Source organism: Stenella coeruleoalba, assembly GCF_951394435.1.
Source record: "Stenella coeruleoalba genome assembly, chromosome: 12".
NCBI classification, from domain to species: Eukaryota; Metazoa; Chordata; class Mammalia; order Artiodactyla; family Delphinidae; genus Stenella; species Stenella coeruleoalba.
In genome coordinates, this window is record NC_137158.1 from 23,702,643 (window position 1) to 24,610,142 (window position 907,500).

Sequence of the window (907,500 nt, forward strand, 5' to 3'; positions counted from 1 at the left end):
TGTAATCCCAAGAAACTAAGCGGCACAATCTGAGAAGTACAACGATGCTTTACCCACTAAGTCTTCAACTGCCTGACTTAAATCAAAATGCTTTGGTGGAACACAGACATCAGAATGAAAGGCTCAGCCTAGTCTAGCTTCCCTCTCTCGCTGCTGGTGACACAATAGTGTATTTGTGCCCAGGGAGAGGCTGTGTTGAGTGAGGGCGAGGTCCTATCTACCCCCGGCTGGAAAACAGATTCCAATAGGACGGGCGATCTAACCCCTAGCCCTCCCGGGAGCTGTCCCACTGTGTGTCACTGCCACCACGAGTCACCTCCCTCCCCTCCCGCCCACAGCTTTACCTTGGCTTGGACGTTTCCAGCTGCCCTGTCCATCTCCTCTTCTTGGGCTTTCTGGTCTCCACAAGAACCATCAGGCAAAACAAGAACAAAATGAGTCTTGCAAAATAAGGCATCCTGTGAACGTCTGTGATGCTGCAAGCTGCTTTCCAGTAACCTGCAGCGGAGCAGATCCCCCCAGGCTTAACCATTGACTCGGTCTTCTGCCTCGAGCCAGGGCAGCAAGGAGGGCATGGCTGGCCAGGCTGAGTTTCCCGATTTAATATTGATACTGATGCTTGTGCCACCCTACTTCCCACCCCCTCAGGCCATGACACAAACACCAAGGCTTTGCCTTCCCTGCTACTTAGTGATTGGCTATTAGTAAGTTGGTTCTCCTGTGAAGGTCAGCTTCCGCTGAGTCCTAGAACAGCTTTGGCTAAAACTGTTATATAAAAAAAAAAAAAAAAAAAAAAAAAATTAAATCTCTTGGACATGCCAGCTTTTTGCTGAGATCATTAATCCATCTCTCTGGCGACATAAAACCAGTCTGTCACATCCGCCAGGGAGCAGGTTGGATTCTGAGTGGATTTGCAGGGAAGACTTGTGCACACGGAGATGAGCACCTGAATGTGCCCCGGAAATGCTGAGTAAACACTCAAATGACCTGTTTCCACAGGGTTGCTTTATTTCTTGAGCTAAGAGCCTGTGCTTCACCTATGGCCAAGGGTGCTTGCTTTTCCCCAAATACACATCTTTTTTTTTTTCAGTGAAAACACATCTTATCAAAACATAAAACATATTTTGATTTTGAAGGAAAGCAAAAACCAAAGGAGAATTTGTGATTATGTAAGCTCTTCTTCCTAGCATGAGCACTAGATTAATGTTGGTCTTTCATCCTAAAATGTATAAGGTCATCGCTGATTCACTTTGTTATAAAGCAGAAACTAACACACCGCTGTAAAGCAATTATACTCCAATAAAGATGTTAAAAAATGTATAATGTCATCATAAATGAGGCTTGATTCCTATTCTGGGATATGGAATTATGAACATTAGAAGTGAAAAGATACATGTGGTTATGTTTCATATACTCTGCAGAAGAAAATGTTTAAAAACTACCTATTGCTTGCTTGCTGTGTCCTGGGAATGGAGATGATGAGTGTGGTAGAGACATAGGGAGATGAGGATGGAGGTCAGAAGGAGCAATAGCTAAAACTGAAACAGAATTAGGGTTTTCTTATGTAAGAAAGAATCAAGAGAAGCTCTTTTGATCCCTTTAAGCAAAGTAGAATGATATGATCCACTTTATTTTTTCAGGAATTCCTAAGTGGGATCAGTTGGGTCAGAGAAGACCCAACTGATTGATCTCTTTTGACTATGTTAAAAGAGGATGGGGCTTCCCCATCCACCAAAGAGGATGGTGGCGCAGTGGTTGAGAGTCCGCCTGCCGATGCAGGGGACACGGGTTCGTGACCCGGTCCGGGAAGATCCCACATGCCGCGGAGCGGCTGGGCCCGTGAGCCATGGCCGCTGAGCCTGCACTCCGCAACGGGAGGGACCACAACAGTGAGAGGCCCGCGTACGGCAAAAAAAAAAAAAGAGGATGAGGTCCTGCCCTAAGGGATGGGAAGAGGGAAGGAGAAGAGGGAAGACAGAAGAATGTAACAGTCAAGTTATCACCAAAGGAGAATATACATGGTGATTGAATAGAGTAGGAGGTGAGAGAACACAATGAAAGCTAGGACCCTGGTTTGGAGGCACGTCTGGTGGGTTGGTGCCACCATTATCTGATGTCCCTGAGAGGTGGACAAATTTGGTGGGGTACGGGGGGGGGAGGATGAGATAAATTTTGACTTACGGAGTTTGAGGTATCATGGGACTTCTGGATGCCCAGTAGGCAGCTGGAGTATGAGCCTGGAACGCAGGAGAAAGGTCTGGATTGAAGAAATAGATGCAGAACCATCAGTGTAATGGTGGTAGTTTAATTACAGGAAAAGATGAGATCTTCCCCGGAACAGAAGTCGGAGCCCAAGTGCAGAATCCTAGAGACTGTACTCTTAAAGGCTGGGTGGGCAGCCAGAACACAGGCATAGAAAAACTAGCAGAGATGTTGACTACGAAAACCAAAGGAGCTTCAGGAGGGGGACAGTTAACAGTCAGTGCTGGGCAGACGTAAGTGAACAAAATATGTTCCTGGACCTGAGAACCAGAACATTGCTCCTAACTTCAATAAACTGTAGTTTCAGTTGTGTGATGTGGAAGAAGCCAAATTGCAATGAATTAAATAGGAATCTGGGAAATGGAGTAATTTAGTACGGGGACCGACTCAGTGGTTCCCAAATCTGGCCACTCCTCAGAATTATCCAGGTAATTTGTTTAAAAGTCTCATTCCTGCCAAAGATTTAGTGAGGAAGACATGAGACTTATGAAAGTTCTTCTCCATAAATTTTGTTCAAAAGATCTCTTTTGCTCTCTTCCATTTGGACCAGGCCTATCAAGGGCTGACTGACTGGAACCCTAGAATTTTGCACAGATGTTGTTGGTTTTAAAGAAATATTTGTTTTGTTGCACTCCAGATGTAACTTTAGATCCTACCAATTTTTTCTTTAAATCTTATCTACTTATTTATTTTGCGGTACGCGGGCCTCTCACTGTTGTGGCCTCTCCAGTTGCGGAGCACAGGCTCCGGACGCGCAGGCTCAGTGGCCATGGCTCATGTGCCCAGCCGCTCTGCGGCATATGGGATCCTCCCGGACCAGGGCACGAACCCATGTCCCCTACATCTGCAGGCGGACTCTCAACCACTGCGCCACCAGGGAAGCCCGATTCACGTATTTCTTTGTACAAATGTCTATTCAAATCCTTTGCCCCTTCTTAACCAGGTCATTTATCTTTTTTATTGTTGAGATATGAGTTCTTTAGTCTCGATACAAGTCTCTTATCAGATATGTGATCTGCAAATGTTTTCTCCCATTCTGTGTTTTCACTTTATTAACGATGTTCCTTGAAACACAAAAGGTTTTTCATTTTGATGAAATATAATTTATGTACTTTTTCTTTGGTTGCTTGTGCTTTTGATCTCGTATCTAAGAAACCACTGCTGAACCCATGGCCACAAAAATTGACAATGTTTTCTTCTAAGAGTTTTTGCCCTGACATTAAGGTTTCAGATCCATTTTGGGTTAATTTTGCATGTGGTATGAGGCAGTGGGTGTATAACTTTAACATTTGTTTATTTCTCAGGACAGAGGATCAAGTGAAGAGCTGTGGAAAGGCCCCAGTAAGCATCTGCAGCCAGATTAGGCCAGAGCTAGGTGGGACTCTGGTCACACACAGCCTTGTGTCCTACATCAAGGGTTCAGGCCTATTTTAAGAGCAATGGGAGAGACGGGATCAGATCTGTACCACGCACTGGAGAAGACTCCAGCTGCAGTGTGCAGAGTGGGGCAGGAATGGAGACTTGTTAGAGATAATTGCACTAGTTGAGAGATGATGGCTAATTAGGGCAGTGGCAGTGAGCATGAAGAGAAGTGGAAAAATGCAAGAGAATATTCAAGGAGGTACGATGAACAGGAGATAAGACCAAATGACATAAAGAACTCAAAAGCAGGTATGAATAAAGTCACTGGTTTTATTGAGCAGCTCAAACTAGTTCTGAAGGCAACTTTTAAAGAGGCACTGCAAATAGCTTTGGAGCAATTACAGCCTCCCACAATGCCTGTTAAGAGTACACTTTTTTTTTTGGCTGCACCGCACAGCTTGCAGGATCTTAGTTCCCTGACCAGGGATTGAACCCAGGCCCTGGGCAGTGAAAGCGCAGAGTCCTAACCACTGAACCTCCAGGGAATTCCCAGAGTACACATGTTAACGTACACATTTTTCTTTGTTAAAACTCAGGTTCACTAAATGCATTCACCTTTCATATACTTCTTTGCAAGTAATAAAACAATATAAGTTTTTCAGTACTTCAGCCTAGGTTTCTGAACAACGACGTCCAATTGTGTGAGGTCTGCCTGTTTACTGATTCTGCTCTATAAGAATGGGAGGTCTCGAAGGACCAGAAAGTTTATTCACAGCCCAAAAGAACAAAACGATTTCTTACTCTCCTGAAATAGGAAATTTTATGTTTTCATAGTCAAAATAATAAACAATTTTTGAAGGTTTTTTAAAAAAAGTAGTTGAGAATTTTGATGAAATTTATTTATTTCAGTAGAATAAAACTATAAGCAGCATGAAAATATAAAGTGCTACATAAAAGCCCCACGATACATAAAATCTGAAAGGTTTCATTGGTTTAAACAGTTGCAGGTGAAACAGACATTATTTATCTTTTCAAGCATATGCTATTTTAACCACCTTGATATGTGCTATGTCGGTCAAAGGAAAAGCCATGAGTTACCTAAATCTGAGGGTTGAAGGAGTCCTAAGCCTTTACCTACCAGATCACACGTCCGGTTTTGGCCTTATGCTGTCAATAAGGGGTTAAACTGGGGCTTTAAAAATAATAGTTTTCTGAAGAGGCCCTTTATCGGGATGTAAGAATGGCTCCAAAGGCCAGTTTTGTTCATTAACCCCACAATGGGGGCCAGATCAACAACTTAAGGAGTTTCAGGTAGCAATATGAGCTGAAAGGGAAGAAGCAAAAGATATGCCACTTTCAGATACGTGTATCAGGTACTTAAAAAAAAACAAACAAAAAAAAACAGCACAAAGAAGGAGATGGCCTGGCTGTTGATGGGTGAAAGAAGAGAGGCAACTCAGATAGAGGAAGATCTGTAGAACGTGAAATCTTCTTGGCTTAATCAGTTTTAAAGTATAGACACACCACGGAAACATGCAACGAGATCACATAGATCGAGGCTGGCTCAGTGTGATGGAGAGGAAGATTGTTCCTAGCACACGATTAACCTCAGGATAGGCTGAGAGAATGCGGATTTCCTTCTTCTCAGGTGATAACATTACCTGGTCTTCCCCCGTGAGTCAGTGACCTCTTGCTAGGAGACCACTTACCACTGAACCAATATTTCTAATATTTTACATTCCAAACCAAGACTTCAGAATGTACCTTCTCATGGCAATAAAGGTATAAAATGGTAACCTATAATTTTCCTGACATACGAGGTCTTCATAAAGTCCTTGGGCCTTTTAGACTTTACCAACTTCAGCTGTAGATATAAGAGAAACAATCTGTAAACACTTTAAAAATGCCAATCTATTAAAATTTAAGAAAACTGTGTATTATATAGTAGTATACAATACGTTCTTATTTTAGATGCAGACATAACTGGCTATAAGATGAAAACAAATTGTGTCTGATAGTTCATAGAACCAAAATCGTATCAGAGCAGGAGTAAAAATTAAATTTGCCTTTAAAATCATTTTACAAATTGTTTCTATCTTGTCCATAATTTCAGTTAGTTAAAGCTACATAAGGACTTTATAAATACCATTCCCCTAAGTATTCAAGATACATTATGGACTAATGGATTTTGTCTAATGTGGCCTTGTCTAGAACCTAAACATGATTTACAACACTGAGTCGTAAAAAAACAAACAAAAAAAAACAACTTACAAATGCACTTTTAGAGCATAACCTATTTGAAAGCTGGGGACTGCCTGTATTTAAAAATTAAATCTTCATTAACAATACCCTCAAGAGTGCCCTCAACGCTGCTCTTGAACATGCTGAAGGTAACATTTTTCTGTGATTATATGTTCTCACCAGGCATTATTTATGATGATAAAATTATCTACTAGAGTCTGTGGAGCTAGCTAGCACTAAGTTATATACTGATTTATTGATCAATATATCAATAAATATATGGATATATATTGATATATTGATTTTGCACTGAAAATTATCTCTTGGGCTTTGATTAGGTGGGCAGTTCTAATTTCTATCACTGTTAACATGGGCCCTGAGCTTTTATATTAAAATGGTACATGAAATATTTCAATATTATGATATTCCTGGAATAATTAAATTTATAGTGATTATAAAGCTAGGCATATAATACAACTCAAAAGATATACAATTCAAAGTACAGCAAACATTCCAATCTTAAGATCCTCCCCTTTAACTTGTGGAAGAAAATCAAGCAGTTTCCTGGCTTGGATCCTTCCTTCCTTAAATCAAAGCTCTACGGAGGGTTGTTTTCCTTCTTTCTTTTAAAATCTTGTGTGTGAACTGGAGAGAAGGGGATAACAGCATATCAAAGTGGTTACAAAGCATTATTCCCTCTTCAAGTAACATCCAATAATAATGATGTAATCTCATTTCCTCAGAAATGTTTGACCAAAATAGTTTACTTTCACCGAAGAATGTTTAGGACACAACGTCAGTCACAGAATGGGCAATTCCAGTATGTCTCATGTGAATACATTTTAAGCAAGCTATTTGAGGAGTTTTATTTTCCCTTTTTTTTCAACTCTTATCCCTATATCATTCTACATTAAGTAGAAACAGAGTACTCAATAAATGGTATTGAGTAACTAGTAATACTCATTGGAACTTAAAATACCATTTTTTATCCAAAAAGTTTAAAGGGCTATACAGAAAAGTATCACAAATTTACATAAAGAGAAGCTGAGGCATGAGAAACAACAATAAGTTATTTCCCTATAAAGCAGGTCATACAGAGAGACAAGGGACTTTGACTTCCAGTCCCTTATACTAAGCAGGACACAGTCTGAATGTCTAGCTCTATTTATACTGAATTATAAGGATCAAAAAAGGAATGAAGGGTAAATACAAAATAATCTTTTTGTAAACAATTCTTAGATTATACCCAATGCAGAATGTTTAATGAAGTAGATGAGTCACAGCTCTTAAGACACGAAATAATATTATAACTCAAAGTCAAATATGTACTCATTGGCCAGATATATCCGTCGGAATATAAGAGCTGCCAATGCCAAAGTCAAGATGACGATCAGTACAGCAGATCCGCCATGATCAGTGTGGTGGTCTCTTGGCGGCCGGCCCTGGGTCACAGCTGGTGAAGCAGACGACCTTCTCTGACCCTGCTGCCGGGCCCGGCGCTGTCGAGGGCTCATGGAGGTATCCTCAGCTACAGGTTGGGCAGGTTGTTGAAGGGACGCTGCTAAGGTGTTCTGGACTCCACACTATGAAATTTTAACACATTTTGTTTGAAACTGGCAAAGAACACTTGTATACGTACATACAGGCTCTTCAACAGCACGAGGAATCTCCGAGCGCTAAATATGACTAAGGGCAAAACTACCAAGAATTCTCTGAATGCTGAGATTGGTACTTCACCCCCCGGAATAAGCCAGCAACACAATTTATTCTGAGTGCTCACCAGGTAGAGGAGGGATTTACCAGCAACAAATAAGACAAGGACAGAGTTTGCCCATATTCTCCATAGATCGCTTTGTACTCTCCTCCAGCAGCAATTCAAACAGTATCTGCTAGGCATCTGGGTACCTCCCTTCTTTCAGGAGAGTCAAGGAGGGAAGCAATTTGATTCCCACTTCTACATAAAAATTTGCTATATTCTAAAGGGCAACTCGCAACAGTGTTCTTCCCCCAGTGTTATCTTATTACATCAACAATCACAGAACATAGGAAATAATTTCAAACCATATGTTCTTCATAATAATATTGTTATAAAAAATAGATGTGGTTTTCAAACCAGGCTTATCATTTCTCACAATCCCTGTCAACTGAATTGAACACAAGTCTAGAAGAACTGTTTACTGTGTGTTTGAACTGTGTTATTCTATGAACGTAAGGCATGAACTCTTGTCAAGAGTGCCCTGGGTATGTGCTGAGAAACACGTGGAGGTGGTTAGGGGAGACTCAGTGTATCCCCCTGAAAAGCACTGGATGTCAACTGCTTTCCATCGTTTCAATGAACGCTTGGTCAAAGCATAAACACAATGTGGTACCCAGTGATTCAAAATCGTCAATGTGTTCTATAGACAAGAAAGCTCTACAAAATATGAATTCCACTTTATTTATATAGATACCTTAACTCTACCTCTAATAACCCAACAGTCTTTCTTATATTGAAAACAACTTTATGCTGATTATAATAGTGTCAAGACACATTCTTTCAAATAAAAAATAAGAATGTATGTTTTATTCAGAATAACTTTTTAAATTGAGTAATTACAAAAAAAGTATTGAACGAAAATACTTTTCATGATAGAAATTTTCAATATTTAGGAAAAAAAGGAATCTAATAATGTAATTCAAATACCTTTTTTTTTTAAAGGTAAGAGAATGAGCTTTGTCCTGGCAACAACTGTAAACATAGGGAAAAACTGCTGATCTAAGTTACCTGCAGAAGAAATTACATTTTAATTCTGACAGCACCCCAACATTAAAAGATTTAAATAATCTGAGTTTCTAAAAACTATCCTTTGGAAGCACTCACATGTAGTGACCCATAACCCAGAGGCAGAAAGGAACTACCCACTCTGAGTTAAAACTAAAAGTGCCGATGCTGAGTTAGAGGGGCATGAACTTGGACGTCCATACTCCAGGGCTCAGGAGCAAGGTGCTCACTGAAGAGCAGATACACAAAGCTGTTACATTTTATGATGTCTAATGTTGCCGCACTGTGTCATGTAATGACTTATTACAACATTCCGCGGGAAATCTCCCATTCTTCCAGCCATTCAGCCAAGCAGACAAAAGTGCCTGATAGAGCAAAAGTACTCAGGGCTTACAGGGAAATGGGTTCTTAAGGAAAATAAAAGAACAAGCTGGTAGTATCAATTCAGAAACTAGCATAAGAGACTGACTCATCCTAAAGCTTTGATTTTATACATGTTGTTTTTTCCATTAGTTTGAGGGGAGAACACTATCCTGCCCATATACCTGACTAAAACAGGGAGTCTTATCATTACTAGGCTGGCTTCGCCACTTCATAGATGTGTGACCCTAAGCAAGTCATTTAACCTAAGACTCAGCTCCCTCTCCTGTACAAGGATACGATCCAGTTCAGTAGGTGAGAAGATTAAACAGGATAATGATATAAAGTGCTTAGGATACACAATTGCTTATTAAATGTTAGTCATTATTAATATTACTATCGATATATCCCTTTGAAGGCTCCAGATTTAGGTAACAAAAAAAGTCACGACTTTATTTAGGACTGCTTTTCAGAACTTTATTTAGGGCTGCTTTTCAGAACTTTATTAGTATGATTATTTGGAGTTGAAGGACTAATTGGACTAAATTTTGGTGGTTCACATTGAACTGCAGATGGAGAATCAAGTGGGCCTTAGCATTTTCAAAATGCCAGAGGTTTGGTGGTAGGACTTTTAAATCTCTGCTGTTTGCCTAAACTTGTTCAAACACACATATCACAGAATGAAGACTTAAGTCATAACAGTTTCCATTTCCTTCATTAAGATGAAGTGATATTTCTGGGAACGTAAAAGTATGTGATGTTTATATTTAATTAAATTACATTTAAATATATATAAAAAAATCACAGTCACAGATAAGTCCCTTGTTATATATAAAAGCTTTTCTATAGTAACCTAGAATAGCATCTGGGAGGGAGTTTTGTGTTTGCTTTTTAACAAAAAATGAAATGGCTTATTCAGAACCTCAATCCCTGGGAAGAAGAAAAATGTCTGATAGACTGGAAAAACATAAATCGACCATCAGTATTGTTCCCATTTCTACATAGCTAAAAAATCTGCATCAAATAAACAGATGGCCTGATGTTATCTGCTGTATTTAGACTTTGGGCAATCTCTCGCCCCCTCAAGGCTAAAAAAACATACCTTATCTGGGATTTGATGTATAACATCTCAGTGAATTTATATTACACTTGCATGTAAAGCAGCTATCCCCAGCCAAAATGAGGTTTCAGTTACTTCCACAGTGATCAAATTATATAATCACACTCTGAGATAATCTGTATGTAAATGTAGTTAGGAGCTAGATTTGCAACTGTATGCAATTTTATTGTTTTAACCAGAATTGGTATCAATTACCTATACCTACGAAAAAGAGTTCTGCTTTATGTACTTTAAAATCTAAATGGGTGGTGATCATTTTGTAATGTATAGAAATATCAAATCACCATGCTGTGCACCAAACTAACGTAGTGTTGTAGGTGAGTTAAACTTCCAAAACAAACAAACTCATAGAAAAAGAGATCCGACTTGGGGTTACCAGAGACATGGGCCTGGGGGTAGGGGAAATGGATGAAGGTACAAATTGCCAGTTATAAGATAAATAAGTACTAGGGATGTCATGTACAATACCATTAATAGAATGAGCGCTGCTCTTTGTTATGCATGAAAGTTGTTAAGAGAGGAAATCCTAAGAGTTCTCATCACAAGGAAGAAATATTTTTTTCTTTTTTCATTTATTTTGTATCTCTGAGATATTGGATGTTCACTAAACTTATTGTGGTAATCATTTCATGGTGTATGTAAGTCAGATCACTATGCTGCACCCCTTTAAACTTATACAGTACTGTATGTCAATTATATTGCAATAAAACTGGAAGAAAAAATGAGAAAAAAAATCAAAATGGAAAAGACTACTGCAATAACAAAACTACTGTTTGTGCAATCTAATTTACTAAACTTCTTGACTTCTTTATCTGTATTCCTAGTATTTTTTTAGTATTTTTTTAAAGTGCCAATCCTAAGATTCATTTATTCAACCAACAAATACCGATTGACCATCTACTATATACAAGGCACTTTGCCAAGCACTAGGGATATCGTGCAGTAGAAAGACAGCCCTGATCCTCAAGGAGCCTACATTCTGGGAAGGGAGATAGACAATAAATAACTAATTATAAAATAAATTACAACTGGAATATGTATAATTGGAATATGCAACAGGAGACTTGACATAGATTTAAAATAGACTAAAGACAGATTTAAATACATCACAAGTATTAGGAGACTGTCCTTATAGGTGAAAAATGATTACTACCCTCCTCCTCTCTGGAATAGGATGGTTCTATTTTAAAAAAAAACTATTTATGATATAAAAAAAAATTAGAGGGCTTCCCTGGTGGCGCAGTGGTTAAGAATCCGCCTGCCAATGTAGAGGACACGGGTTTGAGCCCTGGTCCAGGAAGATCCCACATGCCGCAAAGCAACTAAGCCTGTGTGCCACAACTACTAAGCCTGCGCTCTAGAGCCTGCGAGCCACAACTACTAAGCCTACGTGCCACAACTACTGAAGCCTGCATGCCTAGAGCCTGTGCTCCACAGCAAGAGAAGCCACTGCAATGAGAAGCCCTCACACCGAAACGACGAGTAGCCCCCGCTTGCCGCAACAAAGAGTAGCCCCCGCTCGCTGCAACTAGAGAAAGCCCGCGCACAGCAACGGAAGACCCAACGCAGCCAATAAATAAATAACGATTAGAATTCTAAAGGTGAAAAGTAATCTGAATTTTTTTTTTTTTTTTTTTTTTTTTTTTGCGGTACGCGGGCCTCTCACTGTCGTGGCCTCTCCCGTTGCGGAGCACAGGCTCCGGACGCGCAGGCTCAGCGGCCATGGCTCACGGGCCCAGCCGCTCCGGGGCATGTGGGATCCTCCCAGACCAGGGCACGAACCCGCACCCCCTGCATCGGCAGGCAGACTCTCAACCACTGCGCCACCAGGGAAGCCCTGAATTTTTTTTAAATACTGCAGCCTAAAACATTTACTGACTAAAATTAATTCACTATATTTCTCTGTAATTCATGAAATTACATAGGCAACACATAAAAATGATTTAACTCTTAGCATGCACTTTTTTCTTATACTTCCATCTCCAGTCCTCCAAAAACTTCCTTTAGAGTACCCTCTCCCCTGCTTTCTCCAATCCACTTCTTTCTGCCCATCTCACTCTCTGAATGGGAGAAGATCACTCAGTCCCACTTTATAATAAGTATTCCTGAGTAAAAGGAAAATCTGTATTTGCCCAGCTTCTATTTCAATTTTCCTGACCCTTTAAAATCCTCTATAAACTGGACAGGGGGGAAAGATGTGGCTACTCAACCAAACAATCTGTTACGAAAAAGACAGTTCCTCTCTTATATATAGGAAGGAGGGACTTCCCTGGTGGTGCAGTGGTTAAGAATCCGCCTGCCAACACAGGGGACACGGGTTCGAGCCCTGCTCCAGGAAGATCCCACATGCTGCAGAGCAACTAAGCCCATGTGCCACAACTACTGAGCCCGCGCTCTAGAGCCCGTGAGCCACAACTACTGAGCCCGTGTGCCACAACTACTGAAGCCCACATGCCTAGAGCCCATGCTCCACAACAAGAGAAACCCGTACACCGCAAGGAAGAGTAGTGCCTGCTCACCACAACTAGAGAAAGCCCATGCACAGCAATGAAGACCCAATGCAGCCAAAAATAAATAAATAAATTTATTAAAAAATTTAAAAAAAGAAAGGAAAGTCAGTGTTTTCCGCCATAATCTTAATTATTTAGCAACAGTCCAGTCACAGTTTCTTAATCAGTCTCTCCAATGACCAAAGCCCACTAATGTTTAGACAATAGGTCAGGGCACAACTAATAAGACCCACAGCATCCGTGTAATCTTTCATTCAATAATTATTTATTAGACACTTACTATGTACAAGGGAGCACCGTCCAACAGAACTTTCTGAGATGATAATGTTCCGTATCTATGCTGTCTAATACAGTAGCCACTAGCCACATGTGGCTCTTGAATACTTGAAATGTAGCCAGTGTGACTAAGGAACTGAATTTTTAATTTAGTTTCATTCTGAATAAGGTAAATACAAATTTAGATAGTCACATGTGGCTAGTGGCTACCGTACTGGACAGAGATGGTCTAAGGCAAATCTTTGACTCCAGGCCTTTAAGTCACTGCCTTAATGCCTTTAAGTCAGTGCCTTAATGCAGCTTAACAAACCTTCCAGAGATAGAGTGCCTATTTAGAAAGCAGCTAATGTATGTATATTTTGTTTCATTCAGAGTCTAGCACTATATTGAAACTAACTTTTCAGAAAAGTCATAGAATTCTGGAAGGACAATAGGACCTAAAATTTGTTTAGTCCAGCCCCATTTAACAAAAAAGAAGGCTCAGAAGATATGAATAACTTGCTTAAGATACTATAATTTGGGCTTTCCTGGTGGCGCAGTGGTTGAGAGTCCGCCTGCCGATGCAGGGAACACGGGTTCGTGCCCCGGTTCGGGAAGATCCCACATGCCGCGGAGCGGCTGGGCCTGTGAGCCATGGCCGCTGAGCCTGCGTGTCCGGAGCCTGTTGCTCCGCAACGGGAGAGGCCACAACAGTGAGAGGCCCGCGTACCGCAAACAACAACAACAACAACAAAAAAAACCAAGATACTATAATTCACTAGAGGGAGAGCTAGGCTAGAACCCAACTGTTAGGAGGACCAAAATATTCAGATATTTCATCTAGATATCGCCTCTTCTACTGCAAATAATGACAGTGGTATAGATATAGATATAGATATAGATATAGATATAGATATAGATATAGATATAAAAGACAAGAGCCATACCGATGTACTTGCTGTAGCACCCTGGAATGTTGTAGGTATATCATCCTGTAAATCGTTTAGTGAAAAAGAGTGGTTTAAGTCCGACTCAGTGATAGTCTTTCCAGATGAATTGACTTCTGCCTACAAAAAAAAGATACACCCAAGAGCAGTGTCACAAGAGGAGATGTACAGAATAACCCACAACCTACTAAGTCCTCTCCTGGATTTATTTTAATTAGTACTTTAATATCAACTAGTCAGTTAAGCTCTGAGCATTCATTCGTGTCCAATACTGTGCTAGATATTTTAGGAAGAGTAGACAATACCCATTCTCAAGGAGCCGTTACTTGGTGAGGAACAAAACTAACACTTCTGGTTCACGATCCACTCCAAAAAGCTCTAAAAACTAAAGATTTTTGTAGTTTTCAGGCAAAGTCTGACATGTGAGGCTATGAACAGTCTTGATCGCACATTACTGTAAATATTCCCAGGTTTGCTGATGAGATATTAATAGATTTGATTATGGGGTGCTGCCCTAGATCCCACTATGGATGTTAGTATAGGTTTAATATTCCTAAAATCTGAAATTCTGATGTACAAAAGACATCTGGCCCTAAGATTTTCAGAGAAGTAATGTTAAGCACAATAGGAATCCTCAGAAGGAAGAAAATAACCAACATTTATTAACCACCTCCTCTTCCAGGCACTGCAGTAAAACAGAAGGGAAAATTTCTCCCAAGAACTGGACATGGGAGGATATACAAGATGTAGAGAGGGGAGAAAAGGGAAGAGGCAGCATGTTGCTTAAGGCAGGTTGACTTTTTTTGATGGAGCTAAAAATTAAATTCCGGAAGGAATTATATGCAGAGCAAAAGGATGAGAGACATGTCAAAATATTAATAACAGCTATTTCTTGGCGATGGGATTATGCATGATTGTTATTTTCTTCTTATTGTTTATCTATATTTTCTATAATAATAGTTCAAAATTTATTAAGCACCAGAGACAGTTCTAAATGCAATACATTTAAATGAGCATCAACTCAATTCTCATAAGAATCCTACAAGTACCATTATTATTCACAGATGAGAAAAAGGTACAATGTAAGTAATATGCCTGATGTCCTACTAACAATAAGCAGCAAAGCTGAGATTTGAACCCTGGCACAGTATACCAGAGTCTAGGTTTTAACCATTACTATGCTATAATAATAATGCTGCTTCTGTGAATATATATTATTAGTTTTATAATGAGAAAAAATTATTTGTAAAAATCTCAGTGAGACAGAACTACATTGCTTTACTTTCTGTCCAAAAGTTGGCAATAAACAAAAGGGCTACAGAATTAGAATTTATTTACAAATTTAGAGTACCTTGAAACTGATTTGTCTAGCCAGTTCCTTGGCTTCTTGGTCAGCCTGACTTGAATCGCTTCCAGATTTTAAAGGCAACAGGACATCCTTCATGGCAAAGCCACATCCCTCACAACAGAAATCTTGTGATCTGGTAAGAAGTAATTTTTTGATGGGTATAAATCAAATACTTGAAAGTTAATCCAAGACAGTCAAATACTGAATGATTAAATTTAAAAGATCACTCAACAATTCCGTATCACACTCATCTACATGCAAATTAGACAATTTTGGCAATAATTATAGTTCTGAGACAAATACACAAGTTAAACTGTTTTTTAAAAAAACCCATGTCAATTATACCTCAATTTTAACAATCTGAAATTTAAAAACAACACAAACTAGGGCTTAGATTTCATTTTTTTTCCTAACATACTGCCTAAATAAAGTAAGCTTTAGATCTGTAAGACAAAACATATAAATTGTTTAACTACACTGTCCTCAAGATCACACATAACAAGCCTATGTTAAGTCTATGTAAAAAGTTCATTTTAAAGCTCAAATCGGGAATTCCCTGGCAGTCCAGTGGTTAAGACTTGGCACTTTCACTGCTGTGGGCCCGGGTTTGATCCCTGGTAGGGGAACTAAGATCCCACAAGCCGTGCGGTGCAACCAAATAAAAACAAATTTTTTTTAATAAAATAAAATAGAATTTACAGACATTTCCAAGGAAAAACTCACAAACCCTACTCATCAAAATAGTAGTACAACTTGAAAGATCAGAGAACTTGTGGAAAATCCAGACACTGAAATTCATCATTCATTATAATAAGTAGAGGCTCAAAATAAGCCTGCTAACTAGACTATTTCCTAATATTAATTTGTTTCTGTATGTTTTTATTTTCTTATTTGTATGACTGGAAGTAAATGTGTATAATATGCAGAAATATATATTGTTACATTGCTGAACTTTTAAAAAAACTACTTTGTCCTACTTCTAGTTCAACAAAATAAGAGTCTTAGATCTTGAAGAATATACTATTTATAACTTCATGTAGACAAAATATATGTAAAAGTTGTGTTAATTTAGTGGTTTTTTGGGGGTTTTTTGCGGTACGCAGGCCTCTCACTGTTGTGGCCTCTCCCGTTGCGGAGCACAGGCTCCGGACGCGCAGGCTCAGCAGCCATGGCTCACGGGCCCAGCCGCTGCGCGGCATGTGGGATCTTCCTGGACCGGGGCACGAACCCGTGTCCCCTGCATCGGCAGGCAGACTCTCAACCACTGTGCCACCAGGGAAGCCCTAATTTAGTGTTTATTGATGAATGTTTTTTGTTTCAATAGAAGTAGCATTGCTGTCCATATCCTTTGAGAATCAGTTGTATCCAAATTATTTACCTTAAAATGTGTTCACTTTTAACTGAGAAGTCAGATGAAGTTTAAAGGAGAAAGTTTATTTTTAATATATTACTATTAGTTTATCCACAAGGACAGTATGCTACCATGGTTGAATGCAAAATCATGTTTTAGAAAGCCTGTATCACAGACTAAGAACCTAGAATATATAGAGTGAGACGTCTAAACAAAAAGTTTTTTGGTTTTTTTTTTTACCTTGTACATGAAATGAACTGGATGGAAGTATCAAGATAGAAAGTCGACATAGGAAATCAAAACAAATGCTATGTACTCCAAGTACATATTATAGTTTGTGAATAGTAGCTGCAAGGTATATACCAAACTTGGGAATAAGGTTTAAAAAGAAAAGTTGCTGATAAAACAGGGAGTCTATCAAATCTTCCCGAGGCTAAAGTCTATCTGATTTAACAAACATCTATGGAGGGCCAATTCTGGGCTGTGCTAGGGTAAGATATACTATAATTTAATTAACATAGTAGGTCTGAAAGGTGGTAGGCAGCAAAGTCCAGAACAGGACAATGATCAAAATCAAGAATTAGGGCTTCCCTGGTGGCGCGGTGGTTGGGAGTCCGCCTGCCAATGCAGGGGACGTGGGTTCATGCCCCGGTCCGGGAAGATCCCACATGACGCGGAGGATCCCACATGCCGCGGAGCGGCTGGGCCCGTGCGCCATGGCCACTGAGCCTGCGCTACCGGAGCCTGTGCTCCACAACGGGAGAGGCCACAACAGTGAGAGGCCTGCGTACCGCAAAAAAAAAAAAAAAAAATCAAGAATTAGTTTTAGCACTACTCAAAGGAGAGGCTACTCTGAATCTAATGACTAATCTGGGTTATACAGACAGAATGTACTTGAAAAAAACCAAGAAGGCAATACCACTGGGAAACTACAACTTGATAAAGAAAATCTTTGCTTTATTCCAGATCATTTAATGAGCACTTGCTACGTGGCAGATGCTACAGATACAAAGATGATAAAATGGATTCCCTCCCTGCCTTCAAGGAGTTTTTAAACTTTTTTGGAAAGCTACATACATATCATTACTCTGGCTCTTTTCCATCTGTAAAACTGCCCAAGTGGAGATAAATGACCAGTACTATCTTCTAGAAGGTATCGCTCATTGTAGGTTGATATTATCAACTACTTTTTAAAACTAGATAGCATGAAACAAATTCTTTAGAGTCTGGTCGCCCCTGGGGAAATTGATACAACTGAATTTCTGAAATAGCAAAACTAAGACTAGATCCTGTAGAACCAAGGTGAGTCACAAAGAGACAGAGCCTATCTCCTAGTAGCCATTATCCAGAACAGTATTCAGATCGTAACAAATAAGGAAAGGCAAAACTTACTTTTTCGCAAGGGTTCTTCTTTCCTCAGGTGTGTAATCTAGAGAACCTATGGCTCCCTCTCCTTTTGTTGGCATAAACCCAATGATGGCTAATAATGCTGTTCTTACTGAAATAAAAAGTAAACATCAATCTAAGTTGCTCTGTAAAAGGAACTGGGTTTACTCTGGAAAGAGAAAAAGAAAAGACTCATAGGGTTTCACTGAAGAGGTACAAGTAGGGGATTGTATTAAAATGATGCAAAAATCTAGACAAGGAAAATAATTTTATTATTTATTCAATAATATCAAATCAGTTATCCAAAACAGCTTCAACCTCAGGAGAGTATTATACATTATTATTATGAATTGACTAAAGTTATATAAGATTTATATTCGCTTTAAATACTCACTACTCCATGAAGGCTGCCAGGTTTCAGGATGATGTCCCGAGATGCTCAAACAGATTTTCTTGCCTACTTCAAATCGTCCATTAGCCTTAGGAATAAATAAGGTATTTTAAAAGTTATACATGTGTGTGTTTAATGTTTTATACTTTAAAGTATAAATATATTTTATACATAAAGAACTTTTAAAGATAATTTTTTAGAGAATTTTAAAAGGATGGAACCTCCAAGGGGATACAGATTTTTGTCCTCTTACAGATACTCCACAAATATTTGCTGGATTCTGAATGAATAATAAAAGCTGTTTTTAGAAGTTGTAGCAGCTTTGTGAAACTGAGTTGCACAAGTGACACCTAAATAACTGACATATAAAGATGTCCTGATATCCTCCTCTGTGTCTAGTATGGTGCTAGACTCTGGGAAGGATCTAAAAGAGAAGAAACTAGATACTGGGGAGGAAGGCTCTGAGATGGGAGTGATTCTCAGAAGGATGATGCAATTTCATACAGGAACACAGAAGTGAAAGACGAGAGAGAATGATTTCAGTTTTGTCTTGGCAGAAGAGCTACTGATGATGTCCGGCAGGCAGGCAGAAATACAGACATGCTGGCATCAGAAGAAGATAATACATTTCTGGTACCTGACTTTCACAGAGGTGATCGTTGAAACCATTTCATAGAAATAAGAGAAAACAGCTGTAGTCTGAACTCGTAGACTATCCATACTGAGGGGAAGGATAGGAAAAAGAGGCATGAAGTTAGAATATAAGTTCCACGTGGGCAGAGAATTTGACTTATTCTCTGCCACACCCACAGGGTGCATGACACGTGTTTAATAAATATTTGTTGAATGAAGGCTGGAGAAGACTTTTCAAAGAGAGGAAGTGAATCAGAAAGAGTAAGTACTGAAAACCAGTACACATGACGATATCATCGGTGAACAGCTGCTGCCCCACTGGCCCCCACCAGTTTCCCCACGCACCAGCCCTCCCTTCAGACCACCTGGCTCTCCCCACGACCTAGCAACTAAAAGAAGGGAAGGGCCCCTCCAGGGCCTCCTGCTCCAGCCCTACTGCCAGCATTAACAATTCTCAACAACACCTAGTGTTTAGGAAGCAGCTTCTATATGCCAGGAACTTTACAGTGTGATTATATTTACCATACACATCCCTTTTGACAAATGAGAAAACTGAATTTCAAAGAGCTTATGTAACCTGCCCGTGGTGTAATGGAAACCGCACTGGCCAGAATCCAGGGCTATTGGTTCTAAAACTAATGCTCTTTCCACTACACCAAACACTATAGGTAAAAGCAACATTAATTTGGTGATAATGAATATCTTTTCTTTTAGCATTTGCTAACCCCATGTGTATCAGATGTTTAACTTAAACTTAGATGGAATAGGATGAAGACTGAGAAGAGGTGGTGAGATTTCTCAAACTGGTCTCTGAGACTGGTGTCTTAAGCCTGTTTAAACAGGGTGCTATGTGTGGGAACCAGAACACAACAGGTTAAACTAGAGTTAGCATGCCTTGAAGGTTATCAGAAGAGAAAAATAAGACTGCAGCTTAAAGTGGTAGCAGAGATATGGGAAGGTTTTTGTGTTTTATTTTTGCTTCTTTCAAGGTTAGGGGATAATTAAACACACATAAATGAAAGGAAATGAAGGAAGAAAAGCTTAACACTTAAGAGAGGAATTTACTGATGGAATACTGTCCCAGGAAACCAAAGAGAAAACTGGATCAACAGCTTTCCTTTACATGGAGATAAAATATGTGAAGATGGAGAGAAATTCTAAGATATAAATAAATAGTAATAACATAGCTAACATTTATTGAGGACTGTGTCAGTTCTTATTCTAAGAGCTGCACGTAAAGATGAGGAAACTCAAGAACAAAGCATAAGAAACGTGAGAAACTGAAGGAGATAACGTGATTAAGAGGTACAATAACAGTAACTACCCTTTATTCAGTACTTACCATGTGCCAGCCTAGCACTTTGCATACAATTCACTGAATCCTAACAACCACACTATGGCAATTAGTATCATGAGTACTTCTCAGATGCTTCAACTTCCTAGGAATTTTTTTCCAGAAAAAAATACAGCCCAAGGTCTGGTCTCCAAAAGCAAAGTTATAATAATAATGGTCCACTTTATTTCTTAATGAAAATGAGTATGCATACACACTTTACAGCCACCAGGAAGAGTTACACCAGAAGCATTCCAAAAAGTCAAGAATTCTTACCGTTAGGAGAATAATGCTTGGTGGTTTCATGGGATACTCTGGTGGCAGTACTATTCGTCCATGATAAACTCCTCCATCAAAATCTGAATCTGGGGGCCCTCTAACTGTGAAGTGCCACTCAAAAAGGTTATCCTGAACAAAAACAACAACCAACAAGGAATCAAGAACATTAAAAAGTTGGATTTTTTTTATCAGTGAGTATTAGAAACATGGGTGCGAAAAATTAACGTTTTATAATACTGCTAGAACAGTTTCTAATGCACACAATGTCTCAAGTATAAAAGTTATAAATAAAAGCTATTAAATCTAGTTTTCATGTCCCATAAAAGCTAAAATGTTTTTAAACAAATGCATTTTAAAACATCTGAGCATTGTTATATATTCATAAATAAGATTATAGATTTACATATTTCCTATTACTTTAGCTCCTTTTCTCTGAAAATCTCTTCTGGAGCCCTGAAGTTTTAACCTGGACTAATTGCTTTCTTGACACATTCCAAAATTCGTCACTTGAGTGTCTTCTAGGTTTACTGGAATCTCAATCTTCCTCTGTATTTACTTGTTGTTGTTTGTTTTTTTGGTTTTTGCATTATTTTGATGTGGTTTACTGTCAACTATGTGCCTCTGAAAGGAACACAAGGAAGAAAGTTTGTGTTCTGGTATGTCTGAAAAGATATTTATTCTGAGTTCATGCCTGATTGTTTTCTGGACAGAGATTTAATTAATTAATTAGTTAAAAAATCATTTGATCTAAAAAAAGATTATAGACTTAATTAAACTGTAAATTAATCCTTATATCCTAATTAGTGATAATTATTATTTATATAATCAAATAATTTACTATAAATTTAGATTGTTTTACCAAACCTTTAAAAATTATCCCTCATAGATGCCTAAAAGCTCTTTAGTAAGGGGTCAGTAATATTAACACATAGGCTGTTAACATCATCTTACAGTTAACCACGTACTTCATAGTTTGCAAAATGCTTGCACATATTATCACATCTTATTCTCACTATTACCATGAAAACCAGATTGGGCACATTTAAATACCCTCCTTTCACGGATGGGAAGACTGAAGAGAGGTAGAGATGTTCATACAAAAAGCCCAAACTAGCTGTAGAGACCCTTCAAGGGGCTAAGTCTTCCACCTGTAGAGTCTGGAGTTCTTTCCACTTTCCCTCCTGAGGGAAGACCTAAAATTAATTTAGTATCTGAGGCCCACTTTATAGAGACCAGAAATCTGCTTCTTCTAAAATGTCTGATTCTGAATGGCTAATAGAAATACTCAGTGTACACCTGAAACTAACACATTATAAATTAACTATACTTCAATTTTTTTTAATGGTTAAAAAAAAGTAAAAAAAAAACCCAAAAAACTCAGGAACTATAGGGAATAAAATATATCAATAAAGCATATCAAACACATCTGTAATGACTCAAAGCAATGAAAAAATAATTTTAAGAAACTTATTTAAAATATTAAAGTATTAAAATACATATGTAGAAGACAGAGATAGAAACTAACCTCTAAAGGCTGTGCATGATAATGATCTGTTGGATCTTTCAATTCTGCTGCTTCTTTCATTAAACGTTTAACGGCTAAAATAAAATTCACAAGATAGAGACATTTAAAATTTACTTTTCTAAGTGATTAGCACAGATTTACAAACCTAATGAAAAAGTTCCTACTTCAACAAAAAATGTGTAGAGGACTTGTTCAACAGAGCATATCATTTAATTATGGGATAACAGTAATAATGGTGGGGAGGAAATGGTAGCTAGGCACTAGAAGAGTTACACGTTAAATTATATATAGGGAAGTCTCATAAAGTCACTATTTTTATTTAGTAAGTACTTATATATACTTCCTATATGGTAGCACTCAAATATTAATTCATGTAATCCTCAAAACAACTCTATGAGATAGGTGCGATTTTTAACCCCATTTTCCAGATGAAGAAACTGAGACATGGAGAAATTATATAACACGTCCAAGGTCACACAGCTGATAAATGACAGAGCTAGGATTCCAACACAGGCAGTCCAACTCTACCTTGTTAAAATATTTAACAAAAACGTGGCCTCTGGAACTCATGCTCATGAACAGTAAACCCCTATATCCTCAACCTCGTGGGACTTTCTACCCACTATCTTGCATTAACTTAATGGCACTGTCCCCAGAGGTCAATGAATCTCTATAGCCCTAGCTGAATTCCTTTTTGAGATGATTCTTCGGCTTAATTAAAACCTCCAATCCACTGACGCCATAACATTCTTCACCCCACCTATACCTATATTCACTTCCCTCTTCATCCACACTTTTGGCTCTTAGGAGTTCCTCTTTCATGTTCCCCTGACAAAATTTAATTCTAACTGAGCCAACTCAACCATCTTCTTTTTCTTTTTAATATTTATTTTATTTATGGCTTGTTTTTTTTTTGTCTGTGTCGGGTCTTAGTGGCCACACACAGGCTCTTCGTTGTGGCGCACGGGCTCCAGGGCATGTGGGCTCTGTAGTTTGCCACGTGCGGACTCTCGTTGAGACGGAGCTCAGTAGTTGTGGCCCACGGGCTTAGCTGCCCCGCCGGCTGTGGCATCTTAGTTGCCCGACCAGGGATCAAACCCGTGTCCCCTGAATTGGAAGGGGGATTCTTTACCACTGCGCTACCAGGGAAGTCCCCCAACCATCTTTTTATCTGGAGTCTATACCCAAACAGCTGAGTATTACTGAAGGGGGTTTAAAAAGTCAGAGACGGGCACATTGATGCCATTATAGAGTTATTAACAACAATCTCCACTGGGACACAATGCCACCCTGTGTTCCTACATTTCTCCAGGAAGCCTCCACCCAACCCCCTCCAACTTGGACTATCTCACACCTATTTACTCTCAATTCTCTTCCGCCTCTTTCAGTTCATGGCACAGGCTTTTAGCCCCGTGATCAATGACTATTAATAGCTTATGACAGTTTACAATCCTATGTGTATCTGTACCCTCTTTCCTCCCCTATTGGTTCACAAAGGTCAATCCTTTGATTCCAGCCCCCTCGCCCTCAAGCTTTAGGTGCTAAAAAAATGTCAGGATACTGGTGTAGGATGCAGGAGAGCAAAGCCACGGAAACACCAGATGGCCCAAGGCTCTACAAAACTCTGCTTGAGAACCAACGGACACAGTTCAATACATGCTATGAGAGAGGTGTGCACCAGGTGGGCACCTAACCTGAGAGCAGACAGAAGAGAAAAGGGGTCAGGTACTGACATCCAAAAGAAAGACAGTAGGAATTACCCAGCTCGGTATGAATAAGCAGAGGAAACAATAAAAGTAAATTTGTGGTGGCACAGGTTGGAACGTTACGGGTAGAGGTTAACTGAGAAGCAACTCTCACACACTACAACCAAACAGTTCGGTATGTGTCAGGACTTTTTGCATAAAATTTCATTTTAATCAAGGGTTCCTAAGCTGGAAAAAAACTCTAAAGTCACTACCCTATTCCATAACTATTAATATTCTTTTCCATCTCTGACGCAGAGAATTTGTTCATCTGATCAGCAAATATTCATTAAGTTCATACTAGATGCTATAGCTACAACCAAAATAAAATATAGCGTCTGTTATCAAGGAGCTTATAGGCTGGGGGGAGGAGTCAATACAAATCAGCATGATAAATGAATGCTATATTAGAAACACGCATATATATACTGAGACACGATCTCCCGCCAAGTTCCAGACACTAACTAGGCTTTGTTCAATTCTTCGCACACAGTTCACCTTCTCTCTACTTCAGACCTTCCTTCCTACATAGCAATTCCTCAGCTTGCACTGCTGTTCCTCCTCCCTTCCCCCACTTCATCATTGAGTCTGGCTCCCACCAGACCTTTATGAAATTTACTCAGGAAGGTCTCCCTGACACCTTCCTTTGTCCACTCTCAGAGGAGCGACTAGAGATTTCCATTTGGACAAATAAAAATCCTTGAGGAGTCCTGGCAGGAGAGTGGAGCGCAGGAATGCTCTCTAAGTTATTTCGTTTGGAAACCACTGCCCTGGATACTGGCTTGAGTCCCCTTGCTCTAAGTCCTCTTAACACCCTGTAATTTTTCTTTCATAAAGTTCATCTCACTTGCGATTAACACCTGTCCTTCCTGCTCAACAACATTTACTTCACTGCAGTCTCCTCAAGGCTTAGCACACAGTAAGCACTCAAATATTAGCTGAAATGAATTTTACTATCTTCCCCCCAACAAAACTCTTTCCAAGGATCTGATTAAAATGCAGTGGTTTTGGGGACTTTCCTGGAGATCCAGTGGTTAGGACTCCGTGCTTCCACTGCAGGGCGCACGGCTTCAGGGAGCTAAGATCCTGCAAGCCGCACAGCGTGGTCAAAAAAAAAAAAGCAGGGGGCTTCCCTGGTAGCGCAGTGGTTGAGAGTCCGCCTGCCGATGCAGGGGACACGCGTTCGTGCCCCAGTCCGGGAGGATCCCACATGCCGCGGAGCAGCTGGGCCCGTGAGCAATGGCCGCTGAGCCTGCACGTCCGGAGCCTGTGCTCCGCAACGGGAGAGGCCACAACAGCGAGAGGCCCGCGTACCGCAAAAAAAAAAAAAAAAAAAGCAGTGGTTCTCAAATTTATTTGATAATGAGATAAAATCCTTTGTTCAAAGAAAAGTTTAAGGAGAACCTCAATAGGTAAAACATAACAGCAGAGACAGCATGGAAGGGCCTTCAGACTATTTATCCCCATCTGCGCATTCTACCTAAGGGGCCCACGGAAAAAGAACTGAAAGCCCCTGTTTTAGAGCCGTGTAAAAATATCACTAGGAATATAATTAGATATAAATAAAATCATGGAAGTTGTTATGAAGTTAATTAGTTTAACTTGATTACTGCTGTCAGCAATCAAAGATGCCAGGAAGACTGTTTTTCCTTTATCCCTCATCAGCAGGCTGCAAAATGATTAAGCAGAAGAGGTCAGATTTTATGCCATTCCATAACATTACCACATTTTCTCTGCCTCTTCGTCACTCAGCTCAGTTCAACAGAGGAAAATAAACACCCAACGGATATTAAGAGAGATGTATGAAAGGGTCGGAATTGCTACAGGAAAGAATTTAAAGGAACAATCATTGGCTCAACCACTACACAAGTTGATTTTATTAGTCCACGGGCCACACAGGCACATACCATGTGAGAAACAAAGTACAAAGCCAAACAGAACGTAAGATTTTTCTAGTGTTTTTATAATCTATTTTTTCTGAAACAACATATACTATGAACACCTTCGTGAAAAAGAACGTGGACTCTGGAATTAGACCTGCATTAAAATTCTGGCTCTGGGGACTTCCCTGGTGGCACAGTGGTTAAGAATCCACCTGCCAATGCAGGGGACACAGGTTCAACCCCTGGTCTGGGAAGATCCCACATGCCGCAGTGCAACTAAGCCCGTGCGCCACAACTACTGAGCCTGTGCTCTAGAGCCCGCAAGCCACAACTACTGAGCCCGCGCTCTAGAGCCTGCAAGCCACAACTACTGAGCCCACGTGCCACAACTACCAAAGCCTGTGCACCTAGAGCCCGTGCTCCACAACAAGAGAAGCCACGACAATGAGAAGCCTGCGTGCTGCAACTAGAGAAAGCCCACACGCAGCAATGAAGACCCAATGCAGCCAAAAATAAATAAATAAATTTTTAAAAATATGGCTGTGATATTTTGTAGCTCTAAATCCTTGAACAAGTCACTTATAATCTTATTCTGCCTCAATGTTCATATCTGTCAAATGAAAGTCAATAATTTTGTCACATAATTCTTTCCTTTTCACCCCTTCCTCTTTCCCAGGTCAGAAATGGACTGAGATTTAAGGCCCTCTCAATGATTCTCCCTGGTTCAAATCCAGGCCATAAGCATATGTAGTTGGCCACATGGCATGGCTCCCTAGCTCCCCAAAAGAAATATCACTGCTATGGAATAGTCAAGATTCAAAGTACCACCTGGAAACTAGGGCTAGAGCATAGTCTGCCTCTCCTGATACTCCATCTCTTGCTACCACATGGATAGTGAGGAAACTTCTTCCACTCCAGCTCCTCTCTTATCTCTTTGCAAGGTTATCAGTGGAACTCTCCAACCATGGTAAGACAAGATGTGCCAGGAAAGAGAAGGAGGGTGGGGAGCGCCTGCATGCCTGCCCTCATTCTTCCTTTTCATGGAGGCCACATGATCACTCTGGATCCAAACTCTAGGCTCTAAGGGCCTCCCATTAGCGCTCTTCACATGCCCAGGTAGCTCACTGGGCTTTGAGACAAAGCTCCAGCTAAAGGGGTCTTTTACAGGTCACTGTCTCTCATGCATCTGTCTCTTTTGGAAAGTATCAATGAATATCTTGATATCATCCATCTCCAGGTTATCGAGGATGTGAATCCAACGTCATGCTCCCCAACCACATCTTCCTGCTCCCATAGTGAAGGCACTTACGCAAATACTTAAGGACTCATGTTTCTGCCCACAAAGACCCTGCAAAGGTATCCATTCAATTTAAAGAATATCTGAGCCATGGAGATAGAAGAATGACTAAGACCTGCTTCTTGTCTTCAAAAAGCTTGTAGTGAGAGAAGACATGAAAACAATTACAACACAAATATTGACCAAGTATGCACAAATATAGGGACTACCTTAGTCTGCCTATGGGAGCTGGACAAGGCAGAACCTTAAAGAAGCTTGAAGAATTAATAAGAAGTTCAAATGGATAAAAGGGAAGGCATTCCAAGCAGAGGTTCCAACAGGGACCAAGGCATATAGGTGAGAAGAGCTGCTCCATCTGGAGAATCACTCAGGCAAAATGGGTAGATGGTAAAAATGCAAAGGAGCACAGGAGTGATAGGAGACGAGGCTGGTGAGGAGGGTAAGCTAAACAGTTTACTTTGAACTTAATCCACAGCTATCAGGAAGCTACTGAAATGTTTTCAATTTGAGGAGTGACCTAATCAGTTTTTGTTTTGTTTTAATTGATCTGGTGACAACAGCGAAGGATTAGATATATGTGACTGTGTGTATTGGCACCTGCGTGAAAATGCATGCATTTGTGTGTGTTTCAGGGTAGAGCGTGGAGTAAAGGAGTAGACCAAGAGATCAAAGACGACGCCAGTGGATTCCTGGGTGGCTGTCAAACCCTGGGTTAGGAATATTAGGGTGAGGGGCAAGTTTGGGGGAGGAGAGAAAACTGATTAGTTTGGTTTTGGGTTTTTATACCTAGGAGAGATTTTTTTGTCTGTGGGAAATTCGGGTAAAGATGTTAAATCACCAGTAAGTTCTATGTATCTACAGCCTAGGAGAAGGGTTTAAATTGGACATTAAAGCTTGAGAATGATTAGTGTGAAGGGGCAGTAGACAGCTGGGCATGGATAGAATAACTGCTAGGTTTCTGATGGAGGTAGTAGGTGCCTTTACACCAATCTCTTACATGCCTGCCAATCACCTGCTGAACGCAACCCATAGGGCTCTTCCAAAGAAATCTGCCACAGGAGGTTCATTACACATACGTCTCCCTACTTCGTACTCTGATATCCTGCGACTTTGGCCAGAACGGACCCAAAAAGAGATCAGGGAGTCTGATGCAGAGGCAAGTACTGATACGCTAGCCAGAGGCTTATGAAGTGGTTTCACACAGAGCTCTGCACACAGCCAGATGTCCATTCCAGAAAGACTGTAAAAAAATATGTTTTCCATTGTAAAGCAATTATACTCCAATAAAGATGTTAAAACAAAAATGTTTTCCCATCTATAAAATGAACAAATTTACTATCCATATGCTAACACACTGGCCTTTAACCAGTTATTTGTACTGTCTTAACTTAATTGTCCCATCCATACCGCTAAGACAACTCCACATCAGATAGAGAGAAAAAGTGTTATATCTCTTACATTGTGCAGTGTTTTTAAACACGTCCTTTCACACATGCATTACCCTACGAAATATTACAAGACAATAAAACAAAGGAAGGAAACATTTTCACTATGCCTCCTGCACTTATTCAATAAGTCCCATATCTCATCTAATTTACCTTTTCCATGAACTCTAAATAATCTGTACAATGACCAAAAAAGGTTTTAAAATTTTTTTTCATTTTTAGAACAGCAGCACTACCTTTGAGGAAATGAAACCAAAAAGAGGAAGCAATTTATTACACAGTAGAAACATGTCTACCCAAGTTCGGCCAGATGACAAGTAGGTCATATAGTATAGAAACATACAACATTCTGGAGAATTTTAAATGCTTACCACAATCTCAGGTATGATAACCTAACAAAACTGAGCAAGGTCCTCTGACAACAATCTCTTGGGACCCACCAATCCTCCATTCCAAATTGCACTATTGTACAATTGTACATTTTCATTATTCTCTGGACATCCCACTAAGTACCTCAGCTGTCTCAAGGAACTTGATACCATGTGACCAAGGAGTCACCCTACATTTTACCCACAGAGTTTATTAAAATCTAGCACAATCTTAACAATCTAGTCATTCTACCATCTAATCTTAAAACTAAGCTTTTCTTTCCCTCTTTCTCTTTGATCTTTTTTTTTTTTTTCCTGGTGTTCTTAGGAGATGGGCTGGGGGCAGGGATTGTGAATCCACTGAAATTGAATCCTATAAATGTATTTCTTGGAGAGCCCATGGCCTTTGCCAGATTTTTTTAAAAGTCTTTGCCTCCCCAAATGTTATGACCAATTCTGTAAACTTAGTTACCTAAGAACGTGTCTTAGCCTGACAGCACCCTGGTTAACAAAGCTCTGTTCAATCAGTATCCTCAGGCTTTTCTGGATTCTTTGTACGTTTTTAAGTTATTTTAAAAAATCAAGGATCCACAATTAGCTCTTTCCACGAGCATGCTAATCTTGCTGATTTTTACTGAGAAATTGCTTCTTTGGAAGGAAAAAAAGAACTAGCAAGCGTTGGTCAAACTATCACTAACATCCTAGGATTATCATTTAGAGCTGAAGTGTGGAGCTTCTCCCTCCTAACAAATTTATCAAGGTACAGATCGAATACCATTTATAGAACACAAAGATTCGTTTCAAGCCTGTCTTAATCTGAGAGAGCCGCTTACTTTTCGTGCATCTTTATGATACATCAGAAAAGAATCTGAGGCTAGGATCGTTTGGCTGCTTCTGTGAATGAAGCACGGGCATTAAATACAGAAAGAGAAGTTTCTATGACTGAACACAGACATACATCATACTAGTCAGTATGGCAAAAATCATGGTTAGCTCTAAAGTACACGGCTCAACTAGTTTTCGTAGCTTTTTGGTTAACTGGTATGGTCCAGAACATTTCCTTTATGTCTGTAATTCTATTCGCCCCAAATGCTGCAAACAGAACGTTTAAACTAAATCCTCAAATGCGAGTGGGTCAAGCAGCTAATAAAAGTCCGGTGGCGGTGACGGAGAAGGGCTAACGACGGTGTTCAAGGCGCAGGTAGGGCGAGGGGCTGATGATCACTATTACCCAGAGCCATCACCTTTACACCTGTGCTCGGGGATGAGTTGATAACCCAGCTCTACGCGACGAAAATGAGGGCAGGGCAGTCGCGGTGCTGAGGGGAGTCCCCAGGTTTGGTGCCCGCTCGGCAGCCCTGCTGCGCGGCCTGCACCAGCCCGGCAGGCGGCGGGCTCGCGTAGAGCGCGAAACCGGGAGCGGGGCCGCGAGCGGCGGCCGACGCGAGGGGACGACGGCGCGGGGCCCTGGAGTACGGGGTCACTCCTCCCTCCCGCCCACAGTGCGGCACCGCGCCCATCCTGCAGCCCCGCTCACCCGGACTCTTCAGGTTGTAGCGGGTCTCCATGGCGGGTCGCTGTCCCGGCTCCGGCCTCCCGGCTCGCCGCCGCCGATGCCGCCACCTCTCCGCACCGCTGCCGCCCGGGTCTCAGCGTGGCTCGGACCGACCGGACCTGGCCCAGGAACCTCCGGGGACGCCGCCCAGCCCTGGCCAGGACTGCAGGCGGGGCGGGAGGGCACGGGCGAGGCGCGGGCTCCGCAGTGGCGCGGGCTCCGCGGTAGCGCCGCCTCCTCCGCTGCTCCCCCGCCTCCCTGAGGGCTGGGCAGGCGCCGGCGCCAGCCCGGGTGTCGCTGAAGCGGGGGCCCGTGCTGGAGGTCAGCGTCCTCGTCTGGCCGCGGGTCCAACGCTGCCGCGGTCGCCCTGCCTGCGTCACCCGCCCTCTCCCCGGTTTTGTGAAGTTGTCCTGACGTGGCAGTCGCTTCGTGGCGGGAGGGCGGCGCGGCCGTGGGCCACTTCGCCGGCCCCGGGAAGCCCGCTGCGAGATCTGAAAGAGCGAGCAGCGCCCAGGTCGTCTTCCTCTCACCCAGGGTCGCCCGGAGGCCGACCTTCCGCCGGGCCCATCCGACGTCCCCAGGCGCTCGCGGAGCTCCCCGCGGAGCGGCGCGGCAGGAAACGCCCCGGCCCTGCTCGCGGCGGGCTGGGTCCGGGCCCGGGCCCTCGACACCGGGTTCAGAGCCGCCCCGGCCCGGCGCCCGCGTGCACCGGCGCCTGCCAAGTGCTTTGTTTTTAGATCAGTAGTTGTTTTGGGGTGGAAACAGTTAAATCGGGAAGATAAAATCCAGTGATAAGGGATTGAGTAGGGCTTTATAAGGATTCTTTTTCAAACAAATGTGTTTAGGTGCAAGGCACTTAAGCATTTGGGGAGATTAAAAAAAAGGAATTGAATCGGGGAAAGCATACAAATATGAAAGGTATATCCTTAAAGAACACACTTTAGGCTTCATTGCGGAAAGAGTGGGATTGAGAAAAAGAGGACAGGACTGGGGCTTTTGAAGACTTATAACAGGAGCAAAGACTTAGGAAGAGGGGAGATTGGGATGGTGAGGAGGATGAAGAGGGAAGGAAAGACGTCTAGGTGGGATGAAGAGGGTTAATCAGGTTGGGCAAGTTTCATTTTGGTATGTAAAAGTAGAAAACTTTCTTTTTGAAAGGCAGCAGAATATGCCACCTCAAAATATGCCTCTTTGGCATAAGGATTATTTTGAGCTGATTATTTTTGAGAAAGAGCAGGCTCAAGAGAATCTCTGAAAACAGAGTAGAAATTACCATTTTCTAGGCGAAATTTACGTTTGTTAGCGTCTCCCTCTCTCTAAAGAGAAGGAAGGTTGACTCTAAATCACAAGAGAGTCTCAATGGAGAAGGCAGTGACAAATCTGCAAAATAATCTTTACCCTTGTTTAAGTGCTTTTCCTATGACCTCCCATAACTGGCCTCCCTCCAATCCCCCTACAGCTTTCTTTTGTCTTTAGTTGAAGATAGTATTTAAGGTGGTGACTTGGGCCAAATCAGGGAGTTACTTGGCTTGTTTTTCCTTTGTTCATCTGTGTATTACAAGGAGTTTCAGCCAAGAACTCATAAGGGTAGAAGGAAATTATTTTCCTCCCTTATTTTCTATTGTTAAAATTAAGAATCTAAAGTGAATTGAGGGCTTCCCTGGTGGTACAGTGGTTAAGAATCCACCTGTCAATGCAGGGGACATGGATTCAAGCCCTGGTCCAGGAAAATCCCACATGCCACAGAGCAATGAAGCCCATGAGCCACAACTACTGAGCCTGCGCTCTAGAGCCTGCGAGCCATAACTACTGAGCCCGCGTGCCTAGAGCCCGTGCTCCGCAATAAGAGAAGCCACGGCAATGAGAAGCCCATGCACCGCCACAAGAGAAGCCACCACAATGAGCAGCCCATGCACCGCAACAAAGAGTAGCCCCCACTCGCCGCAACTAGAGAAAGCCTGCGCACAGCAATGAAGACCCAACGCAGCCAAATAAATAAATTTATTTATTTTAAAAAAGTAAAGTGAATTGAGTTCTTGATATCTGATTGTATCAGCAACCCTTTGTAAAGAGTGAAATTTGGAGGAGGTGTGGGTAGGAGGTGGAGGATATCAAAAATAAAACTAGATAGTATCTTTTAAAACAGTCCGTGACGTTTTCTGAAAAGTAAACTGGTAAACTGACTGGCACATATATGCATCCAAAATGGAACCCCAGTGTGCTGCTTCATCCACTCATTCTTTGTGTTGAATCTTCAAATTGTCTAATGCTTGACACGCTCTCTGTACCGCAGCTCTGCAAAAGCCAGCATTCGTGCAATAGGCCTCACAATGGAGAGGCTTATGAAGCTGGTACTATGGTTACTGATCACAAGTTCGTGTGCTGGATGCACAGTGAGGCCAAACAAGCCAAAACATTGGAGTTTGGAGCAGAGAAATGTTTATGGCAGGGCCAAGCAAGGAGAATGGGCGGCTTGTGCTCAAAAGACCCAAACTCCCTTATGGTTTTCAGGGAGGAGTTTTTAAAGGCAACATTTGGGGTGAGGGCTGTAGGGTATGTGACTTTCTTCTGGTTGGTTGGTGGGGAGGTAACAGGGTGGTGCTCCAGGGACCTTGTGCTCAGCCTGAAGTTACCATCCTCCACCTGCATGGGGGCCTTAGTTCCTATAGAAGGACTCTACGTATATCCCTTGAGGAGGAACTAGGACTCTGCTTTCTCGCTGTACTATTGTTTCTTGAGTGCTTTCCCTTTGTTTCTGCATTCCATCACTTCCCTGATCAGTAACTGTTTGAATCTGCCCTTTGGAATTCGCAGAAAGTCTAGGGGGCTGAAGCCTCTTTCCTCCAAACAAGAAACTGGGGACACAGGAAGACTTTTGTGCCTGGGAGGGCCCCGCAGGGTCCTGCTTTAACATATTTATTCTTCCAAATTTAAAAGTGTTTTTATTTTTTTTAATGATTTTTTTCTTGAGCATATAAGTAATACATGATTGTTGTTTAATATTTAGAATATGAAGAAAATACAAATCTTCTATAGTTCTACTGCTCAGAAATGGCCATGATTAACATTTTAGTGTATTTACCTTTAGCCTTTGTTTAGAAAGCATAGGTATGTTATTAGGGTTGAAATTCTATTGTTTATACTTTTTTTATACTAAAAATATCTGCCGTAAGCTAACTGGATTACTTGTTTTGCAAGACACAGAGCTATTAATGACTTGTTTTTTGTTTGTTTGTTTGTTTGTTTTGCCACACCACAAGACATGTGGGATCTTAGTTCCCTGACCAGGGATCAAACCCATGCCGCCTGCAGTAGAAGCACAGAATCTTAACCACTGGACCACCGGGGAAGTCCCTGACTTATGTTGTTAAAAAGGAAATGACAGGCCCAAAATGGAGTCACTTGTGTTAAGCCCCATGTCAGCAAATCAAGACTCAATACCCAATCTAACTGTAGTTACGACCTCTTCCAGGAATGCATTCTGCACTGGTCAGTCGAATTTTCTGGTCAGCACCAGTGAGGTAATCTTCCACATAGCCCCCTGCCATCCCAGTAGGTAGGTTATCTAAAACTGAAATAACCCACTCTTTTCCCCTTTCTGCCTATAAAAGCCTTCCATCTTGTACAACTCCTTGGAACTCCTTTTTATTTGTTAGATAGGATGCTGCCTGGTTCATGAATCCTTCAATAAAGTCAATTAGATCTTTAACTCAGTTGAATTCTGTTTGTTTAACAGTTTGAATTGATAAATTTTATATCAGTGTCTTCCTAGAGTACAATTCAAAATAAAAAACGCCTCGGAAAGCCATGTATTGACTTTATTGTAAACATTTTATTAATTACTTAGAATATTTCATGAGGTTTTGATTTTTCATTAAAAAAAAAACAAAAATAATGCTGCCATAGTTTTTCCTACTGTTTTTTTTCCCCCCAAGATTTCCCCTTTGTAATGGTTAATAAGAAAAATGGTACTAATTTGCTGGCTGGTATTAATGTTAGGAAATGTTGGTTATTATCAGGGGCACAAGTTTAAACTCTCGTTACCTAAACAAAAATGTCTGCCAGGAAGGAGTTCTTTGTTTTTTTCACGCCTCGCCTTACTGCATTGCAGGTCTAATAGCTTTGCTTTTGTCTACCATCTGGTGGCCAGCTGAGAGATCCAGGAGAGAAACGCCTCTTCATTTTTTCTTTCTCAATTTCTGCTACAGTCGAGATAATGTCTTCCCTGCTCATTCTATCTGAACAATTTCTAATACTATATCCCAGAAGAAAATATTATGGAGAGACATCAAGTGAGTATACTTGAAACCAGTGGAGTGCTTACAATACTAGTGCAGTAGATTTCTTCCACCAGATGACCCCGTACCTCATTTTAAAAGATTTTCCCCATTAATAAGCAGAGAAGCATTTTCTAAACACAGTACTTAATAGTTGTTTGCAACATTATTAAAATGATTTTTATTGTGGCTTTCTTAAAAATGATGTCTTTTCTTGGAAACCTAATTTGCTACCATAGCTTTGAATTATCTGACATCTCCCAAATTACAGCTCTTGGTAGTAGGGATGAGGAAAAGGAAACCTGCTTAGTATTGTGCTTTTGCTTTATTTGCGTGGATTGCATTTCTTTGTGTTTTTTTTTCAAAATAAAGGTGCTTTTAAAATTAGCAACAAAAATGACAATACTCATATTATATTCCTTAGTTCTGATGAACCAATGAGTTTGACACGAGATCTTTCATTTGCTAAACTTAGCTCTAAAGGAAACACCTGCAACTAAGATAAAACTGGTGTTCATGAGTGAAAGAAAGGTACTTCATGATGCACCAGCAGAGAGTCCTACACAGCTGCGTCTTCTCTCTCGCACCGAGTCCTCTCCTAATAGCTCTTCAGGCACTGTCCCTCTGCCACTCTGTCTGTGCCTTTTTTTCTTGTGTCCCCATATCCTGACACCCCAATTTGTCACTCTCTGGACCCCTTTTAGCCACTTGCTGATGGATGATACTCGGTCAGCTACAAACCAGCCAGAATAGCTTAGAACTCTGCTCCCTACCTTCACAGAAGTTTTGGTTTCCATTTACTGGGAAATTGCAAAACGACAAAAAATACTATGAGTTCAATACTTTTAAACAAACTTGTATTTTATTTACCACTATAGCATCCACAAACTTTCAAAAAATAATAGTTCATAGATGTGCAAAACACACACGATGCTCAGGGTGCACAGGAATTATGGGACTCAGAGTAATTCTGCAGCCACAGAGCATTTAGACAATATTATTAACGTCTTTAGAGCAAACAACCCTACCTGCTTCCCATTAAAATTCACGTTACAATTATAGGCAAATTTTGAAAAATAACCAAATCATCCACTTCTAAAAAGTGGTCCTGGACTTCCCCACAATGTATTCTTTTAGCACAAAATAACCAAAAAATTGCAGGTATGCCATACTCCGTCTGCCTTATAGCATCTTGTGAAAAAAGAGCTGGGCCAGTCTGACTTCCCCAGAAGTTGAACTGGGCTTTAGGTGCAGATGTTCTTGAATGGAAGTATACACCATACATGCCAGGATAGAAAGCAAATCTTTCCCCAAAATATTGTTCTTCAGAAGAGAGAGTTGCCTTATATTTTTTTCTTTACTGTGTCCTTTTTGAGCAAAGTACTCTTCAGGAAGACACCATCTCTTGAAAGGACCTCAAGGGATGGCAGTTTTCTATCTTATGAAGGTCAGCTAGCAAAATCAGGGGGAAACGGTGAAAACATATGTATTAATTATTCCTGAGGTTATGACCACGGAGAACAAGCATTGGAGATCATAATTAGTAAGCTTCTTACAAAGGTATTAGAAAAAGGAATACAAGACCTATTCGCGGAGATGGTGAATATGCAAGGGAAAAAAAACACTTGTCCCAATGTTTAACAAATGGTTCCTGAGATGCAGTAAAATCTCCACTGTCAGCATCCTACTCAATTCAAAACCTGTTCTAGGGCTTCCCTGGTGGCGCAGTGGTTGAGAGTCCGCCTGCCGATGCAGGGGACACGGGTTCGTGCCCCGGTCCGGGAAGATCCCACATGCCGCGGAGCGGCTGGGCCCGTGAGCCATGGCCGCTGAGCCTGCGCGTCCGGAGCCTGTGCTCCACAACGGGAGAGGCCACAACAGTGAGAGGCCCGCGTACCGCAAAAAAAAACACAAAAAAACAAAAAAACAAAAAACCTGTTCTATCTGAAATAACTAGAAGGGAACTGTTAGATGACTCAAAATGTTGTTCCAGTGATGAGAGAGACCCTGCTGTAGCAGATCCCTGTGAAGAATTTGACTAAAATTATTTGAGTGAAGAAAAAGTAACTTTTCTAAATTAATACCATTTTGTATAATTTTTGATATTAAATGCAAGTATTTAAATATCTAAATGAATAGACGGTTTAAATAAACTTTTAAATTGTTTCATTTACATCCATAAAAGTTCTACATTCAAGCTGCAGATTAACTAATGTAGACTTTGAAATAAATCAAGTTGGAAAAGGACACCAATGCTTGAGAGATATGTGTGTGTGTACATATGTGTCCGTGTGTGTGTACGTTTATGGAGGAGTGACAAAAGCTCTTCTAGGTGATTCCAATCCTAGTGCTTCACCATTTCTCTTCCTATCCCTTTTTTTTTTTTGACTTAAAATTTTTTTTAAATTTTGGAACTATTATAAATGCACAGGAAACAACAAAAGAATATACAGGGAGGTCCCAAACATCCTTCGTGAAGCCTCCCCCGTGTTAAGATCTTACATATATATAATACAATGTCAAAATCAGGAAACTGACATTGGTACAATGCATAGAACTTACTCAGACTTCACCAGTTATACAAGTACTGATTTGTGTTTGTGTGTTTGTAGTTCTATACAATTATAGCACATGTGTAGCTCCACATAACTATAACCACAATAAAGATTCATTGCCAACAACTACAGACCAATGTCTCCCAAATTGTAAGAATTGCCTAGGTGCTTGTTTTAAAATACAGATTCCCAGACAGACCTCTGCCCAGAGATTCCCATTCCAGAACGCTGGGGTAGAGATGGGAATTTGCATCTTTAAGCACCCTAGATGATGCTTAAGATCAAGTAACTTTGAGAAACACTGGCCTGGAGCATTAAACGAAACAGTATAACGTGAATTGGTGGCAGTATTTCTTGCACATTATAAACCTGATTTCCTTCCTCTTCCACCAATATGGAAAGACATCCAGGCCTGGTCTCTCCCTGTCAGCGCCTTTACTGTTTGCTTCCCACGTAGGGGCAGTGAAAACCTGTTACCAAGACCACCTTATAGGGGTCTGGGAGAGTCTGGAGTTAGTTCCCGGTTACTATCTAGCTGGTGAAGGTGGAACACTGCAGGGGTGAGCTATCCACCGGCCAGAGGCAGAGAATTGGCAGCAGACAAAGGGACTTAGGCAATCATGGAAACCGGAAGCAAACAGAAATAGCTTATAGGAATGGAATTCTCTGCAGAGATGGAGAGGGTTAGCGTGGGAGAGCCTAGGTCTTAACTGCTCTACTGTACTTGGCCATTCAGGGAAAGGGCCTTAGTATTCTGACTCTCAGTTCTGGGGGACTAGAAAGATCCCCCTTGCCCCAGCAGCTTATTAGTACAGATTAAGAAAGCAGGGAGGTCAAGGCCTTAGGCAGCTGGACACTAGTTAATGTCCCCCTTCCCCCCACCCCCATCCTGAGTGGAGGGAGCTAGATCAGCCCCCTTTCATGGGAAAGGGCCTTGTCCACCTGGTTCTTGGGAGTGTCCAAAGAGCACAAAATGGCAAAACTCATGGATTCTTGATGCTGGATAAGACCGATGTCATCTGAATCAAAAAAGGACCCCTTAGAAGTTAAATATGAACTCATGAATCACTAAACTCCAAGTTAGTTATTTATTATAGTCAAGGATAGAGTCTATAGTAAAAGATGATTCTCTAGAGACTGCAGCCCCCGGACGACAACCCAACATACAAAAACATCCAAGAGATGGCAGTGAAAAGTGAAACTGCTCTGGTCAACACAGCAGAAAGCCCCGATCAAATGAAAGAAAAATTCAAGAACTTTCTCAGAATTTCCGTTTGGTAAGATCTTAAAATTAACACAGAGAGAAGGAAAATCTTCCAGGTTAGAAAGAAAATCCTCAGATATCTCTGATCTGGCCAGTGGGTTCCCTCTAGCAGTGCTTACAAATTGCAGGTCATGACCCATTAGTGGATTGTGAGATCTTTTTTTATAAAGGAAATGAAAGAGAAAAATACTAGAATGCATTGCATGTAGAAAGAATAGTACTTCATGAGATTTTTTTTTTAAGTAATATTTGTAAGCATGAGGGTATAATAGTTTGCATTGTGAAGTGTGTTTATTGTGGCTCACAACAAAAAGTTAAAAATGGACTTCATAAAGGGTTGACTCCTGCAGTTCTGTCCCAGGGCAGTTTTAAGCATCCATTCAAACATTGCTTTGGGTATGAGTTCACATGGTCATTCTGTTTTGTTTTGTTTTTTAAATTTTTATTGGAGTATAGTTCCTTTAGAATGTTGTATTAGTTTCTGCTGTACAGCAAAGTGAATCAGCAATACGTATACATTAGCCCCTCTTTTTAGGATTTCCTTCCCATTTAGGTCACCACAGAGTATTGAGTAGAGTTCCCTGTGCTATACAGTAGGTTCTCATTAGTTATCTATTTTATACATAGTATCAGTAGTGTATATATGTCAATCCCCATATGTACACTAATATGTATAAAATAGATAACTAATAACCTGCTGTATAGCACAGGGAACTCTACTTCGCTATACAGTAGAAACTAACACAACATTGTAAAACAACTATACCCGAATTTAAAACAAGACAAAACAAAACACTGACCATAAAAAGTGAATATTCTTGTCTATCTCTTTTTCCATAAGTGTTATCTAAAAATAAATTGAAATTTTTGAGAGAAAAAAAAAAAAGTGTATGTATGTCAATCCCAATCTCCCAAATTCATCCCACCGCCCCCCATTCTGCTTTTTAAGATTGTTTGCCTTTTCAATATTGAATACCGAGGACCAGACTCCATCTCAGCTTTAAGTGTAAATCATTTATTGAAGCTAAAAAATGTAACATTCTATAAAGAAAGACTATTGACTGGTATTTACTGGATTAAAGATCTTGTTTCAGATTTTCTTTTTACTTGTTTTATTTGTTCACTTAATTTTAATCATTTTACTTATTTTATATATAATATAATTTAAATTTATTTATTTTGGCCACCCCACATGGTTTGTGGGATCTTAGTTCCCAGACCAGGGATCAAACCTGGGCCCTCTGCAGTGAGAACTCGGAGTCCCAGCCACTGGACCGCCAGGGAATTCCCTAAATTTATTTGTTTTCATGAAATTGAATTGTTCCTTGGAATAACATGATACAATCTGAAGTATTTTTTAAAGGATAACAGGGACCATTAAAGCCTATATTTTCACTTTACCCTGACAATTATAAAAAACTGCCAAGATACTGACGGTACAACTGAAATATAATCCCTGCCTGAACTGAACTTGAATTTTTGATAAAAGTAGATCTTCTGGAGGACCTGCCAAGCCAAATTTGACACCTTTAAAAATATCATCCGGGGCTTCCCTGGTGGCGCAGTTGTTGAGAATCCGCCCGCCAATGCAGGGGACATGGGTTCGAGCTCTGGTCTGGGAAGATCCCATATGCCGCGGAGCAACTAAGCCCACGCGCCACAACTACTGAGCCTATGCTTTAGAGCTCGAAAGCCACAACTACTGAGCCTGCATGCCACAACTACTGAAGCCCGCGTGCCTAGAGCCTGCGCACCACAAGAGAAGCCACTGCAACGAGAAGCCCGCGCACCACAACGAAGAGTAGCCCCCGCTCGCTGCAACTAGAGGAAGCCCGCATGCAGCAATGAAGACCAAATGCAGCCATAAGTAAATAAATAAATTAAATATATATATATATATATATATATATATATATATATACATATATATATCTCATCTGGATAGTCCTCGCGGAGAGTCGCCGCGGTTTCTTGCTTCAACAGTGCTTGGACGGAACCCGGTGCTCTTCCCCAGCTCCGGCCTGCCGCTCAGAGCCAGCCCTCGCCACCACCTCACAGCGCCCTCCGACCGCCCCAAGGTCCCCGCCGCCGTTACAGCCGCGCAGCCACCGCCACCGTTTCACCTCAGCCGCCCGCCACGACGACCGCGTCCCCCTCGCAGGTGCGCCAGAACTACCACCAGGGCTCGGAGGCCGCCATCAGCCGCCAGATCAACCTGGAGCTCTATGCCTCCTACGTCTACCTGTCCATGTCGTACTATTTTGACCGCGATGATGTGGCTTTGAAGAACTTTGCCAAATACTTTCTTCACCAATCTTGTGAGGAGAGGGAACATGCTGAGAAACTGATGAAGCTGCAGAACCAACGGGGTGGCCGAATCTTCCTTCAGGATATCAAGAAACCAGACCGTGATGACTGGGAGAATGGGCTGAATGCGATGGGATGTGCGCTACACTTGGAAAAGTGTGAATCAGTCACTACTGGAACTGCACCAACTGGCCACGGAGAAAAATGACCCCCATTTGTGTGACTTCATTGAGACTCATTATCTGAATGAGCAGGTGAAATCCATTGAAGAATTGGGTGACCACGTAACCAACTTGCGCACGATGGGGGCCCCCGAATGTGGCATGGCACAGTATCTCTTTGACAAGCACACCCTGGGAAATAGTGATAATGAGAGCTAAGCCTTAGGCTGGCTTCCCATAGCCACAGGGGTGACTTCCCTGGTCACCAAGGCAGTGCATGCATGTCTGGGTTACCTTTACCTTTTCTGTAAGTTGTACCAAAACATCTACAAGTCCTTTCCTTAGTACCATTCCTTCAAATAAAGTAATTTGGTACCCCCCCCAAAAAATATATATATATATCATCCGGACTTCCCTGGTGGTCCAGTGGTTAGGACTCCACACTTTCACTGCAGGGGGCACAGGTTAAATCCCTGGTCAGGGAAGTTCCACATGCCACGTGTTGAAGCCAGAAAAAAAACAAAAAAAAAAACACCTCACTAAAAAAAATCATCCAACCTTTCAAAATTCTAAATGATTTCTTAAAAAGCTCTGCATTAGCCCTATTTCTTACCATCAGATTCTCTTCACATCTTCTTCATATCAATTTAGTAAGAGAATATAAACATCTACCTTGGACAGCACTCAGAGTTCCTGGTACAAACAGATGGAAAAGAGGAGTAACAGTAAAATAAACTTTTTAAAAAAGGTTCTGAAGAACGTAGGGGCAGGACAGGAATAAAGACGCAGACGTAGAGAATGGACTTGAGGACACGGGGAGGGGGAAGGGTAAGCTGGGACAACGTGAGAGAGTGGCATGGACATATATACACTACCAAATGTAAAATAGATAGCTAGCGGGAAGCAGCCGCATAGCACAGGGAGATGAACTCGGTGCTTTGTGACCACCTAGAGGGGTGGGATAGGGAGGGTGGGAGGGAGATGCAAGAGGGAAGAGATATGGGGATATATGTATATATATAGCTGATTCACTTTATTATAAAGCAGAAACTAACACACCATTGTAGAGCAATTATACTCCAATAAAGATGTTAAAAAATTTTAATAAACTTTTTATTAAATCTAATTTTGGAAATGATATTGACTTCATATATGGATTAAGTTAGGAAAGTCTGAACATTAAAGTAACACTTAAAACACAGTTTTAAGATAATTCACCTCTTCTCTTAATTACAGGGAAAGGCACTACTTCAATAAACATTTCTACTTTCACAGCCTACCTCTTGTATTTAGTCACAGTAAATTAATAATACATTAAATATAGCTATTGATCTGCTCTTGGTAGAACAACTCAACTTTTCAGATGCTTGTTATGACTCTCCATGGTCTTTGCTGGAGAGTGGTAAGATCCTATACAGCTGTGGTTACAAAAACTAACATCTACAGGACCTATCTAAAACTAGTTTATTTTCTATTATTTTTAGATATTAAAATCTTCAGTGTCTGTCTTTGTGCTATTTTACTAGCACAAGGTCTGGCATATAATAGATACCCTATCAATAACTGTTGAATGAAAGAAAAGTATAATTTAACTCAGAAAATGGCTGATAAAGAAAGGACTGTGCTACTGGTCCAGCGCTGTTGAGGGAGAATGAACCAAGGCTGGAGAAGGGGGTCGGGACTGAGCAGGCAGGGTCTTGCAAACTTTTTTGAGGAGTATGACTGATACCTGTAGTGGAAACCTACGAAGGTGTCAAGCAAGCAAGTGATGTGGTCAGAAGTGAGGTTTAGATGGTCACTCTGGGTCTTGTGTGCAGAATGGAACGGATGGATGGCCGAGGCAGAGGGATACTAGTTAAGAGGCCACTGAGATTCAGATTCGAGGAGAAGGTGGCTTAGACCAGGAGAGTGGAGGGGAGGTGGGGAGAAGAGATTCAGTAGACCTTTGTAAAGCTGAGCTGAAGGAACTGGATGATTGCTTGGAGAAGGTGTGCAGGAAGGGAGAGTCAAGAATGAGATCCAGGGCTTCCCTGGTGGCACAGTGGTTAAGAATCATCCTGCCAGTGCAGGGGACACGGGTTCGATCCTGGTCCAGGAGGATCCCACGTGCCGCAGAGCGGCTGGGCCCGTGTGTCACAACTACTGAAGCCCGCGCGCCGTGCTCCGCAATAGGAGAAGTCACTACAATGAGAAGCCCGCGCACCGCAACGAAGACCCAACGCAGCCAAAAATAAAAATAAATAAAATAAATTAAAAAAAAAAAATGAGATCGAGGCAGTGCGCTCCGCTGTCCCACAGATCTGTCTCTTGCTTTGACAGTGTTTGGACGGAACAAACCCAGGGACGCCCCTTGCTCCAGCCTCCCACCAGCCTCCAACCTTTATTTTCCAGTCGCAGCCTTTGGAATCAGCCACTCAGCTATTATTGGCCTCCGGGACGAGCCAACACCATTTTCTGAGCTTAGCTTATTACCAATTAACCATGAGCTCCCAGATTCGTCAGAATTGTTCTACCGACGTGCTGTAGAGCACAGGGAACTCCACTTCATTGTACAGTAGAAACTAACACAACATTGTAAAACAACTATACCCTAAAAAAAAAAAAAAAAAAAAAAAGAACTGTTCTACTAAGGTGGAGGCCGTCAGCAACTGCCCGGTCAACATGCATCTGTGGGACTGCCGCACCTACCTCTCCTGGGCTTCTATTTCCATGGCGACGATGTGGCTCTGGAGGGCGTGGGCCACTGTTTCCACGAACTGGCCGAGGAGAAGCGCGAGGGTGCACAGTATCTCTTAAAAATGAAAAACCAGTGCGATGGTCGCGCCCTCTTCCAGGTCTTGTAGAATACTCACCAAGATGAGGGGGCTAAAACCCAGGACACTATGGAAGCCACCATTCTCATGGAAAAGAGCCAGACCCAGGCACTTTTGGATCTGCATGCCCTGGGTTCTGCCCATGCAGACCCCCACCTCTGTGACTTCCTGGAGAGCCACTTCCTGGATGAGCAGGTGAAACTCATCGAGAAGATGGGTGACCACCTGCCCGATCTCCGCAGGCTGGCTGGTCCCCAGGCTGGGCTCTTCGAAAGGCTCACCCTCCAGCATGACTAGGAGCCTCCAGAGCCCAGCAGCCTTTGAGGAACCCCTCTGGTGTCGGGGCTTCTGCCTGAAGTCCCTCTTTGCATCCACTAGGCAGCTTTTTTGGGGTTTTTTAATTTATTTAATTTATTTTTGGCTGCATTGGGTCTTCATCGCTGCTCGTGGGCTTTTTCTAGTTGCGGCGAGCAGGGGCTACTCTTTGTTGCGGTGCGTGGGCTTCTCATTGCAGTGGCTTCTCCTGTTGCGGAGCACGGGCTCTAGGCTCGCAGGCTCAGTAGTTGTGGCTCGCAGGGTCTAGAGCGCAGGCTCAGTTGTTGCGGTGCGTGGGCTTAGCTACTCTGAGGCATGTGGGATCTTCCCAGACCAGGGCTCGAACCTGTGTCCTCTGCATTGGCAGGCGGATTCTTAACCACTGCGCCACCAGGGAAGCCCTAGGCAGCTTTTTAATCACCCTGGAGCCCTCTCTCAAGCCTTGGACCAAAATGGAAACAATAGCTTTCTGCAGAAAAGAAAAAAAAAGAGACCCAAGTTTCTGGCAGGGACCCTAGGGAGGGTGGTCACGCCATCACAGGGAGAGAAGATTTAGCAAGAAAGAAGCCAGTTCCATGTGGGACATGTTAGATCTGAGGCCCCTCTTATAGGAGAGTCCAACAAAGGTATGCTAGCGGCAATTTTAAATTTAGGTTTGAAGGATTAGGATTGAAATGTATCTTTTAGAATTTTAATCCAGATCAGTGTTTTAAGTTATTGTTACATATACTAAAAAATCAAGGTAAAGGTTGAATCTAACTAAGATCAAAGGCCTATTCTCTCTTGATTTTCTTACAGTTAGATATACTATTGCTTCTCAGAAAATCAGATGGCTTGGGGAATTCCCTGGCGGTCCAGTGGTTAGGACTCGGTGCTTTCACTGCCAGGGCCCAGGTTCAATCCCTGGTTGGGGATCCCGCAAACTGCGCAGTGGAGCCAAAGAAGAAAAAAAAAAAAGAAAATCAAATGTCTATAAAAGGTATTTAAATTTTCTGATATTTAAATGCTGCTAATATTATTTTGGGCACTAGAGTTATTTAATGGATTAGGAAGAAAAACAGCATAATCTTTGTTGAGTTTCTCCTCCAAGTGAAGCACATTAGCAGACTGCTCCTACTGATTCTTATGTAAGAAAAGGTATCTTAAACACCTCAGCATGTCAGCCTTCACAAGCTCATGCGGCAGAAACTCTGAACTTCAAGTCTCCCTCTTCCTAGTCACGAAAGGAGGGAATTTTAAGGGACATTTGGTGAGGCTACTTAGAGCAGTAATTGACAGGGTGGACCCTTAGGTCCAACTCCGGGCCTCGTATCTTGCTAGTAATATGATCTCAAGTTACTTTCATTTTATCTTTTATAGCTGCCTCCTCTGTAAAATAGGAGTGATAACAGTACCTTCCTCGGGCTTCCCTGGTGGCGCAGTGGTTGAGAGTCCGCCTGCCGATGCAGGGGACACGGGTTCGTGCCCTGATCCGCGAAGATCCCACATGCCGCGGAGCGGCTGGGCCCGTAAACCATGGCCGCTGAGCCTGCGCGTCCGGAGCCTGTGCTCCGCAACGGGAGAGGCCACAACAGTGAGAGGTCCGCGTACCGCAAAAAAAAAAAAAAAAAAAAAAAAAAAAAAAATAGTACCTACCTCTTGGGTTTTTGAGGATTAATTATGTAAAGCATTTAAGAGCAGTGCATGGCATATCGTGTGCACTCAATATCTGTTAGTATTAAATAATGCTTTTAATGACATTTTCTTTCTCCTAAACTCAACATCACCACTGATTAAAAATCTTGGGGAATTCCCTGGCGGTCCAGTGGTTAGGACTCTGAACTCCCACTGCAGAAGGCATGGGTTCAATCTCTGGTCCAGGAACTAAGATCCCACATGCCATACAATGCAGCCAAAAAAAAAAAACAAACTTGGAAATAATTTTTGTTTTTTGGTTGCACTGGACCTTCATTGCTGCGTGTGGGCTTTATCTAGTTGCAGAGACCAGGGGGCTACTTTTCCTTGCAGTGCTCAGGTTTCTCACTGCAGTGGCTCCTCTTGTTGCGGAGCACGGGCTCTAGGCGTGCAGGCTTCAGTAGCTATGGCACGCGGACTCAGTAGTTGTGGCTCGCGGGTTCTAGAGCACAGGCTCAGCAATTGTTAGTTGCTCCGTGGCATGTGGGATCTTCCCGGACCAGGGATTGAACCCGTGTCCCCTGAATTGGCAGGCGGGTTTTAACCACTGCACCACCAGGGAGGTCTGGAAATGATTATTTCAGTTCAGATTTTCCCATGAGAAACAGGATTTCATATATAACATTTAATGCTAGCCCTCTCTGAGAACTCTGAGGGGATCTATAAAAGTCATTATACGGTGGAATCTTACTAAGCAAGTAAAAATCAAAATGTGGACTGTTAGGAAAAGAATTTTCAGATGGCTAGGGATTAGGGCCAGAGCAGCAAGAACATCTGAAGTTTACTGAAATAAGTTCTACAGCCAAAACAGGCCCATCAAAAATATGGAGAGATACGAGTGTTTAAAAAAATAAATAAAAATGTAAATCCAACTTAAATAGATCAATTTATCCTCATTTTCATAAAGCGATAGCTGGTTAATTAGGACAAACACATTTATCTAAAGGAACCCAGCAGTGATATGCATGTATACAGTAAACAACCTCACAAACATGAAAGACCATGCTTTCTTTTCACCGAAGAGACCATTCCGCTCCCAGAAAGATTAGTTACGAATATGCCTGAAATAAAATGAGAGTGTTACCAAATCATGAGCGTATGACACACGCTTTTAAATGGGCAGCTAACGTTCTTGAAAGGAATGCTTTAACGATGGTTATAAATGATGTACTGCTTAAAGTAAAACATAATACTAAATACTATACTTGATTACAAATTACATCCAGTCCACATAAGTTGAATGCATACCATACTTTAATAATCAAGACAATCCCGCTGTTTTTCTCGAGTGTGTTTCATAGAACCCGTATATAACAATATTGCTGTGTTTTTAGGCATTTTTACATTTAAGGGCCCAAAATATATCATGTTCACAAAGCATTACCGTCTGTGAATGTCAACCAGTTTTTGATATATATTCCTTCAGAAGCACGCTACCCTGGTCATACACACTAATCTACATCACTGAAAATAACCAAAGAGGGTATTTCACAAGCAGAGTCTCATCCCTACATAGAAGTTCTAATTGCCCTGGAAACCTGTAGGTCAAGTTCTCAACCTTTGAAAACGAGCAAAAATGTCCCAGCGCAGTCACTGTAGCCATGTATTTGGGCTTTGTATTTATACATTATTTTGTATATTTATACATATTTATAGCATTACATTTGAGACCTAAAGGTGGCCACACACAAGTAAGCTAAGTCCCGTATCAAAAATAAAATGAAAAAGGAATTGAAGAGATTTTGTAATTCCAATAGCACAGACTTCAGAAACTGAATGCTTAGATATAACTCCTACATTTCTCTTTAACTAAGAGGTCATTGCCATGCTTACGGCTTTGAGGCAGTAGTCTATGTATCAGTGTGTCATTAATCAAAGAGTGCACTTACTACCATGAACTTGAGTCTGATGTCATAGCATTAACTTTGCCTTTCCCCCAAAGAATCATTTGCTCTTGAAGTAATAGGCTTTTAAGGCACATTTTAACAAAAACCCATCATATACCCAGCTTAAAAATGGAAGCTCCACCTGGTTATAATAACATATATACCTAAGTAATGTGTGATTTACCAGATAGGTAAATGTCTCTATCTTGAGGATAAAGTCACTTTAGAAAAGTGATTCTTTATTTGCTTATCCAAAAAGAAACGCTGTGTAAAAATATTAAAGAATAGATTTATAAGAATAACTTCCATGTACCATGTTGGCAAAGGTCTAACAGGTTATAGGTCTGAAAATTAGGAAAAAGACTTCCCTGGAACCCTGGCTTCCTACCCACCTGTGTTTCTGAGTAGGAATCATGAGGAAGGGAGTTAGGGCACCTTCATGATTTTTAGAAATTTCCTTCCAAAATGCACAGACCCTTGGGAGGGCTCAAACCTTAAACCCCAATCAGCTACCATCTTAAATTACAGTTACCAGCCTCAAAGGAATAGGACTTGGGAAAAGGATGGAAGGGGAGAGGATGGAAAGAAGCTGCAGATAGTAGTGGGATAGCTTCAAGAACAAGTTGCTTTAGGAACCTGATCCATTTTTGCTAGGATCAGCATTGCTATCCCTATGAGGCTCTGCTAAAAACATTTTCTAATACCTGCCAACATGCTTTACTTAGGGCACTGACCCTTGGGATGGATCTAGAATAATCTACTTGGAATGGTTTGGGATGGGGGTAGATTTAGAATCTATTAACTTGCTGTTGGCCTCAAGTAAACATAAGTGGAAGAATTTCATAGAAACAGACACAAAGCTAACTGTAATGCCTCCCCTGGCCATCCTTTTCCACTGACCTTTAGAGGTTTTCAGGATGGCTATTTAGCCATGCAGAACACGCTGCCGGAGAGCCGAGCTCTAGTTCAATCATAAGGTGGGAACAGGCAGAGTCCACAAGGCACACTGTCACAGGTGAGAGGGAGACTCAGAGGGGACAAATGTGCCCATCAGGATTCAGCTCTGTGGCAGAGAACTGAGATATTACCTGTGGTCGTGGAGCAATGCAAAAAAAACAACAAAAAAAAAACTGGTCCTAAATAAACATTTGCAATGTTGCACAGTAAGAGGCTCATTCCACAGGGGCCAAACATTGTATAGGACATATTTTAAAATCTGCAGTGGCCAATCACCTACATTTGGGAAACCATGTGGCCTCTGATGTTATTACTTTAGCCTGAGTGGCAGGTACAGAAAAGCCTCCAGAAACCCTGCAATTTAGTGACATTCTGATTTCTCTCCATTGATCGGCACCATTTTGGAAATCTGGTCCCAAAGGTTCTAAAGAACAGTAATGCAGCAAAAGGAAATAACCTCTCTGTATAAAATGATTATAGAGATGTGTGTTGAGGTAAAGAGTTTTGTAAAAAGGGTCAACTAGGGAAGCACTGTCACGGCTATAGAAATTTTTAGATAAGTTTGGTGCTAATATTATTCTATAAAACTTCTATTTATGTCAGTTATAAACAGGGGACAGTTCTTATTGCTCCTGAAGCTTGCTGCCCCAATCTGTTCCTCCACTGAAAAATGTTTTTTCTCAACAATTGGTAGCAAAGATTCCCAAATTTATAAAAAGTCATTGCCAACGCATCACTTTTTGATTACTTTCTGACTGCCCTATAGATATGGACTCGGTATGCATGTCCTAGACACCAAGGACAGAAAAGAGCCTAGAAAAGTTGTTTTATCAAAGTTTAGTTCAATGAGGGAAAAAAAATAAACATGAAAAAGTGCAAAATATATACAGTTCCTGGCAGTTCTCACGCAGGATTTTTTCTGACTACAGACCATAAAAGTTTACATTTGTGTAATGAAGTTACAGTAGATTTCACTTCATTGTTAATATACGTTTTTGCTTCAAAGTGCTTACTTTATTTAAAAAAAAGAGAAGATCAAGTGGGTGGCAGGAATTTTTTTTTTACAGCAAATATATGTCGTGTGTCCCCATCTCCTTCTTCCTCTTCCTTTAGTGCAACACAGAGCAGCAGCCTCATTGAAAGGTCTGATTTTCAAAAGATGTTCCTGAAACCTCACCTACAGCAGCACCCTAGGCGTCCCGTTAGGGGTGGCTCCTTTTTTCTTCTGCAGCCTATTCTGAACCTTTCGTGATTTCACCACTTTCATTCTCACCTCAAAAACTTCATGGATGGCCTTCCGGAAGCAATGAAAATTATAGTCAATCAGCCCTGGAGAAGAAAACAAAAATATTTATAGAGGTGCCGCCTAGAAATAATCTCTTTTCATGGCAGCTATGGCGAAGACAAGCCAGTAGGGGGCGGTAGAGGAGCAGGCTTAACATAAGATCTCCAGATTTCTCTAGGAGGTGTGCAGCTGGGCTTCAGGAATTGCAGGCAAAGTCTTGTGAATATATATATTTTTACTAACGAAAGGTTCCAGAGTATATACCACATTTTCAAAGGTGTCTATGACCCAAAAAGTTTGAAGAACCAATTGAACTGCCTTTTTAAAAAATCTTTCAGAATTAAGGATTGTAAGAACAATTAAGATATATCTTCAGTGAAATACTTATTAGTATTTTTTCCCCAAAAGGTATTATTAAACTGACTCTGAGTGGAGGCAGACCCTGACTTGGAATATAGCTGAGATCTCAAGGTCACAGAGCCGTTGTCATAAGCCCTGGGGAAAACAAAGTTCCTGATTTTATTTTATTTTATTTTATTTATTTATTTATTTTGCGGTACGCGGGCCTCTCACCGTTGTGGCCTCTCCCGTTGCGGAGCACAGGCTCCGGACGCGCAAGCTCAGCGGCCATGGCTCACAGGCCCAGCCGCTCCGCGGCATGTGGGATCTTCCCGGACCGGGGCACGAACCCGTGTCCCCTGTATCGGCAGGCGGACTCTCAACCACTGCGCCACCAGGGAAGCCCAGTGCCTAATTTTAGAGTGGTTATCATCACCTCAGGTGAACTCTGAGCTCAGGAATTCAACAACCAATGACACTCTCAGTTTTTCAATATTAAGTAAATTTTAAATGGAGAATAATAGTGGAGAATCTTCTTGTATTTTCAGAAATTAATAGAATTTTGTAGAATTGATACAAAATAGAATAAAATATAATCTAAGTCTTGAGCACATTTCTCATCACCACCACTAACTTGTAAAGTGTTGAGAGCAGCATTACGTTTATACCAATTAGGATAAGGCAGTGGGTTCCATTTACTATCTTTAAATTTATTAAAATAACTAGACCCAAAATTATTTGCATCCACTCAGGTGATGCTTCCAGAGTACCCCCCCACCCCCCACCCCCAAAAAAAGAATTGTTTTCCAGACAAGAAGAGAAATGCTTCAAAGCAGTCATGTAACCAACCACAAGTATGCTGGAAGAAACACCATCTCAGCTTCCAGGAGCAGGAAACTCTCTGAGTGGCGCCCTCTGCTGCTTCTGCAGTGATAGTGACCACAGTGCAATAAAACTAGGAGACAATTTCCTCAAGAAAAGACCAGTGAGGCAAGAGGGAGAAAGTAATAAGAAATAAGCAAGCCCAGGTATGGGCATCTCTTCTCTGCCTGAAGCTTTCTTTCGTACACAGACAGGTACCAGGGCTATGGAAATAAACGTTTCTGAGGGTATCCCTCACACAAAGAGACATGGGAGTTGGTGGACAAATGTGGAAGTCTTGCATGCCCAATGGGGGTGATTCCAAATTTCTTGCACACAGTTTCTCCGAGATTCCCCCAGCATGAGTGAGCATACAGCTCCCACTGTGGATGGCTTTTCTACCTCCCTTGTCTATTTCCCCACTTCCTCACTTTTATTTCTTGGAACCATCTTCCAAACAAAGCATGAACTTCAAAAAAAGAAAGAAACATGGAGCACAGAAATGATTTTATTTAGTGGGAGTTTGGATAAGAGATGTGAGAACCACCTCAAAATTCTCTGCTTATGTGTGCAACCAACTGCCTTAGGCAGAAAGCTTAGCTAGAGGACTTTGGCTCAATTAGAATTCAACCTGGGAAATTTCAGATCCAGCCTACTGATGATTCCTGACAAATCTCAATTTATTCATGGTGCACATTTAAAATGTAACAGTAGGGGCTTCCCTGGTGGCGCAGTGGTTGGGAATCCACCTGCCAATGCAGGGGACACGGGTTCGAGCCCTGGTCCGGGAGGATCCCACATGCCGCGGAGCAGCTAAGCCCGTGCACCACAACTACCGAGCCTGCGCTCTAGAGCCCGCGAGCCACAACTACTGAAGCCCGTGCACCTAGAGCCCGCGCTCCACAACAAGAGAAGCCACTGCAATGAGAAGCCCACGCACTGCAACAAAGACCCAACACAGCCAAAAATAAATTAAATAAATAAATTTATAAAAAAATAAAAATAAATAAAATAAAATGTAACAGTAATCTTGCTGCATTTGGAGCTTTAAAAGTGAAAATTCACGACTGAGGTTTTTAAAGGAAGTGCCTACAAAGAGTTTGCTGTTTATTTCAACTCTTTCATAAAATACAGTTGAAAGTACAGGAACAGGGCTTCCCTGGAAGCACAGCGGTTAAGAATCCGTCTGCCAATGCAGGAGACCCAGGTTCAAGCCCTGGTCCGGAAAGAACCCACATGCCGTGGAGCAACTAAGCCTGTGAGCCACAACTACTGAGCCCACGTGCCACAACAACTGAAGCCCGTGTGCCTAGAGCCCATGCTCTGCAACAAGAGAAGCCACCACAATGAGAAGCCCACGCACCGCAAAGAAGAGTAGCCCCCGCTCGCCCCAACTAGAGAAAAGCCCGTATGCGGCAACGAAGACCCAACACAGCCCAAAATAAATAAATAAATTTATTAAAAAAAAGAAAATACAGGAACAGAGACATGAACAGAACAAGCACTATCTTCAGCACCATACGCAGTTATGGGATGGTCCTACATCCTTCTCTTGGTTCAGTGATTCTCAATCATAGCTGCATATTAAAAGCATCCAGAGAACTTTTTAAAAATTAACAAACCCCAGGTTCCTCTCCCAGGAATTCTGTTCTAATTGTTCTGTGGCAGGCCTCAATGGCCATATTTTTTAACCACCTCCCTTCCCAAGGTGCCTACGATGCGCAGCTAAGACCAAGAATCCCACTTCCGCTTTCTATCCTCCTCTTTCTGCCAAAGCAGTCAGAAATCATCCACGAAAACAGAGAGAGACCAACATCAGGACAAGTCAACCAACAAGGGTTGATTATCAGCACCAGCAGGACTCAACACTTGAGATTAAAGCAGCAAAAACAAATGGAACCACTCCATGCATATGTAAAGCGTCAAGCTCTTTCTAAAGCTAAGGTGATCAACTTAATGCATTTGCCTGGGACTTTCCCAGTTGCAGCCCTGAAGGTCCCCTGTTTCAGGAACCCTCACCTCTGTCCCAGGCAAATGGAGATTGGTTAGTCACCCTAAAAAGCAAACAAGTTTAACTTCATGGGGTTAAACCTTGTCTGCCTATTTATCTCTCTTATCACATTAAAACAAATACTCAGGTTTCTAATGAGTTTAATAAATTTTACAAAATCCGCCTATCTTCAGAGATGATCCTCCCTAGGTGGTTTAACAATAAGTTGCCCAAGATCCACATGAGAAATTCCTGCTTAAATTAACTCACACGACCATAGATGGACATTAAAATTAGTGGGCAAAGTGTGAGGAGAAAGAGGATTTGCATAGTTTGAAAGTATTTATTCACTACAAAGTGAAAAGTAGGAACTCTCCAGGGGAAAGACCTGGTAGACCCTATCTTAACTAAATCAAGGTCAGCATCGCCAGTAATAAGCCAAACTAACGTCATAAACATATGATACACTAAGGACACAATATCATTTCTGTGTGGTATTCTGGCCAAATTGCATAATCTCATTCCAATTGTGCGAAAATATCAGACAAACCCAATTTGAGGAACGTTGTACAAAATAATTGATGAGTACTCTTCAAAAGTGTCAGGGTCATGAAAGACCATCACAGATTGGAGGAGACTAGGAGAAGTAATAACTAAATCAATTTGGGATCCTGGAACAGAAAAAAAAAGGTATTTTTGGAAAAACTCGTGAAATTTGAATAAGGTCTGTAAGTTTTATTAATATTGATAGTATTATACTGATGTTAATTCCCTAGCTTTGATTACTGTACTACAGTACGTAACATGTTAACATTTCGGGAAGCTGGATGAGTATATATAAACTACGTATTATTTTTGCAACTTTTCTATTAAGTCTAAAATCAGTTCAAAATAAACAAGCTCTCAAGGTTGATGTTATTGTAACCTAAATTTTAGGACCTGTCATCACCCTAGATGGTTTGGGGTCTATAGTTGTACTATTTGCATTACTTTTACTTTCCTTAGTTTCCAAAATCAACACAAAATATTAATCACCAAATATAAATTCTAGAAATATCTTTAACCAAGGGAATATACGTATAATGGTTTAAAACACAATACACAGAACTGATTCCATACAGGGAGAAGCCTAGAAATCTTTAGCCCAGACTGCTATACACTGGTGGTATGACCATAGGAGAAAGTCACTTCTATTTCCTGGGTCTGGGTAAAATCATCAGTAACTGAGAGAGTGAAACACAGGATGGTCCTGTCTATCTTCAAAATTCCATGAATCCATTATATAATCTGTTCTTAGTTTCAGCGAGATGAAAATGAAAAGTAAAAGATTACCACCATTTAATTAAAAGTTTTGAGGGCCAAGGACATAACAGGCAATTTGGCTGGTAATAGTAAATACATGAAAAAAATACACGACTTCACTAAGAAGCAGAAAAAATGTAAATTTGTTTTCAATTATCAGTGTTTAATGCTAATACCCAATATTAATGAGAATAAAGCAAAATGGACACACTCATATTCTCTTAGTAGCATAAACCTGTAAAAACTTTCTGAAGGACATTTTGGTAATATGCATTAGAAGCTACCAAAATGTATTGATCTAAGTAATTCCATTTGTTGAAGTATTTCCTGAGGAAATAACCAAAGATGTACACAAATATTTAGTGGAAAGAAGGTCATTATGGATTATTTATAACATCAAAATCTAGAAACAACACACATTTCTAACAATAGAAGAAACTAATCGTTAAAATGATGTGGTTAAAAAAAGATTTAATGAATTGGAAAGATGTCTGTAATAATTTAAGTGAAGGTTATAAAGTAGTATTTATTATATAATACCATATATAGAGATATCTATGAAAAAACTGGAAAGTTATACAGAAAATATCAAGAGTGATTATGTGAGTGAGAAGCTTATCAATAATTATTTTTTTTGCTTATTTATTATATCTAAATTTTCTAAATGAATCTATTACTCTGTAACAAAAAGAAGTAATAAAAATCTAAATCATGGGCTTCCCTGGTGGCGCAGTGGTTGAGAGTCCGCCTGCCGATGCAGGGGACACGGGTTCGTGCCCTGGTCCGGGAGGATCCAGCGTGCCGCGGAGCGGCTGGGCCCGTGAGCCATGGCCGCTGAACCTGCGCATCCGGAGCCTGTGCTCCGCAACGGGAGAGGCCACAACGGTGAGAGGCCCGCGTACCGCAAATAAATAAATAAATAAATAAATAAATAAATAAATAAATAAATCATGTTTTCAGGCTCAATGAATTAAGAAGATTTTAATGATATCAGTAAGTGAAAACAACAGGATAGAAAATTATATAGGCAATATGGCATCACTTTTGTTGGAGGAAAGGAAGGAAAGAAGGGATGAAGGGAGGGAGGGAGGGAGAAAAGGAAGGAGAAAAAAAATCCCAGAAATTTAACACGGAGTTTAGCTCTAGATGGTGAAACTGACTTTTTTATACTTTCCTAAGTTTTCAAAGTATTTTTATAATGAACATGTATTGCATATAAGAAGAAAGGCTATTTCAGAAAATGTTACTATTGCCACTTTGTTGGGAATTTAGGGTAAATCATCCCCTAATCACTAGCAAGAATCCCTAGCTACATCAGTAAACTGATATTTCCCAGTTTACATAGTGGTGCCCGGCAGGGCGGGGGAATATGAGTATCTTTATGAGGGTTAATTGCTTTTGTTTCCAAATAAAACTAAATTTGGTCCTAAAAAGATATTTGGTGACGTTATTAAATATATTCATATCTCCCTGTTTTGAAATCACGATGCTGTCCCTGTGTTTTAGGACTAAAGAATGGACAAGGGCTGAACAGAAGTTAAATAACATCTAGCTTTAATGCTGTATGAGTTTCATCCTTTACACGGGGAGGACAAGTGGTCACAAGGTCCCTAATACCTTCTAGGGGTGTGGACCAAGAGGGAGGCCTTGGCACCCCCTGTAGGCTAGGGGACCTCCCCGGGGTAAGAGATCTACAGCCTGGCAACAACGCCCCAGCTGGCTCTGCTCCCAGAAAAGCTCAAGCCCCTCCCTGGGAGGATGGTGCGGTTCCACTACCACCTCACGGGCAGCTGCATCACTAGAGGGCAGGCTGGTTCACGGATCCCAAAACCCCAGGATGTCGGGAGGAGCCAAAGGGCCCTGTGACTAAAGTCTGGAAGCTTCCCAAGGCACACTGCTGTCCACCTGCATTCAACGTCTGAATGGAAATGCTTCATTTAAATCACACAAAAAATTACCTTTTCTTTCAAAGCTTTCCTCTCTGACAAAGCAAACGAGAGCCAGGAACTTGGTCACCTCTTTTAAATAAAGAACTGTTGTGTTATTCAGCTTTATAATGGCTGTTGATTCCTTGTCATAAGGGGTTCCTGCTCCATCTTCTTTGAGCCTAAATGGGGACAGAAACCAAAACATATTTGACCATTGAGAAAGAACTTCAGTTTGTAACCCAGCGACGGAGACCAGCTTTCAAAAAGAGAACGATAATCATAATGACAGGGAGTTTACACTTACAGTGCCTTTCGGCTAAAGATCTCAGAAACCCCCGTTCACAAGAACGTACACAGCGTATGACAGTCACTTTCCTACTGACACACTGAGTGTGGTGTGTCAGCTGGGCAACTCTCCAGGCACCTGAGGAACACAGGTGAGGGATGGAGGTCAGTTCTTCTCCCCTCCGTGGCCCACAAGGGCTTCCAGTTTTCTCTCGTGACAGAATAACCAGGCTGCCCAAAGCACAGCCTGATGAAAGACCAAGAAGGGGTGAAGAACTGATCCAAAATAAAGCAGCCTGAAGAGAAACGGCAGCAAAATGCTAGGCTAGATCCTGGATCCAGCAAAAAACTGCTATGAAAGATAGAATTGGGACCTTTGGTAAAATTTGAAAATGGACTCTATATTAGATAAGAGTAATGCAGATATGTTAAATAAGATTAATTTGAAAGTTAAAACTGTGATCCTACAAGAAAACATCCTTGTTATAGGACATGATTCCTATAGAATCATGTTACAAATTCCTCCCAATTAGTTCAGCAAAAACAAACACGTTCAGTCATCCCTCACTATGGTGGCGGGGGGGGGGGGGGGGGGGCTTGGTTCCAGGATTTCCCCCAGCAGATACCAAAATCTGCAGATGCTCAAGTCTCTTATATAAAATGACATAGTATGGGCTTCCCTGGTGGCGCAGTGGTTGAGAGTCCGCCTGCCGATGCAGGGGACACAGGTTTGTGCCCCGGTCCGGGAAGATCCCACATGCCGCGGAGCTGCTAGGCCCGTGAGCCATGGCCGGAGCCTGTGCTCCGCAACGGGAGAGGCCACAACAGTAAGAGGCCCGCGTCCAGCAAAAAAAAAAAAAAAAAAAAAGACACAGTATTCACATATAACCTACACACATCCTTCCATATACTTTTTTTTTTAACATCTTTATTGGAGTATAATTGCTCTACAATGGTGTGTTAGTTTCTGCTTTATAACAAAGTGAATCAGCTACACATATACACCCATAACTCCTCCCTCTTGCATCTCCCTCCCACCCTCCCTATCCCACCCCTCTAGGTGGTCACAAAGCACAGAGCTGATCTCCCTGTGCTATGTGGCTGCTTCCCACTAGCAATCTATTTTACATTTGGTAGTGTATATATGTCCATGTCACTCTCTCACTTCGTCCCAGCTTACCCTTCCCCCTCCCCGTGTCCTCAAGTCCATTCTCTACGTCTGCGTCTTTATTTCTGTCTTGCCCCTAGGTTCTTCAGAACCTTTTTTTTAGATTCCATATATATGTGTTAGCATACGGTATTTATTTTTCTCTTTCTGACTTACTTCACTCTGTATGACAGTCTCTAGGTCCATCCACCTCACTACAAACAACTCAATTTCGTTTCTTTTTATAGCTGGCTAATATTCCATTGTATATATGTGCCACATCTTCTTTATCCATTCATCTGTCAATGCACATTTAGGTTGCTTCCATGTCCTGGCTATTCTAAGTAGAGCTGCAATGAACATTGTGGTACATGACTCTTTTTAAATTATGGTTTTCTCATGGTATATGCCCAGTAGTGGCATTGCTGGGTTGTATGATAGTTCTATCTTTAGTTTTTTAAGGAACCTCCATACTGTTCTCCGTAGTGGCTGTATCAATTTACATTCCCACCAACAGTGCTAGAGGATTCCCTTTTCTCCACACTCTCTCCAGCATTTATTGTTCATAGATTTTTTTTTTTTTTTTTTTTTTTTTTTGCAGTACGCGGGCCTCTCACTGTTGTGGCCTCTCCAGTTGTGGAGCACAGGCTCTGGACGTGCAGGCTCAGCAGCCATGGCTCACGGGCCCAGCCGCTCCGCAGCATGTGGGATCTTCCCGGACCAGGGCACGAACCCATGTCCCCTGCATCAGCAGGGGGACTCTCAACCACTGCGCCACGAGGGAAGCCCTGTTCGTAGATTTTTGGATGATGGCCATTCTGACTGGTGTTAGGTGATACCTCATTGTAATTTTGAGTTGCATTTCTCTAGTGATGAGTGATGTTGAGCATCCTTTCATGTGTTTGTTGGCAATCTGTATATCTTCTTTGGAGAAATGTCTATTTAGGTCTTCTGTCCATTTTTGGATTGGGTTGTTTCTTTTTTTGATATTGAGCTGCATGAGCTGCTTGTAAATTCTGGAGATTAAGCCTTTGTCAGTTGCTTCATTTGCAAATATTTTCTCCCATTCTGAGGGTTGTCTTTTTGTCTTGTTTATGGTTTCCTTTGCTGTGCAAAAGCTTTTAAGTTTCATTAGGTTCCATTTGTTTATTCTTGTTTTTATTTCCATTTCTCTAGGAGGTGGGTCAAAAAGGATCCTGCTGTGATTTATGTCATAGAGTGTTCTGCCTATGTTTTCCCCTAAGAGTTTAATAGTGTCTGGTCTTACATTTAGGTCTTTAATCCATTTTGAGTTTATTTTTATGTATGGTGTTAGGGAGTGATCTAATTTCATTCTTTTACATGTAGCTGTCCAGTTTCCCCAGCACCACTTATTGAAGAGGCTGTCTTTTCTCCATTGTATATTCTTGCATCCTTTATCAAAAATAAAATGACCATATGTGTGTGGGTTTATCTCTGAGCTTTCTATCCTGTCCCATTGATCTATATTTCTGTTTTTGTGCCAGTACCATACTGTCTTGGTTACTGTAGCTTTGTAGTATAGTCTGAAGTCTGGAAGCCTGATTCCTCCAGCTCCGTTTTTCTTTCTCAAGATTGCTTTGGCTATTCGGGGTCTTTTGTGTTTCCATACAAATTGTGAAATTTCTTGTTCTAGTTCTGTGAAAAATGCCATTGATAGTTTGATAGGGATTGCATGGAATCTGTAGATTGCTTTGGGTAGTAGAGTCATTTTCACAATGTTGATTCTTCCAATCCAAAAACATGGTATATCTCTCCATCTGTTTGTATCATCTTTAATTTCTTTCATCAGTGTCTTATAGTTTTCTGCATACAGGTCTTTCGTCTCCTTAGGTAGGTTTATTCCTAGATATTTTATTCTTTTTGTTGCAATGGTAAATGGGAGCGTTTCCTTAATTTCTCTTTCAGATTTTTCACCATTAGTGTATAGGAATGCCAGAGATTTCTGTGCATTAATTTTGTATTCTGAAACGTTACCAAATTCATTGATTAGCTCTAGTAGTTTTCTGGTAGCATCTTTAGGATTCTCTATGTATAGTATCATGTCATCTGCAAACAGTGACAGCTTTACTTCTTCTTTTCCAATTTGGATTCCTTTTATTTTTTTTTTTTCTTCTCTGATTACTGCGGCTAAAACTTCCAAAACTATGTTGAATAATAGTGAGAGTGGGCAACCTTGTCTTGTGTCTGATCTTAGAGGAAATGGTTTCAGTTTTTCACCATTGAGAACGATGTTGGCTGTGGGTTTGTCATATATGGCCTTTATTATGTTGAGTAAGTTCCCTCTATGCCTACTTTCTGGAGGGTTTTTATAATAAATCGGTGTTGAATTTTGTTGAAAGCTTTTTCTGCATCTATTGAGATGCTCATATGGTTTTTCTCCTTCAGTTTATTAATATGGTTTATCACATTGATTGATTTGCATATATTGAAGAATCCTTGCTTTCCTGGGATAAACCCCACTTGATCATGATGTATGATCCTTTTAATGTGCTGTTGGATTCTGTTTGCTAGTATTTTGTTGAGTGTTTTTGCATCTATATTCATCAGTGATATTGGCCTGTAGTTTTCTTGCTTTGTGACATATTTCTCTGGTTTTGGTATCAGGGTGATGGTGGCCTCATAGAATGAGTTTGGGAGTGTTCCTCCCTCTGCTATATTTTGGAAGAGTTTGAGAAGGATAGGTGTTAGCTCTTCTCTAAATGTTTGATAGAGTTCGCCTGTGAATCCATCTGGTCCTGGGCTTTTGTTTGTTGGAAGATTTTTAATCACAGTCTCAATTTCAGTGCTTGTGATTGGTCTGTTTATATTTTCTATTTCTTCTTGGTTCAGTCTCAGAAGATTGCGCTTTTCTAAGAATTTGTCCATTTCTTCCAGGTTGTCCATTTTATTGGCATAGAGTTGCTTGTAGTAATCTCTCATGATCCTTTGTATTTCTGCAGTGTCAGTTGTTATTTCTCCTTTTTCATTTCTAATTCTATTGATTTGAGTCTTCTCCCTTTTTTTCTTGATGAGTCTGGCTAATGGTTTATCAATTTTGTTTATCTTCTCAAAGAACCAGCTTTTAGTTTTATTGATCTTTGCTATCATTTCCTTCATTTCTTTTTCATTTATTTCTTATCTGATCTTTGATTTCTTTCCTTCTGCTAACATTGGGGGCTTTTTTTCTCATTTTCTAATTGCTTTAGGTGTAAGGTTAGGTTGTTTATTTGAGATGTTCCGTGTTTCTTGAGGTAGGATTGTATTGCTATAAACTTCCCTCTTACAACTCCTTTTGCTGCATCCCATAGGTTTTGGGTTGTCGTGTTTTCATTGTCATTTGTTTCTAGGTATTTTTTGATTTCCTCTTTGATTTCTTCAGTGATCTCTTGGTTATTAAGTAGTGTATTGTTTAACCCCCATGTGTTTATATTTTTTACAGATTTTTTCCTGTAATTGATATCTGTTCTCACAGCATTGTGGTTGCAAGAGATATGTGATACAATTTCAATTTTCTTAAATTTACCAAGGCTTGATTTGTGACCCAAGAAATGATCTATCCTGGAGAATGTCCCATAAGCACTTGACAAGAAAGTGTATTCTGTTGTTCTTGGATGGAATGTTCTACAAATATCAATTAATTCCCTCCCATACACTTTTAAGTATCCTTAGATTACTTATAATGCCTAATGCAATGTAAATGCTATGTAAATAGTTGCCAGCATGCAGCCCATTCAAGTTTTGCTTTTTGGCATTTTCTGGTATTTTTTTTTCTGAATATTTTCAATCCGCTGGTTGGTTGAATCTGCGGATATGGAACCCACATGGAGGGTCAACTGTATTAGAAAAAGAAAGAAAGAGCAAATATGGCAAACTGATAAAAATTGGTGAATCCCAGTGAAGGGTACATAGGAGTTCACTGTACTATTCTTGCACATTTTCTATAGATTGGAAATTTTTTCAAAATAAAAAGTTAAATAAATAAATTGGTCTATTTACGAAAAGGTGTGGCCTGCAAACACAAATGACTTGGGTTTGAATCCCAGCTCTCTTATTTATCGTATAAGTTTGGGCAAATTGAGTAACTTCTTTGAGCCTCAATTTCCTCAACTGTACATGAACAATAATTACCTCAAAGTTTCCTAATGCAATGAAATAATACATATATAGTGCTAAGCATAGTGCTGAGAGCATATAAAATGCACAATAAATGCTAACTGCTATGATCATTATTAATATGGCCTTAATGATCAAAACTGAGCCCTCTGAAGCCACTGATGTAATCAGTTATGTATCCTTTCTTTATAGGCAAAGGAGCACGTCTTGTACCTTTTCCCTTATCTGAAACTGTGTATACGTTTTCAGAATCCCAGCTGAGATTCCTGAGCAGACCAGGTCACCTGCTTCTAAGGTCTCCAATTACAGGGCTGCCTGCTTCCCGGGCTGTGGCATGCATCCCCGGCCACCCCCTGCAGGCCACATGGGCTGGCTCATGGCTGCTCCAGCAAACAGTCTCAAGAAACCCCAGAACTCACGCCCCATTTGTGACCCATACCCAGACCGGTTCTTACTGAACCGGGCGGGCTCCCAGGAACACTGCACTCGGCAACAGAAAAGCAATCTACCAGCAAGGCCCTGCTCCCTCCTCTGCCCAACCCCTCCCTCCCCGTGTTTGTTTTAGCTGGATAAAAGTAACTCTGATTAACATCATTTATATGAACAACTTACCACTTATGTCTAATTACCATATAGCAAAATAATGATTATGCATATCATTAAACATGTGCCAGATTAATTGTGTTGTTCATTGTATTTGATTACGACAGCCATCTAGACTGTAATCAGGGTAGTTTCAGCTTCCATGGCTATTTCAAGGTCATCCACTTAGAGTTTAAAAACAAGAGAATACTGCAGGGCAGCGATCGTGGAAAATAAGGTCTATTTCTAAAGCCGGTGGCAGTGTTTAGTAAGAATAACAATAATTAATAATAATTATAATGGCAGCTACATTTATCCAGGGTCCACCAGGGGAAGCCTAATGATACTGCATCCTCACTACAGTCCTGTGAGGTAAGAATCACTTTCCCTGTTTCATAAGGGAAGGGACTGTGGGTGTTCATGTGTGTATAACAGTTAACAGAAAGAGTCTAAACTGAATGGAAGAGAGAAATGGTAAGACTGAGGCTCGCCCAGAAGCTGGCAGAGGAGGCTGTGTAAAGCGAGTCACAGCCAGTGAGGAAAGAGGAAGATGAAGGAAAGCTTTATCTCATCAATGGGTGCGTGAGGATGTGAGATTCAATATGAAAACAAGGCAGCAACAACGTGATGCCTTAATAAGATAGACATACAAGGTCACACCCACTCACTCTAAAACACCCTGAATTCAGCAAATTCACAATTATGTGGAATTATTTCTATGTCTGGTAACAGAATCAATTTTCCCCACGCCTGTTTATTTTATATTATTTTAAATGTACAAGAAGTTCTGTTTTATAAGAATATAAGATAATAATAATAAGCAGGTAATGTTGTTTGCTTACTTTAATAATTCTCTGCTATCCACCATAGAAGACAATCAAAACTATATTGGAAAAACAAACAACTCAGCAGTTATTTCATGTAATGAAGAAAATAATAAAACTGTGGTAAACATGAGATATGTATGTAGAATCCAAGGATCCTAGTGGTCTCCCTCAAGTAAATACATTATGATATGACAACAGATTTTTCAGTAGAGGAAGAACGTATCAGACTTGAGCTCAAATACAATACTAATTCTGTCCCTTATTGACAGTGTGAGCAGGGGTTAGAAACTTAACCACTCTGGACCTCAGTGCCCCATCTATAAGATGGTGATAGTAATTCCTGCCTCGAGGAACAGAGGAGAATTCAATGATAATAATGTGGGCAATGAAATTATTAGCATAATGCCAGGCATTTACTCAATAATGTTTTGTTATTATTATTACATACGAAATGGTGTATTTATAGATCTCAGTCATTTCAAACAAAAGTATTAAGATCAAATAAGTAAATGCAAAATTCTCAAAGGTTATGAAAGAAAAGTATGGCTCAATTGTAGCCTTTCAGAATGTTCTACTTACCCATAAATACAAGAAATGTCGATAACCACATCGATCATGTCACAGCAGAGCTCATAGGTTTGCATATCCACGGGGGTACTATCAGTTGCAATGTAAATCTTACTGACCACATCAAAGAGAAACGCCTTTTCAATTCCAGAATTCTGAAACAGAAAAGGAGATGCGGCCTTAAAGGGACAGCTGATTGCAGAGCATGTCATGGTTACATAAAATGATATGCCATCCTCAGTCTCAGATATGAACCAGCAAAAAGCTAGGTTGTTCCATTTTATTACAATTTAAACCTCATTGTCATAAACTTCTTTATAATGGATTTGCACAAGAAATGAAAACTGGAATTATCACGAATTATTTACTTTCGGTAAACAAATTAAGTAGTGTTTCCTGACTCTTAGAAATGTACCTGCAGTTAGGAAAAAGGCCAAGTAAAAAAAAAAGCATTTTAAAAACTTTAAATTTAAAAATAGATTTAAAAAATCTAGACAAACAAACTCAAAATTGTGCACTGAGAATCAATGCGAATGCAACCAAAGGTCTGCCTTAATTCTATTTTGTGACGTTTGACTTGACGTGGTGGTGTTTAGGACTCAGCCGGACAGCACATCATTCACAGTGTTAAACATATTTTAAAAAATTCAACAGTATATATCTTATAGCCAAAACCAACTTTTATGCTCCCAAACTCTGGTAGGATTCCATTAACATTGAATGATCGCCTACAACTTGAATAAACATTCCGATTACACAAGTGAAGTACAGGAATCGTTTTGGCAGTTACATTTTAAAGGCCCTAAAACAGGACATAGGCGCAATCTTCAAAAATAATATTTCAGTGAACTTGAAGTGCTGTAAGAGCAAGTGGAAATAAGATCATTTCCACTCTTGCAATGTTATTCTTAAATTCCGCAAATGACTCTAACAGGACAGTATTATTTACTTACTGAGATAAAGATGTTTAGCAAATTCTCCAGGGTGGGGAGTTGTGGAATCAGCTTCTGAACCACTTTGCTAAAAGCTTCAAATATTGAATGATCATATATGCTTGTCAGATAAAAGCTGAAAGATGAAACAATATTTCATCACTTTTTACCTCTGACTGAGGAATCGACTGTTCAGGCTATGTCATAACACCAGAATCATGCCTTCTGTTTTTACTACACACACATTCTAGCCCCCTTCAGAATTCAAAACAACCTCAGTCAAAAAATGAACATGTCTTAACAAGACGTTCCTGCCCAACTCCCCAAAGCAAGAACTGTGCCCATTCTGATCTGCTGACTGGCTGGACTATAGGAGGCTTAAAAATGCAGCCCACGTGCTTGCTTCGGCAGCACATATACTAAAAATGCAGCCGTATATGCCTGTATCAGCATCCTTACCTTCTGCAAGAGAATCCACACCAGATCATCTTTATACACACCTCTCATGTTAATAACAGTTATGTTATTGATACTGAAGCACCTAATCTTTCCATTTTTCCAATTTGCAAAATGAATGGTGCATATATATACTACCCCACAAAAATTAGAGCCATGGCTTTCCTCTGAATATTTCTATTGGAATTATTTTCAGAGGACTCCTTTACTTATGATTACAGATACTATCTATAACAGTAAACTTCAGCATCGATTGACTTCCTGGATGCAGTTCATGGGTTTTCTCCTATGTGTTTTTCATAGGGGGGAAAGAACCTTAGCTTTGACCTTTGGTCCAAAAAATTTTTTTAAAACCCCACCGCTTTTCCCAAAGATGAGAGTTGGCACATGCAAAGCTTGCTTTTCCCAAATACTACCCCAATGTCTACAGCACAAAACAGGGTACACAGGGCTCTGTGACTCTAAATGGCAGTCCGGGCCAAACCACTCCTGATGGCTCTGGACCCCAATGATCCCTGATGGGTTTCTGTTCTCACCTGAGGTGAATTTTTTCTAATCCAGCATCTGCAAGGTCATCATTTGCCCTCTGGTGAATATCTCTCTGGGTTTCAATTTTGTGATCATCTGACAGACCATCCACTTTGTGAATAAACACCTCGAAGTTGATGTCGGTGTTCACTTTGTAGGCCCTGGTCACCGTGAGGTGGAGCCTGGCCAGGGCCTCCATGTAATCGTCCTGGGAACAAAGCACACTCCTGTCAGGGAGGCTGTTTTGCTTCCCTTCCACATACAGTCTTCCCTCCCAGCTTTACTGAGGTATGACTGACAAACATTGCATGTATTAAGGTGACGACGTAATGTTTTAGTACCATTGTGTACCCATCTGTACCCATCGTGAAAGGATCCCCCCAGTCAAGCTAATGAACCAATCCATCACCTTACAGGTACCATTTTTTCTCTTCCACGTACATTGTTAATCTTACAACCCCCTCCCAAAATATTTTGCAAATGCCCACATAAAAGCTGTTTCATAGAATTCAAGACTGAAAACTTAAGTTTTGTTAACAAAGAAATGAAAAAGAAAGGCCAGAAAAATACAGTTATGATTTAGCTTGATGACAGTCACAAAGGTCAGAGTTGCAGTTTTATGTATTGAAAATGACCACACACCATCCAGGACCTTCCCTGGAATACTGTCCCTCCAGGATTCTGAGTCACTTGGTGAAATGTAATGAACAAGCAGGGATGAAAATATGGTAGGGATCACTGGGAAGATGGGGAAGGAGCCAGGAGGAAAAAATTTTAAGAACCACTGATCTAGAGCAGAGGTCAGCAAACCATGGCCCTCGGGCCAAACTGGGCCCACCTATTGTTTGTAAGTAAAGTTTTATTGGACCACAGTCACACTCATTTGTTTACAGACTGTCTATGGCTGCTTTGAGGGTACAGTGGCAGAACTGAATGGTTTTCCTCTGTGGAAACTCCTCAGAGACAGCACAGCCTGCGAAGCCTAAAATAATTACCATCTGGCCCTTTTCAGAAAGAGTCTGCTGACCCCTGGTCTAGAGTAATTGCCCCAAATAACACACTATTTTTTTCTCCTTCCTACAGATGATACCTATGTAATAATGTAATGAATGCCTGTGTATGTATCTCTCTGTTTAAGAAATCAAACATTAGACACTGAAGCCTTGTATGTTTCTCCCCATCCTCCCAGCCTATCCCATCACTGTACCCACACCCTCCAGAGGTAACCACTATCCTGACTTCTGCCTGTATCATCACTTATGTCTTTATACATTACTGCATACATATGGATCACTGAACAACATACAGAATTCATTTACATTGCTTAAAACTTTACAGAAATATCAACTTGCATGTGGATTACAGTTTGCCTTCTCCATTCACATTACGTCAGTGAGAGTCACCTTTGTTGAAGCACATACTCTAGTGCATGATTCCTGTTAACAACTCTGTAAAATTCCATCGTATGGATGGTCTAAAATTTATCGCTCACTTGCCAGCTGATGAACATTCAGAATGTTTCCAGTTATGTGCTAGTTCAGATGATGATGATAATGTGTATAATCTCACGCACACATCTCTGTGCCTGTCTGCAAGTTTCTTAGGGCTTACCCTGAAAGGAGGCTTGTTGGGTCATAGGAATGAGCACCTTGAACTTGACTAGATAATGTGTAAGAGCCCCTGATGCTCCAGACTCTCCACAACACCCAGGGTTGTCAGGTCTCTTCATTATTGCCAACTTGAAGGGTGTGAATAGGTCTTGTTTTTCCAGCAAAAAAAGGAAAGGGGGGAATCGCCTGGCGGTCCAGTGGTTAGGACCCTGGGGGCGCTTTCACTGCCATGGGCCCGGGTTCAATCCCTGGGGGGAACTAAGATCCTGAAGAAAGGGATCTTCAGGACAGAATTTAAAGGACTTTTCACCGCCCCCTGCCAATTCTGACTCCAAACCTGGACAAATACAGAAAAGCCAATAAAACAGGGGATGTTTTTAGGCATTCTTGTATTCCCCAAATTAAATTAATAAAAATATATCCCTAGTTTTTAGATAAATCAAAATATTAAAGATACTAATATGAAACTATGAAGAGAGACAAAGATAAGCGGAGTCCTCATCCTTTGTACTCTAAAGAGTTGTTTAAAATGAAAAACAAATATTGGACACTGGGATAGCAGATTAAGCATCTTGGAAAAATTCTAGATTAATAATTTGCAGCACTTTTTTAATACCTTGCAATATCTCAGATAAAAACTAAAGTCCACATACTGTACAATTCCACATACAGAAATTCTAGAAAAGGCGAACTAGTCTATAGAGAAAGGAAGCACATCTCATCAGCAGTTGCCTGGGGCCAGGGTCTTGGGGACCGTCTGAGAAAGGACACAAAGAAGATTTCAGGGTGGGGGAAACATTCTGTATCTTGATTGTGAGGTGGTTAGAGGTGTATTTGTCAAACTTGTTGAACTGTGTATTTAAAATGAGTGCAATGTATTGCATGTAAATTACACTTCAAAAAAATGTTATTCCTTATGTCTTTAACAGAAGAGAGGAGTTCAGGGCTCATGTCTGTGAGAACACTAGCCAAAGTCAAGAGTGTTATCACAGTCTCAAGATTAGAAATCACTCCTCTAACCTCCGTGCCAAGCATGTAAAATGGTCTGATTACCAACAAACTGATGAAGTGGTACAGATCTATAAGGGCTAAAAAGGACATGAAAAGAAACAAAAGACTTGATTTATTAGAGCAGAGGGATTGTGAATGATTTTTTTTCTACTGTGTTTGTTATTATCTTCTACAACAAATTCAAACAAGGAAAAATACGCTGCCTGGTTTCTATTCCAAAATTAGATCTAGGAATTAGAGGCAGGTCACAATCACCAACGTGGGTCAAGCCGACACTCTAGTTTGGATCCCAGGCACATGTGAAATGGCTCCCGGGGGCCGAGGGTGGCCCTGGAGATGAGGTCCTTTCTGTGGGCCGTGCCAGGGGGCTGGCAGTGTCACACGGGGAGCTCACGGGAAATTACCCTTGATGCTTTCATTCTCTTTTATTTTACAACATTCTGTGAGGACACACTTTCTCCTTGGTGATATATTTATCTGGCAATTCCGTGGTTGTGAGGAATTCGCAAGCAAAAAATAAAAAAGTGTGAGGTGTCAGACGAACATAGCACTGCTTAGAAATGAAGGCAGTGACATTCAAGAGTTGCCGAGACACTTCCCTCAAGTTTGGTTTTGTTTAGTGCTTGCAGTCGCATCAAGTAAATGTGATTGTTATCAGCTGCTTCCAGTAGAAAAGCCTATTAGGCAAATTCTGGAAACTGCTTATTTAACGATTCCTTATTTTTAGTAAATGACAACTCTCAACAATGTTTTTTTCTACCTTTTAAAAAGTGTCATTTAAAAAGATGTAGTTCTCATTCTTATACCTGTGTCCGCCCTACGGCCAAAACAAGACCCAACAAACCGAGAAACAAACTAAAACAAAGAACACATTTACCAACCACAATCGAAGGTCCACTTTTCATGCTCAGGTAAAATTAAAACCAAATTACAGTTCCAATTTAAAAATAGGCTAAATAAATAAATAAAAAATAAAAATAGGCAAGTGGGAGGGGGAGGGATAAATTAGGAGTTTGGGATTAACATATACACACTACTATGTATAAAATAGATGACCAACGAGGACCTACTGTATAGCACAAGGAACTACACTCAATATTTGTTAATAACCTATAAGGGAAAGGAATCCGAAAAAGAATATAAATATATATATATGTAATATATATATATATATATATAACTGAATCACTGTGCTGTACACCTGAAACTAACATGATACTGTAAATCAACTATACTTCAATAAAACAAACCAACCATAAAAAGGGGATCACTCTGAAGCAATAAAGATACCCCAAACAATAAAAAACAAACAGGCAAGTATGCCTGTTTTAGCCATATTACAAACACCTGAGATAGAGGTGCACCGGAAGTTCAAATTCCATAAATGTAAATTGCTATGCATGAACAATATTGTATTGAAGGAAGTATTCCTAAGCCATTGTCTTGAAGTGATGAGTCAGGGTTGGAATCTACTTACCCATGGGTAGGGCTACTACAGCTCCACAAGTTCACCATGCAGTCCCTTGAAACTAAAAGGCTGAGTTGAAAATTTCATTTTTATATTAAACAGGCACCTCATTCCATGAATGAATTTATGATACTCTCAGGCATGAGTAGTCTTGTCTGAGAATGGTTTTCTAAGAGTGGGCTCAGAACCATTATTACTAAGGGTCTTCACAGCCCTTCCTCCCTAACACCACTGGGCTCCTGAAGGGCTGGGAGTGCTTGGCCCTACCTGTCTGACTGTAGGTCCACAGTTGCAGGGAAACACTGAGACCTGAGCTTAGAGTTGGCTTAGGGCATTCCTGCAGGACTTGTTGCCTTTTATTCCCCCACAGCTACAAAAGAGAGCCCTCAGGAGGGCCTTCGGGCTGGGCCACCCATTGGGGACACTTTCTAAGGGTCCCTGCACATGGAGAGTTTGAAGAACGTAAATGTCAATGTCCCAGTCCTGCTACCTGTGCTCTTTGCTAAGACTGACCTGCCGGAGATGCATCTGTGGTCCTGCTGCTCCTTCCCTTAAACCACCAGCTCTGCCCATACTTCACAGGAGAAAGGCCCAGGGTCTTAAAAACCCAGAGTGCCAAAGAGACCATTCAGAAGGCTGGTCTGAATACCAATAAAGTGAGCAATGCCTGGGTGATAATACGGTTCTTCACCAGTCAAGGGGCTCCCAATTCTTTGCTTTCAGCAAAGTTAAAGGAGGACACAATCAGGATGTCTACTGATAAACTATGAAAAAATAATTTTTTTGTGATAGAAAATTGGGTAATTTAGGGGATATAACTTAGAAGGAGTTAAACAATTGAGTGAATGCTAGAACAAAACTCACCCCATATCCACCTTATGTGAACAAGTTTTCTCAGTACTTAACAGCTATACAAACAAAAAAGGATTGATGCCAAATCCTGTCTTAGTCAAGCATAATACATGAATTAAGTGGAAAAAAAAATATGTATCTCAAATTTTACATTTTGTATTTAGTTACCTATAAAATACATACTAGTCATGCTGCTGTAATTGTGTACTAGTAGTAATTACAATAATGATTCAGAAGAAAAATGTTCACCCTTAGAACTTTATCTTCAAAGGAAATAGTAAACATTTTGAAATGTAGATATATATGTATTTTTGTTATAGAGAACTTGTGATCTTTTATAGATGTCTGCCAAGAGTACCAGAGGGGGGGACATATCGTTGGTGTCACTGACCTGCACGGTGGTCCCTCCTGCCCCCCATCTGTGAGGTTTCCTCTAGGGTTTGCTGAGAGCACACAGTTCCCGAACATCGCATGTTGGTCAGGGCTGCGTGAAGGGAGCCTTTTCCCCTTTGCAAAGCCTGAGAGTCCCAACTGAGAAATGCTAGTCAGGTAAAAAGTCCTATTCCTGACTCTAAAAACCAAACCAAAGTGATTGCAAAGGAACTTGTTTGCAAGAAGGGGCTGCCTGGGGCAGGGGGCTACAGTCCCACCGTACCCCGAGACTGAGCCTTACCTGGGAGTCTATGACAAATATCAGTGCTCCTGTCCCCCGGAAGATCATCTCATAGTCAAAGGTAGGGTCAAAAAAGTCAATCTGCCCTGGGAAGTCCCAAATCTGAAAATTAACAAAGGAGCTGTTGGAAACGTCTTCCCGGCAGATCTTGTTCGTACTTTCCAAGAACAGGGTTTCGTTGGGAGACATTTTATGAAAGACAACTTTCTGGATGGATGACTTGCCACTCCTTCTCAGGCCCATGAGCAGGATCCTCGGCTTCACCTCCGTGCTGAAGGGGTCGCTAAAGTCCAGAACTGGAGAAACCACAAAACAAGAATGAGGGTGAGATGCTGTCACAGCGGTTAATGAGATGAGTTTCACTTCCGCCTCAGATGAGATTTATGATCCACAGACAATGCTACATTTCCAGATACAGAGAGCGCTAACTCCATCACCCTGCTCATGGAGGGGCCAGCTCTTAGAAAGTGCAAAACCCTGAAAAATGCTGCATCACCACCTCTCACACAATTTCAGAGGGCCACAAAACCTGGGATATTCCCCATCACGAGCAGGGACTCTGGAGTGTGAAGCACAGAGGTTTCCTGGAGCAGACTATGGGGGGAGAGAATCCAGTCTTAGCATTCCAGAGCAAGGTCCTTCTTTGCCCAGATCATCAGTCTCTGCACTAAAGAGATGCTTGTTTGAGTTACACCTCAAAGAAACAATTTTGGACATCATCAAAATTTAAAACTTTTGTGCTTCAAAGGACACTTATCAAAAAAGTGAAGACAACCAAAAGAATGGGAGAGAACATTTGCAAATAATATATGTGATAAGGGTCTAGTATCCAGAATATATAAAGAACTCTTACAATTCAACAATAAAAAGATAAGCCAATAAAAAATGTGTAAAGGATTTAAATAGACATTTCTCCAAAGATACACAAATGGCCAATAACCACATGAAAAGATGCTCGACATCATTAATCCATAAGGAAATGCATATGAAAACCACAGTGAGATGCCACTTCATACTCACTAGGATGGCTAAAATAAAAAAGACAGACAATAACAAGTGTCGGTGAGGATGTAGAGAAATGGGAACACTCTTAAACTGTTGGTGATAATGTAAAATGGTGTGCTTTGAAAAACAGTTTGGCAGGTCCTCAAAAGGTTAAACATTTGAGTCACCACATGACCCAGCAATTCTATTCCTAGGAATAAAGAAATAACATATGTCCAAGCAAAAACCTGTACATGAATGTTCACAGCAGCACAATTCATAATAGCCAAAACGTAGATAGAGTCCAATGGCCATCAACTGATAAATGGATTAACAAAATGCTGTATATTCATATAATGGAATATTATTCAGCCATTGAAAAGGAATGAAGTACTGATTCATGCCACAACATGGATGAACATCAAAAATATTATGCTAAATGAAAGAAGACAGACACAAAAGGTCACATATTGTTTGATTCCATTTACATGAAATGTTCACAATAGACAAGTCCATAAAGACAGAAAGTACTTAGTGGCTGCCAGGGGCTAGAGGGAGGGGGAAATTGGAAGTGACTCTTAATGGGTATGTGTTTTCTTTGGGGTGATAAAAATGTTCTGGAATTAAGGCTTCATGACTGACCCAAAAAAATAAGAAAAATAAAAGACCCAGTATGAAACTTGGAAAAAGATCAAGAAAAGAAACCAACATTTTAAGAAAAAAGGCAGAATATAGGAAAATAAATATACATATATTTTTCTACATTTCTTTTTTGTTTCCTTCTGAGCTACACCTCGTTATGTCTTTCTCAGACCCTGGTCCTAATCTAAGCATAATCCAGTACAGACTGGATTTATTTCCCTATTGCAACTAAGAATTTTTCCTGAAGTTCTACAACTATCTAAAACACAGGTTACTACCTGATAGACTCTTAGGAAATTTCATTTACTATATATAATATTTTGATGTTTCACTTTGCAATAGGTGCAGGGAAATACATAAATTTCAGGTAAAACAGTAAATGAATAAAGAAAAAGTAAGTAGCTGTACACAGACACTATTCCACTATAAGCAACATTTTACTCCCATCCTACCCACACACACTTTTCCCATTCAACTTAACCCAATTCAACAAATCGCAGATGATATGCCCTAGACAGAGTGATGTGAAATTAAACCACCCAAAAGATCACCAGCTTTCTTCTTCTTCATCAGGGATTATACGCTATACTTGCAGTACTGTCATTACAAGTCAATCTTAGCAAAAGCAGGACATGAACTGAAAAAGAAAACAGGACTTCAGTTGCAAAAATATCAGACTAAGAACATGTCAGTCTCCCCTTCCCATACTGAATCCCTAAGCACAATAGAAAAGGTATGAACAATAAATAAATAGATGAACAAATAAACACGGATAGCTGAGCTTGAGACCAAAGAGAGAACTCAAAATTGACAAATTACTGAGAAATCCCTAAGAAACACAAAGATCAGATGGAAGGGGGAACCTGCAGCCCTTGATTATGAATGGTAGGGTTCTGCTGGAAAAGGTAGAACTGGAAGCTCAAACAGCAAAGGACATGAAAACAACCAACAGGGTTGTTATCTGGAGAATCATAGTGAGAAGAGCCAAGCAGATAAACTCTGCACCTACATACACACTAGACTACACACTAGACTATCCTCCAAGTGGAAGCACTGAATGTAGGAGTGTAGGTATGAGAGGGAGGGCAGTGCCCTAGAGGCACTGATGCCCAGAAGGAACAGGAAGCACCCACAGTACCCCCTCCAAGTACTCTGACCTTCCTCACTGCAATGTGTGTGGAGTTCAAGAGGTGGAAGCAGCACCACCATCCTCCCTCTAGACATTTCCTCAAATGCCAAATATTTGAGGAAAGACAAGATTATAGAAGAGAATACAGACTCAACAAATGGAAGAATGTATACCTGAAGAAGCAGAGTTATACAGGAGTCAGAGTAAACTTTCAGGTATAATTAAAATACTCAGAGATCAGAGAAAACATGGCATTCATGAAACAAGAATAGACAGTTTCAGAATAAGAGCAGTTATGAAAAAGGGCCTTATGGATCTTAGAAATAAAAACACAACTGTAGGGCGGGGAGGATATATGGATTGAAAAGCAGAATAAACACAGATGATAAAATAAATTTTATCATCAATATGAAAATAAATAAATAAATAAATTTATTTTTTAAAAAAAGGATGCACTCCTGGAAGAAAATACACTCAAATATAGTGGAATGCAACAAGCAATAGAAGACAAATTTTACTGAAACCTATTGAATTGAAATAAGTATTGATTTTAATTTTTTTTTTTTTTTGGCTGCATTGGGTCTTCGTTGCTGCACGCAGGCTTTCTCTAGTTGCAGCGAGCAGGGGCTACTCTTCGTTGTGGTGTGTGGACTTCTCATTGCAGTGGCTTCTCTTGTTGTTAAGCACAGGCTCTAGGCATGTGGGCTTCAGCAGTTGTGGCACACGGGCTCAGTAGCTGTGGCTCGCGGGCTCTAGAGCACAGGCTCAGTAGTTGTGGTGCACGGGCTTAGCTGCTCCACAGCATGCGGAATCTTCCCAGACCAGGGATCGAACCCATGTCCCCTGTATTGGCAGGTGGATTCTTAACCACTGAGCCACCCAGCAAGTCCCTGATTTTAAATTTTTGAATAAAAATCAGAAACTAAAATTCCAGACAATGTAGACATGGGAGATTGGTGAGGGAGAGGTAGGCAAAAGGTAAGTAAGAGAATACTATGGTTCTTGTTACAAAAGCCCAGTTATGTATCAATTTTTTTAAATATAAGGATAAGCATCTCAAACTAGTAGAAAATATAAAATAGGGGTACCACATTTAATTATGTACAACTACAAAAATATTTAAGTACATAAAAATGTCTTTATTTCTTCCCAATTTATACAGTTGGATGTGGATGCAGACTGTAACTTCTCTTCAGCAGGGTCTGCAAGTCTCTGTGTGGCATGATCATTGACACTGGTGCCCTGGAGGTTGGATCTCCTCCTCCTGGGAGAGTGGGGAGGTGATGGAGACCACTGTGGAAAGGGGAGGGAGTGTGTACGTGTGTTTACATACATAGAGTGGCTGGGACGTGAAATACACATACAGCTATAATATATACACACAGCTGGAGGCATGAGCCACCAAATGTAAACAGCTGGGAAATAGTGAGTCAGATCAGCAAGAGGACCATCAACTCTGTAGAGCTCCCTTACACCCATGCAGATGTATTTTGTCATATTTAACTAGCATGTACAGAAATATACTGTGCGCCAGGGACCTCGCTAGACATAGACATCTCTACAAACTTTACCCACGCAATGAGGAGGTACAAGTCTGCTTTACACCTGAGGAACTTGGGAGAAGGAACCTGCCCAAGGATGCAGGACAGGTATGTGCTAGAGCCCTTACCCAGGGCCTTAGCCACCAATCGGCCGGCACTGTACTAAAACTGCAACAAAGACAAAAGAAGAGACCAGAAAATATCAGAGTGCCTTCTGCATAAGAAGAGTAAATACTGCTAGTGAAACTCTTTTACATTAACTTATATGTAGGTGGGTGCTGGTTCCCAATATAAACGTATTTTTTATTGTGGACTCACAGCCAAAAATGTTTGTAGGCCACTGCTGTTGAATAGGGGAGGTTTCTTACATCAGAAAAGCCTACTGGTAAAAATCTTCCTTCTAATTCTCTCTCACTCTCTCAAGTATCTCTACTTCTGAAACCCTGTGGGGTTTCTTAGAGGATCTCCTTCCACCGGAGGAGTGGTAGCAAGGAGCTTCCATCAGAAAAGGAAACACCCCAGCCTCCAAACCTCCTGCAGAGGGCTGCCTCATCCCACCCCGCCATGACATTTCCCTGAGTATCACGCGCTTGCTCAAGCTTGATAAGAACCACCTGAGAAAAATGAAAGCGTTAAAGAGGATGAAGGATGAGAGGGGCTTTGAAACGGGCAATAAAAGGGCTAGTACTTTTTTTAAAGGCAAATCAGAAAGGAACTACAGGAGAATCTGGGACTAGACATGGGACCCCAAAGAGGGCTCTTTAAAAGTGTCCGCAGGGGTTTGGAGGAAGTTGCCAGAGAGAGGTGAAATTTACAAGAGGGCAGTTTGTTCCTGTTTCATAAAGGTTCCCTGAACTTCTGCCAAGTGTTCGTTCTGTTCGACAGGGCTGCGCCAGAGGCTGCAGACACAAAGAAAAGCTTCATTCCTTAGCGATTAGGGGGGAAAACAGACAAGAGGAACTGACAACTACAATGCACTGCTATCTAGGTGTTATGGGTTCAGCGAGAAGGTTCCCTGGAGAAATAGCATCTGCGTCTTAAAGGAGAGGAGGCATAAAAGAGATGAATGAGGGAAAGGTCGTGCCAGGAAGAGATGTGGCCTTCCTGGAGTTTAGGGAACATACTTTAAAGACAAGAAAAGCCTGCACACTCTCCAGCGGCTTCCCACAGCATTTTGAATAAAATCCAAATAACTTCTTAGCCCAAAAGGCCCTAAGTGGGCTACCCTCTCATCCCATGCCTGGTTCATCCTCCCCACCACTTCCCTACCCTGCAGCCACACGGGCCTTCTGCTTCCTCACCTTAGGGCCTCAACTCGCTCCTCCCTCCTCCCTCTGACTCGCTCCTCCCTCTGTCCAGCAAGCTTTCCCCAGGCCTCCCCCGGCTCCTCCTCCCACTCAGCCCAGGGGCAATTTTACCTCCTCTCACCTCAATGGGGTCCCGTCACTTTCTAATGTCCCTGTGTCTTCTTCATAGTACTTCACTATACAAAATTATCTTTTTACTTTATATTGTTTATCTTGTTTGTTTACTTGTTTATTGTCTCTCACATATACACAGGCAAAATACATTGTAGCGGGCTTCCCTGGGGCGCAGTGGTTGAGAGTCCACCTGTTGATGCAGGGGACACGGATTCGTGCCCTGGACCGGGAAGACCCCACATGCCGCGGAGCGGCTGGGCCCGTGAGCCATGGGCGCTGAGCCTGCGCGACCGGAGCCTGTGCTCTGCAACGGGAGACGCCACAACAGTGAGAGGCCCGCGTACCGCAAAAAAAACAAAAACAAAATACATTGTAGCATGTGGTGTGAACCCAATAAATATCATTGAATAAATTAATTTATAGAGAGATAACAGGCCAGCTCATGAATGAGATGCAAGTTTGGATTTTACTCTGCAAGCCATGAGGAAATCACTAAGGATTTTAAGGGGAGACTAACATGATCAGGAAGCTCACTCCAGAAACAGACTTCCTTTGAGGGGGTCAGTGTACAGACACCAATAAGCCACTATGGAATAAAAAGTTTTTTGAGCTAAAGGCACTGGAGTTCCTGAAGTCCCTTATTTGCCTAGAACAGACCCTCCCAAAAGAACTCAGTTGTCAAAAATGTCCTCCCCAGGAGCAACTCTCATCTTCTCTTCCTGGAGACAGAGAAGTCAGCCCTACACCCAAACAGACACCGTCACCAAACTATCGTTATCTCCCACCTTTTCTCCTATGGGCCCATTTATCTTTCCAGTGATTTGTTTTTCCATAAGTGCCCCTTCCCGCATTCCCTTTGAAGTCATTTTTTTCTCCCAGAAGTGCCCCTCTACCCCTCCTCATCCTCTTAAAATGGTATATAAGCCCCAAATTCTAACCGCCTCCTTAAGTCGAATTTTTTGTGAACTCTCATGCATTAGTACTTAATTAAACCTACTTTTCCCTTGTTCATGTCATTTGTCAGTTTAATTTGCAGGACTTCAACCCTGAACCTAAGAGTTTTTCCTCCCTGACAATAATTAGGTTGTTCTAGAAACACAAATGAGAAGCATGTGGAAATGGGCAGATGGAATGGATTCATGAGAAGCTCAAATCCACTCAGTAGTACTTGGTGATCCTCTGAACATAGGGGACAAAGGAGAAAGAAACCCCAAGTTCCTGACCTGGAAGATCAAGTGAATAAGGACCTGTTCGTGAAGTTCATAAAGGTAAAAAGGCTGAACACCGATTTGAAGCTGTTGAGTCTGGGGTGCCTGTCGGCCTTGGCTCAGGTGAGGAAAAGATCTGGGGCCTCAGAAGGTAATATGAATACAAAGCGGCAATGCAGTTTGCTGAGGCAGTCCGTGCCCCATTGGTCCTTTTTTCCCCTGATCTTGTTGGCTGAGGGTGAGGGCACACTGGAGAGGTTTTGGCCTCGGCCACCAAGAAATGGCTCAAACCAACCCACTCCAACCGCTTATCACCAGCCGTTACCATCTACTAAGCACCTGCATAGCACACAGTGTCATCTCTAATCCCCAAATTGATAACATTTATCCTTCACAGATGTGAAAACTGAGGCCTCGGTGTTTACCACGATAAACACTCAATAGATGTTCGCTGGTTGGGATGATTAAATGAAAGTGATTGAGCAGAATGTGAAGCTACATTAGCTGAAGTTTTAAAAAAGAAAATCCACACCTGACTTTGGCCCAGCCCAGCATTTAGGTATCAAGAGGATAAGCTTTATGCCCAGGTGAAGCTTATCCACTGTGGTCAGGGCACTGAACACACCTTACCTATATCTTCCACTGGATCCTGTTCGTACCCAAATTTCCCAGATAGCTCAGTTTTGTAACTAGACCGCCAGGAAGCCCAGGGAAACTCAGTCACCCAAGGAGCAGGATCACGGGGAGGGGTTACTTAACTGAGCCACTGTCAGCCTTTAACACCTGCAGGCTAATGACTTAACCCAGAAACGGCAGAGCCCTGTCAAAAACGACAGAAGGAAGGGAGAGAGATGGATCCGTGACTTGGGGACAGGGCTCCCTGGGGGCCACACCTGACTGATCTGTGGGCTGGGAATGTTCACAACAAAGAAGGAAACAGAAATCAGGAAAAGGAATTGCAGTTCTGACAGGCTTGGCCCTGGCTTCCTGGGGAGAACAAGGTATTGTATGAAATGCATTTCATCAATTCTGATGTATCAGACAATTGAGAGCTATTATAATTTAGGAAAGTTCTCCAAGAGATGAGACGCCTTTGAACAGATCCCAAACTGGAAAATAGAACAAAGATTTAACAAAAGAATTAGGATAGGGCTTCCCTGGTGGCGCAGTGGTTGGGAGTCCGCCTGCCGATGCAGGGGACACAGGTTCGTGTCCCGGTCCGGGAGGATTCCACGTGCCGCGGGGTGGCTGGGCCCGTGAGCCATGGCCGCTGAGCCTGCGCGTCCGGAGCCTGTGCTCCACAATGGGGGGGGCCACAACAGTGAGAGGCCCGCGTAACGCAAAAAAAAAAAAAAAAAAAAAAAAAAGAATTAGGATAATGTGGTAGCAAATGGAATGGTTGAAAAAGTACTGTGATAGTGCCAGACTGGGGTTCAAGTCCCAGCTTGGCCACTTACCAGCTGTGTAAATGCCCACACATGTCCCAGAGCCCATGAGCCTTTATTTCCTCATCTATCAGGCTGTCAGCGTGTACACACACACACACACACACACACACACACACACACACACACCCGGCTTCTTTTTTTCTTTTTTTCCCCAGCCCAAGCCTAGGTAACGAGAAGGTCTTTTTTGGAATGTGACCACAGCGAGAGGCTCACTCAGCCTTAAGGGAAAGTTAGAATGTCTTTGCTATTAGTATTCTGTGGGGTCCACAAAGGCTTAAGGTTCTACATACTAACGGTTTTAGGAAGAGGCCCCTGGTTTGGTTCTATTTGCATCATTATCTGTAGCCCTTTACATCTCTGATCAATGGAACTACTTACACATTCAAGAGCCAGGAGTCCAGTAAGAAATTCCAACCCAAGTGGCAATTAAATATATGAATACTAATACTGTTAATAAGAGAATATGCAAAAATCATGAAGATTCACTGTCCGTTTGATTAACGAACTACTTAGAAAGGAAAATTTAATGCAATCAGAACGTGTATTTTCAAAGGCACAAAGGTTTTTGTGTGTGTGTGTGTGTGTGTGGTACGCGGGCCTCTCACTGTTGTGGCCTCTCCCGTTGCGGAGCACAGGCTCCGGACGTGCAGGCTCAGCGGCCATGGCTCATGGGCCCAGCTGCTCCACGGCATGTGGGATCTTCCCAGACCGGGGCACGAACCCACGTCGCCTGCATCGGCAGGCAGACTCTCAACCACTGCGCCACCAGGGAAGCCCGGCACAAAGGTTTTTGAAGATGATTTTTATTTATATGTGAAGACCTAATCTTTTTCTATGAAATCCTCTCACATCACACTGGCAGGTAACTAAAAAACATGATTCTATATGTGAATATTTCCTTTACATAAGCATCCAATAACACTTCTGGGAATTCCCCGGCAGTCCAGCGGTTAGGACCCAGCACTGTCACTGCTGCGGCCCAGGTTCAATCCCTGGTCTGGGAACTAAGATCCCATAAGACGTGTGGCACAGCCAAAAAAAACAAAAAACAAAAAAACACATTTCTAATGTGTTCTGATTTGTTTCTGCAAGAAGGGAAAAGTGTTCTTGTGAGCTTTTTTTTTTTTCCTCCAAACGATCACTCTGAGTGTGATCAAGGTTGGTTCTATGTCGCCCTCGATTTTACACACTGAGAAACAGAGCTGGAGTCTTCCCCAGAGATCCTCAAGAGGAGAAAGTTCACCAGCTCTCCGGGCGCGTTAGGCCAGGAGTGAAAAACCCATCTGTCTTGCACGTTACAGCAGAACCAGGGAAAGCCACTGTCGCAGGACAGCTTTAAAGCCCTCTTTAAAAGAGAATTGAAAAGTTGCCTTTAAAAAAAGGTAAGGAGGGCTTCCCTGGTGGCGCAGTGATTGAGAGTCCGCCTGCCAATGCAGGGGACGTGGGTTCGTGCCCCGGTCCGGGAAGATCCCGCATGCCGCGGAGCGGCTGGGCCCGTGGGCTATGGACGCTGGGCCTGCGCGTCCGGAGCCTGTGCTCCGCGACGGGAGAGGCCACAGCGGTGAGAGGCCAGCGTACCGCAAAAAAAAAAAAAAAAAAAAAAAAAAAAAAGGTAAGGAATACAAGAATAAAGGAAGTAGAGAAGTGAGAAAAATGAGCAGGACAGAAGTGATTGTGATAGGAAGTAAAATCATACCACCAACAGTGATGCGAGCTGGGGGGACTGAACAAAGCAGGTGAACTCTCAGGCACAGCACCTTATCCAGAACTCCAGAACTTGCTGATTCTGCCTCTTTGTTCCATTAGACTACCCCAGGTCTGTTCTAATATTAAAATGGGAGATATTTCTTATAAAAGTAGAGAATCAAGATTCTATGATACCAGGAATCACTGAAACATGTTCACACACATCTGATATAAAAATATGCTCTCTAACCATATGTATCTGAATAAGCTTTGGGCCTCAGGCGTGACCTTGGTCACATCATTTTTAACTATTCTGTGTTTCCATCTATTCCAACACATATATCTCTGTATTTTCAGGACCAGAAGGAAACCCAAGAGATTGGCTATAGCCAGGGTTGCAGTCAACCCAACTCTTTTTGGACAAGGCACAGTTACAAGGGAAGGGGCTTACATTTCCATGTACCCGACCCTCTCCTAAACCTTGCTCAGTTCTAGCCCATGCTGTGGCTGCAGGAAAGTCCCCTGGCATCTCTGAGCCACAGATTCGATATCAGAAGAACAATTCTCTCTACTTACCCTCAAGAATCAATGAGAAGGTAACTTCACTAATAATTTAAAAAATTATTTTAAGAAAAAAAAGCTGACACTAATGATGAGAAGTGAATCACCAGATTCACTGCCTTTACAGCCACCAGGGAAGGATCACCTGCTGACCCTGGATTTCCTGTGCCTCCAGGGACCACCTGTCACTTCCTCAGACCCTGAGAGAGTGCACAGGCTGCTACGAAAACAAGACCGCACTTAGCTGGACCGTGGCAGAGCAGCTGTCTTAGCCAAATTTCCCTTAAAAACTGGCAGGGAGTCGGGGCAGGGGGGGCTTCCCTGGTGGCGCAGTGCTTAAGCATCTGCCTGCCAATGCAGGGGACACGGGTTTGAGCCCTGGTCCGGGAAGATCCCACATGCCGCGGAGCAACTAAGCCCGTGCACCACAACTACAGAGTCTGCTCTCTGGAGCCCACGTGCCACAACTACTGAAGCCCGCGCGCCTAGAGCTCGTGCTCCGCAACAGGAGAAGCCACCACAATGAGAAGCCCGTGCACCACAAGGAAGAGTAGCCCCCGCTCGCGGCAACTAGAGAAAGTCCGCGTGCAGCAACAAAGACCCAATGCAGCCCAAAATTAATTAATTAATTAATTTAAAAAAAAACTTTTAAAAAATTGGGAGGGACTTCAGGAAAAAATAATTTCACTTTCTGACTAAATAGGATCTTTTAATTGGTTTCCTTGTTATTAGTTTTTAAAGAACTGTAATTTAATAAAGACTTAAAAGTCCATGTGTCTAAAAATAATCAATATTTTCGGTGCAATTGTTTTTAATGGTTTAATTATTGTCTCCTCTCTCTGGAGTTTTATCTGGAGCATGGGGGTTGAAGATGAGATTCATCTTATCTCTGATTAACGACCCTGAAAGGGGGGGTTGAGAAGTGCCCAAACCTGTCCTTAACAGAACTAAAGTGCTCAAGAACACGCCTGCTATTCATGAATAAAATTTGGAACGTAAGCCAGAAAAGTGCAGTTTAAGGCTCACCTTAGCTGCACTACATTTTCAACCTTAACACAATGTGGTAAAAGGTACAAGGCACTCGGTTTAAAAATAAGATCAGAGGTTCCTTGTAAGACTACGGGAAGTAAAAATCACACTACCCACCTTCAATCGCATTCTTTTGCACAGCAATGCTGGTCAGGCCTGCATCCCACCCACCAGGGTAGATTTCTGAACCTCATGGAAAAAGCCCCAGGTCTCCGAGAAGCTCAGGCACTAAACCAAGTCCATTAGGATGGTTCGGAATTCATTAGAGAAATGCTTTGCTCATGGTTCAAAGTGCACCATATACATCTCTTCTCAGAGGAAATAAGTCCTCCCCACCCGCTACTTTCCACATCTTGAGTTTGAGAGTAAGTAAATGTAAAATTTACCCCAAATAACACAGGGTTATAAGGCAACACGTGCCCGGGGCCCATGAGAAATCGGGATGACCATTTGGCGGCACCTTGCTGTCTCAGGAACACAAGAAGTCACAACTCCCAGCCTCCACCCCCATCCTGACTCCCCAGGACCATATCAGCTGGCATGACAGGTGTCAGGGACAGTCCTTGCTAGAACTGCTGACTGAGGGGCCTATCTGCTACTCTAGAAAGCGAATGTTCTGATAGAGATTCTACATTCAGGCCTAAACCCCAAAATCAAAGCCAGCAACACATGGAAAGAAAAGCAGCCCAAGATAATGGAGGAAATCTTCAGAGAATAGACGGTATCCACAGCAGGCCCAGGAGGAGAAAGGCCAGGCTTCAGTAATGTTTGCTCTTCTTACCACACAAATATACTCAGGGCTTTTATAGCAAGATTTCAGTTTGATACCAAGAACTCACGAGGGAGGATTTTATTACTAAAGTAATCATAAGCATCAGTTACAGGCGGGTTTGCCCTGGGTTAGGAGCACTGGGGAGCATCCTACACCCAGATCTGGGGAAGCCCTTTGTTCAGGAAATCCCCGCCCCTCAGCCAAAGCGTTAATTTCACTTCAAGGCCCCAAATCAAAATTTTAAAGTGCCCCCTTAAAGAACTGCAGAATAAACAAACAGGTCCCGTGCTTTTCCTGGAACCCAGTCTCTGGCCCCCAGGACAATATCAAATTACAGGGTTTTTCTCCCCATATACGGTCTCTTATTTCTTTTCCTTTTTTTCAAAGAGGATCACAACTGCACCCTGTTGTGTGTCTTCGGTTTCAAATACCTTGCAAATACATCCCCATTCTGAATCTCTCCGGAGCCTCCGAAGAATCTGGGAGGGGCTAACAAACGCAATTTGAATAATAATGAAGCGACTGAACAATTTAACCACCAAAGGTAGCCCTAGAGACTCCAACAAAAGGGTTGAAAGCCTTCATCTACAAAAATGTGGCCACCTGCTCGACTGTGGGACCAGTTATGGGGAGTGCGGAAAAGAGAGGCGCACAGGTGCACACACGAGTTTAAGCAAATAGGGAATTAGTACAAATGCTCCCTGGGGACCAGACACTATGAAAAAGGGCGACTTGGAAAGCTCCTTTCTCATCTATCAGGCTCAAGGTTTAGTTAACAACCTTCCCCTTCTGATTAATTGAAAGTAGCACTCACCATACGTAAAATAATGAAAACTCACCCCCTCCCCGAGAAAGGCTTTGTTTGTATGGAGAATTTAAAACAAGTACAGTGAATTTTCAATAAAAGTTCTTCAAAATCAACAGCCACGAAAGTACTTTTTATCCCTCATGCAATTTCTGCCAAGTGAACATTTTAAAAGTTAGTTCCTTCTTCAGGATGCTGACAGTTCCACCTAGATGTTATGTTTACCAGCGTCACTCTACTTGACCTTTCCAAAAGACCTTACGATAAAGGACTTTTTCCTCGATTTGGAGGGAAACAAAAAAGATGAACCTTTCTGGAATCCTAAAAAGCTCTCAACTCCCTTAGTCCTTAAGAATTAAACGCAGCAAGCCCCCGCTGGCTGAACAATTGCTAAATCCTGCTTCTTGAACAGGAAACAGAGTTTGCTTCTGAGTGGCTCCGTATTCCCCCGCCCCGCGCTCACTCCAGGGCAGACGCTGCCATGCCCAGGTGGTGACGCTGAGCAGAGATAAGGTGTCCTAACAACCTTATTTGCCTGGATCTCTGGATACCCGCGGCCACACGGCGACTCCTTTATCACCTGGGTGCATCCCTCCGCCGACCTGGGCGGCCCCGGGACCCCTCCGGCGGCGACACGGGGCAAGACTGACACCCGCAGCTGCCGACGACCCTGCCAGTCACGCTGCCGCCGGCTGCCTTTTTTAGCCACGACATCTGACCCCGGCTCCGACAGCAGCAAGCAGGGAGAGATCCCAGGGCGCGCCGGGCGGTCCCCTCCCCTCCCAAACCCCCGGACCCTGCGGAGAGCTCGGGGTGAAGCGTGGGGGAGGTACTGGCCCTGGAACTGGCAGAGAGCGCGCGTTCCTCCTGCCCAGACGCTTCCTCTCCGTCCTCTCCACCGATCCCGGCCCCCGCTCCGCTGCCTGCACCCGGGCTCCCCCATTTTGCATCTCGCCGCGGCTCCTCTGGCGCCCCTCCCCACTCCCACCCCCCAACTCCGCTTGCCTGGATCCCCTCCAAGTCAGCTGCCCGCGCGCCGGGCCCGGCGGGGGTGCGGGCCGAGGACGCTCGGGGCGCGGGGCCGAGCGGGGGAGCCGGTGCTCACCTCCCTCCTCCGTCCCGCTGTCCGGCTCGGCGTCCGAGGAGTCGGGCCCGTCCCCGTAGCCCGCTAGCCCCACCAGCTCATCCTCCTCGTCGTCGTCCTCCTCCTCCGGCTGAGGCTTCCCCAGCACCTGGCTCATCGCGCCCACGGCCGGCCGTCCCCGGGGCGACGGGGGTCTCTGGTGGGGGGCGCCAAACCTCCCGGCCTGCCGCTCGCAACCTATTTCTGAATTGGGGTTTTGTCCCGAGGTTCGCGGGCTGAGGCGGGGGCCGCGCGTCCCTCGCAGCGGTCGGCGTCCAGGTCTGGGTCCCGCCGTTCGCAGCGCGCCCGGAGCCCCCCCTGCCCCGCCCGCCCGCCGGCGGAGGAGTCAGCCAGAGCGCGGCAGTTCCTCCCCAGAGGAGGGAGAGAGAGACTGCGTGACCCAAGTCACCTGACACACACTGTCATACACTCTCTCTCTCACACACACACACACACACACACCGCACGGGCGCGCGCGCGCTTTCCCGGGAGCACCGCTCGCTGGGGCGCTGGGGCGCTGGGCCGTGGCCGCGCACACACACTCAACCGGGAGCAGGCCGGCGCGGGCCCCTCCACCCACCCAGAAGCGCACACAGACACTCGCCCGGTACCCGGGGACCCGGGACGCGGCGCAGTCACCCACCGCGGCTGCTCGCCCTGGGCCCCCAAGCACCTCTCCTGCACGTGGTCCCCGCACAGGCGGGCGAGCTGGGGTACCGCGCACCCGGAGAACCTCTCCCCGCCCTCCCACGACACACACACACTACCTAGGGCGGCCTTCTCCAGCTTTCGGTCCCGGCCGAGGGTTCCAGTCCCAAGTGGGCTGCCCCCGCCCCGGACACTGCTGCGCCCAGGCCCCCTCTCCGAGCGGCGTGCCTAGAACACCCCGTGGCTGCTGAAGCGCCCCGAGAAGAAAACTCTAGAGATATGCGCCGCAGAGGCGGCGCAGTCTCCATAGCAATTGCCTTTTAGTGCGCCTCTGCGGTTCAAAGTGCTTCCCACCAAGAAAACAGACGCATTCGCTAATCAGGCCTACCCAGCTGTAAATGTTCCTGAAAAAATAACATGCCTCGTGGCTGCCTAGCCTGAATAATAATTCCTCTGCGGCGTTTGGGCAAAGGTCTCAGGTGTGTAACACACCAAGGGGCTATTCATAGCCACCTCCGCCTGTCTCACTGTTGAACAGACTGTAATCCCAAATCCCACATCTCAAAATAAAACGTTTCAAGGCTCTTGGGGGGGGAGAGAGGGGCGGTGGACGGGGAGACAGGACTAGCGGCAGGGTGAGGGTGAGATTAAAACCGGCATTCCTCCACAAGCTTTTCACCACAGGACATACCGTACCCGCCCTTTCTGGATACTGCAAAAAATCACGTGGATGAACTTCCTTCTGTCAAGCACAATGAGAAATAAACCAGCTGGCCAGCAGGATAATCCAGATTCTACAGGTGCCAGCAGCTCCGCAGGTGGTATGGGGGAGGAGAAGGGGAGGAAAGCAGCTCAGGCTGGAGGCTCTTGGGGCCCCAGGGTGCTGCCTAGGTAGGGAATTTGGATGGAGAACCTACCCTATGCCAGGGGGCTGGGCTACGGGGTGAGGGTGCGGGCCTCCACGTAGGCTCAGAACAGTGTTCATGCCCTGGAAGAAATCCCAGTCTAGCAAATCATGACTCCGGTCCTGGATTTTGTAGTAGCTGTAGGTGTTGAAGGTGGATGCGGACACCTCCTAGGAGGTTTTGGGATTTTCCAGGTGGAGGCAGTACAACATGTATGGCTGTATCAGTCAAGGTCCTTCCCAGGAGAAAAATAGATGGCACATGCAAAGATTTTAATTCAAAAGCCTTTATAAAGTAAAAGGGACAATTTACTAGGATGTGGGCAGAGTTTAGGGATCGACACAGGGATTAACAACAGTGGGAAGAGGTTATCTCCCCTAAACTAGTTGGTGTAAAGGAAGGGAAATAGAGTCCTGGACAGGGAGCTCAAAACAGGAGCTATAGCTGGTGACAGCCACTGCCAGGGCCACCTCCTGTCCAGGAGACAGCAGTGGGAAGGAACACACTGACCTCTCTTGCCTCCCACCCTCCATTCTTCTCTTTTTGGCCGTGCTTCCTGGCTTCCAGGATCTTAGTTCCCCCACCAGGGATTGAACCCAGGCCCCCTGCAGTGGAAGCACAGAGTCCTAACCACTAGACCGCCAGGGAAGTCCCTTCATTCTCCTGAAAGAGGTTCTCATTGGCCAAATCCAACTGGACGCCAAAGGGCTAGAGAGACTGCAACCTAGTCCAGGACTCAGATATTGGGTAGGGAGGGCAGTGGGTTCCAGGGGCAGGGGTAGGGGCAAATAGTATATCCAGCACAAGCAAGCTCTACTGGCTCTTATCAGAGGAAATTATTCTAGGAGTAAGTTTCCTAGTCCATCTTCATCCATTCTGTTTAAGGAAAGAAGTACCTGGGAGGTAGGCTCTTTTAGAGTGGTTTTCAGACTTTCAGTTATCCCAGAACAAACCACCAGCCTGGGGAAGTGTTGAGCTGGCCTGATTCAAAGTGCAGAGGGCCCTAGAAGCCAGTCCCAAGGTCAGCCCAGACCATCAGGACATCCTTTGGGCTGTCTGCTGACTGTGTAAGCCTTGGGGATCCAGGGGTTCAGGCAGTACAGTCGCTAAGCCAAAGGCCCCTCTGTGCCTGAGATCAAGAAAAAACGGAGATACCTGATGGTTCTCTGCCTCCCCCCCGCAAAAGAGAGATCCTGAGGCGGGGAACACCAGCAGGAGATTGGAGCATACCCTAGGATATTTGAGAATTTGACCATTCTTGAGAAAAAAAGGAACAAATCCACACACACACAAAATCAATAAAAGCCAAATCCTTAATTATGCTCCACCCCAAGGTAGATAAGAGTCATGTACAGGTTTAAGAGATTCAAATTCATTGTCATTTCAGAAATGTACAGTATTGATAAAGTTTGATTGAACAGAACAGGAAAAATCTTTATTGCTTCTCTTTTTTTCTGTTATCATTTCAATACTGTCAGCTTTCAAATAAAGAATATGTTGAAAAATATCTTAGAAATTTTTAAATTTTAAAAGTCGTGGGCTTCCCTGGTGGCGCAGTGGTTGAGAGTCCACCTGCCGATGCAGGTGACACGGGTTCATGCCCCGGTCTGGGAAGATCCCACATGCCGCGGAGCGGCTGGGCCCGTGATCCATGGCCGCTGAGCCTGCGCATCCGGAGCCTGTGCTCCACAACGGAGGGACCACAACAGTGAGAGGCCTGCGTACGGCAAAAAAAAAAAAAAAAAAAAAATTGAAAGTCGTGTGTGTGGATCCTTTCAGAAATTAAATAAAATTAGAAAGACACTAAACACTGAAAGCCTTTGAGACACTCGGTATAGGATCTACTCAGTGAATTAGCTACCGCCTTGATCACTCTGGCCTGGAGCTCAGGCTCTGTGACTTCTCCCCAGGAGGGCGTTCTCAAGAATGTGAGGATTTGTCTCTGGGCTACTCTTGGTTTTTGCTGTTGTATGTAACCATGGCAGGTTGCCACATACATGATAGGTGCTGAAGTTTATGAAATGAATGAAAGAAAAGAAGGGAGGAAGTTATACAGTACATGGCCAGGCATATTTTTGAGAGAAACTTCAGGAAAAAACAGAAGCCAGGGGCTTCCCTGGTGGCGCAGTGGTTGGGAGTCCGCCTGCCGATCCAGGGGACGTGGGTTCGTGCCCCGGTCTGGGAGAATCCCGCGTGCCGCGGAGCGGCTGGGCCCGTGAGCCATGGCTGCTGGGCCTGCGCGTCCAGAGCCTGTGCTCCGCAACGGGAGAGGTCACAGCAGTGAGAGGCCCGCATACCGCAAAAAAAAAAAACAACAAAAAAAACGGAAGCCAAATTTTCTACTTACTCTAAACCCTGGGAAATGCCACAGTGACATAAATATGAACTATGATGTACAAGAGTGCAACCAGAATGAGTTGACGTGCAAGAGATGATGACTCTCAGGCCTTCCTCCCTTCAGGACTGCCTGAAGACTGGAAGGAATTACAGTATAATGACTATGGAATGCTTATTCTATTTTTGCTAACCCTTCCTTTCTAAAAAGACTCTTAACGTTCAGAGATATTTTGTAGCATCATGAAATATGAGATTTGTCTTTTGCCAAAATTTTCCAACTAATATTGGGAAAAAAAGACATGAATAAGGAAGGAGCTCTTCCCAAATAATATGACCTTCAAAATATTCCCATTAAGTAATATTATTGTCCTTAATTTACAGATAAGAAATATTCACCCAAGGTACCACATGGAAGGTACCAGATGGTGAAACTACTTTGGAACTCAGCTGGACACTAGACCTATTCCTATTTAATGGCATTAAAGCTAAAGTCAATTACATTATGGCCTGAAACTGAAAAGGGAAAAGGGGAAGGGAAAAGCTGGCTCCCAATCTCCTAGGTAAAGAACCAAAACATACATAGACACTAAAAAATGGGTCTGTTGTCTCAGGCCACTAATTTACAGGATCCACTGAAAGGAGGGAAAAGAAGAAAAATTGAAAAGCTTCCTAACGAACAGAAGTTAGAAAACTACTTGTCATAATAAAATTGTTGACCACCATCACCCCTTTTATTAGGAACACAAATAGCAAGTGAGGGACTTCCCTGACGGCACAGTGGTTAAGAATCCACCTGCCAATGCAGGGGACACGGGTTCGAGCCCTGGTCCAGGAAGATCCCACATGGCACGGAGCAACTAAGCCCATGCACCACAGCTACTGAGCCCACACACCGCAACTACTGAGCCCACGTGCTGTAACTACTGAAGCCAGCGTGCCTAGAGACCGTGCTCTGCAACAAGAGAAGCCCCCGCAATGAGAAGCCCGCACTCCGCAACGGAGAGTAGCCCCCGCTCGCCACAACTAGAGAAAGCCCACGCAGCAACGAAGACCCAACGCAGCCAAAAAAATTTTTTAAAAAGTAAACCTGATCATTAAAAAAAGCATGTGACTTAGTTCCCTTTCTGACTAATATGGCTCTATTGTACTACATGCTTAGCTAAACTATAACATCTAAGTGTATTTTTGTTTAAAATTTGAATTTTAAAGGCCGAAAGTTTGTGCCCTTATTTTAGTGAATTATTTTGCTGTTACCAATTAGATGCTTTGTGACAAGGAACATGAGAGCTGTTTAAAAGAGACCTGTAGGGCTTCCCTGGTGGTGCAGTGGTTGACAGTCTGCCTGCCAGTGCAGGGGACACAGGTTCGTTCCCCGGTCTGGGAAGATCCCACATGCTGTGGAGCAGCTGGGCCCGTGAGCCATGGCCACTGAGCCTGCGCGTCCGGAGCCTGTGCTCCGCAACAGGAGAGGCCACAACAGTGAGAGGCCCGTGTTCCGCAAAAAAAAAAAAAAAAAAGAGAGAGAGACCTGTACCGGCAGAATAATTGCAGTCCTGAATAGGGCAGGCAATTAAATACAGACTGCAGCCCTGCATCTTGGGGTATTTTGAGGCATCTGATGGCATTGCACCTGGTTCCTGGGATTCGCATGTTGAAAGCCTTTAAGGCTTTCTTTTTAAATATGTATTTAAAGCCATTAATTCTCTCTTGATGAAGCAAACAAAAGAAAGAGCCTTCTACAGAATCTTGCCGCACTCCTGCTAATCCAGGAAAGCCAACTTTTTCAAGAGGGCAGCTCAGAGTCTCCGGTTCTCCTAAGACAGTTGATGCCCTGATGAAATCATTAAATCATTTCCACTGAGACAAACCATCATTAAATATATTTTATTAAAATAATGTTTTGATATTTTAAGAACATGCATGTGGTAAATAGTCAAACAGCATAAAAGAATATCCAGTGAAATGTTAGTGTCTTCCCCCAACCTGCCCCCCTCACCGGCCCTACAGTCTCCTGGTTTCCCTCCACAGAGGGAAATATTCTGCTTTAAATGTGCAAACATATTTGTAGCCTTTATATATATATATATATATATATATATATATATATATATATATATATATATATATATGTAGCCTTTATAGATATATAGATATATTTGATAACTTTATCTCTTTAATAGTCTACAAATTTTTTTTTTAATGAACGTGAAGACAATTAGATTTTTAGGGCTGTACTTTGAAGGAAATAAATAGAGAGAGATGAGAGAGAAACCGGGGATGAGAGAAGGAGCCTGATTTAGATGGGGTCGCCAGAGAAGACCTTTCAAAGAAGGTGACATTTGAGTTGACCGTGAGACAGAGACAGACAGCAAAGTGAGTCAGGGTGGAGAGTGTTCCCCTGGAAGGTATCTCCACAGTTAGAAAAATCAAGGAGAAGTGAAAGGACTTGGTGTTGGAGGAACAATATATCAGTGTGATGGGAGAGGGGGACAGTGGTAGTCATGAGAAACAGGTAGTCTTCTCCACCAGTATAAAGAGTTTGGATTTTATTCCAAGTGCCACTGAGGCACTGAAGAGTTTTAAAAAGGGAGGTGAAATGCGTGGTTTACATTTCTAAAAGCTTACGCTGCTAGATTGTTTCCAAAGATGGCTTCAACAATCATGCCATCCCACGTGCCCTTCTGCAAATGTGACTTTGCCACTCCCTCCTCCTATTTTTCCTCCTCTTAAATGTGGGCAGGCTCTGTGACTTGCTTTAACTAACAAAATGCAGCAGAAGTGACAGTGACACTGTGCAAAGTCTGAGATAGGGTCATAAAAGACCTTGCTACTTCCTTTTTCACTTTCTTGGTGTCTTTAGCCACCATGAAAAGAAGTCTGGGCTAGCTTACTGGAGAGGCCCCATGGCTACAGAGGCCCTGAGATGTTCCAGAGCACAGGAATACAGAGGCCCCAGAATTCCAGCCATCCATCTGAGGGGCCAGGCATGAGAGGGACAACAACTTGGATTCTCCAGCCCAAATTGCAACCACATGAGCAAGTCCAGCCCACTCTGCATGAAACACAGACTTGCTGTTACAGCTGAGCCCTGCCAGCCAACCCACAGAATCATGAACAAATAAAATAGCTGTTTTTTTTAAACCATTAAGATATGGGGTGGTTTGTTACATAGCAGCTGGTAGCTGATGAACATATTCTGGCTGATGTGGGGAAAATGGATTGTAGATTTCAGGTTGGAAGAACAGGAAATCACTTTAGTAGTCCATAAGTGAAATGAATGGAGGCAGTGGAAACTGAGAGAAGTGGATAGATGTGATATAAATTTTGGAGGTAGACTAGATCAGATTTATTGATAGCTAAATTAACATGGATGGTCAGGGAAAGGACTCGTACCAGACATTTGATTTGAGCAACTAGACGTATGGTAATGCCATTTATTAAAGTAAGTTAAGACCCAGATAGGAACAGGATTGGGGGATGGGAGGTGAATCAAGGTCCTTGATTTCTAACATTCTAGTTACTGTATATGGCCACAAGGCAAACTACTTTAATCCTGTGATTTTGGCTGTTTCTTAGATATCTATCATGTTGTCTTTGGTATAAATAATGAATTTTTCCAACTACAAGTCATGAATGAACTGAAGATGACACTTGTAAAAGTTCCAAACTAGTGAGATGGAATTGTTACATATGGACTTCCATAAAAAGTTAACTTTTTATTCATATGGATTTTTAAAGACAAGCTTCTGACATAAATGGTGCCGTAACATGAGAGCAGAAATGTCTTGACTGTAGAGTCGGCCAAACAGAGGTACTAACAGCTCCACATCTGTAGATCAGTTTGGACTTGGCAACCCCTGCCTTGGCTGGGAGGGTTACACTAACTTCAGTGATACAAAAAAGCAGATTCTCCAAGACAAATGACCTTATTAAAAATCCACAAGGGCTTCCCTGGTGGCGCAGTGGTTGAGAGTCCGCCTGCCGATGCAGGGGACACGGGTTCGTGCTCCGGTCTGGGAAGATCCCACATGCCGGGAAGCAGCTAGGCCCGTGAGCCATGGCCGCTGAGCCTGCGCGTCCGGATACTGTGCTCCGCAACGGGAGAGGCCACAGCAGTAAGAGGCCCGCGTACCGCAAAAAAAAAAAAAAAAAAAAAAATCCACAAGAATGAGAGAGTTCTCAAGATGGTAGAGTAGGAAGGCCCTGAGCTCACCTGCTCTCACGGGCACACCAAAATTACAACTATTCACAGAGATACTGTTGCTGAGAAAGACCAGAACCTACCAGAAAAGACCTTCTATAACTAAAGATATAAAGAAGGAACCACACAAGACAGGTAGGAGGAGAGGAGTTGCGGCACAGTCAGGACCCATATCCCTGGGTGGGCAACCCGCAAACGGAAGAATCATTACAATTGCAGAGGTTCTCCTCGAGGAGTGAGGGGTATGAACCCCACATCAGGCTCCCCAGCCCAAGAGTCCTGCACGGGGAAGTTGAGCCCCCAGAAAGTCTGGCTTTGAAGGCCAGGGGTGCTTACTTTAAAAAAAATTTCTTTTTGGGTGCACCACATGCTATGTGGGATCTTAGTTCCCCGACCAGGGATTGAACCCGTGCCCCCTGCATTGGAAGTGCAGAGTCTTAACCACTGAACTGCCAGGGAAGTCCCCAGTGGTGCTTACTTTCGGGAAACCCAGAGGGCTGTGGGAAATAGAGACTCCACTCTCAAAGGGCGCACATAAAATCTCACCTGCTCTGGGACCCAGGGCAGAAGCAGTAATCTGAAAGGAGCTTGGGTCAGACCCACCTGCTGATCTTGGAGAGTCTCCCAGAGAGGCAGGAGGCAATTGGAGCTCACCCTGGAAACACAGACACTGGCGGCAGCCATTTTTAGGAGCTCCTTCTACCACATGGATGCCGGTGCTAGCAAAAAATTTTGGAATCCTCCCTCTAGTTTATTAGCCTTGGGACCCAGCCCTACCCCCATCCACTAGACTGTAGGCACCAGTATTGGGATGCCTTAGGCCCAGCAACTACCTGGGTAGGGAGACAGCCCCACCTACCAGCAGGCAGGCTTCCTTAAGAGCCCCTGAGCCCACAGCTGCCCTTAGACATGGCCGTGTCCAACAGAGGACCCAGGACTTGGCCCTACCCACCAGGGCACAGGCACTAGGCCTGGGACTCTCAGGGCCCTGCAGCCAGAGATTCCGAGACCCAGCTTCCCCCACTGGTGGACAGACACAAGCCCCAGGACCACCAGAGCCCTGTAACTTGCCATGGCAGGACGCAGCCAACCCACCAGCAGGACAACACCAGCCCTAGGACCTGTTAGGCCCCAGCTCAGCCTACCAGCAGTCCGACACCAGCTCTGGGACCCCTGAACCCTGCAGGTAGAGACCCCAGGACCTGGCTCTGCCCACCAGTGGGCTGGCACTAGTCCCAGGACCCAGCTTCACCCACCAGTAGGTGAGAACCAGCCCTGGGATCTCCTGGACCCCAAAACCATCCACCAATGTGTGGACATCAGCCCCAGTCCCACAGTCCCACAGCCTGCCTTGTCAGGACTCAACCAACACGCCAGCAGGCCAGCACCAGCTCCAGGATACCAAGGTTCAAGCCTTGCACACCACCAGGCCAACTCCAACGCTCGCTCACCTTGGGGCCCTCAGCCAGTGGCCCTGGGACCTAGCACCACCCACCAGTGGGCTGACACCAGCTTTGGGACCCCCAGGGCCCTGCAGCCAGAATACCTGGGAACTGGTTCTGCCCAACAGTGAGCTTGCACTAGCCCTGGGGCTCCCAGGGCCCTGGGCTCACCCACCATCAGGCCAATACCAGCTCTGAGATACCTTGGACTCCTTAGCCAGCCACTCCAGGATCCAGGCCCACTTACTGGTGGGCCAGTACCAACTTTGGGAAAGCCCAGCACCTGCAGCCAGCCGTGTCAGGAACTGGCCCTACCCACCAGAAGGCCAACACTAAATCCAGAAATTTCAGCCCCACAGGCACCCACCCCAGAACCCACCAATGAGCCAGCACTAGACCCAAGACCCACTAGGGTTGCGCCGCCAGCCACCTCATGACCCAGCCCCACCAACCAGTGGCCGGCAGCCTCTGCACAAGGCAGGGCCTGGCAACCAAGCAGACTGAGGCCCAGCCACGCCTACCAGACGGCCCATAGTAATCAGCTCGCCACAACAGAAGGACGCATGTTGCCCACATGGGGGCATCCCTAGAGCATATAGCTCTGGTGGCCAGAGGGGAGTGCACTGCCAGGGCGCATAGGACATCTCCTCAAAAGGCCAATTCTCCAAGGTCAGGAAACAAAATCAACCTAGCAGATACATAGAAATAAAAAGAGCAAACTAGGAAAAATGAGATAACAGAGGAACGTGTTCCAAATGAAGGAATAGGCTAAAACCCCAGGAGGAGAACTAAGTGAAGTGGAAATGGGCAATCTACCTGAGAAAGAGTTCAAGGTAATGATGATAAAGATGATCAAAGAACTTGGGAGGAGAATGGATGAACGGAGTGAGAAGTTAGAAATTTCTTAACAAAGAGTTAGAAAATATAAAGAAGAACCAAACAGAGACAAAATATACAATAACTGAAATGAAAAATACATTAGAAGGAATCAACAGTAGTTTAGATGATACAGAGGAACAGATCAGTGAGCTGGAAGATAGAGTAATGGAAATCATTGAAGCCGAACAGAAAAAAGAAAAAAGAATAAAAAGAAATGAAGACAACTTAAGAGACTTCTGGGACAATATCAAGTGTACTAACATTCGCATTACAGGGGTCCCAGAAGGAGGAGAGAGAGGGAAAGGAGGGAGAACATATTTGAATACAAAGAACTAAAAACTTCCCTAACCTGGGAAGGGAGATAGACATCCAAGTCCAGGAATAACAGAGAGTTCCAAACAGGATCAACCCAGAGACAAACACTATATATCACTTATATGTGGAATCTGAAAAAACAAAACAAGCAAACAAATGAAACAAGCAAACAAATAAAACAAATGAATATAACAAAACAGAAAAAGACTCACAGATATAGAGAACAAACTAGTGGTTACCGGTGGGGAAAGGAAAGGGGGGAGGGGCAAGTAGAGGTAGGGGATTAAGAGGTACAAACTACTATGTATAAAATAAATAAGCTACAAGGATATACTGTATGGCACAGGGAACACAGCCAATATTTTATAATAACTTTAAATGGAGTATGATCTATAAAAATTTTGAATCACTATGTTGTATGCCTGAAACTAATATAATATTATAAATCAGCTATACCTCAATAAAGAATACTTAAAACCATAAGAAAAATCTACAAGAATGAAATCTGGGAACTGTCACTTATACATACCACTTAATGTTACCTAAAAACATGGCAGATGCTCTCAGTCAGCTACTTACCATCCATCCCCAAACCTCTTCTCTTCTCCTGTTTCCCAAACTAGCAATGGGGAAAGTACTCAAACTCTGAGACTCCTTCACGTCTTGTCAGTAAGAAGATAGGGGGAATCCTGCTGGGGAACTTCTAGGAAAGGGTTTGCTTCCTAATAAAAGATGTCAGGGTATCAGAAGAGCCCCCTGACCCCCCTTCCTCACCCTTTCCTGCTCTGAACACAGTTGTGTGAGAACATGGTACTTGGAGTTAGGAAAGCCATCTTGCAGCCTTGAGGTAACAGGCCTTAAGATTAAAGCCTGTCCTGGAAATGGCAGAATAGAAAGAAGGAAGACGCTGGATGACCTTGCTGAACTACTGTGCTCAAACCTGTAAAAGCCTACCCCCAAACTTCTTATTTCCTGAGAAAATTAAAAGTCCATTTCTCAAGTCAGTGCTGCCCTACCTTGACCAGTCATGGCACACATATTTATACGGCACACTGACCTAAACGGACAGGCTGCTTGCAGCCAGAGGTGACTGGCCCAGAGACTTTGGCCGCCTCAGGCCCTGCCCAGCTGTCCCAGAGGCTGAGGGGATCAATAACTTGGCCATATCAGTAACCCATTTATGGCACACAAGTAGTGGTGGCAAACCAGTTGGGAAGTTCTACTTAAACCACTGAAGGTGGGGTTTTCTGAACTTTGCAGTAAAACGTATCCTAGCTGATACAACATATAACCTTTATAAGTGGACGGAGGGAAGGAGGGATGGATGGATGAAACGGGATCATATACCTATCGGTGAATTCAGAAGTTATGTCATATTCAGAGGATCCTAGGAAAGGTGTCTCAGGATATATCAGGAGATAATCACAGCTTCATTAGAAAGGGAACTTGGTTTTGCTTCTCTCTGTACTTCTCACTTCCTTCTTCTCTCTCTGCATGAAAACTGGCTTTCTGTGCTTCCCCCACCAGATGGCAGGAGATGGCTGCTCCACCTTTCCAGGCCCAGTGATAGTGGGCTCAGTTTCCGGAACTAGGCTACCTGGGTAGCCTAACTAGCTGTGTGACCTAGACCAAGAAACTTAACCTCTCTGTGCCTTGATTTCCTCATCTCTCAACTGTTTATAATGTTATATACCTCAATAGGGTTGTAGAAAGAATTAAATCCATTAAACTATGTAAAATCATTTTTCAAGGTGAGCACAATATAAGTTTTAGCTATTATTATTTTTGATTCCTAGGCAAGAAAATCTGATTAGTTGAGTTTAGGCCAGTAATCCATTCCTAATGCCCCAATCATATTTTACATAAGACCATATACTGCTACTCCTTTAGCACATGTACCTCAGCTATTATTTAATATTTGATTGAGGACTGTATTCACCACTAGACTCTAGGACCATTGCTTGCGCTCATTGTTTTGTTCTCAGTGCCTAACACGGTGGTCAGAGCCTCTCTGAAGCACAATTCTAGGGCGCACCATTTACGTTGTATTTTATGAGCAATATGGCAGCTTGACGGTGGTCCAGTGCCAATAAGTATGCTGAATTAATGGCCCAGTCCACTATGGCTGGGGGTGCAGCTTGTGGCTGCAAAGGTCTATCCTCATGAGTGGGGAGACAGCTCTGAACAAAAGGGGGAAAAGCTGAATAGAAACTTCCAAATATATCTACCATGTGCCTCATGTGGCCAGGCACAGGGAATACAAAGTCAAACAAAGTCAGGCAGAGATTGCTGGTGTCATAATCCCCCCACCACTTTGTCCTTAGTTTGATATCCTTAACTGTTCTTGAGTATCAACATACTCGAGGAAGGAAGCCCAGGCTCAGTGGGGTTGAATCATGATTGGTTTACACTGGGTATGATAACCAGCCCCTCACCTTTGTGACCCAGTTGTGATCAATGACATGAAAGGAAAAATAGATTTAAGGGGCAGCTGTGAAGAATTTGTTCTCAAATTAAAATAAACACAGTGAGAAGGCCTGCCCCTTTCTCCTGCCTAGATGTCAAGCCAAAGACAAAAGCCAGTACTGAGGTGGTACGGTAGAATAATAGAGCCTAGACCCAGATATTTTTATTATATAGTTTTTTATGTGTTTAAACCACTCTAGTCAAGCACACTCTTTCCAGCAGCCAAACACATTTGAACTGATAAACATGGCCCCTTTATCTTTATAACTGAAAGTGAGTGAGGGAGACAGATCAGATAATCAGTAGCTCAAGATCAGGAACTGAGAAGGTGGCCCACTACCATCACTCCTATTCCACAGTGTACTGTAAGTCTTTGATTGCATAATAAGATAGGAAAAAAGACAGGGTTTCCCTGGTGGTGCAGTGGTTGAGAGTCTGCCTGCTGATGCAGGGGACACGGGTTCGTGCCCCGGTCCGGGAAGATCTCACATGCCGCGGAGCGGCTGGGCCCGTGAGCCATGGCCGCTGAGCCTGCGCATCCGGAGCCTGTGCTCCGCAACGGGAGAGGCCACAACAGTGAGAGGCCCGCGTACCGCAAAAAAAAAAAAAGATGAACAATCATACCTATAATTGGAGAAATACAGGGCTTCCCTGGTGGCGCAGTGGTTGAGAGTCCGCCTGCCAATGCAGGGGATCGTGCCCCGGTTCAGGAAGATCCCACATGCCGCGGAGCGGCTGGGCCCGTGAGCCATGGCCACTGAGCCTGTGCGTCAGAAGCCTGTGCTCCGCAATGGGAGAGGCCACAACAGTGAGAGGCCCGCATACCGCAAAAAAAAAAAAAGACAGAGGAACTGAATAGTCGAATCTCAGAAACAGAATGCTAAGTGAAAAAAGCAAGTTGCATAGGAATCATGCAGAATGTTTCCACTTACAGAAAAGTTCAAAACCAGGCAAAACTGAACAATACAGTATTTAGGGCTACATATGTTTGTGATGAGAATTATTATTTTTTTAATTATTTTATTTTATTTATTTATTTTATTTTTGGCTGCGTTGGGTCTTCATTGCTGCGTGCGGGCTTTTTCTCTGGTTGTGGCGAGCAGGGGCTACTCTTCCTTATGGTGCACGGGCTTCTCATTGTGGTGGCTTCTCTTGTTGCGGAGCACGGCCTCTAGGCATGCGGACTTCAGTAGTTGTGGCTCGTGGGCTCTAGAGTGCAGGCTCAGTAGTTGTGGTGCACGGGCTTAGTTGCTCCACAGCATGTGGGATCTTCTCGGACCAGGGCTCGAACCCGTGTCTCCTGCACTGGCAGGCGGATTCTTCACCACTGCACCACCAGGGAAGCCCTCGATAGGAGAATTATTAACATAAAATTACGGACTGTGGTTTCCTCTGGAGGACAAGGAGGGTATGATCACGGAGGAGCACATGTAAGGTTTCGTGAGTGGAAGACTTAGCAAGGGATGGAAGTCAGAATGGTGGGCTGAAGGACCAACTGCAGCTAATGTCGCAAAAGACAGCTAGTGCAGTCAACTCGTTAAAGAAATGTTGCTGGAAATAGGAGCAGATTATATTCTCATAGAACAGTGAAAGCTGTCATTGGTAGAGTAGAACTTTTTTCTCATGAGGCAGAAGGAGAAAGTAGTGGGGTGGATGTATGAGGCTGGCTGTGATGGAGCTGGACAGAGAGGCAGAACAGAACTGCAGGCTGGGAGCCTCCCTCATATACAGGGAGCTTTAGGATTCTCCTTTCATTAGGTGTCCAAACACTGTGTGCCCACTTGGAGACAAGCAAGCGTGATCTCCAAGCAGCTCACCCACTGACTGCTTTGGCTCTCATGAGGCCCCTCTGCCAGGAATTGCCATTAACTAATGTCCGGGAACAACTGCAGACCCGTCAGTTCCCAGGAGCATTCACATGTCATACAGGCTGGCTTCTGTTCCTTTCAGCAGGATTAATGTGCAATTGCTCTGACTGCCCATGAATGTAACTTCAAACTCCATCTCATCTCGACCTTGTGGTGATGTCATAAAAGCTTCCCGGAGGAATGCAGCACTCTAGCTTTAGTTGTTTATTCAAGGGACTATAGCTAGGAAAAGTCTTTAATCTGGAAAAGTATAAGAAGGAAATGATCAGGTTGAAAGGTAATGGGTGCTTACCTTGACCTTGGGGGTTCACCTAGAACTCAGCAGTGACCTGCCTGGAGAGAAATCCAGAGCTGATGAGCACGGAAAGAAAATGTGTTCTAACAGCTTTAGATGGGGAGCGACAGGGATGGGGGCAAATCTGAAGAAAGCCAAAGGATACTCAGAAGAGAGGTTTCACACTCTGCCACGTAAAACCCTAGCTATGCCTTTGGGGTTGGGGGAAGTTCAGAAGTAGTGGATGAAAATCAAGCACTTACCCTTTCCTGGTATGCATAGGGCTGTTTGGATTTCTCCTGCTTAATGTTCCCTGAAGGAGAGAGGGAGACAAATATCTTAAGAAAAAGTAGGAGATCATCATGTTTCTTTTTCCCTGGAAACCAGGCCTATTTCAGAGGGGATAAGAAAAATCCGGTTCAAAATAAGCTCAGGGAAGACCGAAACTCCATTCTAGGTTTCCCCACCTCCCTCTCCAGCTCTCTGTGTTCAGAGAGCAGATACCTGTCGCGCTTCTTCAAAAGGTTGAATGAGGTCCTACTCATACATTCATTCAACAATAACTTACTGAGTGTTCGCTATGTTCAGGGAACTCTTCTAGATACTGAAGTAGTGACTGTGAAAAACAGACAAAACCAGACCGAGTTAATGGTATGTAAAGTGTGATTTGAATATAGGAGGCAGGAACGTTCAATGCTTTTGCCCGTTTCGTATGGGATGCTTCCGACAAGCTATTAGCAGACAAGCTTTTTGGAATAAAGGCTTCCTTTCTTTTCTCCAGCTTTCTAATGAGCCTGGATCATTCATCATTGTTGTTCAGCTTCTGAGACATCCCGGTTAAGTGAACTACGAACATATTGAAATACACACTTGGCCACAGGTTGAGGGATGGTTTCTCCACCCGAATCCCCTCTCCCTCCTACAAACCTCCTGGCAACCCCTGCCAGGAAAACCTCACCCAACTGCATCCGCCGCTCCTCTCCCTCTTTATAAGGATGGCTCTCAGGAGGGCGCGGAAGCGGCAGCGGCCCAGCAGGGAGCTGGCTGCAGGCCAAGGCCAGCCCGAGGGCCCTGGAGGCCCCATCTCCCCTCGGGCCGCTGCCGTGCCCTGACCGGCCGCTGCGGGGCGCTGCGGCCCCAGCCTAGGAGCGCGGGCGCGGCGGGGCGGGGCGGGGCGCGGCGGGGCGGGGCGGGGCGCGGCGGGGCGGGGCGCGGCGCCGAGCGGGCGGCGGGCGCGGCGGCTCGGCCACAGGTAACCTGCGGGAGCGGGGAGCGCAGACCGGCGAGCGGCGGCAGGAGGCGGCGGCGCTGGGCGGCGCCGAGGCCCAGGGCCCGCCGGAGCCAGCGGGAGCCCGTGCCCATCGTCTCCCCTCGCCCCCCACGCTGTCGCCGGCGTCGGTCCCAGCGGCGCGGAGAGAAAGGTACCGTGTGCTCTCGCCGGGTCCCTTCGAGACCCCTCTTCATCCCAGGATAGGCGTCCCCTACTCTCGGGGGGTTTCTCATCCCGGGAGGACCGTGTCGCGGGTGGGAGCGCCCCCAGGTCGCTGTCTGTTTGGGGAGGAGTCCCAGACAGAGCGCGTTGCCCCTTTTTCTGCGGCCTCTGGGGAAGCCGGCGTGGGAGGGGGGGTCCTTCCTGGGGCACCTCCCTTGTCTCTTTCCTTCAGTTGCTTCCCTAGAATATAGAACTTTGGTGGGAGGAGGCAGAGAACTTTCTCGTCTTTGCTCGTCCCCCTCCTCTTTCTCCAGTGAGCTCTAAGAGTTTGTAGAAAGTGGGGGGCGGGGCGGGGGTCCCAGACCGGGTGCGGAGGCCGGCCGTCTTCGGGCGTAAGGGAGGGTCCCGTCTGGTGGCCAGCGTCCCCCGCCGTCCCTGGGCCTGCGGGCCGGCCTCCGAGTGACCGGGCTCGGCTCGGACGCGACAGCAGCCTGACCCCTTCCCTCACCCCTTCGAGGACCACAGAGGGCTGCAGGCGCCGGACCGTGGGGCTGCCCTACCCCGGGGAGGTCCGCTCTGGCTGGACTTAAGCTCTGTAAAGAGTTAGAAAGTGGCATCTCCCCGGGCTCAAGGGAGCGAGCACATTGTTTGGTTTGAGTTCAGACATCAGCTCCCGGACACTTGTCTTGGAAATTTCGGTGTGGTGCTTCCGGTAGATTTGAGGGGCGGGAGGGGAAGTGGAGTCTTATTTGTGACCCTAGAGGAGCGTCCGTTTCCTAGAGCGGGTCAAGAATGTTTTCCCGGGGCTTACCTGGTGGCGCAGTAGTTAAGAATCCACCTGCCAATGCAGGGGACACGGGTTCGAGCCCTGCTCCAGGAAGATCCCAGATGTCGCAGAGCAACTAAGCCCGTGTGCCACAACTACTGAGCCTGCGCTCTAGAGCCCGTGAGCCACAACTACCGAAGCCTGCGTGCTCCGCAACAAGAGAAGCCACCGCGGTGAGAAGTCTGCACGCTGGAAAGAAGAGCAGCCCCTGCTCGCTGCAACTAGAGAAAGCCTGCGTGCAGCAACGAAGACACAACATAGACCAAAAAGAAAAAAAAAAAAAAAGAATGTTTTCCCTAAAGCATGGTGAGATGGTTTAAGTGGTGGTTGAGAGATCCCCTTTGGGGTCATGAGATTGAGTCTTGATGCCACTTGTTAGGTGTGTGACATCGGAAGACCCACTTCTTTAAACCTCAGTTTTTAGAATTGTAAACTAGGTGTATGACACATAGCCTGGGGGTACGGTTGTAGAAATTAAGTGAAATGATGCAAGTGAAAAGCTCGGCAGAGCGCTCTTGAAGGTTGGGCATCCTTTTTGTGAGTCTGTTGGATGGTGATATTCATTCACATTGAGCTAATGTCTGTTAGGCCAATGGAAGTGGGAAGCACTTGGGCAGTGACACAAACACCCCTGGGTCCACGGTGGTCCCACAGTGTACTGATGGTCTCTGACGTAGTTTCCCATCCTTAAAACGGCAATAGCAGCCTGTTGTTCTGCTGTAGTAGGTGCTGGACTATACATATTTAGCTTTCCTCATCCCTAGCAGGTGCTTAGTATCTGGTAAATGAAGAATTTTTTTTTGACTAGGGATATAAATTAAAATTGGAAGAGTTTTCTGCTCTCTAGGTCCTAAATGAGATGGGGAGAGTGGAAGAAGGGTGTAAAGGAGTAAGAGCCCAGAAAACAACTGGTTGCATGTTGTTGGGAGGTATAAACCAAGGGTGATAACAAAATGCTAATTTGTTGACTCCTTGTTCGGTGGTGGCACCAAAAATTAACCTTAGCTTCCCACTCAAACTCATCAGCCTCTCCAGAGCCCCTCCAGGTAAGCATATAATCCAAGTAAAAGCAGACGGCTTGTGATCCAACTCTGCTTAGAGACGAAGTACTCTTTCAACTCCCAAGGCCCTCGCATATTGAAATTCTGGTGCTGCCACTGTGGCCTATATCATACATTCAGAAAGTATCAAACGGAGAGGTGCAAATTAAAGAAGAAGAACACAAGGCACACCCGGGTACCCATCACCCAGCTGAAGAACCAGGGCATCCTCAGAACCTTGCAGGCCCGAGCACTCCTCCCTGTGGCATTCCACTTACTTCTCTCTCTCTCCCCAAGGAACTGATAGTCTGGATTTTGTGTTTATTTTCCCCTTGCTTTTCACCTTAATATCTTACATGAAAAACTCTGTGGAAGGGAAGTTTCCAAACAAGCCTTTCCACAATAACCTGGAGCATTCCTGTAGAACGTAAAAGCAGGATATTGAGAGTAAGATGCAAACCACAGAAAGCTGAAAGTATCAAAGTGCTGGGACGGGCAGGCTGGCTGTCAGGGTCTGCCCCCAGTTTCCTTTGGCACAGGTTCTGTGGGTGTGTTCTGTCTGTGTCGGGGAGGGCCAGTCTCTTTCAACATAGCTTGGAGGCTATAATTTTGAAAGCTTTGCTTGAGTCTCTAAGAAGTGGAAAAACAGTAATTAGTGTGCATGTGTTTTAGAAGTGTTTAAAAAAAATACCAGTTTTCCAGGGGACATTGTATGGGATTTGAAGGATTAAGCCTGCTGAGAGTGACCTTTAAAAACGGTTTTAACCTAAATTCTTCTTTTTCTGGTTATGATATTTGTGTTAGGGACCTTAAGTTATTCCTTTGGGCTGAATCACAGGTCTCCTCTGTGAATCTTACACATTCTGACATTTCTTGGTTAAGGCAAAGATTCCTAAACTTGGTTCATGGCCCCCTTAGTATCTAAGTAATTTTTTCAGTGTCCCTAGATTTAGGTAGTTAGTAGTAGTTAGGTTGAAATAACGTAATAAGTATTTATATCCTAACAACATACAAAAGCTGTTTGAAAAAAAAAGAATGCACATAAACTGAGAGAAAAAAATTTATATCATTCTTAAATAACCACAGCTACAAAGAGGATGTGTGTGTGTGTGTGCTGCACACACGAACTTTGGGATCAGATTGGATCCCAATCTCATTTCCTGTCCCACGTTAATTTTTCTGCAGCACTTGCTTTTTATCACAGCAACCACTGAAAACCCAAGCTTTGCAGAGATAAATGATGTCATTGATAGGAATGTAATGGGATCTGATGTTGAAGCTGTGGACTCCTCCAGTCTGTAAGTTCAGTGTCCAGCACATTGAGTACACTGTGTTTCCCTTGAAATTTTCAAAAATCCTACGTTTCCCCTGTGCATTTTCTACAGCTCCTGAGCGCCTTGGCGCACAGTTGGGGAATTGTTGGTCTAAGGTAAAACCCCCTTCCCAAGGGAGATCAGTTACTAAGGAAGGTGTCTGCCTGAAGTAGCCCCAGGTTAAGCTTCTGGGTACAGTGGGCTACATCTGGGTTTTCTCCTCTGCGTAAAATGGAGTGGCTAGAGCCTTCCTCATAAGGGTCATTCAGAGGATTAAACTAGATAACGTATGTAAAACCATCTACCAAAGCCCTGGAATATAATGGAGTCTCAAGAAATGGTAGCTGTTTTAATGATTGTTAAATAGTACTAAATGAATGTCCAGTAATAGGTGTATGTCATTGCCCCTATTTAAGAATAGCCAGTGCTTGAAATCTCAACCTTAGCAAATAAACTATGAGGTAATTAGTTCACATTATAGGATGATTTATCATTTTCAAACAGAAAACTCTGGTGTACCATTGTGACACTTTGATTTTTCAGACCATCCTTGGAATACTCATTTTCATTTGCCACCATGTGCCCTGGTTTGGGGAGGAGGTCATAACTGATTGGATTGAGCCTGAACTTTGTCATAAGACAAAGTCTTGGGAAGTTTGGATGTAGGTTACAGGCCAAGAAATGTTTCAAGTAGGATTTAATATATACTTTTGGCACAGAGAGCAGATAATCTTTTCAGATTAAACAGTTTTTATTAAATTGTAGAGCATCCCATGATAATTCCTATCAATAAGTGGTACTTGTTAATCCTCCAAGGAAAGGTTGACTTGGATAGCGATGTCACAGATGGCTGTCACGGTGCCTTTTAGGTAACATAGACCTTTCCTCCCTTGTCCTATTCCTTGCCCAGATCCCAAGCGTAAGCTAGGACCAGGTGATATTTTAACAATTTGTGAGAATACACTCAATAGTGATGTTTCCCTAGCCTAGTTGTAGATTCTTATTGTTGCTTTCTTCAGTCAGTTATCATTGGGAAGCCTATACAGAACCATAGGCGATGCTTCCAGATTGACATAAAATTTTTTCTGTTTGTTTTGGTTTATAATGTTGAGGGTTTTCTTCTCCCTCTATAAAATTTGGATATATGTTTGTGTGTGAGAAAGTATTTGATTCTTCTGAACTGATAATTCCATTTTTTCCATTTCACGCCCATCTATAAATTATCAGCATTATTTTTACTTAACATATTGCTCCTTTCTTAAAAAATAAGAATTTCATATCTTGCCTTGGGTTAAGCTGATTATATTTAACACTCAACATCTTCTTTTTCTAAAGTACAGCTGACTTAACAATATTATATTAGTTTCAGGTATACAACATGGTAATTCAGTATTTTTATAGATAATACTCAACGCCTTATGGTTTTAGGGTATAAAGTAGAAAACTGCATTGTAGATAATAAAATGTGGATTAGAATGAATTGCTTTCTACTTTTTGTCTGCAACTCTTAATTAAAAGAAAATTGAGAGTCAAAGTTTGAGCATCCGTTTAACTATTAGAATCTGATATTAGGCACAAAGTGCTTTGCAAAATGCTTGACTCTTTTTCTTAAAGGCTGTAATCCATTTTTAGTTATTATAAAATATTGGCTATATTCTCTATGTTGTACAATATGTTCTTGTAGCTTATTTTATACCTAATAGTTTGTATCTCTTAGTCCCCTACTGCTATACTGCCCCTCCTCCCTCCCTCTTCCCACTGGTAACCATTAGTTTGTTCTCTGTATCTGTGAGTCTTCTTCTTTTTTTTGTTGTATTCACTAGTTTGTTGTATTTTTTAGATTCCACATATTAGTGATGCCATACAGTATTTGTCTTTCTCTGTCTGACTTATTTCACTTAGCATAATGCCCTCCAAGTCCATCCATGTTGCTGTAAATGGCAAAATTCATTCTTTTTTATGGCTGAATAATATTCCCATGTGTTTATGTATATATATACCACATCTTCTTTATCCATTCATCTGTTTTTATTAATACATTTATTTATTTATTTTGGACTGTGTTGGGTCTTTGTTGCTGCGTGCAGGCTTTCTCTAGTTGTGGCGAGCGGGGGCTACTCTTCATTGCAGTGCGCGGGCTTCTCATTGCGGTGGCTTCTCTTGTTGCAGAGCACGGGCTCTAGGCATGCTGGCTCAGTAGTTGTGGCACGCGGGCTCTAGAGCACAGGCTTAGTAGTTGTGGCACACGGGCTTAGTTGCTCTGTGGCATGTGGGATCTTCCTGGACAGGGCTCGAACCCGTGTCCCCTGCATTGGCAGGCGGGTTCTCAACCACTGCGCCACCAGGGAAATCCTGTCCATTCATCTGTTGATGGACACTTAGGTTGCTTCCATATCTCGGCAATTGTAAATAATGCTGCTGTGAACACAGGGGTGCATGTATCTTTTCGAGTTAGTGTTTTTGTTTTTTTCAGATATTTACCCAGGAGTGGAATTGCTGGGTCACGTGGTAGTTCTATATTTAGCTTTTTGAGAAACCTCCATATTGTCTTCCATAGTGGCTGCACCAGTTTTCATTCCCACCAACAATGCAAGAGGGTTCCTTTTTCTCCACACCCTCTCCAGCATTTGTTATTTGTGTTCTTTTTGATGATAGTCATGCTGACAGGTGTGAGGTGATGTCTCATTGTGGTTTTGATTTGCATCTCCCTGATGATTAGCAATATTGGCATCTTTTCATGTGTCTGTTGACCATCTGGGAACTGCTTGACTCTTAATATCTTCATGTAAAACTAGGAAAGGGTATGTAAGGAGGAAAAGATTTAATTTAAATTTGGGAGTTTATTGGTAGCTGAATGGACTTAATTTCATCTACATCACTGATTTGTCTTCAGTTCCAGAATGGAGATTATGGGAAATATTTCTGTCCATGATAGTAAAAAGCATTCTTTAAAAAAAGGTGGATTTGGGACTTCCCTGGTGGCGCAGTGGTTAAGAATCCACCTGGCAATGCAGGAAACATGGGTTCGAGCCCTGGGTTGGGAAGATTCCACATGCCGCGGAGCAGCTAAGCCTGTGCGCCACAACTACTGAATCCTGCGCGCCTAGAGCCCGTGCTCCGCAACAAGAGGAGCCACTGCAATGAGAAGGCCTCACACCACAACGAAGAGTAGCCCCCGCTCGCCGCAACTAGAGAAAGCCTGCATGCAGCAACAAAGACCCAACGCAGCCAAAAATTAAATAAATAAATGAATTTATAAAAAAATAAAAAAAGGTGAATTTAATGGAGATAGATATCAGCAGATAGTAACTAAGAATGGAGAGGTAGTTCGAAGTAAACTAGTATTAATAGCTAAACAGGAATCAGCAAGGCTTTTTTTTTTTTTTTTGGTTTATTTTTGTTTTTGTAAAGGACATATGCTTTGAGAAATGTTTGTAAAAGGAATAAATACAAAAGAATAAGGTCAGTTTTCCTTACAGATATTAAGTAGATAAGAGGTGAAAACAGAACTTAGTTCTTTCAAGGTTGTGACCTTTTCCACATTAGCTCTAGGAACCCTGTTCTCCATCGTCTTGTTGGGTTGGATGGAGGGGCACGTCCGGGGTCCTTGAGGGGGATGGAAGGACATTGGATGGACATTAGGAAACGTAGTGTAGTCCTGGCCACCAGCTTGCGGTGGAGCTCTAGAAAATATCTCAGAGCCTCAGTTTTCTCTTCACTAAGAGGACTAGACCAAAATATTATTTTTTAAAAGGTATGGTTTTGTGAAATCATTCATATTCACAGTGTAAAAGCAACACTCTTTTTTTCCCTCACTTCTAAAGATCGGTGCCCTTGAATCAACCTGATGGTCTGTGGGCCAAAGAGAGCTAATGAGATTGTTAACCTCATGTAACCTGATGACTTCCTTTTATTATGAACATCAATAGCTTACTGTGTAGAGTCCTTTCAGACTATGTATGCATGTATTCACATTTTAGAATATAAACCCAAAGTACCATCTTATTCTAAAACCTGATTCCAAGGTCAGAAAATTTATATTCTTTTTTCAGTAAATTAGAGTTTTCAGTTTTTAAAAATGTCAGCATTTTATTCTAACTCTAGGAAAGTCCCAGGGGAATCTGATATACTAGGAGATTGCCTCTAGGTGGTGAGTTTTAGGAGCATGGGTGTTTTTGCCTCTCTGCATCTTTATGGAAATTTTAAGTCTTCTTACAATGAACATATATTTAGTTTATAATCAGAAAAATAAATTAGTTAAAAAGTTTAAAAAATTACACAAGAAAATTCATTATTAATCAAATGTACTAAAAAAATACTTTGTTCCCGTAATAGAACTATTTAGATCTTCGAGTAACTAAAATATTTGCTTAATGAGAGGTGAAAATGTAATGACATGAGATTGGACCTATTTTTTAAAAAAATTTATTTATTTTTTATTTATTTATATTTGGCTGTGTTGGGTCTTTGTTGCTGCGCACGGGCTTCCTCTAGTTGCGGCGAGCGGGGACTACTCTTCGTTGCAGTGTGTGAGCTTCTCATTGCGGTGGCTTCTCTTGTCACGGAGCATGGGCTCTAGGCACGCAGGCTTCAGTAGTTGTAGCACGCGGGCTCAGTAGTTATGGCTCGCAGGCTCTAGAGTGCAGGCTCAGTAGTTGTGGCGCGTGGGCTTAGTTGCTCCGTGGCATGTGGGATCTTCCCGGACCAGGGCTTGAACATGTGTCCCCTGCACTGGCAGGCAGATTCTTAACCACTGCGCTGCCAGGGAAGCCTGAGATGAACCTATTTTATTATAGTTAGATGGTAGTGATTTGAATTTATTATTGAGGATGAAAATAAATCATGAACAATTTGACTTGGAAATTTTCAGTTCAGATTTTTCACAAAAATAAAAGTTATTTCTCTTTCTTTGGAAGGGATAACATGTCTTATGCCAGTTTTTTGTTTTTAAATTAATTAAGTTATTTTTGGCTGCGTTGGGTCTTCGTTGTGGTGTGCGGGCTTCTCATTGCAGTGGCTTCTCTTGTTGCGGAGCATGGGGTCTAGGCGCGTGGGCTTCAGTAGTTGTGGCATGCGGGCTCAGTAGTTGTGGCTTGCAGGCTCTAGAGCGCAGGCTCAGTAGTTGTGGCACACTGGCTTAGTTGTTCCACAGAATGTGGGATCTTCCCAGACCAGGGCTCGAACCCATGTCCCCTGCATTGGCAGGTGGATTCTTTACCACTGCACCACCAGGGAAGTCCCTAGTGTTAGTTTTTAAACTTACTTTCTATCTAGAAAATACCAAGTGAACTGTAAGTCTCAGCTGAAATTCTGAATTTGACCCAATTTAGGTAGAATGTCGAGATGCACTATATAATGTTTTATATTATGCCATATGTAGTATAAAATATTCAAGTACCAAAGAGCAGACTTGTTTTTTTTTTTTTTGCGGTACACGGGCCTCTCACTGTTGTGGAGCGCAGGCTCCGGACGTGCAGGTTCAGCGGCCATGGCTCACTGGCCTAGACGCTCCGCGGCATGTAGGATCTTCCCAGACTGGGGCACGAACCCGTGTCCCCTGCATCGGCAGGCGGATTCTCAACCACTGCACCACCGGGGAAGACCTGGTTGTAACATTTTTGACGGTTTACTTAACCTCATTATGCCTCAGTTTCCTAGTCTGTAAAATGGGGATTTGAAACAGTTTTGTACTCTGACTATGGTGGTAGTTACATGAATCCATGAATGTGATAAAATTCATAGAACTACACACACACATACACGCACACACACGCGCGCGCACACACACGCACACACACACACAAACACTGTGAGCCCATGGAAAAAGTGAAATCCAAATAAGTTCTGTAAGTTTACTTAATAGTATTATACCAGTGCCAGTTTCCTTGTTTTGATAATTGTACTATGGTTATGTAAGATATTATCATTGAGAGATAGGGTACACAGGAACTCTCTGTATTATTTTTTTATTGTGATAAAATATACACAACATAAAATTTACCATTTCAGTAATTTTTTAAGTATGCAGTTCAGTGGCATTAATCACATTCACATTGTTTTGTAACCATCACCACTGTCAGTCTCCAGAGCTTTTTCATCATCCTAAACTGAAACTCTGTACACGTTAAACGATAACTCCCCAATCCCATCTCCCCCAGGCCCCTGGTAACCACTCTTCTACTTTCTTTCTCTGTCAGTTTGATTCTAGATGCCTCCTGTAAGTGGAATCATACAATATTTGTTCTTTTGTGACTGGCTTATTTTACTTACTCTTAATACCTTTGAGGTTCATGGACTATTTTTTGCAACTTCTATGTGAGACTAATGTTGTTTCAAAATAAAGTTTAAAAAAGTAATTAAAAAAAAAATCCCATTGATGGGGCCCCACTGCTGGACTGTACCAAGGCCTAGAGGTTAAGAGCAGTGCAGATGGCCAGAAAGGCCAAGGAGTGACATTACCTCTCTTTCCTCTTCCTCCTTATCCCCAGTCATAGGAGAAGAGATGCGAGAAAGAGCTGTGTTCTCTCTTGTATAGGGAAGAGCCTGCATTATTTATTAGTAGGTTCCTATATCAACCTGAGGAGCAGCTATGAAATCTCCTACTAAAATAGGGATTCTTTTTGTTGTTGTTGTTGTTTTGATGTTTCTGAAAACATGCTTGATTTTTAAAAAAAAATTTTATTAGAGTATAGTTGATTTACAATGTTGTGTTAGTTTCAGGTGTACAGCAAGGTGAATCAGTTATACATATACACATATCCACTCTTTTTTAGATTCTATTCCCATATAGGCCATTACAGAGTACTGAGTAGAGTTGCCTGTGCTATATAGTAGGTCCTTATTAGTTATCTATTTTATATATAGTAGTGTGTATATGTCAATTCCAATTTTCCAATCTATCCCTCCCCCCCTTACCCCCGGTAACATAAGTTTTTTTTCTTTTTTTTTAAAAGGCATTATATTATTTATTTATTTACTATTTATTTATTTATTTGACTGTGCTGGGTCTTAGTTGCGGCACACGAACTCTTAGTTGTGGCATGTGGGATATAGTTCCCTGACCAGGGATCGAACCCAGGCCCCCCTGCACTGGGAGCACGGAGTCTCAGCCACTGGACCACCAGGAAAGTCCCCATAAGTTTGCTTTCTACATCTGTAACTCTATTTCTGTTTTGTAGGTAAGTTCATTTGTACTCCTTTTTTAGATTCCACATATAATCATATAAATATGGTATTTGTCTTTCTCTGTCTGACTTACTTTGAAATAGGGATTCTTAACCTGAGGTTCATTGATGGGCTACAGATGCTTTAAGAGCTCCCAGAATTTAGGTGTAAGTATTTAAGTGAATGTTCATTTGTATATATGAGAGGGAAGACATTCCATAGCTTTTGTTATATTCTCACATGGTTCCCTAACCCAAAAATGGTTAGTAAGCAATGCAAGAAAATGTTGTTTACAGAGCTCTACCCACTGCATAACAGGCTCTTTCACTTGGGTGTCTTAGCCCCTTTCAGTTTTCTGGTATATCTTTCCCCTTACCAGCCTCCAGAGGCTTTCTTTCTGTTTAAACCTGAGAGAAGCCTGAACAATTCATTTCCCTCAGAGCCTCCCGCCATTCTCTCCTATATCCTACAAACTCCAGGATCCATTCCTCAAGGGCCAGAGGAGCCCCACAGCAAACTATCTTGGAGTCCCTAGTGGGCAGATGTGGAACTAGAGTGTGTGCAGGACTCAGCCTCACAACTGCCATTTCTGTCCCTAACCTCTTTAGGCTCCAGAAAAATAGGAAGAAAATAATACTTGAGATACAGCTCTGGAAAACTCATGAAGTGGTCCTGAATGACTGAAGTTCAGTAGATTCTGCCTTGGGGAATGCAAATTTAATTTTCAGATTGTCTTCTGGCTTACACTTTATGTTTTAAATGTATTATAAATATATCATACAACACATTCTACCTTGTGGAGTATCCAGTGATTTAGGTGAGCTATTGCAATGATGTATTGTTATAAAAGATGTTAGTATCAGAATTTATTTATAAATAGAACTCTCTAGTCATTCAGACTGGTTTTTAACTCATATGAATGGATTGCATAAATGGGAAAAACTGTAACTTTCAAGTTTTTCTTATACATGTGATTCTTCAATACTTGCATTCATCTTAGAAACCCTTCAGTAAATTATGACTTGACTCATTTATCCACCTCAAATCTCAGTAGCTTAATCCAGTAAAAGTTTATTTCCAGCTCACCTGAAGTCCAAATAGGTTATTCCTGGTTGAGCAGCTCTCCTGGTTAGCTCTTCTGCAAGTGACTCTGAGATAAAGGCTCCTTCCATCCCGTTATACCATCATTTTCAACATGTGGTTTCTCATGTCCCTACAAGGGGAAGAGAGTATGAAAAACACAACCAGATTAACTACCCTCACCAGCAAGTGAAAACATCACTTCTGCTCACATTCCATTGGCCAGAAGCAGTTCAGAGCCCCACCTCAATTTATGGGGACTGGGAAATATAGCGCCTGGCCAGACAGCTGCTTCTGAGCAATAATCATTTACTTTATTTATTTAATTTTTTATTTTTTGGCTGCACATGCAGATTCCGGGATCTTAGTTAGATCACGGATGGAACCCAGGGCCACTGAGTCCTGGTCACTGGACCACCAGGGAATTCCCAATAATCATTTACTTTAGAAGGGGAACAGAACTCTTTGGTGGATAAGTAGCCATCTTTTATATTAATATGCTAGTCTTTTAACCGGTCAGTTCAGTGTAACTGCCTTCATATTATTTATTTCTCACTTTCCAAACAGCAAGTGTTATGTCTTTGTAGTGTAAAGTGTGGATGAGACCTTCATATGGGAAACAATTTTGTCATAATTGTTGAGTAAATAAAAATGGGATTAAGCCATCTAGTTTTATACATTTATTAGGGAATGAAGTATATTTTATTTATTCAGTCACCCAACCCCCTAGAGAATTGTACATTTGAGAAAGATGGAACATTAGCAAAGAGGAAGATTAGTAAAGAACAAGAATATGCATATCTTATTGGGTTCATTCTCGTAGTAATTTAAAACTACTTCCAGGGCTTCCCTGGTGGCGCAGTGGTTGAGAGTCCGCCTGCCGATGCAGGGGACACAGGTTCGTGCCCCGGTCCGGGAAGATCCCACATGCTGCGGAGCTGCTGGGCCCGTGAGCCATGGCCGCTGAGCCTGTGCGTCCGGAGCCTGTGCTCCGCAATGGGAGAGGCCACAACAGTGAGAGGCCCGCGTACCACAAAAAAACCCAAAAAAACAAAAAAAAGAAACCCAAAAATAAACTAGTTCCAGCTGCTGGCAATAGGCAAGTATGAAAATTTTCTTCTTCTTCTTCAAAAAAAAACAAAAGCAGTCTTCACCATGGGATGTATTACACAATCATAAATGTATGTGTCACTTTTATTTGCTCTTTAAAGATCTTAATTTTTTAAAAAAAATTATTTATTTTTGGCTGCGTTGGGTCTTAGTTGCTGCGTGCGGGCTTTCTCTAGTTGTGGTGAGCGAAGTCTACTCTTCGTTGTGGTGCCGGCTTCTCGTTGCGGTGGCTTCTCTTGTCGCAGAGCACAGGCTCTAGGTGCGCGGGCTCAGTAGCTGTGGCTCGTGGGCCCTAGGGCACAGGCTCAGTAGTTGTGGCACACAGGCTTAGTTGTTCCATGGCATGTGGGATCCTCCTGGACCAGGGCTCGAACCCGTGTCCCCTGCACTGGCAGGTGGATTCTTAACCATGGCACCGCCAGGGAAGCCCTACTTATTTGCTCCTAAGGGAAATTAATGTTGTAAGATTTGGATCTGTTTATCTCATTTGCTTGAAGCCATTTTGTGCCTAGGAGGGTGCCATTTGGCTATATTCAGCATCCGACAGCTAGAAATGGAGAATATCGAGTGTGAAGGATCCCAGTACTTGGCTGGAGTCATGGAGAAAGTGGTCCACAACTTTAGTAGTTACACTAACTATACAGGCATATCTTGTTTTATTGCTCTTCGCTTTACTGTGCTTTGCTTTATTTTGCTTCATAGATACTGTGTTTTTCACAAATTGAAGGTTTGTGGCCACCCTGTATTGAGCAAGTCCATCGACACCATTTTTCCAATGGCATTTGCTCACTTTGTGTCTCTGTGTCACGTTTTGGTAATTCTTGCAATATTTCAACCTTTTTCATTATTAGTATATTTGTTATGATGATCTGTGTTCAGTGATCTTTGATGTTACTATTGCAAAAAGATTATGACTCACTGAAGGCTCGGACAATGGTAAGCATATTTTGGCAATAAAATATTTTAAAATTAAGGTATGTACATTTTTAAGACATAATGCTATTACACACTAAATAGACTACATTGTAGTGTAAATATAACTTTTATATGCACTGGGAAACCAAGACACTCGTATGACTTGCTTATTGCAGTATTCACTTTATTGCAGTGGTCTGGAACCAAATCCACAATGTCTTCGAGGTCAGCCTGTAGTAGTGTTTCATTCACCCATTACTAGTTGAGACTGGGCTGTTCCACCTAAGGAAGAGGTCCCAATAATGAATATTTACCATCTTTCAAGTCCTAATTTATTTCTTTTAAAGTTACATTTTATGGTGCCCATGTTGGAATTAAAGATGCACTAGACCAAAGGTCAGCAAATTATAGCCATGGGCCAAGTCTAGCCCACTGCCTGTTTTGTAAAGTTTTGTTAGAACACAGCCATACTCATTGATTTACATACCGCCTATGGTTGCTTTCACACTATACTGGCAGAGTTGGGTAACTGTCACAGAGACCATATGGCCCACAACACCTCATGTATTTATTTAGTATCCCTTTATGGAAAGTTTGCTAACCCTTTCACTAGACCCTTAAACCCTTAAAATTAGTATAACTTGGTTTGCGGTAACTCTGCTCCTACTTAGGATTTACTTAATCTCTGGCCCACAGTTCGCCATCATAGTGAGGCTAGTAAAACCTACCTATCGAGGTAGTTAAAGTAGACTTTAAGTGATCTTGGGCAAGTTACTCAGTTGATCTTCTAGTTAGCTATCTGCCAGTCTGTCTTCCAGTAGGCTTCCTTAGACCAATCCATTTCCAATTTGCCATGTATAAGAATCATCTGGGGACTCTATTAAAATTCAAAGATGCCCACCCTCATTCCCTAGGTCCTGATTCATCAGGTCTGGGAAGATGCACGTGTAACAGGCACCCCAGATTCTGATGCAGGTGGCCTGGACTTCAAGTAACTCAGACCCTTGTGGCAACTTGTCTTTGGGTCCCTAGAAATAGTTTCTCTGACAGCTCCAGATATGCTTCTTGACTCAGCCAGGATTGAAGCCTTGCCTACTATATAGGAGAGCTTGGAACCAAAAGGGGACTGCCCAGCGGCGTTAGTCATCAGCATTCTGAACATGTGCAGAGAGACCCGGCAGTGGGCTTATCGTATAAATCAAATCATTGACTGCCTGACTGCACCTATACAGCCATCTGCTGCTTTGCTTTCAAATAGAAATAATGATAGGGAAGTTGGCACTGGGGCTTCAGAGAAAGTGATTGGTTTACGTTGCAGCTCTGTATGCCTCTTGATGCTAAGAGGGAACAAATTAAAGCTAAAATGAGCAGTATAGCCCTGGGGTAGCTGTCTCTTTTTAAAAATCAAGGTAAAAGTTAATAGCAGAAGAAGTTACCATGAGAGGAAGAACCTAAGTCCAGGTGCTTTGTAGGTGCTTTAAGAACGGATGCTGATTTAATGGTTTGTAATTTCCTTAATCTCCAGAATGTATTACCCTAGGTTATGTGATACTTAATGAACGGTTTGCTCACTGAAGCCTTTGTTTTCCTCCATTTGCTATTCAAAAACTGAGTAAAGAGCTGCAAAGCCAGTAATGAATAATGGCAAAATCCCCTGGCACCTGTTGGGTTTTAATACAATATGGAAAAAAGTGAGGACCCCCCCCCACCGCAAAAAAAAAAGTCCAAAAACAAAACCCAGAAAAATAAAAACTTGAAGGAAGAATCAAAGAACCTCACTCTTTCAGTACTTACTACGAGTGGAGCTGTGTTGCTGTTCAAAAGCAGTGTTAAAATTGAGGTTCAGGGGCCTTTAAACATTTCCGTCTTTGCTGCCCTGCTGAAATAAACCTGGGTGTTTGATTGGATGTAAGCCAGGGTATTTTGTACTCTGAAATGTAAGTAAAGTAAACACTTTATCATCCAATGAAGGACTTAACAGCTAATTAGATACCTTCCTGTTGGGAGATGTCTTGGGAAACTGATTTCAAAAGCATATGCTAATAAGGATTTAAAGAATCCTATGTAAGATTATCAAAGGATTCCTTTCAATAATGAGTTCCCTTAGACCCAGGATATTTAATATATGATTAGAATTACTAATCATTCATTTAAGGGAGCCCAGCATTGCTGGGAAGTTAGGAATACCATCAGGGAACATGTTCTCAAGAGGTTGCTAAATAAACAGCCATCTTCTATTTTTATTAAAATGATAGCTTTAGATCATTCCTTTTCTTCCCTGCAAAATATGCAACAGATCTAATTTATCTCTAGACACCAGAATTTTTTTCCTTCCTATTACTAAACCCTTGAGAAAAGGCCATTTTGAAAAAAATAAGGCTTCTGTCTTTAAAAACGGATTATTTTGATATACCAAAAACTAATTGTCTTGATGCTCAGTGCATTTCTGTCCTTTTAAATCCTAAATTCACAAATTTATATTCTTCCCTTGGTATTTAAAGACTCAAGAACACTAACACTGTGCTTATAATTGACTGTGTTAAAAGTGACCATGTTTTTGTGTCTAAAAGTAGAACCTGAAATATTGTACCAGATTTTGCCCCAGGACTTCCGTGCTGTTTCTTATTATGTCCTTCTCTCCCCAGCCTTCGGAATTCCCTTAATGTCAGAGACATTAACTTTGAGGGTAAGAGAGTAAATCTTAAGAGACGTAGTATTTGCTTTGAATTTACCAGCCAACTAAATAGGGTGGATGTTAATGTCTCAGGTGTACAAGGCGTGCTTCTTGTTAGTGTTAATGAAAGCTGTGTATATAGTGGAGAGAAAACATATTCCCCAAATCAGTAAACAGACAGAAGCTATGATGGACTTTTTTCTTTTTTCTTTTTGGCCGTGTCACACAGCATGCAGGATCTTTAGTTCCCCAACCAGGGAAAGAACCCGTGGTCCCTGCAATGGAATCGCGGAGTCTTAACAGCTCGACCGCCAGGGAGGTCCTGGATTTTGTATGAAAAAAGCAATGTCAGAGGCTATTAGGGTATTTAAGTGAAGGGAAAAATTCTGTGTTATAGTACTAAATCTAAAATGAAAAATCAAAAAGATTGGATACCTCTATGGGTATAACTGAATCACTTTGCTGTAACTATAACTGTAAAATCATCATTAACATCATTGTTAATCAACTATACTCCAATATAAAATAATTTTTTTTAATTTTTAAAAATTAAAAATAATAAAAAAATAAAAGGAAAGACAAGTATTGATTGTAACCTAACCAGATACCATAAGTCCACAGCAGCGCTGTCTCAGCCCCACAGAATAAATGGCATTCATTACGTTTGAGTATATTGTTGCCCTAGGATCAGGGAGGCCAAATTGTTTTACTCTTCTCTGCAAAGCCTAATCTCTCTACCTGAAAAATAATTTAGGAAAAAAAAATTGTAAGGTCAGTGACTCTCTCTTGGCCTCCCTACATATTTGTCTTTTTCTTTCTTATTAGCATTAGGTAATGTATCTTAAAACCCCAGGCCTCTACATTCAAACCTGGCTGAATGACCTCTCTTGCACAATACAGATGCCCTTCAGGAGAAGTCTGTTTCGTGGGAGACTGGCAGGCTTTAAAGAGAAGAGTGTGACTTGGCTGCCAGGAGGCTTGGGTTCCAATTTCATGTCTGACAGCAGCCTTTGTGCCCTCTGCCGAGTCACCTTCTTACTTCTGTGGCTTTCCTTTTCTTTTCTCTTAGAAAGGTGACCACTGGACTCATGTTTCAGGCGGGTCCTCACTGACTAGTCCCCTGCCCCCATGGATTTGAGGCCCAGAAAAATTGTTTAGCTTAACAAATTATTATAAGCCAAATACCTTTATAACAGCCACGCCAGTCAGGAAATCGAACTTTGCCAGTCACCCCAGAAGCCCCTCCTTGGGTTGCATCTCAATCATAACTCCCTCTCTCCCTCCAAATTAACTACAGGCAGTCCTTGCCTTACATGGCACTGTGGTACTATAAAGAAATGTTGAAATCCTGATAGGCTATCTTAATAATCAGTGGGAGAAATTGCGATTGTTCTGAGACCTTTAAATGTTTGGCCAGAGCATTAAAAACTCTTTTACTGTCTGTTGTAATTGTAGAGGGAAATGAAAAAATACTAAAATTTAGTATGCAATAATTTAAAACATTAGCAACATTGAGAATTAGACTTTTATTTATTTGTAAAATCTTATCAAGAGTAGTTTGGTTTGCCTTTTCCCATACTATAATTTATGATACAGAACAAGCATCTTTTCTCTTCAAAATTTATTCTGTTGAAGTATACTTGATTTACAATGTCATGTGAATTTCTGCTGTACAGCAAAGTGATCCAGTTATACATATATATACATTCTTTTTCATATTCTTTTCCATTCTGGTTTATCACAGGATATTGAATATAGTTCCCTGTGCTATACAATAGGATCTTGTTGTTTATCCTTCCTATATATACTAGTCTGCATCTTCAACAAGCATCTTTTCTATGCCTTGATGAACTTTCATACTCCTGTAGAAGTTTGGATCAGTTTCCAACATTTTATCCTTTGCGTTTTCAGTGTTGTGAAGTATCTGCAGGAGTTCCTTTAATGTGGACTTTTTGCAGCGTCATTTCTTCATTCTTTTCATCTCCACACTTTCATCATTTATGGCGATCAGTTCCCTTCATTGAATTCCTCTGGCTGCACATCTAGAGGCTTCGGGTGGTAGCGCATCATCTTTCCCACAGTCAAACATTTCTTCTGTGACTCCATCCTGTTCCATTCAAATTTCACTTCCAGTGTTACCACTTTTGATTTCTTTGCTGCACTTTCTTCTTTATTGGCTAATTACCTATTTTAATTGTTTATTTTGGTAAGCTATTATGTGGGTTTTTCACTGGGAGACAAGAAGACAACACAGATACATGGTTTGCTGTCTGTGTGAACTGAGTAACAAATGAGTGACCAATCACTGACAGATTTGGGAAGATGTGACATGATTGGTCACTGATCATGATACTCATCTATTAATTACATAGTGATTTGTAGACTGGAGTGCTGTTAGTGAAGTTTGTACCTCATGCAGTTTCTGAAAGTTAATTAACCATGGTAAGTGAGATTTGAGCCATGTTGTTGGAGGACTGGTGTAATTTAAACTGTGGGACCTGAAACTGCACATTATAACCATGTAAAGTGAAGGCTGCCTGTATTATTTGCTGTAGTAATCACTTTCTTGTAGGTCTGGACACTATGGTTTAGTGTTGTTCCATAAAATGTTTTTGTTATGTCTTCTAAGTCTTTTTTTTTTTTTTTTAATCTATGGGTTTCCCCTCTGTATTAGTTTTCCAGGGCTGCTGTAACAAAGTACCACAGACTGGGTGGCTTAAACAACAGAAATTTATTTTCTCACAGTTCTGGAGGCTGGAAAGTCTCAGATCAAGGTGTTAGCAGATTTGATAAACAACAAAGTCCTACTTTATAGCACAGAGAACTATATTCAATACCCTATGATAAACCATAATGGAAAAGAATATATATATATTCTAATATATATATATATATATAAAAGAATGTGTACATATGTGTAACTGAGTCACTTTGCTGTACAGCAGAAATTAACACAACATTGTAAATCAACTATACTTCAAAAAAATTTTTTTTAACTTAAAAAAAAAAAAGATGTTAGCTGATTTGGTTTCTCCTAAGGCCTCTTTCTTTGGCTTGCAGATGGCCACCTCCTTGTTGTGTCTTCACATGGTCTTTTCTCTGTGAATGTGAACTCCTGGTTTCTCTTTCCCTTCTTATAAGACACTAGTACTGTTGGATTAGGGCCTACCTTAATGGCCTTATTTTAACTTGATTATCTCTTCAAAGGCCACGTCTCCAAATATAGTCATGAATTTTGGAGGGACACAATTCAGCCCATCACATATTCTATTCCTTTCTTTTCTTTACTACTTACATATCAAAATAGCTGGGCTTCTTGACCACTGGTTATATAAAACATAAGCCATAATCACATAAACTTTTCATTAAAGAGTTAGGATCATTCATGAAGGACAACATTGAAAATTAGGCCTGGATTATGTTGGGTAAAATTATGTTCCAGTTACTAAGGGTATATAACAAATCACCCCAAAACTTGGCAACTTAAAACAGCAATAATTATTTATTATCTCTCAAAATCTGTCGGTCAGGAATTAGAGAGTAACTCAGCTGAGAATTTCTGACTCTGGTCTTTCAATAAGATTGCAGACAGATTTAACTGGGGCTACAGTCATCGGCAAGTTTGACTGGGGCAGGAGTCATCTCCTTTAAGATGGCTTGCTCACTTGGCTGGCACATTGGGGATGGCTGCTGGTGGGAGGCCTCAGTTCCTTTCTACATGGCTGCTTGACTGTCCTTATGGCATGGCAGCTGACCTGAGTGAGTAATCCAAGAGGTCAAGACAGAAGCTGCAATGCATTGTCATTTTCACCATGTTCTGTTGGTCACAGAGATCCAGTCTTGATTCACTGTAGAAGGGGACTCCACAAAGGCATGAATATAGGAGGTACGGATTATTGGGCGCCATCTTGGGGACTGGCTGCTACAAACTGGATGGGTAAAAAGTGTCGTACTTTTGGGAAACCTGTTTGTAAGTCTCTACCTTCAAGTGCTGCTTATCTTACAGGCATGTTGTCAAAGTTAAATATTATTAAATGCAAACTTTCTACCTCACACTTAATGAGTTAATATTTTTAAGAGTTTTCAAGGTAATTTTTTATGATCAGTCTCTATGTCTGACTAAAACCATTATATTAATCCAAATACATACACTTACCTATTAGTAGATTTTTCTTTGGCTTGGTCATTCATCTGAGATACTGGTCTTTTGTTTTGTTTTAATTGGAGTATAGTTGCTTTACAATTTTATGTTAGTTTCTACAGTGTACAGCAAAGTGAATCAGTTATACGTAAACATATATCCCCTCTTTTTTTAGATTTCCTTCCCATTTAGGTAACCACAGAGCACTGAGTAGAGTTCCCTGTGCTATTCAGTAGGTTCTCAATAGTTATCTGTTTAATACATAGTAGTGTATGTATGTCAATCCCAATCTCCCAATTCATCCGCCCCACCCGAGATACTGGTCTTAAATGGTGGGATCAACAGCTTCAGATATCACATATGCCTTTATGTGAAGTAGGAGACATTGCTGGAAATGACAGAAGAGCATGTGCTATGGAGCAGGAAGGATATATGAAGGAGGGGAAGCAAGTTGAACAGGGGTGAACACGAGTGGTATGGAGGGTATATTAGTTGATGGGACAGAACAGAATTGGTGTGAGATGAAATTTCTTATGACAGGTTGTAAACTTGTGCAACAATATTTATTCTGTGCTGTCCATAGGAAGATATATAGTTACCTAAGTGATTTAGCAGTATAAAGTATGAGATTCATGGCTTTATGTTAAATCAACTTATGTCCGATATAAAGCTGATGCTAATAATTTAGGATTAACATTTTTTATTGAAGTATAGGTAATTTACAATGTTGTATTAGTTTCAAGTGTACAGCAAAATGATTCAGTTATACACACACACACACACACACACACTCACACGCACACATATTCTTTTTCAGATTCTTTTCCGTTATAGGTTATTACAAGATAAGGTATTGAGTACAGTTACCTGTGCTATGCAGTAAGTCCTTGTTGTTTACCTATTTTATATATAGTAGTGTGTATGTTAATCCCAAGATCCTAATTTATCTCCACCCCCCGCCCGACCCCTGCTATCCCCTTTGGTAACCATAAGTTTGTTTTCTATGTCTGTGAGTCTATTTCTGTTTTGTAAATAAGTTCATTTGTGTCATTTTTTTAGATTCCATATATAAGTCACATCGTATGATATTTGTCTTTCTTTGTCTGACTTAGTTCACCTAATATGATAATCTGTAGGTCCATCCATGTTGCTACAAATGGTATTATTTCATTCTTTTTTATTGCTGAGTCATATTCCATTGTATAAATACCACATAGGATTTAAATTCTTTTAGTTGCCCATGTTCACTCATAACTCAGTATCGTTGGTTAAATAAAGATGTTTTGGGTTCATTCATAAAGGAAAATTAGGAACATTAGTAAAATATGATGAGTTTAAGCCCCTTAATGTGTTATAGTTTGATAGGACTTCACACAGCTGCAGAAATGAGTGTAGTATCCAATCCGAACTCTTGTGAATAGAGTATTAGAAATGATGTTATTGAATCTTTACACTCCTGGAAGTTTGTCTAATAAATTGAGTAGTTGTCACACTGAGTTTCCTACAATTCATATCATAAAAAAATAACTAAAAACTAATATATTTGTATTCTCCCTCACTCCACAGGCTCATTAGAAGTGACTGGTTGCTAGTTTCAAAAATGTAGTGAAAGAAGTTTGCAGAGTTTGTGTTCATTTGGGATCAGGCTGTTTTGCAGAGTCAAGGTTATTGAAATTTATTTGTGGCAGAGATGGGTGAATAATGAACAGTTCTTTCTAGACACATAATACAAGCTCCCTGTTGGCTTCTATCTGTCTGCCTTAGGAACAAAGATGTCTCTGTGCTACGGGGTAAAGACCTGGAGTGAGGTGAGTACCTGGTAAAGGCTAAGAGAACATGTAGGGCGTGGAACCACGAAGACTCATCATGATGACTAGATTGCTTATGAAAAACCAATACTTGCAAGTCCTGATTGGAGTGGGCTTCACAAGTCTGTGTTCTGTCTTTCATATGTAGCATTTTGTTTTAGAGACAAAATAAGGTCTGTTGGATAAGGCAGTAAAAGATTGTCTTTGGGCAATTCCTATAACAGACTTTGTTTCAACTGATCTCTTGTTATTTGAGCCTTTTATTTATTTTTAGAGACATTTTAAAACACAGAAAAGTACATAGGCACTCTGTTCATTGACCACCAAGATCAGTTTTTAGTTTTCAGTATCTTCCTGGTGGGAATTTAATTTCCGGCTTCACAAAATATTATGCTCAGCATAAGGTCTTTCAGCTTGTGGGAAACAGGACTAGTAGAGCGAAGAACAATGATCCCTTCCAAGACTAGCTTTTATTTATAGCTGTAGCTTCTAATTTTATTTTAGTGCTTTGTAAACTCACCAAATCCCACTGCTTAACATTAGCAATAAATTATGCCTTGTTTACTTCTAAGATGGTCTGGAGCTTTTAGTGTAATTGATTGGCTGCCTGGTTTTGCACCTCTGCAAATGGTTATGTTATACATTGTCAAACCCATTCCAGAGTGGTGAGGAAGAAGAGAAAAAGAAAAGGATTCTTATCCTCTTCTTAAAATGATCTTTTCTTCTCCATGTAGGGAATTTGGATAATTCTGAAACGTCAACCACTTGATGTGGTTGGTATTTTTCATTCGTTGTCCCATTCAGTATAGAGATTCATGCCCTTCACTTCTGGGAAATTTTATTCTATCATTTCTTTGAGAATTCTCCTGTCCTCTTACTCTGTTTTCTCTTTTAAAACTTCTGATATGCAGAAGACCTGTTGATTTGAGCCTCTCTTTCTGCCTAACTTTTCTGTCTCTATTTCTGCCTCTGTCTTTTGGTTCTATTTCCTGGGAGTTTTTTTTTTTTTTGCGGTACACGGGCCTCTCGCTGTCGTGGCCCCGCCTGTTGCGGAGCACAGGCTCTGGACGCGCAGGCTCAGCGGCCATGGCTCACGGGCCCAGCCGCTCCGCGGCATGTGGGGTCTTCCCGGACCGGGGCACGAACCTGTGTCCCCTGCATCGGCAGGCGGACTCTCAACCACTGCGCCACCAGGGAAGCCCTGTGGGAGATTTTTAAAACTTACTTTCGTTCCTTCTATTGAATAAAAAAAAAATTTGTCAATAACATTTTTATTTCCAAGAAATCTCTTTGGTTCTCTGATCATTTTTTTCATTTTAACTTGTTCTATAATACTTTCATTAATCTCTGAGGATACTAATGCAAGTTTTTTTGTTTTTTTTAAGTTCTTATCTTTTTTTTTGGCCACATAGCACAGCATGTGGAATCTTAGTTCCCCTACCAGGCATTGAACCCACCCCCATCTGCAGTGGAATACTGGAGTCTTAACTGCTAGACCGCCAGGGAAGTCCCTTAAGTTCTTGTCAGTTACCAGAATTATCTTAGTTTACTCCAGGGTTATTTCTTCTTGTTTACTGTGGTCCCTCCTTTTCATTTTGGAAGCTTTCCTTGAATGTCTGGTGGTCCTTGGTTTTGTGTTCATGTTTAAGACTAAAAGGCAATTGGAGGGTCTGTGTGCAAAATTGTAGAGTATATGAAGGTCTTGTCTTAGAAGCTGTTCAAATTCTCTAGAGAGGAAACATAATATTGGGGGGAGACCACCAACGAATTAATACAATATGATATCAGTTTTACAAATTGAAAAATAAAACTAAATGACATATGGCTTGTGGTTATATACATATGTGGCAAAACCATAATAAAGGCAAAAGAAAGTAAACACAAAATTCAAATGGTGCTTACACTTTGGGGATATGATTGGAGTGGAGCATAAAGAATATCACTGTTATTGGTTATGTTCTATTTTTTAAATTGAGAAGTGAGTTTTATTATGATCTTTATTCCTATGTGTATGTAATATAATATTAATACAGTCTTTTATATGTGTCAAGTATTTCATAATAAAAATGAGAAAATTTGAAGGAAACTCTTTGTATCCCATCTTGTGAGAGCAGATGCTTGACTGACAGTGTTCTGTGCTTGGAGTTGGGGGGCTGACTGTTCATAATCATGACCCACCCTTTCAGCTCAGTATGCAATTTGAGAAATGACAGGGCTAAATGAATCAGCACAAACCGGGTGGTATGCATAATTCCTTTGGGGTTGTTCTTGGCACCATGCTCCCTGACGTCCTGATGTGTATACTGGTCACGGATTCTTCCAGACACCATCCAGTCTTCCCAGTGATGTGTAAGAGATGCCTCCACCAGCCCCTGAGTACCTGCTGGTCTTAAATTTCATCCTTTGCCTTCTGCAACGTGCCTCAGGCACTTTTGTAGCACCTTTACTGCTGTCACTTACACATCTCTGTAAGCCATTTGGGGTCAAAACTGTTCAGCTGCACATGAAATAAAGGCAGAAAGAAACCTCGGTGGAGTAAAGGAGCAGCTGGGAGACAAAGCACAGTACTTTGGTCAGTGCTCATTGGTGAAAGCTCGTGGGCGGGGCATGGCTGGGAGGTGTGCATCTTCCCTCCGCTCCCTCCTCAGCACCGGAATGATTCACCTGTGTGCGCATGGGGGTGTGCATAGTTTTTAATATTGAAATGTTTGAGACAGAGAGGGTCATAATGAGTCAGTGCGTGTGGGGCACCACTAACCAAGTACAACTGTAGACCTTCAGTTTCTCCCCAGTTTGTGTTTCTGTCCACCCCGGTGCCAAGTGGTTCTAAGTCCCAAACCTCAGCAGGGTTTTGCAGGGCAAAATTGTCCCTTTCTCAAGTGTCCCGTACTCTGTAAACACCAAGCTGAGGCTTCTTTCCCCTCATACAGAAGTTACCTCTGCTCCACTGTCTTTCCATCTTCCATAACTGTTGAAATCTCTCCTTTGCTCTTGGCCACTCCGTGTTCTATTCCTTAATGTGGCTTATTTTTATTCTTTTTCTCGCACGTTAGTGGGGTCTTTGTTGGGAGAGGATATAGGGGAGGTGTTTAATAAGCTTTCTATTTTTCTGCCAAGAAATGAAAAAAAAATTATTAAAAATTTGTTTTTATTTTCTTTTTTAATTGAAGTATAGTTGATTTACAATGTTATATTAGTTTTAGGTGTACAATATCGTGCTTCAATAAGCTTTCTTTTTTTAAAAAAATTTATTAATTTGGCTGCACATGTGTGAGATCTTCATTACGGCATGCAGGATCTTTTTAGTTGGAGCACGCGGGATCTTAGTTGCAGCATATGGGCTCTTAGATGTGGCACGTGGGATCTAGTTCCCTGACCAGGGATTGAACCCAGGCCCCCTGCATTGGGAGTGTGGAGTCTCAACCACTGGACCACCAAGGAAGTCCCCAATAAGCTTTCTTTAATCAGAAAACAATATTAACATTATGAGGAATTTTGTCTCCCCCTACCCCGTGGTTTTTTTTTTTCCTTTAGCTTCATTGAGGTATAATTGACAAATAAAATTTTAAGATTTTCTTTTTTTGGTAAGATATTTAAAGTGTGCAACATGGTGGTTTGATATACGTAAACATTGTGAAAGGATTAACATATCCTTCACCTCACATGTATCTTTTTTTGTGTGTGTGAGAACATTTAAGTTCTAGTACTCTCAGCAAATTTCAACTACATGTGTTATCAACTGTGGTCACTATGTTGTACATTATTAGATCCTCAGACCTTATTCATCTTATAACTGAAAGGTTGTACCCTTTTACTGACCTCTCCTTGTTGCTCTCACTCTCCAGCACCTGGCAGCCGACTCTCTTTCTATGAGTTCAGCCATTTAAATATCTATTTATTTATAATTAAAAAAAAATTTAAGACTCCATATATAAGTGACATTATGCAGTATTTGTGACTCATTTCACTTAGCATAATACCCTCCAGGTTCATTAATGTTGTTGCAAATGACAGGATTCCCTTCTTTTTTAAGGCTGAAATTTATTCCACTGTGTATGGAATAAAATATGATATATATATATATATATATATATATATATCATGTTTTCTTTAGCCATTCATCCATTAATGGACACTTAGGTTGCCTGCGTACCTTGGCTATCATGAATAATGCTGCCATGAATGTGGGAGTACAAATATCTCTTGGAGATAACTGATTTCGTTTCTTTCGGATATATGCCCAGAAGTGGGATTGCTGGATCATATGGTAGTTCTATTTTTAACTTTTTGAGGAACCTCCATACTGTTCTCCATAGTGACTGTCCCAATTTACATTCCCACCAACAGTGTTACAGGGGTCCCCTTTTCTCTGCATCCTTGCCAACACTTGTTATCTCTTATCTTTTTGATGATAGCCATTCTAACTGGTGTGACATGATATCTCATTGCAGTTTTCCCTTATGATCAGTGATGTTGAGCACCTTTTCATATATCTGTTGGCAATTTGTATGTTTTCTTATGAGAAATGTCTATTCAGGTACTTTGCCTATTTTTGAATTGTGTTATTTGTTGCTATTGAGCTGTTTGAGTATTTTATATATTTTGGATAACTTGCAAATATTTTCTCCCATTCCATAGATTGTCTCTATACTTTGTTATTTGCTGTATAGAATCTTTTTAGTTTGATTCAATACAATTTATTTCTGCTTTTGTTTTCTGCACTTTTGGGGTCATATTAGAAAAATCATTGCCCTGACCAATGTCAAAAAGATTTTCCCCTGTTCTCTTCCCCTATGTTTTATAGTTTCAGTTTTTACATTTAAGTCTTTAATTTATTTTTGAGTTGATTTTTGCATATGGAGTGAGATAAGGGTCCAATTTTATTCTTTTGATGAAAACAGAGTCTTCTCAACTCTGTTTATTGAAGAGACTGTTCTTTGTGTGTTCTTGGCACCTTTATTGAAAATCAATTGTGGATTTATTTCTGGGCTCTCTATTCTTTTCCACTGGTTTATATGTCTGTTTTTATGCCAGTGCCATGCTCTTTTAATTATTATAGCTTTTTAGTACATTTTGAAATCACATGGTATGATGCTTTTAGCTTTGTTCTTTTTGCCCAGGATTGCTTTGATTATTTGAGGTCTCTGGGGGTTTCATGTGAATTTTAAGATTGTTTTTGGATAAATATAATTGAAGGAGCTTATATTAACTAGACTCATTCCTTGGTGAGGCAATCTTTTGTTAGTTTCACTTTTGCAAAACAAAGATTTGATGATGTATATTTACATACTGGAGATATGGCTCAATCTAATTTATCAGTTAGGTGCAAAACCACAGTCCACCAGTAATAGTGGCTCATCTTTAATAAGCTCTGGGATAACAGAATAAAATATTACTTTCTGAAATGTAACTGAGGAGAACTATTATTGGTCCCTGAAGTTAAAAACTGTCATTGTTCTTTAATAAGATAATTTCATCACTAGTGGTGATATTTTATCTAGTAGTCTAAATTCCTACTTCCACCAGCAGGAACTTCACTTCTTTTTAACATGATCAAGTGTCCAATTTTAGAACAGCAGATGGCTGGAGCTTGCTTTATACTGATTAGTAATATTTTTTCTTCTAATGTACAGAAAACATTTCTTTAGTCCCTAGCAACTTGATCATCTGTGCACCCTTACAGAAATCTCAGTGTGCCCTATATGGCTCAGAGTATTATCTACAAGCACTTACATCTATCAGGCTTTTGTTTGGAGGCCAGAGCAGGAATGTCACATGATACGCAGGAAAAGGTCCTGTAATCTTGCTTATTCATACGTGGCACACCATAGTTTGTCAAGAGTCTTTTGTACTTTAACAACACCTTTCCAAGAACTTACGTTGCTTCCATCTAAACTAACTTGAAACTTCCTTAGGGGAAAAATAGTATACATTTCTGTTTGTGAGGGAAACAGAAAATACTTTATTTTATACTGGATTGTGAGTTAATATGTCTGGGTAGACCATTACTGGCCAGAGCTGGAACCGAACTCAGGTGTGGCTGCTCATTGCTCTGGAGTCAATGTTCCAGAGACAAGGGTTGGTGAAAAAAAAAGATGCTTTATTCAGGAAGCCGGCAACCTGGGGAGATGGTAGACTAGCATACCCTAAACCACCTCCCAGTTGTTGGTTAGGGGGCAGAAGGTCTTAAAGGGGAGTTTCAGGGGTGCACAGGCGGTGGGGGGCGCTCCATGCAGAACAGCACAGTCAACTCCAACAACCGTCTTGAAACTGGTCATGTGGTGGTCTAATCAGCATCATCGTGATTGTTTTAAGCATAGTTACTCTTCAATTCCAGGGTTGATTTGTTCCCATTTCCTTGAGGCCAGTTCTTGGAATTGTGCAAGACACAGACTCAGTACTGCTCAAGACAGAGCAGCTTATGTCATGGCTACAGTCTGGTCATCCTGCAGTTAGCTTTTTCCCTCTGGTGGCAGTTTTAGTATCTGCAAAACAACTCAGGAATGTGCATCAGACACTGTTACCTATGTTCTTCAGGGAGGGACTAAAGATTCTGTGACGCTGTTGTCCTAATCATTAACTGCTTGAGCCTGCTCTTTTGTGACTCAGGGGAGGCCTGGGAGACTATGGCTTTTCTACAAACAAGAGACAGGGGACATGGAAGGGCTTTTGCATCTGGAGGGGCCCCCTCCAAGGTCTGGCTCTGTCTCAAGACCTCTGGGAGTTATTTGTGGGGGACCCACCTTGGCTTTTAGGAGCAGGAAAGAAGTATTCAGGGAATTGTCATGGCCTGGGAAGGGAGCAGGAAAGTGTACTAATTGGAGTTTGAGTTTTCGAGAATGCTGTGTGTTTGTGTGTGTGTGTGTTGAAGGGAGGGAGAATAGTGATAGAGGAATAAATAGATGACTTTTCAGATAATCTGAGTGAAAACCTAAAATGAAAAGGGACAGCCTGGTGAGATGGGAGAAAACATCCAGCTTCACCACCTGTCTCCCAGTATGCTCTGAAAATTCTGGCCTGCAAAGATCCTCTTTCTTTAAGAATTTGTAGTGCATGTAATTATAGATTATCTGGCATTTTACTTTAAATTATTTTAAAAATGTGAGTCACTGCAAAGTGGTTTAGAGATCAGGCTCTGGAGCTAGGTCAATTTAGGACAAATCCTGGCTTTATGATGTATTAGCTGTGTGACCTGGGACAAGCTACTTAACCTCTCTGTGCCTCAGTTTCCTCATATTTAAAATGAGGATAATAATAATATCTACCTTGTTGTTTTGTTATGGGTAAATTACTTAGCCAGCAAAATTAGTACATATTCATTGTAGAAAAGTAGATAGTGGGAATTCCCTAGCGGTCCAGTGGCTAGGACTCTGTGCTTTCACTGCTGAGGGCCCAGGTTCGATCCCTGGTCGGGGAACTAAGATCCCGCAAGCCAATGAAAATAAAAGGAAAGAAAAGAAGATAGTATAAAAATTAGCAGAAAAGGAGATAAGCATCTTCAATCCTTCCACCTATAGGTAACCACGATTACTATATTGGTACATACCCTTAAATGTATTTTGTGTGCAACCTTGAGATCATACTTTTCATGTTATCTTGTAACTTTTTCCCTTAATAATATATCATGAGCATTTGCCCATACTTTTCAACATCATATATCTAAAATAGAACTACATTGATTGGATAGGTAGTTTTTAGTTTATTAAAGTGTTCCCATATTGTTGAAGCTTTAAGTGGCTTCCAGATTTTCACTTTTACATGAAATGCTTCAGTATACATTTTTGTATGTTAATCTCATTCTTGAAGTTATTTTCCTTGAAGAGAAATGGAATTGCTGAGTCAAAGGGTATTCGTTTTTATTTTTAAGGCTTTTGACACATATTGCTAAATTGCCTTCCAGAAATGTTCACTAGCGATGTGTGAGAGTTTGTTTTCTTGCCCTCTTGTCAGTAGGGATTATTCTAATTTTTTTACATTCAATTTTATAGGTAAAAATTGTGTCTTCGTTGTTTGATTATGAAGAAGACTGAACATTTGTATATGTTTTTAGCTCTTGGATTTCTTTTTCTTCTCTGGTGTGTGAAGTACCTGTGTATTCCTTATTCACCTTTTTTTTCCTTTGAAGTATTCACTTTCTTGTAAACTTTCAATTTGTAAGAGAGCTTTATGTTGAAAAGCTATTGTTTGGCTTCATTAAGATATTTTTCCCCCAAGAAGTAAAATTTCAACAACTTTGTTAATGAATCTGATACTCTGAGGTTGGTCAATTAAGCTTCATCCATGAGGTCTCTAAGAGAAAAACTACAAATCAGTTGATATTATGATTTTATAGTACACAGGTATATTATTTATAGACACAATTGGGAAGTCTTTTTTTTTTTTCCTTCTGAAAATAGCAAATACTTGCTGGTGAGTTGATTTACTGTTTGGAGTTTGCTTTGTAGGTGGAATATACTTCATTCTGATTAGGTATTGTGAATCCTGTTTTGTGCTATACCTATGATATCATTTTTTTTTTTTTATCGAAGTATAGTTGATTTACAATGTTGTGTTAGTTTCAGGTGTACAGCAAAGTGATTCAGTTATATATACATATATATACATATTCTTTTTCATATTCTTTTCCATTATGGTTTATTATAGGATATTGAATATAGCTTCCATTTGCTATACAGTAGGACCTTATTGTTTATCTGTTTTATATATAGTAGTTTGTATCTGTTAATCCCCCCAAAATATGGAATGCCTCACGATTTTGCATGTCATCCTTGCGCAGGGGCCATGCTAATCTTCTCTGTATCATTCCAGTTTTAGTATATGTGCTGCCGAAGCGAGCACTATACCTGTGATACCTTGATGGAGTCCTCAACTAGTTACTGGACACTGTCTTGGTATTTTGTTTATTTATTTATTTATTTATTATATGTAAAATATATAGAGATGAGATTTCTTTTTTTTACATCTTTATTTTACATCTTTACTATCTTGGTATTTTGTTTATTTATTTATTTTTTATATGTAAAATATATAGAGATGAGATTTCTTTTTTTTACATCTTTATTGGAGTATAATTGCTTTACAATGGTGTGTTAGTTTCTGCTTTATAACAAAGTGAATCAGTTATACATATACATATGTTCCCATATCTCCTCCCTCTTGCGTCTCCCTCCCTCCCACCCTCTCTATCCCACCCCTCTAGGTGGTCACAAAGCACCAAGCTGATCTCCCTGGGCTATGCGGCTGCTTCCCACTAGCTATCTGTTTTACGTTTGGTAGTGTATATATGTCCATGCCACTCTCTCACTTTGTCACAGCTTACCCTTCCCCCTCCCCATATCCTCAAGTCCATTCTCTAGTAGGTCTGTCTTTATTCCTGTCTTACCCCTAGGTTATTCTTGACATTTTTTTTTCTTAAATTCCATATATATGTGTTAGCATACAGTATTTGTCTTTCTCTTTCTGACTTACTTCACTCTGTGTCTTGGTATTTTAAACTCTTAGAGTCAGCCACAGTGTTTATGTCCTGTATTTATCAAAGACTTGCTGTGTACATAGCTCAAAAGTCGAGATGGAAGGCACAGAGTTTTGTGATTCTAGAGCTGAGGTCATAATGCTTAGCGTACAAATGACTTGAAAGGTGGGATTTTTAGAAAGATTGGAACCATTGCCAACGGTGAATGGTTCACTGATTCTCTTTGAAGAGTATTGCAAGAGCTCACCCTCTGTAGGGCAGAGCACTGTTGCTCAGGCCTCCTGCAGGTATAACTTCTGAAAGCATGTTGGAGGACTCATTTATCTGTGCAGCATCTTGAGGCTTAAGTGCGAAGCATATATTTTTGTGAACTGAAGGAAATTTCTTTAGAGTGCAGTTGAAACTTTACTCACACCTTCAAACTCATTTTGGAATTTAAAACAGCTGTAAAAATTCCTCTTGTACTGACGGAGTTCCCAGGGGTGTGTCTCTCCTTCCACTTTCTTTACTTCCCAAGCTCTCCCCAGCACAAGGCCCCCCAGCCGTCTAAGGAGATATCTCTGGTGGCATAAAAGCCTTCTGAAAACCATTAGGTGACTCATACCACGCGTGTATGGCTTTAGGCTTGACAGGTGTTTTTTTTACAATAGTTCACCCTCCCACTCTAAGGAGATTTCTGAAGTTCTGATCAGGGAGTCTAAAAATTCACATTTTGCCTAATAGGTGATGAGGAGGGTGCTTATCTTACCTGTCTGGATTTTTTTTTTTTTACTCAAAGTTTAATGAAATATTCTGTATTACCCATAATCCTTTTTTGAAAGCGAGAGCAGACTATGAGGAAATATGTAGAATGAGTATAACTCAGCAGAGGAAAAGTCAAGTTCTTACTCCTATTATTTATAAATAGAGATGTTATTTATTTAGGCATGATAAATAGATTCTTTTTTGATGGTTGAATGTGAGGGTCGCTTAGAATTAAATTATTTATTTTAGTTTTTCTGAGTGGCTGGGACTTTTTCTAGCTAAGTGGTTTTATAGCGTTTCTCTGGCCGCTTAATCTGTATTTAGAATTTTTAGCAGTATTTTCAGAAAATTTCCAAGGTGCATCATTTTGTAAAAATTTGTGTTACAAACTTGTTTCTTTTTGATTCCCCCTCCCTTGGTCTCTCCCTTCCCCACCTCCATCTCGTCAGTTCCTCCACTTCCCCAGTTCTGGGTCTGTTTAGTTTTCACCTCATGAGTAATGATTATTATGAATTCAGCTCGTTCTAATGAGGCACTAAGGCTGTCTCTCAGGTTTTGGATTTCCTTTAGGAGAACTGTTAATTATTACTGCCTCACCTTCTTATACCTGGCACAAAAGTAAGTTGCAGAAGGAGAAGAGGAAACACCTGTTTATAAAATGTGGCGTTTGAGTAAAATTGTAATGCAGAATGATTAACAGCAGACAGAGCCTCATAGAATCAGCTCAGCCCCGTCTTGATTCGGTTTCCCGTGGTTGTGGATGTCGCATGTTTCGTACTATGTGTAGACCTCTTCCATGCTTTTCATGTCACTCTCTACTTCTGTTGCCACCTTTTTAATTCACAACTTTAGTTCATTTCTCTGTCACGTTAGCTTTTTCACTGGGCTTTCCCTGCCTCCAGGGTCAAGTTCCCCCAATCTGTAAATCCAACAAGCTGCCGCTAAATTTGTATTTGAATGGGGTCCCTGCACTGCACAGCCCTCCTAGAATTCCTCCTGTGTTATGGTCCAAGTCCTCAGCCTCTTCAAGCCTTTTTACTGTGAGCTCCAGATTAATTTTCTAGTCTCGTCACCTGCTGCTCCTTGACCTCCAAATTCTGCCCTGTTGATCTGACAAGCCTGCCAGTCAGAACAGCTACTGCTTTTCCTACCACCCATCTCTGTGCAGAGAAATCCGACCCACCTTGGAAGGGGCACCATCTCCTCCAGCATTCCTTTGCAGATCCCTCCCGTTGGCAGTGTTGCTCTGCATTCTGCAGCTCCGGTGTCACTCATCGGGAATTTTTTTTTTTTTTTTTTTTTTTTTGCGGTACGCGGGCCTCTCGCTGTTGCGGCCTCTCCCGTTGCGGAGCACACGCTCCGGACGCGCAGGCTCAGCGGCCATGGCTCACGGGCCCAGCCGCTCCGCGGCACGTGGGACCCTCCCGGACCGGGGCACGAACCCATGTCTGCTGTATCGGCAGGCAGACTCTCAACCTCTGCGCCATCAGGGAAGCCCGGGAATTGTTTTTACATTTGTAGGCTCTTATCTGTGTCGCCTGAGGGTAGGAACCAACTCATCTATTCCTGGTTCCCCTGGACACACTCAACCTGCTTTGCCTGCGGTGCTCACTCTTTCATCCCCTTCTGGTTCTTTCCCCTATTAACATTCTCATTTCTCCTGTTGTAAAACAGCAACTACTGCAAACTCTCTCTTTACCCAAATTCCCTCTGTTACAGCTGTATCTCTCTCTGCTTGCCTCTATGAATTTATTTTTTGTAATTGAAGTATAGTTGATTTACAACGTTGTATTAATGTCTGCTATACAGCAAAGTGATTCAGCTATACAATATGTAAATTCTTTTTTTAATATTCTTTTCCATATGTTTTATCATAGGATATTGAATACAATTTCCTGTGCTATATAGTAGGACCTGGTTTATCCATTATATATAATAGCTTACATCTGCTAACCCCAGCCTCCCACTCCAACCCTCCCCCAACCCCCTCCCCCTTGGTAACCACAAGTCTTGAACTTTTTTTTTAATGGAAGAGAATTGCTTTATTGATTTTCCTGATAAACAAGCTCATTGGAGAAAAATACAAATAATACAGAATTTGAAGAGGGTAAAAATCATCTAAAATGCTATCACCCAGAGGTAAATTGCGTTTCATTAAACATCATGTCCCATTTCACATGTACACACACGTACATACGCACTCTTGTGCATGATATCACAATTTTATATTAATGAAATCACATTGTACATACTGTTCTGTAACTTGCTTAAAAAAAATTCAGCAGTATATTGGGGACATCTTTCCAAGTCAGTTCATGTTAATCCTTATCATTTCTGTAAGCAATTATCAAGCACTCGATTGAATCAATAATTATTTAATCTAGCACCGTTTGATGAGGCTACCCATTCTTTCCTGGTTTTTCATTTGTATGACTAACCCTGTAATTGCATTAGTTAGGGTTCTCCAGAGAAACAGAACCAGGGGACATGCACACAGAGAAATATAAAGAATTGGCTCATGTGATTATAGAGTCTGAGAAGTCCCAAGATCTCCAGTTGAAAGCCTGGAGATCTCCAGTTGAAAGCCCCCCATTAACTCTTAAGGATAAATTCCTGCATGTGAAATTGGTGGGTCAAATGTGTGTGTATGCTAGGTGATATTATTGCCCATCAGAAAGGTAAAGCTGTACCCAGGTAAAGTTGTCAGTGGCTTTTCCACTGCCCTCACCAACATGAATATTGTCAAATCATCCTAATCTTTGCCAATTTTATGGTTTAAAAATATCTTTCTTTCTTTTGCATTTCTTTCAAGACTAAGGTTGAATATTATTTTGTAAGTTAATGTGTGTGTGTGTGTGTGTGTGTGTTTTCCTTCAGTTAGACTGACTACTGTTTTCTGCACTTTTCTAGGGTCCTAATTCCAAATAATTACAATCCTATAATGGAACTTATTTAGTGTGTGTGTGGAATTGCTTAATCAGATCCTTTGCCCATTTCACTATTTGAGTGTTTTGTCTTTATTCATTTGTAAGAACTTTTCAAAAAGTATGCATGTTGGGGCTTCCCTGGTGGCGCAGTGGTTGAGAGTCCACCTGCCGATGCAGGGGACACGGGTTCGTGCCCCAGCCTGGGAAGTTACCACATGCCGCGGAGCGGCTGGGCCCGTGAGCCATAGCCGGCTGAGCCTGTGCGTTCGGAGCCTGTGCTCCGCAACGGGAGAGGCCACAACAGTGAGAGGCCCGTGTACCGCAAAAAAAAAAAAAAAAAAGTATGCATGTTATCACATGTTATCATATATTATCACAGTTTTCTTTAAAAATTTTTGGTTTTTATGATTAAGATGAAAAGGGCTTGTGTACTTCTAAAATTGTAAAAATATTAATCTGTAGTTTCTTCTGCTATTTTTATGGTTTTATTTTATTTTTTAAAATTTAATTTAATTTTTAATTTTTTTACTGGGGTATAGGTTTTTTTTTTTTTAATTAATTAATTTATTTTTGGCTGTGTTGGGTCTTCATTTCTGTGCGAGGGCTTTCTCTAGTTGTGGCAAGCCGGGGCCAGTCTTCGTCACGGTGCGCAGGCCTCTCACTGTCGCAGCCTCTCTTGTTGTGGAGCACAGGCTCCAGACGCACAGGCTCAGTAGTTGTGGCTCACGGGCCTAGTTGCTCTGTGGCATGTGGGATCTTCCCAGACCAGGGCTCGAACCCGTGTTCCCTGCATTAGCAGGCAGATCCTCAACCACTGCGCCACCAGGGAAGCCCTATAGTTGTTTTATATGGCTTTATTTTTAAAATTATCTTTTATTTTTATATTTGTATATGTCATAGATACTAAAACATCTATATATTTTACCTTTATTTCCATAATTTCTAATAGGTAGCAACCTCTTTGTTTTCAGTATGGCTCTTTAATCCATTGGGTACTGCTAAATATATATATGGGTTGCATTATTTCTTCTTTATTAGCTGAAATATAAAGAGAAACTTTATCTTATTTACTATTTGGTTTACTATTTTGGTTACTCACTATTTGGAACAGTTTGTAATAGCACAGGCAGGATAAATCTTAATTCTTTCCTTTATCAGTTAGTTTTTACAGGAACTTCCTTGCAGTAAAACTAGTGTAATTCAAGAGAGTGTGTTGCACAGAGCACAGTGCCTGTTGGAATAGCTTCTTGGAATACCTTTCTTTCAAGTAAAGGTATAGAGGTTTGCATGAGATCCTATAGATAGATAATGGTTTGGCTAAGAGGTCATGTAGTTCCACCTCCTATTTTTTCTTTCTTTTTAATTTCTTGAGGTGGTTATTTATTAAGCTTCCAAGCAAATATAGTATAGCATAAGACACTCCAAATCTATTCAGAAGGAAAGTATAAAGTACTACCAAGCATTATTGCTAGTTTCTTCAGCACCTCCTGTTTTTTCTAAAAGAGGAATAACCATCTCCCCCCTGCAGCCTTCCTTCCTCCCTTCCATCTCCACACACATAGATATCAATGCCTATATGTATATGTACATGTTTATCACTTCAGGTTCCAGGACAGCCCCATATGGTCAAACTCTAAGTAACTGTGATTCGGCCCAGAGTTAGTGAATCCATTGTAGGTGCCTGATGGGTAAAGGAGCCCCTCGGAGGAGCAGGGACAGCTGGTTATTGGAGGTCACTGTGCTTCTCGGGTCTTCCCTTGTCTTTGGCAATAGTCCTGCTTCACGGTGGACCTGCCAAAAACTCGCTGGGTCCTTTCCTTTTGGTCCCTCTCAGGATAGCCTGTGCCAGAATTGTGAATGCATCCCCTGAGGATCCTGGCAGAAAACCTCAGGGTGACGGGTGCCACCACCACCTCAGTGTCTCACTGGGTCTCCCCATCTCTTGGCATCTCTCTGGCTGTGAGTGGCTTCCTCTGCAAGGCAAGGTGAATCATGTTGTTTCATGCTGTCTGCACCACCCCCCGCTCTGGTCTGCCTCTGAAAAGCAAAGAAAATCGTTCACTCCCCTGCTCCCACATCTGCTGATTGCTCAGGCCAATGTGCTGTGTCCGTGCCTCAGCCCTATGAGAAGGTTCGGGCCGTGAGGTACCTGGGCTCACACTTGGCCAGGAAAAGCCCCAGAGGAAGAGAGGCCACTGCCTGCTTCCTGAGCTCTCATCTGTCTCCATGGTCACTGGCCTTGCTCTGTGTTGTCATCTTGCGTTGCTTATACTTTCTTTGTGTTTAATAGAGATTCTTTAAATCAGACATTTTTAGATTTTTTCCTGACCTGGCATCCCAAGTTTCGAATTCAGGCATACTGTAAGTTTTTGCTCCCTTGCCTTTGCTTTTCACCTTTATGTAATCACTGCTGTAGGTCTAGAGGGTTTATTAAAAAGCATATTTGTTACATCTTCCAAAATTTTTTTCTTTAAAAGTGTCACTTCTTGGTTTTTCTTTCCTTTTAAAATCTCATCTTTATTCTTATCCTTCTAGGGTTGTGTAATTTTAAGTCTCTCCAGTGAATTTCTATGTACCTGATGTATAGTGTTTATTAATCAAGTGTAGTTGTGTTATTTTGTAAAGTAACATCTCACATTACCAGTGTGAATGGTTTTTAAAAATTTTTTATTTTCTAAGCAACTGTCAATCCAGTTAATGGTGGGACTTCAGGTTTAAAAATTGACAGCTTGTAATGCTGTAGATGAAGGGGGTGCAGGCGGTAATGCTTATCTGTCAGACTTCTCCAAGTAGCCCCCATGCAGTACTACACAACTCACCCAGCTTCCTTTTTTTTTGCAGTACACGGGGCTCTCACTGTTGTGGCCTCTCCGTTACGGAGCACAGGCTCCGGACGCACAGGCTCAGCGGCCATGGCTCACGGGCCCAGCCGCTCCGCGGCATGTGGGATCTTCCCAGACTGGGGCACGAACCCGTGTCCCCTGCATTGGCAGGTGGACTCTCAACCACTGCGCCACCAGGGAAGCCCCACCCAGCTTCCTTTTATCTTTTCCTTCACATATCTAAAGCTGTCTTAGCTTGAGGTAGAGAAAAAATGTTCAGAATGTGCAGTGGTCTGCAAATTAGATATCATCAGTATTCATAAACATATGTTTATCTGAGGAACTCTAATATCAATAACTTGTGAAGTTTTTGTCTATTTTTTTTTGGCTGCACTGCGGCATTTGGGATCTTAGTTTCCCGACCAGGGATCAAACCTGTGCCCCCTGTAGTGGAAGTGTGGAGTCCTAACCACTGGACCGCCAGGGAAGTCCCTCTCTTTTTTAATCTGAAAAATTGCCCACTACATTGTTACATTGAATATAGTCTAGAAACAAACCTAATTCATTAATGTCATTTTAGCTCGAAGTTATTTGTGCTTTACTCCACTTCCTTTACAGTCTTCACTGAGGAGATCTAATTTAACCTGCATTCTTGACCTGATCAGAATTTTTGTACTTTGAGTCAACCATTGAGGGAGTCAATGTAAAATGAGAAATTTGTCTTATTTATAAATTGTCAGAAGGCAACAATCCCAAGACTCTCTATGTAAACATGAATAGATAGATGGAAACACAATTTATTTAGGAGACAAACCCTAGGAGCCCAAACCTAAGGTCTGGACATTTCCTATTTAAGCAAAAATAGGAAAAAATGAGAGCATATATGGCTCCCATTCTATGACTATTTTCAAATAAGAGTTGCTATACTCTAAATTCTGTTTGTGAAGCTGGGAGCTAAAAAGAAAACAATCTAAAACATGCTTATTTCACCTGAATCTGTATCCCAGCGTCTGTACTGGCATGCGTATGATTGGAACATGTAGAGTTGAATCAGCACCCTTGTTTCTGGTTAGTTGCCAGAAATAAAGACATCAAAGGAAATAGTAAACTGGGCAGTGAATCAAAGCTGCGTGGCCTTTCCATTTAGTAGCTATTGTAGGTCTCTCCACTGCTTTCTAACTGAAACTCTCCTTCCCACAGTCCCCTGTGAGAAAGGGCCACCCTAGGTTGACCAGTTGTTCGTTCTTGTTACCTTTACTTTGTACATGTGTAGAATTGTTTCTGTGGGACAGAGTCCCAGATGTGGAAATATTCAGTCAAAGAGAGTGAACGTTAATAGATTTAACAAGTACTACCAAGTTGTCGTTTAGAAAGGGTGTGTCCATGTGCACTTCCACCAACAGTGAAGGTGAAACCAGCCACTGAGTTGTGATGAATACTGTGGGTTGTTTGTTGGGAGCCAGACAAGCCTGAAGTTTTGCCAGCCATCTTCTAGACAAGAAGTTGATTCTTGGAATGGTTAAAAGCTGTTTTAGGCAGTGTAAAACGAGTTACAGATATTCTTAGAAAAGAACATTTTCTAAGAATACTTAGAATACATTTTCATAAATAAAATGAAAATATAATATTAAAGAATATTTAAAAATAATACATAATCCTACTCTCAATAGATATTCATTTTTGCAAATTACTGCCTGCATATGGTTATATTTTACTGGTTATAATTTGTGTGTTTTTTTATATTTTACTTTTTTTTTCAGAGAACTGTCTCATAAGCTGTTTCCTATGTCTGTATGTCTCATAATGGTCATTTAAAAACTGCATTTTGTCATTGTACCATAATTTGTTAACTCAGCTCTTAATATTGAATATTTAATATACAACCAAATACTTAAACTACATGTTCTTAATTAGATTTATTGGCTTGTTCTGGTTATGAGAGTAATGTAGTTCACTATTAAAAAATTTGGAAAACACACAAAACTTAGGAAGACGTACACAAAATTCTTTCTATAACTTCTGTTAACGAACTCTGTGAGTATTATATTTTTTCTTCCTGTCTTTCCCTAATACACTATTTGTGTAAAACATTCGTTTTCACATGTTTCTAAACCCCATTTTTTTGGCTGCTCCACGTGGCATGTGAAATCTTAGTTCTGTGACTAGGGATCGAACCTGTGCCCCTGCAGTGAAAATGTGGATTCTTAACCACTGGTCCACCAGGGAAGTCCCTAAACCCTTTAAAAATATCATTTCTTCCTTTTTAACAAAAGGGAAGTTTTTTTCTGACTATAATAGTAATTTGAAATTATTACAGAAAATTGGGAAACAATCCCAAACATCCATACTATCACCCTGAGGCATAAACCATTAATATTTTGGTTTATTACCTTCACATTTTATTTTCTTTAAAAAGAATCTGAGATCTGGTATCATCAATGGTTCTTAACTTGGGGATGGTCATGGACTCTAAAATAGAATCCAAGTTAAGAACTCTTGCTGTATATGTAAATATACCTCCTTTTTTTCTATTAAACATTATAAAACAGGTGTTTTTAAATTATTGGGAACTCTCATAAATCTGCAAGTTTGCTGATTGTTATGGGTTGAATTGTGTCACCCGAAAATGCACGTGTGAAAGTCCTAACTCCCTTTACCTCAGACAGTGACCTTATTTGTAGACAAGTTCTCTATAGAGGCAGTCAAGTTAAAATGAAGTCATTGGTGTGGGGCCTGGTCTGGTATGACTGGTATCTTTATGAAAAGAGGAAATTTGGAGACAGACACACACAGAGAAGATGGCCATCCACAGGTCAAGGAAAGAGGCCTGGAGTGGATTCTTCCCTCATAGCTCTCAGAAGGAACCAACCCTGCTGACACCTTTATTCCAGACTTGTGACCTCCAGAATTGTGAGACAATAAATTGTGACTATTGTTTAGGTCACCCAGCTTGTGGTATTTGGTTATGGCAGCCCTAACAAACGAATACACTGATTATGTAGTCTTATATAATATAGACATCTAGGTGCATATTTAGTTTGTGCTAGGCACTGTGCTGGGTTGGGAGTACTAAATCAACAAAGTCAAGTTCCCCGACCTTAAGGTGCTTAATTGGCACACAGGAATAGAACCCTGGGGTCATGCTATGATGGGTGGTGCTCAGGGCATCACGGGAGCCCAGAGCTGGGCCGGGGTGAGGGCAGACTTCCCAGGAGAAGTACCACTTGAGCTAAGTTTGGAAGAAATCATAGGAGCTTACTTAACATTTCTATTGTGGGATATTAGGGTGTTTTCACTTTCCTGTGTTTTTCAATTATTTCTTTAGGATAGATTCCCAGTAATGCATTACTGAGACAAGAATGTGAAGCTTGAAACATCATTTTTAGGGCACTGTAATTTTCTAGCAGGTGGAGGTTTCCTGGTTTATTGAATCATCCTCTTTTATTGGATGACAGTCTTCCTGATGCTATTTCCAGTTTTGCTACTATAAATAACACTGTCATGTACATCTTTTTGTAGGTCCGTTTCTTCTCTTGGGTTTCCCACTTAGAGAAGTTCCTTTAGCATTTGTTGTAGAGCTGGTTTGGTGGTGCTGAATTCTCTTAGCTTTTGCTTGTCTATAAAGGTTTTAATTTCTCTGTCGAATCTGAATGTGATCCTTGCTGGGTAGAGTAATCTTGATCGTAGATTCCTCCCTTTCATCACTTTAAATATATCATGCCACTCCCTTCTGGCTTGTAGAGTTTCTGCTGAGAAATCAGCTGTTAACCTTATGGGAGTTCCCTTGTATGTTATTTGTCATTTTTCCCTTGTTGCTTTTAACAATTTTTCATCTTTAATTTTTGTCAGTTTGATTACTATGTGTCTCAGCATGTTTCTCCTTGGGTTTATCCTGTATGGGACTCTCTGCGCTTCCTGGACTTGGGTGGCTATTTCCTTTCCCATGTGAGAGAAGTTTTGGACTACAATCTCTTCAAATATTTTCTCGGGTCCTTTCTCTGTCTCTTCTCCTTCTGGGACCCCTATAATGCGAATGTTGTTGTGTTTAATGTTGTCCCAGAGGTGTCTTAGGCTGTCTTAATTTCTTTTCATTCTCTTTTCTTTATTCTCTTCTGTGGCAGTGAATTCCACCATCCTGTCTTCCAGGTCACTTATCTGTTCTTCTGCCTCAGTTATTCTGCTATTGATTCCTTCTAGTGTATTTTTCATTTCAGTTATTGTATTGTTCATCTCTGTTTGTTTGTTCTTTAATTCTTCGAGGTGTTTGTCCTTTAATTCTTCCAGGTCTTGTTAAACATTTCTTGCATCTATTCGATCTTTGCCTCCATTCTTTTTCCGAGGTCCTGGATCATCTTCACTATTATTATTCTGAATTCTTTTTCTGGAAGGTTGCCTATCTCCATTTCATTTAGTTGTTTTTCTGGGGTTTTATCTTGTTCCTTCATCTGGTACAAAGTCCTCTGCCTTTTCATCTTGTCTGTCTTTCTGTGAATGTGGTTTTTGTTCCACAGGCTGCAGGATTGTAGTTCTTCTTGCTTCTGCTGTTTGCCGTCTGGTGGATGAGGAGGCTATCTAAGAGGCTTGTGCAAGTTTCCTGATGGGAAGGACTGGTGGTGAGTAGAGCTGAGTGTTGCTCTGGTGGGCAGAGCTCCGTAAAACTTTAATCCGCTTGTCTGCTGGTGGGTGGGGCTGGGTTCCCTCCCTGTTGGTTGTTTGGCCTGAGGCGACCCAGCACTGGCACCTACCCGGGCTCTTTGGTGGGGCTAATGGCGGGCTCTGGGAGGGCTCACGCCAAGGAGTACGTCCCAGAGCTTCTGCTGCCAGTCTCCTTGTCCTCACGGTGAGACACAGCCACCCCCCGCCTCTGCAGGACACCCTCCAACACTAGCAGGTAGGTCTGGTTCAGTCTCCTATGGGGTCACTCTCCTTCCCCCTGGGTCCTGACGTGCACACTGCTTTGTGTGTGCCCTCCAAGAGTGGAGTCTCTGTTTCCCCCAGTCTTGTCAAAGTACTGCAATCAAATCCCAGTAGCCTTCAAAGTCTGATTCTCTAGGAATTCCTCTTCCCGTTGCTGGACCCCCAGGTTGGGAAGCCTGACGTGGGGCTCAGAACCTTCACTCCAGTGGGTGGACTTCTGTGGTATAAGTGTTTTGTCTGTGAGTCACCCACCCAGCAGTTATGGGATTTGAGTTTTTTGTGATTGCGCCCCTCCTACCGTCTCATTGTGGCTTCTCGTTTGCCTTTGGATGTGGGGTATCTGTTTTGGTGAGTTCCAGTGTCTTCCTGTCAATGATTGTTCAGCAGTTAGTTGTGATTCTGGTGCTCTCGCAAGAGAGAGTGAGCGCACGTCCTTTTACTCTGCCATCTTGAACCAATCTCTGTCGTGTACATCTTTCTGCATAAAGGTTTTTTCATAATTAAAATTATTTCCTGGGACTTCCCTGGCAGTCCAGTGGTTAAGACTCCACACTCCCAACGCATGGGGGACAGGTTCAATCCCTGGTTGGGGACGATCCTGCATGTGGCATGGCGTGGCCAAAAAAAAAAAGAAGAATTATTTCCTTAGTGATAGAGTCCTAGAAATAGAATTAGAGTATCAAAACAGTCAAATTATTTTTCGGAATTACTGATTTACATTCCCATTAATAATCAAGTGAAATTTATTAACAAATCAGTTTGATTTATTATAGTCTTTTATATCCTTTGGGGTGTGTTGAAACAGTTCAGTACTTCCCTCTTTTGAAGACTGAACCTTTCCAGGGAAGTAAAGTGAGGTTTGTATCACTTGGGATGCAAGACCCCCCCTCCTCCTTAGATTCTTCTTTTCCTCTGAGAAAAACCTGCTTAAAGGGCATTGTACCATCACAGACTTGCCCACACAGCTTCTGTGCTGGTTTCTCACCAGCAGATGTGTGCATTGGTCTCTGTTTATACTCTTAGGTCATTGTCTGTCTGAAATCTAACTATCCCAAAAGATCAGCCTTCCAAATTGGCTATTTCTGTTCTATTCTGAGATTCTCTCAAAAAGACTCATGTCCTCTGCATTCTGCTAGACTCTCAATGTTGGCAGCATATCTAATGTAACAGTAACAAAAACCCCACAATCATGGTGACATGCTGGGCATATGGGTGCATGAAGGAGCTGGATCAGGAGTGATGGGTCCTGCCTCAGTGAGAGAAGAGTTCGTTAACAAGCTTTGTATTGTTTCCTTCATTTTAAAAGTGAGTGTGTGGGAGGGAGACGCAAGAGGGAAGAGATATGGGAACATATGTATATGTATAACTGATTCACTTTGTTATAAAGCAGAAACTAACACACCATTGTAAAGCAATTATACCCCAATAAAGATGTTAAAAAAAAAAAAGTGAGTGTGAGTACATGTTATTCACTCGACCAGATAGTGAGGTCAAGGAACAAGGACTCACCTTAATTAGTTTTGTATTGTCTACCCCAAAGGGTGCCTTGCATAATTAATTGATGCTGAATAACCATTGATATAATTTTTTTGAAAATGCCCCACTCACTAGTTACTTAAAAAACTTTACTTTTGACATCGGGGGGGAAAAAAAGCAAAGTTATGCATAGTTTAAACACTACAGAAGCACATATGTGGAAAGTGTGAGTCTCCTATGTTCCTGTCCCACAAAGATGAGCAATCATGGTCTGCAATTTAGGACATGTTTCTCCAAATTTTCTCCCTAGTGTTTAAAAAATATAATGATGCGTCACCTCACTAACAATAAGTGAAATACAGAGTAAACCAAAATGAGATTTTTTCCCCTATCAAGTTCTTAAAGGTAGGGCGAAACATAATAGACAGACCTGATTATGTTCATGTTGGTGGACATGTAGGGAAATGGCACTCCTGTAGATGTGGGTGGGAGTTGAAATCTATCTAGAGGGTAATTTGTCAGTAATTACCAAAATTTTGTCTACACATATCTTATGCATTTTCTCCGCTGACTTTAGAGAAGTAAGAATGTTGAGAGCTGTTTTATAATAATGTCGTTAGGTGATGCGCTGGTGCTGGTGGTGGTGTCTCTACTATATGAGGAGGCTTGGTGAAGTCTCATCTGAGTCTGCTTTGTACCCAGAACAGTGCCAGGGGGCAATGTGGGTCAAAGCAATTCTCATGATTCTTTCACAATGTAGGCAGAGATAAGCTTCCCTGGGGAGGAAAGATTTTTTACCATTGCTCTTCTCAAGGTGGAAACAATCGGAGGTCCGCTCAGTCCCTGCAGACACTTTCTGAAGGCATTCCCTAGAACTCCCTCCTTTCCTCTGCTTCTAAGTTCTAAGGTAGCAGAGAGATTCTGCCCTATGATATATTCATAAGATTCAATTGACCGTAAAGCACTTTGTAAATGTAAGTGCTATAAGTGACCCAAATTATATCAGCAGCTTTTTGAGAAATGGAGAGAGGAAGGAAAAGGAATGTAAGGGAATGGGATCCAGGGAGCCAACCTTGCCATTTTCAAACTATAACAAATGGGTCATGGATCTACATTTTGTAATTTCAGAAATGACTAATGCTTGGACTGTTTTTGAGCATCTTAAGAGTGGCTTCATTCCAAGAGAAATCAATCTCTATACATTACACAGATTATGCCACTTTTTAAATCCATATTTGAATTTCATCATCATCCTGTTTTCCAGCTCGAAAGCTCCAGAGAACCCGTACTCAGGGTGGTCTTCTCACATCAGATGCTAAGGAAGTGTCCCTGTAGGCAGCTGGCCACCAGCCGAGCCTCAGAAGGAGCCTCTGCCCAGCACCTCTCGTACAGGGGGCGGGGCTCCAAGGGCCCTTTGGGAAAGCAGCCTTGGCGCTGACTCTCGACAGCCAGAGCTTTTCATTGTTAGAAAATTCATCAGCCCTTTCTGCTGCCGTCTGGAGCCCCCAGAATAAATCTACTGTGTGTGCCCTTCCTGTACTGAGGATGGCCATTCCCCACCCCGACCCTGCCCAAATCATTTCTTCCTCGTAGGAGAAGATTCTTCTTTGTAGAATAGTATGTGGACCATCTAATCCTCCCCATCCGCCCTTGTCCTTAGTGCTGTTTTTTTATAACGAATCCTAAAATTGTTACGTTTGTTCACTTGTTTCTGACACCCACGTCTCTCCATTGTCTCCTATTGACTTGGTCTCTCCATTGTCTCCTATTGACTTGTAAGCAAACTAAAACCCCAGAGCAGTTGCTTTTGAGCCTAAGTGAATGATGGAACCTCTGTTTCTCTGAACTGTCTTTTTCCTTTCAGCTCATTTTTTTTTCAAGCCAGACAGACCTCTTTTGGAATTCTGATTCTGCGGGTCTTATCTAAAGCATTCATCTCTCCCAGCGTGAAGTCCTCAGATAATTTGAAAAGCCTGTGATGTATTTACCCGGGCTCAGGGCTCCCAAGAGGGTGACAAATCCGTCATAATGAGTTTGCCAAATGCCTGCTGGCAGCCAGTGGCTTCAAGGCTCCGTGGAGAGAGAAGGACAAAACCCAGCGCCTGGCTACAAGGAGGGGCCCAGGTCGCGGGAGCTTTGGTTTGACTATTGACATGTAAATGGTCAGAGGGGCCTGAGGCGGATCCCCGCAGACCCTCCCGCCATCCCTCCAACCACACAAAGCCCAGCCTTGAACGGCTGCAGGCTTTACCCTGTGAGGCGCTGGGTGTCCTGACTGCAGAGGTAAGTCCTGAATCAGCTGTGCTGTAAAACTGTTCTGTTTGGGATGGTGATTGTGGACTGGAAACTTCTCCAAGCCACATGCAGTGGGAGCGGTCCCTTTGGATGTTGACAGAGACCCTGTGAAGGTTTTTGAAATGAAAAAGAATACTATTAAGTGATGATTAATTTGATTTGGTGTAAGAAAATAAACAATCACATTTGCCCACCTGTATGTGCGTAGACAAGATTTGATGCTAGATGAGTTTCAAAATACTTTTTGAATTTTACCTGAAATTTCTGTAGCATTATTTTCGGCTTTGTGTTTCTGTAGTCCCTCAGGCACCCCCCTACCCCCTTTCCCTCTCTCAGTCTCTACCTCCCTTCCCTTCCGTCCTCCCTCCTTGTTCTTTTTTTTTTTTTTAAATAAATTTATTTATTTATTTTTGGCTGCATTGGGTCTTCGTTGCTGCACGCGGGCTTTCTCTAGTTATGGTGAGCGGGGGCTACTCTTTGTTGCGGTGCGTGGGCTTCTCATTGCAGTGGCTTCTCTTGTTGCGGAGCGTGGGCTCTAGGCGCATGGGCTTCAGTAGTTGTGGCACGCGGGCTCAATAGTTGTGGCTCGCGGGCTCAATAGTTGTGGCTCACGGGCTCTAGAGCACAGGCTCTGTAGTTGTGGCGCACGGGCTTAGTTGCTCCACGGCATGTGGGATCTTCCCGGACTAGGGCTTGCACCCGTGTCCCCTGCATCGGCAGGCAGATTCTTAACCACTTCTGCCACCAGGGAAGTTCCCTCCTTGTTCTTGTAGGGATGGTAAATTGTGTGACTCATAAAAGGAGTATCACAATGTGTTTTACAAATTAGAGAAGTGAAGGAAAAATTATACACCATTAGAATTACATGAATAAACCACCACTAAAGACTGGAGGAGCTGAGTCTGTTTTTTTCTCTCTCTCTCTGAAATTTCAGGGGAAAAGTTTATGTAGCTATAGTGTCCTAAATTTAGCATGTGAATTATGTGTGCTGGATTGCATGTACACCCTTTGCCAAATCATATATGCATTGACCTCCCCCACCCTTCAGAGCCGTTCCTTAGAGATATCTGAGATGCTCTCTCCCGGGCTTTTGTCCTCAGCAAGTCCCCCAGTACAACGGGATTCACAGCTCTCACACTGCATTTTTTTCAGTTGACAGTGTCATGCTTTGGACTGATTTTGTTACAAGTCCTTTAAGAACTAGCGAGAAGTTACTGAAAATATAAACTTAGGTTTCACATTCATAATGAGTGCTAGGTTGAATCTGAGAATCTTGATTTTAAAAAATCTCAGCTGAAAGGTTTTATTTGGTAAAAGTTATCCCACGTAGGACTCACTTCCCTGACTGCTTGCAGAGATGGTGCTTTGAAGGAAAACATTGTTTTAATAAAATGTAAATGTTTCCAGATCTCTTTCTCTCTCTGGTACAGATATTCTTTGAAATATGAGTTCTGTACACAATGCATCCTGAGCACTTGAATATTGATAGGTGGTTGTTAGTTCAGACACTGTTTTTGCCCTCTTAGAGTAATTATAGTAATAGAATTATGCTTCTATACCAGAATACCCATAACGAGATTGAAAAAACAGTTCACGCAATCAGGCTTAGATCCAGAAACCATAAATCCTATCGTAAGTGTGAAGTCTATTCTTAATATTTAAGTGTCTCATGCTCTAATGAGCCTAATTAGGGGAGTTTGGTACAATGAAAAGAACACAAAACTAAGTGTTACGAGACATGGGATTTGGCTCTAGCTACTTAGGTGGCCTTGGGCAAAATGACCTACTTCTCTGCCCTCAGTGGTTCTCGACCACTGGGGGCACCAATGGTTGAGGACCCTGGAAACTAAAACCCTGCAGTGCCACCCGGTCCAGGGAAGAATTGGCCCACTCCAAATGCCAGTGGCTCCCACACTGAGAAACACCGAACCCGATGGTCCCTGAGGTTCTTTCTGCTCTGTTTCTCTCAAGTTCACAAGCGGAGCATTGAAAGCATCCAGAACGATGTTGAACTGTTAAACTTAGTGTCTGTATCTCCCATCTGGCGTTAAATGCTGTGCTGCTGGGAGTGAAGTCAGACCCAGTCGTGCTGGGCCAGGACACTCGTGCCATGGCAGCTCCAATTCAGAGCTTCACTGCTGTGGGAGTTCCCTGCTGTAAGCACAGAAGAATACCGAGACTGTTCAGATGCAGGTCGGGAGCTGGGCCCGGGTGTTTTGGTTGGCTTTGGATTGTCCTTCATGTCCTCCTGTCCTTAAAGGGAAGAAGAGGGTTTATTGTGGCTACAGGCCTGGCCTCCAGGGCCTGGACAGCTGTCTCAGTGCACTGCCCCGCTGCTGGGCACTGTCACCTCTGTTGGGAAGGGGTCAGCGTGGCGGCAGGTGCCGTCTGCGTATCCTCCCGCTGCAGGTTGTCACAGGCCAAGCCAGAGGCCTTGATGAGGCAGAAAGGGATTTGGGCTGGAATAAAGATTCCTGGGGAGTCTGAGTTCTTAGATAGTTTGGTGTGATTAAAATTTTTATTTGACAGTCAAGTGCTGTTAAATCAAAGTCCCACAAGAAAGCTTCTCTGCGTGTAGAAAGCAATAGAAAGGTGAGTGACTAATCCTCACCAGCAATTGTCTGTGATGCTGTACACATATCCAATCTTAATAACTCACGTGTAAGATTACCTGGAACATATTTGTCAATTGATGTGTTGTTTTCAATTAAAAAAATAATTTTATTTAATTAAAGAAAATTCGAATACATAAAACTACCAGTAATTACTGCATTTTGATATATATCCTGCTGGTCTTTAAAATTTTACAAAAATGGGGTTACAGTATATGATGTTTTGTAACCTGCTTTGTTCACTTCACACTGTCTCACGAACATGTGTCTTATCACATAGATATTACATCATTTTACATGCCTCCTGGTGATCCATTGAGAGGACAGTGCCAAAGAGCAGAGACCCTAGAGTCGGACTCTGGGTCCATACGTCAGCCTTGCCTCTCATTAGCTGGGCAAGTTATTTAACTGCTGTGTGTCTCCATCTGCTCTTCTGTAAAATGGGGAGAATAGTAATACCCACTGCACTGGTCTGCTTTGAGAATTAAATGAGGAGATAGATGTTGAGTGCTTAGAATAGAGCCTTGCAAAAGGTAAACACTCACTATCTGTGAGACAGCATCATCTAATCAGCATCAGCATCATTGACTGTACCATCTCTGCTAACCCCTCCCCTGGTATTCTTGCAACTGTATCCTTTGTGACCTGTAGAGTTACTACTTTTCATATCAGTTCCTAGAAGTGGAATTTCTGGGTCAGAGAGCAAACAACGGTTAGAGGCTTTGGATACATATTGCTGAATTTCCTCCTTTCTCAGCACTCACTCCTACCAGCTTTTCTCAACTGAATTAAAAAATTCAGCTTGGCTTCCTTCTAATATCCTGTGTGCTCTGGGACCTCCCCCTTCCAATAATTGGGAATATAAACTCCTATAATATTGCTCTGGGGCAAGTATAATTAAGGAAATGAATTAGCCACAAAACGACTTCAATAAAGCATGCCACAGTCAAATAAAGAAAAAAGGTGGTTCACCTGCCACTTGGTATTTTCAGTGCTCCAACTTCTCTCCATTGATCAAGAATTGTTTAGGTATGGGATGACGCGACATGGAACCCATAAGTGTAGTCCTCAAGCTCTCTTCCCCTCCAACCAAATTTAACTTCTTGACATGCTGGAAGAAAAAAAAATTATCTTCAGCAACAGGATAGGAAATGTACGTGAGATTAGCCATATAACTTGTAAAACATTAGGTTAGTCTCTTTATTCTGTGATATGTGAAAATCACTCGCTTCATTGCATTTACTTTTACATTTACAGTGAAGAAATTGTTGCAAAGATGGGATTCATAGTGTTTGCTCCTGGACCTGGGAGTGAGAGCTGTGATCCACGTTCCTTGTTCAGCAGTCCTGTCCTACGAGTTGCTCGGTGATAACTCAGTTCTCCCACCCTCAGGTGACCGAGAACCCTCTGCACAGCATGCTGTGACCTGGCCTGGCCTTTACATGTATCAGTGCAGCATTGCTAGATGAAGGCTGCTTCTCTGTTGATCTCAGCAATCCAGCCACCTGCATTTGATGATAAACACGAATGCAAATGTGAACATTTAAACCATATGACCCAACACAGTTATGAGGGAGACATCCAGATGATTCCGAAGATGTTCAGTATAGATTCGCATTAGCGTTACCAAACACAGGTTCGTGTGCCCGATGCACAGTGAGGCCAAACAAACCAAATGTCGGAGTTTACAGCAGAGAAAGGTTTTTGTTTTTGTTTTTTTTTAGATTTATTTTTAACATCTTTATTGGAGTATAATTGCTTTAAAATGGTCTGTTAGTTTCTGCTTCATAACAAAGTGAATCAGCTATACGTATACCTATATCCCCGTAGAGAGAAAGGATTATTGCAGGCCCGAGCAAGGACAGCTGGGTGTGGTGGGTGGGCCAGGGGAGGGCTCAGGCTGAAAATACCCTGAGCTCCCCAAAGGGTTTCAGCAAAGCTGTTTTAAAAGCCAGGTGAGGGAGCGGGGGTTGCAGGGTATGTATGTGATGAGCTTGTGCAGAATTCTCTGATTGGTTGATGTTGAGGTAACTGGGTGATTAACAGTACCCTTAGGCGCCCTGTACGTAGGTCTTGGAGCTCATGATCATCAAGTAGTTAATTTCTTCCGTTTGGTGGTGGTTTTATCATCTGTAAAACAACTCCGGAAGTGTGCATCAGATACTATTATCTAGGTACTTCAGAGAGGAGCTACAGCAAAGGATATGGCGGAGGGGTCTGTCCTGGGGAGGCCCCAGAGGGTCCTGCTTGGTTATATTAGGAGCACAAAATGTGAAAATTCTCATCAAGAATTCTCAGGCCTCTGAAAATACGTCTTAAAACCCCAGAACTGTGCTCAGGAAAGGCTGACTGTTTGCAGACACTGTCCAAGGTACTTTTGATGATTATTGGCATTCCAAAAAGGAAGGTAAATTATATTTTTATTATTTCTTTGGATTGACTACTTGATTCACTTTTGCTCAAGAATAGTGCCTTTCAGACTTTTGACTGTGACCCATTAAAAGAAATATATTTTACATAGTCCCTGGCTATGTACCTACACATATAAACACATACAAGTGAAACAGTTGTTTCCCAAAATACACGCAGCACACTCTATTTCCAGTTCTGTTTCATTCTTTAAAATGCTGCTTATGACCCACTAACTTATTTTCATGACCCACAAATAGGCCTGCACGACCTGCAGTTCGGAAGCTCTGCTCCAGAGGTGGCGTGGTGGATAACTTTAGTGGGGCCTTTATCACGGTGGAAGCCCGTGGCCTTCCTCTGGATGCCGAGCCCCGGGCGTCACGTCTGGCGGGTCTCGGGGCCACGGGCCTGGGCAGGCAGTGAAGGTGGAGCCCACGTGCTGGCTGCCTGGGAACGTGAACAGCTTCGCTTTTGAGAGCGTCCATCCTTCCCTGGACTCTCTGCTTTAGCTGACAGCTCCGTCTGAGAGGGAAGGTTTAAACAAAGACAATAATTCAATTTGAGTGCCCGTGAATCATGTCTTTGTCTCTGCTCTTGATAGAACAGAAGGAAGTTGTTCATTATTAAGGATGCCAGCTGCCCGTGGAATGATAGGTCTGTAGTCAGGGCTGGCTCACTGTCAAGCAGGTAGAGAAGCTGGCTCCCCAGTTGGTGTGTTTTGAAGGGGTGCAGAAAGGATTTTCCTAAAGATGTCTCCTCATTCCCTTCTGCCTAAAATTTTATTTTTAGAAGTTCATCCTTTTCAATCTTATAAGCTTTTTGGTTTCCCAGCTCAAAATAAAAAATATCCTTGAGGAAAGAGAATACCTTAAGATTACGTCAGATAACATGTAGTGGGGATTTGGACAGCCACTGAGAGCAAGGCGAGGGCTGCAGCAGGGGGTGGGGTGCCTGGAGGGCCGTGAGCAGGAACAGGGGGGCTGCAGGCTGGTGGAAGTTTCTAAATCTAATGGCATTTTGAAAGCTGTTTGAGAGTGTGGTGCTCTTTAAATTTTTTTTTTTTTTTTTTTTTGCGGTACGCGGGCCTCTCACTGTTGTGGCCTCTCCCGTTGCGGAGCGCAGGCTCCGGACGCGCAGGCTCAGCTGCCATGGCTCACGGGCCCAGCCGCTCCGCGGCATGTGGGACCTTCCCGGACCGGGGCACGAACCAGTGTCCCCTGCATCGGCAGGCCGACTCTCAACCACTGCGCCACCAGGGAAGCCCATCTTTAAATATTTTTATGAGAATTTTATGAAGACCTGGTGTCTTGGGGTGGACTTGAGTAGGGCTTAGAGGTGAGAGAGCTGATCCAAATGATGAAGGATGAGGGATGAGGGGACGCACCAAAAGTGACCAGAGCTCTTAGGATCACTTGCCACTCGGGGTTTACGTGGCCTGTATAACAGCAGAACCCGGTGCACACGATGGGTTCGTGTTCTCATTTAACAAATGTACTGTCTGCAGACATGACTGAAGCATGCCACCCAAGGTTCACATTTTATTTTGTCCAGTGCCTTCCAAGCACCTTGCACGTATTTAGACATTTTTCCTTATTTGTAGCTTTCTGCTTGGTCAGATCACCACAATTCGATTGCACGCCAGTTTGTTTTTCCAGTTGTTGGTTATGATAGAATTTAGAGATAGAAAAGGATCTTAGTGATCACCTGGGTCAATGTTTTTCAAGCTGTGGTTATCAGCCCATTCCTGGGTCATTAAATCAGCCACACGGGAGTTACTGACAGAGACTGTGGGTTGAATGGGTGAGAACCCTGTAAATATTTATCTTCCCCACCAGCATTGTGTAGCGCACAGGTACCTCGTGATGAGTAGCAACATACACAATACATTTCATGGGATACAGATATATTCATTCTTTTGTTTGACAAATATCAATTGTCAATTAAGCACCTGTTGTTTATAGGTACTGTGGGGAGGGGCAGGGGGTACAAAGGTGAGGAAGACATGGACCCCGCCCTCGAGATGCTCGGGTAGGGGAGACGGGCACAAAAGGTTATCGTGACACAGTGCGGTGGCTGCAGTGATGAGGACACGTAATTCCCTCCTCACCTCACCCGGGAGAACGCTCTCCCTGGGACGCCCCGCTTTGGAAAAGCACGGGCTGGCTGGTTTCAGTGAACACAGCCGAGGAGAAGCTCCAGGTACACCTGTGAGAGGACAGAAAATCCACCCTCAGGTTCAGAGAACTAGATGAGGGAAGGCTTCTGATGAGCGGTGATAGCTCGGCTTGGCCTGCACAGTGGATTGAATGCTGGCCCCCAAAATCTACGTCCATTCCCTAAATCCCTGGAGCCTGTGAACGTTCCCTAATTTGGAAAAAGGGTTGAGGAACACCGCAGCTGGACGAGGCGTGGAAGGGATCCTGCCCAGAGAGCTTCCAGAGGGAGCGCAGGCCTCCAGACCCTTGGGAGAATGAATTGCAGCTGTTTTAAGTCACCAACTTTGTGGCAGTCTGTTATGGCAGCCCTAGCAAACTAAGCCTGGGTTTCCATAGGCAGGGACTACAGGAGGGAGGGTGTTTCTGGAGAGAGTACAGGGGCGGGAGGCAAAGCCCTGCATAGGGAGAGAGTGGGCCATGTGGCCGCAGCAGGGATTTTGTAAAAGGGAGTAACAGGAGAGAGGGCTGCAAAGCTGGTATCTGACTCCTGGCCTTTGTGGTGGTTTGAGTGATGCCCTGTTTATAAAGGATTATTTGATGGTTCATTGTACTGCCTCTCAGGTAATGGCTCCTAACGCCGGGTGACCAGGCGAAAAATACAGGGTGAGGTTTGTTTGTTCCTTGGCTGGCTCCACTCTTGTGTGGACATGTGGAAAGCGCAGACACTCTCCGCTGTCTGGCCACTGCCCGCTGGAGAGGGCAGCCCCTCCACTAGAGGGCCGCTTTAGTCACTCGCCTCGTCTTATTCTTTTTTTTTGGTTTTGCTTTTTTGGGTTTTTTTTTGCGGTACGCGGGCCTCTCACTGCTGTGGCCTCTCCCGTTGCGGAGCACAGCCTCCGGACGCGCAGGCTCAGTGGCCATGGCTCACAGGCCTAGCCCGCTCCGCGGCATGTGGGATCCTCCGGGACTGGGGCACGAACCCGTGTCCCCTGCATCGGCAGGCGGACTCCCAACCACTGCGCCACCAGGGAAGCCCCCACCTTGTCTTATTCTTGAACTTGTATTTCTCACTGCGTTTTCCTAAAAAGATATATTTTTATGGCGTTTTATCTCCTTGAAATTATCAATTAACGTTAACTCACTCCTGTGATGTGTAGTGAGCATCTTTAAACCAGATGAAGAAAATCATGTTCCTCAATGTGAAACTAGTCCATGCTCCTTTCAGGGATGCAGGAGTTCAGGTTCTAGAACAGACCCTCCCCACATCATGCTCCTTCTTCTAGAACTAGACCATTTGATACCTGTTTGTTTTCTTTAGTGAGATAGAATTTAGGTGTGAGTACATTTTGGGGTCAAACTAAATTTTATTTCTTCGGCATGAGACGTAGCAGCTAAAGGTCTTGTGTCTCTTCAGCTGTCTGTCTGACGGGCACGATATCTCCTTCTATGTTCACTTTCCCCGTCCCCCAAATTTTACGTACTCTCATGTTTTATGGCTTTAATGATCAGTTTTTATTACAAAAATAATTCAGGCTTGTTATAAAAATGTCAAATGGTAGGTTTGAATATATTGCTCCTTAGTACTTTAGCTGGCTGCAAAACCCACTCCCCACTTTGCTATGGTTTGTGTCCCCCCCCCCCAAATTCATATGAGGAAATCGAATGTCCAATGTGATGGTCTTTGGAGGTGGGGGCTTTGGGAGGTGATTAGGGCATGAGGATGGAGCCCTCATGAATGTAATTAGTGCCCTTATGAAAGAGGCCCCAGAGAGTGCCCTTGTCCCTCCCACCATGTGAGGACACAGTGAAAAGGCACCATCTATGAAACAGAAAGCAAGCCCTCACCAGACACTGAATCGGCTGGCACCTTGATCCTGGACTTCCCAGCCTCCAGAATTGTGAGCCATTTCTGTTCTTTATAAGCTACCTAGTCTGCAGTATTTTGTTATAGCAGCCCAGATGGACTAAGACACACTTCTGTACCCTTATAAGTTTCCTGAGGCTGCTGTAACAAATTACTACAAACCGGGTGGCATAAAACAACAGAAATTTACTCTCTCACAACCCTGGAAGCCAGGAGTCCAGCATCCAGGTGGGGGCTGGGCAGGCTCCCTCCAGAGGCTCTAGGGCAGATTCTGTTCTTGACTCTTGCAGCTACCGGGGGTGAAGATATTTCTTGGCTTGAGGCCCCATCACTCCAGTCTTTGCTTCTGTCTTCACATCACTGGTTCCTCTTTGTGTCTCTGTATGTCTGTGTCCCAAAACGCCCTCTGCCTCTCTCTTATAAGGATACATGTGATTGCATTCAGGGCCCCCAAGAGTAATATCCACTCTTTTGCCAGGTAAGGTCATACCCACAGGTTCCCAGTCTTAGGGCATGGACGTAACTTTTGGGGGGCCACCGTTCAACCCACTAACCATTGTTAAAGGAAGGATTATTAAATTGACACATGTTAAAATGGTAAGAAAGACTTTATTCAGGAATATCGTGACAGGTGTCGACTACTGCTGTAGGGGAGAGAGATTGGGCTCAGCCCCGAATATGACAAGTACAGGTGGGGATTTATAGCCAAGGAGCAGGTTGGAGGGGTGGAGGGAAAATTACTAAGAGGAGACCTCAAGGGTAGGAAGAATTCTTGCTAAACGAACAGGATTCTTGCTGAAGGCCAGATGGTGGGGGATGAGGAATTTGATCAGATATTGAGGGTGATCAGGTATTAAGAGTGGGAGGTATTAAGGGTACTAAACTGACATAGTGGGATTCTAGCTAAAACTGGGCTCTGCAGGCCTGGCACGGATGGGGGCCAATGTGAGTTTGGTTAGGAGAGGGTCTTTGTCACAATTCTCTTAAGCAGTATTTCCCAGACTCAGAAAGACCATAAAAGCCAACCCAAACTATATCAACAACCGAGCTTATGCCGATGGGGGAACTTCTGGAGAGCTCCATGCTGCAGCTGCCTAATTGGCAAAGTGGCTCCTTGCAGGGTTCTCTCTCGTCTCCTGCAGTCAATCTCTCTTGCCTCTCCAGACGCCCTAGCAGCGTGGGCATGCCTTCTTCTTTAGCAGAACCAGTTTACAGGTCACTCTGCTCCCCAACTCTCCCCCCACCCCTGCCCCACGCCTTAGAACGCAGCACCTGCCCCTCCCTGAATGTTATTGTTTGTATTCAACCCAGGAGGGCTGATGTTAGGAAACTCACTGTGACATCAGAGAGAAGTTTAGATAAATCACCACGTGGGAAGAGGAGATGATTGCCGGTTTGGGGCCCACCCTGGAAACATCTGGCAGCTGAAAAGAAGCCCGGTGGTCATTCTAAGGATCTGAAGGACCTGATTTGGCAGGAACCCTGTGGCCTGGGGGTGGGGACTGGGTGGGTCTAACTTCAAGACTGGTGTCGGTGGGAGGAGGGTGTGGGAGGGTCTTTTCCATAGCAGGGAGGAGGGATCTGCCTTCAAAATGACCTGATCCCTCTAGGGAGGACCAGGGCAGAACCAGGTCCAGATCTGTTAATGGACTCACATCTGAGCAGGTAGTTGCCAGCCTGTCTCCTGCCGTGGAGACAGGTAATAAATAAATAAAGGGATTTACAGGCAGGAAATAAATGGAATCGGCTCGACGACTCTGTAAGTAGCTCCTGCTGGTGCTTCAGGGAATGGGAGGCCCTGCTTTCACGGTATTTTCCAGTTCCCTTCTTCAGCCTTATCTCTCTACTACAGGATGAGACAATAGTGCTTTTTTGCTTGTCAAACTGAACCTCTCTCCTAGAGCTTTGCAGGAATCCAGTATGCTAATTATATCGAATTTGGCTTACGTTTATTTCACCCCAGCCCTGCGCTGTGGGCTCTCTAGGACACTTTTTCTTTATCTTGTTTAACCTTTTACTGCCTTCAAGTCATAGGTATTATCTCCATTTTTTGGAGTGAAGAAACTGAGGCTCAGAAAGTTTTTGACTTGTCCAGGTTCTCACGTCTAGTGATGGTGGAGTCAGGATTGGAACCCGGGGCTACCACTCCAGACCAGCGTGTGTGCGCGCTCGGGTGCAACCCCAAGGACCCCCATTAAAGGTGGGACAGACTCCCGGAGCTAACTGGGGACTGCCTTAGGTCTTCAGGACATCGTACTGAGCCTGTTGAAAATGAAAACTCTGGAGTTATCCTTCTCCAGGTCTCAGGAACACTGAAGAGAAGGATTATTAGCAAGTGGGTTTTTGTGATTGTTGTTGTTTTAATATTTATTTATTTATTTGGCTGCACCGTAGGGGAGCTGCGGCACGTGGAATCTTCCATTGCAACATGCGGGATCTAGTTCCCTGACCTGGGATCGAACCGGGTCCCCTGCATTGGGAGCTCGGAGTATTAACCACTGGACCACCGGGGAAGTCCCTTGTTTTGTTTTTTTGTAAGTCCTTAGGAGTCTCATTTGGGAAGACAATGGTTGAATGAATAACAGCAGAATTCTGTGTAGAAAGGGGTGTGTGGGGGGTTATCTAGAGTTCTTAGAAGGTAAGGTTCTGTTGGCATGATTAAGGGTTGTCAGAGGGCAGAGTGAATCACCAGCCAGGATCCTGTTTGTAACAATCTTGCAGGACGCTAACTGAAGTCAGTGTGTGAACTGGAGATGTGGGCAGGAGATGATGTGAAGCCTGGTGCCCGTCTGCACTCAGGCCCAGGAAATCTGTCTCTTCCCCACCCTTTGCCCTTTAGAGGAATGTGCCCTGGGGAAATTTAAACTTTAAATCCCAATGTTTCTTTTATCAAGTGACAACAAACTTACTAAGTTTCAGAATTTGAGAATTTATGAGGTCTGGAAGTAAGAAGTTTGTCCCAACATCTAAGTGTAAATTCTAGCAGTTATTGTTTGATAGACAATACTGATGAAAAATTAAAGTTGTTTTTACTTCTCACTTTGCAGCAGACAGAGCTTCTACCGCAAGCACAGTGCCCCTGCTGTGGATGATTTCGCAGCTTCCTTTATTCTGTTTTGGTGTAAATTCTAACTTGTCAGAGATGCTTTCTTTTACAAAAGAAAATGAAGTTTCAGATTAATTTTCCTTACTAGGTGGGTTTAATCTGAGGTGATTTTGAATGGATTCGATTCTCCCGAATGACAAAAAAAGAAACAAATTGTTGCTGGTACCAGCTGGTAATTTAGGATATTTAAAATTGAATTACAACCTTTAAACCACGTTTAGTTTTTGCTTGTTTTTTATTTGGCATACTTTTGTTTTTTTGTCTCCTGCTTTATGGCTTTTGTAAACAGAGGGTTCTAATGGCCTCCTCCTTGTCTAGTAAGTTCCTGCTCTGGAGAAACACTGGACTCACTGCCCAGACCTTGTTTGCTTTTTTCCTTTTTCTATTTCTCATTTTCAGATTTGTAGGAAGGCTACGAGAAATGGTATGTAGGACTAGACGCTGCTTTTCTATGACATTAGTGAAATCCTTGAAAAGTGTTGTCAAAATTCTTTTTTTTTTTTTTTTTAATCACTCCTGCAAACCTTATCTTCCTAAGTGTAGTACTAACAAATAACAGTGGATGCATTTCTCTCTCTCCCTGTCTTTGGAGCTATTTTTAAAATAGCTTTATTGAGGTATAACTCACATACCATAACACATCCATATATATTTTAGTAAATTTCTACAGTTGTACAGCCGTCACCACAGTGCAGTTTTAGGACATTTTCATCACTCATCATCGTTAGCTTGTGCCCATTTGCAATCAGTTCTAACCCCTGCCTTTAGCTCCAGGCAACCATCGGTCTTCTTTCTGCCTCTATACATTTGCGTTTTCTAAACATTCCATATAAACAGAATCATATAGTATTTGTTTTTTTTGTGTTTGGCTACTTTCATTCAGCTTCTTCTTTTTAGGTTCATCTGTGAAGTATGTATCAGTATTTGTTCCAGAGCTATTTAAAAACCCCAACTTTCTATTGTGGCAATTAAAAAACTAGAGAGACTAGTACAAGTCACCCACATGTACCTCACTCCCAGAGTCAATAATTAGGGACTTACAGTCAATCTTGTTTCATCTGCTGGCCCCCTCTGCTTTTCTCTCCCACCCTCTTGGATTATTTTGAAGCCAATCCCAGATGTTCTATCACTTACTTTTTGTAAATAGTTTAGTATATGCATGTATGTTTATCTCCTGCTTTTCTAGAGCTAAGGAGTTAAATATCTTTAGAAAACGTGGGTTCTTGGGTAGTGGAGACGATAAAAGAGCTAAATTGGTAATTTAGCTAAGATATAACACTCCTGCTGTGTTCAGGGTTCTCCATGTGGCAATCTAGGGTGTGATGTATAAATCTGGTGTGTCTACCAGGTCTGCAGTATATAATTACAATTCTTAACTCAGACATCTGTCTATAAGGATAACAGATTTCCCTTCTAATATTTTTATTTTTAAATTCTATTTATTTATTTATTTTTGGCTGCGTTGGGTCTTCGTTACTGCACGTGGGCTTTCTCTACTTGGGACGAGCGGAGGTTATTCTTCGTTGTGGTGCGCGGGCTTCTCATTGCGGTGGCTTCTCTTGTTCCAGAGCACGGGCTCTAGAGTGCAGGCTCAGTAGTTGTGGCTCACGGGCTTAGTTGCTCCACGGCATGTGGGATCTTCCCGGACCAGGGCGCGAACCCATGACCCCTGCATTGGCAGGCGGATTCTTAACCACTGCGCCACCAGGGAAGCCCCTGGCTACACTGGCTTGGACAACCTGGAGGAAATGCCCAAGGTCCCCTTCCCATCTGCACCTCTCTTCAGTTTAGCCTGGCTTCCCTTTCACATCTGTTCCTGCACCCTCCTTGATTCCTCAGGCCTCCAGCATCAAGGCTGCATTCCAAGTGGGGGACACAGTGTGATCCGAATTCTCCTTTTCCAGGTTGCCTTCTCTTTCCAGGGTACATAAATCCTACCGACAACATCAAGACCTAGACCTGTCTAATCATTTTCTCTTATGGAAGCACCAGGCTAGTTCCTACGTATTTCCAGTGTTTTGCCCTTAAGGAGCACATGCTTATAAAAACAGACGAAAACTTTCTTTCAGCCAAAAACGCCTCTTGGGGCTGCCCTCCACAGCTTAAACCTCTGGGCTCCATTTACGTCTGCATGCAAAAGGGAAAGGCCTTTGCACAGGAGCACACACACTGTCCATATGGGGTTGCCCGGAACTCCTTCAGCTTAAACATTCTTTAGAAACACATTGCTTTGATGAGCTTGACAGGACTCCCAGCCCTGAGAAGTCCCCGCTTATTCAGAGCTCGGCCTTACCTCTTGTCTCTAAGCCGCAGGCATCTCTCTCTGGAAGGAAACAGCATAACAAAACGCCTGTCAACGGTGTATCCTGCAGTGTCTTTGCATCAAGGCAAAGTACGTATTTCAGTGACTTGGGGAGGGGCTTTAGGGGTGACATCCACTTGGAGACACTTGAAAAAGATTGTTTCTCACACTGGAGTGAATGGGCATTTATTTGTGTGTTCCCTGATATGGGGTGCTGTAATGAAGATTCTTCTTTTGCATTCCTTTTCATTGAAAAGGCATCGTGGTGCTGAGTCTTTAATATGAGAAAGTTCTCTTCAAAAACGAAGCGTAGACTTGAATTGTGTAGTGCACAACATTATGCCCCAGCACACACCGACCCGTCCGATTTCTCTCCTCCTTTAATTTAATGGGTCTGGTTTGCAGGATAGATTTTCAGATTCTCACCCTCGTTGGTTTTCGGCTGAAAGTTCTAGTTGGCCGCCACTGTACACAATTAGCACCATTACTTATAGCCCCTATATTCTCGTTAACATTAAATTACACTTGCCCTAAAATTTCTGTTTATTCCATTTCCTCACTGGTTATTGGATGTTTGTAATTTTTTCTCCTGAGGTCTGCCACATTTCTTCACAGCAATAATGGGAATCATTACAATAGTAGAACTGGGATTTACACTGCCTATTTACTTGAAAAAGATTTTTTTGTTTACATATATATAGTCATTTAAAATAACATAACATTCCTATAATTAACATAACCATAATAAAAATAATCTATCTCAAGCAGAATAACCATTTCAACATCTCAATAGACATGAAAAGAAATAAATCCAGATTCCTGGCTACCAAGTTTACAGCCTAGTCTTATTTATTTTTTAGACCTGTCTGAGCCAATAAATAAATATTTTGAAAAAACAGCTTTTTAAAGCATATGCAGATTCAATCCTCGCATTCCTTACCTGACAGGACCCTTTTTGAGCTTTTGGCTGTTGTCAAGAAGATATAGCAATTAAATCCCATTAAGATAATAGCTACAGAAATGTAGGCCTTCACATTGTACTATTCTAAGCCTGGTATTTATATTAATTCACTTAATTAAAAACACAGAGATCTCAGCGTGGGGTATGACAAGAAAGCCTGCCAGTCTCTAGCTAACGGTCTGCCTCCTGGAAGATGTATTGCATTCAACACAGGGAGGGGTGCCGGTGGGGTGATCCCGACAGGACTTGGCTTGGCCCAGGCTCTGCTGCTGCTGCCCCTAGTTCTGTCTAACCCAGGCTGTAGCCCCTCCATCGCCCCCTCCCCAACCTCCCGCTGGTGCTGCAGGAGCCCCTCCACTCTCTCCAGTCCTCAGGCAGCAGAGTGCTGCAGTCCTTGCAGCCGGAATCTGGGGTAATCTGCAGAAGCCCTCTTGCCGACGTTAGCGATTGGGCTACACTACAGTGCCTGCCAGGCAGTGCCCAGCCTTTTGCGTTAGAACGGCGGGTGGATCTGATGCCTTTTGGCCGCTGGGGCTCTCAAGGCAGGATTGGAAGGAGGACGAGGAAAGTGGGTCCCACTGCCTCTAAGTCATGTTCTCTGCCTGGTTAGGAAGCAGTGTGGATGGGCCCAGCGTCTAAGGAGGAGCCCCTCTCATGGGTGGAGAAGACGACAGAAAGTAGGATCACATGAGTGCACATATTTATCTTACTCCTGCTGCGTCTCTAACAGCCCCTGGGATGTGGAAGGAGAGTTTCCTGTATGGAAGGAGGGTGCCCTGTACAGAGTGTGGGCTTCTGAGTCAGATGGAACCTGAATTTGGCTCCTACCACTGCACCCTACTACCTCTGCAAACGTGGGAAGCTACCTAATGCCTTAGGTTCTTCATTTATTTATTTCATTCAACAAATATTTGTTACGTGACTACTATGTGGCTGATCTAGCCTTGACCAAAACAGTTCCTACCGTTGTGATGCTAGAGGGCGAAACACAGTAAACAAAATATCGTAAGTAGTGCTAAATGCTAAGACTGTAATTTTAAGCAAGGTAGTCGGAGAAGGCATCACCAGTGAGGGAACATCTGTGCAAACACCCATAGGGGCTGAGGGGGAGGGCCATTTACATACTATATAGAGGAACAACAGTGCAAAGGTCCTGAGGCAGGGGGTACCTCTTATGTTGGAAGAGTAGCAGGGAGGCCAGTGTAGAGTGGGGTAGAGTGGGCCAGGGGACTAGAGGATGCGATCAGAGAGGAAAGGGGGAGCAGATCCCAGACGGCTTTGCACAGACCTGCGCTTTTATTCTGGGCCGTATGGGAAGCCGTGTTCGGGGCTGGGGGAAGGGAGTTTGAAAATGTAGAAGAGTGACACGATCTGACTTGAGGTTTCATCACCTTGGCACTTGTGATGAGAAACAGTCGTGGGGTGAGGGGAAGGGCTGTGCAGCGCACAGGTGAGATGGGATGGAGGCCTGGACCAGGATGGTGGTAGGAAAACGAGGCAAAGTGGTTACATTCTGGACCTCTTGAGTAATATCCATCTGATGGAGTGGTTGTGAGGTTAAGTGAGATGCATACAGGGTCCTGGCATGTGGCGGGTCCTCAGTAAAGGCCAGCTGCTACTATTGTTATTGAGGGGCTTGTCGTCTTGCAGGACAGTCCTGACACACACAGGAAACAGGTCAGGGATTTGTCCATCTGGCCAGCAGTAGCACCTTTGGGACTGGAACTCAGAATCACTGGCTTTGAACCAAGTAGAATGCTTCCTGCCTTTCCCTTTAACTGCAGATCTAGATCACTGTGAAACCACAGCGGAGAAGTGCTCGATTAAATCACACGTGGAAAAGAGCTGCTCCATCACACTTCATGTGGTGTGAGCTTTGACAGTAAAGCACTGAGCCTGGTTTCCAGGCCCTGTGTGTCCACAGGCGGATGCTGCAGCTGATCGGCCCGTTACATCTACTTGAGTTCAGCCTTTTGGTTTTGGTTTCCCCGGGCATCCTCCACCCCCTGCAGGCAGTGGGCCTGACCCTACCCTGGCGCTATGTGGTTCTCCACTCCTTACCAGGCCTCTGTATTCTTGTTCACTCCAGGCCTTTGCTGCCCTTCACCCACGTTGAGAGATTGAGCTTTGGAAAGTAAACGGAGGAGGGTAAATTGCATTAGCATTTTTTAATAATTTAAAAGACATAGGATTTCTGTTGTGAATAAGTAAGGGTTCAGTGCAGGAAACAAACCACTCTGAGTATTGATACTTTAAGCAGGAAGAGATGGGGATTAAGTGGTCACAGACTTACTGGAAGGGAGAGAGCCCTGAGGACCCGTAGGCTTGGCCCTGGGGTGATTCCCAGAAGTTTGAAGGACAGGCCTACCAGCAGGCTCCCAACTCAGAGGATGTTAACTGGGGCTGTGGATTCAAGAACCCACTCCCTGAAAAGGAAACCCTCCTGCACTGTTGGTGGGAATGTATATTGGTGCAGCCGCTGTGGAGAACAGTATGGAGGTTCCTTAAATAGCTAAAAATAGAGCTACCATATGATCTGGCAATCCTACTCCTGGCCATATATCCAGAGAAAACCATAATTTGAAAAGATACATGCACCCCAATGTTCATTGCAGCACTATTTACAATAGCCATGACATGGAAGCAACTTAAATGATGTGGTGTATACACACACACACACACACACACACACACACACACACACACACACACACACACACACACAGTGGAATATTACTCAGCCATAAAAAAGAATGAAATAATGCCATTTGCAGCAACATGGATGGACCTAGAGATTATCATACTAAGTGAAGTAAGTCAAAGACAAATACCATATGATATCACTTACATGTGGACTCTAAAAAGATGATACAAATAAACTTATTTACAAACAGAAACAGACTCACAGACTTCAAAAACAAACTTATGGTCACCAAAGGGGAAAGGTATGGGGGAGGGATAAATTAGGAATTTGGGATTAGCAGGTACACACTACTATATATAAAATAGATAACCAACAAGGACCTACTGTATAGCACAGGGAACTATACTCATTATTTTGTAATAACCTATATGGGAAAAGAATCTGAAAAAGAATATATATGTATGTGTGTGTACATATGTATATATATACACACGCGTATGTGTATAACTGAATCACTTTGCTGTACACCTGAAACTAACACAACATTATAAATCAGTTATACTTCAATAAAATATAAATTAACTTAAAAAAATAGAACCCACTCCCTGCCTTTGTTTCAGGGATCAGGCAGCCTGAGTGGAGAGAGGCCTGCCACCACCAGGCAGGAGAATGGTTCTGGAAAGCGGCTACAGAAAAACCTCCCGTCTCCGCACCTTGCTCCCCAGTCTCCGCTGTACAGGCCAGGCCTCCTCTTGGCTTCCTGATTTGGCAGAGGTGCCTCTCGTTGGATCACATCCCAATCACAAGCTGCAGGTGTGGGATCTGCAAAGTGTAGTTTTTAGCTTTCTGCCCTCCAACCAGGAAGAGGATGAGGTGAGGTTAGACAAGTGGACCCCCAGTCCCCGTGACCTCCCACTCGTCTGCGGTGAGTATGGCAGGGCCCCTTCTTCTGGTCTTGTTAGCTTGGCCGGTGTTGAGAAGATACCACCCACAACATAAAACTCTACGTTAAACACCAAATCCAACTGTCAATATCTCCCAAGCTTATCTTTAGTACAGTGCTGTGTACTTTGTAATGGAGGAGCTCATAATTACATTGTGATGACCCTGTGATGTCTATAAAATAAACAAAGTGGGCCTCATCACTGACGGGCAGATTTCGGTTTATTTATATTTGGAGAAAGTAATGAGTCTGGATTTCTGTTTATCACAAAATGTTTTTATGGTTCATGTCATTACATAAAAAGACTAGGCTAGTCACACTATTTACCTAAAATTACAGTATCAACATTTGGTATGAACAGAAATTTTAGCAGACTGTTTTCACTGGAAAAATGTGCAGGAGTGGGTGTCAGGTCCAGGTAAAGGTTAAGGAAAACATGAACTGGCATCGACACTGCTCTGACCAGTCTGATTTCTCTGGAGCCCAGAAATAGCCATTTCTTGCAGCTTTGTGTCAAGTACATTTTGTAAAAGTTAATCAAATTCCTCTAACCATTACCTGACAAAGCAACAGGGAATTAAGCTAGCCTAATTAGTTTGGGAATTAAATCAGACAGAACAAACAAAGCAAAGCACAGGGTAGGATAAATGGATTCCGGTGGCTTCATCTGAAGGATAAATTACTTTTGACATAATACTAAGTCCTGTCAGTCATAGGGTTCTTGAAAAGTGCCCTGGATGATAAAAACTGAAATTGGCAGATGGGTGTCTTTTTGAAAATTGGAGGTTGGGATAAAAAATGAGTAAAATACATCTAATACTACTTTATATACACAAATGGATACTTTAAAATATATATAATAAATAACACTCTAAAGACATCTGTTTCCAAAACATACTATATTCCTTGGTAACCCTTTCAAATCACTCTCTTCTGTCGTTCAGGGACCATAACTGATGCTGCGTCATGGACTGATCCAGCTGCCAGTTTTTTGTTGTGCAGCCTGCACTTTCTTCTCCAACATTTGATTACGAAAATTTTCCTGCACACAGCAAAGCTGAAAGAATTTTACAGTGAACACCTGTGTACCCACCACCACCTAAATTCCACCATCAACATTTTATTAAAATTGCTTCATTACTTATCATTATAGGTGCTTTATCACTTACAGTCAGTTAGGTATTGCTGCGTAACAAATTATCCCAAACTTAAGGGCTTTTTTTTTTTTTTGGGGGGGGGTGCTGCTCCTTGTGGTTTGTGGGATCTTAGTTCCCCAGCCAGGGATTGAACCCAGGCCCATGGCAGTGGAAGCATGGCGTCTTCACCACTGGACCACCAGGGAATTCCTGGAGCTTATTTAAAACAATAAGCATTTATTATCTCATTTAGCTCTTGTGAGTCAGGAGTTGGGGAGTGGCTTCTCTGAGTGGTACCAGCTCGGGGTCCCCTGTGAGGCTGTAGTCCAGACACTGGCAAGGGGTTACAGTCATCTGCAACTTGACGGGCTGGACAATCCATTCCCAAGAGGGCTCAGTCACATGACTGATGGCTTGAACCTTCAAAGATGGAACAAGGCAGTTTCAAATGGGTGCTTCTGAGACTGGTGGTTGCCAAGGAGGAGGGGATTGGGGGAGGGATCGAGTGGGAGGTTGGGGTTAGTAGGTTTAAGCTTTTATACAGAGAATGGATAAACAACAAGGTTGTACTGTGTATAGCACAGGGAACTATGTTCAATATCCTGAGATAAACCATAATGGAAAAGAATATAAAGAAGAATGTATATATATGAATAACTGAATTACTTTGCTGTCCAGCAGTAATTAACACGTTGTAAATCAACTATACTTCAATGAAAAAATTACGTTACAATCTCAAATATATAACCTAATATAAAAAGTTACGACCACAGGGAATTCCCTGGCGACCCAGTGGTTAGGCCTCTGAGCTTTCACTGCCGAGGTTGCCGGGTCAATCCCTGGTTGGGGAACTAAGATGCCCGCAAGCTGAGAGGCACAGCCAAAGAAAAAAGAAGTTACCACCACAGATGCACACTCAAGCTTATCATTAAAGAAGTGAAAACATTTTGTATGGAAATTTTAGACAAGTTAAATATTTAATATTTTTCCTTATTAAAAAATGGGTGCTGGGCTTCCCTGGTGGCGCAGTGGTTGAGAGTCCGCCTGCCGATGCAGGGGACACGGGTTCGTGTCCCGGTCCGGGAGGATCCCACATGCCGTGGAGTGGCTGGGCCCGTGAGCCATGGCTGCTGAGCCTGCACGTCCAGAGCCTGTGCTCCGCAACGGGAGAGGCCACAACAGTGAGAGGCCCCCTCCCCACAACCTTACCCCTTAGCAGTCACTCCAGCCCCTCCCCCCAACCCTAGGCAACTACAAAGCTACTTTCTGTCTCTGTAGATTTGCCTTTTCTGCACATTTCATATAAATGGATTCATAGAGAAGGTAAGTTCCATGAGGGCAGGGATCTGTCTGCTTTGTTCTGTGTTGTGACTCCGGCACCCAGTGCCTGGCACGTAGTAGGTGCTCAGTAGCCACCTGCTGGATGAGGGGCTGAGAGCAGGGTGGCAGTAGCTGGCAGCTGGTAGCTCCAGCATTGCCCTGGATGGAGGGTAAGGGGGCAAGAGAGTAACCTGCTAGCAATCTTGGTCTCCTGTTGATCCAGAAACTTCTGTCTCAGGGCTTACCATGAAGGTTGAGAGGCAGGCCCAGTGAAGGCCACGCACTTGATGTGGGGTGAGTCCTAAATAAAATGCCCCCTTTAGGGCTGAGGTGGAGTAGTAGGTTACAGGGTCACCACACCCTATAGATTCCTGTTCCTCCATAGACTCTTCCCAAACCCACACTTTTCTCAGGACCTCACTGAATTCCCTCCTCTCCAGGGAAACCTGCTGTCCCTGTATACTTGGCTGGGGATGAGACCCACTTCTCAGAGGCACACACTGAGGCCTTGGGAGGTTCTTACTGCTCTGAGTAGTACTGCAGGCACTGCTGGCTTGCCGGCCTGTGGAATTCCTACTCCCACCTGCAAACCCAAGCCTGGGCAGCCTGTCTGCCTTTCCCTGAGTACTCAGCCGACATCATTCAAAACACCAGGAGGGGGCTTGCCTGGTGGTGCAGTGGTTGAGAGTCCGCCTGCCGATGCAGGGGACACGGGTTCGTGCCCCGGTCCGGGAGGATCCCACATGCCGCGGAGCGGCTGGGCCCGTGAGCCACGGCTGCTGAGCCTGCGCGTCCGGAGCCTGTGCTCCGCAACGGGAGAGGCCACAACAGTGAGAGGCGTGTGTGCTGCAAAAAACAAAAACAAAACACCAGGAGGCAGAATAGTACAGTGATTAAGTCTAGGCTTGAGGCCCATACCTACATTCTTTAGCTAAGAGGCTATAGGCAAGTTACTAAACCTTTTTTAGGCTTTATTTCCTATCTGTAAAATGGGGATAAGAATAGTATAATAATATGAATAGACTTGTGAGCTTGTTAGAATGATGCATGTATAGTTCTTAGTGTAGTACCTGGCTCAATAAAATGTTTTGCCATTGTTTTTGCTATTATCAATAATTTGGTCATGATATTGTTGATGTTACTATTTCCTAGAGAAGAAAAGAACTAAATTTAAATGAGTTTTTTTTTCTAAATTGCCCTAAGATTTGCTAGATGATTTTTATGGTGAGTCACTGAATACCTCTGTGTTATCTCCTGAAAGGGAAGTGGAGGGAAATGGAGAGAGAGGAGATGGATGGCCACAATGGCAGAGACACACTGACCCGTGGTTTGGTCTTGAGAATGGTTCTGATCATAGGGTTACCCTGACTATTGTTTCAGTCCTGGGGAATCCAAGTTGAGAGCAGGTGCAGGGCCACGTTGTCAGCCTCTGTGAACCACTTAAACCTCAACATGCAAATGTTCTAGAATTTGACGATAATTGTTACCTCCAACGTAAACTTGCAGCAATATTTTTAAAAAACAGTCAATTCTATATTCGCTAAACTCCAAGCATAGCCCGGAGAGAGGCCGGAACTCGGGATCAAAAAAACAAAGGAACAATGTTAAATTTTTATCTTTCAGATATATCGCTCTTTGTACCCTACTCTCTCCCCTCCCTCAGGAACTGCCATGAGGCAAATCTGAGCCACCTGTTGGTTTTGTTTTTGAAAACAACCATTGAGTGTCTCTGCCTACACTTGGCGGGGGCGGGCGGAGGTGCAGTCCCGGGTTTGCAGAACCCCCGAACGTCCCCGGGAGCTGCTGTGCAGTGTGCAGCTGCAGGCCAGGGCTGCTCAGGGAGTAGCAGAAGCTCCTCTGTGGCTGTGCACTTGGATTTTGACCAGAAGGAGGTATTTTCAGTGCTTTTGCAAAATCAGTGAACTAATTACTTGGCAGTGTCCGAAATGCCACTAAGCTTAGAGACTGGCTGCTGCAGCACTTTATACATCAGTGTCAATTTTAACCAAAGATCCTGATTGGGCTGGGGGAGATTTCTCAGCTAATCTGGAAAGGAATCATCCTGTTGCTTTGCTTTTCTTAGACGAGTGAGTGGTTTCCTCTCAGAAAATTCAGATCCAGAGGTTTAGAGCTTTAACCTTTTTTTTTAAATTAATTTATTTACTTTTGGCTGCATTGGGTCTTTGTTGCTGTGCATGGGCTTTCTCTAGTTGCAGCGAGTGGGGGCTACTCTTTGTTACGGTGCACAGGCTTCTCATTGCGGTGGCTTGTCTTGTTGTGGAGCACGGGCTCTGGGCATGCGGGCTCAGTACTTGTGGCTCGCGGGCTCTAGAGCGCAGGCTCAGTAGTTGTGGCTCACGGGCTTAGTTGCTCTGCGGCATGTGGGATCTTCCCGGACAAGGGCTCAAACCCGTGTCCCCTGCATTGGCAGGCGGATTCCCAACCACTGCGCCACCGGGGAAGCCCTAACCATGTTTTTGGATTGAAATATAGTGTACCAACTGAAAAGTGCACAAATCATGAACATACAGATGGATGAGTTTTCACAAAGCAAACATAACTATCACCCAGATTAGGAAATTGAATGCTGCCGGCAACCCAGAAGCCTTTCACATCCTCCCAGTTAATACCTGCCTTCCTCCCCAGATCACTCTCCTGACTTCTAACACGATAGGTTCCTTTCGCCTATTTCTGAGTTTTATATAAGGAGAATTATACCGTGCGTCCTTTCTGTGTTGTGAGGTTTGTCCATGCGGTTATCACTTATTGATTTGCATTGCTGTATAGTCAGAATGCATCACAATTTATCCCTTCTGCTCTTGATGGACATTTTTGTTGCCCTATGGATTTAAAAAAATTATCTGTATTTAAAACTTTATTTTCAACTTTGTGTGCTACTAAAGCACTAAACAATTACTAAACAATAACTCCTTCAGAACATAACTCAAATACTTTGGTTAATTTTATTCCGGAATAGAAAGGCATTGATGCCAGTGTTAGGTGGCAGTGAGCTTCACAGAAGAGACAGAAAAGTTTATACTTCATTATAAAAGAATTAGTGTCTCCCTATTTATGGCATGGTAAAGGGATTCAGGATGTATTTGTTACTTCTATAGATAAATTTAGAAAATTATAACTTGGTGGAAAAATTAAAGTTTCAATTTGTGACAACAAGAATTATCAAATTCTGTCACATTTCAGTTACTTAAGTAGTCAAATCATAAATGGAATTACAGTGCACATAAGACATCCTCAGTAGCCTGTCATAGCATATTTGTTGGAGATAGAGACAATTTACATTATCCTTATGTTCAGATTGATTACCAATAACTTATTTTACAGTTTTTTTACAATTATGAGTGATGCTGCAGTGAACATTCCCCGTATGTCCTTTGGTGTATATGTGTTTGCCTTTCAGTGGATTACATACCTAGAGTTGGAATTGTCCGGGCATAGGATATGTCTGTGTTTGGCACTACTGAACACTTGTCAGTGTACACCCCCAACCGGAGGTGTGGGAGAATTTCCATTGCTCCAGATCTGTGCCAACACTTGGTATTTTCAGTCTTTTAAAATCTTAATCATTCTTGTCAGAATGGTTATTTTCTTTTCCCTTGATGACTTTTGAAGTTGAGCACCTTTCCATATGTTTCTTTGCTATCCAGGTAGCCTCTTCTGTGAAATTACCTGTTCAAGAGTCTGGACCATTCTCCCACTGGATTGTCTATCTTTTTCTTTTATTTTTTTTTCCTCTTTTCTCTTTTGGCCGTGCTTCGAGGCATGCAGGATCTTAGTTCCCCAACCAGGGATTGAACCTGTGTCCCCTGCAGTGGAAGCACGGAGTCCTAACCACTGGACTGCCAGGGAATTCCCTGTCTTTTTTTTGCGGTACGCAGGCCTCTCACTGTTGTGGCCTCTCTCATTGCGGAGCGCAGGCTCCGGATGCGCAGGCTCAGCGGCCATGGCTCATGGGCCCAGCCACTCCGCGGCACGTGGGATCTTCCCGGACCGGGGCACGAACCCGTGTCCCCTGCATTGGCAGGCGGACTCTTAACCACTGTGCCACCAGGGAAGCCCCCCCTGTCTTTTTCTTAATGGTTTTGGAGCCATTCTTTATGTATTCTGGACATCAGACGTTAACTGGATGTATGAACTGTACGTTTCTTCTCTCACTCTTTGATTTCACCAGAATCGATTCCGTGAGGGCTAATTTCTTCCTACTTTATCCTTATTCCTAGGGTGATGAGCCCTTTTCAGGGTTCCTCCACTGAAGTGTAGGGGATGTACTCAGGCCCTTCTAACTGGCTCTGTTCGCTGAAGTCTCCTGGCAGCTACTTGCAAATCGGCAAATGCCACAAAGGAAATGTGACTGCAGACGGTTGACTCACCCTTTTTACACTAACCTTTTCTTCATGTTCGTGGCTGTGTAGGTCCTTGCTGCCCTGGTAGCTCTCTGATGTCTTCAAACAGATGTTTTAGTGTTTTGGTGGGCTTCTCTGGTTATTATCGGTAGTAGGGGTGGTGTGGTTGGCAGACAAAATGGCCCTCTAAAGATATATTCACTTCCTAATCCCCAGAACCTGTGAATATTACTTTACATGATAAAGAGTGAATACTATTGATATTTTGTATGCTGCCCCAATGTGATTAAGTTAAAGATCTTGAGAGGAGGCTTTTATCCTAGATTATCTGAGTGGGCCCTAAATGGTGGGCCCTAAGTGGTAATTTGTTACAGCAGCCAAAAGAAACTAATACAGTTGATCTAAGTCAGCTTTTCCATAACTTCTTTGAACGAGTAGTAGTTTAATAACTTTGTTACAGTCAGCTTCTAGATTTTAATTGCTATTTCAGATTAAATTCGTGGAATGCAGTTCTTTCTTTGATTATAGTGATGACAGCTGTGTAATTTTTAATACATTGTGAAAGGAAGCATGATGAAATTCCATTATTACTACAGAGCTGGTTTCTTTTATTGTATTAATAGAATCAAGCAACAAATCTGATGAAATTCAGGTAGGTTGAAAGTCTGACACCCATTATTTTTCTTCAATATAGTATTATATTTGTTAAAGAATTTGTGGAGAAACTGATTAAAAACGTCAAGTGGAAAAAAATCAACTTCTAGTGGAACCATTACAGATGAAGAAATTGGGATTGATAGTCCAGGTAGGTGAGTTACGTTCAATTAATTATGTGCAGTCAACATAAACATCTTTACAACTTGCTGTAAGGAAAAACTGATGCTTGTTTATTCTGGCCACTCCTAAACAGTCAGTGGCAACGCTTAAAAAGAGAAATGACCTTGTCCTTTTGATAGTTAAAAATTGCCAAGTAGAGTAGAAACCCAGCTGTTTGTTTTCCTGTGGTTGTTAGGATATGTAGTGGGATGTGGATAAACAATGGTAACACCAACTTGGATCCTGGGATCTTACTGGTCAATTGCTTGATTTTTAAATTTTTTTATTTATATCTTTTTTTGATACATGCCTATCTGCAAGTGGTTGAGAGCAAAGCCAGTGTCTTCATACCTTCACTGATTCATTCATTAAATCGTCATTACTTTCCTACCTTGTACCAAGTGCTGTGCTAGGTACTAAAGATACTTTGAACAGCAAAAACGGACACGGTTCCTGCTTTCATGGTGTTCACAGTTGAATTGGAGACAGACAAGCAAAGAATCGTTAAAATGAGTAGGTTATATAGACTGAGATAAATGACCTGAAAGAAAGGAGTGTGAGCCTGTGAGAACATGGGAGCACGAGCTCTCGGTGCACGGGCTTCAGTAGTTGTGGCACGCGGGCTCAGTAGCTGTGGCTCGCGGGCTTAGTTGCTCCGCAGCATGTGGGACCTTCCCGGCCAGGGCTTGAACCCATGTCCCCTGCATTGGCAGGCGGATTCTTACCCACTGCACCACCGAGGAAGTCCCGTATACGTTGTTTTATAATCTGAACTTAAAAAAAACAAAACAAAAAAACCAACTAATTTATTTTATTTTTTTAGCCACAGTGCATGGCTTGTGGGATCTTAGCTCTCCGACCAGGGATTGAACCCTGGTCAATCCCTGGTCTGGGAACTAAGATCCCGCAAACTACTGCATGGCCAAAAAAAAAAAAAAAAAGTAGAGATGGTTCTCATAGAATTTTTTTTCCCTTTTCTTCACAGCAGATTAGGAGGGAGAGTCTCATGGCCTTGAGCTCCACTCATTTCGACTTGCACCCAGCTGGTCTTAGGTATCTGGCCCCAGCACTGCATGCGGAGGAAGGGATCAATTCTAGTGGCCCGAAGCCCGGTCCCAACCCTCCTGACATCCAGCCTTCAGCACGTCAGGGGAGTCAAAGGTGCAGGGACTAGGGATTGCTCCAGGTCACAAGCATTCCTAGGCATCAAAGCAGGGATGACCTTCTGTGCCCTGGGTCTGCCTAGGTCAGAAGGAGATGGCAGGTTTCCCCCGAGAGCTGGAGCAGCCTCTTCAGCCCGTTGTTTTATTCTCACGCAGTTAACTGGGTTAATGTGTACCGTAGTGCTGGAGGGTAGGCCTCAGGAGAGGGTGATGTTTAAGGAGCCGTGACACACCAGGCAGTCAGTTTTGCGGTGAATGAGATTTGCATCTTCCTTTTCTCTCTGAGAGGCAGTTTGCTTCTTTGCATCCGTGAGCAGCTGTCTTCACGGGAGAGGCCTGGGAGGGCTGGCTCTCAGTAAATATAAAAAGGGAACTTGCCTTCGAAGACTGTCATGTGAAGGATCTAAGGAGAAGATGTTTCAAGAAAGCGGTTTCCTTATTTTTTAATTGAAGTATAGTTGATTTACAATGTTGTGTTAATTTCTGCTGTACAGCAAAGTGACAATTATACACATATAGACACTCTTTTTTATATTCTTTTCCATTATGGTTTGTCCCAGAATATTAAATATATACAGTAGGACCTTGTTGTTTAAGGAAGGCTTGTCTATTACTGGGCCAGCTTATGGTTGGAGGACTTCAGGGTCTTTGGGGGGGGTATGCATACTTAGGTATGTCACCAAAAGTGACAAAACCAAGCACTGAACCTTCCATAAGAAGAGCTCAGAGATACTGTTCTGTGGTCACAAGGGGACAGTTCTTTTTATATTTATCATCTTGGTAACCCATTCTTATCCTGCCCAGAGAAGAGCTTCCAGTCCTTTCTGGATCTAGAGTTCTCCGTTTTCACCATAAGTGATGCTGTGAAAGGTTTGCTGTCGCAGGATTTGCAGTGTGCCAAGGCTGCCAGCCCCACACCTCTGCTCCGTTTCCTCAGTGGCTGGAGAGTCTGTTTTCACTCTCATTTATTCATTCAACAACCACTTAGGACACTACTGTGTTAGGTGCTGAGCATGTCGCAGCAAGTCTGTTGAAGTCACTACCCTTGAGGAGTTCACTGCTCGAATCAGTCTCTTGGGCGGCGTTGGTGTCTAATATCAGAGACTAGTCCTAATGCTACCTGCTCTTACCTCTAGAGTGTAATAATGGTGCAGTTTGTTGGCTACAGAGCATGTTTCTATAATGAAATGAGCTCGTATGCAATTGGATAAAAGGGAATAACGTCAGTTCATATACTTTTCACCCTCATGGAAGAGGAGCTGGAATAGCAGGGGTAGATTTATAACCTTCAGCAGGAAAGGGAAATGCCCTCAGCTCAACTTCGGCATCCACAGGACCTCTGTCTGCTCTGTTTTAAGAAAATTAGACATGGTTGCCTATGCCCAGGGCTCCATTCCTAGAGACTCACACCCTAGCCTTGAGGGCAGCTGGCAGCAGGTTGTATGTCCTCCTGTCTGGTCTGTCGCTGGGAAGCCAGCATCTTCATCTTGTTGTTTTTGTGTGTACTTTTATTATTTCCTGCAGTAACCTCTTGCTGCCATGAGCTGCTTGCTGGTTTGCTTCTGAGGTACTGATTGTGTGTGTGTGTGGGGGTAGGTGTGTGTGGGTGGGTGCATGCGCGTGGTCTGGCTACCCTAGGCTTTGAGAGGTCCTTGAGTGATCTGTCCCGTCCTATATTTATTTCCCAGATGCCCTGGCGCTGACATATGGAGGGCCAAGACGGTTAAACAACCGTGAACCGAAGAAGTGGGGATTCTGAACGTCCCATTCCCTCCGTTCAGCCTTGCCCCGGCATCCTTCATCTGTGAACCCTCAAGGAAGAGAGCCCCGGGAGGCCTGTGCGCGTGCAGGCTCTGCCCTGTGGCCACAGCTGGAGAGAGGACTGTCGGGGGGCCTGGCCAGCTCTCAGTGGTTGAGAGTCTGCAGGAGAATTTACGCCCCATTTACTATTTCCTGCATTGGGCACGGAGGGAGGCCTCCTAAACTATCCTAATATCATACAGGGTGGGAACTGAAGGCTGTTTGGAATCCCTTTTTTTGTGGCCTGATTCTGGGGTGACCTTAAGTGAGTCATAACACCCCTTCAGTGGCAGCAGGGAGTTAAGGAGCCTAGTTCCTTTTCAGAGAGACAGAGCATCAGCGGTCCTCACTTTGCGCAGTGCCCAGACAGCATCAGGCCGGCCACTCACAGCGCTCCAGCTCGGGGCCAGTCCAGGCCGCAGGAAGGGCCCAGGTTGGAGGAATAAATAAAGAATGCGGGACACTCTGCCAGGAGGACTTGCTTTGAAAATATTCCCAAGATAAACGTATAACCTGATTCTGAACGTCGTACCTCGCTGGGGGTGGAGAGGTTCCAGCAACAGTCCCACCGAGCTCTCCTGGCCCCTCCTTTCTTTGTACTGAGTGGTGGCAGACCATTTAAAAAGCACAGAGGTTGCTTTGAGGAGCAAATCTGTTTATTCAGCCACTGTATTTGAATGTCAAGGGTTAAAAAGATGCTTGAGATTGTTTGCACTACAGGGATCTAAAAATGCAGCCGTGGGAGTTCATGGGAAGCTTTATTATCCTCAGTCTGTTTTAGGAGTTGTAAGTGAAGGAGCCCTGATCCTTGTTGCTGTGCACCCCAGAGAGCTGTGTCTGTGTAAACAAGAGGTGGCTCAGTGTGCCTGTGACCACGCACCCCTCCCCAGTGGGTGGGAGGTGTGCTCCCATCTGGGAATTGAGCCAACGTTCCCATCTGTTCTTTCTCTTGGCTCCTGTTTTCACGGTTATGTCACTGTTAGGCTGACGAAAGGAGATAGAGGCATCAATAGAATGGAAGATATGGGCAAATAAATATGTTCCAATTGGAAGAACCAGTGGATCCATTGTACTTTCCTTGAAGGAGAATTACGGGATGCTTTTTCTCCCTTTTCAAAGAGAAAAGACATTAATGGCCAACCACGTGGATGAAAGCTCCTCGCTCTTTCATGGATCCTTCTATTTCAGCATCTCTCCGTCCTAACCCCAGTCCAAGCCTCTACATCTGGTGACGCTGCAGCAGCGAGAGCCCCGCCGGTAACCCGGGGCTCTACCGTTGCCCCGCCCTCCGCCCTTCATGCTGCACCACACGGACCATTTCAAAATCACAGACCTGACCGTAGGGCTTCCTCTCAAAGGCCCTCCCAGGGCTCCCCATTGCCCCATACACCTTCCTTGCCCTCTCATCCCGTGACTTAACCACTGGGATCACTGGAGCTTTGAGTGGCTTCCACCCACAACACCACCTCATCTCTCCTTACTCCCTGTATTAGTCAGGGTTCTCCAGAGAGACAGACCAATGGGATATGTGTATATGCATATATAGAAGGAGATTTATTATAAGGATTTGGCTCTTGTGATTATGGAAGTTGGCAAATCCAGAATCTGCAGGGTGGTCCAGTAGGCTGGAGACTCAGGAGAGCCGATGTTTCAGTTCCAGTCTGAAAGCCGTCTGCTGGAGAACCAGAAAGAGCTGATGTTGCAGATGAGGTCCAAAGGCAGTCTGCTGGAGAATTCTCTCTTGCTTGGAGGATGCTGGTCTTCTCGTTCTAGTCAGGCTTTCAACTGATTAGATGAGGCCCACCCACATTATGGAGGGCAATCTGCTTTACTCAAAGTCCACTGCTTTACTCAAAGTCCACTGATTAAAATGTTAATCTCATCTAAAAACAACCTTACAGAAACATCCAGAATGTTTACATATCTGTGCACCCCGTGGCCCAGCCAGATTGACACATAAAATTAACTATCGCACTTCTCTTTGCTTTCTGTCATCCGTCCACACTGGACTTCTTCCAGCTTGTCTAATGTGCTACACTATCTTCTGGCCTCTGGGCCTCTGCACAGGCTGCTTGCTCCACCTGGAGTGCTTTTGCGTCTGGTGCATTCTTATTCACCCATCATGTGTCAGCTGAAATTCTACTTCCTTAAAGGGGCCTTCCCTGATCTCCCAGGCTGGGTTCATTCCCTCAGCTATATATTGCCAGAGCACACTAAACTTCCCTTTAGTATCACACTTAGAGTTACTTGTTCAGTGCCAGCCTTCCCCGCTAGACCTTAAGCTCCATGGAGGCAGAAAGCCAGGAAGCATATCTGTTTTGCTGTTATATGCCTGGCTTTTACTACCTATTCAAAGATCATCCAACGAATGAATAAATGCATGTATGGAAAGTTTACACTATATTAAAAGCTTACAAGCTATGAGGCTCTTAACATACACAGATGCAACCCTGTGAAGTAAATATTATTATCTTCACTTTTACAGAGGCCCACAGAGGTTAGGGACTTGCCCAAAGTCATGCCACTTGTCATATAGAATCTGGGCTTCAAATAAAATAATAATAAAGGTAACCGCTAGCACTTACAGCACTTAATAAGGGTCAGGTACTATTCTATGTATTTGACCATCGACAGCAACCCAGTGTGATAGCATCCAGTAATTGGCCCGCCGTGTTCCCTCCTCCCAGATTCACTCTGGAGGATCCGCTTCACTGTGTCTCAGGAACCCGGAATCCAGAATTCCAGGGGAGGGAGGCTGGTCCCCTCTTCACCCTGGGGTCTTCTCTGGACCATCTTCAGTTCTCTTCTCCTCTGCCCCAGGAAATAGGGGTAAGTTAGCAGGTCTGCTGGCCAAGCAGATGTCCAGTTGGGGAACGGAATGCCGCTCTCCCCTTCTTGAAGGTACCTCTAGTCTGTACAGGAATCCCCTTGCGGGCAGAGGTGGGCCTGGCGGGTCCGCGCGGCCTCGGGACGGGAGCCCGGGTCCCCGCCCGCCCCAGCGCCCGCCGCCGGCTGAGCCCCGCGCCCCGCGCCTCCGTCCTGGGTCGTGGCGGCCGAAGGTGCGCCCGGGTCCGCGGGGAAGACGGGCGCCGAGGTCGTTTGTGTTGGGGGAGCGGTGCGCTGACGTTACGGCGCCTCCCCTGAGCATCCTCCGCGGAGCATCGCGGCCCCGGGTCTGGGGGCGCCGCGCCTTGCTCTGCTCTCCGCACTGTCCCGGCTCTGAAGCCTCAAGAACACGGCTAGGCAGCAGTAGTTTAATGGGGAGTTGGCCTGGTGGGAACTAGGGGTCTGCTGGGGTCTCAGTTCTTGGCTGGCCCCGGAACACGAGGTTGCCAGGCGTGTGACGGCAGCAGGTAGGAGTGAGCCGCTGGTGCGGTGATGAGCAGGGAAGGAAGGACCCTGGCTGTTGGCCTGTGAACCTAGGCAAGAACGAGCAGCCAACACAATCCAGACCAAGGTCCGTGGGCCCAGCTCGGTTCTGTGCGGCTGGTCAGTGGAACAGACCTGCAGGTGTGGCTCTTGTCACTCTAGGACTGGCTTCGGGACAGATCCTGCTGATGAGCCCGGGGCGCCGCCCACAGTCCTCCCGGAGAGTGCGCCGGAGTGGAGCCAGGGGGGTGCGCCCGACTCAGCACCACGGCCACATGCATCCAGTCTGCCGGCAAGGGCAGTGGGGAGCCCGGGGAAGTCAGGGCCTTGGGAATGTCCTCTGATGAAAAAGAACCTGCAGGCTTATCAGATAACTTTTGTGTGGAACGTTGGTGTGTTGAAAAGCAGTTCTGTGTGCTTTCCCCCTTGGTGTGGATCAGCAGTGCTGAGGCAGCAGGCGTGACACAGAAGTGTGAGCAGAGACCGTCTGGAATCCCCAAACTCCAGGGAAACTAGAGGTGACAGCCACCCTAGTGAAGAGGACAGGAGTTAGGGGGCTGGTGGCAGCCCAACAGGTGCCCCTCGTCTCAGGGCCCTAATCCTGGCTCCAGCCGGCTGGTCATGGGAGCTGCAAGGTCTTCTGGGCGAGCAGAGCCCACAGTCCTGAGCTGTTCTTCGCTGTGTTTGGTCATCTCACCCATCCCAGGGGAGAAATCTAGATGGGGTTTAAGAATTAGTGCTTTAAGAATGTGGATCTCATAGTTGACACCTTGGAACACGTGTTTTTAGCACAAGGTGTTAAAGTGAACGGAAGGATTCAATGCCTTTTCAAGGAGGGTGTCTCCATGTGGGCAGAACTAGAGAATAAATGGGTCTTGAATAAACGAAAAAGGAGAAACGCTTCTCTTCATGATCATTCTACTCTCCAAAAAGCAGCCCTCTCCCCCTGTCTGCCACTTCCGTAGACCTAGTTGGGGGCTATGGGGTAAGCCAGATTCTCCGAGTGACCTGGGGAAGGTGGGTCCAGGGGCGTCAGATAGTACCTGGTACCAATAAATAATAGGGCTTGGTTTCCTGAAATCCAGTATATACATGTATTTTTTGAGGCTATGTGTCTTCTCAAGATGACTTGAAAATACATTTGCACTCCCAGAATATGGGGGGATTGTTAGCTAAACATCTATTTCATTGTGTGAAATTACAAACTGATGCCCTAGGAGAATTAATTCCCTAGAGGATGGGGCAGGTCTTTTTCTTTATATATCAAGTTGCAGTATTAATAATGCAGCCACATGTGGCTCTGCTATGGAAGTTTAATTTTCAAAGACAGACAATTTTATGGCTGACTTGAAGTATCTGTCTCCAGCCACTGGGTTGATATCATGTTGCCTCCCTAACAGATTCTTGCTTAGTCAAAGGAGAGATGAGTTGGGGGGAGTACAAAGCTTTTCAATTAATTTATGATCCTGTTAGGTGTCAAGACTGTAATTACTCTGTGATTGTTGCCTTTGCCAAAAAAAAAAAAAAAAAAGAAAAGAAAAGAAAGAAAAAAAAATTGTTTTATGGAAAAGTTCTTTTCTGAACTTGAAAGATAACATAGGTTAAAAAAAAAAAAAAAAAAAAAAGCTTGTATCTCCCCTCTCCAGAGCAGGGAGTGGGGAGAAATGAAGATTCCTGGCCTATTCTTTTTCCTAACCAGTGAATTTATAAAGTACTTTTTGGTGAACGGGACCTTTGTTTAAAAGAATCTTTAGATCTTACTTTTACATTCTTGACGACACATCTCACATCCAACTCATTTAGTCATCCATTCATTCAATATCTATAAGTACTGCTGTGCCCAGGGACTGTTGCAGGCTTGGGGATAAAGTTGTTAGCATGGAAGAGTCCCCTGCCCTCTTGGAGCTCCCATGGGATGGGGGTGACGAGGTAGACAATATGCAAGGAAATAAATTAATGAACAAGATGATTTCCAGTTATGTTGACTGTTGTCAGAAAATAGAATTCAGCCCTGTGATGAAGTGTGTGCACTTGGGGAGGAAGCAGCTAGTCCATTCCGACCTGCCCAAAGCATTGTAGACCTAGGGACCTGGTGCCTGAGCAAGGTTCCCCGTTCCCGCTCCTGCTACCAGCACCACTGCAGGGTTGTACCACACACCCGGCAGGTAGAAATGGAAACCTTTGTGAGAACCTGGAAAACTGTTAGCAGTTTTGGACTGCTAACTGCTCTTTGGACTTCCAGTTCAGCTAAGTAGAGCACAGAGCTTCTTTAGGGAAAAGAGAAGAAGGTATTGCAAGTCTTAAACAAGAGTAAGGTTCCCCAATCACTGCCTTAATCAAGTTCATTAAAACTGAATGTATATTTAAAACTTCCCTTATGATTAATTCTATTATAATATAAGGAGTAATACTTGAATTTCTCCATGAGGTTGAAAGGCCTCTTGATTTAGGAGATAGGGAATCGTGTGCCCCCAGTGTAAACCTTTGGCTTTCATTAAGTGTAAGTAGTAAACCCCAAATGCCTGCAGTATAAATAAGGTAAAATTTCTAAGAATTAGCCATTCTGGGAAATAAATATTTGGTTTGAAAAGCTCTACTGTTGTACTATCTACTGTTTGCATGTTTCCCCAGCCGCTGTATTTTGACAGCTGAGGCAATTAAAACAGACAAGAGTTTAAAACACACACACACACACACACACACACACACACACACACACACACACGGAGAGATCAGCGCAAAGCAAAGATCTGAGTTTGTGCTTTTGGTTTCATTGATAAATATGGAACGTGATATACATATGGTTGTCTGGCCGCATTCCTGCCCTGTGCCACGCCATAAAGTACCCGGAACACTTCTCTGTTCAACAAGATGCTCTCTAGAGAACCCCTGGCAGCAGTGACCAGTATAATTCAGGGCCTCGTTCTGTATGGAGAGCAAATTTAAGTCAAAAATGCATTTATTCTGAAAGAATGCCATAGAACTTGGCCTCTACTTGGCCTAATGTAGAAAGTTGATGTTTTCTTGAAGCTAGGGAGGCAGCACCCCATAGTTGAGAGCAGTTGCCCTGGAATTTGGCAATCTGGACCACATCCTGACCCGACCATTTTCTAGCTGTGCAATCCTGATTAAGTGGCCTGACCTCTCTCTGGTTTATTTCTTCATCTATGAAATGTGGGTAATCATAGAGCCCACCCCTATGCTGTCAGAAGGATTAAGTGAAGACCTCACCACGATGCGTGACCCAGGGTAAAAAGCTCCGTCACTGATCATTCCCACCATCATCGCTACTGGGTTCCACCTGCTGTCCAGGTGAGGCTGCTTTTGCCCTGTTGTGTTTACTCCGCTGCCCTTTCTCTGTAAAGCAGCTTACAAGCTACATCCCCAGAAGTGGAGGTGCTCCTGGGAGGAAGATGTGTGCTGCTATGAACTTGACTCCAAGTGGCTCTGCTCCCAGTCTCAGAGCTGTGGAATGCGCTCTTGGTGAAATGCTGCCTGACTCTCCTCTCTGTCGCCCTGGTGTGCAGAAAAAGACATGTCTGGGAATTTTTAAAGGAATGTAGCTGATCCAGTAGGAGTTGTCTCCAAAGGCTAACTTGAATGTATGTGTGTGTATAGATATACCACACACATATAATTGTATTATATTTATAAAGTTTAAAATATATATTTAATATATATATTTAAAGGCATCAGAACTGATTAAGTAAAATGAATGATCTTATGTTGGGAGAACCTTGGAAAGCACGCCAGTAGACTGGTGAGTCTTCTGCTTCTGCTCTAGGCCATACTGCAAAGCTGGGCAAGATGGGTATCTTCTTTTACCTTCGTTTTCCCATCTCAAGATGAGTATGATGGATGCAAAGAGACATTTGTTCATTGCCATGTTATTCATGACAAAAATAAAGAATTGGAAACAACCTAAATGTTTGTTTAGGCATCCATAAAGGAATGTTTAGGCATCCATAAAGGAATGCCTAAATAAACTAGTATTCCACAGAATACTATACAGCAGTTATTGAAAAAAGCAAGTTACAAATAATTCATATAATATAATTATATTAAAATGCACATACACACAACTGTATACCATTGAGAGAGTGTGTGTACTGGTGCTTCTGGGTGTGTGTATGTGTGTGTGCCCATAGAAATGGTTTGGAAGGGATGACACCAAACTGGGAATGTAGTTTCCTACAGGAAGGGAATTGGGATGGAGAGGAGGTTGTAGTCAGGGGGAATTTTGCTTTAGCTATCATATTTGGGTTTCATTCTATAATGAGAAATTATGTGTGTATTACTTGTACAGTTAAATTAAAAATAATTTCTAAAATAGGCATGTGACCGACTATCTTATTCAGTTCAGACTGCTATAAGAAAAACCATAGACTGGGTGGCTTAAACAACAAACATTTATTTCTCACAGTTCTGGAGGCTGGAAGGTGTAAGATCAAGGTGCTGGGGTGATTCTGGTTTTGTCAAGGACTCTCTTCCTGGCTTGTGGACAGCCACCTCTTTGTTGTATCCTCACATGGCGGAGACAGAGGGGGCTCTGGTCTCTTCCTGTTCTTGTAAGGGTACTAATCTCATCATGGGGCCCCACCCTTATGACCTTATCTAAACCTAAGTACCTCCCAAAGGCCCTGCCTCCTAATGCCATTACACTGGGGATTAGGCTTCAATGTATGAATTTGGGGAGACATACAGTTGGTCTATAGCACCAACCTGCAAGGCTTTTGAAAAGCCCCATTGCAAGAGTATAAGGTCACGTACTTGTGAAGATAACACTTTAAATTCTCACTCCAGGACCCTGGTAGTTTTCAGATAGACTAGCCAGTAATTCTTTGTTAACTAAAATCCATGTTCCATTTAGATTCTAAGTGTTTAGATGACTAAGCAAAATGAACAGTGTACCTGCAGTTAGTTAGACTTTGGTCTGCAAAGGGGCTGACTAGACCTCAAACAGCTGGATTCCTTCATCAAACAACTTAAACCTGGGTCAGTAAAAAGGGCTGTGACTAAGAAAGTACTGTGAAACACCCAGGTGGTTCAGATATGACGGCACTTGATCTGTGAGAGCTGAATTTATTAGGCTTCAAAACTAAAGTTGTGCTCTTAAGGGAATAAATGCTGGGCTTGAGAATTGAAGGAGGGAAACCAACTTCGTGGGCAGCAAAAGGAGGGAGGCATGGGGCAGAGGCCACGAGGAGGGAGGGAGGGAACGGGAGAAGCTGGCATTATTGATTTTTCGGTGCAACTAGTTAGGGGTGAACTGTACTCCATCAGTCCGAGCTCAGAGGGGCTGTTTCTGAAGATGGTGTGAACTGTGGGCAGTTAGAATGAGTCTCCTGGAATGGTGGTTTTCAATAGGGAAGAGGGTGTATTTGGTGTGTGTGTGTGTGTGTGTGTGTGTGTGTGTGTGTGTGTAAGGGGGGACAAACTGTAGAGTTTTAAAAAGCATATTGTAGATATCCGTATTTGTAATACAAAGGAATAAAAATAATCAACAAAATCTTCTAGATTGGTTGTAATATCCAGAAAATACCATAAAGAACCTGGGTTTTAAAAGATTGAGAACTACCCTAAAACAAGCTTGAAGACAAGGACCGTGGGTGTCTGGGAGGTGTGGCTCTTCTGTGAATCCACTACTGCACTAACCATTTTCCGTGGCCTGGATAATTTGTACATACGTGCTACTCCTTTTTTTTAATGTCTGTAGATCAATATTAAAATACCAATTGTTCATAGTAGTAGCTTTTGTCACTGAGTATTTTCCTGATATTTTAAAAGCTTTTATTATAAAACATTTCAAACACATACAAAGGTAGAAACTGTAGTACAATGGACCTTCTGTACCAATCACTCCAGCTTTAACACTTTTTCAGGACCAATCTTACGTCATCTGTACCTCTCTCCCCCAGTCCCAGATTATTTTGTGCAAATCGCAGACAACGTGTCATTTCATCTGTGAATATTTTCATTCATATCTTTAAAAGCACTCTCTGGAAAAAAAAACATATCCACAATATATCACACATTCAAAAATTAACAATCACTCCTTAATATCCTAAAATATTCAGTAATTATTTACATTTTTCTGATTGTCACATAAAATTTTAATTGGGATACAAAGAAGGTCATGCATAGTAATTGGCTGATATGTCTCTTAAGTCTTTCTTAATCTCTGGGTTTTTCCTCCATTTCTTTTTATCTTTTGATTTTTTTTTTCGGTTGTTTTGTTGTTGAAGAAATCAGGTCATTTGTCTTACAGAACATTGCTTCTGAAAGTGTGGTCCAGTGCTGGTTTGTGACAGGTACAGAGTAGATGTTTAGAAACTATTATAGCAATCAGATATTTCTGTAACATCCAGGAACGTGGTTATTATCAGCAAATGTGGTTTGGACTTAAATTTTGTGTATGAGGATGTTCTAACGGTGCAGCTAGGATGATAGAACATTCTAGAGTAATTGTGAGGATAAAGAAGCTTGCGTCAGAATGTAAATAAATATATTGCTTCCTTCGTCAAGAATGTCTTGCTGTGGAAATGTGTCAGCAGATCCTGATCGGTAGTTCTGGCTGTAGCTAGCAAGGTAGAGACGAGAGGATTGTGAAGTAGTGCGCAAAAGGTGTCCGAAACAAGCGTTCTCCGCGGGACTTTATTTACAAGATGAGGTCAGAGAAATACTTCATTTAAACCCAGAACTTCCTGGGTGACAGATACATTCACAGGGTTCACAGGAGGCCAGGTGTCTTCAAGTGTCTCCAACCCCCAAAGGTGGATTTAGTCTTGAAGAAAGCAATATTGAATTAAAGTCAATCATGGTTGTCTAACCACAAAGTTGCAATAATAATAGTGGTTACTGAAAGCTGGGATCTGTATACATTCTAGATACATTATCTTATTTCTCTAAGGTAATGTTCTTATATGTGATCTTATTGAATTTTCATAACCATTTTATCAAGTAGATAATATACCCAGTTTACAAAAGAAGCAGCTGATACTCAGAGAAATTAAGTAGTTTCTCGACAGTAAAATAACCAGTAAGGAGTGGATCTAAATTTATCTGACTCTAAAATGTTAACCAACTGATTTTTTTTTAACATCTTTATTGGAGTATAACTGCTTTACAGTGGTGTGTTAGCTTCTGCTTTACAACAAAGTGAATCAGTTATACATATACATATGTTCCCATATCTCTTCCCTCCTGCGTCTCCCTCCCTCCCACCCTCCCTATCCCACCCCTCCAGGTGGTCACAAGGCACCGAGCTGATCTCCTTGTGCTATGCGGCTGCTTCCCACCAGCCATCCATTTTACGTTTGGTAGTGTATATATGTCCATGCCACTCTCTCACTTTGTCACAGCTTACCCTTCCAAAGACACAGACCTAACCAACTGATTTTTTTTTTTTAACCAACTGATTTTTAATATGTTGACACCCCAACAAAGCCATGAAAATTTAGCGGAAGAAATTTATATAACAGAATTTTTCATACACATGTAGATAATTTCTGAAAACGGAACAGTACAGCAAGCCAATGATGTTCTAAAACATCATTAAGAAAAAAAGCTGAAAGCAAAGTGATGCTTTTAAAAATTGCGTTAAACTACATTTAGGAAAAAAATAAATAAAAGAAAAAAGACAATAGAGGGAAGCCTTTGTTACATAGGATCTTCTCACAGTGATTGGCATTGACATAAATTGCAGCAATATCTTTTTGGATCTGTCTCTTCTAGTAATGGAAACAAAACCAAAAATAAACAAATGGGACCTAATGAAACTTAAAAGCTTTTGCACAGCAAAGGAAACCATAAACAAAACGAAAAGACAACCTACAGAATGGGAGAAAATATTTGCAAATGATGCAGCCGACGAGGGCTTAATCTCCAGAATATATAAACAGCTCATGCATCTCAATACCACTAAAATGAACAGCCCAATCAAAAATGGGCCGAAGATCTAAATAGACATTTCTCCAAAGAAGACATATGGATAGCCAAAAAGGACAATGTCATCAAAATAATGGAGCTCCAAGAGACAAGTCCCCTCGGAGAGCCTGCCGCTCCACACTACAATAGTGTTCTAAACACTGCCTTAGAAACTACTGTATTTTATTTCATATTTTGAGAAGAAGACTCAAGAGTTTTCAAGTAAAAGCCCAGTTAAGTCATACAGGTGCCGTACGAGCAGCTCCAAGATGGCCCCAGGACCATGAAGAAGGGCACCCGCTGCAGTCATTCTTTCTTCAGCCCTTGGTAATTAGAGGATAAATTTGGAACTGCCATCCTGAAATATTACTTTTAAGGAAACTTCTGATTTATGGAGTACTGTTGGCATTGCTAAGCGTGATAACTAGAAAGATCCTACTACAACTCGTGTTTCGGGGGATTACATAGAATATAGTTCAGCAACAAGTTACGGCAGACATGGCGGGCAGTGGTTGATCTGGCAAGAACTGGCTCTTGGAGAGAGGGAACTGGCATCACCACACCTTTCTCCTGCCACCGCTGATAGGAGCAGCGTGCCCTGCAGTTTCAGAGGTGTGGTGATGGGACCTGCCTTTTCTTGGACCTGCAGCCCGGGTGTTAATATCCTTGCTCGTACTTGAGCACGAAGGGGGAAGATAGGAAGCCATCGAGCATGGTGTCTTGGGGGGATTGGAGCGGGGACCACCTGTCCAGCTGATTCTCTGACAATAAGCACTCCCAACGGTATCTGCTTGACAGCCCATCCTCGGGGAGTCTGGAGACAGCTCTTCCCACCCCGTTTCTCTGCTTGTTGATATTTCTTCCTTTATGGCCAGATTTCCCCCTTTTGACTGAACAGCAAACCTCACCAGTTTAACTCCTTACATAATATATAGAATATTATATCCTTTACTGGCTATAGTGGTCTGATAGATGTCGTTGATGAGTATATCCTGGGAATGTCAAAAGGTATGTTTGCTAAGAGCTAGTTTCTACTATTTCTGTCACTTTAATGTCAACAGTAGTTTATTGGGCATTTTCTTTTTTTTCTTTTATTTTTTTATTGAAGTATAGTTGATTTACAATGTTGTGTTGGTTTCATGTGTACAGCAAACTGATTCAGTTATACACATACATACATATATATATATTCTTTTTCAGATTCTTTTCCCATGTAGGTTATTGAGTATAGATCAAAATATTGAGTATTGTTCTCTGCACTATACAGTAGGTCCTTGTTGATTATCTATATTATATATAGTAGTGTGTATCTGCTAATCCCAAATTCCTAATTTATCCCTCCCCACCACCCTTTCCCCTTTGGTAACCATAAGTTTGTTTTTGAAGTCTGTGAGTCTGTTTCTGTTTTGTAAATAAGTCCATTTGTATCATTTTCTTAGATTCCACATATAAGCGATATCATACGATATTTGACTTTCTCTGTCTGACTTCAGTTAGTATGATAATCTCTATGTCCATCCATGTTGCTGCAAATGGCATTATTTCATCCTTTTTTATGACTGAGTAATATTCCACTGTGTATATTTATACCACATCTTCTTTGTCCATTCATCTGTTGATGGACATTTAGGTTGCTTCTGTGTCTTGGCTATTGTAAATAGTGCCGCAATGAACATGGAGGTGCATGTATCTTTTCAAAGTATGGTTTTCTTCAAATACATGCCCAGGAGTGGGATTGCTGGATCATGTGGTAGCTCTATTTTTAGTTTTTTAAGGAACCTCCATACTGTTCTCTATAGTGGCTGTACCAATTTACATTCCCACCAACAGTGTAGGAGGGTTTCCCTTTCTCCACACTCTCTCCAGCATTTATTGTTTGTAGACTTTTTGGTGATGGCCATTCTGACTGGTGTGAGGTGATACCTCATTGTAGTTTTTTTTTTTTTTAATTTTAGAATTTTATTTTTTTATACAGCAGGTTCTTATTAGTCATCCATTTTATACATATTAGTGTATACATGTCAATCCCAATCTCCCAGTTCATCACACCACCCCCACCCCCACCCCGCCACTTTCCACCCTTGGTGTCAATACGTTTGTTCTCTACAACTGTGTCTCTATTTCTGCCCTGCAAACTGGTTCATCTGCACCATTTTTCTAGGTTCCACATATATGCATTAACATATGATTTTTGTTTTTCTCTTTCTGACTTACTCCACTCTGTATGACAGTCTCTAGATTCATCCATGTCTCTACAAATGACCCAGTTTTGTTCCTTTTAATGGCTGAGTAATATTCCATTGTATATATGTACCACAACTTCCTTATCCATTTGTCTGTTGATAGGCATTTAGGTTGCTTCCATGACCTGGCTATTGTAAATAGTGCTGCAATGAACATTGGGGTGCATGTGTCTTTTTGAATTATGGTTTTCTCAGGGTATATGCCCAGTAGTGGGATTGCTGGGTCATATGGTAGTTCTATTTTTAATTTTTTAAGGAACCTCCATACTGTTCTCCATAGTGGCTGTATCCATTTACATTCCCACCAACAGTGCAAGAGGGTTGGTTCCCTTTTCTCCACACCCTCTCCAGCATTTGTTGTTTGTAGATTTTCTGATGATGCCCATTCTAACTGGTGTGAGGTGATACCTCATTATAGTTTTGATTGGCATTTCTCTAATAATTAGTAATTTTGAGCAGCTTTTCATATGCCTCTTGGCCATCTGTAATGTCTTCTTTGGAGAAATGTCTATTTAGGTCTTCTGCCCATTTTTGATTGGTTGTTTGTTTTTTTTGATATTGAGCTGCATGAACTGTTTATATATTTTGGAGATTAACCCCTTGTTGGTTGCATCATTTGCAAATATTTTCTGCCGTTGTGTAGGTTGTCTTTTTGTTTTGTTTTCCTTTGCTGTGCAAAAGCTTTTAAGTTTCATTAGGTCCCATTTGTTTATTTTTGGTTTTGTTTCCATTACTGTAGGAGACAGATCCAAAAAGTTATTGCTGCAATTTATGTTGAAGAATGTCCTATTGGACATTTTCTGTGTGTCATCATCGTACCAAACTTATTACCTTGTTTTCTTAAGGTTATGCTATTTTTTTAATTGAAGTATAGTTGATGTACAATATTATATGTTATAGGTGTACAATATACTGATTGACCATTCTTAAAGATTATACTCCATTTAGAGCTATTATAAAATATTGGCTCTGTTCCCTGTGCTGTACAATATATCCTTTTTGCTTATCTATTTTATACACAGTAGTTTGTACCTCTTAATCCCCTACCCCTGTATTGTCCCTCCCTACTGGTAATCACTAGTTTGTTCTCTATATCTGTGAGTCTGCATCTTTTCTTGTTATATTCACTATTTTGTTGTATTTTTTAGATTCCACCTGTAAGTTGGAGTCTCACAAGAACCATTTGAGATCATTCTTTTATTATCTCCATTTTACAGAGGAGGAGACTGAGGCTTAGAAGGCTTAGGTGGTTTGCCCACAGAATCATGCATGCAGCAGACGGGAGTCAAATCCATGTCTGGTTTCCGTGCCCTGGCTCTTAACTTGATGCTCTTTAAAATTGAGATACATTTCACATGTCATAAAATTCACCCTTTTAAAGTACACAGTTTCGGGACTTCCCTGGTGGTCCAGTGGTAAAGAATCTACCTTCGGGCTTCCCTGGTGGCGCAGTGGTTGAGAGTCCGCCTGCCGACGCAGGGGACACGGGTTCGTGCCCTGGTCCGGGAAGATCCCACATGCCGCGGAGTGGCTGGGCCCGTGAGCCATGGCCGCTGAGCCTGTGCGTCCGGAGCCTGTGCTCCGCAACGGAAGAGGCCACAACAGTGAGAGGCCCGCGTACCGCAAAAAAAGAAAAAAAAAAGAATCTGCCTTCCAATGCAGGGGACGCGGGTTCAATCCCTGGTTGGGGAACTAAGATCCCACATGCTGCGGGGCAACTAAGCCTGCACGCTGTAACTACTGAGCCTGCGCGCCTCAACTAGAGAGCCCTCGTGCCTCAAACTACAGAGCCCACGCTCCCTGGAGGCCGTGCACCACAACTAGAGAGAGAAGACCCGCACGCCACAACTAGAGAGAAGCCCGTGCGCCGCGACGAAGAGCCCACGTGCCGCAACTAAGACCCAACGCAGCCAACAATAAATAAAGTATATAATTTAGTGGGTTTTACTATATTCAGAAAGGTGTGCAACCATCATCACTATCTAACTTCAGAGCATTTTCATCACCTCAAAAAGAAACCCCAAACCCACTAGCAGTCATTCCCCATTCTTCTGTCTCCCCACTCCTCCTGCTAGCCAGCAGTCTACTTTCTGTCTCTATGGATTTTCCTCTTCTGGATGTTTTGTATAAATGCAGGCATACAGCATGTGACCTTTTATGTCTGGCTTCTGTTTACTTAGCTTAATGTTTTCAAGGCCATCCATGTTATAGCAAGTATCAGCCGTTCATTCCTTTTTATGCCTGAATAATATTTCATTGTTCGGATATAGCACATTTTGTTTGTCCATTCACCAGTTATGGACATTTGAATTGTTTCTACTTTTTGGTGATGAATAATGCTGCTCGGACAGCACCTGTATGACTTAACTGGGCTTTTACTTGTTGAAAACTCTTGTCTTTTTCTCAAAATATGAAATAAGATACGGTAGTTGCTGAGGAAGTGTTTAGAAGGCTATCACAATATGGAGAGGCAGGCTCTCTGAGGGGACTTGTCCCTCGGAGATTCATTATTATTATTTTGATGACATTGTTCAGTGGCAAGCCGTGTTGTTGTAAAGGCATGAAACACTGAGTCTCAGCGTGTGGCTGGAGAGCCCGTGGTTTACATAGTAATAATCGTACGTTTCCATTTCTGTTGTCATCACTGCAATGCATTCAAGTGCTTTTTAAGTCTAATTTGATAAAAAAACAAGTCATGGACTAAAGGAGATGCTGTTCTCAGTGTCCTCTTTTTTCCGTCAGTTGGGTATTTACTGCGGATGGGTAGTTTACTTCTCTGTGGACGGGGCCAGGCTGCTGTTGACCTAGAGAGGAGGGCTGTGCTGTCTGGGGTCAGCCTCCTCCCTTGGTAATTTTCCAGTTAATGTTATTCAGGCAGTGGTTGTTCTTTTGTTCTAACATATTTATTAAAAATAACAGAAACACATTAGAGTTAAAGGTTTATTCTCTTTACATGACTTGTTGAAGGCATGGACTGCTTCTCAGTGGTAAGTGATAGAAACCCAGCACCCAGCACTCTTGCCTCTGGGACCCTCACATAGACGCAGAGGATACATTTGAATCGTGAGCAATATACACAGAAACATTCGGTACAGTTGAACACACACATGCACACCTAGGACCCAACAATTCCACTCCAGGTAAATGAATGTATATGGAGAGTCCCCCAAAGACATACATATAAGAATGTTTATAGCAGCACTGTTTTCAAGACACAAGATACAGAACTACCCAAAAGCCCATCAATAGAAGAATGCACTGTGGAATATTCATTCACACAATGAAACACTATACTGCAGTGAGAATGAAGGGAGTATAATAACTCTAAGCAACAATGTGGAGGAAACTCACAAATAAAATGTGGAGTGAAAGAAGCCAGGCGGAAAGGAATACATCCTCTTTGCTTCTGTGAACACAATATAAAGTTCAAAAATAGGCAAAACTAATCTGTGATGTTAAAAATCAGGACAGTGTTTACTCTTGGGGTGGGAGCGTGGGCGCTGGTTAGTGATGAGAAAGGGGCGTGAGGGGGGCTTCTGGGATACTGCCAATTTATTTCCTTGACTAAGGTACTAGTCACACAAGTCTGTTCTGTTTTTGGAAGTTCAACATGCTGTACACGTATGATTTGTACACTTTTTTGTAAATCATACATTTTAAAATATAAAATGTAATATATACATATATAATTACACTTTAATATATACATATACATAATTATTTTCAGGTTTTCCCCACCTCTAGTTTTCATTCTAAAAGAACACATTGTCGGACTTCCTGGTGGTGCAGTGGTTAAGAATCCGCCTGCCAGTGCAGGGGACACGGGTTCGAGCCCTGGTCCTGGAGGATCCCACATGCCGCGGAGCAACTAAGCCCGTGAGCCACAACTATTGAGTCCACACGCCACAACTACTGAAGCCCGTGTGCTCTAGGGCCTGTGCTCCACAACAAGAGAAGCCACCGCAGTGAGAAGCCCGCGCACCACAACGAAGAGCAGCCCCTGCTCGCCGCAACTAGAGTAAGCCCGGGCACAGCAACGAAGACCCAACGGAGCCAAAAACAAATAAATTTAAAAAAATAAAAAAATATTTTTTAAAAAGTTGTTAAACATGATACAGACTATCAGAAGGAATCCTTGCATTAATTCAACAAATTCTGATGAGCAGAGACTGGGCGGGCTGGATGGTGTCTAGCTTGGGCAGAACTGGGAGTTGAGAGGGCTGCAGCATCACCCCCTTCCCCATCAGTAACTGCATCCTCACAGGGGGCGCTCACTGTCTTTTCACATTGTCTCTCCTCCTTTGTTCCCCACTCCCACCTCCCCACCTTTCCCCTTCTTTTTTTCTCTATTGCCTTCCCCCCACCATGCTCCTTGTTTGGACATTGACTGGATGCAAATAATCATCGAAGAGGAGATCTGCCTGAAATTGGAGACCGCGCCGTACTGTCCTCACCTAGATTTTTGGGAGAACCCCCTGGAGAAGGGCTGTCAGGAAAGGAATGGTGACTCAGGAGAGGGTCTGTGGATTCTCCCCAGGGACTGGCTCCCAGGCCTCCGAGAGCAAGGAAGAGCTAAGCCTGAGAGCGAAAGCTCCACCACTGACCATGACGAGTCCAGACTCAGGCTTTGCTGAAGAGAGAGCACGACCCTGTGCTCTGAGAAACCATCAGAACGGGGAGGGCACAGGCTTCACCAGGGCCCTTCCGCAGAGGGGCTCACGCTGTGTAATTCCTCAGGTCACCCGTCTCCTGAAGACTGCTGAAGTTCAACTAATTAAATATAGTTTCATTGTGGAAATAATTTGACAATAATAATGAGAAAATCCTGCGACATAACTATTTTAAGATTGTTTGAAACTCTTGAGAATGAGCATGTCTGGGGCTAATTCTGGGCGTATAATAAGCAAGTCAAGGTCACTGTCATTCCCGCTGCCTTCACTGTAAGGACCTCTTCTTGTAAAGAGGCAGCAGAGTTTTAATTTCGAAAAATGCACCATAGCTGATGATGTTGACAGTGTTTATCATGTGATAGAATTATGGGAGGGAATTTTGTGGACCAAACTTGCTTATGGTTTATCTGTGACTAAAACTTAAAATATGAACAATCACCAATTTGAGAGAAAGTCTTAGCTGAGAAAAAACCAGAAATAACCGGGGCGAGGGAGAGGCTGGTGTGAAGGAAGATGAGTTCCGGCGGGGCCTTCCCGGGAAGCCTGTTTCTCCTCCTGGGTCCTCACCTCCCTGGGGGTTGGAGTCCACCAGGGGGACTGCATCTTCCTGAGCCGTGGACTGTGCACGCACATGTGTGACCGTTGGTATATATGGACACGAGGACAGGGACAGAACCGCAGAGCCTCCTGGCTGGCGGCTCTGCTTGAAGTCCTAATTCCCTTTCTCTGCAGGGAGGAACACTGCCTCCCAGCAAAGCTCTGTGCTGGAGCCAAACGCTGCATCATGCTGCGTGCTGAGCAAAGCCAAGGGACCAGAGCCTCCTTGGGGCAGCCCCTCTTTAAAGAGAGGTGAAGGTGTAAGAGATGCAGGAAGGATTCAGAAATCTAATTAGAGAGTTTAGCCTCCCGTAGACGTGATACTATACATGCACACACGCACACCTACTGTTGCCTGCGTGCTTACTCTGTGCAAGCGCTGTGCTAAGCACTTGCTGTCCACTCCCACAGGGAGTCCTTGTAGCTGCCCTATGAAGTCAGTAGCTACCATTATTAGCCCCATTTTATAGTCGAGGACATTACGGCCCAAGGAAGTTGTGTAACCTGCCCAGGGTCATGGAGCACGCTCTGTGGTGGAGGGTTTTCATAGACACTCTTTTCCTCTTGATTCTCCCCAGTCCTGCCTCTGCCAGGAGGAACTGGAAGGGAATTGAGATGAGGGGTCCAGGCGTGTAGCTTCTGCAGGCAGTGGTGTATACGTAATACCGGCATTGCCGGACCACTGGTGTCTCCTCTTGTAGGTGATGGGCAGTGTTACCATCAAATCACATCTAACCTAGACGTGCTTGCTGAAAGCTGTAGCTTTTAAAAAGAGTTATTGTGCACCCCAATGTTCGTTGCAACACTGTTTATAATAGCCAAGACATGGAAGCAACCTAAAAGCAACGTGGAAGCGACAGATGAATGGATGAAGAAGATGTGGTACATATACATATACATATGTGGTACATATACATATACATATACAAGGGAATATTACCCAGCCACAAAAACGAATGAAATAATGCCGTTTGCAGCAACATGGATGGACCTGGAGATTATCATACTAAGTGAAATAAGTCAGACAAAGACAAATACCATATGATATCACTTATATGTGGAATCTTAAAAAAAAAATGACACAAGTGAACTTATTTACAAAACAGAAACATATTTACAGACTTAGAGAACGAATTTATTGGGGGGAGGAATAGATTGGGAGTTTGGGATTGACATGTACACACTGCTATATTTAAAATAGGTACAAGGACCTACTGTACAGCACAGGGAACTCTGCTCAATATTCTGTAATAACCTAAATGGGAAAAGAATTTGAAAAAGAATAGATACATGTGTATGTATAAATGAATCACTTTGCTGTACACCTGAAACTAACACAACATTGTTAATCAACCGTACTCCAATATAAAATAAAAATAATAAAAGAGTTATTGGACACTAGTATATAAAGTAGATAACCAACAAAGACCTACTGTATAGCACAGGGAACTATACTCAATATTTTGTAAAAACCTATAAGGGAAAAGAATCTGAAAAAGAGTGTGTGTGTGTGTGTGTGTGTGTGTGTGTGTGTGTATGTGTGTATAACCGAATCACTGCTGTACACCTGAAACTAACACTACATTGTAAATCAACTATACTTCAGTAAAAAAAGTAAATAAAAATAAAAGTTATTGGAGAAAGCCATGTGGTTTAGGAGAGATGGGGGTGAGAGAAGGGTGGCATGCATCATAGCATCTGGAGTTTCTAGTATCACAGACATTATGGTAAGAAATACTTCATTGGCAGCGCTACTGAATAAAATGGGACCCCTGTGATGAAAACCTGCTCCAGCAGAGGTAAAAACGACCATTTCTGGAGGATCAGGTAGCAGACATTGATAGGCAGAATCAATCAGTATGTGGCTGGGGGAGTTTGAGTGGTTTCACAAGTCATGGACATGAGAGAAGGCCTCTGTCCTCTGAGGAATATGGTGGAGGCAATACGCTGAAAAACAAATTATAGCGGCAAGTCACAGATGGTTTACTTCTGAGTAGATGACACTCCTGTTAATCCCTGACTTCCCTTTGCCTTATTTGGATTGTGTTTGCAGGGTTACATTCGGACACACTTAATTCCTGGCCAGCAGAGCAACTTCATGTTTTGTCTTTTTTGTGTGCGGAATCGGAAACTGACAGCCCGACGTGGCTTCCTCTCAGTTCTGCGTGTTTCCTGTAGGGAGGCTGCCGAGTCTTCAGCCTGAGTCGGCTGCCAGCTGGAGAGACCCCAGTGAGGTGTTTGTCCATCGGAGGGGCCATTGCTCCTCCTGGCATCATACCATCTCCTTCCTGAAGGAATGGGTGAAGGATGTTTTATAGGAATAAGTTGTCAGTAAAACACTCTCAGCCCCTGGAAACTGTCCCTCAGACAGCGGTGAGGGACCCCTTGGTTACAACAGCATTTACAAGTGTTGAAGTGACATAATGGAGTCCTGGCTTTTGGCCAAGAAGGTGTTGGGATGTGTGAGTGACTTTAAAAAGGAAGCACAGGGCTTCCCTGGTGACGCAGTGGTGGAGAGTCCGCCTGCCGATGCAGGGGACACGGGTTCGTGCCCCGGTCCGGGAAGATCCCACATGCCGCGGAGCGGCTGGGCCCGTGCGCCATGGCCGCTGAGCCTGCGCGGCCGGAGCCTATGCTCTGCAACGGGAGAGGCCACAACAGTTAGAGGCCCGTGTAACGCAAAAAAAAAAAAAAAAAAGGGAAGCACAGCCTGTGATTGTAAGTGACCCAGACAGGTCACTGATAGAGTTATTGAGCATCCATTATGTATAAGGCGTTTGTACGCGTTTCCTGCGGCCACTGTAACAAATTACCACAAACTAAGTGGTTTAAAACAACAGAAATTTATTCTCCCATGTTCTGGAGGTCTGAAGTCTGAAATCAAGGTGTCAGCTGGGCTGTACTCCCTCTGGAGGCTGTAGAAAACAATCCTTTCTTGCCTCTTGCATCCTCAGGTGGCTCCAGGAGTTCCTTGGCATGTGGCCACATCCCTCGCGTCTCTGCCTCTGGGGTCACGTGGCCTCCTCTTCTTCTGTCTTAAAACTCTCTCTGCTTCTTTTATAAAGATGCATGTGGTAACGCAATTATACTCCAATAAAGATGTTAAAAAATAAAATAAAAGAGCATCCCTGAAAGAAAAAAATTTAAAAAATAAATAAAAATAAAAGAGCATCCCTGAAAAAAAAAAAAGAAAAAAGATGCATGTGATTGCATTTAGGACCCACCCAGCTAATCCAGGATAAGGTTCTCCTCTCAGGATCCTTAACATAATCACATCTTTCGTCATATAAATTAATACTCACAGGTTCTGGGGATTCCGATGTGGACATATACTTTTGGGGGCCACCATTCAGCTCACGACAGCATTCATTGATGTATTTGGACGCATGGAAAAATAAGAGTAGCTACTTGCTCTGTAGGAGTCTATAATCCACTGGATAGGCATAAGTGTATTTATTTATTCAGCAAGCATTTATTGTCCATATGCCATATGCCAGGCTGTGTTGTTGCATCGGATTTACATAGCTGGAATGAGACACAACCCCTTACTGGGGGAGCTGAGTCTGAGAAGAAAGACATTGAAAATGAGGGTAACCCTAAAGAACCTCAGTCTCGTAGTCTAGTGTTTGTTTGGAGATAGTCAAAGCACAATCCAAAGACCAAAAGTAATTTTCAAAGGAACAGTAATCATTTACTTATCAAAACACTTAAAAGAAACCCAACTCATAAACTCCCAGAAACAATTTTCATATCCCCTTTTCTCTCTCTAATTCTCTCACATTCCATAGGGTTCAGAAGCCCATTGTTTACCATCAGCCCCTGGAAACACTTGTTCCATTTTCCATTCTGCACAGCGCTTCTTTCTCTCCCTCCCAGCTCTTTGTTATATAGATTAGCTTAGCTTCCCTTGACAAGTTAGCCTTCCTTCCCATCTTTCTTGCCTGTCCTGTAATTCTGCATCCTAAAGTCCAGAAACTTCTCTGGCTAGGGCAGTCCCCTTACAAGAGGAGGTGAATGGAGAAGGCTTTTAATCAGAAGGTAGGAAGAGAGGACAAGAACACTGACATTGCACACGTGCAGTCTGGTTTGGTTACTACTAAGAAGGATTTGAAAGAATACAGTTTGTTATGGCCTCATTCAACCTTTGCAGCAACTCAATGGGTAAAAACGGTTGTTCTTCCTGTTTTATACACAAGGACAGGAGCTTAGATTCATTAAGTACATTGCCCACAATAAGTGGCTGAGCTGGGATTTCATTTCAGGCTACCTGGGATTTTGGCCTTGGGTACCTGGAGGGTGGAACAGCATTGGAGAAGGACACCTTGAATCAGGTTGGAAGGTATAGAAGGAGTTTGGAAAAGATCTAAAGATCATTCTAAGCAAAAATGACGGGATGGGGCTTCCAAGGTATCCTGAGCACCCCTGTGGCCAAGCGAGGGTGCAGGATGGGTGGGCAGATGGGGTATCAGAAGAAGAGGCGGTGGGGATGAGCTGAGACCAGACCACGCATGGGTTTGTGTATTGCTGGACTTTGTGCTGGGGGAGTGTGAGTCATTGAGGGTTATAGGCAGAGGAAAAACACTACCACATTTGTGCTGTGCAAACAGCATTCTGATATCAGTGATCAACATACACTGAGGTAGGGGAGGGAATTGAGGCATGGAGACCAACATGGCAGAATGGCTTCTACATGCAAACTTCAGTCCTATAAACAGAGCCTCCAAGCCCCCTGGATGGTGCATTCACATGAAACGCTCTTTGTTAAGAAGCACAGAGGAAGAGAGGTCCACAGACAAAGGCAAAATAACGGGCACCAAAGGCCCAGGTGCCACCCCCCAGCAAACCACCGCCTGGCAGATAGGCACGGTGTTGATGGCCCCTCCTGCACTGTAGCTCGGCTGTCTGCTCCAGCTCTGCCGTCTTGAAACAAGCTGGAGGAGGAGGCTGTTTCTCATGACTCCCTTTCTTCTAACACTGGCATATCCGAAGCGGGGACTTACCTGTTATTGGCTCAGTGGTCTCTAAGAAGAGAGAGAATTTAACCACTGTTGGCTCAACGGCTGTCTTTCCTGAGAGTCAAGTTTAAGAAATCCCAGCAGCTCTCTATCTGGCCAGGTTGTGGTGACCTCTACAAAGTTATCTTTTATTGAAGATACATTTCAGGCCAATGTACACTCACCATCTGAATCCTGAACATTAGTCTGGCCTTGGGTTCTACCGTTTCCTAGGCAAAAACTCATCTGCAGAGGCAGATTCTATGATGCAAGCTGGAACCTATGTCACCTCTCTCATCCCAACTCTAAGTTGAGAACAATTTCAGGAAACATATTCAGTGTCCAGTTGGAGACCACTGCAACAGTTCAGGTAAGGAATGCTGACAGCCTGAACGAAGGCAGTGGCAGTGCAGCTAGAGGAGAGAGAACAGATCAAGGAACATTTAAGCAGTAACCATACAACCATGCTTAATGTTTACTGAGCACTTTCTACGTGCTAGGCTTGTATAGCCTGTGTATTATATCATTCAATCTTTGCAACAATCCAGTGAGGTAGGAGTTGTTATTCTCTCTGTTTTACACATGAGGAAGCAGGCTTAGAGTCCTCAGGAAATTTGCGCATGTTAAGTGGCAGAGTTGGGATTTGAGCCTGGGCAATCTGACTTCAGAGCTTGCATTTTATTTTATTTAGTAATTTTTTAAAGATTTATTTATTATTTTTATTTATTTTATTTTTAGTTTTGGCTGCCTCGGGTCATAGTTGTGGCACACGGGGGATCTTCGTTGACGCATGTGGGCTCTCCGTTGTGGTGCGCGGGCTTCTCTCTAGTTGCGGCATGCGGGTTTTTTCCTTCTAGTTGTGGCGCACAGGATCCAGAGTGCGTGGGCTCTGTAGTTTGTGGCATGTGGGCTCTAGTGGGCTCTAGTTGAGGCGTGTGAGCTCAGTAGTTGTGGCCGGCGGGCTTCCTTGCCCTGCGGCATGTGGGATCTTAGTTCTCTGACGAGGGATCGAACCCCCATTCCCTGCATTATAAGGCAGATTCTTTACCACTGGACCACCAGGGAAGTCCTCTCAGAGCTTGCATTTTTAAATCTCTATGTTTTACTGTCTCAGATCAGGAGGATTTGGTAAATTATTGAATGTGGAGGTGGGGAAAGGAGAATAAGAGGAAGGAGAGGAGTGTTCCAGATGAGGGAAATAGGCAGACAGATGAAAGATGGAGCCCCTCACCAAGATGGAAACACAGGGAAAGGAACGGGTTTAGAAAGAAGGATGGTGATCTGGCTGTGAACACGTTGATAGGGGACATCCGAGTAAGATGTCTGTTAAATGGTTGGGTGTTTAAAAAATGGAGTTTTAGAGGGAGTGATTGAGGCTAAAGAAGATTTGGAGCAATTCGTATCTAGGCAGCAGAGGAGTGTGTGGGCAGCAGGTATGGAGGCTATGTATGTACTGAGATCTTCTGGGGAAGAAAATGAGCAGAGACAACAACCTGGGATAGAATCTCAGGGACCTGCAACATTTAAGGGACCCGTGAAAGAAGAGCCCTTGGATGAGAGAAAGAGATAGTCCAAGGGATGGTAGGAGCATGAGGACAGAGTGGGTCACGGAAACTAGAGGAGGAGGAAGTGTGATGAGGGAGGGATGGTAGCAGTGCCTCGTGCAACAGAGAAATCATGTATGGTAGGAACTGAAGGTTACCATTGTGTTTGGCAACTAGGTCAATGTAAAACCAGCTGGTTACAATGCAAAATGTTATAGCCACTTTGGAAGGCAGTAAAGCAGTTTCTTACAAAGCTACACATTGTCCTACAATGCGATTCAGCAAATGTATTCCTTGGTATTTACCCAAATGAGAGAAAACCTATGTACACACAAAAACCTGCACATGGGTGTGTTTTTTTTAAGGTGTTTTTTACTTTTTAAAATAAATTTATTTATTTTTGTTTATTTATTTTTGGCTGCATTGGGTCTTTGTTGCTGCGCCTGGGCTTTCTCTAGTTGCGGCGAGCGGCGGCTACTCTTCATTGCGGTGCACGGGCTTCTCATTGCAGTGGCTTCTCTTGTTGCGGAGCTTGGGCTTTAGGCCTGCAGGCTTCAGTAGTTGTGGCTCGCGGGCTCTAGAGTGCACGCTCAGCAGTTGTGGCTCATGGGCTTAGTTGCTCCGCGGCATGTGGGATCTTCCAGGACCAGGGCTCTAACCCGTGTCCCCTGCATTGTCAGGCAGATTCTTAACCACTGCACCGCCAGGGAAGCCCTGCATGTGGGTTTTTTTTAATTGAAATCTACTTGACATACAGTATTGTGTTACTTTTGTGAACTGCACAGTGATTCAACATTTACATACATTATGAAATGATCACCATGATAAGTCTAGAAACCATCTGTCCCCATACAAAGTTATTACAATATTATCGATGATATTCCTTATGCTGTATATTACATCCCTGTGGCTTATTTGCACACGGATGTTTATAGCAGCTTTATTCATAATTGCCAAAACTTGCAAGCAACCAACATGTCCTTTATTTATTTATTTAATTGAATTTTATTTTATTTATTTTTTTATACAGCAGGTTCTCATAGGTTATCCATTTTATACATATTAGTATATATGTGTCCATCCCAATCTCCCAATTCATTACACCACCAGGCCCCCCGCCACTTTCCCCCCTTGGTGCCCTGCGTTTGTTCTCTACATCTGTGTCTCAGTTTCTGCCCTGCACACTGGTTCATCTGTACCATTTTTCTAGATTCCACATATATGCGTTAACATATGATATTTGTTTTTCTCTTTCTGACTTACTCCACTCAGTATGACAGTCTCTAGATTCATCCATGTGTCTGCAAATGACCCAATTTCATTCCTTTTTATGGCTGAGTAATATTCCATTGTATATATGTACCACATCTTCTTTATCCATTCGTCTGTCGATGGACATTTAGGTTGCTTCCATGACCTGGCTATTGTAAACAGTGCTGCAATGAACATTGGGGTGCATGTATCTTTTTGAATTATGGTTTTCTCTGGGTATATGTCCAATAGTGGGATTGCTGGGTCATATGGTAATTCTGTTTTCAGTTTTTTAAGGAACCTCCATACTGTACTCCATGGTGGCTGTATCAATTTACACTCCCACCAACAGTGCAAGAGGGTTCCCTTTTCTCCACACCCTCTCCAGCATTTGTTGTTTGTAGATTTTCTGATGATGCCCATTCTAACTGGTGTGAGGTGATACCTCACTGTAGTTTTGATTAGCATTTCTCTAATAATTAGTGATGTTGAGCAGCTTTTCATGTGCTTCTTGGCCATCTGTATGTCTTCTTTGGAGAAATGTCTATTTAGGTCTTCTGCCCATTTTTGGATTGGGTTATTTGCTTTTTTTAATATTGAGCTTCATGAGCTGTTTATATATTTTGGAGATTAATCCTTTGTCCATTGATTCGCTTGCAAATATTTTCTCCCATTCTGAGGGTTGTCTTTTCGTCTTGTTTTTAGTTTCCTTTGCTTTGCAAAAGCTTTTAGGTTTCATTAGGTCCCATTTGTTTATTTTTGTTTTTATTTCCATTACTCTAAGAGGTGGATCAAAAAAGATCGTGCTGTGATTTACGTCAAAGAGTGTTCTTCCCTTGAGCTATTTGTAATGAGGTGGATAGACCTAGAGTCTGTCATACAGAGTGAAGTAAGTCAGAAAGAGAAAGGCAAATACCGTATGCTAACACATGTATATGGAATTTAAGAAAAAAAAATGTCCAGAAGAACCTAGGGGTAAGACAGGAATAAAGACACAAACCTACTAGAGAATGGACTTGAGGATATGGGGGAGGGGGAAGGATAAGCTGTGACAAAGTGAGAGAGTGGCATGGACATATATACACTACCAAACGTAAAATAGATAGCTAGTGGGACGCAGCTGCATAGCACAGGGAGATCAGCTCGGTGTTTTGTGACCACCTAGAGGGTTGGGATAGGGAGGGTGGGAGGGAGGGAGACACAAGAGGGAAGAGATATGAGAACATATGTATATGTATAACTGATTCACTTTGTTATAAAGCAGAAAGTAACACACCATTGTAAAGCAATTATACTCCAATAAAGATGTAGAAAAGAAAAGAAGAGTGTTCTTCCTATGTCTTCCTCTAAGAGTTTAATAGTGTCCAGTCTTACATTTAGGTCTCTAACCCATTTTGAGTTTATTTTTGTGTATGGTGTTAGGGAGTGTTCTAATTTCATTCTTTTGCATGTAGCTGTCCAGGTTTCCCAGCACCACTTATTGAAGAGACTGTCTTTTCTCCATTGTATATCCTTGCCTCCTTTGTCATAGATTAGTTGACCATAGGTGCGTGGGTTTATCTCTGGGCTTTCTATCCTGTTCCATTGATCTATATTTCTGTTTTTGTACCAGTACCATATTGTCTTGATTACTGTAGCTTTGTAGTATAGTCTGAAGTCAGGGAGCCTGATTCCTCCAGCTCTGTTTTATTTTCCCTCAAGACCGCTTTGGCTATTCGGGATCATTTGTGTCTCCTTACAAATTTTAAGATTTTTTTGTTCTAGTTCTTTAAAAAATACCATTGGTAATTTGATAGGGATTGCATTGAATCTGTAGATTGCTTCGGGTAATATAGTCATTTTCACAATATTGATTCTTCCAATCCAAGAACGTAGTATATCTCTCCATCTGTTTGTATCATCTTTAATTCCTTTCATCAGTGTCTTACAGTTTTCAGCATACAGGTCGTTTGACTCTCTAGATAGGTTTATTCCTAGGTATTTTATTCTTTTTGTTACAATGGTAAATGGGAGTGTTCCCTTAATTTCTTTTTCAGATTTTTCATCATTAGTGTATAAGAATGCCAGAGATTTCTGTGCATTAATTTTGTATCCTGCAACTTTACCAAATTCATTGATTAGCTCTAGTAGTTTTCTGGTGGCATTTTTAGGATTCTCTATGTATAGTATCATGTCATCTGCAAACAGTGACAGTTTTACTTCTTCTTTTCCAATTTGGATTCCTTTTATTTCTTTTTCTTCTCTGATTGCCGTGGCTAGGACTTCCAAAACAATGTTGAATAAGAGTGGTGAGAGTGGGCAACCTTGTCTTGTTCCTGATCTTAGAGGAAATGCTTTCAGTTTTTCACCATTGAGAATGATGTTTGCTGTGGATTTGTCGTATATGGCCTTTGTTATGAGGTAGGTTCTGTCTATGCCCACTTTCTGGAGAGTTTTTTATCATAAATGGGTGTTGAATTTTGTCAAAAGCTTTTTCTGCATCTATTGAGATGATCATATGTTTTTTCTTCTTCAGTTTGTTAATGTGGTGTATCACATTGATTGATTTGCATATATTGGAGAACCTTGCATCCCTGGGATAAATCCCACTTGATCATGGTGTATGATCCTTTTAATGTGTTGTTGGATTCTGTTTGCTAGTATTTTGTTGAGGATTTTTGCATCTATATTCATGAGTGATATTGGTCTGTAATTTTCTTTTTTTGTCGTATCTTGGCTGGTTTTGGATTCAGGGTGATGGTGGCTTCATAGAATGAGTATGGGAGTGTTCCTTCCTCCGCAGTTTTTTAGAAGAGTTTGAGAATGATGTGTTAGCTCTTCTCTAAATGTCTGATAGAATTCACCTGTGAAACCATCTGGTCCTGGACTTTTGTTTGTTGGAAGATTTTTAATCACAGTTTCAATTTCATTACTTGTAATTGGCCTGTTCATATTTTCTATTTCTTCCTGGTTCAGTCTTGGAAGGTTATACCTTTCTAAGAATTTGTCCATTTCTTGCAGGTTGTCCATTTTATTGGCATAGAGTTGCTTGTAGTAGTCTCTTAGGATGCTTTGTATTTCTGCGGCGTCCATTGTAACTTCTTTTTCATTTCTAATTTTACTGATTTGAGTCCTCTCCCTCTTTTCCTTGATAAGTCTGGCTAATGGTTTATCATTTTTGTTTATCTTCTCAAAGAACCAGCTTTTAGTTTTATTGATCTTTGCTATTGTTTTCTTTTTTTCTATTTCATTTACTTCTGCTCTGATCTTTATGATTTCTTTCCTTCTGCTAACTTTGGGTTTTGTTTGTTCTTCTTTCTCTAATTCCTTTAGTTGTAAGGTTAGATTGTTTATTTGAGATTTATCTTGTTTTTTGCAGTAGGCTTGTATTGCTATAAACTTCCCTCTTAGAACTGCTTTTGCTGCATCTCATAGGTTTTGGATCATCATGTTTTCATTGTCATTTGTCTCTAGGTATTTTTTTATTTCCTCTTTGATTTATTCAGTGATCTCTTGGTTATTTAGTAATGTATTGTTTAGCATCCATATGTTTATGTTTTTTATGTTTTTGTCCCTATAATTGATTTCTAATCTCCTAGCATTGTGGTCAGAAAAGATGCTTGATATGATTTCAGTTTTCTTAAATATACTGAGGCTTGATTTGTGACCCAAGATGTGATCTATCCTGGAGAATGTTCCATGCGCACTTGAGAAGAAAGTGTAATCTGCTGTTTTTGGATGGAATGTCCTATAAATATCAATTAAATCTATCTGGTCTGTTGTGTCATTTAAAGCTTGTGTTTTCTTATTAATTTTCTGTTTGGATGATCTGTCCATTGGTGTAAGTGTGGTGTTAAAGTCCCCCACTATTATTGTGTTACTGTTGATTTCCTCTTTTATAGCAGTTGCCTTATGTATTGAGGTGCTCCTATGTTGGGTGCATATATATTTATAATTGTTATATCTGCTTCTTGGATTGATCCCTTGATCATTGTGTAGTCTCCTTCCTTGTCTCTTGTAACATTCTTTATTTTAAAGTTTATTTTATCTGATGAGTATTGCTACTTCAGCTTTCTTTTGAGTTCCGTTTGCATGGAATATCTTTTTTCATCCCCTCACTTTCAGTCTGTATGTGTCCCTAGGTCTGAAGTGGGTCTCTTGTAGATAGCATATATGAGGGTCTTGTTTTTGTATCCATTCAGCGAGCCTGTGTCTCTTGGTTGGAGCATTTAATCCATTCACATTTAAGGTAATTATCGATATGTATGTTCCTATTACCATTTTCTTAATTGTTTGGGGTTTGTTTTTGTAGGTCTTTTCTTCTCTTGTGTTTTCCACTCAGAGAAGTTCCTTTAGCATTTGTTGTAGAAATGGTTTGGTGGTGCTGAATTCTCTTAGCTTTTGCTTGTGTATAAAGCTTTTGATTTCTCTGTTGAATCTGAATGAGATCCTTGCAGGGTAGAGTAATCTTGGTTGTAGGTTCTTCCCTTTCATCACTTTAAATTTGTCATGCCACTCCCTTCAGGCTTGTAGAGTTTCTGCTGAGAAATCAGCTGTTAACCTTATGGGAGTTCCCTTGTACGTTATTTGTCATTTTTCCCTTGCTGCTTTCAATAATTTTTCTTTGTCTTTAATTTCTGCCATTTTCATTACTATGTGTCTCAGTGTGTTTCTCCTTGGTTTTATCCTGTATGGGACTCTCTGCACTTCCTGGACTTGGGTGGCTATTTCCTTTCCCACGTTAGGGAAGTTTTTGACTATAATCTCTTCAAATATTTTCTCGGGTCCTTTCTCTCTCTCTTCTCCTTCTGGGACCCCTATAATGTGAACGTTGTTGTATTTAATGTTGTCCCAGAGGTCTCTTAGTGTGTCTTCATTTCTTTTCATTCTTTTTTCTTTATTCTCTTCTGTGGCAGTGAATTCCACCATTCTGTCTTCCAGGTCACTTATACGTTCTTCTGCCTCAGTTATTCTCCTATTGATTCCTTCTAGTGTATTTTTCATTTCAGTTATTGTAGTGTTCATTTCTTTGTTTGTTCTTTAATTCTTCTAGGTCTTTGTAAAACATATCTTGCATCTTCTCAATCTTTGCCTCCATTCTTTTTCCGAGGTCCTGGATCATCTTCACTATCTTTATTCTGAATTCTTTTCCTCGAAGGTTGCCTATCTCGACTTCATTTAGTTGTTTTTCTGGGGTTTTATCTGGTCCTTCATCTGGTACATAGCCCTCTGCCTTTTCATCTTGTCTGTCTTTCTGTGAATGTGGTTTTTGTTCCACAGGCTGCAGGATTGTAGTTCTTCTTGCTTCTGTCTGCCCTCTGGTGGATGAGCCTATCTAAGAGGCTTGTGAAGGTTTCCTGATAGGAGGGACTGGTGGTGGGTAGAGCTGGTGGTTGCTGTGGTGGGCAGAGCTCAGTAAAAGTTTAATCCGCTTGTCTGCTGATGGGTGGGGTTGGGTTCCCTCCCTGTTGGTTGTTTGGCCTGAGGCAACCGAACACTGGAGCCTATCTGGGCTCTTTGGTGGGGCTAATGGCGGACTCTGGGAGGGCTCACACCAAGGAGTACTTCCCAGAGCTTCTGCTGCCAGTGTCCTTGTCCTCACGGTGAGACACAGCCATGCCCCGCCTCTGCAGGAGACCCTCCAAAACTAGCAGGTAGGTCTGGTTCAGTCTCCTATGCGGTCACTCTCCTTCCCCCTGGGTCCTGATGTGCACACTGCTTTGTGTGTGCTCTCCAAGAGTTGAGTCTCTGTTTCCCCCAGTCCTGTCAAAGTCCTGCAATCAAGTCCTGCTAGCCTTCAAAGTCTGATTTTCTAAGAATTCCTCCTCCCGTTGCCAGACCTCCTGGTTGGGAAGCCTGACATGGGGCTCAGAACCTTCACTCCAGTGGGTGGACTTCTGTGGTATAAGTGTTCTCCTGTTTGTGAGTCACCCACCTAGCAGTTATGGGATTTGATATTATTGTGATTGCGCCCCTCCTACCATCTCATTGCAGCTTCTCCTTTGTCTTTGGATGTGTGGTATCATTTTTAGTGAGTTCCAGTGTCTTGCTGTCGATGATTGTTCAGCAGTTAGTTGTGATTACGGTGCTTTCGCAAGAGGGAGTGAGAGCAGGTCCTTCTACTCCACCATCTTGAACCAATCTCCAACATGTCTTTTAATAGGCGAATAGGTAAACCCTGATACATCCATACGATGGAATGTTATTCACCACTAAAAAAAATGAGCTGTCAAGCCATGAAAAGACATGGAGGCATCTTAAATTCATTTTACTAAGTGAAAAAAGCCAGTGTCGAAAAGCAGCATATTGTATGACTCCAACTGTATAACATTCTGGAAAAGGCAAAACTGTAGAGACAGTAAAACGATCAGTGGTTGTCGAGGGTTGGGGGGGAGGGAGGGATGAATGGGTGGAGCATTAGGCCAGTGAAGCTATTGCGTATGATACTATAGTGATAGATACATGCCATTATACATTTGTGCAGAGCCAAGGAACTGTACAACACAGAGTGAACCGTATGCAAACCATGGGCTCTAGTTAATGATAATGTATCTATATTGACTCATCAGTTATAGCAAATGTATCACACTAAAGCAAGATGTTAATAATAGGGGACACTATGTTTGTTGTGAGGGCGGGAGTATGGGTGAAGTGGTATAAGGAACCTCTTTATACTTTCTGCTCAGTTTTTCTGTAAACCTAAAACTGCTCTAAAAAATAAAGTCTAGGGCTTCCCTGGTGGCACAGTGGTTAAGAATCCGCCTGCCAGTGCAGGGGGCACGGGTTCAAGCCTGGGTCCAGGAAGATCCCACATGCCACGGAGAAACTAAGCCCATGCGCCGCAACTACCGAGCCTGCGCTCTAGAGCCCAAGGACCACAACTACTGGAGCCCGCACATGTAGAGCCCGTGCTCCACAAGGAGAGAAGCCACCGCAATGAGAAGCTTGCACACTGCCACGAAGAGTAGCCCCTGCCCGCTGCAACTAGAGAAAGCCAGTGCACAACAACGAAGACCCAACGCAGCCAAAATTAAATTTTTAAAAATTTTAAAATCAATAAATTTATTAAAATAATAAAGTCTATTAATTAAAATAAAAAGAGAGAAGAATAGAAGAAAGGAAGGAATAAAAGAAGTAAAGGAAGGAAGGAAGAGAAAGCTGTGTACATACAGTCTTGAAAGTGTAGCATGAACCCATAATTATGACTAATCCAATTCTGTATGTTTGAGTTCCAAGTAGTACACAAATCTGACTAGTCTCTCTTCTTACCAACATTTAGGATTCCCCATCACAAATGCAAGATACAGTCCCATGTCTTTGGCATGATGTGAAAATTTTTCCACAGACTGACTTTGCAACATCATCTCTGGTCTTTGCCCACGTATTGTAAGCTCCAGCTGCAAAAGTCTCTTTGTTCCTCTTTCCTACCCTTCCAGACCACTCTGCCTTTGCTCTTGCTGTTTCCTCTGCCTGTGTCCTCCCCGACTTCTCTATCTAACAAAATCCTCCAGTCCTCCAAGACCCAGCTCAAATGTGACCTTCTCTGTAAGAACATTCCTGACCTGCTTTCCACCCCAGCACACCAAGCAAGAAAGCTGTCTCACCCAATTTCCATAGTTCTTTGTGCCCATCTGTTCAATCAATGCTCAATACACCACAGAATTAACAACCGCAGCATCAGCAACGGTTTAGTAGGAAAATTCGGGGCAGAAAGAAGCCGGATCAAAGTAGATTGAAGGAGTGGGTAGGAGGTGAGCTATGGATACATGGCAGGTGGGCTACTCTCTGGGGATTGGTTTTCTTGTCATTTGGTATTGCTCGTTTAGGTTTATCTTTAGCATTTGTGGTTTTACCCAACAGAAGTTAAGGATGGTGAGAGGAAAATTCCAGGGGTGACTGTGGTGCTGTCCAGTGCTTGGGTGCTGACGGACCTGTGTCACTTGAGATCAGTAATTCTGATCCCAGGAGCTGGGATCATCCTCAATTTTGGGGAGGAAGTGAAAGGGAAGAATGAAAACATCCCCCATTTGTTATCTCTTGAAGGTTCTGCAGCCATAGCCTGTTTGAACTTTGGGGAAAGGGAAAAGGCTAGCTGACTCGGTTTCCTCTATTTCTTATGGGATCTACAGACTCCTGAAGACCAATTAATGATTAGAAAAAGCAATTGATTATTAGATTTTCTAGCATCCACTGAACAGACATTAAAGGCTAAGTATGTTCCGGGAACTGTGCCAGGCGCTGGAGATACAAGATAAACAAAATAGGGTTCCTGCCCTCAAGGAGTTGCGTCTAACCAGGAAGACCAACCTTGAGCTCATGCCAGCAAATTACACTGTGAGGGAAGCTCGGATCTTAGTCACCAGGGCTGCCATAACAAGATACCGTGGACTGGGTGGTTTCAATGACAGGAATTTATTTTCTCACAGTTCTGAAGGCTGGAAGCCCCAGATCAAGGTCCAGCAGAGTTTGGTTTCTGATAATGATTTTCTTCTTGGCTTGCAGGTGGCCACTTTCTCGCTATGTCCTCACATGGCCTTTCCTGTGAGCGTGGCTCGGAGGTGAGGGTGCAGGTGTGAAAAGAGGGGGCTGGGGAAGAGAGTGAGCGGGGGGGCTCTTTGGTGTCTCTCCTTATAAGGACATTAACCCTATCAGATCAGGGCCCCACCCTTAGAACCTCGTTTTACCTTAATTACCTCCTAAAGGCCCTGTTTCCAAGTACAGTCACACTAAGGGTTAGGGCTTCAATACATGAATTTTGGGGCACACAATTGAGCCTCATCTTGTCTAGGGAGAGATGGGGCAGCGGAGGGCTCAGCAATGGATGACTGTCGGTCTGGATTTTGGGTCATTTGCTATGTGATGTGAGTGCCTGGCCCCCAACTTGGAGGCTCTGGTGATCTAGCAGTGCCAGGCAACTAAAAAGTAATTATTGCCCCACGTAAAAAGGGAAGGTGTCTACACCGCAAGCCTCCCGTCAGTCATATCTGTATTCAATGATGTGTCCTTAAACCTCCGATATATTATTTTTACATTTGTTAGCAGCTCTTCTTGATGGTAGGGTATGTCATAGGTCTACTGAATAGTATCCAGATGTCACTCGGCTTTCACTGCAACAGCCTCTCCATGCCTCCTGCAGAGGTGATTGTTTCAAAGATCCTCTAAGTGTCAGACTCAGAAGAGAATAGTTACCGTACTTGACGTCCTCAAGAAATAAGCATACATGTTCCTTTGCCATGGTGGGCTTGCCAAGAGGTGCCTCTCCGCCCCTGTCTTTTGCAGATAGCACTTGTGAACACCAGACTCTGCGAGCAGCCAGTGTTGTTCTATCCTCATGGATAACATTGTGTTGAGGGGCCCCATCTGGGGAGTCCGTTTTCTCAGAAGAAGGAAATGTCAGAAGCTCTGAGAAAATTAAGCACTCCTTGCTTTATACTTCTGTCGCATTTGGTGTGCAGTTCTCATCTGGCATCTGGCCTTTTGGGCCCCGATCAAGGCTGATCAGGGCCAGATGATGAGGTTTTTCAAGGTAGGGAACGGGTCACGTTCATCTATATTCTAACCTCACTGGTCCTCCAGTGGTGGTTGCGGTATCCCGGCAGTGATCACTTCTGGATAAACTAGTATGAGGGTCGTGCATTAAAAATAGGATTATCATTCTCCTGGCATTTTGTCTCCCCAGGGGAGTTCATTCTCTCTGCAGCGTACCAGCCCCGGTCCCTGGCTATTCTCCTGCCCTTGGTGTAAGGCGAACACTGGCCAAAGCAGAATCCCAGCCCCTTGCCCATAGGAGCTGGTACCCTTAGGGTAATGGAAGCAAGGCTTTGGGCCAGGATGGTGCTTGGAGGGTTCATGTTGACAGTGTTCTTTTCCCCTCTCCAGGACCAACAGTTCTTGCTTTAGAAATGAGGGGGAAAATAGTAATATTGGTTCAAGTCAGAACCAAAACCCTCTTCCTTTCTATGATTACTCATAGAAATAGTTGGGAAGTTGGTTTTCTGTTGCTTCAACAAGTGGTCTGGAGGACACACCTGCAATGTGGAGGGCCATTGACAGCACTTGAAAAAGCTCCCTGTTTCCTCCCTTCCCCCTTTCCTGCAGAGACTCTGTTCAGAGGAGGATTTTTGCGACAAACTATGGGTTCACAAACACGGGGAATGGCTCCTCAACCAGGCCCTAGTCTCCTTGCTGCTGCGGTCACTGTGCTGGAACTCTCTGCCCAAGGAGGGCAGGGAGTGTCTGGGTCTCCGCTGTTTCCACAAAACGGGCATTTCCATAACTGTTGTCACAAAGGCAGTTCATTACAGATTTTGACCCTTCCTGCATCCTCCGTCCCTTACAACACGTGCATTCATTTCCCCGTATTACTGGTGAAAGAATACAAACTTCGTTTCTCTGTCGTCCGAGCATCATTCAGAAGCACCCCGCCCATCTGTGAATCATTCCCCGACTCTGATCAGAGCAGTGTTACAGGTCCTCTGCTGGCAGGAGGCAGCAGCCCAACAAAGTCTGAAGACCCAGGACTTCTGTGCCAGGCAGACTAGGAAGCCACCAAACATTGCGAGCTGAATGGATGTCTTACTAAGCTTTTAGATGTGATCTGGCCAGTACTGGCAAAGGAAGCTCAAGGGGAGAAGGCAGCAAGCACTGTAACGTAAATCACTGCAGACCCTTGGGCGTTAAAGCCCTAGGAAGCTAATGATCTCTCCAGGAAAGAACTGACCGTGGTTTTCCAGCAACAGAACACGATGTAGAACGGGGAGGACAGACCCCCGGATGTGAGTACAATCTCTCAACACAGGGTTTGGACCAGTAGGAGCAAAGCGAGTTATCGTAACTGATGGTGCTTCCTAACCACTGGTTCCTGGGTGCCTGTGGACCGTCTCTGGGTGGGCTGTGCGTAATGCCTGGCTGGGACTTTTGTTTGCAGGTTTCTTCTAGAATATTTTGCCTGTTAGGAGACTGGATGCAGTGGCTTTGGGATACCGGTACCGGGGGACTTTTTTGTAAATCTTCAAGAAAACCTCATAGACCTTTCACTGTAAAAAGAAAACCTATTGCATCACAGACCAAGCAGCTGTTTAGCCCTCTGGCATTTGTGATGAGAGACAAAAACACTGGCGAACTGGAGAGCAATGAAAATGGGGCAGTGGACTGGGAGGAAGGAGGGGAATCTTTCTTAGGAAGCTAAATCCCTTTCTGGATTCAGGATGCTCATTGCGTATTTATGATCGTGCGTTTATTTCATTTCTGCTTAAAGAACTCGCAGCTTGTTTGCATTTTAAGGTTTTTCTCCTGTGAAAAATGCTGTGCAAGTGACAAAGAGGGATGTGATTGATAGACTTGGGGCAGAAATTCCTCACCTCCTGCAATGGGAAGTGTCTTGAATGACAGGTGATCTATCTGGAAGCGGAAGCTCAGATTGAATGAGGGAACGGAGCTGCTTGGAGCCTGGGTACCCAACAGGTTGGCAGTGAAGTTTAACTCCTTGATTTCAGACTGGTCCTCTCCCCTCCCCACTCACTGCTGGGGGTCCAACAGCCTCTTTATTCTTCTCCCCAGCCCACTTCCTTCCGCCTGGTTTGATTTGTCAGTTCAGAGGTATCAGATGAGAAGCCAAGTATCCCCTCACTGCAAAAGGATGGGGATCATTGTTCTAGGTGGGAGGCAAGGATACAAAGATTTAGGGCAGTGATCGTGAGAGAGGTGGAAAGGAACGTGAGCTGGGCCCTGCACCCCAACCCAAGGTGGAAGTCAGAAAGGAGGCAGAGGGACTTCCCTGGCGGTCCAGTGGTTAAGACTCCATGCTTCCATTGCAGGCGGCATGGGTTTGATCTCAGTTTGGGTTTGATCCTGGGTTGGGGAACTAAGATCCCATATGCTGCACGGCAGGGCCAAAAAAAAAAAAGAAAGAAAGAAAGGAGGCAGAAAAGAAGACTCAGCCACTTTGATCCCTCCCTCCGCCCCCCTCTGCCGTGTGTAAATGAAAATGAAGGCGAATACTGGAGGTCCTACTAGTGAGGCTACTGGGTTTAAACTGAGCATGAACTTGAGATACCCAAGCACACAGCGATGGTGCTAGCAGCAGACTAGGAACTGGAAACCTGGGATTCTGTTTCTGATTTTGCAGGCAGTTTTCTGGGCATCTCTGGCGGTGGTGAGGTATCCAGAACCTCCTGCAGGCCGCTCTCTGCCTCGGGCGGGCTGTGCACTGGCTGTGGTGGAGGGTGTGGGATGGCTTGGGGGTGGGGAGCATTTTATTCTTAAGTAGCTGCCATTGAAATTTTAAAAAAAGAAAAACCAAAACGCTGACATTTCTGCTTGGCCAACATTTTCTCACAAATGGAGTGTTTCTGTCTCTTTAAAAAAAAAAACAAAAGGAATAGTAATGTGCGCTGGGCTTGTAAAGGGCTGTTTACCAAGGGTAATCATGGGCTGTCTCAGTAGCTGGCAACCATGGCAATCAGTGCATCTTGGCTTTTGTCTCAGTGTCCCCGAGGCTGAATTTATGGCCTGGGACGGAAGGGAGGGAGGGGAGCAACTGTCAGTGTAGACAGGCCGGTTAACCCATGCTTCCATTGCTGGGGAGGCTGGACAGCTTGCTGATGGGCTGCCCTGGGGTTGCAGCAAGAAGATCTCTATTCCCCAGGAGTTAAGCTGTGGAGTGAAATCGTGAAATTTTAGCCATGATGATAATGTTTCTATGAACCGGGCCATTGTACTTGAGACACTCAAATGCCCGTTGCAGGAAAGGTTTGGGAAATAAATAGCAAATGAGTGAGTGCAGAAGACTGTGGCTGAGGGAGGGAGAGCCTTTAGGAAGCCGGGGCTCGTTTTCTGTGTTTTCCTGCCATTCGGGCCTGGAGTGCTTTCGCAGGATTGGGGCAGACAGATCAGAAGCTCAGGGTAATTGGTTTGGACGTGCCGCAGGTTACCTGAATAAAGACAGACGGTGTATCCTGTGTTTACGAAAACAAACCACTCCCCAACAGTAGAACATTCTGGGAAACATAAAGCCCAAACTACAGTCTTTCAGTGCGACCCTGGGAATTTCCAAAGGCTTTTCCAGCTCCATTTCTCTCTGTTTTGAGTCTCAACTTTATTCTTTCATTGGCGCATTCATTCAGCAAAGATTTGGGGTGCATCCCAGCGATCTCTGGCCGTGGCTGCGGGAGGGGTCCCCTGCTTGTACCTTCTCCAGGTTTGTTGCGCTTCTGATGAGTCTGGTGATCAGAGCAGGGTGGGTTTGTGAGGGTTCCTCGTGTCTCTTTCCTTGTTATCTCTTTTTTTTGGCCGTGGTGCGTGGCTTGTGGGATCTTAGTTCCCCGACCAGGGATTGAACCTGTGCCCTCGGCAGTGCAAGCGCGGAGTCCTAACCACTGGACCGCCAGGGAAGTCCCTTTCCTTGCTCTTTTTTATCCACAATTTGGGCAACAGATGGACGACAGTGAGAAAATTTGATCATTTGCAAGCTGAGCAGGGAGAAGAATGACCTTTCAGAAGTTATACTACTCACATTTGGCCAATACTTTCACGTAATAAAATACCATCTTTAGTCCCTACCACAGTCCTGTTGTTCCGCCTGTTTTATACATGAACGTTTAACCCCAGCTGCCCGGAGCTGCTGGTGACACGAGCCACCTGGATGTCACGGTGATGCAGAGTCAGAGCAGGTACCGACCAGCCCTTTCTCAGTCACATCACAGCCAGTGAAAGGAGCATGGGGTTTGCCTGGAAACCGCTGTAAAGGACGTCTGTATCTTCTGGTCCTTCATAACTAAAATGGGTGGTAGGTCCTGGGATTCCTTGTGGTACAGCATTTTCTCTCCATCTGCAATATTGGTATTTTTAGCAAGTACATTTTAAAACAAAAAGAGGCCCACATTGCCTTGCCCTCCTAATAGGAATAGATCAGATTCTTAAACTTTCCTTCTTTGGCCCCCAAAACCCTTCACCTTTGGCATAATCCCAGTGGCTTTGGTTTGCTCTAATGGTGGTCCAGCGCTACTGGGAAGAGTCAGTCTTTAAAATTCTATCCATTTGGCCATTTGGTGGAAAGAGGGCTTGAGTTTACTGCTAGTTACTGCCCCCAGACCACAGCTCCGAGACGGGGCTTAGCATCCTGTCGCTGGTTTGAATTGCCCACTTACTTCCCTCTTGTTAAGCCCCTCCCTAGAGTAACTGTTTGTAGCATCAGTTTTGTTCCCAAGATGGGTTGTTCCAGCAGTTATTGGCTAGGAGATGGTCCGGGCCTGCTCCCAGCTCTCCACCTGTTGCAGATTTCTGGAACCTGCACCATTTACAATGGGAAAAGGATGAAGGAAGAGAAAGGCTGGAAATGCTGGGAGAAAGCCCCATGGGTGTGGCCCCCTCCTCAGGGTCTCTGTGGGGTGTGGTCCACAGGCACCTAACCGGCCAGGGGAATAGGCATGTTAGCCGTGGCGGGCCCACAAAATGCGGTCCAGAGGGCCCTGTGTGTTCCCACACAGTGTAGTTTCCTGCCGAGGGTGGGCCTGGAAACCAGTCTACATTCAGGGGATTGTGTCAGGCCGCTGCTACCTGGGTGGGAGACGCAGAGCAGACCTCGCCGTGGTCTGGAGTCTGCGGGGGTGGGGATGGGAGCGGGGTGTTTCCGTATACTCTCCGCCTTCCACGTGCAAGTTCAGGGTTTGCTCTGCAGAGGGTGCTTGCCGCCTGTCCTGTCTCCCCCAGCTCCCCTCCCCTGCACTGAGCAATCAGCAGACGCCCTAAAACCAGGGAGGAGCGGTGTGGCCTGTCCTGGGTGCTGAGTGGTGCTGACGGCAGCTTTGTTCTGTAACCCTAGGTCCCAAAGATGGCATAGTGATGAAGGCCCCTTCCAATGATCGGAACGTCTTTACCCGAGGGTGCCTGCCTGGGCCCGTGGCATCGCGTTGAGCCAAAGGAACTTGTCTGCCACTTCCCGGAAAACGTCTTTCTCTCCTAATTCATGAGCCAGCAGGATGCGGTCGCCGCGCTTTCAGAACGCCTGCTCATAGCTGCATACAAAGGCCAGGCGGAGAATGTGGTTCAGCTCATCAACAAGGGTGCCAAGGTAGCGGTTACCAAGGTAACAAGAGAATAAACACTTTAGCCATTCCCTGGGGAAAAGCCTGCCTCTTAAGCATTGTCCATAAAACTTGTGGACTTGTTGTGTTTCGTTCAGTTTTCAAAGAACTGGTTGGTTTTGTTTTTTGTTTCCAGTGCTGGAGGTTTGGGGAGAAAGAAGAAGGATTAAAAATGCTTTCGTTGCTATGTTTCAAATGGAGTCACTCGTAATTAGCATTTGACCCTCTTTAAAATCGCAGTGTGGATTTTTCTCACCTACTTCTTTAGCCAGATGGACAAGAGATCTCTCTGGAGAAATTGGGGCACAAGAATTTACTGGGTAGAGTGTGTGAGAATCACATTAGGCTCCCTTGGGAGGCCTGTGGACGACGGGGCAGCCCAGACGCCATGCAGAACCTCACTGCTCCCATCTGGACAGTGATGGGCTTGGACCAGATGCCTCCCAATGACCTCTTTAGGCTGATTTCACGTGGGTCAGTGAGAATGTGTGGCAGGCTTTGGAGGGCATTGCTGACCCCTCACCAACAGATGCCACCATGGTAGACGAGAGAATGCACAGGCCCAAGGGCAGCTTTATAGCAAAACTGAGGTAAGGCAGGCTCTGCCCAGTTAGGTGACAAGTGCAGATACACAGACGAAGTAATGCTGACGGCAAACAGTATTACTCTAAGCACTTCATAGGCCTCTAGAAGAGGTTCTTTTTTCATCCTCACTTTAGAGATGAGGAAACTGAGGCACAGAAAGATTGAAGTAATTTACTCAAGGGGCCCCCAGCTGCTGAGTGGCAAAACTGCAACTTGGACCCAGTTATGACTCCAGAGCCCCCCACTCCAGGCCACCCCAGAGAGAGCCATGGAGAGAGGCGAAGTTTCATTTTCAAATAGTAACGTCTGTTGACCTCTGACCTCCTACGGCAAAGATTGGCCAGCTCACATTTTTGGTTAGTCACGTGCAGTCTGTGTATTTCCTGCTTCTGATGTGTGCTTTTTCCAGCACCACCAAGCAGTTAACTCAATTCTGGCAGTATCTGTCTGGAGATAGCATCAGCTCTCACAGGCTAAGGACTCAGTCCCATAAGACTGCTTCAGACACCAGTCACAAGTCCAGGTTGTCACCTGTGCTTCTGACTGACTGGCTATAAATCAGAGGTTCCCACAACTCACTCCTTGGGTTGAATTAATTGGCTAAAGCAGCTCACAGAACTCAGGAAAACATTTTACTTACCAGATTACCAGTTTATTATAAAAGGATATAACTTAGGAACAGGCAGATGGAAGAGATGCAGAGGGCAAGGTATGGGGAAAGGAGGCTGAGCTTCCATGCCTCTGAGCGCACCACCCTCCCAGCACCTCTGTGTGTTCACCAACCCGGAAGTTCCCTGAACTCTGTCCTCTGGGTTTTTACGGAGGCCTCATTACATAGACATTATTTACTAAATCATTGGCCATTGGTGATTGATTCAACCTCCAGCCTCTCTCCCCTCCCTGGAGGTCAGGGAAGTGTGACTGAAAGTTCCAACCTGTAATCACTGTTGGTTCCCTTGGCAACCAGCCCTCCATCCTTAGGGCTTTCCGTAAGTTATCTTATTAATATAACCTCAGGTATGGTTGAAAGGAGTTTATTAGGAATAACACATTCCTTTCACCTTTATGGCTCTGGAGCTATTTCAGGAACTGATAGCAGAAGACCAACTATTATAACAAAAGATGCTCCCGTTGCTCTTATCACTCAGGAAATTCCAAGGAGCTGTGAGGAGCTGTGAGCCAGGAATGGAGATTAAGAGCAAATCTGTATTTCTTTTTTCTTTTAATTAATTTATTTTTTATTTATTTTATTTTTGGCCACGTTGGGTCTTCATTGCAGCCTGTGGGCTTTCTCTAGTTGCGGCGAGCAGGGGCTACTCTTCATTGTGGTGCACGGGCTTCTCATTGCGGTGGCTTCTCCTGTTGCAGAGCACAGGCTCTAGGTGCACGGGCTTCAGGAGTTGTGGCACGTGGGCTCTAGAGCACAGGCTCAGTAGTTGTGGCGCACAGGCTTAGTTGCTCCACGGCATGCGGGATCTTCCTGGACCAGGGCTCGAACCTGTGTCTCCTGTATTGGCAGGTGGATTCTTAACCACTGCGCTACCAGGGAAGCCCTGTATTTCTTATTATAAGTCACAGTATCACAATGCTGGTCTCTAGAGAGACTGAAAGTCTTTGGGTACTCAAAGTTCACTCATTAGCCTAACAGCACTCTGACCTAGGTGGTGACTAGGTTGTATGGAATCCAGGGTGAAGGGAACCTTGACTCAGGCCTCAGCATGATCTAACCACAGCTCTTCAGGACCCAGGCAGTCACACATGGGAGAAAGTACAGGAACTCTGTAGTTAGGGCACATGTGCACACATTTTAACTTTGCTGTGTTTGCTAATTGTGCAAGTTGCTTAACTTCTTTGAGCCTCAGTTGCCTTATCTGTAAAATGGGGATAATAATACCAACCTTTCAGAATTGTTATAATAATAACTTATTAAAGCACTTAGCTCATAGTCTGCAAGTTCTCTTTTTTAAACAGTATCATTTACTTTTTAAAAAACAGCTTTATTGAGGTATAACTTACATGCCAAAAAGCTTACCCATTTTAAGTGTGAAATTTGATAATTTTTTTAAAAGTATTTATTTATTTGGCTCCGCCAGGTCTTAGTTGCGGCGTGCGGGATCTAGTTCCTCGACCAGGGATCGAACCCAGGCCCCCTTCATTGGGAGCGTGGAGTCTTAACCACTGAAACACCAGGGAAGTCCCTGAAATATGATAATTTTTAATGTATTTACAGAGTTGTGCAACCAACACCATGTTCTAGTTTTAGTACATTTCTAATTTTAGAATCCCAGTAAGAAACTCCATACTTCTTAGCTCTCATTCCCCATTCCCATCCCCAGCTCCTGGCAACCATTGATCTACTTTCTGTTTCTACAAATTTCCCTTTTATGGACATTTTATATAAATAGAATCATACATTATGTGGTCTTTTGTGTCTGGGTATTTTCATTTAGCCTACTGTTTTCAAGGTTCATCTGTGTTGTAGCATGCATTTTCTTTTATTGCAGAATATTATTCCACTATATACATATATCACATTTTGTTTATCCAGTCATCAATTGATGGACATTTTGGGTTGTTTCTGGTTTAGAACTATTACGAATAATGCTGCTGTGAACATATTTGTTCTCATTTCTCTTGGGTAGACACCTTGGAGTGGAATTGCTGGGTCACATGGTAAATCTATGTTTAACGTTTTAAGGAACTGCCAAGCTATATTCCAGAGTATCTACCATTTTACATTCCCAACAGCAGTGTATGAAGCTTCCAGTCTCTGTGTCCTCACCAATGCTTGTTATTATTTTTTTTTTACATCACTTGCTTTTTAATAATTATCAAAGTAAAGCATGCACATAGAAGCTTTAAAAGAATAAGTTCAAATACCGTTAAGAAGGCTTTTAACAAAAACTCCAATCTGCTCCTCTGCAGAAAAAACTTTTAAATTTTTCAGATTTTTTTTCCCCTGGTATTTATTTTAATATTTCGAATGAATATGCAAATACTACTAATTTGATTAATCAGTTCAATTTTTAATTTAAAAACAATTTAGGTATATTTTAATTTTTATGTTGCACATACCCATAAGTTAAAGCATCAGATATTTTTACTATGTTTGCCTTCCAGTTTTGGTTCTCCGTAGGCAATTACTTTCAACTCTTTTGGTAGATTCTTTTTTTTTTTTTTTTTTTTTTTTTTTTGCCGTACGCGGGCCTCTCACTGTTGTGGCCTCTCCCGTTGCGGAGCACAGGCTCTGGATGCGCAGGCTCACGGGCCCAGCCGCTCCATGGCATGTGGGATCTTCCCAGACCGGGGCACAAACCCACGTCCCCTGCATTGGCAGGCGGACTCTCAACCACTGCGCCACCAGGGAAGTCCGGTAGATTCTTTTAGTGCTTACATCCATAAAGATATCGTGATACTGCTAAATCTTGATTTTTTCCATTTTTGGCATTATCTGTTTAACGATATGAAAAGCGATGATTTAAGATTTAGCTTTCTTTCCCTCTCCTGCCCTCTCACACATACTTCCATAACAATGACCTCAGCATTTCATTTTTACATATTTTAACCAATTTATTCCAGTTATAGCTGAGCCCTGTGGTTTGTACTATCATAACATTAACTTTTTTGCAATAATATGTTTACCCTGATGTTTATAATTGTCTTATATTTGTTTCTTTAGTTTTGTCTCTCACTGTCACTAATCGTCCCCATCTGTGTAATCTCTGGATGTGCAGAATGTTCGGTCGTCTCTCCACTGATTCTCCTGGAAGAGCTGTCCCCTGGAGCCCCTTCCCTTGCTTCAGTCTGCACTGGAGGCTCTCAGCCTCTGGCGGCTGTCTGAGGATCTGCCTTTACTCTTACCCTAGGGATTCCCCTTACCACTTTTATATATGTTGACTTTGTATTTTCTGGGCCCCAGTGTCTTTCTCCTTCTTTGTTTTGTTGTGGTACACCCTCTAGTGCAGTGTTGTCTGAGAGAACTTTCTGTGATGGTGAAATGTTCAATATCTGTGCTGTCTAAACAGAGTAGCAACACATGACTGTTGAGGACAGTTGAACAGAAGAGTTTGAACTGCGCGGGTCCACTTACACGTACATTTTTTTCAATAGTGAATACTATAGTACCATGTGGTCGGTGGTTTGTTGAATCTGCGGATTTGCAGCCGCAGATACTGAGGAACCATGGGTATGGAGGACCTGGGAATATGAATATCAGTTATACTCGGATTTTTGACAGCGTGGAGGGTTGGCACCATTAACCCTCATGTTGTTCAAGGGTTGGCTGTACTTGAAATGTGGCTAGGATGACTGAGGAACTGAATTTTAAATTTAATTAATTAAGTTTAAAGGCCGTGTGTGGCTGGACTACCATATTGTTTGGTTTTTTTTAAGGCTCCACAAGTTGAAGTTACATTTAATTTGTTTAGTTATATTAAAACACATATATATTATGTGTTTATATTATTATATAAACACATATATATAAACACACATATATTATTATATATATGTATATATATTATGTGTATATATTATTATATAAACATAATACCAAGCTTAATTTTAGGTATTTAATATTCACTTGCATCATGTGGACTTTCAAATTTATTACATTTTTTAATTGGTTAATAATTTCGATTTACAAGCAGCTCATGCAGCTCAATATCAAAAAACAAACAACTGAACCCCAAAATGAGCAGAAGACCTAAATAGACATTTCTCCAAAGAAGATATACAGATTGCCAACAAACACGTGAAAGGATGCTCAACATCACTAATCATTAGAGAAATGCAAATCAGAACTACAATGAGGTATCACCTCACACCAGTCAGAATGGCCATCCTCAAAAGATCTACAAAGAATAAATGCTGGAGAGGGTGTGGAGAAAAGGGAACCCTCTTGCACTGTTGGTGGGAATGTAAATGGATACAGCCACTATGGAGAACAGTATGGAGGTTCCTTAAAAAACTAAAAACAGAACTACCATACGACCCAGCAATCCCACTACTGGGCATATACCCTGAGAAAACCATAATTCAAAAAGAGTCATGTACCACAATGTTCATTGCAGCACTATTTACAATAGCCAGGACATGGAAGCAGCCTAAGTGTCCGTCGACAGATGAATAGATAAAGAATATGTGGCACATATATACGATGGAATATTAGCCATAAAAAGAAATGAAACAGTTATTTGTAGTGAGGTGGATGGACCTAGCGTCTGTCATACAGAGTGAAGTAAGTCAGAAAGAGAAAAACAAATACCGTATGTTAACACATATATATGGAATCTAAAAAAAAAAAAAAGTGGTTCTGAAGAACCTAGGGGCAGGACAGGAATAAAGACGCAGACGTAGAGAATGGACTTCAAGACACAGGGAGGGGGAAGGGTAAGAATGGGACGAAGTGAGAGAATGGCATGGACATATATACACTACCAAATGTAAAATAGATAGCTTGTAGGAAGCAGCTGCATAGCACAGGGAGATCAGCTCTGTGCTTTGTGACCACCTAGAGGGGTGGGATAGGGAGGGTGGGAGGGAGATGCAAGAGGGAGGAGATATGGGGATATATGTATATGTATAGCTGATTCACTTTGTTATAAAGAAGAAACTAACACACCATTGTAAAGCAGTTATACTCCAGTAAAGATGTTAAAACATTTTTTTTCATAGATACCTTGGATTTTTTTTTTTTTTTTTTGCGGTACGCGGGCCTCTCACCGCTGTGGGCTCTCCCGTTGCGGAGCACAGGCTCCGGACGCGCAGGCTCAGCGGCCATGGCTCACGGGCCCAGCCGCTCCACGGCATGTGGGATCTTCCCGGACCAGGGCACGAACCCATGTCCCCTGCATCGGCAGGCGGACTCTCAACCACTGCGCCACCAGGGAAGCCCCCCTTGGATTTTTTATATAGTATACTGTAAAACCAAACATAATAAAATGTCTTCTTTATGAAAAAATCTTAGAAAACTTATTTTGTTATCTTCATCAATAATCTACCATATGTCATTTATTGGCTACCATATTGAATAGCACAGCTCGAATGCCTTCCTGAGAATGAGCGCACAGGAGAGACTAATCAATTTTAGACACAATCTATTGCCCCTTTCTCTCCCACATTTCTCCCTATGTAGTTGTATCACAATTTTGGAGCAGATTCACAATTAGTGTGATTATATAAATACTCTTCACTGGTGAGCCAATAATTGTACTATCATTACATTTCCATTGTTTGTATAACTTGCTGCTTTTCCTGAACTTGATCATTGCCTTGATTTTTAAATTTGTTTAGTTTTATTCAAACTTATAGTTAGATGTTTCCTCTACCTTTCAACTCTGTAAAACAGTTCTTAGGGGGAGTTCCCTGGTGGCCTAGTGGTTAGGAATCCAGGCTTTCACTGCCATGGTCCAGGTTCAATCCCTGGTCAGGGAACTGAGATCCTGCAAGCCGTGCAGCGTCGCTGGGGAAAAACAAAACAAAACCAGTTCTTAGTGTAATTTCCATGGTTAAGCCTATCACATATTTACCAGTTTTATTCTTTTCCTGGAGATATCCCTTCTGGAGTCATCCATCCTTCTGTTCCAGTTTGATCTGGGCTACTCTCTAGTTCTGATGCGTGGAGTCATCCTGAGAATTCCTTTCACCTCTCCCCTGTGTTAGACCCCCTGTTTGCCAAAACCCATGTCACCCTCATTTTGGTGGTGCATATCCTCTGGCAGTTTCCTAAGAGAGGGCACATGGGAGACAAATGTTTTGAGAGTCTGCATATCTGAAAACAGAATCTTTATTATACCCTCTCATTTAATTGACAATTTGGTATGAAACCTAGAACTTCGAAGGCAATTTTGTTTTATTGTTTTTGAGTGTTGCTGTTGGGAAGTCAGCTCATAAATTCTAACTTGCAGCTGCCTCCTGAAAGGCCTTTTGTATCCACTGTGCCCCCGAAGGCCTGCCCACTCAGAACCCAGCTTATGAGCCTCCACCACCAGGAAGTCCACCGAGAATGGTTCTGTGCAGGTGCCCTGCATGGAACTCACTTCCTCTGCACTGGTGCAGCACTTGCTGTGCGTTGGCTCTGAGTCTCTCATAATTGCATACCACTCTGTGGGTGCTCAGAACTCCCCAGCAGACTATCACTCTGACCTGGGCCAGTTTCTCTTTTGTATTTCTCTGTGTTTGACACAGAAGGAAAGCTCTGGATTTGGAATCCAAAGACCTTGGTACAGGTGTCTGCTCTACTGCTTATTAACTGCTTGTTCATGTAGGCCAGAGTTTCTCAGCTTCTGCACTATTGATTTTTTGGGGGCAGATAATTCTTTGCTGTGGGAGGTTGTCCTATGCATTGTAGACTGCCTTGCAGCATCTCTGGCCTCTGTTCATTAGATGCATGGTACTCCCTTCTCCCTGGTTGTGACCATCAAAAATGTCTCCAGACCGTGCCAAATATCCCCTGGGAGGGGGGCAAAATTGCCCCTTGCTGAGAAGCACAGATGTAGGCAAATTTCTTCACTTTACACGTCTTATTTTCCTCCCCAAACTTAGAGGATTTCCATAGGGCCTAAATGTGATAACACATGTGGCTGCAGTTATAAAATCTAAGTGGGCACAAAATATTGGGTCTGTTTTTTTAACCCCTCCAGTGCCTAGCACAGTGCTCACTCATTAGGCCCCATGTGTGTCCAGTGAGGGGAATAATGTTGTTTAGTGTAAGTTGCTTACACTCAGTGCTTACTAGGTGTCAGCTGCTCTTGTAAGAGTCTACAATGATTAAGTCCTCTAAACCTCACCACAACTGTGTTCTCATTATACAGATGAGGAAACTGAGGCAAGGAGAGGTGAGGTAACCTTCCCAAAGTTTCAGAAAGTTTCAGGACTGGGATTTGAACCCTGGCCATCTGGCTCCAGAGTGTTTGCTCTTAAACACCATGTTTTCCCTGTGTGTTTATGACTTTGGGTTGGGAACATCCTGTGGGCTGCTTGTTACTAGAGCATCTTCCTTGGCATCTTACACATAGCAGATATAATCTGCAAATGTTTTACTGACTAGTAACTCATGTGCCCAGGTACTTTAATAAAGCACTTTCCCAATAGTGTATTGTACATGTGTGTAACATTTTATACTTTGCAAGTTATTTTCGTATATGTGCTGCTCATCCCCAGAACGCCATGAGCGTTTTCTTTTGGACTTGTGAGGAAATGGAGGCCCCAAAAGGGAAGTGACATACAAGCTAGGGCATGCCACAGGTGGCACCAGAACCGGGATCTCCTGGCTCCCATGCTGATGTCATCTCTGTTACACCAGGCGCCTCAGATAAGGGCAGCCTCTTCTGTCCTCATGGGGATTTTACCTGGTAGCTAATAGTGTGTGGGTATGATACCTTATCCACCAAGCACGAGTGGAGTTGCCATGCACAGGACAAGTCATCAGAGACAGTGGGCTTGGGAACTGGGAATTGGTGTAGAAACTACACTTAAACATCTTAAATTCTTTTTTTTTTTAATTTTATTGGAGTATAGTTGATTTACAATGTTGTATTAGTTTGTGCTGTAGAGCGAGTGAATCAGTTATACATATACATATATCCACTCTTTTTTAGATTCTTTTCCCCTATAGGTCATTACAGAGTATTGAGTAGAGTTCCCTGTGCTATTCAGTAGGTCCTTATTAGTTATCTCTTTTATATATAGTAGTGTGTACATGTCAATCCCAATCTCCCAATTTATCCCTCCCCACACTTACCCTCTGGTAACCATAAGTTTGTTTTCTACATCTGTAATCTATTTCTGTTTTGTAGATGAGTTCATTTGTACTCTTTTTTTAGATTCCACATATAAGTTATATCATATATTTGTTTTTCTCTGTCTGACTTACTCCACTCAGTATGAGAATCTCTAGGTCCACCTGTGTTGCTGCTAAGGGCATTATTTCGTTCTTTTTTTTTTAGCAACTTTTTTTTTAGTAAATTTATTTATTTGTTTGTTTTTTGGCTGTGTTGGGTCTTCGTTGCTGCACACGGGCTTTCTCTAGTTGCGTCAAGCGGTGGCTTCTCTTATTGCAGAGCATGGGCTCTAGGTGCACGGGCTTCCGTAGTTGCAGCACACAAGCTCAGTAGTTAGTGGCTCGTGGGCTCTAGAGCACAGGCTCGGTAATTGTGGCGCACGGCTTAGTTGCTCCGCGGCATGTGGGATCTTCCCAGACCAGGGCTCGAACCCGTGTCCCCTACACTGGCAGGCGGATTCTTAACCACTGTGCCACCAGGGAAGTCCCACTCCAGTATCTTTTTAAAGAACTTTTAGGAAGCTGGTCCTTGGGATGTTTCACCACAGCTTTCGCTTTCTCTGAAAGTAACCAGACAGAGGTTATTTGATGCAGCTTTAGTTAAGAAAAATGCAGTTTCATTCATAAAATTAATGTTTATCAAACTTCTATTTGATACCTACCACCACCCCTGAGTAATGACATAGGATTTAGATGATTAAGAAGTACAGACCGCAGGGCCTCAAGGCATAGAAAGTGAGCCCCCCAGAGTTCACTGCTGAGTGGATGGGCAGAAAACTCAGCAGGTGGCAACATGGGGGGGTAAAACATGGAGGAAGGGAAGGAAGGGAGGAAGGCAAGGAAAAAAAAGAACTAAAGACCGTATGCAAACTTACGCAATGTCATGTGTATCTAATTTATGTAAAATGTTACATTTGCATACACGTTCATGCACAAAGAACTTGGAAAAGAGTTCCATTTATATTGACCAGTTATATCCATTGATAAATGAAAACGGCAAATAGGAAAGTAGCAAGTGATGGGTACAGTCTGATGCATTTTGGTTAAAGCGCAAGTCCACTTCTGTCTGCCAGCCTGCCTCTATTTGTGTGAGCACAGAGAACCGTGGGGAACACAATAGACTGCTGACGCCGTTTGCCTGGCAGTGAAGATGATTAGCTTTGCTTTTATAGATTTTTCCATTGTATTTTTCCGCTTATTAAAACAAGCATATATTACTTGAGTAATTTGTGAAACATGAAATCAAGTTCAGAAATGTGTGCTGAGTGTCTGTGCCAGCACTGGCCCAGTGCTGTATACTTACCATCTCACTGAAATTCTCGCCGCTCAAAAAGCCTGTGCTCCTGTCTGTGTGATACCAAAGGGGAAAGGGAGGCGCTGAGCAGGAAGCAGTTCGAGCAGTTGAGTAACTTCCCAGTTAAGTGGTCAGTAACCCCGGGGGGAACCAGCCCTGTCTGGCTGCGAGGCCCACGCTAGGACGGCACCTGCGCAGTCCCTGTTCCTTCCAGCACCCCGCCAGCCACCCTTCCCCAGCTGCTTCTCCACATCAATGCACACAGAGAAAGAGGCCGTCCTGTGGGAGGGGCTTAGGCCAAAGGCCTTCTCCGCCCCCCACCTCCAACACCACAGACACACCATTCCCAGAGTTTTCAAGCAACTTCAGGAATTCCCGACCAAGGAAGTGTAGTGCAGAGGGTATGACCTGGACCCAGGAGCCAGACTCGCCTGGGTTCAAACGCCAGCGTATTTACTAGCTCTGTGATCTCGGGGAAGTTACTTGTTCCCTTTGTCATTCATATCATCACCTTTGAAATGAGGATTAGGTAGTACTGGCTACCTCATGAGGTTGTTTCAGCATCAGTGGAATCAATTATGCGAGGTACTTAGAACAGCACTTGGCACATGGTAAGCGCTGGATGGGGCAGCCGTTACCAGGCAGTCCTGATGATGCAACAACCCGCATATCTTATGGTCTGAGAGTCGTGGTCCGAATACCAGGCAGGGAGCCCTGAGGGGAGGACACAGGCCAGTCAGTGCCCTCATCTGAAAAATGACGCTAATCCCCCACCTTGCGGGGTTGCTGTGAGGATTAAACGAGATGACAACTGTGTAGCGGTGTCCAGCCCTGAATGAAGAGAGAATTCTGCTTCCAGCCTGCCTGCCTACCTGCAGCTAGGACTCTCCAAGCCTCCACAACTGGCAAGAGCCAATTCCTTAAAGTAAACCTCCTCTCATCCATGCTGCTGAATTGATGAACATACTGGGGAATGCTATTCAGCAACAGAAAGGACTGAACTACCAGTAGAGGAAAGAACATGAATGACTCTCAAAGCATTATGCATTTGAAGCCAGACACAAAAGGCCACACACAGTGTGATTCCCTTTGTAGGACTTTTCAGAAGAGTCAAAACTATAGGAACAGAAAATAGATAAGTGATTGCCAGGGACCAGGGATGGTAGAAAGGGATGACCCGGGTGGTGGGGGGGGTGCGGGGAGAAAGAAAAGCAGATGGAAATTTGGGGGAGGAAATGAAAATCTCTGTTTTGCTTGCACTGGTGGTTTTCTATGATTCTATACATTGATCCAAACGCATCAAACTGAATACTTAAAAATGGTGAATTTTACTGAATGTAAATCATACCTTGATTTTTAAAAAAATAGCTGTTCTAAATATAGTAATTGTTATATAAGGAAATAAACTTAAGGGGGTTTAATAACTTTGTTCTAGTCATTTGTTGGGGAGGGGGAAATTTCCCCTCACCCCCCGCCCAAAGTCCTTTTGGTTGGTCTAATAATTAAGTTGACACAAGACCCATCAACAGGAGAACAGAATTTAATTCATACACACAGAGGTCTCACAGAAACGGGATCCCCGCCCACCCCGTCCCAAAGTGACCAAAGCAGTTTGTTTATATATCATTCTTAGACAAAGGAACAATTATTTGTGAAGAGTTAACGAAACAAAGGGGCTTGTACTTGGGAAAGCAGACTCGTGAAGAAGTTTGCTCATACAGCTTTCTTCGCCTTGAATTCTCTAGCTTTGGTAGGAAGGATGCTTTCTATCCCCCTGTTTTATAGGGAGGATATCTTCACATGGGAGATTTATTTCCTGCTGTCAGAGAGAAAGAGGTGGGGTGGTCAGAGTGTTTTTTTAAAGTATTTTTCCTCACCGGCTATTTCTCAAGTAACTTTTTTTTTTTTTTTTTTTTGCGGTACGCGGGCCTCTCACTGCTGTGGCCTCTCCCGTTGCAGAGCACAGGCTCCGGATGCGCAGGCTCAGCGGCCATGGCTCACGGGCCCAGCCGCTCCGCGGCATGTGGGATCTTCCCAGACCGGGGCACGAACCCGCGTCCCCTGCATCGGCAGGCGGACTCTCAACCACTGCGCCACCAGGGAAGCCCTCAAGTAACTTTAATTCAAAATAATCACTGTGCTATTGAGGCCTATTTTGGGTGGCCTCACCTGGGCCCCGACACATTTATAGGTTGTTCGTGGCTCCTGTGGAGCTTTCATATCATGTATCCCATTACTAGTGAATGACTATGCTCCAATAAATATAAACTTTAAACCTTTAAAAAGAGAACCGCAAATGGTTTGATTGTAGTAACGTCACTTTCCCAAGCATGACTTTTGATCGTGTCTGCAGAAGTGAAGAGCACGCAGGGCTGGTGGATACTTTCAGCAGCCACTCCCAAGGGAAGGCTGGAGGTGGATAAATGCTGTACGTTCACGGCCTCAAGAAATGCAGCCAGAACAGTGGAAGCCAAGGATCTTTTTTGTTTATGTTCATTTGCTTTGGTTTTGATTCTGTGGGAGTGTGTCTAATATTAGGACTTACTGGAGTGGGGTGGGTCTGAACTTGTTTGCCAGCCTGTTGGTGTGTAGTCCTTTCCTGAAAGCTGCCAATCCCCAGTCCCCAAGAGGAGGGCGGCGTGAGAAATAGACGCTTACGAGGCCGTTGATCAGATGAAGTGTCCACTTGAGAGAACGTGTTGTCTGTCGCATGCCTCTTCCAGAAGACTCCATACATTTGTTTAAAAAGATATAAAAGGGACTTCCCTGGCAGTCCAGTGGTTAAGAATCCACGCTTCCACTGCAGGGGGCACGAGTTTGATCCCTGGTTGGGGAACTAAGATCCCACATGCCGCGCGGCACAGCCAAAAATTAAAAAAAAAAAAGATATAACCAATTTAAATATTTTGAACAGGTAATATTAACATTCACATGGTTCTAAAACAGAAGGCACAAAAAGTTGATAAGTCTTTCACACTCTCTCCCAGCGGCTCAGTGTCTCCTTTTCTGAAGGCAACCTGTGTTACCTGTTTCTTGCGTTTTTTTCCTGAGATAGTTTATGCGTATATGTGCAAATAGATGTATCTCTATGTATATCCCCACAGATTGCTTCTGTACAAACTGTAGGACACTATACACACCCTTCTTCCCTTTGCTTTTCTTCAGTGAACCGTAATTGGCTTCACCCATCCCCTATCGATGGGCATTTAGATGCTGTTTATCTTCTGCTCTTAGAAATTATGTGGCAGCTACTGACCTTGTCCTGAGGTCTTACTGCACAGCGTGGTTCTGTCTGTGGGACAGGTTTCTGTGAGTGGCACTGATGGGGCAGGGCATAATTCCAGGGCAGGCCCTTGTAATTTTCAGAGCTGGAGCAGAACGGCTCTGCGTGGAGCTTGCACTGGTGTACACTCTCCCGGCAGAGAGAGGGGGGCCTGGGCACACTGCCCTTTAAGCGCGCTGTGACCAGTGCTATACCAGCCCCTCCCTCCTCCCTCTTTTCCTGGCCCTTCTTCCAAATTTATCCGCCTTTCTCCATTCCTTGCCAGGAGTTCTCAGCAGTGGCTCTATTTGGCCTTTGTTCCTGTCCCCTTCGGCGTGGGTTCATAGAGTTTTCTCTTTTTCACCAGCTCTGGCCTGTGTCTAGTGCCAGCTTCCCGGGAGTCAGGGGGAAAAGCAAGGGGTGGCTGATGGGAGGTCAGTGGTGGGAGTCTCCACACATCTCCTCCCCTTCCTCACCCTCCCAAGGCGGCCTGGGACTTCGCATCTCACACCCAGTAGCCAGTGTGTTCTCACCTCCTGAGTGAGGGCTGGGCCTGCGCAGGGCTGATGCAGCCCCGGTCCTGCTCTTGGGTCCACACGCTCCATGGGGGCCCTGAGGGTGCGGAGTTACACGTCAGGTCACACAGAAAATCCTCTTTTTGTTCTCCAACAGCTGGAAGCATCACCCTGTGGGAAGAAAATCTCCACCGGGCAAACTCAGGCCTTTGTAGTTTATTGTCAGAAATCAGGGAAACTTGACATATGCTGGTAATTCTGAGCAACTCATATAAAACGAACACGTGTTCAGATTTTATTTAATCAATTAGTGAGGGAACCAGTAAGATGTTGCAACTGCTTCAAAAGAGAATGCAGAAAAGTACAAATATGCAGGTCTCGGGAAAGCGGAAATAAATTTGCTTATTAGGTATAAAACTGGCCAGTATACACTGAATCTGCTAGACATAATTTGTTGGCATCACCCTCAGGGTTCTAAGACTTACAGACTTGTGAAATAGCTCAAAGACAAGGAAGATAACCCGGAGATGACCTGGAATTGCACTGCGCCTGAAATGGGGCACTTAGTCATCTCTCTCGCTTTCACCCACTTTATATTTTTAAATTCTTTTCATTTTTAAAAATTATAGTAAAATATACATAACGCAAAACTTACTACTTTAACTGTGTTTAAGTGTTCAATGGAATTAAGTCCATTCACATTTTTGTGCAACCACCAGCCCCATCTATCTCCAGAATTCATCTTCCAGACGGAAACTCAGTACCCCTTAAACACTTCCACCCCACAGCCCCCTTGCCCTGGCAACCACAGCTCCACTTCCTGTCTCTATGACTTTGTCACCCGTTTAAAAATCTCCCAATTTTTCCTTCCCAAGAGCAGAGGCAGAGAATCACTTCACCATCTCTGTGACCCTGGCCTCCTTGAACCTTGGTTTCCTGTCTGTAAAATCAGCCTAACCCCTACCTCGGGGATTTGCTGTCAGGGTCAAATGAGGTGATCCATGCAGAGTGCTTGTACAGTGTAATAAGGATGTGGAACGAGCTCAGAGGAGGGTAGTTATTATCATAATCACTGTTTTCTCACTTGCATCCGTGGTCCTCAGAGGCACAGAAGTTCCCCTCGGCAGGTCAGCAGTTTTCAGTATTGACCACATGTGTGATCACCTGGACCGCCTTAAAAAGATACTGATGCCCAGGTTCTGATTTAACTGATGTGGGGTGTGGCTGGGCTTGTTTCAGAGCCCCCATGACTCTAACGAGCAGCCGGCTGGGAACCAGCTCACTGCTCCGGGCCTTCCTCCCGGGAGCCTGGAGCCCCGTGTGTGGGACGGGGCAATGCTCTCTGCAGAGCGCTGCCAAGTCGGTGGTTAGATGCCTGGAATTCATGGCGCTTTTTGTGGAACACCACGGAGTACTGGTATTATCGATGCCGTAACGCAAGCTAGAAACAAGTTCACCTGCAGGAGATCCACGTCTTGAGCGTGGGAAGGCAAATGCATGCTGTGAATTGTCGTGTGGCCCACCTGTGAGACGTGTGTGGCACGTTGCTGGGTTAATACTAGGAAAGGCTCAGTGAGGGTTCACTTAGGATGATGAGGGTGTTAGTTAAGCTAGTGTTTCCCGCAAAGGTAGGGGGCGCCCCCGGAGATGCTCCTTTGGGGGAGGGAGAGGGCAGTGTAAGAATTGGTGTCATGGGTCAGACTTAAGTCCCTGCCTGGGCCTGAGGGGGAGACGTGCTGTGACTGAGGAGAGCAAGCCTCGAAACGTCGGGGATGGACCCTTAACACTGACTCAAGCACCTCAGGAGAGGCAGCCGTCGCTGCTGTTGGAACGGGAGTCCGGGGTCAGCCCTGAGTCTCTCGGCTGCTTGCTCATGGCCTCTGGGGAAGTCTTGGGAGGGGTGCCTTGCTCTGCGGGGCCTCTTCTGTTGCCCTCTTGCTGTGTCTGCAGTGGTGTTCAGCGGGGGTGAAGGCAGGCCCTCTTTCCCCAGCTCCAGGCAGGCCTGCTGGGTGCGGTGGCCCAGAGGCCCAGTCCGTACCGGGGTGTTCACACAGCAAGTCAGCTGCATGTCCCATCCCTGGGTCTGTCTGTGCAGTGTGTGCTCTGTTGCCTTAGCAGTCTGCGCTGAAAACGGAAGCCTCAAGCTGCACAGCTGACTTTTATAGCCCAGATTAATGTGCTGGTAACACCCCCTAAGTACCTGTGTCTTTCCTGAACGAAACGCATTGGAGGATCACTGGTTTCCAGGCCAGTAATCGTCCTGTTGTAAAACTTCCACGAAGTGTCATCACCTCATCCACGCTCTAGGGTTGCTATAAAATAAGGAAGCAAGAGAGGAAAGAAGCTTTAGAAGCTGCTGAGTTGCCCACTTGGGCCTCTGCTCAGATGCCAGTGCAGATGGTCTGTTGGTGGATTCTCTATTAGTTTTCTTCTTTCTCTTTTCTTACTCTTAAGCTGTAATGACTTGGGTTTCAGAAAATAAATGAAGCCAGGAACTTGTTTGGAGACTGAAAATTCTTTCTCAGCAGGCCTGTTGGTTTGTTTCCAGTGAGAACTGGCTGTTGCATGTTTAAGTTGTTATAAACCAAGGATATAAACCAAGATGGGTGAGTAGGTGGTGACTATGCCTGGTCTTCTTTCAGCCTGTGTTTCCATCAAATAGAGCAATGTGTAAAGAATTCTACACCATGAGCAAGTGAAAACGCAAGGCTAATTCTACACCATGAGCAAGTGAGAACGCAAGGCTGATTCTGCATCAATCAGTGTAATCCCCATATCAATAGTTGTCTTAGTCTGTTTAGGCTGCTGTAACATAATACCACAGACTAGGTGGGTAAACAGCAAACATTTATTTCTCACAGTTCTAGAAGCTGGGAAGTCCAAGATAAAGGTGGCGGCAGATTTGGTTCCTGGTGAGGGCCCTCTTCCTGGCTTACAGACAGCCACCTTATTGCTGTGGAATATTAGTCAGCCTTAAAAAGGAATAGAATTCTGATACATGCTGTGACATGGATGAACCTTGAAAACATTATGCTAAGTGAAATAAGAGAGACACAAAAGGACAAATATTGTATGATTCCACTTGTATAAGGCACCTAGAGTAGGCAAATTAATAGAGATGAAAAGTAGCGTGGGGGGAATTCCCTGGCAGTCCAGTGGTTAGGACTATGCGCTTTCACTGCCGAGGGCCCAGGTTTGATCCCTGGTCGGGGAACTAAGATCCCACATGCTATGTGGTGAGGCCAAAGTAATAAAAAAGAAAGAAAAGAAAAGTAGGATAGAAGTTAGCAGGGGCTGGGGGAGAGGGGAATTATTGTTTAATGGCTACAGAGTTTCTGTTTGGGATAATTAAAAGTTCTGGAATTGAATAATGGTGACGATTGCACAACATTGGAAATATTCTTGATGCCACTGAATTATAAAGTAAAAAATGGTTAAAATGGTAAAGTTTATGTTATGTATATTTAACCATAACAAAAAAAAATTTTTTAGTTCACCCAAGAAGCAGAAAACTTAAATAGTCTAATTACCATAGAAAAGATTAGAAATGTGATTAAAGATGCAACCTTTAAAAAAGCGCTAGAGCCAGATGGTTTCACAGCCCTGTTCTGTATTTTAACAAAAAACCAATTCCAATGTTGTTTAAACTATTGTAAAGCATAGAGCAAAATGGAAAGCTGGATTTGTGTTATGAAACCAGTGCAACCTTAATACCAAAACCAGGTAAATATAAATGAGAGTGAGAGAAATAATACAAGAATTATAGAGCAATCCCAATTATGAATTAGAAACAAAAATTCTTAATAACCTTACTTAATAAAATACAGCACATATCAGAATAGTATAATGTGACCAGGTAGAGTTTGATCCAGGAATGGTTCCGTAATTCATTACACCAACAGGTTAAAAGGGAAAAAACCCCACATGATTATATTAACAATTGCTGAAAAGACAATGATTCCAATAAAAATCAGGAAATAAGAGAGGACAGTTCTTACCTCTCGACCATAGTTCATCAGGCATTGGACCACTGTGCTTTGCTCTGTCAATGTTTCAACGTATTGAAAATGTGGTCTAAGTAGCTACCTGTAAGGAGCATGGAGGCCATTAACTGATACCTTCTAACTTAGGAATAGATGTACTATAGGAACCAATGGGATTCTTTTTTAAAAAATTAATTAATTTATTTATTCAGCTGCGTCAGGTCTTAGTTGCAGCACGCGGGATCTGTTAGTTGTGGCACGCGAGATCTTTTAGTTGTGGCATGCGGGGTCTTTAGTTGAGGCATTTGGGATCTAGTTCCCTGACCAGGCACCAGACCAAGGCCCCCTGCATTGGGAGCGTGGAGTCTTAGCCACTGGACCGCCAGGGAAGTCCCTAACCAATGGGATTCTTTACAGCCAATTAAGTTGCTTGAAATATTTTCGTCCTTCTGGTTGGTGGACCTTTCTAGAAGCAAGCCCAACCCTAACAGTTTCTGTATCACCTCAAAAGGAATTTTCTTATTAATGAAGCCATTATGTTTGAATAATTGATTCCTAACCATACACATTTAAAATCATCTCTCCCAATTATTTATGATTATTAGGCCCTCCCCAAAGTAAGACTTAGAGAAACATTATGAAGCTTTTTGGCACTGACAGTTTTAAAGGGAAGGACTCTTATTTTAGAGGACAGTCCCTGTAGCCCTGCCCGAGTATGATTGGACTGTTGACCCCCGCCAGTGCAGGAATTTTACATCTGCCCCCATTACATTTTGTCTTGTTAAAATTAGCCTGTCCTTCCAGTCTGAGATTGTATTGGATCCTGATTTTTGTCATCCAAGGACTTTATTCCCTCGCTGTTTCTTGTCACCTACGGTCTGATTAAGATGTGATTCAAGTAGGCAGGTAGACAAATCACATTTCCAAAGAGGAAAGAAAGTTCTGAAGTCTCTCTAAACTATACATTTTTTTTAAATTTAAAGTTTTATTTTCTCACTTTCCTTTTATCCGTGGCACTTTTTCTTTGTCCATTTTCTCCCCTGAATATCTTGATAACTGTGTTTTCATTGAATCATAAGCCTGAGAAGGACTTTGACGTTTTGGACCCAAATCTACACCATTCCAGGCAGTCGAAGCTCTGGGAATACTGTTTATGATCAGGGGACCCTGGGGACACCTAAGAAAGTTTGTGGGGAGCCTTGTAATACAATTTAAAACCGGAACAAGGGGCCAAGTGGCCAGGATTCCAGCTGTTATTTGTTCTGCCACAAATAAAACTTGAGCTCTTGAAAATCACTGACCCTCTGCTAGCCTTACTTATCCTCTCCAAATTAAATTCTCAAAGACCCTTTTCAATCCGAGTATTATATTGTTTCTAAAATATGTGCCACTCCTACTTTACTACTGTTACAACTTTCTTGCTTCCTCTCTCTCTTTCCTGTTTCCTTAATGCTGCAGGTAATACAGACAGACTTTACTTGCCTCAAAAGACTGCATGATCCTGACCTATTGTATTTCTCATGATCTGAAGAAAGGAAGTGTTGTCATTTTGAAATTATTACACTAATTTAGGTTATACCTAAATTCTTCTTGTTGAACTGTTTCCCTTCATGTGGGTCACATCTCTGCAACTGCCCTCCTTGTAACCACACCCAGTTAAGATGGCTCAATTGTTTTATTTCGTTGAGCTAATGGGTCTCAATTCCTTTAGCCTCCTTTTGCCCCGTGTGTCTGTGTGAGCTTGAGCAAAAGCATATCATTTTGTTCCAGGAATGGCTAAGCACCCTTTCTTCTCACTTCTCAGGTCCACTCTGTTAGACCAGGCAGCTTCCTTGAGGAGTCAGGGCTCAGCACCCATGGGGCAGGTGTTCATGGGGCGAGTGTTGTCAGTGTGAAAGGCCTGCCCTTTAGTAAGGAGGATCTGAGATACCTAAGCAGGAGAAAGAAGCTGTGACCCAGCTTCCAGGTCCTGACTGGAGTAATGAGTGACCAGGGTCACAGGCCAGGACTCTGGGGTACCATGGAGTCTGTAGGAAGAGAGAGAGTCTTTCCAGGCTTGTTGCGGTGGCTTGTGGTTCTCAGATTACCCCTGGTTCGCCTCCCTGGGGCTCCGCCCCTCCCGAGGGAGGTGTCTCCAGTGTAAATACCTTGGTCCACCTGGAGTGTCTGGTGAGAGGGATTAAGTACCACATCTGAACACAGGGAGGAACAAAACACCTCCACTTTCTTTCAAGGTGTATTTTAAGCTGGTTACCTTTGGCTGGGCTCCCTTGTTGGTGGGAGATCTTTATCTGAACAGGAATTCTTCTCTAGGAATATTCCCTGACCGAGCCCCACCCCCTTCAGCTGGGAGTTAGGCTCTTCCAAACGAGTAGCAGGGACTTTTCACTCTGAGCGCCCTTTATGATCACCTGAGAGTGTAATTTACGGGTCACCTGCTGGAACGGGAGTCACTCTTTTGTTACCATGCAGCAGTTCTGCTGGAAATCGGGACCCGCAGGGCTCAACATGCCAGAACAAAGCAGCACCCAGACCAGAGCCCAGAGCTGTTGACAGTGAGGCCACTTTTTTGTTGTTGTTGCCTGGCTACGTCTCAAGGCCCTTTGCCATTCAGTTCCCTGGAAGTGAGTGTGTTCCAAGCCTCTGCCCCTCCCTGGTTGGATCAGGGAAATGTGCTCTCTGCAGGGTCCTGCACCCTCCCTCCCCTCGCTGTTCTCAGAAGGCCCATCCTGACCCCAGGGCAGGTTGGAGGGACCAGCACATTTAAAGCATGCAACGAGGGATTCATAACCTCTGGCTGCACGTTAGAATCACCTGGAACTTAAAAAACACCCACTCCAAGACCCCACCCTAGGCTGATGGAATCTGGGGTTGAAAGTTGAGAGCTTAAAAATATTTTCAGGTGACTCTAATGTGGAACGGCATTGAAAACCGGTGGTTTATGTTAGTGGCTCTCAAAATGTGGTTCTATACTAGCAGCATCTGCTTCTCCTGGGAACTTGTTAGAAATGCAAATTCTCAGCCTCCACCCCAGACCTACAAAATCAGAAACCCTGGAAGGGGGCCCAGAGAGCTGTCTTTAACAAGCCTCTGCTGCCCAATAAAGTTTGAGGACCACTATTAATGCACAAGCAAGCTAGTTTCATGTGACCTGTGAATGTAACTGCAAAAGCGCCAATAGAAAAGATGCCGTGGAAAAGGCGGGGTAAAAACGATAAGCCTTGTGTGGGGTGGTGGAATCACAGATGACTTGCTTTCATTTTCCGAATTTTTAGTAGTGTCATTGTATCGTTTATATACTCTCTTAAGATACAGAAAGTTCTGGGTTGAGGAGATGCAGTCTTTTAGTGTTTTGTACTGACAGCTGGGGACGAAAGCGTCATGAGGAATGTACCGAGAGGAATGACTCCTGCTGGAACGGTCCCCACTGGGCAGGTTTCACCTGAGGGCCTGTGGCTGCTCTGGGGAGGATTATTGCGGCCCCTCCTCAGCCCAGGTCACTCATTGGAATCACCTGGGGAGGATGTCTAACCCCTGCTGCCTGCGCCCCACAGAGCCCTGAGTCAGCAACTCTGGAGGAAGGCCTCAGGCATCAGCACGGGTGGACAGACACACAGACCAACCTCCCCAGGCGATTCAGATGTACAGTGAGAATGGACAGCCTCTCTCCTCATCTTGAGATTCTGAGGAAACCAGGTAATTTGCAAGCACCCTCAGGGGCGATCATCTGGGAGCCGCGGGAGCGTCCTGAGAGTGGAGCCCTCTGCCAGGGGAGTGTCTCCTCCCACAGGAAGCAGCTAGCAGGGAGTGTGGTGGGCCAGAGCATGCGGGCTGGGGTCAGATGGCTTAGGGGTGAATCCAGACTCGAGTTACCTGCTGCGTGACATTGAACAAGTGACTGTCTCTCTAGGCTGCAGTTTTCTCATCTGTAAAATGGGCTTAATAATGCTGCCTACCTCCTAGGGTCGTTGGGAAGATTGAATGAGCTAATACATGTAAAACTCTTAAGATGTGCCTACCATGCCGTAAGCGTCCCATAAATGTTAGCTGCTGCTGGCCCTTGCTCTCATCCTTGTTGCTATTGGTCTTGCTGGGCTCACCAGGGCCTGGGTTGAGTTGGGTTAAACTGGTCTTTGAATTAGGCAGGGCCTAGGACAAACCAGTGCTTCAGAAACTTCTTCCTCTTATCATTCATGGTCCACAGTCTTTCCTCCTCTTCCCATGTCCTCCACTGGCCATTCCTAGGGGCGTGGAGGTTGAGACTGGTTGTACCCTTAAGTACAGGTCATTCAAAGACCCCTCTAAGGATCAGTTTTTATTTGCCCCCTCACACTTAGGGTGGTTTCAGCCTTCTGCGTTTGTCAGGCATGACCTTGGGGTATCCCTGTGTGCTGGGTGGGAGCAGCTACTCCCCTGAATGGCTCTACTTTTGTTGCTTTTCACTACAGAATGTTCTGGAAAACCAACCACATTTCTGGGTGGGTGGTGTGTGTGTGTGTGTGTGTGTGTGTGTGTGTGTGTGTGTGTGGTTGTGTTAGGAGAGCCCAGGGAACAGGAGTGGACAGCTTCAGGGTCAATGGGAAACCAGTTACTACCGCCTTTGCTACTTGCTGTAGTTTTACCAGATGCCAGAAAAGGAGCCAGACATGCAAGGGGGACACTGACCCTCCTCAGAGGAGCCCCTGTGTCACTGTTGCAGCGCTCAGATGCTCATGAAGCCCCCAGGATGCCTACACCTCCTCTGAGGGGTTGAGACGTCTCCGAACCTGGAGGCTGCAGCCCGCCGGGCCCGCCTTGTCTCTGGTCAAGCGTGGAACTGTGGAATTTGCTCCAGTGACCCTGGGAGGCCCGGCCTGCCCTGCGGTTGAGGAGCGCCGGGATTGGTTTGAGGTGTAGTCCCGCACTCGGGGAGATCACGGCCTAGTGGGAAGGGCCCTCAGAACAGGACTGGTGGTTCCCTGAGGGGAGCCGAAGTGCTGTGGGTGTGGAGAAGGCAGCCGTGAACATTTCTTCTCGCAGAACTGGAGAAGGGTTTTATCAGTAAAGAAGCCCCTTCCAGAGAGACGTGGAGACGTGGGACCTTGTATTTCAAAACCCTCCAGCAAGGGCCCACCTGGCTATCCAGGTGACCCAAGGTCCAAGTCTTCTCCCAGGTCTGTGCCCTCGAAAACATCTCACTTGTCTCCGAGGCAACGGTGCAGGGGTGTCAGGGAGGAGAGGCAGCGGTTGGGGTGTCTTCAGGGGCGAGGCTGGGGACAGTTGGAGGGAAGGAAACCCGTGATGGATGGTGGGCGTTCCCTCACTTATCCTGTTTGAAGCCTGCGGGGTGAGTAGTGGAGACCGTTCCTGTTTCACAGATGAGGAAAGGGGCTTAGGAGAGTGTCCTGCACAAAATCTCACAGGTGTTACTAGTCAGAGCCGGGATTTGAACGAGGCTTGTCGGGCTCCAGTGCCTCTGGCCTCTCTTTTCTCCACAGAGGGGACTCTGCTGACCTTGGAGGGGGAAGCTGCCTGCAGTCCAGGGCCGCCTCGTTAGTAATCTGTAGTTTCTGAAGTGCCCTCCAGACGTGGCCTGGTTGGAACCACATCGGTGTTTCCTTCTCTGCATCTTCTGATTCTTTGGTGTTCACTTGGGCAGACCCTTTCGCCTCCTTGGGCCTCAGCTTCCACACTGTAATATCTGGTTGCTGACAGGGATGTTCCTTGGGGCTCCCCTGACCTGTGGCACCAGCTACTCCTCGGCCTGTGGCCTCCTTCCCAGCCTCTCTCGGGGCAGCTTCTGCCCGCACGGTCTGCACTTTCCAGATGCTCAGAAGCTCTTGTGTCCCGCCATCCTGTCAGCCCTCCTCACAGCACACACGTCTTTCTCCTCACAAATGCAGTGGGCTTCCCCTTGTTTCAGGATGCTCTAGAAGCCTTGTGAAGGTCACTGATCCGATGACCTGGACGAGGACGCAGGACAGGTGGAGCCCGGGGCCAGGCCCAGCGAGGGGGGAACCAGGCTCTCTGGCTCCATCTCATCAGCTGTGGACATTTCGTCGGAGGAGTCAAGGTTAAGCGGCCCGCGCTGAGCACAGTTGCCAGCCAAGGCAGGTCACGCTTTCATCTCATCTCAGACGTTGTCTTTTTATGAAGGCTTTTTATAGCCCACTTTCTTAGGACACACTTTTTTCTTAATTAAGAATTCTAATTTTAAAGTGAGCTCTGACCTCTTTCTTTCCAGAATCATTCTGATGCTTTGATTGCATTTCGCGGGTTGAAGTTAAGATCCTTTATTGTCTGCCATCTTGTTTTCCTGCAAGGCTAGTTACCCACGGCAAACGGGCGCTTGATCGAGATCATAAACGGGTTTATCCTGCTAGAATATCAGTAAAGGCCTTTGGGAAGTTTTACCAAGATGCGAGAGAGGACTCAGGCCGTGTGAGACCCTTATTCCCCTGGGAGTGTTTCAGCACAGGTGGGGCCGTGCATGGTTAAATGCTGTTTGGAGCTGGGGTGGGAACGTTTCTTCACCGTGAACTTGAGGGAGAAAGCAAAGGCAACATAATGGCTCCTTCAAAAGTTGGAGAATTAGGCGTTTGGCAAGGTCAGTTCTCTAGATGGAAACTGATTTACACTGAAGAGGATTATTCTGAGTGGGACCCTCAGTGTCACAGCTCAGGAGCCCGCTTGCAGGGAACGGTCATCTCTATGCCCCACCAGCAGGGCTGAGAAGCCCGCTCAGGTGCACAGGAGACGTGCACTCACGTGTGTTCTGCCAGCCACTGGGAACAACCTGGAACCCATCAGTGGGAGAATGAGTGAATGATGTGACAATATTTTTAAAAAACTCAAAAATATAATGTTGGACCCCCCAAATTGCCAAATGACATTGTACAGTTTAATACCATTTATGTAAGGTTTGAAGACAAGCAAAACGATGTGCATCTATTATGCGTGGCTACAAACGTGTAGTAAAGTGTAATAAAAGGGACAGGAATGACGAATCCCAAATTGAGCGGCTACCTCGGGGTTGAGGGGAAATGAGATCTGGGAGGGGTTCACGAGGAATCGCTACGGTTTCTCTAATTTTTTCTTAAAGTGATTGGTGGTTGTGTACGTTTTAAAATGTTCATATTTTTGAATGGCTGAAACACTTTGTAATTTAAAAATTTGTTTCTAAAGAGGGGAGAATGTGTTTTAACGGTTTGTCCATCAGTTTCAGTTTTGAGGAATTACTAACTAGACTTCTCCGGGGCTGATTAGCTTGACTCTTTGCTGCTCTCCCATCTCTTACCCCATCAGATTCACTGTGGCCACTTCACCATCCCTGACTATCAAACCAGTGCGGAAATAAGAGAAAACTTGAAAGCCCTTACTTTCCTACTTGGTGGCTGGATGAGCGGGGAGTGGAAATTATGCACTAAGGGAAGTCTCCACAGTTTGAGCATATTTTGTTCCTTGATCACAGTGCCAATAGCCAAGGTTAACCAAGACAAACTTGAATTCCGGATGAATCCATAAGAATCTCCTGCCAAACTGAACGGGGTGGGTGGGGTGTGGGGGTGGCGGGGAGCGCCACTGTGCAAACCTTGCTCTAGGCTCCCCGCCCCCAGGGGAAGAGCGCGTGACGTCTTGTTCTGAAATCAGTGTTTGCTCTGCATTGACAGCATGGCCGGACCCCCTTGCATCTTGCTGCCAATAAGGGCCATCTTTCTGTGGTCCAGATCTTGCTGAAGGCTGGCTGCGACCTCGATGTCCAGGACGATGTGAGTAGAAGCCATCATTCTATCAGGGCATGGTTGTCAAGGGGGCTTGTCTGCCTCAAATCCCACAACGTGTAACTAGCTATGAGGGGAGGGAGGGGGCGGTAGGAGATGCTCTCCAGCACTTTGTAGCTTCATCTTGGTGGGAAGAACTTCCTCTTGAAGGTCGGCTGTGGGCCCCATTCTCAGTAGCAAGGTCGAGTTTGGGAGTGTGAGCTGGTCTTTCCATCATGGTTCCTATCTAGTGGTAGTATTTCCTGTCTAGTATTATTCAAGTGCAGAGCCTCGAAGGGCATCTTGTCTGTGTCCTGTCTCAGTATGAAGGAGCACACCACACACACACACACACACACACACACACACACACGAGTATGGGCAAGGCTTGCTGGAAATGTGTCATTGACCAAACTTATAACTGGAGAAAAGGTGAAGCTTAAAAACTTAATTTTTTTATCTTCTCGCCTTGATTTCTCTTATTCTGTATACATTCAGTTAAAAAGGACCTATTTAAAGAAACAACAGCACACTGATCTCATGGAATCTGAGAAAAAGGAGGTCTCCAGAAAGAGTTCACTCTGGTGCCCTGCCATGATTGAAACTCAGTCTCTGAGTTTCTTTAGTCAGACTATCTAGAAAGAGATTCCAGTGGCTCTTTTGGAGTCAAGAATCCATTCCTGAGTAAATCAGCAGTGGCTGGCATGGGGTCACCTAGTGCATAGGGTGGCCCTGTTGGGTCTTTGAAGAGGGTGAACTCTCTAAGAAGGGGGTGTAGAAAAGATTATGTAAATTGCCGTCCAGTGAGCTATTAGGAAAATATCCTAATGATAATCTGATTGGAAGCTATTTTCAGAGACTTTCAATTCTGTTTCTAACTCTGATTTGTATAGTAGGACTCAAAGGAGAAAGAACTTTTGTGAGGAACACAGACTCTTGGAGAGTTAGTATTTATAAACCCCTCCCAGATTCACCTGTGGTCTCTGTGGTTACAGAACGTTATCAGATTTCAGACACTCAGGTGGGCTAGGGTGTGGGTTACCATAGCGCTTCGAGGTTTCTCTGAGTCTGTGTAATGTCCTAAAACTTGGCAAACACACCAGTTGAGAAGGACAGCATTCACAAAGAAATAACCAAGTATGTCATATACACGGGCATAAGGCTGTCAGTGTCATTCATAAATTTCTGGTTATGTTTGGAACCTATTGAGTCATCAAGGATATTATTTTCAAAAGATGCTGATCTAGCTTTAAGCTGTTGATTTCTACCCTGGGTCACAACACTTTTTTCTTTCCTTGCACTGTAGCCATCATAACATACCTGATTATATCTTATCCTTATATGACAGGAGCAAAAATACAGGGAGAGAGAAGAGATTCTGACCACAGGAAACGCAGGGCATTCAGTGCTTGGTGCAGATATGTCAGGCTGCACCTGGTTTTCTCTGTATAATTGAAGCCCTTGCTTGCCACGGTGGCAAGGCTGCAGTACCAGGCATGCTAACCCATCCTGACCCAACACTCCTGTCTCAGGTCCTGAGCTGCGAGTATCACTGTGTTCTCCTGAAGCAAAAGCCATGCTGACTTTCTAGAACTACTGCTGTTTATATCAGGCAAGATAGGAAGTAAAAACTCAGGAGCCAAGGCAGCCAAAGGGGGACATGGCCGCAGAAGGAAAGCCAGCTCTACTTTCAGAGAGGAGCTCTTTCACTTATTGAAATCTTTTTTTTTTTTTTTTTTTTGCATCTTTCCCTTGGTCTAGACGATGCGTACATTGCTTCTCCCAGGTAGCTTAAAACAAAACGAACAACAAAACAGTGTAGAAACAGCTGGGAATGGAGAACGTAGAATTGATCTTTACTGGTTCTGAAGTAATGCATTTGCCAGAATATGGTTCATGTGTGTCTTCTATACGTTTACTGTGCTTGTTGATCAGCCTTGAAACTCATGTAGGAAGTCAAGGAAGAAAACTCTTTATGAGTGCTCTTTAAAGAAGCTGGTGGGAGATTAAGTATTGGAAAAAAATCATTTCAGAAGTTACCTGTCTGGGGTGATGGGTAGCGATAGAGAAGGTTAATGTTATGAAGAATTTACTCCTAACTTCGTGTTCTACAGATACTGTGCTCTATGTCATGGTAAAGACTGAGAATTAGTTGAAGAATGACCTCCAGTGCCCTGGAGTGGGATTATTATGAATTTGAACCTGTGGAAACCAGTTCTTTAGAATATGCAACTCCAGGGGCAAGTTCCCTCTTGCCTCCTGCCAACCCTGTCAACTCTCATTGGAGCTCTAAGGCCATCTCTGATTGGTCAATGAGCAATCACACGGCCCCCACCTCAGAAATAGTCCAGGACCCCGTGGCCACAGTAAAAGGCATGAAGGAAGAGAAAAATAAGAAAAACCAGAGAAGCAAGGCTAGGAAGAACCCTGGAAGATCAGAGAGAGAAAAAGAGGTCAGCAATTATTTTGTGCACCTACCCTGTCTTGAGCTTCCTTGCAACATGTCTGCCTGTGGCACCTGGGAGGGATTCCTCCTGAAGAGGGGCATGGTCCACCCTTGCATGACTGGGGTTTCTCCCATGAGCTTGGCTTTGGAATCTGCCCACATTTGTGCTCACTCTTTTTCGCCGTGTAGGAGAGAACACTAAAAGTATTTCAGAACAAAGTTCTAGACCTCAGTGGTTGCAAATCGTTTGAAATCCCAAAGTAAGGAACACTGATGTCTTAAAAAATGGAGAGCTGGCGGTTCATGCACTTTGCAGACAGTTGCAGTCCCTTTGGAACACGATTTGCCTGTTCCAAACCGAAGTGCCAAACTGCAGGATTGCTGGGTCTTCAAGTTTCCAGCTTCAGCGCTTTCCTTCTGCTTCTTTCTTTGTAGTCAGTCATTCAACAAATACTTCTCAGGTGCCTATACTTGCCAAGGCACTGGGCTCAGTCACTTAGCTTGATGATGCCATAAAGAGGTAGCCCATCCCACAGAAGCACCTGATCCTTCTTAAGGCCTGTCTTAAGGTCAATTGACCTCACAGGTTGTGAACAGCTCAGGGTGAGCGCAAAAAGCCTTACCAATTTGAGTTCTGCCCCAACCAGGCTACCCCAGATTAGCTGGTTATCCCCTGAACTGCACTGGGCCTTAGTTTTTTTTAATTAATAAAATGAGAGAATTAGGTGCCACGGTGCTTGGAGTGTAGAAGAGGATTAATAAATATTTGCTGAATAAATAATGAGTAAATTTTGTTGAGAGTGCCACACTTTTCCTAGCTTTTTTTTTTTTCCTCCAAAGTTTCAGAATTTCATGTTGATATTTATGTCAAAGTTGCTGCTTGGGTCTGTTATAAGTACGTAGTGAGGATACATCTTGTTCTTTTCTGTGTCATATTTCAAAGAGGAAATATTTCAAAGGTAAGTTTTAGTTTTATAGGAGGAAGAGTTGATTCACAGGTAACTGACCCTGTTTCAATCAAGAGTCTCAGGTGTTTGCTTATGTTGTGTTCTGGGGGGGAGTAGCTCTGAGACAGCCCGAGGGGGTCCTTGGCTTATGTATTTCGTGTCTCTCAGCCTGTGATGCTCACCTTGGCAACTTCAGGGTGGCTGGTTTTCATGTACTAGAGAAAGTGTCTCACCCAGTCCTCCAAACCCACCCCACCTGGTGTGAGCAAAGCTAACGGTCCTGCTCAAGGACCACTCAGGGTGGGGAAAGGCTGGCTTTGGCCTTCACAGCCGTGTATATCCGACACCTGAGGCAAGGACCCTGGCTTTGAGCGGGTCTGTGACTGAGGGGTGTGAAGATGGAGAGGAGGCTGTGGCCTGGAGACAGGCAGGGCCAGGAAAGGGGACACGCAGGAGACACCTGTGCCAGGTGCCTGAGGACCCTTTGTTCCCACCATAGCCTCACCCAGGTCGTCGGGTCTCCTTGCGCATTTTGCTCGTCCCTCTGGAAATTGACGTTTAAGGGCTGAACTAGAAGTGAGATTTCGCTTCTTGCGTTGAGCTAGAGTTTCACAAAGGAATGTTACCCCCAGGGAAGCAAGTACAGGAGATTCATGCTAAAAGCAAGTAATAAATACTGGTGACATTCTGGCTCCAGAGCTGCCTCAACTCATGATGTAGTGGCAGCCCGTGAAACACAATAGAGCACTTGACTTGAAGCCAGGCTGAGGTCAGACCGCACCTTGACTTAGCAGCAAGAGTGGCCCACACTTTATGCAGAACATGCACAGAATGGTTACACTTGGTTACGTAAAAAGGTTGTTCTGATTGGGCCAAGGAGTGCTAGTTAGAATGCCGGCAGCTTGTGGGGATAGTAAAAGGCCTCTAATGATTAGAAATCTGACTGAGGCGGTGTTTACCCTGAAGGAGGGGCTGCAGCCTCACTTTTGTTGCTGAGAACAGGGCACCACATTTCTTATCAGGTCAGTAACAAATTGCACTTGGGGTCCATTTTGGGAAAACCCATCACCATGCTGGTAGAGAAACAGGCAGTCTTGGGGATTCTTAGAGAAGTTTTAAAAAGTTAAGACTGGGCAATTTTTCATGATTACTAAGTACACCTCATCTGGAAACACTTCCTAAGTTGTTTGAAGACGAGGTGTGATGGCTTCGCACACCTTGTGCAAACACTGACCCAGTGGCCATGTTCTGCTTTTGACTGCATGGCACACAGAAAGGGTCCTCTTTGAGTAAGGGGTCTTGGAAAGGTGGGTGAGAAGAAAACCAAGGCTAAAGCTAATTTGTAATGGGAATAATAGCTTAGGATTCCAAGGGGAGGGTTTGGTGACAGAATGCAGTGGACAGTGGATGGAATCATGGTAATGGGAGGGTGGAGGTCTGGATCCATCACTGCAGAATGAACAGTGAGAAAAGCTTCTGAGACATGGACAGTCCCTTTCCTGGTATATTGGTACAGCTTAGACTTTTAATAAATAGCAGTTTTTCCTGATGCTAGAAATTATATGTGTAAAATGTTGGAAAGTATTAAAAAGTATAAGGAAGAAAATAAAAATCATTTCCCCTCATGTTTCTTTTTTTGTTTTTGTTTTGGCTGTGTTGGGTCTTTGTTGTTGTGTGCTGGCTTTCTCTAGTTGCGATGTGCGGGCTTCTCATCGCGGTGGCTTCTCTTGTTGCGGAGCACGGGCTCTAGGTGCGTGGGCTTCAGTAGTTGTGGCACGTGGGCTCAGCAGTTGTGGCTCACGGGCTCTAGAGCACAGGCTCAGTAGTTGTGGCGCACGAGCTTAGTTGCTCCGTGGCATGTGGGATGTTCCCGGACCTAGGGCTCGAACCCATGTCCCCTGCATTGGCAGGTGGATTCTTAACCACTGTGCCACTAGGGAAGTCCCTCCCCTCATGGATTTTTAAAGGGAGATTTTTAAAAATTTTAAGAATGTGAATTTGGTTTTTAAATAGGATTAAGTATTTTTTTACTGTCATAAACTATACATAACTTAAAATTGACCATCTAACCATTTTTAAGTGTACAGTTCAGTGGCATTAAGTACATTCCCATTGTTACAAAACCATCACCACCATCCATCCCCAGAACTTTTTTTTGGATTAAGTGCTTTTAAAGTGCATTGTCATTTGTTACAGGTTCCAGGGATGTAAGTAGGATCAGCATTTGATTAAGGCAGTTTATAGGTAGCAGTGCATCCTTCTTTAAAAATCCTCCATGTTTTCTGTCTTCTAATTGTCTTTCCTCTCTCGGGCTAAGGACCAGGAGTGCCCCAGGGCATGTCCTTTGCCCCTCCAGTGTTCCACCAGAAAACTGTTTATGTAAAACTCTTGCCAACCACATCATAGACCCCAAGAAGGGCAGGGAGGGACCTTGCCTCCTTTCACAGGTGAAGAACCTGAAGTCCAGCAAGGTGACAGGTGTCTCCCAAGGCTATGCGTGACGCACATCTCCTGACCCCCTTGCCCTGCGCCCCTTCCGTCCCACCAGGAGTTTTCCACACCGTTCACGCATCTCCCCATTCAAGCCTGCGCCCCAGGCTGGACTTGATATCCTGAGTGCCTGTCAGAGATAAGATGTGCCCTCAGAGACTTCAGAACTCTCTCTTGCTACAGACTTGACAGTCTTACTTTTGGGATTTTAGTCCTTCTCTCAACTGCAATTAGGGGAAGAGTCAAGTTCCCTTTGGCGCCCTGACAGAGAAAAAGCAGGTCAGCAATCCCAGGAATCTGATCACAGAGAAGGGGGTCAAATGCAGCATAAATCAGCGAGGATGCTGTCCTGAAACATCAGAAGAGGCTTCTGAGAGACGTGCAGTGACAGCCTGAGCCCCTGGCCTCCTCAGATGTCCTAGCGTAACCCCTGCATTGCTCTAGGCCAGGGCCAATCAACACGTACACCCGCTCTCCGGTCGTGAGTGCCGCTAGCTGACAGAGCAGGCCCGTGAGTCCTCTGACCCTGGGGAACGGGAGGCCTCCGCAGGGAGTAGAGATTCCAGGCATTGCTGGTTCCATTGCACAGCACACAGCCCAGCCCGCTGACCCAGTCTTCACAGATGTGACAGTCACACTGCCGTCCCCTGGCGTGGCCCTCATCCAGAGGTCGGCTCTGTGGCCCAGGGCTGTTCTGCAGTTGGCTTAGGGTTACCACTGAGTTTGTGAACAAAATGACTCTCCAGGCATGCACTGTCTACTAACCAGCCCACCAAGCCCGGCTGGCGCGCGGTGATGGGGATGTCCCTGTGTCGGGTGGAGGGAGGGAGAGAGTGGTGAGGGGCCGGGGAGGGCTGACTGCTGTCCCTGTCTCCCCACCACCCGCAGGGGGATCAGACCGCCTTGCACCGGGCCACGGTGGTGGGGAACACCGAAGTCATCGCGGCGCTCATCCAGGAGGGCTGTGCTCTGGACCGACAGGACAAGGTGAGGAGGGAAGTGGGACGGGTCAGCCTGAGGACCCTCTTTGGGACCTGCCGAGCTCGTGAGATGCTGTCATTCCTGAGTCAGCTCTCATGCCTTAACATGAGGAAATCGTCCCAGGGTTCCTCTGAAAGAGTATCTGATATTGAATTTTTAAAAAACTCATGCCTCTGTTCTGTGGCAGCAGTGGGCAACCACATAAATATAAATGGTGAAGAAAAAAAGTCTAGAATTAGTGACCTTTGGAGGCCTGGGTGGGGGAAGGGATGTGCCCCAGCCTCTCTGTTTCCTTTTTTTTTTTTTTTTAAGATAACGGAGTGAGTTAATTTATTTAAACTACACTGGAAGAGAAAATAAGCAAAATCAAGTCTTTAAAAAATCCCAATGACATAGTGTTTTTAAATTGTCAAACCATCTTAAAACATGGGACTTTGCAGTTAAGTGCAATCTGGCCTCTGTCCACTTTTTTTAAAAAACCTTTTATTACAGTGTAACGTACATATACAGAAAGGTGCACAACTAATACGTGTGCAGCTCAGTGAGTTTGCACTGCCTGAGCTCATCTGTGTGAGCCCCCACATCAAGAAGGAGGTCATTACCAGCACCCAGAAGTGTTCCCACCTGGGACCCCCTTCACTCTTCCTTCTGCTTCCTGCTTCCGGGCCACATATCGGCCACCACCATTCCCAGCACCTGGCCTTTGGTACAGCCCTCGAGACCCTAGACTTCCCCTGTGGGTGTCAGCAATGTCAGGCCCGTGGCTTACTGTGTTGAATGAATGTCTAAGCCAGAGCCTGGACGCAGTTGGACACTGTCCCTGCACGGCCCCCAGCTGACGGCTCTGTGCCTGGCCTGGAACAGCCAGGAGGGCGTTTCCATCTCTCCTCTCTGTGCCCCCTCACCCCTAATCCCAGGTCCCACCCCATGCAGTTCATTGCACTTAATATGTCTTTTTTTAATAGTAAGTTAAGCAAATACAAGCTATGTTTAATGGGTTGATTTCTATTGAAAAACCATCCGTTGAGGACACTCATTTACCTTATTTACAGATAGATCACTGTTCTCAGTGCCTGCTCATTTGTTTGGGGCCCTGAGGCTTTTGGATTAAACTGGGAGAGATTAGATTTGGGGGAAGAAAAAGGAGCAGTGGAATCTACCTGTCTGCCCTTGGGGCCCTGGAACTTGTGAAGCTGGACTCTTCATTTGCCTGACCTTTGCAGGGTTCTCTCTGGGGCCAGAGCAGAGCAGAGGAGGCCCTCAGGGGCCATAGAGGTGGGGAGAAAGGGGCATTGTATCTCCTGATGCTACTTTCTGTTACATATGAGCTGTGCATGGGCCCTGGAGCCTTTCTCACCCTGGGTTCCCGGAGAGACTCAAGCCCTAATGCCTGAAGTCATCCACTGTAATACATCCTAAATCTAGAATGCACCTGGAACGGTACTTGTTAGGTACCGTTTCTGGAAGAGTGGAGAAACTGACCACTCAAATCACTGCCTGGGTTCTGTGGTTCAGGTGAGAAGCCCCGGCGGAGAAAGGCCCCTGCTTGTGCCCTGAAGTACCGTGTGCTCTGTTGACGGCAGTGAGACGGATCGGGCCCAGCTCATGTGCTTTCTCCTGTGTGTGCTCCCCAGGACGGGAACACGGCCCTGCACGAAGCGTCCTGGCACGGTTTCAGCCAGTCTGCCAAGCTGCTCGTTAAAGCAGGAGCCAACGTGCTTGCCAAGAACAAGGTGAGGCCCGGCAGGTGCTAGATCCCCTCGGCCACAGGTGAGGACAGCCTGCCTGCCTTCCCGGCGGAAGCCTCCTCTCGCTGAGCAGGGCGAGGGCTCAGGGCCACGGAACCTGGTGGGAATTGAAAGCTTGCAGCTCCTCGGTGGGAGCGATGCACGGGGTCCACATGGGGGGGAGGAGGACCTACCTGGGGCCCCAGCCTCCCGTGAGCGCTGTGGCTTCCCTGCTGTCCCGTCGGTCTATGAGTATGCGGTTGAGGGGGCCAGCCCTGTCCTGCGGGGACAGGAAAGGACAGCAGCCTCTCCTCTCTCTCGTTGTCCTCTGTCACCCCTCTCTGCTCCGTCCCTCTCCTTCCGTGCTCGTTATTAGTGTGTCCCTGGACTAGTTTAGAAGCTTCACAGCAGACTGACCCACCTGCCTGGGGCCTCCCCAGAGTGGCCTCGGCCTCTGTTGCTGTTGTCTCTCTGGGAGAGCTTGGCGTGTACCTCCTGCACAGCAGTGTGGGCTCACCATCCCCTCCCGCTGCCCCCTCCCTCGGGGGTACCCTGTTCCTTGCTGCCCACTGGCCTCCAGCCCAGTCCCCACAGGCCCATCGGGCGGTCTTTTAGAGGGCTCTCTTGGACTGCACACAGCTCTGTGCTGTGTTGACTGGTGAGATGTTTCTCATGGTTCCCTCAGGGGCCGAAAGCTTGAGGAAAGCAGCAAGCCATGCATCGTAACACCTCCAGTAATGCCTGGCTCACTGCCCGGCACGCTGGTGGCTCTCCATTTCTTCCAGGTGGTACATGGTCTGGAACATTATACCAACTCGAAGTAGGTGGTTTCCAGTTAATGGATAGGGAGGCCTAAGCTGGGAGCTAGTAGTCTTTTGTAAGATACGTGATTCGTTTGTGACACAATTAGGGCCGTAAACCAGCCCTGGTGGGTCTCCACCACGCTCCCTCCTGTCCCCTGCAGGGCCCCAAAAGTATTGTGTGGGAAGCCATGTGTCCTCTCTCTAGATAAAGCAGCAGGGGCTGTTGGAAGCACAGGTGAGGTGCCGTCCCAGAAGAGGGACTTCCATTCTGTACCAGCCACAGCCTCTGCGGAAGCCTCTAGAAGGTCCTTCTCTTTTTTTTCCCCCAGCTTTATTGAGGTATAATCGACAAATAAAATCGTAAGATATTCAAAGTGTACAACGTGATGATTTGATAATTCCCAGGTGTTAATGAACACATTGATCACCTCACATATTTACCTTTTGTGTGTGTGTGAGAACATTTAAGTTCTCCAATTAGCAAGCTTCAATTATAGAAGACAGTGTTATCAGCTGTGGTCACCACGTTATGCATTAGATCCTCAGGCCTTGTTCATCTTACAGCTGAAAGTTTATACCTTTTTCCCAACCTCTGTGTATTTCCGGACACCCCAGCTTCTGGCCACTTTTCTACTCTGTTTCTACCAGTCCATCTTTTTTTTTTTAGATTCCACGTAGACGTGAAATCATACGGTATTTGTCTTTCCCTAACTTATTTCACTTGGTGTATTGCCCTAGGTTCACCCATGTTGTCGCAAATGACAGGATTTCTTTCTTTTTTGAAGGCTGAATAATATTCCGTTGTATAAGAAAGGTCCTTACTCGGCAAAGTATAGCAGCCCTTGTCAGGGAGATCAGTACTCATTACTCAGGGTGGGGAAAATGCCTGCTATGTATATCTACCTAGGTCACAGTTGTTTTTAATTTCAGGTTTTGACATTGCAACCTTTTGCATCTGACGTCTTTCACTTTGTACAGTGGTTTTGAGAGTCTTATATTGTTTCGTGTGTGATTAGTTCATTCCTTTTTATTGCTGAGTAACGTTCCATCCACATTGTGGATGTACCACAATCTGTATTCTAACCCATGTCTTTTCATTTTCTTCATCCAAATGCTTTTCAGCATAATTGATTTTTTTTATTGGCAAAGTAAATTTTGATATATTTCTACAGCCATCAGATTTCTTTTATTTCAGTCATTTATTCAACACATTTAATGACTCCCACGAAGCCAGCAGCTTTGAGACAACCTTCTCTATGTGCACTGAGAATCATACCAAGCTGAGCCCTGAGCCTTGCCACAGGGAGCGGAGTGTTTAAAACACGGGCAGACCCTTCATTTTGGAGGACTAAGCTAGCAGTGGTTCTCTACCCGGCTGCGCTTTAAAATCTCCCGGGAAACTTTAAAAACACGGGGAGAGGGGAGAAAACCAAACCCACCTGATGACCAGGCCTGGGGTGACCAGCTGTACCGTTTTTTTGCCCTGAGTTGGGGGCGGAGTTTCCCAGCATGCCGGCCTTTCAGTGCCTACACCCAATTGGCCTGGCCCCACCCCCTGGGGCAGGGCCATCAGAGTTGCGTCTGCGCACTGGTCTATTTAAAGGCCCCCCACCAGGTGACTCCAGACTGCAGCCGCGGGTTGATGACCGACGGACTAGCTCCCGCAACTCTCGGGCTTAGAACTCACCACGTTCCTGGAGGTAACAGCAAGGAAGGAAGACTGCCTAGGCTGGTTAGAGCTAAGGTGGTGAGAGGGGAGTGAGTGACCCAGCAGCACACAGTTTCCCTTTATTTTTAAAAACTCATTCGTCTTTTTAAAGGGAAGGAATATAAACCATCCTTGAGTATGGGCAGATAGTGCTGTGTGATCCAGACAGGAGTAAAGCAGGCCAGGGAAAAGCCCTAAACAGGCAGGCTGATAGCTCTGAGCCCGCAGCTGCAGGCCTGACGCAGCTTTTAAGCTCAGCAGAACAAACATTGAGCTTATGTATTTAATCTCCTGAGTCCTTGCAGGCAGACACCAAATCACGTTGCCTGTTTCTCTTGTTGCTTTTCTAGGGGTTAGCAGCAGCCTTGCAGGCCTTATTCCCATAGTTTCAAAGAGTTCTCTTGTCAAAAATTCTTTCTGCAACGTTACTGTGGACATGATTCTGACCTTTGGTTGCCATTTTGACCTTGAAGGTAGAGTCCAAAAGCAAGAGGGTCTCCATCTGTGTGGGAAGTGACAGATGCAGTTGTATTATGGCCTGTTGGGTGGAGGCCTTGTCCGTAGTTCAAATTTTGATGTTTCAAGAAAAACCCAAGATTTAAAAAGGCTTGCAAATTCTGTTAACCTTTAGCCTGCAGTGTCGGATGTGGCCTGTTTGCCTTCCTGACCCTGTCGGTAGGGTAGCCAACCAACAGCCACCCTAACACGGCTCTCCTCTGTGTTCCTCTTGTCGCTAAGAGGAACAACCTCGTGCACGTGCACAGCACTCTGCCATTAAGAAGATGCTCCCCTAGGCTCTCCGAATCAATCCTCACAGCCTCAGCATGTAGGAGTCACGCTCCATTTTACAGGTAAGGAATTCAATTAAGAGCCTTGCCCAGTAGCTTGCAACGAGTTAAGTGGCAGAGCCAGGATCTTGGAACCAAGGTTATGAGCGATGTGACTCTCCTGCCCGTTTGGATTCCCAATTAAATGTTCTTGCCACTGAAGCCCTGGGACCACCGATCGGGAAGCAGAGAACGTGAGCCTTGACTCTTCTGTGAGTAAGCCTCGGGCCCCGGCAAGGGCCCGCGGAGGAGGGGTTGCTAACGTGTGCTTCCTTCTGTCTGCTTCCCTCCCAGGCGGGGAACACGGCTCTGCACCTGGCCTGCCAGAATAGCCACGCCCAGAGCACACGCGTCCTCCTGCTGGGCGGCTCCCGCGCCGACCTCAAAAATAACGTGGGTGGACAAAACCGACCTCCCCCGCGCTGTCTCATGTCGCCTCGGAAAGTAACCCTGCAAGCATGCTAGAGTTCACATGTAGACAGTAAAAAGGGTTTGGGGGCTGCCGAGAAAGTATTCATTTTTTGCTAATTCCTAAGGGGTCCTTTAGGGGGATGGGAAGAGGACTCAACACTCGGAAACACTGCTTTTCTCCCATCCTTGCTCCCTTGCCTCTCAGCCTTGCAGTCTGTTTTATTGCGCACAGCAGGTGTCTCGCATATGAGTTTAGGAACGAAGCTAATTGTTTTCAGGAAGCCTCTGCCCGCAGAGGCTTCCTGAAAACTCTTAGCAAATACTGGTTGATGCTATACCCGGGAGGCCTTCTGATGCTCCATGCCCGGCGTCTACAAATCCATTACTGAGGCATCCTTGGGACGAGCTGATGGGCCAGTAGTTCTTAGAGGTGCCTGACCTACAAGGTGCCGTGGGTATCCCTCCTCCCTCCACAGAGCTGCATTTCCTTCATGAAGCCCGTGTCTCAGCCATGTGACAAGAGAATCTGAGGCTTCTCTCAAAAATGGCTTTAGCCGGGGCCCCTCTGATTGGGGGCAGGCTCATCTAAAGTGGTTCTGAGAATGCTCTGAACTTCAGCTTTGAGCTTGGTTTCTTCTTAATCCGGGGGGAGAAGGTTGTGCTGACGGCCAGCATCTCTAGACAGAACTAGAGCTTGACTGGAAACGCCAGGGGAGCACTGCAGAAGGTCACCACATTGTCTCCAGTTCTGTTTTCTCTCTGGGAGCAGGACTAAGGAAAGTCCTGATCCCGAGTTTTTCTGAATGCCCTGTTTTATGCTCAACGATTGCTTCCTCATCAGCTCCCTAGACTACATTGCTCCCCATGGGATACTGGGGTCCAACTAGAATGGGATGCACTTGAATTTTTTAGAGTACATGCTCTTAAAGTCCAACGGCTCACCCTGCTCTCCTGGCCCTCTCAGCCATGATGGATCTGTGATGGGAAAGTCTCATTTCCAAAGCAGTGCTGTTGGTCTTAATCAGGTTACTCCAGAGCCTTCGGGTCTTAGGAGAGGCTGGGGTCAGCTGAGTCTTAGTAAATGCCAGCTAAGCAGAGCCTCCCTTAGCTCTTGCGAAGGTCTCATGGGGAGCAGGCATCCAGTGTACGAAACCTGAAACAGTCTGCATGGTGGGGAAAAAGCAGGGCTGCGGACAGAAAAGGGCTGTGAGTTGTGGAGTGAGCGTCTGTGATAAAGGAGATGCTTACAATTCAGGCTGTTACCTTCTAAAGAATATATGCTAGCCTGCCAGCTTTTAAAGGATATTTTCTTTTTATCTTCTGTTTTGTAACTGCTCAGACTGTGCTTAGAGTTTGATTTCTGTCCGCAGGCAGGAGACACCTGTTTGCACGTTGCTGCGCGCTATAATCACCTGTCCATCATTAAGCTCCTCCTCAGTGCTTTCTGTTCTGTCCATGAAAAGAACCAGGTCAGTGCATGTGTCCTCCCCATGGTTAACCTGCACGTGTGTTGGCACAGACGGGAGCAGAGGCTGCTGGGGGGCGGTGTCCTTTCCTAGCCTGGGACTTGGCCAGTGCTGGCCTTTGCAGGACCCATGGAGTTCCTGTGGCCCTGGTTTATCTGGCCTCCTGGAGAAAGCATGCCCTTAGCATTCCAGTTCATATCACCACATTTGCATAGTGAACATTTTCTGGAGATCCTGCTGTGGGTTTTGTTTTTAGTGTGATTTTTAAAAAGGAAACCCACAAGAAAGAGTGGCTTAGTAAATAAGGAAGGGCGTTAGGTGTCTCATGACTCCTGAGTTCTCTTACCTGAACTGCCACCTTTATGTGAGCTGGGGGAGTCTCTCTTTTCTGTAAAGTTCGGCACCTGATCAGTATCTATGCCATATACTGGGGTTTTGAAATCTGTGATTATTAGTGTTCTGTGGAAATGTGATTTTTGTGGTTACGTGGATTTTTAAAAAGTTGTCTCGTTATTTATTGATACCTATACCTAAGTAATGCATTGTTTGACTTTTCTGAGTTTGGGTACGTAAATCTGAAATTAAAAAAAAAAGATTGTGATTCAGATTAAAAATACCCTATAATGGTGGTTACTGACCCTGGCCGCATATTAGAATCAACAGGATTTAAAAATACCATTCCTGAGTCCCACCCCAATATAAATGATCAGAACATCTTGGGGTGAGGTCCAGGCAATGGTATTTTGTTGTTGGTGGTGGTGGTGGTGGTGGTGGTGGTGGTTTGTTGCGGTATGCGGGCCTCTCACCATTGTGGCCTCTCCCGTTGTGGAGCACAGGCTCCGGACAAGCAGGCTCAGCGGCCATGGCTCACGGGCCCAGCCGCTCCGCGGCATGTGGGATCTTCCCGGACCGGGGCACGAACCCGTGTCCCCTGCATCGGCAGGCGGACTCAACCACTGCGCCACCAAGGAAGCCCAGGCAATGGTATTTTTAAAAAGCTGCTGGCCTGAGTGTGCAGACAGGATTGAGAACCACTGACCTAATAAAATAGCTAAATTCTGTCATTCTCCAGCGTCGCCATGGACTCTAGGTTCATCAGGTTACCCCAAACAGCCCTCGCCAACCAGTGCTGCTTCTCAACCTGGGTGGTATATTACAGTCACCTGCCAGCTTTGGGAAATCATCAGACCCAAGCCACACTCCAGGCCAATTAAATCAGTGTCTGTGTGGGACCCAGGCATCAGTAGTTTTTAAGGCTTCCCAGCTGATTCCAATGAGCAGGCGAGACTGGAAACTACTGCTCCAGGGCTTCCCTCAAAACACACAACTAGGTGACTCAGGAATGAAATGAACGCTTTCTTCGGCTACTTACCAGAGAAGGAGGGCCTTGGGATGGCGGGATTTTCATGCTTTACTTGTTCACCTGCCAGGAACGAATGAATGATTTCACTTCTATATTGGTCTGACTTATTTATGTCATTCTGTTTGGGAATTCTGTTTGGGAATTAAAAACAGTTTGCGGGCTTCCCTGGTGGCGCAGTGGTTGAGAGTCCGCCTGCTGAAGCAGGGGACACGGGTTCGTGCCCCGGTCCGGGAAGATCCCACATGCCGCAGAGCGGCTGGGCCCATGAGCCATGGCCGCTGAGCCTGCGCGTCCGGAGCCTGTGCTCTGCAACGGGAGAGGCCACAACAGTGAGAGGCCCACATACCGCAAAAAAAATTTAAAAAAAAAATAGTAAAAAAAAAAAAAAAAAAAACAGTTTGCATGTGGAACTGGCCCACCAAGCTGCATTTGACATAGCCTTCTTTCACAGTTGATTGAAATATTTTTTTGTTAAAAACAACAGAAAACTTACAGGCTATTTGGTAAGAGTTTGAAAACATCTGGTGTTAAGCGAATACTGATTCTCAGTGACTCCACCCAAACAAAACACCCTGGCCTGCAGGCTGATTCCAGGTGGCCCTTTCACATCCCTGAGGATGGCTGCAGGGCTGGGATATTACTCCAGGGCCTGTGCAAGTAGCCATCTTTGAAGCTTCTGCTCATTCTAATTCAGAAACCAAGGGGTTCTCTGCCCACCCCCTGCCTGGGCAGAGGGACAGGGTCCAGAGCTCCTGGCTACCTGCCTGTGATCCTGCCTTTCAGGTCAGGTCCCACCATTCCCAGCAACCCAGGCCCAGCATGACTTTGCCCCCTGCATTTAATCCTGTCCTGTGATTTCTGGCATCTCCACTCAGAAAGGAATGTGGTATTCGTGCATAAGTTCATTCAGTTGCAGAGTCTCTTTCAAAAGAACCACATTTAAACAACAAGGTCCTACTGTATAGCACAGGGAACTATATTCAATATCCTGTGATAAACCATAATGGAAAGGAACATGAAAGAATATATATATTTATAAAATGGAATCACTTTGCCATACGGTAGAAATTATCACAGCATTGTACATCAGCTATCCTTCAATAAAATAAATTTTAAAAATAAAAAATGAATTGAGTTAAAAATAATAAAAGAACCACATAACACTTTAGCCAAGGTCAGTCAGTCTAAGACAGATTTTAGTTTGACTTTGAAAAGCCACCGCCAGGCCATGGAATTAAAACGCCAGAGGCCTGTGGGCCACGATCCGATGGGGTTTAGCCGGCTTTCTTCTGATTAATTTCAGGCTGGAGACACAGCACTTCATATTGCTGCTGCCCTAAATCACAAGAAGGTGGTTAAAATCCTACTGGAAGCCGGAGCAGATGGGACCATTGTCAATAACGTAAGTGGAGTTGCAACAGTGGTGTCTAAAGGTGTTCCCACCCCTTTCTGGATCAGGGCCTGTGGTTGCTGCCCCACCCCCTGCGGACTCCAGAGCACAGCCTCACCCAGGCTCGCTCGGGAAGACCATGCGGCGGCACTGACCCCACGATCCTGGGGCCCGCGGGGGTGGACTTGAGGGGACCCTTGCTCTCAGCAGCCCCACGAGTTACAAACCCTGAGGGCTCATCTTCAGACAACTCAGCGAGCATGTCCTGGCATGAAAAAGGGTCAGGGGTGTGTAAGTAAACTGGCAAGTGGATGTTACCGAAAGTGAGTTCCAGGCCTTTTAAACAGATGTAGTCCTCAGAAAAATGGCCACCAGGCTAATCTTCCTCAAAACTCCAACTGCTTTCTCTCTAAAATCACCTTCTCTCACGCCCTCTCTCTCAATGTCTCCCTCCTCCCCTCCCCCTCTCATCCTATAGCAGGCACCAGTTCAGGCACCCTCTCTTCCTCGAGGTTGGCCTGTGATCTCTGTGCTCCTGAAATTGCACAGACTTGGGGGACACTGGGGGTGGAACAGTTGTCTGGGGAGTTGGGGGTGTCGAGGCTGGTAGTCCCCCCTCCCAGCTCTAGTACCTGGATTGGTGGTACCTCTCCCATGATGCTATGAGCACCTTTCCCTTCCTTTGAATCCCACTGTTTTCAACTCCTGGTATGGGCTTTAATCTTTCTAGAGTCTCTGTTATGGCCATAGCTTCCTAAATGTTTTTCACAGTCCAGTTCCTGAGACTCTGTGGCTGGGCCCTGATCCGCCCTTCCAGGTGTTTTCTCCATTGTACTCCCGGAAGATGTATCGCTTGGCTGGGTTTTTATGATGCTTTGTGTTTTCTTAAGTGACATGTTCCACCTTGACCCCATCTGTTTTGTTTTGTTTACCTCCCTCAATCCCTTTTCCAGGAAGCCTTCCTGGGTGAGCAGTGCCCCTGATCATTGTCTCTTAGAACACCTACTGCTCACCTGGTCAGCACTTAGCCCGTGTGCCTGTGTCCTCAGGTGTGACTGGGCTCCCCGTTGGATGGATGAGACTCAAGAGCAGGACCATGTCACATGCACGGTTGTGTTTTGCTGAGCACATGTGTAGGTGCTGGTGTGACCGGGTTGCTAGTTCCTGGGAGAGCTGTCCCCGCTGGGCTGTGCGAGCGTGGGGCTGCTGTTCCGTACTCACTGGTCCTCCCTTTGCCTTTCCTTAGGCAGGCCGGACTCCACTGGAGACTGCCCGCTACCACAATAACCCGGAAGTTGCTCTCCTCCTCACTAAAGCGCCCCAGGTAGGATTTTTTGCATTTTCCATTGTATTGATTATGCGGGGTCAGCAGGGTCGTTGGGATTCCCCGGTTGCCATCTACTGAAGCCAATTCAGACCAACTTAAGAAGGGGACAGATGGGCTTACTGTCCAGGCAGTAGGAAGTGTAGGAATCCACATGAGCCTCCAGGATACCTGGAACCAGAGATCTCAGGCCCAGCAGGCTGTTCTCACACATGGGCATCATTTCCTCTCTGTGGCTGGATCATTGTCACAACCAGTTTCCTGAATCATAATTTCCCAGCCAGGGAAAAGTTCCAGTTTAAAATGTCATAGGAGGGGGCTTCCCTGGTGGCGCAGTGGTTGAGAGTCCGCCTGCCGATGCAGGGGACACGGGTTCGTGCCCCGGTCCGGGAAGATCCCACGTGCCGCGGAGCGGCTGGGCCCTTGAGCCATGGCCGCTGGGCCTGCGTGTCCGGAGCCTGTGCTCCGCAACGGGAGAGGCCACAACGGTGAGAGGCCCGCATACCGCAAAAAAAAAAAAAAAAAAAAATGTCATAGGAGGGACTTCCCTGGTGGTCCAGTGGTTTAAAACTCAGTGCTTCCAATGCAGGGGGCGCAGGTTCAATCCCTGGTCAGGGTACTATGATCCCACATGGAGTGCGGCACGGCCAAAAAATAAATAAAAACAGTAAAACATTGTAGGAGAAGATCATGATTGGCGAGCTTGGGGCAAATGCCCGGAACAGGTGGGGCAGAGGTGCTTTAGGAAGATGGTGGCATCCGTTTGACCACGTGGTTAGAAGAGAAGTATTTCCCACACAGAGGTGGGATGAGGCATCCGTCTGGGCAGACAAAGCCGTAAATGTCCACTAGAGGCAGTTGAGTACCGTATAGTTTTCTCATTTTTTATTAAATAATGGTATATTGGCCATCATTCAATTTAAGAAGATGACTGATATCTTAGTTGAGGTTGAAACGATCTAAGTCACAAAGAAATTTAATAGTGATGACTTATAAGCTATTTATAATTTTAGTACCCTGAAATAACTGTTTATAGTACCTTCCACAGACACACAATTTTTATATAGTTGTGTCCACAATGTGTATACTCTTTGGTATTATGCCCTTTATCCTAAGTGTAATAGGAAACTGTTCTGTAGTCTTTACAGTTATTTATCACAGTGGAAGCATAATATTCTTTCTTTGGTTGCTGTTCAGTATCTTGTTAAACCATTTCCTTAATGTTAGACATTTAGGTTATTTCCCAGTTAGAGCTAGTCTCTTACCTTAGAGCAAACACTGATTGGTTTTCCACCTTATTCTGGCTAATGCTGCAGGAAGACAAAGTCTTAGGGAGCCAGAGGGAGAGTCCGGACCCCAGCCTGCTGCGCCATGGCCCAATCCCAGCCAGCCTCGGGTTCTGCACGGCCTTGATTCCATTTAAGTTTTAAAAACATGCCTGATATACCTAGCAGTTTCTGGAAATGGTTAAGATTTTTGTCTCTTGCAAAATCAATCACTCTCTTGCGTGGAGAAGGTCCTTCTCAGTGGGCTCTGGAAATCCACAGAGCTCCTGACAGGTGCGAGTCGGGTGCTCCTTTGGAAGAAGGCTCCACCTCTGCCTAGCTGTTTGCAAACAAATCCTCAGCAGAATCACCTTTGGGAATCCTGATTTTAAAAAAAAAAGCTAGTCTCTTGCAGATCAAAAGGGACACGGTCGGGGGGCTTCCCTGGTGGCGCAGTGGTTGAGAGTCTGCCTGGCGATGCAGGGGACACGGGTTCGTGCCCCGGTCCGGGAAGATCCCACGTGCCGCGGAGCGGCTGGGCCCGTGAGCCATGGCCGCTGAGCCTGCTTGTCCAGAGCCTGTGCTCCGCAACGGGAGAGGCCACAACAGTGAGAGGCCCGCGTACCGCAAAAAAAAAAAAAAAAAAAAAGGACAGGGTGCTATATAAGTGTCAGAATCCGTTAGTTACCTGGCATTTCAGTGCCTGGCAGTTTGATGGACAGCTAGCTCTGTGCTCAGCCACGTGAGGATCATCAAGTCTTGTGGGATGGAGGGTCCCCCGGCACACGAGGATTGATGTGCCTTTAACCTGCCTGTCATTTATCTTCCAGAGCCCAGGAATCTCGATTCCCAGGGATAAAGCTGTCTTGTGGACTATTTTCCTATGTGGTTCTCCTTTAGCATTTCCATTAAAAAAAAAATGACTTAAGCTAGTTTTTCCACACCCATATTGAATAGCAAATAAATAGGATATTTTTAGTTTTTGTTTTTTTTACATAATTGTACATACTAACCCTTATTTCCAGTGCAAAGAAAAAGCTTTGGAATATGCGTAAAATTGCATGCATACTGTCCTGTTGATCTGTGGTTATAGAAATGGTCTTATCTGAAACGAGAAATCCCCTTGCCTTGGCACCTAGTTGACCATGGATTTCAATGGTTCACAGCAGTACTAAGAGGATACTTCTTTCCGAGGCCTTAAGATCAGTATTTCCTGACTTCTGTGAAGTGGGAAAGATTGATGATGGTACCTTTGGTGGATGGCCTGAGAAAGGCTGTGAGCCATGCAGAGTTGTTTTCATTGGCTAATAACATGGAATTTTTCTGATTATTTTGTGTTTGGGTGAAGTGAGTGTTACTTCTTATTTTTGATTGATGTGGTTCACAGATGCTTTGGAAAGTGAATTTCAGGCTGATTCTGGAGCTGTGTCCTGTTCTAAGTGTCTATAAAGCAGATGAGCAACGGGCCTAACTTCCCTTCATCAGACTCGACTTCTTACTGAGTCTAAAATTTAGCTGAGGACATTGGTTCTCAGACCTTTTTGGTCTAAGGATCCTTTTACTTCCTTAAATATTACGGAGGCCCATAAAGAGCTCTGTTTGTGAGTTTATATCTATCAATAATTACCGTATTTGAAAATAAAATTTAGAAATATTAAAGATATTCATTTAAAAATAAGTCCATTTTGTAGCAACATAAATAGCATCATTTTGTGAAAAAGAACTTTTTCAAAACAAAAATGAGAAGAGTAGCATTGTTTGACATTGTTTGCTCATGTCCTTACTGTCTTACTTAGAATTCTGACATCTTTTATTGCTGCCTGCAGTCTATTGTAATGTCACTGACGTAGCTTCTGGCAAACACCACAGTACACTCATGAGAGAATGAGCATGAGAAATGCCAATGTTGTTGTAATATTATGAAAATAATCTTAACCTCACGGACTCGGGTCCCTGGACACTTCCAGAACTGCTGGCTTTAGGGGATGAGTATATAATTTAAAAATCCGGTTCAGCTGCAGGCATGTATTGTCAGGAATTCTCCATTTAGGAGATACCCACTGCCCGTGGAGGATTTTTTTGTCCTCTAATGTGTCACTTGAATTTAATGAACACAAGAAGGAAGTCTGACATTGAGATGCAAAACACTAGGCTGAACTTCAGAGAGCCCTTATCTATCTGTATAAGAAGACAGTGGAATATTGTTTTATTGCAGAAAGATAGTGTGGCCTTGAAAGTGCTTTCACCGTCTGGACCCCCTTGGGTTTTTTAAGGGGGGTGAACCCTGGAACTAGGAGTAGGGAGTCTGGAGGAGAAGGGTGTGGACCTGAGCCAGGGATTGCAGGTTTCCACTAGAGCACAGGTCTGCACTCCGTGATTAACCATCTCTTCCAGCTGAGCACTCTAAGGCCCCCAGGCAGGTGGAGACACCCCCAGGGACCACTGGTCCAAGGCGCGCCGGCCACCTACGTTGTCTCGGTTAATTCCGGCAGCTCCCCATTCTCAAGTTGAGAAGACAGAGCACAGAGAGGTCAAATCACTTGCCTGAAGATCCCCAGCTAGCTACTGCTGGGCCCCTCTGGGCCTGTGGGGTCCCACGTGTACTTGCCTGTGTCCATTCCACCTCTCTGCCCTTGAAGGGGCAGACCACAGCCTTCTTTTGGGGGAAGAGACTCCTGCCCCGTGGTTGGTACCATGGCTCACAGGTACATCTCAGTTAGGCTCGAATTAAAGTTATGTTTGAATATGACTTGGATACAGTTTGGCCAAGAGAAAATCTGATGGGCTACATCAGGTCCAGTGTCCCAAGATAGACCGTGCCTGGCACAGGGCTGCTGTGTCGCACAACTCCAGGGGACACCATTCACATCCTAGTCTATGTGAGCCATGCTCCCTGGAGCTGAGCCGTGCACGGCCTGCTCACACCTACGTGGACGCCCTGGCCCATCGCTAAGTGCCTGTTAGTGTTGCTGTCCTAGACCATGAGCTCAAGGTCAGGAATGATGTCCTGCCGTCTCTGGGACCCTAAGCGCCCAGCACAGGATGTAGGAGGCATAGTGGGTGGTCTAGAGGCGCTTGTTTGATGTGAACGCCCGGTCCCCCCCCACCCCTCCGCCGCTCGGCTGGAGGCCCCATTAGGTCCGCGCACACCAGTGGTTTGTAACGATGCCTCTTGCCTCCTTCAGGTCTTGCGCTTCAGTCGTGGGCGAAGCCTGAGGAAAAAGAGAGAGAGGCTCAAGGAAGAGAGGAGAGCTCAGTCTGTGCCGAGAGATGATGTGGCACAAAGCAAGGTGGGGGGGTAGCCCTCCCGCCCACTTCCAGGGTGGGAAACTGTCTCCCTGCCTCCTCCGGGCCCGTCTGGCGGCTGCCGGGCCCTCCTCTGTCTCTCCTTTCCTCGGGGTCCTTCAAATCTTGTCCGTCTTTCCTTCTGGCCTCTTGTCTTCTCCTCTCCATGATTACAGGCCGTGTACTCCCATGCCGCCCATCTTTTCCAGCACCCTGTGTGGCTGTATTTGCGAGCCCTGTGCATCCGTGGCCTTGTCGCTTCCATGTGGACAGCACAGCCTCTCTGGCACCGCACCCTTCATCATGTAGAGCAGAGGTTTTCAAAATGTGGATCCACTTGTCACCTGGAGCCTTGGTAGAAATGCAAATTTGGGGGCCTCACCCCAAACCCACTGGATCAGAAACTCTGGGGTGGGGCCCAGCAATCTGTGTTTGAACAAGCCCTCCAGGTGATTCCAATGTGGACTACAGTTGGAGGACCAGTGGCGTAGCTTGTTGCCTCTCCTTCCGCTTAGGGAGTGAACAGAGGCTGTGTTAGCCCATACGGCTCCTCTGTGCAAATTAGCAAAAGATGCCTTCTGGGCAGACCAGCCTAGCACAGGGCACGTATGGTGAATAGAGCCCGAGGTGGACTTCAGTTCCCTCAGCCCCACTCATGCCCTCGGCTAGGTGCCTTTGTGCAGTGAACAGCTTGCACAGCTGTGCACAGCAGCCCTGGAGTGAACCATGCCTTTCAACTCTCCCAGGAAGAAGACTAGGATATAGAGACAACTTCTGGCACATAAAATTTTATACCAACTATTTGTTTTTCTCTCTGTTTGAAAATCTTACCAGTTTCCAGGGTTATGGCATTGTAACTCGCATTGGTTCCTGTGTGTGAATTGTACATATTAACTTGTAAAAGTTCTCACAAGGACCAGAAATGTGATTTTTTTTTTTCATTTCAGAAGGCTCTCACTCTCCTCTGAATTGTGAGGGTCCAAGATCAAAGAATGAGTGGCGTTGTCTTTTTGTTGAAATGTAAAAGACCAAAAAATCTCTAATGCTGAGGTGTTTTGTGTGTACTACGTTCCTAAAGTTGCAGAACATAGTTAGACCCAAGGCAATATCTAGTTTGGCACCTAATAAATGAAAAACCAAACATTCAACTCACCAGGAAAAGCACAGGTGTTCAGTTAAATCCACCAAGCAGTGCTTCCTATGTCTGAAATTTGTCATTGGAAAAGATTCCCAGGGATCCTTTACTGGATGGAGGCTGGGAAATTTTATGCCATTATTGAAAAAGGCTGGGGGATCAAGTAGAAGAGGTTTCTGGGCTTTTTTTCCTCTGTAGGGAAGTGTCTCAGCAGGAGACACCCATAGCAGTGAACAGGCTGTACCCAGAAAAGAAGAGTCCAGAGATTTCCTGTCTGCCTCCCCGGAGCCCAGAGCAAAGGACAACAGGCAGAAAAAGTCAAGGCCCAAGGTCAGGAGGCACGTGAGAGCTGCCAAGAGGGAGGAGGGCTGGCGGAGGGCCCTGGGGTAGCGTCATGCCCAGCAGCTAAAAAGCCACTGCAGTTGCCTTGCTTGCTGGTTTGCAGCCAGAGCATAGAACTCGGCCCTGGCCGGCTGTGGACACAAGGTAAGCATGCCGGTACGACTCTTCTGACACGTACCTGGCGTAGAACGCTGAGAGACTAGCAAGGCGGGCCGGACGGGAGCCACCAGCTGGGCATCAGGCTCGCAGATGTCACGGCGCTCACGGTGGCTGTCGCCTTCTCTCCCACAGGCGTCAGCGTTTTCTGACCCCACCCCACCAGCAGACCAGCAGCCTGGACAGCAGAAGAGCTCGCACACTCACAGTCACCCTAAAAAGAGGCCCAGGCATCGCTGTTCACCCCCAGGTGCCCCCCACGAGTTCAGAGCGTACCAGCTCTACACGCTGTACCGGGGCAAGGACGGCAAAGTGATGCAGGTACCTGCCGGGCCCTGTCAGGGCAGGACTGTAGGCTGTAAGCGAGGTGTCTGTGTAACCCTGTTGCTGGGGGCTAATGTCCACTTTCGGTGGTGACTACAGAAGGCATGAGCTTTGAAGATAAGCCAGCTGGCCCTCTCCACCTAAACTGTGCAGTACCCTCCTGCCACGTAGGCCTGGAGAGCACAGGGATGTTACAAAGCTCTCTGCACCATCCTTAGGTACTGCATAGATAATCTTGAGGCTGGATAGTAGATAAAAGCAGCTTGAGGACTGGGACCGTATGTTACACTCTCTGAATCTTCTTTAACGTCTACGGAGCCAAGGCTTGGCCTGTCAGTCCAAAGTTACCACAGGGATGAGTCTCCTCCATCACGTGTGGTCCCCTGGTATACTGACAGACACATATTCTCAGAAGGAACGAACGACTTGGATTGATTCCTTTTTGGCTTCCCTCTTAGGCCCCAATAAATGGCTGTCGATGTGAACCCCTGATCAACAAGCTGGAGAATCAGTTGGAGGCAACTGTGGAGGAGATCAAAGCAGAGCTGGTGTCGGTTCAGGATAAGATGAACACGAAGCTGGGGCACATGGAGAATAAGACCCAGCACCAAGTAAGCGGTTGCCATCCTTCCAATGGCGTGGTGTCCTGGCAGAAAATGAAATCAGACCTCAGCACACCTTTCTGTTCTGCAGACTCTGCCCTGAGCATGTCGGGCAGGCTGTCAGGGAAAGAGACCTATGATTTCTTTTTTTTCCTAATTTTATTTCTTTATACAGCTGGTTCTTATTAGTTACCTATTTTATACATACTAGTGTATACACGTCAATCCTAATCTCCCAATTCATCCCACCACGACCCCACTCTCCTGCCGCTTTCCCCGCTTTGTGTCCATACCTTTTTTCTCTACATCTGTGTCTCTATTTCTGCCCTGCAAACTGGTTCATCTGTACCATTTTTCTACGTTCCACATACATGCGTTAATATACGATATTTGTTTTTCTTTCTGATCTACTTCACTCTGTATGATAGTCTCTAGATCCATCCACGTCGCTACAAATGACCCAATTTCATTCCTTTTTATGGCTGAGTAATATTCCATTGTATATATGCACATCTTCTTTATCCATTCATCTGTCGATGGTCATCTAGGTTGCATCCATGTCCTGGCTGTTATAAACAGTGCTGCAATGAACATTGGGGTTCATGTGTCTTTTTGCATTATGGTTTTCTCTGGGTATATGTCCAGTAGTGGGATTGCTGGGTCATATGGTAATTCTATTTTCAGTTTTTTAAGGAACCTCCATACTGTTCTCCATAGTGGCTGTACTGATTCACATTCCCAGCAGTAGTGCAAGAGGGTTCCCTTTTCTCCACACCCTCTCCAGAATTTATTGTTTGTAGATTTTTTGATGATGGCCATTCTGACCGGTGTGAGGTGATACCTCGTTGTAGTTTGGATTTGCATTTCTCTAATGATTAGTGATGTTGAGCATCCTTTCATGTGTTTGTTGGCCATCTGTATGTCTTCTTTGGAGAAATGTCTATTTAGGTCTTCTGCCCATTTTTGGATTGGGGTGTTTGTTTTTTTGATATTGAGCTGTATGAGCTGCTTATATATTTTGGAGATTAATCCATTGTTAGTTGTTTTGTTTGCAAATATTTTCTCCCACTCTGAGGGTTGTCTTTTCATCTTGTTTGTAGTTTCCTTTACTGTGCAAAAGCTTTTAAGTTTCATTAGGTCCCATTTGTTTATTTTTATTATTTCCATTATTCTAGGAGGTGGATCAAAAAGGATCTTGCAGTGATTTATGTCATAGAGTGTTCTGCCTATGTTTTCCTCTAAGAATTTTATAGTATCTGACCTTACATTTAGGTCTTTAATCCATTTTGAGTTTATTTTTGTGTATGGTGTTAGGGAGTGTTCTAATTCCATTCTTTTACATGTAGCTGTCCAGTTTTCCCAGCACCACTTATTGAAGAGACTGTCTTTTTTCCATTGTATATCCTTGCCTCCCTCATCATAGATTAGTTGACCATAGGTGCATGGGTTTATCTTAGGGCTTTCTATCCTGTTCCATTGATCTATATTTCTGTTTTTGTGCCAGTACCACATTGTCTTGATTACTGTATCTTTGTAGTATAGTCTGAAGTCAGGGAGTCTGATTCCTCCAGCTCCGTTTCTTTCCCTCGAGAACGCTTTGGCTATTCGGGGTGTTTTGTGTCTCCATACAAATTTGAAGTTTTTTTGTTCTAGTTCTGTAAAAAATGCCATTGGTAATTTGATAGGGATTGCATTGAGTCTGTAGATTGCTTTGGGTAATTTAGTCATTTTCATAATATTGATTCTTCCAATCCAAGAACATGGTATATCTCTCCATCTGTTTGTATCATCTTTAATTCCTTTCATCAGTCTTGTAGTTTTCTGCATACAGGTCTTTTTTCTCCCTACATAGGTTTATTCCTAGGTATTCTATTCTTTTTGTTGCAGTGGTAAATGGGAGTGTTTCCTTAATTTCTTTTTCAGATTTTTCATCATTAGTGTATAGAAATGCCAGAGATTTCTGTGCATTAATTTTGTATCCTGCAACTTTACCAAATTCATTGATTAGCTCTAGTAGTTTTCTAGTGGCATCTTTAGGATTCTCTATGTATAGTATCATGTCATCTGCAAACAGTGACAACTTTACTTCTTTTCCAATTTGGATTCCTTTTATTTCTTTTTTTTCTCTGATTGCTGTGGCTAGGACTTCCAAAACTATGTTCAGTAATAGTGGTGAGAGTGGACATCCTTGTCTTGTTCCTGATCTGGGAGGAAATGCTTTCAGTTTTTCACCATTGAGAATGATGTTTGCTCTGGGTTTGTCGTATATGGCCTTTGTTATGTTGAGGTAGGTTCCCTCTATGCCCACTTTCTGTAGAGTTTTTATCATAAATGGGTGTTGAATTTTGTCAAAAGCTTTTTCTGCATCTATTGAGATGATCTTATGGTTTTTCTTCTTCAGTTTGTTAATGTGGTGTATCACATTGATTGATTTGCATATATTGGAGAATCCTTGCATCCCTGGGATAAATTCCACTTGATCATGGTGTATGATCCTTTTAATGGGTTGTTGGATTCTGTTTGCTAGTGTTTTGTTGAGGATTTTTGCATCTATATTCATCAGTGATATTGGTCTGTAATTTTTTTTTTGTAGTATTTTTGTCTGGTTTTGGTATCAGGGTGATGGTGGCTTCGTAGAATGAGTTTGAGAGTGTTTCTTCCTCTGCAAATATTTGGAAGAGTTTGAGAAGGATGGGTGCTTTTAGCTCTCCTTTAAATTTGTGATAGAATTCACCTGTGAAGGCATCTGGACCTGGACTTTTGTTTATTGAAAGATTTTTACTCACAGTTTAAATTTCATGTAATTGGTCTGTTCATATTTTCTATTTCTTCCTGGTTTAGTCTTGGAAGGTTTGTCTTTCTAAGAATTTGTCCTTTTCTTCCAGGTTGTCCATTTTATTGGCATAGAGTTGCTTGTAGTAGTCTCTTAGGATGCTTTGTATTTGTGTGGTGTCTGTTGTAACTGCTCCTTTTTCATTTCTAATTTTATTGATTTGAGTCCTCTCCTTTTGCTTGATGAGTCTGGCTAATGGATTATCAATTATGTTCATCTTCTCAAAGAACCAGCTTTTAGTTTTATTGATCTTTGCTATTGTTTTCTTTGTTTCTGTTTCATTTATTTCTGATCTGATCTTTATGATTTCTTTCCTTCTGCTAACTTTGGGTTTTGTTTGTTCTTCTTTCTCTAGTTCCCTTAGGTGTAAGGTTAGATTGTTTATTTGAGATTTTTCTTGTTTTTTGAGGTAGGCTTGTATTGCTATAAACTTCCCTCTTAAAACTGCTTTTGCTGCATCCCATAGGTTTTGGATCATCGTGTTCTCATTGTCATTTGTCTCTAGGTATTTTTTTATTTCCTCTTTGATTTCTTCAGTGATCCGTTGGTTATTTAGTAACATATTGTTTAGCATCCATGTGTTTGTGTTTTTTATGTTTTTGTCCCTGTAATTGATACTAATCTCAGAACGTTGTGATCAGAAAAGATGCTTGATATGATTTCAGTTTTCTTAAATTTACTGAGGCTTGATTTGTGACCCTAGATGAGATCTATCCTGGAGAATATTCCATACGCACTTGAGAAGAAAGTGTAATCTGCTGTCTTTGGATGGAATGTCCTATAAATATCAATTAAATCTATCTGGTCTCTTGTGTCATTTAAAGCTTGTGTTTCCTTATTAAGTTTCTGTTTGGATGATCTGTCCATTGGTGTAAGTGAGGTGTTAAAGTCCCCCACTATTATTGTGTTACTGTTGATTTCCTCTTTTATAGCTCTTAGCAGTTGCCTTCTGTATCGAGGTGCTCCTATGTTTGGTGCATATATATTTGTAACTGTTATATCTTCTTCTTGGATTGATCCCTTGCTCATTATGTAGTGTCCTTCCTTGTCTCTTGTAACATTCTTTATTTTAAAGTTTATTTTATCTGTCATAAGTATTGCTACTCCAGCTTTCTTTTGATTTCCATATCCATGGAATATCTTTTTCCATCCCCTCGCTTTCAGTCTGTATGTGTCCCTAGGTCTGAGGGGGTCTTTTGTAGACAGCACATATATGGGTCTTGTTTTCGTATCCATTCAGCAAGCCTGTGTCTTTTGGTTGGAGCATTTAATCCATTCACGTTTAAGGTAATTATTGCTATGTATGTTCCTATGACCATTTTCTTAATTGTTTTGGGTTTGTTTTTGTAGGTCCTTTTCTTCTCTTGTGTTTCCCACTTAGAGAAATTCCTTTAGCATTTGTTGTAGAGCTGGTTTGGTGGTGCTGAATTCTTTTAGCTTTTGCTTGTGTGTAACACTTTTGATTTTTCCGTTGAATCTGAATGAGATGCTTTCTGGATAGAGTAATCTTGGTTGTAGTTTTTTCCCTTTCATCACTTTAAATATGTCATGCCACTCCATTCAGGCTTGTAGAGTTTCTGCTGAGAAATCAGCTGTTAACCTTATGGGACTTCCCTTGTATGTTATTTGTCATTTTTCCTTTGCTGCTTTCAGTAATTTTTCTTTGTCTTTAATTTTTGCCAGTTGGATTACTATGTGTCTCGGCGTGTTTCTCCTTGGGTTTATCCTGTATGGGACTCTCTGTGCTTCCCGGACTTGGGTGGCTATTTCCTTCCCCACGTTAGGGAAGTTTTTGACTATAATCTCTTCAGATGTTTTCTCGGGTCCTTTCTCTCTGTCTCTTCTCCTTCTGGGACCTCTATAATGTGAATGTTGTTGTGTTTAATGTGGTCCCAGAGGTCCCTTAGGCTGTCTTCATTTCTTTTCATTCTTTTTTCTTTATTCTGTTCAGCAGTGAATTCCAGCATTCTGTCTTCCAGGTCACTTATCTGTTCTTCTGCCTCAGTTCTTCTGCTATTGATTCCTTCTCGTTTATTTTTCATTTCAGTTATTGTATTGTTCATCTCTGTTAAACATTTCTTGTATCTTCTCGATCTTTGCCTCCATTCTTTTTCCGAGGTCCTGGATCATCTTCCTTATAATTATTCTGATTTCTTTTTCTGGAAGGTTGCCTATCTCCACTTCATTTACGTGTTTTTCTGGGGTTTTATCTTGTTCCTTCATCTGATACATAGCCCTAACTCTTCATCTTGTCTGTCTTTCTATGAATGTGGTTTCTGTTTCACAGGCTGCAGAATTGTAGTTCTTCTTGCTTCTGTCTGCCCTCTGGTGGATGAGGCTATCTAAGAGGCTTGTGCAAGTTTCCTGATGGGAGGGACTGGTGGTGGGTAGAGCTGGGTGTTACTCTGATGGGCAGAGCTCAGTAAAACTTTAATCCACTTGTCTGCTGATGAGTAGGTTTGGGTTCCCTTCCTGTTGGTTGTTTGGCCTGAGGCAACCCAACACTGGAGCCTACCCGGGCTCTTTGGTGGGGCTAATGGCGGACTCTGGAAGGGCTCACGCCAAGGAGTACTTCCCAGAACTTCTGCCAGTGTCCTTGTCCCTGTAGTGAGCCACAGCTACCCCCCACCTCTGCAGGACACCTTCCAACACTAGCAGGTTAGGTCTGGTTTAGTCTCCTATGTGGTCACTGCTCCTTACCCTGGGTCCTGATGCACACACTACTTTGTGTGTGCCCTGCAAGAGTGGAGTCTCTGTTTCCCCCCAGTCTTTTCAGAGTCCTGCAGTTAAACCCCACTAGCTTTCAAAGTGTGATTCTCTAGGAATTCCTCCTCCCATTGCCAGACCCCCAGGTTGGGAAGCCTGACGTGGGGCTCAGAACCTTCACTCCAGTGAGTGGACTTCTGTGGTCTAAGTGTTCTCCAGTTAGTGAGTCACCCACCCAGCAGTTATAGGATTTGATTTTATTGTGATTGTGCCCCTCCTACTGTCTCATTGTTGCTTCTCCTTTGTCTTTGGATGTGGGGTATCTTTTTGGTAAGTGCCAGTGTTTTCCTGTTGATGATTGTTCAGCAGTTAGTTGTGATTCTGGTGCTCTTGCAAGGGGGAGTGCGAGCAAGTCCTTCTACTCCACCATCTTCCAGATGATGTGTGATTCCTTAAAGGCATTGACTTAACATTTTTTAGGAGCATGTTTAAATTGCTTCTGATTATAAAAATAACATATACCCATTATGGAGCATTTTTTAAAAATATGAAAACTAGGAAGGAAAATAAAATCACCTATGAGCCCATTATGATGAGAAAGCACTATTAATATTTGGGTTTATTTTCTTCCAGTCTTTTTATGTCTGTGTGCTTTACACCCGTTTCCCACTGCTCACTAAAGTGATATAATGATGTCTGTCTTGTTTTATTTTTCCACCTTTATTTTGAAAGTTAACATACATACAGAAAATTTGAAATGATAGCTTGCTTGTTCACTCTTCACCTAGGTTCAACCAGTTGTTACTATGTTGCCACGTTTGCTTTGTCTCTCACACACTTTTTGTTCTCTTGCTGAACTGTTTGAGATTTAGCCATAGACGGTCCTGACCCCTCACTCTAAGTACTCCACAGCACATTGACTAAGAATGAGGGTTTTGTCCTTCCTAACACAGTACCATTTTCATATCTGAGAAAATTAACACTAATTGCATAATATCCATCCATATTCAGATTTTCTCATTTCTCCGAAAATGTTTTTCTTCTTTTTTTTTTTTTTTTTACTATTTTTTATTTTTGGCTGTGTCTTCATTGCTGCACGCAAGCTTTCTCTAGTTGTGGCGAGCAGGGGTTATTCTTTGTTGCGGACCATGGGCTCTAGAGCACAGGCTTAGTAGTTGTGGCGCACAGGCTTAGTAGCTCCGCGGCATGTGGGATCTTCCGGACCAGGGCTCGAACCCGTGTGCCCTGAATTGGCAGGCAGATTCTTTCTTTTTCTTTTTAAACAACTTTATTGGAGTATTATTGCCTTACAATTGTGTGTTAGTTTCTGCTTTATAACAAAGTGAATCAGTTATACATATATTACTATATCTCTTTCCTCTTGCATCTCCCTCCCTGCCACCCTCACTATGCCACCCCTATAGGTGGTCACAAACCACCGAGCTGATCATGTGCTATGTGGCTGCTTCCCACTAACAATCTATTTTACGTTTGGTAGTGTATATATGTCCTTGTCACTCTTTAACCTTGTCACAGCTTACCTTTCCCCCTCCCCATATCCTCAAGTTCATTCTTTAGTACGTCTGTGTCTTCATTCCATCTTACCCCTAGGTACTTCATGACCTTTTTTTTTTCTCTTAGATTCCATATATACGTGTTACCATACAGTATTTGTTTTCTCTTTCTGACTTCACGCTGTATGACAGACTCTAGGTCCATCCACCTCACTACAAATAACTCAATTTTGTTTCTTTTTATGGCTGAGTAATATTCCATTCTATATATGTGCCACATCTTCTTTATCCATTCATCGGATGATGGACACTTAGGTTGTTTCCATCTCTGGGCTGTTGTAAGTAGAGATGCAAAGAACATTTTAGTACAACACTCCTTTTGAATTATGGTTTTCTCAGGGTATATCCCCAGTAGAGGGATTGCTGGGTCATATGGTAATTCTATTTTTTTTTTTCTGCGGTACGCGGGCCTTTCACTGTTGTAGCCTCTCCCATTGGGGAGCACATGCTCCGTACACACAGGTGCAGCAGCCAAGGCTTACACGCCCAGCCGCTACGTGGCATGTGGGATCCTCCCGGACTGGGGCACGAACCTGTGTCCCCGTCATTGGCAGGCGGACTCTCAACAATTGCGCCACCATGGAAGCCCTATATTTTGTTTTTTGGGAAACCTCCATACTGTTCTCCATAGTGGCTGTATCAATTTACATTCCCACCAACAGTACAAGAGTGTTCCCTTTTCTCCACACCCTCTCCAGCATTTATTGTTTCTAGATTTTTGGATGATGGCCCTTCTGACTGGTGTGAGATGATACCTCATTGTAGTTTTGAGTTGCATTTCTCTACTGATTAATGATGTTGAGCATTCTTTCATGTGTTTGTTGGCAGTGTGTATATCTTCTTTGGAGAAATGTCTATTTAGGTCTTCTGCCCATTTTTGGATTGGGTCGTTTGTTTTTTTGTTATTGAGCTGCATGAGCTGCTTGTAAATTTTGGAGATGAATCCTTTGTCCGTTGCTTCATGTGAAAATACTTGCTCCCATTCTGAGGGTTGTCTTTTGGTCTTGTTTATGGTTTCCTTTGCTGTGCAAAAGCTTTGAAGTTTCATTAGGCCCCATTTGTTTATTTTTGTTTTTATTTCCATTTCTCTAGTAGGTGGGTCAGAAGGGATCTTGCTGTGATTGATGTCATAGAGTTTCTGCCTATGGTTTCCTCTAGGAGTTTGATAGTTTCTGGCCTTACATGTAGGTCTTTAATCCATTTTGAGCTTATTTTTGTGTATGGTGTTAGGGAGCGATCTAATCTCATACTTTTACATGTACCTGTCCAGTTTTCCCAGCACCATTTATTGAAGAGGCTGTCCTTTCTCCACTGTACATTCCTGCCTCCTTTATCAAAGGTAAGGTGACCATATGCGCGTGGGTTTATCTCTGGGCTTTCTATGCTGTTCCTTTGATCTGTGTTTCTGGTTTTGTGCCAGTACCATACTGTAGCTTTGTAGTATAGTCTGAAGTCAGGGAGCCTGACTCCTCCAGCTCCGTTTTTCGTTCTCAAGGTTGCTTTGGCTATTCGGGGTCTTTTGTGTTTCCATACAAATTGTGAGATTTTTTGTTCTAGTTCTGTGAAAAATGCCGGTGGTAGTTTGCTAGGGATTGCACTGGATCTGTAGATTGCTTTGGGTAGTAGAGTCATTTTCACAATGTTGATTCTTCCAATCCAGGAACATGGTGTATCTCTCCATCTATTTGTATCATCTTTAATTTCTTTCACCAGTGTCTTATAATTTTCTGCATACAGGTCTTTTGTCTCCTTAGGTAGGTTTATTCCTAGATATTTTATTCTTTTTGTTGCAGTGGTAAACGGGAGTGTTTTCTTGATTTCACTTTCAGGTCTTTCATCATCAGTGTATAGGAATGCCAGAGATTTCTGTGCATTAATTTTGTATCCTGCTGCTTTACCAAATTCATTGATTAGCTCTAGTAGTCTTCTGGGAGCATCTTTAGGATTCTCTATGTATAGTATGATGTCATGTGCAAACAGTGACAGCTTTACTTCTTCTTTTCCGATTTGTATTCCTTCTAATTCTCCTCTGATTGCTGTGGCTAAAACTTCCAAAACTATGTTGAAGAAGAGTGGCGAGAGTGGGCAGCCTTTACTTGCTCCTGATCTTAGTGGAAATGGTTTCAGTTTTTCACCACTGAGGACGATGCTGGCTGTGGTTTTGTCATACATGGCCTTTATTATGTTGAGGAAAGTTCCCTCCGTGCCTACCTTCTGCAGGGTTTTTATCATAAATGGGTGTTGAATTTTGTCGAAAGCTTTCTCTGCATCTGTTGACGTGAGCATATGGCTTTTCTCCTTGAGGTTGTTAGTGTGGTGTATCACAGTGATTGATTTGCATATGTTGAAGAATCCTTGCATTCCTGGAATAAACCCCCCTGGATCATGGTGTATGATCCTCTTAATGTGCTGCTGGATTCTGTTTGCTAGTAGTTTGTTGAGGAGTTTTGCATCTATGTTTATCAGTGATATTGGCCTGTAGTTTTCTTGCTTTGTGACATCTTTGTCTGGTTTTGGTATCAGGGTGATGGTGGCCTCGTAGAATGAGTTTGGGAGTGTTCCTCCCTCTGCTATATTTTGGAAGAGTTTGAGAAGGATAGGTGTTAACTCTTCCCTAAATGTTTGATAGAATTTGCCTGTGAAGCCATCTGGTCCTGGGCTTTTGTTTGTTAGGAAGATTTTTAATCACAGTTTCAATTTCAGTGCTTGTGATCGGGCTGTTCATATTTTCCATTTCTCCCTGATTCACTCTTGGCAGGTTGTGCATTTCTAAGAATTTGTCCATTTCTTCCAGGTTGTCCATTTTATTGGCATAGAGGTGGTTGTAATCCCTCGTGATCCTGTGTGTATTTCTGCAATATCAGTTGTTACTTCTCCTTTTTCCGTTTTTTTTTTCTTACCTCTTTATTGGAGTATGATTGCTTTATAATGGTGTGTTAGTTTCTGCTTTATAACAAAGTGAATCAGTTATACATATACGTATGTTCCCATATCTCTTCCCTCTTGCGTCTCCCTCCCTCCCACCCTCCCTATCCCAACCCTCTAGGTGGTCACAAAGCCCGGAGCTGATCTCCCTGTGCTACGCGGCTGCTTCCCACTAGCTATCTATTTTACGTTTGGTGGTGTATATATGTCCATGCCACTCTGTCACTTTGTCACAGCTTACTCTTCCCCCTCCCCATATCCTCAAGTCCGTTCTCTAGTAGGTCTGTCTTTATTCCTATCTTGCCCCTAGGTTCTCTATGACATTTTTTTCCTCTTAAATTCCCTACATATGTGTTAGCACATGGCATTTGTCTTTCTCTTTCTGACTTAACTTCACTCTGTGTGACAGACTCTAGGTCCATCCACCTCATTACAAATAGCTCAATTTCGTTTCTTTTTAGGGCTGAGTACTATTCCATTGTATATGTGTGCCACATCTTCTTTATCCATTCATGCGATGATGGACACTTAGGTCGTTTCCATCTCCGGGCTATTGTAAATAGAGCTGCGATGAACATTTTGGTACATGACTCTTTTTGAATTATGGTTTTCTCAGGGTATGTGCCCAGTAGTGGGATTGCTGGGTCATATGGTAGTTCTATTTGTCGTTTTTTAAGGAACCTCCATACTGTTCTCCATAGTGGCTGTACCGATTCGCATTCCCAGCAGTAGTGCAAGAGGGTTCCCTGTTCTCCACACCCTCTCCAGCATTTATTGTTTCTAGATTTTTGGATGATGGCCCTTCTGACTGGTGTGAGATGATACCTCATTGTAGTTTTGAGTTGCATTTCTCTACTGATTAATGATGTTGAGCATTCTTTCATGTGTTTGTTGGCAGTCTGTATATCTTCTTTGGAGAAATGTCTATTTAGGTCTTCTGCCCATTTTTGGATTGGGTCGTTTGTTTTTTTGTTATTGAGCTGCATGAGCTGCTTGTAAATTTTGGAGATGAGTCCTTTGTCCGTTGCTTCATGTGAAGATACTTGCTCCCATTCTGAGGGTTGTCTTTTGGTCTTGTTTATGGTTTCCTTTGCTGTGCAAAAGCTTTGAAGTTTCATTAGGCCCCATTTGTTTATTTTTGTTTTTATTTCCATTTCTCTAGTAGGTGGGTCAGAAGGGATCTTGCTGTGATTGATGTCATAGAGTTTCTGCCTATGGTTTCCTCTAGGAGTTTGATAGTTTCTGGCCTTACATGTAGGTCTTTAATCCATTTTGAGCTTATTTTTGTGTATGGTATTAGGGAGCGATCTAATCTCATACTTTTACATGTACCTGTCCAGTTTTCCCAGCACCATTTATTGAAGAGGCTGTCCTTTCTCCACTGTACATTCCTGCCTCCTTTATCAAAGGTAAGGTGACCATATGCGCGTGGGTTTATCTCTGGGCTTTCTATGCTGTTCCTTTGATCTGTGTTTCTGGTTTTGTGCCAGTACCATACTGTAGCTTTGTAGTATAGTCTGAAGTCAGGGAGCCTGACTCCTCCAGCTCCGTTTTTCGTTCTCAAGGTTGCTTTGGCTATTCGGGGTCTTTTGTGTTTCCATACAAATTGTGAGATTTTTTGTTCTAGTTCTGTGAAAAATGCCGGTGGTAGTTTGCTAGGGATTGCACTGGATCTGTAGATTGCTTTGGGTAGTAGAGTCATTTTCACAATGTTGATTCTTCCAATCCAGGAACATGGTGTATCTCTCCATCTATTTGTATCATCTTTAATTTCTTTCACCAGTGTCTTATAATTTTCTGCATACAGGTCTTTTGTCTCCTTAGGTAGGTTTATTCCTAGATATTTTATTCTTTTTGTTGCAGTGGTAAACGGGAGTGTTTCCTTGATTTCACTTTCAGGTTTTTCATCATCAGTGTATAGGAATGCCAGAGATTTCTGTGCATTAATTTTGTATCCTGCTGCTTTACCAAATTCATTGATTAGCTCTAGTAGTCTTCTGGGAGCATCTTTAGGATTCTCTATGTATAGTATGATGTCACGTGCAAACAGTGACAGCTTTACCTCTTCTTTTCCGATTTGTATTCCTTTTAATTCTCCTCTGATTGCTGTGGCTAAAACTTCCAAGACTATGTTGAATAAGAGTGGCGAGAGTGGGCAACCTTTACTTGCTCCTGATCTTAGTGGAAATGGTTTCAGTTTTTCACCACTGAGGACGATGTTGGCTGTGGTTTTGTCATACATGGCCTTTATTATGTTGAGGAAAGTTCCCTCCGTGCCTACCTTCTGCAGGGTTTTTATCATAAATGGGTGTTGAATTTTGTCGAAAGCTTTCTCTGCATCTGTTGACGTGAGCATATGGCTTTTCTCCTTGAGGTTGTTAGTGTGGTGTATCACAGTGATTGATTTGCGTATGTTGAAGAATCCTTGCATTCCTGGAATAAACCCCCCTGGATCATGGTGTATGATCCTCTTAATGTGCTGCTGGATTCTGTTTGCTAGTAGTTTGTTGAGGAGTTTTGCATCTATGTTTATCAGTGATATTGGCCTGTAGTTTTCTTGCTTTGTGACATCTTTGTCTGGTTTTGGTATCAGGGTGATGGTGGCCTCGTAGAATGAGTTTGGGAGTGTTCCTCCCTCTGCTATATTTTGGAAGAGTTTGAGAAGGATAGGTGTTAACTCTTCCCTAAATGTTTGATAGAATTTGCCTGTGAAGCCATCTGGTCCTGGGCTTTTGTTTGTTAGGAAGATTTTTAATCACAGTTTCAATTTCAGTGCTTGTGATCGGGCTGTTCATATTTTCCATTTCTCCCTGATTCACTCTTGGCAGGTTGTGCATTTCTAAGAATTTGTCCATTTCTTCCAGGTTGTCCATTTTATTGGCATAGAGGTGGTTGTAATCCCTCGTGATCCTGTGTGTATTTCTGCAATATCAGTTGTTACTTCTCCTTTTTCCGTTTTTTTTTTTTTTTTTGCCTCTTTATTGGAGTATGATTGCTTTATAATGGTGTGTTAGTTTCTGCTTTATAACAAAGTGAATCAGTTATACATATACGTATGTTCCCATATCTCTTCCCTCTTGCGTCTCCCTCCCTCCCACCCTCCCTATCCCAACCCTCTAGGTGGTCACAAAGCCCGGAGCTGATCTCCCTGTGCTACGCGGCTGCTTCCCACTAGCTATCTATTTTACGTTTGGTGGTGTATATATGTCCATGCCACTCTGTCACTTTGTCACAGCTTACTCTTCCCCCTCCCCATATCCTCAAGTCCGTTCTCTAGTAGGTCTGTCTTTATTCCTATCTTGCCCCTAGGTTCTCTATGACATTTTTTTCCTCTTAAATTCCCTACATATGTGTTAGCACATGGCATTTGTCTTTCTCTTTCTGACTTAACTTCACTCTGTGTGACAGACTCTAGGTCCATCCACCTCATTACAAATAGCTCAATTTCGTTTCTTTTTAGGGCTGAGTACTATTCCATTGTATATGTGTGCCACATCTTCTTTATCCATTCATGCGATGATGGACACTTAGGTCGTTTCCATCTCCGGGCTATTGTAAATAGAGCTGCGATGAACATTTTGGTACATGACTCTTTTTGAATTATGGTTTTCTCAGGGTATGTGCCCAGTAGTGGGATTGCTGGGTCATATGGTAGTTCTATTTGTCGTTTTTTAAGGAACCTCCATACTGTTCTCCATAGTGGCTGTACCGATTCGCATTCCCAGCAGTAGTGCAAGAGGGTTCCCTGTTCTCCACACCCTCTCCAGCATTTATTGTTTCTAGACTTTTGGATGATGGCCCTTCTGACTGGTGTGAGATGATACCTCATTGTAGTTTTGAGTTGCATTTCTCTACTGATTAATGATGTTGAGCATTCTTTCATGTGTTTGTTGGCAGTCTGTATATCTTCTTTGGCGAAATGTCTATTTAGGTCTTCTGCCCATTTTTGGATTGGGTCGTTTGTTTTTTTGTTATTGAGCTGCATGAGCTGCTTGTAAATTTTGGAGATGAGTCCTTTGTCCGTTGCTTCATGTGAAGATACTTGCTCCCATTCTGAGGGTTGTCTTTTGGTCTTGTTTATGGTTTCCTTTGCTGTGCAAAAGCTTTGAAGTTTCATTAGGCCCCATTTGTTTATTTTTGTTTTTATTTCCATTTCTCTAGTAGGTGGGTCAGAAGGGATCTTGCTGTGATTGATGTCATAGAGTGTTCTGCCTATGGTTTCCTCTAGGAGTTTGATAGTTTCTGGCCTTACATGTAGGTCTTTAATCCATTTTGAGCTTATTTTTGTGTATGGTGTTAGGGAGCGATCTAATCTCATACTTTTACATGTACCTGTCCAGTTTTCCCAGCACCATTTATTGAAGAGGCTGTCCTTTCTCCACTGTACATTCCTGCCTCCTTTATCAAAGGTAAGGTGACCATATGCGCGTGGGTTTATCTCTGGGCTTTCTATGCTGTTCCTTTGATCTGTGTTTCTGGTTTTGTGCCAGTACCATACTGTAGCTTTGTAGTATAGTCTGAAGTCAGGGAGCCTGACTCCTCCAGCTCCGTTTTTCGTTCTCAAGGTTGCTTTGGCTATTCGGGGTCTTTTGTGTTTCCATACAAATTGTGAGATTTTTTGTTCTAGTTCTGTGAAAAATGCCGGTGGTAGTTTGCTAGGGATTGCACTGGATCTGTAGATTGCTTTGGGTAGTAGAGTCATTTTCACAATGTTGATTCTTCCAATCCAGGAACATGGTGTATCTCTCCATCTATTTGTATCATCTTTAATTTCTTTCACCAGTGTCTTATAATTTTCTGCATACAGGTCTTTTGTCTCCTTAGGTAGGTTTATTGCTAGATATTTTATTCTTTTTGTTGCAGTGGTAAACGGGAGTGTTTTCTTGATTTCACTTTCAGGTTTTTCGTCATCAGTGTATAGGAATGCCAGAGATTTCTGTGCATTAATTTTGTATCCTGCTGCTTTACCAAATTCATTGATTAGCTCTAGTAGTCTTCTGGGAGCATCTTCAGGATTCTCTATGTATAGTATGCTGTCACGTGCAAACAGTGACAGCTTTACTTCTTCTTTTCCGATTTGTATTCCTTTTAATTCTCCTCTGATTGCTGTGGCTAAAACTTCCAAGACTATGTTGAAAAAGAGTGGCGAGAGTGGGCAACCTTTACTTGCTCCTGATCTTAGTGGAAATGGTTTCAGTTTTTCACCACTGAGGACGATGTTGGCTGTGGTTTTGTCATACATGGCCTTTATTATGTTGAGGAAAGTTCCCTCCGTGCCTACCTTCTGCAGGGTTTTTATCATAAATGGGTGTTGAATTTTGTCGAAAGCTTTCTCTGCATCTGTTGACGTGAGCATATGGCTTTTCTCCTTGAGGTTGTTAGTGTGGTGTATCACAGTGATTGATTTGCGTATGTTGAAGAATCCTTGCATTCCTGGAATAAACCCCCCTGGATCATGGTGTATGATCCTCTTAATGTGCTGCTGGATTCTGTTTGCTAGTAGTTTGTTGAGGAGTTTTGCATCTATGTTTATCAGTGATATTGGCCTGTAGTTTTCTTGCTTTGTGACATCTTTGTCTGGTTTTGGTATCAGGGTGATGGTGGCCTCGTAGAATGAGTTTGGGAGTGTTCCTCCCTCTGCTATATTTTGGAAGAGTTTGAGAAGGATAGGTGTTAACTCTTCCCTAAATGTTTGATAGAATTTCCCTGTGAAGCCATCTGGTCCTGGGCTTTTGTTTGTTAGGAAGATTTTTAATCACAGTTTCAATTTCAGTGCTTGTGATCGGGCTGTTCATATTTTCCATTTCTCCCTGATTCACTCTTGGCAGGTTGTGCATTTCTAAGAATTTGTCCATTTCTTCCAGGTTGTCCATTTTATTGGCATAGAGGTGCTTGTAATCCCTCGTGATCCTGTGTGTATTTCTGCAATATCAGTTGTTACTTCTCCTTTTTCCGTTTTTTTTTTCTTACCTCTTTATTGGAGTATGATTGCTTTATAATGGTGTGTTAGTTTCTGCTTTATAACAAAGTGAATCAGTTATACATATACGTATGTTCCCATATCTCTTCCCTCTTGCGTCTCCCTCCCTCCCACCCTCCCTATCCCAACCCTCTAGGTGGTCACAAAGCCCGGAGCTGATCTCCCTGTGCTACGCGGCTGCTTCCCACTAGCTATCTATTTTACGTTTGGTGGTGTATATATGTCCATGCCACTCTGTCACTTTGTCACAGCTTACTCTTCCCCCTCCCCATATCCTCAAGTCCGTTCTCTAGTAGGTCTGTCTTTATTCCTATCTTGCCCCTAGGTTCTCTATGACATTTTTTTCCTCTTAAATTCCCTACATATGTGTTAGCACATGGCATTTGTCTTTCTCTTTCTGACTTAACTTCACTCTGTGTGACAGACTCTAGGTCCATCCACCTCATTACAAATAGCTCAATTTCGTTTCTTTTTAGGGCTGAGTACTATTCCATTGTATATGTGTGCCACATCTTCTTTATCCATTCATGCGATGATGGACACTTAGGTCGTTTCCATCTCCGGGCTATTGTAAATAGAGCTGCGATGAACATTTTGGTACATGACTCTTTTTGAATTATGGTTTTCTCAGGGTATGTGCCCAGTAGTGGGATTGCTGGGTCATATGGTAGTTCTATTTGTCGTTTTTTAAGGAACCTCCATACTGTTCTCCATAGTGGCTGTACCGATTCGCATTCCCAGCAGTAGTGCAAGAGGGTTCCCTGTTCTCCACACCCTCTCCAGCATTTATTGTTTCTAGACTTTTGGATGATGGCCCTTCTGACTGGTGTGAGATGATACCTCATTGTAGTTTTGAGTTGCATTTCTCTACTGATTAATGATGTTGAGCATTCTTTCATGTGTTTGTTGGCAGTCTGTATATCTTCTTTGGAGAAATGTCTATTTAGGTCTTCTGCCCATTTTTGGATTGGGTCGTTTGTTTTTTTGTTATTGAGCTGCATGAGCTGCTTGTAAATTTTGGAGATGAGTCCTTTGTCCGTTGCTTCATGTGAAGATACTTGCTCCCATTCTGAGGGTTGTCTTTTGGTCTTGTTTATGGTTTCCTTTGCTGTGCAAAAGCTTTGAAGTTTCATTAGGCCCCATTTGTTTATTTTTGTTTTTATTTCCATTTCTCTAGTAGGTGGGTCAGAAGGGATCTTGCTGTGATTGATGTCATAGAGTGTTCTGCCTATGGTTTCCTCTAGGAGTTTGATAGTTTCTGGCCTTACATGTAGGTCTTTAATCCATTTTGAGCTTATTTTTGTGTATGGTGTTAGGGAGCGATCTAATCTCATACTTTTACATGTACCTGTCCAGTTTTCCCAGCACCATTTATTGAAGAGGCTGTCCTTTCTCCACTGTACATTCCTGCCTCCTTTATCAAAGGTAAGGTGACCATATGCGCGTGGGTTTATCTCTGGGCTTTCTATGCTGTTCCTTTGATCTGTGTTTCTGGTTTTGTGCCAGTACCATACTGTAGCTTTGTAGTATAGTCTGAAGTCAGGGAGCCTGACTCCTCCAGCTCCGTTTTTCGTTCTCAAGGTTGCTTTGGCTATTCGGGGTCTTTTGTGTTTCCATACAAATTGTGAGATTTTTTGTTCTAGTTCTGTGAAAAATGCCGGTGGTAGTTTGCTAGGGATTGCACTGGATCTGTAGATTGCTTTGGGTAGTAGAGTCATTTTCACAATGTTGATTCTTCCAATCCAGGAACATGGTGTATCTCTCCATCTATTTGTATCATCTTTAATTTCTTTCACCAGTGTCTTATAATTTTCTGCATACAGGTCTTTTGTCTCCTTAGGTAGGTTTATTGCTAGATATTTTATTCTTTTTGTTGCAGTGGTAAACGGGAGTGTTTTCTTGATTTCACTTTCAGGTTTTTCGTCATCAGTGTATAGGAATGCCAGAGATTTCTGTGCATTAATTTTGTATCCTGCTGCTTTACCAAATTCATTGATTAGCTCTAGTAGTCTTCTGGGAGCATCTTCAGGATTCTCTATGTATAGTATGCTGTCACGTGCAAACAGTGACAGCTTTACTTCTTCTTTTCCGATTTGTATTCCTTTTAATTCTCCTCTGATTGCTGTGGCTAAAACTTCCAAGACTATGTTGAAAAAGAGTGGCGAGAGTGGGCAACCTTTACTTGCTCCTGATCTTAGTGGAAATGGTTTCAGTTTTTCACCACTGAGGACGATGTTGGCTGTGGTTTTGTCATACATGGCCTTTATTATGTTGAGGAAAGTTCCCTCCGTGCCTACCTTCTGCAGGGTTTTTATCATAAATGGGTGTTGAATTTTGTCGAAAGCTTTCTCTGCATCTGTTGACGTGAGCATATGGCTTTTCTCCTTGAGGTTGTTAGTGTGGTGTATCACAGTGATTGATTTGCGTATGTTGAAGAATCCTTGCATTCCTGGAATAAACCCCCCTGGATCATGGTGTATGATCCTCTTAATGTGCTGCTGGATTCTGTTTGCTAGTAGTTTGTTGAGGAGTTTTGCATCTATGTTTATCAGTGATATTGGCCTGTAGTTTTCTTGCTTTGTGACATCTTTGTCTGGTTTTGGTATCAGGGTGATGGTGGCCTCGTAGAATGAGTTTGGGAGTGTTCCTCCCTCTGCTATATTTTGGAAGAGTTTGAGAAGGATAGGTGTTAACTCTTCCCTAAATGTTTGATAGAATTTGCCTGTGAAGCCATCTGGTCCTGGGCTTTTGTTTGTTAGGAAGATTTTTAATCACAGTTTCAATTTCAGTGCTTGTGATCGGGCTGTTCATATTTTCCATTTCTCCCTGATTCACTCTTGGCAGGTTGTGCATTTCTAAGAATTTGTCCATTTCTTCCAGGTTGTCCATTTTATTGGCATAGAGGTGCTTGTAATCCCTCGTGATCCTGTGTGTATTTCTGCAATATCAGTTGTTACTTCTCCTTTTTCCGTTTTTTTTTTTTTTTTACCTCTTTATTGGAGTATGATTGCTTTATAATGGTGTGTTAGTTTCTGCTTTATAACAAAGTGAATCAGTTATACATATACGTATGTTCCCATATCTCTTCCCTCTTGCGTCTCCCTCCCTCCCACCCTCCCTATCCCAACCCTCTAGGTGGTCACAAAGCCCGGAGCTGATCTCCCTGTGCTACGCGGCTGCTTCCCACTAGCTATCTATTTTACGTTTGGTGGTGTATATATGTCCATGCCACTCTGTCACTTTGTCACAGCTTACTCTTCCCCCTCCCCATATCCTCAAGTCCGTTCTCTAGTAGGTCTGTCTTTATTCCTATCTTGCCCCTAGGTTCTCTATGACATTTTTTTCCTCTTAAATTCCCTACATATGTGTTAGCACATGGCATTTGTCTTTCTCTTTCTGACTTAACTTCACTCTGTGTGACAGACTCTAGGTCCATCCACCTCATTACAAATAGCTCAATTTCGTTTCTTTTTAGGGCTGAGTACTATTCCATTGTATATGTGTGCCACATCTTCTTTATCCATTCATGCGATGATGGACACTTAGGTCGTTTCCATCTCCGGGCTATTGTAAATAGAGCTGCGATGAACATTTTGGTACATGACTCTTTTTGAATTATGGTTTTCTCAGGGTATGTGCCCAGTAGTGGGATTGCTGGGTCATATGGTAGTTCTATTTGTCGTTTTTTAAGGAACCTCCATACTGTTCTCCATAGTGGCTGTACCGATTCGCATTCCCAGCAGTAGTGCAAGAGGGTTCCCTGTTCTCCACACCCTCTCCAGCATTTATTGTTTCTAGATTTTTGGATGATGGCCCTTCTGACTGGTGTGAGATGATACCTCATTGTAGTTTTGAGTTGCATTTCTCTACTGATTAATGATGTTGAGCATTCTTTCATGTGTTTGTTGGCAGTCTGTATATCTTCTTTGGAGAAATGTCTATTTAGGTCTTCTGCCCATTTTTGGATTGGGTCGTTTGTTTTTTTGTTATTGAGCTGCATGAGCTGCTTGTAAATTTTGGAGATGAGTCCTTTGTCCGTTGCTTCATGTGAAGATACTTGCTCCCATTCTGAGGGTTGTCTTTTGGTCTTGTTTATGGTTTCCTTTGCTGTGCAAAAGCTTTGAAGTTTCATTAGGCCCCATTTGTTTATTTTTGTTTTTATTTCCATTTCTCTAGTAGGTGGGTCAGAAGGGATCTTGCTGTGATTGATGTCATAGAGTGTTCTGCCTATGGTTTCCTCTAGGAGTTTGATAGTTTCTGGCCTTACATGTAGGTCTTTAATCCATTTTGAGCTTATTTTTGTGTATGGTATTAGGGAGCGATCTAATCTCATACTTTTACATGTACCTGTCCAGTTTTCCCAGCACCATTTATTGAAGAGGCTGTCCTTTCTCCACTGTACATTCCTGCCTCCTTTATCAAAGGTAAGGTGACCATATGCGCGTGGGTTTATCTCTGGGCTTTCTATGCTGTTCCTTTGATCTGTGTTTCTGGTTTTGTGCCAGTACCATACTGTAGCTTTGTAGTATAGTCTGAAGTCAGGGAGCCTGACTCCTCCAGCTCCGTTTTTCGTTCTCAAGGTTGCTTTGGCTATTCGGGGTCTTTTGTGTTTCCATACAAATTGTGAGATTTTTTGTTCTAGTTCTGTGAAAAATGCCGGTGGTAGTTTGCTAGGGATTGCACTGGATCTGTAGATTGCTTTGGGTAGTAGAGTCATTTTCACAATGTTGATTCTTCCAATCCAGGAACATGGTGTATCTCTCCATCTATTTGTATCATCTTTAATTTCTTTCACCAGTGTCTTATAATTTTCTGCATACAGGTCTTTTGTCTCCTTAGGTAGGTTTATTCCTAGATATTTTATTCTTTTTGTTGCAGTGGTAAACGGGAGTGTTTCCTTGATTTCACTTTCAGGTTTTTCGTCATCAGTGTATAGGAATGCCAGAGATTTCTGTGCATTAATTTTGTATCCTGCTGCTTTACCAAATTCATTGATTAGCTCTAGTAGTCTTCTGGGAGCATCTTTAGGATTCTCTATGTATAGTATGATGTCACGTGCAAACAGTGACAGCTTTACCTCTTCTTTTCCGATTTGTATTCCTTTTAATTCTCCTCTGATTGCTGTGGCTAAAACTTCCAAGACTATGTTGAATAAGAGTGGCGAGAGTGGGCAACCTTTACTTGCTCCTGATCTTAGTGGAAATGGTTTCAGTTTTTCACCACTGAGGACGATGTTGGCTGTGGTTTTGTCATACATGGCCTTTATTATGTTGAGGAAAGTTCCCTCCGTGCCTACCTTCTGCAGGGTTTTTATCATAAATGGGTGTTGAATTTTGTCGAAAGCTTTCTCTGCATCTGTTGACGTGAGCATATGGCTTTTCTCCTTGAGGTTGTTAGTGTGGTGTATCACATTGATTGATTTGCGTATGTTGAAGAATCCTTGCATTCCTGGAATAAACCCCCCTGGATCATGGTGTATGATCCTCTTAATGTGCTGCTGGATTCTGTTTGCTAGTAGTTTGTTGAGGAGTTTTGCATCTATGTTTATCAGTGGTATTGGCCTGTAGTTTTCTTGCTTTGTGACATCTTTGTCTGGTTTTGGTATCAGGGTGATGGTGGCCTCGTAGAATGAGTTTGGGAGTGTTCCTCCCTCTGCTATATTTTGGAAGAGTTTGAGAAGGATAGGTGTTAACTCTTCCCTAAATGTTTGATAGAATTTGCCTGTGAAGCCATCTGGTCCTGGGCTTTTGTTTGTTAGGAAGATTTTTAATCACAGTTTCAATTTCAGTGCTTGTGATCGGGCTGTTCATATTTTCCATTTCTCCCTGATTCACTCTTGGCAGGTTGTGCATTTCTAAGAATTTGTCCATTTCTTCCAGGTTGTCCATTTTATTGGCATAGAGGTGGTTGTAATCCCTCGTGATCCTGTGTGTATTTCTGCAATATCAGTTGTTACTTCTCCTTTTTCCGTTTTTTTTTTTTTTTTACCTCTTTATTGGAGTATGATTGCTTTATAATGGTGTGTTAGTTTCTGCTTTATAACAAAGTGAATCAGTTATACATATACGTATGTTCCCATATCTCTTCCCTCTTGCGTCTCCCTCCCTCCCACCCTCCCTATCCCAACCCTCTAGGTGGTCACAAAGCCCGGAGCTGATCTCCCTGTGCTACGCGGCTGCTTCCCACTAGCTATCTATTTTACGTTTGGTGGTGTATATATGTCCATGCCACTCTGTCACTTTGTCACAGCTTACTCTTCCCCCTCCCCATATCCTCAAGTCCGTTCTCTAGTAGGTCTGTCTTTATTCCTATCTTGCCCCTAGGTTCTCTATGACATTTTTTTCCTCTTAAATTCCCTACATATGTGTTAGCACATGGCATTTGTCTTTCTCTTTCTGACTTAACTTCACTCTGTGTGACAGACTCTAGGTCCATCCACCTCATTACAAATAGCTCAATTTCGTTTCTTTTTAGGGCTGAGTACTATTCCATTGTATATGTGTGCCACATCTTCTTTATCCATTCATGCGATGATGGACACTTAGGTCGTTTCCATCTCCGGGCTATTGTAAATAGAGCTGCGATGAACATTTTGGTACATGACTCTTTTTGAATTATGGTTTTCTCAGGGTATGTGCCCAGTAGTGGGATTGCTGGGTCATATGGTAGTTCCATTTGTCGTTTTTTAAGGAACCTCCATACTGTTCTCCATAGTGGCTGTACCGATTCGCATTCCCAGCAGTAGTGCAAGAGGGTTCCCTGTTCTCCACACCCTCTCCAGCATTTATTGTTTCTAGATTTTTGGATGATGGCCCTTCTGACTGGTGTGAGATGATACCTCATTGTAGTTTTGAGTTGCATTTCTCTACTGATTAATGATGTTGAGCATTCTTTCATGTGTTTGTTGGCAGTCTGTATATCTTCTTTGGAGAAATGTCTATTTAGGTCTTCTGCCCATTTTTGGATTGGGTCGTTTGTTTTTTTGTTATTGAGCTGCATGAGCTGCTTGTAAATTTTGGAGATGAGTCCTTTGTCCGTTGCTTCATGTGAAGATACTTGCTCCCATTCTGAGGGTTGTCTTTTGGTCTTGTTTATGGTTTCCTTTGCTGTGCAAAAGCTTTGAAGTTTCATTAGGCCCCATTTGTTTATTTTTGTTTTTATTTCCATTTCTCTAGTAGGTGGGTCAGAAGGGATCTTGCTGTGATTGATGTCATAGAGTGTTCTGCCTATGGTTTCCTCTAGGAGTTTGATAGTTTCTGGCCTTACATGTAGGTCTTTAATCCATTTTGAGCTTATTTTTGTGTATGGTGTTAGGGAGCGATCTAATCTCATACTTTTACATGTACCTGTCCAGTTTTCCCAGCACCATTTATTGAAGAGGCTGTCCTTTCTCCACTGTACATTCCTGCCTCCTTTATCAAAGGTAAGGTGACCATATGCGCGTGGGTTTATCTCTGGGCTTTCTATGCTGTTCCTTTGATCTGTGTTTCTGGTTTTGTGCCAGTACCATACTGTAGCTTTGTAGTATAGTCTGAAGTCAGGGAGCCTGACTCCTCCAGCTCCGTTTTTCGTTCTCAAGGTTGCTTTGGCTATTCGGGGTCTTTTGTGTTTCCATACAAATTGTGAGATTTTTTGTTCTAGTTCTGTGAAAAATGCCGGTGGTAGTTTGCTAGGGATTGCACTGGATCTGTAGATTGCTTTGGGTAGTAGAGTCATTTTCACAATGTTGATTCTTCCAATCCAGGAACATGGTGTATCTCTCCATCTATTTGTATCATCTTTAATTTCTTTCACCAGTGTCTTATAATTTTCTGCATACAGGTCTTTTGTCTCCTTAGGTAGGTTTATTCCTAGATATTTTATTCTTTTTGTTGCAGTGGTAAACGGGAGTGTTTCCTTGATTTCACTTTCAGGTTTTTCATCATCAGTGTATAGGAATGCCAGAGATTTCTGTGCATTAATTTTGTATCCTGCTGCTTTACCAAATTCATTGATTAGCTCTAGTAGTCTTCTGGGAGCATCTTTAGGATTCTCTATGTATAGTATGATGTCACGTGCAAACAGTGACAGCTTTACCTCTTCTTTTCCGATTTGTATTCCTTTTAATTCTCCTCTGATTGCTGTGGCTAAAACTTCCAAGACTATGTTGAATAAGAGTGGCGAGAGTGGGCAACCTTTACTTGCTCCTCATCTTAGTGGAAATGGTTTCAGTTTTTCACCACTGAGGACGATGTTGGCTGTGGTTTTGTCATACATGGCCTTTATTATGTTGAGGAAAGTTCCCTCCGTGCCTACCTTCTGCAGGGTTTTTATCATAAATGGGTGTTGAATTTTGTCGAAAGCTTTCTCTGCATCTGTTGACGTGAGCATATGGCTTTTCTCCTTGAGGTTGTTAGTGTGGTGTATCACATTGATTGATTTGCGTATGTTGAAGAATCCTTGCATTCCTGGAATAAACCCCCCTGGATCATGGTGTATGATCCTCTTAATGTGCTGCTGGATTCTGTTTGCTAGTAGTTTGTTGAGGAGTTTTGCATCTATGTTTATCAGTGGTATTGGCCTGTAGTTTTCTTGCTTTGTGACATCTTTGTCTGGTTTTGGTATCAGGGTGATGGTGGCCTCGTAGAATGAGTTTGGGAGTGTTCCTCCCTCTGCTATATTTTGGAAGAGTTTGAGAAGGATAGGTGTTAACTCTTCCCTAAATGTTTGATAGAATTTGCCTGTGAAGCCATCTGGTCCTGGGCTTTTGTTTGTTAGGAAGATTTTTAATCACAGTTTCAATTTCAGTGCTTGTGATCGGGCTGTTCATATTTTCTATTTCTCCCTGATTCACTCTTGGCAGGTTGTGCATTTCTAAGAATTTGTCCATTTCTTCCAGGTTGTCCATTTTATTGGCATAGAGGTGGTTGTAATCCCTCGTGATCCTGTGTGTATTTCTGCAATATCAGTTGTTACTTCTCCTTTTTCCGTTTTTTTTTTTTTTTACCTCTTTATTGGAGTATGATTGCTTTATAATGGTGTGTTAGTTTCTGCTTTATAACAAAGTGAATCAGTTATACATATACGTATGTTCCCATATCTCTTCCCTCTTGCGTCTCCCTCCCTCCCACCCTCCCTATCCCAACCCTCTAGGTGGTCACAAAGCCCGGAGCTGATCTCCCTGTGCTACGCGGCTGCTTCCCACTAGCTATCTATTTTACGTTTGGTGGTGTATATATGTCCATGCCACTCTGTCACTTTGTCACAGCTTACTCTTCCCCCTCCCCATATCCTCAAGTCCGTTCTCTAGTAGGTCTGTCTTTATTCCTATCTTGCCCCTAGGTTCTCTATGACATTTTTTTCCTCTTAAATTCCCTACATATGTGTTAGCACATGGCATTTGTCTTTCTCTTTCTGACTTAACTTCACTCTGTGTGACAGACTCTAGGTCCATCCACCTCATTACAAATAGCTCAATTTCGTTTCTTTTTAGGGCTGAGTACTATTCCATTGTATATGTGTGCCACATCTTCTTTATCCATTCATGCGATGATGGACACTTAGGTCGTTTCCATCTCCGGGCTATTGTAAATAGAGCTGCGATGAACATTTTGGTACATGACTCTTTTTGAATTATGGTTTTCTCAGGGTATGTGCCCAGTAGTGGGATTGCTGGGTCATATGGTAGTTCTATTTGTCGTTTTTTAAGGAACCTCCATACTGTTCTCCATAGTGGCTGTACCGATTCGCATTCCCAGCAGTAGTGCAAGAGGGTTCCCTGTTCTCCACACCCTCTCCAGCATTTATTGTTTCTAGACTTTTGGATGATGGCCCTTCTGACTGGTGTGAGATGATACCTCATTGTAGTTTTGAGTTGCATTTCTCTACTGATTAATGATGTTGAGCATTCTTTCATGTGTTTGTTGGCAGTCTGTATATCTTCTTTGGAGAAATGTCTATTTAGGTCTTCTGCCCATTTTTGGATTGGGTCGTTTGTTTTTTTGTTATTGAGCTGCATGAGCTGCTTGTAAATTTTGGAGATGAGTCCTTTGTCCGTTGCTTCATGTGAAAATACTTGCTCCCATTCTGAGGGTTGTCTTTTGGTCTTGTTTATGGTTTCCTTTGCTGTGCAAAAGCTTTGAAGTTTCATTAGGCCCCATTTGTTTATTTTTGTTTTTATTTCCATTTCTCTAGTAGGTGGGTCAGAAGGGATCTTGCTGTGATTGATGTCATAGAGTGTTCTGCCTATGGTTTCCTCTAGGAGTTTGATAGTTTCTGGCCTTACATGTAGGTCTTTAATCCATTTTGAGCTTATTTTTGTGTATGGTGTTAGGGAGCGATCTAATCTCATACTTTTACATGTACCTGTCCAGTTTTCCCAGCACCATTTATTGAAGAGGCTGTCCTTTCTCCACTGTACATTCCTGCCTCCTTTATCAAAGGTAAGGTGACCATATGCGCGTGGGTTTATCTCTGGGCTTTCTATGCTGTTCCTTTGATCTGTGTTTCTGGTTTTGTGCCAGTACCATACTGTAGCTTTGTAGTATAGTCTGAAGTCAGGGAGCCTGACTCCTCCAGCTCCGTTTTTCGTTCTCAAGGTTGCTTTGGCTATTCGGGGTCTTTTGTGTTTCCATACAAATTGTGAGATTTTTTGTTCTAGTTCTGTGAAAAATGCCGGTGGTAGTTTGCTAGGGATTGCACTGGATCTGTAGATTGCTTTGGGTAGTAGAGTCATTTTCACAATGTTGATTCTTCCAATCCAGGAACATGGTGTATCTCTCCATCTATTTGTATCATCTTTAATTTCTTTCACCAGTGTCTTATAATTTTCTGCATACAGGTCTTTTGTCTCCTTAGGTAGGTTTATTCCTAGATATTTTATTCTTTTTGTTGCAGTGGTAAACGGGAGTGTTTCCTTGATTTCACTTTCAGGTTTTTCATCATCAGTGTATAGGAATGCCAGAGATTTCTGTGCATTAATTTTGTATCCTGCTGCTTTACCAAATTCATTGATTAGCTCTAGTAGTCTTCTGGGAGCATCTTTAGGATTCTCTATGTATAGTATGATGTCACGTGCAAACAGTGACAGCTTTACCTCTTCTTTTCCGATTTGTATTCCTTTTAATTCTCCTCTGATTGCTGTGGCTAAAACTTCCAAGACTATGTTGAATAAGAGTGGCGAGAGTGGGCAACCTTTACTTGCTCCTCATCTTAGTGGAAATGGTTTCAGTTTTTCACCACTGAGGACGATGTTGGCTGTGGTTTTGTCATACATGGCCTTTATTATGTTGAGGAAAGTTCCCTCCGTGCCTACCTTCTGCAGGGTTTTTATCATAAATGGGTGTTGAATTTTGTCGAAAGCTTTCTCTGCATCTGTTGACGTGAGCATATGGCTTTTCTCCTTGAGGTTGTTAGTGTGGTGTATCACATTGATTGATTTGCGTATGTTGAAGAATCCTTGCATTCCTGGAATAAACCCCCCTGGATCATGGTGTATGATCCTCTTAATGTGCTGCTGGATTCTGTTTGCTAGTAGTTTGTTGAGGAGTTTTGCATCTATGTTTATCAGTGATATTGGCCTGTAGTTTTCTTGCTTTGTGACATCTTTGTCTGGTTTTGGTATCAGGGTGATGGTGGCCTCGTAGAATGAGTTTGGGAGTGTTCCTCCCTCTGCTATATTTTGGAAGAGTTTGAGAAGGATAGGTGTTAACTCTTCCCTAAATGTTTGATAGAATTTGCCTGTGAAGCCATCTGGTCCTGGGCTTTTGTTTGTTAGGAAGATTTTTAATCACAGTTTCAATTTCAGTGCTTGTGATCGGGCTGTTCATATTTTCCATTTCTCCCTGATTCACTCTTGGCAGGTTGTGCATTTCTAAGAATTTGTCCATTTCTTCCAGGTTGTCCATTTTATTGGCATAGAGGTGGTTGTAATCCCTCGTGATCCTGTGTGTATTTCTGCAATATCAGTTGTTACTTCTCCTTTTTCCGTTTTTTTTTTTTTACCTCTTTATTGGAGTATGATTGCTTTATAATGGTGTGTTAGTTTCTGCTTTATAACAAAGTGAATCAGTTATACATATACGTATGTTCCCATATCTCTTCCCTCTTGCGTCTCCCTCCCTCCCACCCTCCCTATCCCAACCCTCTAGGTGGTCACAAAGCCCGGAGCTGATCTCCCTGTGCTACGCGGCTGCTTCCCACTAGCTATCTATTTTACGTTTGGTGGTGTATATATGTCCATGCCACTCTGTCACTTTGTCACAGCTTACTCTTCCCCCTCCCCATATCCTCAAGTCCGTTCTCTAGTAGGTCTGTCTTTATTCCTATCTTGCCCCTAGGTTCTCTATGACATTTTTTTCCTCTTAAATTCCCTACATATGTGTTAGCACATGGCATTTGTCTTTCTCTTTCTGACTTAACTTCACTCTGTGTGACAGACTCTAGGTCCATCCACCTCATTACAAATAGCTCAATTTCGTTTCTTTTTAGGGCTGAGTACTATTCCATTGTATATGTGTGCCACATCTTCTTTATCCATTCATGCGATGATGGACACTTAGGTCGTTTCCATCTCCGGGCTATTGTAAATAGAGCTGCGATGAACATTTTGGTACATGACTCTTTTTGAATTATGGTTTTCTCAGGGTATGTGCCCAGTAGTGGGATTGCTGGGTCATATGGTAGTTCTATTTGTCGTTTTTTAAGGAACCTCCATACTGTTCTCCATAGTGGCTGTACCGATTCGCATTCCCAGCAGTAGTGCAAGAGGGTTCCCTGTTCTCCACACCCTCTCCAGCATTTATTGTTTCTAGATTTTTGGATGATGGCCCTTCTGACTGGTGTGAGATGATACCTCATTGTAGTTTTGAGTTGCATTTCTCTACTGATTAATGATGTTGAGCATTCTTTCATGTGTTTGTTGGCAGTCTGTATATCTTCTTTGGAGAAATGTCTATTTAGGTCTTCTGCCCATTTTTGGATTGGGTCGTTTGTTTTTTTGTTATTGAGCTGCATGAGCTGCTTGTAAATTTTGGAGATGAGTCCTTTGTCCGTTGCTTCATGTGAAGATACTTGCTCCCATTCTGAGGGTTGTCTTTTGGTCTTGTTTATGGTTTCCTTTGCTGTGCAAAAGCTTTGAAGTTTCATTAGGCCCCATTTGTTTATTTTTGTTTTTATTTCCATTTCTCTAGTAGGTGGGTCAGAAGGGATCTTGCTGTGATTGATGTCATAGAGTTTCTGCCTATGGTTTCCTCTAGGAGTTTGATAGTTTCTGGCCTTACATGTAGGTCTTTAATCCATTTTGAGCTTATTTTTGTGTATGGTATTAGGGAGCGATCTAATCTCATACTTTTACATGTACCTGTCCAGTTTTCCCAGCACCATTTATTGAAGAGGCTGTCCTTTCTCCACTGTACATTCCTGCCTCCTTTATCAAAGGTAAGGTGACCATATGCGCGTGGGTTTATCTCTGGGCTTTCTATGCTGTTCCTTTGATCTGTGTTTCTGGTTTTGTGCCAGTACCATACTGTAGCTTTGTAGTATAGTCTGAAGTCAGGGAGCCTGACTCCTCCAGCTCCGTTTTTCGTTCTCAAGGTTGCTTTGGCTATTCGGGGTCTTTTGTGTTTCCATACAAATTGTGAGATTTTTTGTTCTAGTTCTGTGAAAAATGCCGGTGGTAGTTTGCTAGGGATTGCACTGGATCTGTAGATTGCTTTGGGTAGTAGAGTCATTTTCACAATGTTGATTCTTCCAATCCAGGAACATGGTGTATCTCTCCATCTATTTGTATCATCTTTAATTTCTTTCACCAGTGTCTTATAATTTTCTGCATACAGGTCTTTTGTCTCCTTAGGTAGGTTTATTCCTAGATATTTTATTCTTTTTGTTGCAGTGGTAAACGGGAGTGTTTCCTTGATTTCACTTTCAGGTTTTTCATCATCAGTGTATAGGAATGCCAGAGATTTCTGTGCATTAATTTTGTATCCTGCTGCTTTACCAAATTCATTGATTAGCTCTAGTAGTCTTCTGGGAGCATCTTTAGGATTCTCTATGTATAGTATGATGTCACGTGCAAACAGTGACAGCTTTACCTCTTCTTTTCCGATTTGTATTCCTTTTAATTCTCCTCTGATTGCTGTGGCTAAAACTTCCAAGACTATGTTGAATAAGAGTGGCGAGAGTGGGCAACCTTTACTTGCTCCTGATCTTAGTGGAAATGGTTTCAGTTTTTCACCACTGAGGACGATGTTGGCTGTGGTTTTGTCATACATGGCCTTTATTATGTTGAGGAAAGTTCCCTCCGTGCCTACCTTCTGCAGGGTTTTTATCATAAATGGGTGTTGAATTTTGTCGAAAGCTTTCTCTGCATCTGTTGACGTGAGCATATGGCTTTTCTCCTTGAGGTTGTTAGTGTGGTGTATCACAGTGATTGATTTGCATATGTTGAAGAATCCTTGCATTCCTGGAATAAACCCCCCTGGATCATGGTGTATGATCCTCTTAATGTGCTGCTGGATTCTGTTTGCTAGTAGTTTGTTGAGGAGTTTTGCATCTATGTTTATCAGTGATATTGGCCTGTAGTTTTCTTGCTTTGTGACATCTTTGTCTGGTTTTGGTATCAGGGTGATGGTGGCCTCGTAGAATGAGTTTGGGAGTGTTCCTCCCTCTGCTATATTTTGGAAGAGTTTGAGAAGGATAGGTGTTAACTCTTCCCTAAATGTTTGATAGAATTTGCCTGTGAAGCCATCTGGTCCTGGGCTTTTGTTTGTTAGGAAGATTTTTAATCACAGTTTCAATTTCAGTGCTTGTGATCGGGCTGTTCATATTTTCCATTTCTCCCTGATTCACTCTTGGCAGGTTGTGCATTTCTAAGAATTTGTCCATTTCTTCCAGGTTGTCCATTTTATTGGCATAGAGGTGCTTGTAATCCCTCGTGATCCTGTGTGTATTTCTGCAATATCAGTTGTTACTTCTCCTTTTTCCGTTTTTTTTTTTTTTTTACCTCTTTATTGGAGTATGATTGCTTTATAATGGTGTGTTAGTTTCTGCTTTATAACAAAGTGAATCAGTTATACATATACGTATGTTCCCATATCTCTTCCCTCTTGCGTCTCCCTCCCTCCCACCCTCCCTATCCCAACCCTCTAGGTGGTCACAAAGCCCGGAGCTGATCTCCCTGTGCTACGCGGCTGCTTCCCACTAGCTATCTATTTTACGTTTGGTGGTGTATATATGTCCATGCCACTCTGTCACTTTGTCACAGCTTACTCTTCCCCCTCCCCATATCCTCAAGTCCGTTCTCTAGTAGGTCTGTCTTTATTCCTATCTTGCCCCTAGGTTCTCTATGACATTTTTTTCCTCTTAAATTCCCTACATATGTGTTAGCACATGGCATTTGTCTTTCTCTTTCTGACTTAACTTCACTCTGTGTGACAGACTCTAGGTCCATCCACCTCATTACAAATAGCTCAATTTCGTTTCTTTTTAGGGCTGAGTACTATTCCATTGTATATGTGTGCCACATCTTCTTTATCCATTCATGCGATGATGGACACTTAGGTCGTTTCCATCTCCGGGCTATTGTAAATAGAGCTGCGATGAACATTTTGGTACATGACTCTTTTTGAATTATGGTTTTCTCAGGGTATGTGCCCAGTAGTGGGATTGCTGGGTCATATGGTAGTTCTATTTGTCGTTTTTTAAGGAACCTCCATACTGTTCTCCATAGTGGCTGTACCGATTCGCATTCCCAGCAGTAGTGCAAGAGGGTTCCCTGTTCTCCACACCCTCTCCAGCATTTATTGTTTCTAGATTTTTGGATGATGGCCCTTCTGACTGGTGTGAGATGATACCTCATTGTAGTTTTGAGTTGCATTTCTCTACTGATTAATGATGTTGAGCATTCTTTCATGTGTTTGTTGGCAGTCTGTATATCTTCTTTGGAGAAATGTCTATTTAGGTCTTCTGCCCATTTTTGGATTGGGTCGTTTGTTTTTTTGTTATTGAGCTGCATGAGCTGCTTGTAAATTTTGGAGATGAGTCCTTTGTCCGTTGCTTCATGTGAAGATACTTGCTCCCATTCTGAGGGTTGTCTTTTGGTCTTGTTTATGGTTTCCTTTGCTGTGCAAAAGCTTTGAAGTTTCATTAGGCCCCATTTGTTTATTTTTGTTTTTATTTCCATTTCTCTAGTAGGTGGGTCAGAAGGGATCTTGCTGTGATTGATGTCATAGAGTGTTCTGCCTATGGTTTCCTCTAGGAGTTTGATAGTTTCTGGCCTTACATGTAGGTCTTTAATCCATTTTGAGCTTATTTTTGTGTATGGTGTTAGGGAGCGATCTAATCTCATACTTTTACATGTACCTGTCCAGTTTTCCCAGCACCATTTATTGAAGAGGCTGTCCTTTCTCCACTGTACATTCCTGCCTCCTTTATCAAAGGTAAGGTGACCATATGCGCGTGGGTTTATCTCTGGGCTTTCTATGCTGTTCCTTTGATCTGTGTTTCTGGTTTTGTGCCAGTACCATACTGTAGCTTTGTAGTATAGTCTGAAGTCAGGGAGCCTGACTCCTCCAGCTCCGTTTTTCGTTCTCAAGGTTGCTTTGGCTATTCGGGGTCTTTTGTGTTTCCATACAAATTGTGAGATTTTTTGTTCTAGTTCTGTGAAAAATGCCGGTGGTAGTTTGCTAGGGATTGCACTGGATCTGTAGATTGCTTTGGGTAGTAGAGTCATTTTCACAATGTTGATTCTTCCAATCCAGGAACATGGTGTATCTCTCCATCTATTTGTATCATCTTTAATTTCTTTCACCAGTGTCTTATAATTTTCTGCATACAGGTCTTTTGTCTCCTTAGGTAGGTTTATTCCTAGATATTTTATTCTTTTTGTTGCAGTGGTAAACGGGAGTGTTTCCTTGATTTCACTTTCAGGTTTTTCATCATCAGTGTATAGGAATGCCAGAGATTTCTGTGCATTAATTTTGTATCCTGCTGCTTTACCAAATTCATTGATTAGCTCTAGTAGTCTTCTGGGAGCATCTTTAGGATTCTCTATGTATAGTATGATGTCACGTGCAAACAGTGACAGCTTTACCTCTTCTTTTCCGATTTGTATTCCTTTTAATTCTCCTCTGATTGCTGTGGCTAAAACTTCCAAGACTATGTTGAATAAGAGTGGCGAGAGTGGGCAACCTTTACTTGCTCCTCATCTTAGTGGAAATGGTTTCAGTTTTTCACCACTGAGGACGATGTTGGCTGTGGTTTTGTCATACATGGCCTTTATTATGTTGAGGAAAGTTCCCTCCGTGCCTACCTTCTGCAGGGTTTTTATCATAAATGGGTGTTGAATTTTGTCGAAAGCTTTCTCTGCATCTGTTGACGTGAGCATATGGCTTTTCTCCTTGAGGTTGTTAGTGTGGTGTATCACATTGATTGATTTGCGTATGTTGAAGAATCCTTGCATTCCTGGAATAAACCCCCCTGGATCATGGTGTATGATCCTCTTAATGTGCTGCTGGATTCTGTTTGCTAGTAGTTTGTTGAGGAGTTTTGCATCTATGTTTATCAGTGATATTGGCCTGTAGTTTTCTTGCTTTGTGACATCTTTGTCTGGTTTTGGTATCAGGGTGATGGTGGCCTCGTAGAATGAGTTTGGGAGTGTTCCTCCCTCTGCTATATTTTGGAAGAGTTTGAGAAGGATAGGTGTTAACTCTTCCCTAAATGTTTGATAGAATTTGCCTGTGAAGCCATCTGGTCCTGGGCTTTTGTTTGTTAGGAAGATTTTTAATCACAGTTTCAATTTCAGTGCTTGTGATCGGGCTGTTCATATTTTCCATTTCTCCCTGATTCACTCTTGGCAGGTTGTGCATTTCTAAGAATTTGTCCATTTCTTCCAGGTTGTCCATTTTATTGGCATAGAGGTGGTTGTAATCCCTCGTGATCCTGTGTGTATTTCTGCAATATCAGTTGTTACTTCTCCTTTTTCCGTTTTTTTTTTTTTTACCTCTTTATTGGAGTATGATTGCTTTATAATGGTGTGTTAGTTTCTGCTTTATAACAAAGTGAATCAGTTATACATATACGTATGTTCCCATATCTCTTCCCTCTTGCGTCTCCCTCCCTCCCACCCTCCCTATCCCAACCCTCTAGGTGGTCACAAAGCCCGGAGCTGATCTCCCTGTGCTACGCGGCTGCTTCCCACTAGCTATCTATTTTACGTTTGGTGGTGTATATATGTCCATGCCACTCTGTCACTTTGTCACAGCTTACTCTTCCCCCTCCCCATATCCTCAAGTCCGTTCTCTAGTAGGTCTGTCTTTATTCCTATCTTGCCCCTAGGTTCTCTATGACATTTTTTTCCTCTTAAATTCCCTACATATGTGTTAGCACATGGCATTTGTCTTTCTCTTTCTGACTTAACTTCACTCTGTGTGACAGACTCTAGGTCCATCCACCTCATTACAAATAGCTCAATTTCGTTTCTTTTTAGGGCTGAGTACTATTCCATTGTATATGTGTGCCACATCTTCTTTATCCATTCATGCGATGATGGACACTTAGGTCGTTTCCATCTCCGGGCTATTGTAAATAGAGCTGCGATGAACATTTTGGTACATGACTCTTTTTGAATTATGGTTTTCTCAGGGTATGTGCCCAGTAGTGGGATTGCTGGGTCATATGGTAGTTCTATTTGTCGTTTTTTAAGGAACCTCCATACTGTTCTCCATAGTGGCTGTACCGATTCGCATTCCCAGCAGTAGTGCAAGAGGGTTCCCTGTTCTCCACACCCTCTCCAGCATTTATTGTTTCTAGACTTTTGGATGATGGCCCTTCTGACTGGTGTGAGATGATACCTCATTGTAGTTTTGAGTTGCATTTCTCTACTGATTAATGATGTTGAGCATTCTTTCATGTGTTTGTTGGCAGTCTGTATATCTTCTTTGGAGAAATGTCTATTTAGGTCTTCTGCCCATTTTTGGATTGGGTCGTTTGTTTTTTTGTTATTGAGCTGCATGAGCTGCTTGTAAATTTTGGAGATGAGTCCTTTGTCCGTTGCTTCATGTGAAGATACTTGCTCCCATTCTGAGGGTTGTCTTTTGGTCTTGTTTATGGTTTCCTTTGCTGTGCAAAAGCTTTGAAGTTTCATTAGGCCCCATTTGTTTATTTTTGTTTTTATTTCCATTTCTCTAGTAGGTGGGTCAGAAGGGATCTTGCTGTGATTGATGTCATAGAGTGTTCTGCCTATGGTTTCCTCTAGGAGTTTGATAGTTTCTGGCCTTACATGTAGGTCTTTAATCCATTTTGAGCTTATTTTTGTGTATGGTGTTAGGGAGCGATCTAATCTCATACTTTTACATGTACCTGTCCAGTTTTCCCAGCACCATTTATTGAAGAGGCTGTCCTTTCTCCACTGTACATTCCTGCCTCCTTTATCAAAGGTAAGGTGACCATATGCGCGTGGGTTTATCTCTGGGCTTTCTATGCTGTTCCTTTGATCTGTGTTTCTGGTTTTGTGCCAGTACCATACTGTAGCTTTGTAGTATAGTCTGAAGTCAGGGAGCCTGACTCCTCCAGCTCCGTTTTTCGTTCTCAAGGTTGCTTTGGCTATTCGGGGTCTTTTGTGTTTCCATACAAATTGTGAGATTTTTTGTTCTAGTTCTGTGAAAAATGCCGGTGGTAGTTTGCTAGGGATTGCACTGGATCTGTAGATTGCTTTGGGTAGTAGAGTCATTTTCACAATGTTGATTCTTCCAATCCAGGAACATGGTGTATCTCTCCATCTATTTGTATCATCTTTAATTTCTTTCACCAGTGTCTTATAATTTTCTGCATACAGGTCTTTTGTCTCCTTAGGTAGGTTTATTCCTAGATATTTTATTCTTTTTGTTGCAGTGGTAAACGGGAGTGTTTCCTTGATTTCACTTTCAGGTTTTTCATCATCAGTGTATAGGAATGCCAGAGATTTCTGTGCATTAATTTTGTATCCTGCTGCTTTACCAAATTCATTGATTAGCTCTAGTAGTCTTCTGGGAGCATCTTTAGGATTCTCTATGTATAGTATGATGTCACGTGCAAACAGTGACAGCTTTACCTCTTCTTTTCCGATTTGTATTCCTTTTAATTCTCCTCTGATTGCTGTGGCTAAAACTTCCAAGACTATGTTGAATAAGAGTGGCGAGAGTGGGCAACCTTTACTTGCTCCTCATCTTAGTGGAAATGGTTTCAGTTTTTCACCACTGAGGACGATGTTGGCTGTGGTTTTGTCATACATGGCCTTTATTATGTTGAGGAAAGTTCCCTCCGTGCCTACCTTCTGCAGGGTTTTTATCATAAATGGGTGTTGAATTTTGTCGAAAGCTTTCTCTGCATCTGTTGACGTGAGCATATGGCTTTTCTCCTTGAGGTTGTTAGTGTGGTGTATCACATTGATTGATTTGCGTATGTTGAAGAATCCTTGCATTCCTGGAATAAACCCCCCTGGATCATGGTGTATGATCCTCTTAATGTGCTGCTGGATTCTGTTTGCTAGTAGTTTGTTGAGGAGTTTTGCATCTATGTTTATCAGTGATATTGGCCTGTAGTTTTCTTGCTTTGTGACATCTTTGTCTGGTTTTGGTATCAGGGTGATGGTGGCCTCGTAGAATGAGTTTGGGAGTGTTCCTCCCTCTGCTATATTTTGGAAGAGTTTGAGAAGGATAGGTGTTAACTCTTCCCTAAATGTTTGATAGAATTTGCCTGTGAAGCCATCTGGTCCTGGGCTTTTGTTTGTTAGGAAGATTTTTAATCACAGTTTCAATTTCAGTGCTTGTGATCGGGCTGTTCATATTTTCCATTTCTCCCTGATTCACTCTTGGCAGGTTGTGCATTTCTAAGAATTTGTCCATTTCTTCCAGGTTGTCCATTTTATTGGCATAGAGGTGGTTGTAATCCCTCGTGATCCTGTGTGTATTTCTGCAATATCAGTTGTTACTTCTCCTTTTTCCGTTTTTTTTTTTTTTTACCTCTTTATTGGAGTATGATTGCTTTATAATGGTGTGTTAGTTTCTGCTTTATAACAAAGTGAATCAGTTATACATATACGTATGTTCCCATATCTCTTCCCTCTTGCGTCTCCCTCCCTCCCACCCTCCCTATCCCAACCCTCTAGGTGGTCACAAAGCCCGGAGCTGATCTCCCTGTGCTACGCGGCTGCTTCCCACTAGCTATCTATTTTACGTTTGGTGGTGTATATATGTCCATGCCACTCTGTCACTTTGTCACAGCTTACTCTTCCCCCTCCCCATATCCTCAAGTCCGTTCTCTAGTAGGTCTGTCTTTATTCCTATCTTGCCCCTAGGTTCTCTATGACATTTTTTTCCTCTTAAATTCCCTACATATGTGTTAGCACATGGCATTTGTCTTTCTCTTTCTGACTTAACTTCACTCTGTGTGACAGACTCTAGGTCCATCCACCTCATTACAAATAGCTCAATTTCGTTTCTTTTTAGGGCTGAGTACTATTCCATTGTATATGTGTGCCACATCTTCTTTATCCATTCATGCGATGATGGACACTTAGGTCGTTTCCATCTCCGGGCTATTGTAAATAGAGCTGCGATGAACATTTTGGTACATGACTCTTTTTGAATTATGGTTTTCTCAGGGTATGTGCCCAGTAGTGGGATTGCTGGGTCATATGGTAGTTCTATTTGTCGTTTTTTAAGGAACCTCCATACTGTTCTCCATAGTGGCTGTACCGATTCGCATTCCCAGCAGTAGTGCAAGAGGGTTCCCTGTTCTCCACACCCTCTCCAGCATTTATTGTTTCTAGATTTTTGGATGATGGCCCTTCTGACTGGTGTGAGATGATACCTCATTGTAGTTTTGAGTTGCATTTCTCTACTGATTAATGATGTTGAGCATTCTTTCATGTGTTTGTTGGCAGTCTGTATATCTTCTTTGGAGAAATGTCTATTTAGGTCTTCTGCCCATTTTTGGATTGGGTCGTTTGTTTTTTTGTTATTGAGCTGCATGAGCTGCTTGTAAATTTTGGAGATGAGTCCTTTGTCCGTTGCTTCATGTGAAGATACTTGCTCCCATTCTGAGGGTTGTCTTTTGGTCTTGTTTATGGTTTCCTTTGCTGTGCAAAAGCTTTGAAGTTTCATTAGGCCCCATTTGTTTATTTTTGTTTTTATTTCCATTTCTCTAGTAGGTGGGTCAGAAGGGATCTTGCTGTGATTGATGTCATAGAGTGTTCTGCCTATGGTTTCCTCTAGGAGTTTGATAGTTTCTGGCCTTACATGTAGGTCTTTAATCCATTTTGAGCTTATTTTTGTGTATGGTGTTAGGGAGCGATCTAATCTCATACTTTTACATGTACCTGTCCAGTTTTCCCAGCACCATTTATTGAAGAGGCTGTCCTTTCTCCACTGTACATTCCTGCCTCCTTTATCAAAGGTAAGGTGACCATATGCGCGTGGGTTTATCTCTGGGCTTTCTATGCTGTTCCTTTGATCTGTGTTTCTGGTTTTGTGCCAGTACCATACTGTAGCTTTGTAGTATAGTCTGAAGTCAGGGAGCCTGACTCCTCCAGCTCCGTTTTTCGTTCTCAAGGTTGCTTTGGCTATTCGGGGTCTTTTGTGTTTCCATACAAATTGTGAGATTTTTTGTTCTAGTTCTGTGAAAAATGCCGGTGGTAGTTTGCTAGGGATTGCACTGGATCTGTAGATTGCTTTGGGTAGTAGAGTCATTTTCACAATGTTGATTCTTCCAATCCAGGAACATGGTGTATCTCTCCATCTATTTGTATCATCTTTAATTTCTTTCACCAGTGTCTTATAATTTTCTGCATACAGGTCTTTTGTCTCCTTAGGTAGGTTTATTCCTAGATATTTTATTCTTTTTGTTGCAGTGGTAAACGGGAGTGTTTCCTTGATTTCACTTTCAGGTTTTTCATCATCAGTGTATAGGAATGCCAGAGATTTCTGTGCATTAATTTTGTATCCTGCTGCTTTACCAAATTCATTGATTAGCTCTAGTAGTCTTCTGGGAGCATCTTTAGGATTCTCTATGTATAGTATGATGTCACGTGCAAACAGTGACAGCTTTACCTCTTCTTTTCCGATTTGTATTCCTTTTAATTCTCCTCTGATTGCTGTGGCTAAAACTTCCAAGACTATGTTGAATAAGAGTGGCGAGAGTGGGCAACCTTTACTTGCTCCTGATCTTAGTGGAAATGGTTTCAGTTTTTCACCACTGAGGACGATGTTGGCTGTGGTTTTGTCATACATGGCCTTTATTATGTTGAGGAAAGTTCCCTCCGTGCCTACCTTCTGCAGGGTTTTTATCATAAATGGGTGTTGAATTTTGTCGAAAGCTTTCTCTGCATCTGTTGACGTGAGCATATGGCTTTTCTCCTTGAGGTTGTTAGTGTGGTGTATCACATTGATTGATTTGCGTATGTTGAAGAATCCTTGCATTCCTGGAATAAACCCCCCTGGATCATGGTGTATGATCCTCTTAATGTGCTGCTGGATTCTGTTTGCTAGTAGTTTGTTGAGGAGTTTTGCATCTATGTTTATCAGTGATATTGGCCTGTAGTTTTCTTGCTTTGTGACATCTTTGTCTGGTTTTGGTATCAGGGTGATGGTGGCCTCGTAGAATGAGTTTGGGAGTGTTCCTCCCTCTGCTATATTTTGGAAGAGTTTGAGAAGGATAGGTGTTAACTCTTCCCTAAATGTTTGATAGAATTTGCCTGTGAAGCCATCTGGTCCTGGGCTTTTGTTTGTTAGGAAGATTTTTAATCACAGTTTCAATTTCAGTGCTTGTGATCGGGCTGTTCATATTTTCCATTTCTCCCTGATTCACTCTTGGCAGGTTGTGCATTTCTAAGAATTTGTCCATTTCTTCCAGGTTGTCCATTTTATTGGCATAGAGGTGGTTGTAATCCCTCGTGATCCTGTGTGTATTTCTGCAATATCAGTTGTTACTTCTCCTTTTTCCGTTTTTTTTTTTTTTTACCTCTTTATTGGAGTATGATTGCTTTATAATGGTGTGTTAGTTTCTGCTTTATAACAAAGTGAATCAGTTATACATATACGTATGTTCCCATATCTCTTCCCTCTTGCGTCTCCCTCCCTCCCACCCTCCCTATCCCAACCCTCTAGGTGGTCACAAAGCCCGGAGCTGATCTCCCTGTGCTACGCGGCTGCTTCCCACTAGCTATCTATTTTACGTTTGGTGGTGTATATATGTCCATGCCACTCTGTCACTTTGTCACAGCTTACTCTTCCCCCTCCCCATATCCTCAAGTCCGTTCTCTAGTAGGTCTGTCTTTATTCCTATCTTGCCCCTAGGTTCTCTATGACATTTTTTTCCTCTTAAATTCCCTACATATGTGTTAGCACATGGCATTTGTCTTTCTCTTTCTGACTTAACTTCACTCTGTGTGACAGACTCTAGGTCCATCCACCTCATTACAAATAGCTCAATTTCGTTTCTTTTTAGGGCTGAGTACTATTCCATTGTATATGTGTGCCACATCTTCTTTATCCATTCATGCGATGATGGACACTTAGGTCGTTTCCATCTCCGGGCTATTGTAAATAGAGCTGCGATGAACATTTTGGTACATGACTCTTTTTGAATTATGGTTTTCTCAGGGTATGTGCCCAGTAGTGGGATTGCTGGGTCATATGGTAGTTCTATTTGTCGTTTTTTAAGGAACCTCCATACTGTTCTCCATAGTGGCTGTACCGATTCGCATTCCCAGCAGTAGTGCAAGAGGGTTCCCTGTTCTCCACACCCTCTCCAGCATTTATTGTTTCTAGACTTTTGGATGATGGCCCTTCTGACTGGTGTGAGATGATACCTCATTGTAGTTTTGAGTTGCATTTCTCTACTGATTAATGATGTTGAGCATTCTTTCATGTGTTTGTTGGCAGTCTGTATATCTTCTTTGGAGAAATGTCTATTTAGGTCTTCTGCCCATTTTTGGATTGGGTCGTTTGTTTTTTTGTTATTGAGCTGCATGAGCTGCTTGTAAATTTTGGAGATGAGTCCTTTGTCCGTTGCTTCATGTGAAGATACTTGCTCCCATTCTGAGGGTTGTCTTTTGGTCTTGTTTATGGTTTCCTTTGCTGTGCAAAAGCTTTGAAGTTTCATTAGGCCCCATTTGTTTATTTTTGTTTTTATTTCCATTTCTCTAGTAGGTGGGTCAGAAGGGATCTTGCTGTGATTGATGTCATAGAGTGTTCTGCCTATGGTTTCCTCTAGGAGTTTGATAGTTTCTGGCCTTACATGTAGGTCTTTAATCCATTTTGAGCTTATTTTTGTGTATGGTGTTAGGGAGCGATCTAATCTCATACTTTTACATGTACCTGTCCAGTTTTCCCAGCACCATTTATTGAAGAGGCTGTCCTTTCTCCACTGTACATTCCTGCCTCCTTTATCAAAGGTAAGGTGACCATATGCGCGTGGGTTTATCTCTGGGCTTTCTATGCTGTTCCTTTGATCTGTGTTTCTGGTTTTGTGCCAGTACCATACTGTAGCTTTGTAGTATAGTCTGAAGTCAGGGAGCCTGACTCCTCCAGCTCCGTTTTTCGTTCTCAAGGTTGCTTTGGCTATTCGGGGTCTTTTGTGTTTCCATACAAATTGTGAGATTTTTTGTTCTAGTTCTGTGAAAAATGCCGGTGGTAGTTTGCTAGGGATTGCACTGGATCTGTAGATTGCTTTGGGTAGTAGAGTCATTTTCACAATGTTGATTCTTCCAATCCAGGAACATGGTGTATCTCTCCATCTATTTGTATCATCTTTAATTTCTTTCACCAGTGTCTTATAATTTTCTGCATACAGGTCTTTTGTCTCCTTAGGTAGGTTTATTCCTAGATATTTTATTCTTTTTGTTGCAGTGGTAAACGGGAGTGTTTCCTTGATTTCACTTTCAGGTTTTTCATCATCAGTGTATAGGAATGCCAGAGATTTCTGTGCATTAATTTTGTATCCTGCTGCTTTACCAAATTCATTGATTAGCTCTAGTAGTCTTCTGGGAGCATCTTTAGGATTCTCTATGTATAGTATGATGTCACGTGCAAACAGTGACAGCTTTACCTCTTCTTTTCCGATTTGTATTCCTTTTAATTCTCCTCTGATTGCTGTGGCTAAAACTTCCAAGACTATGTTGAATAAGAGTGGCGAGAGTGGGCAACCTTTACTTGCTCCTCATCTTAGTGGAAATGGTTTCAGTTTTTCACCACTGAGGACGATGTTGGCTGTGGTTTTGTCATACATGGCCTTTATTATGTTGAGGAAAGTTCCCTCCGTGCCTACCTTCTGCAGGGTTTTTATCATAAATGGGTGTTGAATTTTGTCGAAAGCTTTCTCTGCATCTGTTGACGTGAGCATATGGCTTTTCTCCTTGAGGTTGTTAGTGTGGTGTATCACATTGATTGATTTGCGTATGTTGAAGAATCCTTGCATTCCTGGAATAAACCCCCCTGGATCATGGTGTATGATCCTCTTAATGTGCTGCTGGATTCTGTTTGCTAGTAGTTTGTTGAGGAGTTTTGCATCTATGTTTATCAGTGGTATTGGCCTGTAGTTTTCTTGCTTTGTGACATCTTTGTCTGGTTTTGGTATCAGGGTGATGGTGGCCTCGTAGAATGAGTTTGGGAGTGTTCCTCCCTCTGCTATATTTTGGAAGAGTTTGAGAAGGATAGGTGTTAACTCTTCCCTAAATGTTTGATAGAATTTGCCTGTGAAGCCATCTGGTCCTGAGCTTTTGTTTGTTAGGAAGATTTTTAATCACAGTTTCAATTTCAGTGCTTGTGATCGGGCTGTTCATATTTTCCATTTCTCCCTGATTCACTCTTGGCAGGTTGTGCATTTCTAAGAATTTGTCCATTTCTTCCAGGTTGTCCATTTTATTGGCATAGAGGTGGTTGTAATCCCTCGTGATCCTGTGTGTATTTCTGCAATATCAGTTGTTACTTCTCCTTTTTCCGTTTTTTTTTTTTTTTGCCTCTTTATTGGAGTATGATTGCTTTATAATGGTGTGTTAGTTTCTGCTTTATAACAAAGTGAATCAGTTATACATATACGTATGTTCCCATATCTCTTCCCTCTTGCGTCTCCCTCCCTCCCACCCTCCCTATCCCAACCCTCTAGGTGGTCACAAAGCCCGGAGCTGATCTCCCTGTGCTACGCGGCTGCTTCCCACTAGCTATCTATTTTACGTTTGGTGGTGTATATATGTCCATGCCACTCTGTCACTTTGTCACAGCTTACTCTTCCCCCTCCCCATATCCTCAAGTCCGTTCTCTAGTAGGTCTGTCTTTATTCCTATCTTGCCCCTAGGTTCTCTATGACATTTTTTTCCTCTTAAATTCCCTACATATGTGTTAGCACATGGCATTTGTCTTTCTCTTTCTGACTTAACTTCACTCTGTGTGACAGACTCTAGGTCCATCCACCTCATTACAAATAGCTCAATTTCGTTTCTTTTTAGGGCTGAGTACTATTCCATTGTATATGTGTGCCACATCTTCTTTATCCATTCATGCGATGATGGACACTTAGGTCGTTTCCATCTCCGGGCTATTGTAAATAGAGCTGCGATGAACATTTTGGTACATGACTCTTTTTGAATTATGGTTTTCTCAGGGTATGTGCCCAGTAGTGGGATTGCTGGGTCATATGGTAGTTCTATTTGTCGTTTTTTAAGGAACCTCCATACTGTTCTCCATAGTGGCTGTACCGATTCGCATTCCCAGCAGTAGTGCAAGAGGGTTCCCTGTTCTCCACACCCTCTCCAGCATTTATTGTTTCTAGACTTTTGGATGATGGCCCTTCTGACTGGTGTGAGATGATACCTCATTGTAGTTTTGAGTTGCATTTCTCTACTGATTAATGATGTTGAGCATTCTTTCATGTGTTTGTTGGCAGTCTGTATATCTTCTTTGGAGAAATGTCTATTTAGGTCTTCTGCCCATTTTTGGATTGGGTCGTTTGTTTTTTTGTTATTGAGCTGCATGAGCTGCTTGTAAATTTTGGAGATGAGTCCTTTGTCCGTTGCTTCATGTGAAAATACTTGCTCCCATTCTGAGGGTTGTCTTTTGGTCTTGTTTATGGTTTCCTTTGCTGTGCAAAAGCTTTGAAGTTTCATTAGGCCCCATTTGTTTATTTTTGTTTTTATTTCCATTTCTCTAGTAGGTGGGTCAGAAGGGATCTTGCTGTGATTGATGTCATAGAGTGTTCTGCCTATGGTTTCCTCTAGGAGTTTGATAGTTTCTGGCCTTACATGTAGGTCTTTAATCCATTTTGAGCTTATTTTTGTGTGTGGTGTTAGGGAGCGATCTAATCTCATACTTTTACATGTACCTGTCCAGTTTTCCCAGCACCATTTATTGAAGAGGCTGTCCTTTCTCCACTGTACATTCCTGCCTCCTTTATCAAAGGTAAGGTGACCATATGCGCGTGGGTTTATCTCTGGGCTTTCTATGCTGTTCCTTTGATCTGTGTTTCTGGTTTTGTGCCAGTACCATACTGTAGCTTTGTAGTATAGTCTGAAGTCAGGGAGCCTGACTCCTCCAGCTCCGTTTTTCGTTCTCAAGGTTGCTTTGGCTATTCGGGGTCTTTTGTGTTTCCATACAAATTGTGAGATTTTTTGTTCTAGTTCTGTGAAAAATGCCGGTGGTAGTTTGCTAGGGATTGCACTGGATCTGTAGATTGCTTTGGGTAGTAGAGTCATTTTCACAATGTTGATTCTTCCAATCCAGGAACATGGTGTATCTCTCCATCTATTTGTATCATCTTTAATTTCTTTCACCAGTGTCTTATAATTTTCTGCATACAGGTCTTTTGTCTCCTTAGGTAGGTTTATTCCTAGATATTTTATTCTTTTTGTTGCAGTGGTAAACGGGAGTGTTTCCTTGATTTCACTTTCAGGTTTTTCATCATCAGTGTATAGGAATGCCAGAGATTTCTGTGCATTAATTTTGTATCCTGCTGCTTTACCAAATTCATTGATTAGCTCTAGTAGTCTTCTGGGAGCATCTTTAGGATTCTCTATGTATAGTATGATGTCACGTGCAAACAGTGACAGCTTTACCTCTTCTTTTCCGATTTGTATTCCTTTTAATTCTCCTCTGATTGCTGTGGCTAAAACTTCCAAGACTATGTTGAATAAGAGTGGCGAGAGTGGGCAACCTTTACTTGCTCCTCATCTTAGTGGAAATGGTTTCAGTTTTTCACCACTGAGGACGATGTTGGCTGTGGTTTTGTCATACATGGCCTTTATTATGTTGAGGAAAGTTCCCTCCGTGCCTACCTTCTGCAGGGTTTTTATCATAAATGGGTGTTGAATTTTGTCGAAAGCTTTCTCTGCATCTGTTGACGTGAGCATATGGCTTTTCTCCTTGAGGTTGTTAGTGTGGTGTATCACATTGATTGATTTGCGTATGTTGAAGAATCCTTGCATTCCTGGAATAAACCCCCCTGGATCATGGTGTATGATCCTCTTAATGTGCTGCTGGATTCTGTTTGCTAGTAGTTTGTTGAGGAGTTTTGCATCTATGTTTATCAGTGATATTGGCCTGTAGTTTTCTTGCTTTGTGACATCTTTGTCTGGTTTTGGTATCAGGGTGATGGTGGCCTCGTAGAATGAGTTTGGGAGTGTTCCTCCCTCTGCTATATTTTGGAAGAGTTTGAGAAGGATAGGTGTTAACTCTTCCCTAAATGTTTGATAGAATTTGCCTGTGAAGCCATCTGGTCCTGGGCTTTTGTTTGTTAGGAAGATTTTTAATCACAGTTTCAATTTCAGTGCTTGTGATCGGGCTGTTCATATTTTCCATTTCTCCCTGATTCACTCTTGGCAGGTTGTGCATTTCTAAGAATTTGTCCATTTCTTCCAGGTTGTCCATTTTATTGGCATAGAGGTGGTTGTAATCCCTCGTGATCCTGTGTGTATTTCTGCAATATCAGTTGTTACTTCTCCTTTTTCCGTTTTTTTTTTTTTTACCTCTTTATTGGAGTATGATTGCTTTATAATGGTGTGTTAGTTTCTGCTTTATAACAAAGTGAATCAGTTATACATATACGTATGTTCCCATATCTCTTCCCTCTTGCGTCTCCCTCCCTCCCACCCTCCCTATCCCAACCCTCTAGGTGGTCACAAAGCCCGGAGCTGATCTCCCTGTGCTACGCGGCTGCTTCCCACTAGCTATCTATTTTACGTTTGGTGGTGTATATATGTCCATGCCACTCTGTCACTTTGTCACAGCTTACTCTTCCCCCTCCCCATATCCTCAAGTCCGTTCTCTAGTAGGTCTGTCTTTATTCCTATCTTGCCCCTAGGTTCTCTATGACATTTTTTTCCTCTTAAATTCCCTACATATGTGTTAGCACATGGCATTTGTCTTTCTCTTTCTGACTTAACTTCACTCTGTGTGACAGACTCTAGGTCCATCCACCTCATTACAAATAGCTCAATTTCGTTTCTTTTTAGGGCTGAGTACTATTCCATTGTATATGTGTGCCACATCTTCTTTATCCATTCATGCGATGATGGACACTTAGGTCGTTTCCATCTCCGGGCTATTGTAAATAGAGCTGCGATGAACATTTTGGTACATGACTCTTTTTGAATTATGGTTTTCTCAGGGTATGTGCCCAGTAGTGGGATTGCTGGGTCATATGGTAGTTCTATTTGTCGTTTTTTAAGGAACCTCCATACTGTTCTCCATAGTGGCTGTACCGATTCGCATTCCCAGCAGTAGTGCAAGAGGGTTCCCTGTTCTCCACACCCTCTCCAGCATTTATTGTTTCTAGACTTTTGGATGATGGCCCTTCTGACTGGTGTGAGATGATACCTCATTGTAGTTTTGAGTTGCATTTCTCTACTGATTAATGATGTTGAGCATTCTTTCATGTGTTTGTTGGCAGTCTGTATATCTTCTTTGGCGAAATGTCTATTTAGGTCTTCTGCCCATTTTTGGATTGGGTCGTTTGTTTTTTTGTTATTGAGCTGCATGAGCTGCTTGTAAATTTTGGAGATGAGTCCTTTGTCCGTTGCTTCATGTGAAGATACTTGCTCCCATTCTGAGGGTTGTCTTTTGGTCTTGTTTATGGTTTCCTTTGCTGTGCAAAAGCTTTGAAGTTTCATTAGGCCCCATTTGTTTATTTTTGTTTTTATTTCCATTTCTCTAGTAGGTGGGTCAGAAGGGATCTTGCTGTGATTGATGTCATAGAGTGTTCTGCCTATGGTTTCCTCTAGGAGTTTGATAGTTTCTGGCCTTACATGTAGGTCTTTAATCCATTTTGAGCTTATTTTTGTGTGTGGTGTTAGGGAGCGATCTAATCTCATACTTTTACATGTACCTGTCCAGTTTTCCCAGCACCATTTATTGAAGAGGCTGTCCTTTCTCCACTGTACATTCCTGCCTCCTTTATCAAAGGTAAGGTGACCATATGCGCGTGGGTTTATCTCTGGGCTTTCTATGCTGTTCCTTTGATCTGTGTTTCTGGTTTTGTGCCAGTACCATACTGTAGCTTTGTAGTATAGTCTGAAGTCAGGGAGCCTGACTCCTCCAGCTCCGTTTTTCGTTCTCAAGGTTGCTTTGGCTATTCGGGGTCTTTTGTGTTTCCATACAAATTGTGAGATTTTTTGTTCTAGTTCTGTGAAAAATGCCGGTGGTAGTTTGCTAGGGATTGCACTGGATCTGTAGATTGCTTTGGGTAGTAGAGTCATTTTCACAATGTTGATTCTTCCAATCCAGGAACATGGTGTATCTCTCCATCTATTTGTATCATCTTTAATTTCTTTCACCAGTGTCTTATAATTTTCTGCATACAGGTCTTTTGTCTCCTTAGGTAGGTTTATTCCTAGATATTTTATTCTTTTTGTTGCAGTGGTAAACGGGAGTGTTTCCTTGATTTCACTTTCAGGTTTTTCATCATCAGTGTATAGGAATGCCAGAGATTTCTGTGCATTAATTTTGTATCCTGCTGCTTTACCAAATTCATTGATTAGCTCTAGTAGTCTTCTGGGAGCATCTTTAGGATTCTCTATGTATAGTATGATGTCACGTGCAAACAGTGACAGCTTTACCTCTTCTTTTCCGATTTGTATTCCTTTTAATTCTCCTCTGATTGCTGTGGCTAAAACTTCCAAGACTATGTTGAATAAGAGTGGCGAGAGTGGGCAACCTTTACTTGCTCCTCATCTTAGTGGAAATGGTTTCAGTTTTTCACCACTGAGGACGATGTTGGCTGTGGTTTTGTCATACATGGCCTTTATTATGTTGAGGAAAGTTCCCTCCGTGCCTACCTTCTGCAGGGTTTTTATCATAAATGGGTGTTGAATTTTGTCGAAAGCTTTCTCTGCATCTGTTGACGTGAGCATATGGCTTTTCTCCTTGAGGTTGTTAGTGTGGTGTATCACATTGATTGATTTGCGTATGTTGAAGAATCCTTGCATTCCTGGAATAAACCCCCCTGGATCATGGTGTATGATCCTCTTAATGTGCTGCTGGATTCTGTTTGCTAGTAGTTTGTTGAGGAGTTTTGCATCTATGTTTATCAGTGGTATTGGCCTGTAGTTTTCTTGCTTTGTGACATCTTTGTCTGGTTTTGGTATCAGGGTGATGGTGGCCTCGTAGAATGAGTTTGGGAGTGTTCCTCCCTCTGCTATATTTTGGAAGAGTTTGAGAAGGATAGGTGTTAACTCTTCCCTAAATGTTTGATAGAATTTGCCTGTGAAGCCATCTGGTCCTGAGCTTTTGTTTGTTAGGAAGATTTTTAATCACAGTTTCAATTTCAGTGCTTGTGATCGGGCTGTTCATATTTTCCATTTCTCCCTGATTCACTCTTGGCAGGTTGTGCATTTCTAAGAATTTGTCCATTTCTTCCAGGTTGTCCATTTTATTGGCATAGAGGTGGTTGTAATCCCTCGTGATCCTGTGTGTATTTCTGCAATATCAGTTGTTACTTCTCCTTTTTCCGTTTTTTTTTTTTTTTTGCCTCTTTATTGGAGTATGATTGCTTTATAATGGTGTGTTAGTTTCTGCTTTATAACAAAGTGAATCAGTTATACATATACGTATGTTCCCATATCTCTTCCCTCTTGCGTCTCCCTCCCTCCCACCCTCCCTATCCCAACCCTCTAGGTGGTCACAAAGCCCGGAGCTGATCTCCCTGTGCTACGCGGCTGCTTCCCACTAGCTATCTATTTTACGTTTGGTGGTGTATATATGTCCATGCCACTCTGTCACTTTGTCACAGCTTACTCTTCCCCCTCCCCATATCCTCAAGTCCGTTCTCTAGTAGGTCTGTCTTTATTCCTATCTTGCCCCTAGGTTCTCTATGACATTTTTTTCCTCTTAAATTCCCTACATATGTGTTAGCACATGGCATTTGTCTTTCTCTTTCTGACTTAACTTCACTCTGTGTGACAGACTCTAGGTCCATCCACCTCATTACAAATAGCTCAATTTCGTTTCTTTTTAGGGCTGAGTACTATTCCATTGTATATGTGTGCCACATCTTCTTTATCCATTCATGCGATGATGGACACTTAGGTCGTTTCCATCTCCGGGCTATTGTAAATAGAGCTGCGATGAACATTTTGGTACATGACTCTTTTTGAATTATGGTTTTCTCAGGGTATGTGCCCAGTAGTGGGATTGCTGGGTCATATGGTAGTTCTATTTGTCGTTTTTTAAGGAACCTCCATACTGTTCTCCATAGTGGCTGTACCGATTCGCATTCCCAGCAGTAGTGCAAGAGGGTTCCCTGTTCTCCACACCCTCTCCAGCATTTATTGTTTCTAGACTTTTGGATGATGGCCCTTCTGACTGGTGTGAGATGATACCTCATTGTAGTTTTGAGTTGCATTTCTCTACTGATTAATGATGTTGAGCATTCTTTCATGTGTTTGTTGGCAGTCTGTATATCTTCTTTGGAGAAATGTCTATTTAGGTCTTCTGCCCATTTTTGGATTGGGTCGTTTGTTTTTTTGTTATTGAGCTGCATGAGCTGCTTGTAAATTTTGGAGATGAGTCCTTTGTCCGTTGCTTCATGTGAAGATACTTGCTCCCATTCTGAGGGTTGTCTTTTGGTCTTGTTTATGGTTTCCTTTGCTGTGCAAAAGCTTTGAAGTTTCATTAGGCCCCATTTGTTTATTTTTGTTTTTATTTCCATTTCTCTAGTAGGTGGGTCAGAAGGGATCTTGCTGTGATTGATGTCATAGAGTGTTCTGCCTATGGTTTCCTCTAGGAGTTTGATAGTTTCTGGCCTTACATGTAGGTCTTTAATCCATTTTGAGCTTATTTTTGTGTATGGTGTTAGGGAGCGATCTAATCTCATACTTTTACATGTACCTGTCCAGTTTTCCCAGCACCATTTATTGAAGAGGCTGTCCTTTCTCCACTGTACATTCCTGCCTCCTTTATCAAAGGTAAGGTGACCATATGCGCGTGGGTTTATCTCTGGGCTTTCTATGCTGTTCCTTTGATCTGTGTTTCTGGTTTTGTGCCAGTACCATACTGTAGCTTTGTAGTATAGTCTGAAGTCAGGGAGCCTGACTCCTCCAGCTCCGTTTTTCGTTCTCAAGGTTGCTTTGGCTATTCGGGGTCTTTTGTGTTTCCATACAAATTGTGAGATTTTTTGTTCTAGTTCTGTGAAAAATGCCGGTGGTAGTTTGCTAGGGATTGCACTGGATCTGTAGATTGCTTTGGGTAGTAGAGTCATTTTCACAATGTTGATTCTTCCAATCCAGGAACATGGTGTATCTCTCCATCTATTTGTATCATCTTTAATTTCTTTCACCAGTGTCTTATAATTTTCTGCATACAGGTCTTTTGTCTCCTTAGGTAGGTTTATTCCTAGATATTTTATTCTTTTTGTTGCAGTGGTAAACGGGAGTGTTTCCTTGATTTCACTTTCAGGTTTTTCATCATCAGTGTATAGGAATGCCAGAGATTTCTGTGCATTAATTTTGTATCCTGCTGCTTTACCAAATTCATTGATTAGCTCTAGTAGTCTTCTGGGAGCATCTTTAGGATTCTCTATGTATAGTATGATGTCACGTGCAAACAGTGACAGCTTTACCTCTTCTTTTCCGATTTGTATTCCTTTTAATTCTCCTCTGATTGCTGTGGCTAAAACTTCCAAGACTATGTTGAATAAGAGTGGCGAGAGTGGGCAACCTTTACTTGCTCCTCATCTTAGTGGAAATGGTTTCAGTTTTTCACCACTGAGGACGATGTTGGCTGTGGTTTTGTCATACATGGCCTTTATTATGTTGAGGAAAGTTCCCTCCGTGCCTACCTTCTGCAGGGTTTTTATCATAAATGGGTGTTGAATTTTGTCGAAAGCTTTCTCTGCATCTGTTGACGTGAGCATATGGCTTTTCTCCTTGAGGTTGTTAGTGTGGTGTATCACATTGATTGATTTGCGTATGTTGAAGAATCCTTGCATTCCTGGAATAAACCCCCCTGGATCATGGTGTATGATCCTCTTAATGTGCTGCTGGATTCTGTTTGCTAGTAGTTTGTTGAGGAGTTTTGCATCTATGTTTATCAGTGGTATTGGCCTGTAGTTTTCTTGCTTTGTGACATCTTTGTCTGGTTTTGGTATCAGGGTGATGGTGGCCTCGTAGAATGAGTTTGGGAGTGTTCCTCCCTCTGCTATATTTTGGAAGAGTTTGAGAAGGATAGGTGTTAACTCTTCCCTAAATGTTTGATAGAATTTGCCTGTGAAGCCATCTGGTCCTGGGCTTTTGTTTGTTAGGAAGATTTTTAATCACAGTTTCAATTTCAGTGCTTGTGATCGGGCTGTTCATATTTTCCATTTCTCCCTGATTCACTCTTGGCAGGTTGTGCATTTCTAAGAATTTGTCCATTTCTTCCAGGTTGTCCATTTTATTGGCATAGAGGTGGTTGTAATCCCTCGTGATCCTGTGTGTATTTCTGCAATATCAGTTGTTACTTCTCCTTTTTCCGTTTTTTTTTTTTTTTTGCCTCTTTATTGGAGTATGATTGCTTTATAATGGTGTGTTAGTTTCTGCTTTATAACAAAGTGAATCAGTTATACATATACGTATGTTCCCATATCTCTTCCCTCTTGCGTCTCCCTCCCTCCCACCCTCCCTATCCCAACCCTCTAGGTGGTCACAAAGCCCGGAGCTGATCTCCCTGTGCTACGCGGCTGCTTCCCACTAGCTATCTATTTTACGTTTGGTGGTGTATATATGTCCATGCCACTCTGTCACTTTGTCACAGCTTACTCTTCCCCCTCCCCATATCCTCAAGTCCGTTCTCTAGTAGGTCTGTCTTTATTCCTATCTTGCCCCTAGGTTCTCTATGACATTTTTTTCCTCTTAAATTCCCTACATATGTGTTAGCACATGGCATTTGTCTTTCTCTTTCTGACTTAACTTCACTCTGTGTGACAGACTCTAGGTCCATCCACCTTATTACAAATAGCTCAATTTCGTTTCTTTTTAGGGCTGAGTACTATTCCATTGTATATGTGTGCCACATCTTCTTTATCCATTCATGCGATGATGGACACTTAGGTCGTTTCCATCTCCGGGCTATTGTAAATAGAGCTGCGATGAACATTTTGGTACATGACTCTTTTTGAATTATGGTTTTCTCAGGGTATGTGCCCAGTAGTGGGATTGCTGGGTCATATGGTAGTTCTATTTGTCGTTTTTTAAGGAACCTCCATACTGTTCTCCATAGTGGCTGTACCGATTCGCATTCCCAGCAGTAGTGCAAGAGGGTTCCCTGTTCTCCACACCCTCTCCAGCATTTATTGTTTCTAGACTTTTGGATGATGGCCCTTCTGACTGGTGTGAGATGATACCTCATTGTAGTTTTGAGTTGCATTTCTCTACTGATTAATGATGTTGAGCATTCTTTCATGTGTTTGTTGGCAGTCTGTATATCTTCTTTGGCGAAATGTCTATTTAGGTCTTCTGCCCATTTTTGGATTGGGTCGTTTGTTTTTTTGTTATTGAGCTGCATGAGCTGCTTGTAAATTTTGGAGATGAGTCCTTTGTCCGTTGCTTCATGTGAAGATACTTGCTCCCATTCTGAGGGTTGTCTTTTGGTCTTGTTTATGGTTTCCTTTGCTGTGCAAAAGCTTTGAAGTTTCATTAGGCCCCATTTGTTTATTTTTGTTTTTATTTCCATTTCTCTAGTAGGTGGGTCAGAAGGGATCTTGCTGTGATTGATGTCATAGAGTGTTCTGCCTATGGTTTCCTCTAGGAGTTTGATAGTTTCTGGCCTTACATGTAGGTCTTTAATCCATTTTGAGCTTATTTTTGTGTATGGTGTTAGGGAGCGATCTAATCTCATACTTTTACATGTACCTGTCCAGTTTTCCCAGCACCATTTATTGAAGAGGCTGTCCTTTCTCCACTGTACATTCCTGCCTCCTTTATCAAAGGTAAGGTGACCATATGCGCGTGGGTTTATCTCTGGGCTTTCTATGCTGTTCCTTTGATCTGTGTTTCTGGTTTTGTGCCAGTACCATACTGTAGCTTTGTAGTATAGTCTGAAGTCAGGGAGCCTGACTCCTCCAGCTCCGTTTTTCGTTCTCAAGGTTGCTTTGGCTATTCGGGGTCTTTTGTGTTTCCATACAAATTGTGAGATTTTTTGTTCTAGTTCTGTGAAAAATGCCGGTGGTAGTTTGCTAGGGATTGCACTGGATCTGTAGATTGCTTTGGGTAGTAGAGTCATTTTCACAATGTTGATTCTTCCAATCCAGGAACATGGTGTATCTCTCCATCTATTTGTATCATCTTTAATTTCTTTCACCAGTGTCTTATAATTTTCTGCATACAGGTCTTTTGTCTCCTTAGGTAGGTTTATTCCTAGATATTTTATTCTTTTTGTTGCAGTGGTAAACGGGAGTGTTTCCTTGATTTCACTTTCAGGTTTTTCATCATCGGTGTATAGGAATGCCAGAGATTTCTGTGCATTAATTTTGTATCCTGCTGCTTTACCAAATTCATTGATTAGCTCTAGTAGTCTTCTGGGAGCATCTTTAGGATTCTCTATGTATAGTATGATGTCACGTGCAAACAGTGACAGCTTTACCTCTTCTTTTCCGATTTGTATTCCTTTTAATTCTCCTCTGATTGCTGTGGCTAAAACTTCCAAGACTATGTTGAATAAGAGTGGCGAGAGTGGGCAACCTTTACTTGCTCCTCATCTTAGTGGAAATGGTTTCAGTTTTTCACCACTGAGGACGATGTTGGCTGTGGTTTTGTCATACATGGCCTTTATTATGTTGAGGAAAGTTCCCTCCGTGCCTACCTTCTGCAGGGTTTTTATCATAAATGGGTGTTGAATTTTGTCGAAAGCTTTCTCTGCATCTGTTGACGTGAGCATATGGCTTTTCTCCTTGAGGTTGTTAGTGTGGTGTATCACATTGATTGATTTGCGTATGTTGAAGAATCCTTGCATTCCTGGAATAAACCCCCCTGGATCATGGTGTATGATCCTCTTAATGTGCTGCTGGATTCTGTTTGCTAGTAGTTTGTTGAGGAGTTTTGCATCTATGTTTATCAGTGGTATTGGCCTGTAGTTTTCTTGCTTTGTGACATCTTTGTCTGGTTTTGGTATCAGGGTGATGGTGGCCTCGTAGAATGAGTTTGGGAGTGTTCCTCCCTCTGCTATATTTTGGAAGAGTTTGAGAAGGATAGGTGTTAACTCTTCCCTAAATGTTTGATAGAATTTGCCTGTGAAGCCATCTGGTCCTGAGCTTTTGTTTGTTAGGAAGATTTTTAATCACAGTTTCAATTTCAGTGCTTGTGATCGGGCTGTTCATATTTTCCATTTCTCCCTGATTCACTCTTGGCAGGTTGTGCATTTCTAAGAATTTGTCCATTTCTTCCAGGTTGTCCATTTTATTGGCATAGAGGTGGTTGTAATCCCTCGTGATCCTGTGTGTATTTCTGCAATATCAGTTGTTACTTCTCCTTTTTCCGTTTTTTTTTTTTTTTGCCTCTTTATTGGAGTATGATTGCTTTATAATGGTGTGTTAGTTTCTGCTTTATAACAAAGTGAATCAGTTATACATATACGTATGTTCCCATATCTCTTCCCTCTTGCGTCTCCCTCCCTCCCACCCTCCCTATCCCAACCCTCTAGGTGGTCACAAAGCCCGGAGCTGATCTCCCTGTGCTACGCGGCTGCTTCCCACTAGCTATCTATTTTACGTTTGGTGGTGTATATATGTCCATGCCACTCTGTCACTTTGTCACAGCTTACTCTTCCCCCTCCCCATATCCTCAAGTCCGTTCTCTAGTAGGTCTGTCTTTATTCCTATCTTGCCCCTAGGTTCTCTATGACATTTTTTTCCTCTTAAATTCCCTACATATGTGTTAGCACATGGCATTTGTCTTTCTCTTTCTGACTTAACTTCACTCTGTGTGACAGACTCTAGGTCCATCCACCTCATTACAAATAGCTCAATTTCGTTTCTTTTTAGGGCTGAGTACTATTCCATTGTATATGTGTGCCACATCTTCTTTATCCATTCATGCGATGATGGACACTTAGGTCGTTTCCATCTCCGGGCTATTGTAAATAGAGCTGCGATGAACATTTTGGTACATGACTCTTTTTGAATTATGGTTTTCTCAGGGTATGTGCCCAGTAGTGGGATTGCTGGGTCATATGGTAGTTCTATTTGTCGTTTTTTAAGGAACCTCCATACTGTTCTCCATAGTGGCTGTACCGATTCGCATTCCCAGCAGTAGTGCAAGAGGGTTCCCTGTTCTCCACACCCTCTCCAGCATTTATTGTTTCTAGACTTTTGGATGATGGCCCTTCTGACTGGTGTGAGATGATACCTCATTGTAGTTTTGAGTTGCATTTCTCTACTGATTAATGATGTTGAGCATTCTTTCATGTGTTTGTTGGCAGTCTGTATATCTTCTTTGGCGAAATGTCTATTTAGGTCTTCTGCCCATTTTTGGATTGGGTCGTTTGTTTTTTTGTTATTGAGCTGCATGAGCTGCTTGTAAATTTTGGAGATGAGTCCTTTGTCCGTTGCTTCATGTGAAGATACTTGCTCCCATTCTGAGGGTTGTCTTTTGGTCTTGTTTATGGTTTCCTTTGCTGTGCAAAAGCTTTGAAGTTTCATTAGGCCCCATTTGTTTATTTTTGTTTTTATTTCCATTTCTCTAGTAGGTGGGTCAGAAGGGATCTTGCTGTGATTGATGTCATAGAGTGTTCTGCCTATGGTTTCCTCTAGGAGTTTGATAGTTTCTGGCCTTACATGTAGGTCTTTAATCCATTTTGAGCTTATTTTTGTGTATGGTGTTAGGGAGCGATCTAATCTCATACTTTTACATGTACCTGTCCAGTTTTCCCAGCACCATTTATTGAAGAGGCTGTCCTTTCTCCACTGTACATTCCTGCCTCCTTTATCAAAGGTAAGGTGACCATATGCGCGTGGGTTTATCTCTGGGCTTTCTATGCTGTTCCTTTGATCTGTGTTTCTGGTTTTGTGCCAGTACCATACTGTAGCTTTGTAGTATAGTCTGAAGTCAGGGAGCCTGACTCCTCCAGCTCCGTTTTTCGTTCTCAAGGTTGCTTTGGCTATTCGGGGTCTTTTGTGTTTCCATACAAATTGTGAGATTTTTTGTTCTAGTTCTGTGAAAAATGCCGGTGGTAGTTTGCTAGGGATTGCACTGGATCTGTAGATTGCTTTGGGTAGTAGAGTCATTTTCACAATGTTGATTCTTCCAATCCAGGAACATGGTGTATCTCTCCATCTATTTGTATCATCTTTAATTTCTTTCACCAGTGTCTTATAATTTTCTGCATACAGGTCTTTTGTCTCCTTAGGTAGGTTTATTCCTAGATATTTTATTCTTTTTGTTGCAGTGGTAAACGGGAGTGTTTCCTTGATTTCACTTTCAGGTTTTTCATCATCGGTGTATAGGAATGCCAGAGATTTCTGTGCATTAATTTTGTATCCTGCTGCTTTACCAAATTCATTGATTAGCTCTAGTAGTCTTCTGGGAGCATCTTTAGGATTCTCTATGTATAGTATGATGTCACGTGCAAACAGTGACAGCTTTACCTCTTCTTTTCCGATTTGTATTCCTTTTAATTCTCCTCTGATTGCTGTGGCTAAAACTTCCAAGACTATGTTGAATAAGAGTGGCGAGAGTGGGCAACCTTTACTTGCTCCTCATCTTAGTGGAAATGGTTTCAGTTTTTCACCACTGAGGACGATGTTGGCTGTGGTTTTGTCATACATGGCCTTTATTATGTTGAGGAAAGTTCCCTCCGTGCCTACCTTCTGCAGGGTTTTTATCATAAATGGGTGTTGAATTTTGTCGAAAGCTTTCTCTGCATCTGTTGACGTGAGCATATGGCTTTTCTCCTTGAGGTTGTTAGTGTGGTGTATCACATTGATTGATTTGCGTATGTTGAAGAATCCTTGCATTCCTGGAATAAACCCCCCTGGATCATGGTGTATGATCCTCTTAATGTGCTGCTGGATTCTGTTTGCTAGTAGTTTGTTGAGGAGTTTTGCATCTATGTTTATCAGTGGTATTGGCCTGTAGTTTTCTTGCTTTGTGACATCTTTGTCTGGTTTTGGTATCAGGGTGATGGTGGCCTCGTAGAATGAGTTTGGGAGTGTTCCTCCCTCTGCTATATTTTGGAAGAGTTTGAGAAGGATAGGTGTTAACTCTTCCCTAAATGTTTGATAGAATTTGCCTGTGAAGCCATCTGGTCCTGAGCTTTTGTTTGTTAGGAAGATTTTTAATCACAGTTTCAATTTCAGTGCTTGTGATCGGGCTGTTCATATTTTCCATTTCTCCCTGATTCACTCTTGGCAGGTTGTGCATTTCTAAGAATTTGTCCATTTCTTCCAGGTTGTCCATTTTATTGGCATAGAGGTGGTTGTAATCCCTCGTGATCCTGTGTGTATTTCTGCAATATCAGTTGTTACTTCTCCTTTTTCCGTTTTTTTTTTTTTTTGCCTCTTTATTGGAGTATGATTGCTTTATAATGGTGTGTTAGTTTCTGCTTTATAACAAAGTGAATCAGTTATACATATACGTATGTTCCCATATCTCTTCCCTCTTGCGTCTCCCTCCCTCCCACCCTCCCTATCCCAACCCTCTAGGTGGTCACAAAGCCCGGAGCTGATCTCCCTGTGCTACGCGGCTGCTTCCCACTAGCTATCTATTTTACGTTTGGTGGTGTATATATGTCCATGCCACTCTGTCACTTTGTCACAGCTTACTCTTCCCCCTCCCCATATCCTCAAGTCCGTTCTCTAGTAGGTCTGTCTTTATTCCTATCTTGCCCCTAGGTTCTCTATGACATTTTTTTCCTCTTAAATTCCCTACATATGTGTTAGCACATGGCATTTGTCTTTCTCTTTCTGACTTAACTTCACTCTGTGTGACAGACTCTAGGTCCATCCACCTCATTACAAATAGCTCAATTTCGTTTCTTTTTAGGGCTGAGTACTATTCCATTGTATATGTGTGCCACATCTTCTTTATCCATTCATGCGATGATGGACACTTAGGTCGTTTCCATCTCCGGGCTATTGTAAATAGAGCTGCGATGAACATTTTGGTACATGACTCTTTTTGAATTATGGTTTTCTCAGGGTATGTGCCCAGTAGTGGGATTGCTGGGTCATATGGTAGTTCTATTTGTCGTTTTTTAAGGAACCTCCATACTGTTCTCCATAGTGGCTGTACCGATTCGCATTCCCAGCAGTAGTGCAAGAGGGTTCCCTGTTCTCCACACCCTCTCCAGCATTTATTGTTTCTAGACTTTTGGATGATGGCCCTTCTGACTGGTGTGAGATGATACCTCATTGTAGTTTTGAGTTGCATTTCTCTACTGATTAATGATGTTGAGCATTCTTTCATGTGTTTGTTGGCAGTCTGTATATCTTCTTTGGAGAAATGTCTATTTAGGTCTTCTGCCCATTTTTGGATTGGGTCGTTTGTTTTTTTGTTATTGAGCTGCATGAGCTGCTTGTAAATTTTGGAGATGAGTCCTTTGTCCGTTGCTTCATGTGAAGATACTTGCTCCCATTCTGAGGGTTGTCTTTTGGTCTTGTTTATGGTTTCCTTTGCTGTGCAAAAGCTTTGAAGTTTCATTAGGCCCCATTTGTTTATTTTTGTTTTTATTTCCATTTCTCTAGTAGGTGGGTCAGAAGGGATCTTGCTGTGATTGATGTCATAGAGTGTTCTGCCTATGGTTTCCTCTAGGAGTTTGATAGTTTCTGGCCTTACATGTAGGTCTTTAATCCATTTTGAGCTTATTTTTGTGTATGGTGTTAGGGAGCGATCTAATCTCATACTTTTACATGTACCTGTCCAGTTTTCCCAGCACCATTTATTGAAGAGGCTGTCCTTTCTCCACTGTACATTCCTGCCTCCTTTATCAAAGGTAAGGTGACCATATGCGCGTGGGTTTATCTCTGGGCTTTCTATGCTGTTCCTTTGATCTGTGTTTCTGGTTTTGTGCCAGTACCATACTGTAGCTTTGTAGTATAGTCTGAAGTCAGGGAGCCTGACTCCTCCAGCTCCGTTTTTCGTTCTCAAGGTTGCTTTGGCTATTCGGGGTCTTTTGTGTTTCCATACAAATTGTGAGATTTTTTGTTCTAGTTCTGTGAAAAATGCCGGTGGTAGTTTGCTAGGGATTGCACTGGATCTGTAGATTGCTTTGGGTAGTAGAGTCATTTTCACAATGTTGATTCTTCCAATCCAGGAACATGGTGTATCTCTCCATCTATTTGTATCATCTTTAATTTCTTTCACCAGTGTCTTATAATTTTCTGCATACAGGTCTTTTGTCTCCTTAGGTAGGTTTATTGCTAGATATTTTATTCTTTTTGTTGCAGTGGTAAACGGGAGTGTTTTCTTGATTTCACTTTCAGGTTTTTCGTCATCAGTGTATAGGAATGCCAGAGATTTCTGTGCATTAATTTTGTATCCTGCTGCTTTACCAAATTCATTGATTAGCTCTAGTAGTCTTCTGGGAGCATCTTCAGGATTCTCTATGTATAGTATGCTGTCACGTGCAAACAGTGACAGCTTTACTTCTTCTTTTCCGATTTGTATTCCTTTTAATTCTCCTCTGATTGCTGTGGCTAAAACTTCCAAGACTATGTTGAAAAAGAGTGGCGAGAGTGGGCAACCTTTACTTGCTCCTGATCTTAGTGGAAATGGTTTCAGTTTTTCACCACTGAGGACGATGTTGGCTGTGGTTTTGTCATACATGGCCTTTATTATGTTGAGGAAAGTTCCCTCCGTGCCTACCTTCTGCAGGGTTTTTATCATAAATGGGTGTTGAATTTTGTCGAAAGCTTTCTCTGCATCTGTTGACGTGAGCATATGGCTTTTCTCCTTGAGGTTGTTAGTGTGGTGTATCACAGTGATTGATTTGCGTATGTTGAAGAATCCTTGCATTCCTGGAATAAACCCCCCTGGATCATGGTGTATGATCCTCTTAATGTGCTGCTGGATTCTGTTTGCTAGTAGTTTGTTGAGGAGTTTTGCATCTATGTTTATCAGTGATATTGGCCTGTAGTTTTCTTGCTTTGTGACATCTTTGTCTGGTTTTGGTATCAGGGTGATGGTGGCCTCGTAGAATGAGTTTGGGAGTGTTCCTCCCTCTGCTATATTTTGGAAGAGTTTGAGAAGGATAGGTGTTAACTCTTCCCTAAATGTTTGATAGAATTTGCCTGTGAAGCCATCTGGTCCTGGGCTTTTGTTTGTTAGGAAGATTTTTAATCACAGTTTCAATTTCAGTGCTTGTGATCGGGCTGTTCATATTTTCCATTTCTCCCTGATTCACTCTTGGCAGGTTGTGCATTTCTAAGAATTTGTCCATTTCTTCCAGGTTGTCCATTTTATTGGCATAGAGGTGCTTGTAATCCCTCGTGATCCTGTGTGTATTTCTGCAATATCAGTTGTTACTTCTCCTTTTTCCGTTTTTTTTTTTTTTTTACCTCTTTATTGGAGTATGATTGCTTTATAATGGTGTGTTAGTTTCTGCTTTATAACAAAGTGAATCAGTTATACATATACGTATGTTCCCATATCTCTTCCCTCTTGCGTCTCCCTCCCTCCCACCCTCCCTATCCCAACCCTCTAGGTGGTCACAAAGCCCGGAGCTGATCTCCCTGTGCTACGCGGCTGCTTCCCACTAGCTATCTATTTTACGTTTGGTGGTGTATATATGTCCATGCCACTCTGTCACTTTGTCACAGCTTACTCTTCCCCCTCCCCATATCCTCAAGTCCGTTCTCTAGTAGGTCTGTCTTTATTCCTATCTTGCCCCTAGGTTCTCTATGACATTTTTTTCCTCTTAAATTCCCTACATATGTGTTAGCACATGGCATTTGTCTTTCTCTTTCTGACTTAACTTCACTCTGTGTGACAGACTCTAGGTCCATCCACCTCATTACAAATAGCTCAATTTCGTTTCTTTTTAGGGCTGAGTACTATTCCATTGTATATGTGTGCCACATCTTCTTTATCCATTCATGCGATGATGGACACTTAGGTCGTTTCCATCTCCGGGCTATTGTAAATAGAGCTGCGATGAACATTTTGGTACATGACTCTTTTTGAATTATGGTTTTCTCAGGGTATGTGCCCAGTAGTGGGATTGCTGGGTCATATGGTAGTTCTATTTGTCGTTTTTTAAGGAACCTCCATACTGTTCTCCATAGTGGCTGTACCGATTCGCATTCCCAGCAGTAGTGCAAGAGGGTTCCCTGTTCTCCACACCCTCTCCAGCATTTATTGTTTCTAGATTTTTGGATGATGGCCCTTCTGACTGGTGTGAGATGATACCTCATTGTAGTTTTGAGTTGCATTTCTCTACTGATTAATGATGTTGAGCATTCTTTCATGTGTTTGTTGGCAGTCTGTATATCTTCTTTGGAGAAATGTCTATTTAGGTCTTCTGCCCATTTTTGGATTGGGTCGTTTGTTTTTTTGTTATTGAGCTGCATGAGCTGCTTGTAAATTTTGGAGATGAGTCCTTTGTCCGTTGCTTCATGTGAAGATACTTGCTCCCATTCTGAGGGTTGTCTTTTGGTCTTGTTTATGGTTTCCTTTGCTGTGCAAAAGCTTTGAAGTTTCATTAGGCCCCATTTGTTTATTTTTGTTTTTATTTCCATTTCTCTAGTAGGTGGGTCAGAAGGGATCTTGCTGTGATTGATGTCATAGAGTGTTCTGCCTATGGTTTCCTCTAGGAGTTTGATAGTTTCTGGCCTTACATGTAGGTCTTTAATCCATTTTGAGCTTATTTTTGTGTATGGTATTAGGGAGCGATCTAATCTCATACTTTTACATGTACCTGTCCAGTTTTCCCAGCACCATTTATTGAAGAGGCTGTCCTTTCTCCACTGTACATTCCTGCCTCCTTTATCAAAGGTAAGGTGACCATATGCGCGTGGGTTTATCTCTGGGCTTTCTATGCTGTTCCTTTGATCTGTGTTTCTGGTTTTGTGCCAGTACCATACTGTAGCTTTGTAGTATAGTCTGAAGTCAGGGAGCCTGACTCCTCCAGCTCCGTTTTTCGTTCTCAAGGTTGCTTTGGCTATTCGGGGTCTTTTGTGTTTCCATACAAATTGTGAGATTTTTTGTTCTAGTTCTGTGAAAAATGCCGGTGGTAGTTTGCTAGGGATTGCACTGGATCTGTAGATTGCTTTGGGTAGTAGAGTCATTTTCACAATGTTGATTCTTCCAATCCAGGAACATGGTGTATCTCTCCATCTATTTGTATCATCTTTAATTTCTTTCACCAGTGTCTTATAATTTTCTGCATACAGGTCTTTTGTCTCCTTAGGTAGGTTTATTCCTAGATATTTTATTCTTTTTGTTGCAGTGGTAAACGGGAGTGTTTCCTTGATTTCACTTTCAGGTTTTTCGTCATCAGTGTATAGGAATGCCAGAGATTTCTGTGCATTAATTTTGTATCCTGCTGCTTTACCAAATTCATTGATTAGCTCTAGTAGTCTTCTGGGAGCATCTTTAGGATTCTCTATGTATAGTATGATGTCACGTGCAAACAGTGACAGCTTTACCTCTTCTTTTCCGATTTGTATTCCTTTTAATTCTCCTCTGATTGCTGTGGCTAAAACTTCCAAGACTATGTTGAATAAGAGTGGCGAGAGTGGGCAACCTTTACTTGCTCCTGATCTTAGTGGAAATGGTTTCAGTTTTTCACCACTGAGGACGATGTTGGCTGTGGTTTTGTCATACATGGCCTTTATTATGTTGAGGAAAGTTCCCTCCGTGCCTACCTTCTGCAGGGTTTTTATCATAAATGGGTGTTGAATTTTGTCGAAAGCTTTCTCTGCATCTGTTGACGTGAGCATATGGCTTTTCTCCTTGAGGTTGTTAGTGTGGTGTATCACATTGATTGATTTGCGTATGTTGAAGAATCCTTGCATTCCTGGAATAAACCCCCCTGGATCATGGTGTATGATCCTCTTAATGTGCTGCTGGATTCTGTTTGCTAGTAGTTTGTTGAGGAGTTTTGCATCTATGTTTATCAGTGGTATTGGCCTGTAGTTTTCTTGCTTTGTGACATCTTTGTCTGGTTTTGGTATCAGGGTGATGGTGGCCTCGTAGAATGAGTTTGGGAGTGTTCCTCCCTCTGCTATATTTTGGAAGAGTTTGAGAAGGATAGGTGTTAACTCTTCCCTAAATGTTTGATAGAATTTGCCTGTGAAGCCATCTGGTCCTGGGCTTTTGTTTGTTAGGAAGATTTTTAATCACAGTTTCAATTTCAGTGCTTGTGATCGGGCTGTTCATATTTTCCATTTCTCCCTGATTCACTCTTGGCAGGTTGTGCATTTCTAAGAATTTGTCCATTTCTTCCAGGTTGTCCATTTTATTGGCATAGAGGTGGTTGTAATCCCTCGTGATCCTGTGTGTATTTCTGCAATATCAGTTGTTACTTCTCCTTTTTCCGTTTTTTTTTTTTTTTTACCTCTTTATTGGAGTATGATTGCTTTATAATGGTGTGTTAGTTTCTGCTTTATAACAAAGTGAATCAGTTATACATATACGTATGTTCCCATATCTCTTCCCTCTTGCGTCTCCCTCCCTCCCACCCTCCCTATCCCAACCCTCTAGGTGGTCACAAAGCCCGGAGCTGATCTCCCTGTGCTACGCGGCTGCTTCCCACTAGCTATCTATTTTACGTTTGGTGGTGTATATATGTCCATGCCACTCTGTCACTTTGTCACAGCTTACTCTTCCCCCTCCCCATATCCTCAAGTCCGTTCTCTAGTAGGTCTGTCTTTATTCCTATCTTGCCCCTAGGTTCTCTATGACATTTTTTTCCTCTTAAATTCCCTACATATGTGTTAGCACATGGCATTTGTCTTTCTCTTTCTGACTTAACTTCACTCTGTGTGACAGACTCTAGGTCCATCCACCTCATTACAAATAGCTCAATTTCGTTTCTTTTTAGGGCTGAGTACTATTCCATTGTATATGTGTGCCACATCTTCTTTATCCATTCATGCGATGATGGACACTTAGGTCGTTTCCATCTCCGGGCTATTGTAAATAGAGCTGCGATGAACATTTTGGTACATGACTCTTTTTGAATTATGGTTTTCTCAGGGTATGTGCCCAGTAGTGGGATTGCTGGGTCATATGGTAGTTCCATTTGTCGTTTTTTAAGGAACCTCCATACTGTTCTCCATAGTGGCTGTACCGATTCGCATTCCCAGCAGTAGTGCAAGAGGGTTCCCTGTTCTCCACACCCTCTCCAGCATTTATTGTTTCTAGATTTTTGGATGATGGCCCTTCTGACTGGTGTGAGATGATACCTCATTGTAGTTTTGAGTTGCATTTCTCTACTGATTAATGATGTTGAGCATTCTTTCATGTGTTTGTTGGCAGTCTGTATATCTTCTTTGGAGAAATGTCTATTTAGGTCTTCTGCCCATTTTTGGATTGGGTCGTTTGTTTTTTTGTTATTGAGCTGCATGAGCTGCTTGTAAATTTTGGAGATGAGTCCTTTGTCCGTTGCTTCATGTGAAGATACTTGCTCCCATTCTGAGGGTTGTCTTTTGGTCTTGTTTATGGTTTCCTTTGCTGTGCAAAAGCTTTGAAGTTTCATTAGGCCCCATTTGTTTATTTTTGTTTTTATTTCCATTTCTCTAGTAGGTGGGTCAGAAGGGATCTTGCTGTGATTGATGTCATAGAGTGTTCTGCCTATGGTTTCCTCTAGGAGTTTGATAGTTTCTGGCCTTACATGTAGGTCTTTAATCCATTTTGAGCTTATTTTTGTGTATGGTGTTAGGGAGCGATCTAATCTCATACTTTTACATGTACCTGTCCAGTTTTCCCAGCACCATTTATTGAAGAGGCTGTCCTTTCTCCACTGTACATTCCTGCCTCCTTTATCAAAGGTAAGGTGACCATATGCGCGTGGGTTTATCTCTGGGCTTTCTATGCTGTTCCTTTGATCTGTGTTTCTGGTTTTGTGCCAGTACCATACTGTAGCTTTGTAGTATAGTCTGAAGTCAGGGAGCCTGACTCCTCCAGCTCCGTTTTTCGTTCTCAAGGTTGCTTTGGCTATTCGGGGTCTTTTGTGTTTCCATACAAATTGTGAGATTTTTTGTTCTAGTTCTGTGAAAAATGCCGGTGGTAGTTTGCTAGGGATTGCACTGGATCTGTAGATTGCTTTGGGTAGTAGAGTCATTTTCACAATGTTGATTCTTCCAATCCAGGAACATGGTGTATCTCTCCATCTATTTGTATCATCTTTAATTTCTTTCACCAGTGTCTTATAATTTTCTGCATACAGGTCTTTTGTCTCCTTAGGTAGGTTTATTCCTAGATATTTTATTCTTTTTGTTGCAGTGGTAAACGGGAGTGTTTCCTTGATTTCACTTTCAGGTTTTTCATCATCAGTGTATAGGAATGCCAGAGATTTCTGTGCATTAATTTTGTATCCTGCTGCTTTACCAAATTCATTGATTAGCTCTAGTAGTCTTCTGGGAGCATCTTTAGGATTCTCTATGTATAGTATGATGTCACGTGCAAACAGTGACAGCTTTACCTCTTCTTTTCCGATTTGTATTCCTTTTAATTCTCCTCTGATTGCTGTGGCTAAAACTTCCAAGACTATGTTGAATAAGAGTGGCGAGAGTGGGCAACCTTTACTTGCTCCTCATCTTAGTGGAAATGGTTTCAGTTTTTCACCACTGAGGACGATGTTGGCTGTGGTTTTGTCATACATGGCCTTTATTATGTTGAGGAAAGTTCCCTCCGTGCCTACCTTCTGCAGGGTTTTTATCATAAATGGGTGTTGAATTTTGTCGAAAGCTTTCTCTGCATCTGTTGACGTGAGCATATGGCTTTTCTCCTTGAGGTTGTTAGTGTGGTGTATCACATTGATTGATTTGCGTATGTTGAAGAATCCTTGCATTCCTGGAATAAACCCCCCTGGATCATGGTGTATGATCCTCTTAATGTGCTGCTGGATTCTGTTTGCTAGTAGTTTGTTGAGGAGTTTTGCATCTATGTTTATCAGTGGTATTGGCCTGTAGTTTTCTTGCTTTGTGACATCTTTGTCTGGTTTTGGTATCAGGGTGATGGTGGCCTCGTAGAATGAGTTTGGGAGTGTTCCTCCCTCTGCTATATTTTGGAAGAGTTTGAGAAGGATAGGTGTTAACTCTTCCCTAAATGTTTGATAGAATTTGCCTGTGAAGCCATCTGGTCCTGGGCTTTTGTTTGTTAGGAAGATTTTTAATCACAGTTTCAATTTCAGTGCTTGTGATCGGGCTGTTCATATTTTCTATTTCTCCCTGATTCACTCTTGGCAGGTTGTGCATTTCTAAGAATTTGTCCATTTCTTCCAGGTTGTCCATTTTATTGGCATAGAGGTGGTTGTAATCCCTCGTGATCCTGTGTGTATTTCTGCAATATCAGTTGTTACTTCTCCTTTTTCCGTTTTTTTTTTTTTTTACCTCTTTATTGGAGTATGATTGCTTTATAATGGTGTGTTAGTTTCTGCTTTATAACAAAGTGAATCAGTTATACATATACGTATGTTCCCATATCTCTTCCCTCTTGCGTCTCCCTCCCTCCCACCCTCCCTATCCCAACCCTCTAGGTGGTCACAAAGCCCGGAGCTGATCTCCCTGTGCTACGCGGCTGCTTCCCACTAGCTATCTATTTTACGTTTGGTGGTGTATATATGTCCATGCCACTCTGTCACTTTGTCACAGCTTACTCTTCCCCCTCCCCATATCCTCAAGTCCGTTCTCTAGTAGGTCTGTCTTTATTCCTATCTTGCCCCTAGGTTCTCTATGACATTTTTTTCCTCTTAAATTCCCTACATATGTGTTAGCACATGGCATTTGTCTTTCTCTTTCTGACTTAACTTCACTCTGTGTGACAGACTCTAGGTCCATCCACCTCATTACAAATAGCTCAATTTCGTTTCTTTTTAGGGCTGAGTACTATTCCATTGTATATGTGTGCCACATCTTCTTTATCCATTCATGCGATGATGGACACTTAGGTCGTTTCCATCTCCGGGCTATTGTAAATAGAGCTGCGATGAACATTTTGGTACATGACTCTTTTTGAATTATGGTTTTCTCAGGGTATGTGCCCAGTAGTGGGATTGCTGGGTCATATGGTAGTTCTATTTGTCGTTTTTTAAGGAACCTCCATACTGTTCTCCATAGTGGCTGTACCGATTCGCATTCCCAGCAGTAGTGCAAGAGGGTTCCCTGTTCTCCACACCCTCTCCAGCATTTATTGTTTCTAGACTTTTGGATGATGGCCCTTCTGACTGGTGTGAGATGATACCTCATTGTAGTTTTGAGTTGCATTTCTCTACTGATTAATGATGTTGAGCATTCTTTCATGTGTTTGTTGGCAGTCTGTATATCTTCTTTGGAGAAATGTCTATTTAGGTCTTCTGCCCATTTTTGGATTGGGTCGTTTGTTTTTTTGTTATTGAGCTGCATGAGCTGCTTGTAAATTTTGGAGATGAGTCCTTTGTCCGTTGCTTCATGTGAAAATACTTGCTCCCATTCTGAGGGTTGTCTTTTGGTCTTGTTTATGGTTTCCTTTGCTGTGCAAAAGCTTTGAAGTTTCATTAGGCCCCATTTGTTTATTTTTGTTTTTATTTCCATTTCTCTAGTAGGTGGGTCAGAAGGGATCTTGCTGTGATTGATGTCATAGAGTGTTCTGCCTATGGTTTCCTCTAGGAGTTTGATAGTTTCTGGCCTTACATGTAGGTCTTTAATCCATTTTGAGCTTATTTTTGTGTATGGTGTTAGGGAGCGATCTAATCTCATACTTTTACATGTACCTGTCCAGTTTTCCCAGCACCATTTATTGAAGAGGCTGTCCTTTCTCCACTGTACATTCCTGCCTCCTTTATCAAAGGTAAGGTGACCATATGCGCGTGGGTTTATCTCTGGGCTTTCTATGCTGTTCCTTTGATCTGTGTTTCTGGTTTTGTGCCAGTACCATACTGTAGCTTTGTAGTATAGTCTGAAGTCAGGGAGCCTGACTCCTCCAGCTCCGTTTTTCGTTCTCAAGGTTGCTTTGGCTATTCGGGGTCTTTTGTGTTTCCATACAAATTGTGAGATTTTTTGTTCTAGTTCTGTGAAAAATGCCGGTGGTAGTTTGCTAGGGATTGCACTGGATCTGTAGATTGCTTTGGGTAGTAGAGTCATTTTCACAATGTTGATTCTTCCAATCCAGGAACATGGTGTATCTCTCCATCTATTTGTATCATCTTTAATTTCTTTCACCAGTGTCTTATAATTTTCTGCATACAGGTCTTTTGTCTCCTTAGGTAGGTTTATTCCTAGATATTTTATTCTTTTTGTTGCAGTGGTAAACGGGAGTGTTTCCTTGATTTCACTTTCAGGTTTTTCATCATCAGTGTATAGGAATGCCAGAGATTTCTGTGCATTAATTTTGTATCCTGCTGCTTTACCAAATTCATTGATTAGCTCTAGTAGTCTTCTGGGAGCATCTTTAGGATTCTCTATGTATAGTATGATGTCACGTGCAAACAGTGACAGCTTTACCTCTTCTTTTCCGATTTGTATTCCTTTTAATTCTCCTCTGATTGCTGTGGCTAAAACTTCCAAGACTATGTTGAATAAGAGTGGCGAGAGTGGGCAACCTTTACTTGCTCCTCATCTTAGTGGAAATGGTTTCAGTTTTTCACCACTGAGGACGATGTTGGCTGTGGTTTTGTCATACATGGCCTTTATTATGTTGAGGAAAGTTCCCTCCGTGCCTACCTTCTGCAGGGTTTTTATCATAAATGGGTGTTGAATTTTGTCGAAAGCTTTCTCTGCATCTGTTGACGTGAGCATATGGCTTTTCTCCTTGAGGTTGTTAGTGTGGTGTATCACATTGATTGATTTGCGTATGTTGAAGAATCCTTGCATTCCTGGAATAAACCCCCCTGGATCATGGTGTATGATCCTCTTAATGTGCTGCTGGATTCTGTTTGCTAGTAGTTTGTTGAGGAGTTTTGCATCTATGTTTATCAGTGATATTGGCCTGTAGTTTTCTTGCTTTGTGACATCTTTGTCTGGTTTTGGTATCAGGGTGATGGTGGCCTCGTAGAATGAGTTTGGGAGTGTTCCTCCCTCTGCTATATTTTGGAAGAGTTTGAGAAGGATAGGTGTTAACTCTTCCCTAAATGTTTGATAGAATTTGCCTGTGAAGCCATCTGGTCCTGGGCTTTTGTTTGTTAGGAAGATTTTTAATCACAGTTTCAATTTCAGTGCTTGTGATCGGGCTGTTCATATTTTCCATTTCTCCCTGATTCACTCTTGGCAGGTTGTGCATTTCTAAGAATTTGTCCATTTCTTCCAGGTTGTCCATTTTATTGGCATAGAGGTGGTTGTAATCCCTCGTGATCCTGTGTGTATTTCTGCAATATCAGTTGTTACTTCTCCTTTTTCCGTTTTTTTTTTTTTACCTCTTTATTGGAGTATGATTGCTTTATAATGGTGTGTTAGTTTCTGCTTTATAACAAAGTGAATCAGTTATACATATACGTATGTTCCCATATCTCTTCCCTCTTGCGTCTCCCTCCCTCCCACCCTCCCTATCCCAACCCTCTAGGTGGTCACAAAGCCCGGAGCTGATCTCCCTGTGCTACGCGGCTGCTTCCCACTAGCTATCTATTTTACGTTTGGTGGTGTATATATGTCCCATGCCACTCTGTCACTTTGTCACAGCTTACTCTTCCCCCTCCCCATATCCTCAAGTCCGTTCTCTAGTAGGTCTGTCTTTATTCCTATCTTGCCCCTAGGTTCTCTATGACATTTTTTTCCTCTTAAATTCCCTACATATGTGTTAGCACATGGCATTTGTCTTTCTCTTTCTGACTTAACTTCACTCTGTGTGACAGACTCTAGGTCCATCCACCTCATTACAAATAGCTCAATTTCGTTTCTTTTTAGGGCTGAGTACTATTCCATTGTATATGTGTGCCACATCTTCTTTATCCATTCATGCGATGATGGACACTTAGGTCGTTTCCATCTCCGGGCTATTGTAAATAGAGCTGCGATGAACATTTTGGTACATGACTCTTTTTGAATTATGGTTTTCTCAGGGTATGTGCCCAGTAGTGGGATTGCTGGGTCATATGGTAGTTCTATTTGTCGTTTTTTAAGGAACCTCCATACTGTTCTCCATAGTGGCTGTACCGATTCGCATTCCCAGCAGTAGTGCAAGAGGGTTCCCTGTTCTCCACACCCTCTCCAGCATTTATTGTTTCTAGACTTTTGGATGATGGCCCTTCTGACTGGTGTGAGATGATACCTCATTGTAGTTTTGAGTTGCATTTCTCTACTGATTAATGATGTTGAGCATTCTTTCATGTGTTTGTTGGCAGTCTGTATATCTTCTTTGGCGAAATGTCTATTTAGGTCTTCTGCCCATTTTTGGATTGGGTCGTTTGTTTTTTTGTTATTGAGCTGCATGAGCTGCTTGTAAATTTTGGAGATGAGTCCTTTGTCCGTTGCTTCATGTGAAGATACTTGCTCCCATTCTGAGGGTTGTCTTTTGGTCTTGTTTATGGTTTCCTTTGCTGTGCAAAAGCTTTGAAGTTTCATTAGGCCCCATTTGTTTATTTTTGTTTTTATTTCCATTTCTCTAGTAGGTGGGTCAGAAGGGATCTTGCTGTGATTGATGTCATAGAGTGTTCTGCCTATGGTTTCCTCTAGGAGTTTGATAGTTTCTGGCCTTACATGTAGGTCTTTAATCCATTTTGAGCTTATTTTTGTGTGTGGTGTTAGGGAGCGATCTAATCTCATACTTTTACATGTACCTGTCCAGTTTTCCCAGCACCATTTATTGAAGAGGCTGTCCTTTCTCCACTGTACATTCCTGCCTCCTTTATCAAAGGTAAGGTGACCATATGCGCGTGGGTTTATCTCTGGGCTTTCTATGCTGTTCCTTTGATCTGTGTTTCTGGTTTTGTGCCAGTACCATACTGTAGCTTTGTAGTATAGTCTGAAGTCAGGGAGCCTGACTCCTCCAGCTCCGTTTTTCGTTCTCAAGGTTGCTTTGGCTATTCGGGGTCTTTTGTGTTTCCATACAAATTGTGAGATTTTTTGTTCTAGTTCTGTGAAAAATGCCGGTGGTAGTTTGCTAGGGATTGCACTGGATCTGTAGATTGCTTTGGGTAGTAGAGTCATTTTCACAATGTTGATTCTTCCAATCCAGGAACATGGTGTATCTCTCCATCTATTTGTATCATCTTTAATTTCTTTCACCAGTGTCTTATAATTTTCTGCATACAGGTCTTTTGTCTCCTTAGGTAGGTTTATTCCTAGATATTTTATTCTTTTTGTTGCAGTGGTAAACGGGAGTGTTTCCTTGATTTCACTTTCAGGTTTTTCATCATCAGTGTATAGGAATGCCAGAGATTTCTGTGCATTAATTTTGTATCCTGCTGCTTTACCAAATTCATTGATTAGCTCTAGTAGTCTTCTGGGAGCATCTTTAGGATTCTCTATGTATAGTATGATGTCACGTGCAAACAGTGACAGCTTTACCTCTTCTTTTCCGATTTGTATTCCTTTTAATTCTCCTCTGATTGCTGTGGCTAAAACTTCCAAGACTATGTTGAATAAGAGTGGCGAGAGTGGGCAACCTTTACTTGCTCCTCATCTTAGTGGAAATGGTTTCAGTTTTTCACCACTGAGGACGATGTTGGCTGTGGTTTTGTCATACATGGCCTTTATTATGTTGAGGAAAGTTCCCTCCGTGCCTACCTTCTGCAGGGTTTTTATCATAAATGGGTGTTGAATTTTGTCGAAAGCTTTCTCTGCATCTGTTGACGTGAGCATATGGCTTTTCTCCTTGAGGTTGTTAGTGTGGTGTATCACATTGATTGATTTGCGTATGTTGAAGAATCCTTGCATTCCTGGAATAAACCCCCCTGGATCATGGTGTATGATCCTCTTAATGTGCTGCTGGATTCTGTTTGCTAGTAGTTTGTTGAGGAGTTTTGCATCTATGTTTATCAGTGGTATTGGCCTGTAGTTTTCTTGCTTTGTGACATCTTTGTCTGGTTTTGGTATCAGGGTGATGGTGGCCTCGTAGAATGAGTTTGGGAGTGTTCCTCCCTCTGCTATATTTTGGAAGAGTTTGAGAAGGATAGGTGTTAACTCTTCCCTAAATGTTTGATAGAATTTGCCTGTGAAGCCATCTGGTCCTGAGCTTTTGTTTGTTAGGAAGATTTTTAATCACAGTTTCAATTTCAGTGCTTGTGATCGGGCTGTTCATATTTTCCATTTCTCCCTGATTCACTCTTGGCAGGTTGTGCATTTCTAAGAATTTGTCCATTTCTTCCAGGTTGTCCATTTTATTGGCATAGAGGTGGTTGTAATCCCTCGTGATCCTGTGTGTATTTCTGCAATATCAGTTGTTACTTCTCCTTTTTCCGTTTTTTTTTTTTTTTTGCCTCTTTATTGGAGTATGATTGCTTTATAATGGTGTGTTAGTTTCTGCTTTATAACAAAGTGAATCAGTTATACATATACGTATGTTCCCATATCTCTTCCCTCTTGCGTCTCCCTCCCTCCCACCCTCCCTATCCCAACCCTCTAGGTGGTCACAAAGCCCGGAGCTGATCTCCCTGTGCTACGCGGCTGCTTCCCACTAGCTATCTATTTTACGTTTGGTGGTGTATATATGTCCATGCCACTCTGTCACTTTGTCACAGCTTACTCTTCCCCCTCCCCATATCCTCAAGTCCGTTCTCTAGTAGGTCTGTCTTTATTCCTATCTTGCCCCTAGGTTCTCTATGACATTTTTTTCCTCTTAAATTCCCTACATATGTGTTAGCACATGGCATTTGTCTTTCTCTTTCTGACTTAACTTCACTCTGTGTGACAGACTCTAGGTCCATCCACCTCATTACAAATAGCTCAATTTCGTTTCTTTTTAGGGCTGAGTACTATTCCATTGTATATGTGTGCCACATCTTCTTTATCCATTCATGCGATGATGGACACTTAGGTCGTTTCCATCTCCGGGCTATTGTAAATAGAGCTGCGATGAACATTTTGGTACATGACTCTTTTTGAATTATGGTTTTCTCAGGGTATGTGCCCAGTAGTGGGATTGCTGGGTCATATGGTAGTTCTATTTGTCGTTTTTTAAGGAACCTCCATACTGTTCTCCATAGTGGCTGTACCGATTCGCATTCCCAGCAGTAGTGCAAGAGGGTTCCCTGTTCTCCACACCCTCTCCAGCATTTATTGTTTCTAGACTTTTGGATGATGGCCCTTCTGACTGGTGTGAGATGATACCTCATTGTAGTTTTGAGTTGCATTTCTCTACTGATTAATGATGTTGAGCATTCTTTCATGTGTTTGTTGGCAGTCTGTATATCTTCTTTGGAGAAATGTCTATTTAGGTCTTCTGCCCATTTTTGGATTGGGTCGTTTGTTTTTTTGTTATTGAGCTGCATGAGCTGCTTGTAAATTTTGGAGATGAGTCCTTTGTCCGTTGCTTCATGTGAAGATACTTGCTCCCATTCTGAGGGTTGTCTTTTGGTCTTGTTTATGGTTTCCTTTGCTGTGCAAAAGCTTTGAAGTTTCATTAGGCCCCATTTGTTTATTTTTGTTTTTATTTCCATTTCTCTAGTAGGTGGGTCAGAAGGGATCTTGCTGTGATTGATGTCATAGAGTGTTCTGCCTATGGTTTCCTCTAGGAGTTTGATAGTTTCTGGCCTTACATGTAGGTCTTTAATCCATTTTGAGCTTATTTTTGTGTATGGTGTTAGGGAGCGATCTAATCTCATACTTTTACATGTACCTGTCCAGTTTTCCCAGCACCATTTATTGAAGAGGCTGTCCTTTCTCCACTGTACATTCCTGCCTCCTTTATCAAAGGTAAGGTGACCATATGCGCGTGGGTTTATCTCTGGGCTTTCTATGCTGTTCCTTTGATCTGTGTTTCTGGTTTTGTGCCAGTACCATACTGTAGCTTTGTAGTATAGTCTGAAGTCAGGGAGCCTGACTCCTCCAGCTCCGTTTTTCGTTCTCAAGGTTGCTTTGGCTATTCGGGGTCTTTTGTGTTTCCATACAAATTGTGAGATTTTTTGTTCTAGTTCTGTGAAAAATGCCGGTGGTAGTTTGCTAGGGATTGCACTGGATCTGTAGATTGCTTTGGGTAGTAGAGTCATTTTCACAATGTTGATTCTTCCAATCCAGGAACATGGTGTATCTCTCCATCTATTTGTATCATCTTTAATTTCTTTCACCAGTGTCTTATAATTTTCTGCATACAGGTCTTTTGTCTCCTTAGGTAGGTTTATTCCTAGATATTTTATTCTTTTTGTTGCAGTGGTAAACGGGAGTGTTTCCTTGATTTCACTTTCAGGTTTTTCATCATCAGTGTATAGGAATGCCAGAGATTTCTGTGCATTAATTTTGTATCCTGCTGCTTTACCAAATTCATTGATTAGCTCTAGTAGTCTTCTGGGAGCATCTTTAGGATTCTCTATGTATAGTATGATGTCACGTGCAAACAGTGACAGCTTTACCTCTTCTTTTCCGATTTGTATTCCTTTTAATTCTCCTCTGATTGCTGTGGCTAAAACTTCCAAGACTATGTTGAATAAGAGTGGCGAGAGTGGGCAACCTTTACTTGCTCCTCATCTTAGTGGAAATGGTTTCAGTTTTTCACCACTGAGGACGATGTTGGCTGTGGTTTTGTCATACATGGCCTTTATTATGTTGAGGAAAGTTCCCTCCGTGCCTACCTTCTGCAGGGTTTTTATCATAAATGGGTGTTGAATTTTGTCGAAAGCTTTCTCTGCATCTGTTGACGTGAGCATATGGCTTTTCTCCTTGAGGTTGTTAGTGTGGTGTATCACATTGATTGATTTGCGTATGTTGAAGAATCCTTGCATTCCTGGAATAAACCCCCCTGGATCATGGTGTATGATCCTCTTAATGTGCTGCTGGATTCTGTTTGCTAGTAGTTTGTTGAGGAGTTTTGCATCTATGTTTATCAGTGGTATTGGCCTGTAGTTTTCTTGCTTTGTGACATCTTTGTCTGGTTTTGGTATCAGGGTGATGGTGGCCTCGTAGAATGAGTTTGGGAGTGTTCCTCCCTCTGCTATATTTTGGAAGAGTTTGAGAAGGATAGGTGTTAACTCTTCCCTAAATGTTTGATAGAATTTGCCTGTGAAGCCATCTGGTCCTGGGCTTTTGTTTGTTAGGAAGATTTTTAATCACAGTTTCAATTTCAGTGCTTGTGATCGGGCTGTTCATATTTTCCATTTCTCCCTGATTCACTCTTGGCAGGTTGTGCATTTCTAAGAATTTGTCCATTTCTTCCAGGTTGTCCATTTTATTGGCATAGAGGTGGTTGTAATCCCTCGTGATCCTGTGTGTATTTCTGCAATATCAGTTGTTACTTCTCCTTTTTCCGTTTTTTTTTTTTTTTTGCCTCTTTATTGGAGTATGATTGCTTTATAATGGTGTGTTAGTTTCTGCTTTATAACAAAGTGAATCAGTTATACATATACGTATGTTCCCATATCTCTTCCCTCTTGCGTCTCCCTCCCTCCCACCCTCCCTATCCCAACCCTCTAGGTGGTCACAAAGCCCGGAGCTGATCTCCCTGTGCTACGCGGCTGCTTCCCACTAGCTATCTATTTTACGTTTGGTGGTGTATATATGTCCATGCCACTCTGTCACTTTGTCACAGCTTACTCTTCCCCCTCCCCATATCCTCAAGTCCGTTCTCTAGTAGGTCTGTCTTTATTCCTATCTTGCCCCTAGGTTCTCTATGACATTTTTTTCCTCTTAAATTCCCTACATATGTGTTAGCACATGGCATTTGTCTTTCTCTTTCTGACTTAACTTCACTCTGTGTGACAGACTCTAGGTCCATCCACCTTATTACAAATAGCTCAATTTCGTTTCTTTTTAGGGCTGAGTACTATTCCATTGTATATGTGTGCCACATCTTCTTTATCCATTCATGCGATGATGGACACTTAGGTCGTTTCCATCTCCGGGCTATTGTAAATAGAGCTGCGATGAACATTTTGGTACATGACTCTTTTTGAATTATGGTTTTCTCAGGGTATGTGCCCAGTAGTGGGATTGCTGGGTCATATGGTAGTTCTATTTGTCGTTTTTTAAGGAACCTCCATACTGTTCTCCATAGTGGCTGTACCGATTCGCATTCCCAGCAGTAGTGCAAGAGGGTTCCCTGTTCTCCACACCCTCTCCAGCATTTATTGTTTCTAGACTTTTGGATGATGGCCCTTCTGACTGGTGTGAGATGATACCTCATTGTAGTTTTGAGTTGCATTTCTCTACTGATTAATGATGTTGAGCATTCTTTCATGTGTTTGTTGGCAGTCTGTATATCTTCTTTGGCGAAATGTCTATTTAGGTCTTCTGCCCATTTTTGGATTGGGTCGTTTGTTTTTTTGTTATTGAGCTGCATGAGCTGCTTGTAAATTTTGGAGATGAGTCCTTTGTCCGTTGCTTCATGTGAAGATACTTGCTCCCATTCTGAGGGTTGTCTTTTGGTCTTGTTTATGGTTTCCTTTGCTGTGCAAAAGCTTTGAAGTTTCATTAGGCCCCATTTGTTTATTTTTGTTTTTATTTCCATTTCTCTAGTAGGTGGGTCAGAAGGGATCTTGCTGTGATTGATGTCATAGAGTGTTCTGCCTATGGTTTCCTCTAGGAGTTTGATAGTTTCTGGCCTTACATGTAGGTCTTTAATCCATTTTGAGCTTATTTTTGTGTATGGTGTTAGGGAGCGATCTAATCTCATACTTTTACATGTACCTGTCCAGTTTTCCCAGCACCATTTATTGAAGAGGCTGTCCTTTCTCCACTGTACATTCCTGCCTCCTTTATCAAAGGTAAGGTGACCATATGCGCGTGGGTTTATCTCTGGGCTTTCTATGCTGTTCCTTTGATCTGTGTTTCTGGTTTTGTGCCAGTACCATACTGTAGCTTTGTAGTATAGTCTGAAGTCAGGGAGCCTGACTCCTCCAGCTCCGTTTTTCGTTCTCAAGGTTGCTTTGGCTATTCGGGGTCTTTTGTGTTTCCATACAAATTGTGAGATTTTTTGTTCTAGTTCTGTGAAAAATGCCGGTGGTAGTTTGCTAGGGATTGCACTGGATCTGTAGATTGCTTTGGGTAGTAGAGTCATTTTCACAATGTTGATTCTTCCAATCCAGGAACATGGTGTATCTCTCCATCTATTTGTATCATCTTTAATTTCTTTCACCAGTGTCTTATAATTTTCTGCATACAGGTCTTTTGTCTCCTTAGGTAGGTTTATTCCTAGATATTTTATTCTTTTTGTTGCAGTGGTAAACGGGAGTGTTTCCTTGATTTCACTTTCAGGTTTTTCATCATCGGTGTATAGGAATGCCAGAGATTTCTGTGCATTAATTTTGTATCCTGCTGCTTTACCAAATTCATTGATTAGCTCTAGTAGTCTTCTGGGAGCATCTTTAGGATTCTCTATGTATAGTATGATGTCACGTGCAAACAGTGACAGCTTTACCTCTTCTTTTCCGATTTGTATTCCTTTTAATTCTCCTCTGATTGCTGTGGCTAAAACTTCCAAGACTATGTTGAATAAGAGTGGCGAGAGTGGGCAACCTTTACTTGCTCCTCATCTTAGTGGAAATGGTTTCAGTTTTTCACCACTGAGGACGATGTTGGCTGTGGTTTTGTCATACATGGCCTTTATTATGTTGAGGAAAGTTCCCTCCGTGCCTACCTTCTGCAGGGTTTTTATCATAAATGGGTGTTGAATTTTGTCGAAAGCTTTCTCTGCATCTGTTGACGTGAGCATATGGCTTTTCTCCTTGAGGTTGTTAGTGTGGTGTATCACATTGATTGATTTGCGTATGTTGAAGAATCCTTGCATTCCTGGAATAAACCCCCCTGGATCATGGTGTATGATCCTCTTAATGTGCTGCTGGATTCTGTTTGCTAGTAGTTTGTTGAGGAGTTTTGCATCTATGTTTATCAGTGGTATTGGCCTGTAGTTTTCTTGCTTTGTGACATCTTTGTCTGGTTTTGGTATCAGGGTGATGGTGGCCTCGTAGAATGAGTTTGGGAGTGTTCCTCCCTCTGCTATATTTTGGAAGAGTTTGAGAAGGATAGGTGTTAACTCTTCCCTAAATGTTTGATAGAATTTGCCTGTGAAGCCATCTGGTCCTGAGCTTTTGTTTGTTAGGAAGATTTTTAATCACAGTTTCAATTTCAGTGCTTGTGATCGGGCTGTTCATATTTTCCATTTCTCCCTGATTCACTCTTGGCAGGTTGTGCATTTCTAAGAATTTGTCCATTTCTTCCAGGTTGTCCATTTTATTGGCATAGAGGTGGTTGTAATCCCTCGTGATCCTGTGTGTATTTCTGCAATATCAGTTGTTACTTCTCCTTTTTCCGTTTTTTTTTTTTTTTGCCTCTTTATTGGAGTATGATTGCTTTATAATGGTGTGTTAGTTTCTGCTTTATAACAAAGTGAATCAGTTATACATATACGTATGTTCCCATATCTCTTCCCTCTTGCGTCTCCCTCCCTCCCACCCTCCCTATCCCAACCCTCTAGGTGGTCACAAAGCCCGGAGCTGATCTCCCTGTGCTACGCGGCTGCTTCCCACTAGCTATCTATTTTACGTTTGGTGGTGTATATATGTCCATGCCACTCTGTCACTTTGTCACAGCTTACTCTTCCCCCTCCCCATATCCTCAAGTCCGTTCTCTAGTAGGTCTGTCTTTATTCCTATCTTGCCCCTAGGTTCTCTATGACATTTTTTTCCTCTTAAATTCCCTACATATGTGTTAGCACATGGCATTTGTCTTTCTCTTTCTGACTTAACTTCACTCTGTGTGACAGACTCTAGGTCCATCCACCTCATTACAAATAGCTCAATTTCGTTTCTTTTTAGGGCTGAGTACTATTCCATTGTATATGTGTGCCACATCTTCTTTATCCATTCATGCGATGATGGACACTTAGGTCGTTTCCATCTCCGGGCTATTGTAAATAGAGCTGCGATGAACATTTTGGTACATGACTCTTTTTGAATTATGGTTTTCTCAGGGTATGTGCCCAGTAGTGGGATTGCTGGGTCATATGGTAGTTCTATTTGTCGTTTTTTAAGGAACCTCCATACTGTTCTCCATAGTGGCTGTACCGATTCGCATTCCCAGCAGTAGTGCAAGAGGGTTCCCTGTTCTCCACACCCTCTCCAGCATTTATTGTTTCTAGACTTTTGGATGATGGCCCTTCTGACTGGTGTGAGATGATACCTCATTGTAGTTTTGAGTTGCATTTCTCTACTGATTAATGATGTTGAGCATTCTTTCATGTGTTTGTTGGCAGTCTGTATATCTTCTTTGGCGAAATGTCTATTTAGGTCTTCTGCCCATTTTTGGATTGGGTCGTTTGTTTTTTTGTTATTGAGCTGCATGAGCTGCTTGTAAATTTTGGAGATGAGTCCTTTGTCCGTTGCTTCATGTGAAGATACTTGCTCCCATTCTGAGGGTTGTCTTTTGGTCTTGTTTATGGTTTCCTTTGCTGTGCAAAAGCTTTGAAGTTTCATTAGGCCCCATTTGTTTATTTTTGTTTTTATTTCCATTTCTCTAGTAGGTGGGTCAGAAGGGATCTTGCTGTGATTGATGTCATAGAGTGTTCTGCCTATGGTTTCCTCTAGGAGTTTGATAGTTTCTGGCCTTACATGTAGGTCTTTAATCCATTTTGAGCTTATTTTTGTGTATGGTGTTAGGGAGCGATCTAATCTCATACTTTTACATGTACCTGTCCAGTTTTCCCAGCACCATTTATTGAAGAGGCTGTCCTTTCTCCACTGTACATTCCTGCCTCCTTTATCAAAGGTAAGGTGACCATATGCGCGTGGGTTTATCTCTGGGCTTTCTATGCTGTTCCTTTGATCTGTGTTTCTGGTTTTGTGCCAGTACCATACTGTAGCTTTGTAGTATAGTCTGAAGTCAGGGAGCCTGACTCCTCCAGCTCCGTTTTTCGTTCTCAAGGTTGCTTTGGCTATTCGGGGTCTTTTGTGTTTCCATACAAATTGTGAGATTTTTTGTTCTAGTTCTGTGAAAAATGCCGGTGGTAGTTTGCTAGGGATTGCACTGGATCTGTAGATTGCTTTGGGTAGTAGAGTCATTTTCACAATGTTGATTCTTCCAATCCAGGAACATGGTGTATCTCTCCATCTATTTGTATCATCTTTAATTTCTTTCACCAGTGTCTTATAATTTTCTGCATACAGGTCTTTTGTCTCCTTAGGTAGGTTTATTCCTAGATATTTTATTCTTTTTGTTGCAGTGGTAAACGGGAGTGTTTCCTTGATTTCACTTTCAGGTTTTTCATCATCGGTGTATAGGAATGCCAGAGATTTCTGTGCATTAATTTTGTATCCTGCTGCTTTACCAAATTCATTGATTAGCTCTAGTAGTCTTCTGGGAGCATCTTTAGGATTCTCTATGTATAGTATGATGTCACGTGCAAACAGTGACAGCTTTACCTCTTCTTTTCCGATTTGTATTCCTTTTAATTCTCCTCTGATTGCTGTGGCTAAAACTTCCAAGACTATGTTGAATAAGAGTGGCGAGAGTGGGCAACCTTTACTTGCTCCTCATCTTAGTGGAAATGGTTTCAGTTTTTCACCACTGAGGACGATGTTGGCTGTGGTTTTGTCATACATGGCCTTTATTATGTTGAGGAAAGTTCCCTCCGTGCCTACCTTCTGCAGGGTTTTTATCATAAATGGGTGTTGAATTTTGTCGAAAGCTTTCTCTGCATCTGTTGACGTGAGCATATGGCTTTTCTCCTTGAGGTTGTTAGTGTGGTGTATCACATTGATTGATTTGCGTATGTTGAAGAATCCTTGCATTCCTGGAATAAACCCCCCTGGATCATGGTGTATGATCCTCTTAATGTGCTGCTGGATTCTGTTTGCTAGTAGTTTGTTGAGGAGTTTTGCATCTATGTTTATCAGTGGTATTGGCCTGTAGTTTTCTTGCTTTGTGACATCTTTGTCTGGTTTTGGTATCAGGGTGATGGTGGCCTCGTAGAATGAGTTTGGGAGTGTTCCTCCCTCTGCTATATTTTGGAAGAGTTTGAGAAGGATAGGTGTTAACTCTTCCCTAAATGTTTGATAGAATTTGCCTGTGAAGCCATCTGGTCCTGGGCTTTTGTTTGTTAGGAAGATTTTTAATCACAGTTTCAATTTCAGTGCTTGTGATCGGGCTGTTCATATTTTCCATTTCTCCCTGATTCACTCTTGGCAGGTTGTGCATTTCTAAGAATTTGTCCATTTCTTCCAGGTTGTCCATTTTATTGGCATAGAGGTGGTTGTAATCCCTCGTGATCCTGTGTGTATTTCTGCAATATCAGTTGTTACTTCTCCTTTTTCCGTTTTTTTTTTTTTTTGCCTCTTTATTGGAGTATGATTGCTTTATAATGGTGTGTTAGTTTCTGCTTTATAACAAAGTGAATCAGTTATACATATACGTATGTTCCCATATCTCTTCCCTCTTGCGTCTCCCTCCCTCCCACCCTCCCTATCCCAACCCTCTAGGTGGTCACAAAGCCCGGAGCTGATCTCCCTGTGCTACGCGGCTGCTTCCCACTAGCTATCTATTTTACGTTTGGTGGTGTATATATGTCCATGCCACTCTGTCACTTTGTCACAGCTTACTCTTCCCCCTCCCCATATCCTCAAGTCCGTTCTCTAGTAGGTCTGTCTTTATTCCTATCTTGCCCCTAGGTTCTCTATGACATTTTTTTCCTCTTAAATTCCCTACATATGTGTTAGCACATGGCATTTGTCTTTCTCTTTCTGACTTAACTTCACTCTGTGTGACAGACTCTAGGTCCATCCACCTCATTACAAATAGCTCAATTTCGTTTCTTTTTAGGGCTGAGTACTATTCCATTGTATATGTGTGCCACATCTTCTTTATCCATTCATGCGATGATGGACACTTAGGTCGTTTCCATCTCCGGGCTATTGTAAATAGAGCTGCGATGAACATTTTGGTACATGACTCTTTTTGAATTATGGTTTTCTCAGGGTATGTGCCCAGTAGTGGGATTGCTGGGTCATATGGTAGTTCTATTTGTCGTTTTTTAAGGAACCTCCATACTGTTCTCCATAGTGGCTGTACCGATTCGCATTCCCAGCAGTAGTGCAAGAGGGTTCCCTGTTCTCCACACCCTCTCCAGCATTTATTGTTTCTAGACTTTTGGATGATGGCCCTTCTGACTGGTGTGAGATGATACCTCATTGTAGTTTTGAGTTGCATTTCTCTACTGATTAATGATGTTGAGCATTCTTTCATGTGTTTGTTGGCAGTCTGTATATCTTCTTTGGAGAAATGTCTATTTAGGTCTTCTGCCCATTTTTGGATTGGGTCGTTTGTTTTTTTGTTATTGAGCTGCATGAGCTGCTTGTAAATTTTGGAGATGAGTCCTTTGTCCGTTGCTTCATGTGAAGATACTTGCTCCCATTCTGAGGGTTGTCTTTTGGTCTTGTTTATGGTTTCCTTTGCTGTGCAAAAGCTTTGAAGTTTCATTAGGCCCCATTTGTTTATTTTTGTTTTTATTTCCATTTCTCTAGTAGGTGGGTCAGAAGGGATCTTGCTGTGATTGATGTCATAGAGTGTTCTGCCTATGGTTTCCTCTAGGAGTTTGATAGTTTCTGGCCTTACATGTAGGTCTTTAATCCATTTTGAGCTTATTTTTGTGTATGGTGTTAGGGAGCGATCTAATCTCATACTTTTACATGTACCTGTCCAGTTTTCCCAGCACCATTTATTGAAGAGGCTGTCCTTTCTCCACTGTACATTCCTGCCTCCTTTATCAAAGGTAAGGTGACCATATGCGCGTGGGTTTATCTCTGGGCTTTCTATGCTGTTCCTTTGATCTGTGTTTCTGGTTTTGTGCCAGTACCATACTGTAGCTTTGTAGTATAGTCTGAAGTCAGGGAGCCTGACTCCTCCAGCTCCGTTTTTCGTTCTCAAGGTTGCTTTGGCTATTCGGGGTCTTTTGTGTTTCCATACAAATTGTGAGATTTTTTGTTCTAGTTCTGTGAAAAATGCCGGTGGTAGTTTGCTAGGGATTGCACTGGATCTGTAGATTGCTTTGGGTAGTAGAGTCATTTTCACAATGTTGATTCTTCCAATCCAGGAACATGGTGTATCTCTCCATCTATTTGTATCATCTTTAATTTCTTTCACCAGTGTCTTATAATTTTCTGCATACAGGTCTTTTGTCTCCTTAGGTAGGTTTATTCCTAGATATTTTATTCTTTTTGTTGCAGTGGTAAACGGGAGTGTTTCCTTGATTTCACTTTCAGGTTTTTCATCATCGGTGTATAGGAATGCCAGAGATTTCTGTGCATTAATTTTGTATCCTGCTGCTTTACCAAATTCATTGATTAGCTCTAGTAGTCTTCTGGGAGCATCTTTAGGATTCTCTATGTATAGTATGCTGTCACGTGCAAACAGTGACAGCTTTACCTCTTCTTTTCCGATTTGTATTCCTTTTAATTCTCCTCTGATTGCTGTGGCTAAAACTTCCAAGACTATGTTGAATAAGAGTGGCGAGAGTGGGCAACCTTTACTTGCTCCTCATCTTAGTGGAAATGGTTTCAGTTTTTCACCACTGAGGACGATGTTGGCTGTGGTTTTGTCATACATGGCCTTTATTATGTTGAGGAAAGTTCCCTCCGTGCCTACCTTCTGCAGGGTTTTTATCATAAATGGGTGTTGAATTTTGTCGAAAGCTTTCTCTGCATCTGTTGACGTGAGCATATGGCTTTTCTCCTTGAGGTTGTTAGTGTGGTGTATCACATTGATTGATTTGCGTATGTTGAAGAATCCTTGCATTCCTGGAATAAACCCCCCTGGATCATGGTGTATGATCCTCTTAATGTGCTGCTGGATTCTGTTTGCTAGTAGTTTGTTGAGGAGTTTTGCATCTATGTTTATCAGTGGTATTGGCCTGTAGTTTTCTTGCTTTGTGACATCTTTGTCTGGTTTTGGTATCAGGGTGATGGTGGCCTCGTAGAATGAGTTTGGGAGTGTTCCTCCCTCTGCTATATTTTGGAAGAGTTTGAGAAGGATAGGTGTTAACTCTTCCCTAAATGTTTGATAGAATTTGCCTGTGAAGCCATCTGGTCCTGGGCTTTTGTTTGTTAGGAAGATTTTTAATCACAGTTTCAATTTCAGTGCTTGTGATCGGGCTGTTCATATTTTCCATTTCTCCCTGATTCACTCTTGGCAGGTTGTGCATTTCTAAGAATTTGTCCATTTCTTCCAGGTTGTCCATTTTATTGGCATAGAGGTGGTTGTAATCCCTCGTGATCCTGTGTGTATTTCTGCAATATCAGTTGTTACTTCTCCTTTTTCCGTTTTTTTTTTTTTTACCTCTTTATTGGAGTATGATTGCTTTATAATGGTGTGTTAGTTTCTGCTTTATAACAAAGTGAATCAGTTATACATATACGTATGTTCCCATATCTCTTCCCTCTTGCGTCTCCCTCCCTCCCACCCTCCCTATCCCAACCCTCTAGGTGGTCACAAAGCCCGGAGCTGATCTCCCTGTGCTACGCGGCTGCTTCCCACTAGCTATCTATTTTACGTTTGGTGGTGTATATATGTCCATGCCACTCTGTCACTTTGTCACAGCTTACTCTTCCCCCTCCCCATATCCTCAAGTCCGTTCTCTAGTAGGTCTGTCTTTATTCCTATCTTGCCCCTAGGTTCTCTATGACATTTTTTTCCTCTTAAATTCCCTACATATGTGTTAGCACATGGCATTTGTCTTTCTCTTTCTGACTTAACTTCACTCTGTGTGACAGACTCTAGGTCCATCCACCTCATTACAAATAGCTCAATTTCGTTTCTTTTTAGGGCTGAGTACTATTCCATTGTATATGTGTGCCACATCTTCTTTATCCATTCATGCGATGATGGACACTTAGGTCGTTTCCATCTCCGGGCTATTGTAAATAGAGCTGCGATGAACATTTTGGTACATGACTCTTTTTGAATTATGGTTTTCTCAGGGTATGTGCCCAGTAGTGGGATTGCTGGGTCATATGGTAGTTCTATTTGTCGTTTTTTAAGGAACCTCCATACTGTTCTCCATAGTGGCTGTACCGATTCGCATTCCCAGCAGTAGTGCAAGAGGGTTCCCTGTTCTCCACACCCTCTCCAGCATTTATTGTTTCTAGATTTTTGGATGATGGCCCTTCTGACTGGTGTGAGATGATACCTCATTGTAGTTTTGAGTTGCATTTCTCTACTGATTAATGATGTTGAGCATTCTTTCATGTGTTTGTTGGCAGTCTGTATATCTTCTTTGGAGAAATGTCTATTTAGGTCTTCTGCCCATTTTTGGATTGGGTCGTTTGTTTTTTTGTTATTGAGCTGCATGAGCTGCTTGTAAATTTTGGAGATGAGTCCTTTGTCCGTTGCTTCATGTGAAGATACTTGCTCCCATTCTGAGGGTTGTCTTTTGGTCTTGTTTATGGTTTCCTTTGCTGTGCAAAAGCTTTGAAGTTTCATTAGGCCCCATTTGTTTATTTTTGTTTTTATTTCCATTTCTCTAGTAGGTGGGTCAGAAGGGATCTTGCTGTGATTGATGTCATAGAGTGTTCTGCCTATGGTTTCCTCTAGGAGTTTGATAGTTTCTGGCCTTACATGTAGGTCTTTAATCCATTTTGAGCTTATTTTTGTGTATGGTGTTAGGGAGCGATCTAATCTCATACTTTTACATGTACCTGTCCAGTTTTCCCAGCACCATTTATTGAAGAGACTGTCCTTTCTCCACTGTACATTCCTGCCTCCTTTATCAAAGGTAAGGTGACCATATGCGCGTGGGTTTATCTCTGGGCTTTCTATGCTGTTCCTTTGATCTGTGTTTCTGGTTTTGTGCCAGTACCATACTGTAGCTTTGTAGTATAGTCTGAAGTCAGGGAGCCTGACTCCTCCAGCTCCGTTTTTCGTTCTCAAGGTTGCTTTGGCTATTCGGGGTCTTTTGTGTTTCCATACAAATTGTGAGATTTTTTGTTCTAGTTCTGTGAAAAATGCCGGTGGTAGTTTGCTAGGGATTGCACTGGATCTGTAGATTGCTTTGGGTAGTAGAGTCATTTTCACAATGTTGATTCTTCCAATCCAGGAACATGGTGTATCTCTCCATCTATTTGTATCATCTTTAATTTCTTTCACCAGTGTCTTATAATTTTCTGCATACAGGTCTTTTGTCTCCTTAGGTAGGTTTATTCCTAGATATTTTATTCTTTTTGTTGCAGTGGTAAACGGGAGTGTTTCCTTGATTTCACTTTCAGGTTTTTCATCATCAGTGTATAGGAATGCCAGAGATTTCTGTGCATTAATTTTGTATCCTGCTGCTTTACCAAATTCATTGATTAGCTCTAGTAGTCTTCTGGGAGCATCTTTAGGATTCTCTATGTATAGTATGATGTCACGTGCAAACAGTGACAGCTTTACCTCTTCTTTTCCGATTTGTATTCCTTTTAATTCTCCTCTGATTGCTGTGGCTAAAACTTCCAAGACTATGTTGAATAAGAGTGGCGAGAGTGGGCAACCTTTACTTGCTCCTCATCTTAGTGGAAATGGTTTCAGTTTTTCACCACTGAGGACGATGTTGGCTGTGGTTTTGTCATACATGGCCTTTATTATGTTGAGGAAAGTTCCCTCCGTGCCTACCTTCTGCAGGGTTTTTATCATAAATGGGTGTTGAATTTTGTCGAAAGCTTTCTCTGCATCTGTTGACGTGAGCATATGGCTTTTCTCCTTGAGGTTGTTAGTGTGGTGTATCACATTGATTGATTTGCGTATGTTGAAGAATCCTTGCATTCCTGGAATAAACCCCCCTGGATCATGGTGTATGATCCTCTTAATGTGCTGCTGGATTCTGTTTGCTAGTAGTTTGTTGAGGAGTTTTGCATCTATGTTTATCAGTGATATTGGCCTGTAGTTTTCTTGCTTTGTGACATCTTTGTCTGGTTTTGGTATCAGGGTGATGGTGGCCTCGTAGAATGAGTTTGGGAGTGTTCCTCCCTCTGCTATATTTTGGAAGAGTTTGAGAAGGATAGGTGTTAACTCTTCCCTAAATGTTTGATAGAATTTGCCTGTGAAGCCATCTGGTCCTGGGCTTTTGTTTGTTAGGAAGATTTTTAATCACAGTTTCAATTTCAGTGCTTGTGATCGGGCTGTTCATATTTTCCATTTCTCCCTGATTCACTCTTGGCAGGTTGTGCATTTCTAAGAATTTGTCCATTTCTTCCAGGTTGTCCATTTTATTGGCATAGAGGTGGTTGTAATCCCTCGTGATCCTGTGTGTATTTCTGCAATATCAGTTGTTACTTCTCCTTTTTCCGTTTTTTTTTTTTTTACCTCTTTATTGGAGTATGATTGCTTTATAATGGTGTGTTAGTTTCTGCTTTATAACAAAGTGAATCAGTTATACATATACGTATGTTCCCATATCTCTTCCCTCTTGCGTCTCCCTCCCTCCCACCCTCCCTATCCCAACCCTCTAGGTGGTCACAAAGCCCGGAGCTGATCTCCCTGTGCTACGCGGCTGCTTCCCACTAGCTATCTATTTTACGTTTGGTGGTGTATATATGTCCATGCCACTCTGTCACTTTGTCACAGCTTACTCTTCCCCCTCCCCATATCCTCAAGTCCGTTCTCTAGTAGGTCTGTCTTTATTCCTATCTTGCCCCTAGGTTCTCTATGACATTTTTTTCCTCTTAAATTCCCTACATATGTGTTAGCACATGGCATTTGTCTTTCTCTTTCTGACTTAACTTCACTCTGTGTGACAGACTCTAGGTCCATCCACCTCATTACAAATAGCTCAATTTCGTTTCTTTTTAGGGCTGAGTACTATTCCATTGTATATGTGTGCCACATCTTCTTTATCCATTCATGCGATGATGGACACTTAGGTCGTTTCCATCTCCGGGCTATTGTAAATAGAGCTGCGATGAACATTTTGGTACATGACTCTTTTTGAATTATGGTTTTCTCAGGGTATGTGCCCAGTAGTGGGATTGCTGGGTCATATGGTAGTTCTATTTGTCGTTTTTTAAGGAACCTCCATACTGTTCTCCATAGTGGCTGTACCGATTCGCATTCCCAGCAGTAGTGCAAGAGGGTTCCCTGTTCTCCACACCCTCTCCAGCATTTATTGTTTCTAGATTTTTGGATGATGGCCCTTCTGACTGGTGTGAGATGATACCTCATTGTAGTTTTGAGTTGCATTTCTCTACTGATTAATGATGTTGAGCATTCTTTCATGTGTTTGTTGGCAGTCTGTATATCTTCTTTGGAGAAATGTCTATTTAGGTCTTCTGCCCATTTTTGGATTGGGTCGTTTGTTTTTTTGTTATTGAGCTGCATGAGCTGCTTGTAAATTTTGGAGATGAGTCCTTTGTCCGTTGCTTCATGTGAAGATACTTGCTCCCATTCTGAGGGTTGTCTTTTGGTCTTGTTTATGGTTTCCTTTGCTGTGCAAAAGCTTTGAAGTTTCATTAGGCCCCATTTGTTTATTTTTGTTTTTATTTCCATTTCTCTAGTAGGTGGGTCAGAAGGGATCTTGCTGTGATTGATGTCATAGAGTGTTCTGCCTATGGTTTCCTCTAGGAGTTTGATAGTTTCTGGCCTTACATGTAGGTCTTTAATCCATTTTGAGCTTATTTTTGTGTATGGTGTTAGGGAGCGATCTAATCTCATACTTTTACATGTACCTGTCCAGTTTTCCCAGCACCATTTATTGAAGAGACTGTCCTTTCTCCACTGTACATTCCTGCCTCCTTTATCAAAGGTAAGGTGACCATATGCGCGTGGGTTTATCTCTGGGCTTTCTATGCTGTTCCTTTGATCTGTGTTTCTGGTTTTGTGCCAGTACCATACTGTAGCTTTGTAGTATAGTCTGAAGTCAGGGAGCCTGACTCCTCCAGCTCCGTTTTTCGTTCTCAAGGTTGCTTTGGCTATTCGGGGTCTTTTGTGTTTCCATACAAATTGTGAGATTTTTTGTTCTAGTTCTGTGAAAAATGCCGGTGGTAGTTTGCTAGGGATTGCACTGGATCTGTAGATTGCTTTGGGTAGTAGAGTCATTTTCACAATGTTGATTCTTCCAATCCAGGAACATGGTGTATCTCTCCATCTATTTGTATCATCTTTAATTTCTTTCACCAGTGTCTTATAATTTTCTGCATACAGGTCTTTTGTCTCCTTAGGTAGGTTTATTCCTAGATATTTTATTCTTTTTGTTGCAGTGGTAAACGGGAGTGTTTCCTTGATTTCACTTTCAGGTTTTTCATCATCGGTGTATAGGAATGCCAGAGATTTCTGTGCATTAATTTTGTATCCTGCTGCTTTACCAAATTCATTGATTAGCTCTAGTAGTCTTCTGGGAGCATCTTTAGGATTCTCTATGTATAGTATGATGTCACGTGCAAACAGTGACAGCTTTACCTCTTCTTTTCCGATTTGTATTCCTTTTAATTCTCCTCTGATTGCTGTGGCTAAAACTTCCAAGACTATGTTGAATAAGAGTGGCGAGAGTGGGCAACCTTTACTTGCTCCTCATCTTAGTGGAAATGGTTTCAGTTTTTCACCACTGAGGACGATGTTGGCTGTGGTTTTGTCATACATGGCCTTTATTATGTTGAGGAAAGTTCCCTCCGTGCCTACCTTCTGCAGGGTTTTTATCATAAATGGGTGTTGAATTTTGTCGAAAGCTTTCTCTGCATCTGTTGACGTGAGCATATGGCTTTTCTCCTTGAGGTTGTTAGTGTGGTGTATCACATTGATTGATTTGCGTATGTTGAAGAATCCTTGCATTCCTGGAATAAACCCCCCTGGATCATGGTGTATGATCCTCTTAATGTGCTGCTGGATTCTGTTTGCTAGTAGTTTGTTGAGGAGTTTTGCATCTATGTTTATCAGTGATATTGGCCTGTAGTTTTCTTGCTTTGTGACATCTTTGTCTGGTTTTGGTATCAGGGTGATGGTGGCCTCGTAGAATGAGTTTGGGAGTGTTCCTCCCTCTGCTATATTTTGGAAGAGTTTGAGAAGGATAGGTGTTAACTCTTCCCTAAATGTTTGATAGAATTTGCCTGTGAAGCCATCTGGTCCTGGGCTTTTGTTTGTTAGGAAGATTTTTAATCACAGTTTCAATTTCAGTGCTTGTGATCGGGCTGTTCATATTTTCCATTTCTCCCTGATTCACTCTTGGCAGGTTGTGCATTTCTAAGAATTTGTCCATTTCTTCCAGGTTGTCCATTTTATTGGCATAGAGGTGGTTGTAATCCCTCGTGATCCTGTGTGTATTTCTGCAATATCAGTTGTTACTTCTCCTTTTTCCGTTTTTTTTTTTTTTTGCCTCTTTATTGGAGTATGATTGCTTTATAATGGTGTGTTAGTTTCTGCTTTATAACAAAGTGAATCAGTTATACATATACGTATGTTCCCATATCTCTTCCCTCTTGCGTCTCCCTCCCTCCCACCCTCCCTATCCCAACCCTCTAGGTGGTCACAAAGCCCGGAGCTGATCTCCCTGTGCTACGCGGCTGCTTCCCACTAGCTATCTATTTTACGTTTGGTGGTGTATATATGTCCATGCCACTCTGTCACTTTGTCACAGCTTACTCTTCCCCCTCCCCATATCCTCAAGTCCGTTCTCTAGTAGGTCTGTCTTTATTCCTATCTTGCCCCTAGGTTCTCTATGACATTTTTTTCCTCTTAAATTCCCTACATATGTGTTAGCACATGGCATTTGTCTTTCTCTTTCTGACTTAACTTCACTCTGTGTGACAGACTCTAGGTCCATCCACCTCATTACAAATAGCTCAATTTCGTTTCTTTTTCGGGCTGAGTACTATTCCATTGTATATGTGTGCCACATCTTCTTTATCCATTCATGCGATGATGGACACTTAGGTCGTTTCCATCTCCGGGCTATTGTAAATAGAGCTGCGATGAACATTTTGGTACATGACTCTTTTTGAATTATGGTTTTCTCAGGGTATGTGCCCAGTAGTGGGATTGCTGGGTCATATGGTAGTTCTATTTGTCGTTTTTTAAGGAACCTCCATACTGTTCTCCATAGTGGCTGTACCGATTCGCATTCCCAGCAGTAGTGCAAGAGGGTTCCCTGTTCTCCACACCCTCTCCAGCATTTATTGTTTCTAGACTTTTGGATGATGGCCCTTCTGACTGGTGTGAGATGATACCTCATTGTAGTTTTGAGTTGCATTTCTCTACTGATTAATGATGTTGAGCATTCTTTCATGTGTTTGTTGGCAGTCTGTATATCTTCTTTGGAGAAATGTCTATTTAGGTCTTCTGCCCATTTTTGGATTGGGTCGTTTGTTTTTTTGTTATTGAGCTGCATGAGCTGCTTGTAAATTTTGGAGATGAGTCCTTTGTCCGTTGCTTCATGTGAAGATACTTGCTCCCATTCTGAGGGTTGTCTTTTGGTCTTGTTTATGGTTTCCTTTGCTGTGCAAAAGCTTTGAAGTTTCATTAGGCCCCATTTGTTTATTTTTGTTTTTATTTCCATTTCTCTAGTAGGTGGGTCAGAAGGGATCTTGCTGTGATTGATGTCATAGAGTGTTCTGCCTATGGTTTCCTCTAGGAGTTTGATAGTTTCTGGCCTTACATGTAGGTCTTTAATCCATTTTGAGCTTATTTTTGTGTATGGTGTTAGGGAGCGATCTAATCTCATACTTTTACATGTACCTGTCCAGTTTTCCCAGCACCATTTATTGAAGAGGCTGTCCTTTCTCCACTGTACATTCCTGCCTCCTTTATCAAAGGTAAGGTGACCATATGCGCGTGGGTTTATCTCTGGGCTTTCTATGCTGTTCCTTTGATCTGTGTTTCTGGTTTTGTGCCAGTACCATACTGTAGCTTTGTAGTATAGTCTGAAGTCAGGGAGCCTGACTCCTCCAGCTCCGTTTTTCGTTCTCAAGGTTGCTTTGGCTATTCGGGGTCTTTTGTGTTTCCATACAAATTGTGAGATTTTTTGTTCTAGTTCTGTGAAAAATGCCGGTGGTAGTTTGCTAGGGATTGCACTGGATCTGTAGATTGCTTTGGGTAGTAGAGTCATTTTCACAATGTTGATTCTTCCAATCCAGGAACATGGTGTATCTCTCCATCTATTTGTATCATCTTTAATTTCTTTCACCAGTGTCTTATAATTTTCTGCATACAGGTCTTTTGTCTCCTTAGGTAGGTTTATTCCTAGATATTTTATTCTTTTTGTTGCAGTGGTAAACGGGAGTGTTTCCTTGATTTCACTTTCAGGTTTTTCATCATCAGTGTATAGGAATGCCAGAGATTTCTGTGCATTAATTTTGTATCCTGCTGCTTTACCAAATTCATTGATTAGCTCTAGTAGTCTTCTGGGAGCATCTTTAGGATTCTCTATGTATAGTATGATGTCACGTGCAAACAGTGACAGCTTTACCTCTTCTTTTCCGATTTGTATTCCTTTTAATTCTCCTCTGATTGCTGTGGCTAAAACTTCCAAGACTATGTTGAATAAGAGTGGCGAGAGTGGGCAACCTTTACTTGCTCCTCATCTTAGTGGAAATGGTTTCAGTTTTTCACCACTGAGGACGATGTTGGCTGTGGTTTTGTCATACATGGCCTTTATTATGTTGAGGAAAGTTCCCTCCGTGCCTACCTTCTGCAGGGTTTTTATCATAAATGGGTGTTGAATTTTGTCGAAAGCTTTCTCTGCATCTGTTGACGTGAGCATATGGCTTTTCTCCTTGAGGTTGTTAGTGTGGTGTATCACAGTGATTGATTTGCGTATGTTGAAGAATCCTTGCATTCCTGGAATAAACCCCCCTGGATCATGGTGTATGATCCTCTTAATGTGCTGCTGGATTCTGTTTGCTAGTAGTTTGTTGAGGAGTTTTGCATCTATGTTTATCAGTGATATTGGCCTGTAGTTTTCTTGCTTTGTGACATCTTTGTCTGGTTTTGGTATCAGGGTGATGGTGGCCTCGTAGAATGAGTTTGGGAGTGTTCCTCCCTCTGCTATATTTTGGAAGAGTTTGAGAAGGATAGGTGTTAACTCTTCCCTAAATGTTTGATAGAATTTGCCTGTGAAGCCATCTGGTCCTGGGCTTTTGTTTGTTAGGAAGATTTTTAATCACAGTTTCAATTTCAGTGCTTGTGATCGGGCTGTTCATATTTTCCATTTCTCCCTGTTTCACTCTTGGCAGGTTGTGCATTTCTAAGAATTTGTCCATTTCTTCCAGGTTGTCCATTTTATTGGCATAGAGGTGGTTGTAATCCCTCGTGATCCTGTGTGTATTTCTGCAATATCAGTTGTTACTTCTCCTTTTTCCGTTTTTTTTTTTTTTTTTTGCCTCTTTATTGGAGTATGATTGCTTTATAATGGTGTGTTAGTTTCTGCTTTATAACAAAGTGAATCAGTTATACATATACGTATGTTCCCATATCTCTTCCCTCTTGCGTCTCCCTCCCTCCCACCCTCCCTATCCCAACCCTCTAGGTGGTCACAAAGCCCGGAGCTGATCTCCCTGTGCTACGCGGCTGCTTCCCACTAGCTATCTATTTTACGTTTGGTGGTGTATATATGTCCATGCCACTCTGTCACTTTGTCACAGCTTACTCTTCCCCCTCCCCATATCCTCAAGTCCGTTCTCTAGTAGGTCTGTCTTTATTCCTATCTTGCCCCTAGGTTCTCTATGACATTTTTTTCCTCTTAAATTCCCTACATATGTGTTAGCACATGGCATTTGTCTTTCTCTTTCTGACTTAACTTCACTCTGCGTGACAGACTCTAGGTCCATCCACCTCATTACAAATAGCTCAATTTCGTTTCTTTTTAGGGCTGAGTACTATTCCATTGTATATGTGTGCCACATCTTCTTTATCCATTCATGCGATGATGGACACTTAGGTCGTTTCCATCTCCGGGCTATTGTAAATAGAGCTGCGATGAACATTTTGGTACATGACTCTTTTTGAATTATGGTTTTCTCAGGGTATGTGCCCAGTAGTGGGATTGCTGGGTCATATGGTAGTTCTATTTGTCGTTTTTTAAGGAACCTCCATACTGTTCTCCATAGTGGCTGTACCGATTCGCATTCCCAGCAGTAGTGCAAGAGGGTTCCCTGTTCTCCACACCCTCTCCAGCATTTATTGTTTCTAGATTTTTGGATGATGGCCCTTCTGACTGGTGTGAGATGATACCTCATTGTAGTTTTGAGTTGCATTTCTCTACTGATTAATGATGTTGAGCATTCTTTCATGTGTTTGCTGGCAGTCTGTATATCTTCTTTGGAGAAATGTCTATTTAGGTCTTCTGCCCATTTTTGGATTGGGTCGTTTGTTTTTTTGTTATTGAGCTGCATGAGCTGCTTGTAAATTTTGGAGATGAGTCCTTTGTCCGTTGCTTCATGTGAAGATACTTGCTCCCATTCTGAGGGTTGTCTTTTGGTCTTGTTTATGGTTTCCTTTGCTGTGCAAAAGCTTTGAAGTTTCATTAGGCCCCATTTGTTTATTTTTGTTTTTATTTCCATTTCTCTAGTAGGTGGGTCAGAAGGGATCTTGCTGTGATTGATGTCATAGAGTGTTCTGCCTATGGTTTCCTCTAGGAGTTTGATAGTTTCTGGCCTTACATGTAGGTCTTTAATCCATTTTGAGCTTATTTTTGTGTATGGTGTTAGGGAGCGATCTAATCTCATACTTTTACATGTACCTGTCCAGTTTTCCCAGCACCATTTATTGAAGAGGCTGTCCTTTCTCCACTGTACATTCCTGCCTCCTTTATCAAAGGTAAGGTGACCATATGCGCGTGGGTTTATTTCTGGGCTTTCTATGCTGTTCCTTTGATCTGTGTTTCTGGTTTTGTGCCAGTACCATACTGTAGCTTTGTAGTATAGTCTGAAGTCAGGGAGCCTGACTCCTCCAGCTCCGTTTTTCGTTCTCAAGGTTGCTTTGGCTATTCGGGGTCTTTTGTGTTTCCATACAAATTGTGAGATTTTTTGTTCTAGTTCTGTGAAAAATGCCGGTGGTAGTTTGCTAGGGATTGCACTGGATCTGTAGATTGCTTTGGGTAGTAGAGTCATTTTCACAATGTTGATTCTTCCAATCCAGGAACATGGTGTATCTCTCCATCTATTTGTATCATCTTTAATTTCTTTCACCAGTGTCTTATAATTTTCTGCATACAGGTCTTTTGTCTCCTTAGGTAGGTTTATTCCTAGATATTTTATTCTTTTTGTTGCAGTGGTAAACGGGAGTGTTTCCTTGATTTCACTTTCAGGTTTTTCATCATCGGTGTATAGGAATGCCAGAGATTTCTGTGCATTAATTTTGTATCCTGCTGCTTTACCAAATTCATTGATTAGCTCTAGTAGTCTTCTGGGAGCATCTTTAGGATTCTCTATGTATAGTATGATGTCACGTGCAAACAGTGACAGCTTTACCTCTTCTTTTCCGATTTGTATTCCTTTTAATTCTCCTCTGATTGCTGTGGCTAAAACTTCCAAGACTATGTTGAATAAGAGTGGCGAGAGTGGGCAACCTTTACTTGCTCCTCATCTTAGTGGAAATGGTTTCAGTTTTTCACCACTGAGGACGATGTTGGCTGTGGTTTTGTCATACATGGCCTTTATTATGTTGAGGAAAGTTCCCTCCGTGCCTACCTTCTGCAGGGTTTTTATCATAAATGGGTGTTGAATTTTGTCGAAAGCTTTCTCTGCATCTGTTGACGTGAGCATATGGCTTTTCTCCTTGAGGTTGTTAGTGTGGTGTATCACATTGATTGATTTGCGTATGTTGAAGAATCCTTGCATTCCTGGAATAAACCCCCCTGGATCATGGTGTATGATCCTCTTAATGTGCTGCTGGATTCTGTTTGCTAGTAGTTTGTTGAGGAGTTTTGCATCTATGTTTATCAGTGATATTGGCCTGTAGTTTTCTTGCTTTGTGACATCTTTGTCTGGTTTTGGTATCAGGGTGATGGTGGCCTCGTAGAATGAGTTTGGGAGTGTTCCTCCCTCTGCTATATTTTGGAAGAGTTTGAGAAGGATAGGTGTTAACTCTTCCCTAAATGTTTGATAGAATTTGCCTGTGAAGCCATCTGGTCCTGGGCTTTTGTTTGTTAGGAAGATTTTTAATCACAGTTTCAATTTCAGTGCTTGTGATCGGGCTGTTCATATTTTCCATTTCTCCCTGATTCACTCTTGGCAGGTTGTGCATTTCTAAGAATTTGTCCATTTCTTCCAGGTTGTCCATTTTATTGGCATAGAGGTGGTTGTAATCCCTCGTGATCCTGTGTGTATTTCTGCAATATCAGTTGTTACTTCTCCTTTTTCCGTTTTTTTTTTTTTTTTTGCCTCTTTATTGGAGTATGATTGCTTTATAATGGTGTGTTAGTTTCTGCTTTATAACAAAGTGAATCAGTTATACATATACGTATGTTCCCATATCTCTTCCCTCTTGCGTCTCCCTCCCTCCCACCCTCCCTATCCCAACCCTCTAGGTGGTCACAAAGCCCGGAGCTGATCTCCCTGTGCTACGCGGCTGCTTCCCACTAGCTATCTATTTTACGTTTGGTGGTGTATATATGTCCATGCCACTCTGTCACTTTGTCACAGCTTACTCTTCCCCCTCCCCATATCCTCAAGTCCGTTCTCTAGTAGGTCTGTCTTTATTCCTATCTTGCCCCTAGGTTCTCTATGACATTTTTTTCCTCTTAAATTCCCTACATATGTGTTAGCACATGGCATTTGTCTTTCTCTTTCTGACTTAACTTCACTCTGCGTGACAGACTCTAGGTCCATCCACCTCATTACAAATAGCTCAATTTCGTTTCTTTTTAGGGCTGAGTACTATTCCATTGTATATGTGTGCCACATCTTCTTTATCCATTCATGCGATGATGGACACTTAGGTCGTTTCCATCTCCGGGCTATTGTAAATAGAGCTGCGATGAACATTTTGGTACATGACTCTTTTTGAATTATGGTTTTCTCAGGGTATGTGCCCAGTAGTGGGATTGCTGGGTCATATGGTAGTTCTATTTGTCGTTTTTTAAGGAACCTCCATACTGTTCTCCATAGTGGCTGTACCGATTCGCATTCCCAGCAGTAGTGCAAGAGGGTTCCCTGTTCTCCACACCCTCTCCAGCATTTATTGTTTCTAGATTTTTGGATGATGGCCCTTCTGACTGGTGTGAGATGATACCTCATTGTAGTTTTGAGTTGCATTTCTCTACTGATTAATGATGTTGAGCATTCTTTCATGTGTTTGCTGGCAGTCTGTATATCTTCTTTGGAGAAATGTCTATTTAGGTCTTCTGCCCATTTTTGGATTGGGTCGTTTGTTTTTTTGTTATTGAGCTGCATGAGCTGCTTGTAAATTTTGGAGATGAGTCCTTTGTCCGTTGCTTCATGTGAAGATACTTGCTCCCATTCTGAGGGTTGTCTTTTGGTCTTGTTTATGGTTTCCTTTGCTGTGCAAAAGCTTTGAAGTTTCATTAGGCCCCATTTGTTTATTTTTGTTTTTATTTCCATTTCTCTAGTAGGTGGGTCAGAAGGGATCTTGCTGTGATTGATGTCATAGAGTGTTCTGCCTATGGTTTCCTCTAGGAGTTTGATAGTTTCTGGCCTTACATGTAGGTCTTTAATCCATTTTGAGCTTATTTTTGTGTATGGTGTTAGGGAGCGATCTAATCTCATACTTTTACATGTACCTGTCCAGTTTTCCCAGCACCATTTATTGAAGAGGCTGTCCTTTCTCCACTGTACATTCCTGCCTCCTTTATCAAAGGTAAGGTGACCATATGCGCGTGGGTTTATCTCTGGGCTTTCTATGCTGTTCCTTTGATCTGTGTTTCTGGTTTTGTGCCAGTACCATACTGTAGCTTTGTAGTATAGTCTGAAGTCAGGGAGCCTGACTCCTCCAGCTCCGTTTTTCGTTCTCAAGGTTGCTTTGGCTATTCGGGGTCTTTTGTGTTTCCATACAAATTGTGAGATTTTTTGTTCTAGTTCTGTGAAAAATGCCGGTGGTAGTTTGCTAGGGATTGCACTGGATCTGTAGATTGCTTTGGGTAGTAGAGTCATTTTCACAATGTTGATTCTTCCAATCCAGGAACATGGTGTATCTCTCCATCTATTTGTATCATCTTTAATTTCTTTCACCAGTGTCTTATAATTTTCTGCATACAGGTCTTTTGTCTCCTTAGGTAGGTTTATTCCTAGATATTTTATTCTTTTTGTTGCAGTGGTAAACGGGAGTGTTTCCTTGATTTCACTTTCAGGTTTTTCATCATCGGTGTATAGGAATGCCAGAGATTTCTGTGCATTAATTTTGTATCCTGCTGCTTTACCAAATTCATTGATTAGCTCTAGTAGTCTTCTGGGAGCATCTTTAGGATTCTCTATGTATAGTATGATGTCACGTGCAAACAGTGACAGCTTTACCTCTTCTTTTCCGATTTGTATTCCTTTTAATTCTCCTCTGATTGCTGTGGCTAAAACTTCCAAGACTATGTTGAATAAGAGTGGCGAGAGTGGGCAACCTTTACTTGCTCCTCATCTTAGTGGAAATGGTTTCAGTTTTTCACCACTGAGGACGATGTTGGCTGTGGTTTTGTCATACATGGCCTTTATTATGTTGAGGAAAGTTCCCTCCGTGCCTACCTTCTGCAGGGTTTTTATCATAAATGGGTGTTGAATTTTGTCGAAAGCTTTCTCTGCATCTGTTGACGTGAGCATATGGCTTTTCTCCTTGAGGTTGTTAGTGTGGTGTATCACATTGATTGATTTGCGTATGTTGAAGAATCCTTGCATTCCTGGAATAAACCCCCCTGGATCATGGTGTATGATCCTCTTAATGTGCTGCTGGATTCTGTTTGCTAGTAGTTTGTTGAGGAGTTTTGCATCTATGTTTATCGGTGATATTGGCCTGTAGTTTTCTTGCTTTGTGACATCTTTGTCTGGTTTTGGTATCAGGGTGATGGTGGCCTCGTAGAATGAGTTTGGGAGTGTTCCTCCCTCTGCTATATTTTGGAAGAGTTTGAGAAGGATAGGTGTTAACTCTTCCCTAAATGTTTGATAGAATTTGCCTGTGAAGCCATCTGGTCCTGGGCTTTTGTTTGTTAGGAAGATTTTTAATCACAGTTTCAATTTCAGTGCTTGTGATCGGGCTGTTCATATTTTCCATTTCTCCCTGATTCACTCTTGGCAGGTTGTGCATTTCTAAGAATTTGTCCATTTCTTCCAGGTTGTCCATTTTATTGGCATAGAGGTGATTGTAATCCCTCGTGATCCTGTGTGTATTTCTGCAATATCAGTTGTTACTTCTCCTTTTTCCGTTTTTTTTTTTTTTACCTCTTTATTGGAGTATGATTGCTTTATAATGGTGTGTTAGTTTCTGCTTTATAACAAAGTGAATCAGTTATACATATACGTATGTTCCCATATCTCTTCCCTCTTGCGTCTCCCTCCCTCCCACCCTCCCTATCCCAACCCTCTAGGTGGTCACAAAGCCCGGAGCTGATCTCCCTGTGCTACGCGGCTGCTTCCCACTAGCTATCTATTTTACGTTTGGTGGTGTATATATGTCCATGCCACTCTGTCACTCTGTCACAGCTTACTCTTCCCCCTCCCCATATCCTCAAGTCCGTTCTCTAGTAGGTCTGTCTTTATTCCTATCTTGCCCCTAGGTTCTCTATGACATTTTTTTCCTCTTAAATTCCCTACATATGTGTTAGCACATGGCATTTGTCTTTCTCTTTCTGACTTAACTTCACTCTGCGTGACAGACTCTAGGTCCATCCACCTCATTACAAATAGCTCAATTTCGTTTCTTTTTAGGGCTGAGTACTATTCCATTGTATATGTGTGCCACATCTTCTTTATCCATTCATGCGATGATGGACACTTAGGTCGTTTCCATCTCCGGGCTATTGTAAATAGAGCTGCGATGAACATTTTGGTACATGACTCTTTTTGAATTATGGTTTTCTCAGGGTATGTGCCCAGTAGTGGGATTGCTGGGTCATATGGTAGTTCTATTTGTCGTTTTTTAAGGAACCTCCATACTGTTCTCCATAGTGGCTGTACCGATTCGCATTCCCAGCAGTAGTGCAAGAGGGTTCCCTGTTCTCCACACCCTCTCCAGCATTTATTGTTTCTAGATTTTTGGATGATGGCCCTTCTGACTGGTGTGAGATGATACCTCATTGTAGTTTTGAGTTGCATTTCTCTACTGATTAATGATGTTGAGCATTCTTTCATGTGTTTGCTGGCAGTCTGTATATCTTCTTTGGAGAAATGTCTATTTAGGTCTTCTGCCCATTTTTGGATTGGGTCGTTTGTTTTTTTGTTATTGAGCTGCATGAGCTGCTTGTAAATTTTGGAGATGAGTCCTTTGTCCGTTGCTTCATGTGAAGATACTTGCTCCCATTCTGAGGGTTGTCTTTTGGTCTTGTTTATGGTTTCCTTTGCTGTGCAAAAGCTTTGAAGTTTCATTAGGCCCCATTTGTTTATTTTTGTTTTTATTTCCATTTCTCTAGTAGGTGGGTCAGAAGGGATCTTGCTGTGATTGATGTCATAGAGTGTTCTGCCTATGGTTTCCTCTAGGAGTTTGATAGTTTCTGGCCTTACATGTAGGTCTTTAATCCATTTTGAGCTTATTTTTGTGTATGGTGTTAGGGAGCGATCTAATCTCATACTTTTACATGTACCTGTCCAGTTTTCCCAGCACCATTTATTGAAGAGGCTGTCCTTTCTCCACTGTACATTCCTGCCTCCTTTATCAAAGGTAAGGTGACCATATGCGCGTGGGTTTATCTCTGGGCTTTCTATGCTGTTCCTTTGATCTGTGTTTCTGGTTTTGTGCCAGTACCATACTGTAGCTTTGTAGTATAGTCTGAAGTCAGGGAGCCTGACTCCTCCAGCTCCGTTTTTCGTTCTCAAGGTTGCTTTGGCTATTCGGGGTCTTTTGTGTTTCCATACAAATTGTGAGATTTTTTGTTCTAGTTCTGTGAAAAATGCCGGTGGTAGTTTGCTAGGGATTGCACTGGATCTGTAGATTGCTTTGGGTAGTAGAGTCATTTTCACAATGTTGATTCTTCCAATCCAGGAACATGGTGTATCTCTCCATCTATTTGTATCATCTTTAATTTCTTTCACCAGTGTCTTATAATTTTCTGCATACAGGTCTTTTGTCTCCTTAGGTAGGTTTATTCCTAGATATTTTATTCTTTTTGTTGCAGTGGTAAACGGGAGTGTTTCCTTGATTTCACTTTCAGGTTTTTCATCATCGGTGTATAGGAATGCCAGAGATTTCTGTGCATTAATTTTGTATCCTGCTGCTTTACCAAATTCATTGATTAGCTCTAGTAGTCTTCTGGGAGCATCTTTAGGATTCTCTATGTATAGTATGATGTCACGTGCAAACAGTGACAGCTTTACCTCTTCTTTTCCGATTTGTATTCCTTTTAATTCTCCTCTGATTGCTGTGGCTAAAACTTCCAAGACTATGTTGAATAAGAGTGGCGAGAGTGGGCAACCTTTACTTGCTCCTCATCTTAGTGGAAATGGTTTCAGTTTTTCACCACTGAGGACGATGTTGGCTGTGGTTTTGTCATACATGGCCTTTATTATGTTGAGGAAAGTTCCCTCCGTGCCTACCTTCTGCAGGGTTTTTATCATAAATGGGTGTTGAATTTTGTCGAAAGCTTTCTCTGCATCTGTTGACGTGAGCATATGGCTTTTCTCCTTGAGGTTGTTAGTGTGGTGTATCACATTGATTGATTTGCGTATGTTGAAGAATCCTTGCATTCCTGGAATAAACCCCCCTGGATCATGGTGTATGATCCTCTTAATGTGCTGCTGGATTCTGTTTGCTAGTAGTTTGTTGAGGAGTTTTGCATCTATGTTTATCGGTGATATTGGCCTGTAGTTTTCTTGCTTTGTGACATCTTTGTCTGGTTTTGGTATCAGGGTGATGGTGGCCTCGTAGAATGAGTTTGGGAGTGTTCCTCCCTCTGCTATATTTTGGAAGAGTTTGAGAAGGATAGGTGTTAACTCTTCCCTAAATGTTTGATAGAATTTGCCTGTGAAGCCATCTGGTCCTGGGCTTTTGTTTGTTAGGAAGATTTTTAATCACAGTTTCAATTTCAGTGCTTGTGATCGGGCTGTTCATATTTTCCATTTCTCCCTGATTCACTCTTGGCAGGTTGTGCATTTCTAAGAATTTGTCCATTTCTTCCAGGTTGTCCATTTTATTGGCATAGAGGTGGTTGTAATCCCTCGTGATCCTGTGTGTATTTCTGCAATATCAGTTGTTACTTCTCCTTTTTCCGTTTTTTTTTTTTTTACCTCTTTATTGGAGTATGATTGCTTTATAATGGTGTGTTAGTTTCTGCTTTATAACAAAGTGAATCAGTTATACATATACGTATGTTCCCATATCTCTTCCCTCTTGCGTCTCCCTCCCTCCCACCCTCCCTATCCCAACCCTCTAGGTGGTCACAAAGCCCGGAGCTGATCTCCCTGTGCTACGCGGCTGCTTCCCACTAGCTATCTATTTTACGTTTGGTGGTGTATATATGTCCATGCCACTCTGTCACTCTGTCACAGCTTACTCTTCCCCCTCCCCATATCCTCAAGTCCGTTCTCTAGTAGGTCTGTCTTTATTCCTATCTTGCCCCTAGGTTCTCTATGACATTTTTTTCCTCTTAAATTCCCTACATATGTGTTAGCACATGGCATTTGTCTTTCTCTTTCTGACTTAACTTCACTCTGCGTGACAGACTCTAGGTCCATCCACCTCATTACAAATAGCTCAATTTCGTTTCTTTTTAGGGCTGAGTACTATTCCATTGTATATGTGTGCCACATCTTCTTTATCCATTCATGCGATGATGGACACTTAGGTCGTTTCCATCTCCGGGCTATTGTAAATAGAGCTGCGATGAACATTTTGGTACATGACTCTTTTTGAATTATGGTTTTCTCAGGGTATGTGCCCAGTAGTGGGATTGCTGGGTCATATGGTAGTTCTATTTGTCGTTTTTTAAGGAACCTCCATACTGTTCTCCATAGTGGCTGTACCGATTCGCATTCCCAGCAGTAGTGCAAGAGGGTTCCCTGTTCTCCACACCCTCTCCAGCATTTATTGTTTCTAGATTTTTGGATGATGGCCCTTCTGACTGGTGTGAGATGATACCTCATTGTAGTTTTGAGTTGCATTTCTCTACTGATTAATGATGTTGAGCATTCTTTCATGTGTTTGCTGGCAGTCTGTATATCTTCTTTGGAGAAATGTCTATTTAGGTCTTCTGCCCATTTTTGGATTGGGTCGTTTGTTTTTTTGTTATTGAGCTGCATGAGCTGCTTGTAAATTTTGGAGATGAGTCCTTTGTCCGTTGCTTCATGTGAAGATACTTGCTCCCATTCTGAGGGTTGTCTTTTGGTCTTGTTTATGGTTTCCTTTGCTGTGCAAAAGCTTTGAAGTTTCATTAGGCCCCATTTGTTTATTTTTGTTTTTATTTCCATTTCTCTAGTAGGTGGGTCAGAAGGGATCTTGCTGTGATTGATGTCATAGAGTGTTCTGCCTATGGTTTCCTCTAGGAGTTTGATAGTTTCTGGCCTTACATGTAGGTCTTTAATCCATTTTGAGCTTATTTTTGTGTATGGTGTTAGGGAGCGATCTAATCTCATACTTTTACATGTACCTGTCCAGTTTTCCCAGCACCATTTATTGAAGAGGCTGTCCTTTCTCCACTGTACATTCCTGCCTCCTTTATCAAAGGTAAGGTGACCATATGCGCGTGGGTTTATCTCTGGGCTTTCTATGCTGTTCCTTTGATCTGTGTTTCTGGTTTTGTGCCAGTACCATACTGTAGCTTTGTAGTATAGTCTGAAGTCAGGGAGCCTGACTCCTCCAGCTCCGTTTTTCGTTCTCAAGGTTGCTTTGGCTATTCGGGGTCTTTTGTGTTTCCATACAAATTGTGAGATTTTTTGTTCTAGTTCTGTGAAAAATGCCGGTGGTAGTTTGCTAGGGATTGCACTGGATCTGTAGATTGCTTTGGGTAGTAGAGTCATTTTCACAATGTTGATTCTTCCAATCCAGGAACATGGTGTATCTCTCCATCTATTTGTATCATCTTTAATTTCTTTCACCAGTGTCTTATAATTTTCTGCATACAGGTCTTTTGTCTCCTTAGGTAGGTTTATTCCTAGATATTTTATTCTTTTTGTTGCAGTGGTAAACGGGAGTGTTTCCTTGATTTCACTTTCAGGTTTTTCATCATCAGTGTATAGGAATGCCAGAGATTTCTGTGCATTAATTTTGTATCCTGCTGCTTTACCAAATTCATTGATTAGCTCTAGTAGTCTTCTGGGAGCATCTTCAGGATTCTCTATGTATAGTATGATGTCACGTGCAAACAGTGACAGCTTTACTTCTTCTTTTCCGATTTGTATTCCTTTTAATTGTCCTCTGATTGCTGTGGCTAAAACTTCCAAGACTGTTGAATAAGAGTGGCGAGAGTGGGCAACCTTTACTTGCTCCTCATCTTAGTGGAAATGGTTTCAGTTTTTCACCACTGAGGACGATGTTGGCTGTGGTTTTGTCATACATGGCCTTTATTATGTTTAGGAAAGTGGGATCTAATGATCCCTTCTATAGTATTTTTAATTTATTTATTGTGTTGTTCATCATTGCTTGTTTCATCTTTGGTTCTTCTAGCTCCTTGTTAAATGTTTCTTGCATTTTTTGTATTCTATTTGCAAGATTTTGGATCCTCTTTCCTATCATTATTCTGAATTCTTTTTCAGGTAGACTGCTTATTTCCTCTTCATTTATTAAGTCTGGTGGGGTTTTATCGTGCTCATTCATCTGCTGTGTGTTTCTCTGTCTTTTCATTTTGCTTATCTTACTGTGTTTGGGGTCTCCTTTTTGCTGGCTGCAGGTTCGTAGTTCCTGTTATTTTTGGTGTCTGTCCCCAGTGGCTAAGGTTGGTTCAGTGGGTTGTGTAGGCTTCCTGGTGGAGGCGACTAGTGCCTGTGTTCTGGTGGATAAGGCTGGATGTTGTCTTTCTGGTAGGCAGGTCCATGTCTGTTGGTGTGTTTTGGGGTGTCTGTGGCCTTATTATGATTTTCGGCAGCCTGTCTGTAATGGGTGGGGTTGTGTTCCTGTCTTGCTAGTTGTTTGGCATAGGATGTCCAGCAGTGTAGCTTGCTGGTCATTGAGTGAAGCTGGGTGCTGGTGTTAAGATGGAGATCTCTGGAACATTTTCGCCATTTGATATTACGTGGAGCTGGGAGGTCTCTTGTGTACCAGTGTCCTGAAGTTGGCTCTCCCACCTCAGAGGCACAGCACTGACTCCTGGCTGGAGCACCAAGAGCCTTTCATCCACACGGCTCAGAATAAAAGGGAAATAAAATAGAAAGAAAGAGGATAAAATAAAATAGAGTAAAATAAAATAAAGTTATTAAAATAAAAAATAATTATTAAGAAAAAAGTTTTTAAAAGTTAAAAAAAAACGGGCAGACAGATCCCTGGGACAAATGGTGAAAGTAAAGCTATACAGACAAAATCTCACACAGAAACATACACATACACACTCACAAAAATAGAAAAAGGGGAAAAATAATATATCTTGCCCCCAGAGTCCACCTCCTCAATTTGGGATGATTGGTTGTCTATTCAGGTATTCCACAGATGCAGGTACATCAGTTGATTGTGGAGCTTTAATCCGCTGCTTCTGAGGCTGTTGGGAGAGATTTCCCTTTCTATTCTTTGTTCGCACAGCTTTGGGGGCTCAGCTTTGGATTTGGCCCCGCCTCTGCGTGTAGGTCGCCTGAGGGCGTCTGTTCTTCGCTCAGACAGTACGAGGTTAAAGGAGCAGCTGACTCAGGGGCTCTGGCTCACTCAGGCCGGGTGGAGGGAGGGGTACGGGGTGCGGGGCGAGCCTGCGGCGGCAGAGACCAGCGTGACGTTGCACCAGCCTGAGGTGCGCCGTGCATTCTCCTGGGGAAGTTGCCCCTGGATCCCGGGACCCTGGCAGTGGCGGGCTGCACAGGCTCCCCGGAAGGGGGGTGTGGATAGTGACCTGTGCTCGCACACAGGCTTCTTGGTGGCGGCAGCAGCAGCAGCCTTAGCGTCTCATGCCCGTCTCTGGGGTCCGCGCTTTTAGCTGCGGCTCGCGCCCGTCTCTGGAGCTCTTTTAAGCGGCGCCCTTAATCTCCTCTCCTCGCGCACCAGAAAACAAAGAGCGAAGAAAAAGTCTCTTGCCTCTTCGGCAGCTCCAGACTCCTTCCTGGACTCCCTCCCGGCCAGCCATGCTGCACTAACCCCTTCAGGCTGTGTTTACGCTGCCAACCCCAGTCCTCTCTCTGCGCTCCGACCGAAGCCCGAGCCTCAGCTCCCAGCCCCCGCCCGACCCGGCGGGTGAGCAGACAAGTCTCTCGGGTTGGTGTGTGCAGGTCGGCACCGATCCTCTGTGCGGGAATCTCTATGCTTTGCCCTCCGCACCCCTGTTGCTGTGCTCTCCTCCGTGGCTCCAAATCCTCCCCGCTCCGCCGCTCTCAGTCTCCGCCCGTGAAGGGCCTTCCTAGTGTGTGGAAACCTTTCCTCCTTCACAGCTCCCTCCCACTGGTGCAGGTCCCGTCCCTATTCTTTTGTGTGTTTTTTCTGTTTTATTTCGCCCTACCCAGGTATGTGGGGAGTTTCTTAACTTTTGGGAGGTCTGAGGTCTTCTGCCAGTGTTCAGTAGGTGTTCTGTAGGAGCAGGTCCACGTGTAGATGTATTCCTCCTGATGTATCTGTGAGGATGAGGGTGATCTCCGCGTCTTACTCTTCCGCCATCTTCAACGGACTCGGCAGTCAGTTTCTTTTTTTTTTTTTTTTTTTTTTTTTTTGCTGTACGCGGGCCTCTCACTGTTGTGGCCTCTCCCGTTGCGGAGCACAGGCTCAGCGGCCATGGCTCACGGGCCCAGCCGCTCCGCGGCATGTGGGATTTTCCCGGACCGGGGTACGAACCCGTGTCCCCTGTATCAGCAGGCGGACTCTCAACCGCTGCGCCACCAGGGAAGCCGGCATGCAGATTCTTAACCACTGTACCACCAGGGACGTCTCAAAATGTTTTTTTTTAATAGCTGGTTTTTGTTTTTAATTCCAGCCCAGCATCCAATGAATATTCTGTGCTTTTATGTTATGTGTTAGGTCCCTGTGGTCTCTTTTCATCTAGAGCAGTCCCTGTTTGCTTCTTGAAGTTTCTGTTTTCTTCCATAATATTAACTTTGTAGAGTCCAGGCTATTTGTTTCATAGGATGTTTTGTATTCTGAATTTGATAGTTTCTTCATGGTGTTATTTAACTTCTTTCTCTATCCCTGTATTTCTGAAAGTTAGGTCTAGAGCAGTAATCCTCAAAGTGTCATCCCCAAAGCAGCAGCAGCAGCATCATTTGGGGACTTGTGGGGAAAAAATGCAAGTTTTTGGGCCGCATTACAAATCTACTGAATTTAACTGTGAATAAAACTCGGGGGGGGGGGAGGGCAGGGCCTAGCCACCTGTGTTTTAATAGGACCTCCAGGTGATGCTGGTAAAAACCTAAAGTTTGAGACCAATGGTTAAATATTTTTGGCAAGAATACATCATATTTAACTGTGTAAAGTTCAAATTACATCACATCAGAAGAGATAAATGTCAGGCTGTCTCATTTGGCTAACCTGGTAACCACCACCTCTTTCCATTGTAAAGGTATACTTTCTCTTTGTAATAAATAAGAAATGTGTGACAGATACACGTTTTTAAATGGGAAAGACTTTTAAGAGCTTATAAAATAACACATGTTCATTGGGAAAAACATTCCACATTCCACCTACAGAACTATTTTCATAGTAACACTCCCCAGAGATCCCTTCCATTACTGTGAATTTTCCCATAGGTTTTTTCTTTTATAGATATAACCTTACTAATTTTTCCTTTTAAACAAAAATGGAACTATACTATGCTTTTTCTTGCAGCTTACCTTTTAATTTAGTAGTACATCTTAGACTTGTAGAGCTACGGTGTGCTTTTTAATGGCAGTGTACTGTTTCTATGCAAGGAGATATACACATACTTTTTTTTTTCACATCTTTAGTGGAGTATAATTGCTTTACAATGGTGTGTTAGTTTCTGCTTTATAACAAAGTGAATCAGCTACACATATACATGTATCCCCATATCTCCTCCCTGTTGCGTCTCCCTCCCACCCTCCCTATCCCACCCCTCTAGGGGATCACAAAGCACCGAGCTGACCTCCCTGTGCTATGCGGCTGCTTCCAACTAGCTGTCTATTTTACGTTTGGTATATATGTCCATGCCACTCTCTTACTTCGTCCTAGCTTACCTTCCCCCTCCCCGTGTCCTCAAGGCCCTTCTCTACATCTCCATCTTTATTCCTGTCTGGCCCCTAGGTTCTTCAGAACCATTTTTTTTCTTTAGATTCCATATATATGTGTTAGCATACAGTATTTGTTTTTCTCTTTCTGACTTACTTCACTCTGTATGACAGACTCTAGGTCCATCCACCTCACTACAAATAACTCAATTTCGTTTCCTTTTATGGCTGAGTACTATTCCATTGTATATATGTGCCACATCTTTTTTATCCATTCATCTGTTGATGGACAGTTAGGTTGTTTCCATGTCCTGGCTATTGTAAATAGTGCTGCAATGAACATTTTGGTACATGTCTCATTTTGAATTATGGTTTTCTCAGGGTATATGCCCAGTAGTGGGATTGCTGGGTCATATGGTAATTCTATTTTTAGTTTTTTAAGGAACCTCCATACTGTTCTCCATAGTGGCTGTACCGATTCACATTCCCAGCAACAGTGCAAGAGGAATCCCTTTTCTCCACACCCTCTCCAGCATTTATTATTTGTAGATTTTTTAATGATGGCCATTCTGACTGGTGTGAGGTGGACAGTGAGGTAAAATACCTCATTGTAGTTTTGATTTGTATTTCTCTAATGATTAGTATACACATACTTTTGCTTCCTGCTTTTTTTTTTACTGAATTTTATATCATGAGCACTTTCCCATGTCCTTGGCTTCATAGTATTCCAGCATATTAATACAACATAATGTATTTAAACATTCCTTTTGTTAGACACTGAAGTTGCTTATAGTTTTTCATTCAAATAAATGCTGTGAACATTTATGTGCATAAACCTTTGATTGCATCTGAGTTTATTTGCTCAGAATTAGGATAATTGGGTCCAAAGTTTAGAGTATGTTTAAGGCTCTTGATAAATTTTGGCAAGCTACTTAATTGAAATGTTGTACCAATTTATATCCTACCAGCCGTGTCTGAGCCTCCAACTTCTGCCATCATTAATTTTAGCATTTTTTAAAGTTTTTCCCAATTGATTAAGGACATTTGACTGTTTAATTTTTACTTCCTTGTTTACTGGAGAAATTTTTAAGGTTTGTTATTTGCATTTCATAGAAAACCCATTTTAAAAATCTTTGAGCCATGATAGATTAGTTACGACCGTTTTGTAAGTAAAACGTCACTTCAGCTAGCTCAGGTCCAGAGAGGAATGCATTAGGTGAGTGCTGGGATGTCTCAAGGATCTCTCTTTGGTTCAAAGAAGGTGACAGATTGGGATGTAGAATCTTAGTCCTAATTCCAGATCTCAGGGGAAGGACTCTGGTCCAGCATGAGTCAGGCGCGCATGCCCGGACCTGTCCACCATGCCTCAGGAACACATTCGCGCATCCACTTGGGTGCTCTCGGCCGAGCCATTCGTCCGTGCAGGGGGGGCAGAAGGTGGCGGAAAAGGCCAGCCGTAGAAAGCAGGCAAAGAGCAGTTCACAGAAAAACGTGAGGAACCAAGCAGGAGGTGCTTGCCGTATCTGCAGACCTGCTGCTGCCTTTTTATTATGGACATCTGAGTGTGGAGCATCAGCTGTGTCCCCGACAGGAGACAAAGCTGCCGCTGAGCCCTCCATGGCTGGCTCCCGCTCACAACGGTTCCCTTCTCTGCTTTGGCCCTTGTCAGGCAGTGGGAGTGTGGCCCCATTGGGTGTTAGAGCCCTACAGGAAGTAGGGAGCACAGGGGCACGTGATTGGAAGGTGACAGTCATTTACTCCCTGAAACAGTCCCTTTTTTTGTTTTTTTGCTTGTTTTGGTCATGCGGCTCGTGGTGCCCGACCAGGGATTGAATCCGCACCCTTGGCAGTGAAAGTGAGGAGTCCTAACCATTGAACCGCCAAGTCCCTTGAAGCAATCCCTTTGAACTCTGTCCACAACCTTCTTCACATGTGCTTTGACTACTTTCAGTGAAGGGCCAAGAGGATTTGTTCACTGGGAAAGCTGGATGAAAGCCCTGAGTATTCAGCTTCTTTCATTTCCTCTTGGGCAGCCACTGACATTTAAAAAGGGGAAGGGGGATTAAAAAGACAATTTTTTAATAAGGGGAGCTGGGGTAGCTCCATACTCCTTGACGTAGTTTTTCCTTGCAGTAATAGTCTTGGCAGTAATGTTCTAAGACCCATACAGATTCTTTTTTACCTACCAGGACTGTGTTGGCTCAAGTTGTCTATTTACTGTGTATGTATAGTCTCTTCAACCCCTCTGGACTTTTAAATGAGAAAAAGCAGCTTTGGCCTCCACAAAAGCATGCTCAGGAATTCTGAAAAATCAGTTCCATGAATGCCACGGGAAAAGACTCCGCTGAGGAGTCTTGCTTTGGTACTCCTGAGCCCGCCTCAGGCGTCGAGATGCCAGGTCCCATCCTTAGACCATCTCAGTCACTCGCCCTTCGCCCATTGAATCCTAGATGCGGGTTCTGGACAAGCTGATGGTTGAGCGACTCTCAGCAGAGAGGACGGAGTGCCTGAACCGCCTGCAGCAGCACTCGGACTCAGAGAAGCACGAGGGAGAGAAACGGCAGGTGAAAACCAGGATCTGTCCGTGCTGACCTTGCCACTTGCCACTCTTTTCCCCCCGAGTCAAGGGACTCGGACCCATCACTGAAAACTCCCAGGCCGAGATCCCCTAAAAGCGTTGGCGTCAAAGCGCGTGCCATTTTTATAACCTGAAATGAAGTCAGTAGGAAGGAGCCTGGAGTGTGGTTCCTGTTGGCGCTGAATGTGCTGGCCGGAGGTGGAGGTGGGGCAGTTTGTAGAACGTGCTGGAAAGCCAAGCTCCGCCCTGGATCACTGCTATGTATCGCGCCCCTGCTGGGCCTGCACAAGATTGGGTTCCTGCCCTCGGGCAGTTTGCGGTCCACCCCAGACAGCAGACGTGAAATGAGTACTTGCGAGCATGTGAGTGAGTTCGTGCGCCTGTGCTTGGCGTGGAAGCCGTGGGAAGCTGTGGCTGTTGGCGTCTAAAGAGTCTCTAAGTCGCTTAATGAAGATCATAGTTAGCTATCGGCTTGGGCACTGGGTGAATCCTGGGCTTCAGAGGGCCAACAGAGAAGGCCGTGTGGCCTGTGGGAGGCGGGTAATCCAAAACTTTGGGGCTTGTCCAGAAAAGAGCCTATCACAGTCGAAAAGTCCACATTCTTGAGGTTTTAATTCAGAAGCCATGTATCAAAGTCTCCTGATGATTTGTGTACTAACTTGTGGGGTTTTTTTAGATGTCCTTGGTGGATGAATTAAAAACTTGGTGCATGTTAAAGATTCAGAATCTGGAGCTGAAGCTTTCTGGAGATTCTAGGGCCTCCAGGACTAAATCCACACCATCCACTTGCGAGTCCTCCACAGGTAACCGACACCAACATGCAGAGAGAGCCCTTTCATCCAAAGGTGATGAAACCCCCCGGTCGCGTTCTCTTCTGCATCTGAAGGCAGTCTGTGTGACAGGGCTGCGGGCAACACTGGATTGTAATGTGAACTCTGTAGGGGCAAGGACCATGCTTTGCCCACTACTGTATACACAGTTCCTATACAGCAATAAAGCACTCCTATTCAAGTGTTCAGGAATATTTGAATGAAGGAATAAAAGAATTGTTGATCCGTGATAGCAGTGCAATCTTGATGGTGTCAGAGTTGGACCCCAACGATGAGGGTGAGGAAAGGATGTGTCGTTTCAGAAGGGCACTCGCCCCTGCCCTTGTGACTCTTTCCCTTTCTCGTCCTTGATCAGCCTTTTCTACCTTTGGCCAACTCCGTACAGCCTCATTAAAAAACAGTTCATGTATCAAAGCTGCCCCAGGGGCTGGATAAGAGATGCTTTGAGCCAGAGCATCTTTACATTAGCTACAGTGGCTACACTCAATGATGATCAGTTGAGGAGATTCATAACCTTAGTAATTAGACCTCCATGGGGAGGTTTTGATATGTCACGTGTTTCATGTTACCATAGGCCATCTCTGTATCTGTGGTTTTATCTTCTTTGTGCCCGTAACAGTGGGGAAAATCCTGGGCAAACTTTTCATGCTAGGACTAATTATGGAACTTGTCATGGAGCTCTGGGTATGGGTAATAGGATCGCCTCTCCAAGTGGGAGTTTGGATCAAGGAACTAGTAACCGGGGCTATGGTCTGTAAAGGGCCCGGAAGTTAGAGAATGGGGGTATTGATTCTGATCAGTAAATGCCCAATTCTGTTTTAGGACAAGTAGTGAGATGCGTCATCCTTAGCAATCAGGAAATGGTACCCAGAGCCCTTTACTGTAGGTTGAGACAGGCTAAAGGAAAGGCCAGTAACGTTTTTGGCTTAGATGCCACCAGTGTGTCTAACGCAATATCCCTGAAAGCCCTGACAAGCCAAGATGATAATCAGGGGAGAAGTGGAGGGGAAGGACACAAGTTGCACACGGTGGGTGATGGTTGAGAAGGCTGGTTTACAGGATTCCTGGGACTCTCAAATGCCAGCCCATGTGACTGTATGAACACGGATTCGCTCTCACTTTTGTTTTCCTTCCGAAACCAGGTGTGGATCAGTCAGTGGTGACCGCAGGTCCAGTAGCAGCCTCTGACAGCCCCCCTCAGGTGGTCAGGCCCAAGGAAAAGGCCCTCAGCTCCACAGCCGCCCACAGACTCCAGCAGGAGCTGTCTTCCTTGGACTGTACAGGCTCCCGACTGAGGAGTGTCAAGGTCCAGACAGCCTCGTTACCCTTGAAAGAGGCAGCCAAATGCGACCCGCAGGCTGGGCCCTGTGTTGACAAAGGCACCCAAACCAAGAAGTCTGGGAAAAGTGGGCAGACGAGGCACCGTGGCCAGCAGCCAGCACCCAGCACCACCTGCGGACAGCCGCCACCAGCAGCAGGTGGCGAGCAGACTGCCCCTCATACTCGGGACACCTCCCAAGCACTGGAGCTCACTCAGTATTTCTTTGAGGCTGTTTCCACCCAGATGGAAAAGTGGTATGAAAGGAAGATTGAAGAAGCACGAAGCCAAGCCAGTCAGAAAGCCCAGCAAGACAAGGCCACGCTGGAGGAACACATTAAAAGTTTAGAGGAGGAACTTGCTAAACTAAGGACTAAGGTACACAAGGAAAACTAGGGCCTGGGAAGTGGGACGAGAAAGGATTCCTGGGACTTCCCTGGTGGTCCAGTGGTTGACTGTGCTTCCAGTGCAGGGGGCGGGGGTTCGATCCCTGGTCTGGGAACTAGGATCCTGCATGCCGTGGGGGAGGGCGGGGGGCAAGGATTCCTGAAGATTTCCGGTCCTGCAGCTGCAGAAGAGCTATGTTGGAGGTGTCAGTTATTGTACACATAGCAGACCTTGCCTTTTAAAAAAATCACTAATTTCTAAAACGTGCCAGACACATGCTTCCTATGCCCTGAAGTTGTGAAGACTTCAACAATTAGACTGAAACTAGGGGACACTTGGTTTCAGGTTTCATTACAGATTTGAAACCTCAGCTCAAGTTCATCTGAAGTTCAAAAGCTCAGATTAAGCGAGCTGTGCTAAGAAACTGAAGGATGTGTAAGCCTAAACCCCAATATTCAGGATATGAAATAATGTAAATGAAAAGCAAGAAAAAATATTAATCCCTGTGCATTCAAGTCAAGCAGTCATTCATATCAACATGCCTGCTGTGCCTGGACAGTGTCTTTCTGTAAGAGCTGTAACAGACACGCTGAACTCCCTCAAGTTCATAGTTCCCCAAATGCTGACATCTTAACCAGGGAAAACTCACCAAAGAAGCTTTGAGGAGAAGGATTTTCATGATGTCACAAGATCCAGTATATCGTAAAATGTTTTGAAAAGTCAGAGTGTATTTAATTGGCTAATAATAGCGCTGGGAATGTCAATGAACTCAAACGAGAAAGATTCAGATCATTGGATCATGGTTTCTGTATCTTTCAACCAAAAGAAAGAAACAGTACAATTAATCATAGTGACTTTAAAGTGGATTAATGGAAAAAACATTCACGTAGCAATTACCTGAAATTTCTATAACCTAATTCACAGCCAGTTATCTTAGAGTACCTTTCTGAATGTGAGCTTATTGGTCTACATTTTATAAAGAAATAAGGCTGTTTCTTGAAAGTATTTCATTTTGAACTGAGTTGTCATTGAAGAACCTCAAAAGCTTTCCACTGCTTTGTAGCAACTATGTCAAGGTGAATAAGCAATAAATTGACTTGGATTCCCCAGCTTCAGGGAGCCCTGTGGATGTTACTGTATGGAGTATACAAAGTTGCAAAAGTAACAGTATGTTGAAACTTTGGATTTAATTATCTTCCAAGCTTCTTGTCCCTTGTGGCATTATATTCATCTCCTCAAAATTCCATATATGCATAGAAACCTCGATTCTATTTCTATAAACAGAGGAACCAAGTAACTGTTGTCTGTAATTTTTGAATGAACCTTTGCTCATTGAGCCAAAGAGAAAATATGACGACTTGACATGGGAACACCCAGAAAAACAAAAGTATGCATTTAGTCCCTATGTGTTCTGCCCATCAAGCTCAGTTGTTTTTGGTTTGTTCTTTTGAATACTGACAATCTATGGATCTAGGCGTTCCTAATAAATGTAGATGTATGTCATCATTACAAAACCTGGACAGGGAATTTATTTGATGTTCTCTCAAGTTTATTTTCAGGTTTGTAAGCTCGTCTTGTCGAATTTAAAACTTCAGTGGCACACTTTAAAGGGGAAAAAAAATGACACAGGGGCAGGCGATATGTTAAGTAATAGCCTCAGCCACTTCTCATGCTAGAAAGCTTTTGAATTTAAAACAATTCTAATAATTTAGATAATATAATAGATATTATAATAAAGGGGTTTAAAGATGGATTTATTGTAGTTAATATACATTAGTTGAACATTCAGACATCTTAAACTTTAGGAACAAAACTTCAACATTCAAACAACAGTATAGTTAGTTTACAGGGAACACCCAGACAGTAAATTTGCCTAATCCAAAATACTGATGAAGATGATGAATAAAATGTGTTTCACCAGCGTTCTATTCTGGCCAACATCTTAATGACCATGGTTCCACATGGGAGAAGAAATTGCTAAATAGATCTTCTCTTGGGCTAAACAACGGACTTGGCCTATAATTCAGGAGATACGCAAAGATGTAAGTGAACAAATAAAATTAAACTGTTCTTTAGAGAGGAAGGGAAAAGCTTGTCCACGAGAATAGTCTTAGTCTCTGGAAGATGAAAATTCAAATTTTCATGTTTTATTCACTTAAACAAAATCAAAACAAAACCCCACATTAGGTTTTCTTGGAGAGTCTGTGGTATTTGATTCTTGCAAATACAAACCACAAATGCTCTTACATCTTCCACATACAGTGCTTCTAGGAAGAACATCAAAGTCACTGCTTGTCACGCTTCATAAAAGGATGGTTTTTAGCTTCAAGATTTTAGATTTACTAGATAGCCTGTACTTGAGTATTTGCCAATCATGCTACACAAAAGAGTAAGTCTTTCTAAGGTTCTCTGTTCAGAAACTGTTCACACATGCTTTTCCCTCTGTTCATCAGATGGCTTGATTAACGTACATCTATATAAAAACCTGAAAATTGGCTTATGTAAGCATTTTAGATTAGCCCATCCCCCGGTGGCAGAGTATTCAGAATTATTTTTGTCTTGTGGGTTCTGGAGCTGTGGAAGGGCAAGGGTGGCTCGGAATGCAGGTTAGTGACACACCACTGGTTTACACCTCTCCAATGGCACACGGTCCAACACTAGACACTGTTTATCCTGCAAAAGTTTTTCTACATCTTTCAGATGTAGATTCTTGGATTAACTCTGATTCTTGGATTAACTTTTTAGATTTGTTCTGTAGGTGAACTGCCAATCCCAGCTTCTTCCACGAGCTTTCACTTTCACTAAATTAACTGTTAAACACATTTGGTCTCTTTCAAAAGTGTCCTGAAGTCTACTTCTGTCTCCAATGTATTCTTCAAACTCTGTTTTTTCCTGTCACTGGAGGAGAACCTAATGCACTGAGGAGCTTCCTTAATTAATGATTTATTTTACTTTCCATGTGGATATTAAGGTAACCACATTCGTTTTGACCAGGAGTTGCCTCTTCTTCTTGGTAGGTGCTTCAGTGAATTTGTTAAACTTCTCTTTCTTCTTTTTCCTACAAAGTTCTAGATTCCCAGTGGTGATCTTTTTGGAAAGTCCTCTTGAGTATCAGATGCAACACATCTGAAGAACATACCTCAACAACCCTGAGGGTTAATGCAGAAGGACTTTCCAAGGAAGCTCCATGGTGTCTCCTGAGGTCAGTACACCTCCAGCCCTATACCTCACACTGTTTTAAAACAGCTTAACTGACTTACACAATATTATATATCAATTATATTTCAAAAAAATTGGGGAAAAATGGCTTTATTCAGATATAATTCACATACCTGTAAAATGTACAGTTCAGCAGATTTTAGTATATTCAGAGTTCTGCATTCATATAAATAGAATCATACCATACATGATCTTTTGTGACTGGCCACTTAATGTTTTCAAGGTTCATCCAGGTGTAGCACGTATCAGTACTCCATCCCTTTCTGTTTGCTAAATAATACTTTATTGTATGGGTATTCCACGTTTTACTTATCCATTAATCAGCTGATGGGCATTTGGATGGTCTACTTTTTGGCTATTACGAATAATGCTGTTTAACCTTTTGGGCAACTGACAGTCTTTTTGCCAAAGTGGCTGCACAATTTTATAGTCCCACCAGCAGTGTTTAAGGGTTCCAGTTTCTCCGCATCCTCATCCTCGCCAACATTTGCAATTATCTTCCTTTTTAATTATAGCTATTCTAGTGGATGTAAATAGTATCTCTTGGTGGTTTTGATTTGCATTTTCCTAATGATTAATGGTGTTGAACATCTTTTTATGTGCTATCGTACTGGTTTTTGCTTCTTCCAAAAACTGCTGACATATCCAAGGACATTTTCAAAATAAAAGGTATGTTTTCAGTGCTAAGACAATTGCTCTTATGCCCTTTTCTTGGCTCTCTCTGATATGCCATGCTCCATGTTCTGATATTTTGCTCAAGGGCTCTATGTACAGATAGTTTCACTTGGCTTTGGGCTACCCACTGTTGAGCCTAAGCTCAACTAAACACATGGAGACTTTGAAAACCTTTCAGAATAATGCTGTAGTTAAGATCTGGCTAAAGCAAGTGTTTTTTCTAACTCTTTGAGCTGCATATTGCCTTGAGTAATCATCATCCGGATTGTATCCTGTAGAAGAAAGTGAAATCTGGTCACTGTTTTCACTGGTTAAACAAGGTACAGCTCTACCATTTTATTTGTTAAAATTAGGAACTAATACTGAGAATTGGCACTGATGCCCTTTAGGAAAGCCAAAAGTTAACAATTAGGGGTACACAATGTCTGGCATGCTTTCATACACCCCACACATACTTCCCAAACCATCATGCTGTAATATTTATTATCTTTTCGTGTGTGTGTGGTTTAACAGACAAGTTGGGTGGTGCTACTGTAGAGTGTAGATATAGCAAACATTGTTAAATTTAAAATATCAGTTAAGTGAAAAATCAGTAACATCAAGAGCAATGATCAAGATATACCATCTCAGTGACATATCCCAAGATATCTATCAAATTTTTTTAAAAACTCACTAATCAGTACAAAAGGGTCAGGGCCTACCATCACCATGATCTTGGTCTCACCTCTTCGGTGGCACTTTTGTTTCTTTTGAATTCTTCCCTTGCCCAGTCCTTCAGGTATTTGCGATCAGAATCATTTGGAACTTGCCGAATTGCCTGCAAAATCCTTCTGTAGAGGAGGAGAACTTGTTGCCTTCTCACGAACTGTACAGGGGAGGAGAAATGGCAATTACAGCTGCACAATCGTCAGCCCGGTAGGCTCTTTTCTCTTTGGTTCTCAATTTTGAAAAGGGGAAAGAAAACCACCTTTTTTCTTTTAAGAAAACGGCAAGAAGTTTGTTTGCGTTGTCTCCTTACTCCCTTGTCAAACTTAAAATCAAGAGTACAAGCAGTAGACCAGTCCTTCCCGCAGTCACCTAGGCAGTGGGGATCCGGGCTCAAGATCAAGAGCCCGGCCCGCCTTTTGCACCAGGACTGGAAAGTAGCCCCAACCCCCTTGCACTTCCCGTCGGCACCCCCCCCAACCCGCGGCGGCGCGAAGCCGCGCCCCCCCGCCCGAACCAATCAGAGTGGGGCGCGCGCAGGGTCGTCCGCCCCAGTAGTCCCCGAGACCCCTCTATAGAATGGGTGCAGGGGGCGGTAGAGAATCGAGCTCAGACCCAGTAAAGCTGCCCTAAGAGGCCGGTGAGGATAGTTGGTACCTGCTTTAGCGTTAGCGTCGCTGGGGGTAAGCGGGAAGCTGCCATCACGTCCAGACAGCGCGGTCCGCCAGAGCCCCAGTGCGCAGGGGCGGAAGTGGGGCGGTGACGGGGCGGGGCGAGCTCGGTTTCCCGGGAGGCGCCGGCGACAGTTGCGCTGGCTCCGGGAGCCCGGCAGTCGGAACTGAAGCTCAAGGCAGTTTCGCTTTGTCTTAGCCTAAGTTTGCTCATCCGTGAAAACAGGATAACAGTTCCTGCTTCACAGGTTGTTGTAAGAATGAGATGGTGGTGAGGCATTTAGCCCAGTTCCTGACACGTGGTTAAGTTTCATTAAATGAAAGGATTTGGGGGGTGAGGGAAGAAAACTATTTTAGTATATTCTTTTTGAGATTTAGTGCGTATAGTGAAAAATTCTAAAAATTTAAAAGTTAATTTCTTAGTTTGTGTTGTGCTTGTCCCCTTTTCTCGTTCTTGTCCCTGTTCTTTTCTACTGCGAGCATTTTTCCTGGCGTTGTAGTCTTCATGATCGTCCTTAGTTACAAGGCTTTAAATGGTTGTCCCATTGCAGTTTTGAGAATTTTGTGTAACTAGTAATGAGGAACCAAACATCCCTACGCCTTGCTTTTTCCCCCCATAATCGTTTTATCCTCCCCTCAACACACTCCTTACGCTTAGGTTATATTAACTGTAAGGGGTTAGTGAATCCCTTCTTTAAAAAAACAGGATTGTTCTGAATTAAAATACAGCCCAAAGTGTTCAATTACCTGTTCGTTCACTGTGCATTTACTTGATTGCCTTGCTTGGAATCCTTGGAGCTCCCTTTTCCCAGTTGTGTACTTCTGGCTACTTTTGTGGGTGTGTTTCCTCGTCTGTAAAGTGAAATAACAGCATCTACCCCAGAGCTGTTGTACTGTATTGTATGTAGTGCACTGAGAACAGAACCTGGTGCATATAAGCACTCTGAAGATTTTGAATATTACCAGGCATTGTGTGAATGATGCTAATACCATAACCACGTATTTCAAAATTTGTCTACTAATTAGCAGTTCATTGATTTTTTTTCTCTTTTAAATAGTAGTGAAGTTAAATATCCCTTGCCACTTTTAGTTACACTTATTTTGTGAATTGTTATGACTTTGGTCCCTTTATGATGATCCAGACTTTTATTCTAATTTTATATGGGCTGTTTGCCATATTTTTTTAAACTTTGATCCTTTTCCTTTTATAGCTTTAAGTCTCTATATAGTCACGTGTATTTTCCATTCTTTTGAGCCTTTTCAATTTCATCTTCTCCCCTTCAGAGCTTTAAAAAATTTTCATTGTTAATGTTTATCTAGGATTTTGGTTTATAGCATAATGGGGATATAAGTTCTTTTCCAGTTGTAAACTATAATTTCAGCACCATTTATTAACTAATTCATTCATATTCCTGAGATTTGTGATACTCTTGGTAAATTCTTTTAGGGTCTGAGTAACCCTCAGGATAATTTCATCCAGGTCGTTTTTACTTCTTTGTTGTTGTATGTTTTATTATTAGGCAGGAATACTCCCCTGTAGTATCTGGTAAGAGTCTTCTATTAATGGTCTGTATGACCTTTAGAAATGTTTTGTATTATTTTCCTCTAAATCATCTTAGAATCGTTACTGAAATTTTGAATGTGTTGAATCTATAAAGTGAGAACTGACATTTTTATACTATTTTTTCTTCCCATCCAGAAAGATTCACTCATGCTAGACATTGGTAATGCTGTCATGAGTCATATATGCCCCCTGTCCTTAGAATCACTCTTTGGGTAGGAAGACGTAAGTCCAACGTAGTATTTATAGATGTTGTCAAGGCTCATACTGTGGGAGCTCATTCTTCCTGGAGGGCTTATCTGAGCTAGGCAAAGTCAGAAAGGCCAAGTGGGTAAGAGAATTCTAGACAAAGAATGCATGGAACACTGGCAGATTCCAAGGCCCGTGTGGTTTGCTGTGATCAGATCAAATAGTGTGGTGGGGATGCTGGGAGAGAAGGGACAGGGGAGGCAGGTAGTGCTAAGAAGCAACAAATGGTACCTTCTCATAGGAATTCAGAAAGATCTCCTTGGATGTTGTGAGTATGACTAAGTGAAGCTAGCAAAGTGATTAGTAGTTCAAGCTACATTTTATTTACTTTAATATTTATTAAAAAATTTTTTGGCTGCATCAGGTCTTAGTTGCGGCACGCGGGATCTTTTGTTGCGGTGCGTGGGCTCGTAGTTTGCGGCACACAGGCTCTCTAGTTGAGGTGTGCAGGCTTCGCTACCCCGTGGCGTGTGGGATCTTAGTTCCCTGACCAGGGATGGAACCTGTGTCCCCTGCATTGGAAGGTGGATTCTTTACCCCCAGGGAAGTCCCCCTCAAGCTACATTATAAGAGAGCTCCAGCTGCACTGCAGTCAGCGGAAAGCAAAAGGGAAGACAGAATAAGGTAAATATCCAGAAGTTAGACTGGATAAGATTGGGGTTTGGATGGAGGTGGAGAGGAAGGTAAGGCAAATGTAAAGGTTGAGCTCCAAGTGAGAGTGTGTGAGAGAGCAAGCCTACCTGCAGTAGCTTCTTCTAAGTGACACAGGTATGTCACTCTTCCTAACCAACGCCCTCAGTTCCTGATGGGTCTCCTGTGTCTGCTCCTGTGCTTCCCAACCCTTTTCCTGTCACAGCACAAACTGAAGCTAGCACTCTTGGGTAACTTGCTTACTGAAATTCATCTGTTCCAGACCCTATTAGCTATCCCAGGGCCAAGAGAATCACTATGCTGGTACATCAGTTGGGATGCTTCAGCTTAGCTTGTCCTGTCAATTAAAGGTAGATATGATGGACCGCATCACAGTCATAATGTTGGTGTCTTCCCTCCCTGCTGGAAGATTAAACTTCCTGCTTTGGCCAGTGATACATCTCTTACACTCAGATTTCATCTTGGAGCAGCACAAGTTACATCAACAGTGGTATATTTTTTAATAATTTTCAGAATATAAGCTGCATAGCTTTTTAGAATAAAAAATGATATAACCTCAGGTACATGCTTTAGGACACCTGGTTAAACAACAAGCAAACTGTCTTTGAGGACCACCTCAAAAGGGTGGCACACTTCACAGTGTAACTTGATAACAGACACGGAGATAGATGATTACGTCATGGCATGTTGTCTACGAAAGAACATCTGACAGAGCTTAACGAAAACACAGCACACAGTTAAGTATTCAAGCACTGCTTTTTGGCCAAGTAAAAACTGCCTAAAAACTATTGTTGATGGATTTTTGACTGGAAAAAAAGATGTGGCTGCTTAGTTCTTCTGATACAGCACTTCTTTTCCAGCCTAAGACAGGCTCAGTTCAACTTGAAATCAGTGTGAGGAATGATTCTTCCTCTTAACTGTTAAGAAAAAATGAACTAAAGAAATAAATTACTACAACAGCAGGAACTATGGCACAGAGAGAATGAAATAAAGGAAAAATCATCCTTCCATCATTGCATAGTCTCCCGAAGCAGCAAAGGTGAAGGGGAGGACACTGAAAAGCCCTTTTATTCATACATGGCCCAAGGGTCATTTTCTGATGATTTGGGCTCCCATGATGTCTGTTTTATAAAAAAACACACATACCACAAGCCTCCTCCCCTCGTAGAGAAGTTAGTTCCTTTCATAAGAAGCACAGTAAAAAAAAACACAGACTCTCTAAAAAAAAAACCCGCAGCTGCCTTAGCCACTTGACAGCTTTCGGGTACACACTGTGGGCTTCGCAAGGCCAAGCCTTATTAGCGCAGGGTCAAAAGGGAAGTTTCCTTTAGTCCTTTGCCCAGAGGCCTGGCACAGTCCCATGCTTCCAGCAGCATCTCCTCATGGAGGTGTCCAGGGTCCCTGGGAGGGAAGGCAGGCAGCTGGGCACCAAGGGTGGGGTGCAGCCTCCTCTTGGGCCAGGACTTCTGAGACGAGCCCAAAGGGCAGCGCCACCCCCCACCCCAGGTACGAGCCCAGACACCTGCTGCTGCTGTTCCTTCACCCCAAGTTTATTACAAGCACTGGCGCCCAGGCACAGCAGGGAGCATGAGTTTTCTCTAGGCTCTGAAATCGTGTTGTAAAATGTTGCAATAAAATTTTTTGTAGCTGTTGGGTGAACGTTTATAAATCAAATCTAAGATTAAATACCATTTTTGAGCTGGGAGTTCAGAAACAGTTGTCCAAAGGGGAGCACCCGGCAAGCAGTGTGACATTCTGACCGCAAAGTCTCACTTAGGGCTGTGTTCCTTCTGTTCTACGGGTGGTCAGAGGCTGTCACCAGCTCAAACCACTGCCTGAGAGCATCGCTGAGCGTCTCGGGAAGTGCGTTCACATCGCGTAGGATTATATAGAACGGGAATGGGAACTCGTCCATGTAGGATCGGATTTCAGGCATCTCTCCAGGCCCTTTAAATATTGGTACCTTGATGTCCAAGATAGAATCCTGGCAAAAAAAAAACATTTAGAAATAAAACTAAATCAGTGTCCTTGGCTAGCTCTTTTATGATCTCCTTTGCAGACAATTTTTAGGTCTCACATGTCTAATTCCTGCTTATAAAAATAGCTCTTATCACTAAGTAAAACAGAACTCTTAATAAGGAGGCAGCAGATCTCTTTCTGAGCACCCCTTCCAGGAGAATGGCCACTGAAAGGGAAGGAAAGGGGTAGATAAGCAAACCTGATTTCCCTACAATGGTATTTCCTATTCTCTACTTGGAATAATTCACATTAAATTTTCAGCTTGCTATCCAGGCCTCAATGTGACCTGCAGAGACAGTACTTCCCCGGGAACAGACCACCCCGTGGACATCTTTCATGTAGTGACTGATGCCTCCTCCTTTGAGGAGGGCACTGCTGAGATCCAAGTACTTGGAAAGGTTGGTCTATGTTTCCAACGGACAGGGCCCATCATCGAGGCTGCGATACCTGCAGCGACGCTGTGCAGAGGGAGATGACCCACCAGAGTACTAGTTAGCACAGAAAGTGGTTAAGAGGACAGACTGAGTCAGTCTGAATACTGGCTTCCTTGTCATTACCTACAACCTCTGTGCTTCTGTCCTTCACTGTAGAGTGGGAATAACCATCCCTACATCACTGAGTTACTGCTCGGTTATATGAGAAAATAATTATAAAATGCCTAGAACAGTGCCCTTCAGGATGCCATGAATGTTATAAGAGTTCTCGGTATGACTGTGAGATCCAGGCCATTCTTCAGATAGAACAACTTGAAGGGAATCCCCAGAAAAGTGGCTTTTAGTAATCACTCACCCGTGAACTGGGATTGTCCAACACAACAAAAATGACAAAGATGTTAGCATTCCGGGCGGCCTGAACTGCTGCTAGGACTCTGTCTTTGCCCTCAAAGAAAAGGCCGCGTCCATCAGAGACCACCAGGAGGAGCTGTGCAGTTTCTGTAGTAGAACATAACAGCAGAGGAACAACTCAACTCAAACGACAACTCAAACTACATACAGGGACTTCCCTGGTGGCGCAGGGGTTAAGAATCCGCCTGCCAATGCAGGGGACACAGGTTCGAGCCCTGGCCCAGGAAGATCTGCCGCAGAGCAACTAAGCCCGTGTGCCACAACTACTGAGCCTGCGCTCTGGAGCCTGCACGCCTAGAGCCCATGCTCTGCAACAAGAGAAGCCATTGCAATGAGAAACCTGCGCACCACAAGGAAGAGTAGCCCCTGCTCGCCGCAACTACAGAAAGCCTGCGCGCAGCAATGAAGACCAACGCAGCCAAAAATAAGTAAACTGCGGACAGTAAGACGAATTAGTGCAGGCTTTCTCTGTGCTATCAAAACCAAGCAGTTCTCTGAAACTGGTGAATTCTGGGCACAAATAAAGGCGGCCTCCAATTAGATCTATTACTTTGAACGTGTGAGTCACAGACAAGGCTGCACAAAGACATACAAAACTTCTGTCAATAAAACAATTTCCCAGTAGTGCCTTGGGGAATGTCACATTTAGATCAACTTCATTGTACAGCAACATGTGAGAATTAAAACATATGTTTATAGATATGAAGTATAAAAAGAGCAGTCCTGAGTAGACCATTAGAAGAAAGTGCCCAGATCAGAAACCTAGAACTGTATCTTCCAACTTTCAGTCATTGTCTATTAGCTTCAGATTTCTGTCAATTTCTTGTACCTAAATTGTTTTTTTCTTGAAAAAAAACTTAAATAGAAATTTAAACAAAAACTTAAATAGAAGGGACCACTAACATGACCAGTGAATAAAAATGTATTAAAATTTTTAGCATATTATATTTTTAGCATATTTTCCAGTGAAAGACTGTTGTGCTTAAAGGCAGGCTGTCTTCTGTCAGGGAAGGTTAGCAAGTGTTGAGAGGCGTGAATGACCTGCTTCAAAGGGAAGTCTTCCCATGGTACAATCAGAATTGAGGATTCAGGGGAAGGCTAAAGAACTGGTGTGCTGCAAAAGCTCCAAATCAATCATGGATGGATTAGCTGGTTTCTGAATTATGTCCTTCTCCATTTTCCTTTGTTATTAAAATATTGAAGAATACTCTTTACATTTAATTCCACACACCCTTACTCCTTTCATTCACAATTGAATTCAAATCTATCAAATATATACTAGTTAATTACAAACTAGTTGGTGTCTACCTTCTCCTTTGATTATAAGCCTCTTGAGTATGGGTTCAATAAAAATTTCTGAATGAATGAACAGGTGAGTAAAAAATTCCATGAATGTTTAATACCTCTGCATCATCCCCTGTTTATGTGTTTTCCTATAGAGCTTACACTTTAAAAGATGGTGATAGGTACACTGAGATGAAAAGCAACTTGCAAACCGTACGAGAAAAGAAAAGTGTGTTATTAGCAAAGACCAAAGAACGCAGCTCACCTGGACTGATGTTTTGTGAGAGCTGCTGAGCGGCTGCAAACATGTTGGCTGCAGACTCTAGAAACTAAACCAGAAATAGACAATTAGAAAACTATTTAAGCTCTCTTCCCACTATCACAGAGACTGAAATTACTGCTGGCACTTAAGTGATTATCAGATAACCATCTCAAATCTATAGCAAGCAAACTGTCCCTTCCATCCATCCGTAAAGGACTGACAATCCTTGCACTTGGCATTTACGTTGGGTGCTGGCATTCTCAAGCACAGACAAGACCTGTGTCCCTGGCATATACCCCACTAGTGTTCTACGAGAAACCCCAAAGGAAAAGAAACACTTCCTCTGGGGAACAAGAAGTCAGTAACCCCCAAATGAACCAAAGAGCTGTCTTCTTTCAAGAAAGGAAAACAGCTGAGCAAAAAAAAGAGGCAAGAAAACATAAAATATCCAGTGTAACGTGAAGGAGGCTAAATTACGGCAGGAACCAGGAGGACAGAATTGTTACCCCATATGCTGTGTTTAGAACGTACGCCATCCCGAGCAAGCACTGGCTTTATTTCACATCATCTTCTCTAGGCTAAATGGTAGAGAGAAATTGGCCTTGACCCACTTGATAAGCGTACTGGGAGGTGGTTCATTTTTCCAAAATGTTCCAAACCTCTCAAAATAGGGAGCCAGAAAATCAATGATGCAAAGTCAAATGATCTTTGAAAAACTGAGAAAGAGAGATCACATGCTATTTAATAATGGATGCCAAGGGAGATTCTCCTCCAGTGGTACACCGGCTGAGGCTCAGGACTATGCTCTTTTGTAAATTTTACCATACTGGGGAGGAGGGAGTTCTAAAAATTATGTCTCTCCTATACCATAAAATAACTGCAGAAGACATCTGAAGTCATCAGCATACCTGAGCAATCTTGGTTTTCTTTTGTTGGAATTTGCAGAGCCGCAGAATCTGGGACCCTGAGTAATCACTGAACTGTTCGTGGAATGGGTGTAACAGCTTTACGGACTCTCCAAAACTTGGGGGAGAAAACCCAAATACAATGGGAGTTATTTTTTGTCATGCAGAAAAAGGCTGGTTTTCCCAATGGGATTAAAAGGCACTCTTACCTGCACACCGCAATCTGACCCACTTCCAGAAAGGTTAGAGCATTTCCAATCACAGCCAGAGATTCAAAGGCAAGCTGTGAAACAAAGTGAAGGGTTGAAGAAATCGGAATATCCTCTACACCAATGCCTTTCAACCTTTTTTATACCAAGATTCCCACAGAAAACACTCCTTTTTTGTTATGGCACACAGGGGAACAACATCAATATGGCTATTCACAACAAACTCAGAGGCTTTGGTGGCTTAGGCCCTGGCTAACAGCACAAGCGCCGAAACCCAATATCCTTTATACTAGTAGGAAAGGTCTGCTCTAGACATCATTCAGTAAAAGCGATCTTGAGAAATTTGGTCCATAAATTTTTAAGGTTTCTTCCCCCTTTTTTCACTATAAAGTAATCTCTCACGGGTAAAAGATTTTTAAAACCAATTTATTCTAAACTATGCATAAATGACAGTATAGTTTCAGAATTTAAATTCAGTTAAAAAGATGACAACACTTGTAGCAACTAACATCTGTTGAACATGCATCAAGTGCCAGGCACTAAACTGAGTGCTCTGCATACATGACTTCACTTAGTCTCATAACAGCTCTGAGCTTGAGTAAGTATTGTTATAATCATTTTTTCAGAAGGTAAAACTCACAAAATGAACTGCCCAAAGTCATGCGGTGCTAAGTGGGGAGTTGAGACCTGAACACAGGTGCAGAGGTTACACTTTTTCCAGCAGAGCTTGTGCACAGCCTTCAGGCTGCTCGCTGACTTGTGCTGGGCAACAGCATCACTGCGAAGACCCCCCCACTCTCCACATCCCTGACAGCGGGGGGAGTGGGGGGGTCATAACTCCACCCAGGCTCCTAAGCCTTGTTACTACTGATAGAACACTAACTCTACACAGACGTAAAGAAACGTGTACTGAAGACATCTTAAAAAATCAGGGATATTCAGGGCTTCCCTGGTGGCGCAGTGGTTGAGAGTCCACCTGCCGATGCAGGGAACACGGGTTCCTGCCCCGGTCCGGGAAGATCCCACATGCCGCGGAGCAGCTGGGCCCATGAGCCACGGCCGCTGAGCCTGTGCTCCGCAACAGGAGAGGCCACAACAGTGAGAGGCCCGCGTACCGCCACAAAAAAAAAAAAAAAAAAAAAAAATCAGGGATATTCAGATATTACGTTGTGCATGGTCTTAAAAGAATATAGTACATTCATTCAGTGGAAAGTAAACACTGACAAATTTACTTACTCTGCAACTAGACAATAGCATGGCCATGTTAAGAAACACAACAATCTAAACGACCTACAGCAGTAAGACACCAAAATTTTTTGAGACATCCTGAAATTGCCCCTTTGAACTTTTTAAATCTTATATCTCCTCAAATATGGTCTCATATTCTCAGAACAAACTAACTGGTATTTCAAAGTGTTTTTTAGCCAGAACATATTTAAAACATTCAGGTGGCCCATCAAACTGCCACTACGCTTCTCCTCCTCACCTGTTTGGTATGGTTGTCTACCATGCTAGAGGAGTCATCGACAGCCAGGCAAATCTGATACTGCCGTTTACTGGGCTTGGTCCTTCGAAGCCAAATCTTGTCTTTCCGAAACTGACTGGCAATGTATGGAATGACCTTCCGCATGTTCAGTCGCTTCCCAGTTCGATAATCTCCTCTGTTAAATTTAACCAAACAGGAGCAAGATTAAGGATAAAATCACAGTAACAATAACTTATAACCAGTGATACCAAATAACCAGTAACCTGGCACAATGAAGTGTTACTGTCCATTGAGATTATTAAGGGCTGGGATCTTCTTGATCAGCAGCAGACACACTGGATATGTATGTGGCAAGAATAATTAGGTCCTTTTAGAAAATTTAAAATACTTTTTAAAAAGAAAAAAAATGTTTGCATTGAATATTAAGTCTTGGATTCTCTTTTGTGTTCTGAAACCACGCTTCTGGACACATCTTTGGAAAGATCTAGGTGAGTGACGCATGCAGCAATTGAGTGATCCAACATGTAGAGGGTGAGCAGCACACACACCCAAAGGCTCAGCCAATTCTCCCATCAGGTATTAACTAACTAGTCACAGAAAGTGCATTCATACTGAACTTCACAGAAACTTCTGTGGTAGAGATGATAAAATGGCAACAAGGTAAGGAACGCCATACTAGAGCCTGTGCAGCACAAGTGGCAACCTAGACGCCAACACCATAGCTGTTACGTGCTAATAAGCTCAGCAGAAAAGGTGGCACTGCCATCTTTCCAGGGTACCATGAGTGCATCCAATGGAGAAGACTTACTTCAGCTTGGCAGCCTGGGTAGGCTCTAATATGAGACGAAGCTGTTCACACAGCTGTTGTGAAAGAGGTGCAGTTAAGACCAGGTAACTCTGCCACATCTCCACTGCTGCCTTCTCCTGTGACAACAGCAACAACATGTAAGTTACCCTTAGTAGGCTGGAGCCAACCAAAGTCATTACAGCAAGATGAAGGCCTGAAACAAAGCAGTAGAAAACAACCTGCTTCTCTTGTCAAACTGCTATCTGATTCACCTGGTTTAAAATGTCTCCTCCTGGGCTTCCCTGGTGGCACAGCGGTTAAGAGTCCGCCTGCCAGTGCTGGGGACACGGGTTCGAGCCCTGGTCCGGGAAGATCCCACATGCCACGGAGCAACTAAGCCCGTGCACCACAGCTACTGAGCCTGCACTCTAGAGCCCGAGAGCCAGAACTACTGAAGCCCGCACACCTACAGCCTGTGCTCTGCAACAAGAGAAGCCACCACAATGAGAAGCCAGTGCACTGCAACGAAGAGTAGCCCCTGCTTGCTGCAACTAGAGAAAGCCCATACCCAGCAACGAAGACCCAATGCAGCCAAAAATAAATAAAATTTAAAAAGAAAATAATTAAAAATAATAAATAAATAAATAAAATGTCTCCTCTTCCACCAAAGCCACAACTCGTAGTTCCAATGAGAAAATAAGGTAATAAAATACTGGAATTCATGACCAAATCAATGCCTTATTCACATCACCTATGAGGAATATATAATGTGTACCCTTCACGTGGAGAGGGGGCCATGATGGGTAATTTTGGTGCCAGGAGATCCAGCCACTTAATCATGGTCTCTCAGGCTCATGTTTCAAAAACAAAAGTGACGAGTGCAAACCTCTCAAGTAACACTCAGCAGTGTGCTTATTTCCTGAATACAAAGCTCCATGGTTAGTTTTTTTTTTTGCCAATTATGGCAGAGCAGTCAATACATGTGGTGAGAATAATGATAAGAGATACAAAACTAAAATGTGTATTTAGTAAATATTAGTAAATTTAGGATGCAAGGTCATTGAAAAGGAAACATCTGGTTTATCTACACTGCCATATTATACCAGCTGGCAATGTTCCAGGTGGGCTATTCAGAGAGTGACACAGTATAGACTTTTGCCCCATGTTTCAACCACTGTCACATCTATTACATCCATTACAGATTGAGCAGTGGAAGTTAAAGAATTAAACACACCAGTTTCTCTCTGTTTTAATTAAGCTACAGATCTAGTGGCAAACCAGGCAGAAAACAATGGATAGATGTAGGTTTCAGAATTATAATTATATTCTCCATATACTCGGTCGCTTTGACCAAGGTAACTGGAGTTAAGAATCTATTAAGTTTCCTGTACCTTAAAAAACAAAAGTCAGGATATTTTATAAAAACACCAGTGACTTACTTCTTCTGGGTTTCCAGATTCGTGTGGCTGCCATGTTTCCAGCTGTCTCTCCAGCTCCTGTCTTAGTTCATTGACATCTTTTAAGAAGGGCTAAAAGGGAAAAGCCACGGATAGAGGAGACCCAGGTTGGAATCACCAACTCACTATACCTGGTTGCCTTATTCCCTGCAGTACGAACTCCCCCTGAGATGCAAAACTTGAGCAAATTTAATGGCACAATTAAGACACCAGACAACCATTCTTCTCCTTCTCATTATGTAGAGGCAAAATGAATAAAGGAAATATTAACATTTAATAAATCCATCCCAGTAAAACAAAATACCCAGGAAGATATCAATAATGAAAATATTCTTTAATTAATCTAGACTATAATTAAGTCAAAGAATTAGGGACAACAACTCAGTTAATTTAGGCTCTTCCTAAATGCAGGCATTAAGTCAACGATTCTTACGATTCTTACTACTTAACCAACATAAACTTAACTGTCCTGCAGGCTCCTCACACAAGGCTGGTGGATATGAGAGGAGTAGATGTGAGAGCCAGAGGTCCAAGGACAAGACCCACCATCGTGGCCAGGTCAGGACACCGACCACCCACGGTGACCCTGGGATTAACTGTTAGAAGTGTTATCTGCTCAGAGAACACGTGGTACCAACAGTACTCCTTAAAAGACTGATAAGGATATGATACCCCAAAACAACCAGATGCTACATAAAGTTCTTAAGACAAACATGTCTTAAGTTGTTTAAAAGCAACTTATAATTATGTTTTGTCAACTTATTGAAGTAGTAATTTGTGAAAGTTTTAGTACCTGGAAAATCGTGTCCACAAGGAACTGATGGGCTGTATGAATGGTCGAATCTCGGCTTCTCTCTGGTTTCTCATTCTCTGTCTCCCTGTGGGATGTGTCTGTCCTGGGGTCTTGGTCTTCCTCTGTGTTAACAGTTTGGGTCTCCATCTCCATCTCTTCAAAGCCTGTTCTCACACCATAATGTCAACATGAAGACTCAACCTTCACAGTCACGTGTCAATCCTAACAATTACTCAGACTTCACTCATTCACTCCCCAGCACATTAACACCTCGGCTCCACGTGTCCTTTCTCTCTGACACAGTCTGCCAATTCTCACTCCCTTAACTTCCCCCTCTTCCCACCCTGATATGGAAGGGGGCTGTTCTGGGAGGCAGAAGTGGGGGGAGACTGTTTTACCCTGACAAGCCTCACAGAACCGTGTGATCCATTAAACTATGTTCATGCAAATAAATAAATAAACTATGTGCATGCAGAACTTTGACAGAACCAAAAACTAAAATAACATCATAGCTCCATTTTATAGATGAGGAAGCTGAGACACAGAAGACAAATTTGCCTCAACCTATAAAGTAAGTAAGAGAAAGTCTGGATTTGAATCTAGAAAGGTCTAAACACAGACCTATGCCTTTCCCACTGTCCTGTAACAGCCAGGCAGTCAGCAGTTCTAACGCCCCTGAGAAGACGGAAGCAGAAGGAAAAGTTTTTGAATTTAGCAAGCTCTTTTGAATTTGCACTTATACCACTGCTGATAAAGCTATTTTTTCATGTGTTGAATTTAAAAAACAAAACAGCCTTGTAATAGCACTTGGTCAGCTATGAAATGGAACTGTATGTAAGAAGTTTTGTTACCTTCTCACATGCATTTCCCCTATTCTATTTCTTTAAACATTTCTTTAAATAAAATGTTTAAATATAGTATATTTTCATATAATTAAAAACACTGTTTCTCTAATAATCAAGAATATATCTTCTGGGGGACTTCCTTGGTGGCACAGTGGATAAGACTCTGCGTTCCTAATGCAGGGGGCCCAGGTTCGATCCCTGGTCAAGGAACTCGATCCCAGATGTGTGCCACAACTAAGGAGGCAGTGAGCCGCAACTAAGACCCAGTGCAACCAAATAAGAAAGAAAAAAAAAGAATATATCTTCTGGTCATACTGGAGCATGTGTACTATTCTGTTTTCTTCTACATATTTAAAAAAGACTGCTGGGTTGGGCTTTGCTGGTGGGGCAGTGGTTAAGAATCGGCCTGCCAATGCAGGGGACACGGGTTCAAGCCCTGGTCTGGGAAGACCCCACATGCCGCGGAGCAACTAAGCCTATGCGCCACAACTACTGAGCCTGCGCTCTAGAGCCCATTCTCCGCAACAAGAGAAGCCACTGCAGTGAGAAGCCCGCACACCACAACGGAAGAGTAGCCCCTGCTCGCTGCAACTAGAGGAAGCCCGTGCACAGCAACGAAGACCCAACACAGCCAAAAATAAATAATAGATTTTAAAAATAAATAAAATAAAAAAATAATAAAGACTGCTGGGATTTTGTCTGAAGCTCAAGTTTCAAGGGTGTCTGTGAAGGACAGTGTCCTGTAACACCTTCCACCTTCCTACTCCCAAATGAAACATGTACAGGGAAATTATGGGCAAATGAATCTCTAAGGCATGGGTTAGGATGGGGAAAGAAGTGACCAAGCGCGACTGCAGCACCAGAGAAATGGCTTCTGTGAGTCGGAGAGCTTAGGCAGGAGGGTGTGCTCACTGCAGGACTCACCCGGCCCAGCTGTGCGCCCCGACCTGGCTTCCTGGGACTCCAGCTGCTCTGTGTCTATTGCGCAGAGCTCCTCCTGCTCCCCCGTGCCCGCGGAGGCATCCTCTGTCTCCTCCTCTTCCCAAGCCTTGCTGGGGTCCTCTGCAGACTGCTGCTGCTCCGTGCTAGCCACATCTGCCAACGAAGTGCACACACGTGAAAAGGTCAGCTCTCTGCAGACAAAGCCATCACGAGTGGGTGTGCTTTTGGTCATTCGTACTTCCCAAGATTCTGCCCCTGACTGGTTATGTGGCTTGGACACAGTACTTGGCTTGTTTGTGACCTACTGATGTAAGTGCTTAACACTCCCCCCCTCGCCCCCCAGCCAGAAGCTTCAAGGATACAGTGTAACTATACATGTGACCACAGATTGGATGTTTAGCTGGGTTTTTATTGCTATGACCAGAGACTGAACCAGAATAAACATGCCAGGCACGTGACTCAGAGCAGCTAATGGAACCATCCTCATTGCCAAGTTATGGGTGGAAAACCTGTAGTGATAAAGTATAACACAGGGCACAGAAAGATCAGCATGGGAATCCCAGCATCGTGATCTTGGACAAGTTCTTAAATATCTTTGGCCTCAGTCTGCTGATCTATAAAATGGAGACATCCTAGCTGGTAAAGACTGTCAGAGGAACTCCATGATCATGCTGCAAAGGCTCAGAATGGTGCTGGGCACAAGGTAAACGCTCCATGCGTGGCAGCCATCACTGTATTGCTTCACTTTTCTTAAAAGTGGGGACAGGGGGAGAAAAGAGTAATCCACAGCAGAGCAGTCTTTTTGTACCATCCTCACAGTACACATTATCAACACCAGCTTACATATTAGGAACGAAACAGTGAAAAGTTACCAAGAGAACTTGAAGCGGAGACTGAGTGACGACTGACTACTCCCTTTCTATGCTGAGATCTTTTTTCTCCTTGTTTGTTTGTTCATTTATGGCTGCGTTGGGTCTTCATCGCTGCGTGCGGGCTTTCTCTAGCTGTGGTGAGCGGGGACTAGTCTTTGTAACGGTGCATGTGCTTCTCATTGCGGTGGCTTCTCTTGTTGCAGAGCACAGGCTCTAGGCACGCAGGCTTCAGTAGTTGTGGCTCGCGGGCTCTAGAGTGCAGGCTCAGTAGTTGTGGCACACGGGCTTAGTTGCTCCGTGGCATGTGGGATCTTCTCGGACCAGGCCTTGAACCCGTGCCCCTGCATTGGCAGGCAGATTCTCAACCACTGTGCCAACCAGGGAAGTACTGTGCCAACCAGGGAAGTCCTCTCTCCTTTCTTGAAACACAGATTTCAAGTTCACAGCTCTTATCATTGCCGGGTGATTATGAAGGAATGTCCACTACTCAGAATCCCTGAGATCAGTGCTGGGTCTGGATGCGGCCAGCCATTACCAAAGGTATTTAAAAGGCTTACACTAGACCCAGAACCCTGAACACTGAAACCCTGCACTTGGCTACAGATATCTTTATATCAAAAACAAACTGTATTTCTGCACAGTTCTTATTAGAAGGAAACTAGTTTAAAAAGCCATTTCCCCTCCCTCCTAAGATGACTTTTAAGAACACCTGGTGGGCACACAGCATAAGCACTCACAGAGCTCAGTAAGCAAAGGAGAAGCCTTCCCTGAATCATACCATAGGTCTGTACGTCATAGGGCTCGCTACCCTGTTTAATGTGCTCAAATGCTTCCGCGTCCTCTGCCTGGGTCTGGGCCGGGCCCTGCTCGGTGTGGCTGTCCGTGTCCACAGTCCTCAGCCTCTTGTGCACACGCTCATTGTGGTCACCCATGGAGCGTTCGTTGTCGGCCTGCCCAGGTTTCCTCTTAAAACTCTGCGGGAAATATGAGGAAATTCATCAGAACCTTGTCTGTAATGGCAAAAAGAGTAAAAATAATCATAATATTTATCCTCAGGGGGCTGATTAAGTTAATCAGGTGTACCAGACAAGAGTGGATTTCAGTGAAGCTGTTAATAGGAAGATCTCTAAATACATATACAGAGCAATCTCTGTGATATACTTTTATACCTGGAACAAAGGCAAAGAGGCAAAGAAACACTCTCACACAGGGAGGTGCACACACACAAACAACCGTACATATACTACATATGCAGAAAGTCTCTTAGAGAGAAGACAAGACTGGCAGCACCAATATGCTCTGAGGATAGTCCCTTGGGTGGCTTGAAGACAGGAATAAAATGGAAGCTTTTTAGGGGATTGGTTTCTATACACTAATTTTGTATCACATGCATGAATAATACCCCATTTTAAAAAGCCTTATTTTTAAAACACAAAAGAGGGAATTCCCTGCCAGTCCAGTGGTTAGGACTTGTCACTTTCACTGCTGGGGCCTGGGTTCAATCCCTGGTTGGGGAAATAAGATCCTGCAAGCCATGCAGTGTAGCCAAAATAAATAAATCAAATTAAATTTTAAAAAATTTAAAAATAAAACACAAAAGAGAATGGACAGTGAACAGAGTTAAGACTGGTTAGTCCTTGGCAACAACACACAACACCTGGTTTTTAGGCTCCATAATAAGAACTTAACATGATAAGGGTGTGTGTGTGCGTGCATGCGTGCATGTGTGCATCTGTGTCTGTGTGTGCGTGTCTGTGTGTGTGCATGTGTCTGTGTCTCTGTGTCTTGTGTGCGTGTCTGTCCCCACACAGGGAAGAAGCCCCAGCTGGGAAAGCCCCACAGTCCTGGTCTGCTCACCAAGGCTGACATCATGGTGAGACAGCAAAGTCTGGGAATTTGGTGTTTTTTTTTTTTAAACCATTACATTTAGAACATCATTTTACATGCAGCCTTCACCTAAGTTTAGGTGAAGAGTGATAGAGACCTGTGTGTTTTTCCTGGTGTTTTTCTGAGAGGCCAACCGGGCAATGAAGTTGGATTCATGGCCTTCTGCCTGGTTTGCATCCGCAGCTCCACTGCCGTGTTCCTGTGAAATCCAAGCCACAAAGAATGAGGTGGAGGAAGCTGTGCAAGCATCTGGTTATCGACTGCACTGTGTACAACTCCTCTCACCATTCTCATCTCACAGTCACATGCAGTTGGCACTCTATATCCGGGGACATGGAGGGCCCACTGCACTGTGCCAGTTTACATAAGGGACTTGAGCAGCCTCGGATTTGGGTATCCAGGGGGGTCTTGGAATCAATCCTTCTTGGACCCCAAGGGACAACTGTGACCATACCTGCCTGCCTGCTCTGGAACTCACCCATGACTAAGGCTTGGCCTGTGGGCAGAAATGAGAGCATCTAGACCTGAGTCTGTTACCCTCTTGCGGGCCTTCGTTAGTTCCTTGTCTACAGGAGGTAATGGCTTACTCTGAAGGTGGGACAGACCTCAATTTGAAACCAGGCTTCATCACCAACCAGCTGGGTACTCTGGAGACTGTCATTTAACTTTACTGGAGCTTATTTAACTCAGATATAAAATGGAGAACATAGGGACTTCTCTGGTGGCGCAGTGGTTAAGAATCCGCCTGCCAATGCAGGGGACACGAGTTCCATCCCTGGTCCAGGAAGATCCCACATGCCGCGGAGCAACTAAGCCTGTGCGCCACAACTAGTGAGCCTGCGCTCTAGAGCCCAAGAGCCACAACTACTGAGCCCATGTGCCACAACTCCACAAGAGAAACCACTGCAATGAGAAGCACGTGCACAATGAAGAGTAGACCCCACTCGCTGCAACTAGAGAAAGCCCGTGCACAGCAACGAAGACCCAACGCAGCCAAAACTAAACAAAAGAAAAAGAAAAGTGTTCTTAAAAAATAAAAAAATAGGGCTTCCCTGGTGGCACAGTGGTTGAGAGTCCGCCTGCCGACGCAGGGGACGTGGGTTCATGCCCCGGTCTGGGAAGATCCCACATGCCGCGGAGCGGCTAGTCCCGTGAGCCATGGCCGCTAAGCCTGCGCGTCCGAAGCCTGTGCTCCGCAACGGGGGAGGCCACAACAGTAAGAGGCCCGCGTACCGAAAAGAATTTAAAAAAAAAATAAATAAAAAATAAAATGGAGAACACACAAAGAACAATAATATCTATCTTATAGGGCCACGATGAAGACTTGCTAAAGTAATGAAATGCTCAGCACCTAATGGGTGCTCAGTAAATGGTTTGGAAGGGGGATGAGAAATATAAACCATTGTAATTATTGCTCAGAAAGCAGGGGTGCAGAGAGGCCAAGGGAGTTGTTCAGAGAAACCTCTGAGTAGCAGGCCCTCCAACTTCCAGAGCTCCTTCCAGGCTGCCAGTGCCCCAACTGGGCCACAAAAGACACATCACCCTACGTCAAGGAATGAAGAGGTACTTTCCATTTGAAATTAAAATGTTTAGAAGCCTGGTGAACAGCGAGGAAAAGGGAAGCACTACTAGATACTAGAGCCATACCACTGCATGCAGTCTCAAATTCAGCCCTTCTTTCCTTAGGAGCTTTCTAAAATATAATTTGAACTTGATTCTCCCACAGAGAGCTACACTCTAATAACTTTTTCTCATTAAGCACATCACTTAAATAAAGTGTGTAAAAGTATTCTGGGATTTGTTCCAGGAGGCATATAAAAATAGGCGTACGACCACTTTCTTAATGAATGGGAGATGATATTTTAGATGTCAACCACAAAAAAACATCACACATGACCCAATTACTGCTAAATAGAACTTGGTTTTGGACAGGGAGAAGAGGCCCTCCCAAGGGGCAGCTGGCGAGGCAAAGAGGGCCCTTCACCTCCTTCCCCTGCTCCTTCTCGGGCGCGGCCCCTGCCAGCTCCACGGCACACTCGCTCTGCACGCTCTCCAAGCCCGTCTGCCCGCAGGAGTCATGCTCTTTCCTCTCCGTAGCCTCTGGCACCTGCTGCTCCGTGTCAGAGTTCTCCCCTTCTTCTTCTTCTTGCATCTGCAGGGAAATCAAACACAGCATTAACTGCTCTGGAGGAAGAAGATGAGGTAGGGGGCCCCCCTCACCAAGGGGAGTCTGCAGGGAGGGGACCGGCCGAAGCAGGTCTTAAACAGAAACAAAGAGCTGCTTGGCAAAGTAGCCTAAGAGAGATTCCAGTGGGAAGAAGGTAATTTTTTCTCATCATCATTATTTTTAATCGAAGACAAGCCAGACCCGCCATGATACCTGAGGCTGGAGACCCTGGTCAGCAGGGACGTCCTTCTCTGCACCTTCCTCACTGGCGTCCTTGTCCTCCAAAGACTGCTGCTGCTCCTCTGCATTCTCTTCAGGATGCTGGGCAACATCCTTGTCTTGGTCGTCAGCTCCTGTGTCCATCTCTTCCTCCCCCTCCTCCTGGTCATCTTCACTGGAGCCTCCCTCAGGCTCTTGCTGACCCTGACCTTCATTCTGGTCAGCCTCAGTCTCTTCGTTTATGTCTTCAGCTTCATGACCTGCTTCTACAGTATCCATTGGTTTCTCTTTAATTTCCAAAGGATTCTCTTCTGGACAGATGAAACCAAAAAAAGGAACACAGAATTTAAAAATCAAACAATGTGATTTCTTAAGATGGGATGTAGTTACACAAGTGTCTTATTATTATTCTCGAACCAGGAGTTGGCAAACTATGGTCCTTGGGCCAAATCTGGCCATCCACATATTTCTGCAAATTTCTCCACAAGTTTTACAGGAACACAGCTGCACCAACCGTTTACCTATGTGTTTCCCCCATCCATTCTGTATTACCTACAGCTGCTTTCACACTATAAGAGCAGAACTGAGTATTTGCGACTCTGTTGCAGCTTATGACCTGCAAAGACTGTATGTTTATTATCTGACCGACCCTTCACAGAAAAATTTTGCCTACGTCTGCTCTTAACCGTACTTACATATTGCACACAACTGTTTAGATGGTGCATTTCATTAAAGAATAAGTAACCCACTAAAAAATCCTAAAAGCCACCATAACAATAGGAATATTTTAGAACAGATAGGAAATGCCAGTCTAATTTTCAATTATCACTGGGAATAATTGGTAGACATCATTCTTTAACATACACAGAAAATACAACGTATATTCAAATGGGAACAATCTAATTTAAACATTTTGTTTATTTAAAAGAGCTTTTCTATACTTTGGGCACTTCAGAAATCAGTTATTTTGTTAGCAAATAATTCTTTAAAATAATTGCTGCTTCAGATTCACAGAGAGAACTAGTGGTTACGTGTGTGTGTGTGTGTGTGTGTGTGTGTGTGTGTGTGCGCGCGCGCGCGCGCGCGCGGGGGTATGTGCTTGTGTGTTGAGGGTAGGAGAGTGGGAGGTACAAACTGTCAGGTGTAAGGCTCAAGGATGTATTATACACCATGGGGAATACAGCCAATATTTCGTAGTAACTATAAATGGAAAGAACTGTATAAAACTTAAAAAAACATTTTTTAATAGTAATTGCTTCTTAGTTTATGTACACAGTAGCTTAAAACGAGCCTGGATATTTTTCTAGGGCAAATGGCTTATTAGATTCTCAGTGGATTTTAATTTTATGCTTGGTTGTTGAATTTAAGGTTGAAGTAAGATTCCAAAATTATAAGTTAATGGAACTGCCTTAGAAGCAGCAGCTTATACTACATTTAAAAAGAAAACTAGAGGGCTTCCCGGTGGCGCAGTGGTTAAGAATCCGCCTGCTAATGCAGGGGACACGGGTTCGAGCCCTGGTCCGGGAAGATCCCACATGCCGCAGAGCAACTAAGCCCGTGCGCCACAACTACTGAGCCTGCGCTCTAGAGCCCGCGAGCCACAACTCCTGAAGCCCACGTGCCTAGAGCCCATGCTCCACAACAAGAGAAGCCACTGCAATGAGAAGCCTGTGCACTGCAACGAAGAGCAGCCCCCGCTCACTGCAACCAGAGAAAACCCATGCACAGCAACAAAGACCCAACGTAGCCAAACAATAAAAATAAAATAAATTTATTTTAAAAAAAAGTAAACTAGAGATTCACAGAGCGAAGACTGTTCTAAGCACGAATTACCAAATACCTTAAACGTGAGAAATGCATTTAAATTTATGAGCCATATACTCACCTCCTAGATTTAACAGATGTTAACGTGTTACCACAAGTGTATCAAACTTGTCACTTATTTTTAAGAAATAAATGGTTCTGGACACAGCTGTCTGGATTCTGGATGCCTTCGCCCTTCCTACTTCCTCAGAGCTCATAACCTGAAGTTACTGTATATTATTCCTTTCTATGTGTTTGTACATTTGATGTATCCATAAATAATATATAGTACTGGTTCTTGTATTACATTTCCACCTAAATGGTACCTCTCATTAATTCTTTTGTAACTTGCTCTTTTCCAGTATAGTGTTTGTAATAGCTTTCTACATATATAGCTGATTCACTAAGAAGCAGAGCCTGGCTGGCGCCACCTTTCATCTGGTTACCCACCACGACGGGGGCTCTCTATTTCAGCGGCACCGCGTACACAAGCTTCCGATACTAGACAGCACCCCCAAGGAGTCACACTCGGGTTGAACACTGGGTGACAGAGGCGCTAGAGGACTGCCATGCCAAGTGATTTCTGTTGGGATTATTCCATTTCACTCCCCATGATGATTTCATATTTCAGACTAAGCACACAACATACGCACAACCATCAACAACTTTTCCAGGAAAGCTGTGACTGGGCTCCATGAGAGGCCTGGCTCTACCTTCACTGCACGGTGTTTACATCAACCCATGAGATGGGGCAATGGTGACACTGTGGGGCCATGGAGCTGTGTGTGACAGCACCGCCTGGGACAGCAGCACTGAAACACAGGATAGGAGATGACAGGAGTGACAGAGACCTGCTGGTTTACAAGCTTTAGGTCTACCTAGAGGAGAAACACAACAAAGAAAAAGCGAGGAATTTTATCAAACTGGAATTGTGCTGACCAGACACAATAATGACCTGGCCATGACACTGGCCTGAAGAGAAATCTGTTACTGCTCAGTTTCAGTGACTTCCAACAGGCTCTTTAGGTTTCGAAAGACACACCTTCTCCGTCTTCGCGGTCTGTGTCCCCATCACCATCCTTGTCTTCACTGTCTAGGTCCAAGTCATCTGGAAGGTCCAAGGCCTCAGGTTCGGGCAGCTTTTCCTGATTGCCATGGTAAGGGTCCACCTCATTCTCATCATATTCCCTCTTTGGACAACGGACAGAACAGGAAAAAAAAATAAAAATGAACTTTTAAAAAGTGTAGCATTCAGGGGCTTCCCTGGTGGCGCAGTGGTGGAGAGTCCGCCTGCCGATGCAGGGGACACGGGTTCGTGCCCTGGTCCGGGAAGATCCCACATGCCGCGGAGCGGCTGGGCCCGTGAGCCATGGCCGCTGAACCTGCGCATCCAGAGCCTGTGCTCCGCAGCGGGAGAGGCCACAGCGGTGAGAGGCCCGCAGACCGCAAAAAAAAAAAAAAAGTGTAGCATTCACATATAATCAGCTCAAAGCACAGTTGACTCTTGAGCAACACAGGTCTGAACTGTGTGAGTCTACTTACGTGGACCACTTATGCACGTTTTTTTCAATAAATACGTGCTCCAGTGCCACACAGATCCGCGGCTGGTGGGACCCGCGGATGTAGAGGGCCAGCTGTAAAGTTACACACAGATTTCCAACCCTGCAGATGGTCAGTGCCCCCAGCGCCTACATTGCTCAAGGGTCAACTGTAGTTATGCTGAGAGAATACAGTGTCTCTTCCCTAAAATTACCAGCACACATTAGAATTTTACCAATATGTTTTGAATTTTCATGTTGGAATTTCAAGTTTCACTTTCAGTGCACATTCTCCACCGATAAGAGGTGCTGCGTTACTTAATCTCAAAGAGGACACGGAAGTTTATGGGAAGAAATATAGAAAAGGACCACAGGTTTTAGCTTCCAAACTACAGCATGAGTCCAAACAGCATGAAGACCACCTCATCGGTAACCAATAGTTAGATATTTTATGTCCGGTTAAGAGGCTCTGTTACACACTCCCTTATGAGGCAATGGGAAAACAAATGATAAGCAGGGAAAAAAATGTCTTGAGACACCCCAGGAGCTGTGCGTTGCAGTGGCCCTGGCCTTGAGTCAGGAGAGCAGGTTGGTTTTGAATCCTCATTACCTCATCTATTTGTTCATTAATTTTATCTTGGCCTTGCTCATCATCAGCCTCTGCTTCTTCCTTTCCTTCCTTCTTATCTTGCTGGGTTTTATCTCTGTTTGACTTCCCAGCATCCAAGTTGTCATCTTTAGCAACAAGTTCAGGATCTTCCTAAATATTAGAGGAAGAAAAAACACAAAAATCCTCACTCTCAATATGAAAAACTGCTTTCACATAGGGTGACCCTACCTAACGCAGCTCTTAGACACACATTGGGCCAACCCCATGGAAACATCCAGCCGACAAGGGCATATGTAATCCTGGAGGGAACGTGCAGGTCTGCCCGGATGGCAGCAGTGAGGGCAGGTGTGTGAACAGCGGGGGTGGGGGGTTGTCGTGAACATGCAGGTCAGGTTACTCTTTTAGCTGTGAAGACAATCGATAACCTAGATAGCAGAGGAAAAAGAAGAAACAGAGATGGAAGAAACAGAAGAAGAAAAACCAAGACAGAAAAGGATGAGCAGTGAACAGCAGGGAGTGGTATTTGGGAGGAAGACTGCCTCCTCTCAACCTAGGGACTATGTGATGGAGGGAATCTTTTAATTACCTCATCCATTCCTGGTCCTGTTTCTTCAGTTTTACTGTCTTCTTCCTCCTCATCTTCCTCACCGTCGTCATCACCCCAAAGCCTCTCATCTAGTTTGTCAGCTTCCTCACCATTCAGATCGCCCATCTGTTTATCCAGGTCTCCACCCTCACTGTCTGATTTCTCATCATCCTCTTCTGAAAGGGAAGAAGGCGATGAGCTTAGTTCAGCAGATCCCCAAATTGATCTGTTCCTGTGTATGTAGGAGAGGCAAGGGCCAGGCAAGGGTCCTACCTGGGATTTACTGCCTGTTTCTACAGAACACCCTAGAGGAGATGCTTTAGATCTCAAGTAGTCCTACTGTGTTTTGCAGACTGTTTGGAGGAGGAAGGAGGTCTGTGACGTGTTATGTCGACAGACTGTAAGGAGGGTGGTGGAACAGCTGTCAGGATGCCTAGTTCTGGTGCTGGGAGAATGTTCATTATGGGACTTCAGCAACCTCACTGGGTTTTGGTTTCTTACCTGGGAAATGATGAGGCGGGACTATGAAATTTCCAAGGTTCCTCCCCATCTCCAACATACTCTGTGTCAATGATTTTACCCAACATCTCAAATCATGTGTCTAGCTCAATTAACCAGAATTTTCTTGCCTTTGTCTTCGTTCAAGGTCTACTTTGACAAAGGTTATACCCTTAAACACTACTTAGGCATGCATACATTCTTCTACTCTGAGGTCAGGTATCATTTCTGCAAGGCATTCACTTAAAGTAAGACACTGTATTTCAGATTAAACTTTGGACAGAAATTGAGGGCAATAGTTGAATTGTGGTTCCAACACGATAGATGATAATGTGCTGTAAGAAATCTTATTATCAAATAATTTTCAATGACATGTAATGTTCATAAGTTAAATGAAAAAAGCAGACTATAGAACCACTTATGGTCTCTGGGTCTATATATATACATGCAAGAAATGGAAATAACCCAAAACTGATTAAGTGATTTATTTGGGTGGTAGGCCTAAAGGGTATCGATTTGGTTTCTGCATTTTTGTTCCAAATCATCTACAACAAATGTCTACTAATTTTGTAATTAGAAAAAAATATATATTTAAAAAACCCTCCCCAGAACAATTTAACTTGAGCTGAGAGCCAAGCTCTGCCAGGGATCACCTCCCTGCTCTTCTGGATTTCCCTGAAGGACTCTGCGGAGTCACTGATCTGGCACAGGAGGCAGCCAGAACATCAGAGGCAGCGTCTCCGCTTACTCAAGAGCAGAATCTCCAAAATGGACTAGAGACTTCTGACCAGAGGTGTGGATGGCACAGGCACGTACTGATGTTTCCACCTGCAGTTATGCAGAGTAACCAACTTGTTCCAAAAGAGTGTAATAGGCTCCTTATTGGAAATATGTAATTTCCTGTATAAAATATTTATTTTTCAAGAATAAGAATGAAGTGACAGATAATCTCAAACCTTGTTCTTCAAGCTCCCCATCATGCATTTTCCCATCAAAGTCTTCTGACATCTCAATGGCATTATCCTCCCCCTTAATGTCTGATTTTGAGTCAGGATCCTCTTTATCCTTTTCTTGACCCTTCTGAAATGTATCTTCTGCCTATATCAAAAAGCATTACAGAAACATAAATGCACACTGTAACACTACTAATGTTTATTCAGCTCTAAATAGAATATATAAATGCCAAGATTAACGGTATAAAATTATCTCTGGGGAGAGAAAATACACATAATTTGTGACTTGCTTTAACATTTCTGTAATTAATTTCCAGTTTTATTACATTTTTTGTTAGAGAATATAGAATTTTGTTGAGGTTTTCTCCATGAGAATTGTCTGTTTGCCAAGCCATGCAGCTTGTGGGATCTTCGTCTCCCGACCAGGGATTGAACCTGGGCTACCTGCGGTGGAAGCACAGAGTCCTAACCACTGGACCGACAGGGAATTTCCCTGAATTTTTTTTTTTTTAATCCATACATATTAAAAAAGACTATGCATCCTCTGTAGGGTAAAAGAAAATTCATCAGTCTTATTATATTGCCCATAAATTTAATATCTGTTTTGTCACTTTGATCTCTCATAGACATTACCCAACTGTGAATGTAATTTTTCCCCCTACTACTTTCCTTTTTATTTTATTTTTTTATTGAAGTATAGTTGATGTACAATGTTGTGTTAGTTTCGGATGTACAGCAAAGTGTACACATACACACTTTTTCAGATTCTTTTCCACTGTAGGTTATTACACGATATTTAATATAGTTCCCTGTGGTATACAGTCGGTCCTTGTTGTTTACCTGTTTTATATACAGTAGTGTGTGTCTGTTAATCCCAAACTCCTAATTTATCCCTCGCCAGTGAATGTAATTTTCTTCACTTTTCCTTAAACTATATATTCCTACATAATCTACACTGTATTGGGGGCAAAAGATTCACATTGTTATGTTTCATTATAGCTGAATTTTTAAAGTTCTTTTTTTAAGATACAAAAGTAATACAATCTCACTTAAAAATTTCTAAGCAAAACAGAAAGTATTAATAAAGTTCCTCCAGCACCACCATCCTCCAAAACTCCCAAAGAAATTACCACTGGTGATGTTCTGGCACATACTTTAATCTGTAAGTACACCAACAGATACTTAGAAATATAGATGGGGTATACCAATACCGGCCTCCCGCATCTTCTTCAACAAAAAGGGATTATGCCTGACAAACTGTTTTGCCATCTGCTTTTTTATTTAAGTTTAAAAATGTCTCCTAGATATACTTCCATGTTGTCACTTATAAACCTATCTCATTGTGTTTAATTATAGTATTGCTCTGCATGAGTAGTATCATAATTTAAATAATTCACAATTTTCACCAGTATAAATAATGCTATAGTGAGCATCCTTGTATAAACACACTCCATTATACACATATTTATTATCCTGGACCCTTATTAGCATTTGTACAAGAAAACATGGAATTCCTAGGTCAAAGAACACACACAATTTAAAATTTATTAGATACTGCCAAATTGTTTTGATAGCTTTCTATCCCACTTAATGTTTTTTACATTGGATTTGTACTTTTCTGTTAGGTTTACTTTTTCCATTAACAAATTACTGTGTGCTAATTAAGTTAAATTTGAGAAATACAGAAAAAGACCAAAATAACAATAATGTGTATGTTATCTGTGTATATATATCCACACACATAATGTACATGAGAGCTATGCCACATAAACGCTAGCATTACTCTTTTGTTTTTTTTATTTCTTTCCAATTTTCCCTTCAAAGGAAGAGAGGAAGCTTGGATTGGTTTGTTCCTTTATTTTCAATAAGTATAACCATACTTTAAATAGAAACTTATGCAGTGCTCTAAATTTAGAATATAAGTGATAAAAAGTAATTCCACTACCTCTTCTTTCTTCAAGTCACAGTTGATTAATCCAAATAAAAGTAGTGTGTTTAAAAAAACACTCCCAAATGAGATTGGAATTTAAAAAAGCAACACAACACTCTTAGTCCAAAGCATCTAAATATTTCAAAAGCATTCTTGATTCCAAATAAAAAAGGATATAGATTTTAAAAATTTCACCATGTCTTAAAGACATACAGCAATAAAACCTATTAACAGCAAACACTGGCATTGTTGTTTAATGCAATTATCACTTAAAATAGCCAAGCTTTTTATCCCTAAATGAACCACTACCAAAAATGCTCCCTTACAAGTCATCAGCAAAAGTTTTCCCATTTAAAATAAAAAATTTTTAAATCATTTCCCTCCCAAATTATAGCTACAACCAATGACTGCGCTGCCAAAGTTCCTTTCTGTGGTCTTTAAGCTTTTAATTTACATCCACTCCCTAAGCTCCAGTATTCTTAGGTGCCTGGATCACAGTTTGAAAACCATTAACCTAGTAGAAAAACCATTTATATATGTAATTTAAATAGTGAAAAAGGAGTGAGCTTCTGTAAACTATATACATATTTCATGCCTGTGAAAACGTACCTGTTCTTCATTTTCTATCTGGTCACTCACATCCTTCACGCCCTCGCCTTCTCCAATCCCACCTCCCTCGTAGTCATGGAACTCAGTCGCTCCCTCTCCCGCTGAATCTTCCATAAATTCTTTGGGCAAGCAAAATCCCTCAAAAATAAAAAGAGTGAAAGTTAGGTTAAAAAAAAAAAGCAATAAAGAAGGGATTTCCAGTCCTGCTGCAGGAGGAAATACCGTAAATAAATGATTAATTCTTTTCTAGCTCAGTATTTTAAATCTGATTGAAGTACAGTAGACTTTTGTTGGTGACAACAGTTATTATGCAGTTTCAAAGCTTGACATCAGATTTAATATACAAGGTTTTGAGACTCTGTGGAGGCCTCTGGTGTGTAGTAATTTGTCATCTGCCAAGACAAAAATCTGAATGAGGTATACATTAGGACGGTATTTAAGGAGCAAGTTATGGGGCGGGGTGCGGCACAGAAACTCTCAGTGTCTAAATCCCAAAGGGGTCTTGTCCTTTACTTCTCAAATTAGTAAGCCTGAAAGGAAGGAGAGAAGACATGTAACCCCGGAGATACAGCAACTTGAAAGCAGATGCTACAAGTGAGAGATTTCATTTCCTTTCACTGAAGAAAATTTTGTGTGATGCTCCTCAAATAAAGTCCTGTTTATTACAATACAAAAAAACATGCCTTCCCCTTCAGCTCTTGAAGTGAATCTGTCACTCTCAGGGAACATGCTGTATCTAGCCTGGGCTGTTTGCTGCCAAGGCACCTGGCACCCTGGCACCCAGCATGGCAATGGGGTCTCGAGTTAAGAACAAGGTCAGACACAGCAAGACTTGTGAAGAGTTAATAAAACTGTATTTCATGTCAGAAAATAGCCCAGGGCTTCCCTGGTGGCACAGTGGTTGAGAGTCCACCTGCCGATGCAGGGGACACGGGTTCGTGCCCCTGTCCGGGAAGATCCCACATGCCGCAGAGCGGCTGGGCCTGTGAGCCATGGCCGCTGAGCCTGCGCGTCCGGAGCCTGTGCTCCGCAACGGGAGAGGCCACAACAGTGAGAGGCCTGCGTACCGCAAAACAAACAAACAAACAAAAAAACCAAATATCAATTACTAGTGTGTGGGACAAAAGTGAACAGAAAAAGAAGAAAATAATGGCTCTCGATCAGAAATTTTATCAGAGAAAGTACAAGCTATCAAGATCAAGCTATCAAGCCAATCTAAGGATGAGAATGTACTACAAATAAGCTGTCAACTAACAAGACCAAGTTCCAAGACCAGCAAACACTGATTGTGACTTAGTTACACAGAACTAGTTTCCTATGGATTAAGTGCTTTAATCACAACCAAGATCTATTATCTTTTTTTTTTTTTTGGCCTCTCCATGTAGCACGCGGGATCTTAGTTCCCTGACCAGGGATTGAACCTGTGTCCCCACTGCAGTGGAAGCTCAGAGTCCTGGACCACCAGGGAATTCCCCTAAATCTATTATCTTAGCACTGTGTCTAACCTACTTTCAAGTTCCCTCAGCACTCCTCAGAGAGGATAGGAACACAATTCGGACATTTAAATGAATGGAAAGGCAAACTCACCTTCAGGACATGTATTCTTAGAAAGTCGACTGAAAAACACATTTTGGCTAAGACAGTGAGATACACTATTTTAAAGAAATATGTTTAGATGCAGGCAGAATAACCATAAAGGAAGGAGATTCAGGATGTCCTTCTGCAGGTCACGTTACTACAGTGGCTGCAGCTGGGACAGCCACTGAGCTCCCAACACTCTGCTTTCATCAAAACCACTTCTACCCCACACCGCTACCCCCAAACACACACAGGTCTGACAGCCCACAGTCATTCTAGAACTTGTCAGACAAGAGAAATGGTGCAAGTGGACAAACGTAGCTAACCCAAATCTCAGGGCACCCTCAACATACACTGTCCTTCCACTGTCTTCTACATGCAAGTGTTTCCTCCAAGAAGTGATGGGATGTAAGACTGGCTCAGTGCCCATCAGATAGAGGGGGCAAATCTGAGAGGCGTTCATTTATCCATTACACAAGAAATGTACGTATTTATCCTCTAGATACAAGGCACAGGCTTGCTCCCATTTTTTTTTTTTTTAACCACTTCCAGTATTCCAGATACTCAGAACTAAGAACTCTTGACTGTTTACAAGAAGCCTAGACCTCACCTTCAGTTTGTAAATTTCTATCTTCCTCAAGTGCATCTCACCTATTATACTATACTTAGATTCAGAAAAGATCTTAAAATACTAGGGACAAAACAAAAACAAAAAGCTATATACTTAGTTGAAGGTGATTCTCACAAAAATGCAAATCCCATTTGTAAAATGAGGAAACTGAGGCTAAGTGACTCACTCACTCTGAGTCCCAGAACCGGACACCCTTATGACTGGACTTACCACGCCAGGCTGGGCCTGTTAGTTCTGACTCTGCTCCTGAATTCCAAGGGTAGGGTCTACAATCTCTATAACTTCAGTGATTTTCACAGCACTGGGTACATGGCTGAATGATGAATGACTTCCCTATTAAAGACGCCCCTCCTAACATTAAGAGCCCCGTTACCATTACAGCATGCGTTAGTATAAACGACCGAAAACTTAACAGCCTTAAGGATTCATCTGTCCTACAGGTCTAGCTCAGAGTTATCAGAAGAAGATTTCAAATTGGAGACCAGGAAAGAAGGGTGTGAACAGAAAGCAGCAGCCTTTAGACAGACTCTGGAATCTAGGGAGCTCCCCAGTGAGGGACCTTCAGGTTCCAAACCTTTAGTGGAAAAAGGATTAGTAAAAGGAGGCCAGACAAAGCAGTAAAAAATCCACAGGGAGAGTGGGAATTCCCTGGTGGTCCAGTAGTTAGGACTCTGCGCTTCACTGCCGAGGGCCTGGGTTCAATCCCTGGTCAGGGAACTATGATCCCACAAGCTGCGCAGCCAAGGGAAAAAAAATTGTATTTTGTAATTGTCTTAATACCTTTGAGAGAATGCTTTCCACCTACAAAAACATATAAATAAATGAACATATAAATATATAAATATATATATATATATATAAATCCACAGAGAGAGCAAATCACCTCCTGCTATTTGTGAAGGCCCAAAATAAAATCCCATCAAACCAAACACTAATGGGTATGGAATACATGGGTACCTGCTTCCCCATGGTGCTCCACGTAAATAGTCCTTACCTTCTGGGCAAGCTCCGTAAAGATCTGGGCAAGCACAGAGAGCAGCTTTGCAGTGCTGCGGTGAGTTGCCAAAGACACAGTCAGGAAGAAGAGGACGAGGTCAGAGTACCTGGAGAGCATGGGCACCAGGCGCACCAACAAGCGGCAGGACTGGGCGAAGAACTGGGGGCAAAACAGATCAGAAGGCCTGCTCACACCAGGTCTCCTCTGGGGTGACTAGGTAGTGACGGTGGTTGTACCACCTATGTCAATGTAGTAAAGGTCACTAATGGTACATTTTATTTACACACACGTACATAACACCTGCTCACTGAGATCTCTTCCTCGTTTACACAAACCCTCACAACACTACACTTTAAATTCTTAGTCACTTAAGTCTCAGTTAGTTAACAAAGTTGTTTGGTGTTTAAAAAATATGTTTATATACAAATTCTACTCGGAATCAGAGTTGGCACTAGAGGCAATACTACAGAATAACACACAAGTCCTCAAAAATAAGTTGCTTCTGTGGACTTATGGAGACGATAACGTCATCCTCTTCTGGCTTACTGTGAAGGGACAGGTGTTTGCACAGTACGGCCATTAGGCCTTAGTTATGGCGGCAACACCCACCATTAACGTGGAACACCCAGGAGTATGTGATGAGGACGGGAAAGAACCCCAAGATAATGGATATTCTGGATGGGCAGCATTTTTGCACCTACGCGTCTTACAACTGTAATCCTTAGCCAGCAAGCCCTAAGCTTTCCAAAGTTTGTCAGTGAGGTTTACATGTATAAAGACATCAAGAGATTCTCAGTGATTTTGCCGAGGAGGCCTGCTTTGGGACCACCACATGGAGCAAGGTGAAACCCCCTCTGCCTCTGCTCAGCCCACTTGGACAGCAAGCAGCCTGTAAGGAACCACTGGTTACCGTGTGCTTCGCTGCTGTGCCATCCTCGCCAGACGATTTCAGCCGCTCCAAGAGCTCAGAGACAGCGGAAATTATTTTCTGCACATGCAAAGTGCTCACATCGGCCCAGAAGTCATCCTCTAAGAGTTTTGTTAGATGTCCTGACTGCAGTCTCTCAAAGCCTGCTGCCTCTTTCATTCACGGAAAAGAATGACATGGTAAATAACAGAAAACAAATTCTTTTCATCTCCATTCATCCAATAATCATTTCCCACATCTGGCCTTAAATATTTAGCCACAAAAATAGATCATCAAAATAAAAATTAAATCAAGTAAGAAACTAGTATTTTCCTGATCTCAGACATACCATCTTCTTGCGGTCTTGTTTGGTGAGTGTTCTCCTCTGTTTTTTTACTATTTCTTTCTGCTAAGTTCTGGATGGCACAAAGGATGGCCCGGATGGCAGTTTCCATCTGCTCTGAAAAATCCTCCACAAACCCGTCATCCAGCATTTGGTTTCCTAGTAAAGTAACATGGTGCAGAACAAATTTTTAAAAACTCAGTCATTTGTTTCAGTGCTTCTGGAAATCATTAACAATCCTCATTTGTCATTTTAACAAACAGCCACCTTGTAAACACCTGCTATGGTTGAGCCAGTGTCAAGCTGTGCTGGGTACAACGAAGAAAGAGACACATTCCCAGCCTAGGTAAACCTATAAGGTTATTGTCTTGTATTAAAACAATTTTGCTAAAAGAATGCCAAAAATATGAAAATAGTTAAGATGGAATATATGAACACCAACTTAGTCCAAACATTAGCCAGCAGCTTTCCAGTCTAAGGAAGAACTTTCTGAAACAGCCAGTGAGTCTGTGCTACTTACTCATGTGCTATAAAGTATGCAACGTGATGGCAATCCGGAGGCAAGGTTCTCAAACAAAAGAGGCAACAAAAGTTAAGAGCTATGTGTTCCAACTATACTTCCCTGCCTTGGAACCCTGGACAGATCCGTCTAGAACAAAACACAATGTGTCTTTAGGACAGCCTGGACTTAAATCTATAAGATGTCGTTCCTACACTGGGCTTTTACTCCCTTACTGAACAATAGTCCTCACCTCCTTGGATGCCTGGGGTAAGCAGATGTGTCTTCCAAGTAGTGAAGTCATCTGTGGCTTTATTGATCTCTCTTCTTACATATTCCAGGCTCTTGACTAATGTCATTTGTGGGTCTGTTTGCTCACCCTCTACCCCTGGAAGAATGAACAAGGACTCTAGGCCTTGCAAATGAGCTGACACCTGGGACAGGCAACTCAGCCCAGAAGAGCAAACTTCAAAATCTTTCCTGCAACAACAGAAATGCCATAATGTTGAAAGGAAGGTGCTAACACACACACACACACACACACACACACACACACACACACACACACACACACACACACACACACACACACACACACACACACTCCCTCCCTCCCTCCCTCCCTCCCTCCCTCCCTCCCTCCAACCACTAAAACTCATTGCATCTAAAGATTTACAGCTAGACGTATGCCACAAAGTGCTATGAGGGTCCACTGGAAAACCGAGGACTGAAGCATGACCCCTTCCATCATTTCATCCCATTACTAAACCCTGACCAAGCGCCGCACACACAGAGGCAGAGCAAAGACGTAGGCACACTCACCAAGAATGAAAGAGAGTCTCACAAGATTGCTGCCTAATTTTGTCAACATCAGCTTTCACTGTCTTAATGGCTTTCAGCATCTCTGTTAATCTCACAGTTGACTGTTGCCAAAGCTGGTCTGGTTTTCGCATCCGGCAACCAGAGGGCAGCTGCCTTCCAGGAACTGGGGATGGGTAGATCAGATCTGATGGGATCAGGTCCAGCACTGCTCCAGAAAGCTGCCCCTTGGTGAGCTCTGGTCCTTCCAGGGAGGGGGCAGAAGGCTGACCCTGTGCCTGGGCATCACCTTGGCCTGCAGCTGGCCCTGCACTGGGGCAGCACTGGAGGAGCCAGGAGAGCTGCTCAAGCAGGATCTGGCTCTGCATGGCCAGGTGCTGCAGCCTCTCTGTCCACTGCTGCACCCCGTCCTGAGGGGGGAAGGCCACGGGGTAGACGGGCGGCCCCGTCAGCCTGCTGTCAATCTCCTGCACACAACTGAGGAGGTTCCTGTGCAGAGAAACAAACCCATGGGGATAACACATGGCACCTTAAACTGTGTCACCGCGCTGTTTGTAACGGTAAATTCACTGATTTCTGAACGAAGTTTGGGCTTTTCCACATAATCAAGAAGAGAGGATTCTCCAGATAAGTAAAAAGTCTGTTCAAACGCCTTCCAAAGTACTTAAACACATCCTTCAGTGTAGCAGAAGCATCGGTGCTCACTGCTTATCTCCTGCCCCTTACAGGCCTCTCACATCCAACACAGTCACAGCACCACAGTGATTTCAACCACTGTTTTCTAAAAACAAATCTAGTAAATATAGTAGACTTTGCTAGATAAAACTCTTATGAGTGGAGAAGAAAATAGCTGAAGTAATTGCAGTCTAGAAATACTACCTGTCAGCCAAGGATCCACTCAGCAGATGGTGACAGGCTTCCTGTCCTCATCTTTTAAGTATCCATTTCTATCGAGGAGCACCAGTGTATGGTTCAGCAAATTGCAACTCTGTGATCCAGAAAGCCGACTCATATCTGATCTGTGCCCAGAGTCTGAGACACCGGATGCCATGAAAGCAACCCTGCCCTCGGCCCACATGGACTGCCAATCACAGACGCCCTCATTCCAGACCCAGGTGTGGTTCAGCCGTGAACATCTTTACCGTCTGACTCGGCCTCGAACCATCCCCCAGAGGTGCTGCTAAAACCAGGGGGCAGAGGCATCACCACCAAAAGCAAGGGGCCAAGCCAAGGCAAACCCCACCTGCCCCTTCGGACCTCAGACTTCACTGCATAGTTGGGAGCAGCGTGTGCAGCAACTCTGAGCTGCGCATAATACTCTCGATTCGTGCTGCAAACGCAGCCAGTCAGCGATACCTGAGGAGGATCCACTGCTCGGTCAGCGTGGTCAGGGAGCGCCGCTGTCGGATGAGCACCTTTGTCAAATGCGCCGAGAACCCTTTACACCGCTCCACGTGGCCCACACCCATCTCCTGGCAGGGGGAGAAGAGAGCATGCTGAGGGGCCGCTGGGAAGTGCTGGGTCCCATGCTCCTGGAGGGGAGCCTCTGCTGGGGCGGGGGTGGGGGTGCGGAGCCTGGGTGCGCTGCCCTCTAGAGGCAACACGTCCACCTCTGGGAGCAGCGCATCTCAAATTATGCTTCCACTGAAGTTCCATGAACAGGAACTAATTTAACATCAAAATTGGGTATCAGTGATCTTCTCTCAATTCACAGGGGGAAAAGATCTGAGGGTAGCATTCTCCATTTGAAGTTTTTCTTCCGTAATTTTTCTTAAGTAGCCAATGTTGAATAACAGAACTTATTATAAAATGCTCTCTGATTAAGCACAAAATTACATTGACTTATATTGTAAGTTTAATGACTGCAAAAAGTTCAGTCACTTCCAGTAATGGGCTGTGATCACTGGACCAGGTCTGAGGATGCTGCCCTGGATGAACAGAACTGGAGTCCCTGAGCCCCTGCAATCCCAAGGCTCTATCATCCTACCTTGGCGGGAGCTGCCAGGACTGCACTAAGCCTGGCGTGCCGTGCAAGAGAGCGATAAAAATACTTCTGGCACCCCTCCCACGAAGACGAGATTTCTGTAAGCAGCCTGGGAAAGAAACCAACATGATTTACTTAATTAAAACCACTATCTCCACCCTAGATCCTGAGGAGTCAGAGACTGGTCCATTTAGCCGCAACCAGAAGCCAAGAGTCTGAACAGATTTATTTCTGTGAGGACCCATTCAGTCAGCCACTCATCAGTCCTTTATACAAAGGATGTGTTACATACTTAGCACTGAAAGTAGAGTGGGAAAATAAACTATGACAATATGGCTTCCTTAATAAAAACGTTATGCCTATCTTGACAGTGGAGTCTAGGGATCATAAATTCTGATGCCTACAGGGCCCATGCAGATAACATACATGGTTAAGGACAGCCAAGCACAAAATGATCCTTGGCGATGACAGCTGAGAAGCAAGAGGGACCGTTACTGACCACAGTGAACCTGAGAGCATGTGTCCTATCAAAAGGAGGGCACTCTAGTCAACTTTCGACCACACGGGAAGGCAAGCACACTTGGCCAAATTTTCCCGAAAAACTGAAAATCCAGAATGTTTATGTAAAATTTCTACTTTTTACAGTGTTGTGTTGAACTCAAATTTAAAGCACCTGAGAGGGCGACTGAGCAAAGAAAACACACATGTATGCTGTACTCAGCTCATTTCCAACCAGTTACTAACACAGAGGGAGCTCCATCTGTCTCCAAAGTCTATAGGCTCTAAAATTCAAGAACATATGGGAACTTAGGTTTATGTACATGGAACAGCTAAAAGTGTGGCCATTCTCTCACAGATTTTCACCTGTACATTCAAATCAATTGAGGAGACCTCAGGAAAAATCAAAGGACCAAAAAAAATAATGGGAGACATGAATACAAGGAGGAAAGAGGAATGGAAAGAAGAAAATCAACAATTACTAACTAACTACTGACACTTTTAAACACTCAAAGTGGCCCCTTGTCTTCCTTACCCCACCAGATCCCCAACAGAGCCCAAACCACCCAATATTTCGAATTCGTCCCTTACCTTTATCCTAATGAAAGAAAAGAAGGTTAAAAAAAAAGAGAAGAACATTAACACTGGGTGCTCACCACCTTGCCAGTCCTGAGCCAGGCACTTTTCTAAATGCTAATTTTATGGCAACACTAGGACAGAAGTATTCCTCTCCCCACTTTGGCAAATGAGGCCATGGAGGCTTAGCTGACTTGCTCCATTTATAATTACAAACACAAACCTAGAATCAGCTGCCTGAGTGCTGCTGACTATAGACAATGCGCTCTGGAGATCCAATGGGTGAAGATGAAGCATCTCTTGAAGGTTTTTTGAACGGGCCCAGGAAAGACCTTTGCGATATGACAAACCTAGGAAATAAACAGCAGGTGGTTAAATAAACTCAGGAGAGAATAGATGTGCCAGGAACCCCCCAATGCCATTGCTACTCAAAGTCAAGTCCTAGGAACAGCATTGCCCAGGAGCTTGTTAGAAAGCTTACTCTCAGGCCCTGCCCCACACCTACTGAAACAGAATCCGCTTCTGCACTTTAGCAAGATTTCCCAGGTGATTCACACACAAGTTAGTCTGAAAAGTGTTGCTCCCTATGCACGTTGGAAGGGCGGGTGCTGTACAACATATGGTGATGAAAATAAAAAACATGGTTTCTGAGAAACCTCATTACAAAACTGTGAAACTACTTGGGAGTCACAAATGGTTCATCATAGGATTTTCGTGTGTGTTGACTGGGACTCACACGTTTCAAACCTTGCCTTCCACCTTGTTTCCCACCATCTCAACTGTCTCTACAAACTTCCCCCAAATCACCCATGTTATTTGTCTTCCTAAAATCAGGTGAGTACACTTCACTGGGTTTCCATCGAGGAACTTACCAGTTTTTGCAAGGTGTTTAAAGAGGTCTGCTAAAGCTCGCTGCTTCTGCATGAGAATGTGCTTGGCTTCTGAGCGCTGCTTCTCCTTCTCTGCGGAGGGCTCCACCTTTAACCTCTGCAGCTCACTCATAGAGGAAATTACTTCACCTGCAGGGAAGACAAGGGGGAAAACATGGAAATCCCCAGGAATTCTTAATGTGCTCAAATCACCCAAGACCAAGGACCTGTTAAAACGAAGACCAGGTGTCATTCATCTTTATAGCTAGCATTTGGTAAATTCTCAATGATTAAACTGATCAAGACGCATGATAACGGAAAAATCAAAACACATGGCGCTTCATATCTCTCAACAACAAACAACCCAAATAAAGTAGATATTCTGTTTTTTTTTTTTATTCAGGGGTTTCATAACCAATCAAGCAAAAAGCACTTATTGAACATGGATTATGTGCAGTGATTTACACTAAGAATTTTAAAAACTTGAGGTAAATTTCCAATACACACAACATGTATTGAACTCCTACGCTGTACCTGGTAGTTGGTAAATGTTCTTTTAATGTGCACAGCTACAGAAGAACTTATTGTAGCCACTCAGAGGCTCAGAGAAGTCTAGGCATCTTCTAAAGGCCATTCAGGTAAAGAGCAGACTTGAAGCCAGGATTTGAATCCTGGCTGAACCGACTCCAAAGACCAAATTCGTTCTCCAGCATTGCACTGTCTTCCTGAGCACCCACCGGCACCTAGAACACCAGGGTGCTGCCAGCCTGCCACAGGCAGTGCTATAAGCTGACTGCGACTGCGTGGCCTCCCAAGCTCACGTTGAAGTCCTAACCCCCAATACCTCAGAATGTGACTGTATTTAGACATGGGGCCTTTAAAGAGCCAATTAAGATAAAAATGAGGCCGGGACTTCCCTGGTGGTCCAGTGGCTAACACTCCACACTCCCAATGCAGGGGGCACGGGTTCGATCCCTGGTCGGGGAACTAGATCCCACATGCATGCCACAACTAAGAAGTCCGCATGCTGCAACTAAGGAGCTGGCGAGCTGCAACTAAGACCTGGTGCAACCAAATAAAGATAAATAAATATATTTTTTTGAAAAGTTAAAAAAAAAAGATAAAATGAGGCTTTATGGGCAAGTCCTAATCCAATCTGACTGGCATCCTTAACAGAAGAGGAGATGAGGACACAGAAAAGGCATCTACAAGCCAAGCAGAGAGCCTCAGAAAAAACCAACCCTGCTGACACTTTAATCTCGGACATTTAGCCCCAGAATTGTGAGAAAATAAATTTCTATTGTTTAAGCCACCAAAGATGTGGTACAGCTGACCCCTGAACAATGCAGGCAGGGCATCCTGAGCAATGGATAATAGGCTATTATTCTAACAAGTTTTTTTTTTTTTTAAAGATCTCCCTGAGATCAGACTGCAGCCTCACTGAAGAAGGACCGGCTTCACCCTGACCGCACGCTCACTGCGGCTGGGGGGTGGGTTGAGGTGGCGGAAGTGCTGAAAGGCTGCCAAGGGCCCAAATGATCTTTTAAGGTCGGGAGTCCCTTTCCCAGCCACTGCTGATATGCTGTACAGCACGAACAGGGAAACGAGACTGCTACACCTCTCTGAAAGAAGTGGACTGTGGACAAACCTCCTTCTTCCTTTAACCCAAGAGAGACAACATTTTGAGAGGTGGGGACAGCCTCAAGACTCTAGGAAACCCTTTACTCGTGTCCCCAACCAGCAAGAGCTGACATGGACAGGGCTGCTGTAGAAAACGGCCTAACACTGCACCGGTGTGCACGGGAGGAGGACAAGGTGACCACCTGTGGGGTCTGAGCTGGCTCCTATGTCTGGGCTCCGATGGTTTTTAACCCACTTGCTTAATTACCTGCTCAACGCTATTTAAGATGTCACAGAAGGACACAGGTATCTCATTCCAACCCTCCCAGGCCACTGAGGATACCGGAGAGAGCAAAGCCCCCTCATCCTGGGTGTGCACCCACCAGTGAACTGGTCGAGGCCCTCCACGAGGCAGGGTAGGGGGCTTCCCTTCATGAGCACCAGGCACATCTTCCTCATGCGTTTCACAAGCTTCGGCAAGCGACGCAGAAGTGCCCCCTCCCAGGCGGGAGGGGCACCCTGACACTGTTCTGGAACCACGGCCTGTGAGACAGAGCACAGGTTATTCTCACTGCCAAGAACAACAGTCCTAGCACGAACCTGCATGGGTGCTAAGTTTAAATGCTGCGCTGCTCCACACACACCTGGCTCAGCAACAGGAAACTCTCCTCTCCACGTCTCTGACGTCTCACGAGAACAAAGGCATCATCGCCAAAATTAAAACAGGCACGTGCCGCGGGTATTCAGCATTGTGTGTTGCTGCTGTGGGAGGTCCCTGTAGCAGAAGCCCTGCTCCCCACCCCCCGCAGCGCCTTCTGTGCTCGTCACCAGGGGCCTGCGCTTCTGCTCCATGAAGGTGGAGATCTGACAGCACAACTGCTGCCTTTAAGGTGCTGCACTGCACTGTGCTTCTCAGACACATAGGCAAAGCTAGCCTGATTCGCCAAAGCTGACTTCTACCACCATCTCTCCCCTGCCTCCAATTCCTGACTAACAGTTCAAACACCAGGATCCAGATACTAGGCAACCATCGGAGGCCTATTTTCACTAGTTTTTTCCCTTGAAAATCCCTGAAATTCTGGGACTTCCTTGGCAGTCCAGTGGTTAAGACTCCATGCTTCCACTGCAGCGGGTATGGGCTCCATCCCTGGTAGGGGAGCTGAGATCCTACATGCCATGCAGCACGGCCTCCCACCAAAAAAGAGACCTGAAATTCCTGTGCTGTCATCAATAGTTAAGTTTAAAAATTTGATCAGCAGGACAAGTGGTGAACTGATGAATACAATCAAAAGAAAATTTGGCAGCCATATCACGTGTGCAGCCCTATCATGGCTGTATGCTCAATTTCTATTATGCTTTCTGAACTATTAAAATATTAAAAATCGCTTGAGAAACCCCACTGCTAACTCTATAGACCCAGGGTGGAAAGCACAGTAGGAAGACAAAAGTCATTACTCCCTTAAGAGTGCTCCCGGGCTTCCCTGGTGGCACAGTGGTTAAGAATCCACCTGCCAATGCAGGGGACACAGGTTCGAGCGCTGGTCTGGGAAGATCCCACATACCGTGGAGCAACTAAGCCCATGCGCCATAACTACTGAGCCTATGCTCTAGAGCCCGTGAGCCACAACAAGAGAAGCTACCATAATGAGAAGCCCGTGCATTGCAACAAAGAGTAGCCCCTGCTCACCACAACTAGAGAAAGCCCGTGCGCAGCAACAAAGACCCAACGCAGCCAAAAATAAATAAATAAAGTTACTGGTGGGTGGGGGGGGGAAGAGTGCTCCCTACACACAGTGATTATGAAGCAGGGACATCCTCCTGTAATAGGCCTGCTCACCCAAGGTCTCGATAACTGTTTAAATTTTCAGGAATTTTGCAAGCCAGCTCTTAACTCTTGGCGCTTGAAACTGGCCATGATGGGAGTACATATGTTTCTACACCACGGTCACCAGCAACCACTTCAAACCAGCAGATCACTGCACACAGTCACTCCCTGTGCAGCAGCTTCATCACGTGGGAGCTCAAAGGCAGCTTCAATATCCTAAACTGACACTTTAAATCGTCCCTCACAGGTAGATGAACTGTTCACAGGTAAGCACAACAGTCGTTTCCACAGGCTAACATGGAACTTCCAGCACCAGGATTAATGCTTTCTGCCTTACTCTGCAGCAGGTCATGCAATGCTATACCACTCGTCCAAAGAGGAAGATTTCAAAGGCATTCCCTCACCTAGTGCTAAGGACACTCCTGCCACAGAAAGCAAAGACCCCACGCAACTAGCTCAGGAATAAGCAAACACTATCCCACGAGCTAATACCTGTGCAGCTGCTGGCCGGGCTAACAGGGTCTCTCTCAGTGCCCGATTCAGACTCTGAATGGGCGACTCCTCACTTGCGGCTGCATCTGTTGGCCTTGGCAAAAAGTCTGGCTGTTCCTCCTTGTCACTCTCCACCAGGGATGACCGGCAGGGTTCACTCAGGACAGCTTCAAATTTCTTCATGAATTTAAAGAGGGTTCTGGCCCCAGGTAATGACAGAGATGGGCAGAAAAAAATAGGATGGAAAGTGAGGAGATATGTAAATGACATATAACACATACATAGATAACTTAATAACTTGTACTTCTGGTACGTAATGAGCTCCTCAGAAACTGATAATCTTTTTTTAAAGGAAAAAGTATGGCAGGTATTCTCGTCTCTCTTTTCTAGCAGGAAAAAAAGGCCAGGAACGGTGGGATCACTTTGCTCAAGGTGAGCAGGTGGCAGAGGACTCGACCTTCCACGGCACACAGCCTGCTCTGCCTCCAGGCACATCCGTTCCTCCTGCAGGGAGACTCTGCTTTGGGTGGAAGGGCGTGGTGTTGGGAAGCCAGCAAAACAGTCTAGTGTTTTTTAGTTAAGTTCAAGGCAGCACAAGTCAGGGCTCTGTAACAATGTAGTCATGCTGTCTACCATTCAAAAATTCGGAGTTTTGGTCACCCCCAGCTTTAAAAGATCAATTACCTGTGTGTCTTTTCCACAGACTGTTTAATAGACCAGAAGCTGACATCATTCCACTTGGATATCTTAACAAATTCCTGTAAGATAAATGAAGCTCAAGGAATGGCTTTATAAAGCTGGTGTCATTCTGTTCTTTCTAGATCATCTGTTTGCCAAAGACCAGAGCCCACTCCATCTCAAACACAGGACTGTGTGTCAGTGAACAAGTAAAACAAGTCTAATAAAGGAACCATGTGTTTGTCTCAAAGCAATGGAAAAAAAAAAGTGCTGCTACAATCAGTAGGTCACTATGTACTCTAGCTTAAACCAGGGATGGTTCCACGACCACTGAAAGTGTCAGAAAGAGAGGATCCTCCTTACACCCCCAGCACCTCAACAGCCCATAGCCCAACACCAGATGGTACGCATCTGAGGTGGAAGATCAGCCTGGGCAAGACCAGGGGAGCGGGCACTAACATCCCTCTTAGGAGCCTCTGAAAAGGGGCCACGCCCCGGAACCCTCACACACGCGGCCAGGTCAGCAATGGAGCCAATGCCACAAAATGAAAAACCCACCATCCTAGTTGGCAGTTGCAATGCTCTTCTCCATTCCCCAGATCCCCCTGCCTCACAGTCAAATGGATTAAAGAACAGAACTGCGGGAGAATTTGCTGATTTTGTCCTCCTAAGAGTGATTATGACAGCCGTTGATCTTACTTTAAGCTCTTTTTCTAGGGGGGAACGAAGTTCCACAATTTTGGCCTGGACCCGGTCAAAGAACTGCTTGTAATAATGGTACAAATTCCATAGAACACTGCAAAGTGAATCTGGAAGAAATAAAAAGGAAACAAAAACACCACACTTGCTGCATGTGCTGCTGGCTCCCCCTCTGAGGTTCACATTTCAGTGATGATCCTTCCTCCGTACTCTTTAGGCCACGAGATTACAGTGCAATGTAGCACATGCAGACTATGTAACAGCTCATCAGGAAGCCGGGGTTACCAGTTCCCAGAGATGTAGGCTCTAAATCCTACCCTATATTTTCATTTCAGTTTGTACTGGATTTTTTTGGTTGCACTTTTGTTCTTAAAGATGGTGTACTCAGACATTCTGCCAAACTCACAATTTCCAACCTTTCTCGGAATCTTATTGTAAAGTCAGCAGAAACTAAGTCTGTTTTAAAAGATGGCATATTAAGAGGCTCACCTTGACGGCTCATTCACGTAAATCTATATTCATTTTACAGCGGCACTTTTGTCTAAACTGCTGTGGTCAGCGATAGGAATCGACAGTAGAAGTTTTATGTGCAGTTCCTTGACACGTGGCAGCGCTCTCCTGAGATCAAAGAACCTACTAATAATGGCCTGGATCAAGCAGAAGCTTAGCAGGACATATGCACTGTCTAGACAGAAAGATGTGCTGCCTCAACATGCCAGCTCCCGAGCTCTGCATCTGGTGATTTACCTCTGCCACGGTTCGCTAGCCAGGGCTTCATTTATAACCAGTCTGTACTCAACTATAATGTTCTTCTCTATACCTAACCTGAATCACATTATAGGAAAAGACAACTGAAACTGTCTTGTTTAAAACCTGGTATGCCACAAGACACTTGTCTCATGTGGAGAATTCAAAGGCTAAAATTAAAGAAAAAATATTATACATACATATGTATATCCTTACCTTTTCCTTCAACTTGTGGCATCAGCAAGACATGACAATGGAAAACCAGTAACATCTGAAGTCGTACGTGGAACTCTCCCAGTGAAGATCCTTCAATAAATGCTTGTAACGTGCTGACCAGCAACATCAGGGTCATCTGTCTGTCATCTTTATAGAGATTCAAAGAAGAAAACATACACGTGCCTGCCACCATCACTTGCTGTCACAAAGCGCACACAGTCTACTATGGGATTCCCGAGGGATGGCCGTCAAGTAGAGACACCAGTTAAGGTGAAGCTTTGAAGCAAGGACCATAGCTAAATTCCAAGCTGATTTAAGAACTACAGCCCCACTCAGGGTATGTGTGAAATGCACTCACAGCAAATTAGGAAACTGAATTATGACGTACTTGTTCTAAGTAGGAGATGAAACCCTTTTAACTCAAGCATTTTAACTACTACCTACCAAGACAGAAACTTTCTCTTTGACTTGTCTCATGGATATAGAGAAGAAAACTTTACTTATGACTAGCTCTTTAGACTCTGGACAAGTCACTTAAACCTCTCTGACTTCCATTATTATTCTTAGTAACAATAAAACTACACAGCTTTCTTGGCTGACCTCTCAGGAATACCTCGCAGTCAGATGATACATCCTATGTGAAAGTAGTGGGGCGAGGACACATGGGAGCAGGTAAACCCCCCACTCTGCTGCACTTCAAGCTTAGCTTGGACCCTCTAAATAAGCAGGGGATTTAGAGACGGGTGTTACCTTCCTGTTCTTCTGTTTGTTCTTGCATGTGCTTCTCCAGCATCTGATAGATGGAGAACCAATGCTTGGTGGATTTCTCAGTATGGCGTTTCATGGTATTATCCAAACTCATGGACCAGCAGCTGAAACATGGAAGTAGAGGCCAAGGAGGCATTTAAGGAAACCTATTCAAACATCTGAAACCACAGAAGCAGAAGCTAAATATTCACTATTCTCTCCTCCCAAATGGAGATGGAGAAGCTCCCCGTCTGCTGCCTCCGAACGCATGCTGTTGTCTGGTCTCCAGCTGACATACTACATAAACTCTGAGGAAACAAACTATCCAAAGACTATATCCCTACAACCTAAGTTCAGGAGGGGAAGTGACAAATATATCACTTACTTCAGTTCCAGTTTACGCCAACGGATGACCATCTGAGTGACCACATCAAGATGCTTCCGCAGAGACAGGGCCCGACTTGCATTCTCCTCCCAATCCTGAAGAAACACAGATAAAATTTACTATGGCCATTATTCAGTCCCCTGACCACCTCCTCACTCAGGAACACCCTGGACTTTTCTTGAGCAAAGACCCCTGGGACCTTCAACAACTTTTATACTGATTTACCAATAACTAACCAGAATGGGTTTACATCCAGCTTATCCAGCTTTGAGTTCTTTCTGGTCACTTGACAGACCTCCAGCAGAGCAAATAGCACAGGGTTTGGAGACCTGAGTCTGAATCTCTGTTGTTAGTCACGTGACCCCTCCAAAGTCCAGAGCCCTAATCTGAAAATCAGGGGAGCACCAGCCCCTTCAGAGGCTGTGAGAGGACTGAGGGGCTGAAGAGTGGAGGCACCCTGCCGGTCTGAAGGCCAACCCAGAAGTCCTGGCAGACTGAGCCCTTAGGACTGGTGGACGCTGCGTCCCACCCTTGAGAACAGGTGAGGCAGGTTCCCTGTGTCCCATGGAGGCAGTGGCTTCACCTGCAATAATCTGACCTTATGTCAGAAAAACCAAGGAGTTTCATCCTTTTCCAACCCAAACTATCACATCCTGTCCCTCTAACAATAAGAGAATCTCTTCAGTTGACTATAACTAAAATGAGGACTGGAGAGAATCCTCTTACCTGTGCCTTTGCCAGAAGGATCTCTAAGCCATTCAGGAACTTCGAGATGGGGCTGGAAAGTGGGAAACTACGAATCCTGTCCATTACCACCAGCAGCTGCGCGGGAGGGGGGGAAGGGGAGGGAAGAAGATTTGGGCATCCTTGTGGGACTGTCAATCACCCAAAGTCACAGGGTACTGAAGAGGGGCCTGACTGGAAGTTTCATGCAAAGGCCCTGCCTCGTGAGCACTTAGGAGAGCTGCGGGTGAAACTTCCAGGGCTGCAGATCCTGCCCAAGATAAATACTTTATCTGCTGCACTACTCTGGAAATAAGATTGAGTTTGATAAAGTAATTACTCTTATTACTCTCTGTTATAAGTTATTACAGAATTAGGTGAATGATCACAGAGCGAGGTCTGAGTTAAAACTTGAAAAAGCCAGGCCCTTGTTAGTATAAGGATGTGTCTGAATAAAGACAGCAACATAGCAGCACTTCAATACATGGACGGAAAACCCTGAGCAGCAGATAAAATAAGTGGAATCTCAAACACCATTTACACAACAGCATTACAACCTGGTATATTCATCCTCCAGGGAATAACACTGCACTGAACCGCAGTTCTGTAAACCTCTGTTTGCGTATCCAGTGTGCAAGTCACTGCCCCCAGGACAGTTGAGAGGCCGCCTCCCCACCGCTGCCCTACCTGCTCAAGCACCGGATGTTCCGGCCAATCCTGCAGCAGCTGGCGGACGGCCTCTGAGAAGCCTTCAAGCACAGGCTGGCAGTGCCGAGCTTCCGGGACGTTGGGGTGATGGTAAAAGTCATAGGGACCGTCAGACTTCATCATCAGGTCCAAGGTCCCCTCCCCAAAGAGAGTGTTACGGGACAGGGTGTAGGCCAAAAGTTGGCTGCCCAAGAGCTGGTCATTCAGCTCAACTCCTGTGAAGTTAACAAGATCACTGTAAAGTTGGTATCAAGTTACAATGAGGTCAGCAACATGCTCAGAAATAATGAATGACTGCGACTAAATGAAGTAGATATTGCAATGCCATTCACCCACAAAGCAGCAAAGGTCTAAAAGGCTGTGACCCCAATACTACAGTGGTCACCAAAATCTGCCCCAAGTTTCGGTATATACAGAGGAACTCAGATGCTGCCTGCATGTAATCAAGAGGGTGCAGAGTTTGGTTTGAGGATTCCAATTCCCAGTTTTTGTAGCTCTTCTTGGTAGGCAGAAATGAAATTTAAAGCCTCCTTCCTACTTGCAAGGAATAACTCATGAGGTCACATAGGAAACTGCATCAAACCATATCCTGTGTGATTAATTTCTGAGTTGCCACGTTGCTCCCAGGAATACATGATTTCATTAGAAAAGCACTGATGCTGTGAAAGGGAAATTGGAAATAATGCGGAGAAACGAGACCATTTAAACTAATTCTATATCCTTACTCTTAATCCCTTTAGCCCCATGTATTCAAAGGGTGAAAACCCATCTTTATTGCAGAATTTTAAATCAATTTTTTGGAATTAGCTTAAGTCCTTTAAAATAAGGAAACAATAAGGAATTTAGCAAAAAACAGGGACGTAATAGTTTCAACTGTCCCAGAAGTAGCAAGCACATCTATTCGTTTTGATTTCCCAAGAGCTTAACAAAAGTAAACTACCATACCCATCAGGGGGTAGAAGTTTGTCACAAGCGATGCCCCAGTCTGGTAGCAGGACAGAAACAGGCTGAGGTAGTGCTCTGCCACGTGTGGCGGCGGAGTCTGCTGGTACCAGAGGGACCGAGCAAAGCCGAGGCACAGCTGCTGGTGTATCAGCATCACAGCCTGCATTGAGCTCTGTGACAGGAGGGCGGGCTCTGTGGCAGTCTCCTCTTCTTGTCCATCTGAAGGTCCCTTCTTTGCCTCTAGTGTTGGTTCTACCAAAATATCTGCGAAGTCCTGTAAATAATATTAGAGCAATTGAACTTTTAAAGTCAAAATCCAGTTCTAGTAAGACTAAAAGGAAGGGGGAAGGATGGAGTGTGAATGATCAAGAAAATGAAAAAGGGAATTACGTGCACTGAGAAATGTTTTAAAAATTACAAAACCATTCAAAGGGATGTAACAGGAACTAACATAGTGCTTGCTGTAGGTGAGTTACAGAGTAAATCCTAAGAGTTCTCATCACAAGGAAAAAAATTTTTTTCCTTTTATTTTATATCTCTATGAGATGATGGATGTTCACTAAACTTATTGTGATAATCATTTCATGATGTATGTTAAGCCACATCACTATGCTGTACACCTTAAACTCATACAGTGCTGTATGTCAATTATATCTCAATAAAATTGGAATTAAAAAAAAAGAATTCAAAGGGCAGGTGTGTGGTACCAAGGGGACTCGTTCCAACCTCTCCATGCGGTGGGAAGTGTGTCCTGAACTCCCACTCTTCCTCCTCCTCCTCGCTCAGGGCTGTCCTAGAGTTCCTGCCCCGGTATCTGTACAGGCTGCTTTCCTGCTCGGCCTTCTCTTGGGCTCTGCGTTCCTGTTCATCCCACTCATTGATGATTTCCTAAAAAAATCACACATTCCGAAGGAAGCTTATTTGCCTTTGCTGAGGCATTTACAATGAACAAGAGGCAAGACTTGCTATCTCTTCCTCATGAAAACAAAATACCATGGTTCAAGAACAAATAAATGCCGACATCCAAGACACTAAATTCCATGTAACAGAGAGCAAATGGGATTTGTTTTCAAACTGTGTATCTGCAGCAACCTGAGTTTCCCAAACACCCCCCTGCTGTATTGTTACAATTTCGCAGGTGTGAAAACTTGCTGTAGTGGCACGACTGGGGACTCCCCATCAGGCGTAAATGGTGCTCTGCATTAAGGACAGGGTGAGGGTCAGCAACGTGGGTGTGTGATGCAGACTGCACTTGGCCAGCACCTCAAGGAGATATCCTGGGGCTCTGGAAAAGGGAAAATGGGCTGGGGACTGGGTGGTCGAGGGGAACTAATCAGGCAAAACCGGGCTATACGATACCAGACATTTCTTAAATTCCCTACTACCTCTAAAGCCCTAAAATTGGCAAAAACTATAAAGAAACCACCCAGTATTGAGAAGAACTGAGAAGATAAGCAACCCCAGGATGACAATTTGTATTAAAAGCCCAAGCAAGCAGTTAACCTTTGTCTCAGCAATTCTGTTTTCTAGGAGCTTTACCCAAAGATCTGGCTTTAAGACTTTTAGGATGGCACTGGTTTGGTTTTTTTTTCCCCCCCAAAACAGAAAAAAAACCTTTACATATAAATGTAAATATTCAGTGAAAGGAACTGTTAAATGACTTACCCATACAACAGAAAACCCGCAGTCACTAAATATGATGCAGGTGGAGAATACCATAATCATGACGGAAATAAGCACTAAATTTTAGCTGTTAGATTTTTAAAGGCAAGTTGTAAAACAGAATGGACTTTCTTAGTGGTTTGTAGGGCTCGAGCCATGTGAGGACATTATCTCGGGGACCACAGAGGGTATAGCATTGTCCTCAACCAGAGCAGCCCTTTTATCTGTTAAATACTGGATCACTCTGCTAATATTTGTATTTTTTAAAAGGGTCTACTCCCCGCCACCCTAAAAAATTGTAAACCACTGGGAAAAAACAGCTGTAAAAAATTTAGTGTCACAGATGTACACTTACAGATACATGCACAAATGAGCAAGCCTACAACAGAACACACCAATGTGTTAACAGTTATATAGTTTTGAGTGGCAGGATCGAATAATTTCGCTTATACTTATTCTTTTAATTGTCTACAATGAAAACAAGTTGCTTTTGTTGATAAGGGAAAAAACAATTTATTTTTTAATTTTATTTATTTATTTTTTGCGGTACGCAGACCTCTCTCTGTTGTGGCCTCTCCCATTGCACAGGCTCCGGACACGCAGGCTCAGTGGCCATGGCTCACGGGCCCAGCCGCTCCGCGGCATGTGGGATCTTCCCGGACCGGGGCACGAACCCGCGTCCCCTGCATCGGCAGGCGGACTCTCAACTACTGCGCCACCAGGGAAGCCCCAGAATTTATTTTATTTTCTTGGCTGCGCTGCTTGGCTTGCAGGATCTTAGTTCCCCAACTAGGGATTGAACCTAGGCCCCTATTTTCTTAATATTAATAAAAGTTCATTCAATTACATGGCAAAACCCACCATAAAGTCAAAGAACCAACAAAAAAGGAGAGAATATTTGAAGTGTGTATCAGGCATAAAGGGCTAACAACACTTAATATTTTTTTTAATCTCTTAAAAATTGACAAAGGCCCCTAAACCTGACAGTTAAATGGGAAAAAGCCAAGTAGCAGACACTAGATCCCCAGTACCTTCCCACACTGTCTCACCTACACCGGGCACCGCTAGTGTCCTGTAGGCGACCTGCTCGTGCCCCCAGCTCCCGTCAGGAGGAGGGCTTACCTGACACACATGTCTGAAGAGCTGCAGGGCCCGCTGGTCCAGCTCTCCCTTGCACAGCACGTGGGAGCGCAGGTACAGGAGGGCGTTCAGCAGCAGCTGTTCTTGGGTGGGGCAGGGCCTCTGGCTCTTGCCCTCCAGCTCCTTTCCTCCCAGGCGCTTAAGGAGCAGCTTCCCAAGGCCTCGCAGGACCTCCTCCGATTTCACCGAGCACAAAGCATCTGCGTGAGCATAGTAGGTGGGGAAGGTGGGGCCCACTGATGGGAAAGCCAACAGGGATGTGGCCAGGGCACCCAGCCTGTGCGCGCAGACCACACCACCATGGAGTGAGGCGTGGACCTCGCACGCCACCAGCCGCATGCCATGCTGCAGCTGCAGGACGGATGCCTGCAGCGGGGCCGCTGCGTCTGGGTAAAGGGCGAACTCCTCTGCCAGCCGCCTCCGGAACTGGTGGTGTGACTGCTGCCAAGAGGCCTCCTCCTTCAGAAGGTTCTGGGCCATCTGGGCAGCCCGAGGTCCGTCCGTGTGGAGGGCCTGCAGGAGCCGAGTGAGCAGGTCCTGAACGGCAGAGGCCTTGGCGATGCTGGTGACATAGTGGTGGACCTCCTGTACCAGGGACTCATACGCAGGCAGCGGGGGCCTGAAGGCCTGCTTCTTGGACAGGCTGCAGATTAAGTTCTCCAGCTGATCAATTCTCTGGCGAAGCAACCTAAAGGCAAATTAACACAGTATGCAAATTCTGTCAGAAGCAAAGCAGCAAATCTAGACTGAGCCTCAGGAAAACGGCAGGAAGACATTTCAGATACTGAGGCATAAAATGATATATGGACAATTATAATGAAAATGGATAATATATACACAGGCATTTACCACGTGCAACACGTGTCGTTGAGCACTTCGGAGGCACGTCTCACTGAAGTGGGCACTATTACCTTCCTTTTACAAATATGGCACTGAGGTTTAAGGTATTGAGTGGTCTACCCAAGGTTTAAAGCCAAAGGTCAGGGACAGGACTGGAACTCAGAACCCACTACTAAACAGTATTTCCTAAGGTAACAGATCTCCACAGTGCACGTCATCACACCCCACTCCTTCCACATTGAGAATAAGCTCTGCTTTCAACCCTCCTGGCCCCATGTGAGTCCTCCCCCGCCTTTCACAGAGTATGTATTTTTCCTGATTATAACCATGGCTTTGGGATCTACCTGCTAATGTAGTTCAGAGATGTAGACCATAACCTCAGCTTAACACTGTTACTACAAAATGTCTTTTTAAAAAGAATATTCAAGCCAATAACCCCCAACTGGAATAATCACCACGGTGTTACCTGACGTGAGGATGAGAGTGATCGAGGACTACTTCATCCTCCAGGTCTCTTCCGGTCTGCAGCTGGGATGAGAGGCTCCGGGTCTTCCACTCACACTGCAGCTGTTGTAACTAGCGGAAGGGGAGAGACTGGTCTGCTGTGCCCAGCTAGGGCCAGGCCCCAGAGACAAAGCCCTGGGGGAGGGTCGTTCCCTGGATGGAAGGAACCTGAATGACCCAAGGGCAGGGGTTTCTGTTCCACTAACCTGGACCACTCACCTCAGAGCTGTCAGGTGAAAAGACACTATCTCACTTATGCCAATGAACTTCTAAGTCTCTGCTACAGCAGTCTGATCATCACCCCAACTAACATAATTTTCCTTCTTCAAAATATAGAACTAGTGTATCACTATCTTAATGTATTCAGTTCCTGAGTTTGGTTGGAAGTTCAAATAGCGAGAGATACACCACATTATCCGAATCTACCTACTTCCTGAGTTTTGGATAACAAACACCCAAAGTTCAAAACCTAAGGAATGCTATACGCTGTCTAAAGAAGTTACCCAAATCCAAATATCCACAACCTACTTTAGGCAGAGGGATCTGGATAGGGAAGGATACCACTAGAGTTCTCCTGCTGTGCGCTCTGCCCAGGGCAGCCTATCAGCAGAAACATCAGAATGGCCCCTCCCGGTGCCTGAACCTACTCAGAGGAACCCGCAAAGAGGAAAACACAGTCTTTAGAACACACTTCTGGGATGTCACAGGGCAGCTTATGTAAAATCATCCCTCTGTGCTCTGAGCATCCAAAGGGAGACAAAGGAGTAATATACTAAGCAAAGCCAGGCAGTCAGGGATGCAGCCCACGCTCCAGACCCTCCCTCCATACCTCTTCCTTGGCGTACTTGAGCTTGTACTCCCTCTTCACGGCGGGGTCGAAGCGTGCCTGGGGAAGCCAGGTCTGGATCTGGAGCAGGCCCAGGCTCACCCACAGGCTCCCACGGTGGGCTGGCTCAGGCAGGTCCCGCTTACCCTCCCCCTCCCCGAACAAGTGGCGCAGGGAGGTGAGCAAAAGGCACAGCAGCTCCTTGGGCAGCGTCTCCTGCCCGGCCATGTCCCCGAGAGTCTGGGCCACGTGCTGGCATGCCTGGCTGTCCCCAGGCAGCAGCTGCTCACAGTTCTGCACGTACTCCTGCCGCCGGGGCTCGGGGAGCAGCTCTGCCAGGCCAGCCAAGTGCCGGCACAGCACCAGCCGCTGGAGCTGGGAATCCGTGCGTCTGTGGGGACAGGGAAGCACTTAAGGGTCTGCGCCACAGCGACCACCATTCCCTTCTCATGCTACTGTTCTTCCAGAAAATGACAAGACAGACTGCACTGCCTACACCTAGAGGTGAATTTCTGTTCTCACTTAATCTGATACGGTTTTCTAAGTACCACCTTCTTGATCACAATATACTTACAGCTGACAGAGTGGCTGGCCAGCTCACAGCAGGCTCTGTCGTGGACTGAAAACCTGCTCATCCAGCCAGAAAACACCCTTCCTCCACCCACTGGAACTAGCCACTATTGAAGAAAGCTCTGACCGAGGTCCCCACTACATGCTCTGGAGGAAAGACGGGAGCTGTACCGTCTACCTGGGGGAGGGAATACCTGAACTCTGCTACAGAAGGGACAGCCATGTTGGTCCAAAGCACCGAGCTGATGTCCTGGAGCTGCTGTGATCTCTCAACCCACTCCCCCAGGGTGACATGTGAGGAGGACAGGATGGGGAGGCCGCTCACATCCCAGGGACTTGCTCTGTAGCTGCTGGTCAAGACTTCAAAGCAGCACTTGGAGAACACGGCTCTACTGAGACTTCCAGGACCCTGATAAGGGGAGAGGAGTCATGTTAACTTTTAGAAATCAAAAAAAAGGGTTTCAACAAGCAGCACTGGGGCACCTTAGAGGAAAGAAAGAAATTTTAAAAGGAGATTCAGGTTGCTAGGAACAGGTAAACATCAGCCTGAGACAGGACCAGAAGGGCAGAACGGGGGCGGGTGCAGTGGGCCTTTGAAGGACTCCATTCTCTATGAAGGAGGAGCAGTGGGTGCTTTAGTAATGCAGAAGAAAACCCCTCAAACCTGGGCATCAGGAAGACCAGTCGTGCAGCAGAGCTGGGGGCAGGAAGGTGAGACCTGAAGGCAGGGGAAGGAGTTGGAAGACAAATAGAAGAGCCAGGGGCAAGCCTGTCTCCCTGGACTGTTAACCTGGGACACAGGAACAGCTGTCCATGAACAAAGGGTTAGCGGGTCAAATACATGAGAGCAAACCTGACTCTATGCAACTCTTGGGGACCCATAAGGTTTAACACTAAAAGCTTTGAGAGATGTTTTACACTAAAGAAATCAATCTTGATAGAGCAATGGAACAGAACTGAGTCCAAAAATAAATCCATGAACATTGTGGGAATTGTGGGAATAAGGTGTTATGACAGAGGTGGCCATTTCAAAAGAGATGGAAAGGATGAACTAGTCAAAACTGGTGTTGCTAATACTGCTTTAGGATATGCTTGTTTGTATAAAATAAAAAATTTGCATCCCCACCTCACAAAACAAGATATTCAGATGAGACTGATGTAAACATAAAACAAAAACAAAAACAGAAAATATGAGGGCTTCCCTGGTGGCACAGTGGTTAAGAATCCGCCTGCCAATGCAGGGGACATGGGTTCGAGCCCAGGTCCGGGAAGATCCCACATGCCGCGGAGCAACTAAGCCCGTGTGCCACAACTACTGAGCCTGCGCTCTAGAGCCCGTGAGCCACAACTACTGAAGCCTGTGCGCCTAGAGCCCATGCTCCACAACCAGAGAAGCCACCGCAATGAGAAGCCCGTGCACCGCAATGAAGAGTAGCCCCTGCTCGCGCAACTAGAGAAAGTCCACGCGCAGCAATGAAGACCCAATGCAGCTGGGGGAAAAAAAAAAAGAAAATATGAGAAAATGGTTTTTTTAACTCTGTGGGTAATGAAGGAAGACTTATTTAAAAAGCATGATACCAAAGCCAGAAAGTAGAAAGGGACCGGCATATTTGAAAAGAAAACACTATAAAACTTCTGTGATATAAGAAAACATCTTCAAACTTGAGAGACAACAGAACACTACAAATGTATTTCCAAATATATGTTGGGTAAAGTTTTAATATCTATAATACATAAAGAGACCTTCAATAATAAAATGATGATTAATGACTTTTTTTTCTTTTTTTTTAACAAAATGAGCAATAAACATGACTGGAAAATTCAGAGAAAGAAATAAAGCAATCAATATACATATGTAAAGACATTCAACCTGAATAATAATCAAAGGAATACATATCAAAATGAGATTTTTTTTTAACTGTATGATTGGCAATAATTTAAAGTGTTAATAACACCTAGTGAGGCAAAGATACGGAAACACAGAATATATGATAAGTGAAACGTGCTCTAGTCCCAAGTCCGCCATGGTCATCCTGACTTCATGTTCTCCCTCTTCACTGTCTCTTTGCGGGTTTAAAAAGTGAAAAAATGAAAACCTACTTCCCTAGACGTTCTAATAATATTTACAAATCTCTTTAAATGTGAAGACACTTTGGCCAAGGGTTAAATTCCAATTCTCGTCACACATCCACAGAAATACTCAGACAAGTGGACAAAGGCTTATACAAGGGTAGTTGATGCAGGTATGTTTGCTATAGGAAGGGGGAGGAGAAGGCAAGAAACCTCAATGCTTATCAAGAAGAAAGTGATTAAATGCATTCCAGCACATTAGTACAATAGAATACCTTAAAAAGAATAAGCTGGAATGACAGGTGCAAATTTCCATGACATATCATGTGAACCAAGAAGGTGGTCTTGTTTTTATTTACATATGTATTTAATATAAAAATGCATGTTAACAGAAGGATACAGAACAAAGAGTGGTTATTCCCAGTGAATTCTACATTATATACGTATATAAATACACATGTATACATATTGTGTATGTATATATGTATGCATATATATACACACACACGTATGCACACATATCTACATGTTTCTGTACTGTTTAAAATCTTATAATTAGAAAAAATATTTCAATTAGAAGAGAAATTAAAGACTTTTTAAAGGAAATTGTGTTTACATTAATTCAGGATTTCCCAAATCATTTAAGATGGAATATCTTTTTTGAAGCTACACTTATTAATATCTTACAGAAAATAAAGTATTGCAATCATTTACTTTTAGTCACTGCTCTATCCTAGGAATAAATGTTCATTGCTAGATCCATTGAGAAGTTTCTTCTACTATCATCAAACATTTTTATAATTTTATGGCAACAAACCTTTAACGTGGGGTCCAGAAGGGACTTGGGTGTCTCCCTCTGCTGCACACCAGGCAGAGGGCTCCATGTTAGCCAGTACTCTGGATTTGTGGTCACAGTACTGCTCCAGAAAGATGTAAACATGGAATTAAATAACTCGGACCACAAAGAGATCCTTTCTTCAGTAGACATCTAGAGATAAAGGAATAATTAGATAAGAGAGTATTTGAGAAAGGTTCCATAAATCATTATAAGGTCTCTCTGTCTTGTAAGACTCATCTAAAACTAACATGGGTTTAAAGATTATTAATCCTAATGTTCCTGATTTTCTGCCACCCCAGTTGTCTTGGTCAAGTCACTTAACCTATTTATAATTTTATAAAACATAAGATCTGACTTTATAAAAGTGCATGAGAAAACTTAATTAAAATAATCACACAATTATGTGATCAAAATAAATAAATGAATAAAACATTATTATCAAAAAAATTTAACGTTGTACTAATGAAGTTACATTAACTACAGTTTACCACTATTCACATTTAACAGTTAGTTACTCTTGTGGAAGGGTAAAAAACACTCTGACAATACATTTTTGAGCAAATAAAATAAAAATAAGCAAATATTTTAGCCTCATTTAACTGGAAACCAAATGAAATGATCTGTGATAAGAGTAGAGAAATACCAAGGAAATTACTGCCAAAGAACATTCAAAGTTCTCCCCTTTGAAACTTAATTCAGATAAGACTAGAGTTTTACAACATGCAGTTTTTGAGAATAAATAGATGTTCTGCAATCAGTCTGCCACAGAAAATCTAATCAGCTCATAGTGCAAAGGAGGTTTTTTGATTTTGATTTTGGTTTTTACCTTTTGATGGTGCACTAAGGACCAAAGGTCTCGAAGCTCTTGAGGAGCAACTGGTGTGTGCTTAAGACAAAACGTGATGTGATGACTTATCTCCTCCTCTATATGGGGTTGCTGGTTTTTGCTGGACCTGCTCCAAAAATAAAGAGGGAGAGAGAGTGGGCTGTAGGCTTTCAATGAGCTGCTAGAAAACTGCTATGTAAGGGAAGATGGAACACACAGGACTTGGAGTACATTTATTTAAAAATGAGCAAATAATTCTACTGGAAGAACACCTAGTAACATTCATTCATTCATTCATTTATATAAATTTATTTAATTAATTTATGTATTTTTGGCTGTGTTGGGTCTTCATTGCTGCGCACGGGCTTTCTCTAGTTGCGGCAAGTGGGGGCTACTCTTCGTTGCGGCGTGCGGACTTACTGCAGTGGCTTCTCTTGTTGCGGAGCACAGGCTCTAGAGATGCGGTTTTCAGTAGTTGTGGTGCGTGGGCTCAGTAGTTGTGGCGCACGGCCTTAGTTGCTCCGCGGTATGTGGGATCTTCCCGGACCAGGGCTCAAACCTGTGTCCCCTGCATTGGCAGGCGGATTCTTAACCACTGCACCACCAGGGAAGTCCCACACCTAGTAACTTTTAGAAGTGCAGTCAAAACAGGCAAAGCATCTTCAAGAAGTTTTGGCTTTCCAAAGTGGCAAATGACCTCCCTCTGCTTCAGCAACTATGCCCCCTCAAGACAACGCTGTGTAGAATACACGGAATAACCTTGCAAGAAAATAAGTGCCCCCAAAGGAAAAAAACTGAAGGATGGCTCACCTTCTCAGGCAAGCCTGCGTCATAAAATCCGCTGTGACTCTGTACTGCCAAAGCATAGCCAGGTACTCCATTGCAGGCCAGAGCTGAACACTCCTGGTGAGCTGGATTAAGGAGGTAAAGCCTGGCTGTGACAGGGAGGAAGCTTCGCTGTGCTTTTTCTCCAGAAAACCAAGTGTAATTCCTCTGGCTTTTAGCTCTGAACACTGAGCATTCACAAGACTCTTCAATTCATCTGGACAAAAAGACACACAGTGGTCAGTGGTCAGGCTCAGATTCCCAACAGCCAGTCACATGACCATTAGCTTAACCTGAGTTCAACTTCACCTGAGCTTGAGTGTCTCATGTGTTAATACAGGGGTCCCCAACCCCCGGTCCGGTCCGCAGCCTGTTAGGACCTGGGCCGCACAGCAGAAGGTGAGCAGCGAGGCGAGTGAGCGAAGCTTCATCTGCCGCTCCCCACCGCCCCCCACCGCCCCCCATCGCTCCCCATTGCCCATCACCGCCTGAGCCATCCCCCACCCCAGCCATGGAAAAACTCTCTTCCACGAAACCAGTCCCTGGTGCCAAAAAGGTTGGGGACCGCTGTGTTAAATAATGCTATTAATACCTGCACAATTCCAATGATAGAATTAAATAATATATGTGAAGTTTAAGGAATTCCCTGGCAGTCCAGGGGTTAAAACTTGGGCTTTCACTGCCGTGGATCTAAGTTTGATCCCTGGTTGGGGAACTAGGATCCCACAAGCTGCGTGGTGTGGCCAAAAAAAATTAAAGAAAAAAAAAAAAAAGTTTAGCCCTATGCCTGATACTTATTTAGTGGTCGGTATAAGTATACAGGGAATAAATAAATAAATAAAAGGAGAATATCTAAGGGAAAACTTTAAAAAACTTATTGGCTGCAAATAAATAAATAAATAAATAAATAAAACGTATTGGCTGCAGAGCAGAGGATATGCTTAGAACATCTGTCAGCTAGCCAAACTCCAGAGCACATTACCTGGGTTGACATCTTCCAGAGTATTAGCTCTGAGGACCAACCCCCAGGCCTGTAGGAGACTTTTCTTTAATGTCCATTCAGAAGCAACCATTTGGAGCCGACTAATGTCTTCCCACCATCCACTCTCCCCAAGGGCAGGCATCCGCTCTCTGATGGCAAGGGCTTTGTTAAAGACCTTCAATTGTGAAAAACACTCCACCACCAGCTTGTCCTGAAACAATAAAACCCAGGAGAGCCTATTACAAAGGAGAAGAGTAGTTCTTTTTAGCAGCCTATTCATGGCTGAAAAAAATGTTTTAAATATTTCCTTAATGATTCTATAAAACATAAAGTTGGTTTACCCCTGTAGATCTCAGGATATTCACAGTAATACAGTTAAAAGTCTACTCAGCCTTAAAAGTCTCAAGAATAAGTAAAATGATAACATTTAACAAGTCAGTTAATAGTACTCATTGAACATCTAAGAATTAAGCTGTGCAAGCAAGGCTGAGTATAGTTGAATGGCAGTCCCCATGTTCCAGGAGAGCTGCCAAAGAGGTCAAATCTTTGTGTTTCCTGCATGCTTCCAAGTCGTACCTTAAAAGGAAACGGTCGTCCCAGAAACTTCTGTAACTTCTTTATACCCGTGAATCCACCAGTTGGGCTCCCCAAGCAATTCTGAATATGTTCTGAGACGGTCTGAACCTCTTTGTAATATCTTTAACAAAGGAGATAAAGGGCAGAAGGGAAGTAAGGAAAGGGGGAAATGCTGGATGGTAAGAACATCACTCACATTTTGTATTTGATTTACATTCACCAACAGGCCAAGGGAACAAACCAAAGTAAAGCCAAGAAGAAGCACATTTCAATTCCTAACCCTCCTCCCTTTAATGTCAATACTGTAGCTACTGACATTGTTACTCTAAATATGACTCTTACTTGTTTTCGTGGTTCATCAGGAGTTGCGGGATCTGACGAATCAAATGTTTTAAAACCCAGTGCCAGTGAAGGGCAAGCAAGGCCAGGCCTGGTGCATCCACTTTTACTGTATCGGCCACAGTCCAGAACCGGTCCCGCCACCGCACAGAACCCAAGATCTAAAAACAAAGTAAACCAAAACTGCTCACAAACATCTCCCAGTAAAGGACACGGAACACTGACTTCAATCATTAATCAATACTCAACATACACACGTTAAAGATCTAGCATCCGACTGGAGTATTTTTAGGGATTATTAAGGCAGTCAGAGGAAGCAAAGCTCTTTCCTCCTATTATTTGAAGTTCAGTTATCAGAGAAAGTGGAATTACTGGGTCATGTGGTAAGTGTACACGCAATGTTGTAAGAAACCACCAACCTGCTTGACAAAGCAGCTGCACTATTTTGTATCCCATCCAGCAGTGTAGGTGGGTTTCAGTTTGTTCCACTTCCTTGCCAATACTTGCTGCTGCTGACCGTTTTAATTTTAGCCATTCTGGTGGGTGGCACCGCACTGTGGTTTTAATTTACATTTCCTTGATAACTAATGATGTTGCAATTTTTCCAAGTTCTCATTGGGCATTCATTTATCTTCCGAGAAGCATCTATTCAAATTCTCTTGTTCATTTTAAAAAATTGGGCTGTCTTATTATTTGTCTATAAAATTTACATGTGATTTATCAACAGTGTCTCCCAGTGTTTTCCTTTTCTTAAAGCTATCTATTAAGTTCTTTATTTTGACAAAATTGAATTCATCAATTTTTTTCTTTTATGAGGAATGCCCTGAAATCTTTGCCTAGCCTCAAGCTGTGAAGATTTTCTCCTATGTTTTCTTTTAGAGGTTCATAATTTTAGCTTTTATACATAGGTCTATGATCCATTTTGAGGTAACTTTTCTATATGATGTAAGGTAGCAGGTAAAGGCTCATTTTTATTTTATTATATGGATATCTAGTTTTTCCATTACCATTTGCTGAATGAACTGCTTTCTCCATTACATTACCTTTGCATATTTGCCCCCCCGCCCCAAAACTTCACTGACCATATAAGAGGGTCTATTTCCGAAGTCTCTTTTTTGTTTCACTGGTCTATATGTCTATCCTTATGACAATAACTACTGTTTTCATTAATGTAGCTTCTTAATGCAAATCAGGTATTGTGAGTCTCCAACTTAGCTGTCCTTCTAATTATGTACTTTTACAGTAGTCTCAAGATTAGTGATTCCTTTTAGGTTTTATGATGTCAGAGCTGTTTTCATAATAATGTCACGTTATTTGCCTTTTTCACTATGTTGACATTTGCACTGATGGTACCAAAAACAGGGCCGGGGGTGGAGGGGACAAACTGTGATTGGGTGTCTGGCAAACACTGTGTGGAAAATGAATGAAGTCAACCTGTCAGTTCAAGAAAAACAGGAGAGTATTTGTTGCTGATGATAGAATTCGAACCTTCAAGTAAAACCTAGAACTTTGAAAAACTAAGAGCTTGACAACTTCCCAATACTTACAGATTTTTTCATGAGGTAACTTTTTGTGGTAATTTTTCATGAGTGTGACTTTTTAAATTTATCTATATTGAAAAATGTAATGTGTCAACACTTGGAAGATCTGATAACTCACTGAACAATACTTTCCAAATTACCAGTGCATGAGAACATACATGCAAGGCTAAAAGTCCATCCAAAATGCAAGCCAGGCCAACGGATTTTAACGCATGACAAGATCAGTGATACTTTTTCAGATTCCACATTACAAGTAACCTTTACAAAACTAACACTTGTCAACCTGTGGTATAGAATCAAAGAATATCACAGTTATGTGAAATGTTGTTAAATACTCCTCCCTTTCCAATCTCTTAGCCACATGAAATAGAGGCCAGTTTTTCTTCACAAACTTCAATCCATACAACATACTGTAAGAGACCGAATGCAGAAGCAGGTGTGAGAATCCAGGTTTCTTCTGTTAAGCCAGACATTAAAGAGACTCGCAGAAATGTAAAACAGTTCCACTCCTCTTAATTTTTCTTTTGGAAAATAGTTGTTTTTCATTAAAAATGTTATTCATATTACCACGAAATGAATTTGTTACTGTGTTTCTTAAACATATTAATAAATATTTTTTACATTTCTCAGATTTATTTCCTAAAAGTAAATATTGATACACGTAAACACATAAACAAAAGTTCTTTGAGGGTTTTGGTAACTTTTATGACCATGGGGGGGTGGGCCTTGAGACTAAAAAGTTTAAGATCTACAATTCTAGTTTAACCAGAATTACTTGAATAATCTGGATACAAGCCCAATTTAGTCCATATGTGACAATCATGTCTAAGAAGGATTAAGTGAATTAAAATATAACTGTTAAGATTCTGATGTTTATCAACAGGTGAGTGGATGAATAACATGTAGTACATACATGCAGTGGACTATTACTCGGCAATAAGAAGGAAGGAATTTTTGAGACATAAAACAATATGGATGCATCTCAAAATAATGATTTTTTTAAATATATTTTTTTCATTTTTATAGTTTTATTTTTTTGGCTGCACCACACGGCATATGGGATCTTAGTTCCCTGACCAGGGATCGAACTGAACCTGTGCCCCCTACTTTGGAAGTGTGGAGTCTTAACCACTGGACCACCAGGGAAGTCCTCAAAATGATTTTAAGGGAAAGTAGCCAGATAAAAAAGAACAATATAAAATACTAGAAAACACAACTGAGCACCAGTAACAGAAAGCAGATCAGTGGATACCTGGTTGGAGGTGGGGGGGGGGCAGGAAAAAAGAAGAGAAAACAAAGAACAAGAGGAAAAGGTCTGAGGGTGATGGATAGGTTCACTGTCAGGACTGTGGTAATGGTAGCACGGGTGGACACATGTCAAACATACAAAACTGTACACTTTATATGCGACTTACTATATGTCAGTTATAACACCATAAAGCTTTAAAATATGTGTATCTATTTAAATTCTTAAGAACTTCTCAAATAATATTGTACATGTAACAACACTGAAGTTGTTCTTGCCCCTAAGAATCTTTGTGCCAAGAAATATGTTAAGATAAAAACAGGTACATCTCCTTACCTCATTAACACTGGCATCAGACACCATCCCCTGGGAGGACTGTACCCAGAGCAGGATTAGCGCATCACAAAGTTCAAAAAAAGCAGCAAGATTGACCACGATTTCATGGGGCAGGCTGTGATAGCTCTCTGGATCTTACAGAGTTGGTATAAACAAAATAAGAATATTTGATCAGATTTAAATCTCTGGACATTTTCAAAATCAACAGTAATCTACAACTTAATGTTATTCTCAGTACAAGGGTCAATTTGAAACGTGAAAATTGAAAGCAAACCTTTGTCTATTATTAAGTTAGCAAGTTAGTCGTGCATATCTAGAGACGTTCATAACGTCTTAATTAAAAAAAAGCTTTTGTTTAAATACGATTTCTAAGTGTGTATATGACTGGATGGATAGATAACACAGACAGATCTGAGAAGATACAAACAAATATACTATTAACAGTAGCTGCTGCGAGAGGAGACTTTTTCCATTTTTATGCTTCTATATAGTTTGAATATTTTCCAAGAAATACCGTTATCTTTTCAATTTTAAAAAAAAAAGGAGGAAGGAAGAAAGAACCTATAAGCAAATGCTTATGAGCTCATACTTTTGAGCCAACAGAACAAGTTTCAAGTTCTGGCTCTGCTACTTGCTAGAGATGTGACCTTGAGCATCTCTGTGCCTCCCTTTCCTCTCTCATGAGGCTTATCTCATGGTTGCTATAAAAAGTAAATGAGATCAAGGACACGTAAAAAAGCACTTAGTCATAACTACTGAATAAGGGAAGATGTTCAAACTCGAGCTAGCAAATCAAAAGGAATCAGTACCATGGCATCAGCTGTTAAATCCCTCTCACCTTCAGCAACATTATGCAGTCAGAGGCATAAATGAAGAAAGTAAAGGTAATGTCCTTACCTTTATGGAATTCAAAGGACATTCTCAAAACACTATTTCTTAACTTTCTGCCACCAACAGAAACCAAATTTGCTTCCGTAAAAATCCGTTTTTCCCGATCAAGATATATGATTGTCCTGAAATGAGATTCCATAACATAACGAATAGTTATTGGTTAATAATACTTATTACAGCCTCTACCGGCTGAATCCTGAGAACCCTTGGAACATCAGTCTCCTTCAACCTGCCATTCCCCTCGTGCCTCTGCAAATTCTGGACTAGAGAGACGGCAGCAAGAGGGATGGCAACTGAGCTGGGGGGGAGGAAGACAGAGGGCTAGGTAGACCACCCAGTCCCTCTGTGTTGCTCTGCCATGAGATGACAAACTATGCTGTGAACTCTTAAAACTGGCCATCTCACAATTAACCTGCAGTGCTGGAAGCTACCTGGGGAGGAGGAAGGGGGAGCTGCTGGGAGGGGGGACAAGGGGGCCTCAGAGGTGCTACTACTACATTATCACATGAGTGAGCTCACTTTGTGAAAAGTCACCCAAACGATATATAATCATCATTACTGTACTTTTCTGTAATGCACGCTATACCTCAATTACAAAATTATTTTTTAAATCTATTACACTAATGGCCAATTAAAAAATATTACCGGTCATTACATTAAAGGTGAGGAAAGACCAACTTATATAACAGTTATGTAAATTTATACTATAGGTCACTATGTACGTACATCTCCAACATTGGACGGGGCAGATAGATGGCTGAGGAAAGGACATGTGAAAATGCAAGGAGCTGCTGGGAATCACACAGAAAACAGCGGAAACACAACTATCCTACGATAAAAGATTAACCATAAAACAAATTCCACCACTAATGCTTCACTAGTGTATTTATTAAAGTACCCTATTCAATTATTAAGAACCTGTCACATTCCCAGGCACCTGGACATCAGGGTCAGAATGATTTTGCTGCACATGGAGCGTGAAGGAGAGGTGGTGACAAAGCAATCATGTCTGACACCCACCACTTCTCAGGTTCAGAAAATTAAACACACATAAGACTGTCAAGTATAGCTTAGGAAAGGTATTATCTGTGAAGCCATAGTGTACAACAAGGCAAAGAGCACCCAGAACAGTAGACTTCACCTACTTGTTTGCAACAGACTCTAAAAGGACAAAGAGCTGCTCAGGCTGGTCCATTTGTGGGTCAAAGTCCATCGAATTTCTAATGATGTCCAAAGCCTGCATATTCCATCGGGGATCCAGAGGGATCACATATTCATCTGGTTTAAAAAACAAAAGGTAGAATTTTGGAGTTAAACTCCTTGCCTGGCAAATTTCAGTTGAGGATTTTCATTGTTTTACTTTGATCCCACTGAGTCCTGCCCGGGAAGAGAGGGACCAAGGAAATGGTTTCAGTCCATGGTGGTAGAAAGGTAGGGTTCAACAGCTTTTACGCTATTTCCTTTCTAAAGGCAAAATTTCTTCTAGCCCTGAAAATTCATTCCACCGTAGGATAGAAAGGTAACCTCTGCTACAGCATAAACATTCCAACAAATGTATTCATTTGCTCAGCTCCCACTTCTGGTTGGGAAAGAATCCATGGGCTTAATTACCCAATCTTTCGCCATTAACCATAAAAAAACGAACTTACATGGCAGAAAATGAATGAACACATCTCATTATTTGCTTTCAGTAAGAAAAACAACTCAAGATTATTTCCCTTAAAAACCATTTCTTTATAATCACAGGATGTGCTGCTGCTACCTCTTGCTCCTTTGGCTCAAGCTCAGTATCTCTTCTCTAAAGCAGCAGCGATCAGACTCTGACCCGCTCCAGAGGTTGAGAGCCCAGCGGAAGAGGTAAGACCAAAACGATGGGAACATTAATTTGATGGTGGCTGAGCTGGATGGGTCAGTGGAGCACTTCAAGTTTTAAAGGCATCCACCATAGAGTAGTCTAACAAATGCCTATTGTGAATAGCAAGGTACACATGGGGGCCCATATCCCAAAGTCCAGCAAGACTACACAATCCAGAGCTACACAGCTGAAAGGGAAAAAGGAAGACGAGCTAATGAGTGCCAACAGAGGGCAAGCCATGTCTGCTACAAAGGGAACCTACCACTCTACTCTAGAACTGTGTTCCCAAAGACCAAAATTCCTTCATAATTGGAAAGCCATAATTAGGTCCAGCCGCAACCTGACTACTACAGAAGTTTTCTCTATTGTTTGATTTCTGCTCAACCATTTAGCCCGTTACCTTTAGTGTACATAAGGTAATTTTAAGTATACATAAGATTATAATTATGTAAACATAAGGTTTAGCACAAAAGCATCGTGCATATTTTTTTCTAAACCAAATGGGTAGCAGTATGTTTTGATCAACATCAGATAAAGATTGAGAAATTCTGAATACCTCATTTGATTAGATGGCTCAGACGGCTACTCCTTTTATCATTATGATTTTGTTTTGTAACTTTGTATTTAAGGCTTTATAACTTCATCATTAAGGTTTTCTATTTTCTGAAGAAACTGATCCTGTACTGTTTCCCCTTCATCTCAAAATAGATCACAGTTTCTGTTAACAGTACTAGTATATCACAGAAAGTCATAAGTGAAAGGGACCCCAGAAGAATGAATTTAATTCCCATATTTTTCAAACAAAGTCAGCAGTGTGAATGATGGGCCCCAAATCAACAAGCCAGTTTGTGGCCAAGTTGGAACTGGAGCCCAGTCTTCCAACTCCTGTGTTCTTCCCACTACATTGTGTGCCATCGTCCTTTCAGAAACTGAAGAATGCATAATTTCAAAAAAAGTAGCAGAATTTGCATCTGGATACCCTGAGTCTTCTTTAGAAAAAACTGTTATAAGTGGGAGCTGTAACAGATCTTTTTCCCATGAACTCAATGGACAAGTTTCCCAGAGTGCTGAGAGCTAGAAATCAAGTCAGGTGCAGTACCTGTTACATTTGGTTGTAATATTTTGATGACATTACTGACCCCAGATGAGAGAGAATTTGAGTAAAAATTCCTAAGAGATGCAGCACTGGCTTCCAAATGAATCTGTACTGACTCTGTGGAGGAAGGAGAAGCAAATGTTAGCATCTAAAGCAGTGCCGTCCACTTGAACTTTCTGTTCTACAGCTGCTGTCACAGTAGCCATGACACACGTCACATTTTAGTGGCTACCTCTGGCTAGCAGCTATCACATAGGACACCGCAGATACAAATATTTATACAATTTTTCTCTACACGTTTAGACATCACATGTACCACACAACAATATACACATACGCTGGCTTATCTACACGTTCTCGTGCAGCAGAGACTCATGTAAACTCAATTACTTTAGTCAACAAGCTCTACCAACAAATTCCATGTCCTGTACTTTACAATCTGTACAATGTTGTTAACTGTTGCTTTTCCCTGTCTTGGAATGAAAAAAGTACAAAGAAATCAAGCATGACCACTTAGAGTATTGGAACGAAAATAAGATTAGAATCTTATGTACTTTTATGGGAAGTAAATTTAACAAAAGCAACCCTTTCTCAGATAGAACGCATGTGCAGCAGAGTAAGTACAGCAAAAAAAGCAGGATGTTCAAAAACTTAAAAGTAACATAATATAGTACATTTTCCTTCTGGATTTGATAGAAAGCTGGATGGATCCTGAAATGCTAAGGATTACGTGGAGAAAAAAAAATTTATCTCAGGGAACATCTAAGGGCAGATGTGTTCCTTAATATTTTAACAGCTATATAAGCAGTAATGCTAAGTCATAAACGTCCTGCTAGGAGCTTCCCCAGATGTAATTTTAACAGTGTAGTTGGAGAGTAAAACAACTGCTGAGTTACGAAAGCCGGGTAAGTGTACTTAAATTCCCTCATTACACAAATTAAGTTCCTCTACTCACCAAGCCCCTGTGGCACATTCTTGGCTAAATGATAAAGCCATTTAACTCTGAGCATCCAGTCTTGATTGGTTGCTCTTTCTATGAGCAATTTAACAGCCACAGCCAGAGCATCTGGTTCATCGATCCAGTAAGTATCCATTTCAACTGAATTGAATTTTAAGCTCTCCGGGTGGGAGGACTGCATAATTTTCTCTAAGTCTGGCAAAGTAAGAGGCTGAATCCTGAAATTCATTGCAATAGGCTAAGTTAGTACTAGGGTTAAATTTTCGTATTTCAAAGAACCAAGACAATAACTTTACAATGAATGTATCAAAGAGGTTAACAGGGAAAACATGAGTCCCTCCAAAGGGGGACAATTAAAGCACGTACCTATAATAAATAATAAATAGGGAGCAGTATCACAACAAACAATGGAACTGTGTGGAAAATGGCCACATAACATTCTGGTCAAATATGTTGGGTCATGACCATTACCATCAAAAAAAGAGAGAGGGAGAAAGAAAGAGAGAGAGGGAGGAAGGAAGGAAAGAAGGAAGAAAGGAAGGGAGGGAGGGAGGAGAAGTCAAGATGCCAAAGAGATACAGACGCTCAAGGCTCCACTAACCTTGCCCAGTTGCTCGTTTTCATGCTCAGCCTGTTGAGACAATATACTAAGATCTGTCCATCGCCTCGGACTTTAGAGAGATGAGAATCTTCCGTAGCAGAGAGAGCCGAGGGCAGAGAATCTGGCCACAGCCCCATGGCAATAATGGAGTTGCCCCAGGTTTCATGTGCTTGCAGAGAACAAACGTGTTTCTCCAGTAAAGCCTGCACAAGCTGGTAGGAGATAAAAACACATGGTGTACAGGCACCGAGACACAAGTGCTCTTACCAAAAACTAGCAGGGCAACAGTAGTTTTCTAGACCCCTTGTGATCCTCTCACAACACTCAGACACATTCCTCAATATACAACATTCAAGCTAAATTTCACTTTTTCTGCTGAGAGGCAAGTTTCAAAGAATATTTACATTTACGCTATTTTCCAGAAAAGTGCCTGGATACCAGATCTCTGTTAGAGCATAACTGCAGATGGCTCTCTGAGGTCATTAAAGTTGCCACCAATAAAGTTTCCTCCTATTACCTGTAATGTTATAACGTAGAAAGCTGTGTGAAACACTTCACAGTACCTTCTGGTTTGCTGGTGAAGCCTGGGAGCGGACATATGCGTTCCAGCATGCTTCAGAAAAGGCTCTGTCTAAGCTCAGCCCTCGCTGTAGGTATTGCACAATGAGTAAGGCTGTGTGAATGAGTGTTGACAACGAGGACGCTGGAGAACCTATAAAGAAGAAATAGTGCCATCCACGAGCAATAGATTCTGAAAAATCTCCAGTGAAAATGGACAAATTTCACTTTCACATCAAACTTCCACTCAAATCCACCCAGATATTTATTTTAGAAAGCCTTCCAAGTGGACTATAGGGGGCTCACTAGCACACAATGAACTTGTGGGAACATTCACATTCCTTGCCTCCTATTCCGCCCTCCTCCCCTCCTTCTCTGTCAGCAGTACCTTTTGGGGAAGTGACTAGATGACTCATTTACTAATGTGATAAAGCCTGGCCACATAGACCCTTGGATCTAAAGCTGACACACACTGAAGGGGGCAAAATGAGCATGGTGCCAAAAAGAACCATGGGCTTTGAAATCCAACAGATCTGCTTTCAAATCCCAGCTGTCATTATAAACTGTTTGGATTTGACAAGTTAATCTACCTCTCTGAGCCTTATCTGTAAAATGGAAATATACCTTGCAGAACTACTGTGAGGACTAAATAAGCAGCCAACATTGCACCTAACACAGAGTAGTTACTTAATAAGTAACATTTCATTATTTTTCATTATTGTTATTATTACTGCTCTTTCTTGTATATTTGGACATTTAGAAGAAGTAACACCTATCTGTTTTTTTTTTGTTTTTTTTGTTTTTTTTTTTCACCTATCTGTTTTAAACAACTCAAAGCTCCCTCTTTATTCAACCTTCAAGAGATTCAATGACGACCGTGAAGATTTGCAGGACAAACTTCATCAATCTCAGTGCGAAAAGCAGTACAGGTATTCCTCTGAGTGTGGGTCTCTGACTGCATGCATCAGAATTCCCCAGGAAGTTTCTTTAACATGCTGATTCCTGTGCCTCGCTCACACCTGCTGAACCCAATCTCTTGGGGAAGAAGGGTACCAAGTGCATCTACATTATTAACAGGCTTTCCTGGTAATTTCTATTTCCATGTACACTAAATGTAAGAACTCCTGAACTAGCAGTCAAATGGAATAACATGAATTTCCAGAGAAAGAAAACCCTGCAGAGGCCTAGAAGTCAAGCACCTTACCTACAACAGCACTTCGGGTCTCTGAGTGCAAAGCCAGAAGGATGTCACACACACTGCCCCCCACCAACCCAAGGCTGTGCAGTAGGACTTTCAGATCCAGGTCATCTGGGATGCTCCCATCCCCTTCTCCTGAAATGTAGATTTCAAGTCCACGATTCCTCATAGCTCGGGATATTTCTCCATGCACAGGATCCATTGAGAGAAAAAGTCTAGTAGTATAGCAATTCAAAGGAAAAAAAATCAACATCTCAGTGCAACTGACAGTGCAGCTCAGCAACAACTGGTGAGGGCAAATCATATGTGGCTCATCTTCAGGGAGCTCATCTAAGGTAACATTGCTAATTCAACGTACAGATGCTGTTTACATCTGCATTCTATCCTCTAGTTCCAAAATGCATCAATACAGCAAATCAGTTTCTCTAAACCTATTTTCCTAAGGAACTAAGTATTGTATATCCAGTGTACCTTTAGTACTGAGGACTGTAAAATTCTTACTTTCAGATATTCCCCACATCAGGCAGTGCTAATTCATCAATTATTCTCACTCACCTACAGAGAAAAGAAAAAGGAGCAGTGTCTCCAGAAACACTTAGCTTCGTAACATTTGATGTCCATCAACTTCTGCATCTAGCTGTCTGACAGCTCACACTTACCTCCAAAGCTAAACAGCTGATTGCAGCTAACCCTCCCCACCCCAAACCTGCTCCTTTGCCAGTCTCCCCTTTCTCAATGAATGGCACCCCTTTACCCAATTACTCAAGCCAAAACCTTAGATGCCATCTTTGCTTCCTCCTTTTCTTAACCCACAAGCCCATGAGCAAGTCCCACTGATCTGACAGCCCTAGTCTAAGCTATCGTCTCTCACCTGAACTGCAAAAGGCTTGTAACTGGTCTCCCTGCTTCCAGCCTTCACCACCAACCCAAGGCAGGGACCTCATCTTTCTTATTTACTGCTGTGCCCCCCAAAGCACACCAGCACCTGGCAAATGGCAGAGCCTCAGTAAATATTTGTTAAATCAATGAATGTATGAACATGCTCATGACTGAGTGTACAAATACGATACGTAAGGTGGCCCTAATGAATGGTCACCTCTGACATCAAGGCTGTCAGATTCTGAGGCACAAACTTAAGAGGCATAAATACCTGAAATTGGGATTTGGTGTTATGGTGGGAGTGGATCCATCGATGATTCCTCTCTCACTAACAGTGAGGACACCTCCAGGTTCCAGCAAAGCATTCAAACGATCCAGCACCGACGGGCTGCAATAGGGAGAATCCAAATGGGGGACAGGCTGGCGTGCCACACTGACTGCTGCCCTGGCTCAGGCCTCTCACTGCGCCTGACCCATGTCTTCCCTTCAGCACAGATCACGTCCCCGTACAGAACTGTGATTCTTCCAAGATCTCTTTTCCCATCAATGCCCATTTTCACTCCCCAAGGCACACAGCCCAGTGATTCATACACAGTAAATATACAAAATGTTTGTTGAATATATCAAGGAAAATGACAGAAAGTTCCCTGAACTAATAAAACTGTCTTCTCTTTCCCCTTCCCTCTCCCCTACTTCCCAATATTATCAAATTCATTTAAAGGTAACTGGATTGTAATTTGAAACATTCTGAAAATGCTCCAGGTAGAAAAGCCCATCACCTGACCTGTATTATGCTCACTGTACAGGCAGAATAGTCTTACACTTGCCCTTTTCCTTACTTTAGAATCAAGTGGTATACACTGAATGCACATTCACTAAATGTCTGCCCTGTGTCAGACCCTCCATTTCAAAAATCTGTACTTAAGAATGACCCTAACAGGGAATTCCCTGGCAGTCCAGTGGTTAGGACTCAGCGTTTTCACTGCCATGGGCTGGGGTTCAATCCCTGGTCAGGAAACTAAAATACCACAAACTGTGTGGCGTGGCAAAAAAAAAAAAAAAAAGAAAGAAAAGAAAAAAAAACCCTAACAAAAGGAAGCTTTCTGATATTAAATACAAAGGTGTGACTCAAAGGATGTTAGTTGGAGAAGTAATCCAATTTTGTTAGCCTTCGGTTCAGCTCAAAACTATCTGCTAGAACTAAAATATCGTAGCTAATAAACAACTACCATTGTTCACCACTGGGAGAAGTCTATAGAATATAGCTGAGGATGTGTTTCTAGCTAAGAAAACAGTGGATTAAAAATGCCAGAGCTGGGGGCTTCCCTGGTGGCGCAGTGGTTGGGAGTCTGCCTGCCGGTGCAGGGAACACGGGTTCGATCCCTGGTCCGGGAAGATCCCACATGCCGCGGAGCAACTGAGCCCGTGCACCACAACTACTGAGCCTGTGCTCTAGAGCCCGTGAGCCACAACTACTGAGCCCGCATGCTGCAACTACTGAAGCCTGCGCACCTAGAGCCCGTGCTCTGCAGCAAGAGAAGCCACCGCAATGAGAAGCCCGCTCACTGCGATGAAGAGTGGCTCCCGCTCGCTGCAACTAGAGAAGGCCTGCACGCAGCAACGAAGACCCAACACAGCCAAAATAAATAAATAAATTAAAAAAAAAAAAAAAATGCCAGAGCTGGAATTCCCTGGTGGCGCAGTGGTTGAGAATTCACTTGCCAATGCAGGGGACACGGATTCAAGCCCTGGTCCAGGAAGATCCCACATGCCGCGGAGCAACTAAGCCCGTGCGCCACAACTACTGAGCCTGAGCTCTAGAGCCTGCAAGCCACAACTACTGAGCCCATGTTCAGCAACAAGAGAAGCCACCGCAATGAGAAGCCCGCGCACTGCAACAACTGCGCACACCAATGAAGAGGGAGGGAGGGAGGGAGGGAGGGAGGAAAGAAGGAAGGAAGGGAGGAAAAACAAAACCAGAGCTTCCACCTGGGTTTCTACTTTGACAAGCATATCTCAAATTTCAATCAGACCCACTCATGATTGAATAGAAGGTCCTTACTTGCAGAAGTTAACATTGTCCATCAAAAGCCAGTCTCCAGACTTCAGGGCCCGAACCAACATGCTGTCAACCCATTCGAACGTGCCACAGCTTCGGCCACTGGCTGACTGCATAAGCTTCACACCAAAGCTTCGGAACTCTTCCACGAGTTTGGCAAACTCTGAAACGTCACAGCCACAGTATTTAATTTCAAACCAGGGCAATCAAAAACAAACAAATAGGGCTTCCCTGGTGGAGCAGTGGTTGAGAGTCCGCCTGCTGATGCAGGGGATACAGGTTCGTGCCCCGCTCCGGGAAGATCCCACATGCCGCAGAGCGGCTGGGCCTGTGAGCCATGGCCGCTGAGCCTGCGCTCTGCAACGGGAGAGGCCACAGCAGTGAGAGGCCTGCGTACCGCAAACAACAACAAACAAACAAACAAATAAAACAAAAAACTAAGAGTTTATTAAAAGAAGCTTGGAAACTTCTGGCCCAGTTCTTTAAAGTTTCATAATAGGGTAAACAAAAAGATTTTCATTTTTGTTTGAACAAAACAAGTAAGAAAATTAGGTTTGGGGATAGAAAATACTTAATGGCTTTCTGAATGAATGGCTAGATAAAGTTGACTCAAGGGTGATGGAGAAGGGAAATTATCTTTATGTGTTTTAATTTTTCAAATGCGGATGGATAATGTCTTCCACCTATTACTGCATTTATACTAAAGTGCTGTTAAGTCGGCACAATGCAATCAGTGTCATTAAACAGGGCATCCTTTGTAATGACTATATCATATACAGTAACAACCGGTATTTATTTGCTTCATAGTTTAGATAGTCCTTTCCCAGAATTTTTTCAATTGATCTTTCTTATTAGAAATTGTTTCCTTATATAAGACAGATAACCAACAAGGACCTACTGTATAGCATAGGGAACTCTACTCAATATTCTGTGATAACCTATATGAGAAAAGAATCTAAAAAAGAATGAATATATGTACATATATAACTGAATCATTTTGCTGTACAACTGAAACACCACATTGTAAATCAACTATACTCCTATAAAATAAATTAATTTTTTTAAAAAAGAAAGAGAAGAAATTGTTTCCTGACCCTTTTTCATATCATAAGGTAATACATGTTGGATTTCTGCTTCTAGCCATGAAGGAATAGTAAGGTTGAGACTTAACCTCCCAGTGTTTAGCGATTAGAAAACTGGTAAAATACATGAAACAACTGCTTTCCGATGTTGGAAAACAGCACAGGACTGTGACACCTGAGGGAAGGAGGTCCTATAATGGCCAGCTTTCTGCCTGGAAGCAACTTCTAGACTGCAAAGTGGGGAGGGGAAACTCAAACAGATCCCAAGGCCTCAATGACCTGAGGTCACAGACTTGAATTCAAGGAGGCTAGAGCAACTAGAATGAGGGGCAGGGTGCTCAAAAGGCAAGAGTTACTCAAACGGATGGTTCCAGAAATCCAGATGAGGGCTCCTGGAGTCTTTGGCTCAATAATAATCTACACGTGCACGTGAAGGCTGAAACTCCACAAGCACGAGCAAAAACTTCCAAGGAAAGGACAGTTATCGGGGAGCTGTGAGCTGAACAATTCTCAGAGTTCACACGGGGCCAAACAACACTCCAGTTCCCACCAGTCAAAGCGAAGAGACTCCACAGAACACACAGGACCTTCAGTAGAGATGCCATAGGGCCATGCCTCAAGAGTGGGGCTAATTTAACCCTACAGTAAAGGTTACTCCGGACTTGACCTTAAACAGCTTAAGTGCAAGCTTGAAAAGATAAAAATGATCCATAAGCAACTCAACTGCCTTATTCCCCCCAAAGAAAACCTCAAAAAATCAAAATGCAGCACTTAGCAACTTAAATTCAAAATGCCAGAATCTAATAAAAAATCCTAGATATATTTTCTTGCTTTAAGTCCCTAAGGGCTGCATTCTGATGTTAATAGAGCTATTATATATATGCTCAATATGTACAAAGATTTAAGATAAAATATGAAACTAGAATAGATTTTAAAAGTCATACATGTTCATCATAGGGACATTAAAAGATATAAAATTAAGAAGAAAAGACGTTTTTAACCAAAAGTAAAATAGTAGCAGACAAACTGTTTTAGACCCAGCCTCTTTCACTCTATCAATATCCCTAAGAAATGAATTACTCAATATGAAAGTCAATCCTAAATAAAAAGCAGTATTGGGATTTCCCTGGCAGTCCAGTGGTTAAGAATCTGCCTTCCAATGCGAGGGACGTGGGTTCAACCCATGGTCGGGGAACTAAGATCCCACATGCTGCAGGGTAACTAGGCCCGTGCACCGCAGCTACCGAGCCAGAGCGCTCTAGAGCCCGTGCGCCACAACGAAGAGCCCGCACCACAACGAAAGATCCCACATGCCACAACTAAGACCTGATGCAGCAAAATAAATATATAAATTAAAAAAAAAGCTCAGTATTGAGAATGGGCTGTGAGAACTTCCCTAGATATTTACATTTTAACAGACTTATGAAAGAAATCCATACACACCAGATTCCAGGCTTTGAAGTCAGAGAGGACTGGAGCCCAAACCTAGTCTAACCACTTGGTAGCAAGAAGGCATTGGGCAGGTTATTTTACCTCTGTGAGCACCTCATGTATAAAATGGGGTTCATTTTTCCTTGTAATAACGGTGTTGTTGTGAGGGTTAAAAGTAAACATATTTAACATACTGTCCACCATTCAGTAGGAATTCAAACCTCAATGGTGAGTTTTACAATACCTATCTTTTAAAAATATATAAAGTGATGTACGACTTCATTAACATATCTAATAATTAATTTGAATGAATGAGTAAAGAATTTCAAATTCAAATGGTGAGCTTGAATTGGAAAATGACAGATCAAAACAACACTGAAATCACTGTCTTAACTAAGAAAGTAAACTATCTGACCCACAGCTATGGATACAATGTTGACACAGTGGGAAGAGGGGAGTCTCATTTCTTCACCCCTAAGGAATCAACTATTCCCAAGAAATAACTGAGGAATAAACAGTTAAGAGCAGGTTTTGGAAAGGAAGACAACCTTAGTGACAGGCCTTAACCTTTAATCAATTCTCCCCTAAAGGCACGCTCATTACCATCCAAAAAGCTGCACTACAAGATGAGAGTTGTATATTTCCAGGTTAACTGAGGAATTTCCTCCACCTTCTATACAAAATAGATTCCTAGCTATCAATTTAGACTTCTGTTCTTCAGTTTGAAATACTCGATTTCTTGAGAAGTTATTAACAGGTTTAAAAAACAGGCCAACAAAAAATAAAACCAAATTTACACACAAGTCACGGTGGTTGATAACACACAGAATAAATCAAACTCAGTAACCAATTTCTTTCCTGCTTTCTCTGTTTAGGATCACCAATTCTAAATACTTTACATCAGCTTCATTTTATTTCCTAGGACAAAGATTTCCAAATTTTGATTGCTAATAATCATTAAATTCATTTTAAAAATTATGGGCATTGCATTTACAAATATATTACCTGTGGGTGGACACTAATGGTAAGTGTCTGATACACACACCCAAACACACATACCTGCCTTGGAGTATGAGTTGATTTTATTGTTGAGTCTCTGCATAAGCAGTAACACTGCTTCCAGCTTGCTGACAATCTCCATCGTGACACCTTTACCACCTTCTCCAAGACACTTGGGTTTATACGTCAGAAGGAAATGACTCCAGGCTCGCAGCACTACTTCTGCATCGTCAGCACTGACGAGGAGGCTGTCTCTTACCAGGGTCCTGACAGTGCCCTCCACCTTCTCAAGGAGCTGCCTCCACGGCCGGATGAGATCAACCTGCAATTTCCAGAGCACGTGAACCCAGCACAGCCCATGGCCAGGATCAAAGAACACTGCTACTGTAGCTACCACCAACACAGAAGACCACCAGCCAGACCACACGGTTTATTGTGTTCTGCCTGAAAATGCAGAGGCAGATCAGTTACCTGCTCAAATCCACCCAGAAGCTCCGAAGTGTCCATTGCACTGTTCATGGCCATGATCTTTAAAGTGTGACCAGTAAGGTGTGCCAGGAGCTGAACCAAGCTGGTCTTGCCCACTGAGGCTGGCCCCACGAGGATGACCATCCAGCTCATTTGTACACACTTCATAACTGACTCCAGAGACTGTAAAGACTGGTGCAGGAGCAACAGGGGCCGGCGAGTCGGGAGAGGAACGTAGCTGCCACGGGAAAGCACTGAGTAGCCCAGCTGAAAAAGACATGCCGGTGAGTTTTCACAAGTGTGCCTGCGAGTGGGAGCAGAAGCCATAGAAAACTGAAAGAGGATTATCCTCCTCTCCTCACCTGAACATCACAGGGAGTGATGTGAAACAGTCTGGTTCCCAGGTACGGGTTAGAATTTGAATTAAACACATCCTTGAATACAGCAATGACCTAAAGGAAGAAGATGATACAATCAAAACACAAATCACTCCACCAAATTCTGAGCAAAACCTTCTAGAATGAATACTAGTAAACATGAACACAATAGGAGAATGACAATATTCTGAGTCCTTATCTTTTTGAATTTTCTTATAAAAAGGACAGATTGCATTTAATTCTTCAGAATGAAACTAAACTGAAGCTTAAGAGTAATCACATAATCTCAAATTATTTTGAGATTCCAGTGAGAATATACCATAAATTAAAGCCATAGAAACTATGGTAAATCTTAAGATGAAAAATGAATTTGCTTTCGTCATTCAAGATACCACCTAGAGGTAGAAGAGAAGAGAAACATGAAGTTTATGAAGAACAATGACTGTTTCCTGAGTACCTACCATGTGCCAAACATTATATTGGGTGCTTTAACAGATTATTTCTGATCCTAATACCCATGCATAATAGGTATTTTCATTTCCATTTTATAGATATGGATTGGGGATTCATGAGAGTTACATGATTTGCCCACGGTTGGTAACTGATTTCAAATCTAAGCCTGTCTGACTCCAAAATCACTGTTACCCTTCTAAATATTTATGTAGAGAGAACAAGCAAAGTAATTTCTCTGACTGATTATTTAGTCACTTAACCCTTCCTTAGCAGCAATACTGTTAAAAACTTCCTGTTAACTGTACTTCATTTTTGCACTTCTTTTTTTTTTTTAATCTAAGAGGAGCTGAGGAGGGGAAAAGATAAGGGTGTGTAAAAAACACTAATTTAGCCCATAGCAGCCACAAAGATTCCAGCCACCCAAAATATTTACAACAAGTTGTGCGTTTCTAACAAAGCAGCAATATTCATCCTCATCAATGTATACTGAAGTCAGAAAATAAAAACAACGAAGATAAAATCATAATGAGTATCAAACACTGAGTAAAAGCCTAAAAGCAGCACAGAAGAAAATGCTCCCATCGCCTACTCCTTGGTCCAGGCGATTTCTGACCTTAGATCCCACTCTACAGCAGATCATCTCCTCTCCCTGATATTATACCAGAGTTAAAATTACAAATACTTTTATAGCCTCTCTTCTTCTATTATTACTTTACTTAGCTTCCCCCCCCCCTCAGAAAACATGTGGTCAACTACAGCAAATGAATTGGAGGAGTGATGGAAACCTTCCACACCCTACAGTGACTCATCATCTGACCAACATCAATTACCCAACACTGGCCAGTCCTGCCACAGTTAATATACTGTAACCAGTAAGTGGATGAAGAAATTAAAATACTAGCTGATGATATGTGAATTAAAATTTGTGAAGAAAAAAAAACTAACTGAACATCTTGTCCTAATATACTGAAAGCCATTTGCATGTAATAAATGAGTTGTTAACACTGGGCTAGACTCTGGATGCCACATAAAAGAGGATCTGTGCTCTTAGTAGCAGAATCAAAGTGTGTGAAAGTCACTTGTGCCATGGGCAGCCACATCTTCAGGTCAGTAAGGAGGTCACTGTTTCTAACTCACATGAATCTGTAAGTTACTTTGTTTGTAAACAACTGTGATACAGTAGAAGGAATAGCAGGCAAAGTGGAAAGGTCTGTGCTAGAGAGCTGGCTCTGCCACTTGCTGCACTGAGATTCCATGACTCTGAGCCTTGGATCTTCATCTGTAAGAGGTCATGACAGCACCTCCCACCTGCAACTGTTGTGAATTTTCCATGAACTGGACTTGAAATACCACAAAGCAATGCACACATTATTGGTTTACTAAGTTGGAAATTCTGGTGTTGTTTTCTACTTACAAAGGGATATTTTTACTTCCATTTAGATACAGAATTTCCTCTCTCTTTTCATCTATTTATCTTTTCTAGATAAAATACTTTGCAATTTGACATTTATTTAAAAGTAGAAAGCCCTCCTCTTCTACTGGTTATCACCTGTCTCCTCCTGCTTCGCACTTTTGTGCCTGGAAGGGTGATAAAGACCAAGCCTTTATTAATGGAGGGCAATACTGTTAAAGTAGGTCTGCAATCATGGGGCTTTAGATGGATAAGCAAACTGTGTCCTCCAAAGCAAACTACACTATGAGACTCTGAGACAGGTGAATGCTTAGTTTCTTCTCGTAACTTCTAAATTTCCAAGCAGCTTTACTGGGTTTGGTATTGTTAATGAGTACACCCCCCTTCTGTCCCTCAGGAAGAAATCAACAGATAATTGATTTCAGATAGAATTACAGATAGAAAGAAATGCAAAGAGCAAGTATGAAACTCACCTTTTCTTTATCTTCCTTGGTTCTCATTCTTTCACCATAGACCAAAAACACATGCTGACCAGGATCGTAACACCCAGGGGACTGGTCAACTAGCATCAACTGACACCAGCGGAAAAGGTCCCGGAGGTTGAATTCCCAGGGTCCTCCTATTTGTCCCCATTTCTTCTCGACAGTCACTTCGTGATCAATCTAAAAAGAAAATACCCTTACTGGGAAAGCATGCACCACTGCTAGGCACTGCATTAAGTACTATCAGTGTACCGTGAATGCATACATAATCCAAAACAGAGACTAAGAGGCTTGATTCAGATGTCTCCTTCTCCCAATCCAGACTTCTCAATGCCAGGAATACCCTGTAAGCATTGACAATGATACATGCAACAGAACTGAATTACTGTAACCCTCAAATGAGTAGCTTGCCTTCCACTAGAAACTTTTAGAAGTCTATGTGATTTATCTTAGTTACGGAGACTGGTAATTTAGTGTTCCATGTTGAGAAAGTGAGAAAATCAGAAAACCAAAGAACAAATAATACACGTAGGTACTTACTTGGTTGTTGAAAGCAACCATTTTTTTAACAATACTTTTGTCAATGGCTGGAAACAGAGTACTGGCAATGAACTCCATGTCTATTACTGTAAGGGGATCCACAAAGACCTAGAAAATCCAAAAATAACATGAAAAAATGACATCGTTTCTCTTTACCAAACACCAGAAATGACTACTGTGACTTACGTAAAATTTTTATTTTAACACCAAAGTAGTAATACCTCAGTAATATATATATTTCAGTTATGGAAATTTCTTTTCTTGCATTTTTAGGATACGGAATTATATAAAATCTTTGAAATATAGAGCAAAAGAGGGTTTTCTTGTTAGCTTCATTCTAGTGAATTAGAGAAAGACATGCAAGTAATTTTTTTAAGTATATTTGTAATTTTAGCTTCCTATATATTATGTAAAATGCTCTAAAAAATCCAGATGGTAGGTATATGAGCATTCATTTTAAAATTTGATCAACTTTTCAATATGTTTGAAATTTTTCATAATAAATTTCTTAAAAGATACTCAGTAAATTCTTAATTATCAAGGGATGGGGCATAAAAGAAAGCTAACATCTAGAAGTATTTCCAAGCCACTACATTAGCCAAACTTTGAAAAAAGATGTTAAAACATGTAAGCCTACGTGTACACACACACACACCTTCTGCTGCTAATGAGAATAAAGGTGATAAGAAAAGATACCAACTATTAATAGTGGCTGACTTTGGTATGGAGAATACTGGATTTTTTCTTCTTCATGGTAGTTTTTTATACTTTATTTTACTTAGATTTAAATGCATTTTCATTATAAAATAATCTTTTAATGTTCTAACAGATCACAAATACACTTGAAAAGGTCAAAGATTGGCCTTAATCTCTGAGCACAGTAATAGAATCCTCAAGATGGTGGTCATCTTACTTTCCTCCAACTGATAACATACCAGGTCCCCTGAGACCTAAGACAAAGGATTCGCAGCAGGAGAGAAGTGATTATGGGAATCAGTCACATTGATATCCAACATATAAAGATATGAAATCGAGAAGCAGATCATTACACTGAGCCTGTCTCATTCTCATAGTGGGCACCCTCATAGCTATGTGTCAGCAGTATTATTGCCACTGACATCACCTTTGGTTTCTGGGGCAACAGCAAATCTTACCTGAGTAAACCTATTTAGGAAAGACCTGGGCAAGCCCTTCCTTCCGCCTCCTTGTCTAAAAGGATTTTGACAACCAAAAATCTTCGTCTTCTCATGCAGCACTTGAAAGCTCATTCCTAACTCAGGAATATAGATTTCTCCTCGGTGGTCAAAACAAGCATTGAGTCCTTCCAAGACTGACTGCGAAGCCAGGTTAAGCTATTTGGAGAAGAAAGAGCATATACTTATTTTATATGCTGTATAGCTGCTACAAAAAGCGAAAGAATAATATGCACAAAAAGTAGTCTTATCCTCAAGGGGGAAGGAGTTCAAACAACATTGGTAACACTCTGCTTCTCAAGCTGAACTGATGTGTACTCATCCTATTATTTCATATATATGTTAGAGAAATTTGGGGTGTATAAAATAGGAATAATAAGTAAATAATAATAAGTAATAATAATTTTAAGTAAACTGAGTATGTAGGTTAAAATTTTTTAAAGCAGTTAAATTAGTCTCAAAAATAAAACTGTATCCATTATCTGCTCCTATATTGGCCTACTTTATAGATCATAGCTTACAAAAGAAACTTTCCAATACAAAGATATCTCACTTTCGCTCTGGGACTTTTTAAGGTGAAGTAAGATAGCTCTTTACATACTTAAATAAACATCCTTCCCAGCTCAAATACTGAATAAACTCTCCAAATGGGCTTCAAAGTCATGATATAAACTACATAAAGTAGATCTAACTATGCCAACAGTTTTGTGAACAACAAGAACAAACACGAGGATTTGTGCGAGCGCCAGAAATGAAAAGAGCTGAATGGAGGTCCTCAGATGCTAAGTTCAGAGCTCAGGGATGTGAAGCATGGGTGGTTTTTAGGTAACATGGAAAAATTCAACTGTGAAATGTGAATCAGTAAAATGCAAATGGGCCAAAAATCAGACTATATTAGAATTTCAAGTGTCATGCTTACATAAGCACTCAAAACACAAACTCTCCTATATACCCACATACGGGTCAAGTTCTAAAAGCTGCTCTTATGTGTGACTGCAAGGCCAGAATGCCTTGCAGTCCCTATGTGCATTTCCACAAAATATGACTATGGTCAGTAGTCTTCTAGCTTTGAAACAAGGCACTCTTTTTTTCCTGGCTGATGATTATTCTATCACATATCTTTTTCAAAAAAATCTGGGGGGAATAAAACAAAAACCAAAACCCTCCTTCTCTTTAATATCTGGTAATTAGGAAGCAGCTCAGCAGAAAAGGAATCCATCCCCCTTACTGCAGACGCAAGGGGGGTCTGAATCTAGGGAACCTGCCGAGGTCTGTGTCAAAAGTCATCTGTGGCACTTTCATCACTCAAATCATTTAAGCTACACAACTACTTGCTCACCTTTTCCGGAACTGACATTGCACATCCCGAACTAACTCAAACCCTTTGGCCACAACCTTCAATTTTTTTATTTTGTGCCTCACTTCTCCATATCTCTCTAGCTACCTGTCAGTCACAGAGATTCGACACTTATCACATATCACATGATGTGCTCTGTTTTTCTGGTCATTAATTTATCCCATGTGCACATATAGCATTGACCATTTTCTCACCATTTTTCTATGTCTCTTCCTACTATAACTTTCCCCAGCCTCTCTGCTGAAATGAGGTGGTTGGCACTATTTGTAAACTACGTTTATCTCTGAAAATAAATACAAATACAGCAAGCCTGCCAGCGACTAGAGCATATAACTAGTGAAGAGGCACTTTTTCTGGAGGCTAGCTCACGAAAGTAGGAGAGTTTGTAGGTTATATTGGGTTGGCCAAAAAGTTCATTTGGTTTTCCGTAAGATGCTACGGGAAAACCCAAACGAACTTTCTGGCCAACCCTATACATGGGGGGAGTTCTGTATATGCTTTCTGACAAGTGACTTTTCTTATTCATAAAGGAGACCACGGAGGATTCTTTTCATCAGAGAATTTGCCTTTACTAGCCAAGAGCATGATCATCCATTGCGAAGTGCCCTCAAGCCTCGAAAAATTCTGCCCCCACCCCCATTTCTCACACTTGTAGTCCCACGTTGGCACAATGGGCCGTCCTCTCACCTCATCCAACACAATCCAATGGCCTGCCTTCAAGGCTGCCAGCAAGGGGCCATCACGCCAGGCAAACTCTCCTCCCTTGCCACCTTCAACAGGTAGATCTGCTCCAAACAGGTCTGTGATGTCCTTTGAGAGGAGGAAGAAATGGAGAAAAGCCAACATTACACAGAAAATGAACTAGATCCCAAGACCCCAAACATAAAATGGTAAATACTTAGGCCTTGTACCACTTTTTAGTCTTCCCCCCAAGAGAGAACTAATCAATCCCAGAACTCTTTACCAGGAGCCCAGATATGCCCCAAGCATCTTATCATCATAACAGTCTAAGCATCTATCAACTGGAGCTCTAGATCGATAGTTCTCAACATCGGATGTACTTGGAAATAAATTGGTGACCTTAAAAAACAAAAACCACACACACCAAAAACAATGCCCAGGCCCTCCTCCCAGACCCCATCCCAGGAGATTATTTAATTTGTCATCTCTGTCCCATATTTTCATAAGATTGTTTAAAGGGTCATTTTATCTGTAATTAATATTTTTAGAAAGGACAAAAATAGAGAGGCTGTATTACAATAAAAACTGAAATGAGTGATTCCCTCTCAAAAGAGAATTACAGGGTTTCCCTGGTGGCGCAGTGGTTGAGAGTCCGCCTGCCGATGCAGGGGACACGGGTTCATGCCCCGGTCCGGGAAGATCCCACATGCCGTGGAGCGGCTGGGCCCGGGAGCCATGGCCGCTGAGCCTGCGCGTCCGGAGCCTGTGCTCCGCAACGGGAGAGGCCACAGCAGTGAGAGGCCTGCGTACCACAAAAAAAACCGAAAACCAAAACAAACAAAAAATAGATAAAAACATTACTCCCTACACCTACCCCCATCAGCTGTAGCATGACTTAAGCTTACCGTCTGCTCTGACAAGTTGATTCGGACAAGTGTGTTGCCTGAAGCCTTGGCTAAGGCTCCCACCAAGCTCGTCTTGCCCACACCAGGGGAGCCCTCCAAGAGGATAGGTTTGTTCAGTTTTGTAGCTCTTAAGAGCCTCTGGGCATTCATAGCTGTGGTGCCCGCACTGAGTGCATAGTCGGCGATATTATTCCTGTGCAAGACAGGTCCTGAAATGGAGAAAAGAAAAGCCACATATAAGCTGGACATCACCAAATCATACATATATATCAAATGGAGATTAAAAGAATCCACCAAGTAGACTGTCAGTCAGTAAAGTACCATCTGTGGTGAAAACGCTTAGTCCTATTTTGATATGTCCTCACTTTTGGTTCCATGAAATGCTTTCCAGGAAGAGCCAGCAGCATACTTTCTTCAACTGTGCCTACTACACAGATCTCGGCACTTCCTACACCTACATCTATACATACTCATAGGTCGAAACTGCAAGCATACTTCTTTCCTTTCACAACCTACACCTGGAATTACTACTACATGTACTTGTACAATTTACCTTATACTTGTATTTTCCTAAAAGTCAAGTGGAAGCTTGGTATATAAGCCCATATAAACAATTTCATCCAAGGTTTTTAGGCCACCAAGACAATTCAGGATGCATCCTTAACCCATAATACAGCTGAAGTGCAGGACTAATAACAGTCTTAGAGGGCTTAATATTTATGCCACTGTGTCTCCTGGCAGAAGCTGTTGGTACATCAGTTTGGAGGCAGTGGGGCTAAGAAAACATTTATTACCTCAGCTACGGAAGCAGAAGCAAGGACCACCCCAGTCCCAGGCCACGAGCACACAGCTCCTACACGAGAGAACTGAATACTACCATGATGGCTTGGGGAAGGGACCTAATGGTTAGATCACGGGGGAACCCCATCAGGGATGAAGACAGTACTGTTGAAGAGGGAGAGGGAAAGGGGCAATGTTCCATTCAGCCCAGAATTTGGGCTGGTTTAGTTCACCACTGAACCCCCGCTAACTGCCACTGCACCTCTACACATTCCAAGCACTCAACAATTCTTGACACAGAGAGGAAAGAAGGGACAAGAAATAGATGACTCTGCTAGAGAAGCAACGATCCGAAAAGTCCAGAGTGCCCTGGAAAGATACCTAATATAACTGCCTCATTTAAATATTTGACAAAGGCAACCTAATAAGAGCAAGGATTAGAACTGAAATCCACCTGCATTTCCTATTTAATCACTCATTTATTCATCCATTCACTCACTCAGCAGACATTCTCTGAATGCCTATGACTGCTAGGCTATGTGGCAGATGCCAGGGACAGGAAGATGAGTGACACCTGCCCTCAAGGGTTCACAAAACTGTTTTTGTAAAAGGTGATAAAGTTCTATAGTTGAAACATTATGGGCTGAATTACCACTATAGGAAAGGTCTTGTTTTGAGCACCAAATAATAAACATATAAATGCATTTTTATGGGACAATTTACTCATGTATTAAAGACTGTATTTTCTATTTTTATATGCCTGTTATATATATTTTTAACCACTCATACAATTATGATTACGCCAAGTCAGATTCTAACTCAGACAAAAGTAATCATGATATAGTAAAGTCAAAAGTCACAATAAAGGTCAAGTATTTGTAAACCACAAGAAGAGAATCTTATTTATTTAAAATCATTCTTACCCCTTGGTATAAAAAATGGATGAATTCCCCAAAGGTTATCTATCGCAGTGAATTCTTTGGCTTTGAGTCTGTCATAAATCTTCAATTCGTTTTTCTGATTTTCTGTAAGTCGGACGACCTTGGAAAGTTTCTTGATTAGGAATTTCAGACATTCTTTGCGAGCCAAGAGAGCCGTACCAAACCCAGATGAAGTTACCCCTAAAGGAAGAGGATCGGTCCATCAAACAACAGCAGGGCACCCAGCTTCACAACCACTCAGCAGGAACTCTAGGACGGGCTCCTGAATCACAGCCAAAATACGATTGCTAGTATAAGCAGCCCTAAGAAGGAGTGTGACTCCCCTCTCCCCACAACTGTCACGTCATCAATTCAGCAGCAGCTTATTCAGTAAAGCACTCCAGTCACTCTGTGAGAAATAAGTCTGGAGAAAAGAGTAACTAATATGGTACTTTTAGTCATGTGGGCTGTATTTCTAATTTTCATGGCTGAAAAAACTTAAACATTAAATTTAATAAAATTGTAGTAAGCTTAAAACCAACCACAGGATTCAGGCCCGTGAACTCTGAACGACCGCATTCAGAGGTGCCATGTGACGCTCTTCAGGAGCACAAGCGTTCCCAGCAGCCTTCTTTCTATCATAAGCGCTGCTTCACATTTACTAAATCCCTGGTCTATAAGCAATGAAAAGTTTTCGCGTATCTTTTACACCAATTGCCTCTCAAAAAGAGTAAAAGAACAAGAGAACCACTGTGAGTCTTGGAAATGTTAAAGGCATCTGGCTCAGAGGTCTGGGCTTGCTCCACCTCACAGTCCCCTCTATCCTCACCCCTTGTTCTCACCAGCTAACAGACAACATACCTGAACCTATTCCATCTATGTACACCAGGCAGGCGGCGTGGACAAAAGACGTCACTGTGGAGATGGTCTCCGGCCTTTTCAAAGCAGCTTCCTCCCCCATTGTGTTCATGAAGTTAACCCAGGACAGGATATCTCTGATACTGACCACACACCTTCGGCCAAACTCCTGGTGGGTCAGCCAGTCAGTGAAATCCAGCATCACCTCAGCTATGTCAGCCCCTAAGACACAAGAAAACAAAGGTATTTGCTGTTTGGGAAGATGCCGGACAGGGATTTGCAACCTGGGGCCCACTGATGGTTTAAAAGGGATCTATGTTTCATGAGATTATATGCAAATTTTTGTGAACGTACATTAATACTTTTTCTAAGCAAATGGGGTCCACAGCTTTAATCACATTCCCATAGGGTTCAAGAACACATTCTACCCCTACCAAAACAAACAAACAAAAAAACACCAGAAAGAAAACTTTGAGAATTAAAGTCTAAGAAAGCACCCTGAAAACAGCTCAAAGAAATAAAGTATTCATTTGGTTCGTGTTCAGATATAATTTTGAAGACAAGACACAATGATTTTAGAAAACATACAGATTTATTTATATTTTTAACTGATTCAGTGGAATGGGGATTATCATGATTCCAGTGGCATTTAGTCTAGGTTTTTTGTTTGTTTGGTCCATCTGTTCATCAATCACAATTTAGCAAATCAGAGGATTCACAAATTATGTTTCGTGGTTCAAGTTAATGACTATTCTAATTTTCACAATTTCATATTGTAAAATATTTGTCTGGAAACAAAATACTTAAGTCATACACACACATTCAAAGCAATGACAATCAAATTTAGTAGAGTACTTCATATAACTTCTGAAGTCAATAGTAAACATTTATCTAAAAAGTATGAATACCAAGTAATGCTTTTTAAAAAGAAAATATGATGAGGAATCAGCACTGCTGTAATAAAAAGTAGACTATACAGTAACAGCTTTCAAGCTACACTGCAAACTGGTTAGAAGAAAAATACTAATTACAGAAAAAAACACAAATCTTAAGACAGAACGTAAAATGACAACTCATGGGGGAAAGTCTAGTTAACAAGAGGAAAGAAATTAAATACTGTTTCAAAAGCTACATGTTAAACATGAGTACCTGGATCCACATTTCAGAGTGGAAAAAATCTGAAGTAAATCAAGGACTTAAGGAAAATGAAATAATTTATCCATTAATAAAGAGAAATTAAATCATGACTATTAAAGAAACAGAAGATCATCAGAGATAAAGTGGATGGGATGGGTTCATATATGTATTTTTGTTTGTTTGTTTTGTTTTTTGCAGTACGCGGGCCTCTCACTGTTGTGGCCTCTCCCGTTGCGGAGCACAGGCTCCAGACGCGCAGGCTCAGCAGCCACGGCTCACAGGCCCAGCCACTCCGCGGCATGTGGGATCTTCCCGGACCGGGGCACGAACCCGCGTCCCCTGCATCGGCAGGCGGACTCCCAACCACTGCGCCACCAGGGAAGCCCCATATATGTATTTTTTAACAACAAATATTAAAGATAACAGAAGAGAGAAACCTACATGATAAATATATTAAGGAATATTATGCAAAAATATACAAATAGCAATGTGTAAAATAATAGTTATTTTTAAATAAACTACAGAGAATGCTCCATTCACTAGTAATAAAAGAAAATGAAATTTTAGAATATCCATTAAATTAATAAGGATAAAATAATAGATTTCATTGTAATTAAAAAGAAAAAAATGACGGGAATTCCCTGGCAGTCCAGTGGTTGGGACTCGATGCTCTCAGTATTGGGGCCTGGGTTCAATCCCTGGTTGGGGAACTAATTAAGCTGCTGGCAGCACTGTGAATGGGGCCAACTTTCTGGAGAGCAATCTGGCCACAACTAATGGGAGCTCGGAAGTTCCTAATTTCTACTTCTAGAAATACAACTCAAAGAAAAGCTCTGAACAATATGTCATTTTAATGAAAAGAGAATGCTTTGAGAAATACTGGTCAATGAGAGTTTGAGAATGGAAAAAGCAGCCCACATGCCCTTCAGAGATCCATTTTCTTTAAATACATCAATTTCATCAATACGTCAAATATAGAAAAGGTTTCATTACAGAATCTTTTTTTGTTATATTATCAATGTATGCATAATACTACTATAGAGACTTGTGAACCAAAAATAATAGAGAAAGTAAGTGGTACCCACAGTGGTATTTATATTTTCATTAAGACGATGCAGTAAATATATCTTAAATACCCTAAATCAATTTAGAATCCATAATAGTTGAAATATTAAATTCAGTGAATCATACATATCCTTAAAGAAAATCTGGGGAAAAGCTATGTCTAGTTTCCTTTTTTTTTTTTTTGGTGGTGTGCGGCTCGTGGGATCTTTGTTCCCTAACCAGGGATCGAACCTGTGCCCCTCTACGGTGGTAGCATGGAGTCCTAACCACTGGACTGCAAGGGAATTCCCTAATTTCCTGTTTTATATTACACAATTTAAAAAATGTTTTTATGCTGTGCCACCCTGATCCACTTCCAAATGAAAAGACTGATATAAATTATTAAGCCACTTCTCCCTCATGCTCCATGTTCCCTCAGGGTCTCTAATGCCTCCCCAGGGATGTCTGCTGCCATGCAGCCTGGAAAGCATGGAGTAAACAAGCTCCTTAAGGACAAGCCATAAGGCTCAGAGTAAGTCCTAGGGGTCCCAGTGCTTATGCCCTGTGGAGGAACAGTTTGCTCAGTTAAACATGAAAAGCACTGATGATGCAGCAAACGTGGCAGCTTAACAGCAGTTGTATCCTCCGCCATTCTTATCACAATCCAAGTAGCTCAGAAGAGTAAGCAGCCCATATGAGATTCAGAGGTTACTTCCTTGGGCGACCCAGTCCCAACCCAGAGCCGAAAGACAAACCATGCCAGCTTAACAATTTCTGTCTTCTCCTCCTCTTTTTACTTGAATTTTCACCATAAATGCACCAATGCACACAACCAAGGTAACACACAAGTTCTGATTGTGGGCTATAGACCAATATTATTGGACCACCTGGGAACTTGTTAGGAAGGCAAATTCTCATGCCCTACACCAGACCGACTGAATCAGAAGCCCTGGGTGCAGGGCCCTGCAAGCTGTATTTAAACAAGTTGTCCAGGTGAGTTTGGGAATCGCAGGCTTAGTCAATTCTGCACCACTGAGTAGCTGTGATATTGGTGGAGCCAGGGGAACTCCAGCTGTTCAGACAGCACTGTGTACACCCGTGAATACTGAGGTTCAGTCAAGGCCCTTCTTAAAAGGAAGTCTGTGCTCAGGTGACTAAAGAGCCAATCTTTCCTAATATACCACAGATGAGGTTGGGACCCATGCACCTACTCTCCACAGCCATCCTACCTATTTTTGAAACTGTGCTTTAGCGTGCCTTTAAAAAGCTGAACATATCCATGAACCTCAATCTCAAAGAAGCAGACATCCTTTTATATTCTTTAAGACAGAGAGGCAAAATGATCCAAAAAACTACTTGTATTAGGGTTTGTATTAAGGCTTAGAACCAGATCTAGGTCCTAAATTTAGCCCATTCAATGCCGAGAATATGGGATTAATCAGGGCAATCTAGGCTCAATTTGAAAAAAAAAAAAAAAGTATAATAAATGTTTTGGCTCTTACTGGATATTTTAAGAATTATTAAATTTAGGTTACAAGTCTATGCGAATTTTTAAAATACTACTCTATTTTCCTTGTGTTTGAAATTTTCATAATAAAAGGAAAATTTAAAATAAAATAAAGTGACAACTACTAAGGAAATGCAGTTTAAAATTCTATGAACATTTTCTAACGGTGGTAATGATTAAAATTTAAACCACATTTCCTTATCTTTAGCCAACAAATATGCCTTATATATAAAGATGGCCGACAGGTGAAACAATCAGAAAGCTAAAACGTAGTAACCCGGTGATGGAAGCAAGGTGAAGAAGGGATACTTCGGTAGAGGGCAACAGGCTAGTATCACGTCTTCTTTAGATCTATTTGTTATCACTTCTCCATAGAACAGGCCATACACACCTACTGCTAAACATGCTATTCCCCTCCCTCCAACACACACACCCACCCCACCGGCACCACCCGAACACTCTCACCTTTATGATCTGTTCTGCCCAGAGACAATCCTGGGCGAAGATTATGGCTGATAATCTGAGTTAAGTCTTCACGGCTTGTGCTCTGAGGGCACCATATTTCTGTAAAACGGTTTCTTAAGGCAGGAGACAGCTACAAAGAACACAAATTCTAATGTGAATTTAATACCTATGAGGAAAGCTAGAAAACAAAACCTTTGAATGAATGCTGGCTGTGAATGTGGCAGGTACCCAATGCTTCTTTTATCACCTCTACTACTGTCTATAATTCACTGAACACCTATTTGTCCAGCTCCTTCCACATGTCACCTCATTATCTCCACCACACTCCCCGAGCTCGTACTACCACCCCTTTCTTTATAATCATGGTAGAGAACTTCAAGGTCTTATAGAGTCTGTGGTGCAAGAAGGATTCAGCCCCCGTAGATGACTTCCAAACCCCAACACTTTCCCCTAAGCAAAGGCCCTTCCCTTTACTTTCCCTTCAGCTACTTGACTGGTGGTTTGGAGAAAATAAACGCTATCTTCCCATGGGGGAGAGCTGTCTGAAGTAGAAGGAGAAAACTTTGATGTGGCTCAAAGGGAGTGAAATTGCAAACAGGTATATATTTACCTCTTGTATGACAAAGAACTGTTTAGTCCTCCAGTCTCAGGGCCTTTGCCCTCAGTCTGGATTCATCCTACCCTCCCCCTAGGTCAGATAACACCCGCTCACAAAAGTTCACCAACGATTTTCTTTTACTGGACAGATCAACTCCATCCTCCGCCTACCTGGCCTAGCACAGCAGGACCAGGAGCAACGCCTGGACCCAGGAGCAGCTCAGCAAAGGCACCAGGGGTTGCATGTGCTGCTCAGCACCATCCCGGCTAAGCAGGATCATGGTTCCAGGATCCCACCTCCCTCTGCAGCAAGGCAGGCAGAACCAAAAGCTATCATTCCGTTTGGTAAAAGCCGGCAATCTGTCTAAAAAAAACTTAAGCTAACCTGACAGGCAAGTTAACACATACAACCTTGAAATCAGATCTTTCTGTGCTATTTCTATGTGCCACAGCGCCTGTTTTCATACTTTGAAACTGTGCTGTATGTTATTTCTTCCCTCCAGTACATTTCCCAAAGCACAGTGATCATCTTTCTTCTTATGCTACTGAGGAAAATCAGGCCCTAAATATCATTTTCACGTTTCAGGCAGCCACCAAGTTACCAAGAATCTTAACTACTTTCACTCCCGATCAACCCATTTCTGCTCATCATCCTGACCTACTACCACACTACCCTTTCCCTAACTTGAACACACCAGGGTCCCACACACAACGCAGACTTCTCCACTGAGAGGCTTCATGAGCCTGGAAGCCGTGGGGCTTGGGGGACCCTCATACCACCTTCTGAACAGAAGAAATCACCCTCACCCTTTCCTTTACCAACAGTCTGAGGGGGACCCACACGACCCCTGAGGGAACAGATACTCTCCACCTGCAAAACCAGGACAGGATCCTGGCTGTGACTGCTTTTTTGTCACTTTAAGTCATTCATATCACCACTCTCGTGTTTAACAGAGTAGACTCTAGAAGCAGAATGGGAGAATAAACTTCAGTTTCAACTTTTCTCATCCATAAAACTAGCGTAGTAACTTCCACACAGAGCTCTCATGAGACTTTGTTACCTTAAGGTATGTAAAAAGCCAGGCAAAGTGACTGAAATTTCAGGCACATACAAAAGTGAGACATCAAATAAGGAAATGTTTTACCTGTCAGAATTATTTTTCAACCTTATAATGGCTCTCTCTGGATTTTTATCTTTTACTCAGTTTTTACCACATAAAATTCCAGACCCATTTTTACATACTGTATTTATGGGTACAGTGAGCTGAGGTCAAAAGGCAGAAAAAAATTATGCTTCAAGAACACAGTTTTACCTCTTTTTTCCCAAAGTCACCCCCGGGGTTCATGGTTGCCAAGATACGGAATTTCTTCCCAGCAGTCAACAGCTCTACCTCATTATCCTTGTCCTCTAGGTTGCCTTTCTCAGCTAATAACAGAGACTTTTCCACTTCGAGGACACTAGAAGAAAAATTGGAGAATGTCAGATTAGAAAAGCCTTCTGTATTCTATTTTGTGGTCTTCAGTGTTCTCAAAAAGGAAAAAAAAAGTCTTCTCCTTTGCTGAGCTTTCACTTTAGTTAATGGTTTCCTGCCACAAACTTCAAAGTGAATAGTTATCCCTATTCCTATGTAGTGGAACAACAGTTCTGATCAAAAGAAAAAGAATTCCTTTTCCCACTTACGTCAAGACACTTGTTTTAAAAAATGGGAGCATAACTTCCCTGGCAGCACAGTGGATAAGACTCCACACTCCCAATGCAGGGGGCCTGGTTTTGATCCCTGGTCAGGGAACTAGATCCCACGTGCATGCCGCAGCTAAGAGTTCGCATGCTACAACTAAGGAGACCACGTGCTGCAACTAAGGAGCCGGTGAGCCACAACTAAGACCTGGCACCACCAAATAAATAAATATTTTAAAATAAATTAAATAAAAAATGGGAGCCTAGCATGCAAATGTTCATGGCAGCATTATTCACAGATATAGAAACAACTCAAGTACCAAGAAGAGGTGAATAGATAAAAAAAATATGGTATTATCTACACAATGAAATACTATGAGGAACAAAAAGGAACACACTAATAATATAGGCTATACCATGGAGGGACCTCAAAACATTGACGCAAAGTTAAAGAAGAGACCACTTATATGAAATCTCCTGAAAAGACAAATCTATACAGACATGAAGTGGATGAGGAGTTGCCTGGAGCAGGAGGTGGCATCAAAGATAAACTGTAAATGCACAGGAGGGATGCTACTGGGATGATAAAAATGTAAACTGAATTGTGGTGGCTGCAAAACTCAGTAAATTTACTAAAACTCGAATTAGGGGACGTCCTGGCGGTCCAGTGGTTAGGACTCTTGGCAATCGCACTGCTGGGGCCCGGGGTTCGATCCCTGGTCGGGGAACTAAGATCCCACAAGCCACGTGGCGTGGTCACCACCCAACTCCCCAGCCCCCCCACACACACAAAGAAACAACCCCCGCCCCCAAAAAAAGAAAGAAAAAAAATAACTTATTGAACTATACATTTAAAACAGGTACACTTCATGATATGTAAATTATACCTCGATAAAGAGAGAAACACAGGTATTCATCAAGATTCACACTGATCTGAGGTTTTCTGTTTTGGGGTTTTTTTTTTTTTTTTTTCTTTTTGACCGGGCAGCTTGTGGGATCTTAGTTCCCCGACCACGAAATGAACCAGGGCCCTTGGCAGTAAAAGCGTGGAGTCCTAACCACTGGACTGCCAAGGAAGTCCCTGTTTCGTTTTTTTCCCCCCAGGTTATTTCCATTTATTTTACTTTTAGTAATATAATTTTTTTCCTATCTCATGACTAAACACCTATTTTGAAGAAACAATGGTTTATTTTTCTAATCAAGTGACCAAGCTGCTGAGTCTTAAGGTCTCAACAAATGCTGCATCTTACTATTTTCATTGCACAACAAGACTTATTTTGATTACTCTAGTAAATAGCAATTTTGCTTCTCCAGTGGTTCTTATTTGCCAGTCAGGACAGATGGCTGGTTCACACGGCGGCTACTGCTTTGGGGCGGTTTCTGTTAGGTGAGCCCTCATTTCCGGTATCTCATCAGGGATCCGTCAATCAGGACTTATCTACGTGGTTGGCCAAGGCATCCTGCACTGGCTATCAGGGCTTCATTCTGTTGAACAGGATATTCCTGAAATCTCATTGATATCCTTCGTGTCATTTTTAAACATTTCTGGAAGCAATGTTCTGAGCAGGTGAGGTCACTTCAGGCTTTACTTCTCTTGTCCTGAAGTCTTTCACACTGCAAAAAGCAGGTTTACCGTAGGCTTACTGTGTAGGTTTTGAGAAACTTCTTAAACTGTTTTATCGATCAGATTTCAGTATTTGTGTAGCCATATTCTTTCAGTACGTTCACTAGTCACCTTTTCTGATGCATGAGTTTCCTTTCTGTTCTGGAAAGGCATCTTTGCTTGAATGTCTCCAGCAAAGCCTGATTTCTTACTCAAGCACATGCTCTCACATCCGACACCAGTATGCGGCTAGGGGGCTATGTGGCCAGCCAAGTCTGGTGTGGAGGGTCAGCGTCCTGGTCTGGGGTTTTGAGAGGCCTTACAGCTGTAACATCCAGGATTTTGATTCTAGTTCTTTGAAAAAAAAATTAAGATAATGGCCACATAATTTGCCTTAAAAAAGAATTTTAACTTGGGCTTCTTTGTTTTAGCCCTATCCTCCCATAGTCCCATCTTTCTGATTATTGATAGCTAAACAGAAAAACTAGGTCTCTTAAAGACACTGAGTGCTAAAGCCAAAAAAAGCAATAGCTCATCATCATTTTCAAACATTTACTGAATACAGTGTACCTATGAAGAACATTACTGTGCACAAGAATTAATATCTATAAAATCCAGACCAGCAAAAGCATCAAACACAGGGTAAACCTCTTACGCTCGTGTACCTGTTGAGTCTTTCCAGGACAGAGTCGTCGGCTAGGGAGATCTCATCCAAGAGGAAAAAGCCGTCCTCCTTCATGGCCAGAACCAGAGGCCCATCATGCCACTCAAAGAGTCTTGATGTGTCAATTTCTTCCTACAATTTGGAAAAGAAGAGGGTGAAATTAAAGGGCAGGCGGCTCCACAAGACAATACACACGTAGCTAGTGGGCGTCTGCTGGAGTTGCTCTGCAGAAAACAAAGACTGGAGAACAGGAATGGATCTCGCATAACAGGATGCTTGTGGAGGTCCCTTGTAGACCAGTGAAAATCTGAAGATAAGGTATGTATCAAACCTGTACGCCCCACCAGGAATAAAATCCCACAGTTGACTCTCGCACAGAGCTGACTGCAATTCTTTAAATGAACATGTTATCATTTGCTCAGGACAAACCTTGTCATTTGGCTTCTGTCTCACGGGTCGCAACCCCCCCAAGAAGTCCGACGTCTCCATGTGTAAGTGGCAGTTGACTGAGTATAATTTCTGCTTTGCCAAGGCCGCAAACACTTGACAGATAGTAGTTTTTCCACACCTGTTAAGAGATACACACCAGATTAACAAGGAGTATGAATTCCAAATACACACCCACGAACACCCCAGTCAACAAGAGAGGGGAGCTCTGGCCACAGACACTGCTGGCCAACACAGGGCATCTAGCCAACACAGGGCGCCTGCCCCTTGGCTCAGTGGGCCCTTCCCCAAAACACAGCACCCTACCATGTCTCTTATCCAGAAGGGCACACACTACATGAACTCTACTGAATCGAACTGAACCCTCAAAACGAGTTACTGTCTCCCCACTTTACCCAGTGTCTCCAACCAGCAGCACTGGTTCACCGAATTCCAACGCCCTTCCCACCAGCATCGCCAGTCTCCGCATGCCCTTGGTCCACACGACGTGGCTGAATTTAGCCTCCAATGTGGATATCTGAGTAGACAATTTACCTATCAAAGGCAGAGTACATATTTAGGTTCTAATATGAATACAACTCAATTTATTCTCCTCTGGATGTGATGGCCTACTCACTCAGCAATTTTAGGAGATTTTCTTTGGAGAAGAGGGATTGAGGACACAATTTTTTCTTGAAATGTTTTTCAAGGACTTCTTGAATCACATCAACCTCCTCCTGCTTCCTGACTCGGCCTGCCAGAAGCATAAAACCTTGAAAGAAAAAAAAAAAGGAACCGTCAAGTGTCAATACCAAGGGACACTGATACTATGGAGCATTAGCTGCTGGGAAGAGGAAACCTGAAGAACTACTTTGGAAAACCAGGAGAACTTACTACAACTAACGATATGCCTGCCCTCTGCCTTGGCAACACGACTTCTAGGTAATCCAACACAAATGAACTCACGTGCACCAAATGACACTCAGGAATGTTCAGAGCAGCTTTTCTTTCGAATAGCTAAACAGCAGAAATGACCCAAATGTCCATCAACAAGAGAACAGACAAACATATCACCGTATCTCCCATACAATGGGTTACAACACAGTAATAATTTAAAAGGAATGAAGTCCTGATGTACAAAACAGCATGGCTGAATCTCACATTAGATTGAGTGAAAAGAAGCCAGACACAAGAGTACATACTGCATGATACTATTTAGATGAAGCACAAGCTCAGGCAGAATCCATCACTGGTGACAGATGTCAGAGCAGCGATTATCTATCTCTAGGAGTTAAGGCTGGCAAGAGCCATGAAGGAATCTTCTGAGGTACTGGAAATATCCTAAATCTTTCCTGAGGTGGTGATTTACCTGGGTACCCACATATGTAAAAATACATTAAGCTGCACATGAAATAACAGAGCACTTTACCCCCTTTACTGTTACATTTTATGTTATACCTCGATAAAGAAAGTTTAAAAAAGGGGCTCCTCCCTGTACTCTTTCCCAGCGAAGAGAAAATGTAACTCTCATGGGTTAGTTTTATTTCCTCCCCACGCTTAGTAACCACCCTGGTAAGGACTCATCAAGACTTTTCAATTCAGAAGGTTCAGAAAGGCTTTCTATGCTAGCACAGAGAGGAACATACAAATTCTTCCCATTGATTAAACCAAAGTAAACAAACCTGAGTCTCAGATGACGTAACTACCTTGGCTCAGAACTCTGGTATTATCCAACCCGTCAGTTTTCTGTACGTCTCTAAGGCGCAAACATAACTCTCCATGGTCACCACAATGCAGATAAAAGGGCTCAAAGACCCCCACCAACCACCTGCCTAAACTCCTAAAGGCGTTATGTCCATATCCTGACTCCCACAGGCAGCCACCTGAAGCTAAGAGTGAGAAAACCTTAGCAACCAAAACATAACAGCACAGAGGCCTGCAGAAATAGGACCACTTACAACATCAGTCAGGACTTGAGGGAGAACGGCTCTGTTCCTGCAATGCCTAGTAAAATATATATACTGACGACAATTTGGGCAAGATTTGTTGTAATAACACAGCATGCAATCTGCCCTAAGTCCACAGTTAGAGAGCATGTGCTGAGAGCATACCATCGTTGGCTAAGTGCTGCAACCAGTCATACTCTTTCTCCGTCTGCTCAGCCAATCTGTATCGCTCAGCCCATCGGAACAGATCACGGAGGGTGATGAAGCCTTGCTTTCCAGCAAACACTGAAGAACCTCTGCGATAGGACTATTAAAGGACGAAAACAAATGAAAAAGGGCAATGGCAAGCGTACAGTACAACTTATACAAAATTCCTGACAAATTTAAGCTCCCATAAAAATGATTCATTCCACTAAGATTAATTTTTCTTAAATGTAAAGGGACTGCAGGGCTTTCCTGGTGGCGCAGTGGTTGAGAGTCCACCTGCCGATGCAGGGGACGTGAGTTCGTGCCCCGGTCCGGGAGGATCCCGCATGCCGCGGAGCGGCTGGGCCCGTGAGCCATGGCCGCTGGGCCTGAGCGTCCGGAGCCTGTGCTCCATGGCGGGAGAGGCCACAGTGGTGAGAGGCCCAGGTACCACCAAAAAAAAAAAAGAAAAAAAGTAAAGGGACTGCAATCATTTGAAGATACATGTTCAAACCCATGTGTAAGTAAAGAACATAACAAATAATGGAATTCCATCTCATATAACACATAGAAAACAATTACGAATAATAATACAAATAGTGGCAAACACGCAGGAAAATTAATCCCACAGTGTGGGACCACAGTAGTAAGAGTGGCAATTATTAGCTTTCTAGGAAGTAATTTAACAGTGTATAATTCTGATAAAAACCACTTTTAACCCCATAAAATAACTGGGATATTCTTGGGACTTCCCTGGTGGTGCAGTGGTTAAGACTCCACGCTCCCAATGCAGGGGGTCCAGGTTCAATCCCTGGTCAGGGAACTAGATCTCAGATGCATGCCGCAACTAAGAGTTTTTGCATGCCACAACTAAGGAGTCCACAAGCCGCAACTAAGGAGCCCACGACTGCAACTGAGGAGCCCATCTGCCGCAACAAATAAATAAATAAATAAATGACGAGTAAGTTCTGGGAAATCTTTAGGAAAAAAGGGGGGGTGGGAATATTCTTAAAAAAAAAACAAACTGTAGCTTTGTAGAACCGAAAAGGGAGAGCCACACATAAAGGATCTCTTTAGTTATGTCCATTCAAGGATTACACCCATTTAAAAAACAAAAACTGCAGTTTGTTGATGCCAAATTCCAACCTAAGTAAAATGTTCCATATTATCCACAAGTAGGGAACTGTCATCACATATAATTATCAGAAAAATGTTAACATGGTATTAAATTGCCAATTTACAACACAAAACCAAAAACTGGATATTAATGGAATGAGTTTTAAAGATAAGATCCTTACTCTGAAAAAAATAATAAATGGGTGGATGGGCTGTTTCTACCCCAGGGAGCCTCAGATTCTGATCACCAAATCTAATCAACACAGTCCATTTGAAGCTAAGTGATGGAGAGATGGAATACCTGAAGCTCCAGCATGACTTTAACCAACTTGCTGCAGTAGGAGGGTGGCAAGCTACACCGCTTGTGCAAGATTGTTTCCAACTCAGAACTAGGCAGTTCATCAAAGTGCAATTCCACAAATCGATTCCTGAAGGCTCTAGAAAGCATCTGGGAAACGCACAGAAACAACATGATACAAAGGACCTTTTCATTTAATTTCCAAAATGTATGCTCTGCTATTCACCACAAAAAGAAAAATCCTTCAACAGAGGTAAAAACATCTCAGTCTTACCAAGACGACTTTTCTACTCGATTCGGTAACAAACAGGAATAAGGGGGCAAATGCTACACACCTTTCTGCCTCCGTAAAGTCCTGGGGGATTCTGGGTAGCAAAAAGCATGAAGCGAGGATGTGCTTTAACAACTTCTTGTGTTTCTGTTATGAGCAATTCACGGTTATCATCCAACAGTCTGTTCAGTGCCTCTAGCACATCGGTAGGGGCCAAATTTAACTCATCTAAAATAATCCAATATCCCTTTCTCATAGCATCAATAAGAACACCTTAGAGGAAATACATACTGAAAATTAGTGCATAAATTAGTCCAAAGTTTTTTTTAAAATGTTATATACAAATCAACAAATCCTAGATTATCATTAAATTTCAAAGCAAATTATTCTCTGCAGCTAGTCATGTCCCCAAATAATTTGTGGTTGTGAGTATCAAGGAAGCATAATTTTCAATTAAACATACTCCGTTTTATTTTTTATTATTTTTTATTTTTTTTGCAGTACGCGGACCTCTCACTGTTGTGGCCTCTCCCATTGCGGAGCACAGGCTCCGGACACACAGGCTCAGCGGCCATGGCTCACGGGCCCAGCCACTCCACAGCATGTGGGATCTTCCCAGACCGGGGCATGAACCCATGTTCCCTGCATCGGCAGGCAGACTCTCAACCACTGCGCCACCAGGGAAGGCCACTCCTTTTTATTTTGCACAAAGGGGGAGCCAAAGCTGATGAATATCACATTTACAACTTACTTTTTCCCCTGAAGTCTACTTTCATTTAAGTCACCACATTCTCATCTATTCTCAGCTTCCCTCTGTTCAATGCTTACCCCTCTTCTGATTCTCTAGGAAATGACGTAGTTCAACGGCACTCTTCAAAACTAGGCCCCAGGACTTCCCTGGTGGTGCAGAGGCTAAGAATCCACCTGCCAAGGCAGGGGACACAGGTTCCATCCCTGGTCTGGGAAGATCCCACATGCCACGGAGCAACTAAGCCCACGTGCCACAACTACTGAAGCCCATGCACCTAGAGCCCGTGCTCCACAACGAGAAGCTACCGCAAAATGAGAAGCCCGCGCACCACAATGAAGAGTAGCCTCCGCAACTAGAGAAAGCCCGCGTGCAGCAACGAAGACCCAACACAGCCAAAAATTAATTAATTAATTAATTTTTTAAAAAGCAAAAAAAACCTAGGCCCCAGTCCTGTGTACAGCCAACAAGATTAGTCTGGCTCAAAGGAAGCTGGGGCCCTAACCATCACCCTTTAACCATCACATAGCTCAGGGAGAAAGAAAAAACAGCTATTATGGCGTCCATCCTGTGCCTCAACTAGAAAGGATGAAGATTGTTTGAGGAGACCCAAGGAATAGAATTACAACCTTACCTTCTTTAAACATGAGCTTCCCTGAGGAGTCAGATGTGTAACAACCAATGTACTCCTGAATATCTGTGTGCTCGTGGTTGTTAATACGCACACAGTGGTTACCAGTAGCTGCGGCCAGCCACCGTATCAGGCTTGTTTTACCCACTGATGTCTCTCCCTGAATCAGCACTGGGTATGTTCTTTAAAGGATCAGCCAATAAAGCAATTAAAAAGAGAAAAATAAAGACAGAAACCAGAATTAAATCATGTAGTATTTAAAAAAGAACAACTATAACATTTAACATCTTCATAAGAGAACATTTTTATATATCTATGCACTACTAATGGAACGTTTCTTAAGCCCTGAGAAGTTTCTATGTAAAAATGGTTCCTCAGGGGCTTCCCTAGTGGTGCAGTGGTTGAGAGTCCGCCTGCCAATGCAGGGGACATGGGTTCGTGCCCCGGTCTGGGAGGAGCCCACATGCCGTGAGCCATGGCCGCTAAGCCTGTGCGTCCGGAGCCTGTGCTCCGCAACGGGAGGGGCCACAACAGTGAGAGGCCCGCGTACCGCAAAAAAAAAGGTTCCTCAGAAACTACCGAGGAAAGTAATTCCAGCCTCTCTTGCACTAGTGAGAAACAGTAAGCGGGAGTAACTGTTACTCACTGAACAAGTAATGGGTAATGAGTATCCATCAGCAAAATACTAAAAAGCAACCTTAATGATGGCCAAAATAATCTGTGTCCATATTGCTCCCACCAAAGGTACAACTAGAAACGATGTTTTGTGTCTGGAGAAAAGTGACAGGATTGACTTAGAAAATAATTATTCACTCAGCCAATGAATAACAATAGAGCCCTTTGAAAGTTCAGCAAGTAGGACTAGACTTTCAGCAATGCCTATGCTGGTAAGACAACAGAGCAGTGTTAGAAAAGGTCCACACACCCTGCAGAGACCACTCGGACTATGTCTCTCAGGTTCAGCTTAACGGAAGATGTGAGGATGTATGTCTCATCTATTGTAGGTTCCTTGTCTCCCACCGAAATCCAGTAGCCTTCCACCTGGATAAGCCGACCTCCTTTTGGTTCTGGAATAGGCTGAAAGACACAAGAGTTAGAGAAATAACCCACAGACCCACGACAACTATGGCTTTCAGAGAGGGGTGTAAAGTGGGAAAAAAACTGTCACCAAGAATGCTGCTTGTTCTGGATGCTTTCAACATTAAAACCCACAAATGAACATGAAAAAAAATTACTTTGAGGAAGGAGAACAAAATGGCGACATGCACTGGTTTTAAAATTCAGGTGGGGTTAGGTAGATATGGGGGAAAACTTGAATGAAAATAATTTCTCAGATAGTTTATGACTCAGTTCTCTTCTCTCATCTACCAAACATCCCACTCTAAGTATTTTGGTCAAAAACATGTATTTCATATAAACCACATTCCCAAAACATAGCCAGTGTTGTACTGGGGCAGGGAGAGGGGGGCGCTATGCACTACTATGTTCTCGATCCCCTAGAAGACATTAAAAATAAAAGCAACCCTCCAGAGAAACTAATCTGTTAAGGATAATACTGTAGATGATGGCATAACCTTTTGAAGGTATGGTGGAAGTTAAGTTGATTTATACAAAACTGCCATTTTTATAGATCAAAAATGGTCAAATGGTGGTCAGATACATAGCTATAGAAAAGTGCTCTTCTAGAACATTTAGCCCCCTGACTTGAAGCCACAGTTGTAGGCACTGCTTTTAAGGACTTCTCAGTTGGGTAGAAGAGCAGTGAGAAAAAAGAACTGTTAAGCCACCATCATATATAAGCATGAGGAAAGCATACAAAAAAATAAGTGGAGGGGAATGGTAATGCGATAATAATCGAAGCAAGCTTGAGTCTTTTCTCAGCGTTGTCACAGTTTACCAAAAGTATATATTCATGTGTTACTTGTATAATTTTTTAAAAGGCAAGAACATTGAATCCAAAGTACCCATAATCCTAATGGCTCTTTCTTCCTAAAGAGCAAGCAACAGACAAACAAGTCAGTTTGTGAGCCAGTTTCTCTCAGCCTCTTTCAATCCCATGTTATTCTGTGATTTCCTCTGTCAAACTGAAACGGTTATTGTGTATAATAGAAACAAGAAAAGGAAAGGGGAAAAAAAAGCCCAACCATCAATCAGAAGGGGGGTGTGCAGATAAACTGTGGCACAAGCTTCCAATGAAATGCTATGTGACAATTAGAAAGCACGTCACTCACAGTGATCTGTGGTACAGACATAAAAATATATCCAGGATATAGTTAGGTTAAGAAAGGAAACTACAGAACATTCTTATGAGACAGTTTCATTTATATTACTTATATTACATATACACAGGCAGACCTTGGAGATTTTCCAGATTTGATTCCAGACTATGGCAATAAAGCAAATATCACAATAAAGCCAATACGGCAATAAAGCCAGTCACACAAATTTTTTGGTTTCTCAATGCATATGAAAGTTATGTTTACACTGTACTACAATCTATTAGGTGTGCAATAACATGTCTAACAAAGATGTACGTATTTTAAAATGCTTTATTGCTAAAAATGCTAACCATCACTGACAACATAGGGTTGCCACAGACCTTCAATTTGTAAAAAACTGCAGTATCTACTAAGTGCAATAAAGCAAACTGCAACAAAGTGAGGTATGCCTGTATTAGAATTTACCTTGATAAATCTACACACACACATATATTAGAATTTGAATATATAAAAGATTTTTTAACTTTTAAATATATATATATGTACACACACACACACACACACACACACACACACACACGATTTAGATGGAAAGGACTAACTATAGGGTTTAAATCTCCAAAGATCAGGATTATCAGGAATTTTCACCACCTATGTTAAAATTTTGTGGAACAAACTGACAACTTTTATAATTAGAAACAAGTTTTGCAAAAAAACCAAAACCAAAATCAAAACAGCTAACAATTTGATATTTCAGCCTTTAAGTCAAAAATCAAAAAAGAACCTACCTGCTTCAGCAGACTTTTAACATTGCCAGAAACAATGTGCTGACAGATGAGCTTCTGAACTATTGGGTGCGATGCCCTGTCAAGCTGTGTTAAGAAACCCAAACAAAAGCCCTAGAGAAAACACAAATACGTGTAACACTATTTATCCTTCTGCAATAACAGGCCAACTTATTTCAGAAACAAAATTCAACCTCTCGGGTAGTGCTGGTGCCCAGAACAACTTTTTTTTTTTTAAAGAATATATTTTTTATTATTTATTTTACTTTATTTTAATTAATTAATTTATTTATTTATTGGCTGCGTTGGGTCTTCGTTGCTGTGTGCAGCCTTTCTCTAGTTGCGGCGAGCGAGGCCTATTCTTCGTTGCAATGCGTGGGCTTCTCATTGTGGGGGCTTCTCTTGTTGCGGAGCACGGGTTTTAGATGTGCGGGCTTCAGTAGTTGTGGCTCGCAGGCTCTAGAGCCCAGGCTCAGTAGCTGTGGCGCACGGACTTAGACGCTCCGCAGCATGTGGGGTCTTCCCGGACCAGGGCTTGAACCTGTGTCCCCTGCATTGGCAGGTGGATTCTTAACCACTGCGCCACCAGGGAAGCCCCAGAACAACTTTTAAATGGGACACAATGGTAGAAAAAGGGCAGGGTAGTTCCGGTATGAAAAGTTCTGAGCTCATCTGACTAAACAGAAAACACTGGCAACCCTGGCATGGGCATCCCCACTTGCTCCTTCCCCATGGTGTGCCCATCCAACAAGCTCCCAACCAAACACAGACTGTACAAAGACCTCATAGAGCGAGCGCTGGATGTTGCCACACGGATTGGAGGCTGCAAATCGCAGGGCCCTACAGAGAGTCCGAAGGCTGTAGTGAGGTCTATGGCCGGTCCCATCCACCAATTTTGTCCCAGACTCCTTCCGCACAGCTGTATAGAACCTACAGAGAGGATGCAGTTCAAAAGATTTATTTTATTAACTAATAAGCCCTACTATTTTGCTGTTGTTCCCATTTCTCTACAAAAGGACCAAAAGGCATTTTTATAGATTAGATGGCCAAGCTTACATACAACTTCTTAGAGCATCAAAAATAATAAAATGAATACTGATCAATTTCCCTTAGGATGGAAAGAGGAGAAAGGTGAGCTGTGTCTGATTTTTAAGGGAATGGTAGTGAGATATGAGAGGCCCTTAGCAAGAATATACTGAATCCAAACACAGGGTTCCAAAGTCGGCTTTAATGTGAGGGTCAAATGAAGTCCCTGGGTAATCTCTAATGGTGATGAATAAGCACACAGAAAACAAAAGTAATGGTATTTTAAAAGAAAGTCTACAGATACGGTTATAATCAACAATGACAAAATGTTAAAAAGCATGATGATATGGTGACCATTTCTACTTTCATTACCACATAATTTAGAAGTCCAGAAGATGACAAGAGGGAAGACGTTTCAGACTGAAACATCAAGTGCAAATCTCAAAAATTCATGAAGGACTTCCCTGGTGGTGCAGTGGTTAAGAATCCACCATCAATGCAGGGTACATGGGTTCAAGCCCTGGTCCGGGAAGATCCCACATGCCATGGAGCAACTAAACCCGTGCGCCACAACTACTGAGCCTGCGCTCTAGAGCCCGCGAGCCACAAATGCTGAGCCCACACGCCGCAACTACATGCCCAGAGCCTGTGCCCGAAACAAGAGAAGCCACCGCAATGAGAAGCCTGTGCGCCGCAATGAAGAATAGACCCCGCTTGCCACAACTAGAGAATGCCCAATACACAGCACCAAAGACCCAAAGTAGCCAAAAAAAAAAAAAAATTCATGAAATTCATGATCACAAGATCAAGTATAACCAAACATGTGTCAGAGATGAAACCCAAGGGACTTCCCTGATGGCACAGTGGATAAGACTTCACACTCCCAATGCAGGGGTCCCAGATTCAATCCCTGGTCAGGGAACTAGATCTCACATGCATGCAGCAACTAAGAGTTCACACGCCACAACTAAAGAGCCCACCTGCCACAGCTAAGACCCAGTGCAACCAAATAAAGAGATGAAACCCAAGTTCTTGCCCAAATGAGATCTGTCTTCCCTTCTTGCAATCTAGCTAGACATTCTTTCTTTTGTAGAAAGACTCTACATTCCAGAAGTGGGTTTTTATATATGGAACATGAACCTCTTGTACTATCAGTTTTTTGTTTTTTTTTTTGCTGTACGCAGGCCTCTCACTGTTGTGGCCTCTCCCGTTGCGCAGTACAGGCTCCGGACACGCAGGCTCAGCGGCCATGGCTCACGGGCGCAGCCGCTCCGCGGCATGTGGGATCCTCCCGGACCAGGGCACGAACCCATGTCCCCTGCATCAGCAGGCGGACTCTCAACCACTGCGCCACCAGGGAAGCCCTATTAGCATTTTATAAGAGCCACACTTCAGCCACACTGCTTTATCTCCAGCTTTTTGAATTTTAACTACACATATTTACACTTTTGTCTAAATATTCTTGGCTAACAAAAAGTGCTCTGATTTTAAAATGTGGTGTGACAAACCACTCCGAAGCCCTTTGACAAATACCTCTTTGACTAACCTATTTAAAACCGGGCTCCAAGCTTTATTTTCTAACCAGCATTTTGCTTTATATGTTCTTTTACTTCACTTATCACAACCAAAAATAACAGTATTTACTGATTATCTTCACCTGTAGAATTAAAGCTTCCTGAAAAGAACCAAGATTGTCTGTTTTATTTATAACTGTATCCCTAGCATCTGAGCCACTCAATAACTATTTGTAAAAAAAAAAAAAAAAGAAAAGAAAAAAGCACAAAAAGCAAAGTAAAACACTAATATGATCCAACTTCAAAATCTTTACATATATCTTGTTTTAGAGGACACAGATAAAATCAACTAAGTGACGTGCCCCAGATGACAGAGCCAGCACTAGAACCCAGGGTGTATGATACAAAAGACTGCACCCTTTCCACATGGCATACAAAAAACAGAGGAAAGAAACTCAAATTAAAGCACCAAGCAATATAACCACTCTATACTTCATTCAGCTAAGACTCTAATAATTCCAAACTGGCCTCAATCAATTATATCAACCTTCCCCCCTCTACATTCCACAAAGCTAATATGCAAATTGCAAAAAGTAGGATATCACCAAGGCAGATCAAAATACAAGCCATTTATATATCCTCAAGGGAGTCAAACTCTTAGCTGTGAATAAAGAAGTAATTAGGAGAGCATTATCTAATTGTTTACATATTCTCATAGGTATTGACAATACATATTCTCATAAGCTCTCTAGGTAGTTTCCTTAGGAAAATCCAAGGGAGTCCATAAGGTTCCAACATTAAAGTAAAATCTAAATAATCCTTCCATCAGTCTTCTCTCGTTAGAAGCAAAAAAGAAGAAAACAGTATACGTGCATGAGGTACACATTTTTATGCTCAGAGGAGAAGTTTATAAAGAGAAACCAAAAAGAACCCACGTTATGATTCCTTGCACTGTGCTCCTGTTCACACTCAACCCTTTCAGATAATCCACAATAAGGATCTGTAAGTCTTCTTTACTTTCCAATTCTTCTACATAAAGTTCTGTGAACCTGTTAAGACAATTATTATTCCATAATAACCATTTCTGAGGAAGTTAATACAGCTATTCCGACAGTACAAAAACACAAGACAGAAATTATATAAACTCATTTTACCTGCTTGTAATATGAATTATAAAGGCCTTTCAACTTGAGATACAGATTGATCATAATGAAATAGAAAATAATGTAACCGCTACCAAAAATCTACCATTACTACTTCGAAGAAAGTCAAACAGTCCTTGCAAAAACAGTTACAAAAATAAGACTTTATTTATCCTCATTTTCAGGTGTTTTTGATTACAACTATATGTAACAAAAAGTACATGCAACAATAACAAAAAAGCCTCCTCACTATCAAAATTTCATAGTTGTAGCAAAGGAAAATACATACTTGTGGTTGAAAAAATTTTCCTAAAAAGTTTTTACTACTTTTATAATGTGGGAGAAGATCTAGTAAAGTTTTAACAATTTTAAAACTCAGATTCAACGAAAGGTTACCAACAATAAACAAGGTCATTTATCTTTTTTTTAAACAACTTTATTGGAGTATAATTGCTTTACAATGGTGTGTTAGTTTCTGCTTTATAACAAAGTGCATCAGCTATACATATACATATATCCCCATATCCCCTCCCTCTTGCATCTCCCTCCTACCCTCCCTATCCCACCCCTCTAGGTGGTCATAAAGCACGGAGCTGATCTCCCTGTGCTATGAGGCTGCTTCCCACTAGCTATCTATTTTACATTTGGTAGTGTATGTATGTCCATGCCACTCTCTCACTTCTTCCCAGCTTACCCTTCCCCCTCCCCATGTCCTCCAGTCCATTCTCTATGTCTGCGTCTTTATTCCTGTCCTGCCCTTAGGTTCTTCAAGGTCATTTATCTTTTCCCAAATGCTACATACATAAAACATCTTGTTCATGTCAGTCTGTGCTTAATGATGAAAACTGAAACTTAAATGTTCTTTAACACATCATTAGCCTCATTCAAGAAGACTCTGCCTAAAATGCACTTACGTTGCTATATGATATACTATTATTTCGTTATGTGAAGGTTTTCTAATAGCTAAAAGGCTATCTGAAGGAGGAAAGATTTTTGTTTTCAACAATATCCATGAGCCATTAAATGTCACACGAACAACCCAAAGGAAAAAAACTCCCAGTGTTCTGGAGTTTTCCACATTCCTACCACCTATAGAAAGAAGACTACTACAAGTAAAAAGATTCCTGTATCAGCAATCAATAAATTTCAAGCATTGTTATGAGGGTTGGTTACGTTAACAGTACCAATCAATCAATAAAGAGAACTTAATTTTAAAAACAGCTCCAGGAATCAAGCCATGTCCCCTTACCTGTTTCTTATTCCTGGTGGGAGATTTCTTTTGCCCACATCAGTTGCTGGATTCATACACGCAAATAAACGGAAATCCGGATGACGAACCAGTGGTTCTGTTAAAAGAAAACTAGAAATTCTCAACAACTTGTAACAAATAAGTGATCAGGGGAAGACTAACTCCACTGAACCCCAGGGTGAACCACTATGCCTCAAGGCTCAGCAAGGTTGGTACTGGCTACTCAACCATCCTTGCCTTTTCTCAAACCCCAATGAAATCAGTTTCCAGATCTACGTACACAATTTAATCTTAAACTGCCATCCCACCATCTCTTATGGTGAGGTTGTTCATGCTATTCATGTTCCATCACCTATTCACCAGCGCGTACACTGTCACTGAGTGTGCATGCCTTATTACCCATTACACAAATGCCTTGACAAATTATCGTATTCTTTTCATTCCCTATATCACCTAACAATAAGACTTTGCAGAAAATTACTATCTACAGAATAAATAAATCACACTGGGAGGCCCATGTAATCGACCTAACCAAAAGAATATTACTTTTTTAAAAAAACATTTTATTTATTTATTTAGGCTGCCCCGGGTCTTAGTTGTGGCATGCAGACTCTTAGTTGCAGCATGCCGGATCTAGTTCCCAGACCTGGGATCCAACCCAAGCCCCCTGCATTGGGAGTATGGAGTCTTACCCACTGGACCACCAGGGAAGTCCCAAGAGTATTACTTTAAAGAGGCCAAAAGACCTCGCATCAAGTCAAACCCCAAGGGGATCAAGTGCTACCTGTGTCTCCTCGATCCAGCAACACCAGAGAGCCAGAGGAGCCTTCAAGTAAACCACTCAGACATTCCAATGTTTCTGGAGCAGCCAGATTAATCTCATCCAACAAGATCCACTCTCCTTTCTTTACAGCCTGAGCTAATGCACCCTAGAAGATGAAGTAAAATGTTAAGGGTCCATTTCAAACACAAACACACTCACCAAGAACAGTTATGTGAGCAGGGTCAGCAGCAGAGGCAAGGGCAAACCGCTCCTACCTGATGAGCTGACACCTTAGTGCCAAATGGCTGCCAGCTGGGTGCCAGAGTTAAGGTCAAGTTAACTTTTTTTCAAATATCCAAAAGGGTCAAGGGAATCTCTCTGATGAGATGCAATAAACTAGACCATCCCATTATATGGATGCTAAGGCAAATAATAACTTACAATGTATTCAGATGTTTAAAGGTAACCAAATGGTTATTAAAAAGACCCAAAATAAATACAGGGTCAGGCTATGAGTATACCAAGAAAAGATAAATGACTAAATCAAGAGTGTATAGTGGTTGTAATTCAGAGCCTTTCACAGGTGCTGAAGAATATCAAGATGAATCTTTCCTCATCTCTACTGATTTGATCTCAAGTTCTATTTCCAAAAGCAATGACAATCTACTCAAGTGACACAACATCAGAAACTTAATTGTTTTACTATTATTAAACTGCTTTATGCTTTTGTTTTCATGGTGATCCTAACAAAGAATCTTCTGTAAATAAAACTGAAAAAAATAAAACGGAACAAACATATTAAAATCCAGTGTAATGTCAAGTCATGAAATAGGTATAGACCGTATTTTGAGAGCACTTGACATTTTCATTGGTTATATTAGAAACAATCATACTAAGATTAAGCACTGATGACTAAATTTCCCACAACAATGGATATATGGTTGAGGGACTTTCTCTCTCACTAAGACATCATTTCAAGTAAGATTCCTACACCTCCCTTAGAGTGTGGTCTGAAGAGTGCCACAGAAACAATTTTCTTTAATAAAAATATAAAAAGCTTAAGTCACAAACATTTAACTAAGTTGATCCTGCAAGGTCACAGGAGAGAAAACAGTAGAGCTACCCATGCACTGGAATCAAAAATGTGTCCTAACAGGAATGGACCCAAATCTCTCTCTCTCTCTCTCTCTCTCTCACACACACACACAGAGCTATGAAACAATAAAAAAATTCACTAGTTGTTCTCAACTGCATCTTTAAAAATAGTAATGATGGTGTTCACCAAGACTTCATAATTTCTATAAAGGACATTAAAAAAAATCTTCCCCCCAAAGAATTATTTCATTAAGTGTTTACTGTCTTAAACAACAAGCCCTAAACATGTCAACATGAAGAGAATACAAAACAGTAGCCTCCTTAAATTTGCATTTTGCATCAATTCAGCATTCCCTTAACCTAAACAACCAAAGCAAAATACCTCTACAAATGCAAACAATAGGGCATTTTCAGTCATTTTCATCTGTTGTTGGGCATGGTTGAGTCTAAGACCAAATGCTTCCCACTTCTCTTTTAGTAATGACCCTAGAGAAAAATAAAGACAAGAATTTAACATACACTTTGAGTTTAATATATATAACTTAAAAAACCACACAATTAACATAACACACACAAAAATCACATCTTAGAAGTATAAAAAATTAAGCCCACACACTTACATAATGCCAACCATGTGCAGCCACTATACTAATCAGTTTGTTTATATGCATATGTATTGGTTAACTCGTTTATCCTCACAACAACCCTTTGAAGTAGGTACTCTTATTCCCACTTTATAGATGAGGAAGAAGATAACTAAGCCACCAAAAGCCCCACTCGCTGTGGAATCCAGTTTTCTGGAAGTAACCTCTTCTTCTAAGCACATGTGACTTACTAACCACTAAGTGGTACTGTACATCAACATCAGCGACCACCTGTTTTGATGGAAATCTTGACTAGAGTCACAGGAGCAGCAATACTTCAAAATTAGTCAGCTCTGCCTAAAGTCCTAGAAAGCTCTAATGTGTATTGCTTCATTCTTCCCCCAAACTCTTCTCCTAATTCTGCTAATTAAACTTCAGCCTCATGCCCTCCCACTGGCAGCCTGGGTCACATTCTTACCAGTCTCACTCTCTTTTCCATCCTTGTTGACAGCCGACTTGTACACATGTTGCATTAGTCTGAGCAGATCGTGCCACCGTTTCTGCCTGTAACAGGTCTGAATGTGTCCCAAGAATGTAAAGTTTTGCTTCTTGGAAAATGTCTGAGCAAAGAGTTCCTCAAACGCCTCCCGTAAGGGTAGCCAAATAAGCTTATGGTCCACTGGTTTGTAACTGAAACAAAAGGTAAATATGGGATTCGCAAACTTCTAAAGCTAACAGAAGTTGGAAAGTATGCCTTAGAAAACAGGAATAGGTGTAAGATTTCTTCTCATCAAAATCAGAAATAATACCAAAATACTTAACATAAATCTATGTTAAAGTTTTAAATTATAATCTATTTTCTCCACTCCAAGTGTTAGAAGCACCTATACTAAATGTAAAAACTAGTATTAGATAAACAAACTATGAACAAATTTGAAATTCCAAACTGGGCAGTGAAAAGCATGTCACTGATTTTTTTTTTTAATTAATTAATTAATTAATTTATTTTTGGCTGTGTTGGGTCTTCGTTTCTGTGCGAGGGCTTTCTCCAGTTACGGCGAGCGGGGGCCACTCTTCATCGCGGTGCGCGGGCCTCTCACTGTCACGGCCTCTCCCGTTGCGGAGCACAGGCTCCAGACGCGCAGGCTCAGTAGTTGTGGCTCACGGACCTAGTTGTTCCGCAGCATGTGGGATCTTCCCAGATCAGGGCTCAAATCCATGTCCCTTGCATTGGCAGGCAGATTCCCAACCACTGCGCCACCAGGGAAGCCCCATGTCACTGATTTTACTAACATATTTAAATAAACATCATGTATATTTGATGATAAACCATATTCTATTAAGATTAACCAAAAGGTTTTTGAAACATTTTAGAAGAAAAATATAATGTCTGAAATTGACTTATTCAAGCATCTTAAGAACTTACTTGAACATCATGCCTTGTCAAGGGAGGGTGGGGAGACTACTCCCAGAGAGATTCAAAATTGGGGGAGGGGGACGGTTAAAAAAAATATCTTAAGACATTGCAATGGTTTGTGACCTTCCAAGGCTCAACTTTTTTTATTTCTCAGCATTTAGAGTCTCTCCTATTTCTTAGCATTTTATTTTTCTGGTTGGGGAATTAGGGAATTAGTTCATTTAAATTAAAATTTAATTTAATATTGGGGGGGTTAACAACGTATAAAGTCAAGAAACACTGCTCTAGCTAAATTTAAAAGAAGTTGCCCAAGCAGCAGACTAATCATTCCTGGAAAATCTCAAGTATACAATTTTCCGTGGCCTAGGATACTAAATACTACTCAAGAATGATGACATAAATTTTGTTTCTAAGAAATATAATTTGAGAACTGAAACAATACCAGAATATGTTTCAGAACAATCAAGCACAATTGGAGAACTCATGGATACTATTTACTCACTGGCCTGTGAGAAGGAATAATGAGATGAGTGAAACCCAGTGCCCTGATACTGAGCATCTATACGGAAGATTCTGATTCCAGAGACAGAAAGCATGAGAACTTCACAAACTCAATATCGCTTCCCAGTAAGCACTAACCCATTAATTAGTAAAGACATTTCTTTACTCCATTTTTTCAGCTGAGATTTACTGAGCACCTGGCTAGAGTTCAGCACTGAGTAAATGAGACCCGCCACGTCCTGCCCCTCTGCAGCTTACAATCTAACCAAAGAGACAATAGGGGAATACACCTACTAGTATAAAATATCAAGTAGTAAGTGCTATGACTGGATAAAGTGAAAGGAGAGTGGCTTAAAGAACTGGTACTTTGACTATGACAGTCAGAAGAGGCTGTGCCAAAGACGGGAACTGGAAGGAAATCAAACAAGGAAGGGTTAGGCTAAGCAAGTATCCCTGGGCAGCAGGGGAGCCACAGACGAAATATCAACACAGAGCAGAGCTAAAGGAAGGAGACAGAGACGTGCCGGAGCCAGGTGATGAAGGGTTTGGAGTACATTCCACATGGACAGAGAAGTCAGTGGAAGGATGTGAGGAAGAGAGTGATGAGATCTGATCACACTGTGAAAGGATCATTGTAAATACTAAATGGAAGAGAGACTGTGGGGAGGGTAAGAGTAGAAGCAAAGATGAGAGCCCTGCGCTGGACCAGGCAGAGGACGATGAACCACAATGACAACAGAAGAAGTGGTAAGAAATTAAACACACACGTTATTTAAATAAAACAGCTAGTCTTAAAGATGTCAGAATAGATGGATCCAAAGCTAACTGAGGCAGCAGAGTAATGACTAAAAACAGAGACGATCAAGACAGACTGCCTGGGTTCAAGTCATGGACTAGCCATTACCTTGAACAAGGCACTTAATGCCTGTGAGCCTCAGGTCCCCTAAGTGTAAACGGGGATAATCAACAGGTTGTTAAGAAGGCTAAGTGACTGAACACAGATAAAGACTCAAAATAGTAGCTGGCACAGGAGTGCCATTTAAGAGTTACCTGTGACAACTATTACCACTAGTAATTGGCTCAGTGAATTGAATTCATGAAAGAAATGGCTTTATATTTCAAATTAGACTGAGCTCCTTAAGAAAAAATTTTGTTCATTTAAAGCTGAAAGCATACTGGCTGGAACGGTTAAGTCGTCGTATGTTTCAAGTGATGAATAAATGAACAAACATACATACATCTTTCCAAAAAGAAAAATAAATAAATAGAAATAAACTGTAACACAAATACTCAATGGAAACTAACCTGCCACAGGGAGAACTGATGAAATCAAACTACGAACCATTAGAGACCAGGGTTTCCATGATGTCTTTTGCAGAGAAAATATGCCTCAGGAGCAACCTAAAGGCCAAGAGGGGAGGGAGGTCTAGAACACCTGGCCCTCATGGAGAGTCACTCAGGGTCTACCGGTTACATACACAATACATGGAGACCACATACAAGAGTTCACTAGAAAATGGCTAGAACAAAAGAAAATGACTCTCCAAAATTATCATACATGAAAGAACATGAAGTGTAAAAGAGACACAAAACAGTGCATGCTGAGTAACTGAAAAGGTAATGGTTCACTTCATTTGGAGTCAGGATTCTGCGTTTGAAAGCATGCACTTCTGCCCTGCAATCTCCTGTGCAGTTTCCCTTATGGATGTTTCCATGGGTGGCTTAGAGGAGGACACAGGTTAGCCGTTTTATTTCTATTTCTCTGAGACCTTTAATTTTCCTCCCATTTGTTCTTTCCTTCATTGTTAACTTCTCCAAGGATACCTCCCCCTTCTCTATTTATCTGTTTCTCCCTCAGAGGCTACCCCTCCCAACCCCATTCCCTATAGTCAGGGATGTGAACCTGTGTTCTGTGTTTTGCCATTTAATGGTAGACTTTCCTTTTCTGGAATGATTTTTACCAGCTTCATCTAAGTCCTCTGTATCTTCTACTCTTTTCTACAGAGTCTCATAAGCTCTCTCTACTCCAACTCTGTCAGAATTTGGTTTACTTCTCTACTCACAGGTAATCTGAAGGTCTATGTGCTGTCTATCAGAAACCTACTTTAAATAGAATGACAAAATTGAGTTAAAAGTTAAATGAGGGGAAAAGATATACCACACTAACACTAATCAAAATTAAGGGGGGGGGCTTCCCTGGTGGCGCAGTGGTTGAGAGTCCGTCTGCCGATGCAGGGGACACGGGTTCGTGCCCCGGTACGGGAAGATCCCACATGTCGCGGAGCGGCTGGGCCCATGAGCCATGGCCGCTGAGCCTGCATGTCCGGAGCCTGTGCTCCGCAACGGGAGAGGCCACAACAGTGAGAGGCCCGCGTACCACAAAAAAAAAAAAAAAATTAAGGGGGTACGTATGCAAACAAAGATCAGAAGGCAATCTGCAGTAATGCAATTTAAGAGCCTAATGGCCTTGAAGGCTTTACTTTTATAACATATATTTATCCTTAATTATAACTTTTTAAAAAACCAATCTAAAGGATCCAGATTTGCAAACCAGACTAATTAGGACTACAAATTTCTATTATATTTTAACCATAGTATTTGATAAGTGCAAAATATGTTTAATGTAAGTTACAAAACACAGAACTAGTTTCACAGATAGATGAAACTAACCACACACTGCCAAAATAGAAATATTAGCCCTTCTTTATCCCACCTCCCTACCTGCTGCTTTGTTTTCTACTCCCTTGCCTTTATTTTTCCTTTTTTCTTTTTTCCCTTGTCTTTTTAAAATCATTTTTGGTCTTCCAATTGTATACACAAGGGTTCTTAAGCAAAGGAGTCATTCATACGTCGATAATATATATTAAAAGATGTGATTTACACACCACTTGCCAATAATACAAAAGAACAGAAAACAAGGCATACTTCCAACTATACGAAAATTGAAACATATGTAAGTTTTCTTTTGGTAACTAATGCTAACCTACTAACAAGGACAAATGGATATGTATTTTTTTCACCAAGTTGCACCAAAATAAAATTCCAGTTAACAAATTCTGATTTCAACCTTTTTGTATTACTAATTGTATCAAGGCACAATGTGTACTCACTACATTTAACACTACTTGCAACGGCTGACATAACACTACAAATTCTTAGAAGAGACAGATCCAGTGCATGTTCAATTAGTACAAGATTAATGCCATTTGTGTTAGGAATACTTAACAGTAGGATATTATTAAAGACATAGATAGATACAGAATAGAGAGAAATACACAGTAGTATAGACATGCCTAGTTAAGTAACAAATTCCATATATTAATAAGAACACATTGCAAGTACCACAGTGAGGGAATGGGGAGATTAAGTGTCAATTAACTGAACAGAAGTAAAACGAAAACAAGGTACAAAGACCACTGGGGAAAAATAAAGTCAAAGTAGAATTAGAGTAAGAGAGGTAAGCCTCAGCTAACGGATTCGAAGACAGAATATAAATTTAAAATACATAATTAGTGGCATGTGTAGAGCAGAATAGAAGTAATAGGTTGGGATGGTAAGAAAATGAGAAGCACCAAAGGAAGCAGGATTCCAAAGTAGCACTCCATCCAGAGCAGGAAGGGATATAAGACAAGGAAAGAGTGATAGTAAAAATAATGCTACAGCATAATGTGGTCCTCAAAAAAGAGTAAATAAAGAGCTTTCTTGCAGATATCACAAAGCGCAAAAAGGACAATAAATTCTATTATCTTATGCCTTTAAGAGTTTGTGTAAGCAACTGCTTAGAGTTAATGGGACAGACCCTATTAGGGTTCAACATAAGGTATGCCAATAGCAGCCATCGCTTTTACAGCCTTCAGCACAGACTAAAATTGTTCATGAAACTAACATATTCAAAACCACAAATAAGGAAGAAGGGCATTTACTGACCACAGTGGAGCGCCATGAGCCATCCCATTTAACAAAGTGGAGGCTACTTAATGTTTCAAAGATAATCAAACTGCAGGAGAGCCTAGCTTGAAGGCAGTGTGAGCCTAGAACATAGGCTTCAGATAAATGACCGCACACACAAGCATTACTTGATTACATACTTACCTTTTTGTTTTCCTCCCCCTCCCAGCAGGATCCTTGAGAGCAAGAACCTCAAGTGTTCTTTAAAATGAAAAGAAACATCTATACACTCAAGAGCTCCTTAATAAATTCTAATAAATAATACCCTGCTGGGGTGGGCGTAGGGGGGCAATTCTCTGAACATTTTTCCAAGACTAGTTTTGAGCTTTACAGAGAAAAAGTATTTCTTACCTCAAATAGTGAACACAAAATAACAAGAAAAAGATTTAAAATCACACTTACCCTCCCAGCAAATCTGCAGTGTCACTTTGCTGATTCATATTGACAACCCTCAAACGGTGGCCTTTAATAAAGAAAGGGCAAAAGGGTTACCCTGTATGTAAAGACTGACAATATCCAGTGTGATCCTTAAGGATGTGTGGACAAGGGCACAGGGCAAATCTTTAAATGTGCATTTCCTCTGACCCCCTCATTTTACTTTCAGGAATCCTGACTATTCAAAATTTTCACCTAACCCAGAGATATGTAAAAGAAGATTCACTAATCTAGCATCAGGTAACTGAAAACAACAAAAAACCCTTCAGTAAGTCAATGTCTGTCTATGAATTAGAACTAAATAAATATCCAGTGTGAAATATTATTTAGCCATCAGAATAGGAATGAGGCAGTTCTGTTTTTAAAGATGTCCAATTTGCTTATTAACTAAATGTAATACATAGAGAATGATCCCGTTTGTTTCAAAACAAAACCAAATCTGTATGTATTTGTAGACCACAGATTAGAAGTGAAAAAAGTTAATACCAATCTGTTAACAGTGGTTATTTCCAGGGGGAAAGAATACATTATTTCCAAGGTAAAAATTTCCAGGGCTTATCTCCAGAGGAAGTGGAGTGGTGGCACTTCTTAAATTCCAATATTCTTTGGACTTTTTATTTTTTAAAAAGGCAGTCAGGGGACTTCTCTGATGATCCAGCGGCTAAGGATCTGTACTTCCAATGCAGGGGGCCCGGGTTCGATCCCTGGTCAGGGAACTAGATCCCACACACTGCAACTAAGAGTTCGCATGCCGCAACTACAGATCCCACATGCCACAACTAAAAAGATCCCACATGCCACAACTAAGACCTGGCATAGCCAAATAAATAAATAAATAATTTTTAAAAAAAAATAAAAAGGCAGTCAGTGTCAAATGTTTGTTGTCTGGGGGAAGAGTGCTTCCCCTCTAGGAGTTACCTGTAATATGAGCCAAGTACTGGACGGTGGAGGTTTTGCCGGTCCCGGTCTCTCCCACCAGCAACACAGGCTCCCCTTTGCTAACACACACCGCGAGCTGTTCAATAAGAACAGAGGATGGCCTCGTAGCAGCAAAGGTGTGCTTCTCCCTGGGGAGGGGAAAGTATGTAAGCAGTTGGAGGAACAGGCTGCAAGCTTCTCTTTGTGTTATTTTGAGGAATTATATTTCCCACATTCAACAAACAAGAAGGAGACAACTCAGCGTGACGGTCTTCATGTTATAACACAGGGGTCCCCAACCCCTGGGCCATGGACTGGTACCTGTCCATGGCCTGTTAGGAACCGGGCCGCACAGCAGGAGGTGAATGGCGGGCGAGCGAAGCTTCATTTGTATTTACAGCTGCTCCCCGTCGCTCGCATTACCGCCTGGGCTCCGCTTCCTGTCAGGTCAGTGGCGGCAGCGGCGGCATTAGATTCTCATAGGAGTGTGGTGAACCCTACTGTAAACTGCATGCAACGTATCTACGCTGCACTCTCATAAGAATCTAATACCTGATGATCTGAGGTGGAGCTGAGGCAGTGATGCTAGCGCTGGGGAGCGGCTGCAAATACAGATTATCATCAGCAGAGAGGTTTGACTGCACTGAGACCATAATAAATCAACTGCTTGCAGACTCATATCAAAACCCTATCAGTGAGTGGGAAGTGACAATTAAACTGCACCTTGCGGACTAGACTGGACATAAGCAACACACTTCGGGTGTCACTGTCTCCCATCACCCCCAGATGGGACCATCTAGTTGCAGGAAAACAAGGTCAGGGCTCCCACTGATTCTGCATTATGGTGAATTGTATTAATTATTTCATTATATATTACAATGTAATAATAATAGAAATAAAGTACACAATAAATGTAATGTGCTTGAATCATCCCGAAACTACCCCCGACCAACCCCATCCGTGGAAAAAGTGTCTTCCCCGAAACCAGTCCCTGGTGCCAGAAAGGTTGGGGACCGCTGCTATAACAGATGTCCTTACAACATATGAATTGCAGAATTCATTCATTCTACATACGTGGAGCATTTACATAACTGCTACTTCACTAGGCTCTGGAAATTCAAAACACCAATAAGATAAAACATCTGTACTGCCTATGTCATCTTGCACAAACTACTTAACCTCTCTTAGCCTCGGTTTCCTAACTTGTAAAATCTGGATAACAACAGTTACTAGCTGTAGAGGGTTGAATTATGTTCCCCCAGAATTCATGTCTACTGAGAACTTGTGAATGTGACTTTATTTGGAAAAAAGCTCTTTACAGGTATAATAAGATTAAAATCGTATCATACTGGATTTAAGGGTCAATCTTAAATCCAATGGCTGATGTCCTTATAAAGAAAGAGAAATTTAGAGACACAAAGAAACACACACAGGGAAGAAGACCATATGACAATGGCATCAGAGATTGGACTGATGCAGCTACAAGGCACGGAACACCAAAGATTGCTGGGAGCCAGCAGAAGCCAGGAAGAGGCAAGAGTCTTCAGAGGTAGTGTGGCCCCGCCAATACCTTGGTTTCAGCCTTCCAGCCTTCAGAACTGAGAATAAATGCCTGCTGTTTTAGGCCATCAAGTTTATGGTAATTTGTTAGGAGAGCCCTAAGGACACTAACACACACATTAATTCATAGGCTTACTATAACCACTACATGAGAAAACATGCAAAAAGGTACTCAGCACAACATTAGGCATATAGCAAATATTTAATAAATAACTTTAATAAATCTCAGAAACGTATACAACTCCAGCCCTCAAGGGATTAACAGACTAATGTTAGGACCAAGCCTGATCTCCAGGTGATGCTTACTTCACTAAATACACTACAATGAATAAAATCAAAGATATACCTTTGCTAGTCCCAAGTCTCTAATGACCCTCATCACCTCCTCCACCTATTAACATCTAGTTTCACAGAACACATTTTGGGAAATCACTGCTCCTTACTGTCTAGTACACTGAAGAGATCACAGTTCTGACATGTTTTACTCAAAAATAAGGGGCTGGACCAGACATTCCTTCTATCAATTTCCCAACGACCCCACAGTGCTCAGATCAGTTTGGAACCCTGTTTACCTCTGTATGTGGACAGTCTCACTTTGTTTCCGTAGAAGCCGCACTCGACCCACTTGCACATCTAGCTCATTGATCGCAATTTCTGGTTTATAAAGTTGACAGAAGAATTCAGCCTATGGGAGGGGAAAGATTTTACCTGAGTAAAGTTCTGCATGCTCTTCAAATACTTCTCATCCGTGAGGCTTACTGTGCTCCTCTAACATGGCCTCTACTAAGAGGCATTTTCGGGCTTCCAAGATAGGTAAGTTAGCTTTTAATTATATATTTTTTAATTCTCCAAGTTTTTCATATGTTTTTAAAAACACTGATCATGAATGTTTCCCTGTAATAGTACTTTTTGTTCATTCAAATGAGCCTCTATCTACCTATATGAAGTGAACACAGTGAACAGAAAGTTTTACTCCTAAGAGATATGAAAAAAACCAAAGTAATTTTTCTTCCTCTATGCTTTCCTCTGCTTTAAATTTCTAACATAATGCAGGAAACAGTCACTTGAATAAACCATGATACATCTGACGACAGCCAAAGCAGAAAGAGAAGCTGTGACAGAGGCTCAGGACACGTACCCATCAGGCTTATCTTCATCGCTAACCCAAAGAACCAAGATTTTGCTCAGGGTTTGGGGTTAGGAGTAAAAGGGGCAAATTGCCCAGGGAAGGTAAACCCCTCTTCAACCAAAGGGGCTGAATATTGATCAACCTAAGCCAATCATGGTAGTCTTATTTCTCTTGTCTACTATAATTAACATACTTATTACTTCAGCCCCTTTTAGTAGGTGCTCTGTTACCTGCAGCCAAAACCATCCCGATAGTTTCATACGCCTAAGGAACACCTCTAACCATCTCAGTTCCTGACTAAGGCTTTTTTGAGTCATCATTTATTTGGGAACGCCAAATATCTGCCTCAAGATGAGCCCCAGACATTTCTCCAGCTACCAACACCATTGCTGAAAGGCTCTCTCCTCCAGAAGTACATATTCTGATATAAAACAGGAAAGGCAAATACTAACAGTATCAGCAGTGAACCTAAGTAGTGGGTATACAGGTGTTCAACTTTTCAACTTTTTTGATGTTTGAATATATTAACTATAAAAAGTTGGAAAGTTGGAAAAAATCTAATTGTGCACAGAACTACAGACAAAGGTGTTACTAAGACATGGTTCCAGTCCTAAAACCACAACCTACAGAATAACATGCTCCTTAAGCACTGGAGAAAAAGGCGTGCGTGTGAAAAAGGATGCAAGGCAGCTCACTCTAAGAACGTGGAACACAGGGAGAACTACTTATCCAGGAGACAGTGAGTTTTATGCCCATGAGAGGCAGCAATGAAACTACCAACTCTGACAGAGGAGGCTGTTATTTGCAAAAGCTGTTCCAGGTAAGGACCAGAGATCAGCAATTAAGCTAAATATCCTAGCTTCCTTTCAAGAGGGAAGTAAAAATAGTATTACATACCTTTTTCTTGGAAATGTTCAATTTGCTTCCAATGACTTCTGCCATTTTCAGTTTGCTTGTCTGCTTAGAGAGCATTGCTGTGAAACAGTCCAGAGCCTATTAAAATAACCAAGGTAAATGCCAACTGATTTTTAAAATAATACATTAATAACAGAGCATCATTATCCAGGCCACAAAAGGGAGGAACATAAAATCCAGCAGAACTTTTCTGCAAGTAAGACTAAGGAGAATACAAATAAAGTACCAACCCTAGACTCAAAGGACCTTACCATAACAGAGACAGGACACCAAAAAATGTGAAGGCTTTACTATCGAAATACCAGTTAATTAGGAAAACACACACAAATGCCTCAGTTTGCAAATCCAAAATTCAGGTAATAATAGCAATTAGCATTAATTCTTGGGTATATGGTTCCGTGGGGGGAAACGACTTCCAGACAGTGGAGGTAACACCAAAAGATTACTTTCTAGATGTAAAGGGAGACTCCTGGTGTGCAATAAAGGGATTACACTGTCATTACCCTAACCCAGTACTTAATCTTAGCAACGACTGATAGGCCAACAAGATACATGTCTTCTGCTATAATGAAATATAAAATACGTATCACCACCAAATGGATTCTACCCCTACAAAAGCTGAATTTGAATACATCAAGCATTTTGTTAAACTTCTACTTACAAGAAAGACAGATAAAATGACAAGGGAAAGGACACTAGTATGGCAAAACAAAGAATATATCTGGTTCTGCTGCCACCAAGTGTAATATATCAATAAACTTCATGCAAGCATTTAAAAAAGAATGTATCTAGTTTTGTCCCTAATTCCTTAAACAGAGCTTCAAAACTTCTTGGAATTACCAGGAGTAAGGAGTGTCTTTTGTTATTTACTGGAGCCCTTATGGACCTTAGCAGGTTTATTATGCTAAGCAAGGTAACTCTTGATGGGCCCTTAGATAGTTTCTGGCCAGGCCAGAAAGACCAAGGGTTGAAACTTCCAGCTCCATCTCCAACCTTTGGAGGAGGGGAGGGGATGGAGATAGAGTTCAATCGAATAGCCAATGTCAGAATAAGACCCCAATAAAACAATGGACATCCAAAGCTTTAGAGAGCTTCTGGTTGGTGACAAAGCGATGTACCAGGAAGGTGGCACACCCTGACTCCACAGGAGTGCCTGTGCTCAGACTCCTGAAGCCTTGCCCTATGTGTCTCTTCCATTTGACTGTTCTTGAGTTATATTTTTTATAATAAAACTATGACCTGTATGGTGAGTACAGAGCTTCCAATGAGTTCTGTGAGGTGATTACTGTACCTGAGGAGGTTGTGGGAACCCCTGAATTTACAGCTGATAGGTCCTAAGTGTGGGTGGGCATCTGAGACTTGAGGCTAGAGTCTAAAGTGGGGCAGCCTTGCGGAGGACTGAGCCCCTGAACCTGTGGGGTCTACACTAACTCCAGGTAGTCAGTATCAAAACTGAACTGAATTGCAGGAGACCAGTTGGTGTCAAAGCAGTGAAGAAGCAACCAGATAAAGCCAGAAGGTGAAACATTCTGTAAAACAACTGACCTGATCTCTTCAAGGGTATGTGTGGGGCGGGGGGGAAGGTTCTGATACAGTAAAAAAGTTCTTAATCCCATTCGCATAGAAAAGGATGTGGAAGGAGATACATCAGGGTACTAACAGTACTGGGGGGGCTTCCCTGGTGGCACAGTGGTTGAGAATCAGCCTGCCAGTGCAGGGGACACGTGATCGATTCCTGGTCCGGGAAGATCCCACATGCCGCGGAGCAACTAAGCCCATGCGCCACGACTACTGAGCCTGCGTTCCAGAGCCCACGAGCCACAACTCCTGAAGCCCGGGCGCCTAGAGCCCGTGCTCTGCAACAAGAGAAGCCACCGCAATGAGAAGCCCGCGCACCGCAATGAAGAGTAGCCCCTGCTCGCCACAACTAGAGAAAGCCCGCGCACAGCAACAAAGACCCAATGCAGCCAAAAATAAATAAATAAAATAAAATTTTAAAAATTAAATAAAATAAGGAAAAGTACAAAACAAGGTTACCTGTAAGAAAGATGAGAAATGCAGGAGAATGGAAAGGAAATTTCAATGGAGAGAAGAGGATTAAAGGACTGGCACACAGCACTTCAGAGTTCAGCCGGCTTAAGTGTGTGCTCCAAATGTGGGTTCTTTCTCCTCAAAGTAAGTTAACCAAACACAGAGAGAAACTGCTAACCAAAATGGGTCACTATTCTCTCCTCAGTCCTAGCTGACAGAAACCACAACACTTTATAGTCAAAATGGGTTAATGTTTTAACAGCCCAGAGATCTTCAGGCAGCATCACTTTATTCTTAAGCAGGTAGGAATAAATCTCTCTCGGTTCTACTGAATGTGGCAGAGCTACAATTCAATAGAGCTTCCCTCCCACGCAACACATTTTGTCCCCACGTCCAGCACACAAGGCTGTACTTTACAAACCCCACATTAATTTCTCTGGACTAAAATTAAAAAGGCCCTACTGAGGCTAGTGGTGGGATAAGACAAATATACATCTATCAAATAGACTAAGAAATTATATACAGAAATAAATACTAAAGATCTTAGAAACACTTTCTATCTTATAATAGTATTATCACCCGGGAGACTTTCTTTTCATTTAAGCTTTAATTTCAGTACTGTATCTGTTTTACTCTAATTCAAACTATACTTATTTGAAATTAGTAGTAACCTGTTTCAAAAACCACAAAACATTTATTAGGCCCAACTAGTTTTAAGGCAACATTAGTTCAGTTTTAACTAGCTAAGGATAATAAACGGTACCTACACAAAACAAAAACTTTTTGATAGCAGTCAAGACACAGAAAATAACAGTAGAAATCAACAGCCTTAAAGAGCACAGAGAAACAAGCAGGAAGACTGTATCTTACCTCTTGAAAAATATTTAATGATGCTGATGAAGACAGACTGTCAAAGCTGTGGGCAATCCTATTACACCAATTCAGTAGATCCCTTTAAAAAAAAAGGGGGGGCGGGGGGCAGAGCTTACTTAGGTCTGGGAACACTTGACAACAAAGACTCTCCTTTTCTTCTGGCAACTGAAGATAAACAGTGTCAGGAAAAAGAATGAGTGGTCCCAGTCCCTCTCCTACCAGGAAGTGACCTAGAACTCACTTCTCCCCATCCATGCCAGACAAGGTAGCAGGAGACAGGGAGCAATTAATTCTCAGAGCGAACTGAGGGGAGTTGCCCACACCTAATTCTCATTTCTCAAAGGGCAAGTCAACCACTGAGAACGAAGTGCAAAGGCATGGATGGAACTCACTATACAGAGCAAAACCCAATAGTCTTTTATTTAAGACCCCAAGCGTCACAAAAGGACATCTGGTGAAAGAGCTATGTCAGTAACTATTCCCAACTTTGGCTTTTAAAGTTATTTGCTAAACTTCCAGTTATAAGTAAGTCCTAAGGATATAACGTACAACATAAGTACAATTAACGCTGCTGTATGTTATATATAAAAAGTTGTTAAGAGTTCTCATCATGAGAAAAAAAAAATTTTCTTTTACTGTTTAATTTTGTACCTATGAGATGACAGATGTTCACTGAACATTGCAGTGATCACTTCATGATGTATGTAATCATTATGCTATATGCCATAAACTTATACAGTGCTCTGTGTCAATTACATCTCAATAAAACTGGAAGAAAAAAGTTATTTGTTAAAGTTAACATAATGTTACCTTCATAAGCCTTCCCATTCAGTAACTATAGATCTCAAAAAGGGACTGAACACTATAAAGCAGCCCGAACGTCTAATTTCAAAACCTGACTTCTTGTAACCACTCAGTTCTAGCTGCTAAGAACTTCTGAGGGAAGCAGTTTTTAAAATACCAACTCAAAAGCGTTTAGCCCAGGGCTACCCTGGTGGCGCAGTGGTTGAGAGTCCGCCTGCCGATGCAGGGGACACGGGTTCGTGCCCCGGTCCGGGAAGATCCCACGTGCCGCGGAGCGGCTGGGCCCGTGAGCCATGTCTCGGCCGCTGAGCCTGCGCATCCGGAGCCTGTGCTCCACAACCGGAGAGGCCACAGCACTGAGAGGCCTACATTCCACATAAAAAAAAAAAAGTGTTTAGCCCAGTACCTGAGAGACAATTCTCTCCCCTCAAGGCTTAGTCTTTTGTGTTCCCATCTGGCTTCTGAAACTTCCTCGGGTGCCTGTTCCCCTCCAACAGAACTATCACTCAGAGGGTGATGTTTCTCTCCAGTAAGCTGGATGTAAATGTCAAGCAGGTGATCGGTTGCTACCGATAAGCTGGGATATCTATTTTGAAGAACCTGACAGAGAGAGAAAAAAAAGCAAAGAAAATTTAGCAGCAGACAGTGATTTTTAAAAGCACACATAAACTGCTGCTGACACTAGTCAACCGAAAATGAATTTTTCTAAGAAATCTGTCATCTTAACCAAGTATAACAACTTCCGCCCTCACCCATACCTCCCACCCCTCAAAGACCATGACTTTTTCCTGCCCAGAACTCAGTTATCTGGCAATCTCACCACCTATCACACAGCTTAGGGTATAGAAGCTAGATGGGAAAAGGGTCTCAAGCAACATAGGCATCCAAGTCCCAGGCACTTACTCATTGAAGTATCCTTCAAGTAACATGTACTCTAATTTTTTAAACACAATTCTAGTACAGTCATTAAGTCATTTCTCAGACAAAAGCAAATAAGAAGCAGTTAATGGGAAAAGGAAAGTTTTTTAAAGCAAATCACAGTAAAAGGAGCTAGTGTTAAGTCCTGATAAAAAGTAGTTTTTATCAGACAACAGAATTTAACAAGCAGAAGATCTAGCCCAATTCACTTTGATAACTATTAAGAATTTTGTGCAGTATAATACTTGGTGCCCATAATATTGGTTCAAAGCTTTTATTATATGGATTTGCTAAGTCAAGTCTACTTGAGAAGGAAGAAAAATATCATGTATATATTAAGAATATCACACCCTAATACATTTAAATTGAGAAGTATATCACAATTCCAATTTATATATGAAATATCAACATATTTTGTATATATTAAAGTTGTAAGGTCCACTAAAATCTTTTAACGGCGTCATCAAGTGGTAGATCTCATAGATTTTTATTTCTTCATACTTTTTTTTTAACTGGAGGATTTTACAACAAATATTATTGAAAACATATTTCAGATGTATTGAAAATTAAGGACAGAAGAAGAGAATAATAAAATCAACAAATTCAATTTAATGGATACACATGTGGATATTTCAAATACAGAATATACATTTTTTGTGTATGGAGGGAACATTTTCAAAATTGCCCATATATTTGTGGACCCTGGCTACCATAAACAAAATATACTTATTTCCATCACCCCTAAAACAAAAAGTTCCCTTTTATCATCACTCCCTTCCTCCACATCCCCGTCCCTGGAATCCTGCACCTGATTCAGATCTCTATACAGTTTTGCTTTCAAATCTATCATATACACAGAATCATATGGGATGTAGTGTATAGTTCGGTTTCTCTTACTCAGCATAACGTTTTTGAAATTTGTCCAGACATTACTGTATGTATCAGTAGTTCATTCTATTTTATTGCTGAGTAGTAATTCCAACATATGAGCATGTATATTTATGATTAAGGTGAAAAAAAAAAAGCTGTTTTTACTTGAAAAAAATTTGTTAGGTTTAACACTTTAGTAAGGGCTCAGTTATTTGGAAAAAAAGTTCTGAATAGAGATTTATATGTACCAACCAATTAGTCATTTTCTACCTTAGTCAAAAAACTTCTTTTGTTATTAACATGAATGTCAAAATTTAAACACAATATCACATAATAAACTAATCTAACATGATATGGTTATCAATTTGATATGTATTTTGGAGATTCATTCCTTTAATAAGCATTTATTAAGTACCTACTTTGTAGCAGGCACTATTCCAGGGACAGAGAAACAAAACAAAATAAGGAATGGAACCCGTCCTCGAGAAACTCTCCCTAATATAAGAAGCAGATATGAAAGCAAAAGCAAGCTTGCAGCCCAAAGGACAGCACAGTCGGCTCTGCTTGGGAGACCCGGGAAGGTTTCACAGAGCAGGAGAGGCACCTGGCAGAGGTCGTTGGTGACTGTAAGAGGGGACTGCCGGCAGAGAAAGCAGGCCACCTCTGGTGCCAGCACGTGAGGCATCAAGGCACATTCAAGGTGTACGGGGGAGACAAGGTGTGAGAAACTGCTAGGGGTAAGTTCCTGGCACTTACTAGGTATGAGACTAGCATTATGTAAAGAGCTTGTTTTTTGAAGTATAATTTGATATTTCAGCAAGAAGTCAAAGCCAGTCTTTCTAAGCATAAGATGGCTGTGGTTGGTAGCAACAGAAATGCAGTTCCTTGTGTTCTCCGTGAGGTCGGCATAGGAGATTATTTTATTTCCTAAGTAATACACACAAGGTTTTTATCTACCAGTCATTTATTTAGGAGACTGTTATTAGGATTAGTAAGTCCAGAAGCTTAAAAATAACTAGTGAGCTTCTGAAAGTCAGCTACCTAAATATGACCTAGGTCACTGAAGCGAGGAGGTGTGTGCTCCTGTCGCACCTGCGGTGAGCAGAGTGACACACTGCTGATCAAGGCAGGAGTGGAAGGAGGAGTTCTGGCTCATCCTTCAAGTACAGAATACAGTAAGAACAGAGTGGCTGTCAAACGTTCTTCTCATCCTCTCAATCCCCAATAAATTACACCTAAATGTGAACTTTAGCCCTCCCCTTTAAAGAAAAGACTCACAATTTAAGTCTGAAAATAAAACATTTAAAGGTCTGCAACAACAAAAGAAAGAGGAGCACTATGACAAAGCAATACAACAAACATTTACAAAATGCCAGGCACGGAGTGGATGCTGGGGACACCAAAGCTGAGTTAAGTTACTGGAGGAGCTTATAGTTGAGGACGGCAAGAGGGGAAAAGACAGACATACAGGACACACAAATACACAACTGGGAACTAGAGCGAGATAAGAAACTCTCAAGTGTAAAACAGGCTGTAGGGTTATAAAATCACACCATCAATGCAAGGCTTCTTAGAGATTATACTATCAAGGTTTACCCAGTAATCGGTGAACTCTGAAAACCCCTCTGCTAGTAAATACCTAAATGCTAGATAAAATATTTGAAAAGGTTGTCTGGTGCCACTTTTTTACCTAAAAACTTATACCAAGAAAGAGGAAAGCATCCCTGCCATGACTGAATGGTCACTGACAATGCTTTATTTGTGGCTCTCCAAGATGAAACGTTGGCAGTCGGGACGCTTCCCAAGTGAGGAGGTAGATCCAAGGGGAGACAGGAGGTTGGCAGGGTAAGGTGAGGCACACCTCTCAGTGTTCGCGGAGAACCAGAGATACTACAAAGTAAACCTCTGTATAAAACCTTTAAAATAAGTCATCTCAATTTTCATTAATACCCAGATCAAAATGTACATAAAGTTGTTAAGTGTGAAAGATATTAGTTACAAAACAACTTAGTATAAAAAAGATCCTTTGGGGACAACTGGGGAAACTTAAATATGGTCTGAGAATTAAGTGCTACTGAGGAATTACTATTCATTTTATTGGGTATAATAATCATTACGGTTATACATGGAAATGCCCTTAGAGATGCATGAAAGTATTTAAGCGTGAAATGCTATGAGGTTTGCTTTCAAATATATTAGCAAATAAAAACTACTAGATGAAATTAATACAGTAAAATGTCAGCATATTAACTGTTAAATTTAGAGTGACGAGTATTTTGGTGACTCATTGGGCTATTTCCTCTGTTTACATGTAAGTCTGACACTTTTCATAATGAAGAGTAAGAAAGAAAAGCATTGATACTTTCAAATAACCCCATACCTCATTCAGTTCTGTCTTATCCATGTTATCCAGGTAAATTTTGGTCCAGTATTTGTCTAGCAGAGTAGCATGGCTATTTAGCGGTCGATACCAATTTCCTCCACAGCTCAAGAGTCTGTATTTCAGAATGAAAAACAGAGTCACACAAAATTCCCAATTTTAATCTTGAATTATGCCCCTGGTTATCCCTTGCTAGACGTTATCTCACATCTGAGTAAAACTCACAGTTCCTTCTGGTGCCAGACAGCACTATGTTGGGCTTATAGGGAGCATGACAATGAAAGGCTGCCACCAAGCCAGGTTTGACTATTTTCCTAGGGGGAGTAATAGGGCTTTAACCAAGTTATTTTCACATCACTGCAAATGATCCTATTAGACGTTTTGAACTGAACAACATGTTCCTTTTCCTCAAGACATAACTTCAGGAAAAGGAAAACCTAATCCAAGACCAACAGCACTAAAAATAAGTTCACTGCTTATTACCAAAAGCGACAGTACCTAAAATTATTTAACATGCCCAGAAGAGAAGGAATATTCATTAAACACATACTCTGGGCAAGCCATGGGCTTACACCTAAGCCATGTAATTTAATCTTCACAACAACTGCCCTGAGGGGATGATGCCTTTCTTTTCTTCTAACTGTAAGGAAGAACTGTACGGAAGAGAAGGAGAGTAATGTCCCTTGCTCACTCAACTATGACTACAAATGGCAAAGCCAAGAACTGAACTCAGGTTTGTGTGACATACTTCTATGATGTCCCAGGACTTTCTGGGAAATGTATCTAGCAGGAAAGAACTTCACCATCGCTGTGAATAAAATCAGGGTCTATTAAAACTAACAGGGCCTAGCAAGGTCTTCCTTAGAACTGTTAGCTCTGCATTCCATCTGGAAGTGAATGTTCACAGAGGTACAGTAAACACTAATATAATCACTAAATACAATGTGGCATTATTTTCACTCTTGGGCATTTTAAGACCTTAGAGAAGCTGTACAGTTATAGACAAGTAGGAGGAAATAAACCACTGCCTTCACATTATTTTAAAAAGTAGATAGGGACATATACTAAGTTTGCTTAGGTTTTATTCCTTTGTTGATGCTTATATTCAATTAATTTTTTTAAATGCCTGAGGTCTACATGGCTTTATCATCACCACCATCATGGCTGGGCACTTACTATGTGACAGGTCTTTAGTCACTTCACCTAACCTTCATAACTTACACCAAGTTGTAAAATAGGTGTTATTGGCCCCATAATAATCAGTCAAGCAAGGTACACACAGGTACAAAGTGTCAGTGTCAGGATTCAAACCCAGGGCTATCTGACAACAGTCTCATCTCTGATTATGTTTGAAAACATGAAAACAAGATAAAGTTTTTTAAGACTGGTTACTTATTTTTAAGTGGGGGGAAAAAAAACACTTTTACTTTCTAAAGTAATTCTCTCCATTAAAAATAGTCAGGAAGGGGCTTCCCTGGTGGCGCAGTGGTTGAGAATCCGCCTGCCAAAGCAGGGGACACGGGTTCGATCCCTGGTCCAGGAAGATCCCACATACCACGGAGCAACTAAGCCCGTGCGTCACAACTACTGAACCTGTGCTCTAGAGACTGTAAGCCACAACTATTGAGCCTGCGTGCTGCAACTACTGAAGCCCATGTGCCTAGAGCCCATGCTCCACAACAAGAGAAGCCACTACAGTAAGAAGCTGAGCACCGCAACGAAGAGTAGCCCCTGCTCACTGCAACTAGAGAAAGCCTGCGTGCAGCAATGAATACCCAACACAGCCAAAAATAAATAAATTTAAAAAAAAAAAGTCAGGAATGAAGAATGTTGAATCTGTCATCACTGCTAACTAACCTTGCTTAAAATGGGCCCAGAGAACTCTATTCCAAGACTTTTGTACTCAGCACTCTAGCATGTGGACTTAGGAAGAGGCTCCATCGTGGGAACAGAAGGGTTAATGGGACATACCTCCTGGTTGCAAAGAACTGAAATCCAGGAGCCACTTTCAGACAGTCACCTTGGCCAGGAATCAAGAGCTCTCCATTCTCCAAGAGAGGGATCAGCACGGAAACCTAAATCACAAAACCCCAGTGATAAAGCTATTAAGACAGAAGTAACAAACAAGAAAGCAAAAAAACCCTCTCACCAAATGATGAACACGTCCTTAAAGGAAACCCTACTTCTCACAGCATGAACTGGGGTCAAATGCCAGGCGGGAATACTGGAGCCACCTACACTGCAGCAGAGCAACTTATTCATTCAGCATTCACTGAGTTCCTACTATGGACCAGAATCAAGCAAGACAGGAAAAATCCAGACATGACTGAGGCTTTACAGCCTAGAGTCTGACGGGAGATAGCCATGCAGACTACCATACAGCATGATCGGTGTGACCCCCAAGGAGTGTACAAAATGGTATGTGAAGACAGAGGGTGGCTGTAGATCAGTGTGGAGTAGTTTAGAAGCAGGGCAGTGAAGCCATTCTAGAGGTAATGACATTCACTGAGTCTGAAAGTATGAAGAGGGATCAGCCTGGTTTGTTGGGAGAGCAATGGCACATTTACTCTAGGCAAAAATATTCAAATGGATAAAAATGTATATGCCTAAGAGCATGGCATGAGAGGACTCTTACAGTTAGGGTTAGGGCAGAACGTGTATATGAAGTAGTGGAAAAATACTAGGCTTAGAGATAAATGATAAAAGGCCTTCTGTGCTGAGCTAAGGAGTTTGAATTTTTTTCATGAAGTTGTTGAGAGGAGTTTAGTCTGAAGAAAAACCTATTTTTTATTTTAGAAAATGAACTGTGCAACAATATGGAAGATAAACTGAAAGAGAGCCAGCCTGGAGGGAAAGAAGCGAAAAAGGACACAAGTCAGGTAACAAAGGTAAGATGGCAGGATAGATTAGATAGACAGACAGATAAAAATAAGAAGACCTGTGCTAAGGCAGTGGGCTAGGAGGGAACAGAATAAGAGATAAGGGAAAAGTACTAAGCAATATCAGACTAAGTGAATGTGGGACTAGAGGAAGGAGACACATCAAAATTCTGTCTTGGTAATTGTGTGGCAGGAAAGGCTGTTGCAGGAAAGAGCAGATAAGGTTCATTTTGAACATCCTGAACCTGTACCTGCTAAGGAAGATCCAAGTAGAGATTTTTCAAGAAAAGTATGGACTAGACATATGGGTCTAGGGGATGTGAGTTTATAGAAGTTTGAGGAAAAAAAACAGTAAGAAGAACAAAGAGCCAAGGAAGAAGGTCCTAAAATGTCAAGGTAATTTTATTAAGCATCCTTATTTCATACATGGCTAGGAGATGAAAGGAAAAATATTACAGGGGCAACTCCAAGATAACTCCGACACTTGAAACAAAAGACAACCATCCTGAATGAGATCTATAAAAGCCATAAAAGCTACCTTAAAATAGTAATTAGTTAGCAATTAGCTGAGAAGTTCTGGAAATAACAAAATAATAATCAAGGGTCGAGGTATGTTTTAAAATAAACACAACTTTACTATAATGATGATGAAGTTTAAATCAACTGAACAGCATACCCTCTGCAACCAAATGTATTGATAGTAACAGAAGGGGAATGGTCTACACAAAATGGAACTCAAAGTACAAGAATTTTCTGATGTTTACCAGACGTTGCCCAAGGAAGATCAAGACAGAAACTAACAGTTTGGTCTTGAAATCTGGATTTGGTCATCAAAGAATGTACTTGGCTATGGCAAAGGGATAGATCCCTAGGCTTCATCATGACCTGAATGGAATATCCCTTATGTTCATCTACCTTCTTTGGCTCAAATTCTATGATTTATAATACTAATGACTTCCCAGGTACCCTGATGTCTGAAAAAATTGCCCAGGGAAGAGAGCTATAGAAAGCGCTAAGACTCAACAAATACTTTTAAGTTGGCCTTGCAGTTTATAATGCAGTTTTATTTTTAAGTCTCATTGGTAGTAGTCATCCTTGGCTCTGGGCTTCTTAAGAAATCTGACTCTCCAGCCCTATAAAACTGAGCATTAAAATCTTAGAACATGGTGGTCAAACTAAGCCAATAACCCCATTACATTTTTACCTCACTAGACTCTAAAATATGTGTGTCACAAGACACACACATATTTATAGCCCCTCCTTCCCCATACATTTCCCTAAACCTAAAGACCTTTCCCACCTCTCCTTCCCCCTCCCCCATCTCTGTCTCCTCTCTCTCTCCTATCCAAGAGGGGAAAGTCCATATACAGGTAGCTTTAGGGTTCACGGTAAAAGAAAATTAAAACCAATCTCAGGAAAATCTACCCAAAGGAAGATTTTTTTCATTCTGGAATACATTTTTTTGGTCATAGTTTACAGAATACAGAAGAAACATGGACTGCCTCCATAGCTAAATTTTATACACATATAAAAGTGATCTTTTTGAAGTCAAAAATATACATCCAGTTTATTTTCCTTAATGGAACAAAGACAAGCAGGCTCTTATTATATCATCTCTCCTTTCATCTGTCCTCAGCCCACTGCTCTACAAATGCCATAGCCAGGGAGCTGGGTCTCGAAGTTCTCAATGTACATGCGGCATGGATTAAGATGTTTCCCACCAAGCCTATTCTTGCAAAGTCTGTGAAATTGGTCACATTTTCAACTAAAGGAGGAAAAAAAACTACTGTGAAATTGATCACATATTCAACTATTAAAGGAAACAGTACAAGCAGAATTTTAATAATTTTCTATCAAACAAGAGATCAGCCCAGTAATCCAAGAACTCAAACCAGATTAGGTAGATAACCAACATACCATCTCTAATGAAATACCTATGTTGTTTAAATAATCCCCCAGTATCACTATTAACACAATTCTCATTCTCTTCAAAGACAAGAAATTAGCGAGTTACTAGGGAGGTGACATACCACGTCCAAGGGAGCATAGTCAATATCCTCCAGAAGGATCCAGTGTCCATTTGTGGCCGCCTGTGTCAGGGTACCAGGCTGCCACACAAACTCTCCTGGGACATCTGTGCAGCGATACATTCCCAACAGCATCTGCAAAAAGATTATTGAAGCCACACACCTGAGGAGCCAATGCTACATCCTGCGATTAGTTCCATTAAACTTCCACAGGGTTATGACAGGTACCTGAGGTTTTACAGCGTGGTCCCCTCAGTTATGAGGAAGACCAATAACTATTCTCATATTCTCTTAGCAAAAACAATATTTTAATGCAAATATTCACAAGTATGCTCACCAACCAAAATCTGCCATTTCTTTCTTACCTTACTGTCGGTCTGATCTCCAAGCTGGACTTTGAGAAGCTGAGGGGGCTTCCTTCTACCTGTCATTGCAGCTAAATGTTCAACTAAGGAAGTTTTCCCACATCCAATTGGTCCTTCCAACAACACAGCATTCTGAGAAGCCACTGCCATAGCCAGGGTCTGAAGATTTCTGCAGACTGACTCAACCAGCACATAAGACCTAAAGGCCAGCTCCTGTTCGCGAGAAGAACTCCGACTACTGGCCTAAGGAGGCAAGTGAAAAATAAAAGGCATATCAAGAAGAGTCTTTCCATCAAAGGGCACAGGTTAATTTCTACAACAGTGCTTCCACCGGCTTTTACATAAACCTCTGCCAATAAATTGGTAGTACAGGACCTACAGTAACAACAAGTATGTTATCCAAAGTAAGGATCTGACTTTTTCACTTTCCTTTCTCCCCCGCACTCCAACTCTGGGGAGAAGGGTGGGAACTCACTAACAAATTTAAGAAAAAGTCTCCCAAACTTTAAGAAGCCACAAAAATTGACACACAGGGGATGGGAGCAAGCCTCATCTCTCATAACTGGATGTTTGTTTTTCTTTACCTTACCATATTCTAGGATTTCACGTCTAAGATCAAGAATGCACAATACACTTATGAGACCATCAGGGGAGAGTAAGGACACTGAAAGGATACACTATAAAATTGTTCAATTTTTTCCAGGTGTAATAAAGAGTTCTGGGAATTTTTTAAGTCCTTTTTTTCTTTTTTTTAAAAAATTTTTATTGAAGTATAGTTGATTTATAATGTGTTAATTTCTGCTATACAGCAAAGTGTTTCAGCTATACATATATTATTTTTCATTATGGTTAATCACAGGATACTGAATATATTTCCCTTATATATACATCCTATATATAATAGTTTGCATAAAGTCCTTTCCTTTTACACACACACACACACACACACACACACACACATATGCTAAACTACAAGCATACCTCAAAGATTTTGCAGGTTGAATTTCAAACCACAGCAATAAACCAAATACCATAATGAAGCAAGTCACATAAAATTTTCGGTTTCCCAGTGCACATACAAGTTATGTTTACACTACACTGTGGTCTATTAAGTGTACAACATAGCTTTATGTCTTAAAGACAATGTACATATCTTAATTTAAAAATACTTTATTGCTAAAAATGCTAACCATCATCTGAGACTTCACCAAGTTGTAATCTTTGCAATAGTAACATCAAAGACCACCAGTCACAGATCACCATAACAAATATAAATAATGAAACAGTTTTAAATATTTCAAGAATTACCAAAATGTGACACAGAGACACGAAGTGAGCAAATGCTGTTGGAAAAATGGCACCAACAGACTTGCTCAAGGCAGGGTTGCCACAAACCTTGTTAAAAAAAAAATGCAATATCTGAGAAGCACAACAAAACAAGGTATGCCTATATTAAGCTAAGAAATGATGTGGTATCTGGGAGTTGCTTCAAAACAATATGGTGTGAGGACAGTGTTCAGAAATATAAATGCAACATAACTGATCATGAATTTATAATTACTGAAGCTGAGTGATGGGTACATGTGGATTCATTACACTATTGTTTCTACTTTGGAATACGTTTAACATTTTCCATAACAAAAAGTAAAATAATAATAATAATGTACCCAATATGTTTAATGGGTAGTTTCAGTTTTGCAAGATGAAAAAGTTCTGGAGTTTCTTTGCTAACAATGTGAATATACTTAACACCACTGAAGAGCACACTTAAAAATGGTAAAGATGGTAAACGTTACATTCATTTTACCACAATTTAAACAAATTTTATTAACAATGGACCTAATACGACACAGAAAAAAGGACCTCTTGGAAAAGTGCAATGATTATTAACTTTAAGGAATGATAAATTCTCAAACATAGCTTGTCCCCTAAAGATATGTGAGGACAAAATGAGATTCAGGGCTGGAAGTTCTTGAACTTTTTGCAGAGCTGTTACTCTTAGCAACCGGCAGGCAGGCTGGGCTGTAGCTCCATTCTGCACTTCTGCCCCAGTGCTCTGCCACTGCCACCCAGTATATCAAGCCTACTCCAACCAGAATCCTTCCCTATGTTAAAGTTCTAATGCTCCAAACCTAATCTATGTTAGGAGAGCGGTTAAAGAGAGGTGGGGAGGTCTTCCTGACCAGAGGGAAACACAAGGCGCTTTGGAAATGCTGGCATCTCAGCGCTGGTGACAGAGATATTTAGTTTACGAATAATCATGCAGCTGTACACTTAAGACATGCACTTTTTTATATCTATATTATACTTATCTTTTTAATTTTGTACTTCCCAAACTGATAGATCAAGGAATGACTCAGGACTTGTTCCAGGAAGAAAACTGGGTGGGTCTGACCATCAGACAAAGTGACAACTGACTAAAGACTGCTGGGGAAAAACAGACTGGTTCCCAATGTTCCCAGATTATGGAACCAGACTCTGATTTACAAGACTTTCCAAAGTGTAGCCTGGAGGTACACTCTTGGAAAGGTCATTTGCTATGGCAGGGGAAGAGCTCACTACAGATGCAACCCTCTCACACAACAGGCAAAGAGAATTTTCTGACAGAAAGAGGCCGGGGAGTTACACCTGGGCCTAGCCCCGTCTCTGCCAAAGGACAGCCCACAGGTCCTGGGCAAGTCATTCTGCCTTAGTTTTACACAAATATGGTATCACAACGTGGGGCACCCAACTTCAAACAGCTGTTGTAGCGAGTAAATGAGGTCATACACGGAAGAGCTTTGCTAAAGTTAAAAGCTTTTGCATAGGCATCATTACAATTTCTGACTTCACACTAAATAGGGACAAAGTGACTATCAAAGAGGAGGGTCCTGGGTGAATTTCTCTTACTCTCTCCTTGAACACTTCTGTAAGTGGAACAGTAAACTGGCAAACTCGATTTGGCTCACACCTAGAACACAGAGCCCAGCCAAGGAAAAATGCACACTCAGTGTTTGGATGGAAGAGGGCACACACGCCACTGCTGTCAACATACCTGCTCTCCAGGGCCTGGCGGCTGCCCAGGCAGCAGCACACCACAGACAGCAGTCACCCTGGAGGAGAGGTCAGCTGAAACAAGGTGTCCTTGTAAATACTGCAGCTCCTTCTCCTTACGCCAAAGGGAGGCTTCTGGATTGGCCAACACCAAGGCTTTCTCTAAGTCCTGCAGCTGGGCCTCTTCTAGTAACCTGAGGAAAATGAGGATCTCATCAACTACTCTAATGCCCAGTAAAGCCACATTGAGACCTCCAGGAATGCTCCTGCTTACCTTAACCTGAAATGGATCAGTTCCTCACTGTTAAAAATCTTCTTAAGGAATGATAACTTGTGCTCTTCATTCATACAGGTGACCAAAGAAAGACAATTGGCTGTGTACCTGGAGAAAACCAAAGTATATAAACTCAGAACCTGCAGCTGATTCTAAAGAATAAAGGAAATTTGCTAGCCAACTGAACACTAGAAAAGGAAATCTTACAATTAACACAGGGAAGGGTAGAAAACACAAATCAGGCAAAATAAATTCACCTAATGGAACACAAAACAGTGGAATTCCACTCATACCACCTGATTTCCCTCTGAAATGACATGTGAAAGGAAATAAGAACCCCAAAGGGACCAGAACAAAAATGACATCTTTTAAAAGGTTTCCCTTCCCTCCTCATGCACACAACTCCAGACTCCGTCAACCATCCCCACACTAGAAGCACAGGAACAGCCCAACAGCTACGCACCAGCGGACCAAGGTGTCATGGCTCCTGAGGAGTGGGATGCACACGCTCCAGTCCCAGAGCTCCCGGAACACAGACTGCTCTTGCTGCAGAAACTTGTAAGCTGCTTCCATTAGGTCCCGGAGCTTCATCCGTCTGCGCCCATACCGGACTGGATTTGCATCTGAGCTCTCCAGGAAAAGTCTTTGAAAGACTGGAGAAGTGTCCTTGAAATACTTCAGGGCAAACCTTCAGAAAGAAAAAGAACTTTCATTGCTTGGTAAGAATATCAAAGTATACATATCCACTTAATGAGACAACAGAACATAACAGTAACTCCCAAGGGTTTGAGAACCAAAAGAGATGAATGCTTAAAGCCACTAGTCCTAAGCTTATATTCTGTTCAAGTTCAGGAACCAGAATTGCAGCATGAGATATCTAAGAGGAAACAAAAACCACAAGAACTTATCACAAGTGTTTACTACTGAAAATAAACTCATTTTCAACAAATATTTATTGACTTCTCACTATGAGTCACACACTGTGTTTCAGACACTGTGTTAAGTCCTGGAGATACAAAACCAAGAAGATACTTTCCTTGAGGAGCCTGCTATCTAGGAAGGAAGAGAGTCACAGAAACAAAGAGAGGCACAAAGAAAACAGATTCAACTGAACCTGGGAGAGTCAAGAAGAGATGCTTTGGCTGCACCTTAAAAGATGAAGAGGTGATCCTCATGAGAGGCAGGAAAAGAGGACAAAAAGCTACAAGACATACAGGAAATAATTAACAATGGCAATAGTAAGTCCTTCTGCATCAGTAATTACTTTTAATGTAAATGGTTTACTCACAATCAAAAGACACAGATTGGCTGAATGGATATAAAAAAGAAAAAAAAACAGCATCAAACTATATGCTATGTACAAGAAACCCACTTTGGATCTAAGGCTACACATAGGGTGAAAGTGAAGAGATTAAAAAAAAAAAATTCCATGCAACTGGTAATCCAGAGAGCAGGAGTAACTATATTAATATCAGTCAAAACAGACTTTAAATGGATAGAATAATGAGCCAGAAGATCAATAAGGAAACAGAGGACTTGAACAACACTACAGACCAAACGGACCTAACAGACACATACAGAATACTCTACCCAGCAACAGCAGAACATATATTCTTCTCACATGCACATGGAACATTCTCCAGGATAGGGCACATGTAAGGATGCAAAACAAGTCTCAACAAACTTTAAAGGAATGAAATTACACAAAATACTTTTGTATAATAATACAAAATATTACAATAGAATGAAACTAGAAAGCAACAGCAGAAGGAAAACTGAAAAATCCTCAAATATGTGGAAATTAAACAACACACTCTTAAACAACCAATAGATCAAATAAGAAGTCACAAGGAAAATTAGAAAGGACCTTGAAACAAATGAAAAGAAAAATACAACACACCAAAACCTATGGGATACAACAAGAGCAATGATAAGAGGGAAGTTTATAGCTACAAACATGTATATTTTAGAAGATCTCAAGCTAACAACCTAACTTTACACCTCAAGTAACTAAAAAAAGAATAAACTAAACCCAAAGCTAACAAAAGAAAGCAAATAATAAAGATTAGAGCAGAGATACAGACTAGAAAAACAACAGGGAAAAAAAATCAACAAAACTAAGCGTTGGTTTTTGAAAAGATGAAGAAAAGTGATACACTCTTAGGTTAACTAAGAAAAAAACAGAAGGTTCAAAAAACAACACAAATGAAAGAGGGGACATTACGGATGCCACAGAAATAAAATAGACTATAAGGAATACTATGAGGGAATTCCCTGGCGGTTCAGTGGTTAGGGCTCCACGCTTCCACTGCAGGGGGCATGGGTTCAATCCTTAGTGGGGGAACTAAGATCCTGCATGCCACATGGCGTGGCCAAAACCAAACAAACAAAAACACACACACACACACACAAAATTAACAATTGTTGGTACGGATGTGGAGAAGCTGGAACCCTTGTGCACTGTTGGCAGGATAACATGGTGCGACTCCATGGAAATCAGTACAGAGGTTCCTTTAAAAAAAAAAAAAATAGGGGGCTTCCCTGGTGGCACAGTGGCTAAGAATCCACCCACCAATGCAGGGGACACGGGTTCGAGCCCTGGTCCAGGAAGATCCCACATGCCGCGGAGCACCTAAGCCCATGCGCCACCAACTACTGAGCCCACGCACCTAGAGCCCATGCTCCGCAACAAGAGAAGCTGCCACAATGAGAAGCCGGCGCACCATAATGAAGAGTAGCCCCTGCTCGCCGCAACTAGAGAAAGCCTGCGTGCAGCAACAAAGACCCAATGCAGTCAGCCATCCATCCATCCATAAATAAATACATATATACATACATAAATTTTATTTAAAAAACTAATAATAAATAGGGACTTCCCTGGTGGCTCAGTGGATAAGACTCTGTGCTCCCAATGCAAGGGGCCTGGGTTTGTTCCCTGGTCGGGGAACTAGATCCCACAGGCATGCTGCAACTAAGAGTTCACATGCCACAACTAAGGAGCCTGCCTGCCGCAACTAAACCTGGCACAACCAAATAAATAAATAAATATTCACAAAAATAAAACTAGCATATCTTTTTTCACCACAAAGCAAACATACTAATTTAATTACAGATTGAAATACAGTGAATCACATGATACACTTATCCATATGGCCCAGCAATTCCATTTCTAGGTATATAGCCAAAAGAACTGAAAGCAGGGTCTCAAAGAGATTTTTGCACACGCATGTTCATAACAGCACTATTCACAATAGCCAAGAAGTGGAAGCAACCCAAATGTCTTTTGACAGATGAATAAACTGCGGTATATACATACAATGCAATACTGTGTAAACTTAAAAAGGAAGTAAATCCTGTCACATTCAACAGCATATATGAACCTTCAGGACATTACGCTAAGTAAAGTAAGCCAACCATAAAAGGATAAATACTGTATGATTTCATCTATATTAGGTATCTAAAGTAGTCAAATTCACAGATACGGAAAGCAGAATGGTGATTACCCGGGGGCTGGGGGGAAGGAGCACAGGGGAATTGTTTAGAGAGTATAAAATTTCAGTACTGCAAGATGAAAAACGTCTGGAGACCTGTTTTACAACAATGCAAATATATTTAACACTACTGAATTGCATACTTAAAAATAGTTAAGATGGCAAATTTTATGATTTTTTTTTACCATAATAAAAATAAGTATGTGCATTTTTTTTGCGGTATGCAAGCCTCTCACTGTTGTGGCCTCTCCCGTTGCGGAGCACAGGCTCCAGACGCGCAGGCTCAGCAGCCACGGCTCACGGGTCCAGCCGCTCCGCGGCATGTGGGATCTTCCCGGACCGGGGCATGAACCCGCGTCCCCTGCATCGGCAGGCGGATTCTCAACCACTGCGCCACCAGGGAAGCCCAGTACGTGCATTTTTAAGAATGAAAATAAACTTTAAAAACTTAAACATACTCTACAGAATTTATGTATACTGCAAACATGGTGATTCTCAGTATATTCAGGTAGTAAATGATATAGAAGCACATGCTTGTTGTTTCTACTGTACTCCTTGGCATGTTGAGTAGCAGGAAACCCAGGAAGTGGGAAAAGGAATCAAAGCAAACTCCTCTGTGCCCTCTATGTATTGGTCAACAATGAAAGCTATTGGTTTAGCTCTTTCTGTACTCTCATTACCCCGTCTACTCTGAAGTGGGACTAGAACAGGGAGTATGTCAACAGTAGGTATTATTATCCCAAATGTAAAGCTAAGGAAACTGAAGTGGTTAGTTTATTTGCTCAAGGTCACAAAGCTACTAAGTGTAAAGAGGCTATCTGAATCCAGGCTTTCCAACTCCACAATCAGATGTGTGATTCAGTTGCTCTACTACAGACGTGAAGAAAGTGGATTCATCAAGAGTTGGAGTTTTCTCGATAGATAAGAACACTGAACCGACGGACAAAAAAGCAGATATTAATAGAAAGACAGCAACCATAAGGTCAAAAATAGAATTTTAAGCCACATAAGGAAGGTACAAACTGGAAAGAGCTGATTAACAGGAAGAAAGAATTGGCAGTCCCAGTGAGGAGAATGACTAGTGTGTTAAATGAACTAGTGGGATAGGAGATGGCAGTCTGGGAACGGAGCGTTTTTGAGCCAGTGACTTGTAAGGTGGTGGTGCAGATGTGAGCTAGACCCAGGGTGTGACCACTGCAGTGAGCAGAGTAGGTGAAATGAACACAGAAGTCCACTGGAGATTAACTAGTCAAGGAACAACAGAGTCAGCACTGGATGGATATTCCAAGTGGGACACAGGAGCTGGGGTGGGGAAGAAGACAATGGGCCGGTTGTCAAGTTCTTCAAAGAAGGAAGAGGAGCTCAGAAGTTCATCAGTGATCACAAGAAAGCAGCAGCAGAAAATAAAGCAGAAGATGGCAGGTGTCATGGCAACAAGAAAGTCCAGAAAACTTCACAGAACAGAAAGGAGGACACCCACTAAACATGCAGACTGTGAGGGATATGGACGGTTCGATTAAAGACCCCCTTCCCTGTTAAGGACCAACACGAACAGGGTATCAAGACCACCATAAATCAGTGAAGACAAGGAAGCAAAAGTAACAGAGAAGAGGCTAAGTATACAAGGGAGTGTGCAGGTTATGGAGCACAAGCAGGGAAAGGGTTTGGGTGAGGGAAGAGGCCTGGATGTCAGCTGGGTGGGACGATACAAAATGAGAATTCAGGAGATGGGTGGGAAGGCTTGGACTTCCATGAGCAAGCCAGGCCAACAGGAATAAAGGCTTTGTACATTAACGCTCATGATATTCTGAAGGAGACTGGACAACTGGGTCTCAGGAGATTTAGCTGTGGGGACTTCCCTGGTGGTCCAGTGGTTAGGACTCCCCACTACCACTGCAGGGGGCACAGGTTCAATCCCTGGTTGGGGAACTGAGATTCTGCATGGCGAGCAGCACAGCCAGGAAAAAAAAAAAAAGATTCAGCTGTGGCTTGGAAGAGAGACATGGCAGCTGTGGTGTGGGAGGCTGGTCGTCCACTAGCTCATGGGCAGCTGGTGTTGGCAGTGCACGTGGAACCAATGGGCAGCAACAAACATGTAGGAGATAAGCAGTAACCAAGTCATCAATCCGACCCAAGAGGTCTTTGAGGATATGGGGAAATGAACAAAGTGGACTGGCAATGGCTGTAAACCTGTGTAGTAGAAGGCTTCCCTATAGGGGAAACAGACTGTGGTCCATTGCAAGTATACAAAAGGAGGATGGGTTGATATTCTCTCCTGAACTTAGGTGACTACAGCACCCTTTTCTCTAGAGACCCATCATTTTCAGAAAGTGCTCTAAAATTCTGATCCAGGCAGTGATGGATGGACCAGTAAAGCATGATGGACCAGTAAAGCATACTTAGACAGAGAATAACATGATCAGATTTTTCCCTGGAGAATATTCGAAGTCTATGGAGAATGGTCTCTTTCCTGGGATAAAACAAAGAGTTGTAAGGTCTAAAATGCAACAAGGAACACTATCCAGTTAAACGTCTAATCTTGGATCAGCCACTTACTTGGGCAACTCAGCATCTAGAGGTAAGACCTGTGGTCCAGTTCTGGCTCTGACACTTAGAACAACTTAGTTAACTTAGTTAACCCCTCTAAAGATTTGAAATGGGACTAAGAGTGCCTGAATATGTCACAGTACAAAGATTAAAAAGATAATGTTTATCTACTTACTTAAATACTCTAAAGCCTGTATAAATATGTGTTATTACTAAAATACCACCATTCTGTTCCAAAATCCACACTCCTAACTCCCACGGCAGATCCACAGATTTTCATATCCAAGGATGTTCAATGTCACATTATACATCAAAAATTCAAAAACAACCTAACTGCCCAACAAACGGATAAGAAGGGGTAAAATACTACACAACTTTTAAAACAACTTTATTTACTGATGCAAAGATGTCCATATGTGACTAAATTTAAAAACAAGACGCAAGCTAAAAATTGTGTTTTTATTAAAATTAGTATATAGTCAAATGTCTGTTCAGATTTTATTAAAATTTTATTTTGAAAATATGTGCACAAATGTTCTAAAATTTGCTGTAGGGATGGTAGCACATACCTGTGAATATACTAAAAACCACTGAATTGTACACTTATGTGGTATATAAACTACATCTCAATAAAGCTGATTTTTAAATGTGTGCACATAAATATATCAGTATGCACACTCTCAGATGGGTGCGAGAGTAAGAAAAAGAAAAGGAATTTGGGAGGAAACATACCAAACATAGCAGTTATCTCTGGAGAGTAGGATTTCAGGGTGGAGAGGACCTTTTGCTTTTTACGATTCTGTATTATTGAGTGTTACCTGAACATATTGCTTTTGTAATTAAAAGAGGATGTTCTTTTCCTCAGTAGAATGCCGCCAGAATAAGTAAAATAATTCTTGAAGGGGGAAAAACGTCTAAAATTAAATGTGTTTTACCCTTACAACATTCCTGGACACAGTTTTGAAGCAGAGGTTTATAAAAGCATAACTACTTTTGGTCCCTCATTCCACTCTATGCCAGCCTGATTTCAGCATGATTGTACATATATATACAGCACTTTACACATGAAGCGTGCTCTACCAAAGCATTCCACCTGCTATTGTTCACAAAAGACCATTAATAGGCCCACCTATTATTGCTCTTCCCGATGAAAGACATAGCACTGATGTGGATCCACATGTCCAGGACAAACTGACAGCAAATGCGAAATTGAAGCCAAGAAATTAACCCAGTACAACCCAAAGGAACTTAGGTGATTACCATAGTCCCCCCTTATCCACGGGGGATGGGTTCCAAGACCCGGAGTGGAAGCCCGTCACCACGGATAGTACTGAACTCTATAGACACTTTTTTCCTATACATACATGCTTATGATAAAGTTTAATTTATAAATCAGGCACAGAATATCCAAATTGTCAGCAACAGTACTCCTGTGCTTTGGGGCCATTATTAAGTAAAATAAAGGTTACTTGAACACAAGCACTTTAATACCACAACACAGATGGTTACTAAGTGACTAGTGGGTAGGTAGCAAATACAGCATGGATATGCTAGAGGAAGAGATGACTCATCCCGGGCAGGACAGCACAAGATTTCATTATACTACTCAGAACAGCATGCAACTTAAAACTTATGAACTGTTTATTTCTGGAATTTTCCATTTAATTTTTTTGGGTATGATTGACTTCAGGTAACTGCAACCACGGGAAACAAAACCACAGATAAAGGGGGACTGCTGTATTCTTTCCTTCCTGAGAGTATAAATATAATCTTTAGCTATAACATGCTGTTCAGATCAAGTTCTGTGTAAATCAGTCAACAAATATATGAACGGCTCAAACAGGATGAGTGGGCAGCACCACAAAGTAGAAAAAAGAGCATGGGCTTTGGAAGCAGCTAACCTAGGACTGAATTCCAGCTCTCCCACTTTCTAGCAAAGGGACTTTGGGCAAGTTACTTAGCATCTCTGAGCCTCAGTCTCCTCATCTGGAAAATGGGAATAACACCTAACCTCTGAGGGTTGCAGACAATGCCAATAAAATGCGAGAGTAGTTGTTGTAGTCCTCATCATTAATGAAAGGCAGTTTCCACAAGATTTGCGTGCCATGGTTGAAAGGACAATGTGTTAAAGGGACTCGCAAGGACCAGGGAGAGGGGAGAAACAAGAAAGGGAGAGCAAACTAAAAGAGCAAAGAACTAAAAGATGCAAAATATAAGAGTAAAGTACAATCAGAACTTAAAAGTAAGGTTACACTCCTGAGAGAACACTAAGGGGAAAAAAAAAATCAACACATAATGTAGTATTAACCATCTGAAACCATCTACAAAGCTACAGCTGAAGAAATTCGGGAACACAAGAATGGAAAGTTAGGAACAGAACTAGATGATTTTTCAAAAACAGCACTTTGAAACCTAAACTAGTATATCAGAATAGAGAAAGCATCAACAGACCAGGAGCGTTCTCACAGAGTCCTGCTAAAGAATCTGCCAAAGAGTAAAAAATGCATTCAAGGACTGCAGATGTACAAACAGTAACGAACAAATAACAACAACAGAATGGTAATTATGTGAGGTGAAGGAAGTGTTGACTAATGTTAATATAGTAAACGTTTCACAATACGTGTATCAAATCGCCACACTGTACACCTTAAACGTACACAGTATTATAGGTAAATTATATCTCAAAAAAGCTTAGGGAAAGCGGGACCAGTAATGAACAACTAGCGTAAGCAAGGGAATAAAAAGAAATACCTTGTTACTACTGAGATACCTGATGGAAACTCCAACTAGGTACGCACCCTGGCCTCAGAAAGAGGTGTGGACCCGAAAATGAATATCTTTAGGATCCGAGGCAGCCTGACTGGGTTCCTCCTCTCCAGTCTCTCTTTTCTAGATTTTCATCCCCATCTCATCTCTCATCTGTTCATTCTTCCTCCACAATCTGCACAGTACGAAACCTTCTCTAATTTCCAAGAGGATAACACACTCCTTTTTCTTAGTTTAATGATTTACTTGCTTCCCTTAAGTATTTGACTCACACCTCTATTAATGTATTGTATCCTATTGTTTGCAAATACAGAAACTCATTACATTTGACTTTCTCACCCCCACGATGTGGCCCAGCGCTTAAAGGGAGGACTCATACTTACCTCCTGAATAAATGACTGCATCCTATCTAAATATATTAGGTATACTCCTAATACATTAGGTAAATTCCCAAACAGGAAATTTAGAGCACGAGCCGAACTAATCAGCTACATTTCTTAAAACTAAAAATCGAAATCCCATTCCACATCACTACCTACATAGTTCATTTCATATCATGCATTGACTCATCATTTACACACACTTACACATGGTGCTTTTTTTTTTTTTTCCTTGTTTTTAAGTTACTCCATCAGGGGCACCTTTGTAGCTGCATTATATCATTTCTGGAACAAGGTGGGAACATAAGTAAAATATACTGCCTTGGCAAAAAGAAAAGAAAAAGTAGGAGTGTGCCTCACATTCATTGAATATGAACATCAAATCTGAAGCTGATGACAAAGCAGATGTAGCCAACCCATCATTTTAATGATTCTCAAGCACAGCCCTAGAGCACTCTACCACTAAGGCTTAAGAGAAGTGGGGCTGAAGTCACTCACGCGTCAGTCCTACAGAGTGAGCGCAGGACAGTCAGCACACCCTGTGAAACCGTACCACAGTCAAGCACACCTAACTGATTAAAGCTCCCAGTGAGGCCACAAGCCAGATCCTCAATCAACCCAGAGGATAAGCTCCTGGTACCTCGTACGATGGTGATCTTTAACTTCGCTGTATGTTTTAGTCCCATCAAACTGGGCTCATTTTTTTTTTTTTTGCTACTCTTTTAGAAAAGCTCACACAAATTATGGTTTCCCCAAGCCTTCATTTCTTATTACCTCATCCAAGGACCAGACTAGAGATTATACTTCCAGGAAAGCCAAAGTGTACTTATTGTGTTGACGAAGACTAATAATAAGAGATGCCCTACTGAGTGAAGTAGTCAGACAGAGAAAGACAAAATATCATATGATATCGCTTAAATGTGGAATCTAAAAAAATGGTACAAATGAACCTATTTACAAAACAGAAATTGAGTCACAGATGTAGAAAACAAACTTATGATTATCAAGGGGTTAAAGGGGGAGATAAACTGGGTGACTGGGATTGACATATACACACTACTGTATATAAAAGATAACTGTTAAGAACCTACTGTAGGGCTTCCCTGGTGGCGCAGTGGTTAAGAATCTGCTTGTCAATGCAGGGGACACGGGTTTGAGCCCTGGCCCGGGAAGATCCCACATGCCACAGAGCAACTAAGCCCGTGCACCACAACTACTGACCCTGCACTCTAGAGTCCATGAGCCAGAACTACTGAGCCCATGTGCCACAACTACTGAAGCCCGTGTGCCTAGAGCTCGTGCTCTGCAACAAGAGAAGCCACCACAGTGAGAAGCCTGTGCACCGCAACAAAGAGTAGCCCCCGCTCACCACAACTAGAGAAAGCCTGCGCACAGCAACAAAGACCCAACGCAGCCAAAATAAATAAATAAGTTTATGGGGTAAAAAAATAAAAAGAACCTACTATATAGTACAGGGAACTCTATTCGGCCCTCTGTAATGACCTATATGGGAATGGAGTCTGGAAGAGAGTGGATATATGTATATGCATGGCTGATTCACTTTGCTGTACAGCAGAAACTAACACAACATTGTTAACCAACTATACTCCAATAAAAAAATTAATTAGGACTTCCCTGGTGGTGCAGTGGTTAAGAATCAGCCTGTCAGCGCAGGCGACACGAGTTCAAGCCCTGGTCCAGGAAGATCCCACGTGCTGCGGAGCAACTAAGCCCGAGCACCACCAACTACTGAGCCTGTGCTCTAGAGCCCACATGCCACAACTACTGAAGCCCGCGTGCCTAGAGTCTATGCTCCGCAACAAGAGAAGCCACCAGGATGAGAAACCCACGCACCACAACGAAGAGTAGTCCCAGCTCGCTGCAACTAGAGAAAGCCTGCGCGCAGCGATGAAGACCCAACACGGCCAAAATCAATTAATTAATTAATTGTTTTAAAAAGATGCTCCTTTAAGTACACAGAACATTATTCATGTTTAGAGTTAAAGTCCTTTATCTTCTTAATTGAAAAACCCCTGACACTCATTTAGCTGCCTCTTTTGACTATTCCACACAAACCTATCATTTTGAGAAAGCCTGGTGCAGTGGCACATGCCTATAGCCCCAGCTACTCAGGAGGCTAAGGCAGGAGGATGGCTCGGGCCAGGAGTTCCGGGCTGCAGGGTGCTATGCCGACTGGGCGTCCGCACTAAGTTCAGCATTTTTGGGGTGACCTCGTGGGAGTGGGGGACCACGAGGTTGCCTGAGGGGTGAAGCAGCCCAAGTTGGAAAGAGAGCAGGTCAAAAGAAAAATGCATTAGAATCCAGTTCTTATACAACTTCTTATCACATTTTGGATGTAGATAGATTTACAGAAAATTGGAAGGGACACTAGAGCTCTTGTAACCCACTCACTTCAGCTGTTCCAGCAAGCAGGAATCTCACCCATCTGAAATGGATGCTGTAAGAGCCTCAGCTAAAACTCATTTAGATCTGCCTTATATGCATGTCTTGCCAGGTGACAGAATCCTTGAGGGCAGGGAGATATCTTGGTTAAATTTTCCAGACCTGTCTTGATGGTCAAGACTTAAAACCTAGTAAATGGTCACTAAACTGAGCTGGATAAATGGCTTCTGCTGTGATTATTTTTATAAAATAGTACCACTCCTCCCTCCCCTTTCTGAATTTCCCCTTTTCTCTTCATCTCAGCTCAGACTCCTCCTTACTTCCCAGGAGAGAGTAGGTTCTACCACCTCAAGGAGAAATGTGAAGAATAAAACTGTTACTCACGGGAGGACGTCAGGATGGTTACCAATGAGTCTGCTCATCGACACACAGAGCCTTTCGTGTAAGTCATGGTTGACTTGGCCCCCAGCTTTAATGGCTTCAGCATTCCTTTCCAGCAAATCCAAAAGGAGAGGGCGCAGCTGGCGGCCAACCAGCACAGTACAGTCCTTATCCAGAAGTAACTGTGCTAAGGTACTCAAGATACACTGGCGATCTTGAGGTGTCCACACCTGAGAGAAAGGCAAAACAAAATTTCTACGTAAATGATTTTCATTTCTACTGCTACAGAAGAACAGAGTCCTGGCTTAAAATCAAACTATCCAATTGCCAGACTTCACAACTGAGTTTATCTTATAAAACATGGTGGGGTTTTTTTGGCAATAGAGGATTAGTTAATTGAATGTAAATGCTGTCACAAATAAGTTTCAGTCCACTGGGGTTTGAGGTAAAAGGACTGACACCAGGATTCCATGTAAAATGCTAGATAGCTTCAGCTTCCTTGAAAAGTAATCTGTTTCAGAGTCATAACAGTTTCCAGGGAATCCAGTGTTTCCCCCAACACCTTTGTCTTGGAGGAAAACAGGAATTAAATGAGAAAAAAATAAAGTGCAGTTACTATGCAAAACTGCCAACTCTCTTGAGGAAAGAATAAAGAAATCAGTTCCTGGAAATGAATGATGATATATCCCCATGAAGGCTTCAGATTTTAATTAATAAACAAGATAGATCCAAAGCAGACAGCCACACTTTGATATGCAAGATGAAATAAACCACAGAATTCTAATGCCTGGGCTCAGTATGTCCATAAGTATAAAAAGAAAAACTGAAAAGTATGTAAAAGGTCTCATATTGCTTGTGTGTATGCAAGTCCGCACAACCCTTGCTGCTGGGCAATGTGAGAGTGGTTTTAAATTGCCTGAGGCGTATACCCTCTGACCCAGCAAGCCCAAGGCTATGAATTTATAGCCTAAAGACTTTGACACTAAATGGTTATCTATAAGAGTACAGCTTGGGCACAACCTAAATACCATATTCAAAAATATAATAATTTTTTCCAAAGTTCCAAAGTTGTACTTGTAGGTAGTGTTAATAATTTATTCCATTTTATTACTTACTAGTGTTTCACCATATGAGCATACCACAACTTGTTTATCCTTTCACATGTTAATAGATATTTGCACTGTTTTCAGCTAGCATCAATAAAGCTACCATCAACATTCATGTACAAGAGACTGATGGACATATGTTCATTCCTGTCTTTTTTTGGTTTTTGGCCACGCTGCACAGCGTGTGGGATCTTAGTTCCTTGACCAGGGATCTAACCCGAGGCCCCTCCAGTGGAAGCACGGAGTCTTAACCACTGAACCACCAGGGAAATCCTTCATTACTATTTTTTTTTTTTTTAGCGAAGTACAGTTGATTTACAATGTTTCAAGTGTACAGCAAAGTGGCTCAGTTATACATATATATATATACATACATATGTATATATTCTTTTTCAGATTCTTTTCCACTATAGGTTTATTACAACATATTGAATATAGTTCTCTGTGCTATAGGGTAGGTCCTTGTTATTTATCTATTTTATATATAGTAGTGTGTATCTGTTAATCCCAAATTCCCAATTTCTCCACCACCCATATTTTCGTTACTCTTAATCTTTTTATTACCAAAGAGTGAGATTGCTGGGTCACACAATAACTGTATGCTCAACTTGATAATACACTTTGGCCATCCCGCCGCATGGCTTGCAGGATCCTAGTTACCCAATAAGCGATCAACTCAGGCCCTCGGCAGTGAAAGCACAGAGTCCTAACCACTGGACCACCAGGGAATTCCCTAAACTTCTATTTTTAACTTAAAAAAAAAATTTTAGGGCTTCCCTGGTGGCACAGTGGTTAAGAATCCTCCTGCCAATGCAGGGGACACAATTTCAAGCCCTTGTCTGGGAATATCCCGCATGCCATGGAGCAACTAAGCCCATGCACCACAACTACTGAGCCTGCCCTTTAGAGCTCGCGAGCCACAACTACTGAGCCCACATGCCACAACTACTGAAGCCCGCACGCCTAGAAGAGAAGCCGCCTCAATGAGAAGCCCGTGCACCACAAGGAAGAGTAGCTCCCGCTCGCCGCAACTAGAGAAAGCCCGCACACAGCAACAAAGACCCAATGCAACCAAAAATAAATAAATATAACAAATAAATAAATTTTAAGAAATTTTTCAATGTTTAACAGAAGTTGTCTTCCAGAGTATCTGCACCATTTCACATCCCCACCAGCAACATCTGAGCGCTTCAGCTGCTACATAACTTCACCAACACATAGTATTATCGGTCTTAATTTTAGCCATTCTAGTGGAGGTGGAGTGGTATATGGTATGAAGTATTTAATAGCCATTCATTTATCTTCTTTTGTGACGTATTTATTCAAATCTTTTACCCGTTTTTAAATCGGGTTGCTCCTTTATTAACTATGATGGTGTTTGTAGATCCTCTATATCAGCTTGAGGAACTTTTGCTCTATTCCTATCTTGTTTTTGTCTATTTCTTGAGTGAACTTTGGTAATTTATATTCTATGAATGCTCCTTCATCTAAATTGTCTAATTTATTGGCATAAAATTTTTCATATTAGTTACTTTTTTTTTATTCTTTTCAAACTCTGTAATGGTGGCCTTCTTTCATTCCTAATAGTTTGGATTTTTCCCTTTTATTCTTGGTCAATCTTTTCAAAGAATCAACTTCTGGTTTGCTATATTGTTTGTCCATTTTCTATTTCATTCGTTTCCACTGTTACCTTTATTATTTTCTTCCTTCTATTTATTTTGCGTTTAATTTGCTCTTCTTTTCCTAATTTCCTAAGGTGGAAGCTTAAGAAATATCACTAATTTCAAACCATTTTTTCCAAATATAAGAACTTAATGTTATAAATTTCCCTCTAAATGTTATGAATTTCCTTCTAATTGTTGTTGCCTGCAACCCACAAATTGTTTAAGCTATCATACAGTTTAAAATATTTTCTGATTCTCCCAGTGATTTCTTCTTTAGCCATCAGTTTCTTTTAATTTTCTTATTTAATCTCTAACATTTAGGGATTTTTCCCAGCATCATTTTGAGGGTTTTCCCTGTTAATTTAATCTCATTGGGGTAACTGAATATGCCTTGTATGATTTCAATTCTCCTAAATTTGTTGAGACTTGTTTAATGGCCCATCTTATGATCTATCTTGGTGAACGTTCCAGATGTGCAGAGTATGTATTCTGCAATTACTGGACACAGCATTCTATAAATGCCAGTTAGGTCAGGTTTGTTGATGGTGTTCAAGTCTTCTATATCCTTACTGATCTTCTGTATTTGTACTATCAGTGACCAAGGCTAGAGTGTTAAAAGTCACCAATTATAATTTTGAGTTTCTCTATTTTTCCTTTTCTGTCACTTTTTGATTCATGCATTTTGACATTCTGTTATTAGGTATACATATATTTAGGGTTTCTTTCTTAATTTTGCACTACTGACATTTGGGGCTGGATAATTTCCTTGTTGTGAAGGCTACCCTGTGCACTAGAAGGTGTTCAGCAGCATCCCTGGCCTCTACACTCTAGATGCCTATAGCACACCCCCATCACAAGTTGTGACAACCAAAAAACATCTCTAGATTTGCTCTAGAAAGCAAAATTGCCCCCAGTTGAGAACCAGACAGGGTAAGAAAAAAAAAATTTCAAAAAGAAAATGGAAATATGATGGACAGAAAATAGTTTCTTTAAAAATTTTTAAAAAAAGCAATATTTCATATACCATTTTAGAAAGCTTGGATTTTGATTCTGGAGACAGTGGGGAGCTCTTAGGCAGAATGGCAATAGATTCAGATTTGTCTTATTAATGATAATTTATATTAAGTGACCAGAATACGGATGGGAGATAATAGCTAAAGGGAACAGGGGTTTCTTTTTGAAGTAACAAGTGTTCCAAAATGGACTGTGGTGACAGCTGCATATATGCGTGAACAGAGCAAAAACCACTGAACTGTACACTTAAATGGATGAATTATATGGTATGTGAATTACATGCCAAAGCTGTCTTTAAAAAATTCTAATTATAGCTCATATGTATTGATTACTTACTATGGGTCAGGCACTGTGGTAAACTCCTCAAATGCATTATCTAGATCTCACAACAGTCTTATTTATAGCAATAATAACAGCAACCCGTTTTATAGACAACACTTACTATATTCTACGCATCTAATCCTCATAGCAACACATAAGTAGGTAAAATTATCCCCATTTTACAGATAAGGAAACTGAAAAATAAAAAAGGGGTAAGGTCACAAAGCTAGGAGCAGAAACAGGAATCCACGTCACAGAATCTGGCTCCAGAGTCCCTGCTTTTAACTACTCTCTGTAATTATTTAGCGGCTACCATATGTAATACATATCACATCAAGAAACTGAGACTCAGGAGAGTTGAGCAACTTGTGGGAGGACCCAAAGGCAGTTAAATAAGAGAACAGAGGGACTTCCCTGGCAGTCCAGTGGTTAAGACTCCAAACTTCCACTGCAGGCAGTGCAGGTTCGATCCCTGGTCAGGGAACTAAGGTCCCGCAAACCGAGCGGCCAAAAAACAAAACAAAACAAGAAAAAGAGAGAGAATGGATTTGATCTTCAGCCGTACTTCAGCCCCAGTACCCAGGCATGCTCTTAAGCACTCTGCTCTTCCTCAACATAAACAGTGATCAAAGAGGTAAGGTGTGACTCTGTGATTTATAAGAAATACAAATCGGGTCTTCGACCCTATTCCTGGCCGAGTTCCTAAAACCCCTGGAACTTCCTGTGATGAGAGAGAGAGAGAGATAAAGGTGTCTTGTTATGTTAATGCAGTGAATTGTGGAAAGCCGCTAAGATGGGAGCTGGTTGCCAGGAGAACCAATCATGTGATTAGAGTATTGGAACTTTCAGTTCCGTGCCCTCCCAGGAGGGCAGAGGGGCTAAAGATGGAGAGTTCAATCACCAACCGCGAGAGATTTAATCAACTGTGCCAATGTAAGCTTTATGGAAGCCTCCATAAAAACCCAAAAGAACATGGTTCAGAGAGCTTCAGGGTTGGTTGTCCTAATAAGTAAAACATTTCTCTGAGTTCTGTGAGCCACTCTAGCAAATTAATCAAACCCAAGGAAGAGGTCATTGGAACCTCCAATTTACAGCCAGTTGATCAGAAGCACAGGTGACAACCGGTGTGTATGTTGAGGGTGGGAGAAGTCTTTCAGGGCTGAGCCTTTACCCTGAAGAATATGATGCTTTCTGCAGATAAACAGTGTGAGAATTGAGTTAACTATAGGACACCAGCTGGTGTCTGAGACTTGCCTGGTGGTGGTGGAAAGAACACCCCCACGGTGCAATTAAGAGTCAGAACTGTAGGATGGTAGCGATAGTAGGGAGGAAGCAAAAGGAACAGATCCAATACTGAGTAAGGAAAATCAGGAGGACTTGGCTATATGTGACAGAAAAGGAGTGAAAAGGGACTGGATAGAGAGACACTGGTGTCACCAGCTGAGATAAAGAAAAAAAAAAGGAAGCACAATCCTAAAAAATTCTTACTTCAGATCCCAAACTCCATGAGAAGTAATGTTTCAAAAACTTTGCTGGGACTTCCCTGGCTGTAGAGTGGTTAGGACCCCGTGCTTTCACTGCAGAGGGCCTGGGTTCAATCCCCGGCTGGAGAACTAAGATTCCACAAGCTGCGCGGCTTGGGGAAAAAAAAAAAAAGCCTTTGCTTTCCAGTAAAAATTATTTTGCTTCCCAAAATAGGAGAAAAATAGAATGACAACACAATCAACTCTTCTCTGAGCGAAAGGCTTGAAACTATTACTGAAAATGGAAAGGAACAAACCTGAAAAACATCTCTCAGATTGGATACAATCAGAGAGAGAATGTGAGACAAAGAAAGGGGAAGCACAGGTGTCCCAATCTCCTTAATTCAACTAAACTTTCAAGTAGCTTTTAAGTTCCTTAGCACTATTATATAGTCTCAGAATCTACCTGAGTGGTTCACACTTCAAAATATCAGATTCTCTTAAAAACGGCTACAAACCATTTTTCTCATTTTACTCCCAATACATAAGCACCAATTTTATATCCAATTACAGTGGAGAATCATAAATAAATCCCCTATTGTCCACGGTCCATGAGCCCCAGCTTCAGAACCTCTCTTCTAAAATGCAAGCCCACTTACAGAAAAATACTTCTAGCCACAATACGTAATTCATGAGTCTGTCACCACAAGCTCAGCTCATATAAACTGATCATCTCTTTCCTTAGTCCAGCCCACCAAAAATCTGTTTTCTTTCCTAGACCTCTCCATTTATGTCAGTGATTCCCTTCCCTGGGGGAATCACAAGCCAGATAACCCCAGGCATATCTTCCACTGCTCCCTCCCCTTTGCTATACACGTTCACTTGTTGTCACCAAACAGAAATGCCTCTCATGTTAGTTCCCAGCTACTCCAGACACAAAATACCGCTGTTGTTTCCTAAGCAATAGAATATATACGGTCTACATACTGGAATTCGAAAAAAATTTTTTTCTACTCTCAAGAAGCTAACAGGACTTCCCTGGTGGCGCAGTGGTTAAGAATCCGCCTGCCAATGCAAGGGACACGGGTTTGAGCCCTGGTCCAGGAAGATCCCACATGCCGCGGAGCAACTAAGCCCGTGCGCCACAACTACTGAGCCTGAGCTCTGGAGCCCGCGAGCCATAACTACTGAGCCCACGTGCCACAACTACTTAAGCCCGTGTGCCTAGAGCCCGTGCTCCGCAACGAGAAGCCACCACAATAAGAAGCTCGCGCACCGCAACGAAGAATATCCCCCGCTCGCCGCAACTAGAGAAAGCCCACGCACAGCAACGAAGACCCAACGCAGCCAAAAATAAATAAATTAATTTTAAAAAAGAAGCTAACAGATATTGGGGGGGGGGGAGCACAAAACACAAAGTTAAAATGCCAAATGAAAAAACTCAAGACAGCTGGTGGTAAACGAGAGATCGCTCTTAAAAGGCCAGAGCACCCATTTCCCTGAAAACCAATTCATAATTCCATGGCTTAGAAATTATGCACTCAATGTCTCGCTTTGTCCATCAGTTGTTTTCTGTGTTTATGAACAGTCTCTAAAGATAGACGCTAAATTCCCTGTGGGCAGAGACCTTAACGAATTTATGTCTCCTCAAAGTGCCACACTGTGTGCTAGGCAGAGCAGGAACACAATCAATGCTCGTCAGTGGGCCGAAAAGTTGGGACTGGGCAGACAAGAAACATTCACCCAAGCTAACAGGGGTAGTTGGACTCGGCACACTTAGATAATACACATGTCAAAAGGGCAGACACGCAACCTCAGTTACAGAAAAACCACCCACATTTCCCTCCGAAGGCCACGTCTGCCGCTCGCAGTCAAGGCGCTGCAAGGGGGTAAGTCGGTGGAGAGGGGAAGGCAAGGCTCTCCCCCCGAGAAAAACAAAAGGCTCCTTCCTGGCTCCTCAAAGGCGCGAGGACGCCTCCGCCACGGGCCAGCCCTGGGGAGCGGGCCAGAGTGACAAGACGCCGCTTTCCTGTCCCCTGCGTCTCCGCGCAGGGCCATGGGGCACGCGCCAGGGGGTGGCGGGGGCGGCCGGGCGCTTTCCCTCTCGCTCCTTCTCTTACCTGCTTGACCAAGAACCTGCCCAGCTCGCTGCGGCTCTTCTCGTTCTTGGCAGCGATTAACCGCAGAGGCGCGGCCGCCACCTCCAGCAAGAGGTGCTCCATGACCGCGGGCCCTCAGCCCCAGACGGCCACCGACGCTCCCTGCTTCGCGCTCAGAGCCCCCAAGCCGCTGAGGTCCCCGCGCCGGAGCTGCCACCAACTACGCCCCCAGAGAAAACAACCGCCGCTTCTCCGCGGACACCCTGAGAGAAGCAGCACACGTGGGGGGAGCACGCGGCGCACTGCGTCACCAGCCTGCGACGGCGCCGGCTTGCGACGCAGGCCCCGCCCCCTCGGCACCGGAAACGCGGGCGTCCCTATCCGGTCAACTCCCGCTGGGGAATCCGAGCAGAAATGGCCTTTAGAGTCGAGGCGAGAGATCGCTGTGATGGGAGGTCCGGAGACGACGAGTGGTGGGATAGCGAGACAGAAGATTCCGCCATGCGGGAGAAGCTAGGGAGCCTGTAGGGCTGTGGGATCCTCCTGCCTCCTAGTGCCTCAACAGGCGAAAAGATCAGATAGGAATGAAAAGCAGATTCGCCCCTTCTGACCCAGCAATTCCCTTTTTAGACCTCTGGCCTGTGGAAATTCACACCCAAGTGTAACAAGCATAGCCCTGGCAGCATTCTTTTTTTTTTTTTTTAATTTTTGGCAGCGTTGGGTCCGCGTTGCTGTGTGCGGGCTTTCTCTAATTGTGGCGAGCGGGGCTACTCTTCGTTGCTGTGCGCGGGCTTCTCATTACGATGGTCTCTCTCGTTGCGGAGCACGGGCTCTAGGCGCGCGGGCTTCAGTAGCTGTGGCTCGTGGGCTCTAGAGAGCAGGCTCAGTACTTGTGGTGCACAGGCTTAGTTGCTCCAGCGGCATGTGGGATCTTCCTGAACCAGGGCTCGAACCCGTGTCCCCTGCATTGGCAGGCGGATTCTTAACCACTGCGCCACCAGGGAAGTCCCTTGCAGTTTTCTTAATATAAATATTGGATATAAATGTTAAGATGGGTGATAAAATAAATTTTCACGTATTGACGTATATGAAAGTCATTCTTGGCTTATACATGAGTTAACTTGAATTTAATGCTAACTAAAATAGCCTGTTTATGGCCTATCAGACATAAATTGTATATCTGCTCTAATTATTAAAAGAGCACACTGACCATAAGTAAAGAATGTCCATGTTAAATATAAAGATTAAATGTCTCTCTTCCTGGGATGCTAATGCTAATACTCCTTTGATGATAAGACTTCCTTTACAGGTGCCAAGGCCATGCTGGCTTGCTGTGTACTTGCTGATCTGTGTGTGTGTTTTTTAAAACCTTGAAGGAATGTAACCTTGTCTTGTTTAATGTTCTTTGTTCTGACAAGATATAAAACTGTGCCGGAAACCATGCTTCTCTGGAGCAGCTTCTCAGAGTAATCTGGGAAGCTGGCTTCCAGGCTAGTCCTTAGTTTGGCTCAAATAAAACTCTTTTCTGTTCTTATTATAGATTATTATTTTCATTGACATGGGAATGAAATAAAGTATGTAAGGTATAGAATAGTCTTTAGGCACTGTGAAGAGGGGAGTAGAAGAGTACATAAAAATTAACAGTACATTTACGTCAAGTTCATAAACAAGCCAAAATAATGACAAAGTCAGACTAGTGGTTGCTTTTGGGGGGTATTGCCTGCAAAGGGCCTAAGGGAACCTCCTAGGGAGATGGAAATGTTTCATTATCTTCCCCTGGGTTGTGGTTACTCTGGTAGATACAAAAGAGAAAAAAAATCAACGGTACATTTAAGATTTGTGCACTTTTGTAAATTCTACTTCTAACAAGTGTTTTAAAAGGGAGTAGATATTTCTTTACTGACATGGGTAGATCTCCAAAGGAAGTTTAAACCTTTTAAAAATGTATTTCAATTTGAATTTTTGTCCAGGATTTGAATGTTTGCTCCTTGGGGAACTCAAACTCAACAGCAGAAGTTTCAGAACAAGTGAACTATGAAAATGGGACAGAATACATTTCCAAATAAATAATATTTTTAAATTTCCAAGAAGAGGCACTTCCCTGGTGGCACAGTGGTTGGGAATCCGCCTGCCAATGCAGGGGACACGGGTTCGAGCCCTGGTCCAGGAAGATCCCACATGCCACAGAGCAACTAAGCCCGTGCGCCACAACTACTGAGCCTGTGCTCTAGATCCCGCGAGCCACAGCTACTGAAGCCTGTGTGCCTAGAGCCCGTGCTCCGCAACAAGAGAAACCGCAATGAGAAGCCCACACACCACAACGAAGAGTAGCCCCTGCTCACCGCAACTAGAGAAAGCCCACGCACAGCGACGAAGACCCAACACAGCCAAAAATAAATAAATAAATAAATAATAAAAAAAAATTCCAAGAAAATTGAGAGGGTTCCCTGAGAGTTCATAGCACAATAGATGAAAAATTACCCACACTTGTGGAGTGACTCAATTTTTTCCCTGGGTATCTCCCATGTATACCTGAAGTATACATGTTAATTAACATGTTTGTTTTTCTCTTGTTAATCTTTTATTACAGGGCTCTCAGCCAAGGACTCAGAAGGATAGAGGAAAATTATTTTTCCTCCCCTATATACCCTTTCTCAGGAATATGTTGAAAAAGGTGCTCCTCTGTATGAGGGCATAAACCAAGAAAGAGGAAGATATGGGATCTAGGAAGTGAGAGATTCAACAAAGAAAGAAAAATGTGAAAAGAATACTTAGGATGACTGTTAAGAGAAATCCCAAGACTTCTATTGGGCAGCAGCAGGCAAATCAACAGCTCTAAAGTAACTAAACTGATAGATCAGGTCAGTGGTTGCCTGGATATAGGAGTGGAAGAAGGATTGACTGCAAACAGCTGAGAGGCAACATTTTGGGGTGATGGAAATGTCTAACATTGGATTGTGGTGATGGTGGCACAACTCTATAAATTTACTAAAATCGTTGAATTGCACACTTCCAATGGGTGAATTATGCCTCAAGAAAGCTCTAAAAGTAATGCTAATGAGAATCAACAAGGATAAGAAGTGTAGGTATTGATGAAACAAGACTGGCAATATATTGATAATTATTGAAACTGGATGTCGGGGTAGTGGGAGTCCATAGACTTGCCTCTCTACTACTGTATATGTTTGGAAATTTCAATAATAAAAGGTAAAATAATATATATTTTTAAAAGACTACTAGGGTCATGTCAAAAGGACTCAGGTACAAAAGGGTAGCAGAATATGTCACCCCCAAAACATGCCACTTTGGCAGGAAGGATTTCAAGACATGCCACCCCAAAATATGCCACTTTGGCATACTGACTATTTTGAGCTAAAGGTACTCTGGAAACAACAGATGCAGATGTTTCCACCTAAAAACAGGCCATCAAATTTCCCATGAGAAATGTGCCCTCCCTGAACCAGCAATAAAAGAACATCATTGTCACCTGACACTGGTAATCAACATTCAAATGGGTTTGTAGAAACAAACTTACTGAAACAATCCTTATCTTCCCTATATCTCCTAGTCTCTTTCCTACAACTTACTGCCCCTAGCCCAAACCCCTTTTGTCGTGTAATTTCTTCACAAATTTATTGCTTCTTTGTCTAAAAGGTATATAAGCTTTCTTGAACTGAAGGCAATTGAGAGAAACAGATACAGGCATACCTTGGAGACACTGCAGGTTTGCTTCCAGATCACCACAATAAAGCAAACATCAAAATTAAGTGAGTCACATAATTTTTTTGGTTTCCCAGTGCATTTAAAAGTATGTTTGCATTATACTATAGTCTATTAAGTGTGCTATTAATAACATATCTAAAAAAATTACATACCTTAATTTAAAAATACTTTATTGCCAAATACTGCTAACCATCATCTGAGCCTTCAGCAAGTCGTAATATTTTTGCAATAGTAACATCAAAGATCACTGATCGCAGGTATCCATAATATAGTAACAATATAGTAATAATGAAATAGTTTGAAATGTTGTGAGAATTACCAAAATGTGACGCAGGGACACTAAGTGAGCAAATGCTGTTGGAAAAATGGTGCTCATAGACTTGTTCAATGCAGGGTTGCCACAAACCTTTAATTTGTAAAAATCACAGTATCTGTGAAATGCAATAAAGTGAAGCACAATAAAACAAGGTATGCCTATACAAAAGCTCTCTGCCCTCCCCCTATTTGCCATTAATTTATAAAAGTGTCCCCTCTTCTACCTCTACCAGGAAAGACAGAAGCTAATCACTAGATAACACTTTAGACCCTTATCAGCCCGGAGACAACATCAGAGGAAACTATTACAAACCTTACTAAAACTGCACTGTTGGTGGAAATGTAAATTGATACAGCCACTATGGAGAACAATATGGCGGTTCCTTGAAAAACTAAATATAGAACTACCAGGACTTCCCTGGTGGTGCAGTGGTTAAGAATCCGCCTGCCAATGCAGAGGACACGGGTTCAAGCCCTGGTCCGGGAAGATCCCACGTGCCATCGAGCAACTAAGCCTGTGTGCCACAATGACTGAGCCTGCACTCTAGAGCCCGCGAGCCACAACTGCTGAAGCGCACATGCGTAGAGCCCGTGCTCCGCAACAAGAGAAGCCAACGCAGTGAGAAGCCCACGCACCGCAACAGAGAGTAGCCCCCACTCAGCACAACGAGAAAGCCTGCGCGCAGCAACAACAAAGACCCAATGCAGCCAAAAATAAAAAATAAATAAAATAAATTTTTTAAAAAGTTAAGAAAAAAATTACTGGCACCTCATTAGCATATCATTAGAAGTATTATGTTAAGTTCAGAGAGTGCTGAACCAGCATCTAAAGACCTGAGTCATTAAGGATGCACTTTTTTCCATTAACTCGCTGTGACCTGGGTTAAATGACTTAACCTTCCTAGGCCTTGGTTTTTCTCTAAAAGTTCTGATTCTATGTCTATCTCCCAGGGTGAATAAAAACTCTGGAACACAGGATCTGCCTTATTCATCTTTGTATCTCAACTTACTTTGTCCCACATATAATAGGCAATTAATAAATAGTCAATCCTTCCAGGTATTTAGGTGACTGAGAAAACTAGGAGCAATTTACTTAATTATACCACTTATGTGAATTATAAAATAAATATATTTGTTTAGAAACTGATATACTATCTGATTTCCCTATCTACTTATAAACTGTGTAGGAACAAATGCAAATTAAGAGGCTTATTCTCCCTGTTGAAAAATAAGGGAAGAAACTCCTCCTCTCCCCGCATTCACCCCTTTCTTTTCGCTTTTTTTTTTTTTTTTTTTTTTGGCTGTGGGGCAGCTTGTGGGATCTTAGTTCCCCGACCAGGGATCAAACCCATGCCTCCTGCAGTGGAAGTGCGGAGTCTTAACCACTGGACCGCCAGGGAAGTCCCACCCCTCCCTTTTCTTTCAGAATTTCTTTCACTCTCCTTTTCAAATATATGTAAGTCTTTTAAAATAAGTTTCTTGCCAGTTTCACAAATGAGGAATTTTTCCTCAAGGACCTGGGAGCCATTTCTTTAGAATTAAATCATCAACAAGGAAGGTAATGCCCAATGGCCAATTTCAATAGCCCATTGAAAGCTAGGGACTTTTTCCCCAGAACAATGTACCAATTCATAATTTTTTGCAAACAGTTTCAGAGTGTTCCATTGTTCAGGTTCACCCATAAGCAGTTGCTCTTGCACATATCCCCCATCATACTGTGAACACTTCTTTACTTTCTGGTACAGCAAGGTATTTCAGGATCATCTTTTTTCCCTCTTGCCCCACTCCTGGATCATCCATATTTCTAAAGAGTTTTTACTGAGGAATAGTATTTAGAGACCAAGATCTGTATGGTATGAGTGCTCATTGTTATTGCTGTGTCACTTCTTCTAGGCCCTATCAGAGAAGAGAGAAAGTAAATATGAATATATATAATATACACATGTATATAGACATACATATTCAAATCATAAGTTCATACTGATATCTCTAATCCAACCCCAAAACACAGGATCCCTCCTTGTCTTCCTCCTTTCCATATTTGTATCATCCTTTTTCCACAGTGAGAACTGTTTCCCACAATAATCAATATATTTCTCAGCTTTACAATATACACAGTATAATTTCAGAATTGCTACCTTCATATCACTGTAAACAGCAAACTTACTAAATGGAGATTACAATTTGTTTGCAGGTTTTTTAAATTTGTTTGTTTCTTTGCTTTTTTGTTTTAAGCTAAAGATATATAGTTCAAGTACTGTGTTCCAAGTTTCCCTGGATTAGATCTTTTTTTTTCCTGTTCTAGGTGGATATATTACTTTGAAATGCAGATAAGTTCACCATATTCATAGGCCTTTGATTTCAAGTTGAAAAGTAAGAGAAGTTGACCAATGTTGTTAAAAGTATTAGAATGTTTGAGAGAACTTGAGGATTCCTACATGTTTAGGTACTAATGTAATAGGGAAGAACCTTTTGTATTCTATTACAAGTTAATCACTAAAGGGCTGTTGCCTATAAGCTTAAATTATACATAATGGCCCATCTCTGGGAACCCTGCTTCCCAGGTAATGAGCGTTAAGCTAGAATACCTTTGTTTCCATCACAGGAAACATCCTGACCAGGCCCACCTGTGAATGACTGCAGAGAGGAAGAAATTAACACATTCCCTCCCGAGGCTGATGGGAACTAGATGTTTGACTTTGCTGCCTCCCCTTCTAGTATAAAAGGAGCCTGAATTCTAACTCAGGCAAGATGGTTCTTTGGGGCACGAGCCCACCTTCTTCTCGGTCTGTTGGCTTTCCGAATAAAGTTGTTATTCCTTGTCCCAACAACTCATCTCTCAATTATTGGCCTGTCGTGTGGTGAGCAGTATGAGCTTAGACTCGGTAACACTCAGGAATGTTTTACTTGTCAGGGATTTTGTGTTTGTCCTACAAGTATGAAGTGTTTAAAAAACAGATTAAATGCATTACATTTATAAATGGAGTTTAAAATATTGAAGGGAATTTAATTACTATACTCTATAAATGGGAGTGATTATTAATTTAAGTTCCTCAAACATTAAAGTCCTCCAGGCCTTCCCCGGTGGCTCAGTGCTTAAGAATCCGCCTGCCAATGCAGGGGACACAGGTTCAAGCCCTGGTCCGGGAAGATCCCACATGCCGTGGAGCAACTAAGCTCGTGAGCAACTGAGCCTGCGCTCTAGAGCCCGGGAGCCACAACTGCTGAAGCCCACGAGCCACAACTGCTGAAGCCCATGCGCCTAGAGCCCGTGCTCTGCAACAAGAGAAGCCACTGCAATGAGAAGCTGCATACCTCAACGAAGAGTAGCCCCTTCGCTGCAACTAGAGAAAGCCCGTGCACAGCAACAAAGACCCAAAGCTGCCAAAAATAAATAAACTAATTTTAAAAAAAAAAGAATGAAAAGAGTAGTGAAGTGATGACTACTTGAGATGAATTTCTAAAAAAAAAAAAGTCCTCCTTTGGCCTTCCATTCTCATATTTCATGTAACAATTTTAATAAAACTCTGCATTATTTTGTTCTGTCATTACCATTACTGTTCCAGTAATCTAAAACTTTGTAACAAATTATTACCTTAAAACACAGTGACTTAAAAACATCAACCATTAATAATATTTCACAGTTGGGGAGTTCAGGAATTTGGGCAGGGCTCAGACGGCAATTCTTCTCTTCCATGAGATGTTGATTGAGGGCATTCAGTAGTATTGAGTTAGTAGATGGCCTGGTCTGGAGGGTTCAAGATGGGTTCACTCACATGTCTTGTGTCTTGGCAGGGATGGCTGGAAGGCTGGGCTCAACTGGAACTGTAAGCTGGGATGCTTACATGGCAACTTGGGGTTGAGAAGAGAGAGAGAGAGATCTCCAAGAAGGAGCCTGGATAGAAACTGCAAGATCCTAGAAGTCCTAGAACATCACTGTCCTTGAATCCTATGGTCAAGCAAGTCACTAAAGGCAGCCCAGATTGAAGGGGCTGGAAATTAGACTCCACTTCTCAAATGGAGAAAGCAAATTCACTCTTCTTCCACCTTTTTATTCTATGCAGGCCCTCAACAGATTGGCTGCTGGTCACCCACAATGGGAAGGCAATCTGCTTTACTCATAGTGCAGCCGGGCTAGGGCACAGGAGGTAGGGAATGAACATGAGGCAGGAGTCAGCCCACGAAGGCTTTATGTGCCAGGCTAAGGAGTATGGATTTTATCTCAGCAGGATATAGATAATGCAGACCTTTGTGTCTTTGGAACAAACTGGTTCTCCCAATAACTTGAAGCCTTTGTTACAAGGTGTGTGGCCAGGGATAGGAGAGTCTGGCCACGGGACAGAGGACAGGGCTAAGTGGCTCCTTCCATGGGAATTGAGTCCACCTTCCTGATTCTCAGAACTCAGACAGTAATGACCAGCCAACCAGCCTCACCGACTGGATAGTTAGTGGACATCACACAGCCATCCATGCCTCTGTGCTCTATAAGAAGTGTTCAGTGTTTTGATGCACCTCTCCTGGATGGCTCGGGACCACTGGGAGGGTGGGGAGGGTGAGGAAGTGGTGCTGGCTTCAGTCACTGCCCTGGAAGTTGGGAATGAGATTCCCCAGCACCTGCTGGCCCACAGTGATGGCATCACTACTGACCACGATCCCAGCAGAAGGATAAAGTCATGTGATGCGAGTGTTTGCCAGTGCTGTAACCAATATTTTATGTAATGGCATCTAGGGACGAACATCCAGCTGCTTCATCCCCAAGAAATGAGCTGATGAGAGGAAGAAAACAGAAAGCTTCCCTCCAGCCTCTGGTGTACAGACAGGAAGCGTGTTGAGCCCAGGCTGCAGGCAGAGCTCCCAGCCTGCTCTGGAACCACGTTCAAGGGTCCAAACTGCTGCTGCTGCAGAGTCAGCTACTGGTAGGGATGGTAGCACATTCCACTTCTCCTCCCCTCGGATGGCGGCTCTTGCCCCTAGATTTTCTCTGATGGGGTAGAGTGCCCTCCCTGGTGTGTGGAGAGCATTGGATCGGCCTCAGGCAGCATGGCCAAGCGGAGCAGTGAGAGGCTGAGCCCAGCAGTCAGGGAGCCCAGCTGGGAGCCCCCGATACACAGACATTGCCTGATTCATGGTTCTGGAGGGGATGGTTCTCAGAGTTCCTCCTGCAGTTTGAGCTGACAAACATACAACTTTTATCTCGCAGATGCCAGGTGCTCCTGAGTCTGTTTTTTCTGGTCCCAGGATGCATTATTTTTTCATAATAGATGAAAGTTCTAGAAGCATGTTCTGAAACAAAACAAAATAGACTCAAAGGGCTTGTAAAAGCCAGTCCTGCCTACCCACCTGAGACTCTTTGTGTGTCACAAATATCCCAAATCCAAACAAAAACCTCCTACAGAAGACAATCCCCCGACCTTGCCCCAGAGATGAACGTGCATGTAAGAGGTTCTGTTCCCCAACAGCGCTGTGGCAGAAGATCTGAATCCCACCTGCCATCTCCTCCTCATTATCCAGTTGTGGTTGTTTTGTCCAAGATCCAGGTCTAATACTAAAAGGCCAACCTTTTCCAAAGCTCCATCTTTGTCCCCTCCACAATTAACCAGAATTTTTGACTTTGCAGTAATGTAGAATGGGAAAACTGAACCAAATGTGGATGTTCCATTTTGTAATAATCTATCTTAAAAATATGCTACACTTAGGTTGCCTTGTGTAGGGAGAGCAGGAAACAGCAATGGGATATGGGAGAAGGACTTGGGTCGAGTCAGACAAGCTTGAGATACAATTCCAGCCCATCCACTCACTCAGTAAATATTAATTCATGTCCCTGCTATGTCCCAAAGACTGTGCTTTACCACATCCTAATTGCATGACTTTGGACAAGTCATCTATTTCCTTATCCTTAAATGGGAATAATCACAGAGTCACAGTGAAGAAGCCCATGGCAGTGTCTAGACCACAATCAGGGACTCAGTAAAGTGGGAGTCTTTCCTCCTCTTCTTTAGACTCTGTGGTAATTGATATATTATGTAAAGCTCCTCTGCCAAAAAGTTCAATAAATTGTAACAATCAACTCTTCAAACACCCATCTAATAACCCCTGTTAATAATGTTGAGTCAAAAAAACCTTCCCAAATGAGGCAAAGAACCTAGAAGTCACAGAGATTTTAGATTTAATATAATATTAAAATTTTAAAGACACCATACACAGGGATAAGAAGGAAGCGGACTGAGAGAATATCTTTCAATACATATATAGACAAGGAGTTAATACAATATCATAAAAGAGCTCCTAGAAATCAGAAGAAAAACAAATAACAGAAAAACAGACAAGGATAATTCATGGTAGAAATACAGATGGCTAATAAACATATGAACAACCTTACTAGTAATCGTGGAAATGTAAATTAAGACAAACATTTTGGAAATGTTGGGAAATGTTATGAAACATTTCTAGTTTGTCAAATTGGAGGTGGGGGGAGATAACGTCTGATATTGGCAAGAGTGTGGGGAAAGAGTGCTAATGCACTGGTAAAGAGGGTCAATTGGTACAGCCCTTCCTGAGCAAAAATTGGCAGCATCTATCAAAATGTAAAACGTGCATGCCCATTAAAACCAATAATTCCACTTCTAGGTACTGATCAAAGATATACGTATGAAACATTCACTGCAACATTGCCTGCGGCAGGAAAAACTTAGAACGGCTACATGGCTGTCAAGTATCTTATGGTTCATCAATTTCATGGAAAAGCGTGAGGCATGTAAAACCGAGGCATCTCCGTGGGTGCTGACATGGAGAGTCCCTGAGACATATCATTAATTAAGCAAAAGCAAATTGCAGAGACATCTCTACAGCAGGATCACATTTATATTTTTGAAAAAAATAAAAAATAGGTGCGGACATACATTTGTCCTCAAAGACAGACTGTGAATGCAGTGAGGAAGGTAGGGGAACACACCCCATTCTGTTCACAGTGATTGTCTTTGGTGAGGGAAGTGGGAATTGAGTACAGGTGAGAGTGACAGATGAACCCTCACATGGTCAGGTTCACATTTTACTCTTATGTTCTTTTACACTGCTTGAATGTCTTTCCATGAGCACGTACGACTTTAATTGGAAAAACAAGAAATAAGAAAAAGACTCTTCTTTCAAACGATTAATAGTGGTACCCCTGGTCTGAGCCACACTCCCCTCTCACCTGGACACTGTGCAAGCCTCCTAGCTGGTCTCCCTGACTGCACTCTTACCCATTGTCTTGGTCTATTTGGGCTGTTATAAAAAAATACCATAGATTGGGTGGATTATAAAGAACAGAAATTTATTGCTTATATTTCTGGAGGCTGGGAATTCCAAGACAAATGCACTGGCAAATTCAGTGTCTGGTGAGAGCTCAGTTCATGGTTCACAGACAGTCATCTTTTCACTGTGTCCTCACATGGTGGATGGGAAAAGGAGCTCTCTGATGCCCCTTTTATAAGGGCACTAATCCCATTCATAAGGGCTCCACCCTCATGACCTAATCACCTCCAAAAGGCCCCACTTCCAAATACCATCACACTGGGGATTAAGGTTTCACATATGAATCTGGGGGTGGGGGGACAAACATTCAGACCATAGCATCTCTACAAGAGATTCATCAGAAACAGTGATTTTAAAAATATACATAGCAGACCACCATCACTCCTGCACCATCCACCTCAAATTCCTTTCCATGGCCTATAACACCCAACAGATCAGCCCTTGCCCATTCCAACCTTGTTCCTAGCTCTCCCCTCCATGATCATGGCCCAAGAGTGCTCCCCAGGACCTTGGCACAGCTGGCACCATCAGCCGTGCCAAGGTCCTGGGGTGGGTGGGGCATCACAGGCAGAGGGACCAGTAAGTGCAAAGGTCCTCAGCTCTGTGGAACTACAGGAGAACGCTCTTTGTTAGCACTTCAATGTCACAAAAGATTGGAAGAGGTCACAGGGCAACCTTCTTCCTAATGCCAAAACCTTCCTCCTCTACAGTGGTGGTTCTGAGCTCTGGTTGCACATTGGAATCACCTGGGAGTTTTAAAAAATAGTATTGGGGGCTTCCCTGGTGGTGCAGTGGTTAAGAATCTGCCTGCCAGTGCAGGGGACACGGGTTCAAGCCCTGGTCCAGGAAGATCCCACAGGCTGCAGAGCAACTAAGCCCGTGTGCCACAACTACTGAGCCTGCTCTCTAGAGCCCGTGAGCCACAACTACTGAGCCCATGCACCGCATCTACTGAAGCCCTCGTGCTCTAGAGCCCGTGCTCCACAACAAGAGAAACCATCGCAATGAGAAGCCCTCGCACCACAACGAAGAGTAGCCCCCACTTGCCGCAACTAGAGAGAAAGCCTGCGTGCAGCAACGAAGACCCAACGCAGCCAAAAATAATAAATAAATTTAAAAAATAGTATTGGTGCTCAGGCTCTATCTGCAGAGGTTCTTATTAGGGCATTTTTCAAAGCTTCCCTGGTGATTTAAAGTAGAATGGGGCATGAGGATTACTACTCCACAGCATCTCTGACAGGTGAAGGCATTCAACGATGAGGAAAGTCTTCATCACAGAGGGTAGCATGGGTTCCTAAAACTCAACCAGCATTCTTCCCCATGCTCACTCGGCCAGACTAAAAGTCTGCTCTCCATGCCCAATTAAGTCTGTCCACAAAGAACCAACCTTTACAGAAACTTATTTAGTAATCAACAAGCTTAGACTTGAAAAAATTGCGGGGTTTGGGTGATGGCAAGGGAAATGTCTTGGAGTGGAAATCGCAGCTCTTCCAGGTGTTTTTTCTGACCTATAATAGCGTGGATTTCTTTTGCAGGACAGTTCTCTCTAAGGGGAGCAAGTGGCAAAGCAACTGTGGTACCTACCAGAAGTCATTTCCCTCTGAAACACCAACTGCTGCAATCAGAATACATCTGATTGAGCCCTAAAACTTCGGCCCTCTGGGACCTGATACAGTGTAAGAAGCTGTTTACAGTCCATGTATTGAAAGTGGATGTGAACAATCCTTTGCTTGCTGCGCTAATTTCCAATGAAAGATCCCTCTGTTTGCAGTAAGTATGATGTGTCAGCTACAGTGCTCTGGAGCTGACGGCTGTGGCCTCAATTCCCAAGACTTCCACCATTTGGGGAGTGAAGTGGCCTGTCAACCCCCTTTCAAGCCTTTCCCCTGTCAAGAGGCTTGGGGGAAAGTGACCATAAGTAGGAAATCTCTGTGGCCAAAGGCATTATTTATAATTCTTAGAAACATAAGCAGGGAAGAGGAAGATGAAAAAGAAAGAGGGCCTGTCACCTTCATCATCTTTTCTCCAAGCTCCTCAGCGAGGCTGGTCTCTCCCAAAAGATAATCTGAGATTAAGAAAATCTGCTTCAACTAAACACTGCTTTTTCTTCCTCAACTTTCTGTTAATACAAAGGCTCCTCTCACATGGAGTGAGGTACAGGAGAGAGAAAATGATGAAAGTTGTCATGCTGACTTCACAAATGCAGATAAGAAGCAGTGGCCACTGGCAAGGTTACTCTAAAATGGTGGATCTCGGGAGTTCCCTGGTGGTCCAGTGGTTAGGACGTGGCACTTTCACTGCTGTGGCCCAGGTTCAATCTCTGGTCAGGGAACTATGATTCTTCAAGATGCAGGGCATGTCCAAAAAGTAAAAAAAAATAAAAAATAAAATAAAATAGTGGATCTCAACCCTGGCTGTACATGACAATCGCCATGGGAATTTTAATAATACCAATCCTCCATCCCATCTCCAGAGATTCTGGTTTGATTGGAAGTGGATGGGTCCTGGGCATGGAGATGTTTTTAAAGCTCCAGGTGACTCTAACTCAAGCCAGAGTTGAGAACCCTGCTACAGTTTGGCATAGGGTTCCAAACAGCCATCGAATAATCTTACGCGTAATCTCCTGAGAAGACAGCTGGTCACTGACAAGAAATAAGTTTGAAAAAAAGCATTTTAGGAAAAATCTAGGTAGGATGATTCCTCCTCAAGGTATGGCGTTAGCGCAGTCACAAAATATCTCATGGGAGATACGAAACTAGGGTAGAAGGATTCAATCATTATTAACACAAAGAATGAAGCAAAGGAAAAAGCAAGAGTGTGAGTTCAACCAAGTGAACTCAATTGGGAAGTTCCCCTATTAACTTGGGGGATTTTTCCTTTTCATGGAAAAAAGTTGTTAGGAGCAGTACGTAAAACATGTGTCATTCTCTCCCTTTTTTTTTGTTTTTTTTCAGAATTGAGAAGAATCCACAGTAAATATCCATTATGCCTTACAATGGCCAGGGAATGTTTATTCCACAGTGGCTCTTCAGAGAACAGAATTATCAATACAATATTGATCTTCCTCTTTGTGAAATGTATCAACAAATATTTGTGTATGACTTTTAAATGCCAGAGCTATTAAAACAATGGAGCACACCCTCCTTCCTTAGTGAGACAAGGGCAACTCAAGGTTACAAATGATCCCTCCTCCATCCGTTTTCCACACTCTGATACAAAGAGCTGTCCAAAGCGCACCTCTGATCCAGTCACTCCTCTGCTGTACATCCTCTATGGGTTCTCCACTGCCTCCCTGCAAGGCCTCCATGCCCCCTTCTCCAACTTTCCCTCTCTCTGAAGCCCTCCTACTAGTCTGTGCTCCAGACACACGTGGCTCCCCAGACAGCCCTGCTATGTCACACCTCTCAGCCTTTGTCTGTGTTCTCCTTGTACTGGGACAGCCTCCTTCCATGTACCCCAGTCCTCCCAGGTCTGGAGAAACTCAGCACATCTTTCAAGACTCAGTTCAAAAGTAGCTTCAACTATAAAGCTTTTCCTGACCCATCCAGAAAGAATTGACTTCTCCCTCCTTTGCACACCACTCCCTCTAACATGGCACCTTACACTTGATCATTTATATGTTTACCTAATTTCCCATCCAGACTCTGAGCCCTTTGATGGTACACATGATATTTTATTCATTTATATACCCAGCACTTATAAGACTAATTGATAAAAAGTTTTCAATAAGTTTATTTTACGAATTAAATTCAACTGAATGTGTTAAATGGATTAATTTAACTCTCCATAAATTATCCTCTCTCTCCTCCTTTCCCTCTCTCTCAACACACACATATATACACAAAGAAGGAGGAAACAGAAGGCTAAGAAGTAACCAAAGTGGAACACCTCTTGTGAAAGTCCCATGATCAGTCAGGCTGTCTGTCTTTACTTACCATTGATGTTCTGTGCCCAGTGGCTGAAGGCAGAAGTGAGGGGCTGTTTTCCCGGTGCGGAAAGTCCAGGTAAGAGCTATTTTGAGAACTGGAGCTTACTGAGTCACTGTACAGCTGTCCCTTTTCAGACAGCAATCTGGCCTCGCGACTGCCCATGCAAGATCTGTCTGTCTGGGCTCTGCTCTCTCTCATGCTGCCATCGCTGTGTCTGCAGTGGCTGTGTAAACCTGTGAGAGCCTCCCCTGAGGGTTGCAGGTCCTGGGACTGCTCCCAGGGTCCTGTTGTACGTGATGGACAATGTCTAGGAGCCATCGTGGTATCTAGCCAGGACTGGGGCGTTGTAGTCTGCAAGCCAAAGGGAGAACGGTCTGGTTGCTGTGCCGAGTGCTGAATTCTAGCACCATCATCCCAGGGACACGGGCTGTGGACATGGAGCTGTCCCCTGTGCTGATCCGCCTTAGCCCAGTCTTTCTTACTACAGCAAGGGTCTACCTCAAGTTGCCTGGGCTGTGGGATTTGCCACGTGGTTTTAGAATTCGGCACATTGACTCGGAAGACTTGCTGTTGATTGCTGGCTTGAAGTAGAGAGACTCCTTCAGGGAAGGGAGAGCAATTCATACACTGCTGGGCCGCTGAATATTTTTTCAAATGAAATGGAGGTCCCCTTTCGTCCTCAATGCCCTCACCGCCGGATTTGTCATAAAGTGCCCTCATGATTTTCCTGACCCCCAGATGAAATATTTCCAGTACGTTGAGGAACAAAGAGATGGCTGCAATGCTGTGCATAAAGAGCATGAAAATGGTCTTCTCTGTGGGCCTGGACACAAAGCAATCCACTGCATTGGGGCAAGGAGGTTGAGTACATTTGTAAAGGGGGTGCATTTGAAACCCATAGAGCATATATTGGCCTATCATGAACCCTACTTCCAGCACAGATCTGGTCAGGATGTGTAAGACATAAGTACGCAGAAGACATCCTTTCAGAGGGACTTTTTGGATCTTCTTCTGCTCCTCCAACTTCCTCAGTTCTCTATTTATGTTTTGCTGCTCCTCCAATTCAAGCTCTGGATTCTCCATCTGGGCTGTAAGCTGTGACTTTTTCCTCCTCGTCTCTTTTTCAAAGGCCCTGAGGCTATAAAGTGCATGGCCCATATATACCAGAGAGGGAGAAGACACAAAGATGATCTGTAAAACCCAGAACCTGACCAAAGAGATAGGGAAAGCATCATCGTAACAGACAGTGTTGCAACCTGGCTGCTGGGTGTTGCAGGCAAATGCTGACTGTTCATCATCCCAGACATCTTCAGCAGCTACACCTAGTATCAGCATCCGGAAAACGAAAAGGATGGTCAGCCAGATTTTCCCCACCATGGTTGAGTGGGAGTGAGCTTCCTCTAGGATGCCACCCAATAAATTCCAATCCCCCATGGTAAGGGACTAATGTCTGAAATATACAGAAAACACTGAGGTTAATAGCATCCATGGATGTAATATATAAAGACGAGCTCATCAGTACAGCAGGTCCTCTCTTCGTGTCAACAAAACTACAAAGGATTTTCCAGCTCTAATATTTATGGCCTGTGCTTGCTGAAACAGGGTATTTCTAAGGAATATGTTTTGGGAAAAACACTAACGACCCTCCCCAATCTGACCCGATTCCCTTCCTGTCATCTTCTCTCCTACACAAAGTTGACTGTCATTCTGGTATACTCATTGGCCATCATATTTGTACAATGCATTCCATTCCACAATTTTGCTCATTTTTCTAACATATGAGAAGCCATATTTACCATACATCCTACATGATCTTAAATAAGCCTCAACTCCTCCAGGAAGTTTTCCCCAGCCATCCCAAGTCAGAGTGATTTTTCCCATTCCTAAATTCACACAACACTAGTGTTTATCCCACTCACTTGGTACTGTGCCTAAAATGAGTTTTGTGACAGTTGTCTTATGTTACCTTTCCTGAAAAGGTACTCTTTTTGCAGATAGGGACACTTTCTATTTCATTTTGGTCTGGCACACTAAGGTATCAATAAATAATAGTGGATTGAATTGTCTTCTCTTTTTAAAACTCAGTTCCTTGACTCTATCACTGGAAAAATCATCAACAGAAAAACAAAATAGATCCTCATTATGTATCATCGATGGTTCCCACCGCAAGACTGAAAGTACGAGTAAAGAAAACAGAACTCAGCCAAATAAACCCTCAGGAACTGGCACAGGGTAGCAGTAAAGATTAAGCAGGCTCAGAAACAGTACCAGCAATGACATATGATTACATCTACAAAGCCACATCTGCAACAGCAGGTTTTCACAGAAGCTCTGCTTCCTTAGAAGAAAAATGGGTGGTGGTGGTGGTGGGATGAACTGGGAGATTGGGATTGACATGTATACACTAATATGTATAAAATAGGTAACTAATAAGGACCTGCTGTATAAAAAATAAATAAAATTCAAACAAAAACAAACTAACAACAAAAAAAGAAGAAAAGTAAATATAAACTGCTTCTCTAGCAAGCTTGGGTGCTGGGAAAGAATCAAGGCATAGCTGATATGAATAGGTTACTCGGTTTACCCTGAAAAAACCAAATGTTTTTCAAGGTTCAATGAGGTTAAAATATTTGAGAGCTTAAAGGCTTCTAAGATGTGGAAGACTTCCATGTATGAAAGACATAGAAAAAAAACAGGATAAGTGCTATTAAGTTAAAACAGATAATGAAACAATTCTCTCCGTCCACAATTCATTCATTCAACAATGTTTACTAAAATGTTACTATCACATAGGCATTGTGCTAGATGCCAGGGAATTCAACAATGTATACCTGGTCCAGCCCTCACAGTACTTAGTCACCAAGGATGCCCAGTGACGTATAAAATGGACAGTGAAAAAAAACAGATGAATATCAACTCAAAAATATAAGAGAAAAAAACATGGAACTGTTATATTTTCCCTACTTATCTCCAAACACAAAAATAAATTCCAGATGGGATACAAGTATTAAATGTAAAAACTAAACTATAAAAGTATTAAAGTAAAATGTAAAAACATATTTTATATCTTGAAGTAGAAGGTGGCTTTTGAAGCCCATTAATGCCAGAAATTATAATTGGAAAAAACTTACAGATTTTACTCAACAAAACTGAATGGCAAAAGTCGAGATGTCCAGAAGACAACAACAACAAAAGTTACAAATTAGAGATAAATAAGCATTTGTGAATAATCATTGAATAGGTAGAAACCACTTAGGGACAAGAAGAAAAAGTAAGCCAATGACAAAACCTTGAAAAATAGCACAGGGGAAAAAAAGTCTACAGATTGGGGCTTCCCTGGTGGCGCAGCGGTTGAGAGTCCGCCGCTTGCCGATGCAGGGGACACGGGTTCGTGCCCCGGTCCAGGAAGATCCCACATGCCACGGAGCGGCTGCGCCCGTCAGCCATGGCCGCTGGGCCTGCACGTCCGGAGCCTGTGCTCCGCAACGGGAGAGGCCACAACAGTCAGAGGCCCGCGTACTGCAAAAAAAAAAAAAAAAAAAGTCTACAGGTGAAAATGAGAAATGGCCAAAGAGAAAGAGGGGGAAAACCATTAAGGGCAATGTCACTGAAACCAAAGCAGGACAGTTTCAAGAAGAGAATTGCTGACAATGCTAAATACACATACACGTAGCACTATTTAAATAAATAAATTTAATGGTGGGATATACCATGCTCAGTGATTAGAAAACTCAAAATTTATAAAGACAACAATTCTCCCCAAATTAATTCATCCATAGATCACTGAGTAAAATGAAATCCTATAAATATACATATATGTGTATGCATATGTATAGGAAATGCATGTGTATGTGGCTATAGAAGTATGGAGAAAAAATACAGAAGGGCACACATGAGGAAGTTCATATAGGTTACTGGAGGTCTGTAGGAGAACATGAGGGTGGAGGGTGGAGCTTAAAGGGAGAGGCAAAAAAGAAAAAGGAAAAGGAAAAAGACTCTTCTAAGAAAGCATGACTGATTTTTATCTAATATATACATTTATGTAAATGTATAGCGGTATGTACATGCATATGTATAAACAATATTTTAAATTAAAATTTTAAAGTAGTAGGTACTTGTCAGAGTTTGGAAGAGGTATTAAGGAGGCTATTTTTACTCTATATACTTGTGAATTGTTTGTAATTCAAAAATTAAAAATGTAGTCATCTCTAGCACATGCAAATAAAAAATCAGATTTAAAAATTGTGGACTTCTGCCTCATTAACAGAAGCAATAATTTACTAAGCTCTATCCTCTCTTAAAGAGTTTAGGTCCTTTCCCATAATTATTCCTTTAAAATTGTCTGGCCATTATTCTTTATTTAAAGAAAGAACTCCTTTATTAGCACTTAAAAAAAAGCTAGAGGTTCTATTTTCTGTAAAAACCCCAAGGTGAAAAAGCTAGCTCATTTTATCAACTTATTCTCTGTTTAGAAATCCTAAACTATTTAATGCTTCTTTTTGCCACTCTCGCTTTAAAACTAGTAAATTATAATTTTTAAATAGCAAGAAAAGGAACACCGAAAAACAGAAATACATGAAACAGAAATACAATCATGCATATGAGCATGCAAGAGCAAGATCCTTTAGACAAGCATTCCTATGTTTCCTAAAAAAAACCTGTTTTTTACTATTAAATAACTACAGGTCCAAGAAATATTCTTGAATTTTCTTTTATTATCAAATACTAATTTAGCCTCTCCTGTGTAAAAAGTCAGTGCTCCTTTCCTGAATTTTATTTCAAATATTATCTTTGTATCCCCACAGGGATTTCCTATATTTCTTATAAACAAGAGATACCATGTATTTACAACTTACCTTAGGAGTGGATAAAAAATTAATGACTGGGCTCAAAGAACCTTCAAGTTGGACCATGTGTGGCTAATTAGTGGAAATACTGCTGGTTGCAGATGTAAAAGCTCTCACCCACTGGCTGTGGGGACCAATGCGGAATAAGCGCAGTAACTTTGATCAATGGAGTCTAACCTAGTCCTCCCCTGAGGTCAAGGTGTCCTTTGGTGCTTTTTAATTCTCTTGTCATATTTTTTTCTAATTGGCACGAAGCTGGAGACCCTCCTAGTATATCATATTTGGAAATGAAAGGTGAAACAAATGAGAATTTTCCTTTTTTGTTTGTGGATGATAATGGTGATTTGACTTTGGGTGCATTTCTTTCAGTCAATTGATTGCTCTGGGAATTGATGTCACAGATCAATGGGTCATGTCCAATTTCATCAACAGCTGCCTGGGTTGAGTCTGGCCTCACCAAATGGGAACAAATAATAAGTGACAGTCAAACCCAAAGTGCTCTTGCAAATCATGCCAGGCTGAAAGGAGAAATAGCTCAAAAAGAAATTAAGCATTTTTAGACCACCAAGAGGGGGCTGTGCCTGGTCTGTAGGTTATGTGTTCTAGCAATATTCTATTAGGCTGAAACAGGCAGCTCAGGAAAATTTTCTTTTCCAGTAGAGAATGTGAGAACCTTAGAAACCTATATCAAATTTTCGTAAAGTGTTTTAATTCCGAGAGGTCAAATGATTTGCCCAACGCAGAGACCAGATCTCCTAACTCCCAGCCTTGTAGCATCTTACATTAGTCACATGTCAAGTACGCAATCTAACTGCCACCTTAGAGGAGTTGACAGCAATGGTGTCCCTAGAACACAGCTCCAAGGCACATTTCTAAACCTGCTCTTTTCCATATAAAATACAGAAAGTGCATAAAGTTATTGACACTTCATAAGTATCATCTGCCTATTCTATTTTCATATATTTAATTTTAAAAAATGGATGATAATGAAAGGTAGACAGGTAAAGAGGTTAAATTTCCACTACCCCAGCACACTAGCCTCAAATACAAACTGACTGTCAGAATTAACTAGAGGTGAAAACACACGATGTATTAATATGTGTATCTGTGTAGTATAGGGTACATTGTCCAAGAAAGCCCTTGACATTTAATCCTAAAAGTCAGCTGCAAAGTAATTAATACCTTTAATGCATTTTACCAGAGCCAAAACATTAAAATCATACATTTAGGGCTTCCCTGGTGGCGCAGTGGTTGGGAGTCTGCCTGCCGTTGCAGGGGACACGGGTTCGTGCCCCGGTCTGGGAGGATCCCACGTGCCGCGGAGCGGCTGGGCCCGTGAGCCGTGGCCGCTGGGCCTGCGCGTCCGGAGCCTGTGCTCCGCGGCGGGAGAGGCCACAACAGTGAGTGGCCCGCGTACCGCCAAAAAAAAAATCATACATTTATGAAAAGAACAACTCAGAAGCGTACATGGAATAACCCCTAATATTAGTTGCCTCAAGGAAAGGTAACCCAGTGACTGGAGAAGAGGTGAGATGGATACTTTTATATGGTTCACTGAACAGTGAATGTATTACCTATTCAAGAAAATAAATGTGTAAACTAGAATATAAACAATAAATGGAACCATATATCTGATTTTTTAAAGTCTTCAGCAGGTGAATCAATCTTATCACTTCACTCTTGAAGACTTTTAGCAAGTAGGTGAATATCTTTAAGACAGAGGCACACAGTGGGCAACTCTCCATAACCTCACAGTAATAATTGGAAGTTATTGATGAGGTAAGTAATATTAGCACTACACAGCTGTGGGAAAGACACCCACTGCCTCCTTCCAACCGGCCCGAAGGCTGAGCAAATATCTGCACACTAAAGGCTGAGAACCACTCCATAGACAAGTTTTTTTTTTTTTTTTAAGTTCCTACTTTAACTCTCACCGAAAGTTATGCTGAATCTATGGAGTCACTAGGAGACCCAAAACACACTCAGAGAAACAGAAGGGAACAGAAAGCCTAGAGAGAATAAATGTCTCAGGACAGAGAAAGATGCACACAGGGTGAGAGCTTCACTAGCCACTGCCTTTAAGGCTCGTCAATGGTGCCCGTATTCACCATGCCACCTTGTTCACACCTAGTGATATAAACTCCTATGGGCAGAAGTGGAAACCAAACACTTCGTGACTTGCTTTATTGCAGTATTTGCCTTATTGCAGTGGTCTGGAACCAAACCTGCAGTATCGCTGAGGTCAGCCTGTACACACTTTACCAAGGTATCTGATCACTCACCCCTAGTTCTTGAAATATTCCCTGCACTTGTTTTTTGAGTATTCTCTCCAAAAATGTTTACACTGCGGATCTTTGAGTGATGAATATTAATGTTTTTTATTAAACCCTCACATTTGAATAACAATTTAAATGGATATAAAATTTTAGGTCCAGTACCTTAAAAATACTGTTTCCTCACAGCCAGCATTGCTCTTCTGAAGAGTAAGGTCAATGATTCTTGTTCCTTTATACAAGGATTGACTGTTTAAAAACCTTTAGATTTTTCTCGTTATCCTTGATACTCCTAATTTCAGTATGTGTCTAGATGTGGGTACTTTCTTCTTTCCTGTTTGGCACTCTATGGCCCTCTCAATCTTCAAATTTTTTCTTCTTCTGACCTCATTTGTTACTTGAATGTTGGCACATCCTACTTCTGTCCCTCATCCCACTTACATCTGCATTTATTTTCTATTTATCCTTTTTTTTGCTGCCTTCTGGAAGAGTTTCTCAATCCAACTTTTCAACTCACTAATTCATGCATCAGCTGTATCCACTCCATTTTCATTCCATTTTATTACATTTATTTTAAATATTATATTTTTAATATTTCTACGTGGTTAGTTCTGATTCTTGTACCACACTGCCAAAATCTTCTCTTTTTCCTTTTAACGTTTATTGGCTTTATCTTAGATTGTTATGGTCTTATGTAATCCTGTTTATTTTCTTTTAAACCAGTGGTATCTCTTAGCTGCTACTTTGTTTTGGCTTGGGAACTCATTCACCTGGTGGTAAGGGTTCTGAGTGATAGAATGCACTGGGGAAGGGCTGAGGGCCAGCCCTCTAGGCAGCCTCAGCACTACAAAACCACAGTTCATTATTTCAGTTCGTTATCTACCAAGTAATCCTTCAGGTCAGGGCTTCTCCTGCAGATACTGGACACTGTGGGAGAAATGGCAATTTCCTCAAGTAACTTCATAGAGTCCAAAGCCTAGATTGTAACCCATCAGTACCACCAGTCTGAAGGGGGGAGGGATGAATAAATAATGCATAGCTAGTTAATCCTTACCTGTTTTTCCCAGATCTTCACCCCAAAGGAGTTTTTGTGCTGCCCTGATTTTGTCTGTGAGGACACCTGCAGCACTGTTCGCTGTACCATTACCTGCTGCGAGAAAGCAGGCAAAGGCAACTGGTTTTCTCCAATTAATCTGCTCCAACACATTCAGCCAGCCACGCATTCAGTCAGCCACACCCTTACCAAGAACCACTTCAAAAGAGCCCCCATGTCCTCTGGGAGTTTTACCTTTTTTTTTGGTTTCAATTGTTATCTAAGCACGTTAAAAGAACATTCTAATCAAAATATAACAGAACTTTACATGGTTTTATTTACACATTACTGGTAAAGAAAGCAAACTTTATATAAAAAGTTTTATACAAATAGAAAAGTCCTTGGCTAGGTACAGCCATTTATGTGTGTGTATACACCCAAACATACACACACAAACACAAAGTATTTTACATCATTATAATTATACATATTTACAGATACACTATTTAAATTATTTTACAATTTACCAAATTGAGGACAGGCAATTAGAAAAGCAAATAAAAATGGATGAAACGAACTAAATAATGGTTAAGCTTAAAATTCTACAAAACTATTTTAAAAAATCTAGAAAGAAAGTCATTTCTTTGAAATATCAAAACTAAGGTTTCAATACTGTTTTGTTGTTGCTTTTATCTTAATAACAAGTTCTAACCTGTTTAAAAATAAATATCATGACCAATAACAGATAAGCAAATCAGACTGATGTCAGGAACAAGGTGAACATGCTGGCTTGAGATTAAGAGTCAGCAAGTTATGACAAATGCAGATTATTATCTGGTAATCAAATGTCATAAAACTGCCCTCTCCTTCCCCATTAAAAACATGAAGAATTCCAAGCTTCTGTGTAGTTTGCAATATCAATTAAGACTCCAAGGAATTCAGCAACTTATCTGTAATGTAAGAAAATGCTAAAGTTATGATTCTATTTTTCTGATATGACCATCTCATAAAGTGTTGTTCTTTTAAATGAGTTCTCTTAGATAATAAATATTGGTGGTTAAAGAACTAGCTTTTTATAGACTCAGTTTGGTAACTTTATCCTTACACTCTGATTTTGATAAGAATGTAATGAGACTATATAGTACCTGAAGGAAAAAAAAATCAGTTAAGAAACAAACTAGGGATTGGGATTGACATATATACACTAATATGTATAAAACAGATAATAAGAACCTGCTGTATAAAAAATAAATAAATAAAATAAAATTTAAAAAAAAACAAACTAGGAATGAAATAACTCACTATTTGTGCTATCATGCAAGCAAATAAAATCTCAAGTACCAAATCCATTAAAAGATTGTAGATTTGTAATGGAATTTGGAAATTTCAAACTAATAAGTGTCATTTCCAGATACAAGTTAGTTCGTTCATGAAGGGAACATTATCTTCAACAAGAGAATGGAAGTCATATTTTAAGATAACGTTCAAATAAAACAAAAAAAACCTCAGTTTAATTTTCTAAAGGCAGTGAAAAATTTACAGCATAGTGAATCTGAAAAAAAAACAGGCCATTTTGCATCAAACTATTTTTTAAAGGTTCTTTAGAATAAGCTTTTTCTTCAAATTCCTCATTATGCAATCTTACATTCTGAATTATATAAACAGAATTTTAATGTCAGAGTACACTACTAAATATCTTTTGAAGATTTCATTAACAAACTAGTTACTTTGAGAGGATACTGAAATTAACAGATTATCTAAAGACAGTAATTTACACTGGGTTTAGAAACAGATTTTTATAACTCAAAAGTATTCAGAACCCTTCACAATGAGATCAATGTCCAAATATGGTTCTTCTTCAGAGTTAGTTTTATTTAAAGTTGGGCATTCTGGATTCAAATAATTATGACTACAAATCAACTGAAAAACAGTGATATGTTAAATATCTTTACAATCTTCCTTACATAAAAGTCCAAAATATCTAAGCAATTGGCTCAGGTCTTATAGGAAATACCTGATAAACATTATTGCCTTAATAAACCCGTGTAAGAATGGCTTAAAGAAACATGTCTGTGAACATTATTAATAATGTAACATGGTAAATCATGTCACCTCTTCAGATGACAATGGACTTCACGTTTATAAATGTATGTTTTGTATTTTAGCACTCCTAATTAAAAATGTAAACTATGTTAAATTACGACTGCACAGATTTCACTGGCTATGAAATATAATGCTACTCAAGAATGTTTTCTTGCCTTTTTTTTCTTTTTTTGGCTGAGCCATGCGGCACACAAGATCTTAGTTCCCCGACCAGGGACAGAACCCAGGCCCCTGGCAGTGGAAACACAGAGTCCTAACCGCTGGGCCACCAGGGAATTCCCTCAAGAATGTTTTGTTTTTCTTCATCGATAAAAATTTATTATCAATCATCAAATGGATTTCCCGCCACTTTAGACTCATCAACACTCAGAAGGCTAAGGAGAGATGCTGATCTGCACTGCAGCAGGTCTCACTGACCACGTCCCTGTGGATGAGGTGCCTCAGAAGCCTGCACGAGCAACCATTCTCCAACCTGTGACTGAAACAGGAACTCAGCTGGATGTCTCTCACCCACCACTCACATCTTCAATGACTAACAGGCCATTAACTGCACAGGTACAGTGTCAAACATTTACTTTACTAGCCTACCGTAGTGTAACCATTAACTACCTGCATTTTGACTTTTCAAAGAGCTTCATTAGCTGCTGGAATCTTTCTGAGACCTGAAAAATTTTAAATGAGGGTTAATTATAAACATCTCAATATATATTTTTTTATCTTTGATGAATATTTTCACAAACCATCTAAAGACAGAGTAAGTTACCCTTAATTATAAAGGTAAAGTAATAGTTAGAAAAACAAAATATCTTCATAATAAAGGCAATTGCTAGTTTAACTTTTCAATATCAAACTTTCTTAAACAGGCAAATATCATTACAAAATTGCTCAAGATCAAATAAGTAAATGGCAAAACAACAGAATAAAGAATTCGGATTGTTTCAGACTTCTTCCACGATCACCAAGTTTTTAACAGTCTTTTTTTTTTTTTTTTTTTTTTTTGGCTGCACCACGCAGCTTCAGGGATCTTAGTTCCCTGACCAGGGACTGAACCCGTGCTCTCGGCAGTGAAAGCATGGAGTCCTAACTACTGGAACACTGGGGAATTCTCCAAAGAGCCATACTTTTAAAGAAGTTGGCTAACAAATAGCTATATATTTTAAACACATTAAAAATCAAACCTAAATATTTAGAGTAGTAACATCTGTGAGACTATAGAGATGTAAAACTGGGGTAGTTACCTGATACGGATTTTTATTCAACTTGGCAGCTAACTGAGAAAATGTTTTCAACGACGGCCCTTTTTTCTGACACTCCAATAAAATTTCCCGGTCATCATTTCTGAAGGGGGAAAAATGTTATTTAGCTTTTGTAGGTTCGAACAGAAAGGTAACAAAAATTCCATTGCCTTACTATCTACCAATAAGAGTTGACATTTTTATTAAAACCCATAAAAAAAGAACAAGTGTGTATACTAAAATACGGACAATGGTTATCTCTGAGAGATAAGATTATGGATGATTTTAATCTTTGACTTCATACGTATTTCCCAAATTTTCTAAAACAAATACTAATGTATGTTTCTAATGACAAAATAAAAGATTTTTTAAAATTCTACTTGTAGTGTGTATAGTACTTTAAAAATTAGGGCCCAAACGTGATCACAGACCTGATAAGTGAGAAGAACCAAAAAGTAACACAGAAGCCAGACCTTCTAATCCCCAGACCTCTGCTTCTTCTACACGGTCTGAACCAATGTGCGTTATTATAGTCTCTGAGATTTTACCATCTGCAGGTTACCCGAAATGAAGGCATTGAGGACTGAGGTCTTAAACAAAATTGATCACCAATTTCAACAAAATTCATTCTCTCTCATTATGCACTCTAGCCGGTCTAGAGATCATGCACCTCTGGTTCAATGGTTCCCAACTGTGGTCACCTTGACATCCAAAATGGGGTCTTTAAATCTGCATTTCTTAAAAATCTCACAAAGAAGTCAAAAGTACAACCTGTTTTTGAAGCTTCTAATTTCGGGGGGAAAACTCAAATTACAAACACCCACACTTTTTGTCCTATTCACTACCTGTCATTCCTCCTTTCTAAAATGTGCGTATACACACACATTACAAACGAAAGAATTTTTCTTTTTCATTGAAAAGTGAAGTTAAAAACATAATGAAAAGTTCTGTCCACGGTGCTAGTACACATCGCTGGTTAAGAGCCACTGCTCTAGACTGTTCTACAGTACAGCTGGGTTGTATCCTAGAACGTATCTTCTACCAACTTTGGCCACTTTTGAAGTAAGTCATCACTTTCCCTATTTTAAGATGGGACAAAACTATGATGACATGACAGAACAGATTGCTGGTATCTTAAAATTTCCTGGTGATTTAATAGTCTCATTAGATTCTTACCTTGTCCACGAAACTATAATTTCTCCCTTCTTTTTAATAACATTCTTTGCAGAAAGGCCTGTAAGAGAAGTGGCAGATGCTGCTGAGGCATCCTTAGTCCCTGGGCTTTCCTTTAATGACGAGGGATCTTTAGTTACTACAGGGGCCTTTTTCTTACTGGCTTTCTTTCGGTGAGCATCACCATTCTCACCAGAATCTTGGGTAATTTTCTTAGTCTTTTCCCTGCCGGTTAAGTCTGCTTCCTTCCTCTGTTTTTTCTGAGAAGGATTTAGATCAGAAAGATTTTTCCTCTTTTTGTGAGCATTATCCAAAGCCCCAGGCAACTCTGAACTACCAGAATTTGATGCCAGCTCTGATTTTAAATCAACCTTTTTCACTTCACCCGAACTGGGAAATGCCGAGGTTAAATCGATACAGGCTTCCTCAACAATGCATTCCAAAGGCCTGTTTGCCACTTGCACCTTTTCTTCCTTTGAGTTATCTTCATCTACACATATCACCTGACACCCCAAGTCTTCAACAGCCAAAGCAGGACAGTTACCTTCATTTTTACTGTCACTTGAAACATCTTGTGTCAAATCAATAAAAGCATCTACAGTATCAGGCTGCATATTGTCCAATACTGGAGCATTTTGATCCACACTGCTTCCAGAACATCCCAACTGCTCAATATTTAAAACTGTTACTTCTACGAATTCCCCCAACTTTTTGGTCTCGGTGACTGGATCTTTTGTGAGGTCTATATATGCGTTTGGAAGATGATCCTCGACAGAATGTGGAATTTCTTCCATTGGAGGCAATTCTTCAACGCTTTCAGGTACTTTTGGCTCCCATACTTGATGCAACTTGAAACATTCTTCAACTACTTCAGTACTATGAACCACTTTACCTGAAGCATCTTTAAGAAATTCATATATATCGGGAACCTCTGTTTGTATCGTACAGTCCTGTTCTTCATGAACTGATTTACTGCTATCAACATTTTTACTGGAAATTTTCAATTCCTCCACAGATTTAAAAACTCTGTACTGACATGAAATATATTTTTTCTCCACTGTTTCATCAGCTTCCTTTTCCACTCTTGGCAAAGATTCATCAGCCACCATATTCTGTTTATGACTAGGGGAGGTAGATGGTGCCGCACGGCGTATTTTCACAATGAAATGATCATTGGACTTTTCCATTATGACAGCGTGCATGGGTAGATTAGGGTGGTACTGAAAGCCTGGAGCAATAGACCGGCTTGTCCATGATGAAGAACAACTTGATTTACTGCTTGAATTATCAGACTCCAGGGCTAAATGAATGTCCTGTTCAGATGCATCCTCTTCCTCAAGTAAGGCATCTTCACTAAAATGGGCACTAATAACTTCTTCGGGCGTTGAATTAGACGAAACATCTGACTTTAAGAAACTGAGATGACCATCTGACTTCAGAGGTGATGGTACTGTTAAAGAGACTGCTAGATCTTCAAGAAGTATGGAGGAAACACAGGGCTTACTCTTTTCTGAACTACATACATTATCTTTACTTAAAGATATGTTAGTGGACACTTCAAACATACAACTTTCATCCAACACATCAGGATGAACTGGCAATGAAAGCCCTGAAGACAGAGACGGACCTTTCTCAGATGACAATAATGACCAATTATCATCACTAATCACCTTAGGACAGGGAGAAACCACCCCTGAAACGAGCTCTTCCGTTGTACAAACTGGTAGAGATTCACATTTAAGAGTCTCTAGCATCTGTTTCGCTGGTGTCTTTAACTCCCACTCACTTTTTTCGTTACAGTTAACACTGTTGTCCAAAAGATCAGAACCTTGCAACAAACTTTTAAATATTTCTCCCATCTGTGCATCACTCACTAAATTAAAAGTAAGGCTAGATGCTTGCTGCTCAGTAAGAATCTCAAAACTGCGTTCTGGCTTCAAAGCAGCGTGCTGGGATGCCTGTGAGTCCTCTATGGTACTGCCTTCCATTTTTCCTGCCTTCGGGCAGTTTGGTTCCAAGGACGCCTCTTCAAATTGAGGGTTCTTAATATTACCAAAGCAAGTGTTAGTACTTTTTTTAATGTTGTGCTTTACTCTGTTAATACTGGAATTATTTTGCTCTTGATGTTTTTCCTCCGATTTTTTACAACCTACTAAAGACTTAGAGTAACCAGAATCTTCTGATTTGGGGGGTTTCTCCTTCAACATTTCTTTGCTGGAGCTGCCTACATTCCCCTTCTGACAATTTGAATATTGTGCTTTCTCTTTATTTCTCTTTTCAAGTTTTCCTTCGTCACTGTCACTGCCAATGTTTATGGAGTCACAAAACTTTGCTAAGATTTTCTTAAGCGTTGTAAACAAGTGATCAAGTTGTTCATCTACAAATTTCCACAATTTTTTTTTCATATCTGGTAGCTGCTGTTCAAATAAACGATCCACGATGCCATTCTTTTTAACTTGCTTAAGTTTGGATTCTATAACATCACAGAGATTCTTCTGTAAAGTAGTCACTGACTTAGAGATTTTGGATAAGTCAAGGTGTTTAATTAGTGATGTAAAACTCAAAATTGCTGACTCAATAATTCTATGAAATTGTATTAATGAAAATTTTACCTTGAATTTCATATAATTTTTCCTTACATGTTTTCTTATCATTCGTAACATGTGCACAACCTCTCGGACAGAAGAGGGTGCAGCAATAATTGGCACTATTTTTTCCAGGCTGGAAGTGCCCACTAACCTATCTTTCTTCTCTGTTTTTGAAGATCTGCTAGATTCAGTTCGTCTTTTATTCCATTTGCTTTTGGTCTGATGGATTTTTATAGAAGATATCTTCCTACTGTCTTTATCCAAATGCACAGTGCTTTTCCTACTTCCTGGGTTAGTTCTTGTGTTCTGCACTTCAGCAGAAGCTCTTGGGTTGGTACTTTTGTCAAAACGTTTTTGTGGTTCAGATTTTTCACTGTCGCTTATAATTTCTCCTTCTTCTAATTCATCTGAAGATGAATTCTTGTGGGAGTCTGCTTCTGTAAATTTGTCAGATTTGCAAATTGGCTTTTGATTTTCCTTATTGAGATCAGACTGACTCTTGGAGGCAGAATGAGCTAAATTTGGTGGAAACACATCTGTGGAAGAAAAAAGCATATTATAGTCACATGACTACCGAGTCTTTGTCATTTAACATTTCCATACTAAATATAACAAAAAATTAAATGTTGAGGCAATTTATTATTTTAACAGCTTTTACACTATTTACACTATATTACTCTAAAACGTACTCATGTCATGAGTCTCAGAAAGTGCTTGACAATAGTGATAGTATAGAGTTTGGTCATTTGGATAAACAGCAACCAACTGTTCAGGTTTCTTTACTTGATGTTAGCAGCATCACCTACTCTATGCCATTTGATGATGGCTTTTGGACAACAAAAATATACCTGAAAGCAAGCAAGGAGTATTTGAGACAATCTGTTCTACCATTCCCTTTTGTTGTATAATTAAGAATTACCTAAATCTAGACTAAAGGCTCAATGTACATTTCTAGGTAACAACAAAGGTCTGAATAATAATTATCAAATAAAAAGCACTAACAAAATAATGTCATTTGCAGCACCATGGATGGACCTAGAGATTGTCATACCGAGTGAAGTTAAGTCAGACACAGAAAGACAAATATCATACGATATCACTTATATGTGGACTCTAAAAAAAAGGGTACAAATGAATTTCTTTACAAAAGAAAAGTAGAGTCACAGATGTAGAAAACAAACTTATGGTTACCAGGGGATAGGGCAGGGAGGAATAAATTGGAAGGCTGGGATTGACATATACACACTACTATATATAAAATAGATAACAAATAAGAACCTGCTGTACAGCACAGGGAACTCTACTCAGTACTCTGTAATGGCCTATACAGGAAAAAAATCTAAAAAAAAGAATGGATATATGTATATGTATAACTGATTCACTTTGCTGCACACCTAAAACTAACACAACACTGTAAATCGACTATATGCCAATAAAAATTTAAAAAGTAAATAAATATCAATAAATAAATTAAAAGCACTGATTCATCTTGCTGACATATGCTACACTCTCACAAAAATATAAGTTATAGGAGACAATATAAACTATTACCTTTATGACTGTTACTATACAATGGAACTTGAGATGGGCTTTCCAGTCTAAGAACTTTTGCTACAGGTCTCACGGGACTATTCAGAGGACTGATGGCTTCTGGAATAGGTCTCAGCTGATTAAGGTCAATGCTCAGAACCGAGTTCTCATCGTCGTGATATACTGAGTTTGCTTCACCAATTTCCATTCTGTGGTCCGTTAACTCAGTCTGCTGAAGTGAAGATTCTGGAGTCTCTTTAGGTAAGCAAGGCTCCAAGTGACAAGACTTACTCTCAACCAGTGGTGCATCTACAAGAGAAGGCTCAAGGTTTGGTTTACCATCTTCTGAAAGGACTGTTGGCAAAATGACAGCTTCTTCAATTGAAGGCTGCAAAATGCTTTCATTGGATTCGGTCACTTTGGTTGAAAAAGGCTCCTTCATTTCTGTATCTTCGGAAATACTACAAGAATTTAAGTCATCCTTTCTTTTGGTATCCAATTCCAAACCAAAGTTTTGAGAAACATTTGTTTGTACTGTGTCCATTACCACAGGAACTGCTGCCCTGGCACCATTAATGGTCTGTTCCATTTCTGTTGATGATGGAAACAAGGATTCTGTTTGTTGCATTTCCACAGATGCTGAGAAGGAAATCTCTGTGCCACAGATGGACATATCACAATGCACAGTATCCGCAACAGATTTAATGAACAAACTATTTTCTTCTTCTATTTTCCTTTCTGAAACACTGGTCCTGGGTTCAGATGCTGCTGTAAGAGCATCCTTTGGTTCCAATAACTCTGATTTGGTTTCCTCTGTGATCTGTTCACTGACAGAGGGAATACATGTCACAGTTTTAGCCTGCACCAAGGACTCCAAATCACATATGTCACTAGATTTGGGAGTATCGGTTATTTTATGCTGATTTTCCTGAGAAACAGGCTGCTTTTTAGCAGGAGAAAGAGTTAAGTTCAATTTTTCCATAAAGCTTAACTTTAAGTCTTTGTTTTGTGTTTCATTTGAACCATTCTCAGCTTTAACTGCTGGCTCTTTATCATCCACTCCTTCAGAAACATCATTATTAGAGACTTCACCGTTATCATTTTTTGGCTCATTCTGTCTCTTTAAATCTGTAGCGGTTTTCTTAGTCTCTCTGTTTGTCTTCTGCAGATGTTCTGCAGGTCCTCTCTTTTCATTTCTCATATGCTTATTTTCTTCTTTGCCCTCTTGTTCTCTTTTCCGCTTATCTTCAGTTCTATGCCTTTCTACCTTTAAAGGTGCATTTTCCCATTGGTGCACAGCATCAACTTCCTTAGAGTCAACATGTTTGTGAGTTCTATTGGTTGAAAGAGAGGACGGACATCTTCCTTCTTGAAAACTATGATTACTCACAGCCCTGTCTCTTTTACAATCTTCCCGGCCTCTTCTCTCTTCTGGATGGTATTTACTTGAATTATGAGAAGATTTTGCTAGTTCCTTCTTGGAATAAGGAAGCAATGCTCGTTCAGATCTTTTCCAATGATCCTGGTCTTTTACTACTGACTTAGGTTTTTGATCAACTTTCCTTTCTTCTTTGTCTTGTGATTTAAGTTCTTTTCTATTTATATTTTGTGATCTTTCACTTTGTCTTTCGAGTTTTTTGTCACTTTGAGATTCTAGTCGAGTGTGTGACCTGTCTCTAGAGCTTTCTTTCTCCCAAGAAGAGCTACTGCGTTCATTTTTATAATCCAAATCTGTGTTACTTTTAAACTTTGAATTTTTGCTTTCAGCCTTTGGTTCACCTTTACTATATTTCTCAGGACGTCCTTGTAGCCTCTGACTGGCCTCTATGTTCCTCGGTTCACCATCACCACAGCTAGTGTTCAAGTCTTTTCGTATTCTGTCAGTCCCTCTGCAGTACTGGCTATGTCTACTATCTTTCCTTCCTCTTCTGTGATCCTCACTGGAACTACCCTCACCAATCTGATAATGGGAACGTGACCAAATGCCATTGGTGGAGTGTTTTTCAACAGATGTAGGCAAATGTGAAGCGCCCTTTTTTTCAGAATGTGATTTTCCTTCCTTTTCGAGGTATGGCAGTGAAGTGCTATAATGTACATCTTTAGAAACATCACTTTTCACTCTGTGATCAGTCTTTGAACAATCATCCAAATGGAGAGATCTGGATTTAAGACCTTTTGTTTTAACTATATCTGGTGTCCTTGAAGTTTTATGAGCATTTCGAAGATGTGGAAACTCAGACAATCTATTGAGAAATAGAAATTAACACCAAAAAAACAAAGTTAATTCCTTTTTAATAACCCAAGGTTTAATCACATGTGATACATTTTAAAACTGGGGGGCCCACATACTGGCAAAACTAATTTTACTTTGTATAAAAGAATGAGTAGTAAGAATTTACCAGCTTCCAACTAAATGAGCCAGTTTTTAAAACAAGGAACTCTTTCATTTGCTTTGCTCAAAGCCTGGAGGACCTCTCAGTTCTATCCCAGCATTTGCCAATGTCTTTCAGATTTCCTTCACTACAGGTGCACAACTCTCAAACTAACCACAAATTCACTTCTTTTAGAACGAGTGACATTATTTTCTTGCCTTCACTCTAGCCCAACTGAAACATAAGGGAAAGTGAAATCTTGCTGGAGAACAGAGACGATCAAAATACAACTCTATGTAGCTCCCTGTCCTAGTTTTCTGTTTCACCTACAACCCCACAGTAAAAGCCAAAGCGTCAATAGCCATCTTAAAGTGTTACATACTGTGCAAAAAGCAAAAGGAATAGAGAATTGTGATCCTTTCCTAGAGGAATGGTATGTATTTATTGTTTAAAATAACTCCTAAGGTTTTCAGAAAACTGGCAGTTTTCCTAAAAATAAAACGTAAATAGCTCATTTTAGCTTTTTGTAATAATATAGCCATCTTCCTGAACTTTTATAACTTCCCTGAGTTTCCATAAATCTACGCCTAATCAGTACTAAATGTGTAGAGAACATCGTCTCAGGAATAAGGGAAGATTTTTATAAAACAAGAGGACACAGGATACATACCACTTAAGGCAATGTGTAGACCTTATGTGGATCTTGTTACGGGCTGAACTGCGTCTCCTCAAAATTTAATCCCCAGTACCTCAAACTAGTGACCTTATTTGGAGACAGAGTCTTTGGAGATAATCAAGTTAAAGTGAGGTCATTAGGGTGGACCCTTATCCAATATGACTAGTGTCCTTATAAAAAAGGGAAACTTGGACAGAGATATGTACGAAGCAAAGACTTTATGAAGAGACACAGAAGAAGGCAACCAGCTACAAGCCAAGGAGAGGCCTGGAACAGACCCATCACACAGCCCGCAGAAGGCATCAATCATACTGACACCTTGATCTTGGACTTCTGGTCTCCAGAACTGTGAGAAAATAAATTTCTGTTATTTAGGCCACCCAGTTTGTGGCACTCTGTTATGGCAGTCCTAGTAAACTAATAAATAAACTCAAAAAAATAAACATGAGGAAATACCTTTGAGACAACTCGGAAAATGTGAACACAAAAAGCATTAACCATAAAAAAAAAAAACTGATTGCATTTCACTAAAATTTAGAACTTTTATTCCTCACAAGACAATAAAGAGAGTGACAGATAAGTCACAGAATGGGAGAAGATGTCTGCAATAAATTTATCCAACAAAGGACTCACATTCAACAAAGCACGCACACGTGTAACATACGTCATACTTATTAAAATGTAAGGTCCTAAAAGATAGTTCTAGCCCACAGAGCTCGTAATACACATTTAACGTAACTCCACACCAAATAAAATATTATCAAAAGTTTTGTTTTATTTTTTGTTGTTGCTATTTGGCCGCACCATGTAACATACGGGATTCTAGTTCCCCAACCAGGGATGGAACCCGTGCCCCTGCAGTGGAAGCATGGAGTCTTAACCACGGGATCGCCAGGGAAGTCCCAAAGGTTTTATTTAAAAAAAAACCTCCACATTAAACACTTTCCAGAATTTACACTTTAAAATTTTTATCTTATATCAATATTTCCATTTTTTCTATTAAAAATGAACTTTCAGCAAAATGATAAACATTTACCATTAGAGTACTAGTTGAAGCTCACAAATAAAAAGCGCAAATATTTGACAGAATGTTTATTAGATAATGTATCAATATAACCACGTATAACAATCTAATGAAATAACACATCATTTATTCACCCAGTTTCTCTGAATTTTCACTCTATTCAAACATTATACCCCTCCCCTAAAAGATCCAAATATATATAAAATTTCCCCAACACTTCAGGAATCAATCTTATACTTGTTGCACCTTGTGGGATTTAGATTAGTAAACATACACAACCATCTTTATTTTCAAAAGGCCTAAATTGCATATCATATGGTCCACACATAGGATTATCTTCTTTCACCCTTTAAACATTTATTGCACATGGTAGATACTCAATAAATGGTGAGGACACAAAGACATGGTTCCTGCTCCCATGAAGTTTACAGTTTAGTGGAAGAGAACACTAATTAAGTGATCCCATTCATGATTTTTTAAACTGCAAGTGTAAATGAAGCTACAAAAAAGAGATCTGACCTAGTCAGTGAGAACAAATGTCCCACATGAAAAGGATGCTTATGCCGAGACCTGAAGATAAGTAGGTATTTAGCAGGTGGAGGAGAGGAGCATTTCAGGGAATGGAAACAGTTCATGCAACTCAGAGCTCATGGTACACCCAACAAACTGAAAGAATGCAGGAGATACACTAGAGCTATGATACCTAGGCAAAGGCAGACACTGAAGACAAGGCCTGAAAAGTAGTTTGGGACCATATTGTGAAGAGCTCTGTGGACCAAGTTAAGATTTATGATCTTTTATCCTACGATCGATGAGAAGCCACTGATGTGTTTTAATCAAGAAAAGGGGTGGGGGGCTTCCCTGGTGGCGCAGTGGTTGGGAGTCCGCCTACCGATGCAGGGGACACGGGTTTGTGCCCGGGACCGGGAGGATCCCACATGCCGTGGAGCGGCTGGGCCTGTGAGCCATGGCCGCTGAGCCTGCGCGTCCGGAGCCTGTGCTCCGCAACGGGAGAGGCCACGACAGTGAGAGGCCCGTGTACCGAAGAAAGAAAAAAAAAAAAACAAAACAAAGAAAATGGGTGGAGGAATTCCCTGACGGTCCAGTGGTTAGAATGAGAAGCTTTCCCCAGCCTCTCATTTCATTCCTGGGGTCTGGGTTCAATCCCTGGTGGGGGAACTAAGATCCTGCAAGCTGCTCGGCGCAGCCAAAAATAAATAGACAAATAGATGATTTAAAAAAAAAGGGGGGGTAGGACGGGGTGGTTCTGTGACAGACGTCCAGAGTTGTGCTTTACAAAGCATCCCGTGGCTTTAATGTCGAGAAATGAGAAATCACAGGCTGGAAAGAGCAAGAGCGGATGCAGAGTTCTGAGCACAAAGACTACTGCCAGTTCAGATGAGAGGTGATGGGCAGCAACAACGGTAGAAATGGAAGAGAAGTGAACAACTTGAGAGATCATAAAGACATAAAAATCGAAAGGACATGGTAATGAATTTGGATCTGAAGGATGACCAAGAGCTAAGTGTCAATGATGACCCCTATGCAGGGTGACTATATGTCCCAGTTTGCCAAGCAATGTCAGTGTAATTATTAATAGCCCCTCCTTCTACTCTCAAAGGTACCCTGGTTTGGGCAATACATTAAATGGTCATTCCACCCCTCAGTCACTCTAGCTTGCACAGCTGAATAAATGATGGGGAATCCACTAAGCTAGGAACAATGGAAGGGGTTCAGTCTTAAATTCTGTTGTGGATGAGGTAATTTTGAAAATTTTGTACAGATGTGAGGTAGTATCTACATATAAATGGAACTGACTAGTATAAGTAAGATCACATCATAAGAAAATATTGATAGAGAAAGGAAAGGACATAGTTTTGAGCTTTAAGGAATTCCAACTTAGCCAAGTACAGAAAAATGAATCTCAAGTTAGGAAGAAAACTAAGAATCATGAAACCCCAAGGGAGAAACTATTTCAAGAAAAGAGGGTCAACTCTGTCAAATAGTGTATAAAGACAAGTTAAAATGAGAAGTCAAACTATTTGATGAATTTAGTGGTAGTCACAGCTGTTCTGGAGGAAGAGGTCAGAGTAGAATGGGTTCAAGAATGTGTAGAAATGGGAAGTGGAGAAATGGAGACAGCATGTTTAGATAACTGTTTTGGAGGTTTGACTACCAAGGGGAGGAGAGATATGAAATTCTCTGGAGCCAAATATTGCCCCTAACCAAAAGAGGGAGAGAGAGAAATTAAGTAGAAAATCCATTTAAGAGGGAAAAGAACATATAATTGAGGGACTTCACTGGTGGCCCAGTGGGTAAGACTCCACCCTCCCAATGCAGGGAGCCCAGGTTCGATCCCTGGTCAGGGAACTAGATCCCACATGCATGCCACAACTAAGAGTCCACATGCCTCAACTAAGAAGCCCACATGCCACAACTAAGAAGTCCGCGGCCGCAACTAAAAAGATCCCATGTGCCGCAACTAAGACCCGGTGCAACCAAAATAAATAAATAATGACAGATTTTTAAGGGTTGTCTGTTAACAGTATATGACACAGACATCCTCCTGATATTTTAGTAATTTGATGGGCGCCTAGAAGAACCCATGACATACACCACCATCCTCTCAGGACCAAAGGATATCAGAGCAAGATCCCAGTGTATTACAAAACTGAATATATTCAGAGAGGTATGTGGCAATATTCTATTAATAATCATATAGGTATCATTACGATAATATACCATTCGAATATTAGTCACTTACTTTCAGTAAAACCTTAAATATTTAATAAAATGCATGATTTTCATTAGCTTTCCAAAGTTAAAAATATTCCACCTATCAATACCCATGTAATTTACAAACAGATCCATATCCCTCAATCATACCTTTGGTGAAGATTATTTATTTCTTCATCTTTGCGGTTTATTTCCACTCTGGCAGTTTTGATAAGTGCTGAGATATTTTTCTTAAGAGACTGGTTTTCATTTTTTAAGCTGAAATTCTAAACATCATAAAATACATTTAATAAAGTATGTATCGACAGGATTATTAAACTATTTATAATAGTTATTGATTACTGAATGCTAACTACATGCCACGCATCACATATTTTATCTTATGCAATTCTCAAAATAGTCTTAGGAGGAGTACAGTGATGCTCATTATACAAAAGGGGAAGCTGAGATTCAAAGAAGAAAACTGGCGCCAAAGAAAAGCTATTTAAAGTGAAACTACTTAAAAGAGGGAACAAAATGAAAAACCAATAAATAAGAAAAAAAGTCATTATTTTGAAAATGGGTCATTATTTTGAAGATGATAAAATTTTTATTATATTTAACAACAGGAGCTTTAACTTGCAACAATGTACTAATTCTCAGGTGAACAAAGAATGAATTGAGGATTGACTGGCTCTTTGGGAGAGGCGGTGAAGGAAGAGAAACAACTTTACCAAGAAATAAAAATCAGAACAAGACAGTACATTCCTGACTTTGCAGCATGATCACAAAAAATGTCTCTCTGGCAAAAATTGTTAAAGCATCACCATTTTTCCTCATCAGCCATTCTAAAGGATCACGCCTCAAACCATTCTCTTTTAAACCACCTGATACAGTCTCTAAGAATTCTCTATTATTTAACTGTTAGTTAGCCTAGTAGATCATTTGTCAATATCATTTAACAAATCAAGCAGTTTTCCTTTATCAGTTTCATTGACACTGGAAATAATGCATGTTTTGCCAGACTTGCTCTTTCATTTAATATTTTTTTAAAAAGTTTCCTTACAACCTGCCAACACTTCAGCATTTTAATTTTAACAAAAAAATTTATTAAATTTTAATTTTGAAACCTGATTAAGGCGGAGACTTCCCTGGTGGCACAGTGGTTAAGAATCTGCCTGTGAATGCAGGGAACACGGGTTCGAGCCCTGGTCCGGGAAGATCCCACATGCCACAGAGCAACTAAGCCCGTGCACCATAACTAATGAGTCTGCGCTCTAGAGCCCGCAAGCCACAACTACTGAGCCTGCACACCTAGAGCCCGTGCTCCACAACAAGAGAAGCTGCCGCAATGAGAAGCCCGCGCACCACAGCAAAGAGTAGCCCCTGCTCGTTGTAACTAGAGAAAGCCCGCGCAGCAACGAAGACCCAACACAGCCAAAAATAAATTAATTAAACAAATTAATTAAAAAAAATCTAACAAGGCAAAAATAAAATATTCATCATAATTCTACCTGTGTCTGTATTTCCTTAAACTTTTTCATCAGCTCTTTCATTTGCAGCTGACATTTTCCATATTCTACCTGCAACTGTAAGATATAAAAAGATCAAGCATCATTCTAAATTATTTTCTTAGCTTAAATGACATTTCAAAATATTTCAAACTTTGCAAATCGACCCATAAATAAGGGTATATGAGGTCCATTTCTACTAACAGATATTTAATTACTGGTTTTTAAAGTTGGGCCTACCAATAATGTATTTTCTGTAGTTTCACATTCAATCTCCAAAGTTTAAAATTCAAATAAGGTAGAAAGAAATTTGTCTGCATGAAGTCTTGGGACAAATTATAACTTTGTGTAAATCATGAAAAAATAAAATATTTTATCACACTGATTGCCTGTTGAGATTTTATATGGTCAGACACTTAAATTCAAACAAAATTATAACTAAATTTAGGCAAGCATCCAGAAAACATTATTTTAAAAAGCAGATCTGAAGGCAGAAACTGACTTAAATGTTCTTTTAGTCTAAGAGCTGCTTCCCAAACACAGAATGTCTATTCAATAGTAAGCTGATGTCTGTATTTCAGGAGCCACAAAAGAGCAAAGTAACTGTCCTTCAAAATTCTGGTAATCCATACATCATTATATGTTGCCTCCTTTGCAGTTCCTTCTTCAGTCAGGATTTCTTCATATAAATCCAAACAATTTCTGGATGGTACAGAGGATTTGGTAGCACTGTCTAAAACAAACAAACAAAAAAACCTTACATTAAAATATGTATTTCCAGATTCAATGAAATCCCTGTCAAATCTCCAATGGCATTTTTCACAGAAATAGGAAAAACAATCCTAAAATGTGTATGGAACCACAAGACTGTGAATGACCGCAGCAACCTTGAGAAAGAAGATCAAAGCTGGAGGCACGACACTTCCTGATTTCAAGATATAACACTATAGTAATCAAAACTGTATTTTATTGGCATAAAAACAGACATATGGATCAATGGAACAGAACAGAAAGCCCAGAAATAAACCCAGGTATATATGGTCATAATTTATGACAAAGGAGCCAAGAATATACAATGGGGAAAGGGTAGTCTCTTCAATAAATGATGTTGGGAAAACTGGACAGCCACAAGCAAAAGAATGAAACTGGACCCTTATCTTACAGCACACACAAGAATCAACTCGAAATGAACTAAAGATGTGAATTTAAAACCTGCAACTATACTTAATATCTTGTAATAACCTATAATGGTAAATAAAGAATGTTGGAAATGCCCTGGCGGTCCAGTGGTTAGAACTTTGCACTTCCACTGCAGGAGACATGGGTTGAATCCCTGGTCATGGAACTAAGATCCCGCAAGCAGCGTGGCGTGACCAAAATAAATAAATAATATAAAAAAAGAATATATATACATGTATAACTGAACCACTTTACTGTACACTTGAAACTAACACAACATTATAAATCAACTATATTTCAATAAAAATTTTTTTTAAAAACCAGAAACCATAAAATGCCTAGAAAAAAAATATATATGGGGGTAAGCTTCTGGACATCGGTCTTGGCAATAATTTTCTGAATTTGACACCAAGAGCAAAGGCAAAAGCAAAAAATAAAGAAGTGGGACTACATCAAATTAAAAGGCTTCTTTCTGCACAGCAAAGGAAATCATTAACAAAATAAAAAGACAACTTACGGAACGGGAGAAAATGCTTGCAATTTTTATATACATATGTATCTGATTAGAAGTTAATACCCAAAAATATATAAAGAATTCACACAACTCAACAGAAAAAACTAAAAAATGGGCAGAGGAACTGAATGGACATTTTTCCAAAGAAGACATAAATGGCAAACAGGAACATGAAAAGGTATTTAACATCACAAATCATCAGGGAAATGCAAATCAAAACCACAATGAGGTATCATCTCACACTTATCGGAATGGCTATCATCAAAAATACAACAGGGGGCTTCCCTGGTGGCGCAGTGGTTGAGAGTCCGCCTGCCGATGCAGGGGACATGGGTTCGTGCCCCAGTCCAGGAGGATCCCACATGCTGCAGAGCGGCTGGGCCCGTGAGCCATGGCCGCTGAGCCTGTGGGTCCAGAGCTTGTGCTCCGCAACGGAGTACAGTGAGAGGCCGGCATATCGCAAAAAAAAAAAAAAAGAAAAACAACAGAGCTTCCCTGATGGCACAGTGGTTGAGAGTCTGCCTGCCGATGCAGGGGACACAGGTTTGTGCCCCAATCCGGGAAGTGAGCCATGGCTGCTGAGCCTGTGCATCCGGAGCCTGTGCTCCGCAGTGGGAGAGGCCACAACAGTGAGAGGCCCACGTACCGCCAAAAAAAAAAAACAAAACCAACAGATAAGTATTAGCGAAGATGTGGAAAAAAGGGAACCCTTGTACACTGTTGGTGGGAATCTAAATTGGTATAGCTACCATCAAAAACAGTATAGAAGTTCCTCAAAAAATTAAAAATAGAACTATCATATGATCCAGCAACCCCAGTTCTGGGTATATATTCAAAGGAAATAAAAACTGAATCGCAGATATCTGCACTCCTCTGTTCACTGCAGTATTATGCACAATAGCTAAGATATGGAAACAACCTAGGCGTCCACCAACAGAAAAAGGAATAAAGATGTGGTATATGTGGGTGCATATATGTATGTATACATGTGCGTGTGTGTAAATATATGTGCATATATAAATATATAACGGAATATTATTCAGCCATGAAAAAGGACACCCTGCTATTTGCGACAGCAAGGATGAACCTTGAGGGCATTATGCTAAGTGAAATAAGTCAGAGAGAGAAAGACAAATACTACACAATATCACATGTGGAATCTAAAAAATCCAAATGCATAGAAACAGACACTAAAACGCTAGTTACCAAGGGCTGGGGGTGGGGGAAAAGAGGAGATGTTGATCAAAGAGTACAAACTTCCAGCTATAAGACAAATAAATTCTGGGGATCTAATATACAGCATAGTGATTACAGTTAATAAGACTATATTATATGATCAAAAGTTGCTAAGAGACTAGATCTTAAATAGATGGTAATCATGTGACGCTATGCAGGTATTAGCTAATGCTATGGTGGTAATCATTTTGCAATATTTAAGTGTATAAAATCAATATACTGTACATCTTAAACTTACTTAATGTTATATGTCAATTATAGCTCAATAAAGCTGGGGTAAAAAGAAAAATACATGTGTTAGGCTTTTTGATGTACTGTCTACCTCTACCCAAAGGGCTCTACAATTCTCCATCTCTTGCATTTCATCCAAATCTATACTGATTTCACAGATTAGAATTGGAAAACCAATTTACCTAAAACAAATCTGTCAACAAATCAGGTGTAAGGATCACATTTGTTCGAAGCTTTAGAAGATTTGATTACAGAAAGGTTTTCTCATTTGGATAGGTCATTAGACTCTCGGCATATCATACTCCTACTGATACATTTGAAAATATTTATAGTAACTACCCTTTTCAAAAGTTCTAATATCATGTAGCCTGTGACAGTATGTGTGGTAATATAGGTAGAAATCACCATCAGTTTCGTTTTCAATGGTACAAAATATTTTTGTACAAGGTCCAATTAAATCTGAGACCTAGGGGCTTCCCTGGTGGCGCAGTGGTTGAGAGTCCGCCTGCCCATGCAGGGGACACGGGTTCGTGCCCTGGTCCGGGAGGATCCCACATGCCGCGGAGCGGGCTGGGCCCGTGAGCCATGGCTGCTGAGCCTGCGCATCCGGAGCCTGTGCTCCGCAACGGGAGAGGCCACAATAGTGAGAGGCCTGCGTACCGCAAAAAAAAAAAAAAAAAAAAAAAATCTGACACCTAGATGAAAAACAAACCTAAAGGCTAGTTTATTTTATTGATCAAGCTTTGGGCAAAAAAATAATTACCTGAGTATAATGATTTCAAAGAAAAGGCAGATTGTTGAGGAGCTATGAGTTACTCCAGGAATTGTTAACAACAAAATAACACTTCCAACAGACTGACCAAACAAAACGAAAGTATTTTATTATAGAATTTACATACCAGAAACAGCACTGTCCAACCCAGCATATATGTCCAAAGAACCTTCATCATTATTTTTAAGAGGAGAAGCTGCAAAAAAAAAATCAAAGACTAGTTAAAACTGACTCTATGCACTTAGTGGAGTTTTTCTATTCTGACTCTGAAGGACCAGAAAAAGAAAGACTTTATTAGTCCAGTGTCAAAAAAGAAAGTTGTTTAGAAGCTTTTGTACATCCTTATAAACACACACATCTTAGTACACAGGTTTAGACTTAAAAACTCACTTTCAAAAACAAGCTAGTAGGGGCGGGGGTGGGGGTGGGGGTGGTGGGATGAACTGGGAGATTGGGATTAACATATATACACCAGTATGTATAAAATTGGTAACTAATAAGAACCTGCTGTATAAAAATATAAAATAAAATTCAAATATAAAAAAAGAAGAAAAAACCCCCACACTAGTAAGAAGGTTACAACTCCAATAATAGCAGAATAGTTTCTATCAGAACAATCTTCCTGCAAAAACTATAAACTCTAAACAAAATATTAAAAGCTATCTGCAGTCAACGCTCTACCACTAGACTTATTGTGGTGATTTCGTAATATATACAAACATGGAATTATTACATTGTACAACTGAAACTACTATAATGTTATATATAAATTGTACCTAAATTAAAAAAAGAAAAAAAAAGTAATCTGAAGAACTAAAGAGCAATCTAAAGCAGGCAAAAACTGGAGAGAAGAAGACACCTGAAAGAACAGCACTGCATGAATACCCTATCCCCCTTTAATTACAAGTTTTTGTGGAACGATAGGCTCTAGCTGGAGCCACACTTGGCAGTGAAAACTCAGATGGAAACTTCTAGTCCTGATAGCTTAAAGAAACAGAGAAAAAACTTTAGGGGTGATAACAGCAACCACAAAGAGGAAATCCGGAGTGCCACAGAGAGGACTCCTCAAATTGTACCCAAATCTGAATGACCCCCAAATTACACATGTAAAGGTTAGAACTCCCAAAAGTCCAGCTAAAGCTAAAGAAAGCTGAACAGAGATTTCAGCTGCTGTTCACCACAGGGAAGACAGAAGATTAAGTTCAGTCAAGATAAATACCTGCTAAAATTAAAAACACCAGCACTTTTCAGAGGAATATAACAGAATCCAATGTCTCTATAACATTTACAATGTCCAGAATGCAATGCAAAATTACTCATTGGAAATCTTGGTAGAGAAATAAAAACAACTACAAGAACCAAATGAAAATTCTAAAACTGAAAGTACAATATCTAATGTAAAAATTTCAACAGAAGAGCCAGTAAGCTTGAAGATAGATCAATAAATTATTCAAATGGAAAAACAGAGAGAAAAAGATTAAAAAAAGAGAGAGAGAACAATCTTACTAACTTATAGTATATCAAAAGTTCTCACATACTATATATCCGGAGTCCCAGAAGAAAAGAGACAATGGGGAGGAAAATGATACTAGATCCTAGAAGGACAAAAATGGTAAATAACTGAGTAAATATAAAAGACTAATATTTCAACTTAATTGCTTTTAACTCCTCTTAATTTCTTTAAGATACATACAACAGTTTAAAATAAAAATTACAGCACTGTATCAAGGGTTCACGACATCTTTAACATAAAGGGATGGATGGAGGTTAAACACAACAATATGTACAAGATTATACAACTTACATAAAAAGATTCTTACATTTAAATAAGTAGACTGCAAAATGTTAAAGATGTATATTGCAATCCCTTCAGAAACCAATTGTAAAAAATAATGCAGAGGTGTAGCCAAAAAGCTAATATATAAATTAGAATCGAATTCTAAAATATATTCAAATAATATTTGAAAGAAGGCAAGAAAATCAGAGAGAACAAAAACTGATGAGACAAACTAAAAATTTAAAATGATAGAGGGACTTGCCTGGTGGCACAGTAGTTAAGAATCCGCCTGCTCATGCAGGGGACATGGGTTCAAGCCCTGGTCTGGGAAGATCCCACATGTCGCAGAGCAACTAAGCCCATGAGCCACAACTACTGAGCCTGCACTCTAGAGCCTATGAGCCACAACTACTGAGCCCGCGTACCACAACTACTGAAGTCCACACACCTAGAGCCCACGCTCTGCAACAAGAGAAGCCACCGCAGCGGGAAGCCTGAGCACTGCAACAAAGAGTAGCCCCCCCCCCCGCCTCAACTAGAGGAAGCCCACATGCAGCAACAAAGACTGAACACAACCAAAAAATAATTAATTTGTAAAAATAAAATAAAATGATAGATCTAAATCCAATCACAATAATAAAGGACATTATTGGGTTAACTGGTAAAACTGGTATAAAGATGGTAGATTAAATAAAATTACAGTATTCTTGTTAAATTTACTGAAATTGATAATTATGCTGTTCTTATGTAAGAAAACCAACTTTTTCTTGTGACATACCCACTGAAGTATTTGGAGGTAAAGGACCATAATGTATACAACTTAGTATCAAATGGGTCAGGAAAAAATTGTGTGTGTGTGTGTGTGTTTAAAGAAAAAAGTAATAAATAAGTAAACTTAGAAAGACAATTAAAATGAGCTCTTACCAGAAAAGACATCAAATAAACTTGTTCCATCACCATTGTCATCATCTGCTGCCATGATCCTATTTCTTTTTGATAGTCGCCATCTAAAGTATTAAATATAAATATTCTCCACTGTTAAAATCAACCTCACAATTCAGAGACTAAACTTAGCTTTAAGTTAAAAGACAACTTTCAAATTTGGACACACTGACAATGTTCACTCTATTGTGATTTTTTTTTTAAATATCTAACATTTTCCAAAAGCTAAAACTAGAAAACAAAAATCTTAAACTTGCTGGTATGGTTAACCCATGCCACAAAGTAAATGATGTTAATTTTATAAAGTAGAACAAAATATAAATTAACTTGTATACTTAAATAAGCCAACTATCATAAAAGTGCAACTATATGGTGAGTTCTGAGTCCTCTTAGCAAATCATCAAATCTGGTGGTGATCTTGGGGACTCTAGACACATGTGTTTTCACCAATAAAGGAGTAAGATGGGCAAAAAGCAAAGAGTTCGATACTATACTAGGTTGGTAAAGGTGTGGGAAAAGAGTGATGTATATACTCTAATACATCAAGTGTATACTGGTACAAGCTCTATGGAGGCAATATGGCAATAGCTATCAAGTTTCTAAATGCAAACACTCTTTGATCCAACAATTTCATATCTAGTAATTTGCTCTACAGATATACAAGCACATGATTACAAAAATGTGTATACCAGAATATTCAGTGTAGCACTGTTTGTAGCAGCAAGACTAGTAGCAATGTAAGAATCCAAAGCAGTAAAAAAAAAAAAAAAAAAAAATCTGACTTATCTGACATTCTCCATTCTGCCCGTAAAATACATGAATGTTGCCTATGGTCAAAGAACTATGGCCACTGTGGCTCCTTGGGGTCACTAAGGCTACCTGTGCCTGCACACTTCTGCTCCCACCAACTGAGATATTCATTTACCAACAACCAGGTGCATTTATTATCAAACCCAATTATGTTTATTTCCTTATTTTTCTAAGTAGTAGTATGATGAAAGATTACATTACCAAAGGGAGTTATTTTCCAGTGAAAACTAGGCTGAGCGTTCTGGAAAGACTAAAAGGCGAGTAGCAAGACACTTACAGTTGCTGCCAAACCAAGTAAGGGTGAGATAATCCAAAATACTGGAAAAGAAAATCTAGTCTGTACTCCGACTGACTCAGAAGTATCGAATTTCTTACTCTAATGAAGAAAGTGCTGGAAATCATAAGCAACGTCTTACGGGTGTGCAAGAAAGAAGTCAGAACTCTAACCATTGGATGTATACTCAAAGAAAAGGTCGTGGTTCTACCACAACAAATACAATTTATATAATTCCTTTAAATAAAATTAAGGTATATGTATATCTTTTTTTCTTCATTCCCCACATTCCCCATTTTTTCCGAATAGCTGAGTTGATTAATCAACTGTTATAATATAGCTTGTGCAATAATTACAAAAGGCACAAATGGCATAATCACATTCGGCAAATAACACAACTGACTCTTGGTAAAGCAAAACTCAACTGATGGAGCAGAAACTCGTAGGCTTCCTGACGGTAATCAACTCCTAGGTGTGAAGTGTCACATGGAGAGGGGGGCATCAGTCAATGGGTTTTTTACAAAATGGAGATCAATTAATCTAAAGATTTGGTTAAAAAGATGATTTGGTAAAACTGATCAAATAGATCAAAGCTTTCATTGCATACCATTTCACACAGTTTTAGTTTTTACTACTAAAAAAAGATTCTACTTGTCTTGGTAAATTAAAACTGGGAAATACAAAAGATCTAACAAATCCTGGATCTTTTGTTCCTCATCTGTCTTAAATTTTCTCCAACTGTTCACGGGATCTTTGTCTCCAAACCTTAACTTCTAGGCCCCTATCACCAAATAAATAAATAAATATATATATATATAGATATATATTTCTTAGTCACACCAGATGTAGCATTATGAGATCTTCATTAGAAGCATTATAGACTACATGCTATTAGACTACATGCATGTAGACTACATGCTACAAGCATTATAGACTACATTATATATAATGTAGCATTATAGACCATTTCTTAGTCACACCAGATGTAGCATTATGAGATCTTCAAAATTGTTTCTGAGAATAATATATATACATAGCAACATAAAGAAGTTGTCAAAAGAATATATGTGGTTTCTCACTATGTCCTATACATAAAGTTAAAGGAACTGTGGCAATTATGATGTCTCTTTATTCTATATCTACCCTGTGTGATGATGGAGGTAGGCCTTGCAAAGATTTCTCTTTTGCTAGCTGGTGCTACGTACAGCCTTGTCACTAGAGAGTGCTGGAGGGAGCCTGGAAAGGAAGCCAGTTTCTCCTCCTAGTTTCAGTGTGCCTGGCTAGCCAGGCTCCTGCGGGGCGAGCTTTCTCCAGCATTCAGTTCCAGCAGCAGACAGTTTCTCCAGCACTAGGTTCCTGCAAGGGCACAATTTTTCTGCATGCTTGCCTCCTATACGTAAGGCTGCTATTACAATGGGCTCCTGCAGGACACAGCTTTCTCCTGCTAGGCTCATGGAGAGGGCAGCTTCTCCAACTCTTGGATCCCACAGCACCTGACAGCCAGCAACATCCAGGAGCTTCCCCATGCACACAAAGGAAGGTCACTAGAAAGGCACTTAGCAACTTCTCCACCATCCAATTAGCCCTGGCCACACTCTTTCCAATGAGGGGGAGACAGCTCTTCTTCGGATGAGCTATCTCAGCCCTAAAGGTGGTGGCTGATCCTTATATCTGCTATTCCTACATTCCTTAGGGTTATCTTTAACTCTACTAACCAATTCCCAGTTATTCCAACCTCTGTTAATAATTCTTTACACTAAGCTTTCTCTTTTCAAATTACCATGTGGTTTTTGTCTCCTGATTGGACCTTGTCTGATACAGGTAAGCAGTCATAATAGAGGTTTTAACACACCCTTCTCTGCTAATAAAGCAGTTAAAGAGATTTAAAGATACAGCTCTCAACACAAAATTGACGGGTTTGATCTGATGATTTTTATTGATATATTACCTACAGTAAAAGAACTTATATTACTTTCAAGCATATTTATAAAAACTGACAATATATCATAATAGAGTTAGTTTCAACAAATTTCATAAAGTGCTTTTATCAATAAAATTTGAAATTAACAGTGCATTTTCAAATTTCTCAATTCCTTTGGAAATTTACAAACATAGGTCAAAGAACAAACATTAATGGAAACTGGGAAATACATAGAACTAAATAACAATGAATACACCACAAAACAAAATATTTGTGGGGTACAATCAAAATAGTACTTTTAGAGGAAAAGTTATAGCATTAAATAAATTTATAGGAAAAGAATACAAAATATTGAGGTCAACATCCAACTCAAGAAAAAGAACAAAGTAAACTGAAAGAAAGAAACACATAAAAAAGAGAAATTAATAAAAAGAAACTAACACTATAAAGATGAATAAAAATAAACACTGGCTGTTTGAAAAGACAAATCAAATAGGCATATGCCTGGCAAAACTAATAAAGAAAAAGAAAGAAGGCACAAACATTAGGAATAAAAAAGGAGTGACAGCTTCACATATAGCAGAGATTAAGTTATTAACAAAATATATTTGAAAGTTCAATGAAATGGATAGTTTTTTAGAAAAATGTAACTTGCCAAAACTGACTGAAGAAGAAACAGAAAATATGTACACATCTAGGAGGATTAAATTATTTGATACAGTAATTAATATACTCATAAAGAAACTACTAAACCCAGAAAGTTTTACAGGTGAATCCTATCATACCTTCAAAGAACAGATAAACCATAATCTATTCCAGACAACATATAGGAAAAAAAGAAGGCTGAGAGACAAATATGTTTATTAGGTTAGTATAGTCTAGACATCAAAACTGGGCAAAGACAGGGCAAAACAGGAAAATTACAAGACAGGAAAACTATAAGTCAATCTTTCTTATGAACATAGAAATAGCCTTTAAAAAAATTAGCCAGCTGCAGCCAGCAAGACATTAAACAAAGAACAAAAACAAAAATACACTACTGACAAGTAAGATTTATCTCCAAAAATGCTAGGATAGTATAGCATTAAAAACTCAATTCATACAAGCACTGTCTTCTAGTTGATAAAGTTGCTTCCCAGCAGGGTATGAGTTGTTAGTTCTGATACTGTTATATGTGTATATTGGAATTGAACAATTTAAATAGATGGGTGGTAGATGGTGGGAGCCAGGTTTCTTGCTACTGAAGTGGAAGGTTACAGAAAAGCAAGAGAACACACTAAAAATGATCCCTGTGGTAATGGATTACAGTTGAAGACATCAGTAAGAACTCACATTTAACTTAACATAGATACAGATGATTATATACAGAAATATTTTCAGGTATATGTATATACATCAGTTAGTAGACACATATGTACTATTTCTTTGCTCCACCAGCAAAGTAGCAATAAGCACAAGGAGTATCCATATCTTGGCTTCTAATACTATTCTCCATTAAGATGGACCAGGGCTTCTTGAAGAAATGGCTGATTCTAAGACAAGGGCAGAAAATGCACAAGATGAACATGGAGCATCTTACAGTGCAAGAAAGTAAGGAAGTGTCAAAAAAAAAAAAAAAAGAAACTAACAGAGGTATGTCAAAGAGGCACTGGAACCAACTGAAAGAGTTTTCAATAGCCAAAGCTGGAACAATTTGAGCAACAAATTAAAGTAGTACTGGATTATAACCCAAAGCATAAAATAAACATACATGGTCCACACTGATATAAGTAAATTAGTAAATGGAGAAGAAACAGATCTTCCATGCAGAATTCCAAATAAATTATGTTGATACTCCACTCTAAAGCAGGCAGGGCCTAATTTCCCACTCCTTAAATGAGGGCTCTGCACTGTGACTTATTTCCAAAGAGTAGAGTATGGAATTGGGTGGGGGGCTAACTTTATGGTGAAGAAACCTGACAAACATTACTTCAGTCAAAGGATCAAGCCAACATCAACAGTCATAAATCATGCTGATAATATGTACTCTTGATATATGATGAAAATGGCATTTTACCTTTGATCTTCCCAAAACCCATAACCTCAGTCTAATGATGAGATAAACATCAAATTCTAATTAGAGGATTATCCTACAATATACCTGTCTAGTACTCCTCAAAACTGCTAAGGACACCAAAAACAAGGAATGAGAGAAAATGCCACGGTCGAGAAGAGCCCAAGAAGACATGACAACTAAATGTAATATGGTGTCCTGAAACAAAAAAAAGGACAGATATTGGGTAAAAATAAAGGAAATCTGAATAAACTATGGACTTCAATTAATAATAATGTATCGGGGCTTCCCTGGTGGTGCAGTGGTTGAGAGTCCGCCTGCCGATGCAGGGGACACGGGTTCGTGCCCCGGTCCGGGAAGATCCCACATGCCGCGGAGCGGCTGGGCCCGTGAGCCATAGCCGCTGAGCCTGTGCTCTGCAACGGGAGAGGCCACAACAGTGAGAGGCCCGCGTACCGCAAAAAAAATAAAAAATTAAAAAATAATGTATCAATTTTTTCATTAATTATAAGAAATTATCGTAAGATATTAATAGCAGCGAAAACTGGGGGTGTAGGGTGACATATGGGGATTCTCTGTACTTCCTAATTTTTCTGTAAATCTAAAACTGATCCAACAATAGTCTACTAACTAAAAATTAGTATATTTCATGCTAGATTAGAAAAGAAAAAATATGATCATCTCAACCTCTGCATAGGAAGGGCATATGGTAAAGTTCAACACTAGTTTTCAGCAAAGTTGGAGTTTATGAAAGTTTAAGATGGGACCTTACAGGAATTCCTTTGCGGCCCAGTGGTTAGGACTCCGACTCTATGCTTCCATCGCAGGGGGCACGGGTTCGAGAACTAAGATCCCACATGCTGGGCAGTGCAGCCAAGAAGAAAAAGATGGGAACTTTCATAAACTGATAGAAGACATATTTCTACTAAAAAAACCCAAAACCCCTCACATTGGGACTTCCCTGGTGGCGCAGAGGTTAAGAGTCCACCTGCCAATGCAGGGTACATGGGTTCGAACCCTGGTCTGGAAAGATCCCACATGCCGCTGAGCAGCTAAGCCCATGCGCCACAACTACTGAGCCTGTGCTCTAGAGCTCACGAGCCACAACTACTGAGCCTGTGTGCCACAACTACTGAAGCCCACGTGCCTAGAGCCCATGCTCCAGAACAAGAGAAGCCACCGCAATGAGAAGCCCGTGCACCGCAATGAAGAGTAGCCCCCGCTCGCCACAACTAGAGAAAGCCCGTGTGCATCAACGAAGACCCAATGCAGCCAAAAATAAATAAATAAATTTATTAAAAAAAAACAAAACCCTCACGTTAATCATCATGCATGATGTTAAAACCATAGAAGCATCTCCTTCAAAGTCAAGCTTGCTTCTATTAGCAAAAAGAGTAAAACATGAAATGAGACAGAACTGGAAAGGAAGAAACAAAGCTGCCATTATTCACACTATGATCACCTATACAGAAAATCTACAAATTATTAGAACTGGTAAGAGTTTCTCAAAGTTGCTGAATGTAAGATTATACACAAAAGCAACAGGTTTCCTATATGACAGCAAACAGTTTTTAAACATAACTGATAAGAAGATATTATTCACAACAACAAAACTATAAGGTACATAGGAATTAATCTAATACAAGATCTTTATGGAGAAAATAATAAAAGATCTAAATCAGGAATTTGAAAACCTTTTCTTCTTCTTTTTTTTTTTTTTTCTGGCCATGCCGTGAGGCATGCGGGATCCTAGGTCCCCGACCAGGGATTGGACCTGCCCCCTACAGTGGAAGTGCAGAGTCCTAACCACTGGACCTCCAGGGACATCCCCTGAAAACCTTTTCTTCTTAAAGGGTCAGGAAGTAGGCATTTTATGCTTGTAGACCATCTGGTCTGTCACAAGGACTTACTTAACTGCTGCTGTAGCTCCAAAACAACCATAGACAACTCGTAAATGAATAGAGGCAGCTGTGTTCCAATAAAACTTTATTTACAAGAACAGGCAGCCTACCTCTGCTCTAAATAAATGACAAAATATGTCTCAATCATTTTTAGGAAAACTCAACATCAAGGTTGGCAATTCTCCCTAACTTTATCTATAAACTCAATGCAATCCCAAACTTAACAAGCTGACCATAAAATTCAAATTGAAGTGCAAAGGGCCTAGGAGAGCCAGGACATATTTTATTTTGATGGGGAGAGAGTAAATTTTTTATTGAAGCATAACATAAAAATAGAAAAAAGCCCAAATCATAAGTAGACAGTCCTATATTTTTCACATACTGAACACATCCATGGAATTACCACTCAGATCAAGAAACAGACCATTACCAGCACCCTAGAAGTACTCCTTGGGCCCCCTTAAAGCCACTATCCCCTCCAAAATGTTGGCAAAAATGTGTGGAGAATAAAAGCATACACATTGCCAAGGACTTGCTTGGTAGGAGGGGAAGGACTTGCATGTCAATGGAGGAGAGGGAGGTATCTGTGGAGATCTCTGTAGATTCCAAATGAGAATATTAACCTTGGAGGAAAGGCAGACATGGAGAACTGTAAGTAAAACAGCCTAGTTGAAACAGACCTCAGAACAGGATTGGGAGACAAAACTAAAATTTCATTAGTGTCAAACAGAAGATACTAAATGTCAAACCAACATATCCGGTCCTGAACTTCCAGAAGATAAGAGCACTGAAGGTTGGTGAGTTAGTACATTGATATAAAGAAAGGAAAGAGGAAGACTAACTTGTGGAATGAACTGGAAAGACAAAAGTGTAGGAAAAGAAACTGGGAGGGAGGCTACTATAAAGGTCCACATGATAAGACTTAACCCAAGATGGAGACAGTCAGAACGAAAAGAGTGATTACATGAGGCATAATAATGGAAGAAAGTAAATTACGTAAGTGCCTGGATATGGAAAATATAAACTATCATCTCCTGCCTCAATTCACTCTCAAGCTAAAAGCTGCCATTATCTTTGACTCTTTCTTAGCACCACACTCACTTTCAAGCAGTCACAAATTCTTAGTGATCTTTAAATCTCTCAAATTAGTGTCTCCTTTGCACTGTCACTGTTCCAGTTTCAGATACAATTATTTCTCACTTAAATTATTATAAAAGTCTCCTAGCTAGTTTCTACACTATCAATATCTTTTTCCTCTTACCATTTTCCACACTGAGGCCAAAATTAACCCTGTTTATGTCTAGCCTGTGTTTCTCTCCCAGGTCAGAAACCTTCAACAGCTACCCCAAATAAAATTATCAAGTTGAGCTTCCCTAGTGCAGAACCCAAGGCCTTTCTAGAAATGTCTATCAGTGCTTTTCTATTTCTGTTTCTCTCACACACTCTAGCCACAGCCACCACAGCACGTTTCTGTAATGCAAGTTAGCACATACATTATTGAGAAATAGAGAAATGATGTCAGTATAACCCAGAAATTATGTTGGTTCAGATGGAGTTCTTTCCCAGGATGTTAAAGTTTTGCACCATTAATGAACAGCAGCTAAACACAGCAAGCAAGAAGGAATCTAGTCCTGTACCTGCCACCCTTACCCTAGATACCCATCACTCCCCTTTCTTCCTCTAGTCTCAGTACAGCCGCAGGCTCTGTCTTGCATGGGCTTAAGCTTGGTTTCCCTCAATCTTTGTGGGAGGCAGGATGGGGGACAAAGCCAAACACAAGGCAATGAGCCAGAGCCATTCAGTCCACCGTCACAAGATTTCACATGAAGCCTGCATCTGCCTCTGTACCCACAACCTCTGATGTTTATGTCCCTCTGCTTGTTGCCGCAATCCTTCCTTATTCCTCCTTCCATCAAGCTATCTTCATCCTTATTTTTTCTTGAGGAAAATACCTATATTTACTGAGATACTTATTTACTAGGAATTTAACATGTCTTTTAACTGTGCCGATATTTTAATTACAATTGATATTGTTCCTGTTGCTGCTCCAGTAATATGAGTAGATAGGCTTTGACTATTCTGCTCCTATTTTTCCCATAAACCCTGTCTTAGTGAGTGATTTTGCAGAAGTAAAGGTTTTTCAAGACTACATATAACATTAGAGCAGAAATATCTGTACTTGCAGTTCCTGAAATATGCCGTGTACTTCAGCTCCACAATATCTTGCTCGTTCTGTTTCCTCACCTGGACTGCTCATTCCCTTCCCAAGCCCAGCTACCATACAAAAAATAAATAAATTAGGGACTTCCCTGGTGGCGCAGTGGTTGAGAGTCCACCTGCCAATGCAGGGGACACGGGTTTGAGTCCTGGTCCGGGAAGATCCCACATGCTGCGGAGCAACTAAGCCCGTGCACCACAACTACTGAGCCTGCGCTCTAGAGCCTGCGTGCCACAACTACTGAGCCCGCGAGCCACAACTACTGAAGCTCGCACGCCTAGAGCCTGTGCTCCGCAACAAGAGAAGCCAATGCAATGAGAAGCCCACGCACCGCAACTTAAAAGTAGCCCCCGCTCACCGCAAGTAGAGAAAGCCCACACGTAGCAACGAAGACCCAATGCAGCCAAAAAAAAAAAAAACTTTTTAGAGGCATAGTTAATTCCCAATCCCTTATTCTATCAACATGCTGAACATGTCATTATTGCATTTACCAATCTCTACTGGAATCATCTGCCTTCTAAAGTGTTCCTTAAACTTTAACATGCAACAGAAAATCCTGGAGAAGTTTCGTAAGGCACGGCATTAAGATCACAATGCTTGTGATGCCTCCAGGGACTGCAGGCAGGGTCTGGCCCCTGCAAACTCCTCTCCCTGACTCTTCCTCTAGTGCCTCTTTCAGGTGCTCACATGCACATTGTTCCTTCCTGCCTCAGGAAATTTGCAGATGCTGTTCCTTCTACCTAAAAAAGCTCTTCACCTCCATCACCTAGTTCTCTCCCCTAAATCAGCTAGACTTCAGCTCAGTTGTCACTTCTTCCAGGAGATCCTCCGTGTCTCCCGTCTCCCTCTCTTCACCAGCCTGATGGGGCCATGGTAGGCCTATCCCAGGATCCCCAAGGACCTTGTAGGTTATGTTAAGGCATTTCCTCTTCTATCTAGAAGAGAACAGGGAGCCACCAAAGTGTTGCCAGCCAGGAAAGACAGGATCAAATATGCTGGTAGGTCTGGGGCTAGAGAATTATGAACAGCAGCAGGCAGCTTACTTGGGACACAGATGACTTTTGCTCAACGAACACTGGCCTCATCCTACCTCCCCAGGGTACCTCCAGTAATTCCCTATGGTAGTGTTTTCCAGAATGGGGCATGACTATCACTGGGGGCTCTAGGGATAATTTTAGTGGCATATAACCAAATATTTTTCAAAGATGAACATATTTATTTCAATGGGGATTCAAAAATAAAACTTGCATTCTAAACCCATGATTTCATGGCTGTTATTGCTTAGGACAAACTTCATGTGGTTGATACTCAACTGACTAACTAAAGCTTGGGGCCTCTTGCTCAAGTCAAACTTGCCAAGTACCCTGAAAAATCCCTCTACTTCTTTCTCTATACAACTCTCCTGCCTGAAATGTCCTTCCAACCCCCGGCTTTGGAAATTCTACATACCCTTCAAAGTCTCAGTTGAATCCCCGCTCAGGAAAGTGGCCTTCAATTAGGGTAGGAGATTGGCAGAGTGGTTAAAAACTAAGGCTTATCAAATGTAAATTTTGGACTTTGGGGGATAATCAGGTATCAAAGTACCAATGATTGTGTATCAATGGTGTACAATGTTCACTAATTGTAACAAGTGCAACACTCTGTTGTTAGATGTTGATAGAGGGAGGAAGTTGTGTGTTGGCGCAGGAAGCATATGCAAACACTCTGCATTTTTGCTCAATTTTGCTGTGAACTTAAAAATGCTCTAAAAAAATAAAGTCTATTTAAAAAAAAAGAAAAGAAAAACCTGGGGAACTTAAAACACAAGATTTGACGGGCCCATTTCCAAAGTTTCTGATTCAGTAGGTCTGAGATGAGGCTTGAGAACTGAATTTCTAAAAAGTTCGCAGGTAATGCTGCTGGGTGGGGATCACACTCTGAGAACTATTATTTTAGACCAGTGCTGCCCAACAGAGCTTTCTATGATGATAAAAAATGTTCTATATCTGAGCTGTCCAGTATGGTAGCTACTAGCCACATGTAGCTATTGAGTACATGAAATATGCTCAGTGTGAATGACCGTTAGTTTCCTATTGCTGCTCTACCAAACTTCATGGCTTAACACAAATTTATGACCTTACATTCTGGAGGTCAGAAGTCTCACTGGTCTAAAAATCAAGGTTCAGGAGGGCTGCATTCCTTCTGGAGGCTGTAGGGGAGAAACTGTTCTTTGCTCTTTCCAGCTTCTAGAAGCTGCTTATGTTCCTTTGCTGGTGGCTCCTTCTTCCACCTTCAAAGCCAATAGTGTGACATCTCACCTCTTGACCTCTGCTTCCATGGTCAGACTTGCTCCCCTCTCCACCTTCCTCATGCTTCCGTCATCACATGGCCTTTCCTGTCACTTACTCCCCTGCTTCCCTCTTAAGGACCCTTATGATAATACTGGCCAACTGGATAATCCAGGATACTCTACCCATTTCAAAATCCTAATCACATCTGCAAAGTTTCTTTTTTTTGGAGGGGGGCCCACATCACGTGACTTGCGGGATCCCAGTTCCCCAATCAGGGATTGAACCCATGCCCCCTGCAGTGGAAGCAGAGTTCTAACCACTGGACCTCCAAGGAATTCCCTCCAAAGTTTCTTTTGCCACGTAAAGCAACATATTCATAGGTTCCTGGGATTAGAACATGGACATATTGGGGAATCCATTATTTGGCCAAACACACTAAAGATGATGTTTATAAATTTTATTTATTTATTTGGCTGTGTTGGGTCTTCGTTTCTGTGCGAGGGCTTTCTCTAGTTGCGGCGAGTGGGGGCCACTCTTCATCGCGGTGCGCGGGCCTCTCACTGTCACGGCCTCGCCTGTTGCGGAGCACAGCCTCCAGATGCGGAGGCTCAGTAGCTGTGGCTCACGGGTCCAGTTGCTCCGCGACATGTGGGATCTTCCCAGACCAGGGCTCGAACCCATGTCCCCTGCACTGGAAGGCAGATTCTCAACCACTGCGCCACCAGGGAAGCCCCGAGTTGGATGTTTAAACTGTGATTAATTTTAATTAATTTAAAGTTAAGGGACTTCCCTGGTGGTCCAGCAGTTAAGACTCCACGCTCCCAACGCAGGGGGCCTGGGTTTGATCCCTGGTCAGGGAACTAGATCCCACATGCCGCAACTAAAGATCCCGCACGCTGCAAATAAGATCCCATGTGCCGCAACTAAGACCAAGCGCAGCCAAAAAAAAAAAAAAGGATGATTAAAAAAAAATGTTAAGTTACAGAGGGAATTCCCTCTTTAACTTTATTACAATTTAATTACAATTGTGGTTATTACAATTTAATAACACATAACTAGCTCTAAATGCTATTGGGCCCTTGTAAAAAGGTAAGGTGTCTGAATACTTTCCTAAGGTGACAAGCTCCTAGACGTCACTACTTTATTTTCTACCACTGCAAAGCAGTTTGGATTAAACATTTGATGGGCAAACACAAGGAGGTCAGGATAGAGAGCAAGAACTGCCACAAAAAGTAGTGGTACCAGATCAGATTTATAGACTCCTCTGCTGCCCCTCAGTGCTTGAAAATTAGGATATGTTTGTACTAAAAAACAAGCAACAGTCAGCAATAAGATGCTAAAGTTAATAAACACATTCCTGTAAGTCCAAGCTCACCAAGTCCAAAACCAAAAAAGATCACCTGTCAACATTTGTCACCTCCTGACACTGCTACTTCTTTAAGTAGCATCCCTACTGATGCTACCCTACAACACTTCTCCCACTTTTCCTCATTCTTGCTATCGAAATTTGTTTCAGACCCCCCACTATAGCTATCTAGCTATCTCCCCTCTCCAAACACATGTTACACACAACAGTTCGGTTAGTTCTTCCAAAGCAATCCTGCTCCTCTCACTTCCTGCTCAAAAACTTTGTATTACTTCCCAATGTCTACTGAATAAAGTCAAGAAAGGCACCTACCTTTCTAGCCCTATCACTCACTATCTCAAGGTTTCCAAAACCCCAAGGTTCAGTGAAACTGGGTTTGTGTTCGCAAACACACTTCCTGACACCATCTCCCCGCATCTATCTAAGAGTCCACAAGCAAGCCTGGGTTTCAATACCCAGAGGTTAGAATGTGAGAATTGAGATTGTAGAAAAGTCCAGTGATATAATTACGATACTTGGACTTCATCCACTACGGAATGAGGGAACCACTGAAGGCTTTTAAAGCAGAGAAATATCATGATCAAATCTGCTTTTCAGACGGTCAACTCTAGCAAGAAGAGTATAGAAAATATTAGTGGCAAGGGAGATAGAAAATGCTATTAAAACATGCAGGAGAGGGGTTTGCCTGGTGCAGCAGTAGTTGAGAATTCGCCTGCCAATGCAGGGGACATGGGTATGAGCCCTGGTCCGGGAAGATCTCACATGCCGCAGAGCAACTAAGCCTGTGCGCCACAACTATTGAGCCTGTGCTCTAGAGCCCGCGAGCCACAGCTACTGAAGCCTGCACGCCTAGAGTCTGTGCTCCACAACAAGAGAAGCCACAGCAATGAGAAGCCCACGCACCGCAACTTAAGAGTAGCCCCCACTCCCTAAGGGCTTCCCTGGTGGCGCAGTGGTTGAGAGTCCGCCTGCCGATGCAGGGGACATGGGTTCGTGCCCCGGTCCGGGAGGATCCCACATGCCGCGGAGCGGCTGCGCCTGTGAGCCGTGGCCGCTGAGCCTGCGCGTCCGGAGTCTGTACTCCGCAACGGGAGAGGCCACAACAGTGAGAGGCCCGCATACCGGAAAAAAAATAAAAAAATAAAAAAAAGAGTAGCCCCCGCTTGCCGCAACTAGAGAAAGCCTGCGCGTAGCAACGAAGACCCAACACAGCCAAAAAAAAAAAATGCAGGAGACAATGAGGGATGACTAAGTTATTAGTGGAAATAAAGACTAGGACCAGACCTGAAAGATTTCTGTAGCAGAATCAAAAAGATTTTAAGGGAATGGGTATTCAAATATCCAATCTTGCCCATTTCAAAATCACAGCCTGAGCTGTCTTTTCAAAATGCAAATCTGATCATGTTTCCTCCTCTGCTTAAAACCCTCAGTGCTTCCAGCTGATCTTAGGTTAAAAAACAAATTTTGTCACAATTCTTCTTACCAAGCCCTGAGTGACCCGGCCTCTCCCCACTCCTCTAGGGTTAGTCTGTGGCATTCTCCCCCATTCTCTGTCCTGATCATATTGGCCTTCCTTCAGCTCCTAGAACACAGTTTGCCCCTCCCACCACAGCGCCTCTGCAGGGAGTGTTCTTTCCTCACTGTTCTCCTTCACTCAACTCATCTGTGTGTGTTACTGTGGCTTAAGTAATGTTTGAGCCTTCCCTGGCTACCCTTTCTCTCCACTAGGTCAGGTCCTCTGTTAAATATTCTTCTACCACTTTGTCCTTTCTCTACATGGCCTCTTTTCAGTTTATGATTACATTTTTTTGTGGGATTCCTAGAGAAATATCCACCTCACCCGCTAGGCTATAAGCTCCACCAAGAACAGGCCTGGCTCTGTTCTGTTCACCATTGTACCCCCACCTCTCAGCACAGAGCCTGACAAGTTGGTAGGTAATAAAAAAAATATTTGCTGAATTAATCAAAATCCCAATTTGTTACAGACAACTCTGCAGTTCCTAGCTTTAATAACAAGGTAGTCATGCTTTTAACTGAAATGGAGAACCAAAGAAGGCATGTTGAATTATCTATCGAACATCCAGCAGAAAATGTCTAAATAGACAGTTGGAAAATGGAGTATATAGCACAGAAGACAAGACATAATTGCTACTATTTGCAATAGCCAAGACATGGAAGCAACCTAAAAGTCCATCGAGAGATGAATGGATAAAAAAGATGTGGTACATATATACAATGGAATACTACTCAGCCCATAAAAAAGAATGAAATATTGCCATCTGCAGCAACATGGATGGACCCGGAGATTGTCATACTGAGTGAAATCAGAAAGAGAAAGCCAAATACCATATGCTAGCACTTATACGTGGAATCTAAAATATGATGCAAATGAACTTATTTACGAAATAGAAACAGACTCTCAGACATAGAAAACAAATTTATGGTTATCAAAGGGGAAAGGGGATGGGGAAGGGATAAATTAGGAGTTCAGGATTAGCAGATACACACTACTATATATAAAATAAACAACAAGGTCCTGTAGCACAGGGAATTATATTCGATATCCTATAATAAAGCATAATGGAAAATAATATGAAAAAGAATATATATATACATATACATAAATATATAACTAAATCACTTTGCTGTACACCAGAAACTAGCACAACATTGTAAATCAACTATACTTCACCAATTAAAAAAAAAAGACATAATTGCTGTAGCTGGGATTACTCTTGAAATTATAAAGGCCAGTGATTCTCTTGAAAAGGAAAAGAGGAAGGAGAGGAGGAAAACTTATGTATCAGAATCTCTTGCAAAGAACGATTTTTCACACTTGCTCTCACTTTTCCTCAAATGAGGATCTCAATATACACTGAGAGTTGCTTGTGATAGGAGAGTTGCACCTAAGTGAAGAGGCAAAATTTTCAAAGTTGAGAACCAAGAAAAGAGTTGCAAGCTCACTCATAATCTTTTGAGGAACAATCCCAATGGATTCAGATGTGAAGTCGAAGCAGATGAGAGAAGGATCACCGAGACTTTTGTGAAAGGACAACGTCTTTAAGAGACAGTTTCCTTTAAGAAAAAAATCGAGGGAATGAAATAAACATTTGTAGTGAAAAACAAAAATGTGTAGAGAAAGAGTCAGGGGAGAGGGGAGTGTATTTTTAGGCTCATGGGAAACATTTAATACAGCGAGAACCCTAAAAAGATGTTAAGGGGAAAAGAATAACAAACGCCACATATACTGTACACTATGTGCCAAACACTGTCCTAAATGCTCTAAATACATTATCAATTTACTTTAAATACTCCCAAAAGTTCTATGGGGTACAGACTATTCTTTTTCCCAATTTACAGATGAGGAAACAGATAAGAGAAACTTGCCCCAAGGTCAAACAGCTGGTAAAAAGCATATCTGGGCTTAGATCCCAGCTGTCTCTAAAGCCAGATGACAAAATCAAGAATATTCATTAGACAGAAGAGTATAACAAATTTTTTAACGGGCGAGCTCTTGTAAAATGGCAAGAAACGCCAGGAGATAACTTGAGTATGGGGATTCTGGCCCTGAAGGCCTCTGTCCGCCTCCAATCAAAGGAGCCCTGAGTGAGATGGGGGAGCCCTGAGTGAGATGGGGGAGGGGCCCCGAAGAGAGGCAAGGTTTGGAACTGGAGCTGTGGTGAACGGTAAAGACCAGAGAAGAATCAGAATCAATGCCAACTTGATGCCTGAAGCGCAAATCCTGAGATTCTACGAATTACACATTCACATCTGATTTAGGGCCTACTATGTGTTAGGCATGACTCTCTTCGCTGTAGAGATTAAGATAAACAACTTCTCTGGGCGTAATAGGAGAGGAAACAACCAACATCAACGATCACCAGACACAGGAAAAACCCATTCCTCCAGAAAACCCCATCCGAAAGGTTTAAGAGTACATTCCAAGGGAAGATTGGTTTTGGGGGGGAGGGGCAGGAAGAGCGGTCGAAAGGACACTTCCTACCTGCGCTCACCCTCGTCCCCGCCCGCGCCCGGATACTCTCGAGGGACCACAGAGGGATTGGGGGTGAAAGCCCAGAAGCTGCATCCGAGGGCGGCGGGAACGCGGCTTCCTGGGAGCCCCGGACATCAGACGCGCCATCCCCCCGCCACAGACTCCGCCGCTGCCTTCAACTCCCTGGCTCCCCGGACGCCGCCGGCCTCCGCTCAGAGTACTACCGCGCAGTGCAACCTCTTCCCCAGCAGCCCCGCGCAGACCAGAACCCCACAGCAACTTACCCGCCCCGCCTGGCCCAAGGCAACCTGGGGTCCTTTCTGGACACCGAGGTCTCGCTGGAGTCTCCACCAATGCCAGAGCGCTATCAGCACGTGGAGGCGGGACTGAGCGCCCACGGCCAATCAAGTCAGACGCAAAGCACGTCCCCGGCGCACATTCCTAGTTCCCGCCTTTGGGAGGGATTAAAAAAACACGGTTGGCGCCAAACTCCCGTAGTCTTCTAGGGGCTTCAGGAAAAGGGGCGGGGTCTGAGCTGACGGGGAAGGAGGGGCGCGGCTCCGCTACCGCAGGGGCAGAACGTTGGCCGATGTAGGGGCGGTGTCTGGGAGAAGATCTTTAATGAAAGGGAAAGTAACATCTGAGAAGGCCCTGTCATTTATTTAGTTATTCTTTTTAAAATAAATTTTTATTTATTTATTTATTTTTGGCTGTGTTGGGTCTTTGCTGCTGCGCGCGGGGGCCACTCTTCGTTGTGGCGCGTGGGATTCTCACTGCGGTGGCTTCTCTTGTTGCGGAGCACGGGCTCTAGGCGCGTGGGCTTCAGTAGTTGCGGCACTCGGGCTCAGTAGTTGTGTCCCGGACTCTAGAGGGCAGGCTCAGTAGTTGCGGTGCACGGGCTTAGTTGCTCCGCGGCATGTGGGATCTTCCCGAACCAGAGCTTGAACCCGTGTCCCCGTGTTGGCAGGCGGATTCGCAACCACTGCGCCACCAGGGAAGCCCTATTTAGTTCTTTATTCTATTAATTCGATTGATTGTTAACCGAGTAAGCACTGTTTTCCCTCAGACACTTTACTGAATGATAAGCAATTTACCTCAGGGAGTTTGGAGCTTCAAGGAGGGGATACCAGGCCAGTGGGGTGGGAGAGAGAGGAGTGCTTTTTAGAGGTAGACTACCGGCGTCGTCGTCTCTTAGAACCTGCAGGAATCTGAGGTGCCTGTAGGGTCTAGCCTCCGGAGGCTGGGCCTGCGCCATTGATTGGTGGGGAAATAAAGCCAACTTCCGCTGCTGCCTCAACGAGGGATTTGATCTTGATCCCTAGTCCTTTCCTCCTGTTTTGTCCACTTTAACAATTTGCAACTGTCATAACAATTTATTGCATATTTTTAAAGTTTTCAAAAAGGCCCCATTTGGGAGAAAATGTTCTCTGGAAGAATACTGGTTTCCTAGATTCTCCCCCAACCACCTACCTTCGCTTCTGAAGAGAAGTTAGTCAGCCAGCATTCCAGGTAGTGGAAAGGGAAAGAGTAGACGGTGTGCAATCACAAGGCATTCGGTGTTGCTGGAGCATAAAGCGCGAGGTGAGGCTGGAGAGGGAGGAAGGGGTGAGACTTTGAAGCCGCCATAAGGGCTCGTCTTAGGGCGGGGTTGGGGAGCGCCACTGAAGGATTTTAAGCTTGGGGTGCTGGTGATCTCATTTGCATTAGTAAGATCTGTCGGCCTTGAGAAGCAGGATTTTGAGATGCTGTTGCTGTGATCCAGGCTAGAGAAGATGAGGACCTGAGGGAGATGGCAGGTAGGCTAGGGGATTGATTTTAGAATATGTAGGAGATGAAAGTGACAAAACTTAGCAATTGGTTGAATACTGGTTTTCACCATGAGTGCTTAATGATAGCATTCATCAAAAAATATTTATTGAGAAAATAGCATATGTGCCTCAAAAATAACTTAAGATTTCCAGCAAAATTATCTTCCAGAAAAGAATGACCTTATAATTTAAGCCCTTACAAAGTCTCTCATTTTTACTGGTACTCTCTTTAATGGGGGAGGGGGGAAGCTGGGTATAAAAATATTTGCTTGGAAAGACCTCATTGCCAATTTGGCATACTTACAGAAGCCAACTGAAGGAATCAGTATTTTTCTTAAGGAAACAAAGTAGTAGATTTGCTTTATGGAGTCTGAACTCACAATTGCAAATGTTGCTAACGTAAAAGCAATTTCTGAAGAAGATCTTCATGTAATCTATGAGATATAGTGTTAAGGGGAAAAAAGTACAATGAAAGAATGAGGAAAATAATATACATATATTTGCTTGTTTTTGCATAATGATACATTAGAACCTCATAAAAAGGGTACTGTATGGTATCTTGAAACCACCACTTAAGTATTTTTACATGGAAATATGCATGGCTTTTCTTTAGATATTTTATTTAGATATTTAGATATAATTCACATACCATATATTTTACCTATTTAAAGTGTTGAGTTTGCCTTTTTATAACCTTTTACTTTTGAACTATGGAAGTGTTTCATATATTAAAAGATTGAATTAAATCAGAAAGAAAAAATGCAGAAATGGAAAATAAATCTCAATACATGAAACTGTGTAAACAAGAGAAATGTAACCACATAGACAAAATCATTATTTTTTTAACATCTTTATTGGAGTATAATTGCTTTACAATGGTGTGTTAGTTTCTGCTTTATAACAAAGTGAATCAGTTATGCATATACATATATCCCCATATCTCCTCCCTCTTGCATCTCCCTCCCACCCTCCCTATCCCACCCCTCTAGGGGATCACAAAGCACCGAGCTGATCTCCCTGTGCTATGCGGCTGCTTCCCACTAGCTATCTATTTTACATTTGGTAGTGTATATATGTCCATGTCACTCTCCGCGTGGGATTCTCACTTTGTCCCAGCTTCCCCTTCCCCTTCCCCATGTCCTCAAGTCCATTCTCTAGTAGGTCTGTGTCTTTATTCCCATCCTGCCCCTAGGTTCTTCATGACCATTTTTTTTTTTTTTAGATTCCATATATATGTGTTAGCATACGGTATTTGTTTTTCTCTTTGTGACTTACTTCACTCTGTATGACAGACTCTATGTCCATCCACCTCACTACAAATAACTCAATTTTGTTTCTTTTTATGGCTGAGTAATATTCAATTGTATATATGTGCCACATCTTCTTTATCCATTCATCTGTCAATGGACACTTAGGTTGCTTCCATGTCCTGACTTTTGTAAATAGAGCTGCAGTGAACATTGTGGTACATGTCTCTTTTTGAATTATGGTCTTCTCAGGGTATATGCCCAGTAGTGGGATTGCTGGGTCATATGGTAATTCTATTTTTAGTTTTTTAAGGAACCTCCATACTGTTCTCCATAGTGGCTGTGTCAATTTACATTCCCACCAACAGTGCAAGAGGGTTCCCTTTTCTCCACACCCTCTCCAGCATTTATTGTTTGCAGATTTTTTGATGATGGCCATTCTGACTGGTGTGAGGTGATACCTCATTGTAGCGAAATCATTATTTTAAGTGACATTTGAACACAGCACTCTGACTGTACATCATGAGTGGGATATACTCTAAGGACTAAAAGAACTGCAAAGAAATCTTACACCTCACGCAGCAGTTTTACTGTTAGTATTAACATTGTAATTTTAAAACTATTTTATGTATATTGTAGGATAAAGAAATATGTAATATGTTAATATTTTTAGGAATTAAGATATTTAGTGAAAGAGAAAAGAGATCCAAGCATGAAATAAAAAAAAATTAGGGGTGAAATCCTATACTATTTTGTGTGAAGTGGAAATGTCAGCATGAACTCATGAGTTTTTAAAATACATATCCCTTATTTCTGTTCCTTAAAGGGTCTGGAAGCAATGATACCCTGTAGCAATATGTCATTAACACACCTGAGACCCAGATCAGGATTTCTAAATACTATTTTCCACTGGAAGGGAGATCTGCTGAGAATCCTCATCGCCTGAACAGGTTAGCTCCTAAGGGCAGAGAGCAGGATGAAGAAGGAGGGGGAGTCTATCAAAAGGAACAAGTGCAAGAGACTCAGTATCCTGAATATGGGTAAGTGGCTAGGCAGGCTTAACATTTCCAGTGATAGTATTTTTTACAGTTTTAAAAAATTCTCTTACTCAAATAATTTAGATGAAAGTGCTCTGGAAATTTGTTAGAAATTTCAAAAAGTGCATCTAGTTGTGGTAAATAAAGATGCCTGCAAATTATTTGGAGAAAGCAAACAGAATTTGCTTTCTATTGGAGCTGGAACATCTGCCTTCTCCCTTGGACTGGGACTTATATCATTGGCTCTATAGTTCTCAGAACTATGCCACTGGCTTTCCTGGGCCTCCAGCTTGCAAAAGGTAGATTGTGGAATTTCTTAGCCTCCATAATTGTGTGGGCCAATACGAACAAATCAACCAATCAGTCAACCTGTATCTATATCTGTCTCTCTATAAAATCTCCTATTGGTTCCGTCTCTCTGGAGAACCCTAATACCCTGGGTAACTGCCCAGGATTTTGCAGAAGGGAGCCCAGTGCTGGCTGGGGCTGGTCTGTGCTTCTAGCCCAAATGGCTCCTGAGTCTTCTCTGTTCCAATTTGCAGAGGAGGAAGTGAGGTGTGGAGATGTGAAGAGGGGTGTGATCTTTTCCACAATGAATTGGTAGAAGAGCCTGTGAAGACCAGGTGGGTGAAAACGATGCTGGGGCCAAGCCCAGATGAGTGCCATTTGAAGGGGCATACAATATTCCAGGTGCTTAGGCCACATGATCTATACCGCGTGCAACTGCGTAAAGTTGTTGTTTGTCCTCATGTTATAGATCAGAGAAGGCTCAGAGAGATCAAGTGACTCGCCCCACCGCGAAATTCCAACTGAAGTGCCTGTTTTGCAGCTGGAACTCAAACCCAGATCTAGTTGCTCTGAGGCCCATGCTCCTCCCAGGAAGCCCTGCCCTCTCTCTTGTCTGTGACCATCATGAGCCCCCTGCACAATGATTTGTTTGTACATCTGTCTACCCGACTAGCCTGTGAAAGCTTTCAGGATAAGGCTGTGCATTTTAAATCTTGGATGCCCAGTATGTAGCCCAGTGCTGGCTGAGTGCATGCATGTTTATGTATAGATGCCAAAGACCAGACGTTACCCATCACTTGCAACCCTCCAGTCTAATCCTTATTCCCTGGTGTCTTGTCCTGCCTTGTCCGCAGGTTTATTATGAGAGACTCTTTCAAGAGCCCATATGGCAGCGTTCCCCACCTCCCCCATAGCTTTTACTGTAATTTAAATTTCCTTCACTCTCAAAAGCCTTTATAGGGTCATCAACGGTACAGCACAAATAGAGGTTAAAAAAAGAAGTTAAAAGGATGCAGTGTAAAATGTAATGCTTCTAGTAAATGTTGCTGTATCTCTGAAGGTTTCCGTCCATTGCTTTAGGATGAGGGTCACTGCCTCGGGTACATTTGTCTTCAAGGAGAGGGAGTGAAAACTAGCCACGGAGAACCAGTCATGCCTCTTTCTGGTTGACAAAGCAGCCAGTAGCAAGTAGATGTTGGGATCTGTAGGAGCCAGGGGGTGGGTGTAGGGACAGAAGGGATCATGCTCTTGAGTCAAATGAAAGGAAATTTCATAAGGTGATGTGGGATGCGCGGCTTTCTCCATATCTCTGGACCTGGATTCTCTGATAACAGGAAGTATCGTATTCATTTATACCAGGAAGGCAGAGGTGCTCAGTGGGGAGAATTGGAAGCCCATCCCACTCTGGGCACCATCAGAAGCTGGCATTAGACGTGGAGTATGGTCCTGCCGATGCATCCTAACTGAGGAGGCGAGGGTGATGAATTGGAGAAAGGTGGAAAGTTCTAGAACTATTTCAAAGAAGAGCTCAATTCTTTTTTCCATACAGCATACAACAGACCTGCTGGCAGGGAGTAGGCAGACTGAGATTCCTCACTGTGCTCTGGAAGTAGATACAAGTCACACCTAAGGTGCACATTCAAAGTAGGAAAGAGAATGGCTGCCGCCCATTTGGGGCTGGGTGGTGTTTGAATGCTTCCCTTCTGCAGGATATAAGGGCCTTCTTCTGTATCAAACCACAATTGCCATTCCTGCCACAAGCACAAATGTTGGGGTCGAAGGTGCATATGACCATCAGTTCGAAGTGACCAGGTTTTCCTACAGAAAACTTTGGGACCATGACACACCGTTTTCCTAGAATGGATTGAATAACTTCATGTCTTCAGGCAAAGGACTCTGTTTTACCTCTGACACCTAAGATGTTTCACAACAGTGCACGTCTGCTAACCCCGTTATATGGTCCCTGAAGCCCTCGCCTCAGTGGGGAGCCCGTGGAGGGAGTGGAGTTCAGCAACTGGTAATTTCAGTTTTCCCACCTGGTCGGTGGGGTAAGGCCATGCATTCTGGAAGCTCAGATCCAGGCAGCACTGCATTCTCCTGCCATCACGTGAATCCATCCTCACTGCCAGCTTGGCCAGACCACTTATGAGTCCCGTGTACTCAAGTTGTCTGGCCTGCCCACCATTCAATAGCTTGTTTTCCCTTTACGTCAAAATCCAAGACTCAAATGATCAATATTCTTTTCTGGCTTAGATGTATGTACACCCTAATCACAATTCTAAAATCCTAGCCGTGCAATTCACTGTATCTTGGCATCGGTTTTTCCTCTTCCCCATTTACTTTCATTACCTTTTTATTTTCAATTAAACCTATTATTTTCAGATAATTGTAGATTCACATGCCCTTAAGAAACAATATTCTTCACCCAGCTTCCCCCAATGGTGACGTTTTGCATAGCTATAACACAATATCAAAATCAGGAAACTGGGCTTAATGCCTTTTGTTTACTCTCAGGCACTAGGGATTTTTGTGGGGTGTTTTTGGCTGTGCTGTGTGGCATGCGGGGTCTTACTTCCCCAACCAGAGATTGAACCCATGCCCCTTGCACTGGGAGCATGGAGTCTTAACCACTGGACCACCAGGGAAGTCCCGGCACTAGGGATTTTTAAAATTGGGAGTTGAGGAATCCCATTAGTTATCACATTTTTAAGATTTCTAATCAGATTAATCAGGTAGCAGATAACCAAACAAGAGGAAGAGACGTGGCTTCTCTGGGAGGAAAGAGTTCCTAAGGCCTCCAGCTCTGTAATCTCTAACATAGGGATCAGAGAAAATCAGTTTACAATGTGTAATGATATGTCTTTATTTCATCAACAGAAATGGTGTCTAGACAAAATTCAGTTAACACTAGCAATTCAATTGAGTTTTTTTTTTTTTGCACAATAGTATATTTACAATGAGTAAATGAAGTTTCAATTCATTAGTTCATAGCAATGCTTTTTTTTTTCCCCAAAAAGGTAAAAATTCTTAGTTACAGAGAATAAGCATCAACAGCCATTTCATTTTTTACAATTAAAAACCACAAGAAAAACCACAATCACTTAGAAAATAAAGACAAGCCTAAGAACTAGTACAATAAAATGATGCATTGAATTAAGTTACATTAATCGCATAGAATCTGTGTAAAAAGTATGTAGAAAAACACCTGATGTAACCTGTTACAGTCGTTGACCAGTTATGAGAGGTACAGAGGGTTATACAGGTAGATATGTGTGAAAACTGTCCGTATTGTTTGACCTGGGGAGGAAGAGGAGAGGGGCTGCAGCCCCTTGCATACACTGAGAAGACCCTGTTTTGAATATGGCCTCTGGAGTTTGTAAGGCATAGATTAGAGGTGCACTTGCATCAGACTGGTTCTGGAACAAATTCTCACGGGCCCTTCGGGCCTCACAAGCAAAGGTGGTGCTTGCCTTGAATGGCTCACCGTGTCTAACCAGCGCCCGAAGCTCCTGCATGCCTGTGGAAGCTTCCCGATCGCATTAGAAGTGGCAGGTCTTTTACCTCGGCGCATGAACGGGCATCCCAGCATTTACACGCGCGAAATGCATTGTTAGGACTCATGTGGAGGACACCCCTCTGTCTCCAGACATGTTTTGGTAGAAGACTTAGCATCAAACTGTAGGAAAAACCCTTTTTGTCCAAGTCCCTTCACTCTTTCCTGTCCCCATGGGAACGTTTGGCACCGCAGGGGAGTCTACCTGAAATGAAGGCTCTGGGTGCACTTCTGTGTCTAAGGAGGCCACTGTGTTATCTGAGGTCAGTCCACTGGAATGGAAAGGAAAGTCAGAGCTGTTTGTCCATTGCTTGAGAGTGCAATGCACACACCACGTCACAACAGGCAATCAAAGCTACGAAAGTGGGCCTCTGCAACCAAGTGGGTTTTCTTCACAAAACGGCAGCATCCTTTTCCTATTACAATGAAAATGCACTGATATCCACGTGATATAAATATTATCTCCCAGGGTGGAGTGTAGGAAAATACTATACACTTTTCTTTGCAAGAAATGTTTTTGCACCGTCGGTTGAATAATTTATCCTCCATCTGCCACAATAGGTCTTTTCTATGTACAAAGACTATTTGTGCGCAGTTTTGTGTACAAATATATTCTATTCTACAGCATCCGTCTTGGATGCCTGGGTCAGGAGATGGCTCGGGCTGTATTTGGCACACACAGCTTGAACACAAGGCCCCCATGCACACAGACTGCCCGCACGAATGCCAACTCCACACAGGCGTTGATCTGAGGACTGACTCGCCAGGAACTGAACCTACAAAATCCTCAATTTGGGGACGAAAGACCAACTCATGGTCCAGTGAGCAGCTTTATTCTTTTTCTTTTTAATCTTTTGGCCGTGCTGTGTGGCATGTGGGATCTTAGTTCCCTGACCAGAGATTGAACCCGTGCCCCCTGCATTGACAGTGCAGAGTCTTAACCACTGGACCGCCAGGGGAGTCCCAGCTTTATTCTTAAAAAAAAAAAAAAAAAAAAAAAGTATGTTTCTTTGCCTATTTATAGTGATTTGAGGACAAAACTTGATTCTGGCTGCCTTCTTGATCGGCAACTCCTCCAACCATTGCTAAGCACTAGTGGCACCGTTTGAAGTCACGTATTAAGCAGCTCCTAGTTGAAATGGGGTATAATGTATAGAACTAGGTAGCTAATAGGGTTTTGAAAGAGCTCTGCAGGCTTTTACACATTTGGGGAGGATTATGCTCAACATAGCATGTGGATCAGCTTGAAGGGGCAGGATTCAGTGGTTTCTTAAAAGGCGTAACATTTTCACACCTTTGTTTGTTTCTTCTTCCTTAATGGCAATCATAAAGCATTAAAAGAGAAAGTGTAGGTTTAGACCTCTTGATGGTACACTGGACTTCACAGTGTGCCCACCTGGCTTTTAGCAGTCCCCTCATACAAGTCCTGTTGCTGGTCCCTGCCTTCCTTTTCAAGGAGAAGTGGCAGTTGACATACTAACCAGCCTTTTTTTTTTTTTTTTTTTTTTTTTACTTCCTTGGGAAAGCAACACAAGGATTAAATCCAAAATCATAGTGCATCTTAAAAGCAGCATACCTTTAGAAAGACAGTTAATAAATTACTTGTACACTATACAAAATAACATTTCCTAGTGCAGCATCACGTCTGACGCCTGAGTCATTGTTAGGGAACCCAGAAGAGAAGGAGCAGGTGGGCTAGTAACTTTGCCAGCTCTTTCTTTGTTCGTTTTTGCAACAGTTTTGTTCCAGAATCAGTATGTCATGAAGTTCTTTTATTCAAGGCACCCCCAGATAACGAAGAGAAACAGACACATACGGCAAAGCATGCACCTGCCCAAGCCTGACCAACCTGAACGAAGTGAGGTTGTCCGGAGACACAAGTAGAACAAAGGCAGATCCGACGGGAGGACTAGTTTCAGGCGGATGTTAACTAGCCACAGGGCCACCTCCACTGTCCCCGTTCCAACAGCCCATGCCTGGCCCAGCCACCTGGAGACACAACTCGCCTGTCGCAGGGACCCTCCTGAACATTCTGTAGCTGGAAGAGTCCTTTATATCTGTAAGGATGGACCCTTAAAGATACCACTAAATGTCACCATGCCGTGCAGATGCTATTCCTTGCTGTTAACTTGCTTTTCTATTTCAGAAAAGACATGAGTTGCACTAAGGGATCCCAGGGAAAGGAGACAGGCTGGTTTTTAAAATTCCACTTGAGGCAACTGGGACTCTGGTCCCCAGCTAGTCCTCCCTTTGAATCAACCCGGAAATAATCTTGACAAGCACATGGGTCGGAGCCGTAAGAGACACAGACGCGTCACGTCAACAATTGCACAAAGCCAGTCGCTTGTTCCTGGTCGATAGTGAACCAAATCCCAATAACTTGTTCACATCTCTAAGAAATCGAAAGACAGTTTCTCCAGCAGTGTTTTTAACCAGTTCCCACGGCCAGAGTGGCAGGGGTGTGACTGGGGCAGAGGAAGAAAGGCGAGGCAGGGGCTGGTGGGAGGAGACTGTGGGCTGAGTTAGCAGGGAGGGGAATAGAGGACACCCCTCCCCCCCCCAGCGGGAGGCCTGCCGCACAGGACAACAGAATGGGGACGGCACGAATGGGACCATGACTACCAGATGCACATGTGTTGGTACCAGGGTCAGTCACGCCAACGGGCTGGTTTAGACCTTGTTACGATATGAGCAGAAAACATTCCTTTTTCCAAAGAAGAGGAGGTCACTTAAAAAAGGCAACAAGAGAGTTAAAAAACCAAAAAAATACTGTTGGCCGACTCTTCTACCAGAACACACGCCTGTGACGGATCACATGATTCACAACGAGTTTAAATTCGAGCTGTCACCAGTATTTCCCAAAGGCAAACCTCACGGTGAAGCACAGAACTCTTCTACTAGGCCAAGAAATCCCAACAGCCACAAGAAAAACGGTACCTCCAACTCAGAGCTGGATCACAGTCTGTCTCAGACGAGCACGCACCATACATACACACGTGAGAAGAAACAAAAACCCAGAGGCAGGTTTTAAAAGTGGAACTATTTTCAAAGAAAAGCCTTTTTTTTTTTTAATCCTACCGCATGAACCAACAAATTTCTGGCATTCATACATATTTAAACATTTAGCACTAATATTTGTACAGAAAAAAGTTAATACTAAAACATATGTTACTATGATTTCACTTTTCGCCTACGTCATATACTAATTTCCCCTTTTACATGCAGCTTTAATATCTTCCAAAGAATGGCACAAATAAAGAAACAAAATCAACCACCTAGTCCCCACTGCCCACCACCCCATCCCCACATCAGACTGTTCAGGACTTTTCCTGCAGCCGGCCCGGAGGAGGGAGGGAGCTGATCTCTCCCCTGCGCCGGCTGTGGCGTCCGGCACACCTTCCTGTAAACGTGGCCAGGGGCCAACGTGCCCCCTGAGCCAAGGGAAGCTGCTCTCTGTGGGTTGCAAGCCAACTAGTTTTGCAGCAAGAGAAGGAAATGATCATCAGGTGAGGGTAAGGTGTGTGCCTGGTGAGTGGGGGGCGGGGAGGGCTCCTGGCCACGTCGTGTCCAAAGCCTCAGAAAGAAATCTGCCTTCGGACTAGAGAAGGGTGGAAAAATCTCAGAATTCAACTCAAAGCATTTGGAGAAAGAAGGGAGAAAGAAATGCTTTTGCCTGCGTCAGGGACAGACCTCAGGCTAACATCTGTCCTGCTCTCTCCTACTCTGGGCCAGCTGCGTTAACCCCAGGACGGCCACCTCAGGGCGGCACCCCCAGGGCTGTGATTCAGACCCCCTCAGGTGAGTCCCTGGCAGGAGGCAGGTCCTGGGCTGGGAAGCTGGCTTGCTGAGCAGCCAAGTCGTTCGACGGAGAAGTTCCTACTATCCTATGCTTCCGAGAGCAAGCAGAGGCCTGGGGAAGTGTTGAAATGAATGGGACTTACTCCCGGGCTGAGAAAACAGTTCTAACTTGCTATTTAGGAGCCAATGCCTGCTGAGTTCTGGTACAAAATCACGATTCCTGCTGTTTCGATGCGCTTTTGAGTGAGACGTCCAAACTCTTTCCCCACTTAGGAATCTGAACATCCAGCATCAACTCTGAACTCTCTGCGTTTAAACTTTGCTTAGGAAAAGGTGGGGAGGAGGTGAAATATAAAAATATTCAAGCAGATTATTGTCTACATCCTAGGATGAATTCATTATTTGGCAAGATTGTTTTTTTCCTACATAATTATCACCTGAGTGCTTTTTTTAATTAGCTAACTGTTTTACTTTTTTAACTAAAAGCAAAGAATATACAGTTTACTTGAGTTATACTGAAGTGACAACTTCATTTAAGAAAATAGGTTTGACCCAAAACTCAGTGCAAGTGGCAAAGTTGACCTTGACTGTACAGTATCTGCAAGAAAAAACCAAACCCACGATACTCAACTGGCACCATCTGATGGTGCCCAAACCAAACCAAACAAACAAAAAAAGGTCTGAAATAAAACCTCAAAGAAAGCTTCCAACATTGAATTCTGTCCATAAATAAGCACAACTTGAAAGTGAACTGTGAAGCAAGAAAAACGACCATCTTAACAATTACAAACTAGTTCTAGCGTCAGAGACAAAAGAAGAGGAATGTTGGAACCTGTTTATAAACGAGAAACGAAGTTTCCAGTTTTAGGATGAGAAAATTGAGGCATGCAGGACTTTTGCATATGGAGAGAGATATATATTTTATATATATATTATATATAATATGTACAGTCTAGCTATAAAACTTTGATGTGTATAGAAGCTGTCTTCAATGAAAAAAATTGAACATTCAGAAGAAATTCCTGAGATAGGGTTTGTGACATGGGCCACTGAGAAAAAAAATCCGTGGTTGGGTCCTAGAGGTGTTATAGTCTATCCCTGTTAAGACTGAAATGAACCCACAGACAGACAGCATCAGCACTGTCGTCTTTCCTTGCCTGAGCAAGGGGTAGCACCATCGTGAAGGTAACTATATATCGCTCCTGCTTGAAGGGAGGAGAGAATACTTGGAAACAGTATTGCTGCTAAGACTGCTGTAGTGTGCACCAAATTCCTTCTTGGTTCTTCCAGACGACAGACAAACGGCACCGCAGGCTGACCCATGGACACCTGGGTGGGAGAGGGTTGAGAATTAGGAGGCAGGCCGTCACTAGGTGTAATCTTTCCTGGGCTGTTCATCGGTTGTACACTTATCAGTCATTTCCTGGCAGAAGTCCACGGTCACCGTTTGGCTCCTGGGTTCCAGAGGAGGTCCTCTGTCTGAGAAGGTTCCTGGGTCAGTGCCTTCCAGCCTCCGAGCAGAAGTACAGTTCTCTGAGGCGCTGCTGGGCGCCCATGGGGGCCCGGGGGCCGCTGTGCCCTGCTCCAAGCAGCAGGGCACGCTTTCCTCCACCGCACACTGGGGGGCGGCAAGGTTCTGCTCCACGCCCAAGGGCACGGGGTTCATACCGGAGGCTGTGGGGAGACCCATGGGTCTGAGGACAGGGCAGTACCGATGCAGGGCCTGGATCTGCTCGGGGCTCTGGATATCTCTGCAGACTTCCTGGGAAAGGCAGGAGAAGTTGTCCAGCAGTTCCCCCATGCATGCTTTCAGCTGATTCCTCTCTGACAACAGCTTCTCTTTCTCACACACCTGAACAGAAGAAAGAGAAAAGGCCTGATCCAGCCTGAATGGGAGGACCCAGCATCCTGTTTTCTGGAGCTTTTCTTTTCTTTTCTTTTTAAAAAAATTTTAACAGGTTTATTGAGGTTTAATTTACATGCCATAAAATTCATTAATTTCAAGTATGAAACAATCAATGATTTGTAGTCAATTTATAAAGTTGTGTAACCATCCCATGATACAACTTTAGAACAGTCCCATCACCCCAAGAATCTCTTTCACTTCCACTGCAGTCACTCCCCATGCTTACCCCCCGCCTCAGGCAACCACTCACCTGCATTCTATCTCTATAGATCTACCTTCTCTGGAATTTCATATAAATGGAATCATACAAGCCCACTTCATTATTTCTTTTCTATTCTTTTTCAAATTCTTTTCCCATTTAGGTTATTACAGAATATTGAGCAGAGTTCCCTGTGCTATACAGTAGGTTCCAGGGCTTTTCCAGCGTTGGTTTTTGCATCCTACATTATAGTGTAACTCATAAATGACTAGGTCAGGATCTAGAAACTTAAAAGATGGGAGCCTGGACACATACTTCTGCCAAGTCTCCCATCTGAGCAGCCCATCCAGATGTGCCACTGACCCTGACACCTTCCCCGTGGTAGCTTCTTTTCATGCCTCTCTGAGGCCCAGCCGAGTGACCAGCAAAATCACCACCAACCAGAAAACTGCAGAGAATCAAGGTTCCAGTTTCCTGGAATTTGGAGTTTGCAGAGAATCCATTGGAAAACTCTCAGTCCCAAACCTTGTAGTTGAAAATCTCCCCCAAATGCATTAGGTTGCGATTTCTGAAGGTCAAAAAACAGTCCATCAGTTCCAACTATATGACATTCTGTAAAAGGGCAAACCCATAGCGATAGTAAAAAGATCAGTGTTTGCTAAGGAGTGGGGTGGGGGAGGGAGGGATGAAGAGCTGAAGCACAGAGGATTTTTAGATGAAGCTACTCTATGTCACTGTCATGGTGGATACATGCCATTCATTATACATTTGTCCAAACCCATAGAACATACAACACCAAGAGTGAACCCTAAGGTAAATTATGGACTTGGAGTGATTACGATGTGTCATTATAACTTCATCAGTTGTAACAAACGTACCACTCTGGGGAGGCTGTGAGTGTGCAGAGGTAGAGGGCAGGTGGGAACTCTGTATTTTCCCTTCAATTCTGCTGTGAACCTAAAACTTCTCTGAAAAAAGCAAGTCTATTTAGAAAAAAGACAAAGAAAATTGCAAAAAAAAAATCAACCATCAGCAGTTTCACATGATTCAATCCTATACTTCCCTGATGGCGCAGTTGTTAAGAATCCATCCACCTGCCAATGCAGAGGACACGAGTTCGAGCCCTGGTCCAGGAAGATCCCACCTGCTGCGGAGCAACTAAGCCCGTGCACCGCAACTACTGAGCCTATTCTCTAGAGCCCGTGCACCACAACCACTGAAGCCCACGCGCCTAGAGCCCGTGCTCCACAACAAGAGAAGCCACCGCAACGAGAAGCCCACGCACCGCAACGAAGAGTAGCTCCCGCTCGCCGCAACTAGAGAAAGCCCGTGCGCAGCAACGAAGACCCAATGCAGGCAAAAATAAAAATAAATAAATAAATTTATTTAAAAAAAAATCCTATATCAGTAGGCTCTCTGGCCTCTGTAGCTGATGGACTGAACACAACGGCACAGATGGCTGGGGACTGTGCAGTGAGTCCCAAGAGCAGTTCTCTCTGGACACAGGAAGCAGGGACAGAGGTGAGAAGGCTGAGCCCTAGAGTACCAGCCCAGGGTTCTGAGATATTCTCCTTAGAGGAAACCCCACATAAGCTCTTGTGTTACTAAAATTCATCATCCCATCAGAGAGGTGAATTTAGCCACCACAGAGGAGACTGATGGAGGTTTTCCCATAACTAGCTGTGTGAGGAGAGAAGAAGAGGACGCTCCGTGAGGTGCACGCAGTGAAATGGATGGAGAAACGGGACATCTGAAGCGCTGTGAAGTAAGTGAGTCCTCACCCTTTGCAAGGGTGCGCAGGAGAGATGAAAGGATCCAAGACGATGGGAAAAAGAGGGGGGGAGAGGGAGAGAGAGAGAGAGAGAGAAGCAAACATACCAGTGGGTCTCCTACATGGGAGGTGCACGTGCCGAAAGACGAATGCAATCTGGCAGACAGTGTGGACATGTGTGTCGGAGACAGAGATTTACACGGGGAAAGGGCACCTGCTAAAATATTTATAAATTTATCAAGAAAACATGTTTTAAAAATGAAAAATAAACAGATGTACAAGTGCAACTCGAGAGGAATACATTTCGCAAGTTTGCAAAAGCAGAGTGAGTGGCGTGCTGGAGACCGCGTGGGTGCGGGCGGGAGCCAGTGGGCGCGGGAGACGGGCCTCGCGGGGCGGGACCAGACTGCCCCCGCCCACCGGGAAAGGGCGCCACTCCCCAGAGCGGGGGCGGGTGTGGAGTAAAACACATCCGGAGGGCTGGCGAAGAGAAGAAATCTTACACTCGTGGCTGTGCAGCTTGGACCTCCTTACCTGGACCTGCAAGTCTGCAAAATGGGAGGCAACACCAGCCCCAGGAGGGATCGCGGTCGCCATTCTGCCACATCATCCTGGCCAAGCCACCCACCCCTCCACGTCCACTGATCTACGAAAGGTCCTGGGCCACCTTCTAGGGGGAAGAAGATGAAATGCTGCACGTGACAGGGTTTTGGTTCTCTGCAGGAAAGGCAGTATAAATCAAGGCCTCGGTTAAGAACAGGATGCTCTAAGTCACAGGTGCACATCGATGAGCACGCGACACTCTCGTTCAGCAGGGAAATGCAGCACATTACTCAAGGGGTTTCCAAAAAAGCAGGGGGAGAAATAGGAGACGCCTTCTTGGTTTCTCAACCGAACAATATTAGCAAAGGGCTTTAGGTATCTGCCAGGGGTATGGCTTAGACTTTCCTATTTGCTCAGTATTACAAAATTACACAGGGAAGAGTGCTAATTACAAAAAATCAGGCGTTTCTCAAATATGGATGATAACAGTTATTCTCGTACCTGAAAAAGAGTGTAGGGCCGAATTTTACTATAGACATGTGCTTAAGGCCCGGAAACCTTATACCCAGCAGGCTCAGCCTTGCTTGGGTCCCCACTTAAGCCCGGCAGGCTTTCCAAAGACCCACACGCATCAGCAGCAATAACTTGCTTCCTTATGTTGGCTTAAATTAAACATTTTTGTTGTTGTTAAAACAACATTAAAGAAAAATTTGAAGGAAAGAAGGAATTTGTAATCTCATGACTCAGTCACAATTTCTAATACATTTTAGGGCAACAGACATTTCCTGAGAGGCTCCTCACTTGTTGTGAGGAACCTACAGTCTAGGGCCAGGGCTGAGGAGACAGACACATACACAGATAATGCAAGACTAATGTGGTAAGTATGAAGCCAGAGGTCAGATCAGGGCCCTGAAGACAGGTGTTCAGCTTCACCAGGGACTCAGGAAAGGGGCTTTTTGGAGAGGTGAAAGTAACCTGACTCTTAAGGAACAAAGGATGTCGTCAGAGAAAAAAACAGTCGAGGACTGTCCGAGGTAGAGGAGAAATAGCAGAGGCATGAGCACAGAGGTAGAAACAGCAGGAGATGGGGCTGAGGGGAAGTGCATCCAGTTTGATTTTATTGGGGGTCCAGTTCCAAGAAGGGAGAGCAAGGTGATGCTGGAGGGTAGACCGAATCACAGAGAACACAGTGCAACTTGCTAAGGAGCTTGGCCTTTATTTTGTAGGTGATGGCAGCCGCTGAACATGGGCACATTTCCCCTGCTTGGTTGGTGTTAATTAAATTAAGCGAGAAAAAAAAAAAAGACCCCGAGGTCCAGGACTATCTTGATAACAGGTAACATTTACTTCGGCTTCTCAAATGTCTTATTTTGCTCTTAGGTTCTCGTTAGGACAACGGCTTACCAGGAGGCAAAGGACCGCCACGTATAGCCTGAGGACCCAAACTTAGATCATGACCACAGTCCATGGGCTCCCTCTTCTTCAGCCTGACACAGACAGGGCACGTGGGATGAGTTTCCAGGATTTGGCCGGCAGAAAGGCTGAGCTGAATGAAGTTGCGTTAATTGCCTTCAAGGGTACAGTCAGGAGCCAGAGGCCACCTGGATTTACTTCCTGCAGCTTAAGGTTGCTTATCAAGGAGAAGGGAGTGCAGAGCTCTTTGTGAGGGGGAGGCGTGGGAGATGGGAGATTATTCCCCGAGACAAAATACTCTCAGGCACAGGGAGGAGGTGACGGCCACTTTGAGGCAGAATTCAGGATCCTGGGGCTGTGAAGGGCTTCAAGAGATCACGTGGCTGAGCGACCCCTGGTGGTAGGCTGGTGTCCTGCTTCTAACCTACGCTCCTCCATGGGAGGTGGGAGAAAGCAGTGCAAATAAGATTTGGAATCAGGCAGCTGGGTTTGCGTTCAAGCTCTGCCACATAGCGGGGAGTTACCTAACCTCTCTGCACTCTGGTTTCCTCCTTTGTAAATGGAGATGAAGTAGAGCCTAAATCATAGGGTTGATGTGAGGATTACATGTGATCACCTACAGAAAGAGATTAGAATAATATCTGGTCCACATATGCATGCAGTAAATGTTAGCTCTCAGCACATGTTGAATGGAAAATAAAAAAGAAGCACCTCTGGGGAGGGAAGGAATGGGAGTTTGGGATTAGCAGAGGCAAACTATTATATATAGAATGGATAAACAACAAGGTCCTACTGTAGAGCACAGGGAACTATATTCAATATGCTGTGACAAACCATAATGGAAAAGAATATGAAAAAGAGTATATATATGTATAACTGAGTCGCTTTGCTGTACAGAGAAATTAACACAACATTGTAAATCAACTATACGTCAATAAATTTAAAAAAATATACGAATGGCTAAAAGATATAAAATACTGACAAACAATCACTCACCTGCACAGACACACGCATTACAGATATAAAGCTATTATTTTTGTTGAGAACTCGTTTAAAAATCAACTCGAACTTCCCTGAACGGTGGCCTTCTCTCTACCTCTCTGGCCTTCGCTACTGTAACTTTGCATCAGCCCCGGTCACTCCAGGTTGCTGACAGCAAAGGGCGGGTCAACTCACCAGTTTGCGGATTTCACATTCTAAGTTCTGAATACAGTCCAGCTTCCTCTTGCGGCAGCGCTGGGCCGCGATGCGGTTCTTGCTGCGCCGGCGGACGTCGTGAATGAACTCTAACTGCTCTGAGGTTAGCTTGTGCATCTTAATCATCATCTGGAAATCATTCCTTGGGAGATCTGTGATTTGATCTACAGGAAAGGGAAGTTTGACCTGGAACCAAGAATAACAGAACATGATTATGGCAGCTGGATTTTTGTTTTCATTCTGGCAGGTGGAACATCAAAAATTGGAAAAACCTCCTTTTTACAATGACCAACTACTCTGAAAACGACTGAAGCAGGCAGTGATTATTCTTTCCTGTTTCAAAAATAAATAAGATGTAATATGCAGATAATCAAACAGAATGTGAGTACACACATTATAATGTGGTTATTATTCCTGAGATCTTTGAAGCAAACAGCATGGAAAATATTGGAAAATGTATACATTGCCGTTGCTACAGCACTTTTGTAAGAAGGGCTCTATAGTTAGTTGAAACCTACTCCCATTGAGTCTCAACTCAGTAAAATGACAATTTGTAGACAGACATCAACTGAAGAATCATCTAAAACACTTGAATGAAGAGAGCACTGCACACCGTGAAGATGCTGGAAAGATGAAACAGTCAGTGTAATCTGTAGTTACAACAGCATAAGGGAGACATAGGGCAAGAACCTGGAGGGGCTATACCAGTATGACCTAGGAGTTAGAACTGGGCTTTAGTCCTTCCTGCCAGACATGAGACTGCAGGTTGGTTACTTTACTTCTCTGAGCCTCAATTTCCTCATCTGCAAAACTGGGGCACGCTTTTTAGTTGCACGGTGCTATACACCCATTAGGGACTTTGTAGTTTTGGAAAATACAATGGCCAACCCTTCTCACGTTTTCTTTTACAACGTGATGTTGACCTTCCTCAGTCAAGAGGTGGGATGTGTGTTCCTGCCTCTTGACCCATACAATGCAGTGGGAGTAATGGTGTGTAACTTCTGAAGCTATATCATAAAAGCTGGGCAGCCTCCCCTTAGGCCTCTTGGATTGTGGTCTCTGGAGGACACCAGCTGCTGAGCCTCAAGGACACTCAAGCAGCCCTGTGGAGAGCCCCACGTGGAGAAGAACTGAGGCCTCCAGCCAACAACCAGCATCACCTCACCAGTCACATGAATGAGCCACCTTGGACATGGGTCCTCTGGGCCCAGGCAAACCTTCAGGGATTGGCCCCAGACAACATCTGACTTCAACCCCATGAGATATTCTGAGCCAGGAGTGCTCAGATGGGCCACTCCTGAATTCCAGACCCATAGAAGCAGTGAGAGATGTTAAATGATCATCATTGTTTGAAGCCACGAAGTTTTGGGGTGATTTGTTATGCAGCAACAGATAACCGATGCAGATACTATCAGAAAGAGTCCTACTTTCAAGCTCTTGACAAATCAAGGCAGGTAAGCGTCATCCAAAGAGAGGACACTAGTCTTTTAAGAGATGGATCTATGTTCTCCTTATATTCTGTCACATGCTTCTTTACAACCCTGTGGCAGTTTGAAATCTTTCTTAGGAAAAGAACTGCTGTTCTTGTGGGCTTCCTCAGCACCCACAAGGTAGAGAACACAGGCCTGCACCTTCCATCAGTCTGCTATCGCCCTCTTCAGGACTACTGACGAGGACTTAGAGACTGAACTTATGGTTACCAGTGGGGAAGGGTGGAGGGGAGGGATAGTTATGGAGTTTGGGATTGACATATACACTCTGCTCTATTTATATATTTATTTTTTTTTAAAAAAAAGAATTTTATTTACTTTGGCTGCGCCAGGTCTCTTAGTTGCGGCACGCATGTGGGATCTAGTTCCCTGACCAGGGATCAAACCCAGGCCCTCTGCACTGGGAGCGCAGAGCCTTACTCACTGGACCACCAGGGAAATCCCTACACACTGCTATATTTAAAATGGATAACTAACAAGGACCTACTGTATAGCACGGGGAACGCTGATCAATATTCTGTAACAACCTAATTGAGAAAAGAATTTGAAAAAGAATAGATACATGTATATGTATAACTGAATCACTTTGTTGTATACCTGAAACTAACACAACATTGTTAGTTAATCAACTATACTCCAGTATAAAATAAAAAAGTAAAAAAAAAGACTCCTGACAAGGCAGAGACTTGAGGGGTCAGTTCTGGTCCTGCTCAGAAGCTTCTGGAAGAGGAAGATTGCATGTTGCTTGGCCAAGAGACAGTGTTTCCCTGCTCGGACGGCTGAACTCCCGCTTACACTAGCGTCTGCTTTAGGTGGACCAGCAGATGGCACTATAAACCTAAACTTCCTTCAGGAGCCAGGCCAGCGCTGTCCAATGCAAACAACGTGAGCTGCGTGTGTGATTTTTACATCTTCTACTAGCCACGTTAAAGGAAGTGAAAAGAAACAGGTGAAATTAATTTTAATAATATATTTAATTGAACTCAATGGAGCTAAAATATTTTCAACATGTAATTAACATTAAAAATTATTGAGATATTTCACCTTTTGGGGGGTAATAAATTTTCAAAATCCGAAGTGTATTTTACACTCGGGGGTTCATTACAATTCAGATGAGCCTCGTTTCCAGGGCTCAGTAGCCACGTGTGACGTATGCCTCCTGTACTGGACAACACAGCTCTAGAAGACGGAACAAGTGGACTCGAGTGAACTTCAGTAACCAGAGAATCAGACTGGCAGGTCTGGGCTTAACTGATCAAAATATTTTGGGGTGAAGAAACCAGGTCCTCGTTACTATTCAGAAGCTGCAGCGTTATGTCTGGGTTGTTCAGGGGAGTGAGAGGGAGATATTTTATCGTAAGCTCAGGCTTTTGCTTTGGTTGCATCAGATGCAGGCAGACATGGGTCTGGATCCTGGCATTTGTGGCTCGTTAATCCCCAGGCACAAAGGCAATCCTACTAAAGATCTGCCTTCCTGCGGCTGGGTGCAATGGCTTAGTCAGGTTACTTCATAGCTCTGAGCCTGTTAGACGTGGCATTTGCTGAAGGATCCCAGTGGGTGCTCTGACTGAACTTCCATAGGGCGAACTCTGTCCCCTGACACCTGTCAAATTCTGGCCCAAGAGAGCAGAATCGCAACAGTGCACATGACACCATGCTCGGCTCAGCCCTACTTTGGCCGCTAATGATGGGCAGTCAGGACAAACAGCTCCTTGTTTATGGACCCGGGAAAGGGCTTTGTCCACAGGCTGTGTTTGCACAGGGCTTATAATGATATGAAAGAATGTTTGATTTCCCTTTTATACCCTTTGGATAACAAACAGACACTCAGATCCTGGACGGTACCTAAATAACACAGAGGTCTGTCTGTTGGGGACACGGATGTTTCCACACCAGGCAGGAGGCTTGTTTGCACAGCAGGGGTTACAGCACTTCGGGCTTCGTGGCGTCTCCCCCTCTGCTGACAACAAAGCAATTCTGCTTCTGCTCTACAGTGTGTTTACTTATTTTCAGACAGAATATATACCTATAGCTCAGGCCACAGGGAAAGTCAAAAGGCCTTCTATACCAAGAGCTACTGTATTTTAAATCCTCCAGACAGCAAACATAAAACACTACGGAAACAGGACCGAGGTTGACAGGAAAGAGGAAAAATCAACAATGCTGGTTTCAAAGTCCTTGAAGCAAAAGGCCATATAACATTTCAGCAGAGCTGTTGCAACTCAAGCTGCTTTGCAAAGAGGTCAAAGGAAAATCGTCAGCTATACACTTTCTTCCACATGAAGAAGAAAAAAAAAAAGCCCAAACCCCAGCTACTCGTTTCTTTCGAAAAGGTGCTGCTACCCTTCTAGCTAGGGAGGACTTACCCCAACTACCAAAGGGAAGCCCCTGACTGTTCTTGGAAAGGCACAGTGGGAAACTCACCACACCTATTTGTTGATTTCAGGGTAGTAAGTTCCAAGCTGATGGGCATCTTCCCCGGAGATGAACGGCAGCCGCAGACCCATTATGGAGCTGGGAGAACATTCCTTCCCCAGGCTGGCAGGCACCCACATAGTCCCCAGATGGGTTCAAAAGTCAGCTAATGTGACTTGGCCTTGGACCTTGAGAAGGCTGAGGCCCTCCTGCCTTTCTTCTGGCAAATTCTTAGAACCAATGATTCCTCCAGGACTTTACTTCTCGGAGGTAGCTTAGTTTTCATTCCCGGGACCCTTGTAAACAGTGAGGTGAGAAGATGGGGAGTCCAGCCAATCACCACCACCACCATTCGGCAATCACACGCGAGTGAGGCTCAGCGTAGAGACACAGAAGGCTGGCCAGGCTGCTTAGAAGGGCAAAGGCCCGAGGGGTCCGGGGCGCCGATGTCTCTCTAGACAGGTGCTTGCCGCCGCTTGGGTTCTCAGTGGAGACTCACTCCGAGAGTCGGGCAGCCTCAGCCTGTCTAATCTGCTCTGTTGCTGTCATCCTGGCTCCAGCACGGTACTCACTCTCCTCTCTCTGGGGCACAGCAGGAGGAACAGGGCAGAAGCTGTTTTCAGCCGGTACCCGTCCTGGCTGGCTCGGTAGTGACCAGAGAAGGGGATGAGACCTCCTGGGAGCTCCCTGAAATGAGTGGTCCCTGCAGTGCCGAGGGGTCTCTGGCCCTAGGGGCTGACGAAAGGTAAGATGCTGTGGCATCTGGACAGTGAAAGAAACCTAAATATTCCTCCTTGGGGGCCCGAGCAGGGGCTGCTGCAGGCTGGACCCCAGGTGCTTGTGCTTCTTTCTCACCAGACAGAAATCAGCTGCTCCCTTTCTCTCTCCTGCCAACAACTACCCTGTTGCTGCCGCCAAAACCACATCCCCTCTCTCCCAGTAAAACAAAAATACCATTTACAAATTGTACAAGAAATATATAACTTCTAGCAGAAAATTCAATTATGAGACAATAGAGGAGAATAAAATTTCCACACCCAAACAATGACTCTCCTGCTCTGGTGAACTTCCCCGTGATCTTTGTTTCCTCTGTATCCTTTTTACAGGGTTGGAATCAGACAGCACAATGGCTACCTCACCTCACCGTGCCTCTCAACACACATCTCACTCACCTGGTGTCTTTGGTGTGCTGGATGGGGGCTATTGGTGAAGCAGGACAGAGACGCAGGTGTTGTAGAAAAAGGCGAAAAAAAGCACCTCTTTCCTCTAGAAATCCCAGCGGAAGCTTGGTGGTCAATCTTCTTTCCTATCTCCTTTCTTGGTTTCACTATTAGATGTTGAGTAGAAGCTACAGAAGTTGGATCCCTTAGCAAGTACCCTGAGGACCGGATGGTGCAGTCACCTCTCCAAAGCCTTTAACATTTATGCTCTTACAAGCCCCTCAGATCCCTGTGAGTTGTCTTGGGGACAAAGCAAGATGCCCATTGGGCTGACAATTCTAGTGCTGTTGGAATGGCGACGGCCAGCTCTGTGCCGGGCAGATGCCAGTGACAAAATCTCCCCTGCCAAAGACACACTTCCTGCACAACTGTCCGTCTAACCTCTGTTCTTATGATCCAGTTTCTGAAACAAATACAGGACACCTGGAATTTAGTTGTGATGCTGCAATTACCTAGCTATGTGATCTCAGGCAAGTCTTTCCTTCTCTGTCCTGAAGTTCTTTGAGGATCTGGGAGTCAGAAGGAGATAATATCTGCCCTACTTAGCTGAGAGGATTGCTATGAAGAATAAAACTGGATAATAGATGGAGAAAGTGCTTTGAAAAGTTTGAATTGCCTTATGACTATGAAGTATTATTTTTTTTTTAAGGGAGAATTCTTTTTATTTATTTATTTATTTGGTTGCGCTGGCTCCTTAGTTGTGGCATGCAAACTCTTAGTTGTGGCATGCAAGTGGGATCTAGTTCCCTGACCAGGGATTGAACCCAGGCCCCCTGCACTGGGAGTGTGGAGTCCTATCCACTGCACCACCAGGGACGTCCCATTATTATTATTAGTAGTACTAGTAGTCATTGTGGAGTATTAGTATTTCTGTTTATCAGCCCTATCTTTCTTTGTCACATAGTTTCTTCTTTCAGTCATACGATATGCTTTGCAGTTGCAGATGCTAAGAGTCTTTCTAGACAACGTGAAAACATTGTTTTAATTAGAAATATGGCTGACTTCTATGCTGCCCAGCAAGGTTTTCTTTCTAAATATTAAGCAGACCAACTACAGTTACTTGTAAAAAGATGCCTGATTCAACAAACCACAAAAACGACTGTAAACATTTTACATCCAACATATGTCTGGAAGCCAACATTTGGGTGGAAGACATAGAGTCAGACACGGCTCTTCTGAAACATTTCTGTGTTTGCTCTGGACATTATTTCTCCCTGCCCCGACACATACACTAACGTATACATACGCACATCACCCTCATACACTTTCATCCCTCTTGACATGAAGCATGTTAATCAAGCAAGTCCAGGACTTCCCTGGTGGCACCGTGGTTAAGAATCCACCTGCCAATGCAGGGAATACGGGTTCAAGCCCTGGCCTGGGAAGATACCACGTGCCGCGGAGCAACTAAGCCCATGCGCCACAACTACTGAGCCCGTGCACTGCAACAAAAGAGTAGCCCCCGCTCACTGCAACTAGAGAAAGCCCATGCGCAGCAACAAAGACCCAACACAGCCAAAAAAATAAAATAAATAAAGCATGTCCAATTAATCAATGCTTTTGACTATGCAAATAAACTGTCTTCCTAGTGCTTCTTTATTAAAACCTACAGTTAATGCTTGTGGTACAAAACTATGTCACTAAGATGCTTACTACTTGGCAAATGCTCATGACTCTTCTATAATTTTCAAAATTTAAAAACGAACCTGTAAACCACAATGAGCTATCACTTTACACCACTAGAATGGCTACAATAAAAAAGATGGACAGTAACAAATGTTGATGAGGATGCAGAGAAATTGGATCCCTCATACATTGTTGGTAGGAATGTAAAATAGTTCAGTTACCTTGGAAAACAGTCTAGTAGTTCCTCAGAATGCTAAACATAGAGTTATCATAGGATTTAGCAATTCCACTCCTTGGTATATAACGAAGAGAACTGAAACACATGTCTACAAGAAACTTGTACACAAATGCTCATAGCAAATAATTGATAATGGCCCCAAAGTGGAAATAACCTAAATGTCCCTCAACTGATGAACGGATCAACAAAAATGGTATATCTACACAGTGGAATATTACTCGGCAATAAAAAGGAGTGAAGAACTGATACATGATAATGTACCTGGTGGGTACATCAAGGGCAAGGAGGAACTTTGAAAACGTGCTAAATGAAAGAAGCCACACACAAATGGCCAATATTGTAAGATTCCTTTGAAATGAAATGTCTAGACTAGGCAATCTATAGAGACAGAAGATAGTTTAGTAACGCCATGGGGTAAGGGAAGAGGGCAATGAGAAGTGATTGCTGCTGGATATTATGTTTTTTGGGGGGGTTATGAAAATATTCTGGGATTAGACACTGGTGATGGTCATACAACTTTGTGAATCATTGAAAACCACTGAACTGTTCATTTTAACAGAGTGAATTTTATGGTATATGAATTATATCTCACTTAAGGAAAGAATCTGTGTGAGAATACAGAATAAAGAATACAGAATAAAGAATCTGTTTGAATACAGAATTCAAACATTACAGAAATACATAGAAATTAACCTTTCCCTGTATTCCCTCTTGCCAACTTTGCCTCCCATTTTGTCTTATTCTCTATACTGCTTTTATTATTTATGTTTCTTTACAAAGTAAACTGGGACCTTGTTATATATACTCTTTATGTTACCTTTTTCACTTAATATGACCTGTCCATTTTTTCATCATTGGAAGAAAAAAATTCCCAAGTTGGGGACTTCCCTGGCAGTCTAGTGGTTAGGACTTCATGCTTCCACTGCAGAGGGCACGGGTTTGATCCCTGGTTGGGCAACTAAGATCCCGCATGCCGTGCTGTGCAGCCAAAAATAAATAAATAAATAAAAATTCTCAAGTTGACTTTTTAATTAAAATAGCAAACCCAGAAGTCATAAAGAAAAAGATTGATAATTCGATTACATAAAACTTAATTTTTTTTTAAATGGAAAAAGACACTATAAAAAGTAGACAAGGAGAAGATATAGGATTAATATAAGAAAGGATTAATATTCCTATATTAAGGATTAAGGATCCTGTAAACTGACTAAAGTCAAACAACATACCCAAAAAGTGGACAGATGGCAAGTCCAGGAAAGGAAATACAAAATGGCGAATACACACAAGAAAGTTATCAACTTCACGAGAAGTCGTGTTTTGCCCATCAGATTGGCAAAAAACAAAAGGACTGGTGACCACTCCTACTGGCAAGAACAGGGGGCAATGGACACTCATAAGTTGCTGAAGGACATGTGAATTGCTACAACCTTTTGGGAAAGTAGGTAGGTAGTATTTAACAAATGAGTATAACCTTTAACCCATTTATGGGACTCTAACCCACAAAAATAAAAGCACCACCACTAAACATGTTCACAAGAATGTTTATTGCACCAATGTTTGTAAGAGGGAAAAAACTGGAAACCGGAATGTCTGTTGATAGGTGATTTATGAGTCAATTGTGATTTATGGGAACCAGGGATATTAAAGAAGCATGTGTCAACCCTACACGGTTGACCTAGAGGCACGTACACAGTAGACAGCTATGTGCAAAAAGCAAGCTGCTTAGTAATTACATGGCAAATGGTATTAAAATAAAACCCAAACCCCTGGAGATGCAAATGTGTGTTTGTATATTGCTGTAGGCACAGAGAAAGCCTGCTAAATTTGGTATGTTAGGGGCTGGGTATGCTGTGATTGATTATTTTTAAAAAGGAACTTAAAAATGCTGATTGTTGATAAAGGACAATATTGTGCTTATTTAAACTTTCCTCAAAGCTGGCGAATAGTTAGGATGAGAAGTCAATGCTGGCGAGATAGGAGAGTTAAGAGGGTGTAACTAGAAATCAGAATATAAGGTAGGTTAACACTTTTCTTTTGATCTAACATTTTGGGTCTTTACAGAGGAAGGGAGACTGGGAGGAAGCCAGGACCCGTCAGTCTGAAGTACTGAACAGGTGGCTGGCTGGAGGTGGAAACTCTTCTTTTTTGAATCTTATTTATTTTTTGGCCATGTCGCACGGCATGCGGGATCTTAGTTCCCTGACCAGGGATCGAACCCGAGCCCCCTGCAGTGGAAGCGCAGAATCTTAACCACTGGACCGCCAGGGAAGTCCCCTGGAAACTCTTTTTTTGGTTTCTGGCTCTGGCATCTCTTTGGGGTTCACTTGGAAGAGAAGTCATCTGGAACCTTACACAAGAGCAGATCGGGGAAGAATCAGCCCAGGAGATGTTGGCTTCTGGATCAGTTATGATTCACTTTGTGAAGGGTTTGCCTTCAGTGTTATTACTGGAGACCACACTTCCACTGGGTCAAAGAAACTCCCCAAAGCAAAGTATTAACTCAAAGAGGAACAGTCATGCTAAGTCCCTGAGACAGTTCTTGCAAAACCTAATCTCTACTTTAGGAAAACTAAAAGGTCAAATTGGGAAAAAACCTTAGCTTCACTATAACAATCCTACCCAAAATGTACTACCGAGAGGGGCTAAATGTGATTCCCGAAATGACACAGAAATTTGGAAAATGTCTCTTCTTTCGAGACTGTTTAGAAATGCAAAGAACAGATCTATTTTTTAAAAGTGAAAATAAAAATATTTTTGAAAACAGCGGTATTTTTTGAGGGGAGACTAGTCCTGTTCATGACTATTTTATAGGTTGAATGGTTCTTCCTGTTCTTTTTTTTCCCTCCCCACCCACCCCAACCAGGGATCGAACCTGCGCCCCCTGCAGTGGACGCGCAGAGCCCTAAACACTGGACCGCCAAGGAAGCCCCGATTTTTCCTTTTCATCGATTCATTTAAAACTGAAAAGGTCTAAGGTAGACAAGTGATAAGGCCTGAACACAGGAAAGACACATGTGCTCTTGTTGGCAGCATTTAGTTCCAAGAGGTGACTTTAAGTTCTCTTTGGGGACATTAGAGAGACAAAAGGAGATTTATCTGAAACTGACAGGTCCTTAAACATGCAAATGTCATAAACGCACACTCCCTTTAGTTAATGGTGAGGCTCCTCTTAAGGGAGAGATATAAAGAAAACAAAGACTCAAAGGCATTTATCCTTTTCTGGAGACATCCTTGGCAAGGGAAATCGTTATGCCGATGGACCCAGCGACTGGGCTTCTGCATCAGGGGTGCCTATGAGTAATTTCAGGGAAAAAAGAAAACCTCCTAAATGTTGTGATCAGACGGAAAGAAATGAGTGAGGAAAGAGAACGCACAGCCTTTCACTGTTCTCACGAAACCTCAATCCTCTCAGGTCAGGGACACAGATGTGATGACACAGATGTGAGTCTGGCTCGGGGCACTGAGCCCAACCCTCCATCCCAAACCTGAGGGGATACAGTGTATTCAAATAGCAATAGTTTCCCATTCAAATTTCCTTTTTAATGACTTTTAGCTAAATTAAATCCTTTCAGTATGTTTCTTTTTCCATCTTTGCCAGGCAGTAACAGAAGAGCGGGGACTGGGCTAGCCAGAAAACGAGGAAGTGACCACAGGGCACTTCTGTAGTTGGCACAGGAAGTTTTGGAATCTATTTTCAAAACATGCCCGATCTAAAATCTTCATGTGCTCCTCGCCAACCTCGCAGAGGCTGAATAAACCGCACGTGGCTCTGTGAAAACCCACCTCACCCTGGGTGGCATTTCTGCTGTCTGGTTGGGTTAACATCCCTGCTTCACTAGAGGCTAATAACCAGGGAGTGCAGACGCGGGTGGAGGGCACTGGCATGATGAGGGCCACGCTTCATTTCCTCCTGTGTTTTTCGGAGAAGCAGCCCTCGGGAGGGACTTCTCACTGGGCTCGCTCTGTCCTGCTCCGGAGGCAGGTCTGAGACACAGGTGGCAGTCTCAGGTTGGTTCCTTGTCGATCAGCAAGACTACGCCAGATCGTGACACAGACACCCTCAGATCTTTCCGGGGGCCTCTCATGTTACAGGGGAAGGGGGGACATCTGAGGGCGTCTATTCTTTCTCTCCTTGGCCACGTGAGTCTTCCTCACGATGTGGCTGGCGTTGCTCCTGCTTCCTCTCCCAGCATTGGGAAGACGTAGATGGAGCCTTTGGGAATTTTTATCTAGAAAGTACTTTGCTTTCAGGGTGGACAGAAACCGCTACTCAACCCCACTGTTCCTAAAAATGACTCTCACCATCTGTGGGGAGCTTGGGAAATGATACATTATACAGCTATGAGTGACTGACAAGGGTGCTTCTTCAGTGACACTGGGACTGGGACAGATGATGAGCTGTCCATCACCTGCTTCGAAATGAATGGACAAGGGATGGCTCCAGAGTCCCATCTGACAAGGAAACTTAAAGGTGCTGGGAAAGCACCTGTTTAGTGTGGATCTCTCTAGTTTCAACCAGTCAGTTTTGAAAGCGATTCTATATTTTCCTTCACACTGAAGAGGCCAGGGGCAAGGATGAGGGTGAGGGGTATGGCATCCTTTCAAAGCAGACGGACGGGAAGGAGAGGGGGGCGGGGATCGGGAGCGCCTGCGCACGCTTTCAGGCATTAGACTGACTGTTTTCACTAGGCACTTTGCCTCTGCTTGTTGAGTACTGAAATCTCGATCAAATTTCAAGTGCTTTCTAGGACAAAATGGTTAATTTGGAATCGCCTGGAAGCCTCCTGCCTCTGCGGATGAGGGAGACAGTCCCTTTACTGTAACCTTTAATCTTGACAAACAAGAACAACCTGGCAGTGGTGGGGGGCAGGGAGAGTCCAGATAAAGGACTGAGGGTGGATCACATGCTTGAATTTAGTCGGGTTCCCTACCTCCTGGCCCCTGTCCTGCACAGGACACGACTCACTGTCTGCTTCGGAGAACGATCCGGATTCGTCGCTGGAGTTGGTGCCGTAAGACTGCTCACATTTAATCTGGGGTCGGACTTGGTTGTACATTCCATCTCCCATCAGGCCTGGTTCCTGATGTTCTGTGGCCAGGAATCTGGCTCCCTGGGAACAGGGCGAGGAGGAGAACTCGCAGAGAGGCAGGCTGCAGGGTGAGCCCCCGCTCCCGTCCTCGGCGTACGAGTAGGAGGAACACGAACTCGAAGTCCGAGTCCTGGCCTCCAACGGGGGCGAGCGAGGGCAGACTTTGATTGGCACCGGGCAGCTGGTGTTGGGCCGCATCCTTCCTGGCAAGTGTTCAGCCATCAGCCCACCGTGAGGGTAGGCCTGTGAGCTGGGGAGGGACTGGCCAGTCCCCACCCACAGGCCCTTTGGCACCGGCTCGGAGAGGTCTTTGTCCAAACCGCTTACCCCAGAGTACGAGTGCGCCGCGGTGCTCACTTGGTCACAAGCGCTGGAGGAGAAGATCACACTTCTCCGGTCCAGCTCTCCTTCCTGTTTACAGAGCGCCTCCAACCCAGGCCCCTTGAGGGGCGACCCCACTGTGAAGCTGGACGCGTCCTTCTGGCCCATGTGGGGCTGTCCGTAATTCCCTGGGAAAGGGGCGTAGTCACTTTTAAGGTCACCCTGAGTGATCCCCTTGTCAAAAGGGCACGCGGAACTCCTGGCAAAGTGCTGCTGAGAGGTACCGGGCAGGCCGGACAACTCCACACTTTTTGTTAGGCTGAACAGAGACCTTAAGCAGGAGGGGGAGGACGCGCCCCTGGACCTCTCCAGGCAGGCGGCCCCGGCAGGGGGGGCGGGGGCGGGCGCGGGGGCGGGGCGGGGCTGTTTCCGGTCCATTTCCACGTCCCCGGCTCTGTCTCTGACGTCAGGCTCATCTCCAGACAGGCAGAGCGTGATGCTCTCTTCTTCGTTCTCTTCGCTGGGCGGCTCGCTTTTAATCTGCCCCATGGCAAGCCCCGGCTTGAGGCTGTTGCCAGAGTTCTCTTCACCGAATGTGCTTGCAAAACCTGAGGTACTGTGTGATGATGCGTTATAGACATTCTTGGTACATGCAAGCTGGTATTTCTTGTATCTGGGGTACTGCGTTAATGCGTCCTTTGCCGCGCTCTCCTTGGTGTCCGCGGGCACGTCGGACTCCGGCAGCAAAACTTCTTCCTTCTCTGCTACTGGGATGGCAGTGGCCTCAAAGCTGATGGGGTCTGGAAGCATCTGGTCCCTGGGGCAAGCCATCTTGGCCGTCTCCGAATCCATCGTCTCCTCCTCCTCTTCTTCTCCGGCGCTGTTCTCACGGTCCTCGTGCGGGCGCTGGCACGCACCGTCCTTTCGGCACACAAACAGGCCATCCTCGCTGTTCAGGAGCTGGGTCTGCAGGAAGCTGAAGCAGGAGTCCTCCAGGTTGTGCATGCGCAGGAACTCGGCACAGCGGATGACCTCGCGGATGTTTTCTCTGCTGAGTAACAGCTTGGCGGTGTAGGCGAACTGCAACAGCGGCCCAAACCCCCTGGCCGTGACCTGCAAAACAAACAGGGGAATTGCCGACCGTTACCATCAGCACTGCTATTGTCCCGAATCCCTCAGCTGAAGCAAGATAACCAGACAGCGCTAATGTCCCAGGATAAAGACTGCAAAGGAGCAATTAATCTCGTCCTGGGTCAGCAGTGATTCTGCTTCCAGTAATTAGGGCCTGTCTCGTGCATGCCAGTGCTCTACTCATCACGACACACAGAATTGAAAATCATCAGGGTCAAGTGGCTAAACAAGATGACAGTGGGTTCAGTGTTTACACTAATGAAATATCCTGGCAAAAATGCACGGTAACAATGGGAAGCCTATTAATTTCCCTCCCCATCCATCCTGTTGAGAGCCACTGTACGTCAGGAGTGCTGTGATACTTCTCACAGCTCACTCGAGCCAAAGAAAGCATTATAGTTTTCTCGTCAACTGCAGAACTAGCAATATGGCCCTGTTAGAAACCGGAAAGTCCACGGGGTTTTGAAAATAGTTTTTCCCTCACAAAGTTAAAAAGAGACGTTGAAAGCAACTCCTGGTTTTTGCTCAATCATGGTTGCTAGTTGAGATGTTCCAGTCATCACGTCATATCCCATCTTACAATGATACTAGAGATGACAGTCCAAAGCAGCGTTCTCAAAAAGAAATTAACTCCTGGCCCCTAAAAAGGGTGGAGGGTGGTTAGAGCTAAACAAGCCGGCTGTCATTTAAATGGCTGAAGTTGTTGAATGGCACAGGACATGGGCAACTCCTTCCCTAATTATAAGCAGCAGCTTTGCCACGCAGCTGTCTTCTTTCCTGGTAAATCTTCAGGGGCTGAGCCTACTGTCATGTGCCGCTTGTCCATTACACATTTTCCGCAGATTGGAAACGTGCTATTTATGCACAGCTTGTGTACACGCGCATGCCTGCACGCACACACACGCTGAATGACTTAGACCATTAGAAATACGTTGCCCAAGGCCAGTTGTTCTTTCGAATGAAAATGGATTAAACTTGCCGGTGTTCAGGGCAGGCTTCCTTACCCTATACACAAAACCCACGCATCCTCTACGTTCTTGCAAGCCCTGCTGACCCTATAAGGAAGGGAGGGGAGGCAGGTCCATGAATCATGTGTACAAAACAAATGAAAGCAGAGGTCATGGGGTCCTTGCTGGAAGCTACAGTAGCAGTGACTAAAAAATATCTGCTAGGGGAATAAGTGCAGAGCGAGACGAACCCGCAGGCTTTGGAGCTGACTGCCACGTGGATTGAATTCAGGACAGCACGCAGAGCCCAAACTCTTGTGAGGACCTATATCTGCTGTTCAAGATTCAACGCAGACATCAACTCTTCTGGGAGCCCTCTGCAAACTGCTTAGAGAGCGAATGACACCATCCTCTCAGCCCCCATATGCCTTCCCCAAGGGCAGTGCTCATTTTATATCACTGCATTCTAAGGGAATGCCTAGTAAGGGAAATTTCTTAGATACATAGCTGAATGGAATTTTAATTGTTAATATTTTTGAAGTACTTTAAATACAATTCAAAAAAAAAATTCTCCATCAGATACTGAGTCCTGAGATGTTTGGCTTAAAAAAAAAACCCACAAGAAGAACCCATGACTGCAAGACCTACATTGTAGTTCTACAAGGGCAATCATTGCCATCTCCCTCTTATTGTACTTAATTGTGTCCGTTTCTACCAGTAGACAGCAAAGCTTCTTCAGATGAGGGATTGTTTCACTTCTCTTTGTAACCCTGCACCTAAGGAGGGTCTCTAAACATCTGATAAAAGCTTGTATATTACTGAATATGTCTGAAGTCTAACTGTGTCCCTAACATACAACTATAGTGTCCAGAAGGTGACAACACACTCTGCTCGGTGAGTGCTGTCTCAAATTACTTTTGAAGCAAGGCACTGTGTAAACCAACAAACTACACCAATTAATCAATGGCAGGCAGGGGCGCTTATCTGTCACGTCCCCTAGCACCTATATTGAAAGGGAGTTCACCTGACCTACACTTTCGTTTTACTAAGCTGACATGGCAATAGATTCAGCAAATGTCTTTTTAATGTACTTTTCTCCCAGGAACCTATAAAAGGGAGTGTAAGGTAAGGAAGTGCATATTGATAAGTAACCAAAGAAGGTTGATGACAATGTCACAGGACCCATTTCTTCACTGTAGCATGGCTCCACCACAAAGAGAAAATGGCAGAATCAAGGCAGAGCTGACCCCTCCAGCAGTAAGCATCTTCTGCTCCGCTCCTAGGCAATCTGCCAATTGTAGAGTGGATAATACACATCTTGAGTTTTTGTTGTTGTTGCTGTTTTTTTTTGCGGTACACGAGCCTCTCACTGTTGCGGCCTCTCCCGTTGCGGAGCACAGGCTCCGGACGCGCAGGCTCAGCGGCCATGGCTCACGGGCCCAGCCGCTCCGCGGCATGTGGGATCCTCCCGGACCGGGGCACGAACCCGTGTCCCCTGCATCGGCAGGCAGACTCTCAACCACTGCGCCACCAGGGAAGTCCCACATCTTGAGTTTTGGCAGATGCGCTCGTTATACGGGAAATCGGGGAAACTCATCTTGATGCTATTTATGTTTTTTTTTATACAGTCCTCCTCATACTCTCATCCCCATTTCTTTTTTATTTTGATGCGGTCTCAGTAAGCTGTACCACTATCCCCCGCTATGGCTGCTTTTAAAGAAAATTGCTAAAGAAGCTAAGGGACACGCTTGAGGATCACTAGAGCAGTCCTGGGCATCACCACCTGCCTCATGGCAGCAAGGAGCTGCAGAAAGCTTCTCCGCTCAGGGCCAAGCTAATACTTAAATGTATGAGTGGGTCCAAGGATGCCAATAAGCACAGTCTCCACATCCCAAATCAGTTCATTGATCCTCTGGGGGCTCAGGAGACATGATGAGCTTGAAATGATCGTCACATGGTCATGAACGAGTCATGAATAAAAACAGGGTCGTAAAATGTCATTCAATCCCAGGTCAGAGAAAACGGTGTCCTCACCATGGAATTTCAAGAGTCCATAATTAGCTCTTCCCTCCTGCGAGTTTAAACCATGCTTCATCATATTTAATTCTGCTAAATTTTGCTCAGCTTCTGCGCGCAGGGCTTTGTCTAGAGAGTCAGTTACTATTCACCAAGCTCCCGCTAGCGCCCAGCACCGTGCTAGCTGGTTCTCCTAACGCACTGGAAGGCAGGCATCATTGCCGCTATTTTGTAGACAAGGAAACTGAGAAGCAAGGAGGTGAAGGAGTGCGTCCAAGGTCCTAGAGCTAGTAAGTAGAGAGTTGGGATTTCAACCTAAGTGCTATGGAAAATGGTTAAGTACAAGACTCAGCCTTGTGCTCAAGAAACCTACAATTTAGCTTTGAAGAGGAGATAAGAACAATAAGTTAATTTTCAGGAACCACGTAAATCAACAATGGAAAGGCAAGATGACATGATCAGTTGTCAACTAAGAAATCCTGACCAGTTCAGGAGAAGAGGAGACTGCTGAAGTCTGTGGGATCCCTTGAAGCAGGGACTTGTAAGCAGGACACCTGGAGTGTACTGAATTGCCCCCGACTGGGTCCGATCGGGGTCAAGGGTTGCTTTGATACAATGGATACCTTCTGAACTGCCACTACTGTCCCTTCCAGGAACCCATCTCTGGTGCATTTCAGCCCAGTTGCAATAGCTCCAAATACACAAAACAGAAAGTGGGTGCCCATCACACATGCAGGCCAGTGTTAAAATAGGCAGCGGCTTTCTAAATATTGGTTTAGCCTCCATCTTGAGTAGCTTGCACTGTCTTTCCATTTTGCGGAATCATTTAAGCTCACGTACTCAGAAAGCAAATATCCAGGTACCGGCGTGAACCTGCATGTTTATGAAACTGGGTCCACAAGCCTCCGTGGTTATTTACTGTCTGTTTGTAACAAGTAAGGCTCTGATAATGGGAAAAATAAGAGGGGGTAGGAGATGGAGAATCACCCACAAAACTAATGACCCATAACAATGTTATTTAAGAAGGTAATGATCGGGGCTTCCCTGGTGGTGCAGTGGTTGAGAATCTGCCTGCCGATGCAGGGGACACGGGTTCGAGCCCTGGTCTGGGAGGATCCCACATGCCGCGGAGCAACTAGGCCCGTGAGCCACAACTACTGAGCCTGTGCGTCTGGAGCCTGTGCTCTGCAACAAAAGAGGCCGCGATAGTGAGAGGCCCGCGCACCGCGATGAAGAGATAAAAATAATAATTAAAAAAAAAAGGTAATGATCATCAAGTTACAGTGGAATGAAGTGATGAGAAATAGCAAGCCAGTCCCAGCTCACTGGTATTAATGGAGCTGTGTTCCACTGCTCTCAGGGAAGCAGACATACCTAGGCTAAAAATCACCCGTCAGGAATGGCCTAAAGGAATGATAAACAAATGCAAAATACAGTATTAGGGGCACCTGGGATAATAGTCTTGCATTTTGAATGGAATCTTTTGGTCGAATCATTCTGAAGAGTGTTTTTTTCATCACATTATGGTTCCATAATGTGCAATACACATTGTGCTACAGATGAGACTGGCTCATGTCCTGGGCAGAATGGAGGGTGCCCTGGGGGACTAAGACCCGTGAGAGGTCAGGAAGTAATCCCACCTCGCTCTCTGGCTGCTCCCAAGGAGGCGGTGGCCTCATCCAGCATTCGGCACACACAAGGCGAGCGGCTCTGACCTTTGGGTTTAGGGCCTGAAAGAAACAAGGTCAGACTACCAGACTTGTGCACTGTGGTGTGAGTCCACGTGCCACTCATGGGTTGAAAATCTGACCCACTGAAACTATGACCCTCCACCCTTTGTTCCCTTGGGTTCTGATGTATCATCTCTCTGCTGTGGAAGAAAGGATGATGAAAACGCAGCTGGCAGAGGGCACGCTTGGGTGCTGTTTGCAGAGCCGGGGAGCTCACTCCCTCAGGACGTGGTCCGTGTGCTGCTGGACAGAGCTTGTGAAAGGAAACTTCTAACAGGTTTGTCACTCTGGATTATTACAGGGATCAGGCATCTGGGCTTCAGGCATAAACTGAAAACAGGGTTTGGGAATATTTCTAAGACTTGGAACAGCATTTTCTACTCAAGCCATGTGATGAAGGTCTTCTCTGCTGGTTCTGGCAGTGTATATTCATGGCTGCAGCACTGAGCCCATCTACCCGAGCCTGATGTGATGGGTCAGGAGATCTGGGGACTGCGCCCCAGGAGAGGGGTGGCACGCTGCTCAAGGTCCCATAATCACAGCCTTACAAAACACGGAATCTTTTATTTTTAGCAACATCATGTCCTAATGGAGCTGGATCTCTCCTACACTGCTGGAGCAGGCGAGAGGAGGCAACAAAGCTATGCCGAAGGGCTTTTGAAAACACTGACTTGGGTCGTATTTGCACAGCAAGGCACTTGTCAAATAAAGAAAACAGCACCAGTGACAACTCACTCCTCCCTTCCACCTCCACAGTGCACTGCATCCCATTCTGCAGGCTGAAGACTGACTTAGCGATGAGGCATCGCTTCCAATCTTAATTTTCTATAATTAATATCCATATTATCACTTGTTTCTCCCCAAAGCAGCATGCTCTATAAGCATACTATATTCGGGACGTATTTGTTAAGTTAATCTCACTATTTCAACAAAGCTCCTGGTTATTTTGGTACTAGTTTTAGTCAATGATAGAGCCAGACCAAACAACCTGTTTCCATTCCTAAAGTAACAATACAAAACCTAAAGCAAGTTGATTATATGTACAAGTATATAATTTCATGCAGTGGGTTTAAAAAAAATTTGTGTTAGTGAATGTGGCTTAAAAGCATGAACTTAAGTGTCTTTTCTCCCCTGTGCAGGCTTGAATTTGCAGCCACAATACAAAGTTCCTCTCTTTTTTGTAAATATGTCCCCGAGATTCTCTATGTGATCATTCAGTCATTACTATTTTTTGTTTACTCATTCCTTCACCAACCATGTTCTGGGCACTGACTGGGCACTGGTGCACTGTGTGACATCTGAGGGCACCAGCTTTCTTGGATTCCAATTCCAGCTCTATGATGTACCAGCTGGGTAACTTGGGCTTCTTACTTAATCTTTCTGTGCTTCAGTTTCTCCAACTGTAAGACCAACAGTGCCTGCCTTGTAGTAAAACCTATGGAATAGCTTCTAGCATTGAGTAAGAGCTATTATTATTGCTGTTATTACAAAAATGAATAATATATAGTCTCCTTCTCCAAGGAACTAAGAGGGTGACCAGAGAGACAGATGTTCAACACAAAGGTCTACAATGTAATCGAAGTATGTAACAGGTATTTGCAGGGTGCTAAGGCAGGACCAAGCTGGGGGTAGTAACTCCTAAGAGTGTCAGCGTAGCCTTCCTGGAAGTGGTGACCTTTGCCCCAAGTATTGAAGGCTGAGTTGAAGTTCATTAGAATAAGTCAAAGAAGGGCCTGGCTCACTCCCTCATCTCCTTCAGGCTCTTCCTCAAACGCTACTTTCTCAGTGAGGCCCTTCCTGGGCCTCTAATCACAACTCCCAGCACCAGGACTGGCTACATGATTTGCAGGATCCAGTGGAAAGTGGAAAGGTGGTCCTCTTGCTTGGAGATTCAGAACTTGAAGATGACGACAGGGTCCTTCTGAGCAGGGGACCGTAGGCAATTGCATAGGTCGTAAGCCCTTGAATCTGGCCTTGTCGACACACATTTGCTACCTATGCCCTGCAGTTGAAATGGGCTCTGCTCCCTGATCTCAGTGGGGTGATGGCATCCTAGGGTAGAGCCAGTGAACTCCAATTGAGTGAAACTCCACAGGCTAGCTGGCACAGCTACTGGGATCAGCAGTGTAGGTCAGCGGTGACTGGCAAGACCATGAGTTATCTTGGACTGAAATACATAGTCAGGCCACGAAGGTACTTTTTGGTTGGTGAAAAAAAAAAGAAAATCATGTAGGTTAAGTGGACAAAGCCCTGCTTGAGTCTCTGTGATAGAGTCATCATCCCACACTCGAGTCAGTTCACAGATCCAGGAACTCCTGAGGAAGGATCCTATAATAATCCACGTTGCCGCTATGATTTCTTCTGTCACAAGGGTTTGCAGAAACATACATCTGGTAGTTTTCCTAAATCATGAACTAATACAAACTTTTTTAACTAAAAAAACTTGAACAAAAAATTATTCAAAAACTGTTAGATCAGAACCAAATCTATCTATATATCCTTCTCTGCCTATCTATGAACTAAAGTAGCACTAGTTTAATACAAATGTAACAGGACAGTTTTGTCTCTTAGCCTCATGCCCCACTCTTCTTTTGTTTCCTCCCCACTTCTATTGAGAAATAATTGACGTACATTCCTGTATATGTTTAAGGTGTACCGCATGATGGTTTGATTTACATATGATTACCACAACAGGTTCAGCTAACATCCATCTTCTCATATAGATACAGTAAAAAGAAAAAAATTCCCCTTGGGATAAGAACCCCTAGGATTTACTTTCTCAGCAACTCTCCTATATGTCATACCCACTCTCCTAATGTTCCCCTTTCTAATGCTGAAGCTGGGAGTTTTTATTTTTTTATTTATTAAATTAAAAAAAATATTTAATATTTATTTAGGCTATGCCAGGCCTTAGTTGCAGCATGTGGGATCTTCATCGTGGCATGCAGGATCTTTTAGTTGTAGCACGCAGACTTCTTAGTTGTGGCATGCATGCAGGATCTAGTTCCCTGACGAGGGATCGAACCCAGGTCCCCTGAACTGGGAGCTCAGAGTCTTATCCCCTGGACCACCAGGGAAGCCCCTGAGGCTGGGAGTGGTTTTTTTTTTTTTTTTTTTTTTTTTTTTTGCGGTACGCGGGCCTCTCACTGTTGTGGCCTCTCCCATTGCGGAGCAAAGGCTCCGGACGCACAGGCTCAGTGGCCATGGCTCACGGGCCCAGCCGCTCCGCGGCATGTGGGATCTTCCCGGACCGGGGCACGAACCCGTGTCCCCTGCATTGGCAGGCGGACTCTCAACCACTGCGCCACCAGGGAAGCCCCAAGCCTGGGAGTTTTTAAACTTTGTTTCCCAGCCTCCTTTGTCAGGTGATTTACTCTGCCAATAGGGGGCACTGGTGGGAGATCAGAGGTAGGAGGAAGGAAGCTGTGGTTCCCATTTCTTGTTCTCTTTCTCTGTCCTTCCCTGGTGGGGTGTCTGGAAGTGGTGGTCTTCTCCCCAGGTGCAGCCCCTCCTGCATGCTCAGAGGTCCCTTTTATCCCTCCAGGCCCGGGGAATGAGAGCTGCTTCTGTCCATCATTAATCACTGGGTTAAGTCTCCTTCCACTTCCTGTCCTTTCAGTTTCCCAGCACCTGTGTAACCAATTCGCTGTCTTACACCCCCTCTATCTGAAACACCTGTCATGGTTTCTGTTTCCCTGACTCAGTCCTCATCCATTTTACAGACAACGAAGCCAAATGAGGTGAAGCCCAGAAAGCTCAGAAAGGTGAAGGGATCGTCCCAAAGTCACGTGTCTGGTCAGCCAGGGCTTCAACTCAAGCCTTCTGACTGCAGAGTTCAACTCTCCTGCTCCTTTCATACCAGTTGCTGTCTCTCTGAAGTAAACCAGAAAAGGAATGATATTTCATATTTCAAGTTTTATTGCACTCTCTAAAACATTCACTTTTATACAGCTCTATCCAAAGAAGTCTGGCCAACTGAATGTGGTACTTCCCGGGTAGGAAGAAGGGTGAATCTCACATTTGGTTCTATCGTTATTTACATGATTCAGATTCAGCGTCTAGATTTCTCCCAAAGAATGAAGCTAAAAGTGCTAAGTCCCTTTCCTGCCTGGTAAAACCTCGTAAATCTAGGGAGCTCTTCTATCGCATAGGAATTTGATAAATCAGCAGCTTCATTTCTTGGAATCTGGGAGGCATCAAAGCAGAAACGCCTTTCTGGCGGGGAGCCACGTGGGACCAAAGCTTTGTTCCAAATGAGAAAGGCAGCCTGATAAAGCTGATGTTTAGGGGGCAAGTCACGTGGCCCCTGCCTGTGTCAGCTGGCTCAGAATTATCATGAGGCTACGTAACAGCCGGAACTGCCCCTGAGGTATTTGGTTGTCTCAGGTTGATGAGAAAAGGGAAGGGGAAGCAAGCATTCATTATCGTCTTTCCTGGGAACTGGCAACACCTTGGCCCCGTGGAACCTTCATTTCACCCGGGTGATTTTGCCCCTCATCTCACTCCTTCATGTGTGGCCTTAATTATTTTCTCATTCAGCTACAGATGGTTATATTTCCAGGTAAGCGATGGGCAAAAGTCCTATGTGATTCAAATGTAAGGTACTGTATTCATATTTACTCTAAAAGCATACAGTGAAAACAGAAAGTCTCTCTTCTGAAAGATTATATAATGAAGCTCATGGAGTAATTTTTAAAAATTCAATTTCAGTATAACTGTAGATCTTAAAATAGGTATAAGATAGTAGTAACTTTTTACGTTTTTCAGTGTAAAATGAAAGTGAAAAGCAACCCACTCACTGGTAATGTAGTAAAACTTGCATCTAGGTTTACAGTTTCATTTCAAAAACCACCTCCAACAGAAAATTATTTTCAAAACGATTTAAAAAAATTACCTATTTTCCATCTGAATGACCCTCTCCCCTCTTTCAGGAAACCAATGATCTTTGTAGGCAAGAATTTTCTTGAGTCAAGGTTTGGTTTTACCTCCTAGACCCCTCTAGTCCTTTCAAACCAACCAGCAACCGTTTGATGTTCAACCAGAAAACAGAAAACATTTTTTAAAGCTTCTAGTCTTGAGAAGTTCAGTTCCTCATCAGAACCTTCTAATGCTTCTTCCTATTAAGCCAAAATTCCCATCCCTGAAACCTAACCAGTTATGACCCCTCTCCCCTCCTCATTGCCCCCCTCCGAAACATCTTGAGTTTGACTACGTCCCCAGCAGATACCTGGACTGAGTAAATGCTCTAGTCACCGAAGCAGAGGACAGAATGGTCACCTCCCTCCGTCTAGAGCCTGTTTTCTATGAATGCAATGATTTATTTCATTGCCCCTTGTTACTTATGGTGCTACCAGTTACCATCTCTGAGCTTTTTGTTTCTAGCACATGCTACTGGCAAGCCACGTGTCGATTTTAATCTTGCAAAATTGATTTCTTGACCCAAGAGCGTATACTTGTCTAGATATTCAGAAACTGTTTTTTTATTATATAAACTGTTCTCCTTTTCATTTTTTTGGCTGTGCCACATGGCATGCGGGATCTTAGTTCCCCTACCAGGGATCAAACCCGCACCCCCCGCAGTGGAAGTGTGGAGTCTTAACCACTGGACCGCCAGGGAAGTCCCTCTAGGCAAACTTTTTAAGATCCACTTTCTTCCTTTTTTTGAAAACTATAATGCCATTGATGCTTTGCTGGGCTCCACAGTTTCTCAAAGATTTTGACCTTAACAAGTTGTACCATCATTATGTCTATTTTTTTTTCTGTACTTTGGGATCTTCAATTCCTCCAGACTGGGGGCTTAGGCATTTTCTTCTACCTGCGGTTTCCATTTCTTTCTCCGAGTTTTTCTCAGTTTTCCATCTAATGAAGGTTCTCCATGGCATACAATACAGAGGTAACTCAGGGCTCTTTGTCATCCTCAATACTAAATGCTCAGCCCCAAGGAGCAGCTGTTGGGTTTCCTCGTCTTCTTGCTCCACAGAGAACAATATATTTGTTTTCCTTATCTGTCCCTCTTTGAAAGGTCTCCACTCATTTTGGGCTTGGGTTTTCTTGATACTGTTTTTGTGGGTCCATATAGCTTTTCATAGTCATTCATGTTTTTCTACCATTTAAAAAAAAAAGAAAATTTAGCTAAACAGAGAACTGCTGGCACAATTACCCTCCTTTGTTGAAACAAAAAAGGGCCTCGTCTGAACTTTGTTTTGGGCATTCATAGACCTCCTGAGTCATCTTTCCCTACATATGCGTAATTTCTACATTTCTCTTATTTAAAAAAATCTCTCAAATGGTCATGAACCCCAAACTAGAAAACTCCTAAAAGAAAACATAGGGGAAAAGCTTCATAACACTGGATTTGGCAATGATTTCCTGGATATGACACCAAAAGCACAGGCAACAAAAGCAAATACAGACAAATGGGACTACGTCAAGTTTAAAAACTTTTGTGCATCAAAGGACACAACAGAGTGAAAATGCAACTTATGGAATGGGAGAAAATATTTATGAATCCTATATTTAATAAGGGGTTAATATCCATAATATATAAAGAACTCCTATAACTCAACAACAACAAAATAATCAAATAATCAGATTTTTAAAAAAGGCAAAAGACTTGAATAGGTATTTTTCCAAAGGCGATATATAAATTGCCAACAAGCTTATGAAAGATGCTCAACATCACTAATCATCAGAGAGATACAAATCAAAACCACAATAAGATGTCACCTCATACCCACTAGGATGGCTATTATCAAGAAAGGAGAAAATAAGTATTGCCAAGTATTCCCAAGATGTGGAGAAATCTGGAAGCCTTGTGCGGAGTTGGTGGGACTGTAAAATGGTGCAATCGCTATGGAAGAAGAGTACGAACATTCCTCAAAAGATTAAAAATAGAACTACCATTTGATCCAGCAATCCCACTTCTGGGTATATATCCAAAAGAATCAAAAGCAGGAGGTACTGTACACACCCATGTTCACAGCAGCACTGTTTACAGTAGCCAAGAAATGGGAGCAACCCACATGTCCATTAGTGGATGAATGGATAAACAAAATGTGGTGTATATATACAATGGAATACTGTGCAGCCTTAAAAAGGAAGGAAATCCTGTCACATGCTACAATATGGATAAACCTTGAGGTCATTATACTAAGTGAAGTAAGTCAGTCACAAAAAGACAAATACTGCATGATTCCACTTATATGAGGTACCTAAAGTAGTCAAATTCATAGATACAGAAAGTAGAATGGTGGTGACCAGGGGCCGGGGTCAGAGGGGAAGGGAGGTGGTCCTTTAATGGGTTATAGAGTTTCCGATTTGCAGGGTTATGAGTTCTGGAGATCTGTTTCATAACAATGTGACTATTTTAAAAGTAAGATGAATGCTTGATGGACATTAGTATAGGACACTTAAAAATGGTTAAGATGGTAAATTCATGTTGTGCTTTTTAAAATCACAATAAAAAGGTCTTGAAATATTTTGGACTGTGCAAAATCTCCTCTTTGATGATCATGTTCTCTAAAATGATATGGTCTCTTCTAAGGTTTCTCTCATGTATACTCTTGTCAGTTCCTTTTAGTTAGTCAGTATTAGGACCAGAAGAGCAATTCTATTCTCAAACTCTCTACCCTCTTAAAGGTGAAACTGCCGATAAGGCACATCAATGATCACTCAGGTATTCTTCCTATTCGTTGAAGAGAATTCTGATAGCTATTTATATAGTTGAAGTTCTGTATCATGCCTCTCCTTTGCCCTAGTCTTGTAAATGGGAATTGGAACATGGAGCTGGTAATTGCTCTGACTCTATAACCCATAAAGAACTCCTACTATACTATCAGTTTTGTGTCTCTCTTTTCTAATCTCTTCCTAGTGCTCTTTTGAAGGCTCCTGCCTTCATGTTTCTTGACTTGCTTACAGAGCTTCTGGATATATGGTGCTGCCCTGCTTTTCTTCCCAGTTGGTGACATTTTTAATTTGAATATGGAATTCCTTCTCAGCCATGTCTCGATGTGATGCCCTTTTGCTCACCAGGTTACGTGGGTTACCTAAGAAATTCTATGTATCACCCTGGCAACAATCTCCAATTCAATTTAATTACTCCTGCTTCACTCACTGATAGACAGACATTGGAAACTGTAAATATTGCTTCTGTCTTCCCCTTCTCCTTGGCTTATCCAATGATTCACCAAATACTTCTCACTTTCACATCAATGTCAAACCTGCTTGCTTCTGTGATAACTGGTGTCATGAGTTTAGCAGGATATTCGTTTCCCTCCCCCTCCCCCCTTTCAGTTTAAAGCACGAGACTTATGCGCTGTGGGTTCTCAATAACTATTGGTTGAACTGAATTGAGCTAACTCTAGTAATGCCTGCCGGGGCAAGCAGAGGATTTGAGTCCTTCTTTCACATGACAATCCATCACATATTCGAAGACATCTGTCGTGCCTGGTTAGGGAATCTTTTTTTCCTTCAAGAACTGAAGTCATATTTTCCATCTGAAATGAAAACTGAAGAACTGACAGATCACACATCTCTTATGGAAAATGTTAGTTTCTTCTTGACCTCTGGAAGCAAGTGGGTTTATTTTTTATTTTATTTATTAGTTATTTATTTATTTAAAATTTATTTTTGGCTGCACTGGGTCTTCATTGCTGCATGAGGGCTTTCTCTAGTTGCAGAGACCGGGGGCTCATCTTCTTGAGGTGCGGTGGCTTCTCACTGTGGTGGCTTCTCTTGCTGTGGAGCACGGGCTCTAGGTGCGCGGGCTTCACTAGTTGTGTCTTGCAGGCTCTAGAGCGCAGGCTCAGTAGTTGTGGCGCACAGGCTTAGTTGCTCTGCGGCATGTGGGATCTTCCCAGACCGGGGCTTGAACCCGTGTCCCCTGCGTTGGCAGGCAGATTCTCAACCACTGTGCCACCAGGGAAGTCCAGCAAGTGGGTCTACATTCCACTAATACCCCAATCGCCATGAGGACTCTGTGCCACCAAGGGAGGATCACTGGTCTTTAGTGGGGAAAGTAATCTGACCCTGACAACTTGGGCAACTCTGCTGCCATTTCCCCTTTCATTTGCAAAACAGGAATAAATAAATAGGGACATGCTGAAGAAATTCAGATAATACACTTGAACGGCTTTTGAGACACAAACACTAAAAATTCTAAAAAGATGTGTATCATCTTTTCAAGCAGAGCTTTTCCATTTGCGATGGAAGTGGGTGTTACTGTGGCTCACAGAAGGAACAAAGCTACAGATTTTGCCTTATGGGTATGGTATCCAACAGCAAGAGAAGTATTTCTACCGTCTTTAGTTTCCTTCATCTCAGTCCTTTACTAACCACCCTAAAACAGAAGTCAAGGCGTGCTGACTGGGTTATCCAAGGCTGTACGGTAAGCCGGGGTAAATGCATATATGGAAACCAGACGTTTTGCCAAAGGGACTGTATACTTCTGATTTCCACTCCCCTCTCCTGTTTCCACAGTGGGCTCTGCCAATGGGGAAGAGTCAATGCTGATGCAATGCAGGCACCATCTGTGCTCTGTGAGGACTTAAACAGCGGCCATCAACACAAAGCTTCCCTATGTGAGCTGGACAACGGCTGCCCTGGAGCCGAAGGACTCGCAGACGGAACACACAGCTCTGTAGAAATCAGGGCTGCAGGAATCGTTAGGACACAATACCCACGCTCCTGGATGGGAGCATGAAGTCAAGTTTGTCACTCAGCCACTTCCTCTCCTTTCCCCCTATTTCTCATCTTTTCTATGTGTGATTCCCGACGTCAAGGGAGGGAATGAAGAGCAAGCCGATTCCATCCATCAGCGTGGCCAGGGCTGCCGCACAGGCTCCGGACGCGCAGGCTCAGCGGCCACGGCTCATGGGCTCAGCCGCTCCGCGGCATGTGGGATCTTCCCGGACCGGGGCACGAACCCGTGTCCCCTGCATCGGCAGGTGGACTCTCAACCTCTGCGCCACCAGGGAAGCCCAGGGCTGCCATTTTTGCCTGGATCTGCTGGGCTCTGGCCCTGTAGCCTTCCACAGCCTTCCCTGGGACACTAGGGCGCCAGACTTGCAAATGACATCAAGGGGACAGGGAGCAAGCTTTGCTGAGAAGGGCAGTGTGCCGGGACTTGAGACTTCTGGGGCATGAAGGCAGGGGCCTGTTTTGGACAGTGGTGTCATCTCTGGTAGCACTGCTGATGCAGGTGAGACAGAATTTCCACCAATGACTGGGTGGCTGTATCCAGTTTCTGTGGGGCTGAAACACACTTTTTATGCTAACTCAGGGGATGGTGAGAAAAGGAAATAAGTCACAGGTGCATCCAAAATGCACCTTGGAGGCTGTTCTGGGCCACCTATTTTGAATGTGGCTTGGAACTGTTACGAAAGATCTCTTTACTTACAGCTCCTAACTAGGGAAACACCTTTTCTGCTATTAATAAAGATAACCAAGCATCCTGAAAACAAACTTTTGTTTTTTGACAAACACCAACTCTCAAGAACAAAACAACGTGTTTTGTTTTGGGTTAATCAAAATATTTCTGAATATACCTTTAAGGATGCGAGTTGGAGCGTCCCTGGTGGCGCAGTGGTTGAGAGTCCGCCTGCCGATGCAGGGGACACGGGTTCGTGCCCCGGTCCGGGAAGATCCCACATGCCGTGGAGCGGCTGGGCCCGTGAGCCGTGACCACTGGGCCTGCGCGTCCGGAGCCTGTGCTCCGCAACGGGAGAGGCCACAACAGTGAGAGGCCCGCGTACCGCAAAAAAAAAAAAAAAAGGACGCAGGTTAAGGCACCAACAATACTTGGGGGTGTTCCAGTATTTTGATGGAATTTTAGTCATCGAAGTTGGAAATCAGAAACCTAACAAACCATAATGCAAAACAAGCCCTCCAGTTTCCTCGCACTATTATAGTAGGAAATACTTGGCTCCTGGCAGGGAGGACCCTCCACAGCAGATTATCAGCAGCCTTCCAGAGCAGCGGAGCTTTGAAAACCTCACCTAAGCTGGCAGGTGTCTGGACAGCACTGTCATTTCTATTTATTTTTCTTTTTTAAATTTATTTAATTTATTTATTTTTGGCTGCATTGGGTCTTCATTGCTACGTGCGGGCTTTTTCTAGTTGCGACGAGCGGGGGCTATACTCTTCGTTGCGGTGTGCAGGCTTCTTATGCCGGTGGCTTCTCTTCTTGCAGAGCATGGGCTCTAGGTGCACGGACTGCAGTAGCTGTGGAACGTGGGCTCAGCAGTTGTGGCTCACGGGCTCTAGAGCACAGGCTCAGTAGTTGTGGCCACGGGCTTAGTTGCTCTACGGCATGTGGGGTCTTCCGGACCAGGGCTCGAACCCGTGTCCCCTGCGTTGGCAGGAGGATCCTTAACCACTAGCACTGTCATTTCTTTAACAAGCATAGGATCCCAGGGCTTAAGAATCTCTAGGTAGAGTCATCATTGTGGTAAAAATACTGATACTTAAAGCAAAAGGGAAAACTAATACCACTTCTCCACTCATGACCTCTCTCTTCTCTGTTGATACCATCTTTCCTCTCTCCTGCACCTTGATGACCTTTCTGGATCCTCAATCCCAGGGAGGCTGGAGAGTCTTTGGGTAAATGCTCCCGACATGGACTGTGTTTCCAGCAGCAACGCCCTGCTTTAGAAAGCAAACTATTTTTTTTTTTTTTTTTTGGCCACGTGGCATGTGGTATCTTAGTTCCCCAACCAGGGATTGAATCTGCACCCCCTGGATTGGAAGCACGGAGTTTTAACCACTGGACCACCAGTGAAGTCCCTACAGAGCAAACTTAATTCTCTTCCATCTGATCTTCCAGATTGCCCCCCAACTGACCCCCCTTTCAGTCTCATCTCCAGTTATCCTCTTGAGCCAGACCGCCAGCCTTTCTCTGGCCTTCTAGCATTCGCTCAAGCTGTGCTCACTGCCTGGAAGCGTTCTTCAATTTGCTTTACTGATTCCAACTGTACCTGTGACATCTGTGGAGGACAGGGGAGGGGGTGTCCATCAGTATGGAATGCAAGGCCAGGGGAAACCCTTGCAAAGGAGGTGGCAATTAAACTGGACACCTCCCACCCACCCACCTGGACAACAGCTACTGCCTATAGACCCCCAGACCTTCATTCACATGAGTGAATTCAATCACACGAGTGCTGTTTTGCATTGTTATCTGAATGTGGTGCCTTTTAAAACAATTTTATTTTATTTACAATGTTGTGTTAATTTCTGCTGTACAGAAAAGTGATTCAGTTATACATACATATATTCTTTTTCATATTCTTTTCCATTATGGTTTATCATAAGATATTGAATATTGTTCCCTGTGCTATAGAGTACGACCTTGTTGTTTATCCACTCTATGTATAATAGTTTGCATCTGCTAATCCCAAACTCCCACTCCTTCCTCACTCCCACTTCCTCCCTCTTGGCACCCACAAGTCTGTTCTTTATGTCTGTGAGTCTGTTTCTGTTTTGTAGATAAGGTCATTTGTGTCATATTTTAGATTCCATATATAAGTGATATCATATGGTATTTGTCTTTCTCTTTCTGACTTTCTCTGCTTAGTATGATAATCTCTAGGTCCATCTATGTTGCTGCTAATGTGTTGTGCCTGTCTTGATGAGAAATTCCTGGAGGTCTACTTTTCATGTGCCACCTGTGTGTATTCTAATAAAGTCTCACAAGTCTTCCTGCGTTGTCAGGAAGAGTTTGTTACTTCTTCTCAGAAGGCATTAGCATTACACATTTCAGAAGAATTAACAAAAGGTCACATTTTCATGTCAATTAGATGATACAGTATTCACAAAAGGCTAAATGATAGGAAATCATTAGACCACAGAGCAGTGCTGGGGCCATGAGGATTTCTGTGCACATCCTATGTGTCTCGCACAAACAAGATGTGAGTCAATAATCAATCCAAAAATATTTACTCAAGCATTTGCTGTGTTGGGTGCTGAGGTGAATTTGAAAGAAGCAAAAAATAGTCTTACCCTGGAGGCACTCAGGATGTATTCCAGAGAATACAACTATCCCATAGTTGCAGAGAATAATTAAATGTTAAACGATACATTGTTGAGACTCCTGGTACAACAGAAAGTGCGAGAAGAGGCATGGGTATGGGCTGTCTGATAGCACTAAGCTTGAATGCGAGCTGGCGGAGGACAGGAGAGCACACAACCCATACCCTCAGATACTGTGACCCTGACCTTGGCCAATGTCAAAAACAGCCTCATGGCTGTCTAGGAAAGAATCTAGGATATAACACCCTTGTCTGTTTGAGAGAAACCAGTGTCCTCCGATCCATTTGAATGAAACTTCAACTGGATCTCGTAAAAGGGACGCCAAGGTAGAAACAGAAACGATCTGTTGGGAGAGGCTAATCGTGCTTAGAAAGCCACAGAGTACAACAGTTGGGGTTTCAGAAGGGCACCCGTATACCATCGCCGTAGAAGCTGCAGGAGCTGGAAGTTGGTTTGAAAGTGAAGGCTGGGAGAGTTAAGTGGACGAGCAAAACTGTCTCTTCCTTAGCACATGCTAAGTGAGACTCACAGGATTTTACAACTGCAGCATGGGGACACTTCTAGATCAGCCTGAGAAAAAGCAAAAGCAAAATCCACTTTTATACTAAAGCAGGAAAAACGACATAGCAGGGAAGATATTTCAGAAAGTTAAACAGGAAAAAAAGAATATAAGGTAACGAAGCAAAATGGTGAAATGTCTAAGAAGCAACTGCAAGAAGAAAAAGAAGCTGGGCGGGGTCAGAGTTCACAGGTAGCTCCAGGGGACACTGAGAGCCACGGAGGCCATGTGAAGTCCAGTGTCCCCCTTGAGGGCGTGCTGTCCTGCCAGCTCTGGGATGGGGTCTCGCGCTGCCCTGTTCCCAGCTGTGCCCTTGAAGCAAAGCACTGCCCCCAGCCAGCTCCAAAGACAGTTCTACATCCTTACTCTTGGTGGGAAGAGAATCCAGTTTGCCCCTCACCACAGTCACAGAGTGGACACCAGAACACTTTATCTGGCATTTGGAAGGAAAAGAATGTCAAAGGGGCTTTTACTGCACCTGACCAGATAATTAGGTAATTAGCACTGTTGACTGATAGGGTACATCTACATGCATCTGTATATCTCTAGGGAGGCATATTTTCAAACATGTACTATCAAGTGCTTTTTATTATAATTTTTTTTTTTCCTGGAGAGCATTTCATTTCTCAAAAAGGATGCCAGCCACGTTTCCTCTCCACGCCAGTATGGCCCTTTTTCGCTTTGTCAAGCTGGACTGCAAACAGAGAAGAAGCGAAGCTGTTTCTAATCCCCCATGGATCTTACAACAAGCCCTGAAGCACGGGCTGGCTCCTTTCTCCCTGCCAGGCGCCCACCTTCGGGTCGGGGCGGTGGTGTCGGGGGAAGCACTGTTTAGGAATGTGGTCTTGCTAAAAAATAGAGAATACCAGGAGAGGTAGCACAAGGACACAAGAGATGTACAGATTTGGGTCACCGGGCAAGTCAGAGAAAGAGAACGAAACAAGGGGAAGCCAGTTGCCTCAGAAAACGTACGTGGCATCTGAATGGTGTACTTTTGGGGGGAAAAAGGGAATTTGGAACCTGTCATTTGTTCATCACACAGAAAACATTCTTAGCCGATCATAATGAAAGAAACCTAAAAAAGGCCATTGAATTTGTTCTTCGTTCATCCTGGACGATAACATGACTTTATGCAACTCCTCAATCTGATTGCTAGCCCATCACTAAGTCTGTGCACAGGGAGGATTCACTCTGATTAGGCTTTTCCTCCTGCATGCTGAATTTCCTTCAGCTTTAAGAGGAAGAGTGGAGTAAACAGTCTAAGTGATTTGGTGCACTTTTACTTGTATAGTGTTAATAACACTTTAGAGCTGGCATCTCCCCGGTCGTTTTAGTTCACCTTCGCCACTCAGTGATACGGGAGCACCTGCGTCAATCTGGCCAGCGTGCAGCCTCACGTGGAGACCAGTGGGTCCCAGTTCCACCACAGTCTTAGCAGGAATAGGTGTGTGAGCTGAGGATTGTGTCACAAGACGAGGCAGTGAGACAAGGCAGGTCTCCCCACAGGGGTTCACGATATGGGAAGCTTCTGGTGACCACCTTGGCAATGTAGGGCACAGACCCCCTTATTCCTTTACCAAATGAATACTGACCACCTCCCATAGTTCCATAGAGTCTCAGGTGCTGGGGGGTTAAATAATGAATAAGGAAGAAAGGGTGCCTGGTCTGAGAGGTTCTAGGCTGATGAGACAGAGACAAGTCAGCAGCTGATAAGAGCTGGAATGGGTGGGGTCCAAGTGCTGGCAGAAGGGGGTCTGGCTCTGAGGAAGTGGCACCCAGGCTGAAGCCTGGGTGAGGATCAGCTAGGTATTGGGAGGGAACTGGTGGATCCTGTGGAAGAAAAGGAATGTGCAAAGACACAGGAGAGAACCCGGCCCACAGCGAGGGACGGCAGAAGTACAGCTGTGGTGGGCGCGAGGATGGGGGGATGGGGGGACGGGGGGTGTGGAAGAGAGATGTGAACAGATTAGAGAGGCCATAAGGAGGAAGAGCGGGCGGTGTGTGAGGACCCAATCCAAGACTGAGAATTAAAAGAGGGTCACAGTGCTTCTAACTCACTAACCAAAGCCATAACCTGGACACCACATCAGTGACAGTAAGGTTCCAGTCGGAAGCCATTTGGGACATGCCTCATATTTCCCTGTGTGACGGTTTCAGCAGGAATTAACGTTCACAGGAGCAACCAAGGTACTTTAGGATTCAGAGTCATAAATTACTGAGGGGGATGAGGCTCAGAATTCTGTAGCCTAGAGCTTTCTTTAAGGGAAGACAACCATTGATGCCAGTTATTTTAGCTACTGCATGATGTAGGATTTTTTTTTTTTTTTTTTTTTTTTTTTTTGCGGTACGTGGGCCTCTCACTGTTGTGGCCTCTCCCGTTGCAGAGCACAGGCTCCAGACGCGCAGGCTCAGCGGCCATGGTTCACGGGCCCAGCCGCTCCGCGGCATGTGGGATCCTCCCGGACCGGGGCACAAACCCGTGTCCCCTGCATCGGCAGGCGGACTCTCAACCACTGTGCCACCAGGGAAGCCCATGATGTAGGACTTTTAAAAACAGCCAACTTGTCCAATAAATCATTCTGGTCTGGCAATGAGAAAGAGCTGAAAATTCTTACAGAATGTGAGGAGTCCATTTTTTTAAAAATTTAAATAAAGATGAATGGAAGAGAGACGAACTAGCATAACATGAGATGGCTTGTTGAAAATAGCAACGGTCACAGATGGAGAAAGGCAACCTTCCTCCTGTCCACTGAGTCTGGTGTTAACTGGGGAGCAGCTGACCAGTTCCATGGCCATGGTCCATACAGTTTCTTCCATCATCACTTGAGTGGACTTCAAACTGCAAAGGGGACTTTCTGACTCTGACCCTCCTGCCTCCCTCTTGTAAGAACTCTTGTGATTACACTGAACCCAACTGGATAATCCAGGATCATCTCCCTATCTCGAGATCCTTAACTTAATCCCAGGCTTTGGGGATTAAGATGTAGACATCTTTTGTAGAGAACAAACGTATGGACACCAAGGGGGGAAAGCAGCGGGAGGGTGGGGTGGTGATGGGATGAACTGGGAGACTGGGAGTGACATATATACACGGATGTGTATAAAATGGATAACGAATAAGAACCTGCTGTATAAAAAAATAAATAAAATAAAACTCAACCCCCCCCCCAAATCCAACAAACAACAACAACAACAAAAAGATGTAGACATCTTTGAGGGACCATTACTCTACCTACCACACTGTTTTTTTTTTTTTGGCCGCGCCGCACGTCTTGCGGGATGTCTTAGTTCCCCAACCAGGGATTGAACCCTGGACCATGGCAGTAAAAGTGCCGAATCCTAACCACTGGACCACCAGGGAATTCCCCACACTGGGTTATTATAAAATCTACAGAGCTCGTTTCTCAGATGTGTCTTTTTTTTTTAATTAATTTATTTATTTTTGGCTGTGTTGGGTCTTTGTTGCTGCACGCGGGCTTTCTCTAGTTGCAGTGAGCGGGAGCTACTCCTCGTTGTGGTGGCTTCTCTTGTTGCGGAGCACAGGCACTAGGGCACGCGGGCTTCAGTAGTTGTGGCACGTGGGCTCTAGAGTGCAGGCTCAGTAGTTGTGACGCACGGGCTTAGCTGCTCCGTGGCATGTGGGATCTTCCCGGACCAGGGCTCAAACCCATGTCCCCTGCATTGGCAGGCAGATTCTTAACCACTGCACCACCAGGGAAGTCCTCAGATGTGTCTTATGCTTTCAGTGCTTCAAAACTGAGGCTGCAGACAAAGGCAAGTCCTTATGTAAGCCAAGGTGACCTAGATATTCAGGTCTTTATGTGATCAAGTGGAGTGAATTGAGGAGTCATCAATGGGTAAAGTGAAGAAAAAGCACGAAAATTTCAGATCTCAGGTATTTTCTCTTTGCTTTCATTTTACATTAAGATTTTTTCAGCATCTTTTTCATTATTTCTTGTGTAAAGGCAAATTTCTAGTGCTGGGCTCACAGGGACTTCTGTGTGGCAGAGGGAAACCTTGAACAAAGGCTGGAGAGACTTGCTGTCTCCACTCCTACAGCTGACATGTTTGTGACCCCAGGCCTTATTTTCCACCTGTTAAAAACCCAGCACTTACATCTTTAATGAGCATTCCTATTGTCATCACTGAGGCCAAGGGTTAAGAACATGGGCTCTGGAGTCAGGTTGCCTAGGCTCATAATTTGGCTCCTTAATTTAGGAGCTGACCTTCGGGCAAGTTAATTAATCTCTCTTGCCTCAGTTTCCTCATCTGGCCTATGGGAGTAATAACAGTAGCAATCCTATAGTGACAATGAGTTAAACATGTAAAGTGCATGGAGCAGTGCCTGGCACATAGTGAATGCTCAATAAAGGTTTTTTTTTTTTTGCAGTATGCGGGCCTCTCATTGTTGTGGCCTCTCCCGTTGTGGAGCACAGGCTCCGGACGCGCAGGCTCAGCGGCCATGGCTCACGGGCCCAGCCGCTCCGCGGCACATGGGATCTTCCCGGACTGGGACACGAACCCATGTCCCCTGCATCGGCAGGCGGACTCTCAACCACTGCGCCACCAGGGAAGCCCTCAATAAAGGTTATTTTTAATCATCATCATCCCTAGATTAGACCCAAGGGATGTACCAAAGAGAAAATATAGCCCTTTTCCTTAGTGCTGGGTCAGATGACTTTTAAGACCAAGGTTTTATGATTCCCAGTATATCATGGAAGAAAAGCACTCCTTTGACTTTCTCACTTCCCATGCATCATGCTGCACTAGCAAGATCTTTTAATATTTCTCCTTGCTGAGAAGTAAGGGCATCAAGTCAAAATTGATATGTAAAAATTACTGTCCCATTATCACCTGCTGGCCTTGCTAATAAATCTTAGCTTAATGAAGCATATGTATCCTTTCAGAAGAACAGGACATAACCCAAACTAGAGGGATATGGGCTCTAGCTTGTTTAAAACAGTACCTTAAAAAAAGCTCACTGCAGGGGCTTCCCTGGTGGCGCAGTGGTTGAGAGTCCGCCTGCCGATGCAGGGGACACGGGTTCGTGCCCCAGTCCGGGAAGATCCCACATGCCGCGAAGCAGCTGGGCCCGTGAGCCATGGCCGCTGAGCCTGCGCGTCCGGAGCCTGTGCTCCGCAACGGGAGAGGCCACAACAGTGAGAGGCCTGCGTACCGCAAAAAAAAAAAAAAACAAACCTCACTGCATAACTGCATGCCCATATATACAAATGCTATAATTTTCTTGGGTCAAAGATCATTTTCAAAAAGTAAGCACATATAGTGGAATCTTTAAAAAGAAAGATACAAATGAACGTATTTCCAAAACAGAAAGAGACTCACAAACATAGAAAACAAACTTATGGTACCAAAGGGGAAAAGGGTGGGGGAGGGATAAGTCAGGAGTTCGGGATTAACAGACACATACTGCTTTATATAAAATAGATAACTAACAAGGACCTACTATATAGCACAGGGAACTATACTCAATATTTTATAATAACCTATGAAGGAAAAGAATCTGAAAAAGAATATATCTATATATCTATATATATATATCTGAATCACTGTGCTGGACACCTGAAACTAACACAATATTGTAAATCAAATATACTTCAATTAAAAAATCTACAGTTGGAAGCTAAAAAAAAACCACCATAAGCACATACACATCTATACTCGTGGCAGCTTTTAAAGCAGGTTCTACAAGGTTCAACAAGTTATTTTTGAGAGTAGGCCTTCAAATAGCTCTCCTCCACTTGAAATCTGAAGTGTGGAAAGTGGAGTGGATGTATGTTCTACAGAAAGAGTCGGCAATAAAAAATAGAGGACACTTACAGCTGTAGTAAGCTAGGAGGAGTTTATACAGTGAGTTTTAAATCAGACTCAGAATTGGCTGGTGTTATCCACTGAAAAAAATCCCATTGAGTTTGGCGTCCTGAGGATGTTTTCTGGGTGAGGCAGACCCTCGACCAGGCAAAGCTTCAGATGCAGACTTCTCTATTTTCAAAAGGATCTGAAGAGCCAGAAATTTTGCTAATGGAATACAGGAATGAAAATGAATATTACATTTCTACTTGGCTAGCAGCTACCTTGGTATTAAAATTGGCTGATGTAGTTCTGTCCTAGTGGCTGAAATTCTTCCATCTTATTATTACCTCTTTAAAGAGACTTGAACAACTTCATTTATTCCTTCTCTGTCTCTCCTCCTTTTCTTTCTTCTATTCAAACACTTCTACAAAACATAGTGTTCCATTAAAAGAAAGCCAAGGGCTTCCCTAGTGGCGCGGTGGTTGAGAGTCCGCCTGCTGATGCAAGGGACATGGGTTCGTGCCCCGGTCCGGGAGGATCCCACATGCCACGAAGTGGCTGGGCCCGTGAGCCATGGCCGCTGAGCCTGTGCATCCGGAGCCTGTGCTCCGCAACGGGAGAGGCCAGTGAGAGGCCCGCGTACCGCAAAAAAAAAAGCAAACAAGAAAAAAAGAAAGCCAACCCTGTAAGTCCATTGAACTTCTTCTTTTGTTCCTCTGATACTAAAATCTTTGTTATTTTGCTCAAGTTATCATCACATTCACTAGGCACACAACAGGTGCTCAATAAAGTTGGTTTTTTCCTTCTTTCTCTCCTTGGTCCCTATTTGGTAACCCATTTCTTCCTTTAGTCTTCGGTTTACAAACCACTTGCTATATCATTGACTCCAAGAGCCCCCTTCAGACTCTCCATCATTTATTGGGAAGCTTAGCCCAAACTGAGATAACTCTCGTAAGACATCTTGGAAGTAAAAAGGTTCAGAAAAAAACAACGTCCCACTTATCAAAAATGAAGTGCTTTTGTTCTCATTTCAGATCTGGTGGCACAAGGGAAGTATCAGCTTTCAGAGGTCCCCATGAAATATTCGACAAGATATGTGAAATGTTTCTCTTCATTTGGGCTGCTTGTTTCATAATACAGTCGATGGAGAAAAACAAGGTCAATTCAATTGATCCAACAACTGAATTGTCGGTTTTGGCGACAGACACACACACACATAAATGCTCACGCTCTCCCAGTTTTAACAACACTTTATCTAATTTAGAACCACAAGAACTAGGAAATTAAGAGTTAATACTTAAACCCCATCCTTAATTAATTCTGTCATGTCTGAGTATCACTCTTCCCATAGCAAGCAAGATCACCACCCCCTGTTCTGAGGCCACTAGACAGAGAATGAAATCAGCTGTAACATTACTGTGTCACGATGGAGGGAATTAGGGATGAGCCTGGAGAACAAGCTTGGGTGCTCTTTGTATGAGAGTGGGAAGCAGGATGGGAGGGAAAGAAAGGAAGACAAAATAAAAAGAGTAGAAAAAGCAGGCACCGTAGCCGCAGGCAAGCTCCTGCTTGCCTTCCACCTATGCCGACAGAGGGCATCTTAAAAGGCAGGGTGCGGACGGCTGCCCTAGTTACAGCAACGCAGCCTATTAGCAGTCTAAGCTCCCAAAGGAACTTGAAAGAACAGACGCAACAACAGACATCACAGCTGATGGAACGCTGTGGTCTTACGCTTTCTCCTGCAACTGTGCATGTGAGCAGGATAAAGGAGGCTTCTCTTACTCAGCTGAAATGCCCCTTGGTTTGCTTATTTCCAAGGCATAAGGAAACCCATTCCAAGGAATGGTTTGAATTACTGCTCTTTCAACAACATTATGGGTCATGTATCCACTAAAATGAATCTATTGCGCTGTACTTCTTTATCATGAATCATTGTTTTAATTTTTAACCCAACCCAGCAGGAAACCATGTGTTTACCCCATGTAACTTTCATTCGATCATGGAATTAATAAAATCTCTGTTACCTAACAGAAGAACCCACGGGACTCTTTCAGGGCAATGACAAATTAAAAGAGGGAACTGCCTTCTCTAATGGCTGCTTGGTCCTGCAGCAGGTAAAATCACACACAAAATAGCAAAAAGCAAATTTACTAAGTTGCCTCCTACATTTACTATTTCATCAGGAGGAGGTCCGCTCTCTACCTATAAATTCATTTTTCCTAAGGCTTCCTCATCAGATGACTAGGTCCTGCCAATAAGTGATACTCTCAAATTGTCATCTGCCTATAAACTGTTAAATGGTATGTTTTATTTTTGCAATTTGGAAAAATGTATCATGCAGAGAGGAATGCCTAGCTTGATGCTGTTAGTATGTACAACGAACTTCCTCATCCTGTCTAACGTACCTCTTTCAATGAGAAGAATGACATTACAAAATAGTTCTTCTTGGGTGTATTCAGAAAATGCATACATATATTCATTATTAGGACTCTTCAGATTTACTGAAAAATACCTACTTGAACCTAAAACATGCGCAGAAGGTTAGCTATTATCTTAATCCTAAATTCCGCTATTATATTTCTATCACAGATGTTCTGTGCTGATGGAAAGTCTAAGCTATTTGGATTTGCCAGCTTGGATTAATAACTACCCATCTCTAATCATTAATGATGCTGGTTCCAGTTCAGTGATTGAAATGGGTAAAAAAAAAATTCATTTTATTCTTTCCTTATGAAAGAGCTGTTGGCTTGGCAATGCATTTCTTTCTGGAAAAAAGTCCCTTTGAAAAGGAGAATACTGAAAACGGTGTAGGAAACACTAGAGAAGAATAGAAATTCATTTTAAAGCAGTGCACCGTGTACAAATGCTGTCTTACAAATAGGATTATTTAATTTAAACCTTAGATCTGTCAAGCTCCATTACTTCAAATGGAGCCTGTCGTTTCTTGAGTTCATTATATACCGAGATTATATTACAATTTATGTTAGGTTCAGTCATTGCTGAGATACAAGGCAGTTAAAAAAAAATTACACAGCAGTGTCAGTAAATAGAGCAAAGTCATTGCACTGTTGGGAAAGGCAAAAAGTCATCTTGCTAAATGAGGATCCAAGCTGTCCTGTACCGAGACTGCTACTAATAAATAAAAGGCCTCTGGGAAAAGTGCTGAGCGTAGGCTGGATCTATTTTCAGCTTGCATCAGCAGCTGCTGCCCCTGGGATCACATCTTTACGCATACTCTACACCATATGTAATCACTCCGGTGCTGCGACCAGTAAGATAATGAAAGAGCATGGCATAAATCTATACTTGAGTGGAATGCTAAATGAGAAAAATAACACAAAAAGGGGAAATAAACCGCATTTTCAAGTCATTAGGAAGAAAGACTTTGACATATGAAGTGCTGCAACCATTAATAGCACTTATCATATAGAGTGGAGACAAAGAGACAAATTAATCAAACTGACAGAACTGGGACATTTTATGCTAATGCAGGCTCCTGGGTTTTAGTCTGTATTCCTCTGTGTCTGGAAAACTGATACCATTACAGAGCAGGAAATTGCACGAATAACACGCAACAGATCATAAAAATTCACACACCAACTGCAGAAACACTGCCAAAAGCTCTGTAAAAACAAGGATGGAGACCTCAGCAGAGGAACTACCAGCAAGTAATTAATGCAAATAAGTCCAGGAATATCTCCCATTCATGCACTGTAATTAACTCTAGACTTCTCGTTCATAATGATAGTGATGAAACCGAAGCCTAGAGAGTGAACTCTGCAGTTAGCCAGAGGAGGCTGCCCAGGCCCTGATTCCAGGCTGTTTGCCAGCAGCCGGGGTGACTGCTGCTCCAGCCTAAATTTACTGCCTGGGTTGGGTTAGCCTTAAAAGATACGAAATAAACATACAAACATTAACTTATAACTTTAAAAGGGAGGAGGGAGAGACATAAATTGCTAATGCAAAGAAAAGCCAAAATGTTCACGTATGTTTGTGCGAGTGGCAGAGAGACAGAGAATCTGATACTGAAAGCATTTTTATGAAACACATGCTGTCCCTGACTTACAAACAGCCCTCACTTTATGAATAAGCTGGACTTAAAAGTGAATGGCAGGCAAGACCTCAGGAAGGCTCAGCGAAGCAACTGCCCTTTGTTTTCCAACTGTGAACTCCCAGCGCGGCCGGTGTGGGTAGGTCCACTGGCTCGTTTATACCCATCCATAGGGGTAAGTGACGGCTGTGCTAAGATCTCCATCCCTCCAGAGGAAGCTCCTGCATCCTTGGCACTGGGTCCCTTAGCTGGAACTCCAAAGAATTGTCCCATTAAAGAAAAATGACAGTATGAATAGAAGTTAGGTGTGGCTTAAAAAAAAAATGCATCAGAACTAGAATCCTATGAGATCGTCTTTGCTGGCATTCAGGCCTCTGGCTCTCAGTGATTCTGTTCCAAGTCTTTCCTCTCATTCTCACCTAATATACACTACACATGTTCACACCTCTAGAACTTTCCTAAAGGAGACCCTTCATTTATTTGACGGACGTTAACCAAATGGCTACCATGTTGGCATCGTCCTAGATGGTGGATGTGCAGATCAAAATTAACATCACCAGGGCTTCCCTGGTGGCGCAGTGGCTGAGAGTCCGCCTGCCGATGCAGGGGACACGGGTTCGTGCCCCGGTCCGGGAAGATCCCACATAACGCGGAGCGGCTGGGCCCCTGAGCCATGGCCGCTGAGCCTGTGCGTCCGGAGCCTGTGCTCCGCAACGGGAGAGGCCACAGCAGTGAGAGGCCCGCGTACCGCAAAAAAAAAAAAAAAAAACTAACATCACCACTACCACCACTCAGAAATCTTGCATACGGATCTTACTGTCCAAATGAGGAGACGGACAAGCAATACTTCAATTACAGTGCAGTGTACAAGTTGCAATGACAGAGATATAGAAAGTTGTGACAGGCATATAATGAAGGGACACTCAACTTGAGAGGGCCTTTCCCCCCCACACCTACTGAAATCCCACTCTCACCTCCTCTCCTCCACGAGAACTTCTCTTATTCTCTCATTAGAATTATCTATTCCTCCTTTGTAATGTCATAGCCCTTCGCTTATTCCTAGACTACAGAATTAACTTCCTTCTCGCTTTGCATGATGATAAACATCTGTTCCCTGAATAAATTTCAAAAAATGAAAGGCGATACAGATAGGAGATTTGGGAGCTGATTTAAGAAAGTAGCCACTATTCATAACCTGTTTCCAGGATAAAAGACACTCTCAGCAGTTCAGACAACTAATTTCTCAACAAACTTTTGGAATGTAATGTAGCTAAATTGCCTATCCTAGCCTTTGTTCCCTAGCCACTGGGCCACCAAAAATGTCACCTGGGGGGTTTCCCTGGTGGCGCAGTGGTTGAGAGTCTGCCTGCCGATGGAGGGGACATGGGTTCGTGCACCGGTCTGGGAGGATCCCACATGCTGCGGAGTGGCTGGGCCCGTGAGCCATGGCCGCTGAGCCTGCGCGTCCGGAGCCTGTGCTCCACAGCGGGAAAGGCCACAACAGTGAGAGGCCCACGTACCACAAAAAAAAAAAAAAAAAAAATCACCTGGGGAATTACCTGGTGGTCCAGTGGTTAGGACTCCGTGATTCCATTGCAGGGGGCACGGGTTCAATCCCTGGTTGGGGAACTAAGATCCCGCATACCGTGCGGCGTGGCCAAAAACATAAAAATAAATAAAAAGATAATGATTGAGAATTTAAAAAAATGTAACCTGCATTTGCATGGACCAATCCATGAAACAATGGAAATGTTTCAAGTAGTGCAAATGTGAACTAAAGATTCTTCTCACAGTTATGTAACTTGCATATTAGGAAAAATAAATCCGTTTCAAGGGAGGACTCCTGCCTCGTATCAGCCTTGGTAAAATGAAAAGTGAAAAACACACCTGGCTTTCCATATGAAGATGGGACTAAGTTTGGCTGTATGCAGTACTGTATAGAAAAATGCTTTATAATACCCTTATACTAGGTTGATTTATGACTATGATTAGAATCCAGGTGAGACTGTTTACAGTGGCAGATCTGGGAACAGAGCTAGACCACTGGGGCTAACCCTTACTACCAGGTACCACGCCTGAGTGGCCACCCTTCAGAGGGAGCAGAAGTGCCAGGTGTGGATTTTCTTTAATGCCTTTCAGCCCTGAGGACACTTGCTGAGAACCCAGACCTTAGGTAGGTAAATCACCTAACAGCGCATCTGCAGAACCCCACTGGCCTCCGCTGCAAGGTGTTGAACCTTCTGCTGCTTTCTCTTTTTTTGTAAAGTCTGTGTAACTTTTCTTTCTTTACATCATAGGATTTTAAAATATATTATTTTCATTCTGTGTATCTTTTGTATAATTTTAGCATATCTACAATTTTACCCTTTTGTTAATACAATCAGGTATACTATGGACTGGCTGTAGGTCCACTGATTTTCAGTATTTTTACCAATGACAGGGGTTAGAGGGGCCTTATTCTTTACGTGTTAAGCCTAAGGAGATGCCTGAATTAGAATTAAAATTTAAAGATGACAAATGGTATAAATTCTGATTAGGCTCAATTAGATGGTAATATTTTGGGAAGAAAAAAGATTAAAACCCAAATGCAAGACAGAAAATAATTATTCAAGCTTATATATGATGAAAGCCAGTAAGATTTATAGTGATTCCTGTCTTTAAATCCAATTAGAAAGAGAATAGGTTCTCAATGAGGAAGAATATTGGGGAACATGATGGTGAAAACTGAAAACTGATGTTCAGGTTCCCTGAATTGATGAGCATTTTATTTAAATTGTTTATTGTTATGGCCCCTTATTATTATTTAATATAAGTATATTAAACTGAGAAAATGAAAAAGAGACCAGAGAGAGGTCATATTTAAGAAAGTCTTTGAAGAAATGGGATGACGTACTATGAGAAAATGATTCTAGTGGCAGTGTAATAACCATTTTCAACAGGAATTCTTTTAAAAATATTGCATCTGGGGCACAGCACTGAGAATCTGACACACGGGCCAAATCTTGAGTCTTTCCTCTAAGTAGCTGTTACCTACAGGAAGCATGTGATTTGGTCCACCTCAGTCAATGTGATGTGATTTGACAGGGTTAGACAGAGCTCCATGTCTGTGGTTGGTGAGTACGAGTGGAATGATAACAACTTTTGCTATAATCACAGAGAGTGAAGAAAGGCAGATGGGGGCGGGGCAGGAGGGAAAGCGGTGGTTCTGTGGGACTCAGGTGGCTGGAGATATTTCTTAATAGAAGGCTACAGGTGCTGCCGAAGTTGTGAGTTTGGGGAGATCAGTTCATGGAGAAAAGAGCCTAAATTCATTGCTAGGACAGGGGGCCAAAGGCAGGGGATAAAAGTACAGAGCAGGGAAGATGAGGGAAGGGTATGAAGGGCTACAGAGGGAAATGCGAGGTGGTCCTGGGCAAGTTCCTGGATCAGGAACTTCCTGGCAACAAGCACTATTGAATCATAAGCTACTAGAAGGAAGTTGCGGTATCAACTTTCCTGGAGTTTTTTTTAATATTAATATTGAGAGATAAAAGTCTTTTTTTTTGGATTGTTCAGTTCCTTTTTTGAATACAGTCGTCTAGAATCTGATGACTTCTTATTTCTCTTTTTCCGAAAGGCACGTATCAGGATTGTATTTTAATATAACTGTGCCTTTCAGACATGCATTCAGCTATGAGCCCAGTGCGTGTGAATTATAAGAAACATCTGAATGGAAATTTACGGACTATATTGTCATTATATATTTTTATGTCACTTCTTCCTCCCAACAGCTTGGGAAGTGAAGTGTGATGATTCTTATTCTCATTTTCTATAAAACTGTGGTGCGGAGAGTTTAAGCAACCCGCCCACAGTCGTGGGACTCGAGTCCTGAGCGCCTCACTCCAGATCATGTGTGACCTCCCCCACCTCTACAGCCATTCTAACAAAGCAGCTCTAACAGATTTTCTTTTTCTCATTCCTCCTAAAATTTGTTTTGATTTTGATCACTACCCTTTACATATTTCAGGAAAACGCTTGGGTGCTGTGCACTGTAAGAGCCAGGAATGAAGGCCAAGAAGGCAGGGACCGAATAGACCCTGACCCTGGATGTTCCCACCACTGTTGGACATTCACCTATGATGTGGCTTCACCTGCACATGCTGGGAGCTTCGGTTTAAACCTTTGGGAAATATCCTCAATGTCTAAGGGAAATCTCCATCTTCCTCCTCCTTCTTTAAGTGGGAGCCAAAATTCCCCATAAAGAAGTCTACTGGTTTGAATAGGACATAATCCTTACTTCTGTTTTATAGGGTTTCTTTTCATTCATTCATCAAATATTTATTGAGTGCCTACTATGTGCCAGACACTGTGCTAGGCTCCAGGGACATAATGACAAACAAGGCAGGCATGATGCTTGGAACTTGGACTCTTGTCCTGCACTGTCCAAATGGTGGTCACTAAGCCATGTGTGACTCTTTATATTAAAATTAATTAAAATTTAAAATTCAGTTCCTTAGCTCCTCTAGCTACGTTTCAAGTGCTTGATAGTCACATGCAACTAGCGGTTACCATACTGGTCAGTGCAGAAGAACATTTCCATCATCATAGAAAATGCTATTGGACAACACTGATCTAGAGAAAGAAACAGATAATAAACAAGTAAGTCGACAAATGTATCATTGAAAACTATGATACAATTTTGGGTCTTTTCTGTTTCCCTTTGGTCTTTATAAATTTATTTATTTATTGGCTGCGTTGGGTCTTCGTTGCTGCGCGCGGGCTTTCTCTAGTTGCGGTGCGCGGGGGCTACTCTTCATTGCGGTGTGTGGGCTTCTCATTGCGGTGGCTTCTCTTGTTGTGGAGCACGGGCTCTAGGTGGGCAGGTTTCACTAGTTGTTGCATGAGGGCTCAGTATTTGTGCTCACAGGCTCTAGATTGCAGGCTCAGTAGTTGTGGCACACGGGCTTAGTTGCTCCATGACGTGGGATCTTCCTGGACCAGGGCTTGAACCCGTGTCCCCTGCATTGGCAAGCAGATTCTTAACCACTGTGCCACCAGAGAAGCCCCTCCCTTTGCTCTTTAAAAGTCATCTATCTCTTTCTTTTCCAACGAACATGCCTAATTTCACGGCCTCATTACTTCTTGCTTAGGCCACTGCAACAACCTGGCCATTGTCTCTTTCTCCCTGAATCCTTCCGCTGTACTGCTGCCTGGTTCATCTTCCTAACGATAATCATTTTGTCAACCTGCTTCCTGTAGAATAAAACCCAAGCCCCTCAAGCATGGCATTCAAGGCTCTTTATAATTGGGCTCCAATGACCTGTCCTGCCTCAACTCTTGCCATGTCTTCTCCCTACCCTACATTTTGGCAATAAAAAACGGGGTTATTGATATTAAATCCACCGCCCTCTGTATCCATTCTTGGGAAGTTATATTTAAGTTATGAGGATGTCCACAATAGCCAAACAAATAGACCTTCTTTAGAACATCATTGAGTTAAAACATGAGAAGAGAAGGAGGGAGAGAGGCAGAGGTGGGTTCCAAAGAACTGAGTTAGGGTAAGTGTAAATCATCTAAGCGAGTCCCGAAGAAATTCTCAGCACAGGGTAGTCATCATCAAAGAGAGCATCATTCTCTACCCTCACCATGAGGAAGTGTATAGAAGCAGGTGAGGAGGTGGTATAGACGCTTAGGGACCCAAGCAGGAGAGCTAGACTATTTTGGAAGAAAAAACCAAATCAGATAACCAAGAAACACACATAAAAATTATTTTCGTCTAAATATACTTAATGTGGGACTTCCTTGGTGGTCCAGTGGCTAAGACTCTGTGCTCCCAATGTAGGGGGTCCAGGTTCGATCCCTGGTCAGAGAACTAGATCCCACATGCCGCAACTAAAGATCCCTCACGACGCAACGGAGATCCCATGTGCCGCAACTAAGACCCAGTGCAGCCAAATAAATAAATAAATTTTAAAAATGTACTTAATGCAAAAAGTCTTATATTTCCTTACGCTTTATTACAAAACTTATGAAAATAGGCATGACCTGTGTTCTCAATAAGCTGCCATTGTGGCTTTCTTTGGGGAGGGATCGCACAAAACAGACAGGACTAGTGGACAGAAAAATTACTGAATTATGGAGTGTCTCCCAAACTACAGACACTTATGACCAAATGTCACAATTTTTAATATATTCTCTAATGCAACTCACTTTGTTTACAAATTAAATTTAGCTTAGAACCTCCTCCTAAGCAACACTATCTGAAATCTCAGGTTTAACATGTGAGTTACACTTTTTCGAATACATATTAAGATAAGCACAGTGATTCTGAAAACAAGTTCTTCGTATAACACTTAAAATCATTTCACTTCCAAGTTGTGCTACAAATATTCATATGATGGGAAATACTGGGATTAGGAGGCTGAATAATTATTCTGGCTAAGTGCTGAGGTGGGAGACATCTGGACATGGTCTCTCGTATTTTCCAGTCTGGAACAGGATCAGAGGATGTGTCACTCCCCTGCGGTAGGGGGTGACTGCCCTAAAAAGTGAAGGGGTAAAAAGCGGCAAAGTATAGGTAGCCATGAAGCATTAATCCCTGACCAGCAACATCATCGGTATCCTTTCTGGAGCTAGTGTGAATTAATGGATTAACATTGACAAGGAGCACAGAACTTTCCAAACATCTACTGAGTTCTCAATCCTTTGTAGGGAAGGAGCCACATGGGAGCCTCACTGGCAGCCATGGGCTCCTGGGTTTGGGTTTTCGGGTGGCCTCAGGGGGCCCTGGACGCAGCTTCCAGCTTCCGTGGTGACAGGCCACCTCCCTGGTGTCTAGTCCAGAACTCCAGATGCTGCAGTGGGGTGGCTACAGCTCTGTGAGGGCAGGATGCTGAAATTCTCATACCAAGGATGCACAGACTTGTGACCCTGAGAATGACCCAGGGCCGCCGCTGGGGCCGTCACATGAGATCATCTGGATTCATCAGCCTGTACAGGGACTCAGCTGGGCGGTGCCTTCACAGCTTCTGTCAGAGGCTTAGTTTTCCTGCAGAAAAGGGAGAAAAACCAGACTCCCCAAACGAAGGGCATTTTATGTAACTCTTCTGGCATGTTTCTTTCACCTCTCCAGTGTGGCTGAGCTCATAGAAAACTGGTGTTAAAGCACTTCAGCAAGAAGCCAGGGATTTGAAAGCCCCTTCTAACAGCTGTTAATGGTTGTCGATGAGCGGCAGACTCTGGGGCTGGAGGGAAGGGAGCCAAAAATAACTCCGCAGCAGCGTTTTTCAGGATTCAGTCATTGCTGATGCTGGAAAGGAGGGGCGTGAGGAACTGAAGCACAGCTCTAGGAAAACAGGGCAGGGGTTGGAAGATGGAGGGTCCTGGGCTGCTGCCTGCACGCCCCAGTTCTCTTACAGCAGGACTTGTAAGACCTTTCTCACAAACGGGGTATCTGAGGGAGACTCAAACAGGAAAACGGAAAGACAGGAAGAGAGACTGATGTTGGAGGTGAACTGAACTCAGCCTCCTGCATGGCGGGTGGGCTCCTAGTGCTGGGGCTGTGCATTGGGGGAGCTCTGTGATGATGCTTCTTTTTGGTGTGTATGTCTTTTCAATTTTATTTTTTAAAATTTATTTTATTGAAGTATAGTTGATTTATAATGTTGCATTAATTTCTGCTGTACGGCAAAGTGATTCAGTTATCCATATATATACATTCTTTTTCATATTCTTTTCCATTATGGTTTATCACAGAATATTGACTATAGTTCCCTGTGCTATACTGTACGCCCTTGTTTATCCATTCTATACATAATAGTTTGCATCTGGCAAACTCCCAATTCATCCCTCTTGGCAACCACAAGTCTGTTTTCTATGTCTGTGAGTCTGTTTCTATTTCATAGATAAGTTCATTTGTGTCATATTTTAGATTCCACATATAAGTGATATCATGTGGTATTTGTCTTTCTCTGACTTACTACTCTTAGTGCGATAATCTCTAGGTGCATCCATGTTACTGCAAACAGCATTATTTCATTCTTTTTAATGGCTGCGTACTATTCCATTGTATATATGTACCACATCTTCTTTCTCCATTCATCTGTTGATGGACATTTAAGTTGTTTCCATGTCTTGGCTATTGTGAACAGAGCTGCTACGAGCATTGGGGTGCATTTATCTTTTTGAATTATAGTTTTGTCAGGATATATGCCCAGGAGTGGGATTGCTGGATCATATAGCAACTCTAGTTTTAGTTTCTTAAGGAACCTCATACTGTTCTCCATAGTGGCTGCACCAATTTGTAGTCCCACCAACAGTGCAGGAGGGTTCCGTTTTGTCCACTTTGGTGTGTGTTTTTAATCTGCATTTCATTCTGTGGGATTTACAAGCCCATTCCACGGTCAAGGAACCGGCTTAGGCATCTTTCTCCTAAGGAACCCCTCCCATTGACGCCTAGCCTTGCCTGATGGGGTTGCCTTCTACCATATTTCTGTTCATCTCACTTTCTCTCTAATAGAGATGTGTAACACCATGGGCTTCAGCGACTCAAAGTGTATGTTTTGTTTGTTTTTTAAATAATATCCAGCCTCCATTTCTGTTTTTAAATCATATCCCAATTTTATCAGCCATCTCCCCAAGAATTACGGTGACTTACGCTTTTTTTTTTTGTGGTACGCGGGCCTCTCACTGCTATGGCCTCTCCCGTTGCGGAGCACAGGCTCCGGACGCGCAGGCTCAGCGGCCATAGTTCACGGGCCCAGCCGCTCCGCGGCACGTGGGATCCTCCCGGACTGGGGCACGAACCCGCGTCCCCTGCATCGGCAGGCGGACTCTCAACCACTGCGCCACCAGGGAAGCCCTCTTTTCATTTTTATAACGTATACACATAAGGGAGGATTGTTTTTCTCCTGACATTTTCCCTGTCACTCAATCCAGATGTGCATGAGGCACTTTTTTTTTTTCCATGAGGCACTTTTAAATCTTACCACCTACCCTCTGAAAGTTCTGATGCTCTTAGGGAGTAAAACTAAGTCTTGGAATTCCACACGAATTGTATACTTGATCTTTCTGGGTCTGGCAAACAAACCGTCACCCACTCAGAATGTAGACAGGAAAGTGGCAGGTGATTCAAGCTTCATTAGGACCAAGTCATGCCAACAAAACTTCATTTCTGGTTTTGATGGGATCACTGCTCAGAGAATGCAGTAGAAATAGCATCCCAGGATTTCAGCAAGGCAGCTGACATCTCTTAGCTCACTCTTTAAGTCATATGAAAGAATGGGGTCTAGAAGATAGTAAAATTAAGCAATCAGTGGCTGGGCGATGGATTACTGTCAGCTTCAACCTGAGGAAAATTGTCTGGTGATAAGACCCAGCTTTCTGCTTACTCTGTCATGCTTAACTTCTGTCTCTGACTTGGAAAAGATTTGGGCGGCAAGCTGGTAAGATACGCTAGGAGACAGAATCAAGACCCTCAATGATGACCATGGGCTGATATTATGGTGTAAACGTGTAAGGATGCAATTTAACAAAGAGGTGTCAATTCCCGTACTGGAATTTAAAAAGTCAACTCTGCACAAAATTGTAAATCAACTATACTTTTTAAAAAAAGGTCAACTTTGTTAAAACAGGATGGGAGAGTTCTGGCTTAATGAGGTGTGTCAGGACTGTGACACAGTTGCCAGGAAACTTAACACAACCTGGGCTATATCAAGAGATGTATAACGCAGAGATGGGGTTATAGCTTCCCTAGATTCTTTACTGTTTAGATCACTCTGAGACTCTTGTATTTAGTCCTGGTGCTGTATGTTAAGAACAGGCCAGGCAAAAAGCACCATGATGAACACTGAACCCATGTCCCAGGTGGCGATGGAACCAGGGATGTTCAACCCAGAGAAAGGGAGACATATGGGGCCCACACAACTGTTGTCTTTGGAGAGTTAATGTGCTATCATGGAAAGATGAGATGAGCTTTGTTCTCTTCCATTCCAGAGGGCATAAACAGGACCACAGACGAAAATTTCAGGGAGGTAGATTTCGATGAAAAATGAAGAATTTTTTAGTAATCACAGTTGTACAAAATGAAAGGGGTTCTTAAGCGGTGGTGTGCTCCCCACTGCTGGAGGTGTTCCAGCAGAGGCTGGAGAGCTACCTAGGTCATTATCACAAAAGGATTCCAAATTTGATGGGAGATTGGACTAAATGACTTAACATGCCTTATCTTTTAACTTTCAATCCTTTATATTCCTCACTTTCTACCACAATAATTGAGAGGAGTTATGGGTCTTAGTATTCCTTAAACACTTCATACAAAAATCGACAAGGAAGAAAGACAAGGTGGATAGTACTTTCATTGACTCTGGATACTGCTGGCAAAATATATGGACTCGTGAATTGGCAAAACAAACAGAGCTTTCTTAAACTTCCCCAAGTCTCCTATAAGCCTGTGAACGACACATGCTTCAAGCTACTTTAGTTTGGAATCCTGACCTAGTCCAACCAGTCTGCTGAGATCACGAACAATTTGCAGAGAACACAGGCAGCCTTGATAGAATGTAATGAAAGGCAGTATTAAAAAAATAAAGAAGTCAGTGATTTCCTAAGTATGTACATTTTCAAAGGCCATCGTATCTACTCAACAAAAATTCAACTGTGTAGTTGCAGAACCTAGAAATTAAACAAATGCAAACTCAGCAGTCTGAGTTTCAAGACATTTACACAGGCATTATTTCCAGACGTGATTTCCCCTGCTGAACAAGTAAGCCCTTTCTATTTAGACCTGTCAGGAGAGCAAATGTAGTCGGTCACATGGAACCAGTTTTGTTTGAATGGACAGCAGCGTGCCCCATCTCGTATTTTTCCTGGGCTTGACACAGTAACAGCCATTAAAAAATATCATGAAAGTTGTACACACCCTGCCATTCTGCACACTCTAAAATGGCAGGAGAAAATAGCCCAAAGCCTCTCCTCCTTAATAATCTCTTGGACAGGTTTTAGGACTGAACCAGGTAATCTCAACGTGAGTAGAAAAGAAACAAGAAGAAATGACTCTAAGTAGAAGAGGTGGAAGACAAAAGGCAATGAAATAAGTGAGATGAGGTGAAGGATACCTCTAAAACATGGCAACATGTACTGTGATTTACTCATGGTTGATATTCAAGAAGCATCTATAATTTATCAAGAATGGTCACAACTTAGGAGAGTACATAGTTCTGTACCAGCAACCTGAGGCCAAGGCAAAAGAGATGTTCCTGCAATGATGATACCACATAGATTCCTGGAGGTCACCCTTCTAGCTCCTGTTTAGATATCTGTTTCCTGTTCTCATGGTTAGGACCTGACTCTGGGTTGGAATTTCTTGGATGGCCCTCCCAGGTCTGTGACCATCTAATTAGTGATTCTAACTCAAATTCTAGACACAAAGTCGAGGTGAACAATTGAACTGGGTCTCATGTTGTGAAGTTGGCATTGGAGGGACCTTCTCTTGACACTGGCCTCTGATCATAGATGGCCATGTTGGTGCAGAGGCTGCCTCTCCAGTTCTACAAGATGGAGCAAGGAAGAATTCCTCGGATGGTAAGACAATCATGCTCTTTCAGAATTCTTCTTCTGAAACATCTGTAACTTCAAAGCAAGTTACAATTACAAATAATGTCATGTATTTTATTTCCAAAAAAGGATTGAAGTGAATCTAAGATTCAGAAATAACCTTCTAATACAGACAGAGCAGCCAGTGGAGGCCAGACTCCATAGGACCCAGGGAATTATCCAATTCAACAACTGATCAGAAAAGGGGCTCACGTGCGTAGGAAGCACAAAGGAAACTGAATTTCAGGAACTTCTGAACCAAAAGTAATAACAATATAAACTAGAGTAGAAATTTGCCCCCAAGTGGAGCCGAACTAGACTACTAACTACTTTGATATTAAACCTAGCAGAGGACTAACCAGTGGATGCTCTGGGTGACCTGGGGGGTGATTCTGAAGCCTTTTTCTTATCCTGTAATGATGATAATACCCACGTCTGGAAGACCCATACAAGTGTACAAAATGCTGGAGTGCTTACACACAAACACATACACAACACATATGCGTATCCAGAAAAATCATGGGGAGATGGATGAAACACCTACAGTTACAACATAAAAACCTTACCCCATGGCCTCTGCTTGTTCTCTCTGTCTGAAAGCATTCCACTTTTTAGAACTTGTATATTTTTCCTTTCACGGAAGTAATGCTGTTAATGTGGCTTTTAAAAAGTTGTAGTAAAAAACATGTAACATAAAATCTACCATCTCAACCATTTTTAAGGGTATAGTTCAGCAGTGTTAAGTATATTCACATTGCTGTGAAACAGACCTCCAGAACTTTTTCTTCTTCAAAATCTGAAATTCTAGGACTTCCCTGGTGGTGCAGCAGTTAAGACTCCGTGCTCCCAATGCAGGGGGCCCGATGTTCGATCCCTGGTCAGGGAACTAGATACTCTAAGACCCGGTGCAGCCAAATAAATAAATAAAATAAACATTAAAAAAAATCTGAAATTTTGTAACCATTAAACCACTCCCTTTTACCGCCTAGCACCCATCATTCTGGTACCCATCATTCTACTTCCATTTCTATGAATCTGACTACTTTAGATACTTCATTTAAGTGGAATCATGTAGTATTTGGCTTTTTGTGACTGATATGGCTTTTAAACAAACACAGGGAGGTAAGAAGAGAAGGTATAGAGAAGGAGAGGGAGAGGGCAAGTCCACCCCGCTTCTTTTTCTGGTGTTGGCTAGAAAGGGAGGTCCCCGGAGTGTTGTCTTGGGCTGGACTGCGGTTGGCAGGATGTTGTTACAGCTGCAGAGAGAGGGTCCTCGCGACAGTGTGGGTTCAAGGTCCATTCTCTCCATCAATAAGCCCTACTGGGGGCCCTAACTGTCAGAGTCCCCATTTCAAGCACACTTTCTGAAGTCCACGGAACCTCAGCAATTCTTCAAGAATTCTCATGAAAAGCTCTCAGCATCTTTCTGGGGGGGGGGGAAGAATCTGCATAAATAAAGCCTCATTATTTTAAGCACAGCCTCTGTTGGAATCCTGGAGGGAGCACAGAAGAGGCGCTGGAATGTGAATGAATAGTCTCTGAGCTGCCAGAGCCTGCTCTTCAGGAACGAAATATGCTTAGAATGTGCGTCCCTCGCGGACGCAGGCGAGGGGCACAGAGGGAAGGGAAATTTGGGTTCAAAACTGAAAGGCAGCCTGTGAAATTCAGTCGCATGTCAAAGGGATCATCGGCAAAAAATGTCTGGGAACCACTATGACACTCCGGCTGAACCTTGCAGGGTCACTCCCACCAACGCCACCTCACATGTCACTGTGAATAGAGCCACATCTTCAGCACAAATCCCCCTTTCTCACCAACGCCCAGAACAAGGGAGACCTCCTATAGCATCTCCACGTGGGAGCCAGACTCCTAGAGGCAGCTGACAGTGCAAACTGGGAGTTAACTTTTTCATCTGAGTGGATGGAGCTCAAATTACCAAAAGGTTAATTTGTAAATGAAAAAACTTCTATGAAAAGATTTATCCCAAGGCATTCCTAACTATCCTTGCACAAGCCTGCGGTGAAACTCTCAGTAGATCTTCAAGCTTTCGCTATCCCTCTGCCTGACTGCTGACGGCCCCCAGATCCTGCTATCCACCCACCCCATCCCTCGCGTCCTTTCTCAAACCTGCTCCTTGGGCAGTTTTTCTTTCCCACCTCAGTTCAGGGCAACTCCCATCCTTCCCGTTTTTAGGGCCAAAACCTCAGTCATCTTGGATTCTTTTCTTTTTCTCATATCCTACTTCCAATCAGCTAGTGGGAAGTCCTGGCAGTTCTGCACTCAAAATAAAGTCAGGTTCCAAGCCTTTGCATTTCTTCCCTGCCACCACCCTCCTACAAACTACCTCTTGCTTGAATTATTGCAGGAGATGCTTAGCTGGTATCCCTACTCCTGCTCTCATCCCTTTGTAGCCTACTCTCAACCCAGCATCCAGAGCCATCTTGTAGAAAGATAGGTTGCATGACGTCACTGCTCTATCCAGAACCATCCAGAAGATCCCTTTTCACTGAGTACAAGCCAACATCATTAATATGGCCCATCAGGCCCTTCACTAGCTGTCTCCTCCCAGCACCCCAGCTCTAGACCCGGTCTCTGTATGTTGTCTTCTCCATGAGCCCTTTCCGAACTGCCCTGTCTAAAATTTCAACTTGCAACTGAAATGTCCATCGATGGATGAATGGATAAAGAAGATAGAGAAGATGAATGGAATATTACTCAGCCATTCAAATGAATGAAATAATGCCATTTGTAGCAACATGGGTGGACCTAGAGATTATCATACTAAGTGAAGTAAGTCAGAGAAAGACAAACATCATATGATATCACTTATAGGTGGAATCTAAAAAATGATACAAATGAACTTATTTACAAAACAGAAATAGACTCACAGACATAGAAAACAAACTTATGGTTACCAAAGGGGAAAGGGGTTGGGAGGGTTAAACTGGGAATTTGAGATTAACAGACACATACTACTATATATAAAATAGATAAACAATAAGAACCTATTGTATAGCACAGGGAACTATATTCAATATCTTGTAATAATCTATAATGGAAAAGAATCTGTAAAAGAATGTGTATACGTATACACATACACACACGTATAACTGAATCACTGCTGTATACCTGAAGCACTGTAAATCAAGTATACTTCAAAAAAATTTTAAAAAACCTACAATGCCAAAACGAAACAAAATTTCAACTCCAGTCCTCACTAACTACTCCCCTCCCTATTTTATTTTCGCCTGTAACATTGATCACCAGCTTATGTATTCTTTTTTTTTTTTTGCGGTACGCGGGCCTCTCACTGTTGTGGCCTCTCCCGTTGCGGAGCACAGGCTCCGGACGCGCAGGCTCAGCTGCCACGGCTCACGGGCCCAGCCGCTCTGCGCCATGTGGGATCTTCCCGGACCGGGGCACGAACCCGTGTCCCCTGCATCGGCAGGCGGACTCTCAACCACTGCGCCACCAGGAAAGCCCAAGCTTATGTATTCTTGTTTACTGTATGTTGCCCCTAATGGGAATGTAAGCTCTGGGAACGCAGAGGGTGTATGCATTTTGTTCCCCGCTACATCCAGTACCTAGAAGAGCACACATAGTTGGTGCTCAGTGCAAATCTGGTCAATGAATAAATGGCTCCTTCTGGTCATTCAGGTCTCAGCCCCAAAGTCTCCTCCTTGGAGAACCCTTCCCTGGCCACCTTATCTAATGTTGCTTCTCCCTTGATGACTGTATCACATCACCTTGTTTTATTTTACTTTTAGCACTCATCACAATCTAAAGTTATCTGTTTTCTTATTTGTCTTTTGCACTAAAATATAGGTCCATGAGAGCTCCAACATTCTTTGTCTTTGCTCACGGCTACATCCCCAGCACTTAGAACAGGGCTTGGCACAGAGTAGGTACTTAGTAAATGCTTCTTGTGAATGGAGCACCTTCATGACAAAATCAATCCATATCTATTATTTTTTCCCAATTTTTTATCTTGAAAATTCCAACCTACAGAAAAGATGAAAGAAATGTACATCCATATACCTTCAATCTCAATACATCAACCGTTAAATTTTGCTAAATTTGTATGCTCCGCTTGATCAAACTGTGCCTGAAGCTGTCCCAATAAATACCTTCTAGTGTTTTAAGCAAAAAAAAAAAGTATGCTGTCTTCTGTATATCTTTATCTATCTATAGATAAACACACACACCCCACCCCCTCCATATACACATTTCTTCCCAAAACCACTTGAAAGTAAATCATGACATTTCATTCCTAAATACTTCAGCATATATATCTTGAGAACAAGAACATTCTATATAACCAAAATAACAATTTCCTACCTAAGAAAACTCATGTTGGCATAATGTTGTAAACTAATATACAGTCTATATTGAGTCTCTAAATTGCTCCAAGGATGTCCTTCATAGATTTTTTTTTTTAATCTGGGAGCCAATCAAGATCACTTACTGTATTTGGTCCCACTTAATTTCCTTTGACCTAGGAGAGTCCCTCATCATTTTGTCTTTCATGGCAACAACACTTTTGAAAAGTTCAGGCCAGCTGTATTGAAGAATATCCCACAGAGGATGTCTAGCCATAGAACCATGTTCAAAAGTTAATCTAATTTATTCTTTTATTCTGTGTGGTTAATTAACCAATTTAATATACGGTGAGTTCATTTTTTTCTATTTGTTTTAAATTTTAGGGCTTGCTGCTTCTCATCTTTTTTTATTAAATTTTAATTTCTTGACTATGTAAAACCTTTAAATGAAAAAAAAAAACATTTAAATGGTTCAAAAGTCAATACCAATTAAAATGATAGAAAGTCACTCCCATCTCAAATCTTTTCATTCTGTTTTCACCCACTTCCCATAGGTCACCTTTTCATAATTTTTTGTCTTTTCTGTGTTTCTTTTAATAAAATATGCAAATGTGTGTGTATACTTATAAATTATACATATGCATTACAAATACATACTCATATTTTCTCTTGTTTCTTAAACAAAAGGAAGCATACCATACCTAGTGTATGTACTCTTCTGCATCTTGTTTTTGCCTTCTAAAATATATCTAGGAAATTACTCCATATCAGTCCATGGAGATCTTTTTTCTTCCATACGGTTACATAGTAAGCAGTTGTGTAGTTGTACATATGTGTATAATCTTGCACCTATGTTGCTCAGTTATTTGTATAAACCCATTATTTTTTAGTGGGTCATTATGGACTGAATTGTGTCTCCCCAAATTTGTATATTGTAATCCTCATCCGCATCTCCCCATATTTGGAGACAGGGCCTTTAAGGAGGTAATTAAGGTTAAATGTGGTCATAAGGGTGAGGCCTTGAGCTGACAGAACTGGTGTCCTTATAAGAAGAGGAAAAGACACCAGTGTTCTCTTTCTCTGTGCACAGAGGAAAGGCCATGTGAAGACGCAGCGAGAAGGAGGCCATCAGCAAACCAGGGAGAGGGGCCTTAGGAGAAACCAAACCTGCAGACACCTTGGTCTTGGACTTCTAGCCTCTAGAACTGTGAGAAAATAAATTTCTGTTGCTTATTCCACCCATTTTGTGGTATTTTGTTATGGCAGCCTGAGCAGACTAATACATGGATATTAGAAGAGTTAAATACTATAGATTTCCCATGAAAACAAGCTAAAGATTGATTTAAGAGAAAATCACTTATAAAAAAACTTAAAAAAAAAGATATTTCTGGAGGCTCCTGAGGAGGAAGTAAGGAAGAACCAGCATTCTGTTGACCACAGAGTAGGAAGCAGTCTGCATTAAGTTGTTTTAAACACCAGTGTGAGACTTACAGGTGCAGGTCCACTAGAGCATCACTTTCTATTTTGACTCACTCTTCTGAAATCTTGTTTTTTTTTTTTTTGCGGTACACGGGCCTCTCACTGCTGTGGCCTCTCCCGTTGCAGAGCACAGGCTCCGGACGTGCAGGCTCAGTGGCCATGGCTCACGGGCCCAGCCGCTCTGCGGCATGTGGGATCTTCCCGGCCCGGGGCACGAACCCGTGTCCCCTGCATCGGCAGGCAGACTCTCAACCACTGCGCCACCAGGGAAGCCCTCTTCTGAAATCTTAATCACACACGTGTCAGTTGTCTTCTTCCAGACTTTGGGCATGATGGAGGGAAACTACCTCATTCCTGCAGGTCCCCCAGTGGTCCAGGCTTTCCAGGATCCAGGGACGACTTTATGATTGTCCTTTTTTAACAAAGCTCAGTTGGGGATGGAAGCAGCATCTTTTACTCTTGGTTTTTGAAAATGTCATCATCCAACTGATTAATACAAAAACATGTCCTGCCTATTGAACATTCTGACACATCCTTGAAAGAGCAGCTATCTGGAGGTATTCAGTATATAACCTAAGCCTGAAGTAAGCTGATTGAGTAACTTCCAAAGCATGCATTTGTAGATATTTACATAGGTTTGAAAATATTCATGATAGGACTCTCCTTGTCTTCAATTTCAGTACCTGTAGACCAGGGTAACACGAAAAGAGTGACACTCCCCACATCTGCTACTTCCTTCATAGTTGTACAAGAGTCGACTAGATGGTGAGAATTTCCTTCTCTATCTGGGGACGCAGAGGGTCAGAGTCTTGGAAAACATCTGAGCTATTTTCACTGAAAATAACACTAGTAATTTCCAGAGATGCAACACTAGAGAACATATAGGAAGGAAGAGCACCTGTAGGTTTCAATGATCAAGGTAAATTTAAATACAAAAAAAGGTCTCACACTTTTAATAAGAAGGAACTAGAAGAAATCTATTCTCTTTATTGCTTTTTGGGTTGATTTTCATTTAACCAATGAGACTGTGAGTGCAAGTTTCTTTGGTCCTAGTTAAGGACTCTAGTCTCTTAGTTAGGAGAACGGAGGGCCCGGAGCTGGAAGGAAGGGACCAGGGAGCACTGGTGCAGCATTGGTGCTTCTAGGAAGAAAATCGATGGGGCCACAGAAGTTTTTGAAATCACGTGTAATGCCATACTGCGGAGTTGTACTTTTTCCAGTATTATGCTCCACACTCCACCCAATCTTCATTCCCTCCTTCCCTTCTATCCACTGAACTGTTCAAATAACCTTTTTTTTTTTTTTTTTTTGCGGTACGCGGGCCTCTCACTGTTGTGGCCTCTCCCGTTGCGGAGCACAGGCTCCGGACACGCAGGCCCAGCGGCCATGGCTCACGGGCCCAGCCGCTCCGCGGCATGTGGGATCTTCCCAGACGGGGCACGAACCCATGTCCCCTGCATCGGCAGGCGGACTCTCAACCACTGCGCCACCAGGGAAGCCCCCAAATAACCTTTTTATTACTACAGAAATGTAATAATGTACACGGTAGGAAATTGGAAAATGCAGACAAGCAAAACAAAACCCATCACATTTCCACCATTCACAGGTCACCACTCTTAACACTTTAGCACAGGTCCTTTGGCTCCTTTACATACACACACACACACCACACAAACACACACACACACACACACTCCAATTTGTTTTTTGTTTGTTTGTTTGTTTTTTTGGTACACAGGCCTCTCACTGTTGTGGCCTCTCCCGTTGCAGAGCACAGGCTCCAGACACACAGGCTCAGCGGCCATGGCTCACGGGACCAGCCGCTCTGCGGCATGTGGGATCTTCCCGGACCGGGGCACGAACCCGCGTCCCCTGCATTGGCAGGTGGACTCTCAACCACTGCGCCACCAAGGAAGCCCCAATTTGTATTTTTTAACCAAACCGAGATCATACAGGATCTATTGTTTCTCAGTCTTCCTTTTCCAATTATTACCACCTTTCCATTTCAGGAAAATTTCTCCTAATACCCAGACCACATTTGGATTTTTCCAATTTCCCCCCCAAAGTCCTTTCTAACTGGTTATCCAAACGAGTAACCACTCCAGGACCACATAGTGCATCTAGTTTTTAAATCCCTTAACTCTTGTTTAATTTAGCATAGTCCCATTTTTATGACACTGACTTATTGAAGAAATCAGGCCATTTGTCCTGAAGAACAACCCACCTTCTGGATTTGCCCCGTTGCTCCCTCATGGTGTTGTTAGGCTTGGTTTTGTAATCATTGGTTTTCCTCTAACTGGAAGTTATATCTAAAGGCTTTATGAGGTCAAGTTACACACGGAACACATCACTGCGGAGAGTGTCTATTTCATGAATATCATCAGAAGATATCTAACACCTAGGTGACTCACCAGGAGTGACGCTCAGACTGACCCCTGCCTGGGTTTGTGGGTAGAGCGTGTGTGTGTGTTGTTACTTTGTGTCCGTGTGTGTTGCTTAGCTACTATAGTAATGTCCAGCAAACATTCATCATAATGGTTTTAACCAGAAGTGATCACCTTTGCCTGAATCTGTTCCTGACACTTTAAAGTATGTGGCACTGGATTACAAATACCCTTGAGGTATTTTTTTTTTTCTTTTGTGGTACGCGGGCCTCTCACTGTTATGGCCTCTCCCATCGCGGAGCACAGGCTCCGGACGCGCAGGCTCAGCAGCCATGGCTCACGGGCCCAGCCGCTCCGCGGCATGTGGGATCTTCCCGGACCGGGGCACGAACCTGCGTCCCCTGCATCGGCAGGTGGACTCTCAACCACTGCGCCACCAGGGAAGCCCCCCTTGAGGTATTTTTAGAGGCTTTGTCCTCCAGAAATTTAGTATCTCCTTGAAGGTCCTTGTATCCATGTGTGCTAAGTAAGGCACGATGCTCACAATATCACCTGGAAGGCATACTCCTTAAAAGGTAATTTAGGGAGCACCTCTATATGTATCCTCAGTCTGATAAATTTTGGGGGCTTAAATATTTCCCAAATAAATGAAAGTAACCTTAAAACCAGACATCCAGAGTAGACTTCATTCTTAGAGGAACCAGCAATGGGAGTTTAAGTATAGGAGCTCAATCTAGCCCCCGACCATTTTTCTCTTCTCTTTTCTGAAAGGGATCGGCAATTCCTGGTGGTCTCAGCCACCACCTATGGGCCTGTGTTCCTCACATCTGTATCTTCAGCTTTGCACTCATGGTGCCTTGGGAACTTATAAAACACTACAGATATATATCAAGGCTGGATGGCCTCTTTTCCCACTGATGAGTCCCACACTCGGTCTTTGGCATCTCCCAGCTCTTCACCAGGCGCATACCTTCATCAGCTCATGCTGGGCGCAGGGTGAGCTTCCTGGCTGTGCCCTCCGTCTGGAGTCGTTTGTTGTCCCATCCGTCCAACATTCCATTGCTAGACAGTTATTCCTTAAATTCTTTTTCATCCTGTCACTTTTTGGCTCACAACGTTTCAGTGAATTCCTATTGCTTACTCCATCAAGATTAAATTCTTTGGTCTAAACCTTATGTTTTCCTAGGAAGGCTCCATGTAATCTGACCATATTTTGAATTATTTCCCCAAATCTACTCTTTGTGCTAATCAGAGCTGGCTCCTCAAGGCCCTGTGACTGCTTCTTTTGGGGCCTCTGTCGTGCCAGTGTCTTTTCCTGGAGGCTCTCTCCCCACTTGTTCCCTAAGAAAGTCTGATCAATCCTGTGAGTGTTAGCTTTAGGTGATTGTAGGAGATGGAAGGAAAATCCTGTCCTCCCCCAGATCAGAAGCTCTGCGGCACAAACGACGGCTAACACGTAACATGGCATCTACAGCAAATGCTCTTGAATTGTTTACACCTTTGACGTCTATGGTTTGTCTTGATTCTTCAACTATCTTGTAAGCTCGTTGGAGGAGATGGTTTTGTCTTATATTTCTAAGTTAACCCCCCAAAAGAAATGATCTAGAAAAGGGTCATGTGTTCCATTCCTCTGCTTCTATGAAGTGCTGTACTTAAGCCATCTTGTCCTTTAGACCCCTTTGTCCTTTTTTTTTTTTTAAGATTTTTTTGATGTAGACCATTTTTAAAGTCTTTATTGAATTTGTTACAATATTGCTTCTGTTTTACAATATTGCTTCTGCTTGTTTTTTTTGTCTGTGAGGCATGTGGGATCTTAGCTCCCTAACCAGGGATTGATCCCGTACCCCCTGCATTGGAAGGCGAAGTTCTAACCACTGGACCGCCAGGGAAGTCCCTTGACCCCTTTGTCCTTTAAACACACACACACACCCCTCCTCTGAAGGTAATTGTGTGTTTGTTTCTACCCTACCGCAGTGTCTAGCATCTTGCACTGTTATCAAATTCTCCTTTAATAGAGCTGAAATCCACCCCCACGTAGCCAGTATACTATTTCTTCTGTTAGCAAGTGAGCATATCTGGTTGACATCTACTGTAACAGCCTCAAACAGGAGGCATGGAGAGACTTTGTTAAACAGAACTTTGAAAGGTCATCACATTTCCGTGAGTATTTTGCAAATCTGATGGATTTAACTCACTGCCCCCCCAAAATCCTCAGAGTTACAAAAGGTGTGCTTCAAACGTCTTCTCTTAGAATCCTGCATCTCTTACCCCCAAATTTTGGTGGTCCACATTTTTAATCTTTCCACCTTCCTATTTGTAGGGTACAATTTAATTCCTGGGCTACAACTGCTCTACTTGGCAGAAAGAATATTCGCACATAGTCTAAGGTGTTCATTGGAAGGAAGAATGACATCAAATATGAAAATGTCTCCCGTGGTACGAGAGTGCTCATCTTTACATGGCAAGACCGCTGAGGATCCTATCTTTCAGCAGACATTTTCCCGGCCTTTTAGGAACTTTCCCGTTTTTCCCACCCTTCTCTTTTAGTAACTAATAAAACAAGAATAATAGATAAGTTGTGAGGTGTCAGAGGGTCTCTCTGGACAGATCTTTGAGGCGATCTTCACACAGAATGTGGTCGGGTTCCACTCCAACCCGCATCACTCAGCATGGCTTGGAACACACGCGTGTGGCTACTGCTCTCTGACAGTTCTATTCAATTCTGGTTGTTGATACTGCCTCTGCAAATAACATCGCCCATGCACTACTTTTAGGAGGAATAATCTGTCATTTGATTTTGTATCTAGAGAATTAAAAAAATAAAGAAATCAAGAGAACAAAAATGAAGACTCAGAAATAAAGAATCGGGAAAAAATGAGTGGCAATGACAAGTAATACTATCCTTTATACAGCAGAAGACAAAATGAAATAGTTGTGACTTAACCAGCTGGAGGTCTGTCATTGTGACCTTCTGTATCCCTCCTTTGATTTTCTTCTAAACGCAGGAATCTTCCGTTGGCTAAATCCCAGCATTTTTTTTTTCCATCCCCGGGCCAACTTTTTGGCTTGCTTGGGAACAGCTGCCAGTATTTCTCCCTGCTGCCAATCAGTCCAAAAATGTGCTCACATGGAAGGCCTGGCTCCATCCCACCCAGGGTGCTGAATGCACTCACTTTTTCACACACAGCCTTTGCCAGGCTGCACACAGAAGTCCAGCTCAGACAGTACAGCTCACTGCATCACCAGCGAGCCCGGAAGAGGCGCCACTGTCAGTGAGAGAGACTGTCAACGTATCTGAGGGGTCTAGGGCAAAGTGAAACATCTTACTATGTGCACCAAGTTAATGGGAAAAGGAACACTTCTGAAATATCAGGAAACCAAAAGTGCGGCTGTTTAACTGCCCCACTCCTGAAAGCAAAACCAACCCAACCCTTTGTCTAGCCCGTGATTTGATTAAGAAAACAAACAAGAAAATAAACAGAAAGGTATTAACTGACGAGTGCCAACAACGATTTTACTTTCTTTGTGCTTCTAAGAACAGCCTTTCCTACAGACAACCACGCGTCACCCCAACGCCTGGATATGATCCCTTTGATTAAGGAATTCCTGAATCAGTTTCCTGGTTTACAGCTTGTTCAACCAAGATTCCAGGTGTTCTCACCAGAAGAAGGGCCCCTTTCAAAAGCTGTCTGCTTGTGTAGAACTGCACACCTACCAGAAATGTCACGGACACCCCAACAATAGAGCTGAAACCTGAAGCAGTTTGGGGACGTTCCAAGTTTTTCAATGGAATGCGAATCCATTACGATGATTAGGTAACTCTACTGATATCCTCCCATTTGAGCTCAGTGTGAGAGCTGCCAAAGAAAAGACAGAATCAAAACCGACTCTTGGATTCCAGCTCTTGAGTATTTTGGTGCGGAAACTGTATTTTCTTGTAACTCATTTTAAAAAACACCCCATGCTTTCACTGTGTAATTGCAATCTCAGTTTTCAGGAAGCAAAGAGAAATGAGATCTATAATCACTGTTTCTCTTCTGTTCGGCTTCCAGCCTAAATGGTCCTGCTCTTTTATTGGCAAAGTAGGGCAGGTAATAGTGAACAAGAAACCTACTCTAAGAAGTACTGGCTCAAGGGAAGTACCACTCCATCACTAGTGACTCAGTCATGAACGGAGTGATTACTCTGCATCGATAAAGTCATGCTAATTGGACAATAGCTTGCTGCCAGCTCATGTGGGCATGACCTACAGTACCCTTGGCTAACAGCCATTATGTCCATCATACCTTTATTTATTTTTATATTTTTGGTAATCTGGATGGGACGTGGAAATAATTTTTAAAAAACCCTCCCAAGTGCTATTTAACATCATGAATTAAAAGTTTAATTAAGGACCCTGTTAAAGGCCTGGGTTCCATGATTAAATATGACAAAAATAATATGTACGATTCCTGATCAAGTGAGGAACTTTACAGCTCTGAACTCTGTCTTTAAATCTATTGCTGATTTCAACTGAAATAGCTAAGCGATTCCATAATAGAGCAAACTAAGAAGCGTAAGGGACATTTAATTCATATATAGAGAAGGGTCTTGAAATGAATAGATACACTGGTGCCTACTTTTATAAAATTTAATGCTAACAACTTTACTGTCAAAGGCTTTGTTATGAATACATTTAAAAATGTTGATTACTGTGGTCATCCTACACTATACAGGGTGAAACAGGTAAAGTGAAAGAAAGCCTTAAAACTGCCTTTGAAATCAGGTCACTTAAAAATAATTCTTCGAAAGGTCTAAGTTTTTGTCCACTCAACTCCTCTACTATTCCAAAAGAGGGATGCACCTCTGCATAAAGCTCTTTAAATAGGACTTACTGGCCTCAGGATTTAGAAATGTAAGAGGTTTGGAAATAGCTTATATATTTCAGTTTTAAAATCAGCTATTGCTGTGGCTATTTTCACACCAGATTTCCCTCCCTGTGTAGCAGCACCACTGAGCAGCCTTCAGAGATGGAATCACAATAGTATTAGCTCCCCTTTTCACGGCTTTGCTTTATTGCACCCCCATCCGAGGCGGAGGCCCAGATTTCAGGGCTGGAAGTCACCTTTGTGTTACTATAAATAAGTTCTGCCTTTAGGCAGTTCAGACTTATCAGCACGATTCTAGGACTTGAAAACTTCTTACTTGCCGGCAAGTCGTTACCTGGGATATTTTGACTTCTTTTGCTTTCTTTTTTTTTTTCATCTGCTACCATGTCTCACCAATGCAACTTGGAAACTTGCACCACAGCTTTTAATGAAGAGTCTGAGGTAAGAGCCATTTCATCAGAGACGACTGTGCTTTCCTTTCACGGGAATAATAACACCTACTGTTTATGTGGTACCATCCTTCCAAGAAGTTTAACTTATCACATTTCATTAATCTGAAGAGCAGCCCTGAAAGGCAAACTGGTGCCCTGTATTGTTATTCCCTGCATACTCATGTGGAAATTGAGGTCATTAAATAATAATAATTTTTTTCAAGATCCTCCTGAAATCGTTACAGAGCAATGATCTGCATTTTCTACAATCTGTCTATGTTCTAGGTTATCAAATAGCACAGTGGTTCCACAGCTCTTGAACTGTCATCTCCGATGAACTCTAAGACCATATGGGAAAAGTCAGGGTGGATTTACAAACAAAAATAAGACAAGTGAGCTCACGCCTCTTCTGAAGTCAGATGATTCTCTCCTTTCCAGACCAATCTGCCTCCCATCTCCCTGGTCTTTCCCTACCTCTCAATCCAAACATCTCTCCTCTCGTTCTGACCTGCAGGATTTTTCTTCTCTCCCTCCAGCAGGAACCTAGAAAAATTCCAAGACCATCAACCTGTAGCACAGGCTAGGTCTCCAGAGATCATCCAGGTCAACTCCATCAACGTCCAGAAGGATGAGCCTTGCTGAGTTGAGTTGGCCTACTACTTGCTCAGGAGATCCTATCCTCTCTCAAGTCCTCAAGAGCATTCTTTTAGCGACCGGCCTTCTGTCTGCCATGTCAGCAAGTTTTCTGTCTCTTTTGGAACTTTCCCATCCGCCCAAGTATGAGTCAGGATAGGCTTTGCTGTGCAAACAAATAAACACCAAGTCTTAATGGCCTAACATAAAGGTTAAGTCCTCATTCATGTCATAGCCTGATGCGAGTCAGATGGCTCTCTTCCAACAGTGACTCAAGAATCTGGGTTGTATGATAAACTGACTCCTTTTTTATTCATGTAGGCACTGTAAGTTTCTACAAACCCTTTTGATATTAATACAGAAGTATATAAGAGCAATAATGATATTCACACTTGAACTCAATGATCTTAAACTATTTCCCACATTATTTCTTAAATAAAGGATAAAACAGAAGCTAAAAACACTAAATAACCCTAAATGCTAAAATATGTTCACTAGCTATGTTTAAAAAATAAATGTTCGACAAAGAGAATAAGGTAAATTATGGTATGATTATGCAATTGAATAGTCTGGTTATTAAAACTGCAATTGCAAAGATTATGCATGGAATGGAATATGAGTTGACACGGGAAGATTATATGATATTCTGATGTTAACTAATAAAAAGCAATATATAATCTTGCAATTCTATGACTGCAGCCATTTAAAATGTGTATACATAAAGAGAATATTGGAAGGAAACAGGCAAAAATGGAATTAATTGTGTTTCAGCTGGATTAGTGTTTAAGTTTTTTTTAATTGATTGGTTTTTTTAAAATTTATTTTTGGAAAGTAAGATATAAAATAAAATAAAACATAAATCTCTAAAAAAGAATCTGGGTTTTGGTTCCACCACCTAGGAGTTCTCTGACACCAGTTCAATGGATGTGAAAGAACACCAAGAACTCACACTTTTTTTTTTTTTTTTTTTTTTTTTTTGCGGTACACGGGCCTCTCACTGATGCGGCCTCTCCCATTGCGGAACACAGGCTCCCGATGCGTCAGGCCCAGCGGCCATGGCTCACGGGCCTAGCCGCTCCATGGCATGTGGGATCTTCCCAGATCGGGGCACGAACCCATGTTCCCTGCATCGGCAGGCGGACTCCCAATCACTGCGCCACCAGGGAAGCCCCTCACACTTACTTTTAACTGCCTTGGGCTAGAAGTGACGCATGACTCCCACTCACGTTTTATTGGTTAGATCTAGTTACCCAGCAAACCTGATTGTAAATGTGGTCTTCCTGTGTGTGCAGGAAAGAGAGGAAAATTGGATATGAGTGAATATTGATCACCTTTACCATCGAGGGCAAGTGTGCTGGAATTTCTTCCTACTTAGAAAAGAAGCCCAAAGGAAAACTCTTTTGACTCTATTTCCCTCCAGTTACTGGCTCACCTCTTTGCTCCCTTTAACTCAAAAGGCCTCAAAAATGTAGCCTACATGAGCTTCTTCAAATCCTTCCCTTTCCCTTCTCTCTAGAACACAGCCCAATTGGTTTTTGCTCCTATTGCTTTCCCAAAGCGCTCAATGAAATCACGAATGGCTTCCAAATTGCTGGATGGTCAATTTTCAGCCTTCACCTTAGCTGCCTATCAGCATCATTTGACATTGTTGATTACTCTCTCCACCTTTCTTTACCTGGCATCCAACACACCAAACTTTTTTTTGCTTTTCCTTCTACTTCAATAGTTACTCTTTCTTGGTTTACCCTGCTGCCTCATCTTTTTCTCCCTGACCCCTTAGTTCTGAAAAGACCCAAGGATCAATCCTAAGACCTCTCTCTCCTTTTGTTCGTTCTGTCTACACGTATTCACTTGGTATTTGTATCTGGTCGTGGGGTTTTCAATATCCCCAGTACTCTGGTATTAAAACTTCTATCTCCAAGCTAGATTTCTCCCATGAATTTTAGCCATGTATATCCTACTGTGTAGTAGACATCTCTACTTAGATGCTAACACGCTTCTCAAACTTAACATGTACAAAATAGAACTCCTAATCCTGCCCCACTCCCACCACCTGAAACCTATTTCCCTCTCTCTTCACCAATCCCAGGTAATGGCAACTCCATCCTTCCAACAGCTTAGGCCCTAAACCTTGGAGTTATCCTTAACTCTTATCTTTCTCTTCCATCCTACATCCAATCTATAAGATAATCCCATAAGCTCTACCTTCAAAATATTACCAGAGGGACTTCCCTGGCGGTCCAGTGGTTAGGACCCGACGCTTCCACTGCAGGGGGCCCGGGGTCGACCTCTGGTCGGGGAATTAAGATCCCGCAAGCCTCACAGCCAAACAAACAAACAGAAGTTTGCAAACTTAAAAAAAAATGTTACCAGAATCTGACACTGATCACCACTGCACTGCTGTCACCTTGGTCCAGGCCATCAGATCATGCCTGGTTTGTTGCCTCAGCATCTTAACTGTTTTTCCTGCTTCTGCCCCTGTCCTCTTTCAATCTATTTTCACACAGTCAAAATTATCTTCTCCTGGGAAAACCTCCAATGCCCTCCTAGCTCATTCCAAGGAAAGGTAATGTATCCAAAAGGTGCACAGCCTTGCCCCAGTAATTCTCTGACGTGCTTCCTCCTATCGACCTTTCGCTCATGCTGCTACCGTGTGTCAAACAGGCCAGGTCCACTCCATCCCCAGGGCCTTTTCCTTCCTTTTCCTTCCTTTTCCATGGCTGTCTCCCTCACCTTCTTCAGGTCTTTCTACAAAAGTCATCCCCCAAACAGGCCTTTCTTGACCACCCTAGTTAAAACTGCCATACCTGAACCCTGACGTTCCTTAACCCCCTTCCCTGTTTTATTTTCCTCAATGGCATCTAACAAAGTCCATGTTATATTTATTTATTTTCTGTCTCTCCTTCTCCTCCTCTGGAAGGTAAGGTCTGTTTTGTTCACTAAGTTCACCCAGCACCTAGAACAGCGCCCCCTGGTACAGCCTTTGATAAATATTTGCTGAATGAATGAAGAAACAGAAGCTCAAAGAGGTCGACCGGCTTGCTCAAGACCCCATATGCAGTTAGTGGCAAGGTCCTGATTATGGTTTTCCCAGCCTCTCATGGCTGACGTTCCTCAGTTCCTAAAATTGACCTGTTCCTCTGAGTTTTGTCTAGGTGATAAATGAGGGGATGCTAAAGGGTGGGCTCTGTGCTTTGGGGTGGGGGAGTGCTTTGTACTTCTTATCCCTGGTCATGCCACTTCCCAGAGACCTCACCCCCTGCTTCCCACCAAACCTTCCCTCCCCCTAGAGTCACACACAGGCTCAGAACGCTCGGGGCATCCTGTGCTGTAGCGTTGAGTACTTTCTGTAGTATGACATCCTGAAAGGACTGTCCAAAGACAGTCACAACTGTCTTATTGCTTCTTTCAAGAACTGGGCCTAAGCCATTCCAGAGACATTAACAGCTTTCATAGCCTCTAAAAACTTCCAGACAAGAAGATTCCATAATTTCCTTGCTGGCCTCTGTGCTCCGCAGCACTACGGCAGGAACATTCTTTACTATACCCTGTGGTGGAGACTTCACAACAAATGCTGTGTTTCCAAAGTCCCTCTGGGTCAGTTTTCCCTTTTGTTTGGCACTGCAAAAACAAGGTTTGTCACAAAATGTTGGGAGAGAGCGAGAAAGAGAAAGATAGAGGGGAAGCAAAAGATAGAGACAGTGAGAGAGCAGAAGTCTGAAATATATTTTTACCTCTGAAAGCATAAGTTCTGCCTAAGGGGCCATACATACCTCTACCCTACAGCCATTCCCTGCGTGAACCCTTCCCCTTCTCTATAGAGTGAGAGGACCCGGGAAACAAGCCCAAAGAAAGGTGCCAGAGGCTTGGCAATAAGCTCCCCCTCTCGTTTCTTTATTTATGACAAATAAAAATTGTATGTATTTAAGGTATACAGTGCGACATTTTGACATATGTGTACACTGTGAAGTTACTACCATTATAAACTAAATAGCATAGCCGTCACATTCCATAGTTATCCTTTGTGTGTGTGGTGAGAACTCTTGAGATCTACTCTCTTAGAGAATTTCGAGTATATATTACATTATTATTATTTTTTAAAATATAAATTTATTTATTTTTGGCTGCATTGCGTCTTCGTTGCCGCGCAGGACTTTCTCTAGTTGTAGCGAGCGGGGGTTGCTCTTTGTTGCGGTGCGCGGGCTTCTCATTGCGGTGGCTTCTCTTGTTGCAGAGCATGGGCTCTAGGCATGCGGGCTTCAGTAGCTGTGGAGCACGGGCTCAGTAGTTGTGGCTTGTGGGCTCTAGAGCGCAGGCTCAGTAGTTGTGGCGCACAGGCTTAGTTGCTCCACGGCATGTGGGATCTTCCCGGACCAGGACTCGAACCCGTGTCCCCTGCACTGGCAGGCGGATTCTTAACCACTGCACCACCAGGGAAGTTCCCATAATACGTTATTATTAACTACACTCACCATGCTGTACATCAGGTCTCCAGAACTTATTCATCTTATAACCGAAAGTTTGTACCCTTTGATCAACCTTTCTCCTTTTGCACTACCCTCCAGCTTCTGGTAACCACCATTCAATTCTGTTACTATGAGTTTGACTTTTTTTCCTTAGATGCCACATATAAGCGAGAATATGCAATATCTGTCTTTCTCTGTCTGGTTTATTTGACTTTAGCATAATTTCCTCCAGGTTTATCCGTGTTGCAAATGGCAGGATTTCCTTCTTTTTTTAAAGGCTGAATAATATTTACTTGTGTGTATGTATGTGTGTGTTTATACACAGACCACGGCTTCTTTATCCATTCATCTGCTGACAGACACTCAGGTTGTTTCCATGTCTTGGCAATTGTGAATAATGCCGCAATGAATATGGGAGTGCAGGCGTCTCTTTGAGAGAGTGATTTTGTTTCCTTTGGATATAGACTCAGAAGCTGGATTGCTGGATCGTATGGTAGCTCTATTTTTAATGTTTTGAGGAACCTCCATATTGTTTTCCACAGTGGCTCTACTGATTTACGTTCCTACCACAGTGCACAAGGGTTCCCTTTTCTCCACATCCTGGCCAACACTTGTTATCTTTTGACTTTCTGATAATAGACCTTGGCAATAACCTCCTTTCAGCCGCTCTTCCCTAGCATTCTGGGTGGGAGTCGAGCAGCCCATCAGAATGGGGTTGATGGGCAAAGCTGCACCCCTTTCCTGCCCTCTGTACTTGACACACCATAACCTTAACATCATGCTTGCGATGCCACTTCCAGCATGGCCGGCATCCAGCCTAAGTGGTCTCTATGACCATAGCTGAGGAGGTGTTCATTGAGGCAGCTTGAATCCGAAGGAGCAGTGTAAGAAGGGCCTTGCCACGCTTGGTACACGACCCACTTTCTCTTCATCTCTTAACACGGAATACACCTGCTATTACAAACCAAATGACCTGTTTCATCCCGAACAGAAGTACCAAGGACAATGCCTTATCTCCTGCGTTTTGCTGACACACATCCCTGGATGTGCTTTTCCATGAGGAACCAACACTCAAGTCACAGAAATCCTAGGGACAATCTGTCATGCCAGTTTAGGAAAAGAAAAAAAAAGCAAGACAACTCCATGACTCCTTGACTTCCAGGAGGAGGCCTCTATTTTTGTCTCTCCCGTTTTCAGCTGAGAGGACACACCGGGACTCTGGTCGGCTCTACTTTGTGGGTAACGCGTTGCCCACCGGGAGTCAGGGCATGGGGCTAGAACTGCACAAGTGGACAGCGGCTGCAGGCTGGAGCCGGGTTTGGCCTAAACTGACAGAGCAGGGGAGTGAGAAGGGCAGCGGTTTGTATCTGGAAGTTTCCTAGTCCAAAGACAGAGCTTTCAGGGACTTTCCTGAGGGTCCAGTGGCTAAGGCTCTGTGCTCCCAATGCAGGGGGCCCGGGTTCGATCCCTAGTCAGGGTACTAGATCCCACATGTGTGCCGCAACTAAGAGTCCGCATGCTGCAACTGAGGAGCCCGTGTGCTGCAACGAAGATCCCGCACGCGCAACTAAGACTCAGCACAGCCAAATTAATAAATAAATATGAAAAAAAAAGAAACATAACCCACGGACCCTTCAGACTCAGCCATGCCGGCCCCTGTGAAGCTCAGCAGTTGGCCGGGCAGGGAGCGCAGAGGTAAGCCAAGCGTGATCAAGGCTGGGACCGGGCCGGAAGGTGATTTGAATTCGTGATGGATTATGATGAAGTTTAAAGATTTCCAAGGAGCGAGTCAAATGCTTTTTCTTACATCATATGAACCAAATGCCAGTGAGTTCCATGCAGCTACTTTCCAAGGTAGTGTTTGGGATGCTTGTTTATTCACCACTTAATTCAAATTCTATGAAGTCATTCACTGAGCTAAGTGGGACAGCTTCTGAGAGCCTGCAAGGACCTTTCAGCGTGCACACAGCAAGGAGAGAAAACAATGCCCAGCGCCTGGGGCCCCAGGAGGGGCCTCTGAGCAGAGGCAGAGGCTCCTGGAAGGAGGCCTCAGAAACAATTACAGACCCACAAAGGAAAATGCCACGTGGGGGCTGCCCTGCACGCCCATCAGCAGGATGACTCGAGCTGGGTTACTGACAATACGAATTCACGTTTCATAGGAAAAAAAAAAGTGTCTCGTTATATCTGAAGGTTTCAGGTACATGAAGAACCAGAATGTTTTAATTATTTGGAAATGCAGATGATGTAGGAACAGAAATCATTTTACACAACTAGAAAGAAAATCAACGCTTAGCAAACTCTCACTTAACTGGAACACGAACAATCAAAAGGTCAAACAGCAGACTTTTGTGTGGCATCTACACACTCTTACTTCAAAGAGTGCCCAGTGCCAAGGAAATAAGTGATTATCAGGGATTTGACCTAAAAAGAAATGTTTAGGTTAGGTTTTACTGCCTTGGTATTGTATTATGATAAATAATTTAAGGGCTTCAGCATTTTAGAGGTTTTTACAGGTAAGAACTGGGGCTCAGAGAGGTTAAGTGACTAGATCAGGATCACAGAGCTAACTGGGGGGCAGGCCAGGGTTTACAGCACAAGGTCCAGGGCGTCTCCAGATGGGGCCCGCAGTCATGGTAGAGAGACTAAATTACATAAATTATGGTTTTCATTTGTAAATATATTTTAATGTAATCTATTTTTTTTGGAAATTAGTAGAAAACATATATGAGGTGACTCTCAAACAGATACAGATAATAAATTAACTGTAAACTCCACCCCCTTCCTAAAACCATTCGGGATAATTGGAAGTTTGTCAGATATTTTCAGAGAATTCTAGAGTTGAAGTAAATTCAAAGGCACACTTGCTGCCCCTCAAGAGAAGAAGAGTCTTAAATTTGACGAACGCCAACCAGTTTAAACATAGTCTTTTATATTTATCCTCTCACCTAATGACGGGTTAAGTATTTGCCCATTAATGCAGCTCAGGATCACCAGTCACACCACAGCTGCCATTTCTTGGCCTTCCCACATCACTTGGTACATAAGCATCCTTCCCTCCTCCAGCCCCAATTACATTATCTTCAACTGATTTGTCCTTTTGTTTCTAGTATTAGGATCTTTCTACTTGACAGTGGTGTGAGGAGTAGTAATGGAGCCCTTCACTTAGGTACATAACAAAGAATATTCATGTGAAACTGCCTATGTAGCCCTCACTTTGCCACTTTCCTGCTCTGCAGGGGTGACAGCAGACATTTCTTAACAGGGGACTGGATCTGGTGACCCCTCTGACCCCCTGTCTATTTTTGTTTTTTTGGGGGGGTATAGATGGATTTTTTAAAATTGAAGAATAGTTGATTTACAATGTTGCAGGTGAATAGCAAAGTGATTCAGTTATATTTATGAATATATATTGATATATATATTGTTTTTCAGATTTTTTTCCATTATAGGTTCAATACAAGATATTGAATCTAGTTCCCTGTGCAAATAACGTTGTCTTAAAGTCTATTTTGACTGGTATCAATAAAGCTACGCTAGCTTCCTTGTTGGTTATTTTATACACAGTAGCGTGTATGTCTATTTGTTTTTTATGTTGAACTTGAATGTCTTTCTGTGGAGCAGCTGCTTGCCCCACCACGTCCTAATTTTTTTTTTTTTTTGCGGTACGCAGGCCTCTCAGTGTTTTGGCCTTTCCTGTTGCGGAGCACAGGCTCCAGACGCTCAGGCTCAGCGGCCATGGCTCACCGGCCCAGCCGCTCCACGGCATGTGGGATCTTCCCGGACCGGGGCACAAACCCGTGTCCCCTGCATCGGCAGGCGGACTCTCAACCACTGCGCCACCAGGGAAGCCCCAATGTCCTACTTCTTATACACAACCTGCTTTACTCATTTATATGAGTTGCCAGGCCTCTGGAGACACTGGATCTGTGACCCCTGAGACTTAATGCTAGTTGTGCCCATTAGCACCTCCCTCAGGGTGACCCGGTCTTTGGTTTCTCCTAGGGGTGCTGTGAAGAGCTGCTCTGTGGATCACGGCACAACTCTGGGTCTCTCTTCACACAGACTATGAACATGAGTTGTACCCCTGAGAGTTGTGCAGTGCACAGCCTGCACAACTGTCAGTGGCAGCCCTGGTGTTGTAGACCGTGCTGGTGCACAGGGAATGATTCTGGCCTTGAACACAAAGCCTAAAGCTGCTCAGTGTTACCCTTAGTCCCACAAAAATGAAGGGGAATCAGGATGATGGAAAAAGAGTAACTGTATAGACAGTTCAAAGGGGTGGCCAATTTAATGGTTTGTCAGCATGAAGCCCATCCTTTGAGTTCTGGCAGCTCAAACCATCCAACTGTATGTCATCTCTGGACAGAACAAGTCCAGCTACTAGTGTCCCCAAAGTACAGAAGTGACTAGACTCCCTGAAGTAATTAAGAAACCTGAGTAGGGTATTTTCAACGATGGTGAGAAAAGCAAGTTTACACTTCTTAGAATCTTACTATATTAACTGTGAAAATGACTGCCTGCTTTTACTCTTCCCCCTGGGCAAGGAAGGTGCTGTGAATACTTTCATTCTTTTACTCTCAAGGGAAATCAAGTGTTCCTTCAACCATTTGAAAGAGAAAAATCATAGCAACAGTCCCAATGATTGAGATCCCACATGTAGGACTGTACTAAACTTTGGGCAAACTACTCAAAACCCGAAGAGTAAGTGAACTAGAAACTAGAAAGGACTGTGAGGCACAGGTGCGGTTCAGATTCTTGCCTCTGAGACGTGAAATGCATCCAATAGAAACTGGCTCTGCCGCAAACCTAACGTGTGGGCGACTTGATCATCAGCCCCCAAGCAGGGATGTGGCACAGGTCCTACCTTCCAGGTCCTCCTCAGCCAACTGTCTCCAAGTCAACAAACCTCCGTTAGCAACTGCACGAACAAACCAAACTACTGTACCTCCTCAGGCAAGCTGACCACCAAGTCATTTCTCGTCTGTCCAACCAGCGCCTGCCAGAAGTATTCACTGCATGCGGCCAGCACAGCTCGGTGGGCCCGGAACTCCTTCCTCTCCACGATCAGAGTCACGTCACAGAGAATATCCTTTTTGCGCTGGTCATTGAGGCCCAGGAGGATGTTGGTGCAGTGGACTGTGGACTCATACACATACATGGGGGAGTCAGGCTTCTCATCCACAGACATGCCGTTCACACCCTGAAAGAAAGCAAGCAAGCCTGGGTCATCACGGCTCCCTGAGTCAGAGAGACACAGTGAGAAAGGATGCTGAGCGCCTGGGAGTCACCGCCCTGAGCCAGGGCGAAAGAAGCAGAACTGTCCATTAGCATCTTACGCGCAGTTAGCACTGTGAGCTCAGAAAACATCTGGAAGGTTGTGTTCTGTGGCTGACTTCTCTCCTTTCCTCTTACTGAGTCCTTTTACCACGCGGAAACAAAGCCAGGTCCTTTAACGGAACACCTAAAACATTCAAAATGCATACCTACTTTAAAACTTGGTAGTTTTAATTTTGTTAGTGGACTGAAAGCGAACTTTCACACATACAGAGTCGCAGTGCAAGTATTAACTGAGCTTTGTGTTAAGAGGAAATGACTCATTCTGAAGTATTGGCAGTGCTGCCTGGATGAAGCACGTGTAAGTTCCTAAGCTGAAATTTGGCTAAGATGCCAAGCAGAGTAAATATCTAATCACAGTACGTAATTTAACACGGGAACTAAACGGAATGTGTATGAAGGGGTGGATATAGCCAGCTATCTATCGCAACTGCCCTCCACCACTTCAAGACAAAGCATGGCCACCATGATGCCACTGTTGTCATGAAAGGCTCTTGAAAAGAAGTGCAAATGTGCTGCTGTTATCCCAGCAGACTGGATATACATCCTCTTTAAGGAAACACAATATATTGCATCAGGAGTCAAGAAAACAGATGCATTCAGTAGTGAAGATTACTTTTACAAAAGGGTTCTTTGCTTTAAAAAGTGTCCATTGATGTACTGATATTTAAAAAAAAATTCTAACTTACACAACAATTTTCCAGTAATATTTACACTAGTATGAATTCCAATAGTGAGTCTTACTTTCTTTTTGCTTTATTATTGTTTATTTTTTTAGAGTTTTAACATACAATAAACTGCATATACTTACACTGTGCAACTTGATATGTTCTGGCACATACATGCAACAGTGAAACCATCATCACAAGCAAGACAATGAACATATCCTTCACCACCAAAAGTCTCTTTATGTCCCTTAACAATCTCTCCCGTGCACCTCTCCATTCACCTATTGATGGATATTTGGGTATTTCCCAGTTTTTGGTTATTACAAATAAAGCTGCTACGGATTAGTGTATAAATCTCTGTATGAACATATGCTTTCACTTGTCTTGTGTAAACACCTAGATATAGAATGGATGGATCATTTGGTATGTGTAAGTCTAACTTTTAAAGAAATGGCCCTGTTTTCTAAAGCAGTTGTGCCATTTCACATTTTCAATGGCAGTTATGAGAGTCCGGTTCCTGCCCATCCTTGTCACCACGTGGTATGGTCAATCTTTCTAATTTTGGCCATTCTAATAGGTACACTGTGGAATCTCTTTGTGTTTTCAACTTGCTTTTCTCTAGTGACTGAAGATACTGAGAATCTTTCACATGCTTATTTGCCATCTATTTATCTTCTCTGGAGAGGTAGATTCTTTGCCCATTTTATACTGGGTTTTTTTTCCTTACTATTGAGTTTTGGAAGTTCCTTAATATACTTAATTAAAGTCCTTTATCAGATGTGTGATTTGCAACTGTTTTCTCCAAGTCTGTAGCTTGTCATTTTATTCTCTTAGCAGTGTTTTTCAAAAAGCAGAAAGTCTTCATTTGAGGAAGTCCAGTTGAGCAATTTTTTCTTTAATGGATCATGCTTTTGGTGTTATATCTAAAAAATCTTTGTACAAACCAAGGTCACATCTTTTGTCAGATTTATAACTAGATATAAGTATTTTTAATGCAATTATAAATGGTTTTGTTTTTAACTTAAATTTCTGATTTTTCATTGCTAGCATATAGAAATATAACTGATTTTTGTATTGATCTTGTATCCTGCAACTTTGCCTAACTTGCTTATTCGTTCCCATAGCCTTTTTTTTTATTTTGGGTGGGGTGGGAGGTAGATTCCACAGATTTTCTATATAGAAGATAATACTGTCTGTAAATGAAGACATTTTACTTCTTTTCCAATCTGGATGATTTCAATGTCTTTTTCTTGCCTTACTGCATTGTCTAGAACCTCCAGTACAATGTTGAGTATAAATGGTAAGAGCAAACATTCTCCCCTTGTTCCCAGAGTTATGGGGAACATATTGAGCTTTTCACTGTTATTTATGATGGTAACTTGGTGTTTCATAGAAGCCCCTATCTAGTTGAGGAGGTTTCTTTGTATTCCTATTTTTCTGGGAGGTTTCTAAATTTGTTTTTCAAATCAGGAATGGATGCTGAATTTTGCCAAGTGCTTTTTCCGCATCTATTGAGATAGTCACATAGTTTTTCTTTTTTAGTATATCAATAATGTAAATAACATTGATTGATTTTTGAATGTTAAACCAACCTTGCATTTCTAGGATAAAATCCACTTGTTCATGATATATTTGCCCTGTTATACATTGCTGGACTCAGTTTGCTAGCATTTTGTTAAGAATTTTTACGTCTATGCTCATGAGGGAGATTAGTCTGTAGTTTTCTTTTCTTATAGATTTTAAAACTGGTTTTAGTATTAGGGTAATGCTGGTCTCACAAAATGAGTTTGGAAGGATTTCTTCCTTTTCAATTTTCTAGAAGAGTTTGAGTAGAACTGGTTTCTTTATTTCCTTAAATATTTGGTAGAATTTACCTATGAAGTCTTCTGGGTTGGAGCTGTAACTACAAATTCAGTTTTTAAAACAGTTGTCAAATTTATTGGCGTAAAGTTGTACATAGTATTTCCTTACTTTCCTTTAATATTAGTAGAATCTGTACTCATGTCACCTCTCACATTCCAGATATTGGGAATTTGTGTCATGTCTCTTTTTTTCCTGATCAGTTTGGCTAGAGGTTTATCAATTTTATTTATATTCTTAAAGAACTAGCTTTTGGTTAAATTGATTTTCTTTATTGTTCTGTTTTCTATTATGTTTATTTCTGCTCTCATTGTTATATCCTTTTTAAAAAAATTTATTTAACAAATATTTATTTGTGCTTACTTTGTGCTGGGCACTCACATTGCTGAACATTTTGCATTTATTAACTTGTTTATGCCTTTCAACAAATTTGTGAGAGATTTTATTTTATTTTTTTAAATTCATTTATTTTTGGCTGCATTGGGTCTTTGTTGCCGCGCGCGGGCTTTCTCTAGCTGCAGCTAGTGGGGCCTACTCTTCATTGTGGTGTGTGGGCTTCTCATTGCGGTGGCTTCTCTTGTTGCAGAGCATGGGCTCTAGGCACGTGGGCTTCAGTAGTTGTGGTGCACAGGGTCAGTAGTTGTGGCTTGTGGGCTCTAGAGCACAGGTTCACTAGTTGTGGCATACAGGCTTAGTTGCTTGTGGCATGTGGGATCTTCCCAGACCAGGGCTCGAACCCATGTCCCCTGCATTGGCAGGAGGATTCTTAACCACTGTGCCACCAGGGAAGTCCTGTTATATCCTTTCTTCTGCTTACTTTGGGTTTAATTTGCTCTTCTTTTTCCAATTTCCTAAGGTGGAAGTTGAACTCATTGACCTGAGATCTTTCATCTTTTCTTTTATTAAATAAAGGCTTTAATGCTATACATTTCACTCTAGATATTATTTTAGCAGTGTCTCACAAATTTTGAAATGTTGAGTTTTTATTTTCATTCAGTTCAAAATACTTTCTAATTTCCATTTTGATTTCTTCCTTGATGCATAAATTATCTGGAAAAACATTATATAGTTTCCAAATATTTGAAGGAGTTTCTAGACATCTATCTGATATTGTTTTCTGATTTAATTTCATTGTGGTCAGAGAATAAACTTTATATGATTTCAATCCTTTTAATTTATGGGGACTTATTTTATATTCCAGAATATGGTCTGTTGGTAAATATTCCATATGCACTTGAAAAGAATGTATGTTCTATTGTTGGGTGGAGTGTTCTGAAATGTCAGTTATGTCAAGTTATACGATAAGTGTTTTTCAAGTCTTCTATATCTTTACTATTTTTCTGTCTATAGGTTCTATCAAATATCATATGCTAACACATATATATATATAGAATCTAAAAAAAAAAAAGGTTATGAAGAACCTAGGGGCAGGACAGGAATAAAGACGCAGACGTTGAGAATGTACTTCAGGACACAGGGAGGGTGAAGAGTAAGCTGGGACGAAGTGAGAGAGTGGCATGGACTTATATGTACTACCAAATGTAAAATAGATAGCTAGTGGGAAGCAGGCGCATAGCACAGGGAGATCAGCTCAGTGCTTTGTGACCACCTAGAGGGGTGGGATAGGGAGGGTGGGAGGGAGACACAAGAGGGAGGAGATATGGGGATATATGTATATGTATAGCTGATTCACTTTGTTATAAAGCGGAAACTAACACACCATTGTAAAGCAGTTATACTCCAATAAAGATGTTTAAAAAAAAAAGTATTGAGAAGGGGCACTGAAATCTCGGACTATAATTGTAGATTTGTCTATCAGTTTTTGCTTCATTCACTGAAATCCTGTTATTAAATGCATACATCATTAGCATTTTAATTTTCTCTTGATGTATTTATACCTCTATCACTATGAAATGATCTTTTAATTCTTGGAAATATCCTTTGCTTTGAAATCTACTTTGTCTGATATTCATATTGCCACTCCAGCTCTTTTTTCATTAGGGTTAGCACAGTATACCTTTTTTTCCTCTTATCCTTTTAACCTATTTGTGTCTTTACATTTAAAGTATGTTTCTTATAGGCAGCATACAGTTGGGTCCTGCTTTTTTTTTTTTAACCCAATATGACAATCTCTGACTTTTGATTCTGGTACTTATACCATTTACACTTAATGTGATTATTGATTTGGTTGGGTTTAAATCTGCCATTTGGCTACTTGTTTTGTATTTGTCTCATCTATTCTTTGTTCCGTTTCTCCTCATTCTCTGACTCCTTTTGTATTAACTGAGTATTTTTATAATTCAATCTTATCTCCTTCATTGGCATGTTCTTTGGTATTTTACTGGTTGCCTCAGGCTTTATATTTATAATATGATTCTTTAAGTTATCACAATCTACCTTCAATTGATATTATACTACTTCATGTAGAGTATAAGAATCTTACAATAGTATGCTTCCATTTCTCCCTTCCTGGCCTTTGTGCTATTGTTGTCATATAATTTACTTCTACAAATGTTATAAATGCCATATCACATTGTTATTATTTTTGTTTAAACAGTCAATTATCTTTTAAAGAGATTCAGATAAGAGAAAAAGGTTTATATATATATATATATATATATATGTATATATATGTATGTATATAAATACATTTTCCTTCTGCCTGAAAGACTTCTTTTAATATGGCTTGTGGCTGTCATAATAAAATATCAGAGATTGGGTGGCTTCAACAACAGGAACTTATTTTTTTACAGTTCTGGAGGCTGGAAAGTCCAAGATCAAGGTGCTGGCTGATTTGGTTCCCTGGTGAGGACTCTATTCCTGGCCTGCAGATGGCTACCTTGCCACTGCGCCCCTGCATGGTAAAGAGAGAGAGCTCTGGTCTCTCTTCCTCTTCTTATGAAGACACTGATCTCACTACAGGGGCTCCTTCCTCATGATCTCATATAAACCTAATTGCCTCCCAAAGGCCCCTCCTTCAAATACCGTCACATTAGGGGTTAGGGCTTCATATGACTTTTGGGCAGACATAAACATTCAGTCCATAACAGCTGGTAATGAATTCTTTCAGTGTTTGTTTCTCTTAAGAAGTCTATTGACTTCATTTTTGAAGTTATTTTTGTGGCCTATAGTTTCTACATTGACAGATTTTTTTTTTTCCTTTCCGCACTTTGAAAGATGTCATTGCACTGTCTTTTCATGTGCATGGTTTCCAATGAAAAATCTGCCTCATCCTTACTTTGTTTCTCTCTACATAATACATCTTCCCCGCTCTAGCTACTTTTCAGATTTTATCTTTATCACTTGTTTTGAGCAATTTGATTATGATGTGGCTTGGTATAGTTTTTTCATGATTCTTGAGCTTCTTAATGGGTGGGTTTATAGTTTTCATCAAATTTGGAAATATTTTAGCCATTATTTCTTCAAATATTTTTTGCCAAATGTTTTTCCTGTCTCCCCTCCTCTTCTCTTTTGGGGAGCTCAGTTACATATGTATTAGACCACCTGAAATTGTCGCACAGCTCACAAATACTCTGTACATTTTCTATTTTTGCTAGTCTTTTTTATTTTTCTCTCTGTGTTGCATTTTGGACAGTTTCTATTGCTAGGACTTTAAGTTCACTCATCTTTTCTTATGCAATATCTAATCTGCCATTAATTCCTCTCACAGTTAATTTTCAACACACAAATTGTGGCTCTCACCTCTAAAAGTTCAATTTGGGTCTTTTTTGTATCTTCCATGACTCTACTTAAGATATTCAATCATTCCTCTAACTTCTTGAACATTTGGAATACAGTTATAGTAACTATTTCTGTCTGTTAATTCTAACATCTGTATCAGTTCTGGTTCAGTTTCAATGGATTGATATTTCTCTTTATTCCTGCTTCTGTGCATGCCTGGAAATTTTTGATTGGATGCCAGATACTGTGAATTTTACCTTGTTGGAGGCTTGATATTTTTGTGTTCCTATAAATATTATTAAGCTTTGTACTAGGACTCAGTTGAGTTATATGGAAACAGTTCAATCCTTCAGGTTTCACCTTTGAGATCTTTTAAGTGGGAACAGCAACATTTAATCTAGGGCTCCTTATTTCCCACTACTTCTAAGTATTTTACCCAATGTCCTTGAATTATGGGTTTTCTAGTCTGGCTGGTAGGAACAGGTGTTATTCCTGGCCCTCTGTGAGCTCTGAGTACTGCTCCTTCTAATTGTTTTGGATAGCTCTTCCCCCATGTTTTTTTGTAGTCTCCTAACACACATGTGCTAATGAGTACTCTGCAAGACACTGAAGGGGAATCTTCTTCAGATGTCTGGAGTTTTCTCTCTGTTCAGCTCTCCCTTCTCTGCTACCCTGCATTCTGAACTCCAGCCACCATAGTCTCTCCAGACTATCAGCTCTGTCTCCACAACTCAAGAGTCAGCCAGGCCCTCTTTGGTTCCTCCTTCCTGTGCCATGGCCTGGAAACACTCTCAAAACAGTAAGCTGGGCTCAGCTTGTTTTCCTTCTCTTGAGGATCAATGTCTTTTGTTGCTTGGTATCCAAAGTCTTGAAAACCACTGTTTCACATGTTTTATCTATTTTTATAGTTGTTTCAAGTGAGAGGATAAATCTAGTACCTGTTACTCCATCTTGGCTGGAAGCAAAAATCTTGGATTTATTCTTCATATTATAGTTACTGTATACACTTTACAAACACTAATTTATCACACTGCTACCATATAGTATAAATTTTGCTCTACCATAAATGATGGTTTTTAATACCTAATTACAAAAATGTATCTGCCAAGAAGAATTTTCAGTTCTTTGGTATTCTAATGAAAGATAAAATATCTGTGAGCCTTATTAACTGGAATCATTTTTAATGCAATAAAAATAGAGTTATAAATGACACAATTCAGTTATAATGACCATAAGCCATGGGGTAAGATTGAGTTTACATGACTACTATCTATGACTAGTTAATTGTTGTTAAATTCTTTACTATCTAGTAAGAATACAAATCTTTTTCTATTCTGGTTTCTTTTCCATGGAATGTTTTCAGGATTTTCTTATCTCCCATACAGGGTCTCCTGTCTGATTTATTTTCTCCATTCTTAGTTCTCAAATTATTACTCTTTCTCCTAACACATTTAATTTTCTCAGTCTGTGAAAATTTGTTTTGTTTTGTTTTTGAATCATGATAGCTTGCATATAGCTGACAGCACTCAAAACTGGGTGGGACAATTAAGGTTCCAGGATGTAAAAAAAAAAAAAATCATAAAAAGCAGGAGATTTATAAGAGACATCTCATTTTTCCAATCCATTTATGAGTAATTCATATTAATGTACCTACATCAAGACGAGAGGAGCTTGCTATAATGGATACAAAGCCATAAATCCTTTAGTGAAACATGAAATGAAAGAAAATCAAAAGAGAAGTGAAGTGAGGTGCAGTGGAAAGAGGAATGAACCAGGGCTCTAGGGCTTTCAGTCCAGCTCTGGCACTGACTGGCTTTGTGGATTTTGGATAAATTGCCTAACTTTCTCTGGACCTGCTTCCATGTTGGTAAAATGAGAAGCCTGGACTAGAAGACTAGCAAAGTTGTTAACAGATCTATAATTGTATGAGTCTAAGTCTATAAAAGAAATACCTACTTAATCACAGAGAATGGGGTACTGTCATTTGAGCTGACAGAAGCTAGCTTTCTTTGACCTTATAAAGACCATTTATGTACCCTCTTTTCACTGTTTTCTATGGCTTAAAAACTGCCTCTGTAGAGCTGGTTACAGGGAGTGGGGTGGACAATATACAGGAAGAAACCAAAGCCTTCTGGAAGAGAAGGAACCAGGACCCCAACCCCTGATCCCACAGGTTTCAAGTTAGGAAGATCTGTCAGGATAGATCATGGTGTCCCTAAGTAAAGAGAAGGGCACAAGTCCCTTGAAGTGAAGTTATCTGTAGGAAATGGGGAATCCAAACCTTGGAGGACATTTTGGCACAATACGTGGAACTGATGCCATTAGCTCCTTCAGTCCTGGATATCTTAGCCCAGAGGTTTGTTCTGGGAACCATGGCTGAGCAAGGGAGTATAAAGTAAAAGAATATGTCATCTGGGAAACCAGTGTGGAGTTCCACTGAGGTCTGAGTGGGGGCTGACTGCTATATAGCAGCACTGGACAATAGTCCAGGCACTAATAGTAGTGAAGCCAAGGCAGTGGGTGGATTCTCAGATTCCAGTTCACAAGTAAGATGGTCTCTTTCTGGCTCTAGGACAGCTGGGAGGCTCAAGGAAAGACTCCATATCCCGCTAATGGGGCAGGTTTGGGAAAATAAAGGACATGTGGCAATATATGCACCCTGAGTTGATGAAGCAGGCTATGATAGTCACACGAACATGGACACTTGCTTTTTGGGCTAAACCTTCCAGAGAGTTCTAGAAGACATTTGAAACATATTAGATCTGTTCATCAAATGGTATAATCTAAAATGTATCATTTCCTCAGTACCCATTTATGATAAAAACTCTCCAGAAAGTGGGCATAGAGGGAACATGCCTACATAATAAAGGCCATATGTGATGAACCCACATATTACATCATACTCAACGGTAAAAAGCTGAAAGCATTTCCTCTTAGATCAGGAACAAGACAAGGATGCCCACTCTCACCACTTTTATTATTCAACATAGTTTTGGAAGTCCTAGTCACAGCAATCAGAGAAGAAAAAGAAATAAAAGGAATCCAAATTGGAAAGGAAGAAGCAAAACTGTCACTGTTTGCAGATGGCATGATACTATACATAGAAAATCCTAAAGACGCCATCAGAAAACTATTAGGGGTCATCAATGAATATGGTAAAGTTACAGCATACAGAAATCTGTTGCATTTCTATACACTAACAATGAAATATCAGAAAGAGAAATTAAAGAAACAATCCCATTTACCATTGCATCAAAAGAATAAAATACCTAGGAATAAACCTACCTAAGGAGGTAAAAGACCTATACTGGGAAAACTATAAGACACTGATGAAAGAAACTGAAGATGGTACAAACAGCTAGAAACATATGCTGTGTTCTAGGATTGGAAGAATTTATATTGTTAAAGTGACAATACTACGCAAGGCAATCTACAGATTCAATGCAATCCCTATCAAAATACAAAGGGCATTTTTCACAGAACTAGAACAAATAAATTTAAAACTTGTATGGAAACACAAGAGACCCTGAATGGCCAAAACAATCTTGAGATGAAAAACGGAGCTGGAGGAATCAGGCTCCCTAGCTTCAGACTATACTACAATGCTACAGTAATCAAAACAGTATGATGCTGGCACAAAAACAGACACATAGATCAATGGAACAGAACAGAAAGCCCAGAAACAAACCCACACACTTATGGTCAATTATTCTATGACAAAGGAGGCAAGAATATACAATAGAGAAAAGACAGTCTCTTCAATAAGTGGTTCTGGGAAAACTGGACAGTTACATGTAAAAGAATTAAATTAGAACATTTTCTCACATCATATATAAAAATAAACTCAAAATGGATTAGGGATCTAAATGTAAGACTGGAAACCATAAAATTCCTAGAAGAAAACATAGGCAGAACACTCTCTGACATAAACCATAGCAATAGTTTTTTTGGATCTGACTCCTAAAGCAAAGGAAATAAAAGCAAAAATAAACAAATGGGACCTAATTAGACTTAAAAGCTTTTGCACAGCAAAGGATACCATCGACAAAAACGAAAAGACAACCTACAGAATGGGAGAAAATATTTCCAAGTGATGTAACTGACAAGGGGTTAATATCTAAAATATATAAACAGCTCATACAGCTCAATAACAGAAAAACAAACAACCCAATCATGAAGTAGGCAGATCTAAATAGACATTTCTCCAAAGAAGACATACTGATACCCATCAGGCACATGAATAGATGCTCAACATCACTAATTATTAGAGAAATGCAAAATAAAACTACAATGAGGTATCAACTCACACTGGTCGGAATGGCCATCATCAAAAAGTCTACAAATAATAGATACTGGAGAGGGTGTAGAGAAAAGGGAACCCTTCTACACTGTTGGTGGGAACATAAATTGGTGCAGCCACTATGGCGAACAGTATGGAGGTTCCTTAAAAATTAAAAATAGACTTACCGTATGATCCAGTAATCCCATTTCCCGGAGGAAACTAATTTGAAAAGATACATGCAATCCAATGTTCACAGCAGCACTATTTACAATAGCCAAGACATGGAAGCAACCTAAATGTCCATCAACAGAGGAATGGATAAAGAAGGTGCGGTGTGTATACATACACACGTACACACACACACACACACACACACACAATGGAATATTACTCAGCTGTAAAAAGAATGAAATTTTGTTATTTGCAGTACCATGGATGGACTTGCAAGGTATTAGGCTAAGTGAGATAAGTCAGGGAAAGACAAATACTGTATGATATCACTTACATGTGGAATCTAAAACAGTACAACAAACTAGTGAATATAACAATAAGGAAAAAATAATCTATCAATCCCATGAAGCAGTTGTTAGACTTTAATCTGTCTGAGGATTTTCTTGATTTTGTTACCTTATTCCTGGATAATCCTTCCTATGCCATGCCAACCCCACTCTGTGTCTCTTGGCTTTTACATTCTTACTGGAGCTTATCACACCCCTCCCTGTTGGCCCCTCTTCAAGCATAATGGAAGTTACTGTTTTCCTTCTTTGAGAAATCAGTCAGCCCTTCCCATGCTCCAGTTATCATTAGTGCTCTTCTAGGAACTCTAATTTGTCTGTTTTTGACTAACCAATGCCAACCTGAATTCTGGTTCTCCTATCATTGCATTATGTCCTATTAAGTTTTCCTTTTTTCATTGGCTTTACTAATATCAAAAAAAATTCCCCACCTCCCAATGCAGCAAATCCTGAAATCTGTAGCAGGACCCATGGGATCTAAGAATGAAATACCTTGTAGTGAGTAACAGCCCAGAATAGCATGGAGGAGTCTGACAGCCAGTCTTTACGCTAAGCATTAGACAATGTGTTAAAGTGTGCAGACATTAGCTGAAATCAGATTGTAAGGAAGCTTTCCAAAGGTTCTGATTTGGGTTTTGGCTGGATCTCATTCTTCTTTTTGTAGGCCAAAAAAACCCCAGCTGCACATGTACACACACATATACCCCAATCATCTTATCATATGGTTTGGCAGTAAAAGTTAATTACTATCATTTTATCATAGTATGCTCATCCCCTCAAAAAGCTACACAGACCACAACTCTTATCAGTCAAAGATGTAGTATTACTGAATACAGACTCACTTATTAACTCACTCATTCACTCTTTGTTCATTATTGGGTCATATTCAGAAATTAAAATGTCTAACACTTAGTTCTGAAAGCAAAAGTATAAATCAAAAAGCCAAAAAAAAGAAAAAAAAATCTACACTGGGAAATCTGAAAAGCTGCAATTCACAAAAAAGTAGAATGTTAAGTTTTCCAGACAACCTGTCATGTCTAGAATGTTTCAGAAGAGAAGAAATGAATACGCCTTGGAGGTAATGAAAAAGACCAAATTATAAACCATTTCACTTGAAATTCCAACCACACTTCTCTTAGAAACAGTGCATTAAGTAAACACTTCTGTGACTCAAACACTAAATTATTTAGTAATTGCTGAGTATATTTCTGCTCTTATCAAGCATGCTCTTTTTTAAAAATAGTTATTTGCTATGAAACCATAAGGGTTAGTTTTTTATAAAAGAAAGTTATCAAGACCATAGAAATTTGGGGACTTCCCCGGTGGCGCAGTGGTTAAGAATCCGCCTTCCAATGCAGGGGACACAGGTTCGAGCCCTGGTCGGGGAGGATCCTACATGCCGTGGAGCAACTAAGTCCGTGCACCACAACTACTGAGCCCGCATGCCACAACTACTGGAGCCCGCGCACCTAGAGCCCGTGCTCCGCCACAAGAGAAGCCACCGCAATGAGAAGCCCGGGCACCGCAACAAATAGTAGCCCCCGCTCACCGCAACTAGAGAAAGCCCGCGCGCGCAGCAACAAAGACCCAGTGCAGCCAAAAATAAAATAAGTAAATAAATTAAAAAAAAAAAAGACTATGGAAATTTTAGCGTGCACAGTGTCATTAAAATTACGAAGTTATTACTTTTGGCTTGGAAACACTTTTCAATCGCATCAGGACTCAAACTTCTTAAAGTGGAAAGCAATCCAATTTTGGTATTTTCTAATGGAAAACTGCAGTGCCTGTCACTTAATGCCTCTAATGCCTTTAGGTAGCTAAAGTGACGGCCTGACATGGGGCACTAAAACGTTCCATGTTCTTTATTCACTCAAAGACTCCATCTGTGCGTGTACTAGTTAGTGGCTAAGGAACTGAAATTTAAGGCTGTTGTTAGGAGGAAGCATTTACAATTGTATCATCAAATCCTTAATAGCTCTGAGTGGTTCTTGTACTTCAATATAAACTTCCATTTTCCTTGACCTTTCAGGAGGAAGTTCAATTTACCGATACAGTTTGTGACAATGGTTTTTACTGCACAGTTGAAAAAAAAAAATTAGGAACTGTCATAATAGGCCCCAGGTTTTGGGGCAATTTTTAATGTTGATATTTTTGTTTGACTTATAAACAGACCCAAATAAAAAAGAATCCAAACTTCCAAAATATCCAGTGATAAAATATTAGTGACAACGACTAGCATTTCCATATTTAAAAGTAAACTGTTTGGAGAGGCAGAGTATGATACAGAGACTGAGTTAGAAGAAATATTAGAATGTTGGTAACAGGTGATATGTAATAATCTAAAAGTAATAAAGAATTAAAGATTTATTGGACTTCCCTGGTGCCGCAGTGGTTAAGAATCCGTCTGATAATGCAGGGGACACGGGTTCGAGCCCTGGTCAAGGAAGATCCCACATGCAGCAGAGCAACTAAGCCCGTGCGCCACAACTACTGAGCCTGCGCTCTAGAGCCTGTGAGCCACAACTACTGAGCCCACATGCTGCAACCACTGAAGACGGCGTGCCTAGAGCCCATGCTCCACAACAAGAGAAGTCACCTCAACGAGAAGCCCGCGCACCGCAACGAAGAGTAGCCCCTGCTCACCTCAACCAGAGAAAGCCTGCACGCAGCAACGAAGACCCAACACAGCCAAAAATAAATTAAAAAAAAAATTTACTACTTATCCACCAAATTGGAAAGTTAAGCAATATCAAGTGTTTGTGGAGATCAAAGCATCAGGGACTCTCATACGCTGATGGTTGGTTCATATTCTTTGGGAAACCGTTTAGCATTATCTAGTGAAGCTGAAGATTATCACCCATCAATTCCATTCTGAGGTTTCACACAAGCGATGCTCCTGCGTATCTGTAGCAGAACTTGGGACAAGAGTGTTCACAGCAGCATCGTTCAACTCCCAGCTGGAAACCACGCAATGTCGGCCGGTAGCACAATGAACAAATACACTGAGGTATATTCATCTATTCATTTAATGGAAGAATACAAAGCAAATTAGAACCGCATGCAACATGGACGAATCTCACAGACCTAAAACTAACGTCGAGGGCTGAGCCAGAGAAGCAAGGCACAAAAGTGCAGCACAATCGGATTCCATGTACATCGAGTTCAAAAATGCGCAAAACTTCAGTATCTATAGATACATACGTAGATGGTGAAACTATAAAGAAAAGACTCAGAGTAGAGGTTCTGGCTGTGAGGAGGGAGTTATTTGTAAGTGGCACTGGGGAGGTCTCAGGGGTGCTGTCACTAAGTTCTATCTCTCGACATTGGCGATAGGCAGATGTGTGTTTGCTTTTCATTGAATTATACATTTGCTTATGCACTTTTCTTTTTCTGCATTGTATTTTACCAGTAAAAAATCCCATCTCACTCCAAATTGAAGATTTTAGGACAGGATTTACAACTCAAGTTACCTGGCTCCAGTTCAATGACTTAATTACAAAGGTCCTGGCGTGGACTTTGGGTTTTAAAGGAAAACACACACCCACATCTTACAACCTACAATTTAAGGTCTGAAGTGTCCTTAGAGATAAGCAAATCTAGTTGGACCTTTTAAATAAGGATCTGCAAGAATGGGCAGAGTATAGGGACGAGGCCCCTCAGGAGGTGGTGAGACATCTGGGCCCAGGCTTCTGTTTCTGAACAAAACTCTTTTCAGAGATCTCATGTTTCATCTTCTCTCCTGTGAAAACCAAATCACTTCAGTGCACTTCCACTTCCTTATCTATAAAATGAGGAAATGGACTAGGTGACCAGCAAGGTATTTCTAGTTCTACTTTCGATGGTTCTGTGAAAGTACAGAAACTTTAGGAAAAACTTGAAACATGAGCTTTTCTAATTACAGTCTTGAGAAGGCTTTTTTTTTTTTTTGGAAGTTAGAGACGCTCAAAATAACATAGCTGGCTGGAAGGGAGAAATGCCATCCCTTAACTTTTGGTAAAGATGAAGAAGAGAGGAAGACTTGCCCAAAAACAATCTGAACTTTTTCCCCTTAAACACAAGTCAACCCAAAGGAAGGATGAATCAAGGGCCAATTGGCTCATATCAGTGGAACACAGTGTCCATTGGGACTGAACAATAGTTCAACACCTTGCTCTTTTCCCACCCCGCTCCTCCCAAAGAGGGCTCTGGTGTGCAGGATGGGTTCTCAGAAGCCGTCTTGGATATGTGGTTCTGGAATCGAGCAGGGTGTCCATCACCCCCTCCTGTCCGAGTCTCCACCCAGTGATGTCAGGTGATCCAACACTGTTCAGGGGCCCCAGGGATGCTATGGCTTGGATTTAACAATCACATAGTACATACACTGTCATCTCAAAAAGCAGATGGAAGAATTACATGCTTTGAAATCATTGGGGGAAAGGGACTCCACATCAGGCTGTCCAAGGTACACGATTAGTCAGCGGAGGTTGGAGGATGATGGGGAGGGCGTGTGGGGGAGGGAGGAGGGTGCACAGGGGGGAAGTGTGGAATTGGGGATGGGTAGATTTGGATATGCAGCTTTGCCATGATCTCCCCTGCTCGTCTTGGTTCTTTTGCGGTAACCCCCCAGCTAAGGGTGTAGCCGAAGCCCCCATTTATTCCGCTGGGGTGGTTCCTTTCCCATCCTTGGCAAGTCTTCTGTCTTGTCACTTTCAGTTTGCCTCCGGTACTGCTTCTTTGTATCTGTGTTCTCTGTTTATATTCATTTCTCATACACCAGTCTCTGCTTCCTATTAGCATTCGCTTCTTGCACATTAGGAGTGAGAGGACAGAGAGAAGTCATTTCTTTTCTCCATTTTTCTTTATCAGGGCATCTGTGTGAAATGTTCTCTCCGGGTGTTTGTTCCCTTTCAGCCAGAGAAATATGACCCTGGAGCTTCATGATGCTAATGTGAGAAGGAATTATGAACGGCGATTAAGAGGCTAAATGAGGGGGGTGGAACCTATTTACTTCATTAAGGTTCCTTCAGGGAAAATGCAAGAACGGGAAACTGAGAGTTAAGGGTTAATACTAAAAGAATAAAAGATCCATTTGACTCAGAGCAATCTTCAGTCTGCCTGGATTCTATCAGACACCCTTCTCCATGGGGAAATCGTTACAGAGAAATGACATGCAAAGTGCACCATAAAGCATCTGAGTCAAACCAGAGGGAGGATGACTCAACCGATCGTTTTACGTTTTAATAGAAGGCACTGCAGATCTGTACCCAGTGCACGGTTCAACGTGGGGCGTGCATCCCCTCCCCAAAACTTCTCCGTCAGGTGGGAGGGGAGTTCCCAGAACCTGACAGAAATTATTCTGTCTTAGTGAAGAACCAAGTCAAAACTCACAGCAGAGAATCACAGACTAAGAAAAGACAACCGATAGTCAAATGCAGAAAAAAGGGGAGCCTGCAAGCCTGTCTGATTCCAACTTTAGCATTACTGTCAAACCTAAGACTGTCAAAAACTGAACACAGTTAATTAGTGGACTTCAAATCTGATTAAGGGGGTGGGGGAAAGAAGAGGGAGAGGGAGGAGAGAGAGAAAGAGAGAGAATATTTAAGTGTTATAATTTAAAAACATTGCTCCTTGAATTCGTTTCAAAAGATACTGTGTCATTAATTTCAGGAGTTTACTCACCAGGTCAGTGACAATGCTGGGCTTGGGTGTCGATGTGAAGAAGCCATATTAGCAAAGCCATCGTTTTCTGGGCTAGTTACTGCTTGTAGGTGCTAATATGTGTAACTTGTCAAAGGTAGATTCATCTGATCAGGAAGTATGGTGCTAGCTAGAGACTGGATTATCAAACCTAACTCCTTCTCGGGGAGTGGGGGCAGGGGCCACCTGCAGACGCACTTTTGACAGAAAGGTCTGCCTGTACATAGAGAATAGCTACAGTTATGTGGCCGTTCATCCCTGTGATCTCTAGCAATGGCTGTTCCACCTCCTTTGAGGGTGCGCTGCTTACAGGTGGGAAGGAAAACAGAAGTGAGTTTCTGTGGCTTGGCAGAAATACAGCTTTCACAGAAAAGGTTCTGAATAAAAGGAAACTTGCTTCTTTCATGCACTGGGGTCTTCTGGACAACACGATTCTGTTCTGAAATATCATCTTCTCTGCGGGGTTGCAAGCTGGGATGGATGAAGTTTAGATTGCAAGACAGTTCAGCTGGTAACTAAAACAAAACTCAGCGCCCACGTAGGCAGCGTCCAATCAGGGCGTCAAGGGAGAGGAGTCATCTGGCTCAAGGGTCACTTCGGGAAATGCTCTGGGAAAGGTCTGTGGATTTTCCACTGAAGCCTGGGCACCCTCACTCCTGTTTTTCCCTTTCAAAATGATTAAAACCGTGAAGCTAAGACCATTGCTTGGCAGTCTGTTCAATCCCACATCAGGTAACAAAAGCACGTGGACCATCTGTCACCAAGGAGATCAAATGGAGCTGGCATATTAACACACAGGTGAAGTGCTCTCCTGGGAGGATGGCGAAAAGGCAGGAGGTCAGTGAAGAGAGTTGGGGGAAAAGGATGTGCCTGGAGCCTTCCAAGTCCCTGTCCTGTCCTTGGCAACTTCTCAGGGTGATGAGAAGGATATGCTTCAGATAAAGCAAAGTATATTAAGAAGAGATTCTTTTCTAACTCACTGATTGTAAAAAGTGAAGTATGCACTGCCATGGAGGAGAAAATACCCTCTTTTCAAATGGTCAGGAAGGGGTATGACCAGGTGGTACCAGGGAATCACCCCAAAGCACCCAGAAGTACCAGGCAGGAACAGACCTCTCAGTACTTTCTTTTCTTTCTTTCTTTTTTGTTTTGGGTTCTGGGTAAGTTCTTTTTTTAAATTTTTGTTTAAATTTTATTATTTTTTTAAATTTTTATTTTTGGCTGTGCTGCACAGCATGCGGGATCTTAGTTCCCCGACCAGGGATCGAACCCGTGCCCCCTGCATTGGGAGGGTGGAGTCTTAACCACTGGATTGCCAGGGAAGTCCCAGGTTCTTTTTTTTAAATTAAAGCATAGTTGATGTATGGTGTTATATAAATTACGGGTGTACAATACAGTGATTCATAATTTTTAAAGGTTATACTCCATTCATAGTATTATAAAACATTGGCTATATTCCCTGTGTTGTATAATATATCCTTGTAGCTTATTTTATACCTAATAGTTTGTACCTACCCTTATATTGCCCCTTCCCTCTCCCCACTGTTAACCACTAGTATGTTCTATGTATCTGTGAGTCTGCTTCTTTTTTGTTACAGTCACTAGGTTGTTGTATTTTGTAGATTCCACATATAAGTGATAGCAGACAGTATTTGTCTTTCTCTGTTCCAGTACTTTCTTGATTCTACAATGTACCTGATTCCTATTTCGCCTTCCATCCCTAGACAGAGGGCCCTCCATTTGAGTCCCTGCTCTCCCACCTCCTAGCTGGGTACATTAATTAGTCTCTGTAATCCTTTGTTTTTCCATCTGCAAAATGGCTATGTGAAGACTAAATGAGACGAAGCAATAAAGTATTTAGGATGGTCTTTGTTTTACAGTAAACACCCCACAAATGGAAGCTATGATGATGAAAAGAAAATTAATTTCTTTGTAAACTATATAAGATGTGTAATTCTATACAGATTGAGAGTTTCTTACATTGAGGCAAACCTGAACTGCATGAAGAGTGAGGTGTGTCTTTGTTTGCCAGATTCTCCAGCTTAAACCTGGGGAAAGCCCAATTTGCTTGATCTCCATCCACGGCCTGTGAGAAAATGATGGGACAATGTGTGGGATCTGGTGCTTTCTGGTAACTTCAACCACGACACCACTGCAGGCTTCCCTCTCTCACACTGCAGGATGACCAAGAAGGTCAAATCAGGCAGTAGATATGAGAGCTGTCTGAGAAGTATAAAGTACTCTGTCTGCATCAGGAACTATCCTCACCTCTGTCTGACTACTTCTACACACGATTATATCAAGAATGTCTGCTCTGATGGGCACTTAACCCTAATATATTTCTCTTTCATGCCAAGAGAAAGAACCTGGCGGATGGGGGGCTTGTACTGATTCTCATCTAACAACGTTTCTGGAAGATTCTATCCCCTTATATTTGCTAGAAGGATGTGCCTTGAAGAGCCCGCCTTCTATAACAGGCTTTCCCTGTTTTCTCTCTCTGCTATCTTTTGCATGTTTCATACAAATCAGAACCTTCCTTCATCTTGAGAGACAGCGGGTGTAGCGGTGACCAGCCAGGCTCTGGAGCCAGCCTGCCAGCATCTGCGTACTGACCTCAAGCTCTCTGTGAGGATCCCTCATCTGCAATCCAGTTGTCATGAGGAGTAAGTAACCTAAAGCACAGACATGTGAAGCGCCTGGACCAATTCCCGGAGTGTAGTAAGCAGGCACTAAGCACTGTATCAGCAGGGTTCATAGAGGCAGGACCGTGTAATGGTTGAGGACACGGCCTCTACAGCCAGGCTGCCGGGCTTGGAATCCTGACTCTGCCCCTCATTTCTGGCCAAACCTTCAGCAAGACACAACTTTTCTGTGCCTCAGTCTTCTGATTTCTGCAAGAAGGGTAAGATAAAGAGCACCTACCCTATAGGGTCATAAGGGTTAAAACATTTCACATGTTGGCTTGTTCATTAATTCACTCATTCAGTATGCACTACGTGATCAATAAAATTAGCTCTTCTCTGTCAACAAGCCAACGGTTTCCATTCACTTTTCATTCCCAGACTGATGACAGCTTGTCCTTTTTTTAAAAAAATTATTGATTTACGATGTTTCAGATGTACAGCAAAGTGATTCAGTTATACATATATATATATATATATATATATATACCTATTCTTTTCCTGACTCTTTTCCATCTTAGGCTATTACAAGATACTGAATATAGTTCCCTGTGCTATACAGTAGGTCCTTGTTGTTTACCTATCATATATACTGTAGTGTGTATCTCGCTTGTCCTTTTTTCACACTGGCATCTCCTACTTTCAGTCCCGCCACCATAACTCAGACTTGCCCAGCTGCCACCCTATCGCCTGGAATTACAACAGTTCTTTCGTCGTATGGATTTAGGGTAAGTGGAGTAAGGCTGGGTATCTGCATTTTACCCCCCAGGGAAGCTGATCCAAGGCAGCCCTACCAACCAGGGAGACCCACCTGCTACTTCCTAGAGCTGGAGGGCATGCGCAGTTCACGTAAGTTCTTGGCCTCCTTGTATGTAAAAGGAGGATAGGATCTGCCTCCTAGGAGACTGCTTTGAGATGTGAATGTGTTGCCTCACTCCCTGGTGTCCTTCAAGCCTTTGCTCAGATGGCACCTTCTCAGGAAGGCCTTCTTGACCACCCTACTTAAAGCCAACCCCCCACCTCCTGCCTGCACCTCCGTCCTCCTTCCCCACTTGCTGTTGCTTTTGTTTCTGGCAAGGCCACCTTCAAACCTGCTTCTTCTCAGATCCTCCTACGCTCTCTGGAGCTGTCTGTCTTCTCTGGTCCACCAGGCCGCCTTGCGGATCTATTTATCCACAGGGAACCCCGTCCCTTCTGAGCAATGAGAATGTTAGAGGAAACTAATGGTAGAACCTCCAAGATACACACCAAGAGAAATGGGAAGGTACAGAAGCTATAGGAAAAGGCTAGGCTGACACAGTAAAGGAAACGCTAACATTTGCAGAGTTTCTCAGCAGAAGGGTCTGAAGTGTGTTTTATTTCCAAGCTTTCTGGGCCCAACTATTCACTAACAGTGAAACACATTCTTTGTCTGCTGGTTCTATACAACATGGGTCCCCACAGAGTATAATTTAGCTCTTCTATCCTGGTAAAAGCATGATGGCTCTGATTCTTTCTCCCTAAGTTCATAGCCTTTAATCTTAAACTGCCAAACAGAGGACCAATTACACCCTCCCTTTCAGCAGCACGTGGGTCTCCAAACCCTCAAGAGATGATGGGCACACAGGACCCTCAACTGCATCCCCAGGACTATATTTTCAGAGTGTGACTGAGCTAAGAAGGCCATTGCCTGGGCATCAGCTGCTCTGGGCTCATACACGGCTCTGGGGCGCCCGGAACTGAGAGAAGACCGTGAGAGGAAGGTTTCTGATGTTTACTCCAACATCAGACAAAGGCCACTGAGCAACTTTCTCCCAGATGCTACAGGAATGTGCCTTAGTACCACTCATAGCAGTCTGATGACAAACTCTTCTTTAATAATTTATAATTTGGAATTAATTGTAAGACACTGGAGCCAACACACCCGACGCTGATAATAAACCATTCATGATCTTTCTGGGAAGGTGGAAATGTACTTGCCCAGCAATCCCCAGGAACAAGCCTCAGTGGATACTTTTCTGATCAGTTCAGAAAAGAATTGATTAAAAAATAGCATACGCATTGTCGGACTTCCTTGGTGGCGCGGTGGTTAAGAATCCACCTGCCAATACAGAGGACACGTGTTTGAGCCCTGGTCCGGGAAGATCCCACATGCCACGAGCAGCTAAGCCCGTGTACCACAACTACCGAAGCCCGCGCGCCTAGAGCCCATGATCCACAACAAGAGAAGCCACCGCAATGAGAAGCCTGTGCACCGCAACGAAGAGTAGCCCCCATTCGCCGCAACTAGAGAAAAGCCTGCACGCATCAACGAAGACCCAATGCAGCCAAAGATAAATAAATAAATTAATTTAAAAAAAAGATGGGGATTAATTCCTTTAAAAAAAAATAGCATACACATCGTAAAGTTCCCTACCACAATGCCTTCAAAATTCTTTGAAAAGGAAAAAGATGTTCACCCGTTTAAAAAAAAAAAAACTTGCATGTTTCTAAAGGAGACACTTGAAAACCAGGAAAAAGCATCACCTTCTTTTTTAAAAAAATCAAATAAAATGGCACAGCAGAAGTTCACATAAAATGCCCAAAGATGTTTCTTTTCAATAGAACTCAGGCTGAGTGAAAGACATTCTTGGATTCTGAGCTTTGGCTGGTTACCTAGGTTGCAAAGGATACTGAAAGAGACTCACACCGGGAATTCTCACTTAGAACGCCAGTCAAGGAAAAGTTCATAATCCTTTCAGATTTTAAATTCTCTGTGTCTGTGCGGAGGAAAACCATTTAGTAGTTTGGACAACTGGAAAAGATTAGACCGGACTTTGTCTATAAAGATGTGGGTTCTACTCTTCAAAGACAGAGGGAAATGGCTTTTTAGGCTACAGCGCTATTCTTTTTGAAATTGTGGTTATACGAAGTCTGCTGGTTGTTTAATTAGAGTGGAAATTGATACACAGAAAAGCACACCAACTGAATCTTGAGTATTAGCCTGATATTCATAGTCAACATCTGATTACTCAAAATCGACCAGATCTGAAATCTATTAAGGTTTCTTATCTATTAGTATGTGCTCCCAGTTATTGCTTTATTTTAAGGAAACATGAAACGCTTAAGGATTAATATAACTATTTCAAAAGATTTTTCATACAGATTGGACTAGACTCTGTGGTCTTTACAGAACGATCATTACTTAGTTAATGAACTCAGCACACTGAACATTTTCCAGCCACCTGAAACTCCCAAGTATTGGGTGAATTTTTTGCCAATTAATTATCAATTACAACATCATAAAACATTAGCACAAAAATAGGAATAATGAAATTTAATTATACATTATTCTTCAAAGTTGCTGCAAATACTATACAAGACTGATTCTGATTAATAATTCATTCAGCAATAAAGTATCAGGAAAGATAATTATGCAGTGCCACAATCCTCACACTGATTTCTATAATTACAGATTATAACAGTGTTAGCAATTTAAAAGGTTAGAGAGCTGTGGTAATTTGCTGTGTCATCCTCAGCTATATTAATGTCTCTCTTTGAGCGCCAAAGATAATTGAAAATATAATAATGGACCAAATCAGATGGCTTGCCCATGCTCTCCTCACCAAAACATCTCCAACCTGAGTACATTAGTAAAGTCAAGTCCTTGATAATTAGCCTCTTTCATTATTTAAGTAGTCCCACTACTCATTCGGTTTATAGTTAACTGAAGAGAGAAAATACGTAGGTATATGTGCCAAAATACGCAAACACAGAAACGTAAGCTATAGAAAAGATACAACATGGAGACAACTACATTTGGTATATAATTTACATCTGGCATGACTATGAAAAAAATGTCTGTATAATGACCGCTCAGGTAGTTAGACCTGCCAAGGAACCCACATAATGAAAGCTGAGTCTCTGTCTTTGGTAATATAGTTGAGTAAGTAGCACAAGAAGACATACAAAGTTTATCCAATTATCCTCTCTGGGTTGTTTATATATCGTGACACACCAGACTGCTCTTGCCTTGTAGTTCTATTATACCCTGAGAATGAAAATGGACACATCCCACTCGGAATACTTACTCTGTTCTGCTTCCAGTCTTTGAGGAAAATACCTGGCTAGTAATTGATAGCCTCTTCCCATACACAATATTTAAATGAAATTTTCACCTGGGGAGAAGTCCAAGTAAACAAAACATACAGATCTACACATAAAAATCACTTTCTTCTCTGCTTTCACTGATATTTTTGGAAGAGATGTACCGTAAGACATTGTGGCTTTCCTCTCCTGAATGCCTTAAATATTCGACTAATTTCAAGTGTGGCTCATACGGAGGAATAGATGGAAAATTCGCTGGGACTAAAATCTTAAGCATCATTTAAATGAGCTCCTAGCAGAGTCTTTTGTGTGTCTTGTTGGGAAAGGGAGTTCCTCCTTCTAGAGTATGCCAGGGTCTGGATTCAAGATTTCATTACAGCCGACCACCGCAAAAGATGCTACAAGGAGACACGGTAAAAAAAAAAAAAAAAGGAAAGTTTCATTCTAGTGCTAGAAGGGACTTGTAGATCCTTTGATTGAATTTGCTCCTTTTACAATTGTGGAAATCTAGTAAGTCTTGAGTAAATCAAAGCGATTTACTCCAGACCACAGAACCATTCAGGAACAGACACAGGAGAACCCACGTGTTTCTGACTCCCAGGTTTCTACTGTATTGTATTAAAGAAAATTGAGGAGAAGGAGGGCCATGGGGAGGAATATGGAGACAATTTTTTTTGTTCCAAAACTCAGCCCTTTTCTTTTTTTTTTTTTTTTTTTTTTTTGACGGTACGCAGGCCTCTCACTGTTGTGGCCTCTCCCGTTGCGAAGCACAGGCTCCAGACGCACAGGCTCAGCGGCCATGGCTCACGGGCCCAGCCGCTCCGCGGTATGTGGGATCTTCCTGGACTGAGGCACGAATCCGTATCCCCTGCATCAGCAGGCGGACTCCCAACCCCTGCACCACCAGGGAAGCCCTCAGCCCTTTTCTTTACAGTTAATTTCCACAAGGGTGAGAAGTATAAGATTGGGGGTGGGTAGAGGAAGAGTGTTAAGAGTATAAAGAATTTTACACTGAACACCTATATACCCACATCCAGATGTGACAGTTAACATTTTATTATGCTCATTGCATTACATATCTACCCATCTATACCCATTCCTCTATCCGTCTATCAATCCACCTGAGTGCATATCGAAGTAAATTGCAAACATCGGCACACCTTCCCCTAAATACTTTAACAGGCATATCATTTGCCGGAGTTCAAGATTTGCTTACAGTTTTTCTCTTCTGAGGTATAATTTACATACAACGAAATGTACAAATCCTTTCACACTCACTGAGTTTTGATAAATGTAGATAACTGTGTAATCTGAACCTTATCAAGCTCCAGAACATAATCATCACCCCAGAAAGATTCCGCATCCCAGTTAATCCTCCGCCACGTCTGCCAAAGGCAACCACAGCTCTAATGCTTTTCTAACATAGACTAATTTTGCCTGTCCTAGAACGGTTGGATTTTGAAACTATTAAAGGCCTCCTTTGACAGTTAAGTGGCTAAATGTTGTTCTGTTTTCCTTCTTTCGGTCAACAAACACTTCTTGAGCACTTACAACAAGCCACACACACTGGAAGCCAGGAACAACAAAATAATCATTTCGTTAAATCTGGAAAATAACTTCAATGGTGGTGAGAACTGTGGGATTAATTATATCTGAAGGGCGATTTGGACTTACAGCCAAAAGGGAAGCCACACACCACACCCCGGGTCTGTTACTCATTTGGCAACTTGAAAACCCATACCCATGCCCAGCGAAAAACGAGGGCTCTGTAGGATCCTTGGAGTAAATCTGAAAAAGGAGGAGGCTTTTTAAAAATGCCCATCTCCATCAGCTCGGTGCTTTGTGTCCACCTGGAGGGGTGGGATAGGAGGGTGGGAGGGAGACGCAAGAGGGAGGAGATATGGGGACATATGTATATGTATAGCTGATTCACTTTGTTATACAGCAGAAACTAACACACCATTGTAAAGCAATTATACTCCAATAAAGATGTTAAAATAAATAAATAAATAAATAAAATGCCCATCCAGACCGATGTTCCTGCTCTGTGATGAAGATGGATGGTCACCGTGTGCCAAGCCCTAACCTATAAGGACATAGCCCCTCGTTTTATAGAACTGTAAAACCAGGAAGGAGGCTGCCAAAGGAGCCCCAAATCTCCTTGTTTATTTTCTTTTCACCTAACTGTGGGTAGTGAGTGGATTAGGCCTTTTTTCTTTTTTCCCTTCAGCAGCTGAATGATTGCCAAGGAGAGACACCCTTAGCAGACAAAGCATTCGCGCACTTCTTTCTGCAAGAGCTCAACAATGGCACACTTCACAAGTCAGTCACTAAAGTGGAATGATAATATTTTATAGAAACTCCAATGCTCTTTAAAAATTCTTCATTAACTCTTGTTACGGATTGATTGTGTCCCCTCAAAAAAAAAAAAAGTTGATGCCCTAACCTCCAATACCTGAAAATGTAACCTTACTTGAAAATAGGGTCATTGCAGATGTAAATAGTTAAGAGAGGTCACACTGGGGTAGGGTGGGCCCATAAGTTAATATGACTGGTGTTTTTATAAAAGGAACTCCATGGGAAGGTAGAAGAGAACACCACGTGAAGATGGAGGCAGAGATTACAGTGGTGCTTCCACAAGTCAAGGAATGTCAAGGATTGCTGGCCACCAACAGAAACTAGGAAGGGGCAAGGGGGGATCCTGCTCTACAGGTTTCAGAGGGAACATGGCCCTGCAGACACCTTGATTTTGAACTTCTAGCAACCAGACCTGCGAGACAATAAATTTCTGTTGTTTTAAGCCAACCAGTTTGTGTTATTTTGTTACAGCAGCCTTCAGAAACTAATACAATCCTAAAGATTTTTTTTTCCTTTTCGGTAATTTTTTAAAAACGGAAGCATAATTCACATGCGGAAAAGTGTATCAACCATAAGAGGACACGCCAATGAATTTTTTTCAAGTGAACAGACCCGTGTAAACACCACCCAGATCAAGAACATGACCACATCCAGAAGTCTCCTTCATGCCTCGTCCCATTCGCTATCTCCACCAAGATGACTGCCATTTTAACTTCCTCCACCATAGATTAGTTTTGCCTCCTTTTTAACTTTAAATATTTGGGAAAATATACTACTTTTTTTGGGGTGTGTGTGTCTGGCTTCTTTTGCTTCTTATGTTTGTGGGATTCATCTATGTTGTATGTAACACTGGTTTCTTCTGAAGACGAGTTTTAAAATAGCATTAAATTATTTTTGGTTCGTTTTGGTTGGTTCAAATTTCAAAAGGTACAAATGGTATACAGTGCAAGTTTTCAAAATCTCCCCTTCCCTGTTTCCCAATCACACAGTTCCATTTCTTAGAGGCAACTCATGTTAACTGTAGATCCTTCTAGAAGACTTTTATGCCTATTTAAGCAAAGATATATACATTTATAGATACACTCTTTCTCCTTTTTTACACAAAACCTAACGCATTATACCACTATTAGTTACCTTGCTCTTTCACTTAAAAATATATCTTGGACTTCATCCCATACGAAAAGCTTCCTCATCCTCGCTTTTTGCTTACATAGAATTCAACTATAAGAATACAGTATAATGTATATAACCAGTTCTCTATTCATAGTCATTTGGCTTGGTGTCAGTCTTGTGTTATTATAAACAAGGCTGCAATGTGTAACCTTGTAATTTTGCACATCCATATATTTTCCCTATGGCTGATGGGAATATAAGCATTAAAAGGATATAAGCTTTTGTAGTTTTTTTTTTTTTAAGCTTTACTTATTATTTATTTATTTATTTAATTTATTTTTGGCTGCGTGGGGTCTTAGTTGCAGCACGCGGGATCTTTTTGTTGTTGTTGTTGAGGCATGCGAGATCTTTCATTGCGGTGCGTGGGCTCTTCGTTGAGGCGTGCGGACTTCGCTCTAGTTGTGGCGTGTGGGCTTTTCTCTTCTCTAGTTGTGGTGTGTGGGCTCCAGGGTGCATGGGCTCTGTAGTTTGTGGCACGTGAGCTCTAGCTGAAGCGCTGAGTTCAGTAGTTGTGGCTGGCAGGCTTAGGTGCCCCGTGGCATGTGGGATCTTATTTCCCTGACCAGGGATCAAACCCGTGTCCCCTGCATTGCAAGGTGGATTCTTTACAACTGGACCATCAGAGAAGTCCCAGCTTTTGTAGTTTTGATATTGCCAAATTGTTCTCCATTTAGATTGTACCAATTTAAACTCCTGCCAGCAATGTGCAAGAGTACCTCTTTCTCCATAGTCTTGCTAATAGATTGTGTTATCAAACTGTAAAAAAAAAAAAAAATCTGCCTATTTGGTAGGTAAAAATAGTATCTCATTATAGTTTTACTTTGCATTCATTTTTTATAAACAAAGCTGGATATATTTAATATGTTTATAAGCAGCTACTTATATGTCTTGTTCCATAAATTCTCTGTTAATAACCTATTTTTTTCCTATTGCATTGATGGTCTTTTTTTCTTAGTGTCTTGTAGAGGCTCTTTACATATTAGAAAAATCTGCCCTTTCTCTTATATGAGTTGCAAAATATTTTTCCTGGTTTGTCACTTGTCGTTCGCCTTTGTATACAGTGGTGTTTGCCCCTCAGAAATTTTTCATTTTAATGTAATTGGATTAACTTTATGGTTTTCTTTTTATGGCTTTTAGCTTTTATATCATACAATGAAAGGCTTTGTCCACTTGTGAATATAAACGATTTCCCCCTAAATTCTTTTAGTATTTTTAGGTTTTTTTTTTAATAAATTTATTTATTTTTGGCTGTGTTGGGTCTTCGTTGCTGCGCACGGGCTTTCTCTAGTGGCGGCTTGCAGGGGCTACTCTTTGTTGTGGTGTGTGGGCTTCTCATTGTGGTGGCTTCTCTTGTTGCGGAGCACAGGCTCTAGGCGTGTGGGCTTCAGTCACGCAGGCTCAGTACTTGTGGCTCACAGGCTCTAGAGCACAGGCTCAGTAGTTGTGGTGCACGGGCTTAGGTGCTCCGTGGCATGTGGGATCTTCCCAGACCAGGGATCAAACCCATGTCCCCCGCATTGGCAGATGGATTCTTAACCACTGCGCCACCAGGGAAGTCCTCTAGGTGTTTTTCTTAATGTAAGTCTTTGATTCATTTAGAATTCATCTTGGTATAAAATATTAGCTATCAATAAACTTCATTTTTTCCAGACAGCTATTATTGTCATCCCAGCACCATTTATTGGATGGTACAGTTTAACTGCACTGATCTGAGATGGTTTCTTTAATGTAAACTAAATTTTCATATGTATTTGAGATTATTCCTGGACTCCATATTCCACCATGGACCTATCTAATTAATGCCCTAACTTAAATATATAAATATATTTTAATATCTAAAAAGCAATTTTCTCTCATTGTTTTCTTTTTTTTTTTATGCTACACTATTCCTAATTTAACACATTTTTTTCCCCACATGAACTTCAGCATCAGCTTGTTTGGTTACAAACAGTTCTGTTGTTATTTTTACTTGGATTGTGTTAAATCTGTGATGTTTAGATTTTCTATACAAGAACATGGATTGCCTTTCCACTTATTTACATCTTTTCTTTTATTCCTCTGCATCTTGGGGGAATTCAAAAAGTTTCACCTATTAATATGAATAAAGATTTATATCTTACAGATTCTTTGTGAAGCTCAATACTTGTGTTTATGTGCATAATGTATTTATGTGTATATTTACATTTGGATTTTTCTTTTTTTTCTACCATTATATCTTCTAACTAGCTGTTGATCTTGTATATGAAGAATGTCACTTTTACATAATAAATTGGCACTCAGCCACCTTTACTGAGTTCTGTTATTGTTTGTACCAATTTTCCAGTTGATTCGTAGAAACAAGCATACAATCCAAGTATACAGGCATATCACCTGCAAATTACAAATAAAGTTTGACCTCTTCCTTTTGACTTTCTATGTTTTTAATTTCTTTCTCTAGTACTGCATTGGCTAGTACATTCAGGACAATGTCTGATGTTAAGCACCCTTGTCTTCATTCTTTCTGACATGACATGGCTTCTAGTGTTTCCTTCTCAAGCACGATGCTCAACTTTTGATGTGATACATATATTTTATCATGTTAAGGAGATACCATCATTTCTTATTTTATAAAGTGTTTTTTTTATATTTTATTTATTTTTGGCTGCGCTGGGTCTTTGTTGCTGCAAGTGGGCTTTCCCTAGTGGCGGCGAGTGGGGGCTACTCTTCATTGTGGCGCATGTGCTTCTCATTGCGCTGGCTTCTCTTGTTGCAGAGCATGGGCTCTAGGCGTGCGGGTTTCAGCAGTTGTGGAGCGTGGGCTCAGTAGTTGTGGCGCACGGGCTTAGTTGCTCTGTGGCATGTGGGATCTTCCCAGACCAGGACTCGAACCCGTGTCCCCTGCATTGGCAGGCGGATTCTTATCCACTGAACCACCAGAGAAGTCCCTATAAAGTGTTTTTTAAATGAAAAATGGATGTCGAATTACATCAATATCTTTGCAGCATCTATGAAGATGATCAAATGAGTTTTTATAAAGTTCTATTAATATGATAAATTGGGGGCTGGGATTGAAATAAATTATTGCTCCCTGGAGGCTCATGATCTAAACTCATCTCATACAACTCTCCCATCAGTTGGTCATATTCAAGATCTTTGTCCTATCGTAGCTTTATACTGTTGTATGTGCAATGTCCACACAACACGTGCCCTTCCCACTCTTCTCTGGCAAACACCTGCTCATCCTTCAAGAATAATCTCAAATGTCAGTTCCTCCGGTTACTTCCCGACTCCTGCAGGCACAGTTGAGAGATTCTTGCTCAAGCTTCCCCAGCTCCCCAGTCGTATCACTAACCCAGAATCGCTCATGTGTCTGTCTGCCACGCAGAGCAAGTCCCTCAAGGGCAGAAACCATGCTTTTTTCTTTCCCGTGGCATAATGCCTGAAACAGAGCTGGCTACTCAGTACATGTTTTCACTCGTTCAATCAATACTGACCGTATATCCCCCCCCACCCCCCACGTACAGTACATGATGTCATGCGTTGTTCTAGGTGCCTGAGGAGACAGCCAGGAGCCCAGCAAAGTCGTGCTGCCAAGAAGCTTATGTTCTATTGGGGGAGACGGCAGTATACAGACAGATAAATAGATTCCTGATCAAATGTGCTAAAGAGAAAAAAATAAGGCAAGAGAACCGAAGGCTGAGAACAGAGGTCCTGCTTTAGACAGTGCGGTCACGGAAGGTCTCACTGAAGCAGATTCTAAATGAAGTGAGAGAGTAAACTATGCACGTATCTGGGAGAAGATCCTGCCTGACAGAGTAAACAGCTACCCAGAGCCTGGAAGATGTGGCCGGAAGGCTGCCGAGGTAGTCAGGGCAGTGAAAGGTGTGCATTCAGGGCAGGAGTCTGGGTTTTATTCGAAGTGCTATGGGAAGCCAAAGCAGGCAGGTGAGAGAATCTGATTTTTATTATTTATTTATTTATTTATTTATTTTTGCGGTACACGGGCCTCTCACTGTTGTGGTCTCTCCCGTTGCGGAGCACAGGCTCCGGACGCGCAGGCTCAGCGGCCATGGCTCACGGGCCCAGCTGCTCCGCGGCATGTGGGATCTTCCCGGACCGGGGCACGAACCCGTGTCCCCTGCATCGGCAGGCGGACTCCCAACCACTGCGCCACCAGGGAAGCCCTGATTTTTAGTTTTAAAAGATGCCTTGGGCTTCTCTGTGGGAAGTGGGTTGTTGTGCCGTCAGACTGGAAGCATGCTGGGGGGCTCTTGCAGCAACCGAGGTGGGCAAGGATGATGGATCAGTCTAGAGAGGGAGCAAGAGAAGCAGTGACAAGTGGCTGGACCTGGCATATATTTGGAAGGTAGAGGTGATGGGACTTGCTAGTGGATTGATGTGGGATGTGAGAGAATGAGTTAAGGATGCTTTCAAGGATTTCAGCTTAAGTGACCAGATGAATGGGGGGTGTCATTTACTGAAATGGGAAACCTCAGGGGAGGATCAGGTGTGGCGGGTGAGTGGAGAACAAGGGTTGCTTTTGGATGTGCTAAGTATGAGGACAGCACTATTAGACAGCCCTACGGAGATATTATAGAAGCAGCTGAACACGGAGGTTGAGATTCAGGGCAGGGTTGATTTTAGAGATATACATTTGAGAGGCGTTAGGGTGGAGATGGTATTTAAAAGCCGCAGTACCGGGTGACATCACCCAGGGGTAAGCTCATATGGGTTGAATGAATGAATAAGTAAGTTTGTGTGCAGGAAGGCACCTGTTAATAGGGTCATCTAATCTGACTCTACAGAAATTGGACGAAGAAATAATACACAGAGGGACGAGAGTGCACAGGTGAAATTTCCTTCCTGTCTAGGTGGCCAATTCGGATTTTTTTCCTTGCACTCTCAAGGAAATACAGCCTGTATCCCAAATTACTTGGGGACAAAGTGGATCATAGAACTCTCTGGAACAAGTTTCCATTGCTCAGCAGGTGGGTAAGGTGTGTCAACCTTCTACAGGCTGCTTGGGAACTAAGCACCTCTGTGGGTGAGCACCCTGTCATAGCATGAGGTACAGGCTAGAATCAATAAGAGTGAGTCCTTCTGGAAAGACAAGAGATTTAACAGATGTACAAAATGTATTTCAAATTAGAAAGGGGAGAAAAGATCACAAATCCAACATCTGTAGACACCCTTTATGTGCAACATGTCTCTACTGAAGAAACAGGCAGGCAACCTTCCACAACTAAGATACAGTCATCTTTGCCATAAACCCAGGATAAGTTTTGTAGAATTTGAGATAGTGAAGCTGTATTTCTCAGAAGTCAAAAACAGGTCAGTGGGTCCACCAAACTCTTTCGGTTACTTCAAATATATTACCCCAAACCAACAGCTTCTCAGGCTCATAGGAGTATAATCACATTTGAAAATACGAAAAAGGATGGTGATATAAGAGATAACCACTGTGAAAATTTCTTTTGCATACTTTCTACTATTTCTTTTTAAGTATGCAGAGTTTTGTCTATCTCTTGTTATTTTGCTTTCTAATCATGAGGCATTAAAAACTGGCATTTAAAGTCTGCAGCTTCTTTCGACTTTCTTGATCTCCATTCATTCCATCCTGTTCCAGGCTTTTTGCACTTAAAACTCATCAACACCTTGTTTATATCTGCTCCCCTGCCCCACTGTGATCACAAATATTCTTCGTATCTCTGTGTAATCCTCAAAATAGGAAATAAAGACCCAAAATAAAATCTCATTATCTTGTGCTTTCTCAAGTGTCCTATCTAGGTCCCAAAGAGATAAAGCTTTGTTCTAGAATTATTGTTAACTGCTGGTGAGAGCCAGTCTCCTCTACTCTTAGCTGCTCAAACTACGTAAATCACTGTGTTGATTTCTGGGTGCCTTGAAATGGACTCAAAGAAGAGCCAAGTTACTTTGAACTTTGGAAAGACGGAAAGATTCAGTCATTCATTCATCCAGGAAATGGTTAGTGAGTCTAACCAATGCCAGCCACTCAGCTAGGTGCTGGACTCATATTCCATGTTCATTGCTGACTTTGCAGGACAAAGGAAAGCCTTTGAACATATAATATAGTGGATGATCAGGCAGATAGATACCATGCCAAAAGGCTGTTGCAGGGGGTACTTCAGCATGCCATCAAGCACAGATGGGACCCTTCCCAGCAATGACAATGCCAGAATTGAATTCTAAATGACAAAGTAGAAGTTATTTAAGACAATGGCGAGAGGAAGATCAACTAAAATTTGCAAGGAAGAGTCAACTAATATTTGTAGATCCCTAACTATGTTTTCTTTCTTAAGCCTGATGCTAGGTATACAAAGATGAATCTGGTGTATTTCCTTCCAATAAGAAGACATAGTAGCTATTTTCAAATTTCTAAGGAGCAAAGTAGAGAAACACCAGACTTTACTGGGTGGCCCTATGAATGATATCAACAGAGAAGGTACTGTAGAGGAGGCTGCTGGAGAGTAGATTCAATAGGCTCTTTCAAATATTTTCTTCACTGACCTGGAGAGATGCCCTTGATCTACTTTATGGACATTCAGAAATGGACTGATCAGAAATACTAGAATCTTCCCAATTAGGGCTACAAGTGAGCTTAGGCATGATTTTTTAAAAAAATTTTTTTTAGGCATGATTTTTAATGGCAGTCAAGAGAATGTGGGTATCAGGTAACTGAGCCTTTTAATATTAACATGAAAATATGACCCTGACCATTAGCATCTCCAAGCAAAGATGGTCTGTGCCATCACCTATATTCTGCCAGCCTGGGGGCAGCCCTACATTCACATTTTTATTTAATTTTTAGAATTATTTTTTACATTTAAACAATTGGAGTACAGTTGATTTATTGATACAATAGTACGTTAGTTTCAGGTGAATCACAGCAAAGTGATCCAGTTATATATATATGCTCTACACTTAGCTGCTCAAACTACATCAATCACTGTGTTGATTTCTGGGTGCCTTGAAACAGACTCAAAGAAGAGCCACGTTACGTGGAACTTTGGAAAGATGGGAAGATTCAGTCATTCACGAATCCAGGAAATGTTTTTTATATAAAACATTATTTTCCAGTATAGGTTATTACAAGATATTGAACATTGTTCCCTGTGCTACACAGTAGATTCTTGTTGCTTACCTATTTTATATATAGTCCTGTGTATCTGTTAATCCCATACTCCTAATTTATCCCCCTCCCCCCTCTCTTTCCCTTTTGGTAAGCATAAATTTGTTTTCCATGTCTGTGAGTCTGTTTCCGTTTTGTAAATAGATTCATCTGTATTATTTTTTAGATCCCACGTATAAGTGATATCATGTGATATTTGTCTTTCTCTGTCTGACTTACTTCATTTAGTATGATAATCTCTAGGTCCCTCCAGCAGCCCTACATTTTTATGGCTTGCTGCTTCTACTTCAGAAGCTAGAGACTCCTTAAACCCTGCCAGGAACTCAACAGATACTGAAGACCAAAAAAAGAGAAAAAGGTTAATAAGAACCGTATCATGGATCAAAAACAGTCCCAAGGACTTCCCTGGTGGAGCAGTGGTTGGGAATCTGCCTGCCAATGCAGGGGACGCGGGTTCGTGCCCCGGTCCGGGAAGATCCCACATGCCACGGAGCGGCTGGGCCCGTGGGCCACGGCTGCTGAGCCTGTGCGTCTGGAGCCTGTGCTCCGCAGAGGGAGAGGCCACGACGGTGAGAGGCCTGTGCAAAAGAAAAAGAACAAAAACTAAAACAGTCCTAAGATAAGTAGACAGTATGGAAAGGAGAAATTTATGTTAAACACACTAGAGTAGTGACTCCATGGCAGGCATGTGCTGGGAGTGGGAGACACATGTCTGAAAGAGGCTTCCTGACCTACGTTAATCTTATATCACAAACTACAGCTATTGTGCTGCTGCTGGGGATGTACACAAGAAGAGTGAGTCATCCCTCTCGGGATTTGGATTAAAAAACTCAAGAAAACAACACATCAGAACATCCCTTTGTACACTTTGCAAATATTTCACCTACTGCGCTTTGGGGGTGACAAGGTGATTGGTTTTTACACGATAATTACAAGAATGCAGGGAAGGGTGACCTCAAGACCAAGCAAGTCATTAGCATGAGGCCAAGCCCAGGCCCTAACAAACTGGTCTTGTTGTTTTTACAAATCTTTATTCTTTGGGTGCTTTGAGGAAGTTACTGGGGCTGGGGTAGTGGGAAGGGCCTGCAGTATAGACAGACAGGTTCCTCTCCCAGTGCTGGTGAGAATCCAGCGTCAGCTAGAACTATAGTGGCACATCTGTGGTCTACCCTAGGAATGCCTGAAGCAAGCAAAGGCTCTTCCAGAGAAGTCCCCCTTCCCTCCTTCTGTCTTCCGGATATCAGTGCTCTTCTGCTGGACAGAATCTCTTACGTTGCACCTCATTTTCACACATCATTTCTCCCTTCCCTTCTATTCTTCTCACCCTCCAGTTTCCTTGGTAAAGCTGAGCGCCTTTGTGCGTTTAGAGCTCACATTCGTTTTCAGAAAGTTGTAACTGACTTAGAACCTCTCCTGATGTTCCCAGGAGTATTTATATTCTAATTGAGGGTGACCTTAAGTTAATAGATAATTGTGGACTTTCACATGGGTGGAAAAGAAAGGCCCTGCCACCAGTGCCTACTATATTCACACCACTAACCCCTGCAGGTGAGCGGCCCTGAGTTCTCACAAGCAGCCTTTGAAACAGAACTCGGATAGAATGCTAGCACTCCACTTTATTTTTAAAAAGTTATACCTCTCTGGGCTAGCAAACACAATCTTAGGGAACTGACTGTCAAAGGTTCCGTATCTCTTGGTATCTAATGGGCTAGTCTAGGAGCTCCCTTGAAAGATTCTTGGTAAGTCTCTCCTTGGTATTAAAGATTACACATAAAACCTGAAGCAAACAGAGCATCTCTCTAGTCAACAGGAGGCTGGACTCATATTCCATGTTCATTGCTGACTTCTGTGTGGCCCCTAAATATTCAGTCATAGCTTCTCTGTGGCATAATCTAGGAAGTAAAGATGTAATAGCTGAGATTAGGTTCAGGCTTAAGTCTTCATGCTGACATGCATGTTATCACGTGTTACTGTACATTTGCTCCAGCCAGGAAGCAGGACAAAGGAAAGATCTTTGGTACGAACGTAACACAAGAACTCCATGCTCATCTGCCATTGCTACAGTTCCTATGAAAGATCATGAACCTGGGGGTCCAAGACTGAAGAAACAATGGTTTCTTGGGAATTAAAGGTTGAGGTAAACATTTCTAAAATGTGCAAAGAAGTTAATTTTGAAAATTTGCTGCTCATTTGTTATAACTTCAGAGTTTCAATTTTAATTATTTAAAAAATTCCCTCTAACAAACACACTTTCTGAATGACTACGGCCTCATCATTAGCAGCCACTTCTTGAAACCTTGGTCCTCTGAGCGATTCTTATGAGTATATCTTAATGGGCATCCACTGAGCTACTGTTTCACCTGGGAGGAAGCTGAAGGATACGAGTTCAAGTTTTGGCTCTAATGCTTATCAGATGTTTATATTTAAAACAGTTCTTGTTGACCTTCAAATGCTTTTTCTGTAAAAGGTGGTAAATAATACCTAGCTTTCAGGGTTCTTATGAGGACTGAGTTAATACATGTAAAACTGCAGAACTCAGAAGTTCCTTCTGTTATTATCCACAGGATCCAGAGTGAGCGCAAAAGAGCTACTTACAGCTGTGAGGCCATCTGAGTGAGAAATGATGAGAATCCCCACTCCCCGTGCCCCGTCTCAATGGGATTCAATCACTCCTCAAACATCTATCGACTCCGTCCGTGCCAAATACTATTTTAGGTCTTGGAGACACCGTTATTACATTGAACATGACAGACAAGGTCCCTACATTCTCAGGTCTTATATTCCAGTCAGGGGAGGCAGATACTAAACACATAAATAAATAAACAGTACATTATCAAATAGCGATAAGTGCTATGATAAAAGCAAAACTGGGTGATATGTTAGGGAGCCACTGGGGGCCACGTAGAACAGGGCTCTCTGAGGTCATGACATTTAAACAGAGGTCTGAGTGATATGAAGGAGAGAGCCACATGAAGGTCTACGGCAACTGATTCCACGGTGGTCTGCGGGAACCCCTGGGGATCCTGAGACCGTTTCAGAAAGTCAGTGAAGTCACTACTGTTTTCATAATACTAAGAGGCTGTTTGTTTCTTTCACACATTGACATTTGCATTGATGGTGCAAATGTAACAGTGGGTAAAACTGCTGGTGCCTCAGCATGACACAGGCAGTGGCCCTGACTGTATTAGTTCTTCACCACCAGACATGCACAGTAAAACAAAACGCTAGTTTCACTTAAGAATGTACTTGATCAAGCAGTAAGAATTATTATTTGTATTAAATTTATATTAAATCTCAACATTTGAGTACACGTCATTGTAACATTCTGTGTGACAAATACACATAAAGAAGTTTTGTTGCACACTGAGGCACGATTGTTGTCTCAAGGAAAAATACCTGTGGTGTTGTCTGAGTTGCAAGTTGAATGACAACTTTCGTGGAACAACATTTTTACTTGAAAGAATGCCTGATGAACAATGGTTATTCAGATGTAGGTATCTGGCTGATATTTTCTTGAAAACGAAAAAGGTAAGCTGTTACTTCAAGGAAAACAACTGGCAGAATTTGTTGCCAATGATAAAATTCAAGCTTCTACAAAGCAGATTTTTTGAAAATGTGTATCTACTACTATGAGCTTGACAGCTTCCCCAAACTTAAAAACTTTTCTGATGCGATTGGTGGTCATTTTAACATGTGAACTTTCTGGACATTGTAAAATGAAATCCGTCACCGTTCTGAAGATCTGTATAACTCAGTAAATCAATATTTTCCAACTAACCAGTCATGGACTTAAAAAATCATGCTTTGGTAATAGATCCGTTCAATATGCAAAGCAGACCAATGCATTTTAATGTAACGGAGTATGAAAAGTTCATTGATATGGTTTTAGATTCTGCATGGCAACTAACCTTTAGGAAGTTACCATTTGTCAACTTTTGATGCAGTATCAAAGAAGAGTATCCACAACTGTTTGAAAAGACTACTAAAAGGCTCCATCCTTTCCCAACTATGCGTCTGTGTGAAGTGTAATTTCATCTAATTTAACCAAAACACCATATAACAACACACTGAATACTGAAACACATATTAGAATCCAACTGTCTTATAGCAGTGTCTTCTATTATGCCAGACATTTAAGAGATTTGGAAAAATATAAAGCAATGCCATTCTTCTCACTATTGTTTTCGTCTTGAAAGATTTCATTTTTTTCATAGATATGTTATTTATGTTAACATGTAAGTGGGCTTATTATTTTTAACTTAACTAATAAATACTTTAAATGTTCAGTCTTAATTTTTAATAAGGTAAGTATATATGGATAAAACCCAAATAAACAAAAGCTCTTTGGGGTTCTTAGCAATTTTTAAGAGTATAAATAAAGGGGACTGTATAGCACAGGAAACTCTACTCAATACTCTGTAATGACCTATATGGGAAAATAATCTTAATAAAAAGTTGGTATATGTATAACTGATTTACTTTGCCGTACAGGAGAAAGTAACACAACATTGTAAATCAACTATACTCCAATAAAAATTAAAAAAAAAAAGAAGTGTAAAGGGGTCCTGAGGCCAAAAATTTGAAAACCACTGGTCTCAGAATAAGGCAGATTAAACAATAAAGTTTAAATTTATTTAAGTATTGCACAAATTTGGTTAGATTTATTCTTAGGTACTTAAAAATTTTGTTGTTACTGTAAACTATAACTTTTTTTAAAGTTACTTTTCTGTGTTACTAGTGTATAAAAATGCAACTAATTTTCGTATATTGATCTTATATCCAGCCACTTTGCCAAACTTTGTCATTATTATTATTATTTTTTTAATTTTTTTTTTTGCGGTACGCGGGCCTCTCACTGTTGTGGCCTCTCCCGTTGCGGAACACAGGCTCCAGATGCGCAGGCTCAGCGGCCATGGCTCACGGGCCCAGCCGCTCCACGGCATGTGGGATCTTCCCGGACCGGGGCACGAACCCGTGGCCCCTGCATCGGCAGGCGGACTCCCAACTACTGCGCCACCAGGGAAGCCCCTGTCATTATTTTTAATGTAAACTTTGTCATACCATTACATTAGTCCAGTGGTTGGTAAATTATGATCTGCAGGCCAAAACTGTGTCACCAGTTTTTGTAAATAAGATTTCATTGAAACAGAACCACAGTACTCATTTCCATATCTGTAACTGCTTTCACTACAATGGCAGAGTTGAGTGATAGAGACTGTATTGCCAACAGAGTCAAAAATACTTACTATCTGCGTTTTTATAAAACTCTGTACTATGAACCTCATTCAAAGAAGCAACTTCGGCTCTGTTGATCCCTTATGTGGTATTTTTATTTTCAATTTAATTAACTTTTGTTCCCATCTTTATTCATCCTCCCTTGTTTTCTCTATCTTTTTTCTACCTTCTCAAAGTTACCTTATTAAATTTTACTTTTTCTTTTCTGCTAAAAGCACTTGAGGCTATAAATTTTCCTCTAAGTACAAGTCTCACTGCATCCCACAAGTTTTGATATGTAATATTTTCATTATCATTCAATTCTAAGTATTCAAAAATTTCCATTATGATATCTTTGAGCAATGAGTTATTTAGAAATGTTTTAAAATTTCCAAATATAGGGGGGGATTTTGTGTGTGTGTGGGTGTCTTTTAGTTACTGACTTCTAATTTAATTGTATGATGATCAGAGAATATGGTCATTATTATAGTGATCCTTGGAAATTTGGTGAGACTTGTTTTGTGGCTTAGTATGAGGTCAATTTTTATAGCTCTTCCTTGTGAAGAATACATGTATTCTAATTGTTTGGTACAAAGTCCTTATGTCCATGAGTCAAGCTATTTAATTGTGCTGCCTAAATTTTACACCTTTACTCATTATTTGTTGTCTGCTTCACCGAACAATAACTTAGAGAAACATGAGAAATTTCTCTACAGTTTTATCGATTTTTGTTTTTTAAATTTTGAGGCTATTTTAGAAATGTTATATCTTTTCCAATGAATTAAAACTCTCTATCCTTAATAATGTTGCCTTTTCTTACTTTCTTTTACTTTTTGAAAATTGAAGTGTAGTTGATTTACCATGTTGTGTTAGCTTCTGGTATAGAGCAAAGTGATTCAGTTACATATATATATTCTTTTTCATTATATGCCATTACAAGATACTGAATATAGTTCCCTGTGCAAATAACATTGTCTTAAAGTCTTTTTTTTTAAAGTCTATTTTGACTGGTATCAATAAAGCTACCCTAGCTTCCTTTTGAGTAGCATTTGCTGGAATATATTTTTTCATCCATTTATTTTGTCCTTCCATGTTAGGTGTGTATTTTCTAACACTGTAGAGCTGAATTATTATTATTTTAAAGAATCTTAATTTTACTATATCTGTCTTTTAGCCAGAAAGTTTACATACACTGTGATAGCTGATATACTTTTGCTTTCTATTTGTCCTACTTTTTCTATGCTTCATTTTTGTCTTTATCCTTGCTTTTAAAAAAAGTTTTTTAAAAAAACTGCCTTGGAAGCTATATACCATTTCTATTCTTTTAACAGTTACCCTTGAAATCTAAAATTAATATCGTAATCTCCTTCAGAACAATAAAAGGACCATATAATGCTAACTCTGATAGCTCTTTCTTGTATATGTGGAGTTTTACCCAGTATTTTAGTTTATCTTTTCCCCTATATTAGACATTATTATTTCAAACCAACAATATTTGTTGAGGTTTACCTACATGTTAACCAATTTCTTTGCTTATCATTTCTTCCTGTATCTCAGACTTTTCTTTTGCTATCCCTGTCCTTCTTTCTGAGGTATATCTTTGAAATTCCTTCAATATACGTCTGCGACTGGTAAACTCTTGTAGGTTTTCCTCTTATGGAAACAGTATTTCAACTCTCGTTTCTGAAAGTTACTTTTGCTGAGTACACAATTTTAGGTTGAAAGTTATTTTCTCAGAACCTTGAAAACATTATTTCACTGTCTCTGAGCTTCAATTATTGCTGTTGAGAAGTCTGCGGTCAGTATAAGTATTGTTCTTTGGTAGGTGTGATCTGTGTTTTCTCCTTTTATGAGTAAAACTTTGTCTTCACTGATCCTCAGTCTTACTACATTGTAAAAGTTATGTATGCCTTTTTACTTGTATGCCTAGTATACATTGCTTCCTATATCTGTGGATCCATATTTCTCACCTTATTTGGAAAATTCTAAGCCATAAATTCTCCACTGTCTCATCTCCATCCTGCATATTCTTTCCTTTTGTGACTCTTAATTGTCTTATGTTAGTCCTTCTTTTTTTTTTTTTTGCGGTATGCGGGCCTCTCACCCTTGTGGCCTCTCCCGTTGCGGACCACAGGCTCCGGACGCGCAGGCTCAGTGGCCATGGCTCACAGACCCAGCCGCTCCGCGGCATGTGGGATCCTCCCGGACCAGGGCACGAACCCGTGTCCCCTGCATTGGCAGGTGGACTCTCAACCATTGTGCCACCAGGGAAGCCCGTTAGTCCTTCTTATTCTGCCCTCCATACTCTTAGCCTCTCTTGCTTATATTTCCATCTCCTCATCTATTTGTGCCCTATTGTATGAAACTACTTTAGTTCTATTTTCCAGTTCATGAATTCATCGATTACAAATGAGCATGTCCACTTATGTTTTTGTCAGTGAATTACTTTTTTCATTTTTAAAAGTTCTCTTTGTTTCTTTTTAAGAACTGCTTGGTGATTTCGATAGCCCATTGTTGCTTGCTAATTTTTGTATCTTTAACTTAAACATTTTTGAAATAGGGACTTCCCTGGTGGTCCAGTGGTTAAGAATCCGCCTTCCAATGCAAGGGACGCAGGTTCAATCCCCAGTCAGGGAACTAGGATCACACATGCCGCAGGGCAACTAAGCCTGCGTGATGCAACTACTGAGCCCATGTGCTCTGGAGTGGTGCGTGCCACAACTAGAGAGAAGCCTGTGTGCTGCAACGAAAGATCCCACATGCCGCAATGAAGATCCCGCGTGCCGCAACTAAGACCTGATGCAGCCAAATAAGTAAATAAATAAATAATTAAAATATATAGAGGCAGTCCTTTTGTTTTTTTAATCTGATAATTTAAACATCCAAAGTCCTTGGTGGGGAAGGGGTAATCAAAGTATTATTTGTTGTTTGTGCTGATTTTCACTCATGGTGGTTTGTTTCCTTCTTTGACAATCTTTGTTTGAGAATTCATAAGATCTTAATACGTGAAAAAACTGGAAGCCTAAGTTCTGTTTTGGATATGTAAGTTTGAAATGATTATGAAACATCCAAGTGGATATGTCAAGTACATCACTGGATATATGAGCCTGATATTCAGGGGAGAGATCAGGGCTGGAGATATAAATTGGGGATTTAGTACCATGAAGTTTGGGGATCAGATGAGATATCAGTGAAAGTTAGGACTGTGCCCCAGGACACACCAATTCAGATACGGAGCAGAGGAGAAGACAGCAGTAGTGACTGGGAAGAACAAAATCCAGAAAAACGTGCTGTCATGCAGGTCCAGAGAACAGTGGATTTTAGAAAGAAGGGAATGGTTGACTGTGTTGGATGCTGTTGAGAGGGTGAAGAAGATGAGGCAACTAGGAGGTCCTTGATAGGAACAGTTTTGGTGGAATAGTAGAGTCAGATGAGGGAGTAGAAATAACACCTCTAGACAAAAAGTTCAAGACATTTTGTGTGAAAGAGAGCAGTAAAGTCAGGTAGAAGCTAGAAGAGGGTGTGGCATAAGAAATTTTTTCCCTCCCACTGGGCAATATTAAAGATTTTATATGTCCATGGGAAAGACTGAGCACAAAGGGAGAAACTAATCATACAGAAAAGAAAGGGGATATTTTCAGGAGCAACATTCTTGAAAAGGCCAAGTGCCCAAACGTCTTTTAAGATGTGACGTGGAACATGTGTGTGACATGGAACATGAGTCACACACATGACCTACAGGACAGAAAGTCTAGTCCTCATATATATTCTATAAGGACTTGGGGACTGTGTAATCTTAACTTTTCATGAGGGTGTGCTGCATCCTATCTTCAACTTTACCCATGTGCCAGTGATAGAAGCTATAGGACATATCTGATAATCATCACCCAGAAGTTGTTTGGCACAGTTATGAAAATAGGAGATTAACTCAATCACAGTGCTGAAGGGGCCATAAGAGATTTTCTAATTTGGTCTCCTATCCACTTAGGCAAGTGAATCCTAAACGTCTTAGAATAGACACCTCCTTCACTGTGGTATTCCTTGGGAACCACTTTTAGAACTTTGTCACCATGTAACGTGTCCAACACAAATTGAAGTCCACTTCCTCTTATTTTGTGCTTAGTGGTCATAAGGTATAGCTAAACTGCTATTTTCTTCACCAAAACAACAACAACAAAACACCTTACGTATTTGAAGGTAGAAATTAACTTCACTATTTCTTCTCCAAGCTGAACAACCTCTTTTAATTTTCTTGCACAGATCTTATTTTTTATCATTTGGCTAGTCTTCTGGACTTTTTTCCCTCTCTCCAACTGCTTTTTTTTAAAAAAATGCAGTGACAAGAAATCGACAAGCTACTCAAAGTCTGAGTAATCCTGAGAACAGTGCGGGGATTTCAACACATCTCCCTTGGACGGATGAAAGGCTGAATTGACTCTGCCAAGACCTGAACACTCTCCAGTTCCTGCTGATCTGGGGAGACGCTTCCTCTTGCATTTTCCTTATTTCGCCTAGCAATCTGAGTAAAATGAAAATACAACCAGACATACGTAGGAAAGAGTTTTTAACGTCCCTATTCGGAAAATCAGTTTGATGTCTACGTAAGTCAAAATCCGCACATACCAACTCCTTCTGAAGTGCCGCAAATATTTAAACTTACTAATAAAAAATGCTGTCTCTTAGATGTAAATTCGGCAGAGTGCTTCTAAAATCCAAAAGGAGGTTGTCAGATGAAGTAATTAATTAAGTGAAGTGTTGGGTTTGGAAAGCCTTCTACTATTTTGAGGCTAATGGATGGTTGAGAAACTCCTATGGGTGGGTGTGAGAGAGATTCTGCCTGCTAATTACTACCGAAGAAAATCTAAGCATCCAACAATCATTCTAATTTTTGCTAAGCAGCACGAAATATCACATACCATTGCATTACGTTACGTCAAGTAACAGGATGTTCCTGGGGTAACATGACAAGACAATACAGCTGGGAAAAACAAACGGAAAGGCAACAAACAGGAAGGCCAACTGACGTGCATATAATTTGAAAAGAAAGAAAATGGCACATGTTGATAATGAGACCTAGAGCTGGCTTAAGGGTTTTGATATCCGCAGGTGATTTTAGGAAGGTAGCTGTATCTCGGCCATCAGACTTAGCTCTCTTGTTTACAGTATTTGTTTTACTCTGAATATGTATTGCAGTCTCTTTGAACTTTAACTTTTTCCTCTGTAAAATGGGAATAATACTACCCACCCTACCTTTCTTACATGGCTATGTGAGATTCTAACGCCCAACACATTCAGGTGTTTTATAAATATCTAATTGGATACTTGTATCTATCTGAACTGGATTTACTATTATGTATTTTACTGATTCTAGGATGTACATCTTCCCACATAATAATATTGATATTTCAAAAATTAGGATATACCTTAAAATCGATAGCTTATTATACTTTGGTCTTTCTTCCTTTTTTAAAAGTTGAAGTATAGTTCACACACAATATGATGTTAGTTTCAGGTGTACAACATAGTGATCCAACAATCAAAGACATTATTAAATGATCACCACACATCTGTCACTATACAGCATTATTACAGTATTACTGACTATATTCCTTATGCTATATATTAGATCCTCTTGACTTATTTATTTTATAATTGGAAGTTTGTATCTCTTAATCCCCTTCACCTCTTTTGCCTACATCACTGCCCCCCCCCCAAACCACCTATTTGCTCTCTGTATCTGTAAGTCTGTCTCTGTTTTGTTTTGCTTCTTTGGTGTTTTACACTCCACATATAAGAGAGATCATAGAGTATTTGTCTTTCTCTGACTTATTTCCTTTAGCATAATACTCCCTAGGTCCATCCATGTTGTCACAAATGGCACTATTTCATTCTTTTTTATGGTCGAGTAATATTCAATGTGCGTGTGTGTGTGTGTGTGTGTGTGTGTGTGTGTGTGTATCTTTATCCATTCATCTATTGATGAACATTCAGGTTGCTTCCACACCTTGACTATTGTGACTAATGCTGCAGTGAAGGTAGGGATGCATATATTTATTTGAATTAGTGTTTTGTTTTCTTCAGGTAAATGCCCAGAAGTAGAATTGCTGGATTGTATGGTAGTTTTATTTTTAATTCTCTGAGGAATCTCCATAGTGTTTTCCACAGTGACTGCATCAATTTACATTCCCACCAGCAGTGCACAGGGTTCCCTTTTCTCCGTATCTTTGCCAACACTTGTTATTTGTCTTTTTGATGATAGCCATTCTGACAGGTGTAAGGTGATATCTCATTGTGGTTTTGATTTGCATTTCTCTGGTATGTTTTTTCTTTCTTGGTGGTACACAAAATATTATATTTAAATCAACGGCCTCTTAGAAATATGGCAGATAAGGTGTTTGGAAATGGTAAAATGTCAGTTACTCATTTATTCATAAAACAAGCTTTCACTAAAAGTCTCCCTTGTGCAAGGCATTCAGAAAGAAATGAAAATCCAGAAGACCTGACCCCTAATCTCAAGGAGGGTGCAATGCACGAGACGGATGAGGCAGGATCAAATGCCGAACATATGTGACGTATGCCATTTGAGTTACATTCCAAACTTGGCACCCTGTGAGTGCAGAAGAGGAGATAGTTTTCAATAGGAGCAATCCGGAAGACAGCATGGAGGAGACGACACCTAGGCCTGGCCTTGGCAGATGGGTAGCATCTCAAAAGGCACATTTGGCAATGGACGTACAGATACACAGTGTGTATTCACAGAAGGGCAAGGAATCTAGACAAGGAGGAGTTTGGGACTGTGTTGAGGTGCTTGCTAAGGATATTAAAGAGTCTGAGCTCTAGTTGGTGGATAGATAAGGCTTTTGAGCAAGGAGTAGACTTATGAAAATGAGGCCTTGGGAGGATCTGATGCTCAGAGGGAAGGGGGAGGAAGAGGCTAGAAGCAGGGCATCCTAAAGCAAGCCGTGTGTAGGCTGGAGAAGTCCTGATAATGGGTAGGTAGAGGGGGCAGAAAGGAGATAACAAATGGATGGAAGAGTCATAGTTAAACACCAAAGATCCTTAGCAGGAATCTTAAGAGTGAAGTCCACTTCACAGCTAGACAGGAAGGACACACAGAACTGAATATGGCTACCTGCTCCCCGAGCACAGGAACTGTATGTTTTGTTCATCACTAAATCCCAGGGCCTATGAGAGGGTCACAGTAACTATTTGTCCTACTCTCTTCCACCAAAAAGTCAATTTGTGCTTTTAATTCAATTCTGCAAGCACGTATTGAGGACCCACCATATGCTCAGTGCTGAGCACTGGGGCTGGAGGCGAGGGGAATGGTGGCTGGGAGAGGATGGGCTGTTGGGTGGATTGCTTTCCAAACTGGCTGCAGTCATCCCCTTCTTGAATACAGCCTCCTGGGTAGTCCCCCCAGTAGACTCTGGGTGTGGTCTTGGGACTTACTTTTACCAAAGGGACAACAGAAAAATGTGATGCTACCAGAGACTTGAGAAACGTTTGCATATTGGGGCTTGCCCTCTCTTGCCACTTTTTGGAATCCTGACACCACCATATAAAGGATTCCAGGATAGCCTCCTGGAAAACGAGAGACCACAGAGAATAGAGCTGAGTCATCCCAGGTGAGGCCTCCCTGGACCAACCAGCCCGCCAACTGTTGGACATATAAATAAGTGAGGCTGTCTTAGAGCAGGGCTCAGCAAACATTTTCTCAAAGGACCAGAGAGTAAATATTTAAAGCTGTGGGTCATATGATCTCCGTCACAACTACTCAACTCTTCTGTTGTAGTGTGGAAGCAGCTACAGACGACATGAGCAGGGCTGTGTTCCTATAAAACCTTCTTTTAAAAAACAGGTGGCAAGCCTATGGGCTGCAGTTTGCCTACTGCTATCCTGGGTCATTTAGCCCCTATTAAGCCAGTCCAAACCAGGAGAACTGCCCAGCCAACTGACAAAATTGTGAGAAATAATGTTTGTTAAGCCACTATGTTTGGGGTATTTTGTTACACAGCAAGTTCAAACTGATAAAGCTGGTATAAAACATAGACAACATAGGCCTTGTTTCAAGACACTTAAAATCCACCTGTGGAAGTAGGACACATGTGCAGGAGACGTTTATACAACAATATGAGTCTGTATGTGATTAAATGTCAAAATAAAGGTGTATAAAAGAGAAATATTAATTTGGACAAAAAATCGACTCGGATAGATCTTAATGGATGGGTAGAATGTGACAGCTACCCAAACAATTCTGTCTCTCCTTCACTGAATTTTTATGCTGTTGGCTTTTGTGACTATCTACTTCCATAGACTGAGAGCCCCCGGAGGGCAGAGGATGCTTTATTTTCTATTTTCTGTGTTCCAAGAGCCTAGCACAGTGCTCAGCTCACAGCCAGGCTCGATGTACACTTACTGAACAAAACAATAAACCCAGAGTGGAGAGAAGGAAGGGCATGTCTGTGGAAAAACCAAACCTCACAACTAAAGGGATTTAGACTCAGGGGAGGTAGAGACACAGCTGGGCACATGATTCTGGATCTGGGAGGACGGGTGAGAAGGCAGCGTGAAGGACCCGGAAAGTCAGGCCTGAGCGTTTAAACCAAATGTTATTGGAGCAAAGGGCTAAGTTGATATTTATGAAGATTAGTTTGGTGGCAGAGGGTAGGGTGGATTCCAGGCACAGTTAGGACAACTTAGTAACCCAGGAGTGAGAAAACAGACTAGCCCAGGAGTCAGTGAGAAGAGTGAGCCTGAGGAATGAAGGGACCTACCAAAACTAGAATAAGTGTAAGGGTGGTAGTTAAACCACTGCACTTGCAGTCTTGAAAGACTAGCTGGAGGAAGGTTAGGTTAGAGGCCACTTCACAGAGAAGGTGGCCTGCCAGGTGTGACAGGTGGGTGATGGGGAGAGGGTCCAAGAGAACGGCAAGGGTGTGAAGCTGTGAAACCACAGGGTAATAGAGAAACCACAAATGGTTTAGTGTGGCCAAAGGGCAAGAGTGGCTTGTGTGTGTGTGTGTCCAGCTATATCTCCTGCTCCCCAGCTCTGAGCTACTGGTCTCCTCTCTTGGACACATCACACAGATTCCTGCCTCTGCTTTTACTTGTTAGGCTTCCTATGTAAGTGCTCAGCTCTGGGTTTATTGGTTCATTCAGTAAATACACACTGAACCCAGGCAATGTGGTAAAAGCCTGGGGATTTAGAAATAAAGATGGAGTGGCAGGAGATGAAACTAGAGAAATTTCCAGGGGCCAGACATGCAGGAGGTTATAAGAGGTTACAGGCTGCATCGAAGGGTTTTGAATGCATGGGTTCACAGTTGTGTTTTAGAAAGATCACTTCGTTGTGGACAACAGAGGAGAGGAGGGGGGAAAGGCTGCAGATAGGATGGTCAGTGGGTGAGGACTGAAGAGATGCCTGGATCAGAGAGGTTGCAAGTTGTGTTCATGGATCTGGAGACTCCTTGGATGGAGAGCACAAAGGGGAAGCATGACTCATGGACTTGTCTGATGGGTAGAAGTGAAGGGATTATTCTTGTCAGAGGGAATGGGAGGGTGAAATAACGAGTTCCGGTCTGGACAGAGGGCATATGAAATCCAGTAGGCAGTTTGCTATAAAGCACTGGAGAGAAGTTGGGCCTGCAGATAAGCTATAGTCAAGTTCTCAGTACTTAGGTGGTAGGTGAAATTCTTCAGGTAGCTATGGAACACTAACCTGTAAGAGGGAAGAGAGAGGAAGAGGGATTGCAAAGGAAAGTGGACTGGCAAGGATTCTGGAAAAAACAATTGCAAACCAGCAATGTCTGTTCTTACGAGGCCACTGGATTTGACCTTGGAAGTCTGATGTTCACTTGGATTCTGTATGCAACCTTTAGCACGGATTGCATTTGGAGCTTATCATGACCCTCCATCACCCAGGAAACTTGACAATTTAGGACGAAGGTTAGTAAAACAAACGGACAGAACAAGTGATAAAAACTGTTCTTTGATACTTCTTGTTTCAAGGTAATAACAACAACGATAATACAAATCACAGAGAATAATTTTTTGCCTAGCTTTGTCATTACTTTTCCACAGTCTACAATAATTGCTGTCTTCATATGTTTGTCCTCCTTGTTAGATGATGGGGTTCCTGGGGCAAAGACTATACCTTACTCATCATTCTAGCCCCAGAGTTTACCATAGGACTTGACACATTCATTCATTCATTTGGCCAATACTTATTAAGCACCTACTACATGCCAAGGATAGTTATAGTACCTGGAGATACGTCAAAGGATTTGACAAATATTTCTGCACTAACAGAGCTTATGAATTTTAGTAAAGAGTGGGGACATCTCCAATAAGTATAACGTTAGTGGCTAAATCACCGTACTGTATAGATGGCTGGGTAAAAGGAGCTTCTGTTACCTAATTAAACCTGACAAAAGGGAAACCCGATTATACCTGGAAACAGGTCCTCTAGCAGCCACTTTTCCTGCTGCAGGGAGTTTTTGGAAATCTCTCTGCACTTGGTTTATATTTCAAGTGTAAACAAAATCACTTTCCTTATTCTGACTGTGTTCTAGAATTCCTCCTGAAGTCAGCATTTGTTTGCTTTTTTTCTCCAGTAGTTAAAAAATACTTATTCTGGAAAGGCCCAAAATGCCATATATATGTACAGAATTAAGTTACTGAGGTTTTTTTTAAAATAGGGGTATTGATTTTGAGCTTGAAATTTTGTATGAGATGATACAGAAAATATTTGCTCAAGTGACCATTCCCTAAGACCTACTATTTGTAAGCTCACAGCAGGCATCACCAAATATAGTAGCGATGAATCACAGAGTTCCTGTCCTCAGGGTCCTGTGATGTATAATAAGAGGGATAAGACAGACGTAAGATATTATATGGTAAGACAGTACTAAGGACACTCGAATTTGTCTTGCTTTTTCTTCTTCTCTTTATCCTGCTTAAAAGGCTAGTTTACCTCTCCCAGAGATGCCCTTATTCCCGACTCTACCTATCAGATAGATTGGCACCCGTTACCTGCTACCTATGTCACAGCTATTTGTGTATGTCGTATATCCTCTGCCTGACGGTGAACTCTGAGGGTGGGGACTGAGCTTCTACACGACGCTGCATAGCATGGTGGGCACTGAAAACAGAAACCAGGTGGTGTGGAAAACCAGGGGAGTGGAAGGTTAAAGCTCCAATATCTTTGCACTGGCTGATGAAAAAAATATCACGTGCATAGTTGCGAATAACACAAAGGTCCAGAGAATTTTCTGGAAAAAAGGAAAAAACTGACTTCTCTTTTAGGGCACTGCAAGCTTCTTTGAAATGGAATTTGTCAGTTGACAAAATTGCAGACAGCAAATGACCTCAGGGGCTGTGCTAAGATTTTAGAAAGACATAAATGTCCTGTGAAAAATCAAGCTGACATCTGTTTCGCAATAAAATTCTTTACATATTTAACACCTGCATTTTCAAGGTGCTTTTGTATAAATCTCTCTTTGCGGGACTGTCGCGGGACAACCCAGGGGTGCACACAGGCAGTCTCCTCTCGTCCCTCCCACGGCGGCGCTGAGATGCAGGGAAATGGGCACGTCCTTTGGCAGCCGCTGGGTCATAGGCTGATCCCAGAACTAAGAGCCACCCTCTTCCCACCAGGTCAATGGCCCCAAAGAAACACTACAGGTAAAAGGTGGCTGGGTGCGATGGGGGAGAAATAGATTGTTCTTTACTTTCCTTGGAAGGGAAAGAATTCAGTTTTCTGATTGAAAAACCAGAAATGACTGGAGGGGTAAAGTTGCAGCCTTCTGCTAAATAAAAAGCTACATCGCTTAGTGGGAGAAAAATCAGGAGAAATGCGTGTTCTAGGGGATGTACTCGGAGAATGCATGGCTTTCATTTTGACTTCTATGTAGCTGAGGAAATTAGCATCACTTCCCTGGAAATTTTATTCAAATTTCCATATGCAGCGATGCTTCCCTGGATTCTCGTTGCTATCATTAAACTGCACTTAGAGTGTGCACCAATTTACATGTCTGGCACTACACATAATACAAAGAGACTTCCTTTCTTCCTCTGATGATTTTCCTTCCTTCATTCTTTCCCTCCCTCCATCGCACAGCTTTTACCGTCACTCCTGCATTTACTGAACTAGACCTGTGAGGACTGCAGGAATACAGAAATACAGATGAAACGAGCCACTGTTCCACCTGCTCAAATAGCAGAGGAGACAGGAGGAAGGCTGAGGGCAGGGATTCTAGCGCTCGCCTCATGTTTGCCCAGGACCTTATGCTGGGTCTTAGATAAGGACCTGTTTCCTGAATATTTAGTGGGTGGAGGGATGGATGGATGGAGGGATGGATGGATGGATGGCTAGATGGATGAGATGCCTCAATCTGGATGGCAGGGTTCCAATTTCTGAGTCAGTAAAATGGCTGAAACTACCCCCTCACCCCGACCCCTGCCTGTCGCTTTTTCTGTTTCAGCAACCCCCTTTCCATGGGAAAGGATGGGACCAAGAAGATCAAGGTGGCACGCCGGGGCTCTTTATTCAGCAGTTTGCTCTGTCTGAGTTAATATATGGGTGAGGTTCCCCGTGAAGGACACTTTCCCAACTCCAGCCACGTCACAGAGACACTCAGCTGCTGTGTGTCTGGCAAGTTAACGACTGTAAGCCCAAGGGAGGGGAGAACGGGAAAATGATAACATTAAAAAAAATAAATTTAAGCGAATTCAGAAGAAAATGAGAAAGGCCTCCCCCCGTCCCCTGCAAAGCTACCTGACACCTCTTGTTTTCAGTAACAAAAAAATTACTGAAAATAGTACTTTAGAGCTTGTGCTCATCAAAATAATCCTACCCAGAATGCACAGAGCGAAGTTAGCTGGAGAAAAAGATGATAAGAGGATTAGGAGAGAAGGAAATAGAGGAGGAAGAAAAAAGAAGAAGCAGAGAAGGTGGCTCGATGGTGAGATGGCAAGGTGACAGGAGACCGGTGAGTATCAGGCCAGGTCTCTGGGGAAGGTCAGAGAGCACCTGACCAGCAGAGATGCGTGAGAGAGGACACCTTCTCCCAGTCTCCCCAGGTCCAGAGGGTGAAATTAAGCTGACAAGACCAGCATCCGCTCTGTAGCAGGCAGCGTGCTGGGGACTTTTATATGCAGCATTTTATTTTTGTATGTGACATTTTACTCAGTCGTCCAGCTCACAACTACCCTGCAAGGAAGGCAGTTCTGTCCCTTGTACCGGTGACAACTCTGAGGTCAGAGGTCATCAGTGGTGGAGCAGGGGCTCTGGGCAAGCACCCACCTATGGACAGCACATTGCTTAAGCCTCACGGCAACTCCGTGAAGTGAACATTATTATTTCCATCTTGCATGGCAAGAAATAGAGGCTTCCAAGCTTTGAGGGAGCCACTCACACAGTCACACAGCTAGCAAGGGGCCAGGATGCGCGGGAACTGGGATGTGATCCAGGGCTCCTTCTGTTTCACTGTATGGACTCCTGGCGGAAGTAGCCAGCTCCCTTCCCCCGACCCCATCCCCGCTTTCAACCTGTAACTTGTGGGCAGATGAAGGCTGAGTACCAGACCAACCAGGAACCGCACAGAGATTGGGGCTAATGTCGCATGGTCATCCTGACTATGACGCTGCATGGAATGGGGACTCTCATCCTTCAAAATAACACTAGGGTTATCTGGTTTGTGCTGCCGCGCAGTGCTGCAGTCTTGTCTATAACAGCTCCCAAGCATGGCCCTAAAAGATAACGATCCTCATTCTAGTTATGGGGGGTGGAAGGGGGTTAATTGTTCCAAATGGGACCACCGGTTCTATGGTGGGCTAGAGCTAGCTGCAAGAAAATTCTTGTTCTGAGCCCAAATCGCTTTCTCTTGTACCTTCCGGTTCTGCTTTTTCTGGAATAACCAAGTCTTTCATGCATCGAAGTACAGCTACTGTGTGTCTCCTTCTTTTTATCTTCTCCAGGCTCACCTTCCTTAGTTCCTTCAACCACTGCTTTTAAGACATACTCTCTGATGGCCTCTTCAATGCCGATCCCTGTTCATGGAGTCTATGTACCTCATCAAATTTACTGTCAAAAATTTGGTTCCTCCAGTATCAGAAGGCAGCCAAGCGTCCTTCAGAGCCATGAGCTGGACCATGGTGCTAGATAGAACATCACAGAGGTGGAGGTCTTCACCCCTTTTTCAGCTGACCTGTTTTTCTCTTCAATGTCTCTAGCCAGTAGTGTTTGGAATGAGGCATTTCAGGATCTCCAAATTCTTGTTTCTAAGGTTATTATTCACAAGTTCTTACAGAGGCAATTTTCTCAGTTTGGAGAGCAGTCAGGCTAGGAGCCTCACCTTTGCTGGGGAGACTGGGAAACTCACCACGTGATCACTCACACACCTGCTGTTCCCTTCCGTGTATCGCTTCTCGGCCTTCAGCCCCTTGGTCAATCCAACCTCCTTCCCTGTAAAAAGCGCACAATATCTCAAGGCTTCCCTGTAACCTCTGACAGGGGAACAAAGAGAAACACCTTTCACAAATCCATGCTATCGAAGGATAGAAGAGAGAACAGAACCTTCAGTAAAGAACACTAAACATCCCACCAGAAAGTCCCAAACAACCCTGAAAAGTGAGAATAAAACTACCAAAAGCTGACAGAAAGTAACAAGCATTATTTCCAACCCACATTTGTCCTTCTAAAAAAGCCAACCAACTACAGAAAAAAAAAACAACCCTGGAATGTAGGAAATCTAACATCATTAACATATTTCCTGTCCTCACACAGCTTATAAAAAATGTTTCTGAGCTTTTCCCTGGCTCATTTACAATGATGAGAGGGAGCGAAAAGGAAATGCAACAGATGGGACTACCATCCTCTCTCGCAGCAATTTATCGCCACTTGAGGTAGCTTGGGCGAGATTTCAAACGTCTTTCAGTTGTACCAAGAGTTTATTCCTGCCCAAGAACAATGAAGACGAGGCTCCTTAAAAAAGCTGCAGGTTATAAGCCATGTTTACTACTCTGTATTTTTGTTGTTTCTAAAAGAGATCACCCCAGCCTGCCTCCAACCCTCCCCAAACTGACTCCACGAGGATTTAATCTGGTACTGATTTAGAGCTGACAGGTGGCACATACATAATTAAAGATGACCTAACACAGAATGCTCTCATTCCTGGCATATTATCAGACACTTAAGCAAAGCAATTATCAGTAGGCAATCTTCTCTGTCAACAGAGACAGAGATGAAACATTTCTTCAATTAAGAGGATTCTGAAAGGATGCTGTACATATATCCGTCTGCAAGTACTTGAAAATCTTTAGGGTTTAATACTAAGTCAGCTCAACAAGCACCTCTGGCCAGTTAAATTGTGTTTTTTTCTCCCCCCCCCCCCTACTTTTCCTGGAAGGTAACATTGTTTTTTGCTTTATTGAAGTAGGAGGGTCACATTTTAAGCATCAGAATCTTCAAAACCAATAATCTGGGGGCATCATCAGAGACCTGATCCAAGCTGACAAGGAAATCTCTGCATTTTCCTGCCGTTGCCTTGCTGGGGTTTACAAATATACCAAGCCTTCCTCACAGGTGCAAGGCAAAAAAGGGATAGGGTTTAAATAAAAGTAACTTTAATAAAAAATTTCCTTTAAAGCAGGATTATTCCCTCCCCGTGTTCCACCAGTGTCAGAGGATTTACAGAAGTACTGTCAAGCCTTAAAATTTCATCTTGAATCTCAGTGATTTAAAGGACTTTTTTTTTCATTCAAAGAAATAAATATCATTCAGAGGAAGAAGGGTCTTGACCAAATGATGGATTTCCCATTTCAGGCAGAGGAGGGAAGAGGCACTATATTCCCTAATAGAGTACTGTATTTTTAATAAATTATAGTGCATGTACTCTATCTAAATGAATGCATTTTAGCTTTCTTTAGAACAGAAATTGCTTTAATGTTATAGCGAGACAAGTGATTTTCTTTTCTTTTTTAAAAGGTGCTTTATACGTTAATGGGTTTTTTGAAGCCCGTGTAAAAACTGGCTTCCCTGAGACAGAGCACTTCACAACGTTTGTGGTGCCTATTCGGCCACACTTCACAAGAGGTCTTATTGTTTAAATTCTTATATCCTTATGTCATCTGTGAACAAACGGCTTTATTGTTCATTTGAACGTGTCTTCATAGGATCTCTGGTGGTAGGGCTGATGTTGTTGTTTGCATTTTTTCCCTCATCAAGTCAGAACAAAAGTCCCTTTTTCTGCAGCACTGGGAACTCGGGAACACGGAGCGTGTGGCAGCTGTTTTCAGTTGGAAACACCATAATGATCATGTAAGTGAAGTGCTAACATTAATGGGCTGACTCCTGACAAGTAAATCAAGATCTACGGAAAAGTTTCTTCTACACCGCAGACTTCTAGGTAATGCAACATAGAAGCATTTCATAGGACAATTAAGAATCATCCAGTAAATTTAGATGCTTGCCCTGCTGGGCAGCAGGACTCAATGCCTTCCAAGATGAGTCTTCCTTGGAAGATACTCCATTCAGAATATTGGAGGAAAAATACCAGTAGTCTTTGGGGAAAGCATATTCAAGAGGAGAGGTGGTGGTGATGGTGGGATCGTTAATGGGAGATTCAGCAGGACTCAAAGCTCAAGTTCATTATATTTCTCAGAACTAAGAATAGCTTCTGAATGAATACTCACAATTCTCCATAGACCTATTTCTCCTAAGGAGCTCCCCCTTCCTCCCTTTCCAATTTTAATGTTAAAAAAAAAAACAAAAAAAAAACGAGAGAACGTAGTCAAACATGGGTAGGTAGGCAGGAACAAAGGAACCTCTACAGACTGGAGGAGCAACTAACCCAGCTCCAATTTAGATGCTGTTAAACACCTTCCATCAGGATTCAACTCAGAAAAACTCAAAAGATGTAGCTTGATAGCATGCTGCCGGGACAAAGAAATATGCCACATGTGTATTATTAGGGCCAATGGCAAAACACATGGGATCTCCCAATCGATGTCATGCATGAAATGAAAATATAAGATATAAGGCACATACTACCATCAAAATAACATAATACGAAGGCAAAAAATTCTAGTAAGTTTATTTAGGGAGGGGCTCTCATTTCACATACAAACTAAGGGCCCCAGACTTTTTGTGTCGCTTTGGTAAATAAGGCAATGACTATAAGCACAGTCCTTGTATGCTGCGGATGGCACGTGATACTCAGACATTTCACATCACGCCTCTTACACTTAGTTATCACTTTAGAATCATCAACTAACAGCATGTTTTAAAATGTCATTAAGGTGATGGTACCTAACATAATACCGAAATATCACCCACCTTATTGTGAACCAAGGTTTCTCCTATCCACCCTCAACAGTAGTTTCCCAAGTATCTTGGTTTTACTAAGTTTTATGTTTGGGTGAATAAAATAAGATTGTAACTATGGCTACAAAATAAAGACTAAATTACAGTACCCTGATATGGATCAAGTATTCTTTTGGAAAGAGTAAAAAGTCAAATCCAAGATATTATTGTCACTGCTATCTGTGTCCCCTGTTTCAGAACGGTTGCTCAAAATCTGCGGTTTGGAAGCCTTATAGAGACATTCTGCAGAATACCATGCATTCTCCTCCTTAACAGATTATCAGAGACGCTTATCAGGTTTGTTTCACTAAGGACAAAGTGTAACAGGTATTTGAGAGAGTCCAAATGTTGCAGTTTCAACTCTCTATCCATTCAGAGAGGACATCTGCTTTCTGGTTAAGAAGTGGCTGTGACTAACCCCGGAGTAGTTGGTATGGCTTTTTCAAGAACTAGCATTGGAGGTCAAAGTGGACAAAGTGCCCAGAACACCTCCAGTGGCCAAGGAGGCAGGGGTCCAACTGATGCTCTTATTTTCTCCTCCTAATATTTCCCCCCAAAAGGTGGCCTGACTTCACTGCGGGGGGGATAAAAGAAAATAGAAGAAGCGAAAAAACAGTTTTTCTCCACAAACGGCACTCTAGGAATCAACTGTTCTTAACTTGGAATTCTTTCAGGAAATGAAATGTTAGGCGCCGATCAATTTGTTGCCCCTTCAGGATGGAAGGTGATGAGAGGGAAAAAATGTTAGGACAGGATGAGAGAAACGAATGTTCTTATGAAGGCAGGGTGTTGGAAAAGAAACAATGTCACAGAGAGAAGGATGATTACATCCTCATAATGTATGTAGGACTGTCACCAAAAGAAAATAAGACAAGGGCTAGGTTAGAAATGAACATCTAATATCACCAGCTACAAATGACAAGAAAGGGAATCCAGCACTAACCCGTTTATACAAGTCAACTTATATTTATTCCCTTGTGGTCAACAGAAACCTATACCCCAGGAGACACGAGGTGCTTTCACATGTACACATTTGTAACCTCTGAAAACGAATTAACAAAGGAGAATATAAAACCGCCAGGTATAATGGAAACAGGTGACGTCCACCCCTGCAGCCAGCCGTGATGTAATACCTTCCGCTTGGCGCTGACAGCCTTCTCTTCCCTCCTCTCATTCCGACACAATGCCTTCAGGTCTGTCTAAGTAATGTAATTTACTGGAGTGGAATTCCCTTGATACCCTGGTGCAGCACTTGGTGACAGTATCATTTATACTGCACAGTGTCGTGGCCTGACACTCATCCCTTGGCCTTCACGCCTCATTCATAGCAGAGTGTGTAATCCACCTTCCACGGTACCCTTCTGGGGTGTGCGCGGACAAATTTACTCCATTCAGCCCTAATTACAAACCTCGGCTGAAATGCTCTCATTAGATTTCTATTTCTCACTCCAGATGTCAATCTTATTGAAAATGCCAATTTTCCCGAGGATTCATCCATTAGCAATAAACTCTAAAGCATTCCATGACTGAATGCATTAAACCGGCAATGAGGACATGCACTTAAAATACATCATTAGAGTAAATCTCCATTGCAAATGCTTTACGTCATTCAACCAAAGGAATAATGAGCCCAGCCTGGCCAGTACCCTCAAACTGCACATGAAGGATAGGTTAAAACTGGCGGTTATGCAGGAAGAAGTAGGCGGTACACCAACGAGATGAATTTCAGAATCTGTGTCATTCCTTAGGAAGGTGTGGTAGGAAGTCACAGTCAGAGCCTAATTTATCACCTTCTTTTGCCTATGTTTTTTTTTTTTTTTTTTTTTTTTTTTTTTTTTTTTTTTTTGCGGTACACGGGCCTCTCTCACTGTTGTGGCCTCTCCCGTTGAGGAGCACAGGCTCCGGACGCGCAGGCTCAGCAGCCACGGCTCACGGGCCCAGCGGCTCCGCGGCACGCGGGATCCTCCCGGACTGGGGCACGAACCCGCGTCCCCCGCATCGGCAGGTGGACTCCCAACCACTGCGCCACCAGGAAAGCCCTTGCCTATGATTTTTACAGAAACTTCAGTCTGTGGCAAAGTGCAATAAGACAGGCAAAGATAATAGGGAGTAAGTGTGTTCATGGAGGGGACTGAGGCTGTATCTGCAATGCTAGGAACTTGTTAGTCACCTAGAATGATTTGCTCTGCCTGAAAAGCATTCTTCCATTTCTTTCAACAGGAAAAAAAAAAAAAAGGAAAAAAGGAAAAAACAGCACTGTCTGGATGCACTGAAAGAACCTGGGTACCATTCCAGTGAAAGAAAGGTTTTACTGGTGTAGTTAACCTGAGGAATATCTGCACCCCACCAGACTGATGGGTCCTAACGTGAAAGATCCAGAAAATCCAATGATGCTGTTAACATATACATTACAACTCAGAGATTGTATCTGTGATTGGGGTGGTAGGACAGACCATGAAAAGAAAAATTTGGAGAGAAAAAATTTTAAACTAGCAAAATGCATCCATTGATAAAAGCAAGCCATCACTGCTTTATACCTGCACCACGTTTTAATTCCTTAGCTTATTGGTCTCATTTATCACTTCTGGCCAGGTCCCAAGTGAGGCCAGGTCAGGGTACAGTCATAATTTCTTTATTAATTTGATAAATGAAGAAACTGCATCCCAGGAAGGTCACGGAGGAGGCTGAAGAGTCTGATGTGACCTCCTGAGCATCTAATACTAAAGGTTAACCAAAAAAGTGATACCTACGATGATGACTTTATTATGGAATATACAATGTATTTATTTAATGGAAAACTTCGGTGGGCAGAAAAAGACTCCTAGAAGGGCAGGTGTACATTACATTAAACAAAATAACTTGCAAAAAATAATAAAAAGGAGAAGAAACAGTAATTGTTTTCTTCTTGTCAGCATCTGGTTATCTATAGGATCGATCAGATGTGATAACAGATGTGCTATTGTCTATAGGGAATTAGACCACCATGGAAGCTAATTGCTCCTCAAGTTTTGCCCATTCCCACCTGAAATATTTAAAACCTTCCTTGATTATAACATTAGCGCTCTCTCTTTCATGATGTACATCAGCAGGTATTACAATTAACATGCACAGATGTCAGAACTGAAATATCCACGTTTAAATAAAAAACAGTGAAAAGGTAAAAACAACTGATTATGCACAAGACAGCGCTCACCTTCAGAGGAAAGAGAGGCTTCCATGGTGCTAATTTAATGGCAAAATAAAAAACTGAGCCCCTGGAGAGCATCAGCAGCTGATGAAGAGCCACACTACTTGCGAAATGACCTGTAGCCTTCTGATTGAGAAACGATGAACAAGAGGCTGATCTTGTGTCCATTTAATTCCAAAATCCGTACTCTGAGCAGAGCGGGGAACCCCACAAATGCCCTGAAATTCTCCACCACATTTGTACGACGCAACAGCACGAACAAGCATCACCATCAGCCTTTCACTGAAGGCTCGCTTTGTGCTTCACGTGCGTGATCTTACTGACTCCCCACCAGCACCCTATGAGGTAGGCACTACCCCTGCTGCAGTGTTTAATGAAAGACATCCAGGCCTAGGAGAGGTTCCGTAACTAGATCAAGGTCAACAGGTAGCTAAGCCAATATTTGAGGCTGGGTCCTCCTTCTCCCAAAGCTCTTGTCTCACTTTAACTACCCTGCCTCACCATCTGCTGAGGTTGGAGACACCAGTGGGGAATGTGATCTGCAGTCATCAGTTTCCAGAAGCTTCTGGAATGACTGCTCTCTTGACTCATCTTATTTCCCAGATGACATCAAACTGCAAGGCTTTAGCACGCTTGCAGACATTCTCGTTCTTTGAAAATGTCACAGCCACTCAGCCAGTAGAACAGGGACAGCACCATCGTTGGGATCACGGAGGTGCAAATTTCCCTGTGAACACCAACACCACCTCTCTTTGGTGTTTCTTGTAGCCACAAACCGACACGTTACCACTTACTGTGGTTGCAGGAGACTCGGCCGTCAGATGAAGGGAGTTTTTACTCGGTTAACTGCCCCTCCGACGTCTGTGTCCACAGCAGGCCTTTCCCCGCCGCTGTCCACCCCCCACCCCGTCCCTGCGCGAACAAAAGGGTTCCCATCTCTCCACAACACCGCTAAGAAATCCCTCCCTTGCTGTTCTATGAGTTGACAAGACACAACTTTCTAACAATGAGCCAAGAAGATGGATGCTGTAAGACGCATTTCAAACAAGGCAATTACTCTTCAACAAAAGATTCAAGGATCCCATCACTATTTCTTGCGACACACCTTGTTTATGTATGAGTTGTGCCTTTCTTCCTTCAGAAGGGGAAAATGCGGATAAACTATCGCAGGTAGATACACAGCGCCCAAACCTGGCCGCCTTGCTGCTGCTGAAACGGAGACACATTTATTTCCCCAATGCACCACTTACCAGACAGATGCAAAGATGTGGGCAAACCAGTCATCAGAGTTAACAGAGTGATTGTGCTTGCCTTACACATTCTGATTTGTATGAATCTTATTTTTAGCCACGCATAAAGGGCAATAAATGGAAAATCTTATTCTAACCGCTACTCTTTCTGGGCCACCCACACTGCTCCACCTACCGTACAAGTCCACAAATGTGAAACACACACACACACACACACACACACACACACACACACACACACACACACAAAAAAAACCCAAGCCAGGGTTCGTCCTAACAAGGGATGCAAAGCAGCTAAAATGTGTGACATTTTTTCCAGTTAGTGTTTGTACTTTCATCCTTTTTCTGTATCAGGACTTTCAGGGAAAAAAAACAACGTTGACTTATCTCTGGGCATTTTCAAAGACTCCACGGTGGTGAGCAGGCAGCGCAGTGGCATGTGCGATCCGCCAGGCACCGCCACCGCCCTGTTGTGAGCCGCCTGTCAACCGGCTTCTAGCAAAGAAACGCACCCCAAACACGTTTCTGTAAATTCGGGCAGATGATACCTACAACGTTTCATTTTGCAACAAGCTCGGTGTTTTCAAAGTTCCTCTAATGAACAAAAGTGACATCAGAAACATCAACATCTCTAGAACAGAGCAGGCTGTCAAGAATGATTTTGCCAAAGTTAGGGCAATAGCGCTTGTCCTAAATCTGCTCTCAGGGTGCCGTGGGCCAACGCTCTCCAAGGCACAACACCCCCTTGCTGTCTCCCTTCCCTTCTCTGCATTTTCATCTCTGTCTGTGCCATCCAGTCACTCCCCAAGCCTGCAGCTCACCAAGCACGAATGCATACACGCTCTCCCTGCCAAGCGGAGCCGCTGCTGTTGAGAAACACCCACCTTGAGAGCACATTAAAAAAAAATTGAGGAAGAGGATGTTTTCTGGGGGCATAGACAGGATAGAGATGAGAGTCTGTTTTTTATTATCCTCTCTTTAGACTTTTCATGAAAAGTTAAGTCATTAAGGTCCCTGGGTACCCATCCGCATGCATGTTCCTCTGAGCCCTCTGCAAAGCGCAGCAGCAAACACATGCAGGTAAGGATTAATATTTAAAAGTCAGTTCCACAAAGTAATGAAGACACGAAAAGAGTCAACACTGAGAAAGGCAGCTTTACCTGTGTGCTCGCTCATTATCCAGAAACCAGAGGAAATGCTGTCATCCCCGGTAGCTACACGCCCTGCAGAGCTCACACCTCCTCCTGAAGAGTAGCGCTGATGAGATGCATCAGAGTCCACTAGCGTCAGAACCTCTGACTAGTGTTGTAAAAACACGGGTAATTAAGTGTTACGAAAAAGTGGGTCATCCACGACTGAGGCAGAGCCACACCTCCCCACGCTAGACTCCAAATGACTGTGCTGTGACAGGGTGGGAGGGGTCTGAACACAGCGAAAGCAAAACTTTTATGTGGTGAGGAGTGTTTTAGTTTTCACTGGTTTAGGTTAGAGAAAGTTAATCTCTATGTCAACTGCAAACCAACTAAACTTCTTAGTGAGTTTTTGAAGTCTTGCAACAAATGCTGGCTGCTCGTGTCACGGGAAATTCAGAGTCAGTGTCACAAACAGTCCAAGGGACGGTCTTAGGTTTCTGTGACAGGCCCGTCGCCACGAGTGAACGCCATGACTCAGGGAAGCAAGGAGGTCAAACCAAAACTGAAGGCAAGGAACCGAGTTCTCACTATCCACATGAGCATCTCCGTCTCCAAGGGAGCATCAAAGCGCTGCAGACCACTTCCCACACCAGTACCCGATCGGGGCATTCGATACAATTGCGGGCATTTACCAGAGCATCTTTCGATTACTGTCTGAACAAGGCAAGACAGATACCTGGACTGAGCACATTTGTTCATCTGTCACTCAAGAGCTACAGAAATTTTAATTCAAATCAGTAACCACTGTGTCCTTATTATATACAAGGACACGAAGGATGAGAAGGGATGCAGAGGGAAGAACTTAGAAGGACCTGCTTTTAAAGAACCTAAGTCTCGTACACAGGATGCTAAGACCTCGCCACACCCAGTGCCTAATAGGGATCATTCTCAAAACACAAAATCTCTTCTAGCAGCTGTTTACTAAACACTTTCTATTCTACTGACGTAAGGTTTGTGGGTGGCACTCCTTCAACCTTTCTCAGATGACTCCTTTAACAATCCCCTTAATTTTAATCTGGGTTTCCTTTCAGTGTTCAAAGCCCTTCCTCACTTTGGCTAAGAGTCAGGATTCATCCCGATCCAAAGTCGCGCTCTCTCCAAAGGGAAGCACAGAGATATGCAGCACAACCCACGCCACAGCCCGGACACCATACCAGGGGAATCTGAAGAGAAGCTTCTTCGAAGGGGGATAAAGCATGAAGAGTTGAAGGAAAACTCTCTGGTTCATAGCACAAGAAGGGCTATATCTGAACGTCAAATTGGAATTTTACTGGAGTCCACGTTGTTTGGAGTATGGTTGGGGGATGGGGAGGATTTGGGTCATCAACCTTTCCCCACTTCTGCCAAATTGTCTTAGAGTGTATCAACTGTGAATTTTTAAATACCTAGAGCACAATCAGTTGATCTAACACTAAAACCATCTTGGTCCTCATTAAATCTTTCTTTTATGATTCCAGGGGCCCACTAGGATCTTGCAGGGCCACTCAAAAATCATTTTTATTGACAGAATACAGAAATGAAAAAAACCCCAGTTAATAGTGATTTTCACACCATAAAGACACTGGTGAGTCTACAGAGGTATCTGTCCTTGCAAGAGCTGATGACTGTAATTTGAAGGGAGAAAAATAAACGACTAGGCGATCACTGTCCTAGAAAATGATAGCAAAGGCATCATTCCTGAACTCCAGCAATTTGTGGGATGTCAGCAGGCCAGAGTACTGCTTGTAAATTGGGAATTAGTTGATAAAATGAAAAAAGTCTGGAAAAATACACAAAAGTAGGAGTTAACAGGTAGGTTGTATCTGGGTAGCTGGATGAAAGGTAACTTATTTTCTTTATCATCTTCTGTTATTTTATAAATTTTGTACAATAAACATGTATTACTTTTATAATCAGGAAAATAAAGCTACTTCTGTTTTGATAAAAGGAAACAATTCTCTGATTCTGATCGTTCTAGTCACCAAGGACACTTAATACATTGGATCTACTAGAGTAATCTGGGCTGGTGACAAAGCAGACATGAAACACAGGGAAAATCTGCTAGAAACAATAGATTATAGCTTCTAGTTAAGCATGACAAGGACGCTTAAGAATCCCGCTACACTACAGAGCTTTGCCAATACTTTTTTTCCTCACCATGACCATGGCCTGGGCACCCTCCAGCTGTACCAGAGCTTCACCCGCCAGGGCCCTCCAGTGATCAGTTTAATGGGGGTGTCCTTGGAAGAGGGTAGCTATCCCTTGGGCTAAATTACGGCTCAGAGAGAGAGTTGTCATTTCCTTAGTACAGGCACATCCAAAAAAGAGCACACAAATAATTTCGAAAAAGCAACAGATTGGAAATTAATTAGAATAAGGTGACAAACTATTCGTACTACAACTGACATCACTTGGTGACCAGCTCTGTCATATGCATGGCTGAGTTTATTTGGAGATTCGCAGGGAATAATACCTTTTGAAATCTGGACCTGTCTATTACTATGCTGGTCACATCACCCCTCTCTGTACCATGAGTGTATATGCAGAGAATGAAAATTAATTTCGATGATGCCTTCAGCAGAACACAATTGTGAAACAATATGTTATAAATAATCACGTACATTCTTTAAAAAAAAAACAGAATGGCTTCAAAAGTATGCCAATGGTTCCCCAACGACAATAAGAACTAAATACATATGTTCATGAAATTATTTTATTACCAATCTTATCGTTAACATCACAACTTTTAGAGCGCTTCCAAACATAATAAGCAGAATAAATGTAAACAGAATATCTGAGATTTAAACTCTGGCACTGGAAAGGTGGTAAAAGCCAAAACTTGCATGGTTTCTCAAGAATAAAAATGAATTTTATATTTTTCTATTCTAAGTCAACATTTTTAGATTATTATTAAGACACAAAAATAGGAAAAATAAAACCTCAGTTGATTAGACTATTTGAAGACAAGATGAGTTTTTGGTTTGTTTCAGTTTTTTGGTGAACTGACAGACAGAAAATGCTTTTTGTTGAAAACGTTTCGAAAGCAGTTTCTTTTCCTAATTATAAAGGATTTAACCATTCGCAGTGATTCAGCAGGTCAGTGTCACCAACTACAAATATCCTCCAGGGTATATTCTCTACCTTTACTAAACCAAAGCTACCTTGTTTTCTGAATCTTTATCACTGAAAAAGGGAAGTGGGATGTGAGCGGTAGGGTGGGGTATGGGAGGGGGTGGGTAGGAAGTATGAAGGCTAGTTAATTCAGGGTTCTGGTTACTCGGGTCCCAGGTAGCTGAGCCATCGCTAAATACGAAGTCAGTGCCTGTAACCAGGCGCATCTGATTCTTGGGGCCATGAGAGCTGACCAGGAGAGCCCCCGAGGGTCGGTCTTGGTTGGTTTTCTCCACCTCATGTCTTTTCCTCTGGGTGACTGTTGCGGGGAATCTGTGTCAGGGTGTCCATCCAAAAATCATGGTCTCCAAACTCCTGGGGCCGAATTTGTTTTGATCAGAGTCTACCTCCATGTCGTTTCAACTCACGCTCAGGGTGCCGGCAGCTACGTGTGATGTCAAAGATGAATAAGCACCTACTTCTCCTCTCTCTTAGACCTTGCTCACCTGGATTTTCTTTTCTATAAAAACCTTTAATTCCAGTTTTTTGATATTTTAGCAGCTCCCTATGGCAAGTGACTCCAAAACCTTTGCTGCTACGCCCTGTTGTCCATCACCTAAGTGAAAAGCATGGAGAGTTTATTTCTAAGCAGGTCTGGGAAGTCGGGGGTGGGAATGAGCGACTGATCTCTATGTATTGTACTTCAACTTTGATGACTTTATTTCACTGCTTTTTTGGTTATACCTTTTCCTCGAGCCAAGCGCATACACACGCATGTATGTACGTACATATATGTATACAATATGTATACGCACACACAAGCACGTGCACACATCTAAGTGATTCTGATGTCTTAAGGAGGAACTGGGATAATTTAGGACAGAGGTTTCTGAGCTCTTTGAAACTATGGATCCTTACGCACCGCTCTTCAGGAATTACAATCCCTGGTCAGACCTAAGGGCAAGGCCTGAAAGGAGTAAAGTAAAATAGTAAAGTAGTAAAGTAAAGGAAACCTGAGGGAAACATGGCTACTAGCCCCGTGAGAATTCACTGATCATTCTGCAAGGCCAGCTTTCTAGAAACCTAGAATAAGAAGCAAAATCCACCTCCCCGCCACCAAATAGGACCCAAGTGGACTTAGTGGGTTCAATCCTGCATGTTTCTCACAGGCCTGCAGGTCACTCATACAATTGTTTTGTGATTTATGGGTACCATAATGCCCAACATTACAGAGATTTGGTGATGGGGGATGAACTGTGCTTCATTGGGAGAATGTCAAACAGGCATTATAATTAGAAGCCCTGTTGCAGGAGAACTATTTGCTACTAATTTTCTTTCCAAGTTTCCATTTTCTACTAGGCTTCAGTCTGTGGCAAGTCTATATCCCCTGGTTCCTGCTTCCACATCCGCCTCCACTGCTAAGACCTGTCACCTGCCGCCACGAGGCACACATCCCGGGGCGCAGTACACGGACTCATTTATGATGACACAATTCACACGAACCGCAGCAGCCCCATGACAGGAGCACAGGAGGGTACACGTCCCCTCCATCACAGTGAAGCAGCTTTCCCGCGTGTGTAAATGGCATTTTGAAAGAGATGATGGTCATTGATGGCAAATTTCCCTAGTGGTTTCTGACAAATATGTCCTTGTCCCGGTAGGAAACCTATTCCTAAGACTTAAGTCTAACATTCTGCAGGTCCCTTACATTTGCCCAAAGAGGGCCAGGGTAGTGTCAGGGCTGATGGAGGTGTGAGGGACACAGCCATCTGTGCTTCTTCCGTCCTCCCAAACTACAGCATCCCTGTCAAGCACTACTTAGTATTCTGCCCAGTATTCTTAGATGGAAAGTAAGCTCTGGTATTCAGGGGGGGGTTTGTGTGTGTGGTAAAATACGCATAACATAACATTTACCACGTAAATCATTTTTAAGAGTACAGGTCAGTTGCATTAAGTACATTCCCATTATTGTGTAACTATCATCACCATCCATCTCCAGAAATTTTCCATCTTCCCAAAGTGAAACTCTGTACCCATTAAATACTAACTTCCCTTTCCCCTTTATTCCCAGCGCCTGGCAACCACCCTTCTAAATACTTTCTGACTATGACTTTGACTAGTCTAGGGACCTCATATAAGTGGGATCATATAATATTTGTCATTTTGTGTCTGGCTTATTTCACTTGGTATCTCCATGTTTCATCCATGTTGGAGCATGTGTCAGAATTTCATAGTTTTAAGACGGAATAATATTCCATTGTATGTATATACCACATTTTCTTTATTCATTCACTGCTGATAGAAACTTGAGTTGCTTCCACCTTTGGGCTATTGTGAATAATGCTGTATGAACATGAGTGTACAAATACCTGTTCAAGACCCTGCTTTCACTTCTTTTATACCCAGAAGTGGAACTGCTGGATCACATGGTCGTTCTGTGTTTAAATTTTTGAGGAATCATCATACCGTTTGGTATTCGGTTTTTTTAAATTAATAAACTTCATGTTTTAGTGCAGTTTCAGGTTGACTGCAAAACTGCAGGGAAAGCACCGTGGGGTCCCACACACCCCTCGCCTCCACATGCATGATGTTTTTATAGAGCTGCGCTAGGCACCTGGTGCCTTGAGTGTTTCACCCAAGGCTGCAGGGAGAGCTTCAGGCAGGTGGCGCCAGGGCCGGCAGGAGTCTGCAGCTCCAAGTTGCCTGAGGTGTCACAGCAGCCTTCTACCCATACTGGCTCGTAGTTATTAAACTGACTGACATCAAAGGTCATCTATCAGGAGAACCTGCAGTGTAAACGTGGACACTCACAGACGCCAAAGCAGGAGAGCAGGGGGGAGATGAAGGAGCCTTCGATCCAACCCATTTCTTTTACTTCTTGGTGAAGATGCTTCATAAACTGAAACTTCCCAGAATGCTGTACGGAATAGCCAATTAGCGCTTGAAGGAGATGTTACAGTTGGTAAGGGTAGAGTGATAATAGGTAATTACATCGCTCAGAACTCTGTCAGCCCTAATACCAACCCTGTTACCCGTCCTTTGGGCAGCTCTCAGAAGACAGCTCCGGATTAATTCCTTTTAGAACTCTTTCATCACCTCTTGCTTTTTGGGTCTTATTTGTCTGATGTTGTGATTTTTATTTTAAACACATGCACTTAAATCTATCTCCGGGATTTGGGGCTCTGTTAACGTTTAGGCACTAGATAATGCTCCTTCATTACATATCTGCTTGGGAGTTGTTTTATTAAAGGTGATTATTCTCAACTTCAGAGAGTTATAATAAAAGAACTGTAAGCCCTTAGTGCTACTTTGAATGATAACATTTACCACATTGAAATATAATGTTATAAATCACAATGCTTAACCACAGATTCAAAATGCCCAGAAATTTCTCAAACATTTCCTGGACAGCATCACTCAGACTATTTTTACACTCACATTGACTCAATGAAACAAAGGAAAACATGTTGTGTAAAACTCCTACATTGAAAGCTTAGAAATACACAAAATGCATATAGGTTCACAGGCACACCTGTACATTTGCATGTACACTCCCATATACCCTAGTGTGCATTTGTTGAGCCAAACTCTTCTACTTTATTCTATTAACATGGAATAAATTGTTCGTGTCCTCGGCAGAGAGGTGACCGGCTTGTTCCAAAGCTAACGCAGTAACATGCTGATCTTCCAAATATGTCAGTCCTAAGAACCTAAAACCCCACAAAACCCTGGACTTGCTGGCTTGGATTGTTTATTAGAGGCGCACCTTCCTTCCCATATGTGATTTGTAAAACAAGTCACATTTAAGTGTATGAGAGGAAGGATCACACTGGGATGATTCACTTTGAAAGGGAGCAATATATTTCCCAGTCTAGGGGGAAAAGGATTTTCTCTTTTGAGTGTATCTAAAAGCATGATGAGGACACCTGCAGAAGGACTGTAGTTGTCATTTTAGCCTGTTAACGGCACTGTTAGTCAACCCTGTTGAAAGCCAAGGGCAAAGAGTGGCTGGTACTCGCGCCTCTGGAGTCGAGCTGGCACAGAATAATGACATCTACTTGGCTGGACTTTCAAAGATGACAGTGCTGAGAAGACCTTAACATTCTCTCTTCTGAGAGATGAGTCCATGTATTAAGTAAAGCACAAGTATCTTAATTTAGTGAAGTTTCATACACTTTTCTACCTTTATCATTCCTCCTTTCAGTCACACTTGAGTTAAAGCAGTGATTCTCAAAGTGAGGTTCCTGGACCAACTGCATCAGCATTGCCTGGAAACTTGTTAGAAAAGCCAATTTCCAGATCTACGCCCCAACCCCACGTCTCCTGAATCCGGTAGTCTGGGCACGAGGCCCAGCACGCTGGACTTTAACAAGCCCTCCAGGTGACTCTGAAGCAAGCTTATGTGTAAGATCCACTGAGTTAGAGAACCACCAATATGCAGATTCTAACCCCGTTCCCTTCCTCAATTATAATTCTCAAGACACCTTGTTATTATCATCTCAGAAAATTCTTAGCCTTCTTTGGTTGGAGAAAAGAAACCTTAGTCAAAACTTACATGTAATTTTTCCAGGTCCCGTGCTGGCTTCAAGTCTTAGGATGCAGGGAACTGGGCGAAGGGAGAGAAGAGAAGGCTACGGCAATCCATTCAGACATGGACCCCAAAGCTCTGTGGGGCAACCTTGTGACAGGTCAGCGAGTGTCCACCTGATTGAGGAAGAAGATAGTCCATTAGCAGAGGAAACCTTGCATGTTAACGTTATCCCCTTTCCCCTGCTATCCCGCTATACCCCATCCCTTCCCCGGCTTCCATGACCTCTAACTTACTGTGCGCCTCTGGACCGGTCCACCTAAACAGAATACGATAAAATAATCCAGGTATCAATGCTGGGGCTCACGCCAGGGGGAAGCACATCCCTCACCGGGTGCTCTCCTGAACCCCAAGGCAGCTTGGACATAGGTCAATGTCCAATCAGTTATCTCTCTATTTCATCTCATGAACGTTTTCTTTCAACAAATCACAACACCTTGATTCAAAAGACACATGTGCGGGACTTCCCTGGTGGCGCAGTGGTTAAGAATCTGCCTGCCAATGCAGGAGACACGGGTCTGAGCCCTGGTCCGGGAAGATCCCACATGCCGTGGAGCAACTAAGCCCATGCACCACAACTACTGAGCCCGCGTGCCACAACTACTGAAGCCCACGTGCCCTAGAGCCCGAGTGCTGCAACTACCGAGCTCACGCACTGCAACTACTGAAGCCCGTGCACCTAGAGTCCGTGCTCCGCAACAATAGAAGCCACCACGATGAGAAGCCTGCGCACCACAACGAAGAGTAGCCCCTCTCACCACAACTAGAGAAAGCCCCCCCGTGCATCAACGAAGACCCAACACTGCCAAAAATAAATAAATAAATTTATATATTAAAAAAAAACACATGGTTGTATTAACAAGAAGATACAGGAAGCAAATGATAAATTTGAGAATTCTGATTGAAATGAGATGATTCTCTGATGCCTTTAACATGTTTTTAAAGAAATTAATAGTACTTATTTTTTCCTGAGGATAAATTAATCCATGCTTATTATAGAACATCTGAAAAATTTACAGAAAAAAATAAAGAAAAAATAAACATCAACTGTAACCTTGACACTGATAAATCATTCATGATATTTTGTTGTATAGGTCCACGACCCCTTAAATGAAACTCCTGGGCCAGATACACTTCAGAGTTCAGAACTGCTTGGATATTAAAGAGTATTACAATGCTAAACTACCATTTATTACATGATGTCCCATCGGAATCTGGAGCAGCACCCCATAATCAAACCTATTAAAAATCTCTGCAGCAAAATAGATGCATATTCTTATTTAGTCAGATAAAATAGAGCCTCACATTGGTTCAGATCAGACTTTTCTACCAAAGAAGTCACCAAGAGACCTTCGTGATTTTGAACCGAAAGGATTCAGAATTGGGGATAAGGGGTTGTGGATCAGTATTCTTTTCAGATACACAAAAACAGTCAGAGTTTTGTTTCTACTTTTTAATTCAATATTTTATGAATGTGAGCATTTTCCCAAATTATTAAAAATTCTTCAGAAACATGCTTTTCAATGCCTATGTAATATTACACGCTGTAGAAAAGGGTTTTGTTTATTTCATTATTTCTCTCATTTTTGGAATTACGTATTGTTTCCTTTTTTTTTTGTTATTGCAAATAACACTTTGAAAGACATATCTGAATATCAGATTGTTTGAATTTCTGAGTATTTTCCTAGGTAGATTCCTAGAAAAGGAATTACGGGGTCAAATGAGCTTTAAGGGTCTTGATGACTTTTCAGAAAAGCTGTACCAATTTACACTCCTGCCACAGCATGCGTGTTTGGTTAATTTATTTAACTACCTACTTTATCGTAGACACAGAAAAAATACACTTGCCCATCACACATCTTAACAAAGTTCTAATCAGGGACAACCAAACATAGATTGTATTTTTGTTCTTCTTACGCAGAAGACAGTGAAGAGCTCACTGTTTTCACATAAAAGAGAAACGGGAATAAGGTAAGTGTACCATCAAGTTGCCCTCATTAGGCCAGACTGAGTCAGATCTGGGCAAGGGAGGAGTTGCCCCTTGTCCGTAGGGTCCTCACTTGGAAAAGGGTGAGGGAGAGTATGGAAGTAATCCGCACATCATCGTGAGAAGAGAAACAATCATTTTTATTTGTGCGCTGATAAATTCTGTTTCTGGAAGACTGAGGCCTTGTGTTTCCCTTCCATTTGGTGTTTTCCTATTTTTTGGACATCAGGCTGCTCCTCAGCATGGCCATCAGAGAGCAGAAAGAGATGTGAAGACCAAATCAGACAAGCCCATAATAATGGCTAACCCTCCCGAGTGCTTATTACGATGTGTCAACTCTGGTGCCGGTGCCCTGCGTGCATTATCTCATGTAATGCTGAGTGCATGGGTACAGAAACTGGTGGCGCTGAAGTTCGAAAGTACGTGCTTGCTCATCAATCCTCTTTCTACCCTAGTAAGTCTGGAGGAATTAAAGGTTTGCAATCTCAAAGATCTCTTCAAGCCTAGTGTCTTGAACGACTCCAAGATAATTCTAAGATTCAGTGACTCTAAGTTTGGCTATAAATCACAAATGTTACCCTTACGCTTTTTTTTTTTTTTTTTTTTTTTTTTTTGTCAGCGCCTCCAACAGTATCTTCATGAAGCAGGGAAAATGGCATAAATAAAATCCAAGAAAATTCTAGATAATCGTAAACACTTCGAAGGTCCTATATGGACAGGAGGGAGGTTGTATCTCAGAATACAATGGAGAGTTGAGAGTCTTATATCTAACACAAAACAGGGTATACACGGAGAAGAATGAGGACACATACATAATATATACTTTAAAAACAACCAAACGTACGAACACATTCTTCCCAAATGTGACTACAAATTAGTAATGCTAAATCAAGGTTTAACAAGCCCAAGTTCCTTTCCATTTATAGCTTTTTCTAATAAATTTTCTTTCTCTCTTCCCTTTACATATTTAACCTTACAGGATAGTTGATGTAGTGAAGGTCACAATTTTCATACACTAATAAAAGAAAATCGAAGAGAGATTTTTTTGTTATAGGGAATGAAATAACCCCACTCTTTCCCTTATCTAGATACTCAGTTTCTGCATAGTTTGGTATATACTATAAGATGGCAGCAGTTCACAGAGAGAAAAAGAGAGGGGGAAAATTATTTTTATTTGGGGAGTGAATTAAATTTATCTTCTCAACAATCTTCTCTAAAACTAAGGGGTGTTGCTATCAAATCTATCAAAAGACCAAGAAGTGGACCATTTCCTCCACTGTGGCTTCTCTTTATACTTAAAATAGCATTCTCCTGATAATTAGGTGTCAAGTGGGTGGAATGGCTTCTAAGTGATTTTTCTTTGCCACAATTGGATATATGGTTAATTTTTTCAGTACACCAGGCCTATAGGGTGTGAAAAATAAGGTGGTGATAGAGGAAATGACCACTCACCCTCAAAGAAAGAACTTACTCTGTATTTTCCAAAGGGCCTAATTACTTGGGGAGGGGGGGAATAAAAAAACAAAATAAACCACCCCTAATGACAGAAATGATTACCAGAAGCTCTTTAGCGACTCAAACTGCAAAACTCGCATTTTTAAAGCTAATTACAAATTTGGATTCTCTCATTTAAAAAATATACTTTAAAGCAGCCCACTTCTGTTTTAACGCTGAACCAAAGTCTGTGCAATTGGCACATTATCAAAGTAAAAAAAAAAAAAAAAAAGCGTTGCTTGAACAAAATTACACTTTCAATGTCACTAAAACTTGAACTGCAAAATACCACAAGCTAAAAACTAGTAATGCCATGTGGTTATGTTATCTTACATTTACAAGAGAGTTTATAGTTTCCTAAGCCCTAAGAGACTCAGACCACGACCGCTCACAGGAGCTTTGCTATCAAGGTCAGGTCATTCACTGCCTCTGAGCTCGACACCTTTCACAGGTTCCTGTGAGGATCAAATGTGAATGCAATCAAGAGAGATTTTGCAAACTCTTAAGACATACATAACATGATGGGTATCATTATTCTTTTTACTAACAGCTTTCTGGGGCATAAAGATACAAATCCCCATTTCACAGTTAAGGAAACTGACAACAGGAAGACAGAGCAAAAAAAAAAAAAAAATACTGAGTTAGGAGAGTTTTATATCTGAAATGGCCACAAACTAGCTGAGTGACTCTCTGGACTTGATTTCTTAAGTAAAATGAGGGAATTGGGTGAGACGCTTTTAAAAGGCTTCTTGAGACTAACGGTTCTGTGATCTGCAACTTGGCCATGGTAGTGACGGGGCAGCTGTAACAACAACTCTTAGGAAGCAGTCTCTCCTGGAGGCCAAGGTCAGCACTTAACCAATCTGCAGTGCTGGGGCAGGGTCCTTGAGCATCCTCCCATCCCTGTGAATGGGCCATGCATTAACCAACTCATTTTGCTGGATTAAGGGCAGGTTGGGGGCATCCTAGGCCAATAGCCAGGGCCTCTGGGGCATAGGAAGGAGGTCCCGGAAGAGCTTGAAACAGCAGCTCTTTAGTAACTGGTACAAATATTTCACAATTCTAACAACTAGTGTAGCCAAATAAGTGTAGACCACTGGAATGTCAGTCTGGCTAACAGTCCCACTGTTGTCGGGCTACCAGTTCCAAAGAGATGGCCACCTCTGTGGGCCACCCACCTTTCCTGACTGAGTTCCTACAGTGTTGGAGGAGAGATCTAAAAGGGTTACTTTTGGTCGTATGAGTGCGCATCATGTCACGTGGGAATCTCACTTCAAAAGGACTGGGGCCACTAACTTCTGCTTCTACTAATGATACTCTACCAGGCTGTCTAATACAACTTCCTGTAATGCAGAAAACGTTCAATATTTGTGCTGTCCAAAATGGTAGCTATCAGCCACATGTGGCTATGGAGAACTTAAAATGTTCCTAGTGAGACTGAAGAACTGAATTTTTAATTTTAATCAATTTAAATTAATGTACATTTAAATAGGCACACGTGGTTAGTGGGTACCTTATTGAACGGTGCAGCTGTAGGCTGCTTCACATACTAGTTTTCTTGGCTGTATTTTGGACCCCAGAAGCTCAGAGGACAATACCTAATCATCCCTTCAACAAGCATTTACTGACCTCCTGGGTGCTGGGCACCATTCAGGTATCTCAAAACAATGGTGAATAAGACTGCCATGGACACTTCTGCTTTCATGGTGTTTCTCAGCTACACTGATTTCCGAAGACCTCACAAAATCTTGAAGTAGTTCACCAGACTGCGCTTAGGAAAAAGGTGGGTGAGGAGATATGGTAATGCTACACTAAGCATGAAAGCACTGCTTTTTCGTTTCTTCATATTTACTGTTAGGAAAACTGGGGGAAAGTTTAAAAAAGAGATATCTGAATGGTTACTATTCATTCACTTACAAGTAAAGTAACATATCCCAGATGAGGGAAATCATCTGTAAGTAATTCCCTCTTGCACAAACTTAAATTTACTTAAAAGAAAAAGTCAGTGGGGCCTGCATTCTTAAGCTAAGAAAAAGTAAATGGTATTTAATTACAGCAACAGTCATAAAAAATACAGGTGGGTCTCCATCTGCAAGCAGTGGGCAAGGGACGTTTAGACCAATTAGCTGTGAAATGATCAGGTTTTCCAGATCATCAGCCTTACTTATTCACTTCGTGTATAAGTAAGGCTGATTGCATTCTTTATCCCTACAACCCAACTCTTAGCTAAGATTTTCACAGTGGCTTGAATGGGATTTGATGAGCAAAGCCCCCTTTGCTTTTCCCCAGGAAACTACAGGTGGAGGTATTTTTATCTACGTCACAAATCAAATACCAGCAACATTATTTCTAAGAAACAGAAAAGTGGTTTGGTTTATTGGTTTTCCGATTTCCAGTATTGCTTCCTGTATCCTGTTGTCCATTCTCTCCTGTCCTGATCACCTTTTCCTACCTTACTTGGATTTGGACTGATAATAAGAAAAGACAGAATATTCAGAATTGTTTTATGCTTTTGTTTGAACCTGAATCCAGGTTTGCCAAAATTTAAGAGGACAGGAATATCACGCGCCGGGAAACAGTGTTTTTAAGCTAATTCGCTCCATTGTATTTATATTATTTCCCTTGAGGTGAAAGTATCACCAAGCAAAATAACCTGATTTTCTCAGCATCTCAACGGGGTTGTACTTGGATGACACCATTGGGCCAATCTGACTTTTGAGCTTTAAAATGCCACTCTGGTCTCTCTGTGCAAAGCCACACTACTGGTTTTTAGGGTTAACAAATAACTCTTGTACATATACACAGACATACACACATTCCATCAATTTTTCCCTCTGGATTGAGTAGAAAGAGAAATTACAGTGGTCAGAAAACAAGAGTTCAAAACTTAGTTCTAAACTTACAAATTGCATTTCGAGACTACCATCTGCTGGAAAAGGTCAAATCTCAAATGTTCTGCTGGTCTCACGCTGTATAAAAATATTACTAAAAACTTGGTGACAGCTTTAGCAATAAACATGCTAACTTGTAAGTGGCCTTGGAGTCCTTATTCATATTCAGAAGCACTAAATTGAGTAGTCACACACCATTTTATGACCAGAAGGGCTTTAAAAAGAAAAGGGTCCATTGACGTTAATTTTTTGGAAACTACAGAGATGAGGTTTTTTTTTTTTTAATCTACATTTCAAACAGAATTTCAACAGTCAGTTGTATGAGGCAGAAGACCTTTGAATCATAGATCTTGTGGCTTTTCTGTTTTGTTCTACTAGCATGGGAAGGTGATGTGAGGAAATGTGCTTTTCTTTTTGCTGCAACAGAGAAAGAACTGGGGAGCAGTCATTTCAGAAAGGATGGAGAAAATTAATTAAGATAAAACATTTCTGAAAGTTTCCACTTACACATTTCAGATGCTGGGACCAAGTTACTCTAGTTGGAGAACCCCAGCTAGAAAATTCACTTCTTTGATACTCAAGGTATTTACGTTCCCAAAATATAGTGGAGAGCTCGTTCAGATTCCTACCCCTCCCTAAGAGGATGATGCAATCAGAGCAACTTGCCATTGACAATTCTGAAAAGAAGCAAGAAAGAAACAAGTGTTGAAAACACACAACCTGCTACCAAAGGGGAAAGGGAGGGAGGGATAAATGAGGAGTTTGGGATTAACAGATACACACTACTATATATAAAATAGATAACCAACCAGGACCTACTATAGCACAGGGAACTATACTCCATATTCTGTAATAACCTATAAGGGAAAAGAATCTGAAAAGAATATCGCTGAATCACTTTGCTGTACACTTGAAACTAACACAACATTATAAATCGACTATACTTCAATAAAAAAGAAAATACACAACCTGAAATAATTTGGGGGTTTCTGTAGGTTTTATAAGGTAAAAAATGGAATACTGGCCTGTATTTATGCATAGTAATAATAATACTTTCCACTGACTCAAAACTTCCATGTGCCAGGAACTGTGCTAGGAAATTTTTGGGTATTATTAGCACACCTGGTGGATGAGAGAACCATGGCTCAGAGAGGCAACGTGCCTTGCCCAAGGTCACATTGGAGGAGATGAGAGGGGATGATATGTAATCTTTATCCACACCCATCTGACCCCAAAGGCCACCCCTATCCTATGCAACACTGCCATCCACTACACTTTGGGGAGACTACATCCCTCTCCCCAAAGGAAACATGATCGCTTTTCCATGTGCTACCAATAAAATGTCAAAGTAAAGTGACAAAGCTGCAGGTCCTTTAGCAATTTAATCATTTGTGCATAAAGCTGACTAGCTTGTTAGCACTAAAATGGTTATATTTCATGAAGCATATTAGAATTAAAAATTTTTTTTCTATTGCAGTTTCTTAAAAATGCTATCAGGTATCTTATTTAAAAATGACCCAGATCATTCTCTCCAGGTGAATTATAAGCATAGGATACCTGTCCTCTGTCATGAGACACAGCAGTGAAAACACTGTATCTGGTATCTCACTCTGGGTTCCAGTCTTTGATGAGCAGCACCACGCTGGCAATGCCCAAATAGAAAATACCCAAAGCAGATGTTGATGTGGCATTTAGGGCTCATGTACCATATTTTCCATTCTTAGGTCAAAGACCATCTATGAAATCAGGCAGTCAGTGACTAAGTTCATCTGCAGGAGTGGAGATGGGCGTGTGTGTAGGGGCTGCCCGTCAATTAGTAAAGGGCAGTTTCTTGAGAACTCGGATGGGCACCAAGGAAACCACAAACAAAACGAAAAGACAACTCACAGAATGGGAGAAAATATTTGCAAATGATGTGACTGACATGGGGTTAATATCCAAAATTTACAAACAGCTCATGCAGCTCAATATCAAAAAAACTAACAACCCAATCCAAAAATGGGCAGAAGACCTAAACAGACATTTTTCCAAAGAAGATATACAGATGGTCAAGAGGCACACGAAAAGATGCTCAACATCGCTAATTATTAGAGAAATGCAAATCAAAGCTACAATGAGATATCACCTCACACCAGTCAGAATGGCCATCAACAAAAAGTCTACAAACAATAAATGCTGGAGAGGGTGTGGAGAAAAGGGAACCCTCCTACACTGTTGTTGGTGGGAATGTAAATTGGTGCAGCCACTATGGAGAACAGTATGGAGGTTCCTTAAAAAACTAAAAATAGAGCTACCATATGATCCAGCAATCCCACTCCTGGGCATGTATCCAGAGAAAACCATGGTTCGAAAGGATACATGCACCACAATGTTCACTGCAGAGCTGTTTACAATAGCCAAGACATGGAAGCAACCTAGATGTCCATCGACAAAGAAATGGATAAAGAAGATGTGGTACATATATACAATGGAATATTACTCAGCCATTAAAAAGAATGAAATAATGCCATTTCCAGCAACATGGATGGACCTGGAGATTATGATAATCTCCTAAGTGAAGTAAGTCAGACAAAGACAAATGTCATATGCTATCACTTATATGTGGAATCTAAAAAAAAATGATACAAATGAACTTTTTACAGAACAGAAGCAGACTTACAGATATTGAAAACAAACTTACGGTTACCAAAGGAGAAAGGTTGGGGGGGGAGGGATAAATTGGGAGTCTGGGATTGACATATACACACTACTATATTTAAAGCAGATAACCAATAAGGACCTACTGTAGAGCACAGGAAACTCTGCTCAATATTCAGTAATAACCTAAATGGGAAAAGAATTTGAAAAAGAATAGATACATGTATATGTATAACTGAAGCATTTTGCTGTACAGCTGAAACTAACACAACATTGTTAATCCACTATACTCCAATATAAAATACAAATTTTTTAAAAAAGAAAAAAGAATAATGCCTTGACTCTTCCCAGGTTCAACAGTTGGTCTGGGCTTTGGAGGGATCGCTGCTTCTTTCACCCCATCTGAGAGCTTTGCTTCTGCCTGTGCTTCATCTATCAGCTAGCAAAACCTGCAAATTCCTAGCCGTGTGGGGAGCTGTGCACGCCTGCCAGCCTCATCTGCAGGAGCAGGTGGCCCTTGACTTATAGGTCGCACAGGTATGGGTGCCAGGCGGGTCTCGCGCAAGGCAAGGTGCCGCTGGGTCAGCCCCACGCAAGGCTGGCGGGGTCCACACAGAGCTGATCGCCGCCTCAGGGGAGAGGGCTGCAAGTCTGGCCGAGGACCCTGAAGACAGGACATGCACGTGGTGTCTAAGAAGAGTGATGCACCCTCTCAGGAAAAGCCACTACCCTTGACCCACCTGTTCCAGCCCAAAACCTTTGATTTTCCTCTCTCCCCTCATTTCTAGCAACTATTCTATCGGCAAGTGCTTTGACTCTAACTTCAAACTATATCTCAAATCTGTCAACTCCTCTCCGTCTCTGCCGCCATCAGCATCACTTCTCACCTGGCCCACTGCTACTACCATGGTAACTGGCCTCTCTGTGTTCAGTCCACCCCCCCACCCTCCCGGGAATCGAGGGTCCCCAAGACAATCCCAGGTCGGGTGCTTCGCTAGGAGACTCACAGGACTCAGCATAGAGTCGTTCCCATGGCAATGGTTTATGACAGTCGTCTGCTCCCAGCTCGAACCCTGACTGGGCTCTGGCCACACAGCCGTCCTCTCCCCACAAGACTCTCCTTCTCCCCCAGGCTCTGCTTCCTGCCCTTGCTTCCTTACATGACAAACTCAACTTCTCTCTCTGGATTTACAGGCTCCTATTCCTGCCACCATCTGCCTTGTATAAAAATCAATTGGGCTTAATCCTGCTGTGGTCACATACCCTTTGGAGGCTCCTGGGCCGTGGTCCTGAATCCCACTGTGCCGACAACCACGTGGCACCGTCCGGGCCGACTCCAGCCTTGTTCAGTCCCCAGCCCAGCCTGACATCCACAGCCCAGCTCCCCGTCCCAGCCCTCTGACTCGGGCCACCTCAGTCCTTCCCCCTTCTCTGCCCACTTCGCAGCTCAGGGCAGATTCTTGGCAGGATGAGGAAGAGAAAGAATGGGGAGCGGAGGAGAGTGAAAGTCAGAAGCGGCGGAAGCTGCTGTGTGTACACAAGGGGACTACATTTGTCCATAGGGATTTTATACTCTTCTGCAGACCTTAAAAAACAAATTTTTTTTTTTTTCAGAAACCACAGATCAGCCGAACTGCAAGGGACCTTGGAGATCACCGAATCCAACCTCTTCATGTTACTGATTAGGAAACCGAGGTGTGAGGAGAGGAAGGAAAGAAGGAGAAGGCAGCATTTACTGAGGTCTCATCATCGGCTCTGGACACACGGTCGCAGGTCACACAGCGAACGGCAGAGTTGGGACCACACAGCACTTGACTGAGCATTTCAACCCACACAAGTTTTGCCTGTTACTTACATATTCATATCGTACGCAGGAAAGGGCTTGACATTTAACATATAAAGATACTTGGAATTCCCATCTCAAAAGACAAATGGTTTTTCCCTCTGTATTATCCAATACAGTTTTTTATTGTGGTAAAATAATCAAAACACAAAACGGACCATTTTAAGCATCTTTAAGGGTACAGTTCAGTGGAATTAAGCACATTCATCTTGTGCAACCATCATCACTACCCATCCAATACATTTTTTTGTTAATAAAATTTTATTTTTTTTATATGTTCTTTAAAAAAAATTTTTTTATCGTAGTAGAGTGGCTTTTCCAATACATTCTTAAGTGAGTATTTTCTGAATCGTAAATTCAAAGTAACATTGAAGGACACCAAAAAAAAAAAGTTTGAAGGAAAAGACAAGTGGAAAATAAACTTTTGGGGGTTACACTTCACCCAACAAAACCTTTCATACACGAGGTCTCCCGTGACATATTTTTCATTATTCTCCTAGTCTTGAAATCAGAACTGTGAGAATACTGGTCACCAGGTGAAAAGGCAGCTTCTGTCGCTTCTCTAGGATCTACACTAGTTGTATGCGGTTACAAAAATGTTACACAACCCACGACATCAAGGCCTTCCACGCCTCCTCCCTAAAAAGACAAATAAAACAGTATTTCTTGGAAAGATAGGCATTTACCAATGCACTGTATCTAGATGGAGCTGTCTCTGCCACTGGGGTCTGCTTCTAAGGGTTCAAAAGTGTTGGCACAAAGCACAAAGAATGTCCCTTAGCTATTCAGCATTTAGTTTAACTCCACCACGTATTTACCAAGATTTCTTTTTTTTTTCCGCCGTCCCTTCTTGGTTTAATGACCTCAAATATACCAACATCCTGTCTTACCTAATCCCCTAACAAGTTCCATCAAATGCCAGGACAGAATCACACAGCACTGCAGGCACTAAGATCATTTGCTAAGAATTCATTTTTATTCCAAAAACTAGGAGCGCCAGACCATTCAACACAGCCTATCACACAGCCAGAAAATGAGCCTGGCACTTTAAGAGAAACATCTAAATTAATTTTTTTAAACCTTTCTCCATCATAGGCTCTTTAACAACCTAATAACTCTCTCCTCAGAAAAAGAGGCACAAATAAACACAAAGCCTTTCCACATAACGGGAAGGGTTCAGGGGCCGTTTGAAGCCTAAGACTCTGTGGGGGGACCCCAGGTTAAAATCCTCTGCTGTAAATGAACTCCAACAAGAGTTCCCTCTGCGCATGGGTTTCTGTACTGGATCCTGGTCCCTGGAGCATCCCAAGGTGACTTCCTCTGGTGACACTTTAGTCTCTGGATGAGGAATGACCTTTCTTGTTTTAGCTTCAGGAACATCCCCACCTGACTTCTGGTCAGAGTTGCTGTGAACATGGCTGTGCTTCTCCCAAGCCAGCTGGTCGCTCTGGGAATACTCGAACTCTCCCCAGTCTCTCTCGTACTTGCCTTACCCAGATGGTCTTGGGTTCTGCTCTTTGATTTGCTGTCATGGATCCTGCTGCCCCCTCTCTATCCCTGTCACTTTCCTTCTTGGCCCTTTGTGCACTCATAATTTAAAAAATTAAACTTGATTTTCTTTCTTTACCATAAACGTAACAACCTCTATTTTGTATTTAATTTCTTTGCTTTCCCTCCAAAAGCACCCTTCTACCTTTCATCCCTTTGCCCCTTGGGATTAATCTGCCCAACACTGTAAATCAACTATACTTCAATTTTAAAAATTACCCTGTCTATTGTAAATAGTGCTGCAATGAACATTGGGGTGCATGTATCTTTTTGAATTATGGTTTTCTCCGGGTATATGCCCAGGAGTGGATTGCTAGCATGGAAGCAACCTAAATGTCCATCTACAGAGGAATGGATAAAGAAGATGTGGTACATATATAAAATGCAATATTACTCAGCCATAAAAGAGACCAAAATAATGCCAATGGTAGCAACATGGATGGACCTAGAGATTGTTATACTGAGTGAAGTAAGTCAGACAGAGAAAGACAAATATCATATGATATCACTTATACATGGAATCTAAAAAAAAGGGGGTACAAATGAACTTATTTACAAAACAGAAGTATAGTCACAGATGTAGAAAACAAACTTATGGTTACCAGGGGATAAGGAGGGGGGAGGGATAAACTGGGAGACTGGGACTGACATATACACACTACTATATATAAAAGAGATAACTAGTAAGAACCCGCTGTATAGCACAGGAAACTCTACTCAATACTCCGTAATGGCCTATATGGGAAAAGAATCTAAAAAAAAGGAAGAGTGGATATATGTATATGTATAACTGATTCACTTTGCCGTACACCTGAAACTAATACAACATTGTAAATCAATATACTCCAATAAAAATTTTTAAAACTTAGCCTGTCAATTTTTACAAAAAACTAGCTGGGATTTTGACAGGGCTTGTGTTGAATATGTACGTGTACCAGTTTGGTGGTATTCCCATCTTAACAATAGTAAGCCTTCTGATCTATGAACATTGGCTGTCTTTCCATTTCATTTAAGGTCTTCTTAATTTCTTTCTATAGTGTTCTGTAGTTTTCAGTGTATAAGTCTTGCACTTCTTTTGTTAAGTTTGAGTATTTCATTCTCTTTGATGCTGTTGTAAATAGAGTTGTTTTCTTCATTTTATTTTCAGAGTGTTTCATGGCTAGCGTGTAGAAATAAAATTGATTTTTGTACATTGATCTTTTATTCTATAACCTTTTATCCTACAATCCTAAACTTGTTTGTTAGTTCTAATAATTGTTTGTGCGTTTTGGTGTGTGTGTGTGGATGCTAGTCTTAAGTATTTTAAAGCATTCCAAAGCACAGGTAGACCGCAGCACATAAACCCAGCACTGAAATTGCACTGCAAACACCAAGAGCCCACACTACTCGTCTCTCCTCCCTAGGCACCGGGTGATGCTCCTGCTCTGGGGGCACAGTCTTAGTGGCATTCCTGCTCTTGCTGACAGCCATATAGTGATTCGGAGAGATATGTTTCTGGGACTCCAGGATGCACGGTGAAACATAAACCTATTTCCCACAGAAGTGGTGTTATAAAGACAAGTCAAGTCCTCAGCCTATCCTCTGGGGTCTATTTAAGTGGGCATCACTAGGTAAGGAAGCCACCAGGTCTGACTTCACCATTCCCAGAGTAACAGAATTTAAAGTTTCGTTTCTACAGGAAGCCACATCCTAAAGGAGTTCTGAATGAACCTTTACAAAAGAACCTTCCTATCAGCAGAGACTTCTTACGGGTTTTCACACAGACACTTCTATCTACACCTTTCCACTTCAGGACAGATTCCCAACGTACATTACTTTGAGGGACAGTGGTGGTTGTTTTCACAAAAAACTGCTAAACTTGACACAAATTATCATTTTATTCTTTACTAGACTATATTTTGCTTCAGGTTTAAAAACTGATTTCCAGCCAGCCAGCAGTCAGAGAACTACTTTGCATCTTGATCTGTGAGTCACTGATTTAAGCATGCATTTGCCAAGAATACCCAGGCATGTGAAAGGATCAAAATATCACACTTTGATTGATTCAGAAAGTTATTTCCTACCATCACACAGTCTGAGAGTTTCTATGCTGTGTCTGACTAATTGGGGAGGTTTAGGAGCTGAGAGCCAGGAGCCACTGTGCAGAAGACCTTGTTTCTTTTTCTGGGCACCAAGATCCCAGGGAGTGAACCGGTTCTCCGTGGCAAAGTGTATCCGCGCGACGCTCATCTGAGCACGATACGGGTATCACCTTTTGAAGGGATCCTGGTTATTTCGGTTTGACAAAAATCGAGAAACATTTTAGAAAGAAAATCGGATTTGTGTGTAAATGAAGAATATTCCTGAAAAGAAACTCTGTTACGAAACTGAAATCTGGAGACCGCGGTGGTGCTAAGTTGAGTCATCAGTTCCCTTTACACCCTAATAATTGACGGCACTTTGATCACAATGACTGCTCTGGGTGATGCTTTTGTGTTTGCTTTTTTAAGTACTTCCTTGTGTAAACAGGTTGTCTTACAATCATCTTGCAAACATGTTTACATTTGGGGGATCATGGAGAACATCTGTTAGAAACAGACTTCACGCTTTTCTGTCAACTCAGGGAAATCCGAATCATGTTTCTTGGTAATATAAAAAAGCTCTTGGAGAGTTAAATGAAGTTTACGGGAAGGGGGTGTTATGGAATATTTTGACTGCTCTTCGTATATGTACTCAGAAATTTGTCCTGAAAACAACCATTTGGAATAGTTCGAAACAGGTATTAATTATTATTCTGTGGTTGTAGACGGGGACAAGGAGCTACGGAGAGGTTACGTGGCTTTTGGTCAGTGACTGAGAAAGCGGCCAAAGGGGGAACCACACACCCCGCAGGGCTTTTGATTTACATTTACGATCTTCAGGTATCAAGGGGCCTGCGATTTTATTTCCACAAAGTGTTCCGATTCCTTGCAATTTTACTTAAGTCACTTATTCTGGAGAGGGCAAGAGGAGGGGCTGAGTGATGGACTCTAAACAAAGGCAGTTTTTGTTTTTGTTTTTTTGCGGTACGCGGGCCTCTGACTGCTGTGGCCTCTCCCGTTGCGGAGCACAGGCTCCGGTCGCGCAGCTCAGCGGCCATGGCTCACGGGCCCAGCCGCTCCGCGGCATGTGGGATCCTCCCGGACCGGGGCACGAACCCGTGTCCCCTGCATCGGCAGGCGGACTCCCAACCACTGCGCCACCAGGGAAGCCCCAAAGGCGGTTTTTTAAAAAATTTATTTTGTTGATGTATAGTTGATTTACAATGTTGTGTTAATTTCTGCTGTACAGCAAAGTGATTCAGTTATACATATATATCCATTCTTTTTCATATTCTTTTCCATTCTGGTTTATCACAGGATATTGAATATAGTTCGCTGTGCTCTACAGTAGGACCTTGCTGTTTATCCATCCTATATATAATAGTTTGCATCTGCTAATCCCAAATTCCCAATCCGTCCCTCCCCCTGCCCCCTCCCCCTGGCAACCACAAGTCTGTTCTCTATGTCTGTGAGTCTGTTAACAAGAGTAGTTTTCAAATCTGGGTCCCGAGTTAGAGATCTAGGTGTGTGTGGAGAGGAGGGGCATGCAGAAGGGAACAGGAACAAAGCTCAGAGGAGAAGCTGGACACACAAGACTTCAGGCAAAATCTTTACTGAAACCTCAGTACTGAGCCTGTGCCTGCCACAGCCGGAAGCACGGTGCCCCTCTCGGAGGTACACCAACTTGCTCTGGCCCTAGGCGGGAGCCGCCTCCATGTGGAGGGAAATTACTGCCATCACGAGGGAACAGAGACGCAGCAGGTTCCACAGTGCTGCCCCGTGGGCAGCACAACCCCAAAAGCCAGGCCAAGGAACCCCTGCCCTTGACCCTGCCTCGAACTCATGACCCCCTCCGCCCCTTCAGTGTCTCAGAGGTTCCCACCCAAGTGAGCTCCCAGCGTCACTGCAGGACTTTTACCTCCATCTGTCCTCTTTAGAGTCCTGTATGGTGACTAAACAGCCAAGCGGCAGTTGCTTAAGGAGATGTGGCTGTACCTTGGCTGCATGGCCTGGGGCGGGGAGGGGCCCTGTGCATGCATCCAGGTCCCTGCAGAGTGGGAGGAATTGGGGGGTGGGAGGACAAGGGGCAGCAAAGAAGGGCAGGGTGTCCGCCGGCTTTCCCTGAAGCACCATGCTCCAGCCGGGAGCTCCAAGGAGCCTGTGAATTCTAAACTCAAAGCCAGCCTTCTGAAAGGTCACTGAGTCATGGTAGAGGATAGAACATATTTCATACAGCCGGTCTGTTAGCTTGATTTACAACATTTTAATATTTAAACATATGGCACGTGAGTTTCAGTTGTGCCCTTGTCCCACGCCGTACAAAGGTTAGGGCCAGGCCTCCCGGGGGGGTCATCAAGATCAGGGCTGTGCAGCCTGTCGATGGGCACTTGGGGATTCTGCGCTCTGATGCTGCAGACCCTGACCCTCTGGGTGAGGAAGCGGACGTGGCTGTAAGGGGCTTTCAGAATATCAAGGTGCTTACACAACAAAGGTTTCCTTCACTGTTGTTTTGGGGGGACTATGTGCAAAGTGGGTAGCTAAATCTCTGCCCATCTAGCTGCTCTGCAGACAAACACACGAGCGTCTTGCTACGGGCTGAGAAAAATTTCGTTTTTTTTAAAAAATCACCCAATTCTTTCATCTCTTGTGGTTTCTTTTTTCCATACTTTGCATACATTTACCAGCAGCTAGTTTATCAACTTGATGGTACCAGTGGGAACCAACCCAACAGCAGTTAGACACACCAAGGAAGGACCAAGTGTAGCCAGGCAAAGAAAAATACCAATGAATGTTAGGCTGCCCTGTGAGAAAGAATTCAGTAGCTGTACATCAAATGCATAAATATGATTCATTTTTAAAGGCCCATACATGTTTCACCCACTTTCAGGAGTTTCCCAAAGTAATTTAAAACTATTTGATGTTGCTTCCTGTTTTTCAGCCCTTTTATCTGTTGATGGGGGTGGCAATTCTACTGTTACCAACTGAACCGAGAAGAAAAGTGAAGGATGGGGCAAGTTTCCTATTTTAGTCATCAAAATCTGCTTTAAAAGACCTCAGTTTTAGATTTTAAATTTCCAAATTTGGGGCTGTAAGCTTCAAAGTCTAAGATTTATCCTGTATTATGACCATAGATTGCACCAACATTTTCGCTTCACGAACTTCCGTCAACTTTGGGCTTCCTGCTCTCTCCAAAGCTTCCTACTAAAGCACCCAATCTTCAGAAGAGGGAGCAGAAAACAGGGTGGCAGCTCATCGGCCTCCGTCTATCATCAATACATTTCTCCCTTCTTCCTTGAGGTAAGGACTGACCAGAAAAAGACCTTTTTCATATTTTGAAGCCAAAGTTTCAGAAACATGAGAATATTTCATAGATATTTATTCCATCAAATTATCCTCAGGTACCTCTCTGGAGAAGTGGTCACCTCTTCTTATTTGGCCTGAATAGCTCATTATTTTAATCCAGTAGACGGCTAATGAAAAGCAAACCTACACGCGCCATGAAATAACCACCCACCAACACTATAGCGGGGTGAGAGGCATTTTCAGGGTTGGGTGGCACAACTCACCTGCAAAGGCTTGACCACCAAGTGGTTGATTCTGATTAAACACCTCCAATGAGAAAAAAGGTACTATCTCCTAAAAAGCCAAGTCCATTCTGGGCAATTACATGCACAACATCACTGCATATATATTTAGAGAGTTCTCTCTCAGACGAACCTGCCTCCCTGCAACCTAAAAACACTGGTCTGCCCTCCAGGGTAACCAGAGCAAGGATAACACCTACGCACGTGTTAGGGGAACAGTCACGGCTCCATCTTTTTTCACCCCATTTTTTTTTTCTCCAGGTAATTGTTTCCAGTTCCTTCAAATGTCACTTAGGACACGGTTTCAAGTTTTCTCACTACCCTTGTCCTGGGCCATTGTCTTTTGAAATAAAAAAAGCTCTAAGTTAAAAAAAATAACCATTTAAATTTAATACCATGCAATAGCCAACGACACCTTTGCCAATATGTCCATCAAAATGAAATCCCAAATTCAGCATCATTTTAACAGTGAGCAACAGACAGAACTATCTGTCCCCTTCCTAGTCCTACAATGCAATCACAGTTTCGTTAATGTTTTGGGCAATGCCTTCACCTCACTGACTGGGACTGAGCTTGTGGAAAGTAATTCCTCTGAGGATTTTTCATATACTGCTATTGCATGTTATTTCCCACATTCCCTATTTGTGATTTCTTTTTTTGGATACAACTGTAGGTCTTGACACTGATTTCTATTATTAAATGTCAGCCCTCTCAGGTTGAGTCCCCTGGTTTTTTCTTCTTTCTTCTGTTTATCCGCTCAGCGGCAAAGGAACACATGAAAGAGGACTCTGCACTCGAGAGATTTTTTTTTTAATCCTGAAATTGCAGTAGGCTTACAATGCAGTGGGCAGTCAGGGTGAAAAGTAACTCAATACACAACACCCTTTAGGAGCTGGTTCCGCGTGTATGCTGCGTTGAATTCTGCTTGGTCAATTCCGAGAGGAAGCTCGGAATAAATATTTACCATATTTCTTTAGTTCTCCTACTGAGAACTAGGTAAGACAAGAGGGTGTTTAATGATGAAAGACATTTCAAGATCTCTGCTCTGCGCTGTGTCCTGCCCATGGGCCGTGAGGACAGATACAGGTCCCAGCTTCATAATGAAACCAGACACAGTTCACTTCCTTTTTTTCTGAAACCACCCCCTCACCTGGGGGATGTCTTGAGATGACACAGAGTTAGTCAAGTGTCACTAACCCGAGATAATGAAGGGAATGATTGGTACTCATTATCAGTGACAATAATACTATTTAAAATATCCTCCTGGGAAGACAGACAGCACTTGCTTGGGATAGAATATAGTCCTGACTAAGCTGACCTGCTTCCAAAGATGATCCCAGAACCCCAGAAGGAGAGAGGAGACATTTCAACTCCAGAGCTGTTTTCTCTTATAATTGGCATAAGAAGGAGACGTCAACAAGTGTCCAATCAGATGAGTGGACGGGGGGCTACACCTCCATGGTTTATTTACTGAACATGAACTACCAAGAAATCACACTCTTTGCCCAATCTCTCCTCTGCCCCTGGCTTTCGGGAGGCAGTCTGACTACCGGAGATCAGAGAGAGGAGGCCAGTGCAACACACAACCTGGTCATCAGGTGGGCTCTTCCCTTCCCGTAGCCTGGAGGGAGAGAACCAAAGGCTGGGGCAGTGGAGAATGTCCACCATCTCTCCAGACAAGTAGAAAAAAACCCAAAACAAATGTAAAACCTAGACCCTTCTTGTCTCAGGGACCCCCAAGAAATGTCTTCAGTCTTGGCTGTTTTCTACTGTCCACCTTTTTATTGAGGACACAGAGGTGATGTGTCCCATCCTTGGGCTTCCTGTAGGCTCTTCCTCCTCCTACCAGGATTCGATGACCATTCCTGAGTGCTGGATCCTATGCCCGTGCTCTCACTTAAGGAATTTGTCCCTGCATTTACCCTTACTCTTCCTGTGACATCAATGTCTCTCTCTCCAGGACCGCTGGCATCTAAGCACGTTTACTATCTCTCATCTTAAAATCCCTTCTTGATTCCATAACTTCTCCAGGTCCCACTCCCTTTCTCTGCCCTGGTTTCGAAGGCAGACCCTCAAAAGAGTTGTCTAGACTTGCTTGTTTTCAGATTTCTCATTCTCTCCTTAGCCTGTTGTAAGTAGGTTTTGTGTCCTTTCAGAGCAACTGCTTTTATCAAGGTCCCCAAGGATTCTACCTTCCCCATTCCATGCTTCACTTTCTCTTTTCCTCTTCCATGACGTTTTAGCATCACTTGACTCAGTGGTCCACTTCCTCCATGAAACGACTTCTTCCCATGGCTTTAATGGCACCACATTGTCCTGGCTTCTCACCTGGCCTTCTCACCTCACCTGTGACCCCTCCCCCCACAGCTCCTTGGCTGGCTCCCCTTCTACACGTTAGCGTGTTCCAGAGCTCCAACCTTGACATTTTTCTCTTCTCTAACTACACTCACTCCCGGGTCTGTGGCTTCTATTTCCCATAGGCTGAGGGTTCCCAAATCTGTTAAATGTTGCCCTGAGCTCCTCCCCGATTTCCATATCCAATTACCCACTCAGCATCTGAACTGTATATCCAAAACATGCATCTCAAATATTACATGGCTGAAATGGAATTCTTGTTACCACTCTCCCCACTATCACTCTCCTGCTTGACACCTTTCCTTTAGACTTTGCACTGCTCTTACAATAGAATCCAAGGCCTGCAAAGCCCTGCTTGGCCCTCTCTTCTCATTCATACCCGTCCTCCTCTTCTTCCCCCTCCTCCAGTTACTTCCGCCTGAGGGCCATTCCACCACTCCTGTCCTGTCTGCTCCAGCGCTTTTTGCATCTTCTTCTGCCTTGGCCTGGAAGGCCCTTCCCTTAGCATGGTAAGGGCCTTCTCTCCCATGTCAGGCATTACCTGACCTTCCTATACACACATCCCTACAACTGCCCTCCTCCTGATCACATTGCTCCATTTTATGACCTTTCTAGCACTCGTCACTCTCTGAAATTTCCTTGTTGACGAATAGGATTGCTGGTTTATAGTTTGTATTCCTGAAACAGAATGTCAATCTCCACTAGAGCAGGAGTCTTGTTTCTTACGAAACTGAGTTATTTGTAGTGAGATGGATGGACCTACAGTCTGTCATACAGAGTGAAGTAAGTCAGAAAGAGAAAAACAAATACCGTATGCTAACACACACACACACATATATATAGAATCTAAAAAAAAAAAGTAAAAAAAGAAGGTTTTGAAGAACATAGGGGCCTGTCAGGAATAAAGACACAGACATAGAGAATGGACTTGAGGACACAGGGAGGAGGGAAGGGTAAGCTAGGATGAAGTGAGAGAGTGGCGTGGACATATACCCACTACCAAATGTAAAATAGATAGCTAGTGGGAAGCAGCTGCATTGCACAGGGAGATCAGCTCGGTGCTCTGTGACCACCTAGAGGGGTGGGATAGGGAGGGTGGGAGGGAGACGCAAGAGGGAGGAGATGTGGAGGAGATATGTATACGTATAACTGATTCACTTTGTCATAAAGCAGAAACTAACACACCATTGTAAAGCAATTATACTCTAATAAAGATGTTAAAAAATAAAAAGGAATCTTGTTTCTTGTGCTATGCTGTATTCCTACCATCTAGAACAGTACTTGGAATACAGCAGGTGATTAATACTTGCTGACTGGATGCAAGTATGTGTAACAATGGGTGGTATGATACCCCTCAGGAAAGACCTCTGCATATTGCAAAATAATCACGTACAAGTAAGGTAAGAGAAGTAACGTGTTACAACAAGTCCAGACTCTGTCTTCTCAGACATCATCACTCTATGAACATCTGCCATCTTGATTCCATTTCAGCAGGTTAAACAAGACAAAGAGTCCAAGCTCTCACTGCCTCTCGCCAGTCCCTAAACTGGTCTCCTTGCTGCCCATCTTTTTCTTCTCCAGGTCATCTTCTACAATGTAGGGAGTCATCTTTCAACATGGAAACCTCGTCATACCACTTCCCTGCATCCCACTGATTTTAGAATGAAGCTCGAATATGGCTTCCAAGGTTGTTCAGGATGAGGCTTAAGAAAGAGCAGACCCTTAAGCCAGAGACCCTTTAGCCACTGCTCCTACCCTGCTCTACGTCCCAGCTGTCCTGAAATTCAGTTCTTTGAAAGCACCAGGTGTTGTCACCTCAGGATGCACATAGTCATTCATTCCCCTCCCCCTGACCTGGCTAACTCATCCTTCAGGTGTCAGATTGGACAGCATTTCCTCTGGGAACTTTTTTGGACCCTCTCTGTCCCGGTTAGGTTTGCTTCTTTTGTAATTTACAGCATCCCGCACTTCTGCAGTAAGAGCCTGTGTCATTCCCGTGATGATCACTCACTTAAATGTCTCCCCAACTCCTTTGTAAGTTCCTTGAGGGCAAGGACTATGCTCTCCTGTCCGTCTCTGAGCCCTAGCAAGAGGTGCTCAAGAATAATTACGGAATTAATGAACAAATGGACTAATGTGTGAATCCCACCAAAGACAAAAGAGGTAATTCTAGAGGGTGTGTATGTGGTTAGCTTTTTCTATTGTCTTTAATCTCTTTGATTCTTCCTAATTCTTGCACTTCAACATTCTTGCTTTTAGCGTTCTAGTCTTTACTTGTATTTTGAATCACCATACACTTCTCCCTTATTTTGTGTTTTTCATACCAAGCAGAAATAAACAATTGTTCTTTATTTTTACAGATTTTTTTTTGATGTGGACCTTTTTGTAAAAAGTCTTTATTGAGTTTGGTACAGTATTGCTTCTGTTTTATGTTTCAGTTTTTTGGCCGCAAGGCATGTGGGATCCTACCTCCACGACCAGGGATTGAACCCGCACCACCCGCACTGGAAGGTGAAGTCTCAACCACTGGACCGCCAGGGAAGTCCCAAACAATTGTTCTTTTTTTTTTGTATTTTATTTATTTTTTTATACAGCAAGTTCTTATTGGTTGTCTATTTTATACATGTTGGTATATACATGTCAATCCCAATCTCCCAATTCATCCCACCTCCCCACCCCCGTCACCCCGCTTTCCCCCCTTGGTGTCCATATGCTTGTTCTCTACATCTGTGTCTCTATTTCTGCCCTGCAAACCGGTTCATCTGTACCATTTTTCTAGATTCCACATATATGCGTTAACATATGATATTTGTTTTTCTCTTTCTGACTTACTTCACTCTGTATGACAGTCTCTAGGTCCATCCACGTCTCTACAAATGACCCAGTTTTGTTCCTTTTTATGGCTGAGTAATATTCCATTGTATATATGTACTACATCTTCTTTATCCATTCATCTGTCGATGGGCGTTTAGGTTGCTTCCATGACCTGGCTGTTGTAAATACTGCTGCAATGAACATTGGGGTGCATGTGTCTTTTTGAATTATGGTTTTCTCTGGGTATATGCCCAGTAGTGGGATTGCTGGGTCATATGGTAATTCTATTTTTAGTTTTTTAAGGCACCTCCATACTGTTCTCCATAGTGGCTGTATCAATTTACATTCCCACCAACAGTGCAAGAGGGTTCCCTTTTCTCCACACCCTCTCCAGCATTTGTTGTTTGTAGATTTTCTGATGATGCCCATTCCAAATGGTGTGAGGTGATACCTCCTTGTAGTTTTGATTTGCATTTCTCTAATAATTAGATTTTGAGCAGCTTTTCATGTGCCTCTTGGCCATCTGTATGTCTTCTTTGGAGAAATGTCTATTTAGGTCTTCTGCCCATTTTTTGATTGGGTTGTTTGTTTTTTTAGTATTGAGCTGCATGAGCTGTTTATATATTTTGGAGGTTAATCCTTTGTCCGTTGATTTGTTTGCAAATATTTTCTCCCATTCTGAGGGTTGTCTTTTCATCTTGTTCATAGTTTCCTTTGCTGTGCAAAAGCTTTTAAGCTTCATTAGGTCCCATTTGTTTATTTTTGGTTTTATTTCCATTACTCTAGGAGGTGGGTCAAAAAAGATCTTGCTGTGATTTATGTGATTTATGTCAAAGAGTGTTCTTCCTATATTTTCCTCTAAGACTTTTATAGTGTCTGCTCTTATATTTAGAGTTTATTTTTGTGTATGGTCTTAGGGAGTGTTCTAATTTCATTCTTTTACATGTAGCTGTCCAGTTTTCCCAGCACAACTTATTGAAGAGACTGTCTTTTCTCCATTGTATATCCTTGCCTCCTTTGTCATAGATTAGTTGACCACAGGTGTGTGGGTTTATCTCTGGGCTTTCTATCCTGTTCCATTGATCTATATTTCTGTTTTTGTGCCAGTACCATATTGTCTTGATTACTGTAGCTCTGTAGTATAGTCTGAAGTCAAGGAGTTTGATTCCTCCAGCTCCATTTTTTCCCCTCAGGATTGCTTTGGCTATTCGGGATCTTTTGTGTTTCCATACAAATTTTAAGATTTTTTGTTCTAGTTCTGTAAAAAATGCCACTGGTAATTTGATAGGGATTGCATTGAATCTGTAGATTGCTTTCGGTAGTGTAGTCATTTTCACAATATTGATTCTTCCAATCCAAGAACATGGTATATCTCTCCATCTGTTTGTGTTATCTTTGATTTCTTTCATCAGTGTCTTTTACTTCTCTGAGTACAGGTCTTTTACCTCCTTAGGTAGGTTTATTCCTAGGTATTTTATTCTTTTGTTTGCAATGGTGAATGGGATTGTTTCCTTAATTTCTCTTTCTGACCTTTCGTTGTTAGTGTCTAGGAATGCAAGAGATTTCTGTGCATTTATTTTGTATCCTGCAACTTTACCAAATTCATTGATTAGCCTTGGTAGTTTTCTGGTGTCATCTTTAGGATTATCTGTGTATAGTGTCATGTCATCTGCAAACAGTGACAGTTTTACTTCTTCTTTTCCAATTTATATTCCTTTTATTTCTTTTTCTTCTCTGACTGCCATGGCTAGGACTTCCAAAACTATGTTGAATAATAGTGGCAAGAGTGGACATCCTTGTCTTGTTCCTGATCTTAGAGGAAACGCTTTCAGTTTTTCACCATTGAGAACGATGTTGGCTGTGGGTCTGTCATATATGGCCTTTATTATGTTGAGGTAGGTTCCCTCTATGCCCACTTTCTGGAGAGTTTTTATCATAAATGGGTGTTGAATTTTGTCAAAAGCTTTTCCTGCATCTATTGAGATGATCATATGGTTTTTCTTCTTCAATTTGTTAATATGGTGTATCACACTGATTGATTTGCATATATTGAAGAATCCTTGCATCCCTGGGATCAACCCCACTTGATCATGGTGTATGATCCTTTTAATGTGCTGTTGGATTCTGTTTGCTAGTATTTTGTTGAGGATTCTTGCATCTATACCCATCAGTGATATTGGTCTGTAATTTTCTTTTTTTGTAGTATCTTTGTCTGGTTTTGGCATCAGCGTGATGGTGGCCTCGTAGAATGAGTTTGGGAGTGTTCCCTCCTCCACAATTTTTTGGAAGAGTTTGAGAAGGATGGGTGTTAGCTCTTCTCTAAATGTTTGATAGAATTCACCTGTGAAGCCATCTGGACCTGGACTTTTGTTTGTTGGAAGATTTTTTTTTTTTAACGTCTTTATTGGAGTATAATTGCTTTACAGTGTTGTGTTAGTTTCTGCTATATAACAAAGTGAATCAGTATACGTATAACATATATCTCCGTATCTCCTCCCTCTTGCGTCTCCCTCCCACCCTCCCTATCCCACCCCTCTAGGTGGTCACAAAGCACCGAGCTGATCTCCCTGTGCTGTGCGGCTGCTTGTTGGAAGACTTTTAATCACAGTTTCAATTTCATTATTTGTGATTGGTCTACCAAATAATTGTTCTTTGTCTTACCTAAGTTTAGGCCCTTTCTTCTAAAGTCTTTTTCACCTTCACTTTCTCCTAGTCCATCCCATGTTTACAAGCATCTACATTTATACATTAAAGTACTCTGCAGTGTTTATTATTGACTATAATAGTTTTCTTTTATGATTCTTACAGTTTCATTTATTATATGGCTATGTTTAAGCATAGTTAAGTCTAATAGACAAAGTTCCTTAGAACAATTAAAATTCAGGCTAATAGCTTTTCAAGTATTTTCAAAGACATTCTATGGACATTTTCCAGGAGTATAATGCTAACCAAGAAACCTGAAGGAGAAGCAACTATCATTTAAAGGGAAGAGGGGCAGTGCCTTCACACAGCTGATTTTTCTTTGTTACTGACTGGCTTTTTCTGCTCCGTGAAGAATACAGATAAGACGAAAGGGCCATGATATTCCATGAATAAATTACTCTTTTAAGTACCTGAATTGCAAGTTAGAAAAAAATTACTCTCCAGTGATTAAAACAGCTTTCTAGGAGCCCATGTTATTGTATCCAAGTACATCCCTAATCCTAGTGGGGGAGTTTATTCCTTTCAAGGATTGAGCCACAGAGCTGATAAGAGTTTTGATAAATAATTTCATTGTATCTGTATTTGACTTCTGTTAGTACAGGCATTATCAATGATCAGTACACAAGAGCTATAATGAATCCATTAATGTTAATACATTCTCATTAATTCAAAAGATATGCATTTCATTGATTCGTCACGGAAAGACCAATATGTACTCTTAAGAAAAGCTGACAATGTTAAGGCAAGAGGGTCACTGTAAGTATCTAAAATAAAAGTGGAACAAACAACGGATCATTTGTTCTTCTTTGCAGGTATCCAAACAGGTAGCAGCATAGTACAGTGATTGAGCGTGTGGGCTCCGGGTCCTAAGCAGGCCTGGGTTTGGTTCCAAGCTTTGCCATTTACTGCCTATAAGGTATCCAGAAAAAGTTACTTAACTCCTCTAAATCCAATACTATAAACTGGGGATGACAGTACTTACCAAATAGGGTTTTTGTGAAGATTAAAGGAGATAATACATATAAAGTAAAATTCGAGCCCAGTCCCAGGTACATAGCAAATGTTCAGAACATTTTACCTAAATTAACTATTTTCTTTTATCTTTTATCTTACACTAACTACCCTTTGTACAAACATGTGACGTGTAAAAACGTTATTTACATGTAAGGCTTTCTGTGATACTTATAAGCCTCTATGTGCACATGACATTTAGTAAATTTTATCTACATGCTGTAGGAACTGTTTGAATTTTTACCTGTCATGTACACGTAGCTACGTCTAGTGATGGTGATTAAGTCATGATCCTTCCAGGGTCTCCTGTGGGCCCAGTCCTTAGTGCCCTTACTTAATTAGGTTAGTTTCAATCAACAACTAAAATGTGATGACTTAATGAAGAGCATACATATGATTAATTCACACACACCCAAAATAAACTTAAATACATTAATATAATGTCCAAAATTCATTATTTAAAATATTATACACACTATAGAGAAATGCTTAATGATAGGTCAACCTATCACTTGATTTGTGATGTTTACTGAGCTATCAATTTAAACTAATAAAGCCTCAAATTGGAGTACACAGAATAGACCAACAGCTGCAGAAACAACCTTCTGAAACCATATAACATTATCCAGCAGCTGGAAAACCAATTATTTATTGAAAATATTCAGAATTTGATATTACCCAATAACTGCAAAAGTTGCTAGAAAGATATCATTAACATTTACTGAAGATTCTTAGTGGGTTAAAATGTTTTAAATAACAAATGTTTAGTCGTTTTAGTTACTGGCAAAAACAATCTCTTAAAATATGATGCTCATTCGCCTTGAAGAGAAAACTACTAACTTGGACATTTCTAGATAATCATGAAGCCGCAGTTTAAAGCTCCCAGACATGTGTGTGAAAACATATATGATTTGCCTGTTATTGAAACACTGCGTCGGTCAAAATTGGTAGTTGCTTATCTTGCTTTGTATTATTTGTTACAGTCTGTCTGTGTCCAGCGAAATGGGTCTTGCTCAGGTCGTGGGAACATTAAAAACCCAGAAAAGCCAGCACAGCACTAGGAAATTCCGATGTAACAGAACAGGGTGAAGAGTCAGAAGATGCTGCTGTAAGCATAATTTGACCTTTTGCTAACTGTGTGACCTGTGTCATTCATTCATTCACCTACTCCAGATATCGCTGATATCAATGGACAAGACAGATATGCCCCTTGGAGAGCTCACTCAATAAGGCTTATTTACTAGCAACCTAAAAATGGGGAGGACCACAAAGACAGCAAGGAATTTAAACCAGGCATCACAATAGAAAGTCCATGATGATTACCATTTTCATGGAACAGACAGCCTCTGGGTCTATTTCTTTGTCCACAGAACACAATAGAAACACCTGCTTTCTCTACCTCAGTAAGGATCAAACTCTGTGAGCACTTGTTATGGTGTACACATTTGAAATTAAAAGAAAAAAATACTACCTTATCAGAATAAACCATTAGGCAAACCAATTCTCTTCAGTTCAAGGTTCTCAGAACAAAGCTTGCCTACTTCACAATGTCTTCATTGATACATTTCTTGGCCCTTCAGAAGGAGCCAAATATTTGCATAACTATGAGCCTTCTTCAAATATCTTAAGTCCTGGTACAGATCTTAATATCCCTAAGTGGGTCCCTATATTTGGCAGAGAACTCTTCAAACCATTTTAAGACTACTTGCTTTTTAAATAGGTTTTTACCTATGAGTTTCCTGGAGTGAGTCAGAATGTATCCAGTAGAAAGTCTCTTAACAGATGGCCCTTAACTGACTGAATGGATTAATTGGACTTCTCCATCTCCTCTATAAAATATACTGACGGACACTGTGTGGTCAAATGAAGGCTGAAAGCTGCCCTCCGGCACCCTGGAGCATTCAGCTCCCTCCTCGGAACTTCGGGCTTAAACTGTTAATGCCACTGTACTTGTTATTGTAATTATGGAATATATACGTACAGATATAGTATGTATATGTAATATATATGTTTAAGTATCATGTTGGCTAATGAAATATGAATGTGAAAATAAAGTTATTTTTCTGAAAGTTTAGTGAAATCAAATGAAAGAAGCAAGTTGCTGAAGGAAACCTGCTCCTGAATTAGATATGAGCAAGACAACTTGAAGACTGGAGAAACAGTAAAACTTTACAATGATTTTGCACTCAGATTGCATGACGAGTGTCTTTAAAAATTCTTCCACGTTAAAGAGACTGAACATGAAAATCTTGCAATAACATGCATGGGAGATGACACAGAATTCCAATCAGTAGAGCCACTCTCCAAGAAAAGGCCTTGGGCTCACATCAGATTGGCAAATAACTGTTCATGTGTAGCTTTAAGTGAAATACATTCCTTAGGCTATGTAGTATCTTTGTTTAAATGATTCACCCTTTAACTGATTTTTCAACTCACTAGAAAACTTGTGGTCCCAATCAGGTTAGCTAACAGGGCTATGACTGTACAACCATCCCTAGGAATCTCCAGGAACATGGAGTTTCTTCTTTTTGCTCTTTCTCTTTTTTTTTTTTATTGTCTGACATTTATCAATGGTCATTCATTGCTTATTTAATTAAAAATATGATTTTTTAATGGAAAAACTATACATATAAATTTCAGGTATCCTGGAGCAAACAGAAAAGAAGGTCAAATATATTCACTCATGTGTTGTTTATTTAGTTAGCAATTTTAATTTTGCCTTTTGCATCTCTATTTCTGGTGTGAGGACACCTACTTATCTGTAAAATTGGTTTAATTGGGGTTCAATGAACATGAACCTCCCAGTAACGAAAGCTGGACCTTTCCAGTGTAAAGGTTGATTCTGGGGCAGCGGAACTCTCGCATGTGTGAACAAGGTTTCCTTTTACTAATCTGGTTCTCCTCCTGTATATTTTGGGAAATGACACAAGTCCAGGAGTAGCACATCATGGGCAAAATGCACATCTCTGTCTGGGCCTTAAAGGGACTGTGACTCAAAGCACTTCGTTGGGGATGCCCAGGGGTCGTGCATGACCAGACACTGGCAAAGCATTTTTGAGAAACCTCCTCCTCAACTGAGAAATCCACTATGAGAAAGCTGTAGCTTGTACTGAACAAAGAAATCAAGTTAGTGAAACACCAAAAAAGACAGGTCTGTCTCAGTCTCAGTATCAAACACAGGTCATCCTCCTTTACCAGAACGATAACAACCAAAAAAACGTTTATAGGAAACGACCACTTGAAAGCAGTAAGATGGGATGTCCAGCTAAGAGTCGTTTCAGCCTTTACTTTTATCTTTCTCCCTGTGGGTGGGGGTGGGGAAAACTGGCCCTGAACCTGTTCAAAGTCCAGTTCAACAACCAACAGACTTATGGTTATTCCTCAGTAAACATATCTCTAACTTCCACATGCCAGGATGAAGGCTGGATCATGTCTCCACCACAGAGCAGGCAAGCAGTGTGGATGTGCTTAGAGAGACTGTGGATGAGTCTGGCTCTCCTAGGCCCTTTGATGGCTGGGGGACTGCTGGACAAGAAAGGGAACCACCAGGACCCAACCCTGAGCTCTACAGGCAGCTGCGTCGCTAGTGTAGACACTGACCACGGCAACTGTTCAATTGTTTTCATGGAAGAACTTCCTATAGCTATACCTGAAAAAGGGAAATAAAACCAAAAACTCAACCTCAGAGAAAAATAAAGTGGTAAACCTTGAATGTTTTGCTTAATTTCAAAACTGCTGTTGATCCGCACAGAAGACACAGTGGGTGGAACTGTGGCCTCCCCACGAAGACACATCCATGTCCTAACTCCTGGAACTATGAATGTGACCTTATTTGGAAAAAGGGTCTTTGCAGATAGAATTAAGTTGAGGGTCTTGAGATGAAATCATTCCAGATTCATTGGGTGAGCCCTAAATCCAAGACAAGTGTCCTTATAAGAGACAAGAGAAGACACGGAGGAGAAGGCCATGTGAAGATGGAGGCCAAGGCTGGAGGTATGCAGTCACTTGCCTTGCAGCCTCCAGAGGTTCCCCAGAAGCTGGATGAGGAAAGGAAGGATTCTCCCCAAGGCCTTGGGACAAAAGTGGGACACCTTGATTTCGGACTTCTGGCATTCAGAACTGTGAGAGAATACAGTTCTATTGTTTGAAGCCACCCAGTTTGTGACAGTTTGTTACAGCAGCCCTAGGAAAGTAATACAGAAGGCTAGTAAGATAGCCTATCAGGAGACTGGTGGGAAAACTTCAAGAAACAGCTCCTGAAATAGAAGTCTATGTGTCAATATCATCCCCCTACGCCCAAAGCACGATTCTGAAGGGAGAAGCAAGCAGGACCGAGGGTGGAAACCTCCTCTAAATGCATGCTTGAGCCCCAGATCTGATGTTTAAGAATCTGAAGGCTGGGGCTTCCCTGGTGGCACAGTGGTTAAGAATCTGCCTGCCAGTGCAGGGGACACGGGTTCGATCCCCAGCCCGGGAAGATCCCACATGCTGCAGAGCAACTAAGCCCGTGTGCCACAACTACTGAGCCTGTGCTCTAGTGTCCGTGAGCCACAACTACTGAAGCCCACGTGCCACAACTACTGAGCCCGCACGCCTAGAGCCCGTGCTCCGCAACAAGAGAAGCCACCACAATGAGAAGCCCGAGCACCGCAACGAAGAGTAGCCCCTGCTCGCCTCAACTAGAGAAAGCCCACGCACAACAACGAAGACCCAACACAGCCAAAAATAAAAACAAATAAATTAATTAATTAAAAGGGAAAAAAATCATAAAAAAGAGAATCTGAAGGCTGGATCAGTGGCCAAACCTGGTCTGTGTCAGAATCACCTGGAGAACTTTAAAAAATGTTGATTTCTCCACTTAAGGATGGTTGATTCAGAATTTCTGGGGGTCAGGTTTGAGAAACTGTGTTTCTGAAAAGTTTCCCATGTGATTCTGATAATCCAGCCTTCTTAAGAATGACTGGTCTAGATGGTCTGCCCCTCCCTTAAATGTTTGAGAGGTAAATCTGAAGTCAACTTCTTTTAAATAGACATGTCTTTAACAGGCTAATTTTTTTTTTAATTGGAGTATAATTGCTTTACAATGTTGGCTTAGTTTCTGCTGTATAACGACGTGAATCAGCTCTATGTATACATATATCCCCTCCCTCTTGGACCTCCCTCCCATCACCCCCCCCCCCATCCCGCCCATCTAGGTCATCACAGAGCACCGAGCTGAGCTCCCTGTGCCATGCAGCAAATTCCCACTAGCTATCTGTTTTACACATGGTAGTGTTTTTATGTCAAACCTAATCTCCCAATTCACCCCACCCTCCCCTTCTCCCACTGTGTCCACACGTCCATTCTCTACATCTGCATCTCCATTCCTGCCCTGCAAATAGGTTTACCTGTACCACATGTACCTCAGTGTTCACTGCAGCACTATTTACAATAGCCAGGACATGGAAGCAACAGACTAGTTCTTATTTTAAAAATCACTCCTATTGTTTATGTAAAGCCAATAGAGATGCATTATAAAGTATTAAGCAATACAGGGAAGCACAAAGGTGAAAGTAAAAATCACCCAGATTCACCACCTTGTGGAATCTTCCACGCATTTATTCCCAGCATTTAGTGGCACACAGATGTATCTGTACAGTTTAACCTTGTGACTCCAAGTGTGGTCCACAGGCCAGCAGCACTGGCGACAGCGGGGAAATTGTTAAAAGGCTCAGAAACTCAGATTCCAGAATTCAGAATCCAGTCCTTCTGAATCGGAATCTGCATTTGCATATAAGTATTTGAGAAGCGCTGGTTTCAGATAACTAAAACATACTATGTTTCTTGTTCTGTAACTTGTTTTTTTCACACATCAAGGTGTTACCCTCTGTCCTCAGCAATAAATACAGACCTATATGATCTTTCTTAATGGATACATGGTATTCCTTTATGTACCAGAATTTATTTCATCTGTCCCCTTTTGATGAGTTCTATTTTCACATTTTTTTTTTTTTGTACAACTGCAAACAGCACTGATATAAGAATCCTTGAGAATACATCTTCCTGTCTTGCCAATATTATTTTTGGGCAAATCCCTAGAAGTGTGTTTGATAAGTCAAATGATGGGCACACTTCTCATTTGGATACGTCATGCCAGATGCCTTCCCCCAAATACTACACCAGTCCACAGGCTGCATACACCAGCAACACAGGAGTTCTCATAATAATTTTGACCTCTGCCTATCTGATACTTAAACATGACAGTTCATGGATATTTTTTCCTGCATTTTTCTAAAAACTATCAAAAAGCTGAATATCTTTTCATACATTTATTGGCCAGCTGTATTACTCCCTTTGTGAACCGGCCAGAGTAATTTTGGTTATTTAAAATAGCAGTTATAGAAGAATCTGCGGAATTATAGAGTTGCGAAATACGGTTTAATCACAATGAAAAGACACGAAGAGGAGAAAAAAGAAGGAAGGGAGCAGAAAACGTGCCATAAAAAAGGATAATCAAAAGATTAGTTTGTGTGTTTATTTATAGACACTGGTTACAGCATCCAGTGATTAGGCAAATTAATGCAGCTGTGTATGATGGCAGTTCTGGGATCAGCTCCCACATCCTTTTCAAACGATGCCACCTGTCACTTAAGTATTTTGCATTTGCCTTTTATGTTACATACATTTCATGATGATTCCCATTTTAAAAACATCATTAGTTAACCCTTTGGAGGCTGGCATGATATAGACTTCTCTCTAATATCTCTCTTACAGTCAGGAATGGAGAGCAAACCTTCCCCCCTCCCCCTGGACAGGCAGGAGAAACAGGGTGTTTGCCTCTGAAAAAGAACACTCCTCCCCAAATGGTCATTTTTTAAGAAAGAGAACAGTTGTATCCACATCACTGGGTGCAAGTTCCTAGCTCAGCACCAAGTGAAAAAAAATGGGGGTCAGAGGTGGTGAATGGCTGGATGTGGGCAGGACGCACAGACCAGGCTTCACCTGCAGGACACACGCAGCCTTCACGCTCCCTGGGTGACCTCAGGCCTGCTTTGTCACAGAGGTGTCCACCGAGGGCTCTGTGCCTTATACGTCGACCCTCTTGCCCTACAAATGGCAGGAGTCTTCTCACAGGGCCCCCGGAAATCTCTTTCAACCTGATGATGCCAAACTGGTGAAAACCCATCTCATTCGCCCCTACCACCCTCTGCTGGCCACAGCTTCACTTGTGGAATGAAAGGAGACAAATCAGCCACCTTCGTTTACTGAGCATTTTCCACTAATCGCAAGAGCAGCGGGCCGGGCTCTGGGGAGGCAGGAACGCAGGGAAGCGGAGGGGAGAGCAAGCGTCCAGACCCCACTCTGCAATCTGAGGAATGTGAACGGGGGCTGATGGAGGTCTTGGTCAACACAGTTCAGGATGTGAGAGCAAGCGGGTCCCACTCTAAAGCCTGAAGAAAGGCATTTTCGGATAAAAAAACGAAGCCTGACCTTCTACAGCAGGTCCTATGTAAACATATGAAGCACACAACCCCCCGGGGCTGTGCAACCTGAAATAGATTTCAGTAGCTGCTAGAATGAGAGTGTTACGCACAACAGAGTCTTCCAGGTTTTAAAGGGATGGGGAACTCTGGAACCCATCTCAAAAACGTGGGTCAGAGCGAGCCCAGCGCCCCTGTCAGAGAGACAGGGCAGCAGGAGGGGAGGCCTGGGGGCTGCCCGACGCAGACTTGACTATTTGGATAGGGGATGCGAAGAGCAGAAAGAATGAAGATCTTTAAACAAAGAGAAACAAAAGAGTAAAAATGAACATTTCATAAATATATATACGTGTGTGTGTGTGTGTGTGTGTGTGTGTGCGTGTGTGTGGATGTATTGACCTGAGTGAAGTGAGTGGCTGTTCGACCTGTGTGAATAAGGTTCCTTAGAATACTTAAGTTCACAGTAATACAATATAGAAGCTGAGAAGTATCTCTCGGTGTTTGGCACACGTGCTGTGTGCTTTATGTCCTGCTCTTAAACGGTGGTATCTTCTTTTGAACAATTTAGGGGCGAAAGTGATGTGGCCCATACATTCTAGAACCAATTCTAAAATAGTAACAGGTGGCCAGATGCCTGGTTTAGGAGAAATTGCAAGTTTGTGTCCGAAAAGGAACGCTGCTCTCCTGCTGCTCACTTTTGAGGAAAGAGAAGAGCTGCATCCACCTCACTGAGGGTAAAACCGGTTCCCTGCTAAGAACCAAATGAAAAAAAAGTGTGGGAGGGGGGGTCAGAAGTCGTGCACTGCCTGGAACAGAACGTTTAGACCAGGCTTCCTTCTGCAGATTCTCAACTCATACGTCAAGGCTGTCCTCCAGTCTGAATAGCTAACAGCCTACTGGTCAAAAGAGAGAAAAATCACAAGGTGGGTGTGGATCACATTTCTGCTCCTCCAGCCGCAGCCAACCTGACTGGCCAGGGGGGAGGCATCTTCTTCTGTTCCCTTCCCCGCTGACAGTGGGGGCAGCGAGCTGTTGACAACTCCTCCCACACAAAGAGTTGTTCACGCTGCAAAAGTGTTTACTGCTCACAAGTGCCGCTCAAAATTAATTCACAGAGGCAACACCAAGCAGAAAGCTTTGACAGACTGTCTTACGTGTTGACACAGCTATAAGTTGTTAGATAAAAAAAGTAACACACTTTCCCTCTTTTCCAGCCCATACAACAACCAAAGCCGCTTCCAAGAGAAAACACGAACTGTGTCTGAGACGCTGAATGCCATTCTGCAGGTGAGGATGAACGGTTCTAGGGGTGACGGCCTCAGGTGTGAGAAGAAGGTGGACCCTGCTTTTGAGGGGAAGTGGGGTGGTGAGCCTCTCACCCAGCCTCAGTTACAACTGGTCATGGTGGTTGTTTTCCCTTCAAGAGCACGTCCCTTTAGGGCCAGCCTCAGGTGCCAGGGTGAGAAGCAGGCCAGGGCTGTTCCTGTACCTACTCAGGTTTCACAAGACACAAATAATTGATTTACCATGTTGTGTTAGATTCAGGTATACAGCAAAGTGATTCAGTTATACACACACATATATATCTTTTCTTTTTCAGATTCTTTTCCATTATAGGTTATTGCAAGATATTGAATACAGTTCCCTGTGCTATACAGTAAGTCCTTGTTGTTTATCTCTTTTATATACAGTTAGCGTGTATCTGCTAATCCCAAATTCCTAAGTTATCCACCCCCCTTCCCCTTTGGTAACCATACAATTAAAACCACACTCCGTTACTTACTAGGGCTTTGGGGAGGCTGGGGAGATACCATTCATGGTATCTGGATGATTTACATTCAAAAGTCATAAAGAATGCAGTGTTATTCAATGAGCTCCAGCCACTTGAGATTATTAGAGTAAAAAATGAAGACGGGTGGGATAGCAAATATGTGGCCTTCTCTCCCTGACGTTTCACAGACCCTGGCTCGGCTCAGTGCCGTGCTGTGTGGTCAAGGTGTTGTGTTGGAAGATTCTTTTGGTCCGGCAGAATGTCCTCTCTGTGGAGTCACACGCCTTGGAAAATGAAGGCTACTACAATAGGCACTCTGGGTCTGCGGGTTCACCACCTGTAGGGTCCACCAACCGCGGATTGAATATATTTGGAAAAAAAATTCCAGAAACTTCCACAAAACACAAAACTTGAATTTGCCATGCGCTGGCAACCACTTACATAGAACTGACATTGTACTAGGTATTATAAGTAATCTAGAGACGATTTAAAGTACTCAGTGCGTAGGTTAGATGCAAATACTATGCCACTTTCTCTAAGGGACTCTGAGGGAGTCCTGGAACCAACCCCCTGCGGATACCGAGGGACAACGGTAACCGTGCTTCCCGGGTTAAGAAGTCGCCATTCACATCAAAACTGAGCGGTGCAGGAGCTGTCTTTAGGTAGGCTACATTTACGTAGCTATTGAAAATAAAGTTTGTATGGAGCTGACCCAAATCAAAACTGTGAACCAGGAAAATCCTCTGACTCCCCACGGACTTTTTTCACCCAGCTCACCCATCTCTACTGCTCCAGCCACAGTCCACAGGTGCCCAGAGAGCTCTTTTGGTTTTGTTCCTCACCCCCTCCCTGGCCCATCCTTCTCCCTCCCTCTCATTCTTCGTCATCACCAAACTCCCCTTTCGTTTGGTGCCAGGAGGAAGGCCGAGGAGAGAGTCCATATTAGTACACAAATGACTGGTGGTATAAGGCAGTCATCCCCCTAAGTCTTGGGGGGGAGGTTTCTTAGAATGCACCTTGAGTTGGTGGAATTCCTGCTGGTGGACGAGATGCAGTGAGAAGTCTTAAAACACTGAGTACAGAAGGGATGGCAGGGTGCCTGGAAATCTAGTATAAAGCAGGTCTGCTTTACCCGAATAGCCCAGCCCAGTATTCAGGTGTTTAAATCCGTAGCCAGCAGGAGGGTCAAACTGACCATGAAAGCCATGTGTCAGAAGCACTGGTCCCACCAATGAAGTGGATGCTGACCCAGCACTAACCCTGCCAGAGCATTTCCTCTGTGCCGGGCATTGCGCTGTGTGCTTGTACGTATGTGGTCTCATTCAATACGGGCACGCCTTGTTTTACTGCACTTCACTTTCTTATACTTGGCAAATATTGCTTTTTTTTACAAATTGAAGGTTTGTGGCAACCCTGTGTTGTCAGATGATGGTTAGCATTTTTCAGAAACAGAGTTTTTAATTAAAGTACATACATGGTTTTATTAGACATAATGCTATTGCACACTTAACAGGCTACATTATAGTGTAAACATAACTTATAAGCACTGGGAAACCAAAAAATTTGTGTGACTTGCTTTATGGTGTGCTATTCCCTTTGTTGTCGTGGTCTGGAACCGAACCCATAATATCTCTGTGGTCTGCCTGTACAACCTTGAGAGCGTGTGCTTCTGTTATTCCCATTTGCCAAGGTGGATACCGAGACTCAGAGAGGTTAGGTAACCTGCTTAAGGCTACAACAGCTAACAAAAATGGCAGAATTGGAATTGACAGCAACTGAGTCTGGAAGCAGTGCCCTTCTATTGCCTCCAGTGGTTTCATCCCAGTGTAAACCATCTACTGTGAACAACCAGCTCCACCCAGCACCCTGATTTACCACAATGGAACACCCAGAGGCCCTACCCCAGACACAAAAGGCTTTTCTCATGTGAACGCGAAGGTGTAAGGACACGGAATTTGAATGCAGACAGATCTGGTTAGAATCCTGGCCCTCCAGCTGGCTAGCTTTATGACCTGGGGTAAATCTCTGAACTTTTGCTTTCTCACCTGTAGAGTTCATCTGATACTTCCTGGTTCATGGGGTTGTTTGTGAATGTTGAATAAGGTAATACACATGACAAATGTTTTCAGACACACATACGGCTAGATGTTATTATTACTGTTAATAGAGTCTTTTGATGGGAAGAGCTGTCCCTTCGAGCAGAAGACTGACCTTCACGTAGATACCAACTAGCCCAACCTGAGAAAATCCAGGAGTAGGTTCTCAGGATGACCACTGGGGAGAAGGGAGTAGAAGCAGCTGATTATACTTGCATTTACCAGTAATAATGACATTTGAACCTGAAAGCCAACACATGAAGATGGATTCTGTGATACGTGGATGACAGACATGAATGTTAGATGAATTCAGAGTAGGTGATCCTTTTCACATTCACAGGCTGCTTGGAGACCCACGTGTCAGCTGCTGAACTAGATGAGTATGAGGCATCATTTTCTTTCTTTCCTTTTTTTTTTTTTTTTTTAGCTGCACTGGGTCTTCGTTGTTGTGAGCAGGCTTTCTCTAGCTGCGGCGAGCAGGGGCTACTCTTTGTTGCGGTGCACAGGTTTCTCACTGCGGTGGCTTCTCCTGTTGCGGAACGTGGGCTCTAGGTGTGCGGGCTTCAGTAGTTCTGGTGTGTGGGCTCAGTAGTTGTAGCACTCAGGCTCTAGGGCACGTGGGCTTCAGCGGTCGGGGCATGCGGGTTCAGGAGGTGTGGCGCACGGGCTTAGTTGCTCCGTGGTATGTGGGATCTTCCCGGACCAGGGCTCGAACCCATGTCCCCTGCATTGGCAGGCGGATTCTTAACTGCTGTGTCACCAGGGAAGTCCCTGAGGCGTTATTTTCTTCTTGGTGATTACACTCACGCCTTTGAACACTGCAGACTGGGTTCAAAAGAAAGGGTCACCTTTGTGCAGTCGACTCCTTATTTTATAACAATTCCAAAATGCAGTAGCTTCTCCCAAAGCAGTTCAAAGACATAAACCTGCTGAGACCCAGGGGCAGCCATCAGGGTACTAAACCTTCGCTTCTAATGGCCCAAATCTCAGCAAATACTTCTGAATAGATAGGTGAACTCCAAAAGGACAGTCTGTGGTGATTCATCTAACCCTTTAGTATGGAGAGTCTCCAAACTTTTTCCACCCATGAGCTCACCCTCCAAACCACCACATTTGTGGCCACTTTGGGAGGGATGAACTAACGTGTGAAGCATTATGTCACTGTTAACAAACAATCCCACGTAGGTTACTCTGTGGAAAATACAGCATTTCACTTTTGTGGTGTTGGTTGCGCTACAGGAACAGGGAACCCAGATGATGAGGTCAGTGGGCCAGCTGCCACGCCAAAGAGAACGCGAAGTCCACGCACGCAGAGCAAGCCGCCTTCACTAGCAACTAAAAAATGAAGCTGGCATGAGTGTGATGCCAGCCAACGAAAGGGACTGCTTTCCTAAATTAAATGGAAACAGAGCTTCAGAGACTGCTTCTGGGGGCATTACCGTCACCCCAGGAGGTCAACAGGGATGTTACCCTTGCTGATGACGGACACGGTCACATCCAGGCTTGACTGACAACTAGGCACACTGCTGGCTACTAAAAAGTAAATGAAAACGTGCTACTACGACGGAGCGGCAAGAATGATATGACAGAGGGGTCAGTGGTTAAGGGAGGAAGTTATCTACATCCTAGACACCTCACCCAGTCAGAGAGGGTAAAGCACACTCCTCTCCACGTGGCTGTGGGTTCCAGCTACAAGCGACGGGTGAACAGGTACGTGCACTGTTACGGAGGTTAACCTGACGTGGTGTTCATGTCTTCCTTCCTAAGGCAGAATACTGTTCTCATAGAATGCAATAAAGCTGGTCATAGCCCCGACACGGTTTTCAACAAATCTAATGGAAGGATCAGAACAAGCCTGCATTATCTACAGGCCACCCATCTTACCTGCCTATGTTCACCAACCGTTCTTTCAGGAATCCAGACTTAGAGCCCCTGGGTCTTCTCTGATTTCTCTCTCTCTTGTTCCGTCCTGACTTCGTCAATATTCGTAGCCAGTATTCACCAAAGTCCCACTGATTACTCTTTGATATGTGCCTAGAGTTTATCTCCATCTTTCTACTCCTACCGTCACCATTTTTGTGCAAGGTCCTTCCCCCTCCTCTGGTTCCTCCACCCGTGGCTACACCATCATAAGAACTTCCTGACTGGTCTTGAGCTTTGCTTCTGCCCCACCCATGTGTCAGGGGCACCACCAGCAAGTCATTGCAATGGGCTTCCAGGGGCAACTCAAGACTCAGCTTGTATTCGTGGCTCTCAACAACCTGGTAACCAACCTGCCCCTCCAACCTTGTTTCTCACTTTGGCTCTGCACCAATCTCCTCCCCTGCTCACATCCATGCCTTTTCCCACCCAAATGCCCCCTTCTACCTGGCTACCCACCAAGGCCCAGTTCAGGCACGCTTCCTCCAGGATGACAGCTCTGGCCACTCCAGGAAAAAGTGCAACCCTGATCAGTCACTTGGTGATAAGCAGTATACCTCCTCATGACCCCTTTTATAATATTTATTGCTTGTATTGCTATTCAAATGCAAATCCGTTAATTTCTTATCTCTTCAGCTGGATTTCTCATGGCTCCCAGAAGACTCTATTTTCTACTTCTTTGTATCATCTCTGCCTACCCCGTCCTTGGCCCTTTTCCTCCTTCATGACCAATGTGGCCACTGCAATACATAAGGACTTGTCTTTATTTATGTCCTTAGGGGAAATCAGGAAGGGAATCTAAATGCAATGCAAGAGTAAACTCAGGAGAGACGTAACTGGCCCGCTCGGGACGGATGACACAACAGAATTCAGTGAACCCAGAATTAAGTACTACTGCTGTCAGCAAATCTGCAACACTGCCAAACACCCTCACCAATGTTAAGTCTAGAAACAACTCGGGTTAAGATACAATTCAGTATGTAAGGTAGAGGGATGGGAGGAAATAAAAGAATTCCTCTACAAATATGCGTTTTTCCCTAAACGCTTTAAACACTTGCATTTTTTATACAATTTTCTTTTTTCTGATGATGCGCATCACTGCCCTGTTTGGGGAGAGTATCAATCTGGGCATGGAGAGAGACAAGGGTAGTTCTTTTTTTTTTTTTTTTTTTTTTGCGGTACACAGGCCTCTCACCGTTGTGGCCTCTCCCGTTGTGGAGCACAGGCTCCGGACGCGCAGGCTCAGTGGCCATGGCTCACGGGCCCAGCCGCTCCGCGGCATGTGGGATCTTCCCGGACCAGGACACGAACCCGTGTCCCCTGCATCGGCAGGCAGACTCTCAACCACTGCGCCACCAGGGAAGCCCAAGGGCAGTTCTTTTGTTACAAAAGGATGGACAGGCAGGAGTCCTTCCTGGTGGATGGGCTTCTAGGAGGCAGGAGTTTACCTGGAATGAACGGTGGAGCTGGGCTCACAGTTCAGGTGGTCGGGGGTCCGAGGTCACGTTTCGCTGGGAGAGCAATAATTATGCAGCAGGACAGGCAGTGCACAGGAGGATAATCTGAGTGGCAACCATCTCCAGAATGGTGGCCTCCAAAGTGAAGCTTCTGATATTACAGAGCTCAGATCTGCTTAACTGAAAGGCAAGGCGGCGGCGCAGGGGGGTTGCTAGATGTGTTTACGTCTAAACTGAAAGTGTGTGCTCTGGCTGAATGGAAGCCTTGTGCAAAGTACTGGTCAAGGCCTTTGAGGGAGAGGGAAAAAGCTGGGTCAGTTCCTTCCTATCAACTTAGTTAGGAGGGCTATGTGAAGATCTGGGGCCTTGGGTTTCTAACAGTCAATTGTTGGGATATATGACAGATGCAGACACAGAACAGATAGTATGAAATGTGGAATAAACAGGTCCTGAGATTGACACTTGTACAATAATTTTAACAGCACCCTTACTTCTGAATCATTTGTCTCCTCTCCCAGCGGAGTGATGCCCTTGTAACACCATCACCTCTCAGGCAGCATGCTGTGGCCACCTTTTTGTAAAAATGAGACTGAAATTAAGGAATGAAGGCTACGGAAGCAGCCCTGCCTTCCTTCAAAGAAGTTTTCTCATTGTACAAAAAGTTTCCGTATTGTTGCTGTCATTGTCTTCCAACGCAACACAGCCAACCAAAACAGTATCTCTGGCTTGTTCATCATCAACACAGTGAAGCTCTGTTCCCTCCCCATCCCCTCATCTCTCTCTCACATCAGATCTTGAGAATCTGCACCAGGAGTTCAGAAAATGGTGCAGCTTCTGCACCCATGACCTCAGGCTACAATTTTCCTCCAAGTTCTACTGAATGTTTGATGTTGATGAGAATTCTGGTCACAAACAACCTTTAGAATAGAGGGTGAAATGCTATGATCAAGATTACTAAGAAGGCTCGTATTCTCTTACATTAACCCTCCTCCTGTCAGTTCCCTCATTCACCAAACATCTATACACTGACTCAGGTCTCTTGGCCGATGGGGCACTGATGATGCAGAGTCGCCATGATGCGCTCCCACCTATTCTGCTGCCAGTGGGCCTGTGGCCCCCTCCTCTGGGGCTTCTTGTCTTGGCTACAGCCAGCTGATCACCCCTACTTTTCATCTTAGCTGCTGCTTGCTTTCCAGTGATCTGCCCCTTCTCTTTTCTCTCTCATCACTTCGCCCAAGCTTCCTGCATCCCTTTAAGACTAGTTACTCTTCCACAGACACCACCTGTAAAGAAGGCCCTCCTTTCCTGTAATCAGCCAGTCCCGCAGACACAGTCCCAGGCTGTAAGTCTCACTACATTTTGCTGTCGCTGTTGCTCAAGCTGTGTTTCTTCACCTCCAGAGGTATGTATCATGCTTTTTTTTTTTCTTTTATTTTTGACACTTTCAGGATCAGTTCTCCTATAGATAAATAGGACTGTTAAGATAGGCAACTGTCACGTGAATGTGGCCGTGCAGGAAACGCCTGGCTTTGGAGTCAGAGAGACCTGGTTTCAAATCCTGATCATTTGCAGTAGGAGATGAAAAGCCTTTGGCAAATCATTTAACTCTTCCTGGCCTCTACTGCCACGTCTGCAAAATGGGGATGGCAATTCTTACCTCATATGTTTCTTTTGACAAGGGTTCAATCTATAAAATGCCTTACACATAGAAGGCACCCTAGAAGTAAATGTTCCTTCACTGACACCCCCCCATCCCCTTTCGCTCCCTCCTACACAGGTGATAACAGAAGATGGCCACAGTAAACAGGAAGGAAAGGAGACACGGCTGGCAAAATTAAAAGCTGATAGTAATGAACAGAGTAACTGCAAACGACACTTAATATTACCAGGACTGTTCTATTATAAAAATCTAAAGATTAAGAAGATTAAAAAGAAAAGTAACTAAATTAGTTCTACAGAAGCAGCAAAAAGCAGAAGAAAGAGGTCGCCAGGCCCTACAACAAAATGAGCCCTAAGTCATGTTATTTTTTTTAAGCGTCCTACAAAGAAACAGGATATAAGGAAACTAGCGTGTGAGAAAGACTTGGCCTTATGCACAGAGCTGACACATATGCAGAAACCTAGACCAGATTCCCATTTTAAACAGGAACTTGCAGAGTAACTGGACCCCTTCTGAAAATGAGGCAGTTCTTGTACGCCAAGTCATCTTGTGACCCCAGACCGTGACACACAAACAATGCCTGCTTGAGTGAAGCCACGAGGAGAGCAACGTGCCACAGACAGACAGAGGACCAGGCTGGTCTGGCTGCCACATGCCGTTCCAAACCCAAGACACACTATGACCTAAGGAATACGTACACTAACGTTTTATTCAACTCCTCCTCGGCTGCCAGGAGAGTGAAGTAAATCACACAGGGGTCGTGTTCTCCACACTTAGGTGCTGTCAGAGAGGTAAAGCAGCTCTCTCTCTGCAAATGCCCAAGCAGACCATTCAGATGTTCCTGCTGGACTGAGGCGAAGCATGTGTGTCTGAGTGAAACGGGATGGCTTTCAACTGTCTAAAGATGTCATAAATCTACTAGCTTGAACTTCAAAGGAACAAATTCTGAGAAAACTGAAGATAAGGGTGGGCCCAGGAGAACAGGATCCACACCATTTCTAGGCTCCTTCCCAGAAAGACAATGGGAACCAAACGGGACACCTCATCTCTTTCTTCTCATTTTTACTACTTGGCACACTTTTGAAAATACCTTCTACATAGTTCTCTCTCTGGACCTACAGCGTTTTAGTCCAGTTTGTGGTTAAACGCTACTCCTTGAGCTCATTTTTTCGATGATTTGTTGGACATTTTTATGCGGCTTTTACTGAGAACAGTTGAAAGTGAATTATCTTGGAGAAGCCTGTGGGGTTCTATAATTCTCTGGTGTTCTTTCCCATCAGAATGATATATGCCAAGACAATTCTAAACCAGGAAGGACCTGATGCCCAGACTTCTAATAAGCTTTGGCTACTGTCTTGCAGAGCCAGGTGGGACGGTGGGAAGGACAAGGGGCTCGAGGCTTAAATCTACTCCGTGTCATGGGCACAAACGATCCCACCTCTCCGGGAGGTGACTACGAAACGTAAGAGGTGGTGATGTCTTCTGAGATTCTCTGAGCCTGACAGTCTATGATGTTATGACTTCTGCTCTAACTGCCCATGTACAGATGCCATGAAGCCCAGGACACACATCTACAGAACCAAAGGCTCGTTCTAGATTTAATTGGAGAGACAAGTGGGAGAAACACAGACATGAACTGGGCAGTGAAAGTCAGTTTAAATCACCAGGGACATACAGGCAAGGATAATAATGGGTAGAGACCAAGGATCTACTTAAGCCTTTCTCTTGAAAAATCCTTGAAAAATCACTACCATCTCTTGGAGACTACATGCTAACATGAATAATTGAGATGAACTCATTAAACGCACCAGAGGACACTCCCTAGGAGCTTAATCTAAGGAATCCTTTGCTAGGCTCACCTGTCCAGCTCCACCAACCCCTTGCTACTAAATAATAACCCTCAACAGTGCTATCAGGAAATGAAACACACACCGAAGCAGGACATAAACATGGTGCCCGTAACCCACTTCAATGCCTGTATTAATTCACCCACTGCATGATCTAGTAATAAGAAAGCAAGGGTGGGAAGACGGGTGGGGTGAAGTTAATCCTGCCGACTTTGAGGAGGAGGCACCAGAACAGCAGTGGGTTTGCATTTTTGAAGGAACACTCCATCGGCTCCGTCAGCTTCCCTGCACACACAATTAAGAAGATGCATAAACAGGATATGCCTACTTGGCTTCCTTGCTTGCTTTCAAGGTGACTTCACTGAAAAAGAGGCATCAAAGGCCTTTCTTGCTACGTCACCAGATTTAAAAAAGTCTGTTTACCGTGCTAATGTACGTCCGTGGCTGAAATCTGGAATTTTTCTGATCTTCTCTCTTTTCTCCACCCTTTCTATCTTCTTTTATTTATTCCTTGCCACGATTCTCATGATTCAGCTTTATAATAGTTATGTTCTGTGTAAAACACTGTGTGCCCTGAGCTGTTGGGTGAAACAGCTGCATAAACCTAACAAATACTCACAGATGATGTTAGTAAGAAAGGTGAGGGCAGAGGTAGACAAATGCTTCTCGCAGCTGGTTCACAGCCACGGTGACACGTCCCGTGAAGACACAGGCTCACAGCTCGGGGCTGTCAGTTTCAGCAAACTGCTGCTTCATAATCCAGGTGGCCGCCGCCCCTCCTATTTTCTGATAGAGCAGAGTTCTGGTGAGTTCTGCATATGGACTTCTCTCCCTTCTTTTCTTGGGGAAAAGGGGAGGAAGGGAGGGGACATTCAACAAACCAGCCAGCCTCAAACTGCACATGTAAATGAACACAGGAAACATGATCGTGTAATGCAGTGTTATGATGCCGCCCTTATTTGCCATGTGAACAATACCCATTGTACTTCCCCATGGGTGAAGGGCCTCTACGTCTGCTAAGGAATCCCTTTTAATGAGACAAGAAAAAGGAAATGAACATAGGAAAGAGAATAGGAAGACAGAAGGCCATCAAATTGATAAGATCATTGTTTCAGACAGGATTAAGCCAGACTCCAGGTAACAGAGACCCCCCCCAAACAGGGGTTTAAATAACAGAGAAGTTTATTTCTCTTTCATAGAAAAGAAGCCAGGGGCAGAAAGGACCGTACGGAGGTTCCTCATTCTTCAGGAGTCACGCTCTTTCCAGCTTTCCTTTCCATCAGTCCTATGATGTGGTCCTCCTCCTCTAAGCCCAAAATGGTGCCGGTGCTCCAGCCATCACACTTATGTTCCAAGGAAGAAGATGGAGGAAGGAGTGAAGAAGGGTGTGGCCCATCCCCTTTAAGACTTCCTAAAACTCAAACACACACTTCTTATGTATCATTGGACATAACCTAGCCACATGGTCAGGGAGGCTGGGGAACATGCCTTTTAGCTAGCAGCAATGTGGTTTTCTGGCCAGCAGCTCAACTACAAAAGGGAATCAGTGAACTGGTGAGCAAGGAGAAGAAGAGTCCCTGGTGGCCAACTAGCAGTCTCTCTCTGATATAATGAAGGCTTTTTCGCAAGCTTCCTTATTTTCTGAAGCTGTATAATATAAAGATTAGCAACACATGCAAATGGAAACAAATAGAGCACATTATGGTGAAGCACTGTAATAGTATTCTACAGAATTTAAGAAAAATCATATGGGTCCTCTATCTCATAAGACTCAGTGACGTTTTTTAATGATTTAACGTCATTCACAGGAAAGAGGTAATATATCACACGGTGCTGCCTGAGACACCTCACTGAGCCCAGGGGTAGCAAACATTTTCAATCAATAGCTTTGGACAATGAAATAGACATGAAATCCTCTAATCTGTATTTAATACTAATCCAGTGGCATGAAGCATGAGGACGGAAGGAGGGAGACAGAACAAACATTTTGGACAGCAAAAAAAAAAAAGATCTTGCTAAAGAGTTACTAAGAATTAATTAAGGCACTGTCACAAGGGGACAATAATTGAATAATTCTCTAAGATATAACAAAAGTATTACTGGTGGGTGCAACTCAGCAATTTATATTAAATACCTTAAAAATTTGCAAGGCCCTGACCCAGCAATTCTATTTCTAGAAATTTAACTTCAGAAAAATAGCCATGGATATTTAGAGACTTATCTATGCAGATATTCATCAAGATTATTTATACCAGTAAATAAATGGGAAAAACCCCTTCCATATCTAGCAAGACGAGATTGGTTGAATAAATGCTGATCCAGCTATTCTAATGTAACCATTACAAATGAGCTGGTTAAGAAAATTAAGTCATGGAAAAAGGTCATAATTATATAAAGCATAAAAAATAGTTATGAAACAAAACATGTGATCCTATTTTTTTGTTTAAAAATGGAAGTACACACATTACCATATATACCTGAATATAAGGTAGCCTCAAATAAAAGATCTGCAGGACTTCCCTGGAGTTCCAGTGGGTAAGACTCTGCACTCCTAATGCAGGGGACCCAGGTTCGATCCCTGGTCAGGGAACTAGATCCCACATGCATGCCACAACTAAGAAGTCTGCAACCCCACGTGCCGCAACTAAGACCCAGTGCAGCCAAAATAAATAAATAAATATTGAAAAAAAAAAAGATCTCCCATTTTATCATTGAGAATACAAAAACAGTAAACAAAACAGTTTTGCTAACTTGAGTTTATAAACGTTTAGGAATGTGATGAAATAATGATCTTCTTATGATACTTCATATTCGTATTACAAACAGAATAATAGATTGGTTTGTAAATATTTTTGGAATCATATATTATACAAAAATGTTATCCAAATGTTTTACACTCATCTTCAATGTCTCCATCATTGGTAGAATTCCTTTCTAATCATCAAACACCTCTCATTGTCAGAGAGAGAATCTTTGACTGAGTAGGTGATGCTGTCTCTGAAAATCTGATCCTGAGTGAGAAATACCCATCTGCATCCTATTAAGAAAGCTGGTGTTATCATTTCATCTGTAGGTGATTTCCACTACATAACCACTTATTGTATTGCTCTTAAAAGTGCTCTTTAAAAAGACTTGTTTTTAATGGCATCCAACCCAGGCTGTGAGGTCATGCTTTCAGGTAGGATGGCTAAATTTCTGTTGAATTTCATCACTTACTTTTAGAGCAATTCCATCAGGTGACTTCTACAAAGACCTAAGACTGGCACTGACTGAGGTGATTTCGGGATAAGTCTTTGCCCAAATAGTACTTTGTTGTTCAAAATAAAATTATAGAGAGAATGCCCATTATCTTTTTGTATGAACTTGAACATAAGATGACACCCACTTTTATAAAGGATAATACTTGGCCAAACAAAACCCCTTATATTCCGATACAGCTCATGTACGTATAGAGAGTAAAAGGTGAGAATGACAGTTTCTATAAAGTCTTCAGTGGTTACTGCTGGGTAGGGAGATTATTCTGAGAGATTTAAGCTTCTTTCTGTTTGCTTCTCTTTATTCTCTAAAGTTTCTTCAATGAACTACAATGACTGTCATAAGTAGAAAAATAGTGTTAAGAATAAAAAGGAAGCAAAGAAGAGGCATTTTATTTATTTATTTATTTATTGGCCACGACGCACGGCATGCAGGATCTTATCTCCGACCAGGGATGGAACCGGCGCCCCCTGCAGTGGAAGCATGCAGTCTTAACCACTGGACCTCCAGGGAAGTCCCAGAAGAGATATTTTTATAAGTAACACTTGGGGCATGAGCAGAGGCAGGCGATAAAGTCAGCCAAAGAGTGTGACCTCAGCTCAAAAACAATTCCCTATTGGCTATTCCCTATTGAAATTGGTCACTCGGCTACTTGCAAGTTAGTTAAAATGTAGATGTGTTTTCTAGAAAGGTAACTCATTCATCTCTCCCCCTACCCACATTTATAGCAGATTCATTTATCAGATTCCTTTCCGTGCCTGGACAAGAGTCCTGAGGGAGCCAGTCAGGGACAGGATAGGGACAGGTCAGTGGCATGCGAAAAGCGATGATTAGAAAGATAAGGCACCGGACACCCCATCTCTCTTCCCCACAAAATCTCGGCAGCCAGGGAGCTGGGGAATAGGACTGCGACGGTTAAATAAAGGCTACTAATAACTGATAACATCTAGAGGCAGCAAAGCCTGCATTGAAGCGTCCAGCCTCTGGAGCCTGCCTGCCGGCTTCACATCCTACCTCTGTCCATGACGAGGCAAGCTACCTTGGGCAAGTTACTTACCCTCTCTGCGCCTCAGCTTCCTCCTCTGTGGGATAAGGATGATAACACTCTCTTCTTCATGAGGTTTTGTGAGGCCTAAGTAAGTACATGTAAAGCCTTGGTCTGAGTTCAGTAAATGCTGGTTATGACTGCAGGCTGGGACCATACTAAGTGCTTAGACCACCATTCTCTCAGTTAATTCTCACAACAATGCTACCAGGTACATACAACGGTGCCCATTTTACAGACGCAGACACTGAGGCACCGGGGGATAAAGGGACTTGCGGGAGTCTGTACAGCTAGTTAGCAGGGGAGATGGGGTCCTTTAAAAGCCACAGTCACCCTTGCCCCCTCTTTGACATGGAACGTGCCTGCAGTTCCTCCCAAGTTTGCTTCCCTTTTTTCTATGCCAACTGCATGGCTGGACCCCTCCTCAACCCTCCCACAGGCTTCCTCTCCCCAGTTTCTTCCTACTTAAGAGAACATCCTGGGCAGGGCAGGAGGCCCCAGGGGGGTGTTTCTAAACCCAGAACTGATGTAACTTCACTGCTCAAAAACCATCGAAGTCTCCCTGTCTTGCTGACCAAAAGGAAAATGGCCAAAGCTTTCAAATCCACTCACCCTTTCTGGAATCATCTCTCCAACTCCACCCTCCGGGGCACCCTGCGGCTCCTGTGAGCCCCCCCAGGCACCTCCACACCTTCCACCTTTGCTCACCCTCTCTCTAGAATGTGCTCCTTCTGCTACACAATGTTTTCCTCATCTTTTCTGGAACAGCCGAAATGTCGCCCCCTGTAATAGGCCCTGACTGAGGCCTCACCCATTGTTTGGTCAACAAACACTTACAAAGAGTCTACTGGTTGTCAGGCACTGCCTCAGGCACTCTGAATATGGCCGTGAATGAAACCTCTGTCCCCACCTGGCTCTATGCTCCTAATCTCACCCCGCAGCGTGCCCTGGTGGTCCGCTATGCCACTAACATACACTCTATAGAGCTCCCTCCTCGGTTACAACATGAGTCTTTGGAGAAAGGGATCACGTCTCACCTAGCATTATATTTCTTGTGTCTGGCACAGAACTCAGCACACTTAGCACTTCACAAATATTTGATGGATGAATGTTGTTCTGAAAAATCTACATGCTAGACCATACTCCCCAATAACTACTTTGTGGGCAACCCTACCTAGAAATACGGAGCTGATTCAGCTAAAGATAATATTTTCCCCTTCATCTAAGAAAACTGATACCTATGGTTTGCCCCTGTTTGTCACCTGTGAACAATACAAAGAAAGGTCTATCTATTTAGCTCTGGATTTCTGGGACTTTGTACAGCGCTAGGTATTCAGTAGGCACTCAACAAATGTTTACTGGAGGAATGGAAGGAAGAAGGAAGGGAGGGAGAAAGGAAGGGAAGAAGAAAGGAGAGAACAATGAAAGTTTCGTGCCAAGAGAGGAGTGGAAATAAGACCATGACCCCTGAGGTTAAGTGAGGCACAGCAAACAGGGCCTGCCCCCAAAGGACTGGAAGGTGGTGTCAGGCCAGGAGAGGGACATCGAGCTAGGCCTGCTGCAACTGGGCAGGTTTAACTTCTCGAGTTAGGGAAAGCACCTCTGGGAACACCCTTGTTCTGGAATGACAGGCCTGAGATATTTAAACGCTGACTGGGTGAGTAAGCCCCACTGAGGAGAGCAATAAAACCAATTTCTTACAAATATTCGAGACGCAACCATAAATAAGTCAGTAATCCTTCCTGACACACTCCATTTGGCCAGTTGACTCTCCCATTCACCTACAGTGCAGGTGAACAAACACAGATTTTGTAAAAGAAGCAGAAACAAACTCATGTTGAAACTTCCCAGAGCGCTATCATCCTTGATTACAAAGCACTTCTGTCAGTAACCAACCAGGATTTTTACCAACCAGACACATAAAGATGGAAGAAGCAAATGCCCCCTGCACACCGAATCACCAATAAAAATGGATGTACCACCCGGGGATCATGACCTCTCTTCCTTCCTCCTGCAAACTGCCCCTCCCATCTGTACCTTAAATCTCTTACAGTGGAGATTCTAGGTACAGATCCAAGGGAAGAAGAAATTAAGTTAGATAATGTTTGTGGAAGTGATGAGACCATGCTGCCTGACACACAGTGGGTCCTCTTTAAATGTTTAAAAAAACCAACAAAGGAAAGAACAGCTCATCTAATCTATACTTGGAATTTCTCAAATTACTCATAAGAGCACTTAAAAAAATTCCAGAAAGACAGAGCGCATGCAACCCCTGTCAAAATAGTATTAAGTGCTGAAATGCAGACAAAGATAGGTAATTAACTGCTACTAGCTTAGATGAAAATGTCTGCAATCTTGTTTAAGTGCTTGGGTGATATGAAGCATTTAGAGATAAACTTAGGAGGATGTGAGGGATAGGGAGAAAAGGGGTTTACAAAAGCAGCATGCTGTCAGCTTTTTATAAAACTGGTTCACACAGAAAACTTTTAAGTGCAAGACACTTAAAATACAATCCAAGCTCCCTCAGAATGATGGGAAATGCCTGACAAGGTTCCCAGAAGGTCCCTAGAGGGTCTCCTTCTGCAAGTATATCCTCTCAGAAGTGCAGGGAGTGACATTCTCCTAAATATGACTGATGCGCCAGGACTTGAAATCAAATTCATATTGAAATATATGAATTCATCATTAAGTCTCCCTTTGACTAACTGGGACCCACCAAGTTACAAGGAATGATAACCCCAAGAAAAAAGAATGTAATCTTCCAAAAGGACATGAATGGATTTGCATATAGAGGGAAAACACCTAGGCTTAAGCAAGAAAATAGGGTGTGTGTAGAAGGCAGCTGGGGAGAAATGGATGGAAACTGACAATGTTCTTCAGTGACTGGCTGAGCCATTTTGTGACCTTTTCTCTTTGACTTCCAACAAATTTTCAACTGTGGAATTTCAATCATGGAATCAGGAACAAATGAAACTTAAATAAGAGTTTGACATTAAAACTTTGCTTTAGGGCTTCCCTGGTGGCACAGTGGTTGGGAGTCCGCCTGCCGATGCAGGCGACACGGATTCGTGCCCCGGTCCGGGAAGATCCCACATGCCGCGGAGCGGCTGCACCCGTGAGCCATGGCCGCTGAGTCTGCGCTCCGCGACGGGAGGGGCCACAGCAGTGAGAGGCCCGCGTACAGCAAAAAAAAAAAAAAAATAACAAAAATTTGCTTTAACATTTTTACATTAAATTCTATGTATATCATATGATATCGCTTATACGTGGAATCTAAAAAAATGGTACAAATGAACTTATTTACAAAACAGAAATAGAGTCACAGATGTAGAAAACAAACTTATGGTTACCAGGGGTGGGTGGGGGGAGGGATAAATTGGGAGATTGGAACTGACATATACACACTACTATACATAAAATAGGTAACTAATAAGGAGCTACTGTACAGCACAGGGAACTCTTCTCAATACTCTGCAATGACCTATATAGGATAAGAATCTAAAAAAGAGGGGATATATGTATATGCAAAACTGATTCACTTTGCTGTGCAGCAGAAACTGACACATTTTAAATCAACTATACTCCAATAAAAATTAAAAAAAAGAAACTGAAAAAAAAATTCTATGTATAGACTTAAGTGCACAGAAGGAGAATTCCAAAAAGTTGAAAGATGAAGGATTTTTTAAAAAAGATACATTTAGGGGTACTGAATTTGGGGTTAAATTCTGCTATGCTGAAAGCAATATTCTCATATTACCATGTGTGACCAAAGAAGATTCCACAGAAACACAGAAGTGATGCAATAACACCGTGTTTAACTGTAAGTCATGGTGTATTGACCCGGTCATGACTCTGTGTGTGTGTGTGTGTATGACTGTGAGTGTGTGTGTGTGTGTGTGTATGACTGTGTATGTGTGTGTGTATGACTGTGAGTGTGTGTATATGACTGTGAGTGTGTGTGTGTATGACTGTGTGTGTGTATATGACTGTGACTGTGTGTGTGTATGACTGTGAGTATGTGTGTGTATGACTGTGAGTGTGTGTGTATATGACTGTGTGTGTGTGTATGACTGTGAGTGTGTGTGTGTATGACTGTGAGCGTGTGTGTGTGTGTGTGTGTGTATGATAATCCTTGTTTTCCAGCACTATCTTCCCTCAAGGACTGAAGTTGATTTTATACTGAGGCACTGATTCTGCCACTGACAGGGTGTAAAATTTGCTAGATAAAATATAAAGACAGAAGTGTCTAAAATGGCTTTAACTGCTCCATGATCCAAAGCTGATGGGCAACACGTGCAAAACCTCGTTCTAAACTAGATGGCCAGGCATACTTAAATAGACAACTGGTCTCAACACAGAAAGAAATGGAAAACTGAAAAAATTAGTAGATGAATTATTTCAATGTGAATAATCAAATACCTTAATATTTCCAGGTAAACCATTTTGGAGTTCTGTTTGTTGTTTTTTAAGCACCCAGGAAGGACATTAGTGTTGAGATTTACTAAAAGACTGGATCATGTTAAATAATGTGAATCAGAGAGTGAACAATAAGAAATGACATATAAAATTAGCTCAAAAAAGTGGTTTGGGAATGAAGATTTCAGAATTCAGAGCCAATGACAGTAGAAGAAATAAAAAGACCTTCAAAAGCCACCAAAAGATATAAGTCAAAGAGAACACACCATAGCTTGCCCTCAGTCTCACGTTTCTACCGCTACTTTGAAAAAAAAAAAAGAAAAGAAAATGACCAAAAAAGAATTTTTCCCCAAAGGGTAGAATATGCAGAAATAGTAAATACCAAACCCAGAAAAATGAGGACGTTAGAAGAAATGGGTGGCTTGCTATATGTGATATTAAAAATTGCCACAACAAGAATGGGGCAGTAATAAAAATAAATTATTTCATTTTTTGCAAAGTATGTGAGGGTAGGAAATTGACCCAAACTGCCAGAGAAATGAGGAAGCACTCTTTTCATGCTGTGTTCAGAACGCTATTTCCTAATTTATCCCTTCCTCGGATGCCCTTTTTCTGCCACGTCCCTGCTCTCTGCTCTTCAGCTGTCCTCTTCCCAAGCTCCTCAATTAAATTATCTCACGTTTTTCTCTGATCTGCTGTTCACAGCTTGTCACATCACTCCACCATAAGCCTTCCCACAAGCTGCTGAAACATCACACTAAGAGAGCCGCTGTTTCTCTCTCTAGCTGCTCCCCAGTGCCCCGGATCCCGGGCAGGAGGCGGGTGCGTTCTCTAACTGCAAGGCTCACCCGCAGAGTCTTCTTCTAAGGAACCTACGTATTCACAGCTTTAAAAAATTTTGAAACGTGGTATGATCAACCTACTTAAGCCACAACCTATGTCCCAGAGAGACATTTTTTGTTTTTTAGAAAAAGATCTTTTTTTTTTTTTTTTTTTTTTTGCGGTACGCGGGCCTCCCACCGCCGTGGCCTCTCCCGTTGCAGAGCACAGGCTCCGAACGCGCGCAGGCTCAGCAGCCATGGCTCACGGGCCCAGCCGCTCCACGGCAATGTGGGATCTTCCCGGACTGGGGCACGAACCCGTGTCCCCTGCATCGGCAGGCGGACTCTCAACCACTGCGCCACCAGGGAAGCCCAAGATGATTTTTTTTTTAAGAAAAAAATAAAAATTGTGCTCATCCTTATGTTGTTGGAGAAGAGAACTGACAGTTTCCTCCTGAGCCCTTGGAATCACAAGACTCAAGTTGTGTAGTTACCACAAGCACTCAGCTTTTTCTCTTCGGTTCATCCTTTGAGTCTTTAAGACATGTTTCACAAAACAATATTTCAAAAACATTTTTACAGAATATTCAACCTAGACTGGCATGAATTAACCAGAATGGTAATACAAAGAACCTACACATCAAATTAAAGCAGTAAAGCAAAAGGCCAATAACAGAGAAAAGGGAAAATATTGTTGCAAAATGAGATGAGATGAAAGAAAGAGACTCCGATGAGATTCTCCAGTTTGACCAGACGGAGGTGAAGAAGAAAGAAAGGCTTTTCCCAGAGGGTCGGTGCTTCAAAGGAACAGCGCGTTGATTTAAAGGTGACAACTTAGAGGAACCAGAGGAAGCTAGTGGGTGATAAATAAGAATCCCACGTGAGCCAGGGAGACGCCCTATTCAAGGAGAGTTTAAAAACATAGGTGACTTGAGGAGGGAAAAGCATTATTTTTCTTTCTCTCTTCCTCTCATTTTTTTCCCCCAAGTAGGACTACTGGTTCCATCAGGAACCAAGTGGTCCAAGCCTCATGAGCCCTGATGGGAGGAGACAATAGATCCATCCTTTCAGCAGGGTAACTTGACAGTATGGTACCAAAACCCTTAAAAATGTGCAAGCCTTTTGATCTGGTAATTCCATTTCAAGGATATGTGAAAAGTTATATGCATGAGGATGCTATTTGCTGCTCTTTCTATAACGTTCTGCCTTGTTTATAATAGCGGCGAAAAAAGCAGAAACAACCTTAATGTCCAGGAATAAATCAGAATACATTCATACATGGCATTCTAGACAGACATCTGAAGTGATGCTGTAGAGGAATATTTAATGACGTGGAAAAAAATATTCAAGAAATTAGGATATTTAGGAAGGATGTTACCAAAAAGTGGGAATGATTAGGTTTTTGTCTCACACACACACACACACACACACACACTCAGGACTGTAAGATACAGTCAGGACGCACACAGGAGTTTCCAGGGATGATAATATCATGAGTGCTTTAATTTCTCCCTTACTTGCTTCTTTTTGAAAATATCTTTTTAAAGATGTAGTATTTTTTGATAAAGAGAAAAACAAGTAAATGTTTTTAAAAAGGAATAAAATCAGGTGGTGGTCTTGTGTACAGAAACCTATCAAATGCTGGGGCTGAGGGGCCTTCAGCTCCCCGAGTCACCCTCTTCATTTGATAGACGAGGAGCCCAAAGGGTTTAGAACAGGAAGGCTCTGACTTCAGAAACACTCAGGAAAGGAGTTACAGCAGTCACAGCAAGAGGGAGGAGAGGCTGCTAAAGGTCGCTCCCTCAAGGCTGAGCGCGTGGGAATGATGAGTACGTACGATTTGGGAGTCGGGGTTCAACAGAGTTGAGAGTCCCACGTGATGTTGGGTTTTGGAACAATAACGAACGGGAACTTGGGAAAATTAGGAGACTAGAGATATGGTAGGGGGCACAGAATGAACATTTTTCCAGCACCTCCATGTAAAAGGCTCATGTAAACTCACGTAATCTTCTAAGTAACTCAGAAAATACCAGCATTCCCATTTTACAGATAAGGACACTGAGGTTAAAATAACTAGCATTGGTCACGGGTCTAGCCAGGAACAAGAGCTCTGACCTGCCCTCTGGATGGCCTCCAAGTCCTTCCTCCTTCTACCGTGCTACACGTTTGCCTCCTTCGTTTTGTCTCCTGAGCGGAAGAAAGACCTCGATTCATACAGGTTACTTACCAACCAAGGCATCTGGGGTTTTGATGGCATCAAAGATCTCAACTGGTGAGCCAACGACGTTGGCGCAGCCCACAGTGAGCCCGGCACAAACTCCCCATCCATCCAGTGATGTATTCCTGGAACTGGAAAGGCCGGCTCTCCCCAAGCAGGGCAAGGGGACGCGGAGGAGGGCAACAGTGGTATTTCAAAAGTCTGTTTTCTGGATCTAGAGGCACACCAATGTCTTTTTATCCTGCCCTTACAAATATCAAGAAATCTGTGTGCCTTTCCTTCTTTTTTTTTTGCGGTACGCGGGCCTCTTACTGTTGTGGCCTCTCCCGTTGCGGAGCACAGGCTCCGGACGCGCAGGCTCAGCGGCCATGGCTCACGGGCCCAGCCGCTCCGCGGCATGTTGGATCTTCCCAGACCGGGGCACGAACCCGTGGGCCCTGCATCGGCAGGCGGACTCTCAACCACTGCGCCACCAGGGAAGCCCCGCCTTTCTTTCTAATATGACCCTCAGAGTTCCAATTAGTGCTGTCCTTGAACTACCAGGAGTCCTCAGCTGTGACCTTATATAGTAACAGCGCTATCCTGGCTATTACTTGTAGGCAAGCATAATAGCAGGCAGTGCAATACCTCCTCTCTTTTGGCCTGGGAAAGGGACAGCTGACAGTCCAGATCCCGTTTAATGGGAGGTCTTAACCACCTATTAGCTACTTGCAGAAACCACGACACGATCGCTCTCCTTCAAGCCTACAGTGCTTTTCCCATTGCAGGGTTAGTGTAAACATTCCGTCTCTTCCTCTTTCCTTTCTCACTGCTCTGATCACCTCACCGGGGTCTGATTAGGATCACAGCCCTCTCTGTGGTTATCCCTGACTACGGCGATCAGCAGCCAAGCCTACCAGCTTACTCACAAGTAAGTCATAGCAGTACAACGGGCATTTGTGAATAAAAGAGTCAACTCTCATTTCGCAATTACTATTAGTTACTTAGTACTTTGAGATGCAGGTAATACTTCTAAATGGTAGCCACTCACCACACGTGACTATTCAAATTTAAATTGAATGAAGTTAAAAATTCAGTTCCTCAGTCACACTAGTCACATTTCGTGTGCTCAAAACAGCTGCACGTGGTTAGTGGCTATTGTGCTGGTCAGAACAGACTGAAAACATTTCCACGACGGCAGAAAGTTCTACGGGACAGTGCTGCCGTAGCGCCATGCGCAAACACAGGAACACTTACTGAACTCCTAAGTGCCAGCGCTGTTCTAAATTTTTTGAATGTATTAACTCATTTCTTTTTTTTTTTTTTTTTTTTTTTGGCCATGCCGCACGGCTTGTGGGATCTTAGTTCCCCGACCAGGGATTGAACCTGGGCCCTCGGCAGTGAAAGCTCGGAGTCCTAACCACTGGACCACCAGGGAATTCCCTCCTTCCATTCTCAATATGACTCTATGAGTGATGTAGGGCTTGGTACTGTTCCCATTTCACAGATCAGGAAACTGAGGCAGAGTGATTAAATAATCTGATTCCTCTCTCTGCCACTGTCTCCGAACCCACAGCCCTTGCCTCTGCAGTGTCTCTCGTAGCCATGCCAGTGTTTGTCATCACAGGCACTATTCTTATTTAGGCTCTTGTTGGATGATTGCTGGACCTTCCTAATGGATCTCCTTATTTCAGTGATCTTTCTCTTCATTCACCGCACCAAATACGTAATAATTAAGCCTCACAGTCCACTGAATTCAGGTCAAAGCGCTTTTCAAAGTTACCTACAACATGGTCCTAATTCTTCTTTGTCATCTTATCCTCATGCAGTAGCTAGTTCTTATCAATAACTAGGGCCGCTGCATGAGTTCAGGTCTGCTGAGGAGCAGACACTAACATGGGATAAGACATGCAAGAGAGGGGAACAGGAGTAGGTACAGAAAGCTTGCAGACTGAGATGTCAGTGTGGCCCCTGTGCAGGAGAGGAGAAGGGAGGGGAACTGCATGGAAGGCGTCTTAGAGTGCAGCACCGTTCCAAGAAAGGTTTAACCATGCCAATGGGGAGTCCTGAGCCAAGCTGCTCGGTGGAGGACCCCCCCTGTCTTGCTGGAATGGGCATGCTTAGTGCTCCAACTCTGCACAGTCCTGGCTGGGAGCAGTCTCCGGGAAGCATGGTCGAGGGACCAAAGTGTGGTGGGTCCAGAGGGGCCACAGCTAGGGATGTTAGTCAGTTGTGCTCCCTTAAAGCAGGAAAGCAGAGTGGACATTCTTATGGCCACCCCGGTCACTGTATAATTTACCATTTTACTGGGATACTCTTAAGAGTGAAAGAGGGCACTATTAAGCATTACATTAGGCAACAGACGGACCCAGGGACCACCCTAAGCAAACTGGAATGTATGGTCACCCTGTAACAACTTAGGCAGCGAAGAGCCTAGCAACGTTCATCAGGTCTTTCCACTTGCTGGCATTCCTTCAGTCTGGGACTGCTTTATAACCCAAACTGTGGCTACAGAAATCTTAGGCATCTGTTAAAACGGACCTCAGATTTCACCTTCTGAATGTCATCTTTTCCTTATTGGAACCACTTCACGTGTATCTTTCTTGAAATACTGATCCTCTTCCGTAATATATTTTAATTAATTCTGAATTATCTTCTTCCTGCCATCAGTCAGTAAGTCCCCAAGGGCAGGGACAATTTTTTTTTTTCAGTTTTGTGCTCCCTTTGATGACTAGCACAAGCACAATGTCACCATGTAGTAGGCACCAACAGTAACGCCTACAGAAGGCTGTACTCCTCACTCCGTAGAGCCCTCCTATGGCTTTTCTGTCTTAAACAAATACTTGCATCACCTTGTATTGCGTAAATGCAATGTTTTCTATGTCTTTACAGTTCAGACAGAGAATTCAAATATCAGCCAACCTTGGTGAATGAATTCTTTTACAATTTGCTAATTACTTTGTCCTTTTTCTGCTGAAAGCCTACACTGAATTACTTCAACTTCGCCTCCAAAGGGGACTAACAAATTGCTGAATATAATTTGCACTTGAAACAATAAAGCTGTTAATGGCATTTGAGCAAGAACACCCATTATTTTCTTTGCAGCAATAAATCAGCATTTCATCTGTTATAAATTGCTTGGTCAGCGTCAAATGGCTTCAGAATAAATCTCTTTCTCCTTTGTGCTTCTGCTGTCTATGATAAAAGAAGACGGCAGAAGGTAACCCCGTGTTCTGCGTTCCCGGGCACATCATTTTCATGCTGCATGGCTCTGCAATTTATGTCTAGTGATAAACCTCTTGTAGTCCTACACTGACGGATGCTCACATGTGTCCAAATGTGCACAGGAAGACACAGGGACCTCTTCCACATTAATACTGAAATGAAGGGGCTGACCACGGAGAGCAGAAGTTTGATGCCTACTACAGATTTTAATAAGTGGGTGGCTGTAAAAATAAACAGAAATGCTCATCTATTTTTTTTTCAGCCATGCCTCCAGATATGGCTGTAGATATCACAGGCTCATTAGATAGGACAGAGTTATCCTCTTAAGACTGGATTATTTTAGCTTCACATTTCTGAGAAATATACCTAATAAGTTCTACTTTTAAAAAATCCCTTGCCTTGAAATCATCTCAACTCTATGATTTATCGTTTCTTGGGTACTTCTGAACATAGCACAATATCATGAAGTAGGTGCCTAATAAAACATTTAAGTGAATGAGTTAATAGATGAATGCTTTTCATTTAGTCTAAGTCACATTAGTTAACAGTATTGTTCATTCATCAAAATTAAATAATACTATGTCATCTACACTTATTACGAGCTGGTCTCTCTTCTCTATTTTAAAATTTACCGATACTTGGGAGTTATGCTTACTGTCAGTTATAGTGCTAACATTTCAAATATATGGAGGACTTTATGAATATTATTATGGATAATGGTGATTAGTTGCTTTTAATATCCTAGGGAGAGTGAGAGAAAATAGACTTAAGCTACAGCATGAGAGATTTAAGTTGGACAAGAGTGTTCTGGCATCAGATCTAATTAAACAGTAGAGTTGATTAATGAGAGAGCTTATAAAATCTTTAAAATAAGATGGACTCTCATCAATATATACATTATTAAGTATGCCCCTATATAAAAGACAGAGGAATTAGTTCCACTCTTCTTTGAGAGGCAGGTATATGAAATGTATATCTATAATAATATAATTTTCCGGAGTATCAGCATTTCACATAAGATGACTGGTATCAATTTATAACATGAATCATAAGGACATAAATTTAAGGACATGAATCATATACTAAAGAAGTGACTTCTAGTTCTAGTCTCTCATATGTTATGTGGCTTTGGACCATTTTACCTCTAAGATAAAGATTCTTTTCTAATTAAATAGGAATAATCCTATTTCTAAGTATGTATTCTTCAAAATAAATTATATAAGACCTTGTTGGGTAACTTATTCTGAATAAAGAAGCAGTAGGAATATCTGATTCCTATTATTTAAAGTTATTTCAATACTACACCCTCATTTATTGTAAATTAGAATATATACATGTAGTATACATATAATTATATTATAAAGTAAATTCTACTATACTATAAATATATATACTAAATTATACTATATATATAAAGAAGAAAGTTTATCACACTGGTAACAGTTAGAAAAGAAATACTAATATAGATAAATTTTAGAGTGTGGTAATTATGTGAATAGCAATCTGACACAGGATTCATCTTTAAAATCAGGTGATTTAACGTATGTATGCCAATCTCTCCCCATGTCGATATTCTTACTGTGGAGCTTCATTATTAGACCATGAATCTATCACTTCAAAATTCCCAGGCACGAGGCACTGAGAAAATGAAACACGCTCCCTCTACGGTATGGGATTTAGAGGAAAAAAATGCTTTCTTAACCACTAGAGTACATTTTCCTCATCAAGGTTCGTATGACAAACTTTGAAAAACTCAGGGAGTAGACTATGCAATGTATGTTTAAGTGCTGTAACTGCTTTTGTGTTAGGATTCACTTTATGAGAGAATTCATACTTACTACCTTTCTATTGCTTGGATGTGTATCTATTTTGATTGTGGTCAATGGAGGCTGTACAGCCTCCATTGTGGAGCATGGAACATGTAATTCCATTCTCTTGTCTCTTTTGAAATAGAGACTTTGGGCTACAACATGTTTTTCTCAATAGTCCAACTCCCTACTCAGAGACACCAATGCAAACATAGTATTTCAGGTGAATCATGAGTAAAATGCATGCATGGGGAGAATTAGAGAAGGATAAAGAGTGAAGAAGTGGAGTATGTCAAAAAGGCCAGCTTTCAGGAGAAGGGCAGTCAACAGTGTCCTTGAGCGCATGAGAAGTGGAGGCAATCTTGAAGTCATTTGGGAACGAATCTTCCCCTTTCACAGATGAGGAAACTGAGGCTCAGAGAGTATGCGACCTTCTCAAGGTCACTCTGTCCTAGGAGATGACAGAAAAGCACTGCACAATTCCGAATATGAGTGGCAGATTCAGACCTTGCCATGAGCCAGGGTAGCCGCCAGCCCCTCTGGAGGACGCGCCCTCTTAGTGTTCCAGCCTTGCTTCCACGCATCACCAGCCCCTCTGAATCTGGTGAGTGACCGGGAACGACAGGCGAGGGATGGAAGCACATCTGCCAACGCTCAGAATGCATTCACTCTGATGGCCCGAGCTCCAGTTTACCTTGTGAAGAGCACTGTCCTAGTTGGTACTGGACAGGAGGCAAAACAAGTGTTATCCTGACATGGTCCTGCCCTGGAGAGACTCAGACGATGGAGGAGCCACATGCCGGCCCCTCCCAACGCTCAGCTGCCTCCAGGAGCAAACGAAGGCAGCATGGAGCCAAGGGGAGGCCACACAAGGGAGAGGGTGCACATACACTAAACTCCGGAATGGAAGGAGGCTCATCTGCGCTTCAGGTCACACAGCAGGTCACGTGGGGAGAAGCAGCTCTGAGCAAGGAGATCATATATACAGTGCCATTCCGGGCGGGGTTGTCTGTGATCTGTAACTTGTGTGGATATAATAAGCACCATGCCTAAGACACAACAGCCCCAAACCACCACCACCAAAACACAAAACACATGTTTAAAGGGGAGAATTATCCACGACATTAGGGTTCTTTTTTTTTTTTTCCTACATGTCTGATCCAGGAGCGGGTTGCAAAATCCATCATCGTTACAGGCTGGAAAGCCAACCAGGGGAGCCTTCTTAGAACTTTTAAAGGAAAACATTGTGGATGAGCCTTTTGGTCTTGCAGGAAAGATGGATAGTTATGTTTAACTATAAACACATGGCAGTAGGTGTCAGAGATATGCTCCACTAGAAGACGATATAAAATAAATACTGCTTTTGGCAAAGGACACTAAACTCAGAGAACCTGAGAATTCCAGACAAGGGCCAGTGCAGCTTCCCATGCTTTCTCAAGCATTTAGCAACCAGATTTAGTCTTCAGCTAAAAGGCTTTCATTTCAGGCAATATGTAATTCATGCAGATGATTCATTTGCAGTATTAAATCATTACAACATTCTGTAAAAACTACAACAGCAAAAGACCAAAAACACAGGAGGTCTGCTTTGACTACCTAATTTAAAACTGCAACCTCACCCTGTCCCCAAACTGATACTCTTACACTGCTCTTACTTTTTTCTTTTTTTTTTTTATAGCAATTATCATCTCCAAACATACTAGAATTTGTTTATTTGTTTACTGATTATTTTCTGTTTTCCCCCAGTAGAATATAAGCTCCAAGAGGGCAGGAATGTTTGTTTTATTCACATCTAGATCCATGAGTGGCACACAGCAGGTGTGCAAAAATGCCGGCTGACCGAATCAGAACAAGACGTGGATGAACTGTCAATATTGTATAAAGCCTTTTTCTCAGATAACAAGGAAGTTGCCTCATCACTAACTACGAGGATTTTTTTTTCTTTTTTTTTTGTGTGTAGAGAAATTTTTGTTGCTTTGGGTCTCACTTTTTAATGCATAATTCCATTAAAGGAACAATGATAGATCAATAGATATTACTGGAAGAGAGTTATGATGGCTAAGCAAAGTGCAGTGGTAGGAAGTAGGAGGTGGCAAAAATACCCAGAAAAAAGGAGATGAATAGCTGGTATTATATAAAGTCAGATGGAATTATAAACCAGAATTTCTTAACCGTATCCTCCTTTCACTTCATTATCTTATAAAATACAAGATGTTATATAATATTCCTGAATTGGGAACCTTATGTACCACTTAATTCAATTCATAAGAGCCAATTCAGTTGCCCTTTTTATATTTTCAGTATAAATCACCGAGGTTAAAAAAATCAAATTCAGAGGTCAGCAGGGACATTCTGCTATCAGAAGAAGCAGGTGACTAAGGCTAATGGTCCCAGGGTGACTAACTCCCCTTGTACGTGAAGCCACGATGATGACCTGCTTCTGTACATCTCTGGGGGTAGGGAGGGAAACTGAGGTAGGTACTGGGCAGTGTGAAAAGATATTTCACAAGGGTTTGTCTTTATAGCCTTATAATATGAATACTTTTTTATGGTACCTCCCCAGGCATAAGAAACGCTCTCACCGTACACCTTGCTCTGCACTCATAACAGCCTTTTGAAGTGGTTACGCTTATTTTCTGAATCTTGGAGAGTGTGTTACTTGCCCAGGGTGGTGGGCCAAAGTGGATCATTCCTATCTTGGTTTAAGAAAGCAAGTACAATATACAAAATAGATAAACAACAAGGACCTATTGTATGGCACAGGGAACTATATTCCATATCTTGTAATAACCTATAATGGAAAAGAACCTGAAAAGAATAGCCATGTATGTATGTGTGTGTGTGTGTGTGCATATATATATATATAACTGAATTGTTTTGCTGTGCACCTGAAACTAACACAACACTGTAAATCAACTATACTTCAATTAAAAAAAAGAAAGCAAGTACAAATTCAGTATTTTTTTCACATGGCATGGCCAAAAGTAATACTCTGAAAGATTGGTTACCTAGCTGTCCACCTCTCGTGGTTTATTACCAGGAACGCATTTTACAAAAGTGGATGATTGTCTCGTCTCCGTTGCCACAGTGCTAGGAGATCAAGGAGGCACTACAGGTGGTATTTATTTAAGACCCTGCATTTCTTAGGTTACGGCGGAGGTCTGCGAACAAGAAAGGCAGCAGACTTACAGGGATCATTTAAAGCTCTGCCTTACCACCACCAACAAAAATGCTAAGAAACAGACAGAATTCCTCTCCTGTGTAGAAACGTTCCATAACAATGGAGAAGTGTGTGCGTGTGTCGGTGGGCGGGAGCGGGGGAGGGCAGGGGCTGGCAGCTAAAATGCAACTTGCCCAAACCCAGAAAAGACACAGCATGTACAGAATGGGCAGATCTTGAGAGCCTCATCCCCACACAAAGAGAAACTGGGCAGTATCCAGAGAGAAGAGCTGGTACAGTAGCTGGGAAGAATTAACTACCAAAGGGGATGAATCAGCTCAGCGTCTGAAAACATCTACAGGTTCCGTCAAACCTGTCCACACTCTTCAAGAGCTTCAAGGCTCACAAACAGGAAATCGCTGGGTATGACTTAACCTGACTCTCTCCCTCCTTAGAGAAGAGCTTGCCCTGAAGAGTGATGAACAAAGTGTGGAGGCAGAAGGTGAAAGGTGAAGGAGAACATGAGTTCAAGTTCAGGGTATGGGGCATTTAGTGGAAGGAAACAGCTTTCTAAACATAGAGGAGTTGGTTGGGGTTCAGTACTGGTCGACTTCTTCACTATAGCAGCCTAACACTTCATAGAAACGAAGAGAGAGAAAACTGCATTACAAAGGGGGCTTGTGAGGACGTGAGATGAAGCTGTTCATTATTCATGGGTTCATTCACTCATGACATTCTGTATCAGGATATTTTCAGATACAGAAAACTCTGAACTGACCTAAACAAATACAAGGATCCTGCACCGCAGAGTTGCCTGGGTAGGGTGGAGCTGTCCCAGGACTGGTTTATTTAGCAGCTCTCCAACGTCATCAAGGTTCTAGGTTCTTTCCATCTTTCTATTTTGATTTGCTTAGATTAACTCCAAATTTTCCCCCTTACCCTGGATCCGGGACTGGGGCTGGGGCGGGGGCCAGGTGCCTTAAAGCAGCTGGAAGCAGAGTAAACACTTCACCCAACTCAGGGTTATACTATCAAAAAAAGGGGCCACTGGCCACTGGGTGAGTCCCCAGAGATATGTGTAGATGGTCACTCAGCAGTAGTCACTGAGTGCCTACCATGTGTCCATTCCTGTGCTGTCATGGAGACAAGGAATGGCCACCCTGGAGGAGCTTAGAGATAATGGCGGAGACAGACATTAATGAAATAACCATGTAAATAAAGATAAAGTTGCAACTGTAATAAGTGCTCTGTTGGAAAGGTCCATGGTACTTAGATACCATAACAGGGGACCTAGGTTAGAAAAGGAGGAGGTGAAGCCTCCCTGAAGAAGGGACGCTGAGCTTTGGGGATAAAGGATGGAGAAACCTTTCAGACAGAGGGAACATATGGAGTGACAAGGTGGAAGGCTGGAATATGACACATTCAGAACCGTCCCCTGATGGAGAACAGACCAGGAGGGTGAGCCTGGAGCAAGATGAAGCTGAGGAGGTAACCCAGGAGCCAGACCATCTGAGTTGTATGCAATAGAAGAAAATATGAACACGTACATTTTTTGGGGGGGGAGGGTACACGGGCCTCTCACTGTTGTAGCCTCTCCCGTTGCGGAGCACAGGCTCTGGACGCACAGGCTCAGCGGCCATGGCTCACAGGCCCAGCCGTTCCGCGGCATGTGGGATCCTCCTGGACCGGGGCACGAACCCGTGTCCCCTGCATCGGTAGGCGGACTCTCAACCACTGCGCCACCAGGGAAGCCCAACACGTACATTTTTTTTTTTTTTTTTTTTGCGGTGCGCGGGCCTCTCACTGTTGTGGCCTCTCCCATTGCGGAGCACAGGCTCTGGACACACAGGCTCAGCGGCCATGGCTCACGGGCCCAGCCGCTCCGCGGCATGTGGGATCTTCCCGGACCGGGGTACGAACCAGTGTTCCCTGCATCGGCAGGCGGACTCTCAACCACTGCGCCACCAGGGAAGCCCCGTACATTTTTTAAAACTTAAAATCTTAGACCTTTTGTTCACATCAAGTTTGATACGAAACAGGGCTCTAAAATGCCTTAGTGCACAGATGCTCTGATAATATTAGATGACCATTCCCTGTCCTTTCCAGGTGAATATTTTCTGGTCGCTTTGCTTAGAGTGGCCCCTAGGAAAAGAGCCGGGTGTAGCGGGTAAGGGGGCACGGCCTGGGCTGACCTGGAGCCTGGGTTGAAAGGTGAAGCCACATGGTAGTAACTCATTGAGAACGGAAGGAAATAATTAAACAGGCCAAGATAGGCAAAGGACGGTGGCCTTGAGACAGGGCTGCATAAGATCAGGGGCCTGAAGAGGGGTTCATGGAGATGGGTGGTTGGTCTGGGGATGTGGGAAGACCCAGAAGCACAGTGAACGGAGGGACCCCGCTGAGGGGCAATCTCACCTCCATGCCCCACCTTCAGCGAAGAGTCTAGCGTCTACTCTCTTTCCATATCCTAGGGAGGTAACAACAGCGAGACTGTGGCATTCAATTTACCTCTGTGCTTTTGGGGGGTGTGCTTGCTTACTTAGCAAGACATGATGAGAAAATTATTCAAGGTAAAGTGCCAGGGAGTCCTCTTTCAGCAAATGAAAATACGCAAATACGCTTTAGGAATAAACAGCGCTACCACTTCCTCATGGGGCTGAAAAATATTATCTCTTACGTTGGTTTCTTATCACTATAAACTAACTCATAATCCCTCAATACAAATGGTCTGATTAACCATCTTCTGCCCTTCAAATACTTCAGAATTTCCACGGTGCCTAACTCTGCGTTTCTTCTACCACATGGATGAGCATGGAGCTAAATGGGCTCTCATCCTCCCAAGCAGATATTTAAAGTGTGACAAAGTCATCTCAGAGAAGCTGGGTCCTTTTGAAATGAGATAACTAATTACCCGGTGAAAAGGCAGTCTTTTCCCCATTGGGAAATCAACTACATGGTCTAGCAGAATGAAAGGCAAGGACAATGGCAAATCAGGTCTGCAAAAACAGTAAACAAAACAAGCCACAGAACAATTAGCACATGCAGAAAAGCCAAACACCACCAGCCACAGAGCTGATTTGATTTTAACAAACTGAATCTGTGTTTCAGAAAGAAAGGCAAAAGAGTGAAAACACACAACAGTATAAAAAAAGAAACAAAACACCCTGAAAGCGAAGTAAGACAACTAAAGGCAAACTAAAGCTCGTATACACAGAACTCACGGACTTCACAAATTACGTTGTCTGAATTATCCTACAGAATTAGGAAATGGTCGTTATATAGGTTTTTATCACTCAGGAAAACAGTCCACGTCTCTTCCAGAATCCCAACTGCTAACAAACACAAAGCACTGAACCATGGAGACGGTCCTCCTCTCAAAAGAGGGACATAACCTATTTTCTCTAGATCAGATGTAGCCGGTGACTGAGAACCCATAGATACCGTAGCAACACGGAGAAAAGGAAATGGATGATGAAAGCAAATTTAATTCAATGTACATTATAATGTACAAAACTGGGAAGGGGAGAGAGGCAGGGACAGACCCAATAAACACACACAGCGCCTACTTGGCTCCATTTTAGTTTCATCAAATTTCGTATCTCTTTGTGACTGTTACCCCTAAGAAGCATGAAAAATTGACAATAAAAGGTTATCCGAATGGAACGTTGGCCTTTGGTTAAGTGTCAAGCACAAAAAGAATCATAATTTTTTTCAACAAGCTTTCAAACAAAGTGTGCGTGCTCTTGACATCTGCTGATGAGCTATAGTTTCCTCTTCTTCAAAACTCAAAGCGTCTCTAAATTAAACATAAGCTTGTTTTTGGTATCTGCAAAATATATGTGGATAAAATTCAAAGTTTTAGAGAGGGAGTTGCCATAGAAACACACAACTCCCTAAAAGAGCAATCCGTTGTCTCTTAAGGGGACCTGTCATCATAGAGATTTGTTCATTGTCTGTGTGCACGTGAGGCTGCAGACAATGCATAAAGGACAGTCAGCACAGACACGCTGGACAAATACACAAATGAAATAAGTTAAGTACTTTAAGTAAGGGGCCATGAGCCCTTTGTGTGTGTGTGTGTGTGTGTAGTGGGGGTGGAATCATGTGAGCTGAACCCTTTGGTACAGCTGAAATGCAGCCATCATAAAAAGATTTATTCAAAGCACGATTCTGCAACAATCTGCGCCTTGCACATAGTTCTGGACTGTCTTCTGTGAATTCTTTTAAAATGTGGATGAAAGTACTACAAGCAGCACTTACAAAAATAGCTTTATTTTTACTAGCAGAGTAGACTCAAGCTAAAAATAAACCAAATGAAAATTTGGTACTGCAGACTTTTCAAAAGCATAGTGTCAGTATACCTAAGACAAACACCCCCTCTTCACTAGAAACTTCTGTGCAGCATTCCAAAAAAGCCACCTTTTAGCCAGAGTACAGTTCTTCAGACTTGGTATTTCTGGAGACAAAGGATCCCCATGGAGCAAACATCTAAGTTGGAGTCCTGAATCAAACCACTTACTGGTCCTTAGAGAAGGATTACTCCTCTCAGGCTTTCACCAGAAGCGGTCAAATTATCACACAGCCCTTTGACGATGGGATGATCTCAACTGGGAGGAATTAAAAGAGATATTTCTGAGGGGCTGTGACCCAAAAACCCTGTAATGAAAGTTTGGGATTCAAAATACTTAAAGCCATCTGAGTCATGATTTGTCTGAAAATGTGATTTTTCCGCGGCTGTATTCATGTATGATTGGTACTAATGATTTGCAAATCGTATGATCGACCATAATCATGATATTTCTAATGAAACACAAGCATTCCATAAACATTAAGTATTTAATCTGTTAGGTAAATACAGCTACTGTTAACCAAATCTAACAAATGGGAGAACTGATACCACCACTCATATCTGCCCCAAATCACAGATGACTAACTTCTGAATTCATTTCAATAAATATAAACAATAAAGTACACATGTGCTTATTTACATATGTGAATAAACAAAGTATCATGATTAGGCATAGTTACACAACTGATTAAAAAGTCATTCAAGGGCTTCCCTGGTGGCGCAGGGGTTGAGAGTCCGCCTGCCGATGCAGGGGACACGGGTTCGTGCCCCGGTCCGGGAAGATCCCACATGCCGCGGAGCGGCTGGGTCCGTGAGCTATGGCCGCTGAGCCTGCGCGTCCGGAGCCTGTGCTCCGTAACGGGAGAGGCCACAACAGTGAGAGGCCCACGTATCGCAAAAAAAAAAAAAAAAAAAAAAAAAAAAAGTCATTCAAGGGCTGACTCAAAAACCGATCAGGTTACATGTAGGTAACATGGCCCTAGTATCATCAGTTGGCAATATTCTTAAAAAAAAGAAAAACCAGAATGTTTAAAATCTCACCTTTCTATTGCTAAGTGTAACAGATGAATATCCAATAGTGGTTAGTGGACTACAGGGCAGTGGTACCAACTAGCATCTGGGTGTCAGTTATAGGTCTGAAAATGTGCATTGGAAAAAGTGGAGCATCTGGCCAGACGAATGTACTCTATTCGGATTTCACAGTAGTAGTACTCTGACTTCTACTCGCCCTTTAAGATTCAGACCAACCAAGAGCTCCTTAGGGGGAAGCTTCTCTGAGGCCAGGGACTCTACTCCAAAAGATTTCCTGAATCTCTGTAGCACTTCTTCATTGATATTCAGCCACTGGCTTTCTCAAAAGCTTCTGATTCAATCACAAACTTCTTAAGGGCAGTGACCATATCTATCTTGCTCACCTCTGGAGCCCAGAATCGGTGGAGCTCAATAAATGTTTGCTGAATGAATGAATGAGTGTTAAGGACTGGATTTATTTAAGTTACTAATGCTCTTATCTATCAGATAATTTATTAAACTGGTAAAGATCTGATAAAAATGGTACGGGGTTAAAAGAAATAATGTTTCTGGTTATCTCAAAAAATTCACAGACCAGAGATCTGTCCCTTAACATGGATTTTCATTTCCTATGGACAAGAAAGCAAAGAATGATCATGATACTCTGTACTAGAAACCTGGAGTGTTAAGGAACTATCCACACATCACTGGTGTTGCCCATTCTTTTATCTTGAAGGAAGCCTGCTCTGGGAATGACAGATGAGCTTTACATAATTACAGTACACTCTTGGACATGTGGCTCTTAAGTCTGTACACACGTCCAGTGCTCTGGAAGCAGAACAGCAATTAGTTGCTTATTTTTCCTAACCATACCAGTCACAAATGCAGAAATTCACCTCTCTCTCAATACAATCAACTTCCCTAAAGCTGACATACATACACACCAGACTTTGGGAGAATTCTCCAGTGGGGATTTAAAAGGAACTATCTTGTGGCAGTGGAGTCACATGAAGGCTTCCAACAGTTCAGATATTTGCCATCTACACAAAGAGGGAAAGGTCCTCCATGTTGTAACTGTTTGATAAACATGCCACAGTGGGCTTTTTACTTTTTCTGATATGAGTGGAAATAGCTTCTTTTTGGTATGTAGTGAAGGCATCAGGTAAAGGCAATGAAGTGATAAGTATTTATAATACAGATTTAATTTTTCTCTATCAACATTTCTGCTTTAAGTAGGATCATCCTACTTAACATCTTGTCCCACTAATTTTTACTTCAAGTTGAAGAGTAAAGTGTGAATGCCTAAAAGAATCCACTCACCTTTTTAGAATCAGCAATCTAAGCACTAATCTTTCAAACAGCTTTAATCTAGAATGTTATTTTATTTATTTATTTATTTATTTTTTGAGGTACGCGGGCCTCTCACTGTTGTGGCCTCTCCCGTTGTGGAGCACAGGCTCCGGACGTGCAGGCTCAGCGGCCATGGCTCACGGGCCCAGCCGCTATACGGCATGTGGGATCTTCCCGGACCGGGGTACGAACCCGTGTCCCCCGCATCGGCAGGTGGACTCTCAACCACTGTGCCACCAGGGAAGCCCTAGAATGTTATTTTTATAGGAGTTTATAAAATTATCAAATTGAATTGTTTAAAACTTTTATAAATCAAGATCAAAGGTGGACAATGTCTTTATTTTTAAAAAAGTAATACACATGACCATCATGTGAAATTACAAAACTCTTAGCCATTCATGGTGCTTGCGGAATGAGTGTTTCTATACAACACAGTTTCCCAGAAAGCTGAAGGACTCCAGGGTTTACTTAAAAGAGAAATACTTCCAAAATGTACCACATATTTTTGTACCTCATGATCAGAGCCTACATACATAATACACGTTTTTCCTTGGTAACTTACAATTGAAAATACTAGCTCATTTGTCTAAACTGAATGTAGTTCAAAATGTGATACACATGTGGCTGTAGATGAAAATATATGTGCTATGATCCACGGAACAGGAAGCATCCCATGTGACCCTCAAAATACTCTGAAATCCATCCTCTCAAAAAAAAAAAATTCCTGATGTCAACTTCTCTTTTGGCCATTTTGCCTCCCCGCCCCCCCCAGAGGTAGGGTGAAAGCTATGCAGTGCAGTATGACTTTCTGGGGAGTACAGTGTTGTTTTGAAAAACTAGTTAGTGAACCTAAAGCTAAAGAAGTTTCTGGACAAATGGTTTTTCTGTTCTCTAAGTGGGTATCTGCTTGGATGTTGCGATCAGCTACCTCTGACTTTAGCTGGAACTTCAGCCTGCAGAGGCTCCCAAAAGCTCTGGACCAGAATGCACTTACCCAGCTTTTTCACTGGCACTAAGTTTATTTAACAGTTGGGGAAGAGGAACACCTTTGAACGATTCACAAATCTGAGTTCCGATGGTTAGGAGTTCTCCAATGCTTCACTTCTTTAAACTGAGGTATTCTTATAAACTGTTGGTAGAAAGAAACTGGCACAATCTCGTTGAAAGGGCAATTGGGCTTTCTCTCTCTCTCTCTCTCTCTGGATATCAAAAGCATAAGAAAGTACATATTCTTTGCCCAGCAAATTCCTTTCTAGGAACCTAGCCTAAGGAAATCATTGGATATGTAAACAAAGAAGATGTGCAAAGGGGTTGACCACACCACTGATGATAAAACAAAAGTTCTGTTTAACTTCTAACCTTAGGGGATTGGTTAATAAAATAATGTAGTCAAACAATGGAAAACTATTATGCCATTAAATTTTGAAAATAATGATATAGACCCATATTAACTGAAATGCAAAGATTTCCAGTAGATATTGTTAAGTGAAAAAAAAAAGGTTTCTAAAATATGTATGGTATACATAGGAAAAAGTCTGGAAGGACATATATTAGAGGTTCCCAAATGATTCTGGAAGCTCTTAAGAGTCTCAGTAATTTTTTAACAATGCCTCCAGGCCCAAACAGATATCTAGCAGTGCTATTTGTTCAGTAGCTAGATCCAAACAATTCAGTGTTTATACGCTAATGACTTAGTAGCTATTCGGAAAAAACACACATAAATGAAAAGAACTATTTTTTCTTTCTTAAATAACTTCCTAATAACTTATTAATAGAATGTATGCACCTGTTGGTCAAACAAAACTTAAAATCTTGGAATCAGATTGGATACGACTATCCTCATTTCCTATTCCATGCTGGTTTTCACTTTTTGTCATTAAAAACTCAGCAATCTCTGAAAACCTACTTTTGCAAAGGTATGATGTCATCAGAAGGAATGTAGTATAATCTAATTTTGAAACTGTGAACTACCTTCAACACAGTGTTGGACAGATGTGTTTCCCTTGATGATGGAAAATATCCTGTGGCACCCTCGTGAATTTGCTGTGCTGTCCCAGTGCACCCTGGCACACAGCTTGGGAACTGCACATCTTCAACAGTATTAACAGCTGCTTTCTGGGACTTCCCTTGCGGTCCAGTGGTTAAGACTTCACCTTCCAGTGCAGGGGGCGTGTGTTTGATCCCTGATCTGGGAGCTAAGAACCCACATGTCTCACGGCCAAAAAACCAAAACATAAAACAGAAGCAATACTGCAACAAATTCAAAAAGACTTTAAAAATGGTCCACATCAAAAAAAAAAAAAAAAGTTGTTTTCTCTCTGGTATGGGTGATTTAAAGAAAAAAAAAGATTTTCTGACTCTCTTCCCAATAAACATCTGTTACTTTTTACAATGAGAAAAACCATTAAACTGATTTACATGTCTTCAAAAGTTTTTTTTTTCCTTTAGCTTTAACAACAAACATTGATTTCTCACTGATCTCAAGGCTGATAAGTCCAAGTTCAAAGCCCCAGCCAATTAGATGTCTGGTGAGGACTTCCTCCTGGTTCATAGATGGCTCTTTTCTCCCTGTGAAAAGTTTTTTGTTCTTAAAAGAAGACAGATATTCTGCTGTCCTCAATTTTATACTCAGCATAAACACTAAAAATTTAAAGTCTTACTAAATGTCCATCAACAGATGAATGAATAAAGAAGATGTGGTACATATACACAATGGAATATTACTCAGCCATAAAAAAGAATGAAATAATGCCATTTGCAGCAACATGGATGGACCCAGAGATTATCATACGAAGTGAAGTAAGTCAGAAAAAGACAAATACCATGTGATATCACTTATATGTGGAATATAAAATACGACACAAACAAACTCATCTATGAAATAGAAGCAGACTCACAGACATAGAAAACAAACTTTTGTTTACCAAAGGGGAAAAGGGTCGGGGGAGGGATAAATTAGGAGTTTGGGATTACAAGATACACATTACTATACATAAAATAAACAACCAGGTCCTACTGTATTGCACAAAGAACGATAGTCAATATCCTGTGATAAACTATAATGGAAAAGAATATGAAAAAGAACACATATATAACTGAATCACTTTGTTGTACACCAGAAACTAACACAACATTGTAAATCAACTATACTTCAATAAATAAAAAACTGAAAGTCTCAGATGATGCCCTAATGATAGAAAGCTCAGTCCTGAATAATGTTCTGCGATAACTCTTACTATTTTGAACCCTTCCTTGATTACTTGCACAGATAGGACGGATGAAGTTACTGGTGTCAGGACACTAACCCAGACATTCATCCTACTTCCTGCGGGTAGCCACTACAATTGTTTGACAATAGACTCTGTCTCTCAGCTGATGTGCTTGTAGCAGAGCATGGTCATGCCCTCTTGGGAACTGAGCTACAACTGGTCCTCTGCTCTTGGTCTCTTTTCAAACAATGCCTGCTGCTTCTCACCCTGGTGTCCACCGCTGCTGTCTTCAAAGGTCTCCACTGCTCTCTTTGTTCCCTTCTGGTTACTTCTGCCCTGTTTGTCAGTTTTCACACTAAAGAAATGAATGGCCTTTTATAACTTCACCAACTGGGGCTTTCAGAACCAACCAGAGTGAGTTAAGTACAACAGATATTTAGCCTCCTTTGGTATTTAGTTGTTGGTGAGTATTTTGTTTGTTTTATCCCTTGTAGGGGTTAATGGGTAGAAATGATCATTTTCCAGTTTAAAGCTATTTTTAAAACCTGAGGATTTAAAAAGTTTTGGTGTTGAAGTTTTCTTGTGGGTAATATTTTCTGATCATTTCCTTTCTTACTCAAGAAGTACCCAAGGAATTATAAAAAACAACTTATTTTTCCAATATGGGAACATCTACAAATGTATACATCATTTTCAACTTAACATTTACAAATGTAAGTTAGAATTAACAATGCTTCAGTAGTGGAATGTTTCAAGCAACTTCTTGCAGAAACTTTAATTGAAATGGCCCCTCTTTAACGATCTTTAATATATTCTTTTAAAAACGAAGAAGAATAATAACATTTCCGAGTCCTCCTTTACCTGCCTAATTGTTCCCTACAGCACTTATCACATTGTAACATACTACAGTTGATCTTTGAACAACACGGGTTTCAACTGCGTGGGTCCACTTATACGCAGATTTTCCCCCATAAATAGAGTACATATTTTCACTTTATAGATCTTTGAATTAACTAAGTGTGGGGAAAAGTTTGTGTTTAATTAGAGAGCACAGTATGTGGAATCAAAAGAACTAGGGTTTGAGTTCTGATTCTATCCAAACTGTTTCAGTTTCCTGCCTTTGAGTCAGCTACTTATCAATTCCTTTGTTTTCGAGGCAGAGATAGCAGTATACAGATTTTCAACTGTGGTGGGGGGAGCCCTTAACACCTGAGTTGTTCAGGGGTCAACTGTATATACTTTACTTATTTATCTTGTTAATTGTCTGTCTCCTCCAATTGGAATGTAAGCTCAATGGGGGCATGCTTTTTGTCTATTTTAATCATCAATGTAGCCACAGCACAGAAAACAGCCCAGCAAAATGTAGGAGCTCGACAAATATTTGCTGAAAGGTAAATGAATGAGTGACAGATTCTTAAAATCTTTTATAATTCCATTTCAGAGGGAAATTTTTAAAAAATGAACATTAACGTTTATACAAACCAACTATTACTTTTTTGAAAATAAAAATCAAAGTCAACTTTTGATTTCAGTAAAATTCACAGATTTCAGGATCTAACTAATTTAGTATTGCTCCCCTTCTGGGAAACATTTCAACTTTCAAGTTAAGAGGACTTCTGATTGTCAAAGTTGGCAAATCCATGTAGAACACCTTAAAATGCTGGGGTGAGCATTAAAAACACTTAAAAATTCATGGCTAAACTGCAAGAAAGTAACAGCAATTGTTAAAGGTTGGAAATGACAAGGAGACAGAAACCAGGGAGGTAAGTAATCCCTGAGTTGGCATGTACCCTGGAGACAAGCTAATCCCAGGGTGTTTGTGGGACAGGAGACAAGCCTAATGCATGCACAGGGTGTGAGGGTTGAAGCCCATACCCTTGAAAGGTCAAATCCTTGGTGGGTAAATTTTAAAAAAATCTCCCCAGGAACAGAAGAAAGAAATGATAATCATAGTGATGGGAGAGGAGGGAATAAAAGAAAAAGTTTCTTCAGAAGATTCCAAGCCCACTCTTGCACTGTTTGGGATCAGAAATTACATATCCTCTCCCAAACACAAACATTTAGGGTAAAAAAAGTCCTAGGGTGGCAGTGCCCCCAAACATACACCAGAAACAAATTCAAGGCCTCTCTAGAATAATGAACGTTAAATCTGAGTTTCAAAGGGTTTTCATACATATTGTTCCAAGTAATTGAATTCACAATCAAAAATCTCAAAGCACAAAAAGAAGCTTCCAAGGACAAGAGAGAGAAAAAACAAACTGCAGAATCAAACCCTCAGAGGATGGAGATTCTGTATATATCAGATACAGAGTATAAAACAGATATGTTTAATGTGTTTAAGGAAAGAAAACAGGATCTTAAAATTTGGAAAAAGAATAAGATATGAAAAATGACTAGGCAGATTTGATAAAGAGCCAAAAATAACTTCTAAAAATGAAAATAACTATAATTAGAGATTCAATGGGTGAGTCCAATACCAAAGTAGACACAGTTGAAAAGGGAATTAGTGATTTGGTCGCTAGATATAAAGAAATTACACATAATCTTGTACAGAGATGTGAAAAAAACATTAAAATATGAAAGAAAGATGAAAAGTTACAGAGGGTGGAGGAAAACACAGAGAATGAAGGGAAAACACAGAGAATGAAGGGAAAACACAGAGAATGAAGGGAAAGGCAGCGTTCGAAGTGATTATACTTGAGATCTTCCAGAACTATCAATCATAAAATTCAGAAAGCCAAACGAACGCCAAGGATGCTAAATAGAAGTCTTCACCCAGATAAAACCTGGCAAAACTGCAGAACACCATCATCAAAAAAGACCTTCAGGGCTTCCCTGGTGACGCAGTGGTTGAGAGTCCGCCTGCCGATGCAGGGGACACGGGTTCGTGCCCCAGTCCGGGAGGATACACATGCCGCAGAGCGGCTGGGCCCGTGAGCCATGGCCGCTGAGCCTGCGCGTCCGGAGCCTGTGCTCCGCAACGGGAGAGGCCACAACAGTGAGAGGCCCTCGTACTGCAAAAAAAAAGACCTTCAGGACAGCCTGAGGAAAAAAGCAGATTATCTACAAGTAAGTGATAACTAGATTGATAGTTGATTTCTCGAGAGAAGAAGAGAAATCTGGGGAAGATATATTTAAAACATTAAGAGAAAATAATATTAAACATGGAACTGTATACTCAGCAAAAGTACCTTTCACAAGCAAGAGTAACTAAAGGTATTTGCAGTCAAAAAAATAAGAAAGCTTATTTTCAAAAACATTTATTAAAAGAACTTCTAAAGGACATACTTCAGAAAAAAGCAAAGTGATCTGAGATGAAAGGGAATGGTGAGCCAAGGAAACAGTAAACATATGTCTAAATTTAAATAAACACAGACTATATAAAACAAATGCTGGGCTTCACTGGTGGCGCAGTGGTTGAGAGTCCGCCTGCCGATGCAGGGGACACGGGTTTGTGCCCTGGTCTGGGAGGATCCCACATGCTGCGGAGCGGCTAGGCCCGTGAGCCGTGGCCGCTGGGCCTACGTGTCCGGAGCCTGTACTCCGCAACGGGAGAGGCCACAACAGTGAGAGACCCGCGTACTGCAAAAAAAAAAAAAAAAAAAAAATGCTGACTATATACAAACTGTACTAATGTCTAATATAAAAAACTAAGATAAAACTGAAAGCTGGGCGACAATGGCATACTAGGTTGAAAAAGTATGATCAGAATTAAAGAATTCTAAGATTCCTGAACTGTTTGGGAGAAGAGGGAAGACACTATGTAGAGTGAGACTTCATTAAGTTAAACAGAATGCTAACATCTCTAGGGTAAGCACTGAAAGAGAATAGTGTGTACAACTGCCAAACTAGTAGAAGAAAAAACATGGAACTATAAAAACAAAAACAAAGCAAAACTCATTCAACCCAGACATAGGCAATAATGAAAAAAATTAAGCACAGAAAATGTAGGAGAAATAGAAAGCAAAAATGAGACAACTGAAATGAATACAAACGCATTATTATTTTTTGTTCGACTAAAAATGCAAACGTAATCAATGCAATCTAGTAAACAATAGAAATTCACTACATATTCTGGTTAAAAGATGGACTGTCTGATTGAATTAAAAAACAGAAAACAGAGAGGACCTTCAATTCAAGATGGTGGAGGAGTAAGACGTGGAGATAGCCTTCCTCCCCACAAATACATCAGAAATACATCTACATGTGGAACAACTCCTACAGAACACCTACTGAACGCTGGCAGAAGACTTCAGACTTCCCAAAAGGCAAGAAAATCCCCACGTCCCTGGGTAGAGAAAAATAAAAAGGAAAAAACAGAGACAAAAAAATAGGCATGGGACCAGCACCTCTGGGAGGGAGCTGTGAAGGAGAAACAGTTTCCACACACTAGGAAGCCCCTTCACTGGCAGAGATGGGGCGTGGGCAGTTGGGGTAAGCTTCGGAGCCACAGAGGAGAGAGCACAGCAACAGGGGTGCAGAGGGCAAAGCAGAGAGATTCCCGCATGGAGGATTGGTGCCGACCAGCACTCACCAGCGCGACAGGCTTGTCTGCTCACCCGCCGGGTCGAGTGGGGGCTGGGAGCTGAGGCTCAGGCTTCGAGGTCAGACGCCAGGGAGAGGACTGGGGTTGGCTGCGTGAACACAGCCTGAAGGGGGCTAGTTCGCCACAGCTAGCCGGGAAGGAGTCCGGGAAAAGGTCTGGACCTGTCAAAGAGGCACGAGACCACTGTTTCGGGGTGCGTTAGGAGAGGGGACTCAGAGCACCGCCTAAACGAGTTCCAGAGACGGGCGCGAGCCGTGACTGTCAGCGCAGACCCCAGAGACGGGCATGAGATGCTAAGGCTGCTGCTGCCACCAAGAAGCCTGTGTGCGAGCACAGGTCACTATCCACACCTCCCCTCCCAGGAGCCTGTGCAGCCCGCCACTGCCAGGTCCTGTGATCCAGGGACAACTTCCCTGGGAGAATGCTCGGTGCGCCTCAGGCTGTTGCAATGTCATGTTGGCCTCTGCTGCTGCAGGCTTGCCCCGCATTCCGTACCCCTCCCTCCGCCCGGCCTGTGTGAGCCAGAGCCCCCGAATCAGCTGCTCCTTTAACCCCGTCCTGTCTGAGTGAAGAACAGACGCCCTCAGGTGACCTATATGCAGAGGCGGGGCGACATCCAAAGCTGAACCCCGGGAGCTGTGCGAACAAAGAAGAGAAAGGGAAATCTCTGCCAGCAGCCTCAGGAGCAGCAGATTAAATCCCCACAATCAACTTGATGTACCCTGCATCTGTGGAATACCTGAATAGACAACGAACCATCCAAAATTGAGGCAGTGGACTCTGGGAGCAACTGTAGACTTGGGGTTTGCTTTCTGCATCTAATTGGTTTCTAGTCTTATGTTTATCTTAGTTTAGTATTTAGAGCTTACTATCATTGGTAGATTTGTTTGTTGGTAGATTTGTTTATTGATTTGGTTGCTCTCTTCCTCTTATATATATATATTTTTTCCTTTTTCTCTTTTTGTGAGTGTGTATGTGTATGATTTTTTGTGTGATTTTGTCTGTATAGGTTTATTTTTACCACTTGTCCTAGGGTTCTGTCTGTCCGTTTTTTTTTTTTTTTAAGTATAGTTTTTAGTGCTTGTTATCGTTGGTGGGTTTATTGGTTTGGTTGCTCTCTTTTCTTTTTTTAATTACTTTTTTATATTTTTATTTTAATAATTAAAAAAATTAATTTTAATAACTATTTATTTTATTATTTTTCTTTCTTTCTTTCTTTCTTTCTTTTCTTTTCTCCCTTTTCTGTGGAGCCATGGGGCTGAGGGGCTCTTGCTGCTCCAGCCGGGTGTCAGGCTTGAGCCTCTGAGGTGGGAGAGCCGAGTTCAGGATATTGGCCCACCAGAGGCCTCCTGGGCCCTCGTAGTATCAATTGGCTAGAGCTCTCCCAGAGATCTCCATCTCAATGATAAGACCAGCTCCACTTGACGACCAGCAAGCTCCAGTGCTGGACACCTCATACCAAACAACTAGCAAGACAGGAACACAACCCCACCCATTAGCAGAGAGGCTGCCTAAAATCATAATAAGTTCACAGACAGCCCAAAACACACCACCGGACATGGTCCTGCCCACCAGAAAGACAAGATCCAGCCTCATCCACTAGAACACAGGCAGCAGTCCCCTCCACCAGGAAGCCTACACAACCCACTGAACCAACCTTACCACTGGGGGCAGACACCGAAAACAACGGGAACTACGAACGTGCAGCCTGCAAAAAGGAGACCCCAAACACAGTAAGTTAAGCAAAATGAGAAGACAGAGAAATACACAGCAGATGAAGGAGTAAGGTAAAAACCCACCCAACCAAACAAATGAAGAGGAAATAGGCAGTCTACCTGAAAAAGAACTCAGAGTAATGATAGTAAAGATGCTCCAAAATCTTGGAAATAGAATGGAGAAAATACAAGAAACGTTTAACAAGGACCTAGGAGAACTAAAGAGCAAACAGACAAAGATGAACAACACAATAAATGAAATTTAAAATTCTCTAGAAGGAATCAATAGCAGAATAACTGAGGCAGAAGAACGGATAAGTGACCTGGAAGATAAAATAGTGGAAATCACTACCGCAGAGCAGAATAAAGAAAAAAGAATGAAAAGAATTGAAGACAGTCTCAGAGACCTCTAGGACAACATTAAACGTAACAACATTCAAATTATAAGGGTCCCAGAAGAAGAAGAGAAAAGGAAAGGGATTGAGAAAATATTTGAAGAGATTATAGGTGAAAACTTCCTAATATGGGAAAGGAAATAGTCAATCAAGTCCAGGAAGTGCAGAGAGTCCCATACAAGATAAATCCAAGGGGAAGCATGCCAAGACACATATTAATCAAACTATCAAAAGTTAAATACAAAGAAAAAATATTAAAAGCAGCAAGGGAAAAAACAACAAATAACATACAAGGGAATCCCCATAAGGTTAACAGCTGATCTTTCAGCAGAAACTCTGCAAGCCAGAAGGGAGTAGCAGGACACATTTAAAGTGATGAAAGGGAAAAACCTACAACCAACATCACTCTACCTGGCCAGGATCTCATTCAGATTCAACGGAGACATTAAAATATTACAGACGAGCAAAAGCTAACAGAATTCAGCACCACCAAACCAGCTTTACTAGAAATGCTAAAGGAGCTTCTCTAGGCAGGAAACACAAGAGGAGGAAAAGACCTACAATAACAAACCCAAAACAATTAAGAAAATGGTAATAGGAGCATACATATCAATAACTACCTTAAATGTAAATGGATTAAATGCTCCAACCAAAAGACACAGACTGGCTGAATGGATACAAAAACAAGACCCATATATATGCTGTCTACAAGAGACCCACTTCAGACCTAGCGACACATACAGACTGAAAGTGCAGAGATGGAAAAAGATATTCCGTGCAAATGGAAATCAAAAGAAAGCTGGAGTAGCAATTCTCATATCAGACAAAATAGACTTTAAAGATTATTACAAGAGACAAGGAAGGACACTACATAACGAACAAGGGATAGATCCAAGAAGATATAACAATTGTAAACATTTATGCACCCAACATAGGAGCACCTCAATACATAAGGCAAATGCTAACAGCCATAAAAAGGGAAATCAACAGTAACACATTCATAGTAGGGGACTTTAACACCCCACTTTCACCAATGGGACAGATCATCCAAAATGAAAATAAATAAGGAAAAACAAGCTTTAAGTGATACATTAAACAAGATGGACTTAATTGATATTTCTTGGACATTCCATCCAAAATAAACAGAATACACTTTCTTCTCAAGTGCTCATGGAACATTCTCCAGGATAGATCATATCTTGGGTCACAAATCAAGCCTTGGTAAATTAAAGAAAATTGAAATCGTATCAAGTAACTTTTCTGACCACGCTATGAGACTAGATATCAATTACAGGAAAAAAACTGTAGAAAATACAAACACATGGAGGCTAAACAATACAGTACTAATAAGCAAGAGAACACTGAAGAAATCAAAGAGGAAATCAAAAAAATACCTAGAAAAAAATGACAATGAAAACATGACGTCCCAAAACCTATGGGATGCAGCAAAAGCAGTTCTAAGAGGGAAATTTATAGCAATACAATCCTACCTCAAGGAACAAGAAACATCTCAGATAAACAACCGAACCTTACACCTATTACAGAAATTAGAGCAATTCCTCTTACAGCAATAGAGAAAGAAGAACCAAAAAACCCCAAAGTTAGCAGAAGGAAAGAAATCATAAAGATTAGATCAGAAATAGATGAAAAAGAAATGAAGGAAACAATAGCAAAGATCAATAAAACTAAAAGCTAGTTCCTTGAGAAGATAAACTAAATTGATAAACCATTAGCCAGACTCATCAAGAAAAAAGGGAAAAGACTCAAATCAATAGAATTAGAAATGAAAAAGGAGAAGTAACTACTGACACTGCAGAAATACAAAGGATCATGAGAGATGACTACAAGCAACTATATGCCAATAAAATGGACAACCTGGAAGAAATGGACAAATTCTTAGAAATGCACAACCTTCCAAGACTGAACCAGGAAGAAATAGAAAATATAAACACACCAATCACAAGCACTGAAATTGAAACTGTGATTAAAAATCTTCCAACAAACAAAAGTCCAGGACCAGATGGCTTCACAAGTGAATTCTATCATACATTTAGAGAAGAGCTAACACCTATCTTCTCAAACTCTTCCAAAATATAGCAGAGGGAGGAACATTCCCAAACTCATTCTATGAGGCAATCATCACCCTGATACCAAAACCAAAGATGTCACAAAAAAAGAAAACTTCAGGCCAATATCACTGATGAACATAGAACATAGATGTAAAAATCCTCAACAAAATACTAGCAAACAGAATCCAACAGCACATTAAAAGGATCATACACCATGATCAAGTGGGGTTGATCCCAGGAATGCAAGGATTCTTCAATATATGCAAATCAATGAATGTGATACACCATATTAACAAACTGAAGGGGAAAAACCATATGATTATCTCAATAGATGCAGAAAAAGCTTTTGACACAATTCAGCACCCATTTATGATAAAAACCCTCGAGAAAGTAGGCATAGTGGGAACTTACCTCAACATAATAAAGGCCATATATGACAAGCCCACAGCCAACATTGTCCTCAATGGTGAAAAACTGAAACCACTTCCACTAAGATCAGGAACAAGACAAGGCTGCCCACTCTCACCACTATAAATCAGCATAGTTTTGGAAGTTTTAGCCACAGCAATCAGAGAAGAAAAAGAAATAAAAGGATCCAAATCAGAAAAGAAGAAGTAAAACTGTCATTGTTTGCAGATGACATGATACTATACATAGAGAATCCTAAAGACACTACCAGAAAACTACTAGAGCTAATCAATGAATTTGGTAAAGTAGCAGGATAAAAAATTAATGTACAGAAATCCCTTGCATTCCTATACACTAATGATGAAAATTCTAAAAGAGAAATTAAGTAACAATCCCATTTACCACTGCAACAAAAAGAATACCTAGGAATAAAACCACCTAAGGAGACAAAAGACCTGTATGCAGAAAACTATAAGACACTGATGAAAGAAATTAAAGATGATACAAATAGATGGAGAGATATACCATTTTTTTGGATTGGAAGAATCAACATTGTGAAAATCACTATACTACCCAAAGCAATCTACAGATTCAATGCAATCCCTACCAAACTACCAATGGCATTTTTCACAGAACTAGAACAAAAAATTTCACAATTTGTATGGAAATACAAAAGACCCCAAATAGCCAAAGCAATCTTGAGAGAGGAAAACAGAGCTGGAGGAATCAGGCTTCCTGACTTCAGACTATACTACAAAGCTACAGTAGTCAAAACAGTATAGTATTGGCAGAAAAACAGAAATATAGATCAATGGAACAGGATAGGAAGCCCAGAGATAAACCCACACACATATGGTCACCTTATGTTTGATAAAGGAGGCAATAATATACAGTGGAGAAAAGACAGCCTCTTCAATAAGTGGTGTTGGGAAAACTGGACAGCTACATGTAAAAGAATGAAGTTAGAACACTCCCTAACACTGTATACAAAAATAAACTCAAAATGGATTAAAAAATCTAAGTGTAAGGCCAACACTATAAAACTCTTAGAGGAAAACATAGGCAGAACACTCTATGACATAAATCACAGCAAGATCCTTTTTGACCCATCTCCTAGAGAAATGGAAATAAAAACAAAAATAAACAAATGGGACCTAATGAAACCTAAAAGCTTTTGCACAGCAAAGGAAACCATAAACAAGACGAAAAGACAATCCTCCGAATGGGAGAAAATATTTGCAAACTAAGCAACTGACAAAGGATTAATCTGCAAAATATACAAGCAGCTCATGCAGCTCAATATCAAAAAAAACAAACAGCCCAATCCAAAAATGGGCAGAAGACCTAAATAGACATTTCTCCAACGAAGATATACAGATTGCCAACAAACACATGAAAGAATGCTCAACATCATTAATCATTAGAGAAATGCAAATCAGAACTACAATGAGGTATCATATCACACCAGTCAGAATGGCCATCATCAAAAACTCTACAAACAATAAATGCTGGAGAGGGTGTGGAGAAAAGGGCACCCTCTTGCACTGTTGGTGGGAATGTAAATGGGTACAGACACTATGGAGAACAGTATGGAGTTTCCTTAAAAAAGTAAAAATAGAACTACCACATGATCCAGCAATCCCACTACTGGGCATGCACCCTGAGAACACCATAATTCAAAAAGAGTCATGTCACAAGAGGGAGGAGATATGGGGATGTATGTATGTGTATAGCTGATTCACTTTGTTATACAGCAGAAACTAACACACCATTGTAAAGCAATTATACTCCAATAAAGATGTTAAAAAAAAAAGGAGTCATGTACCTCAATGTTAATTGCAGCACTATTTACCATAGTCAGGATATGGAAGCAACCTAAGTGTCCATTGACAGATGAATGGATAAAGAAGATGTGGCACATATATCCAATGGAATATTACTCAGCCATAAAAAGAAATGAAATTGAGTTATTTGTAGTGAGGTGGATGGACCTAGAGTCTGTCGTACAGAGTGAAGTTAAGTCATAAAGAGAAAAACAAATACCGTATGCTAACACATATATATGGAATCTAAAATAAAAGAAAACCGTTCTGAAGAACGTAGGGGCCGGACAGGAATAAAGACGAAGATGTAGAGAATGGACTTGAGGACGCGGAGAGGGGGAAGGGTAAGCTGGGACGAAGTGAGAGAGTGGCATGGACATATATACACTACCAAACGTAAAATAGATAGCTAGTGGGAAGCAGCCGCATAGCACAGGGAGATCAGCTCGGTGCTTTGTGACCACCTAGAGGAGTGGGATAGGGAAGGTGGGAGGGAGATGCAAGAGGGAGGGGATACGGGGATATATGTATACGTATAGCTGACTCACTTTGTTATACAGCAGAAACTAACACACCATTGTAAAGCAATTATACTCCAATAAAGATGATTAAAAAAAAAACAAACCAGAAAACATGTCCACCCAAAGACTTGAATGTGAATGTTCATAGCAGCTTTATTCATAATAGCCCCAAACTGGAAACAATACAAATGTCCATCAAGTGATAAATGGTTAAACAAATTGTGGTATACCCATACAACGGAATGATACTCAAAGGTGAAAGTGAATGAAATACTGATAAATTTTGCAACATGAATCTCAAAAGCATTATGCTAAATGGGAGAAGTCAAACACTATGAAGCCTACATACTGTATGATCCCATTTATATGACATTCTAGAGAAGACCACAATACAGTGATAAAAAAGCAGATCAGTGGTTTCTTGGGGCTAGAGGTGAAGGAAAGAAACTGACAGCAAAAGGGCATGAGGAACTTTCTGGTGTGATGGAAATGATCTATATCTTTATTGTGGTGTTGGTCACATGCCTTATACGCTTGTCAAAATTCATCAAACTGTACACTTAAAATGTTTGTGTTTTATTGTATATAAATTATACCTTAATACAGCTAATAAGAAAGACAAAATCTAGTTATGTGATTTACAAAAGACAAGTCTAAAACCTTTTGCGTCCTTGAAAAAAAGGAAGTTGGAGAAAGGTATTTGCACACAAATACCCAGAAATCTGGTTTAACTGAATTAAACCCATACAAAATTAATATTAGGCAAAGAGATGAAAAGGGTCATGACATAGTAATAGAAACATTTAACCCATCAGAAAGACATATGCCTAACGACATCTTCAAAATGTATAAAAACAAAATTTACATAACCTCAAGGAAAAACTGACCATAGGACAATTTTATTTGTGAACATAAATGCAAAAATCTTGAACAAAATATTAGCAGTTCAAATACAGTAATTTATAAAAAAAAAAACATGCCTAAGTTTGAGTTAGTTCCATAATACAAAGTTACTTCAATATCAATTAATGTTATTTATCACATTAGCAGATTAAAGAAGAAAAAAACGTATGATCATCTCAAAGGATGCAGAAAAGCATTCAATAAAATATAAAAACCATTCATGATTAAAACTCTGAGTAAACAAGGAACAGAAGGAAACTTCCTCAGTTGGGTAAAGGGTATCACAAAATAATCTTACATCTTCTAGCAAACATCATACTCAAGGGTGAAACTTTAAATCATTGCCTGTAAAGTTAATGAAAAGATAAAGTCTGCTATTTATTATCACTTCTGTTTAACTCTGGAGATTCTAGCCAGCTCAATAAAGTGAGAAAAGGGAATTAACATTATATAGAACAGAAAGGAAAAAAATCAAAGCTATTATTTCTGATAGATGATATAATAATCTAAATAGAAAAACCTAAAGAATCTATAAATTATTTTTATTAATAAGGAGACCAATAATGTTACCATATATATGATAAAATGTAGGGCCCTTCAACAGTGAAATGGCTGAATATTGTTTTATAATAAACACAATAAAATATGATACAGCAATGAAAATGAATGAACTAAAGAAGTTACACACATCAATACAGATGAATCTCAGAACATATTGTTTTGGCAGGACCAAGTCACAAAATAACCTGTATGATTTCATTTACATAAGGTTAAAATAATATAGTACATTGTTTAGGGATACATACATATGTGATAAAGCTAAAGAAAAGCAGGAGGGTGATTAACTCCAAATCCAGGAAAGTAGCTAGGGAGAACAGAATGTGATAGGAGAAAGGTACATATTGATATCAACAGTAGTGATAATATTCTCGAGGTAACTGTTATAAATGTGGATGTCTCCTACATTTTATTCTTTAAAAATGTACCAACATGCTAATACATTCCCTTCTATATGTGTGGTATACTTCCTAATTCAAAGAAGTAAGTGAACCCAAGTGAACTTGGTCAGAAAGAGCTTTTTCTTTTTTTGCAGTACACGGGCCTCTCACTGTTGTGGCCTCTCCCATTGCGGAGCACAGGCTCCGGACGCGCAGGCTCAGTGGCCATGGCTCACGGGCCCAGCCGCTCCGCAGCGTGTGGGATCCTCCCGGACCGGGGCACAAACCCGTGTCCCCTGCATCGGCAGGCGGACTCTCAACCACTGCGCCACCAGGGAAGCCCAGAAAGTGCATTTTAAAGTACCGTAGGGACTTCCCTGGCGGTCGGGTGGTTAAGACTCCGCGCTTCCACTGCAGGGGGCGTGGGTTCGATCCCTGGTTAGGGAACTAAAATCCCGCATGCAGCATGGGGTGGCCAAAAAGAAAAAAAGAAAAGAAAGTACTATACTATTATTTCAAGTGGGTAAACACAGGCATTTAGGAACTCATTTTTCTATATCTAAGTTTTGACAGGGTCCATTCACCCAAGCCAGACCCAAAGCCTCAGTATCTCCCAACAGCCTGCATGCTTCCCCCTCCTCCAATTCGTCCTCCACCTGCCCCCAGAGCAATATTTACAGAACGTAAACATCACCATGTTACTTCCCAGCTTTTTTTTTTTAAACATCTTTATTGGAGTATAATTGCTTTACAATGGTGTGTTAGTTTCTGCTTTATAACAAAGTGAATCAGTTACACATATACATAAGTTCTCATATCTCTTCCCTCTTGCATCTCTCTCCCTCCCACCCTCCCTATCCCACCCCTCTAGGTGGCCACAAAGCACCCAGCTGATCTCCCTGTGCTATGCGGCTGCTTCCCACTAGCTATCTATTTTACGTTTGGTAGTGTATATACGTCCATGCCACTCACTTCCCAGCTTTAAAATATTTCAGTATTGACCCATCCCTACACAGAATAGCATCTAAGCCATATCAGAATACGGCCCCCTTTCTACTGTCCTTTCTGGCTGCTCTGTGTGTACGCTTCAGATCACAGCATTGTAAACCAACTGCAGCTCTATGGTAACAGTAATATGTTAATTTAACATGCTGATATTAAAATATTATCTCATGGGTCCATACATTAGCATACTGTATGCTCTTCGCTCTTCTTGAAAAATCCTTGCCTGTCTCAGAATTATTATTCATCTTCAAACCATCACATATAGAATGCATAAACAAGGTCCAACTGTATAGCACAGGGAACTATATTCAATATCCTGTGATAAACCCTATGAAAAGAATATGAAAAAGAATATATATGTATAACTGAGCCTGTACAGCAGAAATTAAACACAACACTGTAAATCAACTATACTTCAATAAAATTTAAAAAAATTATTATTAACCTTCAGAAAATCTGTGAAACAGCTCCATGCTGAAGGCTTCCCAAAGCACTCCAGTTCGCACTCCTCATGGGCCTCGTTTGCTACCAATCCACTGAACATGTGCTGCTTTTTAAATCTGTCTGCCCTCCCAACTGCACTGCACTCTATTGAGTGCAGGAATGGTATCTTATTTTTCTTTATATCTCCAGTGTGTAGCACAGCACTAGCCCCCCAGAAGCTATCATCTATTGAGCATCTACTGTATACCAGGCCTTGCAACCAGCTTTTCACCCATTTATCACACTGAACTCTCATGACAACTCAATGAACTATTATGAGCCCCCCCTTTTTTTTTTTTTTTTCAAACAAGGAAACTGAGATCTAGGGATTAACACCCCCAGGATCCTCCAGGTAGTAAGTGGAATTCGGATGAGAACTTGGGTCTCTGGAACTCCATTGCTTAGGTCAGCATCTTGCACCTCTGGTGAAATGTAATGCACTCAAAAGTAAAACACGTCCTGTGAACTCTCACGCAACTCGTGCCCTGTGAAGTTTATGGAGCGCCACGGAGGAGGTGTCAGGACCTCCGGTTCTGCCACGTGTCGGCTGTGACTCAGGGCTGTCCCAGGCTGTCTTTGGGCCTCCCTTTCCTCACTAGGAAGGATTCCACACTTAACAGATTCCACATCACATGCTCTCTTCTAAAGCTGATAAGAAAGTCTTGTGGATCGAAAATGTGGGTAGTCCTTCCAGTTATTGGCCCTGAAACAGCTCTTCTTTTACTGAAAAACTGTTTCTGAAGAAAAGATTCCAGAAGCCACTTTTGGGCAGGGTCAGGGAAGTGTTCACTGTGGTTCTCAGCCCAGAGCAGGCACCTGGCCTCCCCCTTCCCCCGAGGGCTGGAGATAGAGGAGCAGCGCACCAGCATGAAGTCAGCCACAGATGCACTTTCTATAACCACTCTCCACAGAGGAGAAAATGAACAACATTGTGTTTAAATAATGTGCAGGGTGTTATACCAACCAAACCTCCACCCTTCTTCCTGGGGAAATGCAAAGTTAGCTGTGGCCTTTTCACAAACCTCGGGGAGGATGAAATGTCAGCTGTAACTGAATTTCCTGGCTTCATTCCACGTACCTCACCACCTTACTATTATCTACAATGACATTTTGGATATTAATATACCACATCTAAACATCAGCCCTCGCTCAGACATCATGTTACAAACAGCTGAATTCTACAGCTGTTCCTGCCAGAAACAGAAAGATTCTTAACATTTTTGAAGGGAAAAAAATCTGTTTGTTCACAGATGTCTCCCCAGCCACGTTTATGGGGGCTTGTCCATTAGCTGTAGCGAGTCAATGCTAACTATACTTGTCACTCCTATTTACACACACTACTGGTTTTAAGTAACCACTCCTTCCCATCTCCCAAAAAAGACAGCTTAAAAAAAAAAATGTTCGCTTGGAGGAAGAGAAACTAAAATTCTTCTTGCTGTTCCTCTCAATCAGACCCTTGCAGGGGCAAAAGTATTCACTGTGGTTTATACACTTGTCACTCAAAAACATGGTACTTAGAAATGCCATGAGCCTTCCTATAATTTTTTTTTTTTTTAAAACCCACATTTGTTTATTTATTTATTTTTGGCTGTGTTGGGTCTTCCTCTGTGCGAGGGCTTTCTCTAGTTGCGGGGAGCGGGGGCCACTCTTCATCACGGTGCGCGGGCCTCTCACTGTCGCAGCCTCTCTTGTTGCGGAGCACAGGCTCCAGTCGCGCAGGCTCAGTAGTTGTGGCTCGTGGGACCAGTTGCTCCGCGGCACACAGGATCCTCCCAGACCAGGGCTCGAACCCGTGTCCCCTGCATTAGCAGGCAAATTCTCAACCACTGCGCCACCAGGAAAGCCCGAGCCTTCCTATAATTTGACTTCTACTTAAGGAGCTGCCTCAATACTTGCTTTGGGCACAAAACGCAGAGCAGCTGAATGGCATTTCGGCAATGGTGTAGATGAAAACTATTTAAAAAATACATCCCACCCCTTGTATTTCTGGGAGATATTGCTAGATTGTAACATGTTCCTAATAAGTAGAGTCAGCCTAGCTCCATGGGGACCACACATGCACGTGCGTGTACTGAGCCCTTGCTGTGAGCTACATGGTGTGCTAAATGGTCTACATTTGTGACTCCCTAAAATAGCCTTAGGCGGTAGGTATTTGCTCCTTCATTTTACAGGTGAGGAAACTTGAGTGCTACATGAACTGCCCCAAATCACACAGTCAGTAAATTTGCAAAACTGGAATTTGAACAGTCAATCAGACCCAGAATATGTAACACAGAAGTCCTTTCAGGGAACCAAGGAAACAATATTCATTCTTTTACAACCCTTGGAATACACGCTATTGTGTGTTTTTAATTTTTTTTCTTAAATATCAGAGGAAATTGATCATTGATGAAATGTAACCATCAAACCTTAATAAAGATTTCAATGATCAAACAAATAAACCCAAACTTTAAGTTTATTAACTGTAATTAAGACATTATAAACATCAAAAGAAATAAAATATGGGTCTTAAAAGAGGCTGGGGGGACTTCCCTGGCAGCACAGTGGTTAAGAATCCACCTGCCAATGAAGGGGACACAGGTTCGAGCCCTGGTCCAGAAGGATCCCACATGCTGCAGAGCAACTAAGCCCATGCGCCACAACTACTGAACCCGCGTTCTAGAGCCAGCGAGCCACAACTACTGAGCCCGCGTGCCACAACTACTGAAGCCCAGTGCCTAGAGCCTGTGCTCCGCAACAAGAGAAGCCACTGCAATGAGAAGCCCGCGCACAGCATTGAAGAGTAGCCGCCATGCACCACAACTAGAGAAAGCCCGCGTGCAGCAACGAAGACCCAACACGACCAAAAATAAATAAATAAGTAAAATTGATTCTTAAAAAAAAAAAAGAGGTTGGCGGTGCGAATTTTAGCAAAATAAATGTATTTCAACTACTGCTCTCTCCTGGTGGCGTAACCCAAGGTTATGTGGCCTTTGCTTAATTCAATCAATTTAGAAGCTTTTCATCTAACTGATCTATTAAGTCCAAACATGTAGGTAAGGAAAGACTGTATGGGGCTTCCTGAGGATGAGACTTGGTTCTAGACTGAAGTCAAGTACTTTCCACCTGGGTAACTATGAGAAACCACTTAGCTTCTCTGTGCCTCCATTTTTTCATCAGTAAAATGGGAATAATAGTATTTGCCTACTTCAAAGGTTACTGTGAAGGTCAAAGATAATGTGTATGAATGTTCTTTTCAAATACTCTAAAACTGAAGGCATTCTCATTAATCTACTAGAGCCATTCACAGCAATATCCATTAAAATTAAAATTACAGTGGACCCTTGAACAACTTGGGGGTAGGGGTACCAACCCTTCATGCAGCTGAAAACCCAAAAATAACTTATAGTCGGTCCTCTGTATGTGCGGTTCCTTCAGATCCGTGGTTCCCCATCCGTGGATTCAACCAACTGCAGGTTATGTAATATTGCAGTATTTACAACTGAAAAAAAACTGAGTATAAGTGGACGCACACAGTTCAAAGTCACGTTGTTCAAGGGTCAGATGTACATCTACTCTTCAACGCTGCAGTCCCATTCCTGGGAAGCAATGCCATAGAAATACCAATATTTCTTTGCAAGGTTATGTACCGAGATGTTTATGACTACAATGTTGATAGCAGCCAAAAGGGGGGGTGGGCAGGACCAAGATAAATGTCCATCAGTAGAGTAATGGTGGAATAAATTATAATTATACTATAGCATAATATGCAGCCACTAAAAAGAGTGAAATAGAGCTTTATCAGTTGAAAGAAGAGATTTCAACATGGCTTTTTCAGAAAAGCAGGATGTAAAAAAATGTAATGAGGAGTCCCAAAAGTCATGTAGTACTTTCAAACTTTAATAATTTCGTAAGTATAAATGCTACATACTTACAAAAACAACATGAAAGATTCATCTTTTAATATTTTAAAATACTGTTTCTTATTAAAATTCAATGTAACAGAAACCACTGCACACAAAAAATTGAAAGCAAAATTTTTCATTCAAAATTCACAAAGTAAAATAAATGCAAATAATTAAATGTTCAAATGTTTCTTTTGTAAGTGTATAGCAATTATAACCCTGAAGTTATTAACTTAAAGCTGTACTAATTCTTTGAGCATACTCCATATAATATGTTTTTACTTCTGTAAAACAAAATGACAACCCTCACCCCTCACTCCAATTTGTGTGCTGGTGTGTGTGTGTGTGTGTGTGTGTGTGTATGTGTGTGTTTGTATGATTGTGCATTTATGTAACTGATTATATTAACACAGAGAAATAGGAAAGACTACCTGGGCAGTTAAAAGTGGTAAAGAGGGAATAAGGAAGTGAGTGATCTGGTGCAAATAGGAAAATTTTAAAAAAGGGGTCGTCTAAAAAGTGTGTGTGCAGGCTTCCCTGGTGGCGCGGTGGTTGAGAGTCTGCCTGCCGATGCAGGGGACGCAGGTTCGTACCCCGGTCCGGGAGGGTCCCGCGTGCCGCGGAGCGGCTGGGCCCGTGAGCCATGGCCGCTGGGCCTGCACGTCCGGAGCCTGTGCTCTGCAATGGGAGAGGTCACGGCAGTGAGGGGCCCGCGTACCGCAAAAAAGCAAAAAAAAACAAAAAAAATAAAAACTACCAATTGTCCTTCGAATCTCTCATTTCAGGCTGGAACAGTACAGCCCGGTTGATGGTGTAGCCAGAGCTCAGCCTTTTGGTTGACGCTGATAGCAGCCCTCTGTTTCGTAGACATATAATTTTAATCACCACTGCAATGAAATTCTTATTGATCGGTTCATCTCTGAATCAAAGACACCTTCCCCCCCACCCACCAAGTAAACTAGAAGTGGAAACATCTTGGCAATCTCTAAATAAGCAATTCTCTTCCTTCCTCCAGGCTTGTCACATACTGTGCCCTCTATCTGGAATCCCCTTCCTCTTTTTCTCTGCCTGGGAGACTCCTCTGCATTCTTTAAGATGCAGCTCAAATGTCATCTTCTCCATCAAGGTTTTCCTACCTCTTCCGGGCAGAACTGCTTAGCCCTCTGCATGCCCACACCGCTTAGGGCAGGCATCTCCTGGCAGTTCTCACCTTGCCTTTGATGATGGGTTTAGGTGCTGACCGTCCCAGGGGACGCCTGGGATGGTGATGCCTTATTTATCTCTGTACCACTTCTCACCCTCACCTTGTCCCGGGAGCCAGCGTGGTGCTCGGCACATCACAGGTCTTCAACAAAATATCAGTTTCATGGGACTGTGACCTTATGAATTCACAAGGTGAATTAGTAATAGGGTCCATTAGGCAGGCAAATCAACATTCCATCTTCTACAAACGGGGCTAAGAATTCCTTGGCTTTAAATAATCTCTAACTAAATCTTTACCAGGAAACATGATACAACTCAAACAGGTGTAGCTTCATTTTTGCCTCTTCCCAACTCAGCAACAGCAGGGCAAGCTACTACCCTTCCAAATGTTGGCTTTAGATGTGAAATCACACCCAGAGCATGGAGTGTGTGTATGCACGTGTATGTATTCACATACAGAATGCTCTTCACTAATTCAGACCTACCTTTACCTCCTCAGGGCGAGATTATTCAGAGAAATAAGAATGGCTAATGTTGTATAACACTTTGAACGTATTTACTTTCAGAGACATTATCTGATCTGTGGTATGGAGCAAACAGCAAATCAATCAACCTGATGTATGTTTATGTTGACACTGATTTTGCGGTAGAACATCCTTTGTTGAGTTTGTGTCTTCTTTACATGTCCATGCCTGAAAATGCTGACCGACTGTAGGTCCCTGCTGTGAGAAGCAAGATCTGTTAAATTCCAATGTACTTGATAACATGCGTATCCCTTATTGTCTACCATAAATAGATTTAAGCAAGCCAAAAAGTTTGAACAAAAACTCGTAATTCTAGTCAATAATAGTGAAGAGTATCCCAATTAAGAAAATGGTCACTTATTTGCCATCAGTGAAAGCAGGAAAGTATTTGGCAAATCGTCTTCTGTCATCCTGACATTTCAGAAGGATAAGTTCAAACAGATGAAACGGATGTACTATGGTAACTCACTCTGCTGTACAATTCAACCGGACCAACTCCCAGGGCTCTTGAGCTGCCTATAATCAAGAATGTTTGGCTGAGTTCTGTTAGCTGTCAAGGTTTAATAAGCCAAGCTAGTTAATGAGTGACAGCTAGATTTCATTCCAAGACCTCACATCATCCATGAAGCAATTAAGCATGTACCTCCGGGTCTCCCATGGGAGTTCCAAAGGTGCCTCAGTCTACTAAGAGACTAAATTCAGCAAGGTTTGAGGGGAAACAAATAAACCACATTTAACCCTGAGAGGTAGCAGAGGATGCCTTCTCTCAGCATCTGTGTTAAGAGAGAAATCTTGCCAGTTTAATTGTTGTCTGCATAACTCGTGTAGCTATTTCTTCTTTTTTTGCCTGTCTTTCTGAAATTATAAAAGACTTTCATGAGTTGTTTATAGGAAACCAAGTACCCTGACCCACAGGCAAGGTATTCCTGGAACTGCTGAAATAGCAAGCAAGATAATGATATCATTTTAGAAAGTGCCAAGCAAGAAAGCTCTGATTAACCACTGAAACATGCTCATTGGAGATATTTGTAAATAGAATGAATGTCCCTTTAACATCTTTTCTTTATCAAGGCTCCCCCTTCCTGGTATGCTGTTACTGTGAATATTTCCTCTTTAGGGTCCTGCATATAAGGAAGGTTGTTTGATGTAAAGGAGCAACAAATCTTTTTTGGAGAAAATAAAAGGTAAGTGTTCGCGGAGCTAATGGAAAGATTCTGAATCTCATCCAACATAGCGCGATCTTTCCACTTTGCATAACTTCCCTTCATCTGCCCTTTGCATTCCCTCCCTACCACTTAGCCCCTCGAGGCTTTCTATTCTGATTCTCCACAAGAAACAGGCAGGGCATGGAGAAGAGCAGGTTCCTGGGGGAAAGTGGGAGGACCAGAGGGAGTTTTCAGAAAGGGATGCCTTCAGGGCTGACGAGGCAATGCTTCCTAACACAAGGGGTGAGCCCCATTCCAGGGGGCACATCCATCCTGCAGGAGGTGGGGACTGGTTTCTGTCACTCCTTGCAAACCCCTTCAGACTCCACCTGCTTCCAAGGGGCTTCAAGAAACATCATCTTAAGCTTGAAGGAGTATGAATACAAGCAGTTGTTTATGGTACAGCTAAGGGGGTGGCACACAGAGAGTTGATGATTTTTACAAGTGACCCCAATCCTGTCACAATGCTTTGGCCAAGACGCCTCTTTTCGTTGGCGTGCCTGACTATAAACACTCAGAGAGTTCGTGACTGTGTTCGCTCTGTGGTCAGCGGCACTTTATGTTGAGCTCTCCAGGGATGGAAGGAGTTCAGAGTCCCCAATTTGCTACCAGAAGCTGAACGTCAGCCGGTATGAATGGTATGTAACTGGGCAGTTTTCCAAACCCCACGCCGTGGCTGCATATCAGGAAGGCTGCTATAAACAAATGTGCATGTGTGCATGGAGGCTGATAAGTCAGTGAGGAAAGATAGACATGGAACAGCAACCCAGCCTGAGGAAACATGCAGAGCCCGCTGAGTTTCCACTTTAGGTGAACAATAGCTCTGTTTCGGAAACAGGTCTGGATGGGCTCGTTGAACAATTAGAATGATCCTTTGACTTTTTATCCATTAAATGACTGTTTCAGAGGACCAGAAGCTGGATTCTTAACTTTTACATTATCCTAATATTTATAACAAAACTAAAAGTAAGTTTTAAAAAATACTTAACACAAAAACATGCAAAGATATGTCAAGTGAAAACAGCACAAAGCAAAACTGCATTATCTGGATCTCAATTTTGTAAAATATATAGATACATTTCAAAAAATACATTAAAAATGTCACTATGATATAACACTGGATAGTTTTCTCCTGGTGATGGAATTACATGTTATTTTGTTGATTTCTTTATATTTTATTTTCCCGGTTTTCTAAAATGAACCCGCATTAGTTTTGTAGTCAAGAAAAACACAAGTTCTCTAATTTAAGAAAACCATTATCCTATGGGTGAACCAACATAACACGATACCCATGCATGGGTTACCTGGGTTGAGGAAGTCTGTAAAAGCACAAAATAGAAGCATCCATAAGGCTTATAAAATGTGAACATAAATTTGTCTTAATATCTACACACATTGGTATCTTCCGTCTTACATTTCAACTCCTAGAGAGCAAAGGCTGTGTCTAATTCTGTGCAATGTTTGGCTCAGTTAACAATGCAGATAGAACATAATTTTTATGATGATTATGCAAATGCACCTGGTTCTTGTTCACTCTGGGAGCTAGCTTGGAAAATTCCTCAGTGTTACTGATGCCTGGACAGGGACACAGAATAAGACCATACATCCTTTCTCCTCTTTTAAAACCCCTATTAAAAACCACTTTTTTACGCAGCATGTACTTTCACAGAGAAGACTGGCCCTCTACCATATTTCAAGTGAAGAGACAGACAGTACTATAATTTTCTCTGTTCTAGCCCACTTCAGTGTTACATAATGGATGTAATCCTAAGGATTAGTTTAGAGTATGATTTCCATATTAATTCAACTGCTGGACTCACCACTGACTCAGCCTCTGGAATTAATATAAAAGAGAGACACAAAAGAGTTTTTCCACTTAAGAAACAAAACCAAACCCAAACAGCCTTAAGTCAAACCACTCACATAACTCTGGAGCTGAAACCAAGAGAGCAGCTTCCATTCACAGTGTTTTCTAGACCTTCTCAAAGCGCTTCTCAGTGATTCCCCTGAATATCAGCAAGGTTACTGTAACATTTGAAGTCACCCTCCAGATGTACCTTGGTGTCTATAAACAGTAGCTTTTTATTTTTTTAGTGCAATAGCTGCAAGATGATACAAATGACTGTCAGTATTTGGAGCTGGTATTCGTACTAGAAATTTAAAATACAGTGTATCAAACTTGGCCCAAATAAGTCAGTTCCTTTCAAGGTTATCATGAAGTAGACAGGCAGGCAAATATGAAATCCCAAGAGTTTATTAAATTGAAACAGAGAAGTCACTTTTGAGAACCCTGTCACTGCCCCTCCCCTACAGCCATCACAAGGGCTAACATTTACCAAGTGCTCACCAGACAAATGAGCCTTAAGTGTATATGGGCATGACCTAACATAATCCTCAAAGGAGCCCAGGGAGGTAGGTGTTGCCATCAGTATTTTAGAGATGATAGGTTTAGAAAGAGGTTAGGGAGATTGCCCAAGGTCTCAAGGCTCTTCTGTGGCAGAGCTGGGATTTGAACCCAGGTTGGATGACACCCAGGGTACAAACGTGTAACCATTAAGGACATGTTGGCTTTAGGGAGCTAATGAAGTGTGAGATCAAAAGTAATAGACAGACACAGTTACGCCACTTTTAATTTAAGTCTGTTGCATATACATGGTTGGTCCTCCCCTATATTAAGGACGATGTCCTTATAAAAAAAGATGACAAACTCAGCCAGCAAAAACCTCTTGAGGGAAACTAAGATCATTTTCTAAAGTAATAACTCAAGTCTCTAATTGAAAACATGGCCATGCTGAGGCTTGGGTGTGGTCACCTGAGAGATCTGGAGGAAATCTAGAGGCAAAATTTACCGAATTTTCGATTGCACAATAGACTCTGACTGTGGAAAGCACCCCCTAAACGGAAGTATCTGTCAAAGTAAAAATAAACCCAGTTAACAGCATCTAAAAAATATACTGTGAGTGGGATTCACATCTCTATCATTTGCTACAGTACATGCATGTATTTAGCTCTCTGGTCCTGTTAAAAAAACAGAAACAAAACTTAGCTTTTCAACCCAATCTACAAAGCTCTGACATGGACTAACATCCATTTTGCAGGAGTGAAGCGGAGGAGGCCTTTTCTGGGGGGGTGGTTAACTCCCATCAACTCATGGGTGACCAGGAGGCCAGGCCCACTGAGGACTCAGCTTTGCACGAAAGAGAAATCGTTTGTATCTCACATAGAGATGACTGGTTCCACCCAAAGTCCTAAAAGCTAGACGGACAGATAACTTGGAGTTTTTACTTATCGACTTACACTGAGAAATAAATTTCCCAGAAGAGCATAATACTATTACCAGATGATTACTATTTTTTAAATTGCAACTTTCACTGAAAACCTACTACCATGGGTCAAGTTCTGTCCTAGGCCCTTTCACACGAGTGGTCTCATTTTACCCTCACAACAATGTTCTGAAGTATCTTTTGTGTACATGTTGGAGCTGAGGATGCTGTGGCCTGGAGAGGCTAAGGGCCTCAGCTGAGGTCACACAGATGGAGCAGCAGAGCTGACAGCAGAGGCCAGTCTCCAATGCTGAAGCCAAAGGTCTCCCTGTTGGGAAATAATATTAAGTTCAAAAGGTGCTGGCAAGAGACCCAAGTCATCCTGGGTTGGTGTTTTTAAGCCTTTGGACTTGAAATATACTGGCAACATATAACTGCCAACTGATCTATAATATTCAGGGACATTTCTACAATTTTCAAGCTCCCCAACTCCTATTGGTGGCTGACACGGGGACCAGCAGCCGGCTGTTTGCTTTTGATGTGAACACGCTATAATTTCTAACATGTTGTTTAATTAACATTAAACATTAATGTTAATTACTCAATTAACATTATCTACATTTTTTTGTTTTCTGTTTTTGGCTTTATGGTTCTTTAGTTTCTTTTTTTTTTTTTTTTGCGGTACGCGGGCCTCTCACTGTTGTGGCCTCTCCCGTTGTGGAGCACAGGCTCCGGACGCGCAGGCTCAGCGGCCATGGCTCACGGGCCCAGCCGCTCCGCGGCATGTAGGATCTTCCCGGACCGGGGCACGAACCCGTGTCCCCAGCATCGGCAGGCGGACTCTCAACCACTGTGCAGCCAGGGAAGCCCTCTTTAGTTTCTTTTAATCTAGAATAGTTTCACCTTCTTTTTTTAAAATTTAAAATTTAACCTTTATTTATGTATTTGGCTTAACCGAGTGGCTTGAGGGATCTTAGTTCCCCCACCGGGGATCAAACCCATGCCCCTGCAGTGGAAGCGTGGAGTCTTAACCACTGGACCACCAGGGGAAGTCCCAGTTCCACCTTTTTTTTTTCCAAAAAAATGACATTGACTTTTGGAGGAGTCAAGAACAGTTATCATTTATAATTTTCCACAAAATTGATTTCCTTCTTTTCCTGCAGTGGTATTTAACTTCCTTCTCAATCCCCCTGTACTTCCTTTAAACTGGAATGAGGTCTAGAGGCTTGATTATACTTTTTTGGCAATAATACCTTCCAGGTGTTGTGTCCTTCATACTGTGTCACCTCAGAAGGCACCAGATATCAGATTATTCCACCCCAAGCAACGCTGTTTGTTCACTTGTTTAAGTATCTACATTTATTTTGATTTTTGTTGATGGGATATCAAAAAATGGGTAGAAAAACCATGGGTCTGTCTGAGTGTGGATTACCTTCTGGGAATTTCACACATAGCTAATCTCAGCCATTTTTCTGTTGATGTCTGAAAGTTTCAGTTTCAAGTGATGATATTTTCTGCCACTGTTCCTTGAAATTCAAATTTTGAGGGTGTTCATTATTTGGTACCTGGGCGCTAATTTATTTATATCTATCAAAAATACATAAATATACATGGTACAAAACCACGTGCCATACTGTCTACTCATTCATGACTAAAAGAGACACCGATGATTTATAAAAACCTATCCTAGGAAACTAAGTCAAAGAATACAGGTAATAATATTTTATACTACTTTTTCTGTTCCTACTGAAAAATGTGTATGGTTACTTCATACTACCAATCCAGCTCAAACAACTATGAAAAGTGATTACAATCATGAAAGTTTCATGTTATATAGCTATAATAAGGACTGGTGGTCCTAAAAAATGAAAAACTAATGCAACAAAAGGAGGCCCTCTGAGTATGTCTTTAGCATTAAAAAATAAATAAAATGAAATCAGTTTCCAAAGTCTAGCTCTGAACATTTGGCCTGCTCTTGACTTTGAATTGTGGACTTGACCTGGAGAGTAAATCCTAATAGTGACTGTTCATAGCAACTTTGAAGACAAATAATATAACTGTGGCCTACTATGATTATTCTCTTTTTACAAAGTTCCCAAGGAAAACAGCCAAGATGCTTACATTTTAAACAAAAGCTGAGAGAGTAAATGGTTGTAAAACACACATGTAGACATTTATATTAAGGAGTCAATAGCCAATTTTTAAAATCCACCAACAGGATAAAAAAGAAATACAGTTTTTGGAAAGAAGTAATAACGTAAGTAAACACCCCCGATTTTTTTGAAAGGCATATCCAAGCAGTCAAGAGATGGTGTTTTTGTTTGTTTGTTTTAATCAAACTTTGTTTTAATCGGATTTTCTGGAGAACAGTATGTTGTTTTAATACAGTGAACTGCATGAGTCATATTCAAGAGCGGACTTCCATTAGATTCAAACTGCACAGCAGGCCAGGGGATGCCGCTTAATTCTTTTTCCTCCTTACCCAAAGAAGGGAGGTGCCAGAGTGCTCTCCTGATTCTCTCATCTGTTTATCTGCTGAGCAATAGGGCTCTTGCTTCAGGCTGGCTGATCTGCTGAGCCACGACATGTACGAGAAGGCTCTCTGTCAGGACAACATGCTTACCATACTGTAGGTGCACCAGCCAGAGAAATGAAGCTGGAGCACTGCTGTACGTCACCGCACCTCTGGGCCTCTGCTTCCTCACTGCTGGGAATCGATCTCCTAACTCTGAACATCCTTTAGGCACTAACTCTCCAAGTGTCTGAGAGTCTAAATAAGTTAAGTGCTATTTCAAATGATTCTTTAAACACCCATTGCAGATAACTACAAGAAATTCTCAGGCCTGAAAAAAATGTTCATTGATCACCAAAAAGTGACTCACTTCAAACTGAGAGACTATTTCTGCTCTTCTGCTAATAACAGAATTTTGTCATCCTCCACAAACATTTACTGAACATTTACTGCACACAGAACACTCATCCTAGAGAAGAGAGAAGCAGTTGTCTACAATAAAAACACTCCAAATTTCCCTTCCAGGTCACACTGCAGAAAGGAGATAGAATGCATTAATTTTCTCATCTACCCTGCCCACGATAGCCTGTGCTTAGTATAATTTACAGAAAACTAGAAAGCTAGAGTCTCTACAGACTTCTACGATCATCTGGCCTATTGATTTCTTTGTGTGCTGAAGCTTTGGAGAATCTGATGTCATAACCTATGGACCATTCTCTCCAGAAAAATGCATATGCACACCACATACTGGACTCAATTCCTAGCATTTTACAGACAGCCCCTGAAGCCAACCTCAGCTAAGACACCAGGCTAACAGTTCCTAATCTACTCCCATGGCTTCATCTTTTACGTGGAGACCCCAAGTTTCAAACAGAGGATGTGACTTGGCCACAGTCACATAGCAGAGGCCACGAATGGAGTAAATGGAATAAAACTGAAAATGATGTAATCACCCCTCAAAACTCTTAAATCATCCTTTTCACAGAAGTCAGGCTTATCATGTTGCTGGAAAAGGTGAAAAGGTGAAATGTTTTTAGAGGAATACACCTTTCTTTTATCTTAGGGTTCTAGCTGAGCTTTTCACTAGAAAATAGATAGGTTTTCTTTATCTTGCCCTCAGGCCAGGCCCACCTATGGTTCAAGGTTGCCTTTTCTGTGTTGGTCTCAACCAATCAATAAAGCCTGCATAACCCAAGCACATTCAAAAGGGGGGCAAGTGTGAGAGTTTGAATCAGAAACCAGTTTTAAGGAAACTAACATGAGTTCTAAAGAACTCTAAGTTCGTCACATAATGGATGTTTAAGAAATTTTCTGCATCAGAGGCTGCTCCTTTATTTAGGAAGTGGTAGTCTACTAAAGTGTTAGCAAGTAAAAGTTCTACAGACTTGCTTTCATGATGAGATGAAACTAATTTCCAGCCACTACATTAGTTTGTTCATTTGCAGAGGGCTTGTTCTTTCAAGAACTAAAACATTCATCATGGGACGTTGCATTTACTCTTAGCCTAGCAAATCCACGTAATGTATTTTGAATTCAATCCAACAAATATTCTCCTATCAGGCAATGTGACAGGATGAAAATGTGCATGGGTTTTGAAATCAATAAAATCCAAATTCAAATACTGGATCTTCTATATCTGGACAGGTAATATTGGTTTAACAGTTAAAATAATAATTATTTATCAAATGTCTACAAAGGATAAACTTCATCCTAGACCCTACTCCAAAATCTGAATTCATAACATCTAAATGAATGAGGACTTAGTTCATTCTTAAAATGATTCAAATATTTGTGTTAGTTTATTTTGACATATTAAAACTAAAACCACTAAAAATTTAAAGGTTACTGTTTAAATGACTATCTTGCCTGAAATACCGTCAGGTTTTTTGACCAAAGGGAAATCTATAGTAGCACTGATGGGTTTTAAATCATTAGATAACGTCCGTGTTTTAAAATAACAGAACAATAAAACAGAAAGAGAATCGTTTCTTGACATGGGACTTCACGACTAAAATCTTAAATATTATGGTTCAGTATTCATGTGTTTCCACACTACCTACCAAGTTCTCAGACTGTACCTACTTAATCCTTTTCAAATTACTATCACTACCCTTTTCATGGAAAATTTCTTACAAATTCCTTTGAGAAGCCAAAAATTCACAATGGAAATTTCTTCCCAAGTCCTTTTTTAGATAAACCTATTCAACAGGCAAATCTAAATAATTTTTAGCAGTTCTAAATGTAGAGAATTCATGACTTCTTACCGTAATTGCAAAGGAACATACAAAGCAATTACTTAGTCACTTATAAAACCCACGTTCAACTTTCGAAATAATGACTACCCTGATAGGAGAGACAAGACTTTTATAATTAAATACTAAAGTCTAGCCATTTGAGATAAGCACAGCAGGTTATATAATTGTCCCCTGCACTCACAATACCCTGTTCCCCTCTTGGATGCATATCATTTTTCAGTAATAATAGAACATGTAACAAAAAAAAGTTACTGTACTGTAGGAAACCATTCTAACCACGTTATACTTCTGGCAAAGAGTAAAACCTCATTATTTGGGATTTCACTAGTTTCGTAAGAGGAAAAAGTGCCCATTAATAGTGTAAATAAAATTCCCTTGAGAATATATTAGATTCTTAAGAAAACAAAATAGTAAGCAACCTCATTTACATATAAATACTTGGAGTGTTCATTGGAAAGCATGCTAGAATGGGATTCTCAAACTCTGATAGGATCTCTTTCAGTGCCCTCTGACGAGCACGCTCTCAAGAGCAGTGGAAGTACAGCATACACGTGACACTTTTTCCTAGAAAGATGGGTAGCTCTTGTGCACATGCCTGCTGGGAGCCACCTAGCACAGTCACTACTCATCCAGGGACTACATTTCCTAGGTCCCTTACACTCAGGCAGAAGAACCATGTAACTAGTTCTTACCACTGGAATATGAAGAGAAAATGTGGACTCCTTTCAGGGCTATGGGGATTAAGGAGTGTTCCTTCTTCATGCTCTCTTCCCCTTCCACCAGCTAGATGCAATCATCATAAGCCTTAAAGATGGGATTATGGGTTGAACTGTCTCCTCCCCCCGGAAAGTCACATGTTGAAATCCTAACCCCCCCCCACCCCCCCCCCCCCCCCCCCCGCCTCTCAGAAAATGACCTTATTTAGAAATAGGATAATTACAGATGTGATTAGTTAAGATGAGGTCACACTGAAAGAGGGTGGGCCTGAACCCAGTATGACTGGTGTCCTTATAAAAAGGGGAAATTTGGACACAGACAGGAATAGAGGGAAGATGCTGTGAAGAGTCACAGGGAGAAGACGGCCACTGACAAGCCAAGAAGAGAGCCCTGGCACAGATCCCTCCCTCACAGCCTCAGAAGACACCAACACTGCTGACACTTTGATCTTGGATTTCTAGCCTCCAGAACTGCGAGACGCCTTTCTGTTATATAAGGCATCCAGGTGGCGGCACTTTGTTACAGCGGCCTAGAAACCTAATACAGACGGTAAGGCCAGAATACGGCAGGAGGCTGAGTGCAGGATTCCTGAATAACTGCTTAATAAAAGCACTTCACCTATCAGAAATACTTACACTGGATCAAAATTCAGCAAGAAAGGCAACTTTCATTGTGTCAAACCACTGAATGTTGAGGGCTTATTTGTTATTAACAGCTAAATGACCTAATATAAGACTTAATGAAGTAATTGAACTGGCAAGTAATTTTTAAAGTTCTTTTACATTAAAAAAAAAAAACCCACAGGCACATCACAGAGAACAATGTAACATCCATGTAAATGTTTAGGATAAAAAGGAACTTCAAAGAAAATCTGAATTTACAGGAAGATATTCGGGGGTAATTCCCCCAAATCCTCCCCAGGGTACAAATGTACTCTCCTCTGCCAGTAGAAGAACAATTTCCTCAAGAAACTTTAAATAAGCCACAATGTAAATGTTGCTAAACATAGTTTAAATTATGCTATAATTCACTTAAAACAATTATTTTGCAAATTCAGAGGAGCATTTCTCCCAAGTGGCCCAAGTGTGTAAAATTTTACTTGGGTACTAAAGACAAGAATATCGCAAAATGAGGTCTCAGTTCTTTCCAAAGTTCTCAATTCATATTATATTTAATTAATCTGAAGAGATGTCACCATGTAAAACCTTCTGCCCTCAAATATAGACCCCAAAAATGTACTTCCTTTGTGGTAGGATAACTAACATGGAATCAATACACCATTTTTTGTTTACTTTTTTTCCTTGCATGATGAAATAGTAAAAGGACAGATATCTGTGTTAAGACACAGAGCTGTAATTCAAAATACCTCAAATGCTGAGCTGGCATCTGGGTTCTCCTGTGTATAGAAAAGCTAGGATGGTTCAGCCTGAGCTCAGAGCTCAGTTTAGATCATAGCATCTGGATTCCAGACAGATGTGTGAGATGCAGCTGCAGGTCTCCAGGTCCTGCCTGATCCGAGATGGAGACCAGAGACCACTTGCCACAAGGATTCCAAATGCAGAAAGTGCTCGAGGGAGAGAGAATCCTCAAAGGTGTTTGGAAGAACTGGCCACAGGCAGCCTGCTTCGAACTGCCAGGTGCACCATCATTTCCTCAGCGGGCAGGTGCTGGGGAGGCTAAGGGTAAGGTGGCCAGAGGATGACATTGAATAAAGAGTCCCCTGGTCAGCTCTGTCACGGTCAGAAAACATCCCTCACCAATGACTCCTTTCCTGAGGCGGTCATTGTTCAGATTAAACGACGGGAATCTGGCAATAAAATGAAAAATCTTAGAGAGCACACACTTCCTGCTGAGATTCGTGCTCAACTTTGCTTTGTTTCCAAGAGGAAAACTGGGATAGTGGGAGAGAGAAAGTGTTTTTAATTTTATTTTAAAAATTGTATTGAAGTATAGTTAATTTACAATGTTGTATTAGTTTCAAGTGTACAGCAAAGTGATTCAGTTATACACACACACATACACACACATATATACATATATATGTTCCTTTTCCAGATTCTTTTCCATTATAGGTTATTACAAGATATTAAGTATACTTCCCTGTGCTACACACTAGGTCCTTGCTGTTTACCTATTTTATATATGGTAGTGTGTATTCGTTAATCCCAAACTCCTAACTGATAAGAGGGAAATTTTTTCAATGCCTTTTTTTTCTTGGTGAGAAGAAATCATAGCCTCAGTCACTCTCATGTAGACTACATACTGAAATCTAAAAGAAGAGGGGAAAAAATAGTAGCAAAACATCTCCCCTGACCAATTTTATCTCCATTAGAATTCATCTTGCTCCTTCCTTAGTTTTCCTTGGATATAATCTATCCAGAACGTTGGTGATGTTGCAGCGATGGATTTTATGTGCAAGAAAAAACCCTTCCCCCGTTGCTTTTCCACACCTTCCCCCTCCGAGGTCTCTCTCTCCTTCTTGTCTCTTTGCTGTGAATGTCAGGGCTGTCAGTGTCACAGCCTGACATGATTAGTGTTCCTGACACTACACCAAGAAGCAGAATGAGAGCGAGATGAGTAGGCTAGGGGGCGCAGCCATTTAAAGAAGTCAAAGGGAAAAAAAGCCCAACCGCCTTCCTCTGAGGTTCCTTGATTACAGGGCAGCTATAAATCACCTCGGATTTTTCTCATTTATCCAATTAGTCTGTTGTCCTTCTCCTGGGCAGATCCCGAAGGTGTGGATCTATTCTGTGATATCAAAGTCAGTGGCTCTAATAACAGATAAAACAGAATTCGTGATTCAGCAGATTCTAAGGCTGTGAAGGGTAACCATCGGTGCACTTTGGGAAGATAGCACCAGTCCATTTTGTATCGATTCGCTGCACTTTGTCACTCTAATGATGTTATCTCATTAAAAGAGATAAATGCCCCACTGTTCTTCCAATAGCATCTGCTTCTTACTCTTCTCTCTTCTTCAGCAACATGGCTCTCAGCAGCAGCACATTAAAATCAAATTGAAATCCAATGCAAGGCTTGGCGACAGAGCTGCTTACGGAGGCTTCTTTTTTATTGCCTTTTCCTACTCTCGACCCCCTAGCTGCTCCCCCCTCCCCCTACCAGTCACCCACAGAAATAAGCAATACAAAGAGAAACAGATGTAGAAAGTAATCATGATAGGAAGCATTTATTGAGTGCCTATTCCGTGGAGCCTTCACCCTGCCAACATTTCACATCTCCTACCTTGACCTTGTAACGTAAGCAGAACAACCCCCAGTTTGCAAATGAAGAAGTGGAGTTTGATATTAAGGTACCTGCCCAAGATTACACAGGTAGTGAGAGGCTGGACCACACGTGAACAAGGGGCCATCCAATGCCAAGTCCTCTTTTTCTAATCCTCATTTTCATTCATGCAACAAATAAGTAAATATGATTGTAACTTAATTAGAATAGGTGAAAAAAATGTAAGAGAAGGTAGCAATTACTCTTCAGCCTGCTAGCCTCAGGAACACAATGCCATAGGCAGTGCAACGGTTTTGTTTCAACAGATTTCTTATTAAATAAAAAAGGTTGCAATTTTCCATAATGAATGTTTTATACATTATTCCTTTGTGTATCAGGCCTCTGAAGTACACATTATTAAAGTCTATTAAAGTCTGTATTTAGCAGCATTACTAATGTGCCTTTGGGGACATTACTACAATGAAACAGCATCAGTCTTTCACAAAATTTCAATTGTTTAATATTCTTCTTCGGATCTTCAATACACGTGTCTATTTTTAGCTATAATCAGACCTCCTGCAAAATGCCGTAATCCCAGCCTAGAGCTGTCACAACAAATTGTTTGTGGGTTGGATTTAAGAAATAACAAGAGATGCAGATATTGCTAATTTCAGCCATCGTTTTAATTGTTGTTTTTTTTCCCCGATAACTTGTTGCAGTTTTCCTACTGTTCTAATTAACAGGAGCTCCTTGATCACTATGACGCCTTACCTCTGTGGCTAGAGCTGGCTATCTTAATGGTTGCTCATATTTATATCTAATTGAGACTAGCCTCTCAAGATAATATCCCTTTCTTAAAGTCTGAGGGTGGTAAAACGTTATGGAATTATTCCATAAAAAAAAAAAGAAAACCAAATAAACCAGAAGAACATATAAACTGTGACTGATCAAATCTCAGTGTTTTCATTTAAACCTAAACATTGTCATTTATGAGAGACGAGAAATACATGTCTTCTGAGCATTTACTGAGGGATTCCTGCAAATTATGTAGTTTTACATGCTCTAAATAGGCATCTCTCCTCTAGTACGTTTATTAATTTTATTGAACAGTAGGAGGTTTTTAAAACATAAAGCCAAGGATGTACATATATTCAAAAGCACAACATTCTCTGCAAACATCTTATAGAAAACAATAATGCTGGGCTTAGTTTTACAGAGATAAAAGATAACAAGAAGCAGGAAAAAATGCCAGCAAAACAGCTCCATGTTATAAGGCCTCAATATCACAAAAAGAGAGGGAAAAAAGGCAATTCAAAGCATTAGGTACTCAAATTAATAAGCTGGGACTGATAGCCATCTCTCTATTATGAATTTCCCCTCATACACAGCAACTGCACCAGTGGAGGTGATATGTTCACAAAATCAGGCAAATTGAGTGGACTGTTAATATTCTAAAGATGGACAAGCCACAGATTAACTGAGCAACTAGTCATGTTTCCAATCACCGATTAACTCAATAGGATGTAACTTAATTGTCTCCATGAAGACTGACTAATTGAGAGGAAAGGGGCACAGCTGAGGACTTAAGAAGGCTGTCAGCGCATTCCTCTGCCTGATGCACAAGGCCAGGATCCACTGGCCTCTTTGTTACAAGGGGACCCAGCCACTACCAGCATCAAAGAAAGAGGTCACCGCCCACATCATGTGTCCAAAGGACCTGTCTAATGATGCTGTGAGCTGGTGTGGGCTTAGTTCAACATGGTGCTGCAGAACGAGACCGTGCCAGTTCCGTCAGCATTTAATTACAGCTCAACATGAAGGCTGGTAGGGCAGTTTGTCAGTTAAAAATTAAAAAAAATTTAAAAAGGAAAACTTGTTTTAATCAAAAAAATCCTAGGCACGCCTCTTTAAACCCTCAAGAAATAAGGATGACCAAGATTCCCACACTGACAATCACAACGTGTGTGAAGTGCCACTAAAAACAACCAAGTGGGACCGAGCATCCTCTTTCTGCCACGTGAAAACTGTTTTACGGTCAGTAGCTGCGGCCATATTTCAAAGAGCTTATCATGATTCACAGCTCGGCCTCTCAGACTTGAAATTAGATTACAGTCATGTCAAACATATTCCTTCTCCTGCTCTGGGCCATGATGGTCTTAAACCAAAAGTCCAGCCTTTCTGTTTAGAAGCCTTAATTTCCCCCCCCCCCCCACCTGTTTGGATTCTCCTTCATCTTTTCCGACATGATGCGGAGCTGGTAAGTGAGGCTACGGAGTCCTGCCCCTCACGTCAAGGCACTGCCACGCCCATGTGAATCCTGCAGCGGGGCCCCCGGTCTCCTGGCTCCCCAGAATCGTTCCTCTAAAGCCAAATTCTCTGTACAGAAGGGTTCAGATTCTCAACTTACACCCCAGGCCGTGAAGATGCCTTCTCAGAGAGGCAGGCACTGACCACTGCCCCACTGTGTGCTGTTCTGTGATGCAGAGGTAAGTCCCATGCTCGAGGACCCACTGAAATGCGTTCCTGGTAAAGCAGAAGGAATGAAACAGAAGCACTGATGTCGCTCCTGCAGTAGAAACTACTGTATAAAGGACGAATTCTATGTTAACTCAGGAAGCAATTCTCAAATAGCAGGTATGTGTTTTACATACATTTACACACACAGGTTCTATACATGCACACGTTTTAAAGACAAATGAGCATAAACATACTCAGTTAATTCTTTTAAGTTTGTCTTCTCCCTATTTCATGCCAAACTGACCATCCTCTAGGTTACGATTATCTTAATCTTGCCCTCCCTCACCTCTTAGAAGGGAACTGCATTCCCGTTTTTATCCTAAAAATTCACTGACTTGCCCAGTGAGATGCACAAGGAAGAGACTGGAGGTCTAATTTTCTCATTTCCATACACCCCACATTCAGCAGAATTTGACTTACATGTAACCCAGGTGCTACACCAGCCTTGTGCCAACCATGTTTCATTTAGCCACACAAATTCTATAAAAATAAAGTTTTAAAAATAAAGAATAAGGGTAATGTTTCCTTAACGATGTGGGAGGTCAGCACAGATGTGCTACAATGTCCAGGGCACTCCTTCTCAGGACCCAGGGCCCAGCTGCTTCGACTGCTGAACACAGGACACAGGCAGTCTAGACTCCTATCTGAGGATATGCTTAAAAATTACTGCAGACCCTAAAGAGCTTTTGTTCACGTCAGTTATTTCTATTGATGTTTCACCGTATTAAAAATTAAAGCTGAGACATTTTTGGAACATGAAGACACAACCACACATTCCAACAGCCGTCAGAGGGATGACATCATAGCATGACGTCATAGCATGTAGCCTCCTAAACTGTATTGTATACTTGAGAGAGAGTGGAAAGGGCAAAAAACATCTCAGTATTATTATGAAAATAGTTTTGATCTTGCAGGTGGCCCATGAACGGACCCCCCCAGGGGTCCCCAAACCACAGTTTGAAAACCACTGGTCTAAACTTGGGCACATCAGCAATATCTTGAATAAGAGGATGTAATGAGTAAGAGGATGTAACAGCCATTTAAAAAAATTTGAGCCATTGAATTAAAGGGCAGTGTCTTTTTCTAGAGCATTTCTCTACTTACTACTGCTTCCAAAACATCAGTACATTAAAATGCTCTTTCCTGGCAATATGTCAAAGAGAATGACTCCCAAATTCAAATCTCTGTTTGACCAATGGCTCTGTCTCTTTTTTATCCACTCACTAAATATCTCCACCCAGTTGTACCTCAAATGCGAAACAGCTAAAATAGTATTTATTTTAAAATGCTTGCTTTTTTCTGACTGTCAGTCATATACACAAACACTTACTATAAGAAAGTTGAAAATATACAGAAAAATTTGTTAAACAACAGACATTTATTTTCTACAGTTATGGATGCTGGAAGTCCCTGATCAAGGTCCAGTAGGGTTGGTTCCTGGTGACAGCTCTCTTCCTGGTCACCTTCTCACTCTGTCCTCATCCGGCCTTTCCTCAGTGTGTTCTCCAGATGGGTGGGGGAATGGAAAGAGCTCTCAGGTGTCTCTTCTCACAGAAAAATATTTTCTTAAATAAGAAACATGAATACCATGTACCTGTCCTCTGAGAAAACCATTGCCAGAATTCTGGGCAATATCTCACAGTCTGTTTTATCATGTATATTTTAAAAATACAGTGACGTTCATATCTTAAAGATAATTTCACTATTTTTAGTATGAAAGAATGCATATTGCTAAAGAAAATTTAGAACATACAAGCAAAAAGAAGATAATGCTCTTAATACTTTGATGTGTACCTGCAATCTTTTTCCTGTGGGTAGCCATGTATCTTTTTTAAAAAACAAAATAATGATCAAACTGTACATATTATCATGTAACTTGCCTTCTTCACAATTTACTGAGAACACCTTTCTATATTATCAAATATTACTCCATCCCTCCCTGTCATTTTTATTATATGGATGTACCATGGTTATTATTTTTTAAAAATTACTATTATAACAATATGTGATGAATATCAGCTACATTTTTATACACATCTATGTTAATTCTTACTGAGTTCTAGAAATAGGAGTTTCTGAGTCAATAGGTGTGTGTCTATTTGAGGCTTTGATACACATTAGGTCCCTTTGAGAAACGTGTTCTTTCATTAACCGTCAATGAGAGAGCCTGCCAGTCCTATTCGTACCTTTGATGAGTAACTTTTATGAATCTTCATCAATTGTAGAAAATGCCATCTCATCATTTTAATTTGTCTTTCTTTGATAACTGTTGAGATTGGATATTTTCTTATATGTTATTTGCTGATCATATTTCTTCCTTTATTGGTTTTATCCTTCTGTTCTTTGCTCATTTTTATTAGAGGAATCACTCTTATCTTACTAATTTTCAAGAATTTTACATACATCAGCTAAGTTAACTCTCTGTCATATATGTTATAAATATTGCCTGGCTAGTCTCTTGTCTTTCAGGATAGTTCAGAATGTCTTCTGATGGAAAGAAATCTTTAGGTTTTAAACAAATACATTTTCTTCCTTTATCACTTCTGCCACTAGAAATTAATAAGGCTCTCCTTATTCCGAGATCATTTAAGTTTTATCTGTATTTTCTTCCCTGTCACTGGTTTTCGAAGGGTGTGGTATTTCTCTGAAATCTGCCAGGAGGGGAACTTGGCCATTTGCCTTCAGAAAAAAAAATGGGGAGACTCGTTAAATATAGATTGGTCATTGGGTGAAACCACCCAGAGTGTCCTAGAAAGGGGAAGAGAGAGATCTTACATGTTTACTATCTACCAAATCCTATCCTGTGTCCAGTAACTCTGTTAACTTGCTCTTCAAATAGAAAAAGTTTCAAATGGAGAAAGTTTTAACATTAGGTGTATGTTTAAATATTAAACTCTGGGATGAGACGACTCCTCGTCTTGGCCAGAACAGAAGCTTTGGACGGCAAAGACCTTTGTTTTGTTCACCGGTGAATTGCAAGCATGGTGCATGGTACGCAGTGGGTACATGACAAATGTGTTGAAGGACCTAGTGTTGAGTTATGTGTCTGCTGGGTGTTAGGTGGGAGAACCAACGGTGGTGAGTTCTGGACTTCCCTGCTTCATATTAAAGAGCTGCAAAGGAAGAAAAACTCTAAATGAAGGCAGAAACTAAATTTCAGTGTTACTCTTCTGTCGACTGTAGAGATTTTGATCTGAGTGTAAAGGTAAAACTGCCTCAAACCTGGCACAGTAAGATATGGTGTTGAAGACTGGAAAACATTCAGCGAAAAAATTCTGTCGGGCATATAGTAAGCAAAACAGCGGCATCCACCCACCAAGAGAGATAAAAGACACTACCCTCCTTCATTTGCTGCTATGGCGCGTGTCCAAAGCAGTAACAATCAGATTTGGCTTTATTTGAACATGACAAGGAAGAAACAGTTCTCAAGAAGATTCACTTTCACTGTGGGGGCAGGGTGGAGAGCGTTCTGTGCAACAACGGAAAAATCAATTATTTTTCAATCAGATGGAGTGTTCTCACAAATTCAAGGCAGAGAACAGCATGCGATGTGCCTTCATGAGAACGATGGCCATGAGGGAAAGAGTTTAGGATTGTAATTCCAAGGTTGCTTTCAAGAGCAGAATGTTGTTCCTGTAAGTGTGCTTTTGTGTATATAGTGGCATGTACTGAACGTACGCCATTCTGCCCGATTTGCCTCCCCCAAATCCCATCCTGTTTAACTTGCCTCCCATTTGGCTATGATTTTCCAAGTAACACACTAAAACCCTCTCTTTACAGCATGTTAACATATAGATAACACACATACATACGAAACACCAATCCTTCTTGTTAACAAAATTTATATCATATATAATAAATATTTGTACCTATTAACAAGAGAATAGCCAAGAAAGTAGAAAGGGTAAAGAATTTGGACAAAATTCAAAGTTAAATTCTAATTTTAAAGTTTTTGATCAATATTAAAGATTGGAAAATCAGCTCTTGGAAAAAGATCCAAGGAGAGTGTGAAAGTTGGAAAGATGGTCTTCAAGTCTGCATAGGGCCGGGCAGAAACAGCACCCTGGGGAAATCTGTGCACCCACAATTTCTTTAACGTGTAAGGCTAGCGCATAAAGCCCAGAATGTACAACCACTAAAGTCTGTTTACAATATTCAAAAGGTGAATAGACGTGAGGGTATCCACTCTGTATAAACCTACAGGTTGGGTATCAACCTGACATATCCCATGTACACCAGCCTCCAGAAAGGGCCCCAGGTTCACGATGAGCATTGTGCTCAGACAGACAGCGTGCTGGCTGTCTGAGGACTGGAACTGCACCCCTTCTTGGTGTGTTCCCAGATCCAGGCACAGACTGAAGTTCCAGAATGTGAGGAATGAAGGCTCTACCTGGCTGCCAGCAGTTCACTGACAGGTTATCCCATTAAAATAGTTAGACAAACTGCCAATTCCTGGTGCCCTGTGGCCATTCCCATGTTTTCTAGAGGGTATCGTCTCCAACTGACCCAAAAGAGAGCTGTCAATGCCTAACTGTGGTCAGAATTGCCCTGGTGCATCAGAGGAACAACACTGGACCCCAGGATGCTCCAGCCCCCTCCCCATCTGGACACCTCCCTGGTTAAAGTGTCCCATAACTAGGTGGAGTTTGGGAAGGAAAGAGCGTGATTACCGTGTATGTCCAAGGAAGTGGAAAGTGTACAATTCAAATGTCTCCAGCTTTCTGGGAACACTTCTACTTAGAAAATCAATCACACCCACAAAAATATTTCCAACGTTCTGACTTACATATCCTAATTGATGAGATGACTATCTAGTTTTATTTGTGCTGAGATCTGTTTCCTCCCCAGAGGGTGACCTATTTTTTTTTTTTTTTTTGTCTTATGCCAAGAAAACCGTAAGAAAAATGCTGACCTATGAAGGTTACACATCATGCTTAATCACCACTTTAAATTAAAATAACATAAAATAGAGCATTCACTGGGTCACTCGGGCAGAACATAACCTCCCAAGCAACAGACACACCTACTGAGACACACTTGAAATTTCTAAGGAGTCTGGTTCCCAGCTGTGTGTCAAGAGCCAAACCATGACATCAGGTCTTGCGTTGCCCCGGAGAAACTTCGGGCAGGGCTGAAACAGCATACTGAGCCTGCCAATCTGAGATTTCCCAAGAGCTGTCTTAGCTTTTCACTACACCAAACTGTCAGTGATAGAAGCCAAGATTTGCAGTAACTGCCGTGATAGATCTCCTCTCCTCCTTGCCCTCCAATTATGACTTTGGGGAACAATACCTGCCCAACTAGGATTCCAAAAGCTCACTCCTCAAAGACTGTTGGAGGGCATTATGCTAAGTGAAATAAGTCAGAGAAAGACAAATACTGTATGATTTCACTTACATGTGGAATCTAAAAAATACAACTAATAAATATAACAAAAAAAGAAGCAGACTCACAAATATAGAGAACAAACTAGCAGTTACCAGTGGGGAGAAGGAAGGGGGGAGGGGGAGGGGAGTAAGAGGTACAAACTATTAGGTATAAAATAAGCTACAAGGATATATTGTACAAGATGGGGAATACAGCCAATATTTTATAATAACTATAAATGGAGTATAACCTTTAAAAGTTGTGAATTACTATATCGTACACCTGTAACTTACATAATATTGTCTAGCAACTATACTTCAATAAAAATATAGAGAGATAGATAGATTTTTAAAAGAGGGTAAGTATTGAAGCCAGAGGGGGGAAAAGGTCAGCAAAGTTTTCCTCTTCTGTGGCTTGTCTCAGCCAAATGAAAATCTCTCAAAAAACAATTGCTTACTTTTTTCTGGTTTCTTCTGATGGGGTAAAGCAGCCGTGCCCGTGAGAAGGCCAAACAAAGGGCCATGAGAAAAATTACCCCCGGAAAGGGGATGTTAGTAAAACGATCTCAACAAGTTACATGGGCTTTCTAAAGGCTAGGAATTCCATAATCCGTTTTTAAGACCAAATCATCTAAAAGCGCTGTCCAACTCCATCACAACCTGCGGTTACCTCTTCCTGCAGTCTCTGGAAATGTCTCTCCCCTGTTTTAAATCCTTCAGTGGCTCTCAGAATGCAACCCTTCCCTCCTTCTCTGGGCTCACATCTGGCATCTTCTCCCAGTGCAGGTGTTCTCAACCAGGGCATGTTCATCCCCTCGAGGGACACTGGCCAATGTGTGGGGACATTTTTGGTTGTCACAACTGAGGTTGGGGGAGAGGGATGCTACTAAACACTTCCAATACAGAAGACAGCCTCTCACTACAAAGGATCACTTGGTCCAAACGTCAATAGTGTCAAGATTGAGAAATCCTGCTCCAGGACTTCTCTACACACGTCAGACTTTCTCATATGCTTTTGTGCCTCTACATAGGTTGTTTCCTTTACCTGGAATGCCCTGCCTTACTTCTGTGTCCAAGAAATGATCACGTATGGTACAGAATCCAACTCAAGATGTCACCTCCACTATACTCTCCTATCCAGATCCCCCAAAGCTGAGTGTCCCTTCTGTGGTTCCACAGCTTCTGGTACATGCCTCACACTAGCCACAGTGCCCCCAAATCGTCTGTCACCTGCTGAAGGTAAGACCTAAGCCCCATTCATCGTTTATCCCCAGAGTGCCCATCTGGTAATCAACTGCTGCCTGCTGAATCAATCGGGGAATAAAGTGGAAATGTTGCAGATGCACCCAGGACTCTCTGGCAACAATGTCTAAGGGACAAGAGTGTCCCCAACACCAAAAAGAACAACAGCAAACATTGATCAAATGCTTATAATGTAGACATGGACTATATTAAACACTGGTACACATACTAATTCACTTCATCCTTATAACAACCCTGTGAGGCGGGTACCATTATCATCAACATTTTACAGATGGGGAAACTGAGGCACAGAACACTTAAGCCACTTTCCCAAGGTCCTCAAAGCTAGTATCTGTAAGAGCTGATATTTAAACCCAAGTAGTTTGGCTCCAGAGCCTCAATCTTCCAATATTCATGCCAGGGCCATTACACTAACAACCAATATTTCAGCTGCTCAGAGGCCTCTGATAAACACAGCTGACACCTTTGGAAGACTACACCACCACCAGTCCCTGTGACCCTGCCTGTCAACACTGCTTGCCAACCTCTGGAATGCTTCTGGCAGGACATGCAACCTCCTCACGCCACAGCAAGTTATCCCATACCCAGGGTAATAAATCATGGTACCATAAAGACACAAAGGATGAGCCTCCAAAGTACCTCTTACCTTGTTCATGCTGTAGGGACTGCAGCAAGGGATCAGACATGTCACAATGCAAGGCAGCTCTTAAAGATTCACCTTGGTCCCGCAGACCTCACTTCCTGCAGCAGACAGCTGCACTGCAAAGACAAAGAGGATATCCATCAGCCGGCGTTCAGGAAGGCCCAGAGCAGTCCCATGTCCAGTGGAACTTTCTGCCACGATAGCAAGGCTCCACGGCTGTGTTATTCAATATGGCAGCCACTAGCCACATGTGGCTACTGAGCGCTTGCAATGTGGCTAGTGCAACTGAGGGCTGAATTTTAAATTTTATGTAATTTTAATTAAAGTTCAATGTAAATAGCCACATGTAACGGTTAGTGGCTACTGTACTGGACAGTGCAGGTCTAGAAGAGTCCAATCAAGAGTCTTGAGGCCACAGACACTGGGCACGCCAGTGTCCGAGGAAAAGCTGGATATTATATGCTCAGAGTGACTGCAGATACACAGGGACAAGAACACTCATTCATTCGATAACTATTTTTTGAGTACTTACTAGGTGCTGAGTACTGAGGATATAGTGACCAGTAAGCCAGAGAGGTCAGTTATGTAAGGGTTTCTAGTGCAGGCTTTGGCCTCCTGAGGAAGGGAAAGGATCTAGCATGTGAGTAGCATGTATGCCAAACCTAAATGCCTTCCGTGCTGCCCACAGGAATAAAGGAACAGACCAGCTGGGACTTCCCTGGTGGTCCAATGGTTAGGTCTCCATGCTTCCACTGCAGGGGGCACGGGTTCGATCCCTGGTCAGGGACCTAAGACCTTGCATGCCTCATGGCATGGCCAAAAAAAAAAGGAACAGACCAGCATTTGCTAGAGCCTGATTGTACCACTGTCAGGGCTTACTAGCTAGAAGCTTTCACAGAGCTTTTTGGGAGGAAGTGTACCATAAAAGAATTCAGGAGTTCTGTACTGTGGGCCTAATGAAGCAGATGACCCAACGTCTCCTCAATAAGGAAAGGACCCTTAAGGAAATAAGGGTCCACGTTTTTATCCACACTATTGGTTCTTTAGGTAGGTTTTTTGATTCATTTGAATTACATTTTAGAATTGAACAGTCATTGTTCACTTCCAGGATTCCTAATTTGTCAGATATTACGAAAAAATACAGAAAGAAAATATCTTCAACCACATAATTGGATTTGTAGCCTTTTCCTTTGAAAGATGTTTCTGGGTGGATTTGAGAGGAGAACAAAACATGTAAGGTGCCTTATAATCACCTTATTTCTGTATTATTTTTTTCAGGTTGCATCTAGGAAGGATTTATATATCTGAACCTTTCCATAAAGACTGGAATTTGAGGTTTAAGCGGAACCGCAGTGCTTTAAAAAATATATTGTTTTTAACTATATTAACAATCTAGAAAATGTTCAATAGAAAAAGGAAGAAGTACTCAGAATCCCACTAGCCTACCATCACCTCTCGCTCTTAGCAGTCAGCCTTGGTCTGTCGGAGAACAAGACGCATGTCTGCTAACTGAGTCGAGGGCACAGAAGTCCAAGGCTGTATTCTCCATATTAACAACTTGCACCATTAAGAAAGTGATTTTGCAATATACATTTTCGAAAGATAAACTCCTACTTCGCACACATTACTATTCTTTGAATACACTATTATTATAAATCAGAAGATAGGGAGAGGAAACGGAAGATCACTCCCTGGCTATTTGAGACACAGATTCCAAAGAAAATACCACATTCAGTCATAGCAATGACGTATTTTAACAATGATGTACCACATGGAGAGACCCTGGAATTCTGACTCTGTAGCCTAAACTACATCCAAACCCCCTCATCTGTACATGAGGCCTGAGTAATCACTGTTTCAAAGCCAAGAAAATCCAACATCTAATTCTAACCAACCTTAAAGCGACTGAAAGAAAATTCTCCATGTAACTTTTACCTTCGAATTTCCAGAAACAGATGCTAGTGAATTTCTGGGTTTTAAAGTAGAATTCTATACATGTTAATTCCTTTTTTTGACATATGTATCTGATCTGTTTAAAAACTACAGCCCAACACTTAACTGGGAAGTTTGTCCAAAAGCCTGGCAGAGATGCCTGATGTCACAATTCCATTCAAATGGACACAGTGGTATCAACACAGGAAAGGTGGGCACAAGGAAATAATAACAAACAGACAAGGATTCTTGAACATAATTTCCCCAAGGGAATCCCACCCAGCTCCAATCATTCCACCATCCCCACTCCCTCAGAACTTGCTTATATATAGTTCGCACTCAACTAATTTTGGATCCTCTCATGTTCCCCACCCTCACCAAGTGTTCCTGTCTCATTTTCATGTATGTTGGTTCTATAACAAAGTCAGAATAAAAACTCTTCAAAGGAAATATTAGTCACCTAGAAAGTTCTTAATAAATATTATGAATAGATTTTTTTTCTTTGCTCTCACTCATAAAGCCTAGGATGATGTCATGACTCTTAATGCAGGACCTTAAAAACAATGTTGATAATTGTTGCAAATTGACTTCAGGGTTTTCTTAAAAAGAGGAAAATCTTTTCATGTCCAGGATCATAAATCTTAAAAAAAAACTGAATACAGCTATGCAGCGCACGAAACTGTACAATGCACTTTTATATTAATACTCTTATTTAGTACTGAGATCAATCTGAGTGGTAGTTTTCCTAATTAGGACACCAGATGCAGAGAGGAAAAAGAATTCTTCTTAGTCATGCTATAGTAGGCAGTAGACCCTGGGCTGGAAGTGACTTCCCTTAAAGATACTACAGAATTAAAATATGTTCAAAGACCACCAATAAAAAACCTCCCCCAGGGCTTCCCTGGTGGCGCAGTGGTTGAGAATCCGCCTGCCGATGCAGGGGACGCGGGTTTGTGCCCCGGTCCGGGAAGATCCCACATGCCGCGGAGCGGCTGGGCCCGTGAGCCATGGCCGCTGAGCCTGCGCGGCCGGAGCCTGTGCTCCGTAACGGGAGAGACCACAGCAGTGAGAGGCCCGCGTACCGCAAAAAAAAAACCTCCCCCAATAAAACACACATACACACACTCAAAGACCACCATTAACACAAAACACCTCAGCAAATGGACGACAGAATTAGAAATTGGGTCAGTTTGCTTCTGGACAGCAACAGAGAAGACCGACCTTATTCCATGAAGTTCTTTTGATCTCCTTTGAAACACAGAGAACCTCGTTGTTTTATAGCCAATTCAGCTTATGAAGAAGCTTAGAAAAATCCACAGCTTAAACAATGAGGCTGCCTCTTAAGTATAAAGCCTTGGAGGAAAAGATACCAGAGTTACCATAGTGGAATCAAGGGAGTTTTCTTCTTTATTCTATTTTTCGGTGTTTTTTTCTTTTCTTTTTTTTTTTTTTTGCGGTACGCCGGCCCCTCACCGTTGTGGCCTCTCCCATTGCGGAGCACAGGCTCTGGACACGCAGGCTCAGAGGCCATGGCTCACGGGCCCAGCCGCTCCGCGGCATGTGGGATCCTCCCGGACCGGGGCACGAACCCGCGTCCCCTGCATCGGCAGGCGGACTCTCAACCACTGCGCCACCAGGGAAGCCCTCAGTGTTTTTTTTTTAATGGTTCATGAAGCTGGATTCTCCTGATACTAAGCGAAAGGAAAGCACAGATGCCTTTCAAGGGTGGCTGGAGAAAGCCCATCCCAGAGACCAAGGCGTGACTTCTTCCACTCAGTTGCTCCTAACAGGGTTGGTTCAATAAAGCCCAAGGTCAAGCTGAGGCATCTAAAAGGTTAATGAAATGCAATTCGTCTTTCCAGGCGGGTAAAGAAGTGTGGGTAAGCAGGGAGGTGGTGACTGGGGACGTGTAAGAAGAAGAGAGCAAAGAGAGAATGAAAAGAAAAGGTGAAGGCTACAAAGAAAGGAGAAAAGCAAAGGGCAGGCGAACCAACAGAGCCCTGGAGACAGATTCAGCGATGTGGCCGAGTGCCCCTCGCCAGCTGGTCCTCACTGCGGAAGGGACCCAGAGACTCAGGCTTCTGATGACAATGCCGCATCCTATGGCTTCTCTGGGATTATACACTCTCAGGGCCCGAGTGTCAGCAAGTGGGAGTTGGAGTAAAGTTAAGCCTGGGCCTACCTGTTTCACCACTATTTATTTACCACCAGTCTCCACCTACCACAGAGAAAAGCGTATGTCGCCTGGATCACTGATAATGGAGTAGAGAGGTATATGGTGAGAACAGCATAAGCCAACTTTATTCTCTTCTCCTTACTCTAAAGAGAAGCTTAAACATGTCAAAGGGCTGTGTGTGTGTGTGTGTGTGTGTGTGTGTGTGTGTGTGTACTGCGCTATTTCTTGGCCCTTGAAAATACAACTAATACTTACTACCCATCAATGGAATATGATGAACTGGGCTTTTTTCCCCACTCCAACACCCGCACCCCCTACCAAGATGCTCATTCTAGAAGCCTTTTGTGATACAACTCAAAGCCGGGTAGCTCAGGCACTTCTATGGGAACACATCAACAGGAACCAGCCGTTTATACCTCACAGTGTCCAAGTTCCTTCTGGCTTTTACATATAACACACCCTGAGGTCAGCCTGTGGAATGGCCTCCAGTCCCTTCCCTCCCACCACTGAATCCAGCATCCTAAACTTAGGGCTGCAGCATGAGGACCCAAGAGCTTGTGGGGAAGGAATAAGGGAATAAAAAGATGAACAGATTTTGGAAAGAAAGGGAGAGCAGGCAAGATGATAAGAGTCTAGAAGAAATTCTCAAAATCTAGGACTTAGGAGCTTGGGAAACCGCATGAACAGATGAGAGGAAGAGCCCTAATACCTTCCACCTCGGGGGAGTAAATTTCATGGGCTGCAGTAGTTCACACGTCTCTGAAGCCAAGTCCTGACCACCTTCAAGTGGAATCTCCTCGTGCAAAACTGGAAAATGTAAGACCATTTAATTACAGACAGTCCAATCCCTCCCTTCCACAATAAGGGGTGTGGTGCGGGGATTAAAGGATCCAAAGGTGAAATAGCAAACAGACCCCTGTCCCCTACCCTGAATGTGCACACACATCCCAAGTGGCTGTCTCCTTCCACTCTTCCTGAATAAGGAGCAGAGGGACCAGAGCAATGCTCCCTGAGGAACTTCTTGAAGTCCTTCTCCATCCTCAGGGTTCCAGCAGACACGTGGCTCTGGTTCTTCAGGACCTCTGTGCCCTTGTCACCCCCAGCTTTAGGCAGCAAACATGCCATACCATGGTTCTGCCCCAAGAGACAGGACAACGCTGGCCACCCTGCCTTCACGGCGTGTCACAGAAAACACATGACCCTAGCCAGAAGGGTGAGAGCATCTGGCCACCGAGCATCATCAGAAGTCTTCTTCCTGGCAATTTGAAAATTAATATTCTGAAATACTAACTAGCCTATGAGCTATATTTCAACAGGAAACTGTGATAAGGAAGAGGAAATGAAAGGATTACAAAGGAGAGAGACACTCCTGGTTAACACACAAAAATTGCCTTGAGAGCCAGACGGGGAGTAGCAGAGTGCTAGGAGCACAGTGCCAAGGGGTAGAGTGTCAGCTGCATTCAGATGACCGCTTCTGGCATGCATGCTGGGGGTTCCCCGTACGTAGTCAAATCCTAAGTCAGGATATCTAAGTTTAGCGCTATCACGCTATGAAAGATCAATTTCAGTGATTTAGGAGTATCTTAATTAAAGGCACAGTACAGAAGAGCTCCCAAGAGGGGGCCTGGTTCAGCCTACTTCTCTTGCCTGGGTGGCAATTTAAACCAGAGGACACAAATTCAGATGCCTAAGGGGTCAAGAAAGAATGACATGAGGGAATAGGCCAGAGAAGACAATGCGGGGTAGGGAGACTGGAGAGTCTGCCACTCAGGTGTAGCTCCAAGAAAGTAAGAACAAGGTACGCGGCCCCAGAGCTGACATTCAAGAAAGACAAAAATATTGAGAGATTACGTAAAATCACATGCTTTTTCAATGTTGGCAATTGAGGTTAATACTTTGGAAATCCCGTACGGGTTGGATTTGGTCGGTCAGGTTGTATCTGTTATGTACACCATGTACACCTTTCATGTCGGTCGGGGGATTCTCTGTCCCTTTAAATCTCCAGGGCTGGTGGCTCCCAGCCTGTCTCCTGACCCTCTAGGGTTGTACTGCTGTGGCTTCCCTGGAACCACACCAGTGTGAATGTCAACGCTGCCTCTTGGCACTAACCTTCTCCGAGTCTCTATTCCTTCATCTGTAAAATCTGGGGAAATTCTTTATACCTCCTAAGATTATTTTGAGGATTAAATGAAAACATGAAGAAAGTACTGTATGCATGATGTTAAAAAAGATGAGGCTCTTCTCCTCTTCCTGTTTCCCATCACCATTCAGCACCACCTCATTCTGCTTGTAATTGTACGTAGGTGTTCACCTCTCAATTACCCTACTGGATTATAAGTATTTCAAGGGAAGAGATTTTGTCTGTTTTATGCCCAAATAACCAGCACTTATCCCACTGCCTTACATGCAGTAGGCACTCAATATATGCAAAATTTAATTATAATGTTGTTATGGACTGAATGTTTGTGTCCCCCCAAAATTCATATGTTGCCTAATTCCCAGTGTTATGATATTTAGAGGCAGGGCCTCTGGGAGGTAATTAGGTTTGGATGAGGTCACGAGGGTGGAGCCCCCATTATGGGATTAGTGCCATTATAAGAAGAGATGCCAGCGAGCTCACGTGTGTGCATGCATTCTCTCTCTCTCTCTCTCTCTCTCTCTTTCTCCCTCTCCTCGCCATGTGAGGATATATTAGGAAGTCAGCTGTCTGGAAGAGAGCCCTCACTAGGAACCAAATGGGCTGGCACCTTGATCTTGGACTTACCAGCCTCCAGAACCGTGACAAATAAACTGCTGTTTAGCTTCCCAGTCTATGGTATTCTGTTATAGCAGGCTAAATTGCTGGTGACAAACATTTAGGAAGATCTTCCTTAAATCGGGCACCAACTGAGCCTTTTCTTCTCATTTTATGTTCTTCTGATGCTTTAATGACAATATCTATATCTACTCCTCACTTGGCCAGAATATTTTGAGACTAAATGAAAAAACAGGTTCAAATTAAGAATAAAATACTGAGGAGTTTTCTCTTAAGAAGTGTGGCATCACTTTTAGGTCAACAGGGTACTATTTGGGCACTCTTTGCATGCTTCAGAAGAAAAAAATTAAACGTAAGCAATTTCATCACCCTACTAATAAATAAAGAATCATGCCTTAATTTTAGCATCCTCAACTCACGTTTGCCAACAGTGCATGTCACTGCCAGCAGTGTACCTGGTGTCTGGCCACAGGTGGAGGCAAATCCCCAGTCCATTTGTCCACTTTGGATTGAGACGGCTGACTTGTATTCCTCTAGGACAAAGGTTTACTAACCATGACTGACTTGCCCAGGTTTCTTTGATGTTATGCTGAAAGAATCCCAGAGACCTTCAAACAATCTCAGCTTCCTTCTCCCTTGGGGGGTTTGCTGAACAATTCAGGCAAACACATTTCCTGTGATTTGGTGAGAAGCTAAAATAACTCAACAGACAGCCTAGTCAGCGGGGGACTTCAGAATGACCCACTGAAAAGGAAGATGATGGAAATCACTATGAAGCTATCTCTTTCCAGAAGCTCAAGGGGACCAGCTATCTCTCCAATAAAAGGTTTCTAATTAAGGAATTTAAATATTCTCAATAATACCTTGAGGATAGATAGGTCGTAGTGAGAGGCAATCGCCTTATTGGGAGCAGAGTGCTTACAGCGAAACTCATGTGTTTAGCAAGTCAGACTGGGTGTGATGCCTTGTTCCTCTGGGAAGAAACATTCATTGATTCTCCAGCTCAATTTGCCACGATGGGCCCCTGTCGAAAGCAATCTCAGGGATTCTCTGTTGACCTCTGCTTCCCTGAGGCTCACATTCGTCCTTTCCAACACCAGCTTCTCCACAGTGTGGCTTGTTCTTTGTGAGGGCACCCTGTGTCCTAAAGTTTGCTTCTGCCAGGGCGCTGGGGCTCTCAGTGCTCTCAAATGAGTTTAGCGTCAAAATAACTGAAGTTCCCACACCTTGCAGGTAGTGTAACTAGGGAGCCCACAGCCATTCAAACAACGGAACACCGGATGCCCATCTCCCCAGCCCTGTGCCCCAAACACTCACACTCAGAACCCCACAGAGAGACTCTGCAGGGAATTCATCTTGCTGCTGTGGGCCAACAGCTCCTGTGGGAGTATAAACACCACAGCCCCTAGAACCTATGGCCCGGTCTGTGGCATCAGCGTCTTCTGGCACCTGCTATCTCCCTTTCCTGCCTTCGAGCTCACGATGCACTTATTATTTTCTATTTCATCCAACATACCTAAGGATTTTGGGGGTGGGTGGAGTGGGGCTGGGGGTTGGACGGGGGCCAGGCTGCACCAGCTCAGGATACTGTTCTGTCACAAATTCCAGTTTGGGGGTTCCCTAAACGCAATTCTGGCATATCCAGCCGTCCCCTCTGTGGCCATTTGGCTGTAATTCAGGCAAGAGCTAGAAATATGTTCTTTATAGCATACGCCGTATTGGCGTGACTCACACCCTGACTTTTCCTCCTAGCAGAGTGATGCTGGGTGAAGAAGCGCTTAAGGGTCAGGCCAGGCATTGAGAGATGTGCCCTCAGCCAGCATCAGCTGCGCAGGAAGTTACCCCAAGGAAGCCGTCACCGCCCTGCACTCTCTGTACCCAGCTAGCTAAGTCTGTCCTGGGTTCTGAGGAAAGGAATGTGCCTGACGTCAACTCTTCAACGATCTAGAGCTGGATGACCGCACACTGACGTTTTGGTAGCACGAGAGAGGCAAAGAGGATGAGAAGTAAGACTAGGATGCAACCACATCCCCACATCACACCCGTGGTCTGGAGAGGGGCCTCATCCTCCCACAGCAGCCAAGAGAACAGCCACAGAAAACGGCTCCAGCCGCTGACCTGGAGGCCTGGTCCCCAGGGGATCCTCTGATCTCATTACGGCAGTCGACACTAGTCCTCACAAAACAAACAGAGGAAATTTATGGCTGCCTTAGCCTGTGGAGAGCTCCACATTCCTTGCTTAACGAGAGTTCCAGCTTCGGAGACCACAGCCACTGGGATTGGGGAGGATGTCTGCTTTGCTCCAAAGAAAGAACTGTGGTCCTGCCTCTTCCCCTCTTTCTGGGGCTGGAGAGGAAGGAGGTGAGCCTGGCGAGAGCCACTGAACTGGTGGCCTGGGGCTCTGCTCGGTCCGGGAAGAGAAGTCCCCCTTCTCCGCAGGTCAACACCCCCAGGCGCAGCCAGTGGAGTCATCTGCTCTTGAATAGCCCTGGGAAAGCGCAGCCTTGAAGGGTTCCACCTGCTAAGGCTAGAAGCCCAAGAGAGAGGCTGTCCTGTGCAACAAAACGCCAGGTTGTCCTGTGGGAAAATTTCTTCCCTAAAATACCCTTGCTTGAGCCTTCGAAAACTTTACCTAACTTGGGGTTCCCACTTTTAGAATAAATGGCAGGAGGAAAAATGTTATTTTATACCCTTTAAGTCCATCTCAGACGTAACTGAGCACCTAGACTAAGAGGCAGAGGGTGAACCTCCAAACCAAAATACGAACAGACAGGTGGTTCTGAGTCGGGGTGATTCTACCCACCAGGGGACACCTGCAGTGCATGGAGACATTTTTGGTTGTCACGACTGGAGGAGGGTGCTACCGGCATCTAGTGGGTAGAGGCCAGGGATGTTGCTAAATATCCCACCAGGCACAAAACGGCCCCCACAATAAGAATTATCTGCTCTAAAATGTCAACAGTGCTGAAACTGAGAAATTCTGTTGTAGAAGGAACACTCAAGGATGTGTGTAGGTTTAAAATAATGACAACTCTTAACCTCATTACGATAATGTGGATATCACGCAGTCAAAATGTGTACAATTCACCACCACAAAAACTTACCAGTTCTCTCTTCGAGTAAAATAAATGAAAACTGCCTTGTAACTACGCAGTCAGATCATTAGGGCTGCCTAGAAAACAGTGGGGCAGCTTCAGTTTTAGACCATATGACCAGCACCGTCACGAGCGCTCTGTTTATTCCAGGTAAAGGTGTGATCTGCGCGCTTACCGTCATAATTCCGGGGTGAGTGCTAACAGAAAGAATTCATGAGCTCAGTTCCACGATTACTAAAACCATACATGTAACCTGGGTAGACCTAGGTCTGGGGAAGAAAATGGCAAGATATCTCAACTCTCAAAATACCAACATATATGAGGAACCGTGGTGATGTTGACCTACATTCTGGGGAGGTTCAAAAAACA

The 907,500-nt window shown here is 42.4% G+C and overlaps 9 protein-coding genes, 1 long non-coding RNA gene and 1 pseudogene across 19 annotated transcripts in view; 1 reads left to right on the forward strand and 10 right to left on the reverse strand.

The window, feature by feature from the left end:
- GABRR2 (gamma-aminobutyric acid type A receptor subunit rho2) overlaps window positions 1-472 on the reverse strand; it is a 35,037-nt gene extending 34,565 nt beyond the window's left edge. For both annotated transcript variants that reach the window (XM_079939373.1, XM_079939374.1), the window contains exon 1: window positions 345-472. In XM_079939373.1, the coding sequence (XP_079795499.1) occupies window positions 345-457 (113 nt within the window). In that variant the 5' untranslated portion in view covers window positions 458-472. The remainder of the gene's footprint in view (window positions 1-344) is intronic.
- A 3,480-nt stretch (window positions 473-3,952) lies between these two features.
- Window positions 3,953-30,892, reverse strand: UBE2J1 (ubiquitin conjugating enzyme E2 J1). Its single transcript, XM_079939991.1, has 8 exons — window positions 30,340-30,892; window positions 22,065-22,138; window positions 20,537-20,668; window positions 18,298-18,382; window positions 17,910-18,015; window positions 15,170-15,299; window positions 13,819-13,938; window positions 3,953-7,448 (listed from the first exon to the last, which is right to left on the reverse strand). The coding sequence occupies exons 1-8, from the start codon at window positions 30,368-30,370 to the stop codon at window positions 7,170-7,172; spliced, it is 957 nt and encodes a 318-aa protein (XP_079796117.1). The 5' UTR covers window positions 30,371-30,892; the 3' UTR covers window positions 3,953-7,169.
- A 15,611-nt stretch (window positions 30,893-46,503) lies between these two features.
- On the reverse strand, window positions 46,504-86,086 carry RRAGD (Ras related GTP binding D). 2 transcript variants are annotated; one of them, XM_079939992.1, is made up of 7 exons: window positions 85,654-86,086; window positions 71,323-71,618; window positions 65,717-65,916; window positions 64,746-64,860; window positions 63,805-63,947; window positions 56,302-56,450; window positions 46,504-49,895 (listed from the first exon to the last, which is right to left on the reverse strand). In XM_079939992.1, the coding sequence occupies exons 1-7, from the start codon at window positions 85,787-85,789 to the stop codon at window positions 49,744-49,746; spliced, it is 1,191 nt and encodes a 396-aa protein (XP_079796118.1). In that variant the 5' UTR covers window positions 85,790-86,086; the 3' UTR covers window positions 46,504-49,743. The 2 variants fall into 2 exon arrangements, with proteins under 2 accessions (XP_079796118.1, XP_079796119.1); XM_079939993.1 differs by lacking the exon at window positions 85,654-86,086 and adding an exon at window positions 77,047-77,127.
- A 14,937-nt stretch (window positions 86,087-101,023) lies between these two features.
- LOC307195255 lies at window positions 101,024-101,623 on the reverse strand. The gene is made up of 3 exons (XR_013830761.1): window positions 101,575-101,623; window positions 101,270-101,319; window positions 101,024-101,065 (listed from the first exon to the last, which is right to left on the reverse strand). It is a non-coding gene; the product is annotated as an uncharacterized lncRNA (long non-coding RNA).
- A 618-nt stretch (window positions 101,624-102,241) lies between these two features.
- On the forward strand, window positions 102,242-385,700 carry ANKRD6 (ankyrin repeat domain 6). 4 transcript variants are annotated; one of them, XM_079938870.1, is made up of 17 exons: window positions 220,312-220,413; window positions 242,387-242,528; window positions 246,482-246,580; window positions 248,686-249,024; window positions 253,343-253,441; window positions 255,070-255,168; window positions 258,795-258,893; window positions 260,282-260,380; window positions 263,044-263,142; window positions 264,377-264,454; window positions 268,905-269,009; window positions 270,338-270,469; window positions 270,773-270,958; window positions 271,420-271,572; window positions 382,983-383,096; window positions 383,787-383,913; window positions 385,083-385,700. In XM_079938870.1, the coding sequence occupies exons 4-17, from the start codon at window positions 248,731-248,733 to the stop codon at window positions 385,652-385,654; spliced, it is 2,256 nt and encodes a 751-aa protein (XP_079794996.1). In that variant the 5' UTR covers window positions 220,312-220,413; window positions 242,387-242,528; window positions 246,482-246,580; window positions 248,686-248,730; the 3' UTR covers window positions 385,655-385,700. The 4 variants fall into 4 exon arrangements, with proteins under 4 accessions (XP_079794997.1, XP_079794999.1, XP_079794996.1 ...); XM_079938871.1 differs by lacking the exons at window positions 242,387-242,528; window positions 248,686-249,024 and adding an exon at window positions 102,242-102,427 and having other exon boundaries at window positions 220,150-220,413; XM_079938872.1 differs by lacking the exon at window positions 268,905-269,009.
- A 201-nt stretch (window positions 385,701-385,901) lies between these two features.
- On the reverse strand, window positions 385,902-392,116 carry LYRM2 (LYR motif containing 2). Its single transcript, XM_079938874.1, has 3 exons — window positions 390,902-392,116; window positions 390,264-390,404; window positions 385,902-389,811 (listed from the first exon to the last, which is right to left on the reverse strand). Exons 1-3 carry the CDS (start codon window positions 391,193-391,195, stop codon window positions 389,731-389,733), a joined length of 516 nt encoding a protein of 171 aa, XP_079795000.1. The 5' UTR covers window positions 391,196-392,116; the 3' UTR covers window positions 385,902-389,730.
- Window positions 392,117-392,295: 179 nt separating this feature from the next.
- On the reverse strand, window positions 392,296-549,428 carry MDN1 (midasin AAA ATPase 1). The gene is made up of 102 exons (XM_079938869.1): window positions 549,149-549,428; window positions 541,464-541,690; window positions 529,956-530,180; window positions 529,493-529,600; window positions 529,220-529,412; window positions 526,186-526,428; window positions 525,824-525,955; window positions 522,886-522,989; window positions 520,915-521,029; window positions 517,153-517,346; window positions 515,940-516,021; window positions 513,021-513,116; window positions 511,567-511,679; window positions 509,435-509,583; window positions 508,484-508,544; window positions 502,694-502,905; window positions 502,014-502,117; window positions 500,558-500,702; window positions 499,774-499,870; window positions 498,318-498,431; window positions 495,625-495,772; window positions 494,846-494,956; window positions 492,764-492,915; window positions 491,842-492,020; window positions 490,524-490,732; window positions 490,192-490,338; window positions 488,754-488,895; window positions 487,280-487,414; window positions 487,059-487,197; window positions 486,646-486,784; window positions 486,218-486,348; window positions 483,585-483,729; window positions 481,675-481,804; window positions 477,525-477,743; window positions 476,667-476,864; window positions 474,964-475,172; window positions 474,065-474,187; window positions 471,982-472,179; window positions 470,828-470,935; window positions 470,279-470,467; window positions 467,927-468,016; window positions 467,568-467,831; window positions 467,157-467,418; window positions 463,588-463,747; window positions 461,797-461,913; window positions 460,653-460,861; window positions 459,454-459,602; window positions 458,891-459,102; window positions 458,287-458,507; window positions 457,335-457,448; window positions 455,526-455,658; window positions 454,387-454,502; window positions 453,490-453,623; window positions 450,370-450,527; window positions 450,028-450,148; window positions 449,452-449,662; window positions 448,455-448,686; window positions 447,645-447,771; window positions 446,798-446,968; window positions 444,105-444,319; window positions 443,344-443,731; window positions 442,477-442,586; window positions 441,153-441,858; window positions 439,095-439,256; window positions 438,369-438,642; window positions 437,403-437,638; window positions 436,719-436,814; window positions 435,993-436,087; window positions 435,611-435,732; window positions 434,861-435,007; window positions 433,898-434,007; window positions 433,205-433,278; window positions 432,521-432,719; window positions 430,587-430,746; window positions 428,587-428,733; window positions 427,938-428,064; window positions 426,644-426,749; window positions 426,013-426,128; window positions 424,660-425,145; window positions 424,091-424,317; window positions 423,345-423,497; window positions 422,999-423,168; window positions 422,086-422,247; window positions 418,883-419,020; window positions 416,347-416,488; window positions 414,893-415,068; window positions 414,307-414,456; window positions 413,201-413,348; window positions 410,350-410,666; window positions 409,954-410,121; window positions 408,067-408,168; window positions 406,861-407,056; window positions 405,193-405,363; window positions 403,424-403,587; window positions 402,613-402,702; window positions 401,195-401,310; window positions 400,387-400,561; window positions 398,901-398,974; window positions 398,695-398,809; window positions 397,790-397,853; window positions 396,185-396,327; window positions 392,296-395,360 (listed from the first exon to the last, which is right to left on the reverse strand). Exons 1-102 carry the CDS (start codon window positions 549,248-549,250, stop codon window positions 395,172-395,174), a joined length of 16,794 nt encoding a protein of 5,597 aa, XP_079794995.1. The 5' UTR covers window positions 549,251-549,428; the 3' UTR covers window positions 392,296-395,171.
- LOC307195113 (mitochondrial import inner membrane translocase subunit Tim9-like) lies at window positions 484,907-485,658 on the reverse strand (annotated as a pseudogene). The gene has a single exon. The product of its transcript is annotated as a mitochondrial import inner membrane translocase subunit Tim9-like (transcript).
- A 7,873-nt stretch (window positions 549,429-557,301) lies between the features above and the next one.
- On the reverse strand, window positions 557,302-565,821 carry GJA10 (gap junction protein alpha 10; the record flags this gene model as incomplete). The annotated part of the gene is made up of 2 exons (XM_079939589.1): window positions 557,302-558,448; window positions 564,394-565,821. The coding sequence occupies 2 exons, from the start codon at window positions 565,819-565,821 to the stop codon at window positions 558,410-558,412; spliced, it is 1,467 nt and encodes a 488-aa protein (XP_079795715.1). The 3' UTR covers window positions 557,302-558,409.
- A 6,697-nt stretch (window positions 565,822-572,518) lies between these two features.
- Window positions 572,519-613,286, reverse strand: CASP8AP2 (caspase 8 associated protein 2; the record flags this gene model as incomplete). Of its 3 annotated transcripts, XM_079938668.1 has the most annotated exons (11): window positions 613,210-613,286; window positions 596,101-596,183; window positions 593,527-593,595; window positions 590,100-590,200; window positions 589,471-589,545; window positions 588,128-588,243; window positions 581,191-583,412; window positions 577,055-580,175; window positions 575,882-575,981; window positions 575,253-575,305; window positions 572,519-573,490 (listed from the first exon to the last, which is right to left on the reverse strand). In XM_079938668.1, the coding sequence occupies exons 2-11, from the start codon at window positions 596,153-596,155 to the stop codon at window positions 573,487-573,489; spliced, it is 5,916 nt and encodes a 1,971-aa protein (XP_079794794.1). In that variant the 5' UTR covers window positions 596,156-596,183; window positions 613,210-613,286. The 3 variants fall into 3 exon arrangements, with proteins under 3 accessions (XP_079794794.1, XP_079794796.1, XP_079794795.1); XM_079938669.1 differs by lacking the exon at window positions 572,519-573,490 and having other exon boundaries at window positions 575,249-575,305; XM_079938670.1 differs by lacking the exons at window positions 590,100-590,200; window positions 593,527-593,595; window positions 596,101-596,183; window positions 613,210-613,286 and adding an exon at window positions 589,970-590,017.
- Window positions 613,287-625,682: 12,396 nt separating this feature from the next.
- BACH2 (BTB domain and CNC homolog 2) overlaps window positions 625,683-907,500 on the reverse strand; it is a 355,734-nt gene continuing 73,916 nt past the window's right edge. The window contains exons 2-7 of one of the 2 annotated variants that reach the window (XM_079939384.1): window positions 897,177-897,284; window positions 778,781-778,929; window positions 708,450-708,704; window positions 643,606-645,198; window positions 631,665-631,871; window positions 625,683-626,508 (exon numbers count right to left, since the gene is read on the reverse strand). In XM_079939384.1, coding sequence (XP_079795510.1) covers window positions 626,026-626,508; window positions 631,665-631,871; window positions 643,606-645,198; window positions 708,450-708,692 — 2,526 coding nt within the window. In that variant the 5' untranslated portion in view covers window positions 708,693-708,704; window positions 778,781-778,929; window positions 897,177-897,284 and the 3' untranslated portion in view covers window positions 625,683-626,025. Of the gene's footprint in view, window positions 626,509-631,664; window positions 631,872-643,605; window positions 645,199-708,449; window positions 708,705-778,780; window positions 778,930-897,176; window positions 897,290-907,500 lie in introns of both variants that reach the window. The other variant, XM_079939383.1, reaches the window with a different exon arrangement.

Coding starts and splice junctions, on each gene's coding strand:
- UBE2J1 (XM_079939991.1), bottom strand. CDS start 30,370: ATGGAGACCCGCTACAACCTGAAGAGTCCGG. Junction 20,669..22,064: donor ATCATGCACAGCCTTTAGAG/GTTAGTTTCTAT, acceptor GTTTTTGTTCAG/GATAACCTTTTTGAGTGGCA. Junction 7,449..13,818: donor GTGCTACAGCAAGTACATCG/GTATGGCTCTTG, acceptor AAAATTTCATAG/TGTGGAGTCCAGAACACCTT.
- RRAGD (XM_079939992.1), bottom strand. CDS start 85,789: ATGAGCCAGGTGCTGGGGAAGCCTCAGCCGGAGGAGGAGGACGACGAC. Junction 65,917..71,322: donor TATTTGTCATAGACTCCCAG/GTAAGGCTCAGT, acceptor CTTTGTTCCCAG/GACGATTACATGGAGGCCCT. Junction 49,896..56,301: donor GGAAAGCTTTGAAAGAAAAG/GTAATTTTTTGT, acceptor TTTCTTCTCCAG/GGCTGATTGACTATAATTTT.
- ANKRD6 (XM_079938870.1), top strand. CDS start 248,731: ATGACCTCCAGTGCCCTGGAGTGGGATTATTATGAATTTGAACCTGTG. Junction 263,143..264,376: donor ATGGGACCATTGTCAATAAC/GTAAGTGGAGTT, acceptor GCCTTTCCTTAG/GCAGGCCGGACTCCACTGGA. Junction 269,010..270,337: donor ATGATGTGGCACAAAGCAAG/GTGGGGGGGTAG, acceptor TTTCCTCTGTAG/GGAAGTGTCTCAGCAGGAGA.
- LYRM2 (XM_079938874.1), bottom strand. CDS start 391,195: ATGCCTCACCACCATCTCATTCTTACAACAACCTGTGAAGCAGGAACT. Junction 390,405..390,901: donor CGACGCTAACGCTAAAGCAG/GTACCAACTATC, acceptor TCCCCTGTACAG/TTCGTGAGAAGGCAACAAGT. Junction 389,812..390,263: donor ACAAAAGTGCCACCGAAGAG/GTGAGACCAAGA, acceptor TTTCTTCTACAG/GATACAATCCGGATGATGAT.
- MDN1 (XM_079938869.1), bottom strand. CDS start 549,250: ATGGAGCACCTCTTGCTGGAGGTGGCGGCCGCGCCTCTGCGGTTAATC. Junction 529,601..529,955: donor CATGACACCTTGGTCCGCTG/GTGCGTAGCTGT, acceptor GGTTTTCTCCAG/GTACACAGCCAATTGTCTTT. Junction 446,969..447,644: donor CCTTAGTGCACCATCAAAAG/GTAAAAACCAAA, acceptor CTTTATCTCTAG/ATGTCTACTGAAGAAAGGAT.